This window comes from Trichosurus vulpecula, chromosome 9 (assembly GCF_011100635.1).
Source record: "Trichosurus vulpecula isolate mTriVul1 chromosome 9, mTriVul1.pri, whole genome shotgun sequence".
Lineage (NCBI taxonomy): Eukaryota > Metazoa > Chordata > Mammalia > Diprotodontia > Phalangeridae > Trichosurus > Trichosurus vulpecula.
The window spans coordinates 176,545,555-177,553,054 of NC_050581.1; the positions used below are offsets into that span (position 1 = coordinate 176,545,555).

At 41.2% G+C, this 1,007,500-nt stretch overlaps 1 protein-coding gene and 2 pseudogenes across 6 annotated transcripts; all 3 read left to right on the plus strand.

Moving 5' to 3' along the window:
• The first annotated feature begins 25,351 nt into the window (after positions 1–25,351).
• Positions 25,352–26,006, plus strand: LOC118830640 (annotated as a pseudogene).
• A 37,935-nt stretch (positions 26,007–63,941) lies between these two features.
• On the plus strand, positions 63,942–773,196 carry MAGI1 (membrane associated guanylate kinase, WW and PDZ domain containing 1). 6 transcript variants are annotated; one of them, XM_036738388.1, is made up of 24 exons: positions 63,942–64,891; positions 467,795–467,911; positions 617,960–618,079; positions 642,251–642,457; positions 651,867–652,074; positions 658,862–658,944; positions 664,113–664,148; positions 672,475–672,532; positions 676,024–676,133; positions 678,422–678,514; positions 687,710–687,892; positions 689,869–690,489; positions 719,226–719,257; positions 731,167–731,383; positions 736,845–736,928; positions 741,193–741,284; positions 742,249–742,441; positions 745,496–745,789; positions 751,248–751,451; positions 760,486–760,579; positions 760,713–760,773; positions 761,425–761,571; positions 764,841–764,979; positions 769,524–773,196. In XM_036738388.1, exons 1-24 carry the CDS (start codon positions 64,579–64,581, stop codon positions 770,303–770,305), a joined length of 4,488 nt encoding a protein of 1,495 aa, XP_036594283.1. In that variant the 5' UTR covers positions 63,942–64,578; the 3' UTR covers positions 770,306–773,196. The 6 variants fall into 6 exon arrangements, with proteins under 6 accessions (XP_036594283.1, XP_036594284.1, XP_036594286.1 ...); XM_036738389.1 differs by having other exon boundaries at positions 761,428–761,571; XM_036738391.1 differs by having other exon boundaries at positions 751,284–751,451.
• Positions 207,831–208,743, plus strand: LOC118831084 (annotated as a pseudogene).
• Positions 773,197–1,007,500: the final 234,304 nt, after the last annotated feature.

Here is a 1,007,500-nt window from a genome sequence, read left to right on the forward strand (position 1 = left end):
TCCCCTCTCCTTTCTTTCTTTCTTTCTTTCTTTCTTTCTTTCTTTCTTTCTTTCTTTCTTTCTCTCTTTCCTCCTTCCTTCCTTCTTTTCTTCCTTCCTTACTTCCTTTCCTTCTTCTTTCCTTCCTTCTTTTCTTTTTTTCAGGTAGGTAAAAGAGGCTATTCTTTTTGCCTCATTTCTTACCTAGCCTTAATCACTGAATCGGTGTTGCCTCAGACAAACTGAGACCTGGGAAAGACCTTAGCCTAAAAAGGCCAAAGTCTTCCACCATATCTGGGGCTATCTCTAGTTGTTCTGATCTATGTCTTGCCACTGGACCCAAATGGCTCTGGAGGAGAGAGTGAGGCTGGTGACTTTGCACAGCCCTCTCTCACTTAAATCCGATTCACTTGTAAATCAAGATATCACCTTCCTGATGTCATTGGTCCTCTTTAAGAACGAAGGACAAATAACAATAATAAGGATCAAATGGCATAATATATGTAAAGTAATTGCAAATCTCAAAGTGACATATATGCATATATATGTGTGTCATTATGTTCATTTTTTTTAAATCATTATATACCAGCAACCTCAACACCAGTGCTTTAGAAATATTTGGTCACAGTATATTCTCATGAAGAAACACTTACAATATACCTGAGTCCTAAAAACTGAGGGCACTTGAAATTTAAAAACCATAAAATTCATGTCTGGTAATTTACAGGACTTATTTAAAAATAAAAAATAGGGGGAAAAAGCTATTTTTTAACTAAAGGTCTAACACCATTTATCCATTAATTCACAGCCATTTTGGTCTTTTGCCTCTTTGAAAATCCCAAGTTTTTTTTTTTCTAAAGACTCAGATAAAAAATAATAATGATAAAGATTCCATATACACTTGGGCCAGACAAGGTGCTAAAGAGACAGTCCCTGTAGTCCCTGGGGGGCTTAGCATCTACAGTAACATAGACAAATAATATGAAAAATGGGAAGGGAGGAAACACTAAATAACCTCTAAGGTCCCTTCCATTAGGAAAATACTATGATTCTTTGACTATGGGAGACTAACATTTCAAAAATGTTTTCTACCATAGAAGAATTATTACAATTTCCCCATTTATACACCTACATATACACACATGTGCATGCTCATGCATGCCATCATGTATGCCCTATCCCCAAATGGCAAATCCCACTATTCCACAGGAGATGTTTCTATTGGATAACAGAATCATTTTGGTTCTTTCATTATAAGCAATGCTTTTATGAGCCAGCCAACATGTGTTGGTTTTCTACTTCCTGCTTCCCCCTTTCCTTTCTTATTTGTTTGTTTGTTTGTTTATTTATGTATTTATTTACTTTGGAACATGGGATAGCCACTATGGGGAAGCACAGGGAAATGTTATGTTTAGAAATGAAGTTGATACAAAAACAAAGATATCAATAAAAAAAATTAACCTGAAGAGCCAGTCAACATCTTTGAATTACATGTGAGTTTGACTGTGGTGTCCCTGGGCAAAACTTAACTTCACTTTGGGAGCTTAAGTGGTCAATATTAGGATAAAGTTCTTACAATCTTATCTCTTCTTTGTCAATAATAAGGGAGTCACCATCACAGATCTATTCTACATAATCTTTGGTCATTTTTTTTGGTATTACTAGTTTCTAACACTAAAAATATGCGAGATTGTTTAAGACAGCATTAAGGTAATGTTAAGACGACTGGCTCTGGAATCAGAGCATTGGGTTCAAATCTCACCTTTATATGATTACTACTTGCGTGACCTTATCCAAATCACTTTACTTCCTGGGGCTTTTGTTTCCTCATTTGGAGATTAGAGAGTTGGATGAGATGGGCTCTGGGGTCCTTTCCAGCTCTAGAGTCTATTAGGTTAATGGCTTAGGCTGTCCTATAAACTGCCTCTAATATTGGGGTGCTCTCTTGAAGCGTACTGTGGATCTGCCAGGAATCCCCTCAATAGGTAAGGCATGTACTCCAAAAGAGAACTGTTGGCCTTTCCTTGGCCAAATCCTTGGCATTCCAAAGTGCATTATATGAAGTGAATTAAGGTCTGGGATCCAATTTCTATTTGGGACCTATACTACCCCTTTTGATAATGAGTTCTTGCTACCTGTGCTATAAAGTCAGTCAGTTAGCCAACTAGGATTTATTAATCACCTGCTATCAGCCAGGTACTGTGGTAGGCATTGTGGATGCAATAAAAGGCAAAAGACAAGCCCTGCTCTCAAGGAGTTCTCAGGTTAATTGGGAAGGCATCATGCAAACAACTGTGCACAAATAAGCTGTAGACTGGATCTGTTGAGGATGGTCTCAGAAGGAAGGCACTCTGGTTAGGAAAAACTAGAAAGAGTTCTTACAAAAAGTAGGACTAGCTAGAGGAGCTAGAAGGCAAAGATGAGGAGGGAGGGAGCTCCAGATCTTGAGGATGGCCAACGAACACATTCCGTTAGCAGATGGAGCATCTTGTGATAGGAACAAGAACATCAGTGTCATTGGATGGCAAAGTCCATGAGGGGGAAAAGGAGGAGGGGGCTTGGTTATGAAAATTTGTGAATTGAGGCAGCTAGGTGGCACAGTGAGTAGAGCACCGGCCCTGGAGTCAGGAGGACCTGAGTTCAAATCCAATCTCAGACACTCGACACATTTACTAGCTGTGTGACCTTGGGCAAGTCACTTAACCCCAACTGCCCTGCCCACCCCTTGCAAAAAAAAAAAAAAGAAAGTTTGTGAATGCCAAACAGAGAGTTTCACATTTGATACTGGAATGAATAGGGAGCTACTGAAGTCTTCTTGAATGGAGGAGAGATAGAAGATCAGCTTGACGTCTGAGCGTAGGACAGACTGGAGTGGGGAGAGACCTGAGGCAAGGAGCGGGCCATGGTAAAGGAGTGAGATTCCCTCTTTTATCTATGCTAAAGTTACTTCTTTCTAACTTTGCGGGATCCTCACTAGATCTAATATTCTACAATTCGGAAAGAATATTCATGTTCTCTGTCTTGGATGCTCTTCTGTATTCTGCTCACATATCTCCTCAGCCTTTTTCTCACCAGACAGAAAAGTCCTGAGATTTTAAATCTTTTCTCAGATGAGAGTTTCTTCTTTCCCTGGATCATTTTATTTGTCTGTCTTCGGACCCCATTGAGCTTTGTTATGTCTTTGTTACAGTTTAGTGAACAGATATACATGTAGATTCAGAAACCCCATCATTTTGTACAAAGACAGGATAGCAATTTGGATTTGCATTTACTGCTCTTTTCTCTGCTATCCAGCATGGAGTTGCTTTGTCAAAAGAGCACATTGGGCTGATGCCTTCAGGGAACAGTGTATAATAACTCTTAGATACTTTTCTAGGGTTTTAAGGAGAACTTTGCACACTAATTACCTTGAGATGCCTTTCATTCCTCCCTTATCTGCACTTTGTTAGTTACAGAATCCTACAGACTCTGACTATAGGGTCCATTGACCTCTGGCACAGACACACCTGAGAGAAGAGAGATGCCATCAAGGACAAAGCTATTGCTTACTTTGCCACACAGGATAATCATCATAAATTGTTCAGTGCTCATAAAATCACAGATTAAAGATAGATAAATAGATGACAGATAAATGATGTTAGAGAAACTGATGTACAGATAGACAGACAGACAGATGGATAGATAGATGATAAATAATGTTAGAAAAACAGAGATAGATGATAGATAAATAATGTTAGAGAAACAGACATATAGGTAGATAGACAGGCGGACGATAGAAATAAAAAGAAAGATGATAAATAATGTTAGAGGAAGAAACAGATAGATGATAGATAAATGGATACATAGATAGATGATAAATAATGTTAGAGAAGCATACAGATAGACAGAGACAGACAGACAGGTAAACAAACAGATATAGATAGAAAGATAGACAGACAGACAGATAGACACATAGATTGATACACAGACAGAGGAGCATTTTTGAGTGCTAACTATGCCAAGTACTGTACTAAGCACTACAGACATACATGCAAGCAAATAAGAGAGTTCCTGCCCTCAACAAGCTTACATTCTAAAAGAGGAAGACAACACAAAAAAAGAGGAGGAAGAGGGAAAGGAGACTGTAGGAAGCAATGTAGTGACCTGGCTCCTGGCAAATACAGCCAAAGTTTCACCCAACAGAGGCAGGGGAGCCAGAGGTAGAGTCCAAGTTTCCAGAGGAGCAGAGATGGTCAGAGAGTTTGGCCACAGTGAAAAGACTAAAATATAACCTTAAGTTGTCATCTAATCCAAACCCTTCATTTAACAGAGAAGGAACCTGTGATTTAGATAGGCTAAATAACTTCCCCAGGTAGCCAGTGGCCATTCTAAAGCCTCAGGTACTTGGGAGTGTGATCCAGAGTACAGAGATTCCTCCAGGAAGTACAAATGCAGGCTCACAGAGAGAAGGGCCACTCAGAACACCAGTTCCCAAAGAGCATGGCCAGGCTGAGAAGTCTCACCTAGCTAGCTCTTTGTCCTTCCTTCCATCAATCATTAACTCTGTAGAAAAGCAGTGAAAAGATCCAAACTCTAGCAGCAGCTCTGAAATCCTACTTCTCATAGTCATTTTTTTATTTTAGCTCATTATAAACAACACAAACATGAGGCAGAGGCTGGTGCCTTTGTGAGGGCCATTGGCAACAAGGACAGCTTTGCCAGCCACATGGCTCAGTTTCCCCACCTTCCTTACTATGACAACACAGCCATCCTTTTAGTGGGAAAGGGTCAAAAATCAGAATCCTCAGTCTCAGTGGCTAAGGCCAATCCCTGAAAGAATGATTGGAAGTTGAATTCAGTTCATAGGTCATACTGCTTTCAAAGACTACCAACTGCATGGGTAAAGAATGGTCTTCTTTATTCTCATCTTTCCTGAAAGAGATAATCAAATCCACGAAAGGACATCAGAGTTACTCTATAAAAGTCACGCCTGATTTTTTGACAGTTCCTTTGCTTTTCTTTTTTTTTTCCCTAAAAGCATCATCATAAACAGATCCTTTTCATCAGTGTCATCATAGGCCTTGGTGCCATCATAAACATATTCTTTGTCATTTTCATCATGGACCTTGTGATCAATATCATCAGATGCAAAGTTATATTGGGCCACAGACATCAGGCAGTCTTGCCTCTCCCATTTCCCTAATGAGGAAAACGAGATCTCCATTGGAGAATTTCAGTTCAACGAACATTTACCAAATACCAAACACGGATGGTGTTTAGGATTGCAATCAAAAGATAAAGTACTAAAAGGAACAAATGAATGTGGACCATCCTGACGTTGGAGGAGAAGAACTTTAGGTCCACATTTGCTTTCCTATTTCCTTTTTCTTGGGTCCTGGTACCAAGCACATGAAGAGGCTCCAGAAGACTATAGTACAGTAGAAAAAGTACTAGATTGAGAGTCATAGGGACCTGGGTTCAAATCCTGCCTCTGAAACTTATGGATATGACATTGGTAAGTCACTTCATGTCCCTAATCTATAAAATAAAGGGGTGGGACTAAATGATCTATCTATAAGGTCCTTTCCAGCTTTAAATCTCTATGACCCTATGATCTCTAGGTTATCCACCAGTTCCCCGCCAGCTGATACTGATGAATTATTCTATAAAGGGAGCTGTCTAAGTCATGTTTCTCTCAGAGCTGGATGAGAAAGTCATGATGAGCTGAAATAAAATCCATTTTCTAGCTAGAGGTAGAACTGTGTTGTCTCTTTCCCCAGACTGGGTCTAAAGACAGGTAATTCCAGTTGGTGGATAATCAGACCGCAGGAATTAACTGTCTCTAAACTTTGCCTGAGGAAAACAGAGTCTCCTATTGTAAGGGATTTAGAATCGAAAAACAGGCCACATGGTAATAAAAGTAGTACCCTTCCTCTCTTGCACTGAATATCTTTTTATTCAAGTGCTCAGGCATGTTAACAAATTCTTCCTAATTTTTTTTGGTTGTTATTCATTATTCCTTTTAGGGAGAGTGAGTCACCAAGTGTAGCTTGTTTCTCCCAAGGCCATACAAGGCCATCTTTGTCCAAGAGAAGTGGTAATATGGAATTTAGCAAATGGGCCCTTATTGTTACTAATTGTCTTTATACAAACTCATTGCCATTCCAGAGTTCAGTCTGCTTTGTATTATCTGCACAGGGGTGACCTCCTTCGTGGTTTTTCTCCACAAACTTTTAAATCCCAGTCCAGCTTTTCCGGAAAGGCAGGAAGGGGGTAATCAAAGAGCCAAAAAGTCCAGACTATATGTGTCATCCCCAATAAGTTCTTGGAGAGCAAGGACTGTTCCTTTTTTTAGTCTTCATAGTCCCAGTGTCTGGCATATAACAGGCACTTAATGAATGCTTGTTGCTCGACAGAGTGTTTGAAGTCCTAGCTCCACTTATAAGCAAATCAATTTACCAATCTGTGCCTCAGTTTCTTAGTCTGTCCAATGCAGGTCTTTCGCATGGCTGATGTCATAGGGCTTTTGAGGGGAAAGTTCCCATTATCAGTGTAGCCAGGGAACTGTATTCAGGTCTGAGGGCCACAATCTAAGAAGGACATTGATTAACAGGGGAGGCCTAGCCGAGTGTTAAAAGTCAAAGACTTGGCTGACACTATAGCCATCTTCAAGCACCAAAAGGGTTGACATTAGGTGGCTTAGACTTGTTTGGTTTAGCTCCAGAGGACAGAACCAGAAGTAATGGGAGAGGAAGTCTCAAAAAAGCAAATTTAGGCTTAATGTCAGGAGAAGTCTCCCTATGATTAAAGTTGCTCAAATGCAGTCAGTTGCCTTAGGAGGTGTGGAGTTCCTTCTCGTTGGAGGACTTCCAGCAGAAGCCCAATGGCGAGTTAGGCATGTTACAGCAGAAATTCCTTTCTGTTGTGGCTAGGAGATAGTCTCTGAGGACCCTTCCAACTCCAAAAATTCTATGATTCCATGAATGCAAACTGATTTTAATGTTAGCCCAAACACAACAGAACTAGAAAGATAAAGGCAAAGCATTTCCAAGACAATGGATAGTGCTTTTTCCTATCCTCCCCACTATTCATGTACTACAGGAGATTAACAAGAGTGGACTACCTTGACTTAGCTGGTAAGGCAGAAGATGCTGTTTGAAACCAGACAGAATTTCCTCCCTCAGTGTTCCATGCCCTCCTCCCCTCCCTCCTTCCCTCCTCAGATGCCCAGATTCAGCCCCATCTGTACAAAATCATGAATAGAGGAGTCTTTTCCAAATGGATTTCCTAGAAATCAGGAAAAGCCCCTAAACTTATTTTTGGCCATCTCAACATTTCCAAATTCCATTCAATAAGCATTTATTAAACTTTTACTGTGTGCCAGGCACTGTGCATGGCTCTGGGCACACAAAGACAAAAACAAACCAATCTCTTCCCTCGAGGAGCTTACCTTCCACAAGGGGAAAACAATATGCATATAGCTAAGTAAATACAAGATTTTTACAAAGTATTGGTGGGGGAAGGGACAGGGAAAAAGCCAGCCATAACTCGGTAGAGGAGGGGGCCCTTGAGTTAAGCCTCCTAGAGATCTGGGCCCATCTAGCGAGCAAATCCCAAGTGACTGTGGCATTAAGACAAATAGTCTTCATGAAGACAGGCAGAATTTTCTCATGAATAGTATATTATGTGGTTAAAAAAAAAAGCTGACCCTGCAATGAAGTAATTAGGATAGAACCAGTCAGGTGCTGATGAAAGATGTTTATTTTCCTGCTAGCTTTCTCAAACTCCAAGAAAATAAGGACCTAAAACTTAATTCCATTAGATTCAGTTTAACCAAATTTTATTAAGTGCATGCTATGAGGAAACTACCATGGTAGGCACTGGAAATACAAAGACAAAAAATAATAATAATAATTATAATTCTTGTCCTCAGGGAGTTTAAATTTTCCTTGGGATTAGAGGCATAAAAAAAATGCAGGACCTGGGTTCAAATCCTCTCTGACACTCTGTATCCGGGTGACATTTAACTATACTAGACTAGGCACTTAATCTCTCTTTCCCAGTTTCCTCATTTGTAAAAGGGGGGTGGGGGGGGGAGTATGGCCTACATAGATGACCTCCCTTCTTACTCTAAATCTATAAAGCTAATACAAAGTAAGGGGGCAGCTAGGTGCATAGTGCATAGAGTGCCGGGCCTGGAGTCAGGAAAACTTACCTTCCTTAGTTCAAATCTGGTCTCAGACACTTACTAGCTGTGTGGCTCTAGGCAACTCACTTAACCCTGCTTGCCTCAGTTTCCTCATCTGTAAAATGAACTAGAGGAGGAAATGGCAAACCACTCCAATATCTTTGCCAAGAAAACCCCAGATGGGGTCGAGAACAGTTGGACACAACTAAAATGACTGAACAACCACATCAGCAACCATGCAAAGTAATTGTGGTGGAGAGAGTCCTAACAACTGGGAGTATAAGGAAACAGAAGATAGTGAGGGTTTCTACAGAGATATGTGGGCCAAGTTCCCCAACAGAAGACTCAGGAGCATCCACCCCTGGGAAATCATAGATCTTTCAAAGCACCCTGACCATATTAAGGTCTGATACTATGGAAAGAGGATTGGCTTTGGACTCAGAGAACCGGGGTTCATATCTTTCCTCTAACATTGCCAAGCTGTGTGACCTTGAGCAAGTCACCAAACATCTCTGGGCCTCAGTTTCCTCATCTGTAAACTAAGTGGTTTGGACCAGAGGCACCGTGAGGTCCCTCCCAGCTCTGTGTCTATTCTTATGATCCTTTGTCTATAAAACAGAGCTTGGAACATTCCTCTAATAGTTAATATCCCAAATCAGCTGGGTTTTTATGCCTGAAACTTTCCTGCTACAAATGCACTCAAGTTGTAAAACAGCCTCCAGTAAATGGTGTGGCTGACTCTCCTGAAAACGAGTGGGAAAAGTCAGCCATAATTCAGAAACCTCAGTGCCACGGGCTTAGAGAAGAGGTGGTGGGCACTTAATGAGAATCCAATGCAGGGTAATATAGGCAGCAGTGTGTATCCTGATCTCAGCACACAGGGAATTACATACATAAACAGAATAGAATTTGATTTTATGCCACACTTCTCTTCCCCAAAGTGTCCCGATGAGTTTTATAAAAGGACGAGTGAGTTAGTCAATCACCAGGAGCGGAATGTCTCTGGAGGTGAACAAAGCCATCGTGGTGGATGAAGCTATAAATCGCACGGGGCTTCGGACAGTAGAATTGGTTCTTGGGAAAGAGGTTATGTTGAGCAGGATTCAGGATGAGGGCAGGGGCTGATTTCACAAATATTATGAGATATACTCTTCCCTTTTATCCAGTCAACCACAAACTGTTGAGTCACCCCAGGTGTTAGATCTCTCCCTCCTGAAATCCTTTTGCATGGGTTGGTCTTTGTACATTTTGTATCTCCCCAATGGAAGGCAAGCTTCTTGGGACAAAAGGTGCTTTGCTTCTCACTCTATCTCAATACCTAGCACAGTGCCTACTATACAGCAAATGCTTAAAAAACAACTTACTAACTCATTGGAACTGGCCCCTTGAGACCTACAGCATTTCCTTATGCCACCCATGACCCAGGGGATACCCCTGTCCCTCATGACGTTCCTGTCCCATGCTCACACAGACTGGGATCGGTCCAAGCTGACTTCAACATCTAAAAGAGGAAGGTGAGGCTGTCCCACGCTCTGGTGCATCAGGCCATTAATCCCACGTAGGACCCCAGGGGAAATTTCTCAACTAAAATTTAAGTAAGGCTTATGTTTAGGGTCTCCTCAAAAGAGATTAATTAGGGTCCATTCCAGAAAAGTTCTTCAGTGTACAAATGGTAGGTTTTAGATACAGAATAGCTATTTATTTTTTTTCAACTTCAAAAGAAATGTTTAAAACACAAAAGACTTATAAGCATGCATTAATATGTGCTTAAAACATAAACTATAACCAATCACCCATGACATTCTTGGAGAGGTAAAAACTCCTGGGAGATTTCTGGAACTACTAGTTAGATTTCATTCTCACCCCAGTCTGTACTATCTGAGCACCAGCTCAAGAGGTCCAGGTTTTCTGTCAAGGTAAGGCAGAGGTCATCCTCCTGGGGGTGGTCAGCTCCTCCAGATGGATGTAGTTGCAAGAAGCACCTTCTTCTGGCCAACCAAGGACTCTAGACCTCTCCGGCTCAAAACATAGCCACTAAGCCTGGAAACATCCATCTCTTAGGATAGCTATTTGAGCACCTGTGCTCAGAGAAAGAAATACAAAGTAGAAAAAGTAGCCTGGGATTTAAGATTCAGTCTTAGACTGACCCAAGTAAACACATGTCCTCCATGCTACTGCTGGGGGGGGGGGAAGGATACTGACATCCTCTCCATCCTCCTGCTGGAAGTCTGAGGAAGAGATGATGTTGGCCTTGTCTCAACCAAGAGGAGGAGAGAGAGGTGAGAGGAGGGAAGAGGAGAGGCGGGGAAGGGAGGAGAAGAGAGGGGGAAGAGGGGAAAAAGAAAGGGAGGAGGAGGGAGAAGGAGAGGAGAGAAGAAGGAGGAGGAAGGGAGGGAGAAATCAAGAGAGACAGGAGTTTTTCTCCTTATTCCCTTAGCCTACTGAAGGGGCAGCTTTCCTGGCTTGGTCACCGAGCATCTTGTCTCTGACACAGCATCCTTTGTCAAAGGGACCAAGGGACCAACCAGGTTTTTGTTTCTAGTAAGTCCTTCTCAATAACATCCCAGTAGTCTCATTTGGGCCTGACTATTGCTTCATTTCTTTTCTGCAATGCAATAGGCTCACAAATTTAAAGCTGAAATGGATAGTTGAGGCAATTTTGTTCTGCTCCCTCATTTTACAGATGAGGGCACTAGAGAGGGTGAGCAGATTGCCTGAGGTCATACAGGTGGTGAGAAGCAAACTCAGGATTTGAACCCATGACCTCTGGGTTCAGTGCTCTCTGAACTACTCTCTGAACAGTCTACTGACTCCACAGACACAGAAATAGATTTAAATGTGATGGACACTCAGATGGGCACCTTTGGGGAGAAACATATCTGGTATTTTTCTTTTTCTGGCATGAGCTGGGTTATCTTATTCACCCCAAACTCTTTTCAAAGACATTCGTATGCTGTCAAGGTGGAAGTTAATAAGCAATACATCTCCATTCTTTTTCTCTGAATCCTACACCCTGACCTCTGAAATCCAGGGAGAGGGTGATTAAGGCTGGTAAAATTACACAGACAGAGACATGGAAGGAGGTTATGCCAGGGGGTGGGAGGATGGGGAGGACTGATTGACAAAAGCCACTGGGGAAAAGGATCCCTGAGAGGCGGTAGATAGGATGACAGCTCAGTACCCAGAAATGGCCCGTCACATATACATGTATTAACATTCAGAATATATATAGTATACATATAACAACATACTTCAAAACCATCTTGGTTATTGCTGATTAAGATGACAATGCGGCAGATGGAGAGATACAGAGAGAGAGACAGAGAGAGACAGAGACAGAGAGAGACAGAGACAGAGAGAGACAGGGACAGAGAAGGAGAGACAGAGAGAGACAGAGAGGGGAGAGAGATCTCCCACCTAGCTTTGACTACAAATCTTTCCTATGGGTGAATTCCATTTAACAAGAATTTATTAAGCACCTCCTATGTACTGGGCATCTTGGTAGAGTCTGGTATATAAAGACAAAAAGGAAATCATCCCTGCCTTCTAAGAGCATACATTCTCTTATAAAAATAAAAGGTGTTCACAGATAAATAAATGCAAAACATAACCAAAATAATACCAAGCAATCTCAGGATGGATAAATCATTCACAATTAGGGGCAAGAGGAAAGGTCTAGTGTGGGAGATGGCTGCACTTTAAAGAAAGCTAGGAATTTTATGAGGCTGAGGAAACACAAAATGTATCAGTCCTTGCCCTCAGCAGGATTGCTTTCTAGTGGTGGAGAGACACAGCACAGACACAGATGCTTACTAACTCAAATGACATCTGGGCCTCTTCAGAACACTGGGCCAGAGCTGGCACAGCCCCATCCCTTTTTCATGCTTCTTTATCGATTAAGAGGGAGAGAGGTTTGGATGGCGAGCAGCCCTGAGGCCTCCAGAGAAGTTTCCTTTGAAGACTCTCCAAGGTCTGAGAATGGGAGAAAGCTCAAGACAAGGGCCATTGTATGAGTGGGCTCTGGGATGTGTCCAAGAGGCTACAAACACAAATCACCTCAATATCTCCCGACTGTTTAAGAGCAATTCTGGAGAATTGGTATCTTAGATATGACCCTCCTGAAGGATCTGTTTGTTAGTCAATGGCATTCTTTGGAGTCCAATAGTCTGAAAGTCTCATCCATAATGGCAGTATAGAAGGAGACTGGACAGAGGACAACGTGAGTGGATCACTGGACTTTGGGTAAGACAGCTACTTTGGATCAATACAAAACGCCAAGAGACTGGGCAGCCACCGTTCACAGTATCAGACCTGTGTTATCAAGGGATTGGCTCAGCCCAGTCCTTCTGAGCACGAGCAGTGTAGGCAGCTGACACAGTTTCCATTTAGATGTTGGAGCACGTGCATATATACTCTAATTGATGCTTCTCAGCTAACCACAAGATAAAGAAAAGGACTTTCGGTTGGTTGCTGAGTCAAAAGTGGGACGCATTCAAAAGATATTGACTGCCAACCTTTGCTTCCTGGTTGTATTTGAGTGAGAATACAAGGTCTGTTGTAGGGTTCCCATGAGAAGAGAGGCCTTGGACCTTTATCTTCTTACCTGAGCTGTCACAATCTAGGCACCCATTCACAGGCCTTACAGAGCCCAGATTTTTATCCTTAAACCTGATAGCCAGCAGCAGGAAGAAGAGGCCTGAAAGGCAGAGATTACCCCTTTGGAGATATCCAGTGAAATAACGTATGTAAAGCACTTTGCCAACCTTAAAATGCTATGCAAATGCTATGGTGATGATGATGACGATGGTGGTGGTGGTGGTGGTGATGATGATGATGATGATGATGCAGCACAGAGTTCCAGCCCATTGGTGAGTCCTCCTACCTGACAGGAAGTACCTCTCCCTCATGCCTCCTCAATGTGATGCTGCACTCTCGTGCCATGCAATGTGGTACAGCTGTGAGATCATTGGCTCTGGAATCAGAGAACCTCAATCAAAATCCTAGCTCTGGTCATTTGGTACCAAATGGTGGCCCATGTGAGGAGAATCCAGGTCAAGAGCCAGAAGAAGAGGAAGCTGTCTATTGGTACCATTTGTGGGGATTGGGGAATCACAGAACCATGGGCTTGAGTATCCAGGATAACTAGCTTGTGACTCTATGTGTCATTGATCCTCTTTGGGAAAGAAGGATGGATCATAACAACAAATCAAAGGATTTGTCATGTGGGTTTCTACAGTCTATACACACACATATACATACATAAATACATATACACACATATGTATGTGAGCATATATGTATATACACACATGTACATATGTGGATATATGTATGCAAACCCCTACACATTCCAGTTTTCAGATTCTGTGGCTGGTCTACATCTCAGTTTGCCAGCAAAGTTTAAGCCTGCCGGTCACCTTGGCTTAGCCTGCTCACCGCACACTCAGCTGATGGGCAAATTTTTCACATTTTCCAAATCACGAGCACTTGCTCTGCCTCACACAGCAAACTATGCAGATGGGGAAAACAATCTGCCAAAAAGGAAGGATGCTGATAGGAGAAAGATGGTTCAAACAGAATTGTTTGGCTACGTTTTGCTGAACACCATTTTTCTCCTGGAAGGAAAAACCGAAAGGCTGTATCTTTAACACTCAGGCAAATATTATTGGTATGGGTGTGGCATTCGGTTCAACTCAATAGGCATTTTTCCTTTTTAAATGTTTTATTGATGTCCTTTTCTATTTCTATGTCACTATCTCCCCCGCATTCAACAAAACTCTCCCTCATCACAAGTATAACCAAGCAAAACAAATCAACACATTGGCCACGTCTGAAAAGTGTATGCCGAGTTCCATGCCTAAGTATTGTCCACTGCTCTCCGTATCCCTAGGACTTAGCGCAGGGCTGGCACAGAGCAGATGCTTGACAAACGTCCATTGGTTGATTGGTTGATCAGTTCTCTGAAGCCATAGATGGCCGCTGCATCGATCAGGATTTCAAAGTCTTTCAATGTTTTCCTTTGCATTATTGTGGTCATCCTATAAATTGCCTTTCTTTGCATCTCCAGAGTTTAATCAGACACTTACTAGTTTTGTGACTCCAGCAATTTCAGAGTTCTCATTTGCAAAACGGGGATCATAATAATAGCACCTACCCCCAGGGTCAAAATGCGATAACATTTGTAAAGCACTTTACAAACCTTAGAACACTATATCAATTGAGCTAGATATTACTACTACTACTACTGATTTCCTTCTTACTTCACTCTGCATCAGTTCACTCATGTCCTTCCATACTCGATATTTTTATATTCTTCATTTCTTTTTCCTTTTCTTTTTTTTGGAGGGGAGACGTGAAACAATCGGGGTTAAGTGACTTACCCAAGGTCACACAGCTAGTAAGTGTCAAGTGTCTGAGGCCGAATTTGAACTCAAGTCCTTCTGACTTCAGGGCCAGTGCTCTATTCACTGCGCCACATAGCTGCCCCATATTCTTCATTTCTTACAATGCAATCACAATCCATCATGTTCGTATTGAAATGGCATAGCTCACAGCCAAGGCATAGTTCATGGAAAGCTGGGCTCAAAATCAGGAATACCTGGGTTCTAGTCTTGATTCTAGCACATAAAGCTCAACCCTGGGCAAGTCACTTAACTGCTTAGTGCCTCAGGCAACTCTCTAGAATGTTAAGTGCCAACTCAGCCTCACTCTGCAGGAAATGTATTCACTCAGAGTTCCCTATACCACTGAAATATCAAGTCTGGTTAAAAACAAAAGAAAACAAAACAAAAAACAACAAACATTCACATATCCTAAATATGTTCAGCTCTACCCCAATTACTGCATGCCTGCTTTCCTTCCTGTCCTTTGATACTTCCAAAAAATGCTTGTATAAATATATTTGTATATATTGGACTTTAGTTACAGGCATTTTCTCTGGCTCTCCTCCATGCTTGGAATGCTTTCCCTCCTCAACTCCACCTCCTGTCTATATATCCCAGCTAAAAGCCCACCTTCTGTAAGAAGCCTTTCTCAACCTTCTTAAATCTAGTGTCTTCCCTCTGACAATGATTTCCTATTTATCTTGTATATTGATGTTTGTACACATCTGTTTGCTTGCTATCTCCTCCATCAGATTGTGAGCTCTTTGAGAGCAGGGACTATCTTTTGCTCTCCTTTGTGTCCCTAATATGTAGCACAGTGTCTGGTACATAGTAGGTACTTAGTAGATGTTTATTGATTGATAGACCTTTCACTTTGTCTTTGACCTCTTCGGTGTACGTGTTTGCAGAGAACTAGGCATATTATTGAGTCAAATGGCAAGTACAAATTATTGACTTTTTAATGATTCCTAATTGTTTTCCATGACAGTTGGCTAGTTTAACACTCCGCAGACAGCGTATTATCAGGTCTGTCTTCCCACAGTCCCTCCAACATCTACTACATTCATTTTTTGTCATCATTGCCTATCGGATGGGTGTAGGGCGGAACTTCACAATCCAGAAAGCATTTATTAAGTGCCTAGTGAATACAAGGCACTTAGTGAAACAGAAACAGGATTTGGGCTTATATCCTCTTCCTTTTGGCCCTCATGCTGCGCAGCGCTGGTGATTTTGCTGGACTAATTCAAACCAGTTACAAGAGTCACTTGTTAAATTTTCAGTGTGACCATTTGCACCTCAAAAGTAGGCAAATACTAAGAAACCAGTGTTTGGTCTGTCATTTTGTTGTTTGTCTAGACTTAAGTAAGTGATGAAGAAAACAGTATAATGCAGATTAAACTAAAAAGTGGCTCATCCTTTTCAGAGAGCCGGTTGTTAAATATTTACCAGTGTGCCCTTGCTCAAGACTTATTGTAAAACAATGGTGTGATTTATGAAATTGGGTCTTCCTGGCTTTGAAGGCAGTTCTCTAAGATCCTGGAGGAGAAGATTTTTCAGTTTTGTAACCGATTAAAGTGCCTGTCACACAGCATGCAGCTTAATAAAAGCTTGTTTCTTGGCTGATTAGCCCCAAATATCTTTTTTTCCTTTACCCCTAGAGTATGCTACCACCATCTGTGAAATATCTCTCACCATATATGCCTATTCATAGCGACTTCTGTTTTGCCTCCTCTCAGCAGATACCTCTCAGGAGGGGTGCCTTGTAATGCACAGAAACTTGCTCCAGCTTTGCTGAAAAGAGAGCCTGAAGTCAATATTGGGCAAATCACACATACCTCCTGGCCTTAGGTTTTAGAAGGAAAAAGTGGAGGCGATGGCTAGAGAAAGGTACCTAAATGGACAGTCTAGAAGATTTTGTCCTCTGTGGAATTTCCAATTTTCCTAAAATCTCAGTAATTTGGGCCAGTTCTGGGAAGCAATTTTCTTTTTTTTTTCTCTGCATAGAAAGGATTTGCCAAGCAAATGAATAGTTCACAGGATTGCTTAAGAGAGTGCTTAAAGTGTTTTGTTTTTTTTTTTTTAAAGAACAAAAAAGGCACCACCTCCCACTTTTGAATCAGTCTCAAACACTTAACAGGCACACATCCACATTCAAATCATTGACATGCCAATTGCAAATCCTGCTACGTGTTCATTTTAAATTCTCTTGAAGTCCTCTGTTGGGTGATACTCAGATTTCCTGGTTCTAATTGCAAATGTTCTTGAGAATTCGAATCGTACCCGACATCTACCTTGAGCGCTAAAGTTTGCAAAGGGCTTAGCATCAGTCATTGCATTGTGTCCTCACAACAGCCCTGTGACCTAAACACTTACAGGTGCTGTTAATCCCATTTTATAGGTAAGGAAAGTGAGCTTCACATATGTCCACACATCTAAGAAAGGCTTTGGAGGCATATTCGAACCCAGGTCTTCCTTATTCCAAATCCAGGCCTCCATTCACCATACTATTGAAAGGATGACAAAAATGTTTTCTTTTTGAAATATTCAGTAACTCAAACCCTCCACTAATCATAAGTCAAGACATCGCCATCTTGGTATCTTTGGTCCTCTTCGAGAAGGTACAACAACAGCAGATCAGGTTGCCTTTCCTAACCCAATGGGTCAGAATTCCTGAAGTCCGATTGCTGTTAAAAAGCTGAGGGAGAACCAGAGAGATTAGCCAGCTACTTATCCTCCCATCTGTCTGCCCATTCCATTCCCACTGTCTTTAGAACATACATGCAGTCACACAGCATTTCAGTTGCATCTCAGTCCCACAGTCAGAGACAGCCATATTAATAACCTCAATATGGTTCTCGTTGCTATTCAAGCTTGTGGCATTGCGGCCCAGATATTACGACCTACCACAATTTTGACAATATGTTGGTGACTTTATAATTCAATATTCAAACAATAATACAGACTAGGCCAATGGGAGGCAATGTTATTATTTTCCCATGGCTTTCTAGGCAAGGGCCAGTTCAAGAAAACTCACAGAACAAAAGCAATTCTGAAATGTAACCAGCCATCTGTTACAAAGCAAATTCAAGCCTTCCTGTTACATGGATATAAAGAATTTCAAAAGACTGAAAAATGGACAATAGCAAGATGAATCCCTAAAATAAGCCATCTATTCTTCCTCGTACCCTCCCACCCCAATTCCTCTTTTGTCCTTACTACCTCTCATATCATAAAAGAAATAAAGCTTGCAGTAGGGTTGACTGAGAAATATTCAGAATAGAATTGATATTTCTCCAGAGTGTGAAGCAAGAATTTAACTACTAAATGATCATTAGTAAATTATCAATTGCCAAACAGAAAGACATCCCCAATTCTTGCCCTGGACTATACCTATGTTCATATATAAGTCCTTCTGCCTTGCTGAGGTCCCATTTAGGGCAGTTCTTGAGTCACCAAAAATGTACAGATTCTTAGGGAGACACCAGCCACAAGAAAAAGGGGAGAAGTCCCTTGATTCTTTATAAGTTTGGGTGCTAGACTTTTCTCTGACCTTTATTATATGAATAGTATGTTTTTAAAAGGTGACTTATTTTTATTAATATTTTATAATATCTTGAAAGATGCTTCTTTATGTGAATAACATTTTTTTTATAAAACTGGCCCTAAAATTTATACTCCATTCCCTCTAAAAAATAAAATATTTTGATTTTGAACAGGGATGTTTTTTAAGACTGTCTCAAGATTCTCATTCATTCATCCATTTGCTCATTTAAGGACTATGTAGATCATATATCAGATCTGAGGTCCTTATTTCAACTACCACTTACACTGACAAACTGGGTCGTCAGAGAACAGCTACATCTCCCTCTCAGGAGTCTAAGGATGTGCCAAAAGGGCTACAAGGTTCTTCTAATGCTTTTGGCTTGTGCCCTCATTTTGGCCTATTAGCCTTCTAATGAATCACTATTTATATTTAGTATTTCCCTTATATCATTGATTGAACCAGTGACTGGTACCTAATATTAGTTTAATCAATGAAATCTGGCACTGGCTAAGAAATGGAGCAGTGCCAACCCTGGAGTCAGGAGGGCCTGAGTTCAAATCTGGTCTCAGACATTTGACATACTAACTGTGTGACCTTGGGCAAGTCACTTAACCCCAATTGCCCTGCCTTCCTCCCTTCCAAAAAAAAAAAAGAAATGGAACAGTAGATCAGTGCAATAGATTGGGTACATAATGCACAGTAGCAGATGACTGTAGTAATCTGGCATTTGTGAACCCAAAGATCTAAACCTTTGGGGTAAGAACTCATCATCTGACAAGGATCGCAGGGAAAACTAGAAAGCAGTTTGGCAGAAACTAGGTATGGACCAGCATTTCACACCATATACCAAGATAGGTCAGGGTAGAGACATGATTCAAACAAAAAAAGGTTTATGTTATGGGGAATGGCTGAACCAGTTGTGGTATATGATTGTGAAGTGAGCAGAACCAGAAGAACCATCTACGTAATAACAGAAATATTATATGATGATCAACTGTGAATGACTGAGCTATTCTCAGCAGTCCAATGATCCAAAATAATTCTGAAGGACTTGTGATGAAAAATGTTATCTACCTCCAGAGGAAGAACTGGTAGAGTCTGAATGCAGATCAAAGTATACTTTTTAAATTTTTTCTTTCATTTTCTTGTTGGTTTTTTGTTAGTCTATATTTTCTTTTGCAACATGGCTAATATGGAAATATATTTCACATGATTTCACATGTATAACCCATATCATATTGCTTGCCTTTTGGGGGTGAGGGCAGGGAGAGAGGGAGAGAATTTGGAGCTCAACATTTTAAAAAATGAATGTTTAAAAATGTTTTTACATGTAATTAAGAAAAAAAATTTAAAAATATTATGAAAGTAAAAAAAGGATTCAACCAATGAAAACCAACTAGCTTTTACAAAAGGATATTTACTGAGAATAGAAATATAAAACATGGCCTCTGAATTTCAGGCATACTATTCAGTCTATTATTTCAGCCTCTAGGGATATTGGGCTCAAATTTAAAGTAGATACTACAAATATTTGCCCTACCAAGCTCACTTTCAGGTCTATCATAACCAATGGCCTTGCTCACTACACAGAGGCTTATAGTAATTCATCTTCTTTGATCAAATATATCCAGAAAAAAGATAAATCAAATAAGCCTGTTAGTGCACCCCTCTCCCCACCCCCCTTTTTGGGTACATTTAGTTTTTAAAAGGCCTTTTCTTCACCATGCAAAAAGCAGTCAAGAAATGTCATATGCTTCACGTCACCAGGAACTTCCAGAATTAGGCTCCCCAAATGTGAAAGATCCCAGCACAGGGCCCTCATTGACTAGTTCCTCATTACAACTATGTAGCATTTGTTAAACTTTACAAATATTTTATATATATTATCTCATTTGATTTTTATAACAACCTTATGAGATAGGCAACATAAGAATTATTAATTTAATTTTATGGGTTAGAGGTTAGATGGTATTTATGGTCACAGAGAAACCAAGTACCAGAGAACAAATTCTAATCCAATTCTTCTCTGGAACTATTCTGACAACATGAGATTTGCTCAGAGATAAGGGGTTAAAAACAGAAACACAATACTATTAAATAAGCTGGCAAAGCAAAATATCACCAACCAACTTAAAAGAACAGTCTGGAATCATGAGTATTTTCAGAGAAATGCAGTCATTATTTTTGAAACATATGTATTAATTCAGTTGAGGCTAGCAAAGAGTTGCCTAATAGCTATTACTCCTTTAAAAAAGTGTTTTAAATAAGAAATAAATGTTGTTTGTAATTAGCAAATCAACTATATTTATGGATGATCTTAAAGTACTTGAATTAACCATCACCTTTTTTCCCTTAAGTAGGTTAAACATTCCCCTTACACTTTGCATTTACAATGTTAATTTTCTTAACTAATTGGATGATAAATAACAATGCAAATGAAATAGACTAACCTATTTCAGAAACATCACAAATTACAATTTATCACATCAATTTCTTTTTTTATTTTATTTTATTTTTCAACTATTATTTTTTTTGCTACTTTTTACTCTCAAAATCTAAAAGAAAAAGAAATGTTTCGTAGCAAATATACCTAATCCAGCAAAACCAATCCCCATGTTGTCAATGTCCAAAAATGCATATCCCATTCTGAATCATGAATCTATTACCTCCCTGTCAGGAGATGGGTAACATCCTTCTTCGTTAGTCCTCTGGAGCTATGGTTGTCATGCACTCAGCAGATTCCTTAAGATTTTCAATAATTATTTGTCTTTACAGTGTTATTCTTATTATCTAAGTTGCTTTCCTGGTTCAGTTCAATTCACTTTATATCAGTTCATACAAGCCTTCCTAAATTTTTCTGAAACCATCCCTTCATTTCTTACAGCAAGCTAGTATTCCATCCATTCCTATTTGCTCATTTGATGGTGGTATCTCCCTCGTCACCAGTTCTTTGCCCCCACAAAAAGAACTGCTATAAATATTTTTATACATGTGGGTCCTTTTCCTCTTTCTCTGATCTCTTTGAAATATATTCCTAGTAGAGGTATTGCCAAGGCAAAGGATATGCATCATTTAGTGGCTTTGGGGACACAATTCCAAATCGAACACATCAAAATTGATGAGGTTTTTATGAATTGCTGTAGATCAAATGGCAAGAGAGTGGGCCTAAATAATTAACCTATGAAAATCATGACATTATGACCTAGGAAAATAGATCACCTAACACCTACATGCTATTATGAATTTCAAATCTTTAAGGAGAAAAAAGAAATTTATTTTGTGGGTTAAAAATGTATGGTTACCCTGAAAAAAATAAACATGTTTAGATGAAATATTTACTATAGTATAAACATGCTGACTTGCCCAGGAAACCAAACCTCTTAAGGCCTAGGATTTAGAGCTGGAAGGGACTTTAGAAGTTCTGCTGTTCAACTCTCTTGTGTAACATTTTAGGCAACTGAGACCAAGAGAGGCAAAGGAATAGACTCAGAGTCACCTTCACAGCAAAAGTCAAAATTGGGATTTGAATCCAGGTCCCCTAGCTCCAGATCAGGTGCCCTTTTCATCATCCCATGATGTTTAGATGAGTTTATCCCTCATTACAATAGAGAAAGTGGGCTGCTCTTGAAGCTGGAAAAACCCAAATTGAAGTCCTATATTTGACATAGACTAGGCATGTGATGCTGGGCAGATTTGTTCTTTTCTCAGTATCCTCATACAGTTCTCTAAGACCATAAATGATCTGGCTTCACAAGTGGAGAGTTTCCTCATTGAAATTTCCCACACTAAGTAAATCACAGGTTTGCCTCTTACTCCAAAAATTGGAGAGATGATGACTACGTTTATATATTTTATACAAACATGTATATAAAATATTCATATATTTATATGTATACACACTTAGATAATTCACTTATAACTCACACAGGGCAGGCATTCACATGGTGGTCAGAAAAAGTGATACAAGAACACTCTCAAGGTCTCTCTTAAGAACTTTGGAATGGATTTATGACATGGAAGACACTGGCACAGGACCTCCCAGCATGGCATGCCCTCATCAAAGAAGGTGCTATAGTCTATGAGCAAAGCAGAATTGAAGTAGCTCAAAAAACAAACAAATATTCACATGGATTATTTGTGCCCAACCTGTGGTAGAACGTTCCAAGCTCATATTGGTCTGCTTAGTCAGTTGGATATACTATAACTTGACACTAACATAGTGGTGTCATTTTGGTCCTCTTTGAGATTGAAAGACAACAACCAACCAACCAACCAACCAACATATTTATACGGGAGAAACAAATGGTAAACCATTCAGTATCTTTGCCAAGAAAACCCTCTGGACAGTATTGGTATACTATGGTTCATGGAGTCATGAGGAGTTGGACATGACTGAACAACTGAACCACCACCATAACAACATATACTTATTCAAAGTGTATATGTTTATATAAATGTTTTTATATATTTTATACACTCATATATACTTATATATTTCTACTTCTCCTATTTTTGGAATAGGAGGCAGTCTTGTGATTTTATTGGTATGGAGAAATCATCCCAATAAATGTGTGCATGTGTATATGTGTGTGTGTGGACAGATGATAGATGGATGGATGGATAGATAGACAGACAAACAGATAGATCAATAAACATAGAAGATAAAAAATAGATAGTAGATAGATACATGCATAAATACATTTTTGTTGTTTAATTGTTTTCAGTCATGTCCATCTCTTTGTGACCCCATGTGTGGTTTTCTTGGCAAAGATACTGGAGTGATTTACCATTTCCTTCTCCAGCCCATTTTACAGATGAGGAAACTGAGGTTAAGTGATTTGCCCAGGTCACGCAGCTGGTGTCTGAGGCCAGATTTGAATTCAGGAAGATGTGTCTTCCTTGACTGCAGGCCTGGCACTATATCCACTGTACCATCTGTACATATGTAGATCTGTAGAGGCATATATTGATATACATTAATAGACTGATAAATAGATTGGTAGACATACCACAAGACCTGTGATTTCATTGGTGTAGGGAATTCCAAGTGAAGAATTCCTGCCTTGTAACTATTCAGTAATTTAGAGCCTTAGAGAGCTGTCTGGAGCATTGAGGAGTTCAATGATTTGGCCAGGGTCACACAGCCCTTCTATGTCAGGGTGAGACTTGAACCCAGGTCCCTCTGACTCCCCTCTCTGTTCACTCTACCAAGCTGCCTTTCAGAAGTGACATAACAACAAAAAAGAGATTCTGCTGTATCCCAAAGCTGCTCTCTGTCTAACGACAGAATCAATAATAATACAAGCCGACAGATCCATTCCACTTTAAGGTTGGTGAAACTCTTTACACATATTACTTCAGCTGTCAAATTTGACAAAACTGAGACTTTTCATAGGCTAATATCTGGAATAATTTTTCCACTTGGTGTTTCTTTCCAAATGATAATTACAAGTATATTTCTCATGTGCTATCTTGATAAATGTCATAGATATGAGTGTCAGACTACAAGATTTATCCCCCACTTCCAGCTCATTGAATGCTGTTAATCATCTCAAAACAAAACAAAATAAACATTATACCAACCTTTTTTCAAAGTCTAAAGTGTGGATCCATGAGAGCACAAACATAGTGATGAAAATTCCAGGCACAACATTCTGACAGCTGAATAACATCAAGAATGATGTCCTGTTGGGACCAGATATTAAAAGTTTAATCCTTCGCTGTGAATTTCCATGGATCCAGGCAATAAAATAAGACATTCTGTGGTCCAAGGTTTTGATTGTCCTTCCCCTGGGAAAGCATCCTTCCTTGGTGAAGTATTCTTTATGCTGGCATGAGCCAAGTCACCCACAATTTTAATACGAGTTTGGAAATCAATCTCTCTTTGGAAGAGATACAAATATCGAAATTAGATTTCAGCATAAAGGTAATATAAGAAGATTGTTTGTCTCTGCTTTCCTTGAACCCACTTGTACTTTTATGGAGAGGGAAGAGGTGGAGTAGGGGAATTCTTGATCAAACTGAAAATTTCCTTAATCGACCTGAATGAAGTGGGGGGAAAGGTATCTTACACCCTCAAAATTATATTGTATGTTCAGTGCCTATGTAGAATTTAGGGGGATCCTGCCACTCACATTTGGGGACTTTCCTATGTTAACATAATTAACTAATATAATTTATAATTAATATAATATGTTTTGGCTATGAGCCAAAAGTCAGTTAGTCAACGAGCATCCATTAATTGCTTACTATTACTAATTGCCAGACACTGTGCATACTAAGGTCCAGGAATACAAAGAAAAGTTAAAAAAAGAAAGCTCCTGCCCTCAAGAAGTTTACATTCTAATAGGGAAGACAATACATAAAAAGAATGCTAAAATGAGGGGCGGGGTGGCAGAGTGTGAAGAATTCCAGGTGGCTGATTTGGGCCCTTTCACAAAGAACTTATGTGTGGGAGGAGAGAGAGGAGTAAGGGAAACTTTGTTGCCTCCAAATAATAATTGCAAGGATTAAGGTTGGCAAGGCATTTTACAAATATCTGATTTGATCCTCACAACAATCCTGTGAGGTAGGTGCTATTATCTCCGTTTTACAGGTGAAGAAACTGAGGTAGACAAAGGTTAAGTGACTTGCCCAGGGTTACACAACTAGATCGAGTCTAAGGCTGGATTTGAACTTGGGTCTTCTTGACTCTGGGTTCTTCACTCTACCCACTGCAGCATTCAGATGTCTCAAAAATTGGATCAAGCCCCCAGGGCAGGTCCTGCTCTTTCTGAGGCTGGAGTCCTTAGGCTGAAGGTTATGTAGCCATTGTAAGAGAACTGGAATTTGTAACTTGGTGTCCTTTTGTGGTCATAGTCTAATCATCATCCCAACATGGCATTGTCCTAACTTTCCAAGTCTTATGGTTTAACAATGTGATTTGCATGTCAAATACATATTTCTTATGGGGTAATTATTTCAAATATTCATCCTGACTTTGGTCCTGGTAACGAAATAAAGGGCCAATCCAGTCTAACCAATAAGCAAGCATTAAGTACCTAATACTTGAACGATACTATATGCAATATCTGATAGGAAAAGAAATAAAGATCCAATCCAATGTAACCAAGAAGCATGTGATAAGCACCTACTATGTATAGGATGCGGGAGCGAGATCTGCGACAGGGCGACAGCAGCAGCGGCATCCTGGGTGCCCCCCATGCGGGCACCCAGCACTCCCCGTGAAGACGCCCCCTTGGCGGCAGCCTGGGCCCCGGGGCTTGGGGGGCCTCCACCATGGACCTTTCCTGGCTGACTGCTTTCTGCCTGATGCTGATGCTGGCCAGCGGGGCTACTTCGGACCCAGACCTGAGCTTGGATATCTACAAGATGTTTGCGGTGAAATGAAAGGACCAGATGAAGGTCTTGAAGAGCTTCATTGAGCTGAACGGCATCCACCAGCAGTACAAGATCATTGACGTCATGCTCAAGGGCCTCTTCAAGGTGCTGGAGGACTCCGGGGCTGGCCTCCTGGAGGCTGACATCTTCCCCGATGGGCTCTTCCCAATGGATGAGAAGCTGAAGGATGCATTCTCCCACGTGGTGGAGAACACTGCCTTCTTCGGCGACGTCGTGCTCCCCCAAGATCGTCCATCACTACTTTGACAGGAATTCCAACCGGAACCACCTCATCAGCTTCTGCAACCAGACAGGCGTCTTTGACCAGGGCACCTACTCCCAGCTTCTGGGCCTGATGGCTCAGGAGCTGGGAATTGGTGAGAGATCCCCAGACTACAGGAACACCTTTACAACAGATCACTCAGAGTCCTTCCAGAGTACTGACCCCTTCCAGAAAGCCCTAAAGGAAGAGGAGAGGTGTGGGAGGAAAGAGGAGAAACGGAAGGAGATCCGAAAGGGCCCCTGAACCTCTCACTCCCAGTCAAAGTTATAGCGCTCAGCTTGCTCCCAGGCTGGAGGGGCTAGGCTTCCAGAAGAGGAGGGGATGGTGCGTGAAGGGCAGGCTCTACTGCATTTGGAGACTGCCTCTTACCTCAGGTGGATGAAGGACAACCTGGCCTCCACCTTGGGACTGGGCCATCCCGCTGCTTCCCAAGGGTGCAGACAGCCGAGAAAGAGCACCTCATCCTGAGGTGGAGACCAAGCATCCTTGGGGGAGTAAGGACTCCCCACCAGAAGGGGCCCATGCTGCCCCTTTCAAGTCTAGGACCTTAAGAAGTCTGTTTTCTCCTCAAAGACTTGTGCTCTGCCAACCAAAGAAGTGTGTGGGACATCCTAGACCGAAATGATCCAGGCTGGGGCCTCAGCCTGACATCCCCTTGCCAAAAGAGGACTCCTGTTGGACGCCCTGGCACATTCCTGCTTTGCCAAATAAGCCACCTGCCCCTTTTGCAAAGACAATAAAATAAGCAAACCTTTAGATACAAAAAAAAAAAAATATAAACACCTACGATAGGTGAAGAGATTGAGCTGAGGAAGAAGAGCATTCAAGAAACAACCTAGCTATCATAATGAGGGAAAACCAGGTGAAAGCAAGGATTCTGTTTTTTTTGGTTTTGTCTTTGTCTTTCCAGTGCTTAGCACACAGTCCCTGGCACGTATATTTATATATAATGTACCCAAAGGGATCTAGGAGCTCATCATTTTAAGAGTTCCTTCTAATAATAAAGCAGATAACAACGCATCCATGGTTGCCCATCTTATGCTATGCTAGCCCACCTTCGAAAGGTTCACCACCAGGTATTTACCCATCTTCCTCACTTTTTGCCAACATGGGTACCACTGGGGTGCTATGACTGTCCCCCTTTCATCCCTCCTTCTTACCACATTGATCGATCAGTCATTGAAGATTTATTAAGTGCCTACTATGTGTGAGGCACTGTGCTAAGCCCATCTTTTCTTCCTATCATACTATGTGTTTCTTGATCACCTCTTTTACTCTTACTCTTTTTTAAAGTCTCTCATTGGCTTTATATCGCAACCTGATCCCACCTACCATATACTTCTCTGTTGTCCTCTGGGTTGTACTCATCTTTAATTCTTTGGAAGCTGTGGTGGTACGTGTCTCTGCCATAGAGCTGCCTGGCATGTAGTAGGTATTTAATAAATGCTTGTTGAGTCATTGAATCCTTTCCCACTGGGATAAGACCAAAGCAGCTTCTTTATTGTATGAGATGTCACTTGTTTCATTGTTCACACTGATCTTATCTTACCATGGGATGATACAGTGTGTTATACAATGTAATAATACAGTCAAAAAGCTTGCAATCATACATTCCTGAAGAAAAAACTCTTTGAACAGTTCAAGGGATTTGGGTTTCTTTGTATTTCAAGGAATGATCATTGAGAGGAAAATAGACACATCCCTAGTCCTGAACTTTACTAACTAGAAACTAGAGTGGCCTTCCGGGTCACAGCTCCTCTGGCATTATGTCCTCTCAGGGAAGGCAAGGTGCAGAAATGTTGATTTTGGGCAGAGCACTGGTCTCAGGTGAATCTTGGGCCCAAGAGGGGAGAAGACATTGCAGGGGTCCAAGTTTTAAAGCCAGGATTTTGTAGACAGGAGGAGAAGAGAGGAGGGGAACAGAGGGAGGAACAGAAATGAAATTAAAATTGATAGGAAGGAAGATTGTTGGTGAAAAATAATGGGGAGCATTGGAGAGATAAGTGTAGGAGAAAAGATCGATACAGGGACAGGTGTTCCCTGTACATTAAGTTCAGGGAAGGGAACTAGAGATCCATGATGCATTGCATCTGTCTCACCCAAAAGTTTATTGGAGGAACACAGAGTGACAGATGGCAAACCAAATCTTTCTTGGACACCACTCAATGAGATGAAAAATGGAACCAAAAAGCTACACACACACACACACACACACACACACACTTAATAACAAAGCGGGTACCCACTGATTAGGGAGTGGCTGAAAAAACTATGTTATACAAATGTAACAAAATAGTCTTGCACCGCAAGAAATGATAGGAAAAATTCAGAGAAACATGAGAGGACCTGTACAAATGATTGCCCACAAAGTGAAAGTCTGAAGTAATCAAAATTCACACAGCGACTGCAATGCTGTAAACCCAAACAACAGTAAATGGCAGCCAAACTCAACTCATGGCAGGGATCAATCTCAGCCTCAGGCTATGGATGATGAATCATGCTTCCCTCCTTTCAGCAAAGAGATGGAGGACTATGGGAACAGAATGGTATATATACTGCCTTATTTGGTCTCTCCCCTCTCCCATTTTTGTTACCGTTATTGTTAGTATGGAGGATCCTAAAAGCAAAGGGGTATGGTGCATAAAATGCTGGCCTTGGAATCAGGGCAACCTGGACTCCAATCCCACCTCAGACACTTGCTATCTGTGGGACCTTAAGCAAGTTGATATAACCTTCCTGGGACTCAGTTTCCTTATCTGTAAACTGAAGTATCTAGAAGCAGGTTTAAGGTTAGAAATAGAGTTAGGGTTAGAAGTAGATGTTAGAATTAGAATCAGTGGGGGGCAGAGCCAAGATGGCGGCTGGAAAGCAGGGACTAGCGTGAGCTCCCTGCCAAGCCCCTCCAAAAACCTATAAAAAATGGCTCTGAACCAATTCTAGAACTGCAGAATCCAGAAAATAGCAGAGGGAAGCAGGGCCCCAGCCCAGGACAGCCTGGATGGTCTCTGGGTGAGGTCTATCCTGCATGGAGCTGGGAGCAGAGCAGAGCCTAGCATGGGCGGTATGGACCAACCAGATCAGGAACCAGGCGGAGCGGGCCCTAGCACCCTAAATCAGTCAGCTGCAGCAGTTACCAGACTTCTCAACCCACAAACACCAAAGACAACAGAGAAGGTTAGTGGGAAAAGCTGTGGGAGTGGACGAGTTTGGGTTCAGCTACCACCCTGGAGGCAGCTACAGAACTACAGCTGCAGTTACTTCTGGCCCCAGGCCCACCTGGGGGGAGGAATTAAGTGGCAGATCAGAGCAGGAGTGAAGAGCCTGCTGAAGATCTAAGCCCAGTCCGGGTTGGGAGTTCTTGGGGAAGGAGCAGTGCTGGTGTGGCAGAGCTGGTGCATCCCCCCAGGCTTGGAACATAGTTCTCTTAACTCTACAAGCAGTCATACCCTGCTGAAAAACTCAAGGGTCAAGTTAGTTGGCTGGGAATATGGCCAGGCAGTGAAAATGCACCCAGATTCAGTCTCAGACTCTGGAATCTTTCTTGGGTGACAAAGAAGACCAAAACATACAGCCCCTCAAATAGATCCCAAAAAGAAATCTCCTAGGGATATTGTCACCAAATTCCAGACCTCCCAGATCAAGGAGAAAATACTGCAAGCAGCCAGAAAGAAACAATTTGAGTATTGTGGAAACATAATCAGAATAACTCAAGATCTAGCAGCTTCTACGTTAAGAGATCAAAGGGCTTGGAATATGATATTCCGGAGGTCAATGGAGCTAGGATTAAAACCAAGAATCACCTACCCAGCAAAACTGAGTATCATGCTCCAAGGCAAAATATGGATTTTTAATAAAATAGAGGACTTTCAAGCTTTCTCAGTGAAAATACCAGAGCTGAATAGAAAATTTGACTTTCAAACACAAGAATCAAGAGAAGCATGAAAAGGTAATCAAGAAAAAGAACAAGAAAAAGAAATTGCAAGGGACTTACTAAAGTAGAATTGCTTTGTTTACATTCCTACATGAAAAGATGATGTGTATGATTCATGAGACCTCAGTATTAGGGTAGCTGAAGGGAATATGCATATATATATATGTTTATGTATATATATATGTATATGTGAGTGTGTATGTATGTATATATGTATGTGGAGAGAGAGAGAGAGAGAGAGTAGGCACAGGGTGAGTTGAAGATGAAGGGAAGATATATAAAAGAAATAAAATCAAATTAAGGGATGAGAGAGGAATATATTGAGAGAAGGAGATAGGGAGAGATAGAATGGGGTAAATTATCTCGCATAAAAGTGGCAAGAAAAAGCAGTTCTGTAGGAAGAGAAGAGAAGGCAGGTGAGGGGGAATGAGTGAATATTGCTCTCATCAAATTTGACCTGAGGAGGGAATACCATACATACTCAATTGGGTATCTTACCCCACAGGAAAAAAGGAGGAAGAAGATAAAAAAAAGGGGGGATGATAGAAGGGAGGGCAGATGGGGGTGGAGGTAATCAAAAACAAACACTTTCGAAAGGGGACAGGGCCAAGGGAGAAAATTCAATAAAGGGGGATAGGTTTGGAAGGAGCAAAATATAGTTAGTCTTACACAACATGAGTATTGTGGAAGGGTTATACATAATGATATGCATGTGGCCTATGTTGAATTGCTTGACTTCTTAGGGAGGGTGGGTGGGAAGGGAAGAGGGGAGAGAATTTGGAACTCAAAGTTTTAAAAACAGATGTTCAAAAACAAAAAAATGTTTCTACATGCAACTAGGAAATAAGATACACAGGCAATGGGGCGTAGAAATTTATCTTGCCCTACAAGAAAGGAAGGGGAAAGTGGATGGGAGGGGAGTGGGGTGACAGAAGGGAGGGCTAACTGGGGAACAGGGCAACCAGAATATAAGCCATCTTGGAGTGGGGGGAGGGTAGAAATGGGGAGAAAATTTGTAATTCAAACTCTTGTGAAAATCAATGCTGAAAACTAAATAAAATTTAAAAAAATTTAAAAAACAGAAAAAAAAAAAGAATTCAAATCAGTGACCTCTAAGCTCCCTTTCTGATCCAATGAGTCTGTAGGAGGGAGGGGGTATATACTGGAGAATTGTTGTTGGTGTTCAGTTGATCACTCATGTCTAACTCTTCCTGATTCCATTATGGGGTTTTCTTGGCAAAGATAATGGATTGATTTGTCATTTCCTTCTCCAGTGTATTAAACCAAATAGAGGGATCTGAGGTTGGATTTGAACTCAGGTCTTCCTGACTCCAGGCCCAGTACTCTAACCACTAAGCCACCTAGCTGCCTCCATACTGGAGAACTACTGTGGTATAAATAACAAAAGGCATCAGCATGACTCTTTTCCAATAAGAATACCCAGAACTACTCCCATGAGCACCTGTCACCAAAGATCTATTTTTCAAAAGAGACTTTTCATTGTGGTTGCTGAGTGCCCCCTAAAACTAGCTCCGGAAGATGGAATCAGGTGGGCTCGGCTGTAGCTTGCTCTGAGTGTATCTTGATTTCCATGGGAAACTCACAAGTTGTTTGTTTGTTTGTTTGTTTTGTGGAACAAATTCAAACCAAGCTCACCAAGTTCTATCTCTATTACTCTGTTACTAAATAGAGAGATCCCCCCACTCTGCAATACATGGTTCTCTTTCTCTTGATATATTGTATAATTCCAATACTTCAATACTTTCTTCTAGGTCTTTTCAGTAACATTTATATGTAACAAGTGTAGATTTATCTCTTGATGGGAAAAATATTCTATTGTAGTTACATTACCAGGAGCAGCATTTGTAGTTTTCAATCTTAGAACCACAGAAATATCCTTAAAACATTTTGTTACTGATACTTAGGTCAATATTTCCAAGACTTGTGATATTGTTGATGTGAGAATTCCCTCCACTAAGGCAGATCGCTGTAATTTGTTGTATTAGCTGTCTGAGGATCAGAGAAGTTATATGATCTGCTTGTGGTCTCATAGTAAGTGTCCCAGGTAGAATTTGAATGTAAGGCTGCCTGCCTCTAAGGCCAGCATTTAATAGGCTAATTATAGAGGTGTCAGACTTTCTACCCACAGCTCTAATCTCCCAAGAGCAGCCCTAATCAGATTAAAATTAACAAAATAAATAAAAATACAGTAGAACTTAGACAATGTCAGTTTGTGATTTTCTGATCAACATACAGCCCCTAGGGATCCTTATGTGCCATTCAGTGGCTCCATCTCTATTTGTAACACTCCTGCGCTATACCATTCTCTTTCTCTTACTGACAATTATTTATTAAATCTCCACATTTTAGCATGCTGTGAATGAAAAGCAGTGTTGTGTAGTTGACCCTTCTTTCCTAAAATGGGGAATGGATAAGAATAAAGATATTCAGTCTATCATTATTTCCTGTACAAGTTTAATACATGAAAAATATTTGTACATTCAGCTCAGAAAGCCCTTCAGAAAACAAGCACATTTCTTTTACCAAGGAGAGAGGCCTTATAGATCAGGCCACAGGTTAGATTGCAAGATCATTTGCAACATATTATGGAGGATGAGGATGAAAGATTATGAGCATTATAAAATAATGAAAAAGAATTTAGAAAAAAACAAAACTACAGAGAGCTTGATATGAGATTGAGGTAAGCCAAGTCATCATTTCCAGTTAAAACTGGAATGAGGATAATATATAAGAGTAAAGGAGAACCGCTCATCTATTGCTGTGATCTATTTCCATCAGCAACAATAGTGTTCCCACTGCATTTGAACTCCACCACTGGAATTCCCAATGCACAATGTCAGGAAGTGGCAAGGTCACATTAAAAGGTAAATTCGTGAAGTTAATGCTGACTGGATCTGCCTAAGAACATACAGAAATTGTATTTATGCTTGATGGAGAAAACACATTTTTAAGGCTCTTAGAGGTCAGCTGTCAAAATAACTTTAAGAGAGTGGAAATACTGAAATAAATGGGGGAAAATCCCTAATACCATTGTGCCACCTGGTTTATCTGCTGGATGTCTTCTATTCTCTCAAGCACTACCCACCTCTTCCAGTCATGCCCTGCTCAGTGATGTTCTCCGTGCCACTTCTTGTGGGTAGGGGCAGGAGATTTACCCATAGTAATAAAAGCATCATTCATCCATCATACTTGAATAGGACAAATGACATCAAAGTGTTGGGGTCCAGGTACAGAGCACAGATAGTCCATTTGAACATTTGGGATAGAGATGTCTCTAGATTTGCACATCTCACATTTCTTTGTGCTATCTATATTCTGCTTTACTCATTGGAACACAGCACCTTCCTTGTGAGGCAGGCACGCCATGCTGGGCAGTCCTGTGCCAGCATCTCCCACATCTCACAATCAATACTAAAGTCCTCCAGGGAGACCTTGAGAGTGTCCTTTTACTGTTTTTCAGAAATCTATGTAAGGAGTTGTCCATAAAATAGTTATTTAAGTAAGTGTGGGTGTGTTTGGCATTTAGGCTATGTGGCCTCCCCAACAGAGTTGTGCTCTCCAAAGTAGAGTTTGAGTGCTTGCCAGTTTATTTGGTCTGTCTCGGTGTCTGGTACCTTATTCTGCCAGGTGATCTTCAGAATCCTCCTAAGACAATTCAAATGGAAGTGATTCAATTTTCTGTCATGGCACTCACTGGTAGACTGTCCAGATTGAAGTCACATCCACCAAAGAACCAAAGTGAACCAAAGAACCAACCCTCCCACCCCAAAAAACAAGGAGACCTATCTTCCATGCTTTTCTGACTATCTCTAGAAACAGGGAGAAGCCAGATGGTAGAGTTGAAAGATCCCCAGAATTGGAGCTAGAACACCTGGGTTAAGCCCTAGATTTGCCATTTAAAAGCTATGTGACTATGAGGAAGTCATTTATCCTCCCTAGACTTCAGTTCCTCATCTATAAATGAGGCAGTTCAAATAGCTCAATTCTCTCCAATTCAACAAATACTTCTCATGTTACTGCTATGCTGGCACTGGGAATACAAAGATGGACATAAAGCCATCTCTCTCCTCAAAGATTTTGTACATTTCTACCGGATATCTGAATTTCCTACCAGCCACACTGTTCTCTGATTTCAAATACACTTTGGGACAGCTTGAATGGTTAGGAAATTTTTATATACAATGGATAAAGTACTGGATTTGGAATCAGAAAGGCCTGAGTTCAAATCTTGCCCCAGACCTCATGCCCCCGAGCAAATACATTACTTAACCTGTATATACTTCAGTTTCCTTATCCCTAAATCAGGGATGATTATAATAGCACCTATCTCAGGGTTTTTCTGAGGATCAACTGAGATAATATGTGTAAACTGCTTTGCAACCTTAAAGTATTATTTCAATATCATTGAACTCCTGCCCGTTGCTCCTAGCTCTTCCCTTTGGGACCAAATAGAACAAAGCCAATTTCTTTTCCATGACACCTTTTAAATGCTTAAAGATAGCAACACTGCCAACCTCAAGACATACATATTAATTCATCAATACGAATAGTTTGAACAGTTACTTCAGATAGACAATAGTCTAGACCAGGGGTGGGGAACCTGTGGCCTCGAGGCCACACGTGGCCCTCTAGGTTATCAAGTGTGGTCCTGACTGAGTTTGGATTCAGTCAAAGGGCCTCACTTGAGGGCCTAGAAGGCCACGTGCGGCATCAAGACCACAGTTTCCCCACCCCTGGTCTAGACTCTTAATGGAGAAGGAGAAGGCTCTTGGGCTGGATTGCATTCGGGAAATTCCTCACTGCCACAAAAGCCCATCTCTTTCCATTCAATTAAATCAAGCAAATTTTTATTAAAGAGGAACTATGTATAGCTAGGGAGCAGGCCCCTGAGGCAGAAGTTGAATTCTATGACTAGGTGGCCTTGAGTCACCCAAAGTCAAGTATGAGCTAGAATCTCATGTTCTCCAAGGAGTCTTTCCCAATCCCTAGTAAGGCTAGTGCCTTCTTTGTTATTAATTCCAGTTTATCTGGTATTTTGCTTGTTTGTACATAGTTGTTTGCACATTGTCTCTCTGATTTAATGAGCTTCTCAAGAGCAGGGACTGCTTTTGAATCTATTTGTGTCCCCAGAGCTTAGCACAATGCATGACACAGAGTAGGTGATTTTACATATTTATTGACTGACTGACTTCTCAGTGCCCCAGGCAATGCCATAAGACAATAAGGTGCCTATCTGCATAGGGAATTTCCTATGTTAATTCCCTCTAACTAGTTCAGGTCATAGGACCAGTCTAAAACTAAAATTAAAATGTAAAAGACCATGAACATAAAAGATTGAAAAAACAACTTGCTGCTGACTTTCATGAATGGACATTCAAGTGGAGATATGACATTTAAAAGCTAAATGAATCCAAGATCATTTAGGGAGAGAAAGAACATTAATGCTATCTGTCTGGCAATGTTATATAATTATAAATCACAGACCACCACGATGAGTAGAATAAAAACCACAAGTACCCCAGAGGGCCATGGAAAGACACATGAGGGTGTCAGCAGATGGCAGCATGTTATTAAAGTCTGCTGACAGCTCCATCCAATCCTGGAATGGGTTGTAATTTGCTATTACTTTAGAGGTAAGGAGCTATATCCATCACACCTTGGTTTTTTGGTGGATGTGTGATTTCACTAATGTGGGGACATCTGCCATCCATACCCATGAGAAGTGGCATTAAGAACATCATTAAAGAGGACACAACTGGAAAAGATAACAGGTTGAAAGAAGGAGCGTCAACTGGCAGATAAAGAGCTTGATGGCACAGTGGATAGAGTGCTGGGCCTGGAGTCAAGAAGACCTGAGTTCAAATCCATCCTCAGACACTTAATAGCTCTGTGGCACTGGGTAAGATCAATGGTCAAGTGGGGATAATGGGGATAATGATCATACCTACCTCCCAGGGTTGTTAAGATCAGATGAGATAATATCTCTTAATAGCTCTGTGGCACTGGGTAAGATCAATGGTCAAGTGGGGATAATGGGGATAATGATCATACCTACCTCCCAGGGTTGTTAAGATCAGATGAGATAATATCTCGAAAGCACTTAATAGCTGGCACATAGTAGGCATTTAAAAAATACTTCTTCCCTTCACCCAGAAATGGTATGGTAGTATCCCTAACAGAACTAGAGGAAGGCCTCCAGTGTGTTAGATGGATCCTGTATAGAAAGTATGTAGAAAAACATGACCAAGAACTGGACAAGAAATGGATGAATTGTAATCTCTGTCTGTGGAGGGAATATACACTTCAGTGAAGTCACAGAACCACCAAAGCACCAAAGGATGATAGTTATAACTTTGTGCCCAGAACAGCAAGTACAAATTGGGAGTTGAACCTAGTTCATACAGAGCTCTAGCTGACTGTAGGGTAAAAAACACAGCAGGTAATAGGAAGTGTTTGTTTTTCAAAGAGGCAGCAATGAATTAACTCACATAAACTTTACAAGTCTCATAAATGTTCCCAAGATGTTGGCGAAATCTTAGATGAAGGTGCAGAATGGTCCAGAAACCTGCAATAAATCTTTCCCTACACTTGTCTTAGGTGAGCTACAAGATTTTTCATTTTGGTTATCAATCTAGGCATTCCATTGCTAGGCAATCACAATGTTTGTATTGAAATTTTTTTAAAAAAGTGGATTGGTGGTGGTAGTTGTCCTAGGATAATATCCTTACCAACATCATATCTGATGAGAGCATGACTGCTGAAGTGGAGCAGCTCAGAGGATAAGATGTTCATTGTGTGGGCTAAAGGGGACTTTTCATGTTAATTAAAGAATATGTAAGCTACATGGCATAGTGGATAGAGAGTTTCATTTGGAGTTAGAAAGACCTGGATTCAAATTTCCCTTCAAATAGTTGTGTGCTGTGTGACCCTGGGCAAGTTGATTAATTCCTCTTAGCCTCATTTTCATTGTCTGTAAAATGGGGATATGAGTAGCACCCAAATCATAGGGTTGTTGTGATGATCAAAGGAGATAACGTATGTAAAACATGTTACAGACTTTGAAGCTCTAGAGAAATGTTAGCTAGTAGTAGTAGTATTTGACTGGTTAAAAAAATCTATTACTTGAGTTTTTTTGGGAGAGGTGTAGGAATACTAAGCCTTTTAAGGATTTTAGCTACGGCATTCTTACCACAGTACATCCTTCCTTAGCCTCCTGCAATGGATTAAAAAAGATTCTCATTTGGCTGTATTGGCTACAATAAAAAAAATGACCATTGCTTATAATGAGAAATGCCTCAGTACTGATGTTGGAGGCAGGAGGGGAAGGAAAAAGAAGAAGGAGGAGGAGGAGGAGGAAAAGAGAGGGAGAGGGAAAAGAAGAAGAAGAAGAAGAAGAAGAAGAAGAAGAAGAAGAAGAAGAAGAAGAAGAAGAAGAAGAAGAAGAAGAAAAGAGGGAGAGAGAAAGACAGAGATAGAGAGAGAGAGGCACACAGGGCACACACACACACACAGAGAGAGAGAGAGAGAGAGAGAGAGAGAGAGAGATGGGTGTCTATAGTGTTTGAGGTTATGATGACATAACTCCACACTCTTAGTTGTTCTAGGGTATATAGGGTCAAGGTCACTTTGAGAATCTCTGTGCAGAGAAGTAAATTTCCAAATTTCCAATATCAGAATGGGGCATATTCTATTATAATTGGTGGTCACTCATTGTTTTACTATAGCCAATATTACTGAATGAAAATCTTTTTTAACCTTATTCAGGCAGCTAAGGAAGTTTGTACTGATGCTACAGCTAAAGTCTCTGAAGGATTAGTATTCCTATACTTCTCCCCAAAAGACCCAAGTCATAGACTTTTTTGTTTTTTAACAGTCAAGTAGCCTCTAATATTCCAGTGGAACAAGGGTGTGTGTGTGTGTGTGTGTGTGTGTGTGTGTGTGTGTGTGTGTGTGTGTGTAGTTCAGGGAAGTTAAAGAAGGGAACAAGCATTTATTAAGCACCTATAATGTGCCAGGCATTTTTCTAGTACCTTACAAATATTGTCCTATTTGAGTGGTTGGGAAGGGAATATAAAGAAGAGATTGTTCTTTGCATAGATGTTTATTTTATAACAGCAAAGTATGAAATGTCATTCTGGAAAATCCACCATTGAAAGCGATGGGTCACTGATCAATCTGTCACTGAGGATCTTAGTGCTTGGAAATAGTGTATGGTTTCAGAAGCAATAGAAAATAGTGGCCCAGTGTCTGACCAACCTGGAATATAAATTACTTCTGAGAAAAATTTCCTATCTGAGAAGAATTTCTGGGGGAAAAAAGTAATTTTGCAGCAATTAGGTTTAGACCCGTAATTTCTACCATATGCCACTATAAGCTCCAAAGCTATACTTAACATGAATATATAAGAGCAAATCATAAAAAGAGAAGGATTTCATATTTATGACTAGAAAGGGAATTCTTACATAAGGCATAGGAGTGGTAATTAAATATGTAAAGACATAATTTTGGTTAGTTAAAATGTAAAAACTTTTATATTAATAAAATCATTCCTGATAGAATAAGAGAAACTGTAAAATGAGACTAAAATCTTTCAATTGTGAAGCTAGGAAGTACAGTGGTTAGAGTGCTGGACCTGGAGTCTGAAAAATTTGAGTTCAGATCCAAATGTGTGATGCTGGCCAAGTCGTTTAACATCTGTGTGCATCCATTTCCTCACCTGTAAAATGTATATAGTAATAGCGCTTACCTTCCAGGGTTGCTATGAGGCTCGGATGAGACAACACTTGTAAAATCTCTTAGCATCGAGCCCGGTACATAGTAGGCACCTAATAAATGCTTGTTTCCTTCCCCTTTCCCAATCCAATATCTCTGATACAAGTCTGCTATACAGTGGAAAGTGTACTGGCTCTAAAGTCAGAGGGCCTGGGCCTGGGCTCAGTCCCATCTCTGATTCTACCTGTGTGACTTTGGAAAAGTCACTTAACCTCCATAGACCTCAGTTTCCTCATCTGTAAAATGAGGAAGGTTGGACTAGATGGCCTCTGAGATCCCTTCTAGCTCTAAGCTTATGAACCTATGACATACAGAGAATTAAGCCCAATATTTAAGACCAAGAGCCATTCCCCCTAAGATAAGCAGTCAAAGGAAATGAACAATTTTCAAAAGAAGAATACAAACTTTCAACAAGCATATGAAATTACGCACCAAGTTACTGAACACGGTTGAAATTCAAATAAAAATAACTCTGAAGTTATCTCATACTCAGAAAATTGGCGAAAGTGTCCTCCCAAAAGGTGGTCGTCAGTGTTAGTCTATGGGAAGACAAATACCCTCATATACTGTTTGTGGAGCCATAAATTGGTTTAACCACTCTCAAAACCAATTCAGAATTATGCCAGAAAAGCAACCTAACATTTATCTGTTGAATGCAATAAGCTCCTCCTCCCCTACTGATCATATTCCCCAAGGGAGTCAATAGAAAGAATGGTTCAATAGACAGCACAATTTTCATAGCACTTTCTCTAGTAGCAAAAAAAAAAAAAAAAAAACAAACAAAAATAACAGTAAACAAAGTGGATGCCCATGGAATAGGGAATGGCTGAACAAACTGTGCTATGTGAATATAAGAGAATATTGTTTTGCAATAAGAAATGATAAAGTGGAGGAATTTAGAGAAAAATGAAAGAGTGGACAGAGCACCTGAGTGAAGAAGACCTAGGTTCAAATTCAACCTTAGACCCTGAGCAGACCACCTACCCTTTTGGTGCATCAGTCTGGACCCCAAGCACTGCCATTTGACCTCGTTGATATAAACTGGATCTTGCCATTTGCCTGGCCAATGAATTCCTAAGACTCCTAGGTCTCTCCATATGCTTTATACCTGAACTTTCTCTTATGTGTTGTCTCCCACCAATTAGAGTGTGAGCCTCTTGAGAGCAGAAATTCTCCCTTTCTTAACGTGTAGTAAGTAGAAACACTTCTCCATTCATTCATTCACTCACTCACTCATTCATTCATTCATTCATTCACTAAGAGAGACAAAAGGTGCTGATCTTGGAGATCGTTGAACAACATTGCAAAAAAAAGCAAAACAGATTGAAACATCATTTCAGACTCAGCTGTTTGTGTGCAGTCAGATCATTGACTAGTTCAGACAAAGATAACCAATTCACACAGAATTAGAAGGGATCAAGATAAGAAAACACTTTATCTAATTCCAATTCCAATCCAACCTGTTTTAGATGGATGAACTATCAGAAATAAGCAAGGGAGAAAAGTAAAGCCATTAACTCTGGTTATCACCATTTTTTAGAGAAATTTAAGCAGTATAGAATAGTTGCCATAGTAAGGAGGCCAAAAGAGGCCGGAAACCGGGTCATGCAGCAAACAAATGAGTTTCTAGCCAAGCAGTCAAGGGTAATGTCAATACAAGTTCAATTGTAAAACATTACCCAAAAGGAAAACAGAAGATTATGAATAATATTAACTCATAAAACATCAAAAAAAAAAGAAGTGGAGGGAAAAATCAATCTGCAGTAAATGTAGAATGAGATGCTAAAAAAAAAAAAACCAAAAAAACCTATTTGCTCCCAAGAACCTTTATATGGGAAACTAGAAAAAATTATAAATAATCATGAAATGGAGCAGATTTGCCAGAGTTTTCATAATTATTTCTTCTCATCATCCATGATGGTGGAGCTACCCAATTGTACTATAAGGCACCAGTAGCCAGAAGTGGAATTTAAGGAAATAAAATTGGGAAAGGGTAGCCAAATACGTAGAGAAGACTGTGCAAGAGATGATACAAATTTTAAAGCATTTAGGGATTGATTTTCAAGTTATTCCAAGCAGACATGATTCCAAAAGAAAGACAAGATCACAAAATATGGTGGATGGTAGATGGTCGATGGTAGAAATACCCTGAACTTCATCACCACCTCCAATGCCAACTGAGGAACCAACTACTAATTACCACTGGTTTACTTTCTCAACTCTCTGGAGAGGTAGCTATGGATACTGGATATAGAGTTAGCCTGGTTCAAGTTCCGACTCTGACACAAACTGTCTGTGTGATCGCAGGCAAGTCACTTAATGTCTCCATGTTATAAGTAATTCTTTAAGTTGCAGAGAAGGTGAAGATGGGGTCATAGAGGGAATTACTTCATCCAATAGTTCTCCATGTCAGTGGAATCATAGAACCAGGCACTATCTCTAACCTTTGTCTCTCTAAAATCTTTATGGGAAGGGTCTGTGCACATGTGGTATGTTTGATAATCTGAGTAGGGAAGAGGCAGGTTTTTAACCGATGGTTTCCCATAGCACACCAAATCTTCAGTCACAAAAGAGACATAGTATAAAGAATAAAATATAATGCTATGCTTATTTTCATAAATATAATATTTATTTTTTAATTTATTAAGCATTTAACTTTTCCTCCCTCTCACTTCCTCTTACCCTCTAAGAGGGAAAAAAAGAAAGAAAATGAGAACTTTCCTATCACATAAGCATAGACAAGCAAAACAAATTCCCATGTTGGTCACATCCAAAATTGAATTTCTCATGCAGTATATTAGCCCATCATCTCTTTGTCATGAAGTGAGTAGAATTCATCACCAGTGCTCCGGAAACATGCTTCATCAGCAAATTGATCAGAATACACAGTCTTTCAGGATTGTTTGCTTTTGCAATATTGATGTTACAGTCTAAATTGTTCTCGTGATTTCGCTCGCTTCACTTTGAGTCGGTTCATACAAATCTTCCCAGGTCTCTTTTCATTTCAATGCACAATAATATTTCATTACAATCATAAACATTCAGCTGCTCTTCAACTGATGGGCATTCTTTTATTTTCCGATTCTTTGCCACTATGGAAAGAACTACCGTAAGTATTTTTTGTGAATGTAGGAATTTTTCCTCTTTAATAGGCATTACACTTTAGTAATTTTTCAGGACCCTGGACCTCAGTTTGTCTGAGGCAATGTCCATTCAATGACTAAAGACTGTTTAGGAAGGCCAAGGTCATCGACTGCATCATGGGCCATCGCCAGTCATCTTGACTTTTGTCTTGCTGCCGGACTTTGATGACTGGAAAAGAGAGTGAGGCTGATGACTTGGAACAACTCTGCCTCAGTTAAATCCAGTTCACGTGCAAGTCAAGACATCATGCTCATGATGTTATCGGTCCTCTTCAAAAGTGAAGAATGAACAACGACAATTTTTGAGGCATAATTTCATATTGTTTTCCAGAATGATTGGACCAATTCATCATTCCACCAACAGGGCATGAATGTGATGCTTTCCCACAGCCCCACCAACATTTCTCATTTTTGGTTTTTGTCATCTTTGCCAATCTTATGGGTCTAAGATAGAACCTCAGAATTGCTTAAACTTCCATTTTGCTTATTATTACTGAATTGAAACTTTTTTTGATATGGCTGTGTGTGTGTGTATATATATATATATACACACATATGTATATGTGTGTATATGTATGCATATATGTATGTATATATGTGTATATATGCATACACGTATATATATACATATACATACATACATATACATGCATACATACACACATACACACACACATATATATATATATATATATATATATATACACATCAAGGATTTCTTCCTCTGAGACCTGCCTGTTCATATTCCTAGATCATTTATCAATTGGAGAGAGATTCTCATTCTTATAAATTTGAAGCTGTTCCTTTATCAGAGAAATTTGCTGCAATTCTTCCCCCTTGCTTAACAATTTATCTTCTAATCTTAGCTATGGTATACTTGTTCATGCAAAATCCTTTAAAAATTCTATGTGATCAAAATTGTCCATCTTCCCTGCTGTGATCTTCTCTACCCTACCACCCATACATCTGAAAAAGTAATTTCTTCAATCTTTCTTTTATTTTTGTTACGTCCTATATCTATTTGGAGTTCATCTCAGTTTAATCTCTGAGCTGTTGTTCTAAATGACTTGCTATTTTCTGGTTTTCCCCATAGCTTTTGTCAAGTAGTGAGCCCTTCCCCCTACTAGCAGGGATCTTTGGGTTTACCCACACAAGGTACTAGATTTTTCTTCTTCTGCATGTTGTATATCTAATCTGGCCCATTGATTAGTCTCTCTATTTTCTTCTTGTTTAGCTGTTTTTTTAGTCATTTCAAACTCTTTGTGACCCCATTTGGGGTTTCTTGGCAGATATACTGGAGCAATTTGCCACTTCCTTCTCCAGCTCATACTACAGGTGAAGAAACTGAGGCAAATGGGGTTAAGTGACTTGCCCAGGGTCATGTAGCTATTAAGTATCTGAGGCTGGATTTGAACTCAGGTCTTCCTTATTCTAGGCCTGGTGCTCTATACACTGTGCCACCTTGCTGCCCATTTTCTAAGTAGTACCAAATTGTTTTTGAGAATTATTGCTTTATAATACAGTTTGATATCTGGTCCCAATAGCCTCCTTCCTTTCCACTTTTCTTTTTCATCATTTCTCTGGAGATAATGACCTTTTCTACCTTTTGTGGTTCCAGATGAATTTCAGTATAATTTTTTCCTATTTGATCCACAAAAGTAAAATGAAGTCTACAAAGACCTACTGTACAGGACAGTAAAAAAGGACCTGTGATTTAAGGGTAAATTAATAAAGGCAGAGCATCCAGAACCAGAGAGGATCAACTGAAGAAACTGGAGATGCTTAGGATGAAAGAAAAAAAAAGACTTATTCTTTAACTATTTGAAGGTGTGCTGTATGGAAGGGGAATTAGATTTGTCATGCTTGATCTATAAGAATAAAGGTAGATTAGATTAGATAAAAAATTTATTAAGCACTTTCTATCTGCCTGGCATTGGGAAAGACACTGCCCTCAAGGAGTTTACCTTCTATTTGGGGAAGACCACACATAAAAGGCAGCCGAAAGGTGATGGGGAGACAAGGTGCCCACTAGAGGCAAGGCGGAAAAGTCGTCTGGGGAATTAGGGACTGAGCAGGATTACACAGGAACATGGCTGGGGTCGGGGGTGGGGGGGGGGCGGGGCGGGGAGGGAAGGAATAAAGGGAGTGGGGGTGGGGTGTTACTTTCTCAAATGGAATGCCTGAAGAGGAATTAACCAACTGAAGGCTGATGGTATCTCCAACATGAGAAGGCATATGGAAAACAGCTTGATGGGTCAGGAATCAGGAGTAGTGAGAATAAATTGTAGAGAGGTACATTTTTAGCTCAAGGTAAAAACACATTTCCTAATGGTTTTGTTGTTCAGTCATTTTCCAGTTGTGTCTGACTCTTCATGACTCCATCTGGGGTTTTCTTGGCAAAGATACTAGAGCAGTTTGCCGTTTTCCTCTCCAGCTCATTTAACAGACGAAAAAACTGAGGCAAGCAGGGTTAAATGACTTGCGCAGGGTCACACAGTTTTCTTGGCAGAGATGCTGGAGTGGTTTGCCATTTCCTTCTCCAGCTCATTTTACAGATGAGAAAAACTGAGGTAAACAGAGGTAAGTGACTTGCCCAAGGTCACACAGCTACTAAGTGTATAAGGTCAGATTTGAACTCAAGAAGGTGAGTCTTCCTGATTTTAGGCCGGGAACTCTACCACTAAGCCACCTAGCTGCCTATTGCTAACAGTTAGTGCTGCCCCCAAATTGACTGAACTGCTTTGGGAGGTGGTGGATTCACCATTGTAATGAATGGTGTCTAGGGAATTGATTTACCATTATACATGCTGACTAGTACAATGTAAACACTGAATTAGGCTTATCCTCATCAATGCATGCAATCATTCTTTGTTAATTAATGCTGGATGATCAGTTGCTGGGAAGGAGAGAGGGGATTCCTGTTCCATAAGGTTCAAACCTGAATTAGATGACCTCTGAGGTTCCTGTCAACTTTGGGGTACCCAACCTTGAGGACCAGAGGAAAAGAAATGATTAGACCAAAACCACAGAGTTGTAAATGACAGAACAGGGATTTAAATGCAGGCCTAGATGCAGCCCTAGCTAGAAAGAGGGCCTGATGTCTTCGATGGGATTATTATGCCTTTAACTCTAATGTCTATGGGCAGCTAGGTGGCTCAGTTGATAGAGTCAGGAGGACCTGAGTTTAAATTTGACCTCGGTTGGACACTAGCGGTATGACCCTGGGCAAGTCACTTAACCCTGTTTGTCTCAGTTTCCTCATCTGTAAAATGAGCTGGAGAAGGAAGTGGCAAACCCACTCCAGTATCTTTGCTAAGAAAAATCCCAAATACAGCAACAACAACTGATGTCTATGGTTCCACTTTTATAATGAGTTAAAAGAACTTTACCTGAAGGGTAGTGTCCCAATTAACACCTCCTCTGGGAATGAAGTTCCTTTCTATGAAGCCACCCACTTAAAACAAACAAAAAGGCTTTATGAGCCATGCAAAGTGGAGCTGCCTGAATTTGTCTCTTCTGGACAAAAATACCTTAGGGTACAGCTTCTCAAGGTCCCAGCTCAGCTCTAGGGAATGAGGGCTAACCCCAGACAAAATTGTGAAGTTTCCAAAGTTAGTCTTTGGTTCTGGTCTCTTTCACATCCTCCTTTCCAGGCCCCAAACCCTCCTGCTTTCTCTAAGCCTCCTTGGTGAATTAGCCAGGGGATGATCCACTGCTGCTTGTGCTCAGGAACCGTACTCCTGTGATAGAACCTCTTTCATACCAAAGAGTTATCTGTCAAAGATGAGGATTTTAAACCTTTTTTATCTCTAATTATTACACGGGTTGGCATGGCATGGCTAAAGAATTTATCACCCAGGGGACTGCCAGATGCTAATGAGCCCTCCAGATATGACAGAAGCGGATCTTAGAGATTCAGTTCAATCCAACCCAAGAGGCATTAATTCCACTCCTCCTATGGACCAGGCACTGTGCTAGGTACCAAAGATACAAAAATTGTAATGGTTCTTGCTCGCAGGGAACTTGCATTCTTAATAGGACCAATTGCATTCTGCTGGTCCAGCCTTCTAGACCCAGGATCACCTCCTTGCTTGACATACTGAGATGTCTCTAACTAAGGAAGGAAAAGCTTTTTAACATTATAACAGGATATTTGGGGGGAATGAGGCCCCTTAAATCATACTAAACTTACCATAATTCCCTGAAGGTAGGCATCATTTATCTTATTTTCCTCCTCCTTATCCTAACCATCATTCTCATAGAATCATAAAGGGGGGAGGGAGGGAATATGCATTTATTAAGCACCATTTATTATGTACTAGGCATGGTGCTAAGTGCCTTATAAATATTATCTGATTTGAAAGTTGTAGTAAATTGGAGAAAAATCTCAGAAATCATATGGTTACCATTGCTTTCCTGTAGAGGAATAAATTTCCTGTCCTATACTTGATTCATATTATACCCGGTATACTTTTTTGTTATTTCTCCCTTTGGAGGGAAGTCCTAGAATGGGGAACCTAATCCACCTAATTAAGGGAAAAACTTCCTTGTGAATGAACCTGGGACAAAGTAAAATGTTTGGGTATAGTCAGTCAGGCATGAAGCATCTAATAAGGGCAAACTACAAGCCAGTGCTAGGCACTGATGATACAAAGAAGGGCAGGGGATACAGGATAAAGAGTGGTATAGACTGCTAGCCCTCTGTGAACCCTAGCTAAAAGGGCACCAGATGATAGGATCATAAACCTAGAGGTGGAAAAGATGCTCCATTTCCCACTGCCAAACCTTTGAACTGGCAGTCCCTCCTGCCTAGAATGCCATCCCTCCTCACCTCTAGTTTTTGAAACTCCTTTCTTCCTTCAAGACTCAGCTCAAGTTGGACCTATGATGGGCACATATGGCCTTTCCTGGTCCCTCTAGCTGCTAGTGCTTTCCCATCCAAGCTTACCTCTCATTGTATATATTTTATACTGGGTGTCCCAAAAGTCTCAGGGTGGTTTTATGCTTTAATAGCTTAAATTACATGCTTTAATAGCTCAAAACATCCTTAAGACTTTTAGGAAACCCAGCATATACCTCTATGTGTACATATTTGTTGTTTCTCCCATTAGATTGTGAGCTCCATGAGGTCAAATACTGCTTCACTTGGGTTCTTTATCCCCTAGCACTGTGCCCAGCACATAGTAAGTGTTTAATAAGTGTTTATTGATTTATTGATTAAATCTCATCTCATTCAACCCCCTAATTTTACAATTGAAAAAATGGGGGCCAGAGAGGTTGCCCAAGGTCACATAGGAGATAAGCAGCGGAGGCAAGATTTGAATCCATCTCCTTTGCCTCTAAATCTATCATTTTCAAGAGATGAGAGAAGAGAAGGTAACTACTTTGAAATACAAAATACTTTGAAGACATGAAAGCATGATATAAATGCGAGTTATTACTATTGTTGTCGAGATTGTAATTATTATAGAAGATGAGGGGTTTCCTAAAATAGACAAGTGCAGATTTTAAAGTTAATCATGTTTCCCTCAGTCATGGGGTCGGGAATGAATGCCGTCCATGCTCCAGTCACAAGATAGAACAGAGTAAAACTTACCTGGAAGATGCAGAAATTTCAGCATTTGGAAAAGGACTCATTCTTAAGCCAACTCCAGCCTGTGGCATAGGCTGACTCAGAGGCCTAACTTAACAATTAAGATTGCAGTGCCTTCGGAGGTAAGAGCTAAGCTCAGCAACTCTCTGCTTCATCTCATATCCTTGGGGGTACACAAAATCAGACACACTGAATTTCCCATCTGGCTGCCAAGAGAGCCAGTAATATCCAATACCCAGGACCTAGGCTTAAGGACAGTGCCTTCTAATTCCGGCTCAGTCACTGGTTTCCTGTGAATTTAGCCATTCCTCGCTGCAGATTTTCTCTTTGTAAAATGTGGGGGGAGCATTTGGGAGGGGGGGCTATTAATACCAACCAAAATTAGTACGCAATCATCTAGAGGGATAATTAAAATAAATTGCATTTGTGGTAGAGTTAATTTCATGGGAAGATCTGGTTGAAGGAATTTGGGATGTTCAGCCTTGAGAAAAGAGAAGACTCAGGGGGACCATGATGACTGCCCTCAAACACCTGAAAGGCCATCACCTGGAAGAGTAATTAACATGTTCTGTTTGGCCCTAGAATGCAGAAGTAGGAACAATGGGTATGAGTTGTAGAGTGGAAAATGTTGGCTTGTCATAAGGAAAAATGCCCTATTAATTAGAACGGGCCCCAAGGAGAAGGAGCTGCCTCGGCAAGTAGTAGGTTGCCCCTTTGTGTAAGGTTCTAAGTAAAGCCAGGATTACCACTTGTCATCTATGTTGCCAAAGGAACTAGATCTCTGATGTCCCTTCCAACTCAGAGATTCGATGACCTTGTCTTATATCTGACAAGTAATTGTTTTCATTTTCACTTAGGCATACAAATAGGCCTCTGACAGTGTCATCTAGGAGGGAAGGGGGGTAGTTTTTCCAAGTTCAAAGATGGCACAGTTGCTTAATCCTGCTGAGTCACTTCACAACCTGCACCCCCCCTCCCCGTTTACTAGTCCAGCTTTATGATAAGACAAGGATTTGCTTTATGGGACCATATATTCACACTCTGGGTGACTTTAACTACCAGTGAAGTCTATTAATAGGCTCCATAAAACACAGTTTTGAGTACAACAATATGATTAGAAAACCGGACTTCATCTCACACTTCTTAAAATATTGTGAAAATAAATTAGGGAAAGAGGTGGCAGAGAACTCCCACAGTAGTTTGTACCTTAATTTCTGGAAGGTCATATTTACATCGTGCTGTCAACTCAATGAAAAAATAGCCTGCCCAGCATAGTGGCTAGAGTTCTGGAACTGGGGTCAGAAAAACCTGGACTCAATGCCTACCTAAGACTTAGCTGTGTGACTGTGGAAAAGTGACTTAACCTCTCTGAGCCTTTTATATAAGATGGTGATAATCATACCTGTAATATTTAATTTTCAATCATTGTGAAGTTCAAAGGAGATAATGCATATAAAGAACTCAGAGATTCATAAAATGATATATTAATATCTCTCAGCTTTGGACATTTTTATTGGCTGTTCCCATGCTTGGAATGCTCTCCCTCCTGGCTTCTTTCAACTCCCACTTTCTACCAGAAATCTTTGCCAATTCCTCTTAATTCTAGTGCCTTTCTTCTGTGGATTGTTTCCCATTTATCTTGTATTAGCCTTCTGAGCTCCTATTGGCCTGATCATCTGCAGTCAAACACATTATGTGCCTTGACCCCAACATAGTGATGTCATTTTTAATTCCCTCTGAGAATGAAAGGCAATAATTAACCAACCAGCCATTTATCTGGTATGTAGCTTGTTTGTATGTAGCTTTTCCACATTATCTCCCCCAAAGACAGAGATTGTCTTTTGCCTTCCTTCTCTACTTCCAATGCTTAGCACCTGGCATATACTAAGCACTTAATAAATGCTGATTTTTGGAATGACTATAATGGAAGTGTCAGGCTTGTGCCCAGACCATCTGAGATGGCTTCTCTCCACTTGGAGGGTGCTAGGAAGCTGCTTTTGAGAGAATTGTGATGACATGAAAGGAAAGGGTCTTGGAGGAATATGAGCATGTATGGACATTCTGTAACCGGCACTAGTCACTAACCAGGTGATGCAGGGAAGGAGCTCTGTTTGGATTTCGAGGCATTCAGAAAGCATTGTCAGCTTCAGCCATTTCTTTGTGACTTTGCTGCTCCATGTCTGGAGGATCATCCAGTGAAAGACTATGAAAGGTCTCAGGTCTCAGGATTTTCTTTCCCTCAGAGGCTGTGTGGCTTTCTACAAATAGGAAATCCTCAGCATGTTTATTCATTCTTTTCTGTTATAGGTTTGAGGAATGGAGCCTCTGATTTGGATCAGGACCATGAGCAAAGACAGAATCTGCAAGTATAACTTCAGGCTGGGTTTTATAGCCCAAATAACATAAATGTCCTAACAAGCAAGGAGTGACCTTTGGGAGTGACTTTAGGGACCCTACCCAGCCAAAGGACATAGGAAGTAAAAATACAGAATTTGGATAGAACCTTGGTGGGACTAATGGTAATTAGGAACTGAGTTAAAATTTGAGCCAGAGACCAAGGTGACTTAGGGGTGTTCTGGAGCCAGCTTGTACTAGTTTGCCGGTCAATTATATTTTCAGCGTGAGCATTTGTACCTAGGAAACCAACAAACACTACAAATCAGGGCTCCATTTATTATCTTATTGATTATCAAGGATTAAGAAAGTTATAGATAAAATGTTAATAATAGAGAATGAAATCAAGTATCATGTCAAGTGAATTTCTTCTTCCTTCCGTCCTTCTTTCTCTTTCTGTCTTTCTTTTTTTCTTCCTTCCTTTCTTTCTTTCTTCCTTCCTTCCTTCCTTTCTTTCTTTCTTTTTTTCTTTCTTTCTTTCTTTCTTTCTTTCTTTCTTTCTTTCTTTCTTTCTGTCTGTCTGTCTGTCTGTCTTTCTTTCTGTCTTTCTTTCTTTCCTGTCTTTCTTTCTTTGTCTTTCTTTCTTTCCTTTCTTTTTCTTTCTTTCTTTCCTTCCTTCCTTCCTTCCTCCTTTCTTTCTTTCTTCCTTCCTTCCTTTCTGTCTTTCTTTCTTTCCTGTTTTTCTGTCTTTCCTTCTTTCTTTCTTTCTTTGTCAGTTGTTAAACATTTCTAGCTCTTACCTAGGAAAGGCTAATTGTGGTATTGGAGAAATGCTTGTGTGCATCTTCTCACTATATCTTTGAAGTAAAATACAACTTTGTAAAAGCCAATTGATATTATGTGGTTAAATGGAACTGAAGATGCTAGGCAAAGACTTCTAATGAACAGAAGGGAGAGAGCAGGTGGGGGCTCTAGCTAATAGTAATGGAGAAGAGATATGTCCAAATTGCTCAGAGTCCCCTAGACCCCTGAGGAGAGATAGCACAGGCCTGGTCAAGAGAGAACAGCGTCAGGGCAGACACATGCCATATCATAACCATTGTCATCGTTGTTACTATAATTATTACAATAATTATAATAATTAGGGTTATTATTATTAGAGGACCCAACCAATGGTCTAAACCATTCTGGAGAGTACAATCAGATTCCTCAGCGTTCCCTCAGAGGAACACAGGGCAGGATTCAGAGCATTTTAGCTCATTAGGTTTTACTGGATCTTTTTTTTTTTTTTAGCATTCTAGTCATTCCCCCATATTCCTCTCCCTGGCCTCTTTCCCAATGAACACTCCCATTATGGTTAAATCATTGACCAAGTTTGATGATGTACACAATGCTCCTGACCCCTGGTCCACTATCTCTCAGCAGGCAGGAACAAATTGAGCTTCCTCTTCTGTTCTCTCAGAGCAGGACTGAGCAGTATAATTAATAAGGGTGCCACAGCCTGGCAACGCTGCTTTTGTTTGCATTATTGATGTTATTAGGTATCTTCTCTTGGTTCTGCTTTTTTCATTCTGCGTCATAGCTCTGGAGCTAGCAGGGGACCTCAGAGGCCATCCAACTCAAACCCTAATCATTTTACAATTAAGGAAACTGAGGCCTAGAGAGACTCAGTAACCTGCTCAAGGTGACTCAGGTAGTAAAGGTCAGCAACCAGGTTTGAACCTAAGGTTCTCTGACTCCCAAGCCAGTGCTATTTCTGCTATACAACACTACCCACCACGATTCTCCAAATTCTTCCCATTTGTCCTTTCTCATGGCACAATAATATTTAATTATATTTGGATGCCACAATTTGTCCAGCCATTTCCTGAGTCAGAGCATTTTCAGTGGAAGTTGGCTGGTTTCCTCCTTTGTGTATAAGCTTCAACAATCTCTGATGGCATCCTGCTGTAAGGGGCTCAATCTCCCGATTGGCACCACAATTGGCAGGCTTGGCCAGACTGTGCTATCTACAAAAGACAACCCAGGGACCAAAAGCAGTGACCTTGACTGAAGTCAAACTCTTAACTCTTCTTGTAGCTGAGAACTTTTTGGTTACAGCTGAGAAAGCAGCCAAAAAGATAAGGATTGGCCATGGTGATAAAAGGAGAATAATCCGAGCTTCCCGTGGGTGGGCCCTTGGCTACAGAAAATGTTCCAGCCCAATGGAAGCCTTGATGAAGATCATGATGGTCACGATAATGTTATGGATTAACTAGTGTTCAGCTAAACCACAGAAAAGTGAATTTCTTCTATCGTTCCTCGCAACCACCTAAATAGTCTGATGAGGCTCTTATGGTGTTACTTAGATGATTATTTCACAGTTGCTAATGAAAAACTCTATTTAGCTCGTCTGCAGTCAATTACAGCAGTAGAATGAGTTAATTCAAAAATTCAAAAGAGCTTGGTTTGGTACAGATAAAGCTTAGACATTCTCAGGAAGTAGCCTGGGAAATTATGATGGCTTATACATATAAAGCACTTTATATTTTATGAAAAATTCTACTCACTATAACCATGTATTTTAAGGATCACCAGCCCCATTAAAAACAACAGCAACAAATCTCTGATTTCATCTGCTGAGGGAGGGAGGAACTGTCTCCACCAATGCAGACTGGTATTTTCTATGCAACTTGTGGTCTCCAAGTATTGCCTTGGTATTAAGAGGTCCAATGATTTACTCAGGTGCCCAAGGCCAGGGAGGACCTGGACCCATTTTCCTGACTCTGAGCACAGCTCTCCAGCTATCATTCCAAGATAACCCTCACCCCCATTTTATAGCTAAGGAGACATGTAGAAAGACTTTCCTGAGGTTACATGGCTATTTATGGACAGATCTAGGACACAAAACCAGGTGTTCCCAACTCCTAGGCCAGTGCTTTTCTGCCCTATGATTATATTTCTGCTCCTGTAGTTGTCTTCCCATATTTGAGGGGGAAAGCAGTGTTGTGGGGGATCCTAAATTTGAGAAGAAAGTAATATTTAACAGTCTAGTGGATTTAGAGAAGTAAGGGAAGGTAGAGGACAAGTTCAAACCCACCCCTCCTCTCCATTTAATAAATGAGACTTAAAGAAGTCACATATCTTGCCCAGGGTTACATAGCTAGCAAACATCTGAGGCAGGATTTGAACCCAGGTCTCTCTGATACTAAGTCTAGGGCCCTTTCTATTACCTTACACTGCAATAAATCCAGAATCTCATTGATGTGGGCATAGATTATAGCACCTTCTCACCCTGTGTAATTCTTACCCAGATCTCCCACAAGCCCTACTCAAGGAGTCAACCCAACATCACATTGGCTTTCCTCTAGATTTCCTCATATTGCATGGATGTGGTGAAGCTTACAGGCTGTCCAATAAATAAATGCCTATTGAATTGGTATGAATATGAGAATGGCATGAATAGAAATATTGATATAAATTGGCATGGCATAATGGAACAACCATTGGTTCTGGAGTCGGAGGAGGTAGGACTTGTCAGCAATAATTCAAGAATATCCTGAGAAGATAATGGTATGTGGAGGCCTAAACTGCCTTGGCCATTAACTTCTCAATATATGTACCTCTTTACTTGTGAATTCTTTGGGCATCTACTCTTCTTGTTGTTCTGTGTGCATTTGTTAGAGAGTGTACCCTGGGTTTATGGGGGAGAGGGTTTGTTTCTCTTTTTCATATTATACCATTTCAGTAAATGCCTTTGCTTTGAGCTAATTGTGTTTTATGGCTGACTATTCAAAGGCAACTATACCAGTGGGGGCTCTTTCACTATAGCTTGGGGAGTGCAGACCCACAGAGTATTTTGACATTTGGGTAGTCACCTACTTGAGGATCAAAATGACAAGTAAGAGTTGCAGGAATCAGAGCCTAGAAAGGGAACACACAACCCTATGCTTTCAAGAAATTTCTAAAAAAATTTTTTTTAATGAAAAACATTTGAACCACTTGTGGTCTTCAAGATTCAGCTCAAATGTTACCTCCTATAAAAGGCCTTTCCCAAGTCCCCCAGTTGTTAATATTCCTCCACCCAACCAAATTGCCTTGCAATTATTTCTTATTTACTGATTTATTGGACAAGGACCCCTCCTCCACCCCCTGCCAATGTAAGCTTCTTTAGGATGATGACTATTATATTTTTGTTTCCAGCACAGTGCCTGGTGCATAGTAGGAGTTTTATAACTGTTTGCAGAATTGAATTATATTGTATAGTCCAAGTAAGACTGAACTCAATCGACGTACTCCCTTCCCTAATGATCCCTTCAATTCGATCCAACCAATATTTATTAAAAGCTTGTTTGTGCCCTTGTGCCTTGGGGAAAATCTTATGAGAAACTGCAAACATATCCTTCAGAGGTTTTCCCTGGCTGACACTGTTGTCTAATTCATCAACAAGCACTTATAATGTAAGTACCTACTATGTGCCAGGTGCTGTTGGGTGCTGGCAATATAAAGACAAAAAAAGGCAAAACAGCTTCTGACTTGTAGGAGTTTATACTCTATAGGAGGTCAGGAGTAGGAAACCAACTTAGACATTTACAAGTAAACCATGTATAGGAGGTAGATGCAAAGTAATTTCATCTATAGGGGGCAGGAGGGGACTCATGGAGGAGGTAGCCTTGGAGCAGAGCTTTGAAGGAAGCTGGGGATTCTGAGAGATAGAAGAAGGGAGTGCATTCCAGGCATCCGGCACAGTCAGTGCAAAATATAGAGGTGGGAGATGGGATTTGGAGTGTGATGTATAGGGAATAGCAATTAGGACAGTTGAGTTGAACGTAGGAGGAGGCACTGTAGTTCTTAAATAAATGTTTGTTAACTGACTAATGATGAACAAATGAAGGGAAATCACATGTAATAAGCCTGGAAAGTCGTGTAATTCCGATATAACATCATTTGGGTGCTTGTCCATTTCTAACATTATTTTTATAGAACTTCCTGCTCTTTGTAAAGACATTTGACTCAATACTAGCTTTTCTTGGAATTAATTAAGAATGTTAGATTGAGGCAGCAGAGGACTTCTGCACTTATTTATTTATTTTGTATTTGTTTATGTGTCTATGCTAGATCCCCTTGTGCCCAGAAGAATTCAATCTTCTTTTTTCAGTCTTTTTAAAAAATATATTTTATTTTTCCCCAATTACATGTTAAAACTTTTTAAACATTTCTTTTAAGTTTTGAGTTCCAAATTCTATCCCTCCTTCCCATCTTCCCTCTCAGAGATGGTAAGCAGTCAGATACAGGTTACACATGCGCAATCATGAAAAACATTTTCTTTCTAGTCATTTCATACAAGAAGATTCAAATAAAAGCAAAAGAATGAAAGAAAGAAAGTAAAAAAAATAGCAGGCTTCAGTCTGCATTCAGACAACACCAGTTCTTTCCCTGGAGGTGGATAGAATTAGTCCTTTGGGATTGTCTTCAATCATTATATTGCTGAGAATAGCTAAGTCAGTCATTTACAATTCTTTGTTGTACATACAATATTGCTGTTACCGCATACAGCGTTGTCCTGGTTCTGCTCATCAGTTCATATGAGTCTTTCCATGTTTTCTGAAGTCATCTTTCTTGTCATTTCTTATAGCACAATAATATTCCATCACAATCATATACCACATCTTGCACACGTTTCCCAGTTGATGGGCATCCCTTCGATTTCCCAAAGAATTCAGTCTTCTTGAGAGAAGAGAATGTATCTTTGTATTTTCAGAAAACAACACATAGGCATTTAATAAATATAAATATTGACTGCTTTCAATTGAATTGGCTTGATTTGAATTCCATTTAATTATGATCAGGATGATTTATATAATACTTTAAGTCAGTGGTATCAAATTCAAATAGAGACAAATTCCTGAGGGTTGCACATTGACTTTGAAAACCACATATTAACATCATCCATGTTGTATAGTATTTTTATTGATTTTTGTTGTCGTTGTTAAACACTTCTCAATTATATTTTAGTCTGGTTCTGGCCACATTTGGGAGTTTTGTGGGGCTTGAGGCCAGTAGGTAGCACTTAGAGTGCCTGGAACATGGAAAATGCTTGGTAAATAATTACCAATAAACTTATATTTGTTAAAAACTTCTTTCCTCTCTTCTGTAACACTTCAGTAGAAAACACAGAGGCTATAGTAGGGTAATGAAAGGGTACTAGGTTGGGAATCCAAAGACCTGAATTCCAGTCCTGCTGCTGGCTTCTGAAACCCCTTCCAAACTAGGAAGTGCTTTGGAGCAACTGATCCTCTAGGCTCAGATCCCCCTCTGTCAGTTATTTTACCTGTGTGGCCTTGGGTGAGTCACTTAAGGTCTCTGGGCTCCTGGAGACTGGCATCTAAACTAGGTGGTTGAAATAGCTCAGCTGGGACAGTGTTAGCTTGAAGGCCCCTGAATCAGTTCTGTCTTTCAGGATCTGATGTTTCCTGAGAGGCAGGAGCAGATGTGGAGTCAGAAAGGCCTGGGCTCAAATCCCTCTTCAGTTACTTAATGTGATTCTGGGCAAGCCACTCCACTATTCTGTGCCTCTTTTTCCTCATCCATAAAATCAGGGGCTTGGACTCATTTACCTCTAAGGACCCTTCTAGCCCTAAATCTATGATAGAACAATCTATCCATCTATCTATCGATATCTGCCTATTTTTCTATCTAATCTGTTTATCCATGTATATCTGTCTATCTATATCTGTCCGTCCATCTCTCTGTCCATCTGTCTATCTGTATGTCCATCTAGATCTATCCATCTATTTATCTCTGTCTATCCATATCTGTCTGTCCATATCCATCTATCTGTATGTCTGTCCATCTATCTATTCCTCTATCTATTCATCTATCTATCTATCTATCCACCTGTATGTCTGTCTGTCCATCCATCTATCTATCTATCTATCTATCTATCTATCTATCTATCTATTCATCTATCTGTATGTCTGTCCATCTGTCTAATTTCTCTTTTTATCTGTTGTCTATCTCTAATCTGTCTACCCTCTAGCTGTCTGTCTGCCTATCTAATCTGTTTACCTATCCATCTGTATGTGTTTGTCTATCTGTTTGTCCATCTATCTAATCTCTTTTATCTCTAATCTCTCATCTAGCTATCAGTCCACCTACCTACCTTCCTACTGTCTCTTCACTTGTCATCCATCAATACCTTAAGAACTTATTTGGGAAGCCTCACTTTGGGGGCAGATTTCAAACCATGAATAATTTATAACCTTAAAGTTGCCAGAGGCTTAGAGGAGTGAATATCTTAGAGTTGCCTGAGGCTCAGAGAGGTTAACTTACTTTGCCCAGGGTCACACAGCTAATAAGTAGAAGAGCAGGCTTCTAAACCTAACTCTGTCTGATTTTAGAATCACTAACGCAGGTGTCAAACACGCACAGTCCCACAACACTCTTCAAACAGCCCAAATCAGAGTAAAGTGTAATTGGGAAATATTGAACAAAACAAAGAAAAAAACAAGGAAACATAGGTAATGTTAATATGTGGTTTTTGAAGTCAACCTGAGCTCCCTGGGTCCTTTAGGCACGGGTTAGTGGCTCCCATTTCTGAGTCACTTGAAAATGAGGTCTTGATTCCATGGTGGCTGTTCCTTCCTCATCTGAAGCTACTGTGTGTTTTAAAAAAAATTAGTTGTTGACACATTCATTCAATAACAATGTGAGGACATTTGCACTTTCATGGTACCACAGACTACAGATCTCCAAACATTTTGTAAATATTTGTAAATTAATCCTCATTACATTCCAGTAAAGTATTCCTATCTCCAGTGCACAGATGGTGAATGGGAGGCAGGCTAAAATAGAGGGATCCCTCATTAAATGCAAACATCCTCGAAGGAATTCCTGCTAAGAAGTTTTTAAAGAGTATGACCCCGAGCAAGTTCTATAAACTCTCTGTACCTCAATTTCCTCCTCTGTAAAATGGGGATAATAATAGTACTGCCTCACTGAGTCGTTGTGAAGATCAAGTGAGTAAAGAGCTTTGCAGACCTTAAATGCTAGCTATAATAATTGTTACTACTACTAGTACCACTACTACTACTGTTACTACTACTACTACTGTTACTACTACTACTACTGCTACTACTACTATTACTACTACTACTATTATTGCCACTACTACTACTACTACTACTACTACTATTACTACTACTACTATTACTACTCCTACTATTACTGCTACTACTATTGCTATTACTATTATTACTACTAGTGCTACTACTACTACTATTGCCACTACTACTACTATTACTGCTACTACTACTACTATTGCTGCTGCTACTACTACTACTACTACTACTACTACTACTACTACTACTATACTGCAGCTGTTGCTGCTACTACTATTACAAAAATTTCAGATTTGCATTGTACTGTCTAGGCAAAGCTCAGGTAACCATTCTTACAGTCAAAAATCTTCAGTGATTTTTAAAAATCTTTATCACCTCTAGGAAAAAATACAAATTCTTCAGCCAGGTACTTAAAAGCCTCCAGAACCTGACATGTCCCTGTCAAGATTCCTTTCATATTTCTGCCCTTCTTGCCCCCTACAGCCCACTCAGATGGGATTTCCAGCTGTTCCCTGAAATGCACATACCATTCCCCATCTGCATGTCTTTGTCCAAACTGCACCCCCATACCTGCAATGAAAGCCCTCAGAATACCTAACTTCCTCCAAGGCTTAATTCGGAGCCACTTGCTCTGTGAAGACTCTCCTAACATGCCTGGTTGTAAATGTCCTCTCCCTCCTGAAATTAAATTATATTTACATTTCCAAGTCCGTGTTATCTATCCCACTCAACCCTCAAGTAGACAGAAAGCTCTTTGAGGACAGGACAGGTTCATATTTTTGTTTTTGTATGTCTGAAGTCTAGCACAGTGCCTTGCATATAGTAATTGTTTAATAAGTATTTGTTGAGTAGAATTGAACTCACACTGCTTCAAAAAAAAAAAACCAGCTAAAAATAGAGTATGTGCCTCTGCCAATGATTCTACCTTGACTCTGGCCTTGTATAATAGAGAACTGGCTGCAAATCATGGCCAGGGAAGGAAAACTACCACTGGCATTAGGCTGAATCTGACCAGAAAATTTTCCATTGGAAGCTTTTTCCCGGAGGAAGCCATGTCAATTGTCCAGGGTAGCTTCGTGAAAGAACCACGGAACGGATTGAGAACACGGCCATGGGACATTTCCTGTGAGATTATTCAAGGGACTGCTGTCAGACTTGACAGTCAGTGCAGTGGAGGGTGCCGGGTGTTTGAATCTTTCCTGCGACATTGGGTAGTTGTGTCATCATGGAGAAGCCACTTAATCTTACTTTTCTCAGCTGCAAAATGGAGATAAAAATATCTCCGGTACAATCTCACAGGGTTGTGGGGAAAAATCAAAGGACATAATGTGTGTGTGTGCTGGATTTGGAAGCAGAGGGTCTGGGTTTGAATCTGACTATCCATGTGCAAGTCCCTTACCTTCATAAGAAGGGACGAACTAGGTGGTTTCTAAAGTCCTTTCCAGGTCTAAATTTATGATTCCTGCAAATGGAAAGCAGTACAATGTCGTAGAGAGAGGGATGGCTCTGAAGTCAGAAGACCTGGGTTCAAATTTAATTTCCTGTGTGACACTGGGTAAGCAACTTAGCTTTTCTGGGCCTCAGTTTCCTCATCTATAAAATGATAGATTTGGGCTTAGTGGCCCCTAAAGTCATTCAGTGCTTTGTACTATGCTGGAACATAACAGGTATTTAATAAATGCTTATTGACCAGCTGACCCTTAGGTCCTCTCTGACTCTAGACCCATGACCCCATGATTCTACTCAAGATCATAGATCCAGAGCCTGAGAGAACCTCAGAGGCCATCAAATCTACACTTTACAGATAAGGACACTGAGGCATGGAAATCTGCAGGTTCATGGGATCATAGATTTAGAGTTACTCCCTCTTTTATAAAGTGGTTAAGAGACTGGCTCAGAGTCACGTGGTTAGTAAGTATTGAGGTGGGATTTGAATCCAAGTCTTCCTCACTTTGCCAATTTCGAAGAGCTACATAAATGTCATTTCTTAGTCTTTGGACCCGGAGCTGATCCAGACACTCAATCTGAGTCAAAAGTTGTCTACTTTGCAATTCGATTTCCCATCCCACTTTTCAGATGGGAATTAGTCAGAGGAAGTATTCCCATTGAAGGAAACATAGAAGGCAAGCCAAGTAAGAGGATGGGGAAGCATTTGGAAACATCCCGAAATTAGTGCCCTAAAATAGGCAGCCTTGGCCGCTTTTTCTGTGCTTATTTTTTCCCCCCACATCCCTGCCCCCCTCCCATATCTCTTTATCTGGTTGTAGACATTCTTGTGTGTTTCCACTTCCTCATTCATCGCTGTTTCTTTGTCTTAGATGAAAACTATGCCTGGAACCTCTCTCTGTTTCTTTTCTCCAGTCTGGTTCAATTTTTCCTGGATGCAGAAACTAAGGAAAACCAGGAGAGGGCGAGAGTATGGTAGAACTAGGAAGCAGTCCCGGAGGGGCTTTCTGACTGCAAGAGAACCCACCTCCCTCAAGCTCGGTGGGGGTGGGGGCCCACCTGAAGGAGTGAGGTCAAGCTGAGTAAATGGTTCTAGAATCAGTTCTCGGTTCTAGTGGTGGACAAGTGGAACCCGAGGCCCATTCCCCACCGACATGAGGAAATCCAAAGAACTGGCCAATTTCTTTTTTTCATCAAACCCATGGGGGGAAATGAGGATTTAAAGGCAATTTCTTCCCAGCCTTGATTTTTCATTTTCACTCTGTCTCGTTTTAATGAGGTCCTGCAAGTTACCTAATAAATATGGAAATGTGTGCAAAGACAGTATTAATTTTGTATTCTAAAACCGAGGTGTTGACATAACATTGAAGTACTGGAATTTCACTTTTTAAAAAGGATTCTTTTACTTATTTGCTATTCAGAAGGATCATAGATTTAGAACTGAAAAGGTCTTTGGATGATTGTTTTGTTCAAGTTCCTCATTTTGCAGATAAGGCCACTGAGGTCCAGAAGGATGAAATGCTTTTTCTGAGGTCAAAGGTGTTGTGAGTAACAGGGCTAGGATTCAAACCCTGGTCTTCATACGCAGTACAAATGCAGCATTCTTTCCACTGGACCAACTCCCATTACCTCCCGTGGATTTAATTACCACATCTGTGCTGGTGATTCTCAAATCTAACTTCCCTTCCTCAATCTCTCTGCTGACCTCCAGTCTAGAATCTTCAACTGACCTTTGGACATCTCAAACTGGATATTCAGTAGATATCTTAAATGAAACAAGTTCAAAACCTTGCTCATTATCTTTCCACCTAAATCCTCCCCACCTCCTACCTTCCTGATTACTGTGGAGGGCAACACCACCCTCCCATCCCTCAGGCTCCCAACTTAGGAGTCATCCTGAATTCCTCTTATCCCCATAACTAAGCTGTTGCCAAGACCTATTGATTTTACCTTGGCAACGTCTCTAGCATATGTCCCTTTGTAACCACCTACACTGCCACCACACTGGTGCAGGCCCTCATCACCTCACTCCTTGATTATTGCAATAGACTGCAGGTGGGTCAGCTTGCCTCAAGTTCCAGTCCATACTCTGTTCAGCCACCAAAGTGATTTTCCTAAAGTGTAGATCCAACCATGTCACTCCCTTACTCAATAAACTCCAGTGGCTCCCTATTGCCTCCAGGATCAAATACAAAATGCTCTGCTTGACCTTCAAAGCCCTTTCTAACCTAGCCCCCTCCTACCTTTCCAGTCTTCTTATACCTCATTCCTCACCCTATACTCTTTTATCCAGTGACACTGGCCCTGGCTGTTCCATGAATAAGACATTCCCTCAGTCAGCTCTGAGCATTTTCTCTGGCTATCTCCTATCCCTGGAATGTTCTCCTCTCCTCTCCCCAACTCCTCCTATTGATTTCCCCAGCTTCAAGTCCCTATTAAAATCCCATCTGTTACTGGAGACCTTTCCCGAACTCTCTCTTTTTTTGGGGAAGGACAGGGCAATTGGGGTTAAGTGACTTGCCCAAGGTCACACAGCTAGTAGATGTGTCAAGTGTCTGAGGCTGGATTTGAACTCAGGTCCTCCTGATTTCAGGGCCCATGCTCTGCACACTGTGCCACCTAGCTGCCCCCCCCTACCCCAAACTCTCTTAATACTCAAGCCTTCCCTCTGTTACTTATTTCCAATTAGACCCATTTATAGCTTGTTTTGCATATATGTGTTTGCACATTCTCTCAGATTAAATTGTAAACTCCTTTTGGGCAGGGACTGTCTTTTGCCTGTTTCTGTATCCCCTGTACAGTGCCTGGCATATGGTAGGCGCTTAATAAATGTTGATTGATTGGACTATGAAGCTAGATTTAAGTCTTGGAGTCTGGAAGACTGGAGGTAGAATCTGACCAGACATCTCCTAGCTGTGTGGCCCTGGACAATTCAGGTGACCTCTCTGAGCCTTAGTTTCCCTATTTGTAAGTTAGGGACAATAGCATCTACCTCTTGAGTTATTGTGAAGATCAAATGAGTTAACATATGTGAAGCACTTTGCAAACCTTAAAACAAGACACACATGCTAGCTATTATTTCTGGACCATTCAACATGGTCTTTAATGCAAACTTTTCATTTAGAGCTTATAGGTATATGTATATATGTGTTTAAAGTTTTATTGCTGACTTTTGTTTTTCATCAGTCATTTCTAATGTTCTTTCCTTTCTTCAAAACAGAACCTTTCTTGTAACAAAGAAAAAAGAGTAAGTATCCACAACTGATTGCGTCCAAGGGTATATGCAACATTCTGTATCATTGAAGCTTCAGGTGACTCTATCCAACATCTTCCCTCTTCAGTGTTTTAATCTCTTTCCCAATCCCTCCAATATTGCAAGTGTGATAGTTTGCTCAATTTAGGGTTTTTTCGTGAGTCTGAAAATTAGCCACCTCTGGTTCTTTGGGATTTCTTCCAGGGAGTTCTCGAAACAGAAATCAGTTCTCTAACACTGGAGAATCAGGTATGGGCAAGAACTCTGCAGCAGAGATGAGCAAACCAGCAAAAGATGATGGACGAATGCTAGTGCACTTTGCCAGTAAGATGGGCACCTGGCGGGGAGTGGTGGTTAGAAACAAGCTCAGTGACTAGCCTTTTCCCGGCTTACATTACAGGCTCCTTTGCCACATCTACAGTGTCCTGAGACACTCATTAACAGCCACGAAAACACTGTCTCTAGCGATTGAGTAACCCAAGGGTTCCAAAGAGCAAAGCCTGGGTTACAATGGACAGAGTGGTCACGCAGAGATAAGAGCAGAATTGCTACTGAACTGAAGGGTTTAAAAATTCGAGCTCCCAACTCCCCCCAAGTGCATTTCTTTAATCAGTCTTCCGATGTCTCGCTGGGATCTTGGATCAACACCTGGAAAGAGCTGTAGAGATGATTTAATTCAACCATTTCGTTTTAGAAACGAAGGAATCGAGGCCCAGATAGTTGAGTGGTTTGCCCAAGGTCGAGTAGTAAGATCACATAGCCATGGCAGAATTAGTACTCAGGTCTTCAGACTCTATGATCCAGGACTTTCTCCACCACTCTTGGAGCTCTTTAAGAAGTAAGTCATTTACCAACATGTGACGCTCATATGAAGCCCAGATGGGTTCGCCGTTAGTCCCCAAGGAGAACCACACCCCCCGGGGATGGAGAGAGGAGAGGAGAGCCCAGCCACCCATCCCGGCCTGGGGTCTAGGCCACCCGGGGCCGCCTGCCCCTAAGGGCAGGAGATCAAGGCCAGGGTGAGAGGAGTCCGTCCGATTCTCCGTCTGTGGGGCAGATCAGCTGGCTCAGCCCTCCCCCCGGGCCAGCCCTGCGCAGTCAGTCCCCACGCCTCCCCTGCTGGCTTCGGGGAGTCAGAGTCCAAGCGGGAAAGGGAGGGGCAGGCTGGGCCGGCTCCCTGACTGGCAGCAGGGTTGGCCACTGGCCAAGGGAGGTTAATAGGCTCAGGGTCGGCGTGCCTGCGCGCTGGATCCTGGGCTGCCTGTCCAGCGGCGCAAGGGGACCCAAAGCCCGGCTGCCGAGCCTGGCCCAGACTAAACCCCATTCCCAATCGTGCAGGTACAAGAGGAAAAAAAAGTTGAAAACAGACATTGAACAGAAAAGGGAATGGCGGGGAGGGGAGGGGAAGGAAAACCACAAGCCTCTCCGAAGTTGCTGGACCGAAACATGGGGGCGTGGGGGGGGGGGGGGGGAGTTTGCGCCCGAGACTTGAGCGGCGTTAGGACCCAGCGGGAAGAACTTTGGAATCTCCTCCGAAGGGGAGGGGGCAGGGAAGGAGTTAGCTGCTCCAGGGCGCAGGCGCGCGCGTTTACTATCGCCGGTCGTGGAGCTCGGTGGGACGGAATAGAATGAAATGTAACAAAACAAGCTGAGCCTTTGTAGCTGTTTAAAGGGGCCGCGGTCCCTTCCCTCCCGCCTCCCGCCTCCTTCCCCTCCGACGTACCCTCCACCTAGAGCTGGGCTTTGGGCTCTGGGGAAACGCGTCCAGCAAGGCTAGCCCTTTCTGAAACCCACCTCGGGAGACAGCGCGACCGAGGAAAGCGCCCGTGAGGAAGACCACCGCGCAGAGAGGCGAGAGAGAGGGAGAGGAGGAAGGCACCAGTCCGGAGCGGGCTGCGGTCCCTGGGCGCCCCGGGCCGGCTTGCGCAGCGTGGATCTCCCGGGACTGGAATGCAAACAAAGCTGGCCGCGGGCTGGGGCGGGAGCCCGGAGGCGCTGGGAAAGTTTGCCTAAGGATGGCTTGAGCTGGGGGAGGGCGAGCCGGCAAAGTTACTTTCTTACGCTTATGTCTTTGGGGGTGCCCTCTGGGGACATGCCCCTTCAGCGCCCCAGCTGATCTTCGGGGCCCGGGCTGCTGCTGTCTGGGGCCACCTGTTTCGCATTCCTGTGTATCTGCGGGTCCGCTTGCGTGTGCGTGTGCACTTGAGTGTGGGTCAGGAGTGAGGGGGCGCCACGCGCGTGGCCAGCACCATGTCGAAAGTCATCCAGAAAAAGAATCACTGGACCACCAAGGTGCATCAGTGCACCCTGAACCGGGGGCCCCAGGGCGAGCTGGGGCTGACTGTCCTGGGGGGAGCCGAGTACGGCGAGTTCCCCTATGTGGGCTCGGTGGAGCCGGACGCGGAGCTGGGGCTTGCCAGCGGCGGCGAGGGCAACAGTCTCAGCGAGGGCGAGCTGCTGCTGGAGGTGCACGGGGTCCGCGTGTCTGGCTTGCCCCGCTACGACGTGTTGGGAGTTATCCAGAGCTGCAAGGAGTCCGTCACCTTCAAGGCCGTCAGACCAGGTGAGAAGGAGGGGCCGCGGCTGATGGTGGTGTTATGAGCACCCCCCCCCCTCCCCTTCCCCATTCCCTACCTGGGGGAAGCGAACCTGGAGCTGCGAGCCCCTCCCTCCCCTGGGGGGGTACCTCACACCTCCGGCCGCTCTCTCTGCCTAGGGGGAAGGGAAGTGGAGCCTGACACGAGAAATCCAAGTTTTCACCAAGGTTTTAGAGGGGCCTTAACCCTGCCTGGAAGAACTTTGTAGGTCTTGGCTGGGCAAACCTGTTATCATGCCCTAGGTCCAAGTTAGCAGCAAGGTGCTTCTAAACCTTAACAGGGGGGAAGCTAGGTAGGGATGCTGAGACTAATGTACGTGATCCCCAGCAAAAAGTGGAATGGAGGGAAGGGGATCTCCCCCGTCCCCATACGTGATCAGAACTGAGGGGGGGGGGTACCATGTGCCTGTCCGTCTTCACTTTCACTCTCCTTCCCCTCATTTCTGGCTCTGTGCCTTGACTCCCTAACCTAGAGTCTTGGTATCCGGCCAGGGGGTAGTTTAACTTGTGTTTTTGTCCAGCCTCCTCTCCGCCGCCTCCCGCTTCCCCCCCCCCCCCATTGCATCCCATCCCCCCATCAACACAGGATTGTGTCCAAAAGTCCTATTAGACCTTTTTTTGTTACCCTCAGAAAGGTCTTTCCTTCACATTACAGATTTCCCCAATATGGGATGGGTTTCCAGGTGTTTCCCAACTCTTATCTGCAATTATTTCGCTTTGGCACGTTTAAAAGCATTGTGTGTCAAAGCCCAAGGATCTTGTCTCTAAGGAGAAGTGATGACTAAGAGGGGCTCTGTGTGTGTTTTCGGGTAGGTCAGGTGAAGGTGGTTTGATGGATAATGACCATTTGAAAGGTGGGGAAGGGGTTTATAGCACCTGGTGAGGGAGAGGGACAAATGCCCTCTGTTTGCCCCTGAGTCAGCTTTTAAATATGCCCTGTTCTCAATTCATTGAGGGCTGACATTAAATTGCTTAAAAGGGGCTTAGCCTCAGGACTTGGTGTTCAGTTTTTGGAGTTGGGGAAAAGCCATGATCTCCAGAAACTCTTGGTCGCGGAGGGGCATGACTGTGTAACTCCTAAAGGCAGCCAGCCATCAGACTACATTGGGATGAAACGCCAGAGGAGGTCGGATTCTACCAACGATGAAAACTTCCCCCATGTAGATGACAGACTGCTGGGAAAGGCAGGTTGCAGAGCTGTCTGTGGAATGTATGCTAGGGAGGAAGAGCCTGGGCTGGGATGGGCAATTCCTCTTCTCTTTGAAAGAGGGCTTATCCAGATGAAGGGAGTGGCTGGGGAGGGATCTTTGCTGCCTATTTTCCTGCGATTTTTGAGAGAAAACCCTGCTATGCATAAAGACCACTCCCCCTCCCCCCCCCCACCCAAGCATCCTTATGGCCCCCTGGAGACGAGGTTAAAACCGATTTTCCTACTTTCAGAGACACAACAGGCTTTGAGTGCCAGGAAACTGTTCCCTCCGGGAGGTATCCAGGTTATTAGGGCTAGAGAAAGTTTTGAAGGAAAGGCTTAATCACTGCATTTAACTGACACCTATAGGTCTAACGACAGCAATCAACTGCCTGGAGGTGATTGGGTTAAAGGGAAAGGTGGACTCCCTCTTTGACCTTGCTGGCTTGGGGGCCCCAGCTGCAGATCTCGTCCTCACTTTGCAAGTTGCTGAGTCAGTCTTTGTGGGCTTTCACAGATGCCCTGGAGGCAGAATGCTCCTGAGGGCCTTTTTCCCCCCATCCTGAAATGTTTCAGGGTGATGGCAACTGTCTGTCACTGGAGGTTGCCAAAGGAGAGATGAATCCAGAGCTATTTCTGAAGTTTGCCTAGGTCACTTCCTAGGGTGGTATTTTTTGGTGGTGGGGGGTGTGTATGTGGGTGGGTGCTTTATAATGAAGCTGTCTGTAGGAAAGCCTTGGATGACTTGGAATCCAACGCACTTGTGAAAAGTGGTGTTTGTGCCATCTTTATGTAGGCAACAGAGTTGGCATAGCTGCCTCATTAAGGCATAAAGATGATTCTGAGTCAGAGCAGCAGTAACCGTATGAACAGCCCATCATCCTTTGCTGGCACACAGCAAAGGAAAGCGTGACAGCAATGTAGCTCTGCGCCCTGGCTGACTGGGGCATATTGGGAGCTAGCAGTGGGAAGATCTCAGGGTCTTGTTGTGGAAGGGGGTGGGGGAAATCTGTTCTTGGGACGTCATTAGGGACCCGGAAAGACTTTGCAAAGTCGTCTGCCGTTTGTTTGGTTTCTGAGTAGAAAATGTTTTGTTTCTTTCATAGTGAAGGGGAGATGCTTGATGGACCAAAGCCTAGACAAGGATGAGAGTAGCTTACTATGAAAAAAAAAGGCTGAAAGTGAAGACATGATGAGCCTTAATTAATATCTTAGCAATAGGGCAAGAATAGAAAATTGGAGGGCCTGGGTGAGAATACCTTGTTTGCCACTTAGGACTGAGTGACCTTGAGCAAGTTACTTAATCTCTGTGGGCTTCTGATGCCTCATCCGTAAAATGGGGGTGTAAGAGAAGATGACCAGGAAGGGCCTTTCTAGTTTGAAATCCTAAAAATACTAGGAGTAGGGAGTAGAAGATCCTTTTCCCTTCCTTTTCTCATCATCTATTAGTTGTTATCGAGATGAGTAATCCTGGTGGAGGCTTTAGGGGTGGGGGAGCTGTATAAGCAAAGAGGAAAACCCATTCATTTAGAGCAAGTCATATTTCAGGGACAAGATAAAAGAGAGGTTTCTGAGTCTTGTTCTAACCATAAACCTAGAGCTGGATCTTGGCCAGGGCCTGAAGCAGAGAAGGAGTGAGATACGTTTAGACTTAGATATGTACAGGTCTCCCCCAAAAGAATGTAAGCTTCTTTAGGGCAAAGACTGTTTTCTTTTTGCCTTTCTATCCCCAGTACCTGGCACAGGGCCTGACACATAGTAGGTGTTTAATTAATGCTTATTGATTGAATGTCAGATCATAGTGGGGTAAAGGAAGCTGATGGCTAAGGAAGGATTTGAATGACAGCATCATTGACTTATGGAATGTTAGACCTGAGAGGAATGATAGAATTTATCCCATTAAAGCCCTCATTCTACAAGGGGGGAAGCCAAGGCCTAGAGATGTGGACAGAATCGCAGATTCCGAGTTAGAAGTGACCTCCCAGACCACATAGTCCAACCCACCTCTGAGAACCCTCTCTACGGCATCACCAAGTTGTGCTGTTCAATGAGCTACCCTTTTCTCGTTGCTGTCCAGTTGTTTTAGCCGTGTCTGACTCTTTGTGACCCCATTTGGGGTTTTCTTGACAAAGATACTAGAGTGGTTTGCCGTTTCCTTCTCCAGCTTATTTTACAGATGAGGAAACTGAGGCAAATAGGGTGAAGTGACTTGCTCAGGGTCACACAGCTATTTAGTTAGTATCTGGGCTGGATTTGAACTCAGATTCCACGCCTGGTGCTCTTCCTTGACAAGGCTTCAAGTCAAGGACATCGACCCATATTTTGTCCCCTTCCTGTTTTACATACAATGGGGGTGGTGACTTGGCTAAGGTCACCCAGGCCCTACACTGCAGTTCCAGGATTAGAACCTGTGTTGTTTAGTATCAGTAACTTAATCAAGGTCACCCAGACCTACAAGTAGAGCCCATGTTTCCTGACAACTCCCTCACTATTCCCTCACTAAGTTGTAGATTACATCATCTATATGTGTAACAGCTGGCTGGCAGGTCCAATCCCAGATCTAGCTCGTTATGTTTTAGGGGGTGGGATGGGACAGGACTAGATTAACACTGCTAATCCTGCCCTGTTTAGGCTTCTTGTGTATGCACTGGCCCTGGGACAGGACAGGACTAGATTAACACTGCTAATTCTGCCCTGCTTAGGCTTCTTGTGTGTGCACTGTCCCTGGGACAGGACAGGACTAGATTAACAGTGCTAATTCTGCCCTGCTTAGGCTTCTTGTGTGTGCACGTCCGTGGGACAGGACAGGACTAGATTAACACTGCTAATTCTGCCCTGCTTAGGCTTCTTGTGTATGCACTGGCCCTGGGACAGGACAGGACTAGATTAACAGTGCTAATTCTGCCCTGCTTAGGCTTCTTATGTATGTGCTGGTCCTAGGACAGGACAGGACTAGATTAACACTGCTAATCCTGCCCTGCTTAGGCTTCTTGTGTATGCACTGGCCCTGGGACAGGACAGGACTAGATTAACACTGCTAATTCTGCTCTGCTTAGGCTTCTTGTGTATGCACTGGTCCAGGACAGGACTAGATTAACACTGCTAATTCTGCTCTGCTTAGGCTTCTTGTGTGTGCACTGGTCCTAGGACAGGACAGGACTAGATTAACAGTGCTAATTCTGCCCTGCTTAGGCTTCTTGTGTATGCACTGGTCCTGGGATGGGAGTCCATTTAGATTTCCCCAGGGTGAAATATGAAAGCTAGTCTGGGATTTAGCCTCTTTTATGACTAATATCCAAGATAGATAATTCAGATGTGGTCATTGAGAAATTGCTGGTTAGGAGAGAAGATGAACTTTACTTTAGTGCTGGATTCTTCACCTAGAGATCAACATAGTAGACAGTCTAGAAAGCCTCTGAGGCTGCTGTGACTGCATGGTGCCATGGAGAGAACAGACTGGACTGTCAAGAGACCTGAGTTTGAGTTCTGCTACTCAGGTCATAGGATCATAAGTTGAGAGCCTTCTGGGCCATAGGTCACATTAGATTGAAGCCATCTGGTGCCTGTCCTTCATTTTATGGATCAGGAAATAGACCCGCAGATTGGTCCAAGATGATACAGGCAGTGAGCATCAGAGGTAAGATTTGAATCCAGGTCCTTTGCCTCCAGGGTTTGTGGTCTTTCGTTGATTATGTGGTTCCTTTTTTTTTTCAGCATGGATTGCAGGAAAAAGGGACTGTAGGGATCAAATCCAACCTTTTCATTTTATAGCTGGAAATTAAGGTGAACTGATTTGGCCAATGTCATATGGATGGTAAGTGGCAAAGCTGGCATCAGATCCATATCATCAAACCCCAAATTCATCTCTCTGCCCATTGGACTGCACTGCCTTTCTTGCCTTAAAGACAGTTGCTTCACCTCCATGAGTCTGTTTCCTCATCTTCTAAAGGATGAACTAGTTCGGATGATCAGGAAAATTCTTTCTAGCATATGTTCTAGAATTGTGTGGATGCCAAGAAAAATCCCCAAGCCCACAAATCCCCCCCACCCCCCAAATCCTAGACTTTAAAAAAAATACTTAGAGAGCTGCATGATAGTAGATTCCCTAAATGGTATTTTAAAGGTAGTGTGGTTACCTATTTTCCCAGGTGACTTTGTGGTTTTGCAAAATGTACAGGAACTGAAACTACCCTCCTGGATGAAGTTCAGAATAAGCATATTCAATAAACAGAAGAAATCTCTTCCTTTGCCTTGTATTTCAGTTCAGACAGTTTGACACACTAGGTTTTTTGTCCTATGTATTTATGTGGTTAAAAAAAAACCAGTGAAAAATATGACAATATCTCCATAGCAAATCTGTTGCGTGTCTGGTTTTACGTACCATGTCTCCCTCCCCCCATCCCTCCACCATTTTCTTATGATCACAGAAAGCTTATTTTAACGCTTGTCCTTTTATTCCCCTGGTTTTTTAATGAGGTCTCACGTGCGTATTTCAGAAGCAAAACTAGCCGAGCCCTTGCCTGTTGCCTTTCTTTGTTGTATCGCTGGCTGCCCACTATTGGAGATGTTTGTTCACAGAATTATGAGTATAGAGCTGGACCTTAGAGGCCAGCTAGTCCGACTACCTCATCTTGTCAAAGACTTAAGTGACTTACCTGGGATCATACAAACTACTACTACGTATATGAGAGTTGAGATTTGAACTCAGATCTTCCAGAGTCCAAGTTCTGCACTCATTCCACTGAGCCATCCAGCTGCCTACCTCTCTTTTCATCATTTTCCTAAGCTCTCCTTTGGGTGTTCAGTGTCCTGGTGATTCCTCCTTGTCCTTCATCAAAACTTCTTCCCAGAAAAGGAAAAGCAGGACATTATAATAATAATAGCTGAATTTATATAGCCCTTGAAGGTTTGGAAGGTACTTTATATGTAGTAGATATCATCATTTTGTCATTTCATAGATAAACCTGCTGAAAGCCTCCTGAGGTTCAGTGACTTGTCCAAGGTCACTTGGCTAATAAGCGTCTGAGGAGAGATTTGAATCCAGTACTCTATCCACAAGTGACCTGGATTCAAATTTTGGTCTGACGGTAGCCTCAGTTTCCTCATTTAGAAAATGTGGATCATAATACCCATTATGTGGCTCTAATGTATGTATGTATGCTTTTAGTTGCTAGCCAGACCCCTGCTTTCAATGGCATGAGAAATTCCGGGTGATCATACTCACTCCACCCTCTACCAAAGTGGATCAGCAGTGTCTTTGATGTTGAGAAAGATTGAAAGCAAAAGGAGAAGGGAACGGCAGCCAATGAGATGTATAGATTGTATTATGGAAACGATGAACATGAACTTGGACAGACATTGAGAGATAGTGGAGGACAGAAAGGCCTGGTGTGCTGCAGTCACGGAGTGTCAGACACAACCGAACAACAACAAAAATCTTAGAGAGTTGCCTGGGACACAGAGGAGGTATGACTTATCCGGGGTCACCCAGCCATGATGGCACTTGAACTTTTGTCTTTCTGGCACTAAGGTCAGCTCTCTATCCATCGAGCCATATGGCTTCTTTATCAGTTACTGATAAGACTGCCAGCTCTAGGAGGGCGGGGATTTTTTCATCTTTGTCTTTATATCCCTGGAGGGTTGGCCGTGGTAGAGTGCATAGGGAGCTGGCCTGAGAGTAGGTTCAAGTCCTGCCGCTGACCTCTAACTGGCTGTGTGGCCTTGGGAAATTAATTCTCTTAATCCCTCAATGCCCTCACAACCTTCATAAATTGCAGAATTGGTGCCAACCTATACAGGCTCTCAACAGTTTGAAAAAGCCTGAAACCTTAGGGTCCTTATCCTTAGGCATCGAGAGGCGACTTGGGGCACTTTCCTCCTTAAACAGATTCTTGTCTATGACATTGGCATGAATTTCTAAATAAGTGTAATTCACATGCCATTGGATTCTCTGTACTCTTCTTCCCTCCCTTACCACACGGCCCCCCCCCCCTTATTTCTGAACAGATTCTACCCTCCCCACCCCCCGAGCTAAATTTTCTCAGATCAATCTGTTTGTAGTTATTTCTGATGCCAAAAGATCAGTTTCTCCTGAGCGCTATTTTTGGTCTCTCTTAAGGAAACGGCAACTTTAAAAAAATACCACGTACTGGGACAGGCGACCTGGCTTTCACTATAGTTTGTAACATACTATTTACCATAGGCTGTGATTTTTTTTTTTTCTGAAAAAATCTTAACTTGACCTTATGGTAAAACTGTGATATCGTTGGCTATGGTATCTTCTGGCATCCATTACACAGCCAGTTGCAAATGCCAGAATTGATTATATGCGTCAATGAGAGTATAAAGGACTGCCTCACAGGGCTGTGTGTGAAATTGTACTGACGTCTCTTTACCACAGGCTGGATGCTGCCTTCTCAACTAGCTTTGTCTAATGGAAAACCTCATCCTCTAAAAAGTTGGTGTGTCCATTTGGGTGTATGTGTAATCTAGGTACCAATTTTACATACATTAAGATGACAAATTATAGAATCATAGATCTATTGCTGGAAGGGACTTCAGAGGCCAGCTAATCTAACCTACCCATTTTACAGATGAGAAAACTTAGCATTAGGGAGGTTAAGATGGTCAGCTTTGTCTGAGTGCTGATGTTAATAATGTCTTGATAAGTTGGATATTGCATCAGTTGACACTTTAAAAAAAATGCAAATCCTAAAGCCTTATCGAAATGTTGTTCTCAATTTCTGTGCCGTGGGTCTACTTTCTGTGTAGAAACTGCCTTGAAATGAGGTCCTTTTTATACTCCATTAATCCTCAGACAAGAAGGCCAAGGTACACCTGCTTTATACTGCAGGTAGCTAATGTAACAGAACCCACATGGTACTAGAAGATCTCAGCAGCATTGGAATTAGGGTGGGGTGACAGGGGCTTTGCCTCTGGGCACAGACTTAAGTGTCACCACTTAAAGTCCTTTAGCTGCATAGAAACATGAGTTAGTTGCTAATTAACAGATTCTTGTTAACTGAAATGGGAAACTATGACTTGGAAAGCCATTCCCCACTCAGCTCCCCCTCACCACCACCCCCCAGGCTAATGTCCTGCCTTAACCGGAGGCACCTGCCTGCCATTTGTCCCTGGACAGGTTTGTGGTACTAGCCTTAGTTATTCTTTGTTATGGCTCCAGTCTAGTGACCAGCATTCTCATCCTGGTGATATTACTAATTTCCCAGCATCTCCCTTTTTTATCTCATTCATTCTCCTTGATTGTAAAGAGAGTAGGTCGGATTTGACAACCCAGAGTGTCCCAATCAGCTTGAAAATTCTATGAAAATGGAAAATTACTGAATTCTGAGTAGTGAGCAATGTTTATATGGATTTTTTAAGTCCCTCTCTCTCCTTATTTTGTTCCTAAACTTTTTAATTCTTACAGAAAATGAAGGAAATTAAATTAAAAAATCAAATTGAAGTATACACCCACTTCCAAATAACTTGTCCTTTTTTTAGATTCTAGCAAATGAAAAAAAAGTGGGCAGCTAGGTGGCACAGTGGTTTGAGTGCCTGGCCTAGAGTTAGGAAGACTTATCTTCCTGAGTTCAAATCCAGCCTCAGACACTTAACTAGATCCTGGGCAAGCCACTTCATTTTGCCTCAGTTTCCTCATCAGTAAAATGAGCTGGAGAAGGAGATGACAAACCAGGCCAGTATCTTTGTCAAGAAAACCCCAAAGGGGGTCATGAAGAGTGAAGGCTGAAACAACTGAACAACAACAAAATGTAAAAATGTCAACATCTTGTTGATGAAAGGAGAACTGAAGTCGATGGATTCAGGGAATGACATTAATATTTAATTAATACTCTGATAACATTAGGGGATCTGGAATCTGTGGGCCCATGTTCAAACTAACTTCTGCTGCTCAGTGACTGTTACTAAGTGACCTTGGGCACTTCACTGAAAGAATCAAGGACTCATACAATGAAGGGTTGGACTCAGCGGTGTCTAAGGTGCCTTCAGCTCCAAATCATGCATTATGGGAAATTTAGGAGTATGTCCTTGTTCTGAGTCTTTGTGTCTGTGAAGTAGCTACCAGGTAACCTCAAGGGGAAGGCACTAGCAGCTGGGGAGCCTGGGAAGACTTTCTGTAGAAGGTGCCGCTTGAACTGAGACTTGAAAGAAGCCAGGAATGCCAACCAGTAGAGGTGAGGAGGGCCAGTCAGCATTTTAATCTAACATTCTAACCCAGACTCTCCTTACTCTGAGGTCCAATTCTCTTGCCACTCTGCTGTTGCTGCCTCTATTGAAGGGCTCAGACTGGAACCAAGGTCTGGCATTCAGTCCAGTGCCCTTTATCCTAACCATGCTGACAAGTCTAATCAAGACTGATGTGTGTGAAAGCCTGGGATTTTGATGTTCTGGGCCCATGGGGGATGAAGCCGCCCAGCTGATCACACCAGTAATGCTTGTGGTATGCCAGCAATGTACAGTTTGCTCTCGAATGGCTTGGCAGTGATAACAGTTCTGTGGAGTGTGCCTGTGGAATCTATAGGGACCCCCTTTCCTAGCTCCAGAGTATGGCTGTTGGAGAAGTCTTATGGGCATGCAGTCAGCTGGGAGCCCAGACCTTTCTGTTTCTGTCTCCTGGAGGATTAGAATGAGTCACCAAAGACCATTCATTGCATTGTCTCGGTGAGCCACCCTGATGTCATTATAATGGGAAGCATATCTTATCTTCTCACCATGGGGGGAATCTTTCAGCCTGTGACAAGACAAGAGCCAATCTAGGCTGTCTCTCCCTACACGGACAGCAGGACCATGGTGCAATAGAGGACAATTACCATGTAATTATAAGCAGTGTTTCAAAATTATTGCTACTCTGGATGTCAGCAGCCTCAATGTTCTGTATTTTTCTCAGAAAGGGCTCGTAGCTTTCAGCTTAAGGGGCAGTATAATACAGGGGACAAGGTCTTTGGATTTGGAGTTGGAGAACTTGGGGTCTGCTCTAAATCTCTGAGGCAACAAGGTGTAGATCAAGTGCTGTGTGTGGAGTCAGGAAGATCGGGAGTTCAAATCCGTCCTTATATACTTAGTCACTTAATGATCATTTGCCTTAGTTTCTGCATCTGAAAAACGAGGATAATAGGAGCGCCCACCTCCCAGGGTGATTACGAGGATCAAATTCATCAAATCTTTGCAAACCTCCAAGTGTTATGTAGGCCTTAGCTGTTATCTTCCTATAAACATATTGCCAGAATGTTTAGATGATAGATTTCTGTTGTGCTCAAAGCGGAACGCGTGTGACCTAAAGTCAGAGATACATGGATCCAAGCCCAGAGACTGGGCTAATGTAACCACTCTGAAACTCAGTTTCCTCATCTATAAAATGGGATTATAGTAACTAGTCCTTATCTCAGAGTAAGCACATACAGTACATAGTACTTCACTTTTTGAATGCTCAACTGAGAAAATTTACCTAAAGAACTTTATCAACCTTAATGTAGCATTTAGAATATCACTTGGCAGTATTCTTCATTTTGTTCCCATATTTTATTATTTATTATTATTTCATTTCTTTTGGAGTTTAGATAGAAATGATCCTGGATAAGTTGCTTTTCTACTTTTTAAAAAGAAATGGTTTAGCAAATTTTGTAACGGTGAATACAAGATTACCCTTTACAGTTGAATAAAACCATAGGGATGCCAGGAGCAGATAGGATGCCAAGGATAATATGGACACATCATCCTCTTCCCACGTGTGTGTGTATATATATATATATATATATTTTTTTAAGGTATTTTTTTATCTGTTTAATTACAGCCATAGACTAGTTTTTTAAAAAAATATTTTCTCAACAGCTTCTTCCTTAAATTTTTCCTTTCCCTTTCCAACTTATCATGATTATGATTTTGCCACTGACTGTGAGGGGTGTGTGTGTGTGTGGGGGGGGGTGGTGGTGCGGGGAGTGCTGCTGAAACAGGTTACCAGGGAGGTTGTGAAATTTCCCTACCCAGACATATTTTAATTCATCTACATGATGCTAATGTTCTTCCAGAAGGCAGAGATTAGATTTGTTTCTCCCCAGTGATGTGTTTGCAGAGCTCCCCCAGCTCCTATCTAGGTACCTTGCATGTCTGTAGGAGCCCTAGTTTTTGATTAGATCAAAAGGGTCAAATTCTCTAAAGAGGTTTGGCCGGCTGCCCTCAGTTTAGCAGCCTGAACCATCTTGTAAGCCAGAGGTCCTGGCCCCTAATCCCTGAGTCCTGGGGCCATGGCCTGTGGGGCCAAGGGGTATGCAGAGCACTGGGGAAGTGAGTAAGGAATGTCTTCGCTGGGACCCAGACTTGGCTAGTGTCTGGCACATAGTAGGTAATATAGAAATGCTTATTCCCTCACCTTTACCCCAAACTCCCCTCCTCCCCACATCAAGTGGCATTGGATCTGCAGCCTCTGGGCTCACTGTTTTGCCCGTGCTCAGAGTCAGGAGTATCAGGGGACACATGGGCAAAGTGGGAACTTGATACTCTATCTCTCTGCTTCCTACATACTACTCTAATGGGGTACCTTATGTGCCCTTACAACATACTGCTACACTTCCACTCAGGACCACTCAAGTTTGAATTTTGGCTCAGATGCTTAAGCCATGTTATCCTGAACAGGCTACTTAACTTCTCCCAGACTTAGTTTACTCATGTAAAATGACAGCACCTTATCTTACTGGGTTGTTTTGAGGATCAAACTTTATATATGTGTATGTATAGAAATGGGATAACTAGGTGGCACAGTGGATAGAGCACTGGGCTTGAAATCAGGAAGACTCACCTTCCTGAGTTCAAATCTTGCCTCAGACACTTCCTAGCTGAGTAACCCTGGGCAAGTCATTTCACCTTGTTTGCCTCAGTTTCTCATCTGTAAAATGAGCTGAAGAAGGAAATGGCAAACCACTCCATTATATTTGCCAAGAAAACTCCCAATGGGGTCACAAAGAGTCAGACATGACTGAAAAATGACGGAACAGCAAAAAAATGACGGAAGAGCTAAATACAGACACACATATACTGTATATGTATATATGTATGTGCACACATATGTATATTTATTTATGTATGCACTTTGCAAAACTTCAAGTGTTATATAAATTTGGGCAATTATTCTGATTACCCTGACCCCAGAGGTAACACACAAGCTACTCTGCCCTGTTTATACCTCTTAGCCACAACAGAATGACAATATTCCTATATTATAATAATAATAGTTCCCACTTATTTGAAGTTTGCAAAGTGTTTTACATGCACTTTCTTGAGACTTTTAACCACCCTGTGAGGTGGGTGCTATTATCATCCTAGTTTTATAGAAATGACTTTCCCAAGGTCAAACAGCTAAGAAGGGGCCAGAAATCAGGGTTTGAACTCAGCTCTTCCTGAATCCAAGCACAGCATCCTAACCACATGATGACTTAAAGCAATGTAGTCCTCCAGAAATACTGGGCAACACCACGTTTTTGAAGTATTTTCTGTGTCTTTGCTATGCAGTCTTCACCTGGGAGCTTTTTGAGACTGCATTCTTTTTAACTTGATGAAAAAGTTGTTGGCTGAAATATCCATAACTTATTTTTAAGGCACATTAAATATACACAGCCATATGTCTGACTTTTGTATAATGATTTAAGATGAGTGTCTGCCAGTGGATGTAACGTTTTGAACTGTAAAGAAAAACCCTGAATTAATTGGCCTGAGAACCTTCCAGGGCCTTATTTTGGCCAGATGTCTGCCCTCGATAAGGTCAGTGCTAATATAACTTAGATAAGAAGGCCTAGGAATGCATCTTCTCAGCCTGATTTCAATATGATCAGCATTTCACTACCTGGATTTCTGGCCAAGCTTCAGAAGCCACATCTGATAAAGAGAGCATGCTGACTTCCTCCTCCAGGTATCAGCCTGTTTGCATTTCTGTGACTTAGGTTAGGAATTCAAGACTAGAAACCAACTTGTTAAGGAAGAACTCTCTGCTGCCATAGAAAATGCACATCTTGGGTTTGGTTGTTGCCATTTTTTTTAAAAGCAGGAACATCTGAATTGAAGGTGTTAATGTTCTTTCCTTGCTGTCAAATAGCATCCATCTTGTATCCTTGTATGAGTGGAGGTGGCTCTTCAGAGTTACTCAGAAGGCTCTCAGGACTGAAGGTTCTGGAAAGAAAGTACAGGACATGCTTAGAAAGCAACACTCCAATCCTGATTGGAACTGGGGCACGTGCTCTTCACCCTAGGTGACATTGGAGAGCCAGAGGCAGCTGCCCAGGTTTATTTGCATTAATATGTGCTTAGAAAAGCTCCTGGGCTTGTGACTTCTAGTCCAGACCTGGACTAGTGATGAGTCCCAGCTGTGTTATTTGCAAGCTGTTTGACCTTGCACAAAGCCCCAGGCTCCTCTGTAAAATGGGATGGTAATACTGGTGCTACTTGTCTCAGAGTTATCATGGGGTTCACATGAGGTAATGTACAAATCATGTGCTTGGGCATACCCTAAAGTGCTACGTAAATAGAAGTTGTTATAGTTTAGTAAAGCAACCTAGTATTTATTAAGCACCTACTATATGCCGGGCACTGTGCTAGGTACTGGGGAAACAAAAAAAGAAATGATACTTTATTTTAAACATGAGCAAATAAAGACCTTCTTCTCTCTTTTTTTTATTAGTTACTTTATTTTTAGTTTTCAACATTCACTTCCATAGGTTTTAAATTTTCTCCCCCTCTCTCATCTCCCCCTCCCCAAGACAGTCAGCAATCTGTTACAGGCTCTACATATACTTTCCTATTAAACATATTTTCACATTAGTCATATTGTATAGAAGAATTACAATGAATGGGAGAAGTCACGAGAAAGAAAAACAAAACAAAACAAGAAAATAGTCTGCTTTGCTCTGCATTCAGACTCTAGTTCTTTCTCTGGATGTGGATGGCATTCTCCATCATGAGTCCTTTGGAATCGTTTTAGGTCCTTTCGTTGCTGAGCAGGGCTAAGTCTATAAAAGTCAGTCATCACACACTAGGGCTGTTACTGTGTACAATGTTCTCCTGGTTCTGCTCACTTCACTTAGCATCAGTTCATATAAGTCTTTCCAGGTTTTTCTGAAGTCCTCCTGCTCATCATTTCTTATACTACAATAGTATTCCGTTACATTCATGTACCACAACTTGTTCAGCCATTCCCCAGTTGATGGGCATCCCCTCAGTTTCCATTTCTTGGCCACCACAAAGAGAGCTACTATAAATAAGACCCTCTTCTCTTAAGAAAATTGAATTCAAAGCAATCTAGCATTATTAAATAATTAATAGGTGTTGAAGATATAAAGACAAAACAAACAAAAATACCACCCCCCCCCACCACCACCCCCAACACCCAGGTGCTGGTAATTCAAAAACAGAATCAAATAGTTCCTGACCTCAAAGACTTTCCATTCTATAAGGGGAGACAACAAGTTCATACATATCCATACAATAGATGGGGAGGGGGGAGATATGGTGTTTTATTGGTGTGGATATTCTCTGTCCAGGCATATCACAACCTTTCTTTACTTTTTGTCCTATGTAAGGCTTATCTGTGTCTGCATACATTATCCTTTAATGGAGGCAGCCAGGCACAATGGAAAGAGCCCTGGCTCTTAAGATAGAAGACCTGAGTTCAAACTATGACTGCTTTCATGATTGAAGGCAAAAGCCTTCTCCTAGCCTCAGTTTCCTCATGCCTAAAATGAGAGGGTTGAACTCTCTGGTCTTTGAGGTCTCATCTAATACTAGATCTATGATCCATCAACATTCTAGAGGTCTTTGTATATATCAGGAGGTGGCAATATGGCACTCAGGCCATCCATCAGTTTCCCAGTCATTCTCCTTATTTTGACTGGCTCCACCACTTTCCTCACTCACTTATATCCTTAATGTTGCCTTTTATGCCTTGGAGGAAGGTTTATTGTGAAGATGATCCTTTGTAAACCTCAACATACCACATGAATGAGAGGAAGAGGAGGAGGAGGAGTAGCAGAAGGAGGAGGGGGAAGTGGTGGTTTTTCATAATTGTTCCATGTTCTTCTTCCACATCCTTATTGGTCATGGACTATTGTTAATGTCCATACAATGTGCATCCTTCCAGTCATTTGGTTCTTTGTGTCATGAGGAATTTTGAGTTTTCTAAGATCATGATAATTCATTCATCTCACCTCTTGTGTACAACCAGGAGATTATTGGAACTAAAAAAAAAATGGCAGCAAGCAACTTGGGAGGCAGGGAGGGTCATTGAAAGCACCATATAATTTCCCAAGTAAGATGGAGCCCTCTCTTCCCATCTTAAATTATGGACCCAACTCGTTAGTCCAAATCAGTGTCTACCCAGGGTGGCCTGATAGACTAATTCACTGGACTCATCATACAGCTGGATGTGTGAAAGTAACAAGTATTCTCCTCCACTTTGTTTTTCTAATCCAAATGATTGCTCTTATCTCTTTTCCTTTGTCATAGGTTTCACTGGCAAGCTTTCCAAAGAACCTCCCAAGTCTTCTAGTCTAACTCGTACCTCTCTAGGAATCCCCTCAACAACACTGTTGAGAATTTACCTTTCTACTTCTGGCGATGGTGGTGTGGTGGTGGCATTGGGGGGGACCCACTGCCTCCTGAGGCAGCTTGTTCTGCTCTTGGATAGTTTCAAAGAGTCCCAGAGTATCGTGTAGGCAACAAGCCACAACAAACATTTGTTAAACCATTACTATATGCTAGGCACTGCAGTAAGTGCTGAGAATACAGTATAAAGAAAAAGTGCCTGCCCTCAAGAAGCCTATTTTCTAATGGGGGAAGTCAATACATAAAAGGGAGTTGAAAAGCATGGGAGAGAGGGAGGATTTGGAAAGGTACCCCTATGGAGACAGGGTAGTGAAGTCTGGAGAATCAGCAACAGTCAGGAGGGGAATGAAGTGTGGCTGATCTGGGCTCATCTACAAAGTGGAGGCTCCTGGAGGAACTCACCAATGGGAGAACAGGACTAACATGGCATAGGGGAAGTTCCAGGCTGAGAAGACAGCTGAGTCGTGGTGGCAAAATAGAGAGAGAGAGAGAGAGAGAGAGAGAGCGAGCGCGCACGCGAATGTGTCAGAAACACAGCAAGGAAGAGACTCAACTATGCAATTAGTCCAATGTTGTTTGCAAATAAAAGCATTTGGAGGCACTTCCCATCAATAGCAAATCTCTCTTTCACATGGCTCATCCATAGAATCTATTTGTGCCAGTGGCAAACACACACACAGAGGAGACATCGATATCCCTTTTTAATCCCCTGATTTTTGTCCTCACTCTATAACTTATAGTTTTATTTTAAAATATATTTTATTAATGTCCTTTGACTTCTTCTTATCAAAGCCATTTTTTTCCCAACCCTGTCCTCTAGGTTGAACCTTGCCTTGTGACAAAGAAAAAATATACAAACCCACCTGAGATAGAAACCTTGCCTCGCAATGTATGCACCATTATGTTCTGGTAGTCTCCCACCTCTCTCTCCTCAGGGAGGAGCCATGATTGCTTATGTCTTCCCCAGAAGTCCTCTACTTTTAATGGATGTATGGGAGACTCTACTCAAGGAGAGCATTCAAGGCTACATTTTGTTTTGTCAAGTATTCTTTAAAAGGGAAACAAAACACCCATAGACAGCAAGTAGAGTGGGATCTTCTGTTGTCTACACCTTTAGCCATGTGGCTGCAGGGGAAGAGCATCTGTAAGAACATGTGTAACACACACATAAGCCATTGTCATAAAGCTTTTATAGAGACCAGAAATCTTCCAGATGACTGGGGAGTTGAGTTTTTTTCTTTCTATAGAAGCTTTGCTCATTATCTTTTCCATCTTCCCTGTAATTTCATGCTCTTGGACACATCTTACAAAACAATCCTTGGGTGCCTTTTTAAAATGGCATCCCTTCTTTGTGTATCAGTTAAGCTCTTGGTCTCCTTTCTGGCCTCTCCCAAGACACCATGATGTGGTAGAGAGAGAACAGAGTTTGTTGGGCTCTGTCATTCACTACCTATCTGACCTTGGGCCAATTGCTTAATCTCACAGGGCTTCATTTTTCCTCTTTTGGAAATTAAGCAGGTTGAAATAGGCAAGCTTCTCTCCACTCCCCACGTACCGAAGTCACTTCTGAACCCCATATATCAGACACTGTGCATGGAAGATCGAAATGGGGGAAATGGGAGTCATTTGCCTCTTGTTGATGGGGAAAAGAGATCATTATAAAAACATCAGCAGGTCTGTTTCATTTCACACCTGTTTATTTCCTTCCTTTGAGTTTCACCTAAAAATGCCCCAGGGATGATCTGACTTGGCTGTATCTCAAACCAAGTTCATTTAGAAATGATTGAGTAATCTAATCTGGTGTTAGGCTTGGCTGCCATGGTTCTTGTCAAGGAGATTAAAAGTTTGCTGCCTGCAGTGGTTCTGGGATCTTTGGGCCTACTTGGTGACTGCTGGTTTAAATTCAGTGGCACATAGTACATGCCTAAAAAATGTTTGTTGATTGGTTGAATTCAACCAGTATTTATTAGGCACTTGCTGTGTATAAGACCCAGTGCCATGTACCAGAGATATAATAAAAAGAGCTGCAGGATTGGGTGGTCCATGCACTATTGCAAACCATGGCACCTCCCTACCTCAGCCCATGGTCTTATGAATTGCTCTGGCTAAAAACCAGTCCATTCCATGGTGTCTGTCCATCCTTTGTCTTGCCCCAACAAACTAGGTGGGCCTCCCAAACTAGACCCAGACTGTCTACCCACGACTACTGTTACCAAACCTTCCCAGCATTGTAAGACTTGCCCTAGCTAATGTTCCACTGTCCTAGCTCTGGAGAACCCATGCTTCCCTCCCCTCCACAGTCAGTCAACAAGCATTTATTAGCCACTTACTGTATGGCAGGCACATGATTTTGCTTTGTAGAATGTTTATGGTAGCTCTGCATAATTTAACTCTAGGACTGAAAGAGCCCTCTGCTAGTTGGGTGGGGATAGACCCTTAGGATTTTGGTTTAGATTAGGGTTTGTTTTGCCTCTTGTCTCTTGGTAGGGGAAAAAAAAATAAAGTTAAGCTGCTTACTTCCTGTATGACTTTGGACAAATTACTTAATTTGCCATGGTCCTCCGCTTTCTCACCTGTAAAGATGCTTCATTTGGATGACACGGCCTTAGAGGGCCCTTTTAACATAAGATCTATGGTTCTATGATAAAAGTTTTTGTAAAAACTAAAACTGAAGTGTAGCAGTGGAAAAATTGACAAATCTTGCATTGGAGGACCTGGGTTCAAATCCTGCCTATGATACTCACTACTGGTATGATCTTGGGTAGGGCACTTACCTTCCATGGGCCTCAGTTTACTCATCTGTAAAATGATGAGATTGGACCCCATGACCTCTATAATCCTTTCAGATCCCAAGCCGATGATCCCAGGTGTTGTGGGCAACCAGATGTGAACATTAAGCTTTTCTAGGCATGGTCCGGTCTTTTATTTCCTCTTCCCTGTGTTAGCAGAGTGAAGTTTTTGTCAGTTGATTGTTGAAAACCCAAATTTGGTTTGGCTCTTGCATTTCAGAATTCTTTCCCTTTCACACCTGGGGCATACTTTTCATCTTGGGGCAATATTCTAGTGTGTGTCCCTTGCTGCCCAGGTCATTGAAAGTGCTCAGAAACCTTGAGTTAGCATGAACTCAGCTTCTGGCTGTTGCTTAAAAATGCTCAGGGATGGGATATGTGGGGGAAGCTTCATCTGCACAGCATTTTCAGCCAGGTCGTCTTTGAGTTGCAGCTCTCTTAGGCAAGAATTGGCTTTGCTGTGGCAAAAATCTGTGGCCAAGCAGATTCGTAATGGATATGGAAGTTTATCGAGACATGCACAGATCTCAGAACAACAGGAACAGAGCCGGAAACGACCCCAGAAATCATCTAGGCCAGCTTGTCAAGACTCCCAGCTGGTGGTCACCGACTCAGCCTTGACTTGAAGACATCCAAGGAGCAGGAACCTACCACTTCTGCCATGTTTTGCAACGTCTTGATCTAAAGGACAAAGCCAGGGGCTTAGAGAAGGTCACAGGATGCCCCAGAGATGCCCATGGAGTTTTGTATCCTCTTAATTCTACATATTGTGGGAAGGAAATCTCTGCATGGCCTTGGATTTGAGAGTTGTTCAGCACACTCTTGTGAATGAGGTAGAACACAGCCCTCATTCTTTATGAAATATGAAATCATTTCTACCAGAAAAATGAGATTATGAAATGTTGAGCTCTACCCAGTTAAAGACTAATCCGGAGTTATTCTAAGCAAAATGACTGTTATACCAAAACAAGACCAGTTGGAAAGCACTTTGCTGGAGAGAAGTAGAAGCAGGATCATCCTTGGGAATGGTCCTCTGATTGGAGGAAGATTACCATGCGGTTTGGTGAAAACACTGTGAGTCACCCTGTTGCTTGAGGCTTTTCTGTTTTAATCTAGTAAGGGCTTAAGGAAGAAATATGGGGGTATAAGTGAGGGAGCAAGTGCAACTGTACAGTCAATGACTGTGTTTTCCTTGCCAGGAGAAGAAAGGTCATGAGTATTGATTAGATAAAGAGATCTGTAAGACGTTTTTGGATTGTTAGGGTTTTTTTTTAATGATTTGAAGACCTGAGTAGGCCATCAAAAACAAAGCAAGCCAAAGTGGTGGCAACTTCTGGCACCAAACAAACCATTCTGAAACATGAAGCGGGGCCCAACCCCCTGGCAACAGCCTATGTACCCCCAGAAAGCTTTTTACCCTAAGAAGGGGTTCAGGTGAGTGAAACTACTTTGCTCTTCTTTCACTTTTTCCAGGGGGATTGTGATGATGTAGTGGTGTGTGTGTGTGTGTGTACACTACACATCACACACACGCTCACATACAAATTAATGTATTATGTATAATTTTATACATGATATTTATATAGTACTTTGAGGTTTACATGTCACTTTATAAATGTTATCCCATTCAATCCTCACAACAACTCTGGGAAGTAGGGGCTATTATGGTCATCCCTATTTTATAGATGAGGAAACTGAGGCAGGCGAGGCTTAAGTGACTTGCCCAAGGTCACCCAGCTATTAAGTATCTGAGGCCAGATTTGACCTTGAGTCTTCCTGACTCCAGGGCCAGTGCTCTGTCCATTGAGCCACCTCGCTGCCTCTAAATAGAGATAGGGCCAGACCTGTGATTTCATTGGTATAATAGAGATAAATAATCATTGAAATTTATTTAGGGAAGTGTCACCTTCTCTCTTGGTGTTTATATTTCCCTTTAAATGTCTCTATTCTCCCCTAAGTTAAAGTATACGTGGAATATCATAAACTGCTTTTGTTTAGTCTTTGCTATTATTTTAATAAAATATTTTCCTTTCATAGAAAAAGTATAATTGGCTCTAGATGATGTTTCTTTTTCTCTTATTTGATCACAGCAGATTAGAACTTACCTAGTGAGTCTCTGTACCCATGAACAGGCCATTAATTAACCTGCTAGTAGCTATTATACAATCAACCATTTATTAAACGTCTACCATATGTAAGGCACTGTAGGAGGGACTGGGAATGCAAAGACAAAAAGGAAATAATGGTTCTTGCCCTCAAGGGGCTTACATTTTCTCTCTGTGTATATTAATATACAGACTATATACAACAAAACAGACCAGAATAGTTTTGAGAGTGAAGACTGAAGTAACTGCAGGGATAAGAAGAGGCTTAATTTAGATGTCAATGTTGAACTAGGTCTTGAAGTAAGTAAGTAATCCCAGTAAAAGATCAGATGTGTGTAAGCATGGTTAGTCCTTTGGAAGAAAACTGAATCCTGAAAGTGCTGACCTTGCAGTATCAAGCCAGTTCCTTAAGCATGTGCCACCATCACATGTGTGAAAGGATTGAGATTTCTGAGGGTAGATATCATGCCATTTGAAGCACAGCTCAGGATACTAGTTCTGTAGGAAACAACAATAAGGCCCCACCCAAAGTAACAAATGTTAGGAGGTTTGAGGCTCCCAGGCTGATGCCCAGCCTTGACTGTTTTCCAGGGGATTTTGTGTAACTAACAGAAAAGAAAAACACTTGGTTGTATGTTCTACGGAACACTGTGGGTTTCTTAAAAAAACAAAAAAGGGATGACTTGAAGGCATTGGGAGCCCTGGAGGAAGGAACTTTATCATTTAAGACAATACAATTACAAAGGCCAAGGTTGGGTCACTGAACCTTCATGTCCTTCAATCTTTCTTAATGTGAGTTCCATTGGTCCACACATGTTGAAGATGAACATCTGGCATCTGGGATACTTTGGTTTTCATTCGTATCCAATTTTAGCCTAATACATGTTTTTGTGATTATGATGGTTGTTGAGATGTACTTAAAGTGGCCTTGTCAAGTCAAGGAGTATTTATTAATTATTTACTATGTCCCAGGCACTATGCCAAGCTTGGCCAAGATTTTGACCCATCCATTCTTCCTTATCAAATATGTGTCGAGAATTCTTAAAAATGGTCCCCAAATTCCATCCTTTGGAATTTTTTCAGCCTCTGTAGCCTCCTCTGATTGGTGAGTTCCTCCTGGGCACCTCCGTTTGAGGAAGTACCCATAACAACCATGCTCACTCCTAATCCTTCTTAGCCTAGACTCTTTGGCCTACTTTTTACCTTGTCCCCATGAAGGTACCCCATCCATCAAGCTTTTCAGCTCTCTTTTAGATGTGATAAGAGCTTAATAAGTGCTTTATCTAATCTAAACCTCAGCTTCACACCTCTTAGTCTTTGTAGTTATTGGCCATGTTTCCTCAGACACTAATGTATTAGAGACGTTCTTCATGTTATTTTAAAATGTTGGTGGCCCCAAAGTGCCCTTTCATTTGTTCCTGTTAGTTCTCTTGTCCCTGTTTGGTCAGCCCACCTCCTCCTGTGGTCCTTTGTATCCTCAGTCCTCAAGCTTTTACACACAATTAATTGTGGAGAACAGTCTGTAGCCTGTTTGTGCCCAGTGCCCCCAAGCATGAATACATTTTATCCCTGGTATCATATGGAGACTACCAATTATTTCAGAACTTTGTGGTAAAAAAGATGATCTCCTGCCTCTAATGAGGGGGAGTGAATTCCAGTTCATTGCAAGGGATATAAATTAGAATTTCTTTAATTGTGTGTATTTTGTTAGACATAAGGTAGGTATGTGTCTTCCTGAGAGCTGGTAGAATGACTGTCTTGGGGGAAAGGAGTGGATAGGAAGGGAGCTCGTGGCCATGGAAGTGGGTTGAGAAGAAACATGGTATAGTTCAAAGAACACTGGAGTTGGCATCAGAAGATCACAGAATTTGAGTGTTAAGACCTCAGCCGTTATCTGGCCCAACCCATAGTGGAAAGAAATACCCTCTAACATAGCCAGTAAATGGTCATTCAGCCTTTGCTTGCTGTACTTCACTGATGGGAAGCCACTAGTGTGAGGCCTCCCTTTGCAGTTTTCCATAGTCTAGGATTGGGTTCCAGGCCTCTGACACTTGATCTTGTGCAAGATACTTAATTTCTCTTATCTGTAGAAGAGGAAAATACTTAGAATTTTCACCTTACAGGGCTTTTGCAAGGATCAAATGAGAGCATGTAGAGTCCTCTGGGTTGCTATTCGATTTTATTTTTTAGAAATCCATTCTCTTTCTAAAAGGCTATGAACTTTTTTTTCAAGCCTCAAAGAATTCCCTTACCTTTACCCTAAAGAGATCAAAGAAAGAGGAAAAGGTGCCATAGGTACAAAAAAATTTGACAGTATCTCTTTATGTAGTTGTAAAAAACTGGAAAGGTGCCCATTAATTGGAAAAATGGCTGAACAAATGATGGTATGAATGGGATGGAATACTATTGTGCCATAAGAAATAAAGAGATGGTTTCAGAGAAGCCTGGGAAGACTTCCATAGACTGACACAGAGGGAATTGAGAAGAACCAGGAGGACAATTTATACTAGAGCATCACTACTGTAATAAATGAACAGTTCTGGAAGACGTAAGAACTCTGATCAATTTCTAAATTTCTAAAGAACTGATGATGAAACTGATTATCTCATTACAGGGAGGTGAGGAATTAAGACATGGTTTTTGGACACGATCAATAGAAGTTGTTTTGCTGCTTTTTATTACAAGGTTTTCTTTTGCCTTTTTTTAAATGAGCGGTGGGATGTGGAAAGAAAAAATGCTTAAAATTGGAAAAAATAATATTTAATTTTTTAAATGACCTCTTGGTCATTGTCAACTCTGCCCTCTTGTATAATTTGTAATAAAACAACCAACACTTTCAAGGCATCAAAGGTTGTTTATTGTTAATAATAATAATGTTTTGATGCTATGGGTCAGAGATGTGAAAAAAAACCATACTGCATGCAGTTTTGCAAAATCCTGAGAAATGAGCCAGGTTTGGGGGAACCTTTTAGAGAGTGGAGAAAAATGAGAATGCGCTGATGGGGGAGAGGAATCTGGGTAGTAATAATTGATGTTTATATTGTGTTTTCTTCCTAAAAACCCTACAAAGTGGGTAGAGATAATTAGCCATCAGGATCCATTGATGGGGCTTAAGACTTGCTGGTTCATAATTAGATGAACCAGTTAGTGCTGAAGGCAATAGGTCCTTTTATTTGTGTTCAAGGGAAGGTTCCATGAGCTAACTGAAGACACCCCGTTGGCATAGTGGGGAAAGCAGAGTCATCAAAGAAAAGGAATGGCAAGACAATATGCCAACCCTCTTATGTTAGGGCTGAGACAAACATTTCCAAAGCAGGTCTGAGATCAAGACTAGTTAAAATCAGAGATGATACTGGACAGTTCTCAAGCCCATGGAAGGAGAGAGGGGACCTTTCATGGTCTTTGCTCAATGGTTTTTCTAAACTATAGCATCAACCGTCCAGAAAAGTACCAATAGCAAAAAAAGAAAAGAAAATGCAGGGTTTGGAGAGAGAAAGAGAGAGAGAGAGATAGTGAGATAGTGCTTGAGACTGGAAGCTCAATTGAAGGAAACTGAATAAGAGGCTGGGTGCCCAGATTAGTCACAGTAATTCTATGGGCAGAGACCAACAAATCCTGGCCAAGTCAGCAGGTCAATTGACTGTGAAGAAGGCAGTTTTGACCCAAGGCCAAAGGGGGTGGACCTGATCTTGTTTCCGTGTCTTTCCATAGAACTCCATCCTCCTAACTGATCTTGTTTCATTGTGACTAGGTGGATCTTGGCTGGTACCCCAGGCAGGAAAGAGACTTACCCCCTCTGTGGGTCCAGGGGGCTAATGGAGAACATAATCTAAATTGGGTGGCTGGTACTGTGGGAAGGAGGAGGGCTTTGATATATGTTGGGGTAGCTAGAAAAGTCAATGACCCCAAAGGTTAGAGCCAGAGGAGAGGCCCATTGACTAAAAAAGAGGGTATAGACCCAATTGTCTTTAAGAGGCATGCACCCCTCTGGCTAGAAACTGTGATCAAAGACCATCATCATGGGCAGAAGAAAGAAATCTCCTACTGAAAGAATTCTAGTCCAAGTTGTGATCCCAGTGAGAGAGTAAAAGCAGGTGTGGTACCGTGGAAAGGACATGGAATTTGGAGTCAGAAAATATGAGTTCAAACTCTAGCTCTGCCATGTATCTTGGATGTGTGGACTTTGGCATGTCACTTAAACTCTTCAGTCCTGTTTCTTTATTTGTAAAATGAAGGGTGGCGACCCCTGGGACCCCTAAATTCCTTTCCAGCTCCAGGTATATGAGCCTGTGACCCCATGAGATCAGGTCATTTCAGAATTTGTGGGAACATGACCTCCACAGAGTGAAGTGGGAAGCAGACATGGAGCCTTGGGTATGGCTTCCACCCCATACCTGGGGAGACCAAAAGGCTTGGTCCCAGACAGTTCTCTTCTCTGCTGGTGACCTCCCTCTGCCGCCTCAGCATTTCTGTAGGACTCAGCAACTTGATGCTGTAAACCCAGGCCAAGCTGATTGAGCAATGGGACATTACGTCTGCTTTGTGTAATTGGCAGAAATTACCCAGGCCCTAGAAGGGCCCCCCTGGGTGCCATGTACTGCTGTGGAAGCTGCTGGGGATGGGTACTGCTAAAGCAGAGAATGTGGGGAAAGGGTGTGATCCCCATGAAATTTCCTCCTTGTTATTTCCTGGCTGGTGGTGATTACCCAGAGCAAGCATCAGAAGGGATGAGGCGGTTCCCTCTCTCTCACTTCACCTCTTACTGTCAGCCTTAAAATCAGAGGCCTTTCTCCAACCTTTCTTGAGCTAATCTTGGTTCCTTTAGCCTCTCTGGAGATACTTCTGCGTTAACACCCTGATTCTTCACAAATATAAAGAGGGCAAAAGGAAGCTGATCAAAGGAATAAAGCTCTTTGAAGAAAACAAACTGCTGACTTGTTGAATCCTTTACCTCTTCCTCAGATTCATGTGGATCTGTGATCTCATGTGTTTGGAGGTTCCCTTCTGGAATAAGTCACTTCTCGCCTACCTCTTGCCATAAGTTGGCTGCAGAGATGTCAGGGAGAAGTGAGGAAGGCTTCCATTCCATTGGATGGACTTTTTGGCATATTTGATCCAAATTTCTGTTATTGGATTTTCTGTTCTTATAAACCTTTCTTTCTATCATTTTTCCTTTGCCTGATTCTTTTTTTTTCTTCTGCTGAATATGGTTTCAAGTAAGAGTGTTGGATAGTGGATAGAGAACTAGTCTGCGGGCCAGGCAGATCTGGGTTCAAGTCCTGCCTAGGGCACATACTGGCCAGGTGACCCTGGAGGAGTTTCTTGACACTTAATGTTCTAAGAATAGAAAATATAGAGAAAGTCTTTATCTGCATTTTTGGAGGGAGTTTCCTCATCCTCATCCTGCACCAATGTAATCACAGGTGCAGTTCCTATCCTATGCACTTTTAGAGAGTGGGCCATCATTCTGCCCTCCCTTCTCCCTCTGCCCTTCTCCTTTTCTTCCTTGTATTTTCCTGACTGTTAGCGTGCCTCCCACAGACTTGGCGATATTATCTTGCCAGTGCACGCTAGAATCCCAGCTGCCTTCCTCAGACCTTTGTTCATCTCCTGGCTACAATGTTATCGTTTGTGAGAGCTGAGATCATTTGGTCCCTGGAGTTTGCAGGGAAGAGCCTGGCTACCTGACCGAGCCCTGGAGTGAAGCAGACTTCCCTTTGAATGCACTTGACCATTAATAACCCTGATCAGACCAGTGGGGATGGAGGAGGACATCTGTCTACTGTTCTGTGGGGTTGGCCAGGTAGATTACTTTTAAGCAGGCTTGGAGTATCCTTGGAGAGAACCCTGACAGAGACTCTCTGTTTGCCTGCCTGATGCCCCACCCTCCACATGCCCAAACAGAAGTTACAGCATCACAGAGTTTTTAACAGCTGCCCACTTGTCTTCCTACATACAGGTTTGGGGCAGGGCTCAGAGAGGATTATGGGAGATGGGGAAGGCACTGGCTCGTGGCCGTTTCCAGTGAGCTCTCCAGTTCTTCCCCAGGGTACAGGTGGAATGAGAGTTGTCTTTCACCTTCCTGCCCCCTCTGTCTCCAGCTATTTGTCTCCTTTTCCTTGGCATGGCCAGGACTCTTCTCAGACTAGTCTGGCCAGCCCCAGAGCCAGTAACATTTATCTAGCCTTCCAGGTGAGAAGGCAGGGAATGTTTCTGGCTAAGGATGAGCCTCCCTCGTAAACAGCCAGAAGCATTAACTATGTGGCTATTCTGCTACTTCAGACAACTTCTGATTTCTGTAGCTGAGGGTGTCCTTGGTTTGGGCCTTGTTCCATATGGTCACCACCTTTACATTACAAGGTATCCCACCTGCTGGGGATGGGTACTGCTATTTTAAGAATTGTGTCTCTTCCCCTCCCTCTCCCTTTCTCGCCCCCTACCCCCCTTTAAAAACCTGCCAATTGACTTTCAGCTTGCTTGGTTTTTGTTTCTACATTTGAAATGTTTTATCTTTTTTTTCTTTCACATATGAACAAAATTGGTATAGTGGAGGATTTGGCAGTCAGAGGAGCTAAGTTTAAATCTCAGCTCCCTTTTTAAAAATAAACACTTATATTCTATACTATTTGCCGGGCATATATGAGACAGCTAGGTGGCTCACTGAGCACTGAGCCTGGAGTCAGCAAAACCTGAGTTCAAATCAGGCCTCAGACATTTCCTAGCTGTGTGACCCTGGGTAAGTCACTTAACTTCTGTTTGATGTCATTGGTCCTCTTCATGAATGAAGGATGAAAAGCAACAAAACAACAAGAGCCTTAATCCATTGGGGAAATGGCAAACCACTAGGATATCTTTGCCAAGAAGACCCCATGGACAGTATGGTCCACTGGCTCGTGAAGAGCTGAAATTGACTGAAAACAAACATCATCTCATGGGATCCAATATTCTGACCATGCTTATTAGCTGTGTCACCTGGGAAAACTTGCTCCCCTTCTCGGGCCTTGGTTTCCTCATCCATAAATTGAGGGGTTGGACCTGATGGCCCCCGAGGTCCCTCCCAGTTTTTGATATATGACCTACAATCCTTTCTGTTAGACTTTAGAGGGCTAAATATTTACACAATGCTTTCAGATTTGTAGAGGAGGAAAGATGAAAAGGTACAAGTCACAAGTTACTATAGTAATATAGTAAGTAAGTGAGCACAGGAAAGGAGAGAGACTCAGAAAACTTGACTCTGTTGATTCACCTTGTGTCTCTGTTGGTTCATTTGAAAAATTGGGGCCATCATTTCTGTCCTGTCTGACTCCAAAGGATCATTGGACCACAGATTTAGAGTTGACAAAATCTTTGAGGTCTTCCAGGTGTTCCAAGGGAGGGGAAGAAAAATAGCTTCTAAATGTAAGAAAGCTTTGAAGTCAAGGCAGGTCTTTAGGAACTTTCCAGTTTTAATGGATTATTCAAAGAGTGGTGACTTTGAAGACAGTAAAGTGCTTTCCAGGTTGGAGTTGCCAGAGGTGTTAACTCCCTATGATTATTGTTCACTCATTTTTCAGTCATGTCTTATTCTTCTTGAACCCCCTTGGGGTTTTCTTGGCAAAGAAACTGGAGTGGTTTGTCATTTCCTTCTCCAGTTCATTTTGCAGATAAGGAAACTGAGGCAAACAGGTTTAAATGACTTGCCCAGGGTCACACAGCTAATAAGTGTCTGAGGCCAGATTTAAACTCAGGAAGATGAGTCTTCCTGACTTCAGCCCTGGGACCCTATCCATTGTGCCCCTTAGCTGCCCACAACTCCTTATGATTGGGTATGATAGGGTGAGCCTTACTGAGTGAGCATGTTACAATAATCTCTTGTTGAGGGAGCAATTTCGTGGGACTATGGAGAATAAGAAAACCACTTCTGAACTAAATTACTTTGAAAATTGTTATAAGTAATAGTTGGAATTTCTACCTGTAATAGTACTGATTTAGAGAATTAATATGTTGCATGTTGTACGTACGTATGTATGTATGCATGCATAAGTGTATGACTGGAAAAAAATGAATCTGCCAGTCGTGTAGGGAGAGTCACGGATAACCAATGAATAGTCTCTGTGTTCCATATGTGAAATGCTAGGAGAACACAGAGAAGGCCTCTAGCCTGTTGGATGAACCCACCTTGTAGTGAATTCATGTGAAGGCATAGAGGCTATTGGCATTGGATGGTAGATAGCCTCAGATACAAATCTTGACATTGAAAAGATCACAGAGCCATTGGTGCAGCATTGGATGGTAGATAGCCTCACGTGGAAATCTTGACATTGAAGAGATCACAGAGCCATTGGTGCAGTGTTGGATGGTAGATAGCCTCAGATGCAAGTCTTGACATTGAAGAGATCACAGAGCCATTGGTGCAGCATTGGATGGGTAGATAGCCTCAGATGCAAATCTTGATATTGGAGAGATCACAGAGCCATTGGTGCAGTGTTGGATGGTAGATAGCCTCACGGGGAAATCTTGAAGAGATCACAGAGCCATCGGTGCTTTGGAATAGTACCTTCATCAATCATTCAACCAATCCAGAAACACTGGTTAGGGACGTACTCTGTGCCAGACACTGCACTACCAAAAATGCCACCTGCTTTAGAGGCAGAGGGATTTCATCCACATGTCCCCAGGGCAAAGCCTGGGTTAGAGCGCTGTGTTTTCCATCAGCGGTAGGTCCTCTCAATAGGACTATGAGTTCTCCCATGTGCCCCTAAAGGTTTTCCTTTCCCCTCTTGGTTGTTAATTTTTCTGCTTCTTGTATAGACTCACAGTATATTAGAGTTGGGGGAGGGGGTAGCTTAGTCATTGTCTAATCCAGCTCCTCATTTTGCACACCTTAATGATGGTGACTCACATTTATATCATGGTTCACGATTTGCCGAGAACTTTCTTTTAAACAACCTTGTGATATAGGTAGTGAATATTATTACCATCTGAAAGATGAGGAAACTGAGGCTCAAAAGATTAACTGACTTGCTTAAGGTTACCCAGTTATTAAGTAGCAGAATCAGGACGTCCATCCAGGTCTTTTTTTTTTTTTTAAACAAATCATGGAAGCCTAGGCTTGTGGTCATGTAGGCCAGGGAGGGCTGGCTGAGTTTGGACAGTATTAGAAAAGCAGTTTCTCTTTTCTGAAAATACCAACCCTATTTCTGTAATTCCATTTACAGGGTGCTAAAACCCAGAATTCCCCTTTGTTATTGGTACCACTCTTTGGATACTGTTTCTCTGAGGATCGAAGAGATGAAGCTCATGATGATTTTTCTGCCCCTCTTCTCCCCAGCCCCCTCTGGCTTGAAAACTATGAAACTCTGGCCCTCTTTCCTCCATGCCTTCCCCTCAGCTTCACAGTTGAGAAAGATAGTAACCGGAGCCAATGAGCTGAGGATGAGGCACACAAAGAATTTAGAGGAGATGTTAAGATGACCTTTGCTCCCCTGTACTATTGATCTGAGATACATGAAACACTGGAAGATGCTCCCCAGTGAAGAAATGAAAACCTGGTCTCCCAGGACCAGAGTCAGCCCAACAAAACATAGTCTGACTACCTTTGCCAAAGGGGAAGGGCCAGGCTTTTGCTTTTTCTCCCCTTGCCTCTTTTGGAAGAAATGCTTTTCTGTGTGTGGGTACACACCAAGTGGGGACTTGTTAGGTTAGCATGGCTTAGGCAGAACAGACCTGTAGCTATTCATCTGCCCTCACTTTGGGAGAGCTGTTTCCCAGCTCTTGTCTGTAGGAGCAATTGTGGAGGTGCAGGAGCTTGGAGGTCACTAGGTAGCTGCTGGCTACACCTTAGGCTGCCCTCTTATTGGGAGGACAGAGGGAAAGAAGCTTTTTTATTGGTTTTGTTTTTTTTTAAAGTCAGCATCTGACTCTGGATGCCCAGGCCTTAGATCATGCTCTAGGAAAGATTTGCCATTCATAGACAAGCATGGTTCATTGCCTGGGGGGGTTTGTCTCTGAATTCCTTTCAGAAGTTGGAGAGCCTGACCTCATGAGTGCCACTCTGAGCCTCTCATTTTACAGATGAAAAAATTGAGGCCCTGTTTGTACCTAGATACTCTGATTTCAGATTAGCCTTCTCTATATCCCATGACATGACCTAACCTATGGGCTTTGATTTTCTACCTCTCTTCTACCTGTGAAAATCAAATAGGTACTTGGGGGCATTTGTCAGTAGTTCTGGCAAAAAAGTTTGGTTTGGAGAAGTTTGAAAAGGTTGGGCTAACCAAGGTTTGGGGATTCTCTGAACTAGACGCTCTAAGATCTTATTCCTCATTGCCTGTCCCCTAAGATAAGGGAGAATCAAACAAGAATTGTAACAAACCAAGAGAATGACCCACCCAATGACTACATTAATACAAAAACTGCTAAAAACCATCAGTCTACAGGTTAGATGCAGGACCAGTGTTGGTTTTGAAGGAGAGATAATGAAACACATTTCTCTCCTTGGAGTGGGGTAGAGAGGTGGTGGGCCATGGATGCTGAATGTCATATGTGCTCTCAGAGGTGCTGCCAGTTCATTTTGCTTTATCTATTTTTCTCTATTTTAAGGAAGAGTTGTCTGGTAGCTGGGGTATGAATGACAAAAGGCACATTTAAAAAAAAACAAAAACAGAACAACCTTGCTCATAGACTAGGTTCAAGATCTGATCCTTAAAACATTGAACTTTTAAAACACAGATGCTTCTGATGTGGCAGCAGAAATGATTCAGGAGCGCTCGGTTGCTGCCGAGTATGTTACTTTAAAAAGAATCACATCACATTTCTTAGCCACTTACTGGGTCAGACGTGGAGCAAGTCCCATTGGGTCATGCTGGCAAGGTCTCAGGTTCTCCTGTTGTCTTGTCTGCCTCGTTCCTGCTTCCCTTCTCTAATGAACTGATTATTACATGACACTAATATCCCCGTGTCTGATTTCAGGGTGAGGCCAGGTGTAGATGCCCTTAAAGTACTCTGTCTTCTATTAGTTTTACAAGGATGAAGCTTGGAATCTGTGAGAGCTGGTGTTCAGATGAAGATGAAGGCTGTGTGGTTAGGGGTGTATGCGTTTGATTTCCTTCCTTTTTGATCCTCGTCACTGAGATTAGTCTCACTTGGGTACTGAGCCCTGGCTTCATATTTAAGTTTGAGGTTGTCAACACCAGAACATGTAGTTCCTGCTATGGCTTGGCTCTTGGAAATTGGCAGCACCTGTCTCCCCAATACCCCCATGCCTTCTGAACCTCATGAAATCAAAAGCTCCATCTAGTCATCTGCCAATATTCTCTCTGTTGAGCGGCCAGGCAAAGCTCCTGACCTGTGTTATGTATGGGTACCAGGATTGGTAGAATCTTGTTTAAATTCCCCTGTCTGATGTCTCAAAAGTCTTAGTGCCCTTTAAGCCATTAAAACTTAATCTCAAAACTCTACTAGTTTAAGTTATTAAAGCTTAAAATGGCACGAAGACTTTTGTATTAAAGCCTAAAATGGCACCAGGACTTCTGGGACACCCCACATAAACGTATATCCAAGGCAGCTCTTTTGGGTAAATTCCACTGTAATAAGTTAGTGTGAGCCACTCTTGGAGTTTGTCGAATTTTATTTCAGTGGCCAATTTTGACTCCTTGACAGTGGGAATAGGAAGGGGAGGGAAGAGAATAAACATTTTATTCTTATGATATGCCAGGCACTGTGCTAAGTACTTTTCAAATATCTCATTTGAATAGGAGGAAGAAAATGCCTGTTCAAAGGAATAACTACTTGGGATAAAAGTTGGAACTTCAGCCAGTCCTTTATGTGTGAATTTGGTCGGTCACGTAACCTCTTCAGGCTTCATTTTTCTCATCTGTAAAACAACAGAGTCTGAATTTTGTGGTCTCTTTTGTTGTTCAGTTGTGTTTGACTCTTTGTGACCCCATTTGGGGTTTTCTTGGCAAAGATACTAGCTTATTTTACACATGAGGAAATCGAGGCAAACAGGTTAAGTGACTTGTCCAGAGTTACATAGCTAGTAAGTGTCTGAGGTCTAATGTGAACTCATGAAAATGAGTCTTCCTTATTCTCAGTCCAGTACTCTATCTGCTGTGCCACCTACCTACCCTCTGTGCCACCTAGCTGGTCTCTAAGACCCTACTAGTCCTAAATCTAATCATCTCAATAGCACGTTTCCTTAGTCCTCTCCTCCTTCACTGCTCAGAATGTCTTAGCATCTCCTTTCCTCTGCCCATAAAAGAAAAGGTATCTCTCATGTTTGCAAAGGCTCTCTCCTTCAATCAGTGTGATATGTCACAAGATCGGGGGTTAGAGGGCCTGGGTTCAAGGCCTGGTTTGCCACTTATTACCTGTGTGACTTTGCACAAATCACTCAGTCTACCTGGGCCTCAGTTAACCTCATCCCATAAAATAAAGGGGTTTGGATTGATGACCCCAAAGGTCCTTCCAGCTGCAGATCCATGATCTATATCATACATACCCAAAATCTGACCATCCCCATACAACCATCCATCAATCTACTGCCTTCATCGCTTTGGGCATAGTGTTTCTCCTACGTGGAATTCCCTCCTTGTTCAATGTTCCCCAGAAAAAATATGAGTCAGTTTTCCAGTCCCAGCTGAAATGCCATACATAGTTCCTTCGTGGAATCTCTCCAGGTCCCCTTGCGCAACTTCCTAGCCAGAGCCTTTCCTGCCTTTGAAGGTCCTTGGACATTTTTCTGGTATCTCTAATGGCACTTACCACAATCTGCCTTGCTTTACTGTTGTTTGGGTATGGGTCTTATCTTCCTTAATGCATGCCCAACTATTCTGGAAGGTAGGAAAACATAATCGCTCTCCCTGCCCTAGCACCTTGACTTGCACAAGTAGTCGCACAAGTATTTTTTTGATCTCCAAGAGTGAACGAACAGGAAATCAGAATCAAATTTCTAAGCTAAAGTTAGTCCCGGAGGAGGAGGGGTCAGCACTGCGGTTCAAGTTCATAGACTGGAATGGACAGAGAGGTAGGGACCGGAGTGCCTTAAGTGCCCGGCTGTCATTCCTATTGTCTTCTTCATCTCCTCTAGGCCCACATAGTAGCATTGCCATTCCTCATTGGGTCAGTCAGGCATTTAGCAAATCTTTATTGAATACCTCCTGTGGGCAAGCGAATGGGATTTCGAGCCATCTGGGCTCCTGTCCTGTGATAATTAGTGTCTCCCCATGTCTTCTCCCCATCCTCCAAAGTTCTTTCCCTTCTGATCTCACCCTTTTTTGTACCTTGGATGGGAGTGGCTACCTAGGCCTGGGTTTGAGCAAGACTGCTTGTTTCTGGAGGTCTTTCCAAAAGAACCAGCACTCCAGTGAGGCAAAGAGGGCGGAAACTGGCCTGGGCTTTTTGTTTTGTTTGTTTGATTTTTCTTCTGGGAAGCTTTGATTCTGATCCTGAAGTTGTAAACAAGTGAAAACTGCTGTACATTATCAGAAGGGAAGGGATATTCTGAGTGGTTTCCTGACTTGTTCTGCTTGGTGGCTTGGGGCTGACTAGAAGAGTGCATTGGAAAGGACCTAGAATTTAAATTTAGAGCTTTGTTGGGTTTAGTGATGGATGTCACTTTATTGATTAGTTCCCTTCCCTCTCCATCCATTTTACAGATGAAGGAATTGAGAGGTGAATGATTTAGCCAAAGTCACATCCAGCTTTATTAGCTGTGTGGTCCTGGGCAAGTCACTTGACTTATTTTCTGCCTCAGTTTCTTCATCTGAAAAATACGGATAATAATAGCACCTCCCTTTCAGGCTTATTGTGAGGACCAAATATCTGTAAAACTCTGTGCAGCCCTTAATGCCCTATGTGAATACTAGCAATTGTATTAGTGAGTAGCAAAGCCATGATTTGTATTCATGACTTCTGACGCGAAGTCTAGTATTGTTCAAATCATGGCCATGTCATTTTCTTCACGTGTGACTTTGAGCTAGTAAGGGGCTCCTGAAAGTTCTGTATGGGGAGAATGAGGGGTAACTGATAGGCAGAATGTATGTTCCAGTGGTATCCTTTGGGTGTCAAGAGAAGGCGAGGAAGAGCTTCTTCTTACCCCCCAGCATGTTGGGTGCTCCCCCTGTGGCAAACTTATGGTTCTATATAGACTGAAGACACACAGGATGGTGCAGGATATTTGGGCGACATCTGTCTTGTTCAAGGGAATACCCAAGACCTCAGGCACTAGCTGTGGGACCCTGGTTATCCCTTTACCTCTCTATGCCTCAGTTTCCTCATCTATGAAGTGAAGGAGTTGGATTCAACAGCCGCTAAGGCTCCTTCTAGCTCTTAAGTCTGTGATTCTGTGAATGTTCTGGTGACCTTCGCTCTGCACTCTGCCTGCTCCGAGTCTCAGTGTCTCTTCCTCTGTAAAACAAGGTGAGAGGATTCAATCTCTGAGCTCAAATTCCTCTGATCCCTTGAGGAACACTTAGAACCAAGACCACCACTCCTCTTCTATTGTTAGCTTCAGCAGAGGGATGTTTGCCAGGTAAAAGGTTTGGAAAGGAGAGTCTGTGGTGTGTGTGGGAGGGTGGGCACTGTCCAATGGGTCAGGCCAGGCATTCAGCTGACCAGAGGAGTGCTGAGCCCTGGACCATTCCTGGCCTTTCCTTTCCCAAATGACCATACAGGATTGTTATTCTGTACTTTACGCCTTCTGCCCCTGAGGAAAGTGGAGCCAATGTTACCCATCTGCAGCTTCAATGATCCTAGTTGGCTAGCTTGGTATTTGGCCGCTTGTCTGCCATGTATTTTCTCATTTGTTTCAGCCTCCTCTGTATTAGCACACCTTCAGCTCTTTAAATCATGGAGAAATGATGCTTCTTCCAAGCAGCAGAGCACCTCGTTGACAGCAGCTGCTTAGACAGCAATTAAGGAAATTTACCCTGACTTTTACTCTTCTTTTTCCAGGTTCATTCACAATATTTCCCCTTTTTGTTGGAAATGGAATGTGTGTGTGCGTGTGTGTGTGTGTGTGCGCGCGTGTGTGTGTGTGTGTGTTTTGCAGGGTCAGAGCCTAGAGTAAAATTTCTGGAATTCAGGAGCTCATCGTCCTTCTCTTGTGTCATCCACGCCTTTAGAATCTTCGCTCCTCTAGTTCGTCCACCTGCCAGTGGTGTTCCATACCTCTGATCCCTGTTACAGTTGGCCTGGATATCTCTATTGAATCAATCAGAAAAGTACTTGGAATAGCCATGCCATCCTCGAGATGTCTGAAGGTACGAACAAGTCCCAGACACCTCTATTGAATTAATCAGTAAAAGTATCGATTTTAGAGGCATCTCCCTTTCAAGATAAATCTATAGATGCCAAGAGTTTTTATCCTTTTTTTGTGCCATGGACTCCTTATGTTTCTGGAGAAACTTAGGGATCTCTTCTCTGAATAATATTTTTAAACAAGTAAAATACATAGGATTTGAAAGCCAAGCACATTGAAATACAGTTATCTGTGTCTGTCTCTCTCTGTCCATCCATCCGTCTATCTGTCCGTCTGTCTGTCTATCTATCTGCATGTCTATCCATTGTCTCTATCTACTGGAATCTCTCTCCCTCCCTCTCTCCCCCCCCCTTCCTTGCCCTCCCTCCCTCCCTCCCTCTCCATGGTCTATTCTGTATTGATCCCTAGTCTATCTGTCTATGCTTCTATCCATCGTCTATCTATTGGACTTCTGCTCTATCTATCTCTCTACTTTAAAACCTCAGTTCGTGGACCGCAGGTTAAAATCCCCAGATATATCTGGACCTTTTCCTGAAGGGTGCCCCCAGGATGCTTCTGGTACTATGTGGAAAGTAATAGTCCTTGCTTCTCCCAAAAGGAGCAACTTGGCTTTTGGGTAGAATTACTTGTCCTGAAGTCACAGAGGAAGTTAGTATTAGGTACAAAAAATGCTAAAATAATATGAGTCAGTTCAAGTTAACATCTTATTTTGGAAGATAGGTCAGCTGTCTTCCAAACTCATTGCCCTCTTTCTAATCAAGTTCCTTCAATCACTCCTCAAATGGCGTGGATTCAAGGCCCTTCACCATCTGCGTTGCCTTCCTCTGGATACTCTCCAGTTTATCAGTGTTCTTTTCCAAAAATGTCCTTCCTCCGTTGATTGTTTTCCTTCCAGAGCTGGGAGGGAAAGCTAACATTTCGGACGGCACAGCCAGGAGCCCAAAATATCACGATGAGCTAGAATGTTGGGCCAAATTGAATAAGATGAAATTTGATAGGAGTAAATTGTGAAGCTTTACTCTTTATGAAGTTAACTTTTTTTTTTTAATAAAAATGTAAGTAATGGGCTAGCTTGAGCATTTTGTATGTCCTCCTGGAGGCAATAGGGAGCCATTGAAGAGAGATCTTTGAGGTTCAATCTTTAGGTCACTTTCAATCCAGCAACTCTGTATTAGGTGCCTACTTAATGTTCTGGGAACAATCAGAGCATAGCCTATCAAGCTGTTTTAAAAAAAAGCAGCTACTGCATGCCCCACAACGATGTGAGCTATTTAGCATGATGAATTTATAATTCCAAAGACTGCATTTTAATGTCATCTATATTATGGACTCATAATTCAGCAGATGTTTTAAAACCGATAGGCATTCTGATGAAACATCTATATAGTCTAGGGAAGAACCATGCTGGAGAAAAACTGATGTGTGACTGTCAGGCATGGTGCCTAGACGCGGGTGTCATCTAATTGTGTTGATTCTGGGCTCAGGAAACTTCCGGGTGCTTACAAGATCCTGTGAAGCCTTATTTTCCTTGAGGATTTTTGTTTATTTGGTTTTGTTTTATGGTCCAGATCTGTGATTTCACTGGCCTGAAGCCACTTCTAATTTGGGAAACTCCCACCTCTAATTCTGTAGAATAACTCACCAGTAACATAGAGTCTTAAGAAATTGTCTAGGGGCTGCAGCCCATGGGTATCAAAGCCAGGACTTCCTGACTTGGGGGCCAGTCCCCTCTCCCACTGCTGCCTGCTTTTACACAAGCATTTTCTTTAAATCAACAAAAGCCCATTTGGGCACTTTGGAGGTTGACCAAAGGCAGTGACTTCACTATCAATCTGATTCAGATAATTTCATCCTTTTGTATTGGGAAGTTCCAGCCCCCTCCCTGCCCACCCACCCTGCCAACATTGGTATCTTTGCTATAAAAAAAAAGGAGGAGGGGATTTCAAGCACAACAGCTTGGGGGAAAAAGGATATTTTTAATGGCCTGTTATATCAAAATGACAGATCCTCCTAGTAGGTTTATATGTGGGTCACAAAATATACTGAGGTTGCCCCCAAGCCTAGAGCATGAAACAGATTGGGGTACTAGCCTTTATGTTTCTCAATTCAGGCATCCCCTGCTTTTGTCTCCTAATCATGTAGAAAGAGCAGAAGATGGCTTTTGGATGGAAAATCATGTCCCTTGATGAAACTGAGGACTTTAGAGATTAAGTGACTTGTTCAAGGTCACACAGATAGCAAATATTAGGGCCAGTATTTAGAACCTGGCCCTCAGGTCCAAATCCAAATTTTTTGTTTGTTTGTTTTGTTACTATAGACTTTGTTCAACAGAAGAACAGTTTACTACTTGGAGACTTTTGGATACGTGAACATAATGTAAGAATTGAGAATTGCCTTGATTCCCAAAGGATTCATTGGGAAGGACCTATATGCCAAGGGTTTAGGGGATGTCTCCTATTTTGGATATCTTCTTGTGTGGGGCCTGTTGGGTTCAAGCTGACTCTCAACCAGAAGAGACACACTTTATTCTTCAGGCCACGTCAGGTCTAGGATCAAGCCAAAAGTCTTTGGGCCCAATCTACTTCAGAGTGAAAGTTTTGAGTCAGCCTGTATCGGTGGTACTCTATCTCTCATCTCCAGGCTTTTGCAACGACTGTGTCCTGTGACTGGCATGATTTGCCCCCTCATCCTCACCTTAGTTTTTCTGGACTTCCTCCAATCCTTAATCTCACCTCCACGCAGGAGGCCTTTCCCCAGGTCCCACAGCAGCTTGTGACTTTCTTCTGAGATTGCCTTCTGTCTCCTGTGTATGGTATATCTGGTGTGAACCTAGTTGTTCTCATGCTCTTGCCCACATTAGAATGTGGGGAACTTGAAGGCAGGAGCTGTTTTCACCTTTCTTTGTTATCTCTTTGCTTTGCACAGTGCCTTGTACATGGTAAGCGCTCAATAAATGCTTGTTGGCTGACCGACAGACATGCTCCATGGGTATTCTTGAGATATTAGAAGACCTGTGAGGCATGCGAGGGCGGGGGGCTCCCCCATGCTCAAGACATTGGGGCAATCTCTGTGACAAACGTATGGGAAGGAAGACGGCAGTTGCACAGGATGGACACACGGGGATGGATTGTGAGAGAGATCCCAGTTGGATTCCTGCCACACACCCTTCTCAGCTACATGATGCCTTCTTTTTTCTCATCTGTTAAGTGGTGATAACAATAATACCTACCTCCCAGGATTGTTGTGAGGCTCAAATGAGATGCCACGTGCAGAGTGTTGTGCTGTGTACGTGCTTGCTGTTAATATTATTACTGTCATCATCATCACCATCAGAGTGCCCACACCAGTGAGACGGATGGGGAATCCATTGGGTGATCTTCTCACATAATGCCCTGTCTCTGTCTGTTTCCTGAATGCCCAAATGTATGTATACTGGGGAGGGAAATACCGCCAGGAGAGCCTCAGCAGAAGCCAAATTCCTTCCAAGCTGTTGCAGAATGATGGCCAAGCTTTTAAAGGTCTTTGGTGTTCAGAAGAGTGATTCCGGAGACCAGGAAAGATCCTTTCCTTCTATTTCCATCTCATTAAGTATCACGGACATTTGTATATGTGAAGGATTCGAGCTGCAGAGTACTCTGTCTTGTGTGGCAATTTATCATCCCCTTTCCCAAATAAACTTAAGGAAGCGATGGGCCAAATCCTCTTCTTTCCTTGCTGCCATGCTTGGCTTCCTCTTGGTTTAACGGAGCCTGGTTTTCATTCAGCGAGGAATGAGGGAGAGGAAGGAAGAGAGGAAAAAGCCTGAGGAGGAGGAAGAAAGAGGAATGGATCTCTGTGGCCCCATTATTCTGTAATCCTATTAAAGGAAGGCAGAAGTAGCCCTGATAGCTAGCACCCAGTGGACTTAGTCATTTTCTCCCTTTTATTTTGTTTTTATTATAACAAGTGGGTACAGTTTACAAAGGAGTTGTAAAAAAACAACTGGGTTTTTTTTTTTTTTTGGATCGAAACCAGGAAATCTTAACCGATTTTGTATCGTGGACCCCTTTGATAGTGCAGTGAAGTCTATTGGCTCCATCTCAGGATACTATTTTAAAATCCATAAAATAAAACATAGAGGATTATTGAAATACATTTATCAAAAAGTATTTTTTTGAAAGTTCACAGACTCACTAGGTTAATGGCTCCTGATCTAGCACTGAGGTTTTAAAGGTTGTGTGTAGTACTTATTTAAAATCCTCAGCTGCTCAAATGCATCTATGATTGCATTGATTTGGGAGTTTCCTCTAAGTACCTAGATCCATTCATGCTTGCCCATTTTGGGGGACTCTTAGGATCATGGAGCCAACCTCTCATTTTCCAGATGAGGAAACCAAAGCCCAAAGAGAGGTAAGGTAACTTGTTCAAGGTTACCCAGGTAGTTTACCTAAAAAGGATAAGATTTGAACCCAGATCATCTGATCCCAGAGTTAATGCTCTTTCCATTAGGCCACATTACCTTTTGAGCCTGTCTTCTAATAGGTTTGCCATGGCCTGTTCACACACCATGGCCTTTCTTGCTTTTCCATGGCTCACTCTGTCTATGCAATACCCAGTACCTTTCAGTGATGCCAGCATCGGCAACACCACAACTAATATTTACACAGTGGACACGGCTTGCCAAATAGTCTACACACATGTTAGGCTCCTTCATTAGAGTGAAACCCATTGAGGGCAGGGATCATTTTTCCTTTGTATCGGGCATGCCTGGCACTTAATAAATTGATCGTTGATTGTATTTTGTTTTTAAATCACCCATTTCAGTAAGGGTGCCAGCCTGCTTTCATCTGAACTTAACACATCAGACTCTAGTTGTATCTATGCCATGCAGTTGAGGTCCCATGACATCAGAGGGAGGGGAAGGAAGGAAGAGTAAAGTAAAACAGGAGAACAGATTCTGAAAGGTTCTGAAAGCTATTGCCTATGTCTTTTAAGAGTAGATGTGGAAAAATCTACTTTTCAGAGACTCAGGTTTTATTCTAAGGAGCTTCAAGAGGGCATCCAAGTCTGGGGCATGAGGAAGGAATTTGAAAATGGTCATGATTGTTTCCCACTTAGTTCTTAGTAGAAGGAGCCTGACTTTAGATTCCTGGTCAGCTTCTCCCCTATATGTTAGCTCCCATACCTTACCCCCCATACATACGTTAGCCCATCGACACATATCAGTGAACCTGCCTGTATTCTAGGATTTTGGTTAAAAGCTTTCCATGAATCCTTTGGGAAGGATAAGGTCTATTGGGAGCCACAGGCTCCTTAGTTTTGTTATTCTCTCATCCAACTATAATGGGTTGTTAGAGTGGTCTGCATCTGTGCTTCATGACCATGAACTGTGAACTCCATGAAGGCGGGAACCCTGGCTTTTCTTTTGATATTTACCCCAGGCCCTGGCACAGGGTTCTGAACAGAGGAGGGGCTTAATCAAGTTTGTTGAATGAAAACACAGCTTCCTTTCAAAATTACAAAAGTATTCTTCTTTGAATTTGTGCCCTCACCCACTCAGTGAGCTATGGCTTCGAACAACTATTAAAAAAGAAAGAACAAAAACAAAAAACCCAAACAATTTCAGCAAAACAAGTTAGCACCTCAAGTATGTTTGGGATTATATGCGTTATTCCATACCTGTAGAAATAACCCTTCCCCTCAAAGGAATGAACAATACGCTGCTTTCTAAATTGCTCTTGGAAAGTTCAGTTAAACTACTTTGTGATGACAACTGACAATTTCACTTTCTTCAGGCCAAGGCGAAAGTGTGTGGGGGGTGGGGGGAATTTAAGTCAGTTTGATCAAGCGCCTATTAAGTATTGTGTTCCAGTGGCTGGGGATACCTAGACACAAACCAACCAACAAATAAACTGGGGCCACTATTCAAATATGCTAGACTTTCCCTGCCCCTCCTTGGAGGGGGTGGTGGTGAGAAAAGCTCTCAGATGTTTTTTACTTTGCAAATATTCGATTGCATTTCTATCTTGCTGTTTTATACAATTTCTTTTCGGCTATTTCCTTTGTCGCTTTTCATGCTAGTCTGCATTCTCCTCTTAATTTCCTATTATGCTTTGTGATTTTTGCAGGTTTTTTTTTTTTTATTTTCCCCCTCCTCTGATAGTTTTCTTCTTCTCTTGCTTCTGGTCTTTTAGCAGAAAGAGCAAAATCAACATAAGAAGGCAGGAAATTATTAGCATGACCCTGAGAAGGGGGCTAAGAGGGTTTGGATGCAATATATTTCAGCAGAATTTGAAGTAGATACATTTCTTCTATCTTGTGAAATTCCACACAGCCCAATACCCCTGGTACTTAATTGTTATAAATAATTTAAACTGAAATTCTTCTCCATAGAAAAGGGCCATTTTAATCCCTTCTTGGCAGAAATAACTTTCCTTTCACCTACTTCCAGCCCTGTGTAGAAAAGCCAGTTTCCAGCTATTGTAAATGCCCAAACCACAGGTGAGCATCTTTGTTCTTTGGCCTCCAAAGTGTTTGCCTTTCTTTTGTTCACTATCTGTCCTAGGAATCCAGGAATGCAAATGAAGGAATGCTTTGTTTCTAAGCTAAACACTGAAGTTAATGTTCTAACTGGAGAACCCTAATGAAAGTCCCTTCCCTGATAGGGAGAGACCCCAGAGCTGTGATTTTGTTTGCATTTATGAGGAGGGTCTGTGAGGGGCTTGAACTCATTGTTGTTCATAAAATGAAATTGGGGAACCATTGGTCAAATGTGGACTTGATGTCTAGAAGAGATACTCGGACTGTTGGTGGTCTTTGATTTTGTAGATTGGGAGGGAGGTGCCCTGGGTGTGTAGATACATATTCAGTTAGCTCTTTGGAGGAGCTGGGCTGTTGGGCAAGGAAGAATTTTAATGAAAGTGGCAACAAATGACCTAACTTTTGATGGAAAGAATTTTGTCCTCCTAAAGAACTAAGGAAGCACCTGTTGGGTGTTCACCATTCCCCTCCTCAATCATCCTCTCCACCTCCCCCCACTCATACAGATAGCTGACATTTAACTGGTGTGATTTAGCAATCTCGAAGTGACTTAAGACTTCTTAATAGAAAGGGGAAATCCCTGAATCATAGATTTAGAGATGGAAGAGACCCCGGAAACCATCTAGTCAAACTGTGTCATTTTATAGAGGAGGGACATTAGGGTTAGCCTAGGGTCAAATCACTCATGGTGGGAGGGCAGTGGGGAACCCTGATCTTCTGGCTCCAGTATGGGTGCCTGGAGATGACTGAGGTATTGTACATTTTAAATATTTTTATGTGTCAAGTCAACAAGCACTTATTAAGTACCTACTATGTGCCAGACACTGTACTAAGTACTAGATTGAAATCAGTCTCCTGCTTTCTCCCTCACTGCCCCATCTCACAACTTTTTGGCAGCTGTGTGGTATAGTGGGTAGAGCACCCAGCCTGGAATCAGGAAGACCTGAGTTCAAAACAGGCCTTCAGACCCTTACTAGCTGTGTGACCCTGGGCAAGTCACTTAACTTCTGTGTCTCTGCTTCCTCATCAGTAATGTGAGGATAGTAGTAGCATCTACCTCCCAGGGTTCTTGTGAGTATCAAATGGGATAATTATTGTAAGGTGCTTAGCACAGTACCTGGCACATAGTAGGTGCTATAGAATGTTAGCAGCAGCTGCTGTTATTATTATTACTAAGCTAGAGATACTAGCTAGAGAGTTGACCTGGGAATCCAGAAAGACCTTGATCCAACCTCGACCTTGGACTCTTCATCTCTGCCTCCTGGATTCTCTATCTTCCTTTAAGACTCAACTAAAATTCTGCCCTCTACAAGAAACCTTTCATGATCCCCATTAATGCCACTTGTTCATTTCAATTGTGTCCAACTCTCTGTGACTCCTTTTGGGTCACATACTGAATCACATACCGAATACTGGAGTGCTTTGCCATTTCCTTCTGTAGCTCATTTTGCAGATGAGGAAACTGAGGCAAATAGGCTTAAGTGACTTGCCCAGGGTCACACAGCTAAGTAAGTGTCTGAGGCTGGATTTGAACTCAGGGAGATGAGTTTTCCTGACTCCAGGCCTGGCACTCTATCTACTGGACTGCCTAGCTGCCCATCAATGCCAATACCTTCCCTTTAAGATTACTTCCATCTTATCTTGCATATATATCTTGTTTGTACATAGTTGTTTGCATCTGGTCTCCCTCTAATGAGACTGTGAGCTCCTTGAGAGCTTTTGTCCTTCTTTGTATCTTCAGTACTTAATAGAATGCTTACATATAGTAGGTTCTTAATATATGCTTCTTGACTGACTGCAGAAGGATACAATAGAATCCATTAGATTCTATGAGGAGAAATGCCAGTCCCAGATAGAGTTGAAATATGTGTTAAATTCAAATGAATTCTGGTGTAAGAGAAAAGGTCTGTTTAGTTCTAAAGATCATAGGGTTAGAGCTAGAAGGGGTCCCAGACTTTCATAGACATATAGATGTAAAGCTAAAAGGGGACCTTAGAGGTCTAGTGCAATACTCTAATTTTTATAGAGAGGGAAATGGATGCCCAGGGAAGCTAAGGTCTTTACCCAGAATCCCACAGTAAGTTGCAGAGCTGAGATTTGAAGCCAGATCCTCTAAAAACAAATCCATTGTATCACATAGTTCTCAGGCCTTGACAGTGCTTCTTTATCTTTTTCATGCTCAGTTATTCCTGTCTCAGAGGTGTTCTAAATAGGAGGTGTGTGTTTCTTGAAAAGGAATCCTGTGCCTTTGACCATCACCTTCAGAGTCAAGAATAAAAAGGCAATTGTGAAATTATAGGATGGTTGGATTTTTTAAAATATCCCCTTTGTGTGTGATTTGCTGTAGGACAAAAAAAAATTTAACTAAAAGTTAAAAATATGTAAGTTATTTGTAAACCTCCTTCCATGAAATGTATCAAATAATGTGAAGGCCTTGGCTGACTCCTAGGAAGCTAGATTCCTTTAAAGTTTACTGCCTCAGTGTTACAAGTTTCAAGGCTTTTTGTGCTAGATGAAAAGAATATTATTCTCTAAAATCCAGTGTTTTCTGAGCTTGGAGCTTCCACTAGGCATTTTAGGAAGGGGTAGGGAAAAATCATCAAAATCCTGATCTACAAATGAGATTTGTCTGTGAAGTCTCTTGAAATTTCATAACCAAGAAGCTCTTACTGAGTTACCTGCCCTGTTGGTGATTGATGTTCCTGGGGGCAGTGGTTTTCTTTGTCCTATTTCAGCTCCTTTTTTGTGTGTATACTGGCTTCCCCCTTTAGATTATAAGCTTCCTGAGAGAAGGGGCTGCTTTCTCTCTCTCTTGCTCTCTCTCTCCCTCTCTCTCGCTTTCTCTCTCTTGCTCTCTCTGTCCGTCTCTGTCTCTGTCTCTCTGTATTCCCAGTGCTATGGCTAGCACATAGTAGGTGCTTTATAAATGTTTATTGATTGAATGATTGGTGTGAATTTCACCGACCAGATTGACATTTAAGGAAAAACAAACCAAAAAAGAAAAGGGAATTCTTCCAAATGAAATCTGCTTTGGGTTGCACAGAACTATATAAATCTCTGCAAAATTTGGACCTGTGGACCAATGTGACAGCAGTAATAACAGTAACAGCAAGACAGGATGAGGTTCAGATGGAAATGGTCCTGGGAAAAGTCACTCTTTGGTTGTTTTTCCTTCATATTTAATGTCCTATGGATGATTGCACGAGTGGAAAAAAGAACTGCTTTTTGTAGTTGAATAAAAATACTAGGATGGGAGTTCATCCTTTATAGGCTCACTTGGTCTGGCTCCAGGAACAGACAGGCCAACAGGGTGGTGATATGTATATACCATAATGCCTCCTTACAGCTCAGCTCCCAAGTGGCAGGGGAGGAATTTGAACTGTCCAGGGTTGAGCCATCAAGTCCAGTGTGCTTGTGTGTGAAGAGCTGGAGCCAATGTAGCCTGCAGGAGGCTAGCTAAGACTCGACTTTTGCTGATCCTAACTCTGCCAGCTGGACCTCTGGTTGCAATTGGCCACATCAGGGTGTCAGCATGTTTTCAGCCATGTAGAATTGTGCTGTGGGGCAGGCGGAGGAAGCAGGTCTTCCAAGGGAGGCTGCTGACATGACATCATCAACTACTGGGTCAGACTCAGGCAATAGCAGGTCCACTATGTAGATGGGTTGTTTGGCTATTCTAGCTGCCTATTGGATGCTGGGACACCATACATTTGCTGTGATGGATTTGCCTTATCAGCCCTAACCTGGGAGGCATGAGAGAGGATCGTAGTTTTAGATCTGAAGAGGCCTCAGAGATCACTTAGTCCATTTTATAGATGGAGAAACTGAGGCCCAGAGGAAGAAATTATTTGCCCACAGGCACATGGGAATTAAGTGGGAGAGATGAATTTGAAGCCAGATCCTCCTTCTCCAAGTTCTGTGTTTTTTCCACTGTATGACCTTGCCTTCCTTTATAAACTGAAGGAATGTCTTGCTATATACCTGGCAGGGATTTCTTAACCAAGAGCAGGAAATGTGGGTGTTCTCCACCCAGCCCTGCCAGACAGGAGTGAAAAGGAGCGAGCTAGAGGAAATCTAACAACCTATTTAGTTCTCAGACAGACTGGGTGGGTAACATTTGAATTTGATGTTTGGGGTTTGGTGGGTGGGTTTTTTTTTTTAAGCTTTTCCATTTACATAAATATATGCAGGTGATGGATATATCCAGCTGGCCCTTTGGCATTTCTCTCTCTGTATTTGAGGAACTGGACAGAATTACATCACCTTAAAGGTGAATTTATGGTTTTTCTAACCCATTCCAACAGGCATCTATTCTGCACCTACTATGTGATAGACATCTCTATGAAGAGGTATTATGGCATAATAGCTTTGGAGCCAAGACAAACTTAGTCCCAATTTTAAGCCCTCCTGGCTGTGTGGCCCTGGACAAGTCCTTACCCCAGGCAACTTCCCAAGACTACATGTTTCAGAGAAGGTACCAATGACTTGCCTTGGTGGGGGGAGCTTCCTCTTTTTGGAATTCCGAGTACCAGGGAAATTCCAGGTGCAGCCCCCATCTCTGTCATTCCTAGTCACAAAAGGCCAACACTTCATGCCTTGAAGGTTGCTTTCAGAAAGGGGAATACAAAATATAAATGGATGAAGTGTTTCTTGTTCTTGTTTTATTGGTGTAGAGATTCCTGGTATGAAAACTCCTTCCACTGGTGTGAATCAGCCCCTTGATAACTTTCAGCCTTTAGACTATTGCTCGGGGGTCCTGATGCTCTGAAGCTTGGTGTGCTCACATGTTTCTGTAGAAGGCAAAGTGTAGAGCTGGGCTTTCCTGACCTCTCAGACAGACTGAAATGAACATATGTGATATTTGGGGAAGTAGAGAGTTCTAATAATGAAGGACTTCCTATTGGGACAGGACACCTGAACTGAGCCTTGAAGCAAGTTAGAGATATAGTAGGTAGAGAGGAAGAAGGAGGGAGTACATTCTAGGCCTAGGAAACAGTCTGTACAAAGGACAGTCTAGGAGTTGGGATGTTGAGTTCAGGGAATAACATTGTTCAGTATAGAACTCCGCTTTCATTGCCTGGGCATTCTTCCCACTGAGGCACATCCCATCCCATGTAAAGTTTCTCATGGTGTACCACTCTTATCTGTATTGTTCTGTAGATTGGTGATGCCAAATGTAGCTAATGTGCTGATGGCCTTTCTCTAGTTCTTTTGAATATCTCAGAGATAAAAATGTACCACTTGGACTGACTGTCCTGGGATCAGAGCTGGAAGGGGCCTTCTAGGCCCTCCTATCTAACCCCCTTACTTAGGAGGAGGGAACTGGGGAAGGGAAGTGATGTTACTTACCTATGGTCAGAGAAAAAATATGTGGCAGGACTGAGAGTTTTTCAGAATTTGAAACCAGTTTGTCTAACCCCAACTCTAGGGCTCTGTCCAATGTACCACACAGTTCATCTCTCTTATTCTAGTCTTTCATTCTTGATGCATGACTTTTTTTTTTTTGCAAACTCATATCCTAAATGAAGATTTTAAAGGAAATAAACACTTATTAAGCACCTACTATGTGCCAGCATGGGATAGCTAGGTGCTGCAGTGTATAGAGTGCTGGGCTTGAAGTCAGGAAGAGCTGAGTTCAAATCTATCCTCAAGACACATGCTAGCTATGAGACCCTGGGCAAGTCATTTAATTCTGTTTACCTCAGTTTCCTCATCTGTAAAATGTGCTAGAGAAGGAAATGGCAAACCACTCCAGCATCTTTGCCAAGAAAACTCTGAATGGGGTCGTGAGGAGTCAAACATAACTGAAATGACTGAACAACAGCAATATGCCAGCATCACTAGTATTGCTTGTGTGGCCGGTGGCATCTCAGACACGGAATAAATATGCATCTTTCATCCATGTTGTCTTTTATGTATAGATGTTTGATGAATCTAGAATCATAAGATTTAAATGGAGCTTGTAGGTGTGAATTGGGTCACTAACCTTTTAAAGGTTGGGGGCCTGTTTTGCTTTGGACTTTGTATGCCTGGAAAATGGTAGGCACTTAATAAATGCTTGTTTTATTGATTGGCTAAGGAAGCTTAGACATCATGCAATCCTACCTTTTTGTTTTATAAGTGAGAAAAATGAGACTCAGAAAAGGTTAAGTGACTTGCCCAAGGATTCACCACAAGTAAAATAATCAAGATTTAAACCCAAGATCTCTGATTCTAAATGCAGCTGTCTTTCCAGGGGCTCAGTTTAATATCATGCAAGATACAATCTAACAGGAGACAATGTTTCTGCTTTGGGAGATACTGTGAAACCAATCCTGATACCCCCTTCATTCACCTAGACTGGGAGAAGCTGAGAGCCACCATTAGACCTTCGTGTAGTTCCTTAAATGTCTTTGGTTTCATTTAGAACAAGGTGGTCTGTAATGTGTTGAATTTCCTCCAGGAGTGTGTGATCTCATTAGGTAAAGAGACAACACTATGAAAAGGGAAGGATCTTGGGAGTCTTAGCCCCCTTTGCTCCTCTTTCTGCCTCTTCCCCCCCTTGACTTTAGGACTAGGAGGGGTTCACACAGGCCTGGGGGCTTTTTCTATTTTGGTCTATTTTATGGGTCTCGGTGGTCAATATAGTTCACTTTCTCATGGCTAAATGAGATGGGCTGGTTCTTGAACATTAAGTACAGCACTTGCCTCTAGGCTAGTACTTAAAGCTTTTCTAGCTTGATAGATTCTTTAAGCTAAAATTGTCCTAGCCTACTGTATTTTAGTGTGTTATTTAAGTCAAGTCAAGAAGCATTTGTTAAGTACCTGCAATGTGCCAGGCACTGTGCTGAACGCAGTTTTTATCCTGTATCCAAGTATTTCTATGAATCCATCTTTCCCTTTCCCCTCCAAAATTTCATTTGGTAGCTCCTGAAGAAGGCCTTTATTCTTGGGCTAGCCTGCTGACTACGACCTCTGCCCCATAGTACTAGGGGGAAAAACCAAGGCCTACCTTTTCAGGAAACCTTCCCTGATCTCCCTTTCCCTCCCCCCGGAAGTGTTCTCGTTCTCTCTCCCCACCCCCCCTCTTTCTCTCTCTCTGTCTGTCTGTCTCATCATACCCTGTTTCCTCTTGTTTATACTTTCCAGTGGTAACTGTCATATCCTGCCGTTGTTTTATAGCTATCTGTATTTGCATCCTCTCTTCCTATTAGATTGTAAGCTCCTTGAGGGTATGACCTATATCCAGTGACTCCAATATGTAGAAAACAACAACATAAAAGGCATTTGAACTCAGATGAGTTGCAGTGATCAATCCTGGGCCAGGAAAAAAGATGATGAAAAACATCTCCCTCCTTTCACTGGATTTGGGAGGCAGAATGTTGCTTAGTGTCACATGAGATCTCTCTATTGGTCAGTTTTCCTTGATCTGTTTTTTTTTGCTACAGAAAAGGGTTTAATGGGGGTAGGCACAGGGGAAAGGACTATTTTCTAAGTGATGCAGTGAAATAAAAATATATTTTTTTAAAGACAAAGATGCGTGTCTTAATCCTTTTTCTATCCCTTCTAGTGTCTAAACCAATGTTTTGCACCTAGTAGGTGCTTAATAAATGCTTGCTGAATGATTAAATAAAGGTCTAAAGGTGTAATACCCAGAATCCCCAAAGGATGGATTTGCAGTTGCTTTAAGGATACTAAGGATAGATAAATTTGTGCAAACAGGAATATAGAGCCCAAGGTGAAGAGTTAATATTCAGCTGGGAAAGGTTATGAGAGGTTGTGCCATCTTAGAAATACTTAAGCTCGTGGTGACAATATATTTTTTCTACCCCCTTACCTGTAATTGTTTCATGGGTTCCCAGGCTAAAACCAAAACTAAAACATTAGAATGGCTGCCATATGAATCTTTGGAGGGAATTCCACAGTATTTGAGAGGACTTATTTATGACTGAGATGAAGCGTATCTCACTCCATAGTTTAGGCCTTGAGCCTGCTGCTTTACTTCTGTTGACTTATTTTATTTTTATCCTCTGTCTGGGGTAGGTCTTTTTCGGAAGCCTCTGAGCAGAGAGTATACCCAAGGGAAAAGGGGGTGGGAAGAATGTGACCCTCTTGTCTATCCTTGCTGACTGTAATGTTTTTTTAAAGTTATAATTAACCTCAGCCTTCTTTGTGACCAGATCGGCCCATCTTTTAGCTTGTTCTAGGCTTGGGAATATTTGTGCCACTTACCTAATGATGACTCAGGTAATGCCCGATGATGGCTGAATGCCTGTGGGCATCCCTTAGCAGGGGATCAATCTCCCACATGGCTTATACTCACTCTTGAAGCAATTGCTTATCTCTCTGGCCTTTCAGCACTTTGTAGAAATGTGTTGCTTCTTCCCACGAGAGCAAAGACAAGGCACCAGCAGACTCAGTGACTCATTGGAGGTCACCCAGCAAGTCTGTGCCAGGATGCAACTCAGTCTTTGCCCCTTTAGCTCAGCTCTTTACTCCTTTTACTTTCTGCTTTAAAACACACACACACACACACACACACACACACACACGCACCTGCACACACACAACTGTATATGCAGTCATGGGAAGGTGGTTAGTTACCTGGGTTAAAACCCTGCCTCTTTCACCTATTAGCTATATGGCTCTGGGCAAGTCACCCTCTCTCTGTGCCTCAGTTTCCTTCCCTGTCAAATAAAAGAGTAGATTTGATGGCTTCTAATATCCCTTGTAGCTCCAAATTGATGATCTTAGAATCTGATATGCCCAGATTCATAATGCTTAGATCAAAGGATAGATGGATGGATCCCCAGTTGGCATGGCTACATTTATCTTGCTGTTCTCTATCAACACAAGTGCTTTTAACCTTTTTCTGTGTCATGAACCACTAAAGCCTAGGGTTCCCTTCCCAGAAGAATATGTGGTGGTCTCCATTCACAGTCAAAGGAAATGCTAACTTTCAGTTAGAGATTAGTGAAAATAAAGATGGCATATTTTCCCTTTCAAGTTCATAGACCCTCTGAAATTTATCCATGGATTCCAGGTTAAGAATTTTTGCTCTAATAGGTATTTTTTTTTTCTGGATAACAATTTCAGTCCTTGAGCAGTGAAGTAGATAGAGTTCTGGACTTGAAGTCTGGGAGACTTGAGTTTGAATCTTGCTTTAGGATTTCTATTAGCTATATGACCTTGGACATGTCACTTAACTTATGAATATTATTTTCCTCATCAGCAAAATGGGGGAAATAGTACATGCAGTATTGCCCCCCCAGAATTGCTGGGAAGCCCCAAGAAGATGATCATGTAAAATATTTTATAAAATTTAAGGGCTCTGTAAAGCCTAGTTCTCATTTTTGCCATATTCTTCAGTCTCCTGGCTTCATGTGCGTGTCCCTCATCCATCCCAGGAGATTTTAGACACCTTGAAGTCAGGAATCAGTCTTTCATACTTCTTTTATATCCCCTCATGAAGATTAGCACAGTCTGTACTGTACTGATTTTTTAAAGTTATCATTAACTACAGCCTTTTTTGTGGCAAGATTGGCTAATCTTTGAGCTCACTTTAGGCTTGAAAGCATGGGAGGGCTTGTGCCACTCACTTACCTAATGATGACTCAGGTAATGCTTGCTGATGGCTGAACCATTGTAGGGGCTCCGTTAATACTTGTTGAATTCTCTGATTGCTTCATGATTCCTCTAAATGGTAACAGACTGCTGTGCCGAGCTGGGCCCCTATCTCTCTCTAATGGATAAAATCATAGACGAGTGCTAAGACCCATCCTTCTGAGGAAGGGAGGGAAGATTGAGAGAAACAGCTGAGAATTGGGGATTGGCTTCAGGTAACGATCACATTCAGAGTTAGAACTAGCCATTTTGCCATCTGGAGCAAGAAGCTGGCCATAACATCTCATGTCAGCTCTGTGATTGATGAAAATAATGTAAGAAGTAACTAAAAAGGTGGTTGAGTGGAAGGTGGAACTAGTTATGGCAGTGGGTTGTACTTTGCAGAAGGAGTCGATGGGTTGAATTTTTTGCACCTTCTAAATGTTGGTGCCCTTGTGCAAAGCTTTGTTTGTCTCACCGTGGTTACTGCTCTGGTTTTTATAATATATATCCCTGTAAGTGTCTCCATTCAGAAGAGATGAGGTTAATGAATGAAACAGCAGCACATCTTTATAATAAACTGACTGTATGTCTGGCACATAGTAGGCATCAATAAATATTTGTTGATCGATAGCTGTTGTAATATCATCTTGTTAAATTGACTCTTGGTGTGGAAACTCTCTTTTTCAATGTAGATGAGTAACTTATCTGTAATTTATAGATCTTGATGGGTTCCTAGGACCTTGAGAGGATATATTTCAGAGATGGGATTTGAACTCAGTTTTTCATGCCTTGAGGCTGACCCTCCATCCACTACATTGACTGTACTGATATAATTTTTTTTTCCTGGTGAGGCAGTCAGGGCTAAGTGACTTGCCCAGGGTCACACAGTTAGTAAGTGTCAAGTGCCTGAGGCTAGATTTGAACTGAGGTGCTCCTGACTCCAGGGCTGGTGTTCTATCCACTCTTGCCACCTGGCTGTCCCCTGATAGAATTTTTAATCCAAGTCTGTTCTACCTAGAGGAGCAACACAGCAGATGGCCAGACTACTAGCAGGTGCAAAAAAGGACCAGGAATTCAATGGGCTTGGCATTTCCTGTCCTCCACGATCCAGTGCTCACTTACCTGCCCAGTGTTTGGTCACAATGTACTTCTTTTTCTACATTCCACCCAGACTGGCCTCTTTTTCATTTGTTCTTTGAACTTGGCATTCGCTCGCCGTCTCCCATGTCAGTACCTTTGCCCAGGCTGTCCCCCAGGGCTGGAGTGCCCTCCCTCCTCATCTCTTCCTCTTAGAATTGCTGCCCCACCCCCCAAGGCTCAGCTTCTGGGGCATCTCCCTCAAGAGGCCTTTCCTGATGCCCCTCATGGTTACTGCTCTCCACTTTCACAAATTAGCATGTATCAGTGTATTTTTTTAAAAAAATATATATATTTATATGCACGTTGTAGCCCACCTAGTAGAAAGCAAAGTCCTTGAGAGCAGGAACTGTTTTGTGATAGAGTAGAAAGGATAATAGCTCTGGAATCAGAGGATCTGGGTTCAAGTCCTGCCTCTGACATTCACTTTGGGCAATCTACTTAACCTCCCTTAGCCTTAGTTTCTTTATTTGTTAAAAGAGAGAAAAGGACTAGATGGCCTCTGAGGTCCCCTTCCAGTTCCAAAGCTATGATTGTCAGCATCTGCCCCAGGCCCTTGAACACACATAGGTACTTAATAAATGCTTACTGGGTCGAATTGGCTGGGAGAGAGCCCATGCCCGCATTGCTTCTCTTTTCCACTTGTGAAGGCTCACCTTGACCTACCAAGTCATAGCTCACCTGGTGAATTTGTTGTATCCTTCTAGATGGAAACATGTGACTTGGCATATGGTACCAGTTTGTAGGGGCATACACAAACCTCTTTCCTTTCTGCTTTGCATATGGAAATCCTGATTTTGTTGGGTGTTTGTGAAGCTCAGGCAACATTTTAAAAAAATACAATTACAGACCTTTCTAATGCAATTATATCTCAGTTGTGCCAGATCAAGGTCCTTCGTGTGTGTCATTTGTGTGGGGTAGGGGGCTTGGTAGGTGGGGGAGCCTGGTAGAGGTGGTTTGGTTGTTTGACATGCAGAGAGGTGAGGAAACGGCCCTCAATCGCATGGAAACGGGGCATTCAGTGACTGGACTGCATTGAGTGCATCCCCAAGTCCTTCTGTGCAGTTGTTCATTCATTGCATAGGATTCATTGTAACAAGATCAGCAGCAGTCGTTCTATGGGTATGGCCCCAGCTCTGTGCCCCAGATGTCGTCTCTGTAGTGTCATGGGGTTTTGCCTATTTTTATCAGCCGTTGAGGAGAGCTATTTCTGAGGAGGCAGTGGTGTTACTGGAGCTGAAATATAGCCTAGGCATTGGCATCAGGAGAATTCCAGATGGAATAGCCCAGGTACCTCTCAAAACACCCCCAGAGTGAGCAGGAGGGGTGCTTACGTGGTTTGTCAAATTCCTTCCTGGATTGTATGCTCTGCCCAAATCCATTTCTTAAATAAAAATGGAATTTTTTAACACAAAAATTGCCAGTGTAGCCCAGTCCAAAGTATACCAGGTGTTTAAAAGTCTATAGTTATGATTCATCTTAAAACACAATTCTTATGTGAATTACGCCTGAAGTCTAACTGCATTTGTGTAGCCGTAATTATAACTCATACTTCTGTGGACTTCGAAGGTTTCTAGAACAGTTTTTTCACAAGCACCCCGTTGAGCTAGACTACATTTAACTTAGATTTGGTATTTTTGACCAGATCTTTTCTTTGATGGATTTGTCAGAGGTAGAAAAGGAGTCTTGGAGAGGTTGTGACTGCCCCAAGGCCACACAGCCAGTCAGTATTAGAGCCCAGCTTTGGACCAGGGCTCCTGCCTCTGAAAATCCAGGGCCCTTTATGCCATACCACAGTGACTGGGGTCATACTTTACTTTGTTGTTATCTGATGTCATTCTATCTTGAGACCCAGATTAGGTTGAAGAAATGTGCTGAGCAGCACCACCTCTGAAACTTGAAGCAAGTGCTTGAGATGGGCCTGACAAATAAACTCCTGGGGTTGTAGAAGCTTCTGCCAAATAAGGATGGCTTCTTTTTTTTTTTAACTGTGGGATAATCCTTTGGCAGACAGGCTCATTAGATGCCAGGCATCCCAGGGAAGGCTGCAAACTGTTTCTAGAGTCATGCTGTTCAGGCCAGGAAACGGGCTTAGAGAAGGAAGATGGTATCAATGCCACCCCCATCCCTGAGCCAGTTCCTTTGGTAGATTTGCCTATTTTTGTCAGTGGCACTGCCTTAGGCTCCAAGCTTGGACTCATTCTTGGTTCTTCCTTTTTCCTCCTCCACCTTCACCATACCCAGCTAGTACTTAAGTCCTATGGACCTTGAATAGGGGGTGACTCCCTGAGTTTGACCAAGGCTTTTGAGTGGAAGTGCTTAGCTTTCAGAAGAGAGGCTTGAGGAGGATACCTTTTAGCTCTTTTGAAATATTTGATAGGCCATTAGGTGTAAGAGGGATTAAACTTCTCCAGCCTGGCCGCCAGAGTACAGAGGTAGGGGCATTGAGTGGAATTTGGAGAATAGGCTTGAGAAAGGGAAAAAAGTTCCAGATAACTGTCCCAAAGTGGGAGTGGGCTTACCTTGGAACCAATAGCTTCCCCTGGCCTGCCATTGGAAGCCTTCACATCATGCTGCATGGCCACTCGGCAGGTATGTTGGAGATAGGAATCCTTTTTTCAGGTATGGGTTTGGCTAGATTATAAGCTCCTTAAAGGCAAGGACTTTCCTTTTGTTTTTGTATTCCTAGCATCAAGCACAGTGCCTTGAAGATAGCAGGTGCTTAAGAAATATCGGTTCATCAATTAACTATATTACAAACAATGTCAACAAATAATAAATGTTTAATATTAAATATTTAGTAAACAGTTAATATATTGACTATGTAACAAGCGATGTTAATAAATAATAAACATTCCTCAATTGGCTATGTAATAAACAAGATTAACAAATAATAAATATTTCTCAATTGATTGTGTAATAAAAACAAATCAATGTTTTTTGATTAAGTGACTATGCAATAAACAATAACAAATAATAAATATTTCTTGCTTGATAGCTACTGAGAGCTCCCTTGCAGCTGGGCTTCTTAGTGAACTGGGCATTCTTCCCTTACCATTTCAGCCTGCTGCACCCCCTTCCCAAAATAGGCTCTTATCATTTCATGCTTAGACTATATTCATAAGTCTCCCAGCTGGTCTCCAGTTCATTCTACACACACACCCACACCCCCCCACACACACGTACCCATGCATGCACACACACACTCACGCACAAACACACATACATACGAACACGCACATGCAGACACACTCCCAGGAGAATCATTTTGAATGGCTTTGCACATGTAGCTCTCATCCCCCTTGGGAAACCTTCTATGTCCATCCACTGCTGAGAGACTAGAGCTGAACAGTCTTTGCTGGCTATTCCTGGCCCACCATAAGCTGACTTCTTTGCTCAGTGCTCACTTAGAGAGAGCCGCTCGACTCCAGCCGGATGGACCCCTTACTGTTCCCTGATCCAATTCTACTATTCAGTATTTTCTTTATTTGATTGTTTTAGGAGATTGTTGGAAGTTCCATATGATGAAAAGTGACCGATGGTGGGTTGTTTGTGTGTTAGGGTGAGAGAATGCTTCAGAGTAGGCGCTGATACCTGAGTTAAAGCTTGAGAAAGGGCAGGGAGGGAGCGAGGGTTTATTAAGCACCAGGCACTGTACTAAGTGTTTTACAAATATCTCGTTTTAGTGAGGTAGGTGCTATGACCATACCCATTTTACAGTTAATAAACTGCCCTGGTCACACAGTTAGTAAGTATCTGAGGTTGAATTTTAATTCAGGTCTTCCAGATTCTAGGCCCAGTGTTCTAGCCATTGGACCACCTAGCTGTTGTCAGAGAAGAAAGGGTTATGAAAGGTGAGAAAAGTGGTAGAGTCCAGGCTTGTGGGAATGCACATTTAGAGTAATGCTAGTAGTCCAGTTTGGCCAGATCAGGGAGTGGTATGGAGTAAGGCTGGAAAGGTAGGTTGGGTGGACATTGTAGAGGGCCCTAAATGCCAGACTAGGAGGTTTATATTTTATTCCAGGGAGCATTGGTCTCTGGGGCTGGGAGCTGGGAGGATTGTGATTTGGCTACCAAAGTGGGGTGGGGTGGGGGGTGGAATAAACCATTTGGAGAGTAGGAAGCTGGATTGTGTCCCGCCCTCCCCCATTCCCACTCTTATTTATCTAGTAAGCTTTTCCTGCCTTGTTTTGGTTCATAATTTTCTCTACTTACCCAATAGGTTTGACTGTAAGGAGAATGAATGAGTTAATATTTTAAAAATGCTTTAAGCTCACCTGGAGAAAGGCATTCTATAAATATAGAACAATTTAAAAGACCTACTAATATTCCCCAGAGATAGGTGGGGCATTGCACCTGGACCTGAGAACCCAGGCCAGGCTCTGGTTTGAGAGTGTATAATTAGCTGAAAAGGATGCTCTCAGGCTAGGGATGCCTAAAATTAGATCTTCCTTTCATATATTTCTCAGGTGCAGGGCCATCACATGCACCATACACCTCAGAGAGAGCTGGGCTCTGGGGCATGGCAGGGTCCCTGCCCTCAAAGAGACTAGTGGGGGTGAGTGAGGGAATCAGAGGGACTGTGACAAATAAATACAGGACAGAGAGATCACGAACAATCTGACTTCAACTTTTCTTTGTAGCGTTATTTCATTTTATTTCATTTTTAAATTTTTTTCTTTTATTTTTAGTTTATGGAATAAAACAAGCATTTCTTTAACATAGTATAATAATAATTAAAAAAATGATTGCACATGAAGCTGCCAAGTTTTTATGTACAACTTGCTATTCCTTTTAAACGTATAATAAAGTTAACAGTAACTTTCTTTTTTTTCCTTCTCTCTCCCCTCTGCCCTAGAGATGGCTACCATTAGACATAAATATATATGTATGGATACGCACATATGTGAACTCATTCTATACATGCTTCTATTTGTCAGTTCTTTCTCTGGATGCAGATAGTGGCTTTCTTTAGATGTCTTTTGTAGTTAATTTGGGTATTTCTAACAGTCAAAATGACTTAATTGCTCGAAGTCACTCTTAAAACAATATTGCTGTTATGGTATACAACATTCTCTTGGTTCTATTTATTTTGCTCTTCATTATTTCATGCACGTGTACCCATGTTTTTCCAGGATTGTTATTTTATGCCCTTCTCCTTTGTAGTCCCATGACACAGGGAGTGAAAGTTGGATGACTATAAAGGGTAAACTGAGGCAGAAAGCTTCTTAGTGACTTGTCCAGCTAGCACTGCCTTGACTAAAATCCAAGTCTCTTAAGTCAAAGGCCAGTGACTCTTCCTCTGCATCAGGGGTTCTTGACTTGGGTTATGTCAACTTAAAACCATAGATAATTGCATTTCAACAAAATTGGTTTCTTTTGTAATCCTGTGCATTTTATTTTATGCAGTTAAAACCATCCTCTGAGACCTGGTCCATATGCTTCATTAGAAAGCGTCCAAGGGGCCAGTGACCCAGCTTGTTGTTGTGCTTGTCCTTTGTTCTTGAAGAGGACCATGGCATCAGGGAATGCAGTTGACGGGTTTGAGTGAGGGAGGGCTGTGCAAGGTTACCAGCCTCACTTTCTCCTCCAGAGCCATCTGGGTTGAGTGGCCTGATATTCACCAGGACACAAGGGTTCTTTAGAGCCCCTGTTCTCCCTCTCCCTATTCCACTAAATAAACCAGTGTATGTTATGTGCTCTGAGGATCTGAGATTTAGAGCTGGGAGGGGACTTCAAGGTCAGGTAGCCCAGCCACTTCACAGTATTGATTTGGAGATTGGCCTTGAAGTGAAGTGACTTGGTCATATGGGTTGTAAGTGACCCAGGAAGGATTTGAACTCAGGTCTGCCGGAGACAGCTAGGTGGTGCAATAGAGCACCAGGACTGGAGTCAGATCAGAGTTCAAATCTTGCTTCAGACACTTACTAGCTGTGTGTGATCCTAGGCAAGTCACTTAACCCCTATTTGCCTTAGTTCCTCCTCTATAAAATGGAGACACACTGGAGAAGGAAATGGTATGTTTGACAAGGAAACCCCATGGACAATGTCTATGGGATCACATAGATTTGAACACAACTGAACAACAGTCACTTCCTAATGTCGATGGTTTATCATTCTCTCCAGTGTACACAACTGAAAAGAAAGGGTGATCCAGGAGGTCTGGCTTTCTGATAACGTGATTCATACAAACAAGTCTCCTTTGGAATTATACCTAGGAATGTTTATTTTGAGTTTAATGAATTTTGGGGCCCAATCCCCTATTTTTACAGAGAACGAGAGCTGGGATTCAAAATGGCTAGGAGTCCTCTGATTCTAGGTCTCTCTTGTAGAAAATTCATTAGCAACATTTTAGCTGTTCTTCAGCCATGAAAGACAACAAAGTGACTGGTTTTCAAGGCTAAAAACTGAGTTTCTTCTTTCTAGGTCCGCCTCTCCCTGCTTATAAATTTGCAACGTAAACGATACAAATAGAATTGGCAGCTCTACAGGCAATTTGAAGGTCCCTGTGATGAGACCTTCATTTGTGGTTTTCTTGGCTTGATTTAAGTCTTGGCATCATCTTTAGATCATAGATCTTTAAATTCCGTCTGTTTTAAGCCCTTCCCTCTCCCCCTCACTTTACAGAGGAGGAAACTGAAGAGAGGCCCAGGTGATTTTGCTCAGAGTTATCCAGGGCTGAAATTTGAACGCAGGTGCTCTGACTCCAAATCCAGCATAACTTCCCTGCATCTTCCTGCTGCTGAAGACTGTGTAAATATTCAGGCACAATAATTACCAGAAAGATGACTTCCTACATCATTCTTCCCTTCCTTTCCCTGTGTGCTACCTGGGTAGAGAGAGCCCTGGACTTAGAACCTGGAAGTTTGATTTTCTTTCCCCAGTCAGTACCCAAGGATTAAGGTTTATGATGATGATGACAATGAGGCTAAATTAATAAAGAATTTAAAGGAAGGAAAATCAAAGTAGCTCATCTTTTCTTTAAAATTAGCACTCTGCATCACTCCCCAACTTTATTTTGCCTTGTGTGTATAGTATTACTTCTTTTCCTCCATGCCTTTGCTCAGAAAGGGTCCCACCCCTGGAATGCACTCACTCCCTGGTCACCTTTACCTCAGAATCTTTACCTTCCTTTAAAGCACGTCTCAGGCACCTTCATGTGCAGGAGACATTTCCTGAACCATCTCATTCTCAGCGCCCCCACTTTCTTAAATTTACTTTGTATACATGCGCTTAATAAGGACTGACCTGTTTGTACGTTATATACCCTCCCCCCTCCCCAGGATATAAGCTCCCTGAGGACAGGGACTGTTTCATTTTTGTCTTTGTTCACCTTATCACCTAATAAATATAGTACCTGGCACACTGTAGCAAGTTAATAACATGTGTTGAGTTGTCCAGTATATGCATTCATTACTAGATTTAGCAAGCATTAATTGTTAACCCATTAAGTGTATTTTGAATGGTTAATTCAAAGACCATTTTATGACCCTAGTAATTATAAATTGAGTCATAGCTCAACTGGCCCCTTCACCTTAATAAATATCATTGACTTTCATTTATTTCATCTGTGTAAATTTCACTGAAATGAAAACAAAAATGATAGAAATGAATTTTAAAAGAAAATGGAAAGGTCGGGCAGATTAATCAATGAATCCACAAGTATTTATTGAGCATACGAATGAGATAGTATAAAGGAAGGTACTTTGTAACCATAACTGTCAGCAGCTGCTCCCATGGTGGTTGGTATTATTATTCTAGTCTTTTGATGGGTGCTATAGACAGAAATGTCAGACATGATCCTGGGCCTTTTGGAAGTTCTTGTCTTTGGGGAGAGGGGAGGAGGCATTTCAGCCTCCAAACCTAGCTTGGTTTTACTCCCATAAAATGAAGCATGTAAAGCAGGGATTGTCAAACCATGCCTTAAGGCATCCGGGGAGTGGTGAGAATCAGAACTCTACTGATCTATCCCTGTGCCAGCCCCTAGAGCTCAAAAAGGTGCTGAAAGTGAAATAATGATAGGAAGCAGCAGGGCTGAACCCACCACACAAAGGATCTTCCTGCCTCTTTTCCCTCCCTCTCCCCTTTTCTTTACATCCCCATAACTGTCTATAAAGATGCATATGTATGTAATAGCCAGCCCATAATAAGCACTTACATTTGTAGAGCACTTTAAGTTTGCAGAACATTTTAAATATGTCATCTCATTTAAGCCTTACCACTGTTGTGGTTTAGTGGTGCCAGGACCCCTGAAATTCAAGGGCAAAAGGCCCGAAGTAACAAGATTTATTGTATCACCAATAGAAGAGGACCGACTTTAAGAATCTGAGTGATTTAATAGCGGCAAGATGGGCTCTTTTATACAGAAAGACTGTGGGAAGATCTGGATGTGATCTAAGAATGGCCAATAACCTGGGGTGATGGGGAGGTAACAGAGCTGTGGTCTAAGATGGCATTAAGGGTGGAAAATAGCGCGGGGTGGTCTGGAGGTAACCAACAATGAAGGTTGGGCTGGGTCAGAGGTCACAGAGAATCGAAGGTTGGGCTAGATCAGGGGGGTAACAGAGAATGAAAGGTTGGGCTAGATCAGGGGGGTAACAGAGAATGAAAGGTTGGGCTAGATCAGGGGGGTAACAGGGAATGAAAGATTGGGCTGTGGGGCCACAATGCAAAGACAATTGAAAAGATTACTAGGATGGGCAATGCCTCAGTCCAATGCCAGGGACTGGGCATTTTTGGGGTCTAGATCCCAAAGACATGGTCTTTTCCTTTTAGGGATTCAGATCCCATCCCCATCAACAGCAGCTCATTTTACATGTGAGAAACTGAACCAGAGAGAGTTTAAATAACTTGCCCAGGGTTGCACAGTTAGTGAGTGACTGGGGCAGAGATCTGAATTCAGATCTTAACTATAAGTCAATCTAGTACTCACCTGCTATGATATCTAGTTGCCCAAGACAAGGGGTCCCAAATTTTTAGTTTAGCTACTAATGCTTAAAACTGCACTAAGACTTTTGGGACACTTGCTATATTTCTGCACACATTTCTTCTTCCTCCTTTTAGGTCCTGGAGGGGCCTTATCAGTCATTTGTTACATGATCTCTGCTTCACATTTGCATTTGATAAGAATACCAGATCTAGAATTACAATGAAGGAAAATGTTGCCAATGATTCTTATATTTGTTGTGTAGTTTAAAAAAAAAACCTGTTATGTCACTAGCCCTTTAGAACTAGATTGGCTTTAGAAATTGTGCATTTCATTTTATTTATTTTTATTTTCCTCTACTTAGTTCAAATTCTTCATTTTTCTTTTCCCACCCTTTGTATTGATATTATTTTGCATCACAGTAATTTCCTGTTGTTCTGTTGTACTGAAACAGTTAAGCAAAGCCTATTGACAAAAAATTTTGGCTGGTAGTCTATGCAAGATTCTGCATCCATGGTTTACTTTCCCTCTATTGAGAAAAGAGGCATGTATATTTCAGCATCCATGGTCATTTTTACAACCAATATTGTTTATTGCAGATAGCTGGCCTTCTGTGTTTTCACTGACATTATTGTCCTGTTGGTTTTGCTTTTTTTTTTTTTTTTTTGCTTTGCATCAGTCCAAACAATTCTTTCTATATTTCTTTATCCAGTTCATCTTACAGATGAATCAGCTGAGACCCAAGAAAGGTTACGTAACTTGTCCGAAGTCACAATGCAAATCACTGTCAGAGTCAAGACTCTAACCCAGGCCTTCAGTCTCTAAATCCAGTGCTCTTTCCATCACACCACATAGATCCTTGTCCTACCTTCCATTTCAATCTGGGGAGGGAGATGTTGGGGTTAAGTGACTTGCCCAAGGTCACACAGCTAGTAAATGTGTCAAGTTTCTGAAGTATGATTTGAACTCAGGTCCTCCTAACTCCAGAGTCAGTGCTCTACTTACTGCGCCACCTAGCTGCCCGGGCATTGGTTTTCATGTGGAAATGGCGGTTAGGGCAGGAATCAATATTTTCTGATGATGACCTAGATCTCCAGGGCTGACAGTTTGTTTTGGACTCTGTGTCTTTGAATTAGATAAAACCATGGCCAACATGGAGGCAGATTTGATCTCATCCCTATGAGATGGGCTGCATTGACTGCCTGCACCTGGGCACTGTCAAAGGTTGTAGAAAGAGGGTATTTTGGATTGAGGAGATCAAGGGCTGGGAGTATGTGAGAGGCCACTTCAGGCCATGTCCCTTTATGATAAAATGTCCTCTGGGAATTAAATCTCAAACTCTCAGATGTTCTGTATTTGAGAGCCTTACCATAGCTTACCATTCAATCTCCAGTCATCCCTTAATGCTAGTGGAACACATAGTCTTTGAGGGCAGACTTGCATTTTCTTTGTAACTTTCCCCCAGCATTATGTCGTGAATGGTGCGTTGTTGACTTGGATTTAATTGGGTCGCTCATAAAACATTAACTTTAGGATACTTAGATCACAACAAAACCCCTATTAACCACATCCTCCTTGTTGGCCAGAAGTTAATTTGAAGGAAGACCTTGTTACTCTACCTGAGCCTCAGTTTTCTCATCCTTCAAATGGGCATGCTAAGAGCAGCTACCTTATTGCAAACTTTAAATGCAATGTAAATCTTGGCTGTTGCTACTTTTTCAATGCTGGTACCTGATTTTCTTGTTTATAAAGTAGTTTACCTGATGTCACAGTGGATCCTGAGTAACTAAACTTTGGAGATCAATTGACTGAGGTAGCAACTGAGATCCCAAGAGAAGTAATTTCTGGGTTCACAGACTGACTTAGTAATTCCAGGCTAGAAGCTAAGTCTTGTGATTTGTAATTCAGTGATTTTTTTTTCTTCCTTGCTGCTTTACCTTTCCCTAGGATGTGTTCAAAGGCTCTTAAGCTGGTGTACCCTGGACCACGCTCCCCCAGTGCAGTCCCAGAAGAGCTTGTGTTAGTAGTGGTGCAAAGATGGTTGGGCTGGGGATTGGGAGATTTGGCAGGCAGTGTGGAGGACAGTAATGGTGGCAGGAGAGTAGTGAGTGACACTAGTGATGCCCTTTCATGTTGGCATTTTGATGAGCCTGAATCAAAAGGAAACAAACATCTGGCATCTGTTAGTTCCGGTTTGGGGCAAATATGGAAAGGTCCCTTCTCCCATCCTCACCCTCTTCTTGTTGGATGAAAGGAGGACTTCTTGAAGCCATTTCAGTTCAGTCCGAGCAAGTATTTAGTAAGTCCTCACTAAGTGTAAGGGTCTATACTGGGCACTGGAACTACAAAGTCAAAAATTACAGTGGTCCTTGCCTGAAGGAACATTACATTCCACTGAGGTTATCCATCATGAAATAGACCCATAGATAATCCCATCCAGTATATGGGAGGCAGCTAGGTGACTGAGTGGATAGAGTACTGTCCTGGAGTCAGGAAGACTCATCTTCCTGAGTTCAAATTTGCCATCTGACACTAGCTGTGTGACCCTGGTCAAGCCACTTAACCCTTTTTGCCTCAGTTGCTCATCTGTAAAATGAGTTGGAAAAGGCAATAGAAAGTCACTCTAGTATCTTTGCCAAGAAAACCCCAAATGGAGTCATAAAGAGTTGGACATGACTAAAAATGACTAAACAACAACAAAACATTGCAAAACATTTAAAGGCACATATTTATTTTATATTCATTAGATTTGGATATATTCAGTGATAAATAATGTCTAGTGTGCCCAGCACATGGTAGGGACTTATTTATTTATTTGTTCAATGAATGAATCCACTGAACTTAGAGACTAAAGACCTCAGTTCAAATTCTGATTCTGTCCTTAGTATCTGGTACAGTGTCTGGCACTTAGAATGTGCTTGTTAAATAGTTGTTGGGTTATTGAGTAAAAATAGTAAACACCAATCATAGCAATCTTTTATATAGAGAGCTTTGGGGTTAACAAAGCACATTACATATGTCATCCTGTTTTGCACTCACAACCAACCTGGGAGTTGGTCCTTTTATTATCCTCACTTTACAGATGAGGAAACAAGCCTGCCCTGGGGTCACACAGCTACTTAAGTGTCTAAGTCTGGATTTGAACTCAGGTCCACCAGTCTCTAAGTCCAATACTCTATATACTCCACCAATTTCAAGTGGAAGTGAGTTCTAATAACTGGGGATGAATGGGGATCCAGATTTTGTGGTCTCTTTCTTTCTCCATCATTTTCCTCTCTCTACTTACCTCTTCCCTGAGGGATCTCTTCCTCCAACTTCAGTTTGGCATGTGGGTTTGCATGAAGACCTATCATACTGTAATGAAGAGTGCTAATAAAAAAAAAGTTTCTCAGGAAAAGAAATGAATCAGGCACATGTATAGATTTCCTATTTGACATAGTCATATGCAATGAAACTTTAAACCTACCCTTGAAATGTGGTCAAGCCCATATAGGTTAAATGCTGTTTTTTTTTTTTTCCTCTTCTCTCTCTCTCTCTCTCTCTCTCTCTTTCTCTCTCTCTCTCTCCTACTTCTCTTTGTTCTCTCTCTTTTCTGTCTTTGTTCTCTCTCTCTCTTTCTCATCCCCACCCCCCTCTTTGCTTTATCTCATTCCATTACTTTTTTCTTCTTTAATTCATCTGTCAGGCCTTTGAGAAAGAAATTGGTGTATGACTCTTGGGTGCTGGCCAGTGCTTAAAATATAGAGATTAACTAAAGCTGTGCTTTCACTTTCTATCTCACAGAAGTGGCATTGCTTGCCATGTATATGGTGGTACCCCAATGAAGAGAAATAATGTCTTAGCTGAATGAAGGCATAGCCTAGGAGACCCCCCCCTCCATTTTCCCCCCAGTGGGCAAAAAGTGCCTTCCTGGTATAGCTAGAATAGAGATCTATTTAACAATACCAAATAATTGGGCCAAAATGCAAAACAAAAGCAAAAACAAAACCCAGAAAGAAAAAGAGCATTAGCAGAACATTTAACAATATGCGGAAGAAAGCAAAAAGAAGTAAAGAAAGGGTTATAAATAGGGCAGTTTTGTTACTACTGTGCTAAATTTAATGCAGATTTTAAAATTTCCTATGATAAAGAAGTCCACAGTTTTATATAGAATTGTTGCTTTTTTTTGTTCATTGTTTGTCAAAATGTTCATGCTGGTTAAGTTCCTGATAAAAAAGAAAATTTTAAAAAATTGATGAGATCATAGATTATATGCAGGATTGGGTTCAATAGCTAGGTGACATAGGGCACCAGGCCTGGAGTCAGCAAGACCTGAGTTCAAATTTGATCTCAGATACTTGTTAGCTGTATGACCCTAGGCAAGTCACTTAACCTCTATTGCCTCAGTTTTCTCATTTGTCAAATGGGGATAATAGCACCTATCTCCCAAACTTGTGAGAATCAAATGAGGTGATAATGGTAAAGAGCTTAGCACAGCACTTGGCACATAGTAAGAACCTATATAAATGTTAGGTATTACTACTTATTATATGCTCCTTTGGGGCAGAGATTGTTTCTGTATCTGTCCCTAGTGATGAGCATAGTACCAGGCAAATGTTAGGTGCTTAATAAATGCTTGTTGAGTGAATGAATGCTTTAATTTAGAACTTTAAGGGATCTTAGGGGTCATTGAGCATAAGCAAGCCCAAGCAGATGAATTATCTCTTTATATCACATTCCTACCATACCTACTCATCTTGCCTTTCCACCATTTTGCCACAGAAGCTGGTTCCATCCCAAGCCTTATGAGTCTTCTTCCAGTTGTACACATCAGTTCAACCTCCCATTCCACGAGACCAGCCCATCTACTTTCTCTATAATAAATGTCTTTGGTATACCCCTCATGCCTTCTCCTGTGGAATCACATGTTTCTAATGTGTTGCCATCTGCTCATACCCGCCATGAACCTCCCATGCAATTATCCTTTGGGTGTCAATCAACTTTATTTCTCTAGAGACCATAGTGTTCCATCTAGCCTAACTGCTTCATTTAACAGATTTGGAAACTGAGACCTCCCGATTTAGTGAAGTGACTTGCTGAAGGTCACTCTCGTAGTGAGTATCAGAGGAGAGATTTGATGCCAGGTTTTTGGATTCCAAAACTAGAGCTCCTTCCTTTGTACTATGTTATCTTCTCATTGGAGCAAGTCAAGTGGCTTAGATAGTCAAGCAGGGAGGTTTTCTTGGGCTGTATTAGCAATTTTCCTCCTCTTTAATCCTGGCTCCTTTTCTGAGGTTTTTGTCCTGAACTCTTTAAATGAGATTCTTCTGTATGCCTAATTCCAGCTCCACTTTTCCCATCTAGTACCTTTTTGTGAGGATTTTGGAGAGTATGAGGAAAGAAACATTTTCTGCAATTTATGTGCTTGGCTTTCAGGGGGCTGAGGAGGATTCACTTGGGTTAAGTACTGGGGAGAGGAGAGTATCATGTAGAAGAGTCTCATCTGTCTGTCTCTTTCCCTCCCCCTCCCCCTCCCCCTCTCCCTTTTTCTCTCTGTCCCTCTTGCATCTTCTCTTCCCCCTTCCAGAGGGCATGATAAAGACTTTCATAGTTCAAAAGACATTCAGCAGAGTCTTGCTCTTCCTTTTAACCCTTATCATTCCTTACATATAGTAGGTGCATAAATACCTGTTGAATGAATAAATGAGTGAAACGAACAAACCCTTTAATGCATTCCTCTTCATTGGCGTTTTCAGCCTATGTATGTATGGCTTTTTTACTGTCTAGGGAAGGGGTTCTTAACCTTCTTTTTTTGGGGGGGGGGTCATGGCTCCCTTTGGCAGCCTTATGAACCCTTCCCAGATTGTCAAGTTGAGTCAGCTAGCATTTAGTAAATCTGTTAAGCTCTTGCATTACTTCTCCCAACATAAGAAAAAAAAATTATCCTTAGAACTGAGCTAATATCTCAATAAACAAGATATGCAGGACCTAGTTAATCCACTCAGTTTTAGAAATCCTGTCCTGGGGCCTAGCTGTCTTGATTGGAGGATAAGTGAGTTCCAACTCTTCTAGCTCACTATGTGCAGTTGGCCCCAGGCCACACAGTGCTTCATCTCCCATCCAGCCCAGCACCCCACCCACCTTCTTGCTCTCTTCCCTGACACTGAGCTTCCCCCCTCCCTGAGCCCTCCTTCCCTCCTCCTGCTTCGTGCACAGTCATCAAATCTATACTGCTGTGGATTACTTCATAGCAGCTAGGTGGTGCAGTAGATAGAGCTCTAGACTTGGAGTTAGAAAGATCTAAATTCAAATTTGGCCTCAGATACTCGGACAAGCCACTTAACCTGTATTGGCTTCAGCTTTTCCTTCTGTGAAATGGAGATAGTAATACACCTACCTCACAAGGTTTTTGTGAGGATCAAATGAGATATTTGTAAAGGGCCTGCCACAATGTATAGTGTCTGGCACATAGTAGGCACTTAATTAATGTTTGTTTCCTTCCCTGCTTATGTCCCATATCCCTGTGCTTCATCAGACCAAAACTCCCTTCCCTGGCCACTATTCCCCTGCATATGTTGTTTTCCCTTATTAGAATGTAAGCTGCACGAGGCCAGAGATGTTATCACTTTAAAAAAATGTCTAGTGCTTAATACAGTGCTTGGCACAGAACATAATGCTTTTTCAATCATTCATTCATCTAGTAAAAAGTGGGCCAGCACTCAGTTTCCTCATTTGAAAATTAAGGAAATTCAGTCATATGATCTTTTAAGATCCTTTTCAGGTCTACCATTCTATGATTTTACATGAGGATTCATTTTTTTAAAACAAATTTTGCTGATACTTTCTTTTTTTAAAAAAAAATTATTTATTTTTAGTTTTCAACATTCACTTCCATAAGATTTTGAGTTTTAAATTTTCTCCATCTCCCTTGACTTTTCCCTGCCCAGGACAGCATGCAATCTGATATAGGCTCTATATATACATTCATATGAAATATATTTTCACATTAGTCATGATGTAAAGAAGAATTAGAACCAATGGGAGGAATCATGAGAGAGAAGAAATAAAACAAACCAAAAAGGAGAGCAAATAGTATGCTTCCATCTGCATTCAGGCTCCACATTCCTTCCTTTGAATGTGGACAGCATTTTCCATCGTGAGTCTTTTGGAATTGTCTTAGATCCTTACATTGCTGAGAAGAGCTAAGTCTATCAAGGTTAGTCATTAGACATTGTGGCTATTACAATATACAGTGTTCTCCTGGTTCTGCTCACTTCACTCAGTATTCAGTTCATATATGTCTTTCTGCCTTTTTCTGAAGTCTCCCTGCTCATCATTTCTTATAGTACGATAACTCGTCCTTTTTTAAATGTTCTCATTTCCCATAGAGCACTCCTTTGTTACAAAAAATGGTTAGGTAAAACTAACCCATCACAGGGACCACACCTGACAGCAGAAACAACATCCCCTCCCTGTGATTTCTCACTTTTTCTGTCAAGAGGGGGAGTATCTTCCAAGATTTTAGTATTGCCACTTATGAGGTGTGTGACCTCAGGCCAAACCACTTCACCATTCAAGGCTTCAGTTTCCATACCTGTAAAAAGCAGACTTCATGATCTCTAAAGTTCCTTCCAGCTCTTAATCTTTGATCCTTTGTCCTTTATTGGGTTTTATCCCCTGGTAATGGTGGATGTTCTGACAAGGAACCTGATGCCAGTTTTGAATGTGAGTTAAGCTGCTGTTTGTGGGGCTCCTCCCAGTTAAAACATATGATTATTTCCTATTGAAGAGAAGCCATAAAATATGTGCTGTTTGGTTTGGAAAGTTCTGAAGGTGATGCTGAGTCCTGGTAGAGGGCTAGCTAGTTAAGTTAGCAAACATTTATGAAGTGCTTACTCTGCTAAGTGCTGGGAAATCAGACTCAAGCAAAAAGATAGACAGCCCTTCCCTGCCTTCCGAGAGTTTCCATTCTAACAGTGGAGGAAAACATTTTAAAAATGAGCTGAAAAGCAGGAAGTGGGGCATAGGGAGGTCTGGAGATTTAGTAGGGGAGCTGGGAGAACAGTGAGGAGGTGTACAGGGCTAGGCTGGCCACTACCTCAACATGGATGTTCCAAGAAGATCTCCATCAGAGGAAGGGGCTCTCTCCAGGGTGAGGAGTCTGCTGGGGAGGGGAATGGAGGAGAAGTCTGGAGAGTTGGGGCAGAATTGGGAGGACTGAAGGTGTGAGCATGGCTAGCCTGGCTACTAATGCCATGCTGTGGCAGGACCAGCTTTTCTGTCCATGGCTTGTGAGTTGCTTCTGTTCCTGCATCAGAGTGCACATGGAGAAAAGCTGTCTGCAGGTGGCTATCAAAAGAGTTTCTTTCTCTCATTTGGATAAGCCCTCCTGGAAGCTCCGGAGATCAGTGAGAATCGGGGAGGCTTAATAAGGCAAGGTGCATCAAAGCGGAGTTTCCTTGGGGAGTTCCTAGAAGCAAAATCCCCCATAAGCCCTTGGATTTGCATGATTCTTAGAGAGACTATTCAATGGGATGAAGGTGTGAAACTGCTTGGAAAAAAAAATCTGCCTTCATCAACTTAGTGGTAAGCCACGTGAAGTTGGGGAGCTGAGCAGAGAGTTTTGTAGTGGTTTCTCTGGGGAAACAAAACCAAACAAAGCTACATATTCTCCCTGTATTCTTGCCTTGGCCATAATGTGTAGTCATCAGAAGTGAGCAAATGAAAAAGGTGATTTTCTAGGTCCCAGGATCTAGGGTCAGAGTTATAGATCTAGGCCTGGCCATCTACCCCAGCTCCATCATTTTACAGATGGGAAAACCGAGGGCCACAAAAGATGAAGTGACTTGTTTAATTTATGTCCTTGTATCCCCAGCACCTGATGTGTTGTTGTGGTTATTTCAGTCACATCTGACCCTTCGTGACCCCAATTGGGGTTTTGCCACTCCCTTTGTCATCTCATTTTACAGATGAGGACCTGAAACAAACAGGGGTTAAGTGACTTGCCCAGGGTCACACAGCTAGTGAGTATCTGAGTCCAGATTTGAACTCAGGTCCTCTTGACCCCAGGCCCACTCTATCCACTGAGCAGCCTAGATGCTTCTCAATGAGGAAAGCACATGTATAATGACTCAACCAATGAGCCTTGCCTTTATGTCTGGCTGTGTGCCAGCCACTGGGAATAAAAAGACAAAAATCTACCACTCTCTGCCCTCAAGGAGCTTCCTTTCATTGGGAAGGAATAATAGAAACAGACATCTGAATCTATAAGTAAATAGAAGATGAATTGGGGGCATTTAATTACATACAAAATGAATACAAGGGATTTTTGGGGATGAGGGGAAGAATGTGAACTCTTGTTGAAAATCCATAAAGGCTTTGTGTGAATTAGTTCAGACTTGTGATTTCATCAGGATGTGGGGGTGGGAGGGGTGGGAATGGTGGGGGGTGGGGAATTCCTATTACTGAAACTATGGATTCAGATTAATAGCTCACCTGGGGCTTAAAGCCTTAGAGAATTGCGTCTTTGAGTAGTGATAGCCAGTGACTTGCAATGATAATGTTTTATTTTGGGGCAGTGGCTAAACCTGTGATTTGATTGGTGTAAGGACTTCCCAGCAAGGTATATCCCTCCACCAAATCTTTTCTGTGACTGCTAGTCTTAGAAAGTTGCTTAGTGCTGTGACTTGCCCCTGGTCACATAACTAATATGTGTAAGAGACAGAACTTGACTCTAGGCTTAGCACTGCGCCTGGCACACAGTAGGTACTTAATAAATATTTCTTGGCTGACTGATTAATCCATGCTGCCTTTCAAATGGCAGGATGAGGAAAGTTAAGTGTAGAAAGGTCAGCTCATACTTAAATTTCTCCATTTGCAGAACAACATTGATGACACTTATTTCAGAAGGATAAACTCAATAAACTTCATTAAACACCTACTATGTGCTAGGCATTGTGCTAAGTACTGGTTACTATTTTTTTTTAAACCCTCTAGGAAAGATCTTGAGGAAAGGTCAAATTACAGGATAATGTTTATGGGACATCATAAAGTGTATGGAGTTAATTTGCATCAGTCGGGGAGGAGGGAGGGTTTACTTAAGCCTTTAACCAAATCATTTGGCATCTTCCATCTTTTTAAGAAGCAGTGCTGCTCTTTAACATTTCCTTCACTAGAAGATGAAATGAGCTTTCTCTGCCTGTTGTTTCTTGATGGTTCATTTAGATTTAGGAACATTGATTTCCTCTTCTTTTCCTCCATTGTGGATCAGAGGGGACCTCCGTTGGTTTTTTATTGGGGGTGTTACTGGAAAGGCTTGGACTTCTCATCTGGAGCAATGTGATGTCCATTAGGACAAACGAAGCAGATTTGATTATTTGAATCCTGGAACTTCTAATCATTGAAAAGATAATGAGGGAAAAAGGGAAGGGGAAATAAACACTGAAACTTAGCAAAGGGAAGCATGGAAAATATATCTGCTGGAGAGAGAACCATGGCAAAAGGCACAGGGAACCCATCTCCCAGGGGACTCCCAAGCCCTTTGCTTTGCTGACGTGGTTTGTGAGAATCTGTAACATAGCATGTTTGTTATGTTCTTCAGCAAGAAACAGTATATTGGAAGCATGAACAAGAGCAATGTGGCACAGTGGAGATTGTGCTGGATTGCCAGTCAGAGGACTTGAGTTCAAATCTTGGCTCTGCTACCTTTGTGAACTTGGCCTTGAGTTTCCTCCTCTGTAAAATGACAGGGGAGCAGTGGGGGTAGGGTGGGATTGTACCTGAGAATGACAAAACGTGTCTCACAAATTTATTTTAAATAGAAGAAAAGGATGAAAAATAATAGAGGGTTGATTAGACCTTTATGTTTCTCTCCATCACTAAATCTAATTTATTAATCATTTAATTTATTATTAATAATAAATTATATTAATCTAATTTATTATTTTCCATTTAAGTAGAAGAGATCATTGGAATTTTTCACAAACTAATATACATTAATATAATCACCCCCTTCCCACCCCAGAAGAATATAACCTCTAGGTGGTGTTTCTTTTTTTGTCTTTGTAGTCCTTTTTTAACCTAGAATACTACCATGATACCATAATGAATGAATGTATGAATAATTGTAAAAACATTAAGTGTTTCCTGCACACAGGTATTGTGCTAAGTGTTAATAAAACAAGCACAAAAGAGAAGTGGGTAGCTCATGCCCTCAACAAGCTTCCATTCTAATACGTGAAGCCAATACATTTTTATAGTGTAGTGGTGGCCAGGGAGGGATGCCTTGGTCTGGGAAGTCAACGGGATGGTGAATGGAATCCTAGAGCAATTCACCAATCGTCATGTCATTTTCCAGAAAGACTGTATGGATTTGATTCTTGTTCCTAGAGCAAGAGGTTGAAAAATGCTAGGGGCATAGCATGAAACTGACTTTGAGCTGAGTCTTGAAATAAGCCTGAGGTGCTAGAAGGTAAAAGTGAGGGGGGAAAGCATTCCAAGCAAAGGGCCAAAGATCGACAAGTAGACCCCTATTGTTGGTTTGCAGAATGCATGGAGGGGAGTGGAGTATGAAGACACTTGGAAGGTTAGAAGAGGATGGGTTGTGAAGGCTTTTCAGTGCCAAACAGGGGGCTTTATATTTCATCCTGGAGGTAGTGGGAAGCTACCGAAGGGTATCAAATGGGTGGGGATGGTGACCAAACTTTAGGAAAATCATCCTGACAGTTGTGTGGGGGCTGGATTGGAGTGGGGAGAGACAGAAAACCATTGTCCTATTCTTAGTGATGAGGGTTTGAATTAGGGGAGTTGCTGTGTGAGAGAAGGGAAGAGGTCATCTGAGAGATGTTTTCATATGGTTTTGATTTCTTTTGTTACATCTCTGTGTTTTTAGAGTTGTTCATTTCCCTAGTTTCAAGATTATGAGTATTTGATATGGTGATATCTATTGAAAGCATTACTTCTAAATTTTTTATGGCCCAATGTTGTCTCCAGATGATTTCAGGCAACAGTTTTCTCTGTAATAGTGTTCCAGTTTCAGTACAGAGTATTTGTTGAATTTTCAGGGATTTTGTGAAGTCTGTATTTGTAATAAGGGGGCTTGTCCTTTCTTAGTTTATGAAGGATATTGCTATATATTATAATATTGATATATTGCTATTTAATTCTGGCTGCAGGGATTTGTCTTGCTGGTATTTCTGCAGGTGCTAAATTTTTGCAAACCAAATTATCATTATTTTGAACAGTTTTTCCCTGCATAATTTGTAGTTTTATTTTTACTAGACAGATGAAAATATTCCTGCTGAGTCACTAACTACCTTATTGTGAATGAATTTAGAGGGAGATAGGCAACATGAGGAAAGGGAAGGGGACAGGATAGGATGGAGACGGTGACACATCATTATTTTTTTTTCCTTTCCATTTAAAATCCACGGGATAGGCAGTTTTACTTTGTTGTTGTTGTTCTGAATTCCCAGTGACCATGCATGCCCCTCCTCCCGCTCCCCCATCCTGCAGCTTCTTAGAAAACTGCCTGCAGTGTGAAGTTTGGGAGAAACAGAGGTCCAGACAGATCTCCGCCTGCTCATGCTTTCCCTGACCCCTTCTCACCAAGGGATGTCAAAACCTCCAAGAGGAATCTTCAAAATGTGAACTCTGGCTTAGTCATATGGAGCTCCCAACATAGCTGGGGCAAAGCAAGGAGAGAAGAAGGAGAAAATGGTATTTGGATAGTTCTTGTATAGAATCTCCTCTGGTGGAGCTGTCTGGCACAGTGAGGCTGGGCTCCAACTCACATGAGCTTGTCTGGGTTGGGAATGAGGCTGTGACCACTTGGAGAATATCAATCAGTTATGGCTATTGTTAGACACAAATATGTATATGAATATATGTGTATTTATGTATATATGTGTGTGTGCATATATGTATTCATTCTATAACCACCAACTACATATTAAGCATCTCCTTGCCAGGCACTGTACTAGGTTCTATGGATACAAAGAGAGAAGTAAAACAGTCCTTAGTGTTGAATGTCTTACATTTTAGTCATGGGACATAAAGTGTGCATATATAGATATACATAAAGCATATACAAATTGAACTAGGCTGCCTCAGAGGTGTGTTCCAACTCTGTGATTTGATGGAGCCCATCATCTTGGAATATTCCCTTTGGATTTACAGGGAGGAACAGCATGCTATGGTAGATGAAGTACTGGAAAACCTGGGTTCAAATCCACCTGTGAAATAAATTGCTTGATCATTCACCTGAGCCTGTGGCAGCTCTCCAAGGTTTATTGACTGAGTTAGAGATGGCTCCATCTGTGCTAATGGAGGGAGGTGGTGGGAGGTTGGTATTGGCATTGGTGGAGGGAGTTCCCATGTGCAGATAAAATCATGAATCTTGAGGCATTGACCCTGTTCCTAACATAGGATTGCCTTCTGAGCTTGGGTCAGTGCTTTTTGCCTGGTGTAACATTGGCTAGAACCATTTGTATCGAATGTAATATAGAGTAATGATAAGTCCTGAGTTAACATCTTATACATGTAGTTAGGCTGTGTGCAGGCCCATGGGATGACTGGGGTATTTTATTTCTTAAGCATTGATCTCGTTTCTACACCTGGAAAAATGAAATGTGGTAAGGGTATAAGCAGTAGTTGGAAATTTAGTTCAATACAGCAGGCATTTATTGAGTGCCTACTATGTGCCAGGTAAAGACAGTTCCTATAAAATGAAATAGCCCCTATCTTCAGGGAGTTACCATCATCATCACCTTCATCACCACCACAGCCGCTGCTGCCACTACCACCACCACCACCACCACCACCACCATCATCATCATCATCATCATTACTACCTCCCAGGGTTGGGAAGATCCAATGAGATGATATCTATAAAATTATTTGAAAACCATAAAGTGCTATGTAAATGATGGCCATCACCATCATCATCATCACCATCACCACCATCATCACCATCATCACCACCACTACCACTACCACCACCACCAGCACCATCATCATTATTGTTGGACTGGACTTGGGATTTCATTGGTATAAGGAATTTACAATGTGGAAATTCCTCATATCAATGCAGATTGTGATTTGACCTTGTTATAGCCTCAGAGGTTATTTGGGGGCACTGAGAAGGAAAGGGACTTGCCCAAGGTCACCCAACCAGGATATGCTAGAGACAAGACTCAAACCCAAATCTTCCAAGCCCAGAGGCTGACTTTCTATCTACTATACCGAACTGCCTTTTGGAGCTTATCTTCTGCTGGGCAAAAACAGCACGTACAGTAATAAAGACATAAGGGAGGATCAACACCTGTGGAGATCAGGAAGGGTCTTGTGTAGTATGTGGTTTTTGAGCTGAGCATAGCAGGGAGCTAACGATTGTTAGAGGTGGCGGTCAGGAGGGAGATTGTTCTAGGCACAAAAGAGGCAAAATGTACAAAGATTTGTCCTTAATTTTTCTGACTGATTAATTTTGAATGATTTCAATTCAGCATCTGTTTGCTAAGCATCTACTGTGTGCCAATCACACATGTCTGTATGTATACGTTTTATGTATGCATACATACACACACACAGAGGAGACCCTGACCTTAAGGAGCTTATGTTCTACTTGAAGTAAAGTAACATGAGCACCAGTAAGAAATTCAAAATATATGCAGAGTAAATAGAAAGTAATTTTAGGTGGCCAGGTGGAGAGCACCATGGATTAGGAAAATTAGAAGGGCTGCATGTAAAAGGTGGCATCTGGTCTGGGAATTCTACCCAGCTGATGTGAAGAGAGAGGGCACTCCAGGCTTGGCTGGAGGTGGGGGGAGGGGATGGGCAGAAGGCCTGTTCTGGGTCACAGAACATGTTGGGTAGATGGCAATGCTACCAATATTGTTTTAGAAAGATAGGCTCTTTGCAGCTAGTATCTCTGATAAAGGCCTCATTTCTAAAATATACAGGGAACTGAGCCAAATATATAGGAATACAAGCCATTCCTCAATTGAGAAATGGTCAAAGGATATGAACAGGCAGTTTTCAGAGGAAGAAATTAAAGCTATCTATAGGCATATGAAAAAATGCTCTGGATCACTACTGATTAGAGAAATGCAAATCAAAACAACTCTTAGATACCACATCTCTCCTGTCAGATTGGCTAAAATAACAAAACAGGAAAATGATAAATGCTGGAAAGGATGTGGGGAAATTGGAACATTGTTGCATTGCTGGGGGAGTTGTGAGCTGATCCAGCCATTTTGGAGAGCAGTTTGGAACTATGCCCAAAGGGCTATAGATATGTTCATACCCTTTGACCCAGTAATACCACTTCTAGGGTTGTATCCCAAAGAAATCACACAAGCGGGAAAATGACCCATATGTACAAGGCTATTTATAGCAGCTCTTTTTGTGGTAGCCAAGAATTGGAAATCAAAGGGATGCCCATCAATTGGGGAATGGCTGAACAAGCTGTGGTATATTAAGGTGATGGAATACTATTGTGCCATAAGAAATGGGGATGATGCAGACTTCCTAACGACCTGGAAAAACCTACACGACATAATGCTGAGTGAGCGGAGCAGAGCCAGGAGAACGTTGTGCACAGCCACAGATATATGGATTCTGTGAGGACCAACCCTGACATACTGCGCTCTTCTCAGCAACCTAAGGGGCAAGGACAACTCCAGGGGACTCACGATGGAGAATGCTATCTTCATCCAGAGAAAGAACTGTGAAGTTTGAATACAGATCGAGGCGCACTACATGCTCGCCTTTTTTGCTTCTCTTTTGTTTTTGTTTTTGGGTTGGTTTTTTTTTTTTTTGGTTCTGTTTCTTCTTTCTCATGATTCATTCCATTGGTCAAAATTCTTCTCTACAACTTGACTAGTGCATAAATTAATTCATTGCGAAGTTATACAGGACAGTTATATGAGTGTCCATGCCGTCTTGGGGAGGGAGGGGGGAGGGAGGGGAGAAAATCTGGAACTCAAAACTATGTAGAACCATGTGTGGTAAACTAAAAATAAAAAAATTAATTAAAAAAAAAAAAGAAAGATAGGCTCAAGACAGATTGCAAAGGCCTCTCATTGTCAAATGCCAATTGGAATACTTTGCATTTTTTCCTTTAAGGGCGATGGGGAAACCCCCCTGAAGCAATCTTTTGAGTATGAGTAACATGGGCTGTTGGGGCTGCACTGGAGCCAAGGACCAATTGTTTAATTTTCAGCTTGAGCATTTACACTACAAAGTAGCATGTGATTTATTGCTTTGTTGATTGTGTACACTTGAGAAAGTGATGGAGAAAGTGTTAGCAATGAAGATAAACTTATAAGTTGTCCTGCATACACCCCGCCCCCAAGAAGCAGGGTTGTCAAACATTTACAAGCACACCCCTTGATCTGTTCATTGGTGATCTTACCTTGGCAGCTGTGTGGAGGAGACGTTAGAGATTAGAGGTCAGGATTGCCATGCCGAATCTGATCATTAGGTCTTTCCATGCCATGGGCCGCTTCTATGCCTTCTATCCCATTAGAATGTGAGCTCACTGAGGGCAGGGACTGTTTTTACCTTTCTTTGTGTGTTTGCAGCTCTTAGCATAGTGCCTGGCGCATAGTAGGTACTTAACAAATAATAATAGCTGACATTTCTATAATGCTTACTATATGTCGGGCACTATGCTAAATGCATAGCAATTATTATCTTACACTTGTTGATTGCTTAATTAATGCCATCTCCAACAGAAGCAAAGTGGCAGGGCATAGTTCTCCAGACACCAGCCTTAAGTTGTTAGTGATGTGCCAGCTTCTCTTAGTCACTAGTGTGAAGAATAGTAGCATGGAGCATTACGCATAGTGGGTGCTTAATAAGTGTTGAATTTCATTCTTCGTTGTTCAACTTCCTCCAGGAGCCGAACAAACTTCAGGCCAAAATACAAAATGGCCTGATCCGTGCAACAAAGAAAAAGACGTTTTCAGAACTCTCCCCAGCTGTAAGCCTCTTTCTGAAGTGGATTATCTGAGTGTATTTCTTCAGTAACCACAATAAGCTAGTCTTTCTTGAATAAAAAGAGTTGGGTTGAAGTTGAAAGCTGAAAGGATGTCTCTGTAGAGCTGTTGCAGCTTGTTAAGGACACCAGGAGAGACTCATCTTTTCTGCCTGACTAAATTTCCCCATGCAAATATCACCATCTTTCTTTTTTACATGAAGGTTTTATGAAGTTCCCTACCCATTTTCCCCAATGGCTTTTGTGCCCATTTTGTGGTATCTCTGTGTCTTCCTGAAGATAAATGAGGCCAAGGACTGGGAGCCCTTGGGTCCTCAATTAGCCCAACCTAGCCCCCGTTTAGTGAGCTCAGATATTGTTTGAATTGAACATGGGATGGTAAAAAGAGAAATGGTAGTCCAAAGACATGGATTCAAATCCCAGTTCAGCTACCTATGTGGGGGAGGGTCACTGCATTTCTCTGGGGCTCAGTTTCTTCATCAGGATTCTTCATTTTTTTTTTTTGTGACTGCCTTTGGCAGTCTGGTGAAGCTTCTGGACCCCATTATCAGAATAATGTTTTTCAGTGCATAGGATTACAAAGGATACCAATGATACTTAAAATCCAGTCGTCAAAATGCTAAATAAAAAACAAACCTGAAGACATTCATAGTCCCCCAGTGTAAGAACTTCTTGATGAGATGAACTTTTAGGTTGCTTTCAGCTCTGTTCTTTGATTCTATACTGTGAAGTCAGGCAGCTTGATGGGGTGTGAGGGAAGTTGGGGGGTGGGGGAAGGTTCTTTTGTTTTGGAGGCCTTCTGTCTACATTTATTTATGTTTTAAGGGAAAAAAAATTGTCACACTCAGAGCATTAGACTCCAAAGCCCAGTAAATGTTGATGTCTGGGGTCTACCTTGTTTTCTTAGTCCTATGATGATTTTATGTCCCGTTGTTCTGAGAGTGGCATCAAAGCCTAGCCGCTGAATGTGAGGCTAGTAGAGATGTGTGTATGTGCATGCGTGTGTGTGTGTGTACACGCTCGCTCACAGTGGAGTAGGCAGAGAAGAAGGAAATATGCTCTGTATTGTTTCTGACACTGAAGATGTGGGCTTTTCCCCCTTTGTCAACCATCTGTATCCTCACCCAAACAAACAGGTTCCAGCAGCTGAGCATCTAAATACATTGTGGGTGCTGGTAGTATTTTTTTTTCACCTTCTCTGCATTAGGAAGGGCTAAGGAGGGAAGTTTGAACAGATCATTGGCTGCTGGTCTGCTAATTCAAACTTGTTGCCAAACACAGAAGTTAGAGGCGAAGAAATAGCCAGCACTTACATTGATTGATTTTGGATCAGCCAGATCACTGCACTTAGAGCTGGAAAGTGCCTCGGAGGTCATTCACTCTAACCCTGGCATTTCATTTTATCCATCATTTTGTTCTTAGAGAGTGGTCATTTTCTGATACCTTCCCTCCTCCCCCATTGAACTCTCTTATAGTTAGAAACACAATCAAAATCATAGCTAGCAGTTATATAGAACGTTATGGGTTGCAAAGCGATTTCCGTAGATTATCTTATTTCTTCCCTGCAACAACCCTGTGAGGTAGGTGCCATAGTATGTCCATTTTACAGATGAGGAAACTGAGACTTGAGGAGTTTCAGTGACTTGTTTAGGATCCCAGAACTATTATACCTATCTAAGTCAGGATTTGAATTTAGGTCTTCAAGCATCACACTCTGTTTGCTGTACCTTATAAATGGTGGGGGTGGGGGAGGCTTGGCAAAACTGACTAGCATAGCAAACATATTTGATAGGGTACGCAGCCTGCTCTTCCCATAGGCCCTCACTCATCTTCATCTTTGGGGGAAGATGAGGAGAGCCTTAGGGCTAAAAACAGAAGAATTGTATTTTAGGAAAAATGCCTGGTTTTTGGTTTCTTTGACTTTGCAGGTTTATTGTGACTCTGCTCCTGGGGTTTGGAATAAACTGTTCCAGCATCCAGAAAGCTCCGTTTCATTTCAGTGGGGTTATTTCATATCCTTCAGCTCCATGTTGGGTTTGCCTGGAGTCTGAATGGAGGAATGAATAATGCCAGGATGTTAGTGATGTAACCACTCATCATAGAGCTAACGATAACCTACCCTAGGTGGAAATTTAACTCCATGATCCCCAGAGCTGGTTAGTTAGCCCAGCAGGTTTGGGCTCTGAACTTCAGAATGACCCAGCTCCCTCTGGCTTGCCTTTGGTCTATCTCTCTGTGTCTCACTGTCTCTGTCCCTCTCCTCTTCTCTCCCTATCCCTGTCCCTCTCCCTTTTCCTGTCTCACTCCTCTCCCCCTCCTCCCTTCCTCTCTCCCTCTTCTCTCTCTCTCCCCCTCTCTCTCCCTCTCCCCTCCTTTCTCCCTCTTTCTCTCCCTTCTCTCTCCCCTCTCTCTCCTTCTCTCTCCCTTCTCTCTCCCCTCTCTCTCCCCTCTTTTTTCCCCTCTCTTTCTCTTCTTTCCATTCCATCTTCCCCCCCTCCCTTTCTCCTCTTTCCCACAATCTAGATTCTGAGGCAAGCTGTGGGAAACCAGTGACTCCAGAGGCTTGAAAACAAAAGCGCCAACTCTAACAAATTTGATCTGGCCCCAAAAATGTTATTAGCGAGAATTTTGAAAATATTTTCTTACAGGATTATTCCCCCAAGGTTGTTAAATTTGTGCAAGCTCCAGGCCTATCAGGCCTGACTTTTTACCCTCTGGTGTTGGAGTGCTCTGTATGAGAGGGCTTGAGCATGGGGGCTGGGGCATAAATGATCCTCTGGAGGAAATGAAGTCATTCCAACTTGTGTTATAGCCACCAGCGGGACTTGTATCCCTTCAGAAAGGGCTTGCCAGTCTGTACAGCCTGGAGAAGCTTTTAACTGATTCCTAGAGACATTTTAAAAGTTATTTTTTTTAGAGGGGAGGCAGGAAATTTTTCTAACCCCAGTGATTTTTACTGTAGTTAAAGTTTCCCTAACAAGGATTGGTCGCCCAGATAAATGTTGTTGTCAGGTTACCCAAGACTTGCTTTCTGAGGTTGGCATTTGAAAACCATTTGCCTTGGAGTGTTCAGAAGTGTCAGCAAGGTAAAATGTTTGAGCTGCCAGAGACATTCTTATCAGGCCTTCTCAGCACCTCTTGTCCTACACTACAGACCTTCGCTTGTTCACTGGAGTGGAGAATGTGGCGCCATGCACCTGTTTCCCTGGATACACCTGTAGGACTGGTTTCAACGAGGAAGCCTTCCTCCTGAGTTGTTTAAACAGGAGGAGCCTCTCAGCCTTGGCAACTGAGGGCAAACAGGAGCCTGGTCTCCCTGGAACAGGGTTTTCTCTGTCCTTTCTTCAGTCCTGGCTGCCACTTCTCTCTAATCTCCCTGACAATGGAGCTGTGAAGTCGAAACTGGGTCTTATCAGAAGGCTTAGGTTCTACTCAATCATTTTGTGGAGATAAGGGAAAGAAAGTTTCATTGAGGCATCTGTAGTGCCCTAAGATGATGACAGTTTTCAGCTTTCTTAACGCTCCTGGCATCTGCTTTTATTATTTTGGCCGTGGCCCGTGATGGAAATCCTTTCTTCCTGGGGCTAGCTGACTTGAATTCAGCAAGTGCCTTAGAGGCCTGTAAGCGAGCAGCCTTCTGAGAAGCCTAGATTTAGAGCTGGGAGGGATTTCAAATCAGCGCACTTGTCATTAACGTAGTGGAAAACCCAGGTAACAGTGGTAATGGCAACAACCATAATTGTTACAATACTGCTGCTAATAATGTGTGATTACAATAACATGATAGAGAATAACACAATAGAGAATCACGATAATAACATAATATATAACATCATGATAATAATTGTTACAGTATTGCTGCTAATAATGTGTGATTACAATAACATGATAGAGAATAACACAATAGAGAATCACGATAATAACATGTAACATCGTGATAAGAATAATTGTTACAGTATTGCTACTAATAATGTGTGATTACAATAACATGATAGAGAATAGCACAATAGAGAATCACAACAGTAACATAATATATAACATCATGATAATAATTGTTACAGTATTGCTACTAATAATGTGTGATTACAATAACATGATAGAGAATAACACAATAGAGAATCACGATAATAACATGTAACATCGTGATAAGAATAATTGTTACAGTATTGCTACTAATAATGTGTGATTACAATAACATGATAGAGAATAGCACAATAGAGAATCACAACAGTAACATAATATATAACATCATGATAATAATTGTTACAATATTGCTACTAATAATGTGTCATTATGATAACATGACAGAGAATAGCAACAATAACATAACATATACAAGGATAACGACAATAACTGTTACAATAACACTACTGCTAATATAGTGCCAATAACAATAATAATATCATATAATAATACTAGCAACGACAATAACGTGTATGCGTGGAGGGCTTTGAGGTTTACGAAGTATTTTCTATGTCGTCTCATTTGACCTTCACGGCCACCTTGTGAGTAAGTAGTTTGATTATCCCCGTTTTACAGAAACTGAGGCTCGGAGGACTTGTCTAGAGTCACTCATCCAGGAAGTGTCTCAGGCAGGATTTGAACTCAGGTTCTCCCTGATTCTAAGTCCAATGCTGTGTCCACTGTGCCACCTAACTGCTTTCGTAGTCTTCAGTCATTTCTTGGCCCTCGTGGGCAGATCTAGGACAAGGGGGTGGGGGTGAAAGTGACCAGAAGATTTAAGGTAAATGAAGGAACAGGCTTCCTGATCAGTCCATCAATAAGCATCAGTTAAAGGCTGCTAGAAGCCAGGCCCTGTTCTGGGTGCGAGGGATACAAAGCCAGTGCTGAAGCAGTGCTTACCTTCACTTTTACACTCACTACTTTGTATCTGAGGCCCCAACTGGTGTTAGAACACCTTCTAAGGACACATTGTGTCCCCGATGGAATTCTACTCCTTAAGAATATGATGCTGTACTATTATTATTATTATTAATTATTATTATTTGTAACCTAGCACACAGCAGGACCTTGATGAAAGCTTGTTGATTACCCCATTCACATGATATAGATCTTGTGCATATACACACACACACACACACACACATACATATAGATAGATAGATATAGTTGTTCAATATGTCATCTCCCCTTCTAGAATGTAAGGTCCTTGAAGCCAGGGACCATCTTGCCCTCCCCCACCCCTACCCCACCTTTGTTTCCCCAGTGCTTATTGTAGACATTAACAAATACTTGATTAATTTATTGGGGGGGGGGATAATAATTTGAGATGTCCCCAAAACCAGAATGGAAACCTTGGAGGGAGCTTTGGGAGCCTCCCCACTATCATTTGAAGGTCTTTATGCTGAGGCAGGATCATTGCTTAGTATTGGAGAAGCTTCCATCTAGAGCCAGATGGGATATTAGAGATAGCTAGGCCAGATGAAGGAACAAAGACTTGTTCAAGGTCACACAGATAGTAAGTGGTAAAGTTAGGATTTGAATCCAGGTCCTCTGACTCTCAATACTGTATTCTTTCCAGTATAATACAGTGCCTCCTCATACTGGGAAATGGGGCCATGATCTAGGCGGGATTAGACTAAGTGACCCATCTTAGGTTAGAGTTCTTGTGTTTTTTTTTTTTTTTGCATAATAATGCATTTCATTCTGTTAGAGATAAAGAGTAATTTAAAGTGTTTAATACTCTATTTAGGATAAAGTAATTTAAATTTAAAGGAAAGTAATTGGACTGCTGGATGGCATAGTGGATAGAGTGCCAGGCCTGGAGTCAGGAAGACCTGAGTTGAAATCTGGCTTCAGATACTCATTAGCTCTGTGATCCTGGGCAAGTCACTTAAGCCTGTTTGCCTTAGTTTCTTCATCTGTAAAATGAGCTGGAGAAGGAAATAGCAAACCACTCTAGTGTCTCTGCCGAGAAAACCCCAAATGGGTCAACAAAGAATCAGACTAAACAGCAGTTTTTAAAGTATTAGATGAGGTCTATAGTGTTCCTATGAGGAAAGCCCTTTGTCAGTCAGTCAACAAGTATTTGAAGCATTGCGTAGTAATAATAATGCCACCGGCTAGCATTTATACAGTGTCTTAGGGTTTGCAAAATGCTTTGCAACTATTGTCTGCTTTTATACTGCCAACAATCCTGGGAGGAAGATGCTATCAGTATCCCCATTTTTGGATGATGAAGCTAAGGGAGCTCAAATTATTCCAGCTCTTAACACCTCCATTCAAATTTTCTTCTCATCATAAAGGTATAATAGTGACCCTGCATTCTCCAAGGCTTTGCCATTGGAGGCCAAACTTGGGCAGAAGCTGCCCAAGCTGGAAAGGCTTTAAGCATGAACCTACACATGGAGAGTGTGTGTGTGTGTGTATGTGTGTGTGTGTGTGTGTTTACGTGTATGTGTACGTGTGTACACGTAACATTCTGAGTCTATTGGCAGGTTGCATTTGCCTCACAAGGTCATTAGAATTGTTTTATATTTTTTGGCTCCGATTTTTTTTCTTCTTCAAATATATACTCCTTCCTGCACTTCCTGTTCCCGTTGCAGTGCAAAAGTATCAGAAAAAAAAAACAAACACTTCCTTATAATATTGGTTTGATTGTGGTGGAAAACAGGAATTATGAGTCATAGGGTCCAAATTACTAGTAAGGCTCAGGAGTTCAAAGGACAGCCCAGAGGTGGCTCAGCCCTCCAGGGAGGCTGCTTTTTGACAGCTGAGTATAGAGGAGGTTATTAGGCTTGGGTGCATTTGATAGTTTCGAGGGTAGCTCTGGTTTAAGGAGGTGGCAAACCACTCCAGTATCTTTGCCAAGAAAACCCCCAAAAGGGTCTGACTGAAAACTGATTAACAACAACAAGAATCTGGTTTAATGAGCAAACAGCTGGACAAACAGATAACAGTATAAGTTCCTCTAAGGCAGGGACTGATTTTTCCTTTTGTCTCTCTATCTCCAGTGTTGGTTTGGAAAGAATGGGATGGGATGGGGTAAAATGAAGGCTGAGCACTTTTATTCATGTTCTATTTGGGGGCATATCTTAGCTAAGTTTCCTTGTGGGTTTGGCTAGACTCATATTCTATCTTTATATGCCTTAAATTGCTGAGCCTAGGTGCTTCCTATTTGGAGGCATAGGACTTACCTTTTCATCCCATCTGTACCACATATTAGGTGTGGGATTTTGGGGAACAATCATGTAACCTTTCTGGGTCTCAGTTTCCTCACCTGTAAGAATGAGGTGGACTATTTGTTGTTGGGTTGTTTTAGTTATGTCCTATTCTTCATGATCCATGAGGGATGGAGATGGTGGGGGTTGGCAAAAGAGTGGTTTGCCATCTCCTTCTCCTGCTCGTTTTACAGATGAGGAAACTGACGCAAACAGGGTTAAATAACTTGGTCAGGGTCACTGCTTTTGAACTCAGGAAGATGAGTCTTCCTGACTTCAGGCCCTGGCTCTCTATCCACTGCATTGCTGCCTACCTGCCCCTTAGTTGGACTAGGAGACATTCTAATAACCTTTTTAGCTCTAAATCTAAGCTTCCTAGTAGAAGCTCAATAAATGGTTATTGAATGAATGTGTGGGAGGGGAGCAGGAAAGAAGAGTTTTCTGGAAGAGAGTTTGTTTACATTGTTTGGGTTCATAAAAATATATTCCTAAAATTGAGTTATTCACATTTCCATTTACAGATGCATGTGACTAAATGTAACCTTTTTAGGATAACAGATTTCAAGCCAGGGCAGATCTCTGAGTCCTTTCATTCCAATCCACTCATATTATAAATGAAACAGGTCCTAGAGAAGGCAGTAGCATGTGCCAAGGTTGTGCAGATGTAAGTGTCAAAAGGCAGATTTGAACCCAGGTCTTCTGACTTCAGAGCCTGTGTTCTTTTCACTTTAACACATTTTAAAGAGGCAGCTCCCATTCAGGTGACAAGAAGATACTCATGTCCATAGGGACTCCTGGATTTGTTTATTAGCAATGTCGTCCTTGCATCTTATGGAATTTGTTTTGAAAATGATGACCAAATACCTTGGTGAGTTTATTCTATTCAAAACATCTTCTTAGGGGTGTAACTAGGGTGGGGCAATCAGAATTTTGTTCTAAGGTGTTAAATTTAGAGGGAACCTACAGCACTTACAATCCTTAGAAGCATGGAAATTGTAGAGCTAATTACCTTGTTACCAGTAACAATAGAAAGCTACTAGATGGTGGCATTTGAGTTAACGCCTCGCCTATCCTGCTCAGGGTTTCTGTGTACATTCTTCCCTTCATCTTGTCTCCATCTTGCCTTCCCCTTCTCCCTCCATGGTACACATCATTCAACTTGTTTGTCTTGGATACAAACATTTCTGGCACAGATTAAATTGAAAATAATCACCAGAGGGAAGGCACTAGCATTACATTCCTTTGCTCAGTCTTTTTTCTTTTGTTTTAGTTGTGTCCAACCCTTTGTGACTCCTTTTTGGGGTTTTCTTGGCAAAGATATGGGAGTGTTCTGCCCTTTCCTTCTCCAGCTCATTTTACAGATGAAGAAACTGAGACAAACAAGATTAAGTGACTTGCCCAGGGTCACACAGCTAATGAGTGTTTGAGGTCAGATTTGAATTCAGGAAGGGGGGGGAGTCTTCTACTTCACTACCTAGCTGCCCTACCTGGCTCTGTGACCCTGGACAAATCACTTAATGTCTCAGTGCCCTGAGTTACTCTCTAAGACTCTTAAATTGGAGAGTGGGGGCTGACCTTTCCTGAGAGCAGAAGTTTCACTGGGAGCTCACTGATGAAATCACAGATCTGGGCAACTGAAGAAGCCCTTGCCCCTGATTTCTTGCTGTGGTTTCTTGGCATTAGCATAACTTCTCAAAGCAAAATATCAGAACTCATAAGTGGAATTTGGCATAGCTTGATGACCTTGCCTTTTGGGGACATTACAAAACTATTGTGTTTCACATGGATTTCTCTTGTCTAATCACTTATGTGTCATTTCTACTTTTTAAATTGTAAATTAAATTTACAATTTTAAGCTGTCTTATTTACTTATATTTGTCTCCCCAGTGCATAGCCCATACTGAACACATCCATTCACTTATTCGTTCTTCATAGCAAAAGGTTCAAAAGCAGTATTTGGCTTCTTTGGATTCTGGAAGCGGAAATTTGAATCTCCACTCATTCTCTTATTTAGCTGTGTGACCCTGAGCAAGTCCCCTAAACAGCTTTCTACCTCAGTTTCCCTATTGGCAAAAATAGGGATTAACCTCTTACTTCACTCAATTAATGTGGGGATCAATTAAGATAGTTCTGAGCTATGTAAAAGCGATTCTCCACCTCCAAAATAGATGAAAGTGAAATGAATGTGAGACTAGATTTCAAGATCCTAAAAATGAGATTTCTTTTCCCTGCTCTGATCTGGAAACTTCAGAGCTTAACACAAACTTGGAACTTATTGCTTTATAGGGTTTTTTCATGATAATCCCTGAGAAAGTGGAGTTTAGATCCATGTTCATAAGTCTATACATGTTAATTGGGAAATAACCCTGCCCAACCTCCTCTTTTTACAGAAGATATCAAGGCCCAGGGGGATTCTGTGACTCTTCAAAGGTGGGTAGTAAGCTCCAGAGATGGAATTCTAACCCAGACTCTCTGTGTCCAAAGGCAGTGTTATTTCTTTTACACTAATAGCTTCAGTCTCTTCTTCTTCATCAACATTCAGGGTGATCATTTTGTATTTCTTTTTAATATTTAATTTAAAAATCTATTTCTTCCCAAGTTTGGAAAAATAACCCAGCTAAAAAATCAATTACATTGATAGCTTTTTTTTTTTGTTCTATAACATGTTCCCCATTTTTGTTGGTGCCCAGCTTTGATATGGGGGAATCTGTAAGATGGAGAGAGATCAGACCCCAACTTACTTATGAGAATGCAGATGGCCTGCTGTTGCTACTTCTTTAAAGCAGTTGTTATTGTATTTGCAGGAACTCTTTCCTGACTTTTCCAGAGAGCTAACCTGCCTTCGTCCTGGGTTCCTTGTTCCTCTCTGGCCTGCCAGGAAAGCATGCTGGGGAATAATTTTCCATAACAATAAGGAGAAAATAGTATTTATTTATAAGGTGCCTAGAGCCCAAAGGCCTCAGGGCAGCTAACATAATACAATATAGGAAACAAACCAATTTTACTTGGCATTTAGCTGTAAATTGAAATTAATTCAGATAAAGTACCTGAGATGAAAAAAAAAAAAACTTTAGCCCCAGAATTTGGTTACTGCCTTGTGCTGTCATTGTGTGACAGTTTAGATTTTACATCAAAGGCACTCATGTATAAACACATTAGATGCTTGCATTCTCCAGCAATCTCCCTTCCTCCCATCCCTTTCCTTCCCTCACTTTGTGAAAAAAAAAATGTTTCACTGCTTAAAATTAAAGTTATTTCCAGGGAAAAGGAGGAACCTTCATAAGACTATTTCTCTTCTGTCTGATTTCTGATGGTTGTTAAAAAAATTTCTTACCAGGACCACGATTGAGCAAAAGTAATTTTTGTATTTAAAAAAGCAGAAATGCCACCATTATTGCTTACTTGACCTACATCAATCGATCTGGGGAGGGGGAGCTGATAGGAGGCTTTAAATTTTTTTTTTTAAGTTGAGGACAACTATTGGGTCTTCCATGCCCTTTTTTTCCCCCTATGAATGAGGTCTTCAGGGAGAAATAATTGGAAATAAAAGTACATTATGATTGTTAAAAAAAAATCCAGCAATCTCCCTTCCTCCTGTTTCTTTCCTTCCCTCACTTTGTGAAAAAATGTTTCATTGCTTAAAATTCTCTCTCACTTGTTCTTTCTGTGTAGCTGATTCTCGCTGGCCTTCATTTTTCTGCTTGCTTTTCTTTTTGTAGTTCCCCTAGTGTCAGCAGGTGACTGAGCTCCTGGATCACTAGGGGTGTGTGTGTGTGTGTGTGTGTGTGTGTGTGTGTGTGTGTGTGTGTGTGTGTGTGAATGGATGGCTGTAGAATGAATAGTGAGCTAGCTTTGTGGACCTCTTGGCACTGATGATATTTAATCCATGTTAGACTGCAAGGTTCAAGTTTTCTCCCTACCTGTGCTCGGGTCTTCTAGCTCAGTCCCTTTCTAACAACCGAGGCAGAATCGTTTTCTACAGTGGAACTAAAGAAAAAATAAGAAAACAGGATGTAGGGAGTTTTTAATGTTCAGACTCAGGAAACAACTGATGAAATGGAGAAAATTCCACCTGCCTGCAAGGCCAGAGGCCAGCGTCAAATAACCAGAGTTGAGTAATGACTTCAGAAATCTTGAGTGCTTACGTCTCCAGTTGGTTCACTCTCTACTGAGGAAAAATGCTAACTGTGGTCATTATTAGGCGTTACATATTAAAAGAACTCTGTGAGGGAAGTGCTGTTGCTATAGTCATTTTACAGATGGGGAAATTGAGACCAAAAAAGGGATAAATGACTGGACCAGGGTCATGTAGTTACTAGGTGTCAGAGGTGGGATAATCTCTAATAAATAGTGGTATCAAACTCAAATAGAAATGGGGGCCACAAATTAGTACATACGGTTCCTTGTGGGTCACCTGTTGACTGAGAAAACCACTCATGTTTATAGATTTTTTTTTTAATTAATGCAACTACATTTGAATCTAGGCTGGGTTGCACTCAGGAGTGTTGCCAGCCACCTCTGTACTCTGAGCCATGTTCCAAAGCAGATGAATTATAGGGCTTCTAGTTTGAACATTTTATTAGACTCTGAAGAGGACTTACCCTTGTTTTGATTTTGAGTCTCAAAAAGAATGGCATCTGTCTATAAATCCTGTTCTTTCCTTGCTCGCTCATGGCGCTTTCTAGTTCCCGGCTGCTTGTTTCCTGTAATTTGTTTCTGGTAATATGACCAATGGACCAAAAGTAGCCCCCATGGCTTGTCTGTGTCCACACCTTTGTACACTCAGGATTTCTTTTTTCTGTGCCTAGAATGCACTGCCTCCTCATCTCTGCCTCTGGGAAGACTTTATTTCCCTCAAGGCTCAAGTATTGCCCCTTGCACAAAGCCTTTCTTGATTCTATGCGCCTTAAGACTGCAGAGGATTTAAGCACAGGAATATAAGACAGAGACCTAGTTATTGGACTCAATTGTTAGAGCTTTCCCCTTGCTTTGATAATCTTATTTTATTATCTGTGCCCATGCTGTAGAATATAAGCTCCAGTACAAAGGATCTTAACCAGGCACTTTTTTCTAAATAACATTTTGATAACGTCATTTAAATATACTTAAATAAACATCTTTGTAATCTTTCGTGCATTTAAAAATCTGATTCTTTGAAGGGCTCTACGGGCTTCTTGGGATTGCTTATGGAGGCGCCATGACATAAATGAGAGAAAGAACTTGCATTGGCAGAATGAAAGTTCACTGATGACCAGGCTGGCACATTGCAGGCCCCAAAGACGTGATGATTTCTTCTCTGCATTGGTAGAATGAAAATGCACATTGCAGCCTCCAAAGAAATCGTGATTTCTTTCATTGTTGAAAAGAATTAAAAAAACCAAACAAAAAACAAAGCTATGGCCAAGGTTTGATATAAAGACTGGGATTGATTCCACAATGTAATATGCTCAAAATAGTACCAGTTATGGCTGTAATAACTTTGTAAAAATATATTGTTGGTAGAGAATTCCAGCATATTAATATTCATGTCTATTACATTTTATTGTAAAATAATTAGGACCAGAAGGAAACCTATGGTACTGTATTATGAGACTTAGACTCACATCTGTACTCGTAATCCCCAGATCTGCCTTCTGATATGTGTCTTCCATATCATTTTTTTTCCCAGTTCAACTTTATTGTCTCTTAATTATTAATGAGGTTGTAGGAGCATTTTTTTCTTTGAACATATGCATGTTCATGCAAGTAGTAGGTGGATACATATGTATAAACACATGCACAGACACATGCATGGGTGTGGTGTCCCAAAAGTCTTAGTGCAGTTCTAAGCTTCAGAAGGGTAAATGCTACAAACTTACAAAAAACAATATTTGAGAGGCTAATTATTTTCCCTTTGGCAATATTGATAAAATTCTTATTTAACCAGCATCTTGTGTTAGATATTGCTCCTGGCAGTTTTTCAATTTTGTAAAAACTTTTCATCAGCTGCTGCTCAGTGACTAGAAGGATTGCATTTGTAATCCGAGCCTGAGGATCATCCAAAGAACAAGGTTTTGATGCATACCCAACAGTTCTGATGTGACCCTATGAGAAAAAATCTGATGTAGATAAACTTGGGGGCCAAATGGGCCAAGCAAGTCACCCCAAACCTGTTGCACATGCAAGGCATAATGACAATACCCCTTTTTGTTAAAATTAAAATTAAAAATTTATTGTTCCAAATTCACAACATCAAATAAGGGAACAAGAAAGGTACCTAATTGAACTTTAAATAATGGTCTTTTGTGAGTTTGTAGCATTTATATTTCTGAAGTTATTAAAGTTTAAAATGGCATTAAGATTTTGGGACATGCTACGTAAATATGTGTGAACCATATATACATATAGGAATCATATGGTAATCCATAAATCACAAAGTCATAAATCATAAAACCCATACATCATAAGGGAGAAAGCACTACAGCTTTATGGAGAGTGTGAGTGTGTGAGGAGGGAAAATCAGGTAAAACCCCTTGTAGGAAACACCCGAGCAGTGCTGTAGGGAAAGTTGTGTGTGTATTTGCTCACGCATGTCCATGTGTGCACACACACGATTATATGTATATATTCTATACACATATGATATGTGTATCATATCACATACAAGTCTCTAGGAATAACAGACATGAAATATACACATGAAGCATGCATATATGATAATACATACAGTATACCTGCGTTCACACACAATCATTCATACATACACATGCACATACATACATACGTACACACCTGCATATGAGTCACTAGGGTCTTAGATCTGGAAGGAACTTTAGAGATAATCTAGTAGGACCTGCTTATTTTAAAGGTGGAGAAATTGACCCAGAGAGCTGGGGACTTGTTCAGCAGCCACACAGTGAGTTGGGTAGCAGCAGAGCGTCTGTCTTCTGACCCCTTGCCCAGCTGTGTGAGCAGTTCTGCCTCATAGAATCTATAGCTTCCTTCAAAGCTCAGCTCAGGTGGCACTGCTTCCTAGTGACTTTACCCATCCACCACCAGCCCCTACTCCTCATGAAGGTGCAAGCTTTCTCCCTCTTGAGGTTAAATTATCTGACCTTATATGTACTTTCTATTAATTGTATAGTCTATCTAGTATAAGCTCTTTGAAGGCAGAGACTGCTGTGTTTTTCTCTTTGATTGTCTAGCACTCCGCACAGTGCCCCCACATAGTAGGCACTTAATCAGTGTTCATTGATTTGTTTCAGTATTATTATCAATTCTTCAGGCTCATCTGCAAATGGATAGAGCTATAATTATTGTCTGTGGTCATAAACTGATTTCCAGTTGCCAGAGGGAGTTTTCATTTTTGCCTCACTTTTTATAACTGCCCATTCCTCTCTTGGGCTGAGGACTCTTGTTTTGTTTGTTTTTGTTTTTGTATTTGGTTCCCAAACAGATGGTATTAAGCATTACTCTCAATGTGGCAATTCTCATGTTCAGCATTCCATGTGCCGTGATTGGATGCATGTCCGAGCTCCTACAGTAGATGCAGTCTGTGAGGAAAGTGTATTCTTTCTGAATGCTAATGCTCTTCCTTTAATTTCCAGAACCCACCAGGGAAATTTATTTTCTAAAACTTTTTTTCTTGCTTGGAAGAGAAACTGATGACATAGATCCAAAGATGATTGCCACCCAATTCAGAAACAGCGGCTGCCCTGGCTAGAGACAATGAACTCCTTGCCCCAGAACACTGATGTAGGGTCCTTCTGACTGAGTCCAAATGGATTTTATACTTTTTCCTTTGATTCAGTTTTGTTTCCAGGTACAGACTGAAATAACCTCATGATGATTTTGTATGGGATGGCATTAGACCTGTGATTCTTGGGGAACTTTCTCTATCAATGCAAATTGGCACTTTCTCTTCAATCTACAGAGCTTCAGGGTCACACAGCCAGATCTTCCTGACTTCACTTCAAGACTGGTTCTGTATCCATTATGCCATATGACTTGTTTTGTATTTATTTATATCTGTTTGTCCCTATCAATCAATCAATCACCAAACATTTATTAAATACTTACTATCTTACTTGTAAACACTTACATTCTTCTGTTTCTGAAATAGAATGTAAGATCCTTGAGGGCAGGTGTATCCTCAAGAGTGGAGTTGCCTTGATTCCCAAAGGATTCAGCAGGAAGGAGCAGCACACATTTCTGACATTGTGTGTGTGTGTGTGTATAAGGGGTTAATTCATAGTGTTTAAGCTCTTACCTAGAAGGGGCCAACCCTATTCTTTGAGGTTACATCACTGCTCTTTATCCAGAATCGAGCCAAATAGCTTTCGGACTGAGCTATTTCAAAGATACTTTTGTCAGAAGCCACACACCCTTGGTCAGTCTCCATACCTGTCGTGTGGTATTCCATCCCCCATGCCTGGCTGTCTCCAGTGCCCAGGATGCTTTCCCTTCTCACCTCTGTCTCTTCATTTTTCCCACCATTCTTCAAGACTCAGCTCAAATTTTTCCTAGTCCTCCTTAGTCTTAGTGCTTTCCTTTTGAGATCACCTTCCATGTACTGTGTATATATCTTGAACGTGGCTAGCTCTTTGGATGTTGTCTTCCATATTGAACTTCCCCATGAGCTCATTAAGGCCAGGGGCCATAATTTGTCTTTCTCTGATTCCCCAGCACTTGGCACATAATAAGCACTTAATACACTTAATAAATGCTTGTTTACTCTCTCACCTGTCTGACCACCTATGCCTTCCCTATTTAAAAAAGAACAATTCCAATCAATGGGATCCCCAGTGTTGCTTCTTTTCTGCACAGACTCAACCAGCTTCAGAAATGTTCAGATGCAGATTCCACCTGCAGCAGACATTCTCCTTACCTCCTCCTTGGCCAGTTGCAGCCACTTTATCTGCCCTGTGGGTTAAGGTCCAGCAGCTGTTCCCTGAACTAGCAGGAAGTGAATTTAATAAGCAGCCTGGCTCAGAAGCTTTCTACATTGGTATTAGGTGTGCCGTTGTATGCTGATCTTGGCCATCTTTAATTTATGCTGCTTTCCTGGTCAAACTCTTGATCCTTACCTGGCCTGGCCACTGAGCTCTACTTACCCAGCAGAGTCCCTGCCTCTCAAACCCCTTCTTTGTCTTGTTGAGCTAAGGTGCCAAGTTCCACATGGTCTAAAACTAGTGGTTCCCTTGGTGCAGCTTGGTTCTTCCAATTCTATTCAATCTCCAAAGAGGACGAAGCTTAAACAGAGGAGGAATAGATAGAGACTTGATTGTTGGAACTTAAGTGTAAGGTAGGAAGCTTGATTGTAGTGGACAAGGTAAAAACCTAGCCATGGGAGCTGGGGCCCAACACCCAAGTGGGGCCAGAAAGCAGAGGGTCTGAGAATCAGAGGTTACATTCCAAGAGTCCTTTTATTTTGCCTGGGATTCAGTTGGATTGGTTTCTGGGTATTTGGGGGTTTGGAGATTCTAAATCTGTGAGAGAGGATTAAGTGGCTTTAAGGAAAGGGATATGGGGGCAAGACAGCATATCTTGTGGTACTCAGCCACCAGGGCAATGCCTAATTTCTTATAACTGTAACAGTTTCTGATCCATGTAATGATCTAAGACAGTTCTGAAATACTCATGGTGAGAAATGCTGTCTATCCCCAGAGAGAGAACTGATAAACTCTGAGTCCTGATTAAAGCAGACTCTTTTCACTTTCTTAATTTTTCTTGCTTTTTTTTTTTTGGTTGACAACATGACGAATCTGCATGGTTCCATGTGGGTAGGGGAGGCAGAGAACTCAGAACTCAAAATTTAAAAAAAAAATGAATGTTAAAGAAACAATAAATTTATCTTTTGAAGAAGAGGTTAAGAATGCAAAAAAGAAAAACAAAACCCTATAGGAGTTTTTTTGATTCTTGTTTATAGTTTTGCCAGTTGAGGTTTCTCACGTTATTTCTTCTTCATTTATACCCAGTAACTGCAGTGTAGACAGCATAAAAGCACCATAATGGGTAAGAAGTGCAATTTCTTTAGCTTCCTGTGACATGCTTGGTAATGTCCAGCGTAGAGCTATTGAGTGGATGGCCATGACACTGAGAGTATTCTTCAACCCTAGCCTCTTTGACATCATCCTGGAAAGGCTTCGGACTTTTAACCCATGGAAATAAATTCTTTTCCTTTCTCATTATTTCTAAAGGGGCATGACATATCCAAGGGAGAATTTGAGGACCTACAGTGGGATGTGAACAAATAGATGCTGAATTAAATTGTCATTTAATTAAAAGTTAAAAAAAATTGAACATGAGGCATTGAAATCATCTGTAGGAGTTGGAAAATAAATGAACTTTCCTTGAGGTCGCTGGGGACAGGACACTTGGTGCAGCCTGTCCCTTAAGGACTAGGTAGAATAACTAGGGTGGGGTGGTAGCTCTCAGGGCATCAAAGTATACTAGGTGCTCATGGCATTGGAACTCCTTGGGTGGGGTTAACGGAGCTTAGCACCTAGTTAACAATATAATTAGTTAAAATTGGAAACCTCCTGGAAGCTCTGTCCCAGCTGGTCTTCTAACCTCACTCCTCACTCCCTCCTATGGTGGTGGCTTCCCCTGTAATGGCCTTTGTCTCTGTCTTCCCTCTAAGGGCTGGTGTCCTAGATTCTTTTCCCCCATGGGGCCTTATGTCCTGAGCTCTGAGGTTTCATCTAATAGAAGCCTCCCTTCATCTCAAATGAATTTATCTATGATCACACAGATGATAAATTCAGAGCTAGAATGAACCTCAGAGGTCATCTTGTCCAATCCCCTCTTTTTACAGAAAAAGAAATTGAGGCCTAGTTAGTTGATTTAAAGCTACCTTTCAAGCTGCAATCACTCCAGTTTGTGTGTGTGTGTGTGTGTTTGTGTGTTTGTGTGTTTGCTTGCCCCAGGCTTCAGAATTAGTTAGATGTTCCTCTGGGCCTGGGGATAAATAAGCAATGACCAGGAAGGAGATGGGCACTAATTCTAGATGCTTAGAATTTGGCCCGTAGTCCTACCAGTAACCTGTCCAATTATTGGTTTCCCTAGAGTAAGTACAAGGCATCATGGAAGTATATTATTTCCTTATCCCAAAATGTGTGTGGTCTCGGGAGAATATGCTTCTGACTCCTAGCCTTAGGGATATTTAGAGGGCCCAATCTCTGGAGATGGAAGAGGTCTCATCTAGTCCAACCCCTCATTTTATAGGTGAGGACACTGAGAGGCTCAGGTGGGTTAAGTGGCCCTGATGTCCCATAGGTAATCAAGCATCAAAGGTGAGATCTGAACCTCTGTCTTCTGACTCCTAAGTCAGTGTTCTTCTATGTTGTTCCTTCAGTTGCCAACCATATAAAGTATATAAACAAAGTGGCTTTTCAGGACCTCCGGAGAGCTTCCTCTGGAGGATTATCACTTTATTTTCATTGAGTGTATAGCCTGGAAAATAGAAGAGTTTTTAAAAAAATTCCAACAGGAAAAAGTGGACCATAAGTTCTGTTTATCCTCATCCACAAAGCTGTCATAAAATATGCCTTATTTTTTTTAATAGTATGTAAGAAAGTCTTACTAGTAAAAGGTTATCATAAGATACGCCTCATTATTATTTTTTTAAAATTAAGTTTGTAAGAAAATCTCCCTTGTAGCAGTTGTTTTCCTGCTGGCTTAGTGTCTATTAATTGAATGAGTTAAACACGACAGGATATTACAACAGGAGAGGGTTCCTGCTATTAACCTCAGCCTGTGGCATCCTTGGTCAGGTGGATATGGCCACCCTCTCTGGTACAAAGGGTGTGTAGGAAGTGAGGAGGGTTTTCTTTTGTCGCTGAGGTGACTGTTTTCCATTGTACTTTATCATTTCGGCACAATAAAATGATTGCAGTGATGTGGCCGATTATTTCAGGAAATGTGTAATGGGGCTCAGGAGTACTGTAAATAAACGTGATGTCATGGTTTCCCCCAAAGTACAAATACATCCTTCAGGCTGGAGACTCTTTAACCTTTTCAGTGGCAGATGGGGGAGTCTGCAGAGCCCTTCTCAGAATAATGTTGTTAAATTCATAAAAGAAAATACAAAGGAAACTAATTACATAGAAATGCAGTTATCAATTTTTTTTTTAAAAAAGCTCAGGGATCCCCATGTAAGACCTGTTTCAGACCTTTGCCATTCAGGCTGTTTCTCCTAAGTGGGTTATAAACTCTGCAGCCAGAGTAGTTGGTGGCCAACATTTATTGTTATGAATGCTACTGGTGGTGTTCTCATAATATTAATATTACTGCTGTTTTTTAAACAATTCTGTTTATTCTTGAGATGAATTTGTTCAGCTGTCATAGGAACATAGTTCTAGAACTGCTCTGGGTCTCAGACCCCATCTAGATCATCTTTCTCATTTTACAAATGAAGAATATGAAGCCCTGAGAGCAAAGTAATGCAGGAATTGGTGCTTTTTGAAACAATGTAGTTGTAGGATTGGTGGGTTGTTTTTAAATATGATTATAGATTTGAATATGGAAGGAATATTAGGTCATCTAGGCTGGATTTCACAGATAGGAAACTGAGGCACAGAGAAGCTAATTAACTTACCTAATCTGTAACTACAGTACAGATTAACTTGTCCAATAGAAGGTAAACCCCTTGAATGCAGAGAATGCTTCATTTTTGTTTAGGTCCTTACAACAATGCTGGTTCTTTGATTCTACATTCAGTGCCTTTTCCATTGGAGCATCCAGCCTTCTCCACAGGCCTATGCTGTCTTTTGTCTTTAGATAGGAGGGTGTCCAAATTGTCCCTCCCAAATAGGTGGGAATGGAAGCTGTCTCTAATGATTCTCCCAAGGTGATGTTGTAACCTCCCCCAGGCACTGTTCCAAGGATTTGCTACCCAATCAAAAAATGGTTCTTCGTATCTCACCAAATTCTCCATGCTGCAAAGTAAACCTGTTTGCACTTTCATATTTAATTTAGATTCAACAAGAATTGGTTAAGCGGATGTATGTAAGTCACTAACTGTGTGATAGTTGCTGGGAATACTGAGGGGGAAAAGTTCCATGTTTTCTTGCCTCCAAAAGGTGGGATGGTTATACTCCCCAGAGGAGTGTAACCCAAGGTAGAATGTCAAAGAAGAGAAAGTGAGAAAGTGTTTTAAGAAAATTTGAGGAGGGAAGGATATTTGCAAGGGGTCGTATGGCTCTGAGATAACTTATGGAAAGAATAGATGGCTGAGCTGGACCTTGAAGGAAATAGAGGATTCTGAAGGGCAGGGATGAGGATGGAGTGTATTCCAGGCATGGGGAGCTTTGCCAGTTGGAAATGACAACTCATAACTAAGCTTCCTTCAATGATTAGCTCAAATATCATCTCCTACAGGAAGGCTTTTTTGTTTTCCCCAGTGGTTCATGAGTATCCTTTCCCCTGGAAAATGCTTTACATCTCCTTTGGATCTATTTTATACAGTGTCGTGGGGGGCGGGGCAGGGAGGGCATGTTGTTTCCCCCCAAAGAATGTAAGTTTCTCGAGGATGAGGACCGTTTTTGATTTTTTTGTCCTTGTGCTCTCAGTGCCTAGCACACTCCCTGGCACATGTAATGGGCTCTTAGTCAATGCCTGTGTGTAAAATGCTTTGCAAACATTAAAGCATTCTATAAATATCAGTAGTTATTATTTATTAAAATAAGATAATGGTCCAAGATTGTAATTTTTTAAAAGAAAAAATAATGCAAATTATATATATTACATACATATGTATAAAATATAAATTAGGTAGGTAGATAAATAGACTTGCTTGATTGGTTGACCTGGGCTGGATGAATATAAAGACCGCTTATTAGGGTGAGGGGGAGCATGTACCATTCTGGCTTGAAGTCATTTCATCAGCATTTCACATTAACAATCTCTTCTCTCTAGACAATATTAATTATTATGCTTAGCTAGAGAATTTGTGTTTCTTAAGCCAGAAAACGATTGCTGGATAGAATGGGGAGGAGGGAATTTAAGTCTTTTTTTTTTTTTTTAGACATTGGAGGTAAGAGCTAGGATGTGCTGTATTTTGATACAAAGCAAATCATATAGTAAACACACATACAGCAGAGCGCCACAAGTCACAGAGATTTCCTGTCGACGATCATGTGGTCGGCCCATCACAGCTTGATTTGGCTGGCGAGGTTGTTCAGATCCCCAGAGACAACCTGCCTTCTCACACTGTGTACAGTCTGGCCAACCTCAGGAAAAAACTGACTTCCAAACAATTTCCTGGTGGGCCAGCTGGTGAAAGAGGGGATTTCCTTCACTCAGCCCTCATTCGCGGCTAGAGATTTAGTTAGGGTCTATTCTAGGCTAGCAGTTCTCTCTCTGGGCCCCTCAAAAGTGGTCTGGCTCTTTCTCTGTAGTATCATGTGTAAGTAACACCCCGATAACATGGTGAGATTGAGTCCATAGAAATAGAAAATCACTAGCATCTATGAGAAAAAAGGAAACTCAGACAACAAACCAGGACATTAAAGTACTCTGAAAAGTTCTTCATTGTTTATCTGCCTAAGGGAAGTGACATCTGGCTAGAGATTAGGAATGATTTCATTCCCTTCTAAAACCAATGTGACTGTCCTGGGAAGAGCAGGTTGGAACATTTTTATGTATGCCAAGGCTGGTATTAAATCCACCTAGATTGTGGGGGATGTGACCTAGGGCCTCACTGCTGAAATTAATGCCTGTGAGTGTGACATTTATTCATTCAAAAAATATTTATTGAATATCTATTATGTGCATAGCACTCTGAGACCCTAAGGAGGAACAGAAAAGGATTTTATGCTGGAAAAGATCTTGGAAGTCATTTCTTCCAACTCCCTCATTTTGCAGGTGAGGGAAGTCTGGCTGAGAAAGTTTAAATGCTTTTCCTGAGGTCTTACAGGTAGTAAGAAGTAGAGGTCTCCTGACCTGATGCTTTAACTGGTTTCTTTAATCCAGATGAAGGGGCATTCCAAGGAGGCAGCCCTCCCTCTGGGGTGTCTAGCTCTGGGGCCCTGGGCAGCTATGACTTCTCGCTGGTCCTGGTAGTCAGATGAGGTGGTATATCAGTTGGTTTCCTGGAGTGGAGGATAAAATAACTGATGTGGGTTTAGCATGATAAGGTTATTCTATTTGGGCCTCACTGCCAGGCTGTGGCACATGGGAGGTAGTTGCATAACCTCCCCTGCCTTCAGTTCCTTTATCTAAAACATGTTCATGGTGTTTTAGGATGAACTCTAGGGTCCCTCCCAAATCACACGTCTGTATGTTAGATTATTACGTGTGTGTGTGCATGTGTGTACTGACTTGGCACATAGAGTTTGGAGTATTTTGGAATGAGGAAGGACAAGCCTTAGCAAATAAATATAATCATCTCTGCTTAAGGGGCGAGAAGGAAATCCTGCATGATGTTGTTGATGGTGTGATAATAATAATAGCTAACATGTTAAAGTTTTGCAAAGCACTCTGTATGTAGACATATCATTTGAACTCTGCTACTTCTCTTTTGGAGACCAGGTGGCTCAGTGGAAGAGTTCTGGGCTTGGAGTCGACTAGACTTGAGTTCAAACCCTGCCCCAAACCCTTACTATCTTTGTGACCTGTGAAAGGAGGGACTTGATTGGATGGTGTCTAAGGGCCTTCTCAGTTTTTCACCTCTGATCCTACAATCTTCACGACAAACTTGTGTAGTAGGTGCTATTATTATCCACCTTTTACTGACCCAGAAACTGAGGCTGAGCAAGCTAAGCGGCTTGCTCAGGGCCACAAAATGATTGTCTGAGGTAAGATTTGAACTTCCTTTTGGCAGATGCCGTTTCTGATAATGAAGTATATCATTGGAATACTAACTTCTTTAAATAGAGGGATTTTATCGTATTGAGTCCTAGTTGTGCTTTGGGGTTAAGAGGTTATTCAGTCATGAATGCCTGCCTAGCCTGCCATTGTGGTTACAGCCTGAGTAACTTTACCTGTCAAGAATGCACACATAGAGAGGTCTGATGTAATAGAAACCACCTGGGTTCTAGTCTTGCCTTTGGCACAAACTTCATCTCTGGGTCTTGCCTGTGAAATTCAGAGGTTAGACTAGAGCAGGGGTGGGGAACCTGCAGCCTCAAGGCCACATGTGGTCCTCTAGGTCCTTAAGTGTGGCCCTTTGACTGAATCTAAACTTCACGGAAACAAATACCCTTAATAAAAGGATTTGTTCTGTGCAAAATGTATGCTTGCCCAAAAGAGTAGTTCATGGAGAACTCACACAGGACAAGTATTCACATGGTGGTAAAAGAAGCGATACAAAGACACTCTCAAGGTCTCTCTCAAGAACTCTGGAATTGACTATGTGACATGGGAGACATTGGCACAGGACCATTCAGTATGGCATTCCCACATCAAAGAAGGTGCTGTGCTCTATGAGCAAAGCAGAATTGAAACAGCTCAAAGGAAACATAGGATATGAAAGTCTGGAGTATCTTCCCCAAATGTTCACAGGGACTATTTGCGCCTGACCTGTGGTAGAGCATTCTGAGCTTGTATTGGCCTGATTAGAAGACACATTGAATCTTAACTTAAGCGTAGTGATGTCATTTTGGTCCTCTTCAAGAAGAAGGACAATAACCAGATTCTTAGATTGTCATTCAAAACAAGCTAAGCAAGGGGCCCTTGGGAGCCAGGCTGCCTAATGTGAAAGTCAAGGGAGCATCATGAAGGAGAAGTGTCAGGGTGGCAAATCATGGACCAGGAAGATGCTGGAGCTCCTTGGAGGACAGAAATGCTTTAGAATTTGACGTGGAAATGACTTCTGAATCTTCCAAGTAAGAATTGGCTTTTTTGGCCCTGTCTTAAATTGGGTTGTTGCTGTTGTATTTGCCCTTTGCTCTTGAAGAGGACCATGACTTCAGGGAATGATGACATGACTTGCAGTTGACTTTGATTAGAGTAAGGGAGGGCTGTGCAAGGTCACCAGCCTCACTTTCTCCTCCAGAGCCCTCTGGGTCCAGTGGCCTGATATTTACCAGGACGACTGGAGATGGTCCAGGATGCAGTATGGGAGTAGAATGTTAGTCGCCTGAGGGCATGGATTGTTTCTGTTTTGAAGCCCCTTCTGGAACCTGGCATAGAGCAAGTACTTGGTATATGTTTGAATTGAAATGAGTGACTCTGATTGGATCCACTTTATGTATTATACCCTGCAACTGGAGAAATTTTCAATTGTTAACTTTTTAGACTTTTTTCCCTCAGAAGTTTCTGTGTCTTACTTAGATCACCAGGCAGAAATGTTTGAATGATTGGGTCATTTTTTCAGATCAAACATACCACTGGCAAACAGGCAGCTGGGCTACTGGAATTTGGCCTCCTCTGGAGTCAGTTCCTCTGTTTGGTGAGAGTGCAAGAGGACAATGAATCAGAGATTTCTCTAGGCTTTCTGCTTGGCTTCCTTTATGTGGACTGGAACAACCTCACACTGTCCCAGAGAAAAATCTTAGTTTTTCCCCAGGGTCTTTGTTGTTGTTCAGTCATTTCAGTCGTGTCTGACTCTTGTGATCCCATTCGGGGTTTTTTTTGGCAAAGATAACTGGAGTGGTTCGCCATTTCCTTCTCCAGCCCATTTTACTGTTGAGGAATTGAGGCAAACAGGGTTAAGTGACTTGCCCAGGGTCACACAGCTAGAAGTGTCTGAGGCCAGATTTGAACTCAGGAAGATGCATCTTCTTGACTCTAGGCCTGACACTGCCTCTACTGCTCCATGTAGCTGTCCTTTGCTTACTTTGGATAATAATTTTTTAGGATGAACAATTTATGGTGTGTGGAGAGCTTTGCCTGCAGTCATACCCACCCTCAGTAGCCTCCTAAGCTCCGAGGAGCATTACCCCAACTCCTGCCCTCACAACTGAATCAAGTCCCCCAGAACAGGACCTCCTAATGCTTTTGGCTTGAGATCTCATCACAGCGGGTTCTCCCCAGTATTATGAGCTGGTTATTATTTAGTCATCCAGCCTTGTGGAGCTTTTAGAAAGGGCATCTTCCCAATGCGTGTGTGACACAGCCTCCCACCGTCTCTCTGTTTGTACATGCAGAGTCCAGGGGAAAGTGGGTTTATTTTTGAAAAGCATGTGTCACAAAGGGGTAACATAGTTTCTGGTCACTAGAAGTTCATTACTTCCCTTTGTGGGAAGCTCAAGAGGTTCTCCCTAGGTATGGTGTAGTTTCTTTCAAGTAAAGTCAATAAGCATTGATTAAGACCTACTATGTGCCAGGCACTGTGCTAAGTGGTGGGGAACCCCCCCCCCCCAAAAAAGTCTGCTCACAAAGAACTCATAGTCTAATGGGGAATGCAAATAACTGTGAAACAAGATTTCATATAAATATGTATGTATACATTACTCACATATATATGTATACGAATATAATAAATTGGAGAAAACCTTAGAGGAAAGTCACAAACATTAAGGGCGAGTAGGAAAGGCTTCTTCCAGAATGTTTGAGGCAGCTACATGACATTGGAGATAGAGTACTTGGCCTGGGACAGGAGGAACCGAGTTCAAATGTGGCTTCAGACACTTACTGGCTGTGTGATCCTGGGCAAATCACTGAAGTACTTTCTGCCTCAGTTTTCTTAGCTATAAAATGGAGATTATAATAGCAGCTACCTCACAGGCTTGTTGTGAGAATCAAATGAGATCATAAGTGCTTAGCAGAGTGCTGGCGCATAGTAGGTGCTTGTGCCCTTCCCTTTTCCCTCTTCTCTTAGGAAGGTGGGATTTTAGCTGAGATTGGAAGGACGGCAGGGGGTGGAGATGAGGATGGAGAGAATTCCAGGCTTGGGGGACAGCTATTGAAAATGCAAGGGGTGGGGGGGATGCAGGGTCTTGTGTGAAGAATGTTAAGGAGGCCACCAGGGTCATTGGATCATAGAGCGTGTCTGGGAGGAGGCAGATGTAAGGCTACCAGAAAGGTAGGAAGGAGCTATGTTATAAATATCTTTAAAAGTCAAACGGAGGGTTTTATATTTGAACTTGGAACTAAGAGGGAACCATTGGAGTTTATTGACCAGGGAGGATACCATAATCAGACCTGCACTTTAGGAAGATCTGTTTGATAGCTGAGAGGGGGATGGACTGGAATGGGGAGAGACTCAAGGCAGGTGGCTGCTAAAGTTTGTTAGAGCTCCAGAAATTAGCCTTGGAAATAAAAAAGGTAAATACAGACACAGGTAGTTAATTTTATTAGAGTTGACTCACATCCTAATGAAAACTGCAGTCATCGGTAAAATAAACCACTTAGCAGCAGAGAATAATTTGCAGATCAACCCAGACAGATACAATTTTTTTTTGTGTGTGCACTACATACTGCTAGACCTCTCTGTTCCTCTTCCGCTCCCTTCTCCCAGGTTGATTTTTAAGAATATAAATTGGAGAACAATTGTCTTTATTCACTGGTAGAGACAGTTTACACAATGGTGATTCCCTACATACTACTCCATAGACTAGATCATTCAGTTTCATGGATAGTCAGTCAATCCGTCAACAAGCATTTATTATCCAGTCTGTTGCTGAATTTTGTTTCTGTCTTCACAATATCTTTCCTCTTCGTCCTGTTCTTTCTGTCCCATTTCCTCTCTTCCACTTTACACTTCCTTATCTGGACTGGTGCAATAGCATTTTCGTATTCTTTCCTCAAGTCTGTTACCACTTCGAATTATCTTCCATCGCTCATGCCATCTTCCTCCTGATAAACACCAATGGATCTCTCTTCCTTCCAGTATCAAATATAATAACCTCTGTTTGGCATGAAGACCCTTCGCAACATGGGCCCTTCCTAACCTTTCCATTCTTACACTTTACACCTCTCTATGTACGCTGTGTTCCAGCTACACTGGCCTCCTTGCCAATCCTGGCAGGTCCCCCATTACTGGAATTCTCTGCCCTCTTACCTCTTCCCTGCCCTTCCTTGGCTTCCTTTAAGACCCAGCTCAAAGTCTACCTTCCAAAGGAGGCCTTTACCTGTCCTTCCAGTTGTCCAGTGCCTTCCTCCTTTAGATTATATGTGCCCCTTTCTTTATATGTCTCCCCTGTTAGATTATGAGCTCCTTGAGGGCAGTGACTATTTTTGCTTTCTCTGTATCTCCAGAATTTAGCACAGTCTTTGGAATATAAGTGCTAATAATTTAATATTTGTTGGACTCTTGGTTTGTTTTGTTTTTTTAATAGTGTTACCAATCCTGGTAGCCCCAGTTCAAAATGGTCACTAACTGGTCTGTCTCTGGTACAGGATCCATTTGAGCATTTCTCTTCTCCTTGGAGACATAGGTGTTATTCCAATTTCAGCCTCAATTTTAGATTCTCCATCCAAAGTGAGTAGAGTTCAGCCCACCATTTTGTGTTCCTTGAAAGCAAATCTTTATCCCTTTCCCCCCCAATAGATGCTTAATTGATGATTGTTGAATTAAATTGAATAAAAAGTTGAGTTCATATAGAAGAAAGTATGAGTGAAGTTTGTCAAAGGAAGGCTTTCCCAGCAGTGCAAATCGTTAGAGGCTGTAACAGATTAATGAAGAGACTCATAAAGCTTCCTCCCCTCGGGATCCTCCTGAGGAAGATTGATGACTGTTTTTCAGAGATGACTTAGGTTGGGCACAGTCTTGCCGGGAGGCAGGCAGGAGTGGGAGTGAGGGACCTCTCTCTGTTACTCCTTCCCCCGCTTAATACAATTGGGAAATGGTGGTGAGGTTTTTTAGTTTGTTTGTTTTTTTTTTTTTAAAGTTAAGAATGTGTGGCTCAAGTTCCAGTTTGGGGTAGTGATTTACCAAAGCTTAATCAGGAAATATCCATGAAAATGATCATAAACATAATGGCTAGCCACAAAATTAAGCAAACATGTAAAATACAGGGAGATCTGACTCTAACCTCTTAGCCTTTAACAAGGCAGAACTAAATGGATGGACACACAGCAGAGAAGCAAAGAAAATGAGTTTGTTCTGTGTTCTCTTCCAGATCTGTTTATCTTTGGCTCCATTTTCCCTTCTTCTTGAAAATATCTATCAATATCTCTATCCATCTGTCATCTATATATGGATGGATGTACATTTGCACCTATATACATACATATAACACCAATAGCTCACATTTTGTATACCATTTTAAGGTTTGAAAAGCATCGTACATACATTACCTCATTAGTTCAGGCTGTATACAGGTATGTTTTTTGTTTATTTTACTCTGTATCACCTTGTTTAGATATTTCCTTAGTTGTCTGTATACTCCAGACATACTGTATTTTACAGCCAGATGGCTCATTGCATAGAATACCAGCCCTGGAGTTAGGAGACTCATCTTCATGAGTTCAAATCTATCCTTAGACCCTGAATACATCACTTAACTCTGTTTGCCTCAGTTTCTTCATCTGTAAAATAAGCTGGAGAAGGAAATGGCAAATCAGTCCAGTATCTTTGCCAAGAAAACCCCAAATGGGGTCAGGAAGAGTTGGACATGACTGAGAAGTGACTAAACAACACCAACAACACCATTATATTCTGTTACTGAGGCAACAAGCATGGTCCATTGCCCAGGCAATTGAGAAGAACTGGTTTCAAGTCTGGCTTTGCAACCATGGACAAGTCACTTAATCTCTCTTTTCCTCTTCTACCCCCCTTTTCCAGTTGAATTTTTAAGAATATAAGTTGCAATACAACTGTCTATCTTCACTGTTAGAATTTCCACCATGGGAGTTCCCTATACCTGGACTGAAGAACTAATAGGTGTCTGTCTGTCTGTCTCTCTCTCTCTCCCCGCCTCCCTCCCTCCCTCCACCCACCACCATATATTCAAAGATAGGTAAATCTATTGAAGCATAGATAGATAGATCCAAATCTTTGAGTTCATCAGTATAGTGAATCACTCATGAGGAAAACAGGCAAGATAGAGAGTTCAGAAAGTGTACATAGCCAGTCTCAGTCAGAAGACCTTGGTTTAAGTCTGACTGCGTGATCCTGAACCAATCACTCAACCGATTAGTGCTCCAGGCAGATATCTGTGTATGAACCAAAAAAAAAAAATTATAGGAGAGATTTAGTGTGGTTACCACCTATATTCTAAAATTAATGCCTTCATCTAAAGGAATGACACGAACAAAGTCATTAGAGGTAAGATAGTAAAGTAATGGGTGCAGTAAATAACTTGTCCACTTTAGCAAAGCACTGAGTTCATTGTAAGAGGGCAGGGTGGGGGAACCTTGGACACTTGAGATGAAGCTAAAAAGGCAGGTTTGTGCCACATTGTACAGAGCCGTGAATGGCAACCCAAAGAGTCTGAACTTTACGCAACAAGCAACAGGGAAATTATTTTGAGCAGACATCAGCCTCCAAAGCAGCTTAAGAATTCACCCTAGTTTAACTTTAAAAGTTTGTGGGTTAGACAACACAGTTTCAAGGTCTTTAAGGCCTGTGGTAGATATTACTCAATTTGCCTAAAGCAGTGTTTCTCAGAGTCAGAGGAAAGGGTTGTACTCCTTTGTCTAAATGTTGCATCATTTCACCCCTACCTCACTTAGAATGGAAGCTCTGTGAGGGCAGGAATTGATTCTTTATTCTTGTACCCCCAGTTCAATGCCTGGCCCATCAAGGTGCTTAACAAAAGCGTATTGGTTGATTGAATCTCATGTCTTTATGTTGTTTTTATCTCTCTCTCTCTCTCAATGTATACACACACACACACACATATATACATACATACATACACACACACACACACACACACACACATATATATATATATATATATGTAAATTCCTTGAGAACAAAGCATTCTTTGTTCTTGTAACCCCATGTGCCTGGTACATAGTAGGTCCTTAGTAAATACTTGCTGTTTGATTAATAGAAGAATCTGGGAGCTTTCTCCTCTTTTCAACCACTAGGCTTTCCCCCACTAAATAGAGGAGTCAGAATTTTGCAGGGTATACAGTTGGAGTGTCTTGTCAATGCGTGAATATGTCTACCGAATATTAACCTATTTAAAATATGACATTCTGACCTGAATGTGAGAATTTGAGATGAAAATTTGAACATTAATGCTTAAGGCAAAACCACAGTTCTAACTGGGAGATTTCTGTGCCCAAGGCTAGTACCACAAGCCATATGAGGAATAAACAGTATTATGTTTCTGCCATCACATAGACATAGTAAAATCTTGTCCCACAAAGGGAAGACAGAGGCTCTGGGGGACAGGTGTGAGGCCACTTCTGGTCAGGCAGTGGAGGGAGTTAAATGTGAACGGGATGAGGTCAAGGAAGGGTTCATACATGATTCCTAGTCTAACTAGTTATTATTGCTCCCAGGTGCCAGCCTCTGACTTCTATGTTGTTGAAATGCTTCGTGTGTTGTCAACACCCTCTAAATTGAGTTACTCAGCACAAATGTCCAGCTACCTCACCCTAGTTACAGGTTTGGGCAAAAACTTCCATTCTGATAGGTTCCCTGTCAGAGGGGAAAGCTGCCACATTTGTTTGCTTGTGATCACACCCGTCATGAGAGGTGGCATCTCTGTCCTGTTCCCCTGTTGCCCCACATGCACTGATTGGCTGAGGGGTTGGCCTGATAAACAGTCTGGTGGTTCACTATTAAACACATCATAAACACCCAACATATTAACAGGCCTTTGATAAACAGACCATTTATTAGGCCATACATTTATAGACACGCACATGCTGTTGATTCTAGGATGAGTCAATGGGGAAAGGGGAGAGGGGAAGAGAAATTAGAGTTGATGCTTCAATCTATTGTCTGAAATAACAAGGCTACTTTGTACTGCACTAATGGTAGTAAATAGGATGCTTTCAGGCATCACAAGACCTTTTGACCCAGTGATTACATCACCATAGACATCATAAAAGGCGAAAGAAGGACCTTGGAGTACAAAACATTCCAAGTTGCTTCATTTGTGATTTGTTGAGTCTTTTTCAGTCATGTCTGACTCTTCATGACCCCATTTGGGGTTTTCTTGGCAAAGATACTGGAATCGTTTGCCATTTCCTTTTCCAGCTCATTTTACAGATGAGGAAACTGAGGCAAACAGGGTGAAGTAACTTGCCTAGGGTCACTCAGCTAGTAACTGTCTGAGGCCTGATTTGAACTCAGGAAAATGAGTCTTTCTGACTCCAAGCCTAGTGCTCTATCCACAGTGCCACCTATCTGCTCTTTTATTTGTGATAGCAAAATACTAGACACCTCTGTGCCCAACAGCTGGTAAACGGCTGGATGGTAAATGGCTCACAAATTTCGACTTGGAAGGTGCACTTAACTTCTCTATGGCTCAGTTTCCACATTTGTAAAATGAGAGGGTTGAACTTCATGGCCTCCTTATTCTTTATAACAAGTCTTTCTCTGTTACTGTGAGCTGTGTATTAGGAGGGCAGAGTTTATAATTTCAAAGAGGATCATATATATGTCTGAAAGGTTCGGAACCACGAGATATAAGGAATCTTCAAAGTAGGAGGCAGAAGAATCAAAGCATATATTTAGGCTCCGCAGTAACCAACCCACAAACCAGCATCCCCACTTTGATATTTTGATCAAAAAGCTTCCAGGCCCAATAAGTCCACCTCACAAGAGTAACCAGGAGGCCACAGAGAAACATGATGGTATAAAGCAAAATCATATACATGCTTCCCCTCTATGGTAAAAAGATTACCCACTGGCCTCAAGTCCTTGTTCAGCACTCCTCAATCCTCAATCCTCACATAGGTTAGCTCTGCTACCAGCAGCTCCTGCTTCAGCTTCGGCTGTGGCTGTAGCTGTGGCAGCCTCTGGCTCCAACAGAAGCTGTTTTTAACCATCTGGCTTCTGCGGGGGTGTAAGGTATGCCAGGGAAAGCACAGGTTCTTTTGATCTGCTTAAGCAAGGTGAAGGGGTTGACTGGGAAAGCACAGGTTCTTTCAATCTGCTTAAGCAAGGGAAGCAAGGTGAAGGGGCCGCCAAGCTTACTCCAGTCCAACATACAAACAGCATTCAGTTAGTTCAGGGGAAAAAGCCAAACTATTCAAGGTCGCTTGTTGACTAAGTGCTAAGGAGCCCATTTTTGGTTACCAACACAAGCTGCTCCCCGTCCCTTTTTTCTTTTCCCCCGCACTGTCACAGCCCCACTCCTGAGGGGGTAGTAAATATAACTGTTCTGCAGGGTCTCAGACCTGGCCTTAAAAGGCCAAGGTCTCCCACTGCATCATCTCCAGTTGTCCTCATCTATATCTGGCCACTGGACCCAGATGGGCTCCTGAGGAGAAAGTGAGGCTGGTGACTTTGCACAGCCTGCCTCACTTAAATCCAATTCACTTTTAAGTAATGGCATCACCTCCCCTGAATGAAGGACAAACATCACCAACGACAACAACCTGCAGGGTCAATTTAATGTTTAAGAAGCATTGGATGCCATAGGACACAATGTGGTCACGTCTCCAAATGGGCTTTTCTAGTATGTGACAGCTCAGACTCCTTAAGACCTGGATCTGTGTCTTGATGTCCTTTGGGCAGGCCCCTTAACTTCTCTGAGAATCTTGTTTGTCTTAAATTATGTTTTAATTATAGTTTAAATTATATACCATTATCTAAAATTCTATGCAGTTAATTATCTTTTATTCTATTAATTCCCAATTACATTTAAAACATTTTTAAAAATTTTGAATTATCTAAATTCTCTTCCTCCCACCCTTCCCCCACCCATTGAGAAGACCAGCAATATGATGTCAATTATACATGTGAAATCAGAGCATCATGTTTTATAAGAGGATATAAAAGGACCTTAGACCCTAATTCTGTAAGGAAGCTCACTGGGTTGTTGTAAGGACTAAATGCAATGGCATTTTTTAGGAAACTGTGGCATGCTTTGTAAATGTAGGGTATTTTGCTATTCGTCTTAGATATTTATTTCTTCTGGGGTGTCATTCAAAGAAGGAGAATGGATATTTGAAATAATGGCCTGGCTGAGATTTTGATTTTCATGTAAATTGTCCAGAATTCTTGCTACTAACACTGTTTAGTTCTATAGTCCTTCCTCTGATAATAAAATCATTTCTGGGACTCATTTTGAATTTAATTGACAAGGAAAGCCAGATAAGGTTTAAACTAAAGGACAGATGGTCTACAAATCAGTTTTCTGTCACTTTGTTAATCATCAAATAAGTAGAAAGGCCTAAATTTCTAAATTTGCTAACTACATATGCCCTTCGTCCATCCTCACCCCCACCTTCCTAAATTGTATTTTTACCAAAGAAATCTCATGCCAGTGGCATCTGTATTTAAAATAATTTGTCATTTTCAACATTCAGTTAAATGGCTTGCCTTCCTATGGAGAAACATGAGGTGGGAAAAATTTCATTGTTTTGCCCAGAGGCTAAAAAGATAGGCGTACCAGTGGTGTGGGTTTCATTACATAAGAACTCACATTGTCATTACTTTTGGATTTGAAAAAGGAGATTTAAAATGAGAAACCTAGACTCGGGGTTTTTTAAAAGTAAATTGAATCATTTTCCTGTAGATTAGAATGATCAAAATCGGAACGAGGGGATACTTGCAAAAAACATTTTTGCAGAGATTTCCAAGGGTCTTTCTCTTGCCTTCTCCCTTTCCTACAATTTGGTCCCATTTAATTTAGTCCAACCCAACCAGCCCAACCTAATCAAATCCAATGAATACTTATTAGGTGTCACCATTGTGCTAGGCACTGTGTTAGATACTGGGGAGTCAAGCCAAGTAAGCAGTCCCTGCCCTACCGGACTTACTATCTCTCCTCTTTTCCCTTTTATTCTTCTCTTTCATTTCTTTTTCTCATTTTTAAAAGAGAGGTACAGATTTCTTTTCTTTCCTGGAGCCCATCACCTTAGGTCCAGCTGTTCATTTGCTGGACAAGACAACCTAAAGTCAAAGTACCCTTTGACCTCATCAGAGATCCTAGGGTTTTTTGAGCATGAGTTGGACATCTCAGTGCTAACCCATCAAGCAAAAATAAAAATTACTGAATCATAGATAATGGAAAAGATTAGGCTTAGATCCTGTCACTTTGTACCAAAGAAATAATTTAATCTGTTTGGGTCTCAATTTCCTCACCTGCAGACTGAGGGATTTACTGTCGATGGTCTCAAAAATTCCTTCTAGTGCCAAATAATTTGTTCCTACAGAAGGGATTTGAGCTATCATTTTCTCTAACCTACCTCTTAATCAACACACACAATATAAAGAGCCTACTAAGTGCCAGGCATTTTACTCCCAGTGCTGGGGGATACAAAGAATACTCCCCTGTTCCCCTGCTGTTAATACAGGCATCCCTTCTATAATGTCCCTGACAGGTAGAAACATAGTCATCCGTCCTCTTCAGTAGCTATGAGAGGCAGCCTGTTCCATTGCTGGATAACTTTATGTTGTAGAAAGTTCTTTCTTATTTTGAATCAAAAGCTGCCTTCCTTCCAACAAACTCACTGCTTTTATTTCCCCCGCTTTGGAATGAGAGAGTAAGTCTCCTTCCTTTCCCAGAGGCAAAACTAGGACAGGGCAACCAGACCTTTTTTCCAGAGCCCAAAATTTAAAGGGTTGTTGACTGTACTTTCAGTGCTTCGGCAGAATAAGAACAACTGAGTTTAGTACCCGGTTATAAAACTTTTCTTGAAATATTCCCTCTGGGCAGGTCAGCCAGTGGCCATGTCTTTCTTTGGGTTTAGACTAAACCTGGAGTCTACTAAAATCCTAAGTTCTTTTTGTCCTTGAGTGTCTGTTAGTGTAAGACTTCCCTGTTTTGTATCGGTACCATTACCTGAAAGTGACTGCAGATTTCATATTTGCTTCTATGTTTCCTTGCTTCAGAATCTAAAGAATTTAAATAGTTTATTTTCCAATCAGGTCATTTTTTATGGGTAACATCTTGGTCCTTCCTAGGCTCACAAAAGAAACTGGAGGTCCAGATGTGGAAGTGGGGATTTCTGGGATTAATAGAATCAGTTTCAGAGCTAGAAATAGTCCAGATAGGCCAACCCCTTCATTTTACAGAAGAGGAAACTGAGACCCAGACTGGGCAAATGACTTGCCCCAAATCATCAGTAAATGGAAAAGTCAGAATTCGAACCTGGTATTTCTGACACCAAGTCCTGTTCTACTTTACCAAGCCTATTTTCTCGGGCCTACATGAGACACAGACTTTATTTTATTTTATTTTATTTTATTTTATTTTATTTTATTTTATTTTATTTTATTTTATTTTGAGGGGAGGCCGGAGTCTATTTTGGCTCGGCTGTTTAAGTTGGTCCATTTATTAATTCCTTATCAGTGATCCGTGTACATTGGTTAAACATGAACAAAGGCTCCATTGTTTGTTTGTTTGGGTTTTCTCTTTGGAAGTTGAGGACTGTGTCCTTCATTTCTCCTGCTTTGTTTACAGTTGTCCTTTCCTGTCCAAGGTGGTCTTTGCCCCACTGAAGCTGGGCTTATTGCCCTCTATTGTTGTCACCCATGACCTTTGACTCTATGATTCATGAACAAATAACACACACACACACACACACACACACACACACACACACACACACACGCCACCTGGACAGAAACCTCCCATTACACAATACCTTGGTGACAAGGCAAAATGACCAGATGAGAAAGCGGAAGCTACAAGCTCTTTGGGTTTTGTTGTGTCCTGACTCCTTATGGGGTACAGGGGCCATCTTAATCAAAATGTAGGATCCAAAAATGTAGGTAGAGAAAGATGGAGCTATTTGTGCAGCATGGAGCTTCTCCCAGTCCCCAAAACAGGCTTAGCATTGGCCTGTCTCACACTGAAACCTGCTTTCTGATGAACAGGGTGAAGGCCAAGGAAGGAAAAGACTTGGGTAACTGGTTGTGTGGTCAAGTGCTGACCACATGATGTTGCCTCTCTTTGCCTCAGTTCCCTTATCTCTAAAATCACAGAGTCGGGCCAGAGAACCCTGGAGTTCCTTTCCAGCTGTCAGTCTCTGATCCTCTCACACAATTGCAGCAGGCCTGGCCCTTGTTTTGGGAAACAGATGAGGGATGGAACTTGGGGAATATTGAAAAGGTTCTCATTTAAGAAATTTATTACAGGCACTTAGGTGACTAATATCTTTGTCCCAAAGAATTTCAGAGCTCTTAAAAAATATACTAAAATAGAGGATCATAGATTCTAGCATTGCAATACGACCTGTTTTTACACAAACCTCGTGCCTGGCCTGCATTTTGCTGTTTTATGATAACTTCGGCTCTTGCTCTTACCCCTCCCATCTCTGTCCATAAAAGCCTGTAAGCTCCAATCACCTAGTCAATCAATCAGTCCAAAAGCATTTATTGAGCACCTTCTAAGCCCAGCTGGGGACCGAGACAAAAATGAAGCAGTCACTGCCTTGAAGGAGTTTCCAGTTTAGCCAGGGCAGATGTTATGTTACCAGAAACTTTCCCTGTGTCCTTTAGTCAGATGTGATCCTATCCTCCCACATGCCCTCCCCTCCCCCCTCCCTTCCTATTTTCCCTGCCCATTCCCACTCTATTTTCTATTATGGCTAATTTCCCCCCAGCTAGATTGGAAGCCTCGTATGGGCAGGGACTATGCATTATTTATCTCTGAATCACTTCCAGTTTGTATTGCAGCGGGACTGGAGGTACCCTGTTGCCAGTTCTAGATTGAAATATACGTTCCTGTGGTAGAAAATGTAAATGAAGTGTTTTGTATATTTTTAGGCTCTGTAGAAATGTTTATTATTATTCACTCAATTACTTATTGTCACCCCTACTTGGGTTAGAAAAACACAAAATGAATCAGCCCCTGCCCTCAGGGAGATTCCATTGAAGACAAGCATAGTAATCATGATCAGCCTTATTATAATCATACAGTAATCCATATATTGAAAGTATTATTATGTATGAATACTGCTTCTCATCCACTGGCTCTAAGGCATTGAGGTTCAGGAGAAAGAACACTGGAATTGGAGTTAGAGGATTTGGGTTCAAATCTCATTTGCTTTCTGTGTGACTTTGCAAGCCCCTTCTGTAATCTGGGCCTCAGTTTCCTCATGTGTAAAATGAACTTTTAGGTCCATTCTAGCTTTAAATACATAATTGCATGTGGGGCCTCAGACTTGATGCATACTCTGTTGGCCTCAGTTCCTTCTCTGTATAAGGCTGCGCTAATCTCTAGGGGTCCTCTGAGCTCTGGAGTTGTAATCCTGAGACCTCCGAATGGGCTTAAAGACTCTGGTTGCAATAGAGGCCACTCTTATCTTTACTCATATGCATCTCCGGTGAGTTCTCTTGTTCCTATTCTCCCTAGGCCATCTCCAGCCATTCTGATTGATATCTGGCCCCCAACCCAGTTGACTCTGGAGGAGAGAGTGAGGCTGGTGACTTTGCACAGCCCTCTCTGACTTAAATCCAATTCACTTGCAAGTCATAGCAATATCTCCCTGCTGCCATGATCCTCTTGGAGAATGAAGGACAAACCACACAATCTCCATATGGGAACGTGGTTTTCTCTCCGTATTTGTTCATTAACATGCCAAACATTTTTTAATCTGAACGCTTCCCTTCAGTTTAGTGTTGCACCCCCAGACAGGGTTGGAAGTCCTCACCATGACCCTGTTTTGCCGAATGCCTCTGTAATGATTTCTGTCCAGAAAATGATGGCTTCTTTAGAATCCTGATGTGCTGGAGATCCGTCTCCGTGAGATATGCTACCTTGATTTCTGGCCAGAAACTCCTGGAGCTGCAATAACATAATTTAAAGTGGCAGGTCTAATTTTTAAACCTCACTTGTAGTGTTCTGGGTGAAAGCGTTATGGGGAGCCCCAATCTCATTATTGAAGCCTGGCCCCTTTCCGGCTTAGAGATCCTCAATAAATTTTCCAAGAGTCAAGATTGATTTTTAGGGAAGGCAAGAATGCCTGAACAGGGAGAGTGACCCCAGATCGTGGCAGTGGAGCAGCACTGGGGAGGTGCTTAACAAGACATTTCTAGATTTTTAAAAAGATGTTTCCATTTTATTGCTCTTTCATTTTTAAATTACCTTCATTTCTTAATAGTTCTTTCCTGCTTCCTATCCCCAGTGAAACACTCCTTGTGACAAAAATTTGTGAATAGAGAAAAAAAAAAGGAAACAGTTCAGCCAAACCAGCACATCAAGTGAGCCTGAAAGTATTTGCCCTGTTCCATACCTGTGGACCCTCACCTCTCCAGTGAAGGGAGAGAAGTACATTGACAAGCGAGTTGTCAGTAAAGACTTATTAAGTATCTATTACATACTAAGCACTGTGCTACATGCTTGGAATACAAAGAAAAGCAAAAGATAATAGAATAGTGGGCCTGGAGTCAGAAAGCCCTGAATTCAAATGTAGCCTCAGACACTAGCTGTGTGACCCTGAGCAAGTCACTTAAGCCTGTTTGTCTCAGTTTCCTTATCTGTAAAATGAGCTGGAGAAGGAAATGGCAAACTACTCCAGTATCTTTGCCAATAAAACCCTAGGGCAGTATTGGTATGTGATAGTCCACAGGCTCGTGAAGAGTTGACCATGACTTAATGACTAAACCACAACCATGCCCAACATTCAGCTACATCAGAGAGAGATCACACATTATGGAGTAGTTCACTCAGGCCCTGGTATACATCTGGCAATCTCACCCGCATGGCTGCGTGGGAGACTCTAGCCTAATGCAATCATTTCTTTCCAATGAATATCACGCATCCCAAATGTGCTGTCTTGCATTTTTTGTTAGCATTATCCAGGAGGAAAAATGCAGTCTTCCCCAGCAACATTTGAGGCAGCTGAAATCCATTTTGAAAATTGCTGGAGACTGAAATTGTAAGTGGATAACAGTTTAGGATAGTATTTCCAAAGTAGCTAACTATGGCCAATACACACACACACACACACACACACACACACACACACACACACACACTCATTTGCTCCCTGTGGATCGTGGGCATTTCAGCGGGGCTTGTGTCACTGCAATGTCAGACAGTGTCACTGTGGGGTTTGGAATACTCCCCCAACTCTGTCCTGACAATTTATGTTCCTCCTTATTTCAAGATTTCACTTACATGCAACACACTTTTATTAAGCATTCCTTTCTGCTAGTGGTCCTCCATGACTAGAATGCATCTCCTTCACTCTTCCCACTAGCCTCCTGTGCTTGGGGCCTTCTGATCCCAGCCAACTGTTAGCACCCAGGTCCCTGACCATTATATTACTTGGATATACTTTGTGTTTACACGTCTACATGTTGTGTTCCTCTCTCTCTCCTCCAGTGCCTCATTGTCAGTCAATGAACCAGCATTTAGAAAACATTGTTCAGTAACTATGGGTTGAATCTATCTAAATGAAGGCCAAGACAAAACCAGGACCAACCCCTGACCTCAAGGAGTTTGCGTTCTACTAAGGAGAACATACCACATACAAAAATGTGATACAAGGAAGGTAGTGATGGGGGCAAAAGAGAAACTTAGAGTACTTTAGGAATATTTGAAGATGCATTATTCTTTGAAACTTTCCCTGACTATCCCCTCCCTGCTTTGATTTACTTCCCTCTTCTGTGTTTCCTTCAATCCAATCCTCATGATTGTTCAGATTTGGAAGAAGACTTTCTTGAATTTTAAATATTGACAATTGCCTAACCCCCTCAGTTAATGCTGATTTTTGGAATATGCATTATAACCAGAAGACTCATTGGCACCTCTTGATAGCTTGTGAGGTAGATGTGGCCTGGTGTTAGCATTCCTACTTAGGGGAAAATGAAGGAATGTTTTGTCCAGGCTCACAGGCAAATACATGTTGGAGGAAGGCTTTGAACCTCTTTTTATACCTTGGGTGCTTAATGAATTTGTTAATTAACCAAATGAATTTATTTATTAACTGAATGAAGACAGCTTAAAAGTGTAGATCAGATCTTCTTCTTAGAGGTATTCTCTTGAAGTTTTTCAATACCTTTGGGCCCTACTTTACAAAACCTCAATATTCTGTACTGTGAATTTAAGAAACTGATAAATGATGAATTAAGAGCCCTGGCTAAAGGGACATCTCTCTAAAATCAAGATAAACATCTCTGAAATTAGAATATAAACCAACAGGAAAATGTGATCTGATAATAAAATCTGATTTATACTCAACTGTTCTGGGACCTATTTATCTTGTAAGCAAGACACTTTATATCAGCTTTCCACCACTTGTACCGAAGCCATGTTGTAGAATTTGGGGCTGGATTTGAAAGTGTAACCAAAGTTCACATGTTTGAATTATCTATTCAATTATAGATTCCCTAGGAGTCTATTACAAGAGTGAAACTGCCCCAAAAGTCTTGCTTTACTCACGATCCATTACATGATCTTTTAGCTGTCAAATCTGATGACCTTTTTTCCTCCATCCTCATCATCTCTCGCTCTCACTGTCAGTCTCTCTCTGTGTCTGTGTCTCTCTGTCTCTGTCTCTCTCTGTCTCTGCAGGCTCCTTTTCAGTCACTTTGATGGTTGATTATCCATCCATGTCATATCCACTAACTTTGGGTGTTCCCCAAGGCTTTGCCCTAGACCCTCTTCTTTTTTCACTAAATGTTGTCTCATTTGGTAATCTCACCAACATACCTTCACTTATCATCTCTCCAAACTTGGTTCCCAAATCTAATCTCTCTCCTGAGCTCCATAACAACAGAAAGCCAACCGTCTCTTAGACATCTTGAATGGGATGTTCTATTCCACCATCTCCAACTCAACCTGTCCAAAATAGAACTCATGATCTTTGTACCCTCTGCCTCCTGAACACTCACATACACATAAATAATGCTTTCTTTCTCCTCAGAGGTCAGGCCCTCATCATCTATATCATTAGGGATGCCTTGGCATTCCTCATGAGGAGAGGAGCAGCTCACCACATTTAACACAGACTACAAGGACTGTCTGAAAAGTAATTGCTAAGACCTAAGAAAAGTGAATCTTTCCTGTATAAATGAAGTGACAAGAAATGATGCATGTTGGCAGGGAGAAGGGGATCCCGGATTTTACCTGACACATCTTGTATAGCTCAGAAGAGATAAACCAACTGTTTGCTCCATTGTTTTGTGGGATTGCTTAATATTGAGCAGAAACAGAGCTTAGGACTCTGTGTTCTTGAATGTTTGGTTTGGGTCTTAATGACCGTTTTGGAGGTCTTGGAGAACTTGCCTTTTCCCCTGGTAAATAAAATGGTTTTCCTTAAACCCTAAAAAAGGACACGCTATTCTTTTAAGCAGGCATGCACGCATGCTTGCGCGCACACACACAATCCATATCTCAGAACAAAGAGACTAGATGATCTCTTCTTGGTAGATGAACTTATCCTGGAAGAAAAACCCTTATCTTTTCTTGGAGCCAAGAATGGTTTTTGCCAAAAGTTCTATAAATCTCTTCTTTCCTCTGTTCTACGTTTTGATCTCATCTGTACATAGAGTAATAGATCTGGAGCCAGAAGTAACCTCAGAGGGCATTTATTTCAACCCCCTCATTTTAAAATTGAGGAAACTGAGGGCCAGGAAGGTAAAGTTATTTGCCTAAAATCACACACTTGATAAGCAGCAAGATGGTCAGCGGATTGATCTCTGAACCTGGAGTTACAAAGATCTGGGTTTAAATTCTGCCGTAGATACACACTAGCTGTGTGATCCAGAGCAAGTCACTTAATTGTTACCTGCCTCAGTTTCCTCATCTGTAAAGTGGAGTTAACAATGGCACCTATCTCCCCGGGTGATTGTGAGGATCAGATGGGATATTCATTATGTGATTTGTAGCCCTTCAAATCCTATATAAATGTTCCCCATGACGATGATGATGGTAAGTGAGCTTTGAAGCTAGGTCTTCTTATACCACAGCCAGTGCTTCTGTGGTCAGTCTGCATTTGTGAACACAGTGTATTCAGATATTTCATGCTAAAAATACCTCTCTTAGGGAGAGGAGCACCTTGAAGGACAGTTATTCAGAAAGCTGGTTATGAAGCAGCAGGGCCCAACCAGCTCAATATCTAGGATGAGAATTGGAGCCCGATGTATAGTAGGTCTGTCCGCCGAGCCCTACCTAAAAGCCATTTTGTCCTTACAGGTAAAGTGGGGATGTCCCATCCTTTGGGGGGCATCATGATAGAGTGAATGGAAACCCTGATCTTGCTGTCAGTACTTGTTGGGTTCAAATTTGGCTTTGGACACTCTCTGTGTGACTTAACTGCCACAATTCTGCAGGTTTTTCCTGGAAATCAGCGATAATGACATCACTCATCTGTTGCTGGACAATTGTGAAATCTGTTTATTCTGTAAAGCAAGACACTGTATGTCAGCTTCCCACTAGTGTACTAAAGCCACAGCGGAGAAATGTGAGTGGGATTTAAAAGGAGAACCAAAGCTCTCATGTTTGCATTATCTGCGCAATTATAGAATCCCGGGGATTCTGTTACAAGAGTCAAACGGCCCCAGAGCTGCCTGAGAATCGCTACGAGGTTCAAAGGAGATGATACGGAAACCTTCAAGGGCCGTTGTCATCATTGCTGAAGTTTCTGCTGAGCTCAGGAGCCAAGTTTTTAAAGTTTTATCTGATGTCGCCCTGTATTGTCTGTGTCAAGCCGGTGAAAATAAGGTTGGGTTGGACATTGGAAATGAGCTAAAATGAGTACCAGTCAAATCTGGGCCTGGGAATTTACTGGGGTAGACCTGGATCTATGATGATATCTGTGTAGGCCATACCCTCGCACAAACTCCCTTGCTGCTATCATATTAGAGAGTTGCCTGAATCTTTGGAGGCACTTAAGGGACTTGCCCAGGGTCACAGGCCAGTACTGTTTGAGGGATAGAGACCTGAGTTCAAATCCTGCCTCAGACACTTACTAGCTGTATGACCCTGGACAGGTCACTTAACCTCTGTCTACCTCAGTTTTCTCATCTGTAAAATGGAGATAAAGCTCTTAGCACAATGTCTGCCACATAGTAAGCACTATGTGTGCTAGCTACTATCATTTTTATCGTACTTATAAAACATTTTGAAAACCTTAAAATGCTCTGTAAATGCTGCTGCTGCTACTTCTGCTGCTGCTGCTACTACTTAACTATCACTCCTGCTGCTGCTGCCTTCCCTAATGCCCTAGTTGGAGGAAGGGGGTAGAAGGAGAGACAAAGGCTATTTAGGTTGGGAGAGTCCAGGAAGAACAGCAGGGATAATCTAAACTGTATCCGTGGTGGATTTGTGACCTGGCTTCAGGTTCTTCCCTTGTACCATGAAAGTGTTGTGCCAGATGACCCTGAAGGTCCCTTCTAGCTCTGAAGCTGTACTCCAAGGTCAAGCATCTTTCTCCTTTGTGCCCTTCCTTGGTGGCAGGCATGAATATTGCTGGCAGCTGGAATTTTGCTTGCTTGGAGTGGAGACACCAGGCAGTAGCTTTGGGGTGCAGATAGGGGGTGAGGTCAGCCAGATGGGTACCCCTCGTCTTGGCTCCTCTTCTGTCCACTCCTGCCGATGCAGTATTGCCTCAGGCTACACAAGAAATAGCTTCTCTTTCCATGCTAAGAAGCTTTGCTGAGAATGGAATACCTAATGAGGTAGAACTAAGCATTGCTTGAGTACTTAGTGAGAGCAGAGCAGTATGCTTAGTGCTAAGAAGGGAGGCATAAGAAATCAGAAAGATTAATTTCAGTAATGATGTCTATAATCTGTTGGGGGGGGAGGCACACAGTGAACTTGAGTATGACCTTGGCCAATTAACTTTTGACTCTAGCTCAGTTAACTTATCTGGGCCTCAGTTTCCTCATCTGTCAAATGAAAGAAGTAGCCTACATAACCTTCAGGTCCCTCCCAATCTTTAGAGCTATGATTCCATAAATATGGGGTATCTAAAAAGTCTTAGTGAGATTTAAAGCTAACTTCACTAAGACTTTTGCAACACCCTATAGATATAATGGCAAAACAGGTTTACCATGTTTATAATGACACCATACAAAATAAATCAATATAAAGGAGTCATCTGACTACCTGGTTGGAGGATATAGGCATTTTTAGCTTATCTCTAGCCAAGGGATTCTTATTTTTTTTTTGTGGTGTTATAGAAGCCTATGAAACCCATGGAGCCCTTCTTGGAATCATGCTTTTAGATGAATAGGACCACAACTGATAAATGTATGAATATGCAGTTTTCAGAGAAAGAAATCCAAGCTATCAAAGGTCATATGGAAAAAATGCTCCAAAACACTAGTGACCAGAGGAATGCAAATTGAAACAACTCTGAAGCACCACTTCACACCCATCAGATTAGCTAAATTGACAAAAAAAAAAGTAAACAACAACAAAAAAGGAAAATGCCATGCTGGAGGGGCTGTGAACTGGTTCAGCCATTCTAGAAAGCAATTTGGGACTATGCCCCCAAAGCTATTAAACTGTGAATACTCTTTAACCCATCAATACCACGCAGATCCTCGCAGATATATTTTCCTCCAAGAGGAAAAGCTTCCCTATATACAGAAATATTTATAGCAGCTCCTTTTTGTGGCGGCAGATTGGTAACTGAGGAGCTGCCCATCAACTGGGTAATGGCCGAACAAGTTATGATAGATGAATGCGATGGAATACTATTGTGATGTAAGAAATGATTAAGGGGATGGTTTCAGAAAGACCCGTGAAGACTAATATGACATGATGCAAGGCTAAGTGAGAAGCCCAGAACAGTTTATACAAAAGCAGCAATATTGTAAAGATAATCAATGTTAAGAGATTTAGGAACTCTAATCAACACAATGATGCAATAGGCTACCTACATCCAGATAGCAAGTTGATGGGCTTAGAGTGCACATTGATTCTCTTCTCTTCCTCCCCTTCCCCTCCATTTCCTTTCCTTTTCCCTCCTCCCTCTCCTCTTCCTATTCCAGGGACTGCTTTGGATTTTCCATTCTGAGCTAAACTTCCAGAAGTTCAAGGATTAGAGCAACTAAAGACCTTTGAACCCTGGTTAATCAGCTACTCAGCATTTTAAAGGGAAGTTGGTTATGTTAAGTGGTCTATAACCAAATCAAAATGGTTAACAAAAATTTACTCACAACACCTACTGTGTCTCTTTGTCCTTATTCCTCTCTCTTCCAAGTGCAAGAGAAGAGGGTTTTGCCCTCTTCTCACACATTCACTGTTTTTTCCATTCACATTCCTCTTTCATTTTTTTCTTTGTACACAATATGGAATAGAAATACACTTTTAATATTTAAAAATAAACATTATGTTGCCCTTTCTAAAAAGTAGATTATATATTTTGTCAAGAACCAAAAGGGGAAGAAAGATTTTTGAGTGTCTTGAGAAATTGATTTTTTTCTGGTGGGTCATTGACTAATGGTTGAAAACAGATTGTTCACCATATAAGGCATGATTTTTTTATGTGGTTAAGAGATGTGAATTAGCAGAGGAAGGACTTTCTAGGTGGGAAGAAAAGCAGAAACCAAGGCCAAGAGGTGCAAATCAGCAGGTTAGAGTACCATAAGCAAGCTCTGGTTGACAGAGGGGCCCAGGTGGGAAGCAGTGAGGGATAGAATAGGAGAATGTACCGAGGGCCACTTGACACAAGGCCTAAAATGCAATATCTTGGAGTTTGGACTGAGTTCAACAAGCATGAAAGGAGTGTTAGGAGTGGGAGAGGTGAGAAGAGGGTATTTTGAGGAAGGTTGTTTTGTAAGTTCATTTGACAAGGCTGGGAATTTGACTTAGCAAAGAGAAAAAACATTTCTTTTGTCAAACTCCCAAATTGGTGAGACCCAAAAGGCTAAATAGACAGCCAAGATAGGTAGATAGATAGATAGATAAATAGATAGAGATGATAGATAGATACATAGATTAGATAGGTAGATAGATTAGATAGATATACATTAGGAAGGTAGGTAGGTACGTAGATACAAGGAACAGACAATGCAGCCCTGTAGAGCCTAGAAGCCTTTTCTCTGTCTCTCCTTGGTGCATTCTGGGGAATAAGAGATAGAGAAATGTGAATTCACTTTGCATTTAAATGTACAATGTGAAAAAAAATCAGCATTTCATCTATTATAATAGAAAAATCAAAAATCAAAAAGAAATTAATTCACTTCTCACAGGGAAAAGCTGATGAAATTTCTTTTGGTAAGAATACTGAAAACTCAGTGATACTCTCCAATCACTGCTTACAGCATTATTTGGTTTCCTGGGTAATGCCCAGGTGGACACAGAACTACTCTGCAACAGCATAAATGGGATGGAAAGAAGGAATAATAAAGACTAAAGCCTCTGGCCAGCTCCTTCCAGTAGTTGCCTCAGAACTTTTATTCGGCTGTGGTCCATCATGGAGTTGGGCTGCAGTAATGATTTACCCGACCTATTTTCAGCCTAGTGCTTTTGTCCTTGACTCTTAATGAATTTGCCTCTTTTCATTTCACATCTTATTGTTGGGCAGGGGAGAGGGGTTGAAGAAGAGAAGAATGCTTTGATGCCTTCAACTCTGCTGCTCAGTGATTTGGGACTCTGTGTCCCCCTAAACTGACCTGTTTAACTATCAAACAACAGCCTGCCTGCCAGTTGTTTGTTGCCAAACAGCTCAGGACAAAAAATGCCCCAACCCGTGTTTCCAAAACAAGTTGAAAGCCAAGTTGAAAGCTGTGAAGACAACACTGCAAAATGGAAACACATAATGCTAAAAGAGATGCTTTAATTTATTTAAAGGATCCTTAAGTGATGGGATGTTTTAAGTTTCATTTCTGTCATCTTGGGAGTATAATAGGCTTTGAGACTGTGGGCATATGATCCTAGATTGAGACTTAGAATGGGCTAACTCATTTAATCTCTGCATTTTACAGATGAAGAAATTGAGGCCCAGAGAGGTGAGGCAACTTGGCCAAGGTCACATAGATCGTAGTAGTAATGATAGCTGGTATTTCTGTAATTATAGATTATCTCATTGGATCCTCACAGTAAGACTGAGAAGTAGGTGCTGTTATTATCACACACCACCTTTCTCTCCTCTGCCCTCCCCATTTACAGATAAGGAAATGGAATCTGAAGGAAATAAAGTGACTTGCCCAGGGTCACGCAGTTAGTCTGAGGCAAGATTGGAACTTTGGTCTTCCGTACTCCTAGTCCATCACAATATTTAATCTAGCTCCTTTGCAGATTGAGAATTTGAACCCATGAACTCTGACTCCAGATATACTCTCTACATTTGAGTCCTACTCTGGATCCTTTGGAAAGTGCCTCCTGTTGACAAATTTGTGGAAATACTCAAAATGTTGCTAAAATTACTTTGGCTAAATAAATGTCCATTGGTAGCTAATTTGTGAGTCATGTAATAGCTTAATTTATTAAAGCCTTCATTTTAAAATATAACATATAAAGCATCTCACTGGGCTAAGCACTTCACAAATATTATTTCATTTGATCCTCAGAGTAATCCTGGAAGGTAGATGCTGTTATTATCCCCATTTTAAAGAAACTGAGGCAAACAGAGGTTAATTGAGTTGCTTAGGGTCACACAGCTTTTAAGTGTCTGAGGTCAAATTTGAACTCAGGTCTTCCTGATTTCCTGGTACTCTATCCATTGCACTGTACAAAAGTAGTATGACACTCCCCCCACCCCCCCACCCCTGCCATATTTTCTTTTGTATATATATGTGTGTGTGTATGTATATATACATATGTGTATATATGTGTATGTGTGTATGTATATATACATATGTGTATATATGTGTATGTGTATATATACGTATGTGTATATGTATGTATGTATGTATGTATGTATGTATGTATGGGATAGGGATTGGGATAGGGCTTAGACCTATTGTTTCACTGGCCTAGAGATCTCCCAGATGAGGGAAATCCCTTTACAAACTTAGTGTCTTGGCTGCCCAGAGTACTTAGAGCTTAAATGACTTGTCCAGAGTCACACAGCCAGTATGTATCAGAAGTGGGCCTTGAACCCAGATCTTCCTGGCTTTGAGGTCAGCTTTCTATCTACTATACAGTGCTGCTGCTCACATGTTATATATTTATACACACACACACACACACACACACACACACACACACACCTTTTAGAATAGAAAGAAAAATAAAAGAATGGGCATGTCTCCAAGGAGGAGAACTGAGAAATAGAAAATGCTGTCAGTTACCTGATCTTCAGCACTTTTTTTTGAAATCCAAAGAATTTAGCTTTCAGAAAACATATGGGCTCTGAGCCCGGCGCTTTATGACTACCGAGAATAACCTAAAGGGATGATTCACTAGCCGTGCAGCTGCAAAGTTCTCTTTTAATTAGAAAGGAAGCACCTGTGTTTTATTACTACATCAGTTCCCCCTTTCCCATTCTCAGCCTTTTGCAAGAGGGAAAAACATGCCCCCCCACCCCAACCTTGGGGTTTTAATTTTCAGCCCAAACTTTGTGTTGAATCTCTGTAAAAGAAAAGTGTATAAATCACATGTTCCTCATATGTGTGAGAGAAGGAACAGTGAAGGGCAAGAATTGCAGAGAGACAGATGATTGAGCACGCTGCAAGGTATTTGGCAGCAGATAGCTATTAGAATTCCCAGTGAGTGTTGGAATTTGGGCGTCTGAATTGTCTGTTTTAAAAATATTGAACAGAAATTAATGTTAAACTTTGGCAAAGCTGTTTTGAGTTTTTGATGCTGATGAAAAGACTGAATCTACCCCAACTTTAATCCAACACGAAAACATTTCTAGGTGTCTGGTTTCATAATCAACATGCCCTCTCATGACATTTTGAGGTCATAAATGATCCATTGATGAAGATGGAAGTCATGTGGCCCACCACCCCCTCTCCACTCCATTTAGCTAATGTTTGCTAATCAAGGTTGAAAGTGAAGTCTAAACTCACTGTGCTTTGCACAGTGCCTGGCATATAGTATGAGCTTGATAAATGCAGGTAAACTAGATGGCCGTTGAGATCTATGATTCTGTGATACACAGTTTGTTATTAATGATTCAAAAAGGACCTTCTGTGGCATCTAGTCCACCCCTATGACACATAAGGAAACTAAGTCCCTGAAAGGTGAAATGTCTTGTTCACAGTCACTCTGGTGGTTTGGTGGTTGGAGCCCAGATTGGAGTCTGTGTCCGCCAAACCTAAATTGAGTACATTTTCTACTCCAAGCCCCCCAGACACTTGTGGGTTTTGGCCTACTGGTTTGTTTATTTAAATGTATCAGAAAGTATTCCTTGCACGTATAAAGTGTCTTTAAGCTCGAAAAATTAATCTTGGAGACAAAAGGGCAAATCCAGACACAATTAGCTAATTTTAGCAGAGTTGATGAACAAGATCCTAATGAAGACTGTGGCCATCAGTCAAGATAAACCACTAAGCAGCCAGGAATAATTTGTAGAACTAGACGAATCACCAGTCTGGACAGGCTCAGTTTTGCTTTCACTTAGGTCTTCTATGCTGCACAGCCTGCTCAAGAGAGAAGCTGATGATCTCAGGCTAGAGAGCATGGGGTTGTGCAGTCATAGATTCCAAGCTGGAAAGGATGCAGAAGTCATCTGGTGCAACTCCTTCCCTTGCTCAAGGTCCCATAGGTCATAAGTACCAAGGCAGGATTCAAACTCAGGTCCTCTCAACCAAAATCCAATGTCCTTTCCTCCATATCTACTTGCTGCTCCTGCTTTTTGGCAAATTGAAATATTCTTACTTGCATTTTTCTTTCCTTGAAATCCCTTCTTAGGGATTGTTTTGTACCCTGACCTATTATATTTTGAAAGCAGACTTATACTTTGAATCTCTCATGAAAGTCAAAAACAAAAAGAAGTTTCCATACGGTTAGTCAGTCAGCAAACATTTATGAAGTGCATACTATGTGCCAGGCCCTGGGTTTTATGAATGGTATCTCATTTGATCCTGAGAGATAGGTGTTATAATTAACCTCATTTTATAGTTAAGGAAACTGAGGCAGAGGTTAAGTGGTTTTCCTAGCATCACATGGTTAGTAAGTATCCAGAGTCATATTTGATCTCTGGTCTTCCTGATGCTCTCTCCACTGCACCATCCAGCTAAGGGAGATAATATAATAAATAACCAGGTGGATGGCTATGGATAGCGGGCTGGGCTGAAGTCAGAAAGATCTGAATTCAAATCCACCTTCAGACATATACTAGCTATGTGACCCTGGGCAAGTCACGTAACCCTGTTTGGCTCAGTTTCTTCATCTGTAAGATGAGCTGTGAGAGGAAATTGCAAACCACCCCAGTGTCTCTGCCAAGAAAACCCCAAACGGGGTCATGATGGAGAATGACTAAACAACAAGACATACAAGATACAGTCAGAGAAGGCACTGGCAGTTGGGAGGACTGAGAACATCCTCCTGAAGAAGGTAAGACTAGAACCTTGTCTTCAAAATATTCCCCTTTGGTAGTAGCAAAGAATTGTAAACAAAGTAGATAATCAACTATTAGGTAATGATTAAACAAACTAATACATGAATATAATGGGATTTTGAATGAATGGATGAATACAGAGTATCTGGGGAAGACTTATGAATGGATACAAAGTGAAATAAACAGACTTAGGAAAACAGTAGAACCAATGACTGTGACAATGTCAAGCCTGGCCTGAGAATGCTGCCTTCCCTTTGTCCCCGAGGTGGGGGGGCGGGGGCGCGGGGAGGACGGACTTTGGGTCCATACAAGATTGGTTACGTTTTTAGTTTTAATCTTTTTCTCAGTCATTTTTATTGTTCATCAGGGCTTGAGTATCTGTTGAGAGGAAACTTGATGTTGCAAAAAACAAGTTATCAAGAACTCATTTTTAAAACGCGGACTGCTCGTGTCTTACATATCGTGGGAACGAGGGACAGAGTAGCAAGTGTGAGGTATGTGTTCCAAGAGGGCTCTGTTATTCTGGGTTTGTATCTTTTTGCTATCGCTCAAAAGATAAGAAACCATCATATCTCATGTGGTGGGTTTTTTTTTTTTTTGTAGCTTGGGGCTTTTGTTTTTTTAACCTTTTTATAACTTGGACTTTTGTTTGCCCCCTTCCTCAGCCATCCACACAGATCAATGGCTTAGCTAAGGTGGGATCTCTCCTCCAGCATGGTGAGGCGTTGGGGAGGCAATTAAGCCTTTGTTGGCCCTCCAAAGTGGGTGCTTGCTACTCGATGAGACAGGGGAGGGGGAAGTGGAATACCTTGATTTGCCTGGGCAATTGGTGATAGCAGAATTTATGTGAGTCTGCTGCCTCAGAGTCTAGGTCCCTTGACGAACAACAACTTGCCAACTTCCTCATGGGTCCAAATGATAACTGTAGCCAGATACCCAGGATCTAGTGCTGCTTTGGTATGTTGCTGATGCCAGCAATGCCAAGGAGGAAGAAAGAATTCTGCTTCTACCCGAGAGAGGCAGAGACAGAGCTAAACTACCAGTGTTCTGTGTGTGGCCTTGCTGTGCCTTGAAGTAAAGTGTACTTTCGTGGAAATTTAATTAGGCTCAGACATAATAAAAACGCCTGTAATTTGTTCAGTGCCAGCTCGATCACTTTTGTCTCTGAATCTCTGGCCCTGAGCATATATGCCTGGCATTTATATAGTAGCTACTTAATAAATGTTTGTTTATTAATTGATAAAATAAAACAACAACTCAGGATCATAGGATCTAAAGCTGAAAGACCAAGAAAGTAGGAAGTAGTGCTGGATTTGGAGTTAGGGGTCTTGAGTTTGAATCTTGCCTGTGGCAATTACTACTTGGATGACCTCAGTCAGGCCAGACAGGTAACTGCTCAGGGTCTGAATTTCTTCATCTGTACAATGAGGGGTTTAAAGTAGATTACCTCTGAAGTCCCTTCTAGCTCTAAATGCACGATCTTATGGTCATCTAGTAAATGTCTTCATTTTACAGGTGGGGAAACTGATGCACAGAGCTGTGATTTCCCCAGAGCTGTTAACTGTCAATAAGTGATTATGGAGTACCTGAGTACTTACTATGTGTTAGGGATGTGTATACAAAAGTGAGATAGTCCCTGTTCTCAAGAAGTTTACATTCTATTAAGGAGATATAATACATAACAGGGGGTTGGTAGCCAGAGAAGGGAGCTTAGGTTTAGACAGGCACTGGCACTTAAAGTAGAGACATAGGTCAGGGGATTATCAACAAGACTTTATTAATGCCCCCCTCCCCCCGTAGCCATGATAATATAGTTTTGATTATAGTTTTCTAAGTAAGAGGTAAAAAGTGGAGGAGTGGACGGAGGGCATTATATTGTAAGCTGCCCTTCCTGCCTAGGCCCTAGTGTATTTGTTGGATGGGATGAAACAGTGTCTAGAGAGCCAGGGGCCAGAGATCTTCATTCCCATCTTGGCAGTTCCATCCCAGGGAGTCCCCATACTGAGTGTGATTAAAACTCAATTCCTCTCTTCCCAAATTCTCTTCCCAGGACACCACAATGCCTCAGAATGCTTTATAGTTTTGTTCTCTTACTATTCCTATGAAGTGGCAATTGAGAAATTCCCATTGTCCCATTTCTGAGATGATATGGGACTGGCCTGATGTTACTGAGAAAGTTAGTGGCAGAGCTTTTGGTAGAGTATACATTTACTAAGTCACAGGAACTTAGTGTCAGAGATTTAGAATAGGAAATGACTTTGAGAGGCCAGTTAGTCCAGCCCTATCATTTTACAGATAAGGAAACTGAGGCTCAGAGAGCTTGAATCTGGATCATAGATTAAGTTTGCAAATGAGTGAATGACTGTCTCTCTGCACTATTAGAAATGCTTTGGGATAGAGATTTCTCTTAGAATCCTAGGATAATCAATTTGGAACAAAATGGGAGATTAAAGATCTAGTGTAACTCCTTCATTTTGTAGATGGGAACCATCAGGCCCGGAGAGATGAAATGATTTGTCAAAGGTCCCACAGGCATTAAATGGTAGAGTCAAGATTTAGATACTTCCTACCTGTGTGACCCTGAGCAAGTCACTTCACCCTGTTTGCCTCAGTTTCTTCATCTGTAAAATGATCTGGAGAAGGAAATGGTGAAGCACTCCAGTATCTTTGCCAAGAAAACCCCAAATGGGGTCATAGAGAGTTGGACGTGACTGTATGACACCATGTGCTAGGCACTGTACTAAGTAAGCATTTTACATAAGTTCTCTCATCTGAGCCTCCACTCAACTCTTTGAGGTAGAGGCTATTATGGTACAGACAGCTGGGTGGTACAGTGGGTAGCATGCTAGACTTGTGAGTCGAGAAGATTTCATATTTAGCCTCAGATATTTATTAGCTGTATGACCCTGCACAAGTCATTTAACCTCTGATTACTTCAGTTTCTGCATCCATAAAAAGGGAATAGTAAGAACACTTACCCCCCAGGGCTGTGGGTGAGGATCAAATTCGTTTGTTCAATCAGTAAACGTTCATTAAGCACCTGTATGTGCCAGGTACTATGCTAAACATTAAAGATACAAAAAGAGGTAAAAAGACAGTCCCTGCCCTCAGGGAGCTCATAATCTAATGAGATAATAGTTGTAAAGTACTCCATAAATAATAGCAGTGATGGTGCTGACTATGACCACTGAGGACTTGCCCAGGGTCACACAGTCAGATAGTGCGTGAGGCATGTTTGCAGCTCATTGTCCTCCTGATCCAGGTCCTGTCCTCTCTCTACTGCACCACCTGGCAAAGAAGTCACAAGTCCAGTCTTTAACTCCATTTCTCCCCCACTGCTTTAAGAAAGCTTAGGTACTAGTCTATCAGCTGCTTTTCCCTTAAATTCTACACAAACTCTGTGAACTTGTTTTTTGGAAAGTCACTGACTTTAATCAGATCTCTTCTCACGTAGGGCCTCTGCGTTTAGATTGATGCAGGTAAACTTGTCTAAGCCTGGTTTAGCAGCCCTTGTATTTACAACCAAAGGTGGGCCTAGCACTGCCCTCAATCTCCCCTGGCCCTGCTCCCCTCCTGGTACACACTGTAAAGGGGAGTCAGCAGAAGAATGAGAGGAGGCAGAAAATACTTGTCATGTCATTGTGAACTTATGCTGCTCTCTCAGCTACTGTTGGCTCCAGATCCCCCCATGCTTTGGAGCAAACCACACTTTCTGCTCTCTTGTTACCTCCTTATCTGTAGGTAGCAAACCAGCAATTAGAGGATTCCTCCTCTTTGGGCACCTTTGCTGCTGCTCACTGGGGCATCAGACCTCCCGCTCTTCTTCCGCTGAATGGAAGGTAATTGAACTGTAAAGTGCTTTTGGCCAGATCTCAGCAGAGGGCCTCACATTTATCTAGTAGCCAGAAGAACATTTACCAGCATTAGGTGGTCCCTCACCCCCACCCACCAGCAGCAGGAATGAGGAGGCTTTCAAGTGCTGCTTCTGCCCCATTGATATGTTGGGAGTGCTGTGAGATCATGGAAAGACATATCCAGGCCTTGAGTTCCTGGGCCCCAAAGTAGCATGCATGTTTGTGTGCATGTGCGTGTACGTGTGTGCCTGCGAGTGTGTGTGTGTGTGTGTGTGTGTGTGTGTGTGTGTAAGGAGGAGGAATGAATGCCATACTTGGCAACGTTTTTGTTTGTGTGTATGAGTCCAATTAGGTCTTTCCACAGTGACTTTGGTCCCTCCAAAATGAGAGCTTGTGGCTGCTTTCCTTATCTGAAAATTGTTCTCCATTTTTCTTTGGGAAATTTGATTATGTTTAGTATAAAAAAGAAGCACATGTTTTCTGAGGAGAAAAAGTCCAATTGTGTGTGTGTTTGTATTTTAATCTTATTAAAGAAGGAATGGGCTTCGTGGCTTGGATGTTGATTCGTTGGTTCAATTTGATAAAAGCATTGGTCACTTTCCAAGATTTCTCGTGATGTCCATCCAACAGGGAGCATAGTCCCTCTTCCTTTCCTGTTCTCCTCAAGACAGTTTCCTTGATACTGTCATTGGTGGCATGGTAGTGAAGGCAACACTGGTTGGGGGAGTCACAAGACCTGAGTTTGTGTGATTCAGTGGCTAGAGTGCTAGGTTTGGAGTCTGGAATCGTACCTTTGACATTAATTGTGGGACTATGGGTCAGTCACTTCTCTGGGCCCCACTTTCCTCATCTGTGGAATGGGCTTTGGTATTACTCACAGTACCCCTAAAAAGTTTGGTGTGAGGGTTGAATGAGATCATGTATGGAAAATGCATGTCAAATCTTAATGTGATATATACACACTAACATGTGTATGAATGCATATATACTAAGTGTAAATGTACGTGTGCATGTGCATCTCTGTTAATTTAAGCCTCTTGAATGTGGGGGGTGTTTAATTTTTTCATTGTATCCACAGTCCTTAGGAAAAAAAAAAAGGTCTTGGTACAGGATAAACACTTGATAAATGCCTATTGATTGACCATTTTATTGCCTCAGTGATCTTGGGCAAACCATGGAACCTCCGTGGGCCTCACCTTCCTCAACTATAAAATGAGAGGGTCATGAGACCAAATGGACTTGGAGCTACCTTCCAACTCTAGCTCTGTGATTTCTCTTGGCCTTTCCCGGATCCTAGACACATATTTTCTCTTGTTCCTACAGGCTTCCTAGTTAAAATAACACCTTCTAATTGTATATATTTTAAATATTTTTTTCCAAAGCCTTTTCACATAATAATCTGTTTGATCCTCATAACAAACCTGTGAGACACATGTGAAGATATTATGTCTTTTCTAGATTAGGCCACCAAAGCTCAGAGAATTAATGATTCATAATTGTGCTGTGAGTTACAGAGAGAGGGAATCCTCACATTAGTATAAGACCTCCTTCTGGAGCTGTTTTCCAATTCCCACTCTCCTTGGTGGCCCTAAAGAACAGTCAGATTACTGTCCACAGATCTAGGGGTAACCCTGAGGGATTCAGAGTTTTTCTATAGTACTGTTTCACAAACCCCCAACTGGTGTGGTCCTCATTGATTATCTGTTAGTCAACCAGAGTTTATTAGCTTTTAGAAAGGGGTTTTTGCCAAGCAGGTATAGAAAGGACAGTTATTAACAGAAACAATCTCCCCTCCCCCAACTCAGGCTAAAGCTTGGGATATATTCTCTCCTTACGTACCAAAGGTCCCTGTGAAAGAGTGAGCTCAATCTCTGAGAACCCATGTGGCTAAAGGGTAAGTCATAGCTTCTGGCTGTTGGGAACCCTTTTCTCCCTTCATGAAGTCTTTATCAGGTTTCCCTTTGGTATTTTGGGTTCAGAGGGTTGATTCTTTGGCAGAATCCTGAGACTACCTGTTTTCTTGGGCATGTCTCAGCTCCTGTTACAGGTGCTATCATTGGCTCCTATTGTCTTAGAGATGCTAAAACCTATGGGTATTGATGGAAAGTTGAAATCTTCCAACTTTTTGAAGTTTACAAGGTTTTCCTCTAATAAAGGGGACAGAGATTCTATCTTCTATTCCCCCTTCATGAGGGATTCCTTCTCAGGGCCCTGGCTGGGTCTGGGCCACCCTAGGCTGGCCTGCTCTTGGAATGCTGGCTTGCAAGACCCAGAGGTCCTGACTGATTCTCTTTAACCAACCACAAGACATGTCCTCTGTCCACAAGACACCTGTGTGTTGTCATCCACCTTCATTCAGTGACAGGAGTGCTTAGCTTCTCCCAAGTTGGGAGGATTTGTTTGTACCCACTTTTATACTTTTAATTGTTAAAGGAATAGGGGAATCTGGGCTTTGTTCACAGCTGATTTATACCTTTAATTTTCTAATTGATCGTCAAGATGCGCTCACCTGAGAAAGCTATCAGGGTACAGAGAATCTTGTTAGTTACATGAATTGGGATTGCAGCCTATGGGATGCCCTTCTTATATTGGAACTTGAGTCCATGGTTTCCAGTTCAATGCATTGCCCAGCCTGCCTCTCCAGCATCTCTCAAACCCTTCTCCCCTCTCCACTAAAACAACTACTATTCCAATTTAGGCTCTTTCAAATAGTTCTCAGGGAAAAAAAAAACAACCTTTCTCCTGCCATTTCTTGTCTTCCTCATCTGTTGTACCCCTTTCCCCCTTAGTAATAGCCAATATATATATATATATATATATATATATATATATATATATATATATATATATATATAGTACTAAAAGTACTATACATTTATATATATATATATATATATATATATATATATATATATATGTATAGTACTTTTAGTTTTCCATATGACTTTCTGAACACCATCTCATTGGATCCTCAAAACAACCAAGTGAGAGATGAGTGCTATCAGTGCTCCATTTTACAGATAGGGAAATAGAGACTCATAGGCTTCTTGACCCCGAGTCAGGCCCTATCTCTTTTGGTACTGTGGCTTTCACTACACCAGTTTTAATATTTAATGACTTGTCATTTTTGAGAAAGTATAGGGACTGATTACCTTATCTTGATTCTCTCCTTAATGGAAGTTTTCTACAAGAATGAGCCTATTCTGTGTCTTGTGGGCAATACCATCTATTGATCTGAAGCTTTCATGTCAGAAAAGCTTGTGTGTGTGTGTGTGTGTAGCAGTTCTTTAAAAGCAAGGAGCCAAATAGAGCCAGATGTGATGTTGCTGGAAGCTATCACCAACTCTTGATGAGACACACATGGATCATCCAATTTGTGGATTATGTGTGGCAAATTTTTAATCCCAGTGTGGTTTCCTTCTCCACTTCCACTTCTGAGTTGCCTACCTTGGCAGTCAGTTACTGTGGGCTAAGGGGCACCTTCAAACATTAAATATTTTTTTTTGCTGACAATTTAGGCAGGGAAAATTTGTTTATTCTCCTAGTTTTGAGTCATAGATATTCACTACATTGTTTTGGTATTTAGACTGGCCTATCTGTAGATAGGAAGATTTCCTTTTGTAGGTAGAAGATAATTTTTTTTTTAAATTCAGAATTTGTTCAACAATGAAACAAATTTCTTATATTGCCTTTGTTTTTCAATACTGTGTAAACTTTCTCCATCTTCTCAGAGAGCCATCCCTTATAACTAAGAAGAAAAAAGAATGGGAAAAAACAACAGCTCAGCCAAACAAATAAACATGTCAATCAAAATATGTGATATTTTCCACTCCCATAGGCCATTGCTTCTGCAAAGAAGGGAGAGAGGTACATTTGCATATCTCTTTTCTAGGACCAAAGTTGATCATTTTAATTACCCAGCATTCAGTCTTGATTTTTTTTCCCATTGTCCACCATCATTTATGAAGGACCTCCAATGTGTAGCAGGCTATGCTAAATGTCTTCAAGGAAATTATACTCTTCTAAGTTAAATTAAAAACAAAACCAAAAAAATCACAAAGTAGTTGGGGAAAGTACTTAGCATCTCAGAAAATTGAGGAAGATCTCGTGTCTCGTCATAGGATTTTAGATTTTAAACTCTGAGGTAACATAAGGGTCATCTAACTCTTGTCTTTTACCAGTGAGGAAGTGGAGGCTCAGTGAGTTTTAATTGACTTATAAAATGTCACACAAGTGGTAAGAAGCAGAGTCAGGATTTGAATCCATGTCTTCTGATGGTAAAGCCAGTGCTATTCCCACTCAACCTGCTGTCTCAGGTCAATGTGGCATTTTATCTAAGTGTTAAAAGAAACAGGGCATTCTAAGAGGATCAAGTGATGAGGGAATGTGTTCAAGGCTTTGGACGTTGACTATCAAGTCATGGAGATGGGAAATGAAATGTCATGGAGAGAGAAGAGCAAGCAGGCCCAAGGGTTGTATTTCGTCTTAGAGGGCTCAAGAGAAACAATGAAGCTTCGTGAGCAAAGGAGTGATGTAGCTAGATCTGTGCTGAGGGATATCAGTTTGGCAGTTATGTGGAGGATGGATTGGAGATGGCAGAGATGAGAGATGTGGGGACCAATTAAGAAGGCATTTCAATAGTCCAGGTGAGAGATAATGGGGGCTTGAACTTGACATTGGATGCGATAGTAGGGTGAAAAGGTTAGGAATGAGAGATAATATTTGCAGGATTTGGAGATGGATTGAATATGGTGTTATAGGATGATGAAGAGTCCAAGATGGCTCCTAGCCTGGGGACTTGGGTATCTGGAAGAATGGTCATAGCCTCAAAAGAAATAAAGAATTTAAGAAGGAGAATCTGTTTGGGAGGAAAGATAGCAAATTGTTTTAAATATTGACTTCATGATTGAGTTCAGCATTTCCCAAACTATTTTCTTAGAGTTTTGGTCTTTGACATGTAATAAAGAAGGATTCTGGGAGAAAACATCATTGTTGTCAGTGTTTTCCACTCAAAAATATTTAATATGAAATTGTATGTATCAAAAGTACTATTTGTAGTATTTTTCTGTATGACAATAGACTAATTTCCTTTTTAGAAGGGTCATGCCAATGCTTTTTTGTTTTCTTTTTGTTTTTTTAAAACAAGGGCTTTGGTAAAATATGGTTAGAGACAGTAGACCTAATTTCTTTTTTTATTATGGTTAGGATAAGTTAAAGCAGTTGTCAGTGTGAATTTTTATCTTTAATTGGTTTCTTCTTTTAATAGAGAAAGAAGGGAGTTAATGCTATTGCCTACCCTCTTAGATTATCTCCAATTTATCCTGTGTATTTCCTGCTTGTATGTAACGATGTCTATATGTTGTTATACTGTTTAGATTGTGAGCTCCTTGAAGGCTGGCATGACTTTTACCATCCTTTGTGTCCTGCTTAGCACAGTGTATGGCATATATAGTAGGTGCTTAATAAATGCTTCCTTACTTGACTTGACTCGAAAGGGGGTTTTGTGTTTGAGTCTAGAATCAGTTGACAAGGTCCTTTTCTCTGGGCCTGTTTCATCATTATTTTCAGATACAAACACACACACACACACCCCCACACCCCCTCATCAGGAATCTGGTTCAACCCATGTGTGAGGGAGTCCCTTTACATAGCACGTACAACAGGTGACCATTTCATCTTTCTTTTGAAGAACTCCAGGGATGGGAACACCATTGCTCCTGAAATACTCTGTTCCCCTTTGGGACAGGTGTCATTGTTAGGACAGTTTTCCTGACATCAAGCTTAAATATATCTTTCTAAAACCTCTACCTGTTTCTCCTAGTTCTTCTCTCTGGGCCAAATCCCTCTTCGGTAAGACAGCTCTTCAAAATACTTTTAAAGACAGCAGTCATTCCTTGCCCTGAGTTTTCCTAGAGACTCCTTCTCTCCACCCCTCCAGGTTTTTCTTTTCTTGCTCAAACATATGTAAGGTGAAGGCGGTGGTCTTGATGTTCTTCATGTTCCCTTGTACCTTCAGATCCATGTGGTAATCCTGGGGTCCTCTTTTTTGCTAAAAAATTACTGTGATTGGCTGGGTGGAAGGGGTAGTCATTGTTCTTATATCCTCTAGACTAGCGTTTTGGGGTTCTGTCCAGAGTAGTTTGTAGCCCTATGATTATCAAGAAAGTCAATTTAGCTTTACCATGTTGGGGGCAGCTTGGTGGTGAACCTATTAAATTGTTGAGCTTAGAGTCACGGAAATGCCTGAGTTCAAATCCTGCCTTCCTTAGGCACTTACAAGCTGTGTGATCCTGGACAAGACCCTTAGACTTTCTGGGTCTCACTTTTGTCCTCTGTAGTATCAGGGGACTCAGTGGCCTCTGAGGTCCTTTCCAACTCTAAATTTGAATCCTTTGCAACTCTTTTCTACTTGTGCCTCAGTTTCCTTCTCTGTAAAATGAGGGGGCTTTAGATTTATGACTCTATGATCCAACATCTCATTTTCATTCTCTTTTCAGTTTGATTTTGTACGATTAGCTACTTCTATCAGGCAGAGGCTAGGAACGACAAAATTATTGTGTTGATAGGGTTCACTTTCCTTATTTTCTATTAAATGGTTTTCTATCTTGAATACTATATATTTCATCTGGACAAAAGTACTTGGAGAACTGGATATATTCGATATGGAACACTTAATTTGCTTCTGTTTTGAAAAGTCAAGGTTTTTTTTTTTAAGAACCTCCCTCTCCCCCAAGCTTGACTCCACTCAAAATTAACCATCCACTCCAGTAGCATTTCTTATATTTACTCTGTCTGCCAAAGTCATTTACAAACATTTATTTTTCTGTTAGCCATTCCACCCAGTTCATATGGCCATCCCCTAGTTTTGTACCCACTACATAATCTGGGGCTGCTTAACCCCTCAGTTCTGAAATAAAAGCAGGGTGTTGGGGGGGAGGGAGCAGTGCCAGCTATTTCAGGGGACTCTGATGACCCCATTCTGACTCCTTTAAGAACACTCTGGCTGGAGAAAATCGTTTTCATACTTGGCATCTGACTCAGGGTCGTCGGTGCCCAGGGAGAGGAATTTCATACACATGAATACAATTTGATAAAAGTCTCCTGAGAAGGACTTCCAAGCAAAAAGGTTTAGCAATACGAATTCACATACCGTCCTTGGAAATGCTGATAGACTCTCACTTGACTCCATGCTGTATACTGAGTTGGCATCTTACCAGACTCTTCCTGCATAGGAAATAGGTAATTGTATCATGCTGAGGAGCTGGCTTGCTGATTTTTTTAATCAAAAGCTGCCTTTTCATTTTAAAAAAATATAATTTGCATCAGCGGAGCTTCATGAGAAGGAGCTGATTGCCACCTTCTCATCCCATTCATTTATTTTGGTTCAGCATTTACTGAATGCCTACTGTATGCAGGGTTTTAGAAATGAGGGAACTGAGGCCCAGAGTCCTGTGGGCTCCATAGCTAGTGCCTTTTCTGCTGTAGCTGACTTCAAATCCTGACTGCCCCTTGGGACTTCTTGTTGAGCTGTATACATGTTGTATCCCTTTGCTTCTAGAAACCTCCTTCTCCCAGTATGATACAAGTCCTTGAGGGGAGGAACACCTCTCACTTAGAACAAGGGGCTAGAGTAGCTGTGTAAGAAACCTTCCCTGAATAGTATGGAGTAGAATTACCCATGATCCCACAGTGAGTAAGCAAGAGAGCCCTTGAATCTCAGCCCTCTGACTCCATATCTGTGCTCTGCCTATGAATAGATGATTTCCTGATTGATCCCATGGGAGATTATTTCAGGATGTCTTGGGCTTCATCTTTTTGACACTATGTCAGCGTGAGAAACAGTTGGGAAAGGGAAGCTCTGGGAGGCATCTAGTCAGTGCATTAGAGTCAGGAAGACCTTAATTTAAATTTGGGCCAGGACAGTTGCAAACTGGGTGACCCTGGCCAAGTCACTTACCCGCTGTCTGCCTCAGTTTCTTCATGTGTAAAATGGAGATAATAATATCACTTACCTCTCTTTGTTGTTGTTGTTCAGTCGACTCCTCAGGATCCCATTTGGCAAAGATACTGGAGCAGTTTGCCACTTTCTTCTGCAGCTCATTTTACAGATGAGGCAACTGAGGCAAACAGGATGAAGTGACTTGCCCAGGGGCACACAGCTAGGAAGTATCAAGTGTCTGAAGCTGGATTTGAACTCATGTCCTCCTGACTCCAGAGTTGGTGCTTTGTCCACTGTGCCACCTAGCTGCCCTCAGTTCTCTAAATCTTTAAATCTAATTCATTTGCATGTCATGACATCACCTCCCTGATGTCATGGTACTCTTCAAGAATGAAGGACAAGCAACAAGCTGCAGAGCAGTTGCTCACCTGTATTGATGGAGAGAGTTTCCCACACTAGGAGTTCCCCAATAGTGATAAATTATCAGATGTGGGCTGAAAAAAAATACACTATTTTAAAGAAAAACAGTAATGACTACAGATTTATTTAGGGCAAAGGATTCAAGGCTAAGGGAACATAGTCCATGCCTGAAGGGGATGGAGAAGAAGAAGAAGAGTTAGGAATGCATTGTTGGTGTGGGTTCCAGGCCAAGCAAAGAAATCTCAGAAAAATCTTTCTGTAGTTTGAGAGGTACGTGGAGCTCCTGTCTATAGGGAGCTGGAAACAAGCTGAGAAAGCCCAGGAAATGGTAGCAAGGTGGAAGACTCCAAGAAGGGTCAGAATCGAAGAGATCAAACCATCTCCTCCAGGGAACCCATTCTGTCCAATGGGCACAAATGTTTTGGAGCCCGACTTGAGAAATTAAAAAAAAAATCACCGTAGAATTTCCTGAGCATAGTATGACAAATAAATGTGTGGCTTTGTTTTCAGTTCTTCTTCATTTTTAAAGTCTCTTATTTTCAGGTAGCTAATTTAGACTGAGTCAAGAGCTTCTCAAAGGATCATGGCAGTTGACCCTACCCAACCTCAAAGTCTTCCCTCATCACAATCATGTCAAGATCTTTATTGCTGAAGGTGGCCAGCCCCTTTGGCAGACCCACTCTGCAGTTCTGCACTTTCCCTATGGGGCCAGCAAGTCAGTTGTTTGGACTGAATAGACTAGTTAATTTAGTTCAGGTCAGTGCGGCATTGGCCTCATATAGAGATGACAGGCTTACTGTATATAATATATATAATTGATTATCTATGAAAACTCCATACAAGAGAAACCAGCACTTTCTCCTCATCAGGTAAAAGGGGGAGAAAGCATCCTTCTCATTAGGTTTGTGTGAGGTTGGCCTGCAGATTTGGTTACTTTTTCTATTTGTTTCTTAATGGACAAAATCTGTCAGAGATACATCTTGGCATTTTACAAGCATTTTGCTTGGAGAGAAATTTCTGGCCAGATTTTCCCATGCTAAACACAATTCTCTGTAGTTGCTTTTAAAAAAAAATGCAGGCTTATCAAACACCATGGCTAGCAATGTCACTAACATGGTGGGTCCATGTTCCCTGAACTCCTGTGTCTTCATTAGAAATCTCGGGGCAGCTAGGTGGCGAAGTGAGTAGAGCACCGATCCTGGAATTAGGAGGGCCTGAGTTTAAATCTGACCTCTGACGTGTGACATACCTACTAGCTGTGTGACCTTGGGCAAGTCACTCAACCTCAATTGCCCTGCCTTCCCCCCTGCAAAAAAAAAAAAAAATCACCATACTCTGTTAGGAGGCTATCTTCTAGAAGATTGTGGGCTTCTCTTTTCATAAGGATTTTGCCTTTGTTCAGTATGTGAATGAGTGAAATGCCCATGCAGCTGTGGCTGGGGAGTTTGGCAGAATGATTGCTGGCCAGGTACTGGATATTAATCTGGCCGCAGACCCAAAAGTGAACTGAAGAAGAGCAGGTGTGAAGCATTCTGTAGTGGAGATGTATGGCTCTTCTTTTGACCTGGATTATGATTTTCAACAAGATTGTTATGACAGGATGTACAGTTACCCCACACATGTACCACCTCCTTCCATTTCTCGTGCAGTGGCGCCCTCAAAATGCCACCGTGGGTGTCAGCAGACACTTCCTGAGGAGGCAAAAGTGGCTTTAATTCCAAGAATGGGCAGTGGGGCTCTTCATCCAAATCTGGCCAATTGAAAGGTGATGATCTTCAGACAATTAAGAAGGAGTTGGCCCAGATAAAGCATAAAGTGGATTCTTTATGGGAGAGCCTGGGAAAAAAATGAAAAGAACAAAGCAAACAAACAGCTGGAGTTGATCAAGGATAATGAAAAAGAAGTTGAAGGAGAGAATGACAGAGACAGTGCCAATGGCGAGGATGACTCTTCAGCACATGTGGGGGCTTTAGAGCTCTTGTCCCATTATTCCTTTACCTAGGCGCTTGTCTTTGATCAAACTTTTCAGCAGATCTCTCTTAGTATCTTCCGCACATGTTCAGTGTTGGGCCCAATGCATGTTCATTAATTCTGCCCTGCACCTAGTCTCTTTCCCACTTCCTTCTATTCTCCTAGTACTTATATTAAATTCTGCTGTAATTTTGCTCTTTTAATTTTGATACCTCTTTATGACTTAACAAAAAAAGGATGTATTTTTTTTTAAATAGGCTTAAAATGCACACTAAAAACATGATAGAGTTTTTCTATGTTTCACCTAAAAAGCAATGGAGAGATGAAGATTCAGTCTACAGGATATTATCAGAAAGATGTACCATACACACACACACACACACACACACACAAAAGACAGGGTCATATCAAGAATAAAGGCTAGACTCATTAACATTGATGTATGTCTATTGGTATCCATGGAATGTGGAGAGAATGCTAGCCTGCTGGATGGACCCCCTCTGGTGAGATTCTCCTCCTGTTGGTTATCTCCACTTTATCCTATTATCTTGTGTATACTTAGTCCTTTACCTGTTATTTCCTTACAGAGCCTGGGGAGCAGAGACTGTTTTTGCCTTTCTTTCTAACCCTAGTGCCTAGTACAGTGCCTGGCAGATAGTTTGTTGATTGATTATTCAAAGGTTTTTCTTCCCTTGAGTTGCCCAGTAGTGCCTAATTATCAGTAGTTTTTTAAACTGTGAAAGGGGGAGGAAGGGTGACTTCTTCTGAAACATATTAGTGGAAAAAATGGGTGGGAGAATGGAAAATTGGAATGGGTGCTGATTTAGGAAGTAGTAAGCCACCCTACATTGAAGATTTCCAAGCATAGGCTGGAAGAACATTCATCACGCAAGTTGTAGAAGTTCTGCTTTCTTGGGTTGGGGGTGGATTAGATGATCACCAACAGTCCTCCATTTCTGAAATTCTATGTTCTGTGAAATCCAGGAGAGCCCAGTAGCTGGACTGGAGGCTGATACCAAATCTGATTCCATGCTCTGGGTCTCGTTTGTGAGAATCGTCAGACAATAATGATTGAGATAATTAGTCTGGAAAAAGAGAAGAAGAGTAGTGCAAAGAAAGGCACTCTGGATTTGGAGTCAAAACAGCTGGATTCTCGAATTGGCCCGCTACTTCAGGAAGCATTTAGTTAACCCTTCTTATGTGCCACACATTGTGCTAGACCCTAGGAATGCCTTCCCTCAAGGAGCTAATATGGAAAACAATCCAGAGAAGTGTAGAAAAATAAAGTCAATGTGTAGGGAATGGGGTGTGGCATTCCAGCCATTCACAAATAAACAGCCTTTGGAAAAGCATGGCAGGTGGAAGCTGGCATGGGATGTTTGGGGAAAAATAAGTTGGCCAGTTTGACTGTCTATAATACAGAGTGTGTGAAAAGCTAGCATGCAGTTGATGTGGAAAGACAGGTGAAAGGCCTTTTAGATGCTGGCCACTGAAGTTACATAAGCAGGGCAGGGAACTACTCAAGTCTGTGCTTTATGACTATCTATTCTGTAGCTTTGAGAGGATGGATTGGTGAAGGGAGAGGCTGTAACCCTGGGGACTAATTCAGAGGCAATTGGAGTAGTTCAGGTGATGGAATGAGGGTCTGGACTCAGGTGAAAGTTGTGTGAGGAGAAAGAAGGGAGTGGGTATGAGCTGTTGACTTGGCCACTAAAAAGCAGCATGTTGTAGTGGTTAGAGTATCCAACTTGGAGTCAATTCAATTCAAAACATTTATTCAGTGCTTACTGTGTGCCAGGAATTGTGCTAAGTCAGGAAGATCCAGGTTCAAATCTCATCTTACCAAAGGTCCTTGTGTTACCTTAGGCAAGTCATTTAACTTATCCGTGCCTTAGTTTCCTCATCTGTAAAATGGGTAAGTTGGACTTGATAGCCTTTCTGGCCCTCTGTCGATCCAGTTATTCTGTGATTGGACCAAATACTTGAATAATCTTGGATAAGTCAGCCCAGTTTTCTCACCTGAAAAATGTCTGGATTGGATTAAATGACTTCAAAGGTGTCTTCCTGTTTCACATCTGTGATTGTATGATCCTTCTAGCTCACAAAGTGGATTTAATCCCTACTGCCTTGTTTACTTGTTTTTTTTTTAAATAAGCAAGACCAAAAATAAAAAAGAAAAGAAAAACAAGTAAAACCCATTTTTTTTTCCTTCTGGAAGCTGCTTCCTAGGTTAACCCGGGAATGGAGCGAGAAGCGCCATTTTTCTCTGCAGGTGTGTAGCTACCTTAGCAAGCTAATTTTGTTCCTGCTGGGATAATTTGGAGAGTAACCATGGGCTCAGGTATAGGTCAGATTTAAACTTTTATGTCCTTTGACATTTTACTTTAGAGCTTTATGAAAGTATTAACCTTTGTTTTTGTGATGGAGGCTAGGGAGACCCAAGCCTGGGGAGGGACTCATGTAGGCCACTACAGTATCAACACTTGGGGGAGGGGGAGGGCATTAGCAAAACCTCATTCCCCTCCCCCTCATCTCTCAGAGGGGAAACCTCACTGACCAATGAACATACCAAGCCTAGGTTGACCTCTACACCTTGGATCATGTTCCTTTTCCATCTGGAATAACTCCTTTCTATCTGTCCACACCCTCTCCATTCTTCATGTCTCAGCTTGTCTAGGCTAAGCAGACCTTCCTTTGCCATTTTCAGCCTGCAATGATCTCTTTCTTTAGGAGTTCTTGTCTAAACCACTCATTTTTAATTCGTTCTCTTGCTCTTCTGTAACCTCCAACTTGCTCACTTGCTGCTTAAGAGCTGGGACCTTGTCTTGGACTTCTCTCAAACCCCCCCAGGTACCCAGTAAAAGCCTGACCATACTGTAGGTGATGAATCAATACTTACTGAGTGAAATTGAATGGGAATGATATGTGAAAGTTAATTGGATTGAGAGGGCAGGGGGTGGACAGCATGGAGTTTTTTTAACCTCCTTTACTCATAGTATTCCACACTTAGATGGGAAGCCAGGTTGGTGGGATTTGGCACAGTTGGAAAAAACAAAAATTAGGCCAGTAGTCAGGGGAATCCAGTCTGTAGGTCTATCTCTGCCACAAACCCACCCTCTAACCTGAGGCAAGGGCCCATCATCAGAGATTGGATTCCATCTTCCCTCGTCTGTATCATGGATATGTATTTAGTTATTTACGTGCTATCTTCCCCTCTAGAATGTAAACTCCTTGAAGGCAGAGGCTGTTCCCTACCTCCCACCCCCTTTATTTCTGTCCCTGATGTGTAAAGTGGCTGGCACACAAGCTTTGCAAAGCTTAACGTTCTGTATACATACAAGCTATTTTGGTGATGTTATAGAAGAAATTCTTGTCAAAGTAAGAGTTGGAAACTGGGATCCTCCTTTGGTTCACTTAATTATTAACTTGGTTCAGTTGCTTAGGTACTCAATTTCTGGCAGCTTTTGCTTTTCCCTTGAGGTTAATAGTAACGTAACCTAATATATTCATCTGGCCCATAGTTTCATTCACAAAAGGAGAGCGTGGGTGTGGACAATCATCTCAGTCTCATAACAATGTCTGGAGCATGCTCAGTGTCTTGTCTTCAGGTATGAAACAGAGAGAGAAACTTCTCTGGTCACGCCCCATTCTCATACTTGGAAAGCTTGCTTAGGCTGAGGATCCCAGTTTGGAATAAGGGGGAGGGAGACCCAGGTTACAGGTAAGACAGCACAGAATCTGCATGTTTAAATCGTATGGGATTCCTAAAAAACAAAGCTTTTTCTGTTCCTCCCTCAGGGAGAGGAATGGGGGTGGGGTGGGGATGGAAGAATTGGGGATGCTGCCTTTGGCTTACCTGTCCCACCCTTCTTAAATCTGCGTCTACCTGACTTGGTTGTCGATTTCATTGTTAGGGAGCCATCTTGGGCATTTTGTTTTTATTATCTATCTTGGAGTGGAGTTCTTCCTTTCCAGCCTGGTGGCAGGCAGTGAACTCCCCACTAATCAGTTGCAAAGACCATTCAGGACATGTCTAATGCCCTGGAGCAAATGGCCTTCTGCACCTGCCTGGCAACCTGAGAAGGCAAAATTTAGAGAGAGAGAAGGGAGGCTTTTTTCCTTCTGCCAAAAAATTTCTTCCTTCTTGGGTTCTAATAGCAGTAAAATTCCAAACACCCATTTCTCATCTTATGGTATAATAACTAAGCAAAGCTAGGAATTTGGAGTTAGAGGGTCTGGGTTCCAACTGTGGTCCTGTAACTTAGTACATGAGTGACCTTGGGCAGGTCATTTAACTTTTCTGAGTCGCAGCTTCCTTAGTTTTAAAGTGTGAGAGTAGGAGATACAACCCCTGGATCCCTCCTGACTCTAAATCTCTGTTTCTCTGGTCCCATTTTAACCATATTCCATGATCCACCCTTGTAAAATGTCCCAAAGTATTTAATTGGTAAAGAACTGACTTAGTCACATTCTCAAATCTCTTCTAGAAACCAGGAAGACATTCTGTCTCTTGAGAGGGAAAACAGACTGAAAATTTTCTTTACATGTTGAAGAGTTTTCTCCTTCCATGTAGTATTGGACCAGGAGGATGTATATGTGTAACAAGATGATGGATATAACAGAGGGTGGCAGTGGGGCACACTGGATTGAGATTTGGGATCCAAAGATCTGGGTTCAAATTCTATTCTTCATTACTTATATTACCTGGGGTAAATCACTTAACATCTCTGGACCTTGATTACTCCTCTGCAAAATAGGGCTGGATGGCCTCCAAGGCCCCTTGCAGTTCTACAGTTTTGCTCTTAAAATCGAGAAATTGATTTTTAGAGGTCCTTGGGTAATGAAATGACTTACCAAGGATACATATGTAGTTAGTACCAAAGGCAGCATTTGAACCTTTAACTTCAGAATCAATGTTCTATCCATGGCAGTCAGATATAGTATATAAAACACTTCACAAACTTTATAGCACTATGTAAATATCAGTAGTAGTCTTTTTTTTTTAAATTTCTGTCCCTGATGGGGGCACCAAACTCTGTTATGTGTGATTGGAGATACATTTAATCTAAGAACAGATGCTGTTGATCAGAACATTGTATGGTGTGGCAGACATGGGGGAGGGGGGATGCTATCTTGATAGCACCCTCAGACTTCCCTCACAGGTAGGAAGAAAGCTATTGGGGGACATCATCATTTCAGTGGAAGGAGTGGTTTTGTCCTTTAGGAGATGATACCTACCTGAATGATCCATGGAAAACAGGATATTTCACAGTAAATATAGACCATTTTATAATGACCTGGAAGAAGCCAAGCTTCCCAAGATCTGACTACAGCAGGGATTCTTCACCTTGTTTTATGTCATGGACCCATTTGGCAGTCTGGGGAAATCTATGGACCTTTTATTAGGAGGATGCTTTTAAATGCATAAAATAAAATTACTAGGGTTACAAAGACAGGAAATTCTATTGAGACAGAGTTATCAAAATATTTTAAAAAAGTAAGTTCACGGTTCCCAGGTAGAAAAGAAGACAGTGCTTTGTACCTCTGGCACAGCTGGAAGAGAAGGTTGATCTGGGTGCCATGAACACTCTTTCCCAGATTAATTTGGTGAAAAACCACATTGGAGCTTACAGGACACTAAAGGAGCCCAGAAACACAAATTAGGGCTGAAACACCTCTTTCTTGTTTAACTTGTGGATTGTCATTGGGAGGGGAGTGGAGGTAAGTTTGTTTTGGGAGAGGGGGTTTTGTTTGGCCCTCTGTGATGAGTGGAGGGAGGTGAGTAGCACTTGCCTGAAGTTGGTCCGTTCTTTCCAGGCTTGCCTCCTGCAGAGTAGGGGCCGTAATCTGATCTGAGATTGGGGAGGGATGATCCCTCAGATCACTATGGATATTTTCCCCCAACTCCTCTCTATCACTGGGAACATCAGGGTTCCTTGAAACATAGTTTGGAGAGGGTAGAAATTGACAGGAATATAGAATAAAATGGGAGAAAATTTTATAGTGAATTATGTATATGTATGTGTGTGTCCCATTTGGGATTTTCTTGGCAAAGATACTGGAGTGGTTACATACACACACATACACACGCACACATACATGCACACACCCCACTAACCTCAATCAGAGTAATAATCCAAGACAACAAATCTGAGAAATTAAGTAGTTTTTATGTGACTTTTTACATTTCTTAGAGTTTAGGGGCTGTATATTATGTTTTGCATAATATTATGATATTAACTAACATTTATAGAACTGGAAAAGTGACAAAGTCCTTTAGACAAAATGCCATCTCCTTTGATTCACACAGCAACCCTGGGAAGTAGATGCTGTTATTATCCCCACTTTACAGGTGAGGAAACTGAAGCTGAGAGAGGTTAAGAGCCACCCCCCCCCCCCCCCCCATCACACAGCTACTTATGTGTTGGGCAGGATTTGACCTCATTGAATCCAAGACCTGCATTCTGTCTGCTGAGCCACCTGGCAATCTAATGTGCCACATTTTGTCTCACAGGAAGACAAATATGAACAGGTGTATGAACTAGCCCCGTGATATCATGGGTAGAAGAGGGTTGGCACCTTGTCTGTACTCCATAGTCTTAGGGAGTTGCCCAGAGTACAGAGACTTATCCAGGGTCACACAGCCCATATGTGTCGAGGTGGGGCCTCTGACTTTGAGGCCAGGTCTCTATCCACCACACCACACCAACACCAGAACAATAGTTTCCCAGGACTGTTAAAAAAAAAAGAAACAAGCAAAAACAAAGTCCGATGTTAACATCAGTGCCTTTCGGTTTCTGTGGAATTTTAACTAATTACTCTCTTTAATTCTTCAAGTGTGACTGTGACTGACTATAAATATACATATCTAACCATGAGACTCCCACTCCCTTAGAAGCAGGATTACGGTCCAAGCATATTTTAACTCCTATGCTTTGGAATAATACATTCACAAATAATATATCATGTGATTTGGGAAATCAATGCATTGTGAAAGGTTGATTTTAATTTGCTTTCCCTAATCCAATTCTAACCCTCATACAATTCTGCAAGTCAAATTCAAAATGTAGGCGGATGGGGAAGTGTATTACACTCTATATCGAGAGTCTTGGGGTTCTTTGGCTGTGTTTAGCAAATTGCCAGGGAGGCCCAGATCCTTGCTATAAATGAGTTTTACTACCTAAAGGAATTAATATAGTTTCCTCTTGCAGTTGTGTGCCTAGCTCTCCTCACTCTCCTCTGTGAATGTGACTGAGGCCTGCTTTGTATTAGCCTGGTTGTGCCAAAAAACAGGCTGGTATTCACAAGTGTAATGTTTCCCATCTCTCCTGATTTATAAAAGGATCTCATGTTTTCTCTGAAAGTTTACCTACCTCCTCTGACTTCCCGTGATCTGCTTTTCCTTCATGCCCAACCTGATTTCAGTAGATGAATAATCACAATGGACAGATGCACGGTATTAGGAAAGGCTAGGGAGGAAAAAAGCATTGGAATAATACCTTGCCCCTTGCTTTTACTTTTTCTGAGATGCCTTTTGCTTTTGATTGGTCAGATTAGAAAGTGTTCATTCATTTAAAATTTATGATTACATTAAAAAAAAAACTTCTCTGTCTCTGACCTTTGTACAGGTTCTCATCCCTCCTCTTCCCCAACTCCCCACAAATCTGGAGTCTGCTCTATCTTACTGCCTTCCACATGGAGCCTCTCTCCATGATTCTCTTATTCTCCAGTTAGGGCTCTCTTCTTTTAGAAATTACTTGGTATTCCTTTTTTTTAAAAAAATGCTTTATATTTACCGAGTGCACATCCCTCAACAGAGTGGAAGCTCCCTGTGGGTAGTGATTATTTGTTTTTGTCTTTGTGTTCTTAGCCCTTGGCAGAATGACTTACATGTAGTAGCTGCTTAATAAATATTTGTTGAATTTGAATTGAATGATTGTATTTTTCTGAAAAGACAGTTTAGTAAAAACAAAAAAATCCCTAAATAATAGTGCATATTGTTGAAGCTAATCATACAGTAGGATAGATGAGCAACTTGTAAAAATGAGTTGGACTAGAAAGAGAACACTGTGTACATGTATGTGTACATACCTTTGATAATTGGTAGCTTTGCTATGACAGACAAGTCATGCAACCTTTCTGAGCCACATCTATAAAATAAGGGTTATTGCCACACTCCCAGGATTGTTTGATGAAACACTTTATGAGCTTCCAAGTTCTATAGAGATAAAGAGCCTATATACTTTTGTTTGTATGTACGTATGCATATTTGTAACGTGTTTACTTAATGACTACAAATCTACTTCTTCCTCACCACAACTACAGATGGCAATAAACTTTTAATGGGAATTAATGTATTTGGAAGTGCAAGATAAAAGTCTCCATCACAAGCTTATTGGATGAGCTGTGGGTACTTTAGGGACCATGCCTAAAAGTTTATTAGAGGATGTAGAAAAACTATCCTCACACGGTCTTTCTCTACATTCTCGGTTAGTGAGCTGGTTCCCTGGTAAAGGATATAACCTCCACCTACTGGAGGAGGGCTAAATTGCAGAACGGCAAGCAGCACAGCCTCAAATGGGAATGGGCACCCTCTATATTCCGAGGAGAAATAAATGGACAAAAAAATGCTGGAGACTGATGAGTAAGGGAAATGTTTTGATCTTGGGGACATGAATTTCATTGTTTTTTTCGGGGGGGCAGGGCAATTGGGGTTAAGTGACTTGCCCAAGGTCATACAGCTAGTACATGTGTCAAGTGTCTGAGACCGGATTTGAACTCAGGTCCTCCTGACTCCAGGGCCAGTGCTCTACTCAATGCGCCACCTGGCTGCCCCAGAGACATGAATTTCATTGAAGTAGAGTTAAATGTAAGCAGTTGTAAAGTAAATTGGAATGTATTGATGCTTAATAGCATTTGTAATAAACCATTAAAATAACGTTTTACTCTCAGTGGAATGTTACTTGGATAGATTGAGGTCTTGATCCCTTAGGTTGATTTTTAATTTTGGTTGGGTTTCATGGGTGGAATGGGTCTGATAGAAGAGTAAGGGGATAATTCACCTTTATACAAAAACACTATAGAAAGGATGATTGAACTGGTCCATCAACTCCATTCTATTCTAACTCATGGGCTAGATCTTTTCTGCTTGGAGCTCATCCCTAAACACTGTGCATTCTTTGCCTGTTTGGATATGTCTTCCATTGCATATTGGGATTTAGATAATTAGTCCTCCATTCACTGTAATGAGAAAACATGTTCCTTTGCTCTATCTCATGTGGCTAAGTAAGAAAGACAACTACTGTGCTCTTGGTGTGTGCCATCATGCTGGAAATATTGATGGTCTTTAAGGGATATTAGGGACGTTCTGGGATGGAAAAAATGGGCAGTGATGAAAACTCCCTTATAACTTCTCTGGTCACCTTTTTTTTCTCCAGATGACTGCCTTGATTTAGATATGCATATTATGTATGGATAATAATTCTAATCTTTGTGTTTAAGCAGGTAAGTTCTGGGCGATATGCCTAGTGCTTAGGAAATGGAACATAGGTAGGGCAAAGCTTTGGTGGTGGTGGATTGGGGCAGATGTGTGGGGCGGGTGGGTAGAGAGGGAAGGACAGTGGTTAGGTTCTAGAAATCCAGGTCTCCATAGAATCATCTGTTTAGAGCTAGAAGCAGGGTGTATTGAACTGACTTGTGAGAGCCAATTGTAAAATTTTTGCTGTAAGCATTTATACTTCAGAAACTGGCTAATACTATAAATCAGGGTTTGAGTTATTGTTTTGTTGATCGTGATAGAGAAAATATTGATTATGCAGATCAAACTTAAAAGCGTGTAACATATACAATGTTTTGGCATACTTTTAATGAGAAGAGGCCTTAGAGGTCCTTCAGTCCATCCCTTTTATTTGATGGATGAGGTCCTTGGAGGTCCTCTAGTCCAGCCCCCTTATTTGATGAATGGGAAAACTGAGACCCAGACAGGTGGAGTGACTTTTCCCTTGTCAATTAGGCAGTAAGCAACTTGGAATTAGAAAGTCCTGAGTTCACATTTTACCAGCTGTGTCAGACTCTGGGCTCTTCAAGCTCCAGTTTCATCATCTGTAAAATGAGGCAGGTGGACTAGCTGAATTCCAAAGCCTCTTCTAGCTCAAAATCTGTGATCTGTGAAGAAGAGAATCGTACCTTGTATGAATCTGTACTGCTGGATGTACCCACTTGAGTTTTCTCACCATAACCAGAAAGAATTGGTCTGATGGTATTTGTCTGGGCCTATGCAATAACATTTTCTTGGGTTTACTGAGGGCGCCAGCCAACCAAGTCTGTGTTCTTGCCTGTCTTGGAGCAGTGTGGAGTGAATGTTTTCCCTATGATATAATTAGGAAATTCTCGAGGCATCTAGCTATACCTACCTTCAAGGACTTTCTGAGAATTTAGCTGTTGTTCAGGGGGGTTAATTGCTGCTGTTACTGCTACTGGGGAGTATTCTCTTCCCTTTAATGTCAATTAGAGTTTGATTATTGGAGAAGCATTTCAATTGACAAAAGTGTTTCAAGTTGAAGGTGTTGAAGGAACAGAACTAGATTGTCCTCACCATTAATATGGATGGGAATTTGGCAGGGAGTTTTGATGAGACATTCACCATCTAAATGACTTCATTTTGATTTCAACTATTAACTGCACACTTGGCACTTAAAACTGCAATGAATTCAGATTAAGTAATTCCTTTGATAGTGAGAAAGCTGCAAGGTAGAGGGATCATTAATCATATCAAGATTCTTTGCAAGGATTTGAGAAAGAAACTTAGTGCTTGAACACAAAGGTTATATCTGCCCTAGCTTCTTCTCTGGAGCGAATTTGGATAACGGAAGTCTGGTCTCTGTCAGTGTCAGCTTTGGGGGTAACTCGCTGAGATGTCTGTCGGATGCTGAGGCCGTCTCTGTCATTAGCACATACCAGTACCTTTGAATAAGGCTGTTATTAGCACCATGTGGCTAAGTCTCTTATCACAGAATCTCAGAGGAGGAAGGAGCCTTGAAGGTAGTCTAGCCCAATTCATCCCTTTACAGCAATCCTCTCTGTGGCATCCCCAAGCCTAACCTTGCTTTGACGACCTTCAGTGATGGGAAGGAAGCACACTGCCTCCCAAGGCAGCCCATGCCACTTTGGGACAGCTCAAATGCTTTGGAAGTTTCCTTTGCATCAAGGCCAATTTTGCTCCTTTCTAATATTATAGGGGAGGAAAATGACATTGTGCTTACCACTTGGATGGGGGAGTGTGTTTCCTCTGGGTTTTGAGTCCCACGTCTGGGATGGTACATGGCTTTGAACAGACATTTCTTTAAAAGAAATGGTCATTTTCGTTCCTGGCTGTTACCAAGATAGTATCTATGTGGCCTCATGAATCAGTGGTTAGAGGGAAAACACCTGGCTTTATGGTTAAATTATGCCAAGAGTGTTTGTGTTTCCAAAATCTTGTGTACAAACTAGAGTAACATTTAAAAGAAAAACATTCATGGTCTAAGCAAGATCATGAATTGAAAGGGATCTCAAAAGCCATCTAATCCAAATCTTCCATTTTACAGATGAGAAAACAGAGGCATAGGGTAGCTACATGCCTTGTTGAAGTGTACATAGGTAATAAGCCTCAGGGAAGGGATTCGAACCTGGCTCTTTTGATTGTACCATGCTGCTTCCTTCTTGGGTTGTTTTTTCACATGAGCTATACCCCAGAGGTATAGCCATCTTCGATTATGGTGATGACCGGGTCCTGTTCGGAAGGCCCATTGGTTAGGGGTTCTATCTGTGTGCATCTTGTGTGTTATTTTGACCTCATGAGGGTGTCTCCATGGCAACAGTCAACATTGATATTGCATGTTTTCATGAAGCAATAAATTTGGCATGACGTAAGCAGCCACAATGGGCGATGAAGGCTGGTTGTGCAATTTCAGATGCCAGAGGGGCCTTTCACAGCTTAAATACACACTGTTTAGGCTGTTATTGTTTGTGAAGCTCAAGGACCCCACTTTGGATCATGGCACTCACAAGGCTCTGAGGTTTGTTTTATAGGGTAGGCAGTGTTGCCCAGATATGTCCAATGGATGGTTAATTAGCTTGGTTTTTTTTTTTTAACTTAGAGATTGTTTTTCAGCTTTGTTCAGATTCTTCTTTGCCTTTACAAGGACTCTCTGTGTTTCATTCCATTCCATTCCACTCCACCCCCCACCCCTTGGAATAGTCCCTTAATGACAAGGAAACCTCTACTTAGGCCATCAGCTTGGAGAATGATGCTGATTGGCCTGGCTCTTTGTAGGAAGTGGTCAAGATTCCTTCTGGCCACCAATCTGCAACCTCTTTTTTTAATTGGCGTGCATGCTTTTCAGGATTCTTTAGGTGGAATGGCAAGCTTCTGCAATTAAAAAAAATATTATTTTAACAACCAACCTAAACATGCCTTAGCATATACTCTTCTTCAGCTTAGTAAACAGGAGTTCAACCAGGGGGGTTAGTTAAATGGAAATGACCTTGCTTCTACAGAATAAAGCCTCAGTATCAATTATTTGATTGTTTTAAAATGTATACATTGGATCACAGAGTTACCATCTCATCTAGGGTCTGGAAGAGACCCCAGAGGTCATCCAGTCCAACTTTTGTCTCCCGTGATTTCTGATGAAGGAGTGTAAGAGCTGAGATTCCAGATCACTTGTGATGACTCTGAATTCAGCACTGATTCCATCGTATCTCACTACCTGGGACGACAAGGGAACGAGGATAAAAACAGTAGCTCGCAAAAGTTTGCAAGACACTTCCCATGCACTTGTGCGTTGGTCTCACAACAGTTCTGTAAGGAAAGCACTATGGGTATTATTTCATCCGTTTTGTAGTTGAGGAAACTGGGCATCAAGGAAGTTATGCGACTCACTCGTGGTTATTTAATAATGATGATGATGATGATGGCTAGGATTATATTTCCATGTTTGCAAAGCACTTACCCATGTTATCTTATTTGAGACTTAACAAAAACTCGTGAGGTAGGTGCTGCTATCCTTATTTTTCAGATCAGGAAACTGAGGCCAAGAGATGTTACGTGTCTTACCAGGGTCACTCAGCTACCGTCTGAGACAGAATTTCTTGATTTTGCAACACTACTGCATTTTTTTAAAGGGTGAACCTTTTTTTTTTGACCACCTGGTGCCCTGCTTATCTGTACCTATAATTTACAGTGATACCTGAGAAATTTAAGTAAGGTCTCTTTTCCCTTCCCCCTCCTCTTCCTCTGCCTGCATTTGGGCTAAGTTGGTTAAACAGAAATCTCGTATGCTCTTCCCGTTTGACATGTGCTCATCGCTTCTCCCCTCTGCAGAGGTAGAGGATGCAATAACAAAGTTAATGGTTTAATTTCAATCAATAAATGTCACCAGGAGGTTGGGATGACCATGAATCGTGACACCGCTGTCTGTAGAGTAATTACAGAAAAATGAGCTTGCCTTGGAGTGCTGTGGGCTGAGAACCCTCAGGGAGTGTCCCCACCAACTGCCCATCTGGCTTTGGCTGGGAGGCTGGGGCCTGAGCTTCTACATGCTAATTAGGGATACTTACTTGCTGCAAGTTGGGAATCTAATGAAAGATAGGGTTTGTTCCTGGAAGGATGTGGAAGCATCTCTTCAGAAGGACCTAGGGCCTATTTGTGTTGTATTGGGATCAGGGCATCTGAGGACAAATATGACTCTTGGGCTTGCTCCCTGCATGTCTTCAGGTAAGATGCTCCTTGTTCTTGGTCAGAGCTGTCTTTATCGTTAAATGAGGCACTTGGACTAAAGGGCCTCTGAGGGCCTTTTGGGGGCTAGATTCTGTAATCGATGAGCTCTGCAGTAGCCCATAACCAACACACTGCTACAGAGCTAAGTTTGGAGTCAGTGCATCATGAAGGCCTCAGTTTCTTCATCTGTAACATGAGAGCATTGTATTAAGTAAACTCGTAGATCCCTTCCAGCTCTAAATCTTTGATCCTGTTCTTGGTTATTATTATCACAGATTTTTGAATCACAGAAGAGAACTCTTGGTGTGAGACATCCCTTCCCATCCCCTTCCCCTCCCCTTCCAGTTCCTCTCCCCTCCTTTCCTTCCGCCCCCCATTATCATCCCTAACCTTAGTGCTCCCCACCCATCATTCATTCTTCTAAGTCTGGCATTGGGAGAGTTAGGAAATTCTCAGCAACCACTCCATGTAGAATAATGTGATGGCCCTCATGCAGGAAGGAAGCATTCCATACCCCAGATCGAGGGGACATATGCTTTGAGTTGCTTTCCCATTAGTTCAGCGAGCTCTGTGTTGATTGATCTGTGTTTGCTCACTAGTGGTTTTTGGACCCCCGTCCCTTTGCAAGGCAGCCAGCTGAGGTCAGGGGTATAAGCTGTAGTAATACAGCAGAGTGAAGCTGACTGATAGAATGGCATTCTTCCTTCTGTTAGACTGCAAACGTCTTGAGGGAGTTTTTTATTTTGCTTTGACATCCCTGGCACTGAGTACAATATGAGTTCGTGGGTGTGTGTGTGCCTGTACAGATGCCTGTGCATGCGTGCATCTGTGTGTGTGTGTGTGTGTGAGATGTACATTGGAATAGGTATGTAGGCACAGATTGCAGCCCATCCAAGACATACTAGATGTTCTTGAAGGAGTTACGTGAAGCTCAAAGCTCAAAATGACTTGCCACTATCTGGTATGGTAGTTCAACACAATAAACATTTGTCAGGCATCTACAGTGGGCCGGGCACTGTTCTAAGCACCAAAGGCAAGATTGGAACTCATGCCTTCCCAACACCAAGCCTTATCAACTATGGCCTGTTGTATAGGTCTTAGCTTTGCATGGAGTAGTAGGGCACAAATGCTTGTTGAATAGAAAGAGAATTTTGATGTAGTGGAAAGAGCTAAATGAACTTAGAGGACCTCAGTTTGAACTCTGATGATGCCACTTGCTACCTACATGACCTTGGTCAAGTCATTGAATGTCTCTGGGTCTCAGCTTCCTCACCTATAAAAATAAGAGGGTTGGATTCCATGACCCCCAAGACCTTCCAGCTCTAAATTTATCTTCCTTTATGTGGCCTTGAACAAGTTATTTCCCTTCTCTGTGCCTTAGTTTCCCTATCTGTAAGTCAAGGAGGTTATTGGACAATGTCTAAGGTCCCTTCCAGCTCTAAATTTACCATCCTTTAGGCTTTATTATTTGAACATTCTCACCAGTTTTCGTTAGCTAAATGGTCACATTCAGTACCTCGTGCTTGGGCCAATGATCAGGAACCATATATATTTTTTATTATGATGAGTTCTTCCTGAAATACAGCCCACGGTGTTGTAATTGCAATAGGCTGACATTTATTGCCAATTATCGATACCATATTAGAGTGGCGGTTATCTCTGCCAGAGCACAGTACATGGGATATTAATGTGTGTGTATGGTGCTTTTGATCTTTTAATGTGATGTGTCCTCAGAATGCTGAGAGAGGAATAGATACTCTGGGTATCCATAGTCCATTAATGCAGTGGCTGAGCTTTTGATAACAGCAATGCTACTGAATCATTGTGAAGTTTTGATAGCAGTACAACATGGAATAAAGATAAAAGATGAACTGGCTTAATATTTAAATTGGAGGAGCTATTATCATACAGCCATAAATTTTGGAGCTAGAATGGACCTTAGAGACAATTGAGCCCAGCCTCTTCATTTTAAAGATGAGGACACCAAAGCTTAGAAGGTTAAATGACTTTCATAAAGTCATGTGGTCAGTAAGCCAGAGAGCCAGGATTCAAACCCAGGATGTCTGTTCCTCAAATTCAAATTTATGCCCTCCCTCCATCCCTCCCTCCTCCCTTCTTCCCTTCCTTCCTACCTACCTCCTTTCTTTCATTCCTCCTTCTTTTATTGGTTTTATTGGTGGAACAAACTCCCAGTGAAGAAATTCCTTTTACTATTGCTGATCAGCATCTTGTCTACAACTTGTATAGTCTTTTTGTAAGGTATGTGAGGGCCCTGAGATGTTTAGTGACTTACTCAGAGCCACATAACCAAGAGATGCCAGAGGCAGACTTACCCAAGGTCATCTTTACTATGAGACCTGCTGTTTGTCCGCTAAACTACTTTGGTGCTTTGGGTTCAATTAAATTTCCATATCTTCTTCATTGTCTTACTCCATTTCTTGCCATTTATTGTTGATGTCTTCCCATTAAATGATACCTGAGAAAGGCAAAAGAGATTTAAAGAGAGGGTAGAGTCTGGCAGAAATTTAGTATAGTAGTGTTAGTTGAGTGTGTCCGGGAGGTCCTCCCAGAAATCAATCCCACTAGATTGGGCTTCAACCGAAATAAGTCCACTATTGTACTCTAGTGGTGGTGATCCTGTTTCCTAACCAATTGAAGCAAGCTCAAGGCCTCTGTCCACAACCTCAGCATCACTGGTGCGTAGGGCACCCACCCACCTCAAGTTTCTGGCAACACTACATTTATTTGGCAAATGCAATCATCTCTCATTTTGTCTCAGTACTGATTGTCCATATTGTAATTGTGGGAAATCCTTAGTTTGACAGCAAATCATCTGCCTAATTAGAGTTGGCATCTCAATTCTGTTTCTTTTATGTGTGAAGAAATGTTTGGAAATCCCAACCCTTTGGCCCCCATCCTGGGTCTAAGAAAGCTTCCACAGGGGATACATCTGGGCATTTTCTGAGAGAGACTGTGGAATATGTTTCAGGGGAAAGTTGAGCAGGAAGCAGGGTGAAAAAATACTGACAATAGTAGCTTATGTTTCTATGCTGCCAGGAGGTCATTTCAGTCCTGTCTGACTCTTTTGTGACCCCATTTGGGGCTTTATCGGGAAAGAAACTGAAGTGGTTTGTCACTTCCTTCTCCAGTTCATTTTACAGATGAGGAAACTGAGGCAAGCAGGGTTAAGTGACTTGCCCAGGGTCACACAGCTACTAAGTGTCTGAATGAGATTTAAATTCATGAAGATCGTATGGTCCTCTGCCCAATCCACTCCTGCCATGCACATTCCATCTCTAGGTATTTGACAAATGTTTGCTAGTGAAATGGTAAGAGTATTCAGAACACGGTTGCCAAAAACAGCAGCCTTCTCGGAAGACCCAGCCAGTATAAAGTGGGATTTTACTGGGCAATAAAGAATTCTCTAAACCAGGCAGAGTCCCATCATCTGTGTCCCAGTGGAGTGAAGGACTGACCTTTCTGTTGGAGTCACTATATTTAAAGAGAAAGTCATTTCTTTTGGGTACTTCTTTAGTAATTGGACATTTTATGAGAATTTATTGTTGCTGTTTAGTTGGTCAGTCATGTCTGACTCTTCATGACCCCATGGACCATAAACCCCCACCCCCTTCCCAATGCTGTCCATGGGATTTTCTTGGCCAAGATACTGGAATGGTTTGCCATTTCCTTCTCCAATGGATTTAGGCAAACAGAAGTTAAGTGACTTGCCCAGGGTCGAACAAGTGTCTGGGGCTGGATGTGCCACCCAGTGGCCCATCGAGCTGCCCCTGCCTGGCACACAGTAGGTGTTTAATAAATGTTGATCTACTGATTGCCAGTGTAATCTCTTATATAAATCCTTTCCTGATTTCCCTTGCAGCTAGCACCTCCTCCATCTGCTCCAGAATTATACTCTATTTCCTTGGTGTCTATTTGTCTTTCACTGATGTCATACCTGCTTTCTCACTCAACTTTCTCATCCATAAAATAAGGGGTCTGGACTAGATGCCTTTTGGGATCCTTGCCAGTTTCCATCTCTATTCTCCGATCCCCACCCAGAGTGTAAGCTCCTTGTAGACAAACACTGTTTCACTTTTATCTTTGTATTTCCAGCGTCTGGCACAGAGTAGGTGCTTTTGTTGAATGATTGGTTGAATCTGTCATTAGCACGGTTTCCCTTCTAGCTTAGCTCTTCATGTGTCCTATGTCTTTGTTTTTTCCAGAGTAACTGAGGTTGGATCCTCCCACACCTAGCTCCATCTCCATTTATCATCCCTTTCTGTAACTGCAAGAGTGTGTGTGTGTGTGTGTGTGTGTGTGTGTGTATGTGTGTGACTGTGTCTGTTTTTGTATGTGTGTCTGTGTGTGCTGTCACTGCTGCCACATGTGGGTGCAGAGATCTAATTAGCAGTCCACTCCAGCTTCCATTGCTTTCCTCTTCCTTATGTGATGGTCCTCTTCCCCCTAATTTATCTCACTCCTTTCTCTTTTCCCCTTCCACTGGAAATCTTAGTCTGCACTTTTGTTTGAATCTCATTTTGCTCTTTTCTGACATACTCTCACCTCTTTAGGGAATAAGGCTGAAAGAATTTCCCTTTGTTTTCTTTTTAGTAGGCTGGGGAATTAAAACACCATAAAGCTTATTTCTCCCTGATACTTTCCAATAACTGATTTGAGCAGCCACATTTTGAGCAGCCAAATGACCCGAAGCTGCTTAGGTGGGTATCACCATTGGGATACAGCGCAGTGTTTGCTTCACTCGTCTCCCTTGTCCCACCCCTACCCCGAAGTGTGTGTGTGGGGGGGATGGGGCCTGTAGGGCCTGTACCCAAGGGAACTGATGGTGGTACAGAAACCCCAGCCAGCACTCATGCAATACCCAGGGCTTGTGCCCCAAGTGGGTGCTTCAGTGCCAGCACTGAACCCAGCAAAGCTCAGTTGAGAAGTATTTTCTCCCAAGTTGTGAGTATTCCTGGTTCTGTAATTGACACATTCCATTTAAACTGGGTGGTCTATTTACATTCCCAACGGGCTGCTTCGAGTCTTTGGGCAACTTGCCAGGCTTTTGGTGGAATTCCAGAAAGACTTCATTTCATTATAATTGCATCAAAGAATTATTTATTCAACAATTATTAAACCCTTCCTAACCTTCGCCCTTGGAGCTGCAGAGCAGACAACAATCACTCTCTCGTTTCTTTGCCATTTTGGAATGCTTACTTTCAGGGGAGATTCTGAAGGTTACTTTATGGAAGTTTTAAACTTTTTTTTTCCCCCAGACTGTGGCTGCTTTGGGAAATCTGCCCTTTTATTTTCCTCTCCCCGCTTTTCGTGATTTATTAATACCTTGCATTTTTATGCCATGTTCAGGACCTCAAGAGCCACCTTCTCCTACATATTCAATAAATTGCAAGCATTTATTAAGCACTGACTGTGTACAAGGCACTTTGGTGAGCACTGGGCCTACAGAGATAAAGATGAAACACATCCTGCCTTTATGGAGCTCACATGATGGGGCTGGGAGGATTATATATTATTTTAGATCTAGCAGAATTGTAGTGTATCTGAAAATAGGAAGACTTTGATTCAAAGTTGGGCCTCAAATACTTGTGATAGCTGTGTGACCCTGGGTAACTCACATTACCTGTCCCCATCTATGAATTGAAGGGACCCAATGACCTCTAATGGCCCTTCTAATTATCACCCTATGATCCTGTTCTCTGGGAATTTTACCTTCTAAGATTCAATTTAACAAACATTTATTTAGTGCCAGGCCTTGCTGGGGCTAGTCCCTGGGGCTACAGAGACAAACATGGAATAGGCCCTGCCCTCAGAGAGCCTTCATTTTTCTGGAAATAGATAGCAGCCTACAATCCCACCTCCAACAACCAACCACCACCATGGCCACCAGGACCACCGTCGCCACTACCAACAACCACCAATGCCAAATTTTCCTACACTGAGTATGCCAGTACTTTTAAAAAATCATAGGTAGGGTTCTAAAACATTATTTGAGATTCTTCTAGGTAGCACAAGTTTCAGCTTTTATATTTGTACTAAAGCATCTGAGTTTCCTTCTACCTCATTTCCTGTCTCCTCTGCTCATTTTTTTGGTATTTCTGGGTTGTTTTTAAGAGCAGACCAGTGAGAATCTTAGAAGGTCTTCAGGTGCCTCAGCTTGGCTTATGCGATTCCATCCTTGGAATGGTGGAGAATTTGGTATTTTCAAGAATGGAAAGAGTTGCTATATTACAAATATAGCAACAATATGGTTTCATAGAAAGTGAGTCCAGTTAGGATGATGAAATCATAGATTTAGAACTGTACAGGACCTTAATGGCCATCTAGTGCACATGACTGAGCTGGCACCAATAAAGGTTGAGGGAAATGTCCAAGGTCACTCAGCTAGTAAGTATCAGAGACAAGATTTGAACTCGTTTCTTTCTGACTGTCAGCCCAGGGCCATCGTATCCATTGCCCCACTTGGCTGTCTCACTTCAGGATGGTATGCCCAAGGTGAGAGCACCTGCTTTATCAAAGACAGCTAACACGACCTTAGGATGCATTAAGTTAGGGGCATGGCATCCAGGATTAGGGTGTAGTCTCTACTGCTCTACCATTATCTGGTTCTGTGACATTTGGAGTCATAGAACCACATTTGGACACCACATTTTGGGAAGTATATTGTGAATTGGAGAGTGGAATCAGCATGATAAGAAGCCTCAAGACCTTGCCATAGGAGAACTCAGGGAAGGAGGAGGAGGACCACAGTAGCTCTTAGTCTTTGAAGGATTATTCTGTAGATAAAGGACTAGCTTTGTCTTATCTAATTGGCCCTAGAGCCAGGAGCAATGGGTGAGATTTGTGAAGGGGACAATTTAGATTTAAGCAAAACAGAGCTGCTCACGAGTATCTTGGACTGCCATTGGAAGTAATAGGCTGTCCTTGACCAAGCTAAGGCTGGAGGACAGTTTGTCTGGTGGGTTATAGAAATGAATACTTGTGCAGGAATGGATTGGACTAGGTATCATCTGAGGTCTCCTCCATCTCTGGGAGTCTGTGGAGAGATATGGGGAAGAGCTTCCCAGGATTTTCCCTCAATGTTCCTCATTAGGGAGACCTGAGGAAATCAGGACAAGTGACATTCTCCATTTCCTCTGCCACCACCCTAAATCTCGGTTCTTATTGACTGCCTGGATTACTAACAGGTTTAGCTGGTTTCCCCATAGTAATCTATTCTTCATTTGGCTATTCCAAATTTCTTGCCCCCCAATGCTGGTCATGTCTCCTTCACATCCTCTGCCCACCCCATCCATGTTTATGCCTTCTGTTACCTGAAGTGACCCCTGGGGATGGTGTGGAAATGGTGAGTTTCCATTGAAAACTGAAGGACCCTTGAATCATGCAGGTTTTGCACTGTCCCCTTGCTTAGACCTCTCTTTCTGTCCCTGTCTCTCTCTCTTTGTGTCCGTCTCTGTCTCTCTTTTGTGAGAGCTGTGTGACTCTGGGTAACTCACTTTACCTCTCCTCGTCTATAAAATGAAGGGACCTGACCTCTAATGGCCATTCTAATTATGACACTGTGATCTGTGGCCCTCTCTCTGTGTGTCTCTCACTATCTCTCTCTGTCTCTGTCTCTCTGTGTCTCTGTCTCTTTCTTGTCACCACCTCCCACGGGAGGTCTTCCCAGCAGCTAGTACCACTCTCCTGACCCTCCTCTCCTCTCCATTACCTTGAATTTAGTTTATGAACATTTTGCACACACTTATGAAGGTAACACACCATCGCCTCTGATAGAATACAAAGTCCCTGGAGGCAAGGACCATTTCATTTCTGTCTTTGTATTCCCAGAGGCTGAGCAAGTAGAGGGAGCTGGATGGCAGAGTGGGTAGAGCATTGGGCTTAGACACTTACTAGCTGCATGACCCTGGGCAAGTCATTTAACTTCTGTCTGTCTCAATTTCCCCAACTGTAATATGGACATTATAGCACCTGCCTCCTGGGCAAGTAATTTAACTTCTGTCTGTCTCAATTTCCCCAACTGTAATATGGACATTATAGCACCTGCCTCCTGGGATTGTTGTGAGGATCAAATGTGATAATATTTGCAAAAACTCTTAACACCGTGCCTGGCACCTTGTGGCTACTTAATGATGCTTATCCCCTTCCATCCCCCTTCTCTCTGTCTCAGTCTCTATTTCATATCTTCCTATGTATTTCTGTGTGGTTTTCCTGATAGATTGTAAGTTCCTTGAGACCAGGGAACATTTGTCCTCAGTGCCTACCTAGCACATGCTAGTCATATAATAAGTGCTTGTTGATTAATGGATTAATACAGCATCATCCGGATTTTGATGGTATGCGTGACTGGGTGCTGTGGTCTGGTGAGGAAGTCAGGTCAGTTGTAGCAAGATCTGACTCATCAGAGCAGCCAGGTAGGAGACGGGCTTGGGAGGCAGATGCTGCTGGCCTAGGAAAGGCCAACTGGATCCCTGGATAGTTCCTAACCATCGCAGCACCCCAGATTCCATTTGGGGATCACTGTGCTTTATTAGAATGTTCTTTCTTATATCTACTTTCTGCCCGTTGGTCTGAGTTTTGTCTTCTGGCGCCATGTTTGTTTATTCCCTCTTCCCTTTGGAGGCCCTTCAGATGTTTGAAGACTGGGACTCTCCAAAGCCTTCTCTTCTCCACACTACTCATCCCTAGTCCCTTGATAGACCATTAATTTCTATTGTAGGCCCCTTGTTTTTGGTCTGGCCCTAACTTTGATTTCACCAGTTCCTGGTATGGAAACTCCTTCCACAGATGAAGATCAGCAACTCCTCTGAAACTTGTAGCCTCACTGGGAGAGGGGAGGGCACGGACTGAGAAGGTTTATGACTTGGCCACAGTCGCATAGCTATTAGGTGTGGAAAGGCAGGACACTCATTCAGTTTTGTTTTATTCCCTAGCACCTGGTACAACATAGGCTCTCTGTAAACATTTGCTAATTCATTAATAATCCTAACACTCGAGTGTTGCAATAGGAATAGAATTGGATGTGGAGTCAGAGGCCCTGGATTTAAATCCAGACTTTTCTCCTGTGTGGCCTTGGGAAGGCTCTGTGACCTCTCTCTACCTCAGCTTCCTCATCTTGAGAATGAGGGCTTTGGATGAAATGACCTTTAAGGTTCTTTCCAGCTTCAAATCTCTAATCTGTTCCTCCCTGCCTCCTATTGTAAAGCTCATGGTCTTGTCCTGAGCAACATCATTGAATCATTAAAATAATGGTCTTCAGTAATGCATTTCGTTGCTCTCAGAAAGCATTCGCTTGGTGTTTCTCAGTGAGGGGAAGGGGCTCAGGTGGGCAGCCCATTGGAGGGATCCCTTTTGGAGGGAGAAAATGGAGGAAGACTTAATGCCTTGGCAAAGATGGACCCTAAAGTAAACGAATGATTCGTGCCACATTCAGATCCAGATTTCCAGCCATCGAGCTCACAGCTTCTACCTTGAGACAGACTCTGTCATCTTTTAAGACAAGTGATTGATTTCAGATTTACTTCTGATGCTTCTTTGGAAAGTAAATTGGTTTGAAATGGTCTCTAGGGATATCAGCACAGATGTTGTTCTGCATAGCTTCTCCATTCAAGAGGATTACGACTGTGCAAATGACTACTTCTGGTAGCGAGGAAACAGATGATGGAGGAGAGAGAAATGGGAATGTTGGTCTTTAGCAACAGCACCCAAGATATCTGTGAAGGATGACTTGGCAGTCACAGCTGAAGCTTCTACCTGGCAGAGGATTCTACTTTTCCCCCAACGAGTAGTATGGGGCAGGATGCAGGGGACCAGCGGCTGCCACTTAGTGGCTGTGTGACCTTGTGCAATGTAGCCTGTTTCTACATCTTAAAATGGGGATAATAATGAGGATAGCGATGTTGGAAGGACTGAAGGAACGTAGTGTCATAAATAACTTAGGTTCTCTGTGGCTTTGCTGTTTTAGGAATAAAAGGTGACATAGAATGATGCAAAGAACACAGGAAGACAGACTTGGAGTTTGAAGGGTTGTACAAGTGCTAAGTGTCAGGAGCCAAGATTTGAACACAGCTCCACTGACTCTAAGTGTCTGAGGCTGTATTTGAACTCGGGTCTTCTCGAGTCTGTGTCCAGCACTCTACCTGCTGTACTACCTGGTTGCCAGTTCTTTGGACACCAAATGCGGTGTTCTTTCTCTTATACTGAGCCACCTCCCAGTCTGGTTGGATCACTTTAGCTAATGGTGGCAGGGCTTGGTTAGGTAGGGTTGAGATGTATTGTGTTAGGGGAGGGTCATGGATGGCACATGATGAGCCCCTTTTTCCTCTGAGTCACAGCTGAGATATGAGTTGGGTTGCATGCTCCGAGGTCAGACCAGGAGTGTGGAATGCCTTGTTCTCTGCTGAGAGTGAGGATCACCCTGGATTGGACCACAGGAACCTGCTGAAGTGTCTTTGATGCTGTTTATGGAGTGGAGGTGGACAACTACTGGAAATTTGGAAGCTTGACCTTTGATCTTCTTGGTCTAGGGAGCTACTAGGGAGGGAACTTCCTCTCCCAATGTAGATTGGCATCTGCTCTGTGTGTAATGGGGGAGGGGGAGTGCAGACCTAGACCCTCCTCTGCTATTCTTTCCCATCACCATCCAAGTGAATTGCATGAAGAAACCTGACCCCCAGAGAGCCTGGCCCATAGTCACACAGCATGTACCCAAATTCAAACCAAGTCCCCCAGAATCCACATGCAGGGCTCCTTGATAAATTATAGCTGCCTTTAACCTCTCACAGCACTCAGTTCCCTGAGGATTCTGGTTAAGCCTGTTTTTATACTATAAATAAGCTTCATTTTAGTTTTACATTGACATAATTAGCTTCGGACAAAGCCTTTTCTTACTGATAGTGGCAAGGCCTGTTGTGAATTGGTTAATAGCTTTTATGTTTGTGTATTGCTGGTTTGTTCAATGATCTATTTAACATCTATGATTGAGGCAGAAAGGCATGCAGGGATTTGATCTATTCAAACGGAGGGGAAATCCCACGTGAATGAAATCATAGATCTTGGAAGTATATCACAAGGCACATTGTGAGGCACAGTGGGGTGACACAGAGGTACATAAAAGTCAGGGGCCTATAACCTATGTATCAATCTGTTTACGTGTAACCTTCCATTAGAACATAAACTCTTGGAGGTCAGAGACGTATCTCTCTTTTTGCCTTTGCATCCTGGCACAGAATGTGGGCTCTTAGACGATGCTTTTTGGGTTGGGTGCCATGAATTTGCCACCAAGGCCTATAGAGGCTGAGGCAGGAGAGATGACTTCTCCTGGAGTCTGCAGGGAGAGCATTCCGTCAGCGAGGAAGTCAAGGTCAGTGCCTCCACATGCTGCAGAGGAGCCGTTTTCTTTTAGACTCTTCCCACGTTTGAGTTTTTCTTTGCATCTCCCTCCAGGCCCAGAGGCTTTGCATCCTGTTCCTTTCTTGAGTCAAATTCAGAATAGTTTTTGATGATTTAGTAAAATAAACTGGAATGCCTCGGAACAATTTAGAGTTGGCAGTCATTCATCTTCTCTTCAGACCAGAGGGGCTGAGCAATTACTCTTCTCGACGTCCAAGCCTATAACTTTGCCACTCTGTTCCTCCTGTCCTCGCACAAAGCCTTTTCTGTTTCTAGGCTGCTGGACAATTTGTCCTGTGCATAATGATCCCTACAAACCAACAGATTTTCCTCAGCTCCCCATTCTCTTCCTTGGGATGCTCACTGCTCCTTGACGTCCAGTAAAGGGATGCCAGAGACTGCAGGGAACAGGATTGCTGATTTAGGGCTGGAGGAGATCCTGGAGGTCACTGAATCCCCTCCCATCGTTTACAGAGGAAGAAACTAGGGCCCAGTGCAATCAAGTGTCTAGTTTGAGGACCCCCGGGCTGTAAGAGAGGAGGATTTGAACATAGTGGCTGGGGAACCAAATGCCCTAAGCTACGACTGGATGGTTCATTCCGTATAGAGCATTAGATCCAGACCCTGAAAGGGAATGATACCTGTAGTGGTCACCTTACAGTCATGTTGTGAGCATTCAGGGAGATAATTTATGTCAAGTGCCTTAAAGATATCATGGTGCACTGTCCTTTGGGGGATCAGTTGGACATTTTGCTTAGTCATAGACGTGAAGTCTGCATGGGGAGGCAGGCTGGGGAGAACATTTGCCTTAGAGTCTAAGGACCTGGGTTTAAATCCCATCTGATATTTACTATGTGTGCAATCTTGTGAAAGTCACTTAACTTTCCTGGGCCTCAGTTTCCACATCTGAAAATGAAGGGGGGGACTGGATGTCTGTGATCAGAGGCAGCTACCACTGGGCTTGGAGTCAGGAAGACCTGAGTTCAAATCCAGTCTCAGACACTTACTAGCTGTGTGACCTTGGGCAAGTCACTTAACCCTTGTCTATCTCAGCTTCCTCAGTTGTAAAATGGGGAGAATAAAAGCACCTGTCTCCCAGGCCGTTGGTGAGGATGAAGTGAGATAATATTTGTCCCTTCTTTCCCTCCCTCCCTCCCTCTTTCCCTTCCTTCTTTCCTTCCTTCCTTCCTTGTTTAATTTCCTTATGCACAAAGCATTGGGATGGCTTCTACTGGTTGTTATTTAAGGGTGGACGCTGCCTTGCTGGATTGTCCAGAGTGACCGAAGAGTGCCATGCTTGGGGTTCGCTTCTTCTCGGCCCCATCCTCTCCCTTCTACCCCTTTTCCAGCCCCCTCCCCAGCTCCCTCAAACACACACAATCAGCTAGGTACCAATGCCCCACTTATGGCCTTGGTTGGGGAGACAAGGACAAACCTCACCCATCAAGCTGTAGTAACAATCCAAGGCCCAGCCCCGTCTCCTCCTGCTGCTCTGTGACTGGAATGCCCATGAAGTCACCTCATCCCTGTGTTTTCTCCACTACCTTTCACTGCAAACTTTGCATCAACACGTTTGGAAAATTTCATGAGCCATTTTGGCCTTGGAGTCTCTGGTGAATTGAAGGCACTGACTCAGCCCTCATTAAGCATTGGCTGCCCCACAGGGAATACTCTTGTTTATTGAGATCCTTTTTTTTTAAAGGGGGGGGGCATCAACGGCACAGAAGCACTAGCAGAGTTATGTCTTGTTGACTTTTATCCCTCAGGACCTGGGCTGGCAAAGACAACCCAGAAAGGAATCTGGAGAAGTGGAGACTGGCATAACAGAATGAAAAAAAATATGGACCCCACCCCACTTCCCTTCCCATCTTGTCTCCCCACCCCCTGGCTTTCACAGTTAAATTTTCAGGCACTGGGAAGAGTTTTAAACTAGCTGGCTACTGCTAGGAGCCAGGCCCTAAATCACTCCAAGGGGCATTCCTTGGGGCCCGGGTCATAAGCAGGTCTTCCAGCTATTTGTAAATTCTCTGACAGTCTCCAAGCAAAGGGCAATACTTAAACTGTCAGGAAACTAATATGCAGTCATACTGTGTAACACATTTATTTGGTCTCTTTGGGAGTTTCTGGAATCAAAAAAAAAAAAGGAATTTGGTCACATTCCTTTCTGTTCAGTTTATTTGTATTTCTTCTCTATCGTCTTTGGCCTCATTGCAGCACTCTTTTAATGAGTATATAGATGTTGGGGGTGGGGTGGGGATGATTAATTGGTGCTCTATCCGTTGAGTATCTAATGGCTCTCTATTCTTGCTTCAGGAGCCTACTGTTTTAAATCTCTTTGCCTCATTCCTCGGTAGTCCTATCTAACTTGTCAAGAGCTGGAGGTTCTGTCAAAAGCCTAGGTTAGATAGAGCATGTTAGTCGGGTAGGATAAGAAATTGGAGTAGAGATGGACCAGGTGCTATGGAATCTCCTCTCCGAGGAGGGAGGGACTAGGCAGGCAGCCAGCCAGCATTTCTTCAGCGTTTACTATGTGCCAGGCATTGGTGATATAAAGAAGGACCACTCCAGGGTGTGGTACTAAGGGAATTGAATAGATCATTTTCCTCCAAGTTGCTGCACATTCAGATATCTAATGATAGTTAAGGATCATAATTTTTTTTTTCAGAGAGCTGAGTTTTCTTGGTGTGACTATCACTTACTACCTCCCTTTGTGGTATACTTGGTGAGCGTTTTCTCTTGAGTCAGAGGGCATTGGGTTCAAATTCCACCTCTGTTGTTTAATACTTTTTGGCCTTGGATAAATCTACCTCCCAGGACTCAGTTCTAGTTCCAGTCTTCATCTCTAGAATGAAGGTATTAGACTATATCGTCCTATGACCTTCCTAGCTCTAAATCTATAATCCTATTGCCCCACCCTCTCCTCCCATCTCCAAGTAATACTGGTGAGTGTTGCTATGGAAAACTGAAATTGATCCTTTTCACTTTTTCCTCCCAGTTGGATAGGGGAGATTGCTAAGTCCTTCCCAAGTCTTGTGTATCATTTTTTAGGAAGTGGTTGAGGGCAATGGTGTCAAACTCAAATAGAAACAGATCCATTTGATCACCCATTGACTTAGAAAACCACAAATTAACATTAGTTTTATTGTACTGTGTTTTTATTTATTTTGTTAAACATTACACCATTTCTCTTTAGTCATGGCCATCTACTTTCTTGCAAGCTGCCTCCTCTCTAAAGATTCAATCAGCCAAACCCTCTTGAAATAATCAACTTGCTTTTTGCCAAGAGATTGGAGCAACATGATGGCCCTCATGCCTATGTAGTCCCATCTTCTTCTGTTTTATATAATTTACATCTGATGAAAAGTTTTTAGTACAATCGCAATAGCTCAGAGCCCCCAGTTGGGAACATTCCTAATGTTCACATAAAAGTTTGTCTCTCTGTTCCAACTTAAATTGTTTTATTTCTCTAGCTAATCACTGGCCTCTCTGCTTTTGAGGCAAGATTAGGATACCTGAAACCTTTAATCAAAAGAAGCAAGCAGAGTATCTTTGTTGTTCAGTTGTTTCTGACTTTTCCTGATCCCATGGATTGTAGAACAGCAGGCCCTTCTTTCCTCCATTATCTCCTGAACTCTGTCCACGTTCATGGTCATTGTTTCCATGTTGGAGAAGCATAGAAAAGGGAAGTCGGGGGAAAAGCAGACTTTTTTGGGGGAACTTCTCATTCTTTGAAGAGGTGTCCTCAGTCAGTAGCTTCATCATCCATCTTCTCTTCTGTGGTGCCAATGGTGGGTTAATGACCTGTCTAGATTGTTCTCTTCTGCTGCAGCTCCACTTTCATTTCAGTTTCTTCTATTGGTTGTTCTTGAGCTACTGATGCTTTCTAGCTTGACTCATTAAGCCCATGACAGGGCTGGTAACACTTTCTCAGCTTCCCCCTCTCTCAATCTATTCTCTCCCAGACTGTGTATGTCTTTTTCAAAACTTGCAAGCATGATTCAAGTCTGCCTTTTGGCTCAAAGGTCTTGATAGACCAATTTGCTTTTAGGGTTGAAAGAGAACGCATATCCCTTTGAATTACACATCCTAGACTGCCAGTCAGTTCTCACAAAAACAAAAATCCAACCTAAACATACAAAAATACTTGCACTAGGTAAACATATTCCTATTTGTGGCTCTGGTAGGGAGTACGGGACTTAATCATAAAACAATGTGAACTATATAAAACAGAGTATTATCTAATCTGGTGCCACTCTAGTGGCTTCCGTAGCTCTGCAGATACTAAGTCCCCAGGGTTGGTTAGAAGGGAGGATTCCCTAGATAAAGGGAGAATTCCATCCCTTGTGTATTAATGTGCTCTGGAGCTTTGGAGCTTTTATCACAATCCATGTGTTTTATGTTATCACTTAACACCAAGTTATCTGGAGTTTAAAAAAAAAATCTGTTTTTATAGAAAATATTGTGACCCTTATCTGTCTTCTCACTCTGAAATGCCCACTGCCTGCTTTTTAGTTGAGTACAGCCAATTAGTGGTAACCAGGCCAATGCTCAGTAAGTCACTGGGAAAAGTGACCGTGCTCCCCCTTCAAATTTTGCCAGAGCATTCCGCAACTCTCTCTTTTGCACCTATCATTCCTCCATCCTGTAATACTACTCGTTATAATAATGCATTATTAACAATTGATATGATTAAGAATAACACATAATAATAGCTAGCATTTCTGTAGCGCTTTAAGGTTTACAAAGTGCTTTACATAGATTTCATTTTGTGCTCACAACAAGCCTCTTAGGTGCTAGTATCATCTTCATTTACCAACTGCAGCACTGGGGGGTTAAGATTGGATTTGAAATCAGGTCTTCGTGACTCCAAGTCCAGTGAGTTATCCACTGAATACCACCTAGCTGCATAGTGAATGGATGAATTAAAAAAAGATATCTCTTAAAAGCTCAGTATGAGTCCGGAATCTGCATGCATATGTTAGAAATTCTTTCATCTCCTGCCTAAGCTAAGTGGGACAATGGATAGAATGGGGGGCTTGGAGTCAGGAAGGCCTGAGTTGAAATCTGGCTTCAGATACAGAACTAGCTGTGTGACCTTGGACAAGTCACTTAACCCTGATTGCCTCTGTTTCTTCATCTGTAAAGTGAGGATGATAACAATACCTACCTCCCAGGACTAAATGAGATAATTATAATATCAGTGGTTATTTTATCATTATTATTATTATGTATTAGTCATTATTATTATAATTTAAAATATTTATACTCCTAATGTCTACAGTAGCGCTCTGCACCCAGTAGTTAATTACTTGTTAGAATTGAATAGAGAAAGGCCCTGACATTTAGAAAACTCGACTTCTTAACTTCTAGCAGCTCCCACAGCAGAACCCTTGTAAATGTTTGTAGGCAACTTGGATCCAGGATGATTTTTAATTTTATTTATTGAAGTGCTCTGTCAGCATTTTAGAAATTAAGCCTACTCTCCTCATAAGTGTTTTACTGATCATTACAGGCATTCGTCAACATTATGGGCTCCTGTCCACTGTGGTCATAAATGCACGGTGTCCTCACGAGAATAAATGGCCCTATCTAAGGGGGAGGTGTTTTTCATGGAGAGTGAATAGCACAGGCTGGGAAATAGCACAGTTCATTAAATGGCCACAACAACTGTTGGCAGGAATGGTGAGTCTGGAGCATAAGGAGACCTAGCCCAGGCTGACGATCTTCCATCTCCCCAGCAGCATGGCAGAGGGAAGGCTGCCTTTAGTTCAAGTGGATGGGCCTTGAGGACAAGAGGACCCGATTCCCTGAGTCTGTGTGACCCTGAGCAAGTTAGTTAACTGAAGAACCTCAGTTTCTTTCTCTGTTAAGTAAGGGTATTAATACCTGTAGCATTTACTGTTTTGTGAGGATGTAATATGAAATGTATGTCAGGTGCTAAAATCTTAGGACACTATAGAAATGTTGCTGTTCTCATCTGTTCTGGCTTATGGAAAAATGAGTCAAGAGTAAGACTTCCGACCTTCTTCCCAAGACCTCTGTGGGTATTTCTGCCTCTCACTTATGATCCTATGAATGTGTATATCAATCAACAAACTGAAAACTGGTTCTTAAGCACCTACTGTGTGCCAGGCAGCTACAATTGGTGCTGGATATACAGGTATGAAGACTGTGCTCTCAGTGGGGTTCCATTCTAACAGGGAAGAGAAGAATGACACAGGAAGGTATATCCAGAACCAATATATAGGGAATAAGAACAAAGGAATGCAGGGTAGTTAGTGGGGGGTGGGGTGGGGAATGAGTAGTTGGGGCAATTAAGAAAGCCTTCATGTCGGAGAGAGAGAGAGAATATTGTAGGACAGCTGGAGGTGAAAAAGGATTGCCTTGGATGCAAAAAACAGAGATAGAAAGGAGCCTTATAAACTTTAACAGATTTTCCCATGGTTATCTAGCTAGTAAGTACTTGGGGAAGGGGTGACAATATAAGCTTGAGGGAAGGAACTCTTCCCTTCTGCCTTTGTGTTCTCAGTACCTAAGACAGGGCCTGGCACATAGTAGGTGCTTAATAAATGCTGGCTGGCACACAATAAGTGCTTAATAAATGCTTGGTCACTGGATTGGTTTGAACTCAAGTCCTGCTGACTCTAAGCCCCACACTGTGCCCCAGGACTACATGATTCTAGCTCTAGAGCAGGAAGAGAACTTAGAGGTCATTGGGTCTAACCATTCATTTTATAGATGAGGAAACTGAGGCACAGAGAAGTTCATGCTTTGCCCCAGGTCCCTCAGCTAGTATTTGAAGTCCCATGCTCCACACTGCATGCCCAGAACCCTTTCCCTACTGCCTGTCTTATGATTGTACCCTGATAGAGGGCGGGCACAGGGTGCCTACTGCTGACCAGTGAATAGCAGACCAAGGCCCATCCTGGTGAATACTTCATGGCCCCAGGGTCGGTGGCCCTCCCTTCAAGTTACCTTTCCAACCAAAGCGCAGGCCCCTCCCCTCCCCGCCCCTGTGCCCCTCCCTGACACCTGGGGGAAAGAGACTCCCTGATCAGCAGTTGGCCATTTCAGCAAATGAGGAAGCTGGGAATCTTGGTAGGGCCACAGCTCAGGAGAATTGACTCAGGGGCAGCCATCTGGCCTCCTCTATCCCGAACCAGAATTGCCTGGATTGTTTGTAACAGAAGTGAGTTAGTACAAACACACCCTGGGACCCCACAGTACTGTCCTTGAAGCCTGTTCTCTGAGTCTGTAGTGCACAAGAGGTTACCTTTTAATGAGGTCTTTGGGGTGTTTCAGGAACCTAAACCATTTGGGGGCACGCTCTAAGAAGGACGAGGCTTATTCTGAATTCTCTTTTATGGAATGGTTTTGGATCTCAAAGTGGGGCTGTGAGGTGATGGGGAAAAAAATTCTTTATTTTCCCTAAAATTCTGTCTGAAATTGTTCATTTCCTTCAGTTATTTAAAAATAAAATTCTCAGAAGGGGTCCATAGACTTTCCTAGACCGACCCAAGGGTTCGAGACAGAAAAAGGATAAGAACCTCGGATTAGACTGAACTGCCAAGGCAGGATACAAATGTGTAACACCCCTGAAGTGTGAGGAAAATATGTAGATTTTCAAGGTTTATGAAGTTCTTTTGGAATCTGGTCTTTGTACCAACTCTGTGAGGTAGAGACACCAGCTATGAGACTCCCATTTTATAGACAAGAACACTGAGATTTATAGTGATTAAATGACTTTCCAGTCTCCCACAACTCTGATAAGTATCAGAGGCAATTTAAACCCCAGGTCTCTCCCATCCTCAAGTCCAGTGCTCAAGTCCCTGTGCCTCTCTGTCTGTTTTAAGTTCATAAAGAGATGTCTAAGCAAAATGCTAGGAGAGATCAGAAGGGTCCATCTTATTTTTAAGGTGATTAGGGAGGACTTCCTGGAGAAGAGAAGCCATTTAACATCTGTCAGAGCTCAAGAAGGGATACCAAGCCCAGGGACAGTGTGAATGCAGGTATAGATAGGAGAAAGCAGAGGATGTGCACAAGGAATCCTAAGTATTCTGGTCTGGCTGGTTGTGATGTTTGAGCTGGGCCTGATGGAGGGAAACAGGATCCTAGGTCTAGAGAGTGGCCCAAGAAAAAAGACACGGAAATGGGAAATTATAGGGTTGATTTTGGGACTAGGAGCCAATATTATATTTCCTAGTACAGTGTTGTTCTCTTTAGGCCACTGTTTCTGAATTTTTGTGTGGTGGAAAACACTATACAAACACAGTCTTGCAGATGTCATTCATTTGGGCAAAGGAAAGAAATTCTTAGGCTATCTGATCTAACCTGTACCTGAATGGAACTGAACCACCTCCACTGAGGCTCCTACTATGTGCAAGGCTCTGTGCTGGATATTCAAAGAAAAAAACAGGAAATAATCCCTGCCCTCAGGGAGTTTACAGTTGAATTGGAATCCTCTCAACTCTAGCTGACTCCAGTGATGATCCAGTTTCCTTAGGCAGCCCCTCCAGAGTGGCTGTGTCATACTCCACGGATGCTGAGAGAAAAGCAATCCATCCTGAGGCAGGCCATTCTATTTTTGACTAATTTTAATTGTCAGTAAGTTTTTCCTTATATAAAGCCTGTGTTTGCCTCTCCACAATTTCTGCTTCTTGCTCCTGGTTCTCCCCTCTCGGGCTGTGGAGAACAAATCGAAGCCTTGCGCTAAATGACAGCTTTTCAAATGCTTGAAGACAGTTGTCATGTTCCCTCCAAGACTTCTCTTCCCCAGCTTGAACATGTGTGTGTACCCACACGCACACACACACACACACACACACACACATACATGAAGAGAGACCTCTTTATTGATACACATATCCATATATATAGACACCACTGCCACTTTGTACTAAAGCCTTGCTTTTTTTCCCCACTTACTTCAAAGATAGATCTCAGTCTTCCAGGTGACAGGCAGCTTTGGCCAAGTGCTCTCAGAGGTCCCCAGCCTAGGCCAAGGATGCTAGGAAACCCCAGGGAAGAACCAGTAGGTTATCTTGTTGGATTATCAAGAGACAAACAAGCCCCCTGCAGCTTCTCATCTGGTCCATTGTGCCGGACAGCTTTGAGCTTGGAGATAGCCGTGGGAGTTGATTTATAAGCTGTTTCCATGGTCAGGGGAGTGATGAATGGGGCAGTGTTCTGAGCAGGTGGGAGTGTGTGCCAGGGGCTCTGCTGGGCTACATCACTATGCAAGGCATATTGCCCTTGGTAGGTGGGCTCCCCATGGTGGAACATTCCTGAGTATGTTTAGGGTGCCAAGCTGGGGCTGCTGCATGACCAGATCAGACATTTAGAGCTGGAACAGACTGGAACAGATCCCTCATTTTACAGAGGAGGAAATTGAGGGTCAGAGAATTGGTGCGACTTTTCCAGAGACAAACAGGTGATGTGGAAAAGTTATTCTCTTGAAGCTTCCCATTCAGAATATCAGTTGTCTCAGTCATTTTGAAGTGCACTGGCATCACTGAGGTACCAGATGCCTGACTGATATCATTGAGAAACTCTCACTGCAACTGGCCATGGGCTAATGGAATCTCCTCAGACAGAGAGAATGAACAAATGAAGGAATGAAAAAAACGTTTCTCAAACCTCTACTATGTGCCAAGCACTAGGCCTGGGTTCTTTGGCTACAGATAGGAAAAAAGTCACAGTTCCTGGCTTCAGGGAGTTTACATTGTAACAAGGAGATAGTTTCCACAGGGGAGATGGTGCCTGGAGGCATCGAATAGTTGGTTGATACACTCTTACACGAAGTAATGGTGGCACTGATCCAATTATGGTTCCTCAAACAAGAAGTGGGGAGGGGAGCGGTGGTCCTCCTGATCTCTGATGTCTGTAGGCAGGAAATATCAGGTCGCATGTAGGAGGGTCAGCACAGTGTAACATTTGTAGTTTAAGGAACTGGATTCAAATTCGATCTTTGACACTTAGAGCTGGTAAGACCTTGGGCAAGTTCTTTTTATCTCCCTGGGTCTTAGTTTCTCCATATGGGAAATTAGATGACCTTTCAATTCCCTGCACACACACACACACACACACACACACACACACACACACACACACACACACATACAGTGGATAGAGTACTGGGCCTGGATTCATTTTCTTGAGTTCACACCTGTCCTTATGGCCCTGGGCATGTCACTTAACCCTGTTTGCCTCAGTTTCCTCATTTGTAAAATGAGCTGGAGAAGGAAATGGCAAACTATTCCAGTATTTTTGCCAAGAAAACCTTGGCAGGTGCTAGGCAGGCCACCCTCCCCCCCCTTTCCTGTGACACCTGGCTTGGACTGGGTTCTCTGGAATCTCATAACTCATTTACAATGATTCTTTATTAGTCTTTTCATTGGTTGTTCCTCACCCTGACACAAGGCTTGCTAGACTCCTGTTTCAGATGAGGGAAATGAGACAAGGTTGTCAATGGAATTTTGCCCAATGATTCAGTTGTCCCGCTGAGACTGGATTGTTGGGTGGTCTCTGTGACTCGTTTTATTACTGGGTGACAGTTGCATGTTGTGTGGTAGGTAACTACAGTTTCCCCTTTTCTGTATTCATCATGGAACTCTGCCGACTGGGCTTCACGCTGCTGGCTTCTTTTAGTTAACAATGAACTCTTTTGGCCCTTTGGTTTTCTTGCTTTACAGACTTGTAATTTTGGTGTCACTTATGGAATTATTTGTTCGAACCTATAAAGTATAAACCCTGGATTTGGAGTCTACCCAGATTCAAATCCCATATTTGCTCCTTTGTGACTTTATGCAATTGTTCAACCAGTCTGGGATTCAGTTTCCTTATTTGGAAAACAGTGAGGTTGCACTTGATTACTTCTAATATCTGTCCCAGATCAAAATATGATAAACGTCGGCTGCTTTTGGACAGATCTGGAGGTCACTGATGCCTGACTTATGTGGGCCCTGCTTTGCTCAGGATTCTTTGGCCAGGGCCAAGAGTTTGTCCTTCAGTGTCAGCCTCCTGTGTTTGATCTACCCTCCTTTTCTTAATCATTTCCATTTAACTTAACTACCATCAAGTACCGACCCTGTTTCCCTCTTCCAGAACTTCCTACTCTACCCTGATGAGCAAGCCTTCAGCTTTTTAGATGTTGAGTGTTTTCAAGTTGCTGGTGCTCTGATGTCGGGGGTGTTTAACATCCCATAGACATTCATTAACTGGGACTGTAATGGCCGGAGGGAGGTGGTGTATTAAGGCTTAATGTGGTTATTATGTTGGGAGGGAGCACACAATGCCTCTGCTGGTCTCCAGGAGGCCGGCGAAAACACAATATTCCCTTCTTTTGTACATTGAGTTTAAATGAGCTTTTTATCAGCGAGGAGGGCAGATACAAGAACAGTGTGGCCCCAGTTATAGCAGCCCAATTTGGCTAACTGGAGGGATCCAATCACTTCCTATTTATACTGGATAACCAATTGTGTTACTTCTATAGTGGCCCTGTCAGCTCATGGGAAAACCTAGAGAACTGACAACCTGTAAAAATGATGAGACGCCCCAAAGGCCGGAGCAGTCAGTGATGGAGTGGATCGCTTCCTAGAGAAAGATCTCCTATCAGAGCTGGTGCTACATGATATGATACATGAGAGGCCAGAGGGGAAGGCCTGGAAGATCCTCATGGTGAGGCTGGCTTACTGCATCGGGGGACCTGGATGTATTCTCTTTGGTTTATTTGTCAGTCCTGCCAAAGTAGAGATATAGGCCTAGTGGCTAGCTACTCCTTACTCCTGCTCATTAACTTTCCTTTAATATACTGATTAAACACCGCTATTCCTACAAGCCCGCTAGAATGCAGGTATATGCCTTGAAGCAATGGGGGAGCTTGCTCCCCTCCATCCATCACCTTTGGGCCCAGCTCACCGTGGCTGCTGGTGCAGCGGAAGAGATCAGGAAAAGCCCACAAGCACAAGGAGACCAAGCCCAGGTGGGATGCTGGGTTGGGGTCCTTGATGGTTCTCACTGGATCTCTGGGACCAGAAGGCAAGCTCACTGACTTGAGTACAGAGTTATGCTCGTGATTGACCTTTCCCTATCACCAGAGGGATATGCTGCCAAAACAAATTCTTTTGTCATGTATTGAGGAGGAAAAAAATCACCTTCAAAAATGAAGGTGAAGAAGATTGGGGTGGAATTCCAGTTGTATTTTTTTTTTTTTTAGCAATCTTAGGTAAATTTAATTTATTCTAAATTAGTTTTTTTAATGGACAAAATTTTTTTTTTTCCCTCCTCCTCTCAGCACTAGGGATTGCCCCATGCAGCAAATATGCAGTCAAGCAAAACAAGACAACTATCTAAGATTAAAATATAGAGTAAGTTCCGTTATTTTTCAGTTGTGTCCAACTCCCTGTGACCCTGTTTGGGGTTTTCTTGGCAAAGATACTGGAGTGGTTTGCCATTTTCTTTCCATTTTACAGATGAGGAAACTGAGGCAAACAGGGTGAAACATCAGTGAGCTGCAGGTGCTGGGATAACTGCAGACGCAGTTGACAGTCCGTGGGTGATACCATCATGCCCACTCATGGTCTGTGGCCACAGGGCACTAAAAGTTGCCTTTTCCTTTACTCAGCAAGTGCCCATTTTAGCATAATTTAAGGCAAATAATGGGCCATATTTCTCTCTGCAACTGGCTTTAAAAGATCTTGTTGCCAAAGGTGATTTATAGCTGGGTAACCCTCCCTTTTCCCTGCCCAGGCTTCCCTTTGCTAAGGGGTGGTCAGTCTCAGAGGGGCTGAAGAGGGGGAAATGAGCGTAAATGAGCCTGCTCCCTACATCCGCCTCTCCTTCCCTGAGGACCTGCATGCTTGGCCGGGGTGACCTGGAGGAGAAGTTTCAGCAACCGTATCCCATAGTGCTTTCCCATGTGGCTCTCACCTGGGGATTCTATGACTATAACACATCCCCACAGCTGCCCTGGAAATATCTTACTTAACCCAGGGATCCCAGCAGTTCATCCTCAGAATTTCTGGCTACTTCTGCTCACATCTGATGCCTTATTGACCTAGGATTTAAATTAGAAGGGCTTGTATAAATTAGAGGTATTGTGGTGCCCAGGGGATCCACTTGGGGTCGGGAAGACCTGGGTTCAAATCCTGTGTACTAGCTGGGTGACCATGACAAAGGTTCTTAACCTCTCAGTGCCCTAGGCAGTTCTATAAGACTATAAGTTGTAGACAAGTTCTTAATTTACTACATATGTGGAGTCTCACATCCACAATAGGAGTTTTAAAAACCATTGGAATTTTAGGTCCAGATCTTCCCTATCTGTCCTAAAAAGTGTGTAAACCATTTTATGTAGAGGTTGTTTCTAAAATGCCTAGCATGGTGCTTGGTACACCATAGGCACTTAATAAATGCCTGCTGATTGATGGAGTGATCATCCAAAGAAATTCACTTTTCTCATGAATATTGACAAATGTTATGCATCTAGAAAAGAGGAGGAGTGTATTTAATTCTAGGTGTGCTTAACTTTAAGAAAACAACATGGAGAAATGATCTGAAACATTTTAAATCTTTGGAAAATAGAATTGTGCAGGGCATTTAAGATGACCTTTCCCAGTCTCCTTATTTCACACAGGAGGCAGTGGAATCCCAAACAGATAATAAATGCACTTTAGGTCAAACAGCGAGGTAAATGGCAGAGTCAGGATGCAGACCCAGGTCTCCTGACTTCCAGACCAGTACCCTTCCCACTAGCGGTCAATGTGTATTCTTTGATCATCTTCTATGCACTGTGTTACATGTATGAGGCACAGTAGAGTATATGTGAAGGTTCCTGTTCTCAAGGAATTGGTCATCTCATTTTGGGAAGAAAATGAACTCACATAAAATGGTAATGAAAGGACATTGGCAAACAACATGTGATTATGTTCCATTGGGAGGCTGACTTTAAGGGGAGTAGGAGCTTAAGGCAACAATTTATAAGCACTTCTTAGACACATCCTATGTGCCCGATGTTGTGTGGGCATACAAAGAAAGGCCTTCCTGCCCTCGAGGAGCTTACAGTCTAGGTAGGGAGACAACATGAAAACTACTATGTAAGTACAAAATATATACAGAATAAATTTAGGGTAATCACAGAAGGAAGCCACTAAAAGTGGAGGCTTTCATCTAACTAGGGTTGAGCAAAAAGGGCTTTAGGAACTGTCCAGGACAACAAGAGGTCAAAAACCTTTGCCATGTTCACCCAGCTAGTACATATGAGAAGCAGGACTTGAACCCAGATCTTCTTCATGCCATAGTGGATTCCCAACCCATTACATCCTGGGCACCGAAATTTAGTGGGTGCTGTTTTTGCAGAATAGAAATGCCTGAGTTTAGCATCTAGTTAGTGAGGATACTAATTAGAATTGGAAGCCAGCAGATATGGGGCTTCTTTCCCTCCTAGTCCCCACCACCCCCTCCTCCAGCCATACTCTATATGAGCTCTTCCCAGCCCAACCCTACTTTGTTAAACTTAGGACCGTGGAGGAGGGGAGCATCAGATAAACTTGTCATGGAAGACTTCATGGAGAAGCTATTAGCCTTGAATGATGGGTAGGGGTTAGATGAACAGAGGAAAGAGGGAAGGGCATCTCAGGTCAGAACACCAGGAATGAAAGCGTTAAGCATTCCCCGTTCATGGGACAGTAGGAGATCAGCCTGACTGTCAAAGACTGCATCTCTTGGGGAGTAAATCTGAATGGGTAGTTTGGGATCAAAGAAATGAGAGCCTTAACAGCCAGGCAGAACAGTTTAGACTTGACAAAGTAGGAAACAGGGAACCATCAAAGGATTTTGTCCAGAAGAATTATATCTAATAATAATAATGATTAACAAATTATATAGTGCCTACTATATTGCCAGGCTTTATGCTAAACATTTTATTAATATTATCTCATTTTAGTACTCACAACAATTCTGGGAGGTGGTAATATTTATATTGAAGATGAGGAAAGTGAGGCAAAGAAATTAAGTGACTTCAGCAGGGTCATACAGCCTGAGGCCAATTTGAACTCTTAACTCTGGGTCCGGCACTGTGTCCACTATGCCACCTAGCTGCCCTGTCTAAAATGGATTTTTTTTTTTTATGCAGCAGTGTTCATTAAGTAGTATTCCCCCCTCCCAAATTCATTTAGTTATTTATTATAGATTATCATATACTAATGTGATAATCACAATACCAATGTGTAATCTGCATTGAAAGAAAGAGTTTCTTCCCCTGGGAGTTCCCTACATCAAAGAAAGCACAGGTACTGTCTTGGATCCCTGTCCCTTTTCCTCTCTCTAGCTCTGTCTCATTCAGAGACAGGAAATCTCAGACTTTCCCCCATGTAATGAAATTACACAGTTCTTCAAAAATCCCTTGGCTTAGGAGTCAGATGATCTGTGTTCTGGTCTTACCACTGCTCCTGTCTGGTTCTGTGACTTTAGGCAGCTTGCTTAACTTCTGGTGATCAGTTTCCTCATTGACATGGAGACTGGCTGTGCTTTGGAATCCCCTTGACTTCCAAACTTCTGATTCCCTCTAATTATGTTGGTGACTTTTTTCTTTTTATAGGAGGTTATAAATGAGCAGGTCTTTCCTATTGAAATCAGTAAGATTGAATTTAACATGGATAAGTTTAAAGTTCTGTATTTCATTGAAAAATAAATTAAATGAATACAAGATGGAGCAGAGGCCTTGTTCCCTTGCCATCTTAGATGAAGAGTGCACAGGTGGGGTAAACTTGGTCACTGGAGACCTTTTTACATGAGACTCAGACTTTTGACATTGTACCATTCCATGAAATTCTTCCTAAAAAGGAAAAAAAAATGTGAGCTAATGAAACATTGAGAATCTAGATGATGACGTGATATAATTAACAGCTATGGAACTTGAAAAATTCCTGTTGGAAGTGGAAAAAATAAAAATTATTTAGCTAACACTTAAAACTTTGAAAATCTCGGTCTCATCTCTGCAGATTTATTAATAGCATCATGCAGCCAAGCAAAGTCAAAAATCTGTTGGATTAAAAATTAGCTGAATACTGCTTTGTGTAGAAGCATTCATGTATTGTTTCCATAACAACTGGCTCGTGCCACCCAAGTGAGGCAGGACACCTCTTTGATGCTTCATCAATTGGAGCATCAGCTCCATTGTGTCAACACAGATAAATAAAGACTTCAATTAATGCAAAAGCTTCCATTTGTCATGAACTCTGGCTAGATGGTGATTAGCATATTTGTAATCAGTGCATTGCTAAAATTATGGATTTGTGGAGAAATGTAGGAATAAAGTCTGCCCGACATCAGATGTTCTCTACTTGATTACCCTGAGACCCAGCTCTAAGGTCATTTGGTGTAGACCTTTCCTTTCTTTACATACTGGATATTTTAGACTTAATTGAAATTGCAAGAGGAGAATGAGGTTCAAGGTGAATCAGTCTTTCCAGATCCCCACCTTCCATGCCCAGAGAAGAGCTTTTCTTCCTTTAAACAGACCCATAATGTTTGTGTATTCCTTTTCTGTTACAACGTTCTACCATGCGTTAGTTATTTGTTTACAGGTCTTCCTAAGTTATGAGTTCCTTGAGGGTACAAAAAATGGCTTATTCATGTTTTCACTCCCCTCAGCTCCATAGTACTTTGCCAATTGTACAGGTTCCTGAAGTCTGGACACATAGGCCAAAATGCATCTTTTCTAGAAATGAAATGGATGAAATTTTCAACAACATTTTATTTAATTGGAATATTAACAAATAACATCTTGAATCTATGATACTCTTTTCCCCTTTATTTGGGGTCTACACTACCTAAGTTCTGTTCTTGAAGTTATATCACACAGGAACAGAGGCCATGGCTGATTTCACAGACACTCATTTGGGCCCTGATTTTGGCATGGAATACATTTCCATTTCCTTCCAGCTCATTTTACAAGATGAGGAAACTGAGGTAAACAGGGTGAAGTGACTTGCCCAGGGTCACACAGCTAATCAGTGTCTCAGGACAGATTTGAACTCAGGAAGATAGTCTTCCCAATTTCAAGCTAAGTGCTCAACCAACTAAACTTAGTAACTATTTACATTTATATCAACTGATTTCTCCATGTGAAAAATCCTACCCCCTTTTCAGTTTTTCTTGCTAAATCCCCAATAGAATTCATTAATTCTTTTTTGCCAATTTTTCTCATTCACTTCTTCTCTCTTAAGGTCCATCTCAGACTCTTACCACCTATGTGTGACTCTGAGAAAGTCACTTAGCCTTTCTTTGCCTCAGTTTCCTCATCTGTAAGATGACAGCCTGGGTTCAGTGACTTCTAAAGTCCCTGGAGCTCCAATTTTTCAATCGCATCAGCCTACTTAGCATGTGCTCCTTTCTTCAGGTTTGGAGTTTTCTACTTTGTCTTTTGAGCACTGAGCCTTTTCACAGTATTTTGCCCCCTTAATAAAATAGGTAAAAACTCAGGGGCAGCATCCACTTTCAGAATTCCAGCAGTCTTTCCCATGATTGTTGTTGTTTTTTTCATCACCAGATGACAAGGTGACCTTGTCAATCTCTGTGTAGGGATCTGTGTAGGAGGAAGAGAATGTCAAACTGTACCTGGTTTGGTCTAAATTAGATTAGGCATCTGAGTTCATCAGCTCGCTGCACTGGTGCATCCTTTCCATAATAGGACCTGGAATGCTAATCGGGATGCCATCTGTTATCAAGTCTTAAATTCTGCCACTTAGAAGCAAATGTTACGAAGCGAGAGGGGAAAGTTGGGAGTTGTGAAAGCTAGAATGTGAAATAGTCCTTACACACATTATAGGTGTGGGCACCGAGCTCTTTCCTGGGCTGGCCTGCAGCTCTGCAGTAGTCCTTTGGCCTTGTAGTTTTCTCATCCCTGGGTCTTCATGCCAGGCGCCTCACTGGTATGAAGGCAATGCATACATCAGGAGACTTGTTGCCTATTTTTAGGTCAAAATTTCCTTTTTCTTGCTCCAAAACACAAGTAATACATATTTCATGGGTAATGTATATACATGGGTGATGACTGTACCACAGACATAGTAGTGGCCTAAGATTTTTATTTAATCACAGTATTGAAATTGCCATCTACCCTCCTGTCTTTTTTAGTTTAATTTTTCTGGAAATCCTGAAAAAAATTTAAGGGACCCTTTCTTGAGTGACTTAACCTGAACTTTCTAAGAGCAAGGGGTATTTTTAGATAATGCTCTAGACTTAAAGTCAGGGAGACTTGCCCTCTGAGTCTTTCTAGAAGTCCGACTATGGGCAAGCCACTTAATATTATTCAGACTCAGTTTCCTTGAGTCAAGTCAACAAACATTTATGAAGATTTACTATGTACCAGGAGCTGTGTCAAGCATTGGGAATCCCAATACAAGCCAAAAGATGCATGGTCCCTATCCTCAAGGAGACTGCTCTGTAAGATGGGCATTTTTATTAATTATTATTATTGTTATTAATAATAATACCTATTTTAAAAAGTGATTTTGAGGATCAAATGAAATAATTTACGTAAAGTCCTCTGTAAATCTTCAATCGTTATATAAATGTTGGAAATTGATACTATTCTCTGCACATGGGTCTTTAATCAAGCAGCAAACATTTCTTAATCACCTACTGTGTGCTACAAAGATGGAAATGAAACCATTCCTGCCCTCAGGAGGCTCATAGCTGTTTCATCCCTAGGCATTCAGGAAGGCTGGCAAAGCAGAAAGCATTGGACTAAGCACGAAAAGACCTTGCTTGTAATCCCAGCCTTGCCCCTGCCTAGCTGTGTCACCTGGGGCAGTTGACCTTACCTCTCTGGGTGTGTTTCCTGAAGGCTTTGGAACAGATGAGCCCCAAGTTCTGTTCCCAGGTTAACATTGTGTGCTTGGTTAATTGTGTTGGAGGCTACACTCCCATTGGCTTAAAAGGCAGTTAGAAAGGACTGATGAAATTAATCTTAAAGATAAAAATCATAATTCAAAAAAAAAGGAACCTTTTGATAAACTTATTGTTTTTGTTTGTTGCTAATGCTATTGATAACGATTCACCATTAGACTTTTATTCCAAGATAGGGAGTGGGAATTGTATTTTCCCCGTTTTTGAGATAAGCCCCTGAGTCTGAGAGTTGTCTGAGGGTCTGGCTTTGAGCAGGGTCTTGAGTGCAGATTTCTGACCCCTGAGTAAGTAGGGGACTGCCCCACCCCCACCCCATTACAGACAGTACTTCTCAGGGAACTTCTTTCCCACAGTGCCTTGCATTCATTAGGTGCTTAATACATTTGATTGGAATTTCATTGATAAGAAGCCTATTTACTCCAGGAAAATTTCTTAATTGAAGAAGAAATAATGCAAAAAACAGAGGAATCATTTTTAACCCAATTAAAAGCCCTCAGCTTCAGGGTGTGGTGAGGGAAGGCTCTTGTCACTCAGGTTGCTAACAATTTCACCTAGTTGCCCTTTCACAACCCATAAGTTAATATTTTTTCCAGAAGTCCGAGAATCCAGTTGGCTTTTCTGTAACAACTCAAGCTAACAGACGTTTATTAATGTCCAACCATGTCCATTCAAAGGTCATCTGATTAGAGAGTCATAGATGGAGAACCAGAAGGATGGAGAAAACATTGTACTACACCTGGAGTAACATTGTTGTTGTTATTGTTGGTGTGTGTTTGTGTGTGTGTGTGTGTGTGTGTGTGTGTGTGTGTGTGTGTGTGAAAAAGAGAGAGAGAGAGAGAGAGAGAGAGAGCAAACATGCTCATATCTAAAACATGCCCACATAAGTAAACAGTATACACTCTCAGAGAGGTGAGTGTTCCAAGCTCTGGGGGATCATGAAAGGCCTGGTGTAGGAGGGAGGGGACCAGAGCTATGCTTTGAAGGAAGTAGGACTTCTAAGGGTCCAAGGTGAGGAGGGAGCCAGTCCCGGTGTGGAGGATATAAGTGGAGGAGGCATATCAAGCTCTGGGAACAAGTCAGCCATTTGGACTTGAGTCTAGATTGTCCGAAGGGGGATAATTGTCAAATGTCTGGAAAAACAAATCAGGGCCAGGTCTTGGATGGTGGGCTTTAAATACCAAACCGAGAAGTTTGTATTTTGAACTTGGAAAAATAGAAAGCCCCTGAAATGATTCGAAATGAATATGAAAATACAAAACATTCCTTAAGCATGTCACGTTTTAGTGAATTTTCTTTTACTTTCAGTGTTCAGAGAAGTGAATGTTTAGCCTTTTTGCAACTGGCTTGAAAAGAATGCTGAGAAAATCTTCACCCAAGACTGCCTTTAGGGAAAAAAAAAGACCAACCCCTTCCTTCTCTTGGCCAATAAATTCACCAGCTTTGCAGTGACAACTTTAAACCTCGAACTGAAATGACTTGAAGGAAATCAGATACCCCACAAGTTGGGGGAGCCTTCCTAAGAAAACAGTCATTTTCTTATGTGGCCAACCAGGCCTCTAAGTTACTTTCAATTCGTTTTAATTACAGATTGCCTGTCAGCCCCCTTTGAAGTGTCTTATTATCATAAGTGGAACAGTAATGGGTCCATGGGGAGAAGAGTAAATGTCCTTCAGTGCTGGGGTGGTTTCACAGTCCATAGGAGGTCAATGGAAGCACGTCAGTAGTACCTTGTTGAACATTGCAGGTGGTACGAGAGATCCCAGGTTACTTTCCTGAGACCTCGAACAGTCCCCCACCTCCCCTGTAATTCTTCCAGCTGTTTCCTTTTTCATTTTGCTTTATTTGAAGGCACATTCAATAAAACATGCATTCCTCAAGGGGAAGATAATTTTAGGGCTGGTCTGCCACATTGAATGCTCATTTGTGCCCCCCCCCCCTCTTATTTGCGGACCTCTGATTTAGGGGAAGGGCTGGTATGAACTGGTGCTTTTTTTATTTCCCTACTGGCTTTTATGATAACCGAGTTTGAGAGTGTCTTGGGGAGGATTCGGGATTCTGGTGGGGAAGTCCTGGCGCTGAGGTTTAGAGAGGGAGGGGGTGCTGCTGCCAGCTGTATTCTCCTCCACTATTGAAAAGTCCAGAAAAAAACAGGTGATACCAGATGCCCCGTTGGCTCTTGGACATCATTGGTGTGAAGGAGCAAAGGGCCAAATATTTGAGTTCCTGTTATAGACAGGGTTCAAAACCAAATGTAGCATGGCTCTTGGCTTCATGGAGTTTATAATCTAGTAGAGTAAAGGGAAGAGTGGTGCACCACTGACTAGGATATGAGAGGTAGCGCACAGTAGGAGGCATGTGCAAAGGGCTGTGCTAGTTCTCAGAAAGAAGAGGTCACTTTTAGGATTTCCTGGGTGGGGCACCTTCTTGCCCCTTGGGAATTTCTACCTTTCTCTGTGCCCTGAAGCTGTAAACTGGAAAGATCTTCAAACACTTCCTCTCATTTTCTAGAGGAAGAAACTAAAGCCAGAGAGAAAAAGTGATTTGCTCAAAGTCATATATTTAGTGTTAAAGCCAAGTCTGGCCTTTTGAGCCCAGTCCTTTGACCATGGTGTAGAGCCTCCTTTCACATAGTGTGGGCATGAGAAAGAGAGAAAAGAGAGAAGAGAGACGGGAGAAGGGGAGAGGGAGAGGGAGGAGAGTGACATGGGAACGTTGTACATGTGAATTGAGAAAACCATACACCACTTTTAAGAAATCATAAATCTTTTGAAGAATTGAAATAGAGACACAGGAGTCCAATGACCAGGTATTATAGTGTGGTGATTGTGTTAAATCAGACAGTGATAAGCATTTATTGTGTGTCCATGATGTGCCTTGTACGGATAATTTGTATTCTCGTATCAGTGACAGGCAGAGGCAGTGCAGCATTATGACTGCCGAGCCTGCCTGGAAATCAGGAATGAATAAATGAGTGAATGAAAAACATTTAAGAGACCTGGATTTGAATCTTGCCTTTGACATGTACTGAGAGCTTTGCGGCTGGTCATGTCCATTTAAGTTCTCTGTATCCTAGGAAACTCTCAAAGACTGTACATTACAGAGAAGGTGATGATATGCCTTGGTAGATCCTCACCAGGATCTCCTTATGACCCCTTCCCAATCTCTCTTTCTGTGTCTCTTTCTTCTCTTCCTCTTACCCTCCCTCCCTCTTCTTTCTCTCTCTTATTAGTGGGGAAATTTTCAACTTGCAGTAACAATCATGAGACTAAGATGCTGCTTCAAATTGGGGTATGGGAATACAGATATTTTTGATGACTGCCCAGCATTTATGGTCTAGAGAAAGCAGATGCTCATTTCTAGAAATTTCATTGAGTAGAGAAAAGTTAGTATGGGGGAAAGAATCTGTTCAGGTCCGAATTACAGGATCTTGGCGCTGGAAGGCCGCCATCACAATCTGTAGCCAAACAAAAACGTCCCCTAGTAGATATGTCTCACAAGTGTTCAGTCAGCCTTTGCTTGAAAACTACCGAAGCGCTGGAGACAACATCTTCCAAAAAAGCTCGTTCAGTTTTGAACTATTCTGATTTTTAGGAAGTTGTTGATTGAGTATCAAGCCTATATTCACCTCTTTGGGTCTCCCCTGTTATTTCCAATTCTGCCTTCTAGGGCAGTACAGAACAAGTCTTAGCTCTCTTCCAGGCCCATCAATGCTCAATGTCAAACATCTTGGAATCTTCTCATGGCATGATCTGGAGGCCCTTCCCCATCCTCATTCTTTCCAGTTTATCAGTCTCTTTCCTAAAATATGTCACCCAGAACTGAAGACTACAGATGCGGTCTGGTCACCCGTAGGCAGTACAATACATATTAGTCTCCAAAGTGGCCGCTATTAATCTCAAAAAGTGGGTTTTAAGCTCCAGCTGCAAGACTTTTGCACACAGATGAGAGCCTGAGCAGAAGCATCTTGGCCAGGCAGAGCCAGTCTTTCCTAACTGGGAGGGCAGAAAACGAGAGCTCTCTCCATGTCATGAATTTCCACCCTCACCAATGTTAATAATTTGAGGTTTTGTAGGCATTCAGTCATCTGCCTTAGATTTCATGTTGCCATTGACTTTGGACTTGCGGAGCTTTAAATCTCCGTGTGGAAGAATCTGTCTTTGATTTGTGATTGGACATGCTACACTTGCTTAGCTGATAGGATTTCTGTACTTATCATAGAGAAAAATAAAAATGCCTCGAGTGATCAGCTGGCAACTTTTTATATAATCATTTCATTTGGTAGCAATACTCAGAAAAAAAAAGGGCTAAACCTCAGAGTTCTAAGAAAGGCTAAGATATAATATTTTAAAAGACAGAACGCTCAGAATATGCTTAAGTCTCTTCCCTCCACCCTCCACTCCCCCCAGTGAAACTGCTTAACAATTCACTTCTTATTTAAAAATTTTAAAAATAGCTTTTTTGTCTTTTATGCCACAGTCATATCTGGCTACAGTTGCCTCCGTCAGACAGCATGTGTAAATTTATGCACCCAAAGTCCCTACTTTTAAGAGGACAGAATTGTATTTTGTACTTTTCTATTTCCTGGACCAAGATCGGTCATTCCAATTAATCTGAACTCTTCCCTTTTCTCATCCTTTTCATTTACATCTACCATTGTGTATATTGTTGCCCTGGTTCTCCTTTCTTCACCCAGATTGGCTTGCTAGAGGTTTGCCTAAGGTTTTCTGTATTCCTCGTTTTCATCCTTTCTTGGAACACAATAATATTTTATTATCTTCCTAGACCAGAATTTGGTTGGCCATTCACTACTTCATGGGGACCCATTCTGTTTCCAGTTCTCTGCCATCAAAAAAGTGCTAACAAAGATTTGGTCATATATGGGATTTTCTTTCTCTTTTTGACATTAAGTATACACCCATTGGTGGGAGACCTGGACCAAAGATTATGAATAGTTTATTCACTTTTTCCCCCTCATTATTTCTAGTCCTTTTCCAGAATACTTGACTGTTGTTCAGTCACGTCTGACTCTTTGTGACCCCATTTGGGGTTTTCTTGGCAGAGATACAGGAGAGGTTTGTCATTTCCTTCTCCAGTTCATTTTACAGATGAGGAAACTGAGGCAAATGGGTGAAGTGACTTGCCCAGGGTCACACAGCTAGTAAGTGTGAGTTTGAACTCAGGTCCTCCTGACTCCAGGCCCAACGCTCTATCTGCTTCACCATCTATCTGCCCACAGTCATTTCAACACAGGGATGATTTCCATCTTGAATCATCTATGCCAGTTTAATAGGTGGAAACTAGAAGCTCGGAGTTGTCTTAATGTGCATTTCTTAGTGATTTAGTGACATTTTAAAAAATCTGATTATTGGTCATTTAAGGACAATTTCTTTTGAAAACTGTTCATCTTCTGACCACTTACCTGTTGTAGGAATAACTCTTGGTCACATAAAGGGCTTAAATGTCTTCAAAGTCTTTTCCAGCTCTAAATCTACAACCTGGTGAGCCCAGACCAAACAGATTGAGGGTTGGTGGAGAGTCCGAAATTCATTGTGCATCTGTCAAGATCAACCGTACTCCCTGCATGAACCTTTTTTTTTTTTTGAGTCAAGCTTTTTTATTTAATGTTACAAAAAATATTTAGTCAAACAAACCAAAGCCCATGTCATCATAGGACTCCTCGGATTCTTCTTTTTTTGCTTCCTCCTTCTTCTTCTCCTCAACGGGGGCAGTTGTGCTAGCAGGAGCAGCCCCTCCAGCAGGGGCAGCATCACCAGCTCCTACATTGCAGATGAGGCTTGCAATGTTTACATTGATCAGGGCCTTTACAAATAATCCAGGCTGCTTTAATGAGGGCATTGATTTTATCCTCCATGACTGTAACCTCATCGTCGTGAAGGATGAGGGCAGAGTAGACGCAAGCGAGTTTGGCGGGGATGGCCATTTCAGCAGAAGGATGAGGAGACGCATGTTTGTAGTGGTGCTAGTCGCTGGCTGAAGCGAGGGTTCACCCCAACTCAGCCTTAGCTTCCGGTGAAGAACCAAGCACCTTACATACAGCTGAAGAGAAACTGCATGAACCTTCTTTAGAGGTCTCAGTAAACCTTTAGAAAAGCAAGGTTTACGTTGAACTGTTTCTTTCAACCAACATGTGGAGGAGACTAGCTAGGGCTGAATTAATTAACTCTACTGAGTTTTTTCTTTCTTCACTGAGTGTATGTATGTGTGTATGTCCGTCTGTGTGTATCTACAAGTGCCTCCCTGTCAATTTGGACTGTTCCCAAGGTGAGGAATCTTGGGGTTCTGGGCTTGACCGTATTATCACTACTCGATGGAACTGGTCCTCATGTCAGGGAAGGCCTATCCTCTTTGCCTGGTGCTTCTACAATGCTGACTTTTCATTCTTTTAACCACTTAGGTGATTGAACAAGCAATTCTGACGGTCATTACCAATGAACCATTTTGCTGAGTTAAAACAAAATTTAAAATGCTATGAATATTCAACAAGGATATTGAAAACAAAAAAATACTACCTACATAATAATAGTTAACACTAATGTTGTATATAATTATTATCTCAGCGTATCATTTCATTTGATCCTGAAACAATCCTTTGGTGTAAGTGCCTTTATTATCCCCACTGTATAGCTGAAGAAACTGAGGCTGAGAGGGATAAGTGACTCTCAAAGGGGCTCAGAGCTAGTAAGTGTCTGAGTCAGGATTCGGACTCAGGTCTGATACGCAATCCAGTACTCCACCACTCTACCTAGCTGCATCAAAAAACTAGAAAGAGTGTGGATGACTGTTGTTTGGGGTCTGGCATTCATTGAATGGAATATTTTCTTGCTGCAATAACTGATAACATGTATGGGAAGGCTTCTATGAAGAGATGCCGTTAAAGAAAGCAGAATCACCTGGCCACTGCATACAGTGACCTCAGTAAGAGAAATGAGGACACTGAGAAGCAGTTAATTAAATGCTCCTTCTCTATCACTTTGAATTCACTTTATACATATTTTGTATTTATTTTTATGCATAAGTAGCTAACACATCAATTAAACACCTACTGTATGCCAGGCACTGTGATAAGTGGGGTATGCAAATACAAGGAGGCAAGACAGTGCTGCCCTCAAGGAGCTTGTCTTCTATGTATAAGACAACACATCCGGGGAACTCAAATGAGTATTGGGAGAATGGGAGGGATCCAGGGAGTCCATCTCTCTGTTGGCAGGGAGATGAGAGTGATGGCGGAAGTGTAGGCAACCTGGTGAAGAGAGGTCCAGGAAGGGGCATGGAGGCCTGGTAAAAACAAGGAGAAAGCTCATCTCTGAGAGCCATCATTCCCCTCCAGGAGGAATAGTTTCCTTGATAATAGGGATTATTTCATTTTTCTCTTTGAATCTCCAGTTTCTAGTATAGTACCAGCAACATAATTAAGTATGCTTAATACATGCTTATGGAATGAATGAAAGATAAATTACGATGAGCAATCTTGTTACTGGAGGACTGATGAGGAAATAAACCTTCCTTAGGAGAGAAGTGGGGGACTATTGGTATGGAATGTGCCATCCATAGGTTGTTTTTTTTGGGGTGGGTGGGTAGTTCTGTTGCTTGGCTCTGCCTAAATGTTTTCCTTTGTTGTTAGGATGGGTAATGCCAGGACTGGTGTGGTACAAAGATAGGGAGGATAGAGTGTGAAGAGAAAATTACTTTATCCCAAGATAAAAGCCAAGAGGCAACCATAAAACTTTAAAACAATCTCACAGAATGCATATTGCCTTCCTTCAGCGTTTGGTCACACCCCTGCTCTGTTTTGTTAAGTGGCCACACAGTTTAAGAGTCAGATCCCTAATGATACCCTCCCAATTCCACAAGGCTGGGCTGGGCCTCTGGAGATGGGTGGATAAGTAAAGAAAGGCAGGGAGTTGGATGGGCAGGTTCGAATGGGTGAATGAGGCTGTGGTTGGCCTCTAATTGGTAGGGGAGCTTTCTGTCCTGAAACAGGTCAAGAGTGATAGGAGTTTTGCTTGTCTAGTAAGCAGATTGCTATTTAATTTGAGAAGGAAGAGGAGAGAGGAGAGAGCCAGTCTAGAAGGAAAGAATTGGAAAGGTCTGTTGCCAACTCACTGCCTTATATTTCATGCCCATGTGGAGAATGGAACATACAAGGTTGTGAAAAAAAAATAGAAAGAAAGAGAGAGAGAAAAAAAGAAAGAAATAGTTATTCTCTACATCTTTGCCCTTGGGAAGCCTGTAGGCTCTCAGGTCCCCTGGGAAAGCAGGAAGTAGTTATACAGAAGCAATTCTGCCAGGACCCAAATATTTCTTCCAGAAGGAAATTATTTCAGGTAAAATCTAAGCATTTCTATGCCAGAGACTGGGATGTGTACAAAAAAATGTCAACAAGTGTGAATTTATTTAGTGATTAAGTGATTTCCCCCCTGTTTTTTCAGTATATTTTAGACCAGAGTGTTAGTAAAATGGAGACATTGTCATCCTTTAAGGTAAAATACCAAAACACCCTCCCCAAACTCGATTGTGTAACTTGCTCTTCAGGAAACAACAGTTCCATAATTCATAGTGTTGTGAATTGTTTTGATGTCAGAAAAATGAGACTCTAATTTGGCTGAGGCAAAATAGCATGGAGGAAAAACCACAGCAGGAAACTGCTACCTAGTGGAATAAAAATGAATGTACTTGGCCTATCGATGTTTAAATACTTTAGGAATGAAACGGACTCCTTGTAAAATATCTGCTCTCAGGTCCAGCAACAAGTGGGACCCAATGGGTCAGTTTCCTATGGGGCTTGAACCAGTTTTGAAGGACAGCTGAAATTACTCAGTCTCTGAGCTGGCTGATTCCCTGACAATCTGGGAACTCTGTCACATAATGAATGCTCAAATTCCAGGCCTGGGTGCCAGGTTCACACAGCACACTGTGTGAACACCTGCATTTGCTCCTAGCTAAGCTGGTGGAGGAAAGAGGGATGGGAGACGTAGAGAGATGGAATGTGGCCGGAATGAGGGAGCCAGTGTGGGATATGCCTATCCTGAGGATTCAGGGAGATGAAAGATCTGGCCTAGAATCGTTACAAGTGTTGATCCCATCAGTTAGTCTACCAACAAATGTTTATTGTGGCCAAGCCTTGAGTTAAATAAACATTATGGGAAAAAACAGCAATATGCAGAATGTCTCTTATCTCTCTCCCTTCCCCTTCCCACTGGCCCCATGCTTAGCTAACAAAGCGTGTATGTGTGTGTGTGTGTGTGTGTGTGTGTGTGTGTGTGTGTCTGTCTGTCTGTCTGTCTGTCTCCTGCACCTGGCTTAATTCCTTACATAGAGCAGGAATTGAATAAATCTTTGTTGAATTGGATCACATTGAACCGATAGCATCCCTTCATTGTCCCATTGGTAGGGGAATGATACTGCCATCTTATGAGTGTGGCCTTTAAAGAGGGAAAAAGTTTGTGGTTGGATTTTGCCTTGGGTCTTAGAACAGATAGAGGAGAGAGGGAGGTGATGGATCCTGGAAGGAGATATGTATGTCCATGATACACAGAATACACAACAGATCTTAAACAAAGATGGTGTAATGGATGAGATAGGATGGAAAGCATCCTAGACCCGGGTTCAAATCCCAGCTCTGGCACTTATTACCCATAATGACTGGGGGCAGACCACGAGGCAGCCACGTATGATGGATACAATGCTGGATCTGGAATCAGATCAGGCCTCATCTACTTATTCGCTATGGAACCCTGGTTACTAGACCTAGTTCAGCCACTAGACTGAACCTTTCTGCTTCTCTTTCTTCATCTGTTAAAATGAGGGGGTGGGATTTGACCTCCAGGGTGGCTTCTGGCTCTGAATCTTTGATCCTCGGTCCTCAGTTTTCATCTGTAGCATGAGGAGGGTGAGATTTGAGGATCTCTAAAGTTCATTTCAGCCCTGTATCTATGGTCCTGGGATCTGAGATGCTTTGAGTTGTTTGCAATAGTGATGGATTGTCTTCAGCCTTCCATACTCCCACCCTCCCACTTTGGGCTAATAGTATACATCCATTGTAAAGCAGCTGTGCTTAGTGGTGTAGCCCGAGGCTGTGTTAGTGATGCTGGTGAAGGATTTTCTGGGGAGATGTGCCAGTTTTACTCTTTAGCAGAAAACAAATCCTGTTGAGACTCTGAAACTATGTCTTTTAAGATTTTTAAATAGCACTAGCTTAGTTTCACCTGTTTGGGCATATTTGATACAAAAGAGAGTCAGGAGATCTTGGTACTAGTCCCAGTTCTGCCGCTGGTTGACTCTGTGACTTGAAGGATTGCTTAACCTTTCTAGGCCCAAGATTGTTTCCTCATTTCTAGGGATGCATCAAGCTTATGATTCTATAAAAAACTGCTTTTATTTTAAAAAGGAATTTTTTTTTTTTTTTAGTGCATCAACTAGATAAAAACACCAGTAAATTCCTCAGTCAGTCAGCTGCATTTATTAAGCACTTGTGTTCTAGGCATCTAGGTGATGCAGAGGATAGAGTGCAGGGCCTGGAGTCAGGAAGACTTACCTTCCTGGGTTCAAATCCAGCCTCAGACTCCTACTAGCTCTGTGACCCTGGGCAAGTCATTGAACCCAGCTTGCCTCATATTATTACTCTTTGGTGAAATGAATTGGAGAAGGAAATGGCAAACCACTCCAGTATCTGCCAAGAAAACCCCAAATGAGGTCACAAAGAGCTGGAAAAGACTGAAAAATGGCTAAACAACAACATATTCTAAGCATTGGAAATAAAAAGAAAAGCATATGGTCTTTGCTATGAAGGAGCTCCCATTATGGGAAGGGGTACATAGAAGATCTATACAGAGAGGGAAGGCACTAGGAGAGGAGATATGCCCAGGGGAGAGACCTGTGCCAGGTCTCCTGTAGAACATGGGTTTGAGATGATTCTTGAGGAAGCTGGAGAAGCCAGGTGTCCGAGGTGAGGAGGGAGGGCATTCCAGGCATGGGTCAGAGCCAGTACCAAGGTACAGGGTCAGGAGATGGAATCTCCCATGTTATCAATAGCTCAAGGAGCTCACGTTCTAATAAGTCACATGCCAATAACTAGGTACATACTGGATATATGCAGTGTAAACTGCAGATAATGGGAGGGAGGGCCCTGGCAGTCGGGGTGGTAGGGAGAGGGAGAAAGGGAAAGACCACCCGCAGAGTTTGCCCAATGGAAAAGCATCCTAAATTTAAATTGAATTGAATCTTAACATTTTATATGAGATCTTATTTCTTGGTAAGTTGAATGATATTAAAATATGACAGAAGGCAGCCTGCACCCCTAGGGTTAACATCTGGATTTGTTCCATGCTTATTTTTAGTAAAGGCAATGATGACAGCCAGCCCTGGGCACAGGAGGGCTGCCTCAGTGGTTGGCATGTTGCACAGTCCGCTGCTGAAAGATGTGCGAGGATGAGACTCTAGGAGATTTGGAAGAGCCTTTCTCAGCCCCTGGAGGGCTTATTTGGAAGTGTTCTCTGAAAGCAGCAGTTTTCTGAGACATTTTGGCTGTGGAAGCTGCCACACAGACCCTGGGATGCAGGCACATGTTGCCTTAGAAATGACATCTGCCTGCTCATGATTGGCATGGGGATGCTGTGCCCAGACACAACACATGTTTTATTGGAGTTGAAAAACACTACTCTGTATGTAGGCTGAGAGGGCAGAAACCTACCTTAGGAAGGAGGGACCTGACTCTTTACCTGTTCTCTGGTTGGCCTGAGGTAATGATGGGAGACAGTCTATTTAGTGGACTGAGCGCCAGCCTCGTAGTGAGGAAGCGCTCTTCTCAGCTCTTGACGTGACTGCCCACATCACCCTGGGCGAGTGCCCAGGGCAACGTTCTAAATCCATAAATTATCTAGCAGGTGCCCATCTGCATGGAGAGAGGAAGTTTTGCAGTGGGAGTTCCCTATACCAGTGAAATCACAAGTCTAGTTTAAAAAAAGAAGTCTTAGAAAACCTTTCTCTAAATGTGAGAAGTTGAAGTCTCTGTTGGGAAAATGGCATTGGTGTGGGGATGCTTAACCTCAGCAAGCTTCTTGTACGTGGCAGCCAAGGTATCGCAGAGGGAAAACGGGGGGCCGTAGGTGGAATTGGTTGTCCTGGAAGGAAGCGAATTTCCATGACTTGTGTAACACATTTACTATTTAGTACATTGACAGTGAGATATAATTACAGCCTGGACGTCACTGGAGGTCCTCGAGCAGAGGATGGATGGACAACCACTTGTTGACTGAGTTGATATAGGGATAGATTTAGGAGTAGAAGGGGCCTTAGCAGGCATCTTGTGTGGTCCCCTCAATTTACAGTTGAGGAGACTGAGACAGAGAGAAGGACGTGCCTGGCCTGAGGTCAGGCCCATCACAAGTAGCAGAGCTAAGACTCAATCCTAAGTCCTTTAACTTTTAGTCCCTTCCCTTCCTACTGCATTCTTGTTCAGGTATGGACTGTGGACATGTTCTAGATGACTGTTGAGGTCTCTTCCAACCCTACACTTTCATGATTCTGTGAGATGGAAGCTGGTTCTGTCCTCACTGAAGCTATCCAGCTCTAGTACCCCAGATCCCTCCTTGCCCCTTTCACTACCATCCATTCCCTGTCTGCCCATTCTCCGTCCCCGAGCAGAGAAGAAACTCCTGCAGCTTTGAAGACCATGACCTCTCCATTCAGATGCTTGTGCCTCTAAACAGTAGAAGCAGCTCAGGGTGAAAGGCAATGCCTCTCCTTTTTCTACTCTTGGCAAAGCACTTTTCTCTTTATAAATCTTTTCCTTCCTTCTGAAGCCATCTAGTCATCCCCTCTCCTACTGTATTAATACTGGAAGGCAGCTATTCAATTTCTTTTTAAGTCTTCCCTTCTCCAGAATAAATGTACCCAGTTTCTTTAACTAAGTCACTATCTTCATTGTCCTCAAATGAACACTCTCTAGTCTATTGCTTCCCTTCCTTCAATATGGCACTCAGGACTGTGCACGGTACTCCAAATGTGGCCAGACTAGGACTGAGGACAGCGGGGACCTCCCTGGGCCTGAATGTTCTCTCTGGAGGACCCTGGAGGTGTGCAAGATAGAACAGTACATGCTGCTTTTTATTCTTGGCACACACATATGTATATGTGTGTGTGTGTGTATATATGTATATATACATAATATATGTTAAATATACACACATGCAATATATACCCATATATTTAAATTGAACATTATGTATGCCATATATATGTATGTGTGTGTGAGTGTAGATATAGAGACACATAGGGAGTTTATAATAGTCTCACTATATAAACAGCAAGGCTTAAGATTGTAGGTTCTGAGTTTTCCAAGTTTCAGATTTTTCAGAATACTATGGGGAATGCCAAGGTAAAAATGTAGGCTTAATAATATGAAAAAACAGACATGTTTTTGGAGCTCTCTTGGGATTTCACCAATGTGGGGGCGTTCCCAGGGAGGAAACTGCCTCCACTAGTGCAGACAGGCACCTTCTCAGCAACTTATAGTTCTAGAGAATTGCCAAGGGACCCTGAGAGTTTTTAAAGTGACTTGCCCAGGGTAACACTGCCACTCTGCATCAGATGAGGGACTTGAACCTGGGCCCTCCTGACTTGAGGCCAGTCCTCTGTAACTAATGTTTTTAAGGTTCTTTAATATTTGCAAAGTGATGCACAGGCATTATCTAGTTTGATCCTGACCACCACCCCGTGAGGTAAATGTTTCAGGTATTATTTAGCTCCATTTTACTGGTGAGGAGACTGAGGCTTATAAAGATAAGACCAGGGTTACATAGCCAGTGAGCCTCAGAGGCAGATTTTGAACCTATGTCTTCCTAGTGCCAAGTCTGGCATGCTGTCTGGGATACCATTCTGCCCCCAACACATGAGGAACCATGGGAGGTGTTGCTGCAAGTCCAAACCAAAGCTTTCTCTAAACTACAGCGCAGTCTCTGGTTATACCCATCAATCAATCCCTTCCATGCATTTTTAGGATTCAGCTTCTTTGAGCCAGCCTTTCTGTTCAGTCCTAGGTTTCCAGGTACAACAGGGAGACAGCCCTAGTCCTCAGGTAAGCATATTTTCCTGCCTAGGTGAGACCTCTGTAATGTGTGTACCATTTCCTCACATGAGCAGCATGATTACTCTCTAATGACTTAGCAGCAAAACTGAGGCATGTAAACATTAGGAAAATCAAGCATTCTCAAACCTATACATCTCTCTTTTTCCAAAGGCAGTTCCTTAACTTCGAGGGATCCATTTTATGTTGAGAATGAAAGTGTCTTTTAAAGTCTGAATTTAAAAAAAAGCAACAACATCCTACAGCATCTCAGTTATTTTAGAGATCTATTTTCAGACTGCTGAATGACCAGCTGTAGGTTTTTTCCACCTTCCATAGAAAGCTCTGGCCATTATCTGGCAGGATGCACCAACAAAGCTGCCTTAGCGGCCTCCCGTTCATCTCCAATGTTTGCTTGCCATCTGTCAATGGGACGTGATAGATGCTATCTTGCCTGCCATCCTGAAACAGAGAGTTGAGCTTCCAAGCATGCTCTGCCATTTATTATTTTCATCCACCAAATAAAATGCAAAACTCAGATAAAGCAAGAGGAGACAGCTCTCCCTAAATCAGTGTCTCTGAATCCGTGCCCCTTTTGCTGGTTTATGTTGGGTTTTATGGATGGGAAATGGTGGGCCCGTCTTCCCATCTCTGCCTTGCTTTAACACCCTGTTAAGGTCCAGGTACCCTGGGTGCTGTTACTATGGTGGCCCATGATAGGCTGACTTGGGGTTATGTTTACCCGGAAACTTGGCTTGGTCCCTGGTAATCTCTGTTAGGTTGTTCAGCTCTCTTATCAGATTTAGGAAGCATCGACTTATTAAGCTGACACTTGCTGGGTTTTTATTAATATCTGCCTGACAGAAGCAGGGTGGCCCCAATGAGGAACAGATGTGAGAATCCAATTATGATTAGAAAACATGAAGGTTTGGCTAGTTAAGGACGCTGAATCCCCACACCATAAATTCTCTCCCCAGTGCCAATGTAGCATCTGCAAAGTCAGGATTGCTGTTACTGGAGGGAAAAATAGCCAGAAATGAAGGAATATGTGAGTTGGGGATGTCTTGTTCTCCGGTTGCCTGGTGTTGGGTCTTTTAGGAGGTAAGGAAATAGGACACAGAGGTAGAACACTCTTGGGGATGGACATGTCTGAAATACCAAACATGAATGGGATGGATAGATGTCTTTCTTTCTTGAAAAGGGAACATCCAGACCTTAAGGGTGGGCAGCTAGGTGGCACAGCAGATAAAGCACTGGACTTCTAATCAGGAAGGCTCAAGTTTATGAGTTCAAATCTAGCCTTAGGCATTTGTCAGCTGTGTGACCCTGGACAAGTCACTTAACCCTGTTTGCCTCATTTTCTTCATCGTGAAATGGGCTGCAGGAGGAAGTTGCAAACCACTTTAGTATCTTTGCCAAGAAAACCCCAAATGGGGTCATGAAAAGTCAGCACAACTGAAGAGAGGAAAAGTCATAAAAAAAGGAAAATCTGGTAAGATGTGGGGTGAGGAGAATTTTCCCAAAATGGTTTCCCAGAGGTAGGCCAATAACCCAATTCAGAAGCTTTGTGCTATTTTGTTTAACTTAACATTATAATATTGTGACCTGTTCTGATAGTATCAAAAGAATGGGGCTTATGACTAGGGGTAGGGAGGTTGTCTTGTCCCCTCTATGTAGGATGAAGAATGTTTTTTTAGCCATCTAAATATATGACAAGTCCTTTGCTATCTGGGGAGTCTCAGTTTCCACATCTGTAAAATGCCAGTGTTGAAGTAAATGATTTCTAAGGTTCCTTCCAGTTCTAAATCCCATGCCTCTTCATCCTTCTTTCAGAGTAAGTCAACAAGCATTTATTAAGCGCCTGCTGTTTGCCAGGCACTGTGCTGAGCCCTGACAGGGGAGAGGTAGTTGAATTTTTGGTTAATCTTGTTATATCCTGCCATCCATTCTTTATATTTTACTTACAAAGAGAGAGAAGAATACTGGATTGGGAGTCATGGGACCTAGGTTTGAATCTCTATTTGGCTATGTGAACCAGGACATGCTACTTTACCTCTCACTTTCTTCCAATATCGAATGAGTGGATTGGGTCCCAAGTCCTTTCCTAAATGTGTGATCCCATGAAAGTGGTAAATGAAAATCCCAAGGGGAAAGAGGATGGTTTAAGCATGGTGACCTTAACTCTTAGCATAGCTAGGAAAGCCATTTCAATGGGTCAGATAGTGATTCTTCATCACTAGATAGATGGTGACTTTCATTTTTTTCCAACTGGTTTTGAACAAAGAAATCAATGCTAATTTTCAAATATGGTGCCCACAATAGATAGACTGAAGAACTTGGAATCAGCTAGATCTGAGTTCAAAACCTGTCTCAGACACTGAATAGCTGTGTGACCCTAGGTAAGTCACTTAACCTTTTTACACCCCTGTTTCCTCATTTGTGAGATAGGGATAATAATAGGACTTACATACAGAGTTTTGTGAGTTTTTAACCCTTAAAACACTGTATAAATGCTAGCTATTATCAGCATAAATCCTGTATTATTATAGTATAAAATATCAGTTTATTATAAATATTATTATGTCATATGCTTTATATTATAAAACATATTGTTATAAACATAACTGTGATCACGCAGTGCTTGCCTTTAGTGTAGTGCTGGTAGGTTTGGTTGGGCTGAATATATCCATTAGCTGAGAAAGAAATTAACTAGTTCTTTATTATTTTTATTATTAATATTTTCCTTCCTACAAGTTAGGAAATTGACAATATATGAAATTGAGGAGACATCCAAACGTCCTTCCTTCGTTTAGACTACCGTTGTCATTCCTGTACCTTTTGATTATTAGTAAGCAAGGGCGCTCTCTTGGAGTCGGAAGACCTGGCTTTAGCCCCGCTAAATTGTTTACCTTTCACAACTCTCATTTCCTTATCTAGAAAATGAGGAATTTGGACTAGGTGGTTTGTTTTTTTAACCTGAGGTCCGTGAACTTGGTTTTTTTCCAAATATTTTGATAATTATAATTGAGTAGAATTTGATTTCCTTTGTAATCCTACGTATTTTATTTTATACATTTCAGAACATTATTCTGAGAAGTCCAAAGCCTTCCTCAGACTTCCCAAAGGGTCTCTGACACAGCAAAGGTTAAGAATCCTTGATGATGTCTGTGGTCCTTCCTAGACCTGGTAGCCTGTGATTCTGTATTGTTGTTCCGTCATTTCAGTTGTATCTGACTCTGTGACCCCATTTGGGGTTTTCTTGGCAGAGGTAGATGCTGGAGTGGTTTGTCATTTTCTTCTCCAGCTCATTTTATAGATGAAGAAACTGAAGCAAACAGGGCTAAGTGACTTGCCTAGGGTCACGCAGCTAGTAAATATCCTAGGCTGGATTTGAACTCAGGAAGGTGAGTCTTTCTGGCTCCAGGATTGTTATTTCAGTAGGCTCATAGTTCTAGAGCTTGAAGCAGTCTCAGGGGCTATCAGTTACGTGACTTATCCAAGATCACAAGTATCTGAGGTGGATTTGAAATCAGAACCTCCGACTGTAACATTAGTGGGTTTTTTCTTGTACTAGAGCTGGATTTACTGATGAAGAAAGTGAGACTCATCTGTGAAGAAGCTTAACATGAGACTCCTGAGGAAAATTCAGTCTTTTGGGATATTACTGATCTCTAGGCATTGACATCCTTGTCAATGACAGACTGACCATTTAAATTTTTCTTGCCTTATTTTATCCTTTCTTGAAGTGGAATTGATCCCACCAACACCACCAGAGAAGAATGCAACTTACTTCCCATCTCAAATCCTTGAATAAATGGCAGTGGGTATATGTCAGACATTAAAGGATACATCAGTATAACATTTTTATCACCAGAGAATAAAACCCAGGAAAACCTACATAAAAATGTGAATATTTAAAACAACCGATGAAAATAAAGTGGTTTTTTTTTTTAAAGATTTCATTCTTTTTTTTTATGGGTAATTTGTTGTCTTTATCGCCAAGGAGAGAGAACATGTCAAAGAAGAAACAAGATAGCGTTCAGAAGCATCTTAGAAATGATGGTGCTTGGTGCTGAGCGAGTGGGTTAGTGTTTGTTTGAAGAATTGGGGGCATGGAGGACAAAGGGAAAGCATTTGTCATCTCGTAAGTGAGAAGAGCTGGAAGAGATCTTAGATGTCAGATTTATGAATGAGCTATCTCCAGGGAATGAAAGAGACTTGGCCAAAGTCACATTGACAGTCTGTGGCAGCCATGAGATTCTCTCTCATCCCTTCTCCCTCAACAACCCTCTCATCTGTTGGAACAAACCTCTAACATGGGTCCTATTACCCTCAGGTTTTCTTCTTTGCCTCTCTGCATTTGCCTTCCTGGCCCAGTGATCTAGTCCTTGAACAAGGTGGTTCCCAGGCCCAGGAAAAATAAGAATTCATTTTCTTTCTAGACCAGCAACATTCTTTCACTCAGAAAAAGAAAACAGTCATTCATTTCTTAACTTCTGAATGACTAGGAGGCAGAATGGAAAAGGCTTCCTCTGAAGCCAGCAGGTGTTCCTAGACTCTGTCATTTGTATTAGTCCCCAAGGATGAGTGAAAAGTTCAGACAAATTCTCAGTTCAGCCTTTTTTACAATGGACGGGTCCTTTTGGTCTATCCTTTGTAGAAATTGATAGTGATTCTTAGCTGGAGAGACAAGGACCTGACTCTCCTATCTGCCCATTAGCAGAAAAGCCTGACCTGAAGGCCAACTAACTTGTTCTTCCGTATTCCTTATGGGTACTGGTCAGAATAAGAAGGTTTCAGTAGGAACTCTTTCTGTTAGGTTCTGATGATTTGATAAATGGAAGGACTTACAAAACCAGTCACCTATGGACCCATAATGACCCTTTATCTTTCAGCTTTGGCCCTAAAGATTGGCAATGATGCCAGATAGATTTCTTGCCACATATTCCCTTCTAGAAGGGTTTGTCTAGTCATATCTGACAGTGGTCTTAAGGTCTTGAGAATTATATGAAGTAGTGGTTAGGCATGCCATGATTTAATTTTCCTCATTTCATTGAAGGATAATTATGATGATTCAGAGTATTCCTCAGAGATAACATTCACCTTAAATCAGTTTATCTGCTGATAGGGATGCAGGGACTGCTGGGAAGATCATATCATTTAATTAAAGCAGGAACAAACATAGTGCTTAATGTAATCTGTGGGGTGCAAACGAGGGTGGAGAAGGGATTCATTCTGGCTGAGTCCCACAGTTGGGGGGGGCGGGGTATCTATATGTGGTACTGTGGGTGCCAGAATTGTAAATATAAATCCTTAAATCTGCCAAATAATGGGCTATAAATGCTTGGTGTCAAATAAGAATGTGCTCATTTACATTAAAATAGTTTAGATTTCTTGGGGAAGTGTGTCCGGCACCCTGCCATGAATCGCAATATTAATGCAAATATTATTTGGAAACAAAAGTAAATACCACAGTCAGTTATTAATTTTCTTTGTACTAAGTCATCTGTTTTCAAATATTGACTTATTATAAATGACCTTTATCATGTTTGCATGTTCAGTGTGTAAAACATACAAGATTAGAAGCCCAGGAGAGAGTGCATTTCATTGTTGTAGAAGATGCACCAGGCTTGGGATAGAGAAAGATGGTTTCCACATTGCATCGTCTATAGGTCCTGACTGGATGGATTCCTCATTGCCGTAAGCTCTTGAGGGCAGGGTGCTTTTCTATCTCCAGTTCCTAGCAACAGACTTAACAAATGGTAGCTGCTTCATAAATACTTATTGAGTTATTGAAGTCTCCATTAATTACTTAGTACAAACACTTCCCACATAGGTGGTACAGACTGCTTTCAACCTAACTAGAGAATCATTGCTAGTGTATACTCTGATATCATGATTCTCCTAATTTTGCTTCTAACACTATTGATGGTTAATTCAGTCAGTATGTTACTGGTTGCCGGTAACATACCCACTCTTTAGGCTTCGTGGGATCCTACTGGGAAGGATCTCAAAGGTCATCTACTCGAATCCTCTAAATTTACAGTTGAGGAAACAGATTTAGGGAGGTCAGGTGATTGGATCATTTGACCACAGGTGAGATTTGAGATTTGGACCCTGGTCTTCCTGGCTCCAAGGTATACACTGGACCCAATACACTGTTCTGTATTTTATTTCAGTTCTCCCAGGAATTCGCATAGCCATGGATATGTAAATGCAAAGTATATACAAAGTAACCCAAAGTATTTATGAACTAATAAAAAGTAAGGCTAGAGCCCTAGAATGTTGGGGGAGCAGTAGGGGAGGAGGAAATCAGGAAGATTCTCACGTGGGAGGTGGTACCCACCTTTGAGGTGGGGGTGAGAAGGAAGGTCATTTGGAAGATTTCTACCCAGAGCAAGTCTACATTCTGTGCTATTATCATAGTGGTTCCTGCACTCTTTCCCCACAGTCAGGAAACAATGAAGCATCTTTTGAAATCTCCCACCTCTGTGCCAGTGAGGCAGGGAGAGCCCACTTGTCAGCCAACCCTTAGCGCCATCTACTCATCTTAGCTAGAAAGGATGCTGTCTCAAGAAATCAGAATGGAATAGGATGAAAACCTTCAAAAGACTGGAGAGCCCAATCTAACCCAAACCATGGCAAACCAGCTGGGAATCATCTCACATGGATTTCAGAAATGGAGTGGAAACCTCCAGAAGTCTGAACTTCTAAAAAAAGATTTTTCCTGTATAGCAAATCACAAAAAGTACCCCTAGGTGAAAAAAGTGACCAGGATTATAATTCTATATTCTGTTTAGTTGCATTCCCATTGGGAGAAGAGCCTTCAGAAAGACACCTTGTAGGTTTCTTTCCAGTAGAGATTATTTCATTCATTGTATTTGTATTCCCAGCCTCTAGGATGTGGTCTTGGCATGTGGTCTATGCTTAATAAGTGTTTGTTGTGTTGTGCTGAACTCTAGGAGGAGGAGAGGGCTTATAAGCCTGGGGAATAGCCTCGTAAAGCAATCAAACCAGGAAAGGGAGGGGGTGGTGCTTTGGAGGAGCAAGAATTGTTCAGTTTAACATTAGATATTTTGGCAAAGCGACTGATGCGTGTTAGGATAGGATTATGACCATGAATGCTTAGCCACTCCTTCTCCAGTCCCATAATTAAATATTTGTCTGCTGGGCCACATCTTGCAAACAAGGGTAGTTGACACATAGGAGACTGAATTTGCAAAAGTCACTTTCGAATTGGCATGATGAGTTATCAAAGGCATACTTAGACTAGATAACAAATAGCCTCTTAGAAAACAAAGTTGGCTCCAGTGTTGAAAGAAAGAAAAAAAAACTCCACAGTTTCCTATCTGTTAGGTCCAAGAATGTGGGAGGCATGTGGGCTCCTCCCACCCACTTGAGCTGGGGCCTCCTCTGTTCAACCTTCTGGCTGGGTGGGAGAAGTCTAATCTCCTGTACACATACCCCTGCTTTGAAAGTGTGCACTGGAGGATAAGAAATCAATATATTTATTTAGGAAATGGTTTCGAGATGGGCCTTTTATCTGCTGTGTTTGTTGGTTGGAGAACTTTTTTTGGGTGCCTTTGGCACATTTCTTTGGGGCATTTGTTCCCACAGTAATCTACTGTCCTGTACATCTTTCACAACAACCACAGCACCTTAAGACCAGGAGTAGTCGAGTACTCATCACTTACTACATGCTTTATGATTATTTCATTTGATCCTTAGAACAACCTGGGAAGGTGGGTGCTATTATTATCCCATTTTATAAATAAGGAAGCTAAGACTGACAGGAGTTGAGTGACTTAGCCAGGGTCATACAGCTGGTCAGTGTCTGAAGCCAGGCTAGAACTCAGGTCATTCTGACTCTAGGTCCAGTGCTCTATCCAGTGTGACACCTGACTGCCAGCATTTCTTATTAATAGAGGAAATTTCCACATCAGGTGTTCCCTGTGTAGATTCAGTCATACATGTGGGTACCAATAAAACCAACCCACAAATAAATGCTTCTCCTCCTCCTCTTCTTTCTCGTTTCCCCTTTACTTTTTGCAATTGAGTCAAGATTTTTGAGATTTTGAAATCCATTTAGAAAGAAAGCCTGTGGGACCCTTGCCTGCTGACAAATGTGGCATTGTCTGCAGAGGCAAATTTTAATTTGGTTTTCCTGGTGGGAAAAAAAAAAATCCTCTCTGTTGGGTGGATTTTTCCCGTATTATCAGATTGCTCAGCCCAGGATTACTTTGTGCTGTTAACAATTAAGGCCCTTTTGACTGAAGGAAACCCTTGAAGAAGTATGCTGCTTTTGGCTTAATGAAAGGGGCTAAGAAAGGTTAGCTATGGAGAACCATGCTGTCTTCCTTAGTATGTAAAGAAATCCTCTCTCTGCTGGACAGTGGCTTCCCTCTCCACCCCATTCTTCCAATGCCTTTGAAATGGATCTTTTTTTTTCCTGTTTATCCAAAACAATTTTTATTTTTATATTCAAATATATGAAAAAAATGGGTTAACTTGTTTGGACCCTTCCAGAATTACATAGGTGTAACTGTTAACTTTTTAGTTCCTTTAATTCAAACTAAACAAATGACAAAAAGGAAAATGTGAGAAGCAAAAGGAAAAATCGTTGGGTTAATTAATATATTACATAACTGACTCCAGTTGTACGTTTCTCTTGGTGAGCCTATCATGGTTTCTAGAAAGAGGGACTGGGGAAATATTTGGACCTATTTACTTTCCCAGTTGCCAGAGAAAGGCATAATATTTCTTTCTGGAAAGATAATCAGGTGTTTATTTTTAAAGATAACATTTACTGATGGTACTGTGGACGATTAGAAAAATCTGAAGGGAAATTAACTTAAATGTTAGAGAAATGAGCATTAGTGAACTGGACTTCATAGAATTGAAATGAGGCCAGCCAGCCCCTCTTGGTAATATTATGCAACTTTTCTCCCACCCCCAACTGATGCCTGTCTGGGATCTTATAAATTTCAAAATCCTTAGAAGCTTAGAACTGGTGTTGATTAGTCAGGGACTAAGCAATCATCTATTTCCAGTGTAAAAGATGCTCGCAACCTTGGTATCTGTTTTTCTCAGCTCATTCCTGTTCCTTAGTCATAAGCATTTGAAGGGTTAATGCTGGCTTACTCCTGTTTCTGTATCTTAACTAATAGAATTTCTAATAGGCATCTGTCTGTAAAAATGGCTATGTCATCCCCCTATGTAGGGAAAATAGAAGGATGGGGGTGAAAAGGTGAGTTCATCAAGGTATGATGGGTATATCTCATAAACTAAGAGTTGAAGCTCAGAGGCAAATGAATCATTGCCAAGAAATCATGTAATCAGGAATATTAGAGAAAAAAACACTTGGAGAACTGATTTTCAGTTGCAGAGGGAAAGGCTGGCATTACTGGTAACATAATATATGGCAGTGTGGTTTAATTACCATTAGACCTGACCTCAGAGTTAGATCTGGGTTCAAGTTCTGCCTATGACACCTATGGGTTGTGTGACCCTGGGTAAGTCACTTAACCTCTTAGTAACCTCCTTAACAGGAGTTCCCTAGGTGAAAGGAATCAAAGGTCCAACAAAAATAAATGAATGAATGAATTTTAAAAAAATTAGCAAAGTTAAGTACTTTTTGTGTCCAGGACCATTTGGGGATGAGAAGTTTATTTGGCCTGTGATTTTTGGGGAGGGAGGTAAATGCTATTCTTCAGGAGATTTCTTCAATGCTTAAGGACTGAACATTGTTGAGGAGGTTGGTGGTGGAGTGTTCTCACCTTTTGGGGGTGGGAATGTGCTCATTGGTGCCATCTAAATCATGGTACCCCAGGGAAAGCCCCAGCCACTCTTGCCCAGTTATGGTAGCTAATGCAATAAGAGTCATTTTTCATTTTGTTTTTGTATCTCCCAGTGCCTAGCATGACACCTTGTACGTAGTAGGCATTTTCATAAATACTTGTTTGACTGGATAGTCGAATATCTCTGGAAAAGTTTGGGAATGTGAGAATAGGCCAGTGAATGTAAACAGGGGCATCTTTAGTAGAAATGACCACCCCTCCCCATTTCTAATTCTACAAAGGCCTCATTCCTGCTCCCTCTTCATCATTTTAGCTTTGACAAAATATTGAGAATCATGACCTACGTTGATATAGCAAGCGTGCGCAGTGATTTATGTACATTATCTCCTTGGAGCCTCCCAGCAACCTAGTGAGGCAGATATTAGAGGTATCATTGTCCCCACTTTATTGATGAGCAAAGCGAGGATTAGGGAAGTTGCCCACAGCCACACAGACAAAAAGTGACAGGGGTGAAATTCGAAGCCAAGTCTTTCTTGACTCTAAATCTAGCATCTATTTCCTACTGTCTCCTAAAACAAAACAAACCATGTAGTGGGAATACAATTTCCAACGAAGACCTAACAATGGTGCTCCGGCACGGTGACGCTGAGGTAATTTACTTCCTTTCCATGGCCCTCAATTACCTCGTTTCCTAAAATGGATCTACATCAGTGCCGGCAAACTCTGGTAATAGCTGCATATTGACTTACAAAACCACAAATTAACATGATCTGTGTGGCATTGGTGTTTTTATTTATTTTACTAAGCATTTCCCAATTCTATTTTAAACTGGTTCCTCCAGCTACCTGGGATCCTGTGGAGTAGGTAACCTCTAAAGTATCTCTTACAGCACTAAATCTATAATACTTTGCCCTTTCAGTGATTGTAAACTATTCCCCAAGTTGTAGAGATACCTCTATTTATCCAAATGTCTGAGTTCTAGAAAGGCTGCTAGGTGGAACAGTGCATAGAGTACCGGTCCTGAAGTCAGGAAGTCTCACCTTTCTGAATTCAAATCTGGTCTCAAACACTGAGTAGCTGTGTGGTCCTGGGCAAGTCACTTTACCCTGTTTGCCTCAGTTTCCTCATCTGGAAAATGACATAGCAAATCACTCCAGTATCTTTGTCAGGAAAACCTCAATTGGGGTCACAAAGAGTTGGACATGACCAACTGAATAACAACAGAGATCTAGAAACTTCACTCATCAGTACTATAGGCTAGAGGCGTCGGACCTTAGTGGAGACAACCCTGGGTCCAAGTCCTGGTTCTGACACTCAGTAGCTGTGTAACCCTGGGCAAGTCGCTTAACCTTTCTGTGCTTCAGTTCCTTCATGTATAAAATGCAGAGGATGATACTTGCATTCTCTATCTCACAGGATTGTGGTGAAGAAAGCACTCTATGGACTTGAAGCTACTATATAAATGTGAGCTGTTGTTATAACCATCTAGCTAGAAAGGCAGAAAAACAGAAGTCTTTAAGGGACTAACGGTAATGCTAGCCCCAAAGCTGTAAATACTGATCCAAAAGCCTAGAGCAAGCCAGTTGTTCTTTATCCTGCACAAGTCCTCCAGCTTTTCTTCAGAACTTATTGATTCTTCATTTACATATGTTTCTAACTACATTGACCTCTTGGTTTCTCAGAGCTTAGTTGATTAAAAACAGTTAATGAGATTGGGGAGGGCTTTGTTGGGTAGCATCACTGACTGTGGTGGAGAAAAGGTAGCAAAAAACAAAATATTGCAAGGTAAACTTCAGCAGCAGTGGTGACTTTGAATCATCAAGAACAGCTTACATTATAGTCAATGTGGTTTATGGAAAGATAAAATATAATGGGTTTTTAAAAGATTTCTGCCCTTTAGTGGCTATTAAAAAAATAGTGGCATTGTTTGTGGCAAGCCAGAAATTTGGAAAATTGACTTTTGAGGATCCCTTGTTGCTTCCAGCAAAGGTTATACACATTAGCACCTGGTTACTATGAAATGAAATAACCACCTGCATGTGATCTCTCTCTCTCTCTTTCTAAGTGGAGTTATTCAGTAAGATTTAAGAAGTATTTCTTGAGTCCCTGCTGTGTATAAAACACTGTGCTAGATAGGTTCTAAGAGAGAGAGAAAGAGATGAATAAAAGCTACTGACTGATGAAAAAAAAAAAATCAGTTTCAGCCACAATGACCTGAATCTAATTAGAGAAAGAGACATCAAAAGATCCAGAGCTGATAAATGTCAAGTTGGTTGGGTCTTTTGAATTGGCTGCAAAATGTACTAAGGACTAAATGAAAAGTGATGATGTCCCACGATACCAAGAAAGGACGGGAAGAAAAAGAAAATATTCACTGGGTGCATTCACATTTTCTTGAAGATTCTGTAGGCCCCCTAGTCATACACAATTAGCCCAGGGTCATAATGTGCCTCTTCTGGCTGTGGGATGAATGGAGGAGAATAAATTAGGCAAGGCAGAGGAGACCACTAAGCTGTTTCTCATTATTCTCTTAAATGACACCTCTTCTGTCACCTCCATATATATAAGTTCAATTTTTGTAGTTTATTATGATCCTGGAAATAAAAGTGTTTATTGCCATTACCACAATCCTTTGCTGGTAACAAAACAAAACAGAACGAAATCCATTTCTCTCTTCCACTCAGTTTTCAGAAAAATCCTAGAACCCAAATTTTCAATTAAGCTTATTTTAAAGTATATAGTTTAACTTCATTCCTGCTCTTGCATTTCTCATTCTTTCATCATCATTTTGGGGGAAAGAGAGAAAAAGTAGAGTAAGGTCTATAGATATTTTGGATTATTGGGCTGGAAAGGATTTTTAGGTTTTTTGTTTTCCTGTAGAGGCCTTTTAGTCCAACCCCCTTATTATATAGATGAAGATACTGAGGCCCAGGGTGTTTCAATGATTTGGGCAAGGTCACACAGACCATCCCTCAAAATAAATATCATCATGACAATTACTGCCACTTATATATAGCCTGTTAAAGTTTATATCTTCTTATTTGACCCTTAGCAGCTGTTAGAATTTAAAAGGATTCTTGGAATATTCCCCACTGATTGGCTGGGGCAGAGAGAAAAACAAAGGCCCAAAGGCCACCTATTATTCAATGGTTATAAATTTCTTATACTTAAGGGGTTTCCTTATTAGGAATGAAGCTCCTATTCTCAAATGGATCTGATCGGTATCTTCGGGAATGTTACCTGCAGGGATAGAGATGGTAACCTCTCTATGCTTCCTAGATTGTCTTCCATCTATTCTGTGTGTGTATACATGTGTGTCGTGTGTGTGTGTGTGTGTGTGTGTGTGTGTGTATGTGTGTCTTATATGCACCTGGTTATTTGCATGTTGTCTCCTTCCTTAGAAGGTAAACTCCCTGAGGGCAGGACCTTTCTTATATATCCCTAGTACTAGACAAAGTGCCTGGCATCTTATAGGTGCTTTAAAAATACTTGTTGATTGGCTCTGGAACCCTTGAGCATGGCCCACCTCTTTCTGTTGGTCAGGAATCAGTTAAATGTGCAAAGATATTGGGAGACCTTGGTAAACACTGGTTCTGCCAAGGACAGAAGGCTGATTTGGCATCTCTCCTCCCAAGCCTGAGTGGTGTATCTGTTCAGCTTTCCTAAGCTTTTTGGTGCCATGTTTTAATGGCTATGCAAGAGAATTCTTTGATTTGCTCCCCCCTCCACCACCCCAAGCAGGAGGAAGCAGAAGTCTCCTGACACCAGAGAACCTGGGTTCAAGTCTCACCTTTGACAATTCCAGTGTGACCCTGGGCTCTTTGGCCTTAATTTTCCTCAAGTGAAGCAGTTGTTCTAGATGGCTTCTGAGTTCTAACTATTAACAAATATTATTAATGATGTGTAATAGACAATAAATAGACATTTATTAAGCACCTACTAGAGGCAGTTAGGTGGCTCAGTGGATGGATCGCTTGGGCTTGGAGTCAGGAAGACTTTAGTTCAAATCTAGCCCCAGACACTTACTAGCTGTGTGACCCTAGATAAGTCACTTAACCTCTGTTTGCTTTAATCCACTGGAGAAGGAAATGGTAAACCACTCTAGTATCTTTGCCAAGAAAACCCCACAGACAGTATTGGTGTGTCACAGGGTCATGGAGAGTCAGCCACAATTAAATGAGTGAACAACAAATGTTCCAGGCACGCTGCTAACTTGGGGCTATACAAAATTGTGGCATATACTTTTTGCATATGCAAAATTGTTCCAAGGTGATTTCTTTGGGGGAAGGGCAGCTGGAGCATCAGCAAAGGCCTCCTGGAGCATAGGAGAAGCAGCGTGACATGGCAACTTGAAGATCCCAAAGCACCCAGCGCCAGGTTCTGTCTCTGAGACACGGTGTCTCTGTGACTGTGGACAAGTCACTCCCAGATAATGCTCTTAGCATTGTCAGGTACAAGATGAGTTACAGATGGACATCAGTGGATGTGGTTTCTATACCTGGTGGCTTCCGACAGGGATGAAGTCACAGGTGAGGACAAGAAAGAAAGAACCAAAGTCAGGATGATTTTTTCATATCTGCAGTAGGCTCTTCTTGATAAAGAAGAATTCTCTCTGACAGACTAGAGTCCTGATAGGGAAAGTCTTAAAAAGATGTTCTTTATTCAGCAGAAGGTGGTAGTGGGTAAGGAGCAGGATATTGGGAAGGGCCCTTGATTTTTTTTTGGGGGGGGGGGCATAATTCAGCATTGAATGTGAGTTTGCTGCAGGACCAGCCTTGGAGAAGAACATCAATTAATGAGAAATTTCCCTTATTCCCCATCCCTTTAGAAATTATTTTTTATGGAGCTATTTGGTCTTTCTTTAAGGAGCAAAATTACCATAAAGTATAGGAAAAATATTTATTAAGAAAAAATCACATTTTCATATACAGTCCACTTTTTTTTTGTTTGTGGTATGCTTGAAAGTGTTTCCCCTAAGGAGTTGGTGCTTGTTAAATTCAGAATTTAGGAAAAAGGAAAACATTTTAAAATCCCCTCAATTTTTATACATGCGTTTGAGAGCATTGGGTCTGGAATCAGGAAGACTCATCTTTGTGAGTTCAAATCCCACCTCAGACACTTACTAGCTGTGTGACAAGCTGGGCAAGTCACTTAAGCTTGTTTGCCTCAGTTTCCTCATCTGTAAAATGAACTGGTAAAGGAAACGGTAAACTACTCCAGTATCTTTGCCAAGAAAACCCCAAACAGAGTCACGAAGAGTTGGACATGACTTAAAAATATGACTGCATAACAACACGACCCTTCTTAGTCATCATTTGCATTCAGAGATTTAGAACTGAGTGATTTGTTTCAGTTTATCGGGGATGGAGACCTATGTTTGTATTGTCACATTTCATTCTCTTGTCTTTTTCTTCCCTGTTTGAAGTCAGTCACCCAACCAACCTAACGGGCGCCTAGCAATTATTAGAGGCCTACTCTTATACCTAGCCCTGTCCTGGAAAATTAGGTTAATGGAAATCAGAGAGAATGGTAATTTTCCTTGTGCGTGAGATAGACAGAGTTTGCTTAATGCAGTCCTCAGCTGGATGTGTTTGGAGGGTTCTGGCCTTCTTGGAAGTTTTGCTTTTCAGAAACTATTATTGCTCAGCATTGAAGCACCGTATCGATTCTGCGGTAAGTGCTGAGCAGAAGAGAATGAGACCTCTTTTCTAATTAAGTATCAATGTTGACAGCTGGGAAAAATGGATTCTGAAAATAATTAATAGCTAAATTGGTAGCCTAATGGCTCCTGCAAATTAAAACTTCAGAAAATACCAGGCATTATGCTTATATCATGGCAGGGTCATCCAGTCAATTCACCACCTCTGCTCCTGCTAGCCTTTGTCATCCTCCTGGCTGTAATTAATACCTGTGGGCCCAGGGCCGCCCATACACGTCCTTGTTTTATACTCCCAGCTGAGCGCAAGGGAGCTTACTAGGATCAGATAGAAGCCCTCGGACCAGAGCTGCCATTGGCCTCTTCTCATCCTTGATGCTTATAGCTCTGACTCTTCCCAGTGGGACCCTGGCCTCTACATGCCTAGACTTACAGAGTAGTCTGGAAAGTCAATACCAGTCAGCCATGGCTGACTTCTCTGGATTTTACCCCTTGTCTCCCAGTCCTGTAGCATTCACACAGCTCTCTATATTTCTTTGGAGTGCAAAATCTCTTTACCTCACCTGTCAATGGTCCTGCCAGTTTTGATCCCTCCTGGTCAGTCCTGAGCTGTTGCCACCTGCATCCATTATATTATTCTGGTCTTGGGTCAATGATGAGCCAACCTTTTGGTATTGGTCAGAGTAGCCATTTATGCTTTTATCTTCAGTGAAATATTTTAATATGCATGTGATCTAATGAAGCAGTCATTTTTATCCTGCTTGCCAGATTAATTGTTTTATGACTTGTTTAAATATAAATTGATTGTCAAATTAGTCTGCTAAAGTCATGGGCACTCTATAATATGTCATCAGAAATGAAGTGATCGAATGATGGTCTTCATAGGATCATGATTGAAAGTCAGAAAGGCTATTAAAGGTCATCTTGTCCATACCCTCTCCCATTTTATAGATAAGAAAGCTGAGGCCCAGAGGGAAGATGTGTCTTCCCAAAGGTCATGCACATAACTGGGCTTTTGTTCTTTTTCTATGTTTCTTTGCTGAGCAAAATCATCTAATTTTCTTTTCCATTTCTCTTTGGTAGTTCATTGGCTTTGGAGTCAAGGGATTTGGGTTCAAATTCTGCCTCTTTCACCACCTGTGTGACATTGGACAGGTCCCTTACCGTCCTTTGAGTAGGATGTAAAAAGGAGATTGGATGAACTGGTATCTGAGATCCTTCAGCTCTAGGTGTATGAGACAAGGATATGTGCCGGATGCCCACGAGAGCTGCTGGAGTGAACTGGGTCAGGAGATGATGGGATTTAAAGAAACACGTTAGTGAGAATAACAATGAGGAGTACAACAGAAAAGTGGTTTGGTATCAGCTTCATATTCCTTCCCCCTGATGCCTTCTCAGATCCCTTGACTTGCTGGGGTATTCTCTGTCCTCAGATTATCGTATTTCTATTTATACATCTACGTGCTGTAATACCGGTAGAATATAGTCTCTGTGATGACAGGAGCTGTTTCTTTTTGGTTTTGGTCTTCCTTCTGTATACCTGGCTGGCGTAATACCTTAACCATAGTAGTTTACTGAATATTTTTGAGTTGGGTTGAATTGAATGGGTTGGAAAAACCTCTTAATGAAGGTGATGAGCAGAAATTTGAACACCAGATTTTGTTGAGCCATAAGTGTGGTGGGGGTGTGTGGTGGCATAAAAATAATTAGGAATTTTATGTCCTACTATTTCTCTGGGAACATAAGGACCAAATGATGATAATGACACTAGCCAATATTTAAATAACACTGTAAGAATTGCCATATATTTTGGTTGCATTATCTCATTTGATCCTCTGAACAATCCTGTGAGGTAAATCCTCCACCTGATTTTATCTCTTTATTTTACTCTATTTTACAGTGGGGAAACTGAGGCTCACAAGCTAAGTGAGTTGTCCACAGTAGTGCATCCAATAAGTGTCAAGGGGGAACTGAACACAGAATTTTTGCCTCTGACTCTATCCTCTCTGCTAAGTCCTTAGTAATGTGCTGATCCCTGCTCCTCTCCCCCCACCCTGCACCATGCATCTTTTGATGACCCTTAGACTCCTTGAGGGAAGGGATTCTTTTTTGCCTTTCTTTTTATCTTTACTGCTTAGAACAATGACTGGAATATAGTAGGTGCTTAATAAATGCTTGCTGACTAAATCTTCTTCTGGGATCTTAGTATTTCCTGGTTCTCAGCCATATGATATTATCAGCAGGACATGGAATTTAAAAGAAATGGTTCTGAAGGAAGAAAGGACTTGGGATCCCCAGTGTCAGGGCAGCCCCATCCCTTCCTATTCATTCTGGGCTCGCTACATTGTCCATCCACTGTGCTTGCCTGGTGTGTCAGTGTCATCATTTCTTGGACAGCCATTTAATGCTGCACAGAAGACCACATTTCCAGGGATTCCCTTTTGCTGGGTAGAGAATTCCTCTACCCTTAGCTAATGTGAGCCTTTTTTGGGAGCCATCCACTGGTCTCCTGAGATCATGGTAACTGGGCTGCTGCTTTTCTGCTAATTTAGCCAAGGATGAGCACAGAGATGCCTCTCCCCACCACTCAAACCTTGAGGATTCTCCTGTTGCTCTTGAGGTCAGAATTGGAAGAATTGTGTTGTAGAGATAGTGTGGGCAGGGCTCCTTGTAATTGACTCCGGCAGTTCATAGAAACAAATCTCCATTTCCCAAATTGATTGCAGTTAGCAGAACCCACTGTACCAAGCTCAGGATAATGAAGACCATTTAGAGGATTCTGCTTTGGTGTGCTCTTAATGGGCTTCTGGGTTTTTTTTTTTCTTTGAGACAGCAATGAAATTGCCTCCCTTTGTGACTTGATCTCATTTACTAGGGAGGAGTTTGCTTATGCACTGATGAAGATCTGATTTGAAGAAGAGGGTCAGAGGGTAAGGTGGGTTTTATGTGGCACCAAAACAGCTAGATGAAATTTTTAATTTCTTCCTTCCCTCTCTTTCTGCCTCCCTCCCTTCCTGTCTTTCCTTATTCTCATCAACCTTAGATTATAGTAGGATAAGACACCCACACAAATGAGTATAAGAAAAATAATATTAAGTGGTGGGTCCGTTACAGAGGTGGAGAACAAAGTCGTATGTGTAGTCGTAGCAGCAGAGACTTTGAACAGCAATAGATCTCAGAAACCACCTAGTCCAGCTCCCTCGTTTTACTTATGGAGGATCTGAGGCCAGGAGAAGTTAATTGATATGCCTAAGGTCAGAGTCAAAGAAGTAGTCAAAGAAGATGAATTCAGGTCTTCTGACTCCAAATGCAGCACCTTTTCCATTGGTTAGAGATTTGGTCCACATGGCCTCGGCCGTGAAACAGTTTTTGGATGGAGAAGAGAAAGCGGACAACTTGGCTTAAAAAAAGATCACTTTCACCTTTCTCCACCAATCACACTTGTCTATGGCTGTGGTAACAGGATCTAAGGACTGGTGCTGATGATTCCATAACCAACAGAATGTGGCTGTCCCAGGCCTGTTGTAGGCAAAGAAAAGAATGAGGCTGAATCTCAAGGGATGCTGAGCAAGACCCTTAAAGTCATGTGCCTGGAAGACCACCTCCCCTCCCCCTCCCCCCATGACTTGTGTCTGATGGCCTCCTGAAGAATTATTTTATGTGTGTTCCAAAATCTGTCTCCCTCCTTTCTCTCCTCACTCTTCTGCAAAACTTGCTTGTGGAGCAGTAAAGATTTATTTTTGTTGGGATGTTGATTTCTTGGCATTTCCACTAGTAAACCTCTTTAAAGGTCAATGAGCTAGGATGGATTGTGGTGGCAGCACACCTCAGCGCCCCTAAGAGTCCACTTCCTGAGATATATGTGAATGCTCGGGTCATATGTATGCTTAATGTGTGTCCATGCAACCATTTATAACATTGTGTGAATAGCCAGCAGTTTACTCTTTATCTCTTTTTAAAATCTAAGCAGTCTTTATGCCTTAGCTTGGCAATCTGTGACTGAGTGTCAAAACCAACTTGGATAGATCATTGTGTAAATCAAATAAAGTTCAAAGGTTTCATCCTCATGTATGCCATTTGACGAAGTGTCCCTCCAGTCTTAACCTTCCATTTGGTCAATGTGTTTTCTAAAATATATTTTTACTGATGCCTTTTTTTAATAGTTCTGTAATTTATTCTCATTCATACTTCTCTCCCCCCTCCCAGAGATCCATCCCTCCCCTCCAAAAAAACACAAAACAGTATTGCTTTATTTATTTATCTATTTATCTATCTATTTTTTTTTGAGGTGGGAAGGCAGGGCAATTGGGGTTAAGTGACTTGCCTAAGGTCACACAGCTAGGAAGTCTGAAGCCAAATTTGAACTCTGGACCTCCTAACTCCAGGGCCGGTGCTGTACTTGCTGCCCCAACAGTATTGTTTGAAAGACACAAAAGGGGGTAAATTAACATAACTGATCAATACATTAAAAATCTGAAATATGTGCATTGTGCAATGCTTTTGGACTTCACACCTCTATGAAGGGGTATGGTGGAAGATACTTCTCTTATCTCTTCTTTCGAGTCTTGTTATTCTTTGTAATTTTGCAACACTCACTTTTGAATTTTCTTTCCATTTCCTTTGTTCCATTACATTTCTATAGCCATTATGTCTATTGTTTTATTGGCTAAGCTTTGGGCACTGAAAGGACTGAAGGAGAAGATGTGAGTGGCCATGTAAAACTGAATTCTGTGCTGAAAATGTCAGCATCAAATATATACCGTGTCAGTGGGTCAATTGCAAAATGCAGTGTGATCCTGTGAACTATTTTAGGAAATGCATGTGTATTCCATCAAAGTAGACTACAGGCTAGGATAGCCTAGAGTTTAACAGGTGCTTCTAGAGTTAGGAATTTGTTTGCAAATATTCTTAGAAAAGGAAACATAAGAAAAAATCCTCAGTCCTATAACAATACTTACTGACTTTACTTTCTTCGCCTGTAGCTCATGGGCAGAAACTTTTACCTTTTACTCTGTTAGTAAAATGGGAGTTAGATGATAGAAGGGCCACTCGAATTGACTGTCTTGCTTCATCATCTTGCTTGAATTTCATTTAGCCATTTCCTTCATTTTTGTTAGACTTTTAAGGTTAGTTCTGTGACTCTCTTATTCTTTGTTGTTTCCTGTCTTTGTTGGGCTAAAATGCTCTGATAGGCCATTTTCTCCTCATCACCACCATTCTTTTTTCTTTTCTATGAGACTTGTGATTTCGTTGGTATCAAAGCTCCCGGTCAGGAAAGACCCATCACCAGTACAGTCTGTACCTTCTAGCCTTATAGACTGATAGGCTGACTTCCCCAGATCACCAAGCCAGTTTGTGTCAGAGCTGGATTTTGAACCTAGGTCTTCCTGGGGCTGGCTTTCTATACACAGCCAGCCCCATCTTGCCTCTTTCATCACTATTAAATAATATTTATTAAATCCATATGCAGCTAATATATTGCTGGCTCTATATAAATCAAATTCAATACGGTTGGGAAGAGTTCATATCCTTGACACATTTACAGTGGCCCAGCTCATTTATCGACTAGATACTTAGTTGGAAAGCCTTAAATTCTTCCTGGGCATCAATTCTGGAAAGCTGTGAGGGAGAGTGTTCACGTTCAAGGACACTGTAGGGTTAAATAGAAGGCCTGCCAAGTTAAAAACCCATTTTCGGTTCCTCTACCAAGGGTATAAGGCCTTGAACCAAGTTTTTGTTGCTGTTTGGGGTTGGTTGAATGCCGCCTCCTAGTACTGCATTGTACATCACTGCTTTATAATTAGTGCAGGAATGAAATTAGCAAGACGTAAATGTGAAGACGTAACTGATGCTTTTCTCTGCAAATCCCATCCAGGCTGAATGTAATAAATCATTCTGAACTATCGCGGTGGTGTGCGTATTTGCAATTAGCTAAATGCAGTGCTGTGCACAGTATATCTAAATTAAATTCAGGCCTGAAAGAAATCAACATCTGATATGCAAAATTCAAATAATTTGAGTTCTATTTCTGGTGCTTAAAATGTATAATTTTGGATGGCTAAATACAGAGTATGTTTTAAAATAAATTGGCTTTATTTGACTCTGAGAAGATTTAAGTTCTTGAATGAAGTTTGGGGTATATTTAGGTATCTGATGCTTTAGACAGTGAAGGTGTGGGGCAGCCAGCAGCTGAACTCACTAATTCAGCCATTTTGCAGGTGTTCTCCACCCCCCCCCCCATTACTGGGAATCCTGGAAAGGTGCGGAGCAGTCACTCAGTGAATAAACATTAATGAGCATCTACTGTGTGTCAAGCACAGTATATTTGGGAATACAAATAAAAGCAAAAAACAGTGCCTATAGATGGGATAAAGTGGAAAACAATTAGTAGAGGCACTAGAGTTAAGGGGGATTGGGAAAGGCTTCCTATGGAAGGTGGGATTTTACCTGGGACTTGAATGAAGCCAGGGATGGAGATGAGAAAGGAGAACTTTCCAGGCATCATAAGGGACAGTCAGTGAACATAGCCAGGGTCCAGAGAGGGAGTATCTTGTTCGAGAAACAGCACGGAGGGTAATGTCACTGGATCAAAGAGTACGTGGAAGGACCAGGAAGGTGGGGGTGGGGGACAGGTTATGAAGGGCTCTGAATACTAAACAGAGGATAGTATATTTGATCCTGGAGGTGATAAGGAGCCGCCAGAGTTTACTGACTAGGGGAGTAATGTGCACTTTAGGAAAATCCCTGTCCATTGAGTGGAGGATTAACTGGAGTGGGGAGAGCAACCAGCAGGTCATCTAGGTGTGAGGTCTGTCCCTGGATAGTATCAGAGGTCAAACAAGCAGACCTCGGTAACATTGGATATGGGAGGTGAGAGAGTAAAGAGTTGAGGATGATGCCTAGGTTGTGAGCCTGGGTGCCTGGAAGGATGGTGACACCCTCAACTGTAATAAGGAAGCAGGAAATGGGGAGAGGGATTTGGAGTGAGAAGATATTGAGTTGAGTTTTGGTTGAGTGGAATTGAAGATATCTACAAGACACTAATTCAAGATGTCCAACAGATAGTTGGAGATCAGTAGAGTGGCTAGGGCTTGCTGAGGAGACTTGAGAATCAGTGAATCCATGGGAGCTGATATGATCACTAAGTGAAACAGTGTAGAGGGGGAAGAGAAGGCGGCCTAGGATAGAATGGTTAGCAGGTATGACCCACCGAAGATCTAGCAAAGGATGATGGGAAGAAGCTGCCATAACAGGTTGGTTAAGAGCTGGGGGGGACTGGTGTCATGAAAACCTAGACAGATGACAGTGTCAAGCAGAAGAATGTGATCACAAGGGTCAACTGCTTCAGAGAGATTAAAAAAAATGATGATTGGAAGAGGACATTAGATTTGGCAATGAAGAGATTATTGGCAACTTGGGAGAGAGCAGTTTTTGTTGAATGATGAAGGCGAGAGCTGTTTCCATAGTGCCAACCTGCCTGGAGATTTACGAGCACATCCTGATCTACTGCCTGGGGATGTGGGGCCTACCTAGGCTATCCTTGAGCTTCTCTGAAAGTCCTTTTATTCCTCAGGTGCCTTTGCACTGCCTGTCCTCACCTTCACGATGGCCTTCAGGATTCAGCTCAAATGCCACGTCCTCTCGAACACCTCCTCCTGTCCCCCCAGCTGCCAGTGCCTTCTTTCCCGAATCACACTTTTGTCTTGTTGGTATATACTTAAACACAAACTTGTCTTCTTTGACTAGACAATTAAGTTCTTGGAGGCTGGGGGTAGGGGTTTCCTTTTTGCTTTCGGATCCCTAGTGCCTAGCACAGTGCTTAGCACAGAGCAGGAAATGAGTAAATAGTTGCTGATTGTTTCTGAGTTCTAGTAGCAGCTGTGCTCCCTTATGTTGGTCTCCACACATTTAGTAAGACATGCCCTCCTAAGCCACCCAGCTAAAGAAGCCCAAGTACTTGCAACTAATTCCATACAGGAGTCATTTCATTTCTGCCTTTTAAAAAATCTAATCAAATCACAGCCAAGATGAAACGGAGCTCCCATTGCTTCTAAAAGATGTGTAAATACTATCTTTCCACCATAAAAGGATATTATCACTTCCTGGGGGACATAGGATTTCTCAGAGTTGCCTGGCAGGTATTAGGAACGTTGAGATGCTGTAACACAAAGATGAAATTTGTAAGCTTGAGATGCCAAAAGATGGTGATGTTTGCTAAGGCTGGAATCCCAACACCTGATGGCAAATACTAGTGTGCCTCACTTTAAGAAAACACATTATGGCACCATAGCCGTGGTGTCCTCGATCTAGAACTTTATTGGACCGCAGAAGCCCTTCACTTTACAGATGAGGAGACCAAGGCCCAGGAGGCTAAGGGACTTTCCTAAGGTTATGTAGGCAGCATCGAAGGTGATGTTCCAGACCAGGTCCTTTGATTCCAGACCCAATATGCATTTTATTATACTACACTCCCTTCCTTCATAGTTAGTTTATAAAAGAAAGTTGGGTCAGGAAGAGAGAGGAGGCAATTCTTCACTAAATGAATTAACTGTATTCCTTGTCATAGCATGGAAGAAACCTTAGGTTCTTGAAGACCATGCAGATTCTGCCACACTGAAAAGTACCCCCAAGTGCTTCTGCCATGCCCTCTAAGATTTCCTTCCATGTACTCTTGTCTTTATCTTATATGTGTTGATTTATATACAATCTTTCTCATGTTATAATATAAACTCCATAAAGGAAGGGACTGTGTTTTGTCTTTCTCTGTATTCCCAACACTTAGCAAAGTGTGTGGCACACAGTAAACATTCAGTGTTTCTGGATTGATCCCTGCAAGAGAGTCTATGGATTTTCCAAGGAGAGTCTAAGGATGTGAAGGCTTCTTCCCCTCAGGCTACCTCCTTCCCCCCTTGGTGGATTCTTTGGCCCTGACAGCCCAGTAAACAAAGGAAAATACTAAATGGCCCTCAGCCCTAGCAGCCCCCCTTCTACCCCTAGGGACAGAAGTAGAAGAGGAAGGGGCAAAGGATGTTGGGAGTTGCATAGTTTACTGAGGGTCTACAAATGTTAAAGATGTTGAAGCTTTGTCCATTGATCAAGGAGTGGGCGCTTTATGACGTAATGAAATGTGAGGTCCTCTGGAAGAAAGAAATGATGGGCTGATCGTGTACAGAGAGTGTAGGGTAACTAATGGACAGCCTGTGGGCAGTGTTGAAGGCATGAGAGCAGAAGGTCCTTTGTCTATTCGGGATGATTTCCAGGATGACTTGGACAAAATGCATGAAGAATTGGCAGCCTGGATGGGTAGAGATCTGTATTGTTGGTGGAAGAGCTTGAGAAATAGCCTTGGAGATATGGTCAGATGCCAGGTGAACCTGTGGCTCTCCATGGATTCATTTAGATGGATTTATTTATTTTTTTAAAACAATTTACTCTTTGAAAGACAATGTAGATAATGATCAACTCCTAGAAGCCAGCCTCCTTCCCTTCTCTCCTTTCTTCTTTCTCCCTTCTCTGCCACTCTCCTCCCCTCCTCCCCTCTTCCTTCCTTCCATCCTTCCTCCCTTCCTTCCTTCCAGCTCTCTTCTCCTCAGCTCTCTCTATTTCTCATTCTCTCCCTCCCTTCCTCTCACAAGACAGCATGTAGAAAGCTGCTGTAGCTTTTTTAACTGTGGTGGACAAATCACTGGGGCTCCATTTCCTCATCCATAAGGTGAAGGAGTCCGACTAGATGGCTTTTAAGGTCCCTACCAGCTCAAAATCTGTGATCGTTAAGACTGTATGGAGCCACAGGAACTTCTAGTTGGGAAATGACATAGTCAGACTGTGCTTTGATTTAGAAATATCACTTTGGTGGCTGCATAGAGACAAGATTGCAGAGGGGAAGGACTGGAGGTCGGAAGGCTGTAGAGGAGGCTGTCCCAGTGTTCCAGCCATTGCATTGGTAGCTACTCTTGGGAAGTCAAGTTTGTTTTGAGAGGTCCTTGACATTCATTTTACATTCGGAAGTGTGGTGTTTTAAGGAACAAATGGGTGGAATTGAAGCTTCAATTTCCTTGCTTCCAGGAGGCAGAGCCATGCCGTCATTGCCGTATGGTGTTTGGAGGGTTTTCCCATTTGGCCAGCTCAGGAAGAGAATGGCTCACAACTCCATCTGTCTTCATCATCTCTCACATCAACCTCACCTGTCACCAACCGAGACTCAGCCTTTGCTTGACCCATAGAATGTTGAGATGGGAAATAACTCGGAGTTCATTCAATTCTCCCCTGGGGCATCCGGGGTGGGGGGATTCATTTTGCCTTGGGTTTAGTGGTTTCTAATGTCTTGTCCAGATCAATTTATGACTTGTATTTTTAATCAACACTGTAGTGGGTGGAACCGATCATGTTTCCTTGAACATTTGTCCTTAAAAGAGTCTTTCTCAATTTTCAATTTTTCAGCCCTGGGTGCAGTGACCCACACAGCAGTGCAAAGGTACCTAGAAGAAGATAATGGAATCTTCTGGCCAGATAGGTTTTATTTATTCATTAAGGGTGGGGCAGGAAGGATAGTGGGCTTTGCCCCTGGGCTGGAAATTGTGAGAAGGTGGGTTGATAGCTTCTGTACTTCTCTAAGGAAAGTGTTTTCTAGAGAAGAGAGAGAGGCTGACAACTTTGCACAGCTCTGCCCCACTCATGTCCAGTTCATGACAAGTCAAGACATAACATCATTGAACCTCTTCCAGAATGAAGGAGGAACAACAATAAGGAAAGTGTTAACAGTAGGGCAGTTTGGCTGGGATGGGGCCCAGTGCTGAGGTCGAGAATGCCAGGCAAAGAGAGAAGGCTGGCATGAGTTTAGAGAAAGGGAGGGAGCCCCAGGTCTGGACACTCAGCTTCCTGGACATCAGGCGCCCACAATTCCAGGTGGCAGGAGTAAAATGGAAGGCTGAATGAATGAATAAGCATTTATTAAGGTCTTCAATGCTAGGGTCTGAGGTTACAAACTGAAAAGCAAGACAGTCTTGTTTTCATGTATCTCACATTCTAATTGGGTGAAGTAATACATATGGAGGGTTTAATCTGCCAATCAATTGAAAAGGTCTCATGCTCCTCATGGTGCGGCATCGAAACAGACGGTAATTCTCATGTGCCCAATCCAGCGCAGGTTAAGTCAACATGGATTTATTAAGTGTTTACTCCGCTGCTTCTTGATGCGGCTGCCCTCTCTGGTGGGTTTAGGGCCAGAGGGCTCCTGGAAAGGACTGAGGAGTGAAGTCCTTTGCTTGGATTGAGTCATGACAGCGGGAGCTAATGCTTGGGAAGTGCCAGTTCAATATCTCAAGTGACTAGATTTCAGAAACCTGATTGAAAGACTAAAGTATTGGGAGGTGGGAGATATGAATTCAAGTGTCTGTTGAGACATTAACTCTGGGTTCTGGAAAATGAGGCGGTTGAATAAAGTAATCTCTGAGGTCCATTGTCCTCCCACCCCCCAGAAATCAGCTTTCTTGGCCGTCAAGTACGAAGAAACAATGGTCCTGAGAGCCTAGTTAGCCAGCATAATTAGAAAGATAGAAAAGGATGAATGCTTCTCCCTAGGAGCAGTCTCCTGTGGGGGAGGAGTGAGAGAGAGAGAGAGAGAGAGAGGAAGAGAGAGAAAGAGAGAGAGAGAGAGGAGAGACACAGAGAGACAGAAACAGAGAGAAAGAGAGACACGCACACAGAAAGAGACAGAGAAAAAGACAGATGGAGAGAGAGTGAGCAAGCCTTTATAAGCATTTTTAATGTGCTTAACTTTCTATATATTATATATAGGTACTGTGCTAAGTACAGGGCATATGCCAAGCTAGATATTTATGTTGAAGAAATTTATATTGTGATGGAGGAAGATGACACATAAAAGAGGACTAGAGAAGGGAGGAGAGTGGTTGGCATGTTGTAGAATGTCATCGGAAGTGTTCTAGAGGCCTGGGCCCTGGAAAGGTCAAGTAGAAGCTGGCCTCTACAAGCCAAGGTTCCCAGGGGCAGAGTCCAAGTTGCTGGTGTAGAAGAGGTTGAAGTGGTAAGACTAGAGGCTATATGGTGTGGAGGCAGTCTTTCCTCCTTCATAGTCTTTCTTCTCTTTTGTTCTTTCATTTAATTTTAATTTTTCTCAATTATATGTAAATACAAATTTTTAACATTTGGTTTTTTTTTTAAATTTTGAGTTCCCAAATCTTCCCCTCCCTCTTCTCCCTCCTCCTTGAGAAGGCAATTTGATATCATTTAGACATGTAAATAATGATCTTTCCATTTTTCTGTTGCACTTTAGTTGCCGAAGAGTCCACAGAGTGACTTCAGCATCTTTCTCCTTTCTCTTCTCTCCCCCATCTTCCCCTACTTCCCGGTGTAGTTTTCCCTCAGCTGTTCCTTTCTGAGATGGGGGTATGGTGTGAAAACCATACATTGTTCACATGTGCTCCTCTCTTTCTGATTGTGAGTGATATGGGGTATCGGGATCTATCCTTCATGTTCTGGCCATAGTCCCTTGGGATGATAATTCCAACTCAGGTCTCTGCTGTTAGTTCTGCCTTTTTATTATTTCTCTCCGCTAAAATAATCTATATTTTAGGTAACTTCTCCTTTGAGGAACCTATTTCCCTTTTCTCACCCTAAATCTCCTTTCTGCCCCTCTTCCACTCTCTGGATGGATGGATTATGGATGCAACATATGACGTACCGTGGTGTTGGTAGCACTTCTTGCTTGAGCCTCAACTGTGAATAGAATTAATGTCCTTGTGAGGGAAGTATACGTTTCCTGGATTTGAATTTTTTCTTTTAAAAAATCTGGCTTAACTTATTTAAAAAAATTTTGCTAGAAAACGAAAACCCTCCTGAATATGGTCTGAGCAAAGCCACATGAATGGAAGGGAGACAGAAGAGCTGTTGACTCGGCATCCTGGCTGTCCATGAGTCAAGAATTGTATTAGTATTACCAATTCCTCAGCATGGGGTGGGGCCCAAGGGCCAGGCAGGGTGTAACCACCTAGGCCTGGGTCCAGGGTTGGCTCCTGGCAGTGCCATTTTGGAGAATCACTTAGAGGTAGAATGTGTGCCTCTGACCACAAGGCAGTGACTTTCCCTGTTGATTGGGATAAAATTTCCATATGGGAGTTGGTGACATCATCTGGAAATCTTTCTTCTGAATCAGTGTCGTCAAATTCTGTTTTCTTTTTACTAATAAAATCCAAAGAAGTGATCCATCTACTTAGGAATGAGGGTTGCTGTTAAAACTTTTTTCCCCGCTTTAATCCTCTTTTAATAATCCCATTGCCAAACTGAGGCGGTAGTGCCATGCAGTTCTTCTGTGGAATGTTTTTTTGGGGTGCTTTTCTATCAATTAAATCAGCAAGCTAAGTTTGATCCTCAGGACCTTTATGAATATTGCATAGAAGCTCAGAGGAGGAAGAGTCTTTAGAAACCATTTAGTCTAATTTGTAAACTGAGCAAGAAATTAATCAAAACATGTTTCAAAATTAGGAGTCCAGCCTCTGCAATGAAGGGGAGCCCACTACCTTCTGCCCCACTACCACATGCCCAATCGATTTTGGCATAGCTATAATTGGGAAGAAGTTTTTCCTTGTTCGATCCCCCTTTCTACAATACCTCCCCATTGCCTCTACCCTGTGAGGGCAAGCAGACTGAAATCTAATCCCTTTCCCTTGCCAGTCCTTCAAGCGCTTGAACGTAGCTGTTACGTTGTCCTCCAACTTTCTCTTCTCCAGCCTAATCATTCCTAGTTCCTTCACTTGGTTTTGGCTGGGGCACCTTAATGATAATTTTAGTCCTCAAAGTGTGGAGGAAGACAAGAAGAGACAATGCTATGCTGGACCTGCTTGTTGCCAAAAACAGGAGATCGGTTGCTGAAGTGGCCATTTAGACTATGAGGGAAGCAACAGTTCCATCAGGAAATTCTGTCACTCACCATGGAGACAAGACTCAAATCCTGCCTCTTCCACTGACTACTTATGTGACCTCTTGGGCAAAACTTCCTCCTCCCTAAACTTCTGTTTCTCCATCTGGAGAATGAGGAAGTTGGACTCATTTATGTCTTTAGATTCTATGAACAAGAAGGGAAGGGAAGCATCATCTGACCCTCTCCTTGGAGTTTTTGTGAATGGCTTCCCCAGAGCTCATAAATTCTGTATGAGGACGGTATTCTTAAACAGGTCCGAGAGACAGAGAAAGGCCAGAGCAGATACCTTTCATCTGCTCACATCAGGGGTGGAAACTCATCACTTTTATTACCCTTTTATAATTCTTGCCGTAATTCTTAACTAGGGTTCGACCACAGCCCTCTGGTGGCTGGCATTGTGTGAGAGATGAGGAGAATGGACTTTGACCAAAGCATGCAATAACCCCAGAAATGTATTAGCAGGATATACAGACCAATCTGACTCAGGATGCTACCAAGTTTTATGCAAAAGAGAAATGATTATTAATAAATATAAAGATGATGAATTTAGTCATAAACTAACAGGATGGAGAAGTGAAAATTGATATTACATTGATTAAATGACTTAGCACAGTACCTGACACACAGTAGGTGTTTCACAAATTCTGGTGGACAGATTGCTTTGCATGTTAGTTTCCTTACATCCTTTCTGTATAATTTCATCTCAGTCATAAAGTTTGGCCCTTTGACAGGTTTCTGATACTGTCTCCGATGGTAAATGTTCTCAGTGGAACTGTTTGGAACTGGTTAAAACTGAGTAATTTAACCCAAGTAGAGCTGGTTCCACCATAAACTAGTTAGACTGGTTTATGACAGACTAGTTAGACTGGTTTATGATAAACTAGTTTGTGGTTCCTTTTTAACAGTTATCTTAATTTTGCCTGAAACTGTTTTTCTTTCATAAGACATAGATTGCTATTTGTAGGCTCAAAGGACCATACACTTACAGTTGGAAGGGCTGTTGGAAGACATCTTGTTTATTTTATTACCTTTTTTTTTTTTTTTTTTTTTGCAGAGGGGAAAGCAGGGCAATTGGGGTTAAGTGACTTGCCCAAGGTCACACAGCTAGTAAGTATGTCACACGTCTGAGGCCGGATTTGAACTCAGGTCCTCCTGACTCCAGGGCCGGTGCTCTACTCACTGCACCCCCTAGCTGCCCCAAGACATCTTGTTTAACCCTTTTATTTTATAGATAAGCTCGTTAAGGCTTAAAGCAGGTGGGCAGCTAGCTGTACAGGGTATTGTACTTGACACCCTAGTTTAACGTGTATGAAGGTACTTCATCTCGTAACTAGCTGTGTAGCCCTTGGAAGCCACTCAGCCTCAGTTTACTTATTCGTAAGTATTGCTGTGGTTGCAGGATTTCTGTGAGCACCAAATAGGATAACAAAGATGGGAAGACTTGAAAACCTTAAAGTTCTCTAAATGCTAGTTCCTATCATTATTATTTTTAGGAAGTCACTTGCTCATGGTTACCCAGGTAAACAAGTGGTGGAGCTGGAATTTGAACCCAGATTTTCTGCCTCCAGATCCAGCCCTCTTTCTCCCGTACCAGGATATCTCTCATACATAGCATTGTTTCAATGGCCCCAATCTCTCAGAATGACTTCACATTTTGCATGGCTGCATCTTTTGGAAGACAATTTTTTCTTTTTAGTATAATAGGTTACCCATGACCAAACAAATAAATAAAGATTCAATGAAACTAGAAAAAAAAATAGTTTGTTAAACTCGAATATTTGTGAGCTACTCAGTAGACCTTGAATGAGAGTTCATCCGTGGTAGGTAGATAAAAGTTATGGAAAGCACATACATAGGCTTAATTTGAACATTTTCGAGGAAGGAAGTCGTTTAATCTTCAGGTTCAAACTGATGTGTGATGGATTGGACTACATTATGCCCAGTGAGCCAGGTAAATGCTCTTACTTCATGGAATTTTCAGATATTTTAAAGAGTGCCAATAAGAGAAGACTTTCCTGAGATCAGCAATAGGTTTGCTGTCCATTACTAGGGTAGGAGAGGAAGCGAAGGGCTGGTTAGTAGCCTGACCTTCACCCTATTGCAAAATTCAAGGGACCAAAGATGCCCAAATGCTGACTCTGGCACTCCACTTCTGATGTTGATTAATAGTCAGTCAGTCAGTCAACAAAGCATTTACTAAGCATTTATAATATACTATGAAACATTTAGGAAAGACAACCCTGCTCGCAAGGGCACATCCTCATGGGAGAGAGAGCATGCAAAAAAACCCCAAAAAACTGAAAACTAGACATGTAGAAGATCTATACAGAATCAATGGCAGGATGGGGATTTGAGGAAAGACTGGGAAAGACCTTCTGCAGAGAAGGTGAAGTTTAACTGAGTCTTGAAGAAAGCCAGGGAAGCCAGGAGGTGGAAGCGCAGAGGGAGAATATTTCATTTATGAGAAAAGACAGTGAAAATGCACTGCTCTGTGATGGTTCTCTTGGGGAATGACTACTCTGGCTACATTTTGCAGAAGAAAACTGCCCATGGATATTATTAGTGAGAAATACTCTTGCACCAAAGCTGGTGGTTGCTCTGATTTAGAATATATCTATATCATATCAATTTTAAAAATATTTGCCTTTTCCCCACAAAAGATGTGAATTGGGGCCCACCTGACTTTAAGACATATCTCCTCCTTTCAGTCACTCAGAGCTAAATATGTTGTTCCTGGACCTTGGGCATTTGATCTGGAAATCCTCAGGAGGCCAGTATTGTCTGGACCCGCCTTTCTTTTTTCTTCAATATTTTTGTTTAACTTAAAGGCTAAAGTTAGACATCCTGGGGAGCTATTTTTCCTCCATTCTTTGGTTTGCTAATGCCTGTTTTTTATCTATTTTCTGTCACTGCTATGGGATCCTTTGCCTTGTCATGAATTATTATTCAGTTGGAAATACTAGATATTTGACATTAACTCTGAATATCTTGACCCATAGCTGCCTTTTACATCCCATTTTGGTTAAAGGCGAAAGTAGAAAACAGTGATGCCTTGCTCTTTCTTGTTGGAGAGATTTGACTGTCTTCATAATTGCCGAGCAAGAATGTCTAGACATAAAAAAACAACTCCCCCCCAAAAAAAAAAATCCCCAGGAAGCCTAAATGTAGTCACATTTACTTGGCCTAGTTTTATCCAGAAGAGGCCACTAACAAAAAGGGCAGAATGTGAGTGTAAAGTCATTAAGTTCCTTGAGAAAATCATGAGTAATTTAATTCCTGCATGTTGTAAGATTTCTTCTTCTCCTCCCTCTCCTCCTCCTTCTCCTTCTTCTCCTCCTTCTCCTCCTTCTCCTCCCTCTCCTCCTCCTCCTCCTCTTCCTCCCTCTCCTCCTTCTCCTCCTTCTCCTCCCTCTCCTCCTCCTCCTCCTCCTCCCTCTCCTCCTCCTCCTCCTCCTCCTCCTCCTCCTCCTCCCTCTCCTCCTCCTCCTCCTCCTCCTCCTCTTCCTCCTCTTCCTCTTCCTCCCTCTCCTCCTCCTTCTCCTCCCTCTCCTCGTCCTCCCTCTCCTCCTCCTTCTCCTCCCTCTCCTCCTCCTTCTCCTCCCTCTCCTCCTCCTTCTCCTTCTTCTTCTCCTCCTCCTCCTCTTCATCTTCCTCCCTCTCCTCCTCCTCCTCCTCTTCCTTCTCCTCTTCCTCTTCCTCCTCTTCCTTCTCCTCCCACTCCTCCCCCTCCTCCTCCCTCTCCTCCTTCTCCTCCCTCTCATCCTCCCTCTCCTCCTTCTCCTCCCTCTCCTCCTCCTTCTCCTTCTTCTCCTTCTCCAAGGACTGTTGCTATCTAGATGAGAAACATTGGTTCAGATAATGGGCATCTTCCCATAGTTGACCTAGATTAGATCAGTTTCTCGAGTCTTTGAAACCCTTAAAATACCATATAAATGCTAACAACTATTGTTATCAACAAGCTTTTATTAAGTGTTTACTAGGTGCCAGACACTGTGCTAAATGATGGTGATGCCAAGCAAGCCAATGACCTGATACCTCTCCTCAGCCAGCTTCTATATTTATTCTATAGAGTACAATCTATGCTAATACAGGAGCTTATCTGATGACAACATACAAATAACTATGTGATTAAAAGGTAGATATAGAGTGGATAAGAGATAACAGGAAAAGAGAAGGCATTCGTAGTAGGGATTGGGAGCTGGGGAAAATCCTCCTGCAGGTGGTGAGCTTTAAGGAAGATGAAGAGGCAAAGGTGAAGGGGCAGAACATGCCAAGCATGAGGTTTACTTAGTGCAGAAGCAGAGAGATGGGAGATAGAGTAGCCCATTGTAACTGGATCATAAAATAGAAAAGAGTAAATGTAAGAAGACTGGAAAGATGGGAAGGGACCTGGTCATTTAAAGAGCTTTAAGTGACAGAGAGCTTTATATTTGATTCTGAAGGCGATCGGGAGTCATTCAGCTCATTGAGCCAAGGGGGTGACATAGTCAGTCCTATGCTTTAAGAAAACCACCTTAGCAGCTAGCTGAGAGAAGGATGGGTAGAATGGGGAGAGACTTGAGGCAGGGAGATAAGGCAATAGGTTATTGCAATTGTCCAGGTGACAGGTGATGGAGGCTTGAGATAGCACAGGAGGCTGTGTGAGTAGTGAGAAGGGAATATACATAGAGATGTTATAAAATGGAGAACCAAAAAAAAAATAAATAAAGTTGGAGGTGGCTCATTGGTGCAGTGGACAGAGTGACAGGCCTAGAGGCAGGAAGACCTGAGTTCAAATTCAGCCACTTACTAGCTGTGTGACTCTGGATGACCCTGTTTACCTCAGTTTCCTCATCTGTAAAATGAACTGGAGAAAGAAATGGCAAACCATTCCAGTATCTTTGCCAAAAAAAAAAAAAACCTCAAATGGCATCAGGAAGACACGGACGTGACTGAAATGACTGAGCAACAACCACAAAAAGTTACAGAAGTGTAGGGTGAATATGAATGTTGAATCAAGGAGCCCGGGCGACTGGAGGGTGGTGGTACCCTCAACAGTAGTAGGGGACTTTGGAAGAGAGAAGGATTAGTGGGAAGACATGCTTTTTGTTTTGGGCATGTTGAGTTTACAGAACATCTAGATCAGGCGTGGGGAACCTGCCTCCTTGAGGCCACACGTAGCCTTGAAGCCTCCCCACTCCTATTCCAGATTGAGGTGTCCAAAAGGCATCTGGACATGTGACCTCACCAAATAGGGACTTCCTTCAGTTTTTTTTTTTTTTTTGTTTTCAAAGATGTGGATTTGAGTTATATTCATCTTCAGGACCTACCTCTTCATGCTAGTTTGAAGCTAAGGACATTGGAAGTGTTAAAGCAGAGTCCGAATGCCCATCTCTCAAGGGTATTGTGGGAAGGATTCCCAACCTAGATGGGAGTTTGGAGTAGATGTCCTCTAAGGGTTATTGATTTCGAGCCCTAAGAAGTCATCTAATACTGTTCCTCTCCCCTTCCCCCATTTTATATTTGAGGAAACCGAGGCCCCTCTTGACTGTTCCAATACAAATTGTAAGAAGCAGTTTAGGACCCAAATCGGGGTCAGTTTACTATGCTTTCTTGAGTATCATACTTCTTGTTTTTGACTCTTAACATTCTTTCTTCCGGTTTCCTGTGTCAGCTTTTCCTCTAGACTTCTCCTTCTAGGAGTGAGAAAGGGTTGTCTCTATTCCACATGGAAAAGCTGAAATGCAGATAAGCCACTGTCAGATAATCAAATACACACAGTCAGCACCTCAGGGTGTTAAGGTGGCAAGTCAGCACTTCAGGGACAGTGATTTCACTGATGTGGGCAATAATCTTGTCTGGTAGAGCAGATTGCAGGGTTTGTACTTGGTTTCATGAGTTGTTGTGCCTGCCCCCCTGCCCCCCACCCCCAAATCTTGAAGTCTCCAAATTACCTCCCAGGTTTTCATCCTGCTGTTGCTGCTGCTGTACCCTCCCCCCTCCCTTAGGATAATGGGATCACAGATCAAGAGCTAGTAGAGATTTCAGAGGCCCTTTAGTCTAACCCACTCAATATACCCAGGAAAAACAGAGGCCAGAGAGGTGTAATGATTTTCCCTGGGTCATAGAAGTAATAAATATCCAAAGTGAGATTTGAATACAGGTCCTCCTGATTTACCATCCATCGTCTCATGCTGTTCCCTCTGGAAAGATGGAGAGCTAGAATCTCAATGACACCATCCTTGTCTCCGGAAAGGGCATGCTAGTGGACCGCCCCATCATTCCACTCACCCCCCGAGGATTCCTAGACCACAGTTCTCTTTTTTCTGGACCTATTCCTCCAGGTCTGTTGCCAGAATGTCAGATTCAGAATGGCAGGATGGTTTCTCCTCTTTTCGTTTGTATCAATAGCACTTGGCACATAGTGAACACACGTAATGCCCCTTCCTTCCTCCTTTCCTCTCTCCCTTGATTCTTCTGTTCTTGCCCACCTCCCTGCTGGAGGAGGGTCTGAAACCCTTCTTCTGTCTTGTTCTGCTGCTTAACCACTTGTGTGATATTAGTTAAGTCATGTGACCTTTCATTTTTTCCCTACGTAAAATGAAGAGCTTGGCCATGGTACTCCGTGAAGTCCATATTAACTTTACATCATCCTAATCTCATTCCTGAGTCCTAGAGATGTTAATTAACAAGGTCACAGAAGGAATCTGTGGTACAAGCAGGATTTGGATCTGGGTTTTTGGAATCTCTATCAACTTTTATTACCATCATAGATAGCAGTAATATATGTTGGATCTAAATAACATTTTAGCTGAGGAACACAACTCTGAGAAGCAGTTGTAAGCAATCAGCCTGGTACAGTGGATGGTACCCTAGATTTCTAGTCAGAAGAGCTGGGTTCAGATCCTGAGATCTTCTTGCTACCATAAGTCCCTTAACTACTCTGGACCTCGGTTTCTTTTTTTTGTCGAATGAAGAGGTTTGGACTACAGGTAGCTGACGCTCAGGACCATTCTGGATCTAAATTCATTATTCCACAGTGTGATCCTATGAATTCAAATTTATTATGATATCAAAATGGTGCTATTGGCACAGAATTTAAGTGTTTCATTTTTCAAAATATAATTTCCAAGAATTATTTAGAAATAATATACTCCAGTCTCTTTTTTAAAGCAAAGATTTAACATTTGGGGCTAAGTATCATTAGTAAAATGAAAATTCCTTATTTCTCAAAGAGAGAATTTGAGAACATTGAACTGGGTTGGAATAGAGTGAGTTGACTTGCCAGTCATGTCTTTAGCTGCTCAGCCCTCTGTGTGTACAGCCTACCGTTCAGTCTTTCCATTTTCTATATTCTCAATTGGAAAAATGGAAGTTTGCCTTCAGTCCTGGGAATGTCTGTTTTGATTGCAACCAGCGGGGAGCTGTAGCATTTGAGGGAACTCGGGGCAACTTTCTGAAGCCCAAAATAAAGAAGTGAGAAATTCATTGGCTCCACAGAAATTTTTAGCCGGACTTCTTACCACTGGCTTGTCCCTCTGGAAATTCAGACTGGAATATTTGGTCTAAGTTTTAGAAGCAGAATCATCTTTATTGCTGTGCTATTCAGGAGTTCACAGTTCCCATGAGCAGCATAGTAGCATGGAAAGAATATTGTAGTTGAAATCAAAAGACCTGGGTTCAAATTCTGTCTCTTGTTACTTTTGTGACCCAGCCAACTCAAGTCAAGAAATAATATTAACAATAATGGCTAATAATGATGGCTAGCATTTGTATAGTGCCAACTATGTGCTAGACACTGATAAGCACTTTACAAATATTAATTCCTGTGATCCTCCAAAAAAAATTGATTTTATCCCCATTATCTGAATTTTCCAGTTAAGGAAATTGAGGCAAACAGAGATAATGTGACTTGCCCATAGTCACTCATATCTTCTTGACACCGAGTCAATGCTCTAACCACTATGCACCTGGCTGCCTTTCAATAAATCACTAACAAGTGATGGGGAGCAGGAAAGGTTTTGTTCAATCCTTCTATCTTGCAGTAGATGGATCTTCTGGATTTTCCGTGGCTAACCAAGTATCAGCTTTGAGTGATGAGCCTCCCATCCCTGATCCAGACTGGCCCTCAGATGATGGAGACAAGGCCCCTAGACCTGGAGCCTGGACAGACTGTCAGGTCCAGCAAAAGCCTAACCACCCCCACCCCCACCCCCGTCATAGCCCTAGAGAACTCAGGGCCTTCTTCATACCATGGAGAGGAATATGAGTTTGGTTTTAAATATAGCAGCAAAGGTAAAAAAATGAAAGAAAGTGGCTTTCTGTTTTTTTTTTCTCATCCATCTCTGAAAATTCCTTATCCAAGCAGAAACGGCAGTTGTCCGTACATATATTATGATAATTAAAATGCCTTTCGGGATAATGTCTTTAGTCATTGTCTCTCAGAAGGAACATCTCCCACTAAAGGCCTCTTAGGGAGTTTCATTAGTGTTGACTATACCATCGTGTTTATCAGTTTTCCACTTTCTCTTGTGAAAATTTGAGATCCTTCAAGTCAGGTAGCAGATTGTGGTGTTAGCCATATTAATTAGGTCTTCTGGGCTTGGTTTAGACCTTAGGTATAAATTTTAAAAATCGAACCCAAATGGGCAGAGATAATACATTCATCCTCAATACACAGTAATGAGACAGAGCATTTATATGGTGCCTTCCCCTCCTGGCTCTACTTTGCATGCTTCAGATTTTTCTGACATAGTGCCTCAGCTGGATTCACTCCCTGGGAGCATCCATCAAGCCTTGCAGCTTTCTCACCCCAAGCTTGTGCCAGCCTCCTTCTCCTGTGGGCTTCCATTTTGATGAGGGGCCCAGGCTGACCAGTCTTCAGTCCTCTTTAGCATCGCATCTCTGCGCTAGGTATCTTTGAGGACCCCAGCCTGCCCCCACTTCCACCTTCCACTTCCCTAAAGTGTTGTCTTCCCCTAGGAGACGCAGCTGGTTGAGGGCAAGAACAGTTTTTTGCTTCTAGCTGTACCCCCAGAACTTAGCACAGTACCAGGCACATAGGAAGTGCTCAGTACTTGCTCTCTGCCTTGCCTCGACTGGCATTACATAGATTGTCTCATGTTCCTGACAACAATTGTGATGAAGCTGCTGTAATTATCCCCATTTTACAGATAAGGAAGCATAATATAGTAATAGTAACACCCAAGCCACTGTGGTAAGGGACTCACAAGAAGCAGTGCATTTTAGAGTTGGGAGGGACCTTAGAGACGGCCTAGGGCAGCCCCCTCAGTGCTGTACAAATGCCATTATTACAATAATCTAAAGAGTATAAAGGTATAAAGAGTGCTTCAAAAGTCTGAGTGCAGCTGTTAAAGCTTCCATTGGAACTAAGACTTTTGGGACACCCTGTTTAGCCCAGAGAACCATTGGACCAAATGAATGAAGTGGGGGATGGGCATGCTAAGGATGAGCACTGATAAATGCAGATGTGGTGAAGGATGACTTCTCTTCAGTGTATTCCAAATAAGAGCCTAAGTAATGGTGGAATGGAGATAACATCATCATAGTCATCATCATGGTCATCCTCGTTGCTCTTCAAGGTCCTGGTAGAGATAAGATCCCATCCCAGGCTTATAGAGACCAAGCTGGTGGTGGCCTCAGACTTCATTCACTTCAGCCCTTCCATGTGTTGTCTTCTTCATTAGGAATGTATACTTCTGGAAGGCTGGGACCCTCAATGTGCTTTTCTTTCTTTTTTCCTGCTTGTATTTGTATTCCTGGTGTTTACTACGTGACTAGCACACCCAGTCAGTGCTTAATAAGTGCCTGTGGCCTCCCTGCCCTGCCCTGTCATTTTACAGAAGATAAAATGCATACCTGGAGAGGTCCTGACTTGCCCAAGGTCATGAAGCTTCTGAGAAACAATGGAAACTACTGGCCAGGTCCTTTGGCATTCTTTCTTTTCACTCTGCAGAAAGCGTTTCTGTCCTTCCTTCTCCTCTACCCCAGCCATAATTTTTAAATGATGGACAAGTTAGACACACAGGGGTCTTTGAGTAATAAAAAGAAAATTAAATGGAGAAAAGAGAGTTTAAGGTAGAATGGTGCTCATTTCCATGGTTAATCACCAGTGACAATATTATGGACTGTCAGTGGTAGATAGCTTAGCTGACAAATGAGAGATTTCCCAGTTTCCCAGTTAAGGGAAACTTCAAGCAATATTCTTATCTAACAGGCAGGGCCAAAGAACATCAGAGAGGGTGTTTTCTGTCTTCACAATGTCACTGCACAAAGCTGTAAGGCTTCTGTTTTTTCCCTGGGTTATTTCTGTCTTCCTCACACCAAGTTTGGAGGCCCCACAGTCTGTGGTGGGGCCAGGGAGAGATTCCTTGTGGGCAGCCGATCCATTTGGGACAGGAATCTTCCCGGGCAGATTGACCCACGTCTCACTGCTTTCCTAGGCTGTTGGTCAGGGTCCTTCCTCAACGTCTTTATTTACATCCTCTTCTTTATGCTGCTGAATATTTCAGATTCACTCCCTCTGTTGAGCTTAGTGATCAATCCTAGATTGGTCTGTTGTTAAACTGGAAAGAGTACAGGCCCTGGTTTGAGTACTGACTCTGCCAATGACCCAGAGGCACTGGGGCAAGTTGCCTTGGTTTCCTCACCTGGAAAATGTGGACAGTTCTACGCACACCACTTACTCCCCACAATTGTTTAGTGGATCAAGCATGGAAAGTGCTTTGTCAACTGTAAATTTCCAATATACTTAAATAAAATGTCATTCCTTTTCCCCTAGTCTTTTATTTTTTCTTTTAAAATGTCTTTATTGTTGCCTTTTGTTTCTATATCACTTCCATTTATGAATATATATATATACACACATATATAGGTATATATGTGTACACACACACACACGCACATATACTTCCCTCTCCTTTACCCATTGATCTGTCCCCTTTTCATTGTGGTGCTGTTCTTTAGTTATATCTCAGTCTTTGCTGAGGTAATTCGGTGGGTAGCATACCAGGCCTGAAGTCATGAAGACTTCATGAGTTCAAACCCCTATTTGGGGTGTTCTTGGCAAAGATACTGGAGTGCTTTGCCATTTCCTTCTCCAGCTCCTTTTACAGATAAGGAAACTGAGGCAAGCAGGGTTAAACGACTTGCCCAGGGTCATACAGCAAGTGAGTGTCTGAGGTCAGATTTGAACTCACGTAGGTGAGTGTCCCTGGCTCCAGGCCTAGTACTCTATATATTGTACCACCTCACTGCCTGATCTGTCCCTTTAGAACAAAGAATTTTTTTAAAATAAAGAAGGAAGGAGGGGAAAAAAAAATCAGTTCAGGAAAAAATACCAATGCAGTCTGTTTGCTTGACATTGCATTCATTGTTCAACACCTGTAGTCTCCCACTTCCTTTTTCTACTTTTTTCACTCACTGCTGATTAAATCTTGGGAAATAAAGGTCAGTCATTAAGGCTAGACTTGAGAAAATTGATTTCAACCATGGTATGTTTACGATCCCGTGCAATGTGTAATTTTGTGATGAGATTAAAGAACATTTTAAAATCTTGTGAGCCTGAATCATGTAAAGCAAGTAATTGCTGTAAAAGGAGGGCATAGTACCCATTAAGTGGTTTGCTGTTGTTCTTTTTTAGAAAAGCCAAATGTTGAGTCACTTTGAACCCCCTGGTCCTAGTTCCTTTGGCAGGCAGGAGGGGTCTGCCCTAATGTTACCCTAAAGGTCTCTTCCAGCCCTGACATTTTCTGCCTCCATGAGCTTCTAAGGCAAATTTTCAGGGAATTATTCTATTATATTCCATCGCTCCAGCCCAGGCAGATTTGGGATACATTTGGGCTTTGTTGCTGAGAGACTCTGTTCTTGAGTGTGGTGATCTCTGTGTAATGATCAGAGCCATCCTATCCTGGAGTGAAAAGACTACCTTGGGGGGCAGTGGGCTCTTCAAGAGCAGAAACGATGCCAAGGGTTGTTTCCTGCTCCTTCTACTTCTCTGTGCCCCATTCCTTTGCTGTTGGTCCGGAACCTTCCTCTATGCTTTTATTTACATCCTTTTCTTTATGCTGCTGAATATTTCAGATTCACTCCCTCCTTTGAGCTTAGGGATCAATTCATATTCATGTGTCTCCGTGCATATTGCTTTATTTAGTAGAATGTAAACTTCTTGAAGGCCTGGAATGTTTCTTTTTATCATTCCTGTTTCCTCATTACCTAGCATTCTCTTTGGGAGCAGAGGGTGCAGTCTGGACCTATGGTTCCATCCACATAAGAACTCTTTGTTATCAATATGGATTGGGAATTTTCCTACAACTTAGAGCCTTAGAGAGCCGCATGGGGCAAGAAGTGACTTGTCAAAGACAGATTTTAGTGACTCTGATGCTGAGGTCTTTCTCTCACCTGGCATATAGTAGGTGCTTAATAAATGCTGACTGAATCCCTTTGGATTGAGTGGAATGAAAGCAATGAGCACTTGTGTGGTGTGTTGCAGAAGGTATCCTTGCTTAGGTACGGGTTGAACTAGGTGGCCTTTGGGGTCTCTTCTGGCTGTGAGATTCAGGCCATGAGGTCTTGGTGTAGGATAGCATGCTGTCAGTCAATCACCAAGGATTTGTCAAGTGTCTACATATGATTTACTAAGCACCATGCTAGCCACTGGGGAAGCAAGTACAAAGAAGAAACAATTTATATTTAAACTAATTCACATATAACATGTGGTAACTCCTGCGACAAGATTTGAATATCTGTGTTATTTTTGTTTTCTATTATTTTTAATTTTCTCTTCGATCTAGAAAGGCAGTGTGGTACCGTAGGTAGAACATTGTACTGGGAGTTAAGAAGACCCCTCTCAGACTGTACCTGTGTGACCTTCATCAAGTTTTTCATCCTCTTTGTGTCTCTGTTTTCTTATCTATAAAATGAGGTGGCGAGACTCACAGTGGCCTCTAAGGTTTCTTTCAGTTCTAAATTTGTGATCCTATGTTCCCATCTGGGCAGGTAGGTGATGCAGTGGATAGAGCTCCAGTCCTGAAGTCAAGAAGGCTCATCTTCATGAGTTCAGATCCAGCTTCAACGCTTACTAGCCGTGTAACTCTGGGCAAGTCACTTAACCCTGTTTGCCTTAGTTTCCTCATCTGTAAAATGAGTTAGAGAAGGAAATGCCAAACCATTCCAGTTTCTGCCAAAAAACCCAAAATGGGGTCACGAAGAGTCATACATGGCTGAAGGGACTGAGCAACACACGTTCCCATCTACTCTATGCCAGTCTCTAAAAGAGAGATTCCTGACTTGAATCTGCCCATCAGAGTAAAGTTAAGCCTTAAACTGCATCCTAATGACTCAGGTGAAGATTTTCCAGTCACTCATAAGATTTCCCAGGTTGGCTTACCCCAGTTACCCTACAGGAATCTTTTAGTCATGAACTTCTTATCCAGACTGGCTTCCAAGCTCAAAACTAAGTGCTCAAAATACTTACTCCTACCTTAAAAGTTTAGGCCCTGGCCTTGATTTACCGAAGCAACCCTTTTCTCAGCCTTTGTCAGATTTGAAAATACTGTACGTGTCCCTTTGGGATTGGGTGGTTCAGGACTGATGCCATTCATCCACATGGCTCCCAGAGATTATCCTTGACTCTTATGACTTAATGCTTGCCTCCTCTTTGTGTTATTGCCAATTTAGCCAAGCCGATAAGATGCCATCTTATCTGCCTACTGTATGAATTGTTGGCAAAATATGCTGTCTTTCTTTATGACATTTAAAGCCTTGCCAAGCCATTTCAAACAGGGAACTATCATAAAATGAAATGTATTTCAATGGGATTAACCCTTGGAATGACAAACAGATTTGGTTTTGAGTCAAGAGGGAGGAAAATCAACTGCTAACTGCAGGGCATTAAGAACTTTTTAATCTGTCTTCATTTTTTTTTAAAGCAGATTTTGGCAGAAACTGTTCTGTGAAAATATTTTTTCATGCAGCTACAAAGAGCTCCCTTGTCCCTTTTGTCTTCCATTCCTCAATTATGTGAAATACTGTAATTAGGAAAGCAAGAAGATTAAAATGTCAAGTAGAACTTCTCTCTCTCTCTCTCTCTCTCTCTCTCTCTCTCGTTTCTATCCAGTGCATTCTGGCTTGAATGGACTAGAAATTTTGGATCCCATATAGGATGAACTCCAAGATCAGAATTCAGTAGCTTTACCGAGGGTCACAGTTCTGACCTTTTTCCCATTTTCCAAGGTCAGGTGCCATGTATACAGTAAGCCCTTTACAAATGTTGTTGTTTTTAATTTGATGCAGGCAGCATTGGTAGAAGTGACCACCAACCTGCCTTCCTGGAATTTGATGTAACCAATGATGGTGGTGGTGGTGGTTAGAGACCAGGGGAAAGGATTGTATACTTCAGAAGTGCAACCCAAATGGCATCCTTTCTGTCTTCTACTCAAGCAAACATTATATAGACATTAGTGTTCCATTGTAGACTTCTTTGCTCCTTCTTGGGGGTGGTGTCCTAGCAATGAAGCCTCTCTGAGATTGCCAATTGAGGAGAACCATAGAGGGAACAGTTACCGGCCACTGCCCACTTTCATCTGTTTTTACAAAGTTAGCCAATGAGAAAATCAATGATCCCTGTGGAATTCAGCCACAGAATTCTGCCAACCAGAGTCCACAAGTCCCTTGTTCTTTGATTACAGTTAGTCTCTGTTAACCCTCATAATTAAGGATGTAAATCTAAGGAATATAGTTCTGCTTCCCTCTTAGGTACTTAAGGAATCTTTGATGATTAGATGAATGAATGAATAAATGAATGAATGAGTATCTACATAATGACATGCAGAAATATGGGCAAGAAGAGATAGAAAGTGATAAAGTGTACACGGAAAAGAGAAGGAAATGCTAAAAGAGCATTAAAACACAGGAGACCAAAGAGAAGAGTATATACAGATGTGAAGGGGCATACATCTCTCTCTCAGACTTGTAATATTGACTCTAATCTGACTCTTCTTGTAGTTGTCCCAGATTCCTCTAGCCAGAAGTGAGACATCGCTGATGATGACAAAATTAACAGCTATCTTTTTAATAGATGTCGACATACTTAATACTCTTAATCTCCAGGCTATGGGGAATGAAAAGCTCTGAAGATATAGAGAATTAGTGGACAAAATCAGAATCATTTGGGAAGAGTTACAAGGTTCTACCATCTCCATTGTCCTTTCTGCCTCTGAAATTGACCCAAGGATGCTGCAATAGTCTGTAGAATATTTAAACATAAAGGAAAAATAGTGAGAGTTGGGGCAACTCATACGGAGTCCCATGTCTTTTCCTAACTCCACTGAGAAAAAGGTGCCAAAAATGAGATAAATAACAGTAGCATGTCCTTTATGTACTAAACTAACTTGCTTAGAATGATATAGCTAGTAGGTTTCAAGAGTAGTATTCAAATCTAGGTCTTCCAGCACTTTCTCCACTGTACTGGTCTCTATATTTTTAATAGGCATTCACCCTTGACTTAGTATTACATACAATCCTCTTTTCCGCATTTTAAATTCATGAGAGTATGGGTCTTGTACCAAAGTCTGATTCCGACATGTCATTAACCTTGAAATGACCTTGGCTGTACCAATCAAATCTATGGCCGGTTCTGCCAAACTGAAAAGGCTTTAATTATGGACCCAGTGATGGATAGACTTGATTCTTCATTTTCTGAGGGCCTGACCTTGCCAAATTCAGAGAGGTTTATTGCTAGACTGGCTTAAATTTGATGCCGTTTTTAGCTACCAAGCTACATATTTGTAAGTAGTCAAAATTACACCCAGGGCAAATTCACTTGGAGAATGAATTGACTAAGAAGACAGTTCAATGGTGGGCAAAGGGAGGTGACAACCCAGAGAACAGTCACACTGTGGGTACAGTCATTCTGGGACTGTCACACAGAGTGTCCCAGAGGATCACATGGAGTATTACAGGAATGAGAGAAGTATCATGTTTCCAGGGAGGAAATGTGCCCCCTAAATGTTGGTACCCAATGGCAAAGCATTGTTTGCCCCTAGCTAGTTAAAATCATAGCAAGGAGTGCCCACGTTGATGACACCACACATATTTGAAGTATAGATCTAATAAAATAAAAAGATAGAACCAGGCTTTTATTCTCCTTTGTATATCCAGTACCACTTAGCCAGCCTCAATGTGAGGCCTTGATTTCAAGAGGGAGGGTCTTTGTGGAATGCAGTTGGAGATAAAAACACCTCAGGAGAAACTGCATTGGTGACCTGAGAGTGCTTTTCTCTTGGCTCAGGAGCCTGTCTGCCATTAAGCAACAGGTTCTGTCATGGTTCTCAGCATCACCAAGAAGCTTTTCTGCAGTCAGTGTGAATTCTGCTTTGTCAAACCTGCCTTTGTTTCCCATTAAGCTAAAACACACAGTTATGCCTGGAAACTTTTAAAGACACACACACATGCGTGTGTGCACGCGTGTGTGCGTGTGTATTTTTCTCTTTTCTGAGAACCTGAGTTCAGACACTTACTTGCTGTGTGACTCTGACAAATCTCTTAACCTCTTTCAGCCTCAGTTTCTCATCCGTAAAATGCGAATGGTAATAGCAACCATCCCATGGACTTGTAAGGATCTAGTGAGATAACATTTGCTTTGCTCTAAGTCATCATAGAAGTGCTATTATGTTATAATTAGCAAATCCCCATTAATAGTAATAATAATGACAATAATATTATATAAAGATTCCTGGGTCAGACTTTCAAGATCACGTGGGAAGATGGTTTGGGAATGTGCCTGATTTTGCACCCTGTGCTTCTGTAGTCATTGCTTCTTAAATGGAGGTCTGGAAAGGATTGGATGGTTGGTGTTAATTTTAATTTGCCTTTATATCCCCAAAGACTAATACACAGCTGGCACTTTACATAATTATGTTTTTTGGATTGGATCTAGTAAAAAAATCTCTAATTTTACAGATGAGGAAACTGAGACTCAGAGATGTGAAGCCCCTTCCCTAAAGTCATATATGGAGTAAAGTCCATCTAATCTGGGAAACAACATCCCCCACGAGTAGGTCTGAGATCAGCAAAGCTTCCTTCATTTTTATTGGGAGGATACAAACTAAATGAAATTAATGTTGGCTTTCTGAACTCAGTAGCCTGGAGGAAAACAAGGGTCGCTGTTCACTGTATAGCCCTTCCTTCCTCTGACAAGACGTGAAATAAGAGATGGGCTGGGTGATGGACTGTGAGTATGAGAAGGCTTCCCTTAATGAGATGCTCTCTAGTGGTGTTTTATTAAGAGGTGCATTGATTGAAGGACTCCAAATAGGAAGACCAGAGAAATAAGAAAGAGGATGCCTTAGTCAATACTTAGAGTTCTCTGAGGAAGGTATCCTAGTAGCATTTAACATATGAAAACACTTCTTGTTCTTTTTTTTTTTAAAAAGTTTCTTTTCTAGGCAGCTGGTTAGGAGGTTGTATTTCCTTATCATGTATAGGAAAGAGATTTTTCATGTACCATCTAGCTGGAGCCAGGGTGGGGCCATTAGTGCAAAGGGTGGGAGATTTAGAGTCACATCTGTTTGAGTACTTAGAGAAGTGTGAACTCAGGCACAATGCACTTCCTTCTCTGGACTCCATTTATAAAATGGGAGTGTTAGATCGCCTCATGTCCAAGGGCCTTTCCAGGCCTAAATCTTATGTATGATATCAGTGCTATGGAGACCAACTCTGAGGTGTTTGTAGAGCTGCACAGATTTGCAGAGAGGTTCTCATTACATGCATTGGAGTTCAACGCTTCTGGTAGCAATTATCCTATTCGTGAGTTTTTACAAATACTCAACAGAAAAATTTTGAATGAATGAAAAAGCAGTTTTTAAAGTGCTTACTATTTGCTAACCACTAAGGATACAAGAAGAAAATTAAGATGATCCTTGCTTTCAAGGAGCAATGGAGAGAGAGTGTGTCAGTCCACTGGTCCACAAAGATTTATGAAGTGCTTACTATGTGTCAGGCTCATTTCTAAGTACTGAAGAGCCAAGAGGAAAAGCAAAACAATCCTTGCTTTCAAGGAACAATAGAGAGAGAATGTCAGTCAGCTGATCAACAAACATTTATGAAGTACTTACCAGGTGTCTGGGCTGTGCTAAGTGCTAGGAATGCAAATACAAACAAAAACAAAGACAGTCTCTGCCCTCAAGGAGCTTAGACCACACTGGGAAGGCAGGTAAAAGAGGTTGGGGGAAGGAGGTGAGGCAAGTGAGTCCACAGGAGGGAAACCTGGTGGGAAATGAAGAGTTGGCTGGACTGGCTGCTCTTCTTCAAAGGAGGTTCTGAGAGGAGGCCTCTGATCAGAGTGAGGGTCTTAGGGGCAGAGGGTAATGATTAGGTGTGAAGGCCAACGCTGACATGACCTTCCAGGATGAGGAGTTTCTGGGATGGGAGGGAGAAGATTTAGTGACCTATGATTTGTTCTGAAGCATTTGAAAGCAGCAAAGTAGAAAAGGCAATCAGCACAGAGCCATGCTTTTGGCAATTTCTCCATCTAGTGTTGGCAATGTTTAATTTAAGATTCTTTCACCAAGTCCCTCCCCTATTCCCTCCATGTCTTCAGGGCTCAATCTTTAAGTTCTTAACCCATAGTTAATTCTGGGCTGGGCTCTTGCCTCAAAAATACTGACTCTGAATCTGCTGGAAACACAAAACAGCAAGGGGAAAGTAAGGTGGAAAATGAGATCTTGAGGAGACCAAACTTGTACATGCTAATTTCACTAGGACACATGGTGTTGAATTCAGTCTCATTCAGTAGCTGTGGAAAAAGTGCCCTCTTGTGGTAAACTGTGGGCTTCTTTCAAATTACTTCTTCATTAGTGAGGGTATCATCATTATGCAATATTGACATACACTTCTTAAAATGAGCCAATGTGGAGGCTGAAGTATTAGCAGTGGGCACAGGTCAACTGTGTGTGTGTGTGTGTGGTGCTTTATTCTTGCTGCTCAAGACAGTGTGACTCAATGGGCAGAAGAACCAACCAGGAATTAAAAAGACATGGGTCACAATCCCACCTCTCTCCTGTAGATTTGTGGACACTGAGACTCACTTGGAAAATGGGAATGAAAATATCTGTAGAACCCACCCTTGCTGTGATGTTGTGAGACTCATATCAACCAGTGTATGGAAAGACCTTGACACACTTGAAAGTGCTGTAATACATGTCAGCTGTTATGCCAATGGCAAACTCCCCAAGTTTTACCATTGGGGCGCTTTTCCATTTTTCCCTTTCAACAAATATTTATTTAGTATTTACTCTGTATAAGGCATCACATTGGAAGTTATTCAGTTGAAAAATAGACCTTTTATGAAACTTGTGTCTTGGTGAAATGGTTATAAGAAAGATAGTTTTTATCCCTCTTTGTTGGAGATATAGATCGAAGGAGTTAGTACATGGATGCAGAATTCTATATATAAAATCAGGCTTTTAAAAAATTTATTGATCAGTTTTTCTGAAATTCTTTTTTTTTCCTTCTTCCCTCCTTCCTTCCCTTTCTTTCTTTCTTTCTTTCTTTCTTTCTTTCTTTCTTTCTTTCTCTCCTTCTCTCTCTCTCTTCCTTCCCTCCTTCCTTCCCTTCCTCTCTTTCTTTCTTTCTTTCTTTCTTTCTTTCTTTCTTTCTTTCTTTCTTCCTCTCTCTCTCTCCTTCCTTCCTTCCTTCCTTCCTTCCTTCCTTCCTTCCTTCCTTCCTTCCTTCCTTCCTTCCTTTTTTCATTTCAAAAAAATTATTTTAACTCCTAGGGAGGAAAGATGCAGCAGGATTCAGGAGTATATTTAGGAAAAAAAATATAGATATCTATATTTGTATATAACCTCACCTGTGATTTGTTAGTAGTCTTAACCTTGGTCAATAGTGACAGAAACTTATTAGTTTTCATGACATCATTTCCAAAGTCAGGAGGAAAGAATTAGCTCCGTGTGAAGCCTGCTTCCAGATGAAACATACGGCACCCCCCAGCCCCTTCCTAGAGGAAAATTTGTTATTTTTGTCAAATGGACTCCCGATTTTCTGATGTTTCTGTAGATATGCAGTATAGGAATGACTGAGGCTTGTATTGTAATAGTGGTCCTGAAGCTTTTAATTCATAATGCTTTCAGAATTGCTATAGAATGATTGAACTATTTAGTGTAGTTTTATTATTAGGTCTATTTTATTGTATTCTGGGTCTTTGGAAATTGGTAACATCTGTTTTATTCATATCCAAATCTGTATATGTATTTTTTTATTTGTGATTTTTATTGTTATAGAGAACTCTAAGGAGACTTCTTTTAGAAATACACATTGGCATCTGTTCTGCAACTTATAGTCTTAGAGAATTGAGAAGTTAAAGGACTTAGCCACAGTCACACTGTCAGTGTGTATCAGAGTCAGAACCTGAGTCTGTTTCTTCCTGACTTTGCTCCCATCTATCCATTGTAACCCAGCTTTCTCTTGCTAGTATTATATATTTTTTCTAATTACCTGTAAAGATTTTGAGTTCTGAATCTTTCTCCCTCTCTCCCTTTGTTTCCCCCTTCCCAAGACAGCAAGCAATCTGTTATGGGTTATACATGTACAATCATGTCAAACATATTTCCACATTGGTCATGTTGTGAAAGAAGAATCAGAAAAAAAGGGAAAAACCGTGAGAAAGAAAAAAACAAAAAAAGTGAAAATAGTATTTTTCAGTCTTCATTCAGGTGCCATGGTTCTTTCTCTGGACGTGGATTAGCTTTTTATTTCTATGACAAATTTATATGTTGTTGTTCATTTGTTTAGTTGTGCCCAATTCTTGGTGATCCCATTATGAAGTTTTCTTGGCAAAGATACTGGGGTGGTTTGCATTTCTTTCTCCAGCTTATTTGACAAATGAGGAAACTGAGGCAAACAGGATTAAGTGACTTATCCAGGGTCACACAGCTAGTAAGTGTCTGAGGTCAAATTTGAACTCCGGTCTTCCCGACTTTAGACCCAGTGCTCTATCCACTGCACCACCTAGGTGCCCCCTAAAGAGAATCAATAAACCATAATATTAACTACCTGGGAAGCTATTAGTTTTAGTACAGCCTGGAACCTTTTCTACGTTGTAACTTCAAAATAAGAGTGGAACGTAAAAAAGCTCAAGTAAGTATTTCTTGCCTCATTCACCCATGTGTTAAAATACATGTTGTAATGTCTAGATTTTTGTAAGTCATGGAATAATTCCTTGAGAGAGCGTAGATTTCATACAACTTTTAGCGTCCTATGTGTCTCATGTATACTGGAGAGGTTTTGCGGAATACTGGAAAGACCACTCGTTTTCAACTCAGCTGAGATTTGAATCAGAATCTCTTGCTTTGTAGTTGTCTAAACTCTGGGTAAACTGTTTAACCTCATTGACCCTCTATTCATCTGTAGAATGGGGGTGTTAATTCCAGTGCCTACTACAGAGAATCATTATTAGGGAAGCGCTTTAGACGCATGACTCTCACAAACTTTCCTCATAAAGGGTGGACATTACCGTGCCAGTTGCTAAATCTGATTTTAAGCCAACTGCTAATTGCCAGTAGCCCCTCAGCACTGAGTTTTTGTAAGAATTGTTCTTACTCTTCACCAGTGTTTTGCAAATATGTATTTGGAGAAGTGGCTAATCTTAGAATCAAATATTGATTTAATATTTAAAATTTGATGAAAAAAATCATCGCTCTACTTTCTTTTTCTCTGGTGATAACATTAGAGAAATAAACATTTCTTTTCTTGTTGCCACCTATGGAGCATAATGGTGAGTCCATGTTTTCGACCCTCATGTGCTGCTCTGCTCTTTAAATAATGATTTGTCAATGTCATTATCAAACTAGTCACATGTTAGGGAGCTGAGGGGTAGCTCCCCTTTGACTGCCTTGATAAAGAAATGTCATGACAGATGGACAATGGCTTCCTTTCCATGGAACCAACAGCAAATCTTGCTAGTTAGTGGAAGCTTAGAATTAATGACTTCTTGTTTTGGCCTAACAAGTTACTTGTCACTTTAAAAGCTATTTTTATTTTGAGTCGCTAAGGACTCAAAATTTTCCCCTTCATTGTGTGGATAAAAGCATTCAACTGTGGCTTGAAAAAATAGGCCGAGATCTCAAGGGGCCACTAGTCGTCCAACTGGATTCATAAGTTGTACAGTTGAATTTTTCCTAGGAAGGGAACAAAGGCCATCGAATTAGGAAATAATTCCATAGACTTACCAGATAATAGGCAATCTTAAAAAGGAGACCTTCCGGAAGCCTATTTTTAAATCATCAGGCATTGAGAGAAAAATGATTGTAGATACCAATGACCCAAGAATTGAACAATAAGAGAGAGGAAAAAAATGGAGCCGAAGAAATGTTATACTTGGAAAAGTGTTGACTGCCACAGCCTGTGGCCAAGGAAAATGCCACCCCACCGACCCTTGTTGCACTGGTCTAAACCCTTTCAGAAGCTAATTGGGACCTTCATGTGTCAACCTGAATCAAGCATCAATCAGTTTTTTCATATTTAGATGGAGAATGAGGTTACTGACATCAAGGCTGTCCATGTCATGGGGGCATGATGGAAGAGGTCATATCTTTAGCATTGTGTGCTGAGGCATAAATTTAATAGTTGAGAAGAAAGAAGCTTGAGAAGTAACTACTCCTGTGACATTCAAGAATTTTTATGCTGCTGAGGTAATTGTTTGAAATGTCAGTAATTAGAAGGAAAACAAAGTATATTTTTATGAGACAAATCTTGTGCAAAATTTTAAGAGAGAAATTTGCATTTCTTTTCTTAAGTGAAAAATTAAGCTAAAGATTGGCTTTTGTATTTCATTACAAATTCTGAACATTTTCCCCTGATTATTTTATTTTGCTGATTTTAAAAAGATAGCATAAGCACACACACTTTTCCATTGTCTATATGTAGAACCATTAATCCATTATTTCTACATGATAAGTCAGTCATTCAACAAACCTTTATCAGGTGCTTACTTTTTGCTAAGCATTGGGGATGCAAAAAAGACAAAAACACCATCAGGTTCAAATAGCTTCCGTTCTAATTCCATTTTAACATACAAATATTCCACTGGATGAGTGATCTCTCTGATGTGAGCATTCCCTCCAACCACACAAATTGCAACCCATCCCATCCTGTGACTCTCAGCCACTCTTCCATGTTTTCCGTGTGGGTTCTGCCCAATATTCTCAAGTTCTACTTGCTTTCTGATAGAATCACTTGGATTCCAATGGGCTAAGTGGGCTCTCCCTTGGTCATTTATCACTTCCTACGTGATGAGCTCATCATCTTTTTTGATCGTAGGTTGCTTTGATGACATCCTCTCCGTCACTTCTCCTGTATTGTTATTACACAATTCACAAAGGTACTACTAACTAGCATTTAACCATGACACAATCAGTTTTCTCCTTAATGGATTTTACCTTTTTGACTGAAATTTATTCTAAACCTGGCCTCTACATTTTAATGAAATAATGAAGAGTTACTCTGCAGCTTACCAGCTGTGTGATCTCAAGTGGATGGATGACTGCCAGATCTCAGTTTCTTCATATATAAAATGGTTGGACTCAGTTACCTCTAAAGTCTCTTTGCGCTGCAAACCTCTGATGCCAAAGTCCTTTTAAAAAATAATTCTTTTACCTGAAAATAAAATCATTTTGAAAGTTGGACATTTATTTATTACCCCTCCTTTTAATGTACCAAGCAATTTTGTTTTCCTGATCATAAATTGTTTGCTCTCCCTGGCTTCTGTGTCCAAGGAGATAGAAAAGGAAACAGGCATGAAAGCAGGATGCCCTGTTCCTTGAAACCACATGCACCCTGCATGGTGGACTATGCCTGTTGTATGAATGAAATGGCAAAAAGCATAATATAAACAAAAGAACTTGAAATCCAGGCATGGGTTTGATGGGAGAGATTGAATGACCCTTTGTTCATGGATCCCACAAATGTCTTTCAGCTGCTCCTGGCTGGAGGCAGCTCAGATGGATGTTTTACATTAAAGCTGTGGTTACATGGAGGGGTACCGGCTTTTGCTGCTGTCATAATTTTTTTCCCCCTTTCCTTCTGATGGCCTAAAGCTGGCATTAATTACCGTCATGGTATGCCTGCCCAGAGCTCTTCTGTGGTTGCCAAGAAAACTAAACATTTGAGTCAAGTCAGAAAAATCACTCCAGATGCACCCTATTATGTGGGAGACTTCAGCCTTTATGAAAGTGATGTCAAATTCATAAGCCAGTGGGTGTGCCAGGGGAACTTACTCGCTTTCCATTTTTTGAACTAAGGTACACGCATTTTATCGAGTCACAGCAGGTTTATAAACCATGAAAAATTGTCGTTTCCATGATGGCTTGTCACTTTGTTGACACTGATGCTTATGTAGTTTCATCCTCCCATTTTGTTCAGCAGTTGCTTATTGGCCACCCGTTGTACATAGGGCAGGAAGACAAAAACCCATTCTTCCTTGGGTATGGCCAGCTGCCTAATGGAAATGCTATGTTAGACAGCACATAGCGAGGATGGCTGCTCTTGACTCCACTCCTTTTATACCTCTGAGAGGGAAGAGCGGCAGGTCCAGGAGAAGAGATGCTTCCTGAAGGCAGGGACATTGATGTCAGAAGAACTTGGTTTCAATCCTGTCCCTGTCATTTACTACCTGGGTGACATTGGGCAAGTCATTCTAGCTCTGTGCGCCTTGGTTTCCTCATATTTGCAAAAGAGGCAGCAAGACTAGGTGCCCTCTAAGGGCCTTCTTCTGTCTCCTAACATCCAGCCTTGAGTCTATATGGGTCTTTGATTCCATATAGAGCATATACTATACAACCTTGGGCAAGTTGCTTAACCTCTCTGGGTCACAGTTTCCTCATCTGTGAAATGAAAGAGTTAAATTAGATGGCCACTGATATGCTTTCCAACTCTCTATTTTTTTTTGTTCAATGTTTCAGTTGTGTCTGACTCTCCGTGACCCCATTTGGGGTTTTCTTGGCAGAGATACTGGAGTGATTTGCCATTTCTTTCTCCAGCTCATTTTAAAGATGAGGAAACTGAGGCTAACAGGGTTAAGTGACTTCTCCAGGGTCACACAACTGCTAATTGTCTGAGGCCAGATTAGAACTCAGGAAGAGGAGTTCAAACTCCATGCCCAATACTGTATCCACTGCAGTGCCACCTAGCTGTAGAGAAGAAGGGACCTTTTACAGATGATGAACCTGAGTCTCTCAGATATGTAAATACCTGAAGCCGGATCTGAACTCAGGACTTCCTCACTGCAAGTCTAATATAATCAGTTCACCTAGGTATGATCCTACTAAGGAAGTTTCCTATCTAGACAGTTCATGTTTTCTTGTTTTAAGAATACACATCAGAAAGTTTCTTTATGCCCTTTATCATTTTATTATTGTGTCTTCATAAGAGTGTCCAAGACTGTCCAAAATATTGAATAAAAAAGTGTCTGGTGTGGTTTGACTATAGGACACTGATCATTTAGTGTTAATGAAAATAGTCCATATTTCTGGAGCAAGATCTATTATTCTTGAAATTTTCTTCCCCCTTGTGAGTTTCTTTCAAGATTTATTCTTTGAAAGATGTGATTCTTGTTTATTATTCCTTCAAGACTCACAAGTAATTCCCATAGAAGGAAATGCGCCATCCAGTCCAAAAGGGATCCTAATCACTGTAATTAATTTAAAAAGTAACTCATTAAAAGTTGGTGGCTTCAATATAATTAAGGTCAAAGAGGCAAATGGGATCCTGATATTTGAATAGCTTCAGGCAATCGGGGACCTGAAAAATTGGAAATGATGAAAAATTTGAAATGGTGAAATTGATGATCAGGACACCTCGCCTGCTTCTGATAAAACTAAGACTCAGATGGGTTAAGGAACATTTCCCTGGTCACACAGCTGGTAGATATCTGAGGTAGAATTTAGATGCCCATCCTTCTGACCCCAAGGCCAATAATTTCTTATACCACAGTACCTGTCTTTCAGTGTTTCCAAACCTGGTGTGATGGTTTTATCTACTTATAACAAGTTTATCTGAAAGGGAGTCATGTCAGAGACTCATCATTTTGGATTTAGGTGGCTACATAATAGAATCATAACATTAGCTTGAAAAATTATGTTCGTTCTTGTTTTGGGAGAAAATTTGTTAGATTCATTTATTCTTTCTTGGATATTTTTTTTCTTCTGTTTTTTTTCTGGCATTGCTTGGGCAGTATATTTCTCCTTTTGTGACACTCACAGGATGTGGTACCTACAAGGGGCCTTGATATACAATTGGTAGTTAATGGATCTCTTAGCTGGCTACTCAGAAGTCAAATCCTTGAGTATGTGGCCTCTAGTTCAGAATATAAATCCTAGTGGACTTGAAAAGAAAAATTGAAATAAATATTCCCTTTCAGGTTAAGAGCACCAAAGACAGGGTCTATATTTCTGTCTATATTTTACGTATAACTGAAAAGTACTATTTCCCAGTATCTGCTGGAATAGAGTCACTAGGAATGCCAATAAGGACATCTTTGAGCATCTTGACTCACTACCAAAAAAATGCGCTGAACCAATCAATCAGTAAGATATTATTTAACATGCCCACTATGTGCCAACCCCTGTTGTTTCTCTCTACTTCCTTTTCCTCAGCTGTCAAGTAGCAATAATACCTGCCTTGTCTAATTCACCAAGTTATTGTTAAAAAAAAATCAGATGAGATCATTGTAATACCAGGCCTCTGAAAAATATGTTTCCACAAAAATATGAGGCATTATTATGACTATTCTTATTGTTACTATTATTGGGAGAGGATCATTCCAGTCTTGAGGAAAAGCAGCCATTTACTTCCTCAGGGGCACAGAATTGGGCATTTCCCTTGTGTTGTTTAAAACCTTTCCATGAATGTATGTCCCTCCTTTCTTTGCAAAGGTGGGGAACTGTGGGTGTAGAAGGCTGCATTCCCTCTCAGACTCCTTTCAAACACTGGTTATTTTGATGAAATGCTTTCCTTCTCTTTCTTTTTTATCCTTTTTTTTTTTTTAACCAAAGTGGCTTTTCTGGATAGCGTGGACGGAAGAGAGGTAGTTAGAAATGAAGTTCATATAAAAGCAAAAGATTTCAATAACAAACATTAATCAAGATTTTAAAAAAACCCTTCCTTGGGAGAAACAAGTGAGCCATTGGGTTCATAAGAAGTTAATAGAAACCTTCTTAAAAACCTGAAGATGACTCAACTTCCTCCCAGAAGAAGTCCCCCATTATAGAATTATTTTTAGAATCAATTCTGTTTAATTGATATTTAATTTTACCATCAGTTCTATTTAATTTGATGCTAAAATAATTCTACATATATGTACACATACATGCACATATATCCACATGTATATATGTATTTGTACATCTATGTATGTATGAATATGTAGGCGTATCCTTAAGACTTACCTTAGATATTCCTCAGGAAAAAAAACCAAGCAAACTTCATAACGTTGAAAGGAGTGTAAAAGTGTATTGGGCTGCTTTGGCAGATAAATGGTTTTGTTTTGTCTCCTTGGATGACTTCATCAAACTGGGACTAGACGACCATTTGGGTAGGCTGTAATGGGAATTCTTTTAGGGTTGTCATAGTTTGGATTAGGTGCACCATCCAAGTCTGAGATTTTGTGATTCATGTATGAGAAACAATTCTCTGGTGTTCTCTGCGTTCAACTTAAAATTTTATCAGTGACTCCATATGTGGAGTTTTATATGTTGATGTTATCCGGAAGCTGATGACAACTGGCCTCAAGTGTGGGGTATGTGAAGGAGACTAAGAAATCAGTAATATAAGGGAATTTTTCATTTTAAGGAGTAGGGACAAGAGAATGCTTTTGGAGATACTTATATCAGCATTGCCAAATACACACTTAGAGAGTACAAATTGTTCATTAGAAAACTTTTTCCTTAATTTTTCATTCTTTTCTAGTGAGAATTAAGACTTCTTTTTGGGCCAATCCAGTTCAATATGGCACTGTGCCAGAAGTGGAAATACAAAGCCAAACTGGAAAATGATGCCTGTCTTCAAAGAGTTTACATTGTTCAGGGGGACGTTATATGTAAATAGTTCTAATTCATAATTTGCGATGTTTATTTTTACTTCAGTTTTCAAATATTTCCAAATACATCCCTTTGTTTCTCCCTTTCCAGAGAGCAATCTTCATAAGAAAGAATAAGATGGGAGGAGAAAGAGGAGATAGTTCAGCAAAACTAACTGACATAATGGATCTGACATTATATTCAGTGTTTCACACCCATAGTCCCCTCTGTATGAAATTAGAGATGGGATGGTGGAAAGGGAAGAGGGTGCTTTTTCGGAGCAGTTCTTTGGGGCCAGCCTTGTGCATTCTATATTGGCACCTTTCAGTTTTGATTGCTTTGTTGTTTTCATTTCCATGATTTTTATCATTGTGTATACATTGTTCTGTTGGTTGATGTCTTTCCAAAAGTCTCTCTATGCTTTGCTCTCATTGTCATCCTCTTTTCCATTTTGAAATGAAATTATATCACTTATGTTATGGTTATTTTTCTGTGAAAGTAGTCTTGCTGATGGGGGGTATTGCTAGTATTTTTCTCATTTGTGTTTTGGAAAGTGAGTCATGACAAATGTAGGTGTTAGTGATTTGCTGAAATCTCAGAGGATTTACAATGAGATAACACTGGGAAGTTGGTTTTTCTTTTGTGATTACAGTCAATTAGATATTGGACTCTACCTCCACTCCCCACCCCTCAGTTGTTTTCTTTGCCTCATTTTCATTTCATTTCATTCAAAGGCCATTTGTTCCTTTAACCAATAGAACTAACTGTAGCTTTATCTAGAAAATGATTAGTGGCAATTAGAAGTCTATTTCTATAGGATCAAAACCTAATTACTGCTGGGTACCACTTCTTTAACTCCACGCTAAGTTTTTCATTGTTTCAGAGCCTGACAAAAATGAAGCTTTTTCTTTTTTTCTTTGTCAATTATTTAATAGATGTGAATAAAGTCATTTCATCCCTTCGCTGAATTCATTATGTGGAAACCCGAAGGAGTGATTAGTTTTCCAGAAAGTATTTTAACTGGCTGCAGTTTGATTACAATAGGTTGTTTTATGTTCAAATAAAGCAAAAAAGATAAAAACTTGATTAAGGCAAATGGCCTCATTACCACTCCTTGAATCTGACAGAGCCTTCTTATAGCAGTTATATTAATTTCATTGCTGCTGTTAGAGCTTTCCTTTTATGCAGAGGTCACTCACCTTATCACATACCTCTACTTCATGTGCCAGGAAATGTTATTGGATGATGGATTCTCCTTTTGCCACAGAGATAGTTAAAACAGCCGTTGGATAACTGGATTGCCAAGAGATTCTCCAAAGGAGGAAACTTTGCAGATATGGGAAGAGTAATTTTTAATATTCTGTGTAGTTCAAAGGGAGCTGGTGTACTAAGTAAAAACTTTTTTCAAATTTCCTCGCATGAATCTAAGCAGTATAATGAAATTGAGAATTTTAGATGTGGAAAATTCTTATGGGACCATCTACAGTCATCTGAACTCTCTGGAATTTACAACTGAGGAAACTGATGCCTAGAAAATTTAGAATGCCTTGCCCAAGCTCAAGTATCTAAGAAGTTGCTAAAGTATGACTAGAAAGCCAGCTCTCCTGGATCCTAATCTAAACACTCACTCCTACTATGGCACAAGAGTATTGATGGTTGGAAGGACCTTTGTCCACTTTGGTTGTCCATAATTCCCATCTAGTCCATTATATCAAGATATCTTTAGTCTTCTATTTTTGAGATTCTAAAGCTTTTGTTCCTATTATAGTTGACTGGTAACTGTCATTTAGAAATCAGTTTGTCTGAGTATGGTCAGACCCTTGACTTGTTAGGACAAAGATAAAAATTATTGAAATGCATACCAATTTAGAAAAATCAAAATTAGAAGAAAATACGATGTGAAATTAATGTAGTTCCAACTTGACAAACTACTGGGGCCAAAAAAAGATGGGAGGAATAGAATAGGCTTTGGCAAGAGATGTTGAACTCAATGCCCACAAAACACCCAAGTGCCCCCAAACCAGATTAAAATGTAATTGGGAAATGTTTAACAAACTAAATGAAAATACAATGCAACATAGATAATGATGACTTGTAGTTTTCAAAGTGGATATGCAGCCTTTTTCTATTTGAGTTTGACACCATTGGTAATCTGCACGTTCTTTCTCCATTTCCTCCAGAATGCTGTAAAAGAATCGTTACATTGAGGAGGTCAGAAGAGTCTATAAACCTCAGCCAAAAAGTCCATGGCATAAAGAATAAACTTCCTATCAGTTATAAATACACCAGAATAGAATGGGCTGTCTCAGGAGATAGTGTGTTCCTCCTCATAAGAAGGCTGGAAAGCCACTTTCTAGATACGTTTAGTTTGTGTTCTTTTTTAGGTATATGTTGGAGTAGGTGGTAACTGAGATCTCTTTCAACTTTGAAATTATATGATTCCTTGGTAAAGAGAGAAATGTAGCAATGATGGCCCGCACAGTGGAAAAGTACAGAGAAGCCAGTATCCCACTATACTTACTGGGTTTTTTCTTCTTTTTACCATAAAAATGTATTTGATAAGCTAGAGCAAATGGTACTATAAAAGATCCCCTTCCAACAAGATATCTGTCATGCATATAATAATGCATAGAAGATTCTTTGATAGATGCAGCTATAAAGATTATTCTGGGCTATCATGATTTGAACTCCAATCCTTTTCTCTCTGGTTACCTGCCTTTCACTATTTATCTTTTATGTACATAGATAGTTATGTATTGTCTTCCTAACCAGAATGTGAACTCTTTGAGGGTCAGGGATTGTTTTTATGTTTCCTCTGTGTCCTTCGTTCATAGCACGGTAGCAGGAAATGCAACAAATATTTAATAAATGCTTGCTGAAAAACTCTTCCTCAATTGAATGCAAGAAGCCTGATAACCTCAAAGAGAGGTAAGGCCAAAAAATGAGATGGGCCAATTGTGATGCAAGGGTAGAATGTAACAAGTGGACAGTTTGGAAAACTATGATGCTGTAAGGAATGTTGAAAGGGATGGTTTTAGAGAAGCCTTGGAAGACTTGTATGGACTGATGCAGAGGGAATTGAATCACAAAAACGAGGAGAACAATTTGTGCAGTAACAAAAACATTGTAAAGCCAAGCACATGAGATTCCAGGAGTCACCTAGGTTTGAAAGGAATCATTGGGTACCTGAAAAGTGGTTATTGTGAGTCCCTGCTTGATGATATCTAAGGAGAGGAAACCGAAAACCTCCTGTAGCTACCTGTTCCACTTTTGGACAGCTTGTTAGGGAGTTTTTCCTGATATTGGGCCTGAATTGCCATTTTATGCTTAGCTAAGCCCTCTAGGTGCACACTAGACAAGTCTTAGGTATATCTAAAGGACAAACTTTTTTTTAATTAATTGTGTCATTTAGAAAGTCCTCTGACTTCAAGTTTAAATTACTAAAAAGGCAAAAGTAGAGTGTCCCAGAGTTGCGTCTCTGTGTCAGAAAATGAGCCTGAGCAGGTGTCTGGGGAGCTAGATAAGAAACACTTAGGAGGGCTGGAGCTTGCTTTAGAATTCTCCTGCCTTCTTTGACTCCAACCTTGAACAAAGCATCCCAACCCTGAGCATCTTCTCCATCTCAGATGAAGAAAAACATCGCTCACCTCATCTACTGGGCTGTTTTCTGGATTAATTAGTTAATCTGTGAAGCACTTTGCAGAGAGAACAGTGTTAAATAGGTACTGCTTAATTAGCATTAAATATTTTAGAAAGGAGATGGCAAATATCCATAGCTGCTAATTAAACAAGTAGAAAGATGTGAGCTTCATTTCTGCTCTCCCCGTTCAGCTCAGTTAAACGAGCAGAGAGAAATGAAGTTGCAGAAATGGCCAGCGGGCAGGAAGAGCTGCATGGAGTGCCAGCCACATGGATGGGAGTTCAGTCAGAACAGGTTCCGTTTCCTGTCTCAGCCCCAACATCAGTTGTAGATGGATTGGCTACATAGCGAACCTTCTTTCTGCCTTTTGGATAGGCCCAGAGAGGGAACAATCCCCCTCAAGGTCTAGGGCTCATATTCACAAGCCAACTGATGGGTTGAGTTTGCTGACTTCCATCTTATTTTTTTTCGAAGTCTGGAACAATGCTTTCATTAGGCAAGGAACTCCTTGTGTGGAAACTCCTTCCACTAATGCAAATGGACAATTCCACTGTAATGTACAATTTGGAAAGTAGTCAGGGCTGAGAAAGATTAAGTGACTTGCTCATGATTATGTAACCCAAGCTATCATGGCTAGTGCAGTGGACTCATAGTCAGGAAACCCTGGGCTCTGATGATTAGCTGTGTGGTATTGGGCTCATCTCTGGGGCTTCTTCTGCTCACCTGATAAATGGGTGTCGTCATCGTCATCATCATCATCATCATCATCATCATCATCATCATCATCATCATCATCATCATCCCTCCCTCATAGGGTTCCTGGGAAGAACAAGTGAGAGAATACATGTAAAATCCTTTGAAAATCTGGAAGTGCTATGTGCATATCTCTTGAGTCAGGATCCTAGCTTTAGAACAAAAAGGAGCCTCAGAAGGCATCTAATCCTCTCCCTTCATTTTATAGGGGAAGAAACAGGCTTAGGGAGACGAAGTGGACTTAATGAAGGGTACACAGATTGTAAAGGACAGAAGTGAGTAGAATTTGAATCCAGGTCCTTTGATTTCAAATCCAGTATTATTATTATTTTCAGCTTTTATTTCGTTTGCATATTGTATCATATCTAATAGGTTATTGCATATTAATATATTATATTCATTTTTGTTTACATGGTTACATAGAAATGAACCAGGATGATTTGCCATCCTATTATTGTTCTTTTGTGATTAATCCTCTACCGTCCATTTCAGAGGTTTAAAATGTCTGTTTTTTATGATTAAATAAAAATAATCAAATTTAAATACATCTTTTGTAGGTTCACTGAAACCATTTTTGGGAAACTCCAGTAGTGAGGAAGAGTGTTGGGGAGGATATATTCCTGAGCCCCTTCCCAAATGGCATTGATTCCTCCCCCCCCCCCATATTCTTTAATTTACATTCAAGTGATTATGGGAAAATACTTTGTCTGCAAAGATTCTCTGGCTTCAGTATAGTTAATTTGTTCAGTTCTCAGAGACTTTTTAGAGGTCTGTGTTTATGGTAGAGGGATTTGTCACTTCTTTTTTTTTCAAAGGACAGTGGGCTTCTGGTATGTAATTCTAGCCCCTGGGTTGTATCTTGCTAGGTAATTAGTAGGTGCTAAAGTTTTGAAACTTGCAGTGATAGATGGAATGGTTTCCATCTTGAAAGGAAGTACATGTAGAAACTCCTCTTTGGATGTCCAAATTCCTTCTATGAAATTAGGGGCTTTTCTGTAATGGCTTAATATTATTTAGAATTTTAGAACATGGAGTCTATCTTAAAATGGCTGGACTGTCAAAGACCATTACCAGGGTGCCACCTCTCAATGTCATAGCCTTCCAGAGATGCTACCCATCATGGCTTGTCTGATCCAGCCCAGCCCCTGTGGCTTTAAAATCCAATGAAACATCCAGGGAGGTTCAGCATGGTGTGGTGTAAAGATTGCTGGGTCTGGAGCCATGACACCTAAGTTCAGATACCCACTCTGCCAGTGACTAGCTTTGTGACCTTAGACAAGTTACCTTACTTCTCAATTTCTTCATCTATAAATTGAGGGGTCAGATTTGACAACCTGTAACTAAATTCTTTTCTTCTCTATTCTAAATTCTAATGATGGCTTCCTTCATTTTGATGATGTAGACACTATGGTAAAGGACATCCATAGTACAGTCAGAGAGAAAAATGTGCCTTCGAAACCTTATATACAGTCTTGGCCTCCCTCCTACATGGTTCTATACTTATTAGGCCTTGAGAGACTTTGGCTGAGATACCTCATCATGCCCACATACTCAAAGTCTGTCGATTGTAGAGGGACAGCAGAGCCACAGTGAATGCAAAGGAAGGCGCCATGTTTTTAAAACTGTTAGCTACAACAGTAGGCATCCCAGATTTTTCAAAGCCAGCTTTGAAATGAGATCCTCCACATACTTTACTTTAGAGTTCATTTGTCTGAACCCAAAGGGGAAAATACGTGGAGTTCTGCCGAAATGATGACATCCCTCTGAGCATTCCGCCTTTAGCTTGATGACATGCCTTGCTTATTTTCCTGCTGACTTTCTGGCTTCTGCTAATGCCCACGTGGGTCAGGAATGAGATTCTTGACTAAGGTTAGTTTCCAGAAAGTGAATGAGTGCGGCAGAGGTCACTCACTGCTAGATGGGTTCCTTAGACTTTAGCAGTCTCCAAGGGCTATTCTGAATTTCAGATTAGGTGAGAGGCAAGTGCTGCACTCCCTAGAAGTTTACTGATAGAAGCCGCCTACTGAGATTCACTCCTGATCCTTGTTTAAGGAAGAACAATTTCAGCTGTTCGTGGATTTCTTGCCTAGAGGGAGTTGAGACTTTTGAAGGAAGCCAAGTGGTTCAGTGGATGGAGTTCTGATCTGGGAGTCAGGAACACCTGAGTTCGGGTGTGATCCCAGAAACTTACTAGATATGTAACCCTGTGCAAGTCAGTTAACTTTTGTTTGCCTTAGTTTCCTTATCTGTAAAATGGGGATGATAATAGACCCTCCTTCTCAGGGTTGTTGTGAGCATCAAATGAGATATTTATCAAGGGCTCATCAAACCTTAAAATGCTTCGTAGATATTACCTATTCAAGTGGCTTTCACCCATTGGAATGTGAATGTGAGTCCAAAACTGGGAGATTTGAACAAACTATAGCAAGTTGGTGTTTAATTAAGAAAAAAAAGGGACCCTTATTCTTTTCACCTCCTGACCCTTTCTAACAGTCCAGGCTCTCCTGTTCTCTTATTTCAAGAGGAATAAGGCCAGAAGGGTTAGTCAAAAAACCTTCCGTGGGGCAGCCCTGGCCTATTTAAAAATAAGATGAAAAATGTGGTTTTCTATCACGTCAGTCCAGTTCATTATTCATTTCTTGCACCTCCTGCTGCACACCTGACTTGTTTTTACAAGTACTTGGGAGATTAGTAAAGCATTGAAGGAGAAGGGGCGATGACAGAGATCACACACCCTACCAAGTGGTACCGAGCAGAGAAAACAATCAATATCATCAGCTTCTGTCCCAGGCATCTGTTTTCCTTGATTACTTTTCACTTGTACATTCCAGATTCATTCTCTTCCAGTTAACAAGGAGCAGGCTGGCTGATGGAATAAAGACTTCTTTTGCAAGACTGTATTTTCTTTTTGTGGCATGTAAGAAACTCCTCTTCCCCGCCCCGCCCCCCTTCTTAACCATTCCAGATTTTCTACCAGAAAGGACGCTAACATAAAAGCATTTTGTGAGGTTGGAAATGAAACCTTAAGTAGTTGGCATAGGAAATGGCTGGACTACAGGAAAAGTCTCTAGGTTCTGGGGGTTCTGAAATGGCTCTGTTGGACAACTTGGGCTTTGGAGCTATCAGAGGTAGCCACGGTCTTATTTTTTTTGTTTTTTTAAATCTAACAATGGCCCTAGCGAGTTCGTCCTTTCCTTCTTCCTCCAATGAAAGGTCCTTCTCTTTTTAAAGTTTCCTACTCAACCATTTTGATCATATTTGCTGTTGGCTAGCCTGGAGGGTCTGTGAAGCTGTTTTGTAAAAGTGATGCTGAAATAGTTGGTTTCGAAATAATCTTTTTTTATGCCTCCCCTTCCAACCCCAACCAACCTTCGAGTCCACTGGTTTATTCTCTGACTCAAGCTGTAAGGGAGAAAATCTCAAGAGTAGCTGATGGTTTCAAGTTTCCATAGGTTACTTCTTTCTCTCTTTTTTTATTTATGGAATAAAGTAAGCATTTCCATAACATGGTATAATAAAAAAGATGATTGTACAGGAAACTGTAAAAAATACTTCTTTCTCTTTTTGAAATAGATAATTGTTGATAATCTGTTTCTCCATTGCCTAGATTTTCCCCTGTACTTGCATTACTTCTTAATAACATTATCAAGGATGTCTCCTCTGGCACCATGGGGGTGAGCACATCTGCCTCGGTCATGTACCTCTTCCCTAAGGCAATGATTGGTAGCTCTAATCCCCACCCTTACTCAACCCTTCCATCTAATGCTTCATTCTCAGACTCAGGCTATTAGGTGAAAGACTCAAGAATAGCTAATATTTTCAATATTCTACAGGTTACTTACCTTTTTAAAAAAAATAGATTTTTTTTTATCAATTTCATGAAATGTTTCCCAATTGCATGTAAACCTTTTTTTTAAACAATCATTTTAAAAAAAATTAAGCTTCAAATTCTCTCCCTCCCTTCCATCCCTTCTCCCTCCTTGAGAAGGCAAGAAGTTTTCCATCAATTGTACATGTGAAGTCATGCAAAACATATTTCCATATTAGTTATGTTGTAAAAAACAGACAAAAATAAAACAAGAAAATAAGATAAAGTAAAATAAAGTATACTTCAGTCTGCATTCAGAGTTCATCAGTTCTCTCTCTGGATGGTGGAACTTTTTTCGTCATGAGTCCTATGGAAGCGTCTTGGATCATTGTCTTGATTAGAATAGCTAAGTCTTTCACAGTTGATCATCATTACAATATTGCTGTTACTATATACACTGTTCACCACGTTCTGTTCACCTCACTCCGCGTGAGTTCATCTAAGTCTTTCCAGGTTTCTCTGAACCATCCTGCTCATTATTCTTTTTTTATCACAACAGTATTCCATCACCATCATATACCATGGCTTGTTCTGCCATTCCCCAGTTGATGGACATCCCCTTGGTTTCCAATTCTTTGCCACCATGGAAGGAACTGTTATAAATATTTTTGTGCAAGTACGTCTTTTCCTCTTTTCGTTAGTCTCTTTGGAATACAGACCTCATAGTGGTATTTTTGGATCAAAGGGTATGCACAGTGTTATGGCTCTTTGGGGATAGTCATAGGTTACTTTTTAATAATAATATCAAGGAGCTCCCCTTTGGGGTTATGGGGGCAAACAAGCACATGGGATGCTGTCCCCTGGCAGCTATTAATAATGTTGATTTCTCCATTCCCTCCCAAATTCAGCTGTTAGCTCCTAGGATCTCTTTGAAAGGAAGAAAGATGGAAACAGGCAAAGGGAGTCTGTAGGCTTTCTCCTCTTCTTCCTTCTCCTCTTTTCTAAAAATAGGTGGTTGCTCTTAATGGTAGTTGAGTCACACAATCCTGGAGTCTATATGATCCTTCTTGACTGCATCATGAAACTTGCCTTTTAGGGCAACCACATTTGGCCTAACACTTCCCAGGACAGCTCAAAACCAGATAAAAAATTTTAAAACATAAATAAAAATATAGGAAAACATTGATAATGTTAATATTTGGTTTTCTAAGTTAATATGTACCACCTGGATCTTTTGTATGGTTTAATGCCTCCCATTTCTCTTTGAGTTTGACGCCTCTGCTTTAGAGTTTACTAAGGGACATGAACACATCTTCCATAGAGGCAACAGTCTCTAACAGCGGCTTACTGGGTATAATCTCATTGAGTTCATCAAAAAACTCCTTTGATCAGCTTTCTATATTTTCATGCTGAAATGATGGAGCCTTTGGCCCTGATGCTCTCCATGAATGTCCAATCCTTGACTTTCTCTTCAGGCTGACTTATGGATACAGAGCAAAAAGTGTTTGATGTTGAATAAAAAGTATCCCTGGAGTGGATAATCAAGAAATTGTTATTAAGGCAGGTAGTGTGATACACTGAGAACCAGATGTAAAGTCAGAGGACATGGGTTCAAATCCCACTTTTGACAGTCACTGCCTATGTGACCTTATACAAGATTTTGGACTCAGGTTTCTCATCTGTACAAAGAGGACGTTGGACTGTATGGAATCTTAAGTTCCTTATACGTCTAAATCTATTTATGATTCTAAGCTTTGCAGCCCGTTGAAGTCATGTACTAAAAGACTTTATTTCCTATGCATAGGTATTTAATACAAAGATCCCGGGGCTGGTTCTCTTGAGGATTTGTGGGGTGGGCTAGTTCCAATGGAATGTAAGCTTCTTGAGGTGAGGGGGCTTTGTATCTTCTATGTTTAGCACATATGAAGGAACACAATGAATGCTGGTTGATTTTACTTCATAGGTTTGTGTCCTGTACACAGACTACTCCCTGACTGCTTTCTCATCACATTTTTCACTAGTTCAATATCTTTTTTTCCCCAAAAAGGAAATGCAATCATGGCCAGCTTTTTGTCACATCAACTGCCACATACTTGTTTGAACAGTGCCATTTCCCACTGAGATTGAAATCATGACCTTTAGAAAAAGAATACTTTTGAAGCCCTGATGTTGGTGAAGAAAATCAAGCCAGGGTGCAAGACCTCACTTTGGTTGTCTTTCTCCTCCAGAGAACCCCAACTCTGTTTCATCCCTTTTCACTCTCATGACACTCACTTTTGCTCCAGATGCTTCTGGTCACTTATTCCACAGTGATAGTTTTATTCTCTCAGTCTCTTTTTTGTTTGATGGACATTAATATGTTAATGACCAGTGATTCCGTAGGTGTGGGAGGCAGATGGCAACCGGACTGTAGTGGGTAGTCTCTGAGAGTTCCCTGAGACTCAAGTTGGGGAATGTGGTCTGGGATCAAAGGTAGGTCTTCCTAACTTCACTCCAACTTGTGCCACCTCTTTTCTTTTAAACTATTAAAGTTTAAAACTGCATTGAAAGTTTTGGGATCCCATATAGAAAGTTATGAAATATCATACATTAAGTTGTCAATGCCCTGGACATAACAAATGCTCAGTATTCATTTGTTATTGTTGTGGATGGCAATAATAGTTGCATGTTTTGATATTAATAGCAGATTGTATTCAAATAGCAGTTCAATTTGTGTTATTTATCAAAATATAGAAACAACTCCATCTTGGCCATCACACCAGAAAGATGCATTCCTTAAAGTTAAAATTTATAGGTCTTTTTTATTGTGATTTAAATATTTTCCTTGGTCATAGGATTTTGACTTAGAGTGAGAAGAGAATTCGGAAGCAGTCTTGTCCAAACCTCTCATTTTTTATAGACACTCGGGACACTGTCCACAGTCACACAGCTATTAATCTTTAGAAGTCAAATTTGAGGTCCACTGACTCCAGAGCAGGTGCTCATTCCATGGTGCTATGGTGTACAGGGTTATTTTTTTTTTCAGCAAAACTTCAAATTGACAAACCACTGCAGAGCTTTTTGCAAATGAGAAAAACACTTTTGTAAATTCTTTTTTCAAAGTCCACCTGAGGAAGCTAAGGTGACAGATTACAGGGCTACAGTGTTGGTAGCAAACTCGGGAAGAGAGACTACTTACAACCTCGTGCTACCCTTCACTGATCACACAAATGTCTTTGTAAAGGTCACTTAGGAGGAGTGGCATTTTTTCCCCACTTGGTTCCCACAAAGGTCTTGGGAAATGCCCCTTCAGTTGATGCTTATGTTACAGAGAGTATATAATGGGAAGAACCTTAGAATGGAAATCCTAAGACTTGCATTCCAGTTCTGGCTCTTCTCCTACCTTTGTGGCCTCTCTGGGCTACAGTTTCCAAGCTCTACATTTTCTATATTATGACTTGAGCTAATGAGGGGTGGTGGTGGTGGTAGTGTCTGCAGAAGTGGGTAAGCAAGAAATCTAGATGTAGTTTTATAATGTACTATTTTCTTTTTTAGTCTATCACAAAAACTCTAGTGGATATAGAGAATTGACCTCAAAGCCAGGAATACCTGGGTTCAAATCCTGTGTCTGGCACATCCTGGCAGAGTGACCCTGGACAATTTACTTAACTTCTCAATGCTTTAGGTATCTCTCGAAGACTGTATGTTGAAAGTGCTAATCTCCATGATAGACAAGAGTTTCCTCTCCAGGGAGTTCCCTAGACCAGTTGTGCCAAAGTCAAGTGGAAACAGGGGTTCTTAATCCATACCTAAGGATCCTTGTGGACCACATATTGACTTCATTTTAAAATTTAATATCTACATTCATTCTATTGTTATTTATTTTGCTAACTATTTCCCAACCACAATTTTATCAATCAGTTAATTAATTTTTTTAATTGATGGAAGTTATTTAATAATTTAATCTAGTTCAGGCTGCGTTCAGAAGAGTTGCAGACCATGTGGCCCTTGCCCCTTGATTGACCCCTCTTCCCTAGACCAATGAAATTATAGGATGGGATGGGACTTTGTTTTCCCCATTGTTCTTCCTGAATGTGTCCCAGTAATATAGTTAAGTAAGGACAGTTCATATGATATAACTGGGGGAAGGGAAGACTGGACAATGCTGTAGCAAAGAGTTCCACACTAAGTGTGTTTTTACTTATTCTTTTCTACCACTTTAAAGTTATCTCTAATGGGATCAAAAGGGGAACCAAAAAGTAATTTTAGATAGAATGAAATCAATAATCATTAAGTAACTTAAGAAGAGTTAATGACTTTTCTCTACCATAGCTTCTTCCTTCCCCCCTTTAAACAAATGTTCTCCCCTGAGACTTGTGTGGGAAGAACAGTTTCAATTATTTTATTCCAAAGCAGTACTTTCTGTGCTTTTCTGAAGAGACTCAAATAGGACCAAGAGATTTATTTTCTCTTGAGGTTCAATAGGCTCTTGAAGGTAGCAAGTGTTATCCTCTCCCCACCCCCAGATCCCACTTAATAAATTACTAGGGCAGCAGGTGGTTAAGGGTCCACTGTGTGTGAAGAACAAGGTGGCTTCATATCAGAGATCAAAAGCCCTCAAATTGGCTGTTCCACAGATCAGTTTTGTGGCCTATTCAAGGATGACACTGTGCCGGGGCATGGTGGAGCTGGGAGACAAATGCTCCTTAGGGAAAGTAGGGCAGGTTTGAACCAGTTCAGTCCAACAGACACATAGGATGTGGCTGTTCAGTTCCAGGCAGCATGCTAGATGAGAGGGGGAGTGTGTGTGGGGGAGGAGCAATACAAAAAGTAGAATTAGTCCTGCCTTCAAGTATCTTGTGTTCTGTTGGTCTGGGAAGAGCATGTACACGAAGCAGCCAGGTACAATGGAATTTGGGGGAAGCATTTGATCTCCTTGGGTTTTTAGTTACATCATAAAGTGAGGGGTTTGGACTTGGACGCCTCTGAAGTCCCTTCAAATACTAGCACCGTGATCTTTTGATTGGGCAATACAAAATACATATGAAAAGCAAGTTTTTGAAGGGTAACAGAGAATCAGGAAAGGGCATGAGCAGGAGGCAGACCTGGAGCAGAACCTTGAAGGAAACTAGGGCTTCTAGGAGGCAGAGGAGAAGAAATAGTGTTCCACAAATGGGGGGAAGGTGAAGGAATGGGGGAACCAAGGCATAGGCTGTAAGAGATGGAAGAGAAGGAGAGTCATCTACAGGGACAGTAAATAAAGTGCATGAGGGCCAGTAATGTGTAATTAGTTTGGAAAGATAGATTAGGAACAAACTATTATAAAGTGTCTTAAGTGCTTTCTCTTAATATGAAGCTAGTTCAGTTTAAACAAAAGTGTGTTTGTCTTTAAGGAAATTCGGTAGACAAAAAAATCCAGCCTTATCAATTAAATAAAATGGCAAGTCTTCAATAACAGTTAAGTTGATGGACAAATTCAGAGCAGAATTCTTTTATCAGATAAGGGTTGTTTTTTTTTTTCCTTTTTTTACCCTTAAGTCTTTGTTTATTGGTTTATGATGACTTAAAGAGGCTAGCAAGCATAGGAATTTAAGCCTATTGTACTAGGAGCTCCTACTAATTGAAGAGCAGTCAGGGACTAACAACTCACATTTTTGTCATAATTAATTTAAAAAGCATAGTATTTTTTGCTCACAAATGAGCCCATATTCAGGTTTACTTTGGAACATATTATTTACAAATTTTCTATGATTGGGACCACAGAAATAGCTGTAGGGCATGTAGAAGTATAGGGTGATGAGACTAACTCTATTAAGAAAGATTTAAGGTTTTTAACTTCTTTGAGGAACTACCATGTTTTTTCACTTTTGTAGGAGAATTAATTTGGGGCTCCAGGCTAATTTATTCACCATTTTTTTGGGTATGTATTCTAGTCTTTTCTTTCATTTCTTTTCCTCTTTAAGTTGTCTTGCACCATTCAAATTCAGGTATCCTCTCTGTCAACAATCTCATCAATTTCTCTATTTTCATCACTTTCAGGCAACTTTCTTGTTTTATTTCAAGGACTATGCTATTCATGTTCTTTGTATTTTTTTCTGGAAGGCCAGTAATTATGATCTTGTCTTGCAGAGTTCTCTAGTTTGGGTCTGTAAAAGTTTGAGATTATCTTCTAATACTTCCATTTAAAAATTTTTATTATTAGTTTTATTTTCATCTTTGCAAACTTAAAAAAAATGCACGAACCTCTCTACGCTATTTCACTGAGTTTTTCACTCTTTTATACTTTATTGCTCATATTCATTTTCTTGAATTCTTCCAGCAATTTAATCTTCAGTTTTATAACTATCAGATCTTCCTTTGAATCATTTTGTCACATTTCTATACAACTCTGGGGCTTTGGAGACACATCTGTGCTCTATTTTTGAGGTTTAATTGTTGCAGTTTTGTTCTTTCCTTTGGAAGATTTCTTTTGATTTCCTTTTACCTTACAGTACTTATTAATTATATTGGGCTTCTTTTTTTCCTTTTTCCTTTATTTTTTTTCTTCACTTCCCCTGCTTTTTTGATTTAAACAAATATTATATAACATTTTGGTGGAAGTTTTGTAATAATGTAGAGCAGCTAGACTTTGCCCTGGCTCCTCCTCAGGTACTTGGTGGACATTTTCGCCATTCTGTTCTTTCATGACTCTCGTTGCTTCTCCTTTCCCATGATGTAAATGGCTAACAGAGAATACATTGGGTCAATCTCCTGTGCCTGTATGTCTCCTGAATCATTGTGAGAACGGTAGGCCTGGGCATCTTTTTGCACAGTGCCTGCTTTTCTGTTTTGTAAGTATTTGAAGCAGAGAGACTTCCAGCCAGGTCCTGAATCTCCCCAAGTGGGCACTGCCCAGTAAAAGTCAAGGGGTCTGGAGATATACTGCAGTGAAGGAGAAATAGCAGCACACTCACCTCACTCCAAATTGCTGTTATTTTCTTAAATTTGGCTTCATGTTGGCTATTCTTTCATTTTGCCATTTGCAGTAACATGGCCTGGATGCTTCCTTTGAAGAAGTGACATAAGACAACCTCTAGTTATGACAATCTCTTAAAAAAAAAGTCCCGATTGAATGCCATGCACCACAAATGATGGTGCCTTGTTAAGTACATCTCATAAAACACCATCTTTCTGAAGGTTCTGAAATCACTTTTCCACACTTGAAAAATGATGTGGGCAAAATCTTGGGAACAAAACAATTAAATGATCATAACGCTGGGGGGATGTGTTTGAGTAAAGTTCTGAATATTAATAAGGCCTTGATGGATATTTTAAATAGGTTTTTTCTTCTAGTCACTAATGATTCTTTTTTTTTTTCCCTTTGCAACTGTCAGTAGAGTGGTAAGGAGAATTAATTTTTAATGTGCCATTGTCATATCATTTTCCAAAATGCCTGCTTGATTGAGTCTTTGTGGGGGTTTGTAGATTGTGTCCCTCAATGATAAATCAACTGTGCCGTTGCTCTTGGAATAATTGCATCATTCTTATTCATCATGGCCCCATTCACCATCCCAGTAACATTCTCTAAAGTGCACCCAACCATCACTTTCTTTTATGTATCATTTCCTCTTATTAGAACATATGCCTCTTGAAAGCAGAACTGTTTTTGATTTTGTATTTTTGTTCCCATCGCTTAGAGTTTTGACACATTTATTGTTCAGTCGTTTTCAGTCATGTCCGACTCTTTGTGACCCAATTTGGGGTTTTCTTGGCAGAGATACTGGTTTGCCGTTTCCTTCTCCAGCTGCTTTTACAGATGAGGAAACTGAGGCAAATGGGGTTAAGTGACTTGCCTGGGGTCACCCAGATAGTACATGTCTGAGGCTGGATTTGAACTCAGGTCTTCCTGACTCTGGGGCCAGCACTCTATCCACTATGCCACCTAGCTGCCCTGCTTTTTTTTGTGGGGGGGGGGGGCGGGTTGGGGCTGACACATAGTAAGTGCTTAATACATGCTTTTTCTTCCATCCTTTGATTTTGTAATTATAGCTTTAGGATAATCAGACTTACATCTGGAAGAGATCTTAGAGGTCCACTTTTCCAACTTCATTTTATAGATAAGGAAACTGAGACTAGACAGATGAAGTGACTTGCCCAGAGTCTCATAGAATTAGAATTAGAACCCATGTCTTCTGTTTCCAGAATCAGTGACCTTTCCACTATACCACAGTGCTTGACTTTTCTGCCTAAAATGTTTAGGAAGAGGCTTTGTGTTGAGGCATTACATTCATCTAATTTATAATGATAATAGGGGATGCAGTGTGGCATAGTGGATCAAGATAGGACCTTTTTGCTATAAAGACCTCAAGTCCCATCCATGGCATACACTGGTTGCATGACCCTGGGTAGATCACTTAACTTCTCAGGATTCTGGACCATGAGTTGCGGAATTGTTCCACATTGGTGGAAGTTTCTTCATTGAGATTTCCCTATGTAAATGAAATCACAGATGGGGGATATTTAACAACAACAACAACAACAACAACAAACAATGGCATTGTCATTATAGGTCTAGATCTGGAAATATCCTTAGAAACCATAGGACAACTCCCTTATTTTACAAATGAAGAAACTGAAGCCTAGGGAGGTTGTGACTTACCTGAGATGACACTGATAAGCTTAAAGATTGGATTTGAACCCAGGTTTTTTTTCCACTGTATTATTAATAATACCTAATATTTATGTAGCACTTTCTGGCACGCAAAGGGCTTTATACAAACTCCTTCATTTGAACCATATAACAACTCTCTGTGTTAGGTGTGATTATTATGCTCCCTTAACACATGGGAAACTGAGTCTGGGAGAGGTTGACGAGCACCACACCATCTGAGATGGTACCTAAGCCCAGGTCTTCCTTATTCCATGTCTACCCCTCTGTATTAGGTCAACCCCTGCTGCTTCTTTATATATATGTAGTAGGTATGATTTGAAATGTGACCAGGAGGAGAAAGAAGAATAGACTCTCTCTTTTCATTTCCCTTCAGCAAATTGATTCTGTTTGGTCAAGAATAGAGCCTCTCAGTAATTTGATAAGATTGTTTAAAAAAAATCCTTTTTGTTATACTCCCATTTGGAATTTATTGTTTGGCTTCACTGCTTCTCCTGTAACACTATGAAATAAACTCGAGTAGCTGAATTTTTCAGATTCTAAAATGATCATCGGGGCTCAGGCCAAAGCCCTTTGGATGTGTAGCCCGTGTTCAGTAGTGTCAGGCGTGACTGTAACATCCCTTCCTCCTCGAGGACAGCTGCCACTGTCTTTTGTCAAATAGCCATCTTGCTCAAGTTTATGAGTGAAATGAAAGGTTTATTTGTTCCCATTTGGAAAGAGACAACACTGCTCTTTCCAAGGAAGCAGTTTAAAGAGCGTCTTGTCCGGATGATGCCAAATCGTGCCCATTTCCACAGAGGTCGGGGTGGCCAAGCCGTCATCAATCAGAAAGGAACATATCAGAGAAGGTAGAGTGGGATGCACAGCTTCCCTGTGGAGGGAAGCGGACTCCGTGCCAACCCCTTAGCCTGCTTCTCCGGATAGAAAAGGCTTCTGTGTGTATGCGTGTGTTAATTCACCAGCAGCCCAGCAGGGAGCGGAACAGCTTTGTTTCAGTTTTGAGAACCTGGTCCTGAGTCCCTGTTTAGACAGCGCATTCCAGCCCGACTCTGGAGTGTTGCAGAGAGAACCCCTGGGTTTGAGTGAGGGCAGCAAAAGCCTTCAAGAGAGCTCCTGCTTGTTTCTGCCCACAAAGGCAGGGGTCTAAATGACCAATGCAAACAGAAGGCATTTCCAGGGATCTTAGAAAAATAAAATAAACCAAACTACCAGAAATGAAAGCATCTCAAGAAAAGAAGGCATACGTGAAAAATAGAAACAAAATATTTTTGTGACATATTTAAAACCTCATTTTAACAAAATAATAACGAACAGCATGGCCTAGTAGCACGAGCATACTGGTAAATGTTTAACAACCAGATCTCTAGGAAAAAAAGGACTCATCATGTGTTTTAAAAATCAACAAGTGTTTATTTTCTCTCCTTTCCACTACCCCCTCCCACCTCCACACACATGGGCACACACAAAAACCAAAACTCATAATCAGTAGACACGGTCAAGCGCCCCTGACACTTTAAAGTTTAATATGCATTTTTACTATTTCATCCATCACTTTTTAAAGTCCAGAAATCAGCGAAACAGTACATCAAACTCCCATTTGTAGCGTTTGCCTATTGCTAAGGTGTAAATGAACTCACTGAAAATTAAAACAGTGGGCTCTCTGCTAGCGCAGCTCCAGCATACCTCATGGGGAGAATAATGGGCTTAGACCTGAGTTCCAATCCTGCCTTAGCGATCTATACAAATTCCTGTTATTATCTTCTGTTCTCCTTTGCCCCCAGCCAATCTTTCTTCTCTGTATGACAATGTCTTTTTGTTGCTAGTTATTAATCATATAGGTGAATACAGCAAGGGTCTATGTTTTCACCAGTTTAGGGCACTCCTGGGATAGGAACTCCCTCCAGGTTTGTAGGGAGAATTAACCTATGACTCACTAGATCCATCTTATGGACTCAGTTGCCTGAGGACCAGAGATGTCCAGTGACTGGCCCCACAGTTACATGCTTAGTGTCAGAGGAAAGATTTGGACACAAGTGTTCCTGATTTCCAGCCTGTGCATGATGCCACACTGCCTCTCGTAGGTCACGTAACATAACCTAAGAGAGTCTTTGGACAGGATACTGATGGGGTCATCGTCACTCTGGGTCACTTTCCCTATTTCTTTGTTCTCCCTGGTCTCCTTCTCCCCATATTTATCAACCCCAATAGGTGGCAAATTTTCCCTTGTAAATAACCCTAACTCCTTGTCCTCTGATTTATTTCTTACAATGGCTGATAGCAGCTGGTCTCATCCTCTGCGTGGGCTGTCTTCATATTGAGTGTCTCATATTTGTTAAAATCTCCACTTGAAAAGCCATATCACGTCGTCCTCCTTTCTCTTATCTTGATCTGATTTCCATTTCCCCCCTCTCCCCATAAGCCATGCTGTCTTTTTAAAGTGCTTTATTCTAGGTAATATTAAACTCTAAGACAGCCAAGTAACTTTGATGCTTAACTATTTGTCTGTAAATAAATGAATTTCAATGCATAAAATATTGGCTGGTTAGTCATTATTTCTGAGTCAGCCTCCGTCAGGATTCTTTGTCTATTCATTTCCATTGACTTTTCTTCTTACACACATTTTGTGTGTGTGTGCGTATGTGTATAAATATAATATTACATATGTATTACACATACATATGTAATATTATATTTATATCTATGTCTATTTTAAACACCCACACCCATACACATTCTTCTAGTTTCCCATCTGTTTTTTCACTTGTGGCTCTCAGTTGAATTGTTTTATGTTTCACCAAAGCCCTGTGTAGATGGGGTCCATGACTGGACACAGGGCTAAATGATATATCATGGGACAATCATGTCATGATATCAATGTGTGTTACTCCTGATTATAAAGTTCTGTTACTTCAGAGTTTTAAATTTTTAGTTACAGTTTAAGATTATAGTCCCCTTAATTGTCACCGAGACCTCTAGATCTTTTTCTATTATGTTTAAGTATTAAGAAGTAATACTTTTCTTCCTGTGGAGTTCATTTGCCTTCCTGTAGGTGGCCCATTGGATAGAGCACCAGGCCTGGAGTCAGGAAGACTTGTCTTCATGAGTTCAAATCTGGCCTCAGACACTTATTAATTGTGTGACCCTGGGCAAGTCACTTAACCCTGTTTGCCTGAGTTCCTCATGTGTAAAATGAGCTGGAGAAGGAAATGAAAAACCACCCCAGTACATTTGCCAAGAAAACCTCAAATGTGGTCACAAAAGTCAGACATGACTGAAAAACTGCTGAACAATAATAAACTTTAATAAACTAAGCTCCATTTCCGACCGCTTCATTAATTTGTGGGATCCATTGGAATCTGAAGCCTACCTTCTAAGAGAATAGAAGAAATGAGTGTCCATTGTCTTGATCATGGTGGAAAATACTAGAATGAAATAGAATTTGAAGTAATTAGTACTGAATGCTACACCATCCCCAGTCGCCCCTCACCCCACTCATTCGTCATTTCTCTCTCTATCTGAATGATACCAACTCTTAACCATAAATTATGGCCGAAAAACCTTGAATACCTTTAAGTGATGAAGACCTAAATGACACGAATATTATATATGGAAGAATGTAGGAATTTGGCTGAATTTCTCATAATCTGATAGGCTTTTACTCTGTTGAAGTGATGGCAATAAGGAGAAACATTTTGGCCTTTGAAGGAATATTGGCTGGCTTGACTCACTATTTTTTAAGATTTTTTTCCCCTACTAACATCAAATTTGTCACAAGTAATTAATAGCATTTCAAAAGTTATATTGCTGGCATCTCATGCCAGCATGGTGAAAAGAGTCCTTGGCATGGTAGATGCTTCTCGAATTGAATTGGAGGGGTGGGAACTTGGCATCAGAAGACCTGGTTTTGGATCCAAGCTTTGCTATGTACTTACTGTCTAGGTGACCCTGGCTAAGGGCTCTGCTCCGGGCCCATTTCCTCCTCTGGAAAAGGAGGTGGTTAGATTGCATTATCTCTAAGGGCCATTGCATCTCTGGATCTTAGGGTCTGTCACTTACTTTGTAAGTGCCTTTCTACTTGGAGCCATCTGAACATATAACTAATTGTGTGTGTGTGTGTATATGTGTTCACATGTATTTTAAGTTTTATTAGTGCCTTTTGTTTGCTGCACCATGATCATTTCTTGATGTCCAATCTCCCTTCCCCTCTCTACCTTCCACTCCACTTAACCTTTCTGAAAGAAAGAAGGGAAGGAAGGAAGAAGAGAGGAGAAGAAAGAGGAAGGGAGGCAGAGAAAAAAGGAAGGATGGAAAAGAAAGGAAGGAAGGAAGGGGAGGAAAAGAGGCAGAGGTGAGGAGAGACCACATTCTAGGCAGTAGGGACATGGGAAATCGCATATCATGTGTAAGAGACAGTAAATAGGTTGTTTGGGTCTAGACTGTTAAGTGTGTGAAGCAGGATAATATGTCATAACTTTGAAAATGAAGGTCAGAGACAGACACTGAACATAAACATTGGTGAAACATTCTATTCCTGGACAAAAAAAAAATATGAATTGACCCATTGACCTGGTAAGGTCTTGAAAGGTGGGAATGTACACCATGATGGTAAATGTCTTCTTAAGTATGGAGGTGAGGGGGGAAAATGACAGAATAATTACAATGGGCTAGATTAAAATAAAACAACAAAAAACTTTCAGGCTTTGGTTGGTGGGTGGGATTTGGATCATGAGCTCTGTGTCCTTTTGATTTCTGATTGCTGCTCCCTGGAAGTGACTAATTACACTGTTATTAATTGCTATCAGCTCTGAGTAATGTTGAGCACAGTGATTGTGCACATTTGCATTAGGCGCATTAATCATAGGTAGGCTTTGGATGGGAGGGCTTACATCTAAAGTAGTCTTAAATGGGAAAAATGCATATTGAATGAAGACAACTCCATCCACCTGCCATTGCCAAGCTTTCCTGTCAAGTAGAAACAGCTGATTAACCATGTGCTGTCAGCTGCTCCAGAAGATATCAGCTTGTGCCGAATGAATGTAAATATGTGTTATTTGTTTATGTTTTTCAGGTAAGAAATTGCGTTTCTGTTCCACATGGCTGCCTACGGTACGGGACAGATGCTGTCATCTTGTGTTCGTTTGTAAGCTGCCAAATAATGCAAAATATGCTATTGGCAAAAATTAGGGATTCATATCGTAAGTAGTCACCTGCCACCTTGGGGGAGGGGCATCATGGATTTCCCAGTGCTGTGTTGGACAAAGACTAGGTTTTCCGGTTATGTTGAAAGACAGTCTTCCCCTCATTTACTGCTATCTCCCAATAGAAATGAAAGTACACAGGTTCTTCTGATCTCTGTCACCTCCTCTTATTATCATTGGTAAATATGGGGGATATTTCTTTTGTAGCAAATCTCTATTGCCCTTTACTCTAGGTCCATGGATCTCCCCCCATCTAATATGTATACTGTGCATATTTCTCCCTATTTGTTGTGCTTAAAGGCCTGGCACAGGTCTGCTCTCTTACACAAAGCCTTCTATGATCAATAAAGACCCTGCTGATTTCACTCTCTGAATTCTCTTTGTGCCTTTGGACAGCAGTATTCCAATCCAGCCTTTGATTTTTTTCCATTTCTTTCATATGGGTTCATTGTGTGTTCCTAGGATAAAATGTAATATATTTGAGGGCAGCGGTTATGATGCTGAACCTATCTTAGGCTTTCAGTGAATGCTAGTAGAATGACTCCCAAGTAGTCCTTTGCAATCTGGCTCTAGCTGCTCTTTGTGGGATTCCTGGAGGCAGCTCTAACACCGACACACTCCTGGTTCAAGTTTCAGTGTTGGGCATTGTAATGGCAAGCAAAGTGGGACTTTTCACTCTTTTTCTTTTGGAGTGCTTCTTGGCACTAAGGCAATCAAGTGCCTTTGATTGAGCCTTGCCTTTGTTTGAATAGAGTCTGATTGAATCAAGAGTCTTTGATGATTTCCTTAAGTCACAAGAAAGCCTAAATCACATGAGTTTGAGTCACATGGTTGTGACTCCCTCTGTAGGCTGAACCTGAAGAAGTGTAGGTACACTCTGAGGTTGGCATTTTGCTTTGAGGGCTCACTCTTTGGAAGAGTATTCATGTGGTTTGGCCAGATGAGACTCTGGGTAACCGTTAAGGAGCCCCCAGCTTTGAAAACCTAGATGTTGGTGCTTCTCTCTGTTAACTATGTATGTATTGCTATGGAGAGACGGTTAGAAGCCCTGTCTGCCAATTTGTGTTATTTGCTCTGTTTATATAATTTCTGCCTGTAATTTCTGTTTGTGTTTCCTCTGAAGCTCAGGCTGCTGCCTTTTTTCCCTGAGCTAAGTGAATGTATACGTATGTTTAATTAAAATGAGATTATAAACCCCTTACAGTTGCTTTCCTTAGAAAAGCAGATTAAAGAACCCGTGCTAGCAGCTCTCCTGTGTGCTTGTGTTGTTGGTCTTATACCTCCATAGCAGGTGCTAGCAGCATTGTTGGTACAGGCACTTGGAAGTCATTAAATGGTTAACAAAAGGCGGCTTATTTTGCTAGCACAGCAAAGATGGGCAAATAAGGATACCTGCCTTCTCTGTTCTCACACTCATCCCTCCCCTCCTTATTTTGTCTTTATGTAGGAATGCATCTGGTGATTAGAGCAATGTATGATGAAGGACATGTTGATGTGTATGGTCTTCAGAAATTGATAAATTGAGGGCCTAGACTCCCATGTGACCAGGAAGCTGCATCAAGGAAGTCAGAGCTAATCAGGTCTTGGGTGATCATTTTATCTCCTTTCAGGGAAAGTTAGTACCTGTCGAAGGAGAGGGCAAGGCCTTCTCCATGTTGGGAACTGAGGAAAGAAGCTGTGTCATGCAAAGCTTGGGCCGATCTGGTCCCAAGGACAGTTTTGTCTCTTTTCAAGGAAAGCTAATCCTTGTCTCACGAGAGAAAGAGGAAAGGTGGCTTGAACTCCTGTTGTAAGCAAACACCAGTTGATATTAGTCCTATCACAGAGCTTAATTCGTCTGACTTTCATTTGCCATTTGATGATAGATGGGCAAATGTAGACCTCAAGTATTTGTTCAGTGCCTACTACCCCATGCTAAATGCTGGAGAAACAAATACAAGCAAAAAGAAAGACAGTCTCTACCCTCAAGGAGCTTCCATTTCAATGGGAAAAGACAGGGCATAAAAGGGAGCTGAGAGGGGAGGGTGGAGTGCCTGCATGGAGCTTGGTGGAGAAGTCTTGTCTTTGTACCAGCTGTCCTGTGTATTTGTAATGTATTTCCTCCTCTACGTCTGCCTCTTAGAATACTTAACATTCTTGGGACCTTCTATGGAAATACTCTTGTTATCAATATATTCTCTTTCTCCCTCCCTCTGACTCTCCCTTCCTCTGTCTCTGTGTCTGTCTGTCTGTCTCTCCTCTTTCTCTTCACCTCCTCTCCCCCCTCCCTCTCCCTTTTCCCTCTCTCTATCCTTCTCTCTCTTTCTCTCTTGCTTTCTCTTTCTCTCTCTCTCTCTTTCCAAATCATTTGTTATTAAAATTATTTGGTATTAATTTATCTGCATATATTTTGTATTCTCTTAGTTAGGTGTAAGATACTTGAGGGAAAGACTCTGTGTGTGTGTGTGTGTGTGTGTGTGTGTCTGTGTCTGTGTCTGTGTCTGTGTATCCTCAATACTTAGAACAGTGATAAGGGAGAGACTGGAGCTGCAAGATAAGGAGAGAGGAGGACATGTGAGAGAAATTTAATTTTTAATATATTCATGGTGTTGATGAACATTAACAGTGACACCACCATGAAAATAATTGTGGCTGATGTGCTGACATCTTTATCACAAGATGGAACAGTAGGGATCCTCCAAACCAACTCTGTATGGACACTGGCGATTGGTGACTATAGTGTGATTTCTGACTGAGGGAAGAAACTACTGAACCAACATCTGAAGAAATGAAATTCATTATATCTTAAAGATAAGAAACAACTGGTTATTGATGTGGGAGTAACTTATGAATCAATGGTCTCTGAGATTCAGATTTTCAAATAGACAAAAGATTAGACTCAACACTAAATTAGAAGAAAGTAAGAAGATGAAAAAAAAAAACCAAAGCATGTCATTTATAATAGGTGGGGCAGTCTATTGATGACAAAAATTGGGAAATAGATAAAGGAATAGACATGGATACTATTTATTGTCATTTCCCAGAGAAGGGGAACCATTGTGAAACAGCTGCAACAAACAAGAGGCTTTACCACTCTCATGGAGGATGTCCTTTATAAAATCTAAATGAAAGAGATATTGCTTATAGTTGGTGAGATCCTCTAGTTTCTTGATTGCATGTAATGTGCTGATTGTATCAAGTTCAAAAGTGCTACTGACAAACCTTAATGAGATCCTCAACCACTCAAAAGAGATTTGTCCAACAACTAGCAAAAGAAAAACCAACTAGATGAAGCCTGCCCACACACTTTTGTATGCAATTGGATTGACGTTTGATCTATATATAATATACCTTAAATGGACACTAAAAATGGACTATGAGCTGTGTCCATTAGAGGAAGAAGAAATTGACTAGATTATATTCGGAAAATTCTGTGTTACTTTTCTTTGCTTCACTCTGACTCACAAGCCCATCATTTAATATCTACATATTTGTCATTCACATAATGTTTCAAACTGAAGAATCTAAAATAGAGATGGATGGTGGGAATAAATAGGTTGATTTTTTTTTTTTTGCCAACAATGACCAATATCCAAAAGTAGGGTGTAAATATAAAACTCAGGAAATAAATCATCACAACAGAAAGTTGGCAAGGTAATAGATGGAAAACATCAGTGTTGCCCTGGTGACCTGAAAGGTTAAAAGGCCTAGAGGAAGACTTCCAGGATATTGGATAGATCCTCCATGGAAATTTTATAGAAGGACATGAACAAATATGCATGCGTCCATGCATGGAAAAACTGGGTGTCTGTGATAATGATAATAGGCCCCAATTCAATGTTGAAGTCCTCAATGACTATGGGACTTATCAATTTATTTCTGTCACATGCATGTATATGGTTTGGGCTGTTGCTCACAAAATCATCTTCCAAAGTCCCAAATGGATGTTTCTGCTTTCTAGGAAAGAAACTTTTTTTGGAAAAGGTCACAAAGGGGTGTTGTCTGAATTATATTAATAATGGTGGATGCCTAGTTGCAGGAAAGCAAAATTCTTCTATGGCTTTATCAATACTTGGATTCAAATTCTACCTTAGACACTTATTAATTGTGTGACCCTGGGCAAGTAATTTAACCTCAGCCTCAGTTTCCCCATCTGTCAAATTGAAGTAATTATAGAACCTTCCTCACAAGTCTGTCATGAGGATCTAGTATGATAATGAATGTAAAATCTTTTGGCAAACCTTCAAGATCTATTCTACGTTTTGAAAGTGGCCCAAGGGGCCGTCTTACATGGGTTCCTCCAAGAGTAGCATTTATTTACTTCGAAACTCACTTTTCAAATCTGTACTCAGACTTTTATTTGTGCAGATGTTTTCCAGTTTGTTTACCAACATTTCTAAGACATATTGTTGATCAGCAGGTTTCTTTAATTAGCATCTATTTTCTCAAACTGGCTTCTAAGGTCTGATTGACTCCATTACAAATAGAGTTTTGCAGATAGAGGAATGAACATAGTCTGCAGGAGAAATCATGTATTGATTCTCATTATAATAGGGAACTCAGAAGAGAAGGGGGGGGATTGACTTTTTGATGTTGTGAATTATATTAATTTATAAAGACACTAGGTGGTATAGTAGATAGAGTGCTGGGCCTGAGGTCAGGAAGACTCATCTTCATGGTTCAAATCTGGCCTTAGACACTTACTAGCTGGGTGACCCTGGCCAAGTCACTTAACTCTGCTTCAGTGTCCTTATCTATGAAATGAGCTGGAGAAGGAAATGGCAAACCACTCCAGTATCTCTGCCAAGAAAACCCCAAATGGGGCCAAGAATAGTCAGACATGACTGAATAACAAACACCTCAACAAAAAAGGGACAGATCCCTGGGTAGGAGAGTGGTAGGGATAGGGGTGGAGACAACACATAAAAGAGCTGAGAAGCAGAGGGCGGGAAAGCTGTTCTCTTGGAGGGGTGGACATGGCAATGAAGCTTGGAGAGTGATGAATGGTTGGTTTGAACCATTCCTCAGAATGGCAGGAAGAGCTCACCAAGGGGAGAAGGGGCCCCTGCAGGAGTAGGGGGATGGTATGGGAAGGGAAAAAGCCCTCATGTAGTGTGTGGGGTGGCTGATCTGAGGCTTAAAGGAAGCTAGGGCTACATAAGGGGAGCAGGTGAAGAAGAGAGGCTGTTCTAGGTGTGCTCATTAGGGATGGAGGCAGCCTGCGCAATGGTTCAGTCGGAGAGATGGAATGGTGAATGCGAGGAACAGCTGACGAGTGAAGAGAACACCAGTGGAGTAATTAATGTGTACCAAACCTGGGCAGGAGGCCGGGTCTCAATTTTGAACTTTACATTGCTAACAGAAATTTTGTCTATCACTACAAACACTGGGGAGTCTTCAGAGTTCCTTGACCAGGGGAATGAAGTCATTAGAACTATACTTTAGGAATATCACTGTGGTAGCTCAGGAGAGGGTGGGATCCGATGGATGAGATGCTGGAGACAGGGCATCCAATCCAAGGGAGACTCTTGTAGACCACATGAGAGGTGACCCAGTTGTGGATTCTTCTGACTGACCACAGCCATTTAAATAGTGCTGATGGATCATGATTTATATAGTATAGGTGAGGTTATTGAGAGTTTGCAGAATGCCATAATCACCTGTTTCACAACTGTGCAAGCCAGCCTTTGGTGATGGGCTTGGAAAACCCTTCCCGAAGTTTATTTTGTACTCTAGGCTTTCACTTTCAGGGGTGTGTGTGTGTGTGTGTGTGTGTGTGTGCGCGCGCGCGCACTCATGCATGTGTGTTTATTAAAAATGCTAAGTGATCTTTCTGGTTAGGTATTAGGAGACCCAGGGACAGTAATCCCCGTAGAGTAATCCCAATGGCAGAATACTTTTGTACTAAACTGAGGCAATCTGCACAATCCTCATTCATTACCTAGAATGGAAATTGGTTATTGGAAATATAATGCAATTTCTAGACCTAATGGAATCTTTTGACACAAAGTGGTCATTTCCAAAACACATTTTTTGGTCTGGATCTGTTATTTCATTGGTTTAGAGCAGGGCTGTCAATGCTTAGGTTTTTATTGAAACAATAGACAATATATTTTGATTTCCCATTTTCCTGAGAGCTCTGCAGTAGCTGGGCTTCGTTTACTAAAGCATTTATGTAAATTTCCATGCTTGTAGGAGGGCTGCATAAATTGTACTATGGGCTGGGCCACATTTTGGAGAGCCCTGGTTTAGAGCATCCTCCCTCCCACCCCCAATCTGTTCACCATGCAAACTAACAACTTGTCTGTCATTAGTTAGAGTTGCCAGTGCCTACAGAGAGAGGAAGTGACTTTCAAGTGTGTCTTAGAGACTGGACCTGAATCTGTGTTTCCTGCCTCATTGACCTGGCCTCTACCTCCCTTAGCACAACTCTATCTATTGCTTTTTGACAGTCTTGCGTTTGCAGACGGGCCTAAACTCAGATGAAAGCTTCATGGCTTCAGAATCTAGACCCAGACCTTGGCCTTCTTACTGGCGTTGTGGTGCGTTAAAAAGGCCTTTCTCAAGTTTCTAGAGGGCTTCCTAGTCCTAGCATCTCAAAGTAGCCATTATGTATTGTCACATTTATCTTTCATCTTTTTCTGATATGATTCATTTGTAATGTAACCAAGAACATTTTTGCAAAGGTATTTAAAATGGTTTTGTTAGATATATGCATATTTATATGTGCTAATAATGTGTGGAGTCAGAGGACCTGGATTCAAATCCTGCCTCTGATGGTTGTGACCTGTGTGACCTTGAGAAAGTCCCTTGAAATTCCAAAGCTTCACTTTTCTTCTGTGCAAAATAAAGAGATTGAACTGCATGCTCTGAGAAGGGTCCTGCCAACCTTTAGGTCTATGATGCTGTAAGTCTGTGGTCTTTCTTTTCCTGAAGGAAACTTTACAATTTGAAATTGCTTTCTATTTGGTTTCTGATAGAATTTCCCATTATTTAGTTCCATGAATAAATTCGTAGGAATTGGGCATGTATGTTCCCTCTCGTTCCTTCAAGGAATCATCTCAGGTCATTGACTTGGTTTGTGAAAGGTAAAATATGAAGTTTTAAGTGCTACTGAAATACAATTTTGAATCTTGGTAACAAAGGTTATGTAGATAAAACAATGTATTTAACCCTCACATGAAAAATGTACGACATTTGGCCAGGTGTTTCCAATTTCTTCCATCTCGTCAGCTTTCTGGTGGTCTGGTAGCAATAGAGAAAACACATTGAGAGTACAGACAATTTTGAAAAGAGCTAGATTGCTCTGTCATTAGACTGAAAGGGAAAGTAATTGCTGTTCAGTTGTTTGTCCGTTGTGTCTGACTCTTTATGACCCCATTTGCGGTTTTCTTGTCAAAGATACTGGAGTGGTTTGCTGTTTACTTCTCCAACTCATTTTACAGACAAAGAAACTGAGGCAAACAGGGTTAAGTGACTTGCCTAGGGTCACACCACCTCCCTCACTTAAATCCCAGGCCAGATTTGAAGTCCAGGCCTGGCGCCCTCATCCACTGAACCACCTAGCTGTGGAATGTAGAGTGAATCTTTAATAAGCTCCAAGAATTTAAGGAAAGAAAGTTAGGATTGGGAAAGACTTCTGTTTTCAGGGCACTGCTCTTCCCTTCAAGAAGACCATAATGGCAAACATGATAATCAGTCAGTTAAAAGATTTAGCACCTGCTCTGAGGCTCCATGTGAGGAAGTGGATTTAGACTTGGAAAAATGAGACCGCCCTGCCCTCCAGGAAATTCCCTTCTCCTGGGGGCAGGGAAGGCAGCATAGGCTTAAAGGTGGTTAATCTGAATTGTGGGAGGGGGGGAGGGGGCCGGGGAGAGAAGGAAACTAACTGGGAGAAGCAGGAAGAACTTGAAGCAGATGGACCTTCCTTGAGCTAAATTTTGATTTTAGGAGTAGGGGCATTATAATGTTAATGACTGGGGTGGGGTGGGGGTGGGGGCGGGGTAATAAGATCTTCCTGGCCTGTTAATAGGCCTCATGTGGAGCCTGTTAAGGGAAGCTTGCTTGTAGGAAGGCTTACATACCCTTTATTAATTTCTAATTAGGCACTGAACCTAAAAAGTATATATTGTGAGAGGTGAGCTTTTGCTTTGGGGGCTCGCTTATGAGAAAGATGCTGTGATTCCCTGGTTGAGACTGAGTGGCTGTATGTTCAGAACCCCCAACTTCTCAGAAGTAAAGGCTCTCTCCATTCAGTGGTATATGTAAAGCTTTGATTTAGGCAGTAGATCCCTGTCTGTTGGTCTTTATTTCTCTTTTCTGTGTTTCCTCTGTATTTTATGTGATTAAAAAACATTGTTGACCCCTCAAACAGCTATCTTTCCTTAGTAAAGCAGATAAAAGAACCTGCACTAGCAGCCATCCTGGGTATGCCAGTGTGGTTGCTATTACAGGTGTAGGTAAGGAGGAAAAGCATTCGGGACTTGGTGGGCAGCGTGGGCAAAGACACAGGGGTGGGAGATGAATTATCACATATTCATACAGCAAACAGACTAGTCTGGCTAGGGTACAGAATGTACACTTGGAAGTAAGGTCTTTGAATACCTAAAAGAGGAGTTTGTGATTTCTCATAGAGATAGTGGGAAACAATTGAAGCTTTTTGAGTCAGGCAATGATGCCAGATCCCCATTTTAAGCTTATCAATTTTAGGAACTGTGTGGATTGAAGACTGAAGAGGCTGGATTCAGGGAGGCCAAACAGGAGGCTTCTGAAACAGTCTAGGTAACAGGTGATGAAGGCCTGAATTAGGATAGCTGAATAGAGAGAAATGGATGGATTTCAGATATATTGAGGAGGTAGACTTAGCATTGCATGGAGGGGGATGAAAGAGAGAAGAACTGAAGATGATTCCTAGTTTGAGAACCAGGGGACTCTTGACAGAAATTGGGGCTTTAGGAAGGAGTTGAGGGAAACAAATGAGTTCTGTTCCTGACATGTTGAGTGTGAGATGCCTGTGTCACATTCAGGGCAGTTGGGGATGTGGGCCTGGAGAAAGAAGAATGCTGGGTCTGTAGGTTAGGCTCGATATCTGTGTTTAGATAACCATTATCCCTTCTGTAGACACCAGTGTCTGTGGTTTGGTCTCCTAGCTGAACAGTGAGGAGAAGAATTCACTCAAATATTTGAGTAATTTGTATTTGCTTCTTTGTACTAGATGCTCCTGATTCATTCAGAAATTAAGATGAAGCACCCCACTATGGGACTGGTTAAAGATTTAAGCAGTCTTCAGACCTTCACATCTGCCATCTGTCCCTATTAACCACATGTTCATTACTAGGGCAAATCTCATTTTCCTTGAGATGGCAGTTTCCTTCTGTTATAGTTCTTTCAGCTTGCATTTGCCTTCTTAGGATATTCTTGTATGAGGGATGATTCATGATGGAAACACAAAGGCATATAATTTTAGGTCTTAAATATCATCTGGTCCCAAACCCCTCATTTTATAGATGAGAAATGTGGTGAACTGACTTCCTCAAGGTGGGAGGCAGTATGCCAGAGGGGAACAGGTACTGAAATTGGACTCAGAAAGCTTTTGACCTTTTCAGCTTACCTTATATGACCTTAGGAGACCTCAATTTCTTCATCCACAAAGTGAAGATATTGTTCTGATCCTTCAGGCCCTTTTCAAGCTCTAGCATTCTGTGACTCTATACGGCACAGCTAATGAAACATCCTATATAGTTACCTAGACCAAGCACCAGTGTCTGGGTCTCTTGGCTCTCCATTCCAATGTTCTTTCTGTCCCAATATCCTGCCTACCCTAGGCCATTGCTAATCATTACTGACATTGACAGAGAAAGGAGTAGTCCATCTAGCATTGCTGCTCTTTAAACTCTTCTTGGACCACTGATGAAAGACTAGGACCCAGAAATAATAACTTAGAGTAAGGGGTTGACTCAGGAATGGGTCTAATGTCGAGGTCCTTGGGGAACCCATGGCCAGTTTCCAGGCAATTATTCCCTTTGACACAATATTTACCAGTAGTAGTGTTGCTTAGGCCCTTCTATTCTTCCTCCTGACGTTGGCTGAATAGCAATCCCATGCCCAAACATAGCTAATGTCCATTACATCTCAAGAAAGATTGATAAGGTAGAGGCATTTTTTAAAGCTTCATTGACTCTTTACCTCCAGATATAGTCAAATTTCTTTTCATTTCTCAACCCTTTAACTATAGCCAATTTTATTTCCATCCATATGTTAGATCAAGGGAGTCAATGTGGCTTAAAAAATACTTACTTTTCTAAAGTGAAGATCTTTTGAGACAAATAATTGAGTCTTTCCTTATCCCATCAATCTTCCATCTGAGCTGACTGTGCTTACCAGTAGCCAGTTGCCATTTCCCATATCAACAAATCATGTAGGTATCATGCCCTGGACTTCATTAGATAGCCATAGAGATATTATAGCCAACTAATGACCAAATTCTGATAACATTAACCTTTGCTGATGATTCATGACACAAGTCATAGAGACCCGATTAACACTGAATCTTATGAAGGAAGAACACAAATGTAGGATAGACATATTAACTGGACTTTGGCAGAAGTCATTACCCCTTGAAATACTTATGCTTACTGGGCTTCATTGGATCAAATCAATTGTTAATAATCTTACAGATTTCAGTTAGCTCTTGTAAAGTAGACATTAGTCAGGCTTCTTAGCTAATGTTGAGGTTAGCCGGCATTTGGACAGTAGCCAAAACACAGACATGCAATATAGCAGGGCTGAACTAGCCATCATATATCCTCATAATTACTTTGCAGCTGTGGCAGACTCTGGAGACAATTTTTCCTTCCAGAGGTTTATTTATAAATCCTGCCCTCATTGGTATCAATGCTCTTTGGACTGGTTGAAGTATGAGATGGATGCCAAATAGTATGATTATTTAAATAGAGGCTATGTGAGGAAACACTCTTCTACTTTAAATGTCACCAGATGCCTAACTACCACTGCCTTTTGAGTCACAAGATCACAGAAATTTGGGGCTGAAAGGTGAATGCTGAGGTTATTTAGTTCAACTCATATTCTGTAGTAAAAACATACAAATCCATCTATACAGATGGACAAATCCACTATCCTTAAACTTTTCCAGATAAAATCCTCTAAAGAAACACATATCTCATATCTGATAGTCATATTGTTAGCAAATTTTAGCCTAATTCTCCTATCCTTTTTCTCTCCATCTTTAGAGGAACTTGCTGGTTATTAACCTCATTGTAGTGATGATATTTTCATTCAACAAGTATGTATTGAGTAGGCATTCAATACTTTCTACAAGACAAAGATGAGCTTTCCTTTCTAAGTACTTGGTCAAAGGAAGGGAGTGTGTGAGAGAGAGACAGCTATTGGAGAGGGAGAAAATGTAGGCATATATTTTCTTTTATGTTTTAAAATTGAAATGGAAGGCAGATGATGAAAAAAAATGTAATTAAGTCTTTAGAGTATGGGGCCGAGTCTTAATTCTTAATTGAACATAAGATTTGAAAGTGTTTGGCACTAAAAAATAAATAATCCAGTATTTTATTTAACTAAATCATTCTGCTGTACTGATATATAACTGTATGTCAGAGTGGGAGGTTGAGGTTACATGGTTATTTTAATTTTCCTGTCTTTGTTGCAAAGCACTTAATTTAAAATCTAGTCCAGCCTTCATGGTGCCTTAGCTGTGGTACTGTATTTACAGTAGACTGGTTCAGAAGTTTCCCATGAGGACTACACTTGTGGCTGGATTCCCAGTGTTCACAGGGCTTGGCAGTGGAGATTGCTCTGCCTTGATCATGAAAATTCTAAGAGCTTACTTTCAGATCACATAAGCCTAGATTTATCTTGAGCAATGACTCCTCTCCACATAGTAGAGACTTAAAAATATTTCTTTGTCTTCTTCATCTTCTGCTGGGGCTTCTCCTTTTTCTCCTCCTCCTCTTCCTCCCCTCCTCTTCCTCCTTCATGATCATCCTCATCATTGTAGCATTTATATGCTTTTTTAAGGTTTGCAAAGCACTTTACAATCATTACCTCATTTGAGACTTACAACAGCCCTGTATGATAGGTGCTGTTATCTCCATTTTACAGTTGAGAAACTAAGGCAAACAGATTAAGTGACTTACCCAGACACACCTGTCTCTGAGGCTTGAATCTGAACTTAGGTGTTCTTGTTTCTACATCCCTTATCTAGCCACTATGTCACCTACATGACTCATACTACCTTTGAATAATTTAGAATTTAATATAAGTAACCTTCTGAAATTCTTAGCTAGGTCCCAACTTCTTCTTAAATCATTACGTAGCCCTCTTGCTATATTTTCATTTATTTTTTATTTACATTTAGATAAAATAACCTCTTCACATTTTTCTAAAGCATATTTTTTGTTTATGTAGGATTTTATAACATTGTGAATAAACAAAAGTGAATAGTACAACTCAGAATAACTGGGGTGGGAGGTGGGAGAGTGGGAGGGACCAGTGACCAATTAGCAGTTATTGAGTACTTACTATGTGCCAGGCATTGTGCCTAGGCACTGTGGGCAAAATGGAATTAATGAAGAAAAGTGTTTAAAACCGAAGGCAGGTTGGCTTGAAGAGCACATATTAGAAAACTCAAGTGTTGTTTAGTAGACTGCTTTGGAGGACCTGCTTATCTGTTGATAAGTGATTTATAATTAGTATACCAGGTACATTTGAGGAATTCGTGTAGCTGGTACTCTTCTGAAGAGAAAACAATCCCTTGTAATCTTGTTTACTTTATTAATTAACTTAGCAAACTGCTTTCCATAGATAATGCAAAACTAAACTTTATCCTTCTTCCTGACCAAATTATCACTAATTCTGAATTAGCATGGTCAGAATTAATGAGGTTTTATCATCCATTGATTTTTATCTTAATGGATGAGTATTAAGCAAGAAGAATTATAATTCTTTGAAGAATAAGCAAAAAACAATATTGAGTAACGAACAAGGTAAGCATATTTGCTTTAATGCTGGGGACTTAACAAACTCTCAGACTTTTCTACAACCATTTTTGTGTTATGGTGTCTTTGAGCAGCCTGGGGAAACCTAGGAACCCCTTCTCAGAATAATTTTTTCAAAGCGTAAAACAAAATACAAAGGATTACAGAGAAGCCCCAAAGTTAACAAAAATGGATGTAATTTTCTCTTCTGGCTCAAATGTTTGAGCTCCTTGAAATCTACCCTTGCACTCCAGGTAAAGAAACCCTATTCAGATCCTCACCCGATTCTTGGACTTCTCACACTGGAGGTATACCCCACCCCTGTAGCCCCTTCTTTCGATTGATTGATTCCTCCCAGATCCTCTATTTTAAGAGAAACACCCAGACAGCCACGTCTTCATTCCTCTCTAGGCTCTTGCCTTTCCGGGCTTTCTTTACTGGATACATTTTCTCTTCCCAGCTTCCTCAGCCCCACTTTCAACTTTCTTTTATGTGTTGTTTTCCCTGTTTAGAATGTAAGCTCCCTTAGGGCAGGAACAATCTTTCATTCTGTTTCTTTGTGTGTTCTCAGAAATTGTGTCTGGCACATAACAAGTCCTAAATGAAACTTTCTTGACTTGCCTAATAAAATATTCTGTACATAGTGAATATGTTTCAATTTGAAATTTCTTTTGGTCCCACCCCGTGAAGAATGACTTTTCTTATTAACAGCCTTCTGTAGGAAGTTTTATATTGAGGCATATGTCTTTCTGCTCTGTGTAATTTTTTAAAAGATGATTGTGTCTTTGCTGAAGATTTTATTTCAAGGTAATGTTGCATTTACATAACAGAGTATCTGTTAGCTACTTTATTGGGACACTATCAAAGTTTGTTTACTTTCTAGGATTTGGGGTGGAGGGATAAAGGGCAATCACTAGGTATTTGGGGGCAAGAACTGCCCCTTCTATACATACCCACCTTGTAAATACCCTGCTGTGTTCCCATCTGTCACCAACAAACTGAGCTCTGAGGAAGAAAATGGTAAATGTGTTAGGAAAAGGTACCTAAGCTTATATGGAAACTACTGAAGTATGACAGGATTAATTTATGTTCTCTAGTTGGCAGAGTAGGGGTGGGGCTAGGGTGGTGGTGGTCGCTCTTTTCTCTTCTCCCATTATTTTCCAGGAAATATTTCACTCATTTAAATAGACAGTCCCATTTATAATAATTTTTAAAAAAATTACTTGCACCAAATAACTTAGCTATTTGTTTAACTGCAGATTGTATTTATGCATTTAATTAATCAGATTTGACTCCCACATAGTACCCAGTCCTCAAGAGGTTCATAGGAATGTAGGCTGTAGGGAAGATATCAGCTGTCTTGCCATCTTGGAGATATATTCCACCTGGGAGATTAGAGGCTGCTATTTTTCAGAGGCTTCAGGACTATGTGGGTAATTTCATCATGGATGCCATGGCAACATGGTGACTTGACAATCCTGGGCAATAGATAGTGCTACTGCTAGCTGACTGCCTTTGGAGACTTGGAAGGGCTTCGAAACTCATGCAGGAAAAGATGGGATAGTAAGAGTAAGCCACTGTCGGAGAATTAATGTCTCTACCCAATTGAAAAGTGAGTGTCCTGGGTCCTGAGTATTCCATTCTCTTCTATCCCCATTCTGGCCACAATTGAATTCAATAGCACAGTTTCTCATTGTGGAATATTAAGTGAGGGTGTTTTTGTATAAAAAGCACTGAATTGCCTTATTCTCTTGGTGACATAGTTTAAAACAGATGGAAATGGAGAGCTAATCAAGAAGAAGGCCGTGTCTGTTCCATATTGTTAGAGCTTCTTTTTAAAAAGGACACAATTTATATGCAATGCTAACTTATTAGATCTCAACTAGTTCTAGGTCTGCATAATTTTACCCTTCCCTACAAACTCATCTCAGCAGTGAAATGCTTGACTCCAAATCAGATTCTGTCATATCACCCCAGCTTCAGAAAATATTTGGGAAACAGTTAGACTGTTAGCCTATTAAACATTTCTCCTTTGATCAGTAATTAAAGTGATTTTCAAAGAATGTAGCAGTGAGTGGAATTTAGAAAATTTGGCCAGAAATCAAATTTATTGAACGGTAGAGTTTCCCACATTTGTCTTGGAAGCAGGGGTTTTTCTAAGTCAGGAAGCTCCAGTTTGGAGAAGATCTGGTTTCCCACCCTCTGGCCTTTGGTTAAGAGCTGATTATCTTGACTGAGGCTTTCAGTTGGCTGGAATAAAGTTAGACAGCCACATTTCTAACCCTTTAACCCAGATCTCCCCAAGCCCAGAACTGATAGGAAAACTGACAACTCTTCAACCTTAGTCACTCTTGTCTAGAGAACCCTAGGTTCCTGCCCTTTGCCCTTTGCCACTTGCTGTGTGGAAAAGACCTTGGCATTCTTTTGTTATCTCCCAGCAGTAATTACTCAGAGGGCTGGCCAGCTTTTTTATTTTCTAGCTTCCATTTTGAGGGAATCTCTTTGTTATTGCCTAGATTTCCGTGGTCAGTGAGATAGTAGAAAACCTATCTCTTTGCCTAAATTGATCACAGTTCTGCTAGGATTTGTTCTTTTCTCATACAAATGCTCCCTAGGCAAGATGGCCTAGCAGGTTTCAGATTCGGGCATTGCTGAGAAGAAAGATCATGGAGTCATCCAAGAACCCACCCCAGTAGAATGGTTGCTTCATTCAGGAATGATACAGTTGGAATCAGGAAGACCTGACTTCAAATCTTTCTTAGATATTTATAATTGCATGACTTCTGATGAGTCATTTAAACTCTCTCAGACTCAGCTTCCTCCTATGTAAAATTGGGATGATAATAGTGCCTACTTTCTAGGAGCATTGTGAAAATCACAAATGTGGTGACATAACCCTTTAGAAATCTTAAAGAGCTACAGAAATGCCAGGGATTATTATTTGGTAGGTCCATGGTCTCATCAATGTGAACTCCTCCTCCACTAGCATATGTCATAACTCTTGTGCTCTTCTTTATCCTGTGTGGACCTTGTTCCCCCACCCACATAGGGACTTGTACTCGGTCTCTTATCACTGTGTCATCCCAATAGGTCATGTAGTCCATCTCTCATTCTCACTAAGTGACCCAGTTCCTTCCCATGGAAGTTTTGATTATACATTTCTGATCACAACCTTCACATTATTTCTCCAGTGTAATTATTTGTTAGGAATGCACCGAAGCCTACTTTTGTCCATCATGTGCCTCTCCAAAGCCCAAGTGGGCAGGTAAACCTAAGAACCCCAGGAATGCCACCACTTCTCCAGCCCAGCCCCCACAGCCACCATCCCAGGAAGCCACTACCATAGAGGGGGCTGTGGCCTCACCTCCTCAGCAGCCAAAGCTACTGAAGGACCCTCCCCACCAAAAAAGTCTTTGGCACTAGCAAACAGTTCAAAATCAGAAAGATATGATTTTATCAGTGGAAATAACATTCATTCAGTGGCATTACCATTGGCTTCATAAGCTACACTCTAATCATCATGGAGTCTTTTCATCTGACTTTCAGCAGAAACCTCCTATGTGTGTTGTCTCCTTCATTAGAATGTGACCTCTTTGAGTCCAGGGTCTGTTTTCACTTTTCTATTTGCATCTCCAGCACTTACCACTGTATTTAGGACCTCAGAAGTCCTTAATCAGTGCTCGCGTTCATCTCAGTGTCATGGCAGTAGCCCTTGTCTTCCATTGTGAAGCACATAGCTGTGGGACATCACTTCAGTGGGGTGGATGTCAAGAAGATGGGACTTGGTTTTAGGGAGAAAATGTAGGTCATTTTGAAAAATAATGTCCTCTCCTCCTCCTATTCAATTCTGGGTCCAGTCCACTGTCCACAGTGTCTATACAAAGTGTATATACCAATGGATTTCCTTTGTGGATTGTCCAACTACCCACATACAACTGTGCTGGTAAACAAAATGGGCTCTTAGCATTCAGTTCAACCAAGTGCCCTTGAAGAGTTTGGCCTTTGTTTCCTTGATTAGATTGGGAGTCCTTGGTGACCTCCTTGCCTCAGGGGAGCGCCTAGTTTACACATGGGTTTAAGTGGCATGTTTGGGACATCAGAGGCTTTTAGACCACATGGGTTTAAGTCGTCTCTTTGTGATGATTTCAGGTCGTACGGGTGAGTCACATGTGTAACTCACTCTTGACCCTGAAAAAGATAAAACCAGGAGTTGGCTTTCTCTTTTTCGGAGCTCTTAACCACAGCCATGGTGGCGCTCATGACTCTGGGCCAGCCCTTGCTATGAGCTCCCGGGCTGAACTTAGATGTTGATAACTATGAATTGTATTTGGTCAGTCTGTCGATGTTGGTAATTTGTTTGCATTTGCTCCGAAGTTCAGGGTACTGGCTTTTTCCCCTGAACTAAGTGAATGGTATTTGTATGCTGGATTAAAGTAAGCCTGTTAAGCCCTTAACGTTGTTTTCCTTACTAAAGCAGATCAAAAGAACCTGGGCTTTGGCAGCATTCTTGTTGTTGGGCTTGTGTTGGTCTTTCACCCCCACAATAGCTGCTAGCTGGATTGTTGAAACAACAACACAAAGACATTTGTCATTTCTTCCTCCCTCCCCTCCTCCCCTCCTCCCCTCCTCCCCTCCTCCCCTCCCTCCCCTCCGCCCCTCCCTCCCTTCCTCCCTTCCTCCCTTCCTCCCTCCCTCCCTCCCTTCCTCCCCTCCTCTCCTCCCTCCCTTCCTCCCCTCCCTCCTTCCCTCCCCTCCCCTTTCTTCCTTCCCCTCCCCTCTTTTCCCTCCTTCCTTCTCTCAATGAATAAAGTGGTTTAAAAGTCTACGTGTCTTAATTTCTTCTTTGCGTCCCTACTGCTGTTCCTTGAGTTGCCATTCATAACAACCAGACTTAGATAACATCTGTGAAGTGGGCCAGACTTTTGTTTTTTTTGATGTCCTACCCCTGGGAAAAGTTTCCAGAGGTGGAAACTTGTTCTCTTTCCATCATGGAAAGGTAAACGATTCTCCATAAGCCGCTATGAGATAGGGGTACATAGTGGGAAGAGTACTAGACTTGGGGGTCAGGAAGACTCTGAACAAGTCACTTAATGTCTTTCCACCCTATGTAAAATGGGTATTTTAATGAAAAGTTCCTGCTTCAAGGGATGATGTGAGGATCCAGTGGATTAATATTTGTAAAGCTATTTGCAAATCTTAAAGTGTTATACAAATGTGAGCTATTATTATCAATTACCCCCAGATCCATTTCTTTAGTGCTTGTGGCAGGCTAGCCATGAATGGAAGAATTAAAACATCAAACACAGTCACAGGATCAGATGAGGTAATACGGGTACAGCACTTTGCAAACCTTGAAGTGCTACATAGATGCTAGCTATTATTATTTTTGGAGTAGGAGGTGGTTTTTGTTTGTTTGTTTTTTGGATACCCATCCTGTGCCTGGATCATACGGGAAGGCAGATGTTTATCTCCAAAAGACAGGATGGTTTTAGTGGAATGGAAGCTCACTATAGAAATCAAACCTGTGACATTAACAGCCAGAAGTCTTGGTCTCCATTAAGAAAAGCCTAGCTGTTGGATACAAGGAGGGGGGTAGTTCCTTTCTACTCTGACCTTCGACATTGATAGGTTTGAGGGCTTCTAGAGGAAGATGACTGGGAATGCCAGGGTCAGTTGAAGGAATCGGGCATATTTAATTTGGAGAATACTTAGAAGAAACATCATAGCTCTCTTCAAGTATTTGAAAGGCTCTCCTAAAGAAAAGTGATTAGACTTGTTCAGTTTGGGTCCAGAAGGGATAACCAGGACTGATGTGTTTCAGAGAGATAGATTTTTGACTTGGTGTTAGGATTCCTTTAATTGTTTTTCCAACATGGAGTGAAATGCCTTCGGAAGTATTGAGTTCTCCTTCACTAATGGTCTTTAGGCAAAGACTGTCTCACTTTTGTTTGTAATATAGTAGTAAGGTTTCCTTTCTAGGTATAGATTGAGCCAGAAGGCCCCTAAAGTCTCATTCTTTGCAACTTTGTGGTTTTGAGAGTGAGTATATTCATTTTCTACTCAAACATCCTGCTTATGGCTTTAAAGCAGAATGGAGGTTTGAGGCTATGATCCTCATCAGCACAGTACTCTTAGACAATGTTGACCTGAATGTTCCATTTGGGGTCATTGATGAGTCTACTACCCAATGACTTGCCATGGGTCAAGTTATACTCAAGTGATTGAAGACATTGGGTGGACCTTGTAGCTAAAATTAGAGGGCATATTTCAACCATGTTCCCCTCTGGACTCTTGGCTGCCTGGGGTGTGTGTGTGTGTGTGTGTGTGTGTGTGTGTGTGTGTGTGAGAGAGAGAGAGAGAGAGAGAGAGAGAGAGAGAGAGATAGAGGGAGAGAGGGAGAGATAGTCTTATGGGCCTTCACTGTGATGGTAAGTCTTGTTGCTATGGTAACTACCTCTCTCCTCAGCATGCCTCGCCAACAGGAACTCATGCTTTTGACAAGGCAGCGTGTGTCTGTGGTATGTGCGTCCACACATTCAAGTGTACGTTCAAAGGCCAGGGAAGAGAGGTTTATCATTTCATTCCTCTTCTTTAAAAAAAAAAAATATAAGTTACGTTATCTATTATAAATGTTAGCTCCATCTGGTCCAGATTGATCTCAAAATGACTTAGGATCCCAGCTCTAAAGCTGGAATAATGATAGTTTTTTTTAACAATAATAGCCAAGATCCTTATAGCACTTTAAGGTTTGGAAAGCACTCTACATATATTATCTCTTTTGATCCTCAAACCAAACATATGAAGTAGTTTAAAAAACAAACCAACAAAAGAAAACATTTTACAGCTGAGGATGCTGAAAGATGTTAAGCTACTTGCCTCAGGGTTATTCACTGGGTGAGTATTTGAAGAAGGATTTAAACCCAGGCTTTTCTGGGTCCAAGTCTGCAATTCTATACACTATGGCACCTACCTGGCCAACATCCCCCCAAAACACCCCTGTCCAGCCCTGTCGTTTTACAGTTTAGGACACAATCCCTGGGATTTTTACCCCAGGTCATATAGCCAATCGACATTAGTTGTGGGATTTGAATCCAGGTCCTCAGACTTCAGAGCCAGGGCCTTTTCCACTGTGCTGAGCTCCTAGTGCCCATGCCAAGTTACAGATTGTGTTTTAGAAATCAATGTATGGAAGTACTGGCTTTTTGTTTGTGTTCATAGTAAAACCTAATGAATTTTTCTATTTTAAAATTACAAAAAACCCACTAACTCTCAGGAAAAGATCTTGGGCAATCTTGCCCCTCTTCTCTAAATTAAATACAAGAGGTAATAATTAGATTTGCTACATTGTTATGATTTGGTGATTCAGGGTATCTTATGACTTGTGGTCTAAGTATTTATCCCACATGGCTAATAGAATTTTGTGTTTTGGGACTTCTGAATTTGTAGTCTTTTCCAAAGTTGCTAATTTCCCAGCAGTGGAAAAACCTGAGTAAGTAGAGGTGTGTGCTTTATTAGTAGCTCTTGTCAACAATGGTTGAAATGGTTTATTCAATTATAACTGTAGCCTCTATAAAATGCAGTTCATTTCTTGTAAAACATTTATAGAAGGGAAAATTGTTTTCAGAGAGTAAAATCATACAGCTATGTTCATGCTCCTTGGAAGAAATATGGGCAAAACAAAGATATTTCTATTTATTTCTCATTTTATTTCGCAAAGATCTTTCTATTTATTTGTTCAAATGTGTTTTTCATCTGAAGGATCCCATTATTCCTAATGAAACACCTGTTGGGAACCTGGCATCGTGCTGGATATTTGGAGACTAGATTAGAGTTCTGCAAAAGGACCTTCAAGGCCAGTTAGTCCCAACCAAAAATTTTCACTTGTGGAAACTGAGGGGAGATTAAGTAATTTGTCCAAGGTGACACAGCAGCCCTGGGAACCAAGGTCCTTTGACCTCTGTCCTTAATATCATGCTGTGCCCTGCCCCAGTCTTTCACCTCATGGAAGAATTCCTTTAGGAACAGCTCTGACTACTAACTCAAAGACTCCTCCTGTTGACCCTTTTTGCAAGCCACTCCAATTGTTAAAGTTCTCCCTTAAATGAGGTTTAAATATGTTTCCCTATCACTTGTACTAATTCATCTTGATTTTTGCCTTCTAGAGCAATACAGACTATCACCTCCCTTATGATAGTCCTTTACATATTTGAAGTTGGCTGTCCTAAACTCCCTTCCTCCCTTCCAAGTCTTCTTTTTTTGGGATCAATACCTTTAATTGCTTGACCAAACCTTAAACCCATTTCACTCTGGAGCTCATAGATTGGACCACAATAGGGAACACTTACTGGCTGTATTTTGGGCCCTTCTGGCTCAGTGAATGTCAATAGTAACTGTTTCTCTTTTGTCTAGCAACCCTGAGGCTCTTCCCCTCCTGTTTGATTTTTTTTTTAATTAAAGGGGCTATCTAACTCACTTCTTTAAGAGGCCTGTTCACTGAATGGGCCTTACATCGCTCAAAGTGAGAACCTTAAAAGGCCAGGGTCTCCTGTTGCATCCTGGGGCGTCTCCAGTTGTCCTGATGAATATCTGGCCACTGGACCCAGATGGCTTTGGAGGAGAAAGTAAGGCTGGTGACCTTGTACAGCCCTCCCTCACTCAAATCAAAGTCAATTGCAAGTCATGTCATCATTTCCCTGATGTCATGGTCCTCCTCGAAAACGAAGGACGAACAAAACACAGGCCATAGGGTACTAGCTCACAGCCCTTGAAGGTTTTTACACCCTTCCATGTACTGGCTGCCCTTGATTGGACATGGTCCAGTTTGCTCATTTCCTCTTGAAATGGAACACTTGCAACTGAACGTGCAACTCTAGATGTGGTCTGCTTAGTTCTGCAGTTGATACAGTATCTTTTCCTAATGTAAGAGCTGTTGGGCATAGTCTGACATGCGCCTGAGATTTTCAGAAAAATTTCAAATGGTTCAGAAGAAATATAGGTAGGAACCTCTCTGGGCCTCAATTTCCACATCTGCCAGATAATAAGAGAGTTGGACTCAGTGGCCAGCAAGGTCTCTTTCTACTCCATATCTGTGATTCTGCAAATTGGAGCATTAAAAGGAAGTGGCACAGAGCCATTCATAAGTTGACAGAATATTACTGAGCTAAGGCTCGTCTGTGGTTTCCAAATAAAATGATCTGTTCTATTTCTTCAGCAAATCCCTACTTTGACAAAGGAAAACCTGCCTGTCATTTACTTGAAACTCTCTAATCCAAGCTTGACAAATCTATGGCATATACAGCTATTGCTGTTGAAACCACATTGAAGAAAATATTATTGATTTTGTTTCTTTTTTTCTTTTTCTCATGATGCATTTGTCAGTGATAGGCCTCAGGCCCTAGGCTGTTCTGCCATATTCTCATGTGCTTCATATAGTATTATGACAGTGGTACATAGTCAGAAATTTGCTATGGTCTTCATCTAAATTTGCTATGGTCTTGATCTAAATTACTGTGGTCTAGAATTCTAAAGTCAGGTACGTTGCTCCTTAACCTAATTATATGATTTCTCTGTTCTGTGGAAGCATGTCCCAGTAACAAACTGTTTCAAAGAGGTCATATAGCTTTTACATGGTTGTACTTGCAGAGATGGTAGAGATCATCAAATATAACCCTCATCTAATGGCAAGATGGTGAAGGAACATTGACAGATACCTGTCTTCTCTTGAAATGATTATCAGAGAAGGCAAGTGGATACATTTGTTCATCCATTCTAAGTTTTAGTAAGTCCTTTACACTTCTCCTAAATGTTTCTTTCAGCAAGGCTGTAGACCCTTCTGCTTTTCTTCCACATTTTCGGTTAATAGAGGACATGCCCTTTGGGAGAAGAGCCTTTGGGTCCTTGAAGTCTGATGTTTGGCTCAGTAAGATCTCCTTCCACAACCTTTTCATTGAACTCATATTATGTGTAAAACTCAATTTTGGAAGGGTCAGGGTGGTGAGGTACAAAGTTAATTAGGACATGGTCCTTTTCCTTTATAAAGTCTCTTCTCTGCGCAGGCACTTGTCCTGGGTGCTAGAGATATAGAGACAAAAATGAAGTGGTCCCTCTCTTCCAGGAGAGAGGAGAAACAACTAGAAACCACATGTCCACAGATAAAGAAATTAAACATATGTACAAAGTCATTAGAAGGTCAGGGGAGTGACCAGCCTGAATATTCTCGGATCAGATGTGTCCTGATTTTTCTTTCTTTCTCTCCCTGCCCCCCCCCCCCATGTCTTATATGTGTTCCATGAATCTGAGTTGATTGATTGGATAAGAGGCATGCATCAGACCCCGAGTTTAAGGAAAAAAAAACAATTATGTTTGGTTAGTTTTCAGGTCAGAAAGACAGAGTAAAACACCTCGTACTCAGCTGAAGAGATTGAAGTTTGGGGGGGAAAAGCTTATTTTGTTGATTTAAATTAAAGAATTTTTTTTTTACCCACGGGAAACATTAATGTTAAAAATCAATATATGGCCAGGATCAGCTTCTAGAGCTGGAGGGGACCTCAGAGGTCAAATAGTCTACTTCCCTTATTGACAGATGGGGAAATCAAGGCTCACTGCAATGAAGTGACTTCCCCAAGGTTTCTGAGGGTGTATGTGATAGTGCTAAGATTTGGTCCCAGATTCTCTGACTCTCCATCCAGCCAGCCGTCTTGTCACTTACTTAGTCAAGCTTGCCTCTCATCAGCTGCTGCTTTCATCAATCAATCCATCATGATGCCTCTTGGTGCAGAGAGAAGATCCCCGGATTATGGGGGTTCCAGTCCCATCCGTGCCACTGTCTATAATCTTGATCAAGTCCCTTGTTGAATGTGACCTCGAGCAGGTCATATTTTCTTTGGTTTCCTCATTTTTAAATGAGGGGATGAGGAGTCAGTTGAGTAGAGGGGAAAGAATACTGGTTCAAAGTCGAGGTTCAAATCCTATCTTTGACACTTAATTCCTCCCTGGATCCAAGTTTCTTCATTTATAAAATGAGAGGGTTTGACTAGATGAGGAAGGGAATAAGCATTTATAGAGTACCTACTGTATGCCAGGCATGCTGCTAAATGCTTTTTACAAATACTATCTCATTTTATGGCCACCACTTTCCCTTCAAGCTCTAGATCTCAGATCCTCAGATAACCGGATGGCCATCTCTTCCTGACCATAGCCTAAGTATTAACACCAATTTTTCCATTGCTTAAAACAAATCTTTTTAATTTGAATCAGCAGGTGTGATGCTATGGTCTTCTGATCCTAGCTATACATTAATATTCACATCTTTTTTTTTCCACCATTAAATCCCTTTGATTTAAGTTGGCATGGCTATATGATTCCCTACAGACTCTTCCAGCTCTAACGTTCTGTGTTTTTATGTTAAAGTATCAGGAGTATGACCCTTCAGAATCTAGGGCACCTTTGGGGAAAGCTTGAGAAAGATAAAGGGGGCACTGGGAGCTTCCACTCTGTCATTGTCGCCTGCATGGATGACTCAAGGCTGGCTTGCTAGGCTTAGTGTACTGAGGGCTTATATGCTGCTCTGAGATCTCACCACCTTGTATCATTTGGGTTTTGGGTACCTTGGAAAGGAGAAGAAATTGTACCCTTTTCATTGCCAGGTAGGTAAAGATTCATGAGAAAGATATAAAAGTGGAAGCAGTGAAGAAGGAAGGGAGGAAGGGAGGGAGGAATGCAGAGAAAGGAAGAAAGAAAGGAATGGAGGAAGGAAGGGAGAGAAAGGAAGAAAGAAAGGAAGGAAGAAGGAAACAAGAAAGGTGAGAGAAAGAAAGAAGGAAAAAGAAAGACAGACTGACTCAAAGGCTGGTGGCTTAGAGAAGACTGCAGAGTCCCACTAGTTCTGCTAACATGAAATAAGATGGGTTGTCATTTTGTTAGCCTAATTACTTCTCCCCACCTCCCCTGTATACTGCACTTCTTAGATAAGTGACTAGTAAATCAATCCTGCGTGTAGAAGAATTGATATTTTTTTGCTCTTATTGTCCTTTCCAGGGCACTTTTTCAAAATGAAATATATTCGATCCTGCGGCACCATTTGTCCTGGGATCCTGAAGCCCAGTGTGGAGTGGTATTACAATTTCCAAAGGGGCTCAGAGGTTATTGGTTCATATCTTCCCCATCTGGCTCTGAGACGCCTTCTGTGGACTCAGGGGCTTCTTGGACCTCAGCAGCTCAGAGCCTAGCCTCTGGTGCTTTGTGTTTCTCCACTGACATCACTGTCTGGCTGCCTCCTTCAGTCTCAGGGGTATAAAGAGTCTTGGGTATCAGGTCCAAAGAAGGCAGAGAGTGGAAATCCTCTCCTTTGCCAAACCCCCAGAGGCCTGGATTTTATATTTTGATATGTTTTCTGGCAAGTTTTTGGTTCTCCCTTCTCTCAAGAGCTTCCGGAACAGAGGTAATGGGAGCGAACAACTATCTGCCCAGATGGAGAGGAGGCCTCCCTGTTCTATGATGGGCATCTTAGCAACGTGTCCAGCTGCTTTGGGCTTTGGTTCAGTGAATTAATGTCCTGGACTTGGAACGTCCTTCACGACCCCAACTTGGTTCTTGCCTTCTCATTTAAACTGCCCCCAAATCTTGCTCTGAAACCTACTACTTTACTATAATGAGCTCGCATAAATATTTCATTGATACAATTATCTTTGACTCAAAATGAGTCCACAGCATGGCTTCTGCCTGATGGAAATGCTAAATCAATTTCTATTCCCAAGGGGTAGATTTTTGGAAAAATCTATTGTCATATTTTCTTTCTAAAACATGTAGGTTTTCCAACGTACCTTATAACAAAGAAGAAAACGGAGCAAAAGAAAAATAGCTCAGCAAAACTAACCAACATATTGAAAAAATATGGCATTATATGGACTATTCCACACCCATAGGCTCCCACCTCTGCAAAGAAGCAAAAGGATATTCCTTCTTATAAATACAAAACATATCCAAATGTAACAGGATACTTGAGGCCAACTGTCTTAAGAATGGGTGGGGTAGGGCTGGGTAACCTAGGTTTTTGATTTACAACATCTTGTTATACTAAGTCAATGAAAAAAAAAATTTTTAAGAGGAACTATGAATTTCTACAAGAAATAAGGAAAGGCAAATGTAGACAGTGACACTTGAGCTGAGCTTTGAGGAGCTAAGGATTCTAAGGAGTAGCTAGGTGGCTCAGGGGATAGAGTAGGGGACTTGTAATCAGGAAGACTCTTCCTGAGTTCAAATCTGTCCTCAGACTAACTGTATGACCCTAGGCAAGTCACTTAACCTTGTTTGCCTCAGTTTCCTCATCTGTAAAATGAGCTAGAGAAGGAAATGGCAAACTACTGCAGTATTTTTGCCAAGAAAACCCTGAATGGGTCCATGAAGAGTCAGAGAAGACTGAAACAACACAGTGACAAAAGGATTCTAAGATAAGGGTGGAGAAAGGAATACATTCCAATCATTGAGGCATATATAGCCTATACAAAGATTTGGAGGAGGAGACATGGAGATCATGTAGGGGTCATCTTGAAAAGAAAGTAGTTCCTTCAGTTGACCACAAAATTTGAACTGGACAAACTATTAGATTGTAATTGTGCCCCCTTGAGGACAGGAGCTGTCTTTTGCCTCTTTTTATATCCCCGGCATTTAGGACAATGCCTGGCACATAGTAGGTGCTTAACAAATATTAATTGATTGAAATGTCAGGCCTGATCATATTATTACACTTTCAGTAGTTCCCTTGGTTAAGAAATGCAAATCTGAAATTGTAAGTTTTGAGAATATATAATGATGAAGTGCAGATTAAGCCCATGAGCCTTTGCTTCTTAAAAATGAGTCGATGAAAAGGTAAGATACAGTGACAGAAGTGAGGAGGCTGTTGGAGATCTCCAAAAAACACCTTAGTTTGGGTCACCTCAATGGAGGAGCTCCCATGGATTCATGGCTGCTGTTTCCTCCTTAAAATCATATTCCCTCGACAAAATGTTGACTCCCTCTCCCACAAGAAATTGCTGATTGGACATCATAGTCTCAAACCATTTATCTTTGTGTTTACATTTCGAGGGCAGACCTGTATCTCATGCTATTCTCAAATTTTCTTCCTCCTGGTTCTGTCAACCACTTATCAGGGAGTTGCTTTCGCATCTCAGAGCTAAGGTAGAACCTAGTTGCCTTGTGAGATGAGTTTACTGTAGATACAGTGCTGACATGGAATCTGTCATCCATTATCCATGTCTGGGTGAGTTGGCAGGTGGGGCTAATGAAATAAGAGACCCAACCTCCTTGGCCTTTCTCCACTGCAAAAGGCCAGGAATGATTGTTTGGGTCAGTGGATCTAGAAAGTGCACCTTGAAGATACTAGGCACAGATAGAACACATTTGATTCATAGACTACTTTGGAGGTCATCCAACCTGCTCATTTTACAGATGAAGTCACTTGCTCAAGGCCACAGTTACTAAGTGGCAGAAGTGAGATTTGAATGGAGGTCCTCAGACTACAAATCCAGGGTGATAGTGCCTCTTTGAAGATCTAGTTCTGTTTCTTTGGCAGGTTTTTTTTTAGTGAATTAGATTCTGATTGCCACACCTAATGATTACAACAATGGGCTGGAAGATTTGTAATTTTCAGAGAAGAGCTATTCCAAAGAAACCTTTCCCCCAGGGTTCCCAAGATCCCAGACCTAGAGCTGGAAGTGCCATTTCATATAAACCTCTCATTTTGCAGGTGACAAACCTGAAACCTGGGAAAGTTAAGTGACTTGTTCCGTATTGTATGGGTGATGTAGTCAATAGCTTGCTGGATTTGGAGTTAGGAAGGCTGGTTTCATATGCTCTCCTGAAAACTTAATAGTTGTATGACCCTGAGCAAGCAATTTTACCTCTCAGCCTCAGTTGCCTCATTTGTAAAATAAGAATAATAACGCCTACCTCATGGAGTTGTTTTGAGGATCAAATGATATAATATGAACTTTAAAGTATTCCATAAATGTTAGTTATCACCATCATCTTCATCATCACCATCTTCATCATTACCAGCAAGAATTGGTCCCAGTTCCTCTGAGTACAGGATCAGTGGTCTTTCCATTGTCATATGCTCCTTATGGATCACTGCTGCCCGTGGGGCTCCCGTGCTGTCCCTACCTATATTATGCCAATGTACTCAGATGTTTCAATGGATCTGTGGTGTTACTGATGCGGATGCTCCCTCTTGCATCACCTTCATTCACATGCATCCTCTGGGACTCTTGGAACCATCTCTTCCCATAACTTCTGCAGAGAAGCGTTGCCAGCCTTCCTCTCTATCCCATAGCTTTGTGAGAGTGTCAGTGGAGCACTTGGGTTCTCTTCCTGTCACCCCTTGCTCTTGCAAGATGATCAGCCCCTCATCTCTGGTCAATCATACATTTCCCTGATGATATCCATCAGTTACTAATTTCTGGTATGAAGTGAATTAATCATTGTTGTAGGAAGTCCTTCATGGTGGGCCCATCAGTTGCATGACCCCCATTCACATCTGTTCTAGCAGGTTTTGCTTTTAACGAGCAGGTAAGGGAATGTCGTCCCTGGGCTCTCTTCCTTTTCCAAACTGGTCCCTAGGCAGATTAAATATGAGCACCACTGGAAAGTTCCATTGTTAGCCTGGAATATATGTACAATGAATTAAAATAGTTGTTCCCAAGGAGATGTTACTAAAAGAATGAAGTTGCAGGACAATCTTCCTGCCTTTTCATGCCCAAAAGTCTATTATCAAAGCCCCCAGTGGGTGGCAGTGTTTGAGGTGTTTGACCAAGAATGTTGATTTTCTCTGAGCCTTGTTTCCATGGAAATGGCTACAGCTTTGATCAGGTTTGTATGGAGGGGAAGCAAATGCGAGAAGGCAATATTGCATTGGAACAGCCAAGAACAAGCAGGCTGAAGCTGGTGCTGTGCCCACAAGTAGAGACAAGTCTGGATCGATGGTCCTTGGGATTCACGATCTCCTAAAGAACTGGACCATTGGGCTTTGCCTGCTTCCAAGAGAGATTTGGCCCAAATGTGGAAAGAGAGAAACTGAACAGCGGCAGAAGATGCATGCGTGATTCCAGTTGCTAGCTTTCCTGAATGGAAATTCAGGTGTAGAGCTTACAGAAAGTCCCCAAAGAGCCTTTCCTTGTTCCTTGTTCTTTCTACAGTATCTGCCATTGTTTATTACCCTTCAACTTCTGTGTCCGGGTGCTTTTGTGATTCTTCTCCTTCTCTGACTATTTCATTTATTAACTCTTTAGCCTCCTCAACCCCTTCAGTGGGTACATTCCCCCAGAATTCTCACTTTGCCCCTTCCGTTCTTCTAGTTTTGCATTTTATTCTTTGGTGATTTTATGTCTTCAGTGAAATTTTTTCTCCATGCCCAATGTCACGCTGGAGCTCCAGTGCCATATCTCCAACTGTTGGCTGGAGGTAGACTATGTAACTTTGAGTGAATCGCTTAACATCGTTAGGCTTCAGATTTTTCATTTATAAAATAATAGCATTGGTCTCAGTGATCTCTAAGGTCCTTCTTGCTCAAAATATCTGATCCTCTGGTCCTGGAACACTTATCTTCCTTGGGCCTCAGTTTTTTCATCTGTAATAGAGTGGGTTGAAATAGATGGACTCTGAGGTCACTCCCAGTTCTAGATCTGTATCACCATGTATTCCATGGTCCAGAAACAGGCTGCTCCATGTTCCGTTCTCAGCCTTCCATCTCATATCTTCATGCCTCCTTGTTCTGTTTTCTTTCCCATAACTCCTTTTCATTTCCCAACCCCATCTCTACATGTTGAAATTCCTGCCTTTTTTTGAACCCATCCCAGGTACCACCTCCTACGTGAAGTCTTCAGGGTCCTCCCATATGAAAGTAATCTTTTCTTGTCAATATATTTAGAGTGCTCTGCCTTACCCCCTTACACTTTATACATCCTATGCATCTTTGTATCAGTATTTTGTGCCTTCCTACCTTACCTCTTTATATTTTATGTTCCTTCAATTCAGTTTAATGAACGTTTATTGAATTGAAAGAATGTAGAGTTCTTGAGAGCCCGTCCACCTCAGTTTCCTTATTTGCAAAATGAAAATAATTATAGTGTCCGACTCACAAGGTTGTTATGAGGATAAAATTTGTAAGGTATTTTGCAAACCTTAAAGCAATACATGAAGGCTAGTTATTCTAAATGCTAGCTATCGGAGGCAGATAAATAAGCATCATGCTATGTGACAGTTGTTTGAAGGTCTTGGGAATGTTTCACCTGTAGAGGAGAAGACAGAAAATATGGTAGCTGTCTGAAAATTTTTGATGGGCTGTCTGTCATATAAAGGAGGGATTTTATTTCTTCAGATCGGGCCTCTGAGGACAGAATTAGGACCTTTCAATTAGCAATCAACTGGTATTTATTAGGTGCCTGCTATGGGCCAAGGATTTTGCTAGATATCTGGGTCGATGACAAAGAGACAGATTTAGCCTTGATATCAGTAAGACCTTTTAACAATTAGCACTGTCCCAAAATGGAAGAAATTGCCTCAGGAGGTAGCAAGTCGCCCTCATTGGGGGTCTTCAAGCAAAGATGGGAAAGTCCCCCATCAGACAGGTTGACAATGGGATGCTGAGTCAGGTATGAGATGGACTGAATGGCTTCTGAGGTTCTTTCCAATTCTTCAGTTTCTGTGAATCTGGCAAAACCTTTTCCATATGGCTCATTTTTCTCTGCTTGCTATTTCAGACCCAAATTAAGCAAATACTGTTGGGGTGTGCCAGAATTTCTGGTGGTTTTCTTATGAGGGTCACTGGAGAGGAAGGAGATTTTGCGGGGAAACATTTGTCATGTCATCAGCCAGGGACATCAGAGGCAAATGCTGTGAGTGGTTAGCCACGTATGACCTATATCTCAGATTTGTAGGGGTGTGTTTAAAGTGGAGAATGGATTTCATTGTTATTAAATGAAATCAATGATTTATTCCAGTCTTGAATCTGGATATCTGGCTGGTATTATTAGTCTTCAACCCATTTCTATTTTTATGGTAATTCACCAAAGAACCTGATTTCGAGATCAACTGATTCCCTGTGAAAAGGACATAAATAATTGTGCATAGTTAACTCATCCAACAAACACTTATTAGGTGTCTCCTGTCTCAGCCTTCAGCAAACCTTAGGGGCCAAGCAACGGGGAGTAAAATTCACTGTGAGTGGGGGTTTAGGAATCAGAGCTTCCTTGTCATGACTTTGGTCAAATGAGAACTTGGTGGTTGCCATGAAGGATTCCTGGGGCTGGGAGAGAAGGCAGAAAGAGCCTCACCTTTCACTGTTGGGTGAGCCACATTTCTCTTAATTTGTTGAAGCTTCATATACAACCAAATAAACTGAAAAATGCTTCAAGCTCATTTGATCCACATGGAACCTTGCATTCGTTGTCTTCCTAATTGATAGAATGTTTCAGCTGGCTTAACTGGTGCCCAACTGGAGATCCAAACAGGCATCAGTTTGAAACATACTGTAGAATCTCTGTTTCGTACAAATTGCCTGTAGTAACAATCAGCAAATATTTATTATGTGCATACCCGGTACCAGCAAAACTGGCATACTCGCTGTTCCCAGTGCCCAACTTTCCATTTTTTCCCTACATGCCTTGAATATTTTTCTTCCTCATTTCTATCTCTTGGAATTACTTGCTATAGAGCACCTGACCTGAAGTCAGGAAGACTCATCTTCCTGAGTTCAAATCTGGCCTTGGACACTTACTAGCTGTGTGACCCTGGACAAGTCATTTAACTCAGTGTGCCTCAGTTTCCTCATCTGCAAAATGAGCTGGGGAAAGAAATGGCAAACCACTCCAGTATCTTTGCCAAGAAAACCCCAAAATGGGTTCACAAAGAATTTGATATAACTGAAATGGCTGAATAACAACATTTGTGTAGTTTAAATGACAGTGCTTATATCAAGAAGTGCTTTGCTCAGTGGAAAGAGCCTGGGTTCAAATCCAGTCTCTGATACTTCACACCTGTGTGACCTTGGGCAGATCATTTTAACACTTGGGCTCAGTTTCTCCTCATCATCAAAGTGAAAGGAGATAGAGTAGGTGACCAGTGAGTTCCCTTCCATCATTATGTCTTGATCTTGGCTCTTAGAGGAAATTACCTTGTACTTCGTGTATACTTTGAGTCACTGTTCAGTGTATATAGTATTTCCATGCAGTAAAATATCATGACAATGGGTAGTATATATTTCGTAGTTAACATACCCTTGTTTTGTTGAATTGTTGTACCTGTAATATGCAAGGCACTGTGTGGGATGTTGAGAATTAAAGTAATAATAACGATGGAGAATTGATAGCAGACTATGAAACGTGCAGAGATGGCATCCTCGATGCTGTGAGATATGTAAGGAGGAAAGAGATAACTTACAGCTGGGCATTCTTTAGAAGATTATGGATCAGGTGGTGCCTGACATGAGCCCATGCGAGGGAAGGGTTTAATTTGGTGGGAAGTTAGATGGAGGAGTTGATTCAATGCATGGGTCATGGCAGGTAAAAAGGCAAAGAGAATGGAGGAATCACTGGAACTTGGCATGATATCTTTGGAGCTAGAAATGACATTATAAATTATTAGTCAACTCTTTCCATTTTATAGATAAGGAAACTACGTTCAACAAAAGCAATATGCCTTGCCCAATATATTGTTCATTTTGGCCCAGGTCTTCTTGCTTTCAATACAGCTGTTTTTCAAATCCACAAGGAGATTGGACCATGTCTTAGATGTAGAACTAGAGTGGGTCCCCAGAGGACATTTAATCTGCCTGTTTTACAGATGACGAAGCTGAAGCTTAGGGAAAGTAAATGACCTGTTCAAGATCATACAGGTGGTAGTGTCCGAAGCAAGATTTAAACCCAGTTTTTCTGACTCCATTGTCCTGGCTACCTTTGGCTGTCTGGTAGTCTGCTAACTTAGGCTCGTTGCATCGATGATAAAGATTGATGATGGAGATTAACTATGGTCGAGAACAGCTTCTCTGCCTATGTTGTCTATGCTGGTGCACTAGTCTGAGGGAAGGTCATTCCTGCACTCTCACAGGCTGGCTTTTGAATCTAGACTTCCAGAAAGCTTTGGCAATGGCTCAAATCTTAGTTCCCTGAGCCAGTTAAGTCATGTGCCAGGAACACTGAGGGTGGCAAGTAAAAAAGCAAAACAAAACAAAAAGCATGCCTTACTCTCAAGGAGCTTATAATTTAATGGGGGATCCAACATGCATATCTTGAGGATGATTCCAGGCCTGGCCTCTGTGGCAGATGTTGCTTGATCTCCCAGATTGGGAGGCCGAGGTGTCCTCATCGTTTAAGCCACACCAGGTACACTTTTGACACTCAGGTGGGGCACGTTGAATACCAACCACATTTCAGATAAGAAAAAAGTGTCTGAGTTAAAACCATTCAGATTCTTTACTATTCTCTTGACAAAGATGATATGTACTTTTTTTTTCCCCAATACGTGAAATGAGCTCTCTCTTCTTAAATACTCATTCCAGGTGGCAGGACAGGTCTTCGGTGTGTTGAAAGATGCCAGTGCTTGTTAAGCCATTGAAAGGAAAACATTCCAAGCAGTGTGTGCAGCTGCCCTAACCGAAAGCTTGCGTTGGCCCTGAAAATCAGCCATTCTGTGTACCTCTTCACCCTGTGTCTGTCTTGGTCTTTCTCTTTATTTCTTCCAAAAGGACGTGTGGCCTGTTTTCCAAAATCAGCTTAAATATGCCAAATGCCTCATGAAAACAAATGGAGAGGAGGCAGAGCTGTATTAATATTGGTGTGTGAATCAACCCTCCTTTCAAGGCTGGGTTTCATAGCTCTCTGTACCAAAAAAGAGATAGGTTTTGTGAATCTTTTAAAGGCAGTGACTCACAGTGAGCTAACCAGCAGCCTGGATGTGCAGAGATGAAGGGGCTCCCATTGCTGTTCCCATCATCTCCATTGTCTTAGCCTTGGAGATTTGGTTGAAGAGATCCATCTGTCTGGAGATTTTTTCGCTAGCCCTTTTTTTCTTACTTAGAAAAGTTCGATTGATAATTCTGTGAATTCTGGGAACATCAGTCATCTACCAAGAAAAAAGAAAAAAGGAAAGAAGCAGGCCTGGGAGATGGATTTTAATCTTCAGTGACTTATTCAGCAGATCCTAAATCTAGAGCTAGAAAGGACCCATTCAGAGGTAAACCTTCACCTTTACAGATGTGGAAACTGAGACTCCAGGAGATTAAGTCAGACACAATGGGAAGTGTAAGTGCTTTGTCCAGTTTGAACCCAGGGCCTCCAATTCCAGAGATGCTTTCCCACCATGAAGCCCCATTTGTGGCAGGGCCTGGTATGAGTCTTTTGTCCTACATTAATCTCCAATGGCTGACTCAAGGAGTCTTTTCTTCTCTAAACAGCTGCAGTTCCTTCAATGACTCATCACATAGCAAGATCTCAAGGCCTTTTATCATCTTCGCTGTACCTCTTGTCTTTTACCAATGTATTTTCGTATGACACCGTGATGGAGGATGCCTTTTAGGTCATTCAGTCGGGCCATCTTAACTTATGTGGGTGCTTTTGTTGAGGAAGAAGTGGTGATTTTCTCCAAGGCCACACAGCTGTTGAGTGGCAAAGCCAGTATCCTGTTCTAATAGCTTGACCAGGGCTCTCTTCAACCAACCAACCAACCAATTAATCAACAAGCACTTCTTGAGTCCTTATTATGTGCCAGGTATTGTACTAAGGACTGGGGATAAAAACCTCAAAACTATTCCTGTCCTCAAGGAAATCATATCCTTTTCATTACACCTTATTTCCTGCTCCCTAGTCAGCTCCAGAGGCTTGTTGTTGTTTGTCCTTCATTCTTGAAGAGGACCGTAACATCATGGAGGTGATGCCATAACATGCAAGTGAATTGGATTTAAGTGAGGCAGGGCTGTGCAAAGTCACCAGCCTCACTTTCTCCTCTGGAACCATCTGGGCCAAGTGGCCAGATATAGATTAGGACAACGGGAGATGGCCCAGGATGCAGTGGGAGACATTGGCCTTTTGAAGCACAGGTCTTTAACAGGTCTGAAGCAATGCCCATTCAGTGATTGAGGCTAGGTCAGAAAATAAATAGGCCCAAGGAAACCTTAAGAGTTCTCTCAAAACACAACATTTCATTGCTTTGAGCCATCTAATGTAGCTGTGCTGCTGTGAGTATAGATCTCTTTTCTCTAGCTATATAGCTTAATGAGTGAGCCTTCTTTGTAGAATGCCGAGGAGGCCCAGGGTTTTCACTTGTCCCCATCAGCCCTAAAGCCTAGTGGGTTGAGAATGAAGTCATGATAAGCTTAGTTTGCAAGTTCATTGGGAGAAGACATGTTACTCAATCTTGAAGAAGAGGAAGGTTCATAAGTGGGTGTTTTGTGTTTAGTAAAATGAACTAAACCTTTGGTCTAGAGCAAAGTCTTTCAACTAGAGTTAAATAAAGCTTTTAATTGATAAGAATGTATTCTCTGTCTACCTTCAATACATTCCCAATAACCAAGTGCTATTGGGAATTCCAAAAGAAATACCAGACTTGGACTCTGTTACTACTTACTGTGTGATCTTGGAGGAATCAGTCAACAAGCATAGTAAGTGACTACTACATGTAACAAAGAGAAACCTCAAGGTGCTTACATTCGATCAGACTACCTTCTTTTCTCTAGGCACCAATTTATCTGTGAAGTGAGTGGGTCACTGTAAGTGTCCTTCATGTGTACCATCAAGTTAAAGAATTAGAGTCAGGAATGACCTCAGAGGTCACCAAGTCCCACTGTCTGATTTTGTAGGTGAGCCAATGGAGCCCCTGAGAGGCCGAGGGAGGGCTGTAGAGCTAGTAAATGGCAGAGCCAGAATTCACAACCAGGTCCTTGGGGCAGTATCTAGAACTTTGGGCCTGGAGCCAGGAAGACCCGAGTTCAGAGCCAACCTCAGACACTTACTAGTTGTGATCCTGGGCAAATGAAGTTATTTAATCTCTGTCTGTTTCCTCATCTATAAAATTCACCTCTTGGGGTTGCAAGGATCAAAGGAGAGAATATTTGGAAAGTTCTTAGCACAGTGACCAGCACATAGTAGGGGCTGTATAAATGCCTATGCCCTTCCCCCATCTCTTCCCCCTTCCCAAGTCTGGCACCCTTTCTATTGTGTCACACTGTTCTCTGTCTGCAAAGAGCATAATGAGCTTGTTGGGAGATGACTTAGCTATGTGAATTAATCCAAGAACTCGTCCCTTATGTATAATAAGTGCTAAATGTGCATCGTTTATAGGGTAACTTGTGCAGTGAATTTTAGGATTGTGAGCTTCTCGAGAGCAGGGACTGTTTTTTTTGCCTTTGTATCCCTAGTGCCTGGCACATAGTAGGTGCTTAATGACTGACAGTAGGTGCATAGCAGCATGCTTGGTGGCTTAATTTAGATAAAGCCTATACGCAGTGAAGGGTGTGGGTGTGTATATATACACATATCTACATACATAGATATTTATATAGATATATAGGCATATCTATAGACATATACATAGGAGGTATATGTGTGTATATACATGTATACACACACATATATACACTATATATACAATATATAGATACACATACATATACACATAAACATACACACACATTTTAAAAAGTTTGAACCTTTGATTTCCTTGGTGTGGTGAATTCCTACCTGGACACTCCATTCACCCATGCAGATCAGCACCTTGTCTATAAATTGCAATCTTAGAGCTGGGCTTCTGACCCTGATAAAGTTCGGTGACTTGTCTGTGGTCACTCAGCTGGTATGTGTTAGACACGTGGCTTGAGCCCAGGTCTTCTCTCCAAGGCTGGCTCTCTATTCGCTACACCATGCTGCTTTTAGTATATGTAATAAAGGCTATAGCTGGCTTTTTTTTAATGTGTGGTGCCTAGAAACCCATGTATAGATATTTTCAAGGGGCCCTTGGATCTGTAATTTCCTTGTGTAGACAAGGGAGTTCCCTGTTGAGAAGACCATCCCTCTGGGCCAATGCAAATGAGAAATGCTAGGAGACTTTTTGCCTTTAGAGAATTGCTTGGAAGCCTATAGGAAGCAGTGTGCAGTATGTATACTAAAGTGCGGCATGAATGTGTGTGTTTGTGTGTGTGTGTGTGTGTGTGTTTGTGTGTTGTGAGATCTATGCATAGTAAATACTGAATCTCGATGGGGGCTTGGGACTAGATCTGTGATTTTGTGTCAATTACTTTCAGAGGAGGAAGATCCCCTCCCAATTCAGGTCTGAACCATTACTGCCATTTAAAGGAGCTCCCTAGAGCCCTGGTGGGTTGTCCTGGTTCTCACTGTCATGTCAGTATGTCAGAGACACGACTTCAAACCATGTCCTGGCTTCGAGGCCAGCTTTTTACCCACTAGAACATGCTGTGTCCTATTTTCTCTGTCTGTCTGTCCAGCCCTTAGTAAATATAGTTAGTATAGTCAATGCTAAATATACAAGGTATCTCAAAGGGAAGTTGTAAGCTGTTAAAGCCCTTTGTATTTGTAACTTGTGTACCTTATATGTATAAACACATAGCAAATGCTAAATTATATGATGGGGATAAAATCACATAGAATAACAAATCAACTGTGCCTAAGCCTTGCTCAGAAGGTAATGGGGGGTGGGGTTTGGGGGGGGGTGTTGTTATTGACCTTCCAGATCATGCTTTTGGTATCTGAGTCGTCCAGCTGACTCTGGAATTTAAAGATAAGGGTCAGAACAGTGACTTGGATTTGGAATTGAGCCCATGTGGTGTCAGGGGACTCGGTCTCTGGCATGCTTTGCCACCTCTTCTGGAGGGGTCATTAAGTATTCCAGGGGGCTCTTGGGAGCTATTAAGAGTTGTGCTCCAGTTTTGCTTGCTTGTGTCAGCAAGTGCCAGGGACTATCATTTCCAAGCATTTGTTGAAAGTCAACATTTTGGTCCTTTCAGAAGCAAGCATTCATCTGACAAAGTAAAGATTGTTTTGTTTTTTAATCTCTTTGGTAAAGTGAGGTGAATTCAGAAATTATTTGTGTGCGATCTGCCAATGGTCGGTTGGTCGGTCTCTCTCTCTTTCTCTCCCCCTCTCCCTCCCCCTTTTCTCTCTCTCTCTCTCTCTCTCTCACTCTCTCTCTCTAGTTTGACAAACTGTGTCAGTGTTTCCAGGAGAGTGATCAAGTGAGCTTGAGAAAAATTAATTTGTCTGGGGGTTTGGCTTGGCCTCGCACAGGAGCTGAACAAAAAGATTGGAAATGTGGAGTTTTACAACTTCTCCCTAGTTTAGAAGAACAGGGAATGTTTGGTGAAATTGATTTATGTGCTGAAACCTTTCAGAGGAGAATTTACTATTGGCAGATCAGTAAAGAGGAGTTATAGTCTAAGCAAATTCTCTTCCAGAAATAACCCAGAGAAAAGGAAATGTGTATGCAGAGGAGAGAGTGACTAGGTAATTTGAATGCTTTGAACCTGATGCATAGCAGTCCTGAAGATCAGGCATTGCAAGCACATAGTTGATCATAAAGCTTGTGAGTCAATATCATTGCCGCCATCATCGTAATTATCATGAGTGCATATGAACACTTGACCGGTATTTCTTTCTCCAGTAATGCCTTTCATGCTATAAGATTTTTTGGCATTCACAGTGATGGGGATGTGCTCTGGACTCATTCTAAGTTTTCCAGATTTGAGAATTTCTTTACTTTGACCGTCATTCCTCTTACCAGCTCCTGAGGGGTTGACTTGCAGAAATAACTTATGATGATCATTCTATAAATTGGAGAGGCAGCTTAGTATAGCAGATAGCAAGTTGGCCTCAAAGCCAGGAAGATGTGGGTTCAACTCCTGCCCTTGAAACATATTGACTTTGTCAGTGGGTGAATGACTGAGTGAGCCATTCCAGCCTTCTGGGAGACTCTGTAAGGCTCTAAGTTGTAGAGAAGGTGCCAAACTCTAATGATAATGGGGTTTCCTCCTCTGAGATTTCCTGACACCTTTATGAAATCACAGACCCACCCTCTATCCTTAAATTGCATAAATGAGAAGAAACATGATATAGTGAAGAGAGCCTGTCTTCTGAGTCTGTATGGGAGAGGGCTAGGGATGCGCCCATGCATGTGCATGGATATCCAGTCCCCTGATGTAGACACACACAGATACATATGTGTATGTGTATATATGTGTGTGTATATACATATATATCACATATGTGCTATGTATGCCCCATACCCACATATACACCCATATGCCCCATACCTACCATCCCACTGGAGCTTCATAACAATACCATTCAAATAGGAATGCTAGCATCTTGTTTCCTATTCCATGGCCCAAAGTTTCTCTGTCTGGAGCTGGAAAGGACCTCAGGTATCCACCTGGTTCAACACTTTCATTCTGCAGATAAGAAAATTAAGTCCTGAAGACAGGAAGTATCTTGACCAAGGTCACAAGCAACAGAGATGAGATTTGACCCTGGGTCCTCTGACTTCATATCTTTTTTTTTTTAAGGTTACCATTAACTTTAATGTAAATTTTTAAAATAATAGGTTATTTTATTCCCAATTACATGTGAAGACAATTTTTAACATTCATTTAAAAAAAATTTGAGTTCTAAATTTTCTTTCTCCCTCCTTTCCCTGTTTCTTCCCTAGGACAGTAAGCAATTTGATATAGGTTATAGATGTGCAATCATGTAAAATCTATTTCCATATTAATAATGTTGTGAAAGAAGAAGCAGACCAAAAGGAAAAAAAAAACATAACAAATAAAGTGAAAAGTAGTCTTCTTCCATCTGTGTTCAGACTCCAGCACTTCTTTCTCTGGGTGTAGACAGCATTTTCCATCATGAGTCCTTTGAAATTGTCTTGGATCATTGTATTGCTGAGAATAGCTATGACTTCATATCTAGTACTTTTTCCACTCTGCTGTGCTGCCCTTGACTACCTTCTAGCCTGTTAACCTATGGTTGTGCCTCGGTTTATTATCTGCAAAATAAGAGAATTTGACTCAATGCCTTCTAAGTTCCTTTCCATCGCTATGAATCAGGATGTCCTGATCCTTCCAGTGATCATTAGATTTAGGGACCTAGGCTTTATTCCTGCCCCTGACAACTGACTTAAACCCCTATTAATCTCAGTTTCCTCATCTGTGATATGGAGAGAATAAATGCCTCTACTTCCCAAGGTTGCTGTGACAATCAATTGGGATAATGTGTACAAAATGCTATAGACATGTGGATCATTGTCCTCCCCCTTCTCCTGCTCTTCCTCTTTCCTCTCCAGTTATCTCTTAGCCTCTGAAAAGGCTCACATGATCCCAACGTTTCTGCCAATCCCAACTACCCCCGAAATTTGAACTTCCCTCTCCAGGTATACAAGCTTAAATGTTCAGCACTCATTTGTTTTCTGAATCCCTCACCAAGATTTTAAAAGTCCTTGGGAATTATTCTACATGAGATACAGTCATTGAGAGAATTACAAAAGTGCCCAAGAACCATTGTGAATTTATTGAGATTGCCTTTTTAGCACGTATAGATTATTTGCTGTAATAAACCCCAGGTGCTAGAAATTTGAATTTCATAATCATACATATTCCCTCTATGAGGGTCAGGTCCAAGGACCAGCCAAAGAGATGCAGATGACTTTTTCTTGATTGCCAGAGATATCAGGAACTCTAAGGGGCATGACTAATACCTATATTTATCAATGCTCCCATCCAAGTAGCTGTGAACACCTCATTCCTAAGGGAGCAGCCCTGTTGCTGATATTGATTTTTTCTTGAACTGCTGGTTCTCTTGGTGTGTCTATCTTTAATTAGAATTTCAGTAAAGACCAAATGTACCTATTATCTTCTCTTTATAGACTGCTGAATTGGAACAGCTCTGGGAGTTTTCATGAGACAGACCAAGAACGGTCAGCCTAAAACAAGGCCATTTTAAAGTGTATTCTTTAATTACTTAAAATGACATTTCAGCAAGGGTTGGAAATAGTTTCTCCATTCCAAATAGATTTTGACAAGAACACAAGCCAATAGAATGCCATAAAAATGCCAAGTCCATTGTATTTGAGAGCCACAGTGCTCAGGAAGTCTCTCTCACATTGGAAAAGTGCATTGGCTCAGTCTCTGGGTGAAAGTAATATGAGGTATGGCAAGACTGATCCTTCATCTCCACCTCCACCAAAGTCTTCCAATTTGTGGCCAAGCAGAGCCAGTTTTAATTGACTGGGGATTTGGGAATGTTGCAGCTTAGTCTGGGCAGCAGTGAATAGTAATATTTGGAGTCCAGAAGGAAGGAAAGAATTTTTTCGGATAGGTGAATATGAAAGCATGTCTCTTGTAAGATGGAAGGTGATTGATTGGAGACTAGCAGGGGCCTAGATCCCTGAGAGACAGTGAAGCTCTCTCTTCTATACAAGTGGAGTTTCTTTGTATTTTCAGTAAGTTTTATTGTTTTCATGTGATTGTTGTTTTCATATTTTGTTCTTGTGTCATGGTCATCACTGGAAATATCCTTCATTGTAATGAAGAAAACCAGATAAGCAAAACCACCTGGTAGAGTGAATGTGTAGGATGTGATCTGGGCTCTCTGCTGTGGGGAGACAAGTGGGTTTCCATATTGGTTATCTAGCACCATCACTGGTTTTTCAAATGCTCATTTTGGTTTCCTCTGAAGGAGTCTTTTGATACGTTGGTGTAGTTGTTTTGTGAGAGGCAGGCCCAAAGTCAGAAGGCTCTGAGTTTCCAGTCTTGATATATCTGATTCAGTGTCCCTGGGCCAGTGCCTTTACCTTTCATAGTCTGAGTCCTTACCTGTAGTTATTGTATGTTTTGTGCTTTCGATTCATCTTAGCTAGAATAGGAGAAGGGCCCCCAGAGGCCATCTCATCCCATCCCCTTCCTTTAAAGAAGAGGAAACTGAAAATTGAGACCCAGAGAATTTAAGTGATTCACCCAGAATCACATAGGTAGTCAAGAGAAGGAATGGGATTTGAATCCAGGTCTTTTCACTGTGGGACTAGGACTCTTTCTACTGTACTACTACCCCTTCTTTATTAGTGCATGGTAGGTGCTAAATAAATACTCATTGATTGATTTTGCCTGAAAGCAGGCAGCTATATAGCTCAGTGAATAGAGCGCTGGACTTGGAGTCAGGAAGACCTGAGTTCAAATGTGGCCACAGACACTTAATAACTGTGTCACCCTGGGCAAAATGACTTAACTTCTATTTGCCTTAGTCCACTGGAGAAGGAACTAGCAAGCCACTCCAGTGTCTTTGCCAAGAAGACCCCATGGACAGCATTGGCGTCGGATCACAAAGGGTTAGACACGACTGAACAGCTGACCAACAACAATGAATTTCTGCAGAGCTTCCCACATTTCTCAGAGTCTCTTATCTTTCCTATTTCCTACTGCCCAATAATGATATTCCACCCCATTTCTCTGCCACAGATTGCTCAGCTATTCCCTGATCTGGGGATGCTCACTGTTTTTCAGTTTTTTGATACCACAAAATGAACTGCTATAAAAACTTTGTTATGTATTGGACCTTCTTTTGGTGGTCGGTGGGGGGCAGAGTGGTGGTGGGGGGAGATAGGCACAGTTACTATCCTTTTCTGAAAAACAAACAAAAATGCACTTCCACGTGGGCGTGCATGCACAGAGACAGCCTGGCAACCAATTGAAATGACTATATTGAAGAGAATATTGAAGTGACCTATAAATAACACTCCCAAATTAAAAACCATATAAGCTCCATTGATTTCTTCATCAGATGTGTGAGCTCTTGTTGCAAAGTTAGATGAAAACATACTGTGGTTCATAGTAATGTGCCTGGGCAGAACTTCTTAGAAACATGGAAAATCAGAGCAAAGGATCGGGAGAGTGATAAGAGACTTAAGTTCCTAAGAGGCTTTTAGAATGGAAGGAGGGAGGAAGAAGAATGGAAGGATGGGAGGGAGAGAGAGAGAATGGAGGGAAGGAAAGAGGGAAAGTAGGGAGAAGAAAGGAGGGAGAAAGGAAGGAAAGAAAGTAAAGAGAAAGAAGGGAGGGAAAGAAGGAAGAGAGGGAAAACCGAAGGGAGAGAAGGAAGGGAAAAGGAATGAAGTAAAGAAAGAGGGAAGGTAGGAAAGAAGGAAGGGAGAAAGGAAGGAAAGAGAGAAAATAGGGAAGAAAGAAAGAAAGGAAGGAGAAAGGAAGGCGTGAAGGAAGGAAAGAGGGAAGGAAGGAAAGAAGGGAAGCAGGAAGGAAGGAAAGGGAAAATAGAGAGGAAGAAAAGAAGGAAAGAGGGAAGGTATGAAGGAAGGAAAAAGGAGTGAAGGAAAGAAAGAGGGAAGGTAAGAAAGAAGGAAAAGAGAAAGGAAGAAAAGAGAGAAAATAAGGAGGAAGGAAAGAAGGGAAGGAGAAAGGAAGGAATGAAGGAAAGAAAGAGGGAAAGTGGGAAGGAAGCAAAGAAGGGAGGCAGAAAGGAAGGAAAGAGGGAAAGTAGGAAGGAAGGGAGGAAGAAAAGAAGAGATCAACTGATTTTGACTCTACCCAGGGAAAGAAGAGGTGGTAACCTCTCTGTGAAAGTCAGCTGTGGATCTGTTGGGGACATTGCTGTCATTTTGACACCAATGCTGTACACAAAAGACTTTTTCTAAATGAACCACAAGGGTATTGGCTACAAGGGTCATTTTAATTTTGCTAAAATTTAAAAGTTGTTTGACAAGACAAGTAAATACTTTTTGTTGTATGTCCCTAGTGCCTAATACTGCCCTACACATAACCCTTGCTTAATTAATGCTTGTCAGAGGGCAGTTAGGTGGTGCACTGGATAGAGCATTGGTCCTGGAGTCAGGAGGGCCTGAGTTCAAATCCAGCCATAGGCACTTACTAGCTCTGTGACTCTAGGCAAGTCACTTAACCTGACTTACCTCAAAAAACAAAAACAAAACAAATGATGCTTATCAGAAAGGGAGTGGACAGTAGGTACCGAAGGAGACCCAGCCGATGTGTACATTTGTTTTCCCTGACAATGCTATACTCCTTTGTTACTAAGGATAGCTTTTATTGTTTATCTTGGAAGTACTGTGAGTGTGGAATGATAGTGATTTAAAAAAAAGAGGAAAAAAAGCATCAATTAAACATTTTAGGGATAAAGAGAGCAAAAGGAAGTTGAGAAGTAGATACAGACAAACAGGGAAAGTGTTGCTACTAACATTAAATTTGGTCTGTGCTAAAAAAAAATCCCTACTTAATACAAATTCGTAGCTGCAGTAAATTCAGTTCAACAAATATTTACAGAGGGGTAGAAAAAGGACTGGATTTGGTGTAAGAGGATCCGTGTTCAAATGTGGCCCTCCTATTACCTGTATGACCTTGGGCAGGTCACCTAGTCTGCTCCATGGGTCTCAGTTTTCTCATCTGTAAAATGAAAAGTTTCTACTAAATTACCTCTGAGTCTCCTTTCAGATCTAAATCTATTATCCTATTAAGTGCCTTTTGTGTGAAAATGAAAAAAAAGTTTAAGAAAAAAACGATCAAACCTGGATTTCTGCTGTTTGCAGTCTAGATCAAGACTGGTTTTTATTGTCATGCATGATTCCACAGCTTTTAATCTTTTTCTAGAACTCTCCTGCTGCCCAGGACCCCCTTAATCCACATCCCTTGCTTAGAGCCTGTAGTGCTTTTAAAGTCTACTAGGCTCGTTTGCTCCACAGTCTAGTTAGCAGCAACATTATTGGGTAGAATATTTGGGGCAGATGCTGGGATGTGAATTTGGCCTCTGAATCAGTGACTTGGATAGTTAGCCATTTGCGGCTCCCAGAATAACCCTCTTTCATTTCTACCCTAGTCCAATTTCAAAGGCTGACCCTGTTTGTTTGTATAAGTCACTAGAGTGTTTCACCACCAGGCCCCTGGGAAGTTCCATCTCTTTGCGAATCCCCTGGCCAGTATTTGTACAGTAAACATGGAGGCTATGACTGGAGGCCAAATAGCTCTTACAAGAATCTAAGAGAAATATGTGCTTCACTTTATAAAAACCAAATAAGCAAATACTGAACTGCAACAGCCACACAGTTTCTGACCTTCCAAGTCAACCCAAGTCTCTTAGAGCCAATCCCTTCAAGGCTCACATGAAGCTGGATTATGCTGTTTGAAGCCCTAATGATGTCATCCTCAGCAGGGCTAGATCTAAGGGATAGCGCTTAAACCAATATTTTTCCATCCTCACTCCCTTCTTCAGGTCTCATTTTCTTAATTCTCTTGGCCGTGTCTAGTGGGATTCAGAGCTTCCTATCGCCTTTGCCCCATGGTCTACACGCTCATTTACAAAGTGATGCATCAGGCGGTCCTGTAATGGAATGCATTAGTACATGTGAAATTGTAACTGACTAATTACACTGCTGTGCGCAGGAGGTGATCTGGGGTCCGTCCATGATGGTGTTGTTTCAAAGGCACAGGATTCATCTGCAGTAATCCTTCCTGGCCTAATTAATAGGAGAAGTAAAGAAAAATAATCTAGAGTTATTTCCCAATAACTTCTTTGTCCTATAGAATCAGTCCTCCCTTTGTCAGTTAGTAAGCATTTATTAAGTGCCTACTACATGCAAAGCACTGTGCAAAGCTCTGGAGATACAAATAAAGGTAAGACCTCGAGGAGGTTGTAGTCTAATAAGGGAGACAAAATGCAAATAACTGTACAAACAAGATATTAGTCAGTCTCGTCCAACTCTTCATGGCTCCGTTTGGGATTTTCTTGCCAGTGATACTGGAATGGTAAGCTATTTCCTTCTCCAGCTCATTTTACTGATGAGGAAACTGAGGCAAACAGGATTAAGTGACTTGCACAGGGTCTTACAGTTAGTAGGTTTTCTGAGATCTGATTTGAACCCAGGAAGATGAGTCTTCCTGACTCCAGGCCTGGCACTCTATCCACTGTGCCACCTAGCTGCACACAAACAACATACAGGATAAATCAGAAATACTCCACTAATAACAGCTAAGCAAAACCAGTAGACACAGCTACCATAACTAACATGGCATGTAACATTCAGCATCCATAACTCCTCACCTTTGTACCTTGTATTTTGTCATTGGCACTCTGGGTCTAAGATTAGTCATTTCACCTGAATTCCAGTGTCTTTTACCACAGTTTTAATTAATGTTATTGTAATCATTGTCATATTGCGTACTTATGTTCCAAGGGGTGGGGGCTCCACATTTTCTGATTGGTTATTTTAGCTACAAACTGGACCAGCATACATGTAGTAAGCACCAACTGTCTGCATTGTAATGCATGAGATGCCAGAGATACAACAAGACAAAGAACAGCCCAAGCTCTTAAGGAGTTTACCTCATGCATTCTACTAAGTTGGTGTGTTTTTGTTTATTTTGGGGATTTAAACATATTAATTAAGTGAAAATATTATAAGAGACCAGTGGGCTCACTTGTAAACATATGTAGCTAACACAAATCTGAAAGCATCCCTCCCATATCATTTCCACAGCTGTCACCAGGCTCTGAGGCTGTATCTCAGTTGTTTTCACCAGGATTTTCCCAAGGGTCCCATCCTAATGTATGAACTAGGTGGTCCATGAGTGTTTTCATAGCTGCCTTGCATGAAATTTGCATATGATTTGCATGCAGCTTGATTTGCATGTTTCCTCTCAGGAAATGTTGGGATTAGAATTTTACCTTTGCTTCCAATAAGGTTATGTTTTGATTCTATTGTCTCCTCTAGTCTTTTGCTCCCATTCTGAGACCTACACGTCCTCGTGTTAAAAATGTCTAACAACATCAGGGAGCCTTAGGATTGGCGGTAAGGTGGGGGCTGGTGAAATGCAACACTGCCCTTCCCCCACCCCCCCCACCCCAGAAGTCTCTAGGCACAGTGTGGAGGGCATGATCTCCATTCAAGAGGTGAAAGGCAAATTTGGCTCCGTCTGAAGGAGGTTGGATTTTGGTCCTTTATCTCTGAGGTTCAGGCACTCAAGGTTCTCATAAGGGGAGCCATGTTTTAATTTCAACTTTTTGGCGAGGTCCTATCTTGAGAGGTGATGAGGACAGGAGGGTTACGTGAGGAACCAGTCGAGAACTATTGATGTGTTCCCAAGCTTTCCTAACTAATCCCAGAGGTCTCAAAGCAGGACTGGCTTTGAACACAGCTGGAAAGGAAATGAAATTGTTCCATAGCATCCTGGTATCTTTCTTCCCAACTTCAGATGCCTCTTGCCCTTTTTAAAAAAAAAAAATTCAATTTTACTGAATTTTTTTAATACTTCTATTTTAGCAAAGTAAAATAATTTAGCATAAAGCTAATAATGTAGGGACCTCATCTGAAAGTGTATGGATCAGGTCTTATCTGTAGACCCTCTCATTTCTCTATTAAAAAAAATGAACAGAATTCTATTTTCTTTCACTCCCCCACCCCTTCTTACTGGGAAGAGAAAGAAAAAGCTCATCTCCTTTTCCATGGCTCTAGGATGCCATGGCAAAGAAGGCAAGTTTCTTATAACAAATAAAGGCAGGCTTCTGTACGAAGAATTATAATAATTAATAGTAATGATAATATTAATCCTTAACATATGCCTTTAAAGTTTGCACACTATACTCTCTCATTTGATCCTCACAACTCTGTGATGTAAGTGCTTCTAGAATTCCCATTTTTCTTATGAGGAAACTGAGGTTCAGAGAGCTTAATGTGATTTGCCCAGCATTACACAGCTAGCGAATGCTTGAGGCAAGCTGGGATCCCACGTCTTCCTGCCTCCAGGTACAAGGCTCTGTGTCCACCATTACCACCTAACTGCTACGTTTTTGGTATAGGACCTCTTTGGCAGTCCAGTGCCTATGGGCCCTTCTATGAATAATGTTTTTAAACATATAAAATAAGATACAAAAGACAAATCTTGTGGCTCACGCCTCTAGATCTTGCTCCTGGGAAGGTGAAGTTGGGAGATCACTTTAGCTAGAGAGTTCCGAGCTGCGGTAAGATTAAAGTCACTCGCGTGTCTACACTGTCTGGCTCCAATAGATGGAGCCCCAAGATGGGAGAGGGGGAGGGTCATTAGATTGCCATAGGAAGAGCAAACCTTCCCTAGTCGTAAGCAGAGCAGATTAAAGCTTCCTGCCTTTCTACAGTGTGGTTGGGCCTATGATTGGCCACTGCACTTCCAGCCTGGTCAAAATAGGAAAATCAAGTCACTAATACTAACAATAATAAAAACCACAAAGGAAAACACTTAAGTCGAAATACAGTTATCTCTCAATCTATCCATCTTTCAGAGTTCATGGGCTGCAGGTTGAAAACCTCTATGAACTATATGAATATGGGTACCACTTGTTAATCTGGCCTACTCACAGTCTGCAATTCTGCCCCCTCTCTCTCTTATCCCACATCGAACATCACCTGTCCTGTGTCCCCACTCTGTGAGAGTCATGTTGTCTGCTAAACGACAGTTAATTGGTAAATGTAATTTATGTTTATGAAGGATGTTGTTCTCAGGAAGTGTGGACTTTTAAATCGGGATCTTCAGGAACTTTGATCTTAACTCAGAGGAATGACTTTTATGGAGGCAACATTGAAGGAGCTGACAGACATGAATGATGAATTGCTGTGAGGGATCTTTGTAAGATTTTGGAGGGGAAGGGAAGGACCAGCATATTGTGGGAGAAGGGCAGATTTTATTTCGTGGTACGGTTCTATTAAAGACTATTAAAATGATGCTTGCTGAATATCTGGGAAAGGACCTAGTGACTGTTGATATCCTTTATCTAGATTTTAATAGTGTAGTTGACTATCTCTTGTACTGTTTTTATGGGAAAGATGAAAGCTATGAAGTAGGTCATGGCATCATAGACCTAGAAGGGATGTCAAGAGGCCGTGTAGTCCAACCTCCTCATTTACAGATGAAGAAAATGAGACCCAAGAAAATCTATGACTTGCCCAGTATCTCCCAGGTAGGCTAAGAGACAGGATTTGAACCCAGATCCCATGGAAAAATTCCTGATAAAACCCCAGTGCTTCTTCCTCTGTAATAAAAATAGTATAGTTGGTGGTTAGAGGATTCTTCAAATGGCTGGACCCAGTGAGTTTGGTGTCAACTTGGAAGAAGTTCTCCAGTAGGTATCTGTGCCTAGACTTGTGCTATTGAACATTTTTTATCAAAGGGTAGAGGACATGCTTGTCCAGTTTGAAGATTTCACAAAGATGAAATGGATGGGGAATATGCTAGATTATGTTCGGATACCAGAAAGATCTTGGCAGGCTAAAACTTTGGGCTACGTCTAAAACAATGAAATATAATAGGAGTAAATGCGATTCTTCCATTTGGATTAAAAAAAGTTAACTTCATAAGTGAATTTTCATCTGATGTAGGCTCGCTCCTGTCAGGTGAGTGAGCCAGTGTCGTGAAATTGATCTGGAACCGGCTTCGGAGCCCAGAAGATGTAAGTTCCAGTCCCATGTTTGACTCATCCTGTCTCGTCTCTTAAGGTCTAGGGCTCAAGGCAATTCTCTAAGACTTAGTTTTAGTGAAGATGCCAACCTGCATCTGTCTCATGCATCTTCCATCTCCTACTCTCCATGGACACCTTTCCATCTGCCTGCAAACATTCTCAGGTCTCCCTGATCCTAAAAAAAGCCTTTGCTTGACACATCTGTCTCGCCAGCTACTATCCATCTGTCTCTTCTCCTTTAGTATAAGACTTTTGTAAAAAGTTATTTTCAACAAATTCCTCTACTTTCTTCTTACCTCTTCTTTCCTTAACCTCTTATTAGCTGGTCTCTATTGCTACCACACTATTGAACCTGCTCTCTCAGGGTTTGCCAACGACCTCCTAATGAAAATGTCCAATGATCTTTGTTTAGTTCTCATCATCCTTGACCTTTATAGTGTCATTGCCTACATTGCTAGAATCAACTTGGAATCTAGGTTGGACTGGGTGGCCATTATGGTGCCTTCCATCTTTCTAATTCTGTGATTATATGATTTAGAATTAGTACTTAGCACACTATCCTGCATACAGTAAGCACTTACTGAATGTTCTGGATTGACGCTTACTTTGTGAGGGGACAGAGAATAGACCAAAGTATGGACAGGGAAGTAGGTGGGAAAAAAGATTTCTCTTTTCTTATCTCTTTATTTCTTTTGGCATATCAATCAATAAGCATTTATTAAAGGCTTACTTTGTGCCTAGCACTGCGTTAAGGTCAGGAATGCAAAGACAAAAAATGAAAGTGCCCCTGCCTTCAAGGAGGTTGCACTGTATTGGGGAAGACAAGATATACACATATGGGTACAGACAAGTTATATACAACATAAATGCCAGATGGTGGTTTTTGTTTTATGTGGGGATGGGGGAAGACATGTGTTTCTTTAGTTTGTCTCCCCAACTTAGAAACTCCTCAGTGACTTGTACTCCTTGCTCCACATGTATACCTAAAGCTTGAGTGAGTGTCTTGGGGACATATTCTCGAGAGTTTTCCAATCTTTATAGAGTCTATAGCGATTTGATTGATTATTTGAAGGAGTGGAGCTGTAGATAGGAGGTAGTCGTTTTTACTCATATTATTCAATTAACACGTATTAACTTCATTAGAAGCTATTAAAAATACCTTCAGGTAAAAGCAATTTGTGAATTTTTTTGCCTTAATGTCTGCTGGCCATTTACACTTTTTTCCGTCTGTGGAGGATTTACTATATAATGCTTTAGTCATTAAAAAAATGTTGATTCCTGCTAATTATCAGAGCTGATCCTCAAAAGAATCACAACATTAGGCTGAAATTATATGTGGTAGGATAGCTTAATTTATTAGCAGATAGAGTAAAGCCTGAGAATACTAAGCTTAATATATTAAAAAAAGTCATCAAGATACATTTGTAAATACTTCCTAAGACATCCTCTCCATGATGATGGTAATGGAGAAGCTCACGGTTTATATTAAAAACATCATCTCTTGATGGGGTATGATTATACAGATAGATAGTACTCATGGAGTCAGGAAGATTTGAGTCCAATTTACTAACTGTATGGTTTTTGAAAGTCTGATTCCCAGGCAGCTCCATCAGACTCATTTTGTGGGTCATGGATGAGCATCTGCCCCTAAAACCCAACTAGCATTTTGGATCGATTGGCTACAAGAGCAGAATCTGTTCCATTTAAATATCTTGCTCAGTTCTCCATGGGGCCATTGGGAAATAGACCAAATGGGTCAAATGAGCTTTCCCCTTCCCTCTTTATGGAACTGTGTCCCCTGGATATAGCTATTGTTGCATGATAATTGGAGCTTTTTGTTGTAAATTCAAATACTGTTTCTCTGCAGTACTTAGCCTATGTGAGGATTATTCCATGATAACCTGCCAAGACCAGCAATTTCTTCAATTGCAAGAAATGGCATTTAAAGTGTCCAAGTTTAGAGGTCTTGATGGGTGAGAAAGCTACTCTTTGGGTCTGAATAGGGCCAATTCTTTTTTAGGCATCTAGTATAAATGTTATTATACCGTTTTGACAGCCCAAATTGGCACTGTTAGTGTTCCTTCTAAATAAACTCACACCTATCCCTCTAGAATCAAGTAAACTATTTCACTGGTCTCACCTAAGCCAATGATAAAACCCTCCCTCCTGCCCTTCTATGTAGCATACTACTTCTTTATCTAATTCAATAAGCATTAGTAAAGTCTAGTCAACAAGTGTTTTCAAATCCCCATGACTGGAATGGAATCCCCCTTTACCTCTGCATCATAGAATCTTAGTATCTTTCAAAACTCAGCTCTAATCCCAGAAGGCACTAGCATTAAGAGGGATCAGGAAAGACATCTTGCAGAAGGCAAACTTTTAGCTAAGTCTTTATGGAAGCCAGGTAAGGTGGGAGGCAGAGGTGAGAAGAGGGAGAATTCCAGACATGGGGCACAGCGAAAGTGTAGGCAGCTAAGAGATGATTATCTTGTTGGAAGGCATGTAACTGTGTGAAGGATAGATTAGATACATGGAGAGAATGAGAACTGAGAATCCAGTAATGAGGCTATTGTCTTAGTCTAGGTGAGAGATGATGAGGTTCTAAAATATAGTAATGGCTGAGTGAATGGAAAAAAGGGAACAATGGAATAATTTTGTGGAAGTTTGACCATGTTTGATGACTAATTAGGTACGGGTGGTAAAGAAGAGGGTAGAGTGGAGGATAACTTAGATTTCAATGCTTCTTCCTCAAACATAGCATTTAAAGCTGAGAAAAGAACCTTAGCAATTATCTAATCCAACCTTTCATTTTTCAGACATGGAAATATTGACTCATAAAGGTCCAGTGACTTATCCAAGGTTATATGCCTAGTTAGTTGAAGAACTGGAATTTGAATATCAATCCTCTATGTTCCTTACTCCAAAATCCATATTCTTTGCACCATATCATGAGGTCTCTAATCCTACTCTTTCTCCTTCTCTCTTCCCTTCCCTCCTCTACCTCACTCACCTGTCCCTTCTTTTCCTTTCTTTCCAGACTTCCTGTTGTTCAGTTAGAACTCTCTCCATGTCCAGTCATGTCCGATTCTTTGGGAACTCTGTGGTTCATAGCACACCAATACTGTCTGTGGGATTTTCTTGACAAAAATACTAGAGTGATTTGCTGTTTCCTTTTCTAGTGGATTAAGGAAATCAGAGGTTAAGTGACTTGCCCAGGATCACATGGATAGTAAAGGTCTGAGGCCAGATTTGAACTCAGGTCTTCCTGACTCCAGGCCCCATGCTCTGTCCACTGAGCCACCTAGGTACAGGATTCTTGTGCCCCTACTTAAGTAAAAGGGAATTTTCCTGAGGAAATCTTGAGAATAGAATTTATGTAAGCGAATGGTCATGTTGTGGACTCCAAACGTAATTGTTTGACGATTTTATCTTTCCAGTGTTCCCAATTAGTCTCTATCTTTATTGAATGCTAATACCATAAAATCTTCTATGTGCCTGGAGCATGGGCAGCCAATGAAACCAAAAGGAATTGTTTGACCAATCTTCACTTCAGAGGACAGACAAGGAAACATACAACTTTCCTTTTTGTACATAAAAAATGTTACAAGTCTGATCAGACTTGGTCTGTGCACTGGATGGTTTTGCTTGAGGTTCTTCCTCCCTCAAGAATAAGTTTTATGGGGGAAAGGAATGTGGTGTAAAAACAAAGGGCATCAATTAACCTTTAAAAAAGAAAGTATAAATGCAAAAAATAAATACTTCATTCAACAGAAAAGTAAGACATAAAGAAGAACTCATTTCAGTTTGTTTTCGGAGAACAAAAAAGTATGTCTGGAAAGAAAGGCTTAATTACTATATTTTCTCATGGAACTCTTTAATTGTGAATGGATGGTTTCTGGTTATTATTACATTCATTGTACAATTCATTAAACTGTGCTTTATTTAAGAAGTTAGATAGTTCATATGCTCATATGAATGTAGGTTAAATGGGAGTATCTTGGTAATGTCTGCCAGAGGAGTATACAAATGCTATTCAGTTGTGACTGGGGAACAGCCAAGGCCTATTGATGAAGTATTTATTAGAGATTACTCTGACAAAGGAAACAAAGGGTAGATCCAGACTACCTTGAATTTCAAGATTTACTCTGATTAGTAAGTCTTTTATTTTCCTGGGTTTTTTTTTTTTTTACTCCTCCCTGGAGTCCCAATATGTTTTGGAGCATAAGCACCCAATCTACCAAAGTAGAAATGCTTGATCAATCTTGTTCACTTAAAAGGACAAATGATGAAATGTACCTCCCTCCGCTTCGTAAGAAAAGTGGAGGGCAATGGATGCAGAATGTTGCATATGTTGTCTGATTTGCTCATTGTGTTAATCTCGCTTAACTTTTTGGGGGGAGAGAAGTGAAAGTTTACGATATCACTTCCTTTTCCTCATGTGTACTTTTCTCATGTGTCTCCAGTGTCTTTCCTCACACTTTTCTCTGTTTCTAGAATTCCTTCTCTTCCATTCTATAACTCGTAATAGCCGCCTTGGCAGCCTACTAACCCTTTAAATTTGAGCTCCTGTAATATATAAGATCTTTTCTGATTTTTAACTTGCCTGCTAATCCATAATTTTCTCCTCCATTTTACATAGCACCTCCTTTTTTTTTTGGAGGGGGAAGGGAAGGCAATTGGGGTTAAGTGACTTGCCCAAGGTCACACAGCTAGTAAGTGTGTCAAGCGTCTGAGACCGGATTTGAACTCAAGTCCTCCTGACTTCAGGGCCTGTGCTCTACTCACTGCCCCACCTAGCTGCCCCCCTCCCCCATTTTACATAGCACTTTGAACCTTTATTATGCCCTTATCCTATGCTATTGTTATCTGGGCAGTTGAGGAAAGACTGTAGTACATGGGTGGACCTTCCCACCCCATTGAAGTTCTATCAGAGGACATGAACAACAGTCACAAAAGATGAGAGGGCATGAAGGGACTGCAATCTGTATCACTGGAGGGAGTACCAGAACTAGAGATATCACAGATCCATTCATGTGTTAAGGCATACGATTTATTTATATCATAGTCACCTTCTAAACTGTAAGCTCATTGAAGGCAAGAATTGTGTCTTCTTCATGCATCTTCCCCAACCCCAGGACAGTATTCTAGACATAGTGGGCACCAATTATGTCTTATTTAATGAGCAGATGGAAGTCCTAATTCCACTCTCTATCTCTCTTTACCACAGGAGACTTATGTACATCTAGCTCAATTTAATGAATCCATTTTTCATTTCTAAACCCCTTCTTTAAGAAAAAAAAATTATATCTCTTCCTTATGCTTCAGAGACATCCTGTCAAATAAGCTAAGAATCTCCTCAGATATGACAATCCATGTTGTAGCAAATCTGGAAAACTATGTAAATTATTGTTTATCATTTACTTCCTTTCAAGGTGTCAATCAGCAATTCAACAAACATTGATTTGTCACCTAGTAGGTACAAGTTAAGAAGGAGAGTGGCAAAGTGTCTATGGAAGTGGATTTGGAGTCAGGAAAATGGGTTCAAGTTTTATGTAACCCTGGAATTGTCACTTAACCTCTTAGTGCACTAGGCAACTCACTAACACTATGACAAACAAATGCTCGTGTGTGTGTGTGTGTGTGTGTGTGTGTGTGTGTGTGTGTGTTTCGGACCCCTTTGGCAGTCTGGTAAAACCTGTGGACTCTTCAGAATAATGTTTTTAGATACATGAAATAAAATACGTAGCATTACATAGGAAAGCAATTATATCGAAATGCTATTAGATAGATGGATCGAGAGAGAAGTGGGTAGGTGGATATTAGACCACACACGTATGCACACACACACACACACACACACACACACACACACACACAGAGTCATGGAACCTAGGTTAAGAACCCTCACACTGTAAGTTCTGAAAGATAGTTAGGATTTCACACTGGAAGTCCTCCACTCTAATGAAATCACAGACCTGTGTGAAAAGAAATACAAAACACTATACTAGTCACTAGGGATACAATGAGAAATGTAAAACAAATCCTGCTTATAAAGAGCTTAAATCCTATTGGAGGGATACTATGTAGGCAGATAGTAGGTACAAAACGCATTAAAATAGTAATTTAAAGAAGGATAGAATGTGAGTAACCAGAGAAGGGGGAGCGAGAGAGGCCTCATGTAAGGTGACCCCTGATCTGTGTCTTGAAAGAAGCTAGAATTCTATAAAGTAAAATTGAGAAAGGACTACATATCAGATATGAGACCACTTCAACACATGCATGGAGATCAGGATGGAATGTTGTGTATGTGGAATGGCTAACGGGCCAGCTTGACTGGAACAGAGGGAGTATGTGAAGGAAAATAATATGAAATAAGGTTGAAGAGACAGAAGGGAGCCAGACAGTGGAGGCCTTTAAATGCAAGGCTAAAGAATTTGTATTTTATCTAGAAGGCAATAGGGAGCCATCTCCATTACACACTTCTTTTCTGCACCCCTGGCAGCAGGGCCATTTTGGAACCCTTCCCCTCAGGATGTCTCCTTTAGTGTCTTTTTCCCAGTCTCTGACTCCAGACTGGCACCCTCCCACCAGGCTACCTGCAGCTCCACAGAACTTCTCATCTGGGGGTTGTTGGCCTGGAGTCTAGGGAAAACCCATTAGCCCATTTTACTGGTTTTCCAGCCAAGAGAGCAGAACCAGTGCGGAGAATGGAGGTCCCGTCCCTGTGATTCGAACAGAAGCTGCCATAGCAACCGGGATGCAGGAGCCTGAGTCAGCTGGAGTGCAGTTCAAGGAAGCTGGTTGCCTAGGTAGGAGGTCTGAATAGAGGAGGAACACTGTCAAAAAGGAATAGCTTGTCTAGCTGGAAAAGAAAAAAAAAAACTGTGAAAATATGGGAGGAAAATTTCAAGCACCAGTTGGAGGGCACTTCAGAATAAGGAGAGAGATAACCCAGGTGTGAGAAAGATAGCATTTGAGCTAATGAATAGGAATGGAGATTGGGGAAAAAGAAAAAATAAGATAAGCAGGGCAGGGAGAATGTAAGAAACTCTTTCTAAAAATTATCTTCAAGTATGCAAGCAAGATTAGTTGGTTTCTTATATAACAGGAATAAACAAAGTCAACTCTCAGGTACCATAATGACTTAGCAAGATAGCTAAGGATCTCTCTGCTATTGTTAGCTACCTACACTGCCCCAGATCCAATTTAATTATGTATGAAGATGGCCACTCTTTGCTGGGAGACCAGATTGTACAGTTGGATCTTGGAATTTTTGGATGTTAGTATAGGCCCAGGGAAAAGACCAAGATGGCCTTCTAAGTTTGCTTTCCCTTTCATGATCTTTCAGTCCAGGTGAAAGGTAGGGAATATGGCAGAGTAGCTAGAAGGATGGCCTTGGAGTCAGGAAGACCTGGGACCAAGTTACCCCTCTGACACATACTAGCTGTGTGACCATGTACAAGTCAACGAACCTCTCTGTGCCCCAGGCAAGACTATAAGTGGTATATAGTGGAAAAAAAGCACTAACTTTGGATTCAGAGGATACGAGTTCCCATTTCCACCACTGTCATTTGGGTGACCACTTAACCTCCCTCAACCTTGATAAAATGAAGCAGCTGGACTAGATGCCCTCTGAGCTCCATTCTAGCCCCAGATCTCTGAACCTTTGATTCCAAGGAGCTGAAGAGATCTGCAGCAGGGGACGGAGTTTCTGGGTCTGCTTATGAAACCACAAGAGAGGACAAGAAAAAAATGTCAGCCAAATTCCATTTGTCTTCAGTGCTTGACTGATTTTATTCATACATGTGTATGTGTGTGTGTGTATGTACATATATAACATACACGATGCACATAATTGTGCACACCAATATAAGTTTTAAAATGTGTGCATATATGTATTATATGTGTCCATATGTTACACGGACATAAAGATCATATAGACATATATGTATGTTGTGTGTATGCATCTATATGTATATATTGCATATATAGTGTATATATGGACAGCTAAGTGGTCCAGTGGATAGAGTGTCCCAGCCAGGAGTCAGGAAGACCTGAGTTCAAATCCAGCCTCAGACACTGGCCGTGTGACCCTGGGCAAATCACTCAACCCTGGTTGCCTCAGTTTCCTTATCTATAAAATGAGCTGGAGATGGAAACTGCAAACCACTCTGGTATCTTTGCCAAGAAAACCCCCAATGGGGTCATGAAGAGTTCAACACAACTAAAAAAAGACTGAATAACAATGACACGCGTGTATATGTATGTATGTGTGCGTATGTGTCTGTGTACACACATATATATATATATATGCATGCAAATACAAATAGATTGGCAGCTGGGTAGACAGACAGATTCCTTCAGGTCTGTTTCCCACCTCACCCTCGCTTTTTCCAGAGTAATGAAGGACAAAGGAAGGGAAATGTGGTGGGTCCCATTTTTTTTTTTACATGTAAAGTATACCCATCATTGTATTCTCAGAACAGCTCAAGTAGTGTTATAGTCATGCAATTAAATCACAAATACAGAATGTGTAAAATTAGATGCTGAATTAATTAGCTTTAACTCAGTATTTAGACATTCTGAAATGCATTGCTTAGACTCTGTTTTAATAGCTATTTTTGTTGCTCAGGCTGGAGTTTTAGCTTCCATGAATTGGCATATCATGGGGGAAAATTGGGGGAAATGCCAATTTTCTGAAATGATGTAGGTAAGATTATTCACATGGCTTTTGTGGTGGTCCCCATCTGGTCCAGGGCTGGGATCATCAGGGCTGTGGCTTCTTCAAATAACAGCATTCAGTGACTGCAGTCCAGTCCTGCTTTAGCCTTGGGAGACTGAGCCATCGAAGGGGCTAGCTTTTGGTGAGAGCGGAGGAGCCTCGAACACCTTGGGTTGAACCAAACCTCTGTTGCTGCTCTTGCGGAGTTGGGGGAGCAGTGGGTCAGAGGTGAAATTGGTGAGTCTTTAGGCCTTGGGAATTGAGAAAGAGTTTGTGGGGTAGGAATTATGCCCCACGTTATTCGGCTTGATGGGAGACTAGAGACAATGGAAATGTTTAACAAAATAAATAAAAATACAGTATGACATAGATAATGTTAATTTATGGTTTTCTAAGTCACAAGGCTCCTGACATCACTGATCTAGGGAACCCCTTGCACCAAAGTAGATCAGCTTTAGTTTTTAAGAGATTGCCCTTGTTATATCTAGAAATGTGCTGGTCCGGGAGCCAGGAAGACCCTGGGTTATTCTCTGCCTCAGAAACCTGCTAGCTGTGGGATCCCAGGCAAGACGCTACCTTTTCTACCTCAGTTTACTCATTTGCAGAATGAGAATAATAGTAGTACCTTTCTCTCCTGATTGATATGAGGATCAAATGAGATATTGTTTATATTTTGCTTTAGGAACTTTAAAGCATGTTTGTGTTAATCCCCTGTATCTCTCTCAATAATGTATATGTGTATACGTGTGTATACACACATGGGTACATACACCCAAACCCATACATACCTATACAAGGCATAAGCTTCGGCTTGGAATTAGGAAGACCTGAGTGTGAATCCTGCCTGAGAGACATTCTAGCTCTGTGACTCTAAGCAAGCCATTTAACTTCTGCTGCCTCAGTTTCCTCATCTGTAAAATGGAAATGATAAAAGTAATAGTAATTAATGATGATGATGATGATGGTGGTGGTGATGATGATGATGATGATGATGATGGTGGTGGTGGTGGTGATAGGGGTGATAGCGCGTGCCTCTTTTATAAGCTCGGACAGGTCCTCCCACAAATACAAGCCTAATGATGTTTTGGAAGTCTTTTCCAAGGTCAAGTACAGAAAAACTCACCCCCAGCTTGGTTCTAGGGACGGGGGTGGGGAGCAAATTTTCTAGCCTCGGTTATCATTAGAGACAGTGGACTCCACCACATGGAGAGTTTGTCATCTTTGACGGTGACAGGAGTGACTATAAGGAATGAAGTCCAGAGGGCTGAAGCTGAAGGATAGCTAGGTCCTGATTGGTACGGATAATGAAGCCCCGAAGCGGTCTAATTGAATTCCAGATGCACACTTCTATTGGGCTGGAACCCACAACCATATGTGACACCATCGTAACTGTAACTAGTGTAAGTTTGAACATACTCAGCCACTCAGGGGATTCACTGTTCACGCTAACTGGGAACTAGCCGCTGCCGTTAGCAAAAATAATCACTGGACCTGACCTTAGAGTTCCTGGAAAAGAACAGCTAGAGTTAAAATAATGCATTCATTTAGAAAATATGTATTAAGTACCTACTGTGTGCTAAGCGTCATGTTAGAAACGGAGATACAAAGACAAAAATGAAAAACAGCCCCTGCCCACAAAGGAGTTTACATTTTATCAGGAAAAGAACTTGTATAAATGATATACACACACAGACAGAGTAAATACAAGGCATGTATATGTATATGTGTGTGTATATATATATATATGTATATGTATATGTCTGTGTATGTATACATACACACACACAGTAAATACAACATAATTATTTGAGGGGCAGTACCAGCAGCTGGGGGAGAGAGGATCAGGAAAGGCATCATGTAGGAAGGAACATTTCGGTTGTGCTTTGAAGTAAATTCAGCATTCTAAGAGGGAGTAGAGGTAAAGAAGGAGTATATTCTTGGCATGAAAGATGGTCATGCCAAGGTAGGAAAGGGTTGCTAAGCTGGCAGAATCGTGATTATACTAGATTGGCTGGAAAGTGGAGCATAAGAAAGAAAAGAATGTGAAAAAAATCCTCTAAAATAGGCTGGATTCTGATTATGAAGGGCTGTGAGACCATACAGTAGGACTGACACCGGATCCTACAGGAAAGAGGAAGCCACAGAAGTTTATTGAGCTGGGGAACTGCATTGTCATATCTGTGATTTAGGAATATCTGTTGAATGACTGCTTAGAACAGGAACAAGTTCTGGGCTTTTTTGTGTGTTGTAGAGTTCAGAAAAACTAAATAGTTGAAGGAAATACAAAATTTCAGTTAGCAATTAGTAACAATAAAGATGTAGTGTTTGTTTTCCCCACCCAAGTCCACAGATCCTCTGATTCCAAATTAAGAACCTTTGATTCAGAGGATGGATTGGAGAAGGGAGAAACTGGAGGAAGAGAGTCCCCTTAGGAGATTATGACCATAATCCAGGTGAGACAAGGACAGGGTGACTTGGGTATTGAGTCTGTGATTGGATAGACAAGGGTGCATGGGAGAACCATCACTGGAAGTAGAATTGATAAGATCTGCCATTCCCTGGGAGTGATTTCAAAGCTAAAGAGAAAGTGGCCTCACTTCAAATGTGCTATTCTGGCATCTTTTCCATAGTCCTTCAGTTCAAATGTGTTTATAGGGATAGAAAACCTGTTGTTGCCATCTCCTCTGTTCTAAAGAAACAAACAAACAAACATGATGTAATGAGTGAAAGCACATATCATTTGGGGAAGAAGTGGGGGTGGGGGATGGTTTAATCACTTGATAAGAATGCTGTCAGATAGCTCTTCAGGATTTGTTTTTCTTCTGAAGATATTAGTGTGCAGGTCTCCCCAGCATTTTGTGTTCTTAAATAGCTACATTTGTGGGTGGGTGGCAAATTATATTAATTCTTAATTTTAGTGACCTATTATTATACACAGTGCTTCAAGGAGGATAAATCCAGAGTGTGAAAATCCTAAAAGACAAAATATTTCCATTTATATTTCTTTTTAAAAATTTTTTTTGTATTTTATTTTCCCCCAATTGCATGTAAAAACAATTTTTAACATTCTTTTATAAAACTTTGAGTTCCAAATTCTCTCCCTTCCTCCTTCCCCACCTCCGTCATCAAGGACAAGCAAATCTATATAGATTATACGTGTGCAGTCATGCAAAACTATTTCCATATTAGTCGTGTTGTAAAAGAAAACATAGACAAAAAAAACCCCAAACCCAAGAAAAATGAAGGAAAAAGAAATACGCCTCTGTCAGTATTCAGACACCGTCAGTTTTTTCTCTGGGGACAGATAGCGTTTTTCAGCATAAGTCCTTCAAAGTTGTCTTGGATCATTGTATTGCTGAGAATAACTAAGTCATTTACAGCTGATCATCTTACAATATCCCTCCACTGCTACTACTACCACCACCACCACCGCTACTACCACTACTACCATTACTACTACCACTATCACCACCGCTACTATGACTGCTACTACCACTGTTATCGCCACTACTACTACTACTACTACTACCTTACTATTATTTTAAAAGTTTTATTTATGCCTTTTGTTTTTAGTTCAAAAGCATTTTCAGATACCTTCACCCCCCTACCTACCCTTCACTTTTAGTATAAAAAGACAGCTAATCTGTGCCCCATCAACAATAACTAGCTTTAAGGTTTACAACGTGCTTTATAAACATTTTATTCTCACACGACCCTGGGAGGTAGGTTTGTTATCTCCATTTGACATTTAAATTGAGGCCACTGAGGTTGTGACTTGCCAAGTGTCATACACCTAGGAGGCGTTATTTGAACTTAGTTCTTCTTATTAAACACCTACTACATGGAAGGCATTGTACCTGGTACTTGGAATACAAGGACAAAAACAAATTATATCCCAACTTAAGGGGCTTGCTGTTTATCCTTTGTTCTCAAAGAGGACCGTGACTTCAGGGAGCTGATGCCATGACGTGCAAGTGAATTGGATTTAAGTGAGGAAGGGCTATGCAAAATCACTGGCCTCACTTTCTCCTCTGGAGCCATCTGGGTGCAGTGGCCAGATATGGATCAAGACAGCCAGAGATGGTCCAGGATGCAGTGGGGGACCTTGGCCTTTTTAAGCTAAGCCTTTAACAGGTCTCACTTTGAGGCAACACCCATTCAGTGATTAAGGCACTCAAGTTCCAGCAGGAGAGACAACTCCCACAGATGATAGTGGCCTCAGTCTCCTCACTTTTCCAGTTGTGGTAATAATATTTCCTACCTCACCGAGTTCTTAGGGGAATCAAATGAGACAACATTTGTACAGTGCTTTGCAAACCTTAAAATGCTCAATAATTTCTGGCTATTAATGTTATATTTTTGTCAGGGGGAATCAGGAAAGGCTCCACATGAAAGTGGTTCATGAACTATATCTTGAAGGAATAAAGGACATCTTTGAGCGGCAAGTTGGAGAGGAGAGTATAGTTTAAGCAAAACTAGGTAAAACAGCAATTATTTGATATCTGGCACTCATCATTCCCTTCCCCCACAGCCCCAGGAAGGGATCCCAGATCCAGAGCCGGAAGGGTCCTCGACATAAGCTAGTTCAGCTTCTTGTTTTATGTATGGGAAAACTACAGTGCAATGATTCGTCCTGGCTCACACAGGTATTAGAGACAGGTTTTGACCTCAGACCCCTTGTCTCTAAATCAAGCCCTCTCTTCACGTCCCAAAAGAGAGCAGTCCATTTCTTCATCTGACTGGTGGATCTGGCATCATTGTCACACTGCATTCAGTGGGAGCTTCGAGGAGGAGTTTTTCTGGAGAGAAGAAAGAGAAACATCAGAGCTTAGAAAACCAGTCTGCCTTCTTCACACACAGAGGGTGGGCTGCTTCTGTGGGCCCCGCTTGGCTTCCACACTCCTCCGCTACGTCTCCATTTCCAGGGGTGAGGAAGTCGGCTTTCCTGTTAGCAGAGATCTGTCACTGGCATCCTCCAGCTGATGAAGTAGAGAAAGGCAGATGATTACCAGGTGAGCATGAGTCTGGAATGGAAGCCATTGCAACTGCACACTCCCGGTTCAGAGAGCTATTGACGAGGGTATCATAAAAATGGAAGCTAGAGATTGTCTGAAAGGAAGCGGGAATGGGCTACTGTAAACGATGCTGCTTTTCAAGGTACGGCAGCCATAAATACAACCTGGCTGAAAGGTTGTGGCCTCTGCTCATCCTCTGACTTACGAGGTATTATCTGCCACCAGCTCTATTATCCTTGCTGACATTATACTGGCCTTGAGAAGCCTCTGTGGGTGGTGGATGGGGAGGGTGGGAGGAGGGGGCTGATGTGCCAGCCTCTTGCTCTCGAGGCACGGAAGGTGAAAACAGGAAGAATGAGTCCAGATGTGTCTCTTTATTTGGGTGAATGGAATGGAAAGAGCACCAGCATTTAACTCAGAAGAACCTGGATTTGGGGCCTCGCCCCAAGAGTTATTGGGGGGTATAACAGTGGGCTTTTGGAGTCTTGGTTTCCTTAGCTACACAGTATGGATATCACTCACACTACCTACCTCATGGGTTCATTCATTGTGAGAAGAAATACTTTATAAATGCACTGGACCTGGAGTCTGGAAAACCTGAGTTCAGATCCAGCCCCAGACAGTTAAGTGGGCATCACCCAACCTTTCTCAGTTTCCTTCCTTATGTGTAAAGTTGGGATAATAATAGTACCTACCTACCAGGGTTCTTGTGAGGATCAAATGAGATTATATTTATATAGTGCTGCAAATGATATGAATTATATGATTATATAGTACAAATTTATATATTTACAAAATTTAAAGCTCTCTAAATGCTATAATTAATAATGACGATGATGATAAATCAATTATTATTATTATTATATATCTGTGTAAATGATAAAATAGTTCTGGTTTTGCCATCAAAAACATCTAAGCATTCTTTTAAGGGTAACTGTCTTTTAAATTTTTTTTTTAAATTTCCTTCCACATTTATAGCCATTGTCCAAAGAAAGAAGTCAACCTTTACAGTGGTTCTTCTTGTCCAGAAGTGAGAAGGCTCTGTGTAGATTGTGTATAGACAGTTCAAATTTCTTGGAGTGCAGGGGATTGCATGCATTGAATGTTTTCAGGTTTGAGCATGCATTAAAGCATAGTTATTCCCCTAACATTTATTTAATCATAAAGTTTGTTGGGGTTATCTTTGGGCAGGGGAAGTGTTCCCAAACAATCTGTCTGTGGAGCAGGTATATAAACTGTAATGTCTGTTCTAGTTGGAGACATAAACTTTAATACAGAGTATTTCTTTTTCCTCGAAAATGTTTAGATTGTTCAGTTAGAGGGAAAATAAAATAACCGGTGCTCTAAATATGTTAGAATTATGTCTATTTATCTTTACCTCTCTGTCATCAGTCTACACAGTATTTTTAATTGTATTTAGCATATTTGTGGTTTGACTTATTAAACAAAGTTGAAGACATTAGTTATTAAAGGTGCTGGGCCAACAGAGAAGCAGAGAGGAGAGAAGAGAAGAAAAGAGGAAGAAAAAAGAAATCTGGAAGATTCTCATTTCATTCAATAAGCATTTATTAAACACCTTCTGGATGCACCATGCTAGCATGAGAATGTGAAGACAACCCCCAGATCTCTCCCTACTCTCCAGGGTCTCTCATCCTCTTGTCTCAATGTAAGCTTCTTCAGGGGAGGGATTGCTTTATTCCTCGTATTTTTTTCCTCAGTGACGAGAACAGTGCTGGCACATAGGTAGGGGCTTAATAAATGCTTGTTGATTGATTTTCTTGGAGACAAAACCTTAAAACTGTCTTTTCTGCCCATTCCTAATGTTCTTTAATCAGACAGTCAATCAAGTAGCCTTTATTAAGCATCTCCTATGCTATATATACTATATATGCATGTATATATGTGTATGTATGTATATATATGCATATATACACACACACACACATATGTAATAGGCCAGACTCTATGTTAAGAGCAAGGGAGACAGAGAAAAGCACAAGACAGTCCCTGTTCTCACGGAGCTCACACACAGTCTAAGGGGGAGATAGATGACATGCAAAATTTATGTCTGGATAAGACATACATAGGATAAATTGGAGATATTCAACAGAGGAATCTTTATTCACCCATAAAATAGAGACATGGCAACCCCGAAGAGCAGGCATTCTAAACCCTGGGGTCCATGAACTTTGGTATTTCAATATAAGTGATTCCCCTTTAATTTTTATGTATTTTAGCTCATTCATTTTCAAACATTCTGAGGAGTCTGTTGGCTTCACCACACTGCCAAGAGGGTTCATGAAACAAGAAAAGATTAAGAATCTCTGCTTGGACAGAAGCTACCTCTGTGTGGTCACTATCTTTTGTCATTGCTTCTTTCTCTCCCGCCTTCTGATCATTCATCTCAGGGCTTTCCTGCTGTCAGGGTGAATTACACCTACAGAGTGATGCGTATTGATGGAGCATCCTCAAGGAAGCCTGAACTAGAACATTCTACCCTGGTTGCTTGGGAGTATCTGAAGTGGCCAAAGGCTCCATTTTTGTTGGACTGATGGAAAGCAAGCTCTGCTTTGCTAGTTGTAATCCATTAAGTCTAATGCAACAAGCATTTCTTAAGTGCCTACTATGCGCTAGGGGTAGCAATACAAAATTGGGGAAAAAAATCATTCCTGCCTTCAAAGAACTTACATTCTATTATTCTATGTCTTTCAACCTGTTCTAATTTAGAGGCGACTAGGTATCACAGCGGATAGAACACTGGGCCTGGAGTCAAGAAAACTTGAGTTAAAATCCAGCTGCAGACACTTACTAGCTGTGTGACCCCACAAGTCACATAATCCTTGTCTGCCTCAGTCCCCTCATCTGTGATACGGTGGTGATTATAGCACACATCTCCCGGGGTTTTTGTAAGAATCAAATAAGATAATATTTGTAAAGCAGAGCACTGCTTTACAAATATTATCTTATTTGTATAAATGTATATTTGTAAGAATGCAGTTTTATCATCATCATCATCATCCTCGGTTCATGCGTTCCATACCGGTTCAATGCACAGCATCCACGGGCCAGGGCTGCATTCACGTTTTCCAGCCGACAGGTAAATCTTTGGGCCTCAGCTGATTGGGAAGGCTCCTAGGTCACAGCAGAAATCACACCCTCATTAGAGAGAAATTGCCATGGGACTCTACCAGCTATGCCTAACTGATGACAAATTAAATAACAGAATTGGGGGGAATGATTGAGCAAATAGCACCAAAAAATAAAAATGAGTTTTTTCAGTGATCTGGGCCAGTTGTTTTGACAGACAAAGGGCTGGTTCTTGACTCTCCATCTCTCTGTGGCTGTGGATGCCATATTTAAAAGGTGAGCAATGGAAAAGGAGGGAGGCATTCCGAGGAGGATTGTGCATTGACACCTGGGAGGATCTCTGGAGGAACACTGCCCTTGTGCAGTATTTGATAAACATTGATCTCCCAGCAAATTGGAGTTGATTTCTTGGTCAGTAAAATGCACCGTGCTGTGAAACAGACGGGAATAAAGTTATTTTCAATGTGACTTATCAGACAGTGTCCTCTCAGAGTAAGATATAGAAAAACAGCATGCTGAGGATTATCTTAGCGCTGACTTCGTGACATAGTACTTGACCTAGGGCCCTCCCTTCCTCTCCCTCCCCCCCACCCCAACCTTCCAGGTCCTCTTGTGTGCCATCTTCCCCCATCCTGGAAGTAAGTTGCCTTACTTGCTCATATTAGTACAGAGCATGGTACATAGTAAGTGCCTAATAAATGCACTATCTCTTGCTCTCTCTTTGGTGGGAACTCTTGCCTTTTATTCATCGGCATCCTCTGTGTTCTTCCTCTATAAGGGGTATAAAAATGAATTATAGGAGCATCAAGTAATCTGTCCCGGCTCTGCCCCTTGCCAGTTGTTGTGTACCTGACCAGTTGTTTGAACCTCTTTAAAATTCACTTTCTCCCCTTGGAAAAGGAGGATGTTGGCCTAGATGGCTTCTGAAAGCCTTTCAGGTATGAAATCTATGAATGAAGTCTAAACTCTTTGTGCTTATTGTCACAGTCTTTCCTGATCTTTCTCTTCATAGTCTATCTACACTTAATATTGCACTATTCCTCACCAAAAACCCTTCCTCATCAGCCAGACTCACCCTCTTGTTGATACATATACTCGACTCATTTCTTGATTTCTGTGACTTTCCTTTCAGCTCCTTTTGCTAACAATGCCTTCCTCAGTTTTCCATATGGTTGACTCAATCTTCAAGACTTACCTCATGTCTCACCTACTCTATGAAGCCTTCCATAACCAACTCAGTTAACATTGATTTCTCCCTTCTTGAAAAGCCCTGTCTCATTCCAAAGGCCTCATGATGACAAATGCTATCCACCTTCAGACAGAGAACTAATGAATTCTGAGTGGAGATGGAAGCATGATTTTTTCACTTTCTTTATTTTTCTTGCCTTTCCTTTTTTTTTATAACATGACTAATAAGGAAATATATTTTGCATGATTTGACATGTATAATTGATATCATTTTCCTTGCCTTCTCAATGGGTGGTAGAGGGACTGAAGGGAAGGACAGAATTTGAAACTCAACATTTAAAAAAAAGAATGTTAAAAATAAATAATAAATTTTACAAAAGAAAAAAAAAAAGGAAGACCCTGTCTCTGAGTTCCTATAATGCTACACTGTCTCTTGGCCTGTGCCCATGTACTAACTGAGATTGTTGAATTGAAGAAAATGAGATATCTGTAAAGCGCTTCGCTAACCTTAAGGCACTATATAAACATTAGCTATTATTTTGTTTGTTGACTTCCTTCCCCCAGAAAGCTTCTTGGTTATTTCTTTCTTATAGGCCCTTCCAACGTCTGGTGCTGAGCAGAGAACAAACTCTCAATAAATACTTCTGTAATTTAATCTAATTGAATACACATGGCAACATCCTTTTGAATATCTCTCTAGCATTGAAGCCTGATATGTTTATATTTCAGGGGCAAACAGGGATGCGTCATTCTGTATTGTCATATGCAACATCATCCCTCCAGAAAAAAAAAAAAAAGCCATTGGTTCAAGTATATTTCACTTGACAAATCTAAAGGATGCTGTGGCCATCTGTTTTATGTTACTCTTGAGGAGTCTACAAGAATTGGGGCAGAAGCTGCAAATGGGACATCCATGGTAGATAAAAGCAACGTTTGCTTTACTGGGGATTTTAATACCAGATTGTATTCTCCTCTGGAGGACTTTTGGTTTCCTAATGTTTGGTTAAAAGATTAACATTGAACATCAGTAAAACCCACTAAATTTGCTTAGTAACTATTTGCTTTTAAAATAATTAATTTCGGCGTATAAACTATTATAACATTTTTTTTCCATCAGAGCCCCTAAGTCTTCCTCATGATTCTTTATGCATTGATTCTCTTTCACATTTTTCTAATTAGTGTTTTCTCTGTTCTACTTTAAAAAAAAATTAAAGATTTTTCCAGATCTTGTTGTATGCCTAATATTTGTCTATCTTAGGGATCTACCTTATGGGATTCTATTATGTTAAGGCAGCCTAGTTCATTCAAACATTTCTTGGAATGTTGTTTCTACATTTTTGTTTTTTCCCCCAACTATATATACTGTTACTATGAAATTATTTGTATAATTAGCTCATTTTATCTTGTTTTTTAATAAAACTTTTGAAGTATATTCCCTATAATAAAATGATTTGGTCAAAGAATATAATTTGTTTTTCCGTATTTTTTACTGTGCACTGTTAGATTACTTTCTAAAAATATTCTACATGCTTGCAGACCCATCAGTATTGGATAACTTTACCTTTTCCACCACAGCCTCTCTAGCATTGTTCTTTGTTGTCTTGACTGATATCTGTCCATTTTTGATAGGTAACCGATGGCACCCCAAAGCCTTGTTTTCAATTTGCATCTCTGATTATTGGAGGATGAATATCATCGTCCAATGATTGTTACTACTGTGTTTCCTCTAGAAGACTTTTGGGTGGAAAAAGGAGTCTTATTTGTTTTAGCTGACTTAGGCATTGCTCTTCGGGGGAATAGGGCGAAAAATACATAGCCTTCCGCTAGTCCCTTTTGTCCTTATATTTTAAAATTCAAACCTTGTTTGGTGTATTTCAATGAGCATTTTAATGTCTAGCTCACACATGACCCAGGATGTATTTCTCAACTAACTTTTCAGAGAGATTTTCTGTCACCTCTTTTTTCATTTTCTTATGGCTTGGCAGAAATTACTTTGAGATTGATGACTGCAGCTTTCTAAATTGATTTATTCTAAGCAAGTATGTACTTCTTTCCTTGAAGTTTCGTGGCCACAGGGGTTCCACTTTTAAAGCTGATGTGTTGTCTGTCTTAAATTATACTTAAAATCAAACCATATGGAAGTTTTAATTCGCTCTTCGATCATTCGTCTGCATGAATATTGTAATTTTTTTGTTTGGCCCCTTGAATTTCATCGCCTTACCTCCCCCTTCTGATGGAGATTGACAGACAGCTTCATGTTTGTTCGGTATATCAGAAGGCTCTGTTGCACAATGTTACTCCCCCTGCTAATTTCAACTTTTTTCCCTTTGCACCATATTGCATGCCCTGCTGCTTCAGTACCTTGCCAGGACTGCTTTAGAATGCCAGCGGTGTTTCCCTGCCTCTTGTCGGTCTCCTGGATCTATAGCAAAATCACATTGGGAATGCACATTACAGAGTCTGTGAGAATTTGAACTTTATTTATTAACACTTAAATGTGTCTGTTGGAGGGTTGTGATGAGATTAATCCTCATTTTTAATATTTGATTTGAAACTGATGAATAGTAGGATGCTTCCACTAGGGTATAACACCAGACTATTGATGGACCTGGCAGGCGAGGAGAATGGAAGAGGTCCATCCAGGTGGATAACTGACAAACCACAGCAACATGATGCACAGGTGGAAATGGAGTGCTCAAATAGTGGGGAGATTATTGGAGAAGAAGGATGAGCAGAAATGTCAATGGGCATGAAGAGAATAAAGTGTTTATATTTTAAGAAGCAGGATTTCCAAAGCTGTTCTCTCTGCAACTTCAAGAAGGCTAGAGGCAGCTTGGAAATAACAACAACCCTGGGAGTGGGTGCTATTATTATCCCCACCTTACAATTGAGGAACTGAGGCAATCTGAGATTAAATGACTTCCCCATGAGTCAGCGCCTTAAAACACCAAGGTCCCCCACTGCATCCTCGCCATCTCCAGTTGTCCTGAGCCATATCTGGCCACTGGACCCAGATGGCTCTGGAGGAGAAAGTAAGGCTGGTGACTTTTCACAATCCTCCCTCACTTAAATCCAATTCATTTGCATGTCATGGCATCACCTCCCTGAGATCATGGTCCTCTTCGAGAATGAAGGACCAACAGCAACCTCTGTCCATTTTATTTAATCATCAAATCATAGATTTAGAGCTAACTGGGACGTTAGTGCTCGTTGAGTCCAATTACCTAATTTTGCAGATGACTAAACCGAGGCACAGAGTGCTTAAATGTTTTGCCTAGGGTCTCATGGCTGGTTTGTGTCTGAAGGAGGATTTAAACGCAGGTCTTCCTGATTCAAAGTCCAGTGTTCTATCCATCATATCATCCCTTCCTTTTATAGATGACGAGACTGAGAACCCAAAAGCTTAGGTGACTTTGCCAAGGTTATACAGTTACTAAGAGGCAGAATAATGTTTGATTTCAAGCCAAGTTATCTCTAGCTGAATCTACCCAAATCATCTATCTCTGTACAACACCTGTCTCCGTATAACACCTACATCGTCCTTGTCTCTTTCTCTATTCATGTCCTTGTATTTATATCTATATCAACTATACCTATGTCTATATCATCTATATTTGTATCACTGAGGTCTATATCATTTGTATCTATAAATTTATTATTTCTATCATATATACCTATGTCTCTACCTCTATTCATATCAATTTTCATATCTATAGCATTTGTCTCTCTCTACATATTATATACCTATGTGACTATGCATAGGTGCATACATTTTCTTATCCACATACATTTGCATGTGAGAAAATTATGTTTCTAAAATATATTTGCCAGACTGTAGAATTTCAAAAGCTCTCCCTGGATTTGGATCATATGCATCATCACTGAGAGGTGTGAAATGTCACCGTGTTACAGTGATCAGCTTAATTTATGAAAGTATATTCCTAAGCTTTGCCATCTGAAGTGCTCATGTAATCAAAATAATGACCTTCTGACAGACCTAATGGGATTTTCTTCTCTGGAATCTTGTACTGGCACCATCTTATGTTCAGTGCCAGAGGGAGAAGGCATGAACCACCGAGTGGGATGAATTGTGGTTTGATCTCTCTTCTTGGCAAACCTATCTTGAGAAGCTCCAGTGCTCTGTCTTATGTGGACCAAACCTTTACTCAGTTCAGCAAAGATTTATGAAGTGCCAAGCACTGATTCAGAGTCCCTGCCATCAGGGAGCTTGCCTTTTATTAGGGAGATAAAACATATAAAAAGTTACGCAAAATAATACCAAGTTATCTCAAGAAGGAGAAAGCATTACTGTTTGTTAAGAGAATGGTAGAGGAAAGACCCCACCTAAGAAAGGTAGCTCATAAAATGACCTTTAAGGAGCTGCACTTTAAACACAGAGATGCCCCATGCTAAGGCAAGAGTGTATTGTAAATGTAACGTATAGGTAAGTGGACTGTTCTGACTGGACCAGAGAGTGTATGAAGAGCAGTCGTGAGATTTTTGCAGAAAGGGAGAGGGGAACCCTAGTGGGGAGCCATCGTTAAGTCTTCCTACACCGTTACAGGAGAAACCTAATGTCCACTCTGCCAGTTCCTCAGTCAAGGGCCACACTTCCCATTTTAGCTAGAGAACTCAAATATGGAGAGCACAAGTGTGTTCCTGGTGACTGCTTCACCCATTGTACTCCCACGGAAATGGCGTTGGCTTGGGAGTTAGAAGTCTTGGCTCCCAGCCTGTTTCTGCACGCCAGCCCCCTCCCCCCCCCCCCCGTATGACCTTGGGCGAGTCATTTAACATCTCCAGACCTCAAATCTTCTGTAGAATGAAGAGGTTGGACTAATGGCCTCTGAGGTCTCTTCCAGCTCAAAATCTATGAACATTACGCATTATATCATTTTTGTGGGAGGTTTAATTGCTGGTGTAAAAACAACACGGCTCTGATTTGCCGCCATGGGTCAAACTGGCCTTCCTGCAAGTGTTGGAAGTTTTAAATATATAGCCTGAAGTTGGTAACATCCTACAATGTAGTAGAAATGTTAAAATTCTTGACCTATTTTTTCCTTCCAGTTGGTTTTGTTTTCTCTGTTGTTGTTTTGTCAGTAGTCGATAGAGAGCTCAACTTTGAGTCAGGAAGACTGAGTTCGATTCTTGCCTTAGATACTCGCTAGCTGTGAGACCTTGGGCCAGTTACCTCGCCTCTCCCAGTCTCAGTTTCCTTCTCTTTTAAATGGCTATGATATTAGCAAGTACTGCGCAAGGTTGTTGCGGGGCTCAAATGATGTGACATGGTTTGTCAGCTTCAGTGCACCTTATAAATGCGAGTTATTTGTTCTGCCCCCGTTGCCCCCAGTGGCATCAGAAGTACTATGATGACCATCGCAGACCTAAAGAATAATGAGTACCATGTGATTTACTGTGAAACATGTAAAGGGTCAAAAAGGGAAAGAAGCAGCAAACACTTCCTCTAGTTGGATCCAGTCCAAGTATAGAACCTGGGGCGTGCGTGCATGTGTGTGTGTGTGTGTGTGTAGGGAGGAGTGAGTGTGTGTGTGTGTGTGTGTGTGTGTGTGTGTGTGTGTGTAGGGAGGAGTGAGTGTGTGTGTGTGTGTGTGTGTAGGGAGGAGGGGCAGACGTTGGACCAGTGTAGACATTTCTCACTTATTCGTGTCCATTGTGCTCTAATATCTACAGTGGACTTGGTTTTGCCTGTGAGGTTAGTAGAGTAAATATCGCCCCCATTTTAAAGATGAAGGAATGGAGCCTTAGATAGTGTAAGTCACTCAGGATCATGTTATAGCACATGGAGTACGTAGGGCAGTTATGGTGGCCCATTGGAAAGCCAGGCCTGGAGTCAGGAAAACTCATCTTCTTGAGTTCAAATCTGGCCTCAGATGCTTACTAGCTGTGGGACCCTGGGCAAGTCAGCTCACCCTGTTTGCCTCAGTTTCCTCATCTGTAAAAAAAAAGCTGAAGAAGGGAATGGCAAACTACTCCAGTGTTTCTGAGAAGAAAACCCCAAATGGGGTCACAAGCATGGCCAAAATGACTGAACGACAACAAGATTACATAGCTTGTCGGTGATTCTAGTGCTGCAGATTGCCCCTCATCCATGCCTAGCCATCCCATGCAATTCCAGTGCATTTACTCCTATAAGTTGGTTGTATTGGGAAGGTGCAAGTAGAGAGCTCTGCCTACACACCCGGCAGCTAAAGAAATGTATTAGCAAGTCCCTTGTGAATCTGGCTCGTGTGAATCCATTCAGCATGTTTTATCACCCTGGAATGACTGGAAACCTTCAAATTCCTGGACTCTGGGGCAGCAGCCCACACATGGCTCTCCAGCAGCTCCTAAAGTGGTATTGTCACGCTTCTTCTTCAGTCCTACTTTGGTAGCTCATCATGGTGTGAAGCATCCTGTATTCTAGCAGGCAGTCCAATGGGGAAAGATGGTCTCTGACACATACTGATCACCTCTCCCTTCCAGTGGCCAAGCCAAGGTAGGAGAGTCTCATCACCAGACAGATCATAACATCATAGACTTTAGAAGCAAATTAGAGGCAATCAGATCCCACTCCTTCATTTTACATATGAGAAAACCGAGGTTCACGGTGGCTGTCATTCGCTCAAAGTCTCACATCTCCTAAGTATCTGAGGCAGGATTTGAACCCAGGCCTGCTCTATCTACTGACCCCCCAGACATAGCAAACCATGAAGATTCTTTCCTAAGTAAAGAATAAGGCATGGGGCTTCTGATTCATTTTGGTGAGGGGCATCCCCACACAGACAAAATCACAGCTTCTTGAAGTATTAAGAGCCCCTCATTAGAATGGCATGTGTTCTCATTTTCACTTTCTCAGCCTCCAACACCTCCACATCAATCCATTCTTATCAATTTATTTCACCAACAAAGAAAAGAAAACAGTCTATTGATGTAACCTGCAGATACATTCCTTTAATTTTCAACTTTGTTTAGGCAACTGCTATCATCCACAAAAGGTCATGTGAGAAAAAAAAAATGTTTTCTGTTGTTTACATCATCAGTTTCCTCATTTTCAGCTTAACTAACAAACAGAGCTACCATAACTGAATATTCCTCTGTTTGCCTGGAGGAAGGGCTTGCCAGAGCATGAATTTGGCAGGACTGGGAATGAGGCTCAGGTTTTTCAAATGAATTATTGCTGTTCAGGTTTTTTCTTTTTTCACTTAAAATGTAAAAGACATAAAGCCCATGTAATGAATCCTATAGTACAAGTTGGTTCTCCATGTTATTGGTCTGCTCAGGACTATTTTATTCTTCTAATAAAACATTTTGGTCTTTCTGCATCATGGAAGAATGAGTGTTGCTAGATCTATATTGCAAAGACATCCCAATAAATGGAAAAAGGACCTATTTGTACAGGAGTATTTATAGCAGCTCTTTTTGTGGAGGCTAAGAATTGGAAATTGAAGAGATGCCCATCAACTGGTCAATGGCTAAACACAGAGAAATGACAAGCAGGATGATCTCAGAAAAGCCTAGAAAGACTTACATGAAATGATACAGAGCGAGGTGAACAGAACCAGGAGGACATTGTAAACAGTGATAGCAATATCGTTCAATGAAGAACTGTGAACGACTTAGCTATTCTCAGCAATACGGTTATCCAAAGACAATCCCAAAGGACTAATGATAAAGCATACTCTCTGCGTTCAAAGGAAGAACTAACATTGATTGAATATAGACTGAAGCATGCGATTTTTCAGTTTCTTTCTTTTTTTCTTTTGCTTAAGTCTTTTTATACAAAATTAATAATATGGAAATGTGTTACAGAACTACACATGTATAACCTATATCTGATTGCTTACTGTCTCAGGGAGGTGGGAGGGCAACAAGGGGGGGAGGGATGGTATTTGGAACTAAAAGCTTTGAATAAAAATGTTAAAACATTGAAAAAAATGAATGTCCATTTCAGGACTAAAGTTTCCCATAAACCATGGTTCCATGAATTAGGGGTGTGTGATCCTAGAGGAGGAGAGCATTTTCTCTCAGTGTTCTGTCTTAATTAAGCCAGTGTTTCCAAAGGGAGAAGTCTGCCTGTATATCTTTTCAAATAGAGGTTCAGTTTGACCAAATTGCCTGACAGTTATCTGAAAGGGGAATGGGTCACAGATATTTCATTCCTCCTCACACTTGGGTGTGAGCCGAAACCCCCTTAGGGCAGAGCTCATGGATATCTAGGTTGTACAACTTGACCAGACTTCATTTCCAAGTTCAATTCTCTTTCACGCCCTTGTTATGCCCCCTTTATAATGCCTCCTTTGTTCTGAGGTTTAGTGATAAAATATGAAGAGAGGCAATTGCAAGCAGTCAGTGCATGCCTTACTTATCTGTTTTTCTTCAGGTCTTTATAACCATTTCACCAGATATTTACCCTACGGCTCCTGCTTAAGAACTCTCAATGGCTCCCTATTGCTAGTAGAATAGATTATTGTCTCCTCAGCTTGGCATTTTAAGCCCTTTCCAATGTGGTCCCTGCTTAACTTTCCATGCTGATTACTCAGTCTGTGTTTCAGCCAAGCCAGCCCATTTGCTATTCTTTGAACTCCGCCTCTTTTTTGTTTTGTTTTTATTTTTGTTTCCTCACCTTTACCTGGGCTGTAACCCATGCCTGGAAAGCTTGGGAGCCTCAGTGTGTTAGGAATCCCTCCTTTCCCTCAAATCTCCATTCATGATTCCCTTCCCAGCAGAAGCTTCTCCTGATCGTCCTACATGTTAGGGCTCTCCCTGTCTTTCCTCACGTTATCACATGTATTGCTGTTTAAATTACCTCTTGTATTCCTCAAGTAGAATGTAAGCTTCTTCAACACAGGAACTGGTTTTTTGTCTTTGTATCTCTGGTGCTCTGAGCAGAGTAGGTAGGAAGGAAAGGGGAACAAATAAGCATTTATTAAGTACCTACTGTGTGCTAGGCACTGTGTTAGGTGCTTTATGGTACTGTCTTATTTGATCATAGATGCTTAATAAATGCTTATGTGTATTATGACGAGCTGTCCTGGGCACTAAGGATTCAAAGGCAAAAGCAAAGACAATCCTACCCCATGGGACGGGGCGGGGCTTGCCATGTCTCTTAAGAGGGATCCCTTCTGAGGAATGAGCCTGCAGAGCTGCTGGAATCTTGGAAAGGGAAGAGGAGATAAGCCCAAGGGGAACTATAAGCCATTACAACGGAATTAATTTTCAAAATACCTTCTTGGTTTTCACAGTTCAACTTGGCTCGGTTTGTAATCCTATAAAAAGTTAGGAATGCGTAGAAAATAAATGACTTTTTTCGGCTAGTCATTTCCAAAGTAAAGAAGAAAAACCTTAGATTGAAATGCTCTATGAGCAGGAGCAGCATCTCCCACTTCTGTCTCTGTCCCACAGTAGTAGCCACGCAGTAATTATTCAGTATACACCGGGTTACAGTCAAGCAACAGCTTTGTGAAGTTCAGCATCCTTGGTCATGGCCGTAGATGAAATTAGAAACATTCTCTGGGAGCTATGAAACAAGAAATGACTTTTGAAAATGGAAATTATTTGTGTTAAGGAACCTGTATCAATTATTATTATATCTATTTAATAGATGAAATGCATACTGGGAGAGACTCAGTGGTTGCCCACAGTCATACAGTTGCTTAAATGTTTGAGAGGGGATCCAAACTCAGGTCTTCCTGACTCCCAGTCCACTCTACCAAACTGCCTTTATTTTGTGTGTACTTTGTGTACATTGCATGAATTCATATACTTATATCTTCTATTCTATCACTCCCCCACCCCAGTAGACTATGAGCTTCTAGAAGACAAGGACTGGGTTTTTTTTATTTGTTTTCATCTTTGTATGCTTAGTACCAGGCACAGAAAAGGTGCTACATAAGTGTAAAATTGAATGGAATTTATACTCCTCTCTCAATTTTAAGTGAGAGACATGGTACCTGCATCCATTCATGAGGAGAGAGGTAGGAGGCTAGCATGTATTTGTGCTACATTGCTGTGGTGCAGTGGTGCAGTGGAAAGAGTGTTGGACTTGGGGGTCACAGGGCCTGGTGTCTTTTCTAGGTCTATCATTTTCTGTGTGACCTGAAGTTACCTCATCTGGAAAATGAGGCGTTTGGACTAAATGGCCTCTGAGCTTCATTCTGTCTCAAAACCCATGATCTTATGATCTTACTGTATCCTTCCCTTTTGGTGTGGGACAGTCCTTGGGGTCCCTAAAAAGTTTGACCTGTGCTCTATGCTTTTGTTGGCGACAGCATGCCAAGAAAATGATGGTAATTTGTATATGGGAAGTGGAGCGTGGTACAGCATCTCTTTGTAATGAGGTGATCATAGCCCAGGATAAGAGCCGCAGAGCAAATTATGGAGCAGTTCAACGTCCAAGGCCAGGAAGGCTTTGTAAGTGATTAATTGGAAATTTTACTGACCGGGGAAGTGAGTGTGAAAGAAAGTTAGGCACCCCAGACCTGAGGGAAAGCTTCCAGGTTCCCCTCATTGATGGATCCATCATCCTTTCTCTGTGACTTGTCCTGCACTTATATTTAGGATTTAGACCCTTGGTAATGCTGCAGTAACATTAAAATTCCATCCTTCCCACAGATGGTGCATCTTTCAGTTTCAGAAGCTGCATTTTCATGGCGAGACACCGATTTCCATTAGCAGCTTTTGCCATCATCTTAGGGAATTCCTTTTCTCCTCTATCTTCCCTTCCTATCTCCTCCCCGTCTATCTCCTCCCTTCCCCTTACTTATATATCTCTGTGTTTAAAACCAGAAGGCACAGGAGTGTGGTGGAGCCAGCTTATAAAGGCTGGAGCCCATTGTTATGCTTTCAGTGTGAACATCTTTCCTTCAGAAGTTGGCCTCTACAAGTCATTGTTTTGTTGATTATCTTGACTTAAGAATATGAATGGAGGAAACATTAGTAGTGCAGATTAAATTTAAAAGTGTGTCCTGTGTACATTCCTCCCTACTCCCCCTCCAGCTAATTAGTAAATAATTTCCCAGTACATCCCTATGAACAAGGCATCACAAATATGAATACATAGTTTCCAAATCAGAAGCCTGGATGAAGGTGGAAATTAAACTGGTAGATAGAGGCAGGATGGCAATTATGGGGGAATGTTGAATATTGAAGTGATATTAATTTTATCTGAGGATCAGATAAACAAAGCAGCAGGTTTAAATGAGAGCATGTTGTGCTTTAAGATTAGATATTAGAAAAGTCATTCTTTTGTAATTAAAATTAATAATTAGCCATGGAGGCATATGCAGCACTGGGACCCTTTGTCAGGGATGGAGCTTCATTTCTGGGAGAGTTTCTGGAAACCAAGGAAGGCAGGGATTTTCTGATGGCTTATCTGAAGTTTTACTTTAGCTTTAGAGAAGAAACTCCAAATACTGTTTTCTAAGATCTCCTGCTGTCCTGGGAATATATGAAATCAGGAAAAAAAGTGAGATGCCCTTCCTCCCCTCCCCAATTAAGATAATGTTGTTTCGTGCACCACAAAGCTCAAACTCAAGCTAGTACCTTCTCTCTGTAGATACTAATAGCACCTACCTCCTAGGGTTGTTGTGAAGATCAAATGAGATAATATTTGCAAAGTGCTTAGCACAGAGCCTGGCTCATAGTAGGTACCATATAAATGTAAGCTGTTATTTATTATTTAGCCTCAGATACCTCCTAGATATGTGAACTTGAGCAAGTCACTTAACCTGTGTCTGACTCAGTTTCCTCATTTGTAAAATCGGGATCATAAAAACACCTTCTACCCAGGGTTGTTGTGCAGATCAAAGGAGATGATATTTATAAATTGCATAACACAGTGTCTGGCACATAATAGGTGCTATATAAATCCTGGCTATCGTTATTAATTATTCCCAATTTATCCTATCAATATCTTGCTTGTACATACTTCACATACTGTTTTCCTCATTAGACTTTGAGCTCCTTGAGAGAAGAAACAGTCTCTTTTATATCCCTAGTCCTTAGGACAGTACCTGGCACATAGGAGGCACTTAATAAATGCTTATTGACTGATCATTCACAGTCCAGAAGAAATCAGCACTTAGAATGATGTCGTGGGGCAAGAGTACAGGACATCTAGGGTTGAGCTACTGTTCCTGTCATTTGCTCTCTTTGTGACCTTGGACCAGTCACCCATATCTTTCTGTTTGTGTCAGTGTCCCATCTATAAAATGGGCATGTTAAAGTCCAACCTGTAAAAGTCATCGAGGAATTGTTTATACTTATGCTGTCAATTTTAATCATTTGTTAGAGGTAATCTTTTCCCCCCCAATTATACTAATGTGTGCACTCTAATAAATTACGGTATATTACAGTGTATTAAATTGACAGCTATGTGAACATTTATGCATTATGCTTATGCAGGAGAAACAGGTTAAGTCAATTTATGCCAGCCACAAACGGTACTATTATATACATAAAATCTCATTTAAGTTAACAAATGATTATCTTTTCTAGGATAAAGGATAAACAGTACTTTAATTCGTAATTATGCTAATATTTCTTCCCTGCCCAAGATATTAGTCTTTAGCTGTGAAATATACATATATAATAATAATAACTAAGATTTCTGTAGCACTAAAATATTTGCATAGCATTTTACATAGATCATCTCATTCATACCTATGCACACATATGCATGTATTTATCTACATTAGTATGTTCACACACATACACAAACACACACACACATGGGTATAGATCTTAAGGATTACTACTATAATTCAGGCCCTAATGGCCCTAGTATGATTGCTTCTTAATTGATCTTCCTGCTTCCAGCCTCACCTCTCTTCCATCCAGTCTCCTCAGAGAAGCCAAAATAATCCTTCTAAGGTGCCAGGCTGATCATTTCACTCCTGAGTGCTCAGAAACATTTCTTAGCATCCCATTGTCACTGGCATAAAAGCCAGGGTCCTCAAGGGGTTTGAGGGATATGGTCGGAAGAACATTGGACTCAGAGTCATTTATTGTATAAACCCTTCAGTATAAATCTCCATCTTAAAATTCCCCTATCACCTTCATTTGTGGGAACTCACAGTGGAGATTCCATTTAAGGAAGCCTGAAGACAGAAGGTATGTGTTCACACCTTATCATGGTGCCCCCCCCCCCCATGTTGGGGAATTTGAAGACGAAACTTGGATTACAAATTGGATTCATACTTAAGAATACGGTATGTGTTCTTCTTAAAGGAGAGCTATCATTCCCATTGTGTTATTTAGATTGGAAGAGACTTTTACAGTGGGATGCCTCATCTTGAATGGCTCTGTACGCCAAATGTCATGACATTAAAGATGGAATCTATAAACGAGGTTCCCGGGCTTTAGCATCAGCAAAGTCTCTATCATTGACAGCTATCTTGGGAGAGTCATTCTTCACAGATAAATGACTGTATGAAAAAAAGCTTTTATTAAGAGTTCACTGTGGATGGGGCCCTCTGGTAAACACTGGCCAAACCAGTACAAAAGAGAGATAGCCCAAGCCCTCAAAGAGCTTATATTCTACTAGAGGAAGACAACATGTAATGTACGGAGAGTGTGGGAGGGTTGTTTTAGTTCAGAAACTCAAAGGCGTAAGTGGAGTCATGGGACAATCCGTTTTCATACTCTTTCCAGAAGCACTGCTAGTATTGACTTGAGCATTGTTCATTTTCGAGGAGGACCAATGACATCACGAGTGGTATCTTAACTTGTGCGTGAATCGGGTTGAAGTGAGGCAGAATTATGCAAAGTCATCAGCCTCATTTTCTCTTCCTGAGTCATCAAAGTTCAGTGGCAAGTAAAAAGGCAAGATGACTGGCGATGGCCTGGGATGCAGCAGATGACCTTGCCTTCTTCAGTGTCTGACCAAGCTCTAAGCACTCCTGAGTCATGGCTGTTGGTACAAATTATTCTCATCCCCTCATTCCACCAGGGGAAGTTTTCATACGCGATCTGCCGAGATGGTTATACCAGAATGTGACCATGGCACGTGTTACGGCTTCTTGGAGCCACAGGTGAGAGTTGGGTAAATCAGGTGCACGACAAAGGTAGATAAGCAGCTGTGAAAAGGGCTCAGTGAGGCTTCACCCCAGAGGTGCGAGTCCTCTCTGAACACCCTGTCCCCCTCTGACTTCACTACCTAAGACGTGGAAAGGACAATGTGTTTTACAGGTGGCTTTGGGAAATTTGGGCAGTCCATTTTTGTTAAAATCGGTTTTGGTTTTTTATGCTCTGAGATGTAGAGCTATCATGCCTTCTCTCCTCCTGCTGCATTGTTATTTTAATTGCTTTCTTTTTCTCTATTTTTTTTCCTTCTTAATTGTGAGGAGGCCTTGTGTATAATGAGATGCTTCATTCCAAATAACATCAGGTTTCATCACTTTTGCTGACAGGAAATCATTTATTCTGTAATTTACATGCAACACTAGCGGTATCACTTGACATTTGTTCTCTGTGCACTCATTGCCGCATCTAAGACGCAAACCAAGCGAGCTTTCAATTTTGAGCAGAAATCTACATACGTGCAATTGATCCATTTTAGAATTTACATATACATGTGACAAGACGGATCGGTGCTTTTCAGTTTCCTTATTTTCTTGCACAGCCATTGAAAGACAAACAAAACAATTATTCCCAACCCCGAGGAATTATTAATTTATTTGAAAAGAGGGGGTGGCATCACTGTCAGAAGCCTGTGTTGTAGTTTAAGTGATTTGTGTCCATGAGGTATGTGCAGCCCTTGTAATTAAGCAAGTAATGAGGCTTTCAAAATGATTGAAATTATTTTTCCCTTCAAAACTATTCTGGACAAAACCCTCCAAATCCTAGGAAGCTTGCTAATATATTTCCTAAGATGGGAAGTGTTGGTGTGATTTTTTTTTAAGAGCGTTGATCATTTTAAAAAAAGAGAACACTGTAGCCTATGACTATGGGAACTAGAAAAGAACAAAATTTGGAACAACTGCCAAGGAAATGTAGCCCTGCATTCTACCACAACAGCCCGCGGCACCCATCAGTTCCCAACCTGGTCACATAGTCTTTTAGCTTTCATGTCTGTGTTTTGGTCACCAATCTTCATTCCTGGAATTAAGGCTTGAGTCCTTGGATGTCAGATAAATGTCTCTGCTGTGTTGTAGCAGCTTAGTGTGGAAGGCTGGCTGTCTTGTCTCCCACAGAAAGGTTTGCTAATTTTTTTTTAAATCATCAGCGAATGTTGATTTAATCAGATGTACTTTTCAAACCTTTCCTTCAAAGCTGGAAGAATCATTGGCTGATGACTGCTGTCAGGAATCTCTCCGATTCCTAGTATTCTAACTTGGTTGCTGTTTGAAATGTAGATCAAATGATAGAAGCAGAACTCACCTTTGAAACTGATAATCAAAACAATAAATATGGTTGAATACGGTGGAAAGCAATAAATATAGTTTTAGATTGTCATTCAGCACTAAGGGACTAACATTTTGTGCTTTGAATAAAGATAATTTTTTCATTGGGTAGCTAGGTGGTGTAGTAGGTACAGTGCCAGGCCTAGAGTTAGGGAGACCTGAGTTCAAATGTGGCCTTAGATACTTTCTAATTGTGTGATCCTGGGTGAGTCACTTAACCCTGTTTGCCTCAGTTTCCTCATTTGTAAAATGAGCTGGAGAAGGCAATGGCAAACCACTCCAGTATCTTTGCCAAGAAAACCCCAAATGGGGTCACAAGAGTCAGACATGACTAAAAAATGACTGAACAACAAGAAAAATAATTTTTCATTGGAATTTATTCAACATACTTCATGTGCCCACTAGGTGACAGGGCCCTAAGGTAACAACAATGAAAAACAACAGTCCTTGCCTTCAAGGAACTTGCAGTCAAATATCTTTATGTGGATGCCTTGTGCCCACTAAAGTATTTAAAGGAGACACTTGATTCCTACTATTATCTGCAGAGCATTCAGCAGCTTGGTGAGTTATTGTGAACAAGGTAGAGTGTGGCAGTGACCGTGTGAGGATTCAGGTAAATTTCTACAAAAAAATCTGAAGGGACACAAGTCATTTTCAGTTGGGGGGATAATTGGGGAATCAGGAAAGGCTTCATGGGGAGATGGCAGCGGGGCTCAGTCTCGAACAAAGATTTTCACCGGTAAGAAAAAAGGAAAGGGGGCATTCTAAGCATCTGGTTGACATATGCAAATACACTGAGGCAGGAGATAGCAGAAGAGAATCAAGAATTAATTCCTACTCCATTTTGGCTAGAATATAAATGATGTGAAATGAGGGTGGCAAAGTGGTGGGAGCGAGATTGTGGAAATCCATCAGTGTCAGGCTAGCTATTTTATATTTGACCCACTGGACAAAAGGAGCCAGTGAAGGTTTTAGAGCAGGAGAGTGACATCACCAAAGTCGCATATTAAGAATATTATTTTGTCAGATATATGGAGAAAAGATTGGAGAGATGAGACGTGTGAAGTAAGGGAGTACAGCAGGGTGGCCATTTCATTAGGCCAGGTGAAACGTGGAGTCTGAACGTGGATGAAGGCAGTGTAAGCAAACATTATGGGAATGATTTGAGAGAGGTGGGGAACAGGATAAAGCAACCAATTGGACATAGGTGGTGAGGGAGAGGGAAGACAATGATGACTCAAAGCCACCACCTTGTTTGGCAGAGAGACTGGCAGTACTATTGATAGAAATAATGAAGTTTGGGAAGTAGTCACGATCATTGATTAAGAGCTTGGAGAACTTATGGAGACCTATTTTTTCCATTTTACAGAGGGAGAAACTGAGGTCAAGAGGGATTAAGTAACTAAGGTTACATTCAGAAGTAAGTGGCAGAGTCAAGATTTGAACCCACATCCTCTTGATCTAAATCTAGTACTCTTGCCACTGTACCTCCCTGCCACGTTATCAACTTTGTATTGAGTTTGAGGTGCCAGTGGAACACCAAGGTAGAGGTGTCCAGTAGGCAGTTGTGAATATGGGACTGGAGTCCAGCAAGAGAGATCATGGCTAGATATATGGACAGAGAGTCATCTACATTGAGAGACAATTGAAATCATGGGGGTAGATAAATCTGCCTACATCTAATTCACAGAGAAATGATGATAGCTAAAATTAATATAAAGCTTTAAGGTTTGCAAAGTGATTTACTTATATTATCTTATTGGGAAAAACAGAGGGCTTCTGCAGAATTTTGCAAGTAATAATATTAAAGGCCAGCAGAGTTTGATGAGCATTTAAAAGAGAATTGGATGACATGAACAAAGAGGCAAGATAAAAAACACGAGAGAGCCAATGGTGGGAAGAAGAGCACAAATGAGAGAATAGTTAACAACATCAAATGTTAGAGAAACATCCAGGGTCATTTAACCAGGTAGCAAGCATTGCAAGTGGTAGGATCTGAACTCACAGTCTCTGACTCCAGAGTTGGTATTCCTTGCATTCGTACCACCCTGACTAGGGTGAAAACAGGGGATGAGCAAGGGGTGGGGAAGGGACATTCCTGGAGGAGTTCTGTATTTTGGCTATAAAATTCCTGGGACTTTTCCTTTCAGGATTTCATTCCGGAAGTGATCCACGAATTCTTTCTATCATTACTTTGCCCTCAGGTTCCTATAGAGCAGGCCGGTTTTCATTTATAAGTTCTTCAAATATCGTGTCCACACTTTTCTCTAAAAAAAAATGGTTTTTGAGGGATTCCAATGATTTTTAAATTATTTTTTTTCTTGGCTTGTTTCTCCCTAATTTCAGTCTTTTGATTCTATGGTGATATTTATTGCTCTCTGATGGAGTCATTGATTTCTATTTGGTTTCATCTAGTTTCCAGGGAGTATATTTCTTGAATAAAATTTATCACTTTCTCTTCTTAGCTACTTATTCTTCTTTCAATTCTCTTTTTAAGAGCTTTATTTCATTTTTTAAAAATTCTAGCTTCATTTATTCTAGGTTTTTATGTAGTCCTTATGGGAAAATTCATTGTTTTTTCTTTTGAGTCTTAACTTGAAGTTGTAATGAAGTTAAATTTTCAGTCATTCTTGATAATGACTTATGTTTTGGTATAATTATCTCTCTCTCTCTCTCTCTGGATTGAGATTTTCAGCCAGGGCCAGGCTCCACCCCAATAGACTTTTGGGTAGATTGGTCAGTCCTGCCTGGTCTTGGCTTTCCTTGGCTCCCCCTATCGACTTCTTCCTCTTGTGGGGATGGCTGAAGATTAGAGGCAGCTAGGTGCATAGTGGATAGGGCATTGTACTGTAACGTGAGGAGGGCCTGATATTAAATACTCCTTCAGATACTTCTTATCTCTGTGACAACTCACTTTCAGCCTTCCTTATATTTAAAATGAAGCTAACAAGTCAATCTACCTTCCTGGATTATTGTGAAGAAAAATGAGTTAACATTCGTAAGTGACTTTATAAGCTTAAAAATTCCATGTAAATGCTAGCTGCCTTCCAGCCCTTCTCCTTCCACTCCAATCCTAAAGTTCACAGTGCTGGATCTGCAGCACCTGCTCTGGTGTCTCAAGATGGAGTGATGGGGACAACAGGACCTCTGCACCTGGGTCGTCCCACTCCGAGGGATGCGCCACTGCCACACCATTTTACTCTGGTCATGGACTTCTCTCTGGAGCTTCCTCCACTCTTTCAGCCTCTTGCCGCAGAGACTTGCATGCTCTGTGGAGGCACTGGTGCCATCTTTGCTTAGAGGGGTCTTTCCCTGTGCTTCTCATTGACTTTTTGTGAAGTTCTGGAGTGGAAGAAATTGGACCTCATGATCATAATTCTTGTTCTTCTCAAACCCACCCATTTTAGTAGTTAATTTTAGCAAGTCATGGCCTTTTATTGTTCTCTATTCATAGACCTTTTCTTGCCATTGATATTCTGTTGCTATTAGAGGTCTAGAACTTGTCTTACAGGTTTCTATTAATCACCAATCAACCAAGAAGCACTTATTAAGAATCTTCTTTATGCCAGGCACCTCTACAAAGACAGAAATGAAATAGGTCTTGCCTTCAGAGCTTGCATTTTTTCACTATACATCATATTCCCTTGTAGCGCAAAGTTTACATTCTGTAACGTATCCCTCACAGCCTACAGCATAGGGACATATAATGCCTTTTGAATTGAATTAGTCATTCATTAAATGCCAAGTTGTCACATTTCCAGTATTATTCTACACAGATCAGAAAGCATGAGTTTTGATCAGTGAATCAGAGAACACATTGGTGAATCATCTTTAACAGATTTTTATTCATGGAGTCTGGGACCAGAAATGCCCATGTTTGGGCTGCCCATCAGTGTTACCATGGTCCCATCACCAATAAAAGCATAATTGGGTTGGGGGATGCTGGAGGTATGTGGCACGTGATCTCCATAGATAGGAAAGATTATTAGCTTCAGGAGAAGAGATGCCAAAAGAGTTCTTCCACTGGTGATGGCCATCATTCCTAGGCCTTGTCTGGGATGGATGGAGGAAGCAACCCTCCAGTGAAGAACCAGTCAGGTCTGCGCATCATAGACTGGTTATGTGGAAATTTTCCTTCTGTCTTATGAGGCAGGAGAAGAGTAAAGATGGGCTAACATTCTTAGAACTTTGCATAAAATTCAACACCAGATTTTGGGAGAGACAATGTACCTGTACTGTAAATCTTTTTTGAGCTGCTGACATGATGCTCTTAGTCCCAAGCACCAGTGAAGGGTTTCATAATGGACTGGATCTTACAGAAAGTGGAAGTGCTTCAAAATGGAGCTTGATTTTTAGAATACCAGCATTTTAGCAGCTCAGTGAGCTTTAACTGAATAATAAAACTGGGCTTTCATTCCAGCTCTGCCATATTGATATGGATGAGGTCCATGATAACATTATTGAAAGTCAGCACTGATATATATATATATATATATATATATATATATATATATATATATATATATATATATATGTATGTATATATACATATATGAAGGGAACAGTGTAATCCCTGAGAGGATACACAAAGTTTCTACAGACGTCATGCCTTAAAGAGAATTTTAAGCTAGCGCTTGGTGCCATTGAAAACAAATTATTTTAAACATTTAATATTTTGTTCAGCCTTTACTGCAAGCATGGGAGTATGTCTAATAGCCCGTATTTTGTGTGGGTTCCACATGTCTCTGAAAGTCCCTGTGACATTGACTAGATGTTAAATCTGGAAGTATTTTCTACGTACAAAGCTTATTTTTACTTCTCAGTCCAATCCTGTTCTGAAAATTGTTAACATTATCCTAACATCATTCTCCTCACCCGCTATCAAATCGTGAGGGAGAGGAGGGGCTGTTTAATAAAAATTGTACTTTAAGTGCCTCCAGATACAACTTTTACAACTGAAAATGATAGAGCAGTTTGTTATTAATTTTAAATTTGCTCAGTATGTTAAGTTCTATCTGGGACATTGTAATAAAAATACAAGTAATTGAAACAAGCTTGATGTAGGGGAAGCCTGAGTGCTATGGTCATCTAGTATTCTGCCTTATCTAATTCATCAACCAGCCAACTAATGGGTCTTTATGGAGAAACTCCTACATAAACTAACATCTTTTAGGGGGCGGGGGTCAGTAAGATTATAAAGGAGTTTGCAGAGTCCTAGAACAAGGATACTTTCCAATCTGGTTGAGAAGACAAACCCTCCACACATTTTCAGAGCTAGAAAGGACCTTATGTGGAAAAACTGAGGCCCAGATAGGTGAAATGCCTTGTCCAAGGACACAAAAGTAGGAAGCAGTCAGAATATTTGTATGCAAAATTCTGCCTTTCCCATTGTGCCCCCTCTTTACCTCTGGTTCAGAGCCAATTATGCAAAAACAAGACAATATGTAAGAAAATACTCACTTGTGGGGTATGGGCATTCAGGGTATGACAGTAACAATTCACTCTAATCCAAGAAGCATATGTGCAGCCCACTGTGTCATGTGCTGGGGATAAAAGGACAATTAAAAAAATGTCCTGCCCTCAATGAGCTTATATTCTAATGAATAATAATAGGTAACATTTATAGAGTGACTTGTGATCCGTTTCCAGATCATAAGTTTTATATGTGTATTTTTATGTTTTTGTTTATAGTTTATATGCATATTATGTTTACATACATATGTTATGTTTATGTTTTATATGTGTATTAGGTCAGCCAATCTATCAAGAATCATTTATTAAAAAAAATAACTAGCATTTATACAGGGAATTCCAATGTCTCAGTGAAACTGAGACTCCTTCTACTCCTTTGTGACTACATCCACAATTTGGACTTATTAGACCAAAATACCCATTTCCCGGCTACCACCCCTCTGTATGTATTGTTTCCCTCTGTTAGAATGTAATAATAATGATGATGATAATAATAGCTAGCATTTCTGTATCATTTAATGCTTACAGAGGTGCTTTGTATACTATCCCATTTGAGCCTCACAAAATCCCTGGGAGGTAGGTGCTATCAATATCTCCATTTTATATATGAGAAAACTGAGCCAGACAAAGGTCAAGTAACTTGCTTAGTTACTAGGAAGCATCTGAGGACAGATTTGAATTCAGGTCTTCCCAATTCCAGGTCCAGCTCTCTATCCATCCACTTTATCCACCTAATTGTCTAAACTCTTGACTGCAGAGACACTAGCGAGTTTTGTATCCGTATCTTAGCTTAGCATAGCTCTTTATGCATACTTGTTATTGTTGTTCATCCTTCATTTTGGAGGAGGACCAATGAATGACATCACAGGGTGATGTCTTGATTTGTGCATGAATCAAGTAACATAGTGAGTGCTTAGTAAATACTTTTCAATCATCCATTCATTCTTTTTATTATTAATTTTTGAAATAAAATGGGCATTTTTATAACAATAGGAAAAAAGGTGATTGCACATGAAACTATAAATTTGTTATATGCAACTTTCCTTTTAAATACATAATAAAGTTATCATGTAAATTTTATTTTTTTCCTTTTCTTCCCTTCTCCCGCCACCCTAGAGATGGCTACAATTAGACACAAATATGTATGTTTATACATACATACGTACATACATATATAAAATCATTCTATAGATACTTCTATTTATCATTTCTTTCTTCTTTTGTTTTTTAAAAAGAAACTATTGTATATAATATTTTTCTTGGCATAAAATCAAGAGGAAATAAACAATATATAATAACAATATGGCAACACCCATCAAAGCATCTGTCAATGGCCACAGTTGTGCTCCTCCCCTAGATGACAGAAGTCATTATCCTACCCTGAAATCTGCTCTTTTTCTCAAGTTTCTTATTACTGTCAAAGGGACCACCATCTTCCTAGTCACCCAGGCTTATAAATTCAGTGTTATCCTTGACTCCTCAATTTTTAAGAAAGTAATGGTGATGATGATGCCATTAAGGAAAATAGAGAAATTGGAAAAAGATTTCATATGTTTATTTCCACACAATTCCAAAAGACTTCCATAGTCATGAGAAACTTGAGGTAATGTTTGAGTGTAAGGATTTTTGTTTGTTTTGTTCTATAGGGTTCAGTTCTGCATACACAGATGCTTCCCAGGTGTAGACATTCCACCCTAGTCTCTCTCCAGAATCTCAGCTACAGATCTCTTAAGATCCTGCTGGACTTTTTTCTTAGATGTTCCATTGGTTCTTCCAACTCAACATATCCAAAACCCAAGGGATTTTCTTCTCCCTTAAAGCTGTCCCTCCTCCAAGCAACTGCTACCATTTGAATTCCCAGCCACCCAGGCGTGTAACCTCACTGTTATGCTTGGCTTCTCTCATGGGCCATCACTTGCCAAGCCATGTTCATAGCTTCGTAGTCCCTCAGTATCTGGCCAGGACTGGCTCTCAATGCCCATTTGAACAGAAATGTTCACTTATAGCAATGATTTAGATGAATCCTGAAGCACTAGTCTGTTGCTTGCAACTTTTCCTAATCTCAAAGGTGCCAAATGGAGGAGAGGCCTCTCTGGGCTGCTCTGTTTAGAGTCTAATGTGGTGTTTCTTATTCCCCTTAATACCTGGCTTCAGTGTTTTTCCTTAATACCCTATTCAGTACAATATATATTATCTGTCTCATGTAACCGTATAGTATCGACTGTCTTAAATTTCAGTATTTCACAGGATCTGAATGCTAAAAGTGATGTCAGTGGAATTTTCCCTTGCTCATTTTATAGTTAAGGAGTTTGAAGAGTACAGAGTTTGAATGACTGGACCAAGGTCACATGGGTAGTAAGCACTGGAGTCAGGAGGACCTAAATTCAAATCCAGCCTCAGAAACATACTAGCTGTGTGACCCTGAGCAAGTCACTTAACTTCTCTTTGCCTCAGTTTCCTTAAGCATAAAATGGGGATAATAGCACCTATCTCCCAGGGTTTTGTGAGGATCAAATGAGATAATAATTGGAAAGTGATTAGCACAGTGCCTGGCACATAGTAGGCATTATATAAGTGTTGTTGCTGTTAAATATGAAGCAGGTTGAGAACCCAAGTCTTCTGACTTTGGAGCTGAAGAAAAAGTTTCCTCATTCCTCTCTTTGTCATGAGTGGTTATCCCTGACTCCCTCTGTGTAGTCCTAACAGCTCACATTTTTTTTTGAATTAGAATTGTTTTTATTTATTTATTACTGTTTCAACACCAAAGAGAAACTTCTATACATAAAAACATGCAAAAATAGAACTGTATATGAAACTATGAATTCTGCATCATACCATGCCTTAAATATAATTCTATACTTTCATTTCAAAACAGTTCTGCTTGTCATCTTAGCTGAATTTCCCTCGTGTGAATTTACACATTAAAATGGCCCTTTAAAATATCATTTTTACTATTATCACATCACTTCACTCCCACCGCCTTTCATTAACCTCCCTTTCTTCCTCCCAATTAAAAACACAAAAAGGCACTGTTACATTGTTGGTGGAGTTTTGAACTGATTGATCCAACTATTCTGGAGAACAACTTGGAACTATGCCCAAAGGGCTATAAAAATGTGCGTTCCATTTGACGCGGGGAACACCACTTCTAGGGCAACACAAGGGGTAAAGGGGCCTGTATGTACAAAAATATTTATAGCAGCTCTTCCTGTGGTATTAAATAATTGCAAATGAAGGGGATGCCCATCAACTGCAGAACGGCTAAACAATCTGTGGTATATAAATGTAATGGAATGCTATTGTGCTACAAGAAATAGGGGAAGATACGGACTTCATAACAACCTGGAAAAACCTACATAATAAAATGCTGAGGAGCAGAACCAGGAGAACACTGTACACAACCACAGATATATTGATTCCGTGATGACTGACCTTGACAGACTTGGCTCTTCTCAGCAATACAAGGTACAAAGACAACTCCAAATGACTCATGATGGAGAGAGCTACCCACATCCAGAAAAAGAACTATGGGGTCTGAATGCAGATTGAGGCAAACTATTTGCTTTCCTTTTTCTTTCTTCTTTTGGGTTTTGTTTTTTTTTGGTTCTACCTCCTCTTTCTCGTGATTCATCACATTGGTCATAATTTTTCTTTACAACTTGACCATTATGCAAGTAAGTTCAACACAAAGTTATATTTAGAAGTTATATCGGATTCCATGCAGTCTTGGAGAGGGGGAGGGGGAGAAGAAAATCTGGAACTCAAAATTATGTGGAGCTGAATGTTGTAAACTAAAAATAATAAATCTTAATTTAAAAAAAGAACACAAAAAGGAGGGGTGGGGAGGGGTGGAACAGGGTAGAGAGTTGTAACAATTAAATCAACCAAGTGACCATGCCTTAAAATGTATGCTTTTTCCATCTTGTGTCATCTTCTGTCTGAAGGATTATTTTCAGGTCTTTCTGGAGAGTTGCTTTGTTTCAAAAGTTGTTTCTCTTTGCGTTGTTGTTGTACTGCTTTAAATTCTTCTGATTCTGCTTATTTCACTTTGCATCAGGCCATACTACCCAGGATTCCATGAAATCACCTCTCATTTCCTTTCTAGATTTCTCTGAACTCATGTGTTTGTATTCCAAACTTCTTACTCAGCTCAGGTCTTTCCATCAAAAATTCTTCAAAATCTTCTATTGTGTTAAATGTTAATTTTTTCCCATATAAGATTATACCAAGTTTTGCAGGGTAGCTTATTCTTGGTTGTAAGCCCATCTCTTTTGCCTCTCTAAAAATTGAATTCCAAGATTTCCTCTCATTTATGGTTGAGGCTGCTAGGTCTTGTGTGATCCTGACTGTAATTCCTTGGTACTTGAATGGCTTCATTCTGGATTCTTGTAATATTTTCTCTTTGACATGGGAGTTCTTAATTTTGACTATGACATTCCTGGGAGTTTTTATTTGGGGATTAATAAGAGGAGGTGATCTATGGATCCTTTCTATATTTATTCTGCCTCCTGGTTCTAATAAACCTGGGCAATTCTCTTTTATTATTTCTTGAAATATAGTATCCAAGCTTTTTACTATATCAATGTTTTCAGGGAGCCCAATAATTTTTATGTTATCTCTTCTTGACCAGTTTTCCAAGTCAGTTGTTTTTGTTACCAGATATCTTACATTTTCTTCCTCGAGTTTTTCAATCTTTTCATTTTGTTCTAATATTTCTTGCTGTCTTACGGAGTCATTGATTTCTGTTTGATCTATTCTTGTTTTCAAGGACTCCACTTCTTGCATAAGGCCTACCATTTTCTCTTCTAAATTATCTATTCTACTTCCAGTTCTTTCCTCCAGGTCTTTTATTTCATTTTTTATCTCTTCCTTCATTTCTTCTAAGAATTCACGTAGTCCTTGTGGAAAATCCATTTTTTCCTTAGAATCTATGTTTAGAGTTGTTATGGAACTGCCTTCTTTTGTAGGATCTCCATATTTGATACTGGTTGATGTTTTCATATTTAATGTATTTACCTCTCCAGGTTTAGGTTCTGAATTGAAGCTTTGTACTAGGCCCAGGCTATGACCCCTGGTGGCATAACCAACCACGCCCAGGCTCCTTCTTATCTTCAATTCCCTGGGTTCTTGCACAGACTTAAACATCCTGGGTTTAGGCCTCTTCGGATTTTTGAGGTTTAGAGCTGAAACCTCAGCACCCTGGCAGTTCCAAACTCGCCACCCCTGGGATTTTGCAAAGGAAAAAGTACTTTTGTGGGCTACAGTCTATGTGAACCCCTTGATTAGACTGGGAGATGTAGACCCTAGTTTTATTTCCAGGCTCCTGTTTTCTATTGTCTGTAGTTCCTTCTTTTTTTTTCTGTTGTCAGGTAGAAGAAATCACTTTTAGTTTCTCACTAGATCTCAACTTAGAGAGGACTTCATGGATTGGAGTAGATATGCAGGAGGTAGGTGGTCTGCCTTGAGTATCAAAGCCCAGACAGCTGATCCCAGATGCTAACTTGTTGGAAATATTGGAGAATTCTTGTCCAGAAACGAGCTGGCTTAGATGACCTCTTCGAACTAGGAGACTCTTTTAACTACTCAAAAAGAGTGACCTCATAAAGTTCCTCTTCTCTCTGATGTCACACGAAGAATTCCTAGTTCCAAATTCAGTTCCCTCAAGGAGTCAGTACGGAGATTTTCTGAGACAAGGAAATGGTCTAACTATAGAAAGACTTGATAAAGCTGGAATTTACCTCATTGCCACCCTAGACCAGGTAGGTAGGTGTCTCTCTCTGCCTCTCCGGAAAGGCAACAGCTCACATTTTATTTGTCTTGTTATTGCTGCTTATTACTAACATTTTGATAGCTCTTTGAAATGTACAAAGCGCTTATGACTTTGTTTCCTTTTCACCTCATGACCCCCCTGTTTGGTCCCATTAAACCATGAGCTCCTTGAGAGCAGTAACTGTCTTTTTCCTTGCTTTGCATCCCAAAGCACTTAGCACAGTGCCTGGCACATAGTAGGCACTTAATAAATGCTTACTGTCTGACTGATGGACTGATAGACTCTCCTGGCATTCTTACTGCCATCTTACAGATAATGAGACCAGAATTCAGGTAGGTTAAGTACCTTGCCCAGGCTTTTTGAACCCAGACCTTCTACATCTAATGCTCTAAGCTCAGGCTTCTGGCTAAAATTGAGAGTTTCCACTGAAAATGAGGGGTGAAATTGACAGCTCTGTGTTTAACAGTAGTTTTGAAAATCAAATCTAGCTCTTTTTTTATGAGGATCCAAGGCAGACTTTGAAAACAAACAAGAGTTCACCTCGTTTCCAATATGAAACCTCCTAAGATGCTAAAAGAGTAACAGGAATCAAACAGATGCTTGGAATATTAGTGTCACATGTGACTTAAAAGCTGCTCCAGAGCCTCCGCAGCAAAGATGCTGGGGACTAGAGGGAGGCAAGCTGTTTCCAACTAGCCATAAAACAAGTGTAGCCCTGGATGGCACAGAACTTGTTTTTTGGCTCTATTGAGGAAAGCTTGCAATTAAGCAGTGCTGGAACTGTATTTCTCTTCTCCGTGCTGGAAACTGCCTTTCTCTATAATGGCAAGCTTGGTGCCATTATAGGATTACATGTGTGTTATGAAACAGAAATCTGAGGATGGTCGGTGAGTGGGGGGACCCACACCTCCATAAGCAAGGATTTCATTTCTCTTGACCCTCACCTCCCTTTGTAGCTAATCACTGTAGAAGAGGCCTGGGATAAAGGCTACTTGTTCTCCAAAATCCATTACTATCTGTCATCTCTCTTTTACTTCTGCGTGACGTCAACACTGATTCCCTGGGCAAAATGGTACTGCTATGTAAATGCATATTTTTTCCCCATGATGTTGTTTTCTATTTAATACATGTCTGAACTCTGGGTACAATGGATCCCTTTTTGCATCCCTGGTTGTGTAAGGGACAGCATTCTCAAGCCTCCTCGCCATTGCCCCACATGAGCTGGCCTGGTCTATCACGACCTGATTTGTTCTATATACTGCTTTTTCAGGAATCACACTTGCCCCCAGAATGAATGAGAATCTAGGCATTTTGCCGTATTCATTCGTTTCTTTCTTCCTTTTCTTTTTTTTTTTTCCTTTCAAGTGAAATGAGCATCGTTATCCCATGTTTCCTCCAATTTTTTATGGTCTGGAGGAAAGTGATAGTGTCTCTTCGCACCATCTGGGACTCACCATTTTTTTCTTACTCCTTTCCTCTTGGTCTAACACCCTCTGTTTCCATACTCCAGGCTCCCACGCCTGCAGAATGCAGATGAGCTGAATCCCAGAAAGAGCCTCCCACTGGTTAGGCCATCATGCGGGTAGAAGAACGTGCTGGAGGCAATAAAGGAGGCTTATAAAGGCCTTCCTTTACTAACACTTGCAGCTGTGCTCATGGTTGCAAGCAGGAGACAATTTTCACCTTTTGATAGGGACATAAAAAGAAACAGGGAATGGCAAGAGACATTTTCTGTGTTTAAATTTCTGCTATTCACCATGACAAAATGCATATGATCTACACCACATGCAATCCACTTCACATGCAATCCATGCTTGAAACGGTGCCCTTCTGAAATTCCTTGACAATGATAATAGTACCTCTGCCCCAAGCAGCTCAGCCTTAACATTGGAAGCAAAAATTACAGAGGAAATGGCAGGATTTGGTGGTGGCATTTTGTTTTGTTTTGTTTTGAAGCTCAATAAATGTTCATTTCATGGTCTAACACAATTTCCTGCCTGAGTCCTTCAGGTGGCACTTAAGAGTAGATGAGATATAATATATAATTTTGCATTTGAGGAACAAGAGAGGAATCAAAGAAGTTTATTTTCTACATGTAAAATAAAAATCACAAATTTATGAACATATGTCCTAATATATGTTAGTATCATTTAAAATATGCTTTCTGACCTTCCTAGATAATGTTTTTAATATTGTTGGAGCCATTGATTTGAGGCTGCAAGCAGGGGTCTTTTGTCACCTACAAGTACAAAACCACTTTATTTCTACTCAGTGCTCAGAGGGCAGCCAGCCAAGAATATGTAACTAAGTACTTGAAGGGGCAGCTAGATGGCATAGTGTATAGACTGCCAGACCTGGCGTCAGGGAGACCTGAGTTCAAATCTGGCCTTAGATACTTACAAGCTGTGTGATCTGGGCAAGTCACTTAACCCTGTTTGCCTCAGTGCCCTCATCTGTAAAATGAGCTGCAGAAGGAAATGGCAAACTACTCTAGGATCTTTGCCAAGAAAACTCCAAATGGGCTCATGAAGAGTCACATGTGACTGAAACAACTGAATAACAAGTACCTGAATTGCTCAATGTTGCCCTTTTCCTCCATTCTGTTTATAGCCATAAAGTCATGAACTTCAAGCTAGAAAAGACCTTGGAGGTCATCTAGTGTGAGCCATCATAGCTGAGGATTCCGAGTCCCAGAAAGGTGAAGAGACTCACCGGGGGGATTTGGACCTAGGTCCTCTGACTCTTTCCTTTAGGCCACACTGCTCATCTTCCAATTCTGTCCTCAAAGTCCATTCATCTCTTCTGCATGAATGACCATCACCATCATCGTTGACTCGCATTTATGCTCTAGGTCCAGGCAGCAGCCCTAAGAGGTATGTGCTGCAGATATAATTATACCCATTCCACAGAAAACTAAGCCTGATCATTTAAGTGACTTATAGCACACAGTAAATGTCTGAGGATCTTCAAACCCAAGTCTACTGACTTCAAGTTCAGGGCTCTGCACACTGTACAAGACTTCTTCCATACATACATACATACATGTATACATACATACATATACACACACATTTTAAAAAATGCTTCTCTAGGTAATCCTCATATGTAACAGTTTTGATCTTTCCCCCAGTAGATAGATATTTAGTGCTATTGTCAGAAAAGTTGTGAGAAAAATGTTAGAGAGGGTTGTTTGTATATTTACTAGCATATAGAATCTATGAGTTCATCAGCATGGTAAACTCCCTCCTTGGAAACACACCACAGCCTGTCTATGACATACCAAATAAATCCTGCCATGTGTCTGGATTTTAGTAAATTAGTTCCAGAGAATGACTTGAGAGATACATAGAGGTTAAATGGTTTGCCAAGGTCCCTCGGCTAGTTAAGTGTCAGAAATTGGGTGGGAACACAACTTTTCTTGACTTGAAACCCAGCAGTCTTATATAAAAAGCATTTATTTAGCATCTACTCTGTACCAGGTACCAGCCATACGAAGACAAGACAAAGAACTGCCCGTCTTCTCCAGGGACTTATATTCTACTGGGAGGAGACAATGGGTAAATAGGTATGCGTACAGGTAATAATTGGAGGACAAGGAGGAAGAGAAAGGAAGAAGAGGAGGAAGAGGAAGAAGAGGAAAAAGAGGAGGAGGAGGAAGAGGAGGAGGAAGAAGAAAAGGAAGAGGAGGAAAAGGAAGAGGAAGAGGATGATAAGGAAGAGAGGCTTCCTTTTGCTCATCCTTAGTTCTTGAAGGGGACCAAAAACATCAGGAGGGTGATGCAAGTGAATTAGATTTAAGTGAAGCAGAGCTGTAGGAAGTCATCAGCCTCACTCTCTCCTCCACAGTCACCTGAGTCCAGTGGCAAGAGGTGACAAACTCAAATAGAAAAGGAATATTTAACCAAGAAAACCACAAATTAACATTATCTATATAATATTGTATTTTTAAATTTATTTTGGTAAACATTTCTCAGTTACATTTTAATCTAGTTCAGGCAGCCCTCCAGAGTTTTGACAGTTCCTTCTGCCTGTAAGACACGAGTTTGATTGTCCTCTAAGGCATAGCTCCACTCACTGTAAAACGTAACACTCAAGCTGAATCTCAAAGGAAGGTAGGACTTCCCAAACTACAGAGCTGGGGAGGGAATACCCTGTAGGCATGAGGACTGGCTTGTACAAAGCCAGAGAAAAAAAGAGACGAGGTTTTGAATTCAGGGATCAGCAAATTAGCCACTCTGGCTGCAACATCGAGGAAAAGGCGTTTTTGTGCAAGAAACCAGGAAAAGTGAGCTTAAAAAATACCAGCTAGTTCCAACTTCTTTGGTGTGTGCTTGGATGGCTGTCACCTCCAAAGCTCTATGGTTGTGAAGGAGAAAGGCCGTTGATGGGAGCCCTTCCATTTCTGAGTCAGTGTGGAATCACTCTGCCATCTGTTTCCTCTTTAATTTCAAGATTTTTGTACTAATGAAGGACAAAACAGATCCATGCTGAACAAATGAGTAAATGATGCTGTCAACCCAGTAGTTACTGTTTGTGACACTTAGACACATCCCTTTTTAATAGAAGCCTACTCTTTTTTTTTCTACCCAAACCTAAAAGAAGGTCCCTCTGCCACTCAGATTTTTGATAAATCTACGAGCATTGCTGCTCTCCTGCTCTCTACCCCACCCTCAGGCATTCCTTTCTGACTCTTCTACTCTTCCACCAAAGCTCTTCCTGGAATATCCCTCTCCCCAACCCTGCCCCGGGTCTCCTTCTCCCATTGGTGAATTCCTCCACTTTGAGAAAAGGCCCCATGGCCAGCCAGCCTTCCTTCTTCTCCTGGCTCTGTTTCTGACTCTGGTGCCCCCTTCTTCCAAGCCACCACTTTGCAGCTCCTTTTTTACCTAGGATCTTCAGCCAATACAATGTAAGATCCTTGAGGGCAGGGACTGGTTTTTTTTTTTTTGACTTGAATTTATATCCTCAGCACTAAGCATAAATACTTAATAAATTCTAGTTGACTAAGTGAATCCCACCCCACCTTGCTCTAGTTTCCATGCTCTAAGCAGTATTTGCTCCTTATTACGATACCATAGGAAAAGGCCCTTGAGGTAGATTGCCTTTTACCTATATGTCAGGATATGTTGTTCTGGTCTGGCCCCTTAAAGGTACCTGCTTTTATTTGTCAGCTGGGCTTCCCTTTCACTTCAATTCTTCAGATTTGACGAGCTGGCTCTCAGTTATGCTCTCTCCTCAATCTTCCAGCAAAGGAGGATGTCATTGTGGCAAGAGCTGAGGGGGTGAACAGACATTCTAGAACAGGGCTGTCCAAAATACAGCACAGTGTGATTTTATACAGCCCGCCTGTGGGTTTTAATTTTCACGAGCGAAAAAATAGGATAATAATTTGCATGGAATGCATATTATATTTTTTTTTAATTCAGTCACTAACAAATAATCTCGTTGATGTTAATTTTCTTTGGTGTTTTTAAGCAGTATTACAGACTGAACATATCTCACGGAATTTTCAGTCCATCTGTGGGATGTGTTCTGTCTGTACAATGCAGACTAGTCAGGATGCACCTACCTTTATCCTGTTGTGTTGTCCCTTTGTTGTTTTGTATTTGCTTTCACGCTTTGCGCCTTTGCCTGTCATATTGATGACAGGTGTTCCCCCACTTTCTGTTAGTGTACTGTATTTTTTATTCTGGGTGCGGCCCTCGAATAATTATTTTATTTTAATGTGGTCCTAAGATAACCTAAGGTTGGACAGCCCCATCCTGGAAGAAGAGAGATTTCCCATCAGCGAATGGCTGTCTCTGGATTATGAAAAATGTGTCAAAACAGCGATTTATCATAGGACCACAGTAGAGTCCTTGTACACGCTCCTTGTGGCCTGTAGGTTTGGAGCTGGAAGGGATCTTTGGGAGAATCTAGTCTAGCACCCTCATTTTATAGATGAGGACCCTGGTCTGAGAAAGGGAAAGGGACTTGCCCAAGATCCCACAGTCATTAAGTGACAGAACCACTATCTCAATGCATGTCCTAACACCAGCTCTACCATTAATAAGAAGGACAAAATGATTGGGATTAATTTTACCCATTTCTCAGGTGCCTGTTATTTAGCATTTTTGTTTGTTTCTTGTTTTGGGGGGCAGGGAGTTGGGTCAATTTATTTTTTGGTCTTGATCTCTCACCAGGACTATTGCAGTGGCTCCCAATTGCTTTCCCTGATGCCATCTTCTTTCCCCTTCAATCCTTCCTCTACTTAGCCATCACCTTGCTTAGTCCTCAAGCACAGGCTTGACCTTGTCCCTCTGCTGAGCCAGAGGCTCCAGTGATTCCCAATTGCCTCTAGGCTAAAATTCAAATTTCTCTGTCCTGCATTTAGAGACCTTTGCAATTTGGCTTCAGCCTGTCTTGCCCTCTTAAGGGCACTCTTCTAATTTGTCGTTCCCCTTTCCAAACATTTCATCTTCTGCTTTTGCCCTTTGCTTATTCTGGAAATGCTCTTCTCCACCCCTCTGCATCACTGAATTCCTAGTTTCCTTCAAAAGTCACATGTTTTCAAATGCCACCTGCCATTCAAAATCCTGAGCCTCCTAGGTGCAATTGGGTTTTCCTCATCCCCATCCCCCACTTTTTTGTATTTGTTCTGTGTTGGGGTTTTACTTGTTAAAATGGGAACTCCTTTAGTTCATAGGCTGGTATTCTTAGAACCCAGGACAGTGCCTGGCTATATGCCAGAAATCCTCTTTTTGTTCAGTCGTTTCCATCATGTCTGACTCTTCATGACCCCATTTGGGGTTTTCTTGACAGATTCTGGAGTGGTTTGCTATTTCTTTCTACAGCTCTTTTTACAAATGAGGCAACTGAGGCAAACATGCTTAAGTGACATGCCCAGGGTCACACAACTAGTCAGTGTCTGAAGGTGGATTTGAACTCAAGTCTTCCGGACTCTTTCCCAGTACTCTGTCCATGGTACCACCTAGTTGTTCAGCTAGAAATCCCTATCAAATACTTAGCTTATTAGGTTCATTTTGTATTTAATTCTCTGATTTCATAGTTTCCTCGGAGCCTGTAAGCTCCTTCAGGGCAAGGATTCTGTGTGTCCTTTCCCAGCTTCTATTACACTGCCTAATAGGTTCATTAAATGAATGAAGGAATGAAGGAATTTTATCAGTGTAGGACCTTCTTGGTATGAAACCTCCCTTCATAGATGCAGCTCATCTTTAACCGACGGTCTGGTGGGACAGGGTGAGAGGTGGAGGGGGCAGCCACTGAGAGGCTTGGTGATTTACCTAGAGTTGGATAGATAGTTTGTGAGGGAAGAAGGACAGTGGAGATCCTTCCTTCCTTCCCTTTTTCTTTCTTTTCCTCTTTCTGTCTTCTCTCCTTTTTCTCCCTCTCTTTCTCTCTTCCCCCTTTCTTTCATCTATTCTTCCTTCCTTCTTTTTCTCTTGTCTCCTTTTTCTCCCTCTCCTTTTCTCTTCCTCTTTTCCTTCCTCTCTTTCTCTTTTCTCTTCCTCTTTTCCTTCCTCTCTTTCTTTCTCTTTCTTTTTCTTTCATTCTTTCCTTCCTTCCTTCTTCCATCCCTCTCTTCTTTTTCTCCTCCTCCTCCCCCTCCCCCTCCTCCTTCTCCTTCTCCTTTTCCTCCTCCTCCTCCTCCTTCTTCTTCTTCTTCTTCTTGTGTCTCTCTCTCTCTCTCTCTCTCTCTCTCTCTCTCTCCTTCCTTCCTTCCTTCCTTCCTTCCTTCCTTCTTTTTCTTGTATTACTAATGCCTGGCACAGTGCCTAGAACATAGTAGGTGCTTAATGAATGCGGTTTCAACCTAGGTTTTATTCATTCATCTGATGTATAAGAATGGAAATTGATGTTTGGGAAACTTCTACCTTTAAATCCCTTTAATTAAATACTTTTCTTCAATTTAATACCTGTGAAAGTAGTTTAATATGTATTCATAAATAAATTTTCACAAGACATGTATGGGCTGGATCTTTCTCTTTTTCGCTTTTAAGAGATAAACTTACGAAAGAAAATTTCAAGTGAAGTTTCTCTTAATGGCTGAGAAACTTTAGTTCCATTTTGAATGATTCTAAAATTTTGCTTTGGGTTCAAATGAAATCCACTGTTATTTCTGCTGTATGAAAAGAATGATTCCACGGTCCTTATCTCACTTTCTGGTTTTATTTTGCCACGATGACATTCTGAGGATAGAGTGGTGGGGAAATAAAGGAAGAAGTGGAAAATTAAATATTTACTGTTGGTGCTTTTCATCAGTTTCATTTTGCTGTTGATAGATTTTTCAAAATTGCGGCACAGTGCATCCATGCCCAGAGTCATTCTGTCTTTCTCATGCACAGTGCTGAATGCAGGTGGGGTCACATCTGTAACATTCTGGCCGCGTTATTTCTTATGACTATATCTAGCAGTGCTAGGATGTAAATATGTTGATAGCCTCATGGCCAGAGACTCAGGGGATCCTGGCACCTTAAGAGAGCTTTGGCTTGAGTAGAAACAACTTGATGGGCCAGGATGCACTTGTATCTGATGGTACTTGTGATGGGAGCAATATCTGAAGACATCCTACGGCAGACCAGGCTAGTTTTTCCTTAACATGGTATTGAAACTAGTTTTGAGCGTCAGTTGGCCCAAGTCTTGGGTTAATCATGTAGGTTTCTAGTCGTTTAACTAACAAAATAACCAGGATATGATGGGCAGGAGCTCTTCCTTCAGGCTTCAGACTGACCACTAACAGCATGACCAACAAGGGAATAGGAAACCATCTCTCAATTCAATCAGGTGTATTTGGAGTGAGCATCCCTTCCTTAATCCGAATGTCCTTCTCCTGTTATGGCTAAGTAAAAATCCTTTTGTTAACTACTAGATGGGCTGTGACCGACTAGTTTCATTCCAGTTCTAAACCTGCAGTGTATGACCTGGTGAGCCCTCACCTACAGCACGACTTAGGCACAGGACCTGCTTATAGGATGTTAACAAGCAGCTTGTCTGAAAAGCACTATTAGACTTACTGCATGGTCCAATCTGGCTTCTGACATCACAGGGCTAGCGTTGGTTCTCTTACAATCTACAGACATTGTAGTCTTACTTGTATGCCATGATTTATGACATCTGATGAAGGAACTAGAGATCTTGAGATAAGATGATGAATAAAAGGCACTAGAGATGTGTTGCCTGGACAAGAGAAGTGCCAGATTACGTGAGAGCTGTCATATGGAAGAGGGGATGGCCCCAGAGGGCAGAACTGGGAACAAAGACTGGAAATGGCAAAGAGGTATAAGGAGAAACTTCCTACTTAGCAATTAGATCAAGAGGGTAGATCTTTCCCCATTCATTCTAAGTTTTCAGAGGCAGGATTTTCACTTATCCTCAGTGTTGTAGAAAGAATGACAGGTACAGGTTGGGCTTATGGGCTTTAGAATTCTTTGCAATTTGCAGATTCTGAAGTTTGGGTGTTCCTTCTGTTCTCTAACTTCCTGGCTTTGTCTGTCTAATTGGGTTTTCTGAGAAGTACTGCTTCTTCTGTGTTTACTGTCAAGAGCCTTAGCAGTGGGCTGTTTCCTTATTTCTAAAGGAAGCTCATCTGTGCCTATCCTTAACTCTGATGAACTTGCAGGAACCTTCATCTCTCTCTAAATAAGATGTTCTCATAACCCTGACAAAAAGAGTATAATGCTTTGTAACTGACATCTTAGACTCCTTAGCATCAGGAATGTTTCAAGGGCCTCAGGTGTCTAGGAGAGCCATATTTCAGGACCAGTTTTTGCCTTCTCTTTCTCCTGGGCTAAATGTGGTACACCTCCTTCCAGGCTGTTCCATGCCCAATCCATCTTCTACAAAGCTACCAACATGATATTCTTAAAGCACAGGAATGTGATTGCCCTGCTCAAAAAATACCAGTGGCTCCCAGTTCCTTCCAGGACAAAATAAAATAAAAAAAATAGAATTCCTCTGTTTGACAAGCAAAAAGCTCCTTGTAGTCAAGCTCTAAGCTTGTTATTCTAGACCAAGGCTTCTTAACCCTTTATGAGTCATGATCTCTTGTTATCAGTCTGGGGAAGCCTATGAACTCATTTTCAGAAGAATGTTTTAAAATGTTCAAAATAAAAAATGTTGTATTACAAAGGAAACCATTTCTTTTTGAGTACAGGTAAACAATTTATTATTTGTTTTTTGAGTTCATGGATCCTATGTTAAGAATGGGCAGCTAGGTGGCTGAGTGGATGTAGTGCAGGGCCTGAAGTCAGGAAGACTCATCTTCATGAGTTCAAATCTAGCCTCAGACACTTATTAGCTGTGTGACCCTGGGCAAGTCACTTAACCATGTTTGCCTCAGTTTCCTCTTCTTTAAAATGAGCTGGAGAAGGAAATGGCAAACCCCTCCAGTATCTCTGCCAAGAAAACCCCAAAAGGGGTCATGGAGAATCAGACATGACCACAAAATGACTCAACGACAGCAACAAGGTTAAGGAGCCCTGTTCTCAACCAATTTCACATTATTCTCGCTACGTGTGCTTGTGCACAGGCTGTCCTGGAAGGCCCCCATTCGATGTCACCACCTCCTTCCTTCAAGGCAGCCTCTTGCTTCAAGTCTCTTGCCCCCAGTTGTTGATATCCTCCAAATCCCTTGACCAAACTGATAGGACATCAATACTCCTTTTTCTTTGCCTCTTGAGAAAGACAGTCAATCCTCTTATATGGAAAGGCAATGTAAGCTTCCTGTTCTTTCCAGAATCTAGGCTAATGGCAGGAGTATTTATGATAAGCATGAAACTAATAAGCAGTGCAGCATAGTGGGTAGAAAGACTGCATAAGAGTCAGAATGATCCAGGTTCAAGTCCTGCCCCGGGGCAAGATCCTTAACTTCTCAGTTCCCCAGTCAAATTTAAAAGACTCTAAGTTACCAAAAAATTGCCTATCTGGCTTGGTAAACACAATCACATATTTGGTTTAAAAAAGAAAGAAAAAGAAAAAACTCAACCGAGCATTGTCATGGTGTGGTGTCATACATGGGCATTTGGAGTGGCCAGAGTCAGCTACTTGCACAATCTGGCTATTTGGAAGCTCTTAACCAATAGAAAGATTGTGATAGCTTAGCTCTTTATCTGTTGAGAGAAACTGATCATAAAAGACCTTGTCATCTTTATCAGGAGGTCAGAAAATGTCTGTGTGCATTTATTCCTGGGCTGGCCAAAGCCTGGGCCAATTGACATGGGCAGAAAGGGGAGCAGCTATGGGGACATGAGTGGATGCGGTGAGAGCGAAAGCTAAGAGTGTAGAAAGTTAGAGATCCTGGTAAGTTGGTTCTTCTTTCTGTTTACTTGTAGAACTGAACACTACATTTAAGCCAAGAACAGATTTTGAAAATATTTTTCCATTTCTGTTTTGTCAAATGTGTTTCGTTGGCACATTATGCTGGGGTTGGTTCCTCTAAAGCTTAGCAGCGCCGTCTGTTTGTTCAAGCGGATTTGGCTTTCACAGCTCAAACACTAGCCCTGTGCTTTGGAAGAGAAGCCGTCTCTGGAGATAGGCTCAAGTGTGGGCTCAATCTCCAAGCAGGTATTATCGAGCAGATGAAAGATGGGAGGTTTTTCTTTTTTTTCTTTTTCCCAGTCTTTCTTCTGGATGAGCCTTCTCCTTAGATGTTTTCTCCCCAATCCTGTTTGAGCAAAAGCTCCATTTTTTTTCCCCTTTCTAGAATATTCCCCTTCAAGCAAAAGGAAAGCAAATGTTAAGCCTGCCTACTTTAATCAAGAACAAAGAAGGGAAGAAGCCCAGTGTAGCCAGTTGGTTTTTATCCTGTTGCCTAAATAAAGTATTTGAAGACTGTTGTGGCTATTATTATTAAATCATTCGGCCTACGAACAGCTAACATTGATTTAATGTTGGCAAAGTACTTTACAGAAAAGCATGCATGTATATGGAGCTTTGAGGTTTGCCAAGAGCTTCACGGATATCATCTCATGTGATGCTGATGACAGCCTGGGGTGGGAGTTGTTGTTGTGGAGTCCTGTCTGAGTCTTCATGGCCCCATTTGGGATTTTCTTGGCCAAGATCCTGGAGGGGTTCGCCATTTCCTTCTCCAGCTCATTTTACAGATGAAGAAACTGAGGCAAGCAGGGTGAAGTGACTTGGCCAGGGTCACACTATAAGTGTCTGAGGCAGGATTTAAACTTAGGAAGGTGAGTCTTCCTATCCATTGTGCCACCTAGCTGCCTCTGAGAGGTAGATGCTCTTATTTTCCCCCATTTTACAGGTGAAGAAACTGAGGCAGACAGACATTAAGTGACTTTTCCAGAGCCCCACAGATAATAGGTATCTGAAGCAGGATTTGAATTCAGGTCTCCTGACTCCAACTCCAGCTCTCTATCACTGTACTGTACTTGATCTTTATAACCACCCTGTGAGATAGGTGTTGTTATTACACCCGTTTTACAGATAAAGAAAATGAGACACAGACACGTTACATGATTTGGGGTCACCCAGTTACTTAGTGTTTGAGGTGGGATTAAACTCAGGGTTTCCTGATTCCAAGACTAGTACACCACCAGATTGCCTAATCAATTGGTAAGTGTTTATTGAGTATATAAGTATATTATATTATATTATATTATATTATATTATATTATATTATATTATATTATGTTATATTAAGTATATTAAGTATATACTGTATGACAGGCATGGAGCTAGAGCTGAGCTTACAAAAGGAAAAATGAAAGTTCCTGCTGTTAATATGTTCTGTTGTGGACGGGCAATTGTGAATATGAAATGCATATGTAAAAATACATGAAAAGCAAGTCCCGGGTCGGGTGTTGAAAGGCTTTGAGTAGAAGGCGATGCTGGAGAAGAATTCAGAAAGAAACAAGAGCTGCGTGGGGAGGGCCTTAGGGTGATGGTCATGATGCTGCTGCTGCTGCGTTAATGAATACGATCTAAATATGTGGAATATAATAGTTATAGAGAGAGTTACTCAGCCAGCATTTATTAAGCTACTCCTATGACCCAGGCCCTTTGCTAAGCACTAGGGATGCAATGAGATGAACTGAATCTAAAATTTCAGTGGTGTAGGGTACTCCCAGGTGAGGAAAGTCCTTCTATCAATGCAAGTTTGCACCTTCTCTGCAAGGTATAATCTGTGAGATTTGCTTAGGGCACTGATAATAACTTGGCCAGGGTCACACGGCCAATGTGTGTGTGAAAGGTGAGACTTGAACTCAGCTCTCTGTTTTCTGTGCCATTCACTATCTTGTATATGATGGGCTATGTGTGATATGACCTAACATAACATATAGATATTGTCAATATCAATAATATTGACATCGATATTATATTGGTATATTGATACTGTCAGTATGTCAATATATTATTACTATCAACTATTAATATCAGTATGTCTACTTTGTATCAATAGTTGACAGCATTATCAATATATCAATAATATATTGATTCAGAGATTATATTGTAATAACACCTCATCTTTATATTGGACTCTAAGTTTTCTAAAGTGTTTTACATAAATTATTTCATTTGAAATATATTGCACTGTGGATAGTGAGGTTATCTAGTTTATATGCAGCCAGGTGGCACAGTAGATAGGGCTCCGGGCCTGAAGTCAGGAAACCCTAAGTTCAGATCCAGCCTCAGATGACCCTGGGAAAGTCTCTTAACCTCTGTCTACCCCACTTTTCTCATTTGTAAAATGGGGAGAATCATAGCCCCTCCCTCCTTGGATTGTTGTCAAGATAAAATGAGATCATATTTATAAAGGGTTACAGTTTTATATTTATAAAAGGTACAGTGCCTAGTACCTAGTAAGTGCTTAATAAGTGTGTCTTTTCTTCCTTTCTTGTAGACCGCAGAGATTTCGTGAAAGGTCAATATCATAATTGGTGAAACATGAACCTCAATACTCCAGTTTGATGTCAGGATGACATGAGTGGATCTTAAAAACTGGAGACATTTTTAGGCATATTACATAACCTCTACTTACGTAATTGCCTATTTTCTCAAGGTGTTTATTCATCCTTCGAAGAGGCTTCACCGATTGTGTAACTCAGGCATTTTGTTTAGCTGGTGACTGTGTCGTTAAAAAGAATTGGTCAGACCTAGAGTATAGGAAATGTCAGTAGGAGGATGACAACTTCTCACTGCTGCTCCACTAATGGTACCTGATAGAACTTGGGGTATTTTGGATAGCGGACTCATCAACTTAATTACGTAGTTCATCAAAGGCCCACTGTAGTTGTGAGTATTCAGGGAGTCTTCTATTGCTTTCCTCTTTCATCTTGGCTAGCTCTCTGTGGACTCTCTAATATGGTTATACTTCATTGAGCTTTTGTAGTCAGGCTCTCGTCTATAGATTTTCCCTTTCCCTCCTTCCTTCCTTCCTTCCTTCCTTCCTTCCTTCCTTCCTTCCTTCCTTCCTTCCTTCCTTCCTTCCTTCCTTCCTTCCTTCCTTCCTTCCTTCCTTCCTTCCTTCCTTCCTTCCTTCTTTTTCTCCTCCCTCTTTCCCTGCCTTCCTCTCCTTTGTCTTTCTTCTTCCTTCTCCTCTTCTTCTGCTTCCTCCTTCTTTCTTTTTTCCTCCTTTTTCCTTCTTCTTTCTTCCTTCTCCCTAAAGTGTCCTGAGTCTGTGCTCTCAGCAGGGCACATTTTTTTCCTTGCTCTTTCACATCAATTGCAGACAGCTCAGAAGCTTAGATGCTCATCTTACCCCACCTCCATATGTTTGATATGTGCTCGTCAGACCAGAACTACCTGACCCAAATAAATATAAGCAATGGCCAGTTTTCCCAGGGGATCAGTGGCAGGAAAAGCAGAGGAGTAGGGTTCTGTTGAGAGATATTAAGTTATGGGTCACTCACAGCCCTCCAGTCCCTGGAAGCATTCTATCTACCAGTGTTTGGAGTTGTCCTCCCTCATTGGAATAAGCCAGAGGGCTGAATTCTGAATTCAGCCTCTGATAGCAACAACTTAAGTGACTTTTAAGTTCTTCTCTTGTGCTCTCCCCCACCCTCTTCAATGATTCTCTTTAAAATCTCCTTAAATGTAAATTTTTTTAAAAAAATGATTCTTTTTAACCCCTTTCCCCCAAATTATAAAAAGCCATTTCATCTATGGAAGAGGAAAAATCCTCTAGAAGACTATGAATCAGAATGCCCTCAATGAATGATTGTCCTGTGAATCCATGGTCTGTGAAGTGTATGTCTCAGAAATCATTATTTTTTGGATGGGTCTGGCTTTGTGATTATCAGTGCAGGGAACTCTTTGTGTGGAAACTCCTTCCTCCAATACAGATCAACAATTGGTCTAGAGCTTGGAGTCTTATTTGCCTAAGGACATGGAAAATGCCTAGAACGTGGTCAACATTTTGAAAATGTCTGTTGAATTGAACTGAGAGAGGGAGCGATTTCCTTTTGGTCATGAAATTGATGTTGCCATAGAAGGGTCTTCCTGACTCCAAGACTAGCCCTCTGTCTTCTCATTGTAACTTATGCTCTTGACTTGCTACCAAATTTAAATTTGGAATAATTTGCCTGCACCCAGCAGGCTAAAAGCTATTGAAAAACTTAGGTATCTAAATTCTTCTATCCACTTTTCCCTTTTACTTGAATAATGTCAGAAAGCTGTGAGGTCTCTGAATTTCCTTCACAATTCTCCACTTAACTTGGACCTATACCATATAACTTTCAAAGGTGTGTTCACTGCAGAGTTTTGACTCCCTGCTCTCATTGGTTGTTTTTTTTTTTTTTTGTCGGCGGGGAGGGCATTCCCCAGTGAGTCTCTAATCTTAAGGAAGGCTGTAAAATTTTCTAGACTTGATTAATTTCAATTTCTAAGAAAATAAACCCTTTTTGAAGGAGGGATTAGAGGGCAGAGAACAAAACAAATTGCAAAAGGATGTCACACTTCCCAACCAGGCCTGGCCTTCCCGGAGGAGAAGAAGTAGCTTGTTACCTTGTCCCTTGGACAAATGTTGGAGAGGCCTGTGTTTGGGGAACTCCTCTGTGTGTGAGGTTTGGTGTCTTCATCCCGGCTTTGGAAATCGGTCTCATTTGGTGCCTTTCTTCCAAACCCTCTAGGTTGTTATTTCAGGAGTATTTAACAGTGGAAATACACTGGGTGGTAATTAAATGAACAGAGTTTAAAATGCCTTCAGTAGCTCCCCCTACTTTGAACAAACAATCAAAATGTTTTGAATTGTTTGAACTTTTTGGGGGGTGTTGAGAGGGACAAAAGAATGAGTGAGACTGAGCTTATTTGTTGCAGGAACCTGTTAGATATGATACTGCTAATAATGACAGCAGCCCTGTGCAATTTCTTTGCCAAGACACTTAGGAGTCCTTCCTCAGCTGAGTCAGTCTTGTGTGGTTATCCTGGGCAACAGCCCAGGCTGGTATTCTGGCTTTCCCTTGGGCTGGTATGGGAACATTTGGCCAAGAAAGCATTTGTTGTTTTTAGATGGGAAAAAGACCTTGGATATATCATTTAATTCAGGGGTTCCCAGACCCCCGACATCTTTGGTTTGGCCCCGAGGTTGACTTCATTGGCTAGAGGAATGCTTTTCCATATACTATATGTTACAAATAGGAATGAATAAATGAAGGCATTTTGGCAAAAACAAAGACCTTGATTGGCTTGAGGTCTCAGGTCATGGGGCTGAGTGGGTGGGGAGGGACAAATGGCTTATTTAAGCTCCTTATATTATAAGTTGACAGCTTATTTGTAAGTTTTGGGGAGGGGAAAAATGACTTTGGGGAATAGAGGAAACAAGAGACTTCCATAATGGGGGGAAACATCCTTGAGATCAATCCTTAATGGAAACACCACATCCTTCAATGAACATTTTTTAGTCCAATGACTGCCTTGTACAGGACTGTCTCATGTACATGTGTGGATAAGTCCTCTGCTGACATCCTCCAGTTGCCTTAGTATGATGTCAAGGTGACCCTGGGCTCTCTGTAGCTGCCCTGTTAAGCTGAAAAGGCTTCGAGTATGAGCTCATTAATAGATTACCCTTCTGTAGCCCAAGAACCAGCCTAGCTCAATTCAGAAACATTTGGCCTCTGGGGGTTGACCATCAGGTAATGAACTTGGGATCTACATTTACTCATGAAACTAAAGGCCTTGAGGGGTTTCTATCTGCAATGGTGTTGAGGACTCACATAGATCAAATCACTGACCTCTTGAAGTATTGATGTATGTGATGGAAGGCTGTGTGTCAATTATTTATTTAGCGACCATAGACTAGTTCTCAGCATGTGTCCTTTTATAGTAACCTAAAAAATATTGACTTTGTGCTATCACAAGAAAAATACCATTTGCACATCAAAATATAACTGTGCAATACTATATACAAAGTAAAAAGTACTCTGACATGGTTGAAGATGGTAACAATAATTGGTCCAACCATTTTGGCAAATTATTTGGAATTATTCAGGAAAAATTACTAAACACCCTTTGACCTAGTCATCTGCCTATCTGTCCCGAGGAGGCCAAAGACAGGAAGAAAAAGTCCCATGTATATCAAAATATTTGTGCCAAAAGTACCCTTTTGGAGGGGAAAAGAAGGGAACAAATTGACAATGCATTGAATGAGAAGTGATGAAACAATTGTGGTATGTGAATCTAAAGGATTACTATTATACTATGAGAAAGAACAAATCTGAGAAATTCCGATAAACATGGAAAGACTTATGCTAGCTGATCTAATGTGAAGTTACCATAACCAGGAGCCCTTACTCGCACAATGCCTACAGTTCTTCAAATGAGAACACTAATTATGGCTGAACTCTGATCACTTATAATGACCATTATTGGTCCCAGAGAACAAATAATAACATGTGCTCCCCTCCTCTCTTTGGGAGAGAGTGGGGCATGGTTTATATATGTATGAGTATGTGTATATGTATACGTATACACACATATATACATACCTACACTTCACACTCAGTTGCTTCCTCATTTTTTTCTTATAAGGGAAGATGGGGGGGAAGTATGGAGAAATGACAGTGGTCTTTTTTAAATGATATTTTTATTTAAAAGATGTCAAATTAAATATTCCTTAACACTTGATTCTTTTGTCCATTTCTCCATGCCTCTGTTTCCTTTTCCTTTCCTCTTGCGTCTTCATTTCTGTTCCCTTTTTTCTCTGTGTTCTCCCTCCCTCAGAAGGTTCCTGGTGGGGAGGTGAAAAAGGCACATGAGGAAATGAGTATTTGGTGAAAAAACCAAAAATATCAAATGAAATAATTTTATATTAAAATGATTTAAAGGGACATATTGGAAAGTCTATGTGAAGGATGAGATGATGTGTTTTAGCACAAACTTCCTTTGTTCTTGCTTTTATTTGCATTCTCCTTTCTAAGAAGGAAGCTGGTGCATTCACTTGGTCTAAGTGAGTCAGATTTCATGCTTACCCTTTGCTCTGTGGGCACGTAACATATCAGGAATGAGAAGCCATTATGTTTGTTGTCATATGTCCGCTTGCCTGCCTGCTTTCTACTCCAGAAAAGTGATCCTTAAGAAAAATGCTTAGCTATGACCTGCAAGCCACACCAGTGATGAAACCAGCCTGGCAGATGTGACATGCTTGACTTCCATAAATCACTTTCCTATGTCATGGTTGGCATATGGACAGTGAGTGTCCTAATTATTGGGTGGCTTTTACAGCCCCATTATTTATAATCACTTTGAGATAGCAGCTGGAAGACTGGGATGGAATGGAACAAAATGACAGAGCGTGAAAAATATTATCGTTTGTGGAACTATTGGGATTAGGAATATTTCACAATGATGCTATTTGAGTATAAAGCTTCCAAAATGACAACTCTTCCACCATTTAAATACTCGGTTCTGGCGCAGACATTTTCCTATTCTGAAAAGGACCTCATGGAACCCATAATTCCCTCCAAGGAAAGGTTTAAATGGACTTTTGTTTACAAGATCTTTTCTAATCTCACAAATTGTTACATTGTTTGCATCGTGTTTCTTTGTGTCATATTTACTTATCCATGTATAAGCTTTTTCTCTTCCCTAGAATACAATGTAGGGACTCTTCATTTTTGTCTTCACATCCTCAGTGCCTGGCACAGTGCTTTGCACATAGTAGGAACTTTAAAATTGCCTCTTGGATTAGATTGGAGTCAATTGATCATTTTTGTGAGAGTATGAACCTTGACACGTGTTCTTAACTAAATGCATTCATAGTGTGTTACCTGATGTGACAACCTTGCCAATATTAATAGCCATAGTCCAGTCATGCACATTGATTATGCAATTTTTGATCAGGCTATGATAGGAAAATTTATTTTAATTAAGAGCATGGCATAATAAAAATGATGATAATAGTAATTGTGATAATGATTTCATTTGAGCCTCAGAGTATCTCAGTGAGGTAGCTACCATGGGAAACTGAGGTTCAGAGAAGTTATATGACTTGCCCAAAGACTCACAGCTATTAAGTGGCAGAAGGGATATTCCAACTCATTCTCCCTGATGCCAAGTCTCCCCTTGCTGCATCAGGGGTTGCCAACCTGTTTCAGTGCTCCTTTAGTAAATTTTCTAGTACCCCCATACAGTATGAGGACAGCTAGGTGCCACAGTGGATGGAGCACCTAGCTTGGAGTCAGGAAGACCTGAGTTCAGATCTGTCCTCAGACACTTATTAGCTGTGTGACCCTGGGCAAGACACTTAACCATGTTTGCCTCTGTTTCTCATCTGTAAAATGAGCTGGAGAAGGAAATGGCAAATCTTGGCTGAGAAAACCCCAAAAAGAGTCACGGAGACAGACAGGATTGAAAATGACTGAACGACAACAGCATCATTCAATATAATAAAAACATAAATTCTATGGTTTGTCACTCATATCCACACAGGAAATCAAGAGATTGATTTCAGCAGGATGATAGTTATTAACGAAATATTCTATGTGCCCATGGCATGCATCTTACCTCCACTGGGGTATGTGTACCCAATTCGGTACCCCTGCCCAGTTCCTTGCTGTATTTTCTGGCTCAGTTTTCTCTTTCTGGAGGTGTACCGGGAAGTATTGTAGTGCTTTGTTGACTCTGAGCCCCAGATGGGTATTTGGGAATTTCCCTCACAAATGTCCAAGCTTTCAAAGGTGGAAAATTGTGCTGTCCTCCCTAAATCTTAGGTTCTTCAATATTTCCTTGCTGTCTGAACTCAGATTTGATGATAATGTCTTCATAGTCAGCCTGTTAAATAAGCTCCCAATCATTTTCTAATTGTGGGGTTTACCCATCGTCCCCTTTTGCCTCTGTGAGGCAGATGTATCTCACGGCTGCCTGAGCAACCTCTTATATTCACCAAGGCCCCCGAAGGTGGTATTTCTCCCTTTTGACTCTGCACTGCCCTTCCTGCTTTCAGTCTTATTTAGGTGTGGACATCTTTCCCCTATGTAAGCTCCTGGTGGCCAAGGGCTGTTGTTCAGGATTTTCTTTGTATTTCTACTGCCTAGCACAAAGCCTGGCACAAAGGAGGCCCTTGGTAAATGTTGATTTGGTTGACAGTTCTTCTCCTTGAAACAAAGACTGGTCTTTTTCTCTTTGATCCAGTTTAATTGAGTGAACATTTTTAGAGCACCTACAGTGGAAGTGCCATGTAGTTAATAGCAATAGTGTTCTACCAAAGGCCTTGAGTCATGCAATAAATCAATGTATCCAAAGCATCACAGCTGATGGTCACCCAAAGGGCAGCAGGGAGGCTCTCAGAGGACACGAGTGGCAGTGACCACTAATGATGAATGGTTCAAAAAAATAGCATAAAGGAAATTATCAGAGAAATGAATGAATGTGACTTGACATGGGCTGGTCATAGAGGAAGAAGGAAAGCAAGTTGATGGATTGACTGTAGGCTTTCCTGGTACCCACACAAGGTCAAGATAAGTGGAGGAAGCAATCCTGGATGTTGGTGGTACCCTCCATGAAGCATTTGCTTATAGGAGAAAATAAAGGTCATCCAGGATGGGGGTACATAGGGTATGATTTCCATGAGAAGTACCCTTATTAATGAGGTAACAGTTAAAAAAAATTGTCACTTTGATATAAGTGAATCTATATAAATCCTTCTTTACCTTCTTATCTTATCTGATTCTTGATTATATCCTTCTACAAAGGATAATGCCCATTATGCTAGGGGCCTTTTTTGAGATCTTTTAACATTTCATAGATACCAATGGAGCATTCAATTTGTCTGTTTGTTATCATTCCTTATTCTAGCACACTAAAATGCTTGTTGACTTGTGGTCTATGTCCCTGGCTCCTTATTTCTCTGTTGATGAGAAATGGACTCCCTCAGGTCAAACCCTTTCACTGAACATGGCTGCTGGTCCGTAGTCTTTGTCTTATGCAGAATCTGGTTGATGTTTGACTTATAAGGCTGTTTTATGAAATTTTCCCAACGTTGTTCAGAATCTATGAAATTTTGCCTCCGTCCTCCTGCTGCATGGATGTTTATTTGAATTCAGTTTATTACCTAGGTGATCAATGCCAGCTTGAGGAGTAAATTGGGGAGAAGGGTGAGAAACAGTTGCGCTTATGACTCCGAATGTCCAGTTGTTCAATGCCGGTTGGGTTGCAGATTACACTTGCATAAAAACAGATTATTATTAAACAGAGTAAATGTCACAAAGCTCAAGAGTAAAATGCTTAAATCCTGGGGCTTGTGTCTACAAGAAAGGTACATTGGAGATCATAGCTTATTAACTTCTTTCTAGGAATCTAGTGAAATTTCTACATACCATTTTGATCTAAATATAGAGTAAAACTGCCTTCCTACCCCCACCCTCAGTTTTGACATCTTAAAAACCTGTGTATGGCCTTAATCATAATGCCATGGGTAGAAAAGATGGAATTTAAGTTGAGAATTTGCTACACATTGGTAGCTTAAAAAAATAAGACATTTCTAAAGTGCTTTATAGCTTTCAAAGCTTTTTTTTTCCTCTCAATTATTTAAGGTAGGCAGTACAGCTATTATTTTCCTCATTTTACTGACAAGGACACTGAGGCTCAGAGAATTTGGGTGAGCTGCCCTTGTGGACACAACAACAATGACAAGCTTTTATTAAGCACCTATACTTCATTTCAGCTACTGCATTAGATGCTGGGGTCCCAGAGACTGCAGTGAAACATTACTTGTCCTCCAGGAGACTACGTGCTCTCGTGGGAAATGAGATACACACATATACAAAGTTCATACAGGAACAATATACATTAATATCAAAAGAGGGTTATTGGAATGGGGGGAGGGGGAAAGCGGTGAGGGTCAGAGGAGGCTCTTCTGCCAGGAAGCACCGGGGAGTTTAATGCTTCACCTCTAGTCACAAAAAGGTGGTATGTGGCAGAGACAGAACTTGAAGCCAACTCATGGGCTACTGAATCAAAATGGAAAATGAAAGTTCTCAACCAGCAGAAACACAGCGTTTTGCCACACTTGCACTCATAACCATGGTATAGGAAGTGCCAGAGCTTCCACTTTGCTAACTTATTAGCCTTTTAGAATGTGTGCTGTAACAAGGAACTCTATCCCAGGACTTGCTTGGAAGTCCTTCAGCATAAGGGGTGGGGGGTGGGGGAATATATTGATTTGACCCAAGTGCTCAGCCCCATGCTGTGTATGCTGCTACTAAACATTGAACACCATCATGGAAAATGTGCTGCATGCATCTGTCCATACATGAAAATTGATATAGCTCAGAAGTATGCCAAGTGGAGAAAGAACCAAAGGTATGTCAAGCAAGTAATCACGAATAGGCTTGAAACAACCCAATAATGGGTCAATTTCCACTAGTGTTTGTTCATATTTAATTATTGCCAACCTCTATGCTACCAGCATATCATCTTCTGTCAATGGCAAGACAAGAACCAAATACATAAACAAACCACATACGTGAGCAGTCCAGAAACTATTTTTTTTTTTAGTGAGTGATTCAATGTCACTACCCAAAGCTCATTAGTGTGAGCTCCAAGAGACTAATACAAATGCCTCCCCTTTGGCTTCCTGAGAACTGAGTAGAATTGGAATTCTCCCATAGTGCCGAGTATCATGCTGTGGAAGCTGGTCGTTTTTATTAAGAAATTTCAGACAAGGTAGATTTAAATACATTAAGTTCCCACCAGTTTCTGAGTGAATATATAACTAGTTAATTTGTATACTGATTTACTGTTCTCAGCATCAACCCCAAAGCTTGATTCAGCTCACGTTCCTTATAAATCTGAGCTGCTGACATGACACAAATCTCCCTGCTTTAATATTGCTACTATCGGATAAGCCCATTTCTTTAGCCTTAATAAATTTAGCATTTTCTAAAACTACAAATGTTCTTGGGAGAAAGTGTGTGCTGAAGCAAAAACCACCTGAACATGTGATGACTTTACAGGTCATTAGAGAAATGGTCCCTCATAGGTGACAACTTGAGAAGGATAGAACGTACAACCGTAGTGGTAATGAGATTTCCTTATCCAGCCCTTCAAGTATGGCAGTCAAGCCACCCAAACAGGCCACACAAGCCACAAGTGTGGTCAAGCCTGGAGATTGCATGGTTATATTTTGTCTTTTGGTTCAAAATTAGATTGGGTCAAGTGACCAAAAGTTTACTCTCTAGAGTAAACTTCATTAATGAGAGAAAGAGAATCCAGAACTGTTTTTGATATAATCAGTATATTGGTTTCTCCCAGCAGGTATAGTCATCATTGACAGAACACACTAGATTCAAATACTAGCCCTGAACCTTGTTGTGTGACCACAGGAACACAACCTCCGAATCTGTCTGCTCTTCCATAAAATAGCCACACTTAACCTCTGAACCTGTTTGTTCTTCCACAAAAAGGGAAAACAAGAGGATTGTTGTTAGGTTCAAATGAAATAACTATGGGTAAAGCATTCTGCAAACTTTAAAGCCCTTTGAAATGACTGGATTTATGACAAGGAAATCACATCCCTTCACACACCATTACCTAAGAGGTGATGTTTCTCCTCTGTGTGGGGTAGATGATAGCATAATTGAAGCAGTCTGAACAATTAACTAGTTTTTTGGAAAGGAAGGGAGAATTTTCACTTTAAATCATGACAAGGTCCAAGAAGTGTTCATAGGGTCATAGACTGAAAGTTGAATGGCATGTTATTGACCATCTATTTAGGCTCGTTGCCTCATTTTACAGAAGGAGAAACTGAGATCTAAACATGTTTAGCCAAGATCCCACCCCCTACTGAGAATCAGACATAGTATTTGAACCCAAGTGGATTGTAAATTTAGACTTGGAAGACCACTCAAAGGCCATTTAATCCTACCCCATCATTTTGCAAATGAGGAATTTAAATCCCAGAGTGACTTGCCCAGGCTCACATAGCAAGAGGAGAGATGGGATTTGAGCCTCATGCTTAGACTGTCAATAATTAAATCTGGACAAACACTGGTGGAAATTGACACATTATTGGGTTGTTTCAAGCCTACCCATGATCACTTGCTTGACATAGCTTTGGTTCTACCTCCACAGATGTATTTCTGAGCTGTGTCAGTTTTCATGTATGGATAGACATTATGTGGTACATTTTCCATGATGGCATACAATGTTTAGCAGCAGCATACCTAGGATGGGGCTAAGCATTTGGGTCAAATCCCATCTCTCTTGCTAATTTGTGACCCTGGGCAAGACACTCTGGGCTTTTGGCTCCAAATCCTTCCTATATACCGTGCTTTCTCATTTCTCTCCTTCATTTCCAAATGCAAAATTGCCTTTTAAGAAAGCCTGGAGCCTTTCTGGACCACATTCCACTTTCCTAATTTCCTGCTGTATGTTCCCCTGGCCATTAACACAGAAATCTTAGATTTCTAAGAAAATGAAGAAGAAGTTATGTTTTTGTGACAGGTCATCACTCTTGCAATTTAATATCTTGTTGGATCACTGCTCTTGACAATTAGGGGAAGATTTATAGAAGTGTCCCCTGAATAATTGGCAATTAATTTCAGATCAAATGCCCAAAATGATGATACTCTGCAGAATACAAAGGTTGGGATTTTTTTTCTCACAAATGTCATGGAGCATAGAGTAAATGTTAACAGGCAGCAGCCGTGTTAACTGTGGCCTTTTACATGTCTGTGGTGTAGAGGGCATTTGGGGTTTTATTATCATCAACTCTGGGCCAGGTTTCTCAATGCTTCATCCTCTTTGAAAGTTTGATCAGAGTTGGCCCAGTGGTCTTTGTTACTTTCTATATCCTTTTCAATGTACATCTGGTGTATCTTAACCTGTATATTACATGATCCCAGAATCCCTTGAGGTGTGTAAGGGAACTGAATCAGCAGTGATTAGTTTGATTTCCTGACATTGAAGTCTACCATGCAGCTGATTGTATGTACTTTGATTCCATATTGCAATTAACAGATTTTTTTAGTGCCTTCTATACATCTGACCCTGTGCTGTGTGACAAGGAAAATATAAATGTCTAGACTTAGAGAAGGTAGGGCACTCTATAGGTAAATATGGATGCTACTGTCCGAATTGTAGGATAGCCAGATTTGATGGGACAGCCTTTGATGAGTGACTCATCTTTACTTATCATTGCAAGGTTCGAAAAGTATTTTGTATCCATTAATCTCATTCTGTCCTCAGGACATCTCTACAAAATAGGGGCTGTTCTTGTGCCCATGTAACAGGTGAGGGAACTGAGGCTGTAACAACAGTTTGGCTAGCAGCTGCTGCTGAGGTGTAAGACCCAACAAGACCAGCAACACAAGCTGCCACTACAGGTTCTTTGATCTGCTTTACTAAGGAAAGTAACTTTAAGGGGTTAACAATCTCACTTTAATCAAACATACAAATATCATTTGCTTAGTTCAGGTGGAGTTTTCTTACTTGGGAGTTCCCTGTGCAAGTGAAATCACAGATATAATCTGAAGGAGATAGGACAAAAGGTACAGAGCAGAAGTTGGAGTAGTGTTCTGTGCCAAAGAGAGTGGCAGGGTGTCTGTCATGAATGGATGTGAAACATGATCTGGGGCTGGGTAGCTGTAATGGGTTAGGTGAGTTGAACCTCAGGATATTGGGACAGCTCAGCCCCAGGGCAGAGTTCCAAAACTAAGATGATTAACTTACCCAAAGAGGGCTAGAGGGTGGAGCTTATCCTAAAGCCTTCCTTTATAGAGGGCTTAGCCCATAGGATGCCATTTTCTACCTGCAACTTGGCTTGGGAACACCATGCTCCACCACTGTTCTTCCCAAGATCACCTTGAAATCTCATCTCCATGCAGACTTATTCAGATTGTGATGCTCAATACCTTCTCAACTCACCCTCAGTTGCCTTTCCCTTCTGATGAGGGACCTGGAGAGTAGAGAATTGAACTTCTTCCAAAGCCTTCCTTTATAGAGGGCTCACAACTTTCTTAGTAACTCCAGTTCCCATCAACAGCTCTGCTTGACTTCCATTCCCCCCCACCCCACCCGCCTTCCTGTTGTGTATTGTTCTCCCCCATTAGATTGTCAGCTCCTTGAAGGCAAGGGATTGTCTTTTTCTCTTAATTGTATCCCCAGCACTTATCATGCCAGTTATACTTTTCAGTCAAGTCTGATTTCTCATGTGACCCCATTTGGTATTTTCTTGGCAAAGATATTGGAATGCTTTGCCATTTCCTTCTCCAGATCATTTAAAATTTTTTTTTTCCCAGCTCATTTTACAGATGAGGAAACTAAGGCAAACAGAGTAAAATGACTTGCCCAGGGTCACACAGCTAGTCCAAGGTCAGATTTGAACCCAGGACTCCAGATCTGACACTCTGTCCACTGTGCCACCTAGCTACCTCATACAGTAGGCACTTAATAATTATTTATTGAACTGAAATTGAATTGGATTGGAGGGAGGTATGGTCTCTGGAATTCTAGTCTGGAGGGTACTCCTCAAGAGGATAGGGTAGGGTGGGGGAAAGCATAAGCAAGGCTAATGGCAAGATGTTCATGATGGATAGCTGTGAATTATTATTTTTAGGTGACAATTATTTAAGTGACATTTACTTGGACAAGCAACTTTTTTGTGTTTCACAGGCTCACTTGAATTCTTGGTTATTGCACCCCTTTAATTTCATGCAAAGTCATGGTTGTTACTCAGATCAAACTGGTTGGCCTTATGCCATGCTGGCCCAGTTCTTGACCTCTTTCCTAAAGAAGATTTTGCCTGATTAACATCATAATGAATGGTGGCTGGACTCTTTATGTTCAGTGGTCTAGGATTGAAATGGAATCCCCATTTTTCTAACTATTTTCATGTCTATGTTGGTTTCCTTACAGGAAGTCGACTGAACAAGGATCTGAGACACTATCTCAATCAGCGTTTTCAGAAAGGATCACCAGATCATGAGCTGCAGCAGGTCATAAGAGATAACCTTTACCGCCATGCTGTGCCTTGTAAGTACTCAATGCTGCCTTCAGCCTTACTGGGCAGAGATTGAATGATGAGAAGTGAAATTGACATTTTAGACTGTCATCAGTACTTTACACTGTTGGGAGAGGTGCTGCCTAAAGAAGGATCAGGATGTCTGGTTTTGGTGTATTGGTATTTGGAGAAGTAGTTTTTGTCCCCAAGAAGAAGAAGGGGCATTATTGTGAACAGTAAAAGGGTCTAGAACAATAGAGTGAAGAACATTCTAAGTGAATGACAGATCCTTGAGATTGTGGCTAGAGCTGATGCCTGGCAGTCTGGAAAGTAGAATTGACAGGACTTATTTAGACTGAAGGTATAGTCAAAATAGGGACAACGTGGTGTTGTAGAAAGAGTGTTGCATGTGTACTTAAGACAGACCTGGGTAAAAGAGAAGCAAAGTAGGGGTAATAACTCTTTCTTTTCTCCTCTCATTCACCATACCCCAAGCACAGGTCCTATCTATTATGTGACCTCATATCCTTGTGCAGTGAGTGCTGACAGCTAAGTGACCCTGTAGGTGAAGCTTTGGAGTTGGAATCAGGAAGACCTGAATTTGAGTCCTGCCTTAGACACTTACAAAGTGACCCCAGGCAAGTCACTTAAGCATGTTAAACCTCTATTTCCTCATTTGTCAAATGAGGATAATAATACAAATTTGTTTGAAGATCCAATGAGACAACTTTCATAAAATGCTTTGCAAAGCTAGCTATTATAGATGGGTCTAAGAAAGGAATTCACTTAATTTCATTCTCAGTAAAGATGGAAGGATGCAGATGCTTTGATTGGAATGATTTCCATAGTGAATAGGATACTGGACTTGGAGTTCAGAAAAATCAGAGTTTGAATCCTGCTTTCTTTCTTATCTGTAAATTGAAGGGTTAGACTCAGTGACTTCTAAGGTCTTTTCCATTTCAAAATCTATTGTTCTATGATCTTATTTAGAATCCTCCAACCTTTTCTGAGTCTGTGAATTGGGGTGTGGGATTCTGCCTTCCAAACATTGTTACTCACATGCCAAAGGAAGAAGGTGAACTGTCAGCTGACTATAGTTTGTTTATATTAGGAGGATGGAGTCCAAGTGGCACTCACAGGTGGTACTAGGGAATAATAAATGGACTCCAGATGATCTTATTTAGGAAGAGTTCCTTTAAAAACATTATTTAGAGTAATGAATCCTTTTTTCTTTGGTTACCCTGAGAAAAAGGTCCTTCTTCAGAAATCATACTGAGCCGTCAAGTGAGTAACATGCTTTTATTCAACTTTCAAATACAGTAGAATAGGTTAAGTGAGAGTTAAGCATTTAAGGTCTTTGGGTAGTTAATCAAACTTACCTCTCAGCTCATAGGCAAGTAATTGGAGAATAGAGCCATTTGTCTGTACAATGAGAATCCTCAAATTATCAAATTTTACACGTGGATGGGTACCCCAGTCCATTATATTCATCTTGAAACTTCAGGAAATTTTCACAAATGAGTCTGACCAGCTAGCAACTGCTAAAAGCAAGAACTTTAATGGTCTTATTTTTAGCTTACACTAGGGAAGGCATAGGTGCTAACGTGAGTGATCTAAGGGTGGGCAGGAGCTGTCAAAACCACTAGAGAGGTCACTGAAACTTGGGTCTTGGGGAAGGCTAGGGGTGGGGAGGTGCTGGTTTCAATGGTGGTCCTATTCGAAGCTGCCCTCTCGACTTGACCTACCATGTTCATTAAGTCCTCCACTGATTAAATGAGTGAAGATGCCAGGGTCTTTTCTCATCCCTCTGTCAATGACAGTTGGCTGGTGGGTTTTCTAGGGAGGGCTTGGTTCTCATTCAGACATCTGATTGATTCCCCATCTCTGATGTAACATATACCCAAGATTAACTACCGTGAGAGACCTAGATGTTTGAATTCAACACATGGGAGTTCCCAAGTATAGGAGATCCTTGACCAGGGTGACCAGTAGGGTGGGGAGAGTGGCTGGAGGACAAATTGTGTCCAACTCAGAGCTGGCCTATTACATGTGAGCTTCATGGATCTCAGAGCAGCCCCCAAATAATCAGAAGTTCTAACTGTATATTAACCATGAAGAAACTGAGTGGTTGAATGAATTTACCAATAACCTGACTAGTAACAGAGCAAGATATGATCCCAAATCCATTGAGGCAATAAATAGTAGTGGACAGGGCATTGACAATCGGAAAGACCTGCATTCAAATCCTAACTCTGTTACTTACTTGCTATCAGACCAGCAGCAAGTTACTTAACCATTGTGTGCCTCAGTTTCTTGATCTGCTAGATTTATGATCCTCTGAACTCCAAGTTCTTTCCACCAGTTACTAAGCCACATTGCTGACTCTCTAAGGATGTTGAAAGTGAGTTTAGACTTATTCCCAGGAATGGCAAAACTGTCTTGGATCAAAAGAGAAGTTGATTTGGTGGTATAATTGTTGAAAGTCGGGGGCCCTCCGATGGTGCTTGTCTCTAAGCACAGAGTGGCTTCATTAGAATTCCAATTGCATCAGCCATTTCTATAGGTCTGTATACTCCTCCTTATGCGTTTGTATCCATGACCTCTCATTGCAACCTTGGCATCTAGTTAAGGCTGGTATTCTCTTCCCATGTTTATGCCTGAAGAAGCTGGGAAGCAGGTGAGATAATTCAGCAAAGGCCACGCAGCCAGGTAGGTAGTAGCGGAAGTGGGACATCTGCCTTCTAATCAAGGGATCTTCCCCGCTATAGGACAGGCTGCCTTTTGTGCTTGCCTGAACGTAATGCTTCCTCTGAAGGCGATGCTAGATGTCTTAGAGACAGAAGGGATCTCGGAGGTCATTTATTTAATCCCCCAGTTTTATAGGAAACTGAGGCCCAGGTTGATGAAGTGATTGGTCAAGGTCGCAAAGCTACAAGTGGGAGAGCAATGATTCTAATTCAGATCTCTAAAGAAGCAAAACATCCTCTAAGTTAAAGGATAGAAGCAACATCCACAACAACACTTCTTTTAGTCTTTATTTGGGACTTCATCAATGTAGGGGCCTCCCTGGTGAGGAAACACCCTCCACCAGTGCAGATTAGTGGTCATACTGTTCTTTATAGTCTTAAAGAGAACAAGAACCTTGAAAGGTTAAGTGATTTGCCAAGAGTCATTCAGCATAGTTGAGAGCGATGGGTGTGTAGCACAGTGCCTGGCACATAGTAGGTGCTTAATAAATGCTGATTGACTACTGATGATGATGATGATGATGATTATCTCCAATTTACAGATGAAGAAACTGAGGCTCAGAGAGATTCCAGGGTTTCCCTAAGATGACCACAGTTTTGTGGAATTAAGCAATTGCGGAATCTTGTTCCTTTTCTGTTTAATGTTTCCTCTCCTTAGATTCCAATTTAAGAAACTAGGAATGAGGCAAAGGAGCAGAAATTCAGTTGCAGCATTTTGGGCGTTGCCAAGGTTACATTCTAAAATGCTTTCTATTGAGTCCTTCCTGATTTATTGGACTTGACTCTAAGCTAAACTGCTTGATTTTAAGCTTAGCAAAGCCTTTGATTTAGGAATTGGGTAAAAATGATTTCAGCCTCTTAGAAACAGTGGAAAATATATTTTGTCCATGCATGCATAAGGCCATCTATATTCGGGTTTCATTTCGATGTAATGAGTAGAAAACTTGCAAAGACAAAAGTGTATCCCTGCTGAGAGGAAAATCGGGTACCATTTCATTTTATATTTCTTTCCTCAATTGTGAAAAAATTTCCCAAACAACTCTATTTCAGATTTGGGTTGAGAATCAGCAATACAAGCAGGAAAACCAATGAGTGACCGTTGTGGGCCCAGAGAGTCTTCTTGCCACATATGTCTCTTGGTTTGGATTCCTTGGCCACGTGACTTGTCAATCTTTAAGTTCTTGGCCAATCTGTAGGGCCAGTGGATTGAGAAGTCTTGTTTTTAGAAAACAGAGTCCCTAGCTTTTTAGTAAATAAGCTCAATCCAAGGATACAGGCCACTCAGATTGAGCATCCCCATACTGTTTGCTTCCTGTTCTTGTGATGTAAAGAGTAAATTCAGTTCAATGGAAGGTTATAGTAGAAAGAGCTCTGGATATGGAGTCAAGGTCTTGGGTTCAGATCCTAGCCCTTTGCCTACTACTACAAGTCACTTGTCCACTGTGGGCATTGGTTTTTGTTATCCATATAAAGAGGAGAGAGAGTGGACTCAGTGACCTCTAAGGTTCCTTGCAGCTCTAAAGCCATGATTCTCTAACGTACTCTGCAACGAAGTGATTGGCAGTCTGGGGAAGCTATCTCATCTTCTTATCCCCTATGCCATAGGACAGATATTCCCAATCTTTGGTGGTCTCTATACCTTTAGGTTTTCAATAATTCTTTCCCATGCTCTCCATTCATGAATGAAAGGAAATACATTCTAGAGTTTGCCATGACATACACATAAGAAATAAAACAGGTTGATTTTTTTAATCAAGAAAATTTGGTACGTGACATCAAATACTGTTGTTAATATCATAAAGTTGTTAAATGTTTATTAGAACAGTCAAATAAGTGAGACTCTGGATTCTGTTTCCCATCAACCAATGGTTTTACTCTTGGTGGAATTTCTTGTTTGTTCTGTTTCTTTTTTTTTTCTTTTGTATTTGAGACTAGGTTTCCCTATCTCAGCCTCTAAGTACAGTGGCCATTCATGGCCTAATCCCATGGCTGATTAGGATGGAAGCTTTGACCTGCTGTGTTTCTAACCTGGAACTGTTTGTCCTTCTCTGGACAACCTGGTGGCTCCCTATTCCCAGGAGCTCACCATATTAATGCTAGACTTAGTGGAGACAGTGATCAGGTTTATCCCCATTGCAGGTAAGACCTCCTGAGCTCAAGCAATCCACCAGCCTCTGCCTCCCCAGTTGCAGAGATAATGGCTGTGTGCCACCATGCCTAGTTCAATATTGTTTTAGGAAGAGATACCCACAATCAGATTTAATCTTCAACTAGCTTTTTGGCTTGGGACATGATAGAGGAGAGGACTCAGATTCACTGAAATAAGTTGTTATTAATGTAATTTAAGCATTTTGAACACATTCAGCAAGAAGGAGATCTGCTTCTTCAAGGGTATATAGAAAATGTTGTGACTTCATTGATTGAAAATGGATTCAGAGTTTCTGGTTTTTGCAGAGATCAGCTTATCTTTTACTGGGTCACTGTCAGTGATTTTTTTCTTGCCCAATAACAAAAGGGTTTCATCTCCAACAATCATCCATTTGGTTTTACTCAGTAGACATTACTCCTTCAAGTGTCTCTTCTAAAATTTTCAAATGTATTATAACCTCCTCCCTGCCTTTCCTACTCTGCCTTCTATCTCCTCACTTTTCTCTCTCTCTTTTCGACACATTTTTCCCCCACTTCTATTGGATTATTTCAAATGGATAATAAATATAATTATCTACTCAAAAATCTTATATCCCCTTAACAAGCTTCTCATATCCCAGGTCCTCCATTAGGTAGTTTTCTCATTTTTAGAAATTAGGAAATGCATCATAGGATCACTGATTTAAATTTGAAAGCTACCATTAGAACGTAAGCTCATTGTAAACAGGGGTCTTTTCATATTTCGTACTTTGGCAGATAGTCGGAGCCTAATAAATATTGATTGTTTGACCATAGATGCCATCTAATCCAACTCACACATTTTACAGATGAGGAGACTGAGGCAGGTAACGTGACTGTTCAGGTCAAAGAGATAATTATTGGCAAAGCGAGGATTCAAACCCAATCCCCAGGAATCCAACCTCCTTTGTACCACACTACAACCCCTGAGTCATAATTCTTATAAACACATGCGTATTCAAATAATGCCTTGCATGTCCTACAATGCCTTATAGCTTTGAAAGCATGTCCACACCTATCATCTAATGGGCATCTCTTGGTAAACCACTGGATAAAAAGACAGAGCCCATGTCATCAACCTTATTTTATGGAGAAAAAATATGGCAAGAAGGATTAAGAGGCTTGACCAAGGTTATTGAACCACCTCTGTTCAAAATCCATGGAAGCAACCAAGTCTCCAGATTCAAGTGTCCCACAATTGTCTTTCCACCGCATATTTAATCATCTCTACCCTCTTCTCCCAGATAAAACATTGTATGTTACTAAATGACATGAACTTCACTAAAATCATACTCCAGTTTTTCCTCATGGTATAGAGGTGGGCCCTGTGTTCTCTCTCTTTTTTACAATTATATTTCATTTTAAAAATTGATTAACAAGCATTTTTTTTCTCCGCCCCCCTCCCTCATCCCTGACATTGAAACAGAAAGAGGCAAGACAAAACACTCACAGCAAACATGGCTAGGTCTTAAAAGAATTCTTCTGTTGGCTGTGTCCTACAATGCATGTCTCGTTATGCATGTTGACTGTCTGTCAGGCAGTGGATCGCAGATTTTGTTAGTAGTCCTCAGGACTCTTGGTTGTTCTTTGCCTTGATGACAGTTGTTAAGAGTTTCAAAGTTGCTTGTTTTTTGTCTGTTTTTTTTTTAAACTATGGTGTTATTAGAGTAAAAGTTCTTCTTCTGGTACTGCTCACTTCCCTTTGCATCCATTCTTACAAGTCTTCCCAGACCCTGGGCTCTAGACAGTTATGTCAGTTGTGTATCTAGCTCAGTACTGAGCTAATACTGAGCTCTATCAGTGTGACCAAGCTGTAAAACCTTCAGGTGAGACCTGTCATGTGTGCCTGGAACACTTGCCTTCCTCACCTCCACTTCCTGGCTTCCCTGGCTTCTTTCAAGACTCAGCCCAAATCTTACCTTCTGCAGGCATCTTTTCCTGGTTGGTTCAACTGCTAGAGCCTTCCCTCTGAGCTTAACCTTCCATCTACTTAGTATCTCTCTTCTATGTTCTTTGTTTTTTTCATGTTACCCCCCTACTAGAACATAAACTCCATGAAGGGAGCTTTCTTATCCCCAGTGCTTAGCACAGTGCCTGGAATATAGTAAAAACGTATTAAACAGTTATCAACCAACTCCTTGACTGTCCTTCAAAAGCAGCCTGGCTAAGATCAGTGAGCCTTATCAGAGCAGACCACAACAGCTCATGCAAACTGGCCAACAAGACACGCCTTGTCACTATTCTTGTCTCTGCAAGAAGAGACAAGGATTGTCCCATGTTGCAGAAATTACAAGTGAATTGTAGTATTGAATATTGACATACTAAAAGCATATTTAGATGGAACTAAATCTACTTACCACTGACTAAGAAAAGAAAATTTAAACTGAGAAACAAGAAAGCTATCACTATACCAAGTTGTCAAAAATGATGGAAAATGGAAAACTAAGCTTCTGATTGCTAGTATTTCACTTTTTGTAGTTGCAATTGTGGTCTTAAGACTGTTCACAAAGACATCAAGCTTAAGAAATCAATTATTTCTCCCATCCTCAATTTGTAGGTATTTAATTTTATGTACAAACAGGTCCTCAAGATACTCACTGATTAATACCATTTTGTATTGTATAATCCATCTTTTTCTAGTATGTAAGTTCCTTCTCATTTTTTTCATTATGCTGTACATTTAGATGGCCCTTTTAGATAAATGGATTAAATATACAAATACAGATCGTATATCTTGCTGACTTTTCTCATTCTTCAACATTGTCTGGGTAGTTTGACTGTGTTGGAGTTCAGTTCAATTCTCCAAGGGCTTAACTGCTTCATAAACCCACCCACTTGCTAAAATCCTGTTTCTTTTTCTTATTCTCTTTTCTCTGGGTCTTAGTTCCTATAATAATATCTTCCCCATTTGAAGGGATATGGTAGTCATGGCAGCCATTTGGCTAGGTGTTTGAATTTGAATTGTGTTTACCAGAAGGTTCTAATCCCACAGAAAAAATGGAGCTACATCTTAAGAGTTTGACTTCAAAGGAAACAACCCAGGAGTAGGGCCTCGGGTCCCTAAGAATGATTGTACTTTACTTACCATCTAGGAAAAAAGATCCAAATCAAGGGCAAAGGCCTGGGCATCTATTGATTTTGAGCTGGTCTGTCCATTTATAGCCTCACCTAATTGTAGTTGCAGTATCTTGGTGCCTCATGTAATGATCGCCTTGTCAGTACAGGAGGTTTCAATGTCTTCGTAACTCATGTGATGCTATCCTTGTCCTATCTGAAGTGACAACACCTGAAATTCTTGCTTGGGGATGCCCTTCTTCCTTGTGAAGATAAATGCACTATCTGACATGCCTTGTCATTTATTATACCACTGCTGTCAAAACGAGGAACAACTCGTCCAACTGGGCTGGATACTTAGAAAACTCAAGTAATCCTCAAGGACTTAGCCTTCCTTCTCACTTTTCTGGGCTCAGCTGTCTACTGGGGGCTCTTTTTGCTTTTGAAATCTCTCATTAGGCCCAGGATAGGTGGACCAACAAAGGCTATATCTTGGATTGGAAGTCAGCTGAGTGGTTTATCGATTAACTCCTACTATGATAATGGGAATTTCATAATTCAATCCAGTTCCACAAACATTTATGAAACTACAACATGGTAACACTCTGCTGGGCCCCGGAGATCCAAAGATGAAAAAGGAAGCCATTCCTGGTCTCCAGGAGCTTGAATGGTGGTGGGCAGGGATAATAATAGCACAACAATAATAAAAACAACAGTGATACAATCACCACCTCCCAGCATGGCTGTAAGGACCAAATGTTAGTATATGTAAAGCACTTTGCAAACCTTAAGGTGCTATGTAAATGTTAACTCTTGTAACCATAATGTTCATAAAATTTATTCATCATATAACTCAAAGGAATTCATTAAAAGGGTATTTTATCAGTATTTTATTGGTAAGACATCGTTTGCATTTCATGTGATAAACATAAGTCTTTTGGATGTCTTTATTTATAACCATGTCAAATGGAAATCAACATTTCAGATCTGATGACATTTAGCTGATAGCGTCATTTTGTTTTTTGTGTTGAATGTGAATGTGGTGCCAATGACAGAAATGCCTGGTGTTCTTAGCTCTCAATGTCTATGCAGATCCAATATTTCCACTTCAGCTAAGCTCCAATAGAGACGTGCTAGAGGGATTCCCATAATTGCATCCATCCTCTTAATATGGAGCACTGAGAAATGAGGGCCTATTTATAAATAAAGAGACAAAGGTGATAATTTGACATTGGAAGAAGAGCTTTCATCCTAGGAAGGCTGTGTGTGTGTGTGTGTGTGTATGTGTTCATTTTCCAAATTCAAAACATTCAATCTGTGTTCATTGTCAGATAGAGATCAGGTCCCAAAAGTCACAGAGGTGAAAGCACCCTGACTTTTCATAGCACACATCAGATGGAGAATATATGATGAGAAAAAAATGAGACTTCTTAAAGCATGTAGTGAGAAGATAAATAATAGGTTTTGGAAGGATGAGGCAGATGGAGAAATGAAAAAAAAAGGCAGTTCTGATATTTGATTGAGTAAGATAATATGTGTAAAGCCCTTAGCACCCTTCCTGGAACATAGGGAGTATATAAAAGCAGAAGGAAAGAAGCCAGTAGAAGACCTGGTAGGTGGCAGTGATGGAGTGAAACTAAAGATTTTGGCAGGTGAAGAGGTTCATGGATCTTCTCATGAGGCTGAGATATTCAAAGGACTAGGAACAGGTCATAGGTTTGGGATTTCCTTGGTCTACAGAGATCCTTGGTGAGAACCCCCCCTGCTCCACCCCCACCATTGAAGGTCAGTACCTGATTTTTGTTTATTTCTTTATTTCTCTTTTTTTCTTATTTCCAAATATCTCTCTCTCCCTCTTCAGGGGTTGGGCTGGGGGTGGGGGAGGGGAAGAGGGAGAGAGAGAGAGGGGGAGAGAGGAGCTGAGAGGAGAGCAGAGCAGAGTAGTTCAACAAAGGTAAACAAGGTGTCATGCATTCCCTCTAACTATTCTAAAGCATTTCACCATGGCTACCACTCCTCCGTAAGTGTTGCCTTCCTATGTTAAAATGTAAGTTTTTCAAGCACGGGGACTGTTTTTTTGCTTATGTTTCCTCTCCAGTCCTTTGCACAGTTCTGGACACATCAGTAAGTTCTTAATACATGCTTTTTTCATTCATCATTCATTCATTGATTTATTCAGTGCCCCATGCTCGTAGTCATCTACCTCTACAAAGAAGGGACATCTATCTTTTCTCTTCTTTGGGTAAAAACTTGATCATCCATTTTTGATGCTGTTATTTCTATTTATTTATTGTTTATTTTTTATTTAATATTTTAGTTTTCAACATTGATTTCCACAAGATTTGGAGTTACAAATTTTCTCCCCATTTCTACCCTCCCCCCATTCCAAGATGGTATATATTCTAATTGCCTCGTTCCCCAGTCAGCCCTCCCCTCTTTCACCCCACTCCTCACCCATCCTCTTTCCCCTTACTTTCTTGTAGGGGAGGATAGATTTCTATGCCCCATTCCCTATATATCTTGTTTCGCAGCTGCATGCAAAAAACAACTTTTTTTTTACTTTTTTTAAGCATCTGCTTTTAAAACTTTGAGTTCTAAATTCTCTCCCCTCTTCCCTTCCCACCCACCATCCCTACGAAGGTGAACAATTCAACATAGATCACACATGTATTATTATATAAAACACTTCAACGATACTCATGTTGTGAGAGGCTAGCTATAATTTCCTTCCATCCTATCCTGTCCTCCTTTATTCAGTTTTCTCCCTTGACCCTGTCTCTTTTCAAAGGTGTTTGCTTTTGATTACCTTCACCCCCCATCTGCCCTCCCTTCTATCATCCCCCCTTTTTTAATGCCCTTCCCCTTACTTACTTTCCTGTGGAGTAAGATACCCAATTGAGTGTGTATGTTATTTCCTCCTCAAGTTGGATCCAATGGAGTATGATTCATTCATTCCCCCTCACCTGCCCCCTTCTCCCTTCCAACAGAACTGCTTTTTCTTGCCACTTTTATGTGAGATGATTTACCACATTCTATTTCTCCTTTTCTCCCCCTCTCAATATATTCCTCTCTCAATCCTTAAATTTGTTTCATTTTTTTAGATATCATCCGTTCATATTCAACTCATCCTGTGCCTTCTGTCTATATTCCCTTCAACTCCCCTTATACTGAGAAAGGTCTCATGAATTATACACATCATCTTTCATGTAGGAATGTAAACATAACAGTTCAACTTTAGTAAGTCCCTTATGAATTTTCTTTCTTGTTTCCCTTTTCATGCTTCTCCTCATTCTTGTATTTGAAAGTCAAATTTTCTATTCAGCTCTGGTCTTTTCACTGAGAAAGCTTGAAAGTCCTCTATTTTATTGAAAGTCCATATTTTGCCTTGGAGCATCATACTCAGTTTTGCTGTGCAGGTGATTCTTGGTTTTAATCCTAGCTCCATTGACCTCCAGAATGTCATATTCCAAGCCCTTTGATCCCTTAATGTAGAAGTTACTAGATCTTGTGTTATCCTGATTGTGTTTCCATAATACTCAAATTGTTCCTTTCTGGCTGCTTGCAGTATTTTCTCCTTGACCTGGAAACTCTGGAATTTGACAATATTCCTAGGAGTTTTCTTTTTGGGATCTTTTTCAAGAGGCGATTGGTGGATTCTTTCAATTTCTAGTTTACCCTCTGGTTCTAGAATATCAGGGCAGTTTTCCTTGATAATTTCTTGAAAGATGATGTCTAGGCTCTTTTTTTGATCATGGCTTTCAGGTAGTCCAATAATTTTTAAATTATCTCTCCTGGACCTCCAGGTCAGTAGTTTTTCCAATGAGATATTTCACATTGTCTTACATTTTTTCATTCTTTTGTTTCTGTTTTATAATATCTTGGTTTCTCATAAGGTCATTAGCTTCCCCTTGCTCCAATCTAATTTTTAAGGTATTATTTTCTTCAGTGGTCTTTTGGACCTCCTTTTCCATTTGGCTAACTCTGCCTTTCAAGGCATTCTTCTCTTCATTGGCTTTTTGGAGCTCTTTTGCCACTTGGGTTAGTCTGTTTTTTAAGGTGTCATTTTCTTCAGTATTTTTTGGGTCTCCTTTAGCAAGTCATTGACTTGTTTTTCATGGTTTTCTCATATCACTCTCATTTCTCTTCCCAATTTTTCCTCTACTTCTCTTACTTATTTTTCCAAATCCTTTTTGAGCTCTTCCATGGCCTGAGCCCAATTCATATTTTTCTTGGAGGCTTTTGATGTAGGCTCTTTGACTTTGTTGACTTCTTCTGGCTGTATGTTTAGATCTTCTTTGTCACCAAAAAAGCAATCTAGAGTTTGGGTTGGAGTCTGCGTTCATTTTTGCTGCCTGTTCATGTTGCCAGCCAGCTTTTTGACCCTTGAGCTTTTTGTCAAGATATGACTGCTTGTAGAGGAGAGAGTACTTTGTTCCAAGCTTCAGGTTCCAAGCACTAGTGTTTTCAGAGCTACTTCTACTCCACCGTCACCCCAGGCTCTGTCCCAGCAGTGCTTCTCCTCCCCCAAGAAACACCAACCAGGACCACAATTCAGATCCAAGCAGGGCACAGCACAAGAATCTGCCTTTGTGCCCATGAAGCACTCCTTACACTCCCACTCTCATCCACTGCTAGATTCCTCCCACTGTGTGAGCCAGGGATTCAGGAAGCGACTGATATTGCACCACCTCCTCCGCCCCCAGAGCTGGCGGCCAGACCGCTCTGAACTCGATCCCGCAGTTTCCTCCACCCTGCTCTTTGGCGTTTGTGGGTTTAGAAGTCTGGTAACTGCCATAGCTCACTGTTTCATGGCCCCAGAGCCTGTTCTGGCTGGCTGATTCTGGGTCTGATCTGTCCCAGTGCAGCCCACTCTGGGTAGCCCTCCACTCTTATCACCATGCGATAGACCCTTCCCAGCGACCATCCAGGCTCTCCTGGGCTGGAGATCTGTTTCCCTTTGCTATTTCATGGATTCTGCAGCTCTAGAATTTGTTCAGAGCCATTTTTACAGGTGTTTGGAGGGATTTGGGGGAGAGCTTAAGCAAGTCCCTGCTTTCCAGCTGCCATCCTGTTATTTCTATTTAGATTGTGATCATTTTGCATCTTTCTTTTCTGATTCTGTTTACTTTGTTCTGCATACTTGCTAAATCTTCTGGTGCTTCTCTGTATTCTTTTTACGCATCATTTCTTGTGGTACTCTATATTCTATTACATTAATGTACCACAGTTTGTTTAGCCATTCCCTAATTTAACAGACATCTACTCTGTTTCTAGAGTACACACATACACACACACACACACACACACACACACACACACACAAATGCTGCTATGAATATTTTGGTGTATATGGGACCTTTCTAGCTTTGATCACCTTTAAGTAAATGCCTAGTTCTTATATCTCTGGGTCAAAGTGTTTGGATATTGTAATCAATTTCTTGGCATTACTCTAAATTTTTAGGTTTCTTTCCACAATGGTTAACACTGTAAATATTGCAGTCTCCAAGTATCATGGTAGGGATTGAACTGGAATAGGATCCTATCAGCCAAGTTCTGAATGTCTTGAGAGCAGAGGATGAATAATCTTGAGGCCAGTTATCACTGACAAAAGAAGGTGAACAGAGTGATGAATGGAGTTAACCTCAAAGGATCAAAGGATAAGATGCTCCATGGCAGAGCTGAGGTCTGAAGGTACCCTTGTGGAGTAAGGAGAATGGTAACCCTTCTCCTGGCCTAATGGACCAGGGGTCAGGAGACACTGAGCAGTTGTCACTGGAGAGTGGGACAAAAGATGCATTGTGCTCCAGAAGAATCTAACTTTCACCAAGATTAGGAAGATGGGGAGTGTAAAAGAATTAGGATGTTTGTTAAAGATGAGCAGCGTCATCCAGAAGGTACCACAGAGAGGGAAGGAAAGGGAAGAGAAGGACTGGAGATAGAAAAGGACACAGAGGGTTTCAGGGTGACCTCCCAGGGGAAAGGGGGTTTTGCTTCTGCAAATGGTGTTATTATGTCACAAGAATTTGTATTGATCCCTATAACCCCAGAAGGTAGTACCTACACATACAATCCTCCCCTACCTTTTTTAGAAGATGATGAGGCCCCCTTGCCCCATGGTCACATAGCTAATTAAAGCCAGAGGTAGCATTCAAACTCAGACCTCTCCTGACTTTTATCATGCCCAGTGCTTGCCTGTTGGCATAGCCTTTCAAAACCAAGATCTCTCCCTGCCATGACAAGATACCCAGGTAGAAATATAGTAGAGTACTAGTGTTAGACGCCTAGTAGGTGTTTAACAAACACTGGGTCATTTTTAAACAAAGCAATAAAAGTAATAACTTACATATAGTTCTGTAAGGGTCACCAACCACTTTATTTACATTCCAACTTGATCTTCACAACAAAAACTGTTATTATCCCCATTTTACATATGAGGAAATTGAGGCACATTGAAGATAAGTTATCTGCCCATGGTCACACCTCCAGTGAGTGTCTGAGGCAGGATTCGAACCAGATGTTTAGAATCGAACTGTGCGTTCAGAGCTTGATCCATTATTCCATGCTGCTTCAGTGAAGGTGACTTTTCCTTGTGCCTTTCTGATCCCACCAAGCAGGCAATTGCTTATTTTGTCTATGGGTAAGGACGGCTCTGTTTGAGTCTTCAGGGAACAGCACTGACACAAAGAAATCAATGGCTTGGTCATAATCTCCAGCTCATAAACTCGCCTTGCAGCATCCCTTGCATAGAATGACTATCTTTTTTTTCTGGGTGTTTTGGCTCAAATAATCTATCTGTCAGTGGGACTTCCTTTCACAGTGTCTTGTGGAGAGACCTGAGGTCTCTCATTTTCTGTGTCTTTTCCAGTCTCATTTATGGGATTCCCACTACTCCCTTAGGGGATGATGGGCCCAGAGAATTATCCAAGACATTGCATCTCTCTAGGAGCCTGGCCCCTAGAGGTGGTTTCTCTATCCCTTTTGTTATTTTTCGGAGATGTACTTAATCCAGAAGTGGGTGACCCACAAAAGCGAGCCATGCTGATGATGTGGACTGGACACAACTTCCTCCTGATAGCTCTCAGTCAGTCACCTTGGGACTCAGGTGGGGTTTGGAGCCCCCTTTGGTGTTGGCTATATCATACCGCATGTGTGTAATGCACACAAACATGTGCACACGGTAACGTTATTCATTTTGAATATAGAGTAAGGGCATTGGTGATGGGGAGGAGTAAGTATGGCTACCACAGTAGAAGCATTTTGGGGGATGATGTAAACTATTCTCTAGTTAATATTTTCAATAGTAGCAAGCACTATGAAACATTACAAGAGATGGTTTTGCATGCTGGCATGAGTATCAAGAAGATCTGGGTTCAAATCCTGTCTGTGCTTTATGACCTTAAGTCAGGTCATAGTCAATCTGAGCCTAAAAAAAAAAAGACCAAAAACAAGCAGCATGTCATGTAGACTGATAGCTTTAAAACTAGAAGAGACCTTAGCAGTCATGTGGTCTAGTTCCCCTCACTTTATAGGTAAAGAATCTGAGGCTTTGGAGGAGGGGAAGTGGCTTACAAAATGCTGCACGGCAGCTGAGTGGCAGAGCCAGGCTTTGAACCCCCTCCTCTGATCACAAATCCAGTGGTTGGCACATTATACCACATTGCCCCTGCTGTGCTTTAGTGGATAGAAGACTGAGTCTGGAGTCTGGAAGAACTGAGTTCAAAATTTGAGGAGCAAGGTGGCACCATAGTACACAGAGCACACAGCCTGGAGTTGGGAAGATTCATCTTCCTGAGTTCAAATCCAGCCTCAAACATGTACTAGCTATGTGACCTTGGGCAAGTCACTTCACCCTGTTTGCCTCCGTTTCCTCATCTGTTAAATGAGCTGGAGAAGGAAATGGTGAACCGCTCCAGTATTTTTGCCAAGAAAGCCCTGAATGGGTTCATGAAGAGATGGACACAACTGAAACAACTGAACAACAACAACAAAACAAAATTTTTAACCATCTCTGTGGTTCCACTGACAGTAAGACTTACACAGTCACAGCTAGGATGCAATCCATCTTGGTGAAAGGAGTTCTCATACCATTAAAAATCCTAGGTCCTTAGTATATTGATGTAATCAATATAATCAATTTTATACACTATGTAAAACATTATACAATAAATGACTTTTAAAACAATATTGCTTTCCAGTTGGTATCTGGCTGTGCCCAGAAACAGCATGATGGTATTTGGCAAAGATGTGGTGAGATGGCCTTGGGTGCGCCTTGGGGCTCCACACTTCCTCCTTAGAGTCTGTTAGCACTTCCATTACTCACAATTATTCAGAGGAATTCAAGGGGAAAATTCCTCTTTTGGGAGTCCCTGACTTTGTCCTCCGCCAGTAGCTTGTGATCTCTCTTCACAGGTCACTCCTACCAAGTCTTCCTGGCTCTCACATCCTCCTCGCCTCTACCTCTTAGAAGCCTGAGATTCAGTCCAGACATTGCCATCTTCGAGATGCCTTTCTCAAGTCCCTCAGTAGTTAATGTTCACCCCCTTATTCCTCATCACCCCACCCTACCCCAACCCTTTCTGTTTAATTTGTGTATAGAATGTATTTGTTTATCTACAAACATGAGACCATAGACCTAGAGCTGGAAGAGATCTGAGCAGACTTTCATTTCATAGATGGGGAAACTGAGACCCAGGGGATGTTGGAGGACTTACTTAAGGTCATATGATCATTTATAATCCCAGTAGAACATAAGCTCCCTGAGGACAGGAACTATTCCACTTTTCACTTTCTATCCCCAGTGTCTAGCATGGCACTTAGCACATAGTAGGCACTGAATAAATGCTCGTCCATGCCTAGGTCTTCCCTAAAGTAATGGTTCCAGCTTATTAGCTCTCTACAGTGCCTGTCCTAATGTACATATTTGGGGACTAACCCCATGGACTACCTATCCAACTGCACACCACAGTGTAGTGTGTGTGTGTGTGTGTGTGTGTGTGTGTGTGTGTGTGATCTATTTTATAACTCTGGCCAACTCATTTAATTTCTTTGAGCCTCAATTTCCTCATCATTAAAGTAGAGAATAGTAAAACAGTAGCGCTCTCCTTGCAGGGCTGTTGTAGGGATCAAATGAGATAAATATAAAATGTTTTATATGCTTGAAACTCTATTTAAATGCCTGATATGGTGGTTGTTGTTTTCCCATATAGATTGTTAGGCTGATTTCTTCAGGGTGACCATGGATCTCATTAAGAGGGGCTTCATACAACCAGCACAAACATCATTTGCAAACAGCAGCATATGGAAAGCCTTACTGTCAGCTATCGTCACCTCTTTGCCCTTCACTCAGAATGGCATCTGTGACACTTGTAGACACATCTGGGGAGCACATATATGGTTCCCTGCCTTATGGCTCACTCTGCAGCTCCTTATCTCTTCCGTGGTTGTCTCTATCATGGAGCCTTCCATGAGGTCAACCTGCTTGTGGGAGACACGTCATTGGAGGGGAGCCTTCAGGGCTATATTTTGCTTTACTGAGTTAAATTCTTTTTGTTGAATGAACGGCAGATACAAAAAAAAGCAATCTTATGTTCTTTATCACTCCCAGTCACTCTGTTGGCTCTGAAGATATTGTCTCCTGTTTAAAAAAATCATCTGCCTGTTTTCTTACCATATTTTCATTTAGGCTACCCTCGTAGTGTTTATATGTCATCCTCCAAAAGGTTTTACAGAGATTAAGACAGAGGCATATAGATCAATATTTGCTGATACCTTCTTGTTTTTTCAAGGGAAAGGGTAACATTGTCTGAGATCTTTTTCAGTATTTAGAATCTTCCCCTTTTTGAATTACCTTGAAAATCACTTTCTGATTGCTTTTAAAGCCATGTCACTTATTTCATATATGCATGTGTTTATACACACATACACGTGGGTATGTATACATGTACATACACATATACCTGCATATACATGTGTGTGTATTTTATATACACACACATACACATGCAGCTAGGTGACTCAGTGGTTGGAGCACTGAGCCTGGAGTCAGGAAGACCTGAGTTCAAACATGGCCTCAGACGCTTACTAGCTAGTGTGACCCTGTGCAAGTCACTTAACCTCTGTTTGCCTTAATCTACTGGAAAAGGAAACCGCAAACTACTCCAGTATCTTTGCCAAGGAAACCCCATGGACAGTATTGGTGTGCTATTGTCCACAGGGTCAGAAAGCATTGGACATGACCAAATGACAACATATATGAGTGTGTATGTATACATGTATACATGTGTGTATTTGTCAGATCTATCCATTCTTCCTGACTCCCTCTTCTTAAGTACCCTGGACATTTCTTCACATAGTATATTGAGGTTATAGAGTCAAAATGGTGGTTCTGTCCATATTGTCCATAAGGAAAATTGCCATAAAGGCCCCAACAGATCTGTTCCATTTCTTAAATTTTTATCATCCTTCTAGTCTCATGATCTGGCTTAGCTGAGCTTATTTTCAAGTTCTTTGAAGGCCCATTTTTCCAATTTGGTTTTTTTTTTTTTTTTTGGTGAGGTGATATTGCTCCTAAATTCCTATCTTCCTTCTATATAAATTTTTGCAGATGGGCGTGTAAGCTGTCATTTCCCCTGCCTAGCATGAGCATCTGCTTATCGAGAAGAGCATGTTTTCTGGTTGAGGCACTTCCTGTTCGTTGACCTTCCTCCTTGTCATAGTGACTGTATTTCATTATTTCATTAGTGAAACTTCTCTACAAATTGGTAATAGTCAGAGTTGATATTTTTAATTTTGTCCATCCTCCCCCCCGCCCTTTTTTTAAGTCAATAGCTTATTGTCAAACAAGCTGGGTTCAAACTGTTATAATTGCTCACAGTGTTGTGTGCACATCTTAATTTCTTCTTCTAATTTAATATTGATTTTGACCTTTAGTCAAGGCGATCGATGATCCGGCTGCACGTAGATAGCTGGTACTAAAATTACCCCCTCATTGGGAACCAGTTCTTTTCTGTCTATTTCAAATATAATCAGTTTCATCCTTAGCAGTGCTGTCTAGTGCTTAGCTCATACATTCTAGCTTTTAAAAAAATAAAAGTATGAAGATTTTGAGCACTCTACAAGCCTCGTTTATTTTTAAAAAATCTCAAACCATGTCTTCCGACATTTTTAGCCATCTTGTCTCTGTCCATTTTCTTACTGAAGTCACCAAGTATCATAGCGTTTCATGGCTAATGTCAAGTTCTTCATAAGACGTCTCTTCATTGTCTGTAATAGGCCTATAATCTCCATTGATTTTCATGGTGGTCTGTTTCTTATATCATCTAGTCTCCCATGAAATGCTGTTCCTTATTGCCTTTGCCACCTGATAAAACCAACTTTACTTAGGAGAGCCTATGAGCTTCTTCCGTTCATTTGTAACATCACTACTTCTCCTGGTCTCATTCACGCCCTAAATTCCAGCATGGTTTAATTCTTCTCCATTGACTGATTAGTGAGCAAAATTGAAAATTAAGAGAACCAACAGTGAAGTTAAGTATTGTTGATGACCTGTGAACTTTATGATTCTTACAATTTTCTGCCTTCGTTGATGCCCTCCACCACCATTGCTGCAGAAGTAGGAAGAGGCCACACAAGACTGGAGGTGCTTGTATTTTGATCTGTTTCGTGGTCACCATCCACCATGATGTTATCCAAACTTCCAGTGTCCAAGTTTCTGATAGCATCAACCTGGGCCTCAGACTAGTCAAAGGGATTGTACCTAAAGTGTTTTTTTCTGTGTGTCAGGGGCTAAAAGAGCTTGTGCTTTGCTGGCATACATGATGGATTCTCAAGGTCAAGTCTCTGATGAGGTAGCCCAATAGGATTTGTCTTATTATTGTATAGCCAGTGTGGGAGAAGTGAAGAACTCTAGTGTAAAGCCCTGGCTAGGGAGTCCACTAGTCCTCTGAGTCTGGAGGGCCTGGGGCTAATGTCTGCCTCTAATACTTACTGTGTGACCTTAGATAAGTCACTTAAATTCTCAATGTTTGTGGGCAACTCTCTAAGACTATTGATTGCAGAGTAGGTCCTCATATGCATATATAAAGGGAATATCCTACTTTAGGGGAGTTCTCTGTCCTAATGAAATCACCAGACTACTTAAACAAACAAGCAAAAAAAAAAGTAGTGGAAGGGGGGAGGGAAGGTATGGATGAAGAGGGCTGCCAAATTAATGAGTATAAAAAAGACTTGGTTTTCTTATCTTCCTCCTGTCTTGATAGAGCTACTTGGACAAAGATTTATGAAGATAAATTTAGACCAGAATGAAAATCCTTGGCGTTTTAGAGCTGGAAGAAAGTTTATCTACCACTCTTTTCCCCCTCCCCCATTTTATAATAGCATTAGGCAGCTGGAAGGCACAGAGCTCTATCCACTGTGCCACCTAGCTGCATAGGGAGTCAGGAAGACATGAGGTCCCATCCTACCTTAGACACTTCTTACCTGTATGACCCTAGGCAAGTCACTGTCTGCCTCAGTTTCCTGAACTATAAAATGGGGATGATAATAATCATAATTACACCTAGCTTCCAGGACCAAATGAGATAATATTTGTAAAGCACTCATCAGAGTAGGGCTGCTCGGTGGTGCAGTGCATAGAGTTTCAGGCCTGCTGAAAAGAAGACTCATCTCCCTGAGTTCAAATCTGGCCTCAGTCACTTACTACCTGTGTGACCTTGGGCAAGTGACTTCACCCTCTTTGCCTCAGTTTCCTCATCTGTGAAATGAGCTGTAGAACAAAATGGCAAATCATTGCAGTTGTTGTTTGTCCATTGTTCTTGAAGAGATCTGATGACAGCAGGATGGTGATATCTTGACTTGCAAGTGAATTGGATTTCAGTGAGGAAGGACCGTGAAAAGTCACCAGCCTCACTTTTTCCTCCAGAGTCATATGGCAAGAAATAGGTCAGAATGACTGGAGGTTGTCCCAGATGCAGTGGGAGACCTTGGCCTTTTTAAGCTAAGGTCTTTCCTAGGTCTCAGCTTTAATAAATACTTGTTCCCTCCCCACTGCCCTGTGGAATTTCACAGAGGTGAACTGATTGCCCCAAGACACTCAAGCTAGTTGGAGACCAAGCCCTGTCTCTACCCAAGTCCTACCATTTGTCTTTTTGATCTTTTTTCAACTAGATCCCCCTGGAGATCTCCCTGGAGTTGGATATGCCCTTGCCTTTCCTATGTGTTTCCTGAAAACTGCCTTTTCTTTCTGGCTTTTTTTTTTTTTTGAGCGGACACTGGCATCTGATGCTCATCCTGTGGGAATGCTTCCCTTTTTGTTGTTGGAAAAAAAATTCATAAAAAAACCAACACAGCAATTAGTCCACATTTGCCAAATCCTGAAAATGTGCTAGATGCCATGCAAGAACATAGGGGCAGAGTTTAATAATTGGTGATTTAGCCAATAATAGATATGCTTGGTGTGGCATATTCTTTACAAAGTTCCAACACCAGCCAACTCCCCAATTTTCTGTTTCTTCTTTTTTGTAATCCAATCATATGTGTGTGTGTGTGTGTGTGTGTGTGTGTGTGTCTGTCTGTCTGTATGTGTCTGTATGTTTAGGGAAGGGGGAATGTAGAGGAACCCAATGCCCTCCAGAGTTGGACCTGGGGGTGTTAGACTCAGCCTTTGTGCAGTTTCCGTTGGGAGAGTTTACCAATACGAAACAACTGAGAATGTAAAGAGAAAAAGAAGGAAAATAAAATCAATAGGAAAATAAAGGAAAGCCAAGTCCATTTTCTCATCGTGGAAACAATTCAAAATCATGTTTAAAAAAATGAACTGAACTCTTCTTCCTTTAAGGTCCAGCTCAGTTCATCGTAATTGTGATCAGTAACAATAGTATCTAGCATTTATACAGCACTTTCGTGTTTGTAAGACATTGCACACATATCTTATGTTATCCTCACAACAACCCTCAACCCTGGGAAGAAAGGGTTATTATTACATCCGTGTCACACTGAGGAAATTGAGGCAGGAAAAGCTTAACTGACTTGCCCAAGGTCACACAGCTAGTAAGTGTCTCACTGGGTTTGAACTCAGGTCTTCTGAACTCCAGGTCCAGAACTCTATCCCCTAAGTCTCCTAGCTGCCTCCTGCTGCCTTTTTTGATGAAGATTTCTCTGATCTCCCCAGCTAGCAAAGCCTAATCTTTAATAGGCCTCCGATCTTTCTCACTCATTGAATCATAATTATTTATATACAAATGTGCAAATATCTATTTTATAGCTGCCCCCTCCCCCAATAAAATGTAGGCCCCTTGAGGACAAAGACCAGGGCACTTTTCATTTTTGTATCTCTAGCACATCCCACAGTACATTGCATATTTTAAGTACTTGCCAGATATCTGTTGCCTTTTTGGACACTTCTTGCTTATGTTTGCTTTTGGCTCTTGAGGCAAATTTGCTTTAAAATTTTCTATAAATTCTGTAAGATAACACTTCACATAGTACAGTTTGCTCTTTGGATAAGTGCAGGATACTAATATCTCCATTTGGCAGCCAACTTAATTTATTTAATTGCTTTATAATTTTAGCTGACATTTTCCATCAAGATTTGTTGCAAATTATAGAGCAGTTTCCACAGCAATTTATGAAGGAATGTGAAACTTTTCATAGTATCCTTATCACCTGTTAATTATTGTAAAGGGAAGTTTTGCCATATTGTCTCCTCTCAAGAATCGTATAAATTAGGAGAATATAGTGTAATATCGTTCCGAGAACTTCCCTTGAATGGAATAAGGTAAGTATGAATAAATTGCCAAGGACGTTCATATATTTTATGTATGAACTTTATGGTCCAAGAGAGAATACCTGTGTGTTGGCAATCAGACTGCCCTGTCTGAAGCTGGACAGATGTGACCTTCCTGCCTGCCAAAATTGGATTATAGGGTTTAAAAGTGAATTAATGCAAAAGCAAAATCTTTTTTTTTAATTTAAAAAGTAAAGTTCATAAAATACTGGTTATTAAGAACAGTGAGTCCTTCACCTACCTAACAGGAAGAACTTTGCCTACCTTTTTTAATTCAAAAGGTTTTTCATTTAATTACATTTTTGCAGTGCTGAATTAAGATCTTGTTGTTAATTTGGGCAGGTAATGTCAAGATTACTTTATATTTCAATAACTGTATGGTCATCCATGTGTAAGTACTCATTACAGACCCCAGCTCATCCACATTTTCTTATCCTGTGCAAAGAGGTTATATACTTTCAAAAAAAATCAGTATTATATTTAGCCTGGAGAAGAGAATACTGGGAGGTGAAGGTGGAGTGTGTATGTGTGTGTGTGTGTGTGTGTGTGTGTGTGTGTGTGTGTGTGTGTGTATGTGTGTGTATGTGTGTGTGTGTGTGTATCAGAAAACCCATTCTGTGGAACAAGGATCAACCTTGTTCTTCTCAGCTACAGAAAACAGAACCAGGAGAAATTGGTAGATATTTCCTAGAGAGAGATTTAGGACTGATGTCTAGAGAAACTTCCCAACAATTAGAGACAACCCAAAGGGACTACATTAGGAGTAGGGTCCTGCCATGGGAGCTAGTATTTATGTCCTACAAGGCAGGGAAGCTTTTCCTGAAATGATTCATTCAAGCTGGGAACAAAACTCAATTGTCAAAGTCCTTGCTTGCCTGGAGGCATAACAAGGTAAGTCCATGAGGAGACAGTGCTCCCAGACTTTATTGGCGCCCCACTTCCTGGGAATCACTTTATGGGTGCCCTACTGCATGAGCACCATCTGTTTCTAACACCCACCTAATCTACCACATCCTGCTTACCAGGCACATTTCTGTATGGAGATTTATTTCATCCAGCCTTAGTTGTATGTCCTACATTGAGCTAGGTGCTGGTGATAAAAAGAGCCAACATTTTAGATATGAGGGCACAGAGTAAAAGAGAGGCCAGGTGACTTACTCAGCATCGCACAGGTAGAAGGGTTCAAAGTCACGATACACCACTCTCTGCTTTAGATACCACATCCAAAGCCTCTTTGCCCACTTCAGATCAACTGCCATTGTCCTTGGATGGGTTGTGTCAATCAACTCCAGTATAACTGAACTCATCATTCCTGCAAGTTTCTGGACCAAAATGCTCTTCCCTGACCCCCACACCCTTATGGAGACTGTTTCCCCCTTAGAATGGTAGCTCCTCAAAGGCAGGGACTTTTGGTTTTGTATCCTCAGGGCAGTGCTTGGCACATATCTGGGCTTAAGAAGGACTTTTCCTTTCATTCACAGGGAGCTGTAATTTGGATGAAGGGAGTGAGGGCCTGGCTTTTCCTAGGCTTCTTATCATTCTGCTTATGATGCACTTAACCCTTGGAGTCTCTGAATCTCCAGCTTCACCCCTTTTTTATCTTTGTCCCTTCTTAATGTTCATGAGTCAGAAAGAAGGAGAATGATGAACCATATGATAGACCAAAAGAAAAGAATGGGAAGCTGTTCTCCTAGGAGAGACAATAAGCAAACACCACCTTCCCCAAAAGACATTCAACAACATGGAAGGGAAGTAGAGGCAGGCTGCAGACTTTTTATCTAAAATGTAAAGAATTGATGATTTATTTAGTGCCTAAAGTAGGAACCAATTCTATTTACCAGTAGAGATTTGAAATTCCTCTAGGGCTTGGTATATTTATGAGTGTGTAAGCTTTAGCCCATCAATAATATTTTATATTGAGCTTTAAGGTGTCCTGCACACAGAGATACTATATCTATTCACATATACATACACATGTATAGACACTATGTCAGTATATGCATGCACACATATATACACTATATATCAATATATGTATGTATGTGCGTACATATATGTGTGTATATATCTATATCTATATATCATATCATTTATTTCCTTCAGGGCAGGAAGGGTTTTGTTGTCGTTCTGTCTTAGCAGAGTGCTTGGCATATAAAAAGTCCTTAATAAAAGCTCGTTGAACTGCTTGGATTTGATTTGAATTAACGTCCAACTCTCATGTTCTTAGAGTACATAGAGGGTGAGGGACTTGCCCAAGGTCACAAAGCTAGCATATGTCTGAGCAGGATCTGAACCCAGTTTTTACTGATTCTGAGTCTAGCACTCATTCCGGAGTACCAAACTGCCTCTGTTTCCCCAAGTTAAAGTCTTTTTTTTGTTGTTGTTGTTGCTAGTTTGCTGTGGGGAAAAATATTTTCATTTCTTTTGGTGGAGATCCTGCTAGCTTAGTTCTAAAGAAGAGATCTTAAATAAAACCAATTCTTTGCCTTTTGGGGGGGAATCAGTAGAGGTTTTTGAGTTTTGATTTCCACAGTGGGAGATTTTTTTTTGGTTGTAATCAATAGATATGTTGAAGAGGACATTCATTCCATGATTTCCTTCTAGCAGCTTTGTGGTAGACCAGCCTCTATTTCATTAGTGACCAAAAAGGAAATACATCTGTTTCACTGGGAATTTTGAAAATTATTTGAAAGTGATTTATTCAAGCAGAGGCATATAGTAAATTGCTCTTTGAAGGGATAATGTGTCTGGAAAATGAGAACTAATGTTAAGTCATTTGGCAATGCTCTGATTCTGCTGAAAACCTCCTGGCCCCCCTTCTCAAGATCCACCATGGGCCAACCTACATTGGGGCAATGAGTAAAACGGAGAGTGGGATTAGAGGAAGGAGGAATATGATTAAGTCAGTGGTGGCATCAAGGAGAGAAAAGAAAAGAAAAGAGAAAAAAAATAGGTAGAAAGGTCCTTAGGTGTCCATTGGGTTGTATGCATGAGGAAACAGAGGACCAGTGGTCTTTGGCGACTTAGCCCAGGTCACATAGCTAATAAATTGTAGATTCGAGATTTGAACCCAAGTAACAAATTTAGCTCACTTTTCGCTGCCTCTGAGTGACGGGGAGTTTTCCAAAGTCTCTCAGTCACCCAGCTTTGGTGGCTAGTTATATAACCACCCTAGCTACTAATCTGTGCATCTTCTATATCCAACAAATTATCTATATTTATTTTGAATTTGTTTTGTGTACATGTCTCCTACAATAAAATGTAAGCTTCTTGGGGGTAGGGACTATTTCATTTTTGTCTTTTATTCAGAATATTTAGTCCCTACTAGGTTCCTACTAAATGCTTGCTAATTAATTAATTGATTGGTCCTTTCTTCTTAGATAACACAGAAGAAACAGAAGTTGCTTAGATAGTTTTAGAGCCTTAGCACATGTATGTACTCAATAGGTTTGATTACGATTTGTGTTCCCAGCGTGTAGTTTTTAAAAAAGCAACCACGTTCAGCTCCAGGCTTCTATTGACTGGCTGGTATTGAGTGAAAGGACTGGCTATTTATCAGTCCAAATTACCGCCAGTTAGTGGCAAAATTGTGTCATGTGATGGAAGAGGAAATGGGGTCCTTCTAAGGTAACTATATTGTTATAGGGAAAGGCATCATCGCTTTTGCTTCTGGCTTGTAAGTAAAGATAGTTTTTGTTGCTCTATTTTATGGCCTTGGCCTCTTGACATTCTGCTACCAAAATGCTCACTCTTTGGTGGATCCATTGCTACAGAGATAAAATAGCCAACTGCATAACTAACTGTACAAAGAGAGGCTGAGTTATAATTTCCCAACATGAAGGGCCACTCACTGGTGGTAGCCTTGAAATATTAAATGCAATATTGTGGTACCTATTATTCTCCCCCCACTGTCCATCAGCACACTCAGAAAGAAGGTGGGGGGCCTGTAGTGGGACCTGGCCTAGTAATGGACTTTGATTTCCTGGAGCCAAACCAACAAGGCCTTCCATCTCACCGTCTTTGACCTTGCACCTATAGTATAGAGGGGCAGCTTTTCTTAGCTATTGATAGTTTTCTAAGCAAGACTCTGCCACACCCTACAAACCCCCTGGTGCTTTTTAGTATCTTTGAGCTGCCCTCATACATGTAAACACAAAAGCATCGTGTTTCAAGTCACACTTTCTGGTCTGTGTCACACCGATGTTTCTAGCCCTCCTTTACTTATTCATTGTGACAGGCTTATTCAGCCGGATTGCTGGACTGGGATGGGAATGCAGTGAATTTCTCAGGTTAAGCCTTTTGAATAGAATATGGCAAAGAGGGTTAATGTATGCTGTGCAGCCAGCAGGTGTCAGAGCCTGAAAGTAAATCTAAGGTGTGTGTTCGGGAGGAAAAGGTATGATAGCGTAAAATGTGCCCTCGTAGGGGGCCTTCGTGTGGTGGGCTTATATCTGATGAGTTTAAAGAGTGAATCTTAATAAGGCCACTCGTAATGAAATGCTGCAGACAAGGGCCCTCTGATCTTTGCTAGACCATACGCATAGTGATTCTGTTCTGATTACATTCATCTCAAGTTGCTGCTTGGCTGGAACCTTGGCTGAGTGATGGGGCTGCTTAGATTCCTGGATGTTTTTCTTAACAATTGATGGCTTCACTGGGGCCTTCCTTCATGGGGAAGGTGGTCTTTATCCATCACCTGGGGGAACGTAGGACTGTTGAAGCAGTGCCCTTTCCCTGGACATGAGCCATCTGGGTTTTATTTCCACTTCTCGTTGAGTTTACAGGCATGGGAATTCCTCTTGCTCCCCAACTTGCTGTTTACACATGGTAAGGGAATGTTCTGATGAAAACCAGGGAGGTCTGTCAGAGGAGCTGTTTGGGGCACTAGCTCATGCTCCAGTGGCATTTCACATTCAAGTCTAGCTGCTAAAGAGCATCTAACAATGATCTTATTTCATGGTAGAAATCCAAGGTAACCATCAGGACCATACTTTTCTGTGTGCCTTGAAGTGGTTTATATTTTTTTTCTTTTACATTAGGAGAGACTATAAAGTTCTCTGGTTTAAGAAAATAGCCAGGAACTATCGATTCAGTTAGTTGATATGGTGGATAGAGAGTTACCTCAGAACCAAGAAGACCTAGGTTCAAGTCCTTGGTGCCTGCTGGCTGTGTGACCCTGGATAAGTAAATCACTTTCAACATTTCAGTGCTCCAGGCCAATCTCTAAGACCCTAGTGTTCTGAAAGCATGGTGGGAGACTCCAAAGGGAAAAGGAAAGGAAAGGCAACAAGCATTTATTAAGTGCCTACTATATGCCAGGCACCGTGCCAAGCACTTCACAAATATCGATCTCATTTGATTGCAAGGTCAAAACTATTTTCATCATAAATACCAAGGGGTTTTAATTTCTAGTAAATAAAGAAATTTTAAGAGTGTAAAAGGGTCCTGAGACCAAAAGTTTGAGAATCACTGCTCTAAGACCATAACTCGCAGAGCAAGTGCCAACCTGCTGTGGTAGCAGGAGATCCCTACACTGTTAGTTTGCTCTGCCAGTGAAATCACAGGTTTGAATTTCTCTCTTATGCTTTTCATGGCCCTTACTTGGGCAATAATCAGGGATTAGAGCAAGGATTCTTAACTTTTTTGTGTCATGGAAAACTTTTGATAGTCTGGTAGAACCCATGGACCCTTTTCCAGAATGATGTTTTAATTGAACTAAATAAAATATATAGGAAACCAATTATATAGAAATACAGTTAAAATATAAAAAAAAAATCTATTTTCACATATTCCTGACTCAGAGGGGCTAGGAGCTATGGTGACAACCTTGATTCTCTCTTCCTTTTTCCCCCACTGCCCCCACGGTATTTTAAATTCCTATTGAGTTATATTTATCGGTGAACTTGTATAGCCAAATGAACAGGTTCACTAGGCTGTACATTAAGCAAAGTTCTCCTGCTCTAACCAGAACCAGTGTTCCTTTGGATAACCTGAGGATCAGGCAAGTGGCCTTGTGAAGAATGATAATGTGATAGCCTAGGCTATATTTCCGTATTATTTCTATCAGTGGGCATGAGGGGATGTATCTGGACCCATGGTATAAAGACCCCTCTGCAAGAAAACTCCCTCTTTCACTGCAGGTTCAAACTGCTTAGCACCTTCCAATCTTATTGAGGTGCTGAGGGAAGTGACTGGCCCAGACAGAGTCACAAAGCCAGAAGCAGGTCCTGAACCCAGGTCTTCCTGACTTCTAGGACTACTTTCTGTCCACTACATGATACTGCCTTGCTTACTCTTCTCTCTATCCTTTCCTTTTGGTCCAAACTTGTGATTTAGCCGAGGTAAAGAAGTAGTGTAAAGGAATTCCGTCCAGGAGTGCAGATCTGGTGCCTTCTCTGCAATGCATTTTCTTAGAGTCTGCGTGGGGCACTTGAGACATCAGCCGACTAGCCCAGGGTTTCATAGCCAATGAGGGTAACATGCAGGACTGGATCCCATGGCCAGTTCTTTATCCATTACCTAGGCAGCTAGGGGGCAGCACAGTGCACAGAGCGCTGGGCTTTGACTCTGAAAGACTTGACCTCCAACCTAGCCTCAGACACGTAGTAGCTGTGTGACCCTGGTCAAGTCACTCAACCTCTGCCTGGCTCAATTTTCTGTACTGTAAAATGGGGATAATAATAGCATCTACCTCTCAGGCTGTTGTGAGGATCAAATGAAACCAAGTAAGACAGCTACAAAGTGTTTTGCAAACCTTAAAACGCTATGTACATGTTAGCTTTAGTGAGAGTAGTAACAGCCAGAAACAGCACTACCAAACACTTCAACTTCAAGATGTGTGCTGTTTCTTTGTAACCCCACCCCTATTCCCAACCCCCTGAGACTTTTAAAATGTTACCCGCATAGTTGGCAGTTGGGAAATATTTGTGGAATGCATGACACCTATATGGAACTTTTTATTTTAAAGAGGAATCATAGATTTAGAGCTGGTAAGGACCTCAGAGATCATCTTGTCCAAACTTGTCATTTTACAGATGGGCAAACTGAGTCAGGGGAGGTTAAGTGATCAGCCCAAGGACAGAGTAGTAGAAGTAGGTTTGATATCCCCTACTCTAACTCCAGAGCCTGCCCTTTTTCTACTGTGTCAGGGTGCCTTCCTAATATGTGCCTGGATATCATTTGATACTATTTTTCACTTTTCTTATAATTCTAAGTTTTTTCCACATTTCTTTTATGGTTCAAAGAGTATAGGTTTTAGAAAGATGGTTTGGGGTTAGAAGCACTGAACTTGAAATCATAGATCTGTGATCAAATCCTAGCTCTAATGTGAACTACCTGTGTGACCTTGGGCAAGTCATTTAACTCCATTGGCGTCAGTTTTCTGGTATGTGAAATGAAGGGGTTGGAGGAGGTGGTCTCTGATATTCCTTCTACGTCTAAATCTATTATTTCCCTAAAAACATGCTCTATATAGGCATCATTTATTCAGCACATATTATTAAAGTACCTACTATTTGCGTAACATTTTGAAAGTCCCCAGGGGGACTTCTCCATTTATGATCTTGTAATGCCAGAAGGGAAGAAAGGAGGACTGTTTTATTCTCTGAGCCCTTGCTCACAGTCCCAATTGCCTGCATATGTGTCTGCTCTCTTCTTTCTCTCTCCCTTTTTCCTTGTACTGACTTGAGTGGTGTGGTAATGAGGGAAGATGCCTCCTCTCTGCTCTCCTTCTCCAAAGCCCAAACCTTCCTTCCACCAGGAAGATGTTTTCTATAAGGACAAATGGGAAAAACAAACACACCTGCACACAAGATCATGCTACACTCCAGGCTGAAAATCTCACAACTGTTTTTGTTCAATCACAGAAGGGAGAGGTCCTCATTTAGAAGCAGCATTATCATGACCCCTCTTCTTACTCCCTATTTCTTTAATTGGGTACCACTGGAATTTGGAGTGTAGTAGCTGCTCTCTTAGCAGCTGATTGTTGGCCTGGACAACCTCAACCTTTCCCATTCTTGTCTTCTGAAGTTAGGCTGACTGCCTCCCTTTACGAGGCTTTCAATTATCGAGCTTGTACTAATTCCATTCCAATGTGGCAGAGCAAAAAGCATGCAGCATTTTCAGTCAGTGGACCAGAGTTCTAATGCCAAGTCTACCACTAATTACCTTTGTGGTCTTGGGTCAGTCATTTCATCTCTGTTTGCTTATCTGTAAAATAAGAGGATTGGATTAAATGGCCCCCAAGATCCCTTCTTTCTCTCTGTCATGGTATGATACATCCCATTGTGTCCTATTCATTCATAATTTATGAAGTACCTGCCATATACTACGTATTAGGCTTAGTTCTGGGGAGACAAAGATGAAACAAAATAGTCCCTGCCCTCAAGAAGCTGACATTCTTGGAAATATGTTTAATATGATTGTGCACATATAGTCTATATCAGATTGCATGTCATCTTGGAGAGGGGGGTGGAGAGGGAGGGTGGGTGAAAAATTTGGAACTCAAAATCTTATAAAAGTAAATGTTAAAAACTAAAAATAAAAGAATGAGTGAATAAATATTGAAAAAAGAAAAACAAGAAGCTGACATTCTACTGGGGGAAAATGACATGTATATAGATAAGCAAATATAAAGTATATACAGAGTAAATTTTTTAAAAATTTCCTGATTATTTTGGTTATTAATGCTTGACCCAGTCCCTTATGGGGGAAACAAATAAAAACCTGCATTTAATTTGTAAATGTAAATCACCTTGCCTAAAAAAGTGCCAGTGCCGAAACCCAGACCTCTCTGCAAACCATAAAGAAGAAAGAAAAGAGGTAGATTAATATTTTTTCCAGAAAAGGAAACCCATGCCAGGTGAAATAAGTGCCTTTAACACTCTATGTTTCTGACCACACAAGCCCCAAGAGATTGATTCTGACAGTCAGGTGTGTGAGCTGTTGTCATAGACCTTAGGATCAACTCTTCCCTGGATGCTTTCCCTTCATGCTTTCCCTAGAGTGGGAAAATCACAGCCTTCAAAGCAGAGCTTAGAAATATGTTGCAATTCCTATGAATTTTTTCAAACCACACGAAAGGTGTTTCTTTCTCTCTATGGAAGCCTGGAAAGCAAACTCCATGCTTGAGTACCCCAAGCAAAATTCCCTCCTTTCTTTTATGAAGAAAGAGGCTTTTGTATTTTTTCCCTTTTGGTGCTGTCTCCGTGTATCCTCATCTGGAAACAGCAATTTAATTTGCCCCATACAATTGCTTCCTCATGGAAAAACTAATAAAATACAAATTCTATTTGTCGGTATTAGGTTAAGGCTAAAGGTTTCTGAAGGTCCTGGTACATATGAGCTGCTTCTCTTTGCTCTACAGTTTCCTGATGCAATTATAGGATGGGGAAAGGATGTAAATACTCAAATATATTATGTCCATTCCCCTCCCCCCAGCCTAAAACCCAGGCTCACAATGACATTCAACTCTGATGACCTTTTCACCTTCTTCAAAGTAGATGTAAAGCCAGAATGGCTGGAAGCTCAACACTGAAGCAGTGGACTCATCTCAAAAGGCCAGTGGATGTTGTCTTATTTGTCCATTAGATAACGCTATCATTTTATGTGAGGGTTCAAGTACAGTTCAGAGTCAGGGTTGGAGTTTTCTCCTCTCAGCTGCATTTAAACTTGATCCTCCATGTTTCAGATTGTCGACCTCAGGGTCTGTCCTCTTCCCATTGTAACAGACAAGTGAGTGCAGGGACTTACATAAAAAGGGATCATTCAGGGGGAGAGATTGACAACCAAGCATGTAAATTCTAATTATTTGCTATTTATTTTGTTGTAAATATAAACATTCCAGCTAGTTCCCTCTGGTGGATATAAAGCACTGGATGTATATACAATGTACATACATACACACACACACACACACAGCATCCCAAAAGTCATAGTGCTTAAAAACTATGCTAAGACTTTTTGGGACATTGTGTGTGTTTGTGTGTGTGTGTGTGTGTGTGTGTGTGTGTGCATGTATGCCCATGCCCGTATGTATGTATATGTTTTTCACATGTTAAAGAGATATGTGATGAGACATTTGAAATTTCCAAAATTCTTTATACATTATGTCATTTAGTCTTTAAAACAACACTACGAAGTGGGAGCTGTCATTAACCCCATTTTACAGATGGGGAAACAGGCTGAGAATATTTAAGTTGACTTGTCCTCGGTCGCACAGTTAGTGAATGTATGGGATTCATTTTGGTGTCTGTATGGTCACATTATCCATATGACCCCCTGATTGCTTGTGACCTTTTTCACCCTCTCCCCTCCTTGAGAACTGCTTTTGAACCGCCCTTTTTGATTATTTTGTTCTATGTAGATGTTCCCCTCTCCACTTAGCATGTGTTATTTTCTCCACCCTCTCCAGCAACTGCCAAACCTCCCAATTGCTTACTGCTTTTCCTCTTTTCTCTGGCTTTTTACTAGCTCCTAGCAGGCAGCATCAGCTTCTCCCCCCTCTGAATTTTGCCACCTAAGTCTTTTTTTTTTTAATCTTGGGATGAACAAGACAGAACCTAAAGTTGGAGGGGGCTTCAGAAGCTCACCAAGCCAAACCGGAATCGCTTTTACATGATCCTTTCCTTGAAGACCTTTCTTTAATGAAGGGGGAGCGACTCCTCAATCCCTCTCTCTTTGGAATAATTTTTTTTTTTTATCAAAAACACTATAGAGCTCTCTTACACCCTCTTCGAAGAGTCACTGGGCATTTCCTGTCCAATGAGCAGTGGTTCATAAACGTAACTCAACAAAAAATCTAGAAAACTTGATCTTCTAAAGTCTGGAGGTGCTTTTTTTTCCTCCCTAGGAAACTGAAAAGTACCCTACAATTTCAGCAAGAAATGCAGTGAGATGTCATTGTAAAGTGATAATGGCAATGAGGGTTGTGAGACTCTTTCAAGAGCATCCACAGCCACTCTTAGAGAGAGACAGAGAGACCAGAGGGATGGCTGGGGCAAAGTGAGAGGTAGGGGGCAAGGGGGGGGAGGAGAAGGAGGGGGGGATGACAGGGTGGTACGGGGGGGGGAATGAGAGAGAGAGAGAGAGAGAGAGAGAGAGAGAGAGAGAGGGAGGGAGGGAGAGAAGGGAGAGGGAGAGGGAGAGCAGTGCTCTCCCTTTGGTAGTAGGCGGTTTTTGCTCCTGGATTCTCTAAATCCATACTCCTTCACTCTTCCCTACCCCCTTCCTTTTTAAAAAAATTAAAATGGATCTAATTGCTACCTTTGCAATTTACTCCAGCTTTGAGGACAAGGTAGCAGAAGTAAGTTGATTTAGGGGTACTTGAAACCCTTGGACACCTGCTACCCAGAGGAAAACTGTGTCCAGCCCCCTTATCCTGCAATGCCTGTTAGAAACCGGAGGGCTGCATTTTCTACCAAGAGAGAGGGTTGTTTCTTTCTTCTTTTTTCCCCTCCTCCCAGCGCCTTGCAAATAGGGCAGTACCATTTTTCTGCCCTTCCTGGGCAATAGCCTCGCCATCTGAGCCCGAGTGTGATAACGAAATTAAACATAAGGGGGAAAAGTCAGTGCCTAGCTAGCTCTGATTCCTCCCTCCCCAGGTGACTTTTAATCCCCCTGGCCTACATAGTCAGCAGCCTCTAGGAAGAGAGGGGCTGTGATGTAATGCCTTTTTTTTTTCACACTCCCAGCTTAAATACAGATGGAAATTGTTGTCATGTGTTAGAAATGTCGCCAGTAATATAAAAGGCGCAGGCTTCTGCATTTTCCCGTTTGTGCTGTCAGCTGCTACTGCCAGCTTCTCTCTTAAACCCCCTTTTTTTTTTTCTGTCATGTGGCCGAAACCCCTGATGTCAGGCAGCCCCGTCCTCCCCCACCACCTACTTTAGGCGCCCTGCATTTGTGGTCCCCCCCGTCTGCTGCAGTGTCCGGGAGCCTTCCAGCCCACGACTTGAAGGCAAGAGAGAAAGAGCTCACAAAGGAAGGATTCAGCCCGTATTTGGGGGGCTTAAATTTCCAAGGACTCAGGCAAGTGAGAGCTATTGCATGGTGTCCCCAACCCCCTCCCTAACCTCACTCCCTTCTCCTCCTGTAGGCGCGAGCCTGGGAAATGGAGGGAGATCACTGTGGCCAGTCTGAGGGGGTCGGCCACCGTGACCGCAGCCAGCCTGAAATTGACCGGCCAGGGCGCCTGGGTGTCTGTTGCACTAGAGGTTGGAAGGCTGTGCGTGTGCTGTGTGTGTGTGTGTGTGTGTGTGTGCTCTGTATATATGTGTGTGCCTGCCTGTGTGTGCGCGCGCGTGTGAGTGTGCATACATGCCCGGGGAGGGGAGGCAAGGCTGCAGGATCCTTTCCCCTCCGGCGAGGACAGATGGCTTGTGCCGCCTTTTAATTCCTGCTGCCGGGCTTTCTGGGAGGCCCGCCGGCCCGCGGGCGTGCACTGAAAAGCAGGGTCAGCGGCCCGAATGGGCTGGGAGCGGGAGCAGATGCCCGCCAAACAATGGGGCTTTTGAGCGAAATTGGGGAGGAAGCGTGGCCCGCGCTTTGTATCCCCTCTTCCTCCTCCTTCCTCCCTCCTCTTCCTCCTCCTCTTTTCACCTTCCTCCTCCTTTCACCCCACCCTCCTTCCCCCCTCTTTTCAACCTCCTCCTCCTTCCTCCTGCCCCTTCCCTTCCTCCTCCTCCTCTTTTCCCTTCCTTCTCCTCCTTTCCCCCTTCCTCCTCCTCCTCCTCCTCCTCCTCCCTCCTCCTTCTTCCTCCTCCTCTTCCTCCTCTTCCTCCTCCTCCGCATTGCAGGTTGGAATTGGGCAGCAGCTACATTTTAATGAAGTACATTCCAAACTGTGGTCGTCAGCTTGGGCTTGGGGTGGGGGGAGCGGTTGGAAAGGGGGTCATGTCTGAAAGGAGGGGTGGAAGCAAGAGGGGCTGCGGGCTGCCCGGGGTGGTGCTGGAGGGGCTGGAGAAATGAGCTCCTGATGGCTCCTAGAGGAGGAGGAGAATGCCCTCTTAGTGTTCAGGGCAAAAAAGGAAAAAAAAAAATCCCCGTGCATATTAATGGGCTACAGCAGGTGTTTGTCAATGTATGTCCTCACATTGTTCCGCCTTGAGCTGGGGAAGGCAGGCAGGGAGAGAGAAGAGCAGCTCTGTCTTCATTCACTACTGCTGGCTGCTAGCTCTGGATGCCTTTGCACTTAGGAAAGCTTCTCCAGCTCCCAGAGAAATTAGAGAGGAAAAGATCAAACTCTGATTACCATTTGTAGCCTGAATGTAAATGCTGAGGATGTTAAGTTTGTGCTCAGCCACACACTGTCTCTGTCTTATCTAGGTAAGAGGTATGCTGGTAGGTACATGTGTGTGTCTATGTATGTATGGGGGGTGTGGGGAGGAGACAGACACACTAGTTTGCTGTGTGCTTGTAGGCTGAACGTCTATTTTGAATGCCTGACTTAGTGAATGGGCAAAGCCAGGAGACTTTGAACATTATTTAAAGGGGCAGTGGGACTGATACACGTTTCCTCCTCTGCCTCAAGTGTCATAAGCCAGACTGACCCAGGGATGGAGAGAACAGTTACATTTGTTTAGGATGCACTTGGTCTTACAGAGGAGAGAGAGAGAGAACACTTTCAGTGGCAAGCTGCACATCTGGCCTTAAGAAAACTGAATCATTGGAGGGTCAGTGAACTGTATTCATCTAACTTAAATTTACTTCCTCTTCCCTAAAGATCTCCCAATCTCAAGACTTTGTCTTGTCTATGGAAGATTATTTCCTATAGGTAACATGCACTGGCTGTATTTCCTTCATGTGTATTTTATTAGTGTTCTGAAACAAGTGGATATTTTGTTACAAAACCAACCCAACCCCAAATGGTAAGGCGTTTGAATGATGGTAGTCTGATGGGGGCTTTTTTGTTGGTACATAGGTACACAGTGTTTTATGCCCTTGCATGCCATTTCACACATCCATGTCTATGGAGAAAGACAAATGTTGATGTTTTGATTGGGGGGGGGGAGAGAGAGAGAGAGAGAGAGAGAGAGAGAGAGAGAGAGAGAGAGAGATTGATTCTTTGGTTATGATTCTTCTTAAATCTGCTGCTTAGCTGGGGGGTGGGGGGCTGATTTTTGTGGTTACTTTGATACTTAATATCATTGAATGATTGGTGCCTGGAGATTCTTTGCATGGTTTGACTTAGACTGGAACCAGCCAACAGGGCTCGGATCAACTTCTTTAAAATAAATTTCGGAATCTTGAATGCTCAGTAGATTCACAATCATCACCAAACTTATTTCTTCTTTTCTTCACCAAGCAAATAGCTGTAGTTCTTTTTATTTCTCATGGGTTCCCCTGATACTTTTTCTTCTACGGAAAATGGGGAAATGGGTTGATGACCAGAACATAGGAGAGTGTTGCTTGAGATCCAGTGTGAGAACCCTTTTGTTTTTGAGCTTTGAGGCTACACTGAATTGATGCAGCTTTTATTCCTTCAGTAAATGCTTGAACGTGGTCTATCCAATTAGCCATTTGGCTCTGTTAATTTCAGCTCATGATTTTTGTGGCAGGGACTCTGCTTGTGGGTTGAACTAGTCTGATTGAGTGTGGGTTAGAGAGGGGGACAACTTCATTCTTCAGTATGTTGAACCTGCCCCTCAAATCTTGCTAGGATGCCCCTTAAATTAAAGGGATACCTGCTGGTTATAACTGAGGCAAATGGTGTGGCAGGTCTGCCTTTTGCCAAGGATATTATTGTGCCCTCTAGGATGGCTGACAGCCTCAAAGCCTTTGAATGGACCCCAAAGGATAGGATTTTCAGTGGGTCCCTTTGGCAGACACAACCCCAACCCCTGGACCTGAGCCCACCTACCTTTTGAACATTGCCTGTCCAGCAGCTATCAGATGATAGGTTTTATTTCTACAACCCATCTAAACTTCATTCACGAAAAGCACCCCATGGCATAATGCTTGGTAAGCAAAATCCATCCTATGAAGTATCTGTTTGTTCCCAGTACCCTCGGACCTCCTTTAGAGCATTCTATTACATTCAGCTACTCAGCAGCTTACAGATGTCAGGCTCTAACATTCTCATGCATGTGATTTGAAAACAAGGATACTCATTTTTTTTTTTTTGCTATGCTTAGGGCACAGCATACAGAAATGGTGGTCATAGCCAAAACTTTTAACTTGAAGAGTAGATATTTTCAGATCAAAGGTTTTTAAGGACTAAATAATTCCATAGGTACAGTCTCTTACCTTTATTTTGAGCATGTGTAGGTGGGATGTCATAATCAACATACTCTCTAAGGGGATTAGCCCAGAAATTAACTGAAATGCTGTTAATGAAAAATAATATTTTCAGCCCCTCTTACCTCACATCTCATGCTCTTTTATTTTATGCAGATAAAATAAAAACAATTTTAAAACCCATGACATGTGAATTCATGAATCCATGGATTTAGGGATGTTTTTGTTTTGGTTGAGGCTAGGGATCCAAATGCCCATAGCTAAAAGTTGAGTTTCCTTTTCAAAACATGGAATAATTGTAGAAGGAATGGATGAATTCAAGGACCACCCTCCCCCACCTTAAAAAAAAAAAAAAACCTTCCTCTTGTGTTTTTCATGGTCCCAACAGGTTGGTAATAATTATTGTCCCAGCATGATAAACATGCTTACAAAGCACATGTTGATAATCAGATGGCAAATATTGAAATGTAAGCATCTCCCAATCCCACTGACACTCTATGGAAGCTGCAAAACTCTTCTAGCATTTTTAAAAAGACTGTTGAGTAGAAGGTAAGAAAGCGATCCATGAATTCAGCAGCTCTGCAGATTGAATGAAAATGAGGTAGCATATTCTCTCTCTCTCTCTCTCTCTCTCTCTCTCTCTCTCTCTCTCTCCCTCCCCCTTTCCCTCCCCCCTCCCCACCCCCCCTCCCTCTATCAATTTTCCTTTCTTCTTCCATCTCTCCCTCTCTCTCTTCTGGTCCTGGAAGCCATATGGTTCATGATGAGGTTCAGCTCCTTACAGTATTTAAAGTATACCTGGGACAGAACCCTTCCCTTCATTTTCTAGTCTACAGTTGATTTCTGATCAACAGCTCCTTGATCCTTGTCTGCCATCGTGTCTGGATGATTCATTTTGGACCCTAGCACCCAGGGAATGATGCCTAGGCAGTCCATTTATCTGAGTACAGCCACATGCCATTGTCATCAGTAAACATATTCAAAATATGATTCCATATTTAGAAAAAGTGACACTCAATCCCTTCCTATCTTCTGCTGTGGAGAGTTCAGCACACAGCTGATGCTTGGGTCAGTGTGCTAATCCTCAGGTCTGGTCTTCCAAGCTGGGCTGCTTCTGTTCTTATGTGTACATAAATATGTGGATTTTTTTCCTTCCATATGATCTCAAAGTTTCATTGGGCTAGCTGCTCAGTTTCAAGTAGGTAACAGGAGGACAAAAATTTAGGCTCCTCCCCCACCCAAGTTTTGTTTAAGATAGATATCTTGAGAGGCTGTATGCATGCTTGAATCCTAGCTGTTTGTCTATGACCCAGGCATTTCATGTCTTTGAACTTCACTTGTTTTCCTCTGTAAAATAAGAGGGTTGGACTTGGTGATTTTTAAGGACCCTCCCAGTTCTGTGTTACTAATCTAAGACCAAAGATATTGGACTTAAAAAACAAAACGTCATTCATTTTAAACAATTCTCTAGTATCTGGAAAAGAGCTTAGAGAGGTAAACTTGAAACCAAACAGTCCTGGATTCAGGTTCCACCTTGGACACATACTGTCCAGATGACTAGCTGTCTCCTGTCCTGGGCCCCAGAGCTGGTTATTAAACCTTCACTGTCTCCCTCTGCCTTCTAGGTTCAAGCTGGATGCTTCTTCCTATGGGTGGGAGCCTTTTCTCTAGAGTCATTGTTGGTTCTCCCTCTCTCTCCTTAAATTATCTTGTATTGACTTATCTGTTTACATGTTGCTTTCCCCAAAGGAGTATATTATCTCCTGGAAAACAGTAATTGTTTTGAATTTTTGTCTTTCTATTCCTAGTACCAGCACACAGTATCTTTCATATAGTTGAGGCTCAATAAACACTTTGTGAATTGAATTGTTACACATTTGTAAATTATTTTTGGCAGTCTAGCTTTTGAAGAAAGTTCAGGCATAAGGTTGAAGCTATTAGTTTAAAGGATCTCTGGATCCTCATCTCTAGATTTTATCTGTTAATGTCTTCGAAATCAATAATTATTTATTAAGCATCTGCTATGTGCCAGGCACTATTCAGGGGCTACAAATACAACAAATGAATCTATTCCTACTTGCAATGAGCTTATATTTTAATGGGGAAAGGGGGTGTGGGGAAAAAGAAGGACATATAAAAATGCATGCTACAAAAAATATAAATATATTTAGCTAGCAGATATATATACACATTCGTTAGAGATCAGGTAATTTGGAAAGGAGGGCACTAAAAGTTGGGAGGGAAGGATAAGGAAAGGCTTCATGTAGAAGCTAGTGCCTGAGAGGCATCTCAGACTGGGAAGGACTCTGGGAGGTGGAAGGAAGAAGGGAAGGCGTTCCAGGCATGGAGGACGGCCAGTACAAAGACACAGAGGTGAGAGATTGAGTGTCATGAGTGGAGAAGAGAGAGACGGCCAGTTTGGATGACAGAATACAGTGGGGAGAGTGTTGTTTGATGAGACTGGAAAGGCAGAAGACTAGAAGCTGAGCAGAGAAGTTTTATTTTGTTATAGAGGTCATAGGAAGGCATGGGAGTTGGCTGGGCTGAGGAGTCACGTGATTAAATCCATGCTTAAAGTTTCCTTTGGCAGCAGGGGTAGCCTGGACTGGAGTGGGGAGAGACTTGGGGCAAGAAGATTGATCAGAAGGCTGTTGCAATAATCTGGGTGAGAGATATGAGAGTCTGAATTAGGGTGGTCACCATGTGAGTGGAGATGTATATCACAGACGTTATGCAGGTAGAAGCAGCAAAATTTAACAACATATTGGATACAAGTGATTGGAGAAGAGAGGATTTGAACAGTAATGCTGGGATTATATTCGTGAGGTACTGGAAAGGTGGTAGTGTCTTTGATAGAAATAGGAAAGTTTGGAAGAGGGGAAGACTTAGGGGAAAGAAAGATGAGTTCAGTTTTAGACACGTTGAGTTTAAGATGCCTCTGGAATGTGTAGTTTTCAATGTCCTAACAGACATTTGGTGTGATGCAAGACTGAAGATCGGGGAGAGGCTGAGGCTGGGTAAACAGATCTGGGCATCATCTGCTTAGCAATGCCAGTTAGGCTCTTGGGGGGTTATGAGATTATCAAGAGAGAGTATGGAGGGAGAAGAGTTAGACGGCTTAGGCTAGAACCTTGGACAGTAGTTAAGGAGCACGATATGAATGATGAGCCAGCAAAGGCAGAGAAAGGGTTGTCAGACAGATAGCCAGCAAACCAGCAGAGACTGAGTGTTACAGAAACCCAGAGAAAAGCCAGTATCTAGGACAAAAGGGTGGCCAGTAGTATCAAATGAAGCAGATGGGTTGAGAAAGATTAGGACTAGGAAAAGACCCATCAGATTTGGCACAGTCTAGTCCAACCCAGAGATGAACTAGAATCCTTCTCAATTGTATACCTAACCAATAGTCTTACAGTTTCTGATTGAGGACCCCCAGAGAGGGGGAACCTTCTACCCCCTCAGGCGGCCAATGCCAACTTTGAATAGCTCTAATTATGAGGGCAATTTTCATATACTTCAAGTTGAGATTTTTGTTTTCGTAACTTCTGTACCTTGTTCCTGGGACTAAGTAGGGCAGTCTGTCACAAATTGTACCCTTTAGATACACAAAACAAGTTCTCAGGTACTCTCTAAGCCTTTTCTTTTCTGGGCTAAATATCCCCTACTCCGTAATTCTGTCTTTACGGCTTGAATCTCCCCTTTGTAGTTACTTTCTATGGACCTTTTCTAGCTTAATGTCCCTCCTAAATGTAGGCCCTTGCTTGCCTTTCTCCTCCCCTTCTATCAAAATTTTATGGGAATGGCATTACCCGTTAAGAGATGGGGAAGGGAGTGGGTATTCGGTTTTGAATGTTTATAGTTCAAAGAGATGCTTAGTTCCTTAACCAACAGATATGACTAGCAGAGGGAGCCAGTGATCAGGGATCGAACTCTGACAAAGTGTAGTCAGACATAAGCTGGTATTATGAGTAGGCAATCATGTTTAGGGTATGATGCTGCCATCTGTAAAACCAAAAGAACTTTACATTCCTTTCTTCCTTGAACTCAATGATCATCTATGATAATCTCTGGGCTTCGGGGTCATCCATCTAATGAAAGGAATAGACTAAATGATTTTGGAGGTTCCTTCTAGCACTAATTTCAGGGATGTCTGACATCTACAGTGGCCCAGGGTTCTTCTGCTTTCAAACTATGCTAACTCTACTCCTTCCATCATCCCTACCTCCTTCCCATTAAGCCTTGAACTCTGCCCCTGGATCCACCATGGGCTCTGATAGGTGAGCTTTTACCTTTTCTTGTAAAGACCTGGAACCAGGCCTTTCTAAAACTAGCCCAGGTCTTGTATCCTCCCCCACCCTCTTTTCCAGGGAGAGTTGTCTTTCTCCCATTAAAATATGAATTTTTTTGGGGGGGGTGCGCAGAGACCATCTTGCTTTACTTGGATTTGTGTCCCCAGTGGTTAAAACAGTATCTAGGACATAGCAAGAGCTTAATAAATGCTTTTTTCCGGTTATCTAAAATCCACCCCCTCCCTCCCCCATCCCCATATCTCTAGCATTCAACAGCCAAAGTGACTAAAGCTCTGTATCTAGCTTACACATGACCCATTCCTGGTACCATCTTCCACCATGGGAGTAATTCTGGGAAGTTTAACACATGTCATTACTAATCAAAACAGTATCGTGAATTAGTTTTTCAAATGTGCAGTACAGTCTGTCCCTAGACTCCCTTTCCAGTCTTATTTCATGACAATTCCAGCCACATTGGTCAACTAGCTATTCCCAAGCCTGGCACACAGGCCATCTCCCATGTCTGGAAGGTACTCCATCTCTCAGAAACATTATTTTCATTAAAGGTTTCACCTTTGATGGCACCTCCTCAATGAAGCCTTCTTTCTTCACCCTCATTGTACAGTTGGTTGTTTTCTCTCTCACAGCAAATTACCTCATATTTGCTTCTCTGTAGATGTTTCATCGATATATTATATCCTCCATTAAAATCTTAACTCTTTGAGGGCAAAGACCATTTCTGTATCGTCTTGGCATCTATCCTAAGTGTCCAGTTCAGTGGTATACAAACAGGACTTATTTCATCTGAATTGAAGAATGGAGTAGCAGAAGAACCCTGGGCCGCTGTAGATGTCAGACATCCCTGAAATTAGTGCTAGAAGGAACCTCCAAAATCATTTAGTCTATTCCTTTCATTAGATGGATGACCCCGAAGCCCAGAGATTATCATAGATGATCATTGAGTTCAAGTTAGAAAGGAATGTAAAGTTCTTTTGGTTTTACAGATGGGGAAACTGAGGCTCAGTTTCACCCCAAAAGGTAAAGTAACTTGTCTAAGACCACACAGGCATTAGGTGGCAAAGCTGGGGGTCAAGCTCAATTTCTTTGACTTGTAATACTGGATTTTTGTTACTGTACTTGGAGCTTCCTCCTGCCATGCTGGGCAGATAGATGGTGGAATACAAAGGAGACAGGGGTGATTTAATACAAATGGCCCCCCTTTCACAGGTATGCAAATTGTGTTTTTTACATATTTTTGAGAGTTCTTTGGTGCTGCTGCCCTGCTAACCTCTGTCAAACTAGAAAAAAATGACTTTTTTTTTGAGATAAAATATGGCCTCCTCTCCTGCTTTTCTGGGGTTTCCATGGAAACTGCCCCTAGAAACTCTTCTTCCCTTCTCAGAAGTCAGGGGAATTTGCCCAGCATGCAGTTGGGGGCCAGAGTCCCGAAATCACTACTTTCCTCAGGAGAGGGGAATGATTCAAGCAGGATGTGTCAGAGAGGCATCTTGTTGCTGAGCCTGAGGAGATGGTCTTCAGCCACCATGAATTCTTCTGATAGTTGTCAGGCTGAGGCATATGAGCCAACCCCTTCTTTAGGACTAGAGAAATATAACTGAGAAAAATACAACCATTAGGTCCAACTCCCTGGGGTCTAAGCCAATCTAGTGTGTGTCCAAGAACCTGGGTTCCAATCATGGCTTTGAGTCAGTCTTTTAACATTCCTGGGCCTCAGTTTCCCTATCTGTAAAATGAAGGGTTTGGACTAGATGGCCTCTGAGGTCCTTTCTAGCCCTTGATCTATGATCCTATGATTTTTTTTTTCACACTTGACTGCAGGGAGCTTGGTTGTGCTTGATCCTTCTTCGTAGGTGTTGTCCTACCCCGAGGGGGCTAAAGAAGAAAGCCAGCACAAATCAGGCAGGCCAAATGGGTTATGTACAGGCTTAATGAATTTCTAAACCTCTTTGAAAGACCGTGTTATATATTCACCAATGTTCAGGCAGCTAATTAAAAGACTAATGGGTGGAACAGTTAAGTAATATTTTTTTAAGTGCACCTTTTTAAGCTGGAGAAATCTTTAATTATATCCTCCGAAAGGAAAGCTTGTTCCTGTATTCTGAAAACTTTTAATAGCAAGTGTTGAATCAAGTAACTGACATGACCAGAGCAACACTCAGGGATTGAGTTCAGACATCTGTGATATAATGCAGAGTAGAGTCCAATCTGTCCTCCCCACTCAGCTGCCAAAGTGAAATTCCTCAAGCACAGCTTTCTCCATATCCCTGACCTGCTCAAGGAAAGTCAATGTCTCTCTTGCTTTGAGGAAAAAATACAAGTTTTGGCCTTTGAATTTGCATGATATGAGTATAACCTATTTTTCCAGACATAGATAGATAAATAGATAGATAGACAGACAGATAGATGGAAAGATAAAGAGATAGATAAATATACAGATGAATACAGAGACAGATAGATAAATAGACAGAGAGATGTATACAGAGACAGACAGATGGATAGAGAGACAAATAGACATATAGATGGATAGAAAGATAGAGAGATAGATAAACAAATAGATATATACAGAGACAGACAGATGAATAGATGGAAAGAGATAAATATACAGATGAATACAGAGACAGATGGATAAATAGACAGAGAGATGTATACAGAGACAGACAGATGGATAGAAAGAGAGACAAATAGATGGATAAAAAGAGAGATAGATACACAAATAGATGTATACAGACAGATAGATAGATAGGACCAGTTAGATAGATTGATAGATACACACATAGATAAATGATAGAGATGATGGAGTTATGTGGAGATAATAGAGTTATAAAGACAATCTGATATAGACAGATATAGATATGATCAACTAGACATATGATTGCTAGAGATGATAGATGGATAAAGATTATAGACACATAGGTAGAGGTTATAGATTAATAAAGCAGTAGATCAGATTGATAGGTAGGTAGGCAGGCAGGTATAGGCATTCATTAAGCTCTCACTATATTCCAGTCAATATGCTAAACTCTGGAGTTACAAATGGAATCAAGCAAGATAATCCCTGCCCTCAAGGAGCTTACCTTCTAAGGGAGGAAGCCAACATATAAAGGGGAACTGGAAGGGTAGGGGATGAGAGAAGGTTTTCTTCAGGGTGGCAGTGGCCCATCTGAGGAGGAGGAATCGATGAGAGAGTGTGTGTAATTATGAATGAGGTGAATCATAGATGAGATCTTTCCTAAAATGGCGGCCTTGGGAAGAAAGCCACCAAACAGGAGAAAAGGGGTAGAAAAAGGTAGAGGATTCTCCAGGTTGGCAAATGCGATAGTCGAGGAGGAACACATTTCTCATTACCCTCCCACAGACACTCTGTTTTTCCATGTGAACTTCATTCTGTTCCTTACTCATACCTTTGCACAGGCTCTACTATATGCCTGCAAATGCTCCCCATCCTCCTGTTGCCTTCTGGGGTCTCCAGGACACTTCAAGACTAAGCTAAAATACTAAACTCTGAATCTCTCAGTTTTGAATCCTTCCCCCACTTACTATTAATTTTTAAAATGTCTCTTCTTTATTCTGTTTTATCTTTTTTTTTTTTGAGTTTTGATTAAAAGGGCTGTCCCTTGATTAACTTCATAAAGAGGCCTATTCACTGAATGGGCGTTACCTCACTCAGAGTGAGAACCTGAAAAGACCTTAGTCTGAAAGGGCCAGGGTCTCCCATTGTATCCTGGATCATCTCCAGTCATCCTGGTGAATATCAGGCCACTGGACCCAGATGGCTCTGGGGGAGAAAGTGAGGCTGGTGACTTTGCACAGTCCTCCCTCACTCAAATCAGAGTCAACTGCAAGTCATGTCATCATTTCCCTGATGTCATGATCCTCTTCGAGATTGAAGGACAAACAAAACAACGCAATCTCCCCAATTCCTTAATTAAAAAAATAAAGATTCCACTTTCCTAAGAGCAGAGATGTAGAATTTGGAGCTCAGAAGTCATCGAGTCCAATCCTTTCATTTTACAGAGTAGAAAAATGAGGAACAAAGAGGCCTAGTGACTTCCCACAGTTCACACGGACAGTGAGAGCAAAGGTAGGCCAGGTCCTGACTCCTAGTTCAGTTGGCTGCCCTGCCAAGAGATTTATGAAGCTTCAAAGTCCTGAGAAAATGACTTCCATTTGTCAGTTCCTTCCCCACTTCTCGGCACAGCTTTTACAATGGCTTGTGCATAGTAGGTGTTTAATAAATTATCCGTTGAATTGAAATACCGCCTTCGAAATTTCTAAATTCTTCACCATCTTCATCATTCCCTGAATTTGATAATCATAGAGACTCATAGAATTTTGGAACTGGAACTGATCTAAAAGATGACCTCATCCCACCCCTTCCCCCCCTCCATTTTAGAGGTAGGTAGGGAAACCCCAGAGAGAGAGGCATTGAGGTCACATTCTATCTCTAGAAAAGTCAAGGCTTTCCAGGATGTTACAGTGGAGTGCTGGATTCATCATTCAGAAAGCATATTTTTTAAGTCTGTTTCTGATACTAGTCATGTGACCATGCCTCAGTGAGTCACTTTTGCACTTGGAGCCTCCATTTTCTTGTCTGTAAGATGAGGATAACTGTAATATCTACCTCAAAGGGTAACAATCATGTAATATATTGTGAGAGCTTTGTAAGCTTTAAATCACTGTACTAATGTTACGTTTATATAATGCCTTATCAATGTAACCTTAAACTTCATATTCTACATCATTTAATTTGTATATTTTTTAGTCTGCATGTTATTTGTAATACTTTATTGTATAAACTGTATAGATGGTATATTATTTCATTTGATCAGTGAAGTAGGGGTTCTTTGTTAACCCCATTTTACAGATGAGGAAATTGAGGCTGAGATGTTCAATGGTTTCCCCAGGGACAAGCATCTGAGGCAGGATTTGAACTCTGGTCTTCTGGACTCCAAATCCAGCACTTTTTCCACTAAGGCACCCATCTGCTGGTGAACTATTTTTATTATCTCTCTAGTTGAACAAATAAAGTTTCGATTGATTTAAATAGAAAATCTATTTATTCATTGTTTTTGTTCCTTCTTCTAGGGTGTCAATTTATCTTGCCTCGTAGAATAATAATTAGCTACCCAACATCATCTTTAACGTGGCCTAAGAGCTTCCGGCCTTCTTCCCTCCACTTTACAATGAACAAATGGAAGATCAGAGAGGGGCAGTGATTTCCTAATGACCAAGCCCCCCAGAAATGCCAGAGGCTGCTGGGTCTGAACTCAACTGTCTCTTGACTCCCAGGTTCAGCCCTCTTGCTGCTGTCCCATGGTGCCTCTCTGCTATGCCAGTACCAAGCTGCCAGTCTTTCTTTCCCTTACCAAGTGCTGAGAAGCATCAAGTCCAAATGTGAAAGGTTCGCTCTGCCCCACCCCCATGCAACTAATCAGGATCGCTTTTCTTAAAACCTGACCCAGAAAATGAGAGAATATAATGTCTCTTGCAATTCGCACCTTTGAGGGGATAGTTACAAGCACTGAAAGCATCAATTTTCATTTCATGTTCTGAATTGTCTGTAATAGAGGTTTTTAGTGAATCTTTTTAGGCAGATGAGCCAAGACTCTTGGGCTTCCCTCTTAGGCCTCGGGGGAGTGTGGGTCCTGAGCTGCCCCACCCCCAACCCTCACCCCCTTCCCCCTGGATGGGACCAAAGTTGGCCAAAGGTAATTCTCCAAGCATCCCTGCCAAGACATTGCTCTGCTGCTGGTTAGAGATTGTGACATCACTCCCAGACTGTCTGAATACTTAGTTCAAACACTACCTCCTACGTGTGGTCTTCCTTAACCATCTCTTCTCTCTCTACCCTTCAGTTACTAATGTCTTTTCTCAAAATTGCATTTTATGTTATCTTATGTGTGTGTATTTATATGTGTGTAAACACATATCTTCATATACGTGTGTATCTGTATGTTTGTGTTATGTATTTATAAAATTGGAGGCAACATAGACTAGTGGATAGAAACGGGCCATAGAGTGAGGAAGCCCTGGATTCAAATCCTGCCTCTGTCCGAACTAGGTCTGTGGTCCAGAGTAAATCATTTAACTTTTCAGTTCCTCAGGAAACTCTCCAAGACCAGAAATGGCAGAGAAGTTATAAATCTTCTGTGGAAGAAGTTTTCTCACTCGGAGCCCCCTGTGCCAGTGAGATCATATAACTACACATAGAGTTTTCCGTAATAATCAATGAACCAATTTATTAAGCACCCACTATGTTTTGGAGTGGGGGGGCCCCTCAGGTGGGTTGTACAGTGGTTAGAGGACTGGGCTTGGAATCAGGAAGACTCGTCTTCTGGAGTTCAAATGTGGCCTCAGACACTTACTAACTGTGTGTCTCTGGGCAAGTCACTTATCTCTATTCGCCTTAGCTTCCTTATCTTTAAAATGAGCTGGAGAAGGAAATGGCAAATCACTCCAGTATCTTTGCCAAGAAAACACCAAATGGAGTCACCAAGAGTTGGATGTGGCTGAACAATAACATGTGTGAGGCACTGTGCTAAGTTCTGGGGATACAAAAAGAAGTATCAGGCAGTCCCTGCCCTCAAGAAGCTTACAGCCTAAAGGGGAAGAAAACATGCAAATATATACAAACAAAGTGTATACAGGATAAAAGGAAAATAAGAGGGAAGGCACTGGAATTAAGAGGGACTGGGAAATAACAGAATTTGGGCTCCTTAAGGTTAAGGACTGATTGTTCTATTTTTGATTTCGTATCCTCAGTGCTGGCATGCAGTAGGCACTTCCTAAATGTTTCTTTGATTCTGCTCAGTTTTTCTCTGCCGTGACTTGTGATGCAAAGTAAGGGGCAATTTCTCAGGGCACCACTGATCACAGAACAGTGGTACAAGGAGAAGAGAGGTGCCTCTTCCACCTCTGTGCATTAGGGGACCATCTAGTCTGACCCCATCATTTCAGATGATGAGAATGACATCCTGAGAATTTCAAGGACTTGCCCCAGATCACCCAGGTGGCTGTAGGTCAGTCATCAAACACTTAGGAAGTGCTTACTATGTCTCTGGATCTCTGCTAATTGCTAAGGAAATAAAGAAAGACCAAAAGAGTCCCTGCCCTCAGTGAGCTTCTAAAGAGGCAGAAAACATGGAAATAATTCAGTACATACAGAGGAACAGCTGAGGGGACCGGAAGAGTCCACCTAAAGAAGGTGGCAAGCCTTGAAGGAAGATAGGGATTCTATGCATCAGAGGTGATGAAGGAAAACATCAGAAACGTTGGGGCCCAGGAGCATCAGAAGCAAGATCTGATTTCAGAGCCAGGTCCTTTCTCCTGTGCCACACCTCCTTAATTATGCAATCACATCATTTATTGTGGTAGAGGGAAAAGAAGATGCCTTCGAATCCCCTCTCTGCCACTTGCTAGCTCCTTAACTGTGGATAAATTTTTTTTTTATCTTGTCAGGACTCAGTCTCCTTACCTGTAAAATAAATTGGCTAGACTAGATGACCTCCAAGATCCCTTTCCTTCTCTAAATCTATGATCCTATGAGCCAGGTTCTCAATACTAAGGGTTTCTGTGCCATCATTTGACCCAGCAGGAACTCAAGGGAATAACAGCTTGGACCATTTGACCCCATTATTCTTTCCAGGGTTTCCTTGTTAGTGGGAAACCAGCAAGCCCTTTGAAAATTACAGTGCTGTGGCTATTTTATCTCTGTAAAAACACACATTATTTCCAGCAGATTTTTTTTTCGCAATTTATTGTAGGTTGGAGAGAAGTAGTCTCTGCCATCCCAGAAAAATCCCGTGCCCCTCCCTCTCTTCTGTATTTGCCAGCATGTAAAATAAAGGTGTGACAGCTAACAGTTCTTCCTGCCAAATGATAGAAACATGTTGAAAAATTGCCTGTGTGTTCCTGTTGCCAATTCAAAAATACATACAGAACCTTCCTTGGGGGTTTAAATTTATTTTTTCAATACCACCTCCCCACCACAAAAAAAAAAGGTCTCCAAAAATCCAGCTTTGGCCATGTATGAGTTGAGTGTTTAAGATGAATAATGGTCAGAGCAGCTAATCGTTAGCAGAGGGTGGGATTCTTTTGGTACATCCCCAAGACAGTCCCTTTATCCTTTGTCCTGACCTGGGGCAGAAGGAAGAGGAGAATCAGAATCTCAGGGTAAGAAGGAACCTCAGGACACCTAGTCCCATCCTTATCTGCTCCAGACCCAATGAGTGGCATCCAGCTTTTGTTCCTTGACCTCCAGTGAAGGGAAACCACTCCCTCCTGAGGCTACCCATTGGGATAGGTTTCAATAGCAAGTATTTCCTTACTTATAATTGTCTCTTTGCAAATTTCATCAGTTACTCTGAGTTTGGTGCAGTTTCTGCAAATCTGCAATTTCTTCTTTGCAAAAGGCTTTGTGGTGAGCAGCAAAGACCAAAATGAAGAACAACCCCTATATACACAGAAAAGGAAATCCAAGCAATTTCAGTGTGGAGAGAGCACTCATTACTCATTAATGTAATCTTGATTCCACCTGAGGATCTTTCTAGGAGGCAGCCCAAAGCGAACACTAGATTTGAAATTAGGAATACTGGAGCTCAGAACCAACCTCGGACATTTACGCTTTTGAATGGCTCTGGGCAAATCACTTAACCTTTGAGCATACCCTTCTGAAAAATGAGGGAAGGGGTTGGACTCAGTGGCTTCCAAGCTCCCTGTAGCTTTAAATCAATGAGTCTAAGTAAGTCCTTGAAGATAGCAGTTAGGACCTCTCTGCATCTTTTGTCCTTATATGTCATTTGGAAGCCCTTCCCCATTCTGGGAACACTTAGAACACTCTTCAGCTAATCAGTGTCCTTTCTAAACTCTGCTGCCAGTACTGAACACAGTGTGCTCCAGGGCTGCTGGGACCAGGGCAGTGGGCACTGGAATTGTCGATGGACAGTATATCTCTCTTAATACAACCTCCCTTGGCTGCCTTATCCCTCTGTTGATTCCTCTTGCTGTCCTGGGCCCATAAAACCCCTAGATCTTTTTTTTTCTTCTTCAGATGAATGCTGCTTAGTCACACCAGTAAACAAGGAATAAAGATGGTACCTGGTATCATTATTCATCTGGGTCTATGGAGGGAGACTGATTGTTTTAAAAAGAAATCATATGATTACCAAAGATTAACCTAGGTTCTATGTTTTTGCAAAGGCCAAAGTTTCTTAATACTGCGTGTTGTCAGAACATATGTATTTTTTATTTGACTGACTTGGATTGGCGTTGACCTAGATGGGCAGCTCTATATCGTATCTAATGTCTTTGCTGAGTTGTACCTTTATTAAATGTTCTATTTCTTTCTCTCCCTGTCATGCCATAGTGCTCCTGTTATCGAGATAATTTTGGCCCACGTGATCGTGCTTGGATCTTATTTCCAGGGAAGCCTCAGGCAGCACTAAGTAGGACTGGACATTCTCTCGTTAGCCTTTCTGTTTTCCTATTCCCTTCCCATTGGCTCAAGGATGAAGTCTTTGGATTAGCTTATGACTTCTTTTCCAGATAAGAGTGGTACCTATTGGTAAGTGCAGAAGCCAATCAATTATATCCAAGCTCACTGCCAAACATAACCAATCAGTGGCTGGCACTGGGGTAGCTGCCAGTTATTTACTGGCAATGTCTAGGCGAGTGGGTGTGTTAGAGATATATCTTCCTTCACTCCCAGGAAGCCTGGCCAGCTGACACAGAGTCCAGGATCCTACCACATGACCCCATTTTTAAGTAATTATTGAGTGAAGCAGACACTCACCAACTGTACCATTACCCTCGTGACCTGCAGGATTATTTCCTTGCAAAATGGCAGTCCCACCTTTTATAGCCTGATCTAGAGTATAGGACTCAATACACACTTGGAGGAGAACACCCTTCTATGAAAGTGAACCTTTCGGATTCCCAGTATATCACAGTTCTATGATAGGGGTAAAATGGGAGAGATACCGTGTAAGGTGTTAATTATTTCATGTTCAATCAGATCACAAACTTCACACTCTTCTTATGGTAGAAAAGATCTCTGAGTTGAATTGCCCCCTTTTTAAAAAAAAAATAATATAGTAATGGTCTATCTCACCTTCCAAAGAATAGTAAAAGTAATCATACCACCTTCATGGAGAAAGTGACAGGGATTTTCTTGTTAAAATTTTTCAAAAGCAAGTTTACCTGATGATTTACCTCCTAATCCTATTATTTCCCTGATTTATTCTCATTAAAGGGGGTGAGAGAAGAAGGGGGGAACAGAAAGAGACATGTACAAAATACTGAGTTGATAGAAGGTTAAAAACCCCAAGAGAATCTTCCTCTCAATGCTCAAAGTCAGCAAACTCTTCCCAGCCTCATTCTGGATGCTTCCTTTAGGATATAGCCATTGATTCCCAAGGTTTCTCATATAATTAGGGCAAATGATTTCTTTGATTTCTTCTTTCTTCCATTCCATTTTCTATTGTCATTATTTTGGTGCTAAGAAAAAAAAAAAGACAGTACCCTCTACCGAGATTTACACTGTCTTAACGGGGCAGCAAGAGAATTTACAGGGACCAGAGAGAAGAGGATGTTTAGAAATAGGAATCCTACCAAGAACAGACTCTTTTGTGGGATCAGAGAAAAATTGACATTTCACATGTTACGTCCTGAGCAGATCCAGAGCATTAGTTTACCATTTCTAAGTAAGTCTTCCATGCTGGAAGTGGCTTGTAAAAGTCAATGGAGTTTTCATTGTACTTCTCAGAATCTTCATAACTGAGTTTTTTTTTTAAATGATCATTTTATGTACAAATTGTCTAGTTATGATGGATCATTAAAGTGATGGTTTCCCTCCCCAACCCATAGACTTTTGAGAGATGATCTCAATCTTCCTTTGACTACACAATTGAGGTAGGAGATGGAGTCTTTAGCTAAGATAGTGCTGGCTCTCATGAAGCTTATTATCCAGTAAGAGATGCGACACATGGATAAAGGACTGTATTTTATTTTATTTTACATATCAAAGCCATTATTTCATTGGTATAGGGATTTGGGATGTGGGAGGGGAATCCCTCAACCAGTATACAACATCTGATCTACTTACAGTCTTGATGAGTTGCCTGGGGACACCGAGACCCGAAGGGACTTAGCTGGAATGCCAGTATGTGACAGAGGATGTGCTTGAACCTAAGTTCAAATAAAAAAAATTACATGCTAGATGTATGAGAAATAAAAATAGTGTTATGCCAAGTTTTAGCCCAAGAAGGAAGCCATTACTGAGGGTTAGCTGAAGATTTTGTGGAGAAGGTAACATGTGATCTGTGATTTTAACAGATGAATAGGTTTTCGGTTTTTAGACATAGGGAGGACATTCCAGGCTCAGAGACCAGCAAGTAATCCTGTGAGACTGTAGCACAAATGTATGCAGATGGGATGAAAGTGAGATAAGAATGGAAAAATAGGGTGGGCCCAGATTGTGGAGGGCCTCCCATGTGAATGTAAATCTAAAGAATATGAACTTTCTTTGGCCTTCAAAAGGAAGCCTTTGACATATTTTGATAAGAGTAGTGACATTGTTACACTTGTACATTTGTTGTTGAGTAGTGTTTTGGTAGTTTCTGACTCTCGGTGACTCCATTTAGAGTTTTCTTGGCAAAGATATTCGAGTGATTCACCATTTCTTTCTCCAGCTCATTTTACAGTGGAAAAACTGAAGCAAATAGGGTTAAGTGACTTGCCCAGGGTTACACAGCCAGTAAATATCTTTAAATCTGACAGTTGCATAAGTCTGGATTGGAAAGAGAAGGGAATGATGGTGAGAACAGTTAGGAGGGTATTTTAATTGTCCAACTAGGTGGAAAAAAGGGCTCTCCTGGGGGACAGAGTGGAAATAGAAAGGAAGGGACAGATGAAGAAATGAAGAAACTTTTGTTAAGCACTTACCATGTGCCAAGTACTGTGCTGAGTACTGGGGATGCAAATATAAAGGGAAGACAGCCCCTTTCCTCTAGGTTCTAATGGGTAGAAAAAGCACCCATACAAATGTCTTAAGAAATATCGTGGAGGCAGAATCCATAGGGCAAGACCTGGTAATTAATTAGATTAGGGGAGCGTGGGAGAGTAAAAAGTCCAAGATAACCTCAAAGTTGTCCAGGAAAACCACCGAGCAAAGGAGGACAGTCAGTGCTGAAATCATGGACACAGTAGATCAGTCAGAAGAAGAAGCAAGTCATAGGGGGCAGGGTGGAGGTGAAGCTAAGCTTGGTTTTAGCCATGTGGAACTTAAGGTGTTGACAAGAAATCCGGATGGAGATCTGTCTTGTCAAAGGACTGCCCGATTGCTCTACACACCAGCTTTGGGACTTCTTAGACCCACAACTACCTTCCCTGACCCCCCCTCCTCAGTATATTATTTCCCCAATTAAGATGCAATTTCCTGGAGGTCAGAGACTGTCTTGTTTTTGTGTTTACATTCTCCATGAGTATGATGTTTGGCACATAGTGAATGCATAATGACTTTCATTCATTCGTTGTAGGCATCTGGGATACAGATTTATGGCTCAGGAGTGGTCAGAGTGGGCCACCTACTTTAGAGAATTATCTGCATATAAGTGAGAACTGAAAACTGAGTAAGCAAAATTGTTGAGTTTATAGGAAGATAGTGTCTAGAGTGAAGAGAGGAAGGCTGATGAAATTACTTTGGGGCACCACTCAGGTTAAGGGGTTGAGAATAGGATGAGAATTCTGAGAACAAAGTCAAGAAGGAACAGTAAGAAAGGCAGATGGAGGAGAGGAGAGGAAGGAGAGGGAATGGAGTAGAAGGTGGTCTCCCTAAAGCCACAGAAGAAGAAAGTATCCAGCAAGAGGGATGGTCACCAGTGTCATGTGGCAGAAAAGACAAGGGTAATTGACACAATCCCAGACTTTAGTTATCCCAGGACTGGGGGAGTGTATCAATATCATCTCTCCTCTTTCCAAAGAACAGTGCTCCTCTATGACATTTTCTGTCTACACCCATATTTTATTAATATTTTATTAATATTTATTAATATTTTATTAATGCAGCCTTCTTGAAGTGGACAAACCATCATATAATAGATGAATTTTCTTCCCTTGGACCAAGCAATACTATTTTTGCCTGTCATAAACCTTGAAAAAGAACATCAGTGAGCTTGCAAGAAAACTCAAGCACAGAGTATGGGTAAAATGCTCGATTTTCCGAAGGCATTGCAAGGCTTTGGGGGATTAGAGGAAATCCACCCTTCTTGAGAGAAAACCAGGGTCATTGATGAGGAGACGTCGTATGTGAGAAAAAGACAAAGGGCTCACTGCTAGATATTGTTAGAAAGATGCTTGACACTGAAATTCAGGTATCAAGGGCAATTTATTATTATCGAGGAATCCAAAGGAATTGGTAAGCATTCCTGGCCAGCAGCAGACTCCACCCTTCTTTAGGAAGAGGGTGGAGAATACAGGAGTGAGACCAGCTTTATTCTGTTAGACTGACACAGATTGATGCCCCATCAGCTCAATACCTCCCTTCAGAGAATGGATTGGTCCACTCCACTCTTCCTCATTCACCTCTTCGTATGTTCTCTACTTGATATGTGTAAGCATGTCCCCCTCCCCTCATCATACGTCCCATGTTCAGAAATGGTGGCAAACTCCTCCCTGTGGGTGTGTACGGTAATATTCAGTTAGCCAATTAAGCATGTGTGGTAGCCATTTGACCCAGTTTTCTCTTCAACTCTGACCATTCTCTGGTCAGTTTAGACCGGTGTTGCCTATGTCCTGAATCTGTGGTTTCTGCAAAAACACAAACATTATTCCGATTGGCTGGGGACCCTCATCCTGGCTAATTTTTACTCCTTCTTTGTTCAGGCTGACACTTCATTAATTATTCTGTGGAACTTAATTAACTCTTCTGTGGAAACTTAACTTTCCCTAACTTTTACCAATCTCTCACAATATGTAGTGGAGTGCTCCTTTCCTTTTCTTACCAGCGCATTCCATATAAAGTGCTAAATATATAAATAAAGTAATCAGCCCAGAATTTGAAAGAAAATCCCATCATTTTCTCTAAAGGTTACTGGTTTTCCATTAGAATCTTAAGTTTTAGTTTGCTTGGAAAGGCAAATTCTGAAAAAAATGAAATGAGTGTTGAGTCTGCTGGGACCTCTCTCATCGTAAGACTAATACTGGCTCCATACTTAAATGCTGCTTAGATACTTAGTGAGATGCCCTCTTTCCAAGACTGGACTAAAAAGATTGAGAGGGTGACCATACATGTAGAAGCAATTACCATTGATTTTCAAAGTGGCCACTAAGTTGGTGGTAGAAATGCAGATATTGGGTCTTGGGTACCATAGTTACAGAAGTCCATTCATATGGATGCATAGACAAGACAACAGCTTTAACTTGTAGAATCTGTGCCTACAATAAGGGTCTGATAGCTCTCTAAATTGTATTGAACAGGCTGTGCGTGTAGAGGAGAGGCATGTTGAGAGTCTTTAATTTTTCTGTCTTTGTATCTCCAGGGCCTAGTGTAGTAACAGGAACATAGCAGGCATATAATGTTCACGGACTGATTGCATGCTGGATCCTCCTATGGAAGGTGAGCTCCTTGAGACAGGGTAGGGCTTGGAGATGACTGAGTAAATGTTGGAGGTGAGGAAGGAGAGCCAAATATGACCCTGAACTTATCTATCAAACTGGGAAGGAAGTTCCTACCATTTTGTTTCTATCCTAATATACTCACTGCCTAAGGTGACAGCAAGCATTGATTAAAATTTGCTGAGATAAGTTGAATTAAATGTAGATAATGCCTTGCTGCCCCACCCTGAAAAAAATATAAACTGTAGCAAAATTTTGTTGGTATCAGAAAACCATTGCCTTGAGAAATGAATTCATAGATTAGCCAAAAATGACTGGAGTTTGCATTAAAGGAATTTCCCAAGCTAATTGAATTTGAAGGAAAGCTTTAGGGCAGGGGCAGTGAACCTGGGCCTCAAGGCCACTTGTAGCCCTCTAGGTCATTGGGTGAGGCATTTTTACTGAGTCCTAGTTATACAGAACAAATCCTTTTATTAAGGGGATTTGTTCTGTGAAGTTTGGATTCAGTCAAAGAGCTGAACTTGAGGACCTAGAGGGCCACATGTGGCCTCAAGGCCACAGGTTCCCCATCCCTGCTTTAGGGAATGAAGATACCCTTTTACTTCAGGAACTGAACCTTTGGGAAGGGTTGAGACGAAGAAATGAGGACTATACAAGAAGAGTCTGGGGACATTTTTCTTACTAAACATATTTGAACTGTTCTACAAGTGTGAAGCTCTCACTACTCTAGGTGCAGAAGGGCATTGTGGGCCATAGAGGAATCAGGAAGACTTGATTTAGGGCTTATCTCTACTAATAGATGTGGGACCTTGGGAAAAGCACTTTAGGCCCCAAAGCTTGTTTTCCACATATAACATGGGGGCCTAAGATACAAGTTTGTTGTGTAAAATGCTTTGCATACTTTAAAATGTGGTCGAATTCTCTTCTCTTCTCTGTAATGAGGTTCACATAGGGTCCAGGGACGGGTTGCTAACTTGCTTTTCTTATTTGATGTTCAATGTTCAGAAAACGTTTTTGCACAAACTAAGTAAATGGATGATTTTATTTATTTATTTTTTTGGTAATTGAATAAGAATATTAGGTTGTAAACTCATCACCTTTAGGCTTGTTGAAATTTAGTCTCGATGACAATTTGAGTTGCAGACTGAATGATGGGGCTGGTTTGTGCACAATTCTGTTCCCACGTGGGTTTGATTTCTCCTTCTGGGCCATCTTATTCTGAAAACTTTTCATTCCATGTATTGTAAAGATTTTGAGAATCCAGCGTGGTGACATTATTAAAAAATGTTATTAAGTGTGTTTCTGTATCAGTCAGTGCGATGTCTGGGCATTGGAAACTTTATCTGGGATCATGATCTGATTCTAGTACAGTTTATTTGTTGAACTCTTAAGGATTATGATGATCATGTTGGTGGTGATTTGGAGGCAGCCAATATGGCGCAATGGATAGAGAGCTGGGCTGGGAGACTTGGGTTCAAGCCTTGCCACTTCCTCATGCCAGCAAGTGACCTGGGACAATCTGCTGACCAGTGCCCCCAGGTAGCTTCCTAAGATTGTAAACTGCAGATCTCTATTGTTAGAGGGAGCTTCCTTGCCAGAAATTCCCTATAGTGCAGAAACCATAGATATACGTGTATGTATTTATGTATGCACATGTGTATTACATGTGTTCCTATAGCATACATGTATATATGTGTATTTATTGTCCATGATCCATACCATCATACATACATACATATATCTACATATACGCATATATCAGTCAATCAACAAGCATTTATTAAGCACTTATCCAAAAAGAGTCTTTGCCCTCAAGGAGCACACATGTGACATATATGTGTATACACATATAGTGTATTTCTATGTCTCTGTATTCATATATAGACATGAATATACTATATTTGTATATGTGTATACACACACTTAGGAGTGGGATGGGGAGGCATGGCATTGTGCTCTTCCAGGCTGTCAAGGAAGTATTTACTGCTCTGCCCTGGGAGCTGATCCATTAGCTGCCCCTGAGTCCGTGTGGGCGCAAATTCATGTGTCCGGCCTTTGCACGCACATGAGCTAACGTATAGACCCCTGAAGGAAATACTATGATATAAAATCAGTGATGCTTGTAGGAGTCACTTGTCAGCCTTAAGAACCTAGCAGCACTTGGGAAATGGAAGATCTCCTTCTGGTGCCTTTGCTTACTGTCCCATCTTTTGGACGGCCTTTCAGCAGGTATGTCTCTTGTCTAGGATCAAACAACTGTGAATTTTTTTTTTTCTGGAAAAGAACAGGGTCCAAGATACTTCATCTTCCTGACTTTCACCACTTTGGATGATTTGGGCCCAAATCTTCCATTTTTGCCTCTAATATTTCCTTTCTTGAGAAAATATTTTTCTTATTTGTTTAGTATTAAGATGTATGGATTTGTGATTTTTCCCCAGTATGGAGCATTGCCCCCACTGATTGAGGTCATCAATAGGTATCTAATTTAATCTTACAGAGTTGCTTCAATTGTTGTTCACTCATTTCAGTCATGTGAACCCCAACTCTTCATTTTGGGGTTTTCTTGGCAAAGATGCTGGAGTGGTTTACTATTTCATTCTCCAGCTCATTTTACAGATGAGGAAACTGAGGCAAACGGGGTAAAGTGACTTGCCCCGCGTCCCCCAGCTAGTAAGTTTCTGAAGCTGGATTTGAACTCAGGGAGATGAGTCTTCCTGACTCTAGGCCTGGGACTCTATCAGCTGGGCCACCTCGCTGCCTGAAGGGATTTAGGAGCCACCTTGTCCATCTCTTTCATTACACAGAGAAAGAAACTGAAGAAACGGAATAATTTCTCTAAAGTCACACCATGCTAAATGGCAGAGACTGTGAGCTGGAAGGGAGCTTGTTAGACTCTCTGTTTCAGCCTCCTAATTTTATAGATGAGGAAGCTGAAGCCCAAGTGCCTGGCCCAAGTTCATCCAGGAAGTAAGTAGCACAGCCAGGATTTGAACCTGGGGCCCAGGACTCTACGGCTGCTCTTTCCCCGTCACCAGTCTGCAATTTAGTCTTTGGGGATTGCCAGGGGAATTGAGCAGTTAGAAGTTAGCTGATCAGACTTTTTTGAGTGACACGGTAGTATCTGGCAAATTCAGAATGTGAACTTGGGTCTGGCTGGCTCAGAAGACTTCCTCTCAGTTGGTCCAGACCAAAGGGCCTAGGTTTCCCCACTCTCCCTCCCTCTCTCTTCTTTAACTGAGAAAGTCGTTGAACTATAGAAGAGTAAGAACCAAGGAACAGGTTTCCTCCTGGTCTCTGAACCTCTGGTCAATGCATATGGCCTCCTTACAGCTAGTGCCTCCTCCCCAGGAGGACCCCTCGCCTTCCCACAGGCAGTGGGCCATTGATATCCTGGGATGTCCTTGGCCCAGGCCAGATGGCTTCAACGCTTTGAAAGCATGGAAACACCCTCTTACGACAGCATTTCTTTATCTTGGGCCTCAATTCTCTCAGCTACTTTTGTCCTAGCTTTTTCATTACTGTACCCGCCATGAACATAATTAAGCCTCTGTCTTTATGTCACCAGGGAAACTGTGCTAAGTTGCTACATATCAGTGACCCAAATAACATGGAGAACTTGGAGGAAGCGGGCAGATAGTGGCTTAATTTGTTCCTAAGTGACTTTGGGTGTCAGGGGATTCCGTCTTCCTCATTCTATTTACATATAAACACGTTCACTGGAATTGGTTTCTGTTTAATTCCTTAGTGGACAACAGGTCAGACCTTGCTTCATGTTTCTCCCCTCTTCAGCGTATCCTCTTTGTAGCTGGCCAAATGATATTCTGAAGACAGAGGCCTGACCATATTACTTCCTCTACTCAATAAACTCCAGTGGCTTCCAGTTTGCTCTTGGGTTTGCCATTTCAAGCCCTGCTCAGCCGGCCCCCAACTTACCTTTCCAACGTTTCCCTTGCCCTCCTTCCCACACTCTCTGGCCTCTGCCCTTCTGGCTCGTCCACATGCGGAAAATTCCATCTACTTCTTCCTTGTAGTTGAAGAAACTGCCAATTCTGGGCATGTCCTTCCTCCTCTCCTGTGCTTCCTAAGAGCCCTGGCTCCTTTCAAGCTAAACCATTTCCTGGTGCTTGTGTTCTCCAAGGTCCTGGTGCTGGCGCTGCCTGAGGGGTGTACATGTCCTTGGTCCTTAAGTGTGTGCGCTGCCTGTGGGCAGGGACTGTTCGGGGTTTTTGGTTTTTTGTACACATGGTACTTCACAAAGGGCACGATTTCTATTGTAGGTACCTGGTAATTGCTTGTGGATTGATGATTAGTTCATTGGTATTCTCCATATCTGGGACCCTAGGAAGGGGGAAGGATGGATGGATGGATGGATGGATGGATGGATGGATGGGTGGGTGGATGGATGGGAGTGTGGGTAGGTGGATGGATGGGTGGGTGGATGGATGGATGCATGCGTGGGTGGGTAGATGGATGCATGGATGGATGCATGGGTGGGTGGATGGATGGATGGATGCATGCATGGGTGGATGGATGGATGCATGGATGGATACGTGGGTGGGCAGATGGATGGATGGATGCATGGATGGATGGATGGATGCATGGGTGGGTGGATGCATGCTTGTATGGGTGGATGGATGGATGCGTGGGTGGGTGGGTGGATGGATGGATGGATGCGTGGGTGGGTGGATAGATGGATGCATGCATGGGTGGATGGGTGGATGGATGGATGGATGGATGAGCAATTGTCTGTCTTTTCTTCAGACTTGACACCTCCTACACCTGGTATTTTCAAACTTTTTCTATGGAAATGTTGGTATTTTGACTTCCTGCTAATTCGATCAAATACAGCATGGCCAGGAACAAAACAGAACCATGTTTCCCTGAGAGCTTCCTGGCAGAAATGGCAAGATTTCATCTTTGGATAAGACTGCAGGTTTGTGGGAAGACAAGAATCAGCATGGTTTTGGCACTTGGTGTAAGAAAGCAAAGCACACGCAGCTCGCTTGCCAGAGACCCGATGTCTTGGCACTGTGGGGGCCTGAGTATGTGGGGTCCTTGGAAATTGGGGCCAGTCTGGACCATCATCAGTCAGGGTTTTGATCCACTGCTTCATGACAGCTAGAGGTAGTTGTGTGATCGTCGGCAAGTCACTTAACCTCTCTGCCTCAGTTTACTTATCTATTAAGTGGAGATAATAATAGTACCTACCTCACAGGGTTCTTCTGAAGATCAAATTAAATAATATATTTAAACTAATAGAATCACTGTGCAAATGCTAACATTGTTTTTTTTGTTATCATTATCATGGGGTGGTTAGGTGGTGCAGTGGTTAGAGCAGACTTAGACTCAGAAGACCTGAGTTCAAATGCAGCCTCAGATGATGTCTAGCTGTATGACCCTGGGCAAGTCACTTCACCGCTGTTTGCTTCTAGTTTCCTCCTGTAAAAACTGGGATCATAACAGCACCAAGCTCCCAGGGTGGCTGTGAAGATCAAACAAGAGGATATCAGTATAAAGCCTTTGCAAACTTGAAGGCATTATATAAATGCCAGCAGCCGCCACCACAATATGTGGTTAAAAAAGAAAAGGCTGGAGGGAATGGCATTTACTTCATGGATGATCTAATTTTGTGAGGCAGCTCAGGAATCTCTGTGAAATAAAGCAGGATGAAGGGAAGGCTACCCTGAGGAAGATGGCAGGCAGCACTAGGGGAATTCATTGAAAGCAAGCCAGAGGTCACCTTGGATTCTAGACCACAAAGTCTGGAGATCCGACCGTGTTGGAAAGGCTTCCGATCTTGCCTGGGAACGTGTTGTGGACGTGTCATACGAGGACCAGCCTGGCTGAGTTGGGAGAAGGAAGGAAACAAGCATTCATTAAACGTCTGCTGTGTGCCAGGCATTATTCTAAGCACGTTACAAATATTGTCTGATCCTCACTACAACCCGAGGTGCTGTTATTATCATCGACTTGCACACAGTCAGTCTGCTAGCAGGTGTCTCAAACCATGTCTAGACTCAGGTCTTCCCAACTCCAGGCCCAACATAGAAGGTTGATAAATTTCTTTTGGCTATAAAACGTCATGAACACTAATTACATGAGAAGCAATATGGCATGTGTATGTCCTGAAAGTCAGGGAGAGCAGGACTCAGAAATCAGCATTGACATTAATAGGTTCATGGCCATGGGAAGGACACAGGAGCTGGCGGAGCCCTTGAGCTGAGGAATTCTAAGCTTTGCCAACCAGGTATCTATCTGCACTAAGTCCAGCATCAATGAGTTAGGAGGAGGAATGATACTTGCCTGATTAAGGGATGGGGGAGAGGAAGAACTTGCTCAAGTCTGAATCTGAGTAGGAAGCAGGCTTATGGTATGGGCGGAACAGGGAGACCCAATCTGAATGAATGAATGAATGGATGAATTTGACAAATGGCCAGGAAGAAAGAGGAAGGAGGGAGTGAGAAAGGGAAGGAAGGAAAGAAGGGAGGAAAGAAGAGGGAGGGAAAGAAAGAAGGAGGGAAGGAAGGGAGGAAAGAAGGGAGGAAAGAAGAGGGAGGGAAAGAAAGAAGGAGGGAAGGAAGGATAGGGAGGAGAGAAGGAAGGAAGGAAAGAAGGAAGGAAGCATTTATTAAGTGCCTACTGTGTGCTAGGCACTATGCAAAGAGCTTCACAAGTATCTCGTATCTCACAACCCTGGGAGGTAGATGCTATTATAATCCCCGTTTGGCTTTTGAGGAACCAGGAAGAAAGAGGTTGTGGGACTTGCCCAGGGTCACACAGCTAGTTAATTTCAGAGTCCCTTCCAGCCTTAGAACTGTGATTCTCTGAGTTTTCTCTCAGTTTTCTCCTCTGAAAATGGGAAATAAAAGTAATGCCTCTAATCTTCACCCTGCAGGGTTGTGGTGAGACTCAGATGAGATAATGTAGGTAAAATGCTTTCTAAACCCAAAAGCATTTTATAAATGCCAGTAATTGTTATAGGGTCCTATCTTATTATCCTTACACTGTCTTGTGTGTGCACTGATGGTCTTCTAGCCAAACATTTCAGTAAGAACTAATATAGAGACCTGACTTTCTGTATTACAGATTTCCAAACTCCCACTGGATAATTAAATAAATAGTCACTGTTTAATGGAGGCCCATCTGTCCAGCTAGCAACCCTTGCAAGTCATCAGAAACCGGTGGTTAGAGACCAACCTGGAAGTTGCAGTAATGAAAGTTCCCTCTTCTTAATTAAAGGGTTACTGACTCAGTATTGAGTGGCAGCAATGCCTAGTGGATAGAGAGCTGGCCTCCCAGCTAGGAGGACCAGGGTTCAAGTGTGGCCTCCAACACAGACTGATTATGTGACCCCAGACATTCCACTTAACCTCTAAGCAATTCTTTAAGTCTATAAAGATACAGAGAAGATACTAGCAGGTATCGATCAGAGGAATTTCCTCACTTAGAAGTTCCCTATACCAATGATTTCCAGCCCCTCCCCCTCTCCCTACTAAGTCAGTGAGAAATTTATGGAGGCTCCACATTCTCCTTTAAGGTTTTGTAAAATGATCTGTGGATTCTAGATGTCCCTTTACATGTGGGTGGTATGTAGGGTGGTGTAATGGATGGGGGGATGGCTTTGGAGTCAGGAAGACCCAGCCTCAGTCTCACCTCTGACACTGACCATGTGACCCCAGGGTCCTTTCACCCATCACTACCCCTCAGTCAACTCTCCAGGGCTACAACCTCCAGAGAGGGGGGATAGATCTGCAGGGGGAGAGGAAGTTCCTCACTGAGATTTCCCTACACAGATGAAATCACTGGTTAAAAGAAAAATGTATGCATACATTCATACTTACATATACATGTGTATATATGTATGTATTAATAGCATACATGTATATAGCTAAGATACAATATCGTGCATTCTTTTACATACCCGTGTGTGTGTGTGTGTGTGTGTGTGTGTGTGTGTGTGTGTGTGAAAAATCCACCAGACTTGGAGATAGAGGTCCTGAATTCTAATCCTCATCCCTGACCATGGCATTCAAGAATGGTAAAACCTGGAAGAAGTCACTAGCTCTTTGTAAGGCAGTGGTATGGTCATGTGCCCACTTCAGCTAACCTCTCTGAACATGTGAGGCTCACTCTCACACGCTCATGATCCAAGTAAGGCACCCTGGCTTGCCATGCTGCACCCAATGAAGGGTGGGTATACGTTGGATGAATAAACCCACTTTAGACCACAGTGGTGTGATTTCTCTTCTACGCTCCCCACCGTGCCTCATGTTGTTTTAAGTATCAGATCAGCTGGAGAAGCAAAGGCTGGATGATGTCGCCAGATATATTGCAGAAGGGATTCCTTATGCAAATACTGGTTAGGTTCTTTGTCTTCTGGGGCTCCTTGGAGCCAACAGAACCTGAAGGCTAGCGACTCAAATCCCACCTTCTGCAGGAGGATGTCCCTGCTCGCTCCATCCATCAGTGCCTTTCCTCTTTGGATCCATATCTTGTATGTACCTAGCTATCTATTTATATTCTCCCCCATTAGAATGTAAGCCCCCTGAGAGCAGGGTCTATTTTTGCCTTCCTTCGTATCCCCAGTACTTCGCACATTGCCTAACTCATAACAACCGCTTAATAAATGTTTGTTGATTGAGTGAGTGATAGAAAGGAGCCAAGACATGTAACGAGATCCAGCTCCCTGCTCATGTTCAATGCCTTTTCAGCCAGTCGCTCACCGAGATGCTTCTGTTATTTAGACCAATTTGAGGGTAAGTGAAGGCTTAGCTGACAAACCCTAACAGTTTCTAAGAAGTGCTTTGGTTTGGGGCTGGGGGGAGGGTTCAGCTTCCCTGAACAGGATTAGATCGATGGTTTTCCAGGCAGAACATTTTGTTCTAGTCACAATACAGTTGGGAATATGGCTGAGTAAGCCAAACACAAACCGAGTGACACTCCTAAGCCGTGCCCTTTTCCCCCCAGGACAGCTGTTTTCACCACTAATGGAGCCTCTGTCCGAATGGTGGGTTTCTGTTCTTTTCTCAGTGTTACCTTCTTCCCTGTCATTTTGGCTAATTGCTCCCTCCTAGTCATTTGGTTGCCTTGGTAAATAGGCTCCCTCAGGTTCTCTTAGAGGCCTGACATTGGTGCTAACACATTTACTGCCATCAAGATTTATGGTCTCACACGGCTTTGAAGGCAGCATTTGGTTGCTGAACACATTGGCTAAGGGAGTAGCTGCCCAGTACAAATAAAATGTAAATATAACCTACCAGATGGGCTCTCTCATGCTAGGCCAGTGCAGAGTTGGCCCCATTTCTCTTTTCCCTCTTGATCTCAACTGGATTATGGGTAAGGGGAGAGATAAAGGCCTTCCGTTAAACCCTTTCTGTTGAAGATCATCAATGTTTAAACTTTAAGAGTCAAGCCCTTGATAGAATTACTGGCTACAGCTCTATTTTCCAGTCATGAGATCATTGCTCAGAAGGGACATTACCGGCCCTCCAGCCCTTTCCCCTAATTCTACAAAAAAGGAAACTGGAGACCCACGTTCACACAGGTAAGAAGTCTCAGAGACAGTACTTAAACTCATGTCCTCTGTGGCCATTCATAATGAAATGTTCATTTTTCTTTAACTTTGAGGAATGAGATAGTGGAAGGAAGATCTGGAGTGGGGGAGCCAGGGTGAAAATCTTGGCTGTGTGGCATTCTAGCTTTGTGACCTCAGGAAAGTCACTGAAATTCAGGGTTTTGTTATCTGTAAAATGGAAGGATTAGACTATATTCGGGTTCTCAATCTGCGGTCCTTGAATCAGATTTTTTAAAAAATGTTTTGACAACTGGATCTCAATATAATTGTTTTCCATTGCATTTCTATATATAAGACATTGTTCTGCAAAGGAGTTCATAGGTTTCATGATGCTACCAAAGGGACCCATGACTTAAAAATGATGAAGAATCCTTGGCTTCAATGGTTTCTAAGGTCCCTTCCAGCTCTTTTAATGCATGGGTTTAAGTGGATGGGGGCAGCTAGGTGGTGGGTGAGTCCGAAGTCCAGAAGACCTGAGTTCAAATCCAGCCTCAGACACTTCCCAGCTGTGTGACCCTGGGCAAGTCACTTCACCCTGTTTGCCTCAAGTTTCCTCATCTGTAAAATGAGCTGGAGAAAGAAATAGCAAACCACTCTAGTATCTTTGCCAAGAAAACCCCAAGTGGGGTCATGAAGAGTTAGACATAACTAAAACCACTGACCAACAACAAATGAAGTGAATAAGGACAGAAAGGAAGCCAGTGATTGAGGACCAAAAAAGTGTATAAAGCTGATCATATTGTACAAATCTCTGACGTCATTCCGTCCATTTTATTAAATAGAAGACAGTGTTACATTCTGTATTCAATTCTCAGATCATTTGCAGTAGAATCAGAAACCACCATTCAGGACTATTCACTGTGTCTTTGGCAATGCCAATTTAAATAAGCAGTGGCCTCCAACCCACTGTTTAGTTAGAGAAGGTAAAGATTTGAGATTTTAGCTTAAGCATTAATCACTGAAATTTCCAGGCCAGTTAGGAAAGTCCTCAGCCAGGTCCTCCTAAACTAACTCCTTAGGTAACACAGGCAGACTCTCTGGGTCATCTCATCTGGTAAGACTTCTTATGCCCTACATTTCCTACACCCTGTATCCTGGTAGCAGAGTACGGTGAGACAATTGTAAAGGGTTTTTCATATTTACTGCACGGGAGTGTAGTAGCAAGCAAAGTGGGCAGCAGCAGTCCTCAGGTGTGTTGCTGTGATTGGCGTTACAGGGAGACAGAGAAAACAGCTAGAACGATTGGCAAATCCATGAGGGGGAACCGCTAGGTACTGAAGAAATTAGACCAACCCAGTTGGGTCATTGTATCTGGCTTATTTGCAATGGGTACGTTTACATAAAGTGTGCTTGACTAGCATGTTTGTGCTTAGTTAGACATAGAAGGTCTAGAGCGGTCAGCAGGCCAGGAAGGCCAGTGCCAGTTTCTGATTGGACCTTATGTATGTCATATCAGAGGATCAGGCCAAAAGTGTGGGGCCAAAGGTACCCGTGCCTCAGTATTGGCCACAAATCCTCATATCCTTGCTATATCCTTCATTTTCCCCAACTGAGAGTCCTGTCCTATTCCAGTGAAATTGTAATTCAGCTGTAACAGTATTAGAGGTAATTATCCCGATAACTAATTCGAGCTCCAAACATCTGATATTGAAGGAAAAAAAGGAGTGGGACAGGATTTGTCTTAAATAATCCAGATTCCCTCTCCAGACCATCTGTCACCCGATAATTGTTCAGCCCTTCAGTGAACTCTATGTGTGTAGACACAGCCCCAGGATGAACTACCCTAGACAGACCTCAGCAGTTCAATCTGCCCTAGTGTGGTCCTATTATTTTTATGATACCCTGGGGAATTCAGCCCTCCAAATTCTTATACTGGCTCATCTCTATTTTTAAATTATAGCCTCACTCTTCTAAAGCATTGGGGAAAAAAAATACAGTTTATTCCGCATTAGTGAATTATTTGGTGATTATAGGCAGATAGATTTATTCTTTAAAAGGCCCTTAATGATAAAGCAATAGTGATATCATTTAAAAACATTTTTGACAAACGATCCCTCCACCCCAAGGTGTTGCAGGTTAAAAATTGCTGATCATAATATTTTTTTCTTAAATGTTCAGTAAATAAATCTTTTAAGTTTAGTTGAGAAAGAAAAGATGCAGACTGTGCAGCTGGAATTCCCAGGATCACCAGGGGGGAATAAAATAAGCAGAGCATCGGCTACCATCCTTCCTAGGGCTAGGTACTGTTAGAATTGGAGATTAGATGACAAGATGACAATTCACTGCCCACAGCCGGGCCACGATTTCTGCAGGGAGTCATTTAGGAGGGATCTTGTGGTCTCCATCTCATTTACTCTCATGCAATCTAATTGTCCCTTTGGCTTGGCTGGATCTATTCAGAAAGGTGAGGTGGGACATGGAGAGAGGAAGACAGAAAGAGGGAGGAGAAAGGAGGAAGAGAAAGGAAGAGGAGAGAGCTGGAGATAAGAGAGAGAGAAGAAGGAGGGGAGAGGAAGAGGGAGAGGGGGAGGGGAAAGGAGAAGGAGGGGGGAGAGAGAGAGAGAGAGAGAGAGAGAGAGAGAGAGAGAGAGAGAGAATCAAAAATAGACATGGAAGGAGGCCAAAAACAGTGGCGGAAGATGACGGAGAGACAATAAAATCCTGGCATTCTGAAGCATCATTGTGGTTCCAAAAGGGAAGAGTTAATTTTTAAAAAATAGATCTCTCCTGCATTTTTAGCATTGTTATCTATTTTTAGAGCTGATTCTGAAGCAGGGATAATAGTCATTTTTAATCCAAGTCATTTGCTGGCCGCCTTCTCCTCCCCACCCCCTGGCTCCCCTTACTTCCTTTCTTCCACCACGATTATCCTGGCCCAATAGACTGGACTACAGTGGGAAGAAAATACAGCATGTAGGGGGCTGTAGTCTGCTTCAGTCCATAGGGCCTCCTTCTCACTAGGGCTGGCTGGCTGGCTGGCTACCCTCATGGGTCTGTTCATTGATTGGTTATTCTGAGCCTAAACAGGAGGCAGGGGAGGCTGCATTTTCTTTACCATTCCTTCACTTGTGAGCAGGGGCCGAAGGGTCCCAGAGTGGACCCCTTCCAGCTTTCCTTTTGATCGCTCTCCAAAGGGACAGATGGGGAGCATCCAGGCTCCACCAATGAGCCGGAGAAAATCACTAATTGAAATTCCCCTGCTCACGGGCCATACCATACGGAGAGGGCACAGAAGGGGGGTCAGATCTGCTGCCCTCTTGCCTTCCCCAAATTACCCACTCCAGACATGTATATATACCTCTGCCTCTCAGGTTAGGGGCCTGCCTCCAGGTTTATTAATACAATGGAAGACTTCTAACTGCCCTCAGCAGCATACCAGTTCCATTTTACTTATCGGATGTGTTAAGCATTGACTGTTGAGTTTGAACACAGTGGCAGTTCATACTAATTGATTTTCATTTAGATATGGAGAACTAGACTGGATTTTGTGCTAACTGAAGGTTTACTTTGTTGGGTTTTTTTTTTAATTTATTTTGAACTTGTGCCACTGATTTTGCCTGATTGGGAAATGGAGCCTTCTGCATAGTCCCCAAAGATCCAGGCTTTCATGTATGACAGTTCCTTCCCTGGCAGAATCCTCCCCAACTGCGAGAAACCTTTTAGGTGGCAAAGTTAGCAAGTGAAAAGAATTCCAGGCAGAAGTAGATTGAGGTTTAGGGCCGATTGCTGCTATAGATTATGATACAGGGATGTTCATCTGTGAGGACCAGTGCTCCAGCATAAGTACTGCATGCAAAGGAAAGTCCAGTTCTGGGGGTGGGGTGGGGAGAGTTCTGATTCATTTTACTAACAGTCTGCTCTACTAAGTCAAGGGCAGCTGGTTGGTGCAGTGGATAGAGTGTTAGACCTGGAGTCAGGAAGACTCATCTCCCTGAGTTCAAAGCTGGCTTCAGATACTTCCTAGATGTGTGACTGTGGGAAAGTCACTTAACTCTGTTTGCCTCAGTTTCCTTATCTGTAGAATTTTCTGGAAAAGGAAATGGCAAACCACTCCGGTATCGCTGCCAAGAAAACCCTAAATAGGTTCATGAAGAGTCAGACACAACTGAACAACAACAACAACTCTACTAATTCAGGATTGCAGTCTAGTGATGGTGATGGTGGTGATGGTGGTGATGGTGGTGATGGTGATGATGGTGATGGTGTGTGTGAATGTGTGCAGGTATCATGAGTCCAGTGAGATAGATACTGTTAATGTCCCTTGGGAGGGAACTTCTTTGTCTCCGCGCGCGCACACACACACACACATCCCACTATCATATGTGTATCTGAATGTGTGAGAAGAGGATAGGACTAGACTCCCATACATTGTCTTGAGATTCTTTATGTTAATTCTCCTGAATCAGTCTTATGTGGGAGTATGCCACAGCCTATTCTTGTCCACAGTGAACCTCTCCGATGTCCTTTGAGAGACCGGAATCCTTGGACATTGTGGAATTCCATGATTGAAACCTGTACAGTATCATTGGAGGGAGATTAATGGTGAAAAGATGGGCCTTTGTTTCGGGGTGAAACTGGCCACCATGAAAAGCTCTCTCCAGTTCCCCAAGTGTAATTTAGAGCAGCCTTTTCATCCTGTTCAATTCTAGCCTGAGCACACTGTCCTTCCTCAGTGCCTACCCAAGATAATATATGGGGCAGCCAGGTGACACAGTGGGGAGACTACTGGACTTGGAGTCAGGATGACCTGAATTCAAGTCCTGCTTCAGACACTCCCTATCCATTTGAGCCTGGGCAAACCACTTAACCACTCTGAACCTCAGTTTCCTGGTCTATTAAAAAAGTGTGTGTGTGGGGGGGGATAATAGCAGCACCTACCTCACTGGGCTGTCATAAGGATCAAATGGGATAATATTTCTGAAGCACTTTGCAAACTTTAATGTCTTATACAAATTGTGTAAGAAACAAAATGGTGTACGCAAATGATGTAATGGATAGAGAACTCAGGAAGACCTATGTTCAAGTCCTGACTTGATACATGTTAACTATTTGACCCTGGGCTAGTCACCCATAGGGTGAGTGTGAGTGGAGGGCTCCTCCCAGAGCTTCCATTTAAGGAGAATACCTCCAGGTACACCATCTCTTCATTTTCCACCAGCTTCACTCCTCTGGGCTCCTCCATCATGCCCCTGGTGGGGCACCTTCTCCTCCCCCTTGGTTGACTTTATTGTATGCAATGTTTTTCCATTAGAATGTAAGCTTCTTGGAGACAGGGACTGTCTGTTATTATTAATTATTATAATTACTTGTATTTGTATTCCCAGTGCTTAGCACAGTGACTGGCACATAGTATTCACTTGATAAATGCTTGTTAATTGACTAACTGGCTTCCTCTCTCAGTACTCCAGGAATTCTAGACTGTAGGGTGCAGAGCAGATCCTAACCTACATTGGTAAAGGGAATTTCTTCTGCCAGGAGTTTCTCTTCCTAATGAAAACATTGGGTCTAATCCTCTACACACACACACGCGCGCACACACACACACACACACACACACACACACACACACACTCTCATCCAAATTCAAAAGAAAGTTAATTCTAAACACAGCATCCCCTCTTAATTACCTGAAATTAGCCATGGGAGTGAATTTAATAGGATATACATTTATGTATATATCCTCATCCAGAAATAAGTTCCTTATGTTAATGAAATCACAGGTCCTAGCTATGTATCTATTCATACTCATTCTCATTCTCTCTCTCTCTCTCTCTCTCTCTCTCTCTCTCTCTCTCTCTCTCTCTCTCTCTCCCCCTCTCCCCCTCTTCCCCTCTCCTCTTCCCCTTTCCTTCTTTCTCTCTCTCTTTCTCTCCGTCTTTTTCTCTCCCCCCTCCCCCTTTCCTTCTTTCTCTTTTTCTCTCCTCCCCTTTTTTTCTCTCCATCTCCCTGTCTCTCTCTCTCCCCGTCCCCTTTCTCTCTCCCTCTTTCATTCCCTTCATCCCCTTTTCCCTCTCTCTCCTATCTATCTATTATGGGCTGCCCATCTCACTGTGTACCACAGCCTAGGTGATAAATATTCTTCATCCACTTGATTTTTTCCTGTGTGGATGGTCAGACTGAACTCATTTGAGTGATCGCAGATCTCATCTAAATATTCTCGCAGTGTTCTGGGCTTGGTGCCATTAGCATAATGTCATCTGCAAACAGGAACCCCGGAGCGCCTCCCCACCCCTTCCCCTCCTTTGATTTCTCTTCCATGGTGGGCAGCCTCTGTGATAGTAGCAATGCCCTCGGCAAGATACAGCTCCGTGCTTTATACCTTAAATCAAGGTGATGAATGATAACAACAGTAATAACGTTTCAAACGGCTTAAAATGTGCAGAGCGCTTTGCATATATTACTCATTTGATCCTCATTACAGCCCTGGGAAATCAGTGAATCACTGCTGAGACACCCATTTTCCAGATGAGGCAATAGGCTAAGAAGTCCTGTAATTTGTCCAGGATCACACATCTAGGGAGCGTCTGAAGGATTTGAACCCAAATCTTCCTGATGCCAAGTCCAGTGCTCTAGCCACTGGGCTTCCTCACTGCCTCAGGCCATACATTATTTACTTGACAGGTAAGATCACTGATTACTGGCCTTTAAGTATGTGAGGCTTGTCTTCATCTGCTCTATGCTGAGCCTGCCACCCCAGCTACCCGCACACTCGATAGCTCCGCTTGGAAAGATGTGACAGCTAAGTGCTTTGCGAGGGCAGACTGAATTCTGACAGCGGCACCAGTGACCACCGAAACCAGCTAATTAGGCAGTTTCCACCTAAGCTAATCACCATGTAATCTTTATCCCTGTATTTTTCAAGTGTTGAGCAATTTGGTGGCAAGATTCTCATTGACTATAATGGGTATTATGTCAGGAAATCCTCTCAGAGCAAGTCCAGCACACCTCCCATCACTGTGACTTGGTACGGGAGTTAGAGCTGTTGTCTGTCTTTCTTTCTTTCTTTCTTTCTTTCTTTCTTTCTTTCTTTCTTTCTTTCTTTCTTTCTTTCTTTCCTTCCTTCCTTCCTTCCTTCCTTCCTTCCTTCCTTCCTTCCTTCCTTCCTTCCTTCCTTCCTTCCTTCTTTATTTCTTTCTTTCTTTCTTTCCTTCTTCCTTCCTTCCTTTCCTTCTTTCCTTCCTTCCTTTCCTTCTTTCCTTCCTTTCTTTCCTTCTTTCCTTCTTCCTTTCTTCCTTCCTTCCTTAGTTCAGTCCAGAGGTGGAGTAGCATCTGTTGTCAGATGTATTCTACAGGTCACTTTGTTTTGCTTAAATATCTACTTCTTTGTTACTTCAATCCAATGAACATTTTTTAACATGCCTAATATTTGCCAGATACTATGCTAGGCACTAGGGATATAAATAGAGGCAAAAGCCAATCCCTCCCCTCTAGAAGCTTATAGTCTGATGGAGGAGACAACTTGCAAACAAATTCATACAGTAAGCCATAGGAAATAATTCAGAGAAGGAAAGCACTGGAATTAGGCTTCCTGTAGAAGGTAGGATTTTAACTGGGAGCCAGGGAGGTCTACAGTCAGAGTGGAAGAGGGAGAACGTTCCAGAAGCATAAATATAATTTTAAAAACAAGCCCACCACCAACATGAGCTTCTCACACAAATAAGCCATTGCATTTCAAAAAAATTTGTTGTGGAAAGTGGCAAGTGACATTAATAAAAACAGTTAACTCTTGTATGATTAGGTTGGGTGCCTGAGAATGATGCAAGTTTTATTTTACAAATACAGCAGATATTTATTAAGCACCAATGATATGCAGAACACCATTCTAGATTCTAGGAGGGTTCTAAAGCTCAGATAGGACAAGGTCCCTGCCCTCCAGGAGCTTACAGCCTAATAGACTGAGTCTGTCTCCTCTTTGGCACTAATCTTTTTTTCCTTTGTGTTGGTAATTCTCTTTAAAGAAAAAGAAAGAAAGAAAAGTGAATACCTCTCATGGGCATGGTGATTTCTCTCCCCATGCTTTTAAAAAGTCTTCATATGTAGAGCTTGTGATGGTCTGTGTGTCTGTAATCCAAGGACCAAGAGAGCCAAGTTCCTAGTCTCATCAATAAAAGAACTTGATGCATTGGAAGAAATACCGGATTTGGAATCAGCATTTGAATCCCAGGCTCTGGCCCTTCCTTAACTACCTGAGTGACCTTGTTCAAGTCACTTCATTTCTCTGGGCTTCAGTTTCTTCATTTGTAAAAAGAAGGGGTCGTACTAGAGGATCTCATCTCTAAGGTCGCTGTGAATTGTAAATCTTTGTGCTTCTGTGATTGGCCAACAGGCTTGCTTTTTGTTTGGATTTTTTTAATTAATTATTTTGGTTTTTGGACCATAGCGCTTCAAACTAAGTTGTCACTATAGAGAAGCTGTAATTTGCATCAGTGGAAGAAGTACCTACAATGCAATATTCAGAGAGGGGAAATGGCAGATAGTTAGTAAAACAAAACTCAAGTACTAATTTTCAGACTGCAAACTCCAACACTGCCCTGGACCACATTTAGTGACCTCTCTCTGTTGTTGTTGAATCCCACTGCTTCTATTGATCTCAGCCTGGAGCATTTCACCTTGGCTTCTTTAATTTACATGTGACAGATAAAGTCATGTCCAAGTAGCATTATGTAAAACCAACTTAATTTTTAAGTCTATTTTCACTTGAAAAATACTTTGAATTTTTCAAATGCCATTGTTCTCTCAGACTGCCTGACATTCCCAAAGCTTTAATTATCATCTGTGAGATCACAGCTCATTACAATTAAAATGAATTTATTCCACACCTGAGCCCCTTTGCCCTGTAAAACATGTCATTCCTGGAGGGAGGGACATTCCTTCTGAAATTCATCTTTCTGAATATTAACACCTTACACAACCCTCACCCTTCCCAAACACACACATACACACATTGAAGGATTAGTGACATCTGTATGTTTTTTGATGGTGAAACCTTTTTAAACAAAATTTTTATTTATATTATCTTCATTTTCAAAACCGTCCTGTCCTTAAAGCACTTTGCAAACCTTCAAGTGCTTATAAATGCTAGCTATGATGATGATGATGGTGATGGTGATGGTGATGGTGATGGTGATGGTGATGGTGATGGTGATGGTGATGGTGATGGTGGTGGTGGTGGTGGTGGTGGTGGTGGTGGTGGTGGTGATGGTGGTGGTGGTGGTGATGGTGATGATGATGATGACAACTACAATGATGATAATGATAAAGCCATCCTGCTTCTAACCTTAATTTCATTTCTAACTTTGGTCCTGCTTCTGACAGAAGACAACAACACCACCACCATAGATGGAAAAACATCAGCAAAACTAATCAAACATTAATCAGGTCTTACAGCATATACAGTACTCTAAACCTGTAACATCTACCTTTTTTCCAATAGCAGTTCAAATTGAGTCAGTGTGAATTTATTTCACAACCACTGTCTGCAAGGCACTGAGGATATGGAGACAAAAGTGAATGATTCCTATCCTCAAAGAACTCACATTCTACTGGGGAGTGCTAACATGTATATAGATAAATAAAATCAAAATGTATACAAAGGAATTTGAAGAACAAGAAAGTAAAAACCACTGGTAGATTCTGATAATCACGAAAGGCAGATAAAAAGAGAGAGAGCCATTTACAAACACATGATGGCAAAGGAAGCAGATCCAAGACGTCTTTGAATACTCGGTCTTTATAAAGCATATAAGAAAGTCCACAGGGATTGAAGTGCACATCTTCTACTGTGTACTTGTTGTTTATGGACCCATCAGTTATTCTTAGTCATCTGTGTGTTCCTCATTCACATTGAGTCCAATAGGAAAAAATAGAATGTAAGTGAGATAAACATATTGAGGCCATCTCTCAGAAGAGGTATAAGGGCATATAGGGCATATAAGGTATAAGGGCATATAAGAAAGTATAAGGGCAAATAGAATTGAAAATGATATTCTCTAGAATGTATTAAAGGGATTTTCCATTACTGGGTGTTTTTGGACAAAAGCTAGGTGGCCACTTTTTGGGGTGGTAGGTAGTAGAAGGGATTCTTATCCAAGTGTGGATTAGGTGAGGTAGCAGCTGAGTTCTTTGCAAATCTGTGATGCAGTCATCATAATGCAAAGAAAAAGAAGGAATTGACAACCTTAATCAAGTCTGATTGCGCACGTATAAAACTGCTTTAATATTATTATTTTACTCTGTAATCCTGTTTTGTTTATTTATTGCTTTTTAAAACATCCTTCTGAACAGGGGACCATTGGTGTCAATGGATTGCCGAAAAGGGTACATGACAAAAAAAACAAAAAGATTAAGTATCCTTGGCCTAAATGATTATTGTGGATAATGTGGCAAATTTCTCCAGCCTTCTGCCCTCCATATATCCCTTAGAAAACAGTTTTCTGAATGCCTTCATTCCATTTGGCCATAACTGAGCTTTCACTGAAAACTACAGCCAATTCTAAAGACATACAGAGGTAGTCAGCCAAGTGCCCATCTTTTCTCGTGAATAAAAATCCCCTAATTAAAATGGAATCTCTCATCCAGAAACAGGGAACTTTATCTTTAGCTTGAGCTCAGGGACCTTGCCGCCTCAAGTGCTTTGCAGAGTCTTTGTACATAACTTAGAGAAAGATGATAATTATCCTTCAGGGGTGAGATGCCCAGTTAGTTTCCTGGGCTCCAATATTTCTACAGGCCAGTGACAGGCTAGATTGCAATCTGGCCAGACCTGGATCAAATGTGATTTTAGTTATTAATTGACCTCTTGGGTGAAGATGCAGTTGGATGCCAGGTGTTCCGTGTTGTAGCCCTGAAGTTAATAGGGGTTAAGGCTGTGGGTTTGGAACTGATCTGCCTGGACAGCTCATATTCATTACAACAGAATATCAATGTTCCCATTCACGAGAGTTTCTCGCTACCAGCTTCAACCTTAGTTGTATGATTATGCTACTAAAAAGGAAAGGGGGGTGGTGGTGTTGATGACAACAACTTGTTAGTGCTGGGACACATTACTGAATTGGAACCAAGGGTCAGAAATGCCTCACAATGCAGAACTCTAAACATGTCAAGGATGTTTGATATATCCGATTCTACTCTAAGCTAAGAAAACTGCGATCCTACTCTGATTTGCAAAGACATTCTAGTTTTTAGAGCAAGTTCTATGACAGCATTTGTTGTGTGATTGTTTTATGAATACTTAGAGACAGGATAGAGTTGACAGGTAATTCTTTGTGTTTCTCCTCAGCCTGTCAATTCATGTCTTTTATTATTTTTTTCTTAAAGATAGTATGAAATCATTTAGGTCTCAGTTTAATTTTAATTTATTTTCAAAGTGTCAGGTTCGTTTGGGAAATAGTAGGACTCTAGCACATTTATTATTTCTGGTCCCTCTTCTCCCCCTCCCAGGTACTTGTTTACCTACATGACCTGGGGACAAATCAGTGAACCACATGTGTCTCAGTTTCCTCAATATGTAAAATGAAAGAGATACACTTACACATTACTCTGTCACTCTCTAAACTCCATTAAAAAGATGGAGAATGAGATAATATTATGATTATTATTATAACTGATATTTATGTAGGGTATTTTAATTTAAAAGTACTTTTTATGTGTTTTCTCATTTGATCCTGTGTAGGAGGCATTGTAGGTGTTATTATCCCCACTTAACTGGTAAGAAGACTGAGTCTTAGAGAGCGTAAGTGACTTGTCCATGGTCATTCAATGGTCATCCAACTAGTAAGTGTCAGGAGGAGGGATTTGAGCCCACGGCTCTAGCCACTAGGCCAGCTTGCCTTCTGTTTGCACTGGAGTGCTTTACCTTTGTGACTGTTGCCCTACATGGAGTTCTCATCAATCGATGGCTTCTGATAGCCCCATCTCTTAGTTACAGGAAATCTGTGACAGCATGATACTTTAGGAGCACAGAATGTTAGATTTTCTCCTTGGAATCAGAGCACTTGAATTCATGTCCTGCCTCTTCTTGTGTGTCCTTGGAGAAGTGACCTCTATTGACCTCTGAAAAATTACTAGGCGATATCTGAGGTCGCTTCCAGCCTTATGATCCTTCAATTGAGCAAAAACACTTGCTTTCTGCTGTGTTGATGGGGATGTGGCTTACTGATCTGAGGATTTCTCTAGGTCACTTTGAAGGCTTTCTTTAGGTGACAGATGTGATCTAGGGGAGGCCATTTGGTTTCAGGTTACTTCTTAAGCCATCCTATACTTCTGGAAATGACCCGTACCTGTCGAGAGAGAAGAAGGGTTTTCTGTGCATGCTTCTGAAGATTGGGGTGATACAGTTGAACAGACATCACCCTTAGGAAACAGGGGTGTCATTTTCCAATGTTCCATGTTCGACCCTCTTTAAAGGAGATTGCTCCATCCAAGGGGTTCTCCTTGCTCCCTAAATAGGCTTGCAGCAAATCATAATGGGCTCAGTGCCTAATGGATCAATCTAAATTTGAATTTTGCAGTCAAGAGATAAGATGTACCTGCCTTCTCTAAGTAATATTACCTAGATAAATAAAAAGTGAGCTGGTGAATACATACATTGTAATATAAAGATACACATAGCTACCACATGCAGAGAAAACACTATGGGCTCAGGAAGAGCAAAAAATAGAACATTTGCACATCACTGTTGCAATTCCAGCTTGACCATTGATGCGTGTTTCAGGAGAGTGGGGGCCTTACATCTGTTTTCTCTTCTGACGTTAAATGAGTTTCTATTGTTGTGGTCAGTGGAGAAGAGAACGGGTAAAGGGGGTTATTTATGTCTTTATGGACATATATTAATATTAGTGCCCTATGGAGAAACTGATATCCACAGTCTTTCTAATTTAGTATTGTCCTGTTTATTTTTTTTAAAGAAAGTTGTTTTTTTTTTTTAATGTAGGTGGTTGGTTTATTGTAAAGAGCGTCAGAGCACATGAAAAGCAGGAAGGGAAGGCCACTACCACTGCCTTGCTGCAGGACAATCAATTACTTCATTTCTCTGGTTTTTAGTTTCCTCATTTGCAAAATGAAGGGAGGGGAATGACCTATATGTTCCCTAAAATCCCTTCCAGCTGAGTCTGTGCACTGAATGGCAATTCTACTACTACTACATAGTCATGTATGTGTTCTTTAAAATTCTTTACCGAAAGACACAATGGAATTAAAAAATAATTTTATTGGTAACTTTTGTTTCTATATTGCCTAAATTTCCCATTGTATCTCTTCTTTCCCCATCTTGGAGAAGCATTCCATTCCTTCTAACAATTTTTTAAAAAGAAAGAAAAAAGGAAAGGTGCAGTGGGGGGGGAAGGGGCGTTAATTCAGCAAAACCCATTAGTACATTTAAAAAAAAAATCTGACATTCTATGCAAGGATCCGCACCCAGACCCCCTCCACCACCACCATTTCTACGAAGTAGTCGTAGTCATGGTCGATGCAGTGAATTCTCACACCTTTTCTTTGGGACCAAGCTTGTCTTTGTAATTTTGCAACATTCACGTGGGGGTGGTGGTGGGGGAGGCAATTGGGGTTAAGTGACTTGCCCAGGGTCACACAGCTAAGTAAGGGTCAAGTGTCTGAGGCTGTATTTGAAGCAGCATTCATTTTCACTTATTTTGTGGGGGTTCTTTCTGTTCACATTGTTATAATCATTGCATATGGTTTTTGTTTGTTTATTTTGTTTTGGTTTTTTTGCTCTGGTTACTTCACGTTGCAGCAGTTCATGAAAGTCTTTACATGCTCCTCTCTATTCGTCATACTCATCATTTCTTACAACACAATGATATTCCATTGCATTCATGCACCAAAATTTGTTTAGCCGTCCCCCAAGCACTGACCAGTTATCTTATTTCCAGTTCTTTGCTTACACAGAAGTGTTACTTTTGGTACTAGAGAGGAATTGTACTACAAAGATACAACGTATTTACTAACTGCACCATTTCAAAGTATGCCAGAGAATATGAATATGAATATCAAGGAAATCGCAACTCAGTTTAACTTTTGTTTAGACTTATTTTGAACTGATTTAAAACCTTTCACAATCTGTCCCCAGATTACATTTCCAGTTTGGTTCCCATCACCCTCCCTCATGGACTCTCTTTTCCAGCACAACTGGTTTATTTGTGGTGCTGCATTCTTGATTTTTCATTTTCTGACTCCATCCCTTTATATAGGACATCCCTTGACTGGACGCTCTCTTCTTGAACTCCATCCTTCTTTTCAAAGCATAGCTCAAGCTCCTCCTCCTTCATGAGGCTTTTTCAAATTCCTCCTCCTTCCCCAAGTGGTTACTACTTTTCTCCCATACTCAAAAATTACTTTGTATTTTCCTTTGGGAGTAAAAAAAAAGAGCTTTTTGAGGACCTTAATTTTGGTTTTGTAATCTCAGAGTTAGCGTGTTTTGGTGTTTGTTCATCCCTCCCACCCCACCCCCCATCTTTATCTTTTTTCTCTTTCTGTCTCTGTCTCTCTCTCTCTCTGTCTTTTATTGATGCTGAGGTCTCCTCTCTATCTGCTGCATTTGTTTTTACTTCATATTGGTGGCAATACCAAACACATTTCCAAAATGGCCACTCGCACATCCTTGAAGATAGAGGAAAGTTAATTATACTATCAATCTAATAGTATATTCCAGACAAAAATAAAAAAAAGTACGCATCCCAGGAAATTTCTTCTTCATTACACTCAATGGTGAATCACAAGTCGTCTTGGATATTTCATAGAATTCATTGACTTGCAACTACATCTTGCAGTTAGTGATTCAGTAACAATCTATCTATAAGGCACTGAGGATGATACAAAGACAAAAATGAAAGACCCCGTATTCAAAGAGTTTACCTTCGACTGGGTGAGTGTGTGTGTGTGTGTGTGTGTGTGTGTGTATGTGTGTATGTGTGGGGGGGGGGTGGGGAGGAGGCAGTGTTTGACAATGTGTGCCTGTAAGTACAAAGTATATTTAAAGTCATTTCAGGATGGGAGACAGAAGGTTCATGAAGTGGGGGGAGGGGGAGTAGGGGGAGAAGGGAGCTCAGGGAATGTCTTCTCTAAGTTGAAAAAAATGTAATCTCCCAGTCAACCTCATTTTATATTATTGATGCTCCCTCTGATGGAGGTTACCACTCAGTACTGGGATTATCTAAGGGAGATGGGGTACAGAAAGCGGTTGTTGGTATTTTAAGGTAACAGAGTCTGTGAGCCATTTCTTAATCATTTCAGATTGTCCACTTATCTCATGTACCTAATCTTGGCCCAATACTAAGGGAAAGTCAAATGGTTTTGCTAATGAATTACATCATACAGCCCTTGCTCTCAAGAAGCTTACCATTTAGAGTCTTGGTGTTGGAAGGTGCCTCACCTGTACCTGCAGGAAAATCCCATCTTTGATGTCTTAAGCCAATAATGGGGAGCTCACTTTCTCCCAGGGGGTCTAATTCTCCTTTCAAAGAATCTAATTTTTAGAGAGTTTTTCCTCAAATTCCAGCTCCTCCTAAAGCCTTTCCCAATCTTCCCAGTGACCTCATAAAGTATTTTTATAATACTGTAATAAACTAAACATGCACTGTTATATATTACAGTTGTCTCTGTTGATGCCAAAAGCTCCATGAAGTCATGGGCTGTCTTACCTGAATTCTATGGGGGCAAGACCCAGCACAGTGCTTTGTACATAATATATTATTAATAGGTGTTTCTTATTGTTAGATCAAACCTAAATCTGCCTCCCTGTAGCTTCCACTCATTGCCCCTTGCTCTGTTCTCTGGCATCAAGGGGAAAAAAAACACAAAAACTAGTCTTCTACTTGACAAGTGTCAAGCATTTCTAGAAAGGCATCATTTATTCCTTCCCTAAGGGGTCTCTTCCACGTTCAACATCCTGAAATTCTTTCATCTCATCTTTGCTCTGTTGGCACAAAGAGCTGGATTAGAATCCTGCCTCAGACACTCATTAGCTATGTGTCTCTGAAGAAGTCATTTAACTGCTCTGAGACTCAGTTTCCTTATCTGTAATATAGGCATGATAGCAGTACCTACTTCATAGGATTGTTGTAAGGATCAAATGAAATCACATATTTAAAGGCCTTTGCAAACTATAAGGCTCCCTATCAATGTCAGATGGTGATGATTGTTCACGTTTTGAATTTCATTTCCCTAGTAATCATTTTTGTCCTGATCTTCCCAAGATCACTTTCCTTGGTAAAGAAAATGAAACAAAGTAGGGGCTATACCTTTTTCCCCCTCTCCTTTCTCTGTCATCATCATACAGTGTACCCCAACTATCTATTATGTGACCTTGTATGCTCATGCAGTGACCTGAAATGAATACATGATAAGTCCAGGCAGTTAGGTGGCACAGTGGATGGAGCACTGGACTAGCAGTCAGGATGACCTGAGTTCAAATCCTGCCTTAGACATTTACTAGCTGTCTGACCATTTGTAAGTCACTTAAACCACTCAGCCTCAGTTTTCTTAGCCATGAAACTGGGATAATAATAGCATCTACTTCATAGAGTTACTCTGAGGATCAAATGAGAGCAATTGTATATTGCTTTGCAAAACCTCAAATTTTCAAAAAAAAAGCTGTTATTTTTATTGATAGTAATAAATATCTGAGGCTGTAAAAATTAGTATTGCCTCTCTTCCCATGGGAATTTCTTGGTGTTCCCACTTCTATTCTTTTTCCTCTGTTCCCACCCCCATTACCTGACTTCAAAATTGTACATGGGGGTAAAATTTCCCCTGCCCCCTTTTACTTTAACTTTAAAGGTCTCTTGATTAGATCTGTAAGTCTCCAAGCAGAGATATTCTTCCTGACCCTTATTAGATATACTACATCTCCAGCTAAGAGACTGTAATTTTTTAAGCCTTGTTCTAGAAATCCAAACCCCATTCTCTGCATCCCCTCCTGCCATCTTCTTGGCCAGCTGTTCACTTCCCAAGCCAGTGTTTTCTGGGTCAAAATAGTCTCCAATCAGCATAACTTAAATGTATCTGAAGAGCTAGAAGGCATTAACAAGTGGAGGAATTAAAAAAGGTTTCCTGCAGAACGGGGCACCAAAGGAGAGCCTTGAAGGAAATCATATGTTTTATATTTATCTGTATCCATGTTGTTCCCCTGTCATAATGAGGATGTCTAATATGTAGTCATATTAGACAGAAGCCACCAATGGGATGTCTGCCCTGTGATGGAATTGCCATCTTTATGACAAGAAACATACCTCAGTATTTGAAAGGGCCCATTATTCCTTTGGTGTGGGTACTCCCTCAACCAATGATGACTTCAACTCAGCCACACATTTTCAGCCTGCAAGAATCATACCTACCACATAGAAAATAAACCCTGGGTGGCCCAGTTGAGTTAGATGTAAAAACACCCTCAAGCTAGTCAACCCTCAAATTTATATCTCAAATGTTGTTATGCCATACAAAACTGATAGAGATTAAATCAGGCTTAATCTCCAAACTTTCTTCAAAGGCCTTACATATGCTATTTGTTGAGACAGAGCTAGAGATATTTAATTGATAGTTAAATTGGGGACTGACTAGTTCTCAAGGTCTTGCCTGTACTGTATGCTTACATATGAGTAGAGATGGAAATTTGTCTTTTTGCTACTCTATGACATCTACTCACCTCATAGATAAATGATGGTATCTATCCAGAAGAATTCTTTGGGGAAAAGCCATTTTTTAAAATCAGCATAACTATATCTTATTCTCTTAGGTGATTGCTAGCTCAAGATATGGCACCATTTTTTTTTTTTTTGTATATAAACAGGAATAGGTTTCTTGGACATTTGGATAGAGGTAGAAAGTGTTTAATCTTTTCTGAAAACTTTTGGAATTGGTCACTTACCTGAAACTTTAGGCCCTGAAATCCACCAGCATTCTACATTCAGACTGCAGAAGATCATTCCTCACAGTCTGGTCCCCATTCATCTTTCCATTCTGATTCTAGGAAGAATATTTTTAATGTTCCTTCCAGAGGAAACAACATCTCTGACCCTATTCTCATTCCTTTCCTCTCCATTCCAGTCATTTGTCTTGCTTGCTGTTACCTGAACAAGAGATATGTTTCCCATCTCCACATCTTTGCACAAATGGTCATTTAGGTCTGGAATTAACTCTTCAATTCTTTGACTTGTAAAATCTCTAGCTTCCTTGAAAGCACAGCTCAGGCCCTATCTGCTATGTGAAGCCTATGTTATTCCCCTGCCCCCATGTAGTACTCTCAGTTTCTTGTGGTTATTTTGCATTTTCTTAATTTTTTGTGTGCCCACTGTATCACTCTGGTAAAAGGCTTTTAAGGGCAGAGACTTTTGGATTTTCTCTTTTTTGTCCCATGCGTCCCTACCACCTAGTACAGTGCCCGGTTCATAGTAAATGCCATCTGTGAGCCCCCATCATCAAAGTTATAAGGCTGGTCTGTATTTCACACAAACTTTACACAAACCTCATGATGGTGGTTCCCAAGCTGTTTGCATCTAAGTAAGAAGTTTTGGAATGTTGGTGCAAGTCACAACTTAGAGCCTCCAGGTCTGCTTATTAGACTGATGTCAATTCCAGTTTCCCCATGCTAGTCCACAGGCAAAATAATTCAGGGGCTCAGTGTGAGAGAAAAGGGGGATTTACTCAAAGGAAGCCCATTTTCATATATATGAGTGGGGGTAGACAAAAGAATGGTGACATCATTCCAAACTTCTCATTCCGTTGATTCCAGTAGCATTTACCCACAGTATTGAGAAGGCGGCTAAGAAAATCCAACACAATGGGAAATGAGCTGAGTGAGTCTTCTAGCTCAGAATCTGAAAGTAGTTTGCATTTTCTTTCTTTTTTTTCCTTTTCTTTTTTTGGCTGATTCAAAGCACAAGATATTTCTCTGTCCAGCCTAAAAAGAGACAAACTTCTAGGGATTTGGACTTAAGCTACCGTTTCTTAGATTAACATTTTTAGAGAGTTCTCAATCTCTTCCCCCATTTTCCTTTATTCCTTTTTCATTCCCTGACCCCCACCTCAATGCAATTCAAGACTATGAGGCTGAAAATGGGGGTGTCAGTGGGAAGGCAGGAAAGTGTAGTAAATGCTGCTGCCACCCATGTGGTTACCTGTACCCACTTAACACCACTCAGCTTTCCCTGGGAAAGGCTGCATCAGAGATCCTAAGGTTTCTGCCTTCTAACAATCCTTTCTGGGGGACTGTCACAGCAGGAATACTGAAGTACTATAATCAGTTTCCAGGATGGAGTGAAACTTACCTGTACACTAACAGAGACATTTCATTCTCCTTCATTTCTCCTAGGGTTACCAGCTCAGGCATTTCTCCTACTTTATCTCTGAATCTAATAGGAGTTAGATCTATTTCCTCTATGTGGTGACATCATTGGAATTGGCTTTGAGAGAACTTCTGGTGTCTTCAGATTTGCCATTCAAATTTATTCTGTGATTCCATGATTCCAAATCTGCTCCCTCCTCCCCCAGTCAAAGTAATTTGCAGTTAACTCTTACTTTGGAGAGTGTATTTTTCAGCATGATGAGGGTCCTTTTTGGAACTTTAAAGCTGTTTGTTTTCCCTCTCATCTATGCTCTTGTGCTTTCCTATAGCTTAAACAAGCAAATCATTTTTTAAAATCCTAAGTTACAGTATTTCAGATAAATCAAGATTGGCTTCTTCTTGGCAAGTTTGCCATTATTATTTAGGGAAACACATCAGAGACCATTTCCATTTAGTTAATTATGTTCCATTAATGCCTGTGCTATCCCCAGCCATGATGAACTTGAAATTGGAAGTAAAATTAAAAAAAAATTCTTAGGAAATAAAGTTGGCCTGATTATAAGATTTCTTTTCTTTTCTTTTTTTTTTTTCAAATTTGTGGTTGGGATCAGTAAGTCCTGGGTTTCGAGCTGAAAGGGATCACAGAGGTCATCGAGGTCATCCCCCTCATTTTGCATATGATAGGAAACTGAGACCGGGAAAGGCCAAGTGACTGCTCATGGTCATGCAACCAGTAAGTGTTAGAGGCAGAATTTGAATCCAGGTCCTCCTGTTCCAAATTCCCTGCATCATATCATATAAGCCATGTGACCTGTCATGGAATTACAGATATTATTAGCCTCATTTTACAGATAATGAAACCAAAGCCTGCAGATATTAAGAGACTTGTTCATGGTCACATAGAGGTACTATTTTGACTAAGGCCTTCTTTACTCCCTTACTCCTGTCTGTCCAGTGCTCCACACTACCTCATTAAGAAAAAGTCCTCTGGGACTGTACCCACCAGGTGTCTCCTACTCCCTCTTGTCCTGAAGTGTGGCTCAGACTGGCGAAACAGCCACCCAGGACTGAGCCCAATCTTTTCCAATTAAAGTACCTTTCGAGTAACTAGAAGCAGCTAGGTGGCACACTGGATCAAGGCTGGACCTGGAGTCAGGAAGACCCAAGTTCAAATCCAGCTTCAAACAGTTTCTGGCTGTGTGGCCCAGGACAAGTCACTTAGCTCAGTCTTCCTCAGTTTCCTCATCTGTGAAACTGGGGATAATAATGGCACCTACTTCACAGGGTTGTTTTGAGGACCAAATAAAATATTGTTTGTACAGGGCTTAACACAGTGCCTGGCACATAGTAGGCACTTTAGAAATTCCTTCTTACCTTCCTTCCATGCATGAGACATTTTCTAGTTATTAGGAGTTGGGATTTAAGAAAATTAGACCTCTTCAGCCTACCTTGCCCCTCATGATCTTACTTCACCATCTGACTTGAGAGGGCCTTCAGGGATCCCCGGGGCAGTTGATTTCTATGTGGCTGTCCTCCCTTCCCACCCACCCCCATCCCCCCAAGACTGTTGGCTGTCAGCATCACGTGGGCTGCACAGTGGGTGGTGTGAAAGCCTTGTTTATCCGAAGGCCATGTGGAGATGGGCGGATGCACACCAGGGGGAGAGAGGGACAGGAGAAGCTCGTTCTTCCCCTAAGAACTGGCAGCAGACATTGACTAAGCTGTCTAACTGGGCAGGAGGACTCATTTGCTGTGCCTTCGGGCTTGATAAAAGAAGCAGCTGCTAGTAGGGGCTTGTTCAGATGCCTGGAGATGGAGCTGTGGCAGATCAGCCAGGGGAGCTGAGTTGATTTCCTCCTCCCTCCCTCCTTCTCCATCTGCCTCCTTGGGGCTGGGCAAGTTTCACTCGGCCAGGTAAGGGTGGGAGTTCATGCATTTCTGTCCTTGGTTGTGGGAGTGACAGAGAGAGGGGGGAAGAGAGAGCAAGGAAGGAGGGAGGGAGGGAGAACGGATGAATGAATGAGCAGACAAACAAACGGAGCGGGGGCTCAGGAGGGATGGCAGTTCTGGCTTCCTTTTGCCATCGGAAGAGCATTAACTTGATTCTCCCCAACCTGAAAAGCCAACTGCTGTGATGCTATGCAGCTGGTAACAGCCGCACACGGGGAAATCTTCCTGGGAACTGAAGATGCCTGAGCCGCCACTGCTTGTTTGTATCTAATGATGTACCAGCCAGCCATGTTTTCTGTGCAATTATATCTCCACACAGGGCCAGCTCGTGCTGAGAATGCTGGGCTGTTCGCTGCCCCTTCTAATCTAAGGGAGCCTTGGCAGATCTCCCCCTCCCCCTTCTTCTTGTTAAAAGGAAATAATCAACTATATCCTTATGTTCATCTTGCCTTTGAGGGGTGGGTTTGGGAGGCTTTACCTTGTGTGGAGTATGATGAGAGCTGGGGTCCCCTTCCCCTCCTCCTCCTGCCCTCCTAGCCCTCATGCCCTTCACTCCCAACTTCATTTGATGATTTCCAGTTAATTAGGTAGTGGATTCCTCTCCCCTCACCCCCACCACTCTGTGGCTTGTATGAATGAAGCTGTAGCTCAGCTGGAGAACATGGAGAAATGAAAAGCTTGAAAAGGATGGCCTTTTGTGCTGGGTTCTATTGTATAGCTCCTCATTCCCCTTCCCCCCCGTTCCGCAGCAGAGCTATGGCAGTGAGCCCCCTGCTCCCCACACTCAGATGCCCACAGAATGGAGAGCTAGCCTTCTGTGGCTGCTGACAGGGTGAGAAAGATGCTGAATGGGATTCAGACTCCTCTGGCCAGAGAATGCTGTCCGACACAGCCGAATGTGGATTACCTGCCGGGATTAACCCTGTTTGCCGGCCAGCCACCTCCTTTGGCTTCTACTTGCTGCCAATAGGGCCGGGTTGAAAAGAATGCATTCCTTTAATGAACGATGGCATTGGCTCGCCTGTTCAGGCTAAGGCCAGTGCAGTACGATAAGCAGAGGGGAGTCAAGCTAGAGGTGCTTACATCTAAATTGGAACTTCATCAGAGCCGCCGATAGATGATTGCATGTGAGCCGTGGCTAGTGTACCTGGTGATCACCCTGGCGCATCTGTTGAACTCATGCCCTTGACTGGCTAGTATGGCACCATGTGGTGTATTTGAATCCCAAATGCAGTACCGAGAAAAATGAAGAATTGGCTGTTATCTGGGAAAGATTGTGGTCATTTCTTGTTGCTGTGGCTGTGAACAAGGACCAAGGCTATTTGGGATTTGGAGCTCTTAGGTTGTCTATGAACAGTATGTGACCCCCTCCCTCCAAACCCCCAAATTGGCAGAAGATAGTAGTCTTCTTTTTGGTAAAATGCTTGTCTGAGTTGATACGCAATTTTCCTGGCAGTATAGCACAGGGAAAAGAGCTGGCCTCAGTCAAGAGCTGAGTTCAAGACTGGCTTCTGACATTCTCTGACTGTGTGGTACTGCTTAAGTCACTCAGTACCCAGATAATTTAGTGAGAGGACCAGAGGGAGAATGGTGCAGTGGAAAGAGAACAGGGTCTGGAGTCCAAGGCTCTTGGTGGGAATCCTACCTCTTGTGCTCACTAGCTCTTTGACCCTGGATGAGTCCCTTACCTCTCAATACCCAGCTAATTCTCTAACACAGCAGTTCTTAACGTGTGTGTGTGTGTGTGTGTGTGTGTGTGGTGATGATGATGATGATGATGATGATGATGATGTGTTCCACCCATACAACAGCTGCCTTACCCTTCTGAGGATAGTTCCATTCTGACTTGATTATTGGTGGTGATTCCTAGCCCTGAGCCACCATATTGTCAGAAATCCCAGAAGTCATTTCCCTTCCAGCTCACTCTGCTGTCTGAACCACCTCTAGACCTTCACATCAACTGCCTTACTCAGTCCCCCTTTAAGTGTTGTCTGCTGCCATTAGAATGTAAGCCCCTCAAGAGTAGGAACTATCTTGTTTTTTATATCCCTAGTGCCAGAAACCTAGCAATGTATGGCTCACAAATGTTTAACAAACACTATCTGTCCATCCATCCGTCCACCCATCTATCCATCCATCCATCCATTTATCTACCTATCCTTTTAGCAATTAGGTGAATTGGACCACTTCCAAGAGTCATGTTTTTACATGCATAAAATAAAATACAAAATATTACAAAGGAAAGTACTTATTGAAAAAAAGATGTATTTTTTTTTCCCCAGGTAAGTTCTCAAACTCTCTAAATTCCATCCATAGACTCCAGGAGTGCAGACCTCAGATTAAGAACATATGCTTATGTTTTTAACATTATTATGTTTATCCCCACAGTATAGCAGAAAGAGTGTGGGGTCTGGAGTCAGAAAACTGGGGTTCAGATCCTGCTTCTTACACTTATTACTTGGGTGTCCTTGGGCAGGGGCTTCAGTTTCCACATCTGAGGACTGGTCTCAATGGCTTCTGAGGTGCCTTCTGCCTTGATATCAGAGAACTGGGCTGAATTATACAGAAGGTATTGAGGAACGTTTGAGAGATAATTTTTTTTTTAAACTAGGACCTCTCTACATAGATGAAATCACAAGTCTCTTTTAAAAAAATTATCTCAATTAGTGCTCAGGCATGATGTTAAGGCAGTGAGGACTGATCTGGTGAATGACTTTTATAGTGTTATTTCTTGATTAGCTCAATGAAGATGAAAGTTTTCTTAGTCTTTAACAGGTAGTCTATATTGGAAAGCCTCTCTGTATTTGAAAGTCCTTCCCCCCTCCTCCCTCGAGGCTTTATTAATTAAATAATTAATTTTTGTGCCCATCCACCCTAGTTCAAGTTGTATTTCCTTTGGAAATGAGATTGCTGTGGTTAGGGGGATTTCAAAGTTAATTTTAAAGCTTTTCCTAGAGCCAGCTGGAGAAATTAGAACCACACCCCCCGGTTGGATGCCTGAGAGAAAATTGGAGCAGTACAGATGACATTTGCTTTCTTCCTTGTCTCTTTCAAAAGTGTAATACACTAAGTGAAACTGTTACAAATAGAGAAATGGAGACTTCACTTAGTTAAACTCTTCTTGGATGAGGCTCTCCATTGAAACGTGTCTTTTCTAGATATGTGTAAGTGAATGTGAATCATGGAAGGTAACATTTGCTAAACATAGGTTTGACTCACATTTGAAATAGCTGTTCTTGGTCTGGCCAGATTCCTTCTTCCCCCATACCAATAGGGAATCAAAAAGCTACAGGGTCTTTAAGGAGAAGCCCATATAAGGACTACCACATTCTGTTAAAAGCTGCCCTGAGCTCTGGACACTGCCCATCCACCAGCTGTGAAGAGCCACATGTTTGTTTCATTTCCTCCACTAGGGGAATGGAGGCAGGTCCATGAGAAACAGGAGGAGAGAAGGGCATTGGCCAAAGGGCTTCCCTGGGGAAAAGCTTAAATAGATCCTAGGGCTTAGCACTGACTGGTACCTTGGAAGACTCTTTTGCCTTCAAGGAGATCATGTGGGTGAGTATTAATTATGCTGTCCATTTAGTGGATTCACTGTTATTCTTACTAAATTAATGGAAAGGAAGGCATCTGTTCTGTATTCTGTAAAGACTAGACCTGGATAGATTGTGGAAAATAGAAGGGCCTGGCATGCTCTGGTCCACGGGGTCACGAAGAATTGGACGTGGCTGAACAACATCTGAGTGTGTTTGTGGAGAAGAGGCTCGAGCCTTGTGCTTTCACTCAAATCTGGGACTCCTCAATGAGGGAACTTTTTCCCTCTACCAATGAAGGTCAGCACTTTCTCCAAAACTTCAGATTTTATTGACCATTGAGAGGGCAAGTGAGTTGCCCATATGTATCAGAGGGAGAATCAGATCTTTCTGACTTGGAGTCTTACTCTTCATCATAACTGGGTCTCTCTAAGACAGTATTATATGCATTCTTTGGTTTGCTTTGTTTACCAAGTGAGTGTGGTGAGTTCCCTATGAGTTTCCTCCAGTTCAGAGCAGCTACAATTCCACGGCTTATAGTCTTGGAAGTTGCCTATGGCCAGGAGAATTTAAATCATTTGTATGTAAAGTGATTTCCAAATTTCAAAGCATTTTAATAGCTATTAATATTGGCTATTAATAAAGGATAGCTCCTTGTATACAGAAACAGTTTCACTTTTATTTTCATCTCTCCCATGCCCAGCACAGTGCTTGGCACACCAGGGCTACTTAATAAATGCTGCTGATTTATATGAATGTCAGTAGTTACAAGCATCATCATGTTCTCTTCACAACAACCCTGGAATGTAGCAAGAAATTGAGTCTAGGAGAGGTTCAGTGATCTAATCCTAATTCTATTTCTAAGCCCAGAATCACACAGCTACTAAATGTCTGAAACAGAATTTGAACTCAGGTGTTCCTCATCCCAAGTTAAGCACACCATTCCCTTTTCTGCCTCGCTTCCTGTGAGTTGGTGATAAAGATCAGCTAGAAAGATGTGACCTGTACTCTGTAACTTGAGGGAAAAATCTATGTCTTTTTCCTTCTGTGATTGCCATAACCCAAGTACAGGCCAATCCCTTCCATTCCAAAAGAAAAAGAGAAAAAGAAATAAAAAATGGAGGAAGCATTGTACGTGATCACAGTAGCTTTTAATGTTCAGGTGGGAGGCCGCTGGAATGACCTGGAATTTGAGATTTAGCTAGGATCCCATAGTTTCTTTGTACATCTTACCAATAGTGAGAAAGACAGGCTGCTCACAAATTAATGAGATGGCTCTAAGCCAGAAAATATAGCCCTTTCTGCCTTCAAGTGTGAGTAAATCTCTGGGCTGTTTTGGTCAAGAGGCTAAGCTGAGAAATACCCTGTTCTTTTTTCTTTCCTAGTGCTGCATCTCTAATAGTAATTTGTGTTGTGTATGGGGAGCACAGACACATCCCTACTACTTATACATTTCTGTTGAGAAAGATGAACAGGCTTGGCTGGCTTCTATGGGCCCACTGGAACTGAATCTTTTCAAGAATGAAGTGCTTGCAAGCAATCTGGAAGATGCAGGGAATGTTGAGCTATCCATTAATTGTTAATAACAATAATGATAGCTCACATTTATATAGCACTTTGCAGAACACGTCTTTGATCCTCAGGACAACCTTGTGAGCTTTTACTATCCCCATTTTACAGATTAGCAAATTGAGCCAGATAGAAGTTCAGAGTCACGCAGCTAATAAGTGTCTGAGTCCAGATTAGAACTGAAGTCTTCCTGACTCCAAGTCCAGTGCTCTAGACCTAGTACCGTAACCAGAATTATACTCCATACCTGTGCAGATCTCAAGCATGAAGTTAAAATAGACACTGCCCACTGGACACTGCCTATTTTCTCACATGCTACAAGGCCATCTTCCTACCAAAAAACTTCAGGTTGTGAGAACAAAAATATTGGTAATCTGTGATCAGTAAAGGCAACTAACTGGGCCCTGGGTGAATATTCACTGGCAATTTTTTATTTTTTTCTTATTTATTTAATATTTTTAGTTTTCAGCATTGATTTCCATAAGATTTTGACTTACAAATTTTCTCCCCACTTCTACCCTCCCCTCCCTCAAAAATGGCATATATTCTGATTGTCCTGTTCCCCAGTCAGCCCGCCCTTCTGTCACCCCACTCTTCCCCGTCCCCTTTTCCCTTACTTTCTTGTAGGGCAAGATAGATTTCTATGTCCCATTGCTTGTATATCTTATTTCCCAGTTGCATGCATAAACAACTTTTTTTTTGGACATCTACTTTTAAAACTTTGAGTTCCAAATTCTCTCCCCTCTTCCCTCCCCACCCACCCTCCCTAGGAAGGCTCACAATTCAACATAGGCCACATGTGTATCATTACGTAAAACCTTTCCGCAATACTCATGTTGTGAAAGACTAACTATATTTTGCTCCTTCCTATTCTGTCCCCCTTTATTCAGTTTTCTTCCTTGACCCTGTCCCTTTTCAAAAGTGTTTGCTTTTGATTATCTCCTCTCCCTATCTGCCCTCCCTTCTATCATCCTCCTTTTTTTGTCCCCTTCCTCCTTCTTTCCTGTGGGTTAAGATACCCAGTTGAGTATGTATGTTATTCCCCCCTCAAGTCAAATCCGATGAGTGCAAGATTCACTCATTCCCCCCACCTGCCCCCTCTTCCCTTCCAACGAACTGCTTTTTCTTGCCACTTTTATGTGAGCTAATTTACCCCATTCTCTCTCTCTTTCTCCCTCTCTCAATATATTCCTCTCTCATCCCTTAATTGGATTTTATTTTTTTAGATATCATCCCTTCATATTCAACTCACCCCGTGCCCTCTGTCTGTCTATATATATATGTATATATATATATATATTCTTTTCAGCTACCCTAATACTGAGGTCTCATGAATTATACACATCATCTTTCCATGTAGGAATGTAAACAAAACAGTTCAACTTTAGTAAGTCCCTTATGATTTCTCTTTCTTGTTTACCCTTTTATGCTTCTCTTGATTCTTGTGTTTGAAAGTCACATTTTCTATTCAGCTCTGGTCTTTTCACTGAGAAAGCTTGAAAGTCCTCTATTTTATTGAAAGTCCATATTTTGCCTTGGAGCATTATACTCAGTTTTGCTGGGTAGGTGATTCTTGGTTTTAATCCTAGCTCCATTGATGTCCGGAATATCATATTCTTTCAATTTCTATTTTGCCCTCTGGCTCTAGAATATCAGGGCAGTTCTCTTTAATAATTTCTTGAAAGATGATACCTAGCCTCTTTTTTTGATCATGGCTTTCAGGTGGTCCAGTAATTTTTAAATTATCTCTCCTAGATCTATCTATTTTCCAGGTCAGTGGTTTTTCCAGTGAGATATTTCACATTGTCTTCCATTTTTTCATTCCTTTGGTTCTGTTTTATAATATATTGATTTCTCATAAAGTCACTAGCTTCCATTTGCTACAATTTAATTTTTAAGGTAGTGTTTTCTTCAGTGGTCTTTTGGACCTCCTTTTCCATTTGGCTCATTCTGCCTTTCAAGGCATTCTTCTCCTCATTGGCTTTTTGAAGCTCTTTTGCCGTTTGAGTTAGTCTATTTTTTAAGGTGTTATTTTCTTCAGTATTTTTTGGAGTCTCCTTTAGCAAGTCATTGACTTGTTTTTCATGGTTTTCTTGCATCACTCTTATTTCTCTTCCCAGTTTTTCCTCTACTTCTCTTACTTCCTTTTCCAAATCCTTTTTGAGCTCTTCCATGGCCTGAGACCAGTTCATGTTTTTCTTGGAGGCTTTTGATGTAGGCTCTTTGACTTTGTTGACTTCTTCTGGCTGTATGTTTTGGTCTTCTTTGTCACCAAAAAAAAAAAAAAGATTCCAAAGTCTGAGTCTGAATCTGAGGCCATTTTTGCTGCCTGCTCATGTTCCCAGCCAACTACTTGACCCTTGAGTTTTTTGTCGGGGTACGACTGCTTGTAGGGTAGAGAGTACTTTGTCTCAAGCTTGAGGGGCTGCACTGCTATTTTCAGAGCTACTTTTACACAGCAAGCTCTGCCACACTGGCATTACTTCTCCCCCAAGAACTGCTAACCAGGATTGTGGCCCAGATCAGGCAGGGCAAAGCAGGCTTTGCACTCCAGCTCTTATCTGCTGCTTAATTCCTCCCACCCTGTGGGCCTGGGGCTAGAGACAACTGCAGCTGTAGCTCTGGAAGCAGCCTCAGAGCTGCACCACTTCCGCAGCCCCCGGGGCGGTGGCCTACTGCAAACTCCTTTTACTCTGTCCCAGCAGCTTTTCCCACTAACCTTCTCTGTTGTCTTTGGTTTGTGGGTTGAGAAGTCTGGTAACTGCCACAGCTCTCTGATTCAGGGTGCTACACCTGTTCCGCCTGGCTCATAGTCTGGCTGGTCTTGGCGCAGCCCATTCTAGGCTCTGCTCTGCTCCACTCCCAGCTCTGTAGGATAGACCCTTCCAAGTGACCATCCAGGCTGTCCTGGGCTGGAGCCCTGCTTGCCTTTGCTATTTCATGGGTTCTGCAGCTCTAGAATTTGTTCAGAGCCATTTTTTATAGGTGTTTGGAGAGGGACCTGTGGTAGACCTTAAGCAAGTCCCTGCTTTCCAGCTGCCATCTTGGCTCCTCAAAGCCTTCTATGCACTGACAATTTTTTAAAGCCCATTTTATAGATAAAATGAGTAATTTGGGATCTGCAGGAAGGCCCTGGATATCGCCATTCACTTGCATTAGAGCATATTTCAATGAGTATTTTGTTTACTTTTTATACTAATTATTGGCCACAACTTTCCTTCCCTGTAACTGATAGATACTCACATATTAAGCAAGACTAACACAGGTCTTTGAGTGAGGAAGAAGGACCATGGTTCCATGGAATTGAATAGTGGGGAAGCCATTCTTGGGCAGTGGTTCCATGAAATCACTTTCATGTAAATTGACTGCTCCTTCCAGGGCATCAGACCAGTGGACATCAGGCTTATCTGCCTTTGGAGTTCAATCATACAAGAACAAGAGCTCCCATTTTCTTCTGTCTAGCTGTTTTCTTCCATGACAGCATTCGGAAAGATATGATCAATGAGATGCCTAGATGCTGTCAGAGGTTTCCATAGAAAGATTTATTCCACAATATACCTTGAGTCCTGAGAATTGATGTTCCTTTTCAACTTGTTACTGTCAAACTTTAAAAACAAGCAGACAGACATACAGTCTCATCAGTGCCATAATGGACTTAGCTTCAGGTGCTCTGGGTTCAAATTCTGGCTCTACTATTTATTGCCCGTGTGACCTTGGGAAACTCACTTAATGACTCCCTGGGCCTCAGGTTTCTTCATCTGCAAAATGTCTGGTTTGGACTAAATGACCTCTGTGTTTCCATCCAGCACTAAATCTATAAGCCTATGTGTCCACCCCCATAGACCTGGAAACTTCAATCAATCTGTGATCTTGTCAATGTGGGTCTTCTCTCCATCAATGGAGATCGCAACCCATCACTTCCTTTCCGTCCTCAGGGATTTTGGCCATGTTCTCTTATAAACCCCACATGGAGAAGCTGCCCGAACTTGAATCCTTTTAGGTCTTTGAATATATTGTAGATACTAATACAATACTCCATGTACATCTCATTTTTAAAAATAGTGACTTCTTTTGTTTTTCACCCTGCCTTCATTTACAGATTGAGTCCTCCTTTGTACCAAGAATATTTAAGTAAAGTTGACAAAAAACTGGATGTGACAGCATGCACCCAGGATTCCATCTGTAGTTCCCACTCCTCTGCTCCCAAGAGCAGTGAGATGTGCTTTATCATCTGTTTTCTGGGACCAAGATTGGTCATTGCAGTTTAAGTGGTATGAGTTGCATTGGTTTTTGCTTTTATTATTATTTTGGTGCAGTTTTCCAGGTTCGGCTTGCATCACTCCATCCAGCTATTTATTCATTGATTCTTACAATGTGACAGTTTTCCATTATTTTCACAGCTAATCCACAGTCTATGGATACCCACTTTTTATACTGTTTTGGAACAGTTTGCTTCTCCAAGAAATGCTGCCAATAATGTTTTAGGATATGTTGGCTATCTGCCATGTCTGGCACCTAACCAAGTATAAGATCATAGATTCTGAGCTGGAAAGGATTTAGAAGTCATCAATTTCAACTTCCTCCTTTTACATATAGAGAAATGGAGATTCAAAGCAGTGGAGATGCCCAAGGTAACACAGGTCACATGAGCAGTCCTCCTCTTTTTCTGATCATGCATTTTTTATGACAAATGTATATACTTAAAAATCTGAATCACACGTTTATCTCAGAGTATATATGAGCATTGAATAATCTTGTGTGTTTATTATAATGCATTAAAAAATTGGAAGTGCATTTCATCTTTTAGAACTGAAGTCATTTTGGTTGAAAAAAAAATTTGTCACTTTCTTAAGATGACTATCCAGACTATTCACCGTTTGATGCTCTGACCTGTCAGGAAGTGAGCCCAGTAGTATCCTATCTTTGAATATATTTGCTGTTCAGATTCTGAAGTATATTAATAATTTTTTTCTTGAAAATCAATAGCAGCAAAGATGAGACAGAACATTAAAATCAACAAATTTTTTTCTGACTCAAAAACTATTAAATAATCTATTACACTTAACCAATTAATCAGCAAGTATTTAAGTGTTTATCATATGCTCCAGACCATGTGACAGGCTGAGAATACAAAAATATAAGTGAGACATTCTGAAGTATTATTGCAAAATATGATTTTTTTTCACTTTTTCACAATATTTTTAAAGTGCAAAGCTGATTCTTCTGATATTGGTTTGCAAATTTGAATACTACCAGCATAATAATAGATACCCTTGTTGCTCTTCCTGCCCCTCCAAAATTATTTTTATATAATTTAATTTTTATTTATCTTTATACTTGCTATAAAGATATCTTTATACTTGCCCCAATGGAATTCAGGTTCAGAGCACAGAGAATTTTTGTCTTTGTAGCTTGAAAGCCTAGAACTGTGAATGGCACAAAGTGAAAACTTTTAAAAATACAAATCGGATTGAATTGAATTGAATAAAAGAATAACTGCTATTTATATAATGTGTTAAAGTTTGCCCCAGTTTTATTGTGGGTTGGACGTGAGATTAGCATTCTTAGGTTTCAGACCATAATGATACTTGGTAGCTACCAGAACTTCATCTTTGCTTTTTATTATATCTTATCTTGTATTTATAGAATTTTTTAGGAGACCACTATGAAGAAATGTAAAAGAATCCAGCCTCAATAGAAGTTATTGCATTTACTACATAGCACATGTCAAACGATAGGAGCCTTGGCCCGAGGTTCAAGACCACTTTTCCAAGAGCATTGAAGTGAAACTCTTCTCTTAACCAAATGAGAACACCACCTTCTTTGTCCCAACACCGACAAACATCACCCAGTTCGTTACACAGCCAGAGTCATTCCACCTTGTTCCTTGCCAGTCACTTTTATCTTCCCCACTTCCAAAGAAAAGCTTATAAGACATCCACTCATTTTTCAGAGGTAACCTAGAACTTGTGGGGTTAAGAGTAAGACATGATGTGTTAATATGTTTAACACCATCCCCTTGGTCATGCTGAAATTCATGTCCACATCCCATTTTTAAACAACATTTTTGGAGACTGGCAAAAAGCCTCACTTGAGTATGTAACACCTTCAATCCACTAAGTACAGCAGGAAGTCATCATAAGCAAAGTCAAGAGCAGTTTAAGGCCCACCTATTTTGACTCACTTTTGAGTGTTTTGTTTTTGGAGCATCTAAAGAAGGTCAGTGAAGCATAGATTCACATGTAAGGCATTCCTCAGCATGGCATGATAAGACATGGACATAGCAAAGCCACCAAAAGTACCCTGTAAGACTGGGCATGACCCCTAAGAGTGCCTAACTCACGATCCAGCAGAGACTCAGGCATCTGGCTCGCTCAATGCCAATATTATTTGGATAGCCCTAAATAATGCACATTCCTCATTTAGACCATAAATTAGAGGTTATATTTTATATCTTGTTGCTACATAGGAAAGCCAATGAGAATACATCAGAGAATCATTCTTAACCATACAATTATTAATGACAATTATAATAGCTATTATTCATATCACACTTTATGGTTTATAAAACATTTCACATATATTTTCACCCGATCCATTACAACAGTAACCCATAGGTTACCTGTTTTGTTTTATCAGTGGCTTTCCCGCCATTTCCATAATCCTTAATCCATTCAGGTAACAGATGAAGAACTGATGTCAAAGCTTGCAAGACCTGAATTCAAATCCTATCTTTACCCATACTGTCTATATGACCACAGTCACTTAATATCTCTGTGCTCTTTTGTAGCAACTCTCAGAGACTATAAGTTGCTGAGAACGCTGTTGTCGTGAATTGGTGGATGTAGTTCAGTCTTCCAGGAGTGTCCCGTGCCAATTTAATTGTGACTGTGTAGTCGACAGTAATAATAACTAGCATTGATATGATGCTTCATAGGCTCACAAAGCATTTTGCATATGTTATTTCATTTGATCCTCATAACAACCCTGTGAGGAAACTGAAGAAGAGAAAGGTTAAGTCACTCACCCAGGGTCACACAGTCAGCAAGTGTCCGAGCCCACACTAGAAGTGAGTGCTTCCTGTTTTCAGGCCCTCATTGCACACTCATTTCACTGTGTCATCTAGCTTATCTGTGTACTCTCCTGGACTCCATACATGGCATCCATGAACCACGAACCTCCTTTCTCCTTAATCTAAAAGTTACAATGCTTAGTACCTATATTTTTTTGAAGGATGTTCATTATTGTTTTTCATATTAATTCAGATCCATCTAATTACCTAAATTGCTTGTGTATTTTGGTTGACATATGCATGAATAGAAAGGATTTGCAAAATGTGTATTAGAAATTTTGAGTTTGGTGAAAATGTTACTGTTTGGAAGAGAAGGCGGGTGCCATTTTAGATTATGTTGAAATCAGAGAAAATGGTTTAGAATCAAAATTCTACTCTATACCCTGGACGAGTCAGAACTCCTCTGGAGCTCATTGAATTGACCTGCATGGTCCCTACGGTCTTGGACAGCTCCAAGTCTTCTGATCTAAAAGGACCTGGGCAGTGAACTTGAGACATTTGAACAAATACTTTTTATTCCTGTTTCAAAATTTCCAGGGAAACTTGAATTTATTGGTATTGGGAGCAATTTTGTTTACTTTAGCACACTGAAACCAAAATATCAGTAGATGGGCATAGAAATACTTGGGGGGGAGGGTGATATTGATTTTTTGAGTGAGGCAAAGTTCTTACATTGATTTTATTTTTCTTTTAAGGTAAGACTGAAAGAGGATATAGACATTTAACTCTTTGCAATTTGGTTTCTATAGGAAACTAATTTTGTTTATTCAACAGCCAACACCTGCCATGTTCAGAGCAGTGTCCTAGGTCTTTAGTCCAACACAAATTCCTCAAGGTGCTCATCATCTTAGCAGGCATCTCAGTGCAATGGGAAGAGGTCTACGTGGCACAACAGGAGATGCCTGTTCAAATCTCAGCTGTTCCATGTAACTTCAGACAAAACATTGAATCATTGAATCTCCCTGGGCCTGTTTCCCCCCTCTTTCAAGAAAGTGGTTGCACTAGACTAGATGACCTCAAAATTCCCTTCTACATTTAAGGCTGTGTATGATTCTGATCAGATATCTTCATTACATGGAGGCTCCATTTATATAATGCTTTGTGCACATCTCTTGTGAGCTTCTCAATAATCCTGTTAGGCAGAAAACATGATGCTTGAATTAGTCAGTTAGCATTTGTTAGCATACCATGTGCCAGGCACTGTGCTAAGGGCCAGGTTACAAAGAAAGACAAAAAACAGTCCCTGTTCACAAGGACTAATGTAGAAGTCTAATGCAGGAGACAACATGCAAACAACTATGTAGAAGCAAGACAGGATAAATAGGGGTCAACTCAAAGGTCCTAAGGCTGGGGAGGATTGGCAAAGGCTTCTGGCCCAACCTCGGACTGGAACTGAGTCTCGAAGGAAGCCTGGATGTAGAGATGAGGAGCAGTGAGGAAAGCCCATATGGGCCCATAATTTGGAGATGAATAAGCTGAAACTTGAACTTATTTTCATTCTCAGTTGGGTGTTCCTTCCACTAGACCCCATCACCTAGAATGTGCTAAGCAAATCAGTTAATCAGACCACTAGTTTAATTGAAATTAGTGAAGAGAAATGTAGGAGTTCAAAGGAAATTTAAGAGAGAGTCTCATTAAATTGATGTAATGAGTTAAAAAGCTTGTAAACTTTTGTATCTAGACAGAATAGTTGGATAATACTTTGTAGGAAACATTTTAGGACTCTGTGGGGAACCTGCAGCCTTGAGGTGACATGTGGCCCTTTGACGGAATCCAAACCTCACAGAACAAATTGTTTGGATTCAGTCAAAGGGCCACACTTGAGGACCTAGAGGGCCACATGTGGCCTCGAGGTTGCAGGTTCCCCACTTAGATATGTCTGGTTTGTACAGATGAATGAATGAATGTTGCCTTAGACTCAAGAAAAAGTGAATATTGTGAGAATTGATTTTAAAGTACCTGAGTTACGTCAACATTCTCTAACACTTGAAATTAAAAGATTGGCCTCATCACATACTCATCATATCTCATGACAAACAAACAAACAAAAAGATTTAGCAAATGGGGTTGACTTTCTGATGTCCTCACAAAAGAAATCCATGCAAGATCCTTGCTTCAATACAATCCTTCCAAGCCAGATATGGTGGTGGTGAAAATTCCTGAGCATCTCCAAGCAATTATCTTTGAATCTCAATAATAGAAGTTTCTGGGTCATTGCCTATGAACTGTATGCCATTCAGTATTTTTTTTAATGCAAAAATAACTTGGCACAGCCTTGTCTCATTCATATCCTTTAGGCATTCTCTAAGCAGCCTAGAGCTGTATTTCCTTGAGTCTTCAGGTCATCGGCATCCATTTCACATTTGGCAGTTCCATGCTAGGGCTTTCCCATAAGCCTCTATGACTGATGTCTGGCAATGTTAAGAGTGTCTTTCAGACATACAGGAAGGCTTCAGTAATGTTTCTCCTTGAACTGGGGGCTAATGGGAAGAAATAAGTGACTGCCCTGGAAGCAGGCTGGTCCTTTAAAACAGGTCCTATGGAGAAGACCAAGAACTGAAAGTTTAGAAAGTGTTTTCTTTTCGATAACTTTGTGAAGTAGGTAATACAATTATCCTACCCAGTGGGTAAGATAATTGTATTCCATGTCCAAGTCATATGATGATCCATTGAAGGAAAAAGGGATTATAACTTGAATGGTGGAGAAAAGGAGCTAAGATTGGGGGTGAGAGTCATCTTCAAGTCCATGTACAAAGTTGTTGTCATTTGGGAAAGGGGGCTGTAACTCACTCTGTTTAGCCCTAGAAGGAAGAACTGGAAGTAATGGCTAGAAGTTGCAAGGAGGCAAACTGAAATTTGATATGATGAAAAACGTCCTGACAAAGCCATTCCAGAGTAGAAAATGAAAGGTCTCGGGAGGTATCATGGCTTTTCCCTCAAGGATGTCTTGAAATAAAGGCTGAATGACCACTTGTCAGGGAGTACATTTTAGTGGGGATCTCTGCTCCCCTCTCCTCCCCTGCCCTTCCCTCCCCTTCTCTTCTCTTTAGATAGCCCAGGAAGCCCCTTCCAGCTCTAAAACACTATAATTCTTTGAAATGCAGGAACTTTCAGTACAAGATTTGTGGTAAGGAAGAAAGGTTAGTTTACATTCATATTTCATTGAAATTTATGTAGCTCTTTGGCAGCCTTTGATCACTAGAAGTTCATGGCTAGGCCTTCTGTTGATTGCCTCCAGTTTATCCCATACGCAGGTCATCGGTTGTAATAGCTGTGTGCCTGTTGTCTCCCTCATTAGATCATGAGCTCCTTGAGAACAGACACTGCCCTTTGCCTTTCGTTGTGTCCAAGGTCTTAGTACAGTGCCTGGCACGTAGTAGGTACTTAATAAATGGTTGTTGTCCAAATGCCATCACTATGTTGGGGTCAAGGTACAATGTGTATGACTATGGTGATACAACCAATATGAGACTGTCATATGGTAGATACTTAGTAAATATTTATCGATGGGCATACTGACCTTCACATGTCAAGTAATAATGGTAATATTAGCTAACATTTAAGGTTTGTGAATTGCCTGAGCTCATTCGAGCCTCCCGATAGCCATAAGGGGTTGGTGTCACCAGACTTTCTATCCCCATTTTACAGGTGACTTGTTCATGGTCACACAACTAGTAGATATCTGGGGTATATTGTAGGAGTGAAAGTCCTTCAGGTTAAGTAACAGAGGAGGAATGAATTCTTCAACATCTGGCATAGCAGATAAGAGAGCTGGTCATAAAGCCTGGAAGACCTGGGTTCAAATCCTGCTTGTGGAACATAGCATGACAGTTAACCTCACGATACTAGGGATCTCTTTAGGGGAAGTGCCAGCCTGTACCAGTGGAGGGTGCTTCCTCACCTGGGAGTTCGCTAAACCACTGAATTCACATATACATTCCTTACCAGTATCCTTTTGCCTTAGTGTGGACAGTCATCATAAATATGCACGTAAGACCAAAAATTTGTGTTTTAGTGCAATGCAAAGAATGCTTTATGTGGGGTCAGAAGATTGGGTTAATATCATGCTTCTTTCACTTAATGCATGTGTGACATAGGCAGGGGTGTGCTAGTAAATGTTAACAACTGGTTCACCCTCCCCCCTCCAAAAACGTATGCGTGCACACTTTTTAGTTTAATATGGATAGTTGATGCTCAAGTCTAGGTAAGGAACAAAACAATAAATCAAGCCCTGATTTGTTTGCCAATTTCTAAAATGCAAATGCTCATGCTGGAAATTTAATGATTGGCTCTCTAGTAGCAGCTGGCTCCTGGATACCACTGGCTGTCAAGCCTGTCATATAACCTCTCATAACCTCATTTTAGTCCTCCATAAAATGAGAGGGTTGTATTGGATAACCTTTCATCTCCAGATCAGTGACCCTATGATGCTATGAATCACTAGATTCCCTGCCCAGGATACTCTGGGATTCTTAAGGCCATGGACTGTTTTTTTAATTTTGTATTTATACTTCCACACATATCAGTTAGTCAACTAGCATTTAAGTGCCTACTGTGTTCCAGGCACTGTGCTAAGCTTTCAGAAAACAAAGATGTGGAAAAATAGTCCCTCCCCTCAAGGAGATCACGGTCTAATAGGAGAGACAACATGCAAACAAGTAGGTGCACACAGGCTCTAGACAGGACAAATTGGAGATGATTTCAAAAGGAAGGCATCATTGGCATTAAGGAAACTTGGCAAAGGCTTGCAGAAGATGAGACTTTAGCTGAGATATGAAGGAAGTCAGGGAAAAGTAGGAGTTGGAGATGAGGAAGGACAGTGTTCTAGGCATGAAAACACTCAGGTTTGTGAGGGTGTGTCATGTGTGAGGAACAGCAAAGAGGCCAGCATGTTACTAGGTCACAGGGCACATGGTGGAGAATAAAGTGTGAAAGACTGGAAAGGTAGGAAGGTCTTTAAAAGCCAAATAGAGGATTTTACATTGATCCCAGATGTAATAAGGAACTAATGAAGGTTGGTTTGTTTTTTTTTTAATTGAATTTTATTTTCAGTTCCTGGTTTTCTCCCTCCCCACCCCTTTTCCCCAACTATCAAGAAGGCAAGAAATAAAGAACCCAGTACAAATACAAAATAAATTTCTATATTAGCCACATTCTAGGGCAGGAGGAAGAAAAAGAAAGAGATACGTTTTCTTACATCTGCCATCCAAAGCTATCAGTTCTTTATCTGGAGGTGGATAATGTTGGGTTTTTTTTTTTTTTATCATGAGTCCTTTGGAATTGTGGTGGGTCATTTCATTTATCTGAATTTCCAAGTCTTTCAGAGGCGAATTTCTTTACAATATTGCTATTACTCTGGTGTGTATTGTCCTCTTGGTTTCACTCACTTCATTTGGTATCACTTCATACAGGTCTTGCCAGGATTTTCTGAAACCATCCCCTTCATTATTTTTCATAGCACAGCAGTATTCCGTTTCATTCATATACCGTAACTTATACAGCCATTTTCCAGCTTATGGTCACCCCCTCAGTTTCCAAGTGTTTGTCTGCACAAAAAGAGCTGCTATAAATATTTTTGTACATGTGAGTCCTTTTCCTTTTTCTTGGATCTCTTGGAGGCATAGACCTGGTAGTAGTATTGATGAATCAAAGGGTATGTACAGTTTAATGACTTTTGGGGCATGGTTCCAAACTGTTCTCCAGAATGATTGAACTAGTTCACAGCTTTACCAGTAGTACATCAGTGTGCCAATGTTTCAATGTCCTCTCCAACATGTGTCATTTTCCTTTTTTTATCTTTGTCAAACTGATAGATGTGAAGTGATACTTCAGTTTTAATTTGTATTTCTCTAATGATGAGTTATTTAGAGCATTTTTTGCATGATTATTGATAGCTTCCTCTGATAAATACCCATTCAAATCCCTTGACCATTTCTCAACTGAAGAATGGCTCTTATTCTTATAAATTTGATTCAGTTCCTTATATATTTGAGAAACAAGACCTTCATCAGAGAAACTTGCTGCAAAGATTTCTCCCTTCCCCCCTTTCCTGCTTTTCTTCTAATTTTAGTTGTATTGGTTTTGTTTGTGTAAAAGCTTTTTAAATTTTCGGTAATCATAATTATGCATTTTATCTCCCTTGAAGCTGTCTTTTCTTGTTTGGTCATGAACTCTTCCCTTTTTTATAGTTCTGTCAGGTCATTTCTTCCATGCTGCACTTGCTCATGATATCACCCTTTCTATCTAAATCATGTACCCATTTTGAGCTTATCTTATTATGTAATGTGTGCGTTACTGGTCTATGTATAGTTTCTGCCAGACTGCATTCAATTTTTCCCAGCAGTTTCTGTCAGATAGTGAGTTCTTGCCTCAGTAGCAGGGATCTTTGGGTTTGTCAAACATTAGGTTGCTGTCCTCATTTGCTTCTGTTTATTGTGCACTTAATCTGCTCCACTGAAGAACCACTGTATTTGTTTTCCAAGAACAGATTGTTATGATGATTACAGTTTTGTAATATAGTTTGAAATCTGGTACTGCTAGGTCCCCTTCCTTCCCATTAAAAGAAAAAAAATTCCCTTGATATTCTGGACCATTTTTTTTTTCCAAATGAGTTTTGTTGTTTTGTTTTCTAGCTCACTAAAGTAATTCTTTGGTAGTTTGATTGGTAGGACACATAGGAATTTAGGTAGTTATAATTTTTATTACATTGGACCAGCCTACCTTTAAGCAATTAATATTTTTCCAATTATTGAGACCTGCCTTTATTTGTATGGAATGTTTATAATTGTGTTCATATAATTCCTGAGTGTGTCTTGGCACGTAGACGCCCAAGTATTTTATACTGTCTGCAGTTATTTTAAATAGAATTTATCTTTCTATTTCTTCCTCCTGGGTTTTGTTAGTAATACATAAAAATGCTGATCATTTGGGTTTATTTTATATTCTGCAACTTTACTGAAGCCGTTCATTATTTCAGCTAGTTTTTTAGTTGATTCTCTAGGGTTCTCTAATACCATCCATCGTGTCATCTGCAAAAAGTGATAGTTTTGTTTCTTCATTGCCTATGCCCGTTACTTCTTGCCTTATTGCTGTAGTTAGCATTTCTAATACAATATTGAATAATAGTGGTGATAATGGGCATCCTTGCTTCACCCCTGATCTTGGGATGGTTTCTAGTTTATCCCCATCACAGAGAATCCATGCCCTTGGTTTAAGATGAATGTGACTTATCATCTTAAGAAAGGCTCTATTTATTCCCATGTTTTTAGTAGTCCATTGTATTTTGTCAGAAGTTTTATTTTGTTTTTTGTATTTCTTGAAATGCCACTGGAGTTTTTTGAGTGAGGGTTACTTGTGCTCTAGAGGGAACACTTAAGTCATTATTGATTTGAAATGAGAAGAACTAAAGTACCTTTTTTTGTCAATTAAGTTACCAGTTATTTTGCCCGACCCTTCAGCTGTGGCATTGGGGATTGTTTTCCTTCTGGTGATAACGTACTGAGTAGACTTACACATAGGGAGAAAAAATATCAAACAGAAGTCCAAAGAATAAGTACCGCTCCTTCCTTTTCCACCACTCTCTAGTTCTAATGACTTTGGACATTAATCATGTTATGTCCAACTTTTGTTGTAGAGTTAATCTTAAAGAGATTGATGCTGATTATCTTAAGACTGTAACGTTTTTAGATCAACTTCTTCGGAGAAAGTGAATATTCCATTTGCCAGGTTTCTAAGAGTACTAAGAATATTTTTCTTATTGCCAACCTAGCCTGGCATAAAACTGCCTTTTGGGGAATTTCTGAATGTGAATATGCATTCAATGGAATATAACCTCCTTGAAATCAGGGACTCTTTCGTATTTGTCTTTGTGTCTCCAGCACCTAGAGGAGGGCCTGGCCCAAAGTGGGCCCCTGATAAGTGGTCGGGATATTGAACTGAATGGATTTCAGAAAACTCTGTCATTTACTAGAAACATATTTTTAGAAAACAGAGATAGTGATGTTGTTTCATTGCGTGGAAACAGTACAAATCCTTGCCTCTTTCCCCCTGCCAATCGATTTCCCTTTCAGCTTATCCTTGTCAAAGCATTTATTCTTCACTGTTGATGATGGTTGTAATTTGTGGGTATTTGGGTCATCCTGCTCTGCCTCCTGGGGTTCAGAGTTGCCCTGCTGGGCATTTTATTTATATGCTTCTCCCTGCAGTTTAGGAAATTGGTTGGGGAGAAGTTGGATTCTCACTCTTCTTTTGGAAAGATCATTGGTTTCATGACCGGTTCTCTTAGATTGAATATTTTGATGGTTTGAGGGAGGGCCTTGCTTCCTAGAACCCTTGATCTGCCCTGATCTGCCCACCCAGAGGCTAATATTGTGGTTCTCAGATGCCCTTTGCTGAAGGGTCACTCATCAGTCTGGGGAGAAGGGACAGAAAATGAGTTGATTGGTCAGGCCCTGTGTCTTCTAGTGTAAAAATACTTTTTTCTTGGGGGGGGTGGGGTGGGGAAGAAGAATGGGACTTCACTTTATATTGAGACCCAGCTAGGATTTGACTATTGATAAAGATACAATAGCATTGGATTTGGAGACAGAGACCCTGGCTCTGACATCACTTTTCTGGGCCTCCCTTTCTCCATTTGTAGCAACAAAAAGAACAACAAAGCTAGTGTTTGTACAATGCGTTCAATTATTTTGCAGACTTATTGGGCTCTGCCTTATCAGTGATGAGGACGAGGATGATAATAGCCATCATTTATAAAGCTGGTAGGTGGCAGGCTGGAACTCATGTCTTTCTAAATCTGAGTACAGCACTCCATCTACTAAGCCTCCTGGCTGCTTTCCTATGTAAAATAACAGCCTTAGCTCTCTCCTTATATTCACTTCCCCTCTCAACCAAATCTAAGAATCTATGAACTACCAACCAGATTCTTAATCATGAGCCTCTGAACTTTTTAAAATGTATTTTAGTATCTGTATTTCAATATAATTGGTTTACTTTTTAATCCCATGTATTTTATTTTATGCATTTAAAAATATTATTCTGAGAAGCATCTCTAGGCTTCAGCAGACTGCCCAAAGGGTCCATGATTCATAAAGATGGTTAAGAATCCTGCTTAAACCCTTGATATGTACAATATAGCCTCCGCTGATACTATTATTGTAAAAGCATGGACCATTTGATGCAGTGACACTGACTTCCACTATTTTTCAAACAAGATCCTCCATCTCTTGACTCCCGGTGCTCTCTCTGGCTGTCCCTCCCATACATGAAAGGCTCTTCTCCATTTTCTGTCTTCCTTTAAGTTCCAGATAAAATCTCACCTTCTATAAGAAGCCTTTCCTGATCCTCCTTCATTCTGTTGCCTTCCCCATTTTAGTTATTTCCCATATGTCTTGTATGTATCTTGTTTTTGTATAGTTGTTTCTTTCATTAAACTGTGAGTTCCTTGAGATCAGGGACTACCTTTACCTTTCTTTTTATCCCTAATGTTTAACACAACACGGTGCCTAGGACATGGTAGGCACTTCAGATGCTAATGACTAATTAACTAAAAGCAGCTGAGATCTTGCTAGATCATTGCTTCTTCCAAAGGATCCCAGAGTAGGCTTCTCATACCTTTCCTTGAGCCTTCAGGGAGCAGATCTTAGTGGAATTTTTTGCCCCACTTGTGTTTATTCCATCTCATCTTTCAATTTACTGAATTTTAATTTAGTCTCCAAATAAAATCTCGGCTGATTTTCTCTACTTGGTGTCCCAGTCAATTAAATAAATGGTTTTCATCTGAATGAATGGTTTCATTTGTAGACCATGGAGGGTTTCATTCCCAGAAAATGGATAAAAATGAACACTTCCACCACTTTCAGGATTTAAAAAGATTGTCGGGTATGCTTCTTTGCTTGGTGAAAAGAGGCTGAATCTAAAGTTATGTGTGAAAAAGTTCATCAGAAACTCAAGACATACTTAAAGATGCTCTTTCTATGTTTTTACTGCTCTTTCCCTTCAATACAAACTTTTCCAGCTAGGAAATCAGTAGCGCTGGGACATTTATTTCCCTCTTACCCTCTCTCCCCCATTTATGTAAATTCTAGCTGAAGAGTAAGATCATAGAATGTTCCAGCGGAAAGGTTCTTTTAGCTCCCTCATTCCAACCCTGTAATTTTGCAGACAAGGAAAGCAAAGTCATTAAGACTTACTCAAAAGAAGTAGCGATGATCCACTTCTAAACCCAATCTCCCCTTTGAGTTCTGTTTGTGCTGTGCTGAGCAAAAGAAAAATTGTTTTAATGAGTTGGCATTAGGCATATCCGTGATGGTCAAACTTTTCTTTTCATCTCGATTCTTGTTGTAGGACCTATTCGAATTCTTAGGGAACAAAGTCAATAAATTCTTGGATACTTCGACTAAAGAGAGCGTTACAAAGAAATTGCTGATCCAGGCCGACTTTTGTTGGGAACCATATTGGAGTTTTCCCTGGTTATTTCTGCCCTTGGCAGTTTTCTTCCTCTCTAATTGCAGGGCACTGTGGTGCCTCTTCCCCTGCCTGCAGAGTTGGCACTTAGATCTTTTGTGTAAGTGCTATCATAATCTGATGCACAAATAACCTGCCAGAGGGGCTGGGGTGGAACAAAACCCTAACCCCCAGGGCCGCCCCAGATGCTGGGACAGATTTCCCCATGCCTGAGAACCAAAACCTAGATTCCAAAGCTCTTGCCTGCTGATACTTTAGATAAGCTAATCGCTGTTGGGGAAGTTTCTTTGGCAAGTATGTAAACACCTCCTAAATGTTGTCCTTCCTGTATGATCCACAGAACATTTAATAGACACCTACTACAAAGTAGAGATACAGAGATGAAAAGGAAAAACATTCCTGCCCCTCAGGGAGCTTGTATTCTCTTGGAGAAACATGTGAACAGATAAATACATACATAGATATAGAGATAGACACACATATGTATGTGCAGTGTGTGTGTGCGCGCGCGCATGTGTGAGAGAGAGAGAGAAAGAGAAAATGATTCTCTCTGAGGAACTTAAGCAGGAGTTCTTAACCTAGATGCTATGAACTCTTAAAAACACGCATCCTGTATTGCTGTTTCATTATATTTGATTTCACTTATAATCCTGTGTATTTTATTGTATGCATTTAAAAACATTATGTGAAAGAGGGTTCATAGGCTCCACCAGACTGGCAGAGGAGTCCAGTGTCTTCTTTGAAAGGTTAAAAAACCTTTTCTTAGAGGCACTAAGTGTTTGAATGACTTTGTCCAGAGTCCCACAGCCAACTTGGGTCAGACACAGGAGGTAAACCTAACTCTTCTTGACCTCAAGCCAAGTTTCTTTCCATGACCTCACCCCTCTTCTCAATAATCACTTATTTATTATTAATTAATTAACTTATAATTAATTAATAGCTGCATTAATTAATTATTGTTACTACCAAGACTATATAATACTTAGATCTATTCCAAGGTCATTAAATACTTTAGAAGGAGATATATGAGACTACTAGGAATATTTGAATTTTATCTTTATATTCTTTAAAAAAAACAATCTAGCATATTTCTGTTTAGAACATCAATGTTTTCCCAGTTATTGTCAATAAAATGCCAAGTTCTCAGTAGGCAGAACCATTGTGCCTCTGCCAATCTTCCAGTATATTATAGTCTCTGTGTTCAAAAATGTTACTATATGTAGAAGTGCAAAAATCTCCACAAATGTAGAGTCTAAATTCTTTTTAAAATATATTGAGCATGTGGTGTTGTGTCTCCTCTTTGGGAAAAGATACGATGGATAGAATCATCCTGGGATTCAGGAAGAGCTGTTTTTAGATCTTGCCCTTAACCCTCACGCCCCAGGCTTCTCTCTAAGATTCTGTGTGGCACACGAGTGGCCGATCTGCACAGTGGTGAATTCCTTACCAGGATGGAATCATAGGTCTGGACAACTTGCCTGTTGCCCATCCTAAGGAGTAGTGGATGCTTCTGAATTTAGGAAATAAATATTTTTGGAAAGGGGAAGTTGCCAGGATGAAAGATGGTCTTGAACTTGGATTTTTGATGCTTTGCATTTTAGGTAATAGCAGCAGCACAGAGGATCTGAAATTCAAAATGCCAGGATCGTCTGAACATTTGGATATTTAGTAAGCAGCTTTGAAAAGAGGAGTGGCTTTAATGAATGTTGTTGTTCAGTCGTGTCCAACTCTTTGTGACCCCATTTGGGATTTTCTTGGCAAAGATACTGGAGTGATTTGCCATTTCCTTCTCTGGCTCATTCTACGGATGGGGAAACTGAGGCAAATGGGATGAAATGACAGGCTCACACAGATAAGTGTCTGAGGTAAAATTTGAACTCAGGTCTTCCTGACTCTAGGCCCAGCACTTTATCTACTGTGTCAACTAGCTGACCCTAGTGGTTCAAATACTGTTTGACTTTAGGCAAATCACTTAATTTCACTGAATGTTGGTGTCTTCATGTGTAAAATAAGGGTCTTAGGCCATATGACCTCTAAACTCTCATCCAACTCAAAGTCCATGATTTTTTTTAATACCATAATCAGATGGTTGTTTTCTTTCTAAAGTTTCAAATACCCAAAGAGGGCTTTGCTTCAGATTTCCGGAGGTTCAAGGTTCTCTTGGAGTCATGGTGGAAATAAAGGACTAGAGGAAAAGGAAGGAATGGGAAACTAGGCTATCTGTAGTTAACCATGAAAATCTATATCCCAGGGAGTAGGTTGTTTCTTCTACAGAGATTCTCGAGGGCAATGTCCTGCAGTTTCATGGGAAAATTGTGTGAATAGAGGCAGAAATTTATCTTATTCTTGTAACATTCTTGGTCCCCAGACATAGGGTGACACACTGGAAAGTGACAGATAGCAAAACGATCAATAAGTATGTATTGAAAACCATCTGTATGAAAGGAACCATGCATACCTAAGCAATGGGATGATGGATGGTTTAAGAAGAAGAAAGTATAGAAATGGGAGGACAAACCAGATCAGTTCCAGTGTTTGAGAACAGATGGAAGGGGGAAAGGTCAAGGAAGACTGAGGCCAGGAAGACACATGTAGCAGAGGATCATGGATGGAGAAAATGTCTGATTGTGTGTGTATCTGGGAGAAAGGGGAAGGGGGTAGGGGTTATGTGTTTTCAGTGCCTCTGTGTTTAATGTTTAACCCTTTCTTTCCTTAGAGATTGGCAAAAAATTCCGTAGTGTTTTTTTTTTTTCATTTAATCTCTCCAAGCCTCAGTTTTTATTCTCTAAAATAGAAACAGTAACGGCGTGATGCATTGTGAAGATCAAATGAGATGATGCATGTGAAGTGCATTGCCAGCCAATCTTTAAAGCACTATAGGATAATTATAATTTTTCCCCAAGCATTTCAGATTCTGGCTAGTAATTGAGTGAGGTGTACAAAATATTCTGGGTATCCAGGCATGGGTTGGATAAACAATGAGTTATACATTCAAAAAAAAAAAGAATTTAGCCTGAGGCAGGAGCCTTTTAATCAAAACCTGAAGACAAAATCCATTGGGTTAAGACCTTCAATTCTTGCTATCTAGCAGGTTGGTTTTTTGACAACAGGAAATAGAAAAGTGAAGTGAAAATTGGATAGTTTGGTACCCTTCCGTAAGACAAAAGGTGATAGATCCCCCCAAATTCTCTGCAATTTGCCAGATAATTGTGGAAGGTAATTTCTTCCGATTTCCAAATTAACTTCTTAGAAGTGTTTATTCCGTTTATCAAACAGATCTTTTCAGGATGGATTGTAGAAATAGTTCATTTCACTCAAGGAGTGTGCAAGAAAGCCCTACTTAAAAAATTTTATCAATTGCTGTGAACGATCTTTTAAGTTATATAATTACATTTGAAACCAATATTGCAAGAGTCCAGGACCCCAAATCAGATCTGTTTCCTAAAGACTCTAAAATCTTTAAAATTTTCAAGAAAACAAAGAATTAGCTCACAGACAGGCCTAATGCCGATATGAAGTGTGGTTGCCAACTTGGAGAAGGCAAGATTTCTTCTCCCTTTATATTGTAGCCCACAACACCACCCACAGAAGCCTGATTTATGATCCCAGAGCCATATCCTTGGCAAGATGGCTAAGAGTGCCTGAAAATCAGGAGAGGAGGTAAGCAGTTATGTGTGAATGTTAGTCTTTTTAGAAGTGTAATATTAGTTGGGTATCAAGGACTCAGAAGAACCTTTGTCTGGTTTTAATTTTCTGTTGTATTATTCTCATTATATACAATTTATTTTTTTTTTTTGGACCTTGCATTAGTGGTGATTTTTTTTTTCCATGTTCTCTCATTCATTCCTACTCTTTCTCTGAGATGCTTTTGGTAGGTCAGTGGAACAAGGGATAGAGTGCTGGACCCTGGAGTCTGGGAGACTCAAGTTCAAATCTGTCCCCAGATGCTTTCCAGATGTGTGTCCCTGGGTAAGTCACTTATCCTTGCCTCAGCTTCCTCATCTGTAAAATGGAGGTAACAGTAGCATTCACATCCCAGGACTCTTGTGAGGACCAACGGAGGTGACATTTGTTATGCACTCTGCACACCTTAGGGCTCCCTGTTATCATTGTTAGTCGGCAGTAGTCGATGACTGATGTCGAGGCTCTGAACAAACAGCTGCTTGCTTGAGGCTTGGGATTTCATCCCCTCGCCTTTCCAGCTTGGTGGGAATATATCCTCACTGTCATACACTATGTCCTTTGGGCCTGAGTCAGTGGTGTGGTCCTCTACCTTTGAAGAGCAGGAGTTCAGAGACTCACCTCCTGGCTGTTTGAGTATTTATTTAAGGAGAAAAGAAGACAGGCAAATTGTAGGGTTTTGGCAAATGGAGGGATGTGAATTTGGCTCCTCTGTTTGGGAGCAATTGTATGTATGTGTAGTGTGTTATTAAAGTAATTGTACCAGGTTTCCATAAAGAGGACGGCTTCATTATAAAATTCGTGTTTTAATACTGTCATTAGAGCAGCTGTATAACATATGAACTCATTTGCATGCAGATAAGGAAGGCCTGACAGCTTGGAAGCATAATTACTGCATAACATACGTTAGGAGCAGGAGCTTGAAGCTGTTAGGAGAGGTGTGCTCGTGGGACCCATCTCCCAGACTTTGGTAAATGTAAAATGATATACAAGGAAGCAAGCAGTGATGCCCCATTTATTTTACATGCAGTGACCTTCCTTCACTTACCTTAAGTGCTACAGCCATGCTCACAAAGAGGAGGATGGGAAGGAGTCAGCCCCACCCCCATAGTCAAGGTCACTTGACAAAAAGGAGCAATTCTAAGTGAGTCTTTGTCCGGATGTCTAAATTAGAAACCACAGGTTGGGATAGAAATTAAAAACTTTAGAGTATCTGTCTATATCTAAATCTATAATTGTATCTATCTACTGCTATATATACTTCTATCTACACCTTTATCTCCCTACCTACATATATCTATCTGTACATCCATCCGTCTATCTATCTATACATCTGTCTGTTGCTATATGTCTATCTATATCTATCTGCATCTGTCTATAGCTTGCTATCTATGCATCTATCTATTACTATGCATCTATCTATATCTATCTGCATCCATCTGTCTATAGCTGTACAGCTAACTAGCTGGCTGGCTATCAAAGTCATAGCAGTTCTGGTGTAGTGTGTAGGCCACTGGATCTAGAGTGAGGAAGACCCAGTTCAGATCCCACCTCAGATGCACATTAGCGCTGTGCCTCTGGTCAGGATGCTTAGTTTCTCTCTGCCTCCATCTCTTCATCTGCAATCATGAAGGGGTTGGATTTAACGGCCAACTCTAAATCTGTGATCCTTAAACAAACAACAACCAAAAAATGGAAAAATTGAATTATTCTTCCTCTAAATGATGCAATTGGAATCTTCAAGTTGGGGTGGAAATTAATAATTGTCATTTATGTTGCTGTTTTTTTTTTTAAGTAGGAGGCAAAGGCAGAATGGCGTGGGGCTAGAGCCTTAGACCTGGTGTCAGGAGCACCTGGGTTTAAATCTTATCTGACAATTAAAGTCTTTGTCTTGGTGGATAAGTCATATAGACTTTCTGATCCTCAATTTCCTTATCTGTAAAATGGGAATATTTCTGGTAACTATGCACCACATTATTGTTTTGAGATTTGAATGAGATAACTTGCCATATAAAAATTAGTTATTATTATAAAGAGGCAGCATAGCACAGTGGCTAGAAAACAGGCCTTAATTTCAGGAAGACCTGGGTTATAGTTCTGCCTCTGACCCAGAATGAATGAATGAATTTTTAAAATTAAGTCTTGCTTGGATAGTCAAAGATGAGAAATATTTTTCATGATATAGTGAATAAAATTGAACCTAGAATCAGAAAGGTCTTGAGTTCAAATCAGAACTCATTTACGAACTATGTGACCCTGGGCAAGTCACTTATCCGCTATTCACCTCAATTTCCTCAGATGACTACCTCCCAATGTCCCATCCCACACTCAGATCTATGTAATTTGAATTTTCTTTTTTCTTGGAATTGAATACTGGGATTTCTGAGACAAAGATTAGACCTTGTCAATATGCAATATTTAATCTTGGGACTGTGGAGTTTGCTATTTCATGGATTTATCTTAATTCTGCTCTTTTAATTAGATTTATTATAATTTATTTTAATTCCACTTTAGTAATAATAATGATGCTAATAGCCATCAATTAAATGCCATTCTAATGTTTGCAAAGCACTTTACATATGTTATTATATTTGGTTATATTAGAATGTGAGAATTTTGAGAGCTAGGAATTCCTTTCCTTTCTATTTGTATCCCCAAGCACAATACTTGGTATATAATACATATTTAATAAATGCTTGTTCATTCATTTATTCATTCTTTCATTCGCTTACAGAGTGTTGCTCCCAAGTAATGCCCCCAAGGTTGAGCAGATTCACCCCTCATTAGTCTGCATGATGTTGCATATAACATGGGAGTCCAGATGGTTCTCTCTTCCAAGTGGCCATGGAGTGCCATAACTCAGTAGGGAAGATAGAAGTGTAAGTGTAGGAGGAAAGATAAAGTTATAGACTGGATTATACCAGTTGAAGGGGAGTAGGGTGCAAAGGATGATGGGACACTGTACTGGTCAGTGGGAGTTAGTCTGAAAGGAACATTGTTTCTCTTTTTGCCCAATGGGTGAAATTCTTCAAAGAAGATTATACATGCATAAGGGACCAACTTCCACCCTAGAGTATTTCTGCTAGGAAGGGTTAAGAAAGCCCTTGTGGAACTTCATGATGGACTGTGGAAAGCTGGAACTAGGACACAGGCTCATTATCACAAGATCGTGCGATAAGAATTTGAGGCTAGAGGCTTAGTGCCAAGATCTGTTTGCAGAATGAAGCTGGAGAGGAGGGAGAAGACAGGACAGAAGAGGAAATCTAGTTATGCCTACAATTCTCTAGGATGTTGGAAATCTGAAGTTCTAAGTATATTTCCAAGAAGACAGATTAGGAGCAAAGGTTTAATCAGTATGGTTTTAGTATTGGTCTGAATAGCATTGCCTCCCCAATGTTGATGGTTGGAGGGGTGCGTGGTTGGAGAAATGGGGATAGGGTGTGTGTGTGTGTGTGTTTGCACATGTGCGCTCATGCACAAGAGTGTGCATGCATGTAATGCCCACACCAATTTTCCCATTATGCTCCCTGGCAAACAGCCAAAAGCTTTGTGGATTGTGACCTACATAGAGCACCATTGGTAGTGATCAGTGAAATATAAATAATCAGAAGGAGTACAGCACTAAGTTATTTCCCCAGCCCTCAGCTGGGCAGATTTCAGGGTTATCTGGCCCAATCTCTCTGCTCAAACTTGCTAAGAATGACCCCAAAGACAAAGACTATCCGAGGTGCAAGGGACCATTGAGATTCTTGTTGAGCGTGAGGAGGCTGAGGTCCAGTTCTCCTCTCCCTGTCGATCTTTTCCACTTGCCTGTTGGCCATTTCCGGCTAGATGTCCCAGAGGCACCTCAAACTCAACATGGCCAAAGTAGGACTCATTATTCTTTTCTCCTACATCTGCCCCTCCTGATGTCCTTGTTTTTGGTGAGGACACCACCATGGTTTCTGAATCTTCTTATCCTCGACTCTTCACTCTAATTCACTGCCTAGATGATTTCAGTAGCATCTTAGTTGGTCCCCTTGCATCCAGCCTCTCTTTCCAATCCTTCCCTCATAGCTTCCTGTAGGATATTCCTAAAGTATCAGATTGACTGTGTTAGTCCTTTGCTCAAAGAACTCCTGTATGGTTTCTGGGGTAAATGCAGACTTTGCTTTGGCACTTAAAGCAAAACTTTGACAATCTTGGTGGCGCAGTGGATAGAACTCTGGATTTGGAATCAGAAAGATTCATCTCCCTGAGTTCAAACACTTACTGGCTGTGTGACCCTGTTTGCCTTAGTTTCCTTATCTGTAATATGCACTGGAAAAGGAAATGGCCAACCATGTCACTATCTTTGCCAAGAAAACCCCAAATGGGGTCACGAAGGGTTGGACGTGACTGAATGTATTTGACAGTCTGCCTAAGCTTGTCTTTCCAGGCTGACTGCTATTCTTTATCCTTAAACATTCACTCTTGCAGCCAAACTGGACTATTTGGTGGCTCCTTTGTAGCAATACTTTTTCACAGGCTGACCCTGTTACTAGGTGCTGCCTTATTTTAATAACAGTAGCCTGCTTTTTTTTTTTAAGATTAGAAGTTTCCAAAACATTTTACTTATATCTTTATGAGCTAGGCCATATATGGATTAACATATCCACTTGACAGAAGAGGAAACCGAGAACCAGATTAGGACCCAGTTTCCATGACCCTCTGCAGATGCTACTATATGACAGCTCCTGAGATGCTCCTTAGTGGTGCATTCCCACCTGAGCCCATCATGGTGTATTGAGTCAATGGATCAGGCAGTGAAGATAAATAAGCATTTCTTAAGTCACTGATCCATGCCAGATACCATGCTAGGTGCTGAAAACATAAAGACAAAAATGAAACAGTCCCTACCCTCCAATAGCTTTCATTCTATTGCAGAATACTACAACTGCAAGGCTAGGTGCCTGGAACATCTCAATAGACTTGCTGGATTTTTAGATTCCCAGCAGATTCCAGGCCCTAATAGATTGAAAAAATATTCCCCCAATGAGAATAAGTTCCCTGAACTTTCTCAGCCTAGATTGGGCCTAGATTGGCTGTTAAATGACTATATAATCATTCTGAATGGCCTAATCAAATTTGAATGAACCTATTTAGAAGTTAGCTCTCATGTCTTTCTTGCCCATGGCTAATTGTCTCTTCTTGCAGAATGAAATAAAGACAACCTTGTTACAAGGTAGAATCCTCAGAAGTTCTCTGAGGATTTCAAGGGAGACTCTGTTTTCCATTGGCTAGAATTCTGTTTTTCCATTTCATTGATGTCATTCACAACCTGGTCTTCAAAAGAATATTTGTGTGGCCTGAATGTTAACACACATGGGGATTAGAGGTGGTGAATATAACTCAAGCCCTCCAGCCATAGGTGGTTGCTGGGACCCTTAACATTATACCAAAGAACCCCAAGGTGACACCTCTGTCTTTATGGGAAGTCTAAATTGGTCTGCTCTTCGAGGTAGTAAGTCAGTAAGCATGTATTAAGCACCTACTATGTTCTGGGCACTGTCGTTACTGCTGGGGATACAAAAGAAAAGCAAAAGACAATCCCTGCTCTCAGAGAGCTCAGAATTTAAAGGGGGAGTCAGCATGCAACCAACAATGTACAAACAAGCTATCAACAGGAGAATGTGGGGGTAGTAGTCTCAGAGGGAAGACACTATCATGAAGGGTGACCAGGAAGGACTTTTTTTTAGAAGATGGGACTTGAAGGGGACAGCCAGGAGGAAGAGATGAGGAGGAGGAATGTTCCAGGCATGGGACACAGGTATCGATAATTCCTGGAGCCAAGAGATGGTACTGGGTGATGGAAGATCTGGTTTGAGGAACAGCAATGGGGTCAGTGTTGCTGGATTGAAGAGTGGGTGGGAGATAGAAGATGTAAGAAGACTGAATGGATAAGAGGGGGCCAGATGGTAAGGGCTTTGGATGCCAAAGGGTTTTATACTTGGTTCTAGGCCTGCTAGATTGCCAGAGTTCCTCAAGGGGTTGGGGGCAGGGTGACATGCTTAGAGCTGTGCATTAGGGTTGATTTGACAGCTGTGTGGGGAGAGACTTGAGGCAGAAAGACCAACTAACAGTCTGTTGCAACAGTCCATGTTGAGATGATGAGCACCTGTATCAGAATGGTGGCAGTATCAGAGTAGAGAAGGCATCATGAAGGTAAAATTAATAGACCGGGGCAACAGATTGGATATGGGAGGTGAGAGAGAGTTAGCAGTTGAGGTTGACACCTAGATTTTGAGCCCAGGGGACTGTGAGGAGGATTGTGTGTGAGAGAGAATCTCCTACAGACTTTTCCATAATTTGAGTGTTGCTTAGTCATTTTTCAATTGTATCTGACTTTTCATGACCCCGTTTGGGGTTTTCTTGGCAAAGATGCTTCAGTGCTTTGGCCATTTCCTTCTCCAGCTCATTTTACAGAGAAAACTGAGGCAAACTAGGGTGCAGTGACTTGCCCAGGGTCCCACAGCTAGGAAGTGTCTGAGGCCAGATTCAAACTCGGGAAGATGAGTCTTCCTAACTCCAGGCCCAACACTCTATTCCCTGACCCACCTACCTGTTCACTGTGCCACTTAGGCATAATAGGTCTGATTTATTCTCTTGGCTATTCTTGTCTCTCTTGGATCAGGGATGCCTCTTTCTATAGCCTGAGGTGGTATAGACCACAGGAGGTACTTGGCATAGGGGAAAAAGTACTGGGTTTGGGATTATGGAACTTGGACTCTAATGCCAACTCTGCTAATTCCCACTTATTACGCGTGTCACCTTGACAAAGGCCCTTCACCTTTGCATTTATTTCCTCATTAATAAAATTATGGGGTTGCACTAGATGATTTATAAAGGCTTTCTCAAGCTCTCAATCCATAGTCATCCATGATGGCATATGTCAGGATGTCCCCCAGTTTCTCAGGAGTATGCTTTCCTGAAAGACATCATTTGGTCCTTCAAATGTTCTATGGTGTTTTTGAATTGGATAGTGACAGTTCTCCACACCTCAACACATTAATAGGTGATCTTAATGAGATGCTTTGGCCAAAAGCATTCATCACCTGGTGGCCAGCCTTCTGCTAAGGAACCTCCTCAAACTTGTTGAGTATTGTCTTTGGCTGCCAGTTGCCTTGGCCCCTCTCCCACAGCCTTTCTAGCTTGGTAGAGCTTATCAGAGCTCCCATGTCACTAACATTGCCTTCAGGAATCCAGGCTCACCCACACAAAACCATGAGGCATCAGAATAGGGCATTCATCAAGGGTTTTAGATTCTTGCATTATAAATATGGTCATTATATGGAGAACTTGTTTTTAACCTTTATGATTGGTTTCTCAGCATTTCTTTTATTCTATATGCATTATATCCAGTCTCCCATCTCATCCCTTTAGACAAACTTTCCCCACGCCTGGAATGCCCATGCTCTAGATCTTGACTCCTTGGAATCTTTCCTCCAAGGCTCCACTTAAATTCTGCTTCCTGTGGGAGGCCTGTCTTGATTTCTCCCCAGTTACTGGTACTTTTCTCACTTTTCTCATCATCGTCTTTCTCATTTTATTTAAGCTGTATTTATGAGAGTTTATGTTATTTCCCTGAAATAGAGTGTAAGCTCCTGGAGTGTTTGTGTGTGTGTGTGTGCGCACGTGCGCGTGCATGTCTTTGTATCCCTAGCACCTGGCATTTCATATTGTAGGAATTAAATAAATATTGAATGAACAGATTATAATCCTTAATTCCTAGGTCTTGAAAACATTGAAAGAACAATCATTTCTTGACTAGAATTCATGCCCACCCTTGTTTGTTTGTTCTGTGTTGAGACACATTCATTCTGTCTCTCTTGCTCCTTTGGCGCTGCCGAATCTCTTATTTGTTACCAATCTGCGTCTTCTGCTGCAGTAAAGTGACTCGGCACCATTTGTTATTTCTAGCACAAATTTGGCAAATAAAAATGGATTCTAATCTCGGCTCAGATGAGCATGTTGTTATTCAGTCACTTTTCAGTCGTGTCTTCATGATCCCATTTGGAGTTTCCTTCCCACTCTGGAGTATCCAGAAAAAGATACTGGACTGGTTTGCCATTTCCTTCTCCAGCTCATTTTATAGATGAAGGAACTGAGGCAAATGGGGTAAAGTGACTTGCCCAGGGTCACACAGTGAGTGAGTATCTGAGTCCAGATTTAAACTCAGGAAGATGAGTCTTCCTGATTCCAGCCCCAACAGTATCCACTGCATCCCCTTGCTGCCAATTTTGGCTTAGTAGTCACTTGACTATCGCATTAAAGGATGTGCCTGAGACTAAGTAGTTAGACAAACCTTCCAGAAGACCTGGGAAATTCTCTTATCTTTGCTGTTTCCACCAGTGATCAATAGCCCTCCCTCTTTGATGGGGTACACATAAACTATTCTGTGGAAGTGAGTGGACCAGCCACTGTTTTAAATTTCTTTTTGAGTTCTCTGGGGTTGGTCCCCATGCTTGGATTGGGTTATTTCTTCACCTCTGCCTCAGTGAATTGACAGCTTCCCCCCAAAGCACCATGCAGGTACCTAGCTCCTTGCCAACCCCCTTACCACCATTAATAATATTACAATTGCTTTCATATCACCTTGTCTATACTTTGTGTTCTTTTGTGTCTATACTCTGTGTAAATGCTGAATCTCCAGATGGAATCTATGCTGCTTCAGAACAAGGTCAGTTTCATTTTTTGTCATTGAATCCCCTGCACCTGGCACATAGTGGGTACTTAATTGTTTGTTTAATATAATGAAATTAGGTTAGATATTCATCTTCTTTCTTTCTTCCTCTGGTACTCTCTGGATCCTGGGAATCATATTACTAAGTTAAATCATAATGGGAAAGGACAAATAATGGAAGTAAAGAAAAAAATGCTGCCCAAATAAATTAAGTCCTCTACAAATGAGAAGGAAGAATGGTCATTACCGATAATAATAATGAAAAAAAAAAAGTAAATGGGGCTTGTTCCATATCAGGTACCACTTTCCAAAATGGAGAAATTTCAGCCCATTAGCGAGTAATAATCTGTAATGCATTTCAGTATTTTAGAGTTAAGACAAAAACTTTGGTCTTCTTAAAACCCACAGGGCATTGGTGCACTCATTAACATTTAGCAAGGAGTGGGGAGATTTAGCATACATGCGTTTCATAGCAGAACAGCCACAAAATGGGAAGTTAACGCACATAGGATTCCAGGATGCACATTTATTTTCAAATGCTGGTTTTTACCCCCTTGAATGTTTAGTCCAATGTTTATTTACTCCGAAAGCCAGCCTATAATACTTCGGTGTCATTATTTTCTGAAGTACATCATTTCTAAGCTAGTGAATTCAGTGGGCTGCATGAACACTTCAGTGCCTGTTAAACCAGGACGGAGGCGGATGGCCTGGAGAGCTTTTAAAGTCAGGAAGACTTGTATGTACCCGTGATGCATGAGAACTGTATGATCCCAGACAAGTCACTTTTGAGTACCCAAGCAACTTTCTAAAACAAGTAAGTTGCAGAACACTGACCATTATGTATCAGTAGAAGGAATTTCTCTGCAGGGAGTTCCCTGCGTCAATAAAATGATTGGTTCAGACAAAAAAGAGAAAAGGTCAAGATAGCATTTTGTTGTGGAAAGAATGCTGGATTTGCAAGTTGACAATCTGGGTTCAAAGTGTGGGGTCAGCTATTTACCTACGCCACCTCAGTTTCCTCATCTGTTAAAAAAATATTTGCACTAGATCGTATCATGGACCCTTATGTAGTTTGTTGAACCCTGTGCAGCCTTTGTCAAAGTGTCATTTTAAATAATTGAAGAAAATGCTAAATTTCAGTTAGAAATTAGTAAAAGAAAGATACTATATATATATATATATATATTTTACCATGCAAGTTGACAGACCTCTTGGAATCTCTTCCTGGAGCCCTTGGATGGGGTCTTGTTGACCCCAGCTTAAGAATCCCTGGAATAGATCATCTCAAGTGGCATTTCCAAGTTGAAATCTATGATCCTGTGATGTCTATGGCCCTGTTGTCTTATGACCAAGCTCTTGACTTGGATTTAGGAAGACGTGGGTTTGATTCTCCCCTTAGACATTTACTGGCTGTGTGATGTTAGGTGAGAACTAACTCCCATCCCCCAGGCTGTTTCCTAATCTGCAAAATGGTGATAATAACAGCACCAGCCCCTCAGGTTTGCCCAAAGGAGATGATGACTGCTTGGTTGGTTGCTGTCCTTCGTTCTCAAGGAGGACCAAAATGACATCACTATTTTGGGGTCAAGCTATAGTGTCTCCAACTGCTGCCGATCAGATCGGTATGAGCTCTGAAGGCTCCATGTCAGGTTGGGCACAAGTAGTCCATGTGAACCTTTGGGGTGAAGATGCCTGTAAGGATGTCTGCTAAACACCTTCTAGATGTTAACATCTTTGATAAACCCGAGCTCTTTCTGTCTTCGGTGATCCTAGATCATGAATTATTAATATTTTAAAGGAATTTCATTTTGATTTCTCTCCTGCCTTCATTTGTCCTCATTGCCACTTCTCACCATATCTCTTCTGTCCCTCAGAGCCTCCTCTCCACACCTCGCACCCCAAACCTCATCATTATAAGCGCCTGCTAATTCAAAGTCTATGAAGTTACAAACCCTAGAGAAAAATTACACCTGAAACTTGATGCTTCTTTGATCTGTTATGCTTTAACAATTGTGTAAGTAACTGCTTATTTTGTTTCATCACAGCTTTCCTAGCTATAAAATACAGGAGCTTTGATCTGGGATGTAGGCTTTTGGAGGGCAGGGGCTATTTTTCATTATACCTTTGCATTCTCAGCATCTAGAACAGTGCCTTGCCCCCAGCATGGTAATCTGATGAATGTTGACTTGACTTGGGGAATGAGGGGAAGTTAACTCTGTTCTTCTCTATGTCTTTTCTGGCAATGTGCCTCGGAGTCTGGGCTTGGAGACACAAGGTTGTTTCTGTCTCTGTTTTGTTTCTGCTGTCAGATCAGTATCAATAAGCCAAAACCTTTTCGAAGACTTTTGTCATCGGAGTTGGTCTTCTGACTAGAAATACCTGTCCAGTACTCTGGAGATGAGATGTAAACATGGCTAATTACTGGTCTTATTATCGCGCCTCTGTGAATAAAATGGTTACATGATCCTTCTATTTGAAGTTGGACACTCAGATGCGTGGCGGAGATTAATTCTCACCTCCGGTGTTCGTAATGGTGTTTGCCCTAATTATAATCAGCAAGATGCTGGTACAATCATAGTCCCTCCGACTGTTCCTTCCTTTGTGTATTTTCAGAACCTAATAAATTAGTGTAGTATTAGTTTGTTGAGCTCTGCTGAGGTGAATAAAGCATTTGGCAGAATGGCAGTGATGCTCCTTAACTTTTGGAAAGTATTGACTAGGGGTGGCCACTGTTTAGTGGACTGTTTTTAAGCCACATGATGAGGTTTCATCAATCTGAAGATTCTCCATGAGATATGATTTGGCAGATAGTCATTTGAGATCTTAATAAATATTACTGGTGCCTGGATGAAGACGATGCGCCAGTGGCACTCAATTCTCTTGTGACTAACTCTTCATGCGACTGGGCTTTTGGTGTAATTGAAATGAGCGGGCCATGTAACACAGCCTTTCATTCAGATAATACATAATTGTATTCTGCCAGATTAGGGTGGCGGTGGGAGCAGAAGGGAATATTATAGGAGACATCTCTCCCTTTCTTTCTTGGGTTTTGGGGATACTGTTTTCTCCTTGTTTCCTCCTAACTACCTATCTGGTTACTCTTCAGTCTCACTTTTAATAGGGTATACCACAGGGCACTGCCACAGGCCCTGTGTTCTTTCCTCTCTCTCATTCTTTCAGGGTGATCTCTTCTGCTCACATTGATTTAGTTATCATCTCCATACAGGTGACTCAACAGTCTTTTTTTCCAGACCTTGGATGTCCCGTTAGGAGTCTCAAACCATACAGGTCCAAAATGGAACTAATTATCTTCCCCCACAACTTTTTAACAGCTTCCTTCTTTCTGTCAAAAGTATATCATCCTGAAAGTTACCCAGGTTCCCTGTCTAATAATCATCCTTGCCTATGGGGTAAATAAAGGAGAGCTTGGAAAATGAAGGAAAGAATTGTTTCTGACACTGTTTCCCTATGGGATTCTGTGTTTTCAGCCTATGAGCTTTTTTGAGGAGATGAAAGTAATGTCTCCTCCTTACAGTGACCACTTGTGTATTGTCAGATCCTTCAATTTGCCACCATGTTTTCTTCTTCAGTATTTACACAATTCCATAACATTAATGAGAATTAGCTTGATGTTCTTTCGAGAAGCAGCATCTTTTTTTTTGCCCATACATCTTTTTGAATATGCCTGTTCAAATCTGATCATGCTGTTGACAAGCAGTCATTAATACCAAATGCGTGACCAAGACTTTAGTGGAGAATTCCAAGAGTTTTACAAGCTTTAATCAGTATACATGCATTAATATTAATCCTCTCTCTCTTCCTTCCCCATATGGCCATGTAGGCCTGTTACCAGTGATGTAACTGCCCCCCAGGAATCACTCATATCTCTGTGAAAAGTCTACCACACGTCTTAGTCTAGAGCATGTTAACACTGAAAGCAAAGACTACACAAGACCCACTTCCTCTGTGAAATCTTTAAAAAAATTTGATGCCCCTTTTTCCTTCCTTCCTTCCTTCCTTCCTTCCTTCCTTCCCTCGCCTTCCCTTTCCTTCCCATCACAGTTATTCCCAAAATTCATCACACCTTCCATCTCCACCACCCTCCTTTGCAACAATGAAGGCAGAGTTACCCAACATGGTGACCAACCATATCTAAATGGGTTTATAACATCCCATACCCATTTTCTTTTTGTTGTTTACTGGTTTTTCAGTCATGTCTGACTCTTCATGTCCCCACTTGCTATTTTCTTGGTAAAGATATTGGAGTGGTTTGCCATTTCCTTCTTAAGCTCATTTTGCCGATAAGAAAACTTTGGCATACAGGATGAAGTGACTTGCTCAGGGTCACACAGGTAGTAAGTATTTGAGGTCACATTTGAACTCAGGTCTTCCTGACTGCAGGCCTGGCACTCTATTCACTGAGCCAACTAGCTGGAGCCCACTTTCCTCTACCCCTCTAGAAAAAGGAAGGAGTTTTATCAGCTGTCCCCTAGAGCCAGTATTGGTCATTGTAGTTCGTCTAAGTTCATTTAATGCCTCTTATTTGTATATTCATTTCTGATTATCTTCTCATATTCCCCAGGGAGCCTTCCCTTATAACTTTTGATAAAGACACTTAGTCAAAACTAACTGACCTATTGCCCATGTCTATCCTGCACTGCCATCCTTCACTGCTTCAAGGAAAGAAGCTGTCACAAAATCCTTTCTGACTCTCTTAACCCGTTGGACTTTCCCTTTCCTCTGAACCCTTTTAACTTGGTTCTTAAATGAGCTCACTTTCAGCCCAGTCTCATAGAGTGATAGATCTTATTATCTAAAAGGCAGAGGTATTCAAGTCCTACACCCTCACTTTGTACATAGAGAGCTGAGGCTTAGAGATGTTGGGTAATTTGTGTAGGATCACACAGCTGGGATCGCATCATTCAAAGTGGGATTTGAACTCAGGTATTTCTAACTCTGTGTCGTCTGCTCTAGCAAAAATTAAATACACCAAAGGTGTCAAATTCAACCTTACAGATTTCCTGAGTGCCACTGGGACCAGATTTAAATGTAGCGAGGAAATGTTTGACAAAATAAAGAAAAATGCGATATTACAGAAGTGATGTTAATTTGTGGTTTTCTAAGTCAATATTTGGCCCTCAGATTTCTATTTGAGTTTGACACTACCACTCCAGGGCATGATAGTAAGGGTTAGAAACTTAGAGACAAGTTTCCAAAGTGGGTATATAGATTTGATATATTTTCCAAAGAAGCCACCATATGCTTTGTTTCCTATACTAAAGGATTTTTCAGTCTCAATGTAGTTGACAGACCTCCACTGACATCCTAATCCCATGTCTCATGGCAGCCTAGAGTTGATCCTTGAGTCTTGAAGGCTGTGCCCAGAAGGTAGAAAGTCTAGGTCCCAGCAAAGAAGAAAAGAGTAGGAGCACAGGGGTGGATGTGGTACCTGTTTGGGGAGAATTCACTTTAACTAAACAAGGCTTTAGTAATTAATTTGCTATGTGCATGAGAAGCAACACAGCAGAATAGGTAGAGAGGTGGCTTAGAAGCTAGTAAGCCCTGGATTCAAATCTCACCTGCGCTACATGTAAGCTCTTTGGCCCTGGACAATGCTCCAGGCAGCCCTCTAAGATGATGAGATGTAGAGAAAGTTCAAGCCTTCTCTTCTATTTATTGATTTATTCATTCATTTATTTTGGGGGTGGGGGGAGAAGGAGAGCAATTGAGGTCAAGTGACTTACCCAAGGTCACACAGCTAGTAATTGTGTCAAGCGTCTGAGGCCGTATTTGAACTCAGGTCCTCCTGATTCCAGGGCCAGTATTCTACTCACTGCACCCCCTAGCTGCCCCCATGCCTTCTCTTCTTGTAGAGGAATTCTCATGCTAAAGAAATTATAGTTCTAGGCTCAATTCCAGAAGAAAATAGGTGACCTAGTGTATAGAGACTGGATCTGGAGTCAGGAAGACACGAATTCAAATCCAGCCTCAGATACTTACTATCTGTGTGACTCCAGGCAAATCACTTAACCTCTGCTGGACTCAGTTTCTTCATCTATAAACTGGGCATAGGAATAATAATAATCCTTTGTGAGGCTCCTATGAGATAATACTCGTAAAGCTCTTAGCGCAGTGCCTGGCACATAGTGGGCACCATACAAATGTTACTATTCCTACTGAATAAAAGGAATTGTTAGACTCCAGAGGGATCTTACTTTCTACTGGGAATAAGTTCACTTAAACCAATTAATAATCACAGTTTAATTTGAGGAAGGAGAATCAACATGGTGACATAGAGGCTCATCTTCCCCTCCCCCATTGGTCATATGGCGATCACTTTTATTTTTTTCATCATACAAACTCGGGAAGATGAGCCATGGAGTCAGAGGGGTTTCTTTATCAGACTAAATGACAGACTCTTCAGGAAGTCCTAGAAACCAAAACATCATATACTTGCAACAGAAGAAGATCGGCAGACAGAGCTTTTTACACTAGTAGTAGCTCAAAAAGAAATTGTAAAATCGTTGAAGAACTTTTTTCTTCTCTGTTTAGAATCTTGACAGTTCAGGAAAAGTTTTACTTTAGGAAGACAAATGGAGACTTTTGTGGATATTCTCACCAGTATATCTGGGTACTCTGCGAGGTTTTTGAGATGGATGGGCCCGGCTTCCTATTAGAACCAATTCTATTTCAAGATATATAGCTTTCCATTTCCTTGATACAAGTATATCACGGCTACAATTCTTAAACTAATCACCCGTGATTTGTGTCATTTGGCGCCTCATAAATGGAAGCAAAAAAGAGTAAGAGAGAGTGATAGAAAGAGGGAGAATTGAGGATGTTGAATAGACGGATTCAAGGTCCTTTTCAGCTCAAAAATTCAATAACTCAGTGAGATTCTCATAAGATAACTCGGTAAGAATTTCGGAGAGTAGGAAGAATGAGCACGAGGGGGAGAGACATTGCTGGCTATTAGCAGCAGCTCTGGAGTGCGGAGTTCAGTTCAGCAGCTCATTGTCCCAACCACTTATCAAAGTGAATGGGTGGGACCAGATGACCTGTGAGGACTCTTAGAGCTGGAAATCTAAAGTCCTATGAAAGAAATCCTTAGCATCTATATAGTACTTTAAGGCTTGCAAAGTGCTTTACATTTATTATTTCAGTCCATCCTTATTGTGCGGTAAATGTTACTGTTAACCATGTCCATTTTACAGATGAGGAAACTGAGGCAGAAAATGATTAAGTACCTTGCCCAGGGCCACATAGCCAGTAAGTGTCTGAGGTGGGATTGAAGGCCAGGTCCTCCTGATTTCACAGTAAGGAGCCACTTTAATACAGTGCCTCCCATATATATTATGCTGTACATTTATGACATCGAGAATGATTACGTGCCCTCTGTGAAGCTGTGGATGCTCAAGTACAGTTCAGATTTACTCTTCCTTTGTGTCTGTCTCTTCTCTATCTCTGTCTGTCTCTCTTTCTCTCCCTCTTCTCCATCTCTCTCTCCCTCTCCCTCTTCCCTTTCCCCCCTCCATTTCCCTCTGTCTCTCTCTCCCTCTCTCCCTCCCTCCCTCTCTCTTCTTACACTCTCCACATATCCTCATTTCCCTTCACAGTGTCCCTATTATCTCCATCTTCTCCACCCACCATTTTGTATGTAAGCTCCCTGAAGCCTGTTAACCACAGACCTCCTTCCATGGATATTTCTACAGTTGGAAGAATGTTAGATTTGGAGTTAGGAGATCTGAATTCAAATCCCAACAATGCCACTAATTACCTGTTTGAGCAGCTTTGAGCCTCACTTCTTTAATCAGTAAAATCCAAGGGTCCTTTCTAGCTCTAAATGTGTGACCCTGTGCATAAGCATTCTCCATCAGGATCCTGCTTCGGCTCCCTCTCAGCAGCACCAAAAACGGCTCTATTGGAGTCAAGCATTCTGTGCCAACAGATGGCATGTGACTGCTCTTTTTTAGAAGCTCTGCCATCCTGAAGGTCTAGGAAGAGCCCAGCCCCTTCAAGTAGAACCTGCTTTGTTTGTGTGCTCTCCCTCTCAGCATTTAGAGGGCTTCATTCCCCGCCCCCCCACAAAATAGCTTGCCAATCATAATCTTTTCTCTCGGTCCTTGTCTCTCTGTCTGTCTCTCTCTCACTCACTCTCTGTCTCTCCCCCTCCCTTCCTCCCTCCCTCCTTCTCTCTCCCTCTTTCCCTCCCTCCATGGGAGAGAGACATTTCTAACTCAGAGCAAACATGTTCTTATATTGAAAATCTAAATTGGGACTCTAATTTCTGATCTTACCTGCAAGTTTCAGACATCTGATGCACTAGGTCAGAGACTGATCAAAGAGTCATAGGTTTAGATGGGAAGGCAACCTTAGCAATCATTTTATCTAATCTCATTTTACAGATGAAGAAACTAAGACCCACAGATGTTAAGTGACTTGCCCAAAGTCACACTGATAGTAAAACCAGGATGCTTCTGATTCCTTTGTAAACCTTAAAGCTTTCTATAAGTGCTCTTATCTACTGTTACTGCTACTACTACTACTACTATTACTACCACCACCACCACAACCAGTACCACCACCACAACCAGTACCATTACTACTGGTACTACTACTACTGCTTCTAATATTATTATTATTATTATTATATTTATTATCCAATCGATTCAACCATGGACCAAAGGATAGCTAAGCATAGGTTTAAATCTTCATTATTGGAGAGAATACTTACAGTGATGAAATCATAAGTTCATTTTTTTTTTTTAGTTTTTAACCTTCTTACTCCCCTCCGGGCCAAAATGCAGATTTCACAGAAGAAAATTCTGGCGCCTCCTAATAATAAGTATAAGATAATGAAGAAGGCAAGAATTTGCATGCAGTCCATCCATTAGAGAGCTCTCTGAGCCTGTCTTGGGTCAGTGGTCATTTTTTTGTTCATAAACACTGATGGCATTAATGGAAGTTATTGCCAAGTGTCAGAATTAAAAGAAAAAAAAACCACCCCAAGGATTGTCCTTGCTCAATGACGGCCTTTTGAGAGATGACCAAGAAAAGAGATGGAGCTAAGTAGGGAAAAGTGAAGAACAGCTGGAGTTGACAGCAATCTGATTAACGCTAGGAGAATCCGTCAGTATGCCTACTGTTTATGCACCTACCTGCTGCTGGTCTCTGTCTTTACAGGACAATGACAGTAACTATGACAGCAACAGTAATACCAACTTTCTAAAGCTTTTCCAAGTCTTTTCTCATTTCAGTCTCACCCTAGGCCAGCGAGGTAGATACTCTGAGCTTTTACAGTCCATTTTACAGATGGAGAGCCTGAGGCTTTGAGACCTGACTCAGCTTGCCAGACTAATAAAGATAAGAGGTTGTGTTTGACACCAGCTGCTCCCAGCCCCAAGCCTGGCACCCTCTCTACCATGATAACCTTCCTCTCATTCTCTGTACTGCTGTTCCTTATTAATGCTATTTAATGAGCCTGCTTTTAGCAGAGAACTCCTTACAAGTCTAGTTTGTGGGGACGAAGAGAGTCCAGGCTTCATGTGTTAGAAGAACGTTGGGTTGGCGTTCTTGGTCTAAGGCAAATCCTGTCAATCTAAAGAAGTGATGTGATGTTGTCTTTGAAATAAACAGCATTAAAGCTGAATTTTCTAAAAGTGGGGATGCTGGTTATGCAGTGTTTTGGAGTCTGAAGGAACCTCAGAGGTCATCACATCCTCCCCGTTTATTTTACCGAAAGGGAAACTGAGGCCCAGAAAGTCACAAAGTGAGTAGGTGTCAGAAGTAGGATTTGCATCCAGCTCTTATGATTCCAGGACCAAAATGAGCTCTGTAGAGATGCAGTGTCCGATAATAGTCTGTATCACACAGTGTGTTTGGCATAATTTTCATTTTAATATGACCTTATTAAAACTTAATCCCACTGGTTTTCTGAGTAATATCTCTCTCACACAGCGGGGGCAGGAGATAAAAACAGTGGACAGAGGCCCAGCCTTGAAGTCAGTTGGACCCGAGCTCAAGCTGGGCCTTGCTTTGTGACCCTAGGCAAGTCACAGCTTTCTTAAGTATTCAGGTCACAGATGTCTTCCGGTTTGGAAGACTTTGAGCTGTAACAGATCTCAGACACCATCTAGTCCAGTTGCCTCATCTTACAGATAAGGAAACAGGTTGAGTGAGAATAAGTGATGTTTCCAAGGTCACACACAGGTAGTAAGCATCTGAGGTTGAAACAGAAACCTCTCCCCTGCCCCCACCAACTTTAGTGCCAAGTGCTCTTATGAGTTTACTATGATTCCTTCTGTATGGCTGATCTGCCTCAGTGGGGATAGACTAGATAAAATCATTGGTCCAGACCCAAAAAACAAACCAGCAAACAGTCTCAAGCCTGGATTTTAAAATCATACAGAGATATTCTCTAGCCCTATGTTGTTGAGATACAGAATATAGGCATTCCTTGAGTAATAAGAAGATGAAGAGGACAGTATTTTTGTTTGACTGTATCAGGAAATTTCTCTTTCTCTGTTGACATATATACATATGTATGTATATATATGGAAGGGCATCTGGATGGTGCAGTGGATAGAGTGCTGGGCCTGGAGTCTGGAAGACTCATCTTTGTGAGTTGAAATCTGGCCTCAGACACTTACTAGCTGTGTGACCCTGGGCGAGTCACTTCACCATGTTTGCCTCAGTTTCCTCATCTGTAAAATGAGTTGAAGAAAGAAATAGCAAACCCCTCCAGTATCTCTGCAAAGAAAACACCAAAATGGGGTCAGGAAGAGTCAGACACAACTGAAGCAACACAACAACAACAACAACGTGTGTATATGTATATCTCATATATGTATATAAATATGTGTGATATAGACATGTATGTGTGTATGTGCGTGTATATGTATATGTCTCTTGGGAAAGATATCGATATCGTTTGTCTATCTATCTATCATCGATCTATCTTTGCCAAGCAAATGTTTGGAAGCATGAATAATTGTGTTTTCCTCTTCACCTCTAAAAGCTGCTTAATTTGGCTTAACAGTCAGAGTGAGAAATAATAATTAATGTGACTCATCCATCTCGAAGCTGTAATGCATAACACAAAATGAGCCATCACAGCGGCAGGAGAAACGTACTCGATCGCATTGGAAGATGATCTCCCATTGAAGAATGGAATGATCAGGATGAGAGTGACACCAGTTAATCAGCTGGGCTGAGAGCATTTCCCACTCGTTCGCTCTCCATATATTTTTTTTATTATGACTTATTAGTTTCAGTGATAATTGGCAAGCATTAGATAAGATAATGATCATCGCTGAGCATCTACCAGGCTGGAATTCAGGTCTCTGCCGTGCTGTGGATGTCATTGAGTGTGGGAGGAGTGACTTCTGAATGTTAGGCAAGCCCCCAAAGGAAATCTAACGTGGTGCCCTATCTGAATATTGCTGCGTACTAAAAAATAGGCTTTCTTGTTGGGGACGTTGTTAAGTCCGTAGAGATAATTCTTGCCCGTCGGTGACTCCCTATTGCCACTAGGATAATATTCGAAGTTTTGAGCCTTTCACCATCAGGATTTTATGTGCCTCCACAGTGTTATTAACCAAATTAGTCTAGGGTCTCTGACATCTCATTTCCCACCTTCACACCTTCAGAACAAACTGAAATTGAAGTGAAATGATATTATTCATGGAGATGGTACCTTTTTATGGATGTGCTCACCTCTGTACCTATGTAATGGGACCCTAAAACATGGAAAACCACACTTTTGTGGACAAAGCAAAGATCCAGAGGTTTCATCCTGAGCGTGTAGAACCATAAAAGAAAGGAAAACATTGACAGGAAGCTGAGACGATGTGTGTTCACTGGTTGATTGTGGCTTCATCCTAGGAAGGGAAAAGGGATTTTCTCTTCCTGATTCACTTACTATCTTAGGACAGAGTTCATGGAATGAAAGGATTGTAGGGCATAGTTGATTGAGAACAGAAAGGGAAGCTACAAAAATAATAAAAATAGCCAGGTATCAGGCTGTCTCATGTGTCTGAATGTTAACTGTGATTTTCAGAAATTTGGTATTTTTAAAAAGCAGTAAGATAATGTTTCAATGATGTATACTTTAATGAAGAATGCTTTTGAAATTATCTGGTAGAACCCAATAGAATAAGTTCATTTGTTATGCCAGAGACAATTGTAGAAATTTAATCTAATTTTTTTTTTTTTTTGCTCTGAACCTGTGACTATATCTGAATCTGAAACATAAGGTGTGGAAAGTCCTTTCACAGATGCAGCTCAACAACTCTTCTGTGACTTACAGTTTTTAAAAAGTAGGTTAGGATCCTGAGGAGTGAAGTGATGGTCCTATGATCACATCGCTAGTATGTGGACATATTCTAGGCCTTGCCTGTGGTGTGCTGGAGACAGCTCAGAAGGGTGTCCTTGCTAAATTTTCAGTGTGAACCTTTACACCTCGGAAATCAGCAAATGCCACAAATCAGGGCTTTATTCATTGTTTAATTGATTGTCCAGACTTATGGAAAATGTTCCTAATGCAGATTAAACTTAAAAGTGTGTTCTGCATGCAATACATGTATGTGTATGTATGTATATTATATATACATACGTACACATATGGTATGGTGACCTTCCCTTCCCTGTATGTATATATGTATACATGCATGTATATGTATATAGGTGTATATATATGTATATACACACAATACACATCTGCACATGCATACGTGTGTGCTTGCATGCTCACACACACCCTTTTTTTTTTTCTAGAGAGGCAGTTATTAAATAATTACCAGCATGCTGTTGCTTAACTTGACCTGTCCTAAGTGTGATTTGAACACAAACCTTTCTGGTCTCTTTGTCCCCAAAGCCATACTTCTAAAGAATAAATATATAAAGAGGAGATGTCCTTTTATTAGTTATAGTTCCCATTTACTTAGCACTCGGCAGCTTCCACAAGGCCTTTCCCAAAACAACCCTTAGAGAGGTTGAGATAGACACTATGCCAAATTATCACCTCCATTTTCCAGATAAGGGAATTGAGTCTCAGACAAATAAAATAATTTCTATCACTGATGGAAAGTATAGAAACAAATTTTAAGGATTAAACTTAAATGATCGTTATTCCCTGGCCCCTGCTCTTTCCATTATAGTCATGGTGCCTTTATAATGTAGAGTGTCTAAGTGTACCTTTATTAAAATTGTTTTTAAAAAGTGTGTGGAATTCCCATCTTCTTCGCAGATTCCCCTTTTAAAGTAGAGGGATAATCTTTAAAAGGTGTTTCTGGTGATGCAATTATCTGGTGTTAGAATTGTATCACCTAACTGGCCTTCTCCGTCTGGGGTGCCGCTGTAATTCTGTTTGAAGGAAAGTTTTAATTGTAGTTCAAGAAGTCTCAGATTTCTGTCTTCAGTGGTGACACAGTTTCTATGACTTATGTTGGGATGAGGAAGGAAACCTTATCAGAAATATCCATCTAGTCAGCTTCTTAAGTTACCAACCTGTGGACTGGACTTTTGTACGAAGAGGTGACCCAAGTGTGTATCCTGACAACTGCCCCAATCATTGCGTTGTGGACATTAAATTAGGTGGTGTTGTCTACTCTCCTTATTCTGTTTGAGGATTGAGCACCACTGGGGTGCACAGACCCAGGAGTAACAGAACCTGGGTTCAAATTCCGCTGTTGATGCTTATTCTCTGGGTAGCCTAAGGCAAGTTACTTTATTTACAAAATCTTGGCCTCAGTCTCCTCTTTTGTAAAAATGATGAGATGGACTAAATGGCCCCCAAGACCCCTTTTCACTCCAAATCTATATTCCTATGACCTTTTAATACATTAGTAAAATCTCTTTGACCAGGGCCCATCTTTCCATTGACTTTTCGTTATCTGGATGTCCTTGAATGGTAAAAACTCTGAAGCATGGAAAATATTGACTGCTCCTTTGGTGTCCTCAAGACCTAGGCTTCAAGAAGTGGACTCCATGAATTTAGAGCCCAAGGAATCCAGAGAGGTCGTGTGATTTTGGAGCACAGTTTGAACACCAGAAGGGATCCCAGAGATTATCTAGTACAACCTCCTTGTTTTGTAGTTGAGGGTGCTACCAACTCAGGAAGGTGATTGTCTTATCAAGTTGCACTTGGGGTTGTCGGAATCATCTGGTCACCTTCCTCTTTTATTCGTTTTAAATGTCTAGCTTGATTTTACAGTTGAGGAAACTGAGGCCTAGAGAGATGACAACGACTTTTTCAAGGTCACAGGAAGCAAGCATCAAAGCCTCAGGATTACAGACTGGTGCTCTTTCCGCTTCACCTTGGCTTCAAGGAACGGGGACAGTTCCTCTATGCCAGAATGGTATAAGGGAAGAAATGCTAGATTTGACATCAGAGAGCTTGGCTGCAATACTGATTCTCTGTGACCTTGGGCAAATCTTCCCTTTCACCACTCTGCTTCTCAGTTTCCTCCTGTGTAGAATAAAGAGGGATGATGGATGACCTCTAAGATGCCTTTCAGTTCTAGATTTCTGATTCAGTCATTTTGGGTTGGAGAAATGGGCTTGATGATCCTCATCCTGAATCACAACAGTCTAAAGGAAGGATTTTTATATGATAACATGAAAACTAGGCCCGTTCTCATTTGAAGGCCCGTCTATACAAATATTTTTTATGTGTATATACAAAGTAGAGTTTATGGAAATAATGCTACTTAGAAAGCCCTGAGGTTACTCTCAAATGAGAACAAAAGGGCTAGTTTTCATGTCCTAATATTAAATATTTTTAAAACATTCCTTTTCCAAAGTGGGCTTCTATCAGAGGCACTAATGCACTTCAAGCTAGGAATCTTAACCTGGGATCTTTTCATTTGGTGTGTGTGTGTTTTAGATATGTTGCTAAGGGTATCTCAATATAATTGGATCCCTTTCTGATGCTATATGTTTTATTTTATGCATTCAAAAACATTATTCTGAGAAAGGGTCCCCGGATTTCCCCAGACTGACAACCAGAGGGATGCAGAACACAAAAAAAAACTGAAACACCCCTGCCTTAGCACCAGTACTATAACCCGATTGGCTATCCATATTGATTTCCATTATAGAACGTATACCCTTTGAGGGAAGGGACTGTTTCACATTTTTCTTTGTATACTCAGCCCTTATTCAGTGCCTGGAACAGAGTTATTACTTAATAGATGTTTGTCGATTGAATAATAAATTAAACGTGCCTTTTCAATTGCTATGAATTTGATTGATTGCTTTTCTAAGTCTCAGGCTTCAAATATAAATGAACTCAGAGCTACAGAGTTGAATAATTGAGAAGGCCTGTGCCCTTTAAGCTTCATGGGGCCCAAAATAAAAACTAATACAAAATCTTTCATCTCAACTATATGCAGAATATATTAGGAGTGATTAGGAGTGGTGCAACTTAGGTCTTTTCAACAATTATTCAACACCTATTTTGTGCCCAGTGCTGATACCTGGCAAACACCGATAAAAAGCTGCCAAATGAGAAGTCCCTGCCCTAAACCTTTATTTGGACTTGGGGATGGGCAGAGGCAGGAGCCAAAAGATAGGAGGAATCTAGCCAGTCACAATTCTGACCATCTGAGAGTTAACTCATGTTGCCCCAAGTACTCCCCTTTTGTGTCTGTACTTGTACTTACTTCTAAGCTCTATAATTGAATAAAAGATTTATTATTTATGAAGCATAGTAATTTCCAAAGCCCCATGTGGTAGAGGCCTAAACTTCCTCCCCCACCTTTCTCTCTCTGTCTCTCTCTGTCTCTGTCTCTCTCTCTCTCTCTCTCTCTCTCTCTCTCTCGCACATGCACGCTCTCTCTCTCACATTAGCAGAACATTAAATAACAACCTAGCAAATCCTAGAACTAATCTAGCCTCATCCAGCTGCCCATGACTTGATTGAAGGTTTGTACATAGTGGTATCAGATGTGAACCTTCCAAGTGGTTTGGATTTTCTACATGCCCAATCAGATTGGGAAAACATACCAGTGCTGCTGCTGCCACTGCTAAGACCATGTTGTATATTAAATAGAGAAAGGGCCTAGACTTTTTACATGCACAGTCAGGCTGTAAATTACTTTGAATCAATCAGCAAGAATGTATTAAGCATATATCATATGCCAGGCACAGTGTTAGGCACTGGAGGTACAAAGACAAAAGTGAAGCAGTCCCCTAACCCCTGTCCTCAAGAAGCTTACATTCTATAGGGGAGACAACATGATCACATATAAAGGTATACAAAATACATAAATGTTTTTGGGTGGGGAAGCTGTAACTGTCATGGAAACCAGATATGTCACTGATGAAAGCCTGATACCCAAGATATATAGAATTTGACAAAAATGGTTAAGCATAAAGAGTGATTCCTTAATAAAAAGTTCATCAAAGAATGTGAAACATGCAGTTTTCCAAAGAAGAATTGCAGAATAGAAACAACCATATGAAAACATGTTCCACTTATAAAGACGTTTAAATTAAAAGGGCTCCGAGATTCCCTTTGACGCCTTGAAAATTAGAGATGTCCAAAAATGAGAACAGCATTAGACACACAGTTGATGGCACCATGACTTGGTACAATCATTATTGGGTATATCACTTTGGAATTCTGCAAGAAAAGTTACTAAGCTGTCCCTACACCTTGCCTCATTGATCCCGCTCCTGTGCAATCATCCGTTAGAACTTAAGTTCCATGAGGGCAGGAATTGTTTCTTATGTATATCTCACACCTAGCAAAGTGCCTGGCACATAGAAGGCCCTTAATAAATGTGTACTGAATGATTAATTGGACATGAGATCAAAGACAAACCTGAAATCAAAGACAAAGAAAGGTCCCATAGATATCAACATATTCACTGCAATGCTTTTTAGGTAGCAACTGTTACATCTGGATATTTTCTTTGAACAAACTGATACCCAACCGCGTTTTCCTCATCATGCCTTTTTGAAGTTGATTTTCATTTTTATTCAAGTGTAAGACTTCATGTTTATCTCCATTAAATTTTATCTTAACTTGCCCTCTCTTGCAACCTCCAATTCTCACCTGTTGAAATGGCTTTTCTATCCTGATTTTGTCATTTGGTAGGTCTTCTATTTCTCCCCCATCTCTTTGTATCATACATAGGATCGGAGATTTAGAAGTAAAAGGAACCTTACAAGTCACTGGTCCAAACTCATGAGGAAAATGAAGTTACTTGCCCCAAATCTCACATTTGCTTCCCTTTAATAAGAGGAAGCTAAAGGTTTCAAGAGAGTAAGTGGGTGACGGCTTGGGCAAAGGTGGATAGAGGATCATTTATGGAAAAGAGCGAGTTAGCCAATTTGGCATGAAGAGAAAGGTGAAATAAATCTGAAAAATATGGATCCACTGGTGTGTTCCTTAAAGTAGTTGGTCTACCTAAAACATGTCTGGAGAGCTAACAGTTTGATGAGCAACTCTTAGTACATTAGCAAGAAGAATTGACTTTATTTTTTTTTTGAGTGGTTAAATACAATAAATAATTCCAGAAAATTGGATGTTCCAAGGCTGAGAACCTGATTGGGATAGAGGTGGGGAGGAGAAGAAGGCTGCCAGATTTTTAGTACAAGGCTTTGGGTGGTAGTCTTAGCTTTAGAATTTTAGCTTGGGGCCAAGTGAGCTGAATATGAGTGCGTGACATCCAAGGAGACAGTGACATTTTTAGTAGTTTGAGGGAAGAGATTTAGCTAGAAAGGGGTCAGTGGATTGTGATTTAAACATAGTTTCGCTGGGTAGCAGGCAGCTTAGCCTGGTGGGAAGATGGCAGCACTTGGAAGCAGGAAGACCCGGTTTCAAATCCTGCCTTTGGCCCTTACCGTCTGATAGAAGGCAAGTGACGACCTCCCAGTTCCCGTTCCTGCATCAGTAAAATATGTTTAACAATACCTGTAGTATGATAGCGAAGCATTTTTGTGAGGCTTAAAATAATGTATGTAATGCCCTTTGAAAATTTAATGCGCTATGTAACATCTGTTGTTATTTTAGACAGAGAAAAGTTCCAGCCACGGTAGAGAAAATGTTTCACCAGATGTAGGAATGGATTTCGATAATCTATCATTACGCATAGAGAGACTGCCTGGGACATTGGAATCAGGACAACCGGGGTTCAGATTTTGCCTCTATTATGCATTGACTGTATGACCCCGAGCAAACTATTTATCTTCCCAGGGCCTCGGGCAGATCTCTAAGACTTCAAGTTTTAGGAGAGCTTCTGATATGTATCAGGGACACAGGGAGTTTTTATTTAAACATATTGCCCAGGCAAAAAAAAAGTAATTAAAAAAACCCATACATGTTGCAAAAATGATGTGATACCAAAGAGGACCTAACTCATTCCAGTGGAGATTCTCTGTTTAAGGTACAGCATTTCTTTGTGTGCCAGATAAATTACAAGGTAAAATGAATAGTAGCCTGATTACCAGTCGAATAATAAGCATTTATCGAGGGCTCATTTTGTCTGTTGTGACTGTGATACTCTGGAAAGAGATATTGACTGAGCGGCCACTCCAGTAGTTGTTCTGCAGGAAGAGGGATAGTTTCTTTTGACACCAAGGTAATTGAGGTGACTCTGACTTCTCCAAGTTCCATTTGCAATAATGTTAGATTGCAATATGCAAGAATCTGATTAATTTAACAGCAGGCTGTTGATGACTATTACCCTGTTAATCTGAAGTCCTAATAGAATGGTAAGGTGATAAAGAGCCTCGGATTCACCTATTAACAATCTGGCCATAAGGTCCTTCAGACTTTCACTTACGGCTTACTCAGCATAGATGACTTGTGGGTAATCAAACGGTAATAGGAACAATTTTAGCCTGGATGCTGAATGGGTAGCTTTTTCAATCCACCAGGAAGTTTTCTCTTGTATCCATATGTGACCTGTTTTAGGATAATGTCTGTAATTCAAGGAGGGAGCAAAGGAGTGCTGGGAATTGCCCAGGAGGTAGAGTCATTGTTGGTGGAGTTTGAGAGCAAGTAAGGTCACTTTGTGCTTTTTCCTCCAGATGGGTCACTCCTAACCAAATGAATTCAGAGTTTATGAACCTTAAAGTGTACACAAGGAGCAAGTAACCACTCACCCCTGGCCCTTTTGACCTTTCCTGACATTATTAATTGAGACCCAGCTATATAGGAGGGCAGAGCTCAAGTTATTTAGTTGAATTACTGTCAAATGAAGGTAAGATTGGATATCTATTCAATCCTGCAGAAGCTCTGTGTTTTCACTGGGCTCTCCCTACACCAGCCCCGTTCACAACTCCCCAGTAAAATCATCATCCTCGTCATCATCATCATCATCATCATCATCATTTGATGGCCTCTGTAGTGCATTAAGGCTTACACAGTGTTTGATGTTCATTGTCACATTTGAGCCTCACAACCCTGTAAATAGAGAGCTGGTCTTTGGAGACTAGAGGACCTCGGTTCAAGTCTCGCCTTTGAAGGATTGATGCAGTGGAAAAGAACACTGGATTTGGGGTCCATCCAAAGCCTTGAGTTCACATCCTAATTCTGCCACATCTTGTTTAGCATTGGACTCTAATGGGAGGAATCCTTTCCAACTTGATGGGAGTTTTTCATCATGGTCTTCAAGAACTCAGGGTTACCTCCATGTCAAAATTTGTCATCAGGAGAGTGCTTCATAGAATCATAGCTTCAGTGCTCTTTAGACACAACTAGTTCAACCTCCTTATTCTAAAGTTGAGGAAACTGACTCTCAGAAGGGTTGAGGGACTTGTCTGTGGTCATACTGCCTCCTTAGAGGCAGATTTGATACCTTGATATTTATTTGCATCCCTGGCATTAAAATAAATGGACTCTTCTTCTGAATTTGAGTACTTTATTTTAAAGAATCAAGTGTAAAAATAACCACAGTCTCTCTTGGCCCCCACCCCACCCTGGCCTTCTTTCTTATACTGGGCTCTTCCATAGCTCTTAAGGGTAGCCAGAGGAATGGGTAATGCAAGGTTAATGGGCTATAAGATCTTCCCCGCCCATTAATAGACTTCCCATGGAGCCCATTAAGGGAGGAGCTTGCTTGGGGGAGGCTTGCTTGTAGGAAGGCTCACACTTTTTGCTAATTACTAATTAGGCACTGAATCAAGAGAGTTGTGATGCCTTCTGGCTCTGAGCCTATTAGCTGAAAGAGTATATAGTCTGAGAGGAGAGCTTTTGCTTTGGGGGCTTGCTTATGGGGAGAATCTTGTGATTCCCTGGTTGAGACTCTGAGTAGCCATGTGTTCAGACCCCCCATCTGCTCAGCTGTAAAGGCTCTCTCGATCCAGTGGTCTATGTAAAGTGTATTGCTTTGGTTCGGGCAGTTAGCCCTGCTGTTGGTCTTTATGCTAATTTCTTTTCTCTGTATTTTCTCTGACATTCAGGGTGCTGACCCTTCCCCTGAACTAGAGAATGTAATTAAAATAAGATCGTTGACACCTTTTTGAGCAGTCTTTCCTAAGAAAGCAGATCTAAGAACCTGTGCTAGCAGCCATGCTGGGTGTGCCAGTGTGGTTGCCACTACAGGTAGTTAACTTTGCCATTAGTTTCCTGACCTAACCGTGACCTTTGGCAGGTAATCACTTTTTTCATTTTAAATCTCATTTGGGCTAACAGTTCTGTACTTTGTGTATAAAGAGTTGATTAAGGTTCAAGGCAAGATATCCAGTAAAACTCAACCTTTTTCAAGGAAACATTTGCTGTTTCCCACCAGAAATACCTCTCAGAAGGAAAAAAAAAAAAAAGAAAACCTCAGAGTAACATATATGAAAGGGTTCAAATCCTGCCTCTGACACTTATTATCTCTGTGATTTTGGGCAAGTCACTAAATGACCCGGGGCCTCAGTTTCTTCATCTACAAAAGAAGAGGGCGGACTAATGGCCACTGAGTCCCTTTTTGAGCCAGATCGATGATGCTATATAAGTAAGCTTTTAAATCTGAAAAGGAATGGAGGGAAGGGACCAATTGCTATATAAGTACAACTAGGCCTATTGTAAGTTGTTTTGTGAGTAACGTGGAAGCCTAGAAGTATTTAAGAGCACAGCATCCAACACAGGATGAGATGTGTTAAAAAAAAAAAAAGACTATTCTTTGAAAATCTGATTTCTCTCCCATAACGTATTTGATTTAATCACGGCAGAGCTCTCCATACTGTGTGATATTTTTATGCCTGTGTTTATCAGCTAAGAGCTCCAGGATATCAGTGGCCAAATCTCTAGCCAAACAAGTAGAAGGCTGCGGTGGGATTGTATAAAATCTCCATTTGTAAGAGGCTGGTGATTTTTAATGCTGCGTCCCTGAGAAGAGAAATAGAATTTGTTTTACTTCTCCTTTCTGTCAGGAAGTAACCCTTCTGGCTTTGTTGTAAGTGTGGTTTGTAATAAATGTACACATCCCAGATGGCTCATGAAAGCCCTTTGAAATGCCATCTGCCAGGCGTGTGTCCAGCCGGCAGCTTGTCATTCTGCTACAAGAAAAGAGAAGGCGGGCCTTCTCTCCCCTTTCCCTCCTTATCGCCTCATTGAATGGAGCTTGGTGACATTGGTTCAGACTGAAGGCAGTTTTCTCAGAGGGTAACAGAACAAACATCTGAGAGTAATCCTTTTGTGAGACAACAACATGGGAAGGTTTTGCCTGGGTAATAAGCCCTAGAGTTGTTGGGGGTGCTTCCTTCCCCTCTTTTGCCCCCCTCAGCTCATGGTCAAAATACCAGAAAGGAGAAAAACGTTAGCCTTGGTCTTCCTTTCCTCCTCTAAAAGCATTTTGGAAGACATTGACTGTTCTCTGGGCAGATGACTAGCTCATCCTTAATTATTCCATGGAATGCTTTTTTTGTCCTTCCATTCATTCTGTTTTATTTTTACACATTTCATTTCTTTATATTGACAGATTCTGTTTTCACACAACAGACTTTTCCCAATCAACACCCAAACAACCCCCCTTTCCAAAGGACATTCTTCAGAAATGAGTTAAACAAAACTGTCTAATGGCATAATTGCGACTGATATCATATGACAATTTCTACTTTTGTAATTTACAATTTGTTAACAGAAGCGTGTGTGAAGTGGGGACTTTAACTTCCAAGGCATGGTACCAACGTTGACCATTGCTTCTGGCCATGTAGTTCTTTGGAAAATTAAAACAAGTCAAAACAAAGTTAAGACTCATTGTGGTACTGAGAAATGAACTCTGGCTCTGGAATCAGTCCTGGGTTCGAATGTGATCTCTAATGCTTCATTGCCTGTGTGACCTTGAAGAAGCCGGTTTATTTCATTGGACTTCATTTGCCATCCCTGTGAAATGAAGGAATTAGACTTGGTGGATTTGAGGGTCCAGATAGAGATCTATGGTCCTTTATAATACAAACATAATAATGGTGATAATAATGGCTGCCATCTGGCTACCAGGTTTCCAAGTACTTTACATGTGCTACGACTAGCCTCATTTTGCAGATGAAGGAACCAGAGTTCAGAGCAGTTATATTATTTACTCAGTATCATACACCTCGTAAAGGGGCAGCTAGGTACTTCAGTGGATAGAGCACTGGGCAGAGTTAGGCGGACCGGGGTTCAAATCTGGCCTCATACACTTACTGGATGTATTACTGTGGGCAAGTCACTTTATCCTGTTTACCTCAGTTTCCTCATCTGTAAAATGAACTGGAAAAGGAAATGGCAAACCGTTCCCATGTCTTTGCCAAGAATCCCTAATGGGGTCATGGAAAAAGCTCGACATGAGTAATTGACTGAACAACAAGTAACTGTTTAAGGAAAGATATCAACTAGAGCCTTCCTAACGCCCAAGTCCAGTATTCTCTGTTCTAAGCTGCTTCTCTACTAACAGCAGACATTTTTCACTCCCATTGACATAAAGTCTTAAAGTTGCAAAGGAATCGCCATGCATTATCTCCTTTTATCCTTACAGCCACTCATAGGATTATGCACTTAGAGAGACTCTAGTCCAAGCTCTCATTTTGCAGGTGAGGCAACTGAGGCCCCTAAAGATGACCCTGAGGTGTCTAAGTTAGATCTCTGATTAGATCCAGAGCTCTCTGCATGTGCCACGCCTTCCCCGAAGATAATGGAAGAGTCGAAGTAGCTGTAGTAATAGCAGTAGCAGTTGTGGTAGATGTCCTAGTACTAGTAGTAATGTATTATAATGTGTTACTAATTATGATGTAGTTAATTATAATAACAATATTATTAACTCCGTGAAGAAGAAACTCTTATCACCATCTTACATGAGGAAACAGGCTCAGAGTGGTTGAGTGAATTTGCTCCAGGTCACAGAACTAGTAAGTACCTGAGGAAGGAGTTGAACCCAGGTCTTTCTAATGCTTAGTCCCTCAATCTATTTAGTCCAGTTGGAACTAAAGGCAGAAGAGACAGTAATAGACATTCATATAGTGCCTGGAGATTTCTTAAATACTTTACAGACAGTGAATAGAGAACTGACTTTGGAGTCAGAGGACCTGTGTTTGTTCTAACCACACATCTGATAATTACTAGATATAGGCAAGCCATTTAAGTTCCCTAGACCTCAGTTCCCTCATCTGTAAAATAGGGAGATGAACTAGATGGCCTTGGAAATTCCTTCTAACTCTAGATCTGTGCTTACCAAGGATTTGAACTTAGGTGTCTCCTTATCATATCATCATCATCATGTCATAATAATAATAATAATAATAATAAATTATACCATATTTAATATTTATAATAATTATTTATATTTGCAATATTTATAATAATTATATCATATTTAACAATAGGTAATACTAAATCATTATCATAATTATGTCATAATTAGTAACACATTACCAGTAAACTCTTTAAGTTATGTCATTCCAGAAAAATAGTTGATAATAATGGCAAAAATCTCCTTGAGACCTAATCAGCTAGAAACTTTGCCTATCATTGAATAAGTCTTAGAAAAACAAAGTTCAACAGCATTTTTCTTTTTACAAACAAAGAAGTGGAGGAAGGAGGTGGAAGAGAAGGAAGAAGAAGGAAGGAGAAGAAGAAATGTAATTCTGTGTTTCCTATCAGTCCAGTGTGCCACACACCTTGTAGAACATACGTGGGCTAGTTATTTTTGCAGCTGACTTTAAGAAGGCTCATTGTATCACCGTTCCAACACAGACTTTTGGCTCTTTCTCTTTTCTAATTAGGCTCCTGTTCCTTAGGTGAAGTTTGGAAATATTTTCACTATGCAAAGATTATTCTTGTAGGGATGGTACCAATATTGACATTGATTGCATTGTAAAAAGACTCTATTCCTGATCTCCAGAAAGACCTAGTATACATTGATAGACAAACATATTATTCATTTCTTAAAACTTTTTCTTAAATGCCTTTTTATTTTTATGAATTTAAAAAACTTGATGTTATGAGCCTTTCCTTTTTCAAAGAATGAAAAAAAAAAGATTGCATCTGACACCTTGAATCTCTCCTACATAGAACTTCTTTGTTTGTTTCAGATTTCCTACGGTAGGTGCCACCCTGGCCTACTTATCTATGTCCACTTCTGAACTTCTTCCTACTCTCTTCAGTTTATTTTTAAAAGTTAATTCATCAGTCCTCTTTTTTTCTGTTCCACCTTTTTATTAGTTGCATTTTCATTAATCCCCATTCTTTCCACATGAGCCACCCCCCCCCCAAGAAAAAGCTTGCCTTTGATAAAAAAAAAAAGTATGATTATGCAGAACAGATTCATCCATCGGCCTTGTCTGAAGAGGTATGCCTTACTCTCTACTGTTAGTCCATCTCCTTACCCCTTCTTTGTCAATGTACAAAGCATATATCATTCTTCTGGGATCATGATTGGTTTTTCTCTTGATTCTAGTTCTTAAGGCTTTGAGAACCATTCTCTTTTACAATTTTCTTTTCATCGTGTAACTTGTTCTCTTGATTGTCCCCGCTTCACTCTGCTTCTGTTCGAGAAAATCTTTCCTCCCAGGTTTCTCTGAATCTAACCTGACATCATTGCTTATGGTACAATAGTATTCCATTAACTTATAGATCACATTCTGTTCAGCCATTTTCCAACTCATAGGTGCCCACCTTTTTCTAATTCTTTGCAACAATGTAAAGCCCTGCCTTAAATATTTTTTGTGCTTTTGGTTACTTTCCCTCTTTCTTTGATCTCTTTTTTTTTGTATGTATTCTTCATTTCTCTTATTCGTTTGGTTCGAAATTTTAAAAATCAGTAACAGTTAAATAGCCCTTTAAGGTTTGCAAAACACTTCTATTCAGATGGAGTGGTTGGTTTATTTCTCATGTTTCAATGTGTATCCTTGCTGGTCCAGGAATGGTGTAAAAAGAATTCTGTAGCAGGTGCTAGAATACCTGCATACCTGTTCTATAAGGGAACATGCATGGAATAACACATACTCTGTGCCAAGCACTGTCCTAAATACTTTACAAATATTATCCCATTCCATCCCCACAGCAAAATCCTGGGAGGCAGGTGTGATCATTATCCTTATTTTACAGTTGAGAAAACTGAGGCAGATGGAGGTTAAGTGACTTGTCTAGGGTCACACAGCTAATCATTCTGTGTAGCTGAGGTGAAGCGGTAGAATTGGTCATGTGATTTCATAGGAAATTGAGATACTGGTAGGGGAGGGCATTTGAGGGAGAATCAACATGAATGTTTAAGATACCTAGTTAAGGATCAGAGAGAACAAAATGCTACAGACTGAATTTGCAAAAGATGAGAGAATGACCTTTGGGCTGGAACTCACCAGCACCAGGATCTGCACAGGGTCAATAGGTTTAATAGAATGACCTTCAGATTAGGAAAGAATGCTACAAGATGGTGGCAGAGGGTGAGTGTAGAAGTGACAGCAGGGAGCCAAGAATATTTTGGCTTCCTCCTTTTAAGACTGGTGTGTTTTGGGCTAGGAGACAATGCCTGTATTTCAGAAGATACCTAGGGATGCCATGTCATCGAAGGTCATACGGGAGGTGGCGAATAACAGAAGTGGGACAGGTTCCTGGCATGTGACCCCAAGTCCAGTATTTTTATGCTCTTTTCTCCCTCTGTGAACTACAGTGGGAGGTGGGGACTACAGCAAGGGTCTTTCTAACAGTGTCAGTCTTTATTTCTCTAAATGCACTATAGAATTCTTGAGGGCAGGGTCCATTCTTCTGACTCTTAATGTCCTCTCTAATGGGTAGCATATGCAGGGCACAATGAGATAATGTGTGTACAGCTCAGCACATTAACTTATACATAGCAAAGTGCTTAATAAATGTGTGCTGGCTTTCCCTTCCTGTCCCCACAGGGTAGGCACCATTTAAAGATTAATATTTTTTTTTCCTTTTTAAATATATCAGATGTAAACACATATTACATTCTCTAGCATCTCAGTATGAAAGTTATTTCTAAGAACATGGTTGGAATTTGTCTAAAGGATTTTGTTTCTCAGCTCAGGACCTGAGCTGAATGACTTTTAAAGAAAGCCTAAAAACCACTTATCTCTAGATGAGGGGAAATGCTGCCTTTAGTACCCACAGAGAAGTAAAGACTGGCTCCTGGGAGGAGATTGATTTTGGAGAAAAAATATCATGTTCAGCCCTGGTTAGACTTCATAGTTAGACTCTTTGTCCCTTAAATGTGTTCTTTGCTATGAAGATGGTAAATTTTCATGATTATGGGTTAGACATCCTCACAGAGACCCTTTGTGAGAGCGTTGCTGTCTGTCAGACATTTGTGCACCCAGCCTTTGTTCAATTTCTTTAAATCCAATCAGTCAAGAACTTATTAAGCCGCTACTATGGGCCAGACACAGTGCTGGATTTTGGGGATACAGTATAGTTCCTACCCTCAAGGAGCTTATGTTTGAAGGGCTTGATGGAAGGGCTTGCTGCCGTGGACCAAGTCTTGAAAGTGGATTTGAGACTTTTATTGTTCCAAGAGATAGAAATGTCCAATCTTTAGGTGCTGAGATGGTGGGTTATCGCTGGAGTTTGCAAAGAGTTTGAAAAGCTAATGGTTCTCTGTTTTGGCTAAGTCTAAACCTACTACTTCTCTGTGTCATGTTGGTACATTTTGGCAAACATCAAAAACACAGTGGTTGTCTAGTCTCTTTCTTTATTGGCTCCTATTTTCAGTATCATGGACTCAGGAAGGTGAAGACATAGGCAGCTATGGTGGTGATGGTAGGGGAAGGGAAATACATTTTGTTGATTGGAAGTGGCTATGTTTGGAAGTCTTCATGTGGGAGCTTGAGTTTGTGCTTGTGTCTGGGGCTGGTGGTTCTCTATTTTGGGCTTAATGATGCCATTTTTGTGCTTTGGTGTTTCTGCTACAGGCACAACCCGGCCTCCAAGAGAAGGAGAAGTGCCTGGGGTGGATTATAATTTTCTGACGGTCAAGGAGTTCCTGGATCTCGAGCAGAGCGGGACTCTCTTGGAAGTTGGCACATATGAAGGTAAGGTAATTGGCTACGTGCCAAGCAGGTAGAAGCAGACTGGGCCCAGCCCCTCTGCAAAATGACTTTGTTTCTCAGGCTTTTGCTTTTCTTTATCTATTTGCTCTTAATATTTCTTTCAAAGTGGGGACTTGCCTGTTTTCATCAAAGTAGCAAAATTGCATTTCTGCACCCAAAGTGACTTTGCATAGAACTCTCCTTGTATTTCAAAGTTTGTGATAGTTTGATTGTCTGGGAGTCCATGTCTAACCTCCATTTCTTTTTCCAAATGAATTTTGAGAGCAATGATACTGCATGATGGTGATTTGGCATTTTTTTTGTTGTCTGATTAGCACATGGGGTGTGTGTGTGTCTGCGTGTGTATGGATATATACACATATATTTACATATACATACATGAGTATATGTGTATGTGTGTATACATGTATGTGCATGTATGTGTATGTAGGTGTTGCCTGAGCACTTTGTCTCCGTGGTTAATGAATTTGTAGCTTGTGTTTGTGCCCACACACTTCTGTTCTAAAAATGATAGTTTATTTAGCTGATCTTATTAGCTTACTAGCCTCATTAAACAGCAAGAGGTAGGTGGAGGGAAAATCTCATTTACAGAAAGCTTTGATGAGAAACCAAGTGAAGCCAAATCATCCCCCAGGTGTGGGATAAAACTGGAAGCAGGACAACAAACAGATGAAAAAATGGAACAATTCTGCTAAAACTTTTATCCCAAAGTATTTTCTCTGACATTGACAGTAGACGTACTATATTTGGGCTCAAACGTTCCAGTCTCTGATGAATGAGGAATTATAAATGGAGCACGAACGTCAAAATAAGTGTTGCTAGACCAGACCAACCATATACAAAAGATGTCCATGCTGGAGGCAACAACTTTCAGGGTATTGAGGAATCCAGTTTTAATGTAGCTGAATAAGGGGAGGACACTAAATGCTTGTGGGAAAAACAAACATTGCTACTGAAATCAATAACTACCCAACCAATAAATAAATGTGTTAAATAAATATATGTTTATATAGTATATTATATTTCTATAATATTATAAATGTTCTATTTATATAATATTATGATAAATAAATTTATTACACAAATATGTTACATATATTTATATAATATAAATACTGTATTTATATAATATGCTTACATATTATAAATACATTTATTAAATATATATAAGTAATTTTATTATTTATTTATTATTAATAAATTGTTTTTAAATTCTATTATTTATTAATAATAAAGTAAATATATTAAGCACCTACTATGTGCCAAGAACTGAGCTAAGTGCTGGGGGTACAAAAAGAGGCAGAAGACAGTCCTTGCCCTCAAGGAGCTTGCAGTCTAATGGGGGTGATAGTATGCAAACAGATATATACAAAACAAGCTACATATATGATAAATAGAAAATGAGAGAGGGAAGGCATGGGAATTAAGAAGGATTGGAAAAGACTTCTGGCAGAAATTAGGACTTAAAGGAAGTCAGGGAGATCAATAGTTGAAGCAGAGGAGGAAGAGTGTTCCAGGCATAGGGAATGGCCCAGAGCTGAAAGTTTGGCGTGTCTTGTTTGTGGAACAGCCAGGAGGTTAGTGTCCCCGGATGAAAGAATACTAATAGCCCGTGTATGTGATTTCCCAAATTAGTCTTTGGAATCTTTGGTAGTACAATCTACGCATGGGCCAGGGGGCATCTCTGATAAGCATATGAGAAGAGAACAGACGGACTTTGGCTAACAATATTCCATAGAGAACAGTCTTTTTGCAGTCACTGACTTTACAGAAAGGAGCAGAGTGTACGCTATTTCATTGAGTTTATGGTTTCTTGACTATAAAAAAGCATTTGATTTGATAGACCAAAATTCCACTTTAAAGGGGCTCATCTAACAAAGGCCTTTCTTTTAGAAGGAAGATAGGAAATATTAAAATCACAGAGATGAAATTAGCCCCCCCTCTTGCTCCTATTCCATTCTAAAACCAGTTCGTTCTCCATATTCTATGACTTTATAAAGAGTAGTGGAGTGTAAAGAATTCTGGATTTAGAGCTAAAGTATTTGGGTTCCAATCTACTTTGTCTATAATTACCTGTGTAACATTGGAGCACTCTTGATCCGCTCTCTGGGCCTCAGTTCTTCCTCTATAAAATGAGTGATTTTGGCTGGATAAGGTTCCCAGTCCAGCTCAAAATCTATATGATCCTCTTTTCCAATGGACAAGATTATATAGGCTGCCTAGCCAACCACATGTTATTAACTACCATCATGGGATGGAGGCAACTCCATTCCAATCCATTTATCTATATCCACATCTATCTTAACATACAAGCTTCCTCGAAATTAGTATCAACAGAAATAACTTTGCTTAATAGCTTTTTGCTTATTAGTATCAAGAATGACATAGAACAAGGAGATAGATGCTCTTACTAGACTTGTCTTCTGCTGTCATGGAATATGTCCAGCATACTAGAAAAGGGATGTCTTATAATAGGAAAAGGAAGGAAACAAACATTATTAAGTACCTACTATGCGCCAAGTACTGTGCTAAGTGCTTTAGGGATATAATTTCATTTCATCCTCAAAACAACCCTGAGGGGTATATAATGTTACTGTCCCCATTTTACAGTTGAGGAAAACGAGACAGAAGAGACTTGCTCAAGGTTTCACAACTAGTAATTGTCTGAGGCCAGATTTGAACTCGGGACTTTCAGTCTTCAGGCCAAGCTGTCTACTGAACTACTTCCAAATGCTCCCCTAGATTCACAGATTCTCCTAAATGAGATCTACAGTCACACAAAGTAATGTATTCTAATTAGTTCCCCAGGAAAACCAAGTGCATAAAGAATGCTTGTGGTGCCTACTATGATATGCTGTTAGGGCCAGGTCTATCAGTGCATGTATCTTGGATAGATTTTGCATATTGAGAATGAGTTGGGTCCAGAATTGAAAGGAGAACAGGCTCAAGTGCATTTGAAAACCTGAGGTTTTTTGTTTGTTTTTAGTGACCCCAAGGTCTTCCATAAAACAAGTCTACCTATTTCTTTCATACTAACACTCCTTTGGTGATTCATATGGCTTCAAATCAAGGAATACTAAGGTATATGAAGAATTAGGTTGCAGGTCACCCGTGGGATAATGAGACATGGTGAGTATGAATAGGCTTTTGCTAATTACTAATGAAGAACTGTGAACCAAAAGTGGCATAAAGAGCACAGACATATGATTGGAAGAGGTTGGAGGGAAGCCTCCTGGGAAGAGGAAAAGAACTAACAGACTGCTCCATTGACATCCATGCAAAGTCAAAAGAATCAGAAGGGCTCCAAGCACTTAGGGTGGAAATCCATGGAAGATTTACAATAGGATAAGGTCAGGGATCACATGAGGTAGGAATATGAGGGTGACTTAAAACCTGCACCTCTGCAGGGAGGACTCATCACATTGATGACATCAGATTATCAAGTTATCTGCCATTAGACAACTTGGAGGTTCTGATGGAATGATTAACCTCAGAAACAAGAGTCAACCTAAGTATGAGCTATGTTCAGCGCCCATGTTATGTGCTAATTGCCTCTATTTCAGAGTTTGGTCATTTATTATGTAATAATCCTATGGTATTTCTAATTTAGATCTCCTTAGTGAAAAACAAATGCACCCGAATGCCTTGTCTACTCCTTGATCATTAATGGACATTGGTCTCTGATTGAATTTTGCCCATACATCCCAGGACACAAGAACAAGTATTGACTTTGTGGTCTGTGAGTATTAAGAGGCTAGAGGATTGTCTCATAAAGAGGTTTGTCCTAGAATAGCTAAAGCAAACATTATTCCTGGCACTTTATGATGGGGTGAAAGAAGGAAAGGACTAGATTGTGTGTACTGACGAGATATTTCTCTGTCTTAATCTCTCTCAGGCTCAATCTCAGCAAAACCAAACAATCAATGTGGCTGGGAACAAAAGAAGAGGTTCCCCCTGGTTAGCAAAAAGATAATGAAGTTTACCCAAATCTAAGCACCATGCCCACCTCAGAGGATTACCACTAGCAGGGCCAGGCAGTCAAAGGACCAAAAAAAAAAAAAATCCCTTATGTCAATTCGTTTGGTCCTTCCAATTTATTGCAGTCCTTTTAGTGTTAACTGGGGCTGGGAGTCCCCTCAAAGAAAAAGCTCCCCATGTTAAAGTCTTTTGATTCTGACCTCAATGACTTCTGCCTTGAGGGAGACTGAAAGTGAAACGTCTTGAATTCTCACGATGTGAACCTGTGTGAGAATACCCAGAAACAATGTGCATTAGGCGTGTGGCGTAGAACAATACAGCTTTTTTTTTCAAAACAAAGACTTGTTGGATAATGCTGCATAATTGTATTTTCCAAGACTGTTGTATGATAATGTTGTTTCAGATTCTTGTAGTTGTGTTTGTTTTGCCTTGTCGAAGTAATAAGCCTTTTCCTGTGCACGAGGTTGAATCAATGTCATTTTTTTTGTCTGCTCCTGACTGCATAATGTTCTAGTTTTGGGTCTTTGAGTCAAGTGTTTTCCCTAAGCATTGAGAATATTTTAGCTCTCTTACGGGCTAAAGCAAAGCTTTGAATTGTGAAGGTTAGCCTGAAAAAAGGACCCCAGTGTTCAGTAATTGGGTTTTTATTTAATATCAGAACCAGTCCTCGGAATAGTGCTGGGTCAGGTAATCCTAGAAGCCCTTTCTGGAGGAGCTTTGGCTCATTACCTCCTGGTTATTTGGCCTACTCTGGCCTCTCTCTTGGCTCACACTATTTCTTAAAAGCACCTGCATCTTTTTGGTTTCCTCTCTCTTCTTATCTGCTTTGGAGAGGGAGCATGTTAGAATGGCTGTTGTCATGGAGACATTCACATCTGTCCTCTGAGGCTTACTACCCCTATGACCTTGAGCCCTGCTTTTAATCTCTCTGAACCTCAGTTTTCTCATCTGTAAAACAGCTATAGTAAGACCTACAGTCCTTGCGTTGCCAGGATTTTGAGAGGCTCAGATGAGATAATGTATGCAAAGCCTCTAAACTCAACAAACACCAAAGAAAAAGAGGACTGTACGCAGAACTGCAGGACTCTGTTTTATACAGCTTAATTTTTTTGAGGAATATAATAAATTCAACCTGTAGCTTTCAAAGCTAATTCGCTTGTCTGTGCTTCTTTATGTCTGCCCTTCTGGTTCTTAGAGATTGATTTGGGATGAATCTTTTGATTTCATTGGTATCATGAACTCTGAGTAAAGGAACTCCTAATGCAGGTCAGCATATCCTCTGCATCTGGGTTTTAGGGAGTTACCTGGTCACCCTGGCCATGAGTCAGTGGTGAGGCTGGAACTTAGGCCCTGGTGACTGAGGCTGGTTTTCTCTTCACAGTAGTACTCAGCCATCTCTCTGCCTGGTTTTTCTCGTCTTCTTCCTTCATTAATCTAGGCCTGTGTTGCTAGTAAAGCCAAAGTAAAATTAAAATCTATAATTAAATATCTTTTATCTGTGGTGTCCCAGGGACAGAAAAAGCTTGGGGAAGTAGAATCCACAAAGAATCCAGAGATTATTGGAATCTAGAGAATATGTCCTTTTCACCCTCTTCTTTCATGACCACCACAACAGAGCTACATGTGGGGCCCCATTTGTTACTGCTAGCCACCTTGCCAATGACATTTACTTATCTCTCCCGCTGTAGAATGCATACTCCCTGAGGGCAGGGAGAGTTTTTTTTTTGTTTTATATCACTAGAACTTAGCACATAATAATATGTAATTCAATAAATGTCCCCTTATGTCCTGCTTATTTCTGAATGCTCACTCCCAGAAAGAAGGGCTATTCTCACTCCTCAATTTTGTGTTGTATCCAGAGCACTGAGAGGCCACATGACCCTAATGGTCTTGAGGAAGGCTTGTCTCAGGGTCAGGAAGACCTGGGTTCAAGTCTTATCCTCTGACACATGCTGCTTGTGTGACCCTGGACAAGTCACTAACCCCTCAGGGCCCCAGACATCTCTTTAACCCTAGAATTCACTGAGCCCTGCAGACTTCCATTGGTGGAAGAAGCTTCTTCATTGAGAGCCAGAAGTGACTCTCTCCTTGGTGTTTCTTGTGGACAATAAAATAATATGAAGCCCAAGAGAGTCCCAGCACCTCTCCAGGTGTCAGGCTTCTAGAATGTGACAGGGCCTTAGCATCATTTCTTTCTTTCTTTTTTTAAATAGGGGACAAAATGAAGATGCAGAGAGTTTGGGAGAGTGGACTGAAGTCCTGCAGAATTGGGACTCCCACTGCCAGTTTCCTAAGTCCCCATCTCATATCCTATACTGAACAATCCCATGCTTTTCTCCACTTTCTCCAAGAGCTGGAGTCGGGCAGTTTCTTTCCTTGCAGTCTCTTCCAGGGCCAGAGCTCACCAGTTCTCACAAGGGCCCCCAACAGATCAAGGCCACCCTGTATTTTTCCCTGCAGGCTGACCCCATCCTGTGAGGCATTGGGGTGATGTGTGAATAGATAGGTTTTCTGCTTCGCCCTTTGGCCAATTAACAAAACCAGATTACATCATTGCCATGGAAAGATTTCAGGAAACTTCCAATAATGCTCTGTGTGTTGGTTTCTACTCCTTTGTAATGAGCAATCAGAGAACTGGTGCTGGAAGGAATTGTAGATGTCATCTGGTCCAGCCCTAGCATCTATAAAATGATACCTAGGTCTCTTCTGGCCTAATGTCCTATGGTTCTGGGGATTCAGGAACTGGGGCTTTAGGTGATTCTGTGAGCCCTTTCTATATCCTACAGATGAGGAAACTGAAGCTCAGAGTGGTTCAATGACTTGCCCAAGATCACACATCTAGTCATTAACAGAGTTTGCATTGGACCAAGCTCCATCCACTGATTCCAATACACTTCTCTTTGCACTGTATCACAATGCCAGTTTCTCCTTTGAGTGCTCTCAAATCAGCTGAACCATGCGTGGCCTCTCTTGATCTCCTGATTCTTCTTCATTCTCTCCTGCTGAGAGCAGGCAGGCTGCTGGGTCTCTTAGTGCTGGAGCAGGGGAGCGGGAGGGAGGGAGTTTTCTAGGGATGAGGCCATGGGGCCAGTTCAAAGCTGGTCTGTTTTACAAATGACTGTGGGATAGATTTGACTGATTATGTAGACCTTGCATTTGAAAGCCCTTCCTCTCTCAATGGAGGAGCCCAGCCTGCATGGTGTTTCTGATGGGAATCATGACAGACCTACATTATTTAAGAGTGAGTTATTCAATGATGAGTTTTTTTTTTTTTCTGAAAGGGCTGGGCTATATCCCTCCCAACTAAGGCTGCACTTTGATGGAAACAGAGACAAAGAAGAAAGGTGAATAGTATCTGGTAGGGGAGTCCGCATCTTTCATCACAGAAAACCTAGCCAGCTGTCCCCCATTCTGTTACCAAGACATTTGGAGACATGCTCCTTGGCAGACCCTGGTTACCCACTTGATGCGATAAGCCCTACTGGCAAGACCAAGGGGACTAAAGACCTTGTTGGTATGCATCAATAATGAAACAGCCAGCTGGCAAATATCACTCAACCTGCTTATGCCTTCCTCACATGAATGTGTATGTCTGGGTAAGATTCTACGAAGTGATTTCTCATACATAGGTTTTAGAAACAACCATCCTTAAATTTTATCATATACCTAAAGGCATATGACCCATCCCTCCCATCCCCCATTCCCCACCCCCACTCCTGACTGAAATTTCGTCAGTGTAGGGGACTTCTAGTATGGAATACTCCTCTCTCTGTGGGGAGTGGTAACTTAGCTGTATCCCATAAAACTGCCTGGGGCAATGAGAAGTAGAGGGACTTGCCTGGGGTCATATACTAATAAAAGCCAGAGGCACAATTTGTACTCAGGTGTCTTTGTGAGTGGGGGTTGTTTCATTACTGGCATCTGTCTCTCCAGCACCAATCACAGTGTCTATCCCAGACTATGTGCTTAAATATTTATGAATTGTTGATTAATTCCAGACTTCGTAACTGGCCCTTTCACCAGCAGGCCACATTGTGCCATCATTAGTGGCACGTAAACCCACCTAGCCATTGTCCTCTCAGAAGTTACAAACTGAGACAGATGACCAAGACAAAGACACCAAGGAAATGAAACTAAGTGCTGAACAGAGACAGAAGTGAGTTATTCAGAAGATGTGCAAGCACACCATTTAGAATCATTTCTTAGCATCATAGACTTAAAGCTGAAGAGAACTTCTGAGATCATTGAATCCAGGGGTTCTTAACCTTGTTAATGTCCCAGACCCCTGGAGCAATCTGGTGAAGCCTAGGGACCCCTTCTCAAAATAGTGTTTTTAATGCATAAAATAAAATGCATAGGTCTACAAAGTCAAGTCAAAAAGTATTCATTAAGCTCCTTCAGTATGCCAGACACTGTGCTAAGCACTGGGGAATCTTAAGAAAGGAAAAACAAAACAAGCAAACAAACAAGAAAAAAAACCCAGTCCCCCTTCTCAAGGAGCTCACATTCTAATGGGAGAGGCAACATGTAACCAATTATGTGAAACAAAATATGTACAGAATAAAATGGAGATAATCTCAGAGGGAAGGCATTAAGATTAAGAGGATTTAGAAAGACTTCTTGCACAAAGTGGAACCTTAGCTGAGACAATTATATTGAAGCAAAGGAAACCCATTATATTGGAATACAGTTATCAAAATATTTTTTTAAATAGTTCATGGATCGCCATTGGAACGTCTGATCTAATCCATTTTACAGTTGAAACAACAGTTCCATGGCCACCCAATTTGAGGGGCAAAACCAAGATTTGAAACCAGATCCTCTCATTCCAAATCCAACACTTTTTCAGTGAAATGTTGGTGAGCAAAGAGAGAATCATGGGACTTGGGCTGGAGATTTAGGGTGGAGAGTAAGAGAGATGCAGTGATGGTTTAGATCCAAAGCAATTCATCAAGTTGACTGGTTGGGGGTGCAACTGCTGTGAGTCAGGTTATTACAAAAAAAAATGGCCATGCAATATTGGCAGTTTTGAGTGCACATCTGGAGTCTGATATAAAAGGGAAACAGATTCTTCCATCCCCTGGCTAGATATTCTTGGTGACCCTAGCCAGCTTGATCTCAGAGCTCACAGGAAGAGACCAGCACAAGAAGGATTTCTGATATTTTCTTGACTGTTATAGTCTATTGGTCTTAAAATCTGACAGCTCCATTGGTAAGTTATTCTACCATGCTATTAGAAACATCAAGGAACAAGGAATGAAAAGTAAATGCTTATCCCAGAAAGATCCTTTCTCGGTATTTTTATCTTTTCCAGGTATCAGTTGATATAATGAATCTTGTATGGTGGCTTCTGTACAGATTGATAGGGTAGCTCTTCAAAAAGCAACTTTTTAATATTGATTAATATTGAGTCACAGGTCCTGGGTTCAAATTGCACTTTGACAAATCCCTTACCCTTCCTCAGTTTTGTCATTTATAAAATGTGTATGGGGGGGAGTTGGATTCATTGGACTTCAGTCCCTTCCAATTCTAAATCTGATCCTGTAATCCTGAGAATAAATACAAATAAAAACAAAGTCATTGAATTCGAGGGAGAGCATTAGAAGTCAGGAACCCTTATCCAGTACCTGTCTATTACATCAGGAGCATGAGGGTCAAATACATTCACTTTTAAGCACAGCCAGTTCAAATCAGAAGTAGAACTTGAACCCAGATCTTTCCAATTCAGAATATTAAGATTGATACTGTATCAGTTTCTAGTGATTCTATTTACACTTAATTGCTTAAGTCATGGTTCTTTATCTCTGAACTTAGTTCAGAGTTCAGGGTCCTTTAATAGATTACATTTAAAAATCCAGCTTTCCTGCCTCAAGGAATTTAACTGACCTGGGAGAATGTGTATGACCAGAAAAGAGTTTGGCCCTAATAGCTTTACTCCACCAAGCTTTCCTTCAAGGATGTTTGGTTTGCTGTCCAAAAATCTGGGCTGCTATCTCATACCTAGACTCAAACAAAGAGTACTTCTTAGTCTCATGCAAAAAGAAAGAAAGTTGTTGCTAGCCCCCATTACCAAATTTCCAGCCAGTTGTGTTGCTCCCTGAGCCTCAGCTCTGTAACCAATCCTGTTGCCTTTAAGCCCATCTTGGATCTGTTCTTTGTTCTGTACCCTCCAAAACCTATATAAGGGGAACAGCCCATTTGCTCAAGGTCTTTGCCATTAATAGAGGCAAGCCATTGATCCATTTATTGAAAGTAGCAAGCCCCTGCTAATAAATGTTATCTTGTGTGGAGACCTGTCTCAGTTTACCCTTTTGTTAAAATTCAATCATGACAAAAGCCAACCATTTTATTTCATTTGTGTTTTTGTATCCCCCGGCTGTCTAATTCAGTGCCTGTCATAGAGGATAGCTTCATAGATATTGGTGGAGTTGACACTGACATTGGATGAGCCTTGTCTAGTTATCCCTCCCCACCAGAATATCACAACATTTGATTTTCCCTTTTTGTCTTCACTAGACTTTCACTGTCTCACTAACCAGTCGGTCTCCTCTATTGCTGGCCAGTTAGGAGCATGGAGATCAGATTCCCCAGCCTCTTGTGATGAGCACATCAATATGGGCCAAGATGGAAGCATCAGGGTAGGAATTTAGCCTTGAACCCTCCAACCTGCTTCCTCTTCCCTTCTGACTTTCCTAGTCAGAGAGGAAGGTGAGATTGTCCCATTTCCTTCAGCACAGGGCTTTCCCATTTGTTCAAAGACAGATTATTAGAGTGCTTTAGTTTAATTGTTTGCGTTTAGTTTTATAGACTTACAATCATAGCCATATGGTGAGGGAGATACAAAAAAACCATGAGGGAGTCTCCTAACAGTGGTTAAATAGGAGGCCTTGGATGCTGCCCACATTGTGCCCTGTTCAGGCTTGTGTTCTGGAGCTGTCATAGCTCAGAGCCCTGGGTTTGCCTGGCCATGGGAAGCAGATCTTCCTCTGATCATCCTTGCTGGCCGGGAAGCAGGCATTGGGAGAGAGACATGAAAGATGTGCCCCTTCTGCACCAATGACCCTGCCTAAGAAACTCGATGAACAGTGGAGTTGGAAAATAGCCCCACTATTATCCAATTTCTCTTACAAATAAATGCTAACCATTAATGTTAAGCTCAGATAAATTCCTAGGGGAGGGATAAGCCCTGAAAGCCCTGTTTTATTTCTTATAAATGACTGAAAAAAGCATTCAAGTTATTGATTTTTTTTGTTAGCAAGCGTTTATTAAGTGCTTACTATGTGCCTGGCACTGTGTTAAGAACTGAGGACACATACAACAACAACAAATATCCAGACATGGACGATGCCATCAAAGGGCTCACCAACAGTAATGTTACACATAAGATCTAGACAAAAAAAAAAAAAGCCAACCAAATCGTACAAACTCTAAGAGATGCCAAACCCAAGGTAGCCCATGAGAAGCGAAGGAAGAGCCCAATGTTCTGCAGCCATTGTGAGATGGAAGTCACTCTTCAGGCAGGCCATGGATGGACATGGATCCTCAGCTGCCCCACCAGTGAAGGCCAGAAGGGGGTGTTTTCTCATCCTCATAGCTCTTATTGTACGTGGGAGGGAATCTCAGAAGGAATGCACTAGCATTGAGGGGCACCTGGGGGAAAGGCCGCCTGCAGAAAATGGGATTCCAGTCTAGACTTGAAGGAAACCATGGAAACCAGGAGACAGAGGTGAGGGGCAAGAGCATTTCAGGCATGGGGGATGGTCAGAAAGAATGACGCAGTGTTGTCTGCAAGAAACATCAAGGATGACAAGTCATTGTATTGTATTTAGAAGGGAGTAAAAATGTAGATGGACTGGAAAGGGAGGGGGGAGGGGGCAGGTTGTAAAGATTTGATCCTGGAGGCCATAGGGAGACCCTGGGTTTTACTGAGTAGGGATTGGAAGATCACTTTGGTAGATGGGGTGGCGAAGGGACTGGAATCAAGAGAGTAGAGATTGAGAGACCAATCAAAGAAAGAAATCTTTTTCCATGTGGCTCAGACCCCCAGTGTTTTCTCCTTGTAGCCCCAAAGTCATTTCAGCAATGGCTACTTAGCTGCCTGTGTACTTAGACATCCCCAGGCAGTTGCTGATCCAAGTGTGGTGGCAGCTAGGGGATTCCCCCTAATGGTGGCCAGGTATAGAGCTGGAGTCAGGAAGTCCTGAATAGAAATCCCCTATTGGATACTCACTTGGCATGTGGCCATGACCGGTTTGCCTTTAGAACTTCCTGTCGCTTACCTGGAAAATGGGCATAAAGATACATGCAGTTCCCTGCCTCTGCAAGGCTGTTGTGAGGCTCAAATGAGCGAACGTTTGCAAAGTCCATTGAAGTCCTGAAGCCCTCTACGCATAGCCGCTGTTATTATTTATGAAACCGTTTCTTTTTCTATCTTGCTGGTAAATTGTGTAGTAGAACGGGATCTAATCTTTCTAAGCCTCAGTTTTCTCATCTGGGAACATAGGTAGCCCCTCCCTGCCTCATGGGGTTGTAGAGTTGCTGGGTGGAAAAGGATACAAAATTAAAAAGCTCTATTAGTATGCTTAGTCCATCATTGAAGAGGGTGCTCAGGCTAGGGCTAGGCCCCAGTCTTGTAACTCCTTTGCTATAGGGATCTCCCAGGTGAGGAAAATCCCTCTCCCAATGCATGTTGCTGCCTTCTTTCACTTTATAGGAATAGAAAGTTGCCCAGAGGTCTAAGACTGACTTACCTTGGGTCACATAGCCAGGGTGGGTCAGAAGTAGGATTTGAAAGCAGATCTTCCTGACCTCAAGGCTAGCTCTTTGCCCACTCTGAGACATCTAAAAGGGAAACATTCTAATTACCATTCCCCTGTCTCTGTTAGAAATCAGGTCCTGTCCTTTCCACCCAGCAAGGACCCATACTGCACCATCATGAGATGAAATAAAGATGGTGGTTTTTCCTTCCTTTTGCATATAGCGCCCCCCGCCCCCTCCAGGAACCACTGATCACTCAGTCTGAGGCTTGTCTTTTGTTTTAGCTTGTTTTGGTGCAAATTAATTCTCACATACTGTCCTGGGACGCATCCTTCCGCTCCGCTCCTTACAAGCATCACATACCAAGGGAGCCAGTCAGCTCGTCCAAAAACTCTTCTTGAAGTCTTAAGATTTTATAGCTTAAAATTACACTTTACAAGATTTTTGGGACACCAAGTAACATATGGCCAACTTTCAGGGAGCATTTTGGAGGGGATATTTAGGGAGGGAAGGAATTTAGAGAATTTACAAAAAAGTTTGGCTGGAGGAAGAAAATGAGCTGAGAAAGTGAATTTCAGAAATTAAAAAGGAAAACATGCCTGGACTTTTAAACTCACTGATTATGAGCCCAAAGGAGCCTTAGAGGCCATCAAATCCTGCTGCCTCATCTTATAGAGGATACTAGGGCCCATAGACGGTAAGTGACTTGTCCACAGTCCTAACACAAATAAGCATCTGTGGCAGGATTCTGAATTCAGGGCTTCCCAATGTCAAGTCCAGAACCCTATCCACTAAGCCACCGAGCTGCCTCTCAAATTCACTTTGGTTCAATTTAATTTTTGTAGTTCAGACTTGGGATTTTGTGATTTCATCTGTTTGAGGAGCTCCCAGTGTGGAAGCTCTGTCCACAAATGCAGATTGTCAACTCTGCTATAACATATAGTCTTAGGCTGCGGCCTGAGGTACCAAGAGGTTACCAACTTAGCCAGCCTTTTGTGTATCAGAAACAGGATTTGAAGTTTGGTCTTCCTGACTCAGAGGCTAGCTTCTCTCTCCTATTTCATGCTGCCTTTTTTAATTAGAATATTAGAAATAGAGATTTATGGGACAAAAACTTTGAGGAAAGGTTATGTTAGGTCTGTGGGGTTTTGTTTTCCTTTTTTTTTCAAGTTGGATGAAGAACTTTATTTCCTTGTCTTGGGGCAGTTCCTTTATGGGATGGGAAGGCTAGTGATCAAAGGAGGGCCAAGCTTTTTATTCTGCTGGACCTTTAAGGCCCAAAGGTGGGTGGGAATTCTACTCCAATCAGTTTAGGTCAATCCAACAAGCATTTTGTGTGAGAAGTGTTGAGCAGAGAAGTACAAAATCTTAGAGAGTACTGAGTGGGGAGGCAGATAACACAGATTCAAGGAAAGGAAGAGGGAACAAGGGAATAAATATTTGTTAAGTGCCTACTACGTGCCAGGCACTGTGCTAAGTACTTCACAAATGTATCTCATTTGATCCTCACAACAACCCTGGGAGGTAGATGCTGTCATTCTCCCCGTTTTCCAGTTGGGGAAACCAAGGCAGCCAGAGGCTGTGATCTGCCCATTGTCTGAGGTCGGATTCAAACTTGGGTCTTGCTGAACCTAGGCCATGTGCTCTATCCACTGAATCCCCTACCTGCCTCAACTTTATTTACACAGATAAGTAAAGATCAGATTGACACCAAGTAAGTGCAAAGTGATTGAAGTGCGGGACCAAGCATTTATTATCTAACCTGCATATAGCATTGCCATTTTCAGGGTGGAGATCGCCCCACCTTTAAAAAATATATATAGAAAGGGGAAGGAAAATATTTTTTACATCCTCAGAAAAGGCCTCTTTTCGGATAATATAGAAAAGCAAATGTATGTTCTTTAATTTTCACAAGTTTTCTCTCTCCTTCTTTTAACCAGATCATGAATCCCACTACTTCCAAAGGGCCACCATTGGTGTCCACTTCCAAAGGGTTGCCCTTGGTGTTCACTGCTGTCTTTGTTACTTATCACTGGTCTCAGTCACTCATCTGTTTGGTCTTAATGTACTCCATGAAAGCTTTTCTATATGGGAAACACCAGTACAGGATTTTATTAAACTTATTCTTCTCAACAAAGCCAATCCAGCAAGCATTTATTAGGTGTTCAGGATGACTAGCCCTTCTGGTGTGAGGACTGCTGAGCCCTTTTCAGGGCTGCTCATCCATCTTTGGTGTCTCCCTGATTCCCCCAACTCTCACCTGTGGCTTTAAGAATCTGAAGCATGCACAGTGGCCACACCACAGTAAACCATCTGGGCAGATGGGCTAAACCAGGTTTAGGTTTCTGACAGACCTCAAACTGTTGGTGGGTTAGGGGGATTTCTGTCCCAAGCATGTGAAAACTTGCCCTGGCAGATGGAACAATATGTTTCAATAGCTGTGAAGGCAGCTGAAGGAGGGCTTAGAGCTTGGTTAATCATCGAAGATTCCACCAAGGTCATCTACTGTATCCCAGGCCATCGCCAGTCATCCTGACTTTTGTCCTGCCACTGGACTTCGATGACTCTGGAAAAAGAGAGTAAGGCTGACTGTTTTGTCCAGCTCTGCCTCACTTAAATCCATTTCATGCACAAGTGAAGACATTACCCATGACCTCATTGGTTCTCTTCAAAAAAGGACACACAATAATTAGGTGCCTCCCAGCTATTTGGCATCAGGATACAAAGTCAAAATTAAAACAATCCTTCTCCTCAAGGAATTTATATTCTACTTACTGGTTGACCCAGATGTAATACGCCCCATGTAATTAATTACGACATTATTTTATCTGATTAATCTTGAAAATGGGCATAATAGCACATATTTTATAGGGTTATTGTGAGGCCAAGTGAGATAATCCACTCAAACACCATAAATATTAGTTATTGTTAATGTTATTGTCTCCTTTTCTTGACTTTATCTAAGGATACTAATTTCTTGTACCTCAAGGGATTGATGGTTCCCATCAATATTCTTCGCCAGTTCATTGGATAGCAATTTCAGCTGTCCTGCAGGCTGAATAACTTGTGAATTAAGCTAAGCAAATAGCATAATAATGCTATTTTGTACTTAACCCCCTTCAGAGGGAAATGATTATATTCAGGTTCAATATGGACCTGCTTCAGGCTACCAAACCATATAATGGATCTCTTTGCTAGAATGCACTTTCTCACTAGGGCTGTATAAACACTGTCACGATTTTGATAGTTTCATTGAATGTTGTTATTCTTTTGAATTAAATTCTTTGGATCAAACTTTCATGTGGGAGTAAGTCAGGAGATTTCTGGCCAATTAGCCAGTGAAATGAATTAATCAGAGATCCCAACCGTGACCCAATTTGGGTCCCAGAAATCAGCATGTCTTTTCATGAATAGGGTAATCAGGTATAAAATCATACACTACAGATTCAAATCTAGCTGAGACCATCCTGAAGCCCAGGACACTCATTGCCACAGTTTTTAGACCTTTTGCAAGGAGCTCAAATTAATTTCCTATGTCACAATTTGCTGGTAGTGGTATTATTAGCCCCCTTTCCTATTAAATATATGATTTGGGGATAAATGGAAGACAGGGATATAGTGTGCTGACTTCCATCTTTTCTGATGTCCCTGCTTCATCCTGAAGAGGTTTAAAAAATGATGATGGTAGGGAACCATAGGTTTCTAGGGTTGCTCAAGACCCCAAAATACCTACACACTGGGTCCCGTGGAAAGAATTCGGCTCAAGCCTTCTCAGCCAAGGGAAAAAACAAAGTTTATTAGGGATTCACTACAATGGGTTGTCTTAAGAAATCCCACCCTTTGTGACGCCTGTTTTCACAAGCGAGCCAGATTCAATCTACTGACCTAGATTGAATCTGAGCGCCTTCATACCGGCAAGGTGGAGATTATATACACAAAGATTGTGGGAGGGATTGAGGGGTGGTCTGGGGTGACTAGAGGAAGGGTTTAGGGGGGTCTTGAGGAGGAGTCTAAGGAGGATCTTGATGGGACCCAGATGAGGTCAGACTCCAGGAACCAAGAGAATGGGATTAAGGGTGGGAAGTAGCTGGACGACAAAAGGCAACATCTCTAGATAGAGATTTGGGCCTAATGATAATGTAAGGCATATGGCCTTAGGGGAAGGCCAGATCTAGTTGGAAGATTCAAGGAGAGTTCAAGGGGTCTCCCAGAGACTGTGCCCTCATCAGTCCAACACTATTTACCACCACTCCTGAATGCTATCTTCTTTGGGGGTCTTTTGGATCTCCTTTCACCTGTGTAAGTGCGGCTTCTCAGACTCCAGGTCAATAGTACACTACGTAACCAAAAAAGCTTCCAGGAATAAGGGGATGAGAATCCTATTGTGTTCTGCACTAGTCATACCTCATCTGCAGCATTGTGTTTGGTTCTGGGTTTCACACTTGAGAGATCGCGTGGATAAACTGGAGAAAAAGGCATTCAGAATGCTGAAGAACCTTGAACCCTTCCTTGATAATAAGGCTCATGGAAGGAACTGGGATGTTTAGCCTTAACAATAACAATGACAACCATGACAACAACCAACATTTATCCAGAGCTTACTCTATGCCAGGCGCTGTGCTAAGCACTTTACGAACCATCGTTTCATTTGGAGAGGAGACCAGAATAGTTGTCTGGGATGGGATAGCCATCTTCAGGTATTTGATGGGCTGTCATATGCAGGAGGAATAGACTTTGTCTGTTTGGTCCCAGAGGACAGATGCAGAAGCCATGAGTAGAAGGTGCAAAGGGGCCAATTTAGGCTTAATGTCAAAAAAAATCTTCCTAACAATGAAAGCTGTCCAGAAGCGAATGGGCTGCCTGGAGAGTTGGCTACTCTCCTTTCCTTCCAGGTCTTCAGACAGCAACCGGATAATTATAGCTGGCATTTGTGTAGCACTGTTTTTAAGGTTTGCAGAGGCCCTTACAAGTATTGCATTTTATCCCCACAACAACCTTGTGAGGCAGGTACTACTATTAGCCCCACTTTACAGATGAGGTTAGGGAGGCTGAAGGGGCTTGGGTGGACTTGCCACAGGTCACACAGCTAGTAAGAGTTTGAAGCTGGATTTTGAGCTCAGGTATTCCTGACTCCAAGTGCCCCATCTACTGTACCACCTAGTTGCCATCTCCCAGATGACCTAGGTGGATGATTCTTATTGGGGATGTTATACATTGTAGGGCTTCCTTTTGTGTAGGTGTTGGGCTAGAATCTAGACCAATGGTTGCTGGGGTCCCTTAGAACCCCAGAAGTCTGTGATACTATTCTGATGCACCTCTAGGCTAGGATAAATTCTCAGGTAAAATATGAACTCCTCTCTTTGGCATTGCAAACCCTTTGCTACCTGGCACCATCTAATCTTTCCAGACTCATCAGACTTTATACTCCCCTTCTGGCCCTCCACAGAAGGACAGACAAGCTGTCTTTTTGTTTACACACACACACACACACACACACACACACACACACACACACACGTGTCCTACAGATCTCAAGGTCAGTGATAGACACCCCTAACTTTTTGTCATAGAATCACATCATCTTAGAATCTTCATGGACCTCTGATACTACTTTGTTCGAGGGACACCTAATAGACATCGCCTTTACAATATTACTGACGTGATCTTTGAATTTTTGCTTAGGGATTTCTGTGAGGGAGGGGCGGCGGGGGGGAGCACCATTTCTCAGTGCCATCCATTCCATTTTTGGATAACTCAAATTGTTAGGAGAGCATGTAGCCCCACAAGCTGAAGAATGTATTTTCCAAGTCTATTTCTTTCCTTTTTATTCTGTATTCATTGTTCTCTGCATAAAGCATCTTCTTTTTTAATGATCAAGCCAGTTTATTCTATCTCCTATAATTTCTAAAATGTTTCCACCACTCCGTAATTGTTATGTACAGAACCCTCCATTAACTTTGGCTTTTTATGTATCTTTAAAGCACACACATTTAAATCACTGATCCATTTAGAATTTTGTGCTGTATGGATTGAGATGTGGATATAATCTCATTTTTCTCCATGCTTCAAAATAGAATGACAATGATGAGAGACTCAGATGATCTGAGCACCTTCAAAGGTGTTTTCTCAACCGCTACTCAAAAAAGGTTGGCAGCTAGGTAGCCCAGTAGATAGAGCACCGGGCCTGGAGTCAGGAAGACTCATCTTCCTGGGTGCAAATCTGGCCTCAGACACTTACTAGCTGGGTGACCCTGGGCAAGTCATTTAGCCCTCTTTGCCTCAGTTTCCTCATCTGTAAAATAAACGAGAAAAGGAAATGGCAAATCACTCCAGTATCTCCCAAGGAAAAATAAAAACCCAAATGGGGTCACAAAGAGTCAGACATGACTGAAAAAAAATGACTCAACAGAAACATCACAAGGAGAGTAGTCAGCAATTTATTGATTTGCCTCAATGATGAATTCATCTTTCAAATGGTGGAGGAATCATCGTTTTGGAACTGTTCCTCTCAACAGAAACTAGTTGCTGAGGTTGAGAATGGTGGGGATCTTGGGAGGAAGTTCTCACTGCCTCCTAGAATTACTGACAGACCTTTCCATTTATGAATTATTAGTCTCAACTCTTGTGTCCTATTAACTTTCACTTCAAAGCCAATACTGAGGCCTACAAATGTTGTGCAGACTAGCCAATGCGATATACTTGTTCTGGAAACATACATTAATAATTACATGAGGAAATCTATTGATAGTTTAAAGAAATTGTGTGGTTTGCCAAGTTGAAGTCCTAATTAGTTGGAATGTCTGTGAATCCAAGCACATGCCTGCCTGATTTTTATTTAAGGCTTAGGAGTCTTCTCCCACAGTCCATGGTGCTGGTGCATCTTGGGCTCCTAATCCCTTGACTGTGGTGGTCGCATTCCTCACAGCTACAGGAAAAGAGGAAGAGTTTGAAAAGTCCAATGAACAAGAGGGAGCATAGAGCATAGATTAGGTTCTTAGATTTCTAAAGGAACCTTAGACATCATTGAATCCATTCCCCTAATTTTCCATATGAGTGAACTGAGGCTTGGACAAAATAAGTGACTCGCCTGGGGTCAAACATCTCTGAGGCAGGATTCAAACTCAGGTCTCTCTGACTCCCAAGTCCGGCCCCCAGTCTTCAGTGACACTGGGAACAATATGAAAAAGCACATGGATCGGAGCTAGGTGCAAGACTTACGGGAGACTGAAGACAAGTTGAAGAGAATGAATAATGTCAGGAATCATGGTTGTGATCTTGAAGTAAGGCTGTTGGATTGACCTTAGATGTGAGAGGTCAAAGAGTGATTATGTACATTGCATGTGCACAAAAAAGGAGGTTTTAAGCTTTGGAACCTTAAGCCTGTACCAGGAATTTTGGGACACCCCATATAATGCATAGGATGTGCCATCCTGCTTGGCCCCTCAATATCCATATGCTACCTAGTCATGATTCCAGTTTGGTTTTGATCGTGTTGTATTAGCCTCATGGCTGAGAAGTGATTGGCTAATTCATACTTTAAAATGTGCTCGTTGAATTGGAAAGAATAGATGCCTATTGATTGGGAAGTGACTAAACAAATTGTGGTAAATGAATGTATGGAATAGCACCACACCCAAAGAAATGATGGCAATGAGGAGGACTGTGAGCTGATGGCAAATGAGGTTTAAAAGAACCAGGAGAAAACGACAGCATTGAAAATAAAAGAACATCATGCATGACCAAATCAAAGCTGACCCTCCCAATTAGAATACTAAGATTGTCTTCAAAGTAACAGTGAGAAATGGCATCTCCTTTCCTAATCTATAGAGTTGGGTGACTCTGGGTATGGAACACTGCATACACTGTCAGACCTTGTTGATGTGGTGTTGAGTTTGGCTCGGTGGCTGCGGTTTTTCCTTCTTTCTACTTTACTTTTTGTTGCAAAGGAGGGCTCACCAGGTGAGGTTGGGCAGGGGAAGGCGTGTATTCTGGATTGAAGGGAATGTGTGAACAAAAGATATGAATAAAAATTAACAATTTAAAAAAATAAGAGGAACTTAGAACCCCAGCCCTGAAGGACAAAGTCCTCGTTCTCATCAGCCAGCAATAGCTAATGTCCAGAAAGTGGGAAGAGGTTATCGAATTTACTTTTAGTGTTTCAGTGAAAATGATTCTGTGGTTGGAGTCTAACCTGGGCCTCATGAAGGCTAATCATTTTTTTTTAAGTCAACGATTTGTCTTAAAGTCACCAGGTTTCCCAAAATGTGTTTAAATTTAGCATTTTCAAGCAAGAAAAGTAGCACCCCAGATCGCCAACCTTCCGATTCATCCGTGCTTGGCGCACATACATGAATACACCACATACAGAGGATGATGGTCCTAGTCACACAGTAGTGGACTTTAGTATGAAGAGGGATTATAATAGTAAGCCTTTATATAGCACTTATGATGAGCACTTGTTACAGTGCTAAGAGATTTACATTTCTTATCTCCTTTCATCCTAACAACCACCCTGGGAGGTAAGTGTTAGCACTATTTTTACAAATAAAGAAACTGAGGCAGACAGAGGCCAAGTGATTTCCTCAGGGTCACACAGCTAGAAAGTGTCTGAGGTAGGATTTGAACTCAGGTCTTCCTGACTCCAAACTTAGCGCTCTCTCTGCTATACCACCAGCTGCCCATTTCACCTTTACTTTTTCCCCTGTGCCTAATGCACTTCACCTAACATTTTGCATGTTGTAGCCTTAAAAAAAAGAGTATATATGTGTGTCTATGTCTGTGTATATACACATGCATATATATGTATATATACACACATACATGTACATATATACACACAGATACATACATGTACAAATATATATGTGTGTGTATGTGTGTGTATATGTGTATTTTGTTGTGGTTATTCAGTCTTTTCAGTTGTGTCTGATTCTCCAGGACCCCATTTTGGGTTTTCTTGGCAGAGATACTGGAGTGGTTTGCCGTTTGCTTCTCCAGCTCATTTTACAGATGAAGAAATTGAGGCAAACTAGGTTAAGTGAGTTGTCCAGGGTCACACAGCTACTAAGTGTCTGAGGCCTGAGCTGAACTCATGAAGATAAATCTTCCTGGTTGTGTGCGTATGTGTATATATATACATGAGCACATATACATGTTTGTTCTCTTTTTATGTGGATATATAAATTGAGAAGTGTAGGATCAATTCAGCAAACATTTATTTAACGTATTCTCTCAGAACACATTTAATAAATATTTGCTGAATTGATCTTAGACCTCTCCATTTATCTTTGAAAGCTAACATTAATAGGTCCGTGTTTTTGCCAAATCAGGTATTTGTTGAGCAACATTAAAATGCCTAATCATGAAACATTCACTTACTAATATCTTCACCTATAAAGACATAATTGGTTAGAAGTAAATTCAGCTGCCCTCTCTTTGCCACGCATAGTCCCTAGTGATATGTGCCTAGCTCTTCTTTGTTTCAAGATTAACAAGAACCTCACAATTTATTTAAGTAATTAGGCATAATAGAAGGAGTCAGGAGGGCATGGGTTCAGGTCCCACATCTGACAATAGCAGCAAGATCCTGGTTAGGAAGCTTACTCTTTCTGTGTTCCAATGTCATCTCCTACAGAATGGATTCACAGTCATCCAATGGCATCACCTGCAAAAAACAGTAGTCCTGATTCATAGTTATTGTGGGGAGCAAATGAAGCATTTTGCTAAATTCAAAGCACTTTATAGATGCTAGCTATTCTTATCAGGACAAGTGAGTATGTCTCTTCTCAAGGCTCTAGGCCATCCTCTCCATCTCTTCCTGGCACAGAACATACCTACCTGCCATAGAATGGCATATGGGTAGAAGAGATTTCTCACTGGGAGCTCCCTCCATCAGTGAAATCATAGGGTCTGTTGTAGTCATTGTCTTCACCATCATCATCATCGTCATCATCATCACCAACACCAACACCATTTTTGTTATTATTATGAAGATCAAGGGTCTTAACCCACGAGCCGCTGATGCCCAAGAAGTCTGTGAATAGATTTCATGGGGTCTGTAAACTGGGACACACCTTTATTTTGATATCATAATTTCTTTTGTAATTCCGTGTGTTACATTTTATGCACCCAACTCCTTATCCTGAGAAAGGTTCCATAGGCTTCACTAGACTCCCAACCAGCTCCATGATACACAAATTGTTAAGAGTCCCAATGGAGAAGAGATTAGGCAATGCTCTGGGCATCTTCTGAGAGACAAATGTAGAGGATGTATAATTGTTTGTAATCGCTGCTTTTGTTAAACCAAAAGGGAATCACAAATATTATAGGACCCACAGGATCATGGGTTAAAACTAGAAGGGAACAAAGAGATCATTTCTTTTCCACTCTCTTTTTTACGTATGAGGAAACCGAGACCCCAAGAAGTAAACTGACTAGCCCAAATTCAAATGAGGGAGTGAGTGGCAAAGCCTGGATTCAAACTCATGTCCTGTGACTCACTACACAAGTCCATTACAAAGTCCTTACACTGGACTATCCTGATTAGGATTTGTTGAATGGATCTACCCCTTTTTTTCTGCCTCCCCCCCCCTTTTTTTTACAGCCAAGTCTCAATTAGTATGAATCATGAATTCTGGAAAATGATCACATGGCTCAAATTCTCACTGCTCATATTCTGAAAATGAACAGCGTTTTGATTCTATCCGTGACACTTCAACACCTATGTCCGTGTTTGCTGTAACTTATGGCCTACTGTGACACGCGGTATTTAAAAATGGCCGCTCCAAGAGGCACCATGGCCAGCACACAAGGATTTCCTTTGAAGCCTTGGCAAGTGGCATTCCTCTCCTAACTGACCCGGAAGCCAAGGCTACTGCTCCATTAAATAAGTGCCACGTGGCATATCCCCTTTTCCTTTGAAGGAATGTTTCCCATAAAGAAAGATTACTTTTTAAAAAATGCTGTAGCCCCTCGTTGTGATTCTCTATTGATAGAGAAGGTCAGTGCAGCCTTTCAGGCCCCCTTGGAGTGGGAGCGACACTGAGTTTTTTCTATTCCTTGGGACTCCCTCCAAATGGACTGTACACTGTGTTGGTGCATACATGTAAAAGGTGACTAATTAAAATTCAAATGTAATGAGATGAAGTTGAGAGTTCCAGCCTGGCTGCCTTTGTTTTAGTCCCTGCATGCTGCCTGAACCTAAACAATGCAGCTCTCATCCCGCCTTCTGAATTCAACATGTCTAGCTGAAGAGGAAAGACATCTTTTTCTAATCCATCCCAGAAAAGAAATACAGGCTGTTTGAGTTTTCCAGCTTAATTTCTTTATGTTCAGATGGGGTTGAAAGTGAAGTCTTGCCTTTTTTTTTTTTTTTGGTTAATTCTCACTGAAACATGCAAATGTGTCTCTATCACCTAGGTAACTATTATGGGACACCCAAGCCTCCCAGCCAACCCGTCAGCGGGAAAGTGATTCCCCCTGATGCTTTGCACAACCTTCAAACGGGCTCGAAGCAGTCAACCCCGAAACGCACCAAGTCCTACAATGATATGCAAAATGCTGGCATAGTACATGCGGAAAATGACGACGAGGATGACGTCCCTGAAATGAACAGTAGCTTGACAGGTAAAGGGGAGAGCTCTTTTGGGAAGGGAGGTGGCGGTCAGGGAGTGGGGCAGGAGAAGCTTGTCTCTTTCTTTCTTGGCCCTTCCCAGTAGGGATCTGGCAGGGATACCAGAGTTCTCAGTCTAACCACATCATTTTGTTTTTCACAGGCCTTTTTATTCAGTTTCTGTCCTATCTAGCATTTTTTTTTTAAAGAAGCCTGAAAAAAAATGTGTTGCAGAAGGAGGGTATTGAATGACCTTCATCACCTCTCTTTTCTTTAAAAACGCTACCCATGGGTTATCATTATCATTGTTATTATTTTTATTATTATTATTAATCAATGTCATCATCATCATTATTATTATTATTTGTCTCAAGGCTCTCCACAATGCCAGTAGTCTCTTCTGGAAAGAATGATAGCATTCATTTGACAGCTTAATATCAAATTCCACTTTATTGACAAGAACATCTTATCTTTTGAAGCAAACCACCATAAATGAAGATGGATTATGAGGAAAAACTAGAATGGCATATTGGCTCTTAAGTTTTCACCATGCTTAAATATTTTTTCAATATTTTTAACAGTAGTCATTATCCCATCTGTCAACATACGAGGCAGCCGTCTGTCATGGCGGTTGGCTTCGTAATACGACTGTGCTCCCATTATTTCTGCCATTACGTGCTCGGCAGCCCCTCCCCCCAAAGGAACATATTAGAGCATTAAATAGATTTTGTTTTGCCACAAGAGATATTTGAGGATTGGAGGAAACTGTGGGGTAGGTGAGAATGTATCATTACAAACCACAGGCTAATAATATGGACATCTGTGTGATGTTTTTCATGTTTGTCAACTAAATTTCCTGATGATGATACCAGTTTGAGTTGGCAAGAGTCAACAATACTCAGAAGGTATCTGGCATCTTTTTTTATGCTTTTGTACTGAGATGAGTTGAATGGTTTTAAACCATTGCTCCATTGGTAGAACCCCTAAACTTTAGGATAAAGAAAACTTCCTTAGATGGACCTTGTTCTGTCAGTCAATGTGAGCCCTCCTTTCACTGGTGAAGATGGCAAGTCATTTGCTATTTCTTATCCCATGCATTTCTTGTCCATATCCTTCGATCATTCCACTGTAAAGGCAGGGGAGTGAAGAGCTTGGGAGGAAGTCTATGAAACCTGCCAAAGGCATTCCTCTCAGATGCAATGGGTGGAAGAAGCAAATTTAGGCTTGGCGCATAGAAGACTTTCTAGAGTTTGTTGTTTAAAACTAGAAGGGGCTTCTGCAGGAGGTCACAGGTCCCCTGTCACTCGAGGTCTTCAAACAAAGAATGAATTGACCAACTGTTCACTTTATATTATGTAGAGGGAATTCTTATTTGGGTACATTTGGCCTGGGGTCAGCTAGGTGGTACAGTGGAAAGAGCATAGAGTCTTCCTGACTTAGGAAGATGGGTTCAAATCCAGCCTCAGATACTTACTAGCTGTATAAGGTGAGTCGTTTAGCCATGTTTGCCTCAGTTTCCTCATCTATAAAAAGTGATCTGGAGAAGGAAATGGTATACCACTCCAGTATTTTTGCCAAAAAAAAACCCCCAAAAAACCCAAATGGAGTCATGAATAGTCAGACACGACTGAAAAACTACCGAACAGGAAAACATTTGGCCTGCCTGGCCTTTGAGATATTGGCCACCTCTGAGATTCTGTGACTGACCAGTTCTTTGAACATTCTGTGGCTCCAGGAGCAGTCCTTGGGCCTCCTGCCTGTCATCCCTCACTCATGCTCTATGACTGGCCCACATCCTCTTGTTCATGCTCAGGTCATGTCTTGATGATATCTTTGATACCACTTCTTACCTGCAAGAGAATAGGTTGCACCCTATCCCCACATACCAGGTTCCTTTCCATTGGCTTTACTCACTGTCCCTATGCCTTTCCAAACCAGAACAATGCTTCCTGACTACCACCTCCCTCATGTGCTGTCTTTGTTAGAATGGAAGCTCTTTGTGGACAGGGAAGGGCTTGACTTCTATTTGTATAGCCAATGACTGACATGTAGTGAGCAATTAACAAGTGCTTTTTCTTTCATTCATTCATTCATTCAGTCATTCATTCATTCATTCCTCGTCCAACACAGCTTCCTTGAGGATGAAAGACGATATAGCATAGCAGATAGGGAACTTGGCTTGGGGTCACGGAGTTTGGAGTTCTAATCCTGATTCAAACTGGCTCTGTATCTATGGGAAAGTCATTTATCTTTTATGTGCCTCAGTTTCCTCAGTTGTGAAATGATGGGTTAGACTCAGTGGCTTGCTGATACTTTCTAGCTCAATATGTCTGTGTTCTTATAATTTATGATCCCACAGCACTGAAAAAATTTTGGCAAGCAGCATGCCATAGCAGATAGAGACCTGGGCTTGGAATCAAGTCCTGCTCCTGTCACCTACTGGGTTATGACTCTGGAAAGTCATTTCACCTCTCAATGACCCAGGCAACTCTCTGAGCCCAGAAGCTGCAGAACAAGTGGCAATCTACATTGCCAACATGGGAATTGTCTTGCTGAGAGTGCCCCTCACCAATGAAATCACAAATGTGTACCCAAAACACCCAAAACGTCTCCTGTCCTGTTAACTATTTATTTGTTGTTTGTTAAACCACTTTTGTTTATATTTTCTCTGTTGCTTAATTAGCATCACCCACCTCTCTTCTTGAAGAAAAATATTCATGATAATACAAACTGGAGTGTTCTAACCAAGTGAAATGCTAATCGATTGGCTGATTGACCTACAAGCCTATCGCAGCCTGCATTTCTCCACACAGAGATATGTCTCCAATGTGTCTCCACTATGCTTTTGCATCTCTCCAGAATACTTTGGCTTGGAAGTAGCACATCTTTTCATCATGGTCTGTTTACCCTCATCTTGATGACTGTGAGATGAAATGACCAAATGCCCCCCAAAGCGACCTTTTTTTTTCCCTGGGGACACAAATGAAACCAGCTTAGCTAAATCTTTCATTCCCCTTTCTGAGAAAAACCTGTTGGTCATCCTGCCGGGTCTTCAATTGTCATTCATAGTAAGACTGCCCCTCTAGATAGGATTCATCCATGCCAGTAGAGGCCATTGAAGGATTTCTGTGATTAGTTTCATATTTATTAGATGATCTGATAGCTATGTGACTCTTGGCCTATTACTCCTTTCAACTGCTATCACCATAGAATAGGAAGGAGATCTTTTTTGATCTATCGCTAAACACATTGTCTGGCACATAGTAGGTGCTTTATGAAAACTTATTGACTTGATTTGATTTTTCATGGGTCCCTGTGGCCAGCCTTCCAAGGATGCCCCACTCTCTGGAATTAGCTTGGCTCAGGTAGCAGCTTGAGCTGGTCATTAGCACCGTATTCAAAATTAATCCAGCATAAAAGGTCTTGGGCTCCATGGGCGGAGTCCCTAGGTGCTATAGTCGCCTCCCTGCCTCAGCAGAGTCCCTGAAGTAGGAGTTCATTAACAGAGTGGGGCCATTCATTTATGTGCAACATATTCCCTGTCCTACCTTAGCCTTTATCATCATTTTGTTTGATACTCTTTTTTTCATGGAACCAATTAATGAGAAGCAGCATGTTCCATTTAAAGAGTTGGACGTGGCTGACAAATGTCTAAACAACAACATATTCCCGTATTTCTATTGCTCAGGTATCTTCATTCCCTTCCTATATGGAATACTGAATAAACAGCCCTCAAACTCAGGGGTGCATCTGGGAATGCCAACAATCTGTCACCACCTGGCATCAAACAGAATGCCTGTAGAATGATTAGTGCTACACAACTGATGGTATGTGGGTGTGATTAAGCTCTTCTATAGACATCGCATTCATTGCCAGATGCATTGGGGGGAGTTACATGTAGAAACCATGTTTTTCCTCATGTGAAGGCATCATGATCATCGTGGCAGCTCTATTTTCCAGTCTTTCTTTCTGCTACCACTCAAGGCAATAAAATACCTAAAGAATGGATAGAACTATAGGAAAGGAGCAGCACACCAACCAAAACTTTAAGTTGTAATTGTTTGAAGCATCTACCAAACACAAGGTGCTGTGTGAAGCATCAGCAATACAGATAGATGCTATTACCCAGCTCTAAAGAGATGATAATCAGATGTCAAAGAAAAGACCCATGAGCTCAGTAATGCAGAAGAAAATGGGTTTCTTTCAGGCCCCTATGGAGTCCAAAGCCACCTGAAGATCCCCAGAGGAGAAGAGGCCATATGTAGTAATGCTACAGTTAGCTGATATAGTGGATAGAGGGCTGTACTTGGAGTCATGAAGACCTGAGTTCAAATCTCTCCTTGGACACTTAGAGGCATTTCATAAATACGTGTTTAATTAAACCTAATGAAAAGTATTTTCAGCAGAGATGTGTGCGGATTTCTGGCTCATTATGTCTGTAGATTTTGGTACTGTAATAAAAAAGATACTAACAATTTCATGGGAAGTCTTTTTCTGGGAAAATAATGGAATTCCCAATTCATTGGTAATTTGAATAATATGGATCTAATATATGAGAGGCAGAGACTTCAGTTTTTAGCTTTCTGTTTTCATTAGGAGAAGGGGATTGATTAGGGCTTTATCTGACCTCAAAGGAAGCATTCAAGGTGCTTTTTAAAATATTTGATTATTTAAAAGTAATTCAATTATTGAAAAGATTTTCCATAGGAAATTAAAATCATCTCTGATGTAGCTATCATCTCTGTCTGAGTATTCTACTTCTTAAAACCCTCCTGGGGAAAAAACAAGGAATAGTCTCCTGAGTTTTAATTGGTAAGTGAGATTTTAAAAACAGAGCTGAATTGTATTCCCCTTCATTTTGTTTTTCTCTACTCTAGTATTTTGTAGCAAACTAAAACCCTTTTTGATACCTTTAATCCCCCTGGGGATGTGAAAATAGATACAGTTTCATGATTAACAGTTAGAATTGTGATTATCTGATAATTCATCATACCAGTCTCCTCGGTAGTTCTTGTCCTTTTTTAATACTTTTTATATGGAGTGTCAATCAACAGATCATCTCTCACTTCATCTCTATCCATGCTGAACAATTAGTTAGAATCAACATATTTCCATCCTTAGTCTATAGCCCATTAGCTTCTATTTTCCTCATCTATTGTGTCTCGAAGCACTTTTCGATAGCCTTCTGTGCATTTCCTCTGTGATATACACTGGAGAAGGATGCAGGGGCCCTCTCTTTTGATCCTTGGTCATCTGTCAGAAAATTAGTCCTTTGTAGCAAAAGGTACAAATTGGAGTCAGTGTGTGGCACATGGTAGGTAGAGAGTGGACCTTGAAGCTAGGAAGGCTTGGATTTTGAGCCCTGCCTCTGATGCATGCTGGCTCTGTGATCCAAACAAGACATTTGACCTCTCCAAGACTGTAAGTTGCAAAGAAGGTGCTGACCTCCATGGGGGTGGACATAATTTTCTCATGTGGGAGTTCCCAACGCCAGTCAAATTACTGCTGTATTCCTTATCCCTATCCTAAGGTTACCTAGGAACTGGGTGGAGGGAGAAGAGGAGAAATAGATAATAAAGGTCTTTTCTTTTTTAATTCATGCACTGCTTGGCACAAAGGGGCTTAATAAATGCTTGTTGATTGATTAAATAATGACTTGGGAAATCAGTATAGTATGGTGGCTGGCACATTGGGTGTGGCAGGAAATCTGAGACTAAAGTCCTGTCTTAAGTACTTACCAGCTGTGTGATCCTGAGAAAGTCACTTAAGAGTCTCTGAGTCTCAGTCCCTTCTTCTGTAAAGTTAGAAGTAATGGCATTTACCTCATGGGGTCATCGTGAGGTTCAGATGAGATGAGAGATATAAAGCAAATCATAAACCTTTTAAATCACTCTATAAATATGGGGTTGGGCCAGTTAGGTGGCTCAAGTGCAGAGTGCCAGGCCTGGAGTCAGGAAGACTAATCTTCCTGAGTTCAAATCTGACCTCAGACATTTAATGGCTGGGTCACCCTGGGCAAGTCACTTCACCCTGTTTGCCTCAGTTTCCTCATCTGTACAATGAGCTGGAAAAGGAAATGGCAAATCACTGCGGTATCTTTGCCAAGAAAACCCCAAATGGGGTCATAGAGAGTCAGGCACTGAAACAAAATCATCATCAACAACAAAATATGGGTTATTACTGCTCTTCTCAGGATGCTGGCATTTATTTTCATCAGAATCTATTTCAATGCCAGGAGAGTATGTGAAATAACATTTAGGGTACTTGGTAGCTTAGAAGGTGGGGATCTGTTCATCGTCCCACCCACTTAGAAGTAATTACCTTGGTTAGATAACAGCACTTATTAATTGGCTCACTCAATCCAGACTGAGTTAATAGAGCCAGTAAACCACCTTTCATTTGAGAGAGTTAGTCATGCCCTAAAGGATTTGTATAAAGGGAAAGAAACTATCTCAGAACCAGATAGAGATGCTCAGTGTTTGGATAGATGGACTGGAAAGATTAGGGTCTTACTGAGCTAAGCCCAGAATCAACCACCCTGGGGCAATCAGGGAGAGGATCAGAGAAGGTTAGACCCAGCTACAGCAGAAAAGGAGTGTATAGAGGAGAGCCTTAACCTCATTGAAATTTTTGAGAAGACCCAAGCTGACACCAAGTCTTGAGAAAAGGTCTGCTCTTTCCCCAACTTACTCTCCAGGTATGAGTCTGTTCATATATGCTAAAACATAATACTCAGACCTTTCCAGGAACTTGAATTTTGGTCCCATCCGCAGAGACCAGAGGGCCCAAGTAATTTCCCTAACTGGGTCCTCAGAGTAATTCTGATTGAATTTCCAACTTTTTCTCTGAAATAAATTACCCAACATTTCAAGGAACCAAGTGAACCTTAGGTAGGAGCCATAATGCTATCCATTGTGTTAAAATAAACTAATTATCGTAGATAAACATTAAGTCTTGAGGGGAGGAGCTATTTTTGTCTTCATAAACACCACACAGTCATTTGGTTCTCACCCCACTCCCCACCCCCCTGCCTTACTTTGGTGTGTGTGTGTGTGTGTGTGTGTGTATACCTGTGATTTCATCACAGTACCTTCCTCTTCCAAAACAGATCCAGACTTTCTCTTTAAGTTTTCATCTCTGGGATTTTCCAAGTATATCATGTCATCTGCAAAAAGAGGTTTTATTGATTTGTTTCTCATTCTGATTCTTTCTATTTCTTTTTATTCTCTTATTGCTATTGCTAGGATTTCCAATACAATATTGATTAATGTTGGTGACAGTGGGCATCCTTGTTTCACAGCTGACCCGTGTTACAGGGAAGGCTTCTAGCTGGTCCCCATTACAAATAATGCTTGCTGATGGTTTTAGGTGAAGGCTGTTTTATCAGTTTAAGGAAGAATCCATTTATACCTATATTTTCAAGTGTTTTAACAGAAATGAATGTTGTAAGCTTTATTAAAAACTTGCTTTATTTCATAAGTTCAGAATGATTTTTTTTTTAAAGGAGTTGTCATCTGAGGGGGTTGGTTGGGGATCCTCAGAGATCAAGTTATTTGCCCTGGGCCCTTCAGTCAGTGTTTGAGAGGCAAGTCTTTGGGATTCAGAGGTCAGTTCTCTGTTCACCACACCGTGCTGCCTCTCATGGACATAAGAGATCCAATAAATACTTGATCTGAACCAAATTGAACTGAATTTGATATCATTCCCAAATCACAGAATTGGTCATCTGATCCAACTGCTGCCTGTTCAAGAATACCTAGTACAACATACCGGACAAATGATAAATCAGCTTTTGCTTAAAGCCCTCTATGAGTAGTAACCACTTCTTTGGGAGGCCACCCATCCCCCTCTTAGAGAGCTATGATTGTCAAGAAGTCTCTCCTTGTCCGAAGCCTACATTCGCCTCTTTGTACGTCATGGTGACTAGCCCAAACAAGAAGGCAGAAAGGCTTGTTGGCTCAGAATATTATATTATAAAAAAAAGTCCTGACATTTCTGGCATGATAAGGGCATAGAATTTTAAAGGAAAAAGAGTTCCTAACAACCACCTAGTGGTTCATTTTATGGATGAAGAAATTATGGGCCAGAACGGTCAAATAATTTGCTGAGGGTCACAGAGGTAATAAGATAGAAGAGCTATGATTGGAATCCAGGTTCTTTTTTGCCCTTTTTAGGACAGTGGAGTTTTGGTTTTAAAACTGCAGGATGTAGTCATCGGCTTTCTGCAGAAGTAACTAGTGATATGGGCTTCCTTCTTTCCCTTGAAAGGAAGCTTTGAAGCTCACTCATTGAAATGCCGTCTGCATATTTTTTTTCTTGTTTGTATTTGCCATCAGAATTCATAAGATAGTCTCTCCTTCTGGCCAATATCTACTAAAAATATTTAAATGAGCTAATACAAACAGTGGCTAGTGAGGGCATTATGTTAGTGCTTTCTTTCCCTTTCTTTTCATCCTGTTTTCAAAAGCAACTTTTTTCTTCCAAAAAAAATCTTCTGACTTAGAAAGCTCGAGCATATGGAAGCCCAAAGCAGCTGGAGGTCATGTTTTGCTGGGATATTTTGCTTCAGAGTCTTTGGAATTTGAGTTATGAAGGTGCTCCTTCTTTTTCCTTTCAACTAACCAAGTTTTGAGAGAGATATAGGAGCTGAATATATTTTCCAACATCTTCCCTTTTGAAGGAGTCGATCTGACAGATCGTTTTGATGCCTTCTGCCAAATAAAATCTAAGTCAGTCAGGCTTTCATTAAGCTTTAAGTGCCCAGAACTGTTTTAAGCAATGAAGCCAGAATGGTTGTACTTTCATTTTTAGAAAATATCCAATGTCAAGCTGTGATTCCACTGGCCATTAAGTGAGGCATGGCATTTATAACTATGGAGGTGATAGGGGTCGGTTTTGGTCACGGCACATCTGGAGTGGTGTGTTTGGTTCTGGGCACCTCATTTTGGGAAGAACATTATTAAGTCTTGGAGAAGCATCCAGAGCGAGGTAACCAGGGTGGTGAAGGACCTTGAGTTCATGACATGAATGTTTGTTGAAGGGACTGGGATTGCTTAGCCTAGAAAAGCAAAGATATGATAGCTGTCTTCAAATCATTCATTCTATGTGTCCCTGGAGTAGAATGGGCAGAAGTTACAAAGACAGATTTAGAGTTGATGAGAGAGAAAACTCTTTTACATCGTAGCTTAATTAACTACCTGATTGGGAGACTGAATCATGGGTCACCTTAGGAGATAGTAAGTCCTCTTTCAGTGGAAAGCTGTACACAGTGGCTAGGAAGGCCATCTGTTGGGTAGATTGTAAAAAAAAATGGGGGTTGGGCCACATGGTCTCTGAGGACCCTTCCCCTACTGAGCTTCTGTGATTCCAAATGCGGTTTCTCTCACCCTGTTTCTTTTCTTTTTTTTTTTTTCTGTTCCACAGATTCTGGAGAACAAGACGAGCACAATCCCCACAGTACAAGAGAGACAACCTTGCCATCTGTGAATAATAGCATCACCACTGTTCCCATCACGGAACCATCTCAGAAGCTCCCTCAATACCTACCTCTTTGTTCAGAGGAAAACTTAGGTCCTCTACCTGAAAACTGGGAGATGGCCTATACCGAAAATGGAGAAGTCTATTTTATAGAGTAAAGTATACTCCTCTTTCTTCTCTCTATGTATGTGCGTCTTCCGAGGTTACAGATAGAAGCCAAGTCTGAACTAACTGACTGACTGCTGAGTATATAACATGGGATGATCAGATAGAAATTTATGTCTTTTTTAAGAGGTTTTCATGGAGTTTTGCAGTTCACCCAAAGAGTGAACAGAGCATTCATTCTGATCCTTTCATTAAGTCTGAAGAGACTGAGAGAATGAGGTTAATCGTTTCCCAAAAGAAAGAAGGCCTCAAGTGGAAAACTGATGACTAAGCACTTTGGGAATCAGGAATCCCTTTGTAGGAAATTTAATTTAGGCCTTAGAGGAGTGGCACCTGCAGCCGCCTGTGAGAAGTCCATCATATCCCCCTCTCCCTTCCCCCCAGGAGCAGGAGGAAAAGAATATTGGTATGGTCCTTTTTCTTTATCCACTGAGGCAAGGTAATACATAGAAAAGAGCACTGACTTGAGGGTCAGAGCATTTATGTTCAAATCCACCCCCACCCCAATAGTACCTATGTGACCTTGAGCATGTTGCTTAACCTCCGTGAGACTCGGTTTTCTCATCTATAAAGTGAAGGAGTTGGACCAGCTTCTGAGTTTGTTTCTACTTCCAGATCTATGATCCTCCCATTCTAAGTCAAAATGCTCCATCCAGACTTGGATAGGAGTCATCATTGTTATTGTGAAGTCGTTTTTTTTGGGTCATGTCTGACTTTTCATGAGCCCGTTTGGGATTTCCTTGGCAAATGTATTGGAGTAGTTTGCCATTTCTTTCTCCGGCTCATTTTACAGATGAACAAACTGAGGCAAACAGGGTGAAGTGGCTTGCCCAGTGTCACACAGCTAGGAAGTGTCTGAGGTCAAATTTGAACTCAGCAAGATGAGTTAAGGCCAGGCATTATCCACTGCACCACCTAGCTGCCTTATGGGAGGGATAAGTTGTGTACTCTCATCACTGGTTTTTAATGAAGATTGTAAAAGTCCTTCAGAGAAAGGAACTATGGAGTCTAAATGCAGATCAAAGCATGCTATTTTCTTTTTTGTTTTGTTTTTTTCTTTCTCACGATTTTTCCCTTTTGTTCTGATTCTTTCACAACATGACTAATGTGGAAATAAGTTTAATATGATTGTACATGTATAGCCTATATCAGATTGCATGCCATCTTGGGGAGGGGAGAGGGAAATGGGGGAGGATTTAGAACTCAAAATCTTATAAAAATGAATGTTGAAAACTAAAAGTTAAGTTAATTAATTAATGGAAAAAAGAGACTAAGTGCCTTAGTGGGTCATGGAGCTAGAAAGACCTGGGTTCAAGCCCTGCCTATGACATATATTGGTTTTGTCACCCTGGGCAATTCATTTGACCTCTCTCACTGTCACCAGGCAACTCTAAGATACAAGTTAAAGCAGAGTTGTTGATCTGAGTTATTAAGGACATTTCCAAACTGAGAATTGGCTATACTAATGAACTCATGGGTCCAGATTTAAAAAAAGAAAATAAGTACCCAATGAATGCAGAATAAAGACCCACTCATTCAAAGCCTAAGCATCACCTGTTAACTTGGTGTGGCTTCTACCAGGCCTGTTGGAGCTCTTGGGCATCAGCAGCTGTGCCTTCAGCATTTGTTGTCTTCTGTAATGGAGACGATGGGGTCCTTGTTGATTTTGGACTTAGAGTCTGGGAAACCCGAGCACAAAAGCTGCGTCTTACACTTGGTTAGCTATGTTACCGTAGGCAAATCTCTTAACCCATTTGAGCCTTTGGCACTTCTTTATAAGTTATAAATGGATCGTGTCTGTTGTTAGATATGAATCAGCCTGTACTGAAATCATAGAGCCTTGACTCACTGCTTCATCACCCTGAAGTGCACAGGACAGTGCACTGTGCAGAGCAGATGTCCCATAAATGTTTGCTGAATTAAATAGAATGACATTTGGGGGAAAAACAAACAAAAAAACAAACACTTGTACAAAACAGGACCAGCATCATGACAGTTTTCCTGATATGGAAAACTCGTCTTGATAAAATTCTTGGTTATAGTTGCTTAGGTGGTGTTGAAAAGGTGGATATTTTGGTCAGGAATACTTCTCTGCTGGGAGTTGGGGGGAGCTAATGCTAAATTAGCAACTTTAGTACATTGGAAGCCCTTGGCTCACCAGTCATAAGCAGAGATGGCCTTTGGCGCCTGCCATTGTTTGGATGACTTAATGTGTCCTTGAGAATGGTACAAAGCAGGTGACTGCTATTGCTGCTGATGAGTAGAAGGTACCACCTTTATTAGACATTACAGTACTTGGGGCATGCTATTTGTTTTAAATTACATTTCTGAGTAATAAGAATTTTTGGTTTTGTTTCATGATGTCCTTCATCCTGAAACATTGATTATCATCCTAGGGCCTCAGTTTGGGTCCAAAATTATGTTTTTGATGAATCTGAGTCCAAGGAGTGCTTTCTTTCTTCCTTTCTTTCTTCCTTCCTTCCTTCCTTTCTTCCTTCCTTCCTTCCTTCCTTCCTTCCTTCCTTCCTTCCTTCCTTCCTTCCTTCCCTCCCTCCCTCCCTCCTTTCTTTCTTTCTTTCTTTCTTTCTTTCTTTCTTTCTTTCTTTCTTACTTTCTTTCTTTCTTTCCTCTCTCCTTCCCTCTCCCCTCCCTCCCTCCCACCCTTCCTTCCTTCCCTCCTCTTTTCAAAGATTAATTACATTTGATGCCATGAGAAAGTGTTCATTGCTTGACTGATTGAAATGTGGCAGAAAGTACATTGGGTTTGGTGTCCAAAGGCTGAGGTTCAAATCCTGGCTGTTCCACTGATTTTCTATCCCTAACCCCTCTGGATTATAGATTCCTCAACCATGAAATGGGGAGGGTTGGGTGAGGTGACCTCAAGGTCACAGGTTTTTAATCTCAGATCCACAGATAGATTTCAAGGCATGAGTGGTAAGGGGTAGAGTGTGTAAACTTGAATGGAAGAAAGCTTGCATATTTTCCCTAACTTCTAATTAAAACTGAGCATTTCCTTCAGTTATTTAAAAAACAAAACAAAACTTCTGAGAAGGGCTTTACCAGACTGCCAAAAGGGGCTAAAAAGGTGAAGAAGAGCTTTCAGGTCCTTTCCGTAGCTAAAGATAGATGGCAACTGGGGCAGTGCAGTGGGTGGAGCAGGCCAAGTTCAAATGGAGCCTCACGTCTGCCTCTGTTTCCTTATCTGTAGAAAGAGGATAATAATAACACCCACTTCTCAGGGTGGTTTTGGGGATAAAATAGGATATTTGTGAAGTGCTTTGCAAGCTTTAAAATACTACGTAAATGCTGTTATTATTATCTTTAAATCTGATACTATTATCAGTATGATACTCATGCAGACCTTTAAGGAATCATTTTCAAAGCCCAGATTTGCTCTTAAACATCATGAGGGCAGAGACCTCACTCTCTTCACCACCTTTGCCTGAGTGCCTGACATAGTACTCTCTACATAGTACTAAAGTAGGTGCTTTAATGAATGTTTGTTGAATTAAATTGAATATTGGCCGCTCCCTCACACAACGACACTTTGAACTCCCTTGTAACTTACATGGGCAAGTCACTTAGCCTTAATGGATCCTAGTTTTCTCATCTCTGAAATAAAATGATGGGACTTGATGCTTTCTGAGGGCCCTTCTGCCTCCAAAGCTATGATCTAATGTGGTTTCATATTAATCACATTTATATAGCACTTTAAAGTCAATAAAGCACCCTTCTCCCTGTGACCCTTTGAGATAAGGACTGTAAGTATTACTATACATGCCCATTTTATGGATAAAAAAAAGTAAGGCTTAGAAAAGTTACTTGCCCCATGGTCAAACATCTAGCAAGATGTCAGCTGGGATAGAAAGTGTTATCTCTGGACTGCATGTAGTTCTTTTTCAACCACACCAGACTTCATCTGCAGGGCTAATGTAATCTTAGCTGGCAACCAAGAAAGCTGAAAGACTTATTATGATCCCAACATATCCAATATGTTTCTGAAAGATTTTACTAATGCATTTGAACCTTAACCGAATGAAGCCCTTGTGAAAATCACCCAGTTGGATGGCATCCCTCTGAAAACAATTGGTCAGGAGGGCTTAAATTCTCCAAACTTTTTGAGCAAAGCTCCATTTACTACGGTAATTTTGTATTGCCTGCAATGTTTCTAAAGTACAATCTAGAAGTCTGAGATTAATGAAAGACATTAGGGGCTTTGAAGTACAAGAATGAATTAAAGTGCTTTCATTCACTCTGCAAGAGAATTGCTACGCAGCATAATGAGGGAAATACCAGGCCTTCCATTCAAACTCCAACCTCCTGGTTTTAAGTCAGAAGGTACACACACACACACACACACACACACACACGTACACGCACACGCACACTCACTCTGCCAGTCTGTAAATAATAAAGGCTTCCACTTATCCCAGCTAAAAGGAATTTCATTCTAATGGTTCTGCAAAGATGACATTGATATTCAGACTGAGCCCATGTGTGAGTTAGAGCTGGGAAGAAATCGTAATCATATTTGTTCCTTTGGATAGGATGTTGTCCTCCAAGTGGGGAGACTCAAGGGCAAGTCTCATCTCTTACATATACTGGCTGCATGATCCTGGGTCAGTCACTGAACTTCGGTGCTCAGCGTCGCTCCCTATGCCTGTGAATGACAGACAAGGTCCCGACCTGCAGGGGTGGAGGGAGCTCCCCCTCTGAGTTTGATGTAGTAATGAAATCCTATGCCAATAGTAGTATGGAAAAGGTTGAAATTATAAATCTTGTTCATGGGGTTTTCACGTGTATTTTATTTTCTCTTTTGGTCACAAAAACGAGCTAATGCCTGCCTCCCAGGGTTGACAGGGCCCTGGGGATATAATGTGTGTGAAAGCATGGATCTAGCCTCCAGTAAATATCTGTAGGTAGTTGAATGGTGGGAAATCTTCCCACTTTTACCTGATCGACAACTAAAGTGGGCTCTTGTCTTTTCATTCTACTTTCTTGTCCTGTGTGTGTGTGTGTGTGTGAGAGAGAGAGACTTGTCTTTCATTCTACTACACGTCCCAAGGGAAGTAAGTAGTGAGGTCTAGAATCAGGTAGGTGGTCCAACGGATAGAGTGCCGGGCCTGGAGTCAGGAGGACCTGAGTTCAGTTCTGGCTTCGGTCACTTCTTAGCCGTGTGATCACGGGCATATAACTTCACATCTGTTTGCCTCTGTTTCCACATCTGTAAAATGGGGATAATAATGGCCCCGACCTCCTGAGTTTTTGTGAAGCTCAAATGATATATTTGTGTAGCAGTTTTGTAAACCTTAAAGCACTATATAAATGCAAGCTATATTATCATTATTACTACTGTTATCACTACTACTACTGTTACTACGACTACCTCTTTTATTACTACTACTACTGTTACCGTTACTAGTACAACTGCTACTGCAGTGCAAAGAATATATGATTTGTGATTGGAAAACTAGTATTTATGTATATGCTCTGCCCTGCAATATCTCTTTGGCCTCACTTCCCCCCATCTGTTAAATGAGGAAGGATGATAACAATGAGCAATAATAATAAATAGCTGGCATTTCTGTAGCACTTTAATGTTTGCAAAAGTACTTTACAAATGTTACCTCATTTGATCCTCATAATGATCCTAGGAGGTAGGTACCATCATCCGCATTTTACAGATGAGGAAATGGACTGACCCAGGGTCACAAAGCTAGTGTCTGAGGCTGATTGGAACTCAGGTCTTCTTGATTCCAGGTATAGCCCTCTATCTGCTGCACCATCTGGTTGCCTCTGAGGCTCCTTCCAGTCCTGAACCTGTGGTTCCAGTGATGTAGAACACGCATAGCTGAGGAAACTGAGGAATAGGGTTGTCCATGGTCATGCTCCTTTTACACTGTTGTTCTAGTCTTAGGGTTTGTCCTGCAAAATACAGTTGTCTTTCCACTCCATTTCTCTTAAGAAAAAAAAATGTCGATGACTTTAATACCCTTAAGTAATCTGTTACAGATCCCTACTTTGTTCTTAATCCTTTTTTTTTTTTAACTAGACCAATGATTTCATCTTCCCCAAGGAGGAATTTCTCCTCCCAATGCATATCTACAGTTTTTCCTCAACTTAAAGTCTTAGAATGTTGCCTGGGGCAATGAGAAGTTAAGTGACTGGCCTAGGGTCATACAGTCACTATGAGACCAAGTAGGTCTTCCTGACTCTTAGCCAGTATTTTATCCATTATTTATGTCAGACTGCTTTTCCTTATAGACTACTTTCCCTTGTGAGTGTTTGAAAGAACATTAGGAGAGCAAATACCACAACTAGCCCCCCTCTTCCTTCCCCCTCACCCCCCTAAGGCAGGAAAGAGTTAGATAATTCACCCTCTGTTCACTTCTCTCTCTGCCATGGTTGCTGGTGTGATTTGAGTTTTAGGTTAAATTCATTGTCAGTTCTTTTTTCAATTGACTTCATCTGAACCTATCCCCATCCCTTTTATGGAGGACAGTATCTGGCGTGTTGGGCTGGGGCCATGCAGGCAGTCTATGTTTGTCTCTCCCATTTAGAATGTGAGCTCTTGGAAGGTGCTTTTAGTACATCCCCAGCCCTTAGAACAGTGCCTGGAACATCACAAGCTCTTAATAAATTCTTATTGATTTATTGACTGATTATTATCAGGCTTGGGCACAAAATGGAAGCAGAGAGAGCTAGATGTTTTTCTTTCCTTGCAAATTCTACATCAGTTTATTAACAAGGGCCCTCTCTCCCTCTCTGCTTTTCAGCCACAACACAAAAACAACATCTTGGCTAGACCCTCGGTGCCTGACCAAACAACAGAAGCCTCTGGAAGAATGTGAAGATGATGGTAAGGGGTGATGAGAGAACATTACTTTTGGCTTTAGGGGCTGAGGTTTTTAAAAATACTTGTGAAAGAATGTAGTAACCAACATGCATGTGTGTTATTGGAATAATTTCTTATAGAAAAACACTGTGAACATGATCTGTAAGTGCATTCGTAAGGAAAGTTTTGCAGAATCATGATTTTTTTTTTAAATATGTAGACTGGTGAGTTCTAAAGCTATAGGATATACATCTACTTGTGTTTCATAAACGTGATAATCTGTCTTTATCCACTTAGTTTTTGTTGTGTGGATGGTTAGACCAAACTCTACTGAGCTCTTATAACTTCACCCTGAATCCATAGGTCCCATTGAGCACTTGAATTGACTACTGCCTCTCTACACCCCTGGCCTAGCACCATTGTAGCTTGTTATCTACCTAGAAATATGGCCTCAAGGTCATCTCCAGAGATGCATAAATATTTGAAGGATCTGTGGTTTGGTCAGTGAGAGAAATTCCTGGTATTGTAACTTCCACTGACAATCTAACTTGCAACTCCTCTGACTTAGTAGGAATTTGCCTGATATACCCAGAAGTTTATTATCTTCCAAAGCGTCCACTTGTTAGAGTCATTTCTTACTTTGGCTAGTACCCTATTCTGCTTCAGGAAAACAGCTAAAAAGTGTCGTATTTTGAGTTAGAAGAACTTGATACAGATATCATCTCTATTGCTATCAAGAGACCTCTCTGCCCCTGAATTCCATCATCTATAAAATAAAAACATAGGACTAGATGGTCTCTAAGATATTTTTTAGCTCCCAATCTATGATCCAAAGACTTAGGGAAATTTAGAAATCAGTTTTCTCTAAAAAGTCAACTTTTTTCCAATAGAATAATCTCATTAGGACTAAAGAAAGGCCTTGACAAATTTGGGTGTCTTTATGTCAACTGAGAGAAAGCCTCAGGTATGTAAGCAATGCAGTCTTTCAAGAAAGCAGCTGAGTTGTTTCCAATTAAAAACTGCAAATGGCTTATTGGCTGAAGAAGTTCTTAATGAAAATGTGTGCTTAGAATTGTTCTGGCTTGAGTTTCTTTGAAAGGAAATCCGTAGTAAGACACAGTGCTGTGTTTGTTTTTGGCACACTGAAGTCTATTTTGCACATCGCATTGTTCTCTTTTCAACACAAAAGAATTAAAAGGCTGATGTGTTGGCTGGTGGCTACTCCGTGTCAGATTTGAGCTTACCAATCAGTGGTATAATTACCCAAGACACATTGCACTAAGGGATAATAGAACTTTCTGCAATAATCTTCTTATATTGTCCTCGGGTCTTGGTATACATTAAAAGGCAGTGTTGCATTGTGTAGAATGTAAATTCATTTACGATGATTCCTGACTTTACCAGAAGTGTATCTTCCCGTTGTCAAAATAGAGAACTCCCAGGGTAGAAACTCCATGCACCAAGGCAGATTGACCACTTGTCTGTAATTTACAACCTCATAGACTTGCAATGAGAGAGAAGACTAAATATATATGAAGAGAAAGTGAAGTTATGGGAGATAAACTCAATAGTCAGGAAACATTTATTAAGCACCTACTACGTTCCAGGTACTATGCTAAGTGCCAGGGATACAAAAAAAAGCAAAAGTCAGCCCCTCTTCTCAAGGAGCTTCCAGTCTGACGGGGAAGACAACACATAAAGAACTGTGTTCAGACAAGCTGTAGACAGGATAGATTAGAGATAACCAATGGAGGGAGGGCATTAGCTTTAAGTGGGATCAGAAAAGGCTTCTCATAGGAAGTGATTTGCTCCTGGTTATGAACCTGGCATTGCTCTAGACAGAACCTGAACCCACATCTTTCAGATTCCAAGGTGAGCTGCTTATCCGCTCTGACAATACTGTAAAGACAAATACAAGAAGAGGAAACAGAGTGTTGGACATGAATTCGTTATTTACAAGATGTGCAAGCAGCCTCATGAAGGGCATTTCAAAGCATCATAGATTTGAGCTGGAAGGTACCTTTGAGATCACTTCCTACACCGCCTTCGTTTTGCAGATTTCAGAACTGAGATCCGAGGGGTAACACGATTTACCTAAGCTAAAAGGGGTAGCTGGGCCTGGAGTGGAACCAGCACCTTTGACTCCAAATTCAGCAATCTTTCCCTGTACCACATGACCTCAGCGACTTCTTGCTAGAATAAAAAGCCCAGTGAGTCAGTGCCATGACCTAGGCCCATGTTGTATTTTGATTATTTTCTTGACTTTCTCTATGTTTACGAGATGTCAGGAAAAGAGATATTTGCTCTTTGGTGCAATGGTGCAATGGGGTGTCCTGGCTCTTCATGTATATTACATAGCATGTATATTTCCTTATTCAAGATGTCCTAAAAGTCTTAGTGCAGTTTAAGGCTTTGCTTCAGCTCTCCCCCACCCCCGAAGTCCTACTCCAATGTTTCACTGTGTCATGGAAGTAACTCTAGGGTTTCAAAGAAAAGGCTAGTGGTGGGTAAACCCTGCTGTCCTTCCAAGTTGCAAAGGTTTTGGATTGGGTCCCCAGGATGGACTCCATATCTGTTGTCTAAGGATTACTTTCAAGTTCAGAGACACTCATTCTCTGCTTGGCTGTGCAGTGATGGGCTTCTCAGCTCATGACAGTTTTAAAAGACAATCTATTTAATCAAAGAGGGGTTGTGACCTGAACCAGTGGAGAGGATACAATACCCCTACCAGTGAAATCACAGCTCATTGAAATAGCAAAGTAAATAGGTATGCTGTGTAGAGAGAATACCAATTTCTAAGGACATAGAAGGCCATAAAATCTATTCATCTATCAAAGTGCACTGAAGATATTCGGACTTATTTATTTCTCACAGCCGAAAATTCTAATCCTACGTGCAGCCCATGCAATGGTTCATGGTGATCACTGTGAACCCTGATTACTGCTGTACTGAGATGCATAAAAATGCTAGTGATTTCCAGCTCACAAAACGCCATATAACAGAAAGTTTCCAGGTAAGTTTGGCTGAGTCAAGCAGTAACAATAGTGAAGGGTTTCCATTTGAAGAGGGAGTGTGGTACATTAGGGAGGTCAGTAGCCTTGGAGTCAAAGGACCTGGGGTCAAAAAGTCCACCTCTGATACTTACTACCTGCAAGTCACTCCGTCTCTCTGGGCTTCAGTTTCCTTACCCGTAAAATAAGAGGGTTGGACTCAGTGGTCTTGGAGGTGACTTCCAGCTACAAATCTGTGCTTCTGAGACCCTTGGAATGCTCCTTATATTTCTCTTTGTTCACTAGCTCCATAGACAGATGAAGCATATTAAGAGGTTCATGGAGATCAGCCAGTCCAAATTTTTGTTTTTTAGAAGAGACATTGGTCCAGTGATGCTATGACTTCCTAAAGATCACCTAGCTGGTCAAAGAGTTCTTTCGCCTACATGACACTGTCGCTTTTTGCCATTTATCTTACAACAAATATATTTCCATACCAAGTGTAGTTTATCAGGTGTAGGTATGTTGAGTAAGAATTCATCATTGTGGTTTTCCAATTGTGAGCTCCCTGAGGACAGAAACTGTGTTTTGCTTTTTTTTCGTTATCCTATCCTCAGCATTTAGCGCAGTGCCTGGCATATAGTAGGTGCTTAATAAATGCTTATTGACTGACTAACCAAAATTAAAAAATACGTCTGAATAAATTATTCTGAATAAAATATTCTCACACATACACATATACATATATATGGATATATGTCTGTGTGTATGTACCTTTGTACACAAACACTTCTGAAAACCAGCATATAAATATACATATATGCACACATGTACCACTATCAGACTGACAGCTGACAAGTGCCCAGTAACTCATTTACTACTGGCTGCAGTTTGTCATTTGTATTTGTATAAAGTTTCCTCTGATATCATGACGTGAATGTAGTATGTACATAAACTAACATTTTACTATTGGTCACCATGGGTTCCCTACCTATTATCTCATATCTTGATGTCATGAAGTGATTCTGTGAATGTCCTCTAGTATCTCAAAGGTATAGCAAGACCTACTCTTAAAGCCCAGTGTCCAAGACATGAGGACCTGGTCTAGTCTGCTGGTTTTTTATCTGTAATTCGAGTTTCATTCCAGGCACATAACCCATTTGGACCATGTTCCTTTCCCAACCATTACTCAAAGATACACATCTAGATGACATGTTTAGGACAGATCTGATCCCCACAATCAAAACTTTGGTTTGCAATTATTAATTATTTGGTTAAGCTTTTCAATTCTGTTCAAGAAATTTGTCTCTAGTGCCTACTATGTGCCTAGAACTGTGCCAAGTAATGTGATGGATACAAATTAAGTACCTGATCCATCCTTGCCATGTTTTTGGAGAAACAAAGCTTATAAATGCACAACTGTGTAGAGGAGATGACAGAATCCCAGTTGGTGTCAAAAGATAAAATTATAGTACTGATCATCGGGAACAGAAGAAACCTAGACTTGTTTTGGGCAGCTGGAATTTTTTTAAAGAACGATCTGGCATGCAAGCACTATTACCCACACTTGTATAAATATGTGGAACCTGGGGTATATCTAGAACAATGTGCATGAAGGTTCTTGTGCTTCCTTGAGATGTCCTAATTGAGTAGAATTACTTTTCAAAGTGTGCATTGGATTGGAGTTCACAATACAGTATGCCTTCTCAATTTGACCTCGCCTTTTATTTTCAATCACTGATAGTCCTTAAAAGTTAAGTAATGTCTTAATTGTGAGTGTAATTGCTTAGCTGATTAGAGGAATATTGAAGGATTAAAAGGAGCGAGATATTAAAAGGCCTGGCAGCTTTATTCCCTCGGAATGAGATCCGTAATAAGTGACTCTCACTTTAGAATGTGGAAATTGCAAAGCCATTTGTCATCTTTTACAACCAATCATATCCTATTTTGACATGCAAGGAAATGATCCCTATAATTATTTTGCCAATACAAGCACTTGACGTTTCATGATTTGCATTGATTGGGGTCTGAAGAGTTCCAAGGGTGGAAATGAGATGAGCCGAGAGCAGGTAAGGTCCAGATAACAAAATCGGGGTGTGGGCTGCTATTTTTTTTCTAAAGGGTGTTTTCTTTCTTGGTGCTGGTGTCTGAATTTTTCTTTTCCTTTCTCCTATCTCATTTCCTGCTCTTCCTTTGGAGAAGAAGGGGTACACACCGAGGAATTGGACAGTGAACTAGGTAAATCTCTTTTCTATCCTTCTGTTTGCTCCATGCTTTAGATTTTATTGTTTTAAGTCTTTAGTGAGTTGCTTAATCCTTGTTTCATTATTTTGCACCTTTCCAATTATGATTTTTGTTTGGACTTATTGCCGAAAGGTCAATTTGATAACCAAATACAGCTGATTCTGCAGTTATAATGAATGGATTCTCTGCAGAAAAGTTCTTAGTAGATGAGGCTTAAGAAAGAAAATAAACTGAGTCTGGGAGAAAGAGCCTAGAAAGGGCAAGGAGAGACCTGGGATTATATTCGGGATCCTCTGATTTTCTGGGAACCATGGAATGAGTTTCCTTGTTCTTTGCCCTTATTTTTTTTTCCCAGACTGGGTCTCCCCATCTTTCCCAGGCTGGACCTCCTGAAGCTACTCCTGGTCCAAATCCCACTGTTGATCAGCACGGGAGCTTTGACATGCCCTGTTTCCAACTTGGGCTGATTTGCCCCTCCTTAGGTAACCAGGCAGTCCCTCAGAATATCCCTTCACAGAACAAATCTCCTTCATAAAAGGATTTGTTCTGTAAAAATTAGACTCAGTCAAAAGGCTGCACCCAAGAACTTAGAAGGTTACATGTGACCTCCAGGCCCCAAGTTCCCCACCCTTGCCTTAGGGGCTCTGCCATATTAATGCTGAATTGAGGGTGGATGCCCAATCTTCATAGCCCACTACAGCTCAGAATTCCCAATCCCAAGAGATCCACCATCCTCAGCCTCCCTGGCAGCAGAGATTACAGACATGTACCACCATGCCTGGCTGCCCTAGTGTTTGAAAAGTTGATGATGGCTACTTTTTCTTATCTGGAGAAGCAGCAGACAAATAAATGCCTCATGAATGAATGAGTAGAAGGAAAGAGAGAGATTCTGTTTTCTGATTGGATTATGGGATTTCCTGTACTTTGGGAAATGACCATCAAAAAATGATGGTAACTCCGTTGTGTTGTAGCTGTGGTCCCTGGCTAGACTTAGCTATGGTTGTAAATTAAGAGCTAAAAGGAGCTTTGTTAGTCTGTGTTCATATACCTCATCAGTCCTTAAATATACTGTTGGAGCTCACTTAGGACAAACTAGATTCACAGATAATCCAAAAATATTTTCTTTTCATTTTTAAATGCAGTTGGACTCTTGTTTGCTTCAGGAGTGAGGGGGATAATTGGTAGCACATTAACATTTTTATTATGTTGAGTTTAAACTATATTGAAATTAATATGTAGCCTCTGAGTGTGTACCACCTAAGGCTTGGATGAGAAAACTCACTGGTCGATATCAGACTCGCAGGAGGCCAGAGAAAATTGAAAATTGACCGGAATAGTCATCTTAGATTCAGGAGATCCTTTAATTATTATTGCCTCTAATGAAACTTTTTGAAATTATGGCCATAGATTGATTAGCGTATAAAAATACCTTAAAATTATATATAAGTACATAATATAGACCTTCACCCCTTCTGGTTTAATTCCATTTTTTTTTCTTTTGGGGGACATACTAGTCACATGTTTGCCCAACAGTTTGTTCAGCCAGGGTTATGCTACACATATCATTTATATCTGGTTTCCTTAATGCCTCGGTTATATTCTATTGTGGATTGATGTGCCAGCAACAGTCAATAAACTATCGACCATTCTATTTTTAAGACATTCAAGAAACTCTTCTTGCGGTCAGTGTGGGAGGAATGACTCTGAGGCTAATCCTATATATTAAGACAATTGGAGAGAAATTACACCAGAACTAATTGGCTCATTCTAACAATATACGACTAAGCCCATTAAAGGGGACAGCACAGTGATCCCATGCCATGATGGGTTATAGGAATTGTTTGTTGAAACAGCCCAAACCACAGTCCTTGGTCCCTGAACAGAAAAGAAATGATCTGAAGGCAATCGTGAACAGGGAGAACAGTGATCGGCTTCGTTGATATCGATCTAAAGTCCTTATTGATACTAAAACAGCTGGGACATTATAGTTAGGGTCAAATGGAAGTTTGCAAAAAGGGAAAGGAAAGCACCACTTATCGCTAGGTCACTTATGAGTTACAGGAGCTGTTGTGTTATCCAGTGCAAGATGAATGATAAAGATGGGGAAGCATGGAGGAAAATAAGATCAAGGTTCTATTTTCATAGCCCTAAAATTTTTTTGATGCTTTCTGGACATACTGGGGCAGCTAGGTGACACCATAGTGCACAGTGCACTGGGACTTTAGTCAAGAGGACTCATCTTCCTGAGTTCAAATCTGGCCTCAAACATTTACTAGTTATGTAACCCTGGGCAAGTCACTTAACCCTGAGTGATTCAGTTTCCTAATTTGTAAAATGAGCTGGAGAAGGAAATGGCAAACCAGTCCAGCATCTTTGCAACTAAAATCCCAAATGGGCCCATGAAGAATTGGATTCCACTGAAATGACTGAACAACCACAAACTCTGGACACACCAGATCCATAGCTAATATGTTATGATTTTACCTGAAAGGGACATATAGGAGAAAGGCAGTGTGAAATAATGAATAGGAAATGGCTCTTAAAGTCAGGTAGGCCTGGATTCCAATTCTGCCTCAGACATAATAGTTGTATGACCTTGAGCAAGTCACTAAACATCCCCAGGGTTCACTTCCTCATCTGTAAAATGAGAGGATTGAACGCATTAACAACAGAAATCCCTTCCATCTCTAAATCTGTGATCTAAGAGTATGCCCGTGTGGTAGTCTAGGCATGATTTAGGCATCTACACATTTTTGGCTGTTCTCATTGAGTCATTTTTCGGTAGCGTACAACTCTCCTTAACCTCTTTTGGGGTTTTCTTGGCAAAGGTCCTGAACAACTTTGCCATTTCCTTCTTCAGCTCATTTTACAGATGAGGAAACTGAGGCAAAGAGCGTTAAATAACATGCCCAGTGTCATACAGCTAGTGAGTGTCTCAGTCTGGATTTGAACTCGGGTCTTTCTGACTCCAAGGCTGGCGCTCTATTCACTGGGCCACCTAGTTGCCTGTCTCTTCACTACTAAGAAGAGAGAGAGAGAGAGAGAGAGAGAGAGAGAGAGAGAGAGAGAGAGACAGAGAGACAGAGACAGAGGGAAGGAGGGAGAGAGAGAGGGAGGGAGGGAGGAAGAGAAGGAAGAAAATGTGTATATCTGTATATGAATGTGTATATATGTATACATATATAATATATCCAATGTACTCTCATGTATGTGTGTATCAACATACACACACATAGTTATTCCCATAAACCTCCTCTACCATTATCCAATATAGCCTATTTCTGTGATAAGTCCTGCTTTCAAAAAAATAGATACTGTGTACTCTCTGTGGACTGTGATGCACAAATAAAAATCTAACATCTCGTACCTTAAGATGTACACATCACTCTGCAGAGGTTATTTCAGATGATGCTCACCACAACTCTATGAGGCAGATGCTGTTATTATCCCATTTAGTGAGTGAGAAACTGAGTCTGGTAGGAGTTAAAGAGACTTCTATCGGGTCAACAGTCTTGTAAGTAACAGAGTTTGAATCCACGTTTTCCTGACTTCACTACCCAACTGAGGTACCGTCTCCCAAAGTGTTACTTTCTAATCTGCCTCTAAGAATGCTGTCTCTCCTGGTGGCCTACCTTTTTGACCCATATGATTTGATTATAGAATTGTGGTTTCTGGACTGGGTTGTCAAAGCTGGATCCTGACTTCTGATATATATTTGCCTTTTGAAATTGCCAAAGGCCCCTGCAGAAATCTCCCAGCAAACTGTATTCTCAATGAGTACACCCTTGTCACCCATATTCTGAGTTGTGGACTGTTTTAAGTGAAATAAACTGGTATAGGGGGATGACTAAAAGTTAATGGATTTTGGTCTGAAAACATGCATTTGCTTCATATTGTGCATTTGAGCTTTAAAAAAAAAAGCCACATGGCTATTGTGATATCCTTATGGCTTTTGCAGTTTTGCTGCTTTTGACATGAGAGACACTTAAAGGAAGGCCCCAGCCGCTGACTGCTCTTCCACCCTCCCCCCGCCCCCCATAAAGATGACCCAGGATGGGACAGACATGATTAGGCTGTGATCTCCATCCTGTAAAGGAACAGCCACATTGGTCCATTGGAGTAACTTCCAAGCCTAAACATTAGACTCTCTAAAATTTGTCACTGCGGTGGCAGAATGATTGGGAGCACAGTTTTGAGACAAGTGGGATCTTCAATATAGCCTGGTGCCTGCCCAGGATTTCTCCCATGCCCTGTGCTCCTTCTGCATACATGGCTGGTCTCTGTTCTCAGAACTTAGCAGAAGTGATTTCGCAGCCCATCTGCCTGTCTGATAACTATTGTAATCAGGAGGCTTGTCCTTCTAATGCCTAAGAATCTTCATAGCTTTATATTTTTAGTCTTGAATGGATCCTGTCCTCTACCTTTTTTGTTTGTTTTGTTTTTGCCTTTTATTTATATTATTTTGATAATATTTTATCCCCTCAGTTACATGTTAAAACAATATTGAAAATTTGTGGGTTTTTTTTTTTAATTTTGAGTTCCAAATTCTATCCTTCCCCCTTCTCTGAGATGGTAAATAATCTGATATAGGTTATCAATGCGCACTCACGTACAACATTTTCACGTTAGTCATTTTGTGCACAAGAGGATTCAAACGAAAAAGAAAGAAAAAGAGAAATAGAGGGCTTCAGTCTGTATTCAGACAATATCAATTCTTCCTCTAGAGGCAGTTAGCACTTTTCACCATGAGTCAGATAGGTATTTTTGATTTTATAAAATTAAAAATTTTTGCCCAAACAAAACCAGTGCTTCCAGAATTAGCAGGTGTTATGGGGCAGGGGGGCAGTGATTTGCAGCAAGTACCTCTGATAAAGGCCTCATTCCTCAAATATATAGAGAACTGAGTTAAAATTATAAGAATAAAAGTCATTACCCAATTGATAATGATTAAAAGATGCAAACAGACAGGTTTCAGGCAAAGAAATCAAAGTTATCTATAGTCATATAAAAATGCTCTAAACCAGTATTGATTAGAGAAACGCAAATTAAAACAACTCTGAGATATCACCTCATACCTATCAGATTGGGTAATATGACTAAAAAGGAAAATTATAAATGTTGGAGGCGATGTGGGAAAACTGGTACGCTAATGCCCTGCTGGTAGAGTTGTGAACTGATCCGACCATTCTGGAGAGCAATTTGGAAATATTCCCAAAGGGCTATAAAACTATGCATATCCTATCCTCTACCTTTGCCCTGGAACTTGGCCACATTCCCAGTCAATCTTCTTGTTCTTATTTAATACAATTAATATTAATTGACAGTATTCATATTTAATATTAAATAAAATTATTGAGATCAAATGCTATTAATAATATTGAACCAGATAATTACTGTGAAATGATATATTTAATGATAATATTAAATGATAAAATAAACTATTATTTTATAGTGCTTTTATAGTTTCTATAAAGCACTTAATAGACAGGATCCCTTTTGGACGTCACAGTAACCCTATGAAGGAGGAAATGCAAGGATTGGCACCCCCATTTGCCAGATGAGCAAACAGATTCCCAGAGAACTGTAATGAGATGCTTGGTTTCTCACAACTGGACTCCCCCCCACCCACCCCTAGCTTCCTAGCTCCATGCCCATTGTCCTACCTCCTATTCTACACTAGGTCTCCATCAGCTGGAGACTTTTAAGTGGATTCCATTAATATGTAAAATAAGTTACCTTTATTGGAGGCACCAGGAAGACCTCTAGAGCTTTTAGTTTTCTTTTAGGAATTAATATGTTCAGTTTTAAAATGTACATATATTCCGTCTAGATTAATGGCATTCCCTTTAAAAATTCCCCCCATGTCATTATCTGCGCATCCCTTATTCTCCTATTTTATGGGCAAATGATCAGGAGAAAAAATAAATTTAAGTAACCAATTTTGAAAAGTTGTGATTAATCCCAGTGAAACGGTACATTTCTGAGTATACCTCTTGCTTTATTCCCACATGTTTGGCACTTTCATCTGTCCCATCAAAGAAAAAGCATGAACCCACGTGCCACATTTTACGTTTTTTAATTTCCTGGTTCGTCTCTTTGTTCCTAAGTGGTTGGAAACATTCTCCTGGCTTGTTTTTATTTAGATGGTAATTTTCAATGTTCTTTAGGCAAGCTGTTTCCCAAGCCTTCCTGTTATAAAGGTCTCTAAGCCTCAGTTTATGAGAATGCCAAGTGATGTCAACATCTGCAGGGGGGCCCTGGTATACACTTAGCTGCTCAGGTTTGAAGGATTCAAAGACCTTGAAAACCTGCTAAGTGTAAAAAGAAAAATGGGGGTGGGAGGTGGGCCCTGGCTTTTGTTTGCAAACAACACACATGTGGAGTAAAAGCTGTGAAATGAATGTCTCTTGATGTTCAGCCAAACCTGAAAGTGAATGTAAACTTGGAGTAATTAGGCTGCCTGTGTGTGTCTATGTGTTTGCTCCTCATTCTTGTAGACTGCTGCTCATGTAACTGAACTTGATAAATTTTCTCTGTGTTCTTTAGCTAAGCTTTTCTGTTGAGTAGGGCTCTCCTTGCTAATGTCAGCTACACCACTACCTACCTTAATGGAAGGAAGGAAGGGAAGGAAGGAAGAAAAAAGACCAAAGGGAAAGAAGGTAAAAGGAAGGGAGACAAGGAAGAAAGAAAAAAGAAGGAAGGAAGGAAAAAAAGAGGAAGAAAGGAAGATATGCTTCAAAAATAATATTTTAAGTTATTTGTCTTCAAGTCAGATCTTCATGGCTCTGTTCAGGAATGACATTCCTTGTCAAAATATTATTTTAATATGAGCTTATCTTAGTTATAGATTGTGAGGGTTTAAGCAGTTATACCAAGATTGGATTTAGTCATTTCTCTAAGGAATAAAAAGATCACAGTGTAAAATATGACAGAACTTGACTGTCTAAGTCATAATTATGTTTAGTGAAAAAATATTGTTTTATGTTCCTCAAATGAAGTTATCTTGAGAATTGTCCTTTATTAAAAAAAATAGAGATAAGGTAGAACCCTGTTAAAGAAAAGCTTATTACCTCATAGAGGTATTTTGGGTCAAATGCCACAGAGAATTAAAGCCTGATATAATAAAATTAGGGTAGCTATATGGCATAGTGGATAGAGTGCCAGACCTGGAGTCAGGAAAACTCCTCTTCATGACTTCAAATTTGGCCTTAGACGCTTACTAGCTGTGTGACCCTGGGCAAGTCACTTAACCTTGTTCGCCTCAGTTTCTTCCTCTGCACAGTGAGTGGGAGAAGGAACTGGCAAACCGCTCTAGTAACTTTGCCAAGAAAACCCCCAATGGGGGTCACAAAGAGTTGGACGTGACTGAAAATGACTGCATGACAACAAAAATAATATATTAGAATTAGCTTCTATGGCATGTGGTCATTAGTGCTAGTCCCCAACACTTTACTAATAAAGTCCACTGGTGGGAATAATGCCTTAGAAATCCGTAGAATGTAAGTGACCTGAGGACAAAGGCTGGAGCAAATCTGGACTCAAAGTGTGATGCTGTACGTTAGAGATAGAATGAAAAGCAATTTCAGGCATGCTCCTCTGCTTAAAATTTGTGTCCATATTTTTATTTTAGTGCTAAATGATAATGAGAAGGCAGTGTGGTGTAATGCATAGAGAGATGGCCTTGGTGTCAAGAAGACCTAGATTAAAGTCTTACCTGTAACACATATTAGTTGTGTGACCTTGGACAAGTCAAGGTCTAGCCCTCCCCCCCCCAAACCCCCAAGAAAATCAATAGAAATAGAATTTAAATTAGGAATAAGAAAAAAGTATGATTGTAATTCTATTTCCTCCTCAGCAAAAAAAAAAAAAAGTCTTGAATTGGTTGGTTTGTTTTAAAAGGAGGATGGGGGAGAAAGATTTAATTTCTCTTGCATTTTTCTTGTCCTATAAAGAAGTTAAGGAAAAAGGGAAGAAAACTACAAACAATATGAGCCAGGAAATACAAGTCAAAGTCACATTGGTAGATTTTTTTTCCTTAAAAATGAATTTGACAAGTTAATTTAGAATAAAGGAAATCAGGGCCCCATTTCAGGACTCTCTCCCCTTCGCCAATTCCTCTGATGCTTAATATATAAAATGTTTAAATGTACATCATCTAAGAAAATGTAGTTTGTTTTTTGAAAACATGCCTACTTTGATTAGGATATATTTTTTGAAATGGAATGAGGGCTTCCTTCCATCTAACTCAATTGTCAAATACACAACCACCCCTCAAAGTTCCAATCTGAATACTAAGAATGGTTTTTTATTTTGTTTTCAGAATTGCCTGCTGGTTGGGAAAAGATTGAAGACCCTGTATATGGTGTCTACTATGTAGAGTAAGTGATGATTTTAAAAATCAGATTTGTATTTGCAAAGGCTTTAATTTTTTGAAATTAATTTTTTTTATTTTCATGAAATTCTCCTTTTCCCCTGCCACCTTCCTCTCCCAACCCCTACCCCCTGCCATAGAGAAAAAGGAACAAAACTCCTGTTAGAAAGGTGTACAGTTCAGCAAAACAAATTCTCATATCGGCTGTGTCCAGAAATATATATGCAGTGTGTTTGGGATTATTTCTCACGGTTCTGGGCAGACTGAGATCCCCTTTACACTGAGGCATGAAGGATGATGAAGGGGAGTATTAATAAGCAAAAGATGGAGAGGAAAGCTGGCAAGACAGAAACATCCGTGTTCTCACGAGGGCAGTCGACTAGTTGCCTCCGATGGCAAGATGAATGGCGATCTTGTATCTTCAGAACGAGGGCCCCTTGTGCTGTCCTCTTCAGAAGACTAAAGGACAGCTGAATACTGACTAACGATCTCCACATGGCGAGGAGTAGGCCAAGCTGAGCTGTCCTAGAACGAAAGATATGTTAGTGGTGTCTGAGAGAAGTGGAAAAGATGAAGAAATTCCAAGTCTAAATAAATACTTAAGTGATTGTATCTGTGAGAGACAACTCTCAGGATTAAATTACTTTTTTCCCATCACTTCAGAATCAAGCGTGTTGCAGTATAGTTCAAAGAATGCTGCATCTACCTATCCTTGTATTCAGTGCTTAGCATGGTCCCTGGCACATAGTAGGCACTGAATAAATGTTTATTGATTGGTTTGGAGTCACAGGGTCTGGGTTCAGATCTTTACTCTCCTCCTTGCTACTTCTGTGACTTTGGACAAGCTATTTACCCTTTGGGGCCTTCGATTCCCATCTCCATGACTTCACCAAGGCTGGTTTCCACCATACTTGGAATGTGTTCTCTCCTTACCTTTGCTTCTAAGAGTCCACATCCTTCAAAGCTCAGTTCAAACATCACCTCTTTCAGGAAGTCTTTCTTGGTTCTCCCAGCTCCTCTCTTATTCCTGCTTTGCATATACTTCTTTTTTCTTCTTCTTCTTTTTAATTTAGTATTTTAGTTTTCAACATTGATTTCTACAAGATTATGAATTACAAATTTTCTCCCCATTTCTACCCTCCCCTCTACCCTAAGATGGCATAAATTCTGATTGCCCATTTCCCCAGTCTTCCCTCTCTTCTGTCACCCCACTCCCCTCCCCCATTCCTTTCCCCCTTACTTTCTTGTAGAGCAAGATAGATTTTTATACCCTATTTCTGCATATACTTCTATGAATATGTCATTTCCTCCAATAGACTATAAGACACCTGACAGCAGGGACTCCATCTTTGTGTCTCTTACACTTAATGCAGTGAAATTTAGATGGTTTAGTAAAGGTTTGTTGACTGATCCAGAAAATGAGGAGCTTGAACTATATGATCCCTTGGGCCTTTCTTTCTCTAACACTGGGATCCCTCCCTCAAGGCAAGAGCCTTGATTTACCAACACCCTTTCTGTTTCCTTTGTGCCTAAAGTAATGGGTGCGTAGCATACTAGGCTAGCACTCCATCCCCCAGTGGAATAGACAGGAATGAAAATTTAAAAAAGCCAAGAAATGAGACGTTCAGATGTAGCCTTGATTTTTATTGCCTCTGACTATGATGAGAAATAATGAATAAATGATACGTTGGAAGAAAAGAGGGCCAGCTAAATACTTAATAATAATCCTTCCTAAAAGGAAGATAACCAGCATGTGATTTTTTTTTTCAGTCTTCTGGTATTGAGGCGTTATCCATTTCACACCTTGATGAAGGGAACTTGTGATGGGAAACTGTCAATCATGAAATGTTCAGCATCTTACTATAAAAATTATTAGCTCAGTATAGCAAGGACCCTTGCTAGAATGATTAGTAGTTTGGAATCTGAGTCTCATTCATTCTCTCTCTCTCTCCCTCTCTTCCCCTCCCTCCCTCCCTCATTCCCTTTCTCTCTCTTCTCTTTATTTTTCTTTTCTCTTTGTTCCTCCATCTCTTCTCACTTCGACTCTCTCCCTCCTTCCTATTTTCCTTTCCTTTCCCCTCCATCCCTCCCCCATCTATCTCTTTTATTCCCTCCCTGACGAAATTAATTTTCGTCATGTGCAATGTCTGGCACATGGTAAGCCATTGACAGAGGCTTGTTGTTTGATTGATTAATGATAGGCAACTGGAAGCTTTAGAGCCATGTTTCTGTTGAAGGCATGGAATGGAATTTCTGTCCATTTGAACTTGGTTCTACCTTGAATACACAATCAGCCAACAAGCTTTTATTAAACTCCTACTATGTGCCAGGCACTGCTAAACATGATGGGGATAAAAAATAACAAAGTCCTTGACCTCAAGGCACTTACCTTCTTCTGGAAGCAAAAGGAGTATATGCCTGCATCCAGGAATGATATTGCCTGCAATTTGGGGGTAGAGGGGGGTGGGAGTGGGAAGGCATGTCAAAGGACAGAGCTTGAAAGGAATTCATTATCACTTCTTAAATGACTTTCATAGGAATTAAGAGTCAGAAAATCTTATAGTTGGAGCTAGAAGGGACTTCAGTTGGTCAGTCCATAAGCATTTATTAAGCATCTGCTGTGTTCCAGACACTGTGCTAAGCATTGGGAATACAAGGAAACTAAATGAGAGTCCATGATCTTGAGGACCTTCGAGCCTAGTGGAGGAGAGAACAGACACCCAGCTGTGCACCCAGGGAAGTTGTGACTTATCCAAGGTCACAAAGCATCAGATTAGGATGCCCATTGTTATTAGACGAAGGATTGAGATTGCATACATAATTTCATTGGAACTCCCAAGTGAGAGTTGTGCAGTTATCCATGCAGGTTGTCACCTTCTCTGCAACTCCTAGGTTTAGATTGCTGCCTCAAATCATGAGCCAGCATGTGTCAGAGGCAACACTTGAATCCAGGGCAGCTAGGGGCTGTAATAGATAGAATTCTGGATCTGGGATCAGAAAGACCTGAGTTCAATCCTGCCTCACATACTTACAAATAATGGACAGAATTGGACAAATAAATTAAGTTCTCTTGGCCTCAGTCTCCTCATCTGTAAAATGGGGGCATAATAGCACCAACCTCATAGGGCTGTTTTAAAGCTCAAATGACACTACACATGGAAAGGCTTTTGCAAACTTTAAAGTGATCTATCCATGCTAGGCATAGTTATTGTTGTAGTTTCTGACTTTCTCTCCACTATGGCTTAGTGACTTTCAGTTAGCAAGTCAGTTGTTATCATTATAATAATTATCATTGTTATTAATAATCAGTAAGTTTGTGGCTACACTTTTCTGATTTCTCTCTTTCTCTCTCCCTCGGATAGGAGGGAAAAGTCAAAGCCCACCCCCTCCTCCGAACCCCCAGCCCTCTCTGTCCTTACTACCCACTCGGGCGACATCATCCCACTTTGAGTCTGTATGCTTCCTGACTGAACAGCCTGTCTCTGTGTTCTCCTCCAGCCACATCAACAGGAAAACACAATATGAAAACCCAGTCTTGGAAGCCAAAAGGAAGAAGCAGCTTGAACAACAGCATCAGCAGCAGCAGCAGCAGCAGCAACAGCCAGAAGGTTGGCACTCATTGGGAGCCTTCTGCTGGGGATGTCTGCTAAAAGAACAGTCCGTCTCTGGGACTGGACACCCCCATGAGGCCAGAGGTGTCCTTTGGGAAGGCATCTCTTCTAGGGCCTTAATGTTTCTTAGGAATGACCATCAGAGGTTTCAGATAGGGCGAGAGTGGCACCTTCACTATCAACCTTCTGCAACCTCAGAGCCCTTGAGAGTAAAAGGATCCTTTCCTTTGATCCCAATACCAATCCTGTGCCTTGCTAAATCTAGATCTGTTTTACAATGGTTGGCTTTCCATTTTTACTCTAACAGGACTGATAGGTTATAAAACAAGTTTTTTAATTTTCTCTTTGCTATATTTGAGAGCCAGAAAAAAGCTCTTTTCTTTTTGAAATGGGCATAGAACCAATTGGAAGGGCAATCACTATTACTTGTTTTGCCTTAGGGGAGTTATTTAACTGGGGCCGGGGGGGGGGGGGTCATTCTGTGTCATATTCTGTAAAATGAAGGAGTTGGAAAAGATAGCCTCTGTGATCTCTTCCAACCCTAAATCTGATCCTAAGAGGAAATTTGGTATCTGATGTGCTTTTTTTTTTAAGCATAGACATTTGGATTTTTTTGGATGGACCTTTAAGTGTATTTGTATGGATTATTTCTGATGAGGAAGTTCCTTTTATCAGTGCAAATCAGCACCTTCTCCAAATCTTTAAGTCTTAGAGGGTTAAGTCACCTGGCCAGGTTCACCTAGTGATTATGTGTGTGTCAGGGGCAGGACAGGAATCCAGGTCTTCCCAATGCCAAGGCAAGCTCTCTGTTCTCTGTCCCATACTGAATATAGACATAGGACCAACAAAATGTAAAGTATGGTAATAGTTAGACAGGTAGTGGGACATGGCAGACATCTTCTGGTGATCTCCAATGTGTAAATGCTTGGATTATGACAACATGGCCTCAGGAAGACCCAAATACAAGTCCTGCCTCTGACATGGATTACTTGTGTGACTCCTTGAGCTGTTCTCTTTTCATCTCCAGATCTAGGATGCTGTGATTGAACCCTTCAGTCAAAAACACAACTCTCTAAGACTTTGAACTATTGGCAAATTGCTGAGCTGTATTGAGGGAGAAGCTTCCCTAGCCTAGTGAAATCAAAGTTCCAGGTCTACCCCCCCAATCCCTCCCCTCCCCAACCAATGAAGCAGACACATTTTTTTTTAATTCACTTTTATTGATTAACAGCTTGGACAGGTCTCTTGTCTTCCTTGGTCTTTTCTTTTTTACCTCAAGGTGATGAAAGTGGGAAATGTCACAAGTGAAGGCTGAGGAAGAACAGGGTGCTATTAAATGCATTCTACTGAGATAGAATCTGACTCTGGGGAAAGTTTCCAGGGTCATTCACTGGGAGCTATTTTAGGGCCTTCTACTTGAACAAGACCAAACTTAGTGGTTCAGTTGCCTTAGAAAAGCATCCTTTTTGGATGGTATTTAGAATGACATTAAATGGTACCTATTAAACCCTGAAATCCAAGCCCATACCCGTGGGACAGTTGTTAGTAACTCACTTGAAGTGGGGGATTCCCTTGGAATTGTCTAAAAGAGAGGAGTCTTTCTCTCGTCGAACTCCTCGTGACCTCCTGGTTCTCAAGGTGGAGTGCACCTCTGTGCTGGGCTCTTTTATTCAATCCCATTTGGGACTTCCTGGCCAGAGGGAAAATGTGTTTTTCATTAGTCATATTCCACCTAATTTCCCCAGAGGACATGGGCAGACACCTGTTCAGTTTTTGTGTGGTGTGGGGGAAAGTGCTTTGGAGTTGAAATCAGAAGACCTGGATTCAAATGCCAACTCTCCTACTCACTAGTCCAGGTGACCTTGGACAAGTCACTTACAATCCCTGAGCATCAGTTTCCTCTTGTAAAATGAGCAGCTTGGACTAGATAACCTTAGAAGTTCCTTGCCACTTTAAAATCTTTGGATAATTATATAAGCCATCGGCTACTAGTTTTTCATTGTTTATTTTGTTTTTGAAGGTATGTTTATTTTTAATATTAATTATGAATCAGGGAATTCACTGAGAGTTCCCTATGAAATCACAGATCTAGACTCCCCTACTACCCCCTCTCTCCATCAAAAACATATATTATATATATCTATATATCTATATCTATATCTATATATATATGGAGAGAGAGAGAGAGAGAGAGAGAGAGAGAGAGAGCAAGAGATTTTTGAGCATGTCAAGCATCCCTTTCAAATACAAAGATTGACCACATTCCTTGCTTTTTTTTTTTCTAGAATGGGCAGAAGACCATTCATCCCTCGCTGCTCCTGTTGTTCCAAACCATCCAACAAATAGCCAGGAGCCTGTTAGAGAACTTCCGCTTCAGGGTAATGTCTTCTGTCATCTTCTGCTCACTTAGCCCTAGAGCAATAATCTTGGTGCTTTCAGACCTTTAAGGGCTGCTCTAGGGTGTCTGCCCTCCTCCTACGTACCTCCTCCCGCTTGAGCCCGCCCACAACCCTATGAGATGAGTGCTAGAGATATTAAACCCATTTTACAGATGAGGAAACTGAGAATCACAAAAGCTAAAATGATTCGCAAAACTAATCAGTGTGGGAAGTGGAATTTGAATCTGTCTCCCCAAGTCCAGCATTCTTTCCTCTGTACCACACTGACTCCCAGGGGGAATTGTGTGTGTATGTGTGTGTGTGTACAGATAGATATATACACACATGTGCGTGTATATGTATGTATATGTATACATACACATGTGTGTGTATATATGTGTATGAAATTGTTTTTATAACTCCAAAGTCATTTCTTTGACTGTGGGAAAAATGTAAAAACAGAAAAGAGAGTCCAAAATTTCTGCTAACTGGGCTCGTAGCTGGGGGTGCTGAGAGCTATTAGAGACGTGAACAAATTTATTCATGTCTAAAATTGGTGACTATTAATGGCAGTTTGGAGGTGGGATATGCTGCCAGATATTGCAGAGTAATTTTACTAAGTGGAACTCCTTCAGACCTCCAAAAGAGCTGCATTCACTGGCATGAGGCCTTCATTCATTCAAAACAGCTTTGTATTAAACTGCTTGGTGTACATTTTAATTTATTCACTTTATATTTATGTTATGTGCACATATATACACATACATGTATATAATTACATGTGTATATGAGAGTGTATATGTATGTTTATGTTTATTGTGTATATAGACACACATACTTTTATATGTACGTGTGTATCTGCATGTCCATATGCATACACACACTCATTTTTTTTTATGTGAAAGTCAGGATTGTCTATAGGAGACAGGTTTTTTCAAGACATTAACCCACATCATCCCGTGGCCTGAGATATTTTTTTTCTGGAAGGAAAAATAGTTTAGTATTCTTGCTTTCCAAGTTCTGGTCCCCTAAACAGCCGCTGTCCATGCCACAATTTCAAAATGCATGTGTTTAAAAACAATGTTTTTCCAAGTGGGTCTTACTTGCATTCATTGGCAAATAGGCACCTGAACGTGTCTTATCTTGAAAATTAGGAGCTTTAGAAACCTGCTATTTCCAGGCCTCATTACACCTCAAAATAGGAAGCAGCGACTCTTAAGAACAAAGGAGGAGCTGTCCGAGCAGCTCACCCTGGGAGCGGGAAAAGGGGGATGGGAGAGCTAAAAAGTAATTGTGATCTCTGTTGATGTAGCTGGGAAAAGGACCGGGGAGTAAGGTCCAATGACAAGTGACTTGTCAAAGTTACTTCTTTCCTACTACTTTTTTTTTTTCCTTTCAAAAGAATTGAGTCTATTGCAGAAGTGATTCTGTTAGGGTTATAAGTTAGACTCAGTTTCCACTGAGGTTTCTTCCAACTGAAATTCTCTTGAGACAGTATGGGATAGTGGAAAGAGGTTCTGCCTTTGAGGGTCAGAGGACCTGAGTTCAAATGCCACTTTAAAAAAAAAAATCTATTCACGTGATCCTGAGCAAGTCAGAATCTCCGATCTTCATTTTTCCTCCCCGATATAATGTGAGCATTGGCCTGGATGACCTCTGAGGTACCTTTCACCTCTGCATCTGTGACCTTATGATACTACAATTCTGGGAGGTTGGATGTAGATATAAAATAAAGGATGAGGAGAATCGCTTGTGCTGAAAAGTGTGGGGTCCTTAAGAGCTGGGAAATGGGTTAGAGAACTGTCCATGTGCCTTCTCATATATTCTTTGTAATCTTTATATTTGCATTTTAAAATGTTATTCTGAGAAGGAGTCCATAGTCTTTAACAGACTACCCAAGGGGTCCAGGGCATAAAAAAAAAAAGGTAAGAACCTTTGCTAAGAGGCATTGTAACCTGGTAGAGAGAATCAGCCTTAGAAGCAGAAAAAAATGGATTCAGGTCCCACTTTCGCCACATGATAGCTTGGTGACCTTGGACAAGTCACTTAAATTTTCAGTGTCCCCCATGTTGCTTATTGGTATGGAGTTGTCACTTTGTTTCAGTGAATGAACGAAATCATGATCCTAAGCCCATATCTAAAAACAAACAACTGCCACCAAAAGTTAGTCTTAATGATTTTCATTAGTTTGTTTGATATGAGAAAAGCCAAATGAATGGGTCAATTAGATGTTTCTGACCTCTTTACTGTATAACTACGTACGTGCAAAGATAAACCACTTGTCTGCTTTCTCAATGTACCCATCTAACAATAGAGTCCCTACTGCCTACTCCCTGTTTGATATCAGACAAATCACTTTACTGCTCTCCAGGCCTTAGTTTCCTCATCTGTAAAACAGGGGGATTAGACTAGATGGCCCTTGTGAAATCTTCTCATTCCAGATCTATGATTCTAGACATTGAATATTCAAGAATAAATAACATCTCTAGAGTATGTTCAAACTCCTTTGGGGGACTCCATTTTCATATCTTTATATTTGAACACCAATGAGTGCATTTGTGAAGTCCCCAGCGTCTACAGCAGGAAACATTTAGACCGTCTGTGAGCCAGGCTTCCTTATTGAATAGTCCTAATAAGATAATAACTGGGTTGTTTTTTTTTTTTAAAGATGTGGCTTCAGGTCCAGTTCATCATGAAGGATCCCTGCAATTCATTTCATAGATAGATAGATAGATAGATAGATAGATGGATGGATGGTAGATAGATAGATAGATAGATAGATAGATAGATAGATAGATAGATAGATGGATGAACAGATGAATGGATAGATAGATAAACAGATGAATGGATAGATGATAGATGGATAGGTAGATGAACAGATGAATGAATAGGTAGATAGATAGATGCACTCATGATATTTAAATGAGCATCAGGAATCTTGTATCAAATCTTTGATTTGTGTGTGTGTTTGTTTACCTATGTGTGCATGTATTATTTGACTAGTGGTCTTTCCATGACCACATCACAAAGCTGACCATGGGAACCGTCCTTCTGTTTGCTCACTTGCTCTTCTGCGCCCTCTAGTGTACACACTGAGGCTTTGACAGTCTTCACCCACTTGGACGCCTTCATAAATCTGTCAGACACATTTCTTATCCAAAAGATTAATGAAGCCTACAGCCCCCTCCCATGGGGCTTTGCAATTTAGGCTAAACTCCAAAGAATTCAGAGTAACTACGTAGCACCTTATAGTTAGTTACACTAGAGAAAATATTAATTTTTGTGTTTTTTATATGTATGTATGTGTATATATACAAGTGTAAAGTATATGCTTTTAAGTGTGTTTTTAAGGTTATGTGTGTTTGTATGTGAGACAGAGGGAAAGAGAGACAAACTTTTTCCATTAAAGAAAAATTAGAGTATTTGCCTTTCTCCAGTATGGCAGTGAGATTTAAATACAGATTCTTTCTTACTAAACCTGTGATTTTATTGGAGAGGGGGATAAGCATTTATTTAAGCACCTACTATATGCCCAGCAATGTGCTAAGTAATTTTACAAATATTATCTTATCTGATCCTTACAATAGCCTACCTGGGATGTAGGTACTGATATTATCCCTTATTTGTGTTCCTTGGCCAAGATCACACCTGAGCTGGACTCCTTTCTTTAACCACAGACCCCTAACTGCTGTAATCTGCCATTTTATAAATCAATCAGTCAGGCACCAAGTACTTATTAAGCACCTACTGTATTGCAGGCCTATGCTAAATTTTGCTGATGTAAATATAAAGAATGCAACAGTCTCTTATCCCAAGGAGCTAACAGTCCAGTGAGGGTAAGACTTGGCCTAAGGTCTTCCTGACTCCCAACATTATCTTCCCATGTACATTCCTGTGCTGTCTCCTCCTTGGGAGGCTTGTAATTTATGGCTGAAAACCCAGACTCAGTTAGAACAAGCAGGTGGCTCCCTACTTTTCCATTTGATACTCAGCTTTTTGAAGGAAACTGCACGGCAGCCATGTGGTGTTTTGGGGGTCTTCCCTCTTCAGTTACTCAAAGGAAGTGTGAGAGATGGAACAAATGTCTCAGAACTTTTTCTCATCAAAGCCTATGTATACCTTGGCATTCTGGGTGATTCTTGTCTGTGGCTTTCCATGAGTCCTCCATAGAGACAGGCAGGTTTCAGCTCCTGCTGTGCCACCTATGTGACCTCAGTAAGTCACCTCCTCATCTGAGGCGGTCAGATGGCACAATGGATAGAGCATTGGATCTGGAGTCAGGAAGACCTCATTTCAAATCTAGCCTCAGACACTTGCTAACTGTGTGGACCTCCCAGCCTCCATTTTTTCATTTACACCACAGGGATAATAATAGCACCTACCTCCCATTGTTGTTTGGAGAATCAGTGAGATAATATTTGTAGAGCGCTTTGCAAACCCTAAGCTCTGTAGCTAGAACTCCTCAGCATCATGATTACCATTCTGTAAAATGAGGAGGTTAGACCAAGTAGCTTCTCCCCACCAGACTCCAGGTCTTTCCCTGGATCTTTGGATGTTTCATGGATGCTTCATGTTACATGACCAAGTCATATTGGATAGAGTTCTGGACCTAGGGTCAAGAAGACCTGAGTTCATCCATAGCCTCAGACACTTACTGTCTTAAGCAAATCAACTTAACCTCTGCCAACCTCCACTTCTTCATCTTTAAATGGGGGTGGTAACAGCACCCAGGTGGTGCAGTGGTTAGAACACTGGGCCTAGAGTCAGGAAGATTCATCTTCCTGAGTTCTCAGACACTTCCTAGCTGTCCTTTATGACCCTGGGCAAGCCATGTGCCTCAGTTTCCTCATCTGTACAATGAGCTGGAGAAGGAAATGGCAAGCCACTCTAGTATCTTTGACAAGAAAACCCCAAATGGGGTCACAAAGTGTCAGAGAAGACTGAAACAACAACAGAACCTACCTCCCGAGATTGTTGTGAGGATGAAATGACTTAATATTTGTAAGGCGCCTTGTTAACCTCAAAGCTCAATGTTAATGCTAACTGTCGTTCTTCATATCATTGTTATTGTTAGTCAGTGAAAGGAGAGGGCTAGACCAGGTGGCTTCTACCCAATAGGCTCCTACGGTGTCTCTGGATCACTTGGATGCGTTTTGGAGTATCGGCTCTTATCTTTCCCTCATGCTACATAACCATGGCATGTCAGAGAGAGTGTTGGAATTGGAATTAGATAGACCTGCTTTCATATCTCTCCAAAGATATTTGCTAGTTGTGTGACTCGGAACAAGTCACTTAACTTCTCATGATGTCAATTCTTTATCTTTAAAATGGTCAGATTTTTCTGGATGGCCTAGAAAGTTCTTTCTAGCTTGAAATCAAGGCTTCTAAGCTGCAAACATAGAGGTGGGTAGAGTGATGGATGTCAGTGGTTTCCAAAATCTCATGCATGTAAGCTTCCAGCAATGCTTTGCTTTTTTATGTGGAGTGAAAGCACCAGTTAAAGACCGAACTGCTAATCACGTTTTACTAGTCTCGTCAAAAGGATATTACTGGAGAAATGAAACAGCTACTTATTTATGTCTCATGTCTTTCTATCATGGAAGTGTTTCCTTCCCACTTTCTTGGACTACCTAGAACCTAAGTTCTTAACCTTGAGTCTGTCAACTTTTATTTCCGTCAATATTTTGATAACTATTTAAATATAATTGATTTCCTTTGTAAACCTACATGTTTTATTTTACTCATTTAAAAACATTATTCCAAGAGGAGCTCCGTTGTCTTCAATGACAAAAGGGTCATAAAAAAGGGATACAAAGTGAAGGTTCAGAACCCTTGACTTGGAAGCTTTAGCAGGTAAAATACCATAGAGGCTTTATCTCAGACTTGTAGCCCATTAGTGTGATGTGCCATGCCCCCCTCCAGGTACAAGCCTGGCTTTGAGCCTAAGCCATATGTCCTTTATGGTTTTGCCTTGGTGACCTTCTCACCCACAATCCTTCACAGCCTTTGACATCACCTGGCTAATATCGGATCCATATGTTAGCGAGTCAGGGTCTGGATGTCTCCCATAGAGAGCCTCAGTGCAAGGAATACTTTCCTCCCCCATTTTGACTGTCATACTTCATTCAGCTTCCAACAGGAATTGTGCCTTGAAGCTACCCCAGCAAGAAGGGTCTTCAATAGGACTACCATTGTAGGCAGTTTGAAAGAGCTTTTTAAAAGCAAAGAACTTTTAAAAATATGCAATTAAAAATTGTATGGGTGCCCAGAGACCTTTCAAAGGTCCTGAGTACATTTAGAAATCTAAAATTAACTCTCGCTGCTGGGTGCCAGGTCCTTCGTTAAGGGGTGCATGATTTTTAATAGTTTTGGGTGGAAAAGGAGAAGAGAAAAGGGAAACTGGGAGGACATAAAGAAAAGGATTCTGGGACATGAGGGCAATGTCTCCAACATATGCTAGAATGAGAATTCCTCCCCACTTCCCTTTCCCCGCTACCATTATTCCTGAGAATTATATTAACAGGTTGAAAAGATTGAAACTATATAGGTGGCAAATTCTGCCAAAAAGATAACTCCGATAGAATCAACAAGTATACAAGTTACAGCTGAAGAATGTGGGCTAAGTAGATTTGGAAAGTGGCGTGGCTAGATTATAATCTGATGGATTACAGGCAACTTTGTTTAGTTGTCCAACAACATATGCCCGCATCATTCCAACAAGGATCCCACGTGTGTTTTTACTGAAAGCCAGATGGCAAATTTCTTGTAGAGGAATTAGGCTGCAGTGGTAGGATTGGAGTCCAAAGCCCAGACATTTAGTCTGTGTGATCTTGAGTAAGTCATATCATAAGATCAAAGAAACCGAGATCTCAAGCTAGAGGAGCTTACAGACTTTCTGATCCAATGCTCGCATTTAGAGAAGAGGGAACAGAAGCCCAAGAACATTAAGTGACTTGCCCAGGGGAAGTCACTTCCAAGAAGTAAGCATCAGAAGTAGGAACTGACCCCAGGTCTTCAGAATCAAGAGATAATACTTTTATTTGCCGTAATATCCAAAGATCTGAAATTGGGGGGGAGGGTGACGTGATCTTGAAGGCTGCTTCCAGTTCCAGTTCTAGGAATCTATGATGGACCCAAGTTTCAGTGCCCATAAGAAAGATTTTCACTTTGCAGGGTATTTTCTGCATGTCGATGTAATTGTTCTCTGGGGCCTCAAAAAATAATTCACAGGATTATGCATAGAAACTTCCAGAATAAATTCTCCCCATTTGATTTGAAAGTAAGGTTTTTGTTCCAACTGAACACACAAACAAATGAGAACCAAACTGAGTTGACGTGTTAAGGAGCCAAATTGTGAACAAAAATTGCTGATTTTTCTTTTAATGACTAGTATGAAACCATGCGAATCTGGCCGTCACAAAAAATCCTCTGTAGAGTCCAAAACATATGAACTGAAACCAAGGGAAACTGTCTGGTGTTGGAAGTTCATTCTGGCTGTCTTAATAAGTGTTGACTTGGCCAACCAGGCTGTTGGCATGTGTGTATGATCCCTGCCCCATCGTGTCTCAACAGAAGTGCGATGTAAATGAATAGAGAAGTCTTTCCTAGGACTGCCAAAAAATATTTCTTTAGCATTTGTCTCTGGAGGATAGCACAGATCATTATATTGGTCTTATTATATTATTCTAGTATCATAAAGATTGTTGTTTTATACAGACTTAGTATTACAGATTTTTACAATATAGATTTAATAATATAGATTATTATATTGTTCTATTAGGAAGCGGCATGATATAGTGGAAAAGATGGTGGATTTGGTGTCAAAAGGCCTGGGTTCAAATCCCGATTGCCTTTTACCTCATAATGTGAACTTGAGAAAATCAGCTTAACCCCTCTGGGCCTTAGTTTCCTTATCCAAAAGATGAGAAGCAGGTGTGACCTATGAGCACCCTTCCAAAACTAGATCAGCAGTTCTATGTTTCTATGACAAAAGTATCTTCCAGTTTTAATCTGTGATCTTTTCTGATCCCTTCTGTCTTCTTTCCTTTTGTCCAATCAATGGGCCAACATTGCCCAGGCAATGGGTTAGGCATTAAAGTAACAAATGAGTCCCAAGAACCTTACATTCTAACAGGAGAGACAATTGCCTTTCTTTCTGCTTATGTTTATATTCCCAGCACTTAGCAGAGGCAGGACATATAATTAGAACTTAATATTTATAACTTCACATTTGTAAGTCTATTAGTATGATTTTTATTATTTCTAATATTACTGTTATATTTGTTGACTGATTCACTTGAACTATATGTATCAAAGCATTTGCAGGATAGATATAAAGAGAATAAATACAAAGTAATTAAATATGATGTGGGCATCTAGGTGGTGCAGTGGGTAAGAGCACTGGTCCTGAAGTCAGGAAGACTGGAGTTCAGATCTGGTCTGAGACAACTTACTAGCTGTGCTGTGTGATCCTGGGCAAGTCACTTAACCATGTTTGCCTCCATTTCCTCATCTGTAAAATGAGCTGGAGAAAGAAATGGGAAAACATCTAGTGTCTTTGCCAAGAAAACCCCATAGGGGGTCATGAAGAGTGAGGATGTGGCTAAAAATGACTGAAAAAGAAATAAAGGGTAGTTTTGGAGGGCAAGCCCATTGAGGGAATCATGAAGGATTTTTCACAGAAGACTGCGTCTTGAATGAAGAATAGGATTTTATGAAGTGGAATTGAATAACGTGTGCATTCTAGACATGGGGAACAGCCAACACAAAGGAATAGAAATGGAAGTTGGATTGTCACTTGTGAGAAACAAGGAGAAGACCAGATGGACAGGGTGAGAGGGGAACTAACACACAGTGAGGCTGAAAAGATAGGGCTAGAAAGGCTCTAAAGGCTCAAAAGAGTTTATATTTGATTTTAGAGGTCATAGGAAGTCACTGGAGTTTATCCAGTGGGGAGAATGACATCGTCTGATTGGTACTAAAAGAAAATCTCTTTGTGTGAAGTTTGGCCTGAAGTGGGGACAGCCTTGAGGCAGGGAGACAAATTGAAAGGCTTTTGCAGTAATCCAGGCAGGAGATAATAAGGGCCTGAGTTAAGATGGTGGCTATGGGAATAGGTTGAAGGGGTCAGGTTCAAGAGATATTGTGGAATCATTGGGTTTTTTGTTTTTAATCATTCCTTCTCTTTGAAACCAGGTAAACCCTTTTTTACACGAAATCCATCTGAGTTGAAAGGCAAGTTCATTCACACAAAACTGAGGAAAAGCAGCCGAGGCTTTGGTTTCACTGTTGTTGGTGGGGACGAGCCTGATGAATTTCTCCAGATCAAGAGCTTGGTGCTGGATGGGCCTGCTGCGCTGGACGGCAAGATGGAAACAGGTAAAGAGCATTGGCCATGCAAGACGATGGATTGAGCCGTCCACAAAGAGTGTTGGCCTTGGGTCAGAGGACCTGGGTTCAAATTCCAGCTCTGGCACGTACTACTGATGTTGGTGGCCTTGGACAGGTCACTGGCCTCTCTTGACCTCAGCTGCCTCATTAGTAAAATGAACAGTCTGGGGCAGATGGCTTTTAAATTCCTTTCCAATTCTTTGATAGCATTTTTCAAATGTCTATAAAACGCTTTGCAAACTTAAATGTCGATTATTATCATTATAATAATAATGGTTAGTAGTAGTAGTATCAGGGACAGGGACAGGACTTGTGATTTCATTGACATCGGGATCTCCTTGGTGAGGAAATTCTCTCACCCAATACAGGGCAATGGCTTCTCTAAAATTTATAGTCCTAGAATCAGGGTTCTTTGGTAGGCATTAGGGAACTTTAAAAAAAAAAAAAACCTTGACAATTGCATTTCAATATAATTGGTTTCCTTGGGAATCCTAGATATTTTGCTGTATGTATTTTAAAACATTACTGTGAGAAGGAGCCCACAGACCTCAGCAGAGTGCCAAAGGGGTCGCAGACACAAAAAAGTCGGGTCCTTACTTAGCTTTGTATCTACTGCCTAGCAATCTGTAGAAGCTGCATTTCCTCATCTGGGAAAAATCATCAAATCAAAGGTTTAGAATTGGAAGGGAATTTAAAAGCCATCTGCCCCCAGGCCCCTCATTTCACTAATGAGACAACCGCAGCCAACAACCCTTGCCTTAGTTTCAGAGAGCACTGAGAGGTCAAGTAATTATGTATATACTTAGATGTATATATGATGATGATGATAATGATGAATGCCCAATCAAAAATGCCTTGTCATTCTGCTTTATATATACCTATATGTAAACATATTCTGCTTTATATATGCCTATACGTAAACATGGGCTCATATATAACTCCACACTTCTGTAACTACAGTATCCAGGGTAGCTGCGGGGCACTATAGTACACAGAGCGCTGGTCCTGGAGTCAGGAAGACTCATCTTCTTGCGTTCAAATCTGGCCTCAGATACTTCCTAGCTGTGTGACCATGGGCAAGTCACTTACCTCTGTTTGCCTCAGTTTCTTCACCTGTAAAATGAGCTGGAGAAGGAAATGGTAAACTACTCTTTGCCAAGAACACCCCAGATGGGGTCATGAAGAGTCAGACAAGACAGAAAGGAATAAATAACAAAATAACTGTAGTTATTCCAGGACTGGACCTGTAAATTTCATTGTTCTAGGGATTCCTGGATGAGAAAACACCCACCAGTCCAGGTGAACATTGTTTCTGCGGCTTAGTCTAGAGGTTACGTGATTAATTACTCAGGGTCTCCCAACAGTTATGAGTCAGCACCCTGCATCCATCTCTACATCATAGCTATATCTAAATGAATTGTCAAATACATACGAAGGGCTTACTCTGTGTCAGGTACTGTGCTAAGTGCTAGAGAATGAAAAAAAGCAAGCATGGTCCTGCTTTGGAAGAACTTACATTCTAATAGACTGTGAATCTGCGCATATATTTGCACACACGTTACCAGGCAGCCATATTTACCCAACATATGAGCAATTCCTTGTTTTGCCTTCTTTTCAAAGACACGTTCATTCATTTTTTTGGCCTGTGAGGCCACTCGGGTATGTAAAAGAGGTAATTTACTAAAAGGGTAAATAAAGCGATTATGGACATGCATAGTTGTGCAGAAATAACCTTAATGTTCTCAGAATGGTGATTATCCCCATTCCGCAATGAAGACATAAAACACCAAAGGACTACAATGTTGAGTATTAAGAAAATCAGAGAATGATTCCTCTGCCTCCCCAATACCCAGCCAGCAAGTCTGTTTTCAGCTTTGTCATCTCAATGTAGGGCTGTATATTAATGATTAAGATAATAAATTCTCGGCCCATTAACTTTTTCCCCCCCAAAATTTTCTCTTCAGGGGATGTCATTGTCAGTGTGAATGATACCTGTGTGCTGGGACATACACACGCTCAAGTTGTAAAAATCTTCCAGTCCATTCCCATTGGTGCCAGCGTGGACCTTGAACTCTGCCGAGGTTATCCATTGCCTTTCGACCCAGATGATCCCAACACAAGCCTGGTGACTTCTGTGGCCATTTTGGATAAGGAACCCATCATCGTGAATGGTCAGGAGAACTATGACTCACCAGCCAGCCACAGTAGCAAAACGGGGAAGGGCAATGGCATGAAGGAGCCCCGACCTAGCAGTCCTGCCGAGGTGTCTTCAAATGGTTCCCATGGTTACCCCAATGATACTGTCTCTTTGGCCTCTTCTATAGCAACACAACCAGAACTCATAACTGTTCATATAGTCAAAGGACCAATGGGTTTTGGCTTTACTATAGCAGACAGTCCAGGTGGAGGAGGCCAAAGGGTCAAACAAATTGTGGACAGTCCAAGGTGCCGAGGCCTAAAGGAAGGGGATCTCATAGTTGAAGTCAATAAGAAGAATGTGCAGAACCTCACTCACAATCAAGTAGTGGATATGTTGATCGAATGTCCGAAAGGGAGCGAGGTGACATTGTTGGTGCAACGAGGAGGTATGTTCAATGGAGTCACATTTTTTGTTTTGCTTTGTTTTCCTTCCCTTGATTTACTTAATTCATTGCCACTGGGCTTATTGGGGCTCTCTACATTTCATGATTTAGGTAAAGACACCTGGTTAACTATTTTTTTTTCTTAAGACTAGAGAATGCTTTCAGAATTTCTTTTGAGTGCTCTGAATTTTGAATCAGTCAGGCCATGTGTATATGTCCATGAATCTTTATGGTGTTGTGTCCTATTTTTCTTAAGCTACTAGAGTTCTCTTAAGAAATGTGCTTCTCTCCCTCTTAACTGTACACCCATACACAACATTCTACACCTGCAATAGGGGAGGCAGTTTGGGGCAGTGGAAGGAGCTATGGCTGATGGCTCCAGAGTCAGAGGACCTTGAGTCAAATCCACCCCTAGTACTTACTACCTCTGTGACCTTGAGCAAGTCACTCAATCTCTATAAGCCTCAGTTTCCTCAGCTGTAAAATGACATGGTTAGACCAGATGATGTCTGAGGCCTTGTCAGTGTCAGTAATCCTATGATCCCATGAAATGATTGAGGCATTTTCTTTGGTTTCTTAAGAGGAAGGTAAAAGGCAGCCCAAGAGAGTTTTAGGGTCTGTAAAATGTAAAATATCCTTTATAAATCTAGAAGCCCTAGGAAATTCTTGCCAAAATAGTAGTGCACCAAAATGCAGTATGGCTGGAGTAGGCACTTGGGACCATCTGCAAATGGTGGCCTTCTAGTAGTAGTAGTAGTAGGCCTGGGAGCAGACATTCCAACATCTCCACCATGACCGGTTTTAATCTATGGTGCAGACAGATGCAGGAAGAGGAAGGTAGTAAGATTCTTATTCCTTCCATTTGTTCCATGGCAATAAAGGGGCTCTCCTGCACTTGAAGTATTTGAGGGCTCATGTCTTTTTATGTTTTAAGGTTGAAATGATTGGAACTATGCAAGAAACCTAGACTCCAGAACAAGATGTCTGTCTGAATATAAAGTACTCTTTCAACCTTCACTGTCCCTCTAGAAAACCCTCAGGAGGCAATTTCTTCTTAAGAGTAGATGTCATTTCTATCAATAAAAGTATGAGGAGTCACTCTCACATCTTGGTCATCCTTTAGAAACCACATGAGCATCATAGAGATGGGATGTGAGCATCAAGACCTTGGCACAAGACCAGTCCATGGTAGGTTTAGGGAATAAACCAGGCTCTTGGACTTCTGGTCCAGTGCCGTGCCCTACTTAATTCTGAATGACACCGGCTGTTCCTTATTTGCCCATTTATCCAGTTGGTAACTTGGAAGCTTTGAAAAGGTTCCGGGCACAAGAACGCCATTTCTGACTCACTCTTGGCTCTTTCTGCTAGTGCATTCATTTCATAGAATAAACCCACTGTCCTACCCCACACATTTGCTCTTTTCCTTTTTGTTTAAGGTTCTGATGAACTTTTACAATTGGTTTAATTACTGTGGAACAAAAGAAATCTAACTCTGTGCCCACCAACACACAAGAAATGCTAAAAACAATACTTCCTGCATTTTGGCTTCCCAACATTAGCAAATAGGGCAGGTGATGAAGGATGGATAGCATTTGGTGTAGACAGTATTTAAATCATAGATTTCGTAGAAGAGGATGAACAGATCTCCATTTTATAGAAGAGGAACCCACATCTGTAGAGGTAAAGTCACCGACCCAAGATTATGAAACTGTTCTTAGCCAAGCAGAGACCAAGAACACATGATCTTAGATTTTTGAAATAGCTGGTCTCATACTAGTCATCCCCATCTTATAGATGGGGAAACCGAAATCCAGATAGGTCCCCTAACTGGCCCAGGACCACATGGTTTATAAAGTGGCAGACTCAGGATTTGAACCCAGATGATCCTTTGACTCCTAATTCAGTGCTTTTTTTCAACCCTACCACACCCATGTCTCTCAGCTTAGTTCCCCAGTTTCATTTTTTTCAGTCCTAAAACTTTTTTTTTTAAGTTACACTTAGCACCATGTAATTGCATGACAGTAAATTAAAGTGGAAATTTCTAGAATGTTGAAGCATTGACGCAGTGTTTACCCCAGAAACTAATTTAAAATCACTCCAACATTAACAGTCTTGACAATATACCATATGCCTTATGTTTGATTTATGCATGGAGTAGAAAGTTTGCAAATCTGAAGTTGGCAGACTAGCACCAGATACTATTAATCTTTCTGGAAAGGAGTATAAATATGTGTGCTCTGGCCATTCATTAGTTATTTGTATCATAGCTGACGTTTAATTATCCCTCTTATGTTGTACCGCTATAATGAGAAAGTCTGATCAAGGAGGAAAGACAGCCAGTTTCAACAAGAGTCTATGGTCAGTTGACTTCCTCTGGCTAATGAGTTCCATTTCTGTCATCATGCCAAGTATGTAGATTGATAAACTCATTAAATCCAGATTGCCCAGGAGTTCTCAGGTATTGGAAGTTTCAAAGCTCTCAATGTCGGTTGCTCCTAAGATCTTTCCCAGCACAGTCTGTTTAATGCCTGGTGCAGACAAATCAGAAAATAGAATGGGAACCAGACTTTGATTCCTCCTGATGGCTATCCGAGCCCAGCTAATGCTTCTGGCTCTAATTTGGGGTTTGCTGTTGTCAGGGTTTGATCGATTTTGAGTGGAACACATTTGGTTGCTTTAAGTTTTCATCCCCAAACGAGCCCAGAGCTGGAACTTAACTTAGCAGATTTCAGAGGACAGAACAGCTTAGTAGGTTAGTCTGGGAAATGTGGTAGTTATTGCTCCTCCCCCTGCCAGAGGAAGGTAGAAAATATGGCTGGAGTCTTTTATGTCCCTTTGCTACTGAGAAGAGAATGCCGTATCAGTTGTTACCTGTGAGTTGATCAATGACATTTCCTGAAAAGGAAATCCTACAGATAGGGAGAGCTTATCTAGGACCTGCATGCCAAAGAGAAATGTCCTAGTTTTCATAATTTCTGGGGTTCATGTCTTTAACCCCTCATCCACACCCTCAGTTTTTAGGAACCTTTCTTCTGCCAGCACTATCTTATGGGAAATTTAGGAACCAATCCCCACCCCACCTTCTGGCCAACATCTTTATGCATGTGTCCAGCAAGTTTGCATTTCTCTGTCTCTCTCAACTTCTCTCTGTCTGTCTCACTCTCCTCTGTCTCTCTCTGTGTCTCTCTCTGGCTCTCTCTCCCCCTCCCTCCTTCTCCCTGTCCCTCTCTCTCTCTCTCTCTCTGCCTCTCTCTCTCTCTCTCTTTCTCTCTCTCTCTCATATCTATTTCCCTGCCTGTGCCTCTGTTCTTTACTTTTTCTTCTCCGATTGTCCTTTCCTCCTCCTCCCTCTGCTGTCCAGTGAGGAGACTGCGAGCCCTTGCCTGCCAGCTGGCCCCTGAGCATCCTTGATCTGTGGAGCTTCTGCTTTTCAGGGCAGGCAGGTGCCTCAATGACAGGTGTCCACACCATGATGTCAGAGGTCAATCACTGGTTGAGCTGGCAACAGATGGGGAATGGGGGTGGGTGGGTGAGAGAGAAAGATAGCCTATGCCAGGGAGCGTGTGTGTGATGTTTAGAATGTTGGAATTCAATAGACATTTATTAAGCATCTGTGGTTCTGAGTGCTGGCAACACAGATGAATATGATGCCCTCTCTACTCCAAAGGAGCAACTAATCTAATAAAACAAAGATAACTCCACTTACCTGTACCAATTTAAACTTTACAACACTTTTCTCACAACAAGGTTATTTGGAATAAAAGAAAGAAAGAATGTTGGATTTGGAGACAAAAGACCTGGTTCAAATCCTGGCACTTAATGCTTAGATGTAAACTTGGCTACATCCCATACTCAATCTCCCTGGGCTTCAGCTTCCTTCTCTGTAAAATGAAGGTGTTGTAATGCATGGTCAGCAAGGTTCCTTCCAGTTCCAAACCTGCAATCCTATTAAGGTAGATGGCAAATGTATCCTCAGTTTCCACATGGAAAAACTGAGGTTGAGGCAGTCTCCATGTTCACAGCTGCCAGAGCCGGGATTGAGAGTGGAGTCTCCTGACTAGTCAGTTCCATAGTTTTCCCACCACCCCCTGCTGGTTCTGTGACATACTTTCTCTTTCTTGATTAGGAGGTTTCTCCCTGCTCTAATTCCAGCCCATTGATCAACTCTAACAATTTTTAAAATGTTAAACTTCACCACTAGTTGGAATAGAGACAGTATGTCGAGGGTCCAATACTAAAGCTGACTTTGCCACTTGAAAGTTTGCATCTGTTGTCTTACTTGAGACTCACAACAGCCCCATGGAGTAGGAACTGGAGTTATCATTATCCCCATTTACAGATGGGGAAACTGAGGCTCAGACCAAATGTGACCTGTCCTTGGTCCCATAGCTGCCAAGTGTCAGAGTCTGGATTTGAACCTGGGTCTTCCTGATTACACATCTAGCTCTTTAACTACTGCATCGTGATACTTCCCTAATTGTGTGTGAAGTGGCAAATGGATGCTCTGCTTTTAAGAAAGGAAGGTATTTGAAACTGCCATCGGAATCAGTGGTGTAGACCCAAATCTACCCCCTGATGATTATGTGGCATCAAGTAAGTCACCTCACCTCTGTGGGCATCAATTTCCTCGGCTGCAAAATTACAAAATTGCAGTGGCCAACTTTTGACGGTCCCATCTTGCTCCGTGAGTTGATAAAAACAATCTGGGAAGAGGAAGAAACTGGCAAAGGAAATGCTCCTTCTCCTGCCCAGCTTCCTCCTCCTATATGTTGTTTTCCTAACTAGAATGTAAGTCCCTTTGAAGGTAGGGACTGTCTTGTATTTCTGTCTCCAGAGCTTAACACTGCCCCTGGCACATACTGAGTCCTTAATAGATGCCTGTTCCCTCACACTGGATGTCCATCCGTCTACATCTATATCTATGTCCATATTCATATCCATATCTACCTATCCCTCTCTCTGTATATATAGATATATGTCCACCTACACATCTGTGTGTCCACATTTATCCATCTTCATACATGTGTGTCTATGTACATACACACATCCATCCATTTCCAACCATCCATATACATACATACATCTATCCTATCCATCCATCTATTATCTATCTATCTGTCCATCTGTTTATACATCTATCCATCCATCTATTATCTATCTATCTGTCCATCTGTTTATACATCTATCCATCCATCTATCCACCCATCCTTCAACGAACATTCAATCTTAGTCATTATTTATTTAGTGCCAACTATGTACAAAATAATTTTATATCATAAATGTAATCACTCTCAACAAAAAGCAAAATCCAAATATTTCAATATTCTAATTAGAGCAAATAGGATAAAATGAAATAAAATCAACAGGATAAGTTAAAAATTAGTTAAAAATAAAAATAATAAAAGAATCTTACAAAAGCAAACAGAAGGGGCACAGAAGGAAATAAAATGCTATCGGTATAATTTCATAAAGTTTAGTATATGTGTTCTTTCCCATGATAAACTTTAAATGGTTCATAATTTTAGGTATGCTATTATTTTATCCTTTGTAATCTAATTGGAATATTTAGATGTTTGTTTAAAATTATTTAAAATCATTTTGTAGATAGTAAGTACAACATGAATGGTGACTAAGATTCAATATATGTTGAATGAGGTCACAGCTTTTTCACACTTGTCAGCCTTGGACCCTTCCTTGGAGGATTTCTTAGAGAGAAAGAACTTTTATTGGAGACATTAATTTTGAGGACAGATCCTGTGGGGTTTTTTTGCATATTGATGAGTGACAGGATATGACGTGTATTCATTTGATTTCTAGTACCTGCACCCAACAGACAACATCTTGAGTAAGTTTGTATCTTTATAAGGCGTGGCTATCATTTAGTAGGGTTGAGTGACCGAAATACAAGAGATTCATCACAACTAAACTTTAAATCCCTCTTATTGTGTACGAAAGAATAACAGAGAAGATGAAAGATTAAAAATTGGCAATGGGTGTGTTTCTCAATCTGTCACCATTGCAAACTGACATTCAGTAGTACAGGGGCCATATTAGATGTATCTTGATACACATGGATGAAATTTTCCTGGTTTTTAGCTTCATGAGGTTTGTTCCCAAATCTGGAATTGCAATGAGTTGGGACAAATCATCTAATTTCTTTGGGAACTTGTAGCTAGGAGTTAAATGGAGTCATTTGCTGTCAAGAAAACTCTACATTACAGTAACTCTTCAGGAGAGCCTTTCCTATGTAAAAATGAGTCTAATGCCTAAACGGATGAATGAGGACTGGGGGTCCATAGAACAAATTGGTGTTTCTTCAGTCACCATCAAAAGTACTAAAGATGCTTAGTTCATTAAGTCCTAATCGATCCAAATGGAAAAAGCAATATCTAATCTCACATCATTAGCATTATCTCTCCTTTGTAGTTTTTCCTCCCTAATGAAGCAAAACTATCATAATTAGACTGCAGTGAGCTATTTGCCAAAGAGTTCAACTCTGAAGAAGCTTCTCACTTCAGGCCACCCCTTAGTCTCACTCTGGAGAGTGCAACACTGACGGTTTAGCAGCCAGAGCATCCTGGACAGTGCAGGGGACAGCAACATCTGACAGAAGGCCCTCAAGGTTATTTTCATAACCAGCTTACAGTATAATAATAACAATGATAGTTAATGTTTACTTTGGGATTTAAGGTTTGCAGGGCACATTTTATTTATCTCACCTTTTTGCAACATGTCTCAAAAATGTTCCCTCCTCTCAGACACTGCCACCACTCTGGTGTAGACTCTTATTAACTCACACCTGAATTACAGTAGCTGCTGGTGGAATGGACTGCCTCAAGTCTCTCCCCACTTCAATCCATCCTCCATCAGCCACAAAAGACATTTTCCTAAAGCACAGGTCTGATCATGTCACTCCCCTACTCAATAAACTCTAATGGCTCCCTATTGCCTCTAGGAGCAAACACAAACTGCTCATTCAGAGCTTTTCATCACCTAACCCCCGCCTACCTTCCAGTCTTCTTTTGCCTTATTCCTGACACATGCTCTTCAGTCCAGTTCCAGGGCTTTGATTCTCAGGTTGTTGGGTGGCACTGTAGTACACAGAATTCTGAGCCTGGAGTCAGGAAGACTAATCTTCCTGAGTTCAAATCTGGTCACAGATACTTCTTAGCTGGGTGAACTTGAGCAAGTCACTTAACCCTGTTGGTTTGCATTTCCTTTGTAAAATGGGCTGGAGAAGGAAATGACAAACCACTCCACTATCTCTGCCAAGAAAACCCAAATGGGGTCATGAAGAGTTGGACACCGCTGAAATGATTCGACAACAACAAACTAACCCAGCCCTATTAGCCCCATAGAAAAAGCTTTCTAGGGTAGCAAGATCGCATATTGCCCTTTTTATGTCCTTGTTGGCTCAACAGGCTTCCCTTCCCTGTTGAGTAACAATGTGTGGGATGTCCACTCTGACCTTTAGAATTATAAGGTCATCTTGCCCAATCTTTCCCTGAAATACGAATCCCTTCTACCGTATCTCAATATGTAGTGATCCAGCCTGTTTTTGAAGATTGCTAGTAACAGGGAACTCACTACCTCCCAAGGAAGCCATTTACATTTTTATGGAACTTAAGTGTTAGGAAGTTCTTCCTTATACTGAAGAAAACAAAAGCTCCCCATAATGTCAGAAGATCACAGATGTGGAGCTTGAATGGATTTCCAAGATTATATCTAGTCCAACCACCACAGATAAGGAATTGGAGGCCCCTGGAGGTTAAATCTAGAGTCATATATGTTGGAAAATATCCGAGGCAAGGACTGAACCCAAAGCATGAATGTAAATTCTCCCGAGCTTAAACAGCTTGTCCCTAGATAAGTAAATGCAGGATACATAAGAGATAAATACACCGTGATTGGAGGAACAGTGATAACTGGGGGAATCAGTAATAACTGGGGCAATCAGAAAAGGCCTCTTCCAGGGGGTAGCCCTTGAGCTAAACCATCCAGAGGGTTTGGGAACACCAGGAGACAAAGACGAGGAGATCCGAGACTGTGCGTGGAGTACCAAGACGGAATGCTTTGGAGGCCGTTTTAGCTGAAGTGTGGAGTGAGATGGGGGTGAGTTCTTACTCTCACTGTCCTGGAATGTCAGGCTCAATCTAGACTGTGAAGGGCTTCAAATGCTAAACAGAGGAGTTAACATATTACCTGAGCAATGGGGAGCTAGTTGGAACGTCCCGAGCCAGGGATTGACATGGTCAAATCTGCGCTTTAGGAGTATCAATCTGGCAGCTGAGTAGAGGACAGCTTAAAGAAGAAAGAGCCAAATGAATGCTCCTTAATTGATGGGTGGTTGGATGTAGGGAGACCAATTAGGAGTATTTCAGGAGTGCAGGTGAGAGATAATGAGGGCCCATAGCGGGAAGGGGTTGTCATCCTGTGAGTGAAGAGAAGGGGATGGCTGTGAGGAATGGCAAAGAGGTAGAATCAGGGGATGTGACAATTCCTAGTTCTGTTTTCTGGATCCAAAGAGAGTGAATCAAATCCCCCTTGTACTCAGTAACCTTTCACTTCCTTGGAGATAGCTCTCGTCTCCCTATAAGTCTTCACAACTATAGGCTAAATACTTAAATCCTTGGATTTCTTTAACTGAGCTCTGGATGACATTGTTTGGAGGCTCCTCATACCCTTGTCTGCCTCTTCTACATGCGACATGCCAGTAATGACACTCATTGAGTAAACATCACCCAGAGACTCTTGGCCACATCCATTGGGTCCTTTGGATGGGTGGATGGGGAGAGAGAGAGGGACAGAGAGACAAGAGAGATACACACACACACGTGTGTGTGTGTATATATATCTATATGTATATAATAACAGCTCACAGTTATATAGCACTTACTGTCTGCCAGATGCTGTGCTAAGTCCTTCACAAGTATTTCCTCATTTGAGCCTGCCTCATAACAACCCTGGGATGTAGGGGCTATTATTATCCCCATTTTACTGTTGAGGAAACTGAGGCTTAAGTGACTTTTCCAGGATCACACAGCTAGTAAGTGTCTGAGGCCGGATTTCAATTCAGGTCTTCCTGACATCAAGCCAGGTGCTTTATCCACTGCAGCACATATATATGTGTGTGTATATGTATACACACACACATATATGTATGTATGTATAGACATGGGGACACACACCCATGTTGCATCTGCATATATGCATATGTATACATGTCTTTAAATGTACACCTACATACATGATGTATGCCTGTGTATGGCTATATATGCGTGTAAGTGAATACAAATATGTATTTATATATGTGTAAGTGTATATATTGCTCACACACACACATTCACATTCTAACTTCCTAACACCCCTTCTAAAACATAGTGCCCAGCACCATGGAACTCTAGATGTGGTCTGATCAGGGGAGTCCCATAGGAGCACTGCCTCCTTCCTTCTGGGCCTCATATGTCTCTTACTGTAGTCTTTTACAGGTAACATGACTTGGGGGACAGAGAGCAGGGCTTGACATCAGGAAGTTCGAAGTTCCAACCCCACCTTACTTGTCACCATCCTTGGAAAGTGGCTTAACCTGTAGAGGATTCCTGGAGGCTCAGAGAGGTTAATCCAGTGCTCTTTCCATGTTAATTCCCCACGTTCAGTGTACACATCAAACCTCTGCCTCAAGCTGCCTATTTTCTCTTAGTTATTTTCAGGGGGTTGGGAGTTGCAATGAAGAAAGGCCTTCTGGGTAAAGGGGTAAATAAATTGAGCTGAAAGAAGGTAGAGACTCCAAGATGTGGAAAGGAGGAAGGAGATGGGACACCACATGCAGAGAATAAATAACAAATAGGCCAATTTGACTGGAACAGAGAGTTTGGAAGAAGCTGTCATGTGATAGCAGTCTAGAAAGATAGATTTGAGCCAGATTGTGAAATGGTTTAAATGGGAAACAAAGTCGTTTGCATTCCATCTCTCTAGCTTTCTTGTGGTATCTTCCCCAGGAGCTTTCTTTTTGCATGGAGGTCTCTAGTGTAGCTCAGGTTGTATCAAATCTAGTATGACAGTGTGTCAGAGAGTCTGCAATTTCATGTTGTGAGAACTCCCAGCATGGGAATGTCTTCCACAGACACAAATTTCATCCCATCTATATCTCCATTTCTATCATCTCTAACAATACACATGCATGCATACATACATATGGAATGTGTGTGTTGTAATACATGTATCTGTGTGTACATGTGTACACAATATACACTGCATATCTACAAACAATATCTGTACATATTGCATCTCTATCTCTGTTTTCATCTTGAACTCTATCCCTGTTCATATCCATATACATGTATACATGCATACATACATGTAATGCATAGATTTTGTATACATATGTTTGTATACATATATACAATATGCTTATACGCAAACAATATTGCACATATTACATATGATAGTATGTCAGAGATCTGCAGTATATTGTTACAAGAGCTCCTAGTGTGGGAATGCCTTCCACAGGCACAAATTTCATCTCATCTGTCTCTATCTTGAACTCTATTTCTAGCCATCCCTATGTCTATGCACATGCATACATATATACATGCAATATGTGCACATACATACAATTGGTATATATTGCATACACATATGCTTGCATACAGACATATATTTATGTATATATATATACACAATATGTTTATAGACAAAAAATATGTGTCCATTTTGCATGCATTTATGTCTGCATGTGTATAGATGTGGATATGGCTAGAGATAGAGTTCGACGTGGAGATAGAGATGAGATGAGATTTGTATCTGTGAAAGGCATTCCCACCCTGGGTACTCTCACAACATGAAGTTGCAGACCTCTGACGTACTGTGATATTGGTTTTGATATGTCCAGGCCTACTCCATTAGACAAAGACCTGCATGCATAAAGAAAGATCCTGGAGAAGACACAAGAACAGGGCTGTTGAAATGAAGTACAAATAACTTTGTCTCCCATTTAAACTCGATAGATATTTTTTGAGATTGAGTCTCCCTGTCTTGCTGAAGGCTGGCTGAAGTACCATGGCCACCTCTAGACCTGGACACACATGAAGACCTGCCCACTTAGCAGTATGGAAGCTTTAACCAACTGGTTTTCCAACCTGGGCTGGTTCACCTCTTCTCTCTGAGACTCACTGTACTGGTGCCAGACTTAATGCAGACACCTGATTGGTTTTAGTCTCATGGCAGTTCAGAACACCCAGACTCAGGCAATCTACCTTCCTCATCTTCCCCAACATCCTCAACTGCAGGCAGGGACCCCCACGGCCTAGCTGCAGTTTATCTTCTTATAGAGCCTGAGGTTCAGTGAGAATAAAGGATGTGACTACAACTGGTAGGTTTCAGAGCCTTGCCGGCTTCCTGAGGTCCAGTCCGTCACTCTGTCTGCTATCCAATGTTGCCATCCTCAGTCCATGCAGGGACTGACAGCAGCAGTCTGAAGAGATTCCTCGGAGTCCATTGAGGTAGCTCAGAAGCCTATTGAGTTTTTTATAAAATTATTTCTGATTTTTTTTAAAGTCGGCTACATTGCCATTCAGCTTTGCATCTGGCTTGATTAGTCTTGTTTATTCTGGAAGAACAACAGGAAACAGCTGAAGGATCACAGCATTTGATCTTTATAATGAGAAACTTGTTGAATTCCATCCTTACATTTAGTGTTTATTGGGCACTTACATATTTCATGGCTAGCCATGAATTTCTCTGCAGTTTCTTTATATCCCTATAAATGGGCGTCTTAAACGTACTCCTTCAGGACAGTCTATCATTTTATATCATGTTCCCCATTAAAAGATTCCGTTAAACCACCTCATCGTCCTTGGCTTTCTCTGCATCTGCGCATCATAAATGGGCCCAGCATTTAAAAGTTAAGCCTAAATTGAGATTCAGTCCGAGTGAAGAGAAGCAAAACTGATTCACATGACCTGCCTAACAAATGAGATAGAATCAGACCCAAAATTAAATAGTGGAGCAAAATGTTTTTCTGTAGCTGCCCACAGTAATAGCCATTCCTAGGCAGAACTTCATTAGAAAGCTACAAAAAGCCCAGGAAAAGAGCATTCTTTCATCTCTAAGCCCTGTGATCATTTAGGCCAGAATAGATATTGTATCCACCAGAGGAATTACGAGAAACTTAGTATCTGCATGGGAGGGAAAATGTTACTCAAAGCTTGGTATTTGTGCCTGTCTCTTTGGAAGAACCTGACTCCTATGGAAATGGTTCCTTCCCAGAGCGAGTTGGGCTTCAGAAGGTCTGCCTTTCTCAATCACTTTATATAAAACAGTAACAAAAGATTCCTTGGCTGAACTATCTCATCATTGTGAATTGTGCCCCCTGTTTCAGGGAGTTCCATGGATTTCCTCCATGTGTGAGATCGGAACTAATGTTGCTGCCAGGCAAGAGGGTGATTGTCATGGTTTGGGGGCATTGCTTCTGCTGCTGTTATTACTAAAGTGATTTTCTTGGTATGGAGAACTCCCATGTGAGGAAATTCCCTCTACCAATGCAGGTTGGAACCTTGTCTGCAGCTTGTAGTATCCCAGAGTACAAGAGGTTCCCTGACTTACCCAGGGTCATATAGCCAATGGATGTAAGGGGAGAGACTTGAATCTGGATCTTTGAAGCTGGCTCTCTGTCCGCCATGCCTGGCACATATGTAATAGGCACTGGACAAGGACTGAATCTGTGATTTTACCAGTGAGAGGAAATTCTCTCTACCAATGCTGGACAGCTCCTTCCCTGAACTCCATGGTCTTAGTTGCTTGGGCCCTGCCAGGTTTAAGTTCCTTGCCTAAAATTATACAGCCAGTAGATGTAAAAGGCAAAACTCAAACCCACGTCCTCTCTGTCTTCTACTTTATGTTGCCTCATGCATATATGCAGTCGTACGAGGATAGGGACTAGATCTGTAATTTTATTGGTATTGGGAATTCCCAGGTGAGGACATTCCCTCTACCAAACCAGGTGAGTACCTGCCTTGAAGCCTGTAGTCTGAGAGGCTTGCTGGAGCTCTGAGCTTTAAAATTTAAGCCAGATGGGAATCATTCCTGATTGAATAGGTGCAAAACTGATGTATATGGCCACCTGACAGAGAAAGTGGATTGGCCAAAAGATAGGAAAAATCAGACCTGAAATCAAATCCCACAGCAATATCCATCCCTGGGTGGGCAGCTCTTCATTAAAGTGGAAAAAGCCACAAACACACAGCCTGGATGTGGCAGAGGTGAGACTTGAACCCAGGTCTTCCGGTCTTGGAAGTCACCTCTCTATCAGCTAACCAGAATCAATATTTAACATTTTGAAGTTTTTGAAGCACTTAAAATGCATTATCTTACTTGAGCCTCACCACAAGGAAAGGAAGTACTACAGCTCTCATTCCCATTTCACACATGAGGAAAGGGAGACTCAGGTAAAATGACTTGCCTGCTGTCACCTAGTTAGTAAATCTCAGGAACAGGATTGAACCTCGGTATACATGACTCCAGGTCCAACACTCTCCTTTGACTGCCCTGTTGCCATAAAGTTAATTAGAACGGTCACTGAAGGATGCATGGAGAGTTCCGTTCCTCCTCTCCATTTAAATAACTGCATGCCAGCCTATGCCAAAGGGCAGAAATGCAGACGTCTGTCTTGGATTAAACTCCATTAAAAATCACTTCAGTGATTTATAGATCTTAATAGAAAACCATCCAAAAATCCATTTCTTTAGAATTTTGTTGCCATTTGTATTTTGACTGGTGATGCCCAATATTGGATTGAATTAAAGTTTTTCAAAATGATAATGCAGCCTTAACAAATGTTCCGTTTTGCCTGTCAAATCTCCCTGCACCGCACCCCCCCCCCCCCGCCCCGGATGCATTTTTTGACTGTGCCTGTAAGGTTAGATGTGTGTTTTTCCTTTTTTAAACCTGGGTGGTCCAGAAGCCCAGGCAGGCCTGCTGTCCAGTGCGGCCTGTGATTATGAAGGGAAGAAACAGCAGAGGGCACAGCTGAACCTTGTTCTGGGCATCCTTCGCCAAAGGCAGCTGGAGCTCGAGCTGAATCGAGTAGTTCCTTCAGAAACCCAGGAACAGACTTAGGATGGGGAAATGTTCAAGAACGGGGTGGAGATAAAAGGAAGCATTCACTCTACTCCTCTTCTTTCCTGGGTCAAACCCTCTGCGGAGGGATGTCATTACCCTGGTGTGTGGAGCACCCTCCCCCTACTCCACCCCACACTGCACTTTGGTTGCTAAGGAAAGGCTGCAAGGGCTCCAGATAACCCCCATGGCTATAATGATCAGTCAATAAGCATTTATTGAGCACCTACTGAGTGCCTGACACTGGGGGCTGCAAAGACTAAATGAAATAGGAATTGACAGTTCTGCCCAAGACAACAGCACATATGTGTCAAGGTGTACACAAAATAGATATACAATAACTTTTTTGGGGGGCAGGGGAAGAAACTGAGGACATCAGGAAAGGCTTCATGGAGAACATGGGTGTCTGAACTGGGATCCATAAACTTTCCAAAATATTTTGATAACTATATTTCAATAGAATTGATTTTCTTTGCAATCTAATATATTTGATTTTATATATTTAAAAGACTGAGAAGGGGGCCATAGGCCTCAGTGGGCCTCCAAATGTGTACATAACACACAAAATAGGTGGAGAACCAGTGATGGAGAAGATGGAATTTCTTGAAGGAGACTAGGGATTCTGAGGGTACAGATGTGAGGAGGGGAAACATTCCAGGTATGTGAAAGGCAAGACAGGAAAGTTGAAAGATGGAGGGCTGTGTGTGAGGAATCAGAAAACCAGTTTGGCTGGACTGCAGTGCCCATGAAGAGGAGTCATGTATAATAAAATTGGAAAGATAGATTGGGGTCCAGTTGTGTCAGACATTAAATGCCTTCCCTCCCCTCAAAGAAAGGATTTTGTATCAGATTCTAGAAGTAATGTAAAGCCACTAGAGTTTGTAATAAATTCTAAAGCCACTAATCTGAAAGAAAAAGGTCCTGGCATGTGCCTGTTCCTTTTCTATAGCAGTTTCCCTTCTGTGATTTAGTAGGTAAATCCTGGGGAGTTCCTGATTCACAAGCAGGTAAGTGATTTGCTCAGGGTCTTAGGATCATAAAAATGGACCAAAGGGCCTAGAGTTCAAAAGGGTCTTCTAAAACATCAAGGCCAACCCTCTCAGCTGCGGATGAGAAAACTGAGACCCAGAGAGATTGTCCAAAGTCACACAGCTAGTAAGTTTCAGAGATAGGATTTGGACCCAAGGCCTATCGACTCCCATCATCATCATCACACTCCAATAAAGGACCCATCGCTCCTTTCTAGGTAACCAAGGGCCTTCTTTCCCTGAGCTATTTTGAGCTCCTTTTCCACAATTCCCACTATTTTCTATTATGCAATTGGAACTCAAGCCTTCCCCTCTTGGCATGGAAGCCAAAATAATTGCCTGGGAGCTACAAGTAGGACTGTATACAGTCTCTCTTGTCCCAGAGGGCCATGTAGGAGCTGCGAACGAGAGACAGAAGGAAAACGGTTGACAACATCAGCATTTATTCATCAGCATGAGGAAACAAGTCAGGCTTGAAAGCCAACTTGGTGGCTGTCAGCTTCAGAGCTAAGAAGCTGCCTCACATATGGATCCGGTTGAAGGCCAAGCAGAGACTCTAGGCCAAACTCTCGGAGAGGAAGGAACACTTTTAGCCTATATTAAATCAAGAGTAAAGAGAAGTAAGCCTGAATTCTTGCCTTCAAGGGGCTCACCAATCAGAAGTTAGAAAGTATTTTACAGAATGACTAATTCACTCGTTTTAGATCCGAATAGTAGGTAAACTCTTGAGGGCAGAGACTTCTTGTTTTGTTTTGGCCTTCTCAGTGTTTGTTGATTGTTTGATTTAAACCTTCTGGCCTCTCTCTGTGCAGGATGGAGGCAGAGGGAAGAATTATTTTATATATATATATATATATATATATATATATATATATATATATATATATATATTGGAGGCTTCAGTCCCTTTCTGAGGTTGTACTTGCTGCTATAAGGTAGTAGGGCCATGTTTGAGTTCTTTTCTGAAAGGTTAATACCTGCCAGATCATAAAAGACAAGATTGTCTTTTATAAAAGACAAGATTGTCTTCTACAGCCTGTGCTAAGTGGTCTGACTGTGGACTTGTGGTTTAATAGGAAACACATCTAGGCAATTGAGATTCTAATTGTCTGCTAATGCACATACCCGGGTTGTGTGCCCAAGAACCAGATCCACTGCCCCAAGTCCAGCCAGCAATCCTAGTTCAGACCCTCATCTCCTCTCATCTGGACTGCTGCAAAAGCCCCTTCATTTGTCTCCTTGTCTCCCAACTCCTTCTCCAATCCGTCTTCCAACCAGCTTCCAAAGTGATGTGTCTGAAGCACAGGTCTTGCCCATGGACCTGTGCAGCTCACTGAATTCCTGTTACCTTTAAGATTGAATGTAGACTCATCTATTTGATAGCCAAAGCCCAGGCTTATTATACATTATTACTAACCTTCATATACTTCATAATGTAGCCAAATCCAGTGCTCATTCCACCCACCATGCCACAGCCTTCTTGCTTTTCCTCCTACGATACATTCCATTCATGCATTCATTCAGTGGAGGTTCCTGGGGGAACTCACCTTTTGGAAATGGGGGCTGACATGGCAGAGATGTCTCAAGACCTCTACCCACTACTCCACACTGCCTCTAATTGCATCAAATGATCCCAAGGGATGCTAATGACTTGTGATAAAAGCATGTTCCTTCTTTCAGTGTTTCTAATAAATGCCTCTCAAATATAATGAGAAAGATGGTTTATTGAGTAGTGTTTAAAGAAGACACTTGTTCAGGCTTTATAGCTACATTACAGCTCAACTGCAATTATATAGTACGCAGGGCCTTGTAAATATGTTCTGTGAAGAAATGGATGGCACCCTGGAGTGGCGAGGGCTAATGGTATGCCTAACCTTTCACCTTAATGTCACAAGCTAGGCCTGGTACAGGGAAGAAGAGCTGCAAAGTCATTAACATCCAAGGGCTACTCAGAGCTCTGGGCAAGATGAATAGGTTGTCCCCAGCCAGTTCTCCACAGATAAATGATCACTCCGAGAGAAGTGTCTTTGAAATTGGTGGCATAAGTCCCTTTGGTGACTTCACAAAACAGACTAAATCAAGGACCAGCCTGAGGAATGAATGAATGAATCATTTAAGCACCTACTACGTACAAAGCATTGTGCTGGTGATACAAATAGAAAAATAAGGCAATCTCAACTCTCAAGGGGCTCACATTCTAATGGTGGAGACAATGAATAGAAAAGTTTTAGCTGCAAGTCCAATGAAAAGGTCCCATGGTCCTTAGAGTGTAGTAGCGGAGCAGATGTTAATGCCTCTTCTTTGGAATTATTTCCACTGATAAAATCTATCTGTTTCTGATGTCAAACAATTTGACAGGGCCAAAGACTTTGGGGACAAGAGCTTCCCATCTCTGGGTCTTTACTAAGTGGTTGTAGCATCCACAGGCACGGTTGCCAGGCTACATCTTCACAGCAGCTGTGGGCACTGGGCTGGAAGCAATGCTGTTCATGAGACTTTCAGGTTCAGGGTCTAGGGCTATCTCCATCAGGGTCTGAGGAGAGAAGATGGTGGCTGAGGTAATCATGGTGGTTTTATTTGCCTGACACGCTGCCTCCTATATCTCCCTCCGGGTGCCTTGTTTCTTCAGTTGGCTGATTTGCCCTGTCTGTGGCAGTTTTGCCAGCTGGTAGTGATGGCTCACCTCCTCTCCACAAGAGTCATTTCTCCAAAAAATGGCCTCCATTTTGAAGAGGGACCCATGCTAGTCAGCCTTCATTCCTCTCTTGATTTTGCCTCTCACTTTCCAGACTTCAGCGTCATGCTTTTGCAGGGGTCTCTTCCCACACCCCCACTTTTTTCAGCTCCTTTTGTCTATTATCTTTCATCATTAGAATGTAAGTGCCTTAAAGTCAAGGACTGTCTTTCTTTTGGCTCATATTTGTATCCCCAGCATTTAGTAGAGAGCCTAGCACATGGCATGTGCTAAATAAAAGCTTCTTGCCCTCCTGACTTTTTTTCCTTTGCTAGATGTCAAGCTGGGGAGAGCTCGCTTCTTTTCCTGCCTCTGAGATTTACTTGCTATGTGACCATTAGCAATTCACGGGGCCTCAGTTTCCTTACCTGAAAAATTAGGGATTCAATTCAGCAAGCATTTACGATTATTACCTAGTACTTATATTTATATGGTGCCATAAGGTTTGCAAAACATTTTATTATCTCATTGGAGCCAATCACAGTGCTAGCAACAGGAATACAAAGACATCTAGGAACCAGGGTCTGCCCCCATCAAGCCAATTATTATCAGTGTTATTAGCCCAATTTGAAGTGACATATTTTAGTTTTTCAGGCAGGTAGGTGGTTCAGTGGATAGAGTGCCAGGTCTGGCACTGGAAAGACTCCTCTTCCTGAGTTAAATCTGGCCTCAGACACTTATTAGCTGTTCTGTGTGATCCTGGGCAAGTCAGTTAACCCTGTTTGCCTCAGTTTCCTCATCTGTAAAATGAGCTGGAGATGCAAATGTCAAACCACTCCAGTGTGTTTACCAAGAAATCCCAAATGGGGTCACTAAGTATCAGACACAATTGAAAAATGACTGAAATTTTAGTTTATCATGATGATTTCTGTGATTTCCTCTAGTAGTTGGTATCATTTTCCCTGGGAAACTGATACCACAGGGTTAATGAGGACATTAAATTGCAGAAAACAAAAGAGAAAGAAAATGCCTCTTTCTTGTTGAATGTACCCAAAGTGGGCCACGTTATTCATTCTGGAAGTTTATCTGTTTTGCTCTTGGTTGACCAGGATCCTGATGTCCTTTAGTGGAAATCACTTTTTGGCTTAAACCTGACCTGGCCCAAATACACATGTAGAAACACACACCCCAGCCCCTCTGCCCTCATCTCACCCACATAAAGAGATCCTTCCTTTCCCTGCTCAGGCTCCCTGAGGGTTCATGGGGTGACTGGCTGGGGCTTCCCTTTCTCTTCCTTCTAGTCTCCTTAAGATGCAACTGCTGTAGTGAAGACTGATTTTTTTTAACATGGTTTTCTTCCTTCCATTATTAAAAAAAAAATCTAGATGACAAGGAGTGGGACTGATTTTTTTTTTTTTTTGCTTTTGAAAAAGTAGGGTTAATGGCCATTAGAGTTAATTATTTAGAGTGGGCTGGTTTGAATTTTTTTTTAATCTGCAGATCGATTTTTGTGTTGCCAGGCAAATCTCAGTTTGTAGTTGACATTGTATCCTTCCTCCATCACTCTGCATTTGTATTCTGGTTGATCTCTTACTGTTTTTATTCAGGACAGCCTAAAAAAGGGGAAAAAATGAAACACTATTCCCAGGCTCATGACTTTTCATGCAGCATCATTTGGGCCAATAAATATTGCCCTGTGATGGAGCCTCTAATGTGCTTTCTCCACCCTCCACCACCCCCTACACACGTTATATTTTGATTTCTCTTCAAATCTCTGCTTTCCAAAATTGACAATGTCTTTTTTTCCACCTGGAGCCCTGCCCAGAGTAGAGGAGAAGCAAGGGACTGACCTTCTCCTCTGACTCCCCGATTTGGTCCTTCCTGTCAGCTGGCCTATATTTGCAGACACTTAATGAGCTGCACTGATTGGAAAAGATAACACTGGGCGAGGAACCCTTTGCTCTCTGCAGGTGGATGTGTTTGTTCTTCCTTGTCTTTCCTCTCTAATGCCGCTGTTCCAGTGGGGCAGAGCATCGGAAAGAAGAGGCAGAGGTGGAGAGTGGGTTCTCTGAGCATCACCTGTTAGCCTCTACTGAGCTCCCTTCTTGGCCATACACACACAGTCCAAAGCCTACTTATGTCCTGTGGAGAGCGCTGTTGGCAAACTTATAGAAAAACCAGGGCCCCTGAGTAGAAAGCAAGGATGCCTGGGGGCCATATATTGACTTAGTTTTAAAATGTAATGTTATCTATGTTTTATTGTATTTTTATTTATTTTGTCAGATATTTCTCAGTTCCATTTTGATCTGGTTCAGGCTGCACCCAGGACATTGTGGGCCTCATGCTCCCCACCGGCTGCATGTTTAACACCTCTGTTTTAGAGGCTGGTGAGACAAGAAGTTTGGTTACAGTACCATTTTCTTTAGTGCTCCCAGAGTGGACCTCAGTATTCCATTTGGACTCAGCACTTTCAGTGTGAATAGGAGGAGGAATCAGACTTCCACAAATGTTCCTTTGGAAGGACAGGCAGGGGGGCATCTCAGGTAGCGTTCTGGTACTTGGAGTCAGGGAGGCCTGGCTCTGGCACTCAGTAGCTGTATGACCCTGAAGCTGTTGTTGGATGTCATGTGCCTCAAACAAATCACAGAGTTGGAAGGGGCATTAGTGGCCATCCAGTCTATGCTAAACCCCCTCTCCCCAAAACACAAAAAAATTCCCATTACAACACAGCCAACAACTGCTTACTTAAGGATTCCCGGTGAGGGTGAATCCACCATCTCTCAAGGCAATGCATTCAACTTTCAGAGGGCTCTAATTGTTAGCTGGGTTTTCCTTGCGTTTCCCCAAGTTTGACTTATTTTTCTTTTTGCAATTTCTATTCAAATCTCGACTTCGACACATATTAGCTATGTGACCTTGGGCAGGTCACTTAACAGAAGTTGAGTTCCTACCACTTAACCAGTTCTGATGCCTGATGCCTGATATTTATTGGTAGAGGGAGGTTCTTACCAGTGAGATCTCGGGTCTTAACCTAACCCCTGCCCTATAGAGGCCAAATAGAAAAAGTCTAACGCCTTGTTTTTCTTGTTGTTTTTGTTTTGCTTTATTTTTCCCTACTACTTATCTACCCAACAGAATGTAAGCTCCTTGAGGACAGGGATATCCCTAGTGCCTAACACATAGTAGGTGTTAAATAAATGCTTGTCAAATTGAGTTGTATTGAATTACTAAATCTCAAAAGGCTGCCATCTGCACTGGTGAATGGAGTTTGCATAGCAGGTACTTCCCCATGCTGAAGAAATCACAGATCCCTCCCATATTCATTGAGATTGCCCTGTTCTCAGTCTCCTGCCTAGATAATGTCTATTCTAGGCAGAACTCTACTTCGGACACTGACCCAGGGATTGCACAAATACCGTTGTTAACTTGGATTTGGATGGTGTCTCCTTAGGACCTCCAAGTGAATACCAAGTCGAATCTCTCTAATCTTCTCCTCATCACCCTTCAGAATCAAGAAAGGGACAGTTAGTGCCTGGCTCATGAGACATTCTCCCTCAGAGTCCTGGCCTCTGCCCTCCACATTCCATGTCTGCTCCAGGCTGGGCACCATTTTTCTCAGTTTCTGAATTAAAGGGTGATGCTGCATTCTTCACCTTTATCTCTGGCAGAGGGAGATGGCCATTTGGTTTGGAGGGTTCAAGGGATTTGTAGAGAAGTCTAACCAGAGGAAACTCCTCCCCTACTTACCAGTGCAGCTTGGTATCTGTTCTGCATCTTCTAGTCTTAGAGATTTGTCTGGAGGACTGAAGGGTTAAGTGATTTGTTAGGCCCCACATCCCCAGCAGGAATGGTTCTGGAACAGGGTCTTTTAGACCTTAAGGCAGTTGTCCTGTACCTACATCCCAGTTGTTTTCAGTGGGACAGGCGTGAAATCCGTGAATAAAGATCCGAGCTCCCCACCTCCTTTTAGCCAGAAGTCTTAGATGCCTCCCAGATTCAGGGTTTTTGTTTGTTTGTTTTCTTTGGTTTTCTGGTCAGGGCTTCTGACAGTCAATTTGACTGATCACAGCTCTGGCTTGGGGAGCAAGAGTGGAAAATCGCAACCTTAGAGCTGGAAGGGACCTCAGAAGTTATCTACCTTCTAGGTCCAGGTCAAGGGATCCAAGATCTAGAGCTAAAAGGGACTTCAGAGGCCATCTCAACCAGTCCCCTTCTTTTACACTTAGGGAAACTGAGGATCGGTGAGGTTAAGTGACTCACCCAAGGTCACACAGGCACTCAACACCAGAAGTTAGATTTGAACATCTCTATGTCTATATATAGATCTATATATAGATATCTATATCTATATATATAGATATATCTATATGTATCTCTATATCTCTATATATTTATTATATCTCTATATATTTTATATATATTTATATCTCTAAAGCCAATACTGTCTTCACTGCATTATGTAATGAACAGAGAAGTGAGTAAAATGACCATGGTATGAAGGCAGAGATAATGCAAACTTGTGGTCAGGAAGCTAGTCCGAGTTTTGTTGCTGTCGTTATTCAGTCTTTGCAGTTGTGTTTGACTCTTCATGACCCCATTTGGGGTTTTCTTGGCAAAGATACTGGGATGGTTTGCTGTTTCCTTCTCCAGTTCATTTTACAGATGACGAAACTGAGGCAAACAGGGTGAAGTGGCTGGCTCAGGGTCACACAGCAACTAAGTGTCAGATTTGAACTCAGATCTTCCTGACTTCAGCCCAGTGCTCTATCCACTGGGCCACCTAGGTGCCCTTAGTACAAGCTGCAGAAGCCAAATATTAAGGGCAGTGTGGCATAGTAAATAGAGGGCTAGTCAAGAAGACCTGGATTCAAATGCCACCCCAACAATGAAAGATTATAGGATCATTGGATGGTAGCTATAGAGATGAAAAGGACTTTGGAAGTCCAGCCTATTTAGTTTACAGAGGAAAAAAAGTGAGGCCAAAGAGGTTTAGTCTCTTGCCTGAGGTCACACAGGTACCATGAGCTGGAGTTTCAATCTAGTCAGTAAGCATTTAGTAAGTTCTTCTTGTGTGCCAGGAGCTGTCCTGAGTGCTGAAGATACAAAGAAAAGCAAACAGCTGTCCCTGCCCTCAAAGAACATACCTACTGAGAGGAGAAACTAGTGTGGGTAAGGAGGTATTTTGAAGATACAGAGACTGAGGAAGTGGAAGGTGATCTGAAGGCCTGGGGGGACTGTGGTGGGGTACAGATAAAGATATACATAGATAGAAAGGGGGGCGGGGAGAGAGAGAGAGAGAGAGAGAGAGAGAGAGAGAGAGAGAGAGAGAGAGAGAACGCACGAGAGCGCACTATAGAGGAATGGAGGGGCGAGGGAGAGATAGATATAGAAAGAAAGAAGGAAGGAGGAGGGAGAGCAAAGGGATGGAAGAGGGGGAGAGGGAGAGACAGGAGGAAGGGAGGAGGGAGCAAGGGAGAGAGACAGAGACAAAGTAGCAAGGGGGAGAGAGAGAGAGAGCAGCAGGAGGGATGGAGGGGGGAAGAGAAACAGATGGAGAAAGAAGGAAGGAGTAGAGAGCAGAGGGATGGAAGAGGGGGAGAGGGAGCAAGGGAGAGAGAGTCAAAGAAGGAAGGAGAGGAGGGCAGTGGGAAGAGAGAGAGAGAGAGAGAGAGAGAGAGAGAGAGAGAGAGAGAGAGAGAGAGAGAGAGAATGAGAATGAGAGAACAAACACACACTGGCTGGATCACTGAAGTCTTCACAGAGGAGGTGACACCACAAGATTAGAATTCTGAGAGGCAGAAAGGAAGAGAAGCGTACATAATACAGAGGATGTCTCATACAAATGCATGAAGGCAGGAGATGAGATGCCAGGGCTGAGGAATGTTGGTAGCATGGTTTGTTAAGAGCATTAATGAGATAGAAGACACTTTTGGAGCCAGGTCTTGGAGGGTGTTGGATGTAAGCCTGATGACTTTGTTTGAAAGTAAATGTTTTTATATCAAGCAGTTTTTGACATTGATTGTGGTGTTTGCTCTTTGAGAGTTATCTGTAGTGTTTTCCTTAAGTCCTGGCAGTTAGTGCTGTGGGGTAGGTGGGCATGATTGGTCTGTCCTTGTAAATCTGAGGAGCATAAGCCCAAGAGAGGTTCAGGATCCTGCCAGTACGAGAGAGTAAGTGGAGTCAGAGGCCTTTGTCCCTCTGCTTGGCCTCCACCACTTTGCTACTTGGGATAAGCAGTGTTTCACAAGTTCTCCCTTTGCCACATAGAAAGATCACACTGTGGCTCTGTACCATGGAGGGCAGTGAAGACAATCAAAAGACCCAAAAATCTGCCTGGCATCTTGGAAGTCCATTTCAAGCAGTGGGCCTAGGTGGCAATTGAATGTCTGTAGCTGGGGGAGGGGGAAGACAAGGACATCATCTGGAAGATTATTATGCCATCATATTATTGATAAACCAATCATTTATCTTTCTCTTTAACATTAAAAAAGTTTATACCATTATCTATAAAGGGAAAAATTTACCCTTTAATTTTATTAATTACATTTTAACCATCGGCATACAATTGACCTCCTTTTGGTCAAATTGATCTCCTCTCCAAATTGGTCTCCTCCAAAGGAAACATTTTAGAAGTTTGAGATTCAGTCTTCTCTGCCCCCTTTCCTCAAAAACCTTATTCCTTTGTCCCAGTGTGGTATAGAGGTCATAGGTGATAGAAGCAGCTAGGTGGCACAGTAGAGCATTAGACTTGGAGTGCTAAGATCAAGTATAGCCTCAGGCACTTAGTAGCTGTGGAACCCTGGGCAAGTCATTTAACCTTTATCTACTTCAATTTCTTCATATGTAAAATGGGGATAATATAGCCTGCTCCTCCCAGGGTTGTTGTGAGCATCAAATGAGATAACATTTGTAAAGTGTTGAGTAAACCCGGAAAGGCCATAGAAATGCTTGCTGTTATTCATTGCTATTATGTTTATGGTGATGACAATGATGGTGTTGATGATGACAGTGATGACTATAATCGTCTCATGAGGATGATGATGATGGCAATGAGGATGATGATGGCGATGATGATGATGATGATACGATCTTCTCGAGGGTGATCCCTAGTTCATTTTCGTCTTTGTATATACCCAGTGTGTGACACATAGTGATCACTTACTAAAGGATGGTTGATTGACAGGCTTAGAGGAGAAAAGGGCCTTAGAGACCAATTAGTCCAATTCTTTCCTCTTACAGATGAGGAAACTGAAGCTTAATCAATTGGCACAAGGTCACACCAGGTAGTCATTGGCAAAGCCAGAATTTGAATCCATGTCACCTTACTCCAGAGTAGGGCCCTTTGGCCAAACCACCCTATCTCTCTGCTCAGGTCTTCTTGAGGTCTCATGCTAATGCAAGAAGACTCTACCAGGCACTACCAAATGAGAAATGTCGGTAGTAGGGGCCTGTCATCTGGCCAGCATCAACCTTCCAACTCTGGCTAATTACCAGAAAGTGGTGCTTCATCCTACCCATTTGAGGTATTTTTCAGCCACACCAACTGGAGGAAAAGTCTCCTAAGATGTAAAAAGAGTAGTGAGTGTCCTCAGTAGAACAAACTGATGAAATCTCTATTCTTTTGAGGCTAAATAATTGACTGTTCTTTGAACACATGCCTCTCTTTTGAAGTACTTTGAGACATCTTTGAAGTGACATTTCCCTTTAGGTTCTAAAAAGCCAGTGGAAACACAGGATCTGTCTCTTCTGTGTTTCCCTCTGAATGAACCAACTTAGCCCTTCAAAACAGCTGCTATTTATTCCCTTCTACCTGGACTGTAATCGCTATCATGAGTCATACAGAATGGTCTTACTCCTAAAATAGAGGCTGCATGTTCCAACAAAAATAATAATAACATGGCTACCATAAAAACAGCAAGGGGGGGGGGCAGTATGGCATTGTAGAAGGCAGGCCTTGGTGTCCATAGGTCTTGGGCTGAAGGCATGCTTATGGCCCATACTACCTGGGAAACTTTGAGGGTCACTCAATATTTCAGTGTCTCAGATAACTAAGGACATCATTACAGAATTTCAGAGTAGGAAAGGACCTCAACAGCCAACAAGTCCAGCCCATTCCTGAGAGAAATCCCCACTATAGCACAACCTGTAAATTGTTGTTCAAGGCTCTGTTGGAAGATGTCCAAGGAAGGGGAACCCAAAGCAATTTCTTTCACTTTTTAGCATTTCTAATTTTAATGCAGTTCTGAATTCAAATATGATCTCAGATACTCACCAGCTTTGTGACCCTGGGCAAAGTCACTTAACCCCTGCCTCAGTTTCCTCCACTGTAAAATTAGGGGCAGCTAGGTGGAGCAGTGGATAGAGCGCCAGGCTGAAATCAGGAAGACTCATCTTTGTGAGTTCAAATCTGGCCTCATGAGTCAGAAAAGGAAATGGCAAACCATGCCTGTATCTTTGCCAAGAAACCCCAAATGGGGTCATGGAGAGTTGGACATTACTGAAAATGACTCAACAACAAAAAGAAAAATAGGGGATTGGACTCTGTGGCCTCTAAACATATGATCTAATAATCCTCTGAGTTGCCCTCTGCATTGGTGGAGGGCATTTCCATGTGGAAAGTTCCATACACCAATGACATCATAAGTCTGGGCCAAAGCTAACATTTATTGTACCTTAAAGTCTATAAGGAGAGGCAGTGATGTGTTTCATGTGTGATAGGCACTGGGGTCTATATCCATAATCAATAAGTACCAAGCTCCTTTCCAACTCTCAAGTGTGATCCAGAGGAAAGCAACCAGCACAGTGAGGGGGCTGAGAATCAGGTCATGGGAGGAAGTGTTGGAAGGAACTGAAGGTATTTACTCCAACTCCCTCCTATTAATCATGAGGAAGCTGAAATTACTTGGCCAAGGTCTCACAAGCAGTAAGAATCAAAGGCAGGATTTGAACCCAGGTCCTTTGATTGCAGGGTCAGTATGTTTTCTCCTATAGCAGGCTGGCTCCCTCAATTTACATAGCCAATTTTTTGATGATCCAAAAATGCATGAGCTATGACTGCATAGCCTTTCAGAAGGGAGGGGTCCTGGGGGGTGCCATTGCTGGCATGCTGAGTTTGGAGCAGATGCCATTGGAAATGGTCATCTAAAATGCCTTTCTCTTCGTGTTCCCACTTCAGATTCTGTGTGTGTCACTTGTGTTAAAGTTAGTCTAGTTCACAGTTTAGCAAGTCACTTGCAGAAGAGTTGGACTCATCATGCTGCATAAGGGGGCCCATGAATCATTTTCTAAAAAAGAAAGTTGAAGTTTCCAAAGCAAATTATTCAGATTTTTGAAAATGTGTCCTGTGTGTTCCATAGATATCATCTGCATTGAGCTTTGGTACCCCAGCTCCAAAAGGCTCCCTTGTACAAATCATTGCTTTTCAGGTGCTAAAAATGAGGGAAGTAAATCAGCATTTGTAAAATGCTTACTGTGTGCTAAGCACCATGCTAAGCACTTTGCCAATATTATCTCATTTGATTCTTGCAACCACCCTGAGAGTTTGGTGCTATAACTGTCTCCATTTTACCGTTGAATAAACTGAGGGAGAGGTTAAGTGACTTGCCTGTGGTCACACAGCTAGTAAGGCAGGATTCAAATCCAGGTCTTTGCTGCATTTTTTCGTCTCCTTTCTCAACCCAATTGCTATGCCTGTGATGATCAAAAGAGCACCATTCCCCTCTATGCTAATGTAATTTATTTAAATGTAATGTCCCCTTATTAAAATGTCACCTTTTTGAGGGCGGGACCTCTCTTACTTTTTGCGTTTATATCCTCTGTGCTCAGCCCAGTGCCTGACACATAGCAAGTGCTTATTAAATGCCTTTTTTTTCATTAATTCATTGCTTCTTTCTGCCAAGGATTTCTCTTACCACAAGTAATAATTCAGCTCTTTTAAGTTTGCACCTCATTGCCATGAAGCATCGTGGCACATAGTAGGTGCTTAAATGTGTGCTGACTGTGTGATGTTACCGCTTCATACAAGGAGTATCAATATGTCCACAAAGTCAGCCTGATGTGGCCAGACAAATTGTTCAGGACCAAGTCCATGTCCTTTCTTTACCTTTCGTTACATTCCTCCGTTTTAATGATTTCCTTCTTGTCAAGGAAGGGCAGTGTCCGAGAAGATTCCCCCTCTCACTGCCAAACTGCCTGTTTCTCCCTCAAGAGCTACTTGTAGTCAGAGTCCTTCCTAACCAGAGTCATCTGAAATGGGTTGGGTGACTGACAGGCAGTAAGGCGTGTGCTGCTCTCTAAAGAAGCCTTCGATCCCCAGCATAGACTTTGAGCAAACTTGGATTTGTGTTCATAAATTATCTTTTTGTGCTAGTGAAACATTATCTGTCTTCGTTTGGGTGCTCAGGCTCCACTGCTCATCCAAGGCAGACGTGCATGTGCGATCCCCAAAGATAAATGCATTTTAAGAGGGTCCATTTTTAGTGTGTGCTTCTTTTTAAAAAACAAACATGTTTTCTTCCTGCTGTTCTGATTGGTGTGATAGAATTGACAAGCAGATCGCGTCAAAAGGAAATATCCGGGGCTTAATTGTAAGTTAAGTCTCTCTTAATCCAGGGGAGCATTTGAGATTCTGTCCAAGTGTTCAATTTCCCAGGCCGCTGAGGTCTGTGAATTTCTTTCCCCAGCCTCCAGGCTGCTGCAGCACAAGTCAGCATAGCTAATGCAGACAGATCTCCCTGCCTCTCTCTCCCTCTCTCTCCGCTTTGATTCGATATGAACAGACTGGTAACTCCAATGCCAGAGAGGAATCTGACATAACTCTGCAGATGGCTATTTTACATTGATACACCTGGGGATTTTTCTTTAAGGAAAAGGTAACATTTACATGCTAATGATTATTTTTTCCCTTGTTGCCATTTTTTCAGGACTGCCAGTCCCAAAGAGGAGCCCAAAGTCGGTAAGGACTTCTCATCTACTCTGGGCTTTTTCCGGGTGGTGGTTGAGGGAAGGAGGGCTATGGATGGCTTGGTTTGGGGGCTTAATTTTCTGAGCTGTGCTTTGTGGTGGGTAGGGGATCCGAGGGCTAATGCTGGAATCATTAAGTTCTGGGTGTCTGTTTGGTGCAGGAAGGATTGTCTAAAACTGCAGACTGATTTTGGGGGCAGCCTTCAGCAGCCCAGTTAAAGCATGTTTGAACATTTTTTAAAAGGCACTTAAAGAAAAAAAAATCCACAACTGTTTCAGTAGGTGACTTTCTTAGCTGTTTTAACTTGAAATAAATGTCATTGTTTCCTTTGAAAAAGGTTCCACCTTCATTCTCAATAGCATTCCACCCTACCGGGTCTTCCTACCCTCTAATATTCCTATACTCCCTCCCCTCGCTTTTTCTGTGCACCAGGTGATGAATTATTTACAAAATATAAAGCATGCATGTTTTAAGAAAGAACCCCACTGCTGGTGCCTGGATTTTCATGTCCATGTAAAGCATGGGCTGTCTGAGCGTTGAGAGTAAGACATTTCCTTGCTGGGGAGGGCAGCCTTTGTTGTTTCTGAGAGATTTTAGCAGGACTATATTGCAGGTGTACGGTTCTTTAAACTCACTCTCTCTCTCTCTCTCTCTCTCTCTCTCTCTCTCTCTCTCTCTCTCTCTCTCTCTCACACACACACACACACACACACACACACACACACACACACACACACAATCAATATTTGCTGTCCCTTCTAATCTGGATTCCCTTTGGGAGGTTACCTAGTTGATAGGTTAGCTAATAGCTTAGAGGTTAGAATGGAGAGCTTGGTGCTGAAATCCTGGCTCCCGTGGAAACAAATTTAGAGGCTACTTTAAAACTCAAAATTGGAAACTCTGTTGCTTATGGAAATTGATCAGGGGTGACAAGGCTTCCTATTTCATTAAAACAAGGATGAGGTAAGCATAAAACCTAGAAAGCTTAAAGTGGGCACATTAAGAACTGTCCTAGCCTATAAGACCCTCTAAAACTTTGCAAAGGGTCTGTTGGAAGCTTAGACGTTTGTAGCTCATTCTGTTCCACCTGCCTGAAAGAGCTCCTTGAGAAGGGGGTGGTGGCCGGGGGAGCCAGAAGGAGGGGACATTCCTTAGTAAAATTAGAAGGAGCCCCCTGCTTTCTTAAGCTTCTCTATAAGTTCTTGTTCCTTCCTAAGGAAAAGAAAAAGAAAAATCCCTGTAATAATTAATGCAATTCCAGTGGCTGGGAGCAGTGCTGATTAAAAGCACGTGACTTCAGGCCGCTACCATTGTCAGCTTGCATTAATGTGGAGTCCCAGAAGTGCTACTCTGAGCTCATGCTCAAATCACAGAAATGCCCGAGTGAGTGTGCGTGTGCGTGTGCGTGTGCGTGTGTGTGTGTGTGTGTGTGTGTGTGTGTGTGTTATCCCTGTCACAGGCAGAAACTAATTTGGTCTCCAGGAAAATAGAAACGGGTCTGAGAAAATATGTGGGAAGAGCCCAGGCTGCCCGAGCCCCCACCTACCTATTCTTCTCTGGCCATGTAGCTTATCAGGATACCTGAGATCCTATATTTATGATGCAGCATCAGTGATGAGCAGATTCAAATTGGGATGGATTCAGAGATACTGAGGGCAAGGGACTCCTCTTAATAATTTTATAGCTGGCTCAGCCTCTGCCTAGTTTAAGTGATTCATGGAAGTTCATTTGCATGTTTCTGCTCCATGGAAAGTCCTCTGATGATGCTTATTCTGTTCTCAGAGGAGGTCCAACTGATGGAGAACTGGTGTTCTGCCCTGGGCTCACCAAGGCCAGTTAATTTCCTATGCCAATTTCCTTTTGTGAAAGTGATGTCATTAACAAGCTGATAGCTTTGGTTGTACTCTTGGAAAAAGTCGCCTTCATTGCTTTGTCTCACTTGGCTGGCTCTTAGTCACCACAACCTGGAAGCGTGCTCTTGGTCTAGAGAAGAGAGAGACCCCCAAGAATAGGTCCTTCCTTGGCTATTGTCTGTGTCAGTTCTGAGATGGCTGTTGTCACCATGTCACTTTCCCCTCATCTACCCTGGCAGCTGTCTTACAATACTCCTTGAAAGGGAAATTAGCAGGTGCCCTGTACAGCACATAAAACTGCCCTTGTCATCTGCGATGAGGGGGAGCACTTAATGGGAGGACATCTATTTCAATGTCACACCCTTGTCCCCTGTTTTTTTTTACTTTATGTGTTTAATGATAAACTATTTTGGAAAAAGAAAAGAATTTGGTGTTGAGGCTTGGGGTTTGGGTTTTTGTTTTGTTTTGTTTTGGATGGGGTGGTTCATGGACATTGAGATACTAGCTTTTGGGATATCTGGAGGCCAGTGAAAGGACAACTTGAGACCAATCACAGCTACAGAGACCACAAGATTAAATGTCTTAGAATCATGTCAGAACTATTTATAAGGATCATAGATCTTGAGCTGGAAGGAACTTTAGGTTGTCTAGCACAAACCCTGTCATTTTACAGATGAAGCAAATGATTCTCAGAGTTTAAATGACTTAATCATGGTCCCAGAGCTAGATTTTCCTTCCTCCAAGTCCAGAAACTGAACCAATGTGCCTCATTGGTCATTGCCTCGGATTTGTAAATCTGACTTTGTCCCAGTGACCATCTATCATGGCTCAGAAACTACTGTTGGTTTGAGAGCATGGTGGCAGTATTCTCTTTGCATGGCTTTTTCATCGTATTTTCAATAATTTAGAGGTTTTGATGAGATCAGAAAAGCCTGCCTCTTTGATCTGCTTTTTCCCACCCAGACACTTCCTGTAGCTGTTCCTTAATAAGGAATTTTACCTGCTGGATTCAAGTTTAAATATACAGTTTGTGGTTTGGGTACACACCCAGGCCAGTCGTAGTGTCATAAGTATGTGATTTGAGTGAAACCTTTGATTTTTTTAATGAATGGCAGAAACAAAACCAGGTCAATTTCAGGGATTTTCGTGTTTTTCTTTCACCCGAATCAGTCACCTGAACCAGAAATTTATTTTTTATTAATTCTAATTCTCTCTTACTCTTCTGTGTTCAATCAAGGATTAGAGAAGGATGGAAAATGGAAATCCCCAAATAATCCAAAACTATTCTTATTAGGTAATCATGATTTCTCTCCCTCCTTTGTCCATCCCCCACCCCCACCCCCAGTTGTCTGAAAGATAATAACAGTAGCAAGTTTTTTAGGCTTTTTGGTTTTCTACTAGACTCTTTTATTCTGACTCTCTCAATCCTCTGGAAGGTAGACATCCAGTAGAGGACCCAGCGGGATGTGAGGATGGGAAGGGTTCAGGGCCAAGCTTAACAGAGGTTCCATTGATATAGGGAATATGTGGAAAGCTTCAGAGCTGTTGAACCCCAGTCACTTCTATTTTCTGTTCTCTTGAAAACCCAGAGAAGAGATATTTTGCAGGCTTGGCTGGCTCTTCCAAGAGTTCTGTTCATTTCCAAGAACCAAAATACATTTTCTTGCCCAGTCAATTTTGTTCTCCCTTTCTTCCTTGTTGATAACCAGGACGCCCTATGAAGTGCCTTTTTAATGCGAAAATGAGCTAATGCATATAAAATTTGTTGTCAACCTTTAGGCACTACATGAATGCAAGCAATTATTCTTCCTATTAGATCCTAAAAAAGATGAGACACCCAGAGTAAATAATTATAACTTGAATTTATATAGTCCTTTAACATCTGTAAAACTTTGACTCTGTGTGAGGTCAGGAGTGTGTTATTATAGCATGTTTTATAGATGAGGCATCTGAAAACTGATGTAGCTATGTGGCACAGTAGATAGAGCACCGGCCCTGGAATCAGGAAGACCTGAGTTCAAATCCAGCTTCAGACACTTACTAGTAGTGCAACCCTGAGCTATTCCCTTCACCCTGTTTGCCTCAGTTTCCTCATCTGTAAAATGAGGAAGGAAATGGCAAACCACTCCAGTATCTCTGCCAAGAAAACCCCAAATGGAGTCACAAAGAGTCAGACATGACTGAAATGATTCAGCAACAATATTTGAAGACTAACAAGATGAAGTGACTGGTCCATGGTCACACAGGTAGTAAGTAGTAAAGTCTGGGTTCAGATAAGATAAGGAAGGTAAAGATCTCTCCCTTGTTGTTAGATATCCATTCCTTGTTGTTGGAGTTAGCTCATTTTTTTTCCCATTCAGCCTTTGGTGACATGTGAGCCTAATTGCTGATATGCGCAGTGGTGGTATTTTTGTTGGGTTCTTTTGTTTGTTTCCCTGAATGTAGTGTTGAGATCCATTGTAGGTTAAGGCCTCAGCAAGTAAGTGAACAGGAAATAATGTGGCCTAGAAATACCAAATCAACTCATAATTTTGTTTTAAAATGGATCGATTTGCCATATTTGTGTCATACCAATTCTTTTTATCATTTAGGTTCCTAAGTGCTGTCCATAGTCATTTTGTTTTCATAGCAAGTATTTTATGTTCACATTAAAGATATTTCATGTGTAAGGAACTCAGTGAAATACTGCTAAGCTGATTTTTCCCTCGTACTTTTTCCTCATTACTTTCTCCCAATTTGACTCTTTTCCCAGAGAGCAGGGAGTAAATGATAACAATGTCAAAATAATTCTAATAATAGCAGTAATGATTCCACCATTGTGATACAGTGGTATCTATAGAAATATGTAGCTATCTCCCCATGGAGTCAGGTCCTTACTCTACTACATCCTGGCCGTGTGACCCTGAGAAGCCACTGGATCCCTTAGAGCTCCAAACAATTCCCCAAGACCAGAGGTTGCAGGGCTCTCACGTTCTGGTCTTTGGAAATGCAGTGAATTCATTGGTAAGGGGGTGATCTCATGGTGAGTTTCCTAGAATGAAATCACAAATGCCATCCAAAAAGGTAATGCTCCTAATGATAGCTAACATTCCCATGGTACTTTAAGGGGGTTTGCAGAAGATTTTACATACGTAAGTAAATTTAAATTAATTTATTTGATCCTTATAACAATTAAGTGAGGTAGATATTATGGGCTGTATTGTTCCCATTTTATAGATTTGGAAACTTCAGATTCAACAAGGTTCAGTGACTTGTCATGGTCCAACCACTAATGTCAAGATGAGGTCTCTTCTGATTCTTTCTGCTATATTCCCCTGTATGTATCGGTGCATATATTAGTTAGTGTTCCTGTAGCAGCCCAGTGAGCAGCGTGCATCCCAACGGCCTGGAATGAGCAACAAAGGGGTTTCAAATGAGGCCAGTGACCTTCTCCCCCACAGAATATGTTCCACTGAACTTGGCCACTGAGGAACAGAAATCTGAGTCCAATTTGGGGTCTTTCTGGTCTTAGCACTGTTGCTAGAAATGTTGCTGTTGTTGATACTGGTTGGTCTGAGAGATTTCTCCTCTTTCCAGATCAAAGAATTTTAGAACTAGATGGAACCTTAGATATCAGAGATTATCGCTCCCTTGTTTTACAGATGTGTAAACTGAGGCACAGAGAAATAAAGCAGCTACTACCAAAGCACAGCTAACAATAATAATAATAAATTGATGATGAGGAAGAGGACAATGTTGATGTTAGTAGCAACTCCCACTTATATAGAATTTATAGAGATTCAGAACGTATTAGTATAGTAGGCAGGGCCCTGGCCTATCATGCCTCAGACCCTTGAGCAAGCACTTCCTGACTCCCCCAGTTCTCTATCCATGAAGGTACTTTTTCTCTAGAACCCAAGCCCACTGACCCTTCCCCCTGTTCTCTTTCCCCTACATCACCCTGGCTCCCGTGACTTCCCTGTAGCTAATTACTAGGCAGGTAAGGAAATCCAGTCCCTGATGCCTCATTACCAACATAGGCTCATTGATGTAGAGCTGGAAAGGACCTCAGAGGCCATCTACTTCCTCCCCCTCATTTTTACAGATTAGCAGGCTGAGGCTTACAAGCTAACATAGAGAATAAGTGTCAAAGGTGGAATTCAGAATCCAGACCTTCTCATTTTACATCCAGCAGACACTGTGTTGCCTCCCCAAACTGGTCCATCAGGCCATTGGCTATGATCCAAGAGACCAATTCCTCATTCTAGAAAAGTTACAGAGGGGCAGGATCTATGCTAGACGTAGAAGATATAAAGAAAATATGAAACAGCTCTTGCCCTCATAAAGCTTACATTCTCTGTACATAGACTATTATGTACAGAAAACATACTAAAGAAATACAAGGGAGTTTAGGGTAAAAAAGAAATGAGGTAAGACCTGGTATTTCTGATGAGTTGGGACAGTGAATACACTCTAGGGCCCATGCCTCCTGGTTGGCTTTACAGACTCCTGAAATAGCAAACAGTGACTTTTATTGGAGAGTTGTATAAATATAGCCTCTATTTGTGTAAGATTCTTGACACTGACCCAGGAAAGGAGTGCATGGCCTAACTAATTAGCATATTGATGTCTTATCAAGGGTGGGTGTTGAACCTTCTAGACTCCCTGCAGATAGCCTCATGTCTTTAACAAACCAGAGTCGCTAACAAGATCTTAGACACAGGATACATTTTCAAATTAAGTCATTTTCTTAATTGAGTTCCATTAAAAAAAAATGAAATGAGGGTATCTACATGAAAACTCTTAAAGTGGGAGGGGGGATGCAACTTAAAACATACCACTCAGTGGTATTCTTGCCCTGGCTCTGTTTTTACAACACATCCTTAAGATGCTATTTAATTTTTATCTTCTACAAACCAGGGGCAAAATTTAGAAGGAGCATAGAGGTACAGTTTGGCTGAAATGCTGCCTTGCCAAGCTCTCCATAAAGCATCCAATTATCTACAAAATCAGTCCTGAAATGAATCCTTTATTGAGGAGGTGGGGGGGGGGGTATAATACATTAGGAGTACAGCATCTGTACCTGACTGTCTACCTTTCCTGAAGCTCCCAGTTCTCATGTCTCTCGAAGGGGACAAGGCCTTCCAGCCCAAATTCAGTACAGTGGTAGAATTGTCCATAGCTTCATATAACTGCTAGAAGATAGCATGTACACCCACTTACCACTCTGGGAGCAGATTGAGGAGAAGTGAGAAATCAAACCAGCAAAGAAAAGCTTTCTTGAAATTCAGCTCCATAGGGCATTTTTAGTGCGCATTCTCTCTCTCTCTCTCTCTCTCTCTCTCTCTCTCTCTCTCGATCTCTCGATCTCTCGATTCTGAAAGATTGGTTTCCTGGGATGTGTTGTCAAATCCTACCTCTGACATTTACCAGCCATATGACCCTAGGCAAGACACTCAACCACTGTCAACCTCAGTTTCTTCATTGTAAAATGGGTATTATCAAAATACCTTATAGGGTTGTTGTGAGGATCAAATGAGAGAATATTTTCAAAGTGCTTTGCAAACTTCAACCCAATATATAAATTTTAGTGATGATGATGATACCAAGCTGCCTCTCAGTATTTATGTTGTTTATTGAAATTGTGTTTAGCTCCCAAGAAGCTAGTCATGTTGGGGAACCTTTAATCTGAATGAATGGATGTGCAAAAAAGATGTCTTCTTCCCCCTATTAAGCATCTGTTAGAGAGCAAAGATGTATTGAGAAAGATGCTAGAGATTAGAGTGGATATGATATGAGGAATTGCTTTTAAACAGAGAATGAAAGAGTAGGTGTCCCCAGGAAAGAGATCAGAGGATTCCAGACCTAGTGCTAGAAGGCATCTTAGACATCATCTAGTCCAAGATGTCCATTCCTCAGATTAGAAAACCAAGACCCTGAGAGATTAGGACTTGGGCAGCATGACAGAAGTGGCAAAAGGCAGTTAGGATTTGAATTCAAGTCATAAGTTTCTCCTAGGTGCTGTGATTCCAAGTTAACCCTGTTTCCTGTGCTTGACAAAGTAGAAGCGAGGCAAGATTGATCACTATACCCCAGGCAGCTCTTGAAAAAAGCCTGACTGCAACACACAGGAACAGCGAGATGAGCCCAAGGCATCTGGCACCATTACTTAACTGTGGAATTAATTCACTCTTCATGGGCCCCAGATGGATAAATGGCACTAGACTCCTGGGTCTGTTATTTCTCTCTGAAGCTGAGACAGGTTGGGCTTCTGAAGTGTCAGGGCAGGACAGAGCTGTAGCTTCTCAACCAGTCATCCCTCGATTTTAAACAAAATGTTAATTTCTAAAAAGCAATTATTTTCTCTTTTTCCTACTTCCTGGGGTGGGAGGGGGGAGAAGACCTATGTAATAAATAGGTACCATCAAGCAAAACTAATTCTCATATTGGCCATGCCCCCAAATTTGTATGTCTCCTTCTGCACTCTCCATCCCCACCTCTTTGTCAAGAGGTGGTTAGCTGGCTTCATCCAAATCAGATGAATTTTTGAATCAGATACCCTATTGAAAGACTATTTTGGGTGTGGGAGAGAATAAATCCCTGTGACCCTGTTTACACAAGGATAGGAGGATGGGTACCTTGACTGATATTGAAGTGACAATAATTATAATAATAAATAGTATTTATATACATAAAGTTTGCAAAATCTTTGACATATGTTATCTCATTTGAGATATAAACTTTATTTATCTCATTTGGTCCTCAAAACAACCGTGTGAGGCAGGTAGTATCATCCACATTTTCCAGATGAAAAAACTGAGGCTGAGAGAATTTAAGTAATTTGCTCAGGTTCACACAACTTAGTAAGTGTCAGAGGCAGGAGTTGACTCAGGTCAAGAGAGAGAGAGAGAGAGAGAGAGAGAGAGAGAGAACCAAAAAAGAAAGAGAGAGAGAGAGAAACAAAAAAGAAAGAGAGAGGAGAGAGGAGAGAGGAGAGAGGAGAGAGAGAGAGAGAGAGAGAGAGAGAGAGAGAGAGAGAGAGAGAGAGAGAGAGAGAACCAAAAAAGAAAGAGAGAGGAGACAGAGAGAAGAGAGAGTAAAGAGAGAAAGAGAGAGGAGGCAGAGAGAGAAAGAGAGAGGAGGGAGAGAGAGAAAAGAAAAAAAGAGGGGGAGGAGGAGAAGAGACAGAAAGAGGAGACAGAAGAGAGAGTAAGGAGAGAGAGAGGAGGAAGAGAGAGAAAAGAAAAAGGAAGACAGGGAGGAGGAAAGGAAACAGAAAGAGAGAGGAGACAGAGAGTAAAGAGAGAAAGAGAGAAGAGGCAGAGAGAGAAAAGAAAACTGAAGAGGGGGAGGAGGAGAGGAGACAGCAAAGAGAGTAAAGAGAGAGAGAAGAGACAGAGAGAGAAGGAGAAAAAAGAAGAGGAGGAGAGGAGAGGAAACAGAGAAAAGAGACAGGAAAGAGAGGAGACAGAGACAGAGAGGAAGGAAAGAGAGAAGAGGAAAGAAGAGGGAAAGGATATGTAAAAGAGAGGGAGAGAGGATAGAGAGGAGAGGGAAGGAGAAAGAGGCAGGAGTGTGTGTGTGTGTGTGTGTGTGTGTGTGTGTGTGTTGAATGGCATGCACACACGTAGGGAAAAGAATGGAAGAAGACAGCAAGAATAGGATTGCTAGAATTTCTCAGTGCCACAAGATGGATATTGGTGATGAGGCTGCTTTGGCTCAAAGGACTTTTTTTTAAAACAGTTCTGGAGCTGTGAGTCTGGAAGTGGAACCACTGCTAATCCCCAGATGCTTTCTAGTTGGTTTATGCGCATTTACTGGGCATTTGTCTATCAAATTTTGTTTTGCATAGGATCATAGAGTTAGAACCAAGCAGCTACTGCGATGTTGGCTAGTATAACTATCTTATTTTCAGAAAGGTAAATTGAATTTTCCAGTGTCCCCTAAGTCATAGGTAGGATCAGGGCCATGTGCTGCAGAACAAAGAATTAGAAACTTGGGGGTCACACAGCCTGAGTTTCAATCCTGGCTCTGAATCCTGTGTGATCTTGGATAGATCACTGAACCTCATTTTCATCTTTGTGTGTCAGACTAGATGAACTCTAAGATCCCTCTCAGATCAAGAGCAACGATCCATTCATGAAGGGGACATGTTCATTTTCCAAGAGCCCCTTGCTAGAAGAAAGCACCAAGACAATTCTTCCTCATTCATCCATTCACTATTTATTTATTTAGCCTTTACTATGCATCAGATACTGGCTATAAAGACAAAACTAAAAAAAAGAGCTCTTAGCCAATTGTACGCAGATACGTCCGCTACAAATTATGTACAAAGTAACCTCGATGTAATTTAGCGGGGGTAGGGGGTAACAAATGCTTGTTGTTTGAAGAACCATCTCCTGGGTTTTTCCCCATTCTGCTCCGTTCCCTGTCCCTTCTCTCCACTTCCTGTTCCCTGTGAGGTTAAGAGCTTTTCTTAAAAATGGGGGAGCCCTTGACTAAAATACTTCTTTTTCTGGTTTGGCTTTAATGAATTTCCCCACTAATGGAATTTAAGCAGAACTCTCTTCCCTTAATCGCATTTGTACTTCTCACTTCTATAACAGTAATTGCAAATCATATATTCGACAAACGGAGTTGAAATCCCCTGAAGCAAAGCGAACGAGGATGTGAGGTTTCATTTCGGTTGAAAGGTAGAATGTTAGTAGGTGAGATTTCACGCTAGCCTAATTGATTAGGAAAAAGCATCCCTATTATTACTACATCCCTTTTGCTTTATTTGCATCACTTCCAGTAATTACATCAAGCTGGCCTGGGTGTAGTCAGTTCCATTCAACTCAGTAGCCTTTTTTAAAGTGCCTACTATGTTCTAAGTACTAGGAACAGGAGGACAAAATAAAACCTTTGCTCTGTGGCCCTTATGTTCTGGTGGGGGAATCTTTTGTACGTAGCGTGTATGTTTTATGCCTATCCATAATTAAAGTCCTGATGGACATGCTTGAGGGCTTTCCAGCATCAAATATGGAAAGGCAGTATTTTATAGTGAATAGTGGCCTTAGAACTGGAGCTCAGAACTCAGAGCTAGAAAGTCCTGCCTGTTCAACTGGAAATGTGATCCTGGGCTGTTTGCTTCATCCCATCTTTGTGTCCTGGCTCCCCAGGCTTCCTTCAGGTCCCAGCTAAAATCCCACTTTCTACAATCCTACCTTTCCCAATTTCCCTTAATGGTAAGGCCTTCCCTCTGTGATGATTTTCTATTTATTCTGTCTTCATCTTGTTTGTACATGGTTGTTTGCATGTGGTCTACCTCATTAGACTGGGAAATCCAGGCGAACACAGACTGTCTTTTGCCTTTCCTTGGATCCCTATCACTTAACACAATGCCTGGCCCTTAATGGGTGCTTAATAGATGCTTATCGACCCAGCTTAACTTAACCTTTTGGTGCTCTAGGAAACTCTTAAGCAATAAGAGTTCAGAGTTGATACCAACTCTGAAACTGAGAGTTTCAGAGAAGAGACCAACTTTCATTGGTAGAAGAATTTTCTCTATCCCTGTGCCAGTGAAATGGCAGGTCTAGTGCCTATCTCTATTCATATATAAAGGGGAAAGAAGTAGGCAATTGTTTTTAGCCAAATGCAGGCAGTAAAAACAATCTGAGGGTCCAACTGGAGCCCTAGTTGCATTTACCCCAGATTTTACAGGCTTAAATTTAAAACCTTCATGGTGTTTTTTGGCAGTTTATTGTCTCCGAAGTCATAATATTAAAACAGATGCCTCTCTTTGCAAACCTTCATAGTGCCTAAGAAAGCTCTAATGAAAATTTGATTTGTTTTCTGCCATAGTAAGTTTTGTGATCCTATCCTTCCCATTTTTCCTGCTCATCTCTTGGTTTGCCCATTGCCAGGGGATTTATCTGCACTCAGCATTAACTGGAGCAAGGTAGAAGCCAAAATGTTGTTTATATATTTATATATGTGTATGCAGAAATGCTGAACAAAGAAAAAATGATGGGTGAACACCCACTCGGAAGACCAATAATAACCCTCTGTTCTTTCCCTCTCTGACAGCAACCACTGGAGAGGAAAGATAGCCAAAACAGCTCTCAGCATAGTGTCTCCAGCCACCGGAGTGGACACACGGCTTCCCCCAGCCATAGCACACAGGCGCTGCCCGACTTCCCTCCTGCTGAGGCTCCAGCAGCAGACCAAATAGACAGCTCTGGACAGAAAAAGCCAGATCCCTTCAAAATCTGGGCTCAGTCCAGGAGCATGTATGAAAGCCGACGTGAGTACCAAACAGATCCCTGTGTTTGTGATTCTGGCCACAGTGGGGCTCTTCCTTGGCTGCCCAGGGCCCCAACTTCCCTCTCTTGAATGTTTATTGAAAATATAGGCTTTTCAGTTTGCTAAATGAATGAATGTAAATTAGGTATGGAGGAGAATGCTGGCGAGATCAGCAAGTTGAATCTGCTGGACGTTTATAAGGACTCAATTATGTCTTCTGTTCAAAAGAGAGAGAGAAATTGATGATGCTCAAAAAAAAAAAAAATAAAGAGCCTGGATGAAAATGGATTTTTCCCCCCTTCAGTTAAAAGAACCTGAAGATAAGAGATGCTGTCTCATTAATTCCTTCTTGAGTGGAAATTACGGTGTGCCCTGAGCTCAGAATCCCTTCTTGTGCAGTAGCTATACAATAGGATATAAATGTGATTGGCTTAGATTGCAAAGATAATGGGAAGAAATTAAATGCTTTCTTAGCGCCTTCTTGATTTTTCAAAATGCGAGTAGATTTTAGGCTATTATCTATTCTTCTTATCATTCCCCAGACCAATAGCTACAGTAAGTAGCTTTTGCTTTCATTATTTACAAGGGTGTTTGGCATGATGCTTTGGCCTCAGCTTGTCTCCATACACCAGGAAGGAAGTAGGCTCACATGCTGGAGATGCTTAACAAGGGCATAGGCTCTTCTGATTAACTCTAATTTCTCTTGTCATTACAACACAATTTGCAAAGAATATTAATCAGAAAGAACATTCATTTTGGGTAGGAATGAGAAGATGACCTAAAAAGCCTGGGAAGGGGGTGTTAAATAAGTTCTCATTGTTGTAATTGGAAGTTTTGCATGATTAGGACAGACCGAAGTGAGTATAAAAGACTGAATTCTCACCCTAGCATGTTATGGAAAGTCCTGTCACAGATCTGAGACAAAGGAGAGGATGCTGCTAGCATCCATCCTTAGTTCTTTGGTAAAGGGTAGTTGGATGAAGGAAGAGAAGAGAAACCAACTGTTCTCCTTCTCTCATAGGCACAATGGAGGGAACTGCTCATTTTAGAGTGGGGGATCTGGATTCAAATCCAGCCTCTGCCATTTAACACCTTTGTGATCTTGCCTAATCGTGACTCACTGGACCTTTGTTTTCTCATCTATATAAAGAGGGGATTGAATGAGATGGCCCCTGAGGGCACCTAATCCTAGGAACCACTTTTTGGACAATGTCCCAGGAGAAGTGGGCTTGACTGTGGGCCTGGTAGGGGAAGGCAGAACTGCCCTAGAGAGTTCTTCCTAAGCACAGTGCCTGTGAGTAGGCTCCCCAGCCCCACCCATATGAATGTGGGTACAGTATGTTTCCTTTGCTCACAGTGACATTCCCGAACTTATATTCATCTTCTCCGGAACCAGAGGAGAATCAAAATATGAGGTGACTAGTCCTGTCTCTACGAGCAATTTACTCCTTTGCTCTTGGGACCAAATGTCCATATGGTTGTTTGGTAAAGCAAGGTCTTAAAACTCTGCCTTTTCTGGGTGTGGGGGTCAGGAGTGGACCTCTCAGAATTCTCTTCCCCTCTTGTTTCTCCTTCAGGGGACAAATGAGAGCCATTGCCTTTTTATAGTGACCAGTTTTAAACCTCAGTTACCTTTCTTATCCAGAAGAGCTCAAATTGAGACTACACAGACAAGAAGGATGTTGGCCAGAATGAAGATGCTGTTGTTTCCTCTATGGTAAAAATTTGATAGTGAGCATGAGACTACCACTAAGGCCCAAGGCCAAGAAAGCAGACTTTTCATAGCTGGAACAACCCATGGCAATGGCTACTCTATATCCATGGTGGTGCCTGCTATTTTGACTCTGTCCCGCCTCCCAAAAGGAAGCTGGGTAGTTGCATCATCAGCATTTTTATCTCATTGCTTTGGGGGCTTTCCACTGACCTGTTGATTGGGGACTTTTTCATCTCCTAACAAATGCACGGGATTGCCTCTGTGCAACAGTGAAATTAAGACCTCTCTTCTTGGGACTAGTAGCAACATAAGAAGACTATGAAGCTAGATGGATGTTGGGAAAGTAAACTAACACAGAACATGACAAAGGGTAGAAAGAATGATGACCTGGGAGTCAGGAGATATGGGATTGAGTCCTTCTTCAAACATTTCTTAGCTGCATGATTCTATAGGTCCTCCGGATCTATAAGGTGCAAAGAAGATGCCAACCTCCACTGGTAGAGGGAGCTGAGTCCCAAATATCAATGAAATCATAGGCCCAGTTCCCATCCCTATAACTATTACATTTCAGAGTTGAGAGAAATGGGCTTCCAGACCTCAGAACTACATATAAATGCAAGTTCTTTTCATTACCAAGACTTTGACGAATAGAAAATCAGTATTTCATTTTCAGTATTACTGCTGTGCCAATAAAATAGGTCAAAATCATGAAATTTTAGAGTTGACCGGGCCACCTAGTCAAACCTGTGATCAAAGAAGGCTTCCCACTACAACATTTCCACCAAGTGGATGTGTAGCTGGAGCATGAAGATATCCAGTGAAGAGGAGCCCACTATCACCGTCCACCTTCTGTCAGTGCTACTTGTTAACAGTTTGCCTCCTTGCCACTTTTACCCAATGGTTTTACCTTGTAGGGCCAGACAAAACCAGCCTAATCCTTCTTCTCTGTGACCACCCTTCACATGTTCGAAGACAGTGATCATTTCCCTAACCCTCATCCTGCCCCCAGAGTCTTCTCTTTCCCGAACTGAACATCTACATTTGCCCTCAATTGATCATCTTAGGTCAGGGGCTCAGATATCCACCATCAGACTAAGATAAGAGATTCCTCTTTGATTTCAGTAGCAGAAAACTTTCCAGTGATTACTGTGTTTGGTCAGCCAGCACTGAGCTGAAGCACTCAGAGGAAAGGTTTTCTGAGGAGTAGCAATTTCACCATGACTTCAGTTTCCTTGCTAATTGTACCTCCCCTTTTGAAGAGGTGCATTTCAGTCCAACGGCTCTATCTCAATTGAGATGGAGCTCTTATTTCCCTGACCTCATTCCTGGTCTGTAAAGTACACTGGTGTGGATGTGCATCAGTATATAATGCACTCAGAAAGGAACTTGTGCTCTGAAGTGCTGGCACTGAGCCAGGTGGATTGCTGATTGCTCATTCTTGCTTAAGAGTTCACAGTCCCAGTGCCATTTTGTTTTTAATCCTAACATAGTGTATTGGAAAGAGTGCTGGAATTGGGGTCTGAGCCCCTAGGTTTGAATCCTAAGCTTGAAACTTTCTACCTGGGTCATCTCTGGTCCCCAGTTTCTTCTTCTATAAAATGAGTTGGCCAGAGTACATGACTTTCTTTGGCAAGATCCCAAAGTCTCTGATGCCTATGATCTAGAAATGACACACCCATTAGAACTTGGGATCCAAGTTTATTTATTGGTTTTCTTGGAAAGTAATTAGCATGGGCTTGTCACCAACATCTTTCTTTTCCCTTGCGTTTGTGTCAGTGACAGCCAGTAGCGTTTCATTTTGGAATTAACAATGCCAATCTAATGTCCACCTCAACTTCTTTGCAGCCATTAAAGAATGGACGGTAAAATTTTAAAAAAAGAACATTTCTTTCTTAGTGATCAGAAATTAAATCTTTAGGTGACAATGACAACTTAATTGATGTTCAGGTTTCATGATGTGACTTAATTACTAGAATAAGGACCATCAGTCAATTTCCAAGATTGAATAGTTTTTCCATTTTAAAAATTCCTACCAATGAAGAAATATTGATCTAGCTGATCCAAGACAAGAGAAAGTTATTAAGCATATGATTTGTGCAGCACACTGAATAAAAAGACTAAATCAAAAACATTCTGTGTCTTCAACAAGCTCCTAGTCTACTTGGAGCATGTTACCTTTCTCGAATGTGGTTTGGTATCTGTTGTCCCTTTGTAGCATGCTTTGATTATGGACCCAGGTTAGAATTTGCTGGGCTTCCTGGGTCTGACCATTTCCCCTAGTGCCACTCCCCCCCCCCCAAAAAAAAAAACCCAGACATTTAAAATGGGCAAAGCACTCTATGTAAAATGAGATAATTGCCGCCATAGTGCAGTCATTGTGACACATCATCCCTCTCTTTGTTGAGAATTTATTTTATAGGATGCCTCTTACATTTCATTTTATTATTAAAGTTAGCTTGAAGATTAACACAATCTGCTATCACATTTTCTCACATGGCCTGGATGCTTTGCAAAATTCCATATCCTACATATGGCCATCTGTCAAAACAGCAGTGACAGAATGAATTAATCTGAATTGCAGATGTGTTAATGAATCCCTTTGAAGAGCTTAAATGTTTAATTAAAAGTAAAGATGAGCGCTATAAAGCAATTTTGGAAACCTTTTTGAAAAAATGTGCTGTCTCTTTAGTATTTGGACTTCATTTCTAATCCTATACTGATTTTGTCAATTCCTCTTAGAAAACAACATTGGGGCTGTTTCAAATAAATGTACCTTTTTTGTTTGGATGTTTGTTTGTTTTTAATGCCACTTGAAAAACAGCCCATATCAAATGTCTGGTGATTAAACTTTGCCTTGAGACAAAGTAGTTAGAAAGAAAAGTGCTTTAAGCCCTCATATTAACAAAACACTCTAATCATGCTCAGACTCAGGAGACCCGTGCCTACAGGTGTAGAATTGCTGAATTCACTCCTATAAGATGTTGTAATGTCTGTTACATCTGGTACCTATTGCTACTCGTAGACTAGCCCAAATCTTCAGCACTAGACTTTGGATTTCAACGGTCAAGAATTCACTAAAAGAGACATTAGTACAAGTCCTGAGAGAATATTCCCATCCACCAGGGATTTGAGATTCTCTTCACTAGCTCAACATTCCTCTCAGGGAATGCAACCAAATAGAAATGAAACAAATTGATTATTTTAACCTATTGATAAATTTTGGCTGCACGTAACAGATACTTCCAACACACCCAAACAAACCCCCTTGCAAAATGCATTCCCAAGAAAGTGTATCTATATACAAGTCTGTTTTAAAATACTTTTTTTAAAAAAAGATAAACCTTAGAAAAACCAATCAAATTATTTAGAAATATGAAATTTAGATTATGCAAGTAATGTAAGAAGCCTAGTGAAAACATAAGGATGGCCTTCATTGTTTCATGGTATCCTTAATGGTATAATTGTGAATTCTGGTTTTTGTCCCTCCTACATCTGAAAGAAAACGCGCGCACACACACACACACACACACACACACACACACACACCATGAAAGAAACTATAGTGCTTCTTTTCAAACTAATTGAATGTCATCAAAGTCATTTTATATCCAAAGCAGCTATGACCTTTACCATGCTATGTGTGAAAATTGAACTGCATGTTCCCTTTATCAAGCAAAATTAAATTAAAATGAACTCCAAAGAAAGTAGATACATTAAGTTTTGCAAAATTGTAAAATTAATATTACAGCTATGTCACCTTCGCCTGCATCGGGATTGAGCAAGGGGGAAAGAGAGAGAGAAATCAATTCCACGAATTTTGGAGAATGTAAGAGTAAGAACGAGTTGCAAACTTATTTCTGTATTGTCTTGCATACTGTTTGATGTTCCCATTACCTTGCATTGGGGAGAAAGCTGAATAACCGGGGGTAAAGAGGGGAAGGAAACAACACCAAAAGTAATTAGGGGATACATATGCCTCGGATCTGTCATTGACAAATGAGAGACCAGAGGCAAGAGTTGTCAATATGGTGCACATCTGTCTGTTCCTATTCAGTGCGTGTATCACATGACTTCAGGGATGGAAACACCTGCTCAGGGCTACTCCCTCTGAACTGGGCATTCCAGTCCTTCTCATTACCAAAGGAAGTCTTTTCATGGCTTTTTCCAAGTTCAAAGGTTGTAAGATCAAATGTTCAGTCTTTGGGTCACCCCTCTCAACAAGGACTTAAAAAAAATGTAAAACTTTGTCTCACCTCTCGATTAGCTCTGGCTAAACATCGTGGTCAAGAAAGACATGATCCTTAGTTCAGTCATTCAGTTACCAAGCATTTATTAAGCACCTACTGTGTACCGGGCATTGGGGATTCCAAGGTAATAGGAAAAATAATCTCTGCCCACAAGGAGCATACAGTTTACCCAGGGAGATGGCATCTGTACATCCAGGTTCATGCAGAGATACGAGGTGGTTTTAGGGGAAAAGGTAGGAGCCTCTGATGTGATTAGGAAATATCTGACACAGAGCTGGTAGTTGAATTGTGCTTTTAAGAAAACTGGGGATTCTGAGAAACTGAAGTGAAGAGGAAGTGGAGTTGTGAAGAATTTGAAATGCCAAACAAAGGAATTTCTATCTGATTCTGGAGGCCCTAGGGAGCCACTGGAGTTCACTGAAGAGGAACATGACCTGGTTAGAATTGTTCTTTAGGAAAATCAATTCGGTAGCTATGTGTAAGATGAATTAAAGAGGGAATTTGTCCATGGAAACCCTTGTTGTAACTTTAAGAAATGAAGAAGAAATTTGGGTGATGGCCCTGTCATCAACATTTGGATTTGGAAGGGGGGTCCAGGAGAAGTGAGTGTATGTATTAAAGAAGGGGTACCAGCTCTAGAGTCAGAGAATCAGACTTAAAACCTCGTCTCTGCTGCTTATTATCTGTTGAGTGGCCGTAGACAATCATTTAACTTCTTGGAGACTGAGTTTCCTCCTAGGATAGAGTGAGAGGGAACTAGAGGGCTTCTTCCAGCTTTAAATTTATAATCCTGTGATCTCTTTGGGACTCATCCTCATCTGTAAAATGAGGAAGAGATGATCTCTTAGGTCCATTCCAGGTCTAAGTCCTAGGGGACTCAAGAGGGCAGAAGCAGATGCCAAATAGCTCTGTGTCTTCATTCAATATGGTGCTTTTGGTACATGAATTTTCATTATTCGTGGTATCAGTTGCCCCAAATACGCCTATGCATTAGTACATCCCTTCATTAACTGGAACTGAATCTGTAGGGCAAATGCAAGTTTGACCATGGTATCTTTAAGAGTCACTTTGCTAATTGGCTCCTCATGTACATTTGGTGAAATTCAACTCCCTGCGAGAATTAGACTTAGATGCTAGAGAAGTTCATGCTGTGGAAAAAGCCCTGAAAGATAACTTGACAATGAGTCTCTGTACACCGATGCATTGTGTATGTGTTTGTTCTGTGTCTCCTGTTCTCGGTGTTTGCCATCCCCATTATCATTTAAGCATTTCTTGTTTCACTAAAAGTTTTTTTTTATGCAAACTTACCTTTTTTGGTTAAGATTTTACAGCTATGGACAACCTTTGTATTACTCTGGTCTAAATCACATGGTAAACCAAGGTCTCTGCTTCTCATAATACGGTATCTAGTTCCTTCATGAGAAGCCCTAGGCAAAATATTTGCCGCATTTGGCATCTTAATAATGTGGCCAAATGGGCATGAGTTAAAAGATGCCAAGAATATGGCTGAAGGTCTCCGCAGAAATCAATATCTTTCTCACAGATGAAGCTTGACCTCAGAAAGGTTTAGTTAGATCTTTCCAAAAGCCCAACAATGTGCTAGAAATCTTCCATGGTATATTTTGGTTATATTCATAAAGCAAAAAGATGTACCTCTTTTTAATTTGCTGTCAGAACTAGGCTATTACCACAAATATCCTGATGAGAGTGAATGTAAAAATATTCCTGTCATCTTGGCATGTTTAAGATGGTATTACTCTCTAATTATGTTTATAACAGTCTCGTGCTGTAACTTCGCTTTATATTCCTTGGAGGTTTCTAGCTTAGCCTTCACAATTAAAGTAAGAAAGCATTTTAAAAAAAAAAGAACACAGGTAAATCCTTGCTATTACGATGGTTCAGGCAAAAATTTCAGATCTAAACATCTGCGACTTAGTATTCACTCATCTGCCTTCCAAATTCATATTTCACTTTAAATTCTATGGTGAGTCATTGAAAAGGGAGCATCTAAAACCAACTTTAAGATTCATCCACCTCCCTGCTGACCCCCAAGGCCTCCTCCTCCCTCTTACCATAATTCACAGACTTAGAATGGACCAGACAGAAATCTCCTGGACCTCAAATACCTATGGCATGTAATTCAATTAATTAAAATAGCTTAAAAATATCTAGAGTGTGTGTGTGTGTGTGTGTGTTTGTATGAGTATGTGTACATATATATGGAAAGAGAGAGCGATATTCCCACATATATACATATATATACAGACATACATATATATGTATATAATATATATATTCCGGATGTGTGTGTGTGTATGTTATTTATTTGTTTAGATAGATCAATACATCAATCGATAGATCCTCTTGGATATTCACTACAATAAAATGGTTCTCCCCCCTCCCCCCCCAAAAGCCTCATTCTGTAGATTACACAGCATGCTATGAATGCTTTAAAAGATGAAATAATAAATCCATATAAATAGGGTTTCATTATTCCTTTGGTTAGAGCATGAATGGCTTATGTAGAGCAACAAGGAGGTAGTTAGTTTTATCATGTAGAAACTGATTTCCCCACACCCAAGGATTGAACACCCTCTCACCCCACTCTTCCCCCACATCATTTTTAGTGGTGGGATTAAAAACATCATTAGCACTAAATGGTGATGCTGCTTCTAGTCATTCAAGGCTAACCTGATGAATTGCAGCAGAGACCATGACAGACATGCAAATTGCTAACCCGAGGGTTGGTTTCATTGTACTTCAGGGCAACTTTTAGATTTGATGCTTGTGTCATGGTTGGAATTCCATCATTTCCCAGGATTTCAGAGGACATCCGTATCTCATACAGCTGGAGCTCAATCATAATGTTTTCAGCATCTCTAAGTCTAATAATCCATTTTCTTTGCAAAAGTCACCATAGCCAAATACAAATTTTGACACAATGGCCCTTGATTGCTTATGGAAAAGACAGTATTTCTATGTTTGTTTGAGATTTTTTGGTGGGGTTTGTCTTTGTTTTGTAATAACCTAGCACTCTTTCTTATCTGAAGGCAAATCCTTTAGCTAGCTTCCGAATTATAAAACACCATTGGTAATAGGTAATAAAAAAAACAGTATAGAATTTAAAATGCACTAATTAGGACTTTACAGGGTACCCCGACTTCCATTTGATACACTTCTTTTAAATTATAGCCAGCTCTCAGTAGCTAAAGATTTAATGATCCCCTAACCCTCTTCCCAGCAACACTGACTTCAGAGAGACAGAGAGTATATTGAGTAAAAGAATCGAGACAGAATAAAAGTTTGCAGAAAAATATTTGAGTTTGATTAAGAATATCTAACTCAAACCCATCCATTAAAAAAAGAATATGAGCAGGGCCCACATTAACTCTTTTGCCAGGAACCCACATGCTTCCTTTCATCCGTAAGCCTTCATTGATTCACAGTCACTCCATTTCTCTTCTCCTTTTGCATTGCCAAGCTTTAATCTACTCAAGTTCCATCCTTATTAGTCATAGAATTTTATTCACCTTTGGGTAGGGGAAGATTGAGAAGCAGCTTAAAAGCATGACTCCTTTTTATCAGTATAAATAATCTCCCTCTCTCTCTCTCTCTCTCTCTCTCTCTCTCTCTCTCTCTCTCTCTCTCTGTTTCTGTCTCTATCTCTTTCTTTCTTCCTCTCTCCTTCCCTCTCTTCCTCCCTCCCTCCCTCTCTCTCTCTCTCTCTCTCTCTCTCTCTCTCTCTCCGTTCTGTCTCTCTCTTTCTTTCTCTCTCTTTCTCCCATTCTCCCTCCCTCTCTCCTTCCCTCTCTTCCTCCCTCCCTCCCTCCCCCCCCCCTCTCTCTGCAGTTCCAGATTTCCAAGAACAAGATATCTTCCTATGGAGAAAGGAAACAGGATTTGGCTTTAGAATTCTAGGTGGAAATGAACCTGGAGAGCCTGTAAGTGTTTCTTGGCATGATGGGTATTTTGTCGCCATTTCCTCCACAATCTTATGTTAGTCTGAAACATGCATGGAGAGATCACTGGGCTTTCATTACTCTGCTTCCAGAACTCTTGTTATGTTTTCATCATGAGGGGTGGGTTAGTTATTTGTTAGGTTGGAAAAGCTCCTGTGGTCATTGGAGAAGGCTGCACTTCCTTCCTGGGCATCACAAATACAGGGGAAATGATAGCTGTAAAATTCTAGGGACTGAGCTCAAAGAGATCACCTTTGACAAAGATGAGAAATGAAGTAAAGTCAGAATAGTGATCAGTGGATGGCATAATGCCCTAATGAAAATGAGCACTATGCTATAAAAACAACTGTCACTAAGGTGGCATTATTTACCAGGTAAACCCTGTATGTGGGAGAGAGGGAGTAAGACAACTGACCTTAAGGAGTTCCAAAAAGTTAACATGCTATTATAACTGTAGAGACTTAGGAGAAATATGTTCAAGAAAAGGCTTTGAGACCTGGAAATGGAGTGGTCCAAATGGAACCAATCCCCTTTGGTGATGAAAGAAGTTTTCACCAGACTAAATGAAAAAAGGCAGCTTGGAGCTGATGAGGGGAGAATATATGTTATGGTTCTGAGATAAGAAAAGGAAGAAAGCAGGAGATCTAGTTATTCTCTACATTATTCCTGTAATTGTAGAATGTTTAAGAGTTGGAAGGGATGTTGAAGGTCATTTACTCCAACCCCCTTATCAAGAAACAGGCTCAGAGAATTTAGGCGACTTGATTGAGGATTACCATCCAACAGGGTAAATACTACCAGCCCTTCCATCAAACCTATTCATCAGTTTTACTTAATGAACATTTATTAAGAGCCTACTGTATGCAGGACATCTGGTAATGTAGCTGATTTGTCACTGTCTTGCTGGCTAACATTCTATCCATTCCCTCATCCAATTACTTAACAGATTTATATTGGTCACATCGTACCTCTGGGTGCTGCTGACGCAGATGGTCGCCTCAGGTCTGGGGATGAGCTAATTTGTGTTGACGGGACACCAGTGATTGGAAAATCTCACCAGCTCGTGGTCCAACTTATGCAACAAGCTGCCAAACAAGGCCACGTCAACCTCACCGTGCGGCGTAAAGTGGTCTATGCAGGTACGTTTCGAATACCAGAATCTGAACAGTGACAGCATTCATTGGTGCTCTCCTGTGTTCTCATTTTCTTCAAAAGAAAAAGAAACAGCGCTTTTTCTCATGTCTGCCTCCTCAAGCATCTATTTTAGCAAATGTTTGCAAATTTGATCAAGCTCAGAATTTCCAGATGGTTTGCTTTCCTACAACTCTGCAAAACTACAGTCATTTAAAAGTACTTTTATGTGGCTTTAGTGCATTTTCTATAGAGGGAGAAGGCTAGTGGAATATATATTTCCCATTCCCCCATACTGACTGATAGTACTTAGTCATCCTCTTCATTTGATGTTAATTCTCTGCAGAAGGAGGTGTTAAGTGGGCTTTGAAGGTTATCTTGAAAGTCAGAAAGGAATGTGGCATGAAATTAGAAGTCAAAATAAAATAAAAATATAAGCCCATGGGACAGAAGCTCACAGCCACATTAAAGACTCCCCTCATTGGCCTCAGCTGTCATGCCATGTTAAGGAAAGACTTCTTTCGTTACAAGAGAGTCAAAGAATAGTGTCCCCAATACTTTGGGTGTCTCATTTCATGAACAAAGGCAAGATGAGCAAGCATCTCTGTAGATAACATGGCCAAAGGCATAGTTCAGTTTTAACTGGGAAGTTTTTATTGGAGAAAACTGACATTGCCAGTGAAAAACTGACATCTGGGCATCTTTAGTAGGGTGCCACTTTGGGGTAGTGAAAAGAACACTGCATTTGAAGTCAGAAGACCTGAGTTTGAATTCTGAATGCCATTGACTTCTTTGGGCAAGTCAGGCCTCAGTTTCCCCAGGTATAAAATTGAAGCATGAGACTAGGTGATCTCTATGCACGCTTTTCAGCCCTCAACCCTAGGATCCTCTTGGTAAGATGTGATATTGCTAACCTATTAGAAGCTAAGGGTCTTACTCTAACACTGACAGATTCACTCTTTCAATTTTGGTTAGAGACTTAACAGATGAAATACGGGTGGCGGCCACCTGAAAATGATGAGATTGCCCTCTTCTTTGTTCCTCTTTAATTGCCCAAGTTTTGTATATTTACTATTTGAGAGGTTGTGTTAATGGTATGTAAAATTGGCCAAATTGGACCAAAATGTTATCTTTGTTCCAAACATCTACAGACCTTTCACAATTAGAATGAAGTCATATGCTGCCCCAACATAATAATAGTAACTGGCATTTATATAGTTCCTGGAGATTTACACTTCTTGTCTCACAGTCCAGTGAAACAGGCTGGGCAAATATTACCAGCCCTTTTTGGGACAGAGAAGGAAATTGAAGCTTGGAGAGACATGTGCCCAGAGCAACTGAAAAGCACAAGAATTGAGAAACAGCAGGGAAAGAAGGCTGAATTGGAGTCGAGAGGAACTGAGTTCAAATGTGACTTTGCTACTTACTAATGATGTGATCTTGGGCACTTCACTTCACTGCTGTTTCCTTATCTGTAAAATAAGGAAGTTGGACTGGATGACCCCTCTAGAGCTAGAAGCCTATCAACCTGGGTCTCCTGCCTTAAGTCCTTTGCCATTTCCACCATGCTTTCTACCTGTCTGTGCTGTTATTATGAATTTTTAGATTCATAATGATGTGTGCAAATTAATTTGTTTTTAATTATACATGTGCATTTATTTAAAAAAGCAACATAAGAGTGATGATCCTGTTTGCTGAGTTAATATTAATAAAATGAGTCAAAGCATATAGGTTCAAAATCCCTCCTCTCATGCTTACTGTGTTTGGGACCGTGTCTGGTCACTTAATGTCCCTGGTCCTCAATGTCCCCATCCATAATATGAAGGAATTGGACTAGATGTCTCACTTATAGTTCTAAATGGGACTTATAGGAGGCAAATGTAAGAGAGTGGATCAAGGGTTTGGAGTCGCAAAGACTTGGGTTCAAATCTTGCCTCCAACATTTACTAGATTTGTGACTATGCTGAAATCAATCTCTCAGTATTCCAGGTAAAGGTAACTACAGGTTACCCATCTTAGGGAGTTTCAACCTGGAGAGTTTCTCACACTGATGACAAAAAAGGCACTCAATCCTTCTGTGCCTCAGTTTCCTCATCTGATTGGGCAGAATCTGAGGTCCTGTCACATTCTAAATCTATGATTCTATAAAATCACGGAACTGAACAGCAATCCCACTCATGCATACAGCACTTTAAGGACAGGGACAGGATGTATGATTGTGTCTATATGGGTGGAATTCTGGGTGAGAAATCTCCCTCTACCAAAGAATCTCTGCACCTTGTGCACTCAGAGAGATGCCTGGGTCATTGAAAAGTTAGGTGACTTGTCCGTGGTCACACAGACACACAGTCAGTATTTGTCAGAAACAGGACACAAATACAAGTCTCTCTGGTCTCCAGACATCAGCTGTCTATCCATTACTCCATCTGGCCTTTTGTAGATGGACTGAGATTAGTTAGAAACTTTGATCTGGGGGTGAAGAAGATTCTAGAGTGTGTGTGAAGACCAGAGGCTCCTCCTGTTTCCTTCTGTGACTTATTGATGGGTGAACATTAAGAGGAACAATGAAAAGACACACGAATGCTTCTACAATATTTAAGACTTGTATATATTTTATCAATATTTTCTTATTTGTTCTCCATGGCAATCCCGTGAGGGTTATCATTGTCCCCATTCTGTAGCTAAGAAAATGGAAGGTGAGAAGTTGAGACTTGTCCTGGGTCAAATAGCCCATATGTGGCATTCTCTGTCCCTTTGTACACAGGCTGTTCTCTGGAACTGGAGTGCATTCCTTCCTCACCTCCAGCTCTTGGAATTCTTAGAGATTCCTCCTATTGGAAGCCTTTGCAGGTTTCCCGACTTGTTAATGCTCTTGCCTTCAAATTATAGAACCACAGAATTGGAGGGTGAAAGGTACTTTGGAGACCTCATCCAACCCATCTAGAAGAATCCTCACTATAACATAGGAAGGAAGGAAAGGAGGGAGGGAGGGAGGGGAAGGAAGGAGAGAGGGAAGGAAGGAAGCCAATGTTTCAGGAGTATCTCTCTCTTTGTTTTTTCAGTCCCCAAAGCAGAGAATGAGGTCCCTTCCCCAGCATCTTCCCATCACAGCAGCAACCAGCCAGCTTCCCTGACGGAGGAGAAGCGCACCCCCCAGGGCAGCCAGAACTCTCTGAACACCGTGAGTTCAGGCAGTGGCAGCACCAGCGGGATTGGCAGCGGTGGTGGTGGGGGCAGTGGAGTGGTGAGCACAGTGCTGCAGCCCTATGATGTGGAGATCCGCCGAGGGGAGAACGAAGGCTTTGGATTTGTCATAGTCTCCTCTGTGAGCAGGCCAGAGGCAGGGACCACTTTTGGTAAGCACCACATGAGCAAGCTCCTCTTTACCACTGAGCCCTCTAATATCATTGGAGAAAATGCCCATTGAAGAGCCTCATTGAAGGGAATTAAATTCTTAACTGGGAATTGAGTTTATTTAGGGGGTGTTCCCCTCCTAAGAATGTGTGCATACCACACACCTGGACATTGGCACTTTGAGCGGTGCCATCCTCCAGAACAATGGCTCTCTCTGAGCATTGGTCCAGAGAAAGCCTGTAGTGATGTCCTTCCTGGTTTATCATTAGTAACAGCATCACAGGGGTGGCAGTGGGGGTTTGGGGAGGGGGGGGATCCAGGTGTACCTGAGACAAGCTTATGGTTCAAAAACAATATAATGAGTAAAAGTGATCCACGGCCTGAGTACCTCCTTCCCTTCCGCAAAGTGTGACTATCGTCCTGATAAGAATCATTCCTCCCCACCCCCACCACTGCCCCCCTCTCCTCCCACTCATATGTTAGTACAGAGGATCTTTTATGTAGAGTGTTTGGAAGCTGGCAGGATTGGCATAGCACAGGGAAACCCGGTTGGGAAATCATCCATTAAGTTAACTCTTGATAATCTTTTAGTGGAGTGGAACAAACCAGGGGTACGGAATGTGCCAGAGAACTAATGGTTCTCCGACCACTGTCATTCCAGGATGACCAGGATACATTCAGTGTGTGCCTTTCAGAGAAATTTTCCCATCCCTTACATATGAATGGCTGCCAGAGAAGGCCAAGAACCAAGAACTGCCCTGCCTTTCCCAATCTCTCTTCTTTTGAGAGACAGACTGATGGAATGGATAGAGGGCTAGGCTAAGAGGCAGGAAAGACCTGGGTTCAAATCATACCTCTGACATACAGACTGTGTGACCCTATGCAAGTCAATTAACCTCTCATTGCCCCCACTTGCCCAGAAAGTGATACTTTGCATTTCCTTATGGGCCGGGGGGGGGGGGGGGGGGGGGGGGTGGGGTGGGGTGGGGTGTGGTTCTGGATAACAATGAAACCACTTGCCCATCTCTCTCTCCCCTTACCTACTGTGCAAGTATTTGCCTAACTCTCAGCTGCCTTTCCTTCCTCCCATCCCTCAAGAAATCCTTGATTCTCACCTTGCTTCAGGTCTGACTCTGTATCACAAGACCAATGGTGAGGGAGGAATGAGTGGGATGGGAAAGTCCTGCCATCAGAGGGCAGAAAATTGTGTTTTATTGTAAAAAATGGGAAAGAGAAGGAGAAAAACCTGATTGAAAGCAAAAGTCAGCGGCTAGTAAAAAGAAAAGCAATGGGGCTAATCCTTAGGATGCACCAAGGAAAAGGGATGATGGGGAAGCTATGAAGACTTGAGAAGTGTCTCTGAGTATTTATATTGGAAAGAACATGGAATGGTGGAATCTAGAAGCTGGGTCTAGATTCCAATTAAATCCCTTTTCCAGTATTCACCACTTATTTGGCCGTGAGCCAATTTAACCCCTTTGGCCTCCTGTTTCCTCATCTCTGAATGAGGGGGTTAGGTGAGATGTCTTCTGAGATCCCTTCCAGGTCCTCTATGATCATTTGATCACTCCAAGAGGCCCTAACCCCCTAGTGCTCTGGAATCCTTATCTCTATCCTTGACCCTCCTTCCAACCCCCAGCCTCTATTCTCATCTGTCACCAACCCTTTCAGCTATACTAGGATCCCCCTATCCAAGGCCAAAGTAGATGCTACCAATGGCTTAAAGTTGGAATAATCTCTGTTCCCAGTGTGTGACGGCAGAGATGAGGGAAAGAAGTGTTCTTGACACCAGTTTCAAATTTAGATTGCCAGAAACATCATCACACTTGGGAATTAGGCTCCCTAGAACCATTAATGTAGTATAGTGAAGAGTCAGCATGGCCTAGTGGGTAGAGGCCCACCTTGGAATCAGGAAGACCTGCGCTCAGGTATTGCTTCTGATGCATTCTGACTTCGTGACCCTGGGCAAGTTAGGCTTTCATTACCCCGGGCATTGCTTTAAAACTCTAACTTGCAAATGAGCTGCCCATCTGCATTGGTGGAGATAGTTTCTCCACTAGGACTTCTCTCTAGATCACTAAAAAAAAATTAAGGAATGTTATGAGTTAAATGGGAGATTCTTTTGGTTTTTTTTTTTTTTTTGTAGACTTAGCAACCTTAAAGACAGTGTTTCAATCGAAAAAGGCATTTGGCGTGCTGAACAGTTGACTTACAAATGACTTTTGGAACCCAAACTGTCTATAGGCCTGGGACTGCCAATATTTTGTTCCAGCTAATGTTTCTTCCAGCTCAATTGCTTCCTGTTTCCTGAGCTTCTACCTTGGTTAGGACTTGGGGAGGGGGAACAGGGAGGGAGGAATGAAGGGGGAGCAGGGTAGCTCAGATGCTTCATGTGCAGGGTAGGAAAAAGGCTGCCTACAATTTGATATTGGCTGTCATTTATCCAACAAACTAGACTGTCTACTACACCCAGCCCACAATATCTAATGACGGCTGTGAGGAAAGATTGCCCCAGCCCTATGTGCTGGGTTATGAGGTTGCTCCTTACTACCTTTTGGCATCCTGACCCAATTAAGTATTTTCTCAGTAGTGTAACAAAGTATCAACCCTTCTCACCTTGTGCACACTGCTGCTTCATTGTACTTTTTTTTTTAACTCATCTTAAGCAGATGAGCCAGCAAGATACACACGTGTTTGCACTAATGAGTACAGTGTTACAAACAACACTTGTTAACTACTTTAAAAGCAGTAATATACAAATATTGTGGATAAACAACTTGAGCTCACAGTAGGTTTTTTATTGTTCATACTCTTCATATTTAAAAATTATATTCAAGGTCACCATTTCCTAAAATAATTTGGCCACAGAATGCTCTATGGAATTAAAGATCTGAACGGAGCCCATAAGTATATCATTCCAAAGTGCACGGGTGGTGGGGGATAGTTTGATGTGTATCAGCCAGTCGACCAGAAAGCTCATGTCAGTATGAGAGCATCTCTCTCCCCTTCAACTTTTTACCTACTCATTTTGTTTGGAGATGGGGAGAGTGGGACACAGGACCACGTGTGGAGGAGTAAGGGGAAGCTGTGTGGCTCCTGTCCAGGGTGGACAGTGAGAGTCACTTGTCCACTACAGATAACATATGAAGCACTTTGCCAACCGTAATATACTATCTAAATGTCAATTCTAATTCTTAGCAATAATATTAATTTGAGTATCATTATTATATGATGTTGAAGTTGGGTCAGGGAGGAAATCCTTGAGTGTCTCTCAGCACCCTCAGTCAGAGTTGGGATGCTTTGCTGGGTTGGGAAGAGGGGCAGCCTTTTCTGGGGATTTTCTCATAAAACTCCTTTTAGGTTGCATTCTACAGAAGCAAATGCTCCAAATGAGCCCGAGTTGGGAACCATGCCTCACTTGACTTTCTCCTAAAAAGTCCTGCCCATAATGTATTTTTCCCCATACATACTATAAAGGTCTCAGGACTCTAAAACATTTCTATCTGCCTTAGAGGCAGGAGTAAGTAAGAGGCCATGTCTAGAGGCTGGCAAACATGGACCATGTTCTATTATGATGACTGTTGAATTTCTTCCCTGATGTGCTTTGACCAGACCCTTCTCCTGTGACTATTGCAATAAGTAAATCAAACTTTCCCTAATGCTTTGCATGAGAAGCTTGCCCTCAGCTGTGCCATGCCATACCCACCCCGTGCTGGTTTAGAGCTTTCCCACATGGGTAATCTTTAGAACTTCTAGACCTTGACTTTGAGCCAGAAAGGAAGGGGGTGCTACTTGTCTGCTTCTGGTGGACAGTGGGATTCTGGTGTTTTTCCATCCCATGACATGAACACAGGTTGCTCTTGCTGACATTCAAAGATTTTTGAATGTATCTACACATATCCATTCATTCCATTATGATGAAAGTAGTCAACCAACAAGAACCTGCTATGTGCCAGCCATTGTGATAGGCACTAGGGATATCTCTTCACTTGACTCTATTGCTCTTTGAATAACCTTTTCCACCTTTTATAGAAGAAGGGCTCGATTAATGGAATATCTTTAAAGGTACCAGCAACAGAAATTCCTTAAACATGTCTAAGCAAAATCCTTTTTGAAAAGCCATGTGATACAGCTATACCCATTTTTTTTAATTCACCATTACTCAAGCATTTATTAAATGCTTTATAAGTTCGAGGCCATTAATCACTGAGGGTGCAAAGACAAATTCAAAACGATCCCTGCCCTTAAGAAGCTTATATTCTAGTAATATTTTATGCCCCACATCTACGATTTTGCCCCTGAATCATTTGGCTTCTTGTCCTTGTTCAGCCTTCATTGGACCAGTGACATCATGAGGGCGATGTCTTGACTTGTGCAGGATGCAGATTTAAATGAGGCAGAACTGCACAAAGTCATCAGTCTCACTGTCTCCCCCAGAGTCATCAAAATCCAGTGGCAAGACATAGGTCTGAATGACTGGAGATGGCCCAGGATGCAGTGGGTGACCTTGGCCTTTCTAAATTTAGATCTTTCTCAGATCTCAGTTTATCATTGAATCAATTGGCTATGTTTGGCTGAAAAGCCTTTTCCAGTGCAAAATAAGTCTCACACTTAAAATATGTATTTTCTCTTTTACTGAAAAAAAAAAAAACAATCTCTGAGAAAGTCAGAAACCTTTGATTACAGACTACTGGAAGAGGGTCAGCCCAGCATTGACCCCATACAAATGTTACTCTTTATGCATGCCCTGAAGTTGGATGATAGATTTCCACATTTATTTTTCCCCCTTTGGATGGGGAGAGAGAAAATCTTTAGAGATATTTAACCAGATAGAGCCTTCTGTAAAGGGTGAGATGAGTGAACAGAGGTCATTTGTGAGAAGTCCCACCAAAGTCAGGGAACTTAGAATGGCCCTTCGTGTCTCACCTAATGCTACCTTCAAGACAGAATTTCTGCCTCTTAACCCATGTGGCATTTTCAGAGTGCATCTCTGTGGTGCTGGTTTCATGTCAGACATAGTGATGATCTTTCTAAATGGAGAAAGAACAAAACATTGGCAGAATCTTGGACAGCATCTGGCCAAAATGGAGGGAGGAGACATGACAGTAACACAAAGAGAGTGAGAAAATTCAGGTGCAACTCTCACTCGCAGTCATAGTCCATAAATGAGCCAGTAGCCTAGTATTTTTGGACTGTCAAGTATTTAAGTAATCACTAGTTATTCTGCAGGTGGTAGGCTTGAAGTAAGGGGCAGCATTAACATGGTTGTACTTGCTCTCCATGCCATGGGATCGCCAATGTTTTGACCCATCAGTGCAAAACTTTCCTTTAATAACATTTGCTTAATGCTTTAATTAATTAACCCTTAACCTTCTCTTTCCCTTTTCAATCCTTTTTTCTCCTCTTCCCTTCACTGTGTTCCCACATAATTTTTTAAAAATTAAAAACTCACTACAAAAGCAGGAAATGCATGTGTGGCCATGCCCCACAAAATAGGTCGGATAATTGAAGGGAGTCCTGCTGACCGCTGTGGCAAACTGAAAGTAGGAGACCGGATCTTGGCCGTGAATGGATGTGCCATCACCAACAAATCCCACTCAGACATTGTCAACTTAATCAAGGAAGCTGGAAACACGGTTACCCTCCGCATCATTCCAGGGGATGGTAAAGTATATCTATGTTCTCTCTCCTCTCCTCTCCTCTCCTCTCTTCTCCTCCTCTCTTCTCCTCCTCTCTTCTCCTCTCCTTCCCTTCCCTCCCCTCCTCTTCCCTCTCTTCTCTTCTCTTCTCTTCTCTTCTCTTCTCTTCTCTTCTCTTCTCTTCTCTTCTCTTCTCTCTCTCTCTCTCTCTCTCTCTCTCTCTCTCTGCCTCTCTCTCTCCCTTCCTCTCTCTCTCCTTTCTCTTCTCCTCTCATCTTCTCTTCTTTCTCTCATTGTCTCTTTCATGTAATGGAATATGCTACCATGTCCATCCCTAACCAAGTAAATCTGTGAAAGCTTCAATCCCTTTATTAACTGCATCTCTCCCTCTCATTGAAAGATCTACACTCTGGCCCTGTTCGGGTTCAGGGGTGAAGATCTCTGAAAATCTTCAACTTTCCCTCATCCCTCAGCCCTCAGCACCCTCTTCTTTAAAATTACTAAGTCTGCATATTTGAGATGCTTCGAAAGCATAGCTGGAAACAGCTATGGGATTTTTAACATATGCTATCCCTGAAATTTAACCAACATCCAGAAACTTCATAAACCTAAAAGATTATAGTCTAGGCAGGTACTCAGAGCTTGTTGGAAGGCCATTTTATTCTTATTAGAGTGTTTTATTTCTAATGGAATGGTTAATGGCAGAGGGGATATCTCAATTCAATTCGCCAAACATTCTTAACTCAACAAACTTTCTTCTCTTCCTGAGTGTCTTAGAGTTTATGTTCCAATAGTAGGTTCCTGATCCTTAGAAATAGAGACCATGTGATTTTCAATCTTTGAGGATTTATAAAGCCTCCAGGAATGGCCAGATTCTGGACTAGGTCCTGGAGATAGAGAGACAGAAATAAATAGTCCCTCTTTTGAGGGAACTTATGTTCTATTGGAAGCGGGGGAAGGAATGACAGCATGTGCATGTGTGATGGGATTGTCTTATTTAGGTTCAGAGGACCTGCCTTTGAATCCAGGTTTTGCCTCTTACTCTTTCTGTGATCTTAGGCAGGTCATAGGGAATCTCTTAATCTTAGTTTTCTTCTCTGTAAAATGATGAGGTTGGAAATATGCCCTGTGAGTTCTCTGAGCTCTGAATCTGTGATCCAGAGATCTCTCAGGTTCTTTCCAGCTCAAAATCCTATGAGCTAAAATTGAATATGAGGAAGGAACAAAGCCTATTATGCCCTGAGGAAATAGATTTAGATGAAATATAATCATCTCCATTCTTCACCCCTCTCCCAGTTAGGGCTAATACCGGAATGTGACTTCCTTTGGACACACTCTTACTGATATTTAATGGAAGACAATTTAAAATGTTAATGAGAGAAGTTGAGTTGGGCAAGCACAGTTTGATGGTCCTGAGGATTTCAATCTGGCATGGCATGGTGTGTCCTGATTGTGTGAACCTGGGTAGATTACTAAATCTCTCAGTGGTCTGGCACCTCTCCAAGATGGTAAATTGCAGAATGGGCGCTGACCTGCATCATCCACATCTTTCCTATTTCAGTGAAATTAGAAATTTGGTTCACCCCACCCTCTCCTCCCCACCAAAAAATAGGAGGAATTACCAATAAGTGTTTTCCATTTTTTGAAAGATTTTTCTGCTTTTGAAATTCAGTCATTGCTGAAAAGTTTTGGTGGGTAAACAACATCCCACCTGATTAGAAGATAGAAAGTAGGGGAAAAAATGTCATTCTAGAGACACCTGCATTTGGATCAGACTATGATGGCACCAAGGCGTGATAACAGAGTTAGTGGATGGGTCTTCTCTGCAAACCCTTTTCAGCCCAGGAAAAGGCCCTGACACCAGCAAAGTGAGAAGGTGTAGTTGGTGTTTTATTAAAAGGAGAGAGAAATGCTCATTCAAAATTCTGGGCTCATCTGCTGAGATCACATTGCTAAGGAGATACAGAGAGAAACTATCGGGCAATTTACAAATATCTCAAAGAGAGGAAGATGCTGAATCATAGCCATAAGGACTTTGGGAGGAATAAATCATATCAAAGTCACACAATTCCCTTTGCAGAAAATGGTGTGATGGACCTTGATGCTAGAGGAGTAGGAAATAAGTACTCTAGCTAAACCTGTGGACTTTGGAAAATCTCTTCCTCCATTCCAGTGTGCCTGTAGAACACACCATGACCTCAGAGATGGGATCTTTATTTACAACAAGTAGAGGCTGATGAAACCCCTTAAGTCAGAGAGGCTTGTGATGCCTTCAAACAAAGCAATAGCCTTTTATCCCATCTTCTGAAACCTTGCCAAGCACACCAGGCTTGCTTGTGCTCCTATGTAGACAGCACCCAAGAGCACTCAGAATTACGTCTCTACCCAGCTCATCTCAGGACATGGCCTCAGTGCCCTTCTCACCATCCTCCTGGGTGGCTTCCTCCCACTTCCTCCCACCACTTGTCTTCTTTTTAGTTCTTTCTTTGGCTCCACCACATTTAGCTTCACCCACTCCCTCTTGCTTCTCTCCCCAGCCTCTCTGCTTCCCTTCAAAGGGGCTAATGCATATAAAGCACTTTACAAACCTGAAAGTGCACAATGGATGCTTATTATTATTAATTTTATAACCATTTTACATAATTGTAACCCATAAATAATTCATTATTTCATTATTTCCTAATTATTTTATGCAATTATAATATACAAATGCTTGTATAAATAAATAATATATAATCTAGAAATTATTATTAGACGTGTTCAGCCTGCTCTCATGATCAGACCCCTTGAACAAGGCCACACGAAGCCCCAGTTCTATCTTGCTTAGCACAGCTGTACAGGGACACCTGTATACAACCTGAGCAGATCAGAGGAAGGTACAAGTTTACCGTCCTTCCTTCCACCTTCAGGAACGAGGATGATGATGGTAACCGGCATCTGTGTAGCACTTACTTCAAGATTGACAAAGTCCTTTACGTAACCTTGTTTTAATCTATCCTCACAAAGACCCTGTTTGAAGTGCTCTTGTTTTCCTCGTTTTATAGGTGCCCAAAATGAGGGTGAAGGATAAGTGACTTCCCCTGGGTCATACACTAGGAAGGGTCTCAGGCACGATTTAAGTTCAGGTCTTCCTGACCCCTGGTTCCAAGCTCTATCCACTGTACCACCTAGATGCCTTATCATCTGCAAGCTAGCCCTTCTCTTTCCTCTGTATCTTGGGGAAAGAGGAAGCATGTTATGACAGCCCCACAGAGGTCCAGAGAAGAGGCTTTGAACTTGACAGCTCCATATATCCCAAAGTCACCATCTGTTCACAATGTTGCCATTTGAAGCCTGGACAGAAGTGAATAAATGATGGTCTTAGAGCTAAAATTTGGCATGGTTAACTGAACTAATTTCAATGTAATTCAGTTTACTAAACATTTATTAAGGGCCTACTATGTGCCTGGCAGTGAGGATACAAAGACATAAATAAACCGTTACCTGCCCTCAAGGAACTTTAATACTGCCTATCAAGAAGGATGAAGTTCATATAATGAAAATTCTTATAGGATTTGTGAAGATAAAAAAGTAATGAATACACACATATGTGAGTTTCTAAGATCTGGGATCAGGTTTAGAACTGAAAAAGACCTTAAGAGGCCCTGGAGTCTAGCAGCCTCATTTTACATCAGAGGAAACTGAGGCACAGAGAGGTTTAAGTGAGTTGCCCAGGTTCATACAACCAGTAAACAGATGAGGCAGGATTTGAACCCAGGGCTTTCTGATTCCAGGCCCAGCGCTCTACTATACCATTCTCAATTATACTCTCAGGCTTGTTATTCCAAAGTCAGGTTAAAGTGTATGTTGACCTAAGAAATAGTGTTAGACTGTACTTACTGTTTCATTGAGAAAGCCAGGAAGCCAGATAGATGCCCGTACTTCTCTTTGGGAGAATGTCTCAAGACCTGATAAATAGTCACAGGCATAAAGGAAGGATTTTCAAATTCAGATTTTCAAATATTTAGTGCATATGCATTTATGCATTAAAATATTCATGAAGTGAACAATTCTACCCTTTCTTGATCTGCTTGGCTTTGGAACAGAGATGCCATGGCTGTTAGGACTGCCAGCATAGAAGGGTGGAATTGCAAGTGCCCACCGTTTTGGGTTTTTTTTTTTGTCCGAAAATGAGATCCAAGAGAGCCTGTGTCTTGAAGTGTGCAGATGCCATGACAATAGCTTGAGTGATATGGCGGGCTATTCTTGGCAAACCATTTCTGTGATGGCATAGCAGAGCTATTCTGATTTGCCCAGGAGAATTCAAGGCATTGCAAATAACATTTCAGAAAAAGGTACTTAAGCTCAGAAATGACCATCAAAATAGCCACACTTTCCAAGCTTCCAAGAGGTTTCAGCTTCTTCAAAGTACAATAAAAAATGAAGAATAGAATTAGCATGGTAGAGTGACTTAGAAGTCTGATGTTGACATCAGGAAGACCTGAGTTTAAGGTCTTGGCTCTGATACATTATGGCTTTAGGACCTGGGATAAGTCATTGCTATTCTCATTGTCCCCAGGATACTCTGTAAGTTGGAGTCAGAGAGTTTGGGTTCAAGTTCTGGTTCTGGCACTTACCACCTATGTGACCTTTGCCAATTCACAATCTACCTGGGTCTCAACAGTTTCCTTATCTCTAAAATGAGGAGTAATTGGTCCATTATCGTTTTTCCCAACTCTACGTCTATGATCTATAAGACGAAGGGGTCTGACTACACAAGTTTTGAGCTCTAAAATATAAGTTCCTACGACAGATGCAAAATGTGTCGGCATGGAGGCAGGTCATCTGCCTTTGTCCTCTTTGAGAATGAAGGACAAACCACAGAACAAGCCATACCAAACGGCCTTAAGCTTTGTATAGAGAAACAAAGTCTCTTTGGAAAGCATTTTGTCAGACACTCATCTCTGCTTAATTGCAGAATGTTTAACACAATGTTAATTAAAATAAGCACAGGTTTATCAATGTGGTGGAAATGTTGTAAGAATCTAATATACATGAAGACCATTTTTGGTATTCTGAAAGTGGCTAGTAAAAGCAAGAAGATTCCAATCCCCTTTTAACCACTTTAATCATCTAGCATTAATTAAGAAGTTGGGAGCTGGAGGGAGTTGTGAGCCCCAACTTAGTCTTTTATTTCTGAAGACACTTCATTGAATTGGTAACACTTGTGTAGCAGAATATCAAAGTCATTTAAAAAGGAAGTTCATTATTTTAAATTGCAAACGAGTGTCTGCTTCCCTTGTCTTGTGCATGAATCACCCGTTAATGCAGAATTAAATGATCTAAATCACCAGAGAAGAAGAAATCAACTCAATTCGGAATACCATGTGAAAAGTCAATAAAAATTCATAATTGCCTCCAACCTGAAAGTCTACATGGTAGAATACAGAAAATGGTAACTGGACCAGAAGAGATACAAAGGACTCCATCTGTGTGAGAATTAGGTTGTTAGCATTTTGAGTCCCCTGAAAAGAATGAGAACAAGTAACTAGGATGAAAAAACAATTATGACAACTGAATCTGATACAGGTGGGAAGCTCTTGGGTTACCATGACACAAAAGAAACCTGAAATGATATCATGACACAATTCAGTGATTATGTTTATTGTTAATTACAAGGAAACATCGTCCCTGATGTCTTGTCTACAATTTCCCTGCAACGCAGTGGAATCTTGTATTTTCTTTTTCCACTAGGCTCCATGTAATTACAGTGAGTCATGGAGAACAGAAAGAATAGGGATGATCCCAGCGGCTGCCAAATATTCTGGAGATCCTGATGTTTATGCCTTAGTGTCATTGATGTTGCAGAGCAAATTGGGTCCCAGAATTGAAGGCAGAAAAGACCTGGCTTTAAATCGAGCCTCTGACACTTGGGTTTATCTACATGACCCTAGACGAGTTGTTTCAATCTGATTCTCAGTTCACCGGTCTGTCAGATGGGTATAATAACACCTATAGTGCCTGCCTCTGAGGGTTGCCATGAAGAGCCAGAGATGATGTTTGTAAACTGTTTTTCAAACCTTAAAGTGATCTATAAATGCTAGTTACTATGATTATTATTATTATTAATAAGAAGCAGTGTGTTGTCTGGGATTGAAGCCAGGAAAGTCCTGCATTCGAATTCTGCCTTTGGCACATACTAGCTATATGACTCTGGGCAAATCACTGAAGTGCCCCCAGGCACCTCTCTGACACTAATAAATTACAGAAAAGGTACCAACATGCCTTGGGAGAGGGAGGCGCTTTACCTAAGAGTTCCCTATACCAGTGAAATCATTATCCATATCACTATTCATAATAATATAATATATGCTGCTATAGATTACCTGATACATAATAGTGTGTATGCTGGCTCTGTTCTTTGAGATCTGTCAATGATCTGAGCAAATTAATGTCATTTCCAATGCTTTATCTGAACCCTGCTAGGTCCAGATCAAGGACAAAGGTTGCCATGTTGTCCCTGTGTCTTCCATAAAGGGTATGGTCATTCAGCAAGTCTTTCCAGTCATTGATCTGAGGATAGAAGAGAAAACATAGGTCCTGGAAGGACCCTGGAGAGGTTCTCTGGTATTATAGACTCAGAGGATTTGGGCCTGGAAGGATTTTCAGAGATTCTAGAGCTTAAAACACCTCCCTCCTCACCCCCAATTTCTCATACCATCTTCATATTAAATAAGGCCAGGAGAGGCAAGGTCCAAGGGCACAACTCAGATCTCTTGACTCCCAATAGAGCCTTCTTTCCAAAATGCCTTGTCATAAGTGTGTCATGCTGGCTGAGTGTAATGGTTCCTCCAGGCCAGAATTATGTCTCAGCCAGAGACATTAAAAAAAGGCAGTGAGAGTTACCTTCCATGGTATCAACTCCAAAAGGTTAGAAATAGAACACAAACCTCCCTGCTATCACCCCCTAATCAACCCAGTGCAAATCTGTCCTTTGAGAATTTATCTGAATCATTAAATTTGTGTGTGTGTGTGTGTATATGCATGCACATATATACACTCACATGTATGTACATTTATGTGTGTATGTGTACATATATCCATATATGTGTATGTATGCACTTGTGGTATATATACACATAAATAAAAAGCCCCTCATCCATCCTAAGTAAAGAAGCCTCAAATTTCACTGAACTTTTGAAAAATATTCAATCCAACAAACATTTCCTAAGTCCCTCCCGCGTGCCAGACACTGTGCTAACTCTGGGAATAGCAAATCCAAATGAATCAATCAGCCCCTGCCCTCATGAAGTATGCATTCTATTAGACACATGTATTTTTCTTCTAAATCCAAGGTGCTTGTGCCTTCCTCATCCATGATTCTGTTGGACACGATCATCACGGACAGGAAAGAATTCTTTTTCTATTCAGAACAAAGAACTTAGAATCAACACATAGACCCATTGCTATGTAGAAATAAGCCCATGCATGGGGTGTGTTTTTCAAGCTTCTACTCTGCAAATTTCAAGAGATTTTAATGAAGTTGCTTCTGAATGTGTCTAGCGAGAAGAAAAGCCAATTTACATGAGAATGTATTCACATTCGTAGGCTGCTTGGTATAGCCAATTTATACTCACAGGCTCAGGCTCTTAACAATGCAAGTTTAAAAATTAATCTTTCACAAGCAGTCCTGAATAAGTTCTGTAGAGAATCCAGTATCTTCTTTTATGCCCAGTAAAGGGAAATTCAGACATGATGTTTTTGTTTTTTAAAGTAGAATATTGGGTTAGTTCCCTTTCACTATCGGTGATCGATAGTAGTAAAAACCAAATGGAGACTGGCAGCCAGGGGGAATATGCAAGCAGAGAAAGTCAGGATCATCATGTCAAATTCCAACAGCCCACTCTTTCTTTAGGACCATGTTTCAGTGATACTTATTTTTTCTTTTTATTTAATTTTTAAAAATACCCATGGTGCCCTAGCTCTCCTTGGCTGGCAGTACAGTGGCTACAAATAAGCTCTGATATCACTCTCGTTGCACCAGGGCTAATTTACTCCTCCTTAGGCAACCTAGTGGTCCCTCCATTCTTAGAGGTTCACATGTTAATGTCAGGTAGAGACCCCTGATCAGCTCAGCCCAGTGTAGCTCAGAAATCCAGTACCTGAGAGATCAGCCAACCTCAGCTTCTACAGTAAAGCCGTTACAGGTGGGCACCACCATACCCAACCAGACATAGGTACTCTCATAATATGCTAATGGAGATGCTCTTTTTGTAAGCAGGTTGAAAAGAATTAAAGGCATACTAGCCCCCTTAGCCATTTCCTTATAATCAATCAATCAGTAAACATTTATTAAGTACCTACTGTGTGCCAGGCACTGTGCTAAGCATTTAGAAGCCACTTGCTTTCCTGTCTTGCGATTCATGGACTATTCTATGCTCTCTGATGGATATACTTCATTTCTGTCTGGTCTTATAGCAGTTTGAAGGCATGAACTTTTACAAAGTTCTACTAAGAACACCCCAGATGCATTGTAGAGCAAACCAACCATTCACTCATAGAATTCCCTTCTAGCAAGCCTGGCACACAGTAAGTCAATGTCTGTTAACAGACAGTGTGTGACCTATCCTTCATCTCAGTTGACCTCAATAAAAATTTATTTTGTACCTATTATGTGCTAGGTACTACAAGTACCTACCAAGCAGCTCTGGGCAAGTCTCTTAACCTGTCATTGCCCCAGACAAATATCTGACCTCCCGTTGCAGAACAGGGAATGATCTACTTCCCTGTACTAATGAAATCACAGGTCTAATCTTTAAAAAACAAAATGCACCAAGTACTGTTGTATGTGCTGGAGATACAGACAGAAAATTAAGCTGTTCCTACCTTCGCGTAGCTAACACTGAACTAGGGGAAACAACATGTACCCAAATAAATAATTATAAAATATGCATAAGGTAAATGCAAATCATTTGGGGGTACAGGTGAGGAGAGGTGCAGAATACTAATAGCTTGTCAGCCCAAGACTAGCCTGGAGGAAACCATGTAACTCTTCCTTCATTTCCTATCTCCCCCTGCAGAGTCCTCGAATGCCACTTTGTTGACCAATGCTGAAAAGATTGCCACCATTACCACCACACACGCTCCTTCCCAACAAGGAGCCCAGGAGACTAGGTGAGCTGTCGTACATGTAGATGTACTTTGTGTTCCATGATCATTTCTGGCACAACCATCGATTGTTCTTGGTTCTTTCCCAGTTTTCCCATGGGTTGCTCTTTTTTTCTCTTCCTTTCTCTTCATTTAACAGGAACAACGCTAAACCAAAGCAGGAATCGCAGTTTGATTTCAAAGCCCCCCAGGCTGCACAGGTGAGCTCAGCTTCTTTCATTTGCTTTGTTTACCTGGTACTCTGGCTTCCAACTCATTCAGACTATTTTTGTGAGACATTCTTAAAACTGGGGAAAAAATAACATTTTACAAGGTAATTGTTTACCACCACCAAGTCCTCAGATCCAGTTGTTTCAGAAATGAATGAGCATTTAAAACTTTGCTTTTAAAATGTTTGAATATCTTTTTTTTTTAATTTTCTGGGAGAAAAAGAACCTAAGCCAAATACAGCCTCTAGCAAAAGAGCAAAGTTTATAGAAGCCACTGATAACATGAAAGGTTCTATGGCCCCAAAGTGCAATTTTGAGAAGGAGAAATTAGATTACCAATATTGAATGGCCCGGGCACCAGACTTAGAAAAGGAATGGTGGACCATATTAAAAATGTGTCATTTAAAAATAGGATTAATCCTCAATCATAATTCATTTGGGGGGTTTTTTGTTTTATGTTTTATTAATGATGCTATGTACATTCTAGGCCCTTAATAGAATGGATATATGAATGAATGGATGGCTTGAACGAATAAATGAATGGCTAGAATGAATGAATGAATGAATGGCTAAAAAATACTTGTGAGAAGCCTGAATTCGACCTGTGGACTTCAACAAATCTTCTACTTCCATGTCTTTCAGCAGGACCAAGATTTCTACACTGTTGAACTGGAAAGAGGAGCCAAAGGTTTTGGTTTTAGTCTTCGAGGTGGCCGAGAGTATAATATGGATCTCTATGTATTGCGGTTAGCTGAGGATGGTCCAGCAGAGAGGTGTGGAAAGATGAGGGTATGTATGAAGAGGGAATTTATAATTGCAATCACCAAGAGACTAGCTAATGAAACATATCTTCATTTTTTCTGCAAAGAGGTGGGGAACTACAGATAACAGAATGTTGTCTAGATCAAAAGACAAGGTTGTCCTTTCAGTTGGTTTTATTTGTTACTGAAAAAATTCAGCGCTGGCTAGGGGTGGGATGGGTTATATCTGGAAAGTGCTGGGCCTGAAGTCAGAAAGACTCATCTTCATGAGTTTCAAATCTGGCCTCAGACACTTAACTAGCTATGTAACCCAAGGCAAGTCACTTGGCCCTGTTTGCCTCAGTTTCCTCATCTATAAAATGAACTGAAGAAGGAAATGGCAAACCACTCCAGTATCTTTGCCAAGAAAATCCTAAATGAGGTCACAAAGAGTCAGACATGACTGAAATGACTGAACAACAATGAAGAAAATTCATTAATGAAAACATATCCTCTTTGAAAGTTATTTATAAACCAACACAATCCTAAAACAGTTTTTACTATATCTAAAAATTTACCCATTTTGTAAAGACAAATCCACTTTATGAGAATCGAGAGGCCTAAGGGATTTAGATACTCATCATAGGACTCAAGGGCTTGGTTTTGGTAGAAAGCTGGGATAAGTTTCAAAGAGAGGGAATTCATTCATGCAGTTGAAAGACACAAGTAAAATCTTCCCCAAAAGCAGAGAAAGAAGGGAGGAGGTGGGGGACACTGGGCCAAGAAACTGGAGAGAGGGAGGAATTTCTTTGTCCTCGTTGCACAGAATTCTTAGGTTGTCCCCAGTTGAACTTGGACCAACTTGTTATAAAGCTATAATATAAGCTCTTTTGCTATATTTTCTACATCATCATAGAGGTGCCTGTGTCGTTAGATTCCGAGGACTTCCAAATGCCACCTCAAATAAACAACAAACAGTTGACTTGGGATTTGTTCCATACAGCCAGAACACATAACAGTTATGGTGACTTGTGCTCAGGCCCTCCTTTTACAGGGCAGTCTTTGTAATTTTATTTTTATTATTCTTGGGCAGAAAATTCAAGGTTTCACTTGCCTCGAGATTTGAGGTAACAATACAGTTTGAACTCCCCAAGATGCTCAGGGCTTTTCTGTAGGGACCTCACTCTGCCTACATGGTAAATGGGCAAGCTGTGCTCACATGTGAGACTAAGGCACCCAGAAAACAATTAGATAAAGGTATATTGGTAAATTAGTCTTTTAATTTATTATGGAGAGGCAACAGGGTGTAGTGGATAGGGAGGCAACTTTGTGGTCAGAACCAGCTTTGTGACCATGGGTAAAACATCACCCCTCAGTGCTGCTGGGCAATTATCTAACCTTATGAGGTACATACAGATGAGTTGTTAATCTTCCTAGGTGAAGGAAATTTCCTTACTGGAGAGTTCTCTACACTGGCAAAATCACAGGTTTAGAACAAGAAAAGAAAATTTTTAAAAAGCTTAATATAAGAAATGGAGTAAAGCTGTCTCCTCATAAACTTCCAGTTTATCAGGGGAACCAGAAATGGTATTGATTCTTATTCATTATTTTGGCCTAGTGGCTAGATGCCTGGGGTTAGAACCTAGAAGACCATAGTTCAAGTTTTGTCTTGGATATTCCTACTCTTATGACCCAGGGGAAGTCGCTTGACTCTATGTCTCTCAAGCACAGGCTTAACTAGAGGTTCAGTCTAAAGAATGCTGGCTAACGAATCAGAAGATTCATTACCAATATCATCTTGGGCAAATGATTTAAACTCTCTGAAACACAGTCTCCTCATCTGAGAAGGAAGGGGTCAGGGTAAATGATCTCTAAGCTGCCTTCTAGTTCTACATCTGAGATGCCATAATGCAAAAGGAGGGCATGTTGTTAATTACACAAGGTCCATTTGTCTTCTTACACCTTCCCTCCATCACTGAAGTTTGCTCTCCTTTAAAACAACAAATAAGTTACACACACACACACACACGCACGTGCGCGTGTGTGTGTGTATAAAATACTATGGTGAAAAGTTGCTATGTTATGACATTTATGTAAATATGTATATATGTGTATGCACATGCATTTTATGTGTGTGTATGTATGTGCACATATACATACATATATACCCACACGTGTATATGTACAGAGAAGGGGGGAGGGAGAGGGAGGAAGGGAGGAGAGAGGAGAGGAATGAAAGTGAAAGAGAGAAGAAAGAAAAAGAGAGATGGAGGAAGAGGGAAAGAAGAAAAAGAGAGGAAAAAGAAAGCTGGATATTGCCTCCAATTTTAACCAGATCAAAGAATAACTGGACATACTGTTGATCTCTTCTGCTTTCCCAGTCAGACCCTTGGCATTTTCAGATATATAATTAAGCAAAACCCCTAAATAAAATTCAGAATTGGCATTTTTAAAAAGGGTTTCAGCCCTCAAAATCTATAAGAACCAGTGCACAAAAATAGTTGGTAACATCGAACAAGAAGATGATAATAAATTTGTGGGAGAATTTCTTGGCTGTTCCCGACTCTAACATGTAATTCAATATGTTCTCTTAGAAATTATCTTGGGGGAGGGGAGTAAGGTAGGGAGAGGGATTACTTAGGAGGGAAATTACTTAAAACAGCATTGACATGCGTTCACTCAAATACTTGAGCAAGGAGCTTTATCCGTGTAATCCTCAAATAAAATAGTACATGCGATGCTCTTCATAAGCCTTACAACACTATGTAAATGTTACCTTTATTTTATTCTCAAGAGTCAACATAGGAAGTGATGCTGAGTGAGGAGACAAAGGGATGGGGCAATGTAGCTCCGTTCCTAGGTCATTTTATATTTATTGGGTGTGCATTAGTGACCAGGGGTGACTTTGACTTTTCCCATCCACAGATCTTAGATGTTTCTATAGTAACAGTGCTTGAACAAAGCTCTTATACTTCTCTGCCCTTTATTAGAAACACTATTGATATGGACTCTTTTTCTTGTGCTGAGATGTTTGAATCAGTTACAACTAAAACCTAATGAACTCCCTGCATATTTGTCAGATCACCATTTGAATTATGGTGGATTGTCCTAGTAGCTCTAATTAGTGGTGGGACATAACTAGGGAGATACCCTAATTCATCTTTCATCTGCATCCCATAGAATTCCTTTATGTAGATCTCATATTTCCTTCCCCAAACCAGGTGAGTCATGTTATTGTGAGGTGGGCAGCTCTGGCCCTTGTAACAAGTTCCTACTCTGATACTCTAATCTTCTCCATTTTTTTTTTTGATTTGGTAGATTGGTGATGAAATCTTAGAAATCAATGGGGAAACCACGAAAAATATGAAGCATTCTCGGGCTATAGAACTGATTAAGAATGGTGGCCGCAGAGTTCGTCTATTTCTGAAACGTGGAGATGGCTCAGTACCGGAATATGGTGGGTCAAACTATGAAAACATTCCTTTCTTCCCTGGCATCACTCCATGAATTTGTCTTCAGAGCCGCAGCGGGAAATTACTTTTGTTTTCCTTTCTCACCAGTGTCTTACCAACCTTTTTGCAACACGTGATTAATTGCCTCGCTTGTTCTGAAATCTCTGCACATTTCATCCTTTTTGCTTGCTTCCATGGACCGGGGCGGAGAGTTAGGCAAGATCATCGTAGCCCCCCTTTTCTGGTGATCAGAGAGAGAGAACACTTTGTCTAGTCCAACCAAGAAAGAAGGAATGTTTGTTTGAACTGTGCCAAACTGTTTCTCATTGCTAGCACAAAATGACACTGTTCTTTTAAAGAAGGAGGAAAGCAGGTTTCCTGAGTGATATGTTGAGGCACAAATACCTTTTTTGTTGTTGTTGAATTTGTGTCTGTATTCAGAGACATGAAATTCTCAGCTCTTCTAAATCTCTGTATACAAATCACTCCTTCTCTTCCCACCCAAATTCAAACCTTCTGAGCCCACTGTTGTTAAAAAAAAAGTCTGTTAATATGTAGTCATATATTTTTAAATGATAAAGGATGAAACACATTTCCAGTGCTCATCATGGGGGAAAGATGCTACTCTACCTTTCCTGTAAGGAAAGCTAAACGCTACACTATTGTTCCTTTATCATAGCTAGAGACATGAGTAAACAGCACTGATCTTGATTTAGATTAGGGTTCTGATGGGGAAAATATTGTATATTATGATAATTATGTCCTATTTATTTGAAATAATTGTTTTAAAAAAATTATGCCCTAGATGTAGGGCTCTTCCCAACCAAAGGTCTTCAAAGTTTCTATAGAAACTGTGATTGAAGGATACCCTTGAACTTGGCTGCCCCTTATTAGGGATACTAACTACTATTTAGACCTCCTTTCTGAAAGTCGCTCTGCACAATTCACAATTGAATTCTGGGACTTTGCTGAGATGTTTGAATCAAGTGCCACTCAATGTGATGGGGTTGCCCATTTGGAACACTCACCTTCCCAGTGGCGTATGCCATTTGGCATGAATACTCTGGGCCAAAACCAGGAGGGTCTGCTGAAGGCCCCTTTAGGAAATGACCCGATGGGACTCTGAATTCCAACTCCAGTGGAGGAATGGTTCCAACATTCCCATGCAGTGGCTGGGCACACCTTTCTGCACTAAACCTCTTACCACTAGATTCAACGATGGCACTGAAACTGTGTGAAATTCTGTCTTCCTCTTTGTCTTCCCTCTATGCTCCTCTTGTTTGGATGTACCATGTCGTTGGGGACCCATTGTAACCACCCTGTACAGCTTCACATCTCAAAGTATATGTCTGTTGCACTGAGGATGAAAAAAAATCCAAGATTCACAAATGTTCTTTGGGCTAAAAATAAAGATCATTAAATATGCAGTTTCAAAGGAAGGGTTTAATATACCGGGCTTATGCTGCTGTAACCATTTGCAAGTGTCATTTGGGCGTAAGCCCCTCAGCTCTATCAGTGAGAGTCACAAGTGGGTTGATTATGCTATGTTCCATTCCAATATTTTTCTTACTCGATTGGAGCCCACTCCTCTGTGAGGCTATTTTTGTAATGAGTTTTTTGTACTTAATTTCACCACCGTCGCGGTCTTCAGGGGGGCGGATGGGACTCTGGGTTTGGTTTGGTTTTTTGTTAATTGTCAATGCCTTTTCTATACCAGCCTGTGTCATTATTCTGGATGTTAAAAAGAAATGGATGCATTCATTGTCTTGGGTTTTTGAGTCACCTTTTGGCTGTCTAATTATGCTACTATCATAATTGCTGTCTCTCCAGCCTTATTTGGGTGTCGCCTTAGACTGTCTGACTGGACAAATAAACTTTCTTTGCCCTAAGATAACCAAATGAAGATTTATTACTTTTTTTTTCTTTCACCTTTGTTATAGGGAATCTAAATGTTCAACTTTTCTCTCTCTCTCTTTCTCTTTTTCTGACTGTTCTTGGTGCTGGGCTCTCACTTCCTCAGCGATGATCCCTCCTAATATCGCTGCATGTATGAGAAATGACAAGCTCGGGGAGGCTTGCTTCTACCTTATGGGCCATAACCAAACTACGGTTTGTAGCCAAGTCAATTGTAGGTGTTTCTGTGCTGTGGCCTAATTCCCTCATTGCTTCTGCTTTGCTCTATACTGATATGTATGGCAATTCATTCTGAGTGCTCCCCTGCCTTCTTTAAATTGTAAGTACATGACCTAACCTATTCAAGCTTTGATCTGCCTGACAGAGTAAGTAGCTGACCAGGATCTAGTCCAATCTGTACCTGCATAAGTATCCCTTCCCACCTAGAGGAAGCTCAAGGGCGCAGTAGTTAAAGGAAGACCTGAGTTCAAATCCAGCCTTAGACACTTATTAGCTGTGTGACCCTGGGCACGTCATTTAACCTCAGTCTTTCTCAGTTTCCTCATCTGTAAAATGAGGATGATAATGGCACCAGCCTCCCAGAGTTGTTATGAGGATAAATAGCATTCATAAAGCACTTTGTAAACCTTGATGTGGCTATGAATGCTATGTTCGTGTGCTATGTAGCATATGAATGCTAATATTATTGTTGTGGTTACCGTTTTTATTATCACCCCCATCCTCCCCGACAAATGACCCTCCAGCTGGCACTTAAATGCCCAAAGTGGAGGAGAACCCACTTATTCTCTTGAGGCTGCCCATTGCACTTTCAGACACCTCTGGTTATTTTTTGTTATGTTAAGCCCCCAAAATTGGGGTCTCTGCTAATTCTACCCATTGCTCCTAGCTCTTCCCCTTGGGGCCAAGTAGAACTAGTTACAGTAGATGACTTTTAAGGCCCCCTCCAGTGTCCAGCCTATAATCCTGCCAAAAGATCATTTACAGGCTCACAGGTTTAAAGTTGAAAGGAGCCTTAGATTAGGAGCCATTGATACTTGTGTGACCTTAGGCATGTTCCTTCCCCTCCCTGGCTCTCAGTTTTCTTATCTGTAAAATGGAAGGGGACAGGGGGTGAATTAGACGGCCTCTAAGTTTTCTTTGAGCTCCACATCTGTGATCCTAAGTATAAGCCCTTCAGTTACCAAAGGCAGTCAGTTATCATGGACTCTCTTGGTCTCCTAAACAAGGAGGCGGAGTGAGAAAAAGCTATTGCTGTATACTTACCAAGTGATGGGAAACCCAAAGCTCATGGCTCCCTTTTCAACACCTACATTTTAAAATGAGCCATTTTTCATCTCCCCCACAGTAGACACCTCCATGTAATAGTGAAAGAATGAAGCTTTTTTTTATCCTGAAATAGGGTTTGGGGAAAGGTGAAGAAATGAGATGGCATCACAAGTCAGGCAGTTTGGCTCTAGGCTCCTGTAATTTGTAATCATCAGCAAAATGCTAACTGTACTTCTCCCCCACACTTGAAACTCTAGAGGAAGATGGGGATGGGGAACAGGGCAGAGCAGGCTGACTGTTCATGAAGGGCCTTGAGTGTTGGTAATGTGTACATTGATGCCGTATGAAAGAGATTTACTGAGAACATCTGCATTCCACTTTTTCTCTGCCACTGTCATGATGATTTACTGTGGTAGAAGAAATCATTCATGAGCATCTGTCTCAAATGGTGGTTTGTGCATGCGTGCGCATGTGTGTGTGTGTGTGTGTGTGCGCGTGTGTGTGTGTGTATGTATGTAATTTATATTTAGGTAAACCAAACTTCACTGTGTTATATGGAGGTGTATGTAGCTAGCTGTAAAGATTTATGGGACGTCATTTAACATGTCTACATACCATTTCAGATGACTCATTTAAGGATCCTCATGGTCAAACCCCTTAACAATAGTGAGAAGAAGAAAATGTTAGCTAATTGTTCTATAGCACTTAACACACTTTCCATAAGAGTTCTCATGGCCTTCATGAACAAAAGCTCTGTGAGGCAGGCTTTACTGGTAAGACTATACCCATGTTATAGCCTTGGAAATATAGGATCAGAAAAGTTCATTTACGCCCAATAGCAGCACACAGAATATTAGCTCTTCTAGCTTAAGCTTTAGTTGTATTTAGTACAAGAGAAGAATTTCTGAGCTCAGAACTTACCAGAAACAATCATTCTTCCATATCACTCCAGCCCCTACACCTTCTCCCATCCTTCCCTCCCCCTCAAAACCCACCTCTTTTCAAAACAACTTATTTACAGTGAAGGAAATTTTTAGTTTAGTTGCTCTAGTCAGGATCTGACACCCTTCAGAAACTGAAATCATGACTGACATTGACTGTAATTGTTGAGATGACTCATGCCTAGGCAAGTGTGTAGATGTTGGGAAAAATGGGGAAAAATGATAGGCTAGCCTCAGAGCATCCCGAGTACTAATCGATAAGTCCCCCTATTTGTAGTTAAATTGAAATTAACAAAGCTTGAGTTGGCTTCCATTACTGACTGTCTTAACGGTTGTTTGTTTTTGTCATTAATGGAGTCTGAAATGTAGTGAATGGTGCCTGGAGCTAAAGGACTCTTATACCAAACTGTTACTTTTATTTCTTCCAGACCCCAGCAGCGACAGGAACGGCCCCCCCACAAGTCCACAAAATGTACCGGAAATGAAAATCGGGCCATCCGATCGGAGACAACACCCATCATTGGAGTCCAGTTATCCACCAGATCTTCACAAATCATCACAACATGGGGAAAAGCGGGCATATGTTAAAGACCCAAAAGGCAGCAGAGAGTATAGCAGACAACTCAATGAGCACCACACTTGGAATGGAATTTCTAAACGACCTGAAGGGGCCGGAGCAGGGAGGCCAAAGGACCGGACACCAGAGGGAAGGAGAGAAACCCACCAGGAGAGGATGGTGATAAATGGACCAAAAAAGAAATCACCTGAAAAGAGGCGAGAGGGAACAAGAAGTGCTGACACTACTTTGGAGCGGAGAGAACGGCATGAGAGGAGGCGAGAGATTTCTCCTGGGAAGAGAAGAGAATGGTCACCAGGCCATAGAAAAGATAGTTCACCCAGCAGACGGAGAAGATCCTTGGAAAGACTCTTGGATCAAAGGAAATCTCCAGACCGAAGAAGGGAGTTCTCCCCTGAAAGGAGGGCCAAGTCCTCTGACCGAAGGAGAGAGCGGTCCCCAGAGAGGAGGCGACCACGGTCACCTGAGAGAAGGAGAGAACGGTCACCTGAAAAGAGAAACCGAGATGACAAAAGCAGTCGCAAAGAAAGGGAAGGCCCCAATCAGAAGCCAGAGATGAACAGAAGTTCCAGACATCCCCCCGAGCAGAGAAGGAGACCTTATAAAGAATGCAGCACTGACCTCAGTATCTGAGCCTTTTTGCATCACATTCTAGCCTTTACAGGGTTAAACATTTTAAGAAGGTAACAAATTATTTAGTTTCTTATGTAACAAAGCATCCAATACCTGATCATCTTAAGGAATAGCAACAAACACTTTATGCAGATGAAACATATAAGAAAAATATATGAAAAGTATTGTGCCTGATGTATCATATTAAAGAAAGTATTTTTAAATGTATACTTTTTTTTGAAAATTATTTGCCAAATGCTGGCCCTAAAGGATATAAATTTTGTTTCTACATACAGTTTAGAGTTGGAGAATCATCCTTAACTGGGCAGCCTTTTCCTCTCATAGTCAAATGGGGCAGTCAGTAATTCCTCTAGGGAAGGAAGTTTATCGATTACATTTAATTATTTGGATCCAGACTGTTATTTAGTGATTTCCTGCTATACTGTATCTAGGAGTTTTGAAAAGAAACGGGGAAGGGGAAGGGGCAAAAGCATTATGCCAGTAGGAGCTGAGGACTCTTCCTGAAGAAACAGAAAGCAAGCTATCCTCAAAATGAATTAACTGTTCGGAGAGACTACTATTATGATGAAGGATATTTATATGAAGACTAAGCAGCACAAAGAGATTTACTTGATTCTTGATTTAGCGCTGGTTCAACCAACAGTTTGTATCTTTCCTGTCTGGTAGGAGATAACAAGACAGGAGCCAGGGCTGCCACACCCATGGCACAAGGGTAGGCCACCGAGCTCATTAAGAATCCTCAACATCTACCAAGGTCGCATTAAAGCAGCACCACCGCAGTTTAGCTCAAAGACTAGAAGCAATTGTACCAAATGCCAAGCATGTGTTGTATCATCTTCCTAGAAGCAGGATAGCAACTAAAAAATGGGGGTGCACGCGCAGTATAATGGAGGCATTTGAAATCCCCAGTATACAGTGGATGTGTTCATTCTGCGTAGCATAAAACGGGAGACGTTCCTTGCCAGAAGTTTTACTTAAGGGAGTCAGGGAGGGGAGAAGGACAAATTTCTGTATTTGTTTTATTTTACTATTTGATTCTTCCTGAGGCGAACAGGATACGCCTTGTGAATGCAAGAGGAATATCCCCAGGATGACCAAAGAAGCCATTGGGAGAGTTCACCCAGTCTGGTTGGGAAGCTTCCACCCTGGTGACTTTGTTGCTTGAATAGCTCTGGACAACAGAACAAAATGCAAGGGTTTGGGGAGCGGGGGTGACTTTTCTTTCTTTTTTTCTTTCTTTCTCTTTTCCTTTCTTTCGAGTTGTAATTTTTCAAGATGCAAGTAGTGTGGTGACGTCTGCTATGGCCGTGGTTTACGGCTGGAATGGATTACTGCCTAGCTGAGCCAAAATGTTTGCCGTTCCCTTTGGACCACTTGAGTAAACTGCTGCTTGTGGTGTATTGGTGTGTCCATGGTCTACTGTTTCACATCTTCCATACAGACACCAAGCATTACAAGTCTATCACTGTTGTTCCCGTGGTACTGTAAAAACAAACAAAAAATATTTTTAAAAAAACCACCAACAAAAACAAACCAAGATGGCCAATCATTGTGTGTACAGAGTTGAAACTGTAATTAATAGAGCCTGTTAAAACACAAAACAAAACTGTTGCCTTTTTTCTTGTATAAAAGAGAATTTATGACAAAATTTAGCTGTGAGGAATGTGATTAAGTGTTTATATTTCTGAAAATGAAGCAAATTGATTCATGGGGATATATTTTAATGTACACTGAATCAGGTATGTAAAGCTATTTTAAAATGGGAGCCTCTATAAGTAATTCTCAAGCTTTCATTTATCCTGTCATGGTGGGCCTGCCTGTGGAATATTAAGCCCTTGTACACATCCTCTGTTCTCTGCTCATCCCTCCTTGCTGTGTGCTATAGGCATAATGCTCTTTTGGTGTTGATGAAAAGAAGTATGTGGGCCAATCTTTTTATAAAACACTATGCATATATAAATACAACATTGTTCATAGCTTTATTTGACTTTTGGGTTTATACATGGTGTGAGTAGGAGTCAAAAGTAGATGGGGATTTACTCAAAGCCAGCTACTTTCCTTGAAACAGACACAATGTCTGTTGTTATGACGTAGAAGGAGAAAGCCTGTGAAAGCTGTTTTTGTTATTAAATAATTTTTTTTCCATACAAAGCATCCATCCACCTGCAGTAGTCAGATTCAGGAAGAATAACCCTGAATAATGCTGTTCTTGTCTGGTTCATTTGGGGCTTTTTCCCTCCTAAGGCAAGAAATTGGATTTCACCTAAGGCCCCACCACTAGGAGTTGGTTGATTCCTGATTTCTAGCCAAATACATGATGTGAAATGCCTGCTGTCCCCAGGTCAACTCAATATTTATTTTTCTCTCATCAAGGTGGAGCTTTGAGTAGATCCCAAAGTGAACCTTAGGGTAATTTATTGTCTGGGGTGATGTTTAGAACTGAAAAATCTGTGTATAACCAACTGGGGCCAGTCAAAGTCTCTGAAGGCTTGGGGTGTGGACAACACGGTCCTTATTCCCCAATTTGAGTTTTCCTTTGGAAACACTGTACTGTATGAGGACTATGCATAAAGTCAAAGGTTACAGTTTTCTCTGAACTGCTGTACTTACCATCGGGTACCATTGCTGGTTCACTGCTCTAACTAGCACACAAGTCCATGTCTTGATGGGAGGTGACTGATGAGTCTATTTTGTATGTTCAGAATCAAACCATTTAGAATTATTCCCCCCGCCACACAATCAATGCCTGAAAGAATGTTGGGGTGCAAACCAGACACCCTACTTGTATTTTTTAAGTTTGAGTCTTTTGTGAAAGATTTTTTTAATGCATTTTTACTGTAAAAAAAATACACGGAAAATGTATGCATTCCATAACAATTACTGCTTCTGGATTTGTATTGTTGTTGTCTCTGATTTGTCGCCTCAACTTTCTGAATACATTTGGGTCAAGTCTTCAGCTGGGTGCTTGCCAGTTGGGCACTTGTTTCCAACTAACTGAACCATCCGTGTGTCACAGCAAGGCTAAATGAATACCATCCTGGGTTCATGCTCATCTGCCACGAGTAAGAAGAACAAATTGCACCATAAAATTCCTTCAGAGACTCTGGCAAGCTGCTCGCCTTCCTCTGACCACTCCTTTAGTTCCCTATTTCTTCTGTATTAAAAAAAAAGGAATTTTAGAGTTGGTGGATTCAAATACCACCTCAGTTAATTAGCACAGTGTCTAGCATTTAGTAGGCACTTAATAGTTATTTCGTAACAACTACTTGTGTGACCTTGGCAAGTCACTTTAACTACTCTGGGCCTCAATTTCCTCATCTTTAAAATGAAGGGTGGATCAGATGGCCTCTAAAGTCCCTTTGAGTTCTATACAGGGGATTCTATGATTCTGTGATCTGTAAACTATTGAGTTTAGTGGTGTCAAGCAGAAATGAGGGGGCACTAAACCAGAAATAAGGATCCCCCTAGTGCCACATATTGCCTTAGAAAATTATATTTCTAGTGGATTTTTAATGAGTTAAGCATTTTGCAATGACATTTTAACCTGGTTCAAGCTGCATTCATATGGGATACCTCTGATCCAATCCAACACATAGCCCTCCCTCAAAAAACAACAACTGCTCTATAGAATTCTGAAGGGGTCATTTAGCCTATGCTCAAATACCTCCCTTGAGGACACAATTCACTACCTCTCATGGCAGCCTGTTATAGTCCTGATTTTTAGGAATTTTTTCCTTCCATCAAATATAAATGTACCTCAACTTCCTTTGTTCAAGATTTGGATTGTCCAGGATACCCTATCTGGGCATCCCTCATCTGGAAAGTAAGAGAGCTGCACTGGAGAATCAATGTGGTCCCTGCTAGGTCTAAACCTACGATTCTGTGTTTGCATTGTTCGTGCCCCAAAGAGGTAAAATCGAATCCCTCTTCCACATGGCTTTCCTTCAGATTCTTGAAAACATCAATAATGTACCTCTTCTCCTGCCCCTCCCCAGTCCTTTCTTCCCTGTAACTTCACCTCATTACTTAATAAAGCAGATTAAATTTCATCCGTAAGGTCAATATCTCTAGTTTCTTCAGTAGAACTGCATTTTATCATCATTTCTGCCGTTCTCTAAATGATCTCCATTTGATCAGTCCTTCCCAAACAGTGGTGCCAATAACCAAACACACTTCTTCAGGTGTGTAGCCAATCACAGCAATTAAAAATAATTACCTGGCACCCTGTTAAAAGAGGGGAAGTAGGGTCCTTCTTGCCTTTATAAAATTAGTGAGAAAATTAGAACCTGGTGCTTCCCGAGCATATCTTTACTAACTAGTATTTGGTCATCCCAAGTGCAAAGGCCTGGGAGCTTTGGGACCACAATAGGGTTACAACTTAGCTGACTTGTAGAGGCAGCTCACTGCACTTTGGAGTGGTATTTAATGGTTAGGAAATTTTCCCTGACACCAAGTCAAAACTTGTCTCTTTGAAACCCTCATCCACTACAGCTTTATAGAAGAGGAGAGAGTTAGACATAGTCCATTGTCTCACCTGACAAGATGATGAAATTGGTCAATGCTTCAACACACGTGTATGATTTAGTTGCTCAAGAATTCAATTTCCATAGGCCTTTTTTTTTAAAATCACTTTTCATTGGCTTTGGTTCCTGGTCATTTCAAAGAGTATTCTACAATTAATTCATCCTTCCTGCTGAACTTTCTCTTTATTTTGTCACACAAGTAGCAATTACAGACACTGCACTCTTCCCTGTTTAATGAAAGGAGGCATCCCTGTGATGGCCCTTGGCTCAACAGGCAATTGAGACCTTTAATATTGTGCTTTGTGACTCCAATAATTAGCAGTGCAAATCAAAAGATACATGGTAGTCCAGTTACTGAGGCCAGACTTTCTCCTATCACAGGAGCTCTGACAAATGATCACTAAGTCTGAGCTGGCCCCTTTTAGGATTCCTTCAAAAATGTTTCTTTTCATGTGACGATACCATCAGTGTCATTGGTGTAGGGTGTGAGGGCACTTCCTTACTTCCTTTGGACACATGCAATATTAAAATATGAATGGGGGAAAAGACACCCCTTCTTAATAATTATTTAGCAGTGTTTTCAAGGGCTGGGCCTCCATGGGAAAAGGTATTTTTAAATTCGTTCAAGTTTGTTGAAAGACATCAAGTGTACAGTGGAAAGTAAAAATACAGGGGATCTTCAAATCCTGTCTCTTTCATCTTGTCACCTCTATAAGGTGAATTCTAAAGTCAGTGAAGACTAGATAACCACTAGTCTGACTCACATTTAATAATTCTATGTGGACTTCGATATAACATGGGTCAAATCATGTCCCCATAAAATCTAACATGCCCTTGCCCCTCAGCTCCTAAAATAGCTTATTCTACTTTGGAACACTTTAATGGTAAGGAAATTTTTCCTGACATCAAGCCAAAACTTGCCTCTTTGAAATCCTCATCCACTGTTCTTGATGTGGTCCATTGGGGTCAAGCAAAAAAAAAAAAAAGCATAAACCTTCTTACTCTCCAAATGGATGCAGATCACTATTGGAGGAGGAGAAAAACAAAGATTGGAGGATGTGAAGTGATTTACCAAGAACACAGAGGAGCTCAGTCTCCAGCCTATGTCTTCTGTCTCCCAGCCCATCAAGTGCTTTTGTCATAATGTTCCACTGCTCACCTCTCCCAAGTAGTACACCACCACAGACATAGTACTTTCAAACTGGTGTGGCACATCCCTACATGAAATCTGTACAGCTTTGAGGAATTTAATATTTTTACTCTCTCCTTTTTCTTTGCATTTATTAAGTAACTTTGATGGCCTTTTCCACCTTCCTTCAAGGAGTGGTCATTTGAAGCAGAGCTTATGTGGTCAATTGTTCCTCCAACTACCTTACTCAGGAATTTTATCTGTCTCAAGGGGTTTTCATCTTTATCCTCAATAAACCATAGAATTGAAAGAGGAAAGAAATAAAGAGGCCCTCATCCTATCTTTACGCAAAAAGTGAGACACCATGAGCCAAATTACCCCAGAGGTATGAGTATTTTTTTTCTCCTTAAAAGCTAGCAGGGGAGCAGCTAGGTGGCACAGTGAGTAGAGCACTGGCCCTGGAGTCAGGAGTACCTGAGTTCAAATTCAGCCTCAGACATTTGACACACTTATTAGCTGTATGACCTTGAGCTAGTCACTTAACCCCAATTACCCTGCCTTCCCGCCTCCAATAAAAACCCAAAAGCTAGAAGCTCCTCATTTCCAACCCTCAGTGTCAAGAAGTTCTCTCCCTCAGTTTAACCCAAATCCCTCTTCCCTTTCATGAGAGATGCAGACCTTTCCACCTTCTTTTCTGGTTTGCCATCTCAATTTCATAAACCAATATAGGCCCCATTTTCATAGAGCATATATCTAAAGAAACCTTACAGGTTTTTAAGTCCAGCCTCCTCATTGTGCACAGTAGGAAGCTAAGACTAGAAGGTTAAGTGACTTGCTTGAAGTCATGCAGAAAGTTACTGGAACTCAGATCTTCCAACTCCAAATCCAGGATTCTTTCAGAAGAAGACCCTTAATCCTCAACCATCATGGAGATTTTCTCCCAAACCTTGAAGGATGCTATGCCTATGAGTCACAGAAGCCAAAGTTTAACTTACTCAGGAAGGCTCAGATTTTTCCCAAATCTGAGTGACAGAGGTGGAATCACCTGGTGATTTCAAGCTGCGGTTATTCCTGTCTTGCCAGGCAGTGCTATGATCAGCTAATGCTCCCCTTCTTTTTCTGTGTTTTGACCCACCAGGCCCTATTTCTATCATCTTTCTCTGACATTATCTCGAATTAGCACAAACATTCATTTTCTACACAATAGTGGCAGATGACTTTACTCATTTTGTAACCGCAGAGTTATGAGTACGGTATCACCTTTGCTTAATTACCTTGAAACCAATCATTCATGTTGAAGTTCATTCGCAGCCAGGCTCTGAGCTCAACAGGGTTTGAATAAGACACAATGATGATGCTTTGCTTGCTACTCCTCTCTTGACACTAATAACATTAACAATAATGCTTCACTGCTATATAACCTTTACCATTTTGGAAGCATTTTCACATCTTTTATCTCAGTATTAGCCTCATTACAGTGCCCACTGTTGCCTTGTTCTCTGCCCCAAATCTAACAATCGATAGAACAGAAAGTTTGAAAATCGTTTCCCACAAATAAGTCCAGCATTTTAGAAGAGCCTTTTGAACCAAAGCAATTGTTTTCCCCAGTAGCAAAAACTCGTGAGCCGAAGAAACAGGAAGGTTAAAGAGAAATCTGTTTGGGTTGGAGTTTGACATCCACCTGAGAAGTACGGCCATCCATTCTTCACATGGGAGAGGGTAAGAAAGAGGATTGAGCCAGGGTCCCCACCCAAACAAGTACAAGTGTGGATTTGCTACTTGGTTCAAGATGGTTAATTCCCAAAAAGTAGATTATAAGAGCCATGAGGAGGAGATTAAAATGCATTCTAAAACAGAATATAAATGATTTTTCTATTACTATTTTGCTAATCCCGTTAATTTTTCAACACTTTAAATATCTATAATTTCTTTGGTGGGGACAGTTACTCTTGTGACATAGATTGCAACCCTCCTGTTACATAGTTGATGGTCTTCCAGAGTAGCTCCCAAATTTATCCTGCTTGAAGCCAACCTGGTGATGAGATTTTCTATACATTCAATCCATGGATAACAGATATATAGTCACCATGGAGTGACAAATTTGTCAGTTGGATGAGAGACTGTGGTACAATGTTTAGTGAGATGGCCTAGGTTCAAGTCCTGCCTCTGATAAACGCTGGTTGTGTGACCCTAGGGAGGCCATATCACCACTCAGGGATCCAGGCAAATCTCCGAGAATATAAGTTGTAGAGAAGGTGCCGACCTGCACTGGTAAGAGGTGTTTTCTCACCTGAGAGTTTCCTGTACCAAGGAAATCACAGCACTATTCCCTATCCCTATCCTATCCAGTTTGGCATGCTCTACCTGAGCCCTACTTCAAACCACTTTAGCTCAATGTGAAGCCAACTTTCTACCACTAGATTTGGCCCCAAAGGGACTGGGCTACCTTGGGAGATAAGGGGTTCATTCTCTGTTACTGAGAGTTTTCAAAAGTGGTGGTTGGGTGGACACTTGGTGAGAGAATCGTCTGTGGCCAGCCAATCTCTGGGTTTTATGTAGGACTTGGAACAAATTATTTTCGAGTTTCCCTTTGGGTTCTTATTGCAACCAAGTCCCAAAGCCCTGCTCATTGGTGGAGATCAATGCCCTGCAGCTGCAGGAGACAAGAGGTGGAGGTGAAGAGGCACTGGATTCTAAGATTCTCAGGGTATGACAGGCTTCAAATTGTGAAGAGAGCATCTTAACAATTTACATTGATGCTATTGAAAATTCTGAATCATCTCTGCTCATAAAGGGTATCCTCACTAAAGACTATCTATATGTCTGTCTGTCTATCTATCCTATATGAAACATGCATTGTGTGTATCCATAACATACATATACTGTATATGCATATATGCATACACATATATTTTATACACACATATATGTACATGTATGTGTGTGTATATACATATATATGGAAAGAGAAACGGAGGAGAGAGAGACAGAGAGACAAAGAGATGGAGGGAGAGGGAGGGAGAGAGAGAGGGGGCGGGGATCAGGTTCTTAAGTTTTTTATAGGCTAAGTGTTCAAAGATCACCCTACGGCATGGTTTCCAAGCCCTTCACATTCCTGGTCACCCTTCTATGGTCACATTCTATCTTGTCAACATCTTTCTTCCAATGGGTCCAATGCAGTCATCTAGGTGTGATCAAATCAGTCCAAGTCCATCCAAGCTGGTACCTCCCTTATGCTGGGTGCTAGACTTCTCTAGAGATAGTGGAATATTGAATTAGCATGTTTTAGCTGCTGCATCACACTGCCGACTCTTACCAAGCTCAGGGCTTAGCCATGGTACCTGGAACATAGAAGACACTCAATAGATGTTTGTCAAATTGACTTAACAATTGTTGAAGCATCTAGATACACACACATATGTATGTATACACAGACATATACCTATATGTAACATGTATAATATATAAACACATATATCTATATATAATATATATGAACTGCTTTCTATTCTCCTCTCTTGGCTCTGTATTTATTCATTTTGAATTGTTTTGTTTTGCTTTTAAAGAATCTAAATGCAGGACTGCTTTTTTCCTTGTTTAATTCCATCTTATTGGAACTTACCAAGTCTGCTAAGATCTTCTGAAGATTCTAATTCTGTTCCATTTTTGTGGGCATGTCTTTACATGCTTCCATTAAAATAAAACTTATGGTGTTTGGAAACTGAAAATAAAAGTAGAGAAATTGTGGCGAATCAGTGATCAGGAAAAATGGAAAATAGCAGCTATTTTTCATGAATTTTTGGATTCTCAAAAATGTACAGTACATTTTTCCCCTAAGGGTTGCTTTGGACTTGTGACTTTTAGACTGAAATTAATTGTGTCTGGAGACGACTAACTGAAGTGTGACATTCCTCTGACCAAAATAACACATGGACCTGAAAATATGAGAAACAGCCTGACAAAGGTGTTTTGGGGGCATGAATGCAGCTTGCTTAGAGGCGCTCATACCAAGGGGCTATAAACCATGCCAATTGTACAGTCCTGGGTACTATTTGTCTGTGACTGTGCATTGGTGGGGAGTGGGGGTGGGGTGTGTCATGGGAGAAAAATGGGAAGAATTCTGGAATTTTGTCAGAAGCGATTTTAGATCCCAGAAATGTGTGATAGCATTGTTCATACTTCATAGATTCGAAAGTGGAATACACCTTACAGGCAGAACTGTAACGAAGGTGGGGCAGCTGCAGTTTTTTCACGAGGTGTCAAAATTTAGAGGATACTTGAAACACTTGTTCTCCATCCACAGGAAGAAGCAACTGAGCTTAGTACCTTGTTAAGAATACTTATTTAAAGCTAGAACAAATGGCATTTCCTCTCTCCTCCTCACTCCCAACAGTCATATTCCAGATGAACTCCTCCCCAGCCCAGCTATATGCCTCCAGTTCCTCATACATTAGCAGCCTCATCTCTAGTAGTGGTGGCCAAGTGGGTGTCCTGAGGTCTCAATCTCTCCACCACACGGTTAATGTGCTGTGGTCTCTTCTATCTTTCCCCCACACCCTTGCCACTACAACCCCCATGTAGCCTTGTATCCCAAATCCTGTATCTCATCAAAAGTTTTCCCCTCGTCCCTACCAAGTACATTGGTCTTAAGAAGTTTCTCTGAGAATGCTTCTCAAACATTTATCCTGGAATGCTCTCTGTATCCTAGGCGTGATACATCTCACACACACACACACACACCCCTTCATTTCACCCTCTCTCACAGCATGGGCTACCCAGACCCCATTCAGGCCACTTGTTTGGATGAAATGGGAGTCACCAACTGTATTCCTTCTGGTGAAATACAAAACCACCAAGCCATCCCATCTGCTCAGCCGCTGGTTCCTAAGATCCTTCGGGCCTTACCATCTGCCCTGTGTCTACATCCTAAAACATCCCAGGCACTGTCCTCAGACCTGTGGGTGCAACCTGAGAACCAAGGGCTTTTGACATCAGCCCAGATGAGGCCCCCTTAAGACTTCCCAAACTCTCCACATCCCCTGAAGCCGAACTCTCACTTACATATAGTTTTCCCCAATTAGAACTTCCTTGAAAGTGACAATGACTATCTTACTTTTTCAATTTGTATCTTTCTCACTCAGGGCAATGCTTGCCACAAGGTAACACTTAGTAAATCGTCGTTCATCCATCCATCCATTCATTCATTTCTAGTCCTGATTCTGCTTAGAGATAATCAAGTTCACCCCTCCCCCAACCCCATCATCTTATAAATGATGAAACTGAGGCCCTAGTCACACAGTAGATGAGTCGGCATTTGAATCCAAGGCCATCGTGCTCAAATTGAGCAGCCTCACCAGCTGCTTCACAAATAGGGCAAAGATTATGGGCATTTCCTCACCACCCCCACCCCATATGGGCCCTGTAAAGTAGGCTAAGCATTCACTCAGAACCATGTCCGTGCTTACCCACCGTGAGTTTCGACACCCTTTCAGAGCAAGGGCATTCATTAAATCCTCGAAAAACAGCCACAGCGAAGGTTTGTGGCTCCTTCTGGTGGGAATGAGTGACCAGCAAGCTGAAGTAATTCCCGTGAAAAGCGGACAAAGCAGCAGGCAGCCACCCACCCAGCAGGAGAATGATCGATCACCACATGCCTGACCAATCCCCAGATCCCGTAAAATAGCTACAGACACATAAAGGGAGAAGCAGGTTTCAGTCAGCCATTTTTATTAGGTCCATTTTTACAAAGGAGGAAACATGTTTATTCATCCTTTAAGTGCCTGAAATGGGTTATAAAAGAGACAGCTTATAGTGTGACTCCCTTAGCTATCATTCCAGTTGCCTTAATGGGCCTCATTATTATAAACTTGCAGTATGAGGAAAAATTGCCAGTAGAATGGGAAAAAAATTATCCAGAAAAGGCAAGGCCCCAACTAAATCATCTAGCTTGTCTTTTTGATCCTTCCTTCCATCGGCTTTGTTCCTGTTTAGGGGCAAAAATAAGTAAATAAACTTTAAAGAGAGACAGACAGACACAGAGAGACAGAGACAGACATACAGAGAGAAGATTAAATTTTCTGAAATGTTCTCTATTCTGTGTTTTTAAAAGGTTGTTCTTGATTCAAGATAAACATCAATGTGAGTTTATTAAGCAACTGTGAGGGTACAAAGCACTATACTACATACAGGATGCAAAAATGAAAATCAACACAATTCCTGCCCTCAAGGCGCTTACAGGCTACCCGGTAGACACGTCATCACCACAGTGAGAAAATACAAGGCGAATTGAAGAGGGAAAGAGATTTTGGAGAGGGCCACTTAAGTTATGCTTTGAAGGAAGGATTCTATGAAGTGGAGGTGAGGGGTGGGTGTGTGGCAGCCGTGGAGGACAACCTGTTCTCCATCTCTTGCAGAAATGAGGGAGATGGCTTGTAATTTACAGAGAATAGCTATTAGGCCAGATTGACCACAATGTAAAGAATGGGCAGCTAGGTGGCACAGTAGGTAGAGTGCCAGGCCTGGAGTCAGGAAGATTCATCTTCCAGAGTTCAAATCTAGCTTCAGACACTGACTAGCTGTGTGACCTTGGGCAAATCACTTAACACTATTTGCCTCAGTTTCCTCATCTGTAAAATGAGCTAGAGAAGGATATGATAAATCACTCCAGGGTCTTTGCCAAGAAGACCCCAAATGGGGTCACAAAATGTCAGACTCAGCTGAAAGGCCTGAACAACCACAAACAACATGAAAGTGAATTATATTATAGAGCTAGAAAGGCAAGTGGGAGCTGGATTGTGGAGAGCTTTAAATCCCAGACTCCGGATTTTGCATTTTATCCTACGGGAAATAGGGAGCCACTGAAGACTTTGGAGTAAACAGTACTGTGGCCAAGTCTATCTCTTTGGACTATCCATTTGGCAACTATATGGATAATGGATTGGAGAGGGAGAGACATGGGAGGAAGGGAAACCAAACAGGAGACAATTATGATAATGAGGGTGAAAGGTTACAAAGGATTCTAAGAGTTCAATCTGTTGTTAATGATACTTTAGTTACTGGGGCAAGTTTTATTGCCCTGCTTGGCCTCCAAAGGTAATAATTCACCACACACATGCTGTTTTAGGAAATAGTTCACCATCAGGAAGAAAGCTTGTGCTTTTGTCCATTGTGCAAATAAAGGAAAGATTGTTTAGTTTATAAATTTCTTTGCCATGAGAAAAATAATCTATTATGATTTTCCATCCCAAAGTTAGACTATAACTATAGGATCATAGACTTTGAGCTGCGAGGGACCTTCGAGGCCATCCAACCCAATCCTCCCATTTTATAGATGGAGAAACTGAGACCTACCGAGGATAAGTGACCTGTCTAGTGTCATTCAGGCAGTAAATGACAGTACTTGGATTTAAATCCAGAGTCTGTGACTTCAAGTCTTGATGCCAAATGTGTCAGAGAGGTTAGGCCCAGCATCACACAGCTGAAGAGCACTGGAGCCAAGACTGAGGCCCCATGTCCTCTTGCTCTTTCCACCACACTTTGCCTACTCTCTGCTTGCAGTCTCCGTCTCAGCTGGGTCACTTCTTACTACTAATCAGCCCTGATTTCCCATGTTGGGCTATCAGCTGCAGTTTCTCCCTAGGTTAAGTCATGATGCCACTTTCAATGAGTAGGTGCAGACTAACATTGTAAGAAACTTAAAAAGATGAAAAACTTCCCTTTGAATTCTGCCCATTAAGATGAAGCATATTATCTACTTTCTAGCTCTCTCTGGGCACTTTGATCCTGCCCACTTACTCACATTGTAGTGTAATACTCTCATGGAGGATATTAGATTAACTGTGTCCTGAAGAGAGAGAAATTAAACCTTGTCTGTGTTGACTATTTTCAGATTTTCTTGCAACTGTGAGGATGACAGAAGCCATCCTGAGGGAAATCCAAGTCCCCAGCAATAATGAATGTTCTCAAGGTATTCCCTCCCAAGTGCCCCCAAATACTTGGGAGAATTCCCTCCTTTAGCTTCTCCCCCACCTCCTTTCCCACACTCTGATTTTCCCATTCCAAAGTGCTTGCTAGCAACACCTTTCAAGGAAGAGACTCTGCAACATGACTGTTTTTTACCCTTTTTAGCTATTTACCCATAGTTATCATTATGGTCAGGATGATCAAGACTTAATTCATAGAATCATAGATCTAGAGTTGGAAAGAGCCTCACAAACCATCTAGAATCAATTTCTCCCTTGCCTCATTTTACAAATGAGGAAATGAGTGCCTTACTGTGATTAAGTGATTTCTCTACCTGTGGGTAGTAAGCATCTGAGGAGGAATCTGAACCCAGGTCCTCTGAACACAACACTAGGTCAATTCAATCCAATAAACATTTATTAGGTACCCACTCTGTGCCAGCACCTGAGGTCCTGGTGATCTAAAGACAAGAAACTAGACCAAGACCTCTCCTCAAGGACCAGCAGGAACTGGAAGGGAGGAGCTCCAAGCACTGCCACTATCCTGACCACTCCCTCCAACTACTTACTGATTGCCACAGGCTACAGCCGCTGAAGAAAGCTCCCTCCTCTGAAATCCTTGGTTCTATTAAATGGTTTAATATCAGAAAGGCATATGGTTTAATCAGGGGAAATGCATTACCATCTGCTTTGCCACCACCGCACCCAAAGGACCATCTTTTCAGCAGCTGAAAGTTGTTGTGTCTCTCAGAATGTAAGCTCCTTGAAAGCAGGGACTGTCTTACTTTTCTATTTGCATCCCTAGTGCTTAGCACAGTACTCTGTATATGATAAGAGCTTGTCCATTCATTCATTTTTCATTCATTCATGAAGAGATCAAGGCTTCTAGAGTTTAAATGACTCATCAAGTTCCTACAGGTAGTACATGGCAAAGCCAGAATCTGAACCCACATCCTGACACCAAATCTTTAGCCTTTATCACTGAGCTACTTCCTCTGCCTCCCTTAGCTCACTTGCTCTCATTTCCTAGTTCTGCCTCTTATTTTTATGAGAATTTTTCCTTCTGAAAGGCTTTTGCATCCATCAGCTCATTTGTTCCTATTGGGATATGTCAAACCCAGGGGGTTCTAAGATCATCCTGGAGAGAAATTCCTCCCACTTTGGTCCTTGGAGCTCAATAAATCAAGGAGCTAAGCTAGAAGAGTAAAAGTTTAATTAGCATCAGCTGATGGGCAGTTGCCAGGTGCCAAGCAATTCTATAGAACAGTAAGAAACACACACACAGATGGGTTTGTAACTTGTTAACCTTGCTGCCTGCCAAGATCAGGTTCGTTCTGATGGGAGGGTTTCCCTTCAGTAAATCTCATCTGACCAGCAGGATATCTATATGGGACCAGAGACCTACTGCATCTCATCAGAATACCTGGGGGGAACCAGAGATCTAAGGTAGTGAATACCTTCCTTTGAGATAGACTCAGAATAGGATACAGACTGAGGTTGTTTTTCACCACCTGGTAACTCCCTTTCTTTGAGATGTTTTCCTCAAACTCGCAACATACAAGTTTTATCCATATACTCTATACCCCACAAAATGACCCTAAGAAGATGGCAGAGCAGGAATTATTTCTCCCACCTTTGAGATGAAGACAGAGAGGGAATTCAAAATCCAGTGACTCACATAAGGTCACACAATAAATTGATGACAGAGCCAGCCCTAGTGCCAAGGTCTCCCAATTCAGAATAATCAATATTTATTAAGTACCTTTTATGTACTGAAAGAAAACATGCCAGTGGATAAAGACCTGGCTTTGAAGTCAGAAGACCTGGGGTCAAGTCATATCTCTGACATAGACTGGATGGGTGATCCTAGGCAAGTTACTTAACCTTAACCTGCTCTAAACAACTCTGACTATAAGTTACAGAAAAGATGTTGACTTGCATTGTTAGACCAAGTCTCCTCAATTTGGGATTTCAATGAAATTACAGGTCCTGAATCCCCATGCTGTCATCACCATCACCACCACCATCACCATCACCACCACCATCACCATCACCATCACCATCACAATCATCACCACCACCATCACCATCACCATCACAATCATCACCACCACCATCACCATCACCGTCACCATCACCATCACCATCACCATCACCATCACCATCACCATCACCATCACCGTCACCGTCACCATCACCATCACCATCGCCATCACCATCATCATCACCATCACCACCATCACCATCACCACCACCATCACCATCACCATCACCACCACCATCACCATTACCATCACAATCATCACCACCACCATCACCATCACCGTCACCATCACCATCACCATCACCGTCACCGTCACCATCACCGTCACCATCACCGTCACCGTCACCATCACCGTCACCGTCACCATCACCATCACAATCATCACCACCACCATCACCATCACCATCACCATCACCGTCACCATCACCATCACCATCACCGTCACCATCACCGTCACCGTCACCGTCACCATCACCATCACCGTCACCATCACCATCACCGTCACCATCACCATCACCATCACCGTCACCATCATCATCACCATCACCACCATCATCATCATTGCTAGCATTTATACATCACTTCAAGGTTTGCAAAGTGCTTTGCAAATGTTATCTCATCTTATCCTCACAAAACCTTGGGAGGTAGGTGCTATTATTTACATTTTACAGAAAAGGAAACTGAGACAGTCAGAAGCTAAATGACTTGCCCAGGGTCATATAGCTAGTAAATGTCTGAGGCTGAATTTGGACTCTGGCTGACTCTGGTTGTAACACTCTATATACTGAGCCACTCAGGGCATCTCCTTCACATTTGCTGAACTGCTAATCTGAAGGAGTCAAAGGGAAACTCCAAACTTTTTGCTGTTGCTCAATGAGGGGTCATTGTCTTTGTTGAAAGAAAACCACTTCATTCAGTCCTCTGGCTGAAGAGATTGAAATACTACACCACCACCCCAGTGGCTAAAGGTGGAAAAAGATCCTACCTGCCCACTGACATTGGAACCCAAGGAGTCCAGGTTTCCCTTCTGTCAGTGACCTCAGAATCATCAGTATATTGCAAGTATTTCAGCCCCTTTGTGCTTCTCTATCCTCCATTCAGACCAAAAACCTGCAGAAAGTTCTGTTTAGTGTCTAATTAATGTATTCAGATTAGAGCCACCTAACACTTAAGTCGAGTTCATTTAGCACAGGGGTATAGACAAAGACAGTCTCAGCTGTTGTTTTTGGGGTGGAGATGCAGGATTCCATGGTTCCAAAAGGAAAATTGGAACTTGTGTTAACAAGCATACCAGGATTTGCTCATTTGTTTTTCTCATCTAATGTTTTTAGGACACAAACACATTTGGAAGAATATGTTTTTGCTGAATTATTTCTACCCTGAAACTTTATTTATTTTTTTAACATGCTTTGAAAAAGAAATGGTAACAACAAAGTCTCTGTGCCCTCATTGCTTAGCACAGTGCCTAGCACATAGTAGGCATCTAATAAATGTTTATTGGTTAATTAATTTATTGATCTTAGCACATAGTAGTCATTTAATAACTACTCATTGATTGATTGAGGTTAGCCCATGGCCTGCCACATAGTAGGCACTTAATAAATACTTGCTGACTTGGCTTGAAGTCCGTTTTGTCCTTCCCAAGAAAGGAAAGGGTTAAATTATTTATTTAAAATTTTATTGATGTCTTTTCAAAATGTTTACATCATATTCATTTTCACGTATCTTGTACTCCTTATTGAAAGCAGGGTAGAATGGTAGACATTTCAGTACTTGATGTTAGGAGGACCTCAGTTCAAATCTCAGATACTAATTAACTGTGTGACCCCGGACAAATCTCTTAATAACTCTTTGTCTCAGTTTTCCTCATCCTTAAAGTCAGAGGGTTGGACTCAATGATTTTCAAAGTCTTGTCCATATAGATGACACAGGGCTTAGAGCACTGGGTTAAAATCAGGAAGACGGGAGTTCAAAGTCAGCCCGTGATACTTACCAGCTCTGTGACCCTAGGCAAATCACTTAACCTCTTTCTGCCTCAATTTGCTACACTGTAAAAAGGTGAAAATAACAGCACCTACCTTCAAAGATTGTTAAAGATCAAATGAGATAGTATTTGTAAAATGCTTAGCACAGAGCCTGGCATATAGAAGGTACTTAATAAAGGCTTGTTTCCTTAGCCATTCCTTCCCTTTTCTACCACTAGGATCCCTATGATCCCTCCTCTACCCAGAAATGCTTCCCTTGTAATAATGATATAAATGTGAACTGAAAAAAACCAGCAAAAAAAATAAAGGGTTCAATAAAAACCAAGTAACATAGGTTGCATCTGAGAGTACTGGCACCATTACATGCTCCTTGCCCTTCACCTAACCAATGAAAGGAGCCTGTCCTCATCTTTCTTCCAAGGCTAAACTTGTTCATTACAACTCTCCAGTAATAACTTTGGTGTGATCATTGATTTCATTGCTATAGTAATTGTGTGTATCGTTTTCCTGGTTTTGCTTACTACTTACCTGTGTCAGTTCACATAAGTCTTTGCACATTTCTCTGAATCCCTCATGCTTCATAATGGCTTATGGCATTTTTCTTGTGTCATTTCAGTCATGTCCAACTCTTTGTGACCTCATCTGGGGTTTTCTTGACAAAGATACCAGAGTAGTTTACCATCCCTTCTCCAGCTCATTTTACAGGTGAGGAAACTGAGGCAGACTGAGGAAACTGAGGTGACTCACCCAGGGTCACACAGTTAGTAAGTATCTGAGGTTGAATCTGAATTCATGAAGATGTCTTCCTGATTCTAAGCCTAGTGCTCTACCCACTGCACCACCTAGCTTCCCTAGTCTTATGGCATAACAATATTCTATTATGATCATATGTCACAATTTTTTCAGCCATTCCCCAATTGGTGCACATCTAAGTCATTTTCAGTTCACAGTAATTGCTGATATGACTATTTTATTATATTGTAGTACCTTTCTCTCTTTGACCTCCTCTTTGAAACATATTCCTCTCAGTGGGACCTCTGGTATGTATACTTTAGTCACAAAAATAATAATAATTAAAGGAGCTATCAACCATTTGCTACTGATTGGGGTCATAAGAGGAGAGAGGGAGCCCTCACTAATACCCACCATGCCTACACCTCCCAGAATGCTTTTTAATCTCTCTTTAATCCTTGTTTTGGTCTCCATCTTTAATGGTTAGCTAGGCTTGTGAGGTTTTCCAGGTCCTAGCAGACCACCAGGTTTCAAGGAGCTGGGGCCCAAGCAATTGCCTGATGAGTCTTTCCCCCTAGAATTAAACACACTTAATCCTCCAACCTGAAACTTGAAAGAAAAGGAAATTCCAAGGAAAAACCCCATCTTTCAATTTCTTGTATCTGTAGCTAACACTTCTCAGGAACATGAGGAGTCATTAAAGAAAAAGAAAACTTTTAAGGGGCAGAGATTCCGGTTAATTTACTGATGAACTTTGCTGTTCTCCAGCAAATGGGATGGGGCTCCTGAAAGATTAATGAAGGTTGCCAGTACCCAGATGCTCACATAACTCCTAACATCCCCTACCGATTTTAGACTAAAAATGCCAAGAAGAAAAGGGAGAAGTTATGTGAATAAATAAAAGATACTCTAATACTCCAATTTTATAAATAAATGATATGTTTCCCCAAAGCTGCACATAAAGCTCTCCCCCCACTGAACTGAGTCATCCTCAAGGAAATAAGTATTTAAAGCAACCCAGCCAAAAGCCTTTGTAAAGAGAAGGGTCTCCCTTCCTCCCTTTTTGTTGGGAAAAAATTGTTTCCAAATTTGTTAATTTTGTAAATTTCATACATCAAGTTTTCTTATAATGCCTCTGATGATAACATACCTCTGATTATTTCAATCTAGGCTATATATTTTTTTCTTTTTACAGAAGTGTGAAAGAAAAGCCTAAGTTGGCATATTCCAAGTATCAGGGGTGAATAAAAACTGCTTTGATTTTTATGAGCTTATAGCACCTTTGAGAAAATCTCTTTGGTACTTAGCTCCATGAACGGTCCAAACTTCTCCTTGCAGCTGGATTGTTGAAGAGTTCTGCGTCTGCCTTACCCAAAATCAATTGAAGTACAGCGTGAAGGTGAAATGGAAATCCATTTTGCTTGAGGTATAAAAATTACAGAATTGGCCTGTGGCACAATACATGACCTTCATCATTTATTTCTGTTGTCATTGGGTCGGGGTTTTACCATTCAAAGGTAAGCTTCTCCCCACTTGGGTCCAGCCTCTCCTCAGCTGTCAAAGTGGTTTTACTGAAGCTCAGGGCTGACAAGGTCACTCTTCCTACTCAATAAACTCCAGTGCCCCCCCTCCATCATCTCCAGGCCCAGATAAATCTGAAATCCTGTTTGGCATTCAGAGCTCTTCATCATCTACCCCACCCCCTTTCTAGTCTTCTTGCACCTTCCACTTCCTCCCCCACTGTGCAATCCAGTGGCATTGGCTTTCTGGCTTCTCCTCCCCCAAGATGCTCCACCTCTGGTCTCTGGGCATTTTCACTGGTGTCCCTCAAGCCCTTCCTCCTTTCCACCTCTGGGCTTCCCTGGAGGCCTTCAAGTACTACTCCAAATCTCACTTTCTACCGGAAGCATTTCTCAGCCCCTCAATTCTAATTTTGTATTGATTATTTCCAGTTCGTTCATCATATAGCTTGTCTGTACATACTTAATTACATATTATTTCCCTCCATTAGATTGTGAGCTCATCAAGAATGGGTATTGTCATGTTTTTCTTGGTATTTCTAGAGCTGAATAAAGTACCTGGTGTATAGTAGGTGCTTAATAAACGTCTGTTGACTGACTTCTAAAGCAGATGAACTTAAAGCACCCTCTGAATCCAGCTACTATTCCTGGCCCTCAGAATAACTTTTCTTCCCTACTTTTTCAAAGGCTCAGAGACTTGTATCTTGAACTCCAGGCATCATTTCCCTTTGTCTGTCAATAACCACTGCTGCGTACCCTTCTCATTATGGGTCATTCCATACATTTATGTTAAATTAATATGCCATTTCTTAGGGAGAGCTTACCGTATGCTCTGGATGTGAGCTGCAGCTACTGGCCAAGAGGGGACTCTTGGACCTAGGAAGAAAATGTCGCCATGGAAAAGGATAATTGTATGCTTTTCTCGGTGACCTTCTTAAGGGCCTTGTTTGTTCAAGGCCTTGAAGCTCCTTCACAGTGTCTGGCACGTAGTTGAGGAGGCTGAGAGTTTCAGGCATGGGTGATTGCCAATGACAGTGCAAGGAGTGAGAAGATGCATTGTCTTGTGCAAGGAATAAGAAGGCAGGCAATAATATCACTGGACCATAGAGTACATGAAAAGGGGTAAGGTGTAAGAAAACTGGAAAGCTTATGAAGGGCTTTAAAAACCAAACAGAGGATTTTATTGGATTCTGGAGGTAATAGGGAGCCAGTGGAGTTGATAGGCAGGTGACTCAAATGTTTTTTTTCTTACAGATGGGGAAACTCAGACTTAGAAATGCTATAACTTGCTCAATGTCACAAAGTATCAAATGAATGCCGTAATAGTCTAAATTGCTAACATATAAATTGATAGAGTCTCAAAATTAGAAAGGACCTCAGAGATCTGACTCTTGGAACTTGTTGTTTAGTCATTTTTCAGTCATGTCCAGTTCTTTGTGACCCCATTTGGGGTTTTCTTGGCAAAGATACTGGAGTGGTTTGCCATTTCCTTCTCCAACTCATTTTACAGATGAGGAAACTGAGGCACCCAGGGGTAAGTGACTTGCTCAGAATCACACAGCTAGCAAGCGTCTGAGGCCAGATTTGAATCCAGGTCTTCCTGACTCCAGGCCCGGTGCTCTGCCCACTGCACCACTACTGTTTCCTAAAGAATCTCACATTGATGAAGACTCTACTTGCTTAGACAGATCCAAGGTTTAATTGGTAAACAGCCCCACCCCCAACTCTTTCCAGGAAGAAAACAGTTCCTGTTCATTCTGGGCATTAGTCGCTATTATAAAACCTTAGTTATGGAAGGGTGCTCAGGGATGTCTAATGCAATGCCCTCATTTTACAGATGAGGGAAATGATACAGAGCGAGATGCGCTATCTTGTCCGAGGTCACCCCACAAATTAGTAGCAGAGCTAAGCCTAATTCTCCAAGCGCCACTTTCTTCCCACCATACCACACTGGGTCTCTGGTAGATAGGCTTTGTAAAAATTACAGCTCTGCATTAGTACAAATTAGATGACTTTGGGCACCTTCTAGATTGTGTTTGGAAAAGGACTTCAGTCTCTGGCCTTCACAATTGTGTTACCCCCAAGACTACAACCCGTTCTGATCGACAAGACAGCAGAGGATAAATACAATTGATGATTTCCTCATAGAACCTGCTGGGGCTTTCACATGAAAACAGGGATTACTAATGGATAGTTCTCTGCAGGAAGCTTTAGATTTTATCAAAAATATCCAAAAGATTTAATCAAAAAATTTTATCAAAAATGTTTTCTCTATTTTTCAAAATTTTCCATTACTTTCCTCTCCCCTTTGCCCTTGGCTTTTGGAGTCTGGGAACATGTTACCTCTATTTTTAGTAGTCATTATATTTCCTTCTCTCTGTAGTGGTGAGAATGATAAGTATCTTTTTCATAATTCGAGGATAAAGATAGTCTTTGTCCTCTGTGGAGACTGCTGAGCCTAGAAAGGATTGCCTTTGATGGAGGACTGAAGTGATGGAAGCCACAATCCCCAAAATTGGCATACCCTTTGGGAAAGGGCAGCAGCCTTGTTAGGGGGCTTCAGGAGGGCATCAGAAATCTGAACCTACGAGAAATGGCCGAATTCCCTATCGTTGGTGGTTCTCCTTTTTAGTTCCAAACAGACGGCACATACCCAGGGTAACTGAGAAATGCCTTCCCACAGCTTCCATTTTCTTGTATGTCTTCTCCAGCCACAACAAGGAATAGGAAACTGCCCCAGGAAGGAAGACTCCTTGAGTTAGTGTGGTGGAGTGGGGAAAGGCCACCAAAGAGGTCCTTTCCAGTTTCTTCTTCTAATCATACCACACCTCAGAGGTGTCAAGCAGGTGCATGTGGTCCACAACACTCCTGAGTACAGCCTGAATCAAATAAAAACATAGCTCCTATCTGATTGTAATGGGTTGAGGTATTAATAAAAAAGAAATATATAAACACATGTGGTTTTCTAAGTCAATATGTGGCCCACAGGGGCCTTATGTATAGTTTAGTGGCTCCATTTCTGTTTAAATTTGACATAGCTGCTGGACTTCAATTGGTAGAGGTTAAATGATGGCAGGAGGTTTAGGGAGCACCAATCCAGGGTTAATCACCAAGTGATGTTCCCCTGAACTTGGCCTATTTGCTGCACAGCCAACTGAGTGGGACAGGCAGGCACATTGGGCTGCTGCTATTGACCCCAGACCATTCTATGACCCTAAAACAAAGCCACTATCACCTTCATATTTGCAACAAAGAATGCCTTCTAGACCTTAATATGGGATATGTGTGTGTGTGTGTGTGTGTGTGTGTGTGTGTGTGTGTGTGTGTAACATACCTTGGGTGGCTGGTGTTTGGAGGACAAAACTAACATTTGCCCATATGTGATTTATGTGCATTGCGTAAGGTTGGATTAGGGGTCTATTTCTAGGAATTCAAAAACAAAAATGAAAATAATGAAAATGACCCCTGCCCTCAAAGAACTTACAAAAGAAATAAATCCAAAATATGTACAAAGTATTTGTATGGGAGGGGGAGGGGAGAGGGAAGGAGGGACAAAGGGAGAGACAGAAAGAGGGAAGGAGGGAGGGGGGAGAGAGAGAGAGAGAGACACAGAGAGACAGAGAGAGAGAGACAGAGAGAGAGAGAGAGAGACAGAGAGAGAGAGAGAGAGAGAGACAGAGAGAGAGAGAGAGAGACAGAGAGAGACAGAGACAGAGAGAAAGACAGAGAGAGGAAGCACTGACAACTGGATGGTTGAGGTTAGATTGGATATACAATGGGTCACTTGAACCTTGAATGGAGCTAGGGGTTCCAAGGGATAGATATGCTATACACAGTACACTCAAAAACATGCATACATAAACACATCCACATGTATACACACAAAGCATTATTTTTTTTTCCTTTTGAGGCAATTGGGGTTAAATGTCTTGCCCAGGCTCACACAGGTAGTGTGAAGCCAGATTTGAACTCAGGTCCTCCTGAATCTAGGGCCAGTGCTCTAACCACTGGGCGGCCTAGCTGTCCCCAAGGCATTATTTTTAAAAGGAGGGGAGAAACAAAGAACAGAGGCAAACTTGACAGAATAAACTCAGGAAAGATATTTCTTGAGAATAATATGAAGGAGTTAATGCTGAATAGTTTTGTCCTTCATGGGCCCACTGTCTTGAGGGCAGCTCCTGGCTTAGAATTTCAGAGATGAGATAGTCCTAATATACTGGGGTTAGGAGCATGAGCTTTGTTTGCCCATTTTAGAGATGAAGAAACTGAGGCTCACAGACCCTGTTCTTGACCAAGGTTAAACATGGAACCCAGGTCGCTAGGTTGCTATTTTAGAAGGTTAGCTCTGAGAGGGTCTTTAGAGGTGTTTTGTCGAATCCCTTTGCTACTGTTGGTCACAATGGGAATTGAGGCAATGAATTTGATGGAAGGGTGGCTGGTCTTGGAGGCAAGACTCATCTTTTGGATCCATCAGTAACACTGTGAGAGCTCAGTTATGTCACTTTCAAGGGCCTTGGTTTCCTCACCTGTGAAATAATGGGGACCAGGTGATCTCCGAGGTGTCTTTGAGCAATTAAGTCACCCAGTTACCTAGTGCCTAAGAAAGGGTCCATTAGAAAGACTTCTTGAAGGAATCATTTGTAGAGATAAAAGAAGAGCTAATTAAGAAATATCATGATATTAGGACAAAGCAGGTAATTGTGTGATTGATGAAAGTAACCTTAACTAGTGAAAAGGCTCCTTATTAAAATATGACCTTCTGAAATGGGGGCTGGGCAAAGGTGCAGGGAAGCTGTGGTACACTCCAAAGTAAATACAGAAGCTTAACTGCTAATTAAAAGAGACCCTGAGCTGTTTTTGCAATGTTCCCCTAATTTGCTTCTTTGCTTATTTAGCAGGGTTAAAATTAGGTCAGATTCTACTAGTAGCTTGTTGAAACTGTAATTCTGATGTTAGCTTGGAGCAATCTAAAGGTCTGTTGTCAATCAGGAAATATTTACAGTCTCTTGAATGAATTCTAGGAAGCCTTATAATTAAGCAAGACAAGGGAGTAAGCAAATAAGTGTGCATAGGGAGGTGAGGGGTGGGGAGAGAGAGAGAGAGAGAGAGAGAGAGAGAGAGAGAAAGAAAGAAAGAAAGAAAGAAAGAAAAAGGATGGGGGGAAGGAGGGGGACAGAGACAGAGAGAGACAAGACAGAAATACAGAAATAGACAGACAGATATAGAGAGAGACAAGACAGAGACACAGAGACAGAGAGGGACAAACAGAGACAGGGAGAGAGAGAAACAGAGACAAAGAGAGGGACAGATTGACACAACTATTCCTGAAAGTGATAGCCAACAAATACTGAAATACGCTAATGTAGGCCATTACAGACAAACTTGTACTATAGAATTGAGTTTAGATAGAAAGAAAATGATCTTTACTCAAAAAGGAGAAATTACTTTATAAACCTGAACAGGTGACCTAGCTGAACTTTGCAGAGACCAGGGGCACAAGATCTGTGTGTGAGTCTGGGTGAGTGGGAGCCAGAACCAATACTATGGTGGGGTGACTGGAATTTGCCTTAGGGTACTGATATTTAAAAGGTTCTGCAAGTACTTACACCCATTTAGCTGGAGGAAAAAAACAAAAGAAAACACCTGAGTTTATAACTAGTTAACAAGAATATTGAAATAGGAAGCTGTGAGATGACACTTTTTCCCCATGGTGTTCTCTCTCCCAAAGTGTATTCCTATATAACTTACCTTACCCGGCTCAATTCTCTCCACAGAGACAGTGTCCTTTGGTCTTTCCCTTTATAGGAGTATAGATTCTCAGATCTCTCTGTCTCTGTCTGTCTCTCCTCTCTGTCTCTCTCTCTCCCCTTCTCTCTCTCTCTCCCCTTCTCTCTGTCTCTTTCTCTCCTTCTCTTTCCTTTTCTCTTTCTCCCTCTCTGTCTGAAATCTACAGCTTGCCCCAGGCATATCTTTGGGGTGCTTTTTCAGGCCAAAATTACTGGTTATAGTTCAAGCACTAGTGTTAATTATGAAACAGGCCGTGTGCTCCATTACACATTGAAATGAAAATTGATGACCTGACCTTTAGCATTCTGATCTTCTTAGCAGGCTGTCAGAGGGCCTTGTCATATTCATTCTGTGTATCTATTGCATGCATCTATTTGACTTCTCCATTGTGAAATGCCACCCAAAGCTGATGTTGCATTGCACCCCGGCATATATTTTCATGTCTGCCTCCCCTTATGCCTGATCCCTTGTCCTCTATTCCCATTTCTGGCCCTTGGGTCATCTTTCCCATTTCTTTGGAGCTAAGTGAAAAGGTCAGTATTGCCAGCAGAAGTAGCCCGTGTTTATCTTGCATTTAGGAGGGTGACACCCCCTTTCTCTGGATGTCCATTTTCCAGCAAGTTCAACCCTCATAAATATGGCTAATACGTAGACATCATACCCAGTCCCCCAGTATAACAGTTTTTGCATGTCTGTCTTTACCCACTTCTTTCCCTCAATTAAATCCATAATCTCCTTGAGATCAGGGCCTGTGTTGTAGCTGTCTTTGTATCCTGATTCCTAGCATGAGGATTTGCACAGAGAAGGCATTTTACAACTGTTAGATTTGTTGAGTCGAATTTGAATGTGGAATGGGCAGCTTGAGAGACAATTTTAAGTGAATATACTAGAACAGGAAGAGAAATAGCATTGGATCTTCAGGGCAATTTACTAAAGGTTCCCCATTGGATAAGAACCCGATAAAGCAATAGTTGACAGCTTCTTCTTCCCTGGGGACAATGAGGTCGTCAGATTCTATTTTTGGCTTTTCCTTTCTCTTACCCTCTCCTCCTACTAGTAATTCTTTCTTTGCCCAACTCCAATTTTGAACTAGTGCCTGAACTAAACATACCTGAGAATAATAATAGCTTACCTTGGATAAGACTTTTAACTTTTCAAAGTGCTTTCACATCTCTCATTTCTTTTGATCACAGGCTCATCTGCCCGCTCATGCCATCTTGAAAAGAAACTTTCAACCTTCTCTAGCTCCCCTATTATTATGAGTGGTGCCATTGTATTCCTATTTTTCTAACACTATAGTAGAATGCTAAAATGTCCAAACAGGAAGGGACCTGGTCCAATCCTCTCTTATTACAGAAGAAACAGGTCTAGAAAGGCAAGTGACCTTCCCAAGGTCACCACAGCTAAAGAGCAAGATGCCCCTCTACGCAAGGAACCTGGCTTCCCACTCCTAGGCTCTTGTGGTCATAGTGCACTCCACACTTGGCCACTATACTAGGTTAGCATCTTCAGTCCTTTTCCATCTTTCATCATCCACATCCAATCTGTTAGGAAATGGTGATTCATGCTATATACTAGCAACCTCTCTGATATCACAGAATGTCAGAGCTGGAAGGGGCCTTAAAGGCTGTATAATCCAACCTGTAACTGGAAAGGGAGCCCTTCTACAACACACCCTACCTGTGGCCTTCCAGACTTTGCTGGGAGATCTCCAAGAGTGTGAACTCACTAATTTCCAAATCAGGACATTTCTCTTTTTAGGAAGTCCTGACTGATAGTAGGAGAATGATCCCCTTCTCCCCCAACCCACTTCCACCACAACACAGACACAGACACAGACACACAGACACACAGACACACACACACACACACACACACACACACAAATTACCTAGGATGCTTTCCTTACATCAAGTTAAATTGTCTTCCTTACAATAGCTACCAAATGTTTTCATATCTGCCCTCTGAGACCCAAACAAAAGTGGTCTAATACCTTTTCTCGATGATAGATCGCCAGATACCAGGATGCAGTCATCAGGTACCCCCTTGGTTTTTGGTTTCCAGTATCCCCACTTCCTTCCACTGATTGTCTTATGACATCAACTATCCTGACTTCCCTCTCATGGAAACTCTCGGGTTTGTCAAAATTCTCCTTAAATTGGGATGCCCAGAACTCAACACAATATTCTGGCTATGGTCTGACCAGGGCACTCCCACCCCAAGCTCTGGACACTATAATAATGATGATGATTATAACTCAGATTATTTAAATGTTTAAGGATTTCAAAGATCTTTCCTCATAGGGACTCCCTTAATGTAAGATTGTGTTAGATTTCTTGGCTACCAAATCCCACTGTTGAGTCCTATTAAAGGGAACAAGGAAAGGAGGAAACAAGCATTCATATAGTACTTACTATATGCTAGCGGGAAGCTGGGTGGTACAGTGGATAGAGTGCCAAGCCTGGAGTCAGGAGGACCTGAGTCCAAATCCTGCCTCAGATAACTACTAGCTGTGAGATCTTGGGAAAATCCCTTAACCCTGCTTGCCTCAGTTTCCTCATCTATTAAAAAAAATCTGGAGAAGGAAATGGCAAACCACCCTAGTATCTCTGCCAAGAAAACCCCTAATGAGGTCATGAAGAGTTGGACAAGACTGAAAAATGACTCAACAACAACAACAAAATGTGTCAGACATTGTACCCTGTGGTTCACTAAAACCCTAAGATTTTATTCAGCTCAAGTGCTGCCTAGTCATGCCCCCTCTATTTTGTATTTGTAAAAGTAATTTCTGTTTCATCCCAGGTGCAAGATTTTACATTCATCCCTATTAACATTTCATTTTCATCCTTCTAATGATATGTAGACCCTTTTCTCCTTTTGCATAGCTATAGTCTGTGGGTTGGTCAGTTTGTCAATAAGCACTTACTAAGCCCTTTCCATGTTCTAGGGACTATGCAAAGTGGTTTGGATACAAAGAAAGGCACACATAGTCCCTCCCCTCAAGAAGCTTACTTTCTAAAGGGGAAGACAACATGTAAATAACTAGGTATATGCAAGGTATATACAGAGAAGTTGGAAGGTAGTGATCTCAGAAGGGAAGACACCAGCAGCTGGTGGGGGTGGGAAAGGAAGGACTAAAAATCTGGGCCATCTCCTATTTAATTTGCAACAATTTACTTCAAATGCTGCTACACAGTAGGAGATCAATAATACTTAATTTTTCTTTTCAAACATAAGGAGGAAATGACCGATAGAGGGGTCTGAAATTCACTTGGGCCACCTAGGTGGTTCAGTAGATAGAGTTCCAGGCCTGGAGTTAGGAGGACTCATCTTCCTGGGTTCAAATCTGGCCTTTGACTCTTCCTAGCTGTGTGACCTTGGGCAAGTCACTTAACCCTGTTTGCTTCAGTTTCTTCATCTGTAAAATGAGCTGGAGAAGGAAATGGAAAAGCACTCCAGTATCTTTGCCAAGAAAACTCCAAATAAGGTCATGGAGAGCCAGACAAAACTGAAAAGTCTGAACAGCAGCAACAAAAATTCCCTAATCAGATAAGAAATTCCGAGTCATTGGAAGTATTGGAGCACAGGCTAGAATCAGGGCTTCTTAAGCTTTTTCCACTCATGACTCCTTCAAAACTTCTTAACCTGTGGGTCATGACCCCATATGGAGCTGAGACCCACAGTTTAAGAAGCACCGCACTAGATGACCACTTATGAGAGAAGTTCCCATATAATCAAAGTAGATGATCTGCAACTTTTACTTTCAACTCTATGACCGTATGAAGTATAGTATCTATACCCATCTATACCCATATGTCTATGGACATAATCCACTCTGCAAAAATTGTCTATAAGGGGAAGATGTATATAATAAAGCATCTGCATAATGAGAGTGTTTTTATTTATTTTAGTTGAGAAAATTACAAATGGGTCCAGAACGCTCCTCCCCCCTCAAGTTACCTTTCTTAGTTTAAACATGTATAAATAACAAAAACATCCCTAAATTACTGTTTTCTGCTTGCTAAAAGTAGAAAAACACTACATGTGTCATTGGGTGGCATGAGGAGAGAGACAGAGGTAGACAGTCTGTTGCTGTCCAGGGTGCTCAAGAATAAGATGAACGTGGAGGGTCATGCACAGAAGGGAACAGAAGGAGGTCCAACTTTGGGATTAACACAATGAATTTATTATATACTTTTTAAAAATAAAGCAAGTTGTACATAGTAATATATTTGCTTTTCCTATATAATCCTCTTTTTCTGTTTCATTTTGTATATGTAAATTCTCTCTTTTTTGTTCTTTAAATTCCAATTTTAAAAATAAAGAAGAGAGGACTTTGTTTTAAGAAGAAGCTTTAGGTTGTCAAAGGAGTTAGCAATTCCCCAAAAGACAACCCAGGTTACTCTCTTCCTGGTAAATCTGGGCCTAATTTACTAATGTTTGGGGGTGGAGCCAAGATGGCAGCCAGAAAGCAAGGACTTGCTTAAGCTCTCCCCCAGGTCTCTCCAAACACCTATAAAAATGCCTCTGAACAAATTCTGGACCTGAAGAACCCACAAAATAGCAGAGGGAAGCAGGGCTCCAGCTCAGGACAGCCTGGATGGTTGCTGGGAAGGGTCTATCCCATGGAGCTGGGAGTGGAGTGGAGCAGAGCCGAGCCTGGGCCACGCCAGGACCAACTAGACTGGGAACCAGGTGGGACAGGCCCTACTGCCCTGAATCAGTGAGCTGTGGCAGTTACCAGACTTCTCAACCCACAAACACCAAAGACAACAGAGCAGGTTAGTGGGAAAAGCTGCAGGGACAGAGTGAAAGGAGTTCACAGTAGGCCACCACCCTGAGGGCAGCAGAGGTGGTGCAGCTCTGAGGCTATTTCCAGAGCTACAGCTGCAGTTGCTTCCAGCCCCAGGCCTACCTGGTGGGAGGAATTAAGCCACAGATAAGAGTGGGAGTGCAAAGCCTGCTCTGCCCTGCCTGGATCCGAGCTGCAATCCTGGTTGGAGGTTCTTGGAGGAGAAGGAGCACTGGTGTGGCAGAACTTGCTGTGTAGAAATAGCTCTGAAAACAGCACCACAACTCCTCAAGCTTGGGACAAAGTACTCTCTACTCTACAAGCAGTCATACCCTGCTGAAAAACTCAAGGGTCAAGTAGTTGGCTGGAAACACAGCCAGACAAGAAAATGGACTCAGATTCAGACTCACACTTTGGAATCTTTCTTCGGTGACAAAGAAGACCAAAACATATAGCCAGAAGTGAACAAAGTCAAAGAGCCTACATCAAAAGCCTCCAAGAAAAATGTGAATTGGTTTCAGGCTGTGAAAGAGCTCAGAAAAGATTTGGAAAAGCAAATAAGAGAAGTAGAGGAAAAATTGGGAAGAGAAAAGAGAGTGATGCGAGAAAACCATGAAAAACAAGTCAATGACTTGCTAAAGGAGACCCAAAAAAATAACACCTTAAAAATAGACTAATTCAACTGGCAAAAGAGCTCCAAAAAGCCAATGAGGAGAAGAATGCCTTGAAAGGTAGAATTAGCCAAATGGAAAACGAGGTCCAAAAGACCACTGAAGAAAATACCACCTTAAAAATTAGATTGGAGCAAGTGGAAGCTAGTGACTTTATGAGAAATCAAGATATTATAATTTACTAATTTTCAGTATTTGACAATATGCTCATAATCTCCACAGACAGTTCACATAACTGCACCTCACAATGTAGAACATAGGCACTATTCTTCCACTTTGATTTGACTTGCATAGATGGTTGGGCCAAACTGTTGGTTAGAGATCATGTCTTGGAGGTCATGCCTTGTTCTGGAGCTTGATGCCTCCAGGATAATGTCATCCATAAACAGATGAAGATAGAGGCCCTCACCACTAATAGGTATTGATAGCAGAATGATGATACCTATTGATGGTAGAATGAAAAATAAGTATAAATGACCATTGTCTATTAAAGCAAAGATCTGTCAAATGAATGTCTTCATATGTGCAGGTGGGCTTATATGATAATCTCCCATCAATTAGGTTTGTACATTGTACACAGTAATAGTAATACTATGCAATGATTTAACTCTTCTCAGCAATACAATGATCTAAGACAATTCTGAAATACTTCTGATGGAAAATGCCATGCATATCCAGAGATATGGAGTCTGAATGCAGAGCGAAGCATACTGTTTTCTCTTTTTTTATAGTTTTTCTTTTGTGTTCTGTTTTTTTTTTCACAACATGACTAATGTGGAAATATGTTTTATATGATTGCATATGTATAACCTATATCCGATTGTTTGTCATCTTGAGGAGGGGGGAGAGGAGGGAGAGAAAAAAATTGGAACTCAAAATCTTTCAAAAAACAAATTTGAAAATTGTCTTTATGTGTAATTGGAAAAAATATTATTAAAAAACTTTTAAAAATTAGGTGTGCAATGTTGGGCAAGTCTCTTGCCCTCTTTGGGCTTCACTTTCCTTTCTGAAAAATTAGGAATTTGGACTAAGGACCGCTGCAGTCTCTTCCATCTTGAAAATTTAGTTATTCCTTAAAGTGGATTCCTTATGGGAAGCAGAAAACTAGGAGGAAACATTCAGTTTGCAGAACTTCTCAATCCCTCAGAACATGGATATCATTGCTTATCTCTGCTACCCTAGGGAGAATGGGAAAACCAGGGAGAGGTAAAGTGGACTCTGACATTGATAATCCATGTAAAGTGTCTGCCTTTGCCAAGGACAGTTACTGGTATTAGTTCTAGTATTAGCAAACCAACAATTCTTGAATTAAAAAGCATTTATTAAGAACCTATTATGAGCCTGGCACAGTGTTAAGCACTGGACATGTAAAAGAAAAGGTGAAAGACAGTCCTTGCTCTCAGGGAACCCACAGTGTGATGTCAGAGGGAAGGCATTAAGAAAAGAGGGCTGGGAAAGGATTCCTGTAGAAGGTGAGATTTGGGCTGGGACTTTAAGGAAGCTGGGGAAGTTAGGAAACAGAGCAAAGAAGGAAAAGTTGTCCAGGTATGGGGCACAGCTAGTGAAAATATTCAGTCAGGGGTGTCATGGACGGTAACCAGCAAGAAGACTGAAATCACTAACTCACAGTGTGTGTGTGTGTGTGTGTGTGTGTGTGTGTGTGTGTGTGTGCTGTGAGGTATAAGAAGAGTTGAGGGAGGCAGGTTATGGATTGTTCAAAAAGCCTGAGGATTTTATGTTTGGTCCTATAGGCAATGGGTTGCCAGTAGAGTTGAACGCTGGGCATGGCCACACTTGGGTTTTAGGAAGATGCCTGCCATTTTGGGTGGTGGATAGACTGGAGTGGTGAGAAGCTTGAAGCAGGCCTGTGGAATTGTTGCTGTCGTTCTTGTTATTGTTAGTTGGAAATTGATTGTGGCATAAGCCGATTTTTAGGAAGATCTCCCTAACTTAAAAACAAACAAACAAACAAACAAACATATTTTTTCAGCTTGCCATCACTGATTTTCTGATCTCTGAAAGTCTTATGTTAGAGATTGATTCTTTTGGTTAAGACTTCATTTCCTTCTTCAATAATTAATATTCAATAATTTTGAATAATGCTCAATTTAAAGTCATATTTAAGAATTTTGAAAAGATCTGGGGGTTTTAGTGGAAGACAAAACTCAGCATGAGACATCGGTGTGGAGTAGCAGCCACTCAAAGGTGATCTTCAGTATAACTTCCAAGACTAGCAAAGTGATAGCCTCACAATATTCATCCCTAGTCAGACCTATGCAAGAATATTGGGATTAGTTCTGAGTGTCATAGTTTAAGGAGAACATCAATAAGCTTGAGAGTGTTCAGAGTAGGGCAACCAGGATGGCGAGGGGCCTTGAGTCTTAAGTCACATGAGGATGAATTGAAGAAACTGGGTATGTTTGCCCTGAAGAGAAGGCTCTGCAGAATCTTCATTTATGAATTGTGGTGCTGAAAAAGACTTTTGAGAGTCCCTTGGACAAGAAGCTAGTCAAATCAGTCCATACTTAAAGAAATTAATTCAGGCTATTCACTGGAAAGTCAAATACTGAAGCTGCTTTGGCCACATAATGAGAAGATATGACTCATTGGAAAAGACCCTAATGCTGGTGAAGAATGAAGGCCAAAGGAAAAGGGGATGGCAGAGGACGGGATGGATAGAGAGTGTCATGGAAGCGATGAACATGAACTTGGGCAGACTTTAAGAGATAGTGGAGGATAGAAAGGTCAGGCATGCTGTGGTCCATGGGATTGTGAAGAACTGGACTTGAATGATTGAACAAGAACAAAACAACAAAAGAGAAGGCTCAGGGGAGACATGGCAGCTGCCTTTAAGTTTGGGTTTTTGAAATATTAGACTTTGGGCTATCCCAATGTGGAATGATCTGCCTTAGTAGGTGATAAGTTCCCCCTACTTGAAAGTCTTCATGCAGAGGCTGGATGACCAATTGTACATTGGGCTATTATAATGGAGATTCCTTTTGTGTATGGGTCAGAGTACTGTAGGTGGCTGCTGGCATCTCTTCCAACTCTCACATTTTGTGATTCTGAGAGGAAAGGAGATAGGAAAGAGAAAAATCAATAGGAGGGGAGGAGGGATACAAGAAAGAAAGGGGAGGGAGAAAGGACAGAGAGGAGGGAAATAGGCAAGTGAAGTGAGAGGATCCAGGGAAGAAAACACCTTTCCCGAACTGTTCCTGTCACACAAAGGAACCTTCCCAGAAACAGAAAGCCTGGATGTTTCTGGTGGCAGAGGGTTCAAGGTATCACAGGCCTTGGGCTTAATAAAGCTATGTTATTTAAATCACAAACTCTACTGATTTAGAAACTGTCCTTTTTTTGAGGTCGGAAAGAATACAGTTTCCTCAACACAGAAAGGATGATGGGAAGCTGAAAACAGCCCATGATTGTGCTGTGGTAATGTTGCTGTTTTTGAAGGTCACGGTGCCTCTCACGCAAAATAATGGGACCCCTGATAGGAAATGTTCTACGGACAAGATCGAGGAGATTAGCCTCAGTCTATGGTTGTGGGAAAAAAGAGATAACATGAAGTCAAAGCAAGAGATAGAAGATGTGGCACATCCAGAATGAAGTTGTCCCCAGCATTAGGTAGACGTATTGTAATGATCCCTGCCCAGTAATAATATTCTAGACAGGCAGAACATTCTCCGCAAGGTAGCTGCAAGGCCCCCTTTTTTTCCTAGAGATGGTCTCTCAAAACACAAGGACTTTCCTCACAGAAAGATCATAAAATAGGTTGGATTAAAAAAATGAGTTATTTTCCAAATTGTTTAGATTGGATAATGCTAAAATCTGTTCCTTTTTCTTTTCCTCTCTGTCCTTTCCCTAAACCGAAAATGAAATTTCTTTCCATTGTCTAAATTCCTATTGCCCTCTGACCCACCCTTGTGGCATATCTTCAGGTGAATATTGTTATCTGAGTCCTTATCAGCCTACTCTCCACATAGTTGCTAAATTGATATTCCTAAATCAAGATCTGACTTCACCCTCCCTTTACTCAAAAGTCTTCAGTGGCTCCCTATTGACTCATTAGAAAAAAAAAAAACCAGTATCTGTCATGCACAGCACTCTACAATATGATTCCTATCCATCATCGGTCTTGTTTCATATTGCTTCATACTTCATACTCTGTGTTTCAGTCGACGTGGTCTATTAGCTATTCTTTGTACAGGGCATTCTGTTTCCCACCACCACACTTTTACATAGGTCATTCCCTATGTCTGGAATATATTTCCCACTTCCCCTTCTTGGAATCCCTAGCTTCCTTCAAAGCTTTGCTCATGTGCCAGCCCCCGTGTGAATCTTTCCCGATTCCTCCAATTCTTCATGATCTCCTACTCCCTCACCAGGGCAGCTGGGTGGCACAGAGGATAAAGGACTGGACTTTGAATCAGGAAGACACTTTCTAGCTAGCTGTGGTACTCCGGATAAGTCACTTGTTTGCCTCAGTTTCCTCATTTGCAAAATGATCTGGAGAAGGAAATGGCAAGAAAACCCCAAATGGAGCTATGAAGGGCAGGACAAAAATGAAATGACTGAACAACTCCCTCACCCAATTACCTGGTATTTATTTGTATTGACATTGTATTTATTTAGCTGAGACTATATTGAATCTGCCCCTTAGAATAGAAGCTTCTTGAAAGCAGGAGCTATTCCATTGTTGGGTTTTTTTTATCCCCACCCCTCTGCTTCACCCCTGAGCACACCTAGCAATGGACACTGCATTTATTAGGCACTTATTACATATACTGAATTGAATTATAAGCTTCTCTAGGGCAAGACTGTGTCTCAATCAGCTTTCTTCACCCATTCCACAGTACAAAATGCAATGTCGATGGTAAATACTCAATAAATATTCACTGAATGAACAAACTGCATAAAAAATTAAGCAGCAACTTGAGCTGTTTACTGAAGCTTTATTCCCTGCTCTGGAGTACCTGGACCTGCATAACCATCTATTGTTAGAAATTATGGTTTGACACATGACTATTGCACACTTAAGCTGAGTGATGTTTGTCAATATGAGATCTAGAAGATCATAAAATCATAGAATATTAGAACTGGAAGGAACCCCAGCGACCATCTAGTCTAAACCGCCCTCCCCCATTTTACAGATAAGTAAATCAAGGCCCAGAGAAATAAAGCAATTTTCCCAAGGTCACACAGATAGTCAGTAGCAGTGCTGCAATTCAAACCTGTATCCCCTGAAGTCAGATGCTCTTTTTACTATACCATGCTGGCTTCCTCTTAAATCAGACTGTGATTACATCCCCCCTCTTCTTTCCCTGCTTCTCCAACAAAATATTTTTAAGAGCCACAGAGGAAAAGAGATGCCAATATCAATTTTTAGTACTGAGATAAGGAACAGAAACAAATGGATAGCTTCATAGGAATTGAATAAAACCCAGGTCACTGTTAGAACTGCAGTCACTTACTGGTAGGTTAAGCAGTGGGTGCCAGACTAATTAGCTGCCTAACAGAGTGAAGCAAAGCCCAGTGGATGCTGGGGAGGCTTTTGTGCAAGGACATCAGGCAGAATTATTCAACCAAAGTCAGCAAGGGGTGAAATACCAAACGAATGGCTCATCAGAAGTCTAAGTAAATAATACAAATCTATTCCAGAGGAAACAGGGACCTTTGGCACAAATATGTTTTATGGAAGAAAAAGAGACTGGGGATGCAGGAGGATGAGTGAAGCATTGATTTGTATTTTCCAGCTCAGATAACTCAAATCTTGATGGGACTGGTGGCCTTCTCTCGCACTCCATCTTCCCAGGACAAATTTTGCAGATTGCTTCTGCAACATTCATGCCAGATAAGCCATGGCAAATGACTCCTTGGAGAAGGTCATTGGATTTCACACTGATGGGAAAAATGAACCAAAAATGGGCCAAAGAACTGGCCAAGCCTGGAAATGTGGTTAGAGTCCTTGGATATGGAAAATGGAGTTCTCAGACTGAAGTCTGATATATGGGCATGGCCATCACCTAATTGTAATATTACCACTGAGATTTCACCTTGTCAGGGAGATAAGGCTTTCTGTTCCCAGGGCAGACTGTCTTAAGAGATGTTAGATGGATGCAGAAGGAGGATCTCAGATGTATCAGAAAGATCACATAGCTCTCACTCAAATTCAGGCCCTTTCTTTTGGACCATGTTGCCTCCCTACTCAGTAAACTCTAGTGACTCCCTATTACCTCCAAAGTCCTCCTTGGGGTATTTAAAATATTTTACAACCTGGCCCTTTCCTACTTTTTAGAATTTTGTCATATTATTCCCCATCATGGACTCTATAATCCAGTCACATTGGCTTATTTGCTTTGTCACGCACAAAGTTCCATCTCTCATCTCCATGCTTTTTGCATAGGCTATCTCCCATGCCCACCATGTTATTTCTCCTAAACTCTACCTTCTATACTCTCTCATTGGCTTTAAATACAGGTAATGCTTAAAATGCTGATTGCTGTGTTCAAGGACTTTTGAGATTTCAGTTCTGGTTACCCAGAGTAAATTTGAATGGAAAGCCTTATCCTTTTACCTTATCACATGTTTGGAAAGCTATGCAAATTAGCTCAGTTTCTAAGCCAAATTTCCTTTAAGATTCAGCTCAAGTAGCCCCTTCATGAAGCTTTTCTTGGTCCCTTCAGTGCACCACCTACCAAACCAAACTCATATTCATTTTCTACCTGTTGTGAGAAATGCTTATTTCTCTCTCATATTAATAGCCAATTGTTAAAATTGAGGAGACTCAAGCCTTTTCCCCTTTGTCCTATTTCCTTTTCCAATCTCTCAAGGGTAGGACTGATGGAAGATAGGATTAGCATTCTCCTACCCCACTAGATTAGACTTTTACTCAGGCTTAGGTGGGGGATATGCAGGATGTCCCTAAAGTCTGGACACATAGGAAATCTCATTAACATCTCATTAACCGTTTCACCAAATACTCTGTGTTGTTCAGGGACTTCTTTTTCTGGGGTATGCTTAAGGAGAAGGTGTACTCAATGAAAATCACAGATGCAACACATTTGATTGAACACATAAAGAGTGAATGTGCTAAAATTGACGGCAATGTGGAGTTATTATATCAAGTTCACGTGAATCTTGCAAAGCGCATTAACCTTCACAAATGATGGAAATCATATTGAAGATGTTATTTGTTAATATTCCAATTAAATAAAATGTTGTTGAAAATTTCATTCATTTCATTTCTTGAAAATATGCATTTTTGCCCATGTGTCCAGACTTTAGGAACACCCTGTAGATTCTTTGAACAGCCCTCCGGGGCTGGGGGTGGTCTGGTTATGGGGATTGTCTCTATTTGACATGATGTCACTCTTAGTGTCTCATTGTAATATTCATTCTTTCATTAATTGTTAACCAATCAGAGCTGATTGCCACCCTCAGGAATACCCCTCTTCCAAGGGCATATAAGCTGTGAGCCCCCCACCATGATGGTCTCCAGCATTTGAGAGTTCCACAGATCACCTATTATTAAAATGTTGGCACTATTAATAAAATGATTAAATCACCCAGGAATTGTGTTTATATGTGTACAGGTTGTCTCCTCCATTAGGAAGTAAGCTTCCTGAGGGCAGAAACTTTTGCACTTTAGGCTTTGGAATCTCAGTATTTGGCACAGCTGCAGTTCTATAAGAGTCTGCACATTGACTCAGAATGGAAATGAAAATTCCCATTCATTAGAAACTAATTTCCTTGAGAATTAGAGTTCTTTCATTTTGTCATGGTATTCCCACCTCTTAGTCAAGTGCCTGACATAAGTAGTGCTTAAAATGCCAATTGATTTGTTCGAGAGCCTCTGAGAGTCTAATTCTAGTGACCCTCTCTACAGCAGGAGAAATCTGGATGGAAAGCCTTGACTTTTTGCCTCATCCTGGGTTTAGAAAGCTATTCAAATTAGCTCGGTTTCTAAGCCCCCCAAAAAAGAAAGAAAAAGATCCTAAATTGTGTCTTTGCTTTCTCTGATCCTTGTCCCTGGTGTGCATAGAAGTCATTTAGGGACCTTGAAGTTGTGTCTGGAGATAGTTTACAGGGGCAGGTCTAATGCTCTAATCATTTTGGATCTTGTCATTTTGTGAAGCCATGCTGGCAAAGCCATTGTGATGTCATACAATCAAATACTTAGAGCTGGAGGACACCTTGCAGGTTCTCTGGGTTAGCCCTGTCATTTTATAAATGAAAAAAGAGAGAATTCTTAGAGAGTTTAAGGTTTTGCAAAGTGATTTGTGTGTGTTGTCTTGTTTGGTCCTGGAGGTGCTATTAATATTCCCATTTTACCGATAAGAAAACTGAGGCTCATGGAAGATAAATTGCTGTCCAGTCATGCACCTAGTAAGTGAATGAGGCATAACTCGTACTCAAATCTTCCTTCCTCCAGGTCTAGGCGCCTAGCTGTCTACAGGGTAAACCTTAGCCCCACACCTTCTAGCCTCAGTTCCAGGGCTCTTTCCAGTATTCTTCTGTTTTCTCAGGTCTTGTCTATGAATAGGATATTAATAAAAAGTACTTGAAGATAATTGACTGTCCGTGATCTTGCTATGCAAAATATGAGGCAGAAATGTTTTCTTTGTGTTAATATTAACATTAAAATGCCCATTTCCACAACATTCTAAGGCTTACAATATGCTTTCCTTTAGGAACTTAATGAGATAGGCATGACAAGTATTATTTTCCTCATTGTACAGATAAAGAAACTGAGGCTCAGGTTGGTGAGAGCATTTGTCCATGGTCCACAGCTCATAAATGTGACAATGATGGTCCACTGAGCCATCATTGAGACTTATCTGAAGTGCCCTGGCTCAGGAGTCAGAGAGCCAGGGGTCAAATAACCAGCTCTGATGTTTACCCACTTATTTGACCTTAACTGAGTCACTTAACTTCCTCTGGTCTCCGTTTCCTCATCTAAAGGGGTTGGACTAGATGGTCTCTGAGATCCATTTCAGCTCCAAACCTATCATCCTCACAACCAGGTGACCATTATACACAGTAACAGCTATATCATATGATAATCAGCTGTGTTATTGTCAGGAACATGATGATCTAAAACAATTCCAAAGGACTCATGATGAAAAATGCTATCCACTTCCAAAGAAGGAAATGATGGAGTCTGAATGCAGATTGAAGCATATTTTTTGAACTTCATTATTCTTGGTTTGCTTTTGTTTTTGTCGGCATTTTCTTTTGCAACATGGCTAATAGGAAATGTTATGCATGACTGCACGTGTATAGTTTATATCAAATTGATTGCCTTTTCAAGGAGGGAGGAGGAGAGGGAGGGAAAGAATATGGAACTCAAAATTTGAAAAAGAAGAATGCTAAAATTTTTTGTTTACATGTAATTGGAAAAAATAAAATTTTAAAAATCTATGATATTTTTGATAATTCCAGTCAAAAACGAAGAAGACAATTTCAACAATCCCTTCAAGTATGTGGCCAGAGGACATTTATACGTATCTAGTTGCCATTAAAATAAAAATCAGTTGTCTTTATTTAGGGTTTCAAATTTTCTAAGACTCTTCAAGACAATCTCTTTTGGTCAAATTGATCTAATTTTATCTATATCACAAAAAGCAAATGCAACACTACATTGTCTTTGGCTCTATGCTGCACTACAGTTCCATCAAACCCTTCCTACCTTTCTCGTCTTCTTAAACCTTACTCCCCAACATACATTCTTTCATCCAGTGACACTGGCCTCCTGGCTCTTCCATGAGCAAGACATTCTGTTTTTTTTTGGCTTTAGGTATTTTCTCTGGCTGTCCCCCATGACTGGAATGCTCTCTCTCTTCTGTTCTGACTAATGATCTCCCTGGCTTCCTTTAAGTACCAGCTAAAATCCTACCTTCTACAGGAAGCCTCCCTTAACCACTCCTAATTCCTGGGCTTTACTTCTTAATGGTTTCCTATTTATCTTGTATGTAGCTGACTTTGTATATGTTTGTGTGTGTGCCTGTTGTCTCCCCCATTAGATTGTAAGCTCCCTGTGGGCAGGAGCTCTCTTTTGCATCTTTTGTATCCCTAAAACTTAGCATAGTGACTGACATATATCAGGTGCTTAACAAATTTTTATCGATTGATTGATTAAGGCAGAGGAGAAATATTTATGAAATTTGAAGATGACACAAAGCTGTGAGAAATGAGTAACACATCAGATGACGGTGTCAGCATCCAAAAAGATGTTGACAGGTTGGAATGTTGAGCCAAATCTGGTAGGATTAAATTTAATTGAGACAACATAAAGTATTATGCCTACATCTAAAAAGAAATCAACTTTGCATTCAAGAAATCAAGTTTGCATGTAGGGAGAGAGTGCTAGAAAGCACTTTGAAAAAAAAATGGCCCTTATAGTGCACTATCACCTCATGAAAAATTAATAGTCTGATATAGCACTTCAGAAAGCTAATGAAACCTTAAGTCATATTGTTTCTAGGGATAAAGAGGTGATATTCATCAGCCATGGCCATGTCACCTCTGGAATATTGTGCTCTTCAACTCTGCCCCCTAGATTCCCTTAAGTCTCAACCAAAGTGTTAGGTCCTGCAAGAAGCCTTCCCTAGTCATTCTTAATCTTAGTGCCTTTGCTCTGAGACTACCTCCAATCTGTCCTCTATATATTTTGTTTGTAGCTAGTTGTTTGCTTGTCTTCCTCATTAGGCTGTCACCTCCTTGAGAGTAGGGTCTTGTCTTTCCTTGTATTGTTTGGTTTTTGCCTTTCTTTGTATCCCCAGGATTTAGCACAGTGCCTGGCTCAAAGTAGGTGCTTAAGAAATGGTGGTTTACCATCAGTTAGTGTCACATTTTAGATGAAAATCTGAAGAAGGGTGTCCATTGATGAAGGGCCTCAACTTTATGACATAAGAGATTTGAACCAATGACTTGAAGATGTTTATCAGGGAGAATAAAAGCCTCAGGGGGAATATAGTGACTGTCATCAAGTTTCAAAGGACTGTATTTTGGAAGATATGGCATCTAGGTGGCATAGTGGATAGAGTTCTGGGCCTGGAGTCAGGAAGACTGATCTGGCCTTAGATACTTAGTGGTTATGTGACCCTGAGCAAGTCACTTAACCCTATTTGCCTCACTTCCTTCATCTGTGAAATGAGCTGGAGAAGGAAATGGCAAACTACTCCAGCACTTTGCCAAGAAAGCCCTAAAAGGGGTAATGAAGAGTTGGCTGTGACTGAAAATAACAAAAAAACAAATTTTGGAAGAGGCATATCATTTATTCTGTTTGGCTCCCTAAGGATGGAAGTTGAAAGGAGGGAAATTTAGATTTAAAGTAAGGAAAAACTTCCTTACAATCTGAGTTATTCCAAAGCAGAATGCATTGTGTCTAGTGGTAGTGAGTTCCTCCTCATTGGAGGGCTTTAAGCAAAAGCTGGATGACGACTTGTCAGGAATGTAACAAAGAATGTTCTTTTGAGGTACAGTTTGGACTACATGACCACTGAGTTCCCTTTCTACTTCTGAAGTTCAACAGTTCTATAAAATGACTCACTTTAAGTTATATGGCTAATCTGTGGCAAAAGTGGATTGAAATCAGATCTTTCCATCCTGGTGCTCTTTTGAATATATCACATTGCCTTTTCAACCTTCAAAACCATCCTCATTCTAGGTGTGCTGTTAGATGAGAAATGATCCTTGTGGAAATAGTCAAAGTCAGTGCTGATAATATCATATGAGAGAAGACCCTGATTTCATTGGACTGACACTAAAAAGTAGAAAGGTTTTCTTAGGCTGAAACTACTTTCTATTTTCTGTGGACTCCATGAAGCTGGTAAAAAGTGAATCATGAACCAAGTTCATTGAATTAAGTTTGTGTGGTGAAAGGGAATGCCCACTGAATTTGGGGTCAGAAGACATGGGTTCATATCTGTGCTTTGCTATTTCCTTATCTGAATGATCTTGGAAACTCACCTAGTCTCTGCATCTCAGTTTCCTCCCTGCTAAAATGAGGGTATTAGACTGGATGTTTTGCAGCTTCTCCAAGTCAGATCTTGGGTTCAAGGAACTCCAGGGAACGGTCCATTTTTTGGTACCGAAATTGGTACACATTTCTTAAAATTCTTTGATCATCAGTTGAGACATGGAAATCTCTTTTTTTCTGGTTCTGCAAAAATTTTCATTGTCCTACTACAACAGGACTCAGAATACTGGTGTGGAGTTAATTACAAGGGTGTTGTCCATATTATATGTGTGTTTGAAAGAGAAAAAGAGGCATTCTACATTTCACTGAGTATAATTTGTACCTAATTCATGTTGGAAGAAATAATTACCATATGATCAAATCTGAGCATGAACAAAATTTCAAACACCAGAAATGAATACCAATGTCTATTAGGCACAAGGTTTGGCCTCCTAGAATCATGCATCACTAAGGACTGTATCTTGGAGATGGATTTGGGTTGTATGAAATTTGATGCAGTTTGTGATTTGAGTTTTGAATTTGCAGCTAGGTGACAGAGTAGATAGAGTGCTGGGCCTGGAGTCAGAAAGAACTGAGTTCAAATCTGACCTTAGATACTTACTAGCTGTGTGACCCTGCACAAGTCACTTAACTTCTATTTGCCTTAATCCTACGAAGAAGGAAATGGGAAACCACTCTAGTATCATTACCAAGTAAACCCCTTAATGGAGTATAAGGTTTATGGGGGATAAGATCTTCCCTGCCCATCAATAGGCCTCATATGGAGCCCTTGAAGGAAGTTTCTTTGCTTGTAGGAAGACTTACACACCTTTTGTTAATTTCTAATTTGGCACTGAGCCTATTAGCTGAAAGACTATATATTCTGAGAGGTGAGCTTTTGCTTTGAGGGCTTGCTTACAAGAAGAATCCTGTGATTCCCTGGTTGAGACTCTGAGTGGCTATATGATGTTCATACCCCTCAACTGCTCAGAGGTAAAGGCTCTCTCCATCCAGTGGTGAATGTGTATGTATATAATCAGTTTTGCTTTGATTCAGGCAGTAGAGCCCTGTCTGTTGGTCTTTATTTCTCTTCTCTGCATTTTCTCCATTTGTCTTTTATGTAACTAAAAGAAGATTATTGATACCTTTTTGAGCAGTCTTTCCCAGTAAAGCAGATAAAAGAACCTGCACTAGCAGCCAGTGTGTTTGTTATTACATGGAGCCATGAAAAGTTAGATATGACTGATCAAGTGAACAACAGCAAAAGAGATTTAATCCATATACATATTTCCAGTTGAAAGATCACTATCATAATGGCTCATATTTGCATAGCACTTTTGAATTTTTAAAGCACATTCTTCATAATAATCATGTGAGTTAAGCATGGGGGTTAGAGGAGAGGTCACATGACTTATATTCAAAGATTTGAATGAACTGAGGTAGAGTGAAGTAAGTAGAAGCTAGAGAAAAAAAGTACATAATGGCTACAATATGTAAATACAAGCCACCACCCCACCCCACCCCCACTCACAAAGTCAGCCAAAATCCTGGTTAATTGTAACTACCAATCTCAATGCCAAAGAGTCAATAAGCATTTTTATTCGCTACTTAGGTACCTATCAGGCACCGTGCTAGGCACTGGAAATACAAAGACTGTGGCCACACAGCTTATGAGTTTCAGAGCATGTAGTTGAACTCAGCTGCTCTGACTTTTACCGTATGCTATTTCTAAGTCACTAAACTAAAGGACATAGTTACTCCAAGTAAGTTTTTTTGCTCTCCAAAACATTAAGCATTTTTGAAGAGCTTGAAATGAATACAAGTTGCATGCTAACATTCGCTATAAGATATCACCAGGACCAGAATGAGCTGATGCCTCTTCATTCTCAACTAGGTTTTGTTGAACTTTTTTTTAAAAATGATTTTTGTTTCAACACTACAATTATTTACCAAAAATACCTCCCTACCACAGCATCACCTGACACAGCAACCAAATCTGCCAGCATACTCTATATTCTGCACCTGAATTCCTCCACTTTTCCACTGAGCAGGTGAATGTATTCCATCAGGTACTCTACTTTGATAGAACGAACATAAACTCCTTGAGAGCAAGGATTGTTCATTTTTGGTCTTTAGATTTCCAGTGCCTAACACAGTGCCTAATAGGTACCTAAGAATGTAATAAAATGTTCATTGATTGATTTATTCTTTGGGACTGAGACTGATAGTTAAAATTAACGAGGATTTGCCTGTCTTTTTGCCTTTTCTTTTGTACTTACATATTGAGTCATTATGCATATTTTTCTCTAGGTTTTACTTAACTTACTCTACGTTCATTCAAGCCTTTGAATGTTTCTCTGAACTCTTCATAGCTGTTATTTCTTAAAGTACAATAGTCCTCTATTACTTCCATCTACTACAATTCATTCAGCCCTTTCCTCAGTTGATTAAATGAATTAACTTTATAACGAGTGCTTTTGTTACTACAAAAAAAGTGCTGCCATGAATATTTGAGTTCCTGTGGGGCCTTTATTTCTGTCTTTGATCTCCTTGGCTTATGTGCCATGGTGGCATACCTTGGTCAAATGGTATGAAAAATTTAGTGACTTATCTTGTATAATAGACAAATTTTCCTGGATGATTGGACCAATTCACAGCTCCACCAAAAGTGTATCAATATGCCTATCTACCTAATGCCTGACCAACATCGATTATTTCTAGCTTTTATCATCTTTGATATGAGTCGATTCATCCTCTGCATTTTGAGGGGGAAAGGTGAAATTAAATCTCAGAGTTGTTTATGAATGTTTCCCTTATTAGTGATTGTAGTAACCTTTCATCTAGCTGTCGAGAGTTTGCAATCCTTTTAAAACTTCATTTCCTTTGACCACTTATCGATTCAGGAAAGGATCTTGGTAATATCTAATTGAGTCTTTGCCAAACTTTCTGAAAAGTTTTGCTGAACTTTTGGAAATGTGTTTATCTCATATCTCTACGAGCAAGCAATTTAACATCTAAAACAAAATACATTTTGAAAAAATTTCAGAACACTATGGTTTTCCTTAGCACTGGGTTCTTGAATGAGACGCAAGGGAAAAGGTCAGATAAAAAAGATAGTCTAATAGTCTTTCAAGGGATATCATCTAAGGCTGATGTTAAAGCAGAATGAAAGCTTGAAAATTTGGTGGCAACATCTTTTGATGTGTGGGAAATTACATCCCAGTTTTCAATATAACAAATGGCATTTCTCTGCCATAATTCATGCAGCAAATGGCTGATGTCTTTAATGTCTTGTAACATGAAAGTCCTTGTAGTTTAAAATCTTGCTTGGAAATGATAGTTCATTTTGTTCTCTTATTACAGTGCAGCTCAATCACTATGTGCTTTGAATGAGTATTCAGACCATTTTACCCACATGTATAAATGGAAACTCTGAGGGATTTACCCGAACATTTATTTTTTTTATGGGTGATTATCACATTTAACTTGTACCTAATACATTGTATAAGAATGAAGCGTCATGATCAGACCTCTAAGTGAATAATTTTTCCAGCTTTCATATTGAATATAAGTATCTGCGACCTCCAATTTGCAGAAAAAGTGGCCTAGAGAATCAATCACAATTCAAAATCATTCAAAACTCTGTTACTTTTTTGGATATCACTGCGTATCTATGAGCTCATCCATGTGGAAATTTCCGCCAACAGTAAAAATCATGACTACATCTACACCTCGTCTCACTTGATTCTTGTCCATGCCATTCTATAATTCCTACAAAGAGGAATTCCAAGCATGCTGGGTTTTCCCTCTATGATTCCTGATGTGTGTTTACCATGGGAGCATATGGAGTTTTCCATTAGTCATCTTTCACTACCTGATCAGTGCATCTCATTTTGGGGAGCCAGTTTTACAACATACATTATTATCGATATCTTCTGTTTTTATGCCACCAATATTTCCCAGTGTATCTCACCTCCTACCCCAACAAAGCAAAACGATAATAGTGAAATTGCTAATACTGACCCAAAATTGTAAACTCATCTATCTTACCCCTCCTCCCAGTGCATCACTCACTCCCACCGTTCCATTATTATTTTAGGTTATTCCAATGTAATAGACTCAAACCCATGCCTTCTGTCTAAGTAGATTCTTTCTACCTACCATGATGATAATATTCTTAGTGGTTACATGTATCATCTTCCCAGAAGGGAACTTGAACAGTTTAACCTTGTGAAATCATTATGATTTCTCACTCATGTTTACCTTTTTATGCTTCTCCTGTGTCTTGTGTTGGAATGTCAAGTTTTCTGTTCAGCTCTGGTTTTTTTCATCAGGAGTGCTCTACTTCATTGAAAATCCATTTCTTCCTCATTATAGAATTATACTCAGTTTTTTAATCCTAGCTCTTTCACTTCCAGAACATCGTATTTCAAGCCCTTCACTCCTTTATAATGGTAGCTGCTAAATCTTGTGTGATCCTGGCTATGGCTTCATAGTCTTTGAATTATTTCTTTCTTGTTACTCGCATCATTTACTTCCTCCTTGTCCTGGGAGCTCTGAATTTTTGCTATGATATCCCTGGGAGTTTTCATTTGAGGATTTCTTTCAGGAGGTGATCAGTGGATTCTTTCATTTTCTACTTTGCCCCCTAGTTTTAAAATAACTGAGCAGTTTTTCTTTATATTTTCTTGAAATATGATGTTTAGGGCCTTTTCTTTAGTCATGACTTTTAGGTAGTCCAATAATTCTTTTTTTTTTACATTTTTTTTGAGGGGGGGAGGCAGGGCAATTGGGGTTAAGTAACTTGCCCAAGGTCACTTATGTGTCAAGCGTCTGAGGTCAGATTTGAACTCAGGTCCTCCGGACTCTAGGGCTGGTGCTGTACTCACTGTGCCACCTAGCTGCCCCCAATAATTCTTAGATTATCTCTACTTGATCTGTTTTCCAGGTCAGTTGTTTTCCCTATGAGATATTGCACATTTTCTTCTATTTTTTTCATTCTTTTGAGTTTATTTTATCGTTTATTGTTGTCTTGTGGAGCCATTAGCTTCCACTTGACCAATTTTTATTTTTAGGAGTTATTTTATTCAGTGAAGTTTTGTTTCTCTTTTATCATTTGACCAATTCTGATTTTCAAGGAGTTTTTTTTAAGATTTTTGAGGGCCTTTTTTTAACCAAACTCTTAATTCTCTTTTTATAATTTTCTTACATAGTTCTCATTTATTTTCCCATTTTTACTCTACCACTCATGTGATTTTTAAAGTCATTTTTGGACTCTTTATCCCTTTCTTTAGCTCTTCTAAGAATTCTTGTGAATACAATTTGCATTTTTTTGAGGCTTTGCTTAGAGATATTTTCAAGTCATTGTCTTTTTCTGAGTTTATGTCTTAAGCTTCCATTTCACTATAGCAGCTTTTATTGGAAAGTTCTTTTTTATTGTTTTCTCATTTTTTTCAGTTTTCTTCTTGACTTTGGACTTTATGATAGAGTTGGGCTCTGATCACCTGTGGATGTATATGGGTGGAACGACTCACCTGGGTTTCTACTATTTGTTTTGCAACTTGATCAGGGGACCTGTAAATTTTTGCTGGCTCCAAAATGGTGGTATGTAGGGAAAGGTCCCATCTCTGCCTTCCTAGTCTGCTCTTTCCTCTTTACCCTCTTTACCCTTATGATTGTGATCATTCCTCTCTAGTTGGGATTATGACCTGAAATTTGGTAATGGGGAGTAGAGCTATCAAATGTTACCTTATCTTTCACCCCATGCTAGAATTGAGGTCACTTGGAATCTTTTTTTTTTTCTGGCAAGGTCTACAGTCCCTGTACTATCTCTGGGTGCTAGTGCCACTGTTACCCATTCCACCACTGCTGTTTGCTGCTAGTATCTAATACTGCTTCTGTAATGTCATATCCTCAGCCAGCCTCTACCCCAAGGTCTGCAGACCTTTTTTTCTGTCTTCTTAAGCTACCCTGGATAGGGAAAATGACTTACTTTAACTTCTTCTTGGTTCTCTCATACTCATGATTTTGTTTGATGTTTTCTGTGGTCATTTTGTAGGCGAGATTTTGGGGGAGATTTGACAGTTGTAAATTTTCATTCTGCCATCTTCCACACCTCATACCTTGGTCCTGCTTCTCCCTGATAAAATTATTTACATTGCTTTCCACATGCATTTTCTTCCTTGGTAAAAAAAAAAAAAAGTTGCATCGTATTTATCTCCACCAAGGCTCTGGACTTGGAATCTGGAAGACTTGAAATGATCACTACAGAGACTCCTCTTTCAAAGCTAAAGGAGAGATGAAACAAGATGACATATGATAAATAAGATGATATATAAATATATTGATATAAAAGGTGGGTCTTCCTTATTGGAAGAGGCTTTTGTTTCTTTTCCCAAGGTTCGTGTAGTCTACTAATCGTTAAGAGGCTAATTGTTCTCATATATATATATATATATATGTATATTTATTACCAGTGATTTATCATGACATACATATTTTGACTGAGGTGTGAATTACACCCCAATGTAGCTAACATCTATCTGTCTGTCTGTTTCTCTATCTTTTCAATTATTTAATTGTTCAAATGTATTTTATTTTGTGTATTGTCTGCCATTTTGAATCTAAGTCAGTGTTATTTATGTTTGCCAACAAACAGTGTCTTAAAGGACAGGAACTGTCTTTTAAAATTCTCTTTACATTACATAACAAAATTTTCAAATTAGGCTCTTATAAATGGTCTTTTGTGATGCTAAAGCACTTTCAAATTTGTAGAAAGAATGTTAATCTTATAATGAAAAAACCTGTGTTTTCCCTTAGTAGCTGTATGACTTTGGACAAATTACTCAACATCTCTGAACTTGTGTTTCCTCATCTGTAAAATGGCAATACTTATATTATCCACCTTGCAGGGTTATTGTGCTGCTCCAATGAAGTAACAGAGGTTTAAGTGCTTTATAAACCACAAAGAAGCACTAATTGTGTAAATATGACTTCCTATCATCTATAAATAACTGTCCTGCATAGCCATCATGAACAGAATGCAGGGTACAATGTCAACGCATCAAAAGGGAAAGACAAATTCAGATCATAAGGGCATTTATAAATGCTGATGATTTACGTGACACTATCTATGTCCCTTGAGGCAGTTGGTAAAACCTCTATTGGATGGAATCTTGAAAAGCCCAAGTTTCCTCTGGGAACAGTTATGGATGGTTTTCTGGGGAAGAGGCTGATTGTCCTTTGTCACTCTCTCCCCAAGAGAGTTTGCCCCCAAGACTTTTAATGTTGTGGAATACTTTAGGAAAAAGCAGAAGCTGTAGGCTATATACCAGTAGCCTCATTTTTTTTTACTAGTCTCTACATCATTTAATTATCATCATGTCCTGTCGTCCTTTCTGTGAATTCTGGGGTTGTGGGAGAGTGTAAAGGGGAAAGCTGCTCAACATGACAAGTTAGTCAAATGTCGGTGCTTTCTGTGGTTGATATCTCTGACCACCCTATGGTGCAGGAGGCAGAATAGGCAAGGGAGGGAGAATTTCTGGATATAATGTGCACAGCTACTCATTCACACCCTCACAAAGTGGAGAATGGCTGACCCATAAAATCTCAGCTGGTCAAATGATCAATACAAACTTCTATCACCCATGCAGCGTGCTCTCTTGGCTGTTTCTCCTTCCCTGTGGAATGATATTTCTAGTGTGCTGGCTCACTTTGTTATGATGGTTCCTACTTGTTCTGGATCCCCAATGCCTATTGTGACCCAAGCACCCTGATTACTGTACACACCCTGCCACCACTGCATCCTCTGTACCAAGGTTATGCTTCCCAGATCTCTTTGCAAGAAGTCCTGTTGGTTACCATCTTGTTTCATCTCTCATTTAGCTTTGAAAAAGGAGTCTCTGTAGTGATCATTTTGTATTGATAAACAGAACAGTTTTGTGTTATGGACCATCGGGTCCAACTTAAGAAGGAAGAGGAGCCTGTTGTCACAGGTGTGGTCCTCCAGGACAAAGTAGTCAAGATTCTGAGGGCAAGCAATAGCTCCCCCATCCTAGTTGAGCCAACACCAACTAAAGAATAGAACATTACAAGGCAGGACCATTACACTAAATGAGTCCAGCACCTGGAATTGAGAACAGGCACCTGGCTCTATATTCCCCTTAGTCCCCAAAAAATATTGATGGAGAAGGTAGGTGAATTTTCTCCCTGATTGCCCCAGATTTCAATGTTCCAATAAACTCTGATCCTGATACTTTCCCACTAACTGGGGCAAGGTAGGGTTTATGTTGTCCCAAGCTACTAGACATGTGAGCTTCTTGGCAACACCATATATTTGATAACATAACCCACTACAGGGTAACATTGAGACCAATACTGGGGCAATGCAGATGACTCTTTGAGGTGAAACTGAGAACCATGAGTGCCAACTGGCTGAGAGTTTGTACAGTCTAATCAGGGATGAACTGGCTTATGTGAAGAACACGACCACCCTGTGTGCCTTCACACAAGAATATACCCTTCCTACACAGGCTATCTTATGTTAGTGGAAGATAGGCAGATGCCACCAAACTCATGTAGCTGTGTGAGGACACCTTCAGAGAGCTCTCACAACTTGTCAGAGGGCCTGTGCTATGCCTATGAACTATGGTCATTTCTCCATGAGTTATTCTATCTTGCAAAGCCAAGGACCAAGTAAGGGGGAAAATGGAGTAATTTTATTATTAGAGAGTTACCTATGTGAATACCTAACACCCAGCTTGCACTACTAGGAGATGGACTTGCCAGCACTTAATCATCTTGCCCTATTGTTCATCAGCTGTTTCAGTTGTGTCAAACTCTTTGTGACCCCATTTGTGGTTGTCTTACAAAGATACTAAAATGGTTTGCCATTTCCTTCTCCTGCTATTTTACAGGTGAAGGAAACTGAAGCAAACAGGATTAAGTAATTTGCCCAGGGTCACATAGTTAGTAAATGTCTGAGGCCAGATTTGAACTCAGGAAGAAGAGTTTTCCTGACCCCAGGCCCAGCACTTTATCCACTGTACCACCTAACTACCCATCTTGTCCTATGTCTTCCCAATCACTATATATCCTCGATCCAGGCTTTAGTAGACCCAGAGACCTTCAGCATCTTTCTAACCTACAATCTGGTCTCATTAGAAAATGTTCCTGTATAGCTTCATGCTATCATGACAGTGATAGAAACCATTAATAACAACTCCCCACTTTCTTTTTTAAAATAAATGTTTATTGAAACTCTTTCTACATCATTTCCCAAGGACTCCACATTTCTCCAAATAACTCTCCCTTTTAAAAAGGTAAACAAAACAAATCAACATATTGGTCATATATGACAATATATGGTGCCTTCTGCATCTATAGTCTACCACCTTCCTGACTTGCTGGAATGTGGTATGTGGAATATGTATTTCAACAGAGACCTCAGATCTTTGAGTCTATGCCCTTATATATGATTATTGTTGCTAGGAAAATTCATAGGGACTCCATGGGAGGGGGACCTTAGGAGCAGTCAATCAGTGGGTGGCATGGGTGCTTTGGTCAGCAGAGACACGTACATGATGAGTGGAGCCACAGGCAACTGATGGACGTATCCTTTCTAGGAATGGCCATGTTGATTTGATTGAGCTAGGAGTGGATCGGGGTGGCGGAGGGAAGAGGAAGGAGGTAAGAATGTGCACAGTGCAGCAAGATATGAAGCTGCCCAGAGAGTAACATGCTAGATCTGGGTCTCAGTAGTCATAAATCCAGGGGCCCTAATGAGAACTGGAGCTTGGGGTTGAAGACTGAGGGCTGAGAGGGGAGGCATTGAACATAAGTCGGTACTCTCTGCCTCCAGATCCCTCTCTCCTTTTGATTGGGGAATGCAAAGCTCCTTCCAGAACCTCCATTTGAGTAGGGCAATCAGAGCATTCAGGCCAGCCATCTTTTCATTTTCTAGACAGCTGTACTCCAATGGACTTCTCCATTATCCCCACCACCCCACTGGGATCCTTCGCTCCTTAACTCCTGCTTTTCAGCTTCCTTTTGTGCATTGTCTTCTCCCATTAGATTGTGAGCTCCTTGAGGGAAGGGACTGTTTTTTGCTTTTTGTTGTATCCCTGGTGCCTAGCATAGTGCCTAGTACCTAGTAGGCACTTAATAAATGTTTATTGATTGACTGACTATATACATTTGTTACAAGGATTTGGTTTTTAGTTTTGTTTTATTTTTGTTTTTTTTAATGGAGGGAGACATGGAAGGGAGAAAATAGATTTTAGTTAATTGAAAAAAATAATATTTTAAAATGCTGAAACCACTTAATTATCGATACCCATAATAATAAGAAAGGATCTTTTAGCTTCTTACTTCCTCTCAGACCAATGATCCTAGACCACATCGTAGTTCTGGATCTTCTTGTTCCTTGAACCCCAAGTCAAAATTCACTGTCTACTCCCTTCCCCACCAATCTGACAGACTCCTTTTCTCACCTGCTGCAGGGCATTGAATATCATTCCCTGGCATTAGGAAATTACAGTTTTTCTTCCATTATTCGGTAAGTTACCTGTGGTTATTTACTTCCTGTCCAAAGAGGGGCCCTTGGATCACCATTTAGTGGCCCATGAGTTTTCTAAACAAGTGAGTTTCTGGCATCTGTTCTCATCCAAGGTTATCAACATAAATTGGAACTATGGTCTTTAGATGATACGTGTCCATTTTAAAAATTCTAAAATGATTTCTGACTTTTGCCCATTTCTATTTTCTTGGTTTAGAGGCTCAGGGAAACAAAAACCAGAGGGTGCACTAAGGGGAAGGAAGGTTAGCAAAGGGTTGCCATAGTATCCATTGGTCTATGGGCTATGCCACTTTACTTCCCACAGGCTATGCACTTTCAAGGCCAAACATTTCACAGGAAAGTTCCCAGCATCACCTGATGGTGCAAACTCACCTGAACATTTCCCAAAAGACCCTTGTGAGAGAGAAATTCCTTTGTCTAAAAACCAGACATATTTACTTAAAAGTTGACAAGAAGGTTGACTTAGAGGTGAAACTGCTACCTGCCTGTGACTGTCCCAGGCTATCCTGGCTGGCTTGGCTTTCTCAAATGCCCAGCCTCAGGGAACTCAGTATTTTCTGATGGATAACCATTCATTGGCAGGCTTCTTCCATTCTCTATGGAGTCACAATGAGTTTTGTTCTCTCCGTGGGAATGTTAAATATTGCTACGTGAGTTTCCTTTGAGTCCAAAATTATGAACAATGCCTTCTTTACCTATAAAATGTTGTTTCACATGACCTAGATTTTTCATATTGTTTGACAGATGCACTGAGGTTTTCCCAGCCTCATAACCAAACAAGCCTTTTCTATAAACTTGACTCTTACTCCTGCTCCACCCAGAGATTTGTCTTACAGAAATTGCCTGGAGTGATTGGCTGGGAACACCATCAGAAATAGCAGGACTGCCCCTGCTGCTGTCCTGCTCTGCTTGGCTATTCTTCTGTCTGTCCCTGTTCAAGAGTCATAGATAACAGACTCAGTCTAAGATTTGCCTAATTTTCACCATAGTAGAACTTACATGAGAAAAGTTATCTGCTGGCTTAACCTTTGAGAACTCAAGGTGACTGTTCTGTCACAATGAAATGTCACAGAAGGACTCCTGGGGAGGAAGCATATAGCTGAAATAGGAAAAATAAGCATTTAAAAGTTGCTAAGGGCATGCAAAGTGAAGTAAGGAGAATCAGGAAGACCATACCTGACTATAGCAATGTAAATAGAAGAACAACTCCAAAACTATCAGTGATGGGAGTGGAAGAACAACCCCCAAACTATCAGCCATGGAAATGGAAGAACAACCCCCAAGCTATCAGCCATGGAAATGGAAGAACAACCCCAAACTATCAGCCATGGAAATGGAAGAACGTCCCCCAAACTATCAGCCATGGAAATGGAAGAACACCCCCCAAACTATCAGCCATGGAAATGGAAGAACAACCCCCAAGCTATCAGCCATGGAAATGGAAGAACACCCCCCAAACTATCAGCCATGGAAATGGTAGAACAACCCCCAAGCTATCAGCCATGGAAATGGAAGAACAATTCCCAAACTATCAGCCATGGAAATGGTAGAACAACCCCCAAGCTATCAGCCATGGAAATGGAAGAACAACCCCCAAGCTGTCAGCCATGGAAATGGAAGAACAACCACCAAGCTATCAGCCATGGAAATGGAAGAACACCCCCCAAACTATCAGCCATGGAAATGGTAGAACAACCCCCAAGCTATCAGCCATGGGAATGGAAGAACAACTCCCAAACTATCAGCCATGGAAATGGTAGAACAACCCCCAAGCTATCAGCCATGGAAATGGAAGAACAACCACCAAGCTATCAGCCATGGAAATGGAAGAACAACCACCAAGCTATCAGCCATGGAAATGGAAGAACACCCCCCAAACTATCAGCCATGGAAATGGTAGAACAACCCCCAAGCTATCAGCCATGGAAATGGAAGAACAACCCCCAAGCTGTCAGCCATGGAAATGGAAGAACAACCTTCAAACAATCAAAACTGAGCCTGACCAATAAGCCTGAACCAAGTTTGCCCCCAAAGAAGAGATGTACAAACCCCATATCAACTACACATAAGACAGACTTGGTGGATGTTTTGCTAGTTTTGTTGAATGTATTCCACTTTCCTTCATCTTTTGTTATAAAGAATAGCTCTTTATTCTTTGGGAATAATAGAGGGCTATATAAGGCAGTGGAAGTGATATTTAAAAAAAACAAAGTATATCAATAAAATTTAAATTTACAAAAGGTTGCTAAGCCCCAAAGAGTCTTTTGTCCTCATATTGAACTCAGACTCCAAATCTTAATGATCAGGACTGTCACCAGACAAGCTTTTATCACATACTGGCGAAGTTTTCATTAGAGCCATTTCCTGGGACCTCTTTCACCTTTCATATAAATTGCAAAGTAATTCATGTGTCTTCATTGGCAATTAGCTAGGCAGGGTTGGTCTGCCCTATTCTCAAAACCTCTCCAAAACACAGGTTTTCAAATGACAAGCAGAAACGGATAAATACACCATCAATTGGTCAATTGCATTTTTATGGTTTTTTTTTTGTCACTTTCTTAAGGAATGGTGAAGATGTGATCTCTAATGGACAAGTGAGTGACTAACTAGTTCCTTACTTCTGTAATTTGTTGTTTTCTGTTCATCAAAGAACTTTCCTGAGACAGAATGTCCTACTGTAATTACCTCCCATCCTCCACCCCCTTTTAAAGGCTGAGTACTTTTCTCCATATAATTCCCTAACAACTCTTTGATTTCCCATATCTGTTCAAAAAGAAAAGTCAATAAGATTCTCGGTCCCAAGCTTGTGAGCAGCCGAAGATTTGTTAGCCTCAGCTCTTAAATTCCTTTCATTGCTTTTCAATTTATGTCTGGTTCAGTGTCGTATTCACCTTCTGATATTTCATCCTGTGCTCTAATGATGGAAATAGAATGTGTGTAGGTTACTAAAATAGAAGGGAGAGGGGAGGAAGGAGACTCCACAGTGCCAGCATGTTTCCTTTGGCTATTCTCAGAAAGACTGAGAGGGAACTTGAACCTGGTGCCTGATTGGAGTCAGAAATATGAAGAACTTAACTGGGGAGAAAAATAGAAATGGGAACTTAGCACTCACCATGCAGAAATCTGAAGTGGCTCTTTCACATTATCATTGTGAAAAGCCACTGGTTTCTTTGGGTTATCTTGAGCAATTGTGGAAAGTCATAGAAATATAGAATTGCAGAGATGGAAGGTGACTTAGGGATCATCTATCTCAGAGGTTCTTAACCTAAAGACCATACACATACATATATACATATATCACATATATGTATATATACACACACACATAGATATCTACACAATATACACTATATATGTTTACATACATATATACACACACATACAGATATCTATACACACATATATTTGCTAACTGTCTTTCAATATAATCAATTTCCTTTGCAATTCTATATGTTTTATTTTGTGCATTTAAAAACACCAATTTGAGAAAAGCTTCATAGGCTTCACCCAACCCCCAAGAGGTGCCATAACTGACAGAGAGAGAGAGAGAGAGAGAGAGAGAGAGAGAGAGAGATATGAAAACCCCATGACTTAGTCTAAATTACTTATTTGATGTGTAAGAGTGGGAGCGTTCCACTCAAATTAAAGTAATAACAGAAGGACCAGAGAGATAGATTGAATCAATTCATCAAAGGCATAAATTAGGTATAACAAATCCTTAACCAGTTGGGGAGGAGTGAATTGCTTTGATCATTGGATAAAGACATACAACCCAGGAACAGAGAAATGTCTTGTGATTGGCCAAATGAATCAGCTACATCTCTTGGCTTATGCATAAAACAACGATCCATTTCAAAGTTGGAATTCCTGCAAAGGATCAGTTGGGTGGTGGCTGAATACAGTGGTGAATAACTCTTCAAAGAAAATTACCTTTTTGAGAGGAAGGATTGAGTTTTTTTTTACTTCCCCTCATCTACCTTCCTCCAATCTTCCCAGTAATGGCCAAATGAACTTTAAAAATTGGAGAACCTTGTTTGTGTCAATATCCCTAGAGCAACACCAGCTGATGTCAACGTTCATATCAAGATGTGAAAGACACACAGGGGACAAACTAAGCAGAAGGAGTACAAGAAGCTTGAGGATTCTTTAAGGGCACCAATCTTCAGAGACCAGAGAAAGCTATACTTAAAAGGAACTTCATTACATCTTCATGAAGGAAGAAGAGGACTTCCAGTAACCAGGAATTACGGGTTTGGCTATGTGTGCCCTCTAAGTGTGAGCCTAATCAGCTCAGAGTCTTTGTCTGAGCAAAGGGAACATGTGCCCCTGGTTTGAGGGAACTGCTGGCACCTAATGTTCTTGCTAGGCTTTCTAAATAAATACTTTAAATAAAAGCTTATAGAATTCAACTGGTCATTTGATAATGTCAGGGGAGCACTGGATGGAAACTCACACAGGATGGTCTTAGAAACCAAAACTCTTCAGGATTACTCCCTATAACCTTAAGGAGAGTAGTAGACAATCTCCTCCTGAGGACCCAGCTTGCCAGGACAAATGGGAGTTGGGTGAATGCTGCAATGAAAATGAACTCTGGGTAATTGTAGCAACCAGTCTAAAGAAGAGGAAATAAAACACATTTCAGAGTGCAAAGACAGAGATTGGAGAGGCAGAATGTCACCTGCATTACATACAGTGATATGTGATTATTTTGGGTTTAGTTTTTGCTTAACCTTTTCTGTCCATTTGTTTGTAAGTGTTATACAGAAGGGTTCAGTTCTTGGGGGTGGAGTGTGAGGGTTGTTACATCTAGATATGACTGTGAAAATAAAAACAGAAAGAAACTGTAAACTATTTTCTAAATTTCAAGTTCATTAACTGATTCAACCATGCCATGATGTCAAAGCCCTTATTAATTCTGGTTTCCCTTCTTTAAACACACTCTAGCTTACCCAAAACTGAACACAATATTCCCTATCTGGCCTGATGAGGAAAGAAGACAATGGGTCTAACCTCAAAACTTTCCTCAATCTTGAGAGAAAGCTCCAACCAGCTTCGGAATTTCTCATTTTAAAGAAGCAGCACCTCAATATCTGGCATTGTTTGAATAGTCTTTTTTCATCATATTTTAATTTATTGAGTTTAATGTCCCATTGCCCATTGCTATTAGTGAAGAGAAATGGCAGAAATGCTTTCTTGACTAGAAGATTTTTCAGTGTCTATCTTGATGTACCTTAAAAAACAAAAAACTTTCTCTGCTGGAGTTTTTTTAAAACATATTTTTGTTTATTTTGTTAAATATTTTTCGAATATATGTAATAAATTTTAACATTTATTTTAAAAAATGTGGGTTCCAAATTCTATCCCTCCTACCTCTCCTCCCTTCAATTTGATATCGATTATACTTATGAAGTCATGCAAGACATATTTCCAAATTAGCCATGTTGTAAAGAAAACACAAAACGACAAGAAAAATAAAGTTTAAAAAAGTATGCTTCAGGCTTCACTCAGCATCTATCATTTCTCTTTCTGGAGATGGATAGCTTTTTTCATCATTGGACCTTTGGAATTATCTTGGATAACTGTCTTGATCAGAACAGCAAATCTTTCATGGTCAATCATCCTTACAATGTTGCTGGTTACTATGTACAATGTTCTCCTGGTTCTGATCACTTCACTTCGCATAAGTTCATATGTCTTCCCAGATTTTCTGAAACAATTCCCCTCAATCCTTATAGCATAATAGTGTTCCATCACAATTATATACCACAACTTGTTTGGCCATTCCCCAACAGATGGGCATCCCCTCAATTTCCAATTCTTTGCCACTACAAAAAGAGCTGCTATAAATATTTTTGTACAACTAAGTCCTTTTCCTTTTTCTCTAGTCTCTTTGGGATACAGCGCTAATAGTGCTATCACTGGATCAAAGGATATGCACAGTTTTATAGCTCTTTGGGCATAATTCCAAAATGTTATCCAGAATGGTTGGACCAATCCATGACTCCACCAATAGTGCATTAGCATCCTATTTTTCCACATCCCCTTTTCTGCTGGAGTTTTAATAAGGACCCAGAATAGTCTTATCCCTCAGCATTGACAACTGCACCGGAAAACAAGATCATCAGGTCACAGAGCAGAGATAGAAGGAATTTAGATACTACTTGGTCCAATTCCTCCCCTCTCCCCATTGAATAGATGAGGAAACTGATGCTCAGAGAGGTTGTGACAAGTTCAAATCACACAGGCACTAAGCATGGGGTGTTGTGTGTGTGTGTGTGTGTGTGTGTGTGTGTGTGGCAGGATGGGTACCAGGAATTCCAACTCAGGTTTTTTGATAGTAGAACCAGTGTTCTTTTCAGATTTGTGATTTTGTAAAATCCATTTTATCTCTTTACTTTATTGGAGTGACTGACTACATAGTTCTTCTGCTTTCTACTTATTTCACTGTCCATCATTTCATATAAATCTTCTCATATTTCTCTGAATTCCTCATTTCTTACTGCATAATAAAATGAGCTGGAGAAGGAAATAGCAAATTGATCTAGCAAGAAAAATCCCCCCAAGTTCCCCCCAAAACACAAAATGGGGTCATAAAAGTCAGACAGCTGAAATGACTGAAAAACTGCAATATTCTACGACATTCACATACCACAGTTTGTTCTGCCATTGCCCAATCAGTGACACTTTCTTCCACTACCTCTTTATTTTGAGGGACTAGAGGTATTTAGCCAAGAGAAGAGAAGACTTAAGGGAGATGAGATAAATGTTCTGTGGTGTCCAGGCACTCAATACAATGCAACCCAAGGCACAAGGATCTGGAGGAACTGCTGTGTCCTTCCAACTAGACTCTATGCAGGATATCAAGATTGTGACACTGTGGAAAGATCACTGCATTTGGAGTCAGAGGACAGTGGCTCTGCCACTTAATTCCCTGACCATGGACATGTCACCGAGCCTCTCTAGGCCTCAGTTTCATGAACTATAAGGTGAGAATGACCTAAATGACCTCTACCTTCTAGCTCTAAATCTATGATCCTTCAATTCTCTTTGAATGTGGTGAGTATATTTTGTGCACATACATTACTAGGTCTTACACTTCACTCACTATTGATAACCAGAGGAGTATTGACCAAGGTTTTCTGTGCTTACATCTCTTTTATTTTATTTTTAATTTATGGAATAAAACAAGCATTTCCATAATGTAGTATAATAAAAAAGATGATTGCACATGAAACTGCACATCTATTATGTTCAATTTGCTATTCCTTTTAAATATATATTCCTTCTTACTCTCCTATTAATGAGAAGATTCTTATAAGTTGTAAGTATCATCTTCCTATGGAGGAATATTAACAGTGTAACCTTATTCAGTCTCCTATACTTTCCCTTTCCTGTTTATCTTTTTAAGCTTCTCTTGAGTCTTGTATTTGAAAGGCTCTGATCTTTTCATCAAGAACGCTTGAAGTCCTCTATTTCATTGAATTTCCATTTTTTACCCTGAAAGATTATACTCAGTTTTGCTGGGTTTGTGTTTCTTGGTTGTAATTCTAGATCCTTTGCCTTCCAGAATATCATATCCCAAGCCCTCTGATCTTTTAGTGCAAAAACTGCTAAATCTTATATTATCCTGACTGTGGCTCCATGATACTTGAATTATTTGTTTCTGGCTGCTTGAAATATTTTCCTTGACCTGGGAGCTCTCTAATTTGGCTGTAATATTCCTAAGAGTTTTCATTTTGGGATCTCTTTTAGGAGTTGATCAGTGGATCAGTTTCTATTTTACCCCCTGATTGTAGAATATCAGGGCATTTTCTTTGATAATTTCCTGAAAGATGATGTCTAGGTTCTTTTTTTATCATAGCCTTCAGGTAGTCCAATAAATTTTAAATTATATCTTCTAGATCTATTTTCTAGGTCAGTTGTTTTTCCAGTGAGATACTGCACATTGTCTTCTATTTTTTCATTCTTTTGGTTTTGTTTATTTCTTGATTTCTTATAATGATTTCTCATTTCTCATTAGCTTCTGTTTGCTCAATTCTAATTTTTAAGGAATTATTTTCTTCAGTAAGCTTTTGTACCTCTTTTTCTGTTTGGCCAATTCTACTTTCTAAGGAGTTTTTTTCTTCAGTTAATTTGGGTGCCTCTTTTTCCATTTGGCAAATTCTGTTTCTTAGGGCATTCTTCTCTACATTGGTTTTTTGTACCTCTTTTATCATTTGTTCTAGTTTGTTTTTTAAGGCGTAATTTTCTTCAATATTTTTTGTGTCTCCTTCACCAAGCTGTTGAATCATTTTTCATTATTTTCTTGCATCACTCTCATTTCTCTTCCCAAGTTTTCCTCTATCTCTCTTACTTGATTTTCAAAATCCTTTTTGAGCTCTTTCATGGCCTGAGACAAATTCATATTTTTCTTGGAGGCTTTGGATGCAGATCTTTGACTTTATTATCTTCTTCCGAGTATGTGTTTTGATCTTCCTTGTCACCATAGTAACTTTCTATGGTCAAATTTTTTTTCTGCTGTTTGCTCATTTTCCCAGGCTATTACTTGACTTTTAACTCTTAGTTAAAGTAAGGTTCTGCTTCCAGTGTGGAGGATGTGCTGTCCCAAGCTTCAGGGGTTTTATACAGCTGTTTTCAGACGTGCTTCCAGAGGCCTGTGAGTTTTCGGTTCTTCCAAGGTGGTATGATCTAGGGAGCACTGTTTCTTACTCTCCTGGCCTGTGCTCTAGTCTGTGAGTGAACACAAGCACTCTTTTCTGCCCTGGAACTGTGAGGAGAGGCCCTGCTCCACTGTGGCCACAAGCTCTGGTGTACTAGTTCTCCTCCTTGCCCTGGGACTGCCACCTAGGACTATGACCTTGATCTGAGTATGAGCAAGGCAACAGAGTCCTGCTTCAGTGCTAGCAAAGAGACCCCTATAATATCCTTCTGACCAGTTGTTTGACCCCCTTAACATCTGCTGGCTGAAAGCTCCAGGAGTAGCCACTGCCACTACTGATTCAGTGGCTCCCAAGGCCTGCTCCTGGTTTGCCAGGGCTGGGTCTATACTGGCACAGTTTGCACTAGACTCTGGTCTGCTCTCACCCAAGTGCAACAGACCTCTCCTGCTGACCTTTTAAGTTATCTCAAGCTGTAAAATTATTTCACCTCATCTTTTTGTAGACTATTCTGTTCTAGAATTTGTTTAGAGTCATTATTTAAAGGTATTTGTAGAGGTTTGGGGGAGAGCTCAGATGATTCCCTGCCTTTACTCCACCTCCCCCCTCAATCATTTTAGCCAATCTGATAGGTCTAAAATGAAATCTCAAGGTTGTTTTAATTTGCTTCTCTTAAGAAATTTTAAATTATGCATAGATAAAACCTTATTGGCAAAAGCCTCTAAGACTGTATTTTGTTCTACCAAATATTATGGTTTTTTTGCAATCAGAAGAGAGGTGAAGCTTTCCTGTAAGGAGTCTACAAGTCTAGGTCCAATTTTACTGACTCATAGCTTGAGCTTAGACAAGGGCTTAGGCACTTCCTATGCCCAGCACCACTCCTGTGATTTTAATTATTTTTTTTGGGTGTGCAAAGACTGTTGTTTGGGTACTCTTGGGTACCTTCCCTGTTATATTCTGGACAGGCCCCAATGATGACAGGGCATGGAACCTAGCTATGTCTCTTCTTGGACTTAGCCTTCCTTTCCCCATCTCATGTGATCAAAAATATAGTGTCTTCTCAAGAAGTTAGGAAGTTTCATGTGAGAAATTGGGTGTAGAGACTATTTTTTTTGGCCTTTCTTTGTATTCCCAGTGCCCAACACATAGTAGGTACTTAATACATGCTTATTGACTGACTGATGGACTTTGGGGAACCTCCATAAATAAACAGGAATCAAGAAACATTTATTAAGCACCTACTATGTGCAATGAACTGAGGCTACAAAGACAAAGAGGAAATAGTTCCTGCCCTCAAGGAGTTTATGTTTTAATGAGGAGACAACATGCTAGAATCTTTCAAGACATTTATAAAATAGAAATGAAGTAACCTTGGCAAGGAAGACACTATTACCTGGGGATGGCTGTGGGAGAGGGACTGAGAAACGCCTCCTACAATAGGTGCCTCTTGAGCTGAGGAAAACTCAGAAGGTTTAAAATCTCAGACCCATTCTCAGGGCCCACGATTGCCTAAACTATGGAAAATATTTCAAAGATTACAGAGCCAGGGCATTAGGCCTACCACTGATTATCATGTTGGGCCTGACTGGACAGTGGAGACCAGAGGATCCAATTCAAACCCTTGAGCATCACTTTATGGAAGATTTAATGAGATTTTTCTAACCAGATGATTAGAATAGAAGATGATCTAACAAGCTATTTCCTATAGGGGTAATTATGATGGAAGAGTCCTTTCTACCCTGAAAATGTGGGAAGCCTGATGCTTTGGAGAGATATATTAGAGACATCATGGCTTTCGGCTGCTGCAGCCCAGCTAGCTTCTGTGCTATGAACGACAAGATGGCTCTGGGCCTCACTCCCTGTTTTTATCGATACTCAGCTGCACCATTTTCAATAAATGATAGGTTTTCTTTCTTCCCAATTATGGAAGAAGAGCACTTTGAGTTGATGGAGTTCTCTCAAATGCATTGCCTTGTTGAGTATTCTTATGTATTTTTAACAGAAGAATTCACAAAGGTTAAGTGACTTGTTGAAAATCATATAGCAAATAAGAGTTGGTTAGAGCTTAGATTAGGTCTTCTGAATTCTAATCACTCATTCTCACCATGCACCTGTTAACTAACATTTCATTTTGTTGTTGTTTTGTTTGGTTTTTGTTTGTTATTTTGGTTAAAGATAAATATTGGTTTTGAATTCTCACATGCTTTTGTTCAGCCATTTTCAGTTGTGTCCAACTCTTTGTGACCCTATTTGGGATTTTCTTGGCAAAGGTACTGGAATGGTTTGCCATTTCTTTCTCCGGCTCATTTTACAGATGAGGAAACTGAGGCAAACAGATTTAAGTGACTTGCCCAGGACCACATAACTAGTAAGTGTCTGCGTTCACATTTGAGCTGAAAGATAGATGAATCTTTCTGACTCCAGGCCTGGCACTCTATCCACTGCACCATCTAGCTACCCTACTACCCCTTTAAGTGAGAGGAAAGTGTATGTAGCACAAACTACCCCTGTTATTATCATGTGCCATGCAAAAATGAACCTCCATTCCTGTGATGAACCTGAGGTCACTCAGCCAGAGTTATAAATAATGTAAATAGTCAGGGCAAAGTGGGCTTTGTCTCAAGATGCTGAGATGGAAGAAGCTTCCTCCTGAGAAGGATGTTTAGCACCACTCTCCCCTCTTGGAATCTGCTGTTGCCTGCATGCTTAGGACCACTTTGGCAATGGTATAGACGTCCCCCAGGCACCATTATGGCACCCTTCTTTCAGGGTCTCTCTTCCTCTCCAATCCTTACAGGGGCTGGACCAGTGCTGTCTTCCTGCTGTCCTCTGGGTAGTTTCCATTCACGGTTCATGTCCTCTTCCCCACCCCAAGACATCGCCAAATGTTTTGTCCCAGCTATCACCCTGCACTCTTTTCTTGTTTCCCAAACATTTCTGGCCTAGGTTTGCCCTTGCGTTAGCATCCCCCCAGCCCTTCTCTGGTCTCTTCTGCCTTTAGCATTTCACAATACCCATTTGGTTCTTTTCATTCTTTGGTTTAAAGACCTTTCCTCTAACTCTTCTGGTTTTATACACAGTTTAGTGCCTTCTGAACCTTCATGCCTTCTCTCAGTTTGGATGGTCTGGGCTCCTACCAAAAGAAAAATAACATTTTTTTTCTTGTATTTGTTTTTTTATTTTTTAAATTTATTTAACATATTTAGTTTTCAGCATTGATTTTCACCAGAGTTTGGATTACAAATTTTCTCCCCATTTCTACCCTCCCCCCCCACTCCAGGATGGCGTATATTCTGGTTGCCCTGTTCCCCAGTCAGCTCTCCCCTCTGTCACCCCACTCCCCTCCCATCCCCTTTTCCCTTCCTTTCTTGTAGGGCAAGATAAATTTTTATGCCCCATTGCCTGTGTATCTTATTTTCTTGTTGCATGCAAAAACATTTTTGTTTGTTTTTGAACATCTGTTTTTAAAACTTTGAGTTCCAAATTCTCTCCCCGTTTTCCCTTCCCACCCACCCCCCCCTAAGAAGTCAAGCAATTCAACATAGGCCACATGCGTATCATTATGTATAACCCTTCCACAATACTCATGTTGTGAAAGACTAACTATATTTTGCTCCTTCCCAACCCATCCTCCTTTATTGAATTTTCTCCCTTGACCATGTCCCCTTTTGAAAGTGTTTGTTTTTGACTACCTCCACCCCCATCTGCCCTCCCCTCCATCATCCCCCTCATTTTTTTTATCTTCTTCCCTCTTCTTTCCTGTGGGGTAAGATTCCCAATTGGGTATGTATGGTATTCCCTCCTTAGGCCAAATCTGATGAGAGCAATGTTCACTCATTCCCCTCTCATCTGCCCTCTCCCCTCATCCCACAGAACTGCTTCCTCTTGCCACCTTTATGGGAGATAATCCATCCCATTCTATCTCTCTTTATCTCCCTCTCTCAGTATGTTCCTCTCTCATCCCTTAATTTGATTTTATTTCTTTTAGATATCTTCCCTTCATCTTCAATTCACCCTGTGTCCCCTCTCTCCCTCTCTCCCTCTCTCCCTCCCTCTCTCTCTCTCTCTCTCTCTCTCTCTCTCTCTCTCTCTCTATATATATATATATATATATATATATATATACATACATACACACATAGATATACATACATACACATTCACCCATATATATACATAAACATATATGTATGCATATTCCCTTCAGCTACCCTAATACTGAGGTCTCATGAATCATACTCATCTTTCCATTTAGGAATGTCAACAAAACAGTTCACCTTTAGTAAGTCCCTTGCAATTTCTTTTTCTTGTTCTTTTTCTTGATTGCCTTTTCATGCTTCTCTTGATTCTTGTGTTTGAAAGTCAAATTTTCTATTCAGTTCTGGTCTTTTCACTGAGAAAGCTTGAAAGTCCTCTATTTTATTGGAAATCCATATTTTGCCTTGGAGCATGATACTCAGTTTTGCTGGGTAGGTGATTCTAGGTTTTAATCCTAGCTCCATTGACCTCCGGATATCGCATTCCAAGCCCTTCGATCTCTTAATGTAGAAGCTGCCAGATCTTGGGTTATTCTGATTGGGTTTCCACAATACTCAAATTGTTTCTTTCTGGCTGCTTGCAGTATTTTTTCCTTGATCTGGGAGCTCTGGAATTTGGCAACAATATTCCTAGGAGATTTCTTTTTGGGATCTATTTGAGGAGGTGATCGATGAATTCTTTCAATTTCTATTTTGCCCTGTTGCTCTAGAATATCAGGGCAGTTCTCCTTGATAATTTCTTGAAAGATGATATCTAGGCTCTTTTTTTGATCATGGCTTTCAGGTAGTCCATTAATTTTTAAATTATCTCTCCTGGATCTATTTTCCAGGTCAGTGGTTTTTCCAATGAGATATTTCACATTATCTTCCATTTTTTCATTCCTTTGTTTCTGTTTTATAATATCTTGATTTCTCACAAAATCACTAGCTTCCACTTGCTCCAATCTAATTTTTAAAGTAGTATTTTCTTCAGTGTTGTTTTGGACCTCCTTTTCCATTTGGCTAATTCTGCCTTTCAAGGCATTCTTCTCTTCATTGGCTTTTTGGAGCTCTTTTGCCATTTGAGTTAGTCTGTTTTTTAAGGTGTTGTTTTCTTCAGTGTATTTTTTGGTATTTTTTTGGGTCTCCTTTAGCAAGTCATTGACTTGTTTTTCATGGTTTTCTTGCATCCTTCTCATTTCTCTTCCCAATTTTTCCTCTACTTCTCTAACTTGCTTTTCCAAATCCTTTTTGAGCTCTTCCATGGCCTGGGACCAGTTCATGTTTTTCTTGGAGGCTTTTGGTCTAGGCTCTTGCACTTTATTGACTTCTTTAGGCTGTATGTTTTGGTCTTCTTTGTCAGCAAAGAAAGAATGCAAAGTCTGAGACTGAATCTCAGTGCGTTTTCGCTGCCTGGCCATATTCCCAGCCAACTAACTTGACCTTTGAGTTTTTCGGTGGGGTATGACTGCTTGTAGACTAGAGAGTTCTATGTTCCACGTTTGGGGGGGAGGTGCCAGCTCTGCCACACCAGCACTGCTCCTTCCCCAACTCCCAACCCGGACTGGGCTTAGATCTTCGGCAGGCTTTGTACCCCTGCTGTGATCTGCCACTTAATTCCTCCCACCAGGTGGGCCTGGAGCCGGAAGTAACAATAGCTGTAGCTGCCCCACCTCCACTGCCCCCGGGGCTGGAAGCCAAACCGCGAACTCCTTCTACTCCCGCAGCTTTTCCCACTAACCTCCGCAGTCTTTGGTGTTTGTGGGTTAAGGAGTCTGGTAACTGCCGCAGCTCACTGATTCAGGGAGCTAGGGCCCCCTCCGCCCGGCTTCTGGTCTGGATGGTCCACGCAATTCAGGCTGGGTTCTGCTCCACTCCGTTCCCAGCTCCCAGCTCCCAGCTCCATGTGGGATAGACCTCACCCTGAGACCATCCAGGCTGTTCTGGGCTGGAGTCCTGCTTCCCTCTGCTGTTTTGTGGGTTCTGCCACTCTAGAATTGGTTCAGAGCCATTTTTATAGGTTTTTGGAGGGACTCTGTACGGAGCTCACACTAGTTCCTGCTTACCAGCTGCCATCTTGGCTCTGCCCCCAAGAAAAATAACATTTTCTTGATGAATAAATGAGCCCCACTTCAGGCCTGGCTATAGTCATAGCTATTAACCCTCTGTTTCCCTCCATTTGATGGTTGATAATCAAGACCAAAATTATATGCCATTCAGTAATTGGTGGGTTTGGGACTTTGTATAGAAGTAATAGGAATGTATGATGATAAAATGTGGTGCAAAAATGGTGAAAGTATAGAATAATTGAAATACATACACATATATGTGTATATGTGTGTCTATATACTTATACATCAATACACACACATATATAGATATACAGATATATACCTATTTGTGTCTAATGGGTAGGTGGGAAAAAAGGAATATACATGATAGTTTTGTTGTATATTTGAAAGGAATAGCAAGCTATGCATAGTAGATTTACAGTTTAATGTGCAATCATCTTTTTTTATTGCACTATGTTATGGAAATGCTTCCTTTTCCCCACAATTTAAAAATAAAATAAAATGTACCTCCCTCCCTTTTTTTGTGGAATTGAGTGGCTATGGACCTAGCCCATGGCATAAGTGGTCAGATTCTGTTAATGTTGACTGATTTTTCTAACTTGTTTTTTTCTTTTTCTGTTTTATCTTTTTATTTTCCACAAGGGATGAATTTCTGGTTAGGAGGTGGCAGAAAGACATATTTGGAAATGAAGGTGATATTAAAAACAAAAGATATCATTATAATTTTGTTGAAAAATAGTTAAAATGATAGCAATAAAATTCAGTTATCTCTGGATGCTAAAATGCAGTTAAGATGGAGATTCTTCTCCTTAATGAATAAGGATTATTTTTTTTAAAAATTTCTAAAGTCAGCCCAGCATAGCAAAAACTTTTATAGGATTGAGAATTGAGCAAATTTTGTGATGTACATCTTTTAAAAATTGCTTCTTGGTATCATTTGTCTTTATATCAGCTTCACTTTTCACCTGGAGGGTGGCATTTGTAATGCTAGTTTGCCCTTGAATTTCATCATCTGAGACTGTGAAATTAAGTGACTTCCCTATCCCCATAGAGCTAGTAGGTGTTTGATATGAAATTCGCACAAAGGCCTGCCTGCAAACCCACTAAACTGGTAATCATTCAGTCATGCCTCATTCTCATTCCTTTACCTGCCCATTTCCTTTTATGACCACACAATATGTGAACAATATTTTTATATCACTTCTTGAATATCTCATCTCTGGAAAGATGCTGCAAGATGTTTTGTGCCCACCATATGACTCTCCATTCACTTGCTGACAATAGTATTTTATGGTTTCTAGCCATATGGCTAATCAAGTGTCAGTGTTTAAAAAAACTTGGGTTCTTTTTTTTTTTTTGGTCATGGAGCAATCTCGGGCTGTTGAACACGTTGGACAATTTCCCAAATGCAATCCAGCTTGTTGTCTTCTTTAGTTCTGGGCACAGCTCATTGTCCAAATGTAGTGTCTGCCCCATATGGAGCAAGTCAGTGGGACGACTATGTCATCATCTGGAAAATGGATAGTTTTTCACCTATATATTTTTTGCCTGCATAAATTATCAGCCCAAACTCTTTGAAAATTCATTGAGCATGGTTGTTTTGTGGTATCATGCAGCAAAGAAAAGATGAATAGAGTGTAGGGATTGTAGATCATAGACTTAGAACTAGAAGAGACCTTAGCAGTCATTGAGTCCAGGAGGAGGAAATCGAGGCACAAAGATGTTGCATAACTTGCCCATGGTGACACAGCTAGTAATTGGCTCAGGTGAGATTTGAACTTGAATCTTCCTGACTCCAAATCTAGTGCTCTATTCATCTCATCTCAACAGTTTGTCAATAAGAGGTTGACAAAACTGGTAATCAGATGCATTGCAGCTGTGAATCAAGTGGGAAGGACTTAGCAAAGCATCAATGCAGATGTTTCTACTGTGTGTGTGTGTGTGTGCGCGCGCTTGTGTGTGTGTGCATGTCTGTGTGCCTACAATGGTTTCCTGCACAGCCTGTTTGCAGAGCTCCATCCAAATATTTGATGATCTATCACTCCCAGCTGAACACTGGCAACAGTCAAATGTTCAGTTATTGCTCCTTGTCTCTGGTTTGTTGTTAGGCGAACAATGTTCTTCACAAACTTGTCTAAACATGTCCTCTTGATGCTATAGGCCAGCAGCAGCAGGGGTGACTGCCAGGATTTTATCTGGGGAAGGAAACAATTCGTTAGCAGCAGGCAGGGTAAATTTCATCCCATTTCTCAGCCCAGATTAAACATTCCCTGGGTTTCCATTGACTCTGGAGGCAAGTTGGTCTGTTGTCTGGCTTGTTAACCTGTTCCTTGCTGACCCAAAATTTGTTTTGAACCAGATGACAGTAAGAGAAGTAGCACCTTTCTCACAAGGATGAGGGTGTAACAAGAAGGAGGAGGAGGAGGAGTCAGAGAAGAGACAGCTTAAGGAAGGTGGCAGGAAGTTTATTTTTCAGGAAAGTTCAGTTAGGGGAGGTAGGGAAGATCCTGGTATACCACCCTGGGAGCAGAGTCAGAGTTCCTAGTTCATGGCCCCCATAGGTGGAACTCTATGGAGTTGGAAGATTGAAATTGCCTTCTCTCAGTTTGGATGTCTGGGCTCTTTCTACTAAAAGAGAAATTACTTGTTGAGGTATTATTGCTGGGAAGACAGCAGGGTAATGCAGAATGGTGAAGCGTTCATGGGTGATGGTGAACATGCAAGAAGGAATCATGACATCTATCAGCTTCCTTGCAGACTTCCATGAAATGTGATCTCATCAATGTGGGCATTCCCACCATCATCACCAACAAGAATTTATTCATAATGCTTTCTATGTGTTAAGTGATGCAACCCCTGCCTTCAAGGAACCCAAATACTACTGGAGGAGATGCTGGACAATACAAGCACATTCTAAAGGTCTCTCTAAAGAACTTTAGTATCGATTATGAAACATGGGAAACACTGACATGACGTGCCGGTATCAAAGAAGGCTTTGTGCTGTAGGAGCAAAGCAGAATTGTAGCAGCTCAAAAAAAAACCACGAGATGTGCAAATTTAGAGATGCCTTCTCCCCCAATGGTCATAAGGGCTATCTGTGCCCGACCTGTGGTAGAGCTTTCTGAGTTCATATTGGTCTGATCATCCATAGTTGGACACACTGTACCTTGGCTGATAGTGATGTCATTTTGGTTCTCTTCAAGTACGAAGGACAACAACCAACCAACTAACTATATACATCACACACACGTGCATATATATATATAATATACATATATTACTATATATTCTCTATATATGCATATATGAAATGGAAGATAATCTCAGAAAAGAAGAAATTAATAGCTGTGGGGACAAGGAAAAGCCTCTTGGAGTGGGTAGGATTTGAGCTAAATCTTGAAGGAAGCCAAGAGGTGGAAGTGAGGAGCCAGAGCATCCTAGGCATGGGGAACAGCCAGTGCAGATTGTAGCCCACTCGTGCCAGCACCCCATGCAGCTCTTGGTCATTTCTTCCCATTAGTTTGCCACCAAATCCAATGTGGATCTTCTACGTTTTTCCTTGACACCACAACGATACCAACAGAACATTCAAGTCATTCACTGCTTTCCCCATAATCGCACTCTGTAACTCACCCTATTTTGACTAGGTAGCTTCCTATTTTAACTAATTATTCCATCTAGGGCCTCTACTTCATTGTTTCAATGCTGTCGATGTACTTGAAAATGCTGTCTGTTTCCTCTAAATTTTGACTCTCTGGAGCAGCCAGCTCACCTTCAGTATGGCTCTGATTATAGATCCCCCAGGGTTCAACAGAAATCCTGGTGATCAGTTTTTGTGGTTTTTGTTTGTTTGTTTGTTTTTAATGGGCTAGTGATTTCATTCCTGTATACGGAGCTCTGTCTGAGGAATGCCTCTCTACCAATTAGAAGGTTGGCATCTAATCTGCAAATCTTAAACTGAAAGATTTAGTGACATTCTCAGGGTCACACACCTCTGCGTTGTCAGAAGTGGGACTGGAACCAAGGTCTTCCTGTCTCCAAGGCTACATGCAACACTGCAGTTATCTGTAACAAATTGGATTCTTGGCTAACATCCTGAGAGCAGAGTTCATTCTCAATATTCCTGGAAATCCAAAAGAGCCCTTACTTATTCTCATTTTAGTATATTTGGCTTCAAGCTTGGCAACTCGGTGGTTAATTCCAGGCATCCAAGAGAGAAGAGACCTTTCACCTCGTTGAGTCCTGTAGCACTGTTTCTATTATCTCTCTGACAGTGGGAATGAGAGCCTTTTGTGCTTCAAGCAGTGCCCCATGGTGACCTAAGGGCCAGAAATGGTTAATAATGAAAGGCATAGCACACTCAGAATGAGTGGGGGGATGGAGAAGGCAGTACCAGGTCATGGCCTTGATCAAGCGGGATGCTTTGAGAACAAGTGGTAGACTTGGCGACCTTCGATTGGCAGTGTAACAGAAATGATCAGTTCCATGTTTCCCAAGTTCTGAGGAAAAGAAAAAATCTCGGGTTGCGTTGATAAAATCTGCAATACAGTTTGAGCCGCTGATAACTGAGATACAGTGTGCCACAAATGGAATTTAACCGTATAGCCAACATGTAGGCTCTAAGGTTGGCTATGGAACTGCTATACAGCCTATATTATAGTGCATATGCAGTAGGCAAACAGCTGTAATGAGATCTGCCAACATGTCCTGTCCAGAGGGATGTTCATCTATGTGCTGGCCACCCTCGGATTATTAAGATCTGTTAAAACTCCTACCCCATCTTCAAATCCTAGTTCAAACTTCCTCCTTGGCTTCATGGCCTTCATGGCTTCTCCGGCTTGCATTCACATCTTCTTCCTCTCATTTGCTTTTGGTGGCTCTTATCTATTGCACACAAATGAGGACTTTCTTGTGTACAATCTTTTGGGTCCTTATGAGAGGCAGCCTGGCATGTTTGATGGCATACTGAGCTGCTTGTACGCAGGAAGACATATGTTCAAGCTTGCCTCTGATTCTTATTGGTTGTGTGATCCTGGGTGAGTTGTTTAACATCTAGGTGTCTTAGACAAATCCTTAGGCTGTATCTATAAAGTTATGATGAGGTTACCATCTGTATTAGAGGAAGGAGTTCCCACACTGGGAGCTCCACTGATGAAATCATAGTTCTTTAGAATATTACATGCAAATCATATGGTCCCAACTGGTTCACGTTATTGAAAAGAAGTGACATTATATTATGCTTTTCTTGTCATTGAACAGAGCAGATCAATTGTGGTGGGCAAGTTCAGTGGTTCTCCATGTATAGGAGAACATGATGGGACTTGGCGATAGAAAGAAATAGAAAAGTATAACAATGGGAAATTTGCTTCCCTGCGCAACTGAGATGAGTAAAGTGGATGCTTCATTTGTGTCTCAGTGGGTAAGAGGACATGTACTTGAAGGTAACAGCTATGTTGCCATAGTGATTGAGGCAATCGAGAAGGTTGGTAATGAAGGCCTGGTCCACAGCTTCCCCCTATTCTCCATGAAGATGTATTTGTACTGAAGGCTGGGTAAGACTCCAGCATGGCAATGGTTTGGCCAAGCACAGGGGCAGCTCTTTCCAGTTTCTTCCCAGAGATCCTCATTGAAAGCCCAGATGAGTCTGTGTCAGAGCATTGACTGGCACTGGTGATCTGAGACCAGTTCAATGAATTCTAGAGTGACTCTGCTGTACCACGAAGGCAGTCTGACTGCCTTGAGGATGAGCAGACAACAATCATAACATGCTTAAGTTGGGTCCCTCGTGGAATTGCTCTCTCCTTACCAGAACAGGGTAGGCAGAATCAGGAAGGCATTTCTTGACTTTGGTGGCCACCTCGGGGCCTGGCACAGTTTGGAGCTCATGGAGGATATTTAGTAAATACTCACTGATTGATTTTTGGAAAGAAAACTATCCAGTCTGGGTTTGCCCAGAGCTTATTTCTTCAACATTATCCAAGTGGGTGCATAAGATGCTCCAACTGTAACTTTCTGACACATCTGGACATCCCAGTACAAAGCAATATATAGGGAAGTATAAGGCTTCCCAAATGGAATCGTTCCTAACCACTTTCTGTTGGGTGATGCTCTCCTCTGTATTCTGGACATAGACAAAATAGAACCATTTGAGCACTAGCATGCTGGAGTGAACTAAGTATTGCAATGGGATCATGAGGGCCCTGGATTCAAAGCCTGCCTCCAATGATAGTTGGGTGACCATGACTCAATCATTTAACTTCTTCCTCATCCACAAAATATGAGAATTTGATAAAAATCTATCTGAAAGTGTTACATAAATTTCAGCTGTTATTTTCTGTACTCTATATGCAAACTGTTCATTTCTCACCATTGCCTTTTGAGTACCGAGCTCCCAAATATTCCTCTTTTGGTCCAAGGTGTGACTTAGAGAGCTCTGTGTTAGGTTCCAGGTGACCCAAGCTCTAGCCCAGTGTTCATTCTGTCTGCCTGACCTATAAGATTGTAAAAATCCTTCATTATATGGTCCCAGGCAACCCTGGTAGAGTGATTGCAGATTCCACCCCCTCACAAAACTGTGTTCCAGCTAAACTGGCCTACTTCAATTTAATTCATTCAATAAGCACTTGGCACCTTACACATCATTTCATCTCAAATCTCTGGATCTTTGAACCGGCTGTGCCTCCTGCCTGGAGCACTTGTCCTCACCACTTCCTCTTGGAACTCCTAACTCCATTCGAGTCCCAGCCTGAGTGACGCCTCCTATCCAAGGCCGTTCCTGACCACCTCCCTTCCCCCGTACAATTGTTAGTGTTTCTCCCACCATGAAATTATTTTGTATTAATTTACCTTGTATTTTTTATCTATCTACATGCTGGTTCCTGTTATATAGGGCACTTTAGGACAACAGGTGTTTTTCATGTCCGCCTTTGTTTCACTTATGCCCAGCATGATGCCTATATATGGTATATACTTAAGAAATGATTTTTCGGTTGAGTGAGTAAACTAGCTAGCAACATGAATTAGACAAGGCATTCAGTTGTTTTATTTTTCTCATCTGTCAAATGGGAATTAGAGGTAATATGGCAGAGTGGACAGATCTAGCCATGGAGATAGAAAGACCAGGGTCCGGGTCCTACTTCTGACATCCATTAGCCATATGACCTTAGACAAGTCACTTAACCTTTTGGTGTTCTAGGCAAACTCTCTATGACTCTAACTATTAGAGAAAGTGCTGACCTGCATTGGTAGAAGGAATTTCTTCAGAAGGAGTTTCTATGTGATAGTAAATTGAGTATTTGATACAAAATGGAAGATTATATTGTATTAGCATGTGAACCATGTGTAATCACATGTAAGTGTATGTATATGTATGTGTGTATAAGTAACTACATGTAAGTATAAGAATTATAAATTGCCAAGGAAATGCTGATCTGCATTAGTAGAGGAAATTTCCTCACTGGGAGTTCTATATTCCAAATGAAATTTCAGGTTAAAAAAAACAGCTTTAAAAAAACTCACAGGTGAAAAAAAGGGGGAAAGGTATGATCCTTGCTTTTGGATGGTTGTCAAGATCAAACAATGAAACAAATGCACATGAAAACATTTTAAAAAGTATATAATGCTGTGGAAAAGTGAGGGATTGCTTTAGGGGCAAGCTGTCAATGGGAAATTAGGGCACTCCTTTGGTCCTTGACTGTGTTATCTTTGCCCAGCCTCCTTTTCTCCCTCCCCCTGACTTGGCAGGAGGGGAGGGCGTCTGATCTTGGCTTTCTTCCCTCCAGCGTCGTCCTCCCATAAAATATGTACCATTGGCCTCTCTGTAGGAAGGGACATCAGTCGACCATCCCCCAATAGTGAAGCCACCATTCTTGCCCGGACCTCAGCAAGAGAGACCCATGTTTGACAAGACACACTTTCTTTTCCTGAGGGAAATAAGCGATCTGAAAACAGCTTTCCCTTTATTTGAACGTTCTTCCTGCCCCAGTCATAAAGCAGTTTGGACCACATGAATAGCCTTTTTTTCAGGCCACATTTTCCCTCTGGCATTTTCTGAAGGCTTATTGCCTGTGAAGGGAAATAACATGAGGCAGGCAAGGAGGCAGGGGGGCAGAATGGCAGCTGAGAGCCTGAAATCTCAGCTCCACTAACTGTTTGCATTTATTACTTACTTAGGTATAGGCCAAGGCAGGGGTGGGGGGGTGGGGAAGCCAACAATGGGGAGGACTCCATTGCAGATACCCCAGAATCAAATTAGTTTTCTCTGTTCCACATTTGAATTTCTACTGTGGGATCAGCTCCTGAGCATTCCTGATAGAGCCTGACATTAACTGAAGTATCTTGGAGAGGGGAATTAGTAGGATGGGTCTCCATTAGGCTCATGCTCTCCTTCATGTAGTTGACCAAGAGAACTACACCTAATTACCTTGTGGAATGCATGAATAGGTTTTCTGATAGATTTCTCTGTACATTTCATAGAGTTATCATCTCTCTCTCTCTCTCTCTCTCTCTCTCTCACACACACACACACACACACACACACACCAGGTGATGTCCAGTTATGTTGTCCGTTGTTGGGAAAGAGGAGATGTTTAGGGCAGTCCATTTGTAAAAGATCATGGATTTTGAGCTGGAAGGGACCCTAGAGTCATCAAATCCAACACCTTTATTTTACAGATGAGGAAACAGACACCGAGAAAAGTTTAAATGACTTGTTCAGGGTCACCTAGCTTGTAAATGTCTGAGGCAGGATTTGAATTCAGGTTTTCCTGTCTCCAAGCCCATGTTTCATCCACTGGTACCTCTAATGAGCCCAAAGAGTAGGAATCAACAGTGCTGTAGAATTATGCATCATGGGGCACCATTTGTGGACTGCCCACCATATCCTGAGTGCATTAGAACAATAATAATGAGTGCTAATAGTCTAAGAGACTTTCCCTTAACATATTCACAGGCCTCGGGGAGGACACGTCTTAGACTCCATCACCCTGGGATTTGATTCAGTTTCACGTGCTGTGCAGTGGATGGAGCACTGTCTGTAAAGTCAGAAAATGTGGGTTCTCATCTCTTATACTTACTCATGTGACCTTGTGTAAGTCACTCCCCTTCCTTGAAGCTATGCTTCCTCATTTTCAAAATGAAGGGGTGAGACTTAGTTGGCCTCTGAGATCCCTTCCAGTCAGAGTTATGATTTATGATCCTAAAATGGAATCCTTGCTAAATATGGTTTGATCTCATCCTCCCATGACTGAAGCCTGGCTGCTTTTGGACATAGAACATATAAATCCAAGCCTAGAACATTAAGGATAATTTAACAGAGATGACACAACACTTGTGTGATGTTTCATGTGTATTTGTTTCATTGGTTATTGGGCTGATATCCTTTGGGGCACTCATAAGAGGAAGCGGGTGATACTTCACATGTATTTCTCTCATCAGTTTTTGGGCTGATATCCTTTGGGACACTCATGAGAAGAAGAGGGTAAGTCAAATGGTATGGGCAAGCATGGACAGACTGTAGGTCTACAGTGTTCATTTCAACAAGTTTTTTATTGCAATTCAATTTTTAAGATGATCAAGCATTAATTTTTTTCTCCATCTCACTCCTCCCCCCCACCGGAAAACAAAAAGCAAAAGAAAAGCAACCCTTGCAACAAAGATGCACAGTTAAACAAGACATATTGCCTGTTGGTCATATGCAAAAATGCATGTGTCTCATTCTGCATTGAGCCCATGACATCTCTCAGGAGGCAGGTGCCATTGTTCATCATTGGTCCTCTGGAATCATGGTTGATCTTACATTGATGAGAGTTCAAAAGTCTCTCAAAATTTCAATGAACTATAGGCTGGTCACTTACTGTGTTAGCTGCTAGAAATACAAAGACAAAATGGTCCAAGTAGCAGAAATAATGGGGGTTGGGGTTGAGATATATACACAGATAACTGATAAAATATATGCAAAATTATTTTGGGGAGGGGGAAAGGATAGCCACACAGATGAGATTACAGCCCCATTGGAGTATTCAAAGTTAAGTGTTATTTCAAAATATCTATTCGGGTGGAGTGGGATCTTTTTTTTGGGGGGGTGGTGGTATCTTTTTCTTTCTACAACCATTATGAGAGCAAAGACAAGACAGAAACACCAAAAGCATCAGAAACCCAGCTACCGGCAAGAGGCAAAGTGGGCTGAGCGACCTTGATGTGCTTCCCAGAGTTGTTATGGCAACAGGAAAGTGAAATCATGGTTGCTAAGGCACAGAGAGCTAGAGAAATCTTCATCCCTTTGCTGGTCACTGTACTCCCCAAGTACAGAAAATCTACCTCAAGCAAAAATGAGTCAGCAAAATAGATTGGGAAGAATGAGGCAAAATGGAACCAGTTGTGTTTCATCGCATTTGCTCTTGAAGAAAATCTGAGGACTTTGCAATGGCTGGAATATTTTGCTCTTATTCAGGCATCTTAAGTAGGATTAACTGTTCACAAATGAAAATGTAGTGTCCCCAGTCCCCTTCGACTTCATCAGCTGTTTTTACTGCAAACAGATGATTTTTAAACAGGTCATGTATTCACACTGTAAATCTTTGCCTACTGAAAGGTCAACATAATTAGTGAAGCATCATCTTGGTCTATTCCTGGAAGTGACAAATGGCTCATTAAGCTGAGTGATGCCCTGTGCTCACCTTAGGAGAATAGCCAGGGACACAAATAGTCATTTCTTCTAGCAACGACACTACTTTGTCCCTCCTTCCTTCCATCAAAACCTGGGTCATCCCTGTGATCCTGGGCAGACAGAATCACTATGCTGGCAAAGATGCTTGGACATCCTGATTGTCTCTGCAATTAATCCCTGTCTTCATTTCAGTACTCATCACTGAAGTGAGGGAGGGAGGGAGAGAGAGAGAGAAAGAAAGAGGGAGAGAGAGAGAGAGAGCGTGTGTGTGTGTGTGTGTGTGTGTGTGTGTGTGTGTGTGTGTGTGTGTGTGTGTGAGAGAGAGAGAGAGAGAGAGAGAGAGAGAGAGAGAGAGAGAGAGAGAGAGAGGGAGAGAGAGAGAGAGAGACAGAGAGACAGAGAGACAGAGAGACAGAGACAGAGAGAGACAGAACGACAGAAACAGAAAAGACAGAGACAGACAGATAGAGACAGAGACAGAGGCAGAGGCAGAGAGACAGAAACACAGAGAGAGTGAGTGAGCGCCATACTTCAATTTCTTTTCATTAAAGATAGAAAATGGGATATATTGGTGCTTGGCTACAAATAGAGTTTAAATTCTGTGGTTTACTATCTCTTGCACCTTACTCCGGAAATGCTCTTTGGTTGTAGGATCATAGATTTTGAGCTTGAAGAGACCTCAGAAGTCATTGAGGTCAAGCTCCTTATTTTACAGCTAAGGAAACTGAGACCTAGAAATAGTAGATGGCTTGCTCAGGGTCACATAGTTAATAAGTCTCTAGGCAGGATTTGAGCTCAGGGCTTTCTGACTCTAAGTCAACTACTCTGTCCACCATGCCACTTAGCTGCCTCAGTCCCTGTGTGGGATGCCAGAGCTGATCTCTGAGCTCTCAGAGTTGAGAACTTTTATTGTTAAATATCACGCACATGTGAGCATTTTCTCTGCTGTGAGAAAAGTGACTTTGTCTAATTTTGTCCTTTTGGTCTCCTGACTTCTTTTTGCAATACTTACACACGATACGCTCATGAAGGAGCCACACTGATTATACGTTCAGTAGAAATTGGGTGACAGAGACAAATAAATGTTCATAGCACAAGTAAAATGATCCACATGTTCCTATGCTCATCCTTACTTAAAATGGCTTGATAGGGTGCTGCATAGATAGGCTGCTAGGCTGTGGAGTAGCAATGAAACAGGACAGTTTGTTAAGGCTGGGGACTTGGTCTTATACTTTGCCATTATGCACAGATAACATATAAAAAGTTCGAGAGACATAATTTCTGGGAAATTAATTATTTTATTAATTATGGCTAGTGAATAACTAATAAAAGAATTGGTCCTTTGGCTGTCTCTCATGGACCAAAGATGAATCAGGACTGTCTATTGACGCTTATATGCCCTTGGAAGAGTGGGTGGTCCCAACAGATTGCAATCAACGCTGACTAGTTAATAATTAATAAGAAAATGAATATTACAATGAGGGGTGGACCCATGCTAATGAGGGGCTGAGGGACTTGACTGATTACTTCAATCCTATCTCCAGACCACCCCCAGCCCTGTGCAATCTAGACAAAGGATCTACCGCCCCCCCCCCTCCAGCCTGAGTGGAAACACTATGGGCTTCCCCACTTGGGTGGGGTCTGAACAAGATCAGGAGAAGTTAATCCAATCTCATTATCAACAGTGCCTAGTTTGACCTAGTAGAGAATGGGCAAATAAGAAGGGAAAAATCCTGAATCTCCCCAACAGTAAATGGTTATTAATATAAGAGAGAAGGAATAATTTCTTTCACACCTAAAATGACTGGTACAGTGCTGAAGACCCAGTAGTCTTATCATTAATTGTTGCTGATTTATTGACAAAGAAAATGGCCTCAGTGGTAAAACTAGGAAAGAAAATGGTGTAAAGAGGTATCTGCTGGGTTGGATCAGTTAGCAATTATGACCAAAAATCCAACTTCTCCTAATTAAGTTCACCAAGCTTTAAAAAGCAATAATTGCTAATCTTTTCACCTTTTTACTGAATGGTGGGACATATGTCAACTTACAATTTGTAGTTTTGCCATGTGAAATGCACTGACTAATAACGAAAATAAAAATAAACAGAGTCCATCAAGCCCAATGCAACCTTAGAAAGGTGAACACTTTCTACTTGAGAAAAATGATGCTAATGAGCCAGGAAGACTTGATCTCAAGTCTTGCATCTGACATACAGTGGCTATGTGACCCTGGGCAAGTCATTTAACTTTTTGAGGTGTTAGCTCTCTAAGACTATGAATGACAGAGAAGGTCCCAATGGACATTGGCAATATATGTGGATACATATACATACATATTATATATAACATAGGCAGTTGACCTTCATTATTTGGGGATTTTGTATTTGTGAATTTGCATACTCACTAGAAGTTATTTGTAAATCCAAAGTCAATACTGCTGGAGCTTTAGTGCCCATCTACAGACATGCATAGAGCTGCAACAAACTGGAGTCACCCAATGATCACCCTCCCAGCTGAGGCTGAACAAGGCAATGCTCTGCCATCTTGCTTCAGCTTTCATCCTGTAAACAAGTGACTTTTTCATGGTCTATTTGGTACCACTTTTTTTTTTTTGCATTTTTATTGGTGATTTCACTGTTTAGCATAGAGCTAAAGTCCCGTCTGATGTTGCTAAGCACAAGTCTGCAGTGTGCCTTAAGGAGAAAATGCACATGTTAGATCAGCTTTGTTCAAGCATGAGTTATAATGCTCTTGGCTGTAAGTTCAGTATTAATGAATCAATAATATAGTACATCCAGAAAAAGAAAGAGGAGATTCATTGATCTGTACATGTACTCCAGAAAGTGCTAAAGTAAGTGTTGTGACCAGACACTCGTAGAAAGCTAACTCTATTTCCCCCAGGAGCAGCAGTTCAGTATTCTCTAATTCATTGTTCATGGCAAGTTTATAGAACATAACTACTGCAAATGACTAGATCGATTGCATGTATGAATACAGAGAGAGAAAGAGAGAGACAGAGACAGAGACACGGGGGGGGGGGGAGGGAGAGAGAGAGAGAGAGAGAGAGAGAGAGAGAGAGGACAAATCAGTTTCTGGATAAGAATCTACCCAATTGTTAACACTTCTCCCTTCAACCCCAGCCAAATAATTTTGTGTTTCCTTGTATGTGTTTTAAATATATTTCTATATCATCTATAAAAATAAATAAATAAATTTTATATCTTTTTAAAAAAGCTTATTTTTATACACATTACTTTTCCCCCATAGAAGGTAAACTCCTTGTGAGTAAGGACAGTTACCATTTGTGTACTTAGATCTCCACTGTCAAGTCTAGGGCTTGACACATAGTGTGAGTTTCATAAACGGGAACTGAATTAAACTGAATTGAATTGAAGGAAGGAAGGAAAGAACAGATTCCTTTTAGGAACTTGATTAAATGGACAATTGAGTTCCCTGTTTTTGCTAAGGAGGTGGTTTCTGATATATGCTTTCTCCCCATCCCATCAGACTCAAAATCTCATTTGCAAAAATGAGTTAGCTAGCAAAAGAAAGAAATTTTTCATTCATCTGATTAAGTGGGCCAGCATAATCAGGCAGGAAAAGATGGGAGGTTGCTTCCATGCATATTAAATACAACCCATGAAGGGAGGCAGCATGAACTCTGAACCAGCTATGGATCTGAATGCACCAAATTTGGTGGCACTTCAGCCAGTGATGCTGTAGTTATCAACAGATTCAAAGAGAAGGGCATGTATGGAACATGAGATGAGGTACACCAATCAGGGATTCTTACCCCTCAGGGCAGACAACCTGGGAGACAGGAGATGCTGGAGGAGCCAGGTGTCAATTTCCAGATGTGTACTGGTGGGGGTATCTGGAATGGAAGGGTCACAAAGAACAATGGAAATTGCTGGTGCCAGGGATAAAACAAAGAAAAAAACTCTCAGGGGAGGGTGGAAAATGCTGGGGGCAAGAGGATAAGCCAAAGAGATTGATGAGTCTGCCTACTACTCCTCCTGGACTGACTTCAGACTCACAACAAATGAAAAGGCAAAAGTCTGGATAATGGAAGGGCAGGCAGGAGATAACCCATTATGACTTCCTACATGTCTCCAAGAGCTAAAATGTGCAGCCCCAGGGCATGATTCAGTGAAGCTTAGCAAATTATGACTTAATAGCAAGATCTCCAGAGGGGTTTGGGAAATCAAAGATCTTACTGAATCAGGTCATATACAGTGGGGGCACTCTCCCAGCATTAGATCATTAAAACTTAATTAGAACATACTTAGCAGAGCAAAGTTGTGCTGTGGACCCAAATATGTTGCTAAAGGGCCTCTTCTTATTGACAGACACGAAGGACAGCCCGATAAAGTGGCTTCCTGACGTGAAGTGATCATCCTTCTCTGAGCAGCCCCACTGATAGAGAAAGCTGATTCCAGGAGGTGACGGCCTGAGGGCACTTCATCTCTCACTGACTTTTGAGTACATTGAGAAGCAGGGAGTTGGGCTAAGCATTAGGCTCCATTTCCTTATGGTTGAAACATGCTGAGATTATGATGTAGGAGTGTTGTGGAAGGAAAGTAGGTCCCGGGACTTGCGTCCCCCAAGTAAATGATGAAAACAAAGCCGAAGTCATTGACTGATATTCAACATCACCCAACAGGTGTTACACTGAGGCATCTAGCTTCATTCATTTCCAGTCTAGCTTTCATTCATTGCCACAAGAGTGAGAACACTTACAGATGAGCTAAGGCAGGCAAGATTCAGTGTAATGTGACTATTTCTTGTGGATAGACATGTTGTGGTTTAGGCAAAGGCTTTCCGTGTCAGCAGCACAGTTTGACCAGGAGTTACGAAGAGTTGCTCAGTGACATGAAAGGCATCATCAAGTAGTAGATAGAAGATTCATCTTGGAGGCAGCAAAACATGGGTTCAAGTCCTATTCCTGATATATCTTACCTGTGTGACTGTGTGCTTACTCTCTCCATGCCCTTGATAGATCTTAAAATCTGTAAATTACAAACAGTTGCTTCATCTGCGTTGATGGAGGTATGTGCTTTCATACTGGGAGGACCTCATCCAGATGAACTCACTCATCCGAAAAAACATATTTGCAAGGAACTTCTTGTTTTCAATTACCTTTATACAAATTGACCTGGTCCTTCTCAGCAAGGGAGGACTGGTTTCTTGGAAACAGAGCTTTCAATGGATGAAATACCTGACATGTCATTGAGTGAGTATTCAATAATATAAACGACTAAGATAACCTTGATTTAGGCAGCATCTGCTACTTTCACCTGCTAATATAGTACTACATAGTTTGCCAAGTGGGAGGGAGGTAATAAAAAAAGATTATTAGTTTCAGCTTTGTATCTATGATCTTAGTCTTATTTTAGTGAACTACTGTGTATGTGTGTATGTGTGTGTGCGCGCGCGCGTGTGTGTGTGTGTATGTGCGTGTGTGTGTGTGTGTGTGTGCGTGTGTGTGTGTGTGTGTGTGTGTGTGTGTGTGTGTGTGTGTGTTTGTGTGTGTGTGTTTGTGTGTGTTTCCAGACTGAAAATGATGCTAGCAGGTTGCTGGGCATTACAGCCCCTATTGACTCACCACACTGGATTCGAGATGGTGAACCAAGTAAGCCAAGGCTGCAATTTTTGCCAAAGGCCAGCACAATTAACAGAGAAGCTGAAAACAGAAAGGATTAGTCCCTTTAAAATGAGCTATTAAGAGCACTGGGAGCAAGGTACTTACCTTAAGCAGACTGAGTAATAGGAGACAAAGCTAATAGTATTCTTCCCTTGAAAAAAATATTGATTTCTTTTGTTTTTTCATCACCTCCATCTCTGAATGTTGATCTCCCCTATCTCATCCCTAGAGAGACATTCCTAGCAATAAAGAATAAAAAATAAAATGGTGGTGTTGGGGAGAGGGGAGAGGATGGAAATGCCGTCAGCAAAAAACAATACATCATTGGAGTCTGACAGTTCATGCAGTATTCCACACCCCTTATTCCCCACCTCTGTAAAAAAACAGTGAAATGAATTAATCCAACTGTTCTTTAATCTGGGGGTATTCTCCAACATTATGTAATTGGTTCCTGAAATTCTGACATCCTGTAATAGGCATGTGTGTGTGTGTGCCACTGCAAATAGAATGGTAATACACTTATATTTAAAGTATAATAAATGTTTATTGGTTGATTGATTGCAAGTGAGGGATTGCAAAAATGTAACTGCTAAAATGAGGTAAGAGAGAGTGGGGGAAGAGGCTGTTTCCAGAGGCATGGGTGTTCCCAAAGGTGAGGTTGTACCCAGAGGCGTGGCTGTTGCCAGATGCATGGTTGTTCCCAGAGGTAAGCCTGTTCCCAAAGGTGAGGCTGTTCCCAAAGGTGAGGTTGCTCCCAGAGGCATGGCTGTTCCCAAAGGTGAGGCTGTTCCCAAAGGTGAGGTTCTTCCCAGAAGCATGGCTCTCTCTTTGAGTTTAGCTAGTTTTAGCACTGCTCATACTCACATAGATGCACTTAGTCATTGAGCAGATTTTTTCCTGATTCTGCTTTCTTTGTTCTGTGTCAGTTCATAGAAGTCTCCCCAAATTTATTTTTTTCTTCTATTTTTGCTGAACGTGTTGCCATGCTTGCCTCCAGACTATAGGCCTTGAAATTCAATAAGATGGAAAAAAACAATCCCTAAATAAAAAGGTGTCTGGCACTAAGCTGGTGATGAGCAGCAGCAACCATCTATTGTTACCATGTTTCTCTGAATTGCTCCTATTTCTTCCTTCTAGTGCTATGATATTTCATTGTATTCGTATACTCAAGTTTGTTAGTATGTTCTTCAGGCACTAGGTACCTACTTTTTCTAGTCTTTTTTTTCATTTTCTGCTGGAAAATTGTCTGCTCTGAATATTGTGGTATAAATATGAGACTTCCTTCTGTTAGTGGACTCTTTTGGTAGACAAGTAGTGACTTTCACTATGGCTCCAAGAAGCTATAGCATGCACAGTGGCCACATCCCAGTAAAACCATCTCGACAGATGGGTTAAACCAGGTTGAGGGTAGCTGACAGGCCTCAAACTTGTTGGCCCATTAGTGAGTTGGTGAGTTAGTTAAGCATATGAAGACTTCCCCGGGTGGAATGGGTGGATGAGAACAATTTGTTCCATTGGCCATGAAGGTGGTGGAAGCAGGTTCTGTGGAGCACTTAGAGCTTTGTCAGATATTGAAGATGCCAAAGTCATCCACTGCATCCCAGGCCATCACTAGTCATCCTAAATTTTGTCCTGCCACTGGACTTTGAGGACTCTTGAAGAAAAAGAGAGGTTGAAGCCTTTATTTATAACCATTTCACATGCAAGGCAAGACATCACCCCATGATATCACTGGGCTTCTTCAAAAATGAAGAATGAACAACAGTTTAATAATGGGGTCACAGATTGAGAGCTTGAAGGGCCCATAGAGGTCATCTAGTCCAACCCTTTGATTTTACACATAATGGAAGTGGAGCCCTGAGAAATAAATTGTCTTTCTAAGGTCATATAGGTAGTAAGAGAGCTCTTTCCATTGATCACCAGGTCAATGTGATATAAACAGTTTGGGGACATTCTTTGCATAATGGCCACATTCTTTATGGAAGTTTGAACTCCTCCTTCTCCTTCCTTCTCTCCCATTTCCAGTTTTGCTTTGGAGCTAAGGTAGGTGCCCACAAGGTGCAGTTTGGTGACAATCTCAGGCAGGAGAGAGTTCAGTGGGCTTACAGAGGGGTGCCATGGGGAAGCACTGGCCTAGGAGTCAGTATACATAGGAATACACACATGGTGTTCTTAGAAAGGTAGTTTCATGCTACAGCTAATGGAGAGGGGTGGTAATACAGAGGCAGGAGCTTCTGAGGGGAGGCATTTGGGGGTGCCAGGAGATACCTTGTGCAAGGAATGACCTAAGCTTGGATCTCAACTCTGGAATTTGTTAGTAGGGTTGGAAAAAAAGGTCTCTAAGGTCCTTTCCAGCCTGAGATTTATGATTCTATGACAACAGCAGGGCAGTGATTTGTCCTAGGTCAGTTTCCATCTTAATTCCATGGAAAGAGATGAAAATAGAGAGAGATGAGTAAGAATATAAAAATATAAGCTGGTATTTCTATATATTTTTCAGATTTTCAAAGAGCTTTACCTATCTTAATTACCTTACTTGACTTTTGCAACAAACGTGTGAAATGGTACCACTACACAATTTATTATTTCTATTTTTCAGATGAGGAACTGAAGCTCAGAGGTGTACTGATTACTTTAATCTTTAGTCTAGTCCAATGACCTCATTTTATAGATGAGGAAACTGAGACTCATGGAGGTTAAGTGACTTTCCCAAGGTCACATAGTCACTGGGGGAGGGATGTTATTGCACAGTTCTGCTTTTATTTTAATGACCCCCAAGTTTCTCCCTAAAAGACCCATTTTATTTTTTAAATTATTATTTATTTTAAACATTCTTTTCTTTTAAATTTGGATTCTAAATTCTCTCCTCCCCCTCCCCCATGCCTACCTACTGACAAGGCAAGCAAGATTATATCAATTAATTATACATATGAAATCATGCAACATATTTTCCTGTTAGCCATATCACAATAAAATTTAAAAAAATAAAGAAAGCAATGAAATTACACTTGAATTTGCACTCAGAGATCATCAGTTCTTCTGGAGGTGGATAGCATTTTTTTTTATTGTGATACCTTTGGAATTATCTTGGATCATTAAATAGATCAAAATAGCCAAGTCTTTCACAGTCGATCATCCTTACAATATTGCGGTTATGGTGCACAATGATCTCCTTGTTCTTCTCATTTCACTTTGCATCAGTTCAAATAGGTCTTACCATGCTTTTTCTGAAGCCACCCCCCTTCATCATTTCTTGTAACACAATAATACTCTATCACAATCATATGCCAAAATTGTTCAGCCATTCCCCAGTTGATAAGCATCCCCTCAATATCCAATTCTTTGCCACCACAAAAGACCTACTATAAATATTGTTGTATGTGTAAATCCTTCTCTTTTTTCTTTGATCTCTTTGGGATGCAGACCTAGTAGTCATATTGCTGGGTCAAAGGGTTGTATAGCCCTTTGAGCATAGTTTCCAATTGTTCTCTAGAATGATTGGATCAATTCACAACTCCACCAACAGCTTATTTTCTTTCCTCATCTTCTCTATCACTTGTCATTTCTGATAAGTGTAAAGTGGTATCTCAGAGTTGTTTTAATATGCATTTCTCTAATCACTGGTGATTTAGAGCATTCTTAAAATAACTATAAATAGCTTTGATTTCTTCTTCTGAAAACTACCTCTTTATCCTTTGACCATTTAACAATGGGGAATGGTGCCTATTTTTGTAAATCTGATTCAGTTCCCCACATATTTGAGAAATGAGGCCTTTAACTGAGAAAGTTGCTAAAAAAAAAATTTTGATTTCTTCATTGTCTATGATATCTCCACCCCTCCCTCTCCCCACCAAACTCCCATTGTAGTTTCTCTGCTTATTTCCTTTAATTGGGTCTGTTTTTGCTTTTGCTTTGGGATCATGATCATTACCCCTGCCTTTTTACTTCAGCTGAACCTTAATAGATTCTGCTTCAGGCCTTTATTTTAACTCTGTGCATACCCTTCTGTTTCAGGTGTGTTTTTTGTAAAGAACAAATTGTTGGATTCTAGTTTCTTCTCCATTCCTCTATCCGCTTCCATTTTATGTGTGAGTTGATCCCATTCATATTCACAGTTACAATTATTAACTGTGTATCTTCTTCTATTCTATTTTCTTCTGTTTATTTTTCTCTCTATATTTTGTCCTGTCCCTCCTAAAAAATTTGTTTTGCTTCTAACTATTATCTCTTAATCTGCTCTACCTTTTACTGCACACCACCCCCCTACCCCCCTCCCCCATGGTATATCTTTTATCCCCTTCCTCTCTTGTTTCTGTATTGGCTAAGATACATTCTGCACCCAACTGAGGGTCTATACATATTCTTCCCCTTTGAACCAATTCCCATGAATGAGGTTCAAGCATTGCTCACAATGCCCTTCCCCATTTCCCACTTTACTATAAAACCTCTTTTTTTGTGCACCTCTTTTATGTGAGAAAATTTTCCCAATTCTACCTTTCCCTCACTCCTTCTCCTAGTACATCCTTCTTTCTTGCCCCTTAATTTTTCTCTTTTTTTGGAGATAATTCTCAACATAATCAACTCACATTCATTCCTTCTCCCTATGTAGACTCCTTCTAGCTGTCCTAATAATGATAAAGTTCTTAGGAGTTAGATGCATCATCTTCCCACATTGGAATGTAAACAGTTTCACTTTATTGAGTCTTTCATGATTACTCTTTCATGTATGAATGTCAAATTTTCTATTCAGTTGTGTTCTTTTCATCAGAAATGCTTGAAAATCCTCTGCTTCATTAAATATCCATCCCCACCCCTCACCCCAAAGGGTTATACTCAGTTTTGCTAGACAGGTTATTCTTGTTTGCAATCCTAACTCCTTTGTACTCTGAAATATTAAATTACAAGCCCTCTGCTTCTTTAATGTGGAAACTGCTTAATCCTGCGTGATCTTGACTGGGACTCCATGATATCTGAATTTTTTTTCTAGATGCTTGCAATATTTTCTCCTGGTAATTCTGGAATTTGGCTTTAATATTTACAGGAGTTTTCATTCCTGGATCTCTCTGAGGAGGTCATGAATGTATTACTTTACTTTCTCTTTTACCCTCTTGATCTAAGATATTGGGACAGTTTTCTTATATAATTTCTTGAAATATGATGTCTAGGCCCTTTCTTTTTTTTTTTTTTTGATTAGGGCTTTCAGGTGGTCTGATAATTCTAAAGTTTTCTTTATTCAATCTATATTTCTGATATATATATATATATTCTTTTTTTCATTCTTTTCATTTTGTTTTATTGTTTCTCAATGTTTCATGGAACTATTAGCTTCTACTTGCCCAACTCTAACTTTTAAAGAGTTATGTTCTTCAGTGAGCTTTTGTACCTCTTTTTTTTTGGGGTCAATTCTTCTTTTTAAGGAGTGTTTTTTGTTCTTCAGTGAATTTTTGTGCTACTTTTACCATTAGGCCAATTCTGTTTTTTAAGTTATTTTCTTCAGTATTTTTTTTTTGCCTCTTTTACTAGGCTGTTAGTTCTCTTTTCATAATTTTAAATCATTCTTTTTTTTCCCAATTTTTCCTTGATCACTCCTCTCTCTCTCTCTCTCTCTCTCTCTCTCTCTCTCTCAACTCTTCCAGGAATTCTTGTTGGACTAAAATCAAATTGGCATTTTTCTTTGAGACTTTTTTGGTAGCCATTTTCATATTATTACCTTCTGAGTTTATGTCTTAGTATTCCTTGCCAATGTAGTAGCTTTTTTTGTGGTTACATTTCTTTGTTATTCTTTGGTCATTTTCCCAGCCTGTTTCTTGATTTTGAATTTTATGTTAAGGTTGGAGTCTGTTAACCTTAGGGTGGGGAGTCAGTGTCCCAAATTTTGTTTTTTTTCATGCTTGTTCAGAGCTTGTTCTGGGTGTGTGAAAGTTTTCAGTGCTCTTAATGTGGTATGATCTGGGGAGAGATATGGTCATTGCTCTCCTGGTTTGCACTTTGGTCTTTAGCCAGCTTCTTCCCTGTAGCTACTGAAACTCCTCTTGGCCCCGGAACTGTGCCTAGGTCCCTTGTTCCCAGGAATTTAAAAGTACTAGTGCTGTTCTTTGCCTTGGAATTGCAACTAGGGCCCCTGCTCCCTTGTCATTGACCATAAGCACCCAGCCTTGGAACTATTACCCAGAGCTACATATTGGCAATAGATTTGCCAATCAGATCCAGCCACAGCCAGTGCCAACAAAGGGTCCCCTGTAATCTCTCTTTTTAAAAATTTTCTAACATTGGGGGGGTGGAGCCAAGATGGCAGCTGGAAAACAGGGACTAGCATGAGCTCCCTGCCGAGTGCCCCCAAAAACCTATAAAAATGGCTCTGAACCAATTCTAGAACTGCAGAACCCACAAAACAGCAGAGGGAAGCAGGACTCCAGTCCATGACAGCCTGGATGGTCTCTGGGTGAGGTCTATCCCACATGGAGCTGGGAGCAGAGCAGAGTGGAGCAGAGCAGAGCCCAGTGTGAATGGCACAGACCAACCAGACCAGGAGCCAGGTGGAGTGTGCCCTAGCACCCTGAATCAGTGAGCTGCAGCAGTTACCAGACTTCTCAACCCACAAACACCAAAGACAACAGAGAAGGTTAGTGGGCAAAGCTGCTGGAGTGGAAGGAGTTCGCAGTTTGGCTACCGCCCCCAGGGCAGCGGAGGTGGGGCAGCTACAGAACTACAGCTGCAGTTGCTTCCAGCTGCAAGCCCACCTGGTGGGAGGAATTAAGTGGTGGATCAGGGCAGGAGTGAAGAGCCTGCTGAAGATCTAAGTCCAGTCTGGGTTGGGGGTTCTTGGGGAAGGAGGAGTGCTGGTGTGGCAGAGCTGGTGCATCCCCCTGGCATGGAATATAGTTCTCTAAACTCTACAAGCAGTCATACCCCACTGAAAAACTCAAGGGTCAAGTTAGTTGGCTGGGAATATGGCCAGGCAGCAAAAACGCACCCAGATTCAGTCTCAGACTTTGGAATCTTTCTTTGGTGACAAAGGAGACCAAAACATACAGACAGAAGAAGTTAACAAAGTCAAAGAGCCTACAACAAAAGCCTCCAAGAAAAACATGAACTGGTCTCAGGCCATGGAAGAGCTCAAAAAGGATTTGGAAAAGCAAGTTAGAGAAATAGAGGAAAAATTGGGAAGAGAAATGAGAAGCATGCGAGAAAACCATGAAAAACAAGTCAATGACTTGCTAAAGGAGATCCAAAAAAATACTGAAAAATATACTGAAGAAAATAACACCTTAAAAAATAGACTAACTCAAATGGCAAAAGAGCTCCAAAAAGCCAATGAAGAGAAGAATGCCTTGAAAGGCAGAATTAGCCAAATGGAAAAGGAGGTCCAAAAGACCACTGAAGAAAATACTACTTTAAAAATTAGATTGGAGCAAGTGGAAGCTACTGACTTGATGAGAAATCAAGATATTATAAAACAGAACCAAAGGAATGAAAAAATGGAAGACGATGTGAAATATCTCATTGGAAAAACCACTGACCTGGAAAATAGATCCAGGAGAGATAATTTAAAAATTAATGGACTACCTGAAAGCCATGATCAAAAAAAGAGCCTAGATATCATCTTTCAAGAAATTATCAAGGAGAACTGCCCTGATATTCTAGAGCAACAGGGCAAAATAGAAATTGAAAGAATCCATCGATCACCTCCTCAAATAGATCCCAAAAAGAAATCTCCTAGGAATATTGTTGCCAAATTCCAGAGCTCCCAGATCAAGGAGAAAATACTGCAAGCAGCCAGAAAGAAACAATTTGAGTATTGTGGAAACCCAATCAGAATAACCCAAGATCTGGCAGCTTCTACATTAAGAGATCGAAGGGCTTGGAATACGATATTCCAGAGGTCAATGGAGCTAGGATTAAAACCTAGAACCACCTACCCAGCAAAATTGAGTATCATGCTCCAAGGCAAAATATGGATTTTCAACAAAATAGAGGACTTTCAAGCTTTCTCAGTGAAAAGACCAGAGCTGAATAGAAAATTTGACTTTCAAACACAAAAAATCAAGAGAAGCATTAAAAGGTAATCAAGAAAAAGAACAAGAAAAAGAAATTGCAAGGGACTTACTAAAGGTGAACTGTTTTGTTGACATTCCTACATGGAAAGATGATGTGTATGATTCATGAGACGTCAGTATTAGGGTAACTGAAGGGAATATGCATATATATATGTTTATGTATATATATATATATATATATATATATTAGTGAATGTGTATGTATGTGTGTGTATATATATATATATATATATATATATATATGTATATATCAGAGAGAGAGAGAGAGAGAGAGGGCACAGGGTGAGTTGAAGATGAAGGGAAGATTTCTAAAAGAAATTAAATCTAATTAAGGGATGAGAGAGGAATATATTGAGAGAGGGAGATAGGGAGAGATAGAATGGGATGGATTATCTTGCATAAAGGTGGCAAGAGGAAGCAGTTCTGTGGGAGGAGGGGAGAGGGCAGGTGAAGGGGGAATGAGTGAATCTTGCTCTCATCAGATTTGGCCTGAGGAGGGAATACCATACATACTCAATTGGGTATCTTACTCTACAGGAAAGAAGAGGGAAGAAGACAAAAAAAGGGGGGATGATGGAGGGGAGGGCAGATGGGGGTGGAGGTAATCAAAAACAAATGCTTTCAAAAGGGGACAGGGTCAAGGGAGAAAATTCAATAAAGGGGGATGGGTTGGGAAGGAGCAAAATATAGTTAGTCTTTCACAACATGAGTATTGTGGAAGGGTTATACATAATGATACAGCATGTAGCCTATGTTGAATTAGCTTGACTTCTTAGGGAGGGTGGGTGGGAAGGGAGGAGGGGGGAGAATTTGGAACTCAAAGTTTTAAAAACAGATGTTCAAAAACAAAAAAAAAAGTTTTTGCATGCAACTAGAAAATAAGATACACAGGCAATGGGGCGTAGAAATTTATCTTGCCCTACAAGAAAGGAAGGGAAAAGGGGATAGGAGGGGAGTGGGGTGACAGAAAGGAGGGCTGACTGGTGAACAGGGCAACCAGAATATACACCATCCTGGAGTGGGGGGGATGGTAGAAATGGGGAGAAAATTTGTAATTCAAACTCTTGTGAAAATCAATGCTGAAAACTAAAGTCTTATGTTATTTCCACATTATGTTATGTTATGTTATTTCCACATTAGTCATTTTGCACAAGAAGACTCAAAAGAAAGAAAAAAAATGAAAGAAAGTGAAAAATATCATGCTTAAGTTTGTATTCAATCAATATCAGTTCTTTCTCTGGAGACAGATAGTATGCTTTATCATTAGTCCTTTGGGATTGTCTTGGATCATTGTATTGCTGAGAACAGCTAAGTCATTTACTGTTCTTCATGAAGCAATATTGCTGTTACTGTGAGCAACATATTCCTGGTTCTGTTCACTTCACTATGCACCAGTTCATGTAAGTCTTTCTAGGCTTTTCTGAAATCATTCTGCTTGTCATTTCCTATAGCACAATAATATTCCACTACAATCATACACCACAGCTTGTTCAGTCATTTCCCATTTGGCAGGTATCCTTTTGATTTCCAATTATTAACCACCATAAAAAAGCTACTATAAATATTTTTGTACAAATAGGTCCTTTTCCCTTTTTGTATGTCTTTGGGATGTAGGCCTAACAATGGTATTGCTGGTTTATGCACAGTTCTATAGCCCTCTGGGCATAGTTCCAAATTGCTCTTCAGAATAGTTGTGTCAGTTCACAACTCCACCAACAGTGCATTAATGTCCCATTTTTCCACATTCCCTCCAACATCCAACATTTTCCCTTTCTGTCACATGTAATCTCTTTTTGACCATCTCACCCCCCCCCCCATCCTTGTTTCTGATCTGAGAGCTCCCAAAGCTTCTGTTTTTGCTTTCTCAGCCACCTCCAAGGCCCACCGCTGCTATTAGTGCTTCCTGCTGCTGAATGCACTCTGGGTTGGCCTTAATTCCTGTGTCCGATAGTTCCCTTGCCAACCTCCTAAGTTGTCTTAGGCTGGAAAAATGTCGCATTTTGACCTTTGTTTTGGCTTTGTTGTTCCAAAATTTGATTTGAAGAGTTATTGTAAAGTTGTTTGGAGGGGAATGTTGGGAGAGTTCAACTGAATTGCTGCCTGCACTCCTCCATCTTGGCTCCCCCAAGAGGTCCCACAGCATTGCTAGAATTTGAACTCAGTTTCTGAGATTTTAGGTTTGTACCATCCCAGACTGTCCCCCAGAAGAGTGAAATAATGAGACCTAGTGCTTTAGTAATGTTAATTTGTCAGCTGTGTGGAGGAGAGACTGAGAGTAGGAAATGACATCAGGAGGTGATTATAATTGGCCAGATAATGGGTGATGAGGATCTGAATTAGTAGGGTGGCCATGAGGCCATTTGACCAGAGAGAAGGGATGGATGCTAGAGATATATTGAAATTGATTGGATATGGGAGAATGAGGGAGAATCAGTCAGTCAACTAGTCAACAAAATTTATTAAGTTCATATAATGTTCCAGGAGCTGTGCTAATCCTGAGGGTATTAAGAAAAGCAAAAATAATACCTGCTCTGTATCCCATGCTAATAGAGGAGACAGCATGTAAATAACATAATACAAGATATATACAGAATAGATGGAAGGAAATCCCACAGGGAAAGGTACTAGCACCTAGCAGGATCAGACAAAGGGAAGGGAAAATTGAAGATGACTCTCAGATTTCAAACTTAGGTTAGTTACAGAAGTCCTTCTATTTCTTGCTAAGCTAGAGATTGAAGCCTACTTTTCCCTTCCTTCCCCCACCCTAGCCAGGAAGAAATCTACTCGAATGTTTCACATTTGTTTGTAGGGAAGAAATAAGTTCTTTTCCTAGAGAATTTTGACCCTTGCCAAGAGAGTTAAAAAAAAAAAGTTACCTTGTTCACATATCACCAAAACATGTCCCACTTCCTGGCATCGAACATGGCCTCTGGAATGATTTAGAAGTTGCTCTCCATGATTACTGCTCATATGAATGCAGTGCATGTTGATTGCCTTAGAATCAAATGATTGTCCAGAATTTAAGGTACCTTTAGCACCATTTCAATTAACGTGCTGGGGAGTGCTCACATTAAAATGGCCAGACAAAGCCAGCATTTAATTGATTTAATTTGCAAGTCTCATTTTGAAAGAATTATATGTTGTAAATCTACCCTCTGCCAGTTTCTGACCATTGTTTCATACTTTGTGAATGCAGAATTAACTTCCCAGAAGGCTCCCCACCCTATCCACACCATCCAGCCCGCCATACTCCCTTCACCCTGAGGTGTATTTAGAACACATGATTATTTTTAATGAGATCTCAGAATGGAGCTTTGAGAATACCTGGGACACTGCGGCTGATTCTGGGAGGCCTTTTACTAAGGGCTTAAGGGAGGAGCTAGTGCCCACCCTCTGATCTCATCCTCGAGTCTGTCCAAAGCAAAATGGGGACAAAGTACTAGTGTACCATAGTCAAAGTGAGGAAAATTCACCCACTATGTGCTGTGCACCTGAGGCTTTAACTTGTAATGTCACTGACTCCTGACTTAGTACAGTCTTTGGAACTTGGTAGGTGCTTGATAAATACCCGTGTATTGATTGATTAGTGGTTGGATTCTTGGTTTTCACAGAATAGTGGGAAGTTCATGGGTTTTGAAGTTGCACTTGAGTTCAAATCTAACCTTTCTTATTTACTAATTTTGTCGCTGGATTTGGAGTCCGAGGGGATGGCTTCAAATCCTAATACTGCCACTTACTGCCCATGTGACTTTGAATAAGGCACTTAACCTAACTGGGAATCAGCTTCCTCATCAGTATAATGAGGAATTCAGACTGATGGACTCAATGGGCACTTACAGCTTTAGATCTATGCCCCCAGGAGCCTTGGATCTTCTCTCTCCCTCGCCCACCATATTGGATCAGTTGCCTCATCTTGATTTGTTCCTCACAGCATCTCATTTCTGTCCTCTTCTCTCTTTTGATATAGCCATTTATATTAGGAAGGCAGAATTTATGATTTCAAAGAGAATCTCATATGTGCCTAAAAGGTCCGGAACTGCAGGATATAAGGAATTCTCTAGGCAGAAGGCAGGAGAACTAAAGCATGTATTTACCCTCCACAATAACAAGCCCCGAAACCAGCATCCCCATTTTGATATTTTCATCAAAAGCTTCCAGGCCCAATAAGTCTGCCTTATAAGGGTAACCAGGAGGCCACAGAGAAGCGAGATGGTATAAGGTAAAATCGTATACATGCTTCCCCTCTACGGTAAGAAGATTACCCACTAGCCTCTAGTCAGCTCTGCTACCGGCAGCTCGGCTTCGGCTGTAGGTGTCTCTGGCTCCAACCGGAAAAGGAAAGGAGGATCTTCAAGCTGTCCTCTCCCCTCTTATAGAGTTTTTGACATCATCAAGCACCACCTGAACGACCAGGGCCGATTGGTTCTTGACTTGGCCCCTCCCCCTAGCGTAGACCACGTTAACACACCTCCTCTCAGCCAGCCCCACGACTCATCACACAGGAAGCTCTCCGATCCCTGGCACGGTCGCTGGGCCTCCTGCTCCGGAAGAGCAAGCCCCAGCGTCCAGGGAAGCTCAACGAGGCAAGAAAACAAAGTCCATTCTGGCTACACCATTACTGGACATCTATCCTTCATCCTCTCTTACCTAAACTATTGCAACAGCCTCCTAATGGGTCTCCCTGCCTCTAGTCTCTTTCTTTTCTAATTCATTCCCTGCACAGCTGCTAAAATGATCTTCATGAGGTGCAGGTCTGACTATGTTATTCCTCTGCTCAAGAAACTCCACAGGCTCTTTCTCAATTGCTTCTAAAAGGAGGAATGAGTGAAGTGGGGGTGGGAGGGTAGGGGGATAAAATTAGATAACAGGGGTTGTGGTGGCAAAGAACTGGAAACTGCAGGGATGCCCATCAACTGCAGAATGACTGAACAAACTGAGGTATATGATTGTGATGGAATATGACTGCGCCCTAAGAAATGATGAGCTCAATGCTCTTAGAAAGGCGTGGAAAACTTGCCCAAGATGATGAAGCGTGAAGTGAGCAGAACCAAGAGAACACCGTATACAGTAACAGCAATATTGTTTTAAAAATGACTGAGTGACTAAGTCACTTTGACTATTATAAATACACAAATTAACTACAAGGGATATCTGAAAATAGGTGCTATCTGCATCTAGAGAAAGAACTGTTAAATATAAATATACATATAATGATTTTACATATATATTTTACATATACGCATATATTTTACATACGTATTATATGCATATAATGATTTTACATATATACACCTATGTATATTTGTACACACACACACATATATACATACACATATACATATTTGTGTCTAATGGTAGACATCTCTAGGGTACGGGGAGGGAAGAAAAAAAGGGAAAAAAAATTAAATGATAACTTTTGTGTATTTGGAGAAAATAACAAATGGTACAAAGTAGATTTGCTGTTTCATGTGCAATCATCCTTTTTTATTGTACTGTTATAAAAATGCTTGTTCTGTTCCATGAAATGAAAATAAAATAAATAAATAAAAAAGAAACCACACAGGCTCTCAATTCCTTCTACAATAAAATACAGACACTCCTATTTTGTATTTGTGGCCTTTCAAAATATGCATAGCATACATTTTCATTGTTCATGGGGGCCTAATGAGCTTGCTTATCATTGAATGTGCATTGAATGAGTATAGACTCCTCTTTCTACATCATATCATCACCTGGATACTGTGTGATTTTTCAACCACTTTGTTTTCCCCATGTGAATATTAAGTGTGATCTTTTTCAATTTAAAAAGATCTCATTGAGAAGGGCCCATAACATTCCAGGATTCAATGAAATCAGGAAAATGCCCCCCCCCCCCCCCATCCCAACAGCAACACTTAAAGAAATCCACCATCTCTAAGAAATCTCATGTCCATTTGGAGTCTGTTCAGGAGGTCCTCCATTGCATCACAATTTAATGTCACAAAATAAATGCTTAGTCATGAAAATTGGAATTTTCCGGCATTTTAAACATACTTCCTGGATCTGTGATTTCATTAGCATATGGAATTTCCAGTGAGATACACCATCTGCCAATGCATACTGGTGCCTTCTATTCAACTTCTAGTCTTAGAGGGTTGCTGAGGCACTAAGAGTTTATGTTACTTGCCCAGAGTCACACAACCAGTACGTATCAGCAGTAGTGTTCAAGCTCAAGTACTTCTGTGTCTGAGGCCAGTTCTTTATCCATTAGGCCATGATGCCTTTCAGCCTTTTAATATGCTGTATATAAAAAAAGAAAGATGGGATTCTGTGATTTGTTGCTTGTCCAAGGAGCCATATGGATAAAGTCAATTGAAACTCAACTAATATGGACCAACCACCGAGAAAAGTAGGCAGAATTTGCAACATGAGTGAACTACAGAATCTCTTAAAAAATAAATGTAACTTCATTATTTCACTTGGTATTTACATTCATTCAAATCACTAACAAAGTTTTCCAAGTAGGGAGCCCATTTAAATACACCATAAAGCCTCATTTGTAAGTTGCAGCTGAAGCTTGTAAAGAGAATTTGTTCTCTTAAGTCAGCGACACATGCTCTTGTAACCTGGGCTTCACTATTCATCTTGTGAAGCAAGTACTTTCTTTATAAATAGTCATCAGGCTGACATTAAAGACCCTCTTCAATCTGCCTCCATCTATTTTTGCTACCTTCTTTCCCTCTACACCCTTTCACATTCTCAGTTCTCCAGACAAACTAGCCTATTTCTCATTCCATGAACATGTAGATGGGCCTATCTACTTCTTTCCTCCCAATGCTTATTTTCCTTATCACTCACTTGCTGACTCTCTCTCCTCTAATTATGGTTTCCATGGGAACTGGATCTCAAAGTGTCTCAGCCTTCCCCCACAATGGATAATTCACAGTTTACTAGCTGAACTCTCTGCCCAGTGGACTTTTGGATGGTCAGAACTAGCCCCAGCTGGCTGCTACGCTCTTCTCTCAATTTTGGTGGAATGCTGTATAGCATCTCATATGTATAATGTTTTATGCTGGTTATCTGTCCCACTCCCTCTGCTCCTCAGTTCTCTGGCCTGCCACTATTTTCTCAGGCACTGGCCATTCAGAGCTTTGCAGCATTGGTGCCATGGAGTTGCCACACCAGCAGGCTTTTGCTCCTGAAGGGTTGCAGCAGCCCTGCCTGTCTGTTACAGATCAGGCAATCTTCTGTATCCCCTTCTGTGGGGTTACCACAGCACTGGAAATAGGAAAAGGTGTTTGAGCTATGGGGAAGGTTTTGTTGTAAGCCTGTGTCCAGTCCTTGGGTCTATGAATGCAACCTCAGTGTTGTGGGGTAGGGAGAAGTGCCTAGTGGCTTGGAGTAAGTGAGTATCATTTCCTGGTTTTTTCACTTTTTACCTTCTTTTGTATTATTGCTCTCTTAGACCACAGAAACAGCTGAAGTTGTTTTATCTTTGGGGCATCATTTTTATTTTAGAGAGGTTTGAAAGGTTGTGGGGATTAAGGAAAATGTCCACTGCTTTGCTCCCCATTGGTGGAAAATAGTCCATCATCTTGTAGCCCATGTGACCCATAAGTCTGGGCTCATCTACTTCTGCAAATCTTGTTTTCCCTTCTATGTCGGTGCCTTTGTCCTTTTCTCTAAAGCTGAAGTGCCCAACACCTTTCTTTGTTAAAATCCTGCCAGTTATTTGAGGCCAAGTTCAAATGCCACCTCCTCCACAAGTCTGTCCCTGATCCCTTCTTTCTATCTGGAAATATTTGCTCTCTTCTCAGAGCCCTCATAACTTTTTTCTTTCATGTTTCTTTTATTTACTATCAGTTAATTAGCATTTATTAAGTTATTGCTATACACTACACACTGTGTAAAGAGCTGAGGATATAAAGAAAGTCAGAAGACCAACCCTGATCTCAAGGAGCTCACAGTCTAAATATGTAAACAACTGTGTACAAAAAAGGATATATAGAGGATAAGTCAGAGATAATCAACAGAAGGGAGGACACCAGCTTTCAGGGGGATCAGTGAAGACTTCTTTTATATATTAATGGCCTTCTGTTTTGTATCACAGTAATTGTGTCCTATAGTAGGGGCAGATTATCCTCAATGGAAGTTCCCTAGTGCAGCTTCAGGCCTGCAAGGACAAGGCAGGAAAGCTGCTATTCATCTGGGAAAGTCAAGGACATCAGAATCCCCCGAATTTTGTGATAGGATGAGAGGAAAGCTAGGAGGAGCTGTGAGAAAAGAAAAAGCAAATAAGAGATGAGAATTGTCATGGAGAGGTGACTGGGTTCAGAGTACCTTAAGCTCTAGAATGTTCCTAAGCAACTTTGAATGAGGTGAAGTTGGAATGGAGAAATGGAAGTGGGGAGTACACAGAGTGATCCCCTTCCTTGTTATTTATACTGCCTTTATATTCCAACTCAATCATTTTGCTTATTATATTTTTATCTCTTGGATGGCCTTGATGGGTACTTGGGCAATACTTTCCAGAACTAATTAGCCTCAGTCACATGGAATTCAAGAAGTAGCAAAGGGCACAAGAACTAGAGTTCTCAGGAATTTCAGGCATCTCATGTTGCAAATCATACTGCAATTTCAGGAGATCTCAGAGGAAAGGAACAGGAACTTGGAGGATCTTGCTGAGCGTTTTGATAGTATGGAATCATGGAATCTCCAAGTTGTAATTGACCTTGGTGGCCATCCTCGCTAACCCAACCCCTTTACCTTCCCAAATGGACAATCTTTGCTTGGGCTTTCTATTAAGAGGGAAAGTTACACCCTCCCAAATTGGCCTATTTTATTTCTGTGTAGCTCTAATTATTAGAAAGTTTTTTCCTTATGTCAAGATAAAAGCTACTCCTGCAATTTCTACCCTAGAATGAATCTAATTTCTCTTCCATAGGGCATCTCTTTAAATATTTGAAGACATCTGTTTTTAAATCCTTTAATTCTTCATGTTAACTCTCCCCAGTTCCTTTGAACAATCTTCACATGACATAAGCTCAAGTTTTGCCATCTTGGTTGTACTTTTCTAGATGACATCCAGTTTATCAGTGTTTTGTTTACCCCTCCTTAAAAGTGTCCTTGAGAGTAGAACATAATGCTCCAGATGTCATGATCAGGGCAGATGACTGTGAAACTGTCACTCCTTAGTCCTGAATCCTATCTTCTTTTTTTTAAAACTGTGATATAACAATATTGAATTGTATTAAGTTTGGACAGCTTAGTTGAGGTGTGGGTAGGTGGCCAAATGTGGACCTGATGTGAAAAATTTGTAGTGGAATATTTTCTTTTATTCCTTTAAAAATAAGTTTTATTATGATTTTAATTTTTATATCATAGCCATTTCTGAATAACTCAACCCACTAAGCCCTCTCTTGCAACAAAGAAAAATAGTAAATTGACCAATATAGTGACAGTATCTCTTGATGTATGCAACATTCTATACTCATATTACCAACTCCCTTCCCCAAATTCATACTTCTACCAAAAAGAGAGAAATGCTTTATGTCTTCTCCAGGACCAAGATTGGGCACTACATTTGGGAGATATCCATTAGTATTATTTTCATTTCCACTATTACTCTTATACTGTGTATTGGTCCTGTTCTGCTCATTTCACTGACTCTATTCACACAACTCTTCCCATGTTTCTCAGAATTCTTCATCATTTCTTGTGACACAATAATATTCCATTGTATTGATACATCCCAACGTGTTTATCCATTCCCCAACTGATAGATACCCTCTTTCATTCTAGTTTACATATTTATTTATTTTTATGCTGTCAACAGAAATGCTACCATGAATATTTTTGTTATATACTGGGTCCCTCTCTCTTTGGCCTCCTTGGGATATTTGCCTATTAGTAAGAGCTCTGTATCAAAAAGCATTACAGCATAGAGGCATTGCATAAATTTAAGCTACCTTCCAAAATGATTGGACCAATTCCTAGCTCAAGATGGGCTCTGTTTCTAGGGTGTTTATTTGAGGGGTGACAAAGAGCCTCCCAAGACCTATTAAACCTGAAGACCACTGCCCACCTCTGGTAAGTTGGGTGGAAGGGAACAAACAACTTTCTCTGAAGAAGCTTAGAAAACCTAGAAATCCCCAGGGGTTAAAAGGAATGCCTTGGCAGGAAGCATACGGTGTTGTTTTTATTACTGCTGCTGATTGAAAGCTAAGATCTTAGAAAAGGTTAAGGTATGGAAAGTGAATTGAAACCCAAGATATGATGGTGAAACAGAATCTAGATAGTCTTGATAAGTTCAGGTGCCTTTGTCTGGAAAAACTACATCCCAGGGTACTGAAATATCTGTGAGGATTGTGGGAAATAAAAGAGATGCTATGGATCTGGAGACAGGTCACAGTGGCCTGAATTTCATAAAGGAAATCAAGACTGGGTATGTCATACAATAGGCCAGTGACTGTCTGACATTGATTCCTCCAAGATTCTAACATAGATTTTTGACATTTGTGATCACTTAGAAATGGATGCAGAGGTTACTATAATCCAACATGGGTTCATCAAAAATAAATTATGTCAAATTAACCTCACTTCTTCTTTTGACAGTGTTAATAGACTGTAAATCAGGGGCATGATGGGGACATAGCATGACCCAGCTGGATTTGGACAAGGTATTTGACAATCTCTCTCACAACATCCTTATGAGAAAGGGAGATGATAGCAATTAGGTGGTTTCAGAACTGATTAAATGGTTGGATTCAGACGTGGTGGTCAATTCATCTATGGCAAGATGTAGGAAGTTTCTAAGGAAGAGTTGCAGGGTGCTGTCCTTGATCCAGTTCTGTTCAACTCCCTAATTGATGCTGGTGGTACAAGCACAATGCCTACTAAATTTTTAGATGATATGAAGCTGGGAGTGACTTCTAACACATTAGATGACAGAGTCAGAAGCCAAAATTATCTCACAATATTAGAATGATAGACTGAATCTAAGGAAAAATTTAATAGGGAAAAAACATTAATGGCACAAGTAATGAATGAGCTATAAAACAATTCATGTGAAGAAGACTTGAGGATTTTAGTGGGCTACAGGGTCACTATGAGCCAGAAATGTGATGTGGAAACCACAAAAGTCAATGTAATTTTACACGGCATTAATAGAAGACATAGTATTCAGAGTAAGGTATATGGCAGTCCCACTGTACACTGTGAGACCCTTTCTAACCTTATAGGATCCTGTTTTGGGTGCCCCATTTTACAATTGACACTGACAAGTTGGAATGTTTCCAGAGGAAAGAGACAAGAATGATGATGGAACTTGAAATCTTGCCAAACTAACAATGGCTACAGGAACTCTGAAGAAGAGAAGACTTGGGGAACATGTGACAATTGTCTTTGACTATCCAAAGGTTTGTCATGTTGAAAGTGATTTTTTTTGTTTCCCTTAGCTGTGGAGGGCAGAACTAAGATAGATGGGTGGAAACTAAAGAGAGAAATTTCTGTTTAATCTAAAGACTAATTTCCTAGAACTAGAATTGTTAAAACATGAAATGCACGGTCCTGGTGGATAATGAGCTCCCTGTCACTGGAAGTCTTCTAGTGGAGACTGTAAGAAGAATTAGATGATACTACCTTATAGACTCCTTCCAGCATTAGACTTTTAGACTACAAATAACATTTTTGATGGAATATCCTATTTAGCTCTATTTTTAAAATAATTATTTTATTGTCTCTTTCTTTAACATTGTTATCACTTTCCACTGACCCTGCATACCTTTCTCCATCCCTTCCTCAAAACTTCCCTTGCAACAAAGAAGTCCAGATAAAGGAAAAACAAAGACAAAAGAATAGCCCTTTGGTCACGTCTGATAACATATACTCTAACATGTGTAATACTACAACTCTCTATTGAAAGGAGGGCAGGATTTTTCATTGAAAGTCCCCACTGGCCTCTGGCCTACTCCAATCTTATCTAGTGTATTGTGTTCAGCTCTGGGCACCAGTTTCTTTCATATATATGTACATTTCATTAAATATTTCCCAATTACATGTAAATTTTTTTACATTCCTTTTGATTTAAATTCCAAATTTGCTCCCTCACTTCCACCCTTTTCCTCTCCTTGAGAAGGTAAGCAATTTGATATCAATTATACATGTGAAATCATGCAAAACATTTCCATATTATCCATGTTGAAAAACAAAACACAGACAATAATCCCTACCCCCAAATAAAATTTTTAAAATGCTTTAATCTGCATTTGATATTCATTAGTTCTGTCTCTGGAGGTGGATAGCACTTTCATCATGGGTCCTTTGGAATTATCATGGATCATTCTCTTGAGAAGAGTATCTAAATCTTTCACAGTTGCTCACTGTATAATATTGCTATTACTGTATATGTTTTCCCATTTCTGCTCAATTTACTTTGCATGAGTTCATATAAGTCTTCCCAGGTTTTTCTGAAAGTAAGCCTTTCATTATTTCTTATAGCATAATTCTGTTCCATCACAATCATATATCACAACTTGTTCAGCTATTCCCCAGTTGATGGGCATCCCCTCAGTTTCCAATTCTTTGTTAACACAAATCGATCCTTTCCTCTTTTCTTCAATCCCTTTGTGATACAGAACTAGTAGTGTTACTGGGTCAAAACATATGCACATCTTTATAGTCCTTTGGGCACAGTTCCAAATTGTTTTCCAGAATGCTTGGACTAGTTCAGAACTCCAACAGTGCAATAGCATCCAAATTTTTCTACATCCCATCTAATATTTTTCATCTTTCTTTCCTGTCATGTCAGCCAATCCATTAGGTGGTACCTCAGATTTGTTTTAATTTGAATTTCTCTAATCAGCAGTGATTTGGAGGAATTTTTCATGTGACTATTGGTACCTTTGATTTCTTCTTCTGAAAACTATCTGTTTATATTCTTTGAACATTTTTTTTCAACTGGAGAATGACTCTTTTTTTTTTATAAATTTGGCTGAAGTCTCAGTATATTGTATTTGAAAAATGAGGCCTTTATCAGAGAAACATCCTGTAAATTTTTTTTCCATTTCCTGTTTTCTTCTTAATTTTGGCTGCATTTGTTTTGTTTGTGCAAAAGCTTTTTAATTTCATGTAATTAAAATTATCCATTTTACTTCCCATGATTCTTTCTATCTGTTATTTGGTCATATATTCTTCCTTTATCCATAGACCTGACAGGTACCTTTTTCTTTAGTGCCTTAATTTACTTATGATACCACCCTTTATGTATAAAAAATTTATCCATTTTGACCTTATCTTAGTATATGGTGTGAGATATTGGTCTATGCCTAGTTTCTTCCAAACTGATTTCCAGTTTTCCCAGAAATTTTTTGTTGAATGGATCTTTGGGTTTATCAAATATTAGATTACTATGTTGCTGTTGTTTTTATTACTATGTATTGTCTACCTAATCTCTTCCACTGATCCACCATTCTATTTCTTAGCTAGTACCAGATGTTTTTGATAATTAGCACTTTGTAATATAGTTTGAAATCTGGTATTGCCAGACCACCTTCCTTCACATTTTTTTTTACTGATTCCCTCAATATTCTTGACTTTTTGTTCTTCCAGATAAACTTTATTATTTTTCTACCTCTATAAGATAATTATTTGGTAGTTTGATTGGTATGGCACTGAATAAGTAAAGTAATTTAGGTAGAATTATATTGGCTTGGCATACCCATGAGCAATGAATATTTTTCTAGTTGTTTAGATCTGCCTCAGCTTGGTCCATTTCATCTCCAAATATACTTTTACCTGAAGAAGGAAAGAAAAGACATAAACAGAGACACCAGAAACAGCAGGGCCATTATCTCATAGAGGGGCCAAGTTAAAGAGTTGGCTAACCGTGCCGACATCCCTTTCCAGTCTGCAGTGCTGACTCTCTCTACCATGCAAGAGAAACCTTGGGAAGCTCACTATACCCCAGATGACTTCTTATATTGTGCAGCTAATAAAAATTTGAAGGAATGAAATAACTCAAAGGAGAATTTTCAGCACCTCCTTTCAGCATGATCAGAGGTGTCAAATTGGTGATGTCCAAAAGAAGAAAGTTTTCACTTTTGTGGCCATGGTTAATCCCTGCCAAATCCAGCCCTGTCATATTCTCAATCCTTTCTCTTCCTAGAAAGCAGAAGCTGAGTATTTCTAGGGACTGTTTCTTTTCTTTTTTGGAGGAGACCCTTATCATCTTCAATTTATATATTTTGATAATATGGATAATTCAGAGATGCTTAAATTATTTTCAATCAGAATTCACCTTTCCTTGGCTTTGATGCAGTAGAAAATAATCGTTCTCATCTCAGGTGTGGATTTGAGAATTTAACCTAAGTGCTAGCTTTAGTGTTCCCTGATATTCATTTTCATGAATTTCAACTTTAGAACCCTTTCACTATGTTTTATTTCTCCCAATATCATTTCTCAATCAATAATTTACAGGCATCTACGGTTAAGCCCCAAAATTGCTCTTCTGTTTTCTATGTAAATCTGAGAGGCGTCTTTCTTTAAGAAGCGTGTCTCAAGGTTTCTGTGCAATTTCAGAAACCCTGCAACCAATATGTTCTTAATGTTCACCCAATAAGTGCCATCAACACTTCCAATGTTTGCATTGCAGGAGAATTCAGAAGTAATGAATCTGTCTACCAGGGGAGCAACCTTGAAGAGCCAGTGCTCTTGCTGACTAGAATGAAAAATTTTGTCCAGAAAGCAGATCCAGAATATCTGAGGCTTCCCTGGATACCATTTCATGATTTTTCACCTGCCAAATGGCTTGAAGTTCTGTTAAGTCCATCTCTCAGTATCATGGCAGGAGCAAAATCATTTCTCAAGTCACTGACAAGAGATCCCATCTTGGACAGATCATAGTTTTAGATGGGAGGAAAAAGGATGGATAGGCATCCTCTGGAGGGAAATTTTCACACAACACTTTTTTTAAAAAAGCCAGTTAATAAGGCAACTTCTTTTTTATTCCAATCCTCTGTCAAGTTTATTTGGGTCAACCCCTGCCTCCCCATCATTCCTTTTTTTTATTTAATTCACTGAAGGAGAGTTGTTTCTTTGAAAACTAAAAGTGTCAGCTTTGGCACAAAATATGAAAAATGACCAAGTGAACTCTCCAGGAGAATCATCCCAGACTTTATTGGTTCACTGAATGTGAGGGAGAAACATAGTAAAAGAGCTAAGAAATTGACAACTCCACCCCTCCCCCCACATACATACACCAGCTGTGAGAACCCACCATGTCACTGTGAAAGACTGGTTATTGGCTGGAAGGGGTTCTCCAGTGACTGTTTAAGAGAAGATAGTAAAAATGTAAAGCCTCATCGGAACCAAGGGTTACCCTAGGGCCTCCAGGGGTGGGGAACCTTCTGCCTCAAGGCCACTTGTGACCCTGTAGGTGCTAAGGTGTGGGCCTTTGATTGAATCTAATCTTCACAGAACAAATTCCCTTAATAAGAGGATTCATTCTGTAAAACCTGGACCCAGTCAAAAGTCTGCCTCCAAGAGCCTAGAAGGCCACATGTGGCCTTGAAGCTGCAGGTTTCCTACCCCTGTTATGGACAGAAGAGAATGGACCTGGACCTATAATCTCTAGGAAGTTCAATGTCCAAATTCCACCTTCGCTCTGCTAGAGCTACTAAAAAGCGATTGGCTAGAGCTACTGGAGGACACGTTTTTGGTTGAGCATTTCACAATTCAAAAAAGAATTCATTTAATTCGACAAACGCTTATTGAACATCTACTATGGGCTGGTTGCTGGGTATACAAAGAGTGAAATAGTCCCTCCCCTAAAGGAGTTTATATCCTTAGCATATGGATACAATATGTACGTAGATAAGTAAATGAAGTAAAACAGGATATCCCTAAAGCCTTAAGACATTAAAACTTGCCAATTTTAGGTTATTAAACTGTAAAGCAACAGTAAGTCTTTAGAAAAACTGACTACACAGTGTAATACAAGTTAATTTTAAGAGGTAAAGCATGGAAAACTGGAAGGATTATCACAGAGGAACCATACAAGACATGGCACTTTAGCTACCATTTTAAGGAAGCTAGGATTTTTGGAGATGTGGAAGTGAGGAGAGAGTGGATTCCAGACATGGGACGAAGGCCCATTCCAAGGCATCAAGTTGGGACGCAGAAAGTAGAAGTTGGGGAAATGCTAATTGAGTCATTTGGCTGGAATGGAAAGTACATAGAGGGGGAAACTCTGAAATAAGACTGGAACAGTATGTAGAACTTCATAGAAAGAAATCCCCACTGAAGAACTAGTACAAATAAACCCCAAGACGTCCCACCCCCAAATGTCCCCTGTACCCTAAAATATTTGTAAGAGTACATTTTGTTGCAGCAGAAAACTGAAAGTAAAATGAATGAATGATGATGGGGAAATGGCTAAGCAAATTGTGGTGCATTGCTGTGTCACAAACAATGTGAAGAATGCAGAAAGGCATGGGAAGACATATGAACTGATGCAAATTTAATTAAATAGAATCAAGGAAACAGTATTAATAACAGCTAGGATAATGTTAAGTAGAAAGAATTTTTAAAAACGAAACTGAATGCAATCTTGTTTTAATGACTAAGCTTGACTTCAAAGAAAAGAAGCAAAAATGCCCTTTACTCCCTTCATGGGAGGGAATGTGGGTGTGGAATACTCAATATACTGCTAGATTAATCTGATAAGTTGCTTGGTTTTGTGGAATTTCCCCTCCTCTGTCTCTCTCTGTCTCTCTGTCTCTGTCTCTCTCTCCTTATTATAAGAGATGGCTATATGAGTAGGGATTATATTTGGAAATGATGTTATGTAACAACAAAATATATCTTTTTTTTTAAAAAAGACATAAAACAGAAAGATAAAAAAAGAAAAATGAGTTGAGAGACTAAGAAAATGAGCAAAGGAAAACTCCCAATACAATATTTGTGGGGTATTTGAACAGCATAGCTTAGAAACTGTTACAATGCAAATTATCCTTAATTGGTTGCAAAAAGAAATTGGAGCAAAGCATCCATTCAAAAATAATAACAGCTGATATTTATATACCTCTTGTTATGATCTTATTGGAGCCTCCTACCAACCCTGTGAGTAGATGAGAAACCAAAGGGTCAAAGTTAGGGAACTGGCTCAAAGTCATATGACTCATAAGGGTGTGTAATGGGATTCAGACACCGGCTTTAATATTCCCATCAGCCTTTGCCCTGGTCCAGCTGTGTCAGCAGTACTGTATTCAGTTGTAGGTACCATGTTTTAGGGATGACACTGACAAGCTGGTGTGTACCCAAGAAGGGTGACTGGGGTGGTGAATGGCTCAGAAAACATGCCATATGTATGGAAAAATTGAAAGAACCAGGGAGGGGGGTTTAGCTTGAAGAGGACAAGGCTTGGGGAGATGGGGAGAGACAATGATAGCTGTCTTCAAGAACCTGAAGGATTGTCATATGGGATAGGGATTCGATTTGTTCTTCTTAGTCCTAGAGGATAGAATGAGATAGCTATGAAACATAGCTGCCTGGTTAATTTAGGGGAAAAGGGCAATAGAAGAAATGCAAATTTAGACAGAATGTTTCCTCTTCTTCTATAAGTTATCAGAATCAATAGCTTCAACATCTGAGGTCCTCTAATTTCCTGGTTCCTTTTTTGGGATAATCAAAGAGAGCATTCCATTATTGCTTCTATTAAGAGCTCCTCTTGTGTGTCTATGTATGCATGCGAAGAGTATTACATTTGGTACAATGGGGAATTTTCAAGTATAGAATATATACTTGTAGTACCCACTCTGGGCTATGAGCCAACCTTCATTTACAGCTTTAATTCCTAGAGGTGGAGTGGATACTCTGTACGTTGGTACTTCTAAAACTATAGCTCACAAGCCCCCACCAGTTTACTTGCTTTTAAAAATCAGCCAGTAGATACAATTATCTTAAAGTAAAGACTAACTAATATGTCATGGTAAGAACTATAATAATAAAATAATTCATATACAGATCTGGGGCATGCTCCCCCCCAACTGCAAATTGCAGCAGTGGAAATAGGTGACCAAGATTTGGTCAAGGAAACTTACATCTCTGGCATTTTAGGACCTTGATGTTTTTCTCTCCTCACTATTCACCCCTTGGGTATAGCATCTCTGTTGGACAGATTGCTTAGTTTTGCTCCCTGGGTCAGTCATTCTCTGCAGTTCAAGTTCTAGTGACCACTACTTGTTTTCTTTTCAACTAGAGGAGCTGTCCTTTCTTGAAGCTGTTGTTGGCTTTAAGCCCCAGGTATTGTCCTCAGTGGGCATATATATCTGCTTGGGCAAGTAGCACTGAAACCTATTATTGACGGGAGCTGAGAAAAAAGTCCCTTCCCCCAAAAGGTAAGAAAACATTCCCTCTCAGGAGCTGATTTCTTCTTCTATAGTTAGATCTCTTCTCTGCTATTGGTGGTTACACACCTCAAAGCTGCTTCTTGCATCAACTCCTTCCTTAGAGCATGTATTTCTTAAAGGGTGGTTAGCAGTGTGGCCAACCCTTTACCATCCAATGGCTGTGGCCACTCCTCTGTCATCCAATGGCTATGAGCCATTCAATTTCATTAATTTTGACTGGAAGACTTCTTCACAAATCACAAAGAGATACCAAAGTACAAACTTTTCTTTCTACTTCATTTAAGACCTTAACACCTCATTAACCCCGTATCTCATCCTTTATCTCCTGTGATTTTATTAAAAGATGTGGGGAGGGCAGAGCCAAGATGGCGGCTGGAAAGCAGAGACTTGCCTAAAGCTCTCCCCCAGGACCCTCCAAACACCTATAAAAATGGCTCTGAACAGAAAGATCTGGGGAGCAAATCAAGTTAGCAAGGATGTCCTAACCAACTCCTCACTCCCTCTTCCCTCTCCATTATATAAACATTAACAGAAATGACAGCTAATGAGAGGCAGTTGGCTGTAATAGAAAGAGAACTGGGATCAATATCAGGAGGTCTAGGTTCTGATCAATTACTTAGAATTTATTAAGATTCTACTATGTGCTTTGCTCTATGATCGGTTCTGGGGACACAGACAAAAGGAAAACAGTCCCTGCCCTCAAGGAGTTTACATTTTATCAAGGGGAACTATGTGTACAGCAGAGTATAGGTCTTAGAACACAATTGGTGCTTGTCTGTCTGGACTCTAAAAACCAGGTATAGGGCAATGATTAAGACAGTTTCCCTCTTTAAATCTTAATTTCCTCATCTGACAGATAGGACTATTAATACTTGCATTATCTGCCTCCAAGGGTTGGTTTTGACAAAGATGCTTTGCAAACTGTGAAGCCCAATCCAGATGGAGTTTTCTGTGTCCTGCTGAGGACAGACATGTAAACCAGGGCTGAGTAATGGAGGTGGGCATGCTGAGCAGTTTTCTAAGTAAGGCCCTCAGTTTTATGATCCTTTGACTAAATTATTATTAGACTGTTAGAAGACACAATGGTTGTTGAGGAGAGCATAGGCGGGAGCTATGTGACCTTAGCAGAATCCAAGATGACTTGAAAGATGTGGTGAGTCTGAGTCACACTGGCTTCTTAAAATAACTTCGTAAGGAATAGGGAAGGATATTTCTAGACCCTGTTGCTTTTAGAATCATAAGGAGCTGCCTGCAAGAAACGGCTGCTGCTTTCCCGGCCTACTTGTGCTCAGCTTCATGATCAGGGCACTCTCCTGTACCTATGGCCTGCCTGCTACAGGTTGCCTCACCTACATATTTGAATGCTGATGGCCTTCCTTTCTTTGTTCTTGCATGTCTCCACTCTGGGCTGCTGGACTGGTTTTAGACCCTCCTACCTTGTCTCTACTACCAAATTTCAGGTCCATTTTCAGGTCCAGGCTGACCATCCTCGAACCTCTGCTCACAGTCTTGCTTCAACTTCCCCAGACCTTCTCTTGCATCCAGGATCTGCAAGTGCCTGATAATGACAATTATGTCAATGCATTGTGGGGAATTTGAGTGAATTTTTTAGTTCTGCCCAATATCCAATGGCTGTAAGTCAGTACCTGCCTAGACATAACCATGAAGAAGGTAACGTTTATCTTCAGCATGCCTCACATCCTTTTTTGCTCTTTTCTTTCCTCCCATAAGGGAGTCCAGAGTGAGTTCTGAACACAAAGAATGATTTGCCAATGGATAGTGTTTTCTGGTACTATGTTATCTGGATAGGGAGATATTTGGGGGGATGGGGGAGGAGAACCTTCTCAGCACCTTTTAAGTCAGTACTGTGTTTCATGTGCATGGTGCTTCAAACTTTACAAAGCAGGTTTACACACATTGCCTCATTTAATCCTTGAAGCAACCCTGTGAGGTGGTTACTGTTCCTAACATCATTTCACAGGTGAGGAAACTGAGACTGGGAACGTTAAACAGCTTTGCCAGGATCATTCTACTAGCCAATATATTAAGTAGGATTCAAACTCAGGTCTTACAGGATGAAAGATCCAGCGTTGGAAAGGAGATTATAGATCATTTAGTCCAGCCCCATCATTTTACAGGTGAGGAAATTAGACTGAAACAGATTAAGGGCCTCATCTAAAATCACTCAGGTACTAAGTAACAAAACTGGGATTTGAACTCAGGCCCTCTGACTGCATAGCCAAAACCCTTTCCACCAAACTGACTTTCTTCCTATCTTGCTGCTGCTGCTGCTGCTGCTGCTGTTCAGTCATGTCTGACTCTTTGTGACCCCATTTGGGGTTTTCTTGGCAGAGATGTGGAACTGGTTTGCCATTTCCTTCTCTGTCTCATTTTATAGATGAGGAAACTGAGGCAGAGTTAAGTGATTGGCCCAGGGTCATACAGCTTTAGCATTCTCTATTCTTATGATGCCTCTTCTAAGTCAAGTCAGGTCATATCAAGTTGACAGGCATTTATAAAGTGCCTACTATGTGCCAGGTACTGTGATAAGTGCTGGAGATACAAAAAAGGCAAAAAACCCCCTCTATCAACACAGTCCCTATTAAGGAGCTTACAGTCTAAAGAGGAAAACAGCATGCAAACAACTCTGTACAAACATGATATAGGCAGGAAAAATTGTGGCTACACTCAGCAAAGGAAAGGCACTAGCATAAGGGGAACTGGGGAAGGCTTCCTGCACCATGTGAGATTTTAGCTGGGACTTCCAAGGAAACCAGGGAAGCTAAGACTGGCTATTGTTGAAATCCCTTCCTTGGCCAGTGCTTTGAGCTTCCTTACCTGTATACATACTTCCCTCCAAGAGAATGGAAGCATCTTGAAGGTAGGAATTCTTTTATTCTTGAATTGCTTGTTTCTTTGCCTCTAGTAGGCTTTTGTTAAATGCATTTTGGATTGATAGCCCATAGTAATTTCTCCAAATGTCTAGCTGAAGTGTCCACGATAGCAGTTCTGTTTGCTGGTTCATAACAATAATGACTGTGTTCCTCTTTGCTTAGTCACTGGCTGTCCTAGTAAAAGACTCCAACCCAGGAGTACTTTTGTACTTCCTTCCTACTTTGTTCCTTACAAAACAACGGAGGAAATGGTGGAATCCTTGCAACCGTTAGAGCAACTCTCAAGAACTCAGGGCAAGGAAGGATGACTGAGGGGTTGCTTGGTGAACTGGTGAATCCTTGACATCTCCTAGAAGCTGCCGTTCTAACAGGATTGGATTGTCGTCATGGTGATCCAAGATGGGACGAGGCAAAGCTCAGTCCTTGACTGCTGGAGACTGCTCCATTCCCTGGCTGCACTGGGGGCAAAGATGTAGATTGGACTGTATCAGCTGGGCTCTAATTATGGGGAAAGAGAATCAACTTTAAGAGTTAAGCCAGTAATATACAGCTAGAGAGGTTCACATTTAATGGACTGTGCCTCCCATTTTCTTTGAATTTAAGCTAATGAGTTCATTTTCACTGATCACCTGTGTTTGGGTAGGAAGGTCATAGTATCCTTCATTGCCTTTAAGTTGGCAGGGAAGGACTGAAGGGTCAGAAACACCATTGGAACAATTGCAAGTCTCAGGGCCTGGAGCTCCCCCATCTTGTTGGAGGTACTCCTGATGTTGGAGGCACAGAACTTATCAAAAATGAAAGCTATCATTGATTTATCATTTTAAGGTTTGCAAAGTACTTACTATGTACTTTATCTCATGTGATCCTTACATCAGCTTGATAGCATATATTATTCCTATTTTCCAGTTCAGGAAACTGAGAAAGTCTGACCTGCCCCTTGCCATACAGTCAATAATTGTCAGAGTCAGGATATGAACTCAGGTCTTCCTAATCTAAGTGCAGTACTCTTTTCATTGCATTGTTCTGCTCCCCTCGTTTCAAGCAGGTGCCAAGGATGCTATTTGTGGTTGTCATTCAGTTATGTTTAAGTGATGTTTGACAATGACTCCATTTGGGGGTTTTCTTGGCTAAAATACTGCAGCGGTTTGCTATTTCCTTTTCCAGCTCGTTTTACAGATGCGGTTCAGTGACTTGCCCAGAGTCACACAGTTAGTAAGTGTCTTACGCTGGATTTGAAATCAGGAAGATGAGTCTTCCTGACTCCAGGCCCAGTGCTCTATCTGCTGAGCTACCTGGCTGCCCTAACAGTAGTTATAATCTTCATTTTCTGACTCTCTTATCCTAGGACCACAAATTCATAGATGGGGAACCGTGATGGACCTCAGAGGACATCTGACCCAATCCTCTCAATTTACAGATGAAGAAACTGAGGCTAGGTTAAGTGACTTACAGTCCCATAGATAGTAAGAATTAGAGGGAGGATTTCAAGCCAAGTCTTCCTGACCCAAAGTCAACATTCCTTCCACTTTGCTAACAATATTTAGTTGAATGCTAAATGGAAGTTTAGAGGCCAGGAAGATGATGCAAAAAAATCAAGATTTAGTCAGAGTGGGTGCAAAAGTAGAGGACTATGTCATCTATGTCATCGTGGCTTGATCCCTCTGAAATAGTAAGTAAGGAAAATAGCAGCATTAGAATCCAGACCTTCTGCCTCCCAATTTAGTGACTTTTCTGCTATTCTCCACAGTAAGAAGGTAAATAAGCATACAAATAACCATGATACAAAGTACAAATGTGCTCCTGAGGAAGAACTACGGCATCTGAGTGCAAATTGAAACATACTATTTTCACTTTTTTTAGGTTTTTGTTTTTTCTCTCTTCTGTTTTTTCCCTTTTGTTCTGATTCCTCTTTTACAACATGACTAATGTGCAGAAATGTTTGATATGAGTGTGTATCTATTACACACCTATATAGGATTGTATGTCTTTGTGGGGAGGGGAAAGGGAAAGAAGACAGAGAGAAAACAAATTGGAACTCAAAATCTTATAAAAGTCAATTTTGGAAATTGTCTGTGCATGTAATTGGGAAATCTTATAAAAGTCAATTTTGGAAATTGTCTGTGCATGTAATTGGGAAAAAATACTATTTAGTGGAAAAAAAATAATGAAACAAAACACCCAAAGTACCAATGTGTTAAATGCATGATACAGGCCAACAAAGTATCATGATGAGAGATCAATTCCAATTGATTGTTCCTGGTTATTTGTGTGGCCTTGGTCAAAAGGCTGTAATTGAGGGCGCAGGATCTGAGTTTGAATTCAACTCTGCCACTTACTATGCCCATGTGACCTTGGGCCAGTCACTTAAGGTCAAGTCACTTTGGTGACATGGTCTGCGTATCGGAGTTTCCTCATCTGTAAAATGAGGGAATCCTTCTGAGCTTTAGATCTATGATCCTGTACCTGGGAAAGGCTTCAAGAAGGAAGTGGCGTATGTCTATGTCTATTCCCAAGTTTCATTTCCTAGAATTTTAAGGGTTAATATGATTTCAAAGTCACCTGACTTCAATTCAATAAATGTTCTTAAGCTCCTAGGTCGGGCTAAGCTCTGGGGATACAAATAAGAACAAAAGGAGAGAGTTCCTACCCTAAGGGAGCTTACAATCTAACTTCTTTGGGTCCCAGTTTCTTCACCTATAGAATGATAGGGTTGGACTGTATCTCTAAGGTCCTTTCTAGTTGTAACTCTATGTCCACTCCTACAGTTAAAGATAGGGATATTGAGGAAGGGAGGGGTCCATGGAGAACATTCCTGGGGAAGAGGCATAGGCAGGTTTGGGGTAAGCTCATGGATGAGTAAGAAGGTTAGTTTGACTGAACAGGGAGGCGTAGGTTCCTGGAGGCTTGACAAGGGCTGGGGCTGGACTGCCGAAGGCCGTGAAGCCAATGGCCCGCGCTGAAAATTTCCAAGGACTATAGTGGTGCGATCAAAGTCAAGCATTAGGAAGATTAATCTGGGGGCTATGTGCAGGATAGACCGGGCAGGGGGAGACTGGAAGTGTAAAAATAAGTTAGGAGACATTTATAAAAATCAAGGTGAGAGGCGGCGAGGTGTTGGTCCAAGGTGGCAGCAGTAGGGGAGGCTCCCGTAGTAAGGTAGAGGCCGCTGTGGTGTGGTGAAAAGAGAAGTAGATTTGGAATCATTGGGTCTGAGTTCAAATTTTAGCACTAGAAGGTATATGTGACCTTGGGCAAGAAACTCAAGATCTTTAGGCATCAGTTTACTCACCTGGAAAATGGGAGGGCTAAACTAAATGATCCTGAAGGTGCATTCTGGCTCATATTCCTTTGACTATATGGGTAAGTGTTTAAGGTGAGGCATGACTTTCACCTAAGACGGTTTGAGGCAGGAGCTTGAACCTTCCTCAAAATCAATAGATAAAAATAAGATGGAGCATCCTATGGAAGGGAGGATGCTGAGCAATATTTCCTGGCTTTAACAAAACTTATCATGTAAGGATCTGCAATTTTATGTGTATATGTCCTCTGTCCAACAATGTGGGTCCTAGATCCAGGTCTCAAGGCTCATCTTGTCCAATCCCCTCATTTTTCAAATGATGAAACTGAAACTAAAGAATAGAGGAGAGCAGTTTGAGCTCACAAAGCTTCTAAATTGTAGAACTGGGACTCATACCCTGGTCCTCTAGTGCTCCAAATTTAGTGCAATTTTCAGGGCACCATTCTGCCTCTTGGCAGATAAAATGATGGACCTGGAGTCAGGAAGACTCTTCCTGAGTTCAAATCTGACCTCGGACACTAGCTGTGTGACCTTGGGCAAATCGCTTAACCCTGTTTACCTCAGTCTCCTTATCTGTAAAATAAGCTGGAGAAGGAAATGGGAAACCACTGCAGTATCACTGCCCAAAAAACCCCAAAACTCCAAAAGGGGTTGTGAAGAGTCACACACAACTGAAACAACTAAGCAACAACAAAATTCTGTCTCTTGCTGATTAGATTTTGAGAGTTTCCATCACTGACAGATCTGTAGCCCAGTCAATCTGATGATGAACCTCCAATGACAAGACAGCTAGATGGTGCAGTGAGCCTAGCATCAGAATGACTTGAGCTCACTTACCCTGGGCAAGTCACTTCAACCCTATCTGCTTCAGTTTCCTCTGAATAGTTCCTCTTATAGTTTCCTATAAATTAGGCATAATAATAAAACCTACCTCCTAGGGTTGTGAGGATAAAATGAGCTAAAATCTGTAAAAAGTGCTGAGCACAGTGCCTGGCACATAGCGGGCACTTGATAAATGCTTACCTCCCTGCCCTTCCCTCTTAACTGCCTAGGCTGCCTAGGTATTTGGTCTGTCTCAAAGCTAGTTTGGTTGTGCCTTGCTAGCATTGCTTCTGAGAATTCATGGTTACCTTCAAAGCATACAAGGTATCATAAAGAGATCTCAGTGGAGGAATTAAGGCTATCTTAATAACTATGTTTCAGAAAGGTGACCTTTGGTTTTCTTTTATATGCTGGTTCTTTGCCATCATTTCCTTGGCCACAGTGTCGATGGGATGAATCTTACACTTTTAACCAATTTGCTATAACTAGCCTGAATATCCTCTTCCTTTAAACAGTGCTTGTTCCCTTGTGCTATATGCCCATGACCCTTCTTATTCAGCTGGGAATCCAGGAGAGAGGAGAAAATGCAACACAGAAGAAACAACAAAGATTTGAGGGAAGGAATGGTCTCTATCTCTTCTAGTTAATGCTTCTCCTCTCCCTTTTTTTATTCCTAACACTCTAAGTCAGTAATTCTTAGTGACTAGTCAGATGACAGAAGTATATGTGTGCATATGCATATATATATATATATATCTAAATATGGATTTATATTTATAGAGTTGGCTCATCTCTGAATGAGTACTGAATATACTAAGATTCTATGTTGCAGAGAAAGCTTAAATCAGCATTGATGGAGGAACTTCCTCACTGGGAATTCCCTATACAAAAGTTCTTGATGTAATGACAAGAATATATGAAAGAGGGGGGCAGAGTCAAGATGGTGGCTGGAAAGCAGGGACTTGCCTAAAGCTCTTCCCCAGGACCCTCCAAACACCTATAAAAATGGCTCTGAACAAATTCTAGAAATTCAGAACCCACAAAATAGCAGAGGGAAGCAGGGCTCCAGCCTAGGTCAGCCTGGATGGTCACTGGGTAAGGTCTATTTCACGGACCTGGGAGTGGAGTAGAGCAGAGCCCAGAGTGAGCTGTGCCTGGACCAACCAGACAGTGAGCCGGGCGGAACAGGCCCTAGTACATTGAATCAGTGACCCGTGGCAGTTACCAGACTTCTCAACCCATAAACACCAAAGACAACAAAGAAGGTTAGTGGGAAAAGCTGGGGGGACAGAGTGAAAGGAGTTTGCAGTTTGGCCACTGCCCTGGGGGGCAGCAGAGGTGGTGCAGCTACAGAACAACAGCTGCAGTTGCTTCCAGCTCCAGGCCCACCTGGTGGGAGGAATTAAGTGGTGGATCAGAGCAGGAGTGCAGAGCCTGCTTAAGATCTGAGTCGCAGTCTGGGTTGGTGGTTCTTGGGGGAGGAGGAGCGCTGGTGTGGCAGAGCTTGCTGTATAGAAATACCTCTGAAAACAACAGCACAGCCCCTCAAGCTCAGGACAAAGTACTGTCTACTCTACAAGCAGTCATACCCAAATGAAAAACTCAAGGCTCAAGCAGTTTTCTGGGAACATGACCAGACACCAAAAACGGACTCAGATTCAGTCTCAGACTTTGGAATCTTTCTTCGGTGACAAAGAAGACCAAAACATACAGTCAGAAGAAGGCAACAAAGTCAAAGAGCCTACAACAAAAGCCTCCAAGAAAAACATGAACTGGTCTCAGGCCATGGAAGAGCTCAAAAAGGATTTAGAAAAGCAAGTTAGAGAAGTAGAGAAAAAATTGGGAAGATAAATGAGAGTGATGTGAGAAAAGCATGAAAAACAAGTCAATGACTTGCTAAAGGAGACCCAAAAAATACTGAAGAAAATAACACCTTAAAAAACAGACTAATTGAAATGGCAAAAGAACTCCAAAAAGCCAATGAGGAGAAGAATGCCTTGAAAGGCAGAATTAGCCAAATGGAAAAGGAGGTCCAAAAGACCACTGAAGAAAACACTACTTTAAAAATGAGATTGGAGCAAGTGGAAGCTAGTGACTTTATGAGAAATCAAGATATCATAAAAACACAACCAAAGGAATGAAAAATGGAAGACAATGTGAAATATCTCATTGGAAAAACCACTCACCTGGAAGATAGATCAGGAGAGATAATTTAAAAATTAGTGGACTACCTGAAAGCCATGATCAAAAAAAGAGCCTAGATATCATCTTTCAAGAAATTATCAAGGAGAACTGCCCTGATATTCTAGAGCAACAGGGCAAAATAGAAATTGAAAGAATCCACTGATTACCTCCTGAAAAAGATCCCCAAAAGAAAACTCCTAGGAATATTGTCACCAAATTCCAGAGCTCATAGATCAAGGAGAAAAATACTGCAACCAGCCAGAAAGAAACAATTTGAGTACTGTGGGAACACAATCAGGATAACACAAGATCTAGCAACTTCTACATTAAGGAATGAAAGGGCTTGGAATATGATATTCTGGAGGTCAATGGAGCTAGGATTAAAACCAAGAATCACCTACCCAGCAAAACTGAGTATCATGCTCCAAGGCAAAATATGGATTTTCAATAAAATAGGGGACTTTCAAGCTTTCTCAGTGAAAAGACCAGAGCTGAATAGAAAATTTGACTTTCAAACACATGAATCAAGAGAAGCATGAAAAGGGTATACAAGAAAGAGAAATCATAAGGGACTTACTAAAGTTGAACTGTTTTGTTTACATTTTTACATGGAAGGATGTTGTGTATAATTCATGAGACTTCAGTATTAGGGTAGCTGAAGGGAATATACACACATATATACATAGATAGATAGATAGAGGGCACAGGGTGAGTTGAATATGAAGGGATGATATCTTAAAAAAATCAAATTAAGGGATGAGAGATGAATATATTGAGATAGGGAGAAAGGGAGAGATAGAATGGGGCAAATTATCTCACATAAAAGTGGCAAGAAAAAGCAGTTCTGTTGGAAGGGAAGAGGGGGCAGGTGAGGGGGAATGAGTGAAGCTTGCTCTCATCAGATTTGACCTGAGGAAGGAATAACATTCACACTCAAATTTGGGTATCTTACCCCACAGGAAAGAAGGAGGAAGGAGATTAAAAAAAGGACAGATGATAGAAGGGAGGGTGGATGGGGGAGGAGGTAATCAAAAGCAAACACATTTGAAAAGGGACAAGGTCAAGGGAGAATATTGAATAAAGGGGGATAGGATAGGAAGGAGCAAAATATAGTTAATTTTTCACAACATGAGTATTGTGGAAGGGTTTTGCATAACACATGTGGCCTATGTTGAATTGCTTGCCTTCTTAGGGAAGGTGGGTGGGGTGGGAAGAGGGGAGAGAATTTGGAACTCAAAATTTTAAAAGCAGATGTTCAAAAAAACATTTTTGCATTCAACTAGGAAATAAGATATACAGGCAATGGGGTATAAAAAATCTATATTGCCCTACAAGAAAGTAAGGGAAAAGGGAATAGGGAGGAGTGGGGTGACAGAAGGGAGGGTTGACTGGGGAATGGGGCAATCAGAATATGTCATCTTGGAGTGGGGAGAGGGTAGAAATGGGGAGAAAATTTGTAATTCAAACTCTTGTGAAAATTAATGCTGAAAACTAAAATATTAAATAAGTATTTAAAAAAGGCAAAAAATTAAAAAAATAAAAATGAAAAAAAGAATATGTGAAAGATTGGTCAGTTTAACAGCCCTGGAAGTCCTGGTGTGGGAACTCTCTCTACCACCATGGACTGAATATGTGACAGATCTACATGCATAAATTGGAGGTCTATATGACAGGAAACACAGCATAGTGGATAGAAAGTCAACCTCGAAGTTCAGAAGACAGGTAAAGTTCTGCCTCAGACATAACCTAGCAGTCTAACCCTCAGCCAGCCTAGTCAACTTTCTAAGACTGTAAGTTAAAGAACAGGAAATGATCATTATTGGTAGAAGAGTTTCCCACACTGAGAGTTCCCTACCACTGTTAAATTCTCAGGACTGACTCAAAAGTCTATCTATGATATATTTTATTAATTATGATATTAACATTATATATTGTTATATAAGTATATTAATAGAATGTCAGATACTATATTAATATATTATATTTACTGTATATGTATTAAATAGTCTCTAAGGATATTCATCCACATCCACATAGATACATTTATGTATGTATACGTATAAATAATACATTATATGAACTATATGCATATACACATAGGCATATGTATATGCAGTAATACATTATATGCATATTGATGCCTATATACACATGTGCACATGTACATATATGTTAACATACCCATGTGTATATAGATATGCATGAGTACTTCTAGTAATGAGCCTCTGTGCATTTGGCTAGGCTAGTCCCTGAATGTTAGATACATTCTCTGTCCCCAGGTCTCCAGGACTTTCAACCTTTTTAGCTTTGTGGGACCAATAAGAGCTTGGGACCTAGGCCACAGCTTTTCAGAACTGATGGGCACCTCTAGGCTATGATGAGGCCTCAGAATGGCTTTGTAGTGGAAGAACAGTAATATTAAATGATGCATCTCAAATCTTAGAATTTTCAAGGCAGAAGGTACTTTCAAGGTCGTCTAGTCAAATGTCCTTATTCTACCTTTGATACCATGCTTATTTGGCTTCAGGCACTCTGCTAAGAACTGGGGATACAAAAAAGGTAAAAGACAATCTCTGCTCTCAGTCTATTGGAGGAGACAACATGCAAACAACTATGTCCAGACGAGTTATATATAGAGTGAATTGGAAATCATCAATTGAGGCACACAGGAATGATTTGACCCATCCTAGGTCAGAATGGGAGTCAGAGATGAAGACAGGAACAAAGCTCACATCCTTGGTTTCCAGTCTTTGCCCTTTCCTCATTTATATTATATGAGCAATAATATTAATAGAAACTAGGAATGGTACTGTAAAAGAAAAGAATCCATGTTTTGTGAAATAAAATTATTTCAGGGCCCTCAGATCTAATTTTCAGTCCAAATTTCTGAAATATCAAGTAGATTAAAGAGCATGAAGGGTTCAGAGAAGGATTCTGCCTTACTGAATTATATATTTAATGAAATTTCCAGTCTAGTAGAAAAGGGTTCAGTAACATCCTTTTAGTCCTTTGCTCTCGCTTTAGACAAACTATTCAGTCCAATAAGATATATTCCCTTCCCCTGCCCCCATCTCACTCTGTGATTTATTAAGCTTGATAGTAATCAGTGCTCCCCTTACAAGTAAGGAGATTACCCATGTGTTTGGATTTCAGAGATCTTGGGAAGGTTGCCCAAGCAAAATAATGCCTCCCTCACCACTTCATTATTACTTGAAAGGCTGAGTTTGAGATTCATTCTTTTGTCACTTCTCAAATGCAAGTATTTTTATAAGAGGTAATAGAAGATGTTGTCTGTTATTTACACTTTCGTGTGAATGACTCGAGAGCTGCTATGGAAATAGAACCAGCTTCTAATCAGGGAATCTGAGTTTGTCATGCTGCCTTTGTCATCAGCTAGCTATGTGACCTTGGGGAAGTTAAGTGCCCAATGTGTGTTGCAGTGCTAGGCACTGGTAAAACCAACAAGAACTGCAAGGTCATCATTATGCTTACAAGTAATTTTCTCCAGACAATCAAGTCACCTTAGGATCATGAATTTAGAGTTGGAAAACAACTTAGAAGTCATCTCAAAACTGAGCTGCGAGGTCATATGACTTTCCTAAGGCAACAGAGCTAATAAATGGCAGAGCTGGGATTCTAACCCCTATTGTCTGACTCCACATCCAATGCTTTTTTCCCCATAACATAATGCTGCCCTGCCCAGGTAGATTGGGTGTGCTTGTAAACTAGTGGGAAGCCACATTCTGTACCAACTTGGTTATGCGAACCAGAAAAGGGCTTGGGAGATGAGGGGAGGGAAGACATTTTTTTCCCACCAAGACATCAGATAAACCATCAAGCTTTGAGGCAGAACTGAATTGGCCAGGTTTGGGATATCACTGGTAGTGAGAAATGGGGTGGGAGGTGAAATAAGTACAAAGCGAAGGGTGGTCTGGTTGTGTATCATAGAAGGGGATTATCTGTCATTTTTCCACCATCAGGCACTCACATGTATCCAGACAACCAGACACTCAGATAGTGACTGCCATCAGAGTCATCAATTTCAAAGACTGACACCACTGTGGATAAGACCAGGCCCGAGGGCGGCACATGAATAAAAACAGAGCAATCTTCCTTTTCTCTGCTCTGGCTTCCTGTAATCAGCCCTGGCAGGATGAGTGAGTGTGGCCTCATAGATATAGTTTTCAAAGTCCCTGTCCTTATTATCTTGTCAAATAAGTTTGGTGAAACTGAGCAAAGTCTTCTTGGGGTTCATCATCTTGACTATATTTTTCCTCCTTTAAGGAATTTAAAGAATTTTTCAGCTTCCCAGCATATTTTTTTCTTACCTCTAAAGGATTATCTTGAAAGAGTGAGTTTCCCTACTTTCTTAAGGAGAATTGGAAAAAAAAATTAACCAAATACTTCCAACACAGTGACGTATCACAAAAATACATATTTAAGCAAATAAATGGTTTAATAATTGACTCTAGAGGTTGTTTAGTCCAATCCTTTCAAATGAATTAAATGAACACCCAAGAAATGAAGGCACCTACCCTAAGTAAGACAGGTAGTAAAAATTAAAGCTGAGAATCAAAGCCAGATCTTCCAAGTTGCAATCCGAATGCTTTCCAGTTTACCATCACTATCTCTCCAGCTGAGGTCTCCAAAAATGGTTCCTAAAGCATGACTTGGATTCATGCTCTGCTCCTTCTTCTACATAAATGATTTTTTTTTTAAAAAATGAAAGACAGTTACCAAAGAAACCACTTAAATAAGAAAAAAATTAAGAGGAGTATTGGGTAGAAGAGTCATGGTGTCCAGGGAGGAAAAGGAGTGCCTTTTTCCCCTCAGGATGAACCACTGAACAAACAGTCCTTTCCCCCAGCTTCATTTTCAGGACTTGGCATTTGGTCTGGGAATGGGAAGAGTAATTTATATCTGAACATCCAACTTGATGATATAGAAATGAACTCACCAGAGAAAGAATTAATGTTCTCACTGTGGTTATATGTACCTTAATTAATAGAGCCTTTTTCAATGGTTAAACTGACTTTAGCAAGTCAATTCAAGGAATACTTACCCAGTAGCTATAATGTACAAGATGTTGTGCTAGATTTGAGGGATACAGAAGACACAATTTCAAAAATAAAACAGTCACTGCCCCTAAGGAACTTACATTCTACTGGGCCATAAAATGTATAATCCTATAAATAAATCAAAGATCATTTGAAGAAGTTTGAGAGGAATGGCAAGTAGGGAGATACAGGAAGACTTTGTGTGGAAAACAATATCAGAAAAGTCTTGAAGGAATCCAGAGATGCTCCATGGCAGAAGGGAAGAAGGAGGACAAAGACCTGAAAGATGGAATGCCAAATTTGGGGATTGTTAGGTAAGGCAGGATGGCTGGGTTACCTGAAGGAAAGTAATGCCAAGTGTCTCAATGGATTAACTGTCTCCACTGAAGGTCTCCCATGACTTCTTACTCCATTTCTCTAGATCCTCCCACTACTACACTACTGCGCTATTTGGATCCCATCATTTCCTATTACGTTCACACTATATTTTGGAAAATCATCTGTCTGTTTATCTTTAAGTTTACGTGAGTGTAGACTTGGCTTCCTTGACTGTCAGCTGTCATGGACAGAAATCAAGGCTGACCACCTGCTTTGCCAAGATAACAGATTGGGGGAGATCTGGCAGAGTCCTTTCGGCCTGACAAACCGAGGAAGCCAATTTCATTGTGGATTTTAACAGAAATTAAAATAAATCTTTTCTCATAAAGGCCCCTTAAGCACAAGAGGGCAGTGTTACGTTAAATTAAACCTTATGAAGATGTGATTAGCGTGGGAGGCCTGGAGGGCTGATTAGATTAACCATAACTTTGGGAAGGAGATGACTAAGCTAGTAGTGGCTGTGGAGATCAGGACTTCCTTAAGGGAAAAATAGAAGAGAGGTCACTGTTCATCCCCCAGTGCTCACCACAAGTATTGCATATCATGGTATTGACCAGAGGTCTCTTGACCAAGAGAAATATGAAGTTATTCATCTAGAGCCACTCGGGTTCAGGGTTTATTTTAGATTCCTACTCAATGAATACAAAGACTTCTATGTAGATAGAGCTGTACAAAAGTGGCTTCTTAAGAGACAGTAGATTTGCCTTCACTGGATGTCTTCCAATAACAATGACAACATCCATGACTGACAACAACAACAGCTAGGATTTATTCAGCACTTGAAGGGAAGGTTCTCAAAGTGGTTCATGAAGATCTCATTTTATCCTCACAACAACCCGGGGAAGCAGGATAGAGACACCAAGGCAGATGGAAATGAGAATGCTTCCACAGAATCACACATCTAAGCAGTGTCTGCCGCATGATTTAAACCTGGGGCTTCCTAAATCCAGGTTCAGCCCCCTATCCACTTCTCCAATTTCAGTCCAAAGCTTGATGATCATTTGTTGGGTATGTTGAAGGTGGCCTTTATGTTCTGGTATGGGTTGGACTACATGGCCTCTGAGGTCCCTTCCAATTTGGAAATTGTGTTGTGGTGTGTGTGTGTGTGTGTGTGTGTGTGTGTGTGTGGCTCTCCTGCATTTTCCACCACCTGTAAGTTTATACTGATTTATGGATAACCCTAGAAACACAGGTAAAACCATTCATTACCCTTCATGCTTTCATTAATCAAGCATTTCCTACTATATGTAAGCTCCTATTTTGGATACAGGGGATACAAACAAAAAATGTAAAATAATACCTTCAAGGAATGGAGCTTTTATTGAGGGAGAAGAAGGAGATGATATTAATAAACACTCCCTCTTACCTAGGATTTAAAATTTGCAAAGAACTTTATATCATCATCTCACTTGCAGGAAGGTAAGTGCTCTCTCTATTAAAAGGGATCCATGATCTCATCAGTGTGGGCATACTCTTCAACATGTAGGTTGCCACCCATCCATGGCAAGAAGAAAAGCTCCCTGTGACAGGAGCCACCTGAATGGAGTCTTTAATTGAGCAAACAATGATTAAGCACTACTATGTTGAAGGTATTCTGCTCCAGGCTGGAGATTCGAATATTTTCTATTTCCATCCCCTCCTCCACTTGAGACCTAGCACCCTGATATTAGCTCACAGCTGCTCAAAACTGAACTGTTCCTGCTCTATTTGCTTCTTCCCATTATGTATTAGATCCTTGCTTTCCTCCTCTTGTTATCAAAGCTTATCTGTCCTGGAACATCTTCCTTTAGATTCCCGTTTTCTGCTTGCGCTAAAAAGACAAAGCGCATGATTAAAACAAAATATTTATGGTTGGTGATGGCTTCCTGGGTTTTTTGTTCCAGAAAATATTCACATTTTGTTGTTTTTGTTGTTTATCTTTCCTTTTCACTGATGACATCGGGAGGAAGTTTAATAGCTGCCTTTAGGGTAATACTTAGGGGAATGTGGGTGAATGTTTAACAACCAGCTCTTTGGAGGAAAAAATATACTCATGACATGTTTTTAAGTTTAATTTGAATTATTAGCATTTTCTCCAACACTTTCTTAAGTCTAGACAATTGACACAACAATAGATCAAGAATTGATTTGACCTGGTTTGTAGATTTCTGAGTGATAAATGCTCAAGTGGAAAATTTAACAATTGACTCTCTAGCCAGTAGGAGCTGGCTAGGTCACAGAGTCATATGTCACACAGTGGATGTCAGACCTTCTTAAACCTGGGCCTTCTTGCCCTCATGGGCCTATTGTCTATTCACTTCTTCATGTCTCATATGGGAATAAAAGTTCCCTTTTCTACTGCGGCAATCAATTAGCCCAGTATTGCAGCCCAGAGAGGTGACACATATTTGGTATCATTAGCAAGTAATAGGAAAATATTTATTTAAAGACCTATCATGAGTTTATTGCTTAGAAGGTGAATTGCATATTATGCACAGGCAGACATTTTGGCAAAAACAAACAAACTAAACCCCCCCACCCCAAACCCTGGCTCCTTTTGTGCTAACCCCAAACCTGCCTCATCTCTCTGCCCTGCCCATCCCCCAGGCTTGTCTTCTGCTGGGCTGGTCTCCCAGTGCATCCTGGGCCATCTCCAGTTGTCCTGGTGAGTATCTGGCCACTGGACCCAGATGGCTCTAGAGGAGAAAGTGAGGCTGGTGACCTTGCACAGCCCTCCCTCACTCAAATCAAAGTCAACTGCAAGTCGTGTCATCATTTCCCTGATGTCATGATCCTCTTCAAGAACAAAGGACAAACACAACAACAACCTGATTTTTAAATGCAGCAAACTGTTTATGTGCAGCAATCTGATGCCTGGAGTAGAGTACTTGGGATTCAATTGTCTGTTTGGTAAGTTAGAGAACTTTCCTTAAATTAGGGCTCCATCAGACGGACTTTGTAATAACCTGGAAAGACGTATGTGATCTGATGCTGAGTGAGGGGAGCAGAACCAGGAAAACATTATACATGATTACAGACACATGGTATCTGTGATGACTAACTTTGACAGACTTGGCTCTTCTCAGCAATGCAAGGCTCAAAGACAGCTCCAAACGACTCATTATGGAAAAAGCTATCCACATCCAGAGAAAGAATTATGGAGTCTGAATGCAGATTGAGGCAAACTATTTGCTCTCTCTTTTTTTTCTCTTCTTTTTTGGTTTTGTTTCTTCTTTCTCATGATTCATTCCACTGGTTATAATTCTTCTTTACAACTTGACTATTGTGTAAATAAATTTAATATGAAGGTGTATGTAGAACCTATGCCATCTTGGGGAGGAGGGGGAGGAAGTGGTGGGGAGGAAATTTGGAACTCAAAAACTTGTGAAACTGAGTGTTGTAAACTACAATTAAAAAATAAAATAATTACAGCTCCATGCTTTTGTGTCCTCTCTTCCTTCTTCTGCCTTCTAATTGTGGCCAGTCTTATGCCTTTGATGACTCACTGTGCTTGTTTCCGTAGAATTTGCATCCACTCTCGAGCAACTTTGATTTTCTCTTCTGCATGGATGTCTCCCCCATCTTCATCTCTGGTATTGAGTCCCAAACCTCTATTTCCAGAGTCATAATGGACAATTCCAATGGACAATTCCATTTGGATGTAGGACCATGACCCAGAGAGTCAATGTGTTCTCATGGAAAGATAGAAAGAGCCCATGACTTGATGTTAGAAGATTTGAGTTATAGTCCTTGATTGGTCACTAAGGTGATCCATTCACAAACATTTATCAGGCACCTACTATATACCAGACACTGCTAGATGTTAGAGGTAAAAAGACCATAATGAAACAGTCTCAACCCTTATACTGTATGGAGGAAAGGGGACATATGTGTATTTAAGTGCATATAGAACAAATGAAAAAATGATAAGCACAAAAATACAAAGAATGACTCAGCTCCTACTCTCAAAGTGTTTTATTCCATCAGGAGAGATAAGCGTATACAAGTTGTCCCAAACATCTTAATGCAGTTCTAAGCCATTAACACTTAAATAACTATTTACAATTGTATATACTTATATGCAAAATAAATATAAAGATGATAAATATGAGTAAATAAAAGCAAGATTTTTAGTCAGGGAAGGCACTAGCAGTTGGGAGTGGGGTGATCAGGAAAGGTTTCTTGGTTGTGCCTGGACAGTCATTTAACTTCCCTAGGTCTCAGTGTCCTCACCTGTAAAATGGGGGGATTGAACTAGATGATCACTAAGGCTCTGCCCAGCTCTAACAGTAGGCACGAGGAGAAGATATAGAAAACAACAACCAGGTAGGCCTTATGGTTTTTCCATGATTACAGTTATTATCTATGAGGGAGACACACAAATACATATTATGAATGGAAGCTCCTTTAAGGCAAGGCCTGGTTTTTGTTTTTGTTTTTGGATTTTTTGCAACCCCAGTACCTGGCACAGTGCCTGACACATAGTAGGTGCTTGATAAATGGATGCTGATTGACAAGGAATATAAGATCATTTTCAGAGAAGAGCGAGAACCAAATACAAGTCAGCATTGTACATAATTGGTTGATGGAATATTGAGGGGACTGAAGATAATGGATTGAATTTTTTTTTTAAAGTTAGCTCCTTGAAGGCAGGGACTGTCCCCTTTTGTACTTGAATAATCAATTCTTAATATTTACTAAGCACTTAATAAATGCTTTTTCATTAAAAAAAAGAAAGTAATAGAATGATCTGAGTCCCAAAATATCCATTAAGATATTAAGAACCATTTTATTGGTCCAAAGCAGCATGAACCATTTATTTATTAAGAACCATATTAATAACCATTAAGAAGGTTATTGGTGTACATCAGTATATAAAGCAGTTTGCAAACTGTAAAGCACTCTATATGAATGCTATCATTAGCATCATCATTGCTCTGTGGGAAGAGATGATCGCGGCCAAAACTGTCTCCTGCTCAACAAGGGTGGGATGTTCCTAGGACACATTGCTGAGGGCTTTCGGGGACATCCCCTCTGCCCAAGTGATTCAGATGTAATCACCTTCTTGGATCGGGCTTCACTGCAATTAAAATCCATGAGAAGTGACAGTAGAAATTGGATTTGTGCTTTGTTCTTTGCCATTTTGAAGGAATCTGTGACTTCATTCTTGTACATTCTCCCTCCAGCCATCCAGGGCCCGTTTCATCCACAACCTCTCCTCCTAGGTGATTCCTTTCCCTGTCTTCTCACAGACACTCCAATAAGGGTTAACCCAACCTTCTAAGCAGGGGCCTTCTTTTTTAGCTGAACTACTGGTTCTCCCTCACCAAATTACCTTGTATTTATTTTGTCTATATTTTGAATATATTTCTAAATGTACTTGCCATATCCCTGCACAGAATGGCAACTCCTTGGAGGCAGGGACTCTTCAACGTATGTCTTTCTATCTTCAGCCTGACGCACAAGAAGCACTTGGCAAACGCTTGATGATTGACTAATGAACTGTGTGGATAGTGGCAGAGTATACAGGCAGCCTATGTGAGACAAAAATAAAAATAAAAATTAGCCCTTAGTCCCGTGAATACTACTTCTCAGTCTATAGCTAAGTTGACAGGGTAGAGAGAAGGTGTGTGTGGGGGGGCAGAATTCATGAAAAACCAATGGATTTAGGCCTCTAGAAACATTGACTTACCTAGTGACACTCTAAATGGAAGGTCCTGGTCCAGAGATAAAGTGGACATACCACAACAGGAGAGGAATTTTATCGATCTTGACAGTCTGGAGAGATGACTACTTTGATGGGGGGGGGAGAAGTTAAAATGTACATGTCACCATGGTTGTGTTTCTTGTTCTTATAGAATCAGTGAGAATCAGAGCAGTGGCCTGTGGTAATCAGTAGCTTATCTACAGTAAAGAATTCATGTTAACAACAAAAAAAAACGGAGGATGTTCCTGTTAAACATCTTCCTGATGCTTGGCTTCTAGGAAATGAAAAATCATACTCAGTCATACAGAGTAGTCTTGGCTCATTCTTATCTATACCTTGCTCATGTGAGGTTAAAAATGGCCTGAGGTTAGGCTTAGATGCATAGTTCCACATCAAAGGCAAATTGTGGAGGTAGCACGGTACTGTGGAAAGACAACCCTTATTCTGATGAATCACAGATCCAAATCCCATCTCTGGTACTTTTACCTGTGTGATCATTTTTCTCATCTGTAAGATGAGGTGGTTGGGTTAGATGGCCCCTGAAATCTAGATCTATGAGCCTTTCTTTGGTTTTCCTCAAAGAATTGTGCTTTGTGAATCCTCTTGTTTGATGAACTCTTTAGAGGAGAATGGTCCATATCCCTGGGCTAAAGATAGGGAATAGGGGGAATAATACTTTAATAAATACTTTCGAAGGTTTAAAGAAGGCATGGTAAAGGCTTGAGATTTTCTGGCCTTTATCATAATTTTTAATCAATCAACCAAGAGTTATTTATTGAGCACCTACTATGTGCTAGGCACCCTAAAAGATGAAATAATACTGACTTGTAATGAGCTTATGCTATAAGGAAATTGTACAGTAATGCCTGATGAAAACTGAAGGGATGGTTGCAGGGAATCCAACAGCGTGTCTTGGACCAAAGTCAAGTTTGGAGAGTCATGGATTCAAAGGTTTAATGGTGAGTGAGAAACTAGTCCCACACTGTACCTGATGTGCAGCTGCCACCCACCAGTTAATCTCTGCATGTCGCCTTCCAACAAGATAAAGGTTATTGCAGATTGTTCAGTTATAATTTCTCCAGTCCCTAGGAAACAATTTTCCTCTTTTCTCCTGGTCTCCTAATGAAGCTCAGTGATTGGATTGCTATTCCCGTGGACAAATCACTTAGACTTTGTGAGGCACATCATACTCCATAACTATCTCCTGTACAAATGGTGCCACTCGTCATAACTGGTGGGCTTTCTGGAGTTGATAGAAAGAGCTTTTTCTTGAGAGGTTCTTCGAGGTACTAAGTAATGGTTTAAGACCAACAGCCATACACAAACATTATCTTTTGCTATTTAACTTGCTCTAAATAGCCTGAGTCTTGTGACTTCTCTTTGGGTGCACCCTATGAGCCCAAAAGCAGTCTACAATCTCCCTTCCCTGCTCAGCTCCCCTTTAGATTCATTTGATACCCATTTAATTGACAAGATTTCAGCTGCTTTCCTCTACTGCTAAATCACCAGGTGTTACATTAATAAGACATATTCTGACTTTTTGAAAGGTTCTTCCATGCTGTTAAGTTCTCTCTCCAGTATACTCTATTCGCTATTAGGAAGGAAAGAAATATAAAATTTGCAACAGAGCTCTTTTAAGGCCTCCGAGTGCCTTAAGATAATAGACAATATGTATTTGAAGTTCAACAGAACCTGGTTTACCGATCATTTAACAAGAAAAATCAATAACTTTGGAAAACCTAGAGTGGGCAGTAACTACGGAGTTGGTATTTCCTCTTTGAGGGATGGAAGTTATAGCTATATATCTTAGTCTTTTCATGCTTTTCTTTCAAGGGTTACAAAGGCAAATAGGAGGCTAGCAGAAGGGGATCTTTACAAATGGCTGGGCTGTAGCAATACTTAGATTAGATAAGGGCTTATTACATAGTCATAATGGTATTTTATAGACCAGTTATAGAATAATATGGTGAAAAATTTTCTGGGTGGGAGACATCATAACTTTTATGGGCTTGCAGGTATCACCCTGGCCCTGGGAATATGCCTAGTACTTGATCTAAGGGTGAAGAAAATACTCTGAGAGGAAACTACCACTAGCATCAAGGCGAGCTGAAACCAAGCCCCCATTCCATGGGATCCTTTGCCTAAACAGTCTAAGCCGCTGTGTTGGTAAGCAAAATGGGCTCTTAGCACTTAGTTGGCTTTTGTTTCCTTTGAGTAATTCAGCGTATCTCATTAAGCCTTACTGGGTGCTACTTACTGTGACTCACCCCTGACGCTGAAAAAGATATAAAACCAGGGGTTGGCTTTCTCTTCTTTGGAGCTCTTACCCATAGCAGTGGTGGCGCGTGTGACTCTGGGCCAGCCCTTGTTCTGAGCTCCCAGGCTGAACCTAGATGTTGATAACTATGAATCTGTATTTGGTCTGTCTGTTGATGTTTGTAATTTGTTTGTAATTTGCTCTGAAGTTCAGTGTGCTGGTCTTTTCCCCTGAACTAAGTGAATGATATTTGTATGCTGAATTAAAGTAAGCTTGTCAACCCCTTAACATAGCCTTCCTTAGTTAAGCAGATCAAAAGAACCTGTGCTTTTGCAGCGTGCTGGTAGTGTTCTTGTTGTTGGGCTTGGGTTGGTCTTACACCCCCACAGAAGCTGCTAGCCGGATTGTTGAAACAGCTACACACCCCAAGGGAATGGATTCCTTAGCTCCACCACTGGATAGTTCAGAAAATTCCTAGGGTCAAGCTAGAGTCAAATAGAGTGGTTACAACTATTTAAGGCCAGCCAAAGACTGGTAACTTCTTTCTCTTGCCACGTATCCTCTAATAATACTATCTAACCATGAGTATGTGCCATTGTGGCAATATACATAAAACGAGTACCTAGACAGACATCCTAGTTATTCTTATTACCTTATCACTCTTAACCTATCTTTCATCCTTATTAAAACCCAATTCACTCTGGAGCTCATAGATTGGACAATATGTCCCTGCCCTCCTAGCAGAAGGTGAATGTAAATACTAAATATTAACTGTTTCTCTTTTGGCCAGGAACCCTGAGGGTCTTCCTCTCCCAGTTTGATTTTTTTTGAGTTTTGATTAAAGGGACCATCCCTTGATTAACTTCTTAAAGAGGCCTATTCACTGAGTGGGTGTTACCTCACCCAAAGTGAGAACCTGAAAAGACCTTAGCCTCGAAGGGCCAGGGTCTCCCATTGCATCCTGGGCCATCTCCAGTTGTCCTGGTGAGTATCAGGCCACTGGGCCCAGATGGTTCTGGAGGAGAAAGTGAGGCTGGTGACCTTACACAGCCCTCCCTCACTTAAATCAAAGTCATCTGCAAGTCATGTCATCATTTCCCTGATGTCATAGTCTTCTTCGAGAACAAAGGACAAACACAACAATATTTACCATATCTTTTTTCTGCTCCATTAGAGACAGCGAGGCAATACTGCAAAAACCTGGCTACAAGCCCTTCCTCTGCCACATTCTGGCTTTGTGACCTTGAGCAAGTCATTTAAGCTCAGGGCTCTAGGCAACTCTAAAACTCTGACTTGTAGAGAAGGTGCCAATCTGCATTGATGGAGGAATTTCCTCACCTGCAATGTGCCTAAGACCCACATTTCCCATGCTGCACTACGTGAGTCTTCTACTCTTATCCATCTCCTCAAGACAAAAACTTTTGAACAAACAGTGATTTTCCACATCTGCACCTTGGTTTGTGCCATTCCCCTGCTCTGGGATACCTTTTCTGCTTTCTTTCCATTTCTCTAAATTCTACCTGTGCTTTAAAAAGAAGCCTGACCTCCTCTGTGAAGCAGTCAGTCAACAGACATTTATTAAGTGACCCAGACAGACTATTGTAGTCAATAGTGATTTCTCCATTCTCTGCATTCCCATAGCTTTGGTCAATATCACTCCTTTGGTATTTATTGTAGGCTGTCTGGTAATGTCAGTTACCTACTCATGTGTGAACCTTCTCTTTCCAAATAGATTGATTGAATGAAGAAGGACTCATCTAAATTTGTCTCTTTATCTTCCACCCACTGCTCCTGATTCTGCCCTGTGGGGCCTCTCTTCCACATGTTGGGTTTTCTAAATATCAACTTCAACTGATTTTCCTGTGATATGAGTTTAGGGCCCTTCGACATCTTGTTTGCCTGCCTCTGAATAATCTCCAGTTTATCAATGTCCTTCCTAAAATGAGGTGCTCAGAATCAAGCTCAATCCTTCAGAGATATTCTAAAACAAAGGTCCTGATAGGCTAGTAGGAAAATCTGAAAAAGGGCTCTGGGGAGAACAGACTTTTAGTCTGGTTCCATAAGCTCCTTCTTGCCAAATCCTGACTCACAGTGAAATACTTCCCCAGGTGCTGTCCCTGTCTCTCCAGACACTCCTTTCTCTGGATCTGCCTTGGATCCCTTACTGGCTCCTTTCTTTCTACCATCTCATCACCTTCACCCAAGTCTCTCAAAGAGACTGCCCCTTTCTTCAGGGCCTGTACACCTATGCTGTTATCTTTCCCAGTCACATCCTTACCCTCTCCTAGCACCTGGAATCCCTCACTGTTTTCTTCAAGCTAATAAAAAAGTGACAGCAATTCTGAGAGAAAAACTTCCTGGGGGGGGGCCCTGTGGAACCCCACCAATTCCACAGGCACTGCCTGTATGTAAGGCTGCTCCTCATCTCATCTCGCAATGGGGAGTAGAGTGGATGGTCAGTGTATTCCACTTGAAGCCAAGGGAATACATGACCTGTTTCCCAGCACCTAGGACAGTGCTCCACATGAAAAGGATTCTTAAATACAGTAAGTCAATGCCTTAGTAAAAAATAGGCTTAGGGTTTTTCTGCCAGTTCTTTTTTTAGTTACTGACATTTTTATGTTTCTATCACCCAGTTCTGTCCTCTGAGGCACAAATGCCAACCCAGAGTAAGAGGTTCATAGATCTTAGGAGCATAGATTTAGAGCTAGAAGGAACCTTAGAGGTCACCAAATTTGATGGCCTCATTTTACAGATGAGGAAACTGAGGCACGGGGTGGTTTGATGACTTTCCCAGGGGCACAAGGTATCTGGGGTAAAATTTCAATCCATTTCTTCCTTTTTCTAAGTCCAGTAACCTATTTACCAAGTCATGCTTTCCCATGGGGAAAAACAACATGTGCACAGATAAGTAAATACAAATTATGCGCAATGGAAGTATAATTTGTTTTTGTTAGTGGAAGGGGTAACACTATTAACTGGGGAGGATTAGAAAAGGCCTCATGTAGTTTGGATCACCATCTTGTATCATTCCTATAAAGGTGGAAGATCTTCGATCTCTCTATGAAGTAAATCTGTCAGTCAACAAGCATTTATTAACAACCTATACGACAGGCACTGTACTAAGTGCTGGGGTACCAAGAAAAGCAGAAACAGCAATTTCCCTCAAAGAGCTTACATTCTAATTTGGAGACAAGAAGCAAACAAGGTATGTACGAGATCTATATAGCGAAAATGGGAGGTCATCTCAAAGGGAGGGCATTAGCATTGACTGGGAAAGTCTTCCTGCTGAATGTAGTAATTTAAAAGAGTCTTGAAGGAAGGCAGGAGGCAAGGGTGAGGAGGAAGAACATTCCAGGCATAGGGGATGCCTTCAGTGCTCTGCTCTGTGTAAACAAGAGAAGTAAAAAATCTTGTCTATATCCCACAGTCTTTGCTATTTGTAGCCAAGTAGAGGCCATATTCGATGATCGGTGTTATCTGGGCTGTGTTTCCTATGTGGCCGAGGATGACTTGAGGGTTTCAGGGTCAATCCTCCACCTTTCCTTGCTCAGATTCTACAGGAGAGGTGCCAAAATGGTCATTCTAAAGCATAACTCAGGTCATTTTAGTCCTTGAGTACAAGAATCTAAATATGGCCTTGAGGGAAAAAAAAGATAAACTCTATGGTATTTAAAACCCTTCACCTCTGGCTTTAGCCTTTCTTTCCAGACTAATTCCCCATTGCCTCCCCTCAAATAGTCTACATTCCAAGTAAATTGGCCAATTTCATAGGATCATAGCTGGAAGGGACCTTAGAGGTCATCTAGTCCAACTCTTTCATTTTACAGATGAAGGAACTGAGGTTGAGTCAGTCAGTAAATACTTATTCAACACCTACTATGTGCCATACATTGTGTCAAGCAATATAGAGATTGTGAGTGCCTCAAAATCCTAGAACCAACATTCAACTTGGGGTCTGGTGACCCCAAGATCAGTGTTTCAAGGTCATGTTGCCTCCCCACAAATGGCATTACCCCTCTTGCCTCCATACTGTTCTCTAAGATCTCTCCTTTGGCTTGAATGTTTTTTCTTCTTCTTAAGCCTCTACCTCTGGGAATCTCCATCACTCTTCAGCCCTCAGCTCAAGCACCTCCTATATTGGTCCTGTCCTAATATCTCTAGGTGTCAGGGCTCTTCCCCGTCTCCCCTGATTACTTTGATTTTACTTAATATGTATTTTATACTTACCTATCTGCAGGGACAGTTTCATTTTTGTCTCTCTATCCCCTATAGTGCCAGATAAGTGGTAAGTGCTTAATAAATGCTGGTAGAAGGGGATAGGAAGGAATTACAATTCTGGGAGTGACAAGAATGGCTCTCCTTGTCCTGGAGCTGTCCTGGGGACAAATAAGGTAATATTTAGAAGGCACTTTGGATAAGCCAGGTGAAAGGGCCTTGGGGTAGAACCGGGGAGTGTTATAATCCCCCTGTCAAAGTCTTTTCAGGAAGAATTCAAGAGCCAGAAATTTCACAGATGCAATGTCAGGAAGAGGGGGAGGTCTTCTTGCTTCTTTTGGTTATTTACTATGGGAAACAAATGGTCATTTACCAGAAGAGGAGGCTTTCAGTCAGCTCACCATAAAATGCTTGTTTTGGGGGGTTTGAGGACAACCTGACTCTCATGGAACCTGCACCTATGCTCTCCTAAATCAGCCAATGTGGCTATTAAATTGTATGTAACCTTGAAATGATTTCTAAATATTTTACTTGGCACTGAATTAATAGGTTGTAACCATTTTATATTAGTAAATCTGATCTAAGTACCTTCAGGAAGTCCTGAATTCCCCCCTCTTTAAGGAATCCTTTGTTTATATGACACCTGATTTGATAGGCTCTGAAGTCTGCTTAATATACATTGTAACAATATCATAAAATGTGACTGGTTGTAGGACATGTGGGAGTCCAGGGGTCATCACTTCAGTTCTAGATCTTAGTATCAGAGACTTGATACTGAAGAGACTGCCATATCTGTGTTGCATAGTGAGCACTAAAATCTATTTATGATTGATTTTGCTGCCTGTGGGTGGCTGATACAATCTCAGATACTCTAAGCCAGCTTTTTATCTTGCTGAGGAGGGCAGGGCATTGCTTAACATCTCAACACAGATCCTTCTAGTAGATTTCCCTTGGTGCAAAGGAGATAACAAAGGGAAAGCAGAATTTACAGACCAGATGAGCTATAAGATATCAGTCCAATCCAATAAGCATTTATTAAACACCCATTATGGACAAAACACTGGAGAGATACAAAGAACAATAAACAAGCATTTATTAAACTCTTTTTATTTATTTATTAGCATTTATTAAAAATTGACATGATGTATCAGCCATTGTGTTAGGTGACCCGGATACAAAAACAGAAGTGAGACAGATACTGCACTCAAGAAGCTTATATTTCACTGAGGGGTCACCCACTTATTACACATATTCCTCCACTTCTTTTGACATCCTTGGGTATCAGTGGAGCATCCTAGTTTTCTATCGTCCATCGCCTTCCCAAGATGATTAGCCTTTCTCTTCCCATCATATAATTCCTTAATGATATCTTTACACATCTAAGACTCTGCTATTGAGTGGTTAGACTGGAGTCAGGAAGACCTGAGATCAAATTTGACCTCAGACATCATGGGTTATGTGACTCTGGACAAGTCATTTAACCACCATTTTCTGCATTGATAAAATGGAGATAATAATAGCAAGTACCTCACAGTGTTGTTGGGAGGATTAAATGAGATATTTGTAAAGCACTTAGCATGGTGCCTGGAACATAACAGATGCCTGATAAATGCTTGCTTCCTTCCCTTCCCCTTATCTTCTGTTCTCTAGAATGGATCAAGGGCAAATTGTCAGGGAGAAGAGTATCTAGAAGTCCAGTGATAACTATGGTAAAATTGGTTCTCTATCACAACCTGATCATACCCATTATATGTCTTTCCATTGCCTTATATATAACCAGGTCCCTATTAGTGTAAACAAAGAGTCCTATGAAACAGTCACCATATTTGAGTTTTCATTGCATATTTCCATTGGGCTAGAACCAATAGAACCATATTTTGTATACACAACTTAAAATAGTGTGAACTCATACAATGCCACATTTCATGGGATTTATTATGTGCATTAATGGATACCTAAATGTGTTCCATGTTTTGCTGCCATATAGCAACCCAAGTAGAATGTTGATATAACATTGAGAACCACTGCTATATCCACAGAACTATGGTACTGTGCCCACCCATCTCTATTAAAGATTCTTTCTGCTCTGAACCTCTTGCATACAGTTCAGACAAGGTTCAGTCCTGGGGGATCCTGGCCTCTGATGAGAATGGGTGGTGGCCCTATGAGCCCTTTTCTCATATGTACTCCTTAGGTTATTATGTCCCCCACCCTGGTACAGTGGGAAAAAATTGTTTAAGGGTTAGGTTTTGGTTCATTCTACATCTAACTAAAATGGGAAAATAAAAAGGTACTCAATGTATACTAAGAATCAGGTATGAGATAGGTATTTATTTCTCATACAACAAAGAAATGCTGAAGACATGAAAGACTTACAGCATGCATTGACAGAATGACTTAAAACAAGATTGAGTAATATTTTTAGCTACTAGAAACTCTTTTTGAAGGTTAATATTTAAATTTCATCAGAATATATAGCAATTTGTAGCACTTTTGCTTAGGTAATTTATATTTCACCTCTACTTTGCACTGTCTCCCACATGTCATATGGCAAGCTAGGCTAGGGACTTGGGTTCCTCTTTTTGTCGGTGATTGTCTTTGTTCATGATCCCCATAATCATGCCCACCATGTTACCAAGTCACAGCTAAGGATATCCTGTAACAGAAATAAAAGTCACAAAGCTACTTAGCACCATAAGCATATGAGCCTGTGTGATGAATGAAAAGCCTGATAGATAGAGTTTCTGGGCAATTGACCATTTGTCAACTTATTAATTAGGCTAGCAAATAATCAATAAATTGATGGTCAGTGGTCTCTCTCAGTAACCAAAGACCCTACCATAGGGATCCCTGAATCTTTAAATAACTTTAGAAAAAGGGGTGCTTAAATAACTTTAGAAAAGGTAAAAATCAACCCAGATTGGTAAACAATTCATGAGGGGTAGACTTTCAAATGAGGAGGTGGGCTAAAAGTCTTCACCAACTCCTGCTAAAATTTGATCATGGCACTCAGCTGTCTCCAGGAATCTGGACAAAGGAAATCCACCTCTATCCAGACCACTCTGGTTGGTTTTCTTCATAATCTGGGTCCTCCTGGACACTATTAAAGGGGTACGATGATGTGGGTGCAATGCTTAAGGGCTGGAATGCACCTAGATTAGATTCTGTTTACACTATAAACAAAAGTGAGGTCCCCTAGTTGGGGGGAGGCCCAGCCAAGATTGAGGAGAATGTTCCCAGAGGATTAGGTCAATCTCATTGATCAGCCTTGTCCTTCAGGGACTGGCTGGATGACCAATGAGGGCTGGTCCCTAAATGAGGAAACAAAGGAGGGAAAACACCTCTATCCTAATTTAATAATTGGTTATTAATATAACAAAGAGCTAATCATTTCCCTCACTTGTTGGGAGTAGGGAAAAGCAGAAAGGGTGTTTTTACTTTACAGAATGATTCATCATGGACTATCTTTAAATAGCAAATTGAATTTATGGAAAAATGATGATTTAGCCATGGCATCAAGAATGTCTGTTTTATGTAAAATGAGGCATCCTTTTTTAATGAAGATCTATGATTTCATTAGTGTAAGAAACTATCAATGTTAAAACTCCCTCCACTGATGCTTAACAGCATCTTATTTGTAGCTTATAACTGTAGAGAATTGCCTAGTACATCGAGGGGTTAAGCCACTAGTTTATGGTTACCCAGCTGATATGTGTTAGAAGCAGGACTTAAACCTATATATTCCCCTCCTCTAAAGCCAGCCTTCTATATTCACCATGCTACTAATTGCTGTGCTTTATTATAAAACAATGAGTTGCTTAATCAATCAATGACCATTTATTAAGAGCCAGGTGGTGGGGATAAAAACTCTCAAATTAAATGCTTCTTATTTGCCATCAAGAAACTTACATCCTATTCGGGGAAAAACATGTACACATAGAAGTATATATGAAATATATGTAGCCAACATTTATTTATTTAACACTCTAATAATTGCCAAGTCTTTTATGTATGTGATCTCCCTTGATCATACATGATACAAAATACATAAGATACTATATCTATGTATCTATATATCATGGGATATGATTTCTATATGATATATAAAGTAATTTGAGAGGAACTGGAAGATGGGAACATCAGGGAAAGCCTCTTGGTGAAGGAGGTGCTTGAGTTGAGATTGGAAAGTAACCAGGGATCCTACAGGCAGAGGTAAGGAGGAGTGTATTCCAGGCATGGGGGATAAATAGTCCATACGAAGAAATGGAAAAGGGAGATGGAAAGTTGCGTATGAGCAACAACAAGAAGACCACTGTAAGCACATAGTGCATGAAGGTGGAGGGAGCTTTGAAAGAATAATTACCTTTCGCATATTTCATTCTCTATTTTATGGATTCCTTATTTAGCAGCTAGTTTTTTTTCTCTTCTGAACTCTGTGAACTGCTTTTATCTATAGATTTGTCCATGACAAAATGAACTGATACAAATTAATTGACAAAAACCTTGATTTGCCACATAGACACACAGACCAAAAAAAGTGGCTAGCAAGGTGACTTCTCTATTTTATACCTAATTAGATTTAGGTACTGAAATCACTATTGGGCGACTGAGGCCTATAGATGGGAAGCCAGACCTTGAGGTGCTAGGGTCAAGGAACTGGAGATGATGGCTAAACCATTCTGCTGACCCTTCCCCTCAAGTGTGTGAGCAATAGTAATGCCAGTGGCCATTTCTAATTGGATTTTAAGTCTACTAAAGCATTTGAGTTTCACAGCAACTCTCTAAGGTAGCTACTACTGTTATAATAGCCATTTTACAGTTGAGGAAACTGAGGACAAGAGGGTTATCCTTTCCTAGGGCCTCTCAAGGCATCTGAAACAGGTTTTGAACTTCGATCTTCCTGAATTTCTCTCTCTAGGCATTTAATAAATGATTGCTAACTGAGGGCTTTGCATATTTGATGTCCTTCCCATAATTAAAAATCCCTATGTGTTGCATGGTGTAGTAGAAAGGCCCTGCTCTTGTGATGGCTGTTTATTCTCTCCCCAATCATGCAAAGCTGCATTCTCTGATCCAGGTTATTTGAAATGTAGTGAAAATACTGATTCGAGTGATCTTGGAGAGGTGCAGAGATGATTTAATTTTCTGCACCCAGTACCTATTAGTGCTTGAGACCAAAAACTTGCTGACCACTGTTGTAGTCCAGAAAATCCTTTGATTTTTCTGGCCTATTCACTCCTAAGCTGGCTGAAACCAATCACCAGGTATTTAGTAAGGACTCCCTATGGGGCAGGTCCCATGCTGAGTTCCGAAGGTGCAAAGACAATAATGAAACATTGCCTGCCCCGAGGAGCTCTTATTCTTTGTCTTCAAACGATCTAGAGGTGGAAGGGCACAGGGCCCATTAAGTCCAACCCTCTCATTTTATAGTTGAGAAAACTGAGGCCCAGGTATGTGAATGATTTTACCATGGTCACACAAGTGGTAAGTAATGGAAATAGGGTGTGAACCCAGATACTCTGACTCCAGAACCAGGGTTGTCTCTGCCCTATTCCTACACCCTTGTCCTACCTTTTATCTAAACCCCCTCTTTCTGAACCATCTGTGTCTATAGGTTTCCAGGCCTAGTTTCTCCCAGTGGTCCTCTGTTGGTTAGATCAGGGGTTAGAAACCAATTCGCTGCACCTGAGTAGGATTCCCTCACCCACCTCTAAAACATGTGGGCAGCTCTGCCCCATCAGCTGCCTGGATCCCAAGGATGACCTGAGTTTCTCTGAAGCATGAACCCACTTCTAGCTATCATCTAAAGATCATCATTCCCAAGATTCCTTGGTAACATCTCTGATTTGTGCTTTTTAATTAGGGCTACATTAAAGGTGCCAATTCTATCCCAGGGTGAGGGGCCGGGTAGACCATCATAGTTTGGAGGAATCAGTCCTTGTTCTACTGTGTCATTAGGCTGCCTTAGTACTCCTCCCTTTGTCTCTGCCTACCATTCCCTTGGGTATTTCCAAGTAAAAGAAGCAGCCTCTCCTTTTGGGCCTCCCTTTAAACAAGGGTTCCTTGCTTTCAGCATCAACAACTGACTCACCTATTTTCCTGCAAAGTTCTTCCTGCAAAGTCCCACAAATGGATCTTGACATCAGCTAAACTTTAAAACCTACTAAAAATCTGCTAAACTGAAAATACAGCCCTGTGGCATTTTTATTATGTACTCTTCCCAAGTACCATTTTGAAATCTGACTTCACTGAGAAGATGCCATCTCCAGAGATGTTTGATGTAAAAATCGGGGAAGGACAAATTCAATGAGAAGAAGTGGGCCACCTCGCTGGTTTCTCAAACCACTCCACCCTCATTTCTGACTTCAGGCTGGATGCAGTGGAAAGAATATTAAATGTGGCATGAGGAGCCCTGATATTTCTATAGAGCTCTATGATTTGCAAAGCACTCTACAAATTTGGTCTCACTTGATCCTTGCAGAAGCCCTGGAAAGGAGGTGCTATTATTATCCCCATTTTAGAGCAGAGGAAACAGAGACACGTCAAGGTTAACTGACTTGCCTAGGGTCAGCTAGTAAATGCTAGAAGCTAAATTTGAACTCAGTTCTCCCTGACTCCGGGTGAAGCATGTTATTCACTGCTCCATCTCTAGGTGGTGCTCAGTTTGAATCATAGTTCTGCTTTTTTCTATATATGTGACCTTGGGTAAATTGTTTCCTCTCTGGGACTCAGTTTTCTTATCTGTAAAATGAACGGGCAAGTTGAAATGGTCTCTAATCTTCCTTGCTGCTCTATAATGGTATAGAATGGTTCCTGCCCCTTGGCAGAGAAGACCAGAATGAGGCAAGTGTTGGGGGACCCAACCACTGTTTTATTTGCTTTACTCAACTCTACTCTGTTCCAACAGGACATTCTGATCTCAAACCCGAGCTTAGATGTTTAGCCAGCCATGTGACCCTAGCCAAGTCACTTGACCTCTGTCACAGTTTCCTCAACTGTAAAATCAGGGTAATAATAGATTTATCTCACAGGTTTGTTTTGAACATCAAATGAGATAATATTCCCAAAGTGCTCACATACTGTGGTGCTTGGCACACAGTATGTTAATAAACATTAATAAATGTTTATTCCCTTCTTCTCTTACAAAGGGGAGAGGGGAAAAAATCATGAGATTCTCCCCTTGGTAAGAGGTAAGTACAATTAAGCCAAACAAATCTAGTCCCTGGGAAGTGATATCAATATTAAGTAGAAAGAATCTTGATAAAACATTTTTAAGGAGATAAAATAAGGTCAAGAATCATATAGCATGAGCAGGTGTCAAGGAGCTGCGATTTGTGCCAGTGGAGGGAATACACTGAAATGTAAACAATGAGCCAACAGGGCTAGCTCTAGGAAAAACTGTGAGGTTCAGGTTGATTATATTGTCCCTCCTATTCCTCTATTTGAGCTGTCTGCTTTTCTTGTGATTTCAAACCATTTTCTTCCCCAGGTGCTTAGTGATCTCCTGCTGATGGCTGAAAGAACCCTCCTTCTTCCTACCTTCTCTCCCTCTCATCCTCCCTCTCCCTACACATGCATACTTCCTCATCCCCACCCCCCTGCTCTTCCCACATACTGTGGTAGGCTTCCTTCACTGTATCTAGCTATAGCCCTTCCCTTTCTTCTCTAGAGCCCAAAGTTACAAGCTCTGTACCTTATTTCCTCAGTGTCCAGACCAAATCAAACTTGTCCTCTTGGATAACAATGCCAACTGTCAATGACAAGCTATCTCCAATATTACAACCCAAAGGAATGCTCAATGGTGGGGTATTAGAAGCAGGTAGTTGGGGAGAGTTTGGGTAAAGTAGGAGATCTCCTGGTGCAATTCAAATAATACCATGTAGGTGTCTGCCCAGTCCACTTACATATAGAACCACTCATTTAGCCAGAAACAGCTTTAATTTTGAAAATCCAAAGTTAAATAGTCCCAGGTGGTCGCTAGTAATGAAGGATTCTTAGAATTGTCTGCAGTGGTTTGGTGCTGTGACATCTTGCAATATATAATTCTACTTTTTTTTTTTTTTTTGCTTTCAGGCGATTTCCTGACAATATCCTTTAGAATGCCTCTCCTCTATCCTGCTGCTCATCTGATACCTTTCTAGTTTAGATGGGCATGTCAAACTGCCTGACAGTATCTTCTCCGCACACTCCCTGGTGCTGTGCCCTCCCCCATCATGAGCTGCTGATAATATTGTATTAAGCTTTGGAAGGCAAGTTTGGTTATTGACTGCCGTGGCTCCAGCCCACAACTGAAAAGCTGATTTCTATCTCTTTCCCTACAGTGAAATTATAGATTTCATTCCCCTCGAACTACACTGGTGAGATTTAAGGATGTTTCTGCCTGCAGGGAGGCTGAAATAAAGTCTTCAGAGATGATCAGATTCCCCAAGCAGGCCTAGGTAAATCACCATTGTTTATGGATTTTCCACAGACCCAGGTCATAGATACAGCTTATTTAGTAAATGTCACTCACTTTTCCATTCACAGCAGGACCCACTACTCTTAAATGAGGGGGCTAGTATTGGTCTGTAATAGGATTGTGGAATCATTGATTTAGAGCTAGAAGAGACATAGAGGACATTGAGTTTGACTCCCTTATTTTACAAATGAGGAAACTGAGGCCAGAGTGGTTAAGTGACTTTCTTATGGACATACAGCTAGTAAGTGTCAGACAGAATTTGAAGCCAGATCTTCCCGACCTTCTGTGTCCAGTGATGTATGCTGCTTCTCATCAGGGAAGGAAGGGCTCAGCATCCATTAGAATAATCATAGTCTTTGAAATAGAATATTCACTAACTGAGAACTTGGGCATTCCAAGATAAATCAATTGACAAATATTTAGTAAGCACCATGCCCAGCCAGGAAAGACAAAGGGTATATATACATGCATATATAGTTGTGTATATGTGTGTGTATAGTGTATGTATATATATGTATATATATGTATATGTGTGTGTGTGTATATATATATATATATATATATATATATATATATATATATATATATCTACATAGTTTTATATATGGTAGTTTGGGGGTTGTTTAAATATCTAGATAGAGCTTGCTGGTGATATAGACAGATATGACCTGAGGTTTGGCTCACTGTTGCAAAAAGTAGTAGTCGTGTCTGAACTATTAGCCGCCTAGCTAGAAGTGGGGAAGGCAGGGAGAGACAGGGTCTAGGACCACCAAAAGTTCAGGATTTCTGCTCCAGTTACTAACAGGAGTATCAGGAATATATGTGCTATATGGTATATGTGCATACACATATACCCCCCACATAAATGTATGTATATATTTGTATATATTATATATATATACACCTTATAATAATAGACTGTGTTATATTACTTACACTGTATTACTATGTTATATTATATATAATACAATATAATATTATGTTGTATTATGTTGTATCATATCATATTATATATTATATTTATTATATTATGGTACGGTATATTATGTTACATTGTATTATAATTATACAGTATTCTTTTCCTTAAATTCTTCAGTACAGTAGGTTCAGAACTGAAGCCACTTCCCTGGGCGCTCTTAAGGGGGCAGGTAGCCCTTAATTTACACTCACCTGCTTATCCCCTTTGCATAAAATGCTACTTACAAAAACGATCATCACAAATAGCCATTGCAAGTGAACTGATTTGTCCGAGCACAATAGAAAACCGTTACAGGAGTTCACAAGATTAGAACGTGCCGAGGAATCCACAACAGGAAGTGAGATCTTCAGCTGGCAGTGGGAGAAGACCTCAGCTCAGACGAGAGGAGAAAATGATCTTCCCCAGGGAGCCCCACTCTCAGCAGTCTTCAGTATTGTTGACACCAGAGGGCAAGGGATAGGAGGAGGCCAGTGTCCCATACATGCCCGTGACTCCCAGAGCTCCAGGCTACCATTCACCTCTTGACTGCCTCCCTGGAGCTTTTCCTTTCCATGTGTGTCTCTGAAAACTGTGCCACAAAGTGAAATAAGTCCCTTATGTGGGTCCACAGTGCTGTGCTCAGCCTTCTCTTGGTCAATTAGGAATCCCATCTTCCCCAACGATGAGTGAAGTTTAGACTGCCCCTATGCAAAGTTTCCTCAGGTGTGGCACAAACATGGTTACTGCATAATAGATATAGATTTGTTTTTGGGTGGGGGAGAAGGTGCTAAGCTCTTAGAGAGGGGAAGTTTAGGGAAGATCTCATAAAAGTTGGCATTTAAGCTGAGATTTGAAGGAAATTGGGGGTTGGGAAAGGTAGATCTAAGGAGGGTGTGCATCCCCCAAATCAACAGGATCATGGAATTTGAGAGCTGAAAGTGGCAGTCATCTAAACCAACCCTCACAAATATAATAATTGTCACTATAACATACCTGACAAAGGGTGGAAGCTTCTCCTCAGAGACCCCAGTGGAGGGGAGCCCATCACCTCTGGAGGAAGCTCATTCCATTTTAAGACAATGTTAATTTATCATAACTTTTTTTTTCCTGATGTCAAACTATTTCTAGATGGGGGGGGGCATCCAGTGCAAAGGAACATAAATGGAAATTGAAGAGGGCAGTCATTTGTCTAGCCCAACAGCAAGTGTTTCTTGGAAATGACAGTAACTTTCAATAGAGACCAATTTAGTTGCACAATTCAGACCAGGGTTAGGGAAAGTATATCTAGGGAAGGAATAAGCACTTATTAAACACCTACTATGTGTCAGGCACTGTGCTAAGCACTTGTCAAATATTATCTTATGTGATTCTCACACCAATCCTGTGATGTAGATGCCACTGTGATCCTCATTTTACAGATAGGTGCCATTATGATATGCATTTTACAGTTGAGAAAGCTGAGGCAGAAAGATGTTAAGTGATTTGCCCAGGGTCGCATAGCTATTAAGTGTCTTAGGATGGATTTGAACTCAGGTCTTCCTGACACCAGTGTCTATGTCTACTGCCTAGACAGGCAACCACAGAGAAACATAAGAAGGAACATCATTTATTTACAAAGTGCAAGTTGTGGGTCAAGCATGGCACTAGTTGATAGGCACTCAAAGGCAAAATGCTGACACTACTTTTTATAAGAATACACATTTTTTATTGCCAGAAAATCCTGTAGGCAGGTGTTTAATTTTTGAAAAGTCAAAATTAAATGTTTTAGTGAAGGCGCCACACTTTGGTCAGACAGTTGCATAGAGGAAGAGCCATTTTTAGCCCTTGCCTAGGGCACACCAAGTCTCTGTCCAGTTGTCTTGAAGGCTAGTCTTGATTTTTCTTGGTTAGAGAGATGACTTTTTTTTTTTTAAGAAATCATTATTTTTCAACCCAGGAGGAAGTCTTTTTTGATTTCTCAGCAACGATGGGACCCAACCACAACATTCCCCAAATTTAGGGAGCAGCAGCAGCTGAGGCATCATGATTCAGTAGGAAAAATATTATTTTTGGAGACAATGAACCTGGGCAGTAGAGGCTAGCGGAAAACAGCTGACTTCCCAGACCCATGACTTGCCACCTGTGTGACCTTGACGCAATCATTTTCCTTTCTTGCTCTCAGTTTCCTGATATCTAAAATGAAGTAGGAACAACAACAGGGAAAATCAGGAAAATTGTGAAAGACTATGCGTAGGAAGCATCAACTGAACGAAAGTTCAAGGAAACTAGGAATTTTAAAATGCTGGGTGGAGGAAGGAGAGTGTTCCAAAATGGAGACTACATAAGTGTAGCCAGAATGGACTTTGTTTTCTTTGAATGATTCAGCTTGCCTCGTTGAGCTTCCCTGGACGCTGGGGCTTGCTCTTCCGGGGCAGGACCAGAGCTTCCTGTGTGATGAGTTGTGGGGCTGGCTGAGGGGAAGTGTGTTAACGTGGTCTACGCTAGGGGGAAGGGCCAAGTCAAGAACCAGTCGGCCCTGGTCGTCCAGGCGGCGCATGATGATGTCAAAAACTCTATAAGAGGGGAGAGGACAGCTTGAAGATCCTCCTTTCCTTTTCCGGTTGGAGCCAGAGACACCTACAGCCGAAGCCGAGCTGCCGGTAGCAGAGCTGACTAGAGGCTAGTGGGTAATCTTCTTACCGTAGAGGGGAAGCATGTATATGATTTTACCTTATACCGTCTTGCTTCTCTGTGGCCTCCTAGTTACCCTTGTGAGGCGGACTTATTGGGCCTGGAAGCTTTTGATGAAAATATCAAAATGGGGATGCTGGTTTGTGGGCTTGTTATTGTGGAGTGTAAATACATGCTTTAGTTCTCCTGCCTTCTGCCTAGAGAATTCCTTATATCCTGCGGTTCCGGACCTTTTAGGCACATATGAGATTCTCTTTAAAATCATAAATTCTGCCTTCCTAATATAATAAGTAATTGTTTAAGGTGGATGAGTCTTCTTGGCTTTAAACTAGGATTCTTGGGCAAAGTAGTGGCTAGCCTAAGGTATAGCATAATGTGAGAGGAAAAGCACCATCAAAACAAAATAATGCATATAAAATACAGTTTGATGTTTTATTAGACTGTCCATGTGCATTGGCAGAAATAAGATACAAGCCCATAATGCTTTCTTTTCATCAGAAGGCATAGATGGTCAGGTATGGCTGGTTGAGGTGAACAATGGTATCTGATCGTACAACTCATGATTGGAGCTTATTTACAGCTATGTCATTAAGATATTAATACCCTCCTCACCACATAGCCACAAAACTATTTGTAAGAGTCAGCATTTATTTAGCTTTAAATTTGCAAATTGCTTGAGACTTTATTTCCTGAGATCTTCAAGAGTAACCCTCTGGAGCTGGTGCCATTATTATCCCCATCATAAGAAAGGGAAATGAAACTCAGAGAAGCTGTGTCTTGTTCAAAGTCACACAGACAAGTGTCAGAGGTGAAATTTAAATGCAGGTCATCTAGATTCCAAGGCAGCCTTCTCCCTACTACAAATTAGAAGAGATTCAAGCAGGCCAAATACAGATTCGCTTGAAACTCCATGATGACGTGGCAATGTTGAGTAGAATTCATTTCCTTACATTTTAATTTGTCATCTCGATTTTATTTTTAACACCACCATATTTTAGTTCTATTTTATTGAGAAAAGAGGTAATAAAATGAAAATGATTGGCAATGATCAAAGTGTATATGGCAGATGATTCTAAACATGACATCATGCATACAATTCATAATTGAATCACATCGTTGAGAAATTATTTTTTAGTTTTTTTTTTTTTACAATTTTGATAAGCATTTATTAAGTGCCTACTATATGCCAGAAACTATGTTAAGGGCTTTATAAATATTATTTCATTGGATCCTCACAATAACTCTGAGAAGCAGGTGCTTTATGATCCCCACTTTAAGCTGAGGAAGGTGAAGAAAACAGGTAAAGAGATTTGCCCCCTGTCACACACTTAGTAAATGGCTGGGGCCAGAGCTGCCCTCTGGTCTTCCTGATTCCAGGTTTGTCTATCCCAATATCCAGCATCTTTGTTAAAAGATGGATGCCCCACTAAGTCTCTATTTGTACAAATGTATTACGTATAGTACTACAGGACAAATAATATTTGATACTTTAAAAGAGATTTGGAATGCAGCCTTTCAAACACAGGCAGTTCTCACTTTAAGAAATTCAAATGACACAAATTGAACTTTATATAAAGTATTCTGAAAGAAATTTCAGCCAAGCACCAGTGATATAGGCTAGATTCAGTAAATGGGGAAGGGGCACCATACTGCACATCTAGGTTAACTTTACTGTACACAATAACGCACACTTTATCATTTGTCTTACCTTTTATTTCATAATTCTGTTTATTATCATGCTACAGTAATTAATATGTCTGCATTTTAGTACGTTTTATGACATTATTTTGTGTATGCTTTTGTTATACAGGCTAAAGGAAGTGGGTGGCCGGGGCAAACTCTATACCTCAACCCTCAATCCTCCTGCACCTCTGACTCTGCCTCTGCCTCTAACCCTCTGACTCCAACCCTAACCCTATCCCCCACTTTGACTTTAACCCTAAATTTGCCTAATTTACATTATGTAAAAATCATTTTGTCTGAGGGACTCATAAGCAAGAGCTGTCTGTAAATACCCCAAATCTTCCAATCCACACAATGAGCTAACTAGGGTAATGGTACCATAATAATAATTATTATGACAATAAGAAAGTCATAATAATAATTTTTATAGGCAGCGAGGTGGCACAGTGGATAAGTGGCTAGGTGGCACAGGCCTGGAGCCAGGAAGACAGTTCTCTTCTTGAGTTCAGATCCATCCCCAGACACTAACTGTGTGACCCATGTCAAGTCACTTAACCCTGTTTGCCTCAGTTTCCTTATCTGTAAAATGAGCTGGAGAAGGAAATGGCAAGCGACTCCAGAATCTTTGCCAAAAACCCAAATTAGGTCATGAAGAGCCAGACAAAACTAAAATGACTAAACAAAGCGATAATAATAGTTCACACTTACATAACACTTCCAAATAACTTTATGTACATTACACACACACACACACACACACACACACACACACTCATTAATTAGCTTGTTCCTGACCTTTGGTCAAGCTACACAGCTACAATGACACATATAAAATAAATAATTTTTTTTACCAAGTAAGTAAAATACAAGTAGTTATGTGCAAGGCTAATGTACTGGAGTTCATGGTCTTTTTACTTCTCTGAATTTCTATAGCATAATTACATACTATTTTATGTTGGTCTTATATCATGGGGAATAAAAGCTATTCCCCAGAAGATGCTTGACCTGCCAAATGGGTGAAAGGTCTTAGAAAAATTACAATGGAAAAAGGTCTGGATTTGGAATTAGGGGACCTGAATTTGAATGGCAGCTTCACTGCTTATGTGACCTTGGAAAATTACTTAATCTATCTGGCTCTCAGTTTCTGTTCTGTAAAATGCATTGGTCGGACAATCAATGATTTATAAAGTCCTTTTTAGCTTTAATTCTCTCTCTCTCTCTCTTTCTCTCTCATTAGAAAAGGAGATAGGCTAGTCATGGAGCAAGATATATGGATAAACATGAGTAGTGCGCTGGTACCCATCAAATGTCAAAAGACCTTCTAGAGGAAGCATCCTGGGTGGAGCCCATATGGAGGACTTATGTATTGATGTGGATGAAAGTTACACAGGATGGGAAGGTATGGATGGCTTACATTCTCCACCAGTGGAGGGAAAATCCACATTGATGAGATCATGGATCCCTTGAATTATTGAAGAATCTATTGTTTTTTGGCCATAGAGGTCTTCTGCTCCCAACTAGGTCAGAGGTTTCTTCGGTGCATACATATGCCTCTCAATTCTTTGAAAAAGGTCAAGGTGGTGTGATTTTCTTGGTGTGGATGGTCTCTCTAGTTACTTGTACCATGATGCCTATATGCTTTGGGTATCTTTGTGAATTGGGGTGGCTGAAGAAACATGTCACCTAATGGTCAACTTCCTGATTCTGTGCTTCTCTATACTAAAATGAACTAGACTGGCCATCCAATAAGCCCCTTATTGAGTTCACACTCAAAGACCTTCAAGTTTGTTTGGATAGGCATAGTTGTACTTTACTCTCATAGCCTACGAGATCCAAGGGCCACCATTATGCCACAATGAACTTCCAACAATTTCTTAGGTATCATATAATACCAGTGATTTAGATAATGATTGTGTTCATCTGTTCATGATAGCTGTCTATTGTTGTTGACTAACTTTTAGCCATGCACACCTTAATTAATGTGTCATTTCAACTAACACCAAACAGATCCTTATTAGTATTATGGAGAGAAGACTGGACTTGGGGACTGAGTTTCAGCTCTGCCATCGGCCACATTTTGTCTCCATGTGACTGCCTTGTTTTCATTTCTGGAGTGTCAGCATTGTTGGCTGCCTTTCCACTCCATTCCACCCAATCCCAAGGTTAAAGAATTTCCCTGGATGAAGTCTGCAGATCATGATGCCTCCACTGACATTGGTAAGTGGAGTAATTTTGACCAGAAGATCAAAACTGCTTTGTCCCTTGCTTTGTAAATATGGTGGATACATTTATTTGTTCATTTGACAGAGCACCCACTTTGCAAGATAGTGTACTAGACATTAGACATAGACAGACAAAAATGAAAACCCTTGGCCTCAACTAACGTGTTCTACTGGAGGGAAATGTACACTGGTCAGTCAATATAAAATATATAGAAAGTGAATCCAAAGTTGGTACTAGTGAGTGGGGAGAGTTGGAAAAGTTTTTTGCAGTAAATGACCCTTGAGCTGAGTCTTAAAAAGAGGTAGGGATTCCTAGATTTGGAGGGGGGGGGGAAATGCATTGCGAGCATGGGGGGAGAACCTATGGTGAAGCATAAAGGCTGCCAATGGAATTCTGGGTCTGGGGAAGAACAAATAGGCAATTTGAGTGGAACCCTGAACACATGAGAACAAATAATAAGAGATCAGTATGGGATGATGGGTGGAAAGGACCAAAGGGCTTTACATGCCATTTTATTCTAGAGGCAAGAGGAAGCCACTGAAGCTTCTAGACCAGAGAACAGTTAGATGATATGATGACCTATCCTTTAGGAATGGTCAGTTAGATGGTGCCATAATGAACAGAGTGCCAGATCTGGAGTCTGGAAGACTCCTCTTCCTGAGTTCAAATCTGGCCTCAGACACTTACTAGTTGTATGACCTGGGGCAAGTCACTTCACCCTGTTTGCCTCAGTTTCCTCATTTGTAAAATAAGCTGGAGAAGGAAATGGCAAACCACTCCAGTATCTTTGCCGAGAAAACCTTGAATGGGGTCATGAAGAGTCAGACACAACTGAGAAAAAAAGACTGAAAATGCTTTAGGAATATCCATTTGGAGAATCAAAAGCCAATGAGGCAGTGAGAAATGCATGTGATATAAAAACAAAAGACAGAAATAATATCTTATTAAAACAAAGACAAAGACAACTTTATTTAGTTAAAATGTTTCCTTTAGCAAGACCCTAGAATTTAGGGAGAGATGAGGCAGCCTTTAGTTTCATAGGAATAGGTCATCTATTGCATTTATTGGATGTCTCATCATGAGACCATTTTTCTTCTAACTACCATAGATAAGGCTAATTTATTGGCTTCTGTTATCTTTGATTGGTTTGGGATCTTCATTTTGTCTGCTTTATTCCAAACATCCAGGAAATCAATTTATGAAATATAATGATGCAATTAGAACTCCTACTACCATTGGGAATGTTCTGTATCTCAAGAAATTAATTTTATACAATAAATAGTGACTGAACCACTCGTTTCAGGCCAAGTCGAACAAAAGCAAAATCTCAAATAGAAGCCCCCCAAAGCACATAAAATTAGATACTGCTGGCCTCTTTCCCCCTTCCATATATACAAAATGAAAGAAAAAAAACAATATACCGAGCCACGTTTGGCTGATTTAATTCAATCAAACAAACTGTTATTGAGTGACAATGCCAAGTGCTGTGCTAGGCACCAGGCATACAAAGTTGAAAAAAGAAGCATCCCTGCCCTTAAGGAGTTTATATTCAACCATGGAGACATTACGTGTAAATAGAATAGTACAAACAGGATCATTGGACGAGGAGACAGGATGGAAAACTCCAAGTTGTAGTGAAAATGATTCTGGGAATTATGGCTGAATTTTCGCACTGATTCTCTCATGACTGAGGCCCAGAGGGTTGAAGAGTATTCTCTAAGGTTATAACTAAGCTTAAGCAAGACCTATTATCTCATGGAGAGTTAATTACAAGGGAGTCAGTTAATAGGGAAGGAACCAGCAAGGCAAATAGCAAGACAGGCACGCCACCACTGGTGAATGGCATATGGCAGTTTGAAGTCTACATGATACTTTGCATTCATTTATTCTTTGATCCTCTTCATAACTCTGTGACATAAGTATGACCTCATTATTATCGCCATTTTTCAGATGAGGAAACCAAGGTTGAAGAGGGTCACATAATAAGGGTCAAAAGCATGATGCAAGCCTAAGTTTCTCTTGACTTTGTCTAGGGCTCTTTCATCATACTGTAGAATGTTCCAAGAAGATGCTTTTATTGCCACAGAACCTGACTGCCAGGGAAGGATGGGGATCATTTCCAAGTGTGTTTTCACTTTTGCTGATTAGAAAATGATTGGGTTCCATGATGAGCTCAGAAATCCACCCTTGTTAGCTAGAAGAAGGATGTGCTGATGCTCTAAGCTCTGCTCCCTGACTCCCATCTCCACTTGCACAGATTCAGCAAATGTGCTAAAATTAGAGGGCTGCAGAAACTGCTAAGAATAGGTAACCCAGCTGTAATATGTCAAGTGTTCACCAAGCTGATTCAACAGTCATCAAGTTAACGAAGGATGATAGACCGAGGGGGGTTTTTGGCATCTGGCTTGTTTCTGGCTCTTTGGTTTTGACAAATCATGAAGTCCTAAGAGCTCCTCACATTTCTTCAAAGCACACCCTGAGAGCTCTTAAGCACCATCATGCTGAAGCCAGTGATTGCTTTATTAACCATCTTTAGAAATCTGGATCCTTTCTTTCACATGCCAATGAAGGGCTCTTTGAATGATTTAGCTAATAGATATGAGCGGTACAATGATATGACCATTACCTAGCCCATCCAGAGTAATTTCTCATCGATATAGCATTGATTACCCCTCTTTGCTTCTTGGATAAATGCTAAAGTTTGCCCATCAATGTCAAGAACCGAGTCTATTGATTCACTTAATGTGACAAGGGTATATAGCAAGAGGGTGGCAGTGGTAATTCAAGGCCTGACCTTTACACAGGTTACATACAAGTTTACAAGTGGTTTAATTCAGAGGTGCCAGGGAAATGAACTAATTTATCTAAGAGAAAGGATGGTAGAATGGAAAAAAACATTCTAGCAGCTCATGTGTGTAGAGATTCAATATTACAGAGTGCCTTCACATGCTTGATTTCAATAAATTTTTTCAACCAACCAGAGGTGGCATGCAAACATTATGATCTCCATTTTGCACATAAACAAACTGAGAGTCAGAACATTTGCATTCTTTGCTAGCAAAATATAGTTGGGACTCAAACTTTGGATCTTAGTCCAGTGCTCTTGCTATGGTTCAAATCCTCAAAATCCTCAAATAAATCTGTGACATTACAGTAGTGGATGCTCCCTCCAGAGATACAGATCACAATCCACTTATATGAATCTAGCCCTTGTCTTCCATTGAATTCTGCCCAATGAATTTACTTGCTTTCTCTTGAAATCGGGGCGATCCCAGGGAGGCATACAGGTTGTCCATTGGTTATCTCTTGGGCTTGCCACCACACCTTAGTATGAGCTGTAGAATCATTACTCTACAGCTGGGAGACACTTTAAATATCATCTTTTCCAATCCTCTCACTTTACAGATAAGAAAATTGAGAACTATAGAGGTTATATGATCTATCATTGCATAGGTATTAAGTGGAAGAGTCAGGATTTGAATGCAGGTTCTGCCATTTATTCCTTTTCTTTATTTTTCAACTCTCAGACATTTGTTTTTCTCCCACCCACTTCCCTCCACACCTTGGGAGAAAAAAGGAAAGAAATAAAATGTAAGATCTATAGAACCCTTGTATTATATAAACATAGTCAAGCAAAAACAAAATTCCCATGCTGACTTTTTCCAAAAACATGTTTCTCATTCTGCACATCATATCTCTGTCATGAAGAGGGCAGTGTTCTTCATCATCTTTCCCTCCCTCGCTGCTAATAACACATTTTCTACTTCCTATTTTCTTGGGAATAATAATGACGTGGCTACAGATAACAACAATCATGGGCAAGGAGTTATGTGGAGCATTAAACTTTCTGAGTTCCCTTCCATGTGCTGTATCGTTCCTCACTTAAACCTTGTAAAGCATATATCTGGGGCATAAAGTGATGGCCCAAAATCACTCTGAGGCTTGGAGTGTTCTGTATCTGCATTTCCAAAGGCCCCTGGTGCAGTTAAGTGGTTATGAGGAGCGATGACTTTGATCCCCAGACTTAGCTTACCTACGTGGCTTTTTCCTACCCCCTTGGCTAAGTGGGAGAACAGAAGGGACTTAAGGTTGTATTTTGACTATTATACCCAAATTAATTGTAAAGGACATCTGAAGAAAGATGCTATCTGCATCCAGACAAAGAAATGATAAAAAGAAGTATATATACAATAGTTTTATATCTGCGTGTATATACACATATATATGTGTATTCAAATATATTGTACACACATACACACACACACATATATATATATATTGTACACACACACACACACACATACACATATATGGAGATATACATATCCATATATACGCCTATTTGTGTCTAGTGGTGGCCATCTCTGGGGTGGGGGAGGAAAGGAAAAAAAACTAAAAGGGAAATTTACGTGATTCCATTGTTACATATTTAAAATGAATAGCGAATTATACAGGGTAGATTTACGGTTTCATGTGCAATTTTTATATTGTTATTATACTACATTATAGAAATGTTTGTGTTATTCCATAAATTAAAAATAAATAAATAAAGCAATAAATAAAGAAAGCAATAAATAAATACACGAATGAATGAATCAATCAATCAATCTGGGTACCACACTCATCCAAATCCAAAATCGTTTTGTAGTTAGTAGGCAAATCAGTATTACTATGCTTATAATCTAAAAATAGGGAGGTTGGTAGAATACTCCCTAAGATTACACCTCTGACAAGCGGACCAAAGCCCCTAGGCCAGGACAAGGGATGCCCTCTCCCCAAAAGGACTACTACTAATACTTAACAATTATGATTAATGATGGTGGTGATCATAATAACAGGCAGCATTTAGCTGCTATTCAGGGTTTTATTTGGTGTTAGATTTATTCTTTCTTTTATTTAGTATTTTACATATAGTATCGCCTTAATCGTTTTTGATGACTAAGCATGAAGACAATAGGTCACTGGGAGGACCCTGCTCATTGCTCTAGAAGGTTTAGCTTTGGACTCAGTATCTTTTGCTGTGTTGCAGAGAGGCTTCAGTAGCCAAGATTTGGAGAGGAAAGGCTGGCCGAATCTTCCCAAGAGGGGGTTTGGGTTTTTTGTTTGTTCGTTTATGAATTCTCAGTTTCTGCTTTTTTTTTAATGAATTTTCAGTTTCTGCCTTTTCTTTTTTTTTTTTTTTTGGAGGCAGGGAAGGCAGTTGGGGTTAAGTGACCTGCCCAAGGTCACACAGTTAGTAAGTATGTCCAGTGTCTGAGACCAGATTTGAACTCAGGTCCTCCTGACTTCATGGTTCATGATCTACTCACTGCACCACCCAGCTGCCCACAGTTTCTGCCTTTTCTAAAGGAGTTGGGGAAAGTCCAGAGGTTTGATAAAGTACCATAGCAGCCTCCATTCTTCACTTGCATAGATGGTCAAGGATTTCAGGTAAGCTAAAGTCTGGAGACAACACACTTAGCAGAGTGGCATTTGCCAGAGTCTTCAAAACTAGTGGGGAGCAGGTCTGGAGGGAAGGAAAGGAAGAAACATGCATTTATCAAGTGCCCGCTTAGTGCCAGGCACTGTGTTAAACATTTTCAAAGTATTATCTCATTTGAGCCTCACAACACCCTGGGAGGTAAAGGCTATTATCATACATAGTTTACAATTGAATAAACTGAGACAGATAGTGGTCAAGCTGCTGGCCCAGAATTCCACAGCTGATAAATGCAGGAGACCGGATTTGAACTCAGGTCTCCCTGATTCCAAGCCCAGCACTCTGTGCCCTATAGCACCACCTAGCAGAAAGATGACCTCATAAGAAGACAGAAGCAGTGTCAGAGGTAGGAGCTGTCTTTTTACAGAAGTGCCCTGGCCACGTGTTGCCCTCGTGTGTCTGTCTACGCCTCCCATTTATGTTGTATATATACACCCCAGGTTTATGGGATAAACTTCAACTACATTTTCTTCCTATGTCACTTCATTAAATGTCCTTGCTCTGAATTAATTATGTCCTCTAGGTGTCTATTATGGGTAAAACACGTTGCTGGGGGTCTTGTAAGCTATGCTTTTGAAGGATTTGGACCTATAGAGTGTCTTTCTCGAGGGGGTAGCTATCTCTATCTGCTGGGAGAGCTGCCTATGAATTAGGACGGTTTACCCAGATACTAAATAGGGGAGAAGGGGAGAGGAGTCTGAATCTATAATTTCATTAGTGGAGGGAATTTCAGAGAAGTGTAGAAACTTCCTCCGTTAGTGCTGACCAACAATTACCAGCAATTTCTAGTGGTAGAAAGCTTCCTAGGGGCAATAGGAAAGTTAACTGACTTGCCCAACATTCGGCGCTGACAATCTTTCAGTTTAGGTCTTCTTGATGATGCTGTGCTGTCTCTCACTGCAGGAACTATTATCCTCATTTTACAGATGAGGAAACTGAGGCACAAACAAGTTAGGTGACTTGCCTGGGGTCACGTGCCTAGAAAGTACAAGAGATGGAATCTGAAGCCAAACTTTCCTGATACCAAACTCAGCATTCTATACACACTGCTCCCTCCACCGCTGTCCCAAACAGTTTTAAACATAGCCAGATGACCCCTAGAACAGGCCCAGGAAGGATAAGAAGTAAAGGGAGGTTTCCAGGCTGACATAGGCCAGCAGAGCTATCACAACTCTCAGGCCAATGATTCCCTTCACAAAGTCAAAGAGGAGACTTGAAGTCACGATTCCTCCCTTAGCATCCAGAGGTTCTTTCCAATTAGTCTGTGACAGCTTAAAAATAGTTCACATCTTTGGCCTCAACTATTCTGTGGTGACCCTTTAATTGAAACCAGTTCCTTGCATTCTCTATAATTTGGAAAAAAAATAATTAAAAGAAAACAAAACAATAAGTCCAGATAAGAAAAAGCCACCACACAATCCAAGCAAATAGCCCTTGGTTTTGTTGTTTTATTTTTTGCTCTTTGTTCCCCCCTAAAAATGAGGGGCAGTCCTGCAGGTCAGCCTTTTCCCCCAGGATGCTGCTGTCCAAGCTGAAAGGGTCCACTGCATTTGGGAAGCCACTTTTCATCATGTCTTTGGCTCTGGGTCTCTTCATTTTCAAACCCTTCCAGAGCTCATTTCCCTGACCTTGACAGTCGATGCAGTCTGGGGCAGGCTCTGCTCCCATAGCATGACCCATACCCTAACTAAAAGACACACCATTTGATGGTTCAATGGGTTGGAAAGAGTGGTTTCATAGTAATTGTTTTCTAAAGTTGGGACTGCCAGGAAAGAGTTGGCAAGAGTCTGCAAAGTCTTAGGGTAGCATGTCTGCAATGGTTTCTTGCCTCTGGGCTTTTTACAACCAGCTTTTAATATCAGTCTCCTGATCTAAGAAATATGAAGCCAATTGGATGACCTTGAGAATTTGCTAAGTGCTTTTTTTAAATTTTTTGCTTTTGAGATATTGAAGGCAAAAGCCTAGGGATGGGAAATAGAATGTACTGTGTGGAGCTCTCAGGGGCTAGAGCTGTTTTGCTTTTCTTTACATTCTCCAATGTTTAGCACGGTCCCTGGCTCAAGTAGCTGACATCATAAATGCTTGTTGATGGGCTGACTATCAATATTCCGAGGGGGATTCTGACTGTCTCACCCAGTGAGCCAGAGCAGAGATGTGCTGTGCATTAATTCAACAAATTCAATTTAATTCTACAAACATTTATTAAAGCTTTTAGTCATTCCCAAGTGGGATTGCTGTTAGTGAGGGGGCCAAGTAGCTTGGATCAACATGCCCCTTGTCTGAAGCAAGCTGTGCTTGGGGCCAGGGATTCCTAGGACTGGGATGATATAGTTCTCTACAATTCCAGAGTGGTTGGAAAATGAGTTCAAATTCTGACTGCCATGTTCTACTGCCACGACCATGAGCAAATCATTTAACATAACACTATGTATTTATGGAATAAATTTGAATGACTTTCTTTTTCCTTAACTGCAAAAGGAGAGGAGTTGAATTAGATAACCTCAATAATCCCTTCCACCAGGGAATTTCTGAAATCTAGTAGGGATTTCTGAAACTTGAAATTGTGTTTAGAATGCTGAGCCTGGATTCAGAAAGACCCAGGCTAAAATTCTACCTATGACATGTGTAACCATAGGCAGGTTTTGTTAACTCTGTGAGCCTTGATTTTCTCATCTGTAAAATGGAAGACTAACCATAGATAGGTGGAAAATCTAGCACCTTTCTATATACTGACACCCAATCTAATCCAACAAGCATTTGTCATGTGCCTCCTATATACAATGTACTGTGCTGGGAAATGGGGCTGCCAGGAAGATACAGAATAAAACAGACCAACAAGAAACAGTCCCTCCTTTCAGGATCTTACATTCTACAGGGAGAATATAACATGTAAACTGATAGATACATGAACATTTAAGGAGAAGGGAGAGCCATTGAGTTCTAGCCATAGGAGTTCACTATTTTTTGTCTCATAAGCTCCTTTGGTAGTTGGGTAAAGCCAATGGACGTTTCTCATAGTAATGTTTTGAATACGTAGGACTAAAATGAAAACCAATTATATTGAAATACAGCTATCAAAATATTTTTAAAACAAATTCACAGATCCCAGGCTAAGAACCCTAGGTAGAGGGATCAGAAAAGACTTCCTGTAAGAGGTAGCCCCTAAGATGAGCCTTAAAGGCAGCCAGAGAAGGAAACAAACACCCAAAGTAGAAATAGTCATTCTTTGTGCAGGCCTTTGTCTAACAAAAGGTGAAATCTGCTTTAGAATAGTATATCCTGGGGAGTTGGACAAACGCCTTGATACATAACCTTTTCCAAGGGCCAGCCCTGGATTTTTTTTTTTATTGGCTCTTTCTTTCTTTTGTGTTAAATGAGAATAATTATGGTCCTTTCAGAAAGCTTGACAAATCGCTGGCTCTCATAGATCAGGTTTGTTTCCTTGGAGTCATTTGGCTGGAGAAATATGTTTATAATCAGGGAACTGGGATTTATAGAGTCATTAGTGGTTGGGAAAGAAGCTTATAATACACAAGCCTTTCTTGAAACAGGACAAGAAAACGTGCTACTGATAAGCATTTATCCTAGAGATTCCTTCCATCCCGTGCACCCCACTCAACTCTGTCCCATTCAATGAGAACTTATTAAGCCCCTATCCCATGTTAGGGAGATTAACACCCCCCCCAAATAAACAATCTCTAACCTCAAGGAGATTTCATTCCACTGTGGAAAATAAAAGAGCTTCATAAAGGATACAAATTAATTGGGGGTAGGGATAGGAAGAACACTATCGAGTGTTAGGGAAGAGAACTGGCTTCATGTAGGAGGTGGCACCTGAGCTAGTCCTTTAAGGGAGTTGGGGATCCTAGCAACCAGAGGTGAGGAGGAAGAGCATTCTTGGTCTGAGGGCACAGCCTATGCAAATGTCTAGGTGGGAGATGGAATGCCTTATGGGGGAAACACTTAGTAATTCACTAGGAACTTTGGCCATCTTACCCAGGGACCCAGTTCAGAGATGTGATGGGCATTGATTCAACAAATTCAATTTAAAAAATACTAAATATTTTTAAATTCTCAAGTTGGTTTTCTGATAGTGAGGGGGCATGGTAGCTTAGATCCACATGACTTTATCTAAAGTGGGCTATCCATGTGGTCAGCATTTTAAGGAGATAGGAAGGCACTACGGCCCATTAGCTTTAGTACAGTGGAAATGATGGGGATGGGATCTGAACCCCTAAAAGGAAAAGACCATGTCTTTGGGATCTGGACTCAAAAAAGGAAAAGCCCATGGACTTTCCCAGGAGGCCCAGATCCCTGCCTTTCTCCTGAGGTAATCAGTCCTTCCTAGTTAATTAACTACTATACCCGGCCCCAACCTAGACTGCCACTCCTTAATTCCATATAGACCCCTTCTCTGTTCCCACAGTCTTCTGTATAAAATATCCATCTTGCCTCCATGGAGGTGCTCAGATTTAATCTGGCCTGCTTACATTAGCTTTATAAATGTTCAGATTCCTTAAGAGTCTGGCCAATATGGTGGATTTTTAATAAGCCTTGTTTTCTTTGGCTGAAGGAAAGCTTGAGTCAGGCAGGACCTGTATGTCACTATTTCAGGTTTCCAGCACCCCTAAACCTCAACAGAAATTGTGTTGGATTTGAAGTAGAGGAGATAATCACCACTTTGTATCTGTGTCCTTGAACAAATCGCTTACTCTCTCTAAGACTCAGTTTCCTTAACTGTAAAATAAGGGGATTGGATTAGATATCTTCAACAATCCAAGTTTTAACTTTGTGATCTTAATGAACTTTCTGTGTTCCTGGCCCCCACCACAGCCTGCTTGAATTTATTACTATTATGTCAGAGAAACCATCCTTAGAAACTTTTTCTTTTATATGCAGAATTTTTATTTCTAGGAAGACCAAAGTTAAAATAAAAATACCCCTGGAGAGGCCACAATTTCAGCTATCATTCATCCCTTAATAAATACTGGTTGTTTGCTTGATTTTTTTTTTAGAGAAAGAGAGACCTCAGAAGAGGTTGGAGGCAGAGAAAGAGGAGTTGTGAAAGAGTTGCAAGATAGAGCATATAGACCAATGGAGCAGGACCTTCAAGGAGAAGACAAGAGAGGGGTTGATATCAAAGGCATAGTTTGAGTTGTTTCCCTTAGCAAGGAGGAGGACCACCACAACAACCAGAGTGATGAAAGAAAAGCATGTTCATGATATAGAGGGTGTTGCAAGTTGGAGAAGGTCACATCAGATGTCCTTGGCCTTGCCAGTAGAGTGGATGTGAGGCTATCTGCTAAGAGAGAGTGGTGGGGGTGGAACCGAGGTCCCAGGAAAGTGAAAAAAAAGCTGAGAAGAGTCCACTCTGGAGTGTTAAGAAATGACTCAAAGATGATAGAAAGGAATGCTGTGAATCAAGGTGGACCCAGATAAGGCGAGAGCATGGACTTGTAGGAGACCCGATTAGTCCAGCTTCTTCAAGCTGCACCTAACAGCTTAAGAAGGGAGCAAAGAATGCAGTGCGGATGTGTGTGCCAAAGGCGAACATTTAAAGGGCAGGAACTAGAGAAGAACATCTCAACTTTGCATGTCCAAAGCAAACTAGAACTCATCATCATCATCATCATCATCATCATTGCTATTATTTTTGAGGTAGGGACAGCTGGGTGGTACAGTGACTAGCGCTCTGGGCCTAGAGTCGGAAGACCTGAGTTCAAATATGGCGTCAAACACTTACTAGGTGTGTGACCTTGAGCAAGCCTCTTAGCCTCTGTTTGTCTCGGTTTCCCTGTCGTAAAATGAGGAGAATAATAGTACCTATTTCAAAAGATTGTTGTGAGGATAGAATGAGCTAATAATTATAAAGTGCTCAGCATGGTGTCTGGTGCATGGTAGGTGCTCCATCAAGTTTAGCTATTATGTTTACAGTGGCTATTATTGCCCCTCCCCCCCAAATTCTCCCTTTTACTGAACTTCTTTATTTCCGTTAACAGCACCGCCATCCTTGCAGCCCTGAGGTTGGGATGTACTCCACTCATTACTTCCCCTTCCCGCCGTATATCCAGTCAATCACAAATGTTCCATTTCTATGGCTTCAGAATCTCTCTGCTCACGTAGCAATCACCTTATTTTGGCTTCTCCTTGCCTCTCACTTGGATTATTGCAACGGCCTCCTAATTAGTGTCCCCGACTCATGTCTCTTGTCCGTTTCAACCTGGTGTCCACCCTGTTGTGACACTGATCTGTGCTTAATGCAAATCACATCACACACACACACACACACACACACACACACACACATACACATACACACACACACACTCCACTCAATAAAACTCAATATCCCCCTCTTCTAGAATAAAACATAAGGGGATTGTTGTCTTTTAAAGCCTTCCATAGCATGGGCCCTGCCTATCATTCTTACCTCATTCTACAGGGCTCCTTCATTCAGCCAAATCTGTTTCTCACACAAGGGATTCCATCTTTCATCTCTTCACTTTGGCAATGACCATCCCCAATGCCTCAAAATTACTCCCTCTTCACCTGTGTCCCATAAAATCCCTCACTTTCTAGAAGATGCACCAGCTTGTACGTGATATCTTTTCTGATCTCCCCATGCCTCCTTAATCACTAGTGCTCCCCTTCCTTCCCTAGCTTTGTGTTGTTCACTTGTTTTCAGTCATATCTAACTCTTAATGACCCCATTTGGTATTTTCTTGGCAGAGATGCTGGAGGGGTTTGCCATTTCCTTCCCCAGCTTATTTTACAGATGAGGAAGCTGAGGTAAATAGGGTTCAGTGACTTACCCAGGGTCACACAGACAGTGTCTGAGGCTGGATTTGAACTCAGGAAGATGAGGCTTTCTGACTGTAGGCCTAGAGCTCTGGGCACTATGGTGCCACCTAGCTGCACTTCTTCCCCACCTACCTCATCCTTATTTTATATTTATTTGGTTTGTGTGTGTGTTCTCTCTCTCTCTCTCTCTTTTTAATTTATGAAACAACACAAATATTTCCATTTCATAGAATTAAAAAAGGAAATTGCACATGAAACTTCAAATCTATTATGTACAACTTACTATTCCTTTCAAATATGTAATAAAGTTATCATGTAACTTCCTTTTTTTTTCTCCCTCCCTCCCTTCCCACCCTAGAGATTACTACCATTAGAAACAAATATTTTCTTACAAAATTGAGCTACTTGACAATAGACTTTTTTCCCATTTTTTGTGCTTTTCTCCTCACCAACTAGCACAGTGACTGGCACACAAAGGTACTTAATAAATCCTTGTTGATTGGTTGATTGAAAGACCCAGGATTAGGATTTGAGAATGCATTATGGGAAGAGCTAAGCATAGGAGAGGGAGCAGAAGCCAGAAGAATGAGGACTGGGTCAGTAGAGAAGAGGGATTGTTTCCTTCTTTTTATTTGTATACTCAATGCATAGCAAAGTGTCACACAAGTAATAGGTGTTTAATAAATACTTTTTGACAACTGTGATTCCAGAGGATAGATAATGTAGCATGGCTCCCCGCCTCTCAACATACAGGTGATGGACTCAGAGTGCAGAATGAAACAGAGTTTTGGGTCACGGCCAGTGGGGAAATTAGTTTTGCCAGACTAGGCATATTTGTTACAAGGGTATTGCTTTTCTTTTGTTCATAGTGGTGGGGAAGGATAGGAGGGAGAGAGAATTAATTTCTGTTAATGGGGGGGAGAGAAGACAAAAATGCAGAATGAAGTGAGGAGAAACAGAAAAGAACTTAGGCAATGGCAACATTTTATATTATTTCATTTTTTAAATTAAGATTTTTATTTTTAGTTTACGACACTCAGTTCCACATGATTTTGAGTTCCAGATTTTCTTCCTCCCCCTCCCCTGTCCTCCCCCAGATGGCATGGAATCCGATATATCTTCCACATATAGCTTTGCATTAAACTTATTTACACAACAGTCAAGTTGTAAAGACGAATTATGACCAATGGAATGAATCATGAGAAAGAAGAAATAAAAAAAACAAAAACAAAAAGAGAAAAAAAACAAACGAGAAAGAAAAAAAGGAGAGCAGTTTGCCTCCATCTGCATTCAGACTCCATAGTTCTTTCTCTGGATGTATTTAGCTCTCTCCATTATGAGTCCTTTGGAGTTGTCTTTGAACCTTGTATTGCTGAGAAGAGCAAAGTCTGTCAGGGTTAGTCCTCACAAAATCCATACATCTGTGGTTGTGTATAATGTTCTCCTGGTTCTGCTCCGCTCACTCAGCGTTACATTGTGTAGGTTTTTCCAGGTTATTATGAAGTCCATATCATCCCCATTTCTTATAGCATAATAGTATTCCATTAATTTCATATACCACAACTTTTTCAGCCATTCCCCAATTGATAGGCATCCCCTTGATTTCCAATTCTTTGCTACTACAAAAAGAGCTGCTATAAATATTTTTGTACATATGGGTCCTTTTGCCGCTTGTGTGATCTCTTTGGGATACAACCCTAGCAGTGGTATTGCTGGGTCAAAGGGTATGAACATTTTTATAGTCCTTTGGGCGTAGTTCCAAATTGTTCTCCAGAATGGCTGGATCAGCTCACAACTCTACCAGCAATGTAACAATGTTCCAATTTTCCCACATCCTCTCCAGCATTTATCATTTTCCTGTTTTGTTATTTTAGCCAATCTGACAGGAGAAATGTGGTACCTAAGAGTTGTTTTGATTTCTCTAAACAATAGTGATTTGGAGCTTTTTTTCATATGCCTACAGATATCTTTAATTTCTTCCTCTGAAAACTGTTCATATCCTTTGACCATTTCTCAATTGGGGAATGACTTGTATTCCTATAAATTTGGCTCAATTCCCTATATATTTTAGAGATGAGGCCTTTATCAGAGACACTAGTTGTAAAGATTTTCTCCCAGTTTTCTGCTTCCCTCCTAAACTTTGTTGCATTGGCTTTTTTTATACAAAAACTTTTCAATTTAACATAATCAAAATTATCCATTTTGCATTTTGTAATGCTCTCTATCTCTTGTTGTGTCATAAATTCTTTCCTTTCCCATAAATCTGATAGGTAAACTATTCCTTGCTTTTAGTATCAGCCTTTATTCCTAAGTCATGAACACATTTTGACTTTATTTTGGTATATGGTGTAAGATATTGGTCTATGCCCAGTTTCTGCCCTACCATTTTCCAATTTTCCTAGCAGTTTTTGTGAAATAATGAGTTCTTAGCCCAGAAGCTCGATTCTTTGGGTTTATCAAAGAATGGATTGCTATAGTCATTGACTACTGCATTTTGTGTACCTAGCCTATTCCACTGATCCACCACTCTGTTTCTTAGCCAGTACCAAGTAGTTTTGAGGACTGCTGCTTTATAGTACAATTTAATATCTGGTATGGCTAGGCCACTTTCCCTAGCATTTCTTTTCATTAATTCCCTAGATATTCTAGACCTCTTGCTCTTCCAGATGAATTTTGTTATTATCTTATCCAGCTCTGTAAAATAATTTCTTGGTAGTTCGATTGGTATGGCACTGAATAAATAAATTAATTTAGGTAAAATTGTCATTTTTATTATATGAGCTCAGCCTAATCATGAGCTGCTGATATTTTTCCATTTACCTAGATCCGACTTTATTTGTGTGAAAAGTGTTTCATAATTATGTTCATATAGGCCCTGGGTTTGTCTTGGCAGATAGACTCCCTAATGTTTTATAGTGTCTATAGTAACTTTAAATGGAATTTCTCTTTCTATCTCTTGCTGTTGGGCTTTGTTAGTAATACATAGGAATGCTGAGGATTTGTGTGGGTTTATTTTATATCCTGCAACTTTGCTAAAGTTGTTTATTATTTCAAGTAGTTTTTTACTTGATTCTCTAGGATTCTCTAAGTAAATCATCATATCGTCTGCAAAAAGTAATAATTTAGTTTCTTCTTTGCCTATTCTAATTCCTTCAATTTCTTTTTCTTCTCTTATTGCTACAGCTAACATTTCTAGTACCAAATTGAATAATAGGGGTGATAATGGACATCCTTGTTTCACCCCTGATCTTATTGGGAATGCATCTAGCTTATCCCCATTACAAATAATGCTTGTTGATGGTTTTAGGTAGATGTTATTTACAATTTTAAGGAAGGCTCAGTTTATTCCTATGCTTTCTAGTGTTTTTAATAGGAATGGGTGTTGTATTTTTGTCAAAGGTTAATGGCAACATTTTAAAGAGAAACAACTCAGACTTTAGAATGATACTCAGTGGAAGGATGAATGATGGGCCCAGAGGACCAAAGGTGACACACTCTGACAGGGAGGGGGATGGGCTCCAAATGTACAAGGCTGCATACATTTTCAGACATAATAAACTAGAGAGTTTTGTTCTATAGACTACAACTTTTTAGGAGAGTCTCTCTCTCTCTCTCTCTCTCTCTCTCTTTCTCTCTCTCTCTCTCTTTCGTGTGTGCAATGTTCAATGGGAAAGGAAGAAGTAGGAAGGAGAGGAAATAAACACTTGTTAATTTTTTAAACAATAATTAAGTTTTTAAAAAACCGTTATCAATTAATTGAAGAACAGAGAGAAACCCAAAGACTAGTGATGAGGTTGCAAACAGAGGAGGTGCCAGAGTAGTGATGGACAGGATTTCATGCTCAGAGGAGCACCTTAGAGTTCAAAACTTTGGAAGTGAAGTAGTATTAAGTGGGAAAATGGAAGGGAAGGGAAACATTAACTCATTTGATCCTTACAACAATCCTGCAAGGAAGGTCCTGTGTCTATCCCATTTTACAGTTGAGGAAATTGAGGCAAATGTTAATTGTCTTGCCTGGGGTTGCATAGCTAGGAAGTAAACTTGTCTTCTTGACTCCAGGGGAAGTGAGGTGGTACAGTGTGGATAGAATGCTGAGCCTGGAGTTAGGAAGACCTGAATTTAAATCTGGCCTCAGACACTTACTAGCTGTGTGACCCTGAATAAGTCACTTCACACTGTTTGCCTCAGTTTCTTCATCTGTAAATTGGACTGGAGAAAGATATGGCAAACAACTTCAGTATCTTTGACGAGAAAACCCCAAATGAGGTCAAAAAGAGTCAGACATGAATGAAACAACTGAACAACTCTAACTTCCTGACTCCAGCCCCAATTCTCCCATGTACCACCAGCTGCCTCTAGTGATGGTGAATTCTAAGGTGTGGCTACCCCTCTGGCACAAAGTCATGCAAATTGAGGAGGTTGTACAACTAGGAATCTGGGGTTCTTATTGTCTTCTACAGGCATATTGAAGCCATCAGAGATAATAGGGCATTCACTACCTCTGTGACTTTGAACAAGTCACAAACTTGGATTTTCTCTTCTCTTTTTGCTCCAGATCCTTCTATTGTAATGAGGTCTATGAGATCTAAGAGAGCCCCCAAACCATGGATAAAAGTGTAACTCTAGAGCAGAATGAGCCCTTAGAGGCCAACTAATGCAATGGCCTTCCTTCCTTCTACAGAAGAGGAAACTGAGGCACAGAGAGGTGAAAGGTCAAAATGATGGCAAATGAGAGCTGGAATTTGAACTCGAGATCCCTCCTTACACGAAACCACAGTACTATCTTCTAAAAAAGACCTGATTTAGCCCTTGAAGCACTAAGAGCCAGCTATCTATAGCCCTTGAGCTGGAAAGAGCTCTGTCTCCCTAAAATGTTACAGAAAGGCTGGTTCAGCAATGCTGAGATGCACAAGAGTCTTATGCATCTTTCAGAGGCAGCTCCAAGTTCACCCTGGGGCAGACCCTTGAGGGAACACAGTGTGACTTCCTTGGTGGGAGGCCACCCCACTATCCAGGATTGCAGTGGTGTGTGTGTGTGTGTGTGTGTGTGTGTGTGTGTGTATGTGTGTGTGTGTTTAAGGGTGAATTCCATTGCTTAGCTTTCAATGGCCAACATCCAAACAAGTAGCATCCTGCCTCTCCTGGGGATGACTGAACCAAGCTGCCTGTGTGAGTTCCAGAGAAGCCTAACCCTTAGTAATGGCATTAGACAAGACATTTGGACCAGCACAAGATGACTTCTGACTGGGGCTGTCCACATCTCCTGAAGCCCTCCTGGACTGTGTCCTGCCCATATCTGAAACAGAAGATGAATTACTGCTGACCTTGTAGCAGAAAATGCCTTTGGATTCTTGGGACATTTCCCCCTCTTCTTATTGTTATCAACTGTTAATGAAATGGCTCTCATTCACTGTAGGTGTCTCCTTGAAATGGAGTTGAAAGTGTCTGTAATTTTGCCAGGAGCAACACTTCAACAGATAAGATGTTATGTGTGCCAAGATTAACAAATAAATCCAATCTCTAGCATAGTTACCCTATTTACTTAACATGGCCCTAATGCTCCAGTAGAAATTATTACTTCCATGCTCTCAGGGTCTCAATTCTAACCCAAGTTTAACATTCCAAGCTTTATGGAACTGCCTTTTGTGGCTGATTTTCCCTAGATTCCTTGGGGGCATAGTAATTTGCATAACACTGGGTCAAAAGGCCTCAGAGAATGTGGTTACATGGAAATTTTGTAGAACAGATTTCTCCTCCTGCTGTGAAGGAAACCAGACTTGTAGTGGGCCTTTCCACACTGCCCTGAAGCTTCACCCCTGGGTAGCCTCTATTCCCATCGAGGTGTTTGCCCCTGCTTCCCCCCACCCCTGAAAATATTGAAAATGGGGATGGAGGCAGTGAGCAGTCAAAAGATCCTTTATGGGAGGGGTGAGATATAAGCCAGGCATTGTCAAGGTAGTGGGAACTGGAATGTTTCTAAGAAGAAAGCCCACCAGTGGTTATGTGTAAAGTAATTATGGTTCACTGGCTCTCTAGGGGTGGTGGAAATGGCGATCTAACTGGAGGCACTGACCCAGAAGCCCTTTACAGAAGTCTAGAATCCTCCCTGCTCTTCCCCAAAGAAGCCCAGATTTGGAGTAGATTTGGCTTTTTCTGCCTAGTCCGCCCAAGCCCACTTGGTACTGGTCATGGAGGAGGCCTTTGGGATCAGGAAGCACACATACCCTTGTGCTTCTGCATACCCTTCTGCTTCATAGCCGCCACTGTAACATACCCTGAACTTTTTAATGGGCTCTGTCAGTAAGCAATTGTACAGTGGAGATTAAGAGTAACTGCCATATTTATTATTTTTATAGCAGGTTGTTAGCAAAATATATGTGAGTTTATATGTCAAATGAAGATCACCCTTTCCAACAGCTGCTCTCAGGAAAACTTTTAGCCAAAAGGCTTTCTGTCACAGAGCTCTCATATTGGGGACAGAATTCGACCTAGAAGAGAGCCTCAATCAGAGACAAAATCAACTGAGCAGAGAAAAAACACTTAACAACAAATTAAGCCATCCATTGTATTATGTATACTTAAAAAAAAAAACCAAAAACCTCAGCTCTTTAAAAAGGGGAGAAAAAACATTGGATTCGGATGTAGGAGACTGGAATCCAAATTACAGCTCTGTGTAAATTGATGGCATTGGACTAGATGGCCTTGGGGCCCATCCAATAGTAGATCCCTGATCATGGAAAGGAGGCCAACATTTATTTCCTGTCATGAGCAAGGGGAAGTTGTCTGGAGACCCCAGTTCTAATTTGAGCTCTTACCCAATCACAGGCCTAGGAAGCCATGTGGCTAGAAGGAGTTTGGACAGCTGGCGATGGCACAGTGTTGCTTATATAACAGAGATCCTTCCCCTTGACTCTGTCCTCATGTTGGGGGTAAGGGGCAGGAGAGGGAGGGCCCGCTATGATAACAAGACTAGTGGAATGTCAGTGAGGGGCAGGAATCTAGGGCAGCTGATTAGGAGTTCCTAATAAGAGTGTCAACCAGGACTAGTGTGGAAATTAAGGGTCAGAACAGATTTAAAATGAGTTTCCATTTACAATGAGCAGGAGGGGTAGGCTCTGAGGTCCCTTCTAACTCCTGCTTTATTATTCTAATATGAATGAAATGAAATCATCAAGCAGTGTCATCAACGTCACCTAGGAGGTGGTTGGGAAGGGGTTAAAGTGGATAGAGACAAAACACAAGTGGGTGATGGATAAACAAGTTACCCAAATACTGGCTCCATGTTATCAAGTGAGGGCCATTGGAAGGCCTATTAGAGATAATCCTAGGTGTGGGGGTTGGGGAGGTATGCCATCTTGATTCAGCTTCTCAAGTCTGAGAGCAGTTGGGGTAGGTAATGAATAGTTTCTTCCTGGTGAAGACTGAGCCTACTCTGGGGATGGTTAAGCTTTCATATATCATGGACCCCTTGGACAGTGTGATGATCCCTTTTCAAAATCATGTTTTTAAATACATAAAATAAAGTTGTAGTTGTTGATGTTGCAGAGTCGTGTTCAGTTATGTTCTACTCTTTATGACCCCATTTGGGGTTTTCTTGGCAAAGAGTGCCACTTCTTTCTCTATCTCATTTTACAGATGAGGAAACTAAGGCAAACAAGGTTAAGTGATTTTCCCAGGGTCACACAGCTAGTAAGTGTCTGGGGTCAGATTTGAACTCAGGAAGATGAGGCTTCTTGACTCCAGGCCCAGCACTGCGTATAGTGTAAAGGAAAACAATTTTATTGAAATAGTTATGCATTCTTTTTTGAGTTCACAGCCCCTAGGTTAACTCTTCAGCTAAAGAGGTGGGTCATCTGAGACCTCAAAGAAGTTCTCAGACTTGGTTGAGAAGACATCCCTCAGAATAAGGAGGTGGCAGGAGACTCATGGATCTTAATTGTCATCCAGGAGTGAGTCTTATAGTGACTATAGAACAGTATTCAGACTGTTGGCTGCTTCACTGGGATACAGTCAAGTTCTGTGCCTTCACTAGGGATCCTAGAATTTAGTCTTTCCAGATGGGCAGGTGATGAAGCTATGCATTTTATTTCATGTGTCTAAAAACTTTACTCTGAGAAGGTATCCATTGACTTCATCAGGCTGCCAATTCATGCCCATGTCTACGTTTTGTCCAAGTCACAAAGAAAGGTGAAGCACCCTTTGACTAAATCATTTCTTAGGTCATTTCCATTTCTAGCCACTTCTGATTTAAGATGGTGACCACTGAGTTGAGGAGGAAACCTTCGGTCTGCAGCAGGTTACTTAAACAATCGATGTCCTCCCCCATCCCCACCTCCAAGCTGGACTCTTACCAAATGTTCCTGAGAAAACACAAGCGACTGCCAGGCAATTCTCCGTGCTCATGTGAATATTCTTTTTAATAGGTTTCTAAGAATGCCTTAAGCAGTGTGCCTGACTGACTCCCAGGGTGACAGGCTCCTGCGGTTTTCATTTTCAACTTTACTTAATCAAAACAATCAGGCCAATGAGAGAGGGAAAAGGAGCCTGACTCCTCCCCATTTTTCTATTGTGCAGCCAGCTTACTGTTGCACATCTGAAAGAATTTCTTAAAATAGACAATGGGTTAAAAATAATTCGATGTAAAAACATGGGGATGGGCTAACCTTACGTATGGTAATCAAGCATGAAAATGGAGGGAAGCTTAGGAAACAGATTTTCTCTTCTCTGGGCTTTTAGAATTCATGAACATGGCACTTACCACTTGAGTCTCCAGGGCATGCCCAAAGCTGTTCCCCTCAAAAAGACCTCATCAGATACACACCAGTAGGCACTAAACACACAAGAAGAATCTTATGTCCCTCTTTTTTCATAGATGACTTTAGAGTTGGAAGAGAACTTTTGAAATCATCATTTACAGATGAGGAAACTGAGACCCAGAGAGGATTGTCTAAGATCACCAGGCTGGTTTGGGGCTTAGCTACAATCAGGACCTTGGGTCTCCCTGGTCCTCAAATGAGGGCTCTTTCTACTACTCAAAGCTTCCTCCCTTGTTGAATCAGTCGCTCTTTTTCTGGGACACAATGACCATATTCCTTGTCAAAGCAGATCGATGGGATGCGATTGCCAATGGCACCAGGGATGTTGCTGCCAAAATGTCTTCCACTGCCCTGCTGGAATGATGGGAATTCTGACGTTAGTCACTTCTTTGTTTTAAAGTGTGGGGAGGCTCTTGTTGAAATGCCAATAACAAGGCATGTTGTGCTGCTAATAGTTCAGTATTATGGGATCCATAACCCCTCAAAAGCATTCAACCCTAACTAGCCACATGAGAAAAACCAAGGGAATGGATTTTTCTAGTGTATGATATGCAGTGGTATGGACAAGCCACAAAGTTTAACCATCAGTACATCTATCTCAGGTTAACATTGCAAATGCACAAAAATCTGGACTTGGAATCAATCAGAAGGAGAGTGTGTTGGCTTGCTTTGGGGAAATTGTTGGGTAATGTTAAGGGTATCCAAGTTATCCCTGAAAAGGCCTATCTTTTTAATACTTTTTTAATACTTTTGGTATGATGTTGTATAGATTGGAGTCATATATAACCAAGTATTCAGACTTATGGAGCCTTGTGGCCATATAAAATTTCTGAAATCTACCTGTGGGATTTCTGGGAAATGTAGTCCTGAACAGACAGTTTGTTTTCTCCCTACTCTGGGAGAAAAATTCTGATGGGGAGAAACTTATACTCAGAGCAAGATGTGGTAGCAGAAGTTCAAGGAAGGGGAAGAAAGAGGAAGAGGAGGAAGAGAAAAAGATAAGGAGGAGGTGGGATGAAGGAAGGAAGGGAGGGAGGGAGAGAAAGAGAGAGAGAGAAGGAGGGAGGAAGGGAGAGAGCCTCTGTGCGATGTTTTAACAATAAAATTCAGACACTACAGTCTACTACAGTCTAAATATTGCAGATTTGGATTCAGGAGTCTTAGCCTCCACTCATGAAAAAGAAACTCTGAGGAAAGTGGTTGGAGTGGAATAAGGCTGCTAGCTCTTGTCCCTCCTTTCAGATCAGAAAAGAAAGTCAAGGTTTGGCTTCATTTCCTCTTCTTTCCTCATGTGTACAGTTGGCAGGCATTTTTTCGACATAGTTTCTCTATTTCTTTAAGCTATTTTTAATTTTTATTTATTTCATCTAAAATATGATTGATCATAATTTGTGTTTCATGTCTGTTAATTAATGGAGTACAGGGAGTTTGTGAGAAAGGAGCTAATTAGGACATGTGGTCCAAACTTATAATTTCCTAAATTACAGGTATAGACAAATCATGAGACTCATCTAGGGACTATTCATGCTTAGGTGGTTACCCAACAGACATCTCAGAGAGCTCTGTTCTCCAGAGGAAGAAACAGATTAGAGGCATGGACCAACGGAAAGTCACACCTCTTGGACCAGCACCCAGTAGGTGAAGGAAGGTATGATCTAGAAAGAATTGCAGGAAAGCATTTGCTCTGCTGGCAGTGACCCACCCCCTCCGCTAAATTCTAAAGGGTCAAGGTTATTCTCTCAGCTCTATAGCCCCAAACTCCCTCACAGTCTTATCTGCAGGTTGCATATCTAATACCGGTCTCCATAGAACCGAGATTATAGATCATTCAAAAATGGGTCATAGCTAAACATAGCAAGCAAGGAATTGTTCAGGAGGGGCATAGAAGAAATAAACTGGGCCAATTGCATAGTGAGAATGAGGGATCACTGATAACCTGCATACTCCATTAAATCCATATAATGTCAGGAAAACTAGTGGAAGGCTCCTAACATTATGTGTAGACCTCTCATGGTGGATTTATGGGAAGATTGACAAGAGCCACATAGGACAAGAATAGGCAGTCATTTCTGGGCTGTGACCTGCCTAATGGGAGAGAATGTTCAAATTGATGAAATCACAGAGTGATAGAAGAAGATTGGGGAAAACCTAATAGATTTTTCAGGTGAACCCCTGTCTAAAAAGCAGGGATCTTCTTATCTTCTAAGACACCCAAGAAATTATGATGTGGATCCACAGGTGTAGTTAGCTGAGAAAGGCTCTGACGATGGAGGGGTAGACATTGGTAGACAGTAAGTCCCAGCAGAGAAGTACCAGGGCAACTATTGGTTCACCTGATAATAGCTAAGCACCTTGTTATTCTTCTGGGGAATTTATACAAGATGTGAAAGAGAATCTCACCATGACTTTTTAGACCTTATGACTATCACCAATTTTGGGCAGTTCACATGGGTACAAATCATTCTTCCAGAAGGAGTAGATAAAATATTGCTAAAGATTACAGTCCTGAGCAAGTAACTGAAGACCTAAGGGGCATCTCTGCTGCCATTCCAGCGTATGGATCTCCAAGGCAGATTTGGAAAATGAGCAGCTAATTAAGAATATGGCTTCTAAGAATGGAATTTGAATGTCTGGATCATGGCTTAACATATGGGAATAATAGGTTGCTGTTCAGGAATAGATCGTATCTAGTAAAGAATAGTAAGAATGTATTTGCTTAAGATTTGAAGAACTGTCCAAAAGGGCTTTAAAATGAAGAAATAAGTAGATGGTGGTAGTGGTAGAGAAAACTATCCAAAGCTATGTGCATCAAGGTAGATACCAGAGAGAGGAGCTTTAATGTGAGAACAGAAACTGAGACACTCATAAATTCAAAGGAGAAAGAATCTAAGCACAGAGACAGTAACAAAATTCATGGCCTCAGACATCTACACAAAAGCAAGACAAAATATGGATAACAAACAAGGTAAACTACAGTTCTTAATGCAAGCAGGTAGATTTGATCTTACATCACTGAGGCAACTTGGGATTATGTGACTCTGGAAGGATATAACTTGTTTGAAAGGTATATCAAAGGAATTATTCTAGCTAGTTAGACCAAGTTCCTTCCCCCAGAAGGATGGACTGGGCCGTGTAGACACAAACGTCTAGAATGATGGACACATCCATGAACGCAGGAGCTGACCCCAAAGGAATTCTACCAGTTCCTATATTTACTTATCTGACTTCATGATTAGTATTCAGAAGTGGCTGAGGTCTATTGGTCTTAGAGGCACATATTTATAAAAAGCTCCACCTATCTCTGTCTACAATATAAAAACACACAGAACATAAGTGTTTTGGGCTGCTCTGACTAGTTCTTTTTTTAGATAGGACAAATATCCTGGGCTGTACTTAGTTATGTGGTTTCATTTCCCAGAATGAGACTAATACTGGTAGCCAAGGGTGTTGATGAAGTGCAAGCATATGTCTCCTTGTTTCCTTTGTAGGATTGTGCTTCAATTCCTTAAGATACAGAGCCAGGGTAATGAAAAGGGATAAAAAGACTTACGTGTTTAGAAGTATAATCATATGAGGAAATTGGGGAACTGGAGGGTGAAATATGGTGGAGAGCATTTGGGTGAAGATCAATAGAAGCAAAACCAAAATAGAATAGATAATTAGAACATGCTTCGGACCACCTGGGCTGAAGGAAGAAACAGATGAAGCGTGTGAGAAACAACAGCACAGAGACATGATATGATAGTGGTGAAGGAACTTCAAATATCTGGGTATTCACTGGAGTTCTCTTTCTTCCAGAAACAAAGCAGTTAAAATTTTCTTGCCTTGCCTCAATGATAATTTCATCCTTCAAAAGGTGGAGGAATCAATTAGAATAAATGCTGCAGCAGATCTGATTCTCACCAAAGAGTAATGATAATGAACTGATAAGAAGCGATAAGAATCTTTGAGGGTGATTGAGTAAACACAGAGAGTATGTGATATAAGGTGAAAGGAAAACTAAGCATAATCTGACAAATGCCTTAGACTTTAGGTTAGGAGATTCCACAAATAGGTAGGATCCCAAGGACTAACTTTAGCTCAGAAAGAATAAGAAGTTCTCAAGAATGCCACCAAGAGCAACACTCCAAGGAGGAAAAATAAGAAGTTGTCTAAAGGAACCAAGGTGGACCCACAGAGATCTCACTAATTTAGATTTTTTTTTTTTTTACAGAAAGATATGTGCAGCAAACAGAAGCTCAGATAGGCCAGAGATGATGAAGAGAAGAGGGTGACAGGGATTGGTATAAATAGTGTCAGGAGTGTGGAAGCTTGGAATGGACCAGAGCTATTAAGGAATAACAGTAACTAGCACTTCAAAGTTCACAAAGCACTTTACAAATATTTTCTCATTTGATCCTCACAGCAACCCTGGGTGCTATTACGATCCCCATTTTATAAAAGCAGACAGAGGCAAAATGACTTGTCTAAAGATGTCATGCCAGACAATAATAACTGTCTGAGGCTGGATTTGGACCTAGGTCTGATGCTTTATTCACTAAGTTACCTAGTTACTAAGGACATCAGCAAAGAATTCTAAGCTATATTGGGGAAAGAGAATGATAAAAGTAGGGATAGAACCACTGCTTGAGGTGGAAAGAAATATCAAAACTGATAACAGAGAGAAGGAAGCTCCTTTATTATTTTGCTTTTTTTCTGTCAAAAAATAATTGTGGACCAGAAAGACTAGGAAAAAGAACAGACTACTAGAGGATTGATATTCAGGATAAATTAGGGGAAAGTAAGAGCCCTATTAGTGGCCTGTGATGAATTCAATTCACCTGATGCAGATGAGTTATACTCTCAGACTGCAGGATGCAATTGCGGAGATGCTGTCAGTAACATCTCATAGGCAGTGGAAGATGGGAGAGATGTTCCAGGACTGGAGAAGGGCAAATGTCATTCTGATTTTTCAAAAAAGGGAAGAGAAGAGAGTCTTCCAACTATGGCTGAGAAAACTTGACTTCTTTTCCTGGGAAAATCATGGGGCATATTATTAAAGAGATGGTTATTGGACATGTAAAAATGGAAGATTGGGAAGAGATGATCACAAAAAACCCAGTATGGCTTCATCAAGAGGTTGTCATGTCAGACTAATCTTATTTTTTCCAATTAATTACCAAACTAGAAAAATAGGAAAATCTATAAATATGTTTAACCTAAATTTTAGCAAAGTATTTTTATCAATTATCCTCTACTATTCTTATGGGAAAGATGGAGGGAGGTAGACTGAAGAATAACATAATTTGATGGAGTTAGACTAATGGACAAACTCAAAGAGTAGCCATTAGTGTCTCTATGGAATTTTGGCAGGTCTCTAGTGAGGTGTCTGAAGGATCTGTGGTTGGATTTGTGCCATTTCATATTTTTTCAGTGATACAATACAGGAATAGATGGTACAGATCATATCAAATGGGCTGATGACACAATACTAGTAGTGATATCTAAACATTAGATGACAGAGTCAAAAAGATCCTGGCCAATAAGACCATTGAAAAATAATACAATATGATTCAAACACAACAAATTGAGTCTTAAACTGCAAAAAAAACAATTGTTAGCTCATGGGGTCATATAAAAACAGACCCCCAGGCAACCCAGCCCTTGGGCCTTAGTTTGCAACCTTGACCTAGCAGAATAAGTCAAATCTTAGCTCACGTGATACAAGATGGGTGGAAAGTTGGACAGTAGCTTGCCAACCTCTATGTTATGTCATAGAGGTCTGAATTGGGACCATAGCTGGAAGCTGCAAGGAAACATTTTTAGGTCAGGGGCTAAAACCCAATTTCCTAACAATGAGAATTAACCTAAAATGGCTGTCTCTGGAGATAGTGGATTTCCTCTTATTTTTTTTTTGGCAGTTTGATATAGTTTCTACATGTGCTACCTGTAAAAATATTTCTATATTAAAATATTTCTATATTAGTCACAAGTGTGAAAGAAGGAACTGATCAAACCAAAAAAATGCTTCCATATGCATTCAGAGCCCCTCAGCTCTTTGCCTGGATACAGATAGAGTTTTCATCGGTGAGTCCTTTGTACTTGTCTTGGATGACTATATTGCTAAGAAGAGTTGATTGATCATTCATAGTTGATCATCACAAAATGTTTTCTGGTTCTGCTCATTTCACTTTGTATCAGTTTGTACAAGTTTTTCCAGGTTTCTCTGAAATCTGCTTGGAGATGAATATGGGAGAGTTACAGTGATTTATTGCTTACTCTGCCATCTCAGCTGCAGGAAGTCCTCATCTGGATTTCCTGTTATTTAAGGTCATCTTGCAAAGGTTGGATGACCATTTTGTGGTATGGTGTAGAGGCAACTAGGAGGCACACTGGATAGAGGCTGGGTCTAGAGTCACAAGACCTGGGTTCAAGGCTGACTTCAGATACTTACTAATTGTGTGACTCTAGGCAAGTCATTTCAACTTTGTATACCTCAGTTTCCTCATTTGTAAAATAGGGACAATAATAACATCCACCTCCCATGGCTGTTGTAAAGGTAAAATAATACTTTTAAAGTGCTTTGCAAGCATTAAAGTGCCATAGAAACTTGAACTGCTGTGTTTAGCAGGACTTCGTCTTCAGGTATCAATGATCTTAGAGGGCCACTGATGTTTCTTCTATCTTTGAGTCTGCCCAGGATCTGCTTGTCTGTCTTAGATCCTCTCACTGGGGAATGAACTCAAGAAAAGGGACACAGGACAGTTAGGTTTTGATGGGGTAGGGAGAATAGGAATGTTCAGAACTTTGGGGATACAAAGGAAAAACAAAACCATCCCAGACCCCAGGAACTTACATTTTAAAAGAAGGAAAGAGGGAAGAGACAGACAAATAAAACAGAGTCATCATTGTTGGTTTTTATGGAGATGTAGCCCAAATAAACTTGGCGTGTGTGTGTGTGTGTGTGTGTGTGTGTGTGTGTGTGTGTCTGTGTGTCTGTGTATCTGTGTGTGTGTGTGTGTGTGTGTGTGTGTGTGTGTGGTGAACATGTGGGTACACCTACTTATGCATGTAAAGTGAGATGGGAGATACTACATGGTTGGAAAAGGGCAAAAGGTAAATCATGCAAAGTAGGTGTTTAATAAACATGAGTTGACTGCCTGGAGGTAGCAATATGTGATAATGAGCCGGGAGTCAGCAGAACTGGATTCTCCTTCTAATTCTTATTCCACTGTGTGGTTTTGGACCCGAACTTCTTAGACCCTCAGTCTCCTTATCTGGAAAATGGGAAGAACACTGTTTGAATCGATACACTCGCACAATAGCGGGTGTCGTGTGGGACCGGAGTTTGGCAGAGAGACGAGGGCTGTATTCGGAGATCGGGGCGTTGTGTGCCAAAAGGTTAGAGATCGTACGCAGAAAAGGACACGGAAAACTGGAATGTGTCTTATAAATGCAAAGTCATATCATTAATGTCATTCTTCCACTAAAATCTTGCTCCAATGTCTCGTGGTACATCATGGCCACAACCCAAATTCTCCAAGCACATTCCAATCAAATTCTGTCTCTGGGAGGTGCTGCCTCGCTGGAAGTGCCTTGAGGAAGAAGCCTGGGACAGACTGTGTGTCTGTCTTCCGAAGAATCGTCTCGCTACGTTTGCAACCAAAGGGTTGGGTACCAGGCAGTGCATTCTTCTTATTAGCCCCAGCAACGCATAAGACCATCTGCTAAAGCTTAAGGAGGTGGTGATCTCCGTAAAAGAAAGGGGTGCTCACATGGAACCCAGATTTTTATTCAGATCAGTTTTATTCAATAAACGATTGTGACTAATGCATGCAAGGTAGGTTGCTAAGCATTTGGGGCATAAAAAACTACAACAAAAAAGGAATCCCTTGCCTCAAGTAGCTTATAGTCTATGGGGGACGGCAGGGCAATCGTGAAGAATTGAGAACTGAGTTGGACGTGAGGAAGTGGTGGCTAAAAGTGGTTGTCAGCATCGTTGTTGTTTTGGAGGTATGGCCCCACCTCAAAACGCCACTTTCAGGCCTGGGACAGATCCTATTTGGCTTCATTTTTAAAGGTTTATTGATATCTTCCCAGACACACTCCTCCTCCCTCCAAATTCTCCTTTGTAACAACGAAAGTAAGAAAAAAAATTATCAAGCAAAATACCCACCACCTTTGACAGGGTGTACATTTTAAAGACAGAGACAGAGAGAGACAGAGAGGCAGAGACAGAGACATAGAGACATAGTGACACAGAGACAGAGAGAGAGAGAAACCCTAGTCAAAAAAACAATCCAATCTATTGTCCCAGGTCTCTAAAACTATTCTTTTAAAATATAAATCTATGAGTCAAAGACCCCCATGTAGAAATTGTAGGGCTCAATCAGCCAACCAACAAACCTTTATTAAATATCTGCTATGTTCCAGACACTATTCCAGGTGCTGAGGGTAGAAAGATAATGAGATAGTCCTCACCCTCATGGAGCTTACATTTTATACAGTGTACACAAGGAGGATCACTCCACTTTGAAAACTTAGAAAGTTGGATGAGATGGGCCCTGGAATACCTTCTAACTCTAGATCCAAGATCCCATGATCTTCCAACCGATCATAAGATTGTAATGATGTCACGTCATGGTCCTCTTCCATAGTGAAGGACAAACAACAGCATCTGATGACCCTTCCCTGGCCCTGTAGTGGCCAGAGGCCCTTCTGCTCTATACCTCCACCTCTGTTCTCTGTTGGGGATGAAAAAAGAGCCTAAGCAGCAGCACAGAAAAGATCTAATGTTTCTCACAACTTCTTCCCCAAACCTCCCCTTGGTTCATAAAGCACTTCCTTTAGAGAAAACTTTTCTCTGCCAAGTCTGGACTGCTTAAATAAGTCAAAGGTTGAAGAGAGAAGTGAGAATAAGATCATACTTATCTGTTGGTGTCTAACTGTCAGTCAAAAAGATTCAGATGACTCTGAAATGGGAGTTTGGCCTCTTTCCCAAAGAGTGACATAGCACCTTTGACCAATTTCAAATGGCTTTTTTAAAATGATGAATAATGTAATAGGAGTCATTGAGCATGGCCAAGGCTTTGGGAGATTCAGTGGTAAAACTGAAAAAAAAAATCAACTTATGTAATGTGTCCACAGAAGCATTTCTAAGCTGTTCTGAGTTTTTCAAACATTTTCCACATACTTTTTCTCTCTAAGAATGCTCAACTGCCCATCGACAAGATTTTTATTGACAATGGAGGCATTACATTTTGGTTACATGAGCATTCAGCAGCCAGTTTTCCGTTGGCATCCTATTTATGTGGTTCTTGGGGTCAAGCGAGATTTGGTTTTTCTTTCTTTTGAAATAAAGAACAGCTAATCTTATTACATAGCAGCATATCAATGAATGAACAGGGTCCCTGTTGCAAAGATGGACTTTCACTTGAAGGTCACTCATGTCTCACTGCTAGGAACCAGCTAACATTTTGGATTCAGTGACAGTATTCATGTTTACACAAATAGCTGGTGGTGAATGAACCTCAGAGAGTTTGACATTCCAAAAAGATTGGCTGTAGGTCTGTATCCTTTGGTAAGCTTCAATTCAGTAATGAATTATCAAGCATTATGCAGGGCCTGAGCATACAAAGATGAAATAGACCGTGGTGACACAGTGGATAGACCGCCAGGCCTGGAGTCAGGAAGACTCATCTTCCTTAGTTCAAATCTGGTCTCATTTAATCCTGTTTGCCTCAGTTTGCTCATCTGTAAAATGAACTGGAGAAAAAAATGGCAAAGTATTCCAGTGTCTTTGCCAAGAAATCCCCAAATGGGGTTAAGAAGAGTCAAATTACTGAATAAGCAAGAGGTTTACTTCTTTTTTTAAATAAAGATTTTTTATTGTGATATATGTGTGGAATATTTATTAAGCTCCGACTATGTGTCAGACACTGAACTGTAGATTGATGTACAATTATAAGGAAGCAAGGGAGTCTCTTACCTTTAGAAGCTTTCATTTTAATGCAGAAAGACAACACAGAAAGGAGAGCTAGAAAGTAGGGGAGGGAGGGTATCGTAATCAGGGAATGGTCAGGATCCTATGAAACAGCACATGGAGTTCTGGGCCCTAAACAAGGTAAGGCAAAAAGCTCATCTAACAGAGCAGGGAGAGCCAAAGGCAGAGTCCAAGTTTCCAATATTTCATGTGAACAGTTAAGAACGTTTTAACATCAAAGGGCAGAAATGGGAATCTGATGTGAAAATAAGCACTTCTGTTACAAATAGCTTCTTTTAAGTGTATGTTAAGCTTAACATGATAGTAATAGAAAAGACAACTTGGCATAGGAAATAGAGAGTGGGTCATGAAGCCAGGAAGACCCATGTAGGGGAGAAATTGGAATGGAGAGATTCTGGAAGGACAGACTCTAATTAGGAGGCAGCCATAAAATAATCCAGGCACGAAGTTTGATAAGGGTCTGAACTAAGATGTGAGGGTTGAGAAGGTCAGTTACATGGCAAGTGACATGGTGGCAGAGTCAATGATGACAGTGATGGTGTGGTGGTGATGATGATGATGATGTTGGCTGATGATGACGATGATGACCACGATGATGATAGTGATGAGGTGGTGATAATGAGGGTGATGATGATTATGATGATGGTTGACAATGATGATGGTGATGATAGTGATGTTGGTGGTGGTGATGATGATGGTGACGATGGTGATGGTGGTGGTGATGTTTATGATGGTGATGGTGATGGTGATGATGGTGGTGGTGTTGAAAATGATGGTGATGATGATGGTGATGATGACAATGATGATGGTGATGATAGTGATGTTGGTGGTGGTGATGATCATGGTGGTGATGATGATGATGATGATGATGAAGATGATGGTGATATGATGGCTAGCATTTTATAACACTTTAAGGCTTGCAAAATGCATTACAAATATGATCTCATTTTACCCTCAGAACAACCTTGGAAGGTAGGTGCTATTATTAATCCCATTTCCCATTCCTCTATTTTCATTTCTCCATGAAGAAACTGAGACAGACAGAAGTTAAGTGTCTTGCACAGGGTTACAAAGCTAGTAAGTGTATTAGTAGTAGATCGAATGGAGAAGGCAAAGGAGAAAGGAGAACCAAGAATGATTCTGAGGTTGTGAAGCTGGTGACTGGAAAGGTGGTGATGCTTTCATAGAAATAAGGAAGTTTGACTAAACCATGTATTTAAGTGGCAAGATGATGTGCTTCATTTCACACTTGATGAGTTTGGTGCCCATGGAACATCTAAGTGGAAATGTTTGACAAATGTTTGGCAGTACCAGAGTTTGGCAGGTCTGGAGTTCAGGAGAAAGTTCAAGACTGGTTATATAGATTTGGGAGTGAGTTATAGACATGAAGGAGGAGATGTGGAAAGAGCAATAATTTTGGAACCAAAGAATCTAGGTTCAAATCCTGTCTCTACAATTTATTGCCTGTATGACCTTGAGCAAGACTTGACTTCTGCAGACTTCAGTGTCCTCAAGTGTAAAACGGTGTGATTGGACTCAATGACCTCACAGATGCCTTTAAAGTCTAGAATTCTAAAATCTAAGTGAATCCATGGGAGCTTATTAGATCACGAGAGGAAAAAAGTGGTTAATTAGGCTGAAGACAGAGCCTTGAATATCACCCAGATTTAGTGAGTGAAAGATGGATAATGAATGAGGAAAAGCAACTGAAGAATCCAGTTCTGCCAGGTAGGAGAATAAGGAGAGAGTGGTATTATGGCAGCAGAGAGGCTAGATCATGAAGGTGCCAAAGCGATATTCTTAAATCCCAGGTCTGACCGTGTTACTCCTCTGCTCAAGAGGCTCCAAGAACTCCCTATTACCTCAAGAATAAACTATAAATTTCTCTCTTTGGCAGTTGAATCCCCGTGTTGGTAAGCAAAATGGGCTCCTTAGCACTTAGTTCAATAAGTGCCCGTGAAGAGTTTGGCTTTTGTTTGCTTTGAGTAATTCAGTGTATTTCATTGAGTCTTACTAAGTGCTAAGCCCCAGGCCCAAACCCCTACTCGGTATAAAACCTTCGTAGGTGTAGATTGGCAACTAAGGTGGGGCCCAAGGTGGGGCTAACTCCAGGGAGGGACTAGTTTACATGTCTGGGACAGCAGAGGCTCTTAGACCACGTGGATTTAAGTCGCCTCTTTGTGACGATTTTAGGTCATGTGGGTGAGTCGGATGTGTGACTCACCCCTGATGCTGAAAAAGATATAAAAATCAGGGGTTGGCCTCCTCTTCCTGGGAGCTCTTTGCTGCAGCAGTGGTGGTGGGCATGACTCTGGGCCAGCCCTTGTTCTGAGCTCCCGGGCTGAACCTAGATGTTGGTAACCTTGAATTGTATTGGGTCTGTCTGTTGATGTTTGTAATTTGTTTGCATTTTGCTCTGAAGTTCAATGTGTTGGTCTCTTCCCCTGAACTAAGTGAATGATATTTGTATGATGAATTAAAGTAAGCTTGTCAACGCCTTTAACCTTGCTTTCCTTATTAAAGCAGATCAAAAGAACCTGTGCTTTCCCAGCATGCCGGCAGCTTTCTGGGTGCTGGCTGTGGGTGGATCTTACATCCCCACAGAAGCTGCTAACTGGATTGTGGAAACAATCCCTCATAATCTGATTCTGATATAGCTTTCTGGACACATTACTTATCTTTCTCTTCTCTATGGTTCCATGGAGCTAGGTTACTTACTCTATTACTTAGACACATCTGCCATTTCCTGACCTTTGCAGTAGCCCCCTCTGCCTAGAATGAATTCCTTCCTCATTTCCAACTTTTAGATCCCTTACCTTCCTTCAAAGCTCAATCCAAGTGCTACCTTCAATGCTCAGTCCTTTGGCTCCTACTGAAATGATCATCTTTTGACTTGGTATACATGTTGTATTTACTTGTATGGGGATAATGATAACCCCTACATCCCAAAGTTATTGGGAGGATCAAATAAGATAATGTTTGTAGAGTGCTTGGCATGGTACATATAGCACATTGTAGGTACTATATAGATGCTAGCTATTAATGTTATCATCGTCATCATTTATATACATGTTGTTTCCCTGATAGAATATAAGCTCCTTGAAGGCAGGCACCAATATATTTTTGTCTTTATGTCCCAGCACCTAACGCAAGGTAGGTATATAAGAAATGTTTCTCAGTTGATTGACCCAGGAAGAGCACGTAGGCAACAGAATGAAAAGCCTGAAGTCAAAAAGGATGAAGACTCAGAAAAGGTAACTGTATTTGAGAATTAAGAATTCATTGGTAGCCTTGGGGAGACCAGCTTCAGTAGAGTGGCTAACCTATTCTGGCTCCCTCAAAGATAAAATACAAACTCATACTCTGAGACCCAATCATGGCATGGAAGTGAAGGTTTCTAAAAATATCATTTAAAAATTACTTAAATGCCTCATAAATCATACTCAATGGATAATTGTCAATGGTACAATGGTAAGAAAACTGGTTTTAGAATCAGAATTTATTGTTTAGTTGTTTTTCAATTGTATCCAACCTTTCATGACCTCACTTAGGATTTCCTTTGTCAAGATACTAGAGTGATTTGCCATTGCCTTCTCTGGCTCATTTGACAGATGAGGAAACTTAGGCAAATAGGGTAAAGTGACTTATCCAGGGTCACACAGCTAGTAAGTGTCTGAGGCCAGATTTGAACTCAGGAAGATCACTCTTCCTGAGTTCAGGCCCATCACTGTGCATTATGATACCACCTAGCCACCCCTAGAATCAGAATAGTTGAGTTCAAATCTTGGCTTTTATACTTACTACCTATATGAATTGGTCAAGTTATCTGACATCTCTAGGCCTCAGTTTTATCATCTACAAAATGGGGATATTGGGCTAGGGGCCTCTAAGATCCCCTTCAGCTCTAAATCTGTGATCCCATGAAGTCAAGATAGCTTCTTGTACCCAAGAACAAAGAGATCACCAGGGGGAGAGGTTAGCTGGAGAAGCAACTGTTCTGGCCACAACACTCATAGTGATTATCTGTCTATTTACTACCTTATTTCCTGGTATGGACAATCAGTCACCTATGTCAGCGAACTCCAATTAAATTACAGATATTTTGAAACACTGAAATATAATTTAGTGAAACCACCTTTTATTGTAGTTTTCAACCATTTTAAATGTAAATTCTTAGTTTCTTCTATAGATTTGTGTAATTTTGAGGCAGCTAGATGGCTCAGTGGATAGTGTACTGGGCCTGGAGTCAGGAAGACTCATCTTCCTGGGTTCAAATCTGGCTACAGACACTTACTAGCTGTGTGACCCTGGGCAAGTCAAACCTCTGTTTGTCTTCGTCTATTGGAGAAGGAAATGGCAAACCACTCCAGTATTTTTGCCAAGAAAACCTTATGCATAGTATGGTCCATGGGGTGGGGTCACGAAGAGTTGGACATTACCAAACAATGAACAAAAATATTTTATTTAAGAGAGAAAACTTTTCCTGCATGGAATTAGTCTTCAGACCTTTTTCTTCCCTTTAGAAGTAAGAACTCTTTTATCCCTTTTATCTGAGAATCATTTCATCTCCATTTAGCTGCAGTCCAATAATTTTATTTTTCATTTCCTCCCATTGTATTCTCCCTTGTCTTCATCCCATCTGTTGTGAGGCCCAGATAATATGTAGTAATATTTCAGATTTATGGTGAAGGAAAATCTGAATCAGGTGGTTTGAAGGCAAAAAGGGCTTGTAACTGTTGAGATCTTAGCAAAATCATATGTGATCCTAGGAAGCATAATGAGCTCTCTTCATGGTGGAAAACAAAAGAGATAAGGATGAACAACCTTTTTTTAACTTGAAATTTCTTGCTGAAAAGGGTCACATACTGTGACAAATAATGAAGCCTGTGGGAAAACCCTAAAGCCACAGTCTGTGGGATATACCCAAATGGAAACTTCTTTTTTGGTTTGTAAGCTAGTTGTATTTCCCATAAACATAAAAGGCAGAATTTCAAAGGCAAAGCTCTCATTTTCTCTGAGGAAATGGTGTTGGCTCATTCTATTGTTAAAAAAATTAAATCTTTTTTTCTTTTTATGGAACCAATAGCATTTTGTTGTCAATACCACAACTTAATTTTAAAAGTATAAGGTCCTCACAGCCTTGCAATAACTGTGCATTTCAGGAAATGAATGAGAACTCCCTTTAATTAACTAGAATGATGTAGGCATGTGAGTATGGAACCAAGAGCTTTCAGTTCAAGAGAACCTGGGTCATGTCATGGTGGCTCACGAATCCATGCCATCAGGGTGAATGGATGTGGTTGGTAGCCTTTATGAGATCATCAGCTTGGACCACAGGGATCATCTAGCCCAATCCTCATATGTGACAGCTGAGGAGACTGAGGCTCAGAGATGCAGAAGAACTCACCTAAGGTTACACTGGTACTAGATAACAGAGATAGCATCTGCACCCGGATTCCTGATCCCAAACCTAGCCCTCTGTAGTACCCTGATTCCCATTCTAAAACTTGTCCCCCTTTCTGCCAACCTTAAAAAACATGAAGAACATCACAGAAACCACTTAAGATTGGGGGCCATTTTGTACTTTCATCCATTTCATGGATCACCATGGTCAGAAGAATTCTTTACCTTTTTGGCTATCTGGTGCATTCACATTTTAGTATGAATTAATTGTTCAATTTACCTTCCTGTCTGTGGGAGTGATAAGATCAGATCACCAAAGAAATTCATTTTAGGGGATTTGAGGAAGGTTTTGGGGGGAGTAGAGGAGGGAAGTTTTCAAACCCAGGGGCACTGATGGGGAAGAATCTCTTAGGGAGGGCAGTGCCAGGCCCTCTGAGGGCACAAGATTCTTGGGTGATAAAATTATGGAAAGAAAGAGGACCCAATTCCTATGGGTAGCAAGAAGGGCACCAAATAGGAAAGTGGGGAAGGCACTAAAGAAAGGCTTTCTCTATGTCATAGCTCTGCTTTGGCTCATGTTGATAATAGTCCCCAGTTCTGAAAGTAGAAACTGGGTCTAAAAACCCAAGTTGTTTGTTCATCAGTTACTGAGCCAGAATGGTTACACTTGGAACAAGGAAGTATATTCCTTGTCTCCTGATCATTGACGTTATTTTCATTGTTCAGTTGTGTCCAGCTCCTCGTGACCCCATATGAGGTTTTCTTGGCAAAGACACAAGAATGGTTGGTTATTTCCTTCTCTAGTGGATTGATGCAAACAGGATTAGTTGACTTGCCCAGGGTCACACAGCTAGTAAGTGTCTGAGGCCAGATGAGTCTTCTTGACTCCAGGCCCAGTACTCTATCCACTGAGTCCCCTACTTGTCTCCTGTTCATTAGGCCATGCTAAATCCAGGTAAATTCAAGTTAACACTCTACGAGCTTATAGTTTCTTGTCTTACTATGTAAAAACAAAAACAAAAACTTATACTTTAAAAATGACTAGCATGAAAAGAACTCATGGAAGCCAAGTATTTTAGGGGCAAAAGCCACTTCCTTCTATAGGACAGAGAAGTGAGAAAAACAAGCATCATTTCCAAAGAAATTTCTTGTATGACTGTGAAATTCCTGCAAAACCTGGGAGGGGAGAGCCTGCACGCTCCTGCCTCTTACAGTCAGCTAATGAGAGATGGTGTCTTGCTGAGGGGCTCTGTTCAGCAGAACCTGTAGGACCTTGGACAGTGAAAAATATGCTGCAGTCGAAATCAAAGGACATGTTCAGGTCTTACTAGCAGTGTGACTTTAGCTAAATCACTTTACCATCTGGGCCTCAGTCTCCCCTTCTGTAAAACAATAGTGTTAGACTCAGTGACCTTTATTGAATTTGGAGGGTAATGAATACTATTCCATTGCTATGGTACAATAAGCTTGCTTCTTTAGAGCTTATTTCTAAGCTTGGAAGGCAGGTTTTGGTGTCTCCTTCTGTTCTTCTCCTTCCCTGATTTTGTATTTCTGTGATTTAATAACTCTGAAAGAGAGGACAGCTGGGGGTGGGGGGTAAGGGGGTGGGGGGTATACCAGCATTCTAGAGCGCTGATGATGAGGTTGATTTCCTAAGTCTACCTTCCCAACCATATATCTCTCTTCGCTAGGACACTTGACCCTGACTTAATTCCACTTGGCATTGTGCAAGACAACAAAGACATTTAATAGGAATCATTAGCCATGAGAAGTCATATTGAAATACCACTGATGCGGCTAGGCATCTATAAAGATTTGGGCTTAGTTATTAAAAATACCCAACATTAGCGGCAACTCTCATTTTGATCAAACATTCTCTATTCTCTTTCCCTGTCTTAATTTTGATTTGTTTTCATCACATCATATGCCTCCTTGTCTATGTGAAAGAAATCATTTTCACAAAGGGCTCCTGTTCACTCTTTAGAAAAGAAGAAAAATGGTGAGTACAGTTTAATCTTTCGCATGTCCTAGATATGCTCAACTGAACTCTAATTTGAAGTACTTTGGAAGGATGTTCATGGATTTCTTATCTCATTTGGCTCACCCGATCATCTGAGCTGCATCCACATTCTGAAAGAGTGAATCTGCCCAGCAGGCTGTTCTGAGGGTGGCTGGATTGGTTATGTCTTCTGAAGTTGAATAATTTTCTTCCTAGATAATTCTACCATCTCAGTTGTCCCAGAAATAGCTTTATGCTACAGGCAGAAGTGAAATTTTGAGGGGAGTAACCAGTTGTCACTCCCCCAAGAAAGGAATGGCTTGGCTCAGTGAGAAAGCCGTTCTGCTTAGTATCAAAAAGGAGTGTGACTAGAGTGTGCAGGTGGTTGGGTCCACAACCTGCTTAGTGTTAGGCATAACATTTTCCTTTAAGCAAAATTGAGAAGGATTCCTGGTACCATCATGACCTCTAAGGTGCATGGGGTACCCAGATTCCAAACCTCCACTCAAACATTATTATCCCATGTTCTGAGTCCAGAAGGGCCTACTTTCTAGTCATGTAACTGTAAGGAAAAACATGTCTGCTATTTAATGGAAGACACCTGGGGGCAACACAGGGCTTCTGGAGCCAATAATCAACTTCTAAAGGATTTGCCTTGACAGTTCAGCCCTATTTTTTTTAGGGGAAATGAACATTAAGATGACAATAGGAGATAAAAGGTTAATTCAATCAATGAATCTCTGCCAACTTATTTTGTTATCGTTTTTCAGTCATTTTCAGTTCCGTCTCCATTTGAGGTTTTCTTGGCAAAAGTGTATGACCTCATTTGGGGTTTTCTTGGCAGAGATACTGGAGTGGTTTTCCATTTCCTTCTCTAGCTCATTTTTACAAATGAGGAAACTGAGGCAAATAGGGTGCAGTGACTCTTCCAGGGTCAAACAACTAGTGAATGTCTGAGACCAGATTTGAACTCAAGAAGATAAGCCTTCCTGACTTCGGCGCTGGCACTCTATCCGCTGTACCACCTAACCACCCTTGCAAACTCATACCCTACCAGGTAAAAGCTTATCCTTCAGGGAATAATTCTGACAGAATTATAGAAGAAAGAAGGATGATTGCATTCATAGGGCTTTTCAATGCTCCTCAATGCTTGCCCTATAAACACCTCTTCTTGGCTTGCTCCTGCGGAGCTTTTTCATTCCTAGCACTTGAGCTTCATGAGAAAAGATGTTGTGCTAGGAACTTCCAAGTTCTCTGTTCAGGGAGGCCATCTTTTTCTTGGAGCCCATGCAAAGCACGGCTGAAGGAAAGTATGAAGAATGATGCCAGTGAAAGGCATTTCTTTATTTTTCACCCAGGAAAGTCCCACTGCTAAGAGAAGAATTAGCCCTGATTGGGTATGATCCTTTTGGCAATAACCAAAGGGCAGAACATTTGTAGGCAAGTGTTGTTCCTTAGCAACATTCTGGCCTGAAGGTACTAAAGACAACCCAGCTCCGTGGCTGCTCTGTGGAGAGAGGATGATACCTGAGTACAACTCGAAACTCTGTCTGGGTGGCATTTATCACCCTCTTAGCATAGCCTCTGCCCAAGTAATCAAGAATTTGTGACGGGTCCAATTACTACAGGTGTTCTGGGGATCCCAAGAAGGTTGAGACTTTAATGGGCTTACATTTTGACTCACTAAAGAGACAGGAAGCACACGAAATCTTAAGTGGACAAGAAAGGACCAAATGCCAAATTCTAGGGTCCAGGAAACAAGAGGAGGGGGAGTTCAGAGCAGGGAGAGATTAGTGTGCATGAGTAGCATTCCTAGCTCTTATTCTCCCCCTCCCCCCCCCCCCCGCAACCTCATGAATTCAAGTGCAAGTTCACCCAGATGGTGATTTTCAAGGTATGGGGGATGTCGCTCTATGTGTGTTACCTGTGTGTTACCACAGGACTCTGATGGCTTTGGGGGAGAGAGTGAGGCTGAAGACTGAACAGCTCTGCCTCATTTAAATCTAATTCGCTTGCAAGTCAAGACATCACCCTCCTGACATTGTTGGTTCTCTCTGAGAAGGAAGGATAAACCACAACCACCACCACAACCACAACAAGAACAACAACCACAACAACATGCTGTATATCATTCAGATAGTGAGTGGTGTGTCCATGCATGAAATCCATCTTCACACAATTTTTGGAGCCCAGGGCCTCATTTGTCAGAGGGAGACACCTAAGGACCACACAACCCAAAAGTACGTGTGAAAGTCCCATAGTGTGGCAATGTCACCTTGAATAGAATAAGTGGGTAGGCAGGCCTCTAGCATAGCCAATTTAAAAGCCTGTGGGACTGTCACAAAGAGGCTAGAAGGTAAGGATAAGAGAGATGAGGAGAAAAGTCACTCAAGCCCATGGCATGCTTCTATATATTTTTTTCAGTTACATTAACTCCCTATCAGGGTGTTTTATGGAATAACCATTTTAAGAAAAATTGTTTCGCTACACTACCTCCTAAAAATTAAAACAAATTATAGTTTAAAAAGCTTTTACTACATATTATTGACTTGAGCCAAGTACCCTGAAGCAAGGCTATGTGACTTATTAGAAAAGGAAGAACTCATATACAATGGTTTTCAGAAACTGAATTATAAGGAAGTAAATGAGATATTCATTTGGCATTTTTCACACCAGAAATAGAATCAGATATGCTAGCTGAATTAATATTATCAGCACCAGGCTGTGCAATAAAAGTGGCATAATTAATTAGCAAAAATCTTAATAGGCTTTTCCCCGTTCCTACCTTCCTTTTTTATCTGTGGGTGCCTAAGCTGGGAGCATTATAATAAGGTAAATCCAAACACCAGGTAGCAGCTCTGGTGATGTGATGCTGCTACAAAATATTCCAATAGCAAAAGCAACACTAATAATATATTTAACTGAATTATCTACAATGGACATTTTTTTACCCTCATTTATATCATTGGTAGAACTACTGGGAAACATTTCTGTGTTTGAGAACCAATTTCTAATGATATAAGCTTCTTGAGACCAAGGACTGTTTCATTTATGCCTTTGGATCCCCAATCCCCAACACACAGTAGGTGCTTAATAATTGCCTGTTGAGTAGCTGGCTGAAAAGGTATCATCCACAGTGAGTAAAGCACTGGCCCTGGAGTCAGGAGGACCTGGGTTCAAATCCAGCCTCAGACACTTGACATGCTTACTAGCTGTGTGACCTTGGGCAAGTCACTTAATGCCATTTGCCCTGCCTTCCCTCCTGCAAAAAAAAGAAAAGGTACCATCCAATAAATGACAGGCTCCTGGCTTGTGTGAGCCTTCATTTACAAAGGGTCATGCTGCTCCTTCGGCTATTTCTTCCTGGGCTAAATTCGCTTAATGCACTTCCTACAGGAGCAGAGGCAGCCAGGCTTTAGGATTCCATCTGGGGTTTGGGGTTGGGGAGGGATGTGATGAGCGGATCATTTTAAAGACAAGAAATAAGACAGCTCACATTTATGCAGTGTTTTAGGGTTGACAAAGCACTTTCCTCCAAACAACCCTATGAAGGAGGCAGTACAAGGTTTATCACCTCCATTTTACAGATGAAGACACTGAGACTCAGAGACCCAAAATGATTGAGAAAATCGCTAAGGGCTGAAGCCAGTATCTGACTCTCATTTTCTGATTCCGAGGGTGGTGTTCTTTCTACCATAAGGTCAAGGCACCTAATGAGTTATTTTAAGATCAGCCTCTTTCTCCTAGGACTTTCAACTTCAGATACTGCTTGGGAAAAAAAAAAAAACCCTTCCAGACCGGCAAACCCTTCAAATGAGACTGAATTTGTAACTTAGCGATTCCATTGTCACCGTGTTAATAGCTATCATAACGCAGCAATCCCTTTTGTGCATTATCATATTCCTTTCCTTCCTCTAAAGGCTAGAATAATGATGGTCTGTGGCGAATAGGTGTAAAATGCAACGTCAAAATGATTCATATTAATTCATATAGCAAGTGCTAGTCATTGGGTGGAGATGGAAATCACATTTTCTTCTATGCTAAAATAATAGGAAAATGATTTTTTATTAATTAAGTTCATCGAATTTTTTTTATTAAATGTCTGTTATAGAGCAGGCACTGTGCTAGGAACTGGAGGTACCAGAATGATAAAGACTCAGTCCCTGCCTTCAAGGAGGTTACATTTTACTGGAGAGATACAGCATGTATACACATTAATTCAAGACTATAATATGTATATTATACAAATACATATTTACATACATATACACATATGCACACACATATACATACATACATCCATATACATGTATATATGAATGAATGTATATGTATGTATGTACGCATACACCTATACGCATGTGTATTTGTATATTTATGTATGTGTGTGTGTGTATATATATGCATTTATATCTATGTCTATACATATATACACGTACACATAATCTACAATCCACATATCTACACATACACACATATGCATGTACACACACACACACACATATAATATTAAGCTTGTAAGCTGCCTCTCGAGCTCTGCAGGGAGGAGGCAAGGAGGGAGGACATTCCAGGTAAAGGAAGAGAGTGTGAATATGGGACATCATGTGTGAAGAACAGTACATAGAATGTAGAGTTGGTGAGGGGAGGAATAATGTGAAATCAAGATGGAAAGACAGATCTGAGTCAGATTTTGGAGGGTTTAAACATCAGATGGAGGAGTTTGTGTCCTCTCCTGCAGGATGTAGAGAGTCATTGAAGGTAACATGGTCAGGCTTGTGCTTTCGGAATATAAGCCTGGCAGTTCTGAGGAAGGTGGATGAGAGAGGCTGGAGGCAGGGCACTGACTAGGAGGCTGCAGCCATAGCTGCGTGAGGACACTCAACCAAGCGGGAAGCTGCGGCAGTAGTAGAAAAGAGAGGTGGTAAGGTCCTGGACCATGGAGGTAGAATTGACAAGACTTGGCAACTGATTCAGTATGAGTGATGAGGCAAAGAAGAGAGTGAAGGGTGACTCCAAGGTGGTAAACCTGGGTGGCTGGAAGTGAAGGTTAATGAATCTAGTATGGGACATGGTGAACTCAAGAAGCCTATGGGGCATCCAGAGGGAGACGGCTAGGGGCAGACTAGAGAAATGAATGGCAGACGTGTTGATTGAGAGTCATCTTCAGAAGTGGTAGGTGAACCCATGGAAGTCATATGAACCTGGATGTCATCAAACTTGTCTGGGCCTCAGTTTCCTCATCTGTAAAATGAAAGACACAGATTAGATAAATCTCAAGATTCTTTCCAGCTCCAAATACCATTCCAATATATAACGTTAATTGTAGAATTACATGTAGTGCAGAAAAGGATGATAGAGTCATAGACCAATGGCGTTTGAAAGTTGGAAGGGACCTCGGTAGCCATATTATCTAACCTATTATAGTATATTCAACAAATATCTAGCCTCAGCTTGAACACCTCCAGTGAGGGGCCCGTTCCACTTTGATGTAGTGGGGAGGGGAAGAGAATAAGCATTTATATAGCAGCTGTTACATGCCAGGAACCATGCCAAGTGATAACCTTGAGAGGCAGGTGCTGTTATTATCCTCATCTTACAGTTGAGGAAATTGAGGTAAAGAGAGGTTAAGTGACTTGCCCCAGGTCACACAGTCAGTAAGGATCTGTGGTTGGATTTGAACTCAGGGCTTCCTGACTCCAGGTCCATCATTCCACCTACTGCTCCACCAACTGCCTAAGCTCCACTTATTTCTAATTGTCAGAAAGTTCACATAAAATCTAAATTTGCCTCTGAAATTTATATCTATTGCTCTTCCTTCTGTCCGTTGAGGTCAGATAGAATTGGTCTAATGCCTCTTTCCTAAAACAGAGCCGCCATGTGGCCCATGAGCCTTCTCTATGCCAGGCCCAACATTCCCAGTTCCTTCAGATAATCTCCATAAGGCATGCACTCCTCACCTGGATGCTTTTCAGGTTATCAATGTCTTCTATAAACTGTGGTGCCCAGGACTGAAAACGATATTCCAGATGTCTTCTGAATAGCTCAGAGTACAGAGAGACTATTACCTCCTAATCCTGGAAGTTATGCCTCTAATAATCCAAGATCATGTTAGCTATTCTTGGCTGCCCCATCATGGTGAGCTTACTGTTCACTGTTTTTTGGACAAAATCTTAACCATATCCTTCCATTCTTTAATTTAGGAAGTTGATTTTTTTGATCCCAAGAATAAGATTTTACATGTATCCCTATTTGGTTTAATTAAATTTGGCCTGAAGCTCTAGGTCCACAAGATCCTTTTGGCTCCAGACTTTGTCATCTAGCCTGTTAGCCATCCCTCCCAGCTTTGAGTTTTCTGCAAATCTGATAAGGATGCCATTGGTAACTTTATCTTTATCACCGATGACAATCTTAAGTAGCCCAGGGTCAAGCACAAATCCCTGGTATCTTCCCTTGGAGGTGTCTTGGCAAGTTAAGTTTGAATCATCAACAACTACTTTCTGATTCAGCTATTCAACCACTTCCAGATATATCATCTAGTTCACATCTCTCCATCTTATCTCTAAGTTTGGCTTGAAATATCTTATCACAAGACCTTGGAGATCATAGTGGTCCCACCCCTTCATTTAGTGAGAGTAATCCTTCCTATGGTTTTTAGAGTTTGGAATTCTTCTTTTGATAACTGTTAATATCCTTTGACTATCTATTGAGGAATGGTCTTGCATGTTTGATTTAATTACTTATATCTCTCGTATACCAGACCCTAATCAGCTATCAATAGCTATAATTTGTGTCCTGGTTGCATTGCTTTTGTTCATGCAAAAACTTTTCAATTTCTTATTGTTGAAATGATCTATTTTTATCTTTTATGATAGCTTCTTTCTCTCGCTTCATTAGGATTATCCCCAGCCATAGTTGTGTAACTTACCTCATCTAGTTATCTTTTAATTTTTCAATATCAACCCTTTCATTTTAAAGATGAAAAACTGAGACCTATAGAAGTTATCTCACTTTCTCAGGGTGAACTCAGCAAGATGGTGTCAAGATCAGAACCTAGGCCCGTGTTCTTTAAGTTGTGACTGAGAATGATAGCACGTAACCCTTCTGATTATGAACATTTATTTATTCATATGGGGTTTGCTTATGGCTCTGAGACCACTTTATATATTTGAATCAAAAGTCCATGTAAGTAAATTCAACCCATTTATATGAATCTAAAAAGAAACCTTTCAGTTTCTTTTGGTTCTCTTCTTAATGGATGAAATTCTGGATTCGCTTAGCTGGATTCAACTGTGATTAGTACCTTGAAGTTTGTTTCACAGCCCCTAAGAGGAGAAGTCTTAGGTAACTTTCCTATATCTTCTCTCAGTTTTCAAGGGTTCTTGCTTCTTCCCATGGAGGGCGATGGGAAGATCACACCATGTAACCTTAAATTGCCCATTGCTCCTTCCTCAGAGCCTTTTGGCCAGTAGACAGTGAGCTTCACAGCTGCCTCACTAAGTCATGCATGCAGAAACATGTCCACCATTTATCTATGACTAACAGATGTATACTAAACTATAGGGTCACAGGATTAAGTTGTTTTTGCTATTTAAAAATGCACAGATTTTCATAGATGATTGAAGATAGAAAAGACTTTGGAGATCATTGAGTCCGATTTCTGTATTTTATAGAGGTTATATATAGTTTTATATGAAGCCCACAGTGTTTTACTGAGTTGTCCAAGATTATTTTCCTCTGTACAAAGCTTAACTTTTCCCCCATTTCCAAAATTCAGTAATCTCGTTCTACAAAAATTATAATAAATTCATATAGTATTTTATAATTTTTCAGTAGTATTTTATAATTTTTCATTTTTATTGAGATATTTGGTTTTTCCTTTCTGAATATATCCCTCCTCTTCCCTCCCTAGTCAGATGTCCCTTGTAACAAAGCATAAAAAGAAGAAGGGGGAAAAAAGCAATTTGGCAAAACTAGCCAACACATCAATCAATAAACAAATATTTATTAATTGCCTACTATGTGCCAGGTACTGTGCTAACTGCCAAGCACATCAAATGAGTCTGACAGTGTATGCAATGATTCACACCCATCATCCTCACCCTCTACAAAGAAGAGAGATAGAAGCAGATTTTCCTATCTCTTTTTTTCAGCTATGGGCAAGCTTAGTATTTATAATTCCACAGCATTCAGTTTTTGGTTTTCCTGGGTGGGGCGATAGGCTACTCACCTCCTGTCAGAGAAGTGGTGGGCTTCGAGTATACAGTTTGATATTTATTTTTTGGACATGAGCAATGAAAGAACTTATTTGGCTTGACTATACATACTTGGTACAAAGTTTTTGTTGTTGTTTTTTCAATGAAGGTAGGGAAGGTGGGAGAATGATTTTTGTTCATAAAAATATAAAAAATTAATTAAAAACTCATTTAAATAGAACAAGGCAAAGTTGTGGGGGAGAAGCTAAAGTCATTTGTTCGGCCTTATATTGTAGCACTGCTGGCCTGCAGGCTGGTTAAGGGTTGTGGGGGCAGCTGAGTGTGTGGCTGCTCTAACTTTAACACTTTTGCCAATTAGAAAGCGCATGCTAATCCAATGGAAAAGGGAGAAGAGAAGATTTATGCTCATTCATTCTGTTCTCTGGAAGGGGTCAGGGAGAAAGGAGCTGAAATTGTAGGATATAGAAATAGATTATGTTAGCCACTTGGGGATTTTGCCCCATGGGCCTGATTTTCCTTAGCTTAATCCTCATTAGCATTGGGCAGACACAGCTTCTGAAAGAACTGACCCGTGGAGCAATAAGAGAGAAGGACCCAACCGTCTGTGCCCAGACTCCAGCCTCAGTTTCAAAGGCTTCTGTAGGTAGAGGGCACTCCAAGAGGACCCATTACATTTTCATGGTGGGAAAGGCAACTCTAGGCTTTCCCATCATCTATATCAATGTATCCACCGCCCTTTTCCCAGATGCAATTCTTGAATCTGTTTAAATTTACTTGCGTTGTAGGAGGAGAAATAAATGAAACATTTCCTGTTTATGAGTTTTATTGTCTCTGGTTAGGGGGATAATCAATTTTTTTCCCATTGTAAAATGTTTTTATTGAAACATCCACATTCCTTCAGATTTCCCCAGTGGTTCTTCCTACCAGGCTTCATTGGCATAGTAAGTGCAAGATGTTGTGCTGTATCCTGCAGCGGGAATAGCCCGATCATGGCAAGATGATTCTGGTAGCGGATGAGTGATGAACAACTCCAAATATTGAATTCTAAGGAGGCCGCAGTAGGCTTTATTTGTCTGCTGCCTGCAGCTGTTCCCAAAGGATGCTGCCAGCAGGGCTCTCCTTCTGCCCATTGAAATGGGCCTGAAAAGTTCGGCTGCAAAGCTGGTCTGTCACCTGTCCCCAGTTGGGTAGCTGAGTCCCTCCTGGTGGACTGGCACTATACAAGATGCCTCAGTTGCTTGGCCTCTTGAGAAAAGGCGGGGTTGTTTTCCTGGATGCAGTCCCCCAATCTCATCTGGTTGTGTTGATAGTTACTTGTTGGTAGCCTGGCCATGTTCCTCTTACCTGAAGTTCCCCACCTAAATCAGCCTTTAGTATCGCAAAGGTCACTGCTGCTTTCAGAACTTACTTCTTTTCAAGTTCTCTTACATCATCTAAGCTCTCTCATGTCCTGCTCCCAATCTGAACCTGCTTCTCTGTGCCCCCATCTTTGAAGGTATGTTGGTTCAAGTCCCAGCCCTGCCATTAACTACCACCTTGGGCAAGGCAATTGACCTCTCTCAGCCTCAGTGTCCTCAGTTGTAATAGGAGAGAGTTGGACTATATGACCTTCAGAGCTAGGACTGTCTTTTGCTCCTTTCTGTAACCCCAATGCTTAGCACGATCCCTGGCATACAATAGGTGTTTAAGAAATGCTTACTGACTGCCTGACGTCTAAGGACATCACTGCAGTCTATTCACCAGGTCACCTAGCTGCAGTGAGAACACTAGCTTTGGAGGCAGAGGCACTGGGTGGATATCCTGAGCCTGTCACTCAACATCTATATAATGCTGGGTGAGTGTCTTAATTTCTATGAGACTCAGTTTCCTCAACTCCCAAATGTTGGCGGGGGCGAGGGGGGGGAGTTGGACCACATGGCCTCTAAGGTCCCTTCTGGACATGAATACATTTTAGAAAGATCTAGGGGCTGTGGGCAGAGAGGGAGAGATGTCTCTGCTAGTTCCACTCGACAGGAAAGCCAGATTTCAAGAAATAACAGATGCTTTTCATTACAACTTGCCACCTATTTCCAAATATTGCAGCTTATCAATTATGTACTTGAGTTAAAATAAAGAGAAAGTGAGAGGGGCTTTCAGGAGGAAGAGGAATAGAATTACACAGACTTGGACCTTCTTCCTCTCCTCTTCCTCCTCCCTTGGACACCGATTTAGATCAGCATAGGAGTTATTTATGTCCACTGTTCCAAAATGGGGCTTTTATTTATTCATTTTTACCAAATCTGCAAGAGTGTCATAGGCTGCTTCAACACCTAGACAAAGAGAACCCTCAAAGTCAGCTTCCCACAGGTAAGAAGGTAAGGCCTAAGGTAAGAAGAATGCCCACCAGATTCTGAAGGCTTTATTGGAGGCAGAATCCTAGGAAGCCATGGATACTGGGCAGTTCAGAAAACAGGCAGCGCCGTGATGAGCCAGAGCTGCATTTGCCTTCAGTGGGAGCAGAAGCTTCTGAGTTACTATTGGTATCTAGCAACTGTCTAGTAATTTGGGTAAAACAGAGCAGATGGGTTCTAGTGCTAAGTACTAACCACTCACTCTTGAGCCAGTTAGAGGGGCATATGAGAGAGAAAGAGAAGAAGACATCAGCTTAGCAGCCTGTATGATTAAGAGATCAGCAGTGCAGCAGGCCCCAGTTAGTTTTATGTATTAGTATCAGCTAGGTGGCTCAGTGGACAGAGCACTGGGCCAGGAGTTAGGAAGACCCTACTCCTTGATTTCAAAGCCAGCCTCAGACACTTACTAGTTGTGTGACCCTGGGTAAGTCACTTAACCCTGTTTACCTCAGTTTCCTCATCTGTAAAATGAGCTGGAGAAAGAAATGGCAAACTACTCCAGTATCTTTGCCAAGAAAACCCCAAATGGAGTCACCAAGAGTTGGACATGACTGAAAAATGAGTAGATAGCAACAGTAGCAGGAATTTTCAGAGGGAACTGTTAAAAAACAGTAACACTTCAGTCCTACTTGAAAAGAAAGTAGAGGGGAGGGAAAGGGGGGGGTGGGAGAGAAATTTGGAACTCAAAATCTTACAAAAATGAATGTTGAAAACTATCTGTATGTGTAATTGGAGAAGATAAAATACTATTAAGAAACAAAAGAAAGGAAAGTAGATTTTCAAAATCCCAGTGAGTTAACAGGAATGATCACATGGCCTAAAACTTAAAAATGAAAGATAAATAAGAAAAAGGGATAAGAATTTCAAAACTGAAATGCTAACACAGATCTATGGGGCTGCACAGCTCTCTGATGAGCTCAGATTTTATATGTGAAAAAGGCAAAGCGTCTAAGGACGAAAATAAGGGTTTCTCTTAGAAGGCTAAGTAGGGTGGCCAGAAACTGAGAATGAGTTGAAGCTCATGAAAAAGCTAACAACAACAAAGGAATTTTAAAAGGTATGTTCAGAGGCAAACAAAAAGAAAATAAGGACTAGACTGGATACTGGACTATTAGCGTACAAGAAGGGGATGCTGATGAATTCAAATGTTGCTTCAGTGTTCTCATCTTAAAGTGAGATTGTAGAATCAACGTGGAAACAGAGATCCAATATAACAAGGTGAGTCGATGGTAGAGGATACTTAGCTATTCTCCCACCTTCTGCAAGACGCCTTTCCCAGTTGTCTATAATCTTTGTATCCTCCCTCTGAGACTACCCCCAACTTATCCTATCCATATCTTGTTTTGATATTATTTTTTGTATGTTATCTCTCCCACTAGACTGTGACCTTTTGGAGGGGCAGAGATTTTTTTTTTTAGTTTTTTGTATCCTCATCACATAGCACAGTACCTGTCTGGCACACAGTAGGCATCTAATAAATGTTTGTTGTTTGACTCATATTTTAAAATGACTTCACACCTCCTAAGGCAGATTTGACTTTCTGAGATACTGAAAGAACATGGATCATTGAAATACCAAGAAGAGGAGATGTGTCGAATGACAAATATCCTGTTTGTCAAAAGGGGGAGGAAGGTGGATCTTACAAACTACAAACTGGCAAGTTTCTTATCTATTTTCATGGATTATTAAATGGATTTTTCTGAGCACTTAAGGGAAGCAATGATTATAGTTTTTTAAAAAATATTTCTTGATACCTATTGCTTTTATGTCCCCTAAACTTTTCCCCTCCCAGAGGGCCATCTCATATAACAATGAATTTGATCACAGAGTCTTAGTTAGAGTTGGAAAGGAACAAAGAAGTCATTTTTAGCAAAGCATGGGACAGTCTCACACTTTATCCTTATATAGAATGTGGAAAAACATGGGCCAGATGATTCCATAATTCAATAAATTTAGAACTAGTTGAATGGCTAACAATCAATGTGCTGATATGAATTTAAAATGTACCAGGAATTTGTCCTTGGTCCTATGCTGTTCAACATTTCTTTTAATGATATAATTGAAGGCATATGTGATATGATCGTCAAATTTGCTGGCAATACTAAGGTATTAGGGATAGCTAACACATTGGATGATACATGGGATCCAAAATGAGGCATCAATGGGCCAGAATGTTATGTGTAATCCAATCTGATTAAATTCAATAGAAATGAATATAAGTTCCACATAGCATCAAAAAATAATCTAACACAGAGAAGACAGGAGAACAGTAGCTAGACAGTTAATGTGGGAAAAAATAGGAATTTCAGTTCACAATAAGCTTCAAATGAGTCAAGTGTGATATGACTGTCAAAAAAGTTAGTTATGTAGGACAAGTTGATAAGACAGTGTTGTATAATTCTCTCATCAGACCACATCTGAAGTCATTTATTCAGTGCTGTCTACCATATTTTAGGACATCCTGACTGTGATGCTTCCTTTTGTCTAGGATTTAAAGTAGCCTATGTCATGATGGCAGACTTGAGAAAAATAAATACCTAATGCATTTAGGAGTATAACCAGAAGAAATTGACTGTTCACGAGGGAACTAGACACCATCCTACACAAGAATCAGTAAGTAGTGGATTGATGGATAAATGACACCTAGATAGAGCATTTACCCAGCACTTACTGTGTGCCAGACACTGGGCATAGAGAAATAAGAAAGCAAGGCAGTCCTGCTCTCAAGAAGCTTACATTTTAGTGGAAGAAGATGAAACAAGAAAAAGAGTTGGAAAGTGGGAGGAGAAAGGGCAGGATGGAGAGAGGGTACTTGAGTAGGAACAAGGCAGCTGGTGTAGAGATGTAGCAGGACCAGGGTGAGATGGTGATGGAAGAAATAGGCATGTTTTAGTTCTGTAGAAGAAAAGTTTGGGGGGATAAATGCTAAAAGTCTTCAGGTACTTGAAGGCCTGTCATGTGGAGGAGAAATTGTCTAGCTCAGCCCCCCAAGGGCAGAGTTTGGCCAATGTATGCAAAGTCTAGACTCTTAGGGAATGCTTCCCAAATGTTACTCCCAAAGTACAGGGAGGTGATGGGGAGCCTCTGATTGTACCTCTAAGATTCTAGGAATCTGTGATGAATAAAGTCCAACTTCCTAGATGATGAATGGGCCCCTTCATAGTATCTCTAACAAGAAGCCACCAAGCCTCTTCTAAAATGCCTCCAAGGAAGTGGAACTCACCATCTTATGGTAAGGCTACTTTCAGTTGCGGTCAGATTTAATCACTAGGATCCAGAATGAAATCAGTAAAAACAAGTCATGCCAAATCAACTAACTTCCTGTCCTTTTGTTGTTGTAGTTATGAGGTTGATGGGCTTGTATAGCAGGAAGATTATAGCACATGTGAACTTTAGAGAGATATCCAGAAGAGACAGCAGGATGGTGCAGTGGATACAGCACTGCACTTGGAGTCAAGAAGATGAGTTCAAATCTAGTCTCAGATACTTAACTAGCTTCTCGACCTTCAGTAAGTTGTTTAACCACTTGCCTGCCTCAGTTTCTTCATTTGTGAAATGAGGATACTAATAGCACCTACGTTCAAGTGGATAAAATTTGTAAAATGTCCTGCAAACCTTAAAGTGATATATAAATACTAGAGATTACTACTAGTAATTACTACTAGAGAATACTAGCAATTTCTACAAACTCTGAGCTCCCTTCTAAATCTGTAATTGTGCGGCACAAGCCTGGCAGCCAGGAAAACCTGGGTTCCAGTTGGGCCTCTGACATATGCTAACCATGTGATCTTGTGCAAAACCCAACCTCTCAGTGCTCTAGGAAATGCTCTAGAAACTAAACTTGCAGAGAAAGTGTCCACCTATGTTGGTAGAGAAAGAGCTTTCTCATTAAGGAGCTTTTATTCTTTTTTGCTAGGCAATTGGGGTTAAGTGACTTGCCCAGGGTCACATAGCCAGTGAGTGTCCTGTCTGAGGCTGGATTTGAACTCAGGTGCTCCTGACTCAAAGGCTGGTGCTCTATCCACTGTGCCACCTAGCTGCCCCTTAAGGAGCTTCTTATGTGAATGAAATCACAAGTTAAGTCCCTTTCCCAATCCAAAGATCACAAAATGCAGATCCAAAAGATCTAGAGAAGTAAGAATGATTCGATGAATGGAATTATTATTTGAGAGAGAGACTGGAAAATTATAGATTTGGAAGTAAAGCTGTCTGGTTCAGCCCTTTCATTTTATATAGAGGAAAACTGAGAAAATAGATGATTTGCCCAAGGTCCCATAATTAGCAAGGGGAAGAGCCATAACCAGAAACTCAGTTTGAACTGAACTATGCCATCTCCCAATTTATAGATGAATGTGAAGTCTGTAGTTAAGTGAAACAAAACAATCTGAAGAAGCTTAGGATGGCTGGATAGCAGCTCCTACACAAAAGCTGTCTAGGGCTTGCAATGGCAGATGAAGACACTGCACAGCCTCTGGGCATTAGGGAACTGTTCAAGGTGGGTGGGAGGTGCATGCTGTTTTGCTTTATCTCTTACAACAGAAGTTTGCTCTGGTGTACTCTCCCTCCTCTGCTCTACTGATCTCCCTGGCTTCCTTTAAGTCCCAACTAAAACCTCACTTTCTTTTTTTTTAATTTATTTTTATTTTTAGTTTACAACACTCAGTTCCACAAGTTTTTGAGTTCCAAATTTTCTCTCCATCCCTCTCCTCCCTCCTTTCCCTGCCAAGAAGGCATGTAAGCCGATATAGGTTCTACATATACCCTTGCATTAAACTTATTTACCCAATAGTCAAGTTGTAAAGAAGAATTATAACCGATGGAATGAATCATGAGAAAGAAGAAACAAAACCAGAAAAGAAGAAAAAAGAAAAAAGAGAGAGAGAGAGAGCAATTAGTTTGCCTCAATCTGCATTCAAACTCCATAATTCTTTCCCTGGATGTGGATAGCTAAAATCTCACTCTCAGCAGGATGTCTTTCCCATCCCCTCTTACTTTTAGAGCCTTCTCTTTGTTAATTATTTTCTATTTATCCTGTATATAGCTGCTTGTATCTATTTGTTTGGGGGTTGTTTTCCCCATTCAATTGTGAGTTTCTTGAGGGCAGGGACTGTTTGGGGTCTCTCTTTGTATCCACAATGCTTAGCACAGTACCTGGCGCATAGTAGGTGGTTAATAAAAGTTTATTGATTGATTTTAGGCAGGCTAATCTGATAAAAGGCACAAGGACAGACTAACAGGGAGAAACTAGGGTGAATTGAATGCTGGTGGAATGGAAAGGAACAGATTGGCGGTAGAGACATCATGGAAGAACTGACAGAACTCGGTAGTGGATTGATATGGGGATGATAGGAAATTGGGCTTCATGGAAAACAATTTTTGTTCTTGGCTGATGGGGAAAATGGTGGTTCTGGGTGAAGAATTTAAGAGGTCAGGATAAGGAAGGGACAGGGAAAAAGGGAATTCTTTTTTTAGATATGGATGGAATAGGGGAAAAAGCAAATTCTCTTTTAGATATGCTAAGTTTAAAACGCCACGGGCCACACCTAGGTAGAGTTGCCCAATGGAGATTTGAAGATGTCGGGACTGGAGTTTGGTCCATTTGCAGAAAGGTCTGGCCTGGAATTGTTGATCAAGGAATCATCTCATAGGATCATATATGATGAACAAATTAGAAAGCTCGATTGTAAATGGATTGTATCATAGTCTTAGAATTGGATTGTAGAGCATCTGTCTAGGCTTTTCATTTTATTGATGAGGCAGAAAGAGGTTAAATGACTTAGCCAAAGTCATACAGCTAGTAAGGGTCTGAGGCAGGATTTGAACTCAGGTCTTCCTGACTCCCAAGTCCTACATTATATCTACTATAACACATAATTCTGCCATTTATTCCGCATGTGAACTTCTAAAGGTCATGTCACCCCTCTAGGCATCAGTTTCAGCATCTATAAAATAAGGCAAAGAGACAACATCGAAGGGTCTTCCATCTCTAAACTCACAATGCTTTAGTAAGGGTCGGTGAGCTCTCAGCACATTTTCCATTACAGTGTGGTTTCTTCATGAGAAAATGAGAAAAGTTCTCCTCTGACAGGAGACTGTGTATCAGGGGATGCATTTTTTGACATTTGCTAATAAGCTCCATAACTTGAAATGAAAAAACAAAGTGTGCAAGACTGTTCAATTCAAAATCACTTCCCAACACATTTTACTAGCTTTCATTAGGCATGTTTAGCACTACTAAGACTCTTATCAGAAATAATTTCAAAGTGGAAACATCAACATAAAAGATGATTTTCAAGAAAAGAAAGTTGCACTTTGTATATGTATACATGCAGAATGTAGACCATAGGGGCTCAAGGACCTGGAACTTTTTTATTGCATCTTTTGCAAAAATCATTTTGGTGAATAGGAAGAGGTTTAAATTCTTGGAGTGTAGTTATATATGTTGAGTATTTGGCTTATCTCAAAGGAATTAAATTTTGTTCTACTTTCTAAGTTAAACAAAATCCTCTCTCTGAAAGGAAAACATTTAAATGGAGATTTAAGATACAGCTACTAACTAGATTTCAAAGGAGGACCAGAACTGATTTTTTCAAAGGGGCAATGAGTTTTCCCCTACAGAGGGGCTGGCACAGGAGGCATCTTCATGTCATAAAAAGAGCTAATAGGCAGAAGGGGTCTAGCTCCTCTCTTGTTACAATCTGCCTCTGTGGCTTTGCAAATTACTCAACCTTTCTGGGTTTCAGTTTTTCCTTGTTGGACTCTTTTAAATGAGAGAGGGGATGAAACGATTTGGAAGTCTTTGCCAGCTCCAGGTGCTAAGATTCTGTGAATTACAGGAATATCAAACATTATGGGTTCTACAGTGTATGCTCCAACCTTGGATTCTTTGCCCTCCTGCCTCTCCCATCATTCATGACCTGCCAATCCCTGAACTGCCCCCACTGTCAACTATCTCATGATTTTTGTTGTGCTGCTGAAGGCCACTAGCTGAAATTCACCCAATGAATCTACTCAATATTTATGTTATGGGCAAGTGACCGAACCTTTCTGGGCCTTAATTTTTTATCTGTAAAATGAAGGGATCACCCTAGACAGCTTCTAAAGTCCCTTCCACATCTATGATCTTATAAATTGAGCCCTCACTAAAGATAAGCAATTTTCTTTGACTCATTAGCTCAAACTCTCCAAACTCTTCCTCTACATCTTGATCAACCACACCCTTCTCTCTAGCAAATGACCTTGCATCCTATGATGTGAGACAACAGAGTAGCCACGCTTACTGCTCTCATAGCCCTGAATCCATACTTCATAACCTTCATATACTACCTCCATTCCTTTGTCTTTTATTCTAGTCTTTGAGGAGCACAGGGTTGCCCTTTTTCTCCTTTTAAAAACATTTTTAAAATTTTTAAGTTTTTAAAAATTTATTTTATTTTTCATTCATGGAATAAAACAAGCATTTTCATAACATAGTATAATAAAAAGATGATTGCACATGAAACTTGACAAGGCTAATTCCTCTATTTTTTTGGGGGGGGGGAAGGACACAGGAAAAAAATAGTATCAATTTTATAGTCATGTATCAGTGGCTTTTAAAAATAAATTCTATTGCTATCTTTTGTCTTTATATTGCCTAAACTTTCCCCTATATCCCCCCTCCTCCTCCCAGAGAAACATCCCATATAAGAAGGGATTGCCTTAGATGATATCAAAGGTACCTTTCAGTTCTATATTCTATTATTAGCTTTTAAACCATTATCCATCCCTGAAAAGTGGGTACAATGCCTTGGCCAGTGGTCCTGGGTGGCCATGTGGCCCAGCAAGGAATTGTACTAAGCTTTGTGTAGGCTATGTGGGTCATAGTATTCCTGTTGGGATTTAAAAGGCATGGCAGAATTTCCCATCCTAAATATCTCCCCCACTGGGTCTCAGTGAAACTGTAACTAACCTGTTAATGTGGAAAGAAGTGGCTGCCTCCAGAGAGAAGAGCAAGCAGGGCCCTGGGACAACAGGACGTAAGCCAATATAACCCAATCAGAATTGAACTCTGCCTCCACCCTTCCTTCCACCAAAACCCTTTGCTTGTCAGGGGGATCACTATTCTGCCCATCACCTGAGCTCCAAACCTCATTGTCATCCTCAAATCTTCTCTCACTCTCGCCAAACATATCTAAATCTTGTAGTCTCAACTATCCTGACCATGCTGTTATATCTGGCTGTGCTGGAGCCAGCTCATACCTGCAAATAAGAATGGATTGTTGAATTTTCAGTGTGAGCATTTGCACCTCTGAAATTGGCAAGCTACAAATCAGAGCTTGATTTGTTGTTTTGTTGATTGTCTAGACTTAAGTAAGTGATGGGGGAAACGTGGAAAATGCAGAGCAAACCTAAAAGTGTTCTGGGCATACATTTCTTCCTCTATACCCTTCCTGGAGAGACAGTTGTTAAATATTTACCAACACATCTTTGCCTATAGACTCTCTTCTCTCCCTTCCTACAGCCACCACATTCTCATCACCTCACCTCTGAGTGAAAGCCTGCTGGTTGTGGTCTCTCTGACTCAAATCTTTTCCCTTTCCAGTACATTTTCTACTCAGCTTCCAAAGCAGTCTTCCTAAAGTGTAGGTCTGACCTTGCTCTATAAACTCCAGTGGGTCCCTATTACCTCCAGGATCAAAGAAAATTCTCTGTCTTTAAAGTCCCTCATAGTCTGGCCCCTTCTTCCCTTTCCTGTATCATGAGACTGCACTCTATAATCCAGAGACACTGTTCTTGCCCTGCCTTTCTGAGAATATCACATCTCCTGACTGCAGTTTTTCCTCATGCCTGGAATGTTGTTTCCCCCTGGTCTTTGTATCCTGAATTCCTTCAAGACTCAACCCAAATCACACCTTTTGCAAGAGGTGTTTCCAGATCTCCGTCATTGCTGGTGCCTTCCCTCTGGGATTACTTCCCTTTTACAGAGGCAGAGAGGTGAGACTGGATAAACTTGGAGTTAGGAAGATTTCAGTTCAAATCCTGCCTTCAGATATCTTCTACCTATGTGACCTGAGCAAGAGTAACTTTACCTCTTCCAGCCTTAGTTTCCTCTTATGTAAAGTAGAGGTAATAGTAGTAGCCATCTCACAGGGTGATTGTGACGTTGAGATAACATGTATTTTGTAAACCTGAAAGTACTATATAAGTACTAACTATTGATATCAATATTGTATATAAGTAGATATTTGCATCTTGGCTCCCCCATTAGATTATGAGCTCCTTGGTGGCAGGGACTGGATTTTCACCCTCTTTGTATTGCCAGCATTTAGCAGAGTACCTGGCACATAGTAAATGCTTATTAATTAATTGCCAGATTGAGCATGGAAGGTCAGGGTTGCTAAAGTCCCAAAAGAGGGGGATTGAGAAGGAAGCAGAGAAGTCACCAAAGGAGAAACTCCCCAAGTTCTGTCTCAGGAAGGGTCAACTCCGGTGGTTTTAATTAATTTCTGTGCTCAAAATAATGACCTGGTGGCCAGCCCTTTGGAGATCAGAGCTGTGTTTGGAGAACATATAAAATGTAGGGGCCAAGGGGAAGAATGTGATAAATTGTGGTAGGGTTTTTTAAATGGGCTAAGTTGACTTTGAGTTAAGCAAATATATAGTCTTGTGGAGGATTCTTTCATTTTTTCAACATCTGATGGGTAACTTTAAAAGCTGTACACCATTTGGATAAAAATTCAGGGCCTCATTGTCCTTTGCTTGGCTGTTTTAAGTGATTTTTCGTGGCTAGACGATGTTGGAGTGGGGTGGGGAATACTGTACTATTTAATAATGTATCTTCCATAGCTCTCATGCCCTTAAAATGCATCTAATGAAATAGTGGCATAGTCCACCCATCTCTGCTAAGTGTGATTGCTCATATAATCAATGAAGATAGCATGTTTTACTACATTGGCATTGACAGGCTTTTCTTGATTCTATTCCTCACATATATCTTTCTAAGACTCGGTTCATGCCTTACAATTCCCCTCTCATTGCAAGGTGATGACTTCAGCAGACAGTATGCTTTGAAATATGGATTGATTATCAGTAGAAGAAGAGCTACTGTGCCTATTTTTCAGTATAGAACAGAATAACTGACATTTGTATAGTAATAATCATAATAAAGACCTAGCAGGGGAGATAAAAATCATGCAGGAATAGAATGAGGTCTGCATCAACCCTGCTGTCCTTCTGATATTGGAATTGTACTAGAAATGCCTGGTATAAGCTTACAGAAGATGACTTTACTTCATTTATTCCACTGCTCCCCTCCCCTCCAAAAAACCCCAGCTATCCTGTTCAGTGGTTTGAGAATATCAAATATAAAGAATAATATTAGGTTAGTGATATCAGGATCTGAAACCATCAAAAGAGATGAGGACAAGATCATAATGATCATTTTGTCAAATGTCTCGGAAAGAGTTCTGTCTATGGATGGAAGCAACAAAATGTCTAAGATAGAAGGGCGGAATTAAAAGGTTCTTCATGGGTAACACCCACATGAGTGCAACCGATAATATGCCAACAAAGACATTTTGAACAAATGACCATTCCCTCTTTGTGGATTGATTTATAGAAACAAAAGAGCTTTGTAATGGCAATCCAGGGTCAGATTATCACTACAAGAAATGACAAACAAGTTATCTTTAAGAGCCCAAACTTAGCGATCAAGGCACATTAGGTAAGGAAATGGAAAGAAACTGTACAACACACCACCGCAGGTTGCAAAAAGTTAGCGTCTACTGAATGTCTAGCAAGATGTGACCCAGCGTCTACTAGAGTCATTCATAAGAAGTTCAAGAACTTTCATAAACCTGTGACAAATCCCATACTGCGAATAGAGCCTACAAAATGTCCTTGAGAAGGCAACAAATAAAGCATATTGGAATTGGAGCGTTATCACAGATACAACTGCTGCCCGTAATGAGCCAGGCATAACGTTGATGCATAAAAATTTAAGAGGAACCTTATTAATTATTGTTGAATCATTTGAGTCATGACCAGCTATTCCTGGTCCATTTGGGATTTTCTTGGTAAAGATGCTGGAGTGGTTTGACATTTCCTTCTCCAGCTCATTTTGCAGATGAGGAAACTGAGGCAAAAAGGGTTAAATGACTTGCCCACTAGTGTCTGAGGCCAGATTTGAACCTAGGTCTTCTAGCCTTCAGGCCTGGTTCTCTATCCACTGTACCACCCAGCTACTCCCTTATTAACAGATTTTGGTAAAGCAAGTATAATTTCCAAACGACATGGGATAAAAACTGAAAATATTGAGACCTAACAGAAGGATTAAAAATCACATGAGAATGGGAAGAAATACATATAATCCCTATTATCCTGTTTGATCCAGGATGCTTTCAGTGAGTGTACAGAAGATGAGGCTAAACAGTCCATTACTTTAACTCAATTACATCAAATATTTTTATCCTTCTTTGAAACAGGCCACAGTACATCCAACATACACACACATACACACACATACATGTATGTATATGTATATACAAATTTTGTATGCATGTATATATGTTTATGTGTATATATGTATATGTATGTATAGAAAATGTGTGTATATATGTGTGTGTATGTATACATACATTATATATAGATATATAAATACACAAATAAAATTAGCAAGTATAGCAACTTGTCCCAGGACTATTTCTATTTGAACTTCATAGAAAAAGAGGAAAAGATGGAAAAGAAGAACAAGATGAGGAATGAAAATGATAATGTGAAATGTGAGAAGATGAAGACTTGTGAAGCCAACCTTGGATTCTGCGAGTCCTGGGTTCAAATCCAGCTCTGACGTGCGCTAGTTGTATGACACTTAGAAAGTTACTGACCCCTCAGTTGCCCAAGAATCTCTCTAAGACTATAAACTGGAGGGAAAAATGGCAGATCTTTATTGGTAGGGGAAGTTTCCCTACCAAGAGTTTATCACTCCAAGGCATTCATAGGTCTACATAATCCATATTTTGTTCAATATAAACTTAGATGTGAACTTCATAGTTCATATTTTGTTAAATAAAATAAATCAATAAACATTCACCCTTCTGTAGCCTTTCAGGTTGGCTGTGGACTCTGTACCTATTGTAATTTTTCATCCTCACAACAACCTTGTAAAAAACTGCTATCATTACAGTATTTTAAGATTCACAAAGCACTTGCAATTTAATTAAATCCAAATAAGCCTTTATTTTGGCCCTTTACCAATGGCAAGGCAGTGTGCTAGGCCTTAACTCATCATCTCTTCAGACTAGGGAAGCAATCCTATGGCAGTATTAAAGTTATATTTCCAAATAATTTTTACAAGTGAAGGGAAGGTGCCAGAGAGTTTTGGTGACTCGTCCATGGTCACATAGCTAGGGACCCAAGGACTAGCCCAATATGGAAAAGGAAGGACTCTAGGCAGAGCCAGAAACACTGCTGAGGTTGCTTTGAATGACCCAGCTGTAGCCTTAGCCAGATGATTGATCTATGGTGAGTCAATCCAGTCTAAATTTCTGGACTCTGATCATCCTTGGAGCTGGACAGAATGTTTCCTAGCAGACAGTTCCCAGCAGCACTTGCATCATCAGCGGCTTCCTCTGGCTGAAAACTCAGAGCCAATACGTTGGTGCCCGTTAGCCCCGTTTGGAGCTGACGTGCAAAGCTACGGTCTGTTCCCAACAATGTCACTAAGGGAGAAGCGAGTATGTGGCTGACCATGCTGGGAAACCAGTGATGTCATGAGGGAATTATGGAACTTGGAAATATGACAGATTCTGTCCTTGCCAGATCCTCCTGGGAAGCGAGGGAGGGGGGTCTGTCTTTCCCTGGGATAGAGCACTACTCCTCACCTCATGCCATTTAATGGGAACAAATCCCAGAGGATGCTCTTTGGGAGCAGTGTATCTTTTCTGCAAATTGCCTGGGCACCTGAGAACTGATGCAAATTTCCTCTGGAAGTATGTGGTGAAGGCCACCCTCTCCTCAGTTGCCTTTACTCCTCCTCCTCTGAAATGCCAGGGGTAAGATGGTAACTGGAAAGGTCAAGGGGGAAACACACTGTGCCGGTCCTGGCTTCATCTCATCTAGGCAGTGGCTGCATTTCACTGGACGTTGCATTGATGTTGTGGGTGGCATCAGGGCTGCAGGGGGAGCTCTTTTATTTTGATTGGGAGGCCTCCCTTGTTCTGCCATATCAAGGTCATTTCATTAATGGAGAGTCTGGAAGGGAGATTCGAAAGTGGGTGACTTAGTATGTCCTGTGCAAGGGACTGTAGAGAAAAAAAAACAAATGATTTAGTTTGGCTTTGGGGGGAATTATTTAAAATGCCATGGTTGAGTGGGGAGGGGGATGATAAATCCTCATGTTGGAGTAATAATAGCTAATATTTATGTTGAAGTCAGAGGATTTTGATTAAAATACCAGCCATCCATGTTAGCATCTGTATGTTCCTGGGAAAGTCATTTAACCTTGGAGTCTCAGTTTCCTTGTCTGTAAAATTGGGTGTTGGACTAGATGGCTTCAGTGGTCACTTCCATCTCAAAGTCTATGATCTCTGATTATGTTTTCAAGTTTTTGAAGCACATCCTAGGCAGCTAGGTGGCTCAAACAGATAAAAGCACTGGACATGGAATCTGGAAGACCTGAGTTCAAGTCCTGCCTCCTATCCTTCTTCATTGTATGGACCTTGGATAAGTCACCTAATCTGGGATCACCAACAAGTGATCAAAGGAGATAATATTTGTAAAGGGCTTAGCAAATACTTATTCTCTTTCCCCTACTTCTCCGCCTGCCTCAGTTTCCTCATCTGTAAAATGGTGATAATGATACTTCCCAGAATTGTTAGGGTAAAATGAGATATCATTTCTAAAATGCTTAGCAAATTTTAGAGCAATATATAAATGCTTAGCATCATGTATATTTATGTGTGTGTGTATATATGCGTGGGTGTATGTGTCTTCAGCCATCCAAAGTAACCCTTTAAGGTGTGAAATATAATTTTTTATTTTATATATATGTTAAAATATATTTTGCCCTTTATATGTATTTCCTCTTTATATTATATATACATATCCCAATGTATATATTTCCCTATACATAACCCATATGTAATTCCTCTTTATATTATGTATATATTTTCCTTAAGCATACATATATTATATATATGTTCCCTATGTGTATATGTACACACATTTTCCTATATATACTTCCCCTTTATTTTTCTATAGAGTTCCTCTCTATATATATATTTTCCATGTATGGAATTATATTATTTTCATCCCTTCCTTTTTATAGATGAGAAGCCTGTACCTCAGAGAGAGCAAGGCCCTTTCTCGTTAACTGCTTTTCTATCCTAGAGTCAAAATGAATTTTGAGGAACCTGAACCTTTTTAATTAGATTTTGTTGTCGTTCTCTCCCTTTCGGACTAAATGGACTTGACGGTGTCTGTACAAGTAGCCATAGCAACAGTCATTTAGTGCTTTCTGGTTCCCGAGCTCTTCCCCACCTAGTGTCTCCCTTGATTCTTACAACAACTTCGCTAAATCATCCTTGTTGGGGTTTTTACCTCCATTTCTTGCCAAAGAAGCTCCAGGTGGCCAAGTGACTCACTCAGGGTCATGCAGCAGTTGACATAGTGGGTGACATTCAGGGCTGGTCTTCCAAATCTCCCAGTACTTACTTTGTAGCTTTAGAGATGGAAGGTTCTCCAAGAGGTCCTTCCTCTAACTGAATTTCCTCATTTGCCAGATGAAGAAACTGAAGCCCAGAGAGGGGGAGTCACTTGTTCTAGATCAAACAAATCTAAGCTTTGAACCTGTTTTCTGACTTCCAAACTCATTACCACTCTTCAACTGACCATTGTTCCTCTATCCAGTCAGCTAATCGGTCAACAAGCATTTACTGAGCACCTACTATGTGCAGCTACTTTGACTACCTCTAAGTCTGGCATTCTACTGACCATACCACCAACAGGGAGGGAGTGCAAGTGTGTCTCTGTGTTATATCTCTAAGTTACAGATGAAGAAACGGAGACAAGGAAAATGGGAAGCAGTGGCACAGGGCTTTCACCCATTTAACAAAGTCAATCCATTTGGAAGCATTTTAGACTGTTTGTCGGAAAAAAGCTCTTACCTTAGCTCTGTGGAACTATGGAAGGATGGGTGCCTTGGCTGTAGCAAGACAGACCTGACTACTTTTCATTATAGGTGGCTAAATCTTTCCACCAAACAAGAAAAACATACACACACATATCAATATACATGTATATGTATATATTTTTATATCCACACATACACGCTTTGTACATGTATATATAAATATGCATACCTGTGTCTAGATGCATATATACCAATACACACGTGTATATACATGTACACACATATACACATACCTATATACAGACACATGTCCATAGATACACTGATATACACATACATACATGCATATGCACTCATATACACACATATATACATGCATGAGAAATACATATACATATGTGTGTATATGTATGTACGTATGAATGTGTGTATTTATGTGTGTGTGTGTATGGAATTGGTAGAGAGGGAGTTTGCCAAGGGACAGATGTTGATTTGAAATAAAGAAAAACAAAAACTTAAGATTTTTTTTTGGGGGGGTGTTATCTGTGTGGGGCAACTTATTTGCAACTTAACATCTAATCGAGTACCTGGGGCACTGAGAGATTAAGTAACTTATCCACAGTCATATAGCTAGAATATATAAGAGGGGGCACTTGAACCCAGGACTTCCTGACTCTAACCATGTCCCCTATGTCATGCTGCTTCTCACCTCTAAGATTTAGAATTATCTTGAAGTATAATAAGAATTGGAGCTATTACAACATATAATGGGATTCCTGAGGGGGTAGTGGGTTTCCTCTCATTAGAAGTCATGAGACAAAGGCTACGCTCCTCACCGAATCTGCCCTTTCATTGACAGGCTGATTCCTATGTGGGGGCTACATACTTCTACCCTCAAAGTTCTAAGGGGAGGATCAATGAGGAATTTTAGTACTATTAATCACGAGCCCCCATCGGTATGGTTCTTATTATGTATCGGTCAGTAGTCTCCACCAGCTTTTAGCAAAGATAGTGAAGTAAGAAGAGTTGATATAAAAGATTTCCCCCCTAAAGCCTGAGGCACACTTTTCCACAAGTATACATTGAATTCAGAGGAAGAGTGGACTTGCACTAATAGTACAAGGGTAATGAAGCACCTATGTGGCCAGAGTCGACTCAAAACTCTTGGTTCCTGGAATTCTTTCTGTGAATCCAGCACACTTTTCTGGTTCCAGGGGCCACACACCTTGAAGCTGTTTCTTTGCTCAGGTGTTTCCCTTCTGCATCTATCCTGTGTCTGTGTGTGGCCTTGGTGTATCTCTTTCTACTCCTGTTTGGATATGTTGTTTCCAAGTGGTCTATTCTCTCTGATGACATGGCCATTGTGAGAAGGGGTGCTTCCTCTGAACTCACTCTCTCACCCCTGCTCTCCTTTAGTGCAGGCACAAGTATCTCCTTTCTTAAAGTGCTCCCAAGCCTGGAAGCTCCCAAAGCTTTACTGCTTAGCTTTTGGACTTAACAACTATTAAAATTTCTCAGCTATTTAAAGCCCCCTGAGGAGTGGTCAACATTTTAAGTGAGCCAAACACAACAGTCTCTTCTGTCTCTTCTTAACCGAATGAAAGAAAGTCATACTTCATAAGGGATAGCATGATGTAAACCTTCCTGCTCATCTGTTTGAAACTTAATTATTTGCATGCATCACTTACATTACATTAATCTAGGTGGGGGTGTGGGACTCTACGGCTTACATAATTGAGGTGGGGGTGTTGCACTCTACGGCTTACAATAGAATCATCAATTTCCATCTGGAAAAGACTTTAGAAGTCATCAAGTAAACTCATTTTATAGATGAGGAAACTGAGGCACAGGGGCTGATCAGAGACTTGCCTAGTGTCACACAGCTGATACTTGGTCAGAAGAACGTTGACTCAGATGCTGAGGTACCTGCCGTCTCTGATTCTGTGAAAGGACGTTTTCTCAAGGGCCTGCTAGTGAGCAAACGATGACAAAGTATTGTGTCTAGTCCTTTCTCTCTTGTGGTAAGATCTGAGCAGTGACTTGTGAACGATTCCTGAATGAAAGCCTATTTTCCTGCTCACAGAGGCTATGTCTCAGTAGCAGTTCAGGAACTGTTATATTACTTATATAGAAATAATATTCAGCTCAGGTTAAACCTCCCTAGAAAAGCAAAAAGCCAGAAGGTAGAATGAGCCTATTTCTCTGCTTCCATCAAAATAAAATTGTTTGTGAATTCATTTTCTATGTCCCAGACATGATCTGGTGCCTGGCCAAGTCAGCTATTGGTCCTTAACCAATAAATGGAAACAAGGGAGTAAAAAAACCAATTACAGATCTAATAAAGACCCCTGCCATATATTATGGGGGGTTTGATATGTGTATTCTTCCTGTCTTTACCCCAGGATGCTAGAGCATATTAACAAGAAGAAGTTTCCTCATAAAATAATACCTCTGAGTGATTATCAGGAGGTTGGCCCAGAGTATTCTTTATCCATTTTTTTTCTTCCAGCCACATTTTCATAAGAGAAATCCAGATTTGAAGGAATCTTGGCATTTTGTAAATTTAATATTGCTTTCTTCTCCACCTTCATTAAATTCAACTGATCTCAAACCCATTCTTGTATCATGGTCACCTAGAGCTAGGTAGCACAGTGGATCAAGTGCTGGGCCCAGAGTTAGGAAGACTCATCTTCTGGAGTTCAAATCTGGCCTTAGATTCTTTCTAGCTGGGCAATTCATTTAACTCTGTTTGCCTCAGTTTCCTCATCTGTAAAATGAGCTGGAGAAGGAAATAGCAAACCACTCTAGTATCTTTGCTGAGAAAACCCCAGATGGGGTCATGGAGAGTTGGACACGACTGAAAAGGACCAAACATGAACAATGGAATACTGACAAGGTCACACGGAGCTGCTTCTTCTTAGTACTTGGGCTCTTTTGTGGTTTAAAGCATGCAATTAAAAGACAAATGTATTAGAATATTAGTAAACGGAAATGTATTCAGCATGGAAAATGTTGGATCATAGCTGTAACGTTGGAAGGAACCTTTGCAGTAACTGAATCCACTACCTCCATTTACAAATGGACAAACTGAGTTTCAGATACACGAAGTGACTTACGACCTTAGATCCTGAGCTGGAAAGAGCCCCAGAGACTACTCAGTGCTATGAAGACAATGGTGTCCAGAGGGTAAGTGATTTGGGATCCCCCCTGCCTACGTACATAAACATGTATGTATATCTGTATCTATCTATATAGCTGTATTGTATATATGCATGTGTGCATATATGTATGTGTATGTGTGCATATATGTATATGTATGTGTGTGTTTGTGTAGTCACAATTCTAATGGGTTTCAATGACATATTTTAGGCCAGATGTGGTTTTATTTTTTTATGATGATATCCACTTCAGCCAGAACAGATAATCGCATGCCCTGAAACTTACAGTCCCAGAGAGCTATCTGGGGTATAAAGAGTTTCATTGCCTCTCCTGGGGTCCCAGATCCCATGTGTCAGAAACGGGATTCCAGCCCAACTTTTCCTGACTCTGAGACCCAGTTCTCTATACTCTACTCTACCTTACTTCCTTTCAATGACATTAAATAAAACCCCCAAATAGACATTGAGCACCTGCTATGGGCAAACATTGTTAGGGATTAGTTTGAGAAATAAATAATGTTTCTTGGACTTAGTCTAATGCTCATTGGGTCGCTGAGACCTCTTTCCAGGCTTCATGGGCTTCTCTCTTTTGGATGACTTTTTTTTCTGTGACCTCCTTTTGAGAATAGCCAGTCCTCATTTTCTCTTTTGTCTTTCCCTCCCCACCCTCCCATCTCTCTTTCTTTGTGTCTTCCCCCATCCCTGTCTCTGTCTGTCTCTCTGTGTCTGTCTGTGTCTCTCTCTGTCTCTCTCCTTCTCTCCCTCCATGTCTCTGTCTCTCTCCCTCTCCCCGCCCCCCTCTCTCTTTTCTCTCTCTCTCTCTCTGTTTTCTCCCACCCTTCCCTCCCCAACCCCTCAGGGTGAGAATTCCAGGTATGAGAGAATGTGTGAAGGCTTCTTTGGACAGGTGGTGCATTCACTGTGTCTCTTATCACATCACCAAGTAAATCTGGAGCCAGCTGGCCCAGGAGCAGGGCTGACATCATACAGTATCTTGAATTCTGTGTCTGTGTTTTAGTGGATGGAAGAAATGAGCTGCAGAGGACACATCTGGCTCCTGTTTTTTATCATCCCCAGGGCTGACTAAGCTACACACACTCTTTCTAGGTCCTGTCCAGAATCCTTAAATCACAGAGATACAAGGGACCTCAGAGTCCATCTAGACTAGCTCATTCCCAAACAAGAATCCCTCCTACATGATACCTGACAAATAGTCATCCGGCATCTGCTCGAAGATCCCCAACAAGGCGGGAAACCACTGCCCTCCTAGAACAGCTGCTTCTAGCTGAGGACGGATCTAAGTGTTAGAACAGTTTTCCTGACATTAAGCCTAATTCTGCCTTTTTGGAGCCTTCACCCAGTGCCTTTAATACAACCCTTTGGGGGTTCCTATTCTACATGGCAGCTCTTCATAGTCTTGAAGAAAACTAACACATTCCTCCTGAGTTCTCTCTTAAGCTGGCTAAGTGAAGCCCCCGCTCCACCCCACTCCACTCCCAGGGCAAGTGGACTCTGTCCAATGGCCTACAATGCTGCCTTCCTCCCTTTGGGGAGGAAGAGAGAAAAGGAAGGGTGTTAGTTGGTTACAGAGGTAGCATGAGCCTGTTTCTCGGGAAATTTTGCACAGTTAATATGACCATATGGATGGGTCCTTGCCCAGCCAGTTGTCCAAGCCTACCACCCTAATCTTGCATTCTGCAAAGCCCTGTTTAAAAATCTCATAATGACCTGGGGAGCTGAGCTGGATCGTGAAGTGGTTTGAAGGTGATGCTTTTATGTCCAGGGCCCCAAATTGGCTCGCCCTTACTGCAAAAGGTTTGACTTGGAAGGAGGTTATCAGCACTATGAAGTGAGCACATCCAGAGACAAAGCTTGCTTTCCTGTGGAAAAGCTTGGCCAATCAGAAAGGTAGTTGGAGTCCCTGGGGCCATTGTTGAGTGTATAGATCTCAGGGACATTGTGTTTCTGAGGCCAGCTGCATCCTTCCTTCCAGGCAGGCCCAGCCTTGTTGCTGAACTGCCTTGTAAGCCAGCCCAGTCAAACTTCTAGGGCTCATGAAAAAGATAGTGCTAAAAAAAATGTAACACTGCCAGGCTTTGGAAAGAAAGACTCTCTAACACGAACCTTTAGAGCGCCAAGGGAGATTCTTCTGAAAGATTTTTCTTGGGGCTTTTCCTGAATTCTGTGGTTTCAAAAGAATGATTGAACCATGAAGTGAAAAGATCAGAGGGAAATGGGAATACAGAAATGACCGCAGGAAACTCAAGGCCTGGAAACAACGAAACATTCCTAGATAGACTCTGGTCCATCTTTCAGGGTCCTGAGCATGTGCGGAAAAAAGGCTTCCAAGAGAAGAGAAGAGAAGAGAAGAGAAGAGAAGACAAGAGAAGAGAAGAGAAGAGAAGAGAAGAGAAGAGAAGAGAAGAGAAGAGAAATGAAACCAATGGAAAGGCCAACACAGGGAAGGAATAGTAAGCTCTTAATCAAAGAAAACACCACTCCCTCCATAAAAAATTCACAAGAAAAATTAGAGAGGAACCATTGCCACACTCAACAAAGACATTCAGAAGGAAGAGGCCAGAGGGACAGAAAAGGAAGCATTATGACATGTGAAGGAAGCAAGACTAAGAATCTTGGAAAGAGAAGACAAATTGTTCATGAGAATCCACTCTTACCTAGGTGTTAAATGCCTGCTCAAAGTCTGCCATGTCAGGGGACTCCTGACCAGATGACTTTCATAAGCAAATGATATTCATTCATTTAATCATTCATTCATTCATTCATTTATTTTCCCACACCATTGATTGACTTTATCTTTCTAAATTATTGGAATATTTTTGTTTTGACAAAACTATCCCTTCCCAATAAATAATCTTCCACCCCTACCTGTAGACCCCTGCCCATAGCATCACAGAATCATGGACTTTCACAGTTGGAGGGAGCCTTAGAGACCCTTTAATCTAATCCAAGCATGCTGGACTTAGAGTTAAGAAGACCCACTTTCAAATCTCACCTCAGTTGTTTACTAATTGTGTGACCTTGGGCAAGTGACTTTACCTCTCTGTGCCTCATTTTCCTTATTCATCAAATGAGGGTATTAGATTCAATGCCAGATAAAGTCCTTCCAGCTCTAAATCTGTGCTCCTAGGATCCTATGCAGTTGACACTGTCCTTAGTACATTTCTTCAACCACAGTTAAGCAAAATTGTCAGGGGTGGCTGGGTGGTACAGTGGATAGAGCACTGGCACTGGAGTCAGGAGGACCTGAGTTCAAATCTGACCTCAGACCCTTGACACTTACTAGCTGTGTGACCTTGGACAAGTCACTTAACCCTGATTGCCTTGCACAAACAGCAACAAGACAAACAAACAAAACCTGTCCAATTCAGGTTGGCAAAATGATAAGAAGTGTGACCTTCTGCTCTTATGGCTCAGCCTTTCTTAATAGTGAGGAAGGAGACATTGTCTAAAACCAAGCAATCTAGCTCCAGAGCTGGGCACTTCAGCAGATCTGCCTGTTGCTGTCTTTTTGGTGGGGTCATTCACATGATTGTAAGCATTGCGTATGTGATCTCCCTGGTTTTGCTTTCGTCGTTCTGCATTGGATTCTGCAAGCCTTCCCATAATTCCTTGTGGCACAACAATACCTAATTACATGAATGTAACATAATTCAGTCTCTTGGCACTCACCTTGTTCCCAGCTTTTCATTATTACAAAAAAGTTCTAATGGTAATAAATAGTAATAAATCTAATAGTAGGGTGGTTGAATCAAAGGATAGGAACAGTTTAACAGATGTTCTCATGTAATTCTAAATCATTTTCTAGAATGGTTGAACTATTTCACAACTCTACCAACAATGTAGAGGTAAGCCTGTCTTCCTACAATGCCTCCCATATTGCCATCATATTTTACCAGGATAGAAGGGTTCCCAGAATTGTATTCAGAGGGTTTCATTCTAGGAGGCCAACTTTAAAATGAACTTTATTTGGGATTCCTCCCTCTTGACTTTTATGACATAGAGTATGGTTAATTGGTTGTTATTGGTTAATTGATATGAGTCCTAATATGCCAATGGATTATCTGTGATCTCCCACCTCCATATCTTTGCTCCCATTCTCTTCTATACTTTCACTGCCCTCACTTGCATACACCCCACCCTGATTTTCTACCCATTCTTTAAAGCGAAACTCAAGCGAAATCATTTCTAGGCTACCTTTTCTGATCCCCTTCAAAGGTAATGATGTTTTCCTCCAACAGATCACACATAACCCTTTAAACTTACTTTGATATCTAGCTTGATGGAAGGAATATACAATGGAGAAGATGAGTCTTAGAGGAGATATGATAATTATTCCCTTGAAGTTCTGTTCTGTTGAAGCCCTCCTATAGCAGACTTGTTCTGCTGATCGCCAGGAGGCAGAAGGAGGATCAAAGGGTGGGAATTCCCAAAAGGCTGATTTTGGCTCAATATAAGAAACCATATCCTACCAATTGGGCTTTCCAAAAGTAAACCATGACTCTTTGGGAGGTGGTGGGCTCATTCTCATTGGAGATCTTCAAGCAGGAGGTGGATAACCTTCTTTGAGGATGTGCTAGAATAAAGATGACCCCTGAGATATCTTCTTCCTCTCAGATGCTGTAATTGAATAGATGAAAAAGCATTTGTCAAGTGCTTACTATATGCCACACACTATATATATATATATATATATATATATATATATATATATATATATAGCTTGTTCTTGAGGTATTTGTTGGGTTGTTATCTCCTCTATTAGACCATAAGCTCCTTGAGGGCAGGGACTATTTTTTTTGCTTCCTTTGTAAATTCTCATTGCTTAGCATAGTGCCTGACATATAGTAGGTACTTAATAAATGTTTATCGATTGATCGCTTAAACCTTCTAGGTAATGGAAATTTGTTCTGTGTGTCAGGGAGCAAAGAATTAGAGTGAAAGGTTCTGGCTGTGTGTGTGTGTGTGTGTGTGTGTGTGTGTGTGTGTGTGTGTGTTTTGAAGAATAAGTATGAGTAAAGTGTATTTAAAATCAAAATAATACTGAACACAATTTCTTCATTTATTTGAAAGAAATTGTGTTTTGAATATCAACGAATATTATCCCTGTAAAGTTCCATGCTTGAGGATAGAGACTTTACATACTTAGTCCATAACTATTCTTAAGGTAAATGGAAGGGTACCTAGGAGGTACAATGGATAGAGCAACTGGCCTTGGAGTCAGGAGGACCTGAGTTGAAGTCCAGCCTCAGACACTTATTAGCTATAAGAACTTGGGCAAGTCATTTGACCCCGATTGCTTTCCTCTCCCCCTCCAGAAATAAAAGTATAGGAGAGGGAGAAACTAACTGATTTTCTCACTAGTCAGAACACACTATTAATTCAATTTCAGTTTAATAGTTCAATGGTTCAAAACATTTATTATGAGCCTACTCAGGGTAATCAATTGATCAGCAGACACTTATTAAAGGCCTGCTATGTGCTAGGCATTGTATTATGCCTTAGAGATACAAAGGAATAACAAAAATAGGGTCTGCCCTCAAGAAGCATACATTCTAATGGAGGCAACATGTACAGAAATAGGCTTAGGGCACAAAGACAAAAATGAAACAATCTTAGAGCAATGACTCTGTCTTGGTTGATTTGTGTATCTTATCCCATGCATGGTACCTCTATCCAGGAAGTGCTTAAAAGAGTTTGTTGAAAATTTTTTGCTCTATGAAACAATTCTCTTGGATGGGGGAAGGGGAGGGGCACAGGGAATATAGTTGATGTAAAAACAAGGGATATCAATAAATTTTTTTCAAGCGTTTGTTGAGTTTAACCAAAGTGGAAATACCTACTTTCATTGAAGTACGCTAGGGACAACTGATCTCTAAAAATACCCCAGTTCACTTTAATTGGCCAGCTGCCTATTTCTGATTTAGATTTTTCTTGTAAGTTAGATTTCAGGAGCGTTAGCTGGTTTATCAGGAAATGGAACTAACCTCTATGCCATAATTTGAACTTGCGTTGACATATGACTCAGTCATAGCCTGATAATATTAATAGAAATGTGCTCTGAAGAACATAGTTGGTGGGAATATCAGAGAAGGTCACCATTCCACTGGGGAAGTCAATCAGTGATGATGAAACTAGCTAAGCCAAGAAGCCAATTGTGTTTTGTTCCTTAATGTACCAGTAGAGAGTGACTCAGATCCTGGGAGTCAGATACATTTTCCCAGACAGAAGAGCTTGACAGATAGAGAGGATTATGATACAACAATCAGAAAGAAACCAAACTATCCCAGCATAACAATATCTTCACTTTTTTAGGTGGTCAAAAAAGGCAAGAAATGACTGAATGCTGGCCATTTCCACCCTCCCAGGAATTGGTGCCCCTTTGCTCAGAAGGTGACCAGCTTTCAGTGGGAAGATGGAAGAAAAAATTCAGGTTACCATGATCCAGCTTATTTTGATGGCCGAATGATACAGAGATCAAGAGAGGTGTTTGATGTTGTTCTGAGACTGAGTAAAAGTGTCTGCGATGGAACCCAGGCTCCCTGAATCCCAAACCTTGCTTGTACTTTCTAGACCACCCTGGCTCCAAATGCAAGACATATATAGTATCCACATAATAACTTCATTGTAGTCTGGTGTTTTAATTCCAGTTCTGAGCTGGAAGTGGGGAGGGGAAAGGGAAAGGAAGAATTTCTATAGAATTTCTATGGTGTAATTGTAATCCCATCCCCCTTACAAAAAAGTGTCTGTGCTACTAATTCTGCTGTAAATGGATCTTGGTAAGATAGCATCAAATTCAGGCTGCTTTATCTGTTTACGTTTTTTTTCAGAGTCATGGTTAATTCTTTATGAGAAGCATCCTTGGGGTAGTAGAAAGAACCAGCCTTGGAGTTGGGTAAACCTAGATTCAAGCCCAGCCTCTGACGTAGATTATCTCTGTGATCCTGGGCAAGTTACTTACCCTCTCAATGCCCCAGGTAACAGCTTTCTATGACTGCAATGCAGAAGAATTGCAATCTTTACCAGGGGAAGGAGTTTTCACACTGGGAGTTCCCTATGCTTATGAGGTTATGAACAAACCCAGAGATATATACTCACAAGTTAACTCTCTTCAAAATAATTCCATTTGAGCCATAATAGAGTTATGGACTGAAAACAACACTGGACCAGGGACCTGGAGTCCCCAAGCTATCTGTGAACTATATGACCTTGGTTACAACATTTAAATTTTCCGGCCTTTGCTTCTTGCTGTAAAATAAGAAGAATGGAAGGGGTCTCTTTTAGCCTTCCGAATTAACGATTCTGTCCCTTGCTGACCAAAGGGACTGCTGGTTTGAATATTTGGTCTCTGGCACTGGACCATGGGCCCCTCCCCTGAGTACTGAATGGTGGTTTTACTGAAAATAAAAATAAATGAAAACAAAGCACTGCCATAAGTTACACATTCTTCCCAGATGACAACTTCTCACTTGACATTAGAAAGAAATCAAGGAGCTCACAAATGGATCAGCATCTGTACTTTTGAAAGGGAAGGGGCATTTTTGTTTCTTATCAAATAAGCATGACTTTGTGTCTTTCAGTACAATGATGCTATGAAGATCAATATAGGTGTAATAGTTCCTCTAGACTACTCTTGATTAAAAAGAAAAAATTAAGTGAGGGCTTATAGCTTTGTTTTATCTGCTTTTTGAAGGTAAAAAGGCAGGGCAGGTCTCATTTCAGGGTTAGAAAATGATGGGTATACTACTGATGCCTAGTACTAGACATTACAACACTAGCAGCTGGACCTGTGATTCACTGAGCATAGGACACTCCTGGTTGAAGAAACTCCCTCTTCCAATGCAGGCTGGCACCTTGGCATCTTAGAGAATTGCCTGGTGAGCCACGAAGTGAAGTGACAGCCAGTATTTGTTAAAGCTGAGAACTGAACCTAGATGTTCCCAGCTTTGAGGCCAGTTCTCTGTCTACCACACCTCACTTACTCCTCTGATCAAAATAAAGTTGATGATTTCAGTTATTTTGTTGCTTCTCTTCTTTAAAAAATAATTCTAGTCGAAGTGTAGAATTCATGTCATTCAAATGAATGTATCATTTTGATGGTTTCTCTGTGTGCCTGAGCCTTACACCCTGTTGTGCACATAGTAGGCTTTTAACAAATACTGCTTGAATTGAGTCATGTAACTGACATTCATAGAGCACTCGAAGTTTTCCCAAGTACTTTACAGTTTCATATTCAATCCCAGCAATAACCCAGTGAAGAAGGTACTAAAGGCACTGGTATCTTCATTATATAGTTGAGGAAACCAAGTCCAATAGAATAAAGTGACCTGTGCATGTGGTCACACTGGTAACTAGTAACTGTAGTTAGTAATGTAAAAGGTGGAATTTGAAACCAGGTCTACCCGAGGCAATATGGCGCAGGGAAAGAGGGGCTTTGTCAGTAATGGACACAGGTTCAAATCTTAGCTCTGAGACTGGTTACCCATGTGATTTTGGGCAAATCACTTCACCTACCTGGACCTGTTTCCTCATCTACAAAATGAAGAGTTGGACTACAGAGCCCTTGAGGCCTCTTCCAGCTCTAGAGCTATGATGCTATTGAGCCATATCTTCAAATCTAGCATTTCTTCCTGGCTACTATGCTGCCTAGAAGAAGGGGATTTGTACTAAGATGGGGTAAGAAAACAAGAAAATAGGAAAACTCCTGGACAGCCAAACAGGCAGAACAAAACTATACAACGCTAAAACAAGATTGGAAAGTAGAAGCTTACCATGAATTAGCAATAAGATGTGATCCTCTTGGGCTATATTGAGATTTATAACTTCTAGGAATAAGGCGGTGATATTGCCATTGAATTCCGCCCTAGTCAAACTACACTTGGAGTATTGTGTTCAGATCTGGGTATTACAGTTTAGGAAGGGTATTGATAAGCAGCTAGGTAGTACACTGGTTAGAGCACAGGGCCTGGACTCAGGAAGACCTGAGTAAAAATCGAGCCCCAGATACTTACTAGCTGGGTAACCTTGGGCGAGTCACTCAACTTCTTTTTGCTTTGGTCTTCTTATCTGTGAAATGGGGATAATAATAGCACCTATCTCTCAGAGTTGTGGTCAATAAAGTGAGATAATATTTGTAAAATGTTTTTGCAAAACTTGAAGTGCTACATGGATACTGTTTCTGCATCATCATCGTCATCATTCTTGATGAAGGCAACCAGGAGGGTGAATGACCTTGACTCCATGCCATGCCATGCCATATGAAGATAAATAGCAGTTGAATGGTTACTTATTGAGTATTCAGTGGCAGTGATTCTTTATTAGGTATAAGTTAGAGTAATTGGCTACTAAGTTCTCCAACGTTTAAGTTCTATAATTCAAGCTCACTGGCCTTCACCTTGCAAAGTCCATCCTCTTTTCTTTTCTCAAAATTGGAGCCATCCTATGGTACCTCTCCCATTTTCCAAAGTCTTTGAAAGATTACTGACATTGGTTCAGTAATTACATCCACCATTTCCTTGAGTACTGTGGGATATGGTGAATCCTTGCCTAGAGATTAGAATTCACTGATGGTGTTTTCTAAGAGGCCTGAGAGGTTGGTTATCAGCTGTCAGATGTGATGAGCCTTGGGAGGTCCTTGGCCATGACCCATATACACGCCCACAGAAGATAATAGACTTCTCCTTTTTATGTCATGCCCCAAAATACCACTTTGGTACTTATTCACAGTCACTATTGTCTCTTTTTCCTCCAAATCTGGATAACTGCTCACCTGGCAATATTTGTGAATCATCGTTATCGTTCTCTGGAGTACAAGGAGTTGAGGCCTCCTTAGATGATCTGATTTGCCACTATACCTACAACCAATCTGTCCATGGTTTAAGAAGCCAGATAAGCCTTTTTCCTCTCTTCTTAGTTCCACCTTCTTCCACTCTCCACCCTCTTTAATATCATCCTCTGCTATTTCATATTCTCTTTCTTCTTTGTTTCAGCCTTAAAGCGTTTCTTCCAAGGAATACTTCATCCTACGCAATAAACAGGAATGCAGAGATACATTCTTTGAGCTACTTTGCTTCCTCTGAGATGGAGACCAACTTGTACTGCATGTATATAGATGCTTCTTAGTACCAGCAGAGACACAAACAGAACAGACTCTCTTCAGGTGATTGTAAAACCCCTCATTATTCATGCAAAGTGAGATCCTGTCATTGTCTTTGTTCTTGTTGGTATCTTATTTAACCACTATTGGTGAGTATTGTGAACAGCTATCTATTTGACGTGACTGCTCCATACTCTAAAAGTTCAGTTATGGAGGAGGGGAGATTAATTATCTAATTAATTCTCTCATTACCCTTCTTATTTCTAATTTACTTTACTTCTCTGACCACTTGGTTCTGGCTAGCCAAAGGGGAAAACTATTAGAAGCCTGTAAGCTTCCACCTCCGCAGTCATTTTAATCCCTGACAGCACTCCATTTCCTGCCTCCATGTCTGTTAGTTGACTGTTCCTCATGCCAGGTATGAGCCTCTATCTTTCAGAATCCCCGCAAGGCTTGGTCCAAGTGCCGCCTAGATGAGCCCTTGCTTTGTTGTCTTGATGCTAATGCCTTTCCCTCAAATCACTTAATAGATATTTGTATGTGCTTACTTATATACTGGTTGTCACCATCACCTAGATGGTAAGGTTGTTGAAGGCAGGGACCACTTCTATCAGTATTGGCTAGCATAGGACCTGGCATATAACAAACACTTAATAAATTCTTCTCAATTGAGTGAATGATTTACTTCTAAGTGGTAGCTATTATAAAATTATGTGGATGTGTTTTAATTTTCTTAGCACCTAGCCCTTAGCATGGATTTGCCAACTAACATTATCAGTAGTCTGCATTTGCCAGAGCAAAAGCTATTTGGGGGGAGCTTAAATCCACACAGAGCACAGCTTTTGGATCGACTCTCACCTATGTGTGCTATATGTAGAGATACAGCTGGGATGACCACATGTAGCCCTATGGCCATGTAGAGAATCTACCAATTGACTTAGCCAGAAATTATGAGTAAAATGGTTCTTGCCTTATTCTGTCCATCATATGTACAGACAGGCTAAATAGCAAATGTGACCACTCTTGTTTGCTCATTTCTCAAGTCTTACTTCTCAGATTGGGGCTTTGTGTTGAGGCCAAATTCCACCAATTTTTGGAGTCTTGAATGGTGTGGATCTGTATTATTAAGGTTTTGCTACTATGTTCAGCAGCTAGGTGATGCAGTGGACAGACTTCTGGGCCTGGAGTCAGGGAAGATTTATCTTCATGAGTTTAAATCTGGCCTCAGATACTTACTAGCTGTGTGGCTCTGAGCAAGGCACTTAATTCTGCTTTAGTATTCTCATCTCTAAAATGAGCTGAAGAAGGAAATGGCAAGCCACTCTGGTATCTCTGCCCAGAAAACCCCAAATGGGGATCACCAAGAGTCAGACACAACTGAAAAACAACTGAACAATAACAGCTATGTTCTTCTGTTATTGAACTCTATTAATAAATTAATATTTACTTTACTTAATATTTTAATAATTGCTAACTTAATATAAAGTGTTATCAATTATTATAATTCATATAAATTAACTGAATAGATAATTGATATTATAATATTATTTAATTAATAAATAAATAATTTACTTGATTAATATATTAAGTTCTTAAAGGTTCACAGGGGCAACTCAGACCAGACAGCTGCATACTTTAAGTAGCCTTTACATGTTCTGATATAGGGACTAGTTTGATCTCTCCCTTTCTACACTTTCCAGGTTCCTGTCCACATTTTGAATCTAGATAACACAAATGCAGACTGGCTCCTGTGTGGAACCCCAGTGGACAGTTGCTGACCTTTGCCTTTACCAGATAGCTGGAAGCCTCTGAAGCAAACCCATGACCTTGTGGTCCCTAGTTTGGTCATTTACCTCTGGACCCAGTTCTAGATACGTCTATGAAGTAAGAATGACAGAGCTATGGGTCTATTGTTGTTCCATAATTCTTTTCTTTTTATAAAGAGAATGCTTTTTTTTTGTTTTTTGTTTTTTGGCAGGGCAATTGGGGTTAAGTGACTTGCCCAAGGTCACACAGCTAGTAAGCATGTCAAGTGTCTGAGGCCAGATTTGAACTCAGGTCCTCCTGACTCCAGGGCTGGTGCTCTACTCACTGTGCCACCTAGCTGCCCCTGTTCCATAATTCTTGCATGATCACTTGACTGTGGGATGAATTTGTGATCTTAGGCAGAAAAACAACCCATTATGTTTTTTTCCTTAGATTTCCTGATCACTACCTTGTTCTGGTGCTCTTCTTAGATCTTTGTTGGAGTAGTTGTAGGGAGACTGGATGGTACTACTTCCTCCTACCCCATCATCTTGGTTGGTCCCTCAAACATAGATGTGCTTTGTGTTGATGTAATGATCTCGACTTCATGATAGATTTATTATACCATTTCTGTTTCCAATTCACAATTAAATTTAATTCAACACATGTTTTAAAATTATTATGATGCTGTAAACACCATGAACTTACATGATGAACTTATGAACTAATGAACTTATAATTATATAAGCTTTATATATACACATATAATGAACTTATAATGAACCCATAATGAACTTATAAACTAATAAAGAAGATAAGGTAGGTATACATATAATTATAATACAGAATAAATGAAGTAAAGAAAAGAGGTATGAAGTGCTAACTAAATCTAGAAGGAAGAGAGGAAAAGGATCTGGGTTAAAATCTTTGCAGTGCTATATATTATTTGTGTGACATTGGGCAAGTTATTTCTGTTCTCTGGTCCTAATTTCTTCATCTGTAAAATGAGAGCTAAGATTTTTCTAGGCTTTGTGGAAAAGACAAGGGAGTTGGAGGCAGAGGATCTGGGCTAGGATCACAGCTCTGCCACCACCTTTGTGATCTTGGGCAAACCTCTCTGAAGCTCAAATGTACCAACTTCAAAAAAGGGGGGGGGAGGTTGGAACAGATAACGTCCCTTCCGAATCTCACTCTGTGAGCATTTCTGACTGTTGGCATGGAGATGAGGGAAGGCTTCATGGGGATGCCAGCATTTGTGTTCAGTCTTGGAGAATCTATAGAATTTTAACAAATGAAGACATGGGGGGTGTGGGAGGGAGGACTGGAGTAGGGAGTTGGCATTCCATTCATAGGCAAGAGCATCAACAAAGGCATGGAGGTAAGAAACACAGAATGTGTTTGTGGAACAACATGCTGATTAGAGTATGTACTATGAAAAGAAGAATATTAGGGGAGAAGGATACAAAGGAAGATTTTCCAATTGCAAATCCATCGTTCCTTTCTAACCTAGTTCTTGGAACCAGGGCCATGTTCTAGATAGATCTATGAAGTAAAAGAACAGAACAACAGACCTATACTTGAATGTCATGTTAAGAAGTTTGGATTTAACTGATAGGCAACTGGGATCCCACTCTCAGGTTTTGAATATGAGGATTAAATTTCTGCAGAAACAGAGAGATGGCACCGAAACGGTGATTTCGTTGGAATGGGGAGCTGACGGGGAGGAACTCCCTCTGGACCCTCTTACAGTCTTCTAGAGTTGCCTAGTGGCACTGAAATCACTTGCTCAGGGTTCCGTGGCCAGTCTGTGTAGGGATGGAACTTGAGTGCACATCTTGCCAACTTTGAGACCAGTCTCCCAAGCCACTAAGACATGTTTCTTTCCTCTGCTCTTTATAAATAGTTGTGAATGTAATTGTATACTGCATGTCCCAAAAGTCTTAGTATACTTTAAAACTTTAATTGCTTCAAACTACACCAAGACTTTTAGGATACCCTGCATTAGACTGATCAAAGGGTCTTTGTAAAACTTTGAGGGATAGGAAAAAAAATCCTCAAAGAAGACCCAAGATTCTTGATGGACAAGAAGATAGTCTTCAGAACTAATATTAAGAATCTGAATCAATGGTGCAGTCTCTCCTTGAGAAATGTTCAACCTGTATATTGAAAGAATCTTATAATTAGACCTGGAAGGGATCTCAACGATAGTGGAGTCCACCCGTATCACTTTACATAAGAGGAAACTGAGGCCCAGGTTCTCCAATCTCTGAATAAGGAAAACAAAAAATCTGGCAGTATTAAGTAATACTCTATGATGCCTGGATCACCATTACATATCAATTTGACTGTCCTTAATCAAACAAAGAACAAACATTTATTAAGCACCTTCTGTATTCCCTAAAGCAGCAAGTTCATTTAACGATGGGAAGGTTTCTATAACTGACAAACTACATCATTTATTTGGAGGGCACTGTGGAGATCTTTTCCAAGTTTTCCTCAGATGCCTTCTTTTCATTTTCTTCTTATTGGATGGAAACAAGATAGCCTGCATACAGTTGCTCTCCCACCCCAAAACTTTCCACCTTCAGACAGGGGAGAAAATACCATTCATCATACTGTGCATTTCCTTTGTAGTAAATATTACTGGTTTTAATTACCAAATTTTGTTGACTCGATGTAATATGCAGTTTGGGAGTTGAAAGGAGCATGAGTAACTAAAATTACATCCCATTTTCAGGGAACTTTGTTCCCTAAATACAGGAAGTTGTAAAATCTCTGATAGCAAATCGGATCGGTCCATGGGCAACACCGCAAATGACAGTCTGCTGTGGAGTCGGTGTCTCGATGAAAAAGAACCAAGAGATTAACTCGGGGCCTCCTCGGCTGTCAATCTTTACTCTGAAATTAGGGTGAGTGGTTAATTTTTCGTTTGGGCTTTGAAGTAGAGTCAGACCTTTCTCAGTCGTGTCTATCATTCAGCGGGGAGACTGTTCTTCACAGCTGAGCGATGCCCTTTTTCTGTAGGTAATTAACATCTTTCCCCCCACCATGTCATTACTTTGTTATTATTACCATTCATCAAGTGCTAAATATTTCTTTCAAATTCTGATGGCCTTGACATGTTAAACTGTGCCCCCATTATTGACGATATTAAATAACGCCTTCAAAAAATCCCTGCCTGGGCTTTGGTGAGGTTCTGATCAGACTCACAGGGCGACGTCTCCTTCTTTACATCTTTGTTTATAAAAAAGGTTCTTTCTCACACTAAGGGATTTGAAAATATGTCTTTAGACCAAGATATGGCCCAAGGCAAAGGCAAGAAGGGTAGAGAAGAAAGGTATCCTCTTAAAAGCTCTTGAAACATACCCGGACAAAATGGATTCACCTCCATAACGCCAGAGTCTGGGGACGTTCCATCTACTTGGGATACATATTTTAAGTATGCGTGTATTTGTATGTTGCTTTTCACATTAGAATGTAAAGTCCTCCTTTGCATATTTAGGCCCTGGCACATGGTAAGCCCTTCATGAAGGCTCCTTCACCGATTGGCTGGGTTTTGAAATGGCCATGACAGAAGCCAAAGGCATCATTAGAGCCTACTGTAGATTGAGTAATTACTGGCCAAAGGCACTCAGGAGCCCAGTGTTGAATGGTCCTTCCCTGTCCCCTGCAGGCTCTCTCCGCGCCCCCAGACACTCTCTAGCTGTGCCAAGTCACTGCACTTCTTTTTGTCTTGGTTTTCTCTACTCTAGGATGGGATCATAATACCTATCTCCCAGGGTGTAGGGAGGATCAAATGATGATATTTGTAAAGCATTTGGCATGGCGCATGGAACAGAGTAAGCACGAGATCATATCTACCTAAGTATATCACATACATACACATTGCATGTGTCTCACATGCACATGTAGATGCTTTCTGTGGATCTGTATATGTGTATATATAAATTTATATAGTACTTCCTAGGCATTAATTATTCTCTCTGTGCTACTATAATATGTGTGTATGTATGCATGTAT

Bases quoted from the DNA above. Each gene is read 5' to 3' on its own strand.
- MAGI1 (XM_036738388.1), top strand. From the start codon at position 64,579: ATGTCGAAAGTCATCCAGAAAAAGAATCACTGGACCACCAAGGTGCAT. The intron at 676,134-678,421 runs GTTGGCACTCAT...TTTTTTTTCTAG, and splicing joins GCAGCAGCAACAGCCAGAAG to AATGGGCAGAAGACCATTCA. The intron at 764,980-769,523 runs GTGGGTCAAACT...TATTTCTTCCAG, and splicing joins TGGCTCAGTACCGGAATATG to ACCCCAGCAGCGACAGGAAC.